Source organism: Bos taurus, chromosome 8 (assembly GCF_002263795.3).
Source record: "Bos taurus isolate L1 Dominette 01449 registration number 42190680 breed Hereford chromosome 8, ARS-UCD2.0, whole genome shotgun sequence".
NCBI classification, from domain to species: Eukaryota; Metazoa; Chordata; class Mammalia; order Artiodactyla; family Bovidae; genus Bos; species Bos taurus.
In genome coordinates this window covers 45,249,052-46,229,178 of record NC_037335.1, presented here as the reverse complement: position 1 = coordinate 46,229,178, position 980,127 = coordinate 45,249,052, and the positions used below count along the sequence as shown (strand labels likewise).

At 41.1% G+C, this 980,127-nt stretch overlaps 5 protein-coding genes, 1 long non-coding RNA gene and 2 other non-coding genes across 27 annotated transcripts; 4 read left to right on the top strand and 4 right to left on the bottom strand.

The window, feature by feature from the left end:
* Positions 1 to 175,768: 175,768 nt before the first annotated feature.
* Positions 175,769 to 334,652, bottom strand: CFAP95 (cilia and flagella associated protein 95). Of its 4 annotated transcripts, XM_059889246.1 has the most exons (8): positions 334,535 to 334,652; positions 330,196 to 330,291; positions 312,027 to 312,195; positions 252,086 to 252,194; positions 237,227 to 237,345; positions 236,591 to 236,659; positions 199,794 to 199,851; positions 175,769 to 176,048 (listed from the first exon to the last, which is right to left on the bottom strand). In XM_059889246.1, exons 3-8 carry the CDS (start codon positions 312,128 to 312,130, stop codon positions 175,857 to 175,859), a joined length of 651 nt encoding a protein of 216 aa, XP_059745229.1. In that variant the 5' UTR covers positions 312,131 to 312,195; positions 330,196 to 330,291; positions 334,535 to 334,652; the 3' UTR covers positions 175,769 to 175,856.
* On the top strand, positions 194,690 to 194,761 carry TRNAY-GUA (transfer RNA tyrosine (anticodon GUA)). The gene has a single exon. It is a non-coding gene; the product is annotated as a tRNA-Tyr (tRNA).
* Positions 307,778 to 307,849, top strand: TRNAY-AUA (transfer RNA tyrosine (anticodon AUA)). Its single transcript has one exon. It is a non-coding gene; the product is annotated as a tRNA-Tyr (tRNA).
* An 89-nt stretch (positions 334,653 to 334,741) lies between the features above and the next one.
* PTAR1 (protein prenyltransferase alpha subunit repeat containing 1) lies at positions 334,742 to 384,571 on the top strand. 6 transcript variants are annotated; one of them, NM_001206857.1, is made up of 8 exons: positions 334,803 to 334,895; positions 342,508 to 342,677; positions 354,168 to 354,234; positions 362,342 to 362,446; positions 364,571 to 364,784; positions 373,650 to 373,954; positions 376,310 to 376,344; positions 376,426 to 376,652. In NM_001206857.1, exons 1-8 carry the CDS (start codon positions 334,810 to 334,812, stop codon positions 376,650 to 376,652), a joined length of 1,209 nt encoding a protein of 402 aa, NP_001193786.1. In that variant the 5' UTR covers positions 334,803 to 334,809. The 6 variants fall into 6 exon arrangements, with proteins under 6 accessions (XP_059745277.1, XP_005210075.1, XP_010806173.1 ...); XM_059889294.1 differs by lacking the exon at positions 342,508 to 342,677 and adding an exon at positions 356,050 to 356,105 and having other exon boundaries at positions 334,742 to 334,895; positions 376,310 to 384,571; XM_005210018.5 differs by having other exon boundaries at positions 334,742 to 334,895; positions 376,310 to 384,571.
* Positions 384,572 to 415,262: 30,691 nt separating this feature from the next.
* On the top strand, positions 415,263 to 652,553 carry APBA1 (amyloid beta precursor protein binding family A member 1). Of its 5 annotated transcripts, XM_005210012.5 has the most exons (13): positions 415,263 to 415,354; positions 564,508 to 565,770; positions 606,435 to 606,530; positions 610,857 to 610,896; positions 614,280 to 614,425; positions 625,678 to 625,710; positions 626,737 to 626,823; positions 627,715 to 627,900; positions 631,426 to 631,605; positions 634,081 to 634,293; positions 645,879 to 645,998; positions 647,973 to 648,113; positions 648,850 to 652,553. In XM_005210012.5, the coding sequence occupies exons 2-13, from the start codon at positions 564,577 to 564,579 to the stop codon at positions 648,919 to 648,921; spliced, it is 2,508 nt and encodes an 835-aa protein (XP_005210069.1). In that variant the 5' UTR covers positions 415,263 to 415,354; positions 564,508 to 564,576; the 3' UTR covers positions 648,922 to 652,553. The 5 variants fall into 5 exon arrangements, with proteins under 5 accessions (XP_005210069.1, XP_005210070.1, XP_059745066.1 ...); XM_005210013.5 differs by lacking the exon at positions 625,678 to 625,710; XM_059889083.1 differs by lacking the exons at positions 647,973 to 648,113; positions 648,850 to 652,553 and adding an exon at positions 644,667 to 644,785 and having other exon boundaries at positions 645,879 to 645,970.
* Positions 602,848 to 604,679, bottom strand: LOC132345956 (uncharacterized). Its single transcript, XR_009495577.1, has 2 exons — positions 604,445 to 604,679; positions 602,848 to 603,278 (listed from the first exon to the last, which is right to left on the bottom strand). It is a non-coding gene; the product is annotated as an uncharacterized lncRNA (long non-coding RNA).
* A 44,162-nt stretch (positions 652,554 to 696,715) lies between the features above and the next one.
* On the bottom strand, positions 696,716 to 773,399 carry ENTREP1 (endosomal transmembrane epsin interactor 1). The gene is made up of 11 exons (XM_024996163.2): positions 772,989 to 773,399; positions 759,652 to 759,708; positions 729,329 to 729,439; positions 716,152 to 716,280; positions 714,572 to 714,679; positions 714,305 to 714,438; positions 706,138 to 706,267; positions 705,900 to 705,978; positions 703,811 to 703,963; positions 701,289 to 701,581; positions 696,716 to 697,581 (listed from the first exon to the last, which is right to left on the bottom strand). Exons 1-11 carry the CDS (start codon positions 773,385 to 773,387, stop codon positions 697,378 to 697,380), a joined length of 1,797 nt encoding a protein of 598 aa, XP_024851931.1. The 5' UTR covers positions 773,388 to 773,399; the 3' UTR covers positions 696,716 to 697,377.
* A 42,599-nt stretch (positions 773,400 to 815,998) lies between these two features.
* TJP2 (tight junction protein 2) lies at positions 815,999 to 914,819 on the bottom strand. 8 transcript variants are annotated; one of them, XM_010807869.4, is made up of 23 exons: positions 914,699 to 914,819; positions 855,255 to 855,308; positions 852,286 to 852,410; positions 851,516 to 851,618; positions 849,525 to 850,086; positions 845,773 to 845,876; positions 844,987 to 845,140; positions 842,913 to 843,021; positions 842,674 to 842,807; positions 841,077 to 841,143; positions 840,107 to 840,257; positions 836,205 to 836,313; positions 834,859 to 835,069; positions 833,843 to 834,030; positions 832,882 to 832,977; positions 832,061 to 832,140; positions 831,447 to 831,657; positions 824,193 to 824,293; positions 822,777 to 822,989; positions 821,404 to 821,514; positions 819,903 to 820,232; positions 818,341 to 818,426; positions 815,999 to 816,931 (listed from the first exon to the last, which is right to left on the bottom strand). In XM_010807869.4, the coding sequence occupies exons 2-23, from the start codon at positions 855,297 to 855,299 to the stop codon at positions 816,766 to 816,768; spliced, it is 3,456 nt and encodes a 1,151-aa protein (XP_010806171.2). In that variant the 5' UTR covers positions 855,300 to 855,308; positions 914,699 to 914,819; the 3' UTR covers positions 815,999 to 816,765.
* Between the last annotated feature and the right edge of the window lie 65,308 nt (positions 914,820 to 980,127).

Sequence of the window (980,127 nt, the reverse complement as noted above, 5' to 3'; positions counted from 1 at the left end):
TTTTCATGTGTTTGTTAGCCATCTGTATGTCTTCTTTGGAGAAATGTCTATTTAGTTCTTTGGCCCATTTTTTGATTGATCGTTTATTTTTCTGGAATTGAGATGTAGGAGTTGCTTGTATATTTTTGAGGTTAATTCTTTGTCAGTTGCTTCATTTGCTATTATTTTCTCCCATTCCGAAGGCTGTCTTTTCACCTTGCTTATAGTTTCCTTTGTTGTGCAGAAACTTTTAATTTTAATTAGGTCCCGTTTGTTTATTTTTGCTTTTGTTTCCAATATTCTGGGAGGTGGGTCATAGAGATCCCGCCGTGATTTATGTCGGAGACTGTTTTGCCTATGTTCTCCTCTAGGAGTTTTATAGTTTCTGGTCTTACGTTTAGATCTTTAATCCATTTTGAGTTTATTTTTGTGTATGGTGTTACAAAGTGTTCTAGTTTCATTCTTTTACAAGTGGTTGACCAGTTTTCCCAGCACCACTTGTTAAAGAGATTGTCTTTTCTCCATTGTATATTCTTGCCTCCTTTGTCAAAGATAAGGTGTCCATAGGTGCATGGATTTATCTCTGGGCTTTCTATTTTGTTCCATTGATCTATATTTCTGTTTTTGTGCCAGTACCATACTGTCTTGATGACTGTGGCTTTGTAGTAGAGCCTGAAGTCAGGCAGGTTGATTCCTCCAGTTCCATTTTTCTTTCTCAAGATTGCTTTGGCTATTTAAGTTTTTTTGTATTTTCATACAAGTTGTGAAATTATTTGTTCTAGCTCTGTGAAGAATACCATTGGTAGCTTGATAGGGATTGCATTGAATCTATAGATTGCTTTGGGTAGTATACTCATTTTCATATATTGATTCTTTTGATCCATGAACATGGTATATTTCTCCATCTATTAGTGTCCTCTTTGATTTCTTTCACCAGTGTTTTATAGTTTTCTATATATAGGTCTTTGTTTCTTTAGGTAGATTTATTCCTAAGTATTTTATTCTTTTCGTTGCAATGGTGAATGGAATTGTTTCCTTAGTTTCTCTTTCTATTTTCTCATTATTAGTGTATAGGAATGCAAGGGCTTTCTGTGTGTTGATTTTATATCCTGCAACTTTACTATATTCATTGATTAGCTCTAGTAATTTCCTGGTGAAGTCTTTAGGGTTTTCTATGTAGAGGATCATGTTATCTGCAGTGTGAGTTTTACTTCTTCTTTTCCAATTTGGATTCCTTTTATTTCCTTTTATGCTCTGATTGCTGTGGCCAAAATTTCCAAAACTATGTTGAATAGTAGTGGTGAGAGTGGGCACCCTTATCTTGTTCCTGACTTTAGGGGAAATGCTTTCAATTTTTCACCATTGAGGATAATGTTTGCTGTGGGTTTGTCATATATAGCTTTTATTATGTTGAGATAAAAAAAGGATTATTATTATTATCCTTTACATTATAATATTATCCTTCTATTCCTGCTTTCTGGAGGGTTTTTATCATAAATGTATGTTGAATTTTGTCAAAGGCTTTCTCTGCATCTATTGAGATAATCATATGGTTTTTATTTTTCAATTTGTTAATGTGGTGTATTACATTGATTGATTTGCGGATATTGAAGAATCCTTGCATCCCTGGGATAGAGCCCACTTGGTCATGATGTATGATCTTTTTAATGTGTTGTTGGATTCTGTTTGCTAGAATTTTGTTAAGGATTTTTGCATCTATGTTCATCAGTGATATTGGCCTATAGTTTTCTTTTTTGTGGCATCTTTGTCAGGTTTTGGTATTAGGATGATGGTGGCCTCATAGAATGAGTTTGGAAGTTTACCTTCCTCTGCAATTTTCTGGAAGAGTTTGAGCAGGATAGGTGTTAGCTCTTCTCTAAATTTTTGGTAGAATTCAGCTGTGAAGCCGTCTGGACCTGGGCTTTTGTTTGCTGGAAGATTTTTGATTACAGTTTCAATTTCCATGCTTGTGATGGGTCTGTTAAGATTTTCTGTTTCTTCCTGGTCGAGTTTTGGAAAGTTGTACTTTTCTAAGCATTTGTCCATTTCTTCCAAGTTGTCCATTTTATTGGCATATAGTTGCTGATAGTAGTCTCTTATGATCCTTTGTATTTCTGTGTTGTCTGTTGTGATCTCTCCATTTTCATTTCTAATTTTATTGATTTGATTTTTCTCCCTTTGTTTCATGATGAGTTTGGCTAATGGTTTGTCAATTTTATTTATCTTCTCAAAGAACCAGCTTTTGGCTTTGTTGATTTTTGCTATGGTCCCTTTTTGTTTCTTTTGCATTTATTTCTGCCCTAATTTTTAAGATTTCTTTCCTTCTACTAACCCTGGGGTTCTTCATTTCTTCCTTTTCTAGTTGCTTTAGGTGTAGGGTTAGGTTATTTATTTGACTTTTTTCTTGTTTCTTTAGGTATGCCTGTATTGCTATGAACCTTCCCCTTAGCACTGCTTTTACCGTGTCCCACAGGTTTTGAGTTGTTGTGTTTTCATTTTCATTCATTCCTATGCATATTTTGATTTCTTCTGTGATTTATTGGTTATTCAGCAGCATGTTGTTCAGCCTCCATATGTTAGAATTTTTAATAGTTTTTCTCCTATAATTGAGATCTAATCTTACTGCATTGTGGTCAGAAAAGATGCTTGGAATGATTTCAATTTTTTTGAATTTACCAAGGCTAGATTTATGGCCCAGGATGTGATCTATCCTGGAGAAGATTTTGTGTGCACTTGAGAAAAAGGTGAAATTCATTGTTTGGGGGTGAAATGTCCTATAGATATCAATTAGGTCTAACGTATCGTTTAACGTTTGTGTTTCCTTGTTAATTTTCTGTTTAGTTGATCTATCCATAGATGTGAGTGGGGTATTAAAGTCTCCCACTATTATTGTGTTATTGTTAATTTCCCCTTTCATACTTGTTAGCATTTTTCTTACATATTGCAGTGCTCCTATGTTGAGTGCATATATATTTATAATTGTTATATCTTCTTCTAGAGTTGATCCCTTGATCATTATGTAGTGTCCTTCTTTGTCTCTTCTCACAGCCTTTGTTTTAAAGTCTATTTTATCTTATATGAGTATTGCTACTCCTGCTTTCTTTTGGTCTCTATTTGTGTGGAATATCTTTTTCCAGCCCTTCACCTTCAGTCTGTATGTGTCCCTTGTTTTGAGGTGGGTCTCTTGTTGACAACATATATAGGGGTCTTGTTTTTGTATCCATTCAGCCAGTCTTTGTCTTTTGGTTGGGGCATTCAACCCATTTACATTTAAGGTAATTATTGATAAGTATGATCCCATTGCCATTTACTTTATTGTTTTGGGTTTGAGTTTATACACCCTTTCTGTGTTTGCTGTCTAGAGAAGATCCTTAAGCATTTGTTGGAGAGCTGGTTTGGTGGTGCTGAATTCTCTCAGCTTTTGCTTGTCTGTAAAGCTTTTGATTTCTCCTTCATATTTGAATGAGATCCTTGCTGGGTACAGTAATCTGTGCTGTAGGTTATTTTCTTTCATCACTTTAAGTATGTCCTGCCATTCCCTCCTGGCCTGAACAGCTTCTATTGAAAGATCAGTTGTTATCCTTATGGGAATCCCCTTGTGTGTTATTTGTTGTTTTCCCCTTGCTGCTTTTAATATTTGTTCTTTGTGTTTGATCTTTGTTAATTTGATTAATATATGTCTTGGGGTGTTTTGCCTTGGGTTTCTCCTGTTTGGGACTCTCTGGGTTTCTTGGACTTGGGTGATTATTTCCTTCCCCATTTTAGGGAAGTTTTCAACTATTATCTCCTCAAGTATTTTCTCATGGTCTTTCTTTTTGTCTTCTTCTTCTGGGACTCCTATGATTCAAATGTTGGGGTGTTTAACATTGTCCCAGAGGTCTCTGAGGTTGTCCTCATTTCTTTTCATTCATTTTTCTTTTTCCTCTCTGTGTCATTTATTTCTACCATTCTATCTTCTACCTCACTTATCCTATATTCTGCCTCCGTTATTCTACTGTTGGTTCCCTCCAGAGTGTTTTTGATCTCATTTATTGCATTATTCATTATATATTGACTCTTTTTTATTTCTTCTAGGTCCTTGTTAAACCTTTCTTGCATCTTCTCAATCCTTGTCTCCAGGCTATTTATCTGTAACTCCATTTTGTTTTCAAGATTTTGGATCATTTTCACTATCATTATTCGGAATTCTTTATTAGGTAGATTCCCTATCTCCTCCTCTTTTGTTTGGCTTGGTGGGCATTTATCCTGTTCCTTTACCTGCTGCATATTTCTCTGCCTTTTCATCTTGTTTATATTGCTGTGTTTGGAGTGGCCTTTCTGTATTCTGGCAGTTTGTGGTTCCTCTTTATTGTGGAGGTTCCTCACTGTGGGTGGGGTTGGACGGGTGGCTTGTCAAGGTTTCCTGGTTAGGGAACCTTGTGTCGGTGTTCTGGTGGGTGGAGCTGGATTTCTTCTCTCTGGAGTGCAATGAAGTGTCCAATAATGAGTTATGATATCAGTGGGTTTGGTGTGACTTTGGGCAGCCTGTATATTAAAGCTCAGGGCTATGTTCGTGTGTTGCTGGAGAATTTGCATGATATGTCTTGCTCTGGAACTTTTTGGCCCTTGGGTGGTGCTTGGTTTCAGTGTAGGTATGGAGGCATTTGATGAGCTCCTATCGATTAATATTCCCTGGAGTCAGGAGTTCTCTGGTGTTCTCAGGATTTGGACTTAAGCCTCCTGCCTCTGGTTTTCAGTCTTATTCTTACAGTAGCCTCAAGACTTCTCGATCCGTCACTTCCAAGGCAGTTCCCTCTGTTTGTTTTAGCTTCTTTTGTTTGCTGGTCTCTTCAGTGTCTAATTTCCACCCTGACACAAGGGGGCGATGGTGGACACATTTTTAGGCTCCCTTGTTCAGTCGTGCTGTGGGGAGGGAGAAACACTGCAAACAAATAACACTGGCGTGTGCTTGCAGTGTCTCGGCCACACTGGGTTTGCCCCTGCTCACTGTGTGTGTGCTTTCCCTGTCTACACTGCTTAGGCTCTAGGTTGCTCTGCCGGGAACCGTCTGAGGCCGGCCCTGAGTGGTATGCACTTCCCAGGTCTAAGCCGCCCAGCTTCAGGTACTCGGGTAGTCCTCAGAGGCGCAGACTCGGTTGGGCCTGCATTTTGTGCCCTTCCCAGGTCCGAGCAGCTCAGGTGACCAGGTGCTTGGCAAGTGCGGTCGCTGCGACTTTTTGCCTCCCCCCTCCCTGCCGCTCAGTTTTCTGGGTGTACAACCAGCACACCTTCTCAGGTGTGCCGTGTGTCTCTTCTGGGGAGCTGATCTCTGGCTGCGACCCTCCCGGCGGATGTCGACCGTCCAGAATCCCAAGAAGTCTTGGTTAGCAATGAAGTCTGCTTGGAGTTTGGTATAGGATGCCTCTCTGGGGCCACGATTGCCCCCTTCTGGCTCTGGCTGCCCTCGCCTGCCTGTCTCCGGTGGGGGATGGGCCGGTCCACCGCCGGCTAGCTCTGCTCAGTCCTTTGTTTTGTGAGTGGGCCTGGCAGTGTCTTAGGTTAGGGCTTTTTGTGCGATAGCTATCCCACAGTTTTGTTTGCTATCTCAAGTTAGTTTCCTCAGATTGCCCTCAGGGCATTCAGGCCTGGTCCTTACTCTAAGCAATGCAGCCTGCGCCTCCCTGCCCAGCCCCTGCTTGCTAGTGGTGGATGTGGGTGTCTCCGCTGCTTCTCCGCTGGGAGTTACCATTGGGCATGTAATCTGTGGGTTTTAATTATTTATTTATTTTTCCTCCCGGTTATGTTGTCCTCTGAGGTTCCAAGGCTTGCCACAGACTCACTAGTAAGAGTGTTTCCTGGTGTTTGGAAACTTCTCTCTTTTTTAAGACTCCCTTCCCCGGGCCGGATCTGTCCCTACCTTTTGTCTCTCTTTTTATCATTTATATTTTTTCCTACTTCCTTTCAAAGACAATGGGCTGCTTTTCTGGGTGCCTGATGTCCTCTACCAGCATTCAGAAGTTGTTTTGTGGAACTCACTCAGCGTTCAAATGTTCTTTTGATGAATTTGTGGGGGGAGAAAGTGGTCTCCCCGTCCTATCCCTCCGCCATCTTAGGACCGCCCCCGAGATACGGGTCTTATTCCTGGTTTAGGAAGATCCTGTGGATGAGGAAATGGCAACCCACTGCAGTATTCTTGCCTGGAAAATCCCATGGACAGAGCCTGACAGGCTACTGAGCACATACACACATCTTTATAAGAGATAGTAGAACAGTAACAGACACATGTAAACATAGAGACTGAGACTGGAGTGATGCATCCCCAAACAAAGAATGTCTTGAAGCTGGAAGAAGCAAAGAACATTCTCTCCTAGAGCCCCAGAGAAGTGCAGCCCTACAAACACCTGGATTTGTTTTAAACCACCCAGTTTGTTGTAGTGTATTCCAACAGCTGTAGGAAACTAAGAGAATTATACATCAAGCAAGCACATGCCAGGCACTCAGTGCATTATCTCATATAATCCACACAACATTCCTATGAGATGAAGACCACTGTTATCTCCACTTACAGACAAAGAAATAGGACCAGGAGGGTCATTTATCATCGTGTTCAAGGTCACACATCCAGGCAGTGTGAAGTTGGAATCTGATGTCATACACTGCACTGCCCCTAAAATCTTCTTTACAAAGGCCTCCCTCCTACAAGGGCTGCTTAGACCACAGGCCGGCAAAGCGACCTGACCTGCGGGATCTGTGGGCACAAGCCTCACCTCACACAGAGCCTCAGGCATCCTCCTGCTCTTTGCTACCCTGTCTGCATCTCTGTCTCTGGGGTCTCCAAATAGGCTGGCCTCTGCGTCTCACACCCATTTGACTCTCAGCATTTTGCTACCTTACTTTCACATTGTCTCTCTCTCTGCACACACACACACATGCCCCCGCTCATTGAACACCATCAGGTTGAAAATGAGCTGATAAAATAATTCCAGGCTCTGTGGCTTGTCCTGCCAGTGACCTTCATTGCATTCCAGCAGGAGGTGTCTGGGGGCTCTGCCCTGAGGCTGGTTGGCAGTATCATTGCTTCCTGCCCAGCACCAGCTGCCTCTCACCACGACAAGCAGTCACGTGCCTGCTATGGGTCTGAATCATCCCCTGTGAGGGATCAAGGCCCAAAGTTAACCAGTTATTACAAATGTCCTCTTATTACAAAACATATATCCCACTTAAATTGCCACACTCAAATGAACTGAACTGTAAAGCAGATATTTCTTTCAGAGTAAGCATTTAAAAGGAAATAGATACTGAAATAAATACTTTATCTCCATCATTAATCTTTAATTCACCAACTTACTCTAAATCCTAGCTTGGAGTCAGACATCCTTCACTGTGATTTGAATGCAACCTTTCTTTCTTTATTTTATTTTTTTTGAGTCAAAGTTCCTTGGGCTGACTTGTGACAGTGATTATACTAACAGTTTTTGTTGAGTGCTTGTGATGTGCCAGGTGGTTTCATGCTTATTTTATGGAGGAAGAAACTATACCCAAAGGGTTTAAGTGACTTGCCCAAGGGTAGGGGGCTGAATGTGAGCTCACGTCTAGCTATCAGCAAAGCTCTCTTGATCTCTCTAATCTTCCAACCCTGGGGAGGTGTGAGCAGACACTTTGAAATGTCCTGTTCTCAGATACCTGCCTCCTTCCTCAACCCTAAGCTGGGCTGAGGCCAGGAAGGCAAGTTTCTCCCTGCCTTAGCGAAGTGTCTATGCAGAGTCCTGATAGAAAAACCCCTTGTGATCAGAGTTGAACCTACCTCTTCACCCCTGTGCATCCCACCTCAACACCCACCCCCCACTTGTCTTTCCCAGACTGTGTCCTCTTTGCCCTCTCTTCACACACACTCCTTTTTGTTGAGAATCAGAAAGCCTTCCTCCTCTTCTCTTCTTGGTAAACTCCTTGTTATGGGTTGAATCGTGTCCCCCACTCCCATGTTCATCTGTTCAAGTCCTAGCCCCCAGTACTTCAGAATGTGACCTTATTTGGGAATAGGGCTACTGAGGATGTAATTAGTTAGGATGAGGCCACATTGGAATATAGTGGGCCCTAATCTTAAATGACTGATGTCTTTATAAAAAAGGAGAAATTTGGACACACACACAAGGAGAATGCCATGTGAATGAAGATGACGGCAGAGATCAGGGTGATGCTTCTACAAGCCAAAATAAGGGCATGATAACCAGTAACCAACAGGCCTAGAACTGACTCTCCCACATAGCCCTCTGAGGGAACCAACCCTGCAAACACTTTGATCTGGGATTTCCGGCTTCCAGAAGTGAAATTTCTATTGGTTACACCATCCAGTTTGTGGTACTTTGTATGCAGCCCTAGGAAACTCATGCGCTCCTCTTCATTTAAGACCCAGTTTCAATGTCCCTTCTCCATGCCTGTGTTTCCCTGTCCCTCCCTCAAGCTGTGGCATGTATTACACTATATTGCAGTGACTTTGTCTGTGTCTCTGTTCTGCAATGGAAGCTGAGATTTCGAGAGTGGAGAATAAGTTTGCTTTATCTTTGTGTCTACTCCTGTGCCATGTCTGTGCACTGCGGATTGTAGATGCTCAATAAATGCTTGTTGAAGAAAAGGCTAAGGAACAGCATAGCTCTCTGGTCCACATAGCCTGGAGGCCTGCCTAAACTCTCATCCTGTGGTTAGAAAAAAAAGAACTAAATCTAAACCAGAGGTCATTCTGGGGGACGTTTATAGAAATGAAAGAGCTACACAGATGTGCACTTCCACACAGTCTGAATCGGGAGTCAGAGCAGGCCTTGTTGGTGTCAGAGCAGCACAGCTGGTGAGCTGGGGGTGGGGAGGCTCCCAGAGGCCTACTTTCATGAGAGGGAGGCGCCAGGGAGAGGGCTTGGCCCCTGGAAGGGGCCCTTGGTGTTGAAGGGAAATTGAGATGATGCAACAGCCTGCTTCCTGCTTCCTGAGTTGTCCCAGCGCCCACCCTGTGGACTCCTGTCTGGGTCCAGGAAGAAGGCTAGGCTATTGGGAAAGCCAGGAAGATCTCTTTTCTACCAAACACCGGGCCCCAAAGAGCTCTAGACTCCTGTGGCCGTATTTACAAAAAGAGCAGGTAAGCAGTGTCACAACACACTTTGCTGCTGATCCCAGCCCTTTGGCATTTTGGGGTTCAGTGCAGTGAGAATGGGTGCAGGCTGGTTTGTGCACATGTATGTTCTCCCCTGGGAATCCCCTCAGTCCCGGGAGTTGAAGTTCTATATCAACGGTTGGGGCTAAGAGGGAGGTGAAGAACACTGGAATTTAACTTATTATAGCTAATGGTGGCTCCAGAGACTGAGGAGGCCTGTGGGTAAGTTGGGCTAAACCCAGGTGACGTGCTTTCTCCTCTACAGATTTTGTCTGAGTGCTGTGGCATGGGGGAAAAAGAGGAAGAATAAAGCATTCTGCAGCCAAAAATATTTCCAACAAAGAGCAGTGAAGTCCCAGCTTAGCCCCTGACCTTATTAATGTGCTATATTAGACATCCACACATTACGTGATTTGATCTAAACTGAACAAGGACAAGATGACATTCACAACTAGTAAGTCCTGGCCACTGAGACACAGAACAGCACCAAATGGGAAGGTAACAGGCAGCGAATACTAGCTCTAAAGAGGCATATGAACTGTGTGCATGCATGCATGAGTGCACGCTGGGCAAAGATACATTAACCATGAAAAGCCAAGTCACACTATTACTACTAATCTGGATGATCAAAATGCAAAGGACTGAAACACTGAGGATTTAGAGGCCCAAGTAATTGGTTAGAATGAAGAAATTCTACCACCAGACATCACAAGGTGCTTCGGTGAGCTAATCCAGTGCATCACAGTTTCAGATGCAGAACAGAACCATCTGGTGAGTTGATTCTTTTAATGCAGAGATTAGGCTCCACCTGACCAATGAAATCATGATTTCTGGGATAGGACCAAAGCACTGCTATTTCCTTAAAGCTCTCCAAGGTGATTCTATTGAGCCAGGGTTAAGAATGCACTGACTTAATCTTTTCATCATCAACAAAATTAAATACCATTAGTGTTAACAGGGGGAAAAAAACTGTTTAAAAGAACAAGAGAGTGTTGTATCAGAACAGGGAATATAATTCTATCATTGAGACTATGGACTCTGGAGCCAGACCACTAAAGTTCAACTTGTCTTGTGTCACTTACTATCTGTTAACCTTTTGTGCTTGGTTGCTCAGGCATGTATAACTCTTTAGACCGTAGCCCACCAGGCTTCTCTGTCCGTGGGATTTTTCAGGCAAGAATACTGGAGTGGGTTGCTATTTTCCTCCTCCAGGGAAATCTTCCTAACCAAGGGATTGAACCCATGTCTCCTGGGTCTCCTGCATTGCAGGCAGATTCGTTACTCACTGATCCATCTACAGTACATCATTTGCCCTCTCTGTGCTCCAGTACTCTTGCCTGGCAAATCCCATGGACGGAGGAGCCTGGTAGGCTGCAGTCCATGGGGTCGCTAAGAGTTGGACACGACTGGGCGACTTCACTTTCACTTTTCACTTTCATGCATTGGAGAAGGAAATGGCAACCCACTCCAGTGTTCTTGCCTGGAGAATCCCAGGGACGGGGGAGCCTGGTGGGCTGCCGTCTCTGGGGTCGCACAGAGTCGGACACGACTAAAGTGACTTAGCAGCAGGAGCAGCAGAGGCAGTGCCTCAGTTTTCTGTAAAACGAAAACAATAACACATCTCACAAGGTGATCATGAACACTGAAAGTGAAAGTTGCTCAGTCGTGTCTGACTCTGCAACCCTGAATTCTCCAGGCCGGAATACTGGAGTGGATAACCTTTCCCTTCTCCAGGAGATCTTTCCAACCCAGATATCGAACCCAGGTCTCCCACATTGCAGGCAGATTCTTTACCAGCTGAGCCACAAGAGAACCCAAGAATACTGGAATGGTTAGCCTATCCCTTCTCCAGTGGATCTTTCCAACCCAGGAATCGAACTGGGGTCTTCTGCTTTGCAGGAGATTCTTTACCAACTGAGCTATCAGGGAAGCCTGATCCTGAGCACTAGGAGTTTATATTGTTAGGATACTTTAAAAAGTACCTGGCACTCTGTCAGCACTATATAAATATTTACTATTAATTGTCTACAAACAAGTTTTTCACAGGTCTAGGCTTGTGGTTGAAACTGAAGATGTAGTCTGTCCATCAAGATAGCCTTTCCTATAGTGTCCTGCTTTTGGAAGTCGAGTATAGGGGGTACAGAAACTAGAAATGTAAACTGGACTATTGGTAAACTGTAGCTTTGAAATTCTATCAAATAGAAGAAAAGTCTAATCTATTGGTTGAATTCCATTACAATTACCAACAACTAGAACATTAAAAACAGTTATATAGAAAACAGTTTTAGTCTAAGAAGGCAAGAATATACAATGGGGAGGGAGGAGCTAAGATGGCGGAGGAGTAGGACGGGGAGAACACTTTCTCCCCCACAAATTCATCAAAAGAACATTTAAACGCCGAGTAAATTCAACAAAACAACTTCTGAATGCCGGCAGAGGACATCAGGCACCCAGAAAAGCAACCCAAGTCTTCGAAAGGAGGTAGGGAAAAATATAAAAGACAAAAAAAGGGACAAAAGAGGGAGGGATGGAGTTCCGTCCTGGGAAGGGAGTCTTAAAATGAGAGAAGTTTCCAAACACCAGGAAACCTTCTCACTGCTGAATCTGTGCCGAGCCTTGGAAGCACAGAGGGCAACATAACAGGGAGGAAAAATAAACAATTAAAATCCACACATTGCGAGCCCTACGGTAACTCCCCCAGCGGAGAAGCAGTGCAGACACCTGCATACGCCATTAGCAAGCAGGGGCTGGGCAGGGAGGCGCGGCGCGGGCTGCATCGCAAGGATCTGGCCTGAATACCCCGAGCGCTACCTGAGCGAAATAATTTGGGCTAGCAAACCAGACTGTGGGATATCTACCACGTGAAAAGCCAGCCCTAACCTATGACACCGCCAGGCCCGCGCACGGAACAAAGAACTGAACAGAGATAGCCGGCGGCAGACCATCCCGCTCCGGTGATAGGCAGCCAGAGCCAGAAGGGGACAATCGCAGCCCCAGAGAGACATTATCTATAAAACTGTAAGCAGGCTTCTTTGCTAACTAAAACTTCTTGGGGGTCTGGATGGTCAACATCTGCCTGGGAAGGTGTGCCGGTGCGCAACTAGATAACCGAGCGGAGGGGAGGCGATAAATCGCAGCAATCGCGCGCGCAAAACACCTCATCACCTGAGCTGCTCGGATCTGGGAAGGGCACAAAACGCAGGCCCAACCGAGAGTCTGCGCCTCTGAGGACTACCCGAGTGCCTGAACCTGAGCGGCTTGGACCTGGGAAGTACAGGTAGCCCAGGGCCGGCCGCGGATGGTTCATGGGGGAGCAACCTAGAGCCTGAGCAGCGTGGGCAGAGAGGCTACAAGCGCTGTGAACTGGGGGCAGACCCAGTGTGGCTGAGGCACTGTGAGCACACTCCAGTGTTATTTGTTTGCAGCATCCCTCCCTACCTCCCCTCAGTGCGACTGAACAAGTGAGCCTATAAAACAAAACAAAAAAAAATTTAAGTCCTCTATTATTCCTTTAATTTCCACTTTTATAACCAATTACTTTGCAAAAAAAAAAAAAAAAGACCCTTTTTTAAAAAAAGCAAACTTCATATATATATATAATTTTTTAAAATAATTTTTTGAACTTTTTTTTCTTTTTCCTTCTTTTCTTTAACATTGTATTTTTGAAATTCCAAACTCTACTCTAGATTTTTAATTTTAACTTTTTAGTATTTGTTATCAATTTTGTACCTATAGTTTTTTTTTGTTTTTGTTTTTATATAATTTCTGGGACCCTTATTTCTTTTTCCTTTTTCTTTTTCTCTGTTTCTTTCTCTTCTTCTTTTAAATAACATTGTATATCTGAAATTCCAAACTCTATTCTAGATTTTTAATTTATGCTTTTTGGTATTTGTTGTCAATTTTGTACCTGTATTCTTTTTTTTAATAATTTATGCGACCTTGTTTGTTCTTGTTTGTTTGTTTGTTTGTTTTTTCTCTCTCTTCTTTTTCTTCTTCTTTTTTTTTTAACATTGTATTTTTGAAATTTCAAACTCTACTCTAGATTTTTAACTTTTGCTTTTTGGTATTAGTTATCAATTTTGTACCTATATTTTCTTTATAATTTTTGCGACCTTGTTTTTGTTTGTTCATTTTTTCTCTCTTTCTTTTCCTTCTTCTTTTCTTTAACATTGTATTTTTGAAATTCCAAATTCTACTCTAGTTTTTAAATTTCTGTTTTTATGTATTTGTTACCAATTTTGTACCTTAAGAACCCAATCTTCAGTACCCATTTTTCACTAGGGAGCGAGATTACTGGCTTAACTGCTCTCTCTCCCTTTGGACTCTCCTTTTTCTCCACTAGGTCGCCTGTGTCTCCTTCTTAACCCCTCTCTACTCTACCCAACTCTGTGAATTTCTGTGTGTTCCAGACGGTGGAGAACACTTAGGGAACTGATTACTGGCTGGATCTGTCTCCCTCCTTTTCATTCCCCCCATTTATCCTCCTGGCCACCTATGCCACCTTCTTCCTTCTTCTCTTCTCTGTATAACTCTGTGAACAACTCTGAGTGGTCCAGTTGTGGAGTGCACATAAGGAAGAGATTACTGAATAGCCCACTCTCTCCTGTATTGACTCCACCTCATCTCATTCGGGTCACCTCTAACTCCCTCCTCACTCTTCTCTTATCCATATAATGCTGTAAACCTCTCTGGGCGAAACAAGTTTCAGGGCAAGACATACCAAGCAAATTCTCCAGCAGCAAGGAACCCAGCCCTGAGCTCCAAGATACAGGCAGCCCAAAGTCACCCCAAAACCATAGACATCCCATAACTCATTACTGGACATTTTATTGCACTCCAGAGAGAAGAAATTCAGCTCCACTCACCAGAACACCAACACAAGCTTCCCTAACCAAGAAACCTTGACAAGCCACCTGTACAAACCCACACAGAGCGAGGAAACACCACAATAAATAGAACTCCACAAACTGCCAGAATACAGAAAGGACACCCCAAACTCAGCAATTTAAACAAGATGAAGAGACAGAGGAATACCCAGCAGATAAAGGAACAGGATAAATGCCCACCAAACCAAACAAAAGAGGAAGAGATAGGGAATCTACCTGATAAAGAATTCTGAATAATGATAGTGAAATTGATCCAAAATCTTGAAATCAAAATGGAATCACAGATAAATAGCTTGGAGACAAAGATTGAGAAGATGCAAGAAAGGTTTAACAAGGACCTAGAAGAAATAAAAGAGAGTCAATATAAAATGAATAATGCAATAAGTGAAATTAAAAACACTCTGGAGGCAACAAATAGTAGAATAACAGAGGCAGAAGATAGGATTAGTGAATTAGAAGATAGAATGGTTGAAATAAATGAATCAGAGAGGATAAAAGAAAAATGAATTAAAAGAAATGAGGACAATCTCAGAGGCCTCCAGGACAATATTAAACGCTACAACATTCGAATCATAGGGGTCCCAGAAGAAGAAGACAAAAAGAAAGACCATGAGAAAATACTTGAGGAGATAATAGTTGAAAACTTCCCTAAAATGGGGAAGGAAATAATCACCCAAGTCCAAGAAACCCAGAGAGTCCCAAACAGGAGAAACCCAAGGCAAAACACCCCAGGACACATATTAATCAAATTAACAAAGATCAAACACAAAGAACAAATATTAAAAGCAGCAAGGGAAAAACAACAAATAACACACAAGGGAATTCCCATTAGGATAACAGCTGATCTTTCAATAGAAACTCTTCAAGCCAGGAGAGAATGGCAAGACATACTTAAAGTGATGAAAGAAAATAACCTACAGCCCAGATTATTGTACCCAGCAAGGATCTCATTCAAATATGAAGGAGAAATCAAAAGCTTTACAGACAAGCAAAAGCTGAGAGAATTCAGCACCACCAAACCAGCTCTCCAACAAATACTAAAGGATTTTCTCTAGACAGAAAACACAAAAACAGTGTATAAACTCGAACCCAAAACAATAAAGTGAATGGCAATGGGATCATACTTATCAGTAATTACCTTAAATGTAAATGGGTTGAATGTCCCAACCAAAAGACAAAGACTGGCTGAATGGATACAAAAACAAGACCCCTACATATGTTGTCTACAAGAGACTCACCTCAAAACAGGGGACACATAGAGACTGAAAGTGAAGGGCTGGAAAAAGATTTTCCATGCAAATAGGGACCAAAAGAAAGCAGGAGTAGCAATACTTATATCAGATAAAATAGACTTTAAAACAAAGGCTGTGAAAAGAGACAAAGATGGTCAGTACATAATGATCAAAGGATCAATCCAAGAAGAAGATATAACAATTATAAATATATATGCACCCAACACGGGAGGGCCGCAATATGTAAGACAAATGCTAACAAGTATGAAAGGAGAAATTAACAATAACACAATAATAGTGGGAGACTTTAATACCCCACTCACATCTATGGATAGATCAACTAAACAGAAAATTAACAAGGAAACACAAACGTTAAACGATACAATAGACCAGTTAGACCTAATTGATATCTATAGGACATTTCATCCCAAAACAGTGAACTTCACCTTTTTCTCAAGCGCACATGGAACCTTCTCCAGGATAGATCACATCCTGGGCCATAAATCTAGCCTTGGTAAATTCAAAAAAATAGAAATCATTCCAAGCATCTTTTCTGACCACAATGCAGTAAGATTAGATCTCAATTATAGGAGAAAAACTATTAAAAATTCCAACATATGGAGGATGAACAACACCCTGCTGAATAACCAACAAATCACAGAAGAAATAAAAAAAGAAATCAAAATTTACATAGAAACTAATGAAAATGAAAACACAACAACTCAAAACCTGTGGGACACTTTAAAAGCAGTCCTAAGGGGAAAGTTCATAGCAATACAGGCATACCTAAAGAAACAAGAAAAAAGTCAAATAAATAACCTAACCCTACACCTAAAGCAACTAGAAAAGGAAGAAATGAAGAACCCCAGGGTTAGTAGAAGGAAAGAAATCTTAAAAATTAGAGCAGAAATAAATGCAAAAGAAACAAAAGAGACCATAGCAAAAACCAACAAAGCCAAAAGCTGCTTCTTTGAAAGGATAAATAAAATTGACAAACCTTTAGCCAGACTCATCAAGAAACAAAGGGAGAAAAATCAAATCAATAAAATTAGAAATGAAACTGGAGAGATCACAACAGACAACACAGAAATACAAAGGATCATAAGAGACTACTATCCACAATTATATGCCAATAAAATGGACAACGTGGAAGAAATGGACAAATTCTTAGAAAAGTACAACTTTCCAAAACTCGACCAGGAAGAAATAGAAAATCTTAACAGACCCATCACAAGCACGGAAATTGAAACTGTAATCAAAAATCTTCCAGCAAACAAAAGCCCAGGTCCAGACACCTTCACAGATGAATTCTACCAAAAATTTAGAGAAGAGCTAACACCTATCCTGCTCAAACTCTTCCAGAAAATTGCAGAGGAAGGTAAACTTCCAAACTCATTCTATGAGGCCACCATCACCCTAATACCAAAACCTGACAAAGATCCCACAAAAAAAGAAAACTAGAGGCCAATATCACTGATGAACATAGATGCAAAAATCCTTAACAAAATTCTAGCAATCAGAATCCAACAACACATTAAAAAGATCATACACCATGACCAAGTGGGCTTTATCCCAGGGATGCAAGGATTCTTCAATATCCGCAAATCAATCAATGTTATACATCACATTAATAAATTGAAAAACAAAAACCATATGATTATCTCAATAGATGCAGAGAAAGCCTTTGACAAAATTCAACATCCATTTATGATAAGAACTCTCCAGAAAGCAGGAATAGAAGGAATATACCTCAACATAATAAAAGGTATATATGACAAACCCACAGCAAACATTATCCTCAATGGTGAAAAATTGAAAGCATTTCCTCTAAAGTTAGGAACAAGACAAGGGTGCCCACTTTCACCATTACTATTCAACATAGTTTTGGAAGTTTTGGCCACAGCAATCAGAGCAGAAAAAGAAATAAAAGGAATCCAAATTGGAAAAGAAGAAGTAAAACTCTCACTGTTTGCAGATGACATGATCCTTTACATAGAAAACCCTAAAGACTCCACCAGAAAATTACTATAACTAATCAATGAATAGAGTAAAGTTGCAGGATATAAAATCAACACACAGAAAGCCCTTGCATTCCTATACACTAATAATGAGAAAACTGAAAGAGAAATTAAGGAAACAATTCCATTCACCATTGCAACGGAAAAAATAAAATACTTAGGAATATATCTACCTAAAGAAACCAAAGACCTATATATAGAAAACTATAAAACACTGGTGAAAGAAATCAAAGAGGACACTAATAGATGGAGAAATATACCATGTTCATGGATTGGAAGAATCAATATAGTGAAAATGCGTATACTACCCAAAGCAATCTATAGATTCAATGCAATCCCTATCAAGCTACCAACGGTATTCTTCACAGAGCTAGAACAAATAATTTCACAATTTGTATGGAAATACAAAAAACCTCGAATAGCCAAAGCGATCTTGAGAAAGAAGAATGGAACTGGAGGAATCAACCTGCCTGACTTCAGGCTCTACTACAAAGCCACAGTTACCAAGACAGTATGGTACTGGCACAAAGACAGAAATATTGATCAATGGAACAAAATAGAAAGCCCAGACATAAATCCACGCACATATGGACACCTTATCTTTGACAAAGGAGTCAAGAATATACAATGGATTAAAGACAACCTCTTTAACAAGTGGTGCTGGGAAAACTGGTCAACCACTTGTAAAAGAATGAAACTAGACCACTTTCTAACACCATACACAAAAATAAACTCAAAATGGATTAAAGATCTCAATGTAAGACCAGAAACTATAAAACTCCTAGAGGAGAACATAGGCAAAACAGTCTCCGACATACATCACAGCAGGATCCTCTATGACCCACCTCCCAGAATATTGGAAATAAAAGCAAAAATAAACAAATGGGACCTAATTAAACTTAAAAGCTTCTGCACAACAAAGGAAGCTATTAGCAAGGTGAAAAGGCAGCCTTCAGAATGGGAGAAAATAATAGCAAATGAAGCAACTGACAAACAACTAATCTCAAAAATATACAAGCAACTCCTACAGCTCACCTCCAGAAAAATAAATGACCCAATCAAAAAATAGGCCAAAGAACTAAATAGACATTTCTCCAAAGAAGACTACAGATGGCTAACAAACACATGAAAAGATGCTCAACATCACTCATTATCAGAGAAATGCAAATCAAAACCACTATGAGGTACCATTTCACGCCAGTCAGAATGGCTGCAATCCATAAGTCTACAAGCAATAAATGCTGGAGAGGGTGTGGAGAGAAGGGAACTCTCTTGCACTGTTGGTGGGAATGCAAACTAGTACAGCCACTATGGAGAACAGTGTGGAGATTCCTTAAAAAACTGGAAATAGAACTGCCTTATGATCCAGCAATCCCACTGCTGGGCATACACACCAAGGAAACCAGAAGGGAAAGAGACACGTGTACCCCAATGTTCATCACAGCACTGTTTATAATAGCCAGGACATGGAAGCAACCTAGATGTCCATCAGCAGATGAATGGATAAGAAAGCTGTGGTACATACACACAATGGAGTATTACTCAGCCATTAAAAAGAATACATTTGAATCAGTTCTAATGAGATGGATGAAACTGGAACCTATTATACAGAGTGAAGTAAGCCAGAAGGAAAAACACCAATACAGTATACTAACGCATATATATGGAATTTAGAAAGATGGAAACAATAACCCTGTGTACGAGACAGCAAAAGAGACACTGATGTATAGATCAGTCTTATGGACTCTGTGGGTGAGGGAGAGGGTGGAGAGATTTGGGAAAATAGCATTGAAACATGTATAATATCATGTATGAAACGAGTCGCCAGTCCAGGTTCGATGCACAATACTGGATGCTTGGGGCTGGTGCACTGGGACGACCCAGAGGGAGGGGAGGGGAGGGAGGAGGGTGGAGGGTTCAGGATGGGGAACGCAGGTATACCTGTGGCAGATTCATTTCGATATTTGGCAAAACTAATACAATATTGTAAAGCTTAAAAATAAAAAAATAAAAAAAAAAGAAACCAAAAAAAAAAAAAAAAGAATATACAATGGAGAAAAGACAATCTCTTCAACAGATGATTCTGGGAAAACTGGACAGCTACATGCAAGGATGAGATTAAAACATTTTCTCACACCACATATACAAATAAACTCAAAATGGATTAAAGACCTAAATGTAAGACCTGAAACCATTAAAACCCTAGAAAAGAAATATAGGCATAACACTCTTTGACATAAATTATAAAAATAATTATGTTTTATAAATGTAATTTCCCTAAGGCAAAATAAATAAGATCAAAAATAAACAAATAGGACCTAATTAAACTTAAAAGCTTTTGCACAGCAAGGGAAACCATTGACAAAATGAAAAGACAACGTACAGAATGGGAGAAAATACTGTGATTGACAAATAATATGACTGACAAGCAGTTAATATCAAAAAAAAAAACAAAAACAAAAAACCAGCTCACACAACTCAATGTCAAAAACCAAACAACCCAGTCAAAAAAATGGGCAAAAGGGAGAACAAGATGTGACTAGGGAGATAGATCAGAGTGATGTAGCTACAAGCCAAGGATTGCCCTCAGCTACCAGAAATTAGCAGAGGCAAAGAAAGGATACAGTCCTAGTCCCTCAGAAGGGTGTTTTGGTCCTAGTTTTGGACTTCTGGCCTCTAGAACTATGAAAGAATAAATTTCTTTTCTTTTAAGCATAAAAAATAACCAGCAAAACAAAACCTTCAAAATGGGCAAAAGACTTGAAGAGACATTTTTCCAAAGAAGATATACAGGTGGCTAACTGGCACATGAAAAGATGCTTAACTCTGCTAATTATTAGAGAAATGCAAATCAAAACAAGAATGATGTATCACACCTGTCAGAATGGCTATCATCAAAAAGTATAAAAATAAGAAACTTTTGAGAAAGATGTAGAGAAAAGAGAATCCTTCTATACTATTGGCAAGAATGTAAATTTGTGCAGTCCCTACAGAAAACAGTATTGAGTCTCCTCAAACAACTAAGAATAGAACTACCATATGATCCAACAATTCCACTCCCGGGTACATGTCTGAAAAAAAAAATGAAAACACTAATTTGAAAAGATACGTGTACCCTACCATTCATAGCAGCGCTACTTATAATAGCCAAGATATGGAAGCAATCCAAATGCTCATCAATGGAAGAATGGATAAAGATGATGTGATATATATATATGCATGTATACACCCTTTTGGAAGAAAGTGAAGAAGAACTAAAGAGCCTCTTGATGAAAGTGAAAGAGAAGAGTGAAAAGGTTGGCTTAAAGCTCAACATTCAGAAAACTAAGATCATGGCATCTGGTCCCATCACTTCATGGCAGATAGATGGGGAAACAGTGGCTGGCTTAATTTTTCTGGGCTCCAGAATCACTGCAGATGGTGATTGCAGCCATGAAATTAAAAGATGCTTACTCCTCGGAAGGAAAGTTATGACCAACCTAGACAGCATGAAAAGCAGAGACATTACTTTGCCAACAAAGATCCGTCTAGTCAAGGCTATGGTTTTTCCAGTGGTCATGTATGGATGTGAGAGTTGGACTATAAAGAAAGCTGAACGCTGAAGAATTGATGCTTTTGAAATGTGGTGTTGGAGAAGACTCTTGAGAGTCCCTTGGACTGCAAGGCGACCCAACCAGTCCGTTCTAAAGGGGATCAGTCCTGGGTGTTCATTGGTAGGACTGATGTTGAACCTGAAACTCCAATACTTTGGCCACCTGATTTGAAGAGTTGACTCATTGGAAAAGACCCTGATGCTGGGAAAGATTGAGGGCAGGAGGAGAAGGGGACAACAGAGGATGAGATGGTTGGATGGCATCATCGACTCGATGGACATGGGTTTGGGTAGACTCCAGGAGTTGGTGATGGACAGGGAGGCCTGGCATGCTGTGGTTCATGGGGTCGCAAAGAGTGGGACATGACTGAGTGACTGAACTGAACTAAACTGAACTGAATGTATATAAAATGAAATGTTACTCAGTCATTAAAAAGAATGAAATTCTGCCATTTGCAGCAACATGGATAGAGATAGAGAATATTATGCTTAGTGCAATAAATCAGAAAAAGACAAATGCTGTATGATATCGCTTATATGGAAAATATAAAAAATGATACAAATGAATATATATGCAAAACAGAAGCAGACTCACAGATGTAGAAAATCAACTACTGGTTACCAAAGAGGAGAGGGAAGAGGGGAGGTGCAAATTAGGGGTATGGAAGTAAGAGATACAAGCTACTATGTATAAAATAGATAAGCAATAAGGATACATTATATAGCACAGGGAATTATAGATTTTTTTTTACAATTACCTTTAATGGAGTATAATCTGTAAAAATACTGAATCACTATGCTATACCTGACACTAATGTAAAATTTAAGTCATCTGTATACTTAAATTTAAAAAAGAAATAAAGAAGATAGTTTTAGGATTAAAATAGAAATCTTTGACAATTCTTGAGGTGGAGAAAACAAGATGGAATCATCTATACCAAAAGGTATCTTACAGGACTTTGTTTCTAGAGGCTAAAGGAAGTATCTTGGGCCCTGGTCATAGTAGAGCCTGAGTGATAGTCTGTCTGTATCCAGTAAATATGTCTTCTGAGAAAAAGAAACACAGAGAAACTTTTAAGGGAGATACTTTGTTTCTGAATCACTGGAAGCCCCCAAACTCTTTCCAAAGTGAAAAGGTGATCTTTTTTCATGACCAGTTTGACAACTTTATATACACATTTTAAACTTATTTTGTTATGAGGAAGTTTTATTTATTCACTCACCCAGGTTCAAATTAGACTTCTGGATATCTAACTCATTGAGTGCAGAATTTCTCTAGTGATAGTGGGGGATGGGGATGTTCCATGGGGAAACTGATTCCTTCACCTCTAGGCTTCATTCCAGAATCAGACAATGGACCAGAATGGCTTCCCTCACTCTAGTTTTGGAAATGCTTTAGAGTGGGGGCTGCCTTCTGTATGCCTTCTGTATCTTTTCTAAGTTTCCATACTGGGCCAAAAACATCCCCACATTCTTCCAGAAGATGGGATACATATATACAATAAAATATTAGTCATATAAAAGGAGAAAATAATGCCATTTGCAGCAACATGAATATAACTAGAGATTATCGTACTAAATGAGGAAGTTAGAAAGAGATAGACAAATACCAGTGATATCACCTACATGTGGAATCTAAAATATAAAACAAATGAACCTATCTACAAAACATAAGCAGACTTGCAGACATAGAGAACAGACTTGTGATTGCCAAGAGAGAGTTGGAGAGGGAGACGGATTGATTGAGAGTTTGGCGTTGGATGCAAGCTATTACATTTAGAATGCATAGAAAACAAGGGCCTGCTGTATAACACAGGGAACTATATCCAAATTTCCAGGATAAATCAAAATGAAAAAGAATGTGTATGTGTGTGTGTGTGTGTGTGTGTGTGTGTGTGTGTATAAGTTGTACATATATATACAACTGAGTCAAGTTGCTGTACAGCAGAAATTAATACAACATTGTAAATCAGCTATACTTTAATAAAAATAAGTAATTCAAAAAATAAAGAAAGACATCCCCATATTCTTCCAGAAGGGAATAACTTCCTCACAGGTGGCATCTACCTGGATCTCACCAGGTTCCCAAGTGTATTTATTCTTTCATTCTGTGCTTTCTTTCAAGGTTCAGTTTCTTGACTTTTGAAATATATCCTAAAGCAAACTTTTCCAGCAAAGATCTAGAGAGGTCAATTCTCCAAACCCTTGAAAACGTCTGTCATAAAAAATAGTTCAGTTGGATGTAGGCTTTTAGATTAAAATTCTGGGTAAAGATGGAGGATTGAACATACTCATCCAAATTTTACTTCTCTTAAAACCATATAAAAACCACAATGAGTAGACAGATATTATTCAGAAATATATAAACACTAAAATAATCTAAATAATATTATTTAGAAATATACAAACACTATAATAATCTTCCCTGGTGGCTCAGATGGTAAAGCATCTGCCTGAAATGTGGGAGACCCAGGTTCAGTCCCTGGATTAGGACAATCCCCTGGAGAAGGAAATGGCAACCCACTCCAATACTCTTGCCTGGAAAATTCCATGGACTGAGGAGCCTGGTAGGCTACAGTCCATGGGGTTGCAAAGAGTCGGACACGACTGAGTGACTTCACTTTCACTTTCAAACACTGCTGCTGCTACACTAAAATATGGAAAATGGAGAAGAGACAACAACACACTTTTGGAAGCTAGAAAGAAGATGGATAAATAAAAACTGACTAAACAGATCAATGAAAGTCAGATTTGAAGCTGGCCTGGTTAATTCTGCAGTACCATCAAGAGTTCAGGAGATGGTGACACCATGTAAGGTTAGAAATGGGCATGAGGAGAGCAGTTTAAAATAAGGAGGACTTATTTGGGGACTTATTTAAAGCCATTTGGGAAGCACTAGCTTCCTAGATCCCCTCCATACTCCATGCTATGGACAACCTGTCCTCCCTACCTGTATTAGTCAGTTCTCCAAAGAACAGAACCAAAAATATATAGAGAAAGAGATTTATTATAAGGAAATGGCTTATGCAATTATGAAGGCTAAGAGGTCCCATGACCCGCTGTCTGTAAGCTGAAGGTCCCAGAGAGCCAGTGGTGGAGTTCCAGTCCAAACCTGAAAGCCTGAGAACCAGGGAAGCCAATGGAGCCACCTGATGCAAGTCTGTGGGCCTAAGAACCAGAATGCTGATGGCCAAGAGCAGGAGAAGATGGGTGTCCCAGCTCAAGCAAAGAGTAAATTCACCCTTTCTCCACATTTTTTCTCTATTCAGGGCCTCAGTGAATTGGATGATGCCCACCTAGCATTGGTGAGGGTGACCTTTTTCACTCAGTTCAATTCAAATGCTAATCTCTTTCAGGTGCACCATTACAGACACATCTAAACATAATGTTTTACCAGTTATCTGAATTTCTCTTAGTCCAATCAAGTTACATGTGAAATTAACCATCACACCCCCCTAGCAATGTATGGATGTTTACTCTCTATAAAGGGAAAGCAGAAGTATACTGGACTTGGAAGACACAGACTGGGTTAAGAGCAGGAGTACCATACTGAAAACTGGGTGAGTAAAGGAGTATGCAGACACTGTGAGCTGAGTGGGATCCCACCTCCAAGCCCTGTTCACCCACCTAGATTCCAGAATGGTTGTCACCAAACCTTTTCTTTTCAGGTGGAAGAATTAGAAGACTAGAAGAATTATCTCTGGGGTATCCGATCAGCCCAAGAGAGAAAACTTAAGATAATGATATTGAGGTTCCCCCCAACAAATAGTCCAGACATATTACCCTCCAATGAAATCCACTCAGATCTTCCAATCAGCTTTTTCATTCACCCAAAATTAAACATAAGCAGATTCCTAACTATTGCCAGACAACTGAAGAATGCCTCTAATACGTAAGATAAAGACTGAACAAACCAACCACAAACAGAGAAAAACAACTTGGAAGAAAATTACACTATGAAGGAAAGAGAAAACTTCAAAATAAAACTATTAGTAATATCTTCAAAGAGATAAGCAATGATGCTGAATCCCAGAAACAAAGTCAGAATGTTATTTAAAAAGGAACATTCAGAGAACATAAAAGAGCCCTTAGAAATTAATAACATGATAATCCATTGCTCTAAGGTGACCTAAATGGAAAGGAAATCCAAAAAAAGGGCGTATGTGTATATGCATAGCTGATTCACTTTGCTGAACAGTAGAAACTAACAGTGTAAAGCAACTATACTCCTACTATACAACTAAACTCTAATTATACTCCAACTATACAAACTAACATTGTAAAGCAACTATACTCCAATAAATATTAACGTAAAAGAAAGAAATTAGTAGCATGATAGCAGAACTGAAACACTCAATAGAAAGTTTGACAGTTCAGGTAAGTCAACCTTCCCAAAAGTTGAGCATAAACCAAATAAAAGAAAACATGAGAAATATACAAAATATAACATATGATATTATATAAATCTATATTTGTATATGTATAATTTTATATAGAAAATATAAACCCTTACATTATTTTATAAAGCATTGTATAAAACGGAAGAGGAAGGCCAATATTTGAATATTGAAAGTTTTGGAAAGAGAAAACAGAGAAAATGAACGTGAAAAAAAAAATCAAAGAAATAATTTGAGGAAAAATATTCAGGTGAAAGTGAAAAGTGAAAGGGGAAATCTCTCAGTTGTGTCCGACTCTTTGTGACCCCATGGACTATACAGTCCATGCAATTCTCCAGGCCTGGATACTGGAGTGGGTAGCCTTTTCCTTCTCCAGGGGATCTTCCTAACCCAGGGATTGAACCCAGGTCTCCCATACTGCAGGTGGATTCTCTACCAGCTGAGCCATGGAATGGATATAATAGATTGCTAAATGGAACGTGAACAATTGTCCAGAGATTACAAGAATATCCAGAGAATGGGTGTAATAGCATGTTGATGGGACACAACCAAGTGCTCAGAGAAAAAGGAGGTATGAAATGCCCCAGATTTGAAAGAGAAAAAAGACCAAGTGGCAGTTCTTCCAGGGTTCTTAAGAAGTGGCCAAGTGGACTCTGGAACCATCAAGTTCTGCCCCACATGTCCTTCCACATCCAGATTCTATCAAAAGATTAGGGAGAGAAAGGAGAAACCTGAGAGTGGGGTGCTGCTGAAGGATGCAGGCACTGTGGCTTTTTCCTCCTTTCCCCCGGGAGAGAAAAGGGAAGCTGCTTTTGTTCAAATCCCTACGTTGTAAAAAGGACTTCAAGTGGAAACTCTCAGAGTGTCTTACTGAGATTTTATTTCTTAGTTTGGGTTCTGTTCATACAATGTGCTTGCTGATCTGTGCCCTGTACCTATATAAATAAATGGAAAAAGCTGTCTTGGCAGAAGATGCAAGAGTGCAACAGTCTGTTTCTCACTATTTGGTGGGGCCAAAGCTGTGTCAGTTGCCTGTGAGTTGACAAGTAGCCAGGCTTGAGCTGCCTTGTTAGCACCACAACCAAGACAGTGACCCATCAAGTAAGGACCCCAGTAGCTGGAGTCTATGAGGTGTTCTATCATGGATTATGCTGGGGCCCAGGGTGGGGTGATAAAGTCAAGTCTGAGTGGATCTCTCAGGTCAGGAGATGGGTTCAGGCAATGTGAAGAGTTGGAAGCGAGACCTGCATATATGCACAGGGCCCTCTAATGGAGGCACCTTCAGTAACTACCATGTTAGACAACCTGAATTCAGAGAGGCATAAATGCATAGACTGGTTTGATATTTTTTTCCCCATTTACTGCCTTCAACTTGGTTTTAGTTATTCTCCCTTGGCTATTCTTTAATGACATCTTGTGCACATTCCACAGTACTTTCTGGTCACTTGCATATATGGAAAAGTTCACCAACAGAGAACAAATATTTACACCCAGGCAACAGAGAGGCTACCTGAGAGGGAACTGCAAGGCACCAGTTTACCAGGTGAACATTCTTTTTTTTTCTTTTATCTTCATCCATCATCCCTGCTCCTCTACTGCAAGAAATTAGAGGAAAAAACCAGAAGGAAGTGTGAATGTGTGGATGCTAAGTTGCTTCATTCATGTCCAACTCTTCGTGACCCCGTGGACTACAGCCCTCAACGCTCCTCTGTCCATGGGATTTCTCCAGGCAAGAATACTGGAGTAGGTTGCCATGCCCTCATCCAGGAGATCTTCCTGACCCAGGGTTTGAACCTGAATCTCTTACTTCTCCTACATTAGCAGGCGGGTACTGCAAGAAATTAAATTAGAGGAAAAAGACAGAAGGAAGTGTGAATGTGTAGACAATGCCTTTTCCTTACTCCAAGGTCCCCAGGTGGAAGCATAGCTGGTAGCAAGGGGCAGGGTGAAGATGAGTATTCAACTGGCTATGAAACAGAAGTTTTAAATTAGATTGTAGAAGAATTTTTTGGTTTCAGGAAAATGGTTGATGCTGGGCTTCCAGGAACAATGCCTCAAATCATGCCACAGAAATAGTTTGAAGAGGAAATTTCACTGTCATCCTAGATTTCAAAAACTTGACAGCATTAGACCTATTGCCACTGTGAATGCCCCCCAAAGCCAGGCTCCATTGCCACCACCCAGGCCAACAAAATGGAAACACTAAACTGAGTTTATGTTTTTATTAGTCATTTAGAAATTAAAATCTTGCATATGTACATCTACTTAGAGAATCATGCAGGGTCCATTTAGCTGCAAAAGAACTTGGGGATTTGAACTCTGAGCTCTCTGTTGAAGAGGCAGAATTTGTAGAAACTCTCCATATTTAGAAAAGCTATTCAGAAAATGGGTCTTCCCAGGTGGCTCAGTGGTAAAGAATCCACCTGCCAATGCAGAAAACGCAAGAGTCATGGGTTTGATCCCTGGGTTGAGAAGATCCCCTGGAGGAGGAAATGACCATCCACTCCAGTGTTCTTGCCTGTAAAATCCCATGGACAGAGGAGTCTACAGCCAGTGTGGTCACAAAGAGTCAGCCATGACTGAGCACGGCAGCACAGCACACTGAAGACGGGTCACTACAAATGTGACACATGTCCACTATAGCTAATATTGTTTAAAATCAAACTGAATAACCACTTCATACCCACTAGGATGGCTATTATCAAAAAAACAAGGTCATGGATGTTGTTGAGGATGTGGAGAAATTAGAACCATTGTGTATTGCTGCTGGGAATAAAAAATGGTGCAGTTGCTGTGGAAAACAGTATTGTCTTTAACAACATATATTATATGTGTGTATATATATTGTATATACACATATGTGCATATATATGTGTATATATAATGGAATTACTCAGTCTCAAAAAGAAATTAAATTCTGGCTCATATTACAACATGGAAGAACCTTAAAAACATTAAAGTAAGTGAAATAAGCCAGACACAAAGGGACAAATATTACATGATTCCACTTATATGAGGTACCTAGAACACTCAGATTCATAGACACAAAAATAGAATAGTATTCACCAGGGACAGTTCTTGAGCAATGAAAAAAGATTTAAAAGGCATGAAATCAAGACTAGGAGAATGAGCTTATTGATAAGAAAAATATGAAAAGCTGGTTTTCTTTTGTAAAAGGTCTTCAGACTCATTTTCTCCAGCTTTAAAGAAAACCAATTATTAATATATGCATAAATCAGAGAGAGAGAGAATAACTGAATAATAATTAGCCCAGGAAGTTTGGAGCCAAATATTCCCTGATTGCCAATTGACCTTGAGCAAAGCACTTAAACTCTCCGCTCTTCAGCCTCCCTGACTCCACAATGAAAAATACAGCTTCTTCAGAGAGGTGTTAGGAAATTTCCTGAATTCACTGTTGTCAAGTAAATCCATGGCATGCAGAAACCCAGGGGAGGCATTTTGCTCCTTTCAAATTTATAGAAAATCTAAAAACAGTATATTCAGTGAGAATTATCAAGTGTTCATTTTGGATACATAACTGCTCCAAAAAAGAAAATAGAAGCTTTATATATAATTGTTAGTTTTGTTGTGCCAATCGGAAGTCCACACACGTTCGCTGACAGCTGCAGTGCAACTCCACCCTCTGTCCCTTTGCCTTTGTCTTGGTGACTTATGGTGGTTGTGGTATCAAACCCTCAGGACAAGTAGTTGAACCAAGGGTCAAAAGTGCCAACCTTTTCCTTTCTTACCAGCACTCTTTCTTTGCTTTTGTTTTTTTCCCGAATTTTGTTCATCCTAGTGCAATTACGGTGTGACCCTAAATCCAAGCATGTGTTCACAAGAACCTCTCAGATGTATGATTTACGGAGCTGAAGCAAGCTGCTGTGCTGTGCTTAGTTGCTTAGTCATGTCTGACTCTTTGAGACCCCATGGACTGTAGCCCACCAGGCTCCTCCAACCATGGGAATTCTCCAGGCAAGAATATTGGAATGGGTTGCCATGCCCTCCTCCAGGGGATCTTCCCAACCCAGGGATTGAACCCAGGTCTCCTGCATTGCAGGTGGATTCTTTGTCTGAGCCACCAGGGAAGCCCAAGGATACTGGAGTGGGTAGCCTACCTCTTCTCCAGAGGAACTTCCTGACCCAGGGTCTCCTTCATTGCAGGTGGATTCTTTACCAGCTGAGCTACCAGGGAAGCCTAAAGCAGGCTACCTTGATGCTTTAAATAGAAGTGGCATTTTTACTTTAAAAGGAAAATAATAAAGCTATCAAAAGGACTTTTGGGCTTAAATTATTTTTTGAGGATACTAAGTTAATTAAAAAGGACAATATACAAAAGAAGGTGATCTTTTTTATAAAAACTATAAACATGCCATCATTAATGAATTGCATTACAGGCAAGAAAGGAAAATGAGCAGTTCTGGTTAAGGTCAACATTTAACTTAAGATGATGGAATGGCAGACAGCGTAGTTAATGTTTTAAGTAGTTAAGATATTTTTACAAACCATTCTTTAGAAATAGATGTGAACATTAAAAATAAATGAATATACTCTGAGGCAATAAACTTTTGTTTAGACTTTGGGATCATATTAGCAATTCATCTTTCTTGTGTCAGCTAAAGATAATTCAAAAATATTAATCAGAAAGAATTATGGTGCTGACTACATCTGACTTACAACATCCTTTCTTGCAGTTAGGTGGCTTTTTATTATATTACCTTGGTGAAGGGAAATTTGTTTTACTTTAATGGCAAAGCAAAACAAATTCAGCTTCTGTGGTGAAGGGAAAATGCTGTATTTCTTGAGCAAAATCATATTATAATGTGCTGACAAATTCAAAACAACTGTTCTGAGTAATGAATGCATAGGGAAACTCCAGACCAAAGGGATTGGAACAGTAATGACAGAAAGGAAATACCCTGATTTTTTTTTCCGCTAAAAACTGAGCTGAAGTTCCAAGTGCTTTTCACTCTTCAGTTCCAAATATCTTTCAACAGTGTCACTACAAAAATGAAATAAGGGGAAAGAAAGAGCCATCTGTACGCCCAATCTGTTTGCCTTAGAAATACATAGTTGATTTTCACGATTAACAAGTCTTCTTTCGTTAAGCCCAACTGCGTCCTGTCCAGACTGGGGGTAGGGGAGTATGGAACTCCATGCCAGAAGCACCGCTGAAATGTTACTGTACTCTAGTTTCAGTACCATGGTGCTTGCTGTCAGATGCCTGGGTTAGCATCCCAGCTCCACCGCTTAGCAGCTCTGTGACATAAGAGCTGCTTAAGTCCTTTAACCACTCTGAACCTCATTTTCTTCTGTAAATGAGAGATAGTAACAGTTACTGTGCTAAGATGAAATGAGGTGATGCTTGTGAAGCACTCAGCACAGGCCTGACACAAAATAAGCAGTTAATAAATGCTTATTCTTATTTTTGCTATAAGCTTGGACTTCCGTGGTGGCTTAGATGGTAAAGCATTTGCCTACAATGCAGGAGACCCAGGTTCAATCCCTGGGTCAGAAAGATCTCCTGGAGAAGGAAATGGCAACCCACTCCAGTACTCTTGCCTGGAAAATCCCATGGACTGAGGAACCTGGTAGGCTACAGTCCATGGGGTCGCAAAGAGTCGGACATGACTGAGCGACTTTACTTACTTACTCTGGATGACTTAACAACTCCCAAATGCACAACTCACTATTCAAAAAGTATTTAGGCAGGGGATACCCTTATAACCAAATTAATAGAATTCATGATATCTTTCAGGTGCCAGGGTTACTTTCTGGCATAAATTAGAAGCACAGGCACAGAAGTTTCAAAGAAGGAGACAGCATAGCAGAGTCCATACTACATTGATCTTGGAATCAGAAAGAACCTGGATTCAGTTCTTAGCTTGTTCACTACAGTGGGTTGAATTTGGCCTTCAAAAGATATGTCCAGTTCCTAACCTTTGGTACTTGTGAATGTGATCCTTATTTATAAATACTATACGGTCTTTGTAGGTGTAATCAAGTTAAAAATCTTGAGATTAGATCACCCCAGATTCAGGGTGGGCCCTAAATTCAATGATGAGTGTTCTTATAAGAGATAGGAAAGAAGACAGGCATACACAGAGGGGAAGCCCACATAAAGATGGAGGCAGAGTTGGAGTGATGCATCTACAAGCCAAGCGACCCCAAGAACTGTGGGCAGCCGTCAGAAGCTAGGAGAGAGACACTGCATGGATTCTCCCCAGAACCTCTAGAAGGAATCAACACTGCTAACACCTTAATTTTGGACTTCTGGTCTCCAGAACTGTATAAATATATGTTTCTGTTGTTGTAAGCCACCTTCTTATGGTAATTTGTTATGGCAGCCCTAAGAAAATAATACCATCAGTAAGTTGGAAAGTTACTGGACCTCCCTGAGGACTAATGAGATCAAGAATACAAAGACATCTGGAGATGAGAGGCATTCAATAAATGTTAGCTGAAAACATTCTTTCTCTTCATCTCCACAACAACCCGGCTTTGTAAGTTAAGTATTCTCCTCATTTTCTTATGAATAAGAGGATTCTCTGAAAAAGTTGACCAACCAGCACATGGCCAGGTGAGTGAGTGAAAGGTTTTCTGGTTCCGGTACTAGTCAACCGTGCCAATTTGTCCTCTTTCATGTCTCCAGAATTTTGCCAAAATTCTGTTTGTTACTTATTACATTATGTTACTGTGCCAGACTAAACTGCTATGTATCTCATGAATCCAAAAATATAAAATATTAGCTAAGGAGGGAGAGGAAGAGACAGTAAAAGTAGAGTGTAAAGAGGAAGCTGAGGGAAAGTACACAAAATCCAAAGGCAGATTGCTTATCTCAAATAAAGATGTTAGAAAAAGGTTCACAGAAGTAACAAAAGTTTTATAGTAAGCCCTAAGAGATAGAGAGGAAGTCTTTCTTAAATTAACAATTTTCCTGATAAAGACTGAAAGTGAAGATCACTCAGTCATGTCCGACTCTTTGCGACCCCAATTCGCCAGGCCAGAATACTAGAGTGGGTAGTCATTCCCTTCACCAGGGGGAAGGGGATCTTCCCAATCCAAGTCTCCTGCATTGCAGGTGGATTCTTTACCAGATGAGTCATCAGGGAAGCCCAAGAATACTGGAGTGGGTAGTCTATCCCTTCTCCAGCAGATCTTCCCAACCCAGGAATTGACCCAGGGTCTCCTGCATTGCAGGCAGATTCTTTACCAGCTGAGCTACCAGGGAAGCACAATGCAAAGAGGGCTGTGGAAACTGCAGGCTGATGAGGATGGGATAAAGAGTGGTTATCATCTAGTTACAATGTCTCAAAGCCATTACTACTCACCTGGAAATTTCAGGCTGGGTTTGAGAGACTCCAAGAATCACAAAGGGACTAAATCCTCATAGCTTACTCATTTACAGAAGGCAGGAAAATAGCACCTTTTGAATGACTGAAAGGTCTTTAGGTTTACCTGAAATGTGTGTTATCTCACTTCACTCATCTCAAACATTTGTTTTGTATTAACTTTTTTCAGGAGTTGAGAAAAATACACGTATTTCTTAAACATAGAAAAATAAGTGCTCAAATTCACTCAAAAAGAAGGCAGATTAAAACCACACTAAATGAAAACTAAGTTTTTACTTAGCAAAACCCAAAACATTTGGAAAAATTCTGTTTTGTAAGGATGTGAGGTAGTAGACTCTCTCATGGTGGAAGTAAAAATATTTGCATTCCATATAAAGGACACTGTGGCAATATTTATCACAATTTAAAATATTCATATCATTTTAACCCTGTAATTCTATATCTAGGAATTTATAGTGCAAATAGGCTTATATATATCCAAGATGACATATGTATATCCAAAGTAATTCATATTGTTTGTAATATTAAAAGGTTAGAAATGACCTGAATATGCATTAACAAGAATATGGTTAAATCATTATGGTACATCTACGTAATGCAATACTGTAAGGGTATTTTAAAAATAAAGATACTTTTTATGGACTGATTTGAATAATCTTCATGAAATATTGTTAAGAATAAAACAAGACACAGAACACTGCATACATTATGCTAAGTGAGAAGAATATGTATGCTTATCTTGTCAGCATACAAGGTAATCTTGCTTCACAAGAAACTGGTGACATTGGTTGCACTGGTAAAAGTAAACTGTGTGACTGGGGAAAAAGAGCATGAGAGGGTGCATGATGATTTTGAAGCATCAAATTCTTTGACCCTCCTCTCATCAGGAGGTAGAATCCATGACCCTTCTCTTGGCACCAGGTGGGCCTCTGGGACTGCCATGATGAGTAAAATGCAATAGAAGTGATGCTGCTGCATGATATCCAAGGCAATATTTGAAGAGTCTGCAACATCTGCAGGATCCCCTAGGGAGAGTCACTCCAGGAGGGAGAGAGAAAGAGAGAGAGAGAGAGAAAGAGAGAGAGAGAGAGAGAGAAATACCCCAGAAGCCCCAGCTTCTTGAGTCTTCCTGACTCCAGAATCAAACACATAAGTGAAAAAACCTTTGGGATGACCCTGGCTCTAGCCACTTTCTGACAGTAACATTAGAAGAGATCCTAAAGGAGAACTGACCCATTGACCCCTAGCTTCCTTGCCAACTAATGACATACTGTTTTAAGCCACTATTTTGGAGTGGTTTTTGTTGTTGTTCAGTCATGTCCAACTCTTTGTGACTCCATGGACTGTAGTACATCAGGCTTCCCTGTCCTTCACTGTCTCCTGGAGTTTGTTCAAACTCATGTCTATTGAGTTGGTGATGCCCTCCAACCATCTCATCCTCTGTCATCCTCTTATCCTGCCCTCAATCTTCCCCAGCATCAGGGTCTTTTGCTCTTCACATCATGTGGCCAAAGTATTGGAGCTTCATCTTTAGCATCAGTCCTTCCAATGAATATTCAGGGTTGATTTCCTTTAGGATTGACCGGTTTGATCTTCTTGCTGCCCAAAGAACTCTCAAGAGTCCTCCAGTACCACAGTCCAAAAGCATAATTCTTTGATGCTCAGCCTTCTTTATGATCCAACTCTCACATCCGTAATGACTACTGGAAAAACCATAGCTTTGACTATATGGATCTTTGTTGGTGAAGTAATATCTCTGCTTTTTAATACACTGCCTAGGTTTGTCATAACTTTTCTTCCAAGGAGCAAGTGTCTTTTAATTTCAAGGCTGTAGTCGCCATCTGCAGTGATTTTGGAGTCCAAGAAAATTAAGTCTGTCACTGTTTCCATTTTTTTCCCCACCTATTTGCCATGAAGTGATTTGCTTCATGGTTTGCTAGGCAGTAAAAGAAAACTGGAAGAGAGGCCTTTCACTGTTAACCCTTTATACATTTTGAACATTGACTCACATGAATATATTTCCTATTTAAAAAGTAAGTAAAACTGAAATTATCCCCCCAGTTTCCCAGCTTAATATTTTTCCTATGGTAACTGCTAAGTCACTTCAGTTGTGTCCGACTCTGTGCGACCCCACAGACGGCAGCCCACCAGGTTCCCCCATCCCTGGGATTCTCCAGGCAAGAACACTGGAGTGGATTGCCATTTCCTTCTCCAATGCATGAAAGTGAAAAGTGAAAGTGAAGTCATTCAGTCGTGTTCAACTCTTAGCAACCCCATGGACTGCAGCCTACCAGGCTCCTCCGCCCATGGGATTTTCCAGGCAAGAGTACTAGAGTGGGGTGCCATTGCCTTCTCCATCTTTTTCCTATATTTAACCCTTAAAATGATTTTAATCGTGAAATTGTCTAAGATTTCTTTGGCCTGATTATCCTCAAGGACTTACTGATAAGTAGGAGTCTGCCTGGTGTGAATTGAGAAGAGCTGGAATCCCCCATACCTGCTCCAGGCAGACAAACAAAAATCTTTGCTTCCTCAACAATGGAAGTTAATTCCTTAGACAATAACATATGCAGATATGATTAATACTCTTAACATTAAATAAATGCATTCTATCAATTACCTTCTAATTGTGAAGTGAAAAGTGTACTTTTACAACGGAGGGTACCATCTGAACTGAGCATTATGAATAGAGGGTAACATGGCAGGATGTGCCCAGGATGCAATGCAACATGAAGTATACAGCATCACCTATGAACTGTTTGCTCCAAGAATGTTAAACCTGAAACTGCTCAGGCTTTTAGATCTAACTTCAAGTTTATGGGAAGTACAAGTGATAGAGAAACAAATTAAACACCTCCATGAGAAAACAATCAGACAAATTCAGAATATGGAACATTCTACAAGATAATTGGCCTGGTCTCTTCTAAATGGCATTGTTGAAGAGATGGGGAAACAGGCATTCTTATGCATTATTGTTGTAACTCTAGATTTATCTCCAAGGCCATGTACATACATCCCTGGCTTAGAAAAATCCCTCTATCCACCCTGAATGCCAACACACATTCACAAATAAAATTTGTGTTCATCAGGATATACAACAAGAGGACTAATCATCTAAGAACTGACAAAGCAGATGTCATTTAGGACAAAACATTAAATATTTGATGAAATTAAATTTATTTCAAGTATACCATGTAATATCACTTGAGGTAGAAGGTATTAGTGCCTAGATTACAGCTTAGCTACTGTGAATATTTGTAAAATAAAGAGAGAATTTAATCAATATCTTTATGCTTCTCTCAAACTAGAGTCTTTTTTAAATTTATTAATCTTTCAGGCTCATGTAGAATTCCTATAACAGTGCCAAATTGTTTTATGTACTTAAAGCAGCCTAAGACTAAGTTACAATTGCTATGCTAAGATAGCTAGTAGTTGCACTCAAATAAGTTAATTATATCCAAAAAAGCTCTTCATCTATCTACCGCCCACGGTTGTTCCGAGATTTACTATGCCATCAAAAGTGGGACTCAAGCAACCTAATGAAATTCACTATTTATGCGTATAATCACAGCAGTGATATTTCAAGGCAGTCTCATTAGCAGAAATATTTGTAGTCAACTCATTTGGGATGCCCTTGGAAAAGAAATATGCGAAGCATATCAAAAGGGCATTGTTCCCTTTGAGAACAGGGATTTATTTACTAAAACCTTGGAGTAAATACCAAGATTAGATTAGTGCAACTGTTTCATTCTTTTCCCAGACAACAATAGAAGATGTCAGGCAAGCTACGAAAGTGCTGAATTTAGAGTAATGCAAAGTTGTAAACAGTACTTTGCAGTGAGAGAGAATAAACATTTAGGAGAAATTAGAAGCCAAGATTATTGCCTCTATTTTTTTAATCTAGTGGCTTCCAATCAGTTAACACAGTGCCATCCACAAACCTATTTAGCTGTATTACTAAATTTTAATTTAAGAAATTAGGATCTATAAATTGTGTGCTGCCCCATGGCTTCTGAAAGTAATGGTTTAGGATCCATTAGCCAGAGAAGAGTCTCATTCCTGGGATAATGAGAGTGAATTCAGATTCAAGCACCTCAATAAACATTGTATCTTACTCCTTCTGTGACACAATCAAACGACATGCTCAGTGCCTCCCGAATCTAAAACCAGTTTATCTACTCAAAACACTAAGACTTGGTCTTCATGGGCTTAAATTCTCTCTCTTACCATTTACTTCAATTAAACAGGCAAATCACTCTGGAGGCCATGGTTTCTTAATTTGTAAAATGAGAATAATAATACTAATGACCTCATAGAACTGTGAGGACAAAATGAGGAAAACCATGTAAAGCACTTAGAACTCTGATGAGCACATAATACCCACTCCTCTTATGCTCAGCATTTACTTTAGAAGGCACCATATGAGGCACTGGTATTCAGTGATGGATAAGACATCTTCCCCTCAGCGATCTCACAGTCCAGTGGAGGAGCAGACATGGAAGTAAATCATTACAATGTTATCACTGAGACATAGCAGTGTAGAGGATGTACATAATCCTCCCTGATTTGCTGTGGATTATGCCAGGACCCCAGAAGTGTTGTAGAACCCCACATGACAGAGGTAGTTCAGCAGGCCCTTAAAAGATGAATAAACCTTTCCCATGAGTTGAATGACCTAAAATTATACACATTCAGTAATTTAGCATTATTTTCAATTAAACTACACTGCATAATGCTGCTACAAGTAAGAGTCAGGGGCAGGCTTGCATTGCTCTCTAAAGCCCTCATTTTGGATAAAGAACATTTGGTACATATAACAATGGAATATTACTTGGCCCTAAAAAAGAATGAAATACTGCTATTTGCAGCAACACTGATAGACCTAAAGATTATCATACTAAGCCAAGTAAGTTAGAAAGAGAAAGGTAAATACCGTGTGATATCACTTATATGTGGAATCTAAAATACAACATAAATGAACGTATCTGCCAAACAGAAACAGACTCACAGAGAGAACAGATGTGGTTGCCCAGACAAAAGAGAAGCAAAGGAGAGAAAGATTGGAAGTTTGGAATTGGCAGATACTATTAAGTATATAATAGATAAACAATAAGATCCTACTGTATAGCACAAAGAACTATATTTAATATCCTATGACAAGCCATAGTAGAAAAATATGAAAAAAGAAAGTGCATATATATATATATATATATGTATACCTCTATTACATTGCTGTAAAATAGAAATTAACACAACACTGTAAACAATTATCAGTTCAGTTCAGTCACTCAGTCATTTCTGACTCTTTGCAACCCCATGGACTACAGCAAGCCAGGCTTCCCTGTCCATTACCAACTCCCAGAGCTTGCTCAAACTCATGTCCATTGAGTCGGTGATGCCATCCAACCATCTCATCCTCTGCCGCCCCCTCCTGCCTTCAATCTTTTCCAGCACCAGGGTCTTTTCCAATGAGTCAGTTCTTCACAAAGTATTGGAGCTTCAGCTTCAGCATCAGTCTTTCCAGTGAATATTCAAGGTTGATTTCCTTTGAAAATGAAAGTGAAATTTGTTCAGTCATGTCCAACTGTTTGTGACCCCATGGACTATACAGTCCATGGAATTCTCCAGGCCAGAATACTGGAGTGGGTAGCTATTCCCTTCTCCAGGTGATCTTCCCAACCCAGAGATTTAAACTAGGTCTCCCGGATTTCAGGGGGATTCTTTACCAGCTGAGCCACAAGGGAAGCCCAAGAATACTGGAGTGGGTAGCCTATCCCTTCTCCAGGGGATCTTCCTAACCCAGGAATCAAACTGGGGTATCCTCCATTGCAGGTGGATTCTTTGCCAACTGAGCTATCAGGAAGCCCTTTAGGATTTACTGTTTTGATCCCCTTGCTGTCCAAGGGACTCTCAAGAGTTTTCTCCAACACCACAGTTCAAAAGCATAAATTCTTCAGCACTCAGCCTTCTTTATGATCCAACTCTCACATCCATACGTGACTACTGGAAAAACCATGGCTTTGACTAAGCGGACTTTGTCAGCAAAGTAATGTCTCTGCTTTTAATATGCTATCTGGGTTGGTCAAAACTTTTCTTCCAAGGAGGAAGTGTCTTTTAATTTCACGGCTGCAGTCACCATCTGTAGTGATTTTGGAGCCCAAGAAAATAAAGTCTCTCACTGTTTTCAGTGTTTCCCCATCTATTTGCCATGAAGTGATGGGACCACATATCATGATCTTAGTTTTCTGAATGCTGAGTTTTAAGCCAGCTTTTTCACTCTCCTCTTTCACTTTCATCAAGAGGCTCTCTAGTAGTTCTTCACTTTCTGCCATAAGGGTGGTGTCATCTGCCTATATGAGGTTATTGATATTTCTCCTGGCAATCTTGATTCCAGCTTGGATTTCACCCAATCTAGCATTTCACATGATGTACCCTGCATATAAGTTAAACAAGCAAGGTGACAATATATAGCCTTGAAGTATTCCTTTCTCAATTTTGAACCAGTCTGTTGTTCCATGTCTAGTTCTAACTGTTGCTTCTTGACCTGCATACAGATTTCTCAGAAGGTAGGTAAGGTATTCTGGTATTCCCATCTCTTTAAGAATTTTTCAGTTTGTTGTGATCCACATAGTCAAAGGCTTTAGTGTAGTCAATGAAGCAGAAGTAGATATTATTCTTGAATTCTCTTGATTTTTCTATGCTCCAATGGATGCAGCAATTTGATCTCTGGTTCCTTTGCCTTTTCTAAATCCAGCTTGAATATCTGGAAATTCTTAGTTCAGGTACTATTGAAGCCTAGCTTGGAGAATTTTGAGCATTACTTTGCTAGCATGTGAGATGAATGCAACTGTGTAGTAGTTTGAACATTCTTTGACATTGCCTTTCTGTGGGATTGAAATGAAAACTGACTTCTTCAGTCCTGTGGCCACTGCTGAGTTTTCCAAATTTGCTGGCATATTGAGTGCAGCACTTTAACAACATCATCTTTTAGAATTTGAAATAGCTCAATGGAATTCCATCACCTCCACTAGCTTTGTTCATAGTGGTGTTTCCTAAGGCCCACTTGACTTTGCACTCCAGGATGTCTGGCTCTAGGTGGGTGATCACACGATCTATACTTTAGTTTAAAAAAAAAAAAAAAAGCCCTCATTCTTATGTCCACACATAGGAGATCACACATTATAGCTTTGTTCCATTCATACACATGTGAAAACTGCCACAGAGTTTTCCTAGGCCCAGGACAGCTAAAAAACTGCCCCAAAGATTTTGCATTGTCTAGCAATTCAGGTCAAGCTAGCACTTTGAGACTCATTGCTTTTCTTAGGGAACGGTCGTACAGAATTCCCTGTTGGCTTGAGAAAAATTTAGATTTGTATTATCAATCTGTATCAGTTAAAACTAAGGGAGTTTTCCTCTTTGCTTTGGTTACTGGGAAGCTTGGAAACAAACTGGCTAACTGACAACCTTGACTACATAGGGCCAGGTGGTACTCTTTCCTCTTGTTTTGAATTCTTACCAATATCTGACATCTTTGCAATTTCTTTAATTTATACGGCATGTATTTTTTGAGACATGTTCAAATCCTCTCTTGATTATAAGGAAACTACTATGTTTTTAGAACTCTCAAATTATGACTAAGTCATAAAGTAGCACCTCAAAGAGGTAACACCCTGCCCAAGGGCTTTATTAATTCCCTGGGAATTTATTCATTGATGAGAGATCAAGCATAAAGTTCCAAACCATCAAACATCAAGGGGATATTTTTCTGGGGAAAAGAAGAGTACCTTAACAAAACTTTTCTGGCAAAAGAAAGCATTCAGATGCATTTGCTACAGCAAACAGGCCATCTAGCACTATACTAGCTAAGGGCATATCTGAAGGAGAATGGCTGTTTGAGGCCAATGGAAATTCTGAAATCAGTGAGTTGGAACAGCTCCACTGGCCAGACCAGTTGGATAGCCACCAGGACTTCTAACAGAGATTTCCAGAAGACAAACTGAGAGTGGAAAGAACTGGAAAATTAAGGTACACACACACACACACACACACACATATACAACAAGCCTGATAACCCCATGGTGTCTAAAAAGAAGGCCATTAAATTTTTTTAATGGGCAATTCACTCTAGAATTACCCCTGGATCAGCATCAAATTCCAAATGATCCCTGTGATTAGAGAAAGATATTTATATCAAATGGCCCACCAAAGGAGGGAGGATATTAAGTGACAGCATTATATAGACCCATATAGACACAGGACACATACCATTCTTGAAGATACCTGTACACACATCACACACTCATAGCTCGACTTTGTGCTAGTATGTTACGTATATTTACTCCTTTAACTCTCCCAAGAGGTAGGTTTTAGGTCTTATGCTTTGTTGTCAGGAGCTATAGAAATTAACAAACTTTGTTTGGTACACACACAGGGTGTCAGTGTTTGAGCTGGACTTCTATCTCAGGTCTGGTAACCCCTCTGTAGATCATGCAATCTCTACTCCACCATGTGAATTGGGGAGGAGTGGGTAGAAGGAAGACTTGGAGATTCCTTGGAGGCCACTGAGGAAAAAGTTATTTGACAGAGCATGTTTCTTTCCTCACATGAAAGAGAGTAAATGTGACACTGTCTTATTACTAAAATCTACTTAAAACCCTGGTGAAAACTTTACATGGTCCAATGTTGTCACTAGTCTGAAAATACCTCTTTGGCTGCTTATGTAGAAAAGGTGTATTTCATCAGAGATGATTCCAACGTCTGTGCTGTGAGAGATCCTGCTGTTAATTTGCATGAGTCAAAGGCTGTGCCTGCATGATGCCACATCAGGAGGAAAAGTTAACAATTCACTCAGGAATAGGAATTTGCCACATGATCAAAACTTCTGGGTTTGGGGAAACATCTGGAGGTCTGACATTGAAAGACACAGTCTAACCTAAGCCTCAATTGCTATTTTGTTTGGTACATGCCCCTGTATGAATCATAAGAGAGCTAAAAACCATATATAAAAATAAACTCAAAATGGATTAAAGACCTAAATGTAAGACTGGAAACCATAAACACCTAGAGAAAAACATAGGCAGAACATTCTTTGACATAAATCGTAGCAATAAAGTTTTGGATCTGTCTCCCAAAGCAAAGGAAATAAAAGCAAAAATAAACAAATGAGACACAGCAGAGGGAAACCATCAATAAAAAGAAAAGACAACCTACTGAATGAGACAAAATATTTGCAAAAGACAATGGGTTAATATCCAACACATATAAACAGCTCATGCAACTCAACATCAAACAAGCAAACAACCTGGTTTGAAAATGGGCAGAAAACTGAACATTTTTCCAAAGAGGAAATGCAAATGGCCAACAGGTATATGAAAAGATGCTTGATATCATTAATTATCAGGGAAATGCAAATAAAAACCACAATGATCTATCACTTCACACCTGTCAGAAGAGTCATCATGAAAAAGAACCCAAATGACAAATGTTGGCAAGGATGTGGAGAAAAGGGAACCCTTGTGTACTGTTGATGGGAATGCAAATCGGTGCAGCCACAGCGGAAAACAGTATGGAGGTTCCTCACAAAATTAAAAACAGAACTACCATATGATCTAGCAATTCTACTCCTTGGTATATACCCAAAAACAAAAACACTAATTTGAGAAGATACATCTACCCCAATTTTCATAGCAGCATTATTTACCATTGCTAAGATATGGAAGCAACCTCAGTGTCTATCAACAGATAAATGGATAAAGAGGATGTGGTGTATATACATATACAGTAGAGAACTACTCAGTCATTTTTTAAAAAATGAAATTTTGCCATTTGCAGCAACATGGATGGACTTGGAGGGTATTGCTGTAAGTGAAATAAGTCAGACAGAGCAAGACGAATACCGTATGATTTCACTTATATGTGGAATCTAAAAAATACAATGAACTACTGAATATAATGAGAAAGAAGCAGACTTACAGATATAGTGTACACACTGGTGGTTACTGGTGGGGACGTGAATATGGGAGGGGCAATCCAGAGGCAGGGGATTAAGGGGTACAGATTATTATATATATAAAATAAGCTCCAAGGATATACTGTACAACATGGGCAATACAGCCAGTATTTTATGATAACTACAAATGGAGTATAATCTTTAAAAATTGTGATGTATTGTACACTTAAAATTTATAATATTGTACATCAACTGTACTTCAATAAAAAATAAAATAATTCCCTCCACAAAAAAAAAAAAAAAAAAATCAAAAGCAAGAGCTAGAAATAGGGAGCAGCAGAAGGCAAAGCAGCACAAGCCTGAGGAAAAGCAATGCATCTCCACCATAAATTACAAAGGGGTAGGACCCTATGGACCTTAGTTGGACCTGAAGTTTGGGTCTGAGACCAAAGTGATCACGAGAGCCAGAGGTTCCACTAAAACAGAGGCGATAAGGGAGTCCTGGGGTCCAGTAGCAAAGGAAAGAGGGTGAATAGTATTCCAGAGAAGCAGAGGTGAGGGAGGAGTTGAGAGTTCAGAGCCAAGAAACAGGCAAAAAACAAAAGAGGGCTGGATGACAGGCAGGAGGGGTGGATGCTCAGAACCCTCATGAGGGCCAGCAGGGCACGGACATGGCAGGACAGGGCACTGGCCATGATTTATTGAAGTCCTATGTGTTGCCATTCATTCAGTTTGAAGAACAAAGAGCCTTAAGTACATGTTCTACTCATACCAAAAAATGTTCTTGTTAAAAATTGATATTAGTAATCAGCTTTCCTTCTGGCTTTTGCTTTCCAGTGGGAATAAGAAGTAAATAGAAGATGGCATGTGTAAGTTGAGGAGCGCATATGAGCATTATTTTCTCTAATTTAGAACCAGTAACTTAAATCATCCTCCCAACAATACTAGCAGTAACAAACACCTACGGGGAACAACCATGCCAATCACTGTGCCCTGGGCTTTACATGTGCAATTCCATTGTGTTCCCAAGATAATCCCAGGAGGTAGATACTCTTAGCATCTCCAGAGGAAAAAACTGTGGCTGGAGAGGGTGAGTAACTCGCCTGACACCCAGCCAGGACTCCAGTGATAAAATCCTCTGCTTTTGAATCACTCTGGTTTGCAGTCTCTAGATTTTGGTGTTCAAAGCCCTTCCACATACAATATAGTGGTCTGTTCAACAACTCTGAAAACAGGCCTGATTTCAAATGTGAGTTTGCCCCTTCTCAACTGTGTCACCTTGGTCTCCTAAGCACTCTGAGCTGGGAGTTGACCATCTGTAGCGTGAGGAAAGCAATAGTGTTTAACCACCCACTGAGACACCTTGAGGAATAAGTACGCTACTTGATGCATGAGTGTGCCCATCAAAGAGCAGAAGCTAAAGAAATTACAGCTCTATTGATGGGGCAGGAGTTGGGGTCTATTTACTGACAAGCAGGGTGGAGCTTAAGGAGGCAGAGCTTACCCGAGGCCACTTGCCAGGAAAGAGTAGCTGCTGCTGCTAAGTCACTTTAGTTATGTCCGACTCTGTGTGACCCCATAGACGGCAGCCCACCAGGCTCTTCTGTCCCTGGGATTCTCCAGGCAAGAATACTGGCGTGGGTTGCCATTTCCTTCTCCAGGAAAGAGTAGCATGAGAAGTTAAAGTCAGATCCAAAATCCAGCATCCTTTCCCCTGAGACTTGGCCCCAAGTTGTCCATGACACCATTTCGTGGCTCTCAGTCTGGCTTGCCTTCCCAAGGGATCCTGCAGCTGCGGTTACAAGCAGCCTCTACTGCAGGTGCACTTCAGCTCAGTGGGAACATCTGGATGCTCTTCATGGCAGTGCTGAAAGGAAATTCCCCCTGTTCTGTTGGCACAAGTGGACAACAGGTTTTGAAAAGTGCAGTTCAGAGCACTCCTATTCCCGACTCCCCCTGAATAAGGACATGTGTTTGAAATGCTGCCTCTGGCAGGCCCAATGATGTGTGAACTACAGGCAATGCTGTTGAAATGATTGAGATTTAACTGACGATACCTGGCGCCAGTGACAATTGGGAGAATCTGTTTCTCCCAGTATGGAGAGAGAGAGAGGGAGAGGGAAAGGGTGGTGAGGGGAAAAAGAGAGAAAGAGGGGCATGGGGAGAGAGAAAGCGTGGGCAGTGATGACTGCAGGAGGGAAAGGATTCTTAGATTAAAGACCAAATCTTTAAATCTTTGACCTTTAAAAGACAGGGTCAAATTTCTTCCAAAGAATTTATACTGAGCTTGATAATGAATCATCTAAAAGTAAGCCCATTTCCCTCACATTCGAATCTAGCAGTATCAGCTGTAAGCAAACTTGTGAAGTAGGCGCTGTTTGCTACTCTCATCAATCTTTTAAATTCTTATTCTACCTTCCTTCTCCCTGTCCTCACTCTGTGCAGTGAGGCCACGCTCCCCATTCCAACTCCTGGCCCATGATTCTTCTTTTCCTTTGCCTCATTCTTCTCCAAATGTGATTGATCTCAACTCACGGGGAGGAGGAAAGCAAACCCAGGGAGAGGAATCCATATTAAGTTGTGAATGGCTGATGGCCTTCCCAAGGTGCTCGTGGTTTAAGAACTGGTATACTCTATATCGGAGAAGGCAATGGCACCCAACTCCAGTACTCTTGCATGGAAATTCCCATGGGCAGAGGAGCCTGGTAGGCTGCAGTCCATGGGGTCACTAAGAGTTGGACAGGACTGAGTGACTTCACTTTCACTTTTCACTTTCATGCATTGGAGAAGGAAATGGCAACCCACTCCAGTGTTCTTGCCTGGAGAATCCCAGGGACAGGGGAGCCTGGTGGGCTGCCGTCTATGGGGTCGCACAGAGTTGGACACAACTGAAGCGACTTAGCAGCAGTAGCAGCATACTCTATATGGTGAATTTCAGATAAATTTCATCAAGCTCTGAACCAGTTTATTTTCACAAAAGTAAATGATTACATTGAATTCAAAATTCTAACTTCAATACATATTTAATCACTGACCCACTGAAAAAAATATATATTGACTGACAGATACTGTGCTGGGGATTAACTGGTGAGAAAGAATCCTTGTAAATATTACAGTAAAAGAATCTACAGCTTCCACTAGGGATAAACTGGTCACCCAGCCTGCACTGTCCTGTCGGTCCAACGCTTTGTAAATAGCAGAGGAGGAGGTTATGGAGGAGGAAGGGGAGCTGAAAGATGAGGATGGGGAGGAAGGGACTTGAAGGCTTACCAGCAAGGCTTACAGCTCCAGTTTGCGAGAAACCCCTCTACTCTATTGACTCTATACCTCATTACTTTTCTGTCTCCAGAGTTTACTACTTGGAATAGGAAGATATTCCTATAATACAAATTAGTACATATTAGTACCAAGGTTATTTTATAATGTGAAAATTTTTGTTAAATATCAAATTTAGTGATAAAACTTTAAATACAAAGTTAGAAAATAGGCTTCCTTAGAACATAAAGTTACCACGAAGTTATTTGTTTCATTTGCTCTATCTCCTTCCCATACTCTCCCACCCCTGCTAAAACATGCATGCTAAAAATTAGGAGAACTGGATTCTGGCTCTCATTTTGTGTTACTTGTTAGCTGTGTGACCTCGGACAAGTCACACCTCTCTGAGCTCTTTCTTTATCTGTAAAGACAGTGGATTGGATTTTACAAAGTTTCTTTCAGGTCAAATAATGTTGTAATGCTGTGGTTCTTCACTGATCTCACAAACTTCAGTGAGATTTTAATAAAAGAACTTGGCAGAGTTCACTGGTTACATGACTCAGGAATCTACCTCAAAGAAACACAAAATAAAGATTGTCAGAGAAAACAGCAGACTTTCATTTCCTGGGAAAAATGCTTCCTCTGGGACTAAAGAATGTCCATGTATTAATTCCCGTTACACAGAAAGCTCAAGGAACTATAGAAGAGTAAAAATCAACAGAAAGCATAGCTGATCATAAGTCAGATACATCTACAAGAAAAGATTTATATATAATGGATGCTTTTTGGAACCAAAGATGAAATCTAAAATTCAAAATTAGTTTTATAGTAACCTTTGTGTTTCAAATCACAAAACAGAAATACAGCTTGTCTCATCAGGCTGTGTTAGCAGGTCTGAAAGTGGACTATTTTCTTCATGCAGAGAAAGGAAGAATCCTCGTACCAGACTCTGTCTTACTAATGGCAGAGAGACAATGGCTAGGGAGAAAGACCTGCTTCTTATAAATGGATGGTTTCTGCAAGAGAAAAGAGAACTGATGAGCAGGGACAGCACAGAATGGTATATCTGGTGAACCAGTTGTAAATGGGCCAGTGTTTAATCCCCAGGCACTGGCCAGCTCACAGTATACCTGTCCACATGCTGCTTGCAGTGAACCATGTATGGAGGGAAAAGAGTAAAATAAATAAATAGGCCTGTAAAATACTAATTAGAATGTTAGAACCAAAAGAAAATCTAGAGGCATGCTAATTTCATTGTCTCATTACACACATGAGGAAATGAGACCCAAAGAGGGAAAGTGACTTGGCCAAATATGAGCAACTCATGACACACCCCTGCCCCCATTCAAGTCAATCTAAATAAAACACTAATTGGTATCAATTAATTCATTCCTTCCTTCCTCAGCAGACTCTTTGTCTGAGGAATGCTATTATCACTCACTGCTGTAATACTCAAGGTTTTATTTAACGTACTTACTCTTATTTAGCCCTAAAATGTCTGGACTGGGAATTGAGCCCTAGAGACAGTTGCAAAACTAAATGGGTGCAAGTGATATACTGTGGTGGGTCTGCATGTGACTAAGGGTTGTGGGAGTTAATACCACAGCAGGAAAGGGTGTAGTTGTCGTGGCCAGTGGGTCAACTGGTGAAGAGACAGAATTGAGGCACTCTGAGCTGGTTCTGAGACCAAGGTGACCACCATCAATTTCCAAGTGGTCTTGAGTCTCAGTTTATGGAAATCTCAACAGTGTCCAAGGTTACTAGAATAAGATTCCCTACAGCTATGAGGAAAGGCATTCCTAACAAACGTTCACCCTTCCTTTTCCCCCACCTCCTGATTTCTACCAACTCCCATTTCCCAAGTCTCTTTGTCTTGACAAATATAGCTATTCATGTGTGTGAAGTAGCTTAGTCGTGTCCGACTCTTTGAAACCCTGTGGACTGTAGCCCGCCAGGCTCCTCTGTCCATGGGATTCTCCAGGGAAGAATACTGGAGTGGGTTGCCATTTCCTTCTCCAGGGGATCTTCCCAACCCAGGGATCGAACCCGGGTCTCCTGCTTTGCAGGCAGATGCTTTATCCTCTGAGCCACCAGGGAAGCCATAGCTATTCAGAGTGGGGATGAAAAAGGAGGATTCTTTGTTATATGACAAGGGGTCTACGTTGGGTTTTGCTTCTTGATCAGTTTGACCAGTTATATCCCATTGAGTCCTAGTTCTAAATGTGCTTGTTGCATGATCGAACAAAGCAATCTCTGTAAGCCTCAGTTTCTTCACCCATAAAATAGACTAGGAAGCTCCAGATTCCTAATTCTAAAATTCCCAAATTTAATAACATTTTCCTGATATTACAAGTAGGCAACCAGCTTGCAAAAAACTTGTCATTGTTTATTAGATATAAAGTTGTAAATAGAACGAAAGATTAAAAAGCTGCATGTTTTAAAAAGCCAATTCCATTCCTGCAACATACCCTAAACATTTCATTTTATTCCACCCTCACCATCAATTACAGACATGAGGACATAAGAAACATCTGAGATTATGGGTCCTTAACCAGAAGAGAACAAGCTCTGACATAAGGTGAAATCAATACTGAGTTCACTATCAATCACCAGATATAGCTCCTTTTACTAGACAAAACCTGAATGAAACTAAAACCAAGATGGGCCAGATTTGCATGACAGAACAAATCATGGTTCAGCCACAGATGGCAGAGGTTGTTGTTGTTGGCCCTTCATCCATCTGTCTATTCATCTTTCCATTCATTCTTTTATTTTTTTAATAACTTAAGGTAGCTTATCTAAGGTATTAACCAAACCCTCAAAATGCTCAAAGGTGTCTGCTATTAAGACGTGTTACTAGAGGATACATAGTAACAAGGAAAAACATTGCAACACAAGGTGTGACATTCTTTCCTTTTGGATAGTTATAACTCTGCCTACTCTTGGAGCTCAACCATGCATAGCCAGTAATCAAGATGAGGGAAATTCCCATGAAGAAACAGGTCTAAGTGAAAATACTGTCCAAAGTAGACACCTGTGTGCAGCTGTGCACTAATTTCTCTTCCCAGGGAAGAGGAAAAAGGAAGAATAAGAGCCATTAAGCTGTCCTCTCAGTTTGGAATATTTATAATCCTCTCATTAGAACAGTTTTCGTATTTGTCTTGTACGCAACTGCATACATTGTTCTGTGGACTTGGAGTATTCACAAACATACAGGCAAAGGACCTCCTTAAGCTCAGAGTCACATTTCAGTACAAATACAAAGCTCACAGAACTAAACAGTCTGGAGTTGAGCATTTCATACACTACAAGAATGGCCAGTTTTGTCTCTTTGCCAAGGTCAATGGGCCAAGATCTCCCCTAGTACTAGAGGAAGCTGAATCTATCTTAGAAACATGAGCAAATTGGAAAATCTGAACAGAAGTTATTTGTTCCACAAAAAGCAGCAAATGTGGTACAACTTTAAAATCCTAATGATTTCACCACAGCCCTGAACTTCTGTAGCCTTAGGAAGGCTGCTGCCTCACGCTTCCTAGCAGAGCATAACATCACCCCCTCCTTTCCCCAACGCCCTCCCCTGCCCCCTACACACACTGCTAGCAGGGAGGCCGCCCTCTAGATAAACCCTTCCAGGTCTGTAGTTTGCTGACTGGAAGAATGCAGCCCTTCTCTTGTCATTTCCTTTGTCTCAGTTAACGTGGTATCTGTAAAACTGTAAAAGCTGAGTGCTCCTAATTGAATTTACTGTACATTTATTGAACAATTACTATGTGTCCAGCTTGATAGCTAGCTTAGCAAATGCCAGCCTTAGCCAAACAGTACAATCACCTGGGAAGGTTTAAAAAACAATCTGCCAATGCCCAGTCCCTAAAAGATTCTGATTTAATTGGTCTGGAGACTTGGACAGCAGTATTTGCAAGGCTCCATGGTGTTTGTAATGCAGTCAGAGTTGAGAACCCCAAGCTAGGAACTGGAGATACAGAAACCAACGCAGCACAGTCTCTCCCTTGTAACAGATCCTGTGTCTTTGGCTAACTTATAACTGGCACTGACGTTTCACCTTGGGTAAAACAATCCTCAGTTTGGGCTTTGTTGACACTATGTGCACAGGACATCAATCACTTTGTGGAGAAGTATTCACTATCTGCTAGCCAAATGAATGGGCTGCATGGTTATTTTAAAATGTCTGCAATTTATTTCAGTGATTATTTCTCACAGGCACAATTTCCTCTCACAGCTGAAGAAGTCCATTAAAAACTGATAGCTGCTCTCTCCTGCTCAAAATTCTCCCAGTGCCTAGCATAAAAATCGGCACAAAGACAACACACCATCAGTCTTGGTTCAGCCAAAGTCACCCAGCAGAGCCAATCACAGACAGAATATAAATTTTGTCACAGGAGACATGCCTAGCGAGGTGCTTATGACTAAACTGTTTATAAAAACTGCCACAAATACAATTCTTAATCCCATGGGATAGGTTAAAATATCCCCTATTTTTTTTTTTTTTTGTCTCTTATCCTTTTAAGCAGGAGTCAATGATGTTTTCCACCAGCTCAGAGTCTGGCCAATTGTGACCAGTGTAGGAGGCATCCCAGGAGTCTGGGCCCAACTGGCCAGTGGGAGCCTGTATCCAAGGGGTGCCGGTGTTCTGCTGGACCTCCGGGGGGAGATATGGCAGGCAGCTCCTGTCCTCTCCTCTCCCTCAACCACCGCCATCACGACCCCCAACCGTGTCCAGCTGGACAGATGTCTGCCTTAGTGTCCCTATTTGCCCTTAAATTCTTTGTTGATTGGAATCCTGACCCCCAGGCCAAGTTTGCTTACCCTTGACCTCCACCACAGAACCACTGGTTGGTGAGAGCAAATCCCACACCAGAGCCATAACCAGAAATCTTGGGAACAGATGTTTTGAAATCAGTCTTCCTATATTCCCCGCCTCACCCTGCCCTGTCTGGACACAACACACACATAAGACCCTCTCTCAAATGGGGAGGAGATTTTGTCTCCCTTCCTCTCAACCAGACCCACCGCTAGTGTTCATGGGGTCCAGAGCAAGGATAGAGTTGATGACTGCCACATCATAAGTGTAACTATTTAAAAGTTACAAATCAAGTTAACTGTTAAATAAAACACATCTTACCCTCCTGCCTTGACAAATACATCTTCATAATGATGTTTAGTTTTTCCTCTTTGGCTACTTAATGGAACTATATTTTGGTATGTTGATTATGCTTGCTTTTATTTTGTCATGATTGAATTCTCATGATAATGATTGGTAACCTATACTCATTTATCATGATTACAACCTGTAGTCACTCCCAATGATGTAAAATATTAAAACATAATTTATTCAAAGTACAAAATCTTTAATATATTTTTATTGAAAATGTAAATGCTAAAAAATAAATTTTTTTCATGGCTTTGGAATTTTATTTCTTCTGACATCCAAAATTATATATTAAAATTAAAAGGTGAATGCAAATAATAACTAAATGACCATCAGTGTTAAATTAAAAAATTTTAATAATGCTGAAATTGTAAAAATTTCTCTTTTGAAAATTTATTTAAATCTTAATTTTTAAAGAAAACCTATTCCAAATTCTAGAATTAAACATTGGTCTAGCTGGTGAGGTTAAAAATCAGTATCACACCTTACACATGATATACCTACATCTATGCTGTGTGCACAGTCACTCAGTCATGTCTGACTCTTTGCGACCCCATTGTCTGTTACCCACCAGGCTCCTCCATCCATGGGGATTCTCCAGGCAAGAATACTGGAGTGGGTTGCCATGCCCTCCTCCAGGGGATCTTCCCGACCCAGGGATCAAACCCAGGTATCTCACATTGTAGGCAGATTCTTTACCATCTGAGCCACCAGGGAAGCACATCTATATACATACAAATTTAACATAAATATTAACATTTTACTATTTCCAAGCATTCTTCAGCTGCCATGTGCAACTGATGCAAATACTACAACAATTTGTGAGTAAATCTGGTACAATAAATTATAATACAAAGAGAGACAAGAAAATGAACATTTGGTACTATTGGCATGTGATAAGAATTTATTGCATTCATGCTGTATAAGAAGAACTTGACAAGTTAATTTGTCTTTTCTCTCAAAGTGCTTCTGCCATTCAAATCCTCACAGCTCCCTAAACCAGTGTTTGCCCCTGAAACCATCAGTGGTACAACCCACAAACCTTTCTGACATTCAAATGTAGTCATATTTGGAAACATTTTGATTCAAGGACATAGGGAGAAAGGCGTAAAGAAGCAGTGTCCTGCGCCCTAAACAGTGTAAGTCACTTGAAATCAGATCTCAGCTGCCAAAGGCACCACTGTCCAGGTACTAGTAAATTCATCTGTGTACATGTTTCTTTACTCCTCTAAAGGGAGTCCAGAGGAGATATCCCTCTTGCCTAGGTCTCTTGCCAGTTATCAAACGGGGCTGGCTCATAGTTGGAATAGCTCTCAACCACATTTGGAGAACAGTTGAATAACCTTAAAATATTTAACTGGATATTCTAACCATGGTAAAATAGTTGGAACTCAGAAAAATATACAAATAACATTTTTAGATATTGAACAACAGGCAGGATAGGACTGTAATCATTTTGAGAAAAAGGAAAAAAAATGAAGAGAGTCTTACGATTGCCCTGACTTTTCTGTATGGACTAATTGTCAGGAAAGTGGTGCAGGGAGGCGGTTCACAGCAAGTACAATAAAATCACCGAGTCCAAGAGACAAAGTTTGAAGTTCAGGACGGTGAAGGCAGCTGGAATCCATGTGGCAGAAAACGAGCTCCAGATATTTGCACAGAGTTCCTCTTGAGTCTATTGCCAGTATTAAGCTTGAGTGCAAAGGCTGAAATTCTTCTATGTCAGGCAAAGAATGATGGGGAAACTGCAGACTGGAAAACTCCCAAGAGCTCACACAGGACATCCTCAGGGCATTCAGCAGAAACTCCAGGAGGGTCACACTTATTGATAAGAAAAACTAGCCCTAGATTAAAACTTACTCCAAACCACCTTAACAGAGATTTTAAACAAATCTTGAAAGGATAAAGCTGATCAGCAAATATTGCTACCTAATAGCCCGGTGGGCTGCTGTCTCTGGGGTCTCACAGAGTCGGACACGACTGAAGCGACTTAGCAGCAGCAGCGGCAATAGAACAAAGTATAAATAGAGAAAACAAATTCAGTATTCAATACCCTAAAATTCACAATATCCAGCACTCAATAAAAATTACAAGGCATGAAAAGAAGCAAATTGTGACCCACAACTTGGGGGGAAATCAGTCAATCAAAATAGACGCCCAGTTGAAAAAAATAATGGAGATGACAAAGATATTGAAATATCTATTTTAAATATTTTCAAGTATATAAAGGAAAATATAATGAGAAGAGAAATTGAAAATATAAAAAGAATGCATAGAAATTCCGGAAGTAAAAATATTCACTGTGTAGAAAGAAAAAAATTCACTGGGTGGGATTAATAGCTGACTGGATACAGCAATAGAGAAGATCAATGAGTTTGAAGATAGAGCAATTGAAACTATCCAAACTGAAATACACAGAGAAAAAAAGACTGAAACCATGACCACAAGTTCAGTAATCTGGGGAAAATATGAAGCATTCTAATATGTTTGTGTGTGTGTGTGTGTGTATGTTAGTCACTCCGTCATGTCTGACTCTTTGTGACCCTACAGACTGTAGCCTGCCAAGTTCCTCTGTCCATGGAATTTTCCAGGCAAAAACAGTGGAGCTGGTTGCCATTTGCTCCTCCAGGGGATCTTCCCAACCCTTGGATCAAACCCAGGTCTCCTGTATTGCAGGTGGTTTCCTTACTGTCGGAGTCACCAGGGAAGCCTATATATCTATATATACTTTTATTCCAAGAAGGACAGGGAACAGTTAAAATATTTGAAGACTAAGAGAATACAAAGACAAGCCATGGACTGGGAAAAATTACTTGCAAAATGCACATTTGCTAGGATTGCTATAAAAAACATACGAACAAAAACACTTTTAAAGCTCAGTTCAGTTCAGTATAGTTCAGTTGCTCAGTCGTGTCCGACTCTTTGTGACCCCATGAATCACAGCATGCCAGGCCTCGCTGTCCATCACCAACTCCCGGAGTTCAATCAAACTCACGTCCATCGAGTCAGTGATGCTATCCAGCCATCTCATCCTCTGTCGTCCCCTTCTTCTCCTGCCCCCAGTCCCTCCCAGCATTAGTCTTTCCAGTGAGTCAAGTCTTCACATGAGGTGGCAAAAGTACTGGAGTTTCAGCTTCAGCATCAGTCCTTCCAATGAACACCCAGGACTGATCTCCTTTAGGATGGACTGGTTGGATCTCCTTGCAGTCCAAGGGACTCTCAAGAATCTTCTCCAACACCACAGTTCAAAAGCATCAATTCTCCGGCACTCAGCTTTCTTCACAGTCCAAATCTCACATCCATACATGACCACTGGAAAAACCATAGCCTTGACTAGACGGACCTTTGTTGGCAAAGTGATGTCTGCTTTTGAATATGCTATCTAGGTTGGTCATAACTTTCCTTTCAAGGAGTAAGTGTCTTTTAATTTCATGGCTGCAATCACCATCAGCAGTGATTTTGGAGCCCCCCAAAAATAAAGTCTGACACTGTTTCCACTGTTTCCCCATCTATTTCCCATGAAGTGATGGGATCAGATGCCATGATCTTCGTTTTCTGAATGTTGAGCTTTAAGCCAACTTTTTCACTCTCCACTTTCACGTTCATCAAGAGGCTTTTTAGTTCCTCTTCACTTTCGGCCATAAGGGTGGTGTCATCTGCGTGTCTGAGGTTATTGATATTTCTCCTGGCAATCTTGATTCCAGCTTGTGCTTCTTCCAGCCGAGCGTTTCTCATGATGTACTCTGCATAGAAGTTAAATAAGCAGGGTGACAATATACAGCCTTGACATACTCCTTTTCCTATTTGGAACCAGTCTGTTGTTCCACGTCCAGTTCTAACTGTTGCTTCCTGACCTGCATATAGGTTTCTCAAGAGGCAGGTCAGGTGGTCTGGTATTCCCATCTCTTTCAGAATTTTACACAGTTTATTGTGATCCACACAGTCGAAGGCTTTGGCGTAGTCAATAAAGCAGAAATAGATGTTTTTCTGGAACTCTCTTGCTTTTTCGATGATCCAGCGGGTGTTGGCAATTTGATCTCTGGTTCCTCTGCCTTTTCTAAAACCAGCTTGAACATCTGGAATTTCACGGTTTACATACTGCTGAAGCCTGGCTTTTAAAGCTCAATAAGCTTTAAACAAACAACCTGGTATTACAGTGGGCTAAGACTTTAACAGACATCTCACCAACAGACTTGCAAATGGCACATAGGCATAAGAAAGGATGCTTAACACCATATTAGGAAATTGCAAATTAAAATAACAATGTGATACCACTACACACCTATTGTGGTTTAGTCACTAAGTCGTGTCCAATTCTGTAACCCCATGAACTATAGCTCACCAGGCTCCTCTGTCCATGGAATTCTCCAGGCAAGAATACTGGAGTGGATTCTTCCAGACCCAGGGATTAAACCCAGGTCTCCTGCACTGTAGGCTGATTCTTTACCAACACACCTATTGAAGTGACTAAAATCTAGCAAATGACAATACCAATGATGTGGAGTAACAAGAACTCTCACTTATTCCTGGAGAGACTGCAAATTGGTACAGTCACTTTGGAAGACAACTTTGCAATTTCTTAACAATTAATCATCAATTGGATCATCCATTAAACCTCCATTGGAAAAGCAAGAGAGTTCCAGAAAAATATTTATTTCTGCTTTATTGACTATGCCAAAGCCTTTGTCTGTGCAGACCACAACAAACTCTGGAAAATTCTGAAAGAGATGGGAATACCAGACCACCTGACCTGCCTCTTGAGAAACCTATCTGCAGGTCAGGAAGCAACAGTTAGAACTGGACGTGGAACAACAGACTGGTTCCAAATAGGAAAAGGAGTATGTCAAGGCTGTATATTGTCACCCTGCTTATTTAACTTCTATGCAGAGTACATCATGAGAAACGCTCGGCTGGAAGAAGCACAAGCTGGAATCAAGATTGCCAGGAGAAATATCAATAACCTCAGATATGCAGATGACACCACCCTTATGGCCGAAAGTGAAGAGGAACTAAAAAGCCTCTTGATGAAAGTGAAGGAAGAGAGTGAAAAAGTTGGCTTAAAGCTCAACATTCAGAAAACGAAGATCATGGCATCTGATCCCATCACTTCATGGGAAATAGATGGGGAAACAGTGTCAGACTTTATTTTTTGGGGCTCCAAAATCACTGCTGATGGTGACTGCAGCCATGAAATTAAAAGACGCTTACTCCTTGAAAGGAAAGTTATGACCAACCTAGATAGCATATTCAAAAGCAGAGACATTACTTTGTCAACTAAGGTCTGTCTAGTCAAGGCTATGGTTTTTCCAGTGGTCATGTATGGATGTGAGTATTGTACTATAAAGAAAGCTGAGCACAGAAGAACTGATGCTTTTGAACTGTGGTGTTGGAGAAGATTCTTGAGAGTCCCTTGGACTGCAAGGAGATCCAACCAGTCCATCCTAAAGGAGATCAGTCCTGGGTGTTCATTGGAAGGACTGATGTTGAAGCTGAAATTCCAATACTTTGGCTACCTGATTCGAAGAGCTGACTCATTGGAAAAGATCCTGATGCTGGGAAGGATTGGGGGCAGGAGGAGAAGGGGACAACAGAGGATGAGATGGCTAGATGGCATCACCAACTTGATGCACATGAGTTTGAGTGAACTCCGGGAGTTGATGATGGACAGGGAGGCCTTGCATGCTGTGATTCATGGAGTCACAAAGAGTTGGACATGACTGAGTGACTGAACTGAACTGAACTGATGCTGGAAAGACTGAAGGCTGGAGAAGAAGGGGACGACAGAGGGTGAGATGGTTGGATGGCATCACTGACTTAATGGACACGAGTTTGAGTAAATTCCTGGAGTTGGTGATGGACAGGGAGGCCTGGCCTGCTGCAGTCCATGGGGTCACAAAGAGTCAGATGTGACTGAGCGACTGAACTGAACTGAACAATTAATTAATCATAGTCTTCCCACGTGATCCAGCAATCATACTCTTAGGTATTTACACAAATAAGTTAAAAAACAAAAACCTACACCCAAATGTTTATAAGAATTTTATTCATAATTTTCAGTAACTGGAAATAACCATGATGTTCTTCAAAAGGAAATGGATAAATTGTGTTTCATTCATACAATGGAATTTTATTCTGAAAAAAAAATAAGCTATCAAAAATACAGAGGGATCTTAAATGGATATTGATCTCTGAAATAAAACATTTGTAAAAGGTTATATAGTGTATGATTCTAACTATATGACATTCTGGGAAAGGCAAAACTGTAGTGACAGTAAAGAGATCAGTAATTGCCAGGGGGAGATGGGTGAATAGATGTTGCAGGAGGGGTTTACAGGGCAGCGAGACTACTCTTTCTGTATGATGCTGTAATGGTGAATTCAGGACACTATGCATTTGTTAAAATCCATAGAATGGTACAGTGCAGAGTGAACTCTAAGGTAAACTATGGATTTTAATTAATAATAATGTATCAATATCAGTTATCAATTATAACAAGTGCATCACTAATGCAAGATGCTAATAATAGGGAAACTATGATTAAGGAAGAGAATATTTACAGGAACTCTCCGTACTGTCTGCACAGTTTTATTTAAACATAAGAAGGCTCTAAAAAAGTCAAGTAAAATAATAAAACAAAACCCTGGGGGTCAGCAAGGGTTTTTCAGCACCACACAGCTGATGACTGTCATGGTCCAAGCTACAATTCTAATGTCTTAACCCCAATTCAGGCAAAAATGCTCATTTCTGAGAAGAAGGGAGAGAGATAGAGGGGAGAAATCTTTCTTAATCCTGGAGCTGTCCAAAAAGTTACAGAAGGGAGCTATACCAGGCAGCTTGATTCTTATTAGCTAGGGTGACTATCGGAGAAGGCAATGGCACCCAACTCCAGTACTCTTACCTGGAAAATCCCATGGACAGAGGAGACTGATGGGCTGTAGTCTGTGGGGTCGCTGAGAGTAGGACATGACTGAGTGACTTCACTTTCACTTTTCACTTTCATGCATTGGAGAAGGAAATGGCAACACACTACATTGTTCTTGCCTGGATAATCCCAGGGACCGGGGAGCCTAATGGGCTGCCGTCTATGGGGTCTCACAGAGTCGGGCATGACTAAAGCGACTTAGCAGTAGTAGCAGGGTGACTATACGTGCTGGTTTGCCTGGAATAGTCTTGGCTTATGCCTGTGGCCAGCATAAATATTAATCAGTTCAGTTCAGTCACTCAGTCCTGTCCGACTGTTTGTGACCCCATGAATTGCAGCATGCCAGGCCTCCCTGTCCATCACTAACTCCCGGAGTTCACTCAGACTCACGTCCATCGACTTGGTGATGCCATCCAGCTATCTCATACTCTGTTGTCCCCTTCTCCTCCTGCCCCTAAACCCTCCCAGTAACAGAGTCTTTTCCAATGAGTCAACTCTTCGCATGAGGTGGCCAAAGTACTGGAGTTTCAGCTTTAGCATCATTCCTTCCAAAGAACACCCAGGACTGATCTCCTTTAGGATGCACTGGTTGGATCTTCTTGCAGTCCAGGGGACTCTCAAGAGTCTTCTCCAACACCACAGTTCAAAAGCATCAATTCTTCGGTGCTCAGCTTTCTTCACAGTCCAACTCTCACATCCATACATGACCACTGGAAAAACCATAGCCTTGACTAGACGGACCTTTGTTGGCAAAGTAATGTCTCTGCTTTTGAATATGCTATCTAGGTTGGTCATAACTTTCCTTCCAAGGAGTAAGCGTCTTTTAATTTCATGGCTGCAATCACCATCTGCAGTGATTCTGGAGCTCCAAAAAATAAAGTCTGACACTGTTTCCAATGTTTCCCTGTCTATTTCCCATGAAGTGATGGGATCAGATGCCATGATCTTCGTTTTCTGAATGTTGAGCTTTAAGCCAACTTTTTTTACTCTCCTCTTTCACTTTCATCAAGAGGCTTTTGAGTTCCTCTTCACTTTCTGCCATAAGGGTGGTGTCATCTGCATGTCTGAGGTTATTGATATTTCTCCTGGCAATCTTGATTCTAGCTTGTGCTTCTTCCAGCCCAGCGTTTCTCATGATGTACTCTGCATAGAAGTTAAATAAGCAGGGTGACAATATACAGCCTTGACATACCCCTTTTCTTATTTGGAACCAATCTGTTGTTCCATGTCCAGTTCTAACTGTTGCTTCCTGACCTGCATACAGGTTTCTCAAGAGGCAGGTCAGGTGGTCTGGTATTCCCATCTCTTTCAGAATTTTACACAGTTTATTGTGATCCACACAGTCAAAGGCTTTGGTGTAGTCAATAAAGCAGAAATAGATGTTTTTCTGGAACTCTCTTGCTTTTTCCATGATCCAGCGGGTGTTGGCAATTTGATCTCTGGTTCCTCTGCCTTTTCTAAAACCAGCTTGAACATCTGGAAGTTCACAGTTCATCTATTGCTGAAGCCTGGCTTGGAGAACTTTAAGCAATACTTTACTAGCGTGTGAGATGAGTGCAATTGTGCAGTAGTTTGAGCATTCTATGGCATTGCCTTTCTTTGGGATTGGAATGAAAACTGACCTTTTCCAGTCCTGTGGCCACTGCTGAGTTTTCCAAATTTGCTGGCATTTTGAGTGCAGTACTTTCACAGCATCATCTTCAGGATTTGAAATAGCTCAACTGGAATTCCATCACCTCCACTAGCTTTGTTTGTAGTGATGCTTCCTCAGGCCCACTTGACTTCACATTCCAGGATGTCTCGCTCTAGGTGAGTGATGACACCATCGTGATTATCTTGGTCATGAAGATCTTTTTTGTACTGTTCTTCTGTGTATTCTTCCCACCTCTTCTTAATATCTTCTGCTTCTGTTAGGTCCATACCATTTCTGTCCTTTATCGAGCCCATCTTTGCATGAAGTGTTCCCTTGGTATCTCTAATTTTCTTGAAGAGATCTCTAGTCTTTCCCATTGTGTTGTTTTCCTCTATTTCTTTGCATTGGTCACTGAGGAAGGCTTTCTTCTTGCTATTCTTTGGAACTCTGCATTCAGATGCTTATATCTTTCCTTTTCTCCTTTGCTTTTCACTTCTCTTCTTTTCATAGCTATTTGTAAGGCCTCCCCAGACAGCCATTTTGCTTTCATGCATTTCATTTCCATGGGGATGGTCTTGATCCCTGTCTCCTGTACAATGGCACAAACCTCCATCCATAATTCATCAGGTACTCTATCAGATCCCATCCCTTAAATCTATATCTCACTTCCACTGTATAATCATAAGGGATTTTCTTTAGGTCATACCTGAATGATATAGTGGTTTTCCCCACTTTCTTCAATTTAAGTCTGAATTTGGCAATAAGGAGTTCAAGATCTGAGCCACAGTCAGCTCCTGGCCTTGTTTTTGCTGACTGTATAGAGCTTCTCCATCTTTGGCTGCAAAGAATATAATCAATCTGATTTCGGTGTTGACCATCTGGTGATGTCCATGTATAGAGTCTTCTCTTGTGTTGTTGGAAGAGGGTGTTTGCTATGATCAGTGCATTTTCTTGGCAAAACTCTATTAGTCTTTGCCCTGCTTCATTCCATATTCCAAGGCCAAATTTGCCTGTTACTCCAGGTGTTTCTTGACTTCCTGCTTTTGCATTCCAGTTCCCTATAATGAAAAGGACATCTTTTTTGGGTGTTAGTTGTAAAAGGTCTTGTAGGTTTTCATAGAACCGTTCAACTTCAGCTTCTTCAGCATTACTGGTTGGGGGATAGACTTGGATTACTGTGATATTGAATGGTTTGCCTTGGAAACGAACAGAGATCATTCTGTCGTTTTTGAGATTGCATCCAAGTACTGCATTTCGGACTCTTTTGTTGACCATGATGGCTACTCCATTTCTTCTGAGGGATTCCTGTGATATAATGGTCATCTGAGTTAAATTCACCCATTCCAGTCCATTTTAGTTCGCTGATTCCTAGAAAGTAGATGTTCACTTTTGCCATCTCCTGTTTGACCACTTCCATTTTGCCTTGATTCATGGACCTAACATTCCAGATTCCTATGCAATCTTGCTCTTTACAGCATTGGACCTTGCTTCTATCACCAGTCACATCCACAACTGGGTATTGTTTTTGCTTTGGCTTCATCCCTTCATTCTTTCTGGAGTTATTTCTCCACTGATCTCCAGTAGCATATTGGGCACCTACAGACCTGGGGAGTTCCCCTTTCAGTATCCTATCATTTTGCCTTTTCATACTGTTCATGGGGTTCTCAAGGGAAGAATACTGAAGTGGTTTGCCATTCCCTTCTCCAGTGGACCACATTCTGTCAGACCTCTCCACCATGACCTGCCTGTCTCGGGTGGCCCCACAGGGCATGGCTTAGTTTCACTGAGTTAGACAAGGCTGTGGTCCATGTGATCAGATTGGCTAGTTTTCTGTGATTATGGTTTCAGTGTGTCTGCACTCTGATGCCTTCTCGCAACACCTACCATCTTACTTGGGTTTCTCTTACCTTGGATGTGGGGTTTAGTGCCCCTCTTGACATGGAAACAACCTATGTGCTCATCAACAGATGAATGGATAAAGAAGATATGGCAGATAGACAGAGAGATAGATAGAAGGGAAGGGAGAGAAAGATATTTCAGTCATAACAGAGAAGGAAATTCTGCCATTTGATAGAACAGAGATAGACTTCAAGGCTTCCCAGGTAGCACTAGTGGTAAAGAACTCACCTATCAATGCAGGAGGACATAAGACACACATGTTTGACTCCTGGGTTGGAAAGATCCCCTGGAGGAGGGCATGGCAACCCACTCCAATATTCTTGCTTGGAGAATCCCATGGACAGAGGAGACTGGCAGGCTACAATCCATAGAGTTGCACAGAGTCAGACACAACAAGCAACTTAGCAAGCAGGGATGGACTTTAAAGGCATTATGCTAAGTGAAATAAGTCACATACAGAAAGACAAATGCTGTATTATCTCATTTATATATGCAATCTTAAAAAACTGAACTCATAAACAGAACAGATTGGTGGTTGCCAGAAGTGAGGGAGGCGGGGTGGGTAAGAGGTGGGGAAAATGAGAGAAGGTGATCAAAAGGTACAAACTTCCAGCTATAAGATAAATAAATCCTGGAGATGAAAGGTACAACACAATAAATTTAGTGAGCAATAAATATTAAATTATACATTTGAAAGTTGCTAAGAGAGTAGATCTTAAAAGTTCTCATCACAAGAAAAAAAATTGCAAGTATGTGAAGTGATGGATGTTAACTAAACTTGAAAGTGAAGTGAAAGTGTTAGTTGCTCAGTCATGACCGAATCTTTTGCGATCCCATGGACTATAGCCCGCCAGGCTCCTCTGTCCATGGAGTTCTCCAGGGAAGAATGCTGGAGTGTGTAGCCACTCCCTTCTCCAGGGAATCTTCCCGACCCAGGGATTGAACCTATGTCTCCTCCATTGCAGGAAGAGTCTCTACCATCTGAGCCACCAGGTAAGCCCTATGGTAATAATTTCACAAAATTTACAAATATCAAACCACTATGTTGTACACCTTAAACTGATACAAAATTATATGTCATTTATATCTCAATAAAACTGGAAAATATAGTATCCCTTTCCAGTCTCAAAATTGTCCAGTTTTATACAATTCATTATATGACATTCTATTGGAAGCAGACTTTTAGTACCTTCAATAATTACTTCATAAAATATATATACACTGTTATTGTTTCCATCTCATAGATGAAAACTGAGGCACTAAAAATATTTGAAGATATAATGGCCAAAAAAAATGTTCAAATTTGACAAAACCCATAAACCCATAGATTCAAGGAACTCAGTGAATCCCAAACAGTATCAATATCCATACACAACCCACACCAAAGTATCTCATAATCAAATTGCATGTCAGTGAGACAAAATCTTAAAAGTGACCAGAGGAGAAAGATAGACTTCAAAGATAGTGAAACATAGTGAAACAAAAGAAAGATGGTGAAACATAGAAAGATAGTGAAATAAAGAATGATTACATTATCAGAAACTATGCCAGTGAGGTAATCATAAAACACCATTTTAAAGAGCTAAATAAAAAAAACTGTTGGAACTGTATATATAATGGAGATACCCTTCTGTGTTCTGGAAAAGTCCATGCTTATCTATTGTGACAGAAAGTAACCGAGTGGTTGGCTTACACCAGGAATGGTGGATGGAGAATGATTGCAAAAGAGGCATGAGAGAATTTGGGGGATGACAGAAATGTTTTTTATCTTGATCATGGTAATAGCTGCACATCTGTATATTTGTCCAAAATTATTGCAATATACACTCTAAAAGAGGTGTGTTTAATTAAATTGAATTAATTTTTACCTCAAGTTGATTTTTTTTTTAAATTATTTGACAACTGCAACACTTTAAATTTCTGAACAAATCCTTGGCTGCTCTATTCTAGTTAAAACTCAGCTCTTTATCTTCCAGCTGAATAGACACTTGTGAACAACCTGGAGTTAAGCCTTTGAAAGTTGCCTTACAGTCACCCCATTCTGTCTTTCAACAAGCCACTATGCTCTCTGAAAAGTAGTACCCAATACCCCACCAGAGATCCAAACAATACTCAGAACTATTCCAGATGTGGTCAAGAGTTCTCTGATTTCTGAAGCCTAGTGAGATTCAGGTGAACTCTATCCCAGTCACCCGGTCACCGAGAGCAAGTTGAAGCCCCAGTATCATCACCAACAGGAATAAATGCATTTTCTATGTTGGTTTTGTCATGAATTACAAATATCTCTAACCATTATATAACAACTGATTCCACAGGAAATTTCAAAACACTTGTCACTGTTTCTCTTCAGTACATTCCCCAGATTCTGAGTAAAAGATTTTCAAATGTTAGTGGGTGATTGTTTATAACACAGGTTCTGTCCCCTATGACTCTACTTCTCCACCTGAAAGTAGGCTGGAGCCTGTTATCTGAGTGTTAAAGAAGCGCTTGGTTCAGGGAGTCTGAGGACCACATCTTAAAAACTATTTGTGAACTGGAGGAGCCTCAGGAGTGCTAAAGACTCACAGGAAAGTCATCTGGAAGCAGGAGCACAAGAAATTCCTAGAATCCCCTGAAGGTAGGAATGGCTGAATGGCTTTGGAGGTTGTCAGAAAGAGGATTGAAAGGGTAAAAGTGTTCTAGGTGAAAAGTGCTAGAAGGAAAGGTTCAGATGTGACTGCCTTAAGCTGATGACTAATCCTGGCTTCTCATCCTACCGCCGTTCAGGGAGTCCAGGTCTTGGTGGACTTTTACTTATCGAGATGTGACATTCTACATCTTCTTGGATCCTGTAATATTTAGTTATCCCTCTGTCCCTCAGGAGAATGCACTGATATAGAGATTGCCGTGCAGGAAATTTAGTAGAGAGTGTTCTGGAATCAACAGACATGGAAAGAGACGGAAGCAGGACTGGGTGGAGGAAGAAGCTGGGCTGTGATGCAGAGGACTCAGCCAGTCCCTGGGGGAGCTCTGAGATAGGAGTGAGCCCTTCAGCACTGTCTCAACCTGGGGCACCTCCAGCTGGCCTGTTATTGCCTGTGCCCCAGAGAAAGGAGGAGAAGATTGGAAAGAGAACTCCTTTCAGGTGAGTCCTCCTGGAGAAGGCTGATAGCTGATCCCCGCATCACTCTCAGCAACTGGGGAATAAGTCCATAATGTCCAAAGCAGGATCTGAGTGGTGCATTGTTGCGGCCATGATACTTCCTCACTTCTTTTGCTGACATTTTTCAAGAATAATATTTAGCTGAACATTTCATCAGAATAAGTTTCTCAATCTTCTAGGCTATGATTGCATATGTAGATGATTCCATTGAACCCATGATCTCTCAGTTCCCCTTTCTTGCCCTCTTCCACCTGATAAACTCCTACTTATTCTTCAATCATCAATCCAATGTAATCTCTGTGAAGTCTCTCAATTTCTACTAGTAGACACAGGCTTTCCACCCTCTGTGTTCCTAAGGACCTCCAGCTATCTCTGCAAAGACCTAGTCTGTGGTATTTTCACGTCTGCATGTGTTTCTCATGATTAGAACATAAGATCCTGGGGAAAGGAACTGGGTCACTATTTTATTTGTATGACCCCACTGCCTGGAGAATCCCAGGGACGGGGGAGCCTGGTGGGCTGCCGTCTATGGGGTCGCACAGAGTCGGACACGACTGAAGCGACTTAGCAGCAGCAGCAGCAGCAGTAGCACTCTGATGCAGGAACAGTACCAATATTTAATTATATCAGTTGATATGAATGTAGTAATGGCTCCATGATCTTGGAAAAGCCTCTCCTAAGTATTGTGAGAATCTAAGGAAAGCTAATGACTTGGCACTTGGTCAAACATTATTTTTTCATGCTTGTTAGTTTTTAAGATTAGAGAGAATTTGAATTTGAAAGCATTTGCTTTCAGAAATAAATTTAATTAATGATGTATTTTCTCACATGCTAGTTAAAGTAATGCTCAAAATTCTCCAAGCCAGCCTTCAACAGTGCATGAACCGTGAACTTCCAGGTGTTCAAGCTGGATTGAGAAAAGGCAGAGGAACCAAAGATCAAATTGCCAACATCCGCTGGATCATCGAAAAAGCAAGAGAGTTCCAGAAAAACATCTATTTCTGCTTTATTGACTATGCCAAAGCCTTTGACTGTGTGGATCACAACAAACTCTGGAAAATTCTTAAAGAGATGGGAATCCCAGACCACCTGACCTGCCTCTTGAGAAACATGTATGCAGGTCAGGAAGCAACAGTTAGAACTGGACATGAAACAACAAACTGGTTCCAAATAGGAAAAGGAGTATGTCAAAGCTGTATATTGTCACCCTGCTTATTTAGCTTATATGCAGAGTACATCATGAGAAATGCTGGGTTGGATGAAGCACAAGCTGGAATTAAGAGTGCTGGGAGAAATATCAATAACCTCAGCTATGCAGATGACACCACCCTTATGGCAGAAAGTGAAAAAGAACTAAAGAGCCTCTTGATGAAAGTGAAAGAGAGTGAAAAAGTTGGCTTAAAATTCAACATTCAGTAAAAACTAAGATCATGGCATCTGGCCCCATCTCTTCATGGCAAATAGAAGGGGAAACAGTGGAAACAGTGACAGACTTTATTTTTGGGGGCTCCAAAATCACTGCAGAAGGTGATTGCAGCCATGAAATTAAAAGATGCTTGCTCTTTGGAAGAAAAGTTATGACCAACCTAGACAGCATATTAAAAAGCAGAGACATTACTTGGCCAACAAAGGTCCGTCTAGTCAAGTCTGTGGTTTTTCCATTAGTCATGTATGGATGTGAGAGCTGGACTATAAAGAAAGCTGAGTGCCGAAGAATTGATGCTTTTGAACTGTGGTGTTGGAGAAGACTCTTGAGAGTCCCTTGGACTACAAGGAGATCCAACCAGTCCATCCTAAAGGAGATCAGTCCTGGGTGTTCATTGGAAGGACTGATGCTGAAGCTGAAACTCCAATACTATGGCCACCTGATATGAAGAACTGACTCATTTGAAAAGACACTGATGCTGGGAAAGATTGAAGGTGGGAGAAGAAGGGGATGACAGAGAATGAGATGGTTGTATGACATCACCAACTCAATGGATATGAGTTTGAGTAAACTCTGGGAGTTGGCAACGGACAGGGAGGCCTGGTATGCTGCAGTCCATGGAGTCGCAAAGAGTCGGACATGACTGAGTGACTGAACTGAACTGAACTGAACTGTATTTTCTATTGATCAAAATAAGATCATTGTTCTAAAAGCTCTAAGAATACACTATCATGTGTGAAACAGATAGCTAGTGGGAAGTTGTTTTATAACACAGGGAGCTCAGTTTGTTGCTCTGTGGTGACCTAGAAGGGTGGGAAGCTCAAAAGGGAGGGATATATATATACTTATAGCTGATCCATGTTGATGTATAGCAGAAACCAATACAACATTGTAAAGCAAATACCCTCCAATTAAAAATAAATTTAAAAAACAAATAGCTCTAAGAATGTGTCACCCATTCTTCTGTACTTCTTCTTCTCATTTCTTCTGTGAATTTAAAAATTAGTGGGTTTGCAGGCAGATTGAGGAAACTGAAATCAGATAACTGGTCACTTATACTTGGTTAACATATTATAACAAGCACTCTGTAGTTCCAGATTTTTTTAGCAGACTCTCAACTTCCAGCTGTCTGTATCAATAGAGAGCTGTATGTGAGCACCCGAGTTATCTGGTTCTGATTTCTCATTTACCTTGGTGATGGTTTAGTGCTCTTTTTAGATTGGCAGCTGAGGCAAAGCTATTGATAGCTAGCCGTCCTCCTAATCGGCTTGTGTTTTACTTCAGTTTCCTCATCTGTAAAATGAGAAAAGTTCCCCCAGAAATTCTAATATTTCTTCCAGTTCTAATATTCTTTATTTTATGTTCTGTCTATATTGAAGCATAGAAATACTAATTCTTAAATGTTTTGATATTTACATACAATTTAAAACTTAAACAATGTTGCCCTCATAGGACATGATTTCTGTTTAAAGGTAGTTAAGTTTTGGAACCCTTTTTCAGAATAATCATTCCTATTTTTCTTTGGATAATCTACCAAATGTTGCTACATTAAAAATTTCCTATGAATGCATAATAACCTAAAATATTTTTAGAGCAGTTTTTTGTTTTTTTGTTTGTTCATTTTTTTGACCATGCCACGCGGCATGTAGGATCTTAGTTTCCTGACCAGGGATCAGATCTGCGGCCCCTGCAGTGGAAGCATGGAGTCTTAACCACTGGACTGAAAGGGAAGTCCCATCCTAAAATATTTTTATCAAGAAATACATATATGAGACAAGGGGAAAGGGAGATCAGAATGGGAAACAGGTGATATAAGGCTGCTACTTAGAAATAACATAATTTCCAAGCCCTGAGACTAAAATTAGAACCCTTTCTCATGGATCATATCTATGGCACTTGGCAGAGGACAGAAAAGTGGGTGCTTGAGGATGGTATTTAATCTCTCTGTGTGTATCTCTGTCTCCCTCCTGAATTCTCACATAATGCATTTTATGCAATTACAAATAAAAGGCTCATTTCTGGGAAACTAGACATACATGAAGAATCTCTGAAAAGAAATGACAAGAAGTTAAGTTAAATGGTGTGTGCAGAAGAGAAAGTTGGAACAAAACGATGTGTTTTTGGAGATGTATGGCATTGTCAAAAACATCACACTAGCGGTTTCCTGGTATCTGTGAAACTTGGACCAATTTAAGGTGTCATATTTGATAGATTATTGGAGAAGGAAATGGCAACCCACTCCAGTATTCTTGCCTGGATAATCCCAGGGACAGAGGAGCCTAGTGGGCTGCTGTCTATGGGGTCACAACAGAGTTGGACACAACTGAAGCAACTTAGCAGCAGCAGCAGCAGCAGCATTTGATAAATTCTGGCAGAACTGAAGAGAAACTGGAGTGGTGTATTTTTTTTTTTAAGCTTTATTGCTTTCTGAAAGATAAATTTCTTCTTTGAACATTATCTATGTCCTTCTATGAGATATATTATTATACTCCCTGGCCAGTTGGGAGTCAATAACAGTTAATTTCTTTTTTTGGCTGCCTCCTGATCTTACAATGAATTTTTTAGGTAATGGTCTTAAAACACAAGAGATGCAAGGATGATATAGAATCATAGAATTTTGAAGTTGGAAAGGGCCCCTGAGGACAAAATTTCACAGCTGCTCTGTGACTTTGTTTCATTCCCTGTACATAATAAACCATCTAGTCCAAGTGAGATGCAGAGACTGAGGTCTGTGTGGGAAGCAGGGCTACTGAGTCTTAGCTCTCAGTTTTTGGCACAAATCACTTAACATTTGGTTAACTCTCAGTGAACCCCTGGTTGACCTTGAGCAAAACATTTAATCTTCAGTTTTATTAATCAGAGAATAGAGTTGAATTAGAAAATTGCAAGAGCCTCTTTCAGTTGGGAACATTCAGTCCCTTCTTGATGCCACACCCAAAGCTAAGCGATATGTATTTCCCTCTCAACTGCCCAAGTCGGTTGCCCACTGCCCTAAGAAAACTTAATACACACAAAAAACAATATTCAAAGAAGCTAGGGGATTGCATTCATATTACAAAAGCACTCTCTCCTTTAGAGGCATAAATTTCCTTTAAATAGTTGACTACTAAATACATTTTTATTTCATGACAATTACATTTTTATACTTTCGGTAATGCATGTTTGATGAAAAGGCAAATGTAGCCTCCGATAATCAGCACCCTCAAGTCTGTCATGTCCCTCCCACTCTGACCTCATGTTTATAGCCTGAGCAATATCTTGCCATAGCTTCCATATTATCTACAATTCCTCATATACCTTCCATCCCCATTCTTTTCTCTAAGCCACATCCCTCAGCACCATTCTCTCTTGCACTAACTGATTCCTTTTCTCATCGTTCATCATCTTTTTCTCCCATTTCTCCTGCTTCAGCTGAATCTTATAGTTCACCCAGAGTTCACTCCTTATGCCTGGTTCAAGTTCAACATCAAAACAAGCTCTGCTCCTTAAATCTGTGTTGTTGTGGTTATGGATGTTTTGAAAATCAAGAGGAGTTCCCTTCCCTATTCTAACTCTGAAGCTCACTCCATTTCTTGCTTCTCTCTGATTTTCAACTGACTAAAATAAACACTCTCTGTGATCTGTAAGTTATACGTATTTTTACATTATCACTGAGACAAGTCAAATTAGAAATTTTATGAACAAAAAAAAGAGAATTTCTGACTTGAATAAACTAAATTCTTTTGAGAAAGGTACCATAAAACTCTAAGATCATGGCATCTGGTCCCATAACTTCATGGCAAATAGATGGGGAAACAGTGGCTGATTTTATTTGGGGGGCTCCAAAATCACTGCAGATGGTGACCGCAACCATGAAATTAAAAGACACTTGCTCCTTGGAAGGAAAGTTATGACCAACCTAGACAGCATGTTAAAAAGCAGAGACATTACTTTGCCAACAAAGGTCTGTCTAGTCAAGGCCATAGTTTTTCCTGTGGTCATGTATGGATGTGAGAGTTGGACTATAAAGAAAGCTGAGTGCTGAAGAATTGATGCTTTTGAACTGTGGTGTTGGAGAAGACTCTTGAGAGTCCCTTGGACTGCAAGGAGATCCAACCAGTCCATCCTGAAGAAGATCAGTCCTGGGTGTTCATTGGAAGGACTGATGTTGAAGCTGAAACTCCAGTACTTTGGCCACCTGATGAGAGAAGCTGACTCATTGGAAAAGACCCTGATGATGGGAAAGATTGAATGCAGGAGGAGAAGGGGATTTCAGAGGATGAGATGGTTGGATGGCATCACCAACTCAATGGACAAGAGTTTGAGCAAGTTCTGGGAGTTGGTGATGGACAGGGAGGTCTGGCGTGCTGCAGTCCCTGGGGTCACAAAGAGTCAGACATGACAGAGCGACTGAACTGATTCTACATTTTACCATATAGATTAAGAATCTCAGGAATTTTCCCATCTATTCTGTATGGGATTTAGCCTTTATATTCCTGTACCACAGTGTCAGGCCACATCTTAACAAAAATCACATTTTAAGACAGGAAGTTGATCCAACACGGGAACAAAATGCATCACTTTTTCCATAAAAAAGTGGACATCTACTTCCAGCATTTGTTTACATTGGAATAAAGCTGAAATCTGTGGTGTCATTCCTGGTAGGACACTTTAGCATTTTCCTAAAGTTACTAAGCTTTAAAGCTTTTTATAAAATATTAATTTCAAATACAGAAAAACTCATCTCCAGAGAGTTAAATTGACTTGCCTAAATTGACAGCTGCCTGGTGACAGGAAAAAAAATGGGCTTTCAGATTTTTTGATGTAGTTTCAAAGTCACACAAACAGGGAAAACAGGAAAAATGAATACTCATTTTTCTATTTTAGTTCCTATCATTTTGGCCATGCTTACTGTTTTAGCTCAGCTCAGACTAATCCTCCAATGCAATCTTGTTCATTTTAATATTTTTCTGTTTCCATTTCTACAAGTTCAATTTTCAAAGAAGTTTTAAGGTGCTCACTGATATATGTTCTATGATAACCTCAAGTTTTAAAGTTACGTATTTTATTTTTAATTTACTCTGTTGGTTTAAGTACATTAAAGCTGAAATTAGCACTCATTCTTAATTCAGAATGACAGTTTTCCTGTTATTTTACTAAGTTCATATGTGGGTAGTATAATTATTCTATTTACTTTAGCATCTCTAAAAATCATTACAAATATGTTAAGTTTTAATTGTTCATGGAAATCAACTAATGTGTAAATAACTTAAAGTCTATTTTCATTTCTTACAATTTGCATTTTTATACTCCAGATATGCTTGTGCAGGAAGATATGAAGTCTGATTACTAATTGCTTAAATACATAAGGTAGTTTCAAGAGGCACAGAACAAATCTGCATTAGAAGGAGCCTGTTCAATGGAGAAAGCAATGGCACCCCACTCCAGTACTCTTGCCTGGAGAATCCCATGGATGGAGGAGCCTGGTAGGCTGCAGTCCATGGGGTCACGAAGAGTCAGACACGACTGAGCGACTTCACTTTCATCCACTGGAGAAGGAAATGGTAACCCACTCCAGTGTTCTTGCCTGGAGAATCCCAGGGACGGTGGAGCCTGGTGGGCTGCCGTCTATGGGGTCGCACAGAGTTGGACACGACTGGAGCAACTTAGCAGCAGCAGCAGCAGTTCAATGAATATAGGAAGGCATACCTAAGAAGGCCAGTGTTCACTGGGGCTTATTCAAAGGCCCATAATGACAGCTGATGAAAAGGTGGCATATTGATAGCTGGTGATTCATTCTTTTCATTTGGTTCCCCCTATAACCCATGGCTATCATTTTGTTACCTATATATGCACATAAAAGGTAAATAAGAAGGTGATATGAAATTGCATCGATTCTCTCCACTTACCTTCAGAATATAGTTTCAGAATAGCCCCTAAGAGGTGAACTCTTTCAGGTAAACTTGATGATATCCTAAGGAGTACTCAGTGTGAGACTCTGATGCCTCATACCAGCTTTCAAGCTTGGGATCATAGAATTTAAAGTTGGAAGGGCCCTGGGCTGTCCTGGTGGTCCAATGGTTAAGAGTCCACCCGTCAATGCAGGAGACATGGGTTCAATCTCTGCTCCAGGAAGATCCTACATGCTCTGGAGCAATTAAGCCCATGTGCCACAACTACTGAGCCCAAGAACCATAGCAAGAGAAGCCACTGCAATCAGCAGCTCACGCACCTCAGCTGGAGGAAACCCTCGCACAACAACCAACACCCAGGGCAGCTGAAAATAAATTAATAAACAAAAATTAAAGTTGGCAGACCCCTAAAAACCCATCCAGTCACTCTCACTCATCGTCTACCTGAGAAAGCTAAGCCCAGAGAGACTAAGTGACATACTCAATGTCACACAGATGGTTAGTAACAAAAGTAAGAAAGAGAACCCGAGTGTCTGGGTTCCCAGACCAGTGCTTCTTCCCTCAATTCCACTCTGGAATTGATTGATTTCTGTCTCAGCTGTATCTTTTATGTACAAGGATACCTTGTACAACTCAAAGATACCTACATTCTCATATGATAGCCTAGCAGATGTTGTAGAAACAAAGCAAGATAATGGTCAAAAGTTTAAAGAGGCAGCACCCTGACACAGAGCCAAGAACGATAAGTTATGTTTCTGAAGTTCAGGATTCTTTCTATTCATCATTCACTATGATCAAGTACTTCAGCCTTGCTGAGCTTCTTATTTCCTCATTTATGAAATAGAAAGGTAAGGGGATGATCAGTGATCATCAGTGTAGCTGGAAGCAGCCGACACATAATGATGTTCAATAATAATTGTCCAGTATGGACTGATTGAATAATTCAGGCACCCAAATAAATGGCAGCATAGGGCTCATGAAATCACTTTAGACATATTCTTTGGACAAATTGTACCAAGGTACCCATTTTGTCAAGAAATATTTGTTGAGTGCCAGTCAGGCACTGTGCTAGGTACAAGAGGTAAAATGGCAACATAAAGACATGGTCTCTATTCTCAAAATTCTATGGACTAATGGAGGAGGCAGTGACTCGCTGTGGTGACACAACACAGAGGAGTGAACCTTAATCTAGAGCACAGGGATTTGAGAAGGCTCCCCAGAGGAGGCCACTTGTGAGCAGAGATCTGATGAATAAGAAGGAGTTACCGAGATCAAAGTTAATGGGTAGAGTGTTCCAGGAAGAAACAAACATAACATGAAGCCCTAGAGGTGAAAAAGATTCATGCTCTGGAGGAAATGAAAGAAACTGAATGTGCTCTGGTGGGAGTGTGAGGTTTGAGTCTGCAGCAGAGGCAGGAGCCAGTGCATCTAGATCCGATAGACCAATCTAATGTACTTAACTGAAAAATTTTAAGTACCAAATTGAAACAATCACAGAAATGGCTTTCTTGATGAAGAATCAAAAACATTTTTTTTTAACTTTGAGGGCTTTTTCTCCAGTGGCATGAACATACCTATGCATGCTCATTTCAATATTTAAATAGCTCATTCTCTTTTGCCCAGAATCTATATAAATCATTATTCAAATAATAACCACCCCCACCAGGCCTACATCTTTAAAATAAATAACATAAGCAAATTTGATTGATTTTACTCAAAATGATAGCAGTGACCACAATCACAAGTGACTAATAAGGTTAAAAGAATATGGGATAAATACATGCATTGTAAAATTATAGTTAAAATTTCCAGCATTTGATATAAGGAGAAAAGACAAGAGCAACTAGGGTAAAAAACCAGAGTAAATAAGCAAAAGGAAATGTGAAAATACACTCTAAGCTGTGAGCTTATTAAAATTGCCACACCCACCCTATTTACGGGATATGGGCAGCTCTGGAAAGCTACACCACCACTAACTAACTTTGCTGGATAAACCAAATCGGGGCTTCAGTGGAAAAAAAGACTTACTTGGGTTTGCCAGAAGTGATGCCATGACCAACTTTTCCTGAACCTCAGCCTAGAAACAGGCTCTGCCTATGCACTCAATGGCTAGGTCCTGGGCAGAGAGCTGGTGAGTCGGGGTCCATCTCCTACGCATATGGGGGCCTGGAAGGGCACCAGGCTTTTACATCAGAAGCCCTCTTGTGAATAGGAGACTTGTACTGTTCAAAGGTACCTCAAATACTGTGGGCTTTGTTTCTCTTGATAAAATACATGAGCTACTTTCTTGTCAGCTTTGCTTGAACATCTTTTATGTACTTAAGATCTATAAAGCAAATAGAAACAGCAATAATTTACATTTATTGAGTATTTTTCCTTCTAAAGGGCTTCTCTTGAGGCTCAGCTGGTAAAAGCCTGAAGCTTCAGAGTTTGAGCACAATGTTGTTTGGGGAAAGCAATACCCTCAAGCTGAAGATTTTATTTTATGGAATAAAAAGATTTATTGACCACAAGCAAGTGGTAGGTGGGTGGTAGCAGCCATTCGGGAAAGTTGAACATCAAGAGGCCCTCAGGTGGAAACAAGAATAACAACAACAACCAAGCCTTCAGGTTAGAGATGTGACAACTATCTAGGAGATGGAAGTAGGGAAGGGCTCTTTGCAATTTTTGTTAAGTTCTAACTTTTAGTACTTAGTTGTTTAACTGCACACATTATACACAACTTTCCAAATATTATGTATAAAACATAAGTTTATTGTCCCTAAACTTGGAAAATACAGATAAACAAAATGAGAAAAGATAATTCTGGCACTGAAATACAATCACAGTTAACATTCTATATCTCTCTTTCCAGATTTCTGTTGCTCTAGCTCTCTCACTTTCTCTTTAAGTGTAATTATACACACTTGATCTCATTTTTTAATGTATTAATTTATATATTCAAATATATGTAAAAATGTATCATATTGCACATGCCATTCAGAATATTTTTCTTCTTAACAATCATGTACATTACTCCCTGAAATATAAATTTGATAATGGTAGAGACTTTGCTTGTTCATGGTTCTGTCTTTAGCATCTAGAATAGTACCTTCATGTAGGCATCCAATAATACCTACTGACAGAATGAATAGTGCATGAATATTGTTCCAGGGAAATCAAGTATAGCTATGTATGCACGTAGCATATTAATATATAATATACATAATTGAATATAGGTATACAATGAACATCCCAGCATCATCATCTGTATGCACTGATCCTGCCTGCCCCAGGTCAAATGCTACCTCTATCAAACCCACCTCACCTTCCCCTGACTCTCTCCTTCCAGCTATTCCTCCTTTGACTACCATGGGTTGTTTCTTTACCTTTCATTGGCACTTAACATTTTCTATCTTGTTTTATAGTTATTTCAGTCTGTGTTTCTTCATCTGAACTCAGAGTAGTTTCAGTATAGTATCTAAGTCTAGTTTATTTTTGTAATAATAATAATAGCAAAAATAATTCTATGCATGTATTCATCATCTTATGCGTCAGGGATTGTATGGTTACATGTGCATTCTTATAATCACAGAAAGTAGGTGTATTAGTTTGCTATGACTGCCATAATAAAATACCACAACTAGCTAACTTAAACAACAGAAATTTATTTTCTCACAGTTTTGGAGGCTTCGAAGTCCAAGATCAAGGTGCCGGCAGTGCTGAATTCCTCTGGCCTACAGATAGTCACCCTCTTGCTGCTTCTTCACATGGTCATTTCTATACACACATGCACCCCTGTGTCTCTTCCTCTTCTTAAAAGGACACTAGTCATACTAGTCAATGGCCTCATTTTAACATAATTATCACTTTGAAGACCTTATCTCAGAACTTCCCTGGTGGCCCAGTGGCTATGACTCCATGCTTCCCATGCAGGGGGCCTGGGTTTGATCCCTGGCCAGGGAACTAGGTTCCACATGCTGCAACTAAGAGTTTTCGTGCCACAACTAAAGATTCCACATGCCACAACTAAGACCCAGCCCATACACACTTGATCAGCCATTTCTGAATCTTTGCCATCCCATGGGCTGTAGCCCACCAGGCTCCTCTGTCCATGGGATTCTCCAGGCAAGAATACTGGAGTGGCTTGCCATTTCCTTCTCCAGGGTATCTTCCAGTCCAGGGATGGAACCCAGGTCTCTTGCATTGCAGGTGGATTCTTTATCATCTGAGCCACCAGGGAAGATTAAGATCTGGCACTGCCAAATAAACAAATGTTTCTTTAAAAGACCTTAGTTTGGGACTTAACATATGACTCTTAATAATAATTCTACCTATAAGAGAGGTATTATGATTTTTCACATTTCATAGATGAGCTATCTGAGCTTCAGAAAGACAAAATGACTTGCCTGAAGTAGAAATGAGCCTTTCACTCAAGCCCATCTCTCCAGAATCTGTTCTCTGGAACCACTGTTCCCCTCACCGTTACCTCTCACCGTCTGCTCCCAGATCATTTGCAGTAGTGCCTGTGTACATGGTAGCTGCTCAAAGAGTTCATGTTGAGTAAGTAAATGAAACACTGATTGTAAGCTGGCTAATGATGAAAGAATAGGCCCTGAGATTGGGATGTCCAAGCAGCTTGACCTGAGGGCTGGGAGGGAATTGAAAGCATAGATTTAGGGAAATAGTTCAAAGTGGGCCATCTAATATTCTCCTCTTCAGTAGTCAGAAGGCATGAGGACAATCAACCTTTCTCCAGAAAAAATAATTCAGGCACTTTAGAAAGGAGATTCCAGCCCAACAAAAGCAGGAACTTGACAGTAACAACTGTGTGTCTTCAGAAGGGCTAAGATATTGTTTGGTGTAAAAAGCAGATGAATAAAAATCTGAGACCTAGATTGGCTGCTGCTGCTGCTAAGTCGCTTCAGTCATGTCTGACTCTGTGTGACCCTATAGACGACAGCCCACGAGGCTACCCCATCCCTGGGGTTCCCCAGGCAAGAACACTGGAGTGGGTTGCCATTTCCTTCTCCAATGCATGAAAGTGAAAAGTGAAAGTGAAAGTGAAGTCAGTCCTGTCTGACTCTTAGTGACCCCATGGACTACAGCCCACCAGGCCCTCCATCCATGGGATTTTCCACGCAAGAGTACTGGAGTAGGGTGCCATTGCCTTCTCCGGAGACCTAGATTTAGGTGAATGCAAAAGATGAAAGCTAAATCGGCAAATAATGGGAAACAGATCATTGGGATATTGTCTAAAAGAAGGGAAGTACAGGTAAAATTCTAGAATCTTGACACAGTGAACAGTAAGGTGCCACTCTATCAGAAAGTCTACCTTCACAATAAACAATAGATTTTAAAAGTAACAATGTTCTCTCCAGCTTTCTCAGCTTCCAAACTGTAGCAGACACTTTCAAGTGCCCCATCCTTACCCGCCTGGTCCCTAACCAGTCATCCTGACTTCCAGATGCCAACCCCTGAGTACCTCTGCCAGCTTTCTTCAGCCCCTGGAGTCTGCTCTGTTAATGTGGGTGAAAGACAAGAAGTGCCAGAGAATTAAAAGAAGCAGCCCTCAACTAGTTACTGGCAGCAGTTGGTGGACAAATGCCCCAAATCCCTTGGCACTTTGGTAGAATATGTAGATACCGAGTCTATACTACCTCCCAGAGGTCCCCAAGCCTCGGGTGTCCCTAGTGAAAAATCACTTTAGAACACATTATTTATCCACCCCCTTACCTTCTTTGCTTTACTTTCTCACTTCACCATGAATGTTTCCTGGGATCACTTCCCAAGTAAATTACTTGCACTTAAATCTTTGTCTCAGAGACCTGCTTCTGGAAGTAGAGGAAGGAAGTAGGGCATGTTTTAGGGGCAGAGCATGTACATAGATTCCTAATCCAGCTGCCCCTACATTATAGCTTTCTCCTCTATGACATCTCCCCCTGTGGGAGAGTTAGCAGAAGGTGGCAGTTAAGGAACCAGTCTTGAAAGATCCCCTCCCAGAAAAATTTCCTCATGTTTTAAAAGATGAAACAAAAATTAAATGTGCCCTATATTCCAGGGTCCCAGACTTAACACAGATTTTCCAAAGTGATTTTTAAATATGTATTGTAGTTCTGCCACTAAAGAATATATACCCAAAGGATGAGATTGATGGATGGCATCCCTGACTCAATGCACATGAGTCTGAGCAAGCTTGGGGAGTTGATGATGGACAGGGAAACCTGGCCTGCTGCAGTTTATGGGTTTGCGAAGACCTGGACATGACTAAGCAACTGAACTGAACTGAACTGAAAAGAATTCAAACTTATAGAAACAGAAAAGACTGGTGGTTCCCAGGGCCGGGGTGTGGGGGGAAGAAAATGGATGAGGGTGATCAGTGGGGACACACTTCCAGTTTTAAGCTGAATAACTTCTGGAGATGTATATCATGGTGAGTATAATTAACAAATACTCTATTATGTATTTGTAAGTTGCCAAGGGAGTAAGTCTTAAAAGCTCTCAACCCACCACATCATACACATACACAGATTGTAACTGCATCAGTTGATGGATGTGCTAACTAACCTTACTGTGGTAATCATTTTGCAGTATATAGTCAGCCCTCCTTATCTTTAGGTTCCACATCCTTGGATAAAAGCAGCCCTAGATTGAGGACTGGGGCCATGGAACTCAAGCACTGGTGAATTTTGGTATCTATGTGAGCTCCTCCCAGCATCAATTCAATACCCCATGGATAATGAAGACTGTGTGTGTGTGTGTATAATCATTACCTTGTACATCTTAAATTTATACAATTTCATGTTAATTATATCTCAGTCATGCTATATAAAAATAAATTAAATAAACACTATTTAAAAAAAACAAAACAAACAAAAAAAGAATATATACCCAAAAAAGTTCCATGGATATGTATTTGAGAAATGCTGAGTTAAAGTCAATTGGGATTTTTAAAGCAGGAATTCTTCTAACATTTTTATGCTAAGGGATACTCAAAATACCCAAGAAGGGGATAGAATGTGGAACATCTCCCAGGTTACTTCCCCAAGAGCCTCTTTTGGGGCTAGTGGTCCACAGAACATGTAGAGGGAAACACTGCCTATTTCTAAAAGAATCCTTAGGAAGCCCTTCTACAGTCAAGTCTTGGTCTCCTTATTTAGCACCATATCCTATCACTCTTTTGTCTGCACCCATCTGCTGCCCAGACTTCAACACAAAGGTCTTTCTCAGAATCTTCTATACATATCAGGCCTGTTCATGACTCTGGGATTTTGTGCATGCTACTTCTCAGCCTGGAAAGGCATCATTCACTTTCCCACCTGGTGAATTCCTCAATTGATCTTTCCAGACATGCCCAGAAATTACTTCCTGTGGACAAGCTCCTCTGGCAACCTACATCTTATTTAGTTTTCTGTTCCCAGCATTTTCAAGGGGCCTAGAACCCTCATGGCAGAGACTTGTATGAATGAATGCAAGAAACATATGAGTGAAGTGAGGTATAAGGCAGTTAAATGATGCTGGACAAGTCATACTTCTTTGAGTCCAAAGCCAGAAATAGAATGAGGGCTTCTTACTCATAGTCTGGGCTCATCCCACTACCTCTGTCCATATTCCAGAAATCAGTGATATTCTTCAGGGAATTTTATTATTTTAAAAAATGGTGATAAAATATACATAGTGTAAACTTTACCTTCTCAACCATTTTCTAGTGTATAGTTCAGTAGTGTTGAGTACATTCACATTGCTGGGCCATCAGTCTCCAGTCTCCATCAGTCTCTCTCTCTTCATCTTTCAAAACTGAAATTGTATACCCATTAAATAATAACTCCCCATTCACCCCTCCCCTAGCCCTTGCACCCACCATTCTACTTTCTATCTCTATGAATGTAACTACTCTAGGTACCTCATATAAATGGAATCCTACTGTATTTGTCTTTTTGTGATTCGCTTTATTAGCATAATGTCCTCTAGTCTCGTCTATTGTAGCATGTGACAGATTTCTTTCCTTGTTAAGGCTAACATTCCACTGTATGTTTATATCATGTTCTGTTTATCCATTCCTTTGTGATGCTTGCTTTGGTGGCTTCCCCCTTTTTGATATTGTGAATAATACTTGTTGGGGGCCAGAGTGAGGTACTCCGCCCGTGACAAAGGTCATGAGGAAAGAGGCTCGACATACGCAAAGGCGGGATCGAGCCTCAGGAGTCCCCCTGGAAATCCTCAAGCATCTACCCCCATAACCAGAGCCTGCCTACTTTACTACTTTGTGCTCTCACCTACATCTCTGACTTTACGGGGGGCTGTCCCCCACCACCTCTTTCGGAGAAGGAGTTAACCTAGAGCTCCAGTTAATAATAATTCCTGGGCGTGATAAGAGTGTTTTAACCTACAAACTCCTCTGAAGGTTCTCTAGCCTGCCTGACAGGCTCGTCCGGCCACATGTGATTGCTCACAGCCTCCCAACCGTGAGAGGCACGAGATGCTTTAAACCCTCTAAAAACAGGTTCTTTAGAGAAGTTAGAAAACTATAAGTATAGTGGGCTGATTAGAAATTGTATTGGTGAAGGGTTTTTCATTTGTTGAGTCAATGTTTGTTGCTACGTCTCCACATCCCCTGCCCTTACACACATTAATGAATGTATAGAAGAAATAAGTATTAACCTTTGATATTAATCACGTTAGACCTTAGGCTAAGTAAATTCTTTCCTTAACTAAAACCCACTACACCGTCACCCTATAGGAATGTAACTTTATTTGGGTGGTGTCTGTTTTAAGAATAATCACCCCTGGAGAAATAAGTGTCCTGGTTGACTGACTGTTGTCACAAGGAGAGGGTCATAAATTGTCAGCAGGCCCCCCCTGGCCAGAAGATGATGTAACACCCCTAAGACCTCTGTATACATTTGTATGAAGCACCTGACTTTGATGAAAGTCAGGACTGCTGACCCCGCGTAACTTTTGCATAACATCTCAGTGTATAAAAGTAGACCATGGAAAATAAAGAATTGGGATCAGTTTCTCGAAATACTGGTCTCCCCATGTCTCTCTCTCTCTCACTCTGGCTGAGTCTCCATCTGGAGCACGGAACCCACCATGCTTACTAATTATGCCTGGGCTTCTAAGATCCGACCGGGGAGGCCTCAGTGTCTCCTCTCCTTCGGGAGAATGAAGGACGCCTGTGGCCTACGTAAGTGGTGCAAGCTTCTTGTCTTGAAGTTTTATTGGTCTCCCGCGTAAACCAAGCCACTCAGCCTCTTTTCTCCACTGAATTTTCCTACTGAGCTATCCTCATTCTATTACTCTTTATATCCTTAATTAACATTTAATTAAGCAATTGTTTCCTGATCTTCGCCTACGCCGTCTCTCCTTCGAATACCCTGGATCAGCCGGGGCTGGTCCCCGGCAAATACTGCTATGAACATGAGTATATAGATATCTCTTTAGGACCCTGCTTTCAATTCTTTGGGTATATCTAATGCATCTTTGACTCACATTTAAGTTTAACATTTTCCTTTATGGTCAGAAAGGTACTGAATAATGATCTCAACCTTTCTCTTGTTAGCTATCACCAGCAGCATGAAACAAGCAATTTGATAAAGAACAACACTGTGTCAATTAGGACACTTTGATTAGCTGTAAAAGAAACCAATTTCTACTAGTCTAAGCCAACATGGCATCTGGTCCCATCACTTCATGGGAAATAGATGGGGAAACAGTGGAAACAGTGTCGGACTTTATTTTGGGGGCTCCAAAATCACTGCAGATGGTGATTGCAGCCATGAAATTAAAAGACGCTTACTTCTTGGAAGGAAAGTTACGACCAACCTAGACAGCATATTCAAAAGCAGAGACATTACTTTGCCAACAAAGGTCCATCTAGTCAAGGCTATGGTTTTTCCAGTGGTCATGTATAGATGTGAGAGTTGGACTGTGAAGAAAGCTGAGCACTGAAGAATTGATGCTTTTGAACTGTGGTGTTGGAGAAGACTCTTGAGAGTCCCTTGGACTGTAAAGCGATCCAACTGGCCCATTCTAAAGGAGATCAGTCTTGGGTGCTCTTTGGAAGGAATGATGCTAAAGCTGAATCTCCAGTACTTTGGCCACCTCATGCGAAGACTCATGACTCATGACTCATTGGAAAAGACTCTGATGCTGGGAGGGACTGGGGACAGGAGGAGAAGGGGACGACAGAGGATGAGATGGCTGGATGGCATCACCGACTCGATGGACGTGAGTTTGAGTGAACTCCGGGAGTTGGTGATGGACAGGGAGGCCTGGCATGCTGCAATTCATGGGGTCGCAAAGAGTTGGACACAACTGAGCGACTGAATTGAAGTGAACTGAAGCAATGCGGAGATTTATTGGAAAGATGTGAGGATATCTGAGTTACCCAATGAAGAGTCAACCTCACACAAGAAAAGGCAGTACTAGGCTGCAGGAACTAGGAGGACCAGACCTCCAAGTTGCCCTTGGGACTCTCCATCTCTGTCTCCTCTCTCCTCTTCCTGCATGCCTGCTCTAATTTTTTTCCCCCTCATTGAGCTCTGGTTCCACCTGGAAGAAAAATGGAATATGAATCCCCTTGTAACCAAAAATGAGGTCTGGCTGCTCTGTGTCCAAAGCTGATGAAGAGGCAAGATTGGTGGAAAGGAGGAGGGGTGTGTTGAGGGTGGGATCCTGTCCAAAGTCTGACTCCCCATACCCCCCATCCCCAACATTAAGAGGCAAGAGCTTTTATAGACAGAGGGAGGCAGCTGCATGGGGCTACATGCAGAAATAGCACAGTCAACTCTGATAGTTATCTTGAAATTGGTCATCAGTGGTCTGACCATTGTCATGTTAATTGTATGTTTTACAATTAACTGTAAAAGTACAGTTAATCTTCAGTTCCATGGTCAGTTTGTTCCTATTTCTCTGAGGTCAATTCTTGAAATTTTGACAGCTTATGTCATGGCTACAGCTTGGTCATCATGTAGCTAACTTCTTCCACCTGGTGGGGGTTTCAGTATCTATAAGACGGCTCACAGGACATGGCTCAGAATGTTAACTATAGCCCTTGAGGAGGAACTAAAAGGTCCTTGACTTTGCTTAATGACTAAATTATTTTTATTTGGTCTCCTTTGACTGTTTTCCTTTATTTCTGCATTTTCTCACTTCTCTGATTAAACTTATTCTTTGGCTAAAGTTTCTCCACAGACGAAAGGCAGGCTGAGGACATGGAGGGGAAGGACCATAGAGTCCTGCTCTGTTTCACTCTTGCTTTCACATCCATGGCTTTAGCCCCTGTAAAGACACTGGCTTAATTTAGTCTCAAACTCAGCATCCCAAATCCAATACCCCAAAATCTCAGTCCCAGATCCAATATTCCAGGGAAGACTGTTTTTGTTGAGCCCCCAGCCTCTGATAAAGTATGGCTAGGAAGGCACAGTCAAGTTGTATAACATGGCTGCTTTCAGTGCAACAATGTGAATATATACATTGGAGAAAAGCAGACAGTTACCAAAATATCCGGAAGGTCCAGAATGACAATATGTCTGCTAACACCTTAGTATACCGAGCTGAGAGTGAAAGCAATGGAATGAGAAAACATTCAACCACACCTACCCCTGACAAATGAAGTCTCTCATGGAGCCAAGGGGACGGTACTGTTTAGGAAGCCATGAGCTCCAGAGTGGAAAAACACTTTAATCAAAATTCTGCTTCAGCAACCAAATGAATCCACAGATAATGAGGCAGGAAAAATGCCTGCAAGCCCTGAGAACTCTTTATATAAGTGTTTGTGTCATAGGGCAATTCTAACAAGAGACTCATGAGAGGAAAAGAAAAAAAAAAAAAGGTTTTCTATGGTATCAAACAAGTCCAGAGGCCAAGATTAAAAGGAACTAATAACAAGACCAGAGAGATCCTGGACTATAATATTTCCAGGAGAGAAAGTCCACATTCAGGTACCTCCAAGGCATCTTATTTGATAATTAGATGCAGAAATGCAGTTAGCTATAGGAAGCAGAAAGAAGAGTAGAAAACTATGACTAAGAATCAAAGCTAAAGCTCACATCCCCTGTGGCCTGTCTCTGGGAAAATGTTTCTCCTGTTTGTTCATTGATTCTGAATGTTAAGTAAGTCTTTCCAGCAGTGGTTCCAGAGTGCTGGAGCAATGCATCTCAGACAGCAAATGAAAAATGAGGGCTGCAAAGTTCAGAGAATAATAGAAAATTAAATCTTAACTGAGCTGCTGTAAATATCACAGCCAGCAAACAGAGCGCATCAGCAAACTCTACAAGCAGGGAGGATAATAAATTTCTCCCCTCCACACAAAAATTACCAGGGGTACATAATAGGGTATTCTAGGTTTGGGGGTAAGGAGGTAGTAATGAGGAGAGAGAAAGAAAGGAAAACAAGTGAGATTTGTAAATTAAAAGAGCTCTTTAGTAAAGAGCTCCTTTTCTCAGCCAAAGCCAACAACCCAGCTTAAATGACCCTCTTGTCCAGCTTAAATGACCCTCACCAACTGCAAACTCCCACAGCCCATTAGCTCTTTCACAGCACTCATCATTTTAGGGCATCTGTTTGTGCACATGTCATATCTCCACAGCAAGACTGTAAACCCCTGGAAGTCAAAAGAAAGAGAGGGCTTGTCTCCTTTGTTCATCTTTGTATGCCCCACAGTATCCAGAGAACTGATATTCACTGCCTCCAACATGCCGTGTTCTGGGTGATACCTTATGGTATGGTATCCCCCTTGGGCCTGCCAAGCACCCTGCAAGGGAAGGAGGGCTAGCACATATGGCTGAAGAAGAGACCAAAGCTCAGAGCAGTAACCTGCCTAAATCCATACCACGATGGAGCTGAGATTGGAGCTCAGCTCAGTTCAGTTCAGTCGCTCAGTTGTGTCCCACTCTTTGCAACCCCATGAATCACAGCATGCCAGGCCTCCCTGTTCATCACCAACTCCCAGAGTTCAATCAAACTCACGTCCACCGAGTCGGTGATGCCATCCAGCCATCTCATCCTCTGTCATCCCCTTCTCCTCCTGCCCCCAATCCCTACCAGCATCAGAGTATTTTCCAATGAGTCAACTCTTTGCGTGAGGTGGTCGAAGTCCTGGAGTTTCAGCTTTAGCATCATTCCTTCCAAAGAACACCCAGGACCAATCTCCTTCAGAATGGACCAGTTGGATCTCCTTGCAGTCCAAATGACTCTCAAGAGTCTTCTCCAACACCACAGTTCAAAAGCATCAATTCTTCGGCCCTCAGCTTTCTTCATAGTCCAACTCTTACATCCATACATGACCTCTGGAAAAACCATAGCCTTGACTAGACGGTCCTTTGTTGGCAAAGTAATGTCTCTGCTTTTGAATATGCTATCTAGGTTGGTCATAACTTTCCTTCCAAGGAGTAAGTGCTCAGATCTACTTAATTCCAAAGCCTAAACTTTTTCCTCCTTGCTACATTGCTACTTAGCAAATAGCCATCATATTTTTTCTAATAATCTTGCAGATTACAGGAAAAATAGCTAATATGAAAGACTTTCTCTAAACCAGGTCCTGGGGTAGATGCTTTCCATGAATTATCACATTTAATTATCACATATAATTATTTATTATCACATTTAATCCTTACCACAGCCCAAGGGTTTTGTAGTATTGTTGTTCCTGTCTAATAAACAAGAAAACTGAGGCACAGAGAGGTTAATAAAATCATCTAAATCTTATAGTGTGTGCTTTCAATCATTATCCTACATTGATTTCAAAATAAAAATAAATAAATAAACACATATACACAAAACAGCCAGCATGTTTGGAGTAATTACTCGGCATCAGGCTTTGTGAATTTTCTAACTTAGTCCTCGTTACAGTCCTTGGGGCAAAGCAGTTGTTCAGTAAATCAGGGAATGAAGAACAACTGAGGGTAAAAACAGAGCCACAACTATCACTGGTTGTTAAGGTAGAAAAATCCAGAAACTCATCTATGTTTGCATTGGTGAACCACAGGTCCCGAGCTATGAAGGGTCAGCGAATGAGTATGAGAAGCATAAGAGCAATCAGACAGTAGAAAGGATTTTAGTTTGAAAAATGAGTGCTGTATAAGATCAATAACAACCTACCCGGTATGAACAGGCCTCTGTTATTACTGTAGCATCTTAAATGAACTGTGCCAGAAAATCAGCATTTACAAAAAAGACAAACAGAAGCCTTCAACTTTGTCTTGATTATATTTCAGAAATTCAGCCTTCCCAAGCTGATAACAAATCTGTGGGATACACCAAGAAGAATTAGATTATTCTGTAGTTGCCTTGGGAGTGTAGAGAGCACTGGACAAAAAATAAAAACGCTGGGGGTTCTACTTCTGGCCCTCCCAGCTTTCTTCATCATTTGCACTATCCACCAATGCTTCTGTACCACACTTGAGGTTAGGAATGGCCGTATGTCTTGCTTTGGTCAATGAAATATGAACAGCAATGATGTGCTCCTTTCAGAGGGAAGCTTTAGAATCAGTACATTGTTCACAATGCTCTCTCTTCCTCTGTCATGATGACACATGATGTTCTAGATGACATCCGTCTAGATGTATGCCAAAGTAAAAATTATATGGAGCAGAGCACCTAGTTCACTTACAGCAGGAACATAGCATGGATGAGAAATAAATGTGTTGTTTTAAGACATGGTCATTTTGCTGTTCGTTACTGTAGCATAACTTAGCCCAACCTGATTGACACACCAACTAATGATGCGTGTGACCTTAGGCCGGCTGGTCATTTACTGCACTTTACTGACTGGGTATCAGCTTCATTTGTGCAAACCTAAGGAATGAGCCTAGGATAAGGAGGTTTAACATCGGGGGGCCAATGAGTGGGCTTCAGGATACAATGAACCCTTAAATCATAGGTAATATTCTCTGTGTGTGTGAGAGAGAGAGAGAGAATTTGCAATTTTAAGGGAAGAGGGTTCACAGACTTTCAAATTTTAAGAGGGTTTTATGTTACTCAAAATGAGATTAAGAATCTGGATAATCTCTAAGGCCATTTCCAACTCTAATGTGTTTTGTAGCATCTAGAGTAGAAAAAAATACCTAATTAGGCTCCTCTCTGATCTGGTATTTCAGGAGTTGCCTTGAGTCAGATTTTATTAAGGTTGTTTCAAATAATTAAGTTTAAGAGTTCTGCTTAATAGGATTGTAAATATTGAAATCTCAGGAGATATTCCTTAGTGAAAAGAGGGAATTCACAGTAATTCTTTTTAAACTAAAGAAGGAAACGTTCTTCATAAACTGAAAATAAGGTCCCAGGTCACATGTGGTGGGTGGAGCAGAGTGGGACCTACTTCTGGTGGAAAGAAAAAAGGGTTTCTCTTCCAAAAATACATCCCCAAATATGAGTTAAGGCCTGAAAGTCCAGTGTAATACTTTAGCTAAAGAAAACAAGCTCTCTTAAATATGAAGATGGTTGAATATACAAGGTTAGAAGAGAGTCTGAGATTTGTAGACAGAGAAGGAAATGGCAACCCACTCCAGTGTTCTTGCCTGGAGAATCCCAGGGACAGCGGAGCCTGGTGGGCTGCCGTCTATGGGGTCGCACAGAGTCGGACACGACTGAAGCGACTTAGCAGCAGCAGCAGCAGCAGCAGCAGCAGCAGCAGCAACCTGATTTCAACACTGTTGGGCCACAGTTTTTCACCTACATAATAGGGATAGTAATACTTAGCTGGAACAGGGAGAGTCTCAGCAGCAAAGAGATAACACACTGAAACAGGGTCACTGAGGAGGTTACATGAGGGACTGACTACAAAGCTGAGTTAGGAGTTCAGAGAAACCAACAAGACATATTGAAGTACTGGGGGAAGGGACAGAGCAGTAAGCCCTTATCACTCCTAGGTCTGAAGGGACAAGGAGAAAGGACAATTATCATGAGAGGAGAGAGCTACAGCTATAATTAAAGGAAAGGGGTACAAAGCAGGAGCTGGGGCCTTTCAAGAGAAACACAGATGGTATTAATCCCTGGTCCAGCATCGAGGGAGCCAGAGGAAAATGTTCCTTTGTCTTTCCCTCTTGCCCACTTCTATCCTTCTGGGGCCTCCCATTGGCCAAACCCAAGAATTATAAAACACATGGGCAAGGGAGTCTGTGATACAGTCCACAGAAAGTCCATCTCCTGGGGACAGACAGGATAGAGAAAGTTAGAGAGAGAATATGAAGGGGAAAATGATCATTCCAGCTCTTGGGGTCATTGTAAAGATTCAAAGAGATAACATTTAGAAGCATCAGATCAGTTGCTCAGTCGTGTCCGACTCTTTGCGACCCCATGAATAGCAGCACACCAGGCTTCCCTGTCCATCACCAACTCCCAGAGTTCACTGAGACTCACATCCATCCAGTTAGTGATGCCATTCAGCCATCTCATCCTCTGTCGTCCCCTTCTCCTCTTGCCCCCAATCCCTCTCAGTATCAGAGTCTTTTCCAATGAGTCAACTCTTCGAATGAGGTGGCCAAAGTCCTGGAGTTTTAGCTTTAGCATCATTCCTTCCAAAGAACACCCAGGACCAATCTCCTTCAGAATGGACTGGTTGGATCTCCTTGCAGTCCAAGGGACTCTCAAGAGTCTTCTCCAACACCACAGTTCAAAAGCATCAATTCTTCGGCACTCAGCCTTCTTCACAGTCCAACTCTCACATCCATACATGACCACTGGAAAAACCATAGCCTTGACTAGACGAACCTTTGTTGGCAAAGTAATCTCTGCTTTTGAATATGCTATCTAGGTTGGTCATAACTTTTCTCCCAAGGAGTAAGTGTCCTTTAATTTCATGGCTGCAATCACCATCTGCAGTGATTTTGGAGCCCCCCAAAATAAAGTCTGACACTGTTTCCACTGTTTCCCCATCTATTTCCCAAGAAGTGATGGGACCAGATGCCATGATCTTCGTTTTCTGAATGTTGAGTTTTAAGCCAACTATTTCATTCTCCTCTTTCACCTTCATCAAGAGGATTTTTAGCTCCTCTTCACTTTCTGCCATAAGGGTGGTGTGATTTGTATATCTGAGGTTATTGATATTTCTCCGGGCAATCTTGATTCCAGCTTGTGCTTCTTCCAGCCCAGCGTTTCTTATGATGTACTCTGCATAGAAGTTAAATAAGCAGGGTGACAATATACAGCCTTGACGTACTCCTTTTCCTATTTGGAACCAGTCTGTTGTTCCATGTCCAGTTCTAACTGTTGCTTCCTGACCTGCATACAAATTTCTCAAGAGGCAGGTCAGGTGGTCTGATATTCCCATCTCTTTCAGAATTTTCCACAGTTTATTGTGATCCACACAGTCAAAGGCTTTGGCATAGTTAATAAAGCAGAAATAGATGCTTTTCTGGAACTCTCTTGCTTTTTCCATGATCCAGCGGATGTTGGCAATTTGATCTCTGGTTCCTCTGCCTTTTCTAAAACCAGCTTGAACATCAGGAAGTTCACGGTTCACATATTGCTGAAACCTGGCTTGGAGAATTTTGAGCATTACTTTACTAGCATGTGAGATGAGTGAAATTGTGTGGTAGTTTGAGCATTCTTTGGCATTGCCTTTCTTTGGGATTGGAATGAAAACTGACCTTTTCCAGTCCTGTGGCCACTGCTGAGTTTTTCAAATTTGCTGGCATATTGAGTGCAGCACTTTCACAGCATCATCTTTCAGGATTTGGAATAGCTCGACTAGAATTCCATCACTTCCACTAGCTTTGTTCGTAGTGATGCTTTCTAAGGCCCACTTGACTTCACATTCCAGGATGTCTGGCTCTAGGTCAGTGATCAACACCATCGTGATTATCTGGGTCATGAAGATCTTTTTTATACAGTTCTTCTGTGTATTCTTTCCATCTCTTCTTAATATCTTCTACTTCTGTTAGGTCCATACCATTTCTGTCCTTTATCAAGCCCATCTTTGCATGAAATGTTCCCTTGGTATCTGTGATTTTCTTGAAGAGATCCCTAGTCTTTCCCATTCTGTTGTTTTCCTCTATTTCTTTGCATTGGTCACTGAAGAAGGCTTTCTTATCTCTTCTTGCTATTCTTTGGAACTCTGCATTCAGATGCTTATATCTTTCCTTTTCTCCTTTGCTTTTCACTTCTCTTCTTTTCACAGCTATTTGTAAGGCCTCCCCAGACAGCCATTTTGCTTTTTTGCATTTCTTTTCCATGGGGATGGTCTGATCCCTGTCTCCTGTACAATGCCACGAACCTCATTCCATAGCTCATCAGGCACTCTATCTATCACATCTAGGCCCTTAAATCTATTTCTCACTTCCACTGTATAATCATAAGGGATTTGATTTAGGTCATACCTGAATGGTCTAGTGGTTTTCCCTACTTTCTTCAATTTAAGTCTGAATTTGGCAATAAAGAGTTCAAGATCTGAGCCACAGTCAGCTCCTGGTCTTGTTTTTGCTGACTGTATAGAGCTTCTCCATCTTTGGCTGCAAAGAATATAATCAATCTGATTTTGGTATTGACCATCTGGTGATGTCCATGTATAGAGTCTTCTCTTGTGTTGTTTGAAGAGGGTGTTTGTTATGACCAGTGCATTTTCTTGGCAAAAGTCTATTAGTCTTTGCCCTGCTTCATTCCGTATTCCAAGGCCAAATATGCCTGTTACCCCAGGTGTTTCTTGACTTCCTACTTTTGCATTCCAGTCCCCTATAATGAAAAGGACATCTTTTTTGGGTGCATAGGAAGCATTATATAATCATATGAGCTATTGTTTACCCTTTTCATGAATGAATATTTCACACCCTTTGCTAAAAGCAGATTCTGCTAAGGCTGTGTAGGGAGACAGTCCTTGGCTCTGAGAATGTAGACGAGGGGACGGGGATAGACATCCAGGCCTCAGAGTGCAGCCACTTTGCTTAGGGAGGTGGGTTGGAGGTTGAAGAGCTGTTTCTGAATGCTTTGTCTCAGGATGAACCAGAATATTGCACTGCAGGAATGGAACTGCTGAGACTTGTCTGCCATCCCCAGAACACTGTTTATGGTGGCCAAGACACCAGCCCTTCTGTGATTCTTCCTGCTGCAATCCCTAATAGCTCCTGTTTTCCGGTTGCTTAGAAGAGATACCTTTCTAAGCAACAAGACCTAGAATCAGAAAAGCTTCTTGTTTACACATCAGGACATGTATTTCCAGATACGTGCATAGATGCCAAAATACTGACTTCTTGTTCAAAATGTGGTCCTGCAATGTTTGGGCTGTGTGAGACTCAGTAGCAGCTTTCAGATTAGATTACTCTGAAGCGTGTTCCCTCACTAACAGGCACACATGTACTTAACTCAGGAGTGATATGCCAAACGTGGACAGGTTTTGGTGAATCATTCTTTCACCGTACTCGGTAAAGGCAGCTTCCTCCAAAAACTGTGGGGCAATAGCATCAGGAGATCATGACTTTTGTACTGAGAGTCCTAACCTGAGGAGAGACAGTCAACCTTTTGATCTACTCAGTTTCCCTTCTTCCTTCTTGAAGAAAACGCCCCTCCTTCATTGCATGGGGTCTGAGTGAGACTGTGAACATGTGACCTAAACTGGACAAGTCAGAATTGTTTCCCCAAGGATGTTCCCAAGTTTGGGAAGATCATTGAAATTTATCAATTCGTTGGTGGAACCCCCAAAAGACTGCTCAGTCATTTCTGCCTCCTGTAGATCTCAAATAAGCCTAGACTCTCTTCTGTCGGGGCTTCCCTGGTGGCTCAGTGGTAAAGCAGGAGATGTGGGTTCGATCCCTGGGTCAGCAAGATCTCCCAGAGAAGGAAATGGCAACCCATTCCAGTATTCTGGCCTGGAAAATCCCATGGACAGAGGAGCCTGACAGGCTACAGTGCATGACGTTTCAAAAGAGTTGGACACTATTTAGCAACTAAACCATCACTGCTGCCCTTCTATGGTTGCTCAACGTTTCTTCTCATCCTCTGACATACTCTGTATTTTTAATTCATTATTCTTTGGTTTACATTAGTTACCTAGGCCAGACACACAGGGATGGTCCAAGTGTGAGGACTGACAAGAATGATAACTTGGATGAGGTTTTAACAACACTTTAACTGCAGTTGATTCCCAAACCAGCCAATAAGCAAATTATAGACACAGGAGAGGATACATATGAGTGAGTGGGTCCTAGCTCTTTGTAGAGGTATGTCTGAGGTTCAGAGGACAAGGCATCCCACGTAAAGTAAAACCCCTGCCTTTTATACTTTGAGGCTAAAGTAAGGACCAAGTTGAGTTCAAGAGTCTAATGATAGCCTCAAAAAGAATGACATAATGCCATTGGCAGCAACATGAATAGACCTAAAGATTATCATACTAAATCAGAAAGACAAATACCATACATCACTTATATGTGGAACCTAAGATATAACACACATGAACTTATCTATGAAACAAATAGACTCAAAGATGTAGAGAACAAACTGTGGTTGACAAGGGGGAGAGGTGAGTGGGGGAGGGATGGATTGGGAATTTGGGATTAGAAGATGCAAACTACTTTGTAGAGAATGGATAAACAACAAGGTCCTACTGTGTAGCACAGGGAACTACAATATATTCAATAGCCTGTGATAAACCATAATAGAAAAGAATACAAAAAAGAATGTGTGTGTGTGTATGTGTGTGTGTATATATATATATATATATATATATATATATATATATATATGCATGCTCAGTTGCTCAGTCATGTCTGACTCTTTGTGACCCCATGACCTATAGCCCACCACATTCCTCTGCTCATGGGGTTTTCCAGGCAAGAATACTGGAGTGGGCTGTCATTTCCTACTCCATAGGATCTTTCCAACCCACGGATCAAACCCACGTCTCTTGCGTCACCTGCATTGGCAGGTGAGTTCTTTTCCACTGCGCCACCCGGGAAGCCATAGGTACACATATACATGCATGTATAACTGAATCACTTTCCTATACAGTAGAAATTAACACAACATTGTAAATCAACTGTATGTCAGTAAAAGAAATTTTAAAGAATAAAAATAAAAGAGTCTAATAGTAAAAACTTTGTTGTTCTAAAGTGTTATATTTTCTACGAGCTTCCACTGAACTAACAATAGGCTTGGTTAGGCCATTATCACTGTTGGTCAAAGCCCGTCTATATCCCTGTAGCCAAACATCTTTGCAGGTAGGGCTGATAATATACAACTCCTCCATAATCTGAGTCCAACTTCCTTTCTGTCTTATAACTCATGTTCCCTTTCACCTACTCTATAGAATTATTATGGGGAAAATACATTTATGTACATTATCAGTAATTCTCTTAACATATCAGCAAGGTAAGAATTATTTAACCATTTTATAGATAAAGGAATGAAAGCTCAGATAAAAGATCTAAGTTCTTACACTGTGCAGGAATTCAAACTCAGATCTTTTTACCTTCAGAATCCACACTCCTGCTTTATCCTATCCTGCCCAGTTTTTGATCCAAGTTCTGATTCTAATTATTTCATTCCCTTGAACAAGCAGTTCTCCAGGCTCTGTTGTGAGGAAGCTCATCACCACATCTCTTTACAAAATTGCTGGGACAGGATGGAGAGGAAACAGAGGAGAGTATAGGGTTACACGACCAAGGGATTTCTGATTAACTATGAAACTATGTAGCTGTTTCTATTCTTTTTGCATTTTTCAATGGCTACTTCTTAAAAAAAATGAGACACAAATATTCTATCTTTGATTTGGAATTAGAAATTCTCCTACCCACCCTAAGAAAATGAAAAGCCCCAGAGGAAAGTGTTTCAGGCTATTTTATCTCTCTCTGCGTGTATTTCTTTCTATATTTGCTTTCCAAGGCTTAGACGTTCTCAGTGGTAGGTTCTCTTTTCAAATTACCCACCAAGGGACTTCCCTGGTGGTTCAGTGGCTAAGACTCCTTATTCCCAGTGCAGGGGCCTGGTTTCGATTCCTGGTCAGGGAACTAGACCCTGCATGCTGCAACTAAAAAGATTCCACATGCCACAACTAAAGGTCCCACAAGCTGCAACGAAGACTGAAGATCCTGTGTGCCACAACTGAGACCTGGGACAGCCAAAAAAATATTTAAAAAGAAAATAACCCCCAAGTATCTCCTACACTGACAGTAGTAGTTGCTGGGATCACGTGACATCATCATTGTCCTAGGATATTTAATGCTAGTTTAACGACTCATCTTAAGTCCTAAAGGAGCCAGAAACTTAGACTAAAGGGTTCTTTCATCCTGTTTCCTGAATCCCAAGTGTGTTCAGGTGGTCAACACCAAGCAGGACAAAAAAGGGAGCTTCTGTGATCCAGGAATCAGGTTGCATCTGAGAACCTGTCCGTTCTAGAACAAATTCTTAAAGCTGCAGAAGCCCTTCCCCCAACTCCAAAGTATTGGTTTTCATCTCAGACAAAGGAAATAATTGGATTTCTGCACAGAGTTCTGTGATATCCTGCTGCCAGCTGCATGGCCGTAAAACCGTTAATTCCTTGCAGAGCATTTTATCTCTGCAAGAGAAAGAAGAGGGAGAAACACTTAGCCCAAATGAAAGGGAAACATTTTCTAAGTGGCACAATGTGAATTCTATTAACACAGAATCCATCTCAAATGGACTGAAATTCTGGTCAACATTTGAGAATAAAAGCCAGATAAATTGGAACAGAACAGAGTTCTACCTTCAAGAGCAACCATGTCCGTCATGCAGCAGTTTCTGGCAAAGAGTGTAGAATTCCAGTTCAAGCTGTGTCTTTCTCTCCTTCTAACTCTTGGCTTTGACATCCGTCTCCAACACATCATCACCCACCAAGTGAGAAACAAGCCAGTCTCTCCACTTCCTCTGCCTAGGTTTGCTTTCAACTCAGTGGGGCTTAAAATGTTCATGAGATGCTCCCAGGTCAAATATTTGTGAATCAAATATACTCCAGAAAATGTTGCTTAGTTGCTATGTCCAACTCTTCTGTGACCCCTTGGACTGTAGCCCAGCAGGCTCCTCTCTTCATGGGATTTCCCAGGCAAGAATACTGAAATGGTTGCCATTTCTGTCTCCAGGGGATCTTCTCGACCCAGGAATTGAACACGCATCTCCTGCTTGGCAGGCAGATTCTTTAACACTGAGCCACCTGGGAAGCCCCCAGAGAAAAAGCAGGGGCTGGAGAAACACAAAGGCATATATGCAACACAGCCTTTGCCCCAGGAAGCCTCCAGAAGAGCACACTGAATTAGTTATTTAAATTTATGGGGAAGTGGAAAACACGACTGATAAACAGTGGAACACTGAATACACCCCCACTGAGGGAACAATGTAACAAGGACCCTCACCAGGCATCTCATTGCAGTTATCTGTAATATTCTTACCTATGCAAATAAGGTTCAATGAAAATTAACTCCGCATTCTGTTTAATTTTTTAAGATTCAGTCATATTTCAGGCTGATGAGAAAACTTTCAAGGGTGTGACTAGTTATGGGTATCACTCCAAATTTTTTTTTTTAGTCTCCCCAGTGTTACCTACGCAATAAAAACTTGAGCTCATGGAAGCCAGTACTTCTCTCTCTAATGGGACTAACCCTCTGCAGGCAAGAGACCAAACAAAAGTTAAAGTTTGAGCAAAATAGCTTTAGTTAAGGAGTATCCTCTGGTCCAACCTTTGCTGCATAATCCTTCAAACTTAGAGATAAATTCTCGTCACTTGTTTTAAACATTATTTTTTCAACCACTTTTAGTTAAGACAATTGAGGTTAGCACCTCTGTTTGAACAGCTGCTCACCGTTAGCAGAGTAACTACTCTCTGCACCTGGGGGGATCCTAAAAAAGGGGCAAACAGACTGACATCCTTTTCCCTTCAGTCAGAGCTCACTGACCTTGGCCTTGCATCCTTTCGCTCAACTCTTTCTTCTCACCTTCTAAAAGAGTTTTCAAAACAGATCTCCTTGGGAGATTTTCACAAGGAACATGGATTTGCCTTGCCATCCTCTTGGAGTTTTAATAGTTGAATTTAAGGGATTTTGGAGGAGCGGGCTTGTAGCTGGAAAAGAACTCAAAGCTAGCCTACAAAGGATGGTCCTACATTATGTTAACTGAGCACCAGACACCATTAGGGAGTTTTCATATAATTACTATGAAAAGAAAGAACCACAAATGTTGAATGTCAGCCAGGAAATAAGTAGGTTACATTTGTGCAGATGGTTAATATTAGGGGGAAGGATATCCAGATTCATGATTTTATTTTTCCTTAACAGCAATATCAACAAAACAAGGCAATTCTTTTCGGGCATTTGAGGTGAAGAACTCAAGTTGTTCATATTTAGGCTTCATTCATGGCTAATTTCTATTAGTCAGTTGTCATCTATTGACCATCACTGCACGGCTAGATTATTCCTAGGATGAGATGCCTAAAGGGTTGTTTTATTCAATTGCTGGCTTCCACATTCATCAGGATTGTTAAAATTGTTTAAGTCTAGCTAAATAAAACACTGCACTTGGACTTGCCCATTTCCCTCCAAAGTTAATTATGTTTTAAAAATGTCCCCTCTGAATTATAATTGTGAATGGTTACACACAGTATTGGGTTGATAGTCTTTTTATCCCAAACAGTCTACTATTGTGCTGATTGGTGCAATAGTACACATCTGCTGAAGGAATGAAGAGCATTTCCTGAATATTCTTTGCTTTCTCCTCCTGTATGGGTATATTTGAGATAGTGAAGAAAGTAGAGGAACAACTATGGGGAGAAGAAGGGAAGATTTAAATGTATGGAGGGGATTCACCCTCCCTTTCACCTCCACATCAACTTCCAAGCCCAACTCTGAGTGAAAGGCATATTTAATGCCATTTGTTTATTTAGATTTTCCAAATGATAGGCCATTTACCCCTTCTGTTGTTGTTCAGTCGACTCTTCATGTCTGATTCTTTGCAATCCCACAGACTGCAGCGTGCCAGGCTTCCCTGTCCTTCACTATCTCCCAAAGTTTGCTCAAATTCATGTGCATTTGAGTCAGTGATGCTTTCTAACCAGCTCATCCTCTGCTGCCCACTTCTCCTTTTGCCTTCAATCTTTCCCAGCATCAGGGTCTTTTCTGATGAATCAACTCTTAAAGTATTGGAGCTTCATCTTTAGTATCAGTCCTTCCAATGAATATTCAGGGTTAATTTCCTTTAGGACTGGTTTGATCTCCTTGCAGTCCAAGGGACTCTCAAGAGTCTTCTCCAGCACCACAGCTTGAGAGCATCAGTTCTGTGGTGCTTAGCCTTTTTTATGATCAAACTCTCACATACATAACATCCATACATGACTACTGGAAAAACCATAGCTTTGACTCCACAGACCTTTGTCAGCAAAGTGATGTCTCTGCTTTTTAATACGCTGTCTAGGTTGTTATAGATTTTCTTCCAAGGAGCAAGTGTCTTTGAATTTCATGGCTGCAGTCACCATCCACTGTGATTTTGGAACTCAAGAAATAAAATCTGTCACAGCTTCCACTTTTTCCCCATCTATTTGCCATGAAGTGATGGTACCGGATACCATGATTTTAGTTTTTTGAATGTTGAGTTTTAAGCCAGCTTTTTCACTCTCCTCTTTTGCCCTCATCAAGAGGCTCTTTAATTCCTCTTCACTTTCTGCCACTGCAGTGATGTCATCTGCATATCTGAGGTTATTAATATTTCTTCTGGAAATCTTGATTCCAGTTTATGTTTCAGCCAGCCTAGCATTTTGCATGATGTACTCCACACAGAAGTTAAATAAGCAGGGTGACAATATACAGCCTTAACAAACTCCTTTCCCAATTTTGAAGCAGTCCCTTGTTCCCTGTCCAGTTCTAACTGTTGCTTCTTGATCTGCATAGAGGTTTCTCAGGAGACAGGTAAGGTGGTCTGGTGTTCCCTTCTCTTTAAGAATTTTTCACAGTTCATTGTGATCCACAGTCAAAGGCTTTGGCATAGTCAATAAAGCAGAAATAGATGTTCTTCTGGAACTCTCTTGATTTTTCAATGATCCAGCGGATGTTGGCAATTTGATCTCTGGTTCCTCTGCCTTTACCTCTTTCAGATCAGATCAGATCAGATCAGTCGCTCAGTCATGTCCGACTCTTTGCGACCCCATGAATCGCAGCACGCCAGGCCTCCCTGTCCATCACCAACTCCCAGAGTTCACTGAGACTCAAGTCCATCAAGTCAGTGATGCCATCCAGCCATCTCATCCTCTGTCGTCCCCTTCTCCTCTTGCCCCCAATCCCTCCCAACATCAGAGTCTTTTCCAATGAGTCAACTCTTCGCATGAAGTGGCCAAAGTCCTGGAGTTTCAGCTTTCGCATCATTCCTTCCAAAGAAATCCCAGGGCTGATCTCCTTCAGAATGGACTGGTTGGATCTCCTTGCAGTCCAAGGGACTCTCAAGAGTCTTCTCCAACACCACAGTTCAAAAGCATCAATTCTTCGGCACTCAGCCTTCTTCACAATCCAACTCTCACATCCATACATGACCACAGGAAAAACCATAGCCTTGACTAGACGGACCTTTGTTGGCAAAGTAATGTCTCTGCTTTTGAATTTACCTCTTTAGGTGACATTAAAAGGGCTGATCCATGTCAATGTATGGCAAAAACCACTACAATATTGTAAAGTAATTAGCCTCCAATTAAATAAATTAAAAATTTTAAAGGTTATCAACCAGTAACAAACAAGGACCTACTGTATAACACATGGAACTCTGCTCAATGTTATGTGGCAACCTGAATGGGAGGAGAATTTGGGGGAGAAGGAATATATGTATATGTGTGGCTGAGTCCCTTCACTCGCTGTTCTCTTCAAACTATCACAACATTGCTTGTTAATCGGCTATACTCCAATACAAAATAAACGGTTTTTTTTAAAAAAAAGGTTATCAGCCAGGGAGTCATGAAGCATTAAACTACCCACCTAAAGTCACAATGGAGTCCAACGTATACACTATTAAGATACATAATTCATAAGTGAATGAATTATGAATTCATAATTCATTCACTTCGAAAAGATGTAGACAGAAGCTGTACTGTATAATCATAAGGGATTTGGCTTAGATCATACCTGAATGGCCTCCTATTCACCTCCTATTTTTTTAATATACATTTATTTATTTTAATTGGAGGCTAATTACTTTACAATATTGTATTGGTTTTTGCCATACATCAACATGAATCTACCACGGGTGTACACGTGTTCCCCATCGTGAACCTCTCTCCCACCTCCCTCCCCATACCATCCCTCTGGGTCATCACAGTGCACCAGCCCCGAGCATCTTGTATCATGCATCAAATCTGGTGTGGCAATTCATTTCACATATGATATTATACATGTTTTAATGCCATTCACCCAAATCATCCCACCCTTGCCCTCTCCCACAAGTCCAAAAGACTGTTCTATACATCTGTGTCTCTTTTGCTGTCTCGCATACAGGGTTATCATTACCATCTTTCTAAATTCCATATATATGCATTAGTATAATGGCAACCCACTCCAGTACTTCTGCCTGGAAAATCCCATGGATGGAGGAGCCTGGTAGGAGGCAGTCCATGGGGTCATGAAGAGTTGGACACAACTGAGAGACTTTACTTTCACTTTTCACTTTCATGCACTGGAGAAGGAAATGGCAACCCACTCCAGTGTTCTTGCCTGGAGAATCCCAGGGACGGCAGAGCCTGGTGGGCTGCCATCTATGGGGTCGCACAGAGTCAGACATGACTGAAGTGACTTAGCAGCATACTATATTGGTGTTTTTCTTTTGGCTTACTTCACTCTGTATAATAGGCTCCAGTTTAATCCACCTCATTAGAACTGATTCAAATGTATTCTTTTTAATGGCTGAGTAATACTTCATTGTGTATATGTACCACAGCTTTCTTATCCATTCGTCTGCTGATGGACATCTAGGTTGCTTCCATGTCCTGGCTATTATAAACAGTGCTGCAATGAACATTGGGGTACACGTGTCTCTTTCAATTCTCATTTCTTTGGTGTGTATGCCCAGCAGTGGGATTGCTGGGTCATATGGCAGTTCTATTTCCAGTTTTTTAAGGAATCTCCACACTGTTCTCCATAGTGGCTGTACTAGTTTGCATTCCCACCTACAGTGTAAGAGGGTTCCCTTTTCTCCACACCTTCTCCAGCATTTATCGCTTGTAGACTTTTGGATAGCAGCCCTTTTGACTGGCGTGAAATGGTATGTCCTTGTGGTTTTGATTTGTATTTCTCTGATAATGAGTGATGTTGAACATCTTTTCATGTGTTTGTTAGTCATCTGTATGTCTTCTTTGGAGAAATGTCTGTTTAGTTTTGGCCCATTTTTTGATTGGGTTGTTTATTTTTCTGGAATTGAGATGTAGGAGTTGCTTGTATATTTTTGAGATTAATTCTTTGTCAGTTGCTTTGTTTGCTATTATTTTCTCCCATTCTGAAGGCTGTCTTTTCACCTTGCTTATAGTTTCCTTTGTTTTGCAGAAGCTTTTAATTTTAATTAGGTTCCATTTGTTTATGTTTGCTTTTGTTTCCAATATTCTGGGAGGTGGGTCATAGAGGATCCTGCTGTGATGTATGTCGGAGAGTGTTTTGCCTATGTTCTCCTCTAGGAGTTTTATAGTTTCTGGTCTTACGTTTAGATCTTTAATCCATTTTGAGTTTATTTTTGTGTATGGTGTTAGAAAGTATTCTAGTTTCATTCTTTTACAAGTGGTGGACCAGTTTTCCCAGCACTACTTGTTAAAGAGATTGTCTTTTCTCCATTGTATATTCTTGCCTCCTTTGTCAAAGATAAGGTGTCCATAGGTACGTGGATTTATCTCTGGGCTTTCTATTTTTTTCCATTGATCTATATTTCTGTCTTTGTGCCAGGACCACACTGTCTTGATGACTGTATTCACCTCCTATTCACATACCCAGGAAAGCATAATCGCTGGTGCAGCATGCCTTCTAAACACAACCCAGTAACTTTATCTGTATTCAACTTATGACAGAATGACCAGTTCCAATGCGACTGAAATCACTTATAGACTTTGAGATATAAGGGATTTAAATGGCAATTTTGTCTACATTAGATTTCAGCTTTAGTGTCTTTGGAACTAACCCCAAGTAATTTATGACCTCACTATACCCCAAAGATGAACACGTTGACTTCTGAAACTGTTTCTCATTGTGCTTCACTCTTTCATCCCAGGCACCAGCATTTCCCCCATAAGAAATGCTTGGAAACCGGGAATCATCTTTAACTTAACCCATGCCTTTATTCAGTTTTCAAGCATGTGCTACATGCAAGGCACTGTGCCAGATGCTGTGGGAGAAAAAAAGGAATATGTAAAACAGTCCCTGACCTCATTAAGGCAGGGTTGAGCAGAGTCAGACATGCATACACGTGAAAAGATAATTAATAAATAAAACGTAAGAGCTAAATGACTATGGAAATCATCTGGGCATGCGTGAAGAGCAAGACTTCAGGTGGAGTACATGCTGACCCATCCCTGCAACCATGATGAGAGCAAAGAGTGGAGCACACGAGAGAGACTGGTAAGAACAGGCGAGGGTCCAGGAAAGCAACAAGGCCTCTGGATTTTGTCTTCTTCATGCTCCACGCAGTTGTCCCCTCCTGTCAGTAGAACTCCCCCACACATTCCATGTTTGAACTCTAATAGTAGTGACTGGCTAGAATTTTTTGAGCACTGTTTTATATAAAGAACTGTTCCAAATACTTTACACATATAAATTATTTAATCCTCAAACCACTTTATAAGGTAAATTCTCTTATAATTCCTATATCACAGGTAAGGAGACAGGAAGGTAAAGGAGACAGAGAGGTAAACAATCTTGCTTCATGTTAAATATCCAGCAAACTGAACACCAGAACGCCATCCCAGTCTTACTTTTCCATCACACTGACTCTGTGTCATTCAAAACGTCAGTTCTAACCTCAAAAACACAACTCTCATTTGCCTTCTACCACTTAAGAATGTCTGAAACCTCCTTAATTACCTAAAAAATGACTTACCTTCCTTAGGCTGGTAATTCAAGAGCTGAGCCTCAGCAATCAGCTTTAACCTACCCTGCCAACATGATTGGAGAAGGAAATGGCAACCCACTGCAGTGTTCTTGCCTGGAGAATCCCAGGGATGGGGGAGCCGGGTGGGCTGCCATCTATGGGGTTGCACAGAGTTGGACACAACTGAAGCGACTTAGCATCAGCAACCGACATGATTCTTTTCATCTCTTCTCCAGTGAGAGCCCTCCACTCTAACCAAGCTGGTCCACACACTGGCCCCCCAAGGCACTTATATCTTCCTGACCATGATCACAGATATGGCTTCCAGAGTCCTTTAGATGATAGCCTGCTTGTGTGGTGACAAAACCAGATCCTTACACCAGCAGCAGTCAGACCATTGCAGATCTAAAGGTTTAGCTTCCAAAAATGCAACTCAAGGTTAACTTGTAGTTAGACCACATTCTTCTTAATTCAAAATTCATTCATTATCAACCAAAATTACCAAGTATTGCTTGTTCTGAAATAAGAATTTCTGCCATTCCAGATCTCTTCTACACAGTAATTTTGAAAAAAAATTTTTAAGAAAAGTGCCAGATATTACATACATCCCTTTTCAATTTTATCGTACTAGCTTCTGTTCAATTTTTCCACCCTGAGATTTTAAAAATACTAATTCTTTCCATTCACCTATTAATATTGTCTTAGTAAGATACATTTACATAGCCATCCATATTGTTGATTTTGAAAACTCTTGATATGATTTGGTCCAAAGAGTAGGGAAGATTTTTTTTCCAAATTGGTTTTGATCCGCTAAATCAGCATGCTTCAGGTTGAACATTTGTTCAGTCAACTATGAATCCATCTAAATTCTCTGTGGTTTAGTCTACATTTATTTGTCTGCATAATTATCATAGGGCACTTTATCAAAAGCTTTGCTGAATCTTTTGTTTGCTCCATGCACACATATCCCTGATAACTCTAATAACTTGAAAACCTCAGTGACCTATTTAGAGATAATTGAGTCTTAGTTTATTTATACTTGCTCCTGATGTGGTCCACCTTTCTAAGTGCTTTCAAACTACTAGTTTAGTAATTTAATTCAAAATTTCACCAATAACTAGTACCAAGTTTGTGAATTCTCCCTATAAAACTGGAACGTGCCCACTACCATCCTTTGGTAACTTTTATTTTTGCAGTGGTTTTCCAAGGCTGATGTAATGATCCTGTATTAGTTTCCTATTGCTCCTGTAACAAATTACCATATATTTATTGTCTTAAAACAGTATAGATTTGTCATGTTACAGTTCTGGAGTTCAAAAGTCAGAAATCAATACCACTGGCTAAAATCGGTATCAACATACCAAGGTATCAGCATGGCAGCATACCTTCTGGAGTCTTTGAAGGCAGAACACATTCCCTTGCCTTTTCCAGCTTCTAAATGCCACCCGTATCACATCTCTAACCTTTGTTTCCATGATCTTCTCTTCTCTTCTCTGGTTTTCCTGCCTCCTTTTTATAAGGATCTTTGTGATTACATTTTACCACCCAGATAACCAGGTAAACTTTCCATCTCAAGATCTTTAAGTTAACCACATCAGTAAAGTCCCTGTAGGCAGGTCAGCAGGGGTCACTGTCACAGATTTTGGGGATAAGAATGACGACATCTTTGGAAGAGGCCATTCTGCCTATTACAAGATCCCAAGATAAACACATAAGCAAGTTGCTTCGATATCTTTGGATATAATGCATTTGGCTTAAATACTAAATGCATTTTAATGGGCTAATACTCTTACTATCATCTTTACTGTCTGGACTATAGTATTCTTTGACATTTTTAACATTTCTGTGTTAAAAAACCTTTTCCTTAAGAGGGGAGAGGCACGTAAAAAAGACAGCTGAGGGGTTCTGCTTTCTCTGTCATTTCATTTGATACCATCTTCCCCAAACAATGATCTCTTCCTTTTTTGTGTTTTTTTGTTTGTTTGTTTGTTTGTTTTTACTTTGAAAAATAAGTGAAAACACCAAACATTTTTAAAAGAATTTTAATTTATTTTTACTGATGTAACATTGGATTTGGAAACAGTGACAGACTTTATTTTCTTGGGGCCTAAAATCACTGCAGATGGTGACTGCAGCCATGAAATTAAAAGATGCTTGCTCCTTGGAAGAAAAACTATGACCAACCTAGGCAGCATATTAAAAAGCAGAGACATTACTTTGCTGACAAAGGCCCACCTAGTCAAAGCTATAGTCTTTCCAGTAGTCATGTACGGATGTGAGAGGTGGACTATAAAGAAAATTGAGCGCCAAAGAATTAATGCTTTTGAACTGTGATGTTGGAGAAGACTCTTGAGAGTCCCTTGAATTGAAAGATCAAACCAGTCAATCCTAAAGGAAATCAGTCCTGAGTATTCATTGGAAGGACTGATGCTGAAGTTGAAACTCCAATACTTTGACCACCTGATGCAAAGAACTGACTGATTTGAAAAGACCCTGATGCTGGGAAAGATTGAGGGCAGGAGGAGAAGGGGACAACAGAGGTGGAGATGGTTGGATGGCATCACCGACTTGATGGACATGAGTTTGAGCAAGCTCCAGGAGCTGGTGATGGACAGGGGTGCCCGGCACACTGCAATCCATGGGGTCTCCAAGAGTCAGACACGACGGAGCAACTGAACTGAACTGAACATTGGATTGCAACATTATGTAAGTTTTCTCTGTACAACATTATATTTATACTTCTATATACTCTACAGTTTTTGGTTTTAACATTTTCCCAAGTCTCAACTTACAGTCAAAGTTCTGGATATAGCATCTGTAGAGATTTGTGCCACATCTGTGGTCTCACATGCATCCTTAGCTATGTGCCCTGTTTCTAAGATTCTGTTTTTGTTCCTTCTAAATCTAAGCTTGGATTTTTCCTTGAGCATGTTGTATTTCTTTAATGTCTTCTCAGAGTCCTTCTCATTAGGATAAACCAAAATTACAGAGTAAGCATTCCTTTTTTTAAAGCTACTTATTCTTCTTAAGTGATAGTCCCTTTTAGAAACTGACTATGGACTCATTTTACCTTTCTCTGATTAAAAAGAATCCAATGGATGTGTCTGAACATGCCCATTTGTTCCCTTTCTCTGCCATTAGGAATTCCAGGGTGACTCAGTCACTTCCTCCCATGTCTCCCATATCTCTGTTTCACCAACTGCTTTTCTTTTCTGGTCAGAATTCATTTTGTCCTTTAATCAGCTGTTCCAGTTTTAGCAATAGGAGTCTCCCAGCAGATGTTTGGAGAGTTAAAGTTGTGACATCACCACATGAGTATTACAGGGCCAAGCAGTCCTTACCTCAACCCCCATCACTTCTGTGCACCCTTTCATCTCTGCCCACAGGTTTCCATACACAATTTTGGACTTTTCCACATGTTACTTTGCTAACATCTAATGCTATGACTTGAGTGGGAGGGCTGGAGCTAAGAAAAGTTAGAGCACCAACTAGAGGTAGGTTCAGAGAGGAGTCAGTAAGCAGTCCAAATCCATCTGCGTGTTCTGTAGGTGAATGCACAAAGGACAAGCACTCTGGTTTAGTTTAAGGGAGTCACACAGTTGCAGGAAAGAAAACTTCACTCCAGCTACAGGAGTAGAGCATGTAGCTGAGGCTATGGCAATCATTACATTTTCCTCCACAACCACAGGAGTCAGAGATGAGCACGCAACCTGAGTCAGGCGAGTCAGAGTAAACATCAGGATTTTGGCTGGGGAGGCTGGAATGAAGTTTCTCTGGCCTGTATAAAAAGCCTACAGTTCATTGAATGCTTGCAGGAATCTTGGGGCCATAAGAAGAGCTCATTTTAAATAAAGTGGACACCATGGAAGGAGAAAAAGACAAAATGACAGCAATCAGGTTCTTGATGACATCAGCGAATCATAGTCAAGTCTTCCCTGTGACCAGCCCCTCTTTAGGATTTTCATTTAATGTTGAAGCCCCTATGAGTTGGGGTTGCTATTCAAAATGTGTCCTTCTACTCTGCAACTTGATCTGAAGCTCTGTTCCCTCAAATTTCAACAATAACTAGGAGATTGGGTTAAAATATTAAGTACATTTTATTTTTATTACTAATATTTCTGAATATTAAACCTGGGCCCAAAAAAGTGGTTTATTTTTGTAAACTGGAAAATGCCACTAGAAAAGGACAAAATATATAGATGTATAGCATTATTAAAGGGACAGGTGTCAGGAAGTAGTCTTGTTAGACGGCATGGTGGAATTTTGGCTGAGATGAAAAGGAGGTTTGAAAAGACAGAGACAAACTCCCAGGGTGCAAGTCCCAAAAGAAAGCAAGGGTGAAACTTGTCAGGGATGAGGGGGGTTGAGGGAGCTCCCATTGAGTTGGAAGACAGGGTGGGAAGACGGTGAGACAAATAACTTGAGAATTGTTGGGGGTGAGGAAACAACTGATTTGGAGTTCAGTCCACTCAGTGAGTCAAGTGGAGTCAAAGAGGACTGAAGGAGTGTTAAGAATCAAGAATGACAGAGGGATGAGAAGTGACATAAAGGAGAAGGTGATCTGGCAGGAATGAAGGAGTGGAGAGTTACAGGGGAAAGCTATGGTCAGTGAGTCAGCCCTGAGTTCCAGTTACGTAAGGGCATTGTCATCTTCTGCTTTCTGTCTCTGTCTCTATGCAGGCTACAAAAAAGTATAAGGAGATGTTCTTTTAAAATGCCGTATTTCCTCCCAACATTTTGCTTCCACAGTCTCAATTTCGATCTCGGGCACAAATATACCATATCTGGGCAGCTGGTGGAATCAATTAGATCACTTAGTCAAATATCAGTGATGTATATGGAATTCCATTCCTCCTCTCCTTCAACCAGGTACATAAACATCCCTGAATCCTACAAACACCCATAAGAATAAACCTGTAAAATATCCCTTTTTGGATACCAAGGGTGGCCCCCAATCAGAGAATTTAGCTTTTGCTAATAACTTTTATAGTTCTCTTCCCAAGACTCTCCTCCCTTATTAAACCAATTCCATTTTCCACTATAACGGGAAAAAAAAACTTGTAAAAACCCTAAAGGGCCATGTGTGCTTAGTCACTTCAGTTGTGTCCAACTCTTTGCGACCCCCACGGACCGCAGCCTGCCAGGCTCCTCTGTCCATGGGATTCTCCATGCAAGAACACCACTGTGGGTTGCCATGCCCTCCTCCAGGGGATCTTCCTGACCCAGGGATCGAACCCACATCTCCTACATCTCCCGCATTGCAGGCAGATTCTTTACCGCTGAGCCACTGAGGCAGCGCCCTAAACGGCTATAGATATTGTCTAATCCACCTCCCTCTCTTTTGCAATCTGGAAAGTTGAGGCCCAGAAAATGACAAATACTCATACAGGAATGGCCAGCCTGGCATCTGCATTAGTATTGTGGTGCACTGAGCCCTGGCCTTGGTTTGTTCCTCCACATAACAAGGGGCTCTCCTCAGCCCACTTTTCCTAGCAAACTAAATTTTGCTTAAGGTCCATCTTTTGTACGAAAATTTATCCTCATTTCTGCCCAATTCCTGATTATGTATAGGGTTTATGTATGTGTATGTTTCTACTGATTTTAGTCTCTTTCCCCCATAAGACTATAAGCACCACTCCCCACCATGCATGGACCACCTCTCAATGATGTTAAGCATCTTTCATGTGCTTATTTGCCATTTGAACATAGAGAAATGTCTATTTATATCCTTTGCTCATTTTCTAAATTGAGTCATCTTTTGTTGTTGGGTTGTAAGAATTCTTTATATATTCTGGATATTAGTCCTTTATCAGATATATGGTTTGCAAATATTTTCTTCCATCCTATGTATTGACGTTTCACTTTCTTTGATGAAATACAATTAATTTTTTTCTTTCACCACTATGTTCTTAGTCCGTAGGATCTTTGAACTCCAGACCTCACTGCCAGTGATGTCATATCTTCCTTACTTCACCTTTAGAGGAACACATCTGGTGGATCATTGATGAGTCAAAGATTGGCTCCTACAAGGGCAAGTCAAAGGATCTGAAAAGCAGGAGTAACAGAGGGAGCAGGGATCCCATGGAGAAACATGGTCACCCGACGAGTGCTTTCAGCAAGGGGTAGGGTAAGGGATCTTTCCAGACAAAAATGCACACACATGGTGGCCACACACACCAGGAAAGCTGTCTCCCATAGCTGCCTGCACCTGGAAACTGGCTGCCACCCAGTGGTGGAAATGGGCAAGGCTTTAGGGTACTAGTTAACAGTCAGTTACTAGTTGCTAACAAAAACATTTTGCTTGAAGTTTCAGATAGGCCGCTCTTTGGGACAGGATGTGTTTGGTTTTGGGGTTGTATTTTGCTCCACTGGGTTTCAGTGAAGGACAGGCTCCTCTTCCTAAGTTTGAAACTGCCACCCTGGAGAGTTGCTTCCAAAGGCACAGCACCACATTCCAGCAGGAAAGCGGCACTGTCTTGACTGGAGCAGTTTGCTTGGTGGCCCAGTTGTGCCCGTTATATGCTACTTGTACACTTTATAGATTTCTAACCTGCTAACAGTAGGCTCCTTAATTTGAGGTGATTTTCCAGCAGTGAAAGATCTGGTGGGATGATGGCTGTAGCTGTGAACCAGAGAGAACACAAGCCCTAACCTTGGGTTTGACCTTCTTACTCCAAACTCTAAATGATCAGAACAGATAACACTAAATTTGGGAGGATAGAGAAGAAGTCTCACTTAATAGACTAATTATTTTAAGTTATAATACAGTAGTAACATCTCCAAGGCACCTCAATTCAATTCAGCTTTTTATTGGCTAGTGGCAGAAATACATCTCAAATTAGCTTAAACAAAAGGTGGAGTTCATAGTAAGGATTTGGGAATATCTCATGAAATCACAGGGGGCTTCCCAGGTGGCGCTAGTGGTAAAGAACCCGGCTGCAAATGCAGGAGACACAAAAGACTCGGGTTTGATCCATGAGTTGGGAAGATCCCCTGGAAGAGGGCATGGCAACCCACTCCAGTATTCTTGCCTAGAGAATCCCATGGACAGTCCATGGGTCTCCATGGGCTACAGTCCATAGGGTCGCAAAGAGTTGGACACAACTGAAGTGACTTTGCACATGTAATCACAAGTAGGTTGTAAAACCAAATTATTAACTGGTAAGGTATGTTGTAGGGCCTCCTGGATAGTGGGAACCTAAATTCAGTCTTACTTAAACTCTGTCTCTATCTATGCTATAGTCTGTGCTGATTCCATTCTCTCTTAGAGAATTCTCAAGAGAATCCTCTCTCCATTCCATTCTCTCATAAAGCTGGAAACAAAAGCATTGAAAGGTCCCCTATTTTGCACTGCAGCTCCTACCGTGGAGGGTCTATATGAGTCAGGGCTCAGTCACAGATAACAGGAACCCCTCCTATAAGTTTAAGCAGAAGGTAGAAGGATCAAGTGTTACCATGTGATGCCTGCGCCCTCCATCATTCCTAGAATTAGGTGCTTACAAAATCACTGGAAGAGCTGGAGATATAGACACCATGATGAGCTTCCAGGAATAACTTCTAGAACAATACTATGTATTTGCTGCCACAATCAGAAGGCTTCCCATTGCTTCTGCTGCTCTCCTTGCAAGTGGAATTGATGTCTCATGTTCTGCTTCTGACACCCCCAAAGCTAAGTGCCAGCCATTGGGACCTCAGCTACCTCAGTCACAGAAAATTGAACATCTACATACCACGCTCACCCAGAAGCTCACAACATGCACTGCTGCCTTCTACATCTCTCAGGAGCCTCTGCTTGGTATCAGTTAAGTCACATGAAAACCCAGCTATAAGAGACTCTGGGTAAGAATGTGCAAAAATAGGAACCCTGTGCATAGTGCATGGGAATGGAAAATGGTGCAGCTGTTGTGGAAAACAGTATGGAAATTCCTCAGAAAAATTAAAAATAGAACTACCATAGGATTAAGCAACCCTACCTTTGGGTATATATCCAATTCAATCTTAAAATAGGATCTTAAAGAGATAACTATACACGCAGGTATAGTGCAGAATTACAACAGCCAAAATTTGAAGTAACCTAAATGTCCATTGATAAATAAAAGGATTTTTTTTAATGTGGTATATACATACAATAAAATATTATTCAACCTTAAAAAATAAGTAAATCTGATCACAGGCTACAACATGGATAAACCTTGAGGATATTATGCTAAGTTAAATAAGCTTACCATAAAAAAAAATTACTGCATGATTCCACAAGCATGAAATACTTAAAATAGCCAAAATCAGAGAGACAGAAAGTAGAATGGTGGTGGTCAGGGGCTGGGGAGAGGAGAAACTGGGGAGTAGTCTTTTTTTTTAAACAAGTATAGAGTTTTGATCTTGCAAGTGGAAAAAGTTCCAGAGATGATCCTGCTCCCCACACATGTGCTTGCATATGATAATTTACCACTCCAAAGGCAGCAAGGTCTCATGGGTATGCATTCCCAAAAGAACAGGGAATAAGAAAGAATCCCTATAAACTCCAACTAACACAAAGGAAGCTCTCCAAGTCCTGCTCCACGTAGACTTCACCTGTATAACCTAAGTGGGGTCAAAAGCAATGTTCTCTTTTTTAAAAGTTGACAAAACCGAGGAAAATTTGTAATTTCAGTCACATTGGAGAGTCTAAATTAGAGGTTAATTTGGGTGTGTAAATGGGTTGTAAGTATTCATGATAAATATTGGGTATATATATCTATGTTGTTGTTGTTCAGTCAGCAAGTCGTGTCCAACTCTGCAACCCCATAAACTGCACCATCCCAGGCTTTCCTCCTGTCCTTCCTTATCTCCCAGAGTTTGCTCGAATTCATGCCCATTGAGTCAGTGATGCTATCTCATCATCTAATCCTCTATCGTCCCCTTCTCCTCCCGCCTTCAATCTTTCCCAGCATCAGGGTCTTTTCAAATGAGTCAGCTCTTTGCATCAGGTGGCTAAAGTATTGGAACTTCGGCTTCAGCATCTGTCATTTCAATGAATATTCAGGGTTGATTTCTTTTAGTATTGACTAATTGGATCTCCTTACAGTCCAAGGGATTCTCAAGAGTCTTCTCCAGCACCACAATTGGAAATCATCAATTGTTCAGCACTCAGCCTTCTTTATGGTCCAAAGTCCATATTACTTTATAATTTTCAGTAACTTTCTTCTTCTGAATCTTTCCCATCTTATCCAAGTCTAAGAAGTTCTTTAATAACAAAAAGGCCTGTTAAGATCCAATGATGACTGTTTTCCTAACAGAAGTAAAAAAAATTTCAATCTACTATGGAGAATTATATCGATTCCCTGGAAGACAGAAGAGGTTTCAGTCATTTTATGTCCATCATAGAATTTTTTTCTTCTAATTAAAATCAGTTCTCATGACCATGACCAGGCCACATAATGGCCCTCCAAAGATATTTGTGTCTTAACCCCCAGAACCTGGAACTATGCCTCAGTACTTCACATGGCAAAAGGGATTTTGCTGACAGGATTAAGTTTAGAGCCTTGAGATTGGGCATTTACCCTGGATTATCCATGTGGGCCCAATCACTTGGGTTCTTAAACCCATCTGAAACCCTTTCCTAACTGTGATCAGAGGGTGACATGACCACAGAAGGGTCAGAGGGCTGTAACATTGCTGCTGGCTTTGAAGATAGAAGAAATGAGTCAAAAGCCAACTGATATGAGTGGCTTCTAGAAGTTGGAAAAGGTAAAATATTAACACGTACATATATTTCTCCCTTTGTCAACCTCCAGAAAGGAAGGCTTTCAACACTTTAATTTTATCCTAGTGAGACCCATTTGGACTTCTGACCTCCAGAGCTGTGGTGGTGGTAGTTTAGTTGCTAAGTTGTGTCTGACTCTTGGGACCCCATGGTCTGTAGCCCTCCAGGCTCCTCTGTCCATGGGCTTTCCCAGACAAGAATATTGGAGTGGGTAGTCATTTCCTTCTCCAGGGGATCTTTCCAACCTAGGGATTGAACTTGGGTCTCCTGTGTTACCTGAACTGCAGGTGTGTTCTTTACCACTGAGCTACCAGGGAAACCCAACCTCCAGAGCTATATAATAATGAATTTGTGTTAAGTCACCAGGTTTGTGGTAATTTGTTATAGCAGCAGTAGAAAACAAATATAATGACAAAAATGAACTTCACAGAGAATATTTTTTTAAAAAATACATGATGACAGAGACCATGTGGGTGAAGTAGGAATATTCTACCCAACCCTAGTTTGATTCATGGGTCAGGAAGATTTCCTGGAGAAGGGATAGGCTATCCAGTCCAGTTTTCTTGGGCTTCTATGGTGGCTTAGATGGTAAAGAATCTGCCTGCAATAGGGGAGACCTGGGTTCAATCTCTGGGTTGGGAAGATCCCCTGGAGGAGGGCATGGCAAGCCACTCCAGTATTCTTGCCTGGAGAATCTCATGGACAGAGGAGCCTGGTAGGCTACAGTCCATGGGGTTGCAAAGAGTTGGACACAACTGAATGACTAAGCACAGAACAGCTGATGTTCTAGTAACATTCACTTGTGGATGGAACTCAGCACTTTTTTTGCATAAGCTCATCACACATCTCGTTACTGTGAAAAGCAAGGACAGAAATACAACCAGAAGGAAATGGAAGGCACTCTCTTTCAAATGTTCATAAAGGGTGACTATGTTTTATAAGTTACGTTATCTCATTTCTCATATTGTTTGAAGTTACCAACCTTGTCACCACTGAGTTTTAGGGTGTCAGGGCAATCAAGTGTCCATCCATAAAAAAAAACACTAAATATCACACACAACCCAAATAAAATGATGGTAACTGGAAAATAATAGGAGATTCTTGAAAGAAGGATGATAATAAAAGAGTTAGGACCATGAGGTCCAGCCCCTTCACCTGGGAGAACTGTCCTCCTGTGCTGGCCATGGAGGACACAAATTTTATTTAATTTACATCATACTATTAGAGGCTTCTAGAACTTTGAAATAAAAGAAAATTGTAGGAAATCATATACTCCCTTTCCCAGAACTGTTTTTCTTTCTTAAGCTCATCATTGGAAGCTATTGCTGCTCCATTTTTGCCTCCTTAAAGTTACAGTGAATGTTTCTCATGAGATGACATGGAACCACTATTAAAGGTATAGGAAATAAATAGACTACATCACAATCATGAGACACAGGACTCTAGTTATGAGGGTCAGCCTGTCTGATCAGACCAACCACTATATAGCCATCTACTTGCATAGTTCCTAGAAATCCCAAGAAGCACAGTTACATATACCTTCCCAAGTCAACACATGTACACCCACCCCCACCCTTTGCACCTGGTCACAGCCACCGAGCTCTGTGAAGCCTTGCTTTGTAATATAAACTTCCCAATACCATGGACATAGGTGATTGGCCTGGAGTGGGCAACTGACACAGATTAGTAAATCAGAGTCTCTTCTCTAAGAAAGCAGACCTGGAGAAAGAAAGGGGGTGGGGGTGTGACACAAACAGTGACAGAGAGAAATTTTCCTGGAGAATCACAGCTATAACATTGAAACTCAAAGGCTGTGGGGAAAACTAGTTTTTTCTATCAGATAAATCGAACAAGTAGAGGAAACTAGACTGTAAAAAGAAAGAAAGAAAAATGAAGCAGACATAGAGATACACTCTTGTGGTTACCTTCTGCTCTTGCCTTAGCTGCATCCCTACCCTAAAGTATTCTAAAACATCTCCTTGCCCTTTCAATAAATTATTTTGCTTTAGTTGGTTTGAGTGGATTTTGTCCATATACAACCAATGACTCATGACGAATAAGGCCCAGTGCTGAGGAGTGAGTTTGAGTTGTGATGACACGGCTTTTGGGTGGAATACAGCCTTGGCAGCCTACTGTCTTACACCACCATTAGTGTCTCCCTTCTGTAGGCAAATATGCAAGAACTAACCAGAGAAGAAGGCTGCTTTTAGATGCCTCTTTTAAAGATATAAGGAGGAAGGTAAGAGATTCCCTTGCTAGTTTCAAAAATAACTGTTTTACTCTACTTTCTCCTGCATATATCTCAAGAGGAGAAATAAACTAAGGAGCCAATTGCTTTAGTCATTTACAAAAATGGCTATGATTGGAACAAATGAAAGTAGAAACTTGCTGCTGCTGCTAAGTCGCTTCAGTCGTGTCCGACTCTGTGCGACCACATAGACGGCAGCTCACCAGGCTCTGCTGTCCCTGGGATTCTCCAGGCAGGAACACTGGAGTGGGTTGCCATTTCCTTCTCCAATAGAAACTTACTAGTAAGCTAAATAATACAAAGGGCTAACTCAGACCAGAATTCATGTGATGATAAATTACTGCACTGTCTCTGAAAAACATCTACTTCTACTTCATTTACTGTGCTTAAGCCTTTGACTCTGTGTATCAGAGCAAACTATGGAAAATTCTTGAAGAGATGGGAATACCAGACCACATTACCTGCCTCCTGAGAAATCCATATGCAGGTCAAGAAGCAACAGTTAGAACAAGACATGGAACAATGGACTGGTTCAAAATTGGGAAAGGAGTACTACAAGGCTATATATTGTCATCCTACTTCACTTCACTTGCTCAGTCAGGTCCGACTCTCTGCGACCCTGTGGACTGCAGCACGCCAGGCTTCCCTGTCCATCGCCAACTTCTGAAGCTTACTCAAGCTCATGTCAATCAAGTTGGTGATGCCATCCAACCATCTCATCCTCTGTCATCCCCTTCCTATGAGCCATGCCGTGTAGGGTCACCCTACTTATTTAACTTATATGCAGAGTTACTGCTGCTGCTGCTAAGTCACTTCAGTCATGTCCAACTCTGTGCAACCCCATAGACAGCATCCCACCAGGCTCTTCTGTCCACAGGATTCTCCAGGCAAGAATACTGGAGTGGGTTGCCATTTCCTTCTCCAATGCATGCACACATGCTAAGTTGCTTCATTAGTGTCCAACTCTGTGAGACCCTATGGACAACAGCTCACCAGGCTCCTCTGTCCACAGGATTACTTAGGCAAGAATACTGGAGTGAGTTGCCATTTCCTTCTCCCTATATGCAGAGTACATCATGTGAAATGCCAGGTTGGATGAAACACAAGCTGGAATCAAGATTGCCAGGAGAAATATCAATAACCTCAGTTATGCAGATGACACCACTCTTATGGCACAAAGTGAAGAAGAACTAAAGAGCCTCTTAATGAAGGTGAAAGACAGTGAAAAAGCTGGCTTCAAACTCAACATTCAAAAAATGAAGATCATGGCATCCAGTCCCATCACTTCATGGCAAATAGATGGGGAAACAGTGTCAGACTTTATTTTCTTGGGCTCCAAAATCACTGCAGATGGTGATTGTGCAGTCACAAAATTAAAAGACCCTTGCTCCTTGGAAGGAAAGTTATGACCAACCCCTACAGCATATTAAAAAGCAGAGATACTATTTTGCCTACAAAGACCCATTTAGTCAAAGCTATGGTTTTTCCAGTAGTCATGTATGGATGTGAGAGTTGGGCCATAAAGAAGGCTGAACCCTGAAAAATTGATGCTTTTGAACTGTGGTGTTGGAGAAGACTCTTGAGAGCCCCTTGGACTTCAAGATCAAATCAGTCAATCCTAAGGAAATCAATCCTGAATATTCATTGGAAGGGCTGATGCTGAAGCTGAAGTTCCAATATTTTGGCCACCTGATGAGAAGAGCCAACTCATTGGAAAAGACCCTGATGCTGGGAAAGACTGAAGGCAGGAGGAGAAGGGGATGACAAGAAGTGGAGATGGTTGGATGGAATCACCAACTCAATGGACATGAGTTTGAGCAAGCTCGGGGAGATAGTGAAGGACAGGGAAGCCTGGGGTGCTGCAGTCCATGGGGTCTGCAAAGAGTCGGACACTACTGAGCGACTGAACAACAACAACTCTGAAAATTAAAATATGCATATGCTCCCTGTTCCCAAAACACACAGAGCTTCTCTCTATCTTTCATACACACACACACACATACACACACATCCCTTCCTCAGTCTTAATGCCTCATATCCCACTCTGTCAGTTCATGGGTAGTACGACAGACTCTCCTAAGATCCCAGAAATGATCACGTAGCAGAGAAATAGCTGTCAGATATAATGATACAAAATCTGACCTGAGCTAATATAGAGCATAAATCCAAGATGTGCCTTATTAACTGCTGGTTTCTGGCAATATCTCACATAGAAAACAAACCATACAAAAATGCTGTTACACACCTAGCATGAGGTTTAGAGTGTCAGATTTGGAGACAGGTAGAATTTGTTTTCTGTACTAGCCATACTACTGACCAGCTATGTATTATTCAAGCTCTGGGCCTCAGTTTAAACATCTTTTTTGATTATAGAGATCATATTAACCTCATGGAAGTATTGTGGCATCAGGCACTCTATAGGTACAAGATAGCCCTGGTGACACCCCACCAGTAAAGGATAAGGAGAATCCTTAGGCATTCTTGGGAACCAAAGATTCTTTCTTCTCTCTTTTCAGGGTCTTTCTAGGCCAGGTTTTCCTTTCCTATAATTAGGCCTAAAGAACTGCCCCAAGCAAGAAATAGAAAGTCAGTACTCAGAAATCTTCAAAAAAGAAGATCAAGAAACCTATGCATGAGAAAAGTTCTTCAACTCAAACCTATCTACAATGTAGAGCATCTTTCCATTTTCTCTCCTTCCTTTCCCTTCTCTTCTTTCTCTTCCTTCTTTCCTCCCTTTCTTCCTTCTGGCTTTGACAAGAATTAGAATAAGGAATATTTCACATTTGTCTACTAAAACAAAACAAAAACTCTGTTCAGCTGTTCTTATTCAATCTAGATTTGCAGACTTGACAAGGCTCATAAAGCATGAGCTTAAATAAATTCTTATTCTCACCTTCACCCCTGCCCTCTACCCAGGCTAATTACCTCCATGACCCCTTCTCCCTTAGAGAGAAAGTAAGGATCATTCAGAAGATGCCACCTGGATGCTTCTAGTGGTTAAGTCAGCCCAGCCTGGCTTAGTGCAGACACACTCGTGTAAGTGACTCATGATTTATCTTGGGAGGGGTAGGTTTGCATGTCTCCAGCCCTGTATAATCTTCACTTCAATCTTGCATGCAGCTGTCATTTTACTTTCTCTGTGGGTGAGGGATCTGTGATCAAGAGGGATGGAATGACTTTCCCAAAGCCCTGTATCTATCTGACTTCAGAACACTGTGCAGCCTCAGTGTTCTTAGCAAGGATAGTTCATATTATGTCATTCCTCTGCTTGAATCTTTTCAATGGTTTCACATCACACTTTCAGTAAAATCCTGACTCCTTCTCTCAATGTGCAGAACCTACCATAATTTGGCCCCTGACTTCTTCAAACCAGCCAGTCACTGGCAATCAAGAAGGCTGACATAATTTTGCTAATAGGATGAAGTCTGGTTAACATATCAAGTAATAAAATATAGTGTTTAGGATGATTTTTTTTTTTTTGCAGTGCATAAGTCCATTGTCTCTACATTCTTGCTATCTGCCAGAATTATTTACATTGCAACAGTTTTCTACAAAAGAACATCTATCCTTATCAAATTGTACAATATCCATCAATCAAAAGACAACCAAAAGAATTCCCTCTATGTAATCAGCTAATCCTCAAAGCATCAACTATACAGTGCCTAGCACCCTACTGAAAGGACATTCAATAATATTTTTTGCATATTTCCAAGTCTTGGGTAATTTTCCCTGACAATAACTTTGCTGTACCTTGGCTTTCCATATAGCTGGGAGAAGGTTAGTGTCAGAATCTGCTTTCATGCCCAGAGTCAAATAAAATCCCTGAGTTGGAAGTGGTTCAGGGTAAAAAGAGAGGATTGCAGGTTCTGCTGATTTGGCCAGAGATTGCATTTTCTAAGTTCATGGCTCTGACTAATGCTTGGAAGATGACAAGCATTCAATAAACCTTTGTCAAATAGATAAATGAAGGAACAGAGAGTGGAGGGAAACAAACTGGGGTTTGAATACAATTTCTGTCATTTGCTGACTGGGTAATCCCAGCTAAGGGTTTACCCCCAGCTAAGGGATGGTCATCCCACCATCCCACCTGGTGGCCCGGATGATAAAGAATCTACTTGCAATGCAGGAGATCTGGGTTCAATCCCTGGGTTGGGAAGACCCCTTGGAGAAGGGAGTGGTAATCCACTCTTGACTGAAGAATTCCATGGACAGAGGAGCCTGGTGGGGTACAATTCATGGGGTCACAAAGAGTCAGACACGACTGAACAACTAACACACACATACAAACACAACCCCAACAAACTTCAGAGTCTCAGTTTCCACACTTGGAAGATGGAGATAAATAAGACCTACCTGACAGGTTTTTGTGAAGATTCAAAATAGTGTTTATGAAGCACTGCACATGCTGTCTGACATATTGCAGGCCTTCAATACACAATAGTCATGGGTTTACACATAGGGGATACTTACTCTATGTGTGGGCAACTAGCTATCTCCTGTAAACATCTTGTGGTGAATTTTCAACCATAAATTCTTCTTTGTTGTTATCCAAATAATCAAAATCATAACCAAAAACAGGAAATCAAATCAGCAAATACTTGGAAACAAAATAACTGAACTAAATTTTTAACCTAAATTCAACCTAGAACTTTTTCTTTTAACTAAAAAGTATGGAGAATGTAAAATATATACAAAAGTAGGCATCACCATTTCCACCAATCATCAACCCATTGCCAGTTCCTTCCCACCCATTCTCTCCTTCCACATTATTTTGAAGCAAATCCTAGACATAGGAGAAGAAATACTTTTCTTCTGCCATCTTAGGTTCAGTGTCAGGGAAGCCTATAAGTTAAACTTAAAAGACAAAAGACAGATAGACAGGAGAGAAGGCATATAAATTCATTAGTTTTTAAATTTACTTGTACATAGAACATCACAGAAGGAAGTGAATGCCTAAAGTAGTGATGAGATTTGAGGCACTGCTTTGAGGCAGATAAGGGATTTCAGCAACTCAAATGCCTTCAGCTGAAAATAATTCTTATGCTAAAGTGACATACTTTGAGATGGCATATCCTGATCCCCTTCAGCATCATATCACTTCATCGATAGATGAAATCAAGTGTTTAAAAAAAAAAAGTTCTGTATGTAAAAGAAATGCTAAGGGGATACAAACTCTCAAAAGGATTGGAGGGGAGGCACACTCGGAAGATGCACTCCTATGTTGGACAATGCAATTCATGGTAAATGACGGGTTTCAGAACACTCAACCCTGAAATATGGCACCTTGACTGAAGGAGGTTGAGAAAACAGTAGAAGCAAGTTGTTCTCTGTGACTTCCTACCCTTCTCCCCTAAAGCAGGTTATAAGACCATCATGCAAAAGGTGCCCTCTCTACTACCAGAGGAAGGAAGCATCCTGATCTCCAAGACAGAGGGCACGGACAGGAATCTGAATGAACAGGCCTTGCTAAGTTTCCCTCAGCTTACTACACTTATCTGATAGTCCTTAACTTACCCGTTCCTCCTCAAAATGTGCAGTCATCATCAAACCTAGCATGAAAATACTCAGGTTTAACGGTTCTTTCAGATCATTTCCTTAATGAAAGCTCCTAATCACATAAAAATTATATTAAATAAACTTGCATGCTTTCCCCCTGTTCTGGTTTCTGTTAATCTTTGTCAATTTAACATTCAGACTCAGCCAGGAAACTTATGAAGGAGGAGGAAAACTTTTTCCTCCCTTACATAATCCTGGGATTTCACTGAGGCTTAATTTATATAAAGCTCAGGCAGTAAATTAAGCATATTTTCTGATCACTTAACTGGAAGCTAGATCTCTGTCTGACAGGCCACTTTGATCTTTCTCCTAATTCTTCCTCGAGGTTGACATCTTCCAGAAACTATAATCTGAGTCACTAAATGCTGAGTCCTCCACAGGATGTGTATTTGGGAGTTTTCCCAGTCCAGCCCCCAGAGTGAGTGAAATGTAAATTCAGCTGAAGAGAAGCTAAGGATCACTCTAATGTTATTCCTAAGGAAACCTTTGTCTCAGAGTGGTAGCTGCTTTAGAGACAACTGAGAGATCAGAGAAGTGAAATCCTAGGTGGAGTGGTATAGTGAGAACTCTTCAGGAAATTTTTGGAGCAGGGGCAGTTGAGAGGTATTGACCCCAAATCCAGGAGTATGGAGAAGGTGGGTCATGCTTAGTGTAATCCTAAAGAGTAAAGATTTAGATAGTGTAAGAGACAAATGCAAATTGAAAATAAGGGGCCTAATTCTCCCTGGTGAAAATCAGGGAAGAGGCTTTCCTCCCTCCCCTCTGCTTTCTTTCACAATTTCTTTCTCTATCCTTCTCAGAGGAATGTAATACTTCTTAATGACTTTAAATGCCAGTCTCACAACTCAAAAATTTCATCAAAGACTCAGCAGCCATTTCTTTGGAATGTAATCCTTAAGAAAAATAAGGCTTATCCCCCAGTGTCCTGGGAGGAGATGCGTCTAACCTATCTAGTGTAATTGCCACTCAAGTTACAGAAAAGAGGGAGACTGCCCTCTGCCTTTGCAATCCCTTCAGTGGGTTGCCTGTGGTGCCCATCACATTCTGGTTTAATGCTTTTTCAACATTAAAATTGTCTCCTTCTCTTACATCTTTGTGGCAAGATTTTTTGGATTGAGAGATTTTGCTTTTAATTATGTTTTCCCAATGACTGCTTGAAACCCAAAGATAGGGAAGAACGCGGGGACCAAATGCTTTCCTAAAAGCTAGGGTAATGGAAAACATTAGCTCAGATTTTGACTGGAAAGTAAAAACAAACCAGAAAACACACTGTGTTTTCCTGTATTTGAGGAAAACACAGCATGGTAGCTAAAGTCACATACTTTGGTCTTAGATACCCTTCAGTTTAGGATCTAGTTTTACCAATTACTAATTGGGCAAGGTACCTTCTCTGAATCCTAATTTTCCTCTGTAAAACTGGCATAACTAGCACAGCACCTATGAAAGAGAGATTTCATGAGGGTAAGATAATGCAATCAAAATACTTAGTCCATGTGTCCTACAAGGAGTGAGCTCCATAATTCTTAATTATTCATAATGTATATTTATAATAACATCTAGGTTTTATTATAAAAACCTGAATTATGTTTAAATGAGTGGTGAATTATCTCTGGAAACTAATGGTTGTTGAACTGTAACCCAATGACTGGCTATGTTTCCAAGGTGACGTAGCCCTGCAATAAATTGCACCGGTTCATAATAGACATGGCGGGGAGATTTAGGACAGATATAGTGGTTACAGACCGGGATTTTGAGAGAATCACTTTGAGATTTTTTTTTAAACTGATTGATTCCCCAGATAGGAGAAGTAGAAAAATATCTATGTGTTTTGAAATATGCACCCCAAAAAGGTCAGTTTGCAGGTGACAATACACAGGTTTGTCACATCCCTGTGGAGTAGGAGGAAACATTTTTCCTCCTGCCCTTCTACTTTTTTGACTGGGACCCCTCTTATTAAAGACAGATTAACAAGACAAAAACAAAGAGAAGTTTATTAACATGTATCTCTCTCATATTACATGGGAAAAACTCAGGGATGAGTAAATTCAAAGAGGTGGCTAGAACTTGAGCTTAGATACATCTTCAGCTAAAACAAAGTAAGAATGGTGGAGGGGAGGCGAGTTATAGGAAAATGATCAGAAAAGTACAGTAAACAAGGGTAAGATTTGTCATGCAGATGCAAGTGCCTTCTCCATTAGTTAGAGTCTTTGAGGATTTAGTCAACCTTTCTTTTCCTGGTACCCAGAAAGAGACACCCCTACAAATGGTAGTTTCCTTTATAAATGTAAGTTTCCCTCACCAAAGGGTAACTTCTACTCTATTTTCAGAGCTTTTCCTTTGTCTGCTGTGTCTCAAGAAAATCCTTATGCCAAAGAGTCCATTAAGCTAGCATATTCTGGCCTCCCACAGTTATAGTTTGGGGTGACATATTCTAGCTTCCTAGACCTACTTTTCCATGGTCATCTGACAGATGGCAGGAGTACTTTGACTTCAGATTCTGGTGTGGTGAGCACCACTCACCTCCAGACTATCTGCATAAGTATGAATCCCTGACTGTGGGTGGTTCCCCTCTAGGAGTGTATGTCTGGCTTGGCAGAAGACACTTCAGTGCCATTCTCAAATATAAGTGACCTTCCTATCACTCCTGAAATGATTTTTAAAAGAATATAAAATAGACATTATGTCTTGGAGCTCTCTCCTAAGCTCCAAAGTCAGTATTGGAATATGTTGACTATGGAGCCATAGAAACCTCTTTGGGAAGTCAGAACATCTGATGAAAATGCTCAGAACATTTGTCAGAGCTCCCAAAAGCTGATGAAAAAACGTCATGCTCTGATGGGTTTCTCCATGGTCAAGGGGCCCCCTTACAAAGCTGGCTCTGTAAGAAAGCCTAGCTCTGGGACTGGGCCTGCCAGGCCAGCTTACAGGTCCACAAATGAGCAAGTCCCAAGCCCAAGCCCAGATGGAAAACTGGAATGCGCTAGGGGAAAACTCTGGGAGGAAGAAAAAGGCAACTCATTAAATTGCATGCCTGCCTGCCACAGAAAACACTAACAGATTTAGAGATAGGGTGGTAGTATAATTCTCAGATCCAGAAATACTGATTTCAAGTGAATTCATCAGAGATGTGCTTCAAAGTTGGATACTGATCCTCCACTCCCAAGAATTCTGCAGGAAACATATGTGCACAGATGCCACACACATCTGTTCTAAACTAAATTAACATGTTCAAGGGGTAATGAAAATTTAAGGTCTCAAAAAACATCACCAGTGGATAGGAGAACTATTCAAAGAGTAATTTTTAACACCTGGGGTTGGAATTCTGACCCTCAGGCTAAAAGATCTTACCCAGTCCTCATTATACAACTCAATCTGTGTTGAACTATGAGTCTTAATCACATTCAATTTGATAATCAATAGATATAATTTATTCTATGTCAGCTTGGCCATAGACTCAAAAATAATAACCATTATTTTAGTCATGTTTGATGCAACTGATCAAAACACTTCATTTAAAAATACATTTGTAGAGCCTATAAATACCCTCCATAACACTGAATTTAAAAATATTTTATAATTGATGGCAAAATTTACTAACTACAACCTATAGCTATTATAGTTGTGACATGGTTTTTTCCAACAGAATATAAATAGGCAAATTCCAGTGAGCATTGTGACTTATTTTTACATTCTGGACGGCACCTAACCACCATGTTACTTCTTGTTTCTCATTATTAGCTGTGTTTTCTGATAGATATAATGATGTGAGCCCACAGAGCACAAAACTCTGTTAAAGGTACCAAGGCTTTGTGAACTCTTTCAAAAGGCAACACAGAGCCTCTCACTAAAGCAGGAATAGTAACACATCAATAATAGAAAGAATGTTGCTGCTAGCATTTAAGTTGCTATTCAGGGTACTATTACTACTAAAATCCCACTCTCACCCTGCTTTCTTTTACTCATATTGATGTCCTTCTTTTATTTTATGAAACAGACTTTCCACTGGATAATTTCATAAATCATTCCCTAGCCTTTTAATCTTTCAAAACTTATTTTGAACTTCCGAGTGGAGAGTTTTGCTCTCATGGCTCTTAGTAAAGACAAATGAAACAATAAAGGACAGAAATGGTATGGACCTAACAGAAGCAGAAGATAGAAGAAGAGGTGGCAAGAATACACAGAAGAACTGTACAAAAAAGATCTTCATGACCCAGATAATCATGATGGTGTGATTACTCACCTAGAGCCAGACATCCTTGAATGTGAAGTCAAGTGGGCCTTAGAAAGCATCACTACAAACAAAACTAATGGAGATGATGGAATTTCAGTTGAGCTATTTCAAATCCTAAAAAATGATGCTGTGAAAGTGCTGCACTCAATATGCCAGCAAATTTGGAAAACTCAGCAGTGGCCATGGGACTGGAAAAGGTCAGTTTTCATTCCAATCCCAAAGATAGGCAATGCCAAAGAATGCTCAAACTATGGCACAATTGCACTCATCTCACACGCTAGTAAAGTAATGCTCAAAATTCTCCAAGCCAGGCTTCAGCAATATGTGAACCGTGAACTTCCAGATGTTCCAGCTGGATTTAGAAAAGGCAGAGGAACCAGAGATCAATTTGCCAACGTCTGCTGGATCATCAAAAAAGCAAGAGAGTTCCAGAAAAATATCTATTTCTGCTTTATTGACTATGCCAAAGCCTTTGACTATATGGATCACAACAAATTGTGGAAAATTCTAAAAGACATGGGAATACCAGACCACCTGACCTACCTCTTGAGAAACCTATATGCAGGTCAGGAAGCAGCAGTTAGAACTGGACATGGAACAACAGACTGGTTCCAAATAGGAAAAGGAGTACGTCAAGGCTGTATATTGTCACCCTGCTTATTTAATGTATATGCAGAGTACATCATGAGAAATGCTGGGCTGGATGAAGTACAAGCTGGAATCAAGATTGCTGGGAGAAATATCAATAACTTCAGATATGTAGATGACACCACGCTTAAGGCAGAAAGTTAAGAAGAACTAAAGAGCCTCTTGATGAAAGTGAAAGAGGAGAGTGAAAAAGTTGGCTTAAAGCTCAACATTCAGAAAACTAAGATCATGGCATCTGGTCCCATCACTTCGCGGCAAATAAATGGGGAAACAGTGGAAACAGTGACAGACTTTATTTTGGGGGGCTCCAAAATCACTGCAGATGGTGACTGCAGCCATGAAATTAAAAGACGCTTACTCCTTGGAAGGAAAGTTATGACCAACCTATATAGCATATTCAAAAGCAGAGACATTACTTGGCCAACAAAGATCCGTCTAGTCAAAGCTATGGTTTTTCCAGTAGTCATGTATGGATGTGAGAGTTGGACTGTAAGGAAAGCTGAGTGCCAAAGAATTGATGCTTTTGAACTGTGGTTTTGGAGAAGACTCTTGAGAGCCTCTAGGACCACAAGGAGATCCAACCAGTCCATCCTAAAGGAGATCAGTCCTGGGTGTTCATTGGAAGGACTGATGTTGAAGCTAAAACTCCAATACTTTGGCCACCTGATGAGAAGAACTGACTCATTTGAAAAGACCCTGATGCTGGGAAAGATTGAGAGCAGGAGAAGGGGACAACAGAGGATGAGATAGTTGGATGGCATCACCAACTCAATGGACATGAGTTTGGGTAAACTCGGGGAGTTGGTGATGGACAGGGAGGCCTGGCATGCTGCAGTCCATGGGGTCGCAAAGAGTCGAACACTGAGTAACTGAACTGAACTGAATGAAACTTCAAAAATGTATGCCTCTCATTCTATTCATTTGGAGCCACATGACCTCTTCACTGTTTAATAATAAGCATTTAAAACTGTTACTTTATATTAATGCATTTTAAATGCCAGGAAAATGGTAGACATACTTAAGAAGAATAACTAAAGCAATAATTCAGTGTTATACCAACATCCTTAAAAGTCTAGAGTTATATGCTTACAGTTTATAAATTTAATTGAATCCTAAGTGATTATGACTATCAAGTTTGAGGAGATTCCAGGTAAAGGGTCGGAGAAGGCAATGGCACCCCCACTCCAGTACTCTTGCCTGGAAAATCCGATGGATGGAGGAGCCTGGTGGGCTGCAGTCCATGTGGTCGCTAAAGAGTCAGACGTGACTGAGCGACTTCACTTTCACTTTTCACTTTCATGCATTGAAGAAGGAAATAGCAACCCACTCCAGTGTTCTTGCCTGGAGAATCCCAGGGATGAGGGAGCCTGGTGGGCTGCCGTCTATGGGGTCGCACAGAGTCGGAGACGACTGAAGCGACTTAGCAGCAGCAGCAGCAGGTAAAGGGGAAAATTTGAGACAGGATTTGGAGACAGGAATATGCAAGGTGTTTGAGGAATAGAAAGCTATTCAGTTTGGCTAAATCAGACAGTAGAGCAAGAGATAGGGCTGAAAGAAGACACTCAGAATGTAAATCACGGGTTGAAAACCAGACTGAGGTATCTGTGCATGATTCAGAGGGCAATAAGGGCATGCTGCATATTTTTCAGCGAGGATCTTGTATGATTTGAGCCAGGGTTTAGAAAGATTAACAGAGCAGTGACTTGCAGAACAGAATGGGAGAGTTAGGGGAGGGCAGGGAAATGGAGCCAGGACTGGAATCATGGGGCCCTATTAAAGTCATTACAACACTTCTACTTGGATGGCTCCAGGAATCTCAAACCTAAGATTGCCAAGACAGAAGTCTTCATATTTTTCCAAAACATCCTCCTCCCTTAATCTGCCCCATCTCAATAAATGGCACCACCACTGACCTAGTCCCTCCAGTCAGAAACTAGATGTCACGTTGGATTTCTCCCCTACTCCTACCCCCACATTTTATTCAACGACAGCACAACCATAAAAGGATGTCCTTTATCCAACCACTTATCTCCATTTTCCATGCCCAAACTTCAGTCTGGGTTTATGCATCGTACACCTCCACCCGGACAGCTAAAACAACCTCCTGAGTGGTGACCCTTTGCTCATATTCTCCAAATGGCACTCCAGAGAGTTCTGCACAAAGTGTAAGTCAGAGCATATCACCTCTCAGTTTAGAATCCTAAAATGGTTGTCTGTTGCATTAAAAATAATATCCAAAATTTACCTTAGCCTAAAAGGCCTTACATATTCTGCTCTCTACTTAACCTTCAGATTTCATTTCTCTTCCTCTTATCTGTGATTCTTTAACCTTGCCTCAGCCACTTGAACGTATCAGGCTTATTCTCACCTCAGAGTACTTTTAGTCTCTGGGAACTTTTAGTCTCTAGTATAACTGAAAACAAAAGCCAGAGGAATAGCAACTAGAACTCATTTTTTCATTGTGAGTTTTAACAGAGCGAGGATGATATATCACTCATGAAATCTATTCATAGCTTTTCAACAGCTATTGTATTGATTTTTGGTTTGTGGTTATAGCAGCTATTGCAGAAATTGACTGTAATAAAGAGGGTCATCTTGTAGAGAGCCCCCAAACAAAAGACTCTGCTAGCTTGCTTCTTCCTCTTGACCCTCTGGAGAGGCGATAGTGAGAATGGAGAGAAGGTGTGGAATCTCCTCTCGAAAACCTGCTCTGAGGTCTCATGGACTCCTCCCACCCCACCTCCAACACTTCCCTCCACCATGTCTGTTTCTCTCTAGAACCCCTGGTTTTTTCAGATGCACAAAGCTTCTTCTACTTCATGTTATGGTAAACAAAAATTTTCCTTGACCATATAAACATCTCCTCCCCTTTCCTGCTATGTATCTTATCCCAATTACAGTCCCAAACAAACCCATCCTTAATATTTTAAAATATATATCCCAAACATTTTCTATGCACATATGCATCACTGAGTTTTAAAAGTTATCTCAAAATTCTGTGGCTAAAAAAAATCATTTTTTTTTTCAACTCAGGGGTCCTATAGGTTGGAACTCTAGATAGGGAATAATGAGGATGACTTGTCCTATTCTGCAATGTTCTGAGCTCAGTTGGTTATTCAGGAAAAATCTCTGACTTGATGCTGGAGACTGAAACCAGCTGAAGATTTGGTCACTCATAGTCTGGAGCCTGAGATGACTCAAAAATTAGGACTGATGACTGGAGTGTTCCGTTTGCTGAAGAAAAATCTAGACTAACACAATAGGAACAAAGGTGGGGACTGTACCCAGGCTGAAGGAAAAGCATCCACATACCAAGTTTCCCTGGTGGGAGAGAGCACAACACATTAGAGGTAATGAGAGGAAGTCCGTGAGGCTACACACACACACACACAGCAAGAGTGAGAAAGAAGTCTTTTGTGAGGGGCCAGACCCCACATGGCCTTGCAGCTCAGTTTTAAATTTGTATTTTACCTTAAGAGCAATGAGGACCCAGTTAAAGTCTTAAGCAAGAGGGTGAGCATTGGAGGTTAGACACCAATATACCTTTTCTGGGGGGACACAATTCATTTCATAGCACATGCTAACGGCATTCCACTGTTGCTAGTCCCTAGGTCCTGCTCGTAGGTGACTTGCTTGTAGGTTGTCTTGAGCTTTCTCACACCACTATAGTATCTTCATTAAAGTCTCTTAGGCGAAACACTTCAAATTTGCCAGGCTTGCTTTGGGACCCTGACCCATAAATCCACTGTGAGAGCTATTTAATAAATAAAATGGAATGGACTTGGTGATGGGCTGCATTTGTAAGGAGTGGAAATAAGAGAATGAGAAGTTAATTCCCAAGTTTCTATCTTGTTGTTTATTGATGAGTGTGGTGCTTTTCACTGAGATCAGGCGTGCATAGAAGGACCACTGTACAGGAGACTATGACATATTTTGAGACACATGAAGAATGTATAACACACACACATATAAAATCTTAATGTCTGTGCATTACAGAGTTTATATCCTCTGGACATTAAAAGTCAGCATGAATTCAAATTCTGGTCCTGCCACTTATTAGTTGAGCCATCTAAGACCTTATTATATTCATTTTTGTCTGTAAAATAAACATCATAATATCTGTGTCATAGTGCTGCTGTTAGGATTGATGAGAAGAGTCATATAAAGCAATTAGCAAAATGTCTGACATTTAGTAAAAGCAATAAATGTTAGTATTAGCCAGTATTACTTTTACACACTTAATTTCCATCTGGAGAAAGTATCACCAACAATAAAGGGTTTGAAATGATCCACCTGAGTGTGGTCTAATTCCTATTTTCCACTGAAAATTTAAAACAATTTTAAATGCGTACAGGACTGGAAAAAAATAAATCTTGCTAGCAGGCTTGCACTTCTAAAGCTTTCTCTTTTCTATTTCATTTTGAACTCAGCAAGCCTATTTAAAAGAGTTACTAACCTTGATGCCGGATATCAGTTGGAGATTTGGATAAATTTCAAAGCAATGTAGATACTTTAGGATGTCAAGGGGGCTTTGGAAAATTATATAGCCTGACCTCTAATTTTTGGATGTGGAAATTAAGATCTGAGAGGTTAAATAACTCATCTGAGGCCACACAACTAGAGGCAGAGTTGGGACTAACATCCCGGCGTTGTGATTCATCAACTGGCCTTTCATCTCCAACATGGCAGCTTCTAGCAAAACAGTCCAGAAAAATGTTTACTGCACAGATTTTAAATTTATATAATGAATCCCCCCCCACAAAAGATACACATTAAAATGAAGAATGAGGCACCAAAATAGGAGTTCAAAAGCATACAGGGTTTTGATAAATCCACTCTAATGATTCCTTTTGAAAAATAGATGAATGATTAACTTTAAGGAGATCAAACCAATCAATCTTAAAGGAAATCAACCCTGAATATTCATTGGAAGGACTGATGCTGAAGCTCCAAGACTTTGGTCACCTGATGTGAAGAGCTGACTCATTAGAAAAGAGCTGACTCATTACAAAATCTTTCCTGATGCTGGGAAAGATTGAAGGCAGGAGGAGAAAGGGATGACAGAGGATGAGATGGTTGGATGACATCACAAACTCAATGAATATGAATTTGAGCAAGCTTCAGGAGATGGTGAAGGATAGGGAAGCCTGGCGTGCTGCAGTCCATGAGGTCACAAAGAGTCAGACATGACTAAACAGCTGAACAACAATTTTGTAGATTTTGTGCTTTTTTTCCCTCTGCAACAATGAATTAACTTAATGCTATGTTCAAAAGTATTCATCCTAAAGAGATTCTATTTTAAAGAATTCTGACTCAATAAACCAATGAAATAGTTATGTACCTTTTAATAATCAATCTGGTTCTCAAATACTGAGTTTAAAACATCTGAACATTACAACTGGGTCAATCATACTGTGACATTTGTGTGTACTTATGTGGAACCAATGAAACGAGTTTTCCTGTTTAGATAGAATTAAAACCAGAGATATCTATTTCTTCAAATCATCTTTTCTATTGTAAAAAAAAAAAAAAGAGGAGCTGTAAGATAATGAAAATTTTCAGGGCAAAATTAGAGAAAAAATTAAAAAATTAAAATTAAAAAATTAAATATCAAAAATTTTTTGATATTGGGAGAAAGGGATATAATTTTTTTATTTTAAAAGAGTAGGTAATGCTGGGTAGACATAATATTTAAGAAAAAGTCAACCTAACTGAACTGGATTATGTTAAAAGAATTTTATCATCTCAAAGACTGGTATCCATAGCAACTGAGACATCTCTATGCTTACTTTTTCTATCCACAACAAGGGAAATAAACAGCCAAAGAGCTTGCTATTTTTCTGATATCATTCTATCATAGCTAATAAATTATTATTTGACTGAGACATCTTAACTAACCATACTTTCAAAACAAGGCCCCTTCCAAAAAAAGAAATAAGAAAATGTAACCAAAACACAGAAATAAAAAATCAGCTCACAACGGAGAGCTGGAACAGCGCATCTAAGGATGGAAGAAGTTATTCTCTGATCTTGGCCCCATGCTGGCTGATGTCCAACACAGAGAAGCATATTCTGTGATCCTGCCAAGCCATAGGTCACCTGGTCCTCCATGCATGCAGACTCTCTTGGTATGAAAGGGAGTCTAGACCTAGTCTAGACAGACCAAAGATATTTCAAACAGAATGTCCAACCATTGACAGAGGTGAGCCTTTTACACCTATAACTAACTGTTGTTACAGAATAAATTTTTTTCATTCATTAAATATTTGCTGTGTGTCTATATGTACCAGTCACTGTGTAAAGTTCTAAGGATGTTAGATGTGAATGAGGCAGTCCCAGCTGACAAGAAGTTCACATCTTGTGTAGAATCTAGATATATCAAATTTCTGATTAAGAGGAGAAGAGACACTCTAATGTCCATCTATGATTGGCACATCATTATACAATATCCTTAGTACCCAGGACAGTTTCTTGCAAACAACTGACACAAAATTGTTGACTGAATACAAGAACTCAAGGGTATGATCAGGATGATGCTAACAAACAATATTGAAAATATCTGTAAGTGGGAGATCTTCAAAATGCAAAGCCTCAAGTTTTAGTTAATGAAAGGACTGTAGTTTAAAAATTGTTATAAATATAATTAAAGTTTTTAGAAATTTGTGATAAAGCTATGATTTGAATTTGTGCACCCTGGCTCCAGAGATTTTTGTGCTTAACCACTATACTATGCCACCTTTTTGAGCAAAGCAGAACAGAAAGGGAGGGCACATGTTAAATTATTTCTACAGCTGCACTTATTAAAATAATAATAATAATAATAAAAGCAGTCCAAAAGTGCAAATTGAAAACCCTTAGAAGCCAAACATACAGGCCGAACTACACCTATTCATTTATTCACTCATTTATTCAACAAATATTCATTGTGCCCCCCTGAGCCAGGCATTCTTCTGAGCATCATGGTTTTCATGTAAAAAACATTAAACCATTGCCCTCATGGTCTATTTTCTGCATAGGATTGACTACCTTCAAACACACCTATGATTTACTTATTTAATAAGCTTATTGTCTCTTTTTAACAGAATGTAAATTCTATGAGGACACAAAATTTTGTATTTTGCTACCTGAGAAAAACTGTCTTTAGAATAGTGATTGGAACATGGCAATAAGCATTTGTAGAATGAATGATTCGTGGAATTTACTTTTTAGTGGGGGACTGCTGCTGCTAAGTCACTTCAGTCGTGTCCGACTCTGTGAGACCCCATAGACAGCAGCCCACCAGGCTCCCCCGTCCCTGGGATTCTCCAGGCAAGAACACTGGAGTGGGTTGCCATTTCCTCCTCCAATGCATGAAAGTGAAAAGTGAAAGTGAAGTTGCTCAGTCGTGTCTGACTCTTAGCGACCCCATGGACTGCAGCTTACCAGTGTATGATATGCTATGCTAAGTCACTTCAGTCGTGTCCGACTCTGTGAGACCCCATAGACGGCAGCCCACCAGGCTCCCCCATCCCTGGGACTCTCCAGGCAAGAACACTGGAGTGGGTTGCCATTTCCTTCTCCAATGCATGAAAGTGAAAAGTGAAAGTGAAGTTGCTCAGTTGTGTCCGACCCTCAGCGACCCCATGGACTTCAGCCTTCCAGTCTCCTCCGTCCATGGGATTTTCCAGGAGGGTTTTAAAATGAAATAATACTTAGGAATATGTTCAGGGCAAGATCATAAATGTACTATGCCCCAGTTCTCTAAAATACAGCAGAGTGAAAGTATTAGTAACTCTGTCATGTCTGACTCTTTGCGACCCCATGGACTGTAGCCCAGCAGGCTCCTCTGTCCATGGAATTCTCCAGGCAAGAATAGTCTCTAGGAGTGGGTTGCCAGTTTCTATCCATGGGATCACCTGACCCAGGGATCAAACCAACAGCAAAGATAACTCTTAATTACTATTGGATTTAGAAGGACATTATAAGTTTTAAGCAAGATGTGAAAACACGTTGGAATCCTGGGAAGAATCCTAAAATAAAGTCTGTTTCTGAATGTGTTCTATTTTCAAGTATCAGGGAGATAAATCTGAATGTGTACTTAATATTTTCAGCGTTACTCCGGCAAGTCAATAAATGATACAGATAATGCAAACACCAGGAATTCTGCCAGATGCTCAAAACCCCACACTGGCTAACATCTGCACTATTTTACATATTCTGTTCTATCCGTATACTTGTCTTCCTTCTTTCAGCAACCCTTTATCTTTTTCTTTTTTTATTACAAAGAAGTCCCACCTTTTTACTGAGGGTATACAAATCGTTCTGCTCAGAAGGAAAAGAGCTCTCCCTTTTCTTGGGTGATAGACACACCTCTTCCACAGCTCCCAGTTTTCTCTTCTACCAGTGCTTTCCATGTTGGTTAAAGCATTTGTAGAAATCGGAGAAGGCAATGGCACCCCACTCCAGTACTTTTGCCTGGAAAATCCCATGAACGGAGGAGCCTGGTGGGCTACAGTCATGGGGTCGCGAAGAGTCAGACATGACTGAGCGACTTCACTTTCAACTTTTCACTTTCATGCATTGGAAAAGGAAATGGCAACCCACTCCAGTGTTCTTGCCTGGAGAATCCCAGGGATGGGGGAGCCTGGTGGGCTGCCGTCTATGGGGTCGCACAGAGTCGGACACGACTGACGCAACTTAGCAGCAGTAGTAGCAGCAGCAGAGATAGCTGATGAGTCTGCTAAGGTTGTGCAGTTCATCAGTGAACATTCTGTTTCTAACCAATATCTTCTTTTGGATACAACACTGCAATTAATTCTCCTTCCAGCCTCAAAATCATATGGGGCCCTTGATCAGTTCTTTGGAGTGCTTTTCAAAGTTGCCCAGGATCCTGATACTGTCATATACCCCAAGCATGGCCCTCTTCTCTTTCCAATGGTCAGCCACTTTGGGGGCAGGAGGGTGACCATTACATGGAACAATCTGGGAACACCCAAAGAGAAACTTCTGCAGGCCAGAGGCACTGGTCCCATAGATTACAGCCTGCCACCCAAGAGAGGTTCCCTGCCATTGTTCTCATCTCTCCCCCACAACAGCTTACCACAGGAGCACAGGAGGGAGGGCCAAACGTGGCCTTCAAGGAGATAACAGAACCTTCCCCCCTGGGGGTCACATGAGTACCAGGTGCAAGCAGCCATCTTGGGCTTTACTGCAGCAGCTCTTTATCTTTTAAACATTTTGGGGAATTCCCTGGTGGTCCAGTGGTTAGGACTCTGTGCTTCCAGTTCAGGGGGTATGGATTTGATCCCTAGTTGTGTCCAATTCTTTGTGATGCTATGGACTGTAGCCAATCAGGCTCCTCAGTCCATGGGATTCTCCAGGCAAGAATACTGGAGTGGGTTGCCGTGCCCTCCTCTGGAAGATCTTCCAGATCCAGGGATAGAAACAATCTGCATCTCCTGTGTTGCCTACACTGCAGGTTGATTCTTTACCCACTGAGTCATTGGGAAACAATTACCTAAGTGATATAAAAATAATTATTGAAGATAAACTAAAGATGTAGTTACTTATAAATTAACTCATTAACATGTAATAGATGAAAACAAGCAGAAAGATTACTTTTGTACAATAAAAAACTGAAACAGGAAAACTTAAAAAAATACAAATAACTATATTTGCCAGCAGAGTACATCATAAGAAATGCTGGGCTGGAAGAAGCACAAGGTGGGATCAAGATTGCCAGGAGAAATATCAATAACCTCAGATATGCAGATGACACCACCCTTATGGCAGAAAGTGAAGAGAAACTAAAAAGCCTCTTGATGAAAGTGAAAGAGGAGAGTGAAAAGTTGGCTTAAAGTTCAACATTCAGAAAATGAAGATCATGGCATCCGGTCCCATCACTTCATGGGAAGTAGATGGGGAAACAGTGGAAACAGTGTCAGACTTTATTTTTCTGGGCTCCAAAATCACTGCAGATAGTGACTTCAGCCATGAAATTAAAAGACGCTTACTCCTTGGAAGAAAAGTTATGACCAACCTAGATAACGTATTGAAAAGCAGAGACATTACTTTGCCAACAAAGGTCCGTCTAGTCAATGCTATGGTTTTCCCAGTGGTCATGTATGGATGTGAGAGTTGGACTGTGAAGAAGGCTGAGTGCCGAAGAATTGATGCTTTTGAACTGTGGTGTTGGAGAAGACTCATGAGAGTCCCTTGGACTGCAAGGAGATCCAGCCCGTCCATTCTAAATGAGATCAGCCCTGGGTATTCTTTGGAAGGAATGATGCTAAAGCTGAAACTCCAGTACTTTGGCCACCTCATGCAAAGAGTTGACTCATTGGAAAAGACTCTGATGCTGGGAGGGATTGGGGGCAGGAGGAGAAGGGGATGACAGAGGATGAGATGGCTGGATGGCATCACCGACTCGATGGACGTGAGTTTGAGTGAACTCCGGGAGTTGGTGTTGGACAGGGAGGCCTGCATGCTGCGATTCATGGGGTCACAAAGACTCGGACACAACTGAGCGACTGAACTAACTGACTGACTGACTGGGGAAGTAACATCCCACAAGCTTGTGCAGCATGGCCAAATAAACAAACAAAATTTCCTCCCCAGCCTTAACTAAACATTAATCTACTTTCTGTCTCCATAGATTTCCCTATTCTGGATTTTGATTTTGAGCAGAAGTGTAAATATGTGCTCTTTTGTGACTGGCTGTCTTCCAGTTAGGATATTATCAAGGTTAATTCAAGTTATAGCATGTTTCAGTGCTTTATTTTTATTTTTTGGCCAAATAATATTTCATTGTATGGGTATACATCCTTTTGTTTATCCATTCATCTGTCGATGAATATTTAAGTTGTTCCCACCTTGGGGCTATGGATAATGCTGCTATGCACACTCATATACAAGGTTTGTGTGAACAGGTGCTTTGTTTTCTCTTGGATATATTCTAGGAGTAGAATTGTTAGGGCATGTGGTAACTATGTTTAATCAGTTAAGAAACTGTTTTCCAAAGCAGCCACAATTTACATTCCCACTGGCAATTCCATTTTGAACTGACTGTTGTATATGGTGTGAGTTAAGGCTCCAACTGCATTCCTTTGTATGTCACCCCATTGTCCTAGCACCATTTTTTTGAAAAAGACTATTCTTTCCCCATTGAGTAATCATTGGCATCTGTGTTAATCAGTTAATCATGGAGGTACTGATTTATTTCTGAACTCTCAATTCTACTCCACTGATCTGTGGTAGCCCTCCTTATCTTCAAGGGATACGTTTGTTCCAAGACCCACAACGTATACCTGAAACCATGTGCTGTGCTGTGCTCAGTTGCTCAGTCGTGTCTGACTCGTTGCAACCCTGTGGACTGTAGCCCACTATGGATAGTACCAAATCCTATATATACTATAGTTTTTTCCCTATACTTACATACCTATGGTAAAGGTTAATTTATGAATTAGGCACAGTAAGAGATTAACAACAATAATAATAAAATAGAATAAGAGTATTTAACAATATACTCTATTGTTCATACCATGTGAATGTGGTCTCTCAAAATATTTTATTACACAAATTTAATGCCTTTTTCATCTTAACTAAATATATATCATGGACTATGGCCATAACTTTTGCAGTTTGAGGTACAGCAGCAAAACTAGCATGAATTTCTTTTTTCTTCCTCATAATTTCATGGACAGATTTGTTTTTACTGTATATCTTAGCAACTTCAGCATATGATTGTTTTTCTTTCCTTATTGAGAACTTTCACCTTTCCAGTTGAAGCATGTCTTGGACATACCCAAACTGCCAGTATCACTACTCTTGCTCTTTGAGGCCATTATTAAGTAAAGTAAGGTTTTCCTGAACACAAGCACTATGATACCACAACAGTCTGATAAACATTGATAGTGACTAAGTGATTAACAGGTGGCATAAACTGGAATAAGGGATGATTCATATGTCAGTTTGGATGAAATAAAATGTTGTGAGAGTTTGTCATGCTACTAAGAATGACTCATGATTTTAAACTTATGAATTGTTTATTTATGGAATTTTTCCATTTATTATTTTCAGACTGTGGTTGACTGCAGGTTAACTAAGACTTTAGAAAATGAAAACAGGGATAAGGGGAGGCCACTGCATGTGTCTATTATCAGGCTAGTAGTGCTAGGTTGTCTTTGTTACCATTTTTTTGTAGTAACCTTTGAAGTCAGAAAGTGTGAGTCCTCTAATTCTCCATTTCAGGACTTTTGTTTCTGCTATTTTTGGCCCCTTTAATTTCATATGAATTTTTGAATGAGTCAATTTCTATAGTGGTCAACTTCTATAAAGAAATCAGCTCAGAATCAGATATTGGCACAAAACAGACACATGTATCAATGCAGCAGAAAAGCGAGCCCCCAGAATAAACCCACACACCTATGGTCAATTAATCTTCAACAAAGGAGGCAAGAATATACAATGGAGAGAATGGTCTCTTCAGCAAGTGGTGTTGGGAAAGTTGGACAGCCACATATAAATCAATGAAATTAGAACCTACTCTCACAGCATACACAAAAATAAACTCAAAATGGCTTACATACATAGATATAAGACTTAACACTATAAAACTCCTAGAAGAGAATATAGACAAAACATTCTTTAACATAAATCATACCAACGTTTTCTTAAGTCAGTCTCTCAAGGCAACAGAAATAAAAGCAAAAACAAACAAATGGTACCTAATCAAGCTTCCAAGCCTATGTACAGTAAAAGGAAAGCATAAACAAATGAAAAGACAACCTACGGACTAGAAGAAAATATTTGCAAATGATGTGACCAACAAGGGCTTAATTTTCAAAATATACAAATGGTTTATACAATTCAATAATATCAAAAAAACAAACACCACTATCAAAAAATGGGCAGAAGGCCTAAATAGACATTTCTCCAAAGAAGACATACATATGGCCAACAGGCACAGAAAAAGATGGTGAACATTGCTAATTATTAGAGAGATGCAAATCAAAGCACAACGAGGTACCACCTCACACCAGTCAGAATGGCCATCATTAAAAATTTACAAATAACAAATGCTGGAGATGATATGGAGAAAATGGAAATCCCCTACACTGTTGGTGGGAATGTAAATTGATACAGCCACTATGGAAATGGTATGGAGGTTCCTCAGAAAACTAATGATTGAGTTGCCATATGATCCAGCAATCCAACTCCTGGGCATACATTGGAGAAAACCATAAATCAAAGATACGTGCACTCCACTGTTCATTGCAAGCACTCTTAACAACAGCCAATACATGGAAGCAACCTAAATGTCCATCAACAGATGAATGGATAAAGAAGATGTGGTGCATATATGCACTGAAATATTATTCAGCCATAAAAAGGATAAAATAATGCCATTTGTAGCAACATGGATGGACCTAGATATTATCATACTAAGTGCAATGACAGAAAGAGAAAGACAAATACCATGTGATATCACATATATGTAGAATCTAAAATATGACACAAACGATCTTATCTATGAAATAGAAATAGACTCAGGCATAAAGAACAGACTTGAGATTTACCAAGGAAAAGAGGTAGTGAGTGAGGGATGGATTGGGAGTTTGGGATCAGCAGAGGCAAGCTATTATACCTAGAATGGATAAACAACAAAGTCCTATTGTATAGCACAGAGAACTATATTCAATATCCTATGATAAACCATAATGGAAACGAATATGAAACCCAATGTACCACAGCTTTCTTATCCATTCATCTGCTGATGGACATCTAGGTTGCTTCCATGTCCTGGCTATTACAAACAGTGCTGCGATGAACATTGGGGTACATGTGTCTCTTTCCATTCTGGTTTCCTCAGTGTGTATGCCCAGCAGTGGGATTGCTGGGTCATAAGGCAGTTCTATTTCCAGTTTTTTAAGGAATCTCCACACTGTTCTCCATAGTGGCTGTACTAGTTTGCATTCCCACCAACAGTGTAAGAGGGTTCCCTTTTCTCCACACCCTCTCCAGCATTTATTGGGATGGTACGGGGAAGGAGGAGGGAGGAGGGTTCAGGATGGGGAACACGTGTATACCTGTGGCGGATTCATGTTGATATATGGCAAAACCAATACAATATTGTAAAGTTAAACAATAAAAAAAGAAACATAATGTATATACATGAATAACTGAATCACTTTGCTGCATGGAAGATATTAATAAAACATTGTTAATCAACTATACTTGAATAAAGGAATTTTTTTTTTTTAAAGAAAGAAATGCTAAAGTCCTGTTTCTCCTGGGAAGAAAGCCCTCCAGCTAAGAACTCAGAGGAGAGAGATCCCTGTCTTCTGGCTGCAACAGTCTGGCATGAACTCTCTGCCTCACTGAGCTGGGAGAGGAGAAGGAGAGTGTGGTGTTGGTTCACCTTTCTTACCAAATTTTTGTTGATTTTCTTTAACAGATGTCTCTTCATTTGCTGTTCATTCTTAGGACCATTTCCAGAGGCTTTCATATTTTTAAAAATAATTTTCAACAGTTTCTCTGTGAAGCAACTCATCAGATATCCTTTAATGTAAGAATTATAGCAAACCTTCATTTTAATGAGTTTATTCATTGCTCACTTATAGCAGAATGGCTTTGGAGTATATGCTGTCCATTCATTAATTTCAAATAGGTTTGTATCAACTAGTAACATGATGTGAGATCAACGATTAATAGTAGCAAGAAGCATATGTTGACACTGTGCTTTACCCTGGTGAGATCAAAGGCAGTAAGAGAAAACAGCTCATAGAAGGTGTGGTTTTATGAGTGATTAGATAGACACCTGGGAAGGGCACAAAATGTACGCCCAACCCACAGAGACTGAACCAGAACTGTGTCTGAGTGTCTCCTGTGGAGGTACGGTCAGCAGTGGCCTGCTGCAGGGGCTCTGGGTGCAGCAGACCTGGGTATGGCATAAGCACCCTTGGAGGAGGTTGCCATTAACCCCACGATAGAATGACCAGAACTTACACAGGACTGAGGAAACAGACTCTTGGATGGCACAAACAAAACCTTGTGCATACCAGGACCCAGGAGAAAGGAGCAGTGACCCCACAAGAAACTGACCCAGACATGCCCATGAGTGTCCAGGAGTCTCCAGTGGAGGCGTGAATCGGCAGTGGCCTGCTGCAGGGTTGGAGGCACCGAGTGCAACAGAGTGTACATGGGACCTTTTGAAGGAGGTCGCCATTATCTTCATTACCTCCACCATAGTTTGGCCTCAGCTCAAGCAACATGAAGGGAACACAGCCCACCCTTCAACAGAAAATTGGATTAAAGATTTAATGAGCATGGCCCCGACCATCAGAACAAGACCTAGTTTCCCCCCTCAATCAGTCTCTCCCATCAGGAAGCTTCCATAAGCCTCTTATCTTTATCCATCAGAGGGCAGACAGAATGAAAACCACAATCACAGAAAACTAACCAAACTGATCACATTGACCATAGCCTTGTCTAACTCAGTGAAACTAAGCCATGCCATGTAGGGCCACTCAAGATGGATGGGTCATGGCAGAGAGTTCTGACAAAACGTAGTCCACTGGAAAAGGGAATGGCAAACCATTTCAGTATTTTTGCCTTGAGAACCCCATGAACAGTATGAAAAGGCAAAAAAGTATGACTGAAAGATGAACTCCCCAGGTCGGTAGGTGCCCAATACACTACTGGAGAAGAATGGAGAAATAACTCCAGAAAGAATGAAGAGATGGACCCAAACAAAAACAACACCTAGTTGTGGATGTGACTGGTGATGGAAGTAAAATTAGATGCTGTAAAGAGCAATATTGCATAGGAACCTGGAATGTTAGGCCCATGAATCAAGGCAAATTGGAAATGGTCAAACAGGAGATGGCAAGAGTGAACATCAACATTCTAGGAATCAGTGAACTAAAATGGACTGGAATGGGTGAATTTAACTCAGATGACCATTATATCTATTACTGTGGGCAAGAATTGCAAGAATCCCTTAGAAGAAATGGAGTAGCCATCATAGTCAACAAAAGAGTCTGAAATTCAGTACTTGGATGCAGACTCAAAAACGACAGAATGATCTCTGTTCGTTTCCAAGGCAAACCATTCAATATCATGGTAATCCAAGTCTAAGCCCTGACTAGCAATGCTGAAGAAGCTGAACAGTTCTATGAAGACCTACAAGACCTTTTAGAATTAATACTACATCCCACCCCCCCACAAAAAAATGTCCTCTTCATTATAGGGGACTGGAATGCAAAAGAGGGAAGTCAAGAGATACATGGAGTAACAGGTAAATTTGACCTTGGAGTTCAAAATGAAGCAGAGCAAAGGATAAAGTTTTGCCAAGAGAACACACTGGTCATAGCAAACATCCTCTTCCAACAACACAAGAGAAGACTCTACACATGGACATCACCAGATGGTCAATACTGAAATCAGATTGATTATATTCTTTGCAGCCAAAGATGGAGAAGCTCTATAGAAGGCAATGGCACCCCACTCCAGTACTCTTGCCTGGAAAATCCCATGGACGGAGGAGTCTGGTAGGTTGCAGTCCATGGGGTCTCGAAGAGTTGGACACGACTGAGCGACTTCACTTTCACTTTTCACTTTCCTGCATTGGAAAAGGAAATGGCAACCCACTCCAGTGTTCTTGCCTGGAGAATCCCAGGGATGGGGGAGCCTGGTGGCTGCCATCTATGGGGTCACACAGAGTCAGACACGACTGAAGTGACTTAGCAGCAGCAGCAGCATACAGTCAGCAAAAACAAGGCTGGGAGCTGACTGTGGCTCAGATCATGAACTTCTTATTGCCAAATTCAGACTTAAATTGAAGAAAGTAGGAAAAACCACTAGACCATTCAGGTTTGATCTAAATCAAATCTCTTATGATTATACAGCGGAAATGAGAAATAGATTCAAGGGATTAGATCTGATAGACAGAGTGCCTCAAGAACTATGGACGGAGGTTCATGACATTGTACAGAAGGCAGTGATCAAGACCATCCCCAAGAAAAAGAAATGCAAAAAGGCAAAATTGTTGTCTGAGGAGGCCTTACAAATAGCTGAGAAAAGAAGAGAAACTAAAGGCAAAGGAGAAAAGGAAAGATATACCCATTTGAATGCAGAGTTCCAAAGAATAGCAAGGAGAGGTAAGAAAGCCTTCCTCAGCAATCAATGCAAAGAAATAGAGGAAAACAATAGAATGGGAAAGACTATAGATCTCTTCAAGAAAATTAGACATACCAAGGGAACATTTCATGCAAAGATGGGCACAATAAAGGACAGAAATTGTATGGACCTAACAGAAGCAGAAGATATGAAGAAGAGGTGGCAAGAATACCCAGAAGAACTATACAAAAAAGATCTTTAAGACCCAGAGAACCAGGATGGTGTGATCACTCACCTAGAGTCAGACATCCTGGAATATGAAGTGAAGTGGGGCTTAGGAAGCATCATTATGAACAAAGCTAGTGGAGGTGATGGAATTCCAGTTGAGCTATTTCAAATCCTAAAAGATTATGCTGTGAAAGTGCTGCACCCAAAATGCTGCACTCAATAAGAATTTAGAAAACTCAGCAGTGGCCGTGGGACTGGAAAAGGTCAGTTTTCATTCCAATCCCAAAGAAAGGCAATGCCAAAGAATGCTCAAACTACCACACAATGGCACTCATCTCACATGCTAGCAAAGTAATGCTCAAAATTCTCCAAGCCAGGCTTCAACAGTATGTGAACTGTGAACTTCCAGATGTTCCAGGTGGATTTAGAAAAGGCAGAGGAACCAGAGATCAAGTTGCCAACATCCGCTGGATCATCAAAAAAAGCTAAAGTTCTAGAAAAACATCTATTTCTGCTTTATTGACTATGCCAAAGCCTTTGACTGTATGGATCACAACAAATTATGGAAAATTCTTTAAGAGGTGGGAATACCAGACCACCTGATCTGCCTCTTGAGAAATCTGTGTGCAGGTCAGGAAGCAACAGTTAGAACTGGACATGGAAGAACAGACTTTCCCTAAATGGGGAAAGGAGTACATCAAGGCTGTATATTGTCACCATGCTTATTTAACTTATATGCAGAGTACATCATGAGAAACGCTAGGCTGGAGGAAGCACAAGCTGGAATCAAGATTGCTGGGAGAAATATCAATAACCTCAGATATGCAGATGATACCACCCTTATGGCAGAAGTGAAGAGGAACTAAAGAGCCTCTTGATGAAAGTGAAAGAGGAGAGTGAAAAAGTTGGCTTAAAGCTCAACATTCAGAAAACTAAGATCATGGCATCCAATCTCATCACTTCATGGCAAATAGATGGAGAAATAATGGAAACAGTGTCAGACTTTATTTTTTTTGCTCTCCAAAATCACTGCAGATGGTAATTGCAGCCATGAAATTAAGATGATTGCTCCTTGGTAGAAAAGTTATGACCAACCTAGACAGCATATTTAAAAGCAGAGACATTACTTTACCAACAAAGTCCATCTAATCAAAACTATGGTTTTTCCATATAAAGACTATATGGACTATAAAGAAGGCTTAGTGCCGAAGAATTGATGCTTTTGAACTGTGGTGTTGAAGAAGACTCTTGAGTTTTTTGAACTGCAAGGAGATCCAACCAGTCCATCCTAAAGGAAATCAGTCCTGAATATTCATTGGAAGGACTGATGCTGAAGCTGAAACCCCAATACTTTGGCCACCTAATGCGAAGAACCAACTCATTGGAAAAGATCCTGATGCTGGGAAAGACTGAAAGCAGGAGGAGAAGGGGACAACAGAGGATGAGATAGTTGGATGGCATTACCGACATGATGAACACAAGTTTGAGTTGGTGATGGACAGGGAAGCCTGGCATGCTGCAGTCCATGGGGTCGCAAAAAGTCAGAGACGACTTAGCGACTGAACTGAACCGAGATAGACATCACACGCATGTGCTCAGTTGCTTCAATCATGTCCAACTCTTTGGGACCCCATGGCCCACCAGGCTTCTCTGTCCACAGGAATCTCCAGGCAAGAATACTGGAGTGGGTTTCCATGACCTCCTCCAGGGGAACTTATCCACCCAGGAATCGAACCCACATCTCTTGCATCTCTGCTTTGCAGGCAGATTCTTTACTTTTGAGCCACGAAGGAAGCCCACATAGACAACATACGTAACACAAATGATTAAACTTCTAAAACTCAACATGTTGTATGGCCTTGAAGAAGCTGTGAACCAACTAGTCTCTTTATCTTTCAGAAACAGTTTGAAAAACAGGACCTTAATTCAAACTTAGCTTGATTTCAGTGCTGAAAATAAGAGATGTCGGCGATATAAAACAGGAAACGTTAATTAAGTCTCATGTGAGTTTTAAAAGCTAAATGCTTGGACAAGCTCTAGTCATTTGCAACAATCACATTTACATCTACATTGATAAAAATGAGGTACTGCTAAATCTCAGAATCATTCTCAGCTCTGGAAGGCATTTCATATTGTCTAAAGTCTTAAGAGAGGTGCTGAGGAAGCCCCTGATGTGACACAGCGAATATTAAGAACACAGAGTCCTTTTGTCTGCAGTTGTGCCTTTTCTTTGATGTTAAAACCTAGCATCCAAGAATTACCACTGACTGAAATAGGAGAACCTATGTTTTCTAAAGATACTTCAGGAGGAAGAGATGTGCTTACATCTTACACTTGTGCTCAAGTGTAATTATTTGTTTTGACTCTAGAGGTTCCTGATCCACAGAGGACTTTAAAAAATCATTTCCATAATGCTTTTAGAACTTCTAAGCAGAAAATATGGGAGCAGCAGGGGACTGACATTTAGTTTATTAAATCAGAACTGAGGTTTCTCGCCCTGATGCCTGCAGTTACTGAAAAGGCACCCTTTCCCCAGATAAATTTTGCCCGCCCCCCCTCCCCCAACACACATATCTGTGTTTCCAGAACCGGCAAGAAATGGTATTTATTCAGTTGGGTTTCATTTTGTAAGTTGACTTTTGAATGCTTTCTTAGAATTTCTATACACCATATTAGTTTTCCTTGCACATACAAATTGAGTGATAATAATGTAAGTGATACATATATGTGCTTTCTATGTACCAGAATCTGTTCTAATGGCTTTGTGTATATTAATTTGTTATTCATTACAACAATCTCAGAAGGAATGTGAGGCATAACGAGAGTAACTTGCAACCCCGTGGACTATAGCCCATCAGGTTCCTCCGTCTATCGGATTATTCCAGCAAGAATACTGGAGTAGGTTGCCGTTTCCTCCTCCAGGGGATCTTTCTGACCCAGGGATCAAACCTGTGTCTCTTACGTCTCCTGCATTGGCAGGTGGGTTCTTAGCACCACCTGGGAAGCCCTCCCAAGGTGAAACAGCTGGCAAAAGGTAGAGCTGGGGTTTGAAGCTCTGACAAACACTACAATGGACTGCCTCTATATAAATGTTGCTTCTTGAGGCAGCAGAATAAATTAGCAGTAGAGTGGTCCAAACAAAGTCAGAGTGGCTTTTGGTCTCTGTTCTCTCAGCGTAGTAGTTCACAATTAGGTGAGGGTCTGTATACACACATAGAGTTAGGTAGGAATGGTGTCTCTACAATGGACTGTAAGTTCCAATGGGCAGATGAAAGTCACACGCTGAACTGACTACAAAAGATTTATACAGGCGTTTTAGGATTGCAAGGTGAGCTTAAGGCTGTTGGACCAATAAATAGAACCAAATATGCAGATGTGCTTTCTAAGAAATCAATTAACTTATGAAGAGTCTGACATTTCCATTAAAAAAGAACTTTAGATTATTCACTGATAATCCAAAGTCATTTTCTACAGTAATAACAGAACCAAAATTTTGTAACCCACTCCAACACAAATTATCACCCTCTCATTAAAATCCCTAATTTCTAGTTCAGAAGGTCAGTCAGTCCTCAGAGCTAGCTATATGGGAACCAATACCAAATAAAGGAGATTAAGTGGCTATGCAAAGAAATTATCAATCATCTGTCAAGAACCAGTGCTTCTTAATATGAAAAAGGTCACTTAATTTGGCCATTGGGAGTTGCAGACAGGGAGCAATGTATACCCTGGAATTATCATTCATATAACTTAATTCTATAAGCTCTCTGAGGAGCAAATATCATATCTCATACATCTTTGTATATCTTGCGTCTAATTTACAGAGGCAATCAAGAAATACATCTTAATTTGATGCAGTAATTGCTACTGAATGTTATCGATGTGCATCATACATAATTTATTATATATGCCCAGTTGATCAATCAGGCAATTTCCATATGCACAGGGACTAGAAAAACCTGAACTGTGAACCCCAATCCTGCCAGTGCTTTTTGGACCTCAGTCAAAAGAAAAGGAGGAAAAGTATCATATCCTCCAGTAGAGGGAGCCAGATTTTAAGTGTTAACCAAATCACAATTTACTCTCCAGCACTGTTTGCCCGATTCAGAAAGAGGAAATCAGCAATTTGATACATAATCTTCACTTCTGAATCTTACATAATACAGCAAAAAATGGTATCATAGAGGCCAACACTAAAGGCAAGATTTTTCCTAGTAATAGTAATTGTTACTTCTTTTTTAACAATTCTCAGTCAGTTTCATCAGAAGTGGTAGGAGATTTACAACCATTTATTCGGCTTGTGGGTCTCTGACTTCAAGTAAAACTTACAGATACATAAAGATGTCACTATAGCTTGGTATTTTTTTTAAGTGGGAACTTTTTCATTAACAGGTAAAGAGAAGTCTTTTGTTTTTTTACTGAGATATAATTGACATATAACATTGTATTTATTTTAGGCATACAACATAATGACATACAAAATACAATATATACAATATACAGCATAGAACATAATATTGTGAAATGATTACCACAATAAAGTTGGTTAACATTCATCACTATATATAGTTACAACTTTTTTCTTGTAATGAGAACTTTAAGATTTAGTGTCTTAGAAACTTTGAAATATGCAATAGAGTATTATTAACTATACTTCCAATGTTGTACATTACCTCCCCAGGACTTACACATCTTATAACTGGAATTTTGTACATTTTGACGACCTTCATCCACTTACTCCACTCTTCTGCGTCTGGCAACCACTCTTTTCTCTGTATCTATGAGTTTGGTGTGTTTTTTTTGTTTGTTTTAGATTCTACATATTGGTGAGATCATATGTATTTGTCTTTCTCTATCTGACATTTCATTTAGCATAATGCCCTTAAGATCCATCCATCTTGTTACAAATGGCAGGATTTCTTTGTTTTTTATGACTAATAATAGTCCATTTTGTGTGTGTATATATATACATATTATATAAAATGTCTATATGTACAATGTATATATATATATATATATATAATATATTTTATCCATTCATTCATCAATGGACACTCAGGTTGTTTCCATGTTGTGATTATTGTTAAGTAATGCTATAATGAACAGATTAGTGCAGATATCTCTTCAAGATAGTGATTTCATTTCCTTTGGATAAATACTTAGAAGTTGAAATGCTAGATCATATGATAGTTCTATTCTTAATTTTTTTTGAGCAAACTCCATAATGCCTACCTTATTTGCTGTACCAATTTATATTCCCATCAACAGTGTACAAGTGTTCCCTTTTCTTCACATCCTCTCCAAAACTTATCTATTGTTTTTTGATAATAAGTCATTCTAACAGGTTCGAGGTAATATCTGTGGTTCTGATCTGCATTTTCCCAATTAGTTATGTTGATGTACTTGTTGGCCATCTGTATGTCTTCTTTTGAAAAATGTTCATTCGCTTCTCTCCCCATTTTTAAATTGGATTGTTTTCTAGTTCTATTGAGTTGTATGAGTTCTTTATATATATTGAATATTAATCCTTTATCAGATATATTATTTCATTGTATTTTCTCCCATCTATAAATTGTTTTTTAATTTTGTTGATGATTTCCTTTTCTGTTCAAAAACTAAAGAGTTTTAACTTGGTACAGTCCCACTTGTTTATTTTTGCTTTTGTTATCAAATTTGAAAGGTCATTGCTGGGACCAAAGACTAATGTCAAGGAGCTGGCCTTCTTCCAGGAGTTATATGGTTTCACGGTTTGGGTTTTACATTTAGCTCTTTAATCCATTTTCAGTTTATTTTTGTGTATGGTGTACTTACACAGTTTCATTCTTGTGCATGTGACTGTCCAGTTTTCCGAACACCATTTATTGAAGAGATTATCCCCTCTTCATTGTGAATTCTCAGCTGAAAAGTCTTCATTAAGGACAGTATTTTGGGGCAAATGGATCATGATGGCAAAGAAGAAGAATGTGGAACTCACCTCCCTCCACAAACTCATTAAAAATACATTTGTATGTGGAACAATTCTCATGAAAAGCTAACAGGAACTGGCAGATAACTGCACAAAGCTACAAGAAAGATCTCCATGTAAGGAAGTAGGTTGAAATAAAGGCATGAGGTCCTGTGCCCTGAAAGGATTCTAAAAGGAAGAGAAGGTCCATGTGGGTGAGTCCTTGCTCTGGGGAGCAGGCACTTTGAGCCAGTCTGGACAACTCAGTCATGGGGTCCCGTACAGAGGAGACAACACTCCTTGGCTGCTGGGAGAACTGCTGGGACAGACAGAAGGGCTAGAGAAGCCTAGACTACTTGAGAGGAGTGTGCGTGCTGGCTTGCCAACAGAGTGGAGAGAGCCTTGCACTGATGACTGTTGCCTTGTCAGTGTTCCCAATCCAATGGGGCAAACACCTCAGCCCTCCTCACTCCATACCACAGCTTGGCATGAGATCTGGGCCAACTGAGTCCTGGAAAAAGATTTAGTCTAGCTATGCACAAACTGGGGGGCTTGTGTGTGATCTGGGTGGGGCAGAGGTGGCCATTGTCAGCATATGCATGGGGTGGTGGTGCTGTAGGAGTGTGCACATATCATCTCCCAGAGCACCCTGACCCTGCCCACTCCATACTGCAGCTTAACACAGCATCTGGGGCAGACCGGTCCTGGAAGAAGACTGCCACAGAGGCAGCCCAGATCTCTGGCAGCAGCACAGACACCTCAGTCCCCACAGCCACAACACCCTCACTCCCAGCCCCAACCTGGTGGATGTTCTGGCTCCACCCACTCCACACCACAGCCTTGCACTAGATCTGGGATGACCACGGCAAGGTAAAGGACGCTACCTTGGGCTGTTCCAAAGTGGAGCCACAGATATCTACACAGGTGGCACATCAGTCCTCAGTGAGCACATGAGCCCCACTTGCTTTAGAAATCACCTCTTTGGGGGCATGGCATGCACTCAAAGGAAATGGAGACTGGGTGACTTCTACTCCAACAACTGAGGAGCAGACCACACCACACCCTGACAAGGTTGTGACAGCTATAAAGCAGAGGGGAAGCCCCCACCTCACACCCTACACAGGCTTTGAATCCCCCGACACCAACCACACCCCCTTCAAGGCGAAAATGTCCAGCAAACCCTGAGGAAAGATGTGGTTGGTGTCCATATCAAAAAGAACTCTCACACCAAAGACATCAGACACACACAGTGTACACAGGGATGCTCCCACATAAAAACACTCCTTCAAGACCACAGTAGATAACTGTTTCTCCTAAATTCATAGGGTAAAAGAAAGTTAGGGAAAATGAAAAAGCAGAGGAACTACTCCTAATTAAAAGAGGAAGAGAAATCCCCTGAAAGAACAAATAAAGAAATAGAACTAATAACTCTACCAGAACCTGAGTTCAAAAAAAGTGGTAATAAAAATGCTAACCGGGTTAAGAAAGAGCATTAATAGAAATGCAGATCACTGTAAAAAGGAATTAGAAACTATAAAGATGAAGCAATAAAAAATTAGATAATTCAACTTCCAAAAGCAATCTAGAAACATTGAATAGTCAACTAAATGACACGGAATAACAAATAAGTGCTGTGGAATACAGAATAATGGAAATCAGCCAATCAGAATAGCAGATGGAAAGACAAATTTAAAAAATGAAAGCAACATATGAGGTCTATAGGGAGTAATATAAAATGTGCCAACTTATGCATAATAGCGGTTTCAAAGGTGGAGAGAAAGAGAAAGGGATGAAAAATGTACTTGAAGAAATTGTAGCTGAAAACTTCCCAGATCCGAAAAAGGAAACAGAGAGCCAGGTACAGGAAGCACGTGCACGCATGCATGCTCAGGAAGCACAGAGGGTCCCAAACAAGATGAACCCAAACAGATCCTCAGCACGGCATATAATTAAAATGGCAAAGGTTAAAGATAAACAGAGGATTCTAAAAGCAGCAAGAGAAAAACAGAGAGTCATATACAAGTTTTCTAAGAATTTCACCAGACTTATTTGATCTCATCTAATCTATTAACTTCCCCTCAGTCTACTCTGCGTGCATGCTCAGTAGCTTCAGTTGTGTCCGACTCTTTGTGACCCCATAGACTATAGCCTGCCAGGATTCAACTCTAAATCTTAAACTTCTCTGTCTGCTGCTCTCAACAAATATTTATTGAGCATCAATTATATGCCACACTTTGTCCTATGTACTGGGCATACAGAATTGAAATACTCCTGTCCTCATGTAACTCATGTTCTATTTATCCTCAGAACTAGCCCAGCCTGAATATCTTAAACCCTGTTAATAGTCTCTCTTATCACAAACTTTCACCCTCTCATTTTCTCATCCCCTCACTATTCCAAATCCCGTAACTTCACCTTACAAGGTCCTCCAGTCTCTTGGCCACTCCATACATCCATGCCTGACCATGCTTTCCTTCTTACAGAGCTTGGACCCATGCATAATATAGCACTTCAGCAACACTCGTAAGAGTTTCAACTGTTTAATCCTTTTATCTACACACCCTCATCCTTGAGGATTTTCTTACTTTTCATAAGTAAACTCAGTTTTAATTACTAACTATATATCCACCACAGAAAACTCTCATAACTCCAGGTAATTCTTCTGGGTCCCATTCCCCTTATATCGAACTACCTGCTAGATGTCCCCACCTGGATGTCCCAAACTCAACATGTCTCAGATAGTACTCATCTTCATCCACATTCCCACTTTTCCTTCAGTGTTCTCTATCCTCATCAATGGTACCACTGATGTCATCTTGGATTCCCACCTCCCCCCCTCCATATCTAATTAATCACTAAGACCTGCCAACTCTAAATCATAAACTTCTCTGTCTGCTGCTCTCTGTCCACAATGACATCATTTCTCTCCTCCCTTTTATGGTAGCTTCGTCACTGGTCCTTCTGCTTCTAGTCATGCTCCTTTCAAGCATTCTCCACACTGCCTTTATTTTTATCATCGTATTTCTTATCATATTACTCACTGCTTAAAGCTCAAAATTTCCTGAATCAAGTCTTTTCTTCTCCATGATATACTTGGCTTTTTATGATCTCGTTTCTGTCTTCCTCTACTGCCTCAGTATCTTAGTCAGTTTTGGTTCAGTTCAGTTCAGTTGCTCAGTCATGTCCAACTCTTTGTGACCCCATGAATTTGCAGCACGCCAGACCTCCCTGTCCATCACCAACTCCCGGAGTTTACTCAAACTCATGTCCATCAAGTCAATGATGCCATCTAGCCATCTCATCCTCTGTCGTCCCCTTCTCTTCCTGCCCCCAATCCCTCCCAACATCAGAGTCTTTTCCAATGAGTCAACTCTTCGCATGAGGTGGCTAAAGTATTGGAGTTTCAGCTTTAGCATCAGTCCTTCCAAAGAACACCCAGGACTGATCTCCTTTAGAATAGACTGGTTGGATCTCCTTGCAGTCCAAGGGACTCTCAAGAGTCTTCTCCAACACCACAAACAAAATACCATAGACTGCATACTTTAAACAATGAACATTTATTTCTCATGGTTCTGGGGGCTGGGAAGTCCAAGATTAAGATGCAGGATGAGTAGGTGTCTGATGAAGTCTCTCCTCCTGCTTGCAGACAGACATGGTCTGTGTCCTCACATGGTGGGGAAAGAGGGAGGTAGTAGGAACAAGCTCTGGTCTCTTCATTCATTCCAAAATAAAGACCCCACCCTCATGACCTCATCTAAACCTAATTAACTCCCAAACACCCTATCTCATAATGCCATCACACTGGAGGTCAAAACTTCAAATTACAAATTTCCTGGAAGACATAGACATTTAGTCAATAATGCTTAGCTTCCATCATTCCAAATTCATCCTACCTCTGTGACTTTTCTCTAGCTATTGCCTCTGTCTAGAATTCTCTCCTCCTCTCACTTTGCTCAATGTAAATAACCACTTTCTTTTAGGCAAATGTATGCTCTTTCCATCAGAGAAGGCAATGGCAACCCACTGCAGTACTCTTGCCTGGAAAATCCCATGGACAGAGGGGCCTGGTAGGCTGCAGTCCATGGGATCGCTAGGAGTCAGACACGACTGAGCGACTTCACTTTCACTTTTCACTTTCATGCATTGGAGAAGGAAATGGCAACCCACTCCAGTGTTATTGCCTGGAGAATCCCAGGGACGGGGAGCCTGGTGGGCTGCCATCTATGGGGTCACACAGAGTCGGATACGACTGAAGTGACTTAGCAGTAACATGCTCTTTCCATCTAGTCAAGGCTATGGTTTTTCCAGTAGTCATATATGGATGTGAGAGTTGAACTGTGAAGAAAGCTGAGCACCTAAGAACTGATTCTTTTGAACTGTGGTGTTGGAGAAGACTCTTGAGAGTCCCTTGGACTGCAAGGAGATCCAACCAGTCTGTTCTGAAGGAGATCAGCCCTGGATCAGATCCTTATTTGGAAGGAATGATGTTAAAGCTGAAACTCCAGTACTTTGGCCACCTCATAAGAAGAGTTGACTCATTGGAAAAGTCTCTGATGCTGGGAGGGATTGGGGGCAGGAGGAGAAGGGGATGACAGAGGATGAGATGACTGGATGGCATCACTGACTCGGTGGACGTGAGTCTGAGTGAACTCCGGGAGTTGGTGATGGACAGGGAGGCCTGGTGTGCTGCGATTCATGGGGTCGAAAAGAATCGGACATGACTGAGCGACTGAACTGAACTACTGCTCTTCCATCATCTTTCAACTCATGTTTCAACTTATTGAGTAGCCTTCTATGATTTCCCCCAACAGACCAAAGAACATCTCTAGAATTCCATTACATTTGCTCACATATCTATTATAGAAATCATCATATTACTGTCTATTTATAGGTTTATTTTCCCATATAATCTATGGTTTTAGATACAAGCCAGCCCTAGTTACTTAATATTTGTGAAGTGAGTAAGTAAATATATGGACAACATACACCTTTAACAACACAGCATACTAGATCTTCTGCTTTGAAATGGGTTTACTATTCAGAAACCATTTATAGTACATACATTTTTTAATCTTGGAAAGCAATTTATCCAACTCCTCAAGTTCAATGGTTTTCTTTAATAAACTTTCAAATTGAGGTATAATATACATATTGAAGGGGCTTCCCAGGTAGCTCAGCTGGTAAAGAATCCGCCTGCAATGGAGACCTGGATTCAATTCCTGGGTTTTGAAGATCCCCTGGAGGAGGGCATGGCAACCCACTCCAGTATTCTTGCCTGGAGAATCCCCATGGACAGAAAAGCCTAGGGGGCTACAGTCCATGGGGTTGCAAAGAGTTGGACATGACTGAGCAACTAAGCACAGTAGAGCATACATACTGAAAATAAGCATACAAAAGTTAACAGCCCAGTGAATTTTCACAAAGTGAATACAGTGTGGTAACTACCAGCTGGATCAAGAAACAGAGCATTATGCTCTCTGAAGCAGCTCTAATGCCCTTCCTAGTCATATTGTGACGCCCTAAAATAATCACCATTTCAACCTAATACTGTAGGTTAATTTTCCCTTAATTATATGTTTTGAACTTTTTATAAATAAAATTACAGAGTACTTTTTTTTTGCATCTGTGAACTCAACTATCTTTTCTTTACTTCTTTTTGCCTACCAGATTTCTTTTTTGGAACCAGTTTTATTGAATTCATGTAGAAGTGTTTTAGCCATTTAACTCATTATCAGAGAAATGCAAATCAAAACCACTATGAGGTACCATTTCACACCAGTCAGAATGGCTGTGATCCAAAAGTCTACAAATAATAAATGCTGGAGAGGGTGTGGAGAAAAGGGAACCCTCTTACACTGTTGGTGGGAATGCAAACTAGTACAGCCACTATGGAGAACGGTGTGGAGATTCCTTAAAAAACTGGAAATAGAACTGCCTTATGATCCAGCAATCCCACTGCTGGGCATACACACTGAGGAAACCAGAAGGGAAAGAGACACGTGTACCCCAATGTTCATCGCAGCACTGTTTATAATAGCCAGGACATGGAAGCAACCTAGATGTCCATCAGCAGATGAATGGATAAGAAAGCTGTGGTACATATACACAATGGAGTATTACTCGGCCATTAAAAAGAATACATTTGAATCAGTTCTAATGAGGTGGATGAAACTGGAGCCTATTATACAGAGTGAAGTAAGCCAGAAGGAAAAACATAAATACAGTATACTAACGCATATATATGGAATTTAGAAAGATGGTAACAATAACCCGGTGTACGAGACAGCAAAAGAGACACTGATGTATAGAACAGTCTTATGGACTCTGTGGGAGAGGGAGAGGGTGGGAAGATTTGGGGGAGTGGCATTGAAATATGTAAAATATCATGGAGGAAACGAGTTGCCAGTCCAGGTCCGATGCATGATGCTGGATGCTTGGGGCTGGTGCACTGGGACGGCCCAGAGGGATGGTATGGGGAGGGAGGAGGGAGGAGGGTTCGGGATGGGGAACACATGTATACCTGTGGCGGATTCATTTTGATATTTGGCAAAACTAATACAATTATGTAAAGTTTAAAAATAAAATAAAATTAGAAAAAAAAAAAGAAGTGTTTTAGCCATTTAAAAAATAAGGCATTTAATCCAAGCAAATTGGCTTATGGAAAATACAAATTTCATATTACAAGGCTTGGCTATCAAATATCACATCTTTGTAACAATTTCTCAGTCAACATGTTCAGGTGCCAGCATTCATCATGAACACTTTTTTAAATGTTTCAATGAAATTTTCATGTTAGAGTATTTTTAGACTTACACAAAAGTTGTACAGAGTTCTCGTATACCTCTCACTTGGTTTTCCCTATCATTAACATTAGAATGGTACATATGTCACAGTCCTTACTTCATTCAATTCTCCTTAGCTTTTATACAATGCTCTTCTGTTCCAGGAACCCATGCATGATGTCACATTACATTTAGTAATCATATGTCCTTAGGCTCCTCTTGTCTGTGACAGTTTCTCAGACTTTCCTTGTTTTTGATGACCTTGAAAATTTTGATGAGTACTGGTAAGATATTTCATAGTGTCCCTTAATTGGGATTTGTCTGTTTTCCCATGATTCAGCTGGAGTGAGGGGATTTTAGAGGAAGACCAGAGAGGTCAAGTGCCATTTTCTTCATATAATATCAAGGGTGTGTGCATGCTTCCAGTTGCTCAGTGGTGTCCAACTCTTTGCGACCCCATGGACTGCAGCCCATCAGGCTCATTTGTCCATGTAATCTTTCAGGCAAGAATACTGGGATGGGTTGCCATTTCCTACTCCAGGGGATCTTCTCAACCCAGAGATCAAACTCACATCTCTGTATTTCCTGCATTGCAGGTGGATTCTTCACTGATGAGTCACTGGGGACACCTATCAAGGGTAGACACTACTTATTACTGCTGATGTTGCCCTTGATCACTGCATTGAGGTAATGTTTACCAGGAGTGCTCACTACAAACTTACTCTTCTTTCCCTATTTCCATACTATTTTGAAGAAAGTCACTGTGTGCTGCATACACTGAATAAATTGTATGTATCTCACATGCCCTACTGTTCTACTGTTTAGTTCTTCTGTTTAGAACTAAAATTCTAGAAATATAGAATTATTTGCTGTTTAGCTCTAAACATCTGCTGCTGCTCAGTCGCTTCAGTCATGTCCGACTCTGTGTGACCCCATAGACGGAAGCCCACCAGGCTCCCCCGTCCCTGGGATTCTCCAGGCAAGAACACTGGAGTGGGTTGCCATTTCCTTCTCCAATGCATGAAAGTGAAAAGTGAAAGTGAAGTTTTGCTCAGTCGTGTTCGACCCTCAGTGACCCCATGGACTGCAGCCTACCAGGCTCCTCCGTCCATGGGATTTTCCAGGCAAGAGTACTGGAGTGGGGTGCCATTGCCTTCTCCGCTAAACATCTAGAAATATTTAAAAATTCCATCACTGATATTTTCCCATGAATGATCCCCACCCTCAAGTCATACAAAGCAGCAATTGAAAGGTGAAATGATCTGCTTACCTTCTACTCAGAAAAACTCCTTTCCTTACTCCAGGACTTGAACTGAGGCAGACTCATTCTTCAGAGCAATCTAAGGTTCTGTAGCATACCATCTGTCTGGCAATCTCTTGAGATACTTTTCTCTGCCTGATTTCTCTAAAGTGAGAGGCATTAAATTTGCCTCCACACTTACTTCATCTGCTTTTTTTAAATCATTTTATCCTGCCTCTCGATTACCCATTTCCTTGAGTCTTGTCTTTCATAGCCACTGTCTTACAATTATCCAATAAAATCAGAAATGCCAACAGCCTTTTTTCTTCTATTTTCCTGCTTTATGAAAGAGCTTTTTGCATACTCCACTGGATTTTAAACTACTTATGAGAAAGAGGCATTCTGAAAAGAAATGCTCTTTACTTTATGATTTCCCTATGTTCTTTTCTTCAGTTGGCTTGAAAAGATAAGTGTTTTCAGATTCCTACATTTGCTTGAGGCTTTTAGAAATATTTCTTTGTTTGATGTACTTCAGTTTTTAAAAAGTCACTATATACACTATGCAGTTTGTTTCTTAAGTAATGAATAAGCACTTTCTTGTGGCCAATTCTGGGGTCTCATTTTTTTTAAAAGCCCAAATAACCCTTTAATTGCCACTGTCATATCAGTTATCTTATCAGTATAGTATCTGAAATAAGCCTACTCAGAGTTTGTATGCATATTTAATAAAAATTTGAATTAAATGCACCAAACATGTACAATATTGAAAAATACTCTACCTTTAATCCATTTTTTAAATCTCTTCTCACTTTCCAATTATAACTTGAATTTATCCTCTCCCAAATATCTCCAAATTTGTTTTCTTACTTTGGCAACCCCACCCATCTGTATAGACTTAAGTTTAATTAAATGCATTTTTTTCCTAACTGTTCTTAATATTAGGCCAAAAGCCTATAGAATCTAACATTCTCATGTTCAATAAATAAAAGGACATATATTATGCACCTATATGAATTCAACACATTAAGTTTTAAGGGAAAAAAGACTTGTTAATCCTTAGTCTGGTAGTACAATAGAGAATAAAATATTTATAATCAATGAATACTTGATCCTACCTATATTAAAATGATAATTGGAACCCTAGGCCACAAGTTTTAGTTGTGTTTAATGAAAATCTCAGAGTGAAATGTGACACAAATCATTTTTATAAGGTAAAGCAGAGTTAGCCATTACCCTTCATTTAGAAAGATAAGGGAGAAGAGTCGAACATATACATGACAATTATCATAACATTTAAGGTGAATCTATACTTCATCATCATGAGGTTGGATTTCTGTCTAAGTCTGTTTACTAAAAGAAGTACTTGGGCTTTTTTTCCTTATTAGTAGTACTGGAATTTTTTTTGAAATTAGGAAAATATCTTTATTATTTCTGAAATATTCCACTATTCACTGTAAAAATCATGATAATGGCTTTTTCACAACTTCATAAATTATGGAAAAATTATCTTCCACCTTCTTTACAGAAGTCCTCCCACCAGCCACCCTCCCTTGCTGAGTCCCAGAAACCTGTGAGCCCTGTGAGGGAGGCTCAGCCCACACACATCTGTAGCACACTGAGGCAGGCACCCACAGAAGGCCTGTGGCATGACACTTGTGGCTGGCAGGCCACAGTATAGGAATTTTAAAAAAAGAAGAAAAGAAAAAGGCTACTTCACCTATGAATATCGTTTTTACTACACAATAAATATTAATTTTGTTCTCCATCCTTATTCAGAAAATGCTTAGAGCGATGCTTTCCCTATTTTCCATGACATACTAATATCCTAGAATATATGAAAAAATATTCCTAGCAAAAATGATTCTGTGATGAAATAAACCCAGAAAATATCAGATTAAATAGGAGTAAACTGCGTTCTATTCTACAGAATTTCTCAGGGTCTTTGATATTTGAACGTGTGTTATAATGTTCCAAGATAGAGAGATGGCATATAGTATTCCCCAGTGACATTTGGCCAACAGAACACTTCCTTCAAGAAACACCTGTTAAAATCTCCAGGCCAAATTTTTGGAAGTGAGAGATTAATAGAGAGAGAAATGGAGAGAGAAATTAAAATGACTATTGGGAAGACAGTGATACTATTAATAGCAATAGGAAACAGGAGAGACAAATTTGCAATGGAATATTATTTCATCTTGAACATAATGAGGTTCCTTTCCTGTCTGGTGGAGATGAGCAGCATATATGAGACTCAAGCTCAGGAGAGAGGTCAGGTTATTGATTATGATTAATTAGAAGTCTTCTACTATATAGCCTTAGCACTCTGATACATTACAATGGCTTGTGAGATAGGTCACAAGTAACTTTTTACCAACATTGGTTAAAATACCAAATTTGCAAAAGCTTTACACTTTCGAAGAAAATAATATTATAGGCTTTTCTGCATGTAATGAATGATACAAAGAAAATTTATTTTCTCAGCAACTAGTGACTGAATGGGTACTTTGATAAATCTGAGGGTGGCACTGGGCTTCCAGGGCCTCACATCAATAGTAGTAGGCAGATTCCCTGCATAGACCAGGAAAAGGGTATGAGTTCAAGTCTTAAAATAGGAAATGGTTTGGTGAGTGGAGGGATGCAAGAGAAAGAAGGGGGTGAAGAAATGTGAGAGCAGAGACACTTGGTGGAGGTTTTCAATTAAACTGCCACATGCTATGTGATATAACTTACCCCCACATCCCAGTAACTGAAGCAAGTTTTCAAAAAATCATATACTGAGTGTGGTTTGATTTTTTTTTTTTAAAGAAAGCAATATTTTGTTTGGCAGAGTATCAAGACAACACTCAGATGCATGAAAAGAAGGGACAGCCTAGAATAGGTGGCCAATTTGGTGGATTCTGTTGACTACCTGCTCAACATCTGCTTCCCTCTTCTTTCTTCCTGACACCCTGCTTTACATCAGGTAGCCATATAACAGAATCCAGTGGAAGCCAACACCATTTGTAGTTCAGGAGGAGATTCTGGCTTGTCTAAGCCAGTCATGGCATCCCCCTTACCAGGGATGGTTTTAGGAATGTGCAAGTGACCCCATTCTGGCCACTGAGATATACATGAAGGAGACTCAGTGAAATTTTCCTAGCTTCTGAGAAATGCATCAAAGAAGAGAAAGTCATTCTCTTTCCTCTGAACATTTCATGCCTGGACATGAGGGCTGGAACAATTTCATCCATTATGTAGCCAGTCTGAGGAGGGCAGAGGCAAGAGAACTCAGGAGCCAGGACACAGCAGACCAAGGGCCTGTCCTACCTTTGAACTTCATGTTACGTGAGATCATAAAAGCACTTAGTGTTTCAGCCAGTCTAAGACTTTTGTTTCTTGCAAGCAGAAGTATGTGAACTACGAATGCCTATAATAATACCACTCTCACTGACCTACATTCTGAAAAGCTTTTCCAGGTGGGAGAGAAAGCAGCACAGTTAAACCCAGCCTGATCTAAATATTTCATAATCTGTAGCCAATCTAATCTATATCATACCTTTATAAAATGTTTTACTGACTGTTATGCCCACCCTCTTCTCCCACCTGAATGCATTCTATGCACTGTTATATTAGTCAGGATTCTCCAGAGAAACAAAACCAACAAGATGTGTGTGTGTGTGTGTGTGTGTGTGTGTGTGTGTGTGTAGATAGATAGATAGATTTTAAGGAATTGACTCATACGATTTATGGAGGCTGGAAAGTCCAAAATCTGCAGGGTGGGCTCTCAGGCTGTCAGGCTAGAGACTAGGGAGAGCTGATGCTGAAGTCTGAAGGAAGTCTGTTGCAGTATTCTTTCTTGTTCAAGGGAGGTCAGCATTTTTGTTCTATCCAGGCCTTCAAATGACTGGAAGAGGCCCATCATATTTTAAAGGCAACCTGCTTTACTCAAAGTCTACCAATTTAATTATAAATCTCATCCAAAAACACCCTCACAGAAAATATCCAGAACAATATTTGATGAAATATCTGGGGCACCCCACTCTAGTACTCTTGACTGGAAAATCCCATGGATGGAGAAGCCTGGTAGGCTGCAGTCCATGGGGTCGCTAAGAGTCGGACACGACTGAGCGACTTCACTTTCCCTTTTCACTTTCATGCATTGGAAAAGGAAATGGTAACCCACTCCAGTGTTCTTGCCTGGAGAATCCCAGGGATGGGGGAGCCTGGTGGGCTGCTGTCTATGGGGTCACACAGAGTTGGACACAGCTGAAGCGACTTAGCAGCAGCAGCAGCAGCAGGGCACCATAGCTCAGTCAAGTTGACACATGAAATTAACCATCAAAACTTTTTTTTTTAATTTAATTTTATTTTTAAACTTTACATAATTGTATTAGTTTTGCCAAATATCAAAATGAATCCGCCACAGGTATACATGTGTTCCCCATCCTGAACTCTACTCCCTCCTCCCTCCCCATACCATCCCTCTGGGTCGTCCCAGTGCACTAGCCCCAAGCATCCAGTATCGTGCATCGAACCTGGACTGGCAACTCGTTTCTTACATGATATTTTACATGTTTCAATGCCGTTCTCCTATATCTTCCCACCCTCTCCCTCTCCCACAGAGTCCATAAGACTGTTCTATACATCAGTGTCTCTTTTGCTGTCTCGTACACAGGATTATTGTTACCATCTTTCTAAATTCCATATATATGCGTTAGCATACTGTATTGGTGTTTTTGCTTCTGGCTTACTTCACTCTATAATAGGCTCCAGTTTCATCCACCTCATTAGAACTGACTCAAATGTATTCTTTTTAATGGCTGAGTAATACTCCATTGTGTATATGTACCACAGCTTTCTTATCCATTCATCTGCTGATGGACATCTAGGTTGCTTCCATGTCCTGGCTATTACAAACAGTGCTGCGATGAACATTGGGGTACACGTGTCTCTTTCCCTTCTGGTTTCCTCAGTGTGTATGCCCAGCAGTGGGATTGCTGGATCATAAGGCAGTTCTATTTCCAGTTTTTTAAGGAATCTCCACACTGTTCTCCATAGTGGCTGTATTAGTTTGCATTCCCACCAACAGTGTAAGAGGGTTCCCTTTTCTCCACACCCTCTCCAGCATTTATTATTTGTAGACTTTTGGATCACAGCCATTCTGACTGGTGTGAAATGGTACCTCATAGTGGTTTTGATTTGCATTTCTCTGATAATGAGTGATGTTGAGCATCTTTTCATGTGTTTGTTAGCCATCTGTATGTCTTCTTTGGAGAAATGTCTATTTAGTTCTTTGGCCCATTTTTTTGATTGGGTCATTTATTTTTCTGGAGTTGAGCTGTAGGAGTTGCTTGTATATTTTTGAGATTAGTTGTTTGTCCGTTGCTTCATTTGCTATTATTTTCTCCCATTCTGAAGGCTGTCTTTTCACCTTGCTAATAGTTTCTTTTGATGTGCAGAAGCTTTTAAGGTTAATTAGGTCCCATTTGTTTATTTTTGCTTTTATTTCCAATATTCTGGGAGGTGGGTCATAGAGGATCCTGCTGTGATGTATGTCAGAGAGTGTTTTGCCTACATTCTCCTCTAGGAGTTTTATAGTTTCTGGTCTTACGTTTAGATCTTTAATCCACTTTGAGTTTATTTTTGTGCATGGTGTTAGAAAGTGTTCTAGTTTCATTCTTTTACAAGTGGTTGACCAGATTTCCCAGCACCACTTGTTAAAGAGATTGTCTTTAATCCATTGCATATTCTTGCCTCCTTTGTCAAAGATAAGGTGTCCATATGTGCATGGATTTATCTCTGGGCTTTCTATTTTGTTCCATTGATCTATATTTCTGTCTTTGTGCCAGTACCATACTGTCTTGATAACTGTGGCTTTGTAGTAGAGCCTGAAGTCAGGTAGGTTGATTCCTCCAGTTCCATTTTTCTTTCTCAAGATCGCTTTGGCTATTCGAGGTTTTTTGTATTTCCATACAAATTGTGAAATTATTTGTTCTAGCTCTGTGAAGAATACTGTTGGTAGCTTGATAGGGATTGCATTGAATCTATAAATTGCTTTGGGTAGTATACTCATTTTCACTATATTGATTCTTCCAATCCATGAACATGGTATATTTCTCCATCTATTAGTGTCCTCTTTGATTTCTTTCACCAGTGTTTTATAGTTTTCTATATATAGGTCTTTAGTTTCTTTAGGTAGATATATTCCTAAGTATTTTATTCTTTCCGTTGCAATGGTGAATGGAATTGTTTCCTTAATTTCTCTTTCTGTTTTCTCATTATTAGTGTATAGGAATGCAAGGGATTTCTCTGTGTTGATTTTATATCCTGCAACTTTACTATAGTCATTGATTATTTCTAGTAATTTTCTGGTGGAGTCTTTAGGGTTTTCTATGTAGAGGATCATGTCATCTGCAAATAGTGAGAGTTTTACTTCTTCTTTTCCAATTTGGATTCCTTTTATTTCTTTTTCTGCTCTGATTGCTGTGGCCAAAACTTCCAAAACTATGTTGAATAGTAATGGTGAAAGTGGGCACCCTTGTCTTGTTCCTGATTTTAGAGGAAATGCTTTCAATTTTTCACCATTGAGGATAATGTTTGCTGTGGGTTTGTCATATATAGCTTTTATTATGTTGAGGTATGTTCCTTCTATTCCTGCTTTCTGGAGAGTTTTTATCATAAATGGATGTTGAATTTCGTCAAAGGCTTTCTCTGCATCTATTGAGATAATCATATGGTTTTTATCTCTAGACAGGAAACACAAAAACGGTGTATAAATTCGAACCCAAAACAATAAAGTAAATGGCAACGGGATCATACTTATCAGTAATTACCTTAAACGTAAATGGGTTGAATGCCGCAACCAAAAGACAAAGACTGGCTGAATGGATACAAAAACAAGACCCCTACATATGTTGTCTACAAGAGACCCACCTCAAAACAGGGAACACATAGAGACTGAAAGTGAAGGGCTGGAAAAAGATTTTCCATGCAGATAGGGACCAAAAGAAAGCAGGAGTAGCAATACTCATATCAAATAGACTTTAAAACAAAGGCTGTGAAAAGAGACAAAGAAGTCACTACGTAATGATCAAAGGATCAGTCCAAGAAGAAGATATAACAATTATAAATATATATGCACCCAACACGGGAGCACCACAGTATGTAAGACAAATGCTAACAAGTATGAAAGGAGAAATTAACAATAACACAATAATAGTGGGAGACTTTAATACCCCACTCACACCTATGGATAGATCAACTAAAGAGAAAATTAACAAGGACACACAAACTTTAAACGATACAATAGACCAGTTAGACCTAATTGATATCTATAGGACATTTCATCCCAAAACAATGAATTTCACCTTTTTCTCAAGCGCACATGGAACCTTCTCCAGGATAGATCACATCCTGGGCCATAAAGCTAGCCTTGGTAAATTCAAAAAAATAGAAATCATTCCAAGCATCTTTTCTGACCACAATGCAGTAAGATTAGATCTCAATTACAGGAGAAAAACTATTAAAAATTCCAACATATGGAGGCTGAACAACATGCTGCTGAATAACCAACAAATCACAGAAGAAATCAAAAAAGAAATCAAAATTTGCATAGAAACGAATGAAAATGAAAACACAACAACCCAAAACCTGTGGGACACGGTAAAAGCAGTCCTAAGGGGAGACTTCATAGCAATACAGGCTATACCTCAAGAAACAAGAAAAAAGTCAAATAAATAACCTAACTCTACACCTAAAGCAACTAGAAAAGGAAGAAATGAAGAACCCCAGGGTTAGTAGAAGGAAAGAAATCTTAAAAATTAGAGCAGAAATAAATGCAAAAGAAACAAAAGAGACCATAGCAAAAATCAACAAAACCAAAAGCTGGTTCTTTGAAAGGATAAATAAAATTGACAAACCATTAGCCAGACTCATCAAGAAACAAAGGGAGAAAAATCAAATCAATAAAATTAGAAACAAAAATGGAGAGATCACAACAGACAACACAGAAATACAAAGGATCATAAGAGACTACTATCAACAATTATATGCCAATAAAATGGACAACGAGGAAGAAATGGACAAATTCTTAGAAAAGTACAACTTTCCAAAACTCGACCAGGAAGAAATAGAAAATCTTAACAGACCCATCACAAGCACGGAAATTGAAACTGTAATCAAAAATCTTCCAGCAAACAAAAGCCCAGGTCCAGACGGCTTCACAGATGAATTCTACCAAAAATTTAGAGAAGAGCTAACACCTATCCTGCTCAAACTCTTCCAAAAAATTGCAGAGGAAGGTAAACTTCCAAACTCATTCTATGAGGCCACCATCACCCTAATACCAAAACCTGACAAAGATCCCACAAAAAAAGAAAACTACAGGCCAATATCACTGATGAACATAGATGCAAAAATCCTTAACAAAATTCTAGCAATCAGAATCCAAAACTATTTTTTTTAGTTCCCAACCAATTTCCTGGGACCTCATTGAACTTCGGGCATATTCAAGGCATTATGTCATACATGTGAATATTTTCTGTCATTTGCATCACAATAAGTAAAAGAAAAAAAACAAATTCCACATGAAGGTAATAATAGAGTCTAAGACATCATGAGAAACGCTGGACTGGAAGAAACACAAGCTGGAATCAAGATTGCCAGGAGAAATATCAATAACCTCAGATATGCAGATGACATCAGCCTTATGGCAGAAAGTGAAGAGGAACTAAAAAGCCTCTTGATGACAGTGAAAGTGGAGAGTGAAAAAGTTGGCTTAAAGCTCAACATTCAGAAAATGAAGATCATGGCATCCGGTCCCATCACTTCATGGGAAATAGATGGGGAAACAGTGTCAGACTTTATTTTTTGGGGCTCCAAAATCACAGCAGATGGTGACTGCAGCCATGAAATTAAAAGACACTTACTCCTTGGAAGGAAAGTTATGACCAACCTAGATAGCATATTCAAAAGCAGAGACATTACTTTGCCAACAAAGGTCTGTCTAGTCAAGCCTATGGTTTTTCCTGTGGTCATGTATGGATGTGAGAATTGGACTGTGAAGAAGGCTGAGTGCTGAAGAATTGATGCTTTTGAACTGTGGTGTTGAATAAGACTCTTGAGAGTCCCTTGGACTGCAAGGAGATCCAACCAGTCCGTTCTGAAGGAGATCAGCCCTGGGATTTCTTTGGAAGGAATGATGCTAAAGCTGAAACTCCAGTACTTTGGCCACCTCATGCAAAGAGTTGACTCATTGGAAAAGACCCTGATGTTGGGAGGGATTGGGGGCAGGAGGAGAAGGGGACGACAGAGGATGAGATGGCTGGATGGCATCACTGACTCAATGGACGTGAGTCTCAGTGAACTCCGGGAGTTGGTGTTGGACAGGGAGGCCTGGTGTGCTGCAATTCATGGGGTCGCAAAGAGTCGGACACGACTGAGCAACTGATCTGATCTGATCTGATCTGAAGACACTGTATGCAGAGAGCAGGGTAAAAGTCAACCCAGGGAAATACCTGGGTATTACAGTTAGGAAAAGTAAGGCAAGCCAGTGAAAGAGGGGTTGAAGTGGGCAGGGCAATGCCTCCATGACTCACAAAAGGACTCCTGGGTCAATATTGCCACTGTTGTGAGAAATGGAAGGTGTCAGGGTCCAGAAGACACTGATGGGACTAGGTCTGTAAGAGTGCATCTCTTTAGGGATCCAGGCAGGAAACAGATAGCTGTTCGATTTGGTTTATTTAAGAAGCATTTAATATAGTATTAAAAAGGTGTGGGAAATATGAGAAGGAACCAGGGAAATGACAAGTTACCCAGGTAGTATTAAGGAAGAACAAAGAAATGTGAGCACTGGAGAATATTTACCTTCCCTATGTCAGAAGAGACTTGGGAAAGGTGAGGCTCCTGGAACCAAGGACTGCATAACAAGAGATAGGACCATCTGTTAATGGACAAAATCAGCCTGTATCAACTTAGTCAAGAGGGAACAGGGCAGGGAAATACTCTGACTTCACTTCGATTTTCTTGATTACCTGTTGGTGCTCCCACTGACTAAACCAATGACTAAGCCAGAGTGGGGTTGCCAGATAAAACACAACACATTCAGTTAAATTTGAATTTCTGGTAAGTCTAAGTATTCATATTACATACGACATGGGACATACTTGCATTAAAAACTATCCTTTTACTGGAAATTCTAATTTAGCCTGATGTCCTATATTTTCATTTGCTAAACCATTCAACCCTAAGACAGAGGGCCATGGAGTCCACCGAAGCGTCTCTAAAGCACAGCCTCTCAGGGTCCAGAACAGGAAGAGGAAGTGTGGGGAGTGGATCTGAAGGGCAATAGCTGATAGGAAGCACAGATGATCGCAGAATCCAGACAAAAAGGAGTGGCTGGGGCAAAAGGTGCAGACAGCTAAGTATCATCCACTTTTTGAGGATGACACCAGTGGTTTGAGAGAGTAGCAGGATTAAGGGGTGGAGTGCATAGCTGATGCAGCAAAGTGCAGAAGGGACAACCTCTCAAAAGCCTATTTGGAGAGGCCACAGCCCTTTACCTCCCCATTTGTGGGGCTCCTTTCATGCTTCTCTTCCAAAAGTCATTTATGTTGGTGCTCTGGATGCTCTCTAGAAAACACTGTTTATCTTTACCTTGAAGGATAAAGACATAGAAAATATTTGTGGATAGGCAAAAGTTTCAAGATTTCATGTTTAACTTTTAACCAGATTGCTCATTAGTATTAAGCAACTCAGGAGAAGAGATAAATCTACTTTTTCTCAAGAATCCTCAGAGCTGAACTATTACAAGTTTTTTCTTTAAGTACACCTCTTCCTTGCATTGCTGTATACCAAGACTCCAGACTGTATAAAATCTTCTTTTGTTACAAATTTTACTATTTGGTCAATCTCTATATTTTTAAGATTCAGATAGTGTTAATATAAATTAACCTTTAATAAAGAGAATATAAATTTTAAAATAATATTTTTATCTGGAAGTTGGGAATTGGTATGTGTTTGTCTTTTGTTTTTTTTTTTTTTTTCCCTTTTAACTGAAGCTCTGTAGAGTACTTCCTTCCATGGCTAATTCTTGGTCATCTATGGTGCTGTAAATAGGTTATGCCATGGAGAAGTCAAATTTGAATGTCATTCATTTTGATATTTTGGTTACTTATTTCAGCTTTTTGATTTCTTTGTTTTACATCACTGGGACAGCTACTGTCCACTCCCAGTATGTGATAGAAAGGTGACTTACATCAGTAAGATAGTTTGTGTTCAGACAACCAAAAGATGACAAAATCCTGTCACTTAATAAATATTTCTCAAGCCCATAACACAAACAGAAGGCTTGAGTAGAGATAAAAATGAACCATCAACCAGGGACCTTCAGAGTACTTATGAAGCAATTTCATTTTCTACAGTAAGAAATTTAAGTGAGGAAGGCTTGAGAAGAATATGAAAAAGGCAAACTGAATATTTATCCTCAAACATCCAATTCAGGACCATCATTCTCCAAGTTTGTAGCTACCACAGGCAGTTGCACAACCAAACCTGTATGCAGACTGTGAACCTGAGAACGCTAGTGTGCATGCTGATTTTCCTTCAGTGCAGCATTTCTTTAAAGCAACTTTCCTCTCCACTCCTCTTCCACACCATCTTTTCAGCCTTCAGTCTTACTAGCTACCTTCATCACACCTATTGTGCTACACGGTTCAACTTTCACCAGTTTTGGGGACACGAGAAGTACTCATTCAAACTGATGCTCTGGCTTGTGAGCAAATTTTTTTTTTTTTTTTTTACTTTAAGTAGGATTTCAGTCAGATTAATAGATGCTTTGGCAAACTGTCTGTTTACCATGCAGGGCATAAATTTTCTTAGGTCAATTTTGCTATCTCCTCCCATTTTCCCAAGATTATAACTGAAACTCTTGGTAATATAAACCTGTTAATTAACTGAGTCTTTTTAGCTAATCCCATTCTGATCATATGGATTGCAATCATTATTATCCATACACTCACCATACCAGTATATGATTATGACAAACGTCTTTATACCAATGCCCTCAGCATTTCTGAGTGCCCACTGTTTTAGACACAAGTGGCCCCCAATGAGTAGACATGATGCCTCCTCTCCAAAAACTGGTAAATGGTAATAAGAAAAGCAGGTGAGTGCCATAATACAGAGACACACAAAAAGCACAAATGACTGGGGAGCAACTAATATCAGACTTAAGGAGAATGTGGGGATAATGTTTAGAGGGAGAATATTTCTAAAACAGTCAGAAACGGTCACAATTCTATGTTTTGAGCCTCTAAGTACAAAGCAAGCTTCTATCTTTTGGTTCATAAAAATAATGGCTGATAAAGTATTAATACATGGAAAAACAAGAATTTCACATACAGGTAACATCAGGCAGAAAGTGGTCAGGCTAAAGAAATAAAGACCTAGCTTTCTATTAGGAAGATGAGGTGGGCCATGGATTGTGTGCCCAGTTGACAAACTGGCCACAACACAGGACTGGAAAGTCACAGGCTAAATGAACAGTATCTCCTTAATCTCTAAGAGTTGAATCATACTTTGCTCAACTGTGAAGATGTGAAAAGTTCTGAGATTATTTTCAGATGATCTTGGTTTGAATTCCAACAACTCCCTTCACCACTTTGAGGCTTAAGGGCCAAAGAGAAGTACTAATGATAATCACACACACACACATATACACACACAGTATTCACAGATTTTGTTGTGATGATGAAATGCAAATATACTAAAAGTGCTGGCACGTGTTGGTTCTCAGCTCTAATTATCAAGTCTAAATCTGTACATTCTGTACTTTTAAGCCCCGGGTCACTTTTAAGAAACTCAATTTAGTCTTTTCACCTGCATAATTATCGCCTCTTACAACTTATAAACCTGGATGACTTGGGTTCAGGGTATCAGCAAACCTCCTGAAATGGTAGGTAGCACTGGATGGATGGTACTATCCTGTCGTTCCAGACACTAAGTCGTGTCTGACTCTTTGTGACCCCATGAACTGCAGCATGCCAGGCTCCTGTCAGCTCTTTGCATCAGCTTCAGCAACAGTCCTTGCAATGAATATTCTGGGTTGATTTCATTTAGGATTAATTGGTTTGACCTCCTTGCTGTCCGAGGGATTCTCAAGAGTCATCTCTAGCACCACAGTTTGAAAGCATCAGTTCTTCAGCACTCAGCCTTCTTTATGGTCCAACTCTTCTATTCACACATGACTACTGGAAAAACCATAGCTTTATAGTTTTTTGGACTATATGGACCTTTGTCAGCAAAGTGATGTTTCTTCAATATGCAGTCTAGGTTTTGTCATAAGCTTTTCCTCCAAGGAGCAAATGTCCTTTAATTTCACGACTGCAGTCACCAACTGCAGTGATTTTGGAGCCCAAAAAAATAAACCAACTCAATGGACATGAGTTTGAGCAAACTCCAGGAGTTGGTGATGGGCAGGGAAGCCTGGTGTGCTGCAGTCCATGGGGTCGCAAAGAGTTGGACATGACTGAGCAACTGAACTGAACTGAAGAAAATTAAATTTGTCACTGCTTCCATTTTTTCCTACAATGTGCTTAACTTAAGGGCTAGTTGCCTCCCTAAGTTAGGAACTGCTTTGATTTTTCAACTGCAATGGGGTAGTTCTAGAACATCAGGAGATAGAAGTCCACGAATTATTTTTTTCTTATCCTTTTATTCTTTGTTTACACTATTCCAGATCTGTGACAAAGGAAAAACTTCTCATAATTCTTAGCCATCCAGGACCCCTGAGTGGAGGGATTCACTTTGCCTTAGGAATGGATCCAAAAGGGTTATCCTAGCCCATAACTAGGTTCCATGAACACCAACAACTTGGGCCACAAGTGACAAAAAAGCACCAAATTATGTTACCAATTTAAGACGAATGGGCAAGATTCCTTCTTGACTCTCTTGTAGAAGTGCTGAGCAGGAAGAGGCAGAATTTTTGTACAAAGGACTTTGCATAAGAAGCATGCAACAGCATAGACTGTGATTGACTGCAAAAATAGAAATTATCCCCTCCTTCTACCCACACTCTTTGGTAGAGCACACCCACACAGACTCCAGGCTGGCCTCCTGACTTGCTCCAGCCAGGCTTTAGTAAGCATGACACACGATGTCTGACAAACCCTTGTGCACAGAAGTACCCCCATTTGTTTCTCTTGTGATCCCTGCACTACTACCAAATGAATAAGCCCAGTTTGTTCTGCCACATGATGAACTACTCATGGCCAGGATGTCCCTGACATCCCAGCTGTCTTTGAACCAAGTGCCAACGAGGTGAGGCCATCCTAGAACCATCTAGCCCCAAAACAGAGAAACCACCCAGTGGACCACAGAACAATAAGAAATACTATTTTTTATTTTAAGTCAGTATGTTTTCAGGTGGTTAGCAAAAGCTAATTGATAAAATTATGCATTCTCTTTCATGGTCGCCAAGTATAAATACATGAATGTAAGTGTATATATGCATGCGTACTTTGTCTTCTGGAAATGGGCACACAGACCTTAATAGTAACTTGTTAAATATTCACAATTGATTTAATCTTCTTCCAAAGGAAAGGAAAATTTCTTTACTTAGTGATGTTAGAATATTTCTCAATATTTTCAACAGGAATATTTGTAACTTTTTCAGGGCAAAGGTCTGGATTTCATTAGACTGTCAAAGGCGTTCATGAGCATAGCAGGGTGAGATCCACACTTAAAAGGAAAATTCTAGTATGAAGGAAGAATGTTAGCAAATGAGCTGAGTTTGATTCCCAGAAAACAAGCCCTAGTAACTATTCTGACAAATGAAAAGCGGAACTGTGTGATGAAAAATTAAAGAACAGAATTTTATGAATAATTTCAGTATTATTTATTGACTCACTGTATCATCACTATCATTGTCAAAAATATTGGTTAAACCACATATGTGCAATACAAATTTTCACTTGACAGTGCTTTCCTACAAGATCTTAAGGTTCTATTCATTTTCAAATATTCTGTTGTGTTGGAACAGAAATTCCAGTATTTGTTTATAAATGAAATCTCCCAAGCTACTTCTCAAGCCAACAAAACTCTTTTTTTTTTTTCAGATTTATGTGTTTCAATTGTTTGAAAACTATATTACAAATAGGTTATGATCTTAAAAGCTAAATAACCCAATTTAAAATGGAAAATGGATCCAAATAAAGGCTTCTCCAAGGAAGATACACAAATGGTCAATAACCACATAGAAAGATGCTCAACATTACTAGCCATCAGGAAAACACAAATCGAAACCACAATGAGACACTACTTCACACCCACTAGGATGGTTATAAGCAAAACAACAGATGTTGGCAAGTATATGAAGAAACTGCGATCCTCAAGCATTGCTGGTGGAAATGTAAAATACACTAGAAAATAGTTTGGCAGTTCATCAAAAGGTTAAACATAGAGTTAACATATGACCCAGCAGTTTCGCTGCTACCTATATGCCCAAGAGAAATGAAAACATATGTCCACACAAAAACTCATACATAAATATTCATAGCAGCATTTTTTTTAATAGTCAAAAGACAGAAATATCCCAATGTCCATCAACTGATGAATGGATAAACTGTAATATAGCTATAAAATAGAATATTATTCAGCCAAAGAAGAATGATACACTGATATTTCATTCAACATGAAACCTTCAAAACATTGTAAGTGAGAGAAACTAATCACAAAAGACCATGCATATGATTCCACTGACATAAAATATTCAGAATAGGTAAATCTATAGGGACAGAAAGGACTTCCCAGGTGGCTCAGTGCCACCATACAGGAGACGCATGAGACATGGGTTCGATCCTGGGTCAGCAAGATACCCTGGAGGAAGGCATGGCAACCCACTCCAGTATTCTTGCCTGGAGAATCCCATGGACAGAGGACCCCGATGGGCTACAGTCCAAAGGGTCACAAAAAGTCTGTCACGACCGAAGTGACTAAGCAAGCACACACGCATACATGCACATAGAGACAGAAAGTAGATTAATGGTTGTTCAGAACCAAGAGATGGAGAGGCAATCGGGAATGACAGCAATGGGTAAGGAGTTTCTTTTGGGGATGGTGAGAACATTCTAAATTGATTGTGGTGATAGTAGCACACCTCTATGAATATATCCCAAATCACCGAATTACACACTTTAAGGGTGAACTTTATAATTTGTGAATCATATCTCAATAAAGCTAATAAATTTTTGATAAAGCTTATGATCTTAATATTTGGAACACTGTGTGGGGTTTTGTTTGGGTTTTCCACTTTCATTTACAATATTTGCCTCAGGCTTGCTCCACCACAGCTATTTAGAGGGCCAATAGAGTCAGACATGACTACTGGGTATTGGCAAACTGCCCTCCTGCTCACTCTGAAATAAAGTTAGCTTTTGGCCAGCACAGCTTTAAGAAAGGATCTTTCTGCCTCTCTGTTGTTGATGGTAGCAATACCAGCAATTCTATGGGCTTACCTACCCTGTCACCTACCTGTACTCTATGTCCTATCATAGAAAGGACTTTTACCATTGCTACCTAGGGTCTTGGTAAATCTGGAGTTTTTCTGTGCCTCTAGAAAAATGAGCACTGGAATCCAGGGAGTGATTTTCCTCTGTAAATAAACCAGTGAGGGGCTTCCATGGTGGCTCAGTGGTAAAGAATCCGCCTGGCAGGGCAGGAAACATGGGTTTGACCCCTGATCAGAGAAGATCCCACGTACCGTGGGGCAACTAAGCTTGTGTGCCACAATTGCTGAGCATGTGTTCCAAAACCTGGGAGCCACAACTACTGAGCTGCATGCCCCAGAGCCCATGCTCAGCAACAAGAGAAGCCACTGCGATGAGAAGCTTGTGCACCGCAACTAGAGTACTCCATGCAGCAATGAAGACCCAGCACAGCCATAAATAAATAAATACACATTTGAAAAAAATACTCACTTCCTGCCTCAGTACAAAGGGATTCCCAGTATAAACCAGTGGATCTGAGATTTCTCTATTCAGTATTTCTAAGGTGGAGCCATCCACCCACTCTCCATCTCTGCTGCTGCTAAGTCGCATCAGTTGTGTCCAACTCTGTGTGACCCCATAGATGGAAGCCCACCAGGCTCCCCCATCCCTGAGATTCTCCAGGCAAGAACACCGGAGTGGGTTGCCATTTCCTTCTCCAATGCATGAAAGTGAAAAGAGAAAGTGAAGTCGCTCAGTCGTGTCCGACTCTTAGCGACCCCCTGGACTGCAGCCTACCAGGCTCCTCCATCCATGGGATTTTCCAGGCAAGAGTACTGGAGTGGGGTACCATTGCCTTCTCCCACTCTCCATCTCTATTTTCTTTTTTTTGGCTTGAAAAAAAATGTATTATCTTACAGCTTTTTGGGTCAGAAGTCTGGCACAGCTCTCACTGGAATAAAATCAAGGTGGTAGCAGGTTGTGCTCCTTTCCAGAGGCTCTTGGAGAGAATCTGTTCCCTGCTCATTTGGGTTGTTGGAGGAACTCAGTTCCTTGTGGTTATAAGACTGTCCATATCTCTATTTTCTACATCATATACTCCAGGATCTTGATTCCTACTTGAACTCAACCAGATTTGCAGTCCCTACTATTAGGATGTGGCCTCTGCCTTTATTATCTTAATCTCAGACACCAAGAATCTGCCAATTTTGCCATTTTTCTACCACCTCTTTCCCTCTACAACTTATTTCATATTTGTCCAACCTATCCTTTGGTAAAGGGTCACAGTGCCTCCATAAATAAGTATACCAGGTGAGAACTGCAGCAAAATGGTGAACTTAACCCATTCAGAAAGGGCCCCCCATCATACCCCTGATGATTGCTGCTGGATTCATTTTGATATATGACAAAACCAATACAATATTGTAAAGTTAAAAAAGAAAAGAAAAGAAAAAAGAAAAAAAAAAAACCAAGATTAAAAAAAAAAAAAAGTCAGACCAGTGCTACCAGATCTGTAAATGTGCCAAGGACATAAGAATTTGAATTTTAAAGTAAAATGTCCTAGTCTATAAAATGTGGCTCAATTTTTTTTTCTCTTTTAGATTCTTTTCTTTGATTTTTTTTACACAGTAAGGTAATAGCTGAGCTTTGAAATGAAACCCAAGGGGACCTTGCAGAAGGCTATCTGTATTTACAAAATTTTTATTCATATGATTTTGATTTTTTAAAATTAAAGAAAAAGCCACTGAAGATTAAATAAAATTTATGGTGGGCCAAATTTAATCAAGGACCACCACAGCAGTCTGCACTCTGCCATGGTAAGCTCACACCAACAATTCAGATATAATACCATATAAAGGCCAAAATAAAAATACTGAACAAATATGAATGCTAACTGTATAAAAACATACAAAATATAGTGTTATTTTGGTGTCTCAAGTGAAATCTGTCAAAGTATATGTGTGGAACCATTAGAAGATAGTGCAGTCACTTCCTAAAGAAGACATTCTCTAACAATATCTGAGTTTAAGCTTTTATTGTTTGAAACAGTCTCTGACACTGGTGAGTGAACCATTAAAGCAGTTATCTAAAGAAATCCAAATCAACACAAAATAATTACTCCTGAAAAATCTAAGTAATCTTTAATTTTTTCAATGCATCATATTATTCAACTAGTTTAAAATACAACCCCTCCTTATTTCATTCTCCTCATCAAGCAAAAACTGATTTCTAAATTGATCCCTCGTGACAGACCCAGGTTATTTATGTAAAATGTAATGCTAATCATTGTAATAATACAGAATTCCTGCTAAATAAGGTGAATTTTTTATTCTAAGTAAATGGCAAGTTCAAAGGTCAGTATGGCCATTGAGACTTTTCCCTTACAAAATGAAAAACAAATTATAAGTAGCTTGACATACAGATTTGCATACTTCAAACAGCTGTCCATCCTAGATGTTAACAAATGTTCAGAGTGATTAAACCTGAATTTATAGTTTATAGAAGGAAAAGTAATCCACTAGAATAGGTACTGCTGCTGCTAAGTCGCTAAGACTCTGTGCGACCCCATAGACGGCAGCCCACCAGCCTCCCCCGTCCCTGGGATTCTCCAGGCAAGAACGCTGGCGTGGGTTGCCATTTCCTTCTCCAATGCATGAAAGTGAAAAGTGAAAATGAAGTCGCTCAGTCATGTCCGACTCTTCGTGACCCCCTGGACTGCAGCCTACCAGGCTCCTCCATCCATGGGATTTTCCAGGCAAGAGTACTGGAGTGGGGTGCCATTGCCTTCTCCGAGAATAGGTACTAAGCAGCAAGAAAATATAGTAAAACTCTGCTGGTGAATGCTTCCTTGCCATTTCCACATTTTCTTTATTTTCATTTCCCTATTCACAAGACTTGTGTTCTCACCTGTATTTTTCTAACCACATTAACATTTATCATGAAATACTATTTCATGAATTACTTTTTTTTTTTAAGAAAAATAATGAGAGTAAATTTAGCTCAGGCTGACCAAATAGGCTGACCTTCCTCAGAAAAAATGAAAGTTCAAATGCACCCCAAAGTTAAACTAGAATCTGCTATTTATGTAACCCTGGGAAAGCTACTTGAAACTTTGTCTCTGCTCATCTGTAAAATGGAAGTGTAAGTCAAAACAACTGCTAAGATTTCTTCTAAATCGAACACTAGATGATTGGATTTTCCATTAAACCCTTAAAGTTTCACTAAGATTCTGTGCATGACTGTTATGCCATACAATCAAGAGGTGTTATATTAAATAAGGAAAATATTCCTTAAATATTAAATAAGGAAAAAATACCATGCTGAAATGATAATCCATAGTGCAGCTAGCCACCACAGATATGTTAAAGTCTATAAACAGACACACTCCCCCTCAATACACATACACACACATTCAACACCATCATAGGGTCAGTGTTGCTCAAATTTCAGCAATTTGAGTTTCGTGAGGAATTTGAGCACCACCTAAATTTTTATTCACTTAAAAGTGGAAGTTACCTCATTTTTTAAAATCAGACACACCCTAAGCAATCAAGAGCTTGACTGTGTTAGCTTTATGTATTTTTCCCAATAAAATGTATTCAATAAAATAAATCCAGTCAATAAAATAAAGTACAATTAAATAAAATTCCTCCAAGTACTATCTAGAATTTTATACATACCTTCAATGATAAACATACTAAACTTTGGAAATACCAGAGTAGCTTATGAAAAAAAAGATATACACACTAGTGTAGAATTTAAGATTTTGTGTTAAAGGAATGTAAAGTTTCCATTGTATTTATTAGGATAGAAAATCATCAACTGTTACATCCACTACCTTTCGTTAGTTATAGAATCTGACCCCATACATTATTTTAAAAAGGGAGCAATAGGGCCACCTGTTAATGAGTAGAGTTTTCGTTTTACATATGAATTGGCATAAATCCCACTCTCATCATGCCAAGTGTTGATGCCAACTCTTTTGGAACCATCTAGATCTGTGAACTGAGAACGGCATTTTCTGTGGACAATTGAATAATCATCATCTTGACAAGGATCACCCTATGGAGGGAAAAGACAATTTAAATATTAAATGACTGAAATATGTATAAAGGAATGATTTCCAAAAGTTGATCTTTAATGTGTTAGTCTTATTATGATCAAAGGTTAATTTTCAAACAGTTGATTAATATAATCTCTCAAATTACTCATCACTTCTTGTATTTGGCTATTGCATTTATAAGCATTTCTAATTATGAATGATAAGTCTAATTAATGATTGTCTTATTTATAAAATTATAAATTATTATATGTGCAAAAATTTCTAAACCATAAATATACAGCATAAAGAACTATTTCTACATATGAAAAAAACAACTACAATTTAACTACCATTTAACACCTTTTATATTAATATAATTTTTCCAAAGACTAATATCTTCAGTTATATTTTTATTTTTTTGTCTTTTTTTAATATAAATTTATTTATTTTAATTGGAGGCTAATTACTTTACAATATTATATTGGTTTTGCCATACATTGACATGAATCTGCCACGGTGTACATGTGTTCCCCATCCTGAACCCCCCTCCCACCTCCCTCCCCATCCCATCCCTCTGGGTCATTCCAGTGCACCAGCCCCGAGCATCCTGTCTCATGCATCAAACCTGGACTGGCAATTTGTTTCACATATGATAATATACGTGTTTCTATGCCATTCTCCCAAGTCATCCCACCCTTGCCCTTGCCCACAGAGTCCAAAAGACTGTTCCATACATCTGTGTCTCTTTTGCTATCTCACATACAGGGTTATTGTTACCACCTTTCTAAATTCCATATATATGCATTAGTATACTGTATTGGTGTTTTTCTTTCTGGCTTACTTCACTCTGTATAATAGGCTCCAGTTTCATCCACCTCATTAGAACTGATTCAAATGTATTCTTTTCAATGGCTGAGTAATACTCCATTGTGTATATGTACCACAGCTTTCTTATCCATTCATCTGCTGATGGACATCTAGGTTGCTTCCATGTTCTGGCTATTATAAACAGTGCTGCGATGAACATTGGGGTACACATGTCTCTTTCAATTCTGGTTTCCTCGGTGTGTATGCCCAGCAATGGGATTGCTGGGTCGTATGGCAGTTCTATTTCCAGTTTTTAAAGGAATCTCCACGCCGTTCTCCATAGTGGCTGTACTAGTTTGCATTCCCACCAACAGTGTAAGAGGGTTCCCTTTTCTCCACACCCTCTCCAGCATTTATTGCTTATAGACTTTTGGATCACAGCCATTCTGACTGGCGTGAAATGGTACCTCATTGTGGTTTTGATTTGCATTTCTCTGATAATGAGTGATGTTGAGCATCTTTTCATGTGTTTGTTAGCCATCTGTATGTCTTCTTTGGAGAAATGTCTGTTTAGTTCTTTGGCCCATTTATTGATTGGGTTGTTTATTTTTCTGGAATTGAGTTGCAGGAGTTGCTTGTATATTTTTGAGATTAATTCTTTGTCAGTTACTTCATTTGCTATTATTTTCTCCCATTCTGAAGTCTGTCTTTTCACCTTGCTTATAGTTTCCTTTGTTGTGCGGGTTATATTTTTAATAACTGCTATCAGGTCATACTTGCAAGTAAATGCCAAGCTGGAAGGTTCATCCTATGAGAAATTTACCTCAGTATAACCCAGTATAATATTTAAGGTATTTATCCTTAGAGCGGGCTTCCCAGATGGTGCTAGTGGTAAAAAACCTGCCTGCCAATGCAGGAGACATAAGAGACACGGGTTCGATCCCTAGGTTGGGAATATCCCCTGGAGGAGGGCATGGCAACCCACTCCAGTATTCTTTCCTGGAGAATCCCATGGACTGAGGAACCTGGCTGGCTACAGTTCACAGGGTCACAAAGAGTCAGACACAACAGAAGTGACTTAGCACATACGCATCCTTAGAGTACGTCATAAAAACTTCTATCGTAATAGAACAAAACACTATCATTTCCACTTCCCAAAGGAAATATTAATTCACTCAGATTACATCAAGGATAATGGCAAACAAGAAACATAAAGCCCCTGTACTGATTATCTAATTTCTGCTTTAAATTGATACTGATTTTAAAGCACTAGGACAAAATTGAAATTAAATCACCAAAACTATGAAACAATGAAAGAACACCAAAATAGTTCTAATCTTAGATAGGCTTTGTTGAAAACAATTGAAAATTCTAATCTCATAATAATTATGGTGTCTACTTATTTACTGAGTGCCTATTATGGTCTGAACATGGTAGTTGAGTATAACTTTTAATCCACAACTGACTTTGAAGTAGGAATTATTACTCCCACTTTATATGCAAGAAAATATCATTTGCTTAAAATCTCAGCGAAGAAGCTAAAGAATGCCAGTGATTCAGCCAGGGCTTCAATCTGTCTGCTTGTAAGACACATTAGTGCACTAGCACCTTCATGAAATTCTTAATAATTCAAAGATAAAGTATACAAACAATAAAATCTGAAAGCTACATAATATCCATGTCACTTTCTATATAGTTTTGGGCTTTTGCTTTGTGTTGGGGTTCTATTTCTTTGAGGTTTGTTTGTTTGTTTGTTTTGGGTCAGGTAGAGATCCTTTAAATGAGATTAGAGCATCACTTGCCAAACTGCCCTCTAAGTAGGAAGCAGGATCTCCTCATTCCTACCCCTGTTGCAGTGGAACTGAGGAGAGCTTCACATGTAAGTCAACACCTTCCTTTAGTATCTCCTAGGCAGAGAGGATGATATGTTTTGATGAGACGAATGATAAGAATAAATGTGATGTTTTAGGAGAAATATTCTGGCAGCAGAAGGTGCTAAAGACTGAAGATGAAAAAGACTGGATCCCAGAGCTATGATTAGAAATGGATCTCAACAACTTACATGTCATTAACTCATGGATGTATAAACAAAATGTGGTCTATTCACACAACGAAATAATTTATTTTGGCCAAAAAAAGGAATAAAATACTGGTAGCTCTATAGCATAGATGAAATTTGGGAATATTATGCTAATTGCATGAAACTAAGCCAAAAGTCAGATTTTATGATTCCTTATATGAAATGACAAAATAGGCAAGTCCACAAAGAGAGAAAGTTGCTTTGCCAGAGGATGATGGAGGGGAAAGAATGAGGAGTGACTATTAATGAATGTGATTGGATCAAAAGGCACCAAGATATGTGGCTAAACATTATTTGCGGGTTGTATCCAGATGAAACTAGCATTTAAATCGATGAACTCAATAAGGTAGTTTGCCTTCCCCAATGTGGGTAGGCATCATCCAATCTGCTGAGGGCCTGAATAGAAGAGAAAGGCAGAGAAAGTAAGAATTGGCCCATTTTGCTTGATTGCTTGAGCTGAGATGTTGATCTTATCCTGCTCGTTGGTGCTTCTGATTCTCAAGCACTGGTTTTCCTAGGATTTCAGCTTTGGTTTGTTTCTGTAGAGAAACCTGACTGGTACACTGGGTATGTGGTTTCTTTGGGATATGATGAAAATGTTCTGGAATTGACTGTGGTGATGATTGTATGACACTGGAGATATATTTTAAAAAATCACTGAATTGTACATTTTAAAAGGGTGAAACTTATGGCATGTGAATTAAATCTCAGTAAATTATATCTCAGTAAGGCCATTATTTTCTACAAGTGGATAAGAAGGGGTGAAAAATGCTGAAGTTAGGAAAACTAATTAAGAGAATGTTTGTTGCCTGTTAACACACATAAAACTGAATGCCTCCCATGATCAGAGATGGTAAACCAACCTCCCCACCCAAAAAAAAACCCATACAACTGAATCTGTAATATTTGACAATTTCTTCATTGTCTATACTCCTACCATGTTTGATTTCAAGTGAAGTCAGTAGTGAACACTGAGTTGGGAAGACATGAACAGACTCATTTCATGCAAACTTTAAGAGGTGACTCCAGCTCATCCTGAATCCACTTTTCTCATTTCCCATTAAGCAGCAGCCATGCAATGTGAGTAGATTAAGCCCCCTCTAGGTCTAGGGGCAGAATCTAACTGGCCTAAGACAATCAGGATAATCTCACTCCACTCTCAACGACAGTGATTAGTTCAGTGTTAGACATGTGACTTCAGTTTGTCCAAACAGCTCAAAGCCTGAGACTTCTGTTCAAGGGTTTGGGGAAGAAAACATTCTTTTTTCACTACTGGATATAAATAAGGAAGCACCTAGCCCAGGCTGCTGTTGGCAGCCTGCCTACAATCAGTATAGCATGAAACCAATACCATAAAAAGGCAGATATGAGAGTCAGTAAAAAGTATGATGACATTGCCATATCAATCCTTTCCTGAAGCCAGACTTTTCAAAAATATATGGGCCAATAAATTACTTTTACTGCCTAATCTAGTTTGAGTTGGTTTTTGTACAACCTACTAAAAGCATCCTATCTAATATATACCTGAATAATCTGCATTATTGGAACACTGAGGTACTGAGAGTTAGAGCAAGGAAATGGGTCAAAAACAAGGGAGATGGAAATATATTAAAAAGTAGGAGTAAAGGCAGACAGTAAATTTCTGCCTAAGCATACACCCAGGAATTAGAAGGATGCAAATATGGAACAGGTGAAAAAAGAAGGTTTTCAAAAATAAGAACAAACTATTAGGAACCATGAGGGTATAATTACTATAAGGAAGCAGAATAAAGTATGTTTTTCAAAGTTTAGTACAAAAGGCACCAAATAGAATAGAAAAAAAGCAGCTTCACCAACCAAGAAGGTCCTACATCAAAGGACCTTTTATATTGACTGCAGCTCATACCCAAGGCCAAATTGAGATGCTGGGAGCTTTGGACAAGCAAGTAATTTGGTCTACCTCTGAAACTAAATATATAGGGAGGGAGTAATCATTTCAAAATTATTATTAGTTTTCTCTTTTCATTGTATGTAACCACCCATTTTCCCAAGGGGTGATCAAAATTTGTTTTAGAAAAAAATGACAAAGAGCAAAGTAATATCACCTTCTAATGAAAAATACAGTTTTTCCTAAAGACAACAACCTTGCAATCCAATGCACACTCTTGAGGATTTTAGAATATCAATAACCATACCTGGAAGATTCAAATCATAGATTTCTCCAAGCATGGAGAGAAAACATTCTTTGCCATGAAACCTTAAACAAGAGTTGGAATATAGAGTAGGAAAATACAGAAGTTTGGGGCATTGTAGAAAGATGAAAATAGGTAAAAGCACAGAAGGACAGGAGAAATAGTTGATGCATTTCCCAGTTTTCCCATCCCTAGACTTAAATCAGGGCTTCCCTGGTGGCTCAGACAGTAAAGAATCTGTCTGCAATGCAGGAGACCTGGGTTCAATCCCTGGGTTGAGAAGATTCCCTGGAGAAAGAAATGGCAACCCACTCTAGTATTCTTGCCTGGAGAATCCCATGGACAGAAGAGCCTGGTGGGCTACAGTCTATGGGGTCGCAAAAGAGTCAGACACAACTGAGCTTGCAGCACAGATTTAAACCAGATAGGGTCTCATTGATATGGACAGAGAGAAGTACATTAGATACGTGAGAATAATGGCAGAAAGGCATAGGGGTCTCCTGGCCCTCATTTCTCATGAGATCTTTAAACAGACCACCTCTCATGCTGTTCTTTCGTTTGCCTGGGGCACAGCCAAACTCAAACCAGTGAAGCAGCCTGGTCAGGCAGAGGGAGGTCTGAGAATCATCAGTCCTGAGGCATGTTTGGTATTCTGTGGCACAAACAAGACCCTGAAAGTAGTTGCAAGTCTGGAGAGAGGGTTCAACTGTTAGCTGCAGAGCTGAGCACTGAAGCTAGTTATTGAATGGGAATCACAGAAGGCTTCTGTGGGGTCAACAGTATCTATGGAAGTGGAAATGAAGTTCAGTCATCTCAGACAAGCCATGAGGGCTCCAACCAAGCCCAGAAAAAAAGAGTGGGAAATAGAAAAAGACTGAAAGACTCACAGACTATAGCCACTTATACCAGTAAGAAAAAGAGCAACCAGGTAGACTTGGGATATCATCCCAGAGACTAGATGTTGCTGGAACAGCTACACAACAACTCTTTGTGCCTGCGTGGGCTTCCTCACAGCATGGTGACTGGGTTCTAAGAATAAGGTTGGCACAAAGAGAACAAGAGGAAACTGCAGTGCATTTAAACAGCTACTCCAGAAATCATATAGCATCACTTTCATCACAGTCACAGTTCACCCAGATTTGGGGGGATGTAACACAGACTTGGAGATGGTGATGGACAGGGAGGCCTGGCGTGCTGCAATTCATGGGGTCGCAAAGAGTCAGACACGACTGAGCGACTGAACTGAACTGAACTGAACACGGACTCTACCTCTCAATGTGAAGAGTGTCAAAATCACATTGTAAGAGCACATGCCATGGCAGCGCATGTGGCAACCATTTGGGGAAAATAGCAGTTTGCCACAGGGAGAAAATTAGGGTGTGTTGGGATTCCCAAGACCACCACTAGATTCAATGACTTGCTCAGAGGACTCATTAAACTCAACATATAATTGTACTTGTGACTATGATTAGTGCTAGCACTAGTTATAAAGAATAACTAGCACTAGTTGTAAAGAATCCGCCTGCAGATGCTGCTGCTGCTAAGTCACTTCAGTCATGTCCGACTCTGTGCGACCCCATAGATGGCAGCCCACCAGGCTCCCCCATCCCTGGGATTCTCCAGGCAAGAACACTGGCGTGGGTTGCCATTTCCTTCTCCAATGCATGAAAGCGAAAAGTAAAAGTGAAGTCGCTCAGTCGTGTCCTACTCTTCACGACCCCATGGTCTGCAGCCTACCAGGCTCCTCCATCCATGGGATTTTCCAGGCAAGAGTACTGGAGTGGGGTGCCATTGCCTGCAGGTGAAGGAGACACAAAAGACATGGGTTCGATCCCTGGGTCAGGGAAGATCCCCTGCAGTAGGAAATGGCAACCCACTCCAGTATTCTTGCCTGGAAAATCCCATGGACAGAGGAGCCTGGCAGGCTACAGTCTGTGGGTTGCAGAGTCAGACATGACTGAGCACATGCATGCATGCACGTGGCTATGCTTGATTACAGCAAGTTGATTCAAATCAAAGTGAGCAAAGGGAAAAGGCACATAGGCTAAAGTCAAGGAAAAAACAGGTATGAAATTCTGAGATCAAGAACCTTCTCCCAGTGAATCACATGGGATGCACTTGATTCCCTCCAGCCATGAGGTATGAGATGCTACCTACTGGGGAAGCTCATTAGAGACTCCAAGGCCAAGATTTTTCTTAGGAGCTGGTCACATAGGCACCCTCTGCCTAGCATATACCAAAATTCCAGACTCCTAGAAGGAAAACAATTGTTCAACATAAGGCACATTGTTTGTGCCAACAGTTCAGACACTGTGAACTACTTTTATTAGGGAATTCTTATCTCCACATGCCAACCAAAGGCCAACCTTGTAAGCAGACCTTTTAACAGATAACAGTCTCAGTTCTTTTCTACACATTGAAAGTGGGAGAGGATCTCTGAGAAAGTGAGTTTTTTTTTCAAGAAAGATTAAATTTTCTTATAGGAGCTATTTAAATCATGGAATCAGACTAAGCTTATGTTGACTGAGAATTAGTATTTTCCCACTGGTGATGGGCTTAGGAAGAGGGCCAGTGATCAGTTAGACATACTTCCTCTGCATATGTGAATTGTGGACAATTGTTAGAGTTTCAACACCCTAACATAATATCTAAATGATTACTCAACATCTATTAAGTGGGTTGGGAAGAAGTGTTTAGAAATTGTATATAGAAAAAGATTTGTGGATTATTTCACATTATTGGCTGATCCACTATTCTGGTGCCACACAGACCCTGAGTTCTGACAAAGTACTCAAGATATCACTGACAAAGTACTCTTAAGATATCTTAAGATATCACTGAATTGTCCGAGTCTTCCGGATAGATGAGGGTAACAGAATTCGTCTGAAGTATGGAATGGGTGGGCAACAGAGCACACAGCTTAAGCAGAGCTGTACTAGAGGAGGCATTTCACAGGAAGAATTTAAAGGACTTACTAGCCTAACTGGGGATAAAGAATCGAAGATGCTCATACCTTCAAATCTGGATGGCTGGGAGAGTTCTAACACCATTAAAAAGAATTAAAAAGACATGGAGATAAGGAGGACTTGTTAAAGGGGGCAAATGATGAGTCACTTCTCAGACATTTTTAATTAGAGATGACATCAGTACAAAATTCTTATTTGAAAGGTAATGCTGTTGGACAGATGTCCAGGAGAGAAGTCAGTGCCCTGTGCACAGCAGTGATAATTGATTGGGTAAAATAGCGATAAAGAATATCACTAGGACCATGGATTATATTTGAATATGGACTCTGGCTTTCATAATTATCCTGTATCAATTTTCTGTGAGGCTGAAAACTTTACCATGGCTATGTGTCTGTTATTAAGAAATGCACGTTGAATTATTTATAGGTAAAGAGGCACAAAGTCTCCAATCTACTCTCAAATGGTAAATAATTGGTGACTCTAGGTAAAGATTATATGGGAGCTCCTTGTGCTGGTCTTATAAATTTCCTGTAAGTTTGAAATTATATAAAAATAAGTTACCCCCTCAAAGGTGATGGTTACAGAGCCATGGGAGTGGATTAATTTTCTGAGATTATGTAAAATGAGAGGAGCAGGGTTCTGGGACCCAATTCTTGGGAATACTTATGGCTGGGTTCATAAAAAAGCCATGAAAGACAGAGACAAAAAGTCATGGAGAGAGCATTGCAAAGCTATAGATTCTAAGGAAAGGCGGGACACAAAGAATGCAGTGGTAGCCAATGACTACTCACTTCCAAAGAAGCATCATAGAGGGCAAGACCTGATAAAACACAACCAACAATAAGAATCAATCTCTTGTCATCTTTGACTGTGCTGTTTCAGAGAATGGTTGGGGAAACCAAAACATCCTGATAGAAGATGGAAAAAGAGTGTCAGAGAAAGGAACACAGAGGGCAAATAGGCCCTGCAGCAACGGGAACTACTAAAGACCCAGCAAGAGAATCACTATACAGAAAATCTGCATTAAGGCTAATAAAGTTTTCTTTTTCCTTTCCTTCTCTTTTTCTTCCTTCTTATTTTTAACAGATAATAGAAAAATAGGTTAGGATATTACAGAGGGTCCTCTTGAGTGCCCAGTCAACCTTCCCTCCTTGTGAAAGACAAATAAGACATGGTTTTACCACTTACATCAGTAAAATGTATCAGTAAGTGATGAGTATCCAATTCTTAGATTCCCATCCCTTTCCCACCTCATTCCCATAACCTCTAAGCATCATTTATCTTACAAACCATTTTTTCAGGATAAAATGACATTGCTGTTTCTTAGTCAACCATATACCCAGTCCTTACCCATTTCTGTGGTTTCACTTATTCTTATTTGATTTCATCCTGTTTTTTTAGGACTTTTTATTTTTCATAGTTTTATTTCTCAAGGTCATTTTCAGTTTTAGTCCTGCCTTCTAGAATATCAATAACTCTACCTAACTTAATATCACTAGATAATTTGAGAGCAGTCTCAATTCCTTCATCTAGAGAGCTCATCCATAAAAATACACAATGGATTGTTTCCTGCCCAAATCAGTCACTGGGAACTAACCTTGTGCCCACCATTACAAATAGCTATTAGCCACCTGGTATTCATACAGCAAAGATCATTCTTCCCTAGCATGCCTTTAAGCATCCTCATTTGGTGTACTCCATTTACTCTTTAAAATGTATGGAGGCAACAAGCTTATTTATCCAAATGTCACATTGGATGGAATTTTAAAAGATATTAAAGTAGATTGTTGTGATATTTTGTTTAATTTCAGTATATATCACATATAAAATTCTTCCCTACTCACATGCACTTGGCTGAAGACCTGTCTTCCCCTAATTAGGCTGTCTTCTAAACACACAGAGTGATGTGGGAAGAAAAGAACAATTCTCCTACAGCCAAAATTACTTTACTAACTCTGGGAATCACAGGTCATAGGCATTTTAGACAGATTCCTTTGTTCATTTCCCTACATTACTTTTAAATTGATTTCATTTCTATTGGATATTTTTTCCTCAATGATTGAATAAGAGTAACTGGCATATGCAGCTGTAAAGAACATGCAGATAGTTGGATATATTTAAGAAACCTTTATATATATCTTTTCATTTGGTAAAATTTTACAAAGGAGAAATATTTGTAACAAATAAAAGTATTCAACCAAAGAAAATAGTCATGGGAAGTTCAAGTAGGTATAGACTGTGAATATAGGTATAAACATCTATATCATTAATGAGTTAGGGTTAGGGTCATCCCAAAGAAAAATATGGAGGTCTATATGAATCAGATCAGATCAGATCAGATCAGTCACTCAGTCGTGTCCAACTCTTTGCGACCCCATGAATCGCAGCACGCCAGGCCTCCCTGTCCATCACCAACTCCCAGAGTTCACTCAGACTCACGTCCATTGAGTCAGTGATGCCATCCAGCCATCTCATCCTCTGTCGTCCCCTTCTCCTCCTGCCCCCAATCCCTCCCAGCATCAGAGTCTTTTCCAATGAGTCAACTCTTCGCATGAGGTGGCCAAAGTCCTGGGGTTTCAGCTTTAGCATCATTCCTTCCAAAGAAATCCCAGGGCTGATCTCCTTCAGAATGGACTGGTTGGATCTCCTAGCAGTCCAAGGGACTCTCAAGAGTCTTCTCCAACACCACAGTTCAAAAGCATCAATTCTTTGGTGCTCAGCCTTCTTCACAGTCCAACTCTCACATCCATACATGACCACAATGAATAGTCACATCAAAAAATAACCTTTTCAGTGCAGTTCAGTCGCTCAGTCGTGTCCACCTCTTTGTGACCCCATGGACTGCAGCATGCCAGGCCTCCCTGTCCATCACCAACTCCTGGAGTTTACCCAAACTCATGTCCATTGAGTCAGTGATGCCATCCAACCATCTCGTCCTCTGTCATCCCCTTCTCCTCCCACCTTCAATCTTTCCCAGCATCAGGGTCTTTTCTAATGAGTCAGTTCTTTGCATCAGATGGCCAAAGTATTGGAGTTTCAGCTTCAGCATCAGTCCTTCCAATGAATATTCAGGGCTGATTTCTTTTAGGATTGAATGGTTGGATCTCCTTGCAATCCAAGGGACTTTCAAGAGTCTTCTCCAACATCACAGTTCAAAAGCATCGATTCTTTGGCGCTCAGCCTTCTTTATAGTCCAATTCTCACATCCATACATGACTACTGGAAAAACCATAGCTTTGACAAGATGGACCTTTGTTGGCAAAGTAATGTCTCTGCTTTTTAGTATGCTGCCTAGGTTGGTCATAGCTTTTCTTCCAAGGAGCAAGCATCTTTTAATTTCATGGCTGCAATCACCATCTGCAGTGATTTTGGAGCCCAAAAAACTAAAGCATGTCACTGTTTCCATTGTTTCCACATCTATTTGCCATGAAGTGATGGGACCGGATGCCAATGATCTTAGTTTTCTGAAATTTGAGATAGAGAGAATAGATATGATAGTCATATTATCTATATATTTATCTATCTCTCCATCTTATCTATGTGTCTATTAATCTCTATATCTAAATAAAGATCAATGAGAGAAGCTGGAGAAGCCTTGTGGAACTATATGAGCAACTGCCAAATGATACAAAGGTTAAAGCTTGTCGTTGTTGCTCAGTCGCAATCATGTCCGACTCTTTTCAACCACATGGACAATAGCATGCCGGACTTCCCTGTACTTGACTATTTCCTGAAGTTTGCTCAAACTCATGTCCATTGGGTCAGTGATGCCATCTAACCATCTCATCTTTTCCTTTTGCTTTCAATCTTTGCCAGCATCAGAGTCTTTTCCAATTAGTCAGCTCTTCCCATCAGGTGGCCAAAGTGGAGCTTCACTTTTCAGCATCAGTCCTTCCAATGAATATTCAGGATTGATTTCCTTAAGGGTTGATTGACTGGTTTGATCTCCTTGCAATCCAAGGAACTCTCAGGAGTCTTCTCCAACACTACAATGGGAAAGCATCAACTTTTAGACCTCAGACTTCTTTATAGCCCAACTCTCACATCCAGCATGACTACTGGAAAAACAATAGCTTTGACTATGTGGACTTTTGTCAGCAAAGTGATGTCTCTGCTTTTTAATATGTAGTCTGGTGGTGGTGGTGTAGTCACTAAATCACATCCGACTCTTGCAACCCCATGGACTATAGCCTGCCAGGCTCCTCTGTCCATGGGATTCTACAAGCAACAATACTGGAGTGGGTTGCCATTTCCTTCTCCAGGGGATCTTCCTGACCCACGGATTGAATCCAGGTTTCCTGCATTGCAGGAAGAGTCTTTACCAACTGAGCTACAAAGGAAGCTCTTTGTCAAAACTCTCCTTCCAAGGAGCAAGTGTCCTTTAATTTCATTTCTTCAGTAATCATTGCAGTGATTTTGGAGCCCAAGAAAATAAAATATTTCACTTTTCCCCCTTCTATTTGGCTTCCCAGGTAGCCCAGTTGGTAAAGAATCCGCCTGTCAATGCAGAGTATGTAAGAGACATGGGTTCAATCCTTGGGTCAGAAAGATCCCCTGGAGTAGGAAACAGCAGTCCAGCAGTCTTTCCTGGGAAATCCCATGTACAGAGGAGGCTGGAGGGCTACAGTCCATGGGGTTACAGAGTCGGACATGACTCAACACACACATATTTGCCATGAAGTGATGATGGGGCCAGATGCCATGATCTTAGTTTTTGAATGCTGAATTTTAAGCCAGCTTTTTCACTCTCTTCTTTCAACCTCATCAAGAAGCTCTTTTAGTTCTTCTTCACTTTCTGCCATTAGAGTGGTATCATCTGCATACCTGAGGTTATTGATATTTTTCCCAGCAATGGTGATTCCAACTTGTGATTCATCCGGCCTGCCATTTCACATGATGTTCTCTTCATAGAAGTTAAATAAGCAGGGTTACAAAAAACACAGCCTTGATATGCTCCTTACCCAGTTTTGAACCAGTCCATTGTTCCCTGTCTGGTTCTAACTGTTGCTTCTTAACCTGTATACAGGTTTCTCAGGAGACAGGTAAGGTGATCTGGTATTCCCATATCTTAAAGAATTTTCCACAGTTTTTTTTTGATCCACACAGTCAAAGGCTTTATAGCATAGTCAATGAAGCAGAAGTAGATGTTTTCCTGGAATTCCCTTGCTTTTTCTATGATCCAATGAATGTTGGAAATTTTATCTCTGGTTCCTTTGCCTTTTCTAAATACAGCTTGTATGTCTGGAAGTTCTCAGTTCATGTACTATTGAAGCCTAGCTTGGAGGATTTTGAGTATTACCTTGCTAGCGTGTGAAATGAGTGCAATTGTGCAGTAGTTTGAACATTCTTTGGCATTGCCCTTCTTTGGGATTGGAATGAAAACTGACCTTTTCCAGTCCTGTCGTCACTGCTGAGTTTTCCAAATTTACTGGCATATTGAGTGCAACACTTTAATAGCATCATCTTTCAGGATCTGAAACAGTTAAACTGGAATTCCATCACCTCCACTAGCTGTGTTTCATAGCGATGCCTCTTCAGGCCCGCTTGGCTTCACATTCCAGGATGTGCGGGTCTAGTTGAGTGACCACACCTTCATGGTTATCTAGGTCATGAAGATCTTTTTTGTATAGTTCTTCTGTGTATTTTTGCCACCTCTTCTTGATCTCTTCTGCTTCTATTAAGTTCATACCATTTCTGTCCTTTATTGTGCCCATCTTTGCATGAAATGTTCCCTTGATATATCTAATTTTCTTGAGATCTCTAGTGTTTCCCATTCTATTGTTTTCCTCTATTTCTTTGCATTGTTCACTTAAGGCGGCTTTCTTATCTCTCCTTGCTATTCTATGGAACTCTGCATTCAGTTGCATATATCTTTTCCTTTCTCTCTTGCCTTTCAGTTCTCTTCTTTTCTCAGCTATTTAGAAAGCCTCCTCAGACAACCACTTTACCCTCTTGCATTTCTTTTTCTTTGGGATGGTTTTGGTCACAGCCTCCTGTATAATGTTACAAACCTCTGTCCATAGTTCTTCAGGCACTCTGTCTACCAGATTTAATCCCTTGAATCTATTCATCACCTCCACTGTATAGTCATAGGGAATTTGATTTAGGTCATACCCAAATGGCCTAGTGATTTTCCCTACTTTCTTCAATTCAAGCCTGAATTTTGCAATAAGAAGCTCATGATCTGAGCCATAGTCAGCTCCAAGTATTTTTGCTGATTTATAAAGAGTTTCTCCATCTTTGACTGCAAGGAATATAATCAATCTGATTTCACTGTTGACCATCTGGTGATATCCATGTGTACAGTCATCTCTTGTGTCATTGGAAGAGGGTGCTTTGCTATGACCAGTGTGCTCTCTTGACAAAACTCTGTTTGCCTTTGTCCTGCTTCATTTTGTATCTTAAGACCAAACTTGTCTGTTATTGCAGGTATCTGGACTTCCTACTTTTGCATTCCAGTCCCCTATTATGAAAAGGACATCTCTTTTTGGCATTAGTTCTAGAATATCTTGTAGCTCTTCATAGAACCATTCAACTTTAGCTTCTGTGGCATTTGTGGTTGGGGCACAGACTTGGATTATTATTGTTATGTTCAATGGTTTGTCTTGGAAATGAACTGAGATCATTCTGTCATTTTCTAGATTGTACCCAAGTACTACATTTCAGACTCTTTTGTTGACTTTGAGGGATACTTCATTTCTTCTAAAGGACTCTTTCCCATAGTAGTAGATATAATGGTCATCTGAATTAAATTCACCCATTCCTTCCCATTTTAGGAAATGTGGTCTCTTAGCACTCGGAGAATGCCATGAGACTCAGATTCAGAATTATTTGCCTATAAGCTACAAAATCATGGCCATATGTATGTTTCAGGTCAGCACACATATGTACAACACATATTGAGATCTTTCAGGTATGAATATACATCAAAGAAAGCCACCATCTCCTTCTGAACCCAAGTAAGAGAAGGCTGTTTCTGTGGTTAACTAGAAGCAGGATTTTGAAACACCTTGATGTCAATCAAAAAATATTAGGTACAATCATGTGACCTCTCTTCCTTCTTCTCCAATTCCACTCCCTCACCACTACACCTCTTTTGCAGAAGAATGTAAACCTCTCTCTCATTTCATTTCAGTCAACAGTACATAATAAGATAAACAAGAGTATTCAGCAAAGGGCCATGATTATACTCTTAGTAGACAGTGAGTCAGAACCTTAACAGAAGAAAAAAGAGAAAATTAAATAGTAGATATATTAAGATGCAGTACAAAGTGAAGTAGTACTAAAATAAAAATTATGAAGACACATTATGGACTCTGAAACATTACCTAATTAAAGTTCAACCTTAATTTTTTGGATGAAAGCTTGGCAAAACTACACTCTATTCTAGACTACAAGGCTTACACATGATTATTCAGTGTGACCAGATTTACAATGAACAACTTTTCATGCTATTACATTTTTAAAACAATAATAATAACAAAAGAACAAGAAAAAAAGAAAAAGACTATCTACACTGGAATTATGGAAGATCACAGGGACACAGAATGGAGCAGATACAAAGAGAAGGGCTTAAAAAGAAGTGGAAATGAAAGCTAATTTAGTTCAGACGGGTAATGTTTCCTACAGAAACCCCAACCTGTTCTAGATTCACTTTCTGACCCAACTACTGGTGGTTTTTGGTAAGTCACTCTTTCCCTTATCTTCTTTTTAAAGCCCCTGTTAGACATCCCTTCCTGGGAAGCAGGAAACTAAGGGTAATTCCAGGCTTTAAGGAGTTTCTTTCATGTTTCTGAGCCTAATAAAACAATAAAAGGCTCTTGATAGTGCTCAAGGTGACTCCTAGCTGAGGTGTATCTTGGTTTGGGATGATATTCAAAGTATTTATAAATCAATACACACCAAGCACTTTGGACAAGTTTTAGATGCCCCTGTCAGGCAGGTGTTAAGCTACCAGAAAGAAAATCCAGGCTCAGCCCACTGAGCCGTGAGGCACAGAAAGCCCAGTGTCTAAGGCCCATAGTATTTTAAAGTTCCCACAAAAGTGTTTTAATTTATTTTAAAATCAGAATTTTCAAAGTGACTATAACAATAATGTGAATGTACTTAGTGCCACTAAATTGTAAACTAAAAAAAGGTTAAAATGGTACTTTTATATTATATATATTTTACCATAATGAAAAATGCAAATGCCATTTTGAAAAACTAACTCTATTAAATGATATAAACTCATATTGAAGCCAGGAAATGATGCCAGTAATTTAATACCCATTAACATCTCAAGGCAGTAAGCAATGGCAGCTATTATACAGAAAATTTTGCTTAAAATAGAGTACCAAAGTCCAAAAGTATTTCTCAGGAAAAGATGAGTGTTGTATGATTTAGTTTTGTGTAATAACACCCACTGGACTTCCCTGGTGGCTGAGCAGTAAAGAATCTGCCTGCAATGCAGGAGACGCAGGTTCAATTCCTGAGTCAGGAAGATCCCCTAGAGAAGGAAATGGCAATTCACTCCAGTGAAGATCCCCTAGAGAAGGAAATGACAATTCACTTCCTGGGAAATCCCATGGCCAGAGAAGTCTGGCAGGCTACAGTCCATGGGATCACAAAAGAGATAGATACGACTTAGCATCTAAACAACAACAAAAATAACACCCATAGTATACTGATAATTTCAGGAGGGTCAGCAATAACATGATCACATAACATGGCTATAAAATACAATAGTATAGTCACAAATAATCAAAAATAGGCAAGGAGGCAGAACAGTATAAAAATATAAAAGAAAAAAGGATAGGTAATCTTTACAAAATACCAGTGAGAAATGCAGCCTAAAAATAGATCTCTTCAATAAGCCTTTCAATTAGCAAAAGAGATACTGATGTATAGAACAGTCTTTTGGACTCTGTGGGAGAGGGAGAGGGTGGGATAATTTTGGAGAATGGCATTGAAATATGTATAATATCATATATGAAACGAGTCGCCAGTCCAGGTTCGATGCACGATATTGGATGCTTGGGGCTGGTGCACTGGGACGACCCAGAGGAATGGTTTGGGGAGGGAGGAGGGAGGAGGGTTCAGGATGGGGAACACATGTATACCTGTGGCAGGTTCATTTTGATATATGGCAAAACCAATACAATATTGTAAAGTTAAATAAAATAAAATTTAAAAATAAAAAATAAAAATAAATTAACAAAAGTGAATATAATCCAACCTGGATTATATTTGCCTTTATGGCAATACAGTTGTAAAATACATTATTTAATTTTTTTTTCTTTCAGTGGAAGAAGGAGCCCATGAAAGTCCTTAGGGCCCAGGTAAGTCATAATGTACCCCTGGGTCCTGGGAGTCCAGAATGCTGGGCTACTGAGGCAGCAGGGTTCTGGAGAACACAAGGCCACAGCAAATTTCTAAATAGCACAGAAATATCAATATTTTAACAATGCTGTATCCATACCAGGGCACAGAATCCCGGTGACAGGGTAGGTCAATCCTACCATTGTTGGGAATATTTTAAACAGATACAGCCTCTTTCTTACCTACTGGGCAACACTGCTTAGGTTCCTTGTAATCAATTTGGAATGCATGCCAGCTTTAATACGTAACTCTCTAAGAGTTCCTCAGTTTTTTATCTCTGAAAGAACTGAGATATGAAACATTTTCTGGCTTAAAGCTACACATATGCCTGGAAAGATAATTCAATAGACAGCTCTCTTTAGGAAAAAGGAATGGTAATTCACACAGTAAAGACCAATCTTCTTCGTCTTCTTCTTCTTCTAAGTTGCTTCAGTCGTGTCCAACTCTGTGCAACCCCATAGACGGTAGCCCACCAGGCTCCCCCATCCAATCAGATGTACTCAAATGGCAGCTGCAGGGCTGGGAGGAGCCATGAATCTCCAAAATGCTCCCACCGAGGGACTGGTCATTTGACTCAGTCTTTGGTCCTACCTTTCTTTCCTACTATCTTGTAGGCTGACATCAACACTCATATGTAGAATCTAGCCAACACTCTCACTTACCATTTTTTCACCTTCTCAAGTCAATGGCTTAGATTCCATTATAACACCTCATTCCCATGACCACATCTTGGGATCTGTGATTCCCCCAGATTGTTCTAAATCAGAAATATCAATAAATTCCAGTACATCCCCTTCACTCACTACCTCTAATTCTTTTAGCTCTCTCACTCCTTCACTATTGCCATGCTTGTTCTTTTTTTTAATTCCCTACTCCTCAACTTCCTGAGTTTGCTAGTCCATGCCTGAAATAATTATTTTCCTTACTAATCCTAAGTGTGTTCAGTTGACTCTCCACCATTACCCTCTCCTCACTTGTCCTTTGTCTAAAAGATTCATGTACCCTACAAACATCCAGTCTTAGACCAATCTTCTGATGTAATATCTCTGTGACTTTTCCTTTATTTTGGTTCTTTGGGAGACGGATAGGAAAGATTTTAAAAGAAGGTATCTTTCATTGAAATTAAATACCCCCTTTAGGAAGTGGAATTCTGAAGAAGAAACTTGCAATTCTCTTTCTTTTCTCTCCTTAGAAATAATTTCATAGCTTCCTAATATTTTGGATTTATTAATTCATATAGGGAGATTATTTGGATTCCCTTAAGACTTCTTAGGGCTTCCCTGGTGGCTCAGACGGTAAAGTGTCTGTCTGTAATGCAGGAGACCCAGGTTCGATCCCTGGATTGGGAAGATCCCCTGGAGAAAGAAATGGCAGCCCATCCAGTATTCTTGTCTGGAAAATCCCATGGATGGTGGAGCCTGGTAGGCTACTGTCCATGGGGTCACAAAGAGTCGGACACAACTGAGCAACTTCACTTCACTTCAAGACTTCTTATAATTCCATCCTACTTTATGCAAATGTGAATTAAGCAAATGTAAGAGACAACAATATAAAAATTTATAAAGCCTCAATTCATGCATAAAATTTGAGATAATACAAATCAAAATATTTTAAGATTTCTCCAGAAACTGCATAATTGCAAAAGTGATAGACTGAGTGAATGGTGAGTTGTGTTTATGTAAAGGCCACATGGTGAGGTCTCTAGCAAGTAAAAAATATTCTCTTTATTTTGTCAGTATTTTATGAATCATATATTTTTTTATGTGAATGGTATCTTCTAAGTCTGAGTTCAGTCACTATTCTGCTATTACTTAACCATTCACTGTCATTACAATTTAAAATAGTTTTTATATTCTATAACAATGTAATGCAAGCATTATTAAATGGGGTGCTAGAAGCAGTACTGAAAACATGCTCAAAGTCAATTACTTTGACAAGAAACTTAGAAGTAAATGAACAAAACTCTAAATAAAGCCAAACAACTGCCATCACATGCTGCATGCTGTGCTGTTAATGTGGAAACAAGCAACATGAGAAATACTAGACATAATGCTGAAAAAATTAAAAGTACAAATACATAACACAGTGGCTAAAGAGTTATTCACCCAAAAAATACATCCCACATTCTTTATATTTATGCTTATGGGAAAATTAGTCCTTTGAATTTTGTGAGTTTTTAATTATGTGCCTTGCAACTTCCTTTTTTTAGAGATGGGACCAAATCCCATGCAAATAAGGAAATGAGCCTGAAACTCATTTTTAAATAATATATATTTCCTTGTGGTTCTGATTATAAACCACCATGCTTGCTACACTGAAAAATGTTGAAAAGTGTAATAATGAAGGAAATCATCTAGAATTTCAGCATTCACTAGCCAACTTTTATAGCATTTAACAGTTTCTTCAGGCTTTTTTTCCTCCATACTTTTAGATAAAAGTATGGAGGAAAAATACACATACAATTTTGTATCTTAATGATTTTCCTTGACCTTAAATAAGAAGATTTATCAAGACACTAAGAACTATCCATGGACTTTCTAAAGGGTGGAATATATAAATATATAAAATATCTCATTATGTGATTACAACCTATTTAATTAGTACTGTCAGAAAGGAAAACAAAACTTTCCTTTACACTTATAGATTCTTCTGATTAGTCTAAGAATTAAACTGACATAAGACAGATTAGCCAGAAAAAGTCTAATTTAATTTCATACATACAGGAACCTGACATACATGAGAAGGTTCAAAGACAGAAAGATAAAATGAGGTATACATGTCATCCTGAGCTAAGGAATGGGATAGAGGCCTGGGGCGTCCAAAGACAGGAATTGTCTTATTTCAAGACAATAAGAGCAGATGTTTGGCAATTAGACATTTGCCCTGCAATATAGATGCAGCAACTTAGCTAAAATTTATCTCCAGTAATAACTTTTTTTTTTTTCCTGAGAAAAATTCCCGGTTTAAATTCTTCTAGGTAGTTAAAGGAGGAGATTAGGTTATCTTAACCCACAGGGTCTTTGGCTCAAAAAAATCCTCATGCAGGAGTGAAACATTTTTTGGAGACTCATTCTGAATCCCTAGAGTACTGTACCCAATTCTAAAACATTGAGTAATTTCCAAGTTTGCCATAATAAATAATTCAGTGATGAATATCAATGGATATAAACTTTGTCCCTGGATTGAATTGTTTTTCTTGGGGAAATCCTTAGAATTATTAGATCAAATAGTGTATCAATTCATATTGAAAAATTCCTTTCCAGAAAGACAAACAATTTACAATATTTCTGGCAATAGAAAAAAAAGTAGCCATCTCACCCTAGTGTCACTCAACAGAGTATTATTATTTTAAAAAATATCACCAATTTTTCTAGCAAAAAAATGTACTGTTTTAATCCACACATTCTGTTATTTGTAGACTGGGATTTGCCCTGTATTTGTCAGTTAACTAATAATAATTATTTCCCAATTTGTGAATTGTCTTTATATGCCCTTGGCTCATTTACCTATGGTTGAACAGTTTTCCTGCCAATAAATCTGAATTCTTTATGTATTAAGCATATTAATCCATAAGCCATCATATTTGCTTTTCTAACAGCTTGATTTGTATTTTTAATAAGCAAAAATAAATAATATTATAATATAGGTGGTATCAGGAATCTTTTATTTCCATAAATGGTTATGCCACTGTTTCAAATAACTTTTTATTATTCTCATCTGTTTATACTCTCAAATAACTTTCAGAATCTTAGAGTTCTCAGATAGTAAACAAAGTCCATTCGGATTTTTTAATGTAATTATATTAAATTTATAAATTTAACTTATAATTAATTTAGTTTCCCAGTCCCCTAAACAGTAGATATTCCCTTGTACTTGAGATTTCTGTTTCAGTTACCTTTGGTGTGTATTTATTAAAAAAAAAACAAAACACCCAAAACTTAATGCCTTCAAATAACAATTTATTATTATTTTCTTGCAATCTCTTGTGGTTTGTAGTCAGATGACAACTGAAGCTTCAGTCTATGCCCACGAGGCTGGATGTCCAAGATGGTTTCATCGTTCATAAGTTAAGTATATCATTATCCCTCCTCATGGCCTCTCCCTTCAGCAGAGTAGCCTAGATTTCCTAGCCCGTGGCTCAGGGCTCCAGGAATTGGAAGCAGTCTTATTAAAGCTAGCCTAGATTTGGCATAGAGTTACTGTTGTCATGTTCTATTGCTCAAATCTGTCACCTGACAACCGTGATTCAAAAGGTGGAGGAACATTTAACTCTTGCTGGGTAAGTAGCCTGTCTACCATCTTTGGAGAGGAGCTTCCACATCTTCTTTATTGATCTTTATCTGAGAATTTTCTTCATAAAAGTACTTAAAATTTGTGTTGCTATAGCAATTTGTATGTTTTTTTCTTTTATGGATTGCTTACTAAGCAGTTATTGCTAATATGAAGGAAAAATATTATCTTTGATATATTTTATATTCAATCACCTTACTAAGTGGTCTAAACTGATTCTAAGTACTTATTATTTTAACATCCTGGTTCTCCTGAGAAGAAATCATACTATCCAAAAATAAAGATTTTTTTTCTCCTCTTTTTCAGTAGCTAAGTCTCTTATTTATTGCACCAGTTAGGACTTCTAGAACAAGACTAATAGGAAGCAGCCTTGTTTTGCTTTTGTTGTATAATGTTTTAAGTACAAGTACATGCTAGTAAAGTAATGCTCAAAATTCTTCAAGCCAGGCTTCAGCAATACGTGAACCGTGAACTTCCTGATGTTCAAGCTGGTTTTAGAAAAGGCAGAGGAACCAGACATCAAATTGCCAACATCTGCCAGACCATCGAAAAAGCAAGAGAGTTCCAGAAAAACATCTATTTCTGCTTTATTGACTATGCCAAAGCCTTTGACTGTGTGGATCACAAGAAACTGTGGAAAATTCTGAAAGAGATGGGAATACCAGACCACCTGACCTGCCTCTTGAGAAATTTGTATGCAGGTCAGGAAGCAACAGTTAGAACTGGACATGGAACAACAGACTGGTTCCAAATAGGAAAAGGAGTACGTCAAGGCTGTATATTGTCACCCTGCTTATTTAACTTCTATGCAGAGTACATCATGAGAAACGCTGGACTGGAAGAAACACAAGCTGGAATCAAGATTGCCAGGAGAAATATCAATAACCTCAGATATGCAGATGACATCAGCCTTATGGCAGAAAGTGAAGAGGAACTACAAAGTCTCTTGATGAAAGTGAAAGTGGAGAGTGAAAAAGTTGGCTTAAAGCTCAACATTCAGAAAATGAAGATCATGGCATCTGGTCCCATCACTTCATGGGAAATAGATGGGGAAACAGTGGACACAGTGTCAGACTTTATTTTTTGGGCTCCAAAATCACAGCAGATGGTGACTGCAGCCATGAAATTAAAAGACACTTACTCCTTGGAAGGAAAGTTATGACCAACCTAGATAACATATTGAAAAGCCAACTTTTTACTTTGCCAACAAAGGTCCATCTAGTCAAGGCTATGGTTTTTCCTGTGGTCATGTATGGATGTGAGAGTTGGACTGTGAAGAAGGCTAAGCGTCGAAGAATTGATGCTTTTGAACTGTGGTGTTGGAGAAGACTCTTGAGAGTCCCTTGGACTGCAAGGAGATCCAACCAGTTCATTTTGAAGGAGATCAGCCCTGGGATTTCTTTGGAAGGAATGATGCTAAAGCTGAAACTCCAGTACTTTGGCCACCTCCTGCGAAGAGTTGACTCATTGGAAAAGACTGATGCTGGGAGGGATTGGGGGCAGGAGGAGAAGGGGACGACAGAGGATGAGATGGCTGGATGGCATCACTGACTCGATGGATGTGAGTCTGGGTGAACTCCGGGTGTTAGTGATGGACAGGGAGGCCTGGCGTGCTGCAATTTATGGGGTCGCAAAGAGTCAGACACGACTGAGTGACTGAACTGAACTGATACTGAAGTTGTAAAACTAGACATATTTTATCAGCATACATATTTCCCAGGGCTAAATTAAACCACTTATTTTCATATGCTAATATAATACAAATGAATAGAAAGGTAGATTCTTATTCCAGATAAATTGCATTTATGGAGCAGGACAATAAAACAAAGATGAGGAAGAAAGTAACTAATATATTTTAGATACTGCAATATTTTCTCCCTGAAATCTATAAACTTGTTCCCAAAATAAATCATAACCATAAAATATTCCATTAACTCCCACAAATAGCTAATATCTCTAGATAAATATAAAACATCATAAATCTCAACAATTTGTCCTTTCTTCTCAAGCTTGACTATTTACACTAGATGTAAAGAATCATATTAAGCACAGAAATATTAGAATATGGCTTTTCAGCTCTGTTATACTCACAAGTGGCTGATATTCATATGGTGGAGCATATTCTTCAGCATATGTTGTCAATGTACACCTAACAAAGATAAGTCAATATCTGAGATAAGAATGACTCCAAAAGAAAAACATCTTAATTTTTTAGTAGTATGTGCTTTAAACAAAATAAAAACATTTCAAGGAAAATTGGCCTTAATAAAAATTTTAAATTTTTTAATTTCCCAGGCCTCATTTATAGTGTTAACTATCACCAGCAAGGTGCCTTCCTTCAATTACTTCCAGTATCACCTACTATTCTTCTATGCTAATGATATGCTACCAAGTCCCAAAGCTCAGGTTCATTCCAGACAAGGGTTCTCTTTTCCACTCACTTTGTACTTTTCAAATTTTTGACCCTATACCCCATGTTCTCTGCTAGTTGGCAACTGAAAAATAATACAAACCAGGTCATCTGAGATTACATAGTTTCCCCAACCTCCACTCCATGAAATACATAGAAATGCTGAGTGAAATACATCCTTCTCCCCCAAGTCTTACAAACACAGTCTAAGACTCAAAGCTGGAGTTTGAACTGCCTATCAAGGGCAGGAAACATGACCTTGGGTTCACAGAAGGCACAGAGCTAAATTGCTACTTATAATCAGGAGTTTGTAAAGGCTGTACCTCCATATGTGTGTGTGCTAAGTGTCCAACTCTATGTGACCATATATACTGTATCTCACCAGAACTAAACTGCTGCTTCTAGTCAAGAGTCTGTAAATGTTGTACCTACATATAAAAGAGACCAAAGAAACTCTAGCCATCAGACTAGGGAAACTTGCAAGAAAGTTTCTCTCTGTCTAGTACTCAGAATTGGGGAAAATTTTTTTCTCCTATGAGAAATTACTGTCCTGATTCTGTTCCTGGCAATATTATGGGATTAGATGGTCAAAGAAATTCATCTGAGAATTGCAAACCTAAAAATACCAGGAAAAAGGACATTTAAACATTTTAACATATGACTGAGCTGAAGGGAGGGTAGAGAACAAGTAGAAGAATTCAAAACTAACTAGGATGTCAACTAAGAATGGTTACTGGGTACAGATGCTAATATTTATCTGGTGCTAACCACCAATTCGGAGAAGGAGATGGCACCCCACTCCAGTACTCTTGCCTAGAAAATCCCATTGACAGAGGAGCCTGGTGGGCTGCAGTCCATGGGGTCCCAAAGAGTTGGACACAACTGAGCAACTTCACTTTCACTTTTCACTTTCATGCATTGGAGAAGGAAATGGCAACCCATTCCAGTGTTCTTGCCTGGAGAATCCCAGGGATGGGAGAGCCTGGTGGGCTGCCATCTATGGGGTCGCACAGAGCCGGACATGACTGAAGCGACTTAGCAGCAGCAACCACCAATTAATTACTGTCAGATTTTCAAGATGTGATTTCCAGAGGCGCAACATTAGCATTATCTGGGGACTTGTTAGAAATGCAAATACTTGGATGTCACGCCAAGTCCACTTAATTACAAATTCTAGGAGTGGGCCCCACAATCTTGCTTTAACAAGCCGTTTAGGTCATTGGTCCCCTATCTTTTTGGCAAGAGGGACCTACTTCGTGGAAGACAATTTTACCAGACTGGGAATGGGGGGACATGGTTTGGGGATGATTCAAGCAGATTACATTTATTGTGCACTTCATTTCTATTATTATTACATCAGCTCCACTGGAGACCATGAGGCATTAGATCCTGGATGTTGGGGACCCCTGCTCTAGGTGATTCTAAAAGTATGAGTATTGGCAATTAAAAGAACAAAAATTAGAAGTGTAACTTTCAAACCAGCAAATAGGATATTATTTAAAATTTTTAAAGAACACTCTAATAGAAAGCAGGAAAGGATAAAAAAAAATGTGAAAATTTTTTTCTGCTCAGAAGACAATTAAAATCATAAAAAACTAAACACCTTGGGTAATCACAAAGAAAGTAAAGGAATTAAACCCATCAGTGAAAATATTTTCTCAAACTTAGATTGAAAATCAAGCTGTATTATATAGCCCAACTCTATGGGGTGTTTTTTGTACTAGTATTTTTTTTTTGTTTTTTTGGTTTTCAAGTATAGTTATCTATAATATTATATTAGTTTTAGGTACAGCATAGTTATTCCGTATTCTTATAGATTATACTTCATTAACAGTTATAACAAAATAATGGCTATAATTCTCTGTGTTGTACAATCTATATTTGAGCTTGTTTATTTTATACATAGTGGTTTTGTATATCATACTCCAATCTTCCTTTCCTCCTTTCCTTCTCCCCATTGGTAGCCCACTAGCTTGTTTTCTATGGGTCTGTTTCTGTTTTCCTATATACATTTGTTTGTTTTATTATTTTTTTACATTACACAGATAAGTGATAACATACAGTATGTCTTTTTCCGTCTGACTTTTCTCACTAGGCCTAATATTCTCTAGGTCCACCCATGATGCTGCAAATGGCAGGATGACATTCTTTGTATGGCTGAGTAAAATATATCATTGTATATATATACCACTGTATATATATATATATACCACATCTTTATTCATGTGTTCAAGGACACTTTGGTTGCTTCCATATCCTAGCAATTGTAAACAGTGCTGCTCTGAACATTACAGTATTTGTATCTTTTCAAATTAGTGTTCCATTTTTTTTCTGGAAATATACTCAGGAGTGTAATTGCTGGATCATAAGGTAGTTCTATTTTTAGTTTTTGAGAAAACTTCATACTGTTTTCCACAGAGTCTGTGCCTTACATTCCCAAGAGTGTGCAGGGGTTCCGTTTTTTCCACATCACACCCACATTTGTTATTTGTGTTCTTTTTTAATGATAGCTGTTCTGATAGGTGTAGGGTGATATCTCATTTTTCTTTTGATTCAGTCAGTTCAGTTCAGTTCAGTCACTCAGTCATGTCTGACTCTTTGAAACCCCATGAACTGCAGCACACCAGACCTCCCTGTCCATCACCAACACCCAGAGTCTACCCAAAACCATGTCCATTGAGTTGATGATGCCATCCAACCATCTCATCCTCTGTCGTCCCCTTCTCCTCCTGCCCTCAATCTTTCCCAGCATGAGAGTCTTTTCAAATGAGTCAGCTCTTCGCATCAGGTGGCCAAAGTATTGGAGTTTCAGCTTTAACATCAGTCCTTCCAAAGAACACCCAGGACTGATCTCCTTTAAGATGGACTGGTTGGATCTCCTTGCTGTCCAAGGGACTCTCAAGCGTCTTCTCCAACACCACAGTTCAAAAGCATCAATTCTTTGGCACTCAGCTTTCTTTATAGTCCAACTTTCACATCCATAACATGACTACTGGAAAAACCATAGCCTTGACTAGACGGACCTTTGTTGGCAAAGTAATGCCTCCACTTTTTAATATGCTGTCTAGGTTGGTCATAACTTTCCTTCCAAGAAGCAAGCATCTTTTAATTTCATGGCTCCAATCACCATCTAGAGTGATTTTGGAACCCCCAAATATAGTCAGCCACTGTTTCCACTGTGTCCCCATCTATTTGCCATGAAGTGATGGGACCAGATGCCATGATCTTAGTTTTCTGAATGTTGAGCTTTAAGCCAACTTTTCACTCTCCTCTTTCACTTTCATCAAGAGGCTCTTTAGTTCTTCTTCACTTTCTGCCATTAAGAGTGGTGTCATCTGCATATCTGAGGTTATTGATATTTCTCCCAGCAAACTTCATTCCAGCTTGTGCATCCTCGAGCTCAGCGTTTCTCATGATGTACTCTGCATATAAGTTAAATAAGCAGGGTAACAATATACAGCTTTGACATACTCCTTTTCCTATTTGGAACCAGTCTGTTGTTCCATGTCCAGTTCTAACTGTTGCTTCCTGACCTGCATACAGGTTTCTCAAGAGGCAGGTCAGGTGGTCTGGTATTCCCATCTCTTTCAGAATTTTCCAGTTTATTGTGATCCACACAGTCAAAGGCTTTGGCATAGTCAATAAAGCAGAAATAGATGTTTTTCTGGAACTCTCTTGCTTTTTCGATGATCCAGCAGATGTTGGCAATTTGATGTCTGGTTCCTCTGCCTTTTCTAAAACCAGCTTGAACATCTGGAAGTTTATGGTTCACGTATTGCTGAAGCCTGCCTTGGAAAATTTTGAGCATTACTTTACTAGTGTGTGAGATGAGTGCAATTGTGCAGTAGTTTGAGTGTTCTTTGGCATTGCCTTTCTTTGGGATTGAAACGAAAACTGACCCTTTCCAGTCCTGTGGCTGCTGTTGAGTTTTCCAAATTTGCTGGCATATTGAGTGCAACACTTTCACAGCATCATCTTTCAGGATTTCAAATAGCTCAACTGGAATTCCATCCCCTCTACTAGCTTTGTTCATAGTGATGCTTCCTCAGGCCCACTTGACCTCACCTTCCAGAATGTCTGGCTCGAGGTGAGTGATCACACCATTGTGATTATCTTGGTCATGAAGATCTTTTTGTACAGTTCTTCTGTGTATTCTTGCCACTTCTTGATATCTTCTGCTTCTGTTAGGTCCATACCATTTCTGTCCTTTATCAAGCCCATCTTTGCATGAAATGTTCCCTTAGTATCTCTAATTTTCTTGAAGAGATCTCTAGACTTTCCCATTCTATTGTTTTTCTCTATTTCTTTGCACTGATCACTGAGGAAGGCTTTCTTATCTCTTCTTGCTATTCTTTGGAACTCTGCATTCAAATGGGTATATCTTTCCTTTTCTCCTTTGCTTTTCACTTCCCTTCTTTTCACAGATATTTGTAAGGCCTCCTCAGACAGTCATTTTGGTTTTTTGCATTTCTTTTTCTTGGGGATGGTCTTGACCTGTCTCCTGTACAATGTCACATACCTCCATCCACAGTTCATCAGGGACTCGGTCTATCAGATCTAGTCCTTTAAATCTATTTCTCACTTCCATTGTATAGTCATAGGAATTTGATTTAGGTCATACCTGAATGGTCTAGTGGTTTTCTCCACTTTCTTCAATTTCAGTCTGAATTTGGCAATAGGGAGTTCATGATCTGAGCCACAGTCAGCTCCCAGTCTTGTTTTTGCTGACTGTATAGAGCTTCTCCATCTTTGGCTGCAAAGAATATAATCTATCTGATTTCAGTGTCGACCATCTGGTGATGTCCATGTGTAGAGTCTTCTCTTGTGTTGTTGGAAGAGGGTGTTTTCTATGATGAGTGTATTCTTTTGGCAGAACTCTATTAGCCTTTGCCCTGCTTCATTCCTTATTCCAAGGCCAAATTTGCCTGTTACTCCAGGTGTTTCTTGACTTCCTACTTTTGCATTCCAGTCCCCTATAATGAAAAGGACATCTTTTTTGGGTGTTAGTTCTAGAAGGTCTTGTAGGTCTTCATAGTACCGTTCAACTTCAGCTTCTTCAGCGTTACTGGTCAGGGCATAGACTTGGATTACCATGATATTGAATGGTTTGCCTTGGAAATGAAGAGAGATCATTGTGTTGTTTTTGAGTTGCATCCAAATACTGCATTTTGGACTCTTTTGTTGACCATGATGGCTACTCCATTTCTTCTAAGGGATTCCTGCCCACAGTAGTAGATATAATGGTCATCTGAGTTAAATTCATCCATTCCAGTCCATCTTAGTTCACGGATCCCTAGAATGTCGATGTTCACTCTTGCCATCTCCTGTTTGACCACTTCCAATTTGCCTTGATTCATGGACATAACATCCAGGTTCCTATTCAATATTGCTCTTTACAGCATTGAACCCTGCTTCCATCACCAGTCCCATTACAACTAGGTGTTGTTTTTGCTTTGGCTCCATCCCTTTGTTCTCTCTAGAGTTATTTCTTCACTGATCTCCAGTAGCATATTGGACACCTACCGACCTGGGGAGTTCATCTTTAAGTGTCCTATCTTTTTGCCTTTTCATACTGTTCATGGGGTTCGCAAGGCAAGAACACTGAAGTGTTTTGCCATCCCCTTCTCCAGTGGACCACTTAATGTTTTGATTTGCGTTTCTCAAATAATTAACAATACTGAGCAGCTTTTCATGTGCCTCTTAGCCATCTGTGTGTCTTCCTCAGAAATATGTCTATTCAGGTCTTCTGCCCAATTTTTAATGGGGTTGTTCGTTTTTTTATATTGAGTTATATGAGCTATTTATATATTTTGGATATTAACCCCCTGTTGATCACAGCATTTGAAAATATTTTCTCCTATTCAATAGGTTATCTTTTCATTTTGTCAGTGGTTTCATTCGCCATGCAAAAGCCTTTAAGTTTTATTTGTTATCCTATTTGTTTATTTTTGTTTTTATTTATTTTGCTTTAGGAGACAGACTCCAAAAAGCACTGCTATGATTTATGTCAAAGAGTGTTCTGCTTATGTTTTCCTCTAGGAGCTTTATGGTATCTGGTCTTACATTCAGGTCTTTAATCCATTTATAATTTATTTTTTGAACATGGTTTTAGAGAATGTTCTAATTTCATTCTTTTACATGTAGCTCTCCAGTTTTTATGTCCAGCACTATTTATTGAAGGGAGTGTCTTTTCTCCACTGTATATTCTTGCCTACTTTGTCATAGATTATTTGACCATGGATGCATGGGTTTATTTCTAGACTCTCTAGTCTGTCTCATTAATCTATGTATCTGGTTTTATGCCGGTACCATGTTCTTTTGATTACTGTAGCTTTTTCGTAGATTCTGAAGTCAGCAAGAATGATACCTTCAGCCTTGTTATTTTTTCTGACGATCACGTTGGAAATTTTTTGCCACACATTAACACGCAGTAGTCTTTTGTGGTTCCATATAAATTTTAGGATTATTTGTTCTAGTTCCATGAAAACTGTCATGAGTATTTTAACAGGGATTGCATTAATTGCTTTCTTTGAAAAGTATGGCCATTTTAACAATATTAATTTTCTAATCCATGAACATGGGATATCTTTCCATTTTAAAATATCATCTCTAATTTCCTTTATATATTTTAAATATCTTCAATTTAAATTTATAAAAATATAAATCAATATTTTATAGTTTTCAGAGTATAGGTATTTCACCTCCTTGGTTAAGTTTGTTCCTAGGTATTTTATAATTTCTTATTCAATTTTAAATAAGCCCCCTCCCTTTTTTCTTTCTCTTTCTGAAAGCTCATTATTAGTGATTAATAATATACAGATTTATGTATATTAATCTTGTATCTTACAACTTTACTGAATTGATTTATTAGTTCTAATAGTTTTTTTTGGAGATTTTAGGGTTTTCTATATGCAGTATCAGGGCTTCCCTGTTAGCTCAGATGATAAAGCATCTACCTGCAATGAGGGAGACCTGGATTTGATCCCTGGGTTGGGAAGATGCCCTGGAGAAGGAAATGGCAGCCCACTCCAGTACTCTTGCCCGGAAAATTCTGTGGATGGAGGAGCCTGGTAGGCTATAGTCCATGGGATCCCAAATAGTTGGACATGACTGAGCAAATTCACTGGTTCACTGGATACACAGTATCATGTCATCTGCCAATAGAAACAATTTTACTTCTTCCCTTCCACCTTGGATGCCTTTTATTCCCTTTTCTTATATGACTACTGTGGCTAGGACTTCCAATACCATGTAAATAGAAGTGGCAAGACTGGGCATCCTTGTCTTGTTCCAGACTCTTGGCATATATTGGTGCATGAGCTGTGGTAAACTAGCCATGGTCACAGTACTGTTCTGGGCTATCTCTGAGGCATTGCTTGAGTTAGCACTAACAATGGCCATTGTGCCTCCACTGAGAACCAAGTCATTTTTGTATCCCATGGCCAAGCTTTTTCCCTGGTCTTGGCAGTCCTAGATCTCTGTGATGTGAAGTAAGTGAGGCTAGAGCATTTGCTCACCTCAGGCTGGGGCACATGCCAAAGTGTTTCCAGGAAACCCAGCAACCAGTAGAGCAGTCTTCAATTGACGTCTGATCTGCCTCAGAATCCAGGCTTCACATAACCCTTCTATTAGTCTCAGCAGTCCTCCAGCCAGCCAAGGGGGCTCATCTCTCCTTTTCTGGGCCCTAGGACTGGGGTACCTGATGTGTGACTTGAACCATTCAGTCTCTGGGGCATGTCTCCACTCATGCAATCTTTTTCTTCTGGGTCCCCTCCCAGGGGCACAGATTCCAGGTTGACTGCTTTTCTTTCCTCTCTACTTAATTACATGTGTACTTTTGTTATAGTCTTGGTTGAACAGAGGTCTTTCTTCCAGTTTCTAGTTAGCTTACAGTGAGAATTTTTCCACGTGTAGATGTATTTTTTAATGTGTTCATGGGGGGAAGTGAGTTCCATGTCCTCCTACTCTATATCTTGGTTGATCTTCTCCCCAACTCTATGCTTTTTACACCTAAAATAAAATTATTTTCCAAAAAATGTTTGAAAATAAAAGGATATTAAAAATATATATTCAGCAAATATTAACCAAAAGCAACTGTTCTTATTAATATCATATGTAATTGATATTGAATCAAAAATTATTAGTTATAAAGATCATTACTTACTGATTAAAGGAATAAGTCACTAAAGAAGACATAATAATCCCAAATCAATAAACCTAACAACACAGAGAATATGTAAGACAAAAAATGACAGAATCACTAGGATAAAATGACTAATTCATGGTTATACAGGAAGAATGAACCACATGCCTAGAACTTGGGTTCCTTAAACCTATATCTACATACATCTTCCAATACCGTATAGATTAACAGCAAACAAAATCATGTAAGTATTGATGCATAGAGTGTAACAGAGGCTAGAAAAGACTACAAACTTCTGTTTACACAGAGGTGGGAGACCAATCCAGAATCAGTAGAAGCAGATCCAGAGCCCATTTAGGAGCAAAATCAGGCAAGGATTACATGGAAAAGGAGAAAGAGAAATACTGAGAACAAGCTGGGAAAATGCTGAAAACAAGCCTGAGACTAGAGGATTTGAACATCGGCTTTCGAAGAAAAAGACTTGGAAATTATGAAAGACCACAATAGCAGTCTTGGGAAGGCACTGCCTCTAGAAAACTAACAAGGTAAAGAAAAATAAGAAATTAAGCCCACAAGTTAAGGGTCCTAGAACCACCACTCTTTCATAAAAGATGCCATTAATGAAATAAAGCTCATTTCACTGATTCAACAGAAGAGGGCACTCCTGAACCAAGATATTGAGGAAACTGCCCAACTTTCATTCCCTCTTTGTACAATTACATGGTTGCTACTATTCCAAGAAATCTCAATATATTTAAATAGCAAAAGGCAACATTACTATAAGAAGAAAACAATAAGTGAAAATCAAAACTAAACTGATGAAAATCCTCCCAAGAAATATTTTCCCAAATAGTCACAGAAGCTCTCCATCAACATTTGTATTCAATGATGTACTAAAGATTCTGGCAGATACAGTAAAACAAGAAAACGAAGCACAAATATACTAATGTGAATGGAAGAACAATATTCTCATTTTCCAACAGATGATAAGGTTGTATGTTAGACTACCCAAAAGAATCTACAAATCATAAAAATAGGCAACTTTCAGGGAGGTTGTTAGATATAAGATCAATATACAAAAATATAACAGCCATACACCAATAACAAGAAATTAGAAAGTGTAATTAGTGGTAAAATCCCACTTATAATTGCAATAAAATCTCTGAGCTTCCTATAGGAATACAACAGAAGATTGACATTTATGCAGAAAATGTATAAAAAAATCAAAAGGACATAAAGAACTGATTTATAATGGATGGTTCAACATATGTTACATATGTGTATGTGTATATATATAATTTCTAAAAGGTTTAATGTTTGATATTTTATATATAGGTCTTGATTAAATTTTCATTTAAAACTTCTATTGCTCAAAAGACAGTATAAACAGTTATAAGACTAGGAGTTATTATAATATAAAATTAACTAAAGCAAGATTAGCCCATATTTTATAAATTCTTACAAATCAATAAAAGACAACATCTCATAAAAATGGGTTTTTTAAATAACCAGTCAATTTATACTAGAAAAATCAGAATGACTAATGAAATTTTAAAATGAATTAAAACTTAAAATTCAGACAAATTTAGTGATTAGTGAAATGCAAAGTAAAACTACAAGATATAACATGTTATATCCATTAGATTGGTAAAAACTAAAATTTTTCTAAATGTTGATAAAAATCTGAAAGAATGAAGATATTAGTACACTATTGGTGGCAATATTTTTACAAAATTGAAGATGCACACATCTTTTTTTTTAATGAAAATACATTAACACTTTATTTTTTTTTTAATTTTATTTTTAACCTTTACAATATTGTATTAGTTTTGCCAAATATCGAAATGAATCCGCCACAGGTATACCTGTGTTCCCCATCCTGAACCCTCCTCCCTCCTCCCTCCCCATACCCTCCCTCTGGGTCGTCCCAGTGCACCAGCCCCAAGCATCCAGTATCGTGCATCGAACCTGGACTGGTGACTCGTTTCATACATGAGTATAAAGAAATCCTTGCATATATATTGAAGGAGACATATGTACATGTATACAGATATTCAATGAAGCCTTATTTGCAATAATAAAAACTTGAAAACTATCTAATGGGTCCATCAACAGGGTGGATATATTGGATAACTAGATAAATCATTTTTCAAAAAAATTGTAGAGCAAATTTGATTAAAAATATTAACTTACATTGTAACCAGATAATGAGTTGATGAGTGTTTGAAAGTATTTTATTTGGAAATATTCCATCTTAAAAAGTTTAAGTGTGAATAGATGACTATAAATAAACTAATTCTCCTACTTTATTCTCACCTGATGTTATGACTCAAATATGATTATCATTCAAATATCAAAGTTTGCTTTGGGCAGGTCGACCTTGAAAGCTAGCATTGGGCATCTCTCAACTCACTTAAAGCAGGCAGAAACCCATTCCCCGAGTTCAGGCCCTTTTCAGTTTAGTTCAGTCACTCAATTGTGTCCAACTGTTTGTGAGCCCATGGACTGCAGCACTCCAGGCTTCCTTGTCAATCACCAAACCCTGGAGCCTGCTCAAACTCATGTCCACTGGGTCAGTGAAGCCATTCAACCATCTCATCCTCTGTCATCCCCTTTTCCTCCTGCCTTCAATCTTTCCCAGCATCAGGGTTTTTTTCAGTGAGTCAGTTCTTCATATCAGGTAGCCAAAGTATTGGAGTTTCAGCTTCAGCATCAGTCCTTCCAATGAATATTCAAGACTGATATCCTTTAAGATGGACTGATTGGATCTCCTTGCAGTCCAAGGGACTCTCAAGAGTCTTCTCCAACACCACAGTTCAAAAGCATCAGTTCTTTGGTGCTCAGCTTTCTTTATAGTCCAACTCTCATATCCATACATGACTACTAGAAAAACCATAGCTTTGACTAGATAGACCTTTGTTGGCAAAGTAATGTCTCTGCTTTTGAATATGCTGTCAATGTTGGTCATAGCTTTTCTTCCAAGGAGTAAGTGAGTGTCTTTTAATTTCATGGCTGCAGTCACCATCTGCAGTGAATGGCTGCAGTCACCATCTGCAGTGATCTTGGAGCCCAAGAAAACAAAGTCAGTCACTGTTTCCATTGTTTCCCCATCTATTTGCCATGAAGTGATGGGACCGGATACCATAATCTTAGTTTCCTGAACGTTGAATTTTAAGCCAACTTTTTCACTCTCCTCTTTTGCTTTCATCAAGAGGGTCTTTAGTTCTTCATTTTTTGCCATAAGGGTGGTGTCATCTGCATATCTGAGGTTATTGATATTTCTCCCGGCAATCTTGATTCCAGCTCGTGCTTCATCCAGCCCAGCGTTTCTCATGATGTACTCTGCATATAAGTTAAATTAGCAGGGTGACAATGTACGGCCCTGACATACACCTTTTGTAATTTGGAACCAGTCCGTTGTTCCATGTCCAGTTCTAACTGTTGCTTTTTGACCTGCATACAGATTTCTCAGGAAGCAGGTTAGGCAGTCTGGTATTCCTAGCTCTTGAAGAACTGTCCTCAGTTTGTTGTAATCTATACACTCAAAGCAGAGAAGGCGATGGCACCCTACTCCAGTACTCTTGCCTGGAAAATCCCATGGATGGAGGAGCCTGGTAGGCTGCAGTCCATGGGGTCGCTAAGAGTTGGACACGACTGAGCGACTTCACTTTCACTTTCCACTTTCATACATTGGAGAAGGAAATGGGAACCCACTCCAGTGTTCTTGCCTGGAGAATCCCAGGGACGGGGGAGCCTGGTGGGCTGCCATCTATGGGGTCACACAGAGTCGGACACGACTCAAGTGACTTAGCAGTAACAGCATACACTCAAAGGCTGTAGTGTAGTCAATAAAGCAAAGTAGATGTTTTTCTGGAACTCTCTTGCTTTTTCGATGATCCAGTGGATGTTGGCAATATGATCTCTGGTTCCTCTGCCTTTTCTAAAACCAGCTTGAACATCTGGAAGTTCATGATTCACTACTGTTGAAACCTTGCTTGGAGAATTTTGAGCATTACTTTGCTAACGTATGAGATGAGTGCAATTGTGCAGTAGTTTGAACATTCTTTGGCATTGGAATGAAAACTGACCTTTTCCAGTCCTGTGGCCACTGCTGAGTTTTCCAAATTTGCTAGCATATTGAGTGCACCACTTACACAGCATCATATTTTAGGATTTGAAATAGCTCAACTGGAATTCCATTACCTCCACTAGCTTTGTTCCTGGTGATGCTTTCTAAGGTCCATTTGACTTCGTATTCCAGGATGTCTGGCTCTAGGTGAGCAATCACACCATTGTGATTATCTGGGTCATGAAGATCAGGCCCTTTTCCCTTTCTTTATTATCACCTCCAGGCATAGAGCCTGATACAAGGTAGACACTGAAAAGTATTTACTAAATGAATAAAGCAATAAAATAAATTAAAACATAAAGAAATATAGAGAATTCAATTCAATGAGAATTCTAAGTAAACAGAGGTAGAAGATTAACTGAAAAGGCAATGATATAGCTAGACAACATGGAAACTTTTACAGTACTGAATAATGACTTTCAGTCAGTTATGGCTACTTATAAACTCTTAGTGATTCTCCTTTTCTTTTCTATAAATCTGAAGAAGAGAGTAACAGTCTTTAAGTGATGTATTTAATCGAATTATCATTTGAGAATAAAAATATGAAAGACCAACATGAATCTTCCTCTTAGATATCAGCTTAAAGCTGTACCCAAATAAAGAACATAAGGAAGGAAAGAAAAAGTCCATAGAAGAGAAATGGCCTTCAGAGAAATTTGGGAAAGCAAAAGGAGAGAGAGGGAAAGGAAGCATTGGTTCTTGGCATATTCTGGGGAAGGGGTATTCTGGCTCATGAGTAGAACAGAGCTGGAGTATATCAATGTCAGGGCTCCAGTCCAACTTATGGCAGACAACTTTTACTTTAATTCATGTCTGGAGTCACAGGAGCAAGCCTATGCTATGCCTCCTCTACCACTCCATCACTATCCATAGATGAGAGGTCCAAACATCAGACTCCAGCTCATGTCTGTCAGAGCTCTCCCCTGAAATATCTTAAGAAACACTAATGGGAAAGGGTCACTCTCCTGTGATGAGAATCACGGGCTATAATGTCCCTATTCTAAGAGGGAGCAAATGAAGCCAACAGGAAGAGAATCCTGGAGGTTTTCTAGTCCTGATTTCAGCAGTCTCTGAAACTCAACCCTTCAGTGCACTTTCCCAGGGTTCCGTGAGGTACTTGAGTGCTGTTTTCAATGAACTCCCTTTTGGGCCCAAGGTAATTTTAATTGTGCCTTCTCTTACGTACAGCCAAAGGGTCCTATTACAATCAGGCATTCAAAGTCTGAGGCTATTGATCACTGTAATCATATAGCTAATCCCCTTCACTCTGATTCCAAACAGACTGGCAACCTTCTGACTAGAGTTTGGCTTTTTATACAGCTTTTTTTTTTTTTAATGAGAGAGAATGCTTTTATTAGTCTGACATGACTGGAATGCTTGAAGATTTTATTTCTCATTATAAATTAACTAATTAGAATTCTGGCTTTTCTTGTAAGTTTAATGTGCACAACTCAATTTCCATGAGTCAGATAAATTCTGAAGCACAGAAAAAATTGTCTTTCTGGGAATGTAAAACTGAAGACCAGATGCTGGTAAATTCACCAAGATATGCCATGCTGAAAGGACACTTGGAAATTCACTAGCTGGCTTTAATCCAGCACCACCCACAGTTTGCCACTCATGCCCTCTTCAACCTTTAACAGTTGTAAGGTAGAGAACAACTAAAAGTGTTTTGTAAGATGAGAAAGGAAAAGGAGTCTGTTATGACAGTTACCATTAAAGCCATGTATCATTTAAAACACCAACACCAAGTAACATCAGTGGTAACATGTATGACTCTATAAGATGATGCACCAAAACCTAGGATGAGATGATGCACCATGGAATCACAGCTTCTTAAGTCTGGAAGAATTTTAAAGGTTAACCGCTTCTTTTCTTTTTTGTCAAGAAGAGGGGCAGATTTTTTCTCACCCCGCTTCCCAACAGCCAGAAAAGTGACATGCGACATCTATTCAACTAATCAGATGGTCCCACCTAAGAACCTAAGTTACCAACTCAATTAACGAATTAATTTGGAATTAATCCAATCACTGAGAGCAGTAGAAGCAGCATCTATTTTTAGAACGAGTATAGCCACAGAGGGCCTTGAATTCTACTTGACACTGTGTGATACAAGGGAAGGGAAATCTTATAGCCACTCTGGGAAATCTGTCTCACTCTGGACAAGCAACCATCATTTTAAAAAATCTCCTATCAAGCTAAAATGGATATCATCCTCCTATTTACTGAGGAAGCTGTGAAGACAAATCTGATAGTTCTTCCACAACTGCTGAATGCCAAGACTATTTTTCAGAAACCAACCTTGAAAAAACTAGTGAGTAAGAGATGGGGAAGAAAGAAAAAGTGGAGGATAATTTGAATCTGCTTTTACTCCTGATCCAACCCAAGCTGTGGTTTAGTTCCGTAGCAGCTTAGAAGCAGTATTCCCCTCTCATGAAGAACACAGAACTGAACCCCAAAATTCTAATCTCCGCTTTTACAAGCAAGTAGTCATGGGGATTTTGGCAAGCAACTTAAGCCTTCTGCATCTTAATTTCCTTTATTAGTATCTGATCCATATGTATTTATAGAATGGATGGATTAATAAGGAATTGGAGTTCTTTATTACCTCTGTGCTTTGATTTATTCATCTATACAATTAATAAAATGTCTATCCAAATGGCCTTGTAATGACGTGAGGAGCAAAAGGATAGAGGATCATGCATACTTTGAAGGATATGGAGTGCTCTTATTCATTTAAGCATGAAAGACACATGAAAGACACATACTAGAAGGGTTAAGAACAACAGACCCTGCAGTCAGATAGGCCAGACATGAAGTTAAAACCCAGCCCTGGTGCTTATTAAGTAAGGACCAGAGGAAATCCTGGAAAGTTACTTTACCTCTCTGAACCCCTTTGTAATGGAGATAGATAGTAGCAACAGCCATCTCAAAGAATGAGAATTAAATGAAATAAGCCCTTAGCTCAGTGCCAGAGTATGTGCTCATTAACACTAAAAGAAAAAAAATACTGTAATGATACTAAGTAAACAGAAGAACATGATTTACTTTTCATTTTAATTGGATTATTCAAACTGCTTAATGAAGAACAGATTGAAAGGGACAAGACTGGAAGCAGAGGAACTAGTTAAGATATTTGTATTAGCAACGGTCTGGGTCACTGACTCTTCTCATCCTCCAGTCTCAAATATCCACTTGCTATCTAATATTTGCTTTTCCTCCCATCTTCACTGCCTCAATGAATGGCCCCATTAAGCCCTTGTTGCGTAAGCCAGAAGCTGGTATTCAACTTTGAATCTTCTCTACCTTCATAACTAAGTTAAGTTGCTCACTTAGTCATGTCCAACTCTTTGCGACCCCCATGGACTGTAGCCCACCAGGCTCCTCCAGGCTCCTCCGTCCATGGGATTCTCCAGGCAAGAATACTGGAGTGGGTTGCCATTCATAACTAACCAATCATCAAGTAAATGTTTATTACTCTCTTTTAAGATGTCTAAAATCTGAGCCCTTCTTTCCCTCCATGCCACCATCACTAAAGTTCAGGCCTTTATTGTGTCTTGCCTTGATTAGTTCAGCAGTCTTTTGACTGTAGTCTCAGGTACCTACAAATCTGTTTTCTGCTTTCTGAACACAAATCTGATCTTTCCTACCCCACAGGTGCATACTTTTCACTCCTGCCTGCATGATAAAGACCATATTCATTAACATAGCTTTCAGGCCTTGCTTGCTTTGTCCCCAGCATCTCTCTCTAACTTTGGCTGTCAACAGATCAACTGTGTACTCTGAGCCAGGCATGTTCATCATAGGTCCCATGTCTGTATGGCCAATATTCTCTGCCTGGGCTGCCCTTCTCTCCTGTTGGTCTCAGTTCAGTTCAGTGACTCAGTTGTGTCCAACTCTTTGCAACCCCATGGACTGAAGCACGCCAGGCCTCCTTGTCCACCACCAACTGCCAGAGTATACCCAAACTCATGTCCATCGAGTCAGTGATGCCATCCAGCCATCTCATCCTCTGTCGTCCCCTTCTCCTCCTGACCCCAATCTTTCCCAGCATCAGGGTCTTTTCAAATGAGTCAGCTCTTCGCATCAGGTGGTCAAAGTATTGGAGTTTCAGCTTTAACATCAGTCCTTCCAATGAACACCCAGGACTGATCTCCTTTAGAATGGACTGGTTGGATCTCCTTGCTGTCCAAGGGACTCTCAGGAGTCTTCTCCAACACCACAGTTCAAAAGCATCAATTCTTCAGTGCTCAGCTTTCTTTATAGTCCAACTCTTACATCCAGACATGACTACTGGAAAAACCACAGCCCTGACTAGATGGACCTTTGTGGACAAAGTAATACCTCTGCTTTTTAATATGCTGTCTAGGTTGGTCATAAATTTCCTTCCAAGGAGTAAGTGTCTTTTAATTTAATGGCTGCAATCACCATCTGCAGTGATTGTGGAGCCCCCCAAAATAGTCAGCCACTGTTTCCACTGTTTCCCTACCTATCTGCCATGAAGTGATGGGACCAGATGCCATGATCTTAGTTTTCTGAATGTTGAGCTTTAAGCCAACTTTTTCACTCTCCTCTTTCACTTTCATCAAGAGGCTTTTTAGTTCCTCTTCACTTTCTGCCATAAGGGTAGTATCATCTGCATATTTGAGGTTATTGATATTTCTCCCAGCAATCTTGATTCCAGCTTGTGCTTCCTCCAGCCCAGCATTTCTCACAATGTACTCTGCATAGAAGTTAAATAAGCAGGCTGACAATATACAGCCTTGACATACTGCTTTTCCTATTTGGAACCAGTCTGTTGTTCCATGTCCAGTTCTAACTGTTGATTCCTGATCTGCATACAGGTTTCTCAAGAGGCAGGTCAGGTGGTCTTGTATTCCAGTCTCCTTCAGTATTTTCCACAGTTTATTGTGATCCACACAGTCAAAGGTTTTGGCATAATCAATAAAGCAGAAATAGATGTTTTTCTGAAACTCTCTTGCTTTTTCAATGATCCAGCAGATGTTGGCAATTTGATCTCTGGTTCCTCTGCCTATTCTAAATCCAGCTTGAAAATTTGGAAGTTCATGGTTCACATATTGCTGAAGCCTGGCTTGGAGAATTTTGAGCATTACTTTATTAGTGTGTGAGATGAGTGCTCCTGTTGGTCTAGCTAATTCCAACTCCTATTTCATGATTCAACTCAAGTTTCACTATGTTCACCCTAGCATGTTGTAGGGTATAGAGTGGCTTTAGTTCAGTTCAGTCACTCAGTTGTTTCCGACTCTTTGCGAACCCATGGATTGCAGCATGCCAGGCTTCCCTGTCCATCAATCAACTCCTAGAGTTTGCTCAACCTCATGCCCATTGAGTCGGTGATGTTATCCAACCATCTCCACCTATGTCATCCCCTTCTCCTCCTGCCTTCAATCTTTTCCAGCATCAGGGGCTTTACCAATGAGTCAATTTTTCACATCAGGTAGCCAGAGTATTGGTACTTCAGCTTCAGCATCAGTCCTTCCAATGAATATTCAGGGTTGATTTCCTTTAGGACTGACTTGTTTGGTCTCCTTGCAGTCCAAGGGATTCTCAAGAGTCTTCTCCAACACCACAGTTCAAAAGTATAAATTCTTTGGCGCTCAGCTTTCTTTATAGTCCAACTCTCACATCCATACATGACTACTGGAAAAACCATAGACTATACAGATCTCGGTTAGCAAAGTAATGTCTCTGCTTTTTAATGTGCTGTCTAGGTTGGTCATAGCTTTTCTTCCAAGGAGCAAGTGTCTTTTAATTTCATGGCTGCAGTCACCATCTGCAGTGATTTTGGAGCCCAGGAAAATATAGTCTGTCGCTGTTTCTATTGTTTCCCCACAATAATTGCCATGAAATGATGGGACTAGATGCCATGATCTTCACTTTTTGAATGTTGAGTTTTAAGCCAGCTTTTTCACTCTTCTCTTTCATTTTCATCAAGAGGCTCTTCAAATCCTCTTCACTTTTTGCTATAAGGGTGGTGTCATCTGTATATCTGAGGTATTTCTGATATATTTCTCCTGGCAATCTTCATTCCAGCTCGTGCTTCATCCAGCCCAGCATTTCACATGATGTACTCTGCATATAAGTTAAATAAGCAGTGTGGACAATATACAGCCTTGATGTATTCCTTTCCCCATTTTGAACCAGTCTATTGTTCCATGTCCAATTGATTGGCTTATTCAACCCCTATTCCAACTTCCCTTGTCTTTCTCTACTTTGAAGACTGTTGTAGCCAAGGGTGGCCATGTCACAATTTATCAATTGATATAATCACAATATATATAAAATGAAGATCCTCTTCATTTTCCAAAATCTTCCTTTCTAGAACAGATTGCTGTTGGGAGACATAGTAACTATCTTGAGACTATGAGGATGAAAGCTACCTAGCAAAACTGGTAGAGAAGAAAGACAAAAAGACCCTGTATCCTTGATGGCATTGTTTAGGTGCCACATCAGTCTTGAACTTCCTTATATTTCATGCCAGATGACCAAATTCATTAATTATTTAAGTTGCTTCTAGTTAGGTTTTCTGTCACTTTCAGCAAAGTATATCTCCTACTAATACACAAGAAATGACTAGTTATTTTTCTGTTGTTTATGTTGAAAGAATAAACTCAGATATATGGAACAAATAAAATTTGTTTAGGCCTAATAATTTTTGGAAGCTATTTGAAAGCAATATATTGTTCTTACATGTTAGGGTAATAAGTTAACTATGTAAGCAGTAAATATGGGATCAAATTAAATATGGATAGTAGCAAAGATTTCTGTAATTCTGGAAAGTTCATATTCTTGTGAAATCACCTCTGTGGCTCACAGATGCATTGTATAGTACTATCCACTGGGACCCGCTGAAGACTTACTTTAAGTAATTATAAATAACGATAAATTTATGACAACTACATAAACTTCCAATATTATAAAGATTAATACAGGCTCATCATTAATGGGCATGAGATAAAAGGAAACAGGATTGAAATACAAATTATACAATATTGACATTTTGAAAATCTTTACCACTCATTTGTTTTATTAGCTCATCAGTCTCAAAGGTTTGAACTGCTTGTATGCCTTATGGATTAGCTATGACAAAACTATACCTATAGGCCAAATAATGGTAGGAGTAGCCATATAATCATGGTAGTTAGAGGCATGACGGTTGTTTTCAATTACCTATTGTTGTGGCTTAAATGTTCCTGGCTTAAAATAACAATATGCTATTATCTCTGATTATTATGTGGGATGATGGGCTCCACTGGGTGGTTTTTCTGCCCCATGTGATGTCAGTGAGAGCTAAAGTCATTAGGTATCTGACTACACTGAATAGCTCACTCACATGGCTGGCAGCTGGTTTTGTCTGTTGTCTGGGAAGCTCAACTGGAGCTGTCAAATACAGTGCCTTTGTTCTCTTCCATGTGTCTTGGTTACTTACAGCATGTCAGCTAGAGTCCAAGAATCAGAAAGCAGCAACTACCAGTCCCTTTAAAGTCTGCATTCAGAAGTCTTAGGACATCAGTTTTGCTACATTCTACTGATCAAAGGCAGTCATAAGGCCAGACAAGAGAGACAACCTCTGCCTCTTGATGGGAGCATGCATATACAGAGAGAGAAGGAACTGCTGGAAGCCACCTCTGGAGACTTGTGACCACACTTTCACCAGTACTTCCTTCAAGAGCTTAGTGCTCAAGGCTAAATGTAGCAATTATCATCTCTGAGTTAGCAAAGGCAAGTGATATTCAGAGTCCTAGTTGATCTATCATTCAGAGAAGCAGCTCAGTAGAGTAGCTAAGACCATGAACTTTGATGTAAGACCTTCTCAGTTCAAATTCTGGCTCATTATTACTTACCAGCTTGAACATGTTACTCAACTTCTCCATACCTATTATTTTCCCCCTTTCATAGCATGTGGATGATGACGGAATCAACTCATAGTGAGTAAATAAGTCGGTACATATAAAACCCTTAAAATGGTGCCTGGTATGTAATAAACATCATATAAATATTTGCTATTAGTAGTGTTACTCTTAAGCTATAAGTAATTTAAACTCAATGAAGAGGAAAAAAAGAAAAATACCACCACAGGTAAAAAGAATATAATCAAACTCTTTCCCCACACCTCTGTTCAGTTGCATTTACAGACATGCTCCACTAGCAGCAAGATGCCCTCTATAATTTGTTACCTGGAACACCAGAGGGCACTTTGCCCAAAACTCCGATTACTATACTAGAGTGCGTTCTGATTGGCCTGGCCTGGGTCATATGCCCAGGTGTTTGTGGGTTTGTGATGAGGTGAGAGTGGAGAAGAGAATCATCCCATTGATCATACAATCTAATTGGATTGCACTGAATGGGAGAGAGAATGTTATCCAAAAGAACGCTGGACACAGAAACAAAAGGCCCTACAACAAATAAGAAGAATCAACAAAAAGATATATACCTGCACATTCATAGCAACACTATTCGCAACAACCTAAATGTCCATCAAGAAGGTGTGGTACATGTATACAATGGAACATTGCTGCTGCTAAGTCGCTTCAGTCGTGTCCGACTCTGTGCGACACCATAGACGGCAGCCCACCAGGCTCCCCTGTCCCTGGGATTCTCCAGGCAAGAACACTGGAGTGGGTTGCCATTTCCTTCTCAAATGCATGAAAGTGAAAAGTGAAAGTGAAGCCGTTCAGTCCTGTCCGACTCTTAGCAACCCCATGGGCTACAGGCTACCAGGCGCCTTCATCCATGGGATTTTCCAGGCAGAAGTACTGGAGTGGGGTGCCATTGCCTTCTCCACAATGGAACATTACTCAGCCATAAAAAATAAAGAAAAAATGCCATTTGCAGGAACATGAATGAACACAGAGATTATCATACTAAGTGAAGTAACTCAGAAAGAGAGAAATACCGGGTTGGCCAAAAAGTTTGTTGGATTTTTCCACAAGATGGTATGGAAAAACTAGAACAAACTTTTTAGCCAACTCAATACTACATATCACTTACAATTGGAGTCTAAAATATCACACAGTGAACTTTATATTTACAAAACAGAAACAGACTCACAGACATAGAGAAACAGATTTGTGGTTTGCTAAGAGAGAAGGATGGATTTGGAGTTTGGGATTAGCAGATGCAGACTGTTATGTATAGAATGGATTAAATGACAAAGTCTTAATGTAGTATAGCACAGGGAACTATATTCAATAATGAAAAAGAATATGAAAAAGAACATATGTGTGTATATCAGTTCAGTTCAGTCGCTCAGTCGTGTCTGACTGTTTACGACCCCATGAATCACAGCATGCCAGGCCTCCCTGTCCATCACCAACTCCCGGAGTTCACTCAGACTCACGTCCATCGAATCAGTGATGCCATCCAGCCATCTCATCCTCTGTCGTCCCCTTCTCCTCCTGCCCTCAATCTTTCCCAGCATGAGAGTCTTTTCAAATGAGTCAGGTCTTCACATAAGGTGGCCAAAGTCCTGGAGTTTCAGCTTTAGTATTATTCCTTCCAATGAACACCCCGGACTGATCTCCTTTAGAATGGACTGGCTGGATCTCCTTGCAGTCCAAAGGACTCTCAAGTCTTCTCCAACACCACAGTTCAAAAGCATCAATTCTTCGGCGTTCAGCCTTCTTCACAGTCCAACTCTCACATACATACATGACCACTGGAAAAACCATAGCCTTGACTAGACGAATCTTTGTTGGCAAGTAATGTCTCTGCTTTTGAATATGCTATCTAGGTTGGTCATAACTTTCCTTCCAAGGAGTAAGCGTCTTTTAATTTCATGGCTGCAGTCACCATCTGCAGTGATTTTGGAGCCCCCAAAAAATAAAGTCTGATGCTGTTTCCACTGTTTCTCCATCTATTTCCCATGAAGTGATGGGACCGGATGCCACGATCTTCGTTTTCTGAATGTTGAGCTTTAAGCCAACTTTTTCACTCTCCACTTTCACTTTCATCAAGAGGCTTTTGAGTTCCTCTTCACTTTCTGCCATAAGGGTGGTGTCATCTGCATAGCTGAGGTTATTGATATTTCTCCCGGCAATCTTGATTCCACCTTGTGTTTCTACCAGCCCAGCGTTTCTCATGATGTACTCTGCATAGAAGTTAAATAAGCAGGGTGACAATATACAGCCCTGACGTACTCGTTTTCCTATTTGGAACCAGTCTGTTGTTCCATGTCCAGTTCTAACTGTTGCTTCCTGACCTGCATACAAATTTCTCAAGAGGCAGGTCAGGTGGTCTGGTATTCCCATCTCTTTCAGAATTTTCCACAGTTTATTGTTATCCACACAGTCAAAGGCTTTGGCATAGTCAATAAAGCAGAAATAGATGTTTTTCTAGAACTCTCTTGCTTTTTCCATGATCCAGTGGATGTTGCCAATTTGATCTCTGGTTCCTCTGCCTTTTCTAAAACCAGCTTGAACATCTGGAAGTTCACGGTTCACGTATTGCTGAAGCCTGGCTTGGAGAATTTTGAGCATTACTTTACTAGCATGTGAGATGAGTGCACACACATCTGAATATATATATGTATATATATATATATATATGAATCACTTTGCTCTACTGTAAAAATTAACACAACATTATGAGTCAACTATATTTTGGTAAAATAATTTTTTAACAAAAGAAAGGAAGTTAAGAATTGAATTCAGATGATTGTTGACAAATTCAGAATTTGTTGATTCTTCTTATTTGTTGTAGGACCTTTTGTTTCTGTGTCCAGCATTCTTCTTTTGGATAACATTCTCTCTCCCATTCAGTGCAATCCAATTAGATTGTGTGATGAATGGGATGATTCTCTTCTCCACTCTCACCTCCTGACAAACCCCAAACACCTGGGCATATGACCCAGGCCAGGCCTATCAGAATGCACTCTAGTATAGTAATCGAAGTTTTGGGCAAAGTGCCCTCTGGTGTTCCAGGTAACAATGCTAACAAACATAAAAGGGGAAATCAACAGTAACACAATAATAGCAAGGGACTTTATCACCCCACTTTTGCCAATGAATAGATCATCCACACAGGAAATTAATAAGGAAACACAAGCCTTAAACCAGATGGCTTAACTGATATCTTCAGGACATTCCATTCTAAAACAGCAGAATATGCTTTTTCTCAACTGCACATGAGACATTCTCCAAATCACATTAGTTGTTGTTGAGTCACTCAGCATGTCTGACTCTTTGCGACCCCATGAACTGCAGCACACCAGGCCTCCCTGTCCCTTACCATCTCCTGGAGTTTGCCCAAATTCATGTCCATTGAGTTAATGATGCCATCTAATCATCTCATCCTCTATTGCCCTCTTCTCCTCCTGCCCTCAGTCTTTCCCAGCATCGAGGTCTTTTCCAATTTTGGCTCCTCGCATCAGGTGGCCAAAGTATTGGAGCTTCAGTTTCAGCAACAGTCCTTCCAATGAATATTCAGGGTTGATTTCCTTTAGGATTGACTGGTTTGATCTCCTTGCTGTCCAAGAGACTCTCAAGAGTCTTCTCAAACACAATTGGAAGGCATCAATTCTTTGGTGCTCAGCCTTCTTTATGATCCAACTCTCACATCCGTACATGAATAATGGAAAACCCATCATTTTGACTATACAGACCTTTGTTGGCAAAATGATATCTGCTTTTTAATACACTATCTAGATTTGTCATAGCTTTCCTTCCGAGGAGCAAGAGCCTTTTAATTGCATGGCTGAAGTCACTGTCCACAGTGATTTGGAGCCCAAGGAAAAAAGTCTATAACTGTTTCCATTTTTTCTCCATCTATTTGCCATGAAGTGATGGGACCAGATACCATGATCTTCGTTTTTTGAATGTTGAGTTTTAAGCCAGCTTTTTCACTCTCCTCTTTCACCTTCATGAAGAGGCTCTTTACTTGGGTCACAAATCAAGCCTCAGTAAATTTAAGAAAATTAAAATCATATCAAGCACACTTTCTAACCACAACTCTCTGTGCTTGCTGCTGTGGTTAGTCCCTCGGTTGTGTCTTGACTATTTGCAACTCTTTGGACTGTAGCATGTCAGGTTCCTCTGTCTATGGGATTTTTCAGGGAAGAATACTAGAGTGGTGTGCCATTTTCGTTCTCCAGGAGATCTTCCTGACCCAGGGATCAAACCTGTGTCTCCTGAATTTCAGGCAGATTCTTTACCCTCTGAGTCATTGGGGAATGAGACTAGATATCAATTACAGGAAAAAAAAATCAGTTAAAAAAAAACAAACACATGGAGGCTGAACAGCACATTTCTAAATAACCGAGATGTCACTGAAAATATCAAAAAAAGAAATTTAAAAATACCTAGAAACAAAAGACAATGAAAACACAATGACCCAAAACCCATGTATGCATGCCAGGTCCCTTCAATCATGTGTGATTCTTTGTGACTCTACGGACTGTAGCTTGCCAAGCTCCTCTGTCCATGGGATTCTCCAGGCAAGGATACTAGAGTGGCTTGCCATTTCCTCCTCCGGGGGATCTTCTCGACCCAGGAATTGAACCTGCACCACTGAGGAAACCCATATCTTTTTGTAGATGACTTCTATGTAAGTTCTCCAAAAGTTTTCAGTATATATCACTGATCTTCCTAAAACCTATGGGATACAGCAAAAGCAGTTCTAAGAAGTAAGTTTATAACAATAGAAGCCCACCTCAAGAAATGAGATATATATAAATGGAATATTTGTTGTTTTTGTTCAGTCATTAAGTTGTGTCCAATTCTTTGCAACCCCATAGACATCAGCATGCCAGGCCTTCCTGTCCCTCATCATCTCCTGGAGTTTACCCAAGTTCATGTCCACTGAATCAGTGATGCTATTCAACCATCTCACCTCTACCACCCACTTCTCCTTTTGCCTTCAACCTTTTCCAGAATCAGGGTCTTTTCTAATGAGTCTTTTCCAGGCTTTTCGCATCAGGTGGCCAAAGTATTAGAGCTTCAGCTTCAGCAACATTCCTTCCAATGACTAATCAGGGTTGATCTCCCTTAGAATTGACTTACTTCATCTCCTTGCTGTCCAAGGGGCTCTCAAGAGTCTTCTCCAGCACCACAGTTCAAAAGCATCAATTCTTTGTGGTCCAGCTCTCACATCTGTACATGACTACTTGAAAAAGCATAGCTTTGACTATATGGACCTTTGTCAGCAAAGTGGCCTCTGCTTTTTAATACTCTGTCTAGGTTTGTCATAGCCTTCCTTCCAAGAAGCAAGAGTCTTTGAATTTCATGGCTGCAGGCAATATCCGTAGTGATTTTGGAGACCAGGAAGTGAAAATCAATGACTGTTTCCAGTTTTTTCCCTTCTATTTGCCATAAAGTGATGCAACCAGATGCCATGATCTTAGTGTTTTGAATATTGAGTTTTAAGCCAACTTTTTCACTCTCCTCCTTCACCCTCATCAAGAGGCTGTTCAGTTCCTCTTCGCTTTCTGCCATTAGAGTGGTATCATATATATATATTTCTCCCAGCAATCTTGATTCCAGGTTGTAACTCATCTATCCCAGCATTTCACATAATGTACTCTGCATATATGTTAAATAAATAGGGTGACAATATGCAACCTTGTTGTACTCCTTTCCCAATTTTGAATCAGTCAGTTGTTCCATGTAAGGTTCTAACTTGCTTCCTGACCAGCATACAGGTTTCTTAGAAGACAGGTAAGATCATCTAGTATTTCTATCTCTTTCAGAATTTTCCAGTTTATTGTGATCCACACAGTCAAAGGCTCTCACATAGTGAATGAAAAAGGTATAGATGTTTTTTTCTGTAATTTGCTTGCTTTATCTATGAGCCAGTGAATGTAGGCAATTTGCTCTCTAGTTCTCTGCATTTTCTAAATCCAGCTTGTACATCTGGAAGTTCTTGGTTCACGTACTGCTGAAGCCTAGCTTGAAGGATTCTGAGTATAACCACTAGCATAGGAAGTGGGTGCTGTTGTCCAGTAGTTTGAACATTCTTTAGCACTTTCCTTCTTTGGAACTGGGATGAAAACACTGACATTTTCCAGTCCTGTGGCCACTGCTGGGTTTTTCAAACTTGCTGACATATTGAGTGCAACACTTTAACATCATCATCTTTTAGTATTTTAAATAGCTCAGCTGGAATTCCATCACCTCCACTAGCATCATTGGTAATAAGGCTTTCTGAGGTCACTTGACTTCACCCTTCAGGATATCTGTCTCTATGTGAGTGACCACACCACTGTGGTTATCCAGACCATCAAGACACAGAATATTACTGTTTGTTATCACTGGAAAGCAAAAGTAGGAAGTCAAGAAACACCTGGAGTAACAGGCAAATTTGGACTTGGAGTACAGAATGAAGCAGGGCAAAGGCTAATAGAGTTTTGCCAAGAGAATGCACTGGCCATAGCAAACACCCTCTTCCAACAACACAAGAGAAGACTCTACACGTGGACATCACCAGATGGTCAACACCGAAATCAGATTGTTTATATTCTTTGTAGCCAAAGATGGAGAAGCTCTATACAGTCAGCAAAAACAAGACCAGGAGCTGACTGTGGCTCAGATCATGAACACCTTATTGCCAAATTCAGACTTAAATTGAAGAAAGTAGGGAAAACCACTAGACTATTCAGGTATTTGACCTAAATTCAGATTTGACCTAAATCAAATCCCTTATGATTATACAGTGGAAGTGAGAAATAGATTTAAGGGACTATATCTGATAGACAGAGTGCCTGATGAACTATGGACAAAGGTAAGGAGAGGGTGGGACAAATTGAGAGAGTAACATTGAAACATATACATTACCATATACAAAGTAGATAGCCAATGGGAAGTTGCCGTGTAACATAGGGAGCTCAGCTCTGTGCTCTGTGACAACATAGAGTGCTGGAATGGGGTGGAAGGTGGGAGGAAGGTTCAGAAGGGAGGGTACATATATACACTTATGGCTGATTCACATTGTTGTATGGCAGAAAGCAACACAACACTGTAAGCAATTATCCTCCAATTTAAAATAATTTTTTTAATTTAGAAGATAAAAGAATTTAATTCAGATCTGTCTCCCTCTCATTCCATTATCATTTCACCACACAACTCTCCTCTCTACATTTTCTTTGTTGTTATCCTCATCACCATCACCATCTGGCAATTTTAAACTTTTTTTCTTGTAGAGAAATGTTCAACAACTTGGTGGTATTTTACCAAGAGACAAGCCATAATCCAAGTGCCAGAGTAGGAAAAGAAAGTAAATAGACATTTCTCCAAAGAAGACATATAGATGGCTCACAAACACATGAAAAGATGCTCAACATCACTCATTATCAGAGAAATGCAAATCAAAACCACTATGAGGTACCATTTCATGCCAGTCAGAATGGCTGCGATCCAAAAGTCTACAAGCAATAAATGCTGGAGAGGGTGTGGAGAGAAGGGAACTCTCTTGCACTAGTGGTGGGAATGCAAACTAGTACAGCCACTATGGAGAACAGTGTGGAGATTCCTTAAAAAACTGGAAATAGAACTACCTTATGATCCAGCAATCCCACTACTGGGCATACACACTGAGGAAACCAGAATTGAAAGAGACACGTGTACCCCAATGTTCATCACAGCACTGTTTGTAATAGCCAGGACATGGAAGCAACCTAGATGTCCATCAGCAAATGAATGGATAAGAAAGCTGTGGTACATATACACAATGGAGTATTACTCAGCCATTAAAAAGAATACATTTGAATCAGTTCTAATGAGGTGGATGAAACTGGAGCCTATTATACAGAGTGAAGTAAGCCAGAAAGAAAAACACCAATACAGTATACTAACGCATATATATGGAATTTAGAAAGATGGTAACAATAACCCTGTGTACGAGACAGCAAAAGAGACACTGATGTATAGAACAGTCTTATGGACTCTGTTGGAGAGGGAGGGGGTGGGAAGATTTGGGAGAATGGCACTGAAGCATGTATAATATCATATATGAAACGAGTCGCCAGTCCAGGTTCGATGCACGATACTGGATGCTTGGGGCTGGTGCACCGGGACGGCCCAGAGGGATGGTATGGGGAGGGAGGAGGGAGGAAGGTTCAGGATGGGGAACACATGTATACCTGTGGTGGATTCATTTCGATATTTGGCAAAACTAACACAATACTGTAAAGTTTAAAAAATTAAATTAAATTAAAAAAAAAAAAAAGAAAGTAAATGCCTTACACTTTGAGGCGGAAAAAAGACCCTCTTGCTCTTCATATTCAATCCCTTCCCTCTGAAGAGTGCCAAAGGTTTTACAGATGTTAAATGCCCCAGTGAGAAGAGTGAATTGGAAGTTTAAACTGTGGCCTAAGCTTGCTACTACTACTGTGAGGTAATCACTGCACACATATGGGTAAGTGCTGTATGGCAATAATGAAAGCTTAACTGAACTACTTTTTGGCCTCATTTAACTTGTCCATTTATGCAGCTACAGATGCCTTTCTCCTTTAGAAACAAAATTTTAGAGCAGGAAAGGACTTTACAGATCATTTGGTTCAATCCTTTCATTTTCCAGATGGAAACAACTGGAGCCCAGAGACGGTTATTAGCCACCACAAGGTCACATAGTAGGTTTAACACATGTCTGAAAGTAGAATCCATGTCTCCTATTTTCCTATACCACGCCCTTTCTTAAAAACTACACTATGGAGAAAAAGCTACCCAGTGATCTAAAACACTACTGATTTCTTTCTTCTCCAGTCAGGTGGATCACATAAATGTTTGGACAATTCTGGAAACAAGACACATTTATCATAAAATTTCAACAATAAACACTAATCACTACCACCAGAAGGCAATGAAATTTGGCAAAAATGACAGGACACATTAGTTAGAGCTGACCTTGTAAGAGACCTACCTTGCTTCTTCTCCACACTCTAGTAGGTGATTAATACTTCTGGGCTGCCCTCAAACTAACCCAGAAGCCCGTGGATCTGCTTTTCACCCAGCAAATATGTTATGTTAGAATTGGCTTTTTCCTATTAAAAAAAAAAAAAAAAAAACTTCTCCTGTGAACCATTACCCCAGGACCATATATGGTTATGTACCTATATTTAAATAAGGGCTTCTGAGAAATAAGATCTTAAAATTATATTTATACCACATCTCTAAAAATTGGATTTGCTTTATATAGTTTTTGTGGTTGTTTGTTCTGTCAATTTGGTTTCTGCTTTTTCGTTTGTTTAATGGTCACAGACACAGTCAAGACATTATACTGCACATGAAAAACCTTACTTCTTAGAATAAATCAGCTACAACTGTCTGGTTCTGTGGACAAATCATAAAATGATTTTGTATTAGATAATAGATATCCAGGAGCCTTCTGACAGTGAGTTTTTCATCCCTCATAAAAAGTACTTTCAAATTAAGTGAAAGCTCCTTGAGGAGTCTTAAGAACCAGGTAGAAGGGCAAAGAAAGTAACTTATTACAGCTTCATGTTTCTATCCACTTTTCCTATGTGCCTTAAAAGAAATGTGCCTCATTATTTTTCTAGACCTTTAGTCTCTCTATCCATATAGTAAAAGTAATGTATGTTAGAGACCCCTAAACATGCAACTGTATCCATTTGAGACCATAAGACCACTGTTGACATCTTTGAGCCTTCTTGACTCTCACCCCTTCCATCACTGGCCAATGCCAATTCCTTGGTTATTCACTATGGAAATGCAATCAACTCTCTAGAGAAGCAATAACTCTAGTTCTGGACAAGCTCACTCCAGCCTCAAGGCATATCAATCTCATTTTTAAAGTGTAAGTCATCAATATCACTTTTGGTCTCAACCTGACCATTCTATATATTGCAGTTGTCAAAAACATATCTCCATCTGGATGTGTGGAAGGAATTATTCACCAAGCCCTTTTCTCTAGTTAAGGTCAGGAGTGATAAATCCAGTGATGTCAAACATTCTGGTTGTTCTGATTTTCAAAATGTTCCACTGAGATGTTTGCTGCCAGTTTAAGGAAGAGAGGTGTTGTGTCTTCTTCACATTGGCTCAAAATAAAGTAGGTGGGCTACTGCTTTTGAGTTGCAAGAAAAGAAACAGACTGTCAAATGCTATCACAACATAATGAACGTTATCTAAAATTAAGATAAATGCATCTAACTAATGTCTCCTTAATAACAAAGCTATATCTGTATTCTGATTTTTTTCCATCAAGGTAACCTGAAGTTTAAATTTACATTATGATTATAGCTTTTATTTTATAAGTTAAAGGCACATTATTTTGGTCCATTGAGCAAACTCATTTTTATTCATTGCCTTTTAAAGTTGACATTTAACTTCTACAGCTGTACAGTTGGCAAGAAGCAAAAGAATATTTAATATTCAAGAGAGCAGATTCTACAACACCAGAGCATTCTATTGTATAGAATGCCCTATAATTAGTGTACATTAACTGAAAGAAAGAATTACATATGGAATTAGTGGAGGATGGTTGAAGGTACTAATGTATTCATTTCCTTGATAATACTTGTGAATCAAATCAAACAAACAAGTAATTCTAGTAATTCAAACTAATAAGAGCTGATTTTCTAAAAGACCATGTCTTTTAATGTATTTACCAAACTAACATTGAGAACTTAAGTTCTTCAGGACTTAAAATTGTAAAATCAAGTAAAATAGGAATTAGTTATACCCCTTTTCCAGTATAATTTGCTGTTCAACATCAGAAATAGTTTGTTCATTTGAGAAATTAATTATATCTACAGTAGGTCAGGCTCTTTATTAGGACTGGGGAGAGCTGCAACAGCCTTTGCTTCAGAGCACTGAATTCAGTAAGAAAGACAAATAATGTAAGTAACAGCAACCTAACTAGATAGGGATAAAAGAAGTACATGGTACTATGAACACCCACAAGAGACCTACCATGGGGGCTGGGAGTGGCAGTAGGAAGGGAAGGTCCTTCAGAAGAGGTGAAATTTCAGATGAGACTGAATGACTTCAAGGTTAAGATTGAATGTGCACATTGAATCTTGCTTCCTCAAAAAGCTTCACTAAAATCAAATTAAAGAGATTTAAAAAATAAAAATAAACCCACAAGAACAAGGAGAACAGAAAAAGTAACACAAGAAATGAACTTTCAAAGCTCAAGAGAAGATGGACAAGTGGTCTCTGACTTAGCAGAAAGCTGAACAAATCCTAAAGCAGCAAAGGAAGATTGGGGCAGAACTTTTTGAGAAGCACATAAACTCCAGGCAGGATCCTCCTCCACACCCCATTACTGAATAACTGCCCCTCCCTTACTCCCTTACTTCAGGAGGAAGCTAGAAATTTATTCACTTGAAAGGGTAAAAGAGAAAGTCCTTGACCAACAACATAGTTCAGCGACCATACACACTGAAGGATTAACATGCATGTCCAAGCCAATTGCCCTGTTTACTCCAACACCACAGGTACTAGCCCAGATGGGCAATTTGGGGAACTTCCTCTGGGGAATGTGACCAGCTTATAAGGAAAGACTAAAATACTGACACCAGGGCTTCTACAAAAAAAAAAAAAAAAGACATGCTTAGATCCCTCCAGTGAAGCTCCAAATAAATAAGCCTCACACACAGGCTCTGAGCCTCATCTCTTAATTATGAGCAGGAATGCTTAGTTGCTCAGTCATGTCCAACTCTTTGCAACATCATGGACTGTAGCCCACCAGGCTCCTCTGTCCATGGGGATTCTCCAGGCAAGAATACTAGAGTGGGTTACCATGCTCTCCTCCAGAGGATCTTCCCAACTCAGGAATCAAACCCAGGTCTCCCACATTGCAGGCGCATTCTTTACCAGGTGAACCACCGGGGAAACCCATGAGCAGAGAACCAAGAAGTAATTACCAAACATCTAAGGAAAGCTTCTAGTATGGAAGATAGACACCAAATAAACAAAAGGCAAACTAATAAAAAGCATCTTGGAGGAAATAGATACTATGCATGGATAAAAATTTAGTAAAACTATTACTAACATCGCCAAATAGATATTTCAGTCATGAAACAAACAAAGAATTCTATAAAAACCAAAGATTCAGAAAACAAAAAGAGAACTCAATAGTAGGGTTGAAGACACAGAGGGTAAACTAGACAGTAAAGATAAATATGAGAGAGAAGACAAGAAAATTAGAAGACCAGGCCAGGCAAACCAACATCTAAATAAAGTATATCCAAAAGTGAGAACAGAGAAAATGGAAGATATAAATCATCAGTGAAATAAATGAAGAATATTTTCCTGAACTGAAAGATAGGAGTTTCTTGACCAAAAGTGTTTGCTGAGTGGCTGGACCAGCAGATCTGCTTAGCATTTAACATATATGCACGAATTACTGTTCTGTTTCACATGTATTAACTTACTTAGTCATCACAACAACTCTATAATTCTATCCCCATTTTACAGATGAAGAAACCAAGGTACAAAATGATTAAGCAACTATTAATAGCCCAAGTTCACATAGCTAGTAAGTGGCAGAGCCAGGATTTGAAAATAGGTAATGTAGCCCTGAAGTTCACTATACAATACCACCATGCAGGAAGGGGCAGCACTGTGAAATTTCAGAAAACACTTTAGACAGTTCCATTTGATTTTTTAAATCAGGAGTATGTACTATATTGACAGTGTATGCAGAGCCGAGCAATTGACTAAGAACCTGAGGGAAATTGCATGCAGACTTCTGTTCCTACCTCCAAACACAACATCCTTCTGTCCAGTAGTCTGTCCTACAAATTCCAATTACATCAGAAGCTCTAAATTCCTATTCCCCACCCCCAGCTCAACAATAACACTGCTCTACTCTTGGGTTCATCTCTCTGCACTGTAGCCAGGAAAAGTGACCTCAGTAAGTGAGTGATCCTCAGTTCTCATCTTCAGGAGCACAGAACCCCACTGGTTGCTATTCAATCCTGACAACAGTTGCATAACATATTAATATTTTGCCCAGTTCTATCATTATTCATGTCAGGACAGTAAGTCTGAAATTAGTCCTTGTATACCTGAAAGTATCTTTATTTGACTCTCACATTTAAATAATTATGGGCTCAAAATTCTTTTCCTTCAATACTTTAATATGCTCTTGCATCCAGTGTTGCTGTTGGGAAACTACTGTCAATCTGATTTTTATTATTTTGCCTTATATTTGCAACCATTTTCTTTATTTCCCTAAGTAATTAAGCTTTCTATTTCTGTTCCATTAGTTTTGAATTCCTGTTACATTTGTTCCATCAGGTCTATTTCATCTGGTAGAAGTTGTCTATGTCTTTTCATTCTTCATGATGCTTTTGTTCTTTAAATGTGTCATGATATTTTTAAGACCAGGAATTCAGCTGTATTATTAATAAGATGATCAGTTGCCTCTGCTTTTGATGACTCTATACATGGTCCACTGAAAAGGGAGGCTCAGCTGGTGTATTCACTGTGAGTATAAGAGATATGAGTTGAATGCCTCTGCTGTACTTCTCTGGGCTTAACTGCACTTATTTTCCCTGGCATTTCTTTCTCCTCAAGATATACTTCCCAGTTCCTCTATATCCGAGAATATTTTCCCTACTTGGAGTTGTAGGAGACAACTCAGGGTCAGCTTACAGCACTTTCCACTACCACCCTACACACACTCTGCAAAATAGGTTAGCTCTAAAGCCAGACAGTTCTCAAAGGAAGCACAAACAACTAAATTGCCAGTGATGATATATACACTCATATCTTCATAATACACGATCCAACACTTAGAATTTTTTCATGCTTATGCTGCTGCTGCTAAGTCACTTCAGTAGTGCCTGACTCTGTGCGACCCCGTAGACGGCAGCCCACCAGGCTCCCCCGTCCCTGGGATTCTCCAGGCAAGAACACTGGCCTGGGTTGCCATTTCCTTCTCCAATGCATGAAAGTGAAAAGTGAAAGTGAAGTCACTCAGTCGTGTCTGACTCTTAGCGACCCCATGGACTGCAGCCTCCCAGGCTCCTCCATCCATGGATTTTCCAGGCAAGAGTACTGGAGTGGGGTGCCATTGCCTTCTCCATTTCATGCTTATAGTTACCTATATTTCATCACTTATATATATTCATATATATATAATTATAGCAATTATGAAAGTTTGTCTTCTTTACAAAGATGAGTAGAAAAGAAATATTTTTTCTGTAGTGACAAATGTTGTCTCCAAAAGCAATTTCTTTTATTAGTTAAAAAAAATAGTAGTTTCTTCCTATACAGTCACTTCTCACTAGTCACAGTAATGTTCTGCAAAGTCATTGTGAACACTGAATTAGAAAATCTTGAATGTATTAGGAGAAACACAGGGTTAGGTTCCTTCAAGCTCTGGTTACAACATTTTCATCAGAAAATCAATACATATTTTGGTTTCATGTGTGTTTCTGTTTAAAGACATTCTATTCAATATATAGTTTATGCATTAACTTTGAGTATGGCCAGCAGCACTTGTAACTCATGCCTGAAGGAAATTCATCTATTATCTGCATAAATCATATCACAGCCTTCTTGCCCTTAGGAACAATAAATAACATTTCATCACTACACTTAGAAACCATTTCAAACAGCAAAATCACTAAAAAATCACCAAAAAAATGCAAAAAATACAGGATTGTGAAAAGGACACTTGCATACACTCTGAAAACTGAAACAAGAAGGTAGTCTCACCTTTTTTCACCTCAGCTGGGAATGTGTGCTTTGGTTGGCTCAAATATTTTGCCACCATTAATTTTGCCACCATTTTGTCACCATTAATGTCTTTAATGATCTGCCTTTTGAGAAATCTGTATGCGTGTCAAGAAGCAACAGTTAGAACTGGACATGGAACAACAAACTGGTTCCAAAGAGGAAAAGGAGTACGTCAAGGCTGTATATTGTCACCCTGCTTATTTAACTTATATGCAGAGTACATCATGAGAAATGCTGGGCTGGAAGAAGCACAAATTGGAATCAAGATTGCCGGGAGAAATATCAATAACCTCAGATATGCAGATGAACCACCCTTATGGCAGAAGGTGAAGAGGAACTACAAAGTCTCTTGATGAAAGTGAAAGTGGAGAGTAAAAAAGTTGGCTTAAAGCTCAACATTCAGAAAACGAAGATCATGGCATCCGGTCCCATCACTTCATGGGAAATAGATGGAGAAACAGTAGAAACAGTGTCAGACTTTATTTTTGGGGCTCCAAAATCACTGCGGATGGTGACTGCAGCCATGAAATTAAAGTCACTTACTCCTTGGAAGGAAAGTTATGACCAACCTAGATAGCATATTGAAAAGCACAGACATTACTTTGCCAACAAAGGTTCATCTAGTCAAGGCTATGGTTTTTCCAGTGGTTATGTATGGATGTGAGAGTTGGACTGTGAAGAAAGCTGAGTGCCAAAGAATTGATGCTTTTGAACTGTGGTGTTGGAGAAGACTCTTGAGAGTCCCTTGGACTGCTAGGAGATCCAACCAGTCCATTCTGAAGGAGATCAGCCCTGGGATTTCTTTGGAAGGAATGATGCTAAAGCTGAAACTCCAGGACTTTGGCCACCTCATGCAAAGAGTTGACTCATTGGAAAAGACTCTGATGCTGGGAGGGATTGGGGGCAGGAGGAGAAGGGGACGACAGACGATGAGATGGCTGGATGGCATCACTAACTCGATGGACGTGAGTCTGAGTGAACTCCGGGAGTTGGTGATGGACAGGGAGGCCTGGCGTGCTGCGATTCATGGGGTCGCAAAGAGTCGGACACGACTGAGCGACTGAACTGAACTGAACTGAATGTCTTTATGCATATGCATTATTGTCTGCAACAGCACCCTTAGTATTGACTTGGGGGTTACAAATCAGTTTTAGCAGTAAGAGAATTTACAAACATAGAATCTACAAATATTGAGTATTGACTACTGTATTAGTTATTATTGCTTGCATATTGATGGGAAAAGCTTGTTAAAGGAAAGAAGTCTCATGCTAATTTTTGTGTATACACATGCACACAAACACATATATCACTGTTCATATTTTTTAAATAATAATCTACTTTTCTTCTAACAGTCTGATGGTGTTCATAAATTGGAAAAAAACAAACACCATTTTTTTTTAAGAAAGGAAAGTAACCTGTAAGATACCACATAAAGGGCAGTTTGTTGACTTTGGTTCACCACTAATTCCTTCACCCCTGCAATCAAACCTTCTGAACCATTAAGAAACATTTTGTGCAATCTGCAGCAGTTTAGGGACTACGAACATTTTGCTCCAATCCGGTGAGTGTCTAGTAAAGAGAGCTCCAAAACCTGTGGCAGGCAATCCAGTGTCCCTGGAAACAAGATAACAATTTTTAGAAAACATGTTAAACTGACATTTACAACTTTCAAAGCCATACAAAACTAATTTGGGAGCTGAATTTTTATAATAAATTTTTAAAGGATTTCCATGTTTGCAAGTTTAATGCACTTTGCAAAATATTAATAAAATGTCTCAACAAGTAAACGGAAAATTTCAGCATTCTGTCCAATAACTACAATACAAGAGGAAGTCTATGTCATGCATTTCCACAGAAAGGCACTAACTTTTAGCAATAAACTGTAGAGATGGGGTTCAAACCTAGGTTGTCAGAAGCATGACCAGAAAAAAACACGTAAAGGGAAAAAGACACTTTAATTGGACCTATAACGCACAGAGCTGACTGGAAAACAACCAAGGGAAAGGGAATTCCAGACAGAGGAAGCAGCATGAACAGAAAGCATGGCAGCTTGAGATGTGGTGTCCGTGCTTGCTGTAGTCCAATAATGTGTAGCTGGGGCCAACCTACCTCCTTCACTGCTTATTTATTAGCCCTTTCCTGTAGATGTCTGTTCCAAGCAAAGGGCTATATTAAGCATACCTTTCAATAATTCCAGAGTTCATAGTTTCCTCATTCAATAAAGCCTTGCTCTTTATTTTGGCCAGTTTTGTGTTTAAACAAACCTGTGCCATTTTTTCACGTGTTTCTGATATCCAAACCTGGAAAAAATAAAAAATTACATATAAAGAAAATAAATAGTTAAAAATTCTCACTAAAATATATTTCTGCTGAAGTACATTCTGATTTTAATTGTTGACTCTATTCATATTAAAAAATAAATGTCCCATAGCAGTCAATGATTTCATCATAAATATATGAAAATGGCAATTTCTTACTATGTTTTGTTGGAACAAAAATCAGATTGGTTGTTTCCATGAAATAGAAAGTACTTCATTCAACTAAATACTAACTCTTATTTGCTTTCTATTTCCTTCTCAAGGTAGTATATTTTAACTTCCCTAAGTAAGAAAATGTAGCAATCACTTTGTAAATCACACATGACTTTAGATACCACCATTATCGTTGTTATCCATTCTCTATCACAGAAGATAATTCAATGAACTATCAAACAATTATTACTATGAGAAAAACCTGATAATTATAAGATATACTCAAGTCAATTGCAGAAGCATCATGGGTAATGTCTAGAGGACCTTAGGAATAAAAATGTATGCTGAGGATTCAATATTTTTCCCATACAATACTCTAGAAGATCACAAATATGGAGGTTCACAGCAGAGATTCAGAACTCACTACCACCAAGAGAATCAATTACTTGCTACAAACCTGAAGACAAGCTTCCCTAAGATATCCAATGAAGCCTCAGATCATATCAATTCCACTAGATTTTGTTTTTAAAAAAAAAAGAGAAAGAGAGAGAAAATACTGTTTAGAAAACTGAAGACTTCAACTGCAAGAGTATCCGAGAGCTAGAGTCAAATTCCTTTGGTCCATTTTTGTGAAGATTAAAGAGGCTCTGTAAAACTAAGAACCCATCCTATTCAAAGCAATTTTAACTTTAGTCTCTGATCCTGGTTCCTTGGTCTACTCCATGGCTTCTATGATTTCTTTCCCCTAAGACCTCACCTCCTGAATCACCAGCCTCACAGCCTAATTTCCCAGCTCTGACTCTTATACTTGTAACTCAACTATTCTTCCTCAGAGATTCCAAGTTTCACAAATCAGCAGCAGAGGACTCTGTATTGGGCTCCATATTTTACACTCTAATGAAAAATAAAGCATTATCTTTTAGGGAAAAAATTACTAGGTATCATTTTGTTTTTAAGGTGTAAGGTTGGCCCAACAATTAATCTTAGATATGATCTAATCATTTTTGACAGTAAATATTTCAATAAATCAATCAACACCATTGAAAATTATATAAAACAAAGGTACTGCCAAATTTAAATAATGAATAGTAAAAGGAAACAGATAATAGCATTAGTGGCTTTTAAGTTTATTGACTGCTTATTTTGTATCAGTTCAGTTCAGTTTAGTCGCTCAGTCGTGTCCGACTCTTTGTGACCCCATGAATCACAGCACGCCAGGCCTCCCTGTCCATCACCAACTCCCGGAGTTCACTCAGACTCACGTCCATCGAGTCAGTGATGCCATCCAGCCATCTCATCCTCTGTCGTCCCCTTCTCCTCCTGCCCCCAATCCCTCCCAGCATCAGAGTCTTTTCTAATGAGTCAACTCTTCGCATGAGGTGGCCAAAGTCCTGGAGTTTCAGCTTTAGCATCATTCCTTCCAAAGAAATCCCAGGGCTGATCTCCTTCAGAATGGACTGGTTGGATCTCCTAGCAGTCCAAGGGACTCTCAAGAGTCTTCTCCAACACCACAGTTCAAAAGCATCAATTCTTCAGTGCTCAGCCTTCTTCACAGTCCAACTCTCACATCCATACATGACCACTGGAAAAACCATAGCCTTGACTAGACGGATTCTGTATCAGATACCATATTAAGCATTTAATATAGATTATCCCTCTAGATACTTAAAGCAACCCTGAGTGTTATGTATTAATTATGGTGCCAGAAGTAAAAGAAAAATCATATGGGGGAAATGAAGAAAGTTTAATAGAGAATCTACTTATAAAAGTGTGGCCAGAATTCAGAAAACCAGCATACAACAATGAAGCACCCTGACAACAGCAATACTGGTGAGTCACAGGTTGGGCAGTTATGGAACTCAGATCTATAGCTCTAAAGAGAGGGTCACTTGGTAGTTGTGGCTTTCAGAACAGGCACAATGTTTTAGTCTGCTCAGGCTGTTGTTACAAATCTCATAGACTGAGTGACTTATACACAGTAGGTAATTATTTCTTAGAATTCTGAAGGCTGAGAAGGCCAAGATCAAGGCACAAGCAGTGACTGGTGAGAGTCTACTTTCTAGTTGATAGACAGCCCTCTTTTCACAATGTCTTCACAATGGCAGAAGTGGGTAAGAGCTCTTTGGTGTCTCTATTATAAGGGTATTAATCTCATTCATGAGGACTCCATTTTCATGAACTAAACACCTCCCATATGCCCCATCTCTTAATTGCATCACACTGGGAGTACGAAAAGGCAAAATGATAGGATACTGAAAGAGGAACTCCCCAGGTCAGTAGGGGCCCAATATGCTACTGGAGATCAGTGGAGAAATAACTCCAGAAAGAATGAAGGGATGGAGCCAAAGCAAAAACAATAGCCAGCTGTGGATGTGACTGGTGATAGAAGCAAGGTCCGATGCTGTAAAGAGCAATATTGCATAGGAACCTGGAATGTCAGATCCATGAATCAAGGCAAAATTCAAGTGGTCAAACAAGAGATGGCAAGAGTGAATGTCAACATTGTAGGAATCAGCGAACTGAAATGGACTGGAATGGGTGAATTTAACTCCGACGACCATTATATCTACTACTACAGGCAGGAATCCCTCAGAAGAAATGGAGTAGCCATCATGGTCAACAAAAGAGTCCAAAATGCAGTACTTGGATGCAATCTCAAAAATGACAGAATGATCTCTGTTCGTTTCCAAGGCAAACCATTCAATATCACAGTAATCCAAGTCTATGCCCCAACCAGTACTGCTGAAGAAGCTGAAGTTGAACGGTTCTATGAAGACCTACAAGACCTTTTAGAAGTAACACCCACAAAAGATGTGCTTTTCATTATAGGGGACTGGAATGCAAAAGTAGGAAGTCAAGAAACACCTGGAGTAACAGGCAAATTTGGCCTTGGAATACAGAATGAAGCAGGGCAAAGACTAATAGAGTTTTGCCAAGAAAATGCACTGGCCATAGCAAACACCCTCTTCCAACAACACAAGAGAAGACTCTACACATGGACATCACCAGATGGTCAACACCGAAATCAGATTGATTATATTCTTTCCAGCCAAAGATGGAGAAGCTCTATACTGTCAGCAAAAACAAGACCGGGAGCTGACTGTGGCTCAGACTATGAACTCCTTATTGCCAAATTCAGACTGAAATTGAAGAAAGTAGGGAAAACCACTAGACCATACAGGTATGACCTAAATCAAATCCTTTATGATTATACAGTGAAAGTGAGAAATAGATTTAAGGGCCTAGATCTGATAGATAGAGTGCCTGATGAACTATGGAATGAGGTTCGTGACATTACAGGAGATAGTTATCAACACCATCCCTGTGGAAAAGAAATGCAAAAAAGCAAAATGGCTGTCTGGGGAGGCCTTACAAATAGCTGTGAAAAGAAGAGAAGTGAAAAGCAAAGGAGCAAAGGAAAGATATAAGCATCTGAATGCAGAGTTCCAAAGAATAGCAAGAAGAGATAAGAAAGCCTTGCCTTCTTCAGCGATCAATGCAAAGAAATAGAAGAAAACAACAGAATGGGAAAGACTAGAGATCTCTTCAAGAAAATTAGAGATACCAAGGGAACATTTCATGCAAAGATGAGCTCGATAAAGGACAGAAATGGTATGGACCTAACAAAAGCAGAAGATATTAAGAAGAGATGGCAAGAATACACAGAAGAAGTGTACAAAAAAGATCTTCATGACCCAGATCATCACGATGGTGTGATCACTGACCTAGAGCCAGACATCCTGGAATGTGAAGTCAAGTGGGCCTTAGAAAGCATCACTACAAACAAAGCTAGTGGAGGCGATGGAATTCCAGTTGAGCTCTTTCAAATCCTGAAAGATGATGCTGTGAAAGTGCTGCACTCAATATGCCAGCAAATTTGAAAAGCTCAGCAGTGGCCACAGGACTGGAAAGGGTCAGTTTTCATTCCAGTCCCAAAGAAAGGCAATGCCAAAGAATGCTCAGACTACCACACAATTTCACTCATCTCACATGCTAGTAAAGTAATGCTCAAAATTCTCCAAGCCAGGCTTCAGCAATAGATGAACTGTGAACTTCCAGATATTCAAGCTGGTTTTAGAAAAGGCAGAGGAACCAGAGATCAAATTGCAAACATCTGCTGGATCATGGAAAAAGCAAGAGAGTTCCAGAAAAACATCTATTTCTGCTTTACTGACTATGCCAAAGCCTTTGACTGTGTGGATCACAATAAACTGTGGAAAATTCTTCAAGAGATGGGAATATCAGACCACCTGATCTGCCTCTTGAGAAATTTGTATGCAGGTCAGGAAGCAACAGTTAGAACTGGACATGGAACAACAGACTGGTTCCAAATAGGAAAAGGAGTATGCCAAGGCTGTATATTGTCACCCTGCTTATTTTACTTATATGCAGAGTACATCATGAGAAATGCTGGACTGGAAGAAACACAAGCTGGAATCAAAATTGCTGGGAGAAATATCAATAACCTCAGATATGCAGATGACACCACCCTTATGGCAGAAAGTGAAGAGGAACTAAAAAGCCTCTTGATGAAAGTGAAAGAGGAGAGTGAAAAAGTTGGCTTAAAGCTCAACATTCAAAAAATGAAGATCATGGCATCTGGTCCCATGACTTCATGGGAAATAGATGGGGAAACAGTGGAAACAGTGTCAAACTTTATTTTTTTGAGCTCCAAAATCACTGCAGATGGTGACTCCAGCCATGAAATTAAGACGCTTACTCCTTGGAAGGAAAGTTATGACCAACCTAGATAGCATATTCAAAAGCAGAGACATTACTTTGCCAACAAAGCTTCGTCTTGTCAAGGCTATGGTTTTTCCTGTGGTCATGTATGGATGTGAGAGTTGGACTGTGAAGAAGGCTGAGCACTGAAGAACTGATGCTTTTGAACTGTGGTGTTGGAGAAGACTCCTGAGAGTCCCGTGGACTGCAAGGAGATCCAACCAGTCCATTCTGAAGGAGATCAGCCCTGGGATTTCTTTGGAAGGAATGATGCTAAAGCTGAAACTCCAGGACTTTGGCCACCTCATGCAAAGAGTTGACTCATTGGAAAAGACTCTGATGCTGGGAGGGATTGGGGGCAGGAGGAGAAGGGGACGACAGAGGATGAGATGGCTGGATGGCATCACTGACTCAATGGACGTGAGGCTGGGTGAACTCCGGGAGTTGGTGATGGACAGGGAGGCCTGGCGTGCTGCGATTCATGGGGTTGCAAAGAGTCGGACACAACTGAACGACTGAACTGAACTGAACTGGGAGTTAGAATTTCAACATTTGAGTTTGAAAGGGACACAATCATTTAATCCATAGAAGACAGCCACTGTCAAAATGGCCTCTCAGGAGGAAAGCAAAGAAATGTCAGAGCCAGCTCTCCTTCCATTGCTGATCACCTGTCAGTGCCTTCCACAGGCCAGTTCCTGGAAATTCACAGAAAGCCAGAGGGCAAAAAACTCACTGACATAATCCATAAAGATCAGCCTCCTTGGTACACAGCAGGGTTGAGACGGGTAGAGAGTAGTTCTGGAGGGAGAAAGGAAAGACTCTTGGCTTATTTTATCTTCATTTTAAGGAGGGGAAAACTGAGGTTGAAAGGGATTAATGCTCAGATAAACCAGAGAGAAAAGAAATTCCACAATTTAAAACAAGCAGTCTGACTCATTCAGTCATTCATCCATCCGTCCATATATGTGAAATGCCAGGCATCCTACTAAGTTCTAGAGCTATAGTAGTAAATAAAACCCAGAGACTACTGGGTGTAGCTTAGTTAGTTGCAATAAACCATGGAATAATGGCAATAACAATGCCATATTGACCAGACACCATTCTAAATGTCTTCACATTAAATGCTCATGAAAACTCTATTCCCACTTTTTACCCAAGTAAATAAAGAAACAGAAAATTGTAAACTCTTGACCAAAGTTACAACCTAGTAGGTGGTGGAGCCAAGAATCAATGAGAAGCAATCTGTCAGCAGAGCCCATGCTTACCCTCTGTGTCCTCCATATCAGAGGTAAATAGTATTCTCCAATATTAGACTTCCAATTCTGTTATTCATCAATAATAGAACCCTCAAATTTTAGTTGGGCCCATGAGGTTTCAGACTACATTTCTAACCTCCCTTATACTTAGAAATGACCAGTGACTTGTTCTGGACAATAGGACATAATGGAATTAATATATACAACCTCCAGCTTCTGTTTCTCTTTCTATGGCATGGAATGTGGACATAATGGCAGATTTCCAGCAGCCATACTGGGCCTTTTGTAAGGGATGGCAGAGCAGAAAGCAAGAAGCAGTAGGTATCTGACAATTTATCGAACTTTCATACCACTCTTGGCCTGTTATCCTCTAGACTTTTTTTTTTTTTTATTGCTGTTAATTCAAGGAAAAGAGGTTGCATAAAATCCAATCTTTTCTAGAAATATAAGTGGCCTTTCCAGTACATAACATTTCAAATATCAAAGTATATGGTAAACATACAAATAAGAAGGCAACATACCTCCTATATACAGTACAGTCTTTTAAATCATTAAATAAGCTCCATAAAATACAACTGGCAAGTGATTCACAATGCAGTCCATACAGGGCTTATCAAAACTCTCACTCCCACAACTCGACTGCAGTTTAATAATTAATTTACTATATGGTCCAAAAATACCCAAATGAAATATATTTAATCAAAATAATTTCCTTTCTTTGAACTTTCTTTTTAAATTAAAGCTTTCATCTACCCCTTCACCCACCACCCCCCTTTTTTCCCCTTTTACTCCCATTCCTGAAAGAAGGTTTCAAAATGTACATTGGTGCTATAAATATAAACTCTACCTATAAAGCTTTACAGGAAGCTTCTTACTTCAAGTGTTTCCTTTTGTCTGGCAATCTGTTAGGTTTCTGAACCAAGGCCAGATATTTAAGTTCCTCTGACGCACACCAACATGACCCCAAAGAAACATCCGCCTTCTCTGCTCTGTACTGAGGGTGGGGCACAGCACACCCAACTCCAAACCCTTACACCCACGGCTCAATGCAGGGGGCTGCTTGGTGCCACCGACTTTTTATATAAAAGAATAAAACCTTATGTGAACAGCCACTGTTGATTTCTGGTTTCTGTTGTGTGTAGGCAAACCTAATCCTACACCATCTTAATGTGAAAAATCACTTTGGTCTAGAAATGTTCATAACCTGACATAAGGGTGGATAATTTATAAAAACACTTCCATATGTTTAAAAGTCTTTTGGGCTGTATATATATATGTATCACAAACTGGATATCAGCAATTTGATATGTGCAATTATCATAGCACAAGCTTACAGGATAAGCACTAAAATTTCCATTTAATTTGCATAATAAAATCTAGCTTGAGTAAAATGGTAATATAAAAAATATCTAATATGTATACAGGAAGTACACTTCATAATATCATTCTTATTCCCCATTTTCCTGAGTATCAATTTTTTAAGTCTCTATTTCTAATCTTCCAAAATGAACTCTTCCTGTATGGCTACATTTAAGGAAAGCCAGTAGGTGTATAATCTGGATAATGGGTACAGGAAAAGAGTAGGTCACTTAGGACTTCGCCTCAAGTTTCACATTAGAATGTAACCAGCCTATTTGTGCTGAGGAAGACTTACCCCCTGGCAGAATCTCTCTCAGCAAGATTCATTTTAAATGATGCCCAACAGGCATTTTTTGGGGGGTTCCTTATAAGGGTTCCCTGAAAGCATGCTCCTCTAACTCATACTGAAGGACTGAAGCGACTTAGCACACACACACGCACACAAGCAAACGGACACATATGAAATATTAAAAGCTATTTTCTCTAAAAGTTAAATTAGGGCATGACTGGGCTCAATCACTCAGTCCTGTCTGACTCTTTGCAGGCCCCATACGCTGCAGACCACAAGGCTCCTCTGTCCATAGAAATTGTTAGGTAAGAATACTGGAGCGGGTTGCCATTTCCTACTCCAGGGGATCTTCCCTACCCAAGGATCAAACCCACATCTCTTGGGCCGCCTGCACTGGCAGGCAGATTCTTTACCACTGAGCCACCTGGGAAGCCATGTGGCATGACTACTGACACAGAAAAAGAGTCACAAAGGAGAGTAATAGGATCAAAATGGCAGATACCTCCTTTCATTCACATCCAAGTGCCAAGAAGTGATACTCGATAGAGTTTCCAAGCCCATAGCTGAAGCATAAGACAAGGAAATACGCTCGAGTTGGCCAAAACTTACACAGAATTCCTGAAACAGGAAAGTCAGATGCAATTGTACTGACATAGGAAAAGACAAAATCCAGGAGAGCATGCTGGAACCTGTGGCATCAACTTCAAATTCAGAGATTATGGAGATAGAAAGCAAGAGAGGGCCCTGACTCAATAGTCCACTATCTTCCAAACATCTTTCTTCTCCCTGGTTTAAGTGGTTCTCTTTCACTGACATTTAAAATTATTCCATTTATAAAGATTTGATCCATATGTGTTTTTCAGGTAGTACTTAGATCTGAATGCAGGAAGCATTTGTAAGATTGTAGTGTTCAAAATACTATTCTACTATGTCAATCAAAGAAAAAAAAATACCTGAACCAATTAAGTAAATGACAATTTAATTTCTCAAATCCATTATAATTATATCCCTTCTAGGGTCTTTAATTTTTAAATGTTGTATTTTCATCCACCAAAACAGCTCTTACTTGAGACCTACTTAGTATTCATCTGTTCATAAAGTGAATGTTAGCACACTTTTGTACTATTCATTTGTTTGCCATTTTAAGTCCAAAATGACTGTCATGTTGTTAATACTAATCTAATATTAGACTAATTTGCTCATCAGTGTTATCCTGTTCCAAAAATCCCTTGGCATTGATCCATTAGCTGTATAAGAAAAATCTGCTTAATAAAATTACTCAAATTTCTCTTTGTTCCTTTCTATCTGACATTTCTCATCTTCTGTGATACAACACCAAATTTACTCTGTAGTTAATCCTTCCAAGTTTATGGGATTCAATGTGCAACACTTCCTTAGAAGTGGTCTTACATAAGTGATTATGACAGAGGGTCATAATCTGCCATGAGGTCCTTGGGTGAGGGACTTAACAAATGAAGAAATAATGATAGATGCACTCTTGATCATTTACTTTACATGGAACTCACTCTGTTATAGCTAAGTAATACCTTAATGAAGTCCAAATAAAATAACACAAACTATTGTAATTTAAAATACTACTTCCCATAATCACTTAGACTACTATTAACACAATCAGAAATTCCAGTGGCTTGAATGACTGCTCCCCTATGAATCCACGACTCCACTCAGCTTCCTGAAGCCAGAGGGGTCACTGGGGTAGGAATTCGACTATGCTACCACTGAAATTTGGGTAGTACCTTTCCAGATTCCACCAACAGATAGTTCCTTTAAACACTCAGCCCAGAAGCTTCAGGTGGTCACCTCTACTGGGAAGCCATACTTTTCTTTGGCCACACCACCACACAGCTTGCGAGATCTTAGTGTCCAACCAGGGAGTGAACCCAGGTTTCTCGGCAGTGAAAGTACTGAGTCCTAACCACTGGACCAGTAGGGAATTCCCTAGGAAGCCATCCTTGACCCTCTCCTCAACTTATTTCAGTTCAAGTGCCCTGACCTTCTTCCTGTCATATTATCCATCATACATACCACCACTGCAGTTGCATGCACCCATTACCCCCCCAAAGCCTGTGAGTTCCTGATGTACAGTGACCTTGCTTTGAATTATGTTTCTAACCCTAGCACTCATCATGATGACTTGGCACAACATTTCTTAGACCAGCACTTAACAAGATAATAGGAACTTAATACATATTTGTGGAATACAGTCTTCCTTTCTTTCCTCCTTCCATAAATATTTATTGTGTACCTACTGTGTGCCAGCCCTGGAGAAGGGAATGGCAACCCACTCCAATATTCTTGCCTGGAGAATCCCATGGCCTGGCAGGCTACAGTCTATGGGTTGCAAAGATTCAGACATGACTGAGCGACTAACACACACACACACACACACACACACACACACACACACACACACACTATGTGCCAGACACCATTAGAGGAAATGGAGATATAGCAGAGAACAAAAAAGACCAACATCTGTTCTCCCATAAAGCTTGTATTCTAGTAGGGAGAGACAGACAATTAACAGCTAACAAGTCTTAAATATGTCCAGTCATTGAAGTGCCATGAAGAAAATTAAAGTAAGGGAAGAGGATGGAGAGGGATGATGTGAATAGACTTCTATTTTATATACAAATGGGCAATTGGCTCTTTGAACAAATAGGTCTTGTAAGTAGGTACAATCAGAAAACAAATCTATTCTTTCACTGCTGTCCATCCATAGTTACTTGGAAGGGATAGTTCCTTTTTATGCTCTTTGCTGAAATATAGGACAGGCTTCAGGATTTTCTGGTCACTCAGATATTATAAAAACCTTTTGGCTACTTCTGTCCCAAGAACAGTTTTACTGAGTAAGTAAAATGCCCAGTCCCACGTACCAGCCAAAATTTCACTTAAAATGAAAGGTTCTCAAGAAGCATGTGTCAGTCTGGTCTACTTCAGCTGATTTCTCCCCAACTGTCCCCCTTGGAATTCTTTCCTACACCCCAACTCCTTCTGGCTCCTTGAGGGTTTGAGGGTGAGAAGACATGAGGAAGGAGAGAAGCAAATGCGGGAAAAGTGGACATGTACTCTTGTTTTGGGTTTCTCTGGGTTTGCCTGTGTCTGACCCTCTCTGGCACTGAAGGACGTTCAAACCTGACTTTCTTGCAGTGTTCTAATAGAAGCTGAGAACTCTTTTGGGAACATTCAGCGGTGTGTTTCATGATACAGGATGCCAATCTCTGTACTTCGATGTCCTGGCTCAGTTCATGGAAATACAGTCAATCTCTCTCCCATTCCTACATGAGATGCTCTTGGGCAGGCACTAAAATGGCTCTCTGTCATCTTTCTCTTCTACATGGCCCATATCTCATCTCCCTAAGCCAAATCTGGGCCTGATTACTCACTTATCTTTGTCCCACCACTGATGAATATGTAGCTGATTCCCTTCTTGCTGCTCTGCTACTGCAGATAGATTACCAGAGCCTCATATCTGTAACTTAGTTTTGCAGATGAGACTTATAGTAAACCTTTTCCAAAATCCTGTCTCTATTTTCAAACTGAATTTTGGCTTTGCTGCAGGTTGGGAAGTGGACCCAAGTTCATTCAGTAACATTCCTATCTAACACACACTGTAAACCTGGTAGGACAAGGTTTCAATGACTATGAATGAAAGTCATAAAGAGGGTAAATATTATTTCATTTATACATTCTCTATTAAACCTGAGAATTAACTGCTACAATGCATGGAATATAAGGAATAAATGTTTGAGGTTCCTACTCCTTATATTTCACTTCATCTCACTTCCTCCCACAATCTAGAGATCAAGAGTATTTTCATTTAGGAATAAAAAATAAATGTTTTTAAGGGTCAAAGATGCTAAGTGCATGCCAGACAATGCCTGCATTGTCCACCTTGCTCTCATCCTCACCATGCTCAAGAAAGCAAGGGTAAGCTGGGTTTGGAGAAGTGGGAAGGGGTGGTTATTTTCTGAGTTGGGCATTATACTCAAGAGCTCCATCCATGTGCTGGCTAATGACCACTTAGGCAGCCTTGTGCAAAGGCAAGAGGGCAGGGTGAAAACTGGGGAAACTGGCAGAACGCCCCTGAGATTTAAGCTGTGGGACTAAAGGAGGACAAAGCAGAGAGAAATAGAGATTCTGAGAAAGAGTGTGTGTATCAGATAGAGAGAAAACAGAGGGGAGAGAAAGAGAGAGGGAGAGAGAGAGACGACTTGCTTTAGAGCTGTCTTGGTTCCAGTAAGTGTCCTTCTTCCATATCCAGGCAGCTGCATCTTTATAATAAATTCCCATTTTCAGTCTATGTTTATTATTCTCTGCCTATGATAACTATAAAAGGAATGGGGAACAGCATAGGTTCTGCTAAGCTAAATTTTTCCCATCATCTTGCAGAACAGAGAATTTTCTAGAGCCATCCTCAATGGTAGAATTATGGATCTTCCTAGGCTTACCCTTTTTTAAAGTAGCCCAGGCTTTGAGGGGAAGAATGTGATCCAAACCCAGACTTCTAAACACATTCATATCTGTCTGTGAAATTACCAACTCTTCAGGCCCCAAGGCCAAACTAAGAAGTTGAACTGAGCCGTCAACTAGTCCCAAATCTCTTGACACTGTAGGACAGAATTTGGGAGGCTCCTGCCTCACACTGATTGAGCAAACACCTAAATAGTTTGAGAAATAAAAATGGAGCTGGAGGAATCAACCTTCCTGACTTCAGATTAGACTACAAAGCTGTAGTCATCAAGACAGTATGGTACTGGCACAAAAACAGAAATATAGACCAATGAAATAAAATAGAAAGCCCAGAAATAAACCCATGCACTTATGGGTACCTTATTTTTGACAAAGGAGGCACGAATATACAATGGGGCAAAGACAGCCTCTTCAATAAATGGTGCTGGGAAAATTGGACAGCTACATGTAAAAGAATGAAATTAGAACACTTCCTAACACCATACACAAAGATAGACTCAAAATGGATTAAAGACCTAAATGTAAGACCATAAACTATAAAACTCTAAGAGGAAAACATAGGCAGAACACTCAATGACATAAATCAAAGCAAGATCCTCTATGACCCACTTCCTAGAATAACGTAAATAAAAACAAAAGTAAACAAGTGGGACCTGATTAAACCTAAAAGCTTTTGCACAGCAAAGGAAACTATAATCAAGGTGAAAAGACAACCCTCAGAATAGGAGAAAATAATAGCAAATGAAAAACTGACAAAGGATTAATTTCCAAAATATACAAGCAGCTCATACAACTCAATACCAGAAAAACAAACAACCCAGTCAAAAAGTGGGAAAAAGAACTAAACAGACATTCCTCCAAAGAAGACATATAGATGGCTAACAAACACATGAAAAGATGCTCAACATCACTCATTACTAGAGAAATGCAAATCAAAACCACAAGGAGATATTACCTCACACCAGTCAGAATGGCCATCATCAAAAAGTCTACAAACAATAAATGCTGGAGACGGTGTGGAGAAAAGGGAATATTCTTGCACTGTTGGTGGGAATGTAAATTGATACAGCCACTACGGAAGACAGTATGGAGATTCCCTAAAAAACTAGGAATAAAACCACCATATGACCCAGCAATCCCACTCCTAGGCATATACCCGAGGAAACCAGGGTTGAAAAAGACACATGTATCCCATTGTTCATTGCAGCACTATTTACAATAGCTAGAACTTGGAGGCAACCTAGATGCCCATTGACAGATGAATGAATAAAGAAACTGTGGTACATATACACAATGGAATATTATTCAGCCATAAAAAGGAACTCATTTGAATCAGTTCTGATGAGGTCAGTGAACCTAGAACCTATTATACAGAGTGAAGTGAGTCAGAAAGAGAAAGATAAATATCGTATTCTAACACACATATACGGAATCTAGAAAAATGGTTCTGAATAATTTATTTACAGGGCAGGAATGGAGAAACAGACATAGAGAATAGACTTATGGACATGGGGAGAGGGGAGAAGAGGGTGATATGTATGGAAAGAGTAACATGGAAACTTACATTACCACATGTAAAATAGATAGCCAATGGGAATTTGCTGTATGGCTCAGGAAACTCAAACAAGGCTCTGTATCAACCTAGAGGGATGGGATGGGGAGCAAGGTGGGAGGGAGGTTCAAAAGTGAGGGGATATATGTATACCTATGGCTGATTCATGTTGAGGTTTGACAGAAAACAGCAAAATTCTATAAAGCAATTATCCTTTAATAAAAAAATAAATTTAAAATAAAATAGAAAAAAAAGACCCAGCACAGCTAATAAATAAATAAACAAAATTATCTTTTAAAGAAAGAAAGAAAAAAACACCTAAATAACCATGGAGTAATCCATCCACAATTCAAACAGGAAGTACTTATGCAATGATTCCTCCTTTAGTAACTTGTTTGTACAAATGTTATAAGAAATAATAGCATGTTTAAATTACTTACAACTCTGTCACCTTAAATACAAAAGATATAAAATCAAAGAAATGGGTTCAAACTCTCACTCTTTCACCTCCCTGGCTGGGTGACTTTGAGTAAGTCATTTAACGTCTAGGAGTTTCTCTGCATTTGTAAAATAGAGATAAGAATACCTACTTCATAGGGTGATGATGAAGGTTAGAGGAGACATCTAGCAAGGTATCACAATAGCAGTAATAATTTCTTGAGCACTTGCTATGTGCCAGGCACTGAGTTAAGCACTTTATTTGCTTTATTTACCCAGTAACCTTATGAAGTGCTCCCATCTTACAGGTAAGGTCACTGAGGCAAACAGTGGCTAAGCCACCTGCCTAAGTAACTAACACAAGTAAGAGGAGCCCTGAGAAAATGCTCCTCCCTCTACTTTTTCATGTTTCACTAGGAGGAAGATTTGGACTTAGAGAAATTAGTGGTTACTACTTACTGGGGGTTCACTGGTTCCAAGTCGACGATATGTTGAATTACATAGTTTTTTCACTTCTTCAGGACCCTCTATATCATAATCTTTAGGATAAGTTTCTCTGTCACGGTGCCTTAAGAAAAAAAATTAGAATCTGTTAAAGGACAAAGCTTATTTATCATGTATTGCATTTAAATATTTTAAAAATAATGCAATGAAAGTTTACTATATTTGTGATATTGTTCTAATGATAAATTTACTGGATTTGGGACATATATTGCCCATCTTTTTTCAGGTAATACTGAGGCTACTTCCTAAAAACAATTTAGCATACGTGATAAAACTAATGTCATAAAACAACACTTATCCAATGCAGTGATTATTCAGTGACTCCAGTGAAGTGAATCTTATTTAATAATGTAAATTAGTTACTGAAAGTAAGAATTAAAACAAGACATGGTAATATCTTAGAAAGGCAACTTACCACTTTAGAAATTGTTCCACCATGAAATTTAATTACAATTCTTCTCAAAACAAGAGACAGTAAAATATTTACTCATATGGATTTATAACATGTGGTCTCTGCTTCTAAAGAGGGTTTAAAGGAAGTTAACAGTTAAACATAACAGTTCTTAAAACATGTAGATGAAAGAGGAAAAGTATTCTGAACATTTTGACTAAAACAGTGGTGGAAAATAATAATAAAGGAAAGGTTTGGGGATAAGGAAGGAAAGAGGAGGTGAAGTGGCCCACAACAGAAGGAGCTATTTTCACAAAGCTTTCTCAGGTGAGATAAAGGAAACTGAACCCAAACACCCATCAAAAGAGGCTTGCTTTTTTATCAAGAGATATGGGACTAGGACTATGTGAGGGACACTGAGGTACCCAGGATCTTATTATCCATCCATCCACCTATCTGCTCATTCGTTGAGCGAATATTTTAAATACCTATTACATGCCAGGCATCCTGTTAGGTGCAGGAGATACAAATGGGGAGTAAGTGTGGTGTAATTCCTGCCTTCAGTTGCTCATAGTCTGGAAAGGAGTGGGCAATTAAACAAGAAAAATCTACAATGTTGTTAAGTGTGAGTACAGGACTGTAGAAGCAGAACAGCATCAACTAACCTGGGTGGGGCACCCAGCCTAGGACCTGACCACCCCACCTCATCCCACTGCATTGGTGCTGGGGCCCTGTATTCAGATTATACCCTTACCTCCCCACCACCATTCATGGAAGCAGAGCTCTGCATAGAACACAGCAGAGAGGGAGCCCAGGGCATATTAGCAGAGCCTCAGCAGATGAGCCCTCAGCCCTCCTCACATCTGAGCATTAACTGCAAAACACTAACAGCATTTTGGTACCAATACTATTTTTTGAGAGCCTGAGAGAAAGCTCTCACTGAAGTTTTTTAGGGGAATATCAGACATTAAGAACCAGGAGTAGGGGACTTCCCTGGTGGTCCAGTGGTTAAGAACCTGCCTGCCAATACAGGGGTCATGGGTTTGATCCCAGGTCTAGGAACAAGGATACCACATGCTGCAGGGCAGCTGAGCCTGTGCACCATAACTATTGAAGCCCGAGCACTCTAGAGCTCATGCTGCACAAGAGAAGCCCATGTAATGAGAAACTTGTGCACCACAGTTGGAGAGTAGTCCTGGCTCACTGCAACTAGAGAAAGTCCGCACACAGCAGTGAAGTCCCAGCACAGACAAAAATAAATTAATTAATCAAAAAAAAAAAAAAAAAACAAAAAACCACAAAACAGGAATGGTAGAGTGAATGGGGTCATGGGCTTGAGTTATTGCTCAGCAAAGTGCTAGCTGTGTGACCTTGGGGAAGTCACTTAACTTTTCTGTGCCCTTATTTTCTTATGTGTAAAATGAGGACAGAAATTATACCAATACATTTTAAGATTTTTAGAAGAGTTAAAAGGAAAAAAAATTAAAGGTGGAAGGTCCTGCAAATAATGTAAAGAACCCATATAAACCTATATATAGTGAATACTAATCTGGCTTCAAAAAATTCTGAGGTACAAAATTTGTAACTTAATTTTTCCATTATTGTACTTAATTTCTTTTCCAAGTGCTCATAATTTCAGGTGAGAAAAACCTAATCTGTCAATTCTGGTTCTCTTCCAACTCTAAAGAGTTCATGTGGTACCACAATGCCAAGAGTCCATCTTTGCTGGCATCATATCTCCTTGCTGGAACCCATGGAAACATCCTCCTTCTCCAATGTTCTTCCATTATGGATCCATGCAGAGCTCTGCTCTGCCCACCTCGTCCTGCCACACAGTCTACACAGACTGGCACTTTGCCAGAAGGGTGAAAGTGAAGTCGCTCAGTCGTGTCCAGCCCTTTGCGACCCCATGGAATGTAGCCTACCAGGCTCCTCTGTACGTGGGATTTTCCAAGGCAAGAATACTGGAGTGGGTTGCCATTTCCTTCTCCGGGGATCTTCCTAACCCAGGGATCGAACTCTGGTCTCCTGCATTGCAAGAAGACGCTTCCCATCTAAGCCACCAGGGAAGCCTGCCACTATCCAAACCACCAAAAACCTTTTTGTGTCCTTCTCCAACCAGGGTTCCTAGAAACCCAGATGCCATCCCTGAGTTGTTTGCCTGGCCCACCAAGAAGGCACTTGTTTCATGTCTCCACCACACTGGGCTTGGGAGACACATCAGAGCCCCACACATCAACAGCTCTGGAAACATTACCCTGGGAATAAATGATTAGGCAGTGATAGGTCCCATCTACTCTAGGATTTCCAAAGTTTAATCCAAGTTTGGGATCCCAGACAAATCCACATATTCTCAACTTCTCTGGCCTCTTTCATCTTTGGTGCATGAACTCTTCATCTACTAAGGGACAGAATAGCCCAGCTCTTCATCTATTCTTTCAAATCTATCCCAAGACCTAAAGCTTTGAACCTCAAAGCCAAGAATTTAGCTCTTTTGTTGCCTGTTGGGTCATTCTTCCCTGAGGCAATAAAACCAGAATACCTCCCTAGGAACACAGGAATGAAAGGCCAAAACACCAAGTAATATTTCAATGTATTATTTCCAGGGCCCATCTCTATCTTAGGCAATATAGGATCCCTGGGTTGGGAACATCCTCTGGAGTAGGGAATGGCCACCCACTCCAGTATTCTTGCCTGGAAAACCCCACGGAAAGAGAAGCCTGGCAGGCTACAATCCATGGGGCTACAGAGAGTTGGACATGAATGAGTGACTGAGCACACACACACACACACACAGGCCCAGTGTCCAGGGCCTGGGAAACTTTTAGGGGCCAAGGAAAGTGTTTTAATCACTTTCAAATCAGTAAAAAAGAATATAATCAAGCTTGAACAATATACATCTTTATACCAAAGCAATCATAAACTATCATTTAAAACTTTTTTAATGGAGGAAGGGACCCATGAAGGCAAAGAAAGTCCATGAAAGTCAGAATGCAGCCTTGATTATCCCACCATGTATTTTAAGTTGTATTATAACTAGATTACCAAAAATACAGACACATTCCTTTTCTTACCACAATCTCAGACAACAATCAAAAGCCCAGAATTAAAACATCAATCTATAGTGAAACTTTGGAGGACTAAGCCAATGCAATTGGCATTCCATAAAGTCTGCTGGCTGCCCACAAATGATGTGCCCAGAGCCAGCAGGTTCTGAGAGACATGCAGCTGAAGACCTGCCCCTATTTCCTAGATGCTGCCAACCTAGCAAAAATAAACATATGTGTTCAAAAATGTAAAATATAAAATATTCAATATGTAAAATTAACAATAAAAATATATTTATTATAATACTAAATGTATGCTGCTGCTGCTGCTAAGTCACTTCAGTTGTGTCCGACTCTGTGCGACCCCATAGACGGCAGCCCACCAGGCTCCCCCGTCCCTGGGATTCTCCAGGCAAGAACACTGGAGTGGGTTGCCATTGCCTTCTCCAATGCATGAAAGTGAAAAGTGAAAGTGAAGTCGCTCAGTTGTGTCCAACTCTTAGCGACCCCATGGACTACAGCCTACCAGGCTCGTCCATCCATGGGATTTTCCAGGCAAGAGTACTGGAGTAGGGTGCCATTGCCTTCAGGGGCTTATTTGCCACATATAATAACAGTAAAAATGATTAGGGTATTATAAAGGATATGAGAGGCCTAATTAGTCCTGATTTTATCATGTCAGTTGAACATTGACTTGCGCCTCAGTTTCCCCAAGATGAACTGGGAATCATACACTAAGGACACAAATCAATTGAATGAGAGTCTCAAGTGAAAAGTGACATAAAAATGCAAATGTTATTATGAGTAATAATATTATATCTATCTACAATATGCTTTGTTGCGGATTTTTAAATACTTTGTCAATATCAATTAAGCTTTATAGCATCTTTGTAATAATGTAAATATGCATAATCAAAGTATTATATACATAGACATATATATGTCTATACATATACATATACTTTATATAGCCTTATTTTGACTGCTACCTGAATTTATTTATGGCTGCCATGACTTCTCATTTATTGCAATAAAAATTCTTTATGAGAAAATAATGAATATAAATGAAGTAAAATTTACAATGTCTGTAGAACAGTAACTTTCAAATTTTTTGATCATAGTCCCCACCTATTCCATTAAAACCCATCCTGAGACATTTTTAGTTGCTGCATCTGGGTGGAGTGGTTTTCTATTGGCATTTAGTGGAAAGAGGCTAGCAATGCTCCGCTAAATATCCCATGGTGCACAGGACAGCCCACACAATAAAGTACTATCTGATCCAAAATGTCAAAAGTACCAAGGTTGAGAAAGAGCTAGAGAATGACTGTATACCAGATTCTTGGATCAGTCAGTTCAGTCGCTTAGTCATGTCCGACTCTTTGCGACCCCATGGACTGCAGCATGGCAGGTCTCCCTATCTGTCGTCAACTCCCAGAGTTTACTCAAACTTATGTCCATTGAGTTGGTGATGCCATCCAACCATTTCATCCTCTGTCATCCCCTTCTCTTCCTGCCCTCAATCTTTCCCAGCATCAGGGTCTTTTCCAATGAGTCAGCTCTTCACATCAGGTGGCCAAAGTATTGGAGTTTCAGCTTTAGCATCAGTCCTTCCAATGAACACCAAGGACTGATCTCCTTTAGGATGGACTGGCTGGATCTCCTTGCAGTCCAAGGGACTCTCAAGAGTCTTCTCTAACACCACAGTTCAAAAGCATCAATTCTTTGGTACACAGACTTCTTTATAGTCCAACTCTTACATCCATATATGACTACTGGAAAAACCATAGCTTTGACTAGACAGACCTTTGTGGGCAAAATAATGTCTCTGCTTTTGAATATGCTGTCTATGTTGGTCATAGCTTTTCTTCCAAGGAGTAAGCATCTTTTAATTTCATGGCTACAGTCACTATCTGCAGTGATTTTGGAGTACCCAAAAAAAGTCTGTCACTGTTTCCACTGTTTCCCCATCTATTTGCCATGAAGTGATGGGACCAGATGTCATGATCTTAGTTTTCTGAATGTTGAGTTTTAAGTCAACTTTTTCACTCTCCTCTTTTCAAGAGGCTCTTTAGTTCTTCACTTTCTGCCATAAGGTTAGTGGTCCCCAAACCTCAGCATTTCATGGAGCAGCAAAACTTTATCCCCAAATTTGTAAAACCAACATAAAATTGCCAACACTTTCTCTTAACAGGAACATTAAAAATAAAATAACTATCCATCACCTTTAATAAGAAGGCTTCCAACACCAAAGATAAGTAAAATCAATCTTAAAATCCTTTAAATTGAATAAATTTAGCTATGTGAAAAACTTGCTACATTGTCTTTATAATTTGCACATCGCTTTGGATTAGTATAAAGGTCATTATTGACCAGCCCTGGTGTAGTCTACAGACTGGATCTGCAGATGTTAGTTTTCTCCAGACATGAATTTGACAGCAGGAGTCAGTTCAAGGCTAAAGCAGCTTGATGCAGGTATTCTGTGCTGTTCACTGAAGGAAGAGCTGTGTTTTTTATGTCAGGTGTGCAGATACAGACTAACATTCTTGCTGGAAGAAGTGCTTCTAGGACCTCCTGACCTCCTGCCAGCAGGGCCAGCATCTTCTTTGACAATCAGCCTTGCTTCTGCTCTGTCAAGCCCAGAGCTAAGCTGTGGCTATTTTTTTATATGAGAAATCTTTATGTAAGACATCCTTATTTACAAGAAAGGAAATTTGCTTTCTCTACCCTACTGTGGGAGAAACAGTATGAATATGAACAGAATTACAAATGAGGAAAGGGCTGACAAGACAGGATCAGAGCTGCCAACTGTATAAAAAGGAGCTTGGAATGATGACCCTGATGTCAAAAATGCCACTTGGACTGATTCAGAGAGGATTAAGGTCAATTGAATCTAGTAAGGCAAAGATAGCACAAGTAGGTTCCATTGTAGAAAATACTCCACTACCAATCCTACAATTACCTGAATGCTCTAGATCCTGTATTTCCTGTCTCCTCCAGTCTAACATAGTCCCAAGTAAAACTTCATGAAAAACACTTTCTGGATTTGTTTCTGGGGTCCTTTGGGAGCTTGGGTTTCCTACCATAAGAGCTGGATGATTTCACATCAAATCAAATCTGTAAGCCCTAGTTGACTGAACACATAAATTCCCAACTGAGTTCCAGGACTAAACAAACTCAATTCCAGAACATACTTGGGGCAAGGATCTGAAGATCCTCTCAGGCTGCCCTAAGCCATAGTGGTCCAGCTCTCAGAAAAGGACAAGGTTGGGTTAAATCACAGGATTCTTCTTGCAGGAGAGGAGACCAAGTTACTCCCTAAGGTTTCTCTCTGTGGTGTCAAGACTAACTGAGGGAAATGCAGTGGGGTTTTGCAAACTTCTCCACCTTTCACGTTTTAAAACAATTATCCATTAATGAATCTTCCTTTTCATTAGACTAAGAACATCTTAGACACAGGGATCATTTTTTTTTTTTACTCATTTTTGTGATCTCAGTGCCTAAAGACTTACATGTTGTAAATGCTCATTAAATCTTAAATGATTGATTAATTGAATTTCTTACATTTTGTTCCTGTCACCTTAACATAAATGCTGAAAGCAAAGGCTTTCAAACATGTCCATAAAAATAAAGAGCACCCCAGCTCACTCAACAAAAATGCACATAAAAAAGGAGTGATTATGCATATAGAGATGCTAGTTCTTTTCAACAAAAACTTGTCTCCAGAGGAATTATAAATCTGCATGCTGAATGGGAAAAGTCTCAGCATACATATGCATAACACTGATTGCAAAGGGGGTGTGAACCTGAGCAATACCTGACAACGAAAATCAGAGCTGAATTCTGGTTTCTGGTTACTTGACAAGAAACACATTTTCTTCGTGAATTTCAAACATGTTAAAAATGTTGACTCCAGATGGGAGAATATATTAATTTAAAATTTTAGAACTATTAATGTAGCTCACAGCTACTCTGTCAGCTATTGTATTTCTGATGTAAATCTGAGCCAACCTTTTCTATTAGGTTTTATAATCAACTGCTATCTAGGACTTTACATGAAAATTACCCCAGAGACTCAGCTATATTTCCTGGCACATTAGAAGCATTAAAACTAGTAGAATCACAGACTACAAAGAAATATTTGACAATCCTCTTCAAAGATTTCAGAGGCAAATGATTTATATGCCAAGATATTGCTATTTTGTGACACATTTCTCAAACTGACAAATGAAGACTTTTAGAGATATTTGCAAGAGTCATAAAGAAAATTTTATGTCCTTGGGAGAAATGGTGACATTTCAGACTTATGAAGAGGGACTTTGTTTTTCAATGTGTCTCATGCTGTATGTGATTTGTGTATTTATAACTATGAAGCCACAGAATTTGAAACCTAAAAACTGCACTCAAAAGAAAAATATTTGACGGAGACAGATAAGTGAGGTCATTTCCCTCACTCAGCATATATTGAATGGCATGTAAATAAGACCCATCATTATTGTGAAATTTTGTATAAGAAACTTTAGAAACAGGAAGCCCCATGGAGAATATAGGAAGTAAACAAAAAAATACAGCATGGGAGACTGTTTATCTTAACAGTTGAAATGTTAAATGTTGTCAGTATAATTAACTGCCAAACATGTTGTAGCCACGCGTTCCGGGAAACAAACTCACTCAGAAGGACAATGCAGATAGTGGAGTGGTTTATTACACTGATGGGCCTAAGGCAGAGTCTCCTCTTAGCCAAGGATCCCGACCAGTTTTTGTGAAAACCTTATATACCCTAAGTGTAGATGCTCAAACTCATCTCTCCAAATTCTCTGAAACTAGTCTAAACAAAGGAAAAGAAAGATACAATCAAAGTTAACCCTTGATTCGTATGCCTTAAACCCGTGATTCATATGCCTTAAGCCTAGGTAGTTAACAGTGGATAATTATCAATAGGCCTGTGGTCATACCCCAAAAAGCATAATAGAATTTATGATTCTATTCAGTTACACAGATAATTAGGGTATTCTTTTAGGCTAGGGAGAGTCTAGATACAAGCCCTAGGGCTCTTCCATCCAGGGGGTCTGGTTTTCCAGTTGGTATGTCGTTTCCATAGATACTGAGCATATAGCTCAAAGTGCACAGTCCAGCCTGAGATGGAGTCCAGCTTTCAAGATGGAGCCTATTCTGTTTCCTCCTTCAGTATGACTTTGAAAAGAGCTGGAGGAACATGGATTAAATGGAGTGACACTATAATTGATTATCCCACCTGGGACACGGTTAGAGGGAAATCAGGTACTAAGTACACTGAGAGTGGTGAAAACCAGCATTGTCCTGGTCAAATCAGGATTGGGACGTTTTGTTAACCGATGTTTTTTGACTACTGGATCTCAATTGTCTTCAGATTTGAGGATACTTCTTAGGGTTCCTTTGATCTCCCCTCCAGAAACAGCTTATGTTGGCTGGCCAAAGACACTTAGGATGGTGGAATAGTAAGACTAAAAAGAGACTGAGTCTTTAAAGTGTATTATATATTGGTAATTACTATTATCCAAAGAACACTTTGATAGTATACTGGCATGAATGGCATGAAGACTAGTTTGGCCCCTTCAAACTAGAAACAAATGCCTGATTACCTGCATAAACTCCTATCCCTACAGTCTTAATATTACTGGCTTAGATAACTTGAATTAATTACTGTAGAGTAGCATAAAATGGAGCTTCCTAGATGACGCTGGTGGTAAAAAATCTGCCTGCCAATACAGGAGACACAAGACACAGCTCAATATCTGGATTGGGAAGAGCCTGTGGAGGCAGGCATGACAACCCACTCCAGTGTTCTGGCCTGGAGAATCCCTTGGACAGAGGAGACTGGCGGGCTACAGTCCATAAAGTCACAGAGTCTGACACAACTGAAGTGACTGAGCATGAACATGTAACATGAAAAGATTATATTATGTGAGGTAAAGGACCATTTTAATGCACACTTCTATGAATCCATGAGAAAAGTATACTGAGTAGATAATACAATGTTCTTTCATTTCAAAGCAATTCATTCTATTAACATTGAAACAAATGAAAAAGCCTTTCTTCATAAGTAGTATCTATAGCTAAAACAGTCTTTCATTATGAACATAGCTACACAGTTCAGTTCAGTTCAGTCGCTCAGTCGTGTCTGACTCTTTGCAACATCATGAACTGCAGCACGCCAGGCCTCCCTGTCCATCACCAACTCCAGGAGTCCACCCAAACCCATGTCCATTGAGTCGATGATGCCATCCAACCATCTCATCTTCTGTCATCCCCTTCTCCTCCTTCCCTCAATCTTTCCCAGCATCAGGATCTTTTCCAATGAGTCAGCTCTCTGCATCAGGTGGCCAAAGTATTGGAGTTTCAGCTTCAACATCAGTTCCTCCAATGAACACCCAGGACTGATCTCCTTTAGGATGGACTGGTTGGAACTCCTTGTAGTCCAAGGGACTTTCAAGTCTTCTCCAACACCACAATTCAAAAGCATCCATTCTTTGGCACTCAGCTTTCTTTATAGTCCAATTCTCACATCCATACATGACTACTGGAAAAACCATAGCTTTGACTAGACGGACCTTTGTTGGCAAAGTAATGTCTCTGCTTTTCAATATGCTGTCTAGGTTGGTCATAACTTTCCTTCCAAGAAGCAAGTGTCTTTTAATTTCATGGCTGCAATCACCATCCGCAGTGATTTTGGAGCCCAGAAAAATAAAGTCAGCCACTATTTCCACCGTTTCCCCATCTATTTGCCATGAAATGATGGGACTGGATGCCATGATCTTAGTTTTCTGAATGTTGAGCTTTAAGTCAACTTTTTCACTCTCCTCTTTGACTCACATCAAGAGGCTTTTTAGTTCCTCTTCACTTTCTGCCATAAGGGTGGTGTCATCTGTGTATCTGAGGTTATTGATATTTCTCCTGGCAATCTTGATTCCAGCTTGTTTCTTCCAGTCCAGCGTTTCTCATGATGTACTCTGCATAGAAGTTAAATAAGCAGGGTGATAATATACAGCCTTGACATACTCCTTTTCCTATTTGGAACCAGTCTGTTGTTCCATGTCCAGTTCTAACTATTGCTTCTTGACCTGCATACAGGTTACTCAAGAGGCAGGTCAGGTGGTCTGGTATTCCCATCTCTTTCAGAATTTTCCACAGTTTATTGTGATCCACAGAGTCAAAGGCTTTGGCACAGTCAATAAAGCAGAAATAGATGTTTTTCTGGAACTCTCTTGCTTTTTCCATGATCCAGCGGATGTTGGCAATTTGATCTCTGGTTCCCCTGGCTTTTCTAAAACCAGCTTGAACATCTGGAAGTTCACAGTTCACATATTGCTGAAGCCTGGCTTGGAGAATTTTGAGCATTACTTGGCTAGAGTGTGAGACGAGTGCAATCGTGCAGTAGTTTGAGCATTCTTTGGCATTGCCTTTCTTTGGGCTTGGAATGAAAACTGACCTTTTCCAGTCCTGTGGCCACTGCTGAGTTTTCCAAAATTGCTGACATATTGAGTGCAGGACTTTCACAGCATCATTAGCTACACAAATGAACACTTTTTCCATTTCTTCCTAAAAATCATTCAAAAGCAGCAAAGGAAATGGAAAAATTAAAAGAAAACTAATTTATGGCAAAGTTATAATCCCTAGATTACATCATGTATAAGGGCTACTTTAAGCAGCCAAGTTCCAGTTGAAGACAAGTGGAAGAAGCAGAGACAGAGCAGATAATCTCAGTAGCGAGATTGTCGAAAACTAGGAACTCTCAGAGCACCAGCCAGACTACATTCTCATAGTTTTGCAGATAAACTCTTTCACTGAAAACAGTGGAAATGCTAGATCAATATATACATATACACACACGTGTGTCCGTGTGTGTATTTTAAATTCCAACACATTGAAAGTATGAAAGAGCTGATAATCCAGTGGGGAATTTAAAGGCCAATTTTTGGATGAAAGCCTGTAACCAAAGGGATAAATAGAATTTTAAAACACAAAACCTGTTGATGCCCTTGGGACATTTGCTAATATGCACAGGGGCAATGGCTTCAGGGCTGGAGGTACTAAAGTCTAGCCCTGGAGCCCACCTAGGATGGGAGTTTTACAAGGAAGTCTTCCATATGTGACAGATATTTAGCCTGCCAATACAATTTCTCCTTTTTTCTGGAAATACAAGCGATTAAAATTCCCAGAAACTTTGCAGTTAGTAAGGTTCATTTGACTAGCTCTGGCCAATAAAAAAAAAAAGAGCAGAAATGATACATTTCCTTTCTCCTGTAGAATTCTCAAATCTTTTTTTTCCCTGCCAAAGCAAAAGACTTTCTAGATGATGGCACCTCAATCAGCCTGAATCCCAGAGGATCTCTGTGGAGGAATGCCGAAAGTTGACCAGAAACCTAAAGAAACTCTTCTGTGAGCAGGAAATACACCTTTATGTGTTAAACCACTGAGATTTTAGGAGCTGTATGTTATCAGTGGAATGCAAAAATAGGAAGTCAAGAAACACCTGGAGTAACAGGCAAATTTGGACTTGGAGTACAGAATGAAGCAGGGCAAAGGCTAACAGAGATTTGCCAAGAGAATGCACTGGTCATAGCAAACACCCTCTTCCAACAACACAGGAGAAGACTGTACACATAAACATCACCAGATGGTCAATACTGAAATCAGATTGATTATATTCTTTGCAGCAAGTGATGGAGAAGCTCTATACAGTCAGCAAAAACAAGACCAGGAGCTGACTGTGGCTCAGATCATGAACTCCTTATTGTAAATTTCAGACTTAAATTGAAGAAAGTAGGGAAAACCACTAGACCATTCACATATGACCTAAATAAAATCCCTTATGATTATACAGTGGAAGTGACAAATAGATTTAAAGGATTAGATCTGATAGACAGAGTGCCTGAAGAAATATGGATGGAGGTTCCTGACATTGTACAGGAGGCAGGGATTAAGACCATCCCCAAGAAAAAGAAATGCAGAAAGGCAAAATAGCTGTCTGAGGAGGCCTTACAAATATCTGTGAAAAGAAGGGATGTGAAAAGCAAAGGAGAAAAGGAAAGATATACCCATTTGAATGCAGAGCACCAAAGAATAGCAAGGAGAGATAAGAAAGCCTTCCTCAGTGACCAGTGCAAAGAAACAGAGGAAAACAACAGAATGGGAAAGACTAGAGATCTCTTCAAGAAAATTAGAAATACCAAGGGAACATTTCATGCAAAGATGGGCTCAATAAAGGACAGAAATGGTATGGACCTAAACAGAAACAGAAGATATGAAGAAGAGGTGGCAAGAATACACAGAAGAACTGTACAAAAAAGATCTTCATGACCCAGATAACCATGAAGGTGTGGTCACTCATCTAGACCCACACATGCTGGAATGCAAAGCCAAGTGGGCCTGAGGATGCATCGCTATAAACACAGCTAGTGGAGGTGATAGAATTCCAGTTGAACTTTTTCAAATCCTGAAAGATAATAATGTTAAAATGTTGTAGTCAATATGCCTGCAACTTTGGAAAACTCAGCAGTGGCCACAGGACTGAAAACGGTCAGTTTTCATTCCAATCCCAAAGAAAGGCACTGCCAAAGAATGTTCAAACTACCACACAATTGCACTCATCTCACACTCTAGCAAGGTAATGCTCAAAATTCTCCAAGCCAGGCTTCAACAGTACATGAATCATGAACTTCCAGATGTTCAAGCTGGATTTAGAAGAGGCAGAGGAACTAGAGATCAAATTGCCAACATCCACTAGATCATCAAAAAAGCAAGAGAGTCCCAGAAAAGCATCTACTTCTGCTTTATTGACTATGCCAAAGCCTTTGACAGTGTGGATCACAACAAACTGTGGAAAATTCTTCAAGAGATGGGAATACCAGACCACGCAACCTGCTTCCTGAGAAATCTGTATGCAGGTCAAGAAGCAACAGTTAGAACTGGACATGGAACAACAGACTGGTTCCAAATTGGGAAAGGAGTACATCAATACTGTATATTTTCACCCTGCTTACTTCACTTATATGCAGAATGCATCATGTGAAATGCTGGGCTGGATGAAGCACAAGCTGGAATCAAGATTGCTGGGAGAAATACCAATAACCTCAGATACATAGATGACACCACCCTTATGGCAGAAAGTGAAGAAGAACTAAAGATCCTCTTGATGCAAGTGAAAGAGGAGAGTGAAAAAGTTGGCTTAAAGCTCAACATTCAGAAAACTAAGATCATGGCATCTGGTCCCATCACTTCATGGGAAATAGACGGGGAAACAGCGAAAACAGTGACAGACTATTTTTAGGGGCTCCAAAATCACTGCAGATGGTGACTGCAGCCATGAAATTAAAAGATGCTTGCTCCTTGGAAGAAAAGCTATGACCTACATAGACAGCATATTCAAAAGCAAAGACATTACTTTGCCTACAAAGGTCTGTCTAGTCAAAGCTACGGTTTTTCCAGTAGTCATGTATGGATGTGAGAGTTGGACCATAAAGAAAGCTGAGTGCCAAAGAACTGATGCTTTTGAACTATGGCATTGGAGAAAACTCTTGAGAGTCCCTTGGACTGCAAGGAGATCAAACCAGTCAATCCAAAAGGTTTGATTCAATCAATCCTGAATATTCATTGGAAGGATTGATACTAAAGCTGAAACTCCAATACTTTGACCACCTGATGCAAAGAACTGACGCATTGGAAAAGACCCTGGTGTTGGAAAATATTGAAGGCAGGAGGAGAAGGGGACGACAGAGAATTAGATGGTTGGATGGCATCACTGACTCAATGGACATGAGTGAGCAAGCTCCGGGTGTTGGTAATGGACAGGGAAGCCTGGCGTGCTGCAGTCCATGGGGTCACAGAGTTGAACACAACTGAGCAACTGAAATTAACTAATATAAAAATGTACACATATTTTCAAACACTGTAGGGGAAGGACAAGTAATTCCTTCACTTTGAAAACTAAAATAATGGGCCATCTTTAGTTATCCATGTGGATCCTAGGAGCTAGGACAACCTGCTCTAGAAAACTTTCCCTGGTCCAACAGGCCTAAGTGCTCCTCTTAGATGTCTCCAGAGCACTCTGCTTACTCCAGTCCTAGCAAGTATTACAGTACATAGTAATTGCCCAGCAAGACCCCTCTGAGGGTAATGTTATTTATTATAGGTCTTATTACTGTCTCACAGTAATCTTGACCTCCTAAGGGCAGGGAGAATGTCTTATTCACTGTCAAATCTGAAACCCAGTTGATGCCATTCATAAGAGATCTCTTTATTTAGAAAAAAACATTGTTTGTTTTTTTTTGGAGGGGGTAGGGGTTATTTGGTATTTTGCTTTTTGTTTTCAAAAGCTCATTTCATGCTTCTGGGTCCTGGCGGAACAGCTCAGTGTTTTCCCAAGTGTTTTAAAAATTGTGACAAGTGATTCATAAATTTTAATTTCAAAATATTCTTCCTACCACTTTCTACAAAAGGAAGATAAATTCTTTGCAATAAATAAATTAAATTACATTAATTCTTCCATTTGATTGAACTTGGAACTATCTGATTGAGGATCTAACATCTCAACAAAGAAACATAATTTTTTTGTGAATTAATTACCTTTGTTAATGCATCAAAACTTAGTGTGATAAAAATAAAGAAAACACTTAGTGTGACTAATATCAATTAAAATGTAATTGTATTTCAAAATTAAATATTATAAACAGTAATAGAAGATGTGTCTATTAAAAGCAGCAATATAATACTCAAATTTATTCATAAATATTTCAAAACACCACAAAATGTTTTGTTCACCAAATCTCTACACAAGATTTTTATTTTCTATCTGTGATATCTAAGGTCAATTTTTTAAAATTATTTTTTTAAAGATTCAGTTTTTTTTTTAATTTATCTTTGGCTGTGCTGGGTCTTTATTGCTTTATTACTATGTGCAGGCTTACTCTAGTTGTGAGGAGCAGAGGCTACTCTTCGCTGAGGTTCTCAGGCTTCTCATTGTGCTGGTTCCTCTTGTTGTGAAGCATGGGCTTTAGGCACATGGGCTTCAGTAGTTGCAACTCCTGGGCTCTAGTGAGCTGGCTCAGTAGTAGTGGCACACAGGCTTAGTTACTTCACAGTGTGTGGGATCTTCCTGGACCAGGGATTGAACTCATGTCACTTGCATTGGCAGGCAGATTCTTAACCACTGGACCACCAGGAAAAGTCCCTAAGGTCAATTTTTGAAAACTGCATGTATGGGTGCCAGTTGGGTGGGTGAGTGGGGAAATTTAAAGTCGAAATAATAGCTAATGTAGGAAATCATCAATATATTCAGTTCTCTTCAGTTGCTCAGTCATGTCCGACTCTTTGCGATCCCATGGACTGCAGCACACCAAGCTTCCCTGTCCATTACCAACCCCCAGAGCTTTCTCAAATTCATGTCCATTGAGTCAATGATGCCATCCAACCATCTCATTCTCTGCTGTCCCCTTCTCCTCCTGCCTTCAATTTTTTCCAGCATCAGTGTCTTTTCCAATGAGTCAGTTCTTCGGATCAGGTGGCCAAAGTATTGGAATTTCAGCTTCAGCATCAGTCCTTCCAATGAATATTCAGGACTGATTTCCTTTAAGATGGACTAGTTGGATCTCCTTGCATTTCAAGGGGCTTTCAAGATTCTTCTCCAACACCATATTTCAAAAGCATCAATTCTTTGGCGCTCAGCTTTCTTTATGGTCCAACTCTCACATCCATACATGACTACTGGAAAAAACCATAGCTTTGACTAGACAGACCTTTGTTGGCAAAGTAACGTCTCTGCTTTTGAATATGCTGTCTATGTTGGTCATAGCTTTTCTTCCAAGGAGCAAGCATCTTTTAATTTCATGGCTGCAGTCACCATCTGCAGTGATTTTGGAGCCCCTAAAAATAGTCTGTCACTGTTTCCACTGTTTCCCCGTCTATTTCCCATGAAGTGACAGGACCGGATACCATGATCTTAGTTTTCTGAATGTTGAGCTTTAAGCCAACTTTTTCACTCTTCTCTTTCATCAAGAGGCTCTTTAGTTCCTCTTCACTTTCTGCCATAAGGGTGGTGTCATCTATGTATCTGAGGTTATTGATATTTCTCCCGGCAATCTTGATTCCAGCTTGTGCTTCATCCAGCCCAGCATTTCATATGATGCATTCTGCATATAAGTGAAATAAGCAGGGTGAAAATATACAGCATTGATGTACTCCTTTCCCAATTTGGAACCAGTCTGTTGTTCCATGTCCAGTTCTAACTGTTGCTTCTTGACCTGCATACAGATTTCTCAGGAAGCAGGTTGCGTGGTCTGGTATTCCCATCTCTTGAAGAATTTTCCACAGTTTGTTGTGATCCACACTGTCAAAGGCTTTGGCATAGTCAATAAAGCAGAAGTAGATGCTTTTCTGGGACTCTCTTGCTTTTTTGATGATCTAGTGGATGTTGGCAATTTGATCTCTAGTTCCTCTGCCTCTTCTAAATCCAGCTTGAACATCTGGAAGTTCATGATTCATGTACTGTTGAAGCCTGGCTTGGAGAATTTTGAGCATTACCTTGCTAGAGTGTGAGATGAGTGCAATTGTGTGGTAGTTTGAACATTCTTTGGCAGTGCCTTTCTTTGGGATTGGAATGAAAACTGACCGTTTTCAGTCCTGTGGCCACTGCTGAGTTTTCCAAAGTTGCTGGCATATTGAGTGCAGCACTTCCACAGCATCATTTTTTAGGATTTGAAATAGCTCAACTGAAATCCCATCACCTCCATTAACATCAATATATTAATGGATTATATTTTAAACTTGTGTTATAAATTTGGGTATTTGGAATTTAGAATTCATTCTCCACTGCAGTAACTTTCTATAGGATATAGTATTATATCATATAAATATCTACAAGATAGGAATGGACATAGTAGATATCTATGGGATTATTGGGCTTCCCTGTTGGCTCAGATGGTAAAGAATCTGCTTGCAATGCAGGAGACTCAGGTTTGACACAGGTGTGTGGGGAAGATCCTCTGGAGAGGGAAATGGCTACCTACTTCAGTATTCTTCTCTGGAGAAGAATACTGGAGAAATTTTCTCTCTGGAGAAAACCAGGGACAGAGGAGCTTGGTAGGCCACAGTCCACAGGGTCATAAAGAGGCAGATATGACTGAGCAACTAAGCATACATAGGATTATCAGCCTAGCACTTCTCCTTTCTCCTGGGAATGTCCATTGTGCCCTATGGCTATTGGTGAGCTGCCATTTTCTACCTAACCTTGACCAGTCAGATGACCCCAAACAGATACTTGGCCCAATAATGGACATCTGACCTGAAATTTTAAAATTCAGAACTTAAGATATCTTAAAACCAGCTTTTTTGTTGGTTGAAGATCTAAGTTATAGATTACAGAACCATAGCAGTCATGTTTCTCATAGTCTTCAGTGATACAATGAGGGTAAACAAAGAGGAGGAGAGAGCAGAAGTGAAGCAAGACCTGGAGGCAGTAGCATCCCTTACATCTGTTTTCCTGAGGTTGAGCTGCATCCCTGCACTTTTTATCTAGTGATCAACCATTCTATGAATATCATGACCTAATTCATTTCCTTCCTTCCTTACGCTAGTGCAAGCTGAGTATTTGTCAACTGCAGTCAAAAGAAGTCTGATCAGTACACAGAAAATAGTACTGATGAGGTGGCTTCTCAGGCCAACTCAGAGAAGTTTATCAAACAGTGCTCGTTCTAGTGCTATTGAAAACCTTGAGCTCTGAGCCTGGGTATCCTGGGGTCCATAAGATTGAACCTCTCCTTATCAAAATATCACTAAGCCCCACCTTCTTCTTACCTCCTCCCTCACACCCTACACATCCTTACCTAGAAAAGGACCATCATTAAGGGAAAGAAAGCTGGTGAAAAAGCACATGTGACTCTCTGTGAGGAAGAGTGCAGCAGCATTATGACAAGGCTCTGGTGACTCCTGCAGCCCAGGAGAGAGATGGTCCCAAGAACAGGAGGGAGTTGGCTCTGGCAGAGGTACTTGTATACAGCAATGATCTTTTCTAATCCAAGTGCACCCACATGAGGAAATGCCTGTCCTATAATATCTGCCCTACAGGTCAAGGGTTCATCTTGCAAGTAAAACTGTTTTATTTTGGCCATCAGGTAAATTAAGCAAAACCTCACACAAAGGTCAAGGTACAATTTTATAACCACCGGTTTTCAGAAAATAATTTGGTTGGGATTTCACAAAGAGAGAATAGCACTGAAAGAAAAATACAGTCCAGACAAAAGGATGCAGAATGTCCTGCATCGTCCTGAAAAATAGAAAATAAGATGTTTCCCTCCCCAAAACTACTACATTCAAAAGCATTTGTGGGTATGTGCGTATGTTGAGGAATAAGTATGTAGCACTAAGATTAAAAATAACCATCGCGTAGGACCTACCATTATAGAACACAGACAAGAATGAAAGGGTGGTTAAACTAAAGGAATGTGAATAGCATCATCCTTTTTATCCAATATAAACTGGCAATTAAAAAGATATTTTTAAAAGATTCATAATAAACCATGAAGAATGACTCAGACTATGAAAGAGATGAAGTATTGTGTTTAAATTCTGATCATTTAGAGAATGTTTGCTCCAAGGGAAAAGCTGTAGAAAGTGATATCAAATTTTTTAAAGTACTTTTACTTTATTCTTACTGTGAAAATAATATACATTCATTATGGAAAATGTAAAAGTGGCAAATAGGAAAAAAGTAAAGGACAAATAATCCATAAATCCACCATCCAGTAATAAAATATCTTGTGTTGCATAGTAAATATCTTTCAGCCTCTTTCCAATGCATATAGACATATATTTTTAACAAAAGACTTTATTACATGCTGTTTCTTTTTTTACTTAAAATGAGATTATATTTTAAAATATTAACATTTTTCTTTGCTTAACTCTTTAAAATAATCTTTGTTCTAATAAATTAGAGGCATCCACATTCGCACTGGGAAGATCTAGGACTGTTTTGAATACTAAGAAAAATAAAGTGTTGGTGATTAACTTCTGAATAACAATAAATTCCTTTAGTCCTGCTGCTGCTGCTGTTTAGTCACTAAATTGTGTCCAACTCTTTGTGATTCCATGGACTGTAGCCTGCCAGGCTCCTCTGTACATGGGATTTCCCAGGCAAGAATACTGGAGTGGGTTGCCATTCCCTTCTCCAGGGGACTTTCCCAACCCAGGGATTGAACCCGCATCTCCTGTTTGGCAGGCAGATTCTTTACCACTGAGCCACCTGGGAAGCCCTCTTTAGTCCTGGGTCAGATGCTTTTATTGAAAGTCAGGAGCTGTTAAGAAATAAAAGGGCTAAATTTCTTAAACTTTGAGAGTCAGTGGGCCAGCTACAGGACCACTATGTTCTGGGTATCCCTACCACAGTGGCTACTACCAGCCTAAGTTAGGGTACAGGGGAGGATGAGCTGACATGGGGATCTATAGTGCTAAGGAGAGCCAAAATAGAAATGAGTCTGTAAGCAGAACCCTCAGGTCTTCAACGAACCCAGTGGATTAGTCAAAAATTCACCAGTAGCAAGGACAGAAGTTGGAATAAGAATGAGGTGAGCAAGAACAAGGATCCACATGTAGATCTGGGAGACTCACTCCCCCATAACCAAAATACCGTATAACTTCAGTCCCTCATGCAGGAAAAGGAGAGGGTGGAGGAGGTAGGACTCAGAAGAGTGGGAACTGTTCCGAAAGAGACTATTTTAATCTAAAACAAACTGTTTAAACTCAGAGATAGAGAAATCCTTAAATTGGTATGTTTGAATTTTTCTCTAGTAACCAACAGTTGAAAAACCTTAAGGATCAGTTTTAGAAAACAAATTTTATATATGTATCTGACTTACATGAAAATTTCTAATTCTTCCACTGACTAGATAGTAAATATATTTCCACGTCATTGATCTACTATCAGTTCAGTTCAGTCGCTCAGTCATGTAAGACTCTTTGCGACCCAATGAATTGCAGCACACCAGGCCTCCCTGTCCATCACCAACTCCCGGAGTTCACCCAAACTCTTGTCCATCGAGTTGGTGATGCCATCCAGACATCTCACCCTCTGTCGTCCCCTTCTCCTCCTGCCCCCAATCCCTCCCAGCATCAGAGTCTTTTCCAATGAGTCAACTCTTCGCATGAGGTGGCCAAAGTATTGGAGTTTCAGCTTTAGCATCAGTCCTTCCAAAGAACACCCAGGACTGATCTCCTTTAGAATGGACTGGCTGGATCTCCTTGCAGTCCAAGGGACTTTCAAGAATTTTCTCCAACACCACAGTTCAAAAGCATCAATTCTTTGGCGCTCAGCTTTCTTCACAGTCCAACTTTAACATCCATACATGACCACAGGAAAAACCAAAGCCTTGACTAGATGGACCTTTGTTGACAAAGTAATGTCTCTGCTTTTGAATATGCTATCTAGGTTGGTCATAACTTTCCTTCCAAGGAGTAAGTGTCTTTTAATTTCATGGCTGCAGTCACCATCTGCAGTGATTTTGGAGCCCCCAAAAATAAAGTCTGACACTGTTTCCACTGTTTCCCCATCTATACTACCACATCATCTTAAATGGTCACACAGTATTATAACTTGAAATGTTTTTTAAAGCCCGAGTTAAGACACAACTACTGAGCTTGTGCTGTGCACTCTAGAATCTGTGCCCTACAACAAGAGAAGCCCATGTATTGCAACTAGAGATGTCCTTGCACCACCACAAGAGAAGGCCCACACCCTGCAGTGAAGACCCAGCACAGCCAAATTTTTTTTTAAGTATGAGTTAAGAAATTAGAATGCCTCTTTAAAATGTGACTATCCTTTGTCCCTATACTAACTAAGAATTTCCTAACTACCTGTTATTCATGTACCTGTCATTACCAGTACATTCCTGGTAATTCGTGTACTACATCTAGGAAGAGTACATGTTTAGCTCCCATTTTAAAATTCTTTACCATTCTAATCAAAGCCTAATGCTTTATAATCCTCTAATCTTACCTCTACAGAGGTGACCAAACATGCTTCAGTGTCATCCTGCTGTATCAGGATCAGGGCTGTGCATGTGCAGAAACACAGATGGACTTAGAGATTTATTACGCCAAACCAATTAAGTCAGGAAGACAAAGATAAAAACCACATAATATCACTTATATGTGGAATCTAAAATAGGACACAAATGAACATTTCTACGAAACAGACTCACAGGGTACAGACTTGTGGTTGCCAAGGGGGAGGGTGCTGGGGGGAAGGAAGGATTGGGAATTTGGGATTAGTCAGATGCAAACTATTATATACAAGATAGACAACCAAAAAGGTCCTATTGTATAGCACAGGGAACTATATTCAATATCATGTAATAAATCATAATGGAAAAGAATTTGAAAAAAATATATATGTAAAACTGAGTCACTTTTCTGTATAGCAGAAATTAACACAATATTGTAAATCAACTATATATAATTTAATTTAAAAAATGTTTTAAGGGTCAGGACTGTGAAAATCAGCTCTGGGTTTATATGGATCTGCATTATCCTGTAGTCCTTTACCTTAGGGTCTTTTTAAAATATAAAATAGAGGCCCCAGCCTGCAATGCCTTTTGTATTTGTGTGTGTGTCCTTTCTATCTGCTCATTTGTTCATTTCTTTGATAAACATTATTTGAGCACCAACTGTGTTCTTATAATTTACCCTGAGGCTTGCTCTTCTCACTTCTCATTACTGACCAAAAAAGCTCTTTAAATTCTCTTCTCTTTGCTCGCCATATAACCAAACATTTAAAATGCACAAAAAGTTAAAAACTTTTGACTGAGGGTCTAAGTTGTTAAAGTAGAAGAATGGAGGCTTGCTGGAAGGGGAAGCATTTATGGATTTCAACAGAGGCAGGCTGCAACATGACATTACTAAAGAGCTTGCTTTATTTTCTTTGCCTTTTTATCTTGAGTGTGTGCTGGAGATATGAGAAGATGGGATTGATGGATAAAGAAGATCTGTTTAAGACTTCCAGGTTAGTCCACGAGAAAACTGCTGATTAAATGTAAGAACATACAGCACATTAGAAAAGTCATCTCTATTTTCTAATAAACATACTAATGATATCCTAGTGCCTTGAAACTGGATTCTCCTCTAAATGTGAAGTACCTTGAATTCATATGAACTCCTTGTTCAAACAGCACAATAGAATATAAGTCTGAAGAGCATCATAGAAAGTTCTTTAATTTCTTTCCCCCACCCAAATGGTTTTCTGTAAAAAAATTTAAAACTATCAAGTTCCCTACCCTACAATTATCACCACATTTTAATTTTTCTTCCTTTTTCCCCTTTCTCTTTCTGTTTTCTTCCTATAATGGGGGTGATGAGGCAGGAGAGTAAAATACCCAAGCTCTTTAATTTAGGACTCAGGCAGGAGAGAGAAGTAATTGAAATTAAAAATATATAAAATTAACCTGAGTGAGTCCTTAAAACTCTTTAAATGTCACCATGGAGACCAGAGCATGGACTGTCTCCATGGAGACTTGAGTGAATTTTTTTGGCTCATCACTTACTGCTGCTGCTGCTGCTAAATTGTGTCAGTCCTGTCCAACTCCGTGTGACCCCATAGATGGCAGCCCACCAGGCTCCTCTGTCCCTGGGATTCTCCATGCAAGAATACTGGAGTGGGTTGCCATTTCCTTCTCCAATGCATGAAAGTGAAAAGTGAAAGTGAAGTCGCTCAGTCGCGACCGACTCTTCACGACCCCATGGAATGTAGCCCACCAGGCTCCTCTGGCCATGGGATTCTCCAGGCAAGAGTACTGGAGTGGGTTGCCATTGCCTTCTTCCATCACTTACTACCAGATGTCAATTTGGCCAAGGAAAAAGAGATAAGTGTAATAAATAAATAAATAAGAACTAGCCTCACACTAGAGAATTTATTAAGGGCAAATCTAGTTGTCCTGGTTCTTAGTATTCAATTATTCCAATGAGTGGGAAGATATCCCAAGAGAAAACTTCCCCTCAACTCATAATTTCCAATGGAAACATCTGATGATATAGCTCCATAAATGCTACAGGAATGAAGAGAGAAAGATAGTTTCTAGAAAAAATTCAGAAGCATCAAGGTATAATGCAAGTGATATGTCTCTCTATTCACCACTCCAACTGCAAGAAGACAAGGCTCCTATACAATTTCTCATCCAGTAATGGACCAGAAACACTTTTACCAGCCATTCTGGGTATTTCAGCTTATCATGTCTATTATACACAACTCTTTTTAATGTGTAGTGAAGTCAAACAGACTTGCATTACATTCTGCATAAAGAGGAACACAGGAATCACTTAAATGTTTATTAAGAGGTACCTCAGAATTTCTCCCAGTTAGATTATATTTTGCAAACCTATAGGCACAGTCCCTTAGTTGATCAACTACTCAATTGAGAGGCCACAAAATGATTCTTTTATTTTATATTTTATTTTATGCCACACCATGAAACATGCAGAATCTCAGTTCCCTGACCAGAGATTAAACCTATGGCCCCTGCAGTGGAAGCATGGAGTCTTAACCACTGAACCACTATTGCTGCTGCTGCTGCTGCTGCTGCTGCTAAGTCACTTCAGTTGTGTCTGACTCTGTGCAACCCCATAGATGGCAGCCCATCAGGCTCCACCGTCCCTGGGATTCTCCAGGCAAGAACACTGGAGTGGGGTGCCATTGCCTTCTCTGGAGCCACTATTGACATACCCTCAAATGGTGTATTTTAGATAGTAGGTGTTCATCAATTAATCACTAACATAAGGTTAAAATCCAATAAAAGTCTTTTAAAAATTCAATAAAAGTTTTAATATATAACAAAATAAGTCAAAAGAAAGCAAACAGTGATGACCAGAATACATAAAAACAAAATGGTCAATGACATTTATTCATCTAGAAATTTATACAATTTGAACTTTATATAGTTTTTTTTTTTAGGACAGATCTTGGTGAATGGATGTGGAAGGAAAACAAGGATGCCAGCAGCACAGCCAGCTCAGAGAAATGCAAGTGTTTCTCAGATTTGATAATTGATTCTCATTATTTGAGGCTGTTATGTTCTAAAAAGTCACAAACAATTAGAAAATACCGAATCATTGTTCTTAGGGGAAATACAGGATTAGGTTCCTATGAGCTTCAGGTCACATTTTCATCAACTAATCAATACGTGACCTGGTTTTATGTGTGTCCCTGTTTAAACACATCTTGTTTAATATATATTGTTGACTCACTAACATTGAAATTACAGCCAATAGCATTGTAACTCAAGTCCAAATGAAGTTTATGTAACACACATACTTTCTTCATGAGGCACATAACAGCCTTCTTGCACTTAGGAACACTAGACAGCACTTCAACACTATGTTTGGGGGCCACCTGAACAATGATATCAGCAACAAAATGTACGAAAATGCAAAAAACATGGCACTAAGTAGACTGTGAAAAGAATACTTGTTTACAGGAAGAGGAGCTAAAACAAGAAGGCAGAGTGTCTGACATCAACTAAGACTATGTGTGTGGGATGATTCAAATTTTTTGCCTCTCAGCACATGTCCGTAAATGACCATGAAAGCACTGCAAGTAATGACTGGGGTTACATATAAATTTTTGCAAGGAATTTGCAAACACAGAATCTACAAGGAATGAGATCAACTGTATTTACCAACTATAGAGAACCTCTTCTATTTCCCTCTGACACTGCTTCTTCCTATTACATTGCTCTTGTCTATTCTCTTTTGTGTACCTATGGAACCCCTATTCTTCCTTCTAAACCTTGCTCAGAAAACCATATGCACACTAACCACCCACTCCTATTATATTTGTCTCTTACACTCATCTCTATTTTGCACAAATTCAATTATACTGAATTTACTGACACTCTACTTTATTGGCCAATGAAATTCATTGAGGTCAATGATCATGTCCTAATACATGTATATACTCTTTACTGTGTTTACCTGCTAGGCTATCTGTCAAAAGATGCTTCACATATAATACCTTGTTTAATCTTATAATAATACTATCAACCCCATTTTGCAGTTGCAGAAACAGAGGCCTAGAACAGTCATGTCACTTACCATATCACAAGCTGCAGAACTGGTATTGAAACCTAAAATCCAAGCTTTTAATCATTATATTATGCTAAATAAATATTAGTTACTATGTATGATTGACTCCTTAATATGCACAGGCATGGTATTAAATGCTTTATATAAATTATTTCATTGAACCACTTTATCCATCTCTATCTCCAACACATAGCAAAGTCCATGACACAAAAATATTTGTTGGGTTGAATTTATTTCTTCCTGCTCCCAAATCTTCTTTCTAAAACCAACAACATGAGAACTCTCTACAGTTCCAGTAGTGATCAGAATTACTTTCAGTTACACCACCCTTTTCTCCCACCAAGATCCTCATTCTCTTTCTCATACATGTTTTTCTGTGTTTTGTTACTGATGTCTGTGATGACCACAAGGAAAATCTTGAAAGCAAAAGAGGTACAGAAGGGAGCAGAAGCACTGTCCACTTGAAAAATGTCTTTCTCCTTAACAATTTCTGGCAGTGACTTACATTATGACCTAAATCCTTATGGAGTAACAAAATCATGGAAGAGTTAAGTATTTTGCTTGAGGCCTGTGGGGTAACCCCTCTTATGAGGCTAAAGAGGATTTTTCTACTTCCCAGTGTAGGTTTTAATTTCAAATTAATATAACCTGTCATAGTGAGTTCAAAGTAGGCAAAGAGTTGGTTTTAGGGATAAGAAGTAAAACTAAGGGAGAGGGCTCATGGGAAAGGGAGTAGACAATAGAAAATTTGCAAGACAGAAACAACAGGAGTCACATACATTACATGAATGAAGGGATCAAGGAGAATTTAGCCCTGGGCTAGAGTCAAAATTATTTTCTTTCAAAAGTGAAAGTATAAAGAGGACAAGATATGAAATTTCATTTCAGATCTTCCTCTTACCCAGAATATTCTAAATAATCCAAAAACAATAATTCTCAACAATACAGCCAGGAAAATTGACCCAAAGGACAGAATTCTAAATGCTCTAAAAAGGCCTCATTTTTTCTCCCAATTATATGTGTCATGTTTTTGCTACTGGGCACTGTCATATTTAATAAATAGCAGAATCTCTAAGTGAATTCCAAGCCCAAAACTTAATGCAGGGAAGTAAATGTTTGCTGAGGTCAGGCAAGAAGTCAAAAGTACCAGAGAAAGGGGTAGACTCATCTTAAACAGTAGCCAGTGTTCAACTCTCCAGTACATTCATAGTTGCCAGAAAAAATAAAACTCTTTGTTGCCAAGGCTTTCAGCTTTTCAAAAGAAGACACAATCCTCTATTTCCATGTGAAATCTCCTGGTTTTAAATGTCGTCAATTATTTTAAAAGAAAAAATGTAAACACAGTGCATGTCAAATAAACTATGTTTGCTGGTTTACCCAGTGGGGGACACAGGGAATTTTAGGGACCTCTTTCAAATCATTCATTGTGTTTCACTGCCCCCAAGAAATGGCAGTCCTGAGGCCATCCTCTGAACAGACATCTCCTCCTGTGCCTTGGTCCCCTAACAGACTCTGCCACGATTCCCTGGCCTCTGCAGATACCCTCCACCTCCACTCTCTGTGTGGGTGATCTGTGACCTCTGGCAGACAGGGTCTGGTGGCAGCAGGTCTCCGTGTGTACTAGGGAGCTGTTCTTGGAGTCCTCTTCTATCTCTCGTCTGCCCTGCCCAAACTTTCAATCCTACACTCTCCATTTCTCCTTTGAAGATCTGTTTCCCTTTGTTTTTCCTCCTGATTACTCTCTCTTGAATGATGTTTTTCTTTATCTGCTCTTTTCCTCTTTTCTTATTCTTTCCTGTTTATTTCATGCTCTTCACCCTCGTCCTCTGTCTCTTACTCTCCTTTTCTCCCCCGTCCCCCATCCCTTCCCTTCTTCTCCATCTCCCAGCACCTAAGAATCCGAAGAGAGCTCGCTCACCAGGAATACACCAATACTGGCTTCGAGTATTTCTTGTGATGGGAGCGGAGGGTTAAGGAGCCTTTGCGCTCCATTAAGTCCGTGGGTCCGAGTTCCAACCAGTATTGTCCATGGCTGCACCATTCCTGGCAGGAACTGTCAGAGCTATCCATGGCGGCCCTCCTGACTCAGACCTCGAAGGATTTCTCTCTGAACCTATCCTGTTCTCTGTGTTGACACAGTCCAAGATTCCGCGTCTCTCATCTCCTAAGCAACCTGGAGCGAGGTCAATGGAGGGGCGGAGTCAATGGAAGGGCGGGGCCAATAGAGAGGCCGATCCCTCAAACTTAACAGTCCTGGTTTCCTAGACAGTGTACGCAATTACTGATTAGGAATAAACTACACTCCCCAGAGTGCAGTGAGAGGAGTGAGCAGACTACCTACAGCTTGGGAGGGACAACTGCATCCTGGGATATGTAGTTTCACCCTCCTAACAGCCTACCCCTTAGAGTGCACGGAGTTAAGCAGGAGCGCTGGGTCAGTTAAGGCCTAAGTGGACCTGAACCCCGGGCTGGTCTGTTCTGGCTGTCCTTGGGGAAGTTTCTCTTTACCATTAATCATCTGTTGCCACCACACCTTCTGCTTACAAGTTACATAAATTTGACTAAAAGGGAGCTAGAGAACACCCCTCAAACCATAAAATATGTCTTTTCCATACAACTTTTCTGAGAAAGAGCCTTAGGCTTCAATAAATTCCAGAAGTTTCTTATTGTAAGAAGACCACATTACACAAGCTTAAAAACACAAGAGATATTTCGCATTACAAATCGATTTTCTAGTTCGCAAAAGATTTATCATGGTATGCCTAATAGTGTTCTGGATTAGATTTCACAAATTTGAATACACACAACTACTAAGTGCTTTTCTGTGGCCTGCAGTGCCCAGTGTGGGCACCTGTGGTAGGTGTAGGCCCCTATTTTACTGACAGTCACGGTTAAACCACGTTTCTTAGAACCAAAAAAACAGCCCACTGTCACCTGCCTAGTGCTAGGAGAGCACTGATTGCTATTTTAGCCCTTTACTTCTTGAAGGAATGAAAAGAAAATTAGAAGTGTAAACAAGATCCATGCTAATCTCAATTCTGTCCAATCAAAGCATAGCACATTGCTGTTGCTCCAAAAATACTATTATCATATTACCATTTGGTTTATTTTATTTTACTTATGTTTAAAGTGTATTTGTTTTACTTATGCTTTAAGAGGTGGCAACATAATATATGTACATCCAACATGTCAGGTCTCTCTAGCCAATTTGACTGAGAGATGGAAGCTGCCCAGAGCCAAGTCTTTTTTCTTGTGCTGCAGAGATTTAAAAGCTCTTTAACACACCAACTAGCAATATACTACAAAAGCAAACAAAACAAGCATAATTCATTATTTTAGAGTTCCTTAAGCCAAACAGACAGCATTTTGAAATCTAAGAATTTGCTTTTTTGTTACACTCTTCCCCTTCATATCAACTTGATAAACTTTATTGTCTTGTGTCTACTAAATACTTTCCCAAGTCGAGATGTATGAGATTAACTCTCTGATACCCTCAAGTTCAGACATAATCTATTCTCTTTGCATACAGCAGTACATTTCATAGAATTTTCTGTTGCTAATTCCATCCTTACAGAACAGAATAATAGTTACAGTAATAGAACAGTATTTATTGCAGAGGGGGTTTTGTGAGAATTACATAAGATGGTAACTTTATTGAAAGCAGAAGGAACGGTGCCTAACACATGCTCAGTCCTCAATTAAATTTCAATTACTAATGTTATAACTACATACTAACTTTGTTCTTATCATTTTAGAAAAAATACTCTAAACTGCTTGTTGTTTTTGTAGAGTTTCCTAAGTATACTTCACTATTTTTCAAGCTTTGTCTATAAGGTGTATTTAATAAATATCTTTTCATCATATTTTAATACGAAATTTAATAGCTTGAGTCAGAAAAATGTTGGCAGATATTTTTATATATTGTTACCAATGATAACAATGGTTTTGTATTCATATGGAATCTTTTCAAGATCATTTAATAAGCTTTATTTTTTATAACTATGAAATCACTGATCTTTGACATACTTGAGTTATTCCTGTTTTCCTCAATCTTCATCAAACCAATGACGTGTAGGGCTTAATGCAAGACCTTCTATTATAGTAATCTCTTTTCAACATAATATCCTTGGAGTGAGAAAATTACAGCTCAGCTGGCTGAATCAGTACTTCTCTGTAAGATAAGTACAGGCAGACCAACTTGCGAAGTGGGAATCCCTTCATCTCAGCCTACTCCAGTGTATTTCTTTATTAGCTTTATCAGATCCATAAACAGGTTGCCAAGGAGACCTGACCAGAACAGTAAACCTAAAACAGATGTAATCCAGCCAGACGTAAATAACCACGGAGGTTAACCTCCTTACCATCTCCTTTCCTTTCTTTCTTAACAGTCTGCTCAATTCTTGGAAAAGCCCCTACTCAGCACCTTCCAAAGTCACCATCAACTTATCCTCTCCTAGTTCTTCTACCACGTGTCATGCAATTATTTGAGAGAAAAAATTTTAATTACACAAGAACATTAGTTTGTACTATCTTCATGATGAGTCTAGTTTAAATCTATTTAAAAACTTGTACTGAAATTGTATAATACTTAAAAGTTTGAAACAAATATTTATGTCCTAATTAAGGATTGCATAGAATTTTTTTAGTTCTCCAGAAATGAGGACCTCCCATCACCCACCATATACATATCTAGGGGCTCTCTTTCAAATATTTTGTATAAAAAATTTAGGATCAAAATGAATGAGAGGTGTCTGGTCCTCCCTGCTCCCGCTGTCCCCGCTATGTATCTCCTGTTCTCTCTCCCTTCTCTCCTTCGTTTCCTTTTGCCCACTTTTTCTCCCCTTATCCCTTCCTCTTCCATCACCACTCTTTATTTTCTTTCCTTCGTCCCTCTTCTTTCTCTCTTCCCACCTTTCCTCTCCCTGTTTCCTCTTCTTCTTCTTCTTCCTCCTGAGAAGTGGTATGGATTTTAGAGTCAAAAACTACTGCTGAGCCCTCAAGACATTTTGGTACAATTCAGTTACATGAAAAATATAAAAGGAAAATAGTATGACCTAGAAATCTGGGCCAAAATTTATTTGAATAAGTTCATATTTAAAGGAGTAATGCTAATGAAAGCTTCAATCTTCTTGCCTTTCCTTTAGCTATTCATAACTACCAACAGTCTTTTTAGAGGAATTTAATCTTGAATATGATTCTTCAGTGCTTCTAATTTGGATTGCAAACATATCAGGCATTGACCTGCTCTCAAGCCATTATTAACTAGTATTGATTAAGTCCTATCATGCAGCAGACATTATTTCTGGAACTCCTACTGTCAACATGGGGATTAATTTATTAAATATTCAATGTATAGTATTCTATAATTCAGCATTTCCCTTATTTTGATATATAATCCAGCCAATAAGTGAAATTCTTCAGTAGAGTTGCTCATAGATATCATGTTAAAACTTTAATGACCTGGGTTAGTAATGACATACTCTAACATAAATGTAGATTAGGGATTTCTTTAATATTCTACAAGTTGGATATCCTTAATTATTCAAAGACTGAATACCTATTTTCACAAATGATCTAAACCCTTAGTTTCTTCCATGTTTCTTCTGTGCCTCTTTGGTGTTTTGGCACCTTCACTGTTTATTAGCAGCAAGAATGAGATAATTTAGCTACCAGTTACTAGTTCTTATGTAAAAGTGGCACTGGAAATTAAGTTCAATATCTTTGTGACTTTCTTTGTTCCCTGTGGTCTTTAATCTAGATGAAGGAACATTTTCTCCCAGGGAAGAAGCTCAGAGGAAAGAAATTGGATTTGGGCTCCTTTCTGCTCCTGGTGGGAGAAGGCAACGGCAACCCACTCCAGTACTCTTGCCTGGAAAATCCTATGGACGGAGGGACGTGGTAGGCTGCAGTCCGTGGGGTTGCTAGGAGTCGGACATGACTGAGCAACTTCACTTTCACTTTTAACTTGCATGCATTGGAGAAGGAAATGGCAACCCACTCCAGTGTTCTTGCCTGGAGAATCCCAGGGACGGAGAGCCTGCTGGGCTGCCGTCTATGGGGTCGCACAGAGTTGGATATGACTGAAGCGACTTAGCAGCAGCAGCAGCTGCTCCTGGTGGTGGTAAACATTTTCCTATGTTCCTCATAAGTCCCACCCCCAGCTGCAGGATGAGCAGCCTGATAAGAAACTTGCAAAAGGGCTTCTCCCAGAGGGTCAAGTGTATGCACAAAGTTTCTAGTTGTTGAGTGAGCCAAGCACATAGCTGAGGATTCTGAGTCACCAGTCTGGGGAAAAGAAGGGGAGCTTAGGGCAGAAACTGGAAAACTTTCTGAACTTGTAGGGTCTTTCCCGGGGTTGCATGATTTCGAGTTTCCAGTGTTCAGTTGGCTTATGTCACTGTTTCCTCTGTTAATTAGGCTTATGACGCTGTTTCCTCTGTTAATTAAATCTCTTTCTATACCATGATGTATAGATTGCTTTAAGTAGGGAGGCTCAGGATATTTCAGAAGGATCATTTTCTAAACAGTCAAAAGTGAAAGTGTTCCTTGCTCAGTCCTATCTGACTCTTTGCCAGGAGGGGGCTAAAATCAAGTAACATTAAAAGATAATAATAAAGAAAATAAGGACTTAAGAGTAAGGATCTTTAAGACAGAGGGCTTGTTTACTTTTTTGCCACTATTCTATGACTAATTAGTATACTTCTTGAAATTTGGCCCATGGCTCAAGTTGGGAAAAAGAGTTGAAATGTTTCTTTTCACAGGAAGCTGGAAGTACTATTCAACAAATAGTGTCTGCCAGAAAAGGAGTGTTTTGGGGGTAAGCCCACCATGGAATTCTAGAGGAATTGGAGGTAGGGTCAGCTGTTTACTATTCCTTCACCTTAATAACTCCTCTCTTCCTCCTGGGTTCACTATGCAGCTCCTTTCCTTGTTAGGATTGAGGGTTGGAGGAGAGTTAAGGGGGAGGGGGTGGGAAGTAGCATCTTATTTGACTGCTCACCTCATAATTTCTGTCAAAGCCCTCTGGGTGGTTGATGCCTAAATGTTGGTCATAGGGAATTTTTGTAGGTTCCTCAAAGGCCCCCTTAGACTGCATTATTGCTAAGAGCAGATCATGTATCCTGATTATTTAGGTCATCTTACCCTTGCCCTCATACGTCTTGGGCAGAGTCCTTTGAAATCAGCCCATCCTCAGTTAATCTTTCCAGTGTTCATTCTTGTCCATGGAAAACAGCATGTTTGGTGCCCTCTAAATCCTGGAAGCACAAGCTGCTTCACAGGCTCTGCTACCATATAAAGCTCCAGAATGCCTCTAACCTGCAGATATTTCTAGGCTAGAAACTGAGCACTACTCACCAGGTCCTCCAAATCCCTGGGTGACATGTGAAGCTCTCTGAGAGAATTCTAAACCCTTCTCACTTGATAAAGGTGTTCTGCACTCAGTTCCTCTGTGGGAGTTGGGGAGCAGGGGAGAGCCCAGATCAACAAGCAATTCTCAGGATACCAGCTGGGCATCCTATAATTCAGCTCAATTCTGACACTATCTACCCAGAGATAGCATTGGATATCACGGTTAAGGGTTCAGCCCTACAAGACTGCCCCCCACTCACCAGTCACAAGTCCAGGTTATTACCTGTTCTTCTGACCAAACTGGCTATAAATCAGAGATTATATGCTCTCCTTGAGTTCAGTTAGATTGCTAGAATAGCTCACAGAACTCAGAAAACATTTTACTTACTAGAACATCAGTTTATTATAAAAGAATATAGCCTAGGAAGAGGCCAGTGGAAGAGAGGCAGAAGGCAAGGTACAGGAAAGGGCACTGGAGCTTTCATGCTCTCACCATGCGCGCTACTCTTCCCGAATCTCCAATGTTCGCCAATCCAGGAGCTCTCTGCACCCTGTTTTTTGGATTTGGGGGGAGGCTTCATTACATTGGTATGACTAACTAAATCACTGGTCATTGGTGACTGATTCAATTTCCTAGCCTGCTCCCTTCCCTGAAGGTTGAGGGTGGGACTAAGTTCCTACTCTTACTTTGCTGGTTCCCATGGCAACCTGCACTTAACTTCAGGTGAGGGCCAGAAGTCACCTTATTTACATAACAGGAGACACCTTTGTTGTTCTCCTTGCTTAGGAAATTCCAAGGATTTAGAAGGCAATAGCACCCCATTCCAGTACTCTTGCCTGGAAAATCCCATGGATGGAGGAGCCTGGTAGGCTGCAGTCCATGGGGTCTCGAAGAATCGGACATGACTGAGCGACTTCACTTTCACTTTTCACGTTCATGCATTGGAGAAGGAAATGGCAACCCGCTCCAGTGTTCTTGCCTGGAGAATCCCAGGGATGGGGGAGCCTGATGGGCTGCCGTCTATGGGGTCACACAGAGTCACGACTGAAGTGACTTAGCAGCAAAAGCTCATGATGGTGGGATCACTCACCTAGAGCCAGACTTCCTGGAATGTGAAGTCAAGTGGGCCTTAGAAAGCATCACTACGAACAAAGCTAGTGGAGGTGATGGAATTCCAGTTGAGCTATTCCAAATCCTGAAAGATGATGCCGGGAAAGTGCTGCACTCAATATGCCAGCAAATTTGGAAAACTCAGCAGTGGCCACAGGACTGGAAAAGGTCAGTTTTCATTCCAAGCCCAAAGAAAGGCAATGCCAAAGAATGCTCAAACTACCGCACAATTGCACTCATCTCACATGCTAGTAAAGTAATGCTCAAAATTCGCCAAGCCAGGCTTCAGCAATACGTGAACCGCGAACTTCCAGATGTTCAAGCTGGTTTTAGAAAAGGCAGAGGAACCAGAGATCAAATTGCCAATATTCCCTGGATCATGGAAAAAGCAAGAGAGTTCCAGAAAAACATCTATTTCTGCTTTATTGACTATGCCAAAGCCTTTGACTGTGTGGATCACAATAAACTGTGGAAAATTCTTCAAGAGATGGGAATACCAGACCACCTGACTGCCTCTTGAGAAACCTGTATGCAGGTCAGGAAGCAACATTTAGAACTGGACATGGAACAACAGACTGGTTCCAAATAGGAAAAGGAATATGTCAAGGCTGTATACTGCCACCCTGCTTATTTAACTTCTATGCAGAGTACAACATGAGAAACGCTGAGCTGGATGAAGCACAAGCTGGAATCAAGATTACACGGCGAAATATCAATAACCTCAGCTATGCAGATGACACCACCCTTATGGCAGAAAGTGAAGAGGAACTAAAAAGCCTCTTGATGAAAGTGAAAGAAGAGAGTGAAAAAGTTGGCTTAAAGCTCAACATTCAGAAAATGAAGATCATGGCATCCGGTCCCACCACTTCATGGGACATAGATGGGGAAACAGTGGAAACAGTGTCAGACTTTATTTTGGGGGGCTCCAAAATCACTGCAGATGGTGACTGCAGCTATGAAATTAAAAGACACTTACTCCTTGGAAGGAAAGTTATGACCAACCTAGATAGCATATTCAAAAGCAGAGACATTACTTTGCCAACAAAGGTCCGTCTAGTCAAGGCTATGGTTTTTCCAGTAGTCATGTATGGATGTGAGAGTTGGACTGTGAAGAAATCTGAGTGCCGAAGAATTGATGCTTTTGAACTGGTGGTGTTGGAGAAGACTCATGAGAGTCCCTTGGACTGCAAGGAGATCCAACCAGTCCATCCTAAAGGAGATCAGTCCTGGTTGTTCTCTGGAAGGACTGATGCTAAAGCTGAAACTCCAATACTTTGGCCACCTCATGCGAAGAGTTGGCTCATTGGAAAAGACTCTGATGCTGGGAGGGATTGGGGGCAGGAAGAGAAGGGGACGACAGAGGATGAGATGGCTGGATGGCATCACCAACTCTATGGACATGAGTTGGGGTTAACTTCCGGAGTTGGTGATAGACAGGGAGGCCTGGCGTGCTGCGATTCATGGGGTCGCAAAGAGTTGGACACAACTGAGCGACTGAACTGAACTCTGCACCAGGAACCAAGGACAAAGACCAAATATATATTTCTTACTATAAATCACAATATCATATTTGACTTGAATGGAAAGGGGAGAAGAGAAAACTATAGCATTATGCCAACTCTCTCCAAAAAAAATCCTCATTGCTGCTCTTCATCCCCTCCATCAGTCTGACCTTCATGTGTGTGTGTGTGTGTCTGTGTGTGTGTGTGTGTATGTGGATAGATAGATGATACATATTATTGTATCAACTTCTCTTTGAAAGTCTGTCACCTCTGCCCACAGCCCACCCTACATTCTCTGGCCAGAACTGATCACTCCCTCTTCTCTGTATTTGAAGTATCTTGAACACCTGTTTATGATGGTGCCTATCACACTGTAGATATGTTAATTTTTTATATGTTTATCTTCCCCACTAGAGTGACTTGAGGACACCATCATTTTGGCATCCCTAATGTGTGGCTTGAAACTCAACATTCAAAAAATTAAGATCATTGCATCCAGTCCCAACACTTCACAGCAAATAGATGGGGAAACAATGGAAACAGTGACAGACTTTATTTTCTTGAACTGAACTGAATGTGTGGCATAATGCCTGGAACCTGCATGGTAGTAGAGAAAAAACAAAGTCAGAATTCACTGGGTACTTTCTAGTTGTCATGTACTATACCAAGCATGTCAACATATATTATCTCATTTAATCATCATAGCAGCTTTATGAAGTTGCATCTATTTTATATGTACTACAAAGATGAAAAATAGGGCTTAGTTAATTTAATGGTGAATGGGATTGATTCCTTAATTTCTCTGTATGATTTCTCATTGTTAGTATATAGAAATGCAAATGATTTCTGTGTGTTGAGTTTGTATCCTGCAACTTTGCTAATTCACTGGTTAGCTCTAGTAATTTTCTGATACTATCTTTAGGGTTTTCTATGAACCGTATCACGTAATCTGCAAACAGTGAGAGCTTTAATTCTTTTCTGATCTGGATTCCTTTAATTTCTTTTTCTTCTCTGATTGCTGTAGCTAGCACTTCCAGAACTATGTTGAGTAATAGTGGCAAAAGTGGACTCCCTTGTCTTATTACTGATCTTAGGGGGAATGCTTTCAGTTTTTCACCACTGAGAATAATGTTTGCTGTAGGCTTATCATATATGGCCTTTACTATGTTGAAGAAGGTTCCTTCTATGCCCTTTTTTTGAAGCGTTTTAATCATAAATGTGTGTTGAAAGTTGTCAAAGGCTTTTTCTGCATCTATTGAGATGATCATATGGTTTTTATTCTTTCAATTTGTTAATATAGTGTATCACATTGATTGATTTGCATATATTGAAGAATCTTTGCATCCCTGGAATAAATCCAACTTGATCATGGTGTATGAGCTTTTTGATGTGTTACTGAAATCTGTTTGCTAAAATTTTGTTGAGGACTTTTGCATCTATGTTCATCAGTGATATTGGCCTGTAGTTTTCTTTTTCATGTTGTCTTTGTCTGGTTTTGGTATTAGGGTGATGGTGGCCTCATAGAATGAGTTTGGAAGTGTTCTTCCTCTACAATTTTTTTGAAAGAATTTCAAGAAGGATAGGCATTAGCTCTTCTCTAAATGTTTGATAGAATTCTCCTGTGAAGCCATCTGGTCCTGAGCTTTGGTTTTTTGGGATATTTTTGATCACAGCTTCAATTTCAGTGCTTGTAATTGGATGTTCATAATTTCTATTTCTTCCTGGTTCAGTCTTGGAAGATTGAACTTTTCTAAGAATCTGTCCACTTCTTCCAGGTTATCCATTTTACTGCCATATAGTTGTTCATAACAGTCTCTTATAATCCTTTGTATTTCTGCACTGTCTGTTGTAAACTCTCCTTTTTCATTTCTAATTTTGTTGATTTGATTCTTCTCTCTTTTTTTCTTGATGAGTCTGGCTAAAGGTTTGTCAATTTTGTTTATCTTCTCAAAGAACCAGCTTTGGTTTTATTAATCTTTACTACTGTTTCTGTCATTTATTTCTGCTCAGATCTTTATGATCTTTCCTTCTACTAATTTTGGGGTTTCTTTGTTATTCTTTTTCCAGTTGTTTTAGGTGTAAAGTTAGGTTGTCTATTCGATGTTTTTCTTCTTTCTTGAGGTAGGATTGTATTCCTATAAACTTCCCTCTTAGATCTGCTTTTGCTGCATCCCATAGGTTTTGAGTTGTCATGTTTTCATTGTCATTTGTTTCTAGAAATTTTTTTATTTCCCTTTTACAGGTTTCAGTAACCTGTTGGTTATTTAGAAATGTTTTGTTTAATCTCCATGTGTTTCTTACAGTTCTTTTTTCTCTTGAAATTGATATCTAGTCTCATAGCGTTGTGGTTGGAGAAGATGCTTGATATGATCTGAATTTTCTTAAATTTACTGAGGTTTGATTTATGACCCAAGATATGGTCTATCCTGGAGAATGTTTCATAGGCAGTTGAGAAGAAGGTGTATTTTTAGGCATTTGGATGGAATGTCCTGAAGATATCAATAAGATCCATCTCACCTAGTGTATCATTTAAGACTTGTGTTTCCTTATTAATTTTCTGTTTGGATGATCTGTCCATTGGTGTGAATGGGGTGTAAAGTCTCCTACTATTACTGTGTTACTTTCAATTTCTCCTTTTATGTCTGTTAGTGTTTGTCTTATGTATTGAGGTGTTCCTATGTTGGGTGCATAGATATTGACAATTGTTATGTCTTCCTCTTAGACTGATCCCTTGATCATCATGTAGTGTTCTTCCTTATTTCTTGTAATCTTCTTTATTTTAAGGTCTATTTTCTCTGATATGAGGATTGCCACTCCAGCTTTCTTTTGCTTCCCATTTACATGGAATATATTTTTCTTTCCTCTCACTTTTCAGTCTATGTGTGTCTTGAGGTCTGAAGTGGGTTTCTTGTAGACACCATATATATGGGTCTTGTTTTTGTATACAGTCAGCAAGTCTGTGTCTTTTGGTTGGAGCATTTAATCCATTTACATTGAAAGTAATTATTGATATATATGTTCCTATTGCCATTGTCTTAATTGTTTTGGGTTTGTTTTGTAGATCTTTTTTCTTGTCTTGTATTTCTTGACTATATAAGTCCCTTTAACATTTGTTGTAAAGCTGGTTTGATGGTATTGAATTCTGTCAACTTTTGCTTGTCTGAAATGCTTTTTATTTCTTCATCAATTTTAAATGACGTCCTTGTCGGATACAATAATCTCGATTGTACATTTTTCCCTTTCAGAACTTCGAATATATCCTGTCATTCCCTTCTGGCCTGCAGAGTTACTGCTGAAAGATCAGCTGTTAAGCATATGAAGTTTCCCTTGTATGTTACTTGTTGCTTCCCCCTTGCTGCTTTTTAATATTCTTTCTTTGTGTTTAGTCTTTGTTAGTTTGATTAGTATGTATCTTGGTGTGTTTCTCCTTGGGTTTATCCTGTATGGGACTCTTTGTGCCTCTTGGATTTGATTGACTATTTCTGTTTCCCTGATGGGGAAATTTTGAACTATAATCTCTTCAAAAATTTTCTCATACCCTTTCTTTTTCTCTTCTTCTTCTTCTTCTGGGACCCCTATAATTCAAATTTTGGTGTCTTTGAGATGGTTCCTGAGATCTCTGAGACTGTCCTCAGCTCTTTTCATTCTTTTTACTTTATTCTGCTCTTCAGAAGTTATTTCCACCATTCTATCTTCCAGCTCACTGATTCGTCCTTCTGCTTCAGATATTCTGCTACTGATTCCTTCTAGAGTATTTTTAATTTCAGTAACTGTGTTGTTTGTCTCTGTATGTTTATTCTTTAATTCTTCTAGATCTTTGTTAAGTGATACCTGCATTTTCTCCATTTTGTTTTCAAGTTTTATTATCATCTTTATTATCATTATTCTGAATTCTTCTTCAGGTAGTTTGCCTATTTCCTCTTCATTTATTTGGACTTTTCTGTTTCTAGTTTGTTCCTTCAGTATTTCTCTGCCTCATTATTATTTTTTTTTAAGTTATTGTGTTTGAGGTCTCCTTTTCCCAGGTTTGAAGAAAAGTTGAATTCTTTCTTCCTTTGGTTTCTGCCCTCCTAAGGTTGGTCCCATGGACCACATTCTGACAGAATGTGGTTTCCACTGGAGAAGGGAATGGCAAACCACTTCAATGTTCTTGCCTTGAGAACCCCATGAACAGTATGAAAAGGCAAAATGATAGGATACTGAAAGAGGAACTCCCCAGGTCAGTAGGGGTCCAATATGCTACTGGAGATCAGTGGAGAAATAACTCCAGAAAGAATGAAGGGATGGAGCCAAAGCAAAAACAATAGCCAGCTGTGGATGTGACTGGTGATAGAAGCAAGGTCCGATGCTGTAAAGAGCAATATTGCATAGGAACCTGGAATGTCAGGTCCATGAATCAAGGCAAATTGGAAGTGGTCAAACAAGAGATGGCAAGAGTGAATGTCGACACTCTAGGAATCAGCGAACTAAAATGGACTGGAATGGGTGAATTTAACTCAGATGACCATTATATCTACTACTACAGGCAGGAATCCCTCAGAAGAAATGGAGTAGCCATCATGGTCAACAAAAGAGTCTGAAATGCAGTACTTGGATGCAATCTCAAAAACGACAGAATGATCTCTGTTCGTTTCCAAGGCAAACCATTCAATATCACAGTAATCCAAGTCTATGCCCTAACCAGTAATGCTGAAGAAGCTCCATCTTCTCCAAAGATGGAGAAGCTCTATGAAGACCTACAAGACCTTTTAGAACTAACACCCAAAAAAGATGTGCTTTTCATTATAGGGGACTAGAATGCAAAAGTGGAAAGTCAAGAAACACCTGGAGTAACAGGCAAACTTGGCCTTGGAATACGGAATGAAGCAGGGCAAAGACTAATAGAGTTTTGCCAAGAAAATGCACTGGTCATAACAAACACCCTCTTCCAACAACACAAGAAAAGATTCTATACATGGACATCACCAGATGGTCAACACCAAAATCAGATTGATTATGTTCTTTGCAGCCAAAGATGGAGAAGCTCTATACAGTCAGCAAAAACAAGGCCAGGAGCTGACTGTGGCTCAGATCATGAACTCCTTATTGCCAAATTCAGACTGAAATTGAAGAAAGTAGGGAAAACCACTAGACCACTCAGGTATGACCTAAATCAAATTCCTTTTGATTATACAGTGGAAGTGAGAAATATATTTAAGGGACTAGATCTGATAGATAGAGTGCCTGATGAACTATGGAATGAGGTTTGTGACATTGTACAGGAGACAGGGATCAAGACCATCCCCATGGAAAAGAATGCAAAAAAGCAAAATGGCTGTCTGGGGAGGCCTTACAAATAGCTGTGAAAAGCAGAGAAGTGAAAAGCAAAGGAGAAAAAGAAAGACATAAGCATCTGAATGCAGAGTTCCAAAAATAGCAAGAAGAGATAAGAAAGCCTTCTTCAGCGATCAATGCAAAGAAATAGAGAAAAACAACAGAATGGGAAAGACTAGAGATCTCTTCAAGAAAATTAGAGATACCAAGGGAACATTTCATGCAAAGATGGGATCGATAAAGGACAGAAATGGTATGGAACTAAAAGAAGCAGAAGACATTAAGAAGAGACGGCAAGAATAGACAGAAACTGTACGAAAAAGATCTTCACGACCCAGATAATCACTATGGTGTGATCACTGACCTAGAGCCAGACATCCTGGAATGTGAAGTCAAGTGGGCCTTAGAAAGCATCACTACGAACAAAGCTAGTGGAGGTGATGGAATCACAGTTGAGCTATTTCAAATCCTGAAAGATGATGCTGTGAAAGTGTTGCACTCAATATGCCAGCAAATTTGGAAAACTCAGCAGTGGCCACAGGACTGGAAAGGGTCAGTTTTCATTCCAAACCCAAAGAAAGGCAATGCCAAAGAATGCTCAAACTACTGCACAATTGCACTCATCTCACATGCTAGTAAAGTAATGCTCAAAATTCTCCAAGCCAGGCTTCAGCAATACGTGAACCGCGAACTTCCAGATGTTCAAGCTGGTTTTCGAAAAGCCAGAGGAACCAGAGATCAAATTGCCAACATCTGCTGGATCATGGAAAAAGCAAGAGAGTTCCAGAAAAACATCTATTTCTGCTTCATTGACTATGCCAAAGCCTTTGACTGTGTGGATCACAATAAACTGTGGAAAATTCTTCCAGAGATGGGAATACCAGACCACCTGACTGCCTCCTGAGAAATCTGTACGCAGGTCAGGAAGCAACAGTTAGAACTAGACATGGAAAACAGACTGGTTCCAAATAGGAAAAGGAGTACGTCAAGGCTGTATATTGTCACCCTGCTTATTTAACTTCTATGCAAAATACATCATGAGAAACGCTGGACTGGATGAAACACAAGCTGGAATCAAGATTACAGGGAGAAATATCAATAACCTCAGCTATGCAGATGACACCACCCTTATGGCAGAAAGTGAAGAGGAACTCAAAAGCCTCTTGATGAAAGTGAAAGTGGAGAGTGAAAAAGTTGGCTTAAAGCTCAACATTCAGAAAACGAAGATCATGGCATCCGGTCCCATCACTTCATGGGAAATAGATGGGCAAACAGTGGAAACAGTGTCAGACTTTATTTTTTGGGGGCTCCAAAATCACAGCAGATGGTGACTGCAGCCATGAAATTAAAAGATGCTTACTCCTTGGAAGGAAAGTTATAACCAACCTAGATAGCATATTCAAAAGCAGAGACGTTACTTTACCAACAAACGTCCGTCTAGTCAAGGCTATGGTTTTTCCTGTGGTCATGTATGAATGTGAGAGTTGGACTGTGAAGAAGGCTGAGTGCAGAAGAATTGATGCTTTTGAACTGTGGTGTTGGAGAAGACTCTTGAGAGTCCCTTGGACTGCAAGGAGATCCAACTAGTCCATTCTGAAGGAGATCAGCCCTGGGATTTCTTTGGAAGGAATGATGCTGAAGCTGAAACTCCAATACTTTGGCCACCTCATGCAAAGAGTTGACTCATTGGAAAAGACTCTGATGTTGGGAGGGATTGCGGGCAGGTGGAGAAGGGGACAACAGAGGATGAGATGGCTGGATGGCATCACTGACTCGATGGACGTGAGTCTGGGTGACCAGGAGTTGGTGATGGACAGGGAGGCCTGGCATGCTGCGATTCATGGGGTCTCAAAGAGTCGGACACGATTGAGCGACTGAACTGAACTGAACTGAAGGTTGGTCCAATGGTTTGTGTGAGCTTGTATAGGGTGAGATTTGTGCTGAGTTTTTATTTGTTTGTTTGTTTTTCCTCTGATGGGCAAGGCTGAGTGAGGCTGTGATCCTGTCTTCTGCTGATTGGGTTTGTATTTTTGTTTTGTTTGTTGTTTAGATGAGGCGTCTTGCACAGGGTGCTACTGGTGATTGGTGATGCCGGGTCTTATATTCAAGTGGTTTCCTTTCTGTGAGTTCTCACTATTTGATACCCCCTAGGGTTAGTTCTCTGGTAGTCTAGGGTCTTAGAGTCAGTGCTCCCACTCCAAAGGCTCAGGGCTTGATCTCTGTTCAGGAACGAAGATTCCACGCGTGGCTTGTTATGGCATTGAGATTAAAACAAATATCCAAAAATGAGAAAGCAAAGATGAACCCCAGACAAATGGCAGTTACAAAATCAGGCAAATAATAATTAAAATCATCGAATATACACATATACATATACACCCACGAGCAAAGTGAAAACAGTCCAACAAAAATATAGTAGATTGACCCAGTGAACAAAGGAAATAAAAAATTAAATTTACCAGTTAAGAACAAAATTAACTTAAGCACAAACTGGAAAACAAAACTAAAGCAAGGTGCCAAGTGGGGAATATAGCAATTAATACAAAACTAACAAATATGTTGAGAGGAAAAGAAATAAAGAAAAGAGAGAAAGAATAGATATGCTAATAGACAAGTTAAATAGAGGTAGATGAAGATTTCTATACATTAAAGATTAACTGCAAGTGGAAAAGAACAGTAGGAAAGGCAAACAAAGGAATAAATGTAACAAAAATATAACAGGTTAAAAAAATAAACATTAGAATTATTTTTTTTAAAAAAAGGAAGAAAGAAAAAAGAGGAAAAAAATGAAAACTCCACAGAACTGCAAAAGCCCAACATAGAGACAGAGGTTTATAACAGAAGAAAGTGTGACTGAATATACACATATACCTATACAACCATAAGCAAAATCAAAACAGTCCAAGAAAAATGAAGTACAATAGATTGACCTGGTGAACAAAGGAAACCAAAAATTATATCTACCAGAATAAAACTAATTAAAGGACAAATTGGAAAACTAAACTAAAGCAAGATGCCAACTGGGGAATAAAGCAATGAAAATAAAACTAACAAACATGTTGAAAGGAAAGGAGAGAAAGAAAAGAAAAAGAATAGATATGCAAATTTAAATAGAGGTAGATAAGATTTACAGAGAAGAAGATGGCACCCCACTCAAGGACTCTTGCCTGGAAAATCCCATGGATAGAAGAGCCTGGTAGGCTGCAGTCCATGGGATCGCTAAGAGTCGGATACGACTGAGCGACTTCACTTTCACTTTTCACTTTCATGCATTGGAGAAGGAAATGGCAACCCACTCCAGTATTCTTGCCTGGAGAATCCCAGGGATGGGGGAGCCTGGTGGGCTGCTGTCTATGGGGTCTCACAGAGTTGGACACGACTAAAGTGACTTAGTAGCAGCAGAAGGGTATGGCAACCAGTATTGGGTAATACACTCCAGTATTCTTGCCTGGAGAACCCCCTGACAGAGAAGCCTGGCAGGCCACAGTCTACAGGATCATAAAGAGTTGGACACTACCTAAGTGACCCTGTGTGCATAGACTAAGACTTTTTTTCCCTATGGCAGCTCTGCCCCAGTGAGAGTTAAGTGTGAAGGTGGCACAGCTGCTTGGCTTGTGGGGACCCTGGTGGTACTAAGTGTGCAGGGACATGGACTGCCTCGGCTGCAGGAGTTATGGTCCTATCAGAGTCTTTTTTCAAGACTCTGTTGATGATCAGAAGGCCTCTTTGGTCAGTCTTTCTCTGTAGCTCCACCCATTCAGGTATGTAGAGGGCTCCCTTGCCTGGGGTCCTTCTCTGTTGTTTGTGGCATCAGGAATATAGAGGGGCCCCCTGGCTGGGGTCCTACTCTGTAGTGCAGGGTGTCAGGCATTTGATGGGCCAGCCTCACTATTGTTCAGATGCCAATGCTGGTGTGTGGGGAGAGAGAGTCCTAGGTAATGGCCCCACCCCCTAAGCATGACTCAGCAGTATCGCCTTGCTTCCATGGCTGCCTGGCCTTCCTCCACCAGCATTTCCCACCACAGTCTCATCCCTCACATCCCCTCAATCCATCTCTCCGCAGTCAACAGCAGTCCCCACCTGGGATTGCTCCACAATCCCTAAACTCCAGCCCCCAGCCACTGCGCCTTCCAGGAGACTGGCGTTCCTGTCCAGGGTATGTATGGCTGCAACGAGGATTATCTGATTCTCATTCCATTTAGGCTGCCATGGATCAGCTGTTTCACTCTCAGCCTTAAATGTTTCTCCTCCGACTCAGACAATTTCCCCAATGTGGGATCAGACCTTTGCTTCAGTTCCCCCACTTGCTGAAGGTAGGTCCAGTCCTACTAACACTTCTGTTTTTCCCCCTAGTTCCTTCCTCCTACTTAATTTTGCCTGGTTCTATATATTCTTTTCCACTGGTCAGGTACTCCTGTCCACTCTCAGCAGAGGTTCTGCATGCACTTCTGTGTCTGAAGGTGTATTTCTGATGTATCCATGGAGAGAAGTGTACTCCATGTCCACCTACTCCACTGCCATCTTGTTCTCCATGGCTTCATTTCTAATTGATTAAAATTAATTTTAAATGTTGATCAAAATTAATTTTTAAATTTCATCTAAACATATTTTACTATAGTTTATTCTAAATTTACTTTTAACATTTTATTTAATATGTATCATCTATATAAAAACATTTAGAACAGGTATTCTTAACTGAGAATTCACATCTCAGACAAACAATTTACAGCTTTATTTTTCTAGCCTCCAATTGAAATTTATATTTCCTTTTGTTATGAATATAGGCAGCAGACTAGAATGGCATTAGCACGTATGTCACAAACAGAAATCATAGATATCTTCTTATAATATTATTGCTGTTGCAAATATTCCAAAATAGCATTTATACTCATTGTACTTTGAAATTCTGATTATTAGATCCATGCTGGTTCTTTTTAATTAAGGCATTAATAAAAAATAATCACATATAATACTATATAAAAATCTGTGGGGATTTTTAGGATTTGGATAAGTTCGTAAACTTATAATTATTTTACGCATTTAAAAATCATTATTCAGAAAAGAGGTCTATATACTTCACCAGATGCTCACAAGGTCCATTTCACAGACACCAAAACAGTCAAGAAGCCCTGGTTTTAAATGTAAAACATATAAGTAATTTATTAAATATTAGCTAAATTCTTAGTTACTTATTAATTTTTCAAAAGTCTGCTGTATATTTGTCCCTTAATCTACTTTTTTCTTTCTACCAAGAGAAAGCCTGGCTTAGAGGAGTCTGAATATATGTCTGATTAATGAAAAAGTAAATGATAATTAAAAATATTTGAAGGAAAACTAACACCATCCACCAAAAAATTATGAAAGATTAGCAATAATAAAAGATAGGCTGAAATTTAATATTCAAACTATTTTGAAAGAAACTCAGTAGCATTATACCAAAAGGAAACTTTTCTATGTCTTTAAGACCTTTCTATTTTGCCAACTCTAAAACAGAGTCTGAAGGGAAAAAATACAGAAGGAAATTAAAACTTCCAAGCTTTTAGGACTGAATTTGAAGTGAAGTGAAAGTCGCTCAGTCATGTCCGACTCTTTGTGACCCCATGGACTATACAGTCCATGGAATTCTCCAGGCCAGAATACTGCAGTGGATAGCCTTTCCCTTTTCCAGTAGATCTTCCCAACCCAGGGATCGAACCCAGGTCTCCTGCACTGCAGGCAGATGCTTTACCAGCTGAGCCACAAGGCAAGCCTTTTTGAACTAGTCACATAATTGTTTTAGTATAAATTAGGTCCAGAGGTTTTCCAAGTAACACTAATGGTTTCTAGTTTTCCTAGTAACAGTGACTCAGCTAGTACAATGTTGATGACAAACAACAGAAAGCTAAATTAAACTCCTCGGTACAGAAAGAATTTATGGGCTCATGTAACTGAAAATTCCAGAGGCACTTCTGGTTTCCAACATATCTGAATCCCAGGCATTGATGATTATCTTTGGGATGTTGGTCCACTATTTCTTGGTTCTGCTTTCCTTCTGCTGCTGCTGCTAAGTTGCTTCAGTCGTGTCTGACTCTGTGCGACCCCATAGATGGCAGCCTACCAGGCTCCTCTGTCCATGGGATTCTCCAGGCAAGAACACTGGAGTGGGTTGCCATTTCCTCCTCCAATGCATGAATGTGAAAAGTCAAAGTGAAGTCATTCAGTCGTGTCCGACTCTTAGTGACTCCATGGACTGCAGCCTACTAGGCTCCTCCATCCATGGGATTTTCCAGGCAAGAGTACTGGAGTGGGGTGCCATTGCCTTCTCATACTTTCCTTCTAGAGTTAGCTTATTCTCAGGCACGTTCCCCCCCACTCCCGCTAAATGGCCACCAATTTTGTAAATTAAATTACTTCTCACAATGTAAGGTATTTATCTTTCCTTGATCTCCAACATAAACCCTGGGCACCGACTGACCTGAATGCACTCTTGTGATTATTCTGAAAAAATCACTAGTGCCAGGCCCAGAGTTGATGTGGTACTCTCCCCAGCTTGATCTGTCATGGATTTCCCTCCACGGTGAAGTCTACCCTTTCTGAGCAATCTAGACCAAAAGTATGGGTTTGGACTAAAGGAAAAAATAGGTTGCTAATTTCAGAATAAGAGGAAAGCATGTCTGGTAGGCAAAAAGCAAAAACAGATATCCTACTATAGACCACGATAGACAATAAGACATCCCATCCATAAAATCACTTTATAAAATATTTTTACAAATATTTCTATTTCTAAGATGACTAAACCACACATTCAGTAAGAAGCAAAGCCAGTCTTTTTAAAATTTATTTCTAATTGGAGGATAATTGCTTTACAATGTTGAGCAAAGTCATCTTTAGACTCCAAGGATTACAGGAATCTGGTCTCTAGGACTATAAGACTATTTCTTCAGCTTAACCTTTATAATTTTTGTCTCCCTGAATATAATTTTTCCACCTAAGGCACTGGGTTCATTCATTAGGTTAGCAATATGTTTTCAAAATTCCTCCTTGTTAATTTCCTCTGAAATTACACTTTAAATACCCTGAGGATTTCATACAGCATACTCAAGGATCTCTTGTCCCTTTGTCTTGTCATTTGGGATCAAATATCATTTTGTCCTCAAGAGAATCTGGCTCACATTTTGCCTTTCTTTTGCTCTCATCTTCCCTGTGACTGGATTGATTTTCCTTTCTCTGAGTAATCCCACCCACCCCCTACCCCTCCGTGTTGTGTCTGTTGTCCACGAGAGGACCAAAGGACTTGAGTCTTGCTTCCTCAGAGTTCTCTTGTCACTCTAGAATCCAGAGATGGAAAAGTGTATCTGAAGTTCTAAAACATTTCAACATAAGCTTTATTCTTACAGTGGAAGGTTAAATGTGCTGTTTTCCCAAAGCAACAATTTTAGAACAGGTATGATTTTATTTTCATATAAAACTCCAAGAAAAAAAATACCAAGACCTCAATATCATCTACAAAATTATTCAAAAAGCCTTTATCTAGTAATATGAAGAATAATATTTAATATTAAAGGAAATTACCCTGAAATATATTTTAAATGTAATCACATAGCTCTTCTGTATCATCTTGTCTCACTTAGCAATGTCTACTCTATTTAGTTTAAGATGAACTAAACTACTGAGTGAACCTTATCATTATTTAAAAACGTATCATACTTTCTCTAAGTGTGGATATGAGGAGAATATTTTGTATAAAAATTAATTGCCTTTTTTCTTGGCACATTATGAGGACTATTTGGAAGTAAAATGTATTAATGACTACTCTCTGACTTACCAATTTGAAAGTTTTCTTCAATACTGTGACACAAAATTTCCTTCAATCATAGTCAGAATGTAGGATAAATGTCTCTTCCAGATGGCTATCATTTCTTATTTTTTAATCTAAATGTATAAGAGTCATGGAATAAGAAAGCCTAGAATTTGAACTCACAGGAAGAGTAAAGGTTATTTGATACAGCATCTTAGCCAAAGTAGAAATGTATTCCTGGCTCCTACACTATTACTGAAAATACTTATCCAACCTCCACATAACTCAGAGTCAAGAGGGCACACTTCACAAAGGCGGCCCATTCCAATTTTGTACAAGTATAATCATAAGTTCCATCTTATGTTGTGCTACCTCCTTGCTTGATGCACCTGTTGATTCTGCTTCTTAAAGATAAAAGATAACCCTTATTTCTCTCAAGCACAAGATCTTTTCAGATATTTGAACAGTTAATACATGACTTCTCTTTTCCCAGGTAAACAAAGTAAAGAAACTTACTTGTTTTTCATCTTTATTATGGCTAAATCTCTAGATGTGCATCACTTTGATCATGATCTCCTTTAAAAAAGTCTTATTGGAACACAGCATAATATTTTACTCCCACCAGTGCCCAGTGCTGAGTACAGTGAAGCTACTGTGTCCCATACATTTGATTCTGTGCACTTATTAGCACAACCTAAGCTGGAGAATCCCAGGGACGGGGGAGCCTGGTGGGCTGCCATCTATGGGGTCACACAGAGTCGGACAAGACTGAAGTGACTTAGCAGCAGCAGCAGTAAGCAGGAGAGGACAGAGAAGGCAATGGCACCCCACTCCAGTACTCTTGCCTGGAAAATCCCATGGACAGAGGAGCCTGGTAGGCTGCAGTCCATGGGGTCGTGAAGAGTTGGACACGATTGAGTGACTTCACTTTCACTTTTCACTTTCATGCATTGAAGAAGGAAATGGCAACCTGCTCCAGTGTTCTTGCCTGGAGAATCCCAGGGATGGGGGAGCCTGGTGGGCTGAGGAGGAGGTAAAAAGTAAAAGAGGATAGGGAGGGAGGGAGAGAGAAACAGAAAATAGATGAACTGAGACCAAATCAGGGAGAAATAGACAAATTTAGATCAGATCAGTCGCTCAGTCGTGTCCGACTCTTTGCAACCCCATGAATCGCAGCACACCAGGCCCTATCCATCACCAACTCCCAGAGTTTACTGAGACTCACGTCCATTGAGTCAGTGATGCCATCCAGCCATCTCATCCTCTGTTGTCCCCTTCTCTTCCTGCCCCCAATCCCTCCCAGCATCAGAGTCTTTTCCAATGAGTCAACTCTTCGCATGAGGTGGCCAATGTCCTGGAGTTTCAGCTTTAGCATCATTGCTTCCAAAGAAATCCCAGGGCTGATCTCCTTCAGAATGGACTGGTTGGATCTCCTTGCAGTCCAAGGGACTCTCAAGAGTCTTCTCCAACACCACAGTTGAAAAGCATCAGTTCTTCAGTGCTCAGCCTTCTTCACAGTCCAACTCTCACATCCATACATAACCACAGGAAAAACCATAGCCTTGACTAGACGAACCTTTGTTGGCAAAGTAATGTCTCTGCTTTTGAATATGTTATCTAGGTTGGTCATAACTTTCCTTCCAAGGAGTAAGCGTCTTTTAATTTCATGGCTGCAGTCACCATCTGCAGTGATTTTGGAGCCCAGAAAAATAAAGTCTGACACTGTTTCCACTGTTTGCCCATCTATTTCCCATGAAGTGGTGGGACTGGATGCCATGATCTTCATTTTCTGAATGTTGAGCTTTAAGCCAACTTTTTCTCTCTCCTCTTTCACTTTCATCAAGAGGCTTTTGAGTTCCTCTTCACTTTCTGCCATAAGGGTGGTGTCATCTGCATATCTAAGGTTATTGATATTTCTCCCAGCAATCTTGATTCCACCTTGTGTTTCTTCCAGTCCAGCATTTCTCATGATGTACTCTGCATAGAAGTTAAATAAACAGGGTGACAATATACAGCCTTGACATACTCCTTTTCCTATTTGGAACCAGTCTGTTGTTCCATGTCCAGTTCTAAATGTTGCTTCCTGACCTGCATACAAATTTCTCAAGAGGCAGATCAGGTGGTCTGGTATTCCCATCTCTTTCAGAATTTTCCACAGTTTATTGTGATCCACACAGTCAAAGGCTTTGGCATAGTCAATAAAGCAGAAATAGATGTTTTTCTGGAACTCTCTTGCTTTTTCCATGATCCAGCGGATGTTGGCAATTTGATCTCTGGTTCCTCTGCCTTTTCTGAAAATATATGTATATCACAAGGCTAACACTAGGATCAGAACTACCAACTGGAGACAAAGCTTTTGGACATCTGACCCTACATTAAGTCCAGGGCTCTGGAAGCAACAAATGAAGGAGCCTATGAAAATGAAAATCCTTTCTAAAACAAACTATCTCCAATTTAGACTCTCAGAATTCCCCCAGATTAAACTCAACAAATGTAAGTTCACAAAAAAACGATTGGCAAACACAGAAAGAAATAAGCTAGGGTGAGCAAAAACAACAAGGATAGATTTAGGTCCTCAACCACCCCCTAAATCACATATTCAAATTATTATATGCAGCATGTGAGATAATTCTGAATGGAAATTCTAAAGAACCAAATCTTGGAATAATAAAGAATTCTGATTAAGGGATAAATCACTGTCAAAAATAGAGAAACTTTCAATGTGAACATGGATGCATTAATCAGTAGTTCTCCCCTCTTACTATGGAAATCTTATGAAAGTCACAAGTATGTAGACAACAAAAATATTAATTTTATTTAAAATTAAGATAGAGACTACAAAATATTTACAAAGGTTGCTGAGTCTTGAGTATTCATGTGGTGCTAAGTGCAGAAGAACCTAAGAGTAATGTGATAGGCAGAATTCCAAAATTCATGCTTCCCTCACTGTTCCCCAACCTAGACTTCTGCACTAATCTGAGTATGAATATGATGAATTCAGTAATACCTCTGTGATTATGTTATGGAAGTGAAGTTGCTCAGTTGTGTCCGACTCTTTGCGACTCCATGGACTGTAGCTCACCAGGCTCCTCCATCCATGGAATTTTCCAGGCAAGAATACTGGAGTGCATTACCATTTCCTTCTCCAGGGGATCTTCCTGACCCAGGGATCGAACCCGGGTCTCCTGCACTGCAGGCAGATGCTTTACCATCTGAGCCACAGGGAAGCCTTATATTCCATAGCAAATGAGATTTTGTAGATGCAATTAAGAGTATTAATCAGTTGATTTTGAGAAAATCAAAAGGGAGACCATCCAGGTGAACTTAATCTAACCATACAAGCTCTTTGAAAGCAATTTTCTCTGTCTATTGGAAGAAGGGAAACTCAGAGAAATCAGGATTCAAGGAACTGTTGCTAGTTTTAAAGATGGAGGAGCCTCATAAAAGATGGGAGAGTGGCCTCTAGGAGCTATAATAGTGGTCCACAGCTGATAGCTAGTAGGAAAAGGGACACTCCAGTCCTACAATTGTAGGGAAAAGAGTTCTGCCAACAACAATAAGATTGAAAGTGATTTCTTCCCCAGGCACTCCATAAAGAGCCCAGTTCAGCTAACACCTTTATCTTGGCCATGTGAAACCCTCTTTAGAGAACCAATGAAGTCAGCCTAGGCTTCTGACCTACAGAACTATCAGCTATTATATGAGTGTTGTCATAAGCCATTAATTCTGTGGTAATTTATGTAGCAATAGAAAACTAAAATAAGTGATATTTCAGAAAGTACTACTAAAAAATACCTAAAGATAATGAGCCACATCTTGAGGTACAGAAAGTATCCCTAATGAGCAGTAAGTGAATTGGAAAGGTCAAGTGAGTGGTATCAGATGGCCCCCATACTACTGATGTTGAATAGAAGAGGAGGGCTGAAAAAAGTCTGCTAGTTTATACTCTCCAACGAGCCTAGTTCTTATGTGTGTGTGCTCAGTCGTGTCCAGAGAAGGCAATGGCACCCCACTCCAGTACTCTTGCCTGGGAAATCCTATGGACGGAGGAGCCTGGTAGGCTGCAGTCCATGGGGTCGCTAAGAGCCGGATACGACTGAGCGACTTCACTTTCACTTTTCACTTTCGTGCATTGGAGAAGGAAATGGCAACCCACTCCTGTGGGTTCTTGCCTGGAGAATCCCAGGGACGGGGGAGCCTGGTGGGCTGCCATCTATGGGGTCGCACAGAGTCTGACATGACTGCAGTGACTTAGCAGCAGCAGCAGTTCAGTCGTGTCCAACTCTTTTCGACCCCACAGACTGTAGCCCATCAAGTTCTCTGTCCATGGAATTTCCCAGGCAAGAATACTAGAGTGGGTTGCCATTTCCTTCTCTGGAGGATCTTCCCAACACAGGGATTGAACATGCATCTCTTGCATTGGCAGGTAGATTCTTTACCACTGCATCACCTGGGAAGACTGTAGTTCTTATAATCTTTACTAAAAGAGGATATTTTGATTGCTGTTTTCATCAATGTAAAGTTGAGTCCTTTGTTCCATTTTAATTATTTTGACTTTGAATTATACTTGTTGGAGATTAGTATTGCAACATCTACTCTATGGTTACTTAGATTTTCCTGGTGCATCTCAGTTTCTTTCTAAGCCACCTAGCATAATTTAGGATGGGATTCGTTTATGGATAAGAAAATAGTTAATCTCTCCTTTTCAAAAAGGAAATTTAATATGTCATCTAATTTTTTTTCCTAGTTACATTATATTCTTTTCAATATTTTCTTGTTTTTGTTTTTTCTGTCTACTCCATGTACTATGCTTTATTTGGTATTATATTTCCCACTGATGTCAAAAGTAAAAATACTTGTTTTAATTTTATTAGTGGTTATGAAGTTTTTCCAACATAGTCTTTAACTTGCACTTCCTTATGTTTCGAGATCAGGAATAAAATATCACCTCTTAATAACATGTAATATGACACTGCTCAATACAGAGTATGCCATCATCAAAGGCTTATTTGATTAGACTGAGTTGAAATCAATTTGTTCTTCAATCTCATTTGAAATTATTTGAGACACAGCATTCATGCAACATCTCAGACAGCTGACGGCAGTGGGGCAGGGAGAGTTTAAATAATATGGCCTCTGGTAATGCAGGCAGAAATGTTTCTAAATGAATGGTAAGAAAGCACTGTCAAAGTTTCATATTGTTACTACTCATTGTTGAAACTCATTGAAGTGCTACATTTTTAAAGGTATGTATAAAAATCTGTTCAGTGGTTGACAATCAATCTATCTTCCTGTTCAAACAAAACCCAAGGGAGACTGATTGGTTCGTTTACTTTTCAGTGTCTTATGCTCCTTTCCAATCTAAACTCCCATGTCATGGACATAGCAGTGCCTCTATAATTCCCAGAGTCTCTGAGCACCTGTATGTTGCATCCTGTCCAAGGGCAATTTAACTGTCAGGATATATCATCAAGTTCTTCAGCAAGTTGCCCAACTTATCACTAAAGCTGTATGAACAGCTTTATCGGGTGACACAGCCCTAAATCATTTAAATCTGAGAGAGAACAATGGAGAATTATTTCAAAGGCTTATACAGTGGTTGCATTGAGGTTTGTGGATGAAACATGATGGCCATGAAGGAATTTGGGGAGAAAAAGCAGTTATCACTTCTGTTTGCTTTCCTTTCTTGTCACATTACCTTTCTAATTTCAGGATAAGCTTACAGCTGATTTAAAAGGGCTTGTTAGCATGACTCCCAGAGGTTTCTGGCAAAGTGACCCCTATTTGGGCCGCACATTGCTACGTTTAAGAATATACTAAAATCAGGATATACAGTATGCAGCAAGGGTAATGAATCGGGGCTGCTCAGGCTGGCTTGGGTTTACTGTATTGATGCGCTCCATTGTATCTGACTCTTTTGTGACTCTATGGACTGCAGCTCATCAGGACTCCTCTGTCCATGGAATTCTCCAGACAAGAATACTGGAGTGGGTTGCCAATTCCTTCTCCAGGCAATCTTCCCAACCTAAGGATCGAACCCACCTCTCTTATGTCTCCTGCATTTGAAGATGGATTCTTTAACACTGAGCAACCTGGGAAGCCCTTTCCTGTACTGTACTGCCTCCTATAATCATACTGTGTTTTGCACTGAGAGATTTAATGTAAAGCTGCTGCTGCTACTGCTAAGTCACTTCAGTCATGTCTGACTCTGTGTGATCCCATAGACGGCAGCCCACCAGGCTCCCCAGTCCCTGGGATTTTCCAGGCAAGAACACTGGAGTGGGTTGCCATTTCCTTCTCCAATGCATGAAAGTGAAAAGTGAAAGTGAAGTCGCTCAGTCATGTCCGACTCTTAGCAACTCCATGGACTGCAGCCTACCAGGCTCCTCCATCCATGGGATTTTCCAGGCAAGAGTACTGGAGTGGGGTGTCATTGCCTTCTCTGAATGTAAAGCTAACAATGACCAAATCATATATAAAAACAGATCTCTGACCCACCACCTGCAACAACTTGGCCAGGAAATCAACCACCCCCAGGAAGCCAGCCTGTGATAAGTCAGACTTGTAGGAAGTCAAACTTCTATCTCCAGTGACAGTCTAGGGAGACAAATAGAAACCCCTATAACAATCAACTTCAAATGGCCAGGATTTGATGAATAATTAACAGCATTCCTAATATTTCCCCATAACCTGGCCACAGGTTTCCCATGCCAACAGCTTCCAATCAGGGCATACCTGAAGCCTTTTTTTCTTTCCACTCCTCTGTCTGCCTTTGGTATTCCGATCTCTTGAAGAAATTTCCACAGTTTGTTGTAATCTACACAATGAAAGGTTTTGGCATAATTAATGAAGCATAAGTAGATGTGTTTCTGGAATTCTCTTGCTTTATCAATGATCCAAAGGATGTTGGCAACCTGATCTCTGGTTCCTCTGCCTTTTCTAAATCCAGCTTGAACTTCTGGAAGTTCATGATTCATGTACTATTGAAGCTTGGCTTGGAGAATTTTGAGCATTACTTTGCTAGCGTGTGAGATGAGTGCAATTGTGGGGTAGTTTGGACTTCCCTGGTGGCTCAGATGGTAAAGCATCTGCCTATAATGCAGGAGACCCAGGTTCGGTCCCTGGGTTGGGAAGATCCCCTGGAGAAGGAAATGGTAACACACTCCAGTATTCTTGCCTGGAAAATCCCATGGATGGAGGAGACTGGTGGGCTACAGTCCATGGGGTCGCAAAGAGTCAGATATGACTGAGCGACTTCACTTTCACTTGAACATTCTTTGGCATCACTCTTCTTTTGGATTGGAATGAAAACTGACCTTTTCCAGTCCTGTGGCCACTGCTCAGTCTTCCAAATTCTGGCATATTGAGTGCAGCACTTTCACAGTATCACCTTTCAGGATTTGAAATATTTCAACTGGAATTCCATCACTTTCACTAGCTGTGTTCATAGTGGTGCTGCCTAAGGCCCACTTGACTTTGAATTCCAGGACGTCTGGCTCTAGGTGAGTGATCACACCATCATGGTTATCTGGGTCATGAAGATTTTTTTGTATAGTTCTTCTGTGTATTCTTGCCACCTCTTCTTCATATCTTCTGCTTCTGTTCGGTCCATACCATTTCTGGCCTTTATTGTGCCCATCTTTTCATGAAATGTTCCCTTGGTATCTCTAATTTTCTTGAAGAGATCTCTAGTCTTTCCCATTCTATTGTTTTCCTCTATTTCCTTCCATTGATCACTGAGGAAGGCTTTCTTATCTCTCCTTGCTATTCTTTGGAACTCTGCATTCAAATGGAATTATCTTTCCTTTTCTCCTTTGCCTTTCACTTCTCTTCTTTTCTCTTTGGAAGGCCTCCTCAGACAAGCATTTTGCCTTTTTGCATTTCTTTTCCTTGGGGACGGTCTTGATCACTGCCTCCTGTATAATGTCATGAACCTCCGCCCATACTTCTTCAGGCATTCTATCAGATCTAATCCCTTGAAACTATTTGTCACTTCCACTGTATAATCGTAAGGGATTTGATTTAGGTTAAACCTGAATGGTCTAGTGGTTTTCCCTACTTTCTTCAATTTAAGTCTGAATTTGGCAATAAGGAGTTCATGATCTGAGCCACAGTCAGCTCCCAGTCTTGTTTTTGCTGACTGTATAGAGCTTCTTCATCTTTGGCTGCAAAGAGTATAATCAATGTGATTTCAGTATTCACCATCTGGTGATGTCCATGTATAGGGTCTTTTCTTGTGTTTGCTATAACCAGTGCATTCTCTTGGCAAAACTCTATTAGCCTTTGGCCTGCTTCGTTTTGTACTCCAAGGTCAAATTTACCTGTTACTTCAGGTATCTCTTGACTTTCTACCTTTGCATTCCCATCCCCTGTGATGAAAAGGACATCTATGTTGGGTTAATTCTAGAAGGTCTTGTAGGTGTTCATAGAACCATTCAACTTCAGCTTCTTCAGCATTACTGGTTGGAGCATAGACTTGGATTACTGTGATATTTAACTTACATGCAGAGTACATCATGAGAAATGCTGGGTTGGATGAAGCACAAGATGGAATCAACACTGCCAGGATAAATATATATAAAAAAAGAAATATCAATAATCTCAGATATGCAGATGATACCACCCTTATGGCAGAAAGTGAAGAACTAAAGAGCCTCTTGATGAAAGTGAAAGAGGGGAGTGAAAAAGCTGACTTAAAACTAAACATTCAGAAAACTAAGATCATGGCATCTGGTCCCATCACTTCATGGCAAATAGATGGGAAACAGTGGAAACAGTGACAGACTTTATTTGGGGGGAGAGGGCACTCCAAAATCACTGCAGATGGTGACTGCAGCCATGAAACGAAAAGATGCTTGCTCCTCAGAAGAGAAGCTATGACCAACCTAGATAGCATATTAAAAAGCAGAGACATTACTTTGCCAACAAAGGTCCATCTATTCAAAGCTATGGTTTTTCCACTGATCATGTATGGATGTGAGAGTTGGACTGTAAAGAAAGCTGAGCACCAAAGAACTGATGGTTTTGAAGTGTGGTGTTGGAGAAGACTCTTAGATCCAACCAGTTCATCCTAAAGGAAATCAGTCCTGAATATTCATTGGAAGGACTGATGCTGAAGCTAAAACTCCAATACTTTGGCCACCTGATACGAAGAACTTACTCATTAGAAAAGACCCTGATTCTGGGAAGATTGAAGGCAGGCGAGAAGAGAATGACAGAAGATGAAATGGTTGGATGGCATCACTGACTCAATGGATATGAGTTTGAGTAAACTCCAGGAGTTTGCGATGGACAGGGAGGTCTGGCGTGCTTCAGTCCATGGGGTCACAAAGAGTGGACACAACTTGAGTGACTGAACTGAACTGAACTGTGTTATTGAATGGTTTGCCTTGAAAACAGAGATAATTCTGTCTTTTTCAGATTGCACCCAAGTACTGCATTACACCCAAGACCACCTTATCTGCCTCTGGAGAAATCTGTATGCAGATCAAGAAGCAACCGTTAGAACTGGACATGGGAAAACAGACCAGTTCAAAATTGGGAAAGGAGTATGTCAAGGCTGTATATTGTCAGCCTGCTTATTTAACTTATATGAAGAGTACAGTATGTGAAATGGCAGGCTGGATGAAGCACAAGCTGGAATTAAGATTTCCAGGAGAAATATCAATAACCTCAGATATGCAGATGACACCACCATTATGGCAGAAAGTGAAGAAGAACTAAAGAGCCTCTTGATGAAAGTGAAAGAGGAAAGTGAAAAAGCTGACTTAAAACTCAACATTCAGTAAACTAAGATCATAGCATCTGGTCCCATCACTTCATGGCAAATAGATGGGGAAACAATGGAAACAGTGACAGACCTTGTTTTCTTGGGCTCTAAAATCACTGCAGATGGTGAATGCAGCCATGAAATTAAAAGATGCTTGCTCCTTGGAAGAAAAGCTATGACCAACCTAGACAGCATATTAAAAAGCAGAGATATTATTTTGCCAACAAAGTTCTGTCAAAGCTAGTCCAAGCTATGGTTTTTCCAGTAGTCATGTATGGATGTGCGAGTTGAACCATAAAGAAAGCTGAGCACTGAAGAATTGATGCTTTTGAACTGTGGTATTCGAGAAGACATTTGAGATTCCCTTGGACTTCAAGGCGATCAGTCAAACCAGTCCTAAAGGAAATCAGTCCTGACTATTCATTGGAAGGACTGATGCTGAAGCTGAAAGTCAAATACTTTGGCCACCTGATGTGAAGAACTGATTCACTGGAAAAGACCCTGATGCTGGGAAAGATTGACGGCAGGAGGAGAAGGGGACAACAGAGGATGACATGGTTGGATGGCATCACCAACTCGATGGATATGAGTTTGAGCAAGCTCCAGGAGTTGGTGATGGACAGGGAAGCCTGGCATGCTGCAGTCCATGGGGTCGCAAACAGTTGGACACGACTGAGCAACTGAACTGAACTGTCTGCCTTTGAGTCTCTGCTAAAATACAAGTGACAGTGACTGACTCGCTTACTATAGCAAGCTCTGAATAAATAGCCTTTGCTTGTTTTCATTTGGTTAGTCTACATTTATTTCTACAGTATAAATCTGAGTTTAAAAAGGTGCTCCTGGCTTCAAAGAAATGGTCCCCAGCACATATCCAGGCTAGTCTATTTAGAGAACTGATCCACTCTTGGGTACTTTAGTCAAAATGTAAAGAGAAAGACTATGAAGACTGAAATGATTTTTATTTAGATATTATTATCTGTACCTATGCACCCAGTGAACTTCCCTTGTGGCTCAGCTGGTAAAGAATCAACCTGCAATGTGGGAGGCCTGGGTTTGATCCCTGTGTTGGGAAGATCCCCTCGAGAAGGGAAAGACTACCCACTCTAGTAGTCTGCCCTGGAGAATTACATGGACTATATAAGTCCATGGGGTCGCAGAGAGTCGGACACAACTCAGCGACTTTCACTTCACTATCTGATTACCTTATCCGCTTTCAGGCACCCAATAGTGAGGATTTCAAAAGGTGGAATCCCATCTGTCCTGAAATATGTTGCTGACCTCTGTGATGTATACCATGGCTGTGCTGATTTCTTTTACATACTCTAGATAGTTAAACCCTGCTTGATTTACCCAAGGAGCATGTATCTAGTTTTTCCATCAGTGTGAGCTTCCAACTGACACTGTCAATATAGTGACTGTGCACATTCTACTTCTCAGATTAGGTAGGCAGGGCTTGTATATTTTATAGAGGAATATAAAGACTTTTGTCTTCTGTCCAAGGCTAGAATTTCTAGATAACTTCTAATAGTAGTATTTCTTACCTGGAGCCAGGTACCATTTGAGGAAGAAAGGGCAGTAAAGGCAGAGAGGGCAGCATAAGTAAGGTGAGGAGGCAGGGACACGAGAGCAGTGTTGTGCATCTCATAGGCCTCTAGAAGATGCCATATGCTTTACATCAAACTTCAAATGCAGACTTCCAACTTCTACAAGCTGAGGGAATAGGAGAAGGAAAGACCCTGAAGTGAACTTTGCCCTGAGGGAGGTTTTAAAACACTATTTATTCTTGGGTTCTCTTGCATTAAGGGGACAAGCAACATCTATAGCTGAATATAGAGTTAAACATTTGATTAACCATCTCTTTTAACTCATGAATTAAATCAAAAAATGTACACATGCTATTTCTCTTGGCTAGTTATGCTGATAAGTGCTGTCTCATTTGAATAGTTCTTCTTGAATCATAGGTGCATAGGATCAAGCAGTTAACAGAAAAACAGAATATCTTGACTGGAGGCTGACAGCCACAATGACCGTGAATCAACGGAAATATCAAAAGAAGTAGCGCCAGCCCTGCAAGGTCTCCTGTTATGTAGTTCTGCGACCCCTACCCTCAAAATTCTCTTTCAATAGACCTGCCCTCTTTTAGAGAGTAGGATGGTAGTCTGCTGCCTTCCTCATTTGCTGGCAAATTAATAAATTTCTCTTTCTTTTATCCTCAAAGCTTTGTCCTCATTATTCTCATTCAGACTCAGAGACAGGAACTGAACTTTTGGTTATACATCCATATAGGCACCACTGATGAAAGTGAAAGAGAAGAGTGAAAAAGTTGGCTTAAAACTCAACATTCAGAAAACTAAGATCATGGCATCTGGTCCCATCACTTCATGGCAAACAGATGGGGAAACAGTGGCTGACTTTATTTTTCTGGGCTCCAAAATCACTGCAGATGGTGATTGCAGCCATGAAATTAAGACGCTTGCTTTATGTCCAACCTAGACAGCATATTAAAGAGCAGAGACATTACTTTGCCAACAAAAGTCTGTCTAGTCAAGGCTATGGTTTTTCCAGTAGTCATGTATGGATGTGAGAGTTGGACTATAAAGAAAGCTGAGCACTGAAGAATTGATGGTTTTGAACTGCGGTGTCGGAGAAGACTCTTGAGAGTCCCCTGGACTGCAAGGAGATCCAACCAGTCCATTCTAAAGGAGATCAGTCCTGGATGTTCATCGGAGGGACTGATGTTGATGCTGAAACTCCAATACTTTGGCCACCTAATGCGAAGAGCTGACTCATTGGAAAAGACCCTGATGCTGGGAAAGATTGAGGGCAGGAGGAGAAGGGAATGACAGAGGATGAGATGGTTGGATGGCATCACCGACACAATGGACATGGGTTTGGGTGGACTCCGGGAGTTGGTGATGGACAAGGAGGCCTGGCGTGCTGCAGTTCATGGGGTCGCAAAGAGTCAGACACAACTGAGTGACTGAACTGAACTGAACTGAACTGAGCTCTCAAGAATTCTCATCTGTTGTTCTCCTTCATGCCCAATGCACAAGGACCAACAGCTCATTTGACTCTAAGTGTGATCATGACATGGTCCAGATGTTCATTTTCAATCTTTGAGGCCTAAATATGTCAGCAAATATTTTCAAGCGGAAGATGAGGTAAAAACAATTATGTGCTAAACATACTTCTCTCTTTGCCTTGCAAATTCCTTCTTTGATATTAATCATGGTTGTTAATATTCATGTCAGCATCTGTAACAGAGCTCCTGATTCTGTCAATTTGCAACATATCATTAAAATAGCAGCAATTTTCTTTTTTAAACCTCAAGATTTTTCTGTCCTATATATGTGTGTCTTGGTCACTTAATTGCAACCAAGTCTTTGTGACCCCATGGACTGGAGCCCACCAGGCTCCTCTCTGTCCATGGAATTCTCCAGGCAACTGGAATGGGTTGCCATTCCCTTCTCCAGAGGATCTTCCTGACCCAGGGATCAAACCTGGGTCCCCCACATTGCAGGCAGATTCTTTACCGACTGAACTACCAGGGAAGCCCTATATATAGGCATTGTAGAAAATAAGAAAGAAAGAGAAACAAAGGAAAGAAGGAAAGAAAGACTGAGGAAAGGAGGGACAAAACGAATGAAGGAAGAGAGGGAGGTCACAATACCAACATCACTATTAATATTTGGGTATAAAAATTTCCAATTGTACTTGTTGTCATGTCATCACAACATACAAAGTATTTTATAACTTTCTTTACTCAATTATATGTTAACATTAAACATTCCACAATGTAAATGTTAATAACAGGAGTACATTTCAAAGTCTGGGTAGTCCATACAATGTCTTCTATTGTTAAATATTTATTGTTTCCTATTCTTCATTATTATAAGGAATGCTGCCATTAACACCCCATAAATAAATATTTTCCTGAATGCATGGTGACTTCCACATCAAAAAAAGCGTGGCATCTGTAACAGAGAAATTGTATTTATCATATATGTGTATCATACAAATTGTATCTGTAACAGAAATTGTATTTATCTCTCAAAAGTTAAGCATATCTTTATTACTTTTGATCTATGTTCCAAATAGCCTTCCAGAAAGGTTAACAATTTATACTCCTTCCAGCAATGCATGAGTGTGTTCATTTTCCTATACCCTCTTTGTCTAAGTATTATGTTTTGGCCTTTCTTTCCTTTCTAACTCATGTCACCTGTTAATGTAGTAATGCACCAGAGTTTTCCTAAGAAAAGTTTGTCTTACATACATTTCACTACAATGCATCCAAAGGATCAATGATACACAGAATCTGAAGGATGTAATTTAGCCTCTTCAGGATTGATCAAGGGCTTTGGGGGGAAAGCACAGGAACAGAAAAAGGCATGGAGGGTGGAACAATGAGGAAAATGAAAATCAGTCCTTAGATGTTTATCTAAGAAAGACTCTAAATAGGATGAAAGGTGACTCAGTGGGAAAGGCAAATCAATATTTTGTACCACCTTCTGGATACAGTGTTCAGCCTCAATATTACCCCTGAACGCCAGATTTACGTATGTGACAAACCTATTTTGAGATTTACACTTGTTTAGCTATTTCTCTCATCACCACTACACCAACATACAGCAACATACATCACACCAACATAAAGCCAATTAGAAAAAATGTTTCATTCTTCCTCCAAAATATATCTGTACCTGGTCTAATTTTCTCCAAATTACTGTTTCTTACGGCCATTTCTCATCTGACCATAGATTCTTAATTGTTCTCCCTGCTTCTACAATCCATTCTCTACATAGCAGCCAGGGAATGATAGTCATAACATGTCATACGCAGCTTAAAATCATTCAGTGGCATCCTCTGGCTCTTGGAATGAAATCTCAACACACTATGTGGCTTACAAGCCCTTACACACAAGTAGGATTCTGTCCAACTCTCTGATGCCATTTGGTACTGCTTTCCCCCTCCATCATCTGTCACCAACCACTCTGGTATCATTCTACTTCTGTTGTTTGCTGAATTCTTTTCCACATTTGAACTTTTCAATTTGCTGTTCCACCTCCTTAGTCACTCTTCTCCTCACTTTATGCATGGACAGATCTCACCCATCATGTTCCACCTCAGAAAAAGCCTCCCAGACTATCCTTCTGAGTTGCCTGCAATCACCAATACATTAATTCTCCATCATATAACCCTATTTTTTCCTTTGTTAGGAAATCAAACAATCTTCTTTATTTCCTTTCTAACTTGGTTGTTGTCTTATTCGCTAGAATGTAACCTCCATGAGTATAGAGACTTAATTTTCATAAAACCACTGTTATCACCAGCAGCTACCTGAATGGCATACTGTTGACACTCAAAAAGTTTGAGTGTACAAAATAAAAAAACACAAGGTATATGCATGATCAACTAAAATCATATTTACTTTGTGGTAATATATTTTCTTACATATACATATAATCATTATAGCCATAACTAAGGAGTTCAGTTCAGTTCAGTCGCTCAGTCATGTCCGACTCCTTGCAACCCCATGAATTGCAGCACGCCAGGCCTCCCTGTCCATCAACAACTCCCAGAGTTCACTCAAACCCACGTCCATTGATTTGGTGATGCCATCCAGCCATCTCATCCTCTGTCGTCCCCTTCTCCTCCTGCCCCCAATCCCTCCCAGCATCAGAGTCTTTTCCAATGAGTCAACTCTTCACATGAGGTGGCCAAAGTATTGGAGTTTCAGCTTTAGCATCAGTCCTTCCAAAGAACACCCAGGACTGATCTCCTTTAGGATGGACTGGTTGGATCTCCTTGCAGTCCAAGGGACTCTCAAGAGTCTTCTCCAACACCACAGTTCAAAAGCATCAATTCTTCGGCGTTCAGCTTTCTTCACAGTCCAACTCTCACATCCATACATGACTACTGGAAAAACCATAGCCTTGACTAGATGGATCTTTGTTGGCAAAGTAATGTCTTTGCTTTTGAATATGCTATCTAGGTTGGTCATAACTTTCCTTCCAAGGAGTAAGCGTCTCTTAATTTCATGGCTGCAATCACCATCTGCAGCGATTTTGGAGCCCAAGAAAATAAAGTCTCTGACTGTTTCCATTGTTTCCCCATCTGTTTGCCATGAAGTGATGGGACAGGATGCCATGATCTTCGTTTTCTGAATGTTGAGCTTTAAGCCAACTTTTTCACTCTCCTCTTTCACTTTCATCAAGAGGCTTTTTAGTTCCTCTTCACTTTCTGCCATAAGGGTGGTGTCATCTGCGTATCTGAGGTTATTGATATTTCTCCTGGAAATCTTGATTCCAGCTTGTGCTTCTTCCAGCCCAGTGTTTCTCATGATGTGCTCTGCATAGAAGTTAAATAAGCAGGGTGACAATATACAGCCTTGATGTACTCCTTTTCCTATTTGGAACCAGTCTATTGTTCCATGTCCAGTTCCACCTGTTGCTTCCTGACCTGCATATAGGTTTGTCAAGAGGCCGGAGTTTACTTTATTTTTAAATAATTTTATTTTGATTGGTGAAAAGGAACATGGCACTGTTTGAATAGTCTAAACTCATTTAATCATTGTCCCTTATTTTTGCAAATTTAATTTTTACAATTTTTCACTATTATAAGCAATATTATCATATGTAAACTCGAAGCTAATATATACTTATTAAAATTTCCTACTAAAGTGGCTTTGCTGGATCAAAATCTTTTTTTGGTTTCATCAAATTTCCTTCTGAAAATATTAAAATACTAAACCAACTGTCTATTAGCAGTAAACTAAAGTTCTTGTGGTCATTTCATATACTAGGTTGCATTCAGCTAAAAGGAAAAGAAAGCCCCAGTGAAAACTGGTTAATAAGGAAAAATATCTCAATTAAAAAGGACCAGTGATAGAGCAGTTTTCAGTACTGCTTGATTAAATGGCTCAATAAAGTCATTCTTCTTCTCTCTGCATTGCCCTCAGGCTGAGTCCCCTCAAGATTACAAGATAGCTGAAGCAGTTCTGGGCTGAACATCCCAGGAAAACCAGACCAGAGATAAAAATGGATCATATCTCCTTGTGTCTCCTTCCTAGGAAGAGGAAATACTTCCCAGGAACCAAATAGCAAACTTCCCTCAGGTCTCACTGGATGGAAGTGGGTGACATGCCCTCTTGTAAGCCAGTCACCGATAAGGAGAATGGAACCACCAGAAAGACTTTACAGTTAACCCTTAAACATATCTGGAGTCTCTCCTAGAGTAAACATGAGGATTCTGTCAGTAAAAAAAAAAAATTGAGGTGGGGTGATCTTGGGATAAAACCCTAGTATATGACAATATGGAGTATTAACATTTTAAAAATCTTTGAAAATTTGTTTGATGAAGAGTTATTATTTGAAATTGCATTTGACCACTAGTTTGCATTAATATTTTCTCATGTTCTGCTCTGTATTCTCATTTTAAACTGCTTTAGTGGGGGCACAGACATTCTTGGTGGCATACAAAAAGAAGAGAAAAAGGAAAGGAATCCAATTTGCAAGCTGACCTCAATACTAAACTCTCAAGTAGTTTACAAAAGCCACCACATCAGAAGTCTCTTTATAATTGCCAAATCCATGAATTTCACCCAAGCACTGATGGCTGCTCAGTAGAACAAGTGAGGCAATATGAATCCAGAAAACATTATGTGCACTAATCACATTTTCATTGGCAGGAGAGTCAATAGGGTTACAGCTCCCAAGAAGTTCCTTAAGTTTTGCTGACAGCTCACTATTACCCCTTGTAATTTCATATTATAATGTGTACTATTTCTCTCCCAAACTTGTCCCCAGAATTTTCCTTAAGATAGAACAAGTTAGATAACACATAGCTTCAACTGCAGTTACCCTTTGGTTTATTTTCTTACGGGTTTTCTATTACAATATCATTAACTTAGGGAATACCTGGTGCCACTGATAGTGGAACCCACATAACATATTCTAATGAGACTATCAGCTCCATTAATTTGAACTCCCTTGCAACAATAAATGCTCTACAATGTCTCCTCCTTATCTTAACCCATTTTCTGCAAACATTTCCATGTTAATTACTAATTAAATATTTTAACTATAATTAAATAATAATTGTTATTTACATTAGTAAATTAATAATTTAGTAATTTAATAATTTATATTCCCCTCTTTTTAAAAGATTTCCCTTTGAACAATAATAACATGTTCATTAGATAGTTACTAGATTATCATCTCTGATTTTTATATGGGCTATTTATCTATTAAGGATGTTGATTATCTGTCTTTTTAAATTTTATCTTTGTCTTTCAAATTTGATTAATGTGATACATATGTATATCATTTGTCAATCTTGTTTTTTATTTTCTGCCTTGCATAACATGTAAAAGAAGACTTTTTACTCTGAGATCAAGTATATCCATTCATTCATTTTAAAGGTCTTAAGCCTTTAGATTTTGCAGTAAATGTCAGACTTCATGTATGTGTGTAATTATATATTTAGCTATGAAAATCTTTCAAATACCAACAAGAAAATTGTTTGGTGTGATACATTTAAATTGACATAATGAGATCTTCCATGCGCAGCATTATTCTGTTGACACTGTTCTTTTCTTTCACATTCATTTGCTCCTACAAGTACTATATCCACACCAAAATGACCACTGAAATTCAGATTTCCAGGTCAACATATAAAGGAATTCCCCTAGCTCATGAAAAGTAGGAGAACATTAGGGTCAGAAGGAAAGAATCGAGACTCATGGGCAAAAGGACTGAAAAAAAGGTGAATGTTGTGAATGTTGAGCTAGCTCTGTCATTCAGAAGCAAAGGGTCAGCTCTATCTCATCAATCTTCTATTTGCTCTGGCCAAGGTCAAAATGATTCCAGCTTATATGCCATGGCAAAAAAAAAAAAAAAAAGGATACTATTTAGAATCAGAAAATAAAGAATTGTGGGGAGGCTGAAGAAGGAAAATATTATTCATGACTTTTTCTTATACTGTGTTGGGGAAATCATCAGGACTCTCATAATAACTACAGAATACACACTTCCTTGGGCTTCCCTGGTGGCTCAGATAGTAAAGAATCTGCCTGCTGTGCAGGAGACCCAGGTTCGATCCCTGGGTCAGGAATAACCCCTGGAGAAGAAGGAAATGGCTACCCACTCCAGTATTGTTGCCTTGAGAATTCCATGGACAGAGGAGGCTGGTGGGCTACAGTCCATGGGGTCCCATAGAGTTGGACGCGACTGAATGACTAAAACTTTCACTTTTTCACACACCTGCTTAACTGTTATAATTACAATTCATGAACTGAAAGAGAGGAAAAATGTGTTCAAGAGCCTTTTCCCTCTGAGTATATGCCTTAAATATTGATTTTCAACATAAAGTGATTGATACACTGCCACTATTTTAAAAACTATTTTCTATTCTAACTTAAAACCTCCAAATCAAAAACAGAGAGATCAGTTAGGCTTAGCTTCCCAGAGTGAATCAATGAAATTCTTAAAATGTTTTTACATGGTACTCCAACGGTTTTCTTAGAAATTAATTTAAAAGTGATAGAATTTACGATACAGATGTTTAAGGTTGTTTTGTTTGTTTTTGCTTAATTATGGACTGAGCTGACTGGATTAATATTTCATGTGTTTTGTGAGGGAGGTGCAGGGAAAACAGTTATTGACGATTTAAACTTAAGAAAACAGACACCTCAAAAAATTTCAAAAGGCTGGACTAAAGACACCTAGCTAGAAAGGGGCAGAATCAGGACTGAAAATCAGGTTTTCAGATTCTAATTTTGGTGTTTTTTTCTATTCTATGCTACTTTTACTACACAATAAAATCCTTATTTTCTAGAAATTTTACACAAAGGCAATAATAGTTGGATTTTCAACAATCTAATGGGTTAGTAATATTGGAACACTAAGGCTAAGAGGAGCAACCCTACATCCAAGGAGCAGCGGCTGCGCAGGCGCAGGTGGGCTGAGAGGAGCTACTCCACATTCAAGGTCAGGAGGGGAGACCCTGAAGAGATACCCTTCGTCCAAGGTAAGGAGCAGGACTGTGCTTTGCTAGAACAGCCATGAAGAGATACCCCATGACCAAGGTAAGAGAAACCCAAGTAAGACGGTAGGTGTTGCGAGACGGCATCAGAAGGCAGACACACTGAAACCATAATCACAGAAAACTAGCCAATCTGATCACACAGACCAAAGCCTTATCTAACTCAATGAAACTAAGACATACCATGTAGGGCCACCCAAGATGGACGGGCCATGGTGGAGAGGTCTGACAGAATGTAGTCCATTGGAGAAGGAATGGCAAACCACTTCAGTATTCTTGCCTTGAGAACCCCATGAACAGTATGAAAAGGCAAAATGATAGGATACTGAAAGAGGAACTCCCCAGGTTGGTAAGTGCCCAATATGCTACTGGAGATCAGTGGAGAAATAACTCCAGAAAGAATGAAGGGATGGAGCCAAAGCAAACACAATATCCATTTGTGGATGTGACTGGTGATAGAAGCAAGATCTGATGCTGTAAAGAGAAATATTGCATAGGAACCTGGAATGTTAGGTCCATGAATCAAGGCAAATTGGAAGTGGTCAAACAGGAGATGGCAAAAGTAAATATCGACATTCTAGGAATCAATGAACTAAAATGGACTGGAATGGGTGAATTTAACTCAGATGACCATTATATCTACTATTACAGGCAGGAATTCCTTAGAAGAAATGGAGTAGCCATCATGGTCAACAAGAGTCTGAAATGTAGTACTTGGATGCAATCTCAAAAAGGACAGAATGATCTGTTCGTTTCCAAGGCAAACCATTCAATATCACGGATATCCAAGCCTATGCCCTGACATGTAACGCTGAAGAAGATGAAGTTGAACGGTTCTATGAAGACCTACAAGACTTTTTAGAACTAACACCCAAAAAAGATGTGCTTTTCATTATAGGGGACTGGAATGCAAAAGTAGGAAGTCAAGGAACACTTGGAGTAACAGGCAAATTTGGCCTTGAAGTATGCAATTAAGCAGGGTAAAGGCTAATAGAGTTTTGCCAAGAGAACACACTGGTCATAGCAAACACCCTCTTCCAACAACACAAGAGAAGACTCTACACATGGACATCACCAGATGGTAGACACCGAAATCAGACAGATTATATTCTTTGCAGCCAAAGATGGAGAAGCTCTATACTGTCAGCAAAAACAAGACCGGGAGCTGACTGTGTCTCAGATCATGAACTCCTTATTGCCAAATTCAGATTTAAATTGAAGAAAGTGTGGAAAACCACTAGGCCATTCAGTTATGGCCTAAATAAAATCCCTTATGATTATACATTGGAAGTGAGAAATAGATTTAAGGGACCAGATCTGATAGACAGACTGCCTGATGAACTATGGATGGAGGTTCATGACACTGTACAGGAGACAGGGATCAAGACCATCCCTAAGAAAAAGAATGCAAAAAAGCAAAATGACTGTCTGAGGAGGCCTTACAAATAGCTGTGAAAATAGAAGCCAAAAGCAAAGGAGAAAAGGAAAGATATAAGCATCTGAATGCAGAGTTCCAAAAATAGCAAGAAAAGATAAGAAAGCCTTCCTCAGCAATCAATGCAAAGAAATAGAGAAAAACAACAGAATGGGAAAGACTAGAGATCTCTTCAAGAAAATTAGAGATATCAAGGGAACATTTCATGCAAAGATGGGCTCGATAAAGGACAGAAATGGTATGGAACTAACAGAAGCAGAAGATATGAAGAAGAGGTGGCAAGAATACACAGAACTATACAAAAAAGATATTCATGACCAAGACAATCATGATGGTGTGATCACTCACCTCGAGCCAGACATCCTAGAATGTGAAGTCAAGTGGGCCTTAGAAAGCATCACTATGAACAAAGCTAGTGGAGGTGATGGAATCACAGTTGAGCTATTTCAAATCCTGAAAGATGATGCTGTGAAAGTGCTGCACTCAATATGCCAGCAAATTTGGAAAACTCAGCAGTGACCACAGGACTAGAAAGGGTCAGTTTTCATTCCAATCCCAAAGAAAGGCAATACCAAAGAATGCTCAAACTACCCCACAATTGCACTCATCTCACATGCTAGTAAAGTAATGCTCAAAATTCTCCAAGCCAGGCTTCAGCAATACATGAACCGTGAACTTCCAGATGTTCAAGCTGGTTTTAGAAAAGGCAGAGGAACCAGAGATCAAATTGCCAATATTCCCTGGATCATGGAAAAGCAAGAGAGTTCCAGAAAAACATCTATTTCTGCTTTATTGACTATGCCAAAGCCTTTGACTGTGTGGATCACAATAGACTGGAAAATCCTGAAAGAGATGGGAATACCAGACCACCTGATCTGCCTCTTGAGAAATCTATATGCAGGTCAGGAAGCAACAGTTAGAACTGGACATGGAACAATAGACTGGTTCCAAATAGGAAAAGGAGTATGTTAAGGCTGTATACTGTCACCCTGCTTATTCAACTTATATGCAGAGTACATCATAAGAAACACTGGGCTGGAAGAAGCACAAGCTAGAATCAAGATTGCCAGGAGAAATATCAATAATCTCAGATATGAAAATGACACCACCCTTATGGCAGAAAGTGAAGAGGAACTAAAAAGCCTCTTGATGAAAGTGAAAAGAGGAGAGTGAAAAAGTTGGCCTAAATCTCAACATTCAGAAAACTAAGATCATGGCATCTGGTCCCATCACTTTATGGCAAATAGATGGCAAACAGTGGAAACAGTATCAGACTATTTTTCGGGGCTCTAAAATCACTGCAGATGGTGACTGCAGCCATGAAATTAAAAGATGCTTACTCCTCGGAAGGAAAGTTATGACCAACCTAGATAGCATATTCAAAAGCAGAGACATTACTTTGCCAACAAAGGTCCACCTAGTCAAGGCTGTGGTTTTTCCAGTGGTCATGCATGGATGTGAGAGTTGGACTGTGAAGAAAGCTGAGCACCTAAGAATTGACGCTTTTGAACTGTGGTGTTGGAGAAGACTCTTGAGAGTCCCTTGGACTTCAAGGAGATCCAACTAGTCCATTCTAAAGTAGATCAGTCCTGGGTGTTCACTGGAAGGACTAATGCTGAAGCTGAAACTCCAATACTTGGCCACCTCATGCGAAGAGTTGACTCATTGGAAAAGACTCTGTTGCTGGGAGGGATTGGGGGCAGGAGGAGAAGGGGACGACAGAGCATGAGATGGCTGGATGGCATCACCAAATCGATGGACGTGGGTTTGAGTGAACTCCGCGAGTTGGTGATGGACAGGGGGGCCTGGCATGCTGCGATTCATGGGGTCACAGAGTCAGACACGACAGAGTGACTGAACTGAACTGAAGCTAAGTTTGGGGATATGAGAAGAATGAAAGAAGAAACAAGTTGTCATCAAACCCTTTCATTTAATCAATGTGGCTTTGAGCCAAAGAGAAAAGAGAAGGGATCCTGTGTGTGATTCAGAATTCTAGAGTTTTCTATCATCAATTAAAAAAAAAAACTCACCAAATTTCTAATCATTCTCTAGAGGAAGGCATGCACTGGGTTGTGAGGCTCAACAGAAGAACATGGGCTCTGTCACAAAGTTGATCTGGTTCCAGATCCAGCTCAGCCACTAACTCATTATGTGCCTTTGGGTTAAGCCACTTTTCTAAGCCCTACTTTCCTCATCTAGATAATGGAGGAAAACAAAGCAGTTACCTTATAGGATTGCTGATAGTTAAAGGCAATATATGTAAAGCTACTTTAACACAGTGCCAGGCACAAAGTAAACACAGCTATGATCTCTTGTTTTGGTTTTGTCACAATGAAGAGTACAGATAGTTACATGAGGCTGCTTCATGATGACTTAGGAAAGGCTCAGGTCCAGAAACTGTAATACAGTTCCTTTCTATTTCCTTGGTCTTGGATCAGAGAGTAAACCTTGATGTTTTATTCATGACGACCATACAATCTGGCGACAGAGGCAAGTCTTAACTTAATTTGCTGTTTAATCTTGAATACAGTAATTTCATCTCATTCCTTACTTATGAATTGAGGATACGGATAAGATTGTAGTTTTGAGGACTACATAAAATAGAGGATTAAGAGATGGTATTTTTGCATAAAACATGGATTATAATTATTTACTCTACCTGCAGACACATGAGTGGTAATACTATCAGCAGAGCCTCCTCCTATTAATGTTACTATACTTTTTCTATTACTATAATTTTTCAAGGCTCATTTTCCTGACACCCATCTTCTTTTCCCAGGGCAATTCCAGGCTTCCTTATTATGACCAATATAGGCCTGTTTACTGGACATAATCACATGAGGATTCCTGCTTTATGCATTAACCAGGCCATTACAGCTACTGAGTAGCAGCACCAGTTTATAATCTGTGAATTTTTAAAGATCCACTTCTCATCTGTCTATTCAATCCTATCACAAAGTCTAACATTGAGAATTAAGTCCAGAAATGGTAGATTTGGTCAGACTGTGGAAGCTTTTTGTATCATTAGCAAAAAATCTGGGTTTTTCTTTGGTGGTTGGTAAAGAGTATTAGAAAAACCACTTTGGGAGTTCTGTAGGGGTTAGCAAGAGGCTTGGCCTGGAGATATGACCTGCACAATCAATACCAGCAAGAGAAGAAGAAATAAGCTAAGAATTCTGCCTAATACGGAAGGCAAGTATTGAAAATAATCTTTAAAATATTTCCATCGATATCCTTAATGTATCAATTTAATTATGTTCAAGTATATAGAGTCCTTAACATATCTTTAACATATCAATTTAATTATGTTCAAGTATATAGAGTGGTGGCCAGTGGTATGAAACAAACTATTCTAAATGAGTGATCTTAAAATGCACACATATATGCACACATATAGACACACACTCACTCACACACAGAGAGTCAACAATGATGCCTCAAAATACAACTTTTGGAGCTTTATAGTTCCAGTCTACTTCATGCAGCAGAGTCAATCTATATGTTGGTAGAAAAAGAGCAGGGGGAGGGGGTGGAAATCTAGGAAAAAGTAAACCAGTTTTCCCTATTCAGATAATTCATGGATTTCCATATCATATCTACTAGCAAATAGCTATCAAAAATAATGTAAATTCTACTCTGCTGCTGCTGCTAAGTCTCTTCAGTCGTTTCCGACTCTGTGTGACCCCATAGACGGCAGCCCACCAGGCACCCCCGTCCCTCGGATTCTCCAGGCAAGAATATTGGAGTGGGTTGCCATTTCCTTCTCCAATGCATGAAAGTAAAAAGTGAAAGTGAAGTCGCTCAGTCGTGTCTGACTCTTCGTGACACCATGGACGGCAGCCTACGAGGCTCCTCTGTCCATTGGATTTTCCAGGCAAGAGTACTGGAGTGGGGTGCCATCACCTTCTCCAAATTCTCCTCTAGGAATTCTCAAAAGCTTAAAAATATCCTAGGCTAGAAAATTACTTATCCTAGAGATGTATGTTCTAGTTTTAAAACCAACATATGTATAGTAATGAACTGAGAGCTTGCTTGTAAAATCCTGTCCTAGAGTTTAAAAAGATAAACCTAGGTTTGTTAAAAGTCATCTTGGTTTTTAAATCTACACTTGATTGCTACTAATATATAATTAACTCCCTCTTAAAAACAAAGAAATTAAATTGTATGACATGGAGTTTCAATTCTGGTTTATAATTTAAAGTGAAAAAGCCTTATTTACATATTCAAAAAGGTATTAGGCAGCAGTTTAGATTTTTCCAAATATAAGTTTTGAAATAAAAGCCTGAATATATTTTGTTTAAATAAATTATATCTCCTTTATTAGAACCATACTATTTTGAGAGTTACTGATCTTTCAATCAGAAAGATCAGAATATCTAACGCTTGGATATTAAGAAGTTTTCATTTGCACTACTTCAAAAGGAAGTCTTGGTATGCAAAGTAGATTTGCATCTAAATAAGACTATAGGTCCCATCACTTCATGGGAAATAGATGGGGAAACAGTGGAAACAGTGTCAGACTTTATTTTTGGGGGCTCCCAAATAACTGCAGATGGTGATTGCAGCCATGAAATTAAAAGACGCTTACTCCTTGGAAGGAAAGTTATGACCAACCTAGATAGCATGTTCAAAAGCAGAGATATTACTTTGCCAACAAAGGTCCGCCTAATCAAGGCTATGGTTTTTCCAGTGGTCATGTATGGATGTGAGAGTTGGACTGTGAAGAAAGCTGAGTGCCAAAGAATTGTTGCTTTTGAAATGTGGTGTTGGAGAAGAGTCTTGAGAGTCCCTTGGACTGCAAGGAGATCCAACCAGTAAGGGGATCAGTCCTGGGTGTTCATTGGAAGGACTGATGCTGAAGCTGAAACTCCAATACTTTGGCCACCTCACGGGAAGAGTTGACTCATTGGAAAAGACCCTGATGCTGGGAGGGATTGAGGGCAGGAGGAGAAGGGGACGACTGAGGATGAGATGTCTGGATGGCATCACCGACTCGATGGACATGAGTTTGAGTGAACTCCGAGAGTTGGTGATGGATAGGGAGGCCTGGCGTGCTGTGATTCCTGGCATCACAAAGAGTCAGACACGACTGAGTGATTGAACTGAACTGAACTGAAGACTATAGGTGAATAAGATAATCTGTTTTAGAGAGGCAAGGTCTAGTTTTGGTCATCAATGTCACCTTTGTGGACATGCCATACATATAGCAGACACCCAGCAAATGTTTGCTCAATTGAAATACTTCATTAAATAGAATGTTTTCTGTGAAGATGGATGCTGCTAACCATAAACAAATCACCTTTTTAATTGCATCAAGTTAGAAGTAATTATTTAATAGTTCTAGCTATGAAAAATTGCATTAAAGTTCTACAATTTAGGTTTATCACTAGACCCTACTTAGATAATCATTTAAGTTTTAAAGAAGAGTATAAAATTAATTTCTAAAACGGTTTCACCCCTCTTCTTGAAAAAAATTAATGAAATAACACTTTTCTTATTGAAAATAAAGAGAATTGTCAGCTCTGTTAGAGCCAGTAATAAAGAGCCAACCCTTTCTTGATGCTGGTATTGAGTTGGCACTATTTCAGGAACATACCTAAGGACTTTCAAAATGAAAAAAATGATTAAAAGATAGCTTCTATTAAAGATGGTTCTATTATTATAGTATGGTCTGTTGGCTCAAATGTATGTCATCAATGACAATGAAAAACCTTATTCACTCAGACACAGACATAAGTAGATTGGACTTTTGGGGGCCCTGAGGAACAATATGGTTAGAACTGTTTTTGTTGTTGTTCACTCTCTAACTCATGTCTGATTCTTTACAACCTCAAGGACTACAATGCACCAGTATCCTCTGTCTTGCGCGCTCTCTCAGAATTTGCTCAAATCAATGTTCATTTAGTATGGTGATGCTATCTATCTTATCCTCTGCCACCCCTTTCTCCTTTTGCCTTCAATCTTTACCAGCATCAGGGTCTTTTCCAATGAGTCAGCTCTTCACCTCAGATTGCCAAAGTATTGGAGCTTCAGCTTCAGCAGCAGTCCTTCCAGTGAAAATTCAGGGTTGATTTCCTTTTGGATTGACTGGTTTGATTTCTTTGCAGTCCAAGGGACTCTCCAGCACCTCAATTTCAAAGCATCAATTCTTTGGCATTCAGCCTTCCTTAAGGTCCAACTTACACATCTGTACATGACTACTGTAAAAATCATAGCTTTGACCATACGGACCTTTGTCAGCAAAGTGATGTCTCTACTTTTAAATACACTATCTAGGTTTGTCAAAGCTTTCCTTCCAAGGAGCAAGCGTCTTTTAATTTCATGGTTGCAGTTACCATCCACAGTGATTTTGGAGCCCAAGAAAAGAAAATCTGTCACTGCTTCTAGTTTTCCCCTTCTATTTGCCATAAAGTCTTGGGGTCACATGGCATGATTTTAGATTTTGAATATGGAGTTTCAAGCCAGGTTTTTTCACTCTCTTCTTTCATCTTCATCAAGAGGCTCTTTAGATCCGCTTCACTTTCTGGTATTAGAGTGGTATCATCTACATATCTGAGGTTGCTGCTATTTCTCCCACCAATCTTGATTCTAGCCTGTGATTCATCTAGCCCAGCATTTTTTATGATGTACTCTGCATGTAAGTTAAATAAGCAGGGTGCCAATATACAGCCTTGTTGTATTCCTTTCCCAGTTTTGAACCAGTCAGTTGTTCTATGTCCAGTTCTAACTGTTGCTTCTTGACCTGCATAGAGGTTTCTCAAAAGACAGGTAAGGTGGTCTGGTATTCACATCTCTTGAAGAATTTTCCACAGTTTATTGTGATCCACACAGTCAAAGACTTTAGCATAGTGGATGATGCAGAAGTAGATGTTTCTCTGGAATTCCATTGCTTTCTCCATGAGCCAACGAACGTTGGCAATTTGATTTCTGGTTTCTCTGCCCTTTCTAAATCCAGCTTGTACATCTGGAAGTTCTCAGTTCATGTACTGCTGAAGCCTAGCTTGAAGGATTTTGAAGCATGTTGAATGAGTGCAATTGTACAGTAGTTTAAACATTCTTTGGCATTGCCCTTCTTTGGAATTTGGAATGAAAACTGACCTTTTCCAGTCCTTTGGACACTGTTGAGTTTTCCAAATTTGCTGACATACTGAGGGCAGCACTTTAATAGCATCATCTTTTAGGATTTGAAATAGTTCAGCTGGAATTCCATCAACTTCAGTAGCTTTATTTGTAGTAATGCTTCCTAAGGCCCACTTAACTCACACTCCAGGATGTCTGGATCTAGGTGAGTGACAACACCATCATGGTTATCTGGGTCACTAAGATCTTTTTTGTATAGTTCTTCTGTGTATTCTTGCTACCTCTTCTTAATCTCTTTTGCTTGTTAGGTCCTTACCATTTCTGTTCTTTGTTATGCCCATCCTTGCATGAAATGTTCCCTTTACATCTCCAATTTTCTTGAGGACTCTCCATAGAAATTCAAGTGCCTAAAGCCAGAAGATGTTAATTGGGGAATAACTGTTTGGCATTCTTTCCTAACACTCAGACTGTCAGTTTCTATAAATATTATACTATTAATACAAGTTAGAGCATAATTCATCATTTAATAAAGAAATTTCATCATTTCCTATGGGTGATTTTGGCCTGTTGTTAATTTTGTTAAGTCTCAGAAGCGGCTTAAAACATGGAAACAGAAAGAAACTGAGAAATAAAGTACATTTTTGATTATAAAATCTGAGTTGAAAAATTAGCTTAAGAAGTGAGATGGGGATTTCCCTGGTGGTCCAGTGGTTAAGAATCTGCCTGCCAATGCATGGGATGGGGTTCGATCCCTGGTCTGGGAACTAAGATCCCACATGACATACAGCCAGAAAAAGGAAAAAAGATACCAAAAAAGAAGTGAGATGAAAGAAGAGGAAATATAGCCCTCTCTTACTTTCAGGCAGTTACTGAGGAAGACTCAGAGTAAACCTCTTCTGTAGTAAAATTAAAGCTTTTACTACTTTCCTAAATTTTCAGTTATGATTTTTTAAACCTAAGTCTATGGTTTACATTATTATCATATTTACACTGAAGAATAAGAAAAACATAAAGCAAAAAATAACTCCTTAAGAATGTACTCATATTTGGATACTTCTTTTCTTTAGTCATCCATTAAACGGCATAAGAAATCCCTACAAAAATTTTGATATCTTCTGTACATGAGAAACATTGAATCCATCATGGAGACATACCCATATCCCTAGCCATTTCCATATGCAAGGCCTGGATTGGCTCTTTTTCTCTCCAGATATTTTCTCTTGTTCTTTTCTGAAGATTACATCATGGGCCTATAGATAGGAAGAAGATAAAGAATAACATTTTGGAACTATTAAATATCAATAAATATAAAACAGCACTTTACTCAGCAACAAAAACCACACTATGCTACTAGTATCTTCATTCCTCTATCATCATGGATTCTAACAACTGATCATTTAAAGTCATCAACATGATTAGCATCTTTATAACATTTATCTACTTTCTGATATGTTAAAAAAAAGTTCATATTTTAACTAGGAAACTAATTGTAATAGTGGTATAATTCTCTTTAGAATATTAAACAATAGAGTTCTGTTTTGAAAATTAGTATTAGCTTTACTACTATGTTTTAATACTGATGTGTCTACTCATAGAAATAAGCAATAATTTGTATAGTGCTTCACATTAGATTTTTTACTCTAGAAAGTTTCGAACATCCAGAGTAATATAAAGAATCTATATTTATAGGTCCTAATCATCTATAGTAGTTCTATCATATGGAGATAACTATTGCTAACATTTTAGTTTATAACATCCCAGTCTAATACATATAAATATGATGTACAATTTGTTTCATATATGATGAAATAAAATTCATTTTTAAGGCTAGATGAGAAATACTTAAACATAAAATTTTTCTTTGCCTGTTTGGGCTTCCTCCCTCTCCTTAGCATGTGCTGTGAATTTGTGTTAGCCAGACCTCCTTAGGAGATGTTACTTATTAATTTCACAGAGTCACAACTTCTTAAGAAATAACCTTCCTTCTTAATCTTGTGAGGGGCCATGATGACCCATGACTCATTATTTATTTTGTATGTGCAGAACTGGATTATGTAAACTGTCTATGATAAATCGTTTAACATGTAATATATCTGTGTGTCTGTGTGTAATGTGTCTGTGTGTGTGTGTGCTCAGTCATTGGCTTGAATAAAATTTTCCATTTCTTTCTTAGATCGACTATTGCATAATTTTTGTCTATAACTGTCTTGTATGTTGTTTTGGTACTTGTCATTTATTTTATACACACACACACACACACACACACACACACACACACACACACCTTTCCCCATCATCAAATATTCTTCTAAAATACAAAAAGAATGATTTTGATGGGGTATGGAAGGATTATCAAGTACATTCATAGGACTGTCAAATAGTCTTCTAAGCTATGAAAGGCATAATTGGGGGCAGTATGAGGGAGTTACAAGAGTCATGGTCACTTAAAAATCAATCTCTAAGAAAATTAATAAGCATAATAAGAGATTGTTGAATAATTAACAAATAAATATATACATGTTTTTATTAAAGTATACTTTGAAAACATTTTTATTCAATTACAAAAATTTTATTTTGTTCTTTGTGTTACTTAGAAAGTAAAATTCTCCTTTAAATTTACCTTGCCTAAGAGTTTGGTACATACTGTCCTAGTTACAATGAGCTTTTAAATGACTAAACTATTTTATCACATAGATTTACTATAATTTAATCAATCTCCAATATTGAGCATTTCATTTAAGCTATTTACAATATTTCAATATTAGTAAGTGTATTTTACAGATTCTTAAACATAAATCTTTGACTCCTTCAGCAAAATCATGCTAAATTTATCATATCCTCATGTTCCTCAGGTAGCACTAGTGGTAAAGAACCCATCTACCAATGCAGTTTCTTATCCCTGGATTACAAAGTTTCTTGTCCCTGGATTAGGAAGATGCCCGGGAGGAAGGCAAGGGAATTCACCCCAGTATTCATGCCTGGAGGATCCCACGGACTGAGAAGCCTGGTGGGCTATGGTCTACAGGGTTGCAAAGAGTCAGACACGACTGAAGCGACTTAACATGCACACACACACACACACACACAGTCTTATAAACATATCATTATTGAAATCACATGAATTTCAATTATTTGAACCTCAGCTTCCTTATCTGCAAAAAAGGAGGGGTTTGGACAGAGCTCTAGTATGTTCTAACTATAAAAAATTCAAGTTCTAAACATAGCATATCTTTAATAATTGGTTGAAACAACTCATGAACTCTTAGAAGAAACATGAGACATATAATTCATACCTTTCAAATGAGTACCAATAGTGTGTGTATGTGCATGTGTCATGCATGTGGGAAGGGGACATACAAAATCATTCAGAGGAATTGTCTTTTTGGAGTATCAATTTCCTTTCAGAATTTAGGGACAAAGTTTGTTAGTTTTTCCTCTTAAAAAGAGTAGAATGAAATACAAAAGTCACACTAATTTTTAAGATAAAAATGAATTATTTTTAAAAATGTCATATTTATGAGTGTGTTCCATTAAGCTCTGCCCCAGAAGTCAGGATTTATTTCCACTTTGATTAGGAAAGGATGCAGGGCTCTGATTAATTGAATATGAAGAAAACTTATCAGTGAACTCAAACCATTTCAACATCTGTATTTCGTTTTAAGAGTAATTAGGACATTTGAAGTTGTCTTTGGCCTTGGAATCTAAACACAAATTCACTTCACTGCCTCATTTGAGAACCTGTCAATAGGTTAAAGTTTGTTTGACTTTACTAAATCAAACCTGTCCATCTTGCTTTTCTACAATTTTATGAAATTTCTCTATCATTTCTTTTAAAACCAGAAGGCCAATGTCTATGCAGAAGGCAATGGCACCCCACTCCAGTACTCCTGCCTGGAAAATCCCATGGATGGAGGTGCCTGGTAGGCTTCAGTCCATGGGGTGGCTAAGAGTTGGACACGACTGAGCGACTTCACTTTCACTTTAAACTTTCATGCATTGGAGAAGGAAATGGCAACCCACTCCAGTGTTCTTGCCTGGAGAATCCGAGGGACGGGGGAGCCTGGTGGGCTGCCGTCTATGGGGTCACGTAGAGTCGGAGACGACTGAAGCGATTTAGCAGCAGCAGGGATACAAATCAATATGATTAATACCTATTTCTCATTCATTGCTTTATAATTTTGCATCCAATGAACAATTTTACTTTCGAAATCTTCAAACCTACTTCAAATGCTCTACATAACAGATTCTGAATTTGCTTTAAGAACAAAAGTTTCTAATAGGCAAGATTTCAAGGTTTAAGTAAAAATACCTGAACCAAAAGCAGCTGGATTTTTCTAACACAAAGACTGAAAGAAAATCTGATATATGAAATTTTGAATTATTGCATTTCAAAATCCAAATGGACTAAAAAGCCAGCCTTGTTAGGGGCAACACTGACTGAAAAATGCCCATCCTGGCCAGGGGCCACAGTAACCATTTGCATGAGTTATAAGAAACATGGAATAAGCCACCACCAAACTAGAAGAATTCGGAAAAGGTCATAAAGAGACAAGAGTCCATATGTCCTACCAACATCTCAGAATCCTCCATGCTGGAATCCTTCTTGCCTGAGTGATGCGGGCGTCACGAGGAAGGACCTCGAGTGACAATGGTTGGCCAAAGACAACCCTGAAACTAATCCTATCACCAAAAATCCCAGACTATGGCAAAGCAACCCTCCTGGATTCCCTTACACTGCTGTTCTCCACCCAGGGCGCCCCTTCCCAAGAAGTCTCTTGCTTCCTCATCATGTGTGTGTCCTCTGACATTTCTGCATGTTAGACAAGAGCCAACTCGCAGGCCCTAGAAGAGGGTCCCCCTACCTGCAAGAGTTTTTCTTACACAAATTGTTTGTAGGAAGGCAAATAGCTATTAAGAGCAAACTTTGCCAAGGACTTTGTTTTTAAACTCCAAAATTAAAATGCAGTGTTTAAAGGACATCAAAGGATGTGCAACACAAAGTACAAAGTAAAAAATTCTAAAATAGCTCTGTACTTCAACTCCCTATATGGAAAGAGCAAATAACTTTACTTACTTTTCTCCTTCTTCCTTTAATCCATTTATTAACTTTTTAAAATTAACTTTTTGAAAACGGCTGCTCAGTGGCCGAAACTGGCACGGAGTTACAAAAGGTCACCAATATAGTCCCACTGGGACTCATTTCACCAAGAGCGTCTCTGAACGGCCTCATCCCTCCAACTTATTCCGATAAAGGGAACGAACTCTCAGAACGTCAAGGGACTAACTGTTTAAGAGAACCTTCACTCTCAGTTGAACTTTTCTCCATGAGCATTTGGGGACCGGCTCCTTTCCTCAAGGCCTGAGGAGGCTGAAGACTGGTGGTCTGGGCAGGGTGCACAGGCCAGACTCCGGCTCTGGAAGTGACCTTAGGACCCCTCACTCCACGGCCCCGAGTGGACTAGAAATTAAAATAAAATGTGTGGAAACAGCGACCTGAGGTAACTTTGCAAATGAATCTTCAGCATAACCTCGGACGCTTTGAAACTCGCTGCCTAGAGGAAGTCCGCGACCAAACACCCTACTCTAGCCCGGTTAACGACCACACCCTTAACGCCGGCGGCCTGACCCGGAAGTGCTCTGCGGCGGCCTCGGCGGTGGGGGCGGGGCGCGGCCAAACCGGCGCACACGCGCGCGCTCCCCGCGGAACTCCCGCGGGCTGCTCGGCGCTCTCCCGGAGGCGCGCCCGAGCCGCCGCGGCCGCCGCCAACATGGCTGAGACGAGCGAAGAGGTGGCGGTGCTGGTGCAGCGGGTGGTGAAGGACATCACCAATGCCTTCAGGAGAAACCCGCACATGTGAGTCGCGCGCCGACTATGCCCCCGCCTCCGCGGCTTGCGGGGGTCGTCGGGGACGGGCGGGGGCGGGGTCAAGCCTGGAGCTGACCTCCGATGGCGGGTCCTGGCCCGCGCCCTCCTCGCTAGAGCGGATGGAACCTGGTCGGTCCCCGACCGCTGTCGGCCGCCGCGGGGCCAGCTTTCCGCTACCGGAACTCGCTCGCGGGCTCATCCTTAGAAGTGACCTCGGAAAATCAAATCGTAGTGACTTTGTTTGGTTCTCCTCCCTCCAACCCTTTTCCCAGGAGTTCACGAAACTCGAAAGATTTCACCCGTGTGTCCACGTCCTACATCCGTTTCAGGCACTCGGTGTGGTCTGTTATGTGCTTTGTTAACACAGCTCTTGAGGTTCATCCCGGACCTTGGTAAGAAGGGGTTACCGATCATCTTCTTCTCTGTGGTGCAAAAACCCCTCAGTTTACTAGCTCAAGGTAGTTTGAGGCTGCTTTTGACTTTGCCCTCACTTGTCCTAAGATTATAGAGGGATTTCGATGAAGCATTTTGTTTAAAAGGTTAACAGGGCATTCTCAAGAGTGTGGCTTCAGTAAGCGCAGGTTGTGTGGTGTAAAGTAAATGAAAGAAACCTTGATACTTTTTAGCATTAGTTGATTCATAGTTGCAGGGAGCATATTCTTTTTTTTTTTTTAATTCAAAAGCTGCTACCCTCTTTAAGTAGGACACCACAGAAACTGGCACATGTATCTTTTCCCTCCTTCCTTTCCATTTTACTTAAGAGCTCTCCGGGAAGATCCCAGAAGAAACTATTCACTCTGATACTTCTGTTTTTATGTAACCAGTAAAAAGGAAAGTATTAAAGGAGAGATATATTTACACATTATACAAAAGAATAAGGAAGAACCAAGAGTGTAGCTCTTTTCTTGTCCTTCCTTTCCTCTCCTCAAAAGAAATAAACAGGGAGTCCCGTTTTATTAATACATTATTTTCACTTTATCTAATTGCTTGTGGAGTTTATTTTTGTTGTTGTTGTTCTTTAAACTGGAACGCATGAATTATTCTTTTTAAGCATTCTAACTCCTTCAGTTTTTCTGCTTAAAAGAGATGCCAAACCTTCATCTAAATGAAATGTTCTTTTCCTTCAAGGTGATGCTCTCAGATGTCTTGCTCCCTTGGGGCACACAATTGGAGACGTGCAGCTGTGCCTCATTAAAAACAGGACACTGCTGGCCTCAAAACACACCTGCCACCTCTGACAGCATCCACTTCCTTTCCCCTTGTGACTGGTGCCTTTTTTCAGAATGAGAGTGTTTGGAATCATTTCCTGGCAGTAACCATAGAGGGTACTGGGCCTTCTAAAGAATGCTTTGATGCCTTGTTGTATATCAGTCTTTCAGTTCCTTTTTGAGAATGAGAGCTTTATTGCAAATAAGAGACATCCTCAAGAAAAAAAATTGGACAAACGAAGGGCCTGTTTTCTTATCATTTGGGGTTATTTTTCTTAAAGAATTAATTTCTTAAATAAATTAAGGAGGAGGTTAGAAAGAATTCTAATGTACAGTATTCATCTTAGTTTGAAAAACCTGAGATTGAGTGTTCATTGGCCTGGCAGGTTGACACAATGCAGTTTGGAACACATCCCAATTCTTCTGGATCATAATTTATTGAAGCTTCTTGTTCTAGTCGCTAAGTTGTGTCAGACTCTTTGCAACCCCATGGACTGTAGCCTGCTAGGCTCCTCTGTTCATGGGATTTCCCAGGCAAGAATACTGGAGTGGGTTGCCATTTCCTTCTCTTGGGAATCTTCGAGATCCTGGGATTGAACCCCAAGTCTCTTGTATTGGGAGGCAGGCATTCTTTAGCATTGAGCCACCTGGGAAACGCTTTTATTAAAACTCATAAATGATTTTAATTGCCCCCTCCCAGTTGCATTTTTATGATGAGATCTCATCGATGTACTGTCAATGCATAACTTAAAATTGTTAATAAGCATTTGGGTCATACAATATTTTAAAGCTTGAAATAAGTTGGGCATTAGAAATAATATGAAATAATGATGTAGAACTGAAAAATGTAAATAGCTTAACTTGTTATTTAATATTCAGCTATATATTAGTGCATATTCCCCGTAGTAACAATGTCTTCAGTAGTATTACAGTGTAACTTTAAAAATGTGTTTGGACATTTGGACTTTTCAGAATTGTTCATAGTTCTTCCCCTCATCTAACTAACGCTTTTACTTCCAAAATGTAAAGGGTCTATTTCTAGTTAAAAGAAAAAGCACTAGTTAACATCAAAATTAGTACTTAATTATATTGTTCAGTATTATAAAAAAAGTTTTTCTTTTTTTTTTTTGTTTTCCTCTTTCCTGCAAACATAAGATTGTAATTTTATTGGACAACATTTACTGTAGTAAACATATTGACTTTGTCTCTGAAAATTTCTAACCAGTAGGAGTTGAAGATGCAGTGGGTGAAATGTGGATTTTATTACTGGTGGGTATGGATAGGTTCGGAGAAGGCAATGGCACCCCACTCCAGTACTTTTGCCTGGAAAATCCCATGGACGGAGGAGCCTGGTAGGCTGCAGTCCATGGGGTCGCTGAGGGTCAGACACGACTGAGTGACTTCACTTTCACTTTTCACTTTCATGCATCGGAGAAGGAAATGGCAACCCACTCCAGTGTTCTTGCCTGGAGAATCCCAGGGATGGGGGAGCCTGGTGGGCTGCCGTCTATGGGGTCACACAGAGTCGGACACGACTGAAGTGACTTAGCAGCAGCAGCATGGATAGGTTACCCCTTCTCAGCCTAAAAACAGGAAAATTACCTCACACAGTGTCTTGCCCTTAGTTGCCACTACAGACTTAACTACTATAAATATTAGACTTAACTTGAATCCCTGTGTTTCTTAGAAAATATATTGGCCAACTGAATGATGAATGTGAAACACTTTATAAACTGAAAAATACCATGCAAATGTTTGTATGGTTGACTCCTAGAGAATACTTTGGAAAAACAACAGACGGCTTGACCCAGAGAACAGGTATTAGCTTAATGTGCGGACTTTGGCTACCTGATGCAAAGAACCGACTCATTGGAAAAGATCCTGATGCTGGGAAAGATTGAAGGTGGGAGGAGAAGGGAACGACAGAGGATGAGATGGTTGGATGGCATCACCAACGCGATGGATATGAGTTTAAGTAGGCTCCGGGAGTTGGTGATGGACAGGGAAACCTGGTGTGCTGAAGTCCATGGGATTGCAAAGAGTTGGATGTGACTGAGCGACTGAACTGAACTGACAGACACTGTGCTAATGTGAAGGGCAGCTTTTTACAGTGCAGTTAGAGTCATGTCAAAGTTCTCTTGTCCAGAAAGTTACTAATTTTTATTACTGTAATATTGATTGAACTCTTATTGTTTATGAGCTACCATCTTTTCTGCTGATGCATGAGACTGGGTGCTCAGGGCTGGTGCACTGGGATGACCCAGAGGCATGTGATGGGGCGGGAGGTGGGGGGTAATTGAGGATGGGGAACACATGTAAACCCATGGCTGATTCATATCAATGTATGGCAAAAACCACTACAATATTGTAAAGTAAAAATTAGCCTCCAACTAAAATAAATTTTAAAAAAAGAAATAGGAAGTATAAAATACAGTTCTTATACTTAGGCACTTACAGAAATACCTATAATGGTGGAAATGTTCTTAATCTGTCCTATCCAAATCATAGCCACTAGCCATATATAGCTGTTGAGTGCTTGAAATGTGGCTAGTGTGAAAGAAGAACTAAAATTTAAATTTTATTTAATTTTGATTGATTCATACATAATGGGCACACATGCCTGGTGACAACTGTATTGCACAGCGCAGATCTAGATGGAGACATAAGACTGACCTTATTCCTCATGTTTAGAGAGCGTCTCTTATCTCTACTTTTCAGAAACATCACTTAAGCTGGAATAGGTCCAATTATTTATAAAAGTAGTATTTACCAGCTTCCTATTGGTGAGGGAAGGATAGTCCCCAAATAGTAAAACTGAACCATATAATGTGGAGTGACTAAGATTTTGAATTAAGCCATAAGCACTGTGACCTTGATTAATCACTTAACCTTAGTGGATCTGTTTCCTCATCTGACAAAATGAGAGACTGGAGGAATGAAGCCCCTTCCAATTTCAGAATGATTCTGGAATTCTAAAGTGTCTGAAAAAAAGTGGGACTAGGCATAGGCGAAGTCTGAAGTCAAACACACTTATTTGGAATCTTACTGACCTACCTGCCTTTATAAAGTACATGTTATATTTTTAGGAAGCAGCATAGCACTGTATCTTAGGGTCAAATAACTTGACAAAGGCTTATTAGCTTTCTTTGCTTTAGCTTCCTATTATCTGCTAACCAATGAACTTTTCTGGTTGACTTCAGGCTCTTAACTGAATTAATGATAATATACTTCATCTTTGCCTGATACTTTGTAGCTTACCACATCCTTTACATTGTATTACTTGCTTTCATAAGTGGCAGGGAAAGGGTTGTCATTCCTGTATTTCAGATGAGGATACTGATGTGTGCCTACTCAGGTCCACATTGATCAGTGGTAGAATGGAGACTAAGGTCTATGCATCCTGCTACCTCTCTTCTAATGTTTTTATCCCCGTCCCCCAACCCCCACCCTAGTGCTTTGTATTCCCTGATATGACCATTTTCATTCTCTTTGCATGAGAATAGTTTTTGGGTTTCTAGGTTATAAACTTTGAAAGCTGGATGAAACCTAGCAGCCTGTTTTCCTTATTTAGAAATATAATGTAATACTTCCATTTTACAAATGAAAAAAAATGGAGGTCTGCTGGGGCCAAATGATAGGAGACAGAGATAATGATATATACAGAGAGAGATGTATTTATATCATATTGACAGAACTAGGATTCGGACCTGCATTAGAAGGAAGTCAGAGGTAATGTTCTTTTGGAGAGTCAAGAAGCAGTAGTCTTTGAAAACTGTTTATTCGAATATAACACTGAAGTGCACTGATAATCAGCATTTCAGTAGCAGTTGTTGGCCACCTGCTATATCCAAGGCATTCTTGTTTTGTAAAAGCATTTCTTGGAAGAATAGTAGCCAAACTAAAGAAATGTGTTTTTTATTTGTGCAAATGGTTCTGTCCTTTCATTTAGGTACCAGTTTGTTAGTTGGGCATTTTATGTTTGGTGTCGTGAACAAGGCAGGTTTTTACATTGTGAATTTAAGTAAAAAATACTCCCCCAAAATGGACTGTACCCAGAAGCTAGAATTCTTTTATTCCTGTTACTCTAACATTCATATTGACTTTTGCAGCTTTTTAAGTTGTAAGTGGTTGTTAGATCTTAGAAAACAGACTTTCTTGAAATAATTACACTGAGTTTATTATTTTCTTTACTATAAGTCTATTTGTTTTTAAACAAATATTTTACATAGTAACACCTGAACCCCAGAAAATATCAGCAATTCAATCATGTATTTAGTCAGTTATAGACCATGTGGCTAGTTATCCCAGTAGTGAGTTAGATTAGATTTCATATCACCAAATACAAAAATATATTTAGAAATACTGGACATTGGCCTTAGATGCCTTCAGCATTATTGCCCTATTCTTCCTAAAAACCTTATCTATATTACTGGAATGGCAAAGTGTGTTAACATTTTATTACAGATATTGACACAACTCCCCAGCAAAACCATCAGCTTTGTGTAGTCTGGGACCACCTTATTTTATTCATTTTTTGCATTTTCAGAACCTAATGCAGTATCTAATTCATTGTAGTATTCAGAAGATGTTTAGGTAATATTGGCATATTCAGGTGTACCAAAACACCCTGAATCAGCTGAGTAAGTTGTCAGGACAAAAAGCCTTAGGTCCCAAAGTCTTCTTGGGAGTTAGATCAGCTTGAAAGAATAGTGACTTGCAACCCCTAGCACACCCTCTTTTACTGATATATGCCTGTGTCACTAAAGAAGTGATCAGTAGAAAGTAGGTTACTTCTGAACTATGCAGTTAAGAGTTTCCAGGATGGATTTTATTTTAGTTCCACAGCCTCCCACCAGCTTGTGATGGTGACCTAACCAAAAAAAAGGAGTCTTTTCTTATAATCTGTAATCGAACAAGTTTCCTCTTTGCATCTATCAGCCAACACACTTTTGGCAGAGGAAGCCAAGAGCATGATAGATAATGTCACACACAAGCTCTGAAAAACAGTTCTTTATTCTGTTTTTTTAAAAACACATTTTAAAAAATCTGCTTAGACACTCTAAAAGTATTTATGTCAACTGCTCTTGTTAAAAGGCTTTTTGTTATTCATTAATTAAGGGAAGAACATACTGTTTGAGAAAGGATGTTTATAGATGAGAACTGTAAATTCTATATAGTTGAAAGGCATGTGTACAAGTTTTACAAAAACATTTTGGTGTTTGTTGGTTCATTTACTGTGTAAGTCAACTGCCCTATGTATTGTTTTTTTTTTTTCCCCCACGTTATCAAATTTTTAAAAAATGTATTTATTTTTTAGCTGAAGGATAATTGCTTTACAGAATTTTGATGTTTTCTGCCAAACATCAACATGAATCAGCCAGAGGTATACATATGTCCTCTCCCTCTTGTTTGTTAAATCTCTGCCAATAATGTAAATTTTCAGTTTAAGTTGAGGTGAATCAATGGATTTCGAGGCCACCATAGAGGAAAATGATCAAATCTTGAAATATTTGTGGTTTAACAACATTTATTAGCATATATTTTTATTTTAGAAATGTGTAAAGGATTATAAAGAAGACAAAAAATGGCTCACAGTCTCACTGATAATATAATTTTATTAGTGATTTGGCCTACATATATTTGTTAGCAGGCAAGCATAAATACATTTTGACATTTTTTAAAAAACAAAGCTAATATGCACAAATAATTAGAAAATTTAAACTATATAAAAATAAAACCCTCTCTCCCAAAGATTCTTGGTATCCTTCCAAGAAAATTTTTAATGCAACTCTGTATCTTTTTAAAAGATTATACAAAGGAAATTTTTAATGCAACTCTATCTTTTTAAAAGGGCTTTGTGCTGTACACTGTGTTTGGCATTTTGCTTTTTTTGTGTCATACATCTTCGCACCCTTTCCATACCAGCATATGCAGATTTACCTCATTTTTTTTTTTACCACTGTATCACATGGATGGCCCATGTTTATTTTACCAGTCTTACATTGTTTGATACACATTTAGAGTATTAACAAGTTTTATTTCAATGTTGCTATGAATAGCCAATGAATTCTTATATCTTGGCATAGGATAATTTCTGACCAGTAGAATTGCTGTGTCAAAGTGTATATGTACTTTAAAAATTGACAGATATTTTCAAATCTCTATTCAAAGATTAGACCAGCTTTCATTCCTGTCACTACAAGTACAAATAGTATTTTTTCCATATTCTTGTGAGTATTAGGAAATTTTTAAATTCTCCCAATCCAGTGGGTGAACTGAATATTTGTAAGAAAAGGAAATACGTGCAGTTTTTTAATACTCTGTAGGATTTGAAAATTTTTTTTAAAGTTAGTATTCTTACCTTTAATTCTTTTTATGTTTTACATATTAAGAGATGAAATTGGCCTGATCCCGTGTCCTGAAGCTAGGTATAACCGGAGTCCCATAGTCCTGGTTGAAAACAAACTTGGTGTGGAGAGCTGGTGTGTCAAGTTCCTTTTACCGTATGTCCACAACAAGCTCCTTTTGTACAGAACAAGAAAGCAGTGGCTGAACAAAGATGGTAAGTATTGAGACTGTCCTTTTTCTTTGATTTTTCAGAAGCAGCATGAAGTATTGTAGGAAGAACCCTCTGTGATGTTGACATTCCTGGATTCTAGTTCTGGCTTTTTCATTCATTGACTGGGCAGGCTCTTAACTTCTCTGTCAAATGAGTTTGGACTCATCACTCATTTTCTAATTTTGCATCCATTGTGATTCTCTGGAAGGTACTTCAACCATGGTGCCAGGTTCCCTACTTCTGATTTTTTTTTTAATGTACTAGAGTCATTTGTAAGGTATTTGAAGAAAATATATGAGTAAAAAAGGTTTGAAAATTTGTGAAGTGAACTCTAGTCCCTACAAGCTCTGATTCTTTGGTTTCTAATCCTCAAGTAAGTTATGAGCAACAGAACTCATTTAGTAACAGTTCATGTGAGATAACCAAGGTTTGATGGTGGTGGTAATACTGTGAAGCGGCTCAGTGGTTTACGGTGGTGCTGTTGTACTGTGATCCCAGTTAAGCTCTGGCCCTCTGTGTCCTGTTCTGTGCTGAAATGAGCAAAAGAAAATCATCCCAGCCTTCCTTTCTTCTGCTTCTCTGCAGAGAAACTTCTTTGCTGCATCAGACAATCCCTGTTCATCCCACCTGGTGTCTTTTCCTTGTTTTCCCCCTGTGTCTGGTAAGTCGCTTCAGTCGTGTCTGACTCTGAGACCCTATGAACTGTAGCCCACCAGGCTCCTCTGTCCATGGGATTCTCCAGGCAAGAATACTGCAGTGGGGTGCCATTTCCTTCTCCAGAGGCTGCTAAGCCTACATGTACACAAATTCTGTTTATATTTTAGGTAAAAGAGAGACCTGAGTTCTCACTTTTTTGGAGAATACTCATCCAAGATCATATTTTTGACGATTTCTGTAAAGCTCCTTTCTCTTCCCACATACACCAGTACCTTAAATGTCTTGGTATGCCTGGTGGCTAATTTTGAATAAAAACTGTGTTCCTTAGAGAATTTTAATTATAAGTTCAGTAGCCATTACTACGGGCTTACTCATACCAGAAGCTGCTCTAAGTACTGTGGAGGATAAAAAGATGCATAATACATGTTTCCTTTACTCAGAAAGCTTCCAGTTGAATGAAAAACAATCTCTTAGTAGAGAACAGTGTTGCCAAAAGTGACATATTGATTTCCTTGTGTTCCTCTTGGCATTGTCCTTAATGTATTGTCATTACAGGTTAATAGCACTTTCCCTGTTTAGACCAGTAGGAAAAAGAATCTGATTTGAAGATTTAATGTGAAGTATTTTCTACTTCCTGTGTTTCAATCAGTTAGTCCACTGATACTTATTTATTAATTATAAGGCTATGTCTAAGTTTATTAAGTTTATGGCAAAAATTTAAAGGCATAGGTTAGGCATAAATTTAAAGGTAAGACATTGATCTGTTGGTAGATCCCCTTTCATTCTCCATTACCCTACTGTAGTTTTCAGTGACATTAAGTTACAAAGTAGCACCATGTGAATCCATGAAGTTGTTATTATTTTGCCTAACAAAGCTATATTGTGTATATTCTGGCACACAGAAATGTATAATTGAGCCAATACGTAACTAATTCTGTATGGGGAAGATAAATGATGATCTTGCATAGAAGAAAAGTATGAATTTTTAGTGTCAAAGGCTGTTGTTTCAGATCATTAGCTTTTGCTCGTTGACGTGTGCTAGCCGAACCTGCCTTCTTCCTGTAGTCTTCCAAGTTCTTGTCTCTGTTTCCCTGTTTCTTGTCTTTCTGGGCAATGCACTGTAGGCTTTGCTAAATCATCTCATCATATAATTTTATCTTGATCAACCCAGGAGAACCCAGGTAGAAGATCAAACAGTTAAGCTCACTCACATGAATAGCTGACGTCTAAGATTTGAATTCTGATGCAACTGTGCGTGTATACAGGAGCAACTTGGTTTTATCCTAACCTGTATCCTCATGGAAGTAGTTTTCAATTTCACTTTTTGGGGAGCAGGGACAGCATGGTTCAGTGAGGTGTCATATACTACTTAGGTTGCATATTGTATTGGTAAAAATATGGAAGTGAGTTTCTGATTGACCAGAAAAGATACCTGAAAATGCAAACTAACTAACATAGAAATACTCTGCTAAACTTGAGAACTGAAGAACACAGTAGTGAATTTTACTCAGGAAAAAAGTTAAAAATATTAGGAAAAAGCAGTTGTTTCATGAAAATGTTATACTTTTAAAACTGTTTTTGTAGATATACATGTTTAAGAACCACATGAAGAAAGCTGACAATTTAAAAACAGTTTCAGAAATGTCAGTGTCTGTGTGATTGATCATGCCAAAATCCTAGGCATTCCCCTAAGAATGTAATCTTTAACTGCAGGTGACCTTTATTCCGTAGACATAAGTTTTTCCTTTTATCCAAACTGAATTTGTGTTCTCATTAATGTGCTGAATTCCTTAGGTGTTTGGAAATCACCTGTATTAGTCAGGATTCTCCATAGCAGCAACCAATAGAAAAAATTTTACATACATGTAGAGTTTTATATGTACAAAAAACAAGATTCGTTATGACAAATTGGCTCACATGATTATGGAGGCTGAGAAGTCCCACACTCAGCTTTCTGCAAACTAGAGACCCAGAAAAGCTGGTGATTTAATTCCTTGAGTCTGAAGGACTGAGAAGCAGGGAATCCAATGGTTTAAATCTCAGTCTGAAAGCTAGAGAAGATAAGATGAGGTGTCCTATCACAAGCAGACAGAGAAGAAGCAAAACAGGGCTGAATTCTGTTTTCCTCCTTTTGTTCTATTCAGAAACCCCAACAGATTGATGTTCACCCACAGTGGGAGGGCTGTCTACTGTAGAGTCTGCAGATTCAAATGTTAATCTCATCTAGAAACACCCTCACACTGATGTACTCAGAAATCATGTTTAATAATGTTTAATCTGTGCACCCCAGTCACATTTAACCATAGTTTAACCAAAACTAACCATCACAGCCTCCCTGATTAGTAACTTAGAAACTAATATTTTTTAAAAGTCTGCTGCAGTAATAGCCATGTTTGGTTTGAGAGAGGTGAGATACTGTAATTCTAATTTATGAAAAATCCATGACAGAAACAGAAAGCAAGGGAGCAGTCCATAGCATCGGAGTTCTGACTTGGCAGTCCCATACTCTATCCCCAAGTCACCCCTTCTCTTTTGCTCTTTCCTCTTTCTCACAACACCTGCTGTCAGTTCATCACTGAGCTCTCCCTTAACCCTTCACTTCTTTTTTTTTTTCCAATGTATTTATTTTTAATTGAAGGATAATTGCTTTACAATATTGTGTTGGTGTCTGCTATATATCAACATAAATCAGCCATAGGTGTACATATGTCCCCTCTGTCTTAAACCTACCTCCCACCCCATCCCACCTCTATAGGTTGTCACAGAGCACGGGTTTCATCCGTTCACTTATTTCTCATCTGGACGAATATTATCACCTCATAGCTAGTCTACCCCATTTTTAGTCTCTCTTTAATCCGTGTTTATCATACCACTAATGAAGCATTTTAAACAACACTTCTTAGAAACACAGTTTGAAAGATTCTTTACTGAAATATCTATCTTCCTATTTCTTGATGTCTACAGGGTTAAGGTTGAGTCATTCTCTGTGGCATAGTATGCAAGGGCCTTCATGAACTGTCTGTAGGCTACATCCCCAGCTTTTTCCTCTTTTATAGTCAGCATCAGAGGTTGTAGACTCTCAACCCCGCAGGCTGAAGCCAGCCCACATGTTTATTTAGTTTCAGCTTATATAATGTTGTTAAATTTTTAAAAATTAATCGGATTAACATTCTAAATGGTGATGAACTTTTAAAATTAGGATGGAAATCTGGATTTCTCTCTTCACTTGAAACATCAGAAGTGTTGGGTATGTCCATTTTTGCATAGCCGTGGTTGGTTGGAAATCATTTGTTGTTCAGTCACCCAGTCGTGTCTCTTTGCAAGACCGTATGGACTGCAGCATGCCAGGCCTCCCTGTCCCTCACCATCTCCCGAAGTTTGCCCAAGTTCATGTCCATTGCATTGGTGATGCCATCCAGCCATCTCCTCTCACGCTCTCTTCTCCTTCAGCCCTCAATCTTTCACAGCATCAGGGACTTTTCCAATGAGTCAGCTGTTTCAACCAGATGACCAAAATACTGCAGTTTCAGCTTCAGCATCAGTCCTCCAACAAGTATTCAGGGTTTATTTTCCTTAAGATTGACTGGTTTGATCTCCTTGCTGTCCAGGGGACTCTCGGGAGTCTTCTCCAGCACCACAGTTCAAATTCATCAATTCTTCAGCACTCTGCTTTCTTTATGGTCCAGCTCTCACAACTGTATGTGACCACTGGGAAGACCATAGCCTTGACTGTACGGACCTTTGTCGGCATCATAGCTTCTGCTTTTCTTGACTAGACAAGCCTATTCTAGTTGACCACAACTTCCCATGTCCTTCAGACACTGAGGCAGTATCGTTACTACTTACTAGGTTTGCTTTGCCTCTTTTTTGCCATTTGTTTGAACCCTAGAAACGTTTGAGTTTGCAGCTATTTGATATACATTCCAGTCATACCACTGTTCCGTTCTTGGACTTTGCTGTGTACCACTGCCTTAACTCCATGCCTTTGCAGAGGTCAGGTTCAGGTCTAATGTTGTTATTGTTGTATTTGCTAATACACACACTTGTGAAGCATCTTGACTACTCCAGGAAGCAATAATTACTCCTCTGCACTCCTGTGGGAGTCCTTATTCATTAGGAATTCGTAGTAGAACGTATCACATTTTATTGTAGTTGGTTATTTAAACAATGCTTTTCCCAGCTAGGTTATGAGTTTGTTAGAAAGAAGGGTTGTGGCTTGTCTTTATTTATTCATCACTGTTAATATAGCTGGGATCAAGATTACTGGGAGAAATATCAATAACCTCAGATATACAGATGACACCCTTATGACAGAAAGTGAGGAAGAACTAAAGAGCCTCTTGATGAAAGTGAAAGAGGAGAGTGAAAAAGTTGGCTTAAAGCTCAACATTGAGAAAACTAAGATCAGGGCATCCGGTCCCTTCACTTCATGGCAAATAGATGGGGAAACAGTGGAAACAGTGGCTGACTTTATTTTTCCGGGCTCCAAAATCACTGCAGATGGTGATTGCAGCCATGAAATTAAAAGAGCCTTACTCCTTGGAAGGAAAGTTGTGACCAACCTAGACAGCATATTGAAAAACATTACTTTGCCAACAAAGGTCCGTCTAGTCAAGGCTATGGTTTTTCCAGTAGTCATGTATGGATGTGAGAGTTGGACTATAAAGAAAGCTGAACGCAGAAGAATTAATGCTTTTGAACTGTGGTATTGGAGAAGGCTCTTGAGAGTCCCTTGGACTGCAAGGAGATCCAACCAGTCCATTCTGAAGGAGATCAGTCCTGAATATTCATTGGAAGGACTGATGCTGAAACTCCAATATTTTGGCCACCTGATGCCAAGAGCTGACTCATTTGAAAAGACCCTGATGCTGGGAAAAATTGAGGGCAGGAGAAGGGGACGACAGAGGATGAGATGGTTGGATTGCATCACCGACTCAATGGACATGGGTTTGGATGGACTCTGGGAGTTGGTGACGAACAGGGAGGCCTGGCGTGCTGCGGTTCATGGGGTTGCAAAGAGTCAAACACGACTGATCAACTGAACTGAACGTGTTCAGTAGACATTTGTCAGATAAATAACAAGAATTTGGTAAGCAAGAGGTTTTAGCTTAGTCTGGCTATTGATTCGGTGATGTATTCTATAATAATAAAAGGGTCTTTCTGGTATTTACCACATAACCTTACCTCAAGCCTCTTTTGTTGTGCTAACCTGCATGTATTTTAGAGGAAAGATTAATCAGTCCACGTTGACCTTGGATTTATTTTTCGATGCATGGAAACGTATCTCTCTCAGAAACAGTTGTCAGACCCAGTGACCCATACCAGGCGACTGCTCACCTTGGGCCATTTCTAGAATGCAGTGGAGCCAAGAAAGCATATTGATTTTTCACTGATTGTTCTATAGCATCCTTGCATCTTCTTGTTACAGGTGAAATTTAGCTACTTCTTTTCCTGTGTATACTGTACCCTAATTCATTTTTTCCTTGTGATGTGATAATGAGCCAGTCATATATTGGAGTGAGTGTAACACGAAACAGTTATTTGCTGGTATATGTTCTGGTGTTTAGATAGAGATCTGTTTAATTTCAAGGGACTGTAGGGATATCAGTAGCTCACATCTTGGTATATAATTGATGAAATAATAGAGTCAACTGTTGATTTTTGCATGTTTATCTTTAGATCTTTGGTTCAGCCCTTACTGGAAGACAGCAGAGTAATGGTAGACAGTGTGCTAGGTTGGAAGGAGCATCTTCTTTACGAGAAACATATCTGGATTTAGACTCAATGTATTAGCACACTGAAGTCATTTAACAGTGACTTTAAGCAAATAACTTAACCTCCTATTTCCACACCAAAAGAAGAGAATTCTAACAGATCTCAGGGGGTTGTTGTAAGTATCACATGTGAATTAAAGCATCCAGCACAGAAACCGGCATGCCATAGACTCAAGAAACACAGATTTCCTTTCTCTCATTTATCCAGAGCCAGTAGAAGAGTAGAAAAATACAAGTAATACGGGAAGGATTCTTAATTATGTCCAGTATTTATACCTTAATTATTTCTCCTTCCTTGGCCCTTTCCCATTTCAGATATTCTATCAATACATCACCCACACCTCTTGGATCTGACTGGAATGCTTTCTAAAAGCAGTCCCATCTGACCTTGAGTCTTAAATCAGGAAGGGTTAGCAGTTTGTAATGTATTTAGAGAACAAGTGTGTTTAGAAAATTGGGGCAGTGGGGTGGTGGTTTGAGAGAGTGCTCAGCATTCACTGCTCAGCCAGCTTAAGAGATTCTTTTCATCCCTCTGGTGGCATCCCATGCCAATATCCTTTATAACTGGGCTAGATACAGGCTTTCTAACAGGAGTTACCATTGAGTGCTTTCCCTGTGTCAGGTACTGCTCTAGCACTTCATGGGCATGAATCATCTAATACCCCTATGAGATAGCACTATTATTAGCTCAATTTTATGTATGAGGACAGCACTAAGGCACAGAAAGATTAAGTGATGTGCCTAGGAATTTCCCAGCTACTAGTAGACCTGGGCTCTGAACACAGCAGCTGCTGTTGCCCTCCAATAAAAGAAATGTTACTTTGATTAGCCTTCCTCTCTCTCCACACAGCCACAAATTGAAAAGTGGGGACTTGGGTATTTTCTGTGTTAGTTTTTGCCTGTGCTGCTATGGGAAGTATCTTGTGGAGGATGAAGTCATCTTCATTTATGGGTTGCATTAGAAGTATGAACAAATAGCAACTACGATTGATCACGTACACATATTTTTTAATGCAGAAAAGGGGAGTCCCAGAAACTAAATAAACTAAATACCAGTTTATCATATTATCTGGGGTAGTGTGGTAGATTTTGAAAAACTGTGGACTTGAAGAAAAATTCCAGAGACCTTGCCATCATGTACAAACATTTTCATATAGTCAATTAATAACCAACTGGTGTTTGGTTATTGCTTATCATACAAGTTTAGAAATTTAAACCGTTTCATTGTGAGAACAACTGCTGCTTTTTTTTCTTTTTACTCCTGATTAATTGATGTTGAAAAAACTCATTTCTTGGTAAGTAGCAATGGTGGTTAGTTGAACAGATATTTATTGAGTCAAACTGTGTGTCAAACCACTCTGGAGAAATGGGATGAATCTCATTGCTTATAACACTAAGGTTAATGCTATGATCCCCATTTTACAGATAAGAAAACTGAAATTCAAAGACATTAAGTTACATGGGCAATAAGTAGAGAAGTTGAGATTTGAACCCAGGCAGAATGGCTTTAAGGCGTTTGCTGTGGGCAGACATGGAATTTTTTGGGGGCAGAGACCATATTTTTTTTCATCTTTGATGATTGAATGGCTAATTTGAAGATGTATTAAAGAGGACCTGCATCCAAAAAAATGTATAGCCTCATTAAGAGAACAATATTTATATGAGGTTAACTAGGTGAGATAGGGAGAAGGAAGTGGCAACCCACTCCAGTATTCTTGCCTGGAGAATCCCATGGACAGAAGAGCCTGGCAGGCTATATATAGTCCATGGGGTCGCAAGAGTCAGACATGACTTAGTGACTAAACCACCAGGTAAGATATACACAAAACACAGAGATGAAAGACTGCTTTCAGCCGAGTAGGTTAGGAAGCCTTCCTGTTTTAAAAAAATAATTGTTATCTATTTTTGGCTGTGCTGGATGTTCGTTGCTTTGTGTGGGCTTTCTCTAGTTGCAGTGAACAGGGGCCGCACTTCATTGAGGTGCGTGGCCTTCTCATTGCAGTGGCTTTTCTTGTTGCAGAGCACAGGGTCTAGGCATGCAGGCTTCAGTAGTAGTGGCTTGAGGGCCCAGTGGTGGACACGGGGGCTTTGTTGCTCTGTGGCATGTGGAATCTTTCTGGACCAGGAATTGAACCCATGTCTTTTGCATTAGCAGACAGATTCTTACACTGTGCCACCAGAGAAATCTGAGGAAGGCCTTTATAAAGAAAGGTGCTTTTTTTTTTTTTTAAGTTCAGGGATAGGAGGACACTTTTGGCAGAGAGAATAGCAAGCAGATAAATCTGAGTTAATAGCCAAAGAAGAAAAGGTAGGCAGGTGGGCGGTACATTTAGGGAATGAAGGGGTTTGGAGCACAGCACACGAAGCGAAAGTAATGGAACACCAGCCTGATGAGGAGATCCGGACCAGATTCTAGTTTCCAGGTATATTTCTCCAGCATCCTGAGCTTTAGTCACCATGTGGAACCCATAATCTTTTAAGAGCAGCCTGTGTGGGAAGGTCCCTCTTTACCTTTGCTCATACTTTTTCAAAGCACAGTCTGCAGTGCCCTTTACTGTCTTGACTCATTTATAGTCTTTCCTGGGTACTCCACTGAGAATTAAATGCGGCTGCTTTGGTGCTCCTCACAATGTGGTATATGTTTTTATTTCAGTTATTTTAGTTTGCCTTCTAACTGTTTACATGTTCTCTCCAGCTAAAGGTTAGCCTTCTATAAGGCAAGATCAGGTCTTCCATTTCTCATAATATCCATTCTTTCAGTCCTGTGGCCCAGTTGAATCTCTGCACATAATTAATACTTGGAATATTTTGGAATTAAAAGAATAATGGTATAGAAAATTGTATTTAATTTCCCTGGTAAATACTAAATTAGTGCCTAAGAGTGAAAGAAGGAAGAATTTTATTAGATTGTTCTTTACGGACATATTGACATTATATAGTATATGCATTGATGTAACATAGTAAGTATTAGTATAGACCATGATACTTATGATGAGGAAGGTAAAGGTCAAAAGTAAAATGTGTGCTAATCCTACCTTTTGTTGCTCGTTTAGTAAAGTTATAGTACATTGTGAACGTGAAAGTGAATGTTGCTCAGTTGTGTCCAACTCTTTGTGACCCCATGGACTGTAGTCCATGGAGTTCTCCAGGCCAGAATACTGGAGTGGGTAGCCTTTCCCTTCTCCAGGGGATCTTTCCAACCCAGGGATCGAACCCGGGTCTCCCACATTGCTAACAATAAGTGTTCATCTTTTACTAAGATGATTGAGAATAGAATAACTGATTTTAGTGTTCACTAAAATATTTTTAAATGACAATAGGAATGTGTTTATGTGTATTTACTCTTAGATTTTTAAATTTTCTCTTTTATTCAAACACTGAGAATGTCCCAATTATTTATTGTAGACAAACATTTCATTTGCAGTTATTAAAAGCAGTCAGATACAGACATTGCCACATACTAATTGATCTGGGGAAATTGCTTAAACTCTCCAAATATCAGTTTCCCTATCTGTAAGGTGAAATAAAGGTATCTTGGATTATGATTGTGAGAATTAAATGAAATAATGTGAATAAATAATAATTTACTTGGTACACAATAATTCTAAATAATTATAAGTTTTTATTATTTTATTTACTTAGCATTTAATATGAGCTTGCTAGAGGTTATTGTATTTAGTATTATGGCTAGCTTGATCATCTTATCCTAAAATTCTCTTTTTCACTTTTACTAAAATGAAGATGATATGTCTAAATATTATTGACTTTGTGTTATTAAATATAGGTTTATGAAGGTTATTTAAGATCATGATAGATACATAATGAGTATGAATAGACTATACAATGAAAATAGAAAATAGTAAACAAAATGAAAAGATGTTCATATTAATAATTATAATTAAAGATTAGATTAAAACAAAAACAAAGTATAGTTTTTTTTTACCTGCCACATTCATTTTTTAAAATATAATTGTATAAATCAGAGTCATAGGGACACAGGTATACTATGTTACTCTCGGCGATATAAATAGATATAGTTCATTTGGAGGACAATTTGGAAATGCTTATTAGGAGCCATATTGATATTTATATTGTTTGACATAGCAGTTCTACTCCTGGAAGTATATCCAAAGAAATGAATCTGTGAGACAAAAAGTGTGCTTAAAATGTTTGTGATAATACTATCCATAAAAGTAAAAAGAAAACAGGAAACAGCCTAAAGAATAAGATAAATGATAAAATAATTGTTATGCAGTTAAAAATATATTGGGCTTGCCTGGTGGCTCAGAGGGTAAAGCATCTGCCTGCAGTGCAGGAGCCCCAGGTTCAATCCCTAAGTCGGGAACATCCCCTGGAGAAGGACATGACAACCCCACTCCAGTATTCCTGCCTGGAGAATCCCATGGACAGAGGAGCCTGGTGGGCTATATATATAGTCCATGGGGTCATAGAGAGTTGGACACGACTGAGTGACTTCACTAAAAATGTATACTGTAGTAGTATAGGAGAATGCATATAAGAAATAATGTTGAGTGAAAAATGTAGAACAAATTGTGAATTTATCATTGCTATAACTGTGTAAAAATGTGTGTAAAAAAGAATAATTTTGCAGGGGAATGTAAATGAACTGTTAACTAAGTTGAATTATATGTGATTCTTTTTCCCTTTTAAAAATTTGCACAGAGTTAATTCTTGAAATATTTGTGAAATTAAATGAATAGTGGTATAGAAATTCTGTTTCTTTTTTTGTGCCCAAAACTACTGACAGAATGAATAGGTTAGTTTGATTATTCTTTGTAGACATAATTTCAGTGTCAACTTTTAAAAAGTTACATTATTGTATGTAGAAGAAAATCTTCATATCTTTGTACCTGAGGATAATCTTCATATCTCTGACAGCTTAGAAAAATGTTATCATTAAAATTACTGTGACATGAAATATAAGTATAATGTGAGATATATATATATATATATATATATAAAATAAAGAGGACCTTGAAAGAGAAGTCACATCTTCAAGGATAGGACTATTTGTTTTTAATATGACTTCTCTTTGTTTTAGAATTGATAGATGTCACATGCACCCTGCTACTTCTAAATCCAGACTTTACCACTGCGTGGAACGTAAGGTATGTCATTCTCATCAGCGATAAAATGAAATTGTTGAAATTTCTGAAGACATATAAGACCAGGAATTGTTAGCATTTTGAAAAGTGAAATATAAATCACATATTCATGGCATCTTACACTTATTTCTTCTTTATAATATCTCCATGACAATTCTAATATACACTTTACTCCTTTTTGCATGTTTATGTCTATTCTCCCTCAAATTCATGAAAATATAAATTTTCATGTTGAATTACAGTATACCATTTGATACATGCTTTTAACTTCCTTTTTTTTAGTGGGGGTAGAGGGAATCAGTATAATTGTTTGGATTATAAAGTGTTGGTTAGTGTATTTGAGAAGCACAGCAGTGCAATGGAATGTGTAAAGGTAAGCTTTAAAGGTCACAAACTGTTAGGTTAGTCACATTGTGACCCCTGTGGGCAGATCATTTGACATCTCTCCACTCAGTATTTTGGAGAGGAACCACATTTTATGAGTGTCTTAAGTTCTTTAATTCTGATTGTTGTAGCTTTAAACACAGAATACATTATAGAAATATTAAAATTCAGACCAGGTTTATTTTTTTTAATTTTCAGTTAAACAGTGTGTATGGTTTTTAAAAATTGATGGTTCTTTAGACTAACACAAGTTTTCTTATAAGAAAGCAAGATACAAATTATAGATAAATAAAAGTAAAGTCCTGTTGAACATTGTGAATTCATTTAAAATTTTCTTGTAGGAAAGAGCCGTAGATTATAGCTCTTTATCTTTAAATATGACTTAAAGAATGCTTTAATTTTCTGTGAATTTTAATTCCAAGTTAGTGTTTTATAATACCTACTGAATTTTATATTTGTAGCTGGTTTTATTAAATTTAGGTAACCTCTTGATTTGTTTTACATTTTCTTTTGACTAATGATCAGATGTTTAAAGAGTAAGCAAGGATGGAATGTGTTAGAAGGTTTTAAAAATTTACAAAGTTTAGAATTTTCATTTTCTTTTATGGGAAACTCCAAGTAAGGGAGTAGACTAAATGTTTATGAGTGGCTACTCTATTCCAGGGACCATACTACAACTTTATACATTATCTCATTTAGTCCACACAATACTTGACAACATTTGTTCATCAAATATTTATTGATTAACTACTATGCTAGGTCCTAGACACAGAGGATACATTTAATATGAGAGAATGAAGAGGGTCAGTCTTGACTCTGGTTTTTGGCCTGAGCAACTGAAAGGTTGAAGTTGCTATTTACTGGAATGGGGATGTTTGGGAGAAGAGCAGAGGGGTGTCTGCTGGTTGGAAGTCAGGAGTTCAGTTTGGGACATGATAGGTTTGTGTTCAAGTAGCTGTGTGTGACTAAATTTCAGGCGAGAGTTTTAGGCCAGATATAATTGGGAGTCAGTGGAAAATGTATCATAGTTAAAGCCTTGAGATTGTTTGAGATACCAGTAGTGGGTATAGATATTAGAAAAGAACCAGTCCAAAGACTAAACACTGGGACACTACAGGTTTCTAGAGCAGCACACTTCAGTATAGTAGTCTCTAGCCACGTGTGGCTGTTGAGCCTTTGAAATATGACTAGTCTCCATTGAGAAGTGCTGTAATGTAAACTACACATCAGATTTTGAAGACTAAGTAACCCCCCAAAGTAAAATATCTTTCTTATTAATAATTTTATATTGATTACATGTTGAAATTATAATATTTTAAATGTATTGATAAAATAAAATTTTACTTTATACTTGTTTTTAATGTAGCTGTTAGAAAATTTTAAATCACATATATGGCTCACATGTATGACTCACATTATATTTCTGTTGGACAGCCCTGTTCTAGAGTTTGCGAGATGAGGAAGAATCAACAAAGGAGACTTTTAGGAAGGTACTATAAACTTAAAACTGAGAGTTTTCTTAAAGGTAGAGACAATGTCGTCTTCTTTTTTTTTTTTTTTTTATTTCCCTAGCCTCTAACACTCCAGTGCCTGGTATATAACAGATCCTGTTTGCAGACTTGGCACTGAAAATAATTAAATTCAGTGAAAAAGAATGAGTGTAATAGAGAAGTGGAAGTACCATTTTTATGTTCACATATTCCTCATCATTACAGAGGAATCGAAAAATCCTCCCACAAAAAAGGATTTTTATTAGCATAATGTATATACACAAACACATAATTCATTGTATATTCATAGTGCAGTTTAGTGGTGAAGAACCTAGTTCTTAGATGTATGGATCTTAGTCCTAGTTCATCAGTTAACTAGCAAGCAGTTGACTTTTGACAAGACTTTTAACTTCTCAGGACTTTTAGTTTTCATATCTTTGAAATAAAAGATCTGAATAAGGTGGTTTTTTTTTTTTTTTTTTGTATGATTCTTTTGGTCTGTGTTTTTATTGTGTGTGGTTTAGTCTTATGAAGGGAAGTTGCTCCATAAATCTATCTTTAATGATGTTAATATCTGTTAATCTTGAAGCTTTTCTAGTAAGGTGATTTAGTAAGTTTTGTGCTAGATGAGTAGGAAGGAAATCGTGATTTTTAAAAAAATCCATTGTAGATATGTGTTCTAGTAAATTTTAATTTATATTAGTAAGATTGACGTACAAAGACATAGAATCATGAGTATATTTTGAGCAAAAAACGAACAACTTTGAAAGTAAACTGATCTAACCCTATAAGGTCTCACAAATCAAATACTCAGCATTTTATGTCTGATTGTTGGTACATTTCTTCTGACATAACTTTAGGAAGCATTGAATGATTTTTGGCTGTATTTTATAAACAGCTAAAAGATTGTGTAACACATCAGTAGTTGTTGCAGTCTTAGGGAAAAAATACAGACAATAAGTTTTTGAGCTGATCTGTAATTATAGTATATGATGCATATAGTTTAAAAATCTGGCTGGTGCTAGAAAAAAATGACTAGTACTTTTTTTTTTTTTTTTTGCTTTGAATTTGCTTTGAAAATTGGTGAATTAATGAACGAAAGAGGTTGACTTCATAATAACGTCCTATTTTTCCTCCAGTCTGTGAACATAGAGTAAGCAAAACATCCTTGAGCAACTACAAGAGCTTGTGTCCAGGCTCCAGTGATTCATAGTCTTTCCTCAGCCTATTTAAATTGGTAGCTTTGTGCAGATTTGATGTTTTGTTCAGACACTTGCAGCGTGGAGACCTTGAGCAGGTTACTGAATCTCCCCCAGCTTCAGTTTCCTTATCTGTAAAACTGAGGTAACTTTGGGCTGCACCATATGAAATCATCCTTTTTGTAGGTCAGAAATGGTTAAGTCCAAATGTCCAGATCCTGGTTTCTAACACCCTTCTCTAATAAAAGGAACTGGGCTTCTTAGAGGACTGACTGATTCTAGGACCAGGTCAGGAAATGTACCAGATGAATCTGGAACATCTTAAGAGAGCCAGAAAGTAAGGCAGTGCTTTTGCTGGCCAAAGCTCAAACAATTTGAGCAATAAAATAATGTAATAATGGATTATTACAAAGTATAAAATCAATATCCATAAGTCCATGCTGATATAAATAAATGCTTGAATAAACAGAGACAATAGACAACTCTTCAGTACTGAAGAATTCCAAATAATTTATCTAGATAACTTCCCTCAAGGAAATGGAGCATATCTCCCTACTCCTTAAAGTGTAACCTTTTCCCAAAAAGTAGAGTGGAAAAATCAATCATATGCTACCTAAGCCAGATATTCAAGGTCAACATCAACAGTGGCAACTCATGCTGATATTACATACCCCTGATACAAAATAATGAAGATAGCACTTTACCTCTGTGGTCCCCTCAAAACTCGCAACTGTAGTCTAACCCTGGAAAAAATATATAAAACACCTGATCAGTATTCTCCAAAACTGTCAAGGCGATCAAAAACAAGGTGGAGCTAAGGGACCAAGAGGAGCCTACAAAGATATAACAACCAAATATAATGTGATATTCTAATGGGACCCTGGAATTTAAAAAAAGGACATTTGGTAAAAATGAAGCAATTCTAATTAAAGTATGGACTTCCAATACTAATCTATAAGTAATGGTTCATCAGTTGTGACAGTTGTATCATAATAATATAAAATGTTAATAATAGAAACTGGGTACAGGACATACAGAAATTCTCTTAATCATTCTTAAAAACTTCTCTATAAATTTAAAGCAATTCTAAATAAAAGGTTTATTTTTTAGAAAAACTGACGTTGGCAATTTCATATTATTCAACATAATATGGGATTTTTGTGAGAATTAATGTAGAAAATATATGTAAATCACTTAACACTGTGCCTTATTCAGGAGAAGTGTTCAATAAGTGGTGGTTTTTATGAGGATGACTTTTATTATTATCATCATTATTATTTTACACAATAACTTAAGATTAAAGAGTGAAAAAAAGGTGGCATATGTTTAGTCAATATTTACTGTATACCAAGTACTGGGCTAACCAGTGGAGATTTAGCCGTGGACATAATACACATGGCCCCTGGTTTCCTACAAATTTTGATTAGAGTGACAGCAGAGAGAACCCCTAATAGTTTGAGAAGGGAGAAAAAATATTAAAACTTTATAAAATAAGATAAATGTTGCAGAAATATGCAAATAACAATTTGTAAACTTTAAGGTATAAGTACATGAAATAACTAACTTCTTAGGATATTTAATTTTTCAATTTAACCTTTATCATGTTAACATGAAATATTTTAATTTATAAATTCTTCATTTTCCTATTTACATATCTCATTAGTTTAATTCAATCTTCTCACATGGCTTATTAACATCAGTGACTTTGTCATCATGAGAACTATTTTTTTGAGTTATCTAGCACAGTTTTCTGGGCTTCCCTGGTGGCTCAGATGGTAAAGAATCCACCTGCAATGCAGGAGAGCTGGGTTTGATCCCTGGGTTGGGGAGATCCCCTGGAGGAGGGCATGGCAACCCACTCCAGTATTCTTGCCTGGAGAATCCCCACAGACAGAAGAGCCTGGGGGGCTACAGTCCATGGGGTCGCAAAGAGTTGGACATGACTGAGAACTAAGCACAACACAGCACAGTTTTCCAGAGCATATTGTGCTTACTTACATTTAAGTTGTTCCAGATACAGTACTTTCCAAATTCACGTGTGACTGGAAATTTTATCTCAAGCTGTATTCCTACTTGAATACATTAAAGTAGGTGTTTTCTGTTGGATCTCTAGGTTATGTGATTGCTGATAGCTATAACTTAAACCAATTACAATATTTCTTTTTAATATAGTCTTTTAAAAACTTCTTTATAACGTTCCAGCACCTGCAATGTTCAGTCCTTCTAGGAATATTTCTTAAATTGATGGTAAAATTTTCCTTCTTTTTTTAATGATTCTGCCAGGCAGTCTCTTTAAGCATCCATCTATACCATTGATTGAGGTTGTTTCAGACTAAGATATCTTTACAAGTATAACTTTGTTGTTCAAAATAAAGAGATTACGAGATGGCCCTTATTTAAGAAACTTTATAAAGATTCAGTTGTAGGGTAACTTCCTTTTTTCTGAAGAAAATTTTATTTCTTCTTATATGTATAGATATATATGGGCTTCCCTGGTAGCTCAGATGGTAGAGAATCTGCCTGCAGTACAGGAGACCCAGGTTCGATCCCTTGGTTGGGAAGATCCCCTGGAGAAGGGAATGGCTACCCACTCCAGTATTCTTGCCTGGAGAATTCCATGGAGTCGCAGAGTCGGACATGATTGAGTGACTAACACAAACACACATAGACATATATGGGAATATAGGTAGGCAGTTGTAAGTAAGGAGAGGTTTAAATTTAGTAAATGGAAATTTGGCTTAATATAGTAAATTGTCTACAGTAGCAACTTAGCAGCAGCAGCAGCAGTGGTGTTTAAACTCTAGTGTGACCTGGAGGACTGGTTAAAACACATTGCTTTGCCCCACTGGACTTTTTGATTCAGTGTGCCTGGGTGAGGCTTAAGTTCCAAATGATGATGATATTGCAGTTAGGGACACTATTTTCAGAAACAGTGTGCCTACAAAATACTAAACAGCTTAACTTACATAGAGTAGCATTTTGCCTTTGAACAAAACATTACATATTTCAAAAGAAAAAGGATCTAGAGCTATAAAAGTAACTGGCTATTGTGATAAATATTCCTTTGATGACATAGATTTCCTGTACCTTGAAAGAAAAATAGTCAATAAATCATAAATCATTTTTTAAACCATAAACCTTGGTATCACTTCAAACTATTTTACAGAGTTAAGTTACTTACCTGAAATAAAATTGATTGTAAAATGCAAGTATTTATTATCATTATTTAGTATTTTCATTAAAAAGGAAGTTCTTTTCCTTATCAAATAAGAATCTGTTGGGAAGGAAATGTATTGCGGTTTTTAGGAACTAAGTCCATCTAAGTAGGTGAGATATATGGTCTGGGCTCTGGTTTTGAGATTAACATCTCTAAAATAAATGATGAGCCCCTACTACAGGAAAGACGTGGTAAGATTAATAAAAACTAGCAAATGACCTAATTTTATTATAAAACAATAGGTAAATTGAAAAATCGAAGTGTAATCAGTAATATCAGAGCTTATTATCAAAAACTTACCTGAGAAATTCAATCTAAACTTACATTAACCTGAGAAATAGGTGAGGCTGTCTTGCGTGACATAGTTTATAATTGCACTGAAGCTTTGAACAGTTTTAAAATAACAAAAAGTTCCTATTCCTTTTACTTTTGTTTATATTTCAAAAAGGAATGGTCTAGTGTATCAGGAGCCATTCAAGTATTTCTCCTGGTAATGTCTTTTGGAAACTTACCCTAAGTAGTAGTACAAATGAAGTTATAAGCGCAGAGGTTTTTGTTTCAGAATGCCTGCTGCTGGTGCTGCTGCTAAGTCGCTTCAGTCGTGTCCAATTCTGTGCAACCCCATAGACGGCAGCCCACTAGGCTTCCCCGTCCCTGAGATTCTCCAGGCAAGAACACTGGAGTGGGTTGCCATTTCCTTCTCCAATGCATGAAGGTAAAAAGTGAAAGTGAAGTTGCTCAGTCGTTTCCGACTCTTAGCGACCCCATGGACTGCAGCCTACCAGGCTCCTCCATCCATGGGATTTTCCAGGCAAGAGTACTGGAGTGGGGTGCCATTGCCTTCTCCGTCAGAATGCCTTTAGAATAGCAAAAACTTGAAAGCAACCTGAAACATCTAATTATAGGGGGAAGGGTTGTTAAATTATCAGACAGTTACTGAACAAAAACTATGCTGCTGCTGCTAAGTCGCTTCAGTCGTGTCCGACTCTGTGCAACCCCATAGACCGGCAGCCCAACAGGCTCCCCCATCCCTGGGATTCTCCAGGCAAGAACACTGGAGTGGGTTGCCATTTCCTTCTCCAATGCATGAAAGTGAAAAGTGAAACTGAAGTCGCTCAGTTGTGTCCGACTCTTAGCGACCCCATGGACTGCAGCCTACCAGGCTCCTCCATCCATGGGATTTTCCAGGCAAGAGTACTGGAGTGGGGTGCCATTGCCTTCTCCGAACAAAAACTATGTGACCATTTAAAATGTTTAAAGATTATAAAGAACTGTGGAAATAATTCTCGAGATATAAGAACAGAATATAAAATCGCATGTTAAAATATAGATGCATATGAGGAAAGGTAGAAGGGAAAAATTCAAAAATAAAGTTTGTTAGGATGGCTATTGAATGAATGATTTTTTTTCCCCTTACATCTCAATCCAATGTGTTTGTTGTTGTATGTGTGGTTTTGGTAATGAACAAGACCATATCGAGTCCTACTTAGGAAGTTAGAATAATTCTTGATTAGTATGGGATCTGCCCTGCATATACTGAAGTCAGGCCTTATAAGTTTTGGAAATGATACAAGCCAGAAAACTCCTTTGCCCTCTACCAAATAGACCACTAAAGTTCCACTGCTGATTTAAGAGCTTCCATTTCTGTTTTTTAATTAATTTCAAGATTATGGGAATACATTCTTGATTACTGTGTGTAACATTTAAGAGAGTTTTATTTTTTTAATTCTTGGAAATTTGCTTCACAATGAGGTTATATTAATAGTCATGCAATTGTGTAGAAAAATAAAGTAATAGTTCTTTTTATTTTTCTTTTACAGAAAAGAGCTGATCCTCTCAGGTACTTTAAATCCAATTAAGGACTTACATCTGGGAAAACTGGCCTTAACTAAGTTTCCGAAGAGTCCAGAAACATGGATTCACAGGTGTGGTTAATTTACACCACGGAATTCTTAGGGCTTAGAACGGGTGGAGGAAAAAAAACACAGAATATGAAGCAGGTCACATACTGATTACTGAATTCTGAAGTCAGATTATATCTACATTCAAGCCTAGATGCCATCACTTTCTACTTAGGTGATATCTAGAGATTATTTAATCTCTTCAGGCTTTGGTTTTATCATTTGTAAAATGAGAATAATAATTACATCTATCTCAGAGTTAGTGGTTGAGTTTTACTTGAGGTAATGCATGTAAACACAAGCACAGTGCTCGACATATGTTAAATACTCAGTAAATTTTATGTTATTACTAACTACCTGAAGCAGTTATGGAAATTGCACTTAGATATTCAACTATAATGAGCAACTTGAGTTTTAATTAAACTTGGATTTAATTCAGTCAGGTGTGTTCCTGGTAAAAATGGTGGTGGTGGTTGTTATGGTTATTAAAATCAACCAAATAAAGGCAACTGAGGTGAATGGGGTGTAGACTGAATTAAAGTTGCTAAGACCATAAATGCAAAGAGTATTTTTAGGTTAAAAGCTGAGGCAGATAATTGAAGTGCATGTAAGAACTCTTTTCAAAATCCTGGCTATCTGGAAGCATTTTACTCTTGAATCACACATAACATCTTTGACTAAAATGAGATGGTCTGGGCTTACTGGTTGGGGTCAATGGGGAGATTCTCTAAAGAAATCTGTTCTTAGTTTATTAAGCCACTTTTAACTTTTCTTAAATCCTGAGCATTTTTAGGATCTTAAAGTCAGTTTAAGGTATCTTAACTGTAACCTTGCCTTTGGCTAGCATTGCAGAGCTGCTGGTGCTAAGTCATTTCAGTCGTGTCTGACTCTGTGGGACCCCATAAATGGCAGCCCACCAGGCTTCCCTGTCCCTGGGATTCTCCAGACAAGAACCCTGGAGTGGGTTGCCATTTCCTTCTCCAATGCATGAAAGTAAAAAGTGAAAGTGAAGTCGTTCAGTCATGTCCAACTCTTAGCAACCCCATGGACTGCAGCCTACCAGGCTCCTCCGTCCATGGATTTTCCAGGCAAGAGTACTGGAGTGGGGTGCCATTGCCTTACTCGAGCATTGCAGAGCAGCTGCTTCCAAATGATGCAGTTGGTTGTACTTTCTCCCTATTAGAAATTGGGATAGCAGACTACAGAGAAGTGTATGATTATGTGTATAGAGACTAGGAAAGGGGTGATGGTAGAGGAAGGGAGTTATTACTAACATAGATGCATCCATCGATTTATTGACTTGTCTAAGGTTTTATAAAGCAAGTTTTGGTTGTTAAAAATAACATTATTTGAAAATGACAAAAGTGAATTTTGTTACTCAATTTCCTGTATCCTGGCTTGAAAATTTTAATCTATAAAGAATGCTTTCTTATGAGAAAATATTTGTAAAAACTAAAGACAGTAAGTGGTTAGAGGCAGTTTTGAGTGCTTTTCATTTAAATGTATGCTAATAAAAATCTTAGATAAGGGGAAGATTATAGATGAAGAAATTTAAAACCTCCGTGATGGTTTCACTAATTATATTGATTTTTTTTCTTCAAGATTCTATGCTATAATATAGAAATTTTGCTTTATAAAAGCTTAATGCAGCTTCTTCTTTGCAAACACACAAAGGGTGAGGCATGCACATATAATTAAAAGTGAACTGTGCTTCTTTTGAGTATTTACCAGCCAATAATTAATATCACTCCTTCCCATACCCACAGTACCACCAATCAGACACACACACACAAACAGTCCTGTTGCCTTTACATTTCCTGGCCAAATGAAGTTTTGGAGTTGTCATTTCCAAATTGATGACGTTTTCTTTTTGACAGATGTTAACATTTTAGAATGCTTTTTCTATAATCTTTGTCCTTTATCCTCACCCCCACCACCCCTCCACACCCTGCCTACATCCATGGTGCTGAAATTATTATCATTAAAAACACAAACAACTCTCCCCCTCAAAAAAAGACCCTTGAATACTGGGCATTACTTTGCATTGTCTATGAATAGAAATTAAATTGACAACAAAGAGAACTCTGGTTGTTTCCCTCTCTGGTTTATTTTCTTTACTCATTTCTTGCCCACATGTTACCTTAACAGGCGATGGGTGCTACAACAGCTAATTCAGGAAACCTCCTTGCCTTCCTTTATGACCAAAGGAAACTTGGGAATAATTCCTGCAGAAAGGACACAGCAACTAATACGAGAAGAGATGGAGGTCTGTGGTGAAGCAGCAGGGAGATACCCAAGCAACTATAATGCCTGGTCTCATCGCATCTGGGTTTTACAGCACCTGGCTAAGCTAGACACCAAGGTAGGGTGTTATTTTGTGTCCCTAGGCACGTGTCTGTCTGCCATTTAAATCATCTGGTAGTATGTAGTAATTCCTTCTCAGAGGAGCTTTTAAAGAGAGAAGTAATGGCCCAGTAGCCCAGAGAGGATTGCAACAACTGATACCTCGAGGGAAACTGGCAATTTAAAACAAGTTTGCATCCCTCACCCGCACAGCTTTGGCACTGTTTAAGGCTAGTGTACTGGTAGAACAAAGAAGGTTTAAGCAGTAAGGAAGACTGAGTATAACTCCTTTTGCCCTGAAATAGGAAGAGATGATTAAACTTGATACAATTGAAATTGTTCTTTCTTGGTAGCCTTTTGTTATGTGACTTAATGTGCTAGATCAGCTGGCTGCCTTTTCACAATCTCTTTTCTTGGGGAGGGAGATCTCACCCAGGTGTTCCCACACTTGGCCGAGTCTGTAAATTACCTGACGATTCTTACATCCTACCCTACATCTACTGAATCGAAATGAGGGTAGGATTTAAAGATCAGTATTTTTCACAGGCTCAGGGGATTGTTTGGATGCAGAACCAGGTTGGGAATTGTCACTGCCTAATCCTTTTAGTTTAGAAATGAGGAGATGGAAGTTTCCAGAGAATTTTAATGGCTTGGACTCAGCCACAGTTGTATCATTTATTATTCATCAGAATGAGAGCCAGGTATCCCTGTACTCCTTCTTACATACTACAGCTTCTCTATTTTTTCTTCACTTCTTATGGTATCAGTGCTTTAGAATCTAGAGTACTCTTCCAAAAGCTTTCCAGGCTTAAGACAATTTAAAGGAGTCAGAATGTCTCACATGGCGCTTTTAGATTAATGGGCTCGCATTCTCCATTTTTGCTTACCTCCCCTTCCTGTATCTCCTTTCAGGTCCCCTCTCCTCTCTCTGTGTGCTAGCCAGAGACTCCTCCAGAATAAATAGGAGAGCTTTCGCTTCTGAGGGATTTTAAGCCAATGATTCTGAAAGAGAAGGCATTCTTTGCAGCTTACATGGCTTTGCATTTCAGGAGGGGTGGCCACCTAATGGAATGGAAAGAGAAACAGAATCACATTAACCCAGGTTCAGATTCTGGCCCTATTAGCTCTTTGTGTAAAGTAAGGCTTTAATGTTTTCATCTATAAGATAGGGGCTCTGCTGCCTGCCTCCGTGGATTATTGTGAAAATTACTTGTGTTAATGTGTATAAAGTACTGGGCACCTAGTAGAGGCTCACAGAATTCCTCTCTCTGCTCCGCATAGGTAGAAAACTTAGGTGGAACTTGACTGCCAGCTAGGTTAACTCAGTGCAATTCATTCATGAAAAAAGTAGTGAAATTTTATTGTTACCAGACACTGTACTATACATTGGATATGGCATAAAGACAAAAAGCTTACTACCAACAAATTGAAAATCTAGTTGAAACAGATACTGACAGTTACAAAGCAGGGTAACACTTGCTGAAACTGAGGGAATTTTCCAGGCACATTGGGAGCACAGAAATGTCTCCTCTGACTGGGCTCATTGACAACAGCTGCGAGAGGGAGCGATGCTACATTCTCAGGGGCCTGGAGCAGTGAATACAAGTTATCTGGTGGGTATAGGGGATATGGAGTGCTTTAAAGTCAGTCATCTCAGCTGCACAACTTGGTGTCCTGTGGGAGGTAGGGAAAGGAAAGGGGAAGGTTGTGGATAAAGGAAGGCAGAGTCCAGGTGAGCTGAGAGCTCTTTGGAAACTTTCTTGCCTTGATGTGGACCTTTTAAAGAAGCAGTCCATATATCAGAAACACAGGGCCAAGGTGGAATTCTTGGTTCCTTGAGACCATCTCATAAGTCATGTATGAACTCATCTGCCCTGGTCCACTGCTAGGCTTACATGTTGTCAGCCTGCCCTCCTCTGCCTTGGGGATCTTGGCACTTTTCCTATCACCACTGCCACCATCTCTTACTCTCAGTGAAGGGTGCTGAATTTACAAAATCCACTTTCTGTTCTTATAAGCTGTTGGGCCCAGCTAGGAGATCATGATGATGGGGGAAGACCCTGATGCTGGGAAAGACTGAAGGCAGTAGGAGAATGGGACAACAGAGGATGAGATGGTTGGATGGCATCACTGTCTCAATGAACATGAGTTTGAGTAAGCTCCAGGAGATGGTGAAGGACAAGGAAGCCTGGTGTGCTGCAGTCCATGGGGTCACAGAGAGTTGACACAACTGAACAACAGGGAGATCATGTCCTACAGTGCTTTGTCTGTTAGAGGAAGTAATCACAAAAGTATTAGTTGTCTAGAGCAGCTTAAAAACACATATAAAATGAGTAGCATTTTTTTACTTAGAAAATTTAAAATGATTTTTTAAAGTGCTCATATTTAGCTTGGTAAGGGTATAAAGTGAAAGTCACTCAGTTGTATCTGACTCTTTGCGACCCCATGGACTCTACAGTCCATGGAATTCTCTAGGCCAGAATACTGGAGTGGGTAGCCTTTTCCTTCTCCAGTGGATCTTCCCAACCCAAGGATCGAACACAGGCCTCCTGCATTGCAGGCAGATTCTTTACCAGGTGAACCACAAAGGAAGGGTATAATATAAAGACAAGCATTATAGAAATTGATAAAAATCTTACCAAAGGGCAACATGGCAGCATTTACCAGACCTTAAAATGTGTGTTATCTCTAATATAGCGATTCTGGTTCTAGGCATTCATCCTAAAGAAAAAATGGGAGATGCAGTATGATATAGTGATTAAAGGCTCCACTCAGTGGTCATACAAGCATGATATGAATGCTAACTCTACTAGCAATTTGCTATGTGGCCTTAAAAAGGGTTCTTAGCGTCTCTAACCTCAGTTTCCTCATCTGTAAATTGGGGATGATGACAATTCTACCTCCTCGAGTGATGTAAATTAAGTAGGAGAATCCACATAAAGTGGCTGTCCCTAGTGCTGATACTAAGTGATCAGTAAACATTGAATATTATATTAAATATGGGAGTTTGATATATAAAAATACTGTATATAATAGTGAAAAACTGGTGACAGTCTAATAACAAGGAATGCATTTCACTGCAGTTCATCACAAAGTAGAATATTTTGTTGCTACTAGAAATTATACTTTTTATTTAAAGGAAAATGTTAATTATAAGTTAAGGATATAAAACTAAATATGAGATGGGCCTAATAATTTTTTATGTTATTAGCATTGAATAATATTTAACGTATTTTGAATAGTACCTGGCATATTATAAGTGTGCAACAGATATTTATACACACCAACACGGTGCCATTATGGATATATTTTGTTATATTTTCTATAAGCATGTGTTTTCTAGTCAGGAAAAAAATAGATTACAGAATAAAGAATACTTACTAGTGCTATGGGGTAGAATTATAAGAGGTTTTAATTTTCTATTTTTTGTTCCCTATGATGTTTGTATTTTTCAGTGGACATATATTGAAATAAATTTTAAAATAATCTATTTTTTCAGGGTGGGGTGGAGGGAAACAGTCACAGTTGAAAACAGTTAGAAGTAGTATTCCATTTATGAGACATATTCAGAACAAGCAAAGCGGTTTAGTAGGTGCCAGAGACTGGGGGGAATGGGGAATTAGAGGACTCCTAATAGGAATAAGGGTTGTTTTGAAGGTGATGAAAATGTTTTGAAATTATAATAATGACATAGGCAAATCAAAACTACAATGAGATATCACCTCACTCCCTTCAGAATGGCTGTCATCAAAATATTTGTCATCAAAATATTTGTCATCAAAGTGTTGACAAAGACGTAGGATGTAAGTTGGTACAGACAGTAATGAAAACAGTATGACATTTCCTTAGAAAATTAAAAACAGAACTACAATACGATCTAGCAATTCCACCCTTGGTTATGTATATGAAGAAAACAAAAATACTAATTTGAAAAGGTACATGCACCCCAGTTTTCATAGCAGCATTATTTATAGAAGCCAAGCTACAAAACCTTCCTAAGTGTCCATCAACAGATGAATGGATAAAGAAAATGTGATTGATATATATGTGTATATAAATATATATAATGAAATATTACTCAGCAATAAAAAAGAATGAAATTGATATATATGTGTATATAAATATATATAATGAAATATTACTCAGCAATAGAAAAGAAGGAAGCAAAAATACTAATTTGAAAAGGTACATGCACCCCAGTTTTCATAGCAGCATTATTTATAGAAGCCAAGCTACAAAACCTTCCTAAGTGTCCATCAACAGATGAATGGATAAAGAAAATGTGATTGATATATATGTGTATATAAATATATATAATGAAATATTACTTAGCAATAAAAAAGAATGAATTGAAAGCTACAAAACCTTCCTAAGTGTCCATCAACAGATGAATGGATAAAGAAAATGTGATTGATATATATGTGTATATAAATATATATAATGAAATATTACTCAGCAATAAAAAAGAATGAATTGAAAGCTACAAAACCTTCCTAAGTGTCCATCAACAGATGAATGGATAAAGAAAATGTGATTGATATATATGTGTATATAAATATATATAATGAAATATTACTCAGCATTTGCAGCAACATGGACGGTATTAGAGGGTATTACGCGTAGTGAAATAAGCCAGACAGAGAAAAAGAAATACTGTGTGTTATCACTTATATGTGGACTCTATAAAGTAAACGAATGAATTTAACAGAAACATTCACAGATACAGAGAACAAACTAGTGGTTGCCAGTAGGGAGGGAAGGGATGAGGAGCAAGATAGGAGTAGGAGATTTAGGCAGTAAAAGCTACTATATGTAAAATGAATAAGCTGCAAAGATAGATTGTGTGGCACAGCGAAATATAGCCATTTTATAGTAACTTTAAATGGAGTATAGTCTATAAAAATATTGAATCACTATGTTGTACCCCTGAAACTGTAAATCAATTATACATCAATAAAAGAAAAAAGAAAGTGTATCAGAATTAGATGACAGTAGTGAGACGGAGGAGTCTGGTTGGCTGCCGTCTATGGGGTCGCACAGAGTCGGACACAACTGAAGTAACTTAGCGGCAGCAGCAGCAGTGGCTATACAACTCTGTGACTATACTAAAAATCAGAATTTTTTTTCAACTTCAAAAATTAATTCTAATAAATAAAGCTTCAAGAATAGTTAAGAAATTGTTGAAAAAAAAGGAAAAATAAGGAACTCTGTATATTGCTATGCTGCTGCTAAGTTGCTTCAGTTGTGTCCGACTCTGTGCAACCCGTTAGATGGCAGCCCACCAGGCTCCACTATCCCTGGCATTCTCCAGGCAAGAACACTGGAGTGGGTTGCCCTTTCCTTCTCCAACGCAGGAAAGTGAAAAGTCGCTCAGTTGTGCCTGACTCGTAGCAACCCCATGAACCGCAGCCCATCAGGCTCCTCCATCCATGGGATTTTCCAGGCAAGAGTACTAGAGTGATATTGCTATATGTTTCTATTTTTTGAGCCAGTACTACAGTTTTAATGTCTATTTCTATAAACATTTAAATATATAAACATATTGCTATATGGCTCAAAAAGTAGACACAGTAGAGAGAGTATAAAAGCCTAGAAACTAATTCCAGTGCACAGTGTGTACAAATTTCATTGATGATAAATATGGCATTTCACATGATTGGAGAAGGGATTCTTTTTTCAATTTGTGATGCTAATAAGATTGAGTTTTTAGAAAATAATGGTTAGATTTTAATCTCACATACCAACCTGAACTCTTAAGTGAAATAAAAACGTGAAGAAAAAAGGAATTTAAAAAATCAATTGCAGTAATATATTAAGAAAAATATTTACAACACAGAAACTTAATACCTTTAATATATAAAGATCTCTTACAAACCCATAAGAACAGTAATGACTTTAACAAAGAATAAGTTGAGCAAATTATAAAAGAGAATTAGACAAACAGGCAGTTTGTAAAAGAAACAAAGATAAGTGAATAGGAAAAATATTTAGCTTTAATCATAATTAAGGAAATGTAAATTAAATGTGATTTTCCACTTACTGGGCTACCCTGGTTGACTCAGCCGGTAAAGAATCCGCCTGCGGTGCAGGAGACCTGAGTTCAATCCCTGGATTGAGAAGATCCCCTGGAGAAGGGAACGGCTACCCACTCCAGTATTCTGGCCTGGAGAATTCCGTGGACTGTATAGTCCATGGGGTCACAAAGAGTTGGACATGACTGAGCAACTTTAACTTTGACTTCCACTTACTAAATTAACTAAAACTAAAGTATTGGTGAGGAATTTAGGAAACAAACATTAAGATCTTCTTCCAATAGGGGCATAAATTATACAGCCTTCCAGAGGGCAGTTTGAAATACACATCAAGAACTTTACAGAATTTTTCTCACTGTTCCAATTAGTGTACTTCTAGAAATTTCTCCTAAATAAAAATAAGACATGTACATAGATTAAAATGTGTGTATACATAGGCGTGTTACTTACGCAAAGTGGAAACAAAAGGAGGGAATGGTTTAAATTGTGATAATCTTTAGGATGAAGTATTATGCAAAAGTTTAAAATTATGTTGTAGAATAATACTTAATGAAATTGGAATACATTTATAATTTAAGTAAAATAAAATTTTGATATAAAAGATATCCAAAATTTGTGTTAAGTAAATTATACAGATGCATTATTGCAAAAAGCTGAGATTGGTTGTATGGTAGAATATTAAAAGTTTAGTCATTGTTGGTCAGTAGGATAATGAATGATGTGGGGATTTTTTTGCTTCTTTATATTCTGTATTTTTACATTTTTCTATAATGATCATCTTGTATAATCAGAAGAAAAACCAAATGTTTTTTAAAAAATGTACAGAACTCATGGTGTATGTGTCTATAAGAACTAGCATTTCTAGTAGTCTTTCATTTTAAACCTGTTATCTTCTCTTTCATAGCCCTGCTTCCATAGTTTTCTTATAATTTATTTATTCACTAACTCATTTTTATGTGGAATGTTGGAAAAGAATAATTATACAAAGGTCATTTGTTCTGTCAGTGCCTTCCGGTTAAGCCATATCTTTGTGCAGTATCTTTAAGATCACTTAAAAATAATTGCTTTCTTTTTTAAAAAAATCACTGCCTTTTATTCTACTAAGAAAACACCCTGAAATTCCTGTTAAAAGATTTCTTCTTTAGTTAGTAGGCATTTTATATCTTAGGGAAAAGAATATAGTGAATTTTTCTCTTAAATAGTCTCAGAAAAGAGTTTTTAGGAATTGAATTAGTTTTGTTGAAAACCTTTTAAATATATGCTATTTTTGCCTCAAAATTACAATGAATTTTTAATTTTTACATGTAGAAAATATATAGTAGAAATAATCTAAATGTTTTTCACATTATATAAATTCATTTTAAACAAGTCTTCTATTCTTTTCAATACATAGTAAGAAGCTGTACCATAATTAAAATGCTGCTGTATTATGGCCTGAATTTCCTGCAGGTTAAGTCTTCAAAAATATAATTAAAAAAAAACAAAACAAAAACCTTAAGATTAGTTTTTGTTTTGCACGTAGAAGTTTATCTGGTGGGTTTATTTTGCCCACCTTTTAAATCAAATAATCTCGTTATCCATTTCTCAGAGACTCACTAGCAATAGCCTCTGAAATAAATTTATGTGGCTGTGAATTAACTCATTATAATTTAAAGGAGATGTTTAAAACATTTCACTGATAAAACTTGACCATCCTAGCTGGGAGTAATCATATCCGTCTTTACCAGTCACTTTGTTTATTAAATTGTTCATTCATTCATTAAACATTTTTATATAGGGTATAGGGTGATGGGAACAGTAATTAGAAATGAATAAGTATCTTAAAAAACTTGTATAGTTTAGTGGGGATGAAAAGGTGTACAGGAATTTCTATAATATATATGATGGAACACACAAGAACTATGGAGGCTGAGAAGAGGGAAGACTTCTGGTTTTCTCTATGAAAAGTAGAGAGGGATCTTGCTTAAGGAGAAGGCATTTGCCTGAGCTCCCTGAAGAGCAGGTAAAAGAGCTTTTTGGCATTGTGTGGTCTGTATGGTTCACTGTTGATAAGTACATGTCATTTTTCCTTAGGTGGTCTGAAAATCCTCTCTCTGACAGATGTGGTAGGCCCTCAATACACCTTTTTCTGATCAAAACTCGTTTGCTAACCTGTCTGAGACACTGCCAAATAATTTATTTTTTCAGAAATGTTGCTTTCCTTTTTATCTCCATTTGAAATTCTTTAGTTTGCAGATTTAAACAATTCACTGCTGAATTTTGTCTTACCTATTTAAAAAAGTCACTTATTGGTGATAAGTTTGAGACAAATAGTGAAAGTCATGAGCACTTGAAAATTCCTGTTATTCATGCATCATGTTTTTGTACTAAGCCCTTAGAATTAAGTAGTGAACGAAATAGACATGGTTTCTGCCCTGATGACACTTAATAGTGCCAAAGAAATAGTTACACCGAGTCTATTGTTGAACAAATAGATACAGTACAGATTGATTAAATGCAAAAAAAGTTTCCATCAAAGTGACCTCTGAATTTATATTTTCCCTTCAGTATAAGCATTAAATTAAAAGTGAATACCCAGAGTCTTTCCTTATTTTAGAATCTGGCTGTTCTATGTGTATGCCAATTAGAAAGGTCCTTAAATTCTGTAGTATTAAAAAATATTATTATTTTCTAAAAGAAATGGAACATGAGTATTTATTAAGCAACAACACTGTGTTGGATGTTATGTATAAAATATTGATAGGAATGGCATTATCAAAACAAGGAATGAATGAAAGAAATTCAAAGCATTAACAGAGAAAGGAAAACCTTTAGCAATTCCTCATTTCACTTCCCTTTTTCCTTCCTACAAGATTCTTCTTGATGAACTATCTTCTACTAAACACTGGGCATCCATGCATGTTTCAGACCACAGTGGATTTCACTACCGCCAATTTTTATTAAAGTCTTTGATTAGCCAAACTGTGACTGACGGTTCTGTATTGGAGCAAAGTCCTTTGAGAAGTGAGTCAACTGTAGTTCTCCCAAAAGATGAAGAAGCAGTGGCTTCAGCAGAGGAATCAAGGATAAATCTTCCCCATCTTCTAGAAGAAGAAGTTGAATTCAGCACTGATCTTATTGATGCCTACCCAGGACATGAAACCCTTTGGTGTCATAGGTAAGAGAAGGAAGATGTATTTCCTGCATGAAACTCTGTGTGTCCTTATGAGAGCTACAGAAGGTCTTACATCTGACTGGAGCCTCCTTGGGTAAATACGGTAATTTAACTATGGAACTTTGCCTGAGTGATTCAAAGGACTTTGTGTTACCATAGCCGCCTCCTCACAGTCTTCATGAGCATGAGGTTCTTTGCACAAATCTTTGCCAATGGCTCAAGATGGTGGTGTTCATCCTTGATTGTGCAACAGAATAACATGTGTTACTTCCAAACTAAAAAATGTTTCTGGACTCCATCTTTGGAGATCCTGATACTTAGCATTTCTGCGATAGAGTGCTGCCATCTGTCTTTAAAAAAAAAAAAAAAAAAGAAAAACCCTAACAGGTAAATTTGATGTATAGTCAGGGTTGAAATCAATGATTAGACCCTGCGAATAGTTAAGCTTTGGCTTCCCAAATGGCTCAGTGGTAATGAATCTGCATGCCAATGCAGGAGACATGGGTTTGATCCCTGGGTCTGGAAGATACCCCTGGAGAAGGAAATGGCAAACCCACTCCAGTATTCTTGCCTGGAAAATTCCATAACAGAGGAGCCTGGCGGGCTACAGTCCATGGGGTCGCAGAGAGTCATACACGTCTGAGCACACACAGATAGTTAAGCTTTACTGTTCTTCTCAGCCATGATGGCCTGCAGATTAATTTACTTTGAGTATAATCTCTTGACTTTTTTTTATTTTTAAGGTAAAATAAAATATATTTTATTAATATTTGTTTAATTTTACTATTCAGGATTATTATGAAGGTGTGAACGAGGGTTAGCAACCTCATAACTTGAGTTTTAAGTACCTTTGACAGTACTTCTCATTTTGAAATGAAATCCAAGTATGGAAATCCCCTGATTGGTTTATTTTGGATTATCACTTAGTTGGAGGCATCTCTGGCATTAAATATACAGATTTTACTTCAAGTTACAAGATTATGCTTATAGACAAATGACTTGCCTGTGTTAGGCAAGAGGTAGGCATTTTAAATAATTGTGTATTTTTTTAAGTTAATTGAAATTTTTTCCCTTTTTCCAGACTAAATATATTTGGAAGATATATTAGAAGATGAAAGACAATCTCCCCTCTTTGGCACCTTCATAAATACAAAATTGTCTTTTTCTCTTATAAACAAGACAGTCTTATTCCACATTTTTAGAAAAGGAGAGAGATCTTGACTTGCATATTTTGGTGTTAGATTTTTGTTGCTGTTTCATATTTAGACACATTAATAGCTAGGCTTAGAGAATATTAAAAATTATATTTGTTTTCGGAAGATAGCTAGATTGTTAGAACAGAAACTTTCTTTGTTCATAAGATTAATGGGAGTTTGGAATGGGGAAAAGAGACAGTTGGGAAGACCTATATATCATACAGACCAGTTTTCTACTGATTCAGTGCCCTTAAGCTGCTTCTCTGTCCTTTAAGATTTATCTGTAAAATGAATATGTTATATGCTCCTTTGTTCCAGAATAAGCTAGGAAAATGAATAGAATTCTCTTTTAAAGGCTTAGAATTGTTAATATAAATGAGATATAACAACCTAAAATCTATGTAGTTTACCTTATTTTGTACAAAGATGTGGACCCCATTTTGTCACAATTTTTGGAAATTAGGCATATGGATCTTCATTTTTAACAAATAACTACAGATGATTCTAAGAGCAGGAAAACTCTCCTTAGGGGAAGAACAGGAACTGTGTGTTTTAACATACTTTTCTCAGAGCCCAGCACATTCTAGCACATGTGGATGTTTAATGAGACTGTAGTGCTGGATTAGGGGGAAATTCAGAGGGTTTCTAAGATAAGTAAGTCCAGTTGCAGCAGTTCTGTTCTTATTAAAGAAAGTACTGGATAGAGGCCATAGACTAATCCTCTAGAGGAGCTATTTAATCCTCTTGTTGCTGAAAATCACTTGTCTTTTAGGCTATCAATGAGGTTAATTTTGGTTTTGTTTTATATTTTAATTTATAGCAGAGATTGGGCAAAAACGCATCTCTGGTTTCATATTATAGTTACAGAGAGTAACAGCACCAGGTGATTGTCCTCATCTCAGTCAACGTTTTTTTAAAAACCTTTGGGGTAGTATTTCAACAAACTAGTAATCTGGACTTGTGAAGCTCTGTTCGAATACCAGAGACTACATCTTAACTACTCTCCTTCCCCAGATCGCTCTGGGTTACCGGAGGCAGTGAGACTGAACACTACTGTGTGTTTGGAAATTGTCTAACTTACTTTTCTGTTTTCTTCTGAAAAGCTTGACATTGTGATGTGGTTTTTCTTTTCTCTTCTATTCCTCCTCCTCTTCTTTCACAGACGGCATGTTTTCTACCTTCAGCATCACTTAAATGGTAGGTTTCCTCACAGCGTGATCCAGTTGTCACCTGCCGACAGTCCTGGGGGAACTTTGAGTGACTTGCACGGTATCCCAGCAGGCCCCCACACGTCTCAGGCAATGGAGGTGGATGGACTCAGTGACTTTAGCAAGCAAGGCTATTCCCAGGAAATCAAACGCCTGAAGCGGACCCCAGCTCCAGACTCCCTGGGCCTGGAAATGGAGCACAGGTTCATCGATCAAGTACTGTCCACCTGTCGGAACGTGGAACAGGCCAGGTTTGCCAATGCATACAGAAAATGGCTGGTTACATTGAGTCAATGAAAGAGGTGAATTAGTCCTGCAAAGTTCCCCTTTTTAGTGCAATATGGCTTTTCTTTCTTATTTACATAGTTGCATGAACTGTTTGCTACTATTGGCTAACTATGTGATCTTCATCTTTAGGCTAAAAGTCCCTAGTAAATCTTTCATTTTATTTATTTTGTTAAGAACTGGCATTCCTTTGGCTATAAAATAACTGTGTAGTTCCTTCTTGCTAAACAGTGAGTCTTAACTTTTTTCTTTTTAACTTCTCATCCTGTATATTCCTGTCTTTGAGACTTTGCTCATTTGATTCTCCAGATTGGTTCACACACACCTCAGCCCACCTCAGTGCAGTTGCTGTATAGGCTTTTTTTTTTTTTTTGGTAATCAAAAAGTTATGCTGTAGTTTAGCTTAAGAACAATACAAATTCAGAATTACTCGATCTAATTGCTGTTTTGAGAATCAGATGGCCAGATGGATGAATTTGTGAAAATACACACCATTTCTCTTTCACTAGCATGTTATACTCGAGTCATAGGCCAACGTAACCAAAGTCAGAAGTATTGGAATTTATATGAACAACGTAGTTCTAATATAATCCATTTTTAAACTAATTATTTTAAAAAACTAATTTTATGAGTTTATGTAATTGTAGTGGAAACTTATTTTTACTACTAGCTTTGATAAGTTTTTTTACCTCAATCAATTAAAGTCAATTTTAAAAAAACCTAGAACGCCATTTTTAGTTATTACTACTTATTTTCCTCCAAATTCACCATGCAATATGGCAGGCTTATGCATAAAAACGTATCCATTAAAAACCTTCCTTTGTAAAGTTTTTAAGTTACTGAGGATACACTGGATAAACTACAAAATTTTTATGAAGGGATTATTAAGTTTACTGGCAAAAGCCAGGGGGAAAGAATAGTCTTGAAGGTTGGTTCTTCAGTCTTTATTTTAAAAAATAAAACAATTTAGAAACTTTGATACTGAATTTATCAGGGATGAGGTACCAAAGTATCCATCTTACCTTTTCAATAATAAGGGCTGCATTTTTCAAATAGGTGAGACAGATGTGGTGAAAGTAATATCTGATAATAATCTGAAAGTAATATCAGGTAATATCTGATTTCTTGATATGAAACAGTGCTTTGCATTTCTTCTTTCCACATACCTTTCTCTTTATTTTCCCCATCCGTGGTTTTTTTTTGGTCAGCTTCACTTTTGTATATTTTTCCTTGTCTATTATATTTCATAGATGTAAACTAAAGATATTCTCCTGTTTCCAGTTAATTCCATACCCCATTAAACACACACAAATATGAATATAAATTGCCCCCCTAAAAGTTACCCTAATAATGTTATTGGGTAACTTTTAGGGGGGCAGTTTATTATCCTGTGTGTATAAAATGTAGTAGTGGCTGGAACAGTGTGACCACCATGCTTTGCCTGTTTTCCTCTTTTTATGCTAGGCTGCCTGTAGGGTAAGAAGACATGTAGGGAAAACAGACCTCTTCTATCTCACTGTTATGGAGACTCTAGACTTGAGTGAGGAACGTTGCCTTAAGGGAAAAGAATAGGTACTTTACTTGTGTATCATGATTTTGTTGAGTGGCAAACTATCAAGTGAGACTTAAGAATACCAAAAAGCTTGTCTAGGCTGGTACTTATAGACAGAAGCTGCTCTTCTCTCCTAGAGCAAAAATTACCCTTTTATAACTTTTTGTAGTATTTAGGTGAGAAAATGATTGGCATTATGAGCATAATTTTATAACCTTTTATGTACAAAGCATATTTTGAATCAAATACCTCAAGGTCTACCTAGACCTCTGGATAAAACTATTACTTTATGATTTTTAGCAGCTGCAGGGATTAAGGGGTAAACTACACACAGATGACGTGGAGATCCAGTCAGTTCCTCTAATGTACGTTGCCAGATTTTGGCCTCTCTGTTAGTTTTCTTCCAAGAATCATTTTAAGTATCCTGACTGATAGGGCTTCTTATGCTTTGGTGTGTGAGTGTGAGAGTGTCAAGACATGAGTATAGACAATCTCCTGTGAAACATCAGCTAAATTTTATAATGTTCCACACTTTTTTATATCTTCCACAAAGTTTCTTGCCCTTCTTTGATGTTAACTGTCTTCTTGTGTTTTAAGTCTCTTAACTCACCCCTGCACAAAGCCATGCAGTCCTTTAATATACCTTGGTCTCCTGTCTTCCTAATAGTTTTAAGTACCAAGTAAAAATACAAATATCCAAAGGATACAGTTTGTATCTGACTCTTGTGTGCTACTTTATTTCTAAAATTTGTAATTTTCAAGTGTTCATTCACAGAAAAACATAATATTGCCCTGTGTAGTTGTGTGCTTTACTCTGAGTGGTGGACATCCAGCTCACTAGCTGTAGCATGATAATATCTCTTGGACTGAATGAGCTCATGCAGTGGAAAGGATGTGTCTATTTTTAGAGACTCATTAGTCTTCACTTACTTTTCGATAAATATGTCACTGTTAAAAGAAAAGATGATTTAGATTAACACACATTTCATCCAACTTTTACTGGAAGAATTGTAGACCATCCTAGGTCAAGAATACTACTGACAAGTTAAAAAAAAAGCAATAAGATCTGTAAATATCTTGCAGATAAAATATCTGTACAATCACTCCTCCCCAATCTTTTACTTTTTTAAGTGTACCTATTTTGGTAATGTGTTCCCAGATTCTGTCTGCCTTGCATATTGTAAGGACTTATTAAATATTTATTAAATTTATGAATGATTAACTGAAGATGGGAAAATTAATCATGCAGGATGCATAGAGTGAGTTATGATTGAGAAATTGATGGAGTAGAGCACTGAATTGTCAATGAATGATGTATTCTGCCTTCATGATACTTAGGAGCAGCTATTGCATATAGAATAAGTTAATTTAGATTTTTTTCTTCATTGAACTACTTTGTTTATGCTTGTTAAATCCCAGCCAAGAAATGCAGCTGTATAATATCAGTTAACTGTACTTTAATATATATTAAAAATTCATAGAAGAATGAAGACCATTTTCATTAAGAACACTACTTTCTATTCATTTATGATGTTGGGGGACAGATCTTGCCCATAGAGCCAGAGCCACTTTTGGGGTATCTGAGGAAACTGATTTCAAAGATTTGTTGATCTGTATCTATGCATAAGTAGTCATTTTATGCTTCTCCTTTTCCCTCCACAACTTGAACTTTTTTGATATTTCTTAAACCCGTGAGTCATTTTTTTTTAAACTTAAGGATTTGATACCTTTTAGTGTCCCCTTTTTCTTTTTTATGTTTTAGCATTTTTTCTCTGGGCCCAGACTTTGAGTCATATTTCTTATTCCAGTGGTACAATTCTAATTTAAATTCAAGGCTTCATTATTTATCAGATTAAATATACAAGATGTCACACAAAGCCACTTAAGTCTTCAGATAAGGACTTAGTAACACAAGACATGCCAACAGAAGTTCTTGGATTTTTATGTGGCTTTTTTGTAGGAACGCATATATATAGTGATACACTATCATTTAGATATATTCAGGTCATGTGAATTTATGCTTGTCTAGATATATACATGTATGTGTGTGTAAAACTTAGTATTTTTGAGAACAAATTGTCAGTCTAGTATTTTTCTCTTAATAGCACAAGATGATATCAGACATGAGGGCTAAATATAAGTTAGGAATGCTACCACTTGCTATGCAACAATCTAATTTCGACCTTAGTTCCCCTGTATTACAGAAGATGCTAAAGATTTAGTTTATCAAAGGAAGTTAGAAAACACTTTTTTTTTTTGCAAAAAGCTTTTGTAAGCTTAATTATTTTCTTACTAGAAAATTACATTTTAAAACTTTAAAATATTGAAAATATGCTAGAAAATTTAAACAGCATTGTAACAACTGAACTTTTTGTCTTCTAAGTAAATTTCTCAAATAGAGCTAACAGACCCTAGCACTTTACATGCTGCCACCCTCCTGTGCTTGGGTATACTCTGTGATGTGCTCCTGTTCAGTAGAGAAGTGCGTGAAAGCAGAGGAAAGCTTAGGCAAGTTCAGTGTTTTGAAGGCAGTGAGCAGGAAAAGTCAACCCTGAGAATTGCATTTACCATCACATAGTGTCTTTTAAAAAATAACTGTGCATATACTGTGTTTCTTTGAGTGCCTTTCTTACTTTTCGCTGAAGCAAGATTATGTTTAAGTTTAATTAACCTTTAAGTAAAAATCAAAGGGTGAAAATTTTATTAAACGATTGATTATTTTATTTATTCCAACTGCTAGACATGGTCTAGTGGAATATTTTATCCTTAAGTGAGTTACTGATATGAGCAAGAAGGATGTTTTGGTTTGCATTTTCAAGCACCCTACCAAGAAGAATTAGTTCTTTCTCAGTAACAGCTAACTTTTTGGGGGTTGGAGGCATCACGTTTAGAGGATGGCATATTCATAACTAAAGATCAGCCTGAAACCTGTATAGCCCATGCTTAAAGGGAAACAGTGGCTCTCTGTCCTAACAGAAATGCCATATGGTTGTCCTAAGTGAATCCTTTGCATCATTTTAAGGACTTTTAAGAACTCCTTCCCAAATTCAGGCTTATGGATGATAGTTGAGAGGGGGGGGAAATGGAAGTTTAATTTTTTCAAATATTGGAGGAACAGAAGTAAATAATGACATGAAATTTAAAATGTGGCTTTTTATGTATTTGGGTGTGAAGAGGGGAAGGATCAGAATTCCGTATTTCCAGATAGCAAATAACTGTTAATTATATTTAAGATTCTAAAGTGCTTTTCAGAGAACTGTTGAATATGTATTCCTAAAGGACAGCAATAGGTCATGTTTATGGTGGAAACAAAGCTATCGTGTCAGTTGTGGATCTGGGGGTTAGGGACCTCAGGCTTCCAACTTTGACTTCTGTATTCTCACCAGGCCATGTTAACACTATAAAACCAAACTGTTTACTTAAAAAAAAGAAAGAAGAAAAAAATAGCAGTAGCTTACTCTGTTGATGAAATCTTGTGCTTCCAAGCATATTAGCTATATAGAGTTTGTGCTTTCTGCACAATAATATGGCCCACAAAGCTTAACCCTGGCACTTCTTTTATTAATCTGTTATTATTCCTCAGGGTGTAGAAAAATTAGTAAATTTAGGACAAAACTTTATATTCAGTGGCAAAAAAAGTGAAAATATGCTAATATATTACTAGCTCTTAAAAATGTTAGTATAGATAGTATTTTTTATAAACTACTACCAGCGCAGTAGCTCATAGGCGCTCGGTGACTGCCTCCGCGTTCCTCTCGCTGCTTCAGTCCCTGTGGCTCTATTATGAATGTTCTCTTACACATGTCTTCTACAGAAATGACTTTTGTATTGTATTATTTTCCATGTTTAGCAAAGGTAGGGGTGTTTTAGTTGACATAAGTCTCAGTTTTTGGAAATCCTGTTGAAAAAATGATTACTGTTGGTTTTCAAACTGATAACTCTTATGCTTCTTAAAACTTCAGTCTCCCCGAGAGAGTGTTTTGCGTAAAGGCCTGTGTACATGTTCAGTACATTGCGTAACGCCTTGCGCCTGGCAGGAACTCAACAGGTCAGAATTGTTACAGGCTAGAAAGTTAAAACTAGCTTGTTTATCTTATCACTGTCCATATTCTTAGCTTCAGGAGAAATACAGTATTGTGTTTAAGATACATAATCAGGTTCAAACATACACAGCAATGATATACAGCTATATAACATTGTAAGTGAAATTTAGATACTTTTAAGGCATGCATATGTGTGTGTATTCACATACATATATGTATATATATTTAAATGAGATTTGGAATTTCAGCTTATATAGTGGTTTTACAAAGAATTTTATCCAAAGGACTTTTATTTTCATACTTGCTTGAAGTGCTCCTATTTAAAAGCAGTTTTCTTTATTACACCAGCCCCCGTCAAGCAAAATTGGAAACCTAACACAAGTGCCCATTTGCTTGAATTAACCAGATATTGGTGTAAACTGTTCATAGTAAGTCTTCGGTTGCTTATGAACCATGACATTTTGACTCTTCTTCCATACATATAGGGAATCAGCCTTAATTTTATGTATGGCAGTCACTTTCCTCAAAGTACTATGCAGCATACTTCAAATGTTTGTCTTTATAAAGCGATCAATAATAAATTTGAGATTTTTCAATGTCATAGGGATGAACAGTTTCACACGTTCAGATATTGATTCATACAGCAGTCTGTTAGAAATGCTAATACTTTATCCTCCCTCACAAATGTCATCTTGCATTTGGAGCAGATTGTTTTTCTTACTAGTTAAAGAACGAATGCACTCATAGTAGGTGCTCAATAAATACTTGGTGGATTATTGATCTAACATCAGTGCAACAGCTTTCAGAAAGGAGACTGTTGTCATCTTTTCATTGAAGAGTATATTTTTATAGTAATATATGTTTGAAACTGGAAATTTTTCTCATTTGACATGAATTAGGCTTATTTAAGTTGGAGTTAGTAACATGTAATAAAATTTTTTTAATCGTTTATGTAGAAATGGTCTGAAGATATGAAAAGTTTAAGTAGTATCTCTGTGCAAGGCACATTCATGAATGTGATTAAATGTCTTAATAGGCTGCTGAACTCTAGAGAGAATTGCTATAGTCTTCTGCAGTCAGATTCTGTGTTGGTCTAGTATTTTCTAGTCTCTCTCTCTGTGCGTGCGTGCTCAGTTGTGTCTGACTCTTTGCAACCCCATGGGAGTGTAGCCCTCCAGGCTTCTCTGTTCATGGGATTTCCCAGGCAAGAATACTGGAGTGGGTTGCCATTTCCTACTCCAGGGGATCTTCCTGACCCAGGGATCAAACCCACGTTTCTTTGTCTCCTGTATTGGCACGCACCATCTGGGAATCTGTTTTCTGGTATAAGTTCTGTTTATTTCTCCCTAAGTCTTGGTTACTTTTCAGTGTCTTAAAAGTAGTGATAGCAAAATGAGGAAGAAATTTATATGAATAATCTAGTAGTTTGAGTCTATTAATTTGTGACTTTCAGAGCATTTTTGACAGAGTTTACCTAATTCAAACAGATTTAAACAATTTAAAAACAAGCATTCCATCCTGAGATGTGACAAGCAGAATATGCAGCACGGGCATAGTTAGGCAGTGCCTCCTGATGAGATTGTTGATGCATGACGAACACTGGCTTCTGACTGAGGTGACCACTGTGGGTATTGTGTACTGGTATTTGTTGTTCCTAGGAGAATAATGGTGTATATATGGAATATGTACCAGATTAACTTGTTTTTGAATTGGACAAAATAAAAGACGAGGTATTATAAATACACCAAATATTTATACACCCTGCTACAAAGAAACTAAAAAGAAGAAAATGCTAAAAGAGCAGTGATCTTATTTTTTCTTCATAGCTTCTAAAAAATTTTTTTTTCACGAAGTCTCTTTGGACTCAAGTCTCTTGGACACTAGGCAGTTGCTTACTTTAACACTGAGGGACTTTAAAGTATAGTTCTCAGATATTATATTCTGCTATTAGAATTCACCATGTCTGTTAATTTTACATGCTTAAAGATTTTCCAGAAAATGGAGTGTTGCAGTCAGTGTTAAGATTAAATGAACAGTGTAGGTTATAATTAAATGGGACAAGTTACATGTATGATCTGTGGTGCACGGTCAGATCCTGGATATTAAAGATAAGTTTGACTAACTTATTTTACTGAAGATACCAATTGTCTTCACTCTGATTGCACTGCTGTTTTTCTTAAACTATTTTCCCCCAGTATTACAGTCGGCATTGAATTTCATTTGGCATTTACCATATTCTACTTGATGTTTTTTAAGGATTAAATATTTTGTGAATTCTTTTTACACTTAAAACGTGTACCTTGCAGAGGGATAAAAATAAATTTTGAAATAATGTATTTACAGTGTGTGCTTATGGTGTTCTGTGAGTTAATAGTCCAGAGTGCTTTAAGAGTGATGCTAAATTCTAAGGCTGATATAATGACTATAGATTTTCTGTATCCACGCTGTCCAGTAAAAACAAATGTAAGCTACATAACGTAATTTAAAATTTTAAAGCTAGTAGCCACGTTAAAAAAAGAAATACATAAAATTAGCTTTATAATATATTTTAATTAACCCAGTATATTAAAAATATTCTTTTACATGTGTAACCTATATACAGAATTGAGGTGTTTTACCTTGTTTTCCCATAGAAAGTCCTCAAAATTCAGCGTGTATTTTGCACTCAGAGCATCTCAGTTCTGACTAGCTACATGTCAAATGCTCAAAAAGCCACTTATGGCTGGGGGCTGCTCTGTTGGACAAAGCAGATTCATAGAGTACAAAGTATGGCTTTATTTTAAATTAGAGATGCTGAGGTAGGCATGAAATTATGGTACATTAAAAATTATTTATTATACTTAGAAGAGAATCGAACTGAATTATCCACTTGTTTTTCTTTGCCTTCGTTTTAAATTTTCTTTAGAAGTTGGCTCAACCTGTTTCATTTTGCCAAGCATTATTTGAGGAAGTTATTCCATGCCTTGTAAAATACCATAATATACTGATTATAACCACACATTATTAATAATACATTTTCAATATGTTCACTAAATTCTGTCCTGTTTCTTCAAAATAATAGCTTAAATTGCATGTTTATTGTATATCTGTACCTATTTTGTTCTTATCATTATAATACAATAATGTGTATTTAGCAAATAGCCCTAGGATTCTAATCTTCCCATGCAGCTGTCCTCCAGTACTTATTGGTACACTTATTAAATTGTAATAAGTTGCAGAAAAGTAGAATGAAACCATTCTTTTTTTTCCATTAGATTTGTTTTTAATCATGTTACCATGTACCAAGCCAGCTATAAATTATATTTCTGTAGAATATGGAAAATAGCGTTTATGTCTTATCTTTGCTAAATGTTTGCAATTTTAAAGTAAACTTTTCATCTCCTAAAATGAGTGTTAAGTATGACTTTATTTTTACCTGTAGTGTTTTACAATTCAACTTAAGTCCCCCAGCCTGTCTTATTTAATTGCGCTGGAGGTGTGAGCTGTTGTCTGTGTGAAACCAATGATCTGATTAACATTTGTAAACAGAGTTTTAAAATATCATTTGTATCTAGAACATTAAAACAAAAAGCCAAAAACAAATGAGAGAAATTGTCACAGTTGTCTCTAAACTGCATTGATAATGAATAGTCAACTTAACGAAATCATCAATATGACTAGATATACTTCTTCCTATATATTTCAAATAAAGGTATAGAACAGGGAATTACTTGATTATTTCAGTGGTGTATCCCATGTTTTCTTAATCTGGAGTCTCACTTCTATATAAGACAGAGCATTTAGAGTTAGAGTTACTTAAAATGTATAATACATACATAAGCTCCAAAAAGTATTTGATGAAATGGACACTTTTTTTTTAACTCAAATTTTAAATATTTCATGGACTTCCTCCATGGTTCAACGGTTATGATTCTGTATTCCCACTGCATGAGGCACAGGTTCGATCCCTGATTAAGGAACTAAGATCCCACATGCCTCGTGTGTGTAACCAAAAAAAAAAAAAATACATATATATATATATATGTTTCAAAAGGATGTTTTGTGGGAAAAGGCCTTTGTTACTTTGTCCCATGACTACTAAAGATTATATTTTAAATAATGCACTACTATTATCTACATCTGTTTTTGGTTGTAAATAGGATATAGATAGATATAGATATAGGCTTACATGGTGGCTCAGGCGGTAAAGTATCTGCCTGCAATGCAGGGGAAGCAAGTTCAATCCCTAGTTGGTAAGATCTCCTAGAGAAGGGAATGGCAACCCACTCCAGTATTCTTGCCTAGAGAATTCCATAGACAGAGGAGCCTGGTGGGCTACAGCCCATGGAGTCACAAAGAGTCGGACATGACTTAGCAATTAAGCACACAGCAAGATACAGAATTTATTTTGCACTGGGTCAAGTACCATGAACAATGTTTAGTCCACAGTATTGTTTTTTATTTGATATCCTAGGGAAGGGAAGTAGTTTACTAAAGACAGTCTTGATTTCAACAAGTAATCAGATTACATAAGAAATCTGACAACAGTATTACCAAAGTGCTTCACTTAATAGAATGCTCCTTGAACAATAACAGAGGCAGGATAATACACTAGCCAGTTACAACTTTTAAATATGATAAACCTTTCATCATTTGTCTGTATTTGGCAGTATCACTTTCCTCATGCTGGAAGCTCAATTTTTTGCTTTTGGTGTTTTTTTTTCCCCCCTTTTAAATTAAATGGCATGGCTTCTGTCATTTCACTCAACTCCAGAATGGCTAGACTGGGCATCAACTATATTTAACAAGTTATAGTAAGCCTTTTTCTTATAAGAAGTACAATATTATTATATGTGTCCCATGTTACAGCAGAAGTTGAAAATAGAAGCAATAATTTTTATATTGTCTTTTCTTTCAAAGAAATATATTTAGAATAATCCTGGTTGCTAGGAGGAATTTCCTTACCACTCCTTAATTATATGAGCAGACAGATAATACTTTTGAATTTACACTTTTATTATTGGAATCCTCTGAATATGTATAAATCCTCTGAAGATATATAAATCTCTTGTATTAGATTCCTTGTGTACCTCTCACAGTAATTACAGGTGACTAACGCAAGGTCAGCTTTCTGTGTAGGGGAGAAATGGGCTGAAATGGCCCTCCATCAGATTTCTGTATTCTAATATTTCTTAAATTGCTAGTGATCTCCCTAGACACACTGTTGAGAGGATACTGGAAAGTGAGTGAATAAGTGGGATTGTTGCCACATTAAACACCCCATTTATTTTACTTTCAAGGAAGTTTTGTAGTCTCCCCACCATAGCTCAGTTGGTAAAGAATCTGCCTGCAAGGCTGGAGACCTGAGTTCGATCCCTGGGTTGGGAAGATCCCCTGGAGAAGGGAAAGGCTACTCACTCCAATATTCTGGCCTCGAGAATTCCATGGACTTTATAGTCTTTGGGGGTCACAGAGAGTTGGACACAACTGAGCAACTTTCACTCACATGCTCACACCTACTAAGGGCCCCTGGAGCAAAAATAATCACTAGTTCTCTCTTGTCTGTCACTAAGGGGTGACACATCTAATTTGTGACATTGATCTTATACAAGTCTTAATGTTAGTTATTCCATGTGAAGAAATTTTTAAAGTAAAGTATTTCATGTAGTATTTACTATAGTAAAAAATGAGAAACAACCTGAATACACAACAGTAAGAGATTCAGTAAATTGGCATTTTCCTACTGTGGCATAATACGTACCTTACCGTTATAAAGAAGTATATAAGATTCTAATTTTATTTAAAAATTAAGATTAATTCCCATTTCCAGTAGTGGCAGGACCAACACTCCTACTGCTGCTGCTGCTATGTCACTTCAGTCGTGTCCAACTGTGTGACCCCATAGACAGCAGCCTACAAGGCTCCCCCATCCCTGGGATTCTCCAGGCAAGAACACTGGAGTGGGTTGCCATTTCCTTCTCCAATGCATAGAAGTGAAAGTGAAGTCGCTCAGTCGTGTCCGACTCTTTGCAACCCCATGGACTGCAGCCTACCAGGCTCCTCCGTCCATGGGATTTTCCAGGCAAGAGTACTGGAGTGGGGTGCCATTGCCTTCTCCAACTGGACACAACTAAAGCTCTTGGGAAAAAATACTAAAATTTTTCTTCAAAGCAGGATAAATAAAAAGAAATCCAATCATACTGAAACTGCAGGATACCCAGCAGCAATAGAACCTTAAAAGTAACTGATGATAAGACATTATACCAATGCTGACTTCTCATTAGCAACATTTAAAGTCAAAAGACAGTGGGAATGGTAAGCTCAATGTGCTGGAATGACATAACTGCCATTATAGAAATCTATATACAGAAAAAAGCTATTTGAGGAATTATATATATTGGGTTGGCCAAAAGGTTTGTTCAGGTTTTTCCATAAGCTACTATGGGAAAACCCATTTTTTTTTTTTTTCCAATCCAATATTATATATTAAGTAAAATAATTACATTTTTATTTAAATTTACTTACTAAAGTTATATATAAAATTCTGTATATAAATTGTATTTGAGGGATTTTACATATATATGTAATTCCTTTCATGTAAGATGTTTAAAATAGATGTTTAAACCTATGAAAAAAGCAAAAGAAAAACCTGTTGTAAGGGTCAAGGTAATGGTTATTTCTAGTTGGGGAATAATGGAACATGATCAAGGATTGCATCAAGATGGGGAACTTCTGGGATGCTGATGGGGTTTTGTCTTGAACTGGATCATGGACACATGTTTTATGCTCTTTGCTCATTGTTACTATCACAATAATAGAACAAAAATATTGAAAAATCTGAGTACAAAGTTATTTTTAAGTTAAAGTATCATATTTATGAACTCGACAGCATATAAAATATCCCTCCCAAATTGATCTGTAGATTGAACAATCTTTCAAAATTCCAGTGGGTTTTTTCAGTGAAATTAATGAATTACTTTAAATTTATATGGAAATGAAAAGGTTTTAAAATAACCAAATGATTTTGAAAAGATGGCTTACTATAAAGCTATAGTAATTAAGTCTGATTTTTGACATAAGAATAGACAAATCAATGGAACAGAATAGGTTTGTTCCCAAAAACAAACTTACACATATATAGTCAGCTGAATTTTGACCAAGGTACTAAAGTCGTTTCAATGGGGAAATCTAATAAATAGTGCTGGAACAACAAGATACCTATATGGAAAAAAAAAGAACCTCAACACTTAACCTCTTGTAATTTATAGAAGTTAATTAAAAATGGATCATAGAACAGAATGTAAAACTAATAACCCATAATATTACTAGAAAACAGAATAGTTTTCCAGCCCTAAGGTAGAAACAGTTTATTGAACTGGACACAAAAAGGTCTAAATCTGATCAGTAAAAAATTTGAAGCTAGGCCATAAAATGGATAGGAGTGTGTGCATGTTCAGGAAAGACCTGAGAAGGTCATAAGCTGTCACCTCGCACAGCAAAAGCAGCATGTGAAGACTAAGACAGTTTCGATTGCCTGGGTAATATGGAAGGCATGCCCTAACAAGCACACATAGTCCTATCAATAACTGGGAGATGTTAATCAAGGAAATCTGTTTCCAGTCATTAGCTGACCACTATGTTACTAAGTAGAGACTTACACGAATACATACCATAAAGAATACAGACTTTGCAAAATTAAGAAAAGTCAGTAAACAACAAGCAGTGACAATAAACCCTGGGAATGAGGAAGACTCTGATTCCCAAATTTGATGCATTACATTATTCAAAATGTCCAGTTTTCAACAAAAAATAACACATGGAAAGGAATGATAAAGTATGACTCATACTGAGGGAAAAAAGCATGAGAAAGAACAACTATTAGACTTACTAGACAAAGACATTAAATCAGCTATTTTAAATATATTCAAAGAACTAAAAGAACCATGGCAAGTGAGCATATGAAAAAATGCTATACATCACGTGTCATTTGGGAAATGTAAATTAAAACACTGAGATACAATCACATACCAATTAAAAAAGTCAAAATCCAGAACAAATGCTGATGACAATATGGAACAACAGGAACACTTACTCATTACTGTGGGAATGCAAAATGATGCTACAGTCACTTTGGAAAACAGTTTGGCAGTTTCTTACAAAACTAAACATACTCTTAACCATACAATCTAGCAGTTAAGCTCCTTGGTATTTGCCCAAAGGAGTCAAAAACTTATATACACATAAAAATCTGCACATGTGTATTACAGAAGTCCTATTTGTAATTCCTCAAATTTGGAAGCAATCAAAATGCCCTTCAGTGGGTGAATGGATAAACTGGGGCACATCTGGACAATGTAATATTATTCACTGTTAAAAAGAAATGAGCCATCAAGCCACAAAAAGGTGTGGAAGAACCATAAATATATTACCAAGTGAAAGAAACCAATATGAAAAGGCTACCTACCTATTGTAGCCTTTCAACTGTATGACCTGGAAAAGGCATAACAATGGAGATAGTAAAAAGATCACTGAGGGGTTAGGGAGGAGAGGGATGAAGACAGAGCACAAAGGATTTTAGGATCATGAAACTTCTGTATAACACTATGTAGGTGAATACTTACCATTATACTTGTGTCAGAACCCACAAAATGTACAACACCAAGAATGAACTCTAATATAAACTAAGATCTTTGGGTGATAATGAGATATCAATACAGGCCCATCAAAAGTGTACCACTTTGTTGGGGGATGTTGATAATGGCAAAGGCCATGCATATATAGGGACAGAGCTTATATGGGAAATCTCTACTGTCCATTCAGTTTTGTTGTGAACTTAGAACCTCGCTAAAAAAATAAAATCTGTTAAAAAGTCTCACAGTGGCAATGTGATTTTAGTACTTCAAATTTGAAAGTTTTATTGAAGGCATGGAAATTTGGAAACAAGTGTCAAGATATTTGACACTTTAATTTTTAAGTTGTTTAAAAACATAACATATGTATGTTTATGGATATTATTTGGACATATAAATGTTTTTTTAAAAAAGACAAGGTCCAACTATAAACTGTCTGCAAGACTCATACTTCAGATTTGAAAACAGATACAAGTAAGTTGAAAGTGAACGGACATAGGAAGATACAATATGCAAAAGAGAACTGCAGGTAGCTCTCAGACAAAATAGATTTTAAGACAAAATTTGTTACTAGAGACAAGGACATTTTCTAAAAAGGTTCTATCCATCAAGAGAGCTACCAATTAATTACATATGCACCTGACAACAGCCCCAAAATATATGAAGCAATATTAATAGAATTAAAGGGCAATACACAATTCAACAAAATTCATTAACAGACCATAGTACGCCACTTTCAATAATGAACAACTGGACAGAATACTAGCAAGGACATAGTAGGCCTTTAGCAACACTAAACCAACTAAATCTAATATCTATAGAATACTTCACCCAACAACAGCAAAATACACATTTTTCTCAAGTGTGATGGGACATTTTCCAAAATAGACCATGTGGTAAGCCATAAAATAAGTTAATAGATTTAAAAGGTTCAAATCGTGCAAAATCTATTCTCTGACCACCATGGAATGATTCAGACATCAATAACAGGAAAAAAATTTTGGAAACACACAAATATATGGAAATTAAACAATACACTCATAAATAACAAGTGGGTCAAAGACAAAAATCATAATTTAAAATATGAAATAATTTGAGGCAAATGCAAACAAAAACACAACATACCAAAACTTATGGGATGCAGCAAAAGAAAAGTGCTCAGAGGAAGATTTATAGTGGTAAATGCCTATGTTTAAAAAAATGAAAGATGTCATACCAGTAGCTTAAACTTCCAGCTTACTAAACTAAAAAAGTGGGAGGAGCAGGGTAAATTAAAATAAGCAGGGGGAAGAAAATAATAAAATCAACAGTAGAAATAGAGAATAGAAAAACACTAGAGCAAATGAAGCAAAGTTCGTTCTTTGGAAAGATCAATGTAAGTAAAGAACTTAGAGTGATCATTTTTTTAAAAATGAAGACTAATTACTAAGCTCAGAAATGAAAGAGGGGTGTTGCTAACAACCTTAATAGAAATATAAAGGATTATAAATACTTATAAACAATACTTAGGAACAATAAATTAGATGACCTATACGAAGTGGCCAAAAAAAAAAAAAAACTACTCAGACTGACTCAGTTTGAAATAGAAAATCTAAACAGACTTCTAACAAAGATTGATTCAGTAATAAATTTTTTCTCACAAACAACAGTAATCAGATGACTTCATTGGTGAACACTACCAAATGTTTCAGGGAGAAATAAAAATCCATCACAAAATATTTCAAAAAATAGGAAGGAACCCATTCTCAAAGGCCCATATTACTCTGATGCCAAAAGCAGACACATGCGTGTGTGCAAAGTTGCTTCAGTCGTGTCTGACTCTCTCTGACCCTATGGACTATAGCCTGCCAGGCTTCTTTCTCCATGGATTCTCCAGGCTTCCCTGGTGGCTCAGATGGTAAAAGCATCTCCCTACGATGTGGGATACCCGGGTTCGATCCCTGGGAGTGGAAGATCCCTGGAGAAGGAAATGGCAACCCACTCCAGTACTCTTGCCTGGAAAATCCCATGGACGGAGGAGCCTGATAGGTTACAGTCCATGGGGTTGCAGAGTCAGACACGACTGAGCGACTTCACTTCACTTCTACAGGAGTGAGTTGTCATGCCCTGCTCCAGGGGATCTTCCCAATTCAGGGATTGAATCCACATCTCTTATGACCTCCTGCATTGACAGATGGGTTCTTTACCACTAGCACCACGTGGGAAGCCCCAAAACAGACACACAAAAAACGACCAATATCCCTTATGAATATAGACACAAAAATCCTTAAAAAAAATAGAAGCAATCTAAATCCAGCAAAATATAAAAGATTATATACCACAACCAAGCTAGCTCAGTTGGAAAAGAATCCGCCTGCAATGCATGAGACCCCAGTTCAATTCATGGGTCGGGAAGATCCCCTGGAGAAGGGATAGCTACCCACTCCAGTATTCTGGCCTGGAGAATTCCATGGACTGTAAAAGTCCATGGGGTCGCAAAGAGTCAGACACGACTGAGTGACTTTCACTTTCAAGCAGGATTTGTTGTAAAAATGAAGGGCTTTTGTATGATTCAACATCAGATCAGATCAGTGTCTGACTCTTTGCGACCCTATGAATCGCAGCATGCCAGGCCTCCCTGTCCATCACCAGCTCCCGGAGTTCACTCAGACTCAAGTCCATTGAGTCAGTGATGCCATCCAGCCATCTCATCCTCTGTCGTCCCCTTCTCCTCCTGCCCCCAATCCCTCCCAGCATCAGAGTCTTTTCCAATGAGTCAACCCTCTGCATGAGGTGGCCAAAGTCCTGGAGTTTCAGCTTTAGCATCACTGCTTCCAAAGAAGTCCCAGGGCTGATCTCCTTCAGAATGGACTGGTTGGATCTCCTAGCAGTCCAAGGGACTCTCAAGAGTCTTCTCCAACACCACAGTTCAAAAGCATCAATTCTTCGGTGCTCAGCCTTCTTCACAGTCCAACTCTCACATCCATACATGACTACTAGAAAAACCATAGCCTTGACTAGACGAACATCTGTTGGCAAAGTAATGTCTCTGCTTTTGAATATGCTATCTAGGTTGGTCATAACTTTCCTTCCAAGGAGTAAGCGTCTTTTAATTTCATGGCTGCAGTCACCATCTGCAGTGATTTGGGAGCCCCCCAAAATAAAGTCTGACACTGTTTCCTCTGTTTCCCCATCTATTTGCCATGAAGTGATGGGACCAGATGCCATGATCTTCATTTTCTGAATGTTGAGCTTTAAGCCAACTTTTTCACTCTCCACTTTCACCTTCATCAAGAGGCTTTTGAGTTCCTCTTCACTTTCTGCCATAAGGGTGGTGTCATCTGCATATCTGAGGTTATTGATATTTCTCCCGGCAATCTTGATTCCACCTTGTGCTTCTTCCAGCCCAGCATTTCTCATGATGTACTCTGCATAGAAGTTAAATAAGCAGGGTGACAATATACAGCCTTGACATACTCCTTTTCCTATTTGGAACCAGTTTGTTGTTCCATATCCAGTTCTAACTGTTGCTTCCTGACCTGCATATAGGTTTCTCAAGAGGCAGATCAGGTGTTCTGGTATTCCCATCTCTTTCAGAATTTTCCACAGTTTCTTGTGATCCACACAGTCAAAGGCTTTGGCATAGTCAATAAAGCAGAAATAGATGTTTTTCTGGAGCTCTCTTGCTTTTTCCATGATCCAGCGGATGTTGGCAATTTGATCTCTGGTTCCTCTGCCTTTTCTAAAACCAACATCAGGAGTTTCACGGTTCACATATTGCTGAAGCCTGGCTTGGAGAATTTTAAGCATTACTTTACTAGCGTGTGAGATGAGCAACATACAAAAATCAAAAGGTTTCTCCTCAAATCTTTGTTATATTCTTTACTACCTTGAGAAATCTCCAGGAACAATGTTAGATTATGGCATTTATTTCCATGCCCTGGTTTATGAATCCACAGATAGGAATTTGTTCTAAGCCAGCTGCACTCACATAGCCTAGCCCCAATGAAGAATCTACCCTCTGTTGATTACTTTAAGAGTCATTTACACTTGTCTTACACAGAACAACACTTAAAAACACTTGCAGAAGAAATAGCCCCTTCATAAATGGTTAAATTTTTCCAACAGGATAAAACAGGATTGCTGTTTAACATGTTTTTAATGAGTCTGTCATTTGGGGATTTACCTGAATGTAACAGTTGAAAGAAAAGCATTCTTTTATGTGCAGATACTATAACTATAATTTTATATAAAACCAAGAGTGATTTTAAAGACGACGGACACTGCTACCTAATTATTGCCATAGCAGAATTACTACAGATGAATTGTTCTGAAACAAAGTTCATAATTATGGAAGTCTTTCCCACTACTCAACAAATTTAAAATAATAATCCCACACAGTTAACTTTCCAGGAACATAGAGGTATGTTAGGAGAAGGTGATGGCACCCCACTCCAGTACTCTTGCCTGGAAAATCCCATGGACGGAGGAGCCTGGTAGGCTGCAGTCCATGGGGTCGCGAAGGATTGGACACGACTGAGCGACTTCACTTTCACTTTTCATTTTCATGCATTGGAGAAGGAAATGGCAACCCACTCCAGTGTTCTTGCCTGGAGAATCCCAGGGACGGGGGAGCCTGGTGGGCTGCCATTTATGGGGTCGCAGAGAGTCGGACACAACTGAAGCGACTTAGGAGCAGCAGCAGCAGGGTCTGTTATACACATTCACCTTGAATAGTGCTCCTAGAAGTAACGTAACTTTTAAGAAGTTATTGTTTTTTAAGTGATCAATGATTTTTAATATATCTGTTTCATGCCTAAAGCAGGCATCTGGTTTTACTGCCTTATATATATGCAGACTAAAAATATCATACCTGTGATATAATAAACAAAACCTGGCACCAAAGGCCACCCTTTTATACCTATGTTAGAGGGGGTCCAAAGCTCTTTGTAAGGAAAAGCTTGACCCTGCCTCTGGAACCCTCCCTTGCTCATTTCTATCAGGCAGGGCATTTTATTTACAGCTCTAGAACTTTTTCAGCTCCTTTGTTTTCATAAGATAATATAGGTCCATCCTCAGTTGAATTGTCTGTTACGGAAAACGTGTTTCTGTTTAGCCAGGAATATAAAATAACAAGTCTGGGAACTCATTATGGAATGCAAGTTCATTGTTGCCCAACATTAATAAAATTCCAGCTGAGAAACACAGTATTGACGGAGAATTTCAGAAGGCTACAAAGATCCATGCACTTTTAAAACCTGTGCTCCAAGATCAAGCTAGAAGGATATCAGAAAGCCAGGTACTCCTGGAGCAACTGTGGTAGTAAAGAGCATATGCTTTGAGTTTGAACTTGGCATTATCACTTAATTAGGCTTTACCACTTAATTAGCCATGAGAACATGGGCAAGTCAGTTAACCTCTCTCTGGCCTAGCCTATGTAACATTTCCCATTTTGAATATTTGCTATCCTATTATATTCCACATACTCTTAAAAGCAGCCTTCAATCCACTGAGATAAAGTGGAGGAAATGATTTCTTATAAACATATATAATTTAATTGATAATACATTATAATATAGAAGAGAAGCTTACATATCTTAGGAACTTAAAGATTGTTTAATATTTTTAAATATATTAATATATAAGATCAGTAGCCCAACTAAGGAAGAAAAAAGAAAACCTAGATCACTTTAATTGATGCTGAAAGGCACAAAATAAAATCAAGATTAATCATGTCTTTTTAAAAAAATGCTCTTAATAACCCAGGACTCAAAAACTATTATTGTAATGTCTAAAAAATCTACCACCACAATATTGTAAAGTAATTAGCCTCCAATTAAATAAAAAAATTTTTTTAAACAATGACAACATGCAGTGTTGGTTCAGACACAGTCATTTCCCTTTCCTGCTGGTGGTGGAGCCCACATATCATTGGGACAGCAATTTAGCAAGACTCAAAGACCTTTAAAACTTTGGCTCAACATCTCCATTTCAAATAATTTATTCTAATGATGAATGTGGTTAGGTATTCTAACGTATGCATGAAGCTACTTAAATGTTTTCCAGTTAAAATTTGTAAATAGTTTAAATAGTTAAAAGAAGAGAATGTTTAGAAAGCTAAGTGATAATTCCTAAGGAGTTGTCATGAATACTGATATCTGGGGACACTAACATTAAATAACATGGAAACATACTAGCTGTATGTTTTTTAAGTCGTAAAACAGGTTATAGACTGTGTATACTATACCCTCACTTTTATAAAATGTATAGTTGTTTATTTGCATTAGCATGCTCAGAACAAGACCTGAAGAATGAAATGCCTAAGTGTTAGTGATGGTTTTGCTGTTAATGATTTCTTTTCATCTTTTTCTTCTTGCTTATTTGTACTTCCAATTTTTCTCCTAATGGACATGTATTATTTTCATAATAAAGAAATATCCTAAGGTTAAAAAAATAGGTTAATATAAGTCACACACACACAAAATCTATCTGAAACCAAAAGCCACATAATTCTTCACAGAAACATATTCATTAAAATTAGAAACAAAATTCAGGTATATAACTTCTACCATTATTAATACTGAGTTGGAATTATGCTAGTGCAAACCATACATGGCACATAAATGAGATCTAAATTTTGGAAAAGAGGAAACATAATTATTATTACTTATGAATGGTATTATATACTAGAAAAGCCATGATAAAAAATGGAATTTCTAGATTCAAAGCTCAATAAGGTGCTGGACATAAAATAAGTATGCAGTTGGTTCCTTGTTATTGGAAGACATTTTTGCTATTTCTCAACACAGCAGCAGAAATCAGTTATCAAACATAATAAAATATGGGAAAAGATTCTGTTCACCATGTATTCTAACAGACTAAGAAACATGAATGACCTATATGAAGAAACTCACAAAACTCCTGAAAGATATAAAAGGAGAGAGATCACATTCTTTGATGGAGAAAACACATTTTGTAAATTTGTTTATCATATTTAATATATCTAACTGAATTTTAATATAGCTAACAATTTTCTTTATAAAATGACCATAAAGTTTGGAAAAATAAATATGACTGTTCAATGGAAGAATAGCCATATCTAAAGCTATAGTAATTTAACACATATATAGACATAGGAGTAGGCAGACACACCTACGAAACAGGCTCTATTGTTGATGAGAATTTAATATGTGGTCAATGGAGCATTGTAAACCAGTAACAACAGGAAAAATTATTCAATAAATTGCTTGGGAAACACTCATTAAATGTTTTGGGAAAAATCAATTCAGATACTCATATTTTTAGATATACATAAAAACATAAATGTAAAATAAGTCAAACTATTTTAAAAGTCTTGAGAAAAATAAAAGTGAATATTGAATTTCTGAAGTGGGGAAAATTATTTACCTTAGAAATGATTAAATAATTTGGATAAAGAACCCAGTAACAAACCCATATGCATATGGTCAATTAATCAAAGGAGTACAGTAAAAATATACAATGGTGAAAAGACTGTCTCTTCAATAAGTGTTGTTGGGAAAAATGGATAGCTGCATATAAAAAAATAAAATTAGAACATTTTCTGAAACCATATACAAAAATAAACTAAAAATGCATTAAAGACATAAATGTAAAGATGAAAAATCCAGAAAACTCCTAGAAGAAAAACTAGGCAGTACACTCTTTGACATAAGGCTCAGCAATACTTTTTTGAATCTATCCCCTCAGGCAAGGGAAACAAAAGCAAAAATAAACATATGGGACTGAATTCAACTTAAAAGCTTTTGACAGCAAAGAAAACCATTAACAAATAAAAAACCTACTAAATGGAAGAAGATATTTGTAAATGATAAGTCTGATAATCTCACTCATCTCACACGCTAGTAAAGTAATGCTTAAAATTCTCCAAGCCAGGCTTCAGCAATATGTGAACCATGAACTTCCAGATGTTCAAGCTGGTTTTAGAAAAGGCAGAGGAACCAGAGATCAAATTGCCAACATCCACTGGATCATCGAAAAAGCAAGAGAGTTCCAGAAAAACATCTATTTCTGCTTTATTGACTATGCCAAAGCCTTTGACTGTGTGGATCACAAGAAACTGTGGAAAATTCTGAAAGAGATGGGAATACCAGACCACCTGACCTGCCTCTTGAGAAACCTATATGCCGTTCAGGAAGCAACAGTTAGAACTGGACATAGAACAACAGACTGGTTCCAAATAGGAAAAGGAGTATGTCAAGGCTGTATATTGTCACCCTGCTTATTTAACTTCTGTGCAGAGTACATCATGAGAAACGCTGGGCTGGAGGAAGCACAAGCTGGAATCAAGATTGCCAGGAGAAATATCAATAACCTCAGATATGCAGATGACACCACCCTTATGGTAGAAAGTGAGGAAGAACTAAAGAGCCTCTTGATGAAAGTGAAAAAGTTGGCTTAAAGTTCAACATTCAGAAAACGAAGATCATGGCATCTGGTCCCATCACTTCATGGCAGATAGATGGGGAAAGAGTGGCTGACTATTTTTGGGGGGCTCCCAAATCACTGCAGATGGTGACTGCAGCCATGAAGTTAAAAAACACTTACTCCTTGGAAGGAAATTTATGACCAACCTAGACAGCATATTAAAAAGCAGAGACATTACTTTGCCAACAAAGGTCCATCTAGTCAAGGCTATGGTTTTTCCAGTGGTCATGTATGGAGGTGAGAGTTGGACTATAAAGAAAGCTGAGCACCGAAGAATTGATGCTTTTGCACTGTGGTGTTGGAGAAGACTCTTGAGAGTTGCTTGGACTGCAAGGAGATCCAACCAGTTCATTCTGAAGGAGATCAGTCCTGGGTGTTCATTGGAAGGACTGATGTTGAAGCTGAAACTACAATACTTTGGCCACCTGATGCAAAGAACTGACTCATTGGAAAAGACCCTGATACTGGGAAAGATTGGGGGCAGGAGGAGAAGGGGACGACAGAGGATGAGATGGTTGGATGGCATTATCGATCGATGGGCACACATTTGGGTGAACTCCGGGATTTGGTGATGGACAGGGAGGCCTGGCATGCTGCGGTTCATGGGGTCACAGAGTCGGACACGACTGAGCAACTTAACTGAACTGAAAACTAATATTGTAAATTAACTATCTTTCAATTAGAAAAAGAATTGACCAGCCCCCCAAAATACTCAGTAAATTCAAAATTTAAATCTAAAAGTAAAATCCTAACAACGGAAAGATAAACAATGGAAAAGTAATACTTGCAAGGAATGCCAAAAATGAATGTTGCTCTTTACATTCTATTTGCAACTTTTTTGTAAGCTTTAGGGTTATTTTAAAAAATTATAAACACCCTTGATACAAGAATTCCTGCAATTTGATAAAAAAAACATTAAAAGCCCAGTAGATGAATGGGTAAAGAATATAAACAGACAGTACATACATCCACAAGCACACACACACAAAAGACAAAAAGGTAGTTAACAGATAAACAGAAAAATAATGTCTTTGTGAAAAGAAATGCAGATTAAAATAAGACTTCAATACCTATCAAATTAGCAAAGGTTTTTGGTTTTCTTTTGTTTTTAGTAATAACATCAGATGTTTGCAAGAGTATAATAAAAGGTGCATCCTCTTTCTTTATTGTTGGGAGTGTAAATAAGAATAATAAATTTAGTCATTTGTGTAAGGAATCCTGACATCCTTGAATACAGATATCCCACTTCTAGGAATCACCCTAAAGAGAAATCGTGAACAAAAGAAAAAGCTTTATATATAAAAATGTTCAATAAGAACTATATTTTAATGAAAAGTAAAAAAACTTAAATGTCAAGCTGTATAGGGAATTATTAGATAAATAGTAAAATATCATATAGCCATATAAATGTTTATGAAAGAACTTTTAAAATAATGTGACAAAATGTGCTAAGTGAAAGTAAGATGCAGAATTGTTTATACAATATGATCACATACCTGTAAAAAAGAAGACTGGGGAAAAATGATTTTAAAAAGTAGATGCTAACTATAGTAGCTTTGAGTGGAGAAGCTGTAACAGATTTTGTTCTTTCAATTCTTGTATTTACCTCGTTCTCAATGAGAAGAATATACTGGGATTCTCTGGTGGCTCAGATGGTAAAGAATCTGCCTGCCAATGCAGGAGATGCAGGAGACAAGGTTTTGATCCCTGGGTCGGGAAGACTCCCTGGAGAAAGGAATGGCTGCCCACTCCAGTATTCTTGCCTGGAGAATTCCATGGTTGTAGGAGCCTGGTGGGCTACAGTCCATGGGGTCACATTTTCTATGAGAAGAATATATTAGCTTATATTTTATAATATATAGTAGGACTCATAAACAATCACTATTACGTCTGGGGCAGCAGGGAAATCTCACAGTATGTGCTTATTATAGATTTCCAGGTTTCTGAGTTTAATGAAATTCAATATAAACTTTTGAGCCAATGATGATGGTTTTGCTAATGCCTTCTAGAACTATTAATAAGAGCCATCAGAAGTTGAGTATATAAAAAAAGTTTGACCAGAAATTCTCTTGCTTGGTGCTTCAGTGCTATAAGACATCTGATGATTAGTTGGGGCTGAGGAGGAAAAAGCATCTTTTAGAAAAATAATGTCTGCTCATGGTAATTTTTTTGCTTGTTTGTTTTCTAAACTACTTGTTCTGAATATAAGAATAATAAATCCTTGTTATAAACATTTCAAGTGTTATAGGTATTTATGATACAGTGACTAACTCTACTATAGTTTGGTGTATGTTACTCCAAATTTTTATGAATATCTAACACTTAAAAAATAATAATGGGATCATTCTAAACATACTATTTTGCAACTTTGTTAACCATGTATTGCAGACAATTTCCCTTGAAAGAATTCATGGGCCCCCTCCTTTGTTTTAATGATTTAAAATGTTCCATTTTTGGTATACTATAAGGAGTTCGTCAAGGCTGTATATTGTCACCCTGTTTATTTAACTTATATGCAGAGTACATCATGAGAAACGCTGGACTGGAAGAAACACAAGCTGGAATCAAGATTGCCGGGAGAAATATCAATAACCTCAGATATGCAGATATGCAGATATATGCAGATATTACCACCCTTATGGCAGAAAGTGAAGAGGAACTAAAAAGCCTCTTGATGAAGGTGAAAGTGGAGAGTGAAAATGTTGGCTTACAGCTCAACATTCAGAAAACGAAGATCATGGCATCCGGTCCCATCACTTCATGGGAAATAGATGGGCAAACAGTGGAAACAGTGTCAGACTATTTTTCTGGGCTCCAAGATCACTGCAGATGGTGACTGCAGCCATGAAATTAAAAGACGCTTACTCCTTGGAAGGAAAGTTATGACCAACCTAGATAGCATATTCAAAAGCAGAGACATTACTTTGTCAACAAAGGTCCATCTAGTCAAGGCTTTGGTTTTTCCTGTGGTCATGTATGGATGTGAGAGTTGGACTGTGAAGAAGGCTGAGTGCCGAAGAATTGATGCTTTTGAACTGTGGTGTTGGAAAAGACTCTTGAGAGTCCCTTGGACTGCAAGTAGATCCAACCAGTCCATTCTGAAGGAGATCAGCCCTGGGATTTCTTTGGAAGGAATGATGCTAAAGCTGAAACTCCAGTACTTTGGCCACCTCATGCGAAGAGTTGATTCATTGGAAAAGACCCTGATGCTGGGAGGGATTTGGGGCAGGAGGAGAAGGGGACGACAGAGGATGAGATGGCTGGATGGCATCACTGACTCGATGGACATGAGTTTGAGTGAACTCCGGGAGTTGGTGATGGACAGGGAGGCCTGGCGTGCTGTGATTCATGGGGTCGCAAAGAGTCGGACACGACTGAGCGACTGATCTGATCTGATCTGATAAATTATTTAACCAGTTCCATTTGAGAGTCATTTTGGTTACCAAATCATTATTATAAACAATGCTACACTGAATATGTACATGTCTTTGTACACTTGTACAATGAAAAAATATCTGAATTGTATGACTATTTTACAATAAGTATCCATGACAAGTATTTCTGTGTGATAAATCCCCAGGAATGGAATTTTAGGGTCAAAGCTTATTAGCTAAGCAGGCATTTAATGAAAATACCTGTTTTCTTACATTTTTAATAATGTGGTTTATTATCAAGTTTTGTTTTAGCCAATCTAATAGGTGTAAAATATTATCATCTTTTGTATTTCTTTAATTAATACAGAAGTTGAACACCTTTTCACCAATCTGTTGGTCAATTGTTTTTCTTCTAGGAATTGACCATTATTGTCCTTTGTATTTCTATTTATCTTTTCTTAGCGATTTGTGAGAACTGATTTTATATCAGGCAAAGTAGCCCTTCATTATGTTATTTGCATAATTTTCTAAGGTTTTCTTTTGATGCTTTGTTTTCCAGTTTTTGGTGTAGAAATTCTTTAATTTTAAAGTAGTTATATTTATTGGAATGTTCTAATTCTGGGTTTGTGACATGATGAGAAAGGTCCTTTCCACTCCAAGATTGTAAATAATATCTACTGTGTTTTCTTCAAGTATTTTAATCTTTTCATGTTTATCTTTTAAATATGTAGAATTTATTTTGATATGGGGCTTCCCTGGTGGCTCAGATCGTAAAGTGTCTGCCTGCAATGTGGGAGACCTGGGTTTGATCCCTGGGTCAGGAAGATCCCCTGGAAAAGGAAATGGCAACCCACTCCAGTATTCTTGCCCGGAGAATACCATGGACAGAGGAGCCTGATAGACTATAGTCCATGGAGTAGCAAAGAGTCAGACATGACTGAGTGAATCCACTTCCACTTTATTTTGATATAAAGAGTGGGATAAGGACTTCCCTGGTGGTCCCGTGCTTAAGACTCCATACTTCTACTGCAGGGGAATGCCTTTGGATCACTGGTCCAGAAACTATGATCCTACAGGCCAAGTGGTATAAACAGTAGGATGGAGATGCAGTTTATTTTGTCACAAATGGCTAGCCAGCTGACCTAATATCAGTTATTAAATAATCCATCTTTCTGCACTAACTTGAAATGCCACATTTATGATGTACTAAATTCTCGTATAGACCTTGTGTATCTCTGGGATCCATTTACCTTTGCTCCTGAGCCATAAAGGGGCAATTTATCTTTGAGTAAACACACTTTTAATAGAAAAACAAAATACTATTGTTCTGGAGTTGAACATCTTTAGACTGTATAAAAAATTTCCTTTTACTAATTTATCTTTTAAGACAAATCATCAGTCTTGGGCAATATGGTCAACATGGCTAAAAAGGTCAAATTTGGTATGATGCCCAAGTCACCTTGGGCCTCACCCACAGTTTCTTACCCCTACTTTGTCAAGTAAGGATCCATACAGTCCATTTTTTATCTCTAAACAGACAGTTCACTGTGGCTAAATAATAGAACCACAAATTGAAAGAACTGTATATAGTAAAGGTTGGTGATGTAAATTTAAGCTATGGAACTTGAATATGACCAATGGGGCTGTTTATATTCATATACATAGGTGAGAAACTAAGAATCTCCTTTTCCAGCTATTGTACCTAATCCTATGTGGATTTACACTGAACATATAAAAACAGATACAGTATTTCAGTTTAAGGAAACACTTCTGCATAGGTGTATGTGTTGTGTGTTAGTCTCTCAGTCGTGTCCGACTCTTTGCGACCCCATGTACTGTAGCCTGCCAGGCTCCTCTATCCATGGGATTTTCCAGGCAAGAATACTGGAGTGGGTTGCCATAGAGTTCAAAAAGAATCAATGATAGAGATTTGTCACAGTCTTGCCATAGTGTGTCTCCTTTTGTTTCTTCAGTTCCCATAACATGAAGGAAAGGAATGACCCTGTGACCCACCGTCTTAGTACCTCAGACTGAATGCCATGTTATGCCTCTCAATTCCATTGTGTGGGTTTTGTGCAGTGATTCACTCCTCCTATGTAGCACCTAAATCTATGGCCAACTTACCTATCAGAGCAGGTACAATGCCTTAGGCCCATAATACTTTGCTGCTGCTAAGTCGCTTCAGTCGTGTCCGACTCTGTGCGACCCTGTAGACGCGTCCCACCAGGCTCCCCCGTCCCTGGGATTCTCCAGGCAAGAACACTGGAGTGGGTTGCCATTTCCTTCTCCAATGCATGAAAGTGAAAAGTGAAAGTGAAGTCGCTCAATCCTGTCTGACTCTTCGCAACCCCCATGGTCTACAGCCTACCAGGCTCCTCTGTCAATGGGATTTTCCAGGCAAGAGTACTGGAGTGGGGTGCCATTGCCTTCTCCACATAATACTTTAAGGAACCCATAAAGATGTCTTAATTTCTTTTAAAATAGGAGATGAAAGAGAACTTTTAAGTCCAAGAAAATGTTTTGTTGTATAAATTAATATATTCATCTTTGTACAAATATAGTTATAAAATGTATCCTTTACTATTTTTTATGAAGGAAGGAGCCAGCAAAAGTCATAATATAGCCTTGTCTGTCTCTTAAAAGATGTCCTGCAAAGGGAATACCAAATATTTTAGATCTTTCATCTCTATTCTCCTGGAAATTCACAATTAAAGGCTTGTAGAAGTCCTGCAATAAATTAAAAAACAAAGCAACAACAAACTGTAAATTTTACTTTATGTTCTTCAGATTTATGTGATCCTGGAACTTTTTTACTCCCACATAATAACTACTATTTTTCACTTCCACTGTATAATTGTAAGAGATTTGATTTAGGTCATCCCTGAATGGTCTAGTGGTTTTCCCTACTTTCTTCAATTTAATTCTGAATTTGGCAATAAGGAGTTCATGATCTGAGCCACAGTCAGCTCCGGTCTTGTTTTAGCTGACTGTATAGAGCTTCTCCATCTTTGGCTGCAAAGAATATAATCAGTCTGATTTCTGCATTGATCATCTGGTGATGTTCATGTGTAGAGTTTTCTCTTGTGTAGTCATGTACAGATGTAAGAGTTGGACCATAAAGAAAGCTGAGTGCCGAAGAATTGATGCTTTTGAACTGTGGTGTTAGAGAAGACTCTTGAGAGTCCCTTGGACTGCAAGGAGATCCAACCAGTCCATCCTAAAAGACATCAGTCCTGAATATTCATTGGAAGGACTGATGCTGAAGCTGAAGCTCCAATACTTTGGCCACCTGATTCGAAGAACTGACTCATTTGAAAAGACCCTGATGCTGGGAAAGATTGAAGGCAGAAGGAGAAGGGGATGACAGAGGATGAGATGGTTGGATGGCATCACCGACTCAATGGACATGAGCTTGAGTAAACTCCAGGAATTGGTGATGGACAGGGAGGCTTGGCATGCTGCAGTCCATGGGGTTGCAAAGAGTTGGACACGACTGAACGACTGAACTGAAATGAACTGTATAACTACTATCTTCCCGCAGAACTAGTGATCCATAGAAGAATTTGGGAAATACTTAACTTTCTATTACATTAAGATTCAACATTGATCATGAGAGTCTGTAAATGAAATCTCTCAACTATGTGTGTGTATATATATATATATCAGACACCTAAAGGATTACTCTATATTCTATACAAACAGAATTAAAATGTATACCTGATTCCCTTTGAGAGCATGCTAGCAACACAGCCTGCCTATTCACTTGGCAAGAGAATTTTATTATTGCATGTTTTAGATTTATGCTACACAGCTCACTGAGACCCATTTCAATTCAGTTTTCTTGATAGGCTTGCAGTAGCATGAGGATGAAAATAATTCCCAAATGGCAAGGAAGGGTGAAAAGCTGCTTTCCTAAATTCCAGAACATGTTATTCCTTAACCCATCAGACCTTATTAAGAGTAACTTAAAATCTGTCAGCTCTCAAAAGGTTTCTCCAGAAACAGATTTCTTGGTTCCATCTCAGTTCCTGCAGTTCCCATAACCACAGCCTATTCAATTTAGCAGTGCTCGGCTGCATGAATGCTGAAATTAAAGTGTGCTTTCAATCCACAGCAAAACTGACCTAACTTAGAAGCATCTCCACAGTTAGATTTAATAAAAAGGTATGAGATTGAGATGGAAGGCAGAAAAAGGATAAATTGCTTTGAGAAATAAAAGTAGAAAGTGGTTAGTTCTTTTTTTTTTTTTTTTTAATGTTAACTAATGTCCTTTTTAAAGAGTCAGTTTTCTGTTTGACAGAAAAAGTCAGAGACTTTAAGTCCTTTTTTTTTCAGCTTTCAGAAGGTTTGTTCATTAGGGAGATGATCTCAATTATTTTTCTGGAAGCAGACACAATGGTCGGCCCATAGGTGCTTTAAAAATACATGTATTTCTCATCTTGGAGAAACTCACAAGGCTTTGGGTTTATTATAGTATTTTTTTAAATTAGGAAACAAAATTTCTTTTAAGGAAAAAAAAGTCCTACTCATTTAATGACAGACCTGACTTCTAGAGAATTTATTTAATTCCCTAAACACATAGTATCTAGCAAAACAAAGTGATGTTAACAACAAAAAAAAAAAATTTGCCAGGTTCTCCTTTGCACCTCATTTTATCACAGCCAGTACAACCCCTGAAATGATTTGTTTATAGATCTGTCTGCCTTTTTTAAAGTACAAAAGTCCTCAAGGGTAGAGAGATTGTGGTATTTGACTTGGTCTCACAAATGCCTACCACAGTGACTAGCATATGCAGCTTGAGGAATGAAAATGCAGTATTTAGTGACTTTTTGATAGTATAACCTACTGAAAACTGTCAGTATGGCCATAATTGTTAGTTATAGTGTTATTTGTTGTTTAGTCACTCAGTTATGTCTGACTATTTTGTCAATCCTTGGACTGTAGCCTGTCAGTCTCCTCTGTCCTTGAGATTTTCTGGGCAAGATTACTGGAGCGGGTTGCCATTTCCTCCTCCAGGGGATGTTCCTGACCCAGGGATAGAATCCACATCTCCTGCATCTCCTACACTGCAGGCAGATTCTTTACCGCTAAGCCACCAGAGAAGCCCTTATATTGTTAACTACTCATCCTGAATATGAGGGGGAGGAAGGATTGGGAGGGAGAGAGAAGGAGAGAAAACATTACCCCTCTTGGCTGGCAAAGGGCATGAAATTCTGATAAAATTGCTGACACTGGTTTTGTCTACTACAGCTTTAATAGTAGACCAAACTATTCGGGAAGATTCCCTGGAGAAGGAAATGGTAACCCACTCCAGTATTCTTGCCTAGAGAATCCCATGGATGGAGAAGCCTTGTAGGCTACAGTCCACTGGGTCACAAAGAGTCGAACACGACTGAGCAACTTCACCTTCAAAGCCTTACCTGAGCTCTTTATTTTTGAGTCAATAGAGAGACCTACAGCCACATTTTTAGTACCTTATTTTTTCAAATTGTTAAGGCCATGTGAATTCTAATAAAAATAGTAACGAAGGAAAAGGAAATTATTTTAAAGGCAAATCACTTCAATAGTCTTCTTGAACAACCCAACTGTGACTGGAATGAGAGCAAATAAAGCAACCAGCCAACAAATATTTGATGAGTACTTGCTAGATACTTTATTAATATACTAGGTGTTTGGTAGAAGGAACACAAAGGGAATATAACTGACATTTAGTCACTAATCTTTAAGTTTTCAGGAACTAATTGGGGAGGTGATACATCAAACCCAGAACAAAATACCTAACAGAAAATAGGACTAGAACAGTGATTTTTAAATTACACTTTCATGTGTTAGTGTTAGTGTTGAAGCAGCACTGAGGGGATCTCCTGCCTGAAATGAATAATGGTTGCCTATTTCTTAAACTGATAAAAGAAAAGGACTGGTTATCAGAATTTTCTCAATCATTATTAAAATTAGTAAAGTGGCAAAAAGATATAAATCTATAGCAAACACATATTAAGAGAAAATTTTTCTGAAATTGCTGAGCACTTAATTTCCCAACTTCTTATTTTTAAGTAAATACACTCCTGGTTGCAATGTTATATTTTATCTAGAACACATGGTCATATTTTCTTCCAGTAAAATTGTTCCCAGTGTGTATGATGAATTAAATATGTCAATATTTTATGCTGCTCCAACCAGATGACCATAATATTCAGCTGTCTTACTACTGACATAACATGGGAAACAACAAGTGCATAAGCAGGTGTTAAACAGAATGAGCAAACAATTTGATCAATTTTTGTCTACTTATATCCTGACATTTCAAAGACGCGGTAAGGCTCCCAGTGCTTCAAACAAACGCTCAGATAGTAAGGTACATCAATGATAGCAACACAGTCTGAAAACATTTTCTTCAAGTATGTGGTATTTGAAATAAGCCTGAAGGATAAATCAAATTTGGAAAACTGCTTTAGAAATGCAAAGTGACCCAATAGTTATTTTGGGATGTCACTAGGCATCTGGTGGTAATGTTAATTTTTACAACCACATTTTTAGTAACCTTATTTTTTCAAATTGTTAAGGTCATGTGTATAGTGTAAAATTTTTTTAAACTACTACAACACAGAAAGAGGAAAAGAACAGTACTACTCAAGTGGACTACTGCCAACATTTTGATGTACCTTTTTTTTTCTATGCACTTTTCAAAAGTTTTGATCAACTCTCTACCTAATGTTGAATCCTGATTTTTAAAAACTATGATGAGAACATAAGCTTGTATTTCTTCCATATTATTAAAAAAATCTATGGACATAACATTTTTAATGGCTGCATTATATAACACTGTAAAGACATATTCATCTATGTACTAATTCTCTTATTATTGTACAGTTGGGTTAAATTTTCTCATTTTTCTCTAGTACAAGCCTGAGATGAACAAGATAGTTGTTTTCCTTTGCTTCTGTCCATTTCCCCCTCTTTGTAGTAGTATTTAGGTCTTTTTCTATTATTAACCATGTGGTCTGGGGAGAACTGACCCAGCTACGGGGGTGGGAGCCTTGCTGTTAGCCATGGAGGTTGGTTCAGGAATGGGCACATAACCATTTAAATAAGACAATATGATCCCATGACACTTCTCATTCAGAAACTTCATTTTCAGTGGTAGAATTACTATGTGCGGAACCAGAATATCTTCCAGTGCATCAGATACACATAGCTACAGTACAAAATTCTGATAGGAACCATTAAAGGGTACAGTGAATGTGATTCAAGGAAGAGAGAGAGGGAACCTGACCTATTTGAGGAATAGAAAAGACAAGGATCTGGCTGAAACCAGGACAGAATGTATATCTAGAGGAAAAGCTGGTGAAATAAGAATCGATGTGTAAAAGATTCATGGAAGTTTAGGAGATACACATTTCATAATTGTTTATTTTGTCCATATACTTAAAATTCTGTGACAAAAGTAACAAATTGAAAAGGTTGCTAGATTATCTAATGCTAACAAAGCTGAAATCCTCAAGAAAAACCTCACTACCCAAAGGTTGCTGATTATTTGTTCTACACACAGACTCAGCTCATAAGACTTAAACTCAAGGCCTGAGATAGAATGCAATTGATACGGACTTGAAATCCAGGAAAAGAATCTACCATTACCAAAGTAAATGTCGCTTGAGCCTTGCAAGAAAAGCTATGACAAACCTAGACAGCATATTAAACAGCAGAGTCATCACTTTGCCGACAAAGGTCTGTATAATGAAAGCTATGGTTTTTCCAGTAGTCATATACGGATGTGAGAGCTGGACCATAAAGAAGCCTGAGAGCTGAAGAATTGATGCTTTCAAATTGTAGTGCTAGATAAGACTTTTGAGAGCCCTTGAGACTACAAGGAGATCAAACCAGTCAATCCTAAAGGAAATCAACCCTGATATTCATTGGAAGGACTGATGCTGAAGCTGAAGCTCCAATATTTTGGCCACCTGATGGGAAGAGCCGACTCAATGTAAAAACCTGATGTTGCGAAAGGGCAGGAGAAAAGGGGGCAGCAGAGGATGAGGTGGTTGGATGGCATCACCAACTCAATGGGCATGAGTTTGAGCAAACTCTGGGAGATAATGAAGGACAGGGAAGCCTGGTGTGCTGCAGTCCATGGGGTCACAAAGAGTCGGACAGGACTTAGCGAGTGAACAATAACAAAGTATCCAATGAGACATGTCCAGTTTGGGCTGTCCAGAATCATAAAAGAGGATGAAAGACATGGTCACACTCTTTTAAAATGTGAATGAATTTAGTGAATCCTAGAATCTTCAGGTCTTTGCTGATGAAAAGAAACCTAAATGAGTAACAGTTCATGGATCCCTGCCCTCTTACCAGTGACAGACAGTGTTTGTGCCACTAAGATATACTTGCAAGTACAGAGCAGGGTGATGGAGTTTGGGAACATGGAGATCACACTAAAGAAAATTATGAAATTATCTATAAGCCACTGGGAGACAAACTTGGCTTGCTTATATATAGGAGGCTCTAGACTGGCATGCATAGAGACTTCATATCCACATGCAATCCTGGACAAGGCCTAATTTAAACCCAAGTCACTTGGCACAGTTTCTATAGTATTGTACCTGCTACAACGGCTGGCAGGGTGCCAGTGTTTTATATACTGGCTTCTGAAACCTTGAAGTGCAGTTCTGACCCTTGTTAAAATTAGGTGGGTACACATATTTGAAATGCTTATAAGAATACCTATAATAAAATAGAAAATACCAATAAAGCAGGCACAGGAAAACTATAGATAGAATAGAAAAACAAGACCAAAGGAAGAGCTATGACATAGATAAGAATGCCATATGAATTTACCCTTTTCCTACAATGACCTGCAAATTAGGCTTGAGTTTCCTGTCAGCCAAGGCACAAAGAGTAACTTGAGCACTTCGGACAACATTTGTGCTCACCAAAAGAAAACAGGCATTTCTGGTTTTTTGTGGAAGGTTCAGGGGAGGAGAAGGGAGGGAGTTTCTAAGATGTGACTATTAGGTAAGCGGTTAGTTTAGAGGTCTCTAGAAAGTGAAAGAGAGTGAGTCGCTCAGTCGTGTCCAACTCTTTGCGACCCTGTGGACTGTAGCCTACCAGGCTTCTCCGTCCATGGGATTTTCCAGGCAAGAATACTGGAGTAGTTTACCATTTCCTTCTCCAGGGGATCTTCCCGACCCAGGGATCGAACCCGGGTCTCCTGCAGAAAGTGAAGAGGAACTAAAAAGTCTCTTGATGAAAGGAAAGAGGAGAGTGAAAATGTTGGCCTAAAGCTCAACATTCAGAAAACTAAGATCATGGCACCCGGTCCCATCACTTCATGGCAAATAGATGGGGAAACAGTGGAAACAGTGTCAGACTTTATTTTTGGGGGCTCCCAAATCACTGCAGATGGTGACTGCAGCCATGAAATTAAAAGACGCTTACCCCTTGGAAGGAAAGTTATGACCAACCTAGATAGCATATTCAAAAGCAGAGACATTACTTTGCCAACAAAGGTCCATCTAGTCAAGGCTATGGTTTTTCCAGTAGTCATGTATGGATGTGAGAGCTGGACTGTGAAGAAAGCTGACCACCAAAGAATTGATCCTTTTGAACTGTGGTGTTGGAGAAGACTCTTGAGAGTCCCTTGGACTGCAAGGAGGTCCAACCAGTTCATCTTAAAGGAGATCAGTCCTGGGTGTTCATTGGAAGGACTAATGCGAAAGTGGAAACTCCAATACTTTGGCCACCTCATGCGAAGAGTTGACTCACTGGAAAAGACCCTGATGCTGGGAGGGATTGGGGGCAGGAGGAGAAGGGGATGACAGAGGATGAGATGGCTGGATGGCATCACCAATTCAATGGACATGAGTTTGAGTAGACTCCAGGAGTTGGTGATGGACAGGGAGGCCTGGCGTGCTGCGATTCATGGGGTCGCAAAGAGTCGGACACGACTGAGCGACTGAAGTGAACTGAACTGAAGCTGCCATTACAATGATTACTTTCTTTTATATGGCACTTAATACTGTGCAGAGTCATTTCACACACTTTCTTTAATCTGCACAAAAATCCTGTGATGCAAGATTGAGGGAAATATATTACATTATTAAAGCAATAATGTATCTCTTATTCATGAATCAAGGAACTTTGCCTCAATGTAAGCACAACAGAAAAGTAGAAAATAAGCATAACAAACCAAATGACACCAAGTGTATGCACAGAAAAAGCCTCTTACTCAACCTGAAATTCTCACAAGATTAGTTCATTTCTTCCCTAAAACACAGCAGATTAAAAGTAACAAAGTAGGCACTACTACAGAAAGACCACAAAACTAGTATGAATGGAAGCAGAGGCAGTAACTAAAAACAAACAGAAGAACAGTCCGTGTAAAAACTGAAAACCCTAAATATTTACCGAATATACAGGCATGGATGTCGCAACCCTCCATGAAACACTTCTTCACATAGTTCCCTCACCCATTTTTAAGAAACTAAAATGTGATCATAATCACTCACTCCCAACTCTTACAGTCTTGCAGTGAACTTCCAAGGCACACAGAATAAAATCCTTATTCAAAAAAGGCCCCCAAGGTTCTGGCTGCAACTGCCCATCTCTCATTCCTTCTCACTTCAGGCGCACCTGGGTGGGCTTCTGCACATTTCCTTCTGTCTACCTGGAAGTGCCTCTCCTGGGCAAACTGAAAAGTCATTTCCCTGTAGAGCCTTACCCAATCTTGTAGTTCATATTAGGTTTCCTTGTAAACCCTCAGCACCTTTGCATTTGAGAACACATCACAGTTGCCCTTATTCATCTGATTGTTTTAATATCTGTTTCCTCCATTGTTCTATGAGCTCTGGGAGAACAAGGACCTTGTCTGGCATAAATATCCAATAGTTGCTGGGGCAAAAAATGAATATGTAAGATTACAAGATGAATAGATATATCTTCCTAGTATGTGCTGTGCGGTGCCAAGGGGCTTCAGTCTTATCCAACTCTGTGCGGCCTTATGCGCTGCAGCCTCCCTGGTTCCTCTGTCCATAGGATTCTCCAGGCAAGAATACTGGAGTGGGTTGCCATGTCGTTCTTCCGGGGATCTTCCCAACCCAGGGATCGAACCCAGGTCTCCTGCATTGCAGGCGGATTCTTTACCACTTCACCACCAGGGAAGCCCCCTTCCTAGTACATAATATTTCAATTTTACTAAAAGATCTTTTTTGGGGGGCGGGGGAGAAGCTATTTTTTAATTAAAGCGAAAAAGAGATTTATGGAATAGAATGGAAACGTGAATTTTAAAGCTAAAACCAAGACTTTGATAATGCTTTTCTGGAGGCATTCGGCTTAATATGGAAACAGTGTGATAAAAGAAAGAACCCTTTCCCAAGAAATCTGGATAACCAGAGCTTATCTTCATTTTACCAGATAAGAACATATGTATGAAGATGGCTTTGTGCAAAAATCATTTCTTATTATTACTGAGTATTCGGTGAAAAAGGAAATGATTTCACTCATATTACACTGCCAATTACAGGTGAGGCCGGCACTGGAACCCAGGTCTCCTGAGGCCTGTCCATCCCACTGCTTTTCATTAACGCACAGCACCTGCCACCTGGTCCCTGCTGCCAAGGTCCCCGCCTTCCTCCTTCCCAGGCATATCTGGGCTGATACCCTAAGCCAGGCTCAACTACACTCCCGGCATCATAATCCAGAGGCTTTCTTCTCTTCCCGCAGGACTGGGCAGTTCCCCTCAAGGGCTGCACACGCGGTCAGCGCCGCTCCGGTCCGAACCCGAGTGGCTCACTCCCTAGTGGCGAAATCGCAGGCCTGCAGCCGGCTCCAGACATATCAGCAACCCTCTTTTCTTAGGGGGCCTTGTGTGCCTGCCAGGCAGTGCAGTACAGGCATCATTTTAGGGGCTGGAGGAGCGGGAAAGCTCGGCAGTAACTCAGTTAAGGGAATACCCCTCAGGAGCCAACGCGGCGGCCGGGATTTGAGGTCCGGCAGCGCGGCCTGTTTCTGCGCGCAGACATTGGCTGCAGCTGCTGCTGAGGAAACCGGGGACCCTCTGGGCTTCCACCGAAGAGGGTGGAGATCCCTGTCAGTCCCCTCGGGGAAGCAGCCGCATTGCCCACTCCGTGAGGCGACGCGAAAGCCAGAGGGATGTCCCGGGAGCTCCGACGGAACCCGCGCACGCCAGAACGCGCCTGCCAGAGCTGAGGCGCGACAGTCAGCGACAGGCTGTAGAGCCCCTCACGCCCACCAGCCCTTGGGCTGGGGCGCTTCAGAGGCTGCGCGTGGAGGACGCCGCCCGGCTGCTTCGTGCGCGCGCGCCGCGCGTGCGCGCGGGTGGGCGTGGGAGGCAAGGGCGCGCCTAGCTCGAGCCGTGCGCGCGCGCTTCCCCCACCCCGCCCCGGCGCCCTCCCTCGCTAGCCTGCCGGCTCGGCCCTGGCGCGCGTCACGAGGGGCGGGAGGGTGGGGAGAAGGGGGTGGGGCCGCAGGACCGGAGGGGCCTGAGCGGCTGCTGCGAAGCCCCAGCCAGAGCTGGGCGAGGGCGGCTGCGGTCGCTACGGCGGCGGCGGCGGGAGAAGATGGTGGCGCTGGAGGTAGGAGCGGCTGGAGAGGAGCTTTATTCCCAGACTTGGCACCAACGCTGTCGTTAGCGCCGCCTGCTCCTGCGGGCCCGCGGACCCAGCTGTCAGGCAAGGTACCACCTCCAGGGAGGGTTGGGTGAATGGGGGGTCCCGGTGCTGATGCTGCCCCCGACGGGGCCCCCGTCCTCGCCGAAGGGCGCCCCCGGGCGCCTGCAGGGAACAATAGTGCGGATGAGAGGGGACAGCCGGCGACATCCAGGGAGGCAATGCCTAGAGCCATCGAGCTAACGGGGCGGGGGAAGGGGGCGTTGAGGATACGGACGCCTGGTGTCCTGTGCGCGCTGACATGCCGTGCTTTCGGGGCAGCGGTGAGTCTGATGACAGTCATGGCAGGAGTGTGTGTGTGTGTGTGTGTGTGTGTGTGTGTGTAAAAGGTAGAGTCGAAGGGATGGGGGTGGCGGACCGAAGGTGTTGGGGGATGACATTTTCAGGAATCCCCGCTAGGATCCCTCAGCTCTCGGCGGACTCTCCGGGAGAAAGAGTGTGGTGATGACAACGGTGAAGTGAGCAGGATGCACTTGGTGTGTGAGTGTGGAGGGAGGCAGAGGCGTGGGTGCGGATTTGTAAAATCCCATGTGTGTGAATCTATGTGTGTATGTGTGTGTGTGTACTCGTATGACTGCAAACTGCTCTCCAAACCCAGAGATCTGTGGGTGCCCTGACTTGCTGTCACCCGCTGACTGTGGGACAATGTTATTTCTTCCCTGAAACTCTGTTCACAGTCTCTGTTCTGCTCCCGCCTGGGGATGGCCGGCTGTAGGGATTCTCACTTCCCTTCGTTTCCCCTCATTTCCCCTTTTCCTTCACATGTCGCTTGAGATGGGGATGTGAAAGTGTGCATGTGGCTTTGGGCACATGGCAGGGAAACAGTATAATGGTTACCTTTCCTGGGCTTGCTGGCAGTCAGGTTTTGAAGGGAGCTTCCATCCTGTGACACTTCTTTCCTCAGCTCCTAGTCTGTAAGGGTCTTAGATGCCCTGACTCTGCAATTTCTATTGTTTTTCTCTTGTCTGACCTGAAGGAGAAGGGTCTAATGGCCACTGTCCCCACAACTTTGAATGTCAACTAAACCTTCTCGATCCACATTTAAACACTGCAGATCTTATGGTTGAAGAATATGGTCTTTATCTTGGATCTTGTAGAATGAACTCTGAAGGTGTGTATGAGAGATGAGGGGGTAGTATTTTAACAGAAAAAAAAAAATCATTGAGAAACTGGTCCCCCGCCCACCCCTTGGTCAGCATCACAAGCAGGGCGTTTTCCTTAGGAAAAGGGATAGTTTATTTCTAATGCTAGTGGCATCCACTCTTCCAGCTTTCACAATGGCTAGGTGGTACCATGTATTATTGGGGAACTAAAATCCCCCAAGCTTCATAGTGATGGGGTCCCAGGTTAGTGAGTCTGCTTTCCTAGCCAGTGTAGCCTGCAAGTAGAAAATTTGGAGAATGTCAGGCTGGCAATAAGTCACCCAGTGGGAGCCAGGACACGGAATTGCATCCAGGGTCTATAGCTGTTTAATTGTCTCTGCGTGATAAAGATCCGCTTATGTGGGGTTGGGTTGAGAGAGACACGAAGGGAGATATTGTATTCATATGTGCGTCCACTGCAGTTTGACTCCCCAGCTCCTGTTTTTCTCTTGCAGTGTTTATAAGAATGATGCACCTTTACACTTTATATCTTGATACTTATTTATTAAAATGTTGTGGAACTAGATTAACCTGCTTAGAACATATTTGAATCATAACACCTTAAATTCTACTGCATTGCTGTCAGAATCCAAACTGGCTGCCCCAGTCCTCTTGAAAAGCCTATAGCAGTCATAGCTACACAAGTAGGTATACAACATGTTGGCATCAGATGTTTCTTTCTCTTTTAAAAAATTTTTGTTATGTTTTACAGAGGTTGCATTGAAAATAATAGAACCAGGGCTGTCCACATATGCTTTTTGTCTTCCCATTTGTCTTCTCTTAATTAATGATGATCTGTAGACCAGGTTTTCTTGGAGCTGTGAACATTAAAATAAATTTCCTCATGTCCTTCAAGTCAAGCCTTCTAAAATTTTAATGTGAGGTTGTTGGATCGCATCCAAAGTTTTACGATAGATTTATAAAAATGAATTTGGAATCTTAGTCCTTAACTCTCTTATTAGTTCTGCCAATTTCTTTCTGAGAAAAGTACTTTGGAACGTAAAAGGCATTCTAAGAGGTTTTTGCTTTTTTTTTAAAGAAAAGTTTATATGTGCAAGTAAAATCCAGAGATATAAATGTCTTACCATAAAGTTTAAGAATATTAGGAATTATCAAGGTAAATAAACTGTTTAAAGAAAGAATAATTATACAACAGCACAATTGATGACTCAGAAATTAGTGATTTCCTTTCTAACCTGTGATAATTTTTAAAATTCAATGCCTGGCTTTCTAAAGATTGCACTATTAAGGTTAATGATACAGCTTGAATCCTGTAATTCAGTCTGTAAATAGTTGTACCTTTTGCTGTAGCCTGAAGCAAGTCATTTGTTTTGCATGGATGTGTTTTCTTTCTTAAAGGAGCATTAATTCTGTTCTTTTCCACTATAGGGTCACTTAAAGAAGTTTGTTTTTTAGAAGATTTGGGAATAAAAGACATCTGAAAATTGACCTGTGGGGTCAAAAGGAATAAACTGTGGTACCGTGGGCGAGGTTGAACTTACATCCTATAAAGAAAAAGTAATTGTTGTTAAAATTGAGAGACTTTCAACCACTAAAATCCAAGTTAACCCTTTAGGTTACAATCATTAATTTACAAATATTTACTTGTTGCCTACAACATCTTAGGCAGGGTATACCTTTGGATAGAGTTTGAGAAATGTTATGATGGCTGGAGATTTGAAAAATAAGGAGACCTAGATCCTGCCCAGAGGAAGTTCATGGCCAGGAAGGAGAGACAGGTCATGCAAGTAAAAATGGTGGAAAGTGGTGAAGTGCTGAAAAAGCTATATGCCTGTAGAGCTCTAGGAGTTCATGTGATACAACAATGACTTCAGAAGGAAGAAAATCAAGAAAGATTTGGAAGAATGAGCTTTTGAGCTGAGATTTAAATAGGTGGGTTTTGAGCTGGCAGGGAACGAAGGGCATATTTGTGGGAGGAACAGCATAGCAGAGGCCTGGTGGTGGGAAGTGTGTGCCCATTCAGGGAATAGAATGAAAACGAAGTTGCTCAGTTGTGTCCAACTCTTTGTGACCCCATGGATTGTAGCCTACCAGGCTTCTCCGAACGGTGTGCTTAAAATTCTTTCTCAATTAAACTGGGGGGTGGGGGGTAAAAAGAATAGTGTGTGCTGGAGCATAGGAGATGCCCAGAGATGAAGTAAGAGATAAGGAAAAGACAGTCATTCAAGGTTGTGGGGCAACTTTTATGTGGATTTTATTCAGTTACTGCCAGGGAGCCTTGGAAGGTTTTTGAGGATGAAGGTTGACAGAACTATAACTGAGCTTCACAGTGACAATCTTGAATTGTGTTGGATGTAATGAAATAAGGAAAGAACGGCAGTAGGGAGACAAGATAAGCTCTGTTGTTAAATTAAGGGTCAGAGGAAATGAGAGAGTGAGAGTGAAGGGAGAGAGCAAACTCAAGAGACAGGGTACAAGAATAATCTGAACACTGATCAGGGAGATCAAAGGTCATTGTCAGGCTCAGCTGTGAGAATGATTGGGTCATTGTCAAGAAATCCTCCTTCAGAGGAGGATGAGGAAACTTCTTTATAAAGAAGTTTCATTTTGAGCCTGACAGGTTTGTCCAAATGAAGGGACTCCAGTACAGGTATAGGTTTTGGAGAGAGGTTAGAGCGACAAAGAGAGATTTGTAAGTCATTTATTTAGGAGCAGTTTTAATGTCTCAGGGGGGGCTTCCCTGGTGGCTCAGAGGTAAAACGTCTGTCTGCCATGCAGGAGACCCGGGTTCCATCCCTGGTCAGGAAGATCCCATGGAGAAGGAAATGGCAACACACTCCAATATTCTTGCCTGGAGAATCCCATGGACAGAGGAGCCTGGTAGGCTACAGTCCACAGAGTTGGACATGACTGAGCGAGTTGGACATGACTGAGCAACTTCACTCACTCACTTAATGTCTCAGGAATGACTGATAAAGAGAGTGGAGCAAGAAGAGGCAAAGGCTAAGGGTAGGCTCCTTGGAGGACATCTGGGTTGGAGGGGAAAAGAGAAAAAAGAGGTTATGAGCATTAAACAAGGGGCGGTTGGAGGAATGCGGTGGCAGTAGTGTGGTGTCATGGAAGCTGGGGAAGGTGAGGGAGTACCACCCTTCCTACATCACGCCCCAAGCAGGTGGAGGCGCAGGGAAGGAAGAGCCGTTGGGTTTGACTTGGCTTTCCTTGATTATCCTGAGGCAGGTGGAAGTGTACCCACGCTGTGAGGGATTGAATAGGGGAGGGTGATGCATATGGAGAGCAGCGAGGACAGACTTCCTTTTTAATAAGTAGGATGAAGGGGAGAGAGAGAGAGTTTGCTACATCAAAGGTAGGGCATGGTGTAGGGAAAGTAATGTCTTAGTATAGGGACACCTGAATCTACCTTATAAGTGGAGGAGAAGAAACCAGTGAAGGATAGAGATCAAAAGTGTAAGGGAGAGGGTAATGGGAACTAATGGGAGAGGCTAACTAATGGGGATGCTGATGGGAACATAATCTTTAAGATAGGACTGTTCAAGAGAAGGGCTCTTTTGGGACAGAAGCATGGGAAATTTGAGATGAAAAGAAAAGAATTTGGCCATGGTCTTCTAAGTCAAGTCAGAGAGAGCTGGGCAGGGTTGAAGCCATGGGTAGAATAATAAAGACTTAGACCAAGTGTTGTGGGAATGTAGTGGTGAGTTAGTTAGGGGTAAATAAAAGATTATTACCTGACTATGAAGGCCTCCTGTGTTTGGAGAGCATAAATTTGTGGTAGAACCAATTAGTCCTATATAATTAAAGTTTGACAACTGCTTATATAATTTTTGTTATTAAAATTAATAGCATTAAATTTTGTTAAATACAGTAACTCCTCCTTCCCATAAACTCAATGAAAAGAGAAAAATGTTTGCCTTTAAAATTAGCTGAATAAAAGACCCCACCTGAAGTATTTCCTATAAAGATTTTCTCTCAAGGATTGCTGACTTCAGTAAATAATGGAGGAAAATTTAAGTGTTTTTGAAAAGATGAGCTTTCCCTATCTGCAGTGCCAACATATGGCAAAAGAAAAATCAAATATAGCTCTTCTCCCAACACCAATGCCTATTGTAAGTGCTCAGTAAAGTTTTTTTGCATGAATACATGAATAAATTAATTTTTTGGTAAAGATAGGTATAGTATCTAAGATCTAAAATTTCAGGATTTCTTTCTTATTTACATCATGGACATTGAATAAGTTGCATTCCATGGCCTGTTCAAGTTCATGACAGCATTAAAACTTTTATTTATTCATACCTGCTACATACATTGAAGCTTTACAAATTTTTTTTCACGAAATAATTCTGTATGCTTTAGACCCTTAAAGGGGGTCTACAGGGTCATGTGTGATTCCAGACAAATTTATAGAAATCTGACTGTGGTGAGTGTTGATTTTGAGGTTTTAATGTTGAAATCATTTATTCATTCCTTCAACAAATGTTCTCTGAACATCTTCTCTCCACCACTCATTATTGTTGGTGCAAAGGATAGAGCAGGGGCAAGAAGGTCCCTACTACCACCGACCTTTTAGAGGAAGGGATTAAAAAATAAATAAGCACATATATTTCAGGTGGCAGTGAGTGCTATGAAGAAGAAAGCAAGGAAGGAGTAGAGTGTGGAGTGTAGGGGTGGCTGTTACTTTATAGTGGGTGGTCAGGGAATGCCTTGAGCTCAGAGCTTAAAGAGTTGAAAGAGTGAGCCATGCAAGTATTTGGTTGGCCAAAAAGTTCATTTGAGTTTTTCTGACTGATGGGGCAGTAAGACCCAAACAAACTTTTTGACCAACCCAGTATTGGAGGGCAGGACCTTCTAGGTAGTGAATGTCAAAGGGCCTGAGACAGGAACATGCTTGGCATAATCAGGTAAACCTTGCTGGTTTCCTTGCTTCTCCTGGCCATGTAGTGTCACACAGATACATGGAGCTGTCACTTAGGGACCCTGCAATGTGATGCTTTGCCTTTCAGTATTGAATCAGTCACCTGTAAGGCTGTATCACACTACCGTGTTCGGGCTGACCTGTGGGTGAGTCGGTGCTGGGTTTTTAAAAAGAGAATATGTCCTGAATCACACATTTGAGTTAGAAAACTTGGAGAGTAGCTGTGTCTGAGTAGTGCTGAAATACTAGTCAGCTGGAAGTGGTCCCTTTCTTGAAACTGCACATTCACTCTTCTCTGGACTGAACTGTGAAGATGGCCATAGGGTTTCTTTTCTTCTTCCATATTTCATATCTCATTCTTAGGTCTAAGACCTTTGAAACTAGAGCTCTGTTTTGTTCATCTGGGCATAGAAAAACCCTACAACCCGTAGAAAAATTCCTTGCCTTAGTAAGGTATCATCAAATACTCATTGCAAAGAATGGATGAGACATTTCCAGGTATAAAGAATGGGGTTTCTAAAGCTCTTTGACCTTGATCCCTGCAGACAGCTGTTTTTAAAAGAAGACACAAAATTTCCCCTTGGTGCTAAGTAGTTTATGCACTCATGGCCTGAGATGAAGACTTGGGTACAAATAGTCTGTTTGGGAGGTGATCCCAAGAAGCACAAATGAGGAATGGGAAAAAATGAGACAGGGAAGGAAGGAAAACAGGGAAGTAAGAAAAGAGGCAAGTTAGTGAGCAGATTTCCATTGTGGGCAGTGGAGGCGCTAGTCTTTATGATTGTCTACCACCCAGTGGGGAAGGTGGGATTTTATCCCCCATTTAATCCTGGGGGCATCAAGTCCCAAGCACTTTAATGCTGCAAACTTTGTAGGAACTGCAGAAAACCCTTGTGGGTAGTTAAGCAGAGAGGCTGAGAGGGTGGAGGTAGGAAACCAGCAGTGTGTGAGGGGAGCTGTCCAGCAGAGCCACCCGTGAACTCACAGGTGGGCTAAAAGGGCATGCTGCTGTTGCTGCTAAGTCGCTTCAGTCGTGTCCGACTCTGTGCGACCCCATAGATGGCAGCCCACCAGGCTCCTCCATCCCTGGGGTTCTCCAGGCAAGAACACTGGAGTGGGTTGCCATTTCCTTCTCCAATGCATGAAAGTGAAAAGTGAAAGGGAAGTCGCTCAGTCGTGTCCAACTCTTAGTGACCCCATGGACTGCAGCCTACCAGGCTCCTCTGTCCATGGGATTTTCCAGGTGAGAGTACTGGAGTGGGTTGCCATTGTCTTCTCCAAAGGGGGATGGGGGCAGCACAACAACATCTTCTTGTGCACATTGGCACAGGGATAGCACAGGGAATTTTTAATAGTAAGAATTTGTGGGATAGCAGTTACTGTTATTTTATTTTAGGGGTTTTAATATATTGTAGCAGCTTCCTGCTCTTCAAATTTACTCATAAGCCAACTGTTGACAATCCTCAATTATCTGGGATGCACATTACCATGTATGCCCATGTATAAAGTACCCTGGATTATAAGGTAGTACCCAGTTTTCCAGCGAGGTAGTTTTTAGAAGTCTTTACATCAACTTGAATATGCACAATGTAGTGATATAGGTAAAGGATATTTTTTCTATTTAATAAATAATATTTTGTTAAATTTAATTTACTATAAACGTTTATACTATATTTAATAATCTATATTTATTAATTCACTTGCATATATTTTAAATCACCTTATTATAAAAGTAGTCATTTTAAAATATGACATTCTTCTACACTCACATTTTACAAAATCATTTATTCAAATGTTTTACATGCTGCTTTGATCAGCATCTTTTTCATCTGTAAACACCACTTTTGGCATATTCACACCTATCTAACTTGTATGTCATAGAGTACTTTTGAATGTGCATGTGATGCTGTCCTTCCATGGGGCGCCGCCCTTAATTCTAAGCCCTGTATGCCTATTCACACAGTGTAAAGACAGTTGTTTTTTTGCTGTCTTCCTATAGGTATATATTCGTGCCCTCTACAACCCAGCCCTTCTGCATGATTTGTGTAAAGTCATCCAGTACAGGCAATTATGAAGGAGTATTTACTTAAATTGGTGTTAAAATCTTGACTCCCTTCATTCATTCACCTATTCTGTTTCAATCCCATGACCTCTATAGGCATCCCTATCTAGTTTTGATTGCAGTTGTTTCTGGCTGTCTACTCCAAACAGTTCTCAGGTGACCTCTGAAACCTACATCTTTTCATAAAACCTTCAGTCTTACTAAGTAAATTTTTTGACATGGCTTTTCCCTTTAAAATCAGTGGTCATCACATCCATTATTAATTAATTGCTTGATTTTAATTCCTGTTATCTTTGAGATAATAAGCTTTTTGGCATTCAGAAGAGAGTAACTGAGAGAATGGCTCTTAGTAAGGGAGACTTTATATGGAGTTAAACACAAGATGACTTTCTCTTTTCTGAAATCTCACTTTTTGGGGAGATTAGGAATCTCATTTTGTGTATGCCATGTCATCATGGGAGGTTGTTGAGGTGTGGTGATCCTTGCCTAGTAAGTTTCCTCTCCAACCTCCTGCTCTTCTGCTCCATGGTGGATTAATTAGTGTGAAAAATACAGTAATGATTTTGTTTCACTGAGCAGTTGATTAACCGTTGTTCTGAACAATGTGACCATTTACGTTTCTGACTTTTGATAAATTTTGTATCTCATGTTCAATTCCATATTGATTGACAGATACACTTTATTTTCGAGAAGAGGTGTACTTGACAAGATGTGCATAAATCCTTTTTCTTGTAAATGGTAGCATATCTTAAATTCAGAGGAAGAGCTTATCATTGAAAGAGATTCCAATTATCAGCAATAATTACCCTCTTATGTGGCTAGTCAATGAATTAGGATTTTTATACTGGACTTACTATGTGGATCACACTCTATTTCAGTGCCTTTAAACTTGTTTAACCAAGACCTCTCGTGAGAATATAGTTTATATCATAGCCTAACAATATAGATGAGTGTGTTTAAACACACACACACACACAAACATATCACTGAAACAAAAATTTCACTTGACAATACTGGTCCTTTATTATGTGTGAAGCACTTGGATATTTTCTGTTCTTTTCCATTCTATTCTATATGATTGTCAACTCACTAAGCTTATTTCAATTCTAATGGTTCCTGACATGCAGTTGAAGAAACACTGTTCTATTGTATTATATCCATCAGAAGAGTGCTTGTTTCCTTAAAGCATGAAATAATTTCACATCAGAGGATTTTTAAAATTTGTTTCAAATTATTAGCATATCTGTATATTTGGTAGTGTGAGTGTAGCAGGTCACAAGAATACTAAAGGGAAATTTATTTTTGAGTAGATGTTTTATTTCCAAAAGAAGAAACTATTAGTGTGGAAAGTGGAATCAGACAAGTGGATTGGTTCTTAGATCTAGTGGCTTCCTGGGCTGTATGAACCGTGCTCAGCTTCTGGGTCCTGACTGCGTGGCTGGACTGGCCGGCACTCCCAGTCTGGCTCATCTCTCCTCACAGTTCTTTCCTGCCCCCTCCTTTCCTGCTTCTTTCCCAAGCTACCACCCCCAAATCTCAGGAGTGCTAGATATTCAGTTCAATTACTTCCTTCTCAATTTCAACCTAATATATTTCTTCCTAGATATGAAACTACTTTTTACACCCACTTCTCTTCCAAATAACTTAAAAGTACAGGAATCTTTTTTTCTCATACCTGGCATGTGTGTTGGGGGCAGGGTGGGGAGGGGGACCTAAAGAAGCGAGAATTTGTTCCACAGGTGGAATGTTTCCATAGTGTTAGGTGGTATTAAAGTCTAATCTAGTCTGGTGTTGAGGTGTGATTACACTCTTTATGGCTCTCCTGTTGTCTAGTAGAAGGACATGTCAGTTCCTATTTTCAAAGCCTAATAGGCAGGAATAGAGACGCAAACATAGAGAATAGACTTCTGTACATGGGGAGCAGGGAGGGAAGGGGAGTGTCAGACAAATTGAGAGAGTAGCATTGACATATATACACTACCACATGTAAAATAGAGAGCTAGTGGGGAGCTGCTGTATAGCCCAGGGAGGTCAGCTCAGTGCTCTGTGAAGACCTGGAGCGGTGGATGGGAGAGTGCAGTGGGATGGAGGCTTAAGAGGGAGGGAGTGTATGTAAACTTACAGCTGATTCACATTGTTGTATGGCAGAAACTAACACAACATTATACAGCATTTTTACTGCAATAATGAAGGAAAAAACCTCAATAGGTTCCCCATCCAGTAAATGAAAGCAAGTTAACATCATAGCTACAGAATGCCAGGCGTTGTGCTGAGCACTATACTCAGTTAACTCACTTGATTCTCATACTGACCTCACCTACTCTTCATAACCGTATCAGAAGACTTAAATTACAGATGGGACTTGAGGCTCTCAGAGGTTCTATCAGTGACTAACGGACAGGGCAAGAGGGCCTCACCTTGGGTCCAGGGATGGGAGCAGGCCCTGACGGCTCCTGTCCCCTTTGTCCTGGGGCCCAGCAAAAGCCCCCCACCCCACCTGCCCAGCTGGACGCCCTTGTTTGTGATGCCCTGTCCCACCTGGGATGTCTCTGTGTGGGCAGCTGTTGCACCAGCATCTCGCCAGTCTCTACCTGCTGTGATGGAAAGGCTCAAAATGGATGGAGCGTGGTGCTTCCATTCATTAGCTGCCAACATTGATCAAGTCTCTCTTGACTGAGCTGAGCCTCAGCTTCCTCAGCAGTAAAAGGAGGGATGATGAAACCTACCCTTCTCTTCTCTTCCCACACAGGGCCACTGGGCTGTCAAGGGCTCTAGGAAAGTAAGGGAGATGTGTCACTCCCCTCATGATGACCTTGGGCATAAGTGACATCTCCCCACTCTAAACCAGGGGTCAGCATATTCTTTCTGAATGGGCCAGATAGTAAAAAAGGTTCCACGGGGCCGTACAGTCTCTGTCGCCTGTCACAACTTCTCAGCTCTGCTGTGGTGGTACAAATGCTGTGTGCAACGTGTAAGGCAGCGAGCAGGGCAGTGCTCCAATAAAACTTTATTTCTGGATGCTTAAATTTGAATTTCGTATCACTTTCACTTGTCACAAAATTTTGATTCCTCCCTTGATTTTTTTCCAGCCATCTAAAAATGTAAAACCATTCCCAACTCCCAGGCACTGGGCCAGATATGTTTCCTGGAACTGAGCTCGCTGACTCCTGGTATAAATGCTCACAGCCCTGGGTACCACTGGTTAGAGAGCAACTGCAGTTCACTTTGGACTGCAGCACTGTGCTTACTTTATTCCATCCCTCTCTTGTCCTTCTACAATATACACCCACCCACTGACCTTTTTCTCATCTTCTTCAGCACTGCGAGAGCTAACAGCGTATGGATACTCTGCACATACATATATGCACATATAGTATATGCTGAATATATATTTGTTGAATATATGGTCTACATAATAAGAAAATATGTTGCTTTTCTGTGTATCTTATTTTTCCATCTTTAAAAGGAATTCTATCTATTCTCTAGTGAACCTTTAGGAATGGTTGAGTTAACATTTTGTAATTAAATTTAAGGGCTTTAGCAATCATGTTCCCCCCTCCCCCACTATTAACCAAAAAAGGAAAAGAATGTCAGGGAAGAAAGAAGAGAAAAGCAAACAGACAAAACAAAGCCAACATTTCAACACGAAAAGGGCTTATTAGAGAATAACTGAAGTGGCTAAACATTTAGATTTGGTCCCTGAGGCTTTCTGTCACTGTTGGAGCTCTGGAGGCTGATGTGCTTTGAGCCTTAGCTGCCAGCAGCCCGGCTTTTTGCTGTGCTTTACCCAAAGTTTAATTCAGGGGTCAGAACTCTGCATTAGGCATAAATAAAGATAGAATGGTAAAATGTACTGTGTCTTTTCATCTGTATTTTCTCAACATGTATCAAGGAGTCACGTCTCTTTAAGAGCAAAGCCTTGAACACAACTCCCATTTTATTTCTTAGTAGGTATGTAGGACAAGGAAATGGCAGCCCACTTCAGTGTTCTTGCCTGGAGAATCCCAGGGACAGGGGAGCCTGATGGGCTGCTGTCTATGGGGTCCCACAAAGTCGGACACGACTGAGCGACTTCAGTTTCACTTTTCACTTTCATGCATTGGAGAAGGAAATGGCAACCCACTCCAGTGTTCTTGCCTGGAGAATCCCAGGGACGGGGGAGCCTGATGGGCTGCCGTCTATGGGGTCCCACAGAGTCGGACACGACTGAAGCGACTTAGCAGCAGCAGCAGCAGGCTCAGGAGTGGAAGCATTAGGAAATACATAAATCTAAAATTTTCTTCTCAAAATGAGATGGACAAAAGCTGGATGGTGAAATTACAGTGTGCATGTGTGTTATTTTTCCAAATAGTCTGTTACTCTGTGTTCTGTCATGAAGAAACTATATATGTGTGTGTATGTGTGTGTTTAAGGGGTGAGAAGAAAGGAATGTGCTAGAAAGTTGTAACCAAAATCATTAATAGTCTATACCCCTTATTAAAATTTGTTAAGGAAAAGAACAGTTAGGTTAGCTTTCAAATAAGCCCTTATCTTTTTTAGCCTGCCAAAATGTGTTAACCTGGAGAAAAGATCCATGGCTGATGTAAAAGAAATTACTAAGTGTGCTTTCAGCTTGGTATAAATTGGCACTGCTCTGGTAGATGCTGTCTAGCCTTGAAGACAGAATGTTAAGCCAGTGTTAGAGGTGCATATTACATTTTAGTTGTGTGAGGTATTCGAAGCCTGCTTGGGGACGAATGGAGGCTGAGGGGCTTAGGATGTTGTTTGCTATTGTGTCTGAGCTGCTCCCAGTGAGACACAACATACCACTTACTGGCAGTGCAAAGACAGATTTCAAAATTGTTCTCAGTAGATGAAGGCACAGGGGTCGGGGTAGAGGCGGGCAGGCTTACCTGAGAACTGCAAGGTGTGGAGGGGGTGTAATTAACCATCTGTCTGCAGTTTCTTGTATGGAATGAGGCTCCCCTTGACGAAGTAAAGAGACTATACTTATGAAGGTGGATGATTAAGGTTTTGTTCATTATATTATCTGCACAGTGAGTCTTACTTTTTCTTCTTTTCCTGAGTTAAATTTTTTCCTCTCTTACCACCCCCTCCTTCTTTTTTCCATTCGGGGAATTACAGCGGGCTTGTTTATATCTCGCTTATTTGGATGGCTCCCTTCCATGCCAGTGGTTTTCAGCTAATGTCTGGTCATCATGGATTGTCCATTCATATTAGGGCTGTGACATGGGAGATGGCAAAGCGTCCGTATTAGTTGGCAGGGTTTGTAAAGGTCTTAGGTTGGGCCCCTCAGAGCAGAAACTAAGAAGAGGGTTGGTATGTTCAGGCACTGCTTTATTAAGGAGATGCTCTGGGAAGAGAAGCAGGGTGTGGGGGCGGGGAGGGTGTCCGTCAGACAAGGGCGTGATCTCAAAGGCTTGAGGGTGGGGAAGTTCTGGTATGATGTGGTCTCAGGACTGTCCCAACCAGAGTCGGTGGCTTTGGTGGTACGCATTGCATACCTGTCAGTCACTGGGTAAGGGTCTTGGGCATTGAGACGGGACTGTGGGGAGGGGAACATACATCCTCAGGTATTTCTGGTTCTCTATATGAAAAGGCAAAGCTGGTCAATGAGTCATGGATGCTGGCTATTGACCAGGTGAGGATTTGGATGTGATACCAACATTGTCCACCACCAGACCAGTAGCTGCTTTTTACAGTGGTCAACCAAGGAGCCAGTTCAGCGCTTCCCTGGGAATCCCCATATGCCACTCTCTTTCCTGAGAAGTGGCTGCTGGCTTCTGGTGATGTGTGTGTGTCACATGGAGCAGAGGTCTGGGATCCAACTGTCTGGTTACAGGAAAAAAGGCCTGTTTTCCAGAGCCTTGTGTACCTCCATCCTTTGCCAGGCCTGTATGCCTGGCCAGGGATTCTACAGTCTAGTCGTTTCCAAAGAAATGTGTTAAAAATCTCTTGTTTGTGGCTATTATCTCTCTGTTTCTCTTAATAAAATGTATGGTCTAGTTGCCACCTTTAACCAGAGCTACTCAAAATAAAAGCTAAAGCAGAATTGTGGACTGAAAAAACGTATCTGTTTTCTCAGAGGATCTGTTTTCTCTTCCCCATTGGAATACAATCCTGCACAGGTCCTTTAGATTTCCCTCTCTTGAGTGGTGTGAAGTCAAAACCAGCTTATTAATCACATAATACAGTCCAGTGTAATAATAAAAATTCCAAACCCCTGCCTCATTCTTGACTTTTAAAAATTGCAGTGAAACCTGAACACAGTACAGAAATCTCAAGTGTGCAGTTTGTTGAATCTTGTGTATCTGAAAACCATATAATTGGCACCTAGATGAGACACAGAACACATCCTGCCCCTCCTCCACTTCCCCCAAGCTCCCTCATGGCCATTTCTAGTTAATATCACCTGCAGCCCAAAGGTAACCACTGCTCTGTCTGACCTCTGTCACCATGGAGTATTTTGCTTGCTTTTAACTTCATACACATGGAATCCTTGAGTATGTAACCTTTTGTGTCTGCCTTTTTTGTTCAATATTTTTTAGAGATTCATCCATGTTGTTTTATGTATCAGTAGTTCATTCCTTTCTGTTGTGGTTTGATAACCCATTGTGTGGGGTTTCCCCAGTTACTCAGCAGTAAAGAATCCTCCTGCAGTATGGGAGATGCAGTTCGATCCCTGGGTTGGGAAGATCCCTTGGAGGAGGGCATGGCAACCTACTCCTGTATCCTTGTCGGGAAAATCACATGGACCAAGGAGCCTGGTGGGCTGCAGTCCATGGGGTCACGAAGAGTCGGACACAACCGAGCATGAGCGTGAATCTGTTGTGTGAATATACTTAGTTTACTCTCTGATCTTCTATTGGACACTTAGGTTGTCTCACTGAAGATTCTTAAACATTTTGGTGCACATAAGCATTCATTTCTGTAGGAGCGAAATAGCTGAGTCATGGAACAGGTAAATGTTTAGGTTTTGAGATATGGCCCAAAGGTTTTACAAAGTGGTGGACCAATTTACTCCCCCAACAGCAGCTTATGAGAGCTGTGGTTGGTCCCCATCCTCATCAGCACCTGGTCTCATATCATTCATTTAGCTCTAGCCATTCTGGTAGGTGTGTTGTTGTTGTTGAGTTTGTAAGTCATGTCTAACTCTTTGCAACCCCATGGATTGTAGCATGCCAGGCCTTCCTGTCCCTCACTGTCTCCCAGAGTTTGCCCAGGTTTCTGTCCCTTGAGTTGGTGATGCTATCCAACCATCTCATCCTCTGCCACCCTCTTCTCCTTTTGCCTTCAATCTTTCCTACATCAGGGTCTTTCCCAGTGAGTCAGCTCTTCTCATCAGGTGGTCCAAGTATAGGAGCTTCAGCTTCAGCATCTTTTCTGGAATTCCCTTGCTTTCTCTACAAACCAGCAAATGTTGGTTCCTCTGCCTTTTCTGTACATCTTGAAGTTCTCAATTCAAGTACTGCTGAAGCCTACCTTGAAGGATTTTGAGCATAACCTTACTAGGATGGGAAATGAGTGCAATTGTCTTGTAGTTAGAACATTCTTTAGCACTGCCATTCTTTGGGATTGGAATGAAAACTGACCTTTCAGGTGTGTAGTGGTGTTAAATATGTCTAGTGTTAAACTTCTCCTCCAGCTCAAGCAGGCTGCTTCCATGGAGCCCACAGGAAACACACACTGCTGTTCCAGTGGCAGTTGATGTGCCTTTTGCTTCAAAGACAGCTCTCTCTCTCTTTGCCCTGCTGGTTTTGACTACCTTCTTGATTTCTCACAGCAAGAATCAGACAACATCCTGGGTCCCACAAACTCCAGAGAGCCCACGTCAAGCTCCAAGAGTTTTTCTTGAAGCCTCTTTACTTGCTGTGTTAGTCTACTAGGGCTGTCATAACAGACTACCATAGACTGAGTGGCTTGGCCAACAGAAATTCAGTTTCTCACAGTTCTAGAGGCTGAAAGTTGAGGATCAAGGTGTCAGCAGGCCTTTCTCCTCAGCTTGAAGACCGCCACCTGGTCGCCATGTCCTCACATGGGTTTTTCTCATTAGGGCACATACTTGATATCACTTCCTCTTCTTAAAAGGACCCCAGTCATGTTTTGTTATGTGTCCAGCCTTATGATGATATTTAACTTTAATTACCTCTTTAACGGTCCTATTTCCAAATACAGTCACGCTGCGGGTTGGAGCATCAACACGTGAAGGGCGAGGGGCACACAGTTCATTCTGTAACACTTAGTTTGGTGTGTACATGGAAAGAGCTGTCTGCCAACTCTGCAGCAGTGTGTGAAGAACTCAGATGGCGGTCAGTTTTCTTAAATCAGTGTACAGTTGGTCATGATTTAAACTATTAGGAAGATTTTGTTTAATAATAGGAGTTAAACACATACAGTGAGGTACATAAAGTACATATGTCTTTGTGTACAGTTTAAGGAATTTTCCATATGTATAAACCTGGGTAACCACCCCCCAGGTCAGGATGTAGAACACTGCTAACACCCCATAGATTCCCCCCAGTCTATACTGTTCCTGTCTCCCCAGACGCAAACACTGTTGTGATTTCTACCGTCATTTATCAGATTTGATGATTCTTGAACTTCATCTAAAAAGAATCACTTACGTACTTCTTTTTTGTACAGATTATTTTACTTGGCATAATATCTATGAGATACGTGCATTTTATTATGTGTAACAGTGGTCATTCTTCTCATTGCTATATGGTATTCAGTTGTATAAATACATAATGATTTGTTAATCTCTGCCTGCTGATGGACATTTGAGTTTTCAGTGTTTTGACTATATGAACAATGCTGCTATGAACATTCTTGTGTATATCTTTCTGCCTTTTTTCCTATTTTTTGAGTACGTATTTAGGAACAGAATTCCTTGATCATAAGGATAGGTGTGTGTCTAATTAGAAACATTTTAATCAATTGTTTTTGTGAATACCTTTCTGTTTGATGTAATCTTAACATATCCTCTTCACAACTCAAGGATAGATATAGGTATACTACTCTGCTTTAAGGCAGAGATATGTTTTGTTGATTCTTTTCTGATTAATTTTATTGTCTCCTTCAGTTAACAGAATGTGATTTTGTTATTTTATATATCAAAGGTAAATGAGGCATATGCTTGTGAATTCACTGGACACTAAACAGGTTATTCATGCATATTTGAAGAGTGTTTTTGTCACACTCTGTTAAGAAGTTAACAACCATCCACTAACACATTTTGTTTGCTTTATCTGAATCAACAAGGTTATAGATTTGGAATACTTCCATTGAAAATAGTTTTATGTACAACAGAACAAGCCAGTGCATATTTTAGTTTTTAGCATCTTAGCTTTAAACATTAATTGAGCCCCATTCTAATCAAAGTATATTTATTTTCACTCGAATACTGTAAAACAGCTTTAAAAAAAAACAGTAATAATAGAAAGGAAAACATTTATATATTAAGTCATATATTATGTTAAGTAACCTAAAACACTGCTCAAAGCACTTGATGTACATTAATTCATTTAATTCTCACAGCAACACTTGCTATTATTATATACATTTTATAGATGAGGATACCGAGGCACAGAGAGGTCAAGTGACTTGCCCAAGATCACACAACCAATAGGTAGCCAGGATCCAGAGTATGTACATATATAACCACTATACCATGCTGCCTTTTAACTCATTTTTTTATCTTTCTGTTTATACATGGTGGAGGGGGCTGTGGGAAACAGCATTCCTGCTTTCTCAGTTCTTAGAAGTTTTCTCATTTTGGATTAAAGCTGTTGCAGTTAAAGTCTTTATTATTGAACAGATTCCATTAATCAGATGCCTAAAGGATGCCAACCTGCTCTCACTGTCTTGGAAAAAAATCACATTAAAAGAATATCAACAGAAATAGAGTTGTGCATGCATGCTCAGTCACTTCAGTCGTGTCTGACTCTTTGTGACCATATGGACTGTAGCCCTTCAGGCTCCTCAGTCCGTGGGATTCCCCAGGCAAGAATACTGGAATAGGTTGCCATGACCTCCTCTAGAGGATCTTCTGACCCAGAGATCGAACCCGCATCTCCTGCATCTCCTACACTGCAGGCAGATTCTTCACCACTGAGCAACCAGGGAAGCCCAGAAATAGAGTTGCAAGTATAGAAAGCAAACCTGTGGTTACTAGAGTATAAGTGGGGGAGGGATAAATTGGGAGACTGGAATTGACACATCCAAACTACTACATTTAAAACATAACTAATAAGGACCTACTGTATAGCACAGGGAACTCACCTTAATACTCTGTAATGGTGTATATGAGAAAAAGAACCTAAAAAAGAGTGGGGGGGGAATATATATATATATATACAAACACACCTGGAACTGACATGAGGCTGTAAATCAACCTTACTCCAATAAAAATTTTAAAAAAAGAATACCTCTCTCCCTCCTTCCCACACTTTAAGCCTTTGGGTTATATTGGGGAAATCTGTTAAGGGAAGAGCCTGGATGTTCCTGCAGATCCTCTACAGCCCTGAAAGACTGACCTCCGTATGGCTGGAGAATGATGCTCAGCAACAGAGGTCTTAACCCCCATGATCTGAGCACTAATCCCTTTCTCACGTTCACTCTTTATCACATTCATCCTACACATATTTGGTGGGCGTGGACAGTAAGCCAACCCTGTGCAGGTTCCAGGGGTTTATTGGAGTGAAGCCCTATTCTTTAGGGAGCTAATTTAAAGTTGAGCACAGGAGATAGGTACTTACACAAACCATAGAAATGTCATTGCTGTTCTTACACCTGATGTGTGCTGTGAAGGACAGTTAAGATTGCTTGTGTGTGACAGGGAGCCAGCCCTTCTGGGGTCTCTCAAGAAGGGCTTCTGTATGTGCAGAAGTAACTGAGGTGGGGAAGTAGTCACAGGCAGAAGGGAGAGGGTGCACCAGAGTCCTGGGAAGGGGAGGGGACAGCTGCCTGCACACTGAGAACAATAGGGAGTCGTCTAAATGTTTCAAATAAAGGAAAGCCATGGTCAGATGTGTGCTTTCTGAGATACTAGGTTGGGAAGAGGGCCCAAGGGAAAGCCCATTTGTAAACATTTTGCAAAAGGGAAGGTGATTCCCATTAGAGCCCATCACAGACTCTAAAGGGGGAGGTGGTGGTTTGGGAAATGTTGGCAGAAGAGCTGGGAGATGGACAGACAGGAAAGATATTGAGCAGGTAAAGTCATCAGGACCTGGGGATGGAGGCAAGGGCATCACAGCCTGCTCCTAGGTTCTGTTTTGTGTTTCTAGAGGGATGGGGTCTCCAGTTACTGAAATAAGAGATGGAAAAATGGAAAGTGACTCATTGGGAGAGTGGGCAGGGAGCCAAGAGGACACTGACTGTAAGGTGTCTGTGAGGTCTGCAAGAACAGGCGAAAGGTGGGTGCTTGGATATGGATGTCTAGAACCTAACGAGAGATCCAGACTAGAGATCATGCTAATCAAGCTTTAGAAATGAGATTCTTATCCATACAGATGCCTTGAGTTTGGGGAGATCGAGTGCTAGTTTAAAAAAAGTGTGGATGAGGGCTAGAGCAGAGAACCAGGAGTTAGGCTAGTTGAATTGCCCTCTCTGAAAGCTTCACTCCTCTAAACTGCATCTGGCGTCCTAAAACCATGGCACTCTATCAGAGCATGAGTGGTCCAAGCTTTTCAATTGCTCTTCAACTGAAAATTTGTTAAAGTATTTGACTGATTTGTTTTTAAAATAGATGCACAGTTTGTGTAAATGTTTATAAACATGTTTACATGCAAACTTGCTGATAGTAAAGTTTATAGCATCAATTGCTGATTAATTGGAAAGATTACTTCTATGTCCTGGGCTTTAGGTATTTTAGAGCTGCTTATTCAAGTACTCCTTGTAACTTTGTTGTGAAGTTAAACCCATCTATGTTTTCTGACACAGACTCTGGTGTAGTTTTGTTCCTAACTTTGTTTTCATCTTCAAACTGTGGTGCTGGAGAAGACTCTTGAGAGTCCCTTGGACAGCAAGGAGATCAAACAGGTCAATCCTAAAGGAGATCAACCTTGAATATTCATTGAAAGGACTGATGCTGAAACTGAAGCTCCAGTACTTTGGCTACCTGATGCAAATAACTGACTCATTGGAAAAAACCATGATACTGGGAAAGACTGAGGGCAGGAGGAGAAGGGAGTGTCAGAGGATGAGATGATTGAATGGCATCACGGACTCAATGGACATGAGTTTGTGCAAACTCCAGGAGATGGTGAAGGACAGGGAAGCCTGATGTCCTTCAGTCCATGCAGTCACAAAGAGTCGGACATGGCAGTGACTGAACAACAACCCTTTAGACTTGACCCAAGGGCATCACTCTAGGTGAGAAATGGTGAGGCCGAGGGTCTTGTGGCCAGACTGTGGGAAGCCAGCACAGACAACTTTTACCTGTGGTCTGATCTTCCTGGCAGGTTACTAGCCCTTCACCCATGAACACACTGTAAATAAGGACATCTGAGCGCCTTCGAGCTCCGACCCAGACTCACAGAGGGCTAGGACAGGACTCAGGCCCAAGCAATGTGGCCCAGCCTTCAAGGCCTACCTTGGTCACCTCCATGTTCCTACTTCCAGAGAAGCCGGAACCAACATCCTGCTGAACAGTGTGCTCTTGTTATTAAAATAAACTTATTATGAGCTTCATTGGTCATTTGGAACCTTTTGCTTGATTTCCTGGAAGACAATGCTGTCAGAAACATTTTATCTAAAGATTTTAGATATTCAGTAGTATTATTTCATTTCTGTGTATTTTTGTGTGCTTGGGTCTTAATATGTTAATAGTGTACATTCTGGTACATTCAGGAAGCAACTTTTAAAGCTTGAGTGTTTTGAGGTTTGTTTTTCTGTTTAATGACATGCATATCTTAAACTGTTGCTTTCATGACCTTGAGTTATAACTGAAGAATAAATTTGAGAAAAATATTGTCAGGAAACCCAAGAAAGAAGTTATTGTCTATCCTGAAAGCTGTCAGATAGAGATTACATGTAATATTTGGAATTTGGCTGGCTCCTTTACTGTGGCTTTTAAAGCACTTGCCACATCCAGCTACTTTGCAAAATACTGATAAACTCTTGGGAAGATGGATGTGTTTTATATGGCTTGATTTTAAGGGTAATGATTTATGAAACTTAGATGTTTTATCTGAAGGAGGCGAGGAACAATAAAATAGCCAGGGTAGAACAGCAGATTTGAGATTCTATAATTTGCTTCCTTTTCATATACTTTGTGAAGGAAAAGGTTAAGATCAATGGATAAGTTTTATACGCTTGCACAGTGCTTTCTGAACAAAAAGAGCTGTAGTCCCTTTAAAATGCCTGGCTGCTAATGAAACCTCAGGGCCTGGCTTCAGATATTTTGATTGCACAGGTTATGTATTGCTGTAGCTAGGCCTTGAGTCCTATTTGGGAGAGGGTGGTTTCTGAATATTAAGTAATGATGTATCTCCCCACGAAGCACAGGAGAGAGGCTGGCCAGATGGGCAGTGCATCTGGGGTGCCTGTCTTCTCCTCAGTGACGGGGGATTCAGTGGAACTGTCCACCACCTTGTGTTCCCTGTGTCCTGGGACTTACACATGGAGGGCACCGAAAAGCCTGGAGAAATAGTACTCATCACAGGTCCCTGGGTGCCTGGAACCACTGAATCACATCCCACAACTCCCCTCCCAACTGGAATCAGGTAAGAACAAAAGGCAGAAGACAAATGGAGCTCTGTTACTGACAACGCCAGTTGGAAGCTGTGCCTTAGGTGTGCCGCCACCTAGGACTGACTGAAGCCCATCTCATTCACACCCTCCACCCTGCCACAGCAGGTAAACTCACTCAAGGCAGAGAGCAGATGGCAGTGCACTCCACTGTGGGCAGGCAGAGGTGAGACAGAGGAAGAGTTGAAGTTGGGCATGCTCAGGACTTTCTCCCAACTCTCCCACCTCCCACGGGACACACCCTTTCTTGTGTCAGTTCAGTTCAATTCAGTCTCTCAGTCATGTCCGACTCTTTGCAACCCCATGAACTGCAGCATGCCAGGCCTCCCTGTCCATCACCAGCTCCTGGAGTTCACCCAAACCCATGTCCATTGAGTCAGTGATGCCATCCAGCCATCTCCTCCTCTGTCATCCCCTTCTCCTCCTGCCCTCAGTCTTTTCCAGCATCAGGGTCTTTTCCATCAAGTCAGCTCTTCGCATCAGGTGGCCAAAGTATTGGAGTTTCTTGTGTAGGGGAATGAATGTTGAAGTGTAGGGTGGGGCCAGAGAGGCAGAGGAGGGTTACTCCCTCAAAAATCCCTTGTGGGAATATTAGACCATGGGAAGGCAGTTGTTCTTAAAATGAAGAAAAGTCATGATTGGCATACCTGCAGAAAAAAATCAGACATGTTTGTAGGTGTTCTACAGTGACCATTTATCATATGAGAGTTACACACACAAGGTAGAAAATGTATAAACTGTTTATAAGCAAAATGCAGGAAATCAGCATCGCTCTTTATCCCACTAGCCCAAGGCAATGACCGTTTAGGTTATGGTGTAATCTCTTCCTGTGTGTGTAACAAAAATACAGCATGTATGCTATTTTGTATCCTGCCTCATTTCACTTAACAATATCATAAATTGTAATAAATCTAGAAGATGATGCCTAGGAGCTTATCAAACTAAAATGTTTCCTGTTTTCAGCTTGTTTATATGTTGGAGGAAGTGCTTTAACTGGTTGTAAGATTAGTGAATGAATATATACATGTAGGATTTAGAGCAAAATATGTGACATGTATAGTGCTAATGTTTATCAGTCAGGGTTCTTAGACATGAGAAATAGACAGTGATTGGCTGACCAAGCAGAAAAGTTACAGGATAGCTTGCAAAATTGTTTGGTGACCCAAAGGGGTGGGATGAAAGTTGAGTTTCCTGAACAGCCCTCACTATCAAGCCTCAGAACTGGTCTGACGAGAAAATGCTACCACTTCTGAGTTCTTCATGACACAGGACTTCTTTGCCAGGACCTTAACTTTTTCTTTTTTTCTTTTTTTTTTTAACTATAATTGACCTGAAACACTACACTAGTTCTAGGTGTATCAGAAAATGATCATGCAGGACCATAACTTTCTCACAACAGCTGGGCCCACAATCGCTGAAGCTATCTGTGTGGTCGGTCCTCAGCCAAGGGGCCACGACCTCTGTTGCCACCACTGAGGAGAAAGTGAGCTCCCTTCTTCCCCTTTCATATCACGAGCTCTGAGTCTGCCTCTGTGCCTGCTTGCCTGGTTGACAGAGCCCAGGTCATATGCCTTTTCTCGAGCTACAAGAGAAACCGGGCAAGCCAGTATCTAGTTTTTTTCTCTCATGTTCTTCGCCTAACCTGGACTCATAAAATGGTGAACTCACCAAATACAGACTGAAATCCAGGCAGGGACAGCCCAGTGAATGAAAAATCTTTTACATGAGTCACGTTGTTTTGAGTCCTTACTTAACTGATGCTTTCAAGTAACTGACTGAATTTCTCTCTTGAAGAGAGAGATTGACTTCAGTTCTTTTGGCTCATGTGGCTTAGACAAGTTACAGTCTTTCTTACCTGCCTATGTCAAAAATAAGGAGAAAAATGCTTTGGAAACAGTAAAGAAGTAAATTACAATTATTCATCCCTTCAACCAATTTCTTTATATCTCCTTTGCAGTCTAATCACCATCCGAAACTGTTAACTTTGATGATTATCATGCATCTCCTAATAGACAATCCAATGGCTTCTGACTTCACTCTTTGGCAGCAGTCTGACACCTCTCCCTTCCCCACACACACTTCTAGTCACTTTCCAGTCTGGATATATTCTTCCCCCAGTGTTGTTCTCTAGAGTTCCATTTCCACAACCCTATTCAGGCCTTACTCAGAATAATGTCAGCTTCCAAGGGACTTCACCATTAGGACCCAGACTCTCCAGCCAGAATTATTTCACAGTATAAACAGATATCCCCAACTTCCTCTACTCAGACTGATTACTTGTTGTCTCCCAAATATGCCCACCCCCAGGTTTTGCTCACATCATGTCCTACGCCTGGAGTGTAGTCCCTCATCTCCTTCTGTTAAGACACTCTCCACTCTTTTATTTCTAAACCTCAGCGGTGTCTATTCTCATTTATCCTTTCATATTCTGTTTTACTTGAATCTTTACTCCTTTTTTCTTGGTAGTCTTGGCAGATGTCTATCTTATCAAACCTTTTAAAATAACTATCTTTTGATCTTACTAATTTTTAAATTTTGTTTTTGTAGTTTTCTAAGTTATTGATTTCTACCTTAAATATTTCCTTCTTTTTGTTACTTTAGGTTTGCTCTCAGATTTTTTTTCTCCCAACTTTTTTTGAGTGCTTAGTTCATTTATATAAAAGCTTCCCTTGTTTCCTGATTCTTATATTTAAAACTATAAATTTTCCTCTGAGTACTGTTTTAGCCACAATTCCATATTTTTCACATGTAATGTTTATCTGCCTTTTAATTCAGTTCTAAATATTTCTCTTCTCCATTCTTGAAGGTTTTTTACATACTTCCTCCATTCTAACGCCTCCCTCATCACACATCCAGAATCTGTTTTACTCTACTCTCCTTGACTTTGAGCCTTTTTCCCCTCTCAGTAGCCCCCTTATAACCTACCTTAATAGTTATTTATATGGATGTTTTAATTCCTGCACTGAACAGTCTGTCCCTTGGCAGTGTCTAAGGACTGTGGATTGTTCATCTCTTCTGGCTCCAGCCCCCACTACAGTGCAACAATAGAATGTGCTCACTATTATTAAATTGTCTAGAACAAAGGTTTTTATTTTTAGTTCTTGTGTACTGAATGATCAATCAGTAACTCTCAGTCTACGAGCACTTGCTAAGCATATTTTGTTTACAAGTTACTGTGCAAAGTCCTATGGGTGAGTCTAAAGAAGTTTCAGTTCTTGAGGTCCCATTTAAGACATGGCCAAGTTGGAAAGAAGAATAGGGTTCCTTGATCTGTGAAAACAGAACTCCCTAGTGAGAGCATTTGAGTCTTATGGATAAAGCCAAACTGAAGCTGCCAGGATGTGATAAAATGGTAAAGAGGAGTTAATTTGCACCTCTTATTGAGAACTAACAGCAGACTTTGGGGGAATGGACAAGAACTAGATCAACATTGAAAGAGTAGAAAATATTGGCATAGACACAGTAGGAAATACCCCACCCCCTACGGGAGATTATCAGTGGGGATAAAGGGACTGTGATGGTGGTCACTGAATTAAACTGGGTATGTAAAAATGAATTAATACTTTATCAAACATAGTTATAAAGTGTTTCCTCTGTGCCTGATGCCAAGAGTTATATTGATACAGCAGGGAACATAACAGTCCTCACTCCTGTGAAGCTTACATTCTAATGGAGAAAAATAGATTAACGTGTGTGTGTGTGTGTGTGTGTGTGTGTGTGTGTGTGTGTGTGTGGTTTTTACAGTGCTCTGAGGACAGATAAATCAGAGTAATGGCAAAGAATTTGGCATACAGGTTGTTGTTTTAGATATTAGAAATGGCAGCCAGGGAAAACTTGAACATTTGAACAGAGAGGCCTGATGAAGTAAGGGAGTCACCTTTGGGAATATCTGTGGGAAGAGCCTTCTACACAAAGAGACAGCAAAGACACTGAAGCCAGGAGCATGATGGGAGTCCTTGGGAATAACAAGAGGCTAAAGGACAATGGTGTGAACAATGGTGGTCAGCATGAGCTCAAGCAGGACCTCACAAATCAGAAAGCTGACCCCCTTCCCCAGGAGTTGTCTCCTAGGCCAGCCCCTGCTCACCAAACATTGGAACTTGGGGTATGAGCTCTGTGTCCTTAGCTGAATAGAACTCCAGATGAATCAACTCAGTTCTTTCTCCTGAGAATTTGGATGCGGAACTATGTAAAGTGATAGGAGACCAGAAAGGATCGGGCTGGCCATGTTTGGCTCCTGTTTCTGAAACAAGATAGAAGAAGCATGAGGTAGATATGACTGGGGAGAAACAGATACGAGAGAACCCTGGGTCTTGAGGAGAGATGTGCCAGTTCCTGGTCTCAAACCTCCCTGTACTTTCTGCATCCAAATTCCATAAAATATCCATTTCCTCATTAGTAAATTCACATATACTTAAGCTCGCTTGAATCAGATACTATTTCTTTAGACCCAGTGGGCATTAAGGCAGACACCATTCTATGGCACATATGAGGTATGGAAAGGGGGCTCTTGACATTGAGGAGGGCAAGGTCATCAGGTCTGGGCAGATGAAGAAAGACCTCATGAGCCTCAAAAACTGAAATATTATAGGCACTTTTGGAGGTACTTTCAGTGTTTGTGATGCATACTGCACAGCTGACTTAGGCTTATTATAAAAACTGGGGTATAATATGCATACAAATAAAATCCATATTTGTAAGTATACAGTTTGACAAGTTTTAACTAGTATATGCAGTTTTGTAACCTCCACCACAATCAAGATACAGAACATTTATGCCACCTGAAAAAGTTTTCTTGTACCACCTTATAGTCAATCCCCTCCCCTCCCTCACAGCCCCTGGCAACCACAATCTGTTTTCTGTCCCTATTGTTTTGCTATTTTAAAGAAAGCATATAAATGGAATATTATATTAATAGTATATAATCTTTTATGTCTTCTTTCCCTTAACATAATACATTTGGGATTAATCAGTGTTGTTGCATAGATTAGTAGTTCCTTTTTTGTCATCTTATTTTTGTCCTATTATTTAGACATATCAATTTGTTTATCAATTTACCACTTTATGTGCATTTTGGCTTTTTCCCGTTTTTTACTATTGTGAATAAAACTATTAAGAATATTAACATATAAGGTCTTTGTGTAGATATTTGGGTTTTTTAAGAAGGGTAAATCCTTAGGAATGGGAATGCTAGATCATATGTAAGTATATGTGTAATTTGATAAGAAACTTCTTATACTAGAGTTCTCCAGAGAAATGGAACCAACAGGATATGTATATATAGAGAGAGTGATAGATTTATTTTAAAGACTTCATTCATGTGACTGTGGAGTCTTAGTAAATCTAAAATTTGCAGGGTAGGCAAGCAGTCTGGAGAACTGGGGAAGAGTTTGAGTGAAAAGGCAGTCTGCTGATAAAACTTTTTCTTGCTCAGGGGAGGTCAGTTTTTGTTCTGTTAAAGGCTTTGATTGGTTGGAAAAGGCTCACCCATGTTATGGAGGGTGATCTGCTTTACTTCAAAAAAAACTGAACACTAATTTAAGTGTTAATCTCATCTGAAAAACATCTCTACAGAAACATTGAGTATAATATTTAACCAAATATCTGGGTACTAGCCAGTTTGACACACAAAATTAACCATCATACTGCCAAACTGTTTACCAAAATGGCTATACCATAGTGATTTTTTCATCAGCAACAGATGAGAGTTCCAGTTGCTTTGCATCCTTCCTTGCCAACACTTGGAATTTCAGCTTTTTTTTTTTTTTGGCTACAAATGGCAATATTTCATTTATGGCCAAGTAATATTCCATTATACACACACACACACACACACACACACACACACATATATGTTGTTGTTGAGTTACTAAGTAGTGTCTAACTTTTTGTGACCCCATGGACTGCAGCATGCCAGACTTCTCTGTCCTCCACTATCTCCTGGAGTTTGCGCGGGTTCATGTCCATTGAGTCAGTGATGCTATCTAACCATCTCATCCTCTGCTGCCCCCTTCTCTTTTATATATATATATACACACACACACACACAACCACATCTTCTTAAACCAATCATCTGTTGATGGGCATTTGTAAATAGTACTCCTGTGAGCATTCTTGGTCTTGGTTATTGTAAATAGTACAGCTTTGAGCATTGGGGTACATGTATTGTTTAGAATTAAGGTTTTTTTAATCTTTTTAGTTATATGCCTAGGAGTGGTATTGCTGGATCATATGGTAGCTCTATTTTTAGTTTTTTAAGGAAGCTCCCTACTGTTTTCCACAGTGGCTGTACCAATTTACACTCCTACCAACAATATAGGAAGGCTCCCTTTTTCCATTGTAGACTTATGGATGATGGCCATTTTGATCAGTGTGAGGTGATGCATCCCTGCAGTTTTGACTTGCGTTTCTCTAGTAGCTACTGATGTGGAGCTCCTTTTCATTTGCCTGTTGGCTTCCCAGGTGGTGCCAGTGGTAAAGAACCTACCCGGTGGGTAGATGTAAGAGGTGGAAGAGACAGGTTCAGTCCCTGGGTCAGAAAAATACCCTGGAGGAGGGCACAGTAACCCACTCCAATATTCTTTCCTGGAGAATCCCATGGACAGAGGAGCCTGGTGAGCTGCAGTTCATAGGGTCACAGAGTTGGACGTGACTGAAGCAACTTAGCACGCATGCATCTGTGTATATTCTTTAGCGAAATGTCTATTCAGGTCTTCTGCCCATTTTTTAATTGGATTGTTTGATTTTTTTCGTTGTTGAGCTGTATGAACTGTTTGTATATTTCGGAAATTAATCCCTGTTGATCACATCATTTGCAAATATTTTCTCCTAGACTGTAGGTTGTCTTTTCATTTTGTTTATGGTTTCCTTTGCTGTACAAAAGATTATAAGTTTGATTAGTTCCCATTTGCTTATTTTTGCTTTTATTTATTTTGTCTTGGGAGACTGATGAAAGAACATACTGCTGTTGTTTATGTCAGAGAATGTTTTGCTATGTCCTCTTCTAGGAATTTTATGATGTCATGCCTTATATGTAGATCTTTAAACCATTTTGAGTTTGTTTTAGTATATAGTATGAAGGAGTGTCCTAACTTCGTTGATTTATATGAGACCATCCAGCTTTCCCAGTACCATTTGCTAAAGAGACTATCTTTTCTCCATTGTCCTCCTTTGTCAAAGATTAATTGATTGAAAAAAAAGATTAATTGACTGTAGATGTCTGAATTTATTTCTAGGCTCTCTATTATTTTCCACTGATCTATATGATGTCCATTTTTGTGCCAATATCACACTTTTTTTTAATCACACGGTTTTGATTACTATAGCTTTGTAGTATTGTCTGAAGTTTGGTTTATGAGGGCTGTGCCTCCAGCTTTGTACTTTTTCCTCAGGTTTGATTTTAGCGGTTCTGACTTATAGTGATTGGTCTGCTCAAATTATCTGTTTCTTCTTGACTCAGTTTTGGCAGGCTGTATGTCTAGAAACTTGGATTTTTCTTTTAGGTTGTCCAATTTGTTGTCATATAACTGTTCATAGTATTTTTCTATGATTTTTTGTATTTCTTCTGTATCAGTTGTTATTCTATTGCTCTTTTTAAAGAACCAACGTCTGGTTTAATGGATTTTTCTGTATTCTGTTAGCCTTTAAGATACTGTTTCCTCATCTCAAATTCTGTGCTGTAATATGATCAATATAAAATCTCATGTTCACTAGGAGATTCCCAGAATGCTTCTGAAGGATTTGTTTTCATCCATCAGATACTCTACATCAAATCCTGGTTAAAAGCCGTATATGTTCCACATATATCTAGAATCCAAGATGAGCTGATCCAGCTTTTCTTGAAGCAGAATGGTGAGGTGGTAAAACAAAATCACAAAATTTCTGAAATCATGTACTGGATTCACCACATACTAGCTATATAGCATTGGAGAAATTACTCCCTTTCTTGTGAGAAATAGAGATAATAATGCTTGTTCCTATGATTGTTATATAATATACAAAAAATATTCAGCATAGAACCTGGCATTCGGTAAGAAATCAATAAATACTGACTCTTCATAATAGTATTATATACATTAAATATTTTCCAATTTTCCAAGTATAAACATATTTTAATATAATTTGCAAACTTTTGAAAATTATATAACTCCCAACCATCCTAAACCTCCCCTACGGGGTGCTGTGCCTTATTTGAGGATAACTATCATAAGTTTTCCAAATTTCCTTTATTTCCCAAGTGTGAGGGCTCACAGTATGTTCTATGATTTCCCAGTCAAAAATATGATATTCTAAATTTGTAATAACTTTGGGTAATTTTAAAGCAATTTTTGGCTTACGTATGAATATAAGACATCTTTTCTTCTGTGTGTGTGTGTGTAATGGATTTAAGTTGTACATATACCTACTGGGCAACAATAGACTGTACATATACGTACTGTGTATATATGCATTGTACATACACATATACATACTGTGTTGTACATATACATACTGTGCAAAAGTTGTACATATATATACTGTGCAACAATAGGCTGGTATGAAACCTGAATAAACCTTGTTCTCGTTCACACTTTCTGTTCTCTTTCTTCCCTTTACAATTTATTTGCTGAAAAAACAAACAGGTCCAATCTCCTGTAAGTAGTCCCAGAGTTTATATTTTGTTGACCATTCCCTATGATGTCATTTAACATGCTCTCTGGTCTCTGCATTTTATATAAATTGGTAGCTTCATCAGATTCAGTTTTGATTTTTTTGCAAGACCATTTCATAAATGGTTTTTCTAAATCTATTAATTTATTGGGCATTACAAAATGATGATATTCTAATTGTATAATTTTCTCATCAATAGATGCATGTCTTCTCTAAAGAGGAATTTTCCCTGTCAGCTATGTGGTTACTATGAAGTACAGTTCACACTGACAAGGCAGGCTAATTGCTTAATTCTTTTTCTTTGTTTATCAGTTTTCAAAGTAAGGCATTGGTTTGCTTACACCCTCCAGAGGTAGCCAGAGGAGAGATTTGTGTTGTTACTGTTGATTTTGTGTGGTGCATGTGTGCTCATGTCTTCGCAACCCCATGGACTATAGGCTGCCAGATTCCTCTGTCCATGGAATTTTCCAGGCAAGAATGCTGGAGGGGGTTGTCATTTCCTAGTCCAGAGGATCTTCCCAACCCAGGGATCAAATCCACATCTCCTGCATCTTCTGCGTTCAGTTCAGTTCAGTCGCTCAGTCGTGTCCGACTCTTTGCGACCCCATGAATCGCAGCACGCCAGGCCTCCCTGTCCATTACCAACTCCCGGAGTTCAGTCAGACTCACGTCCATCGAGTCAGTGATGCCATCCAGCCATCTCATCCTCTGTCGTCCCCTTCTCCTCCTGCCCCCAATCCCTCCCAGCATCAGAGTCTTTTCCAATGAGTCAACTCTTCCCATGAGGTGTCCAGAGTACTGGAATTTCAGCTTCAGCATCATTCCCTCCAAAGAAATCCCAGGGCTGATCTCCTTCAGAATGGACTGGTTGGATCTCCTTGCAGTCCAAGGGACTCTCAAGAGTCTTCTCCAACACCACAGTTCAAAAGCATCAATTCTTCGGCGCTCAGCCTTCTTCACAGTCCAACTCTCACATCCATACATGACCACAGGAAAAACCATAGCCTTGACTAGACGGACCTTTGTTGGCAAAGTAATGTCTCTGCTTTTGAATATGCTATCTAGGTTGGTCATAAACTGTGCCACCTGGGAAGCCCATTGTTGACTTCAGTGCCATGAATTTAAACACATTTGTTGTGTTTTCATTCACTACGGTTTGGCCTGTATTCTTTGGACATAGTCTTACTAGTCTTCGATGGCTCCCTTTCTTCTGGTGTGATAACATACCCTAGATTCATCTCTCTCACATTTCCTGCTCCATATCAAGATTCAACTATTTCTCCTAAGAACACTGGTTCCTTTTAGTGAGAAATGGTAAAGACCGCAGTGTGCTGGGGCTACTCATTGCTACTGGCTTGCTCATTATTTCCAGGCCAGTATAATTGGCAGAGTTGGAAAGTGCATATTTTTTTTAAAAAAGATAAAACATGTCATAACTTCATGTTGATCCTTCCCATTCAGATTTAACACTACAGGATTATAACTACCTTTTAAAATAGAAAAATTTGCATAGAACCATATAGCTTCTATAAGCTTTGGACCTCAGTTAAGAATAAATGAAAATAATATTATAAAAATATCTTTCAATTACAAACTGTCCCTACAAAGTATAGGGTGGTTTTTTTTTTGTTTTTTTTTTTTGTTTTTTTTTGCATTTATAAATAATAAGATGATTTAGTGCAAGTGGTGGGAGTAGAAGATTGGATTATTATAGAAATGAAAACCTTGGTAAGTCTATAGTTCTAGCACAGAGCATGGACTCTCCTGTTTGAGAAGCTCTGTCCTAGGCTAAATCTCTACATTATTCTCTTGTGACTTCATTAAAGGTTAAACGTTTTGTGTGTGTGTGTGTGTGTGTGTGTGTGTGTGTGAACATTCTGAATGGGCCCAGACAGATCTGAAGTATAAAAGATTTTTCCATGTCTTTGCTTAGACTGACTCTAGCATGCATGTTCTCAGATGCTCAGTCATGTCTGACTCTGTACAATCCTATGGACTGTAGTCTTCCAGGCTCCTCTATCCATGGGATTGATTCTCCAGGCAGGAATACTGGAGTAGGTTGCCATGCCCTCCTCCAGGGGGTCTTCCCGATGCAGGGATCCAGTCTGCCTCTCTTATGTCTCCTGAATTGGCAGGTGGATTCTTTACCACTAGCACCACCTGGGAAGCCCAGACTGACTCCAAGATGGTCTTTTCTTAGTAAACATTTGATATGATTTTTAACTACTTCAGAGTCTTTTGCTGACCTGAACCAGAGATTCTTTACACTATTTAACCCATATTCACACATACCCACATGCATCCCCACACAAACCAACTGCTTAATCTCATACACATGAATAAAGAGAGGGCTGGGGGCAAGGGCTTTATTATTCTCTTTACGGAGTATTCACTTGAGTGTTTCATGCATGAAGCTGGATCCCCTAGTGCATTTGAAATATGATTCTCTGTACAAAAATCTGATTTGTACGCAGCTCTTCAGCAGCATCTCTCTTGAGTCAATAAAATTATAGCTCATCAGCTGTGCTGTGTTTTGGAAGAAACGACACAATTTTCAGAGGCTGCTAATGCTACTCAGTTGTGGATTTTGCAAAAAGGGATTCATGGTAACCTGATGATTTGTAAAACATGTGCCAATCTTGGACATGTTTTAGACAATGCAGTCAGACTGATTTTCCTGAATTTTCTTTATCTCATGTGTCCTGGCTCTCTTTTCTTACGTTAAATGCTTCTTCTTTAACTCCATTTTTAGACCCGTTATCCATTTTTCCTAATCAGATGTCATTTCAGTATTATTCACTAATCATAATTTTTAATACAGTGTCAATATTGAAGATCTTAATATTTTATATCACCTTTGCTCTTAGGTCTATATTAAATGGAAGTGTTATACACAACAAACAGCTTCTCTGCATGGGAAATTCTCCATGTTAGAACTGCCTCTGCTGCTCCGGGCTATTGAAATGTACTTTACCCTTTTTATTTACTTGGGCCAATGGTTTATCACTAAGCAGCCCACAAACTTTTATTGAGTCATTTTCTCCTATAGAGTATGACCTAAAGATGCAACTAATGATTAATTCATATGGTGAAGCTGGTCACTGCTGCTGGTGTCACCTTCTAAAATTAAGCTCCTGGTTATAATTAAGAGCTGCAGCCTCGGGGCATTCAGTATTACTGCTGCCTTGATTGTTAATAGGGAGAGCTCCAGAAAGCATTTTTCAACTCGTTTCTGAAGGCCAGCATGGAAAAGGTGAGTTAGTGTTAGAGAAACTTGCATTTGAACTTGTTCTTAAGGACATGGTAGCAAATGCCTTGGTGGATTATATGCAGATGGAGAGGAAACTTGAATCATTTGAGAGATGGTGTATCAACAAGTCCTCTTATCCTGCACCTTGTCAGAGGGAATAACATTTACGTGATCATAACCCTGTGTTACCTCCTTCCTGGACTTCTCAGGTGGCGCTACTGGTAAAGAACCCACCTGCCAATGCAGGAGTCATAAGAGATGTGGGGTTTAATCCCTAGATCAGGAAGATCCCCTGGAGAAGGGAACAGCTACCCACTCCAACATTCTCGCCTGGAGAATCCCATGGACAGAAGAGCCTGGTGGGCTACAGTCCATAGGTTCACAAAGAGTCGGATACGACTGAAGCGACAGTGTGCACGCACCTCCTTCATAGCACATTCCCCACTCTGACTGCCCCAATTGGAATCGTGACCCACTGCCCCTCGACATACACACTTCTAATTACCTTTATCCTGTTCTTTCTCTCTCTTTAACATAGCACATATCACCTCTTAACACAGTGCCTAAATTACCTGTGTTTTTCTTTCTCTCCCCTGGTAGAGTGTGATCTCCATGTGGGTGGAAATCTATGTTTTGTTCACTGATGCATCTCTAGTGGTGGAGCACTGCCTGGCAAGAAATTGGACATCCCTAATATATGTTCACTTGAATTTACTTCCCACTGTATGAAATTTGATCAGTTTTGGCCTGCTTGTTTATTATTTGTCCCACAACTGGAATGCAAGCAGGGACCTTGTCAGTCTTACTTGTTTCTATAACCCCAGCAGTAGAACTGTGCCAGTATGTAGCAGGTGCTCAATAAATATTTGTTCAGTGATTGATGGTTACATTCCCTAAACTGAATGAACTCCCAGACTTGACTTTTGATTTGCCTTAAGTATTACTGAATCGAGATTCTCAACCTGGACTCTCGTTTGCCATGCTGTGTCCCTCTGGAAGTTTCTGGAACTTCAACATCTGCAGTAACACAATATAAATTCTGGCTCCATTTAATGCAACTTGTTGTCATCATTATATGGATGATATTATATCTGTTTTTACTTCTTAATACCTATATATGCTGAATAAATATGACTCAGAAAGTAAAATTAATCATGAACTATTAGCACTCGAGTTATTCTTAGAGGTTATCTAAATCTATATTATGTACAATGATTGATATCAGGAATTGGGCTAACATTAACATCAGCTATCTAATTAAAATGTGTAGTAAAAACTCAACTAAGAATTGAATATTCCAGATGTTATATAACCTTGTCATTAACCAGATACTTGACACTGACATAAAATAAGTGAAGGAGAAAAATCCTGCTAGAATTCTGAACATATAATGGATATATTTAAGAGTTATAATTGGTTTCAATTCAGACTTTGTCATTTTTTCATTTATGCTCCACTTATTACATAGGCTACATATTCTAAAGTTACCTTTTGTATAGTTTCATATAAGCAATCTTCTGTGATTAATTTTTAAAGTTGCCTTTCTATAAAAAAAGGTATAAAAAATTATTGAAAGTCTAAGAAATGTAATTAAGCTTTAACATAGATAGAGATTAACACATGAAGTTTTACGTCCCTGTAAAAACACCTTCAAACCAGAAGGCCACGTTAGGTGTTCTTTTTTTATATATAGAATTCATTTTTATTCCAGAACTATGATGCAAACTCACAGCGGATTCATTTTGATATTTAGCAAAACTAATACAATTATGTAAAATTTAAAAATAAAATAAAATTAGAAAAAAAATAAATAAATAAATAAAAAGGAAAAAAAAAAAGAAATTTAATGGAAACTTATTTGCAAAACCTTGAGTTATATGCAGATGAAGAAAAACCGGTTGTTTCACTGTTGTGCATTTCCAGGAATTTTAAGTAAAGCTACTTAGAAGTTCCCTGTATAGTATAATAAGATTTTAGAACATGTCACTATGCCCATTATTTTTCATTGTCTGCTTAAGAAGCTCCTCTCTGGTTAATAAGCTTTCCACCGTGGGACCCAGAACATCTAAGAAGCTAATAGGCATCCTTTGGAAAGGTTGACACAGCACTCATCTGGCTCTGTCCAGCTCTGTCTGAATGTTTCTTCCTGGGATTATCTGTACAGGAGAGGGGTTAGTAAACAGCTGTGTAGCCAGACTTAGAACGACCTCAGTTCCTTTTCAGGGTGGGCACAGAGAGACTTGTTTCATTTCTTCTCTCAGTGAATTAGATTTCTGTTTCTGCCAAACTGATTACCACAAACTTGACAGCTTGAAACAACATATGTTTCTTACCTCACAGTTTCCACGGGTCAAGAGTTGAGCAAAACTTTGCTCAGTCCTCTGTTCAGAGACTCACAAGACTTCACTCAAGGTGACCACCAGCCTAGGTTTGCATATGGAGGCTTGACTGGGGAAGAATCCACGTCCATGTTCACTCAGGTCATTGGTAGAATTTATGTCCTTGGGGCGGTATGACTGAGGGCCCAGCTTTTGCTAGCCTTGAACAGGAGTCCACCTACAGCTCTTTACCATGTGGACTTCTCAACACGGGAGCTGACTCTATCAGGCCAGCAAAGAAAATCTCTCACTATATCATGGTCATAGGAGTGACATCCTCTCATCCTTGCTGTGTTCTGTTGGTTAGGAGCAAGTCAACAGGTCATGCTTGCATTCATGGGGAAAGGATCACACAAAAGTATGAACAGGAGGAGGCAGCATCACTGGGCTCATGTTAGGATCTGTCTGCCATGCTCTGATATCTCATTCCCACACTGATGCTTTTGCCTCAGTGAGTCATGGCTTTTGCTAAAGTGAGTGGTTGCATAAAATGGAGGAATTTGAATCTTAATTTTCTTCTAATTGTGAGACTAATTCATGTTGTTTCTCCAGCTTCTTTCTGTGTTCTGGGGTCTCTCTTGGTTACTTTGGGGGTGAGAAAGAGTCTTTGAGGGTGAAAGTGGAAGCTGCTCAGTCATATCCAACTCTTTGCCACCCCATGGACTGTACAGTTCATGGAATTCTCCAGGCCAGAATACCGCACTGGATAGCCATTCCCTTTTCCGGGGGATCTTCCCAACCCAGGAATTGAACCCGGGTCTCCCACATTGCAGGCAGATTCTTTACCAGCTGAGCCACCAGGGAAGCCCCCTTGGGGGTAATGGAAGAAAATCAAAGACTTTGTTCCTCAGGAAGGAGAAGTTTGGCTCCAGAGTGTTGGAGTAGCTGTCGTCTGTGTTTCATGTGGCATTAGCACAGTTTCCACTGGTTTCTCGTTTCGTCACTGAGGAAAGAAGTCCTCTGGGTTACAACAGTGAGTTGACACCCAGATGGCACACATACTGTCAAAGGAATTCTGCAGTCAGGGTGGGAGCCAGTCCAAATGAACTCAACGAGCATATCCCACCCACAGATATTCTGCATGTGCCGTAAAATTAGAACGTCTCCCCTCCCATGCAGGCCAGTTAAGGAAGGATATATTCCCCAGAGATCTAGTTAACGGAAGAGCTGTTTTCCAGACTGACAGAGAGAGAAGGAAAAATAAAAACCCTAGGGTGACTGTTAACTGCACTGAACTATAGTGAAGCTAAAAACAGTGTTATTTGATAACCAAAAAAACCCTAAACCAAACCAGCATAAAAAGGGACCCTTCACAGTTTAAAAACATAGTAATTTTGAGACATTTTAAAAATTCTGTCACATTGAAAACATTCATATTTGTGGTAAATATGATGAAGTATATTTGTGTTTACATTCTTACTTATGACTTGCTTTTGGAGTGCTTTAAGAAATGCCCACAGAGTGCTTTAGCGTTATTCAAAATAAAGAATAGATCAGCTGTGTGCACCATTGTATGGAGGGTTTTGAGTAGTGACTGGAAGGCACTTTTAAGCACTGACAACCAGAATTAGTGAGGTAGAAATCTGCAAAAGAAGCATTATTGAAAATAATACTTCTGAATTTATCCTAGTTTTCTTTTTTTTCCCCTTGTAAGTGCTGCTTTTCTCCCACTGGCCTCAGGATTATAAACTCTGCAGACTTAATGGCTGGCGTTGGTAGGTAAATAAATAAGAGAAGAGATGCCATTGGCTTTTATGGATATTGGTGTGCCTTAGGACATGAACAGAAAATCATAATATTTCTTTCTTTTCTTAGACTTTGAAAGCTTATGTTCCTATTCTATTCTCTCAAGGAGGTTTGGCCAAGTCTTAAAGAGAATTTATATCAACAGCCAAAGGTCCCAGAAATCGGCTGATAGACAGAGAGCAGCACATCTCATTTTTCATATTCCATGTTTGAGGAGATGTTGATTTATCCAGTGTAGCTTACAGCACTTTCTTACTTTCTTGTGCATTGTCATAAAATCTGTGACTCCTAGTCCTTAATGGGAAGCATGATAACATATTAATATAGAGAAATATGGATTTGAATTTAATTAATTGGATCACCACTGTTGGCTTTTATATTATCCTTTTAAAATACTAACAGCTCCTAATGTATGTTTGTCAAAAAATAGTTTATTCCAATGCAGTAGGAAGACCTCTGTGGCCAAGATCTGAGCCAGTACAGATGCTCTTCACGTTTTGGTAGATGGCTTATGGCTGAAGCTCAGTTTGTCATCAGCATAGCCGCACACATCACTGGTATGTGTGTTGCCCTTCACTGACCTTATAAGCTTGTGAACAATATTTACAGTCTACCAACTGGTCCTGGAAAAATAGCAACTTCATTTTAAAGGCTTGAATGGAAATTTGACATAACCTGTACTTAACAAATTGCTTTTTCTAGACCTAGAATGATATTTAAATGGTAGTTGATGTTTGAGTTTCCCCCAGTATCCAAGTTAATCCCCTTACCAAATAACTCAGATAAAACCTTTTCAGATGATCCGGGTAGCACTGGATATACTGCCCATATAATGTGCTTAAGAATTAAGCTGCTGAATTTATTCCGAGAGTAATTTAGGCAGTGATGAAACTCAAGCCCAGTGACATATGTTACTCTCTTATATATTCAACTTTATGGCCGTGCATTGAGTCAGAACCTCTTATAATTGTTGGGATATGTTTCAGACTTTAGTAGCACTTCTCTAATAAATATGATTAATGTTAAATTTTACCAAGAACAAACAAAAAGTTTGAATTATATTTTAACTAAATTAGCCCCAGCAGAGGACAGCAGTTTAAACTGATTGGTCTATGGGTGACATATCTCTAAGCCCAGTTAATGTAGCCTCCTTGTTCCCCCCATTCCCATGTCCAGTAAATATTGGTAGGTCGACTGTGCCAAGGATTGTTCCACGTACCGGGGGTAGTGCAGTGGTCAACTGAGAAAAGATCCCTGGTCTTATGGAGATTACATTCCCTCTGAGGAAGAAGACAATAAGCAAAAATAGAAATGTTCAAGAGAAGTATCAGCCAGAGATAAGATAATTCTATGCAGAGAATTAAATAAGGCCTCATGATAAAGAGTGATCAGGCAGCTACTTCAGATAGGCTGGAATGGGAAGGTCTCAGTGAGAAATACAGACTTTAAATGGAGAGCTCAGTGTCGCAAAGGAGCAGTCCTGGGAAAGATGAGGGGAGAAAGCATTCCAGGTGGAAGGGACAGCTAGTGCAAGCCCAGGTGTTTAAGGCCGGGGAGAAGGCCTTTGTGGGCTGTATGCACTAGGAAAGGGAAAGGTGGCCCAGAGTCAAGGCCAGGTTGTACAGAGCCCTGTGTGGTAGGGAAAGGAGCTTGCATTTATATTAAACACAAAGAGAGCCCAAAGATCCCTGGAATGGAAGCTCCATGAAGGCAGGGTGGAGGCAAGGGACCTCCATGCTCCTCCTCAGACTATTGCTGTGGTTTGGTTGTCAGCAATTATATATTTCTAACAAAGGCTGGCCATGACCTATTTTTTGCTTTGAAAGACAAAAAGAAAAACCTGGAAAAACATGTCCTGCTTTGACAATGGAGAAAGAATTTAAGACATTTTAAATTTATTGTTGACATCTACTTAAACTCAATTTCACATCTGGATTTCTCTGCATTTATGAAATCTTAAACTGTAAATCATGCTTTGTTTTAAAACCCTCGCTCATGAACAGAGTTGTGGGCACACCCTTTTAATTGTGTTGTGAAGACTGATGTAATTTCTTGGAAGTTTGACTTTGGTGGGTTGTCTTCTAGAATTAAGAACATGTTTCACCTTCCACTGAAGGAGGAAGGTCCAGCTTAGGTGAGAGTGCAAAACCAGGTCTTTAACCTGCCAGTCACCTCACCTGAGCTCCGCAGGTTGGGATGGGGTGCTCTATTCAGCTTCCAAGAGGCCAGCAGCAGGAACTGAACATGGACCCTCCTACTCTCAAAGAAGAATACCATTTTGTGGGTACTTTCATTAGCAATTAATCAGGGAGGAAAATTAAAGAAATTATTAGAACTATTAAAATCATTTCAAAATTCAGTGTGTTCATTTGGGTTCTCTCTCAGTCTGAGAACATTGTTTGTACAGTAAGAATAAGCATCATTTGTCTGTAAGTGTGTAGATGCTTTCATCTGAAGTGTACCTCATCCATCTTTATGTTGATCTTATGCAGTATGGTTACTCTTAAGACTCACTTCATCATAAATTCATGCTTCTCTTTATTAAATTTAGAGGCTGTTTGATTTTCACCAGAAACTGGCTCACACTATACAATATCCTAATTTGGGCCCCCAGAACTTTATGTTTCAGATCCACAATCCCTCAGAAGCAGTTTGCCAGCATGTTCTAAATACAGGTTACAAATGAGTAAATGAAAAAAAAAAAAAAGGATTATGATAATTTATGTTTTACATTTTATGTTGCGTTACATTCCTAAAACTACATTCACACCTACCTTATTTTCTCAAGATACCCACATGAGAGAGGTATTAGACTCAGACGCATTAAGGTGATCTACTTAAGGTCACAAAGCCCAAAACAACAGAACTGCCCACAAGTTATGTTTCTCACATTGTGAAGGGGGTTGGGCTATGTTCCCCAGTGTCAGGGTCAACCACGTGCATTCAGATGGACGTGGAGCCTGTCTGAATGCAGGTTTGGGGCCCCACGTCAAACCTAAATCACTTTCTCTAGTGATTGGGGTTTGGAGCTAGAATCTGTATTTTTCAAGCACCATGGCCCAGCTCACTTTTGTATGTGGTAAAATTGAGAACAGTTAATAGGTCTAGTCAGTCAGCCCTTGGCAAAATCATGAACTTGGGGATGATTTTCTGTGACCCATCCACTTCCTACTCCAAATGTTGTACTTCCCTTTGAGCCATTAATCTTACTCACCACTTTCTTTTATCAGACCCCATCTGAAAAGAGGATGTGCAAGAGCTAAAAGTACCACTCCTCCGTAGGATTTCTGCCTTGTAACACAGAGACCTTGACCTAAGTTTAAAAGAAAAGGAAAAGAAAGAAAGAAGAAGGTCTTTTGGAGAAGTGGAGAAAGCATGTAGGAATCAAGGAGAATGAGGTCCTCCCTGAACCTCTAGCATTACCTTCATATCACCTATTCTGTTGCCATCTCCAGTCAGTTCTGGGTACAGCACTCACCCACAAGATGCACATTTCCAAACAACAGCAGATTGATAATGTAGGTTTTGGGGGTAGGGTGCCTATGAGCCTATCTTGAACTTGCTGGTTCCCAGACTTTTCAAGTGGACTTCGTTGGTGGTACAGATGATAAAGAATCTGCCCGCAATGCAGGAGACTTGAGTTTGATCTCTGAGTTGGGAAGATCCCCTGGAGAAGGGAACGGCTGCCCACTCCAGTATTCTTGCCTAGAGACTTCCATGAAATTCTAATTTGACTTTTCAAATAAAGCTTGGCTGTTTGAGCCAAAGATCATGTCAGACACTGGCGCTTTCATAACAAAGCCTGATTCTTCTCTTTCTAGTGGGACCCCCTTAGGGACCGCCTTTGGGACTCTCCAAAGACTTAAAGAGTCTTTGGAGATGACCCCTGGCTATGCCACGGGTGTGAACACTTGAGTCATGAGGTCATTGTTGCAGATTCTGTAGCTGCCTGTGTTAATCACGAAGACAACACATGCTGTTTCTGTGGGCTGTGATTGCCAAAACCACAGCTGACCATGAGCTGCTGTGCAAACATTAGAAGAGTTCATCATGAGTGGTTGGAAAATTGTATTCCCCATCGTTACTGACACCTCCAGGGAGATATCTTTAGCTTGAGCAGGAATTAAGTTCCTGAGCTCTGAATAGGCTGTTATAGGACATACAGAAGAACATGTAATTGCAAGAAGATCCCCAAAGGCTGCTTGGTATAAAGAGGTATAAAAACAGGTCTTGGTTTCATCACGCTGATGTTAAATGCTATTGGTACTGAATGACTTCACAGGCCAGAAATATTTGTCAATAGCATTTCTCTATGCAAATGAAAGAACCCACGAAACCTAGCCAGAACCTCCCTCTTCTTGTAATGAACTTGACACAGATGTACTCATGTCTAATCACCTTTGGAGATTAAGCCCCCAGTGTATGATTCATTTCTTTGTTTCATTTTCTAGAGATGGCTTTGTTGGAGGAGACATCTGTGACATGTGTGAGCCTTGGTCTGTCTTTTACTGACTCTAAATCTTGTGGGAGGTGGGCTAATTCTGCTCAGTCTTAGTTTTATCATCTTTGACAGAAAGAGAATGGAGTGAGTCAGCAGATCCCAAACATGGAAGATACCAGATTCCTGGAACCCATCCCAGACCTCCTGAAACAGAATCGCAGAGTCTGGGCCCTGGGAATCCATGCTCTCCGGGTGTTTTGGGTGTGCTTCAGGCTGGGTGGTCACTGCATCAGGTGATCTTTCAGAACCCTCTGGCTCAGATGGACTAGGCAACACCTATCCTGTTTATTGGGTTGCCATTTGGGACAAGAGAACATGGTTTGTAGCTTATCACAGCCAACATAAGGTTCCAATTAATTGCTTTGTTTCTGCCAAAATGCTGTGGTTTATTTGCTAGTAGAAATCCGGTTAAAGATCACAAAACATTTGCCTACAAAGCATGCTGAGCCTGACTCACTCCTATTTTCCTATCATATGCATAAAGCATAGTTATAGTGATGGCCAATACCCAGTGTTGGGGGCCGGGTGTTCTTCTAAGTATTTGAGATACATACAGGTACTTGAGATACTATGAGTACTCGTTTGATCCTCATAACCACTCTATGCTGTTGTTCAGTTGCCTAATCTTATCCAATGCTTTGCAACCCCACGGACTGCAGCATGCCAGGCCTCCCTGTCTCTGACCATCTCCCGGAGTTTGATGCACTCATGTCATCAGTGCATCAGTATTTCTCATGATGTGCTCAATGTGTAAGTTAAACAAACAGGGTGACAAGGTGTTGTACCCCTTTCTCAATCCTAAACCAATCAGTTGTTCCATGGAAGGTCCTAACTGTTGTTTCTTGACTTGCATACAGGTTTCTCAGGAGGCAGGTAAGATGGTCTAGTATTCGCATCTCTTTAAGAGCTTTCCACAGTTGTTATGATCCACACAGTCAAAGGCTTTAGTGTAGTCGATGAAACAAAGGTAGATATTTTTCTGGAATTCCCCTGCTTTCTCTATGATCCAGTGAGTGTTGGCAATTTGATCTCTGATTCCTTTGCCTTTTCTACATGAAGCTTAGACATCTGAAAGTTCTTGGTTCACATAATGCTAAAGCCTAGCATGTAAGATTTTGAACATAACCTTACTAGCATGAGAGATAAGTGCAATTGTCTGATTCTTTAGTACTGCTCCTTGGGAATTGGGATGAAGATTGACCTTTTCCAGTCCTGTGGCCACTGCTGGGTCTTCCCGATTTGCTGACATATTGAGTGTCACACATCTTCTATTATTTTGAATAGCTCTACTGGAATTCCATTACATCCACTAGCTTTACCGAAAGCAGTGCTTCCTAAGGCCCACCTGACTTCACACTCCATAATGTCTGGCTCTGAGTGACTGATCACACCATCGTGGTTATCTGATTCATTAAAATCTTTTTTGTACAGTTCTTCTGTGTATTCTTTCCATCTCCTCTTGTTCTCTTCCGTTTCTACTAGGTCTCTACCATTTCTGTCCTTTTTGTGCCCATCTTTGGGAAAAATGCCCCTTTGATAGTTTTGATTTTCCTGAAGAGATCTCTAGTCTTTCCTCTTCTGTTGTCTTCCTCTATTTTTAAATTCTTCTTCTTTGTTGAAGAAGGCCCTCTTGTCTCTCCTTGCTGTTCTTTGGAACTCTGCATTTAGTTGGGTGTACCCCTCCCTTTCTCCCTTTCTTTTCACTTCTTTCTTCATCTATTTGTAAGCCCTCCTCGGACAACCACTTTGCCTTCTTGCTTTTCTTTTTCTTTGGGCTGGTTTTGTTCATTGCCTCCTGTACAGTATCATGGACCTTCATCCATAGTTCTTCAGGCATGCTGTTTACTAGATCTAATCCCTTGAATCTATTTGTCACCTCCACGGTATATTCATATTCCAGTCTATATTGTGGGACTTATTATGGTACCTATTTTGTAGATGTGGAAACTGAGACAGAATATATAACTTCCTCTAGCTAATTAGTAGTGATGCCTGGAGTTGCACATGCCCTGGAGAAGGGAATGGCTACCCAGTCTAGTGTTCTGGCCTGGAGAATTTCATGGACTGTATAGTCCATGGGGTCGCAAAGAGTTGGACACAACTGAGTGACTTTTACTTTCACTTGAACTTGCACCCGAGCAGCCTACTCAAGAGTGGTACATTGAGCTGCTGTGCTAGTACAGTCTCTCTGTGGATAAGAGTTTGTCTCTGGCTTGTCTGCTTTTACTGCAGACTACTAGGCTGGTTGAGTAGAAGGATGCTCAAGACAAGGCAGTGGAGGAGCCATGGGTTTTCCAGGGAAAGATCCATTTGGCAAGTAGAGTTTGAGATGTATCATGGATCTTGGAAAAAGTTGACTCTGAAGTGGAACCATGGGTAGAACAGAATGAGGGCAGTACTAGAAGGGACATGGGTGATGGAGGTGAGGAGATGGATACAGAGTGCTGGGGGAACCAGAGAAAACCACCACCATGAGGATTGCCCCCTTCTGTCTCAGATGGACAGGGAACTGGCCAAGGGCAAAGGAACAAAGAAGAAACGGGAGAACCATGGGGCTGCAGGTTGAGAAAACCAAGAGAACACAGATTTTCTCAAATTAAGGAGAGAGAAAGTGTCAGATGGAGCAGTGTCAAACAAATAGAAAACTAGCACTTCATTGGTAACTTTTTAGAAGGGAATTTAGGGTGTTGAAGTACCAAACAGCAAGGAACCACGTTGATGTGCTGTATTTAACTTAATTACTCTACAAAGTAATACCTTCAGAGTTAGTACTTGAAGAAAATCCCACCTGCATCAAGATGACCAGCTCACAGGGAAGTCAGCACCTTTTGTTTCAGCATCTGTAGTTAAGCTCACCTTGTTCGTGATAATAACTGTCATTTGGTGAACGCTTACCCCAAGCCAAGCACTGATCTTAGCAAAAATTCCTACCCACCCCCATTTTACAGGTCAGGAGATTTTATATAACTTGCCCTGCATCTGAGTTAGAAGACGGCAGGGCTGAGACTCCAGCCCAGCCCACACGTTCACCCCCAGCGCCACCACCTCCTTCTGCTGCTTTTGCCTTGTGCTGCTCCAGCTGCCTCCTCCTTTCGGGAGCACTGTTGTTCACCTGTGCACAACACAGGTGTGGCCAAACTGGCCTGGCCTTCCCCCTCTCACCTGGGCCTTCCCATGCAGAGATGGAGCGAGTGGGTGTAAAGCACCAGAGCAGGGTCCTGCGGCCACTCTCTGACCTGTGGGGTTTCTCCTTATGTGTCACAGAATGAAGAGGGAGTGTATCACCTCCCAGCAGTCTAGGGACAGACTCTTCATCTCACCTGTTTCCTCCGGTTAGCATGTCCCCAGCAGCCTCTCCTGTCCTTCCTGAGGACTTTGCAGGGGAAAGGGGGACTAGCATTTATGCCAGGCTTTGCCCTGGCTTATAGAATAATTTTTTTAGACGCCCTAGACTACCCTCAGGAGAAGTTGCAAAACACCATACTAACTGCCAGATCTAATTCAGGGAGAGAGAGGAAGAGGCAATGCTAGTCACTGGGACCTAGTATTCCAGAAGATAGGCAGAGCTTTGAGACCAAGACATCAAGGGAAGACTGCTTTCAGTTCGGTATTTAATTGCCTGTTTTTCAATGTGTTGGGAAACTTTTTATTTTTCCCAGTGTTTGAGAGATTTCCGGCAACTTTTTGCAGAGAAAGCCAGAATAAGAATTTATATTTTTAACCAGAGAATTTTGTTGGCCCTGCAAACAAGGAATGGAAAATTTGCTATTTATGTCATTAAGCATATGTCATTAGGTCAGGACACATCTATTAAAACCCAGAATTTAAGGTATCAGTGTGCATCAGACTCAAACTTCCTCATAAAGCAGGTTTTAATTTGCTAGCAGGTAAAATTTCATCTCAGAGAAGGCAATGGCACCCCACTCCAGTACTCTTGCCTGGAAAATCCTATGGATGGAGGAGCCTGGTGGGCTGCGGTCCATGGGGTCGCTAAGAGTCGGACATAACTGAACGACTTCACTTTCACTTTTCACTTTCATGCATTGGAGAAGGAAATGGCATCCCACTCCAGTATTCTTGCCTGGAGAATCTTAGGGATGGAGGAGCCTAGTGGGCTACCGTCTATGGGGTCACACAGAGTTGGACACAACTGAAGCGGCTTAGCAGCAGCAGCAGCAAAATTTCATCTTGGCTTTTCTGTTTGTCCTAATCTAAGCACAGGGAGGGGCCTGTATTTTAATAACTGAGAGATTTTGGTGTGCCCTTCGAGGTGATGGTAATAATGATGATGATGACTTGTCTTTATATGCTCTTGGCGGTTGGCAGGGCCTGTCCCCCCACATTATTTTGAGTCTCTTAACACCCATGTGAGATAGACAGAAGAGAATGCAATCTGCTTTTCATGGTTGAAGGAGGAGAGCTTCAGAGAGGTTAAGCAATTTGTGTAAGGTCACCCAGCTAGTAAACAGAGGTTTGTTTACTAGCTGTGAAATAGTGAATATGTTTGTGGTATTTATGACTCTCCTGTTATGAGTCTCATATTTCCTTCCCTGATCTATGGAGATCTTCCTTCCCTAATCTACAGAGATCTCTCCAGTTGCTTCACTGGTCCTCTCAGGCTTCACAAATGACTATTGGGCAATCACTCAGAGAGTATGTTTCTAAAGTAATATTCATATTATGGGTTGCTTTCCATGAATGTAATTTCTTTTCTGATGGCTCTTGAAGATATATATTTCTTTTTCTTCACCACTGTATGAGTTCCTTGAGAGTGAGACCTAAGACTTCAATCCCTTTTGAATTGCCTCAGAGCAACAAATCCTGTGCTTATTTCAATAAATGTGCAGTCCTCAGAAGTCCCTTGGATAAAGGGAAACTGAAGTGTTTTTTAAGTACCTACCATGTGCTGAATCCTTCAATGCTGCTGTACAGACTGCATCTCAATTAACTTTCACACAGCCCATCAAAGTAGACATTATTGTCCCTGCTTTGTAGGTGTGACATTCAGAGAAGTTGGGAGACTTAACTGAGGTCCCCCAAGTAAGTCTAATAGGTGGCAGCTTAGGATTTGAACCCAGATTTTTCTGGGTCCAACATATTTGTACCTTTCCTCTATATATCTTTAAAAAACAGCATATACATGTACACACGGCTATATTTGAAATGGATAACCAACAAAAATGTATCGTATAGCTCATGGAACTCGATTCAATGTTATATACCAGCCTGGATGAGAGGAGGGTTTGGGTCAAAATGGATTCATGTATATGTATGGGTGAGTCCCTTCACTGTTCACCTGAAACTGTCACAACATTGTTAATTGGCTATAGTCCAATACAAAATGTTTTTGGTGTTAAAGTATAAATAAATAAAAATAAAATTTAAGAAAATAAAAACAAAGGCTAAAAGTATTTGCTAAGAATTTCTTGTGACACTTGAGCCTTCACCTCTGTCTGTGTTAGTGAATCTGACTTCAGCCTAAGCCCTGTGCCGTCGATCATACTTCTCTTTCTCCCTGGGTCCACCCCACCTCTCACCTTTGCCTGATCCTCCCAAGGTTACAACCCTCTGATTTTGTTTAGCCCAAATTGATCTCAGTTGAATGTAACAGGTGATACTGACTTGCTTTATACCTCCATTTTTTGTTTGTCTTTTTCCATGTAAAGTCCCGTATCTTTCCAAACATAATAATTATCCTAGTACTTGCCGTAACCTCCCTCCACGTTGCAAGCTTTAGGGGACTAGAACTTATCCTACTTTTCATTGCAGCATCTGGAGCAGTGTCTCTTGCATAGAGCAAGAATACACTAAATGTTGGGCAAATTAAATTGAATCAAAAGAAGCTGAGTGATTCCTAGAAAAGAATCGGTGCCATCCCAGCTGCTTATACCTGCAGTCATCAGGGAGGCTGAGAAGTGGTGGGGTGCTGCACAGAGCTATTGTCTGTGGCTGTGTGCTTGTCAGAGACTGAGCTCTGTTCCGTTTTTCTGAACCTGTACTAAAATGACTAGTCCAAGGATGACAAATATGGAGCATCCATGCTGCCATTCCACCTCCCACACAGCATTCCAGCAAGTATTACCAAGCAATTGAAGTTGACATTTAAGAAAATGTGGTTGCTGCTCCTGTTTTGGTCTACCTAGAGGGGTGTGTGTGTGTTTGTGTGTGTATGTGTGCACACGTGTGTGTGTCTGAATTTTATAGTAAAACATTGAGAGGCTGGAACTTTAACATGGCCTGTTTTAAGTATGTCAGTAAACACTCAGATTTGATCTTCTCATTGGCAGGAAAGCAGTATTTAAAAAGAAATATTTGTTGTTGTTGTTTAGTCACTAACCCATGTCTGACTCTTCTGTGATCCATGGATGTAGCCCGCCAGGCTCCTCTGTCCATGAGATTTCCCAGGCAAGAATACTGGCGTGGGTTGCTATTTCCTTCTCCAAAATAAAGTATAATTTCATAATACTGTGAATGTACTTAATGCTACTGAATTCTAAACCCCCAAAATGGTTAAAATGATAAATTGTATATTGTGTCTATTTTACCACAGTTGAAAAAAAAGAGGTACAAGTTCCAGATATTTGGTGTTGACAGTTGCATGTCTGAGCTCCAGGGGTGAATACAGTTTAGGGGGGTGTGGGAGGTATAATCCCTATTTCCTCTCGATCAGACTTCCAATTCTAAACAGTTTTCTAAGCCTACAGCAGATATGCATCATGATCTGGGGTACATTCATTATTAAACTGTATTTCTGGATCTTAAAGTGGGGTTGTGTGTATAGAGAATAGTTAATAAATATTTGTTGGTGATAATGACCACATGTAGGTGGAATACATACATACTCACTAGACTAGATTCTGTCACTGGTTATCCAGTATGAATACAATTGCTCAGTCAGTTTCTGCACTGTGCTATCTTGGCACTGTGTAAGTCTTCTCCATCTGGCTTTAGGTTCTCTACAGATGGGAAATAAGTCAACCACTGGAAGATGAACCCTCCAAGACCTGAATTGTCATTACTGTTATTTAATATCATTTCTCTTTCCCACTCCCCAGGATAGTACTCAGAAGGAAATAAGTGTGAGCGTTTAAAAAAATGTTGAATGAAGGAACTGAATTGGCATTTGGTTTGTTTTTATGTTCATTTCAGTGCCTAGCATAGTGTCACACATGCAGCACTTTACTTGTGTTGTAAGTTAAACTGCTATTTTAAATGGAAAGCTGATCCCTTACCACAGTGGGTTTCACCTAATAGCACATAAGAAAGGCTAACTAAATATTAGTAGTTGTTGTTAGATTATGTCTAGAAAATATTAAAGCTAACAAAGTGGCACAGGATGGAAAAAAGTCATATCTTTAGAGGAGGAACAGAGGATGATGGAAGCATCACATAATTAGGAATCAAAGTTGATATACTTGATGGGAGTATGACCAAAACCTAGGTTCTCAGCATGGTGGTGGTGGTTTACTTGCTAAGTTGCATCTGACTCTTGCTACCCAATGGACTAGGTTCTCAGCATGGATACTCTTTACTTCTGTTTGCTCTAAGTAATTTCAGGAAATTACTACTGGGTCTATATCACTGCTTTTAAGGAGGAGAAAATCAAAGAGGACCTCTTGAAGATAATGGTACTTAAACTTTACTTTGTGACCTCTCTTCCCTGTGTATCTTGAAGTAGTATGTTGGAAACACTGTCTCTATGAGGGCCAGTGCCTTAAAGAAGACTTGTGCATGTAATGGTCTGTCTTCCCTTCCCACAGTGTCACTATTCTTTACCTGTGAGGGTTTTTTTTAGCCCTTTTGATATTTTGAAGTTAACTGTGTGTATTGTTTATAATTCCACTCTCTGATCCACCTACCCTCCTTCACTTCCTTTTGAGTAATTGGATGATGGTATAGAGTTTTTATAAAAATCCTTTCAGTTAAAAAATAAAAGAGGAAATAGGATGGATTAAGATGTACCTGATCTTGTGTGTGGGTGTGTTAATTCATCACTGTAGCAGTTTCCACCTTGGTAAAAACATTTCTATTTTTTACTACCGAGTTTGCAGCCAACAGTTTTCATCATTATAATTAAAAAGATTTTGTGATTTCTTTTCCAAATATGATGCTAAGTGTTCTTCAGGGACTACCACTGCATATAAAAAGGGTGAATTGTAGGGTAGTTTACAGTATGATGTACTTCCAATTAAGCGATGATCTCCTGTGGTCAGAGGAATCTGAAAATAGACGTGGCTTCTTTCTGCCCTGTGCTACCTTGTTAGCACTAATATTTTCCAGGCATAATCTAATGATAATAACTGATATTTGTTTAGCTGTTATTATGTTGGGTTTCCCTGGTGGCTCAGACAATAAAGAAACTGCCTGCAATGCAGGAGACGCAGGTTCAATCCCTGGGTTGGGAAGATCCCCTGGAGAAGGGAACGGCTACCCACTCCAGTATTCTGGCCTGGAGAATTTCATGGACTGCATTACAGTCCAGGGGGTTGCAAAGAGTCGGACATGACTGAGCGACTTTCACTTTTCTTATGTTACATGCATGGCTTTATGTTATAATGTTACATGCATGACTTCAGAAAGATCTTACAAAAGAGCCACTAGTAATATCTCCATTTTACAGATAGAGAAATTAAGGATTAATGAACTTAAAATATTTATTCAAGGTCAGTCAATAAGAGACGGCACCAAACTTCTAACCCACTCAGTCTGAATCTGGAGGCACAGGTCTCATCGCTGGTTAGTACTGCCTTCCATGTTCCGTTGGTTGGCACAACCTGACCAGTTTTGGTCCCATTAATGCTTTATTTAATAAGTCAAAAGCTAACGCAGAATACTTTGGGGAAACATAAGAAAAATATGTGCTTTTATTAGAGATGAGTACTACAGCGTATTATTCAAAGTACATATGATAAAGCTTAGCTTTGAAGGTCAGAGGAAGCTTGAAGTAAAAACTACAGATGTGCCCATTCGCTGGTTCTAGAGGTAAGTGAGGCTGCAGCTGCTGCTGCTTCTCTTTTTTCGCTCCAAGGGAGGTGATCACTGGATCAACTAAAGGCAGAACTCCTCATTTTTGAAGCAAATTAAATTCTGGTTGAGACTGTGAGGGCTTCTTTTAAAGAGCTTCAAACTGTGTTTCTTAGAAATAATTGTGGCAGTATCATTTTATTTTTAATCTATTCATTTACCGTCATCCACATTTTTTACTTCTTGCTTTCTTGCCCTATTATTGCCATGAATCATTTCTTTTTTTAAAGGTTTTTTTTTTAATATGGGCTATTTTAAAAGTTTTTTCTTTAATTGAATTTGTTACAGTATTGCTTCTGTTTTAGGTTTTTGACCCCAAGGCATGTGGGACCTTAGCTTCCTGACCAGGGGTCGAACCCACACCCTCTGTGTTGGAAGGCGAAGTCTTAACCCCTGGACCACCAGGGAAGTTCCCATGTGTCAATTCTTTTAGGAAGCAACATGGCGTGGAAATAGAGAAAGGACTGTAATTGGACAGACTTGGATTCAAAACCAACTTCCCACTCACTTGCTGTGTGAACCTTATTTAACTTCTATGATAACAAAGCCTAATGGGTAGAGTTCTTATGAAGTTTATATTAAGTGAAGGATAGTGAGTGCCTATTACAGGGCCTGCTGGCCTGTAGTGGGTACTGATACAGCACACTTTAGGTCCTGCCTCTCTCCCTCTTCTCTCCCTGCTCCTTTACACCACCGTTTGCCAGTGCTGGGCTTTGTTAATCAAAAGCAATTATCTGCTAATGGATAGAGGGCAAGGAGCTCTCTTTGCTGCACTAATACTCTAGAGGAAGACCAATCCATTTGCTTGCACACCAGTGCTTTTTATCAAGGTGTGGCTATAAACTCTAGTACGTATATGTGGAATTCTGTGTATATTTACAGTTGCGAAGTCTGTTGGTGGGACCCTTTGCCTGTATTCTTCTTTCAGATTCCAGGAGACTGAGGACCATGGATATTTCCTATGGTTATATGAGTTCTTTTTGAGAATTTTCCATTCATTCACTCAGTCATTCATTGAATAAGTATATATTGAGTGCTAGCTATGTACTAGGGTATTCTTCTTTTTAATTTTTTAAAAATTGAATTATAGTTGATGTACAATGTTAACTTCTACTGTACAACCATGCGATTCACTTGTACATATCTAAACACTTTTTAAAAATATTATTTTCCATCATGGTTTATCACAGGATACTGAATATAGTTCCCTCTGCTTTACAGTAGGACCTTATTTGTTACATCTGATAACCCCAAACTCCCACTTCATCTCTCCCTCAACACCCTCCTTTGCAATCACAATTCTGTTCTCTATGTCTGTGAGTTGGTTTCTGTTCCAAAGATAAGTTCATTTGTGTTATATTTTAGATTCCACATGTCAGTGATATCATATGGTATTTATTTTTCTCTTTCTGACTTCACTTAGTATGATAATCTCTAGTTGTATCCATGTTGCTGCAAATGGCGTTATTTCATTCCTTTTATGGCTGAGGAGTATTCGTACCACATCTTTATCCATTCGTCTGTCCGTGGGCTTTTAGGTTGTTTCCATGTCTGGGCTATTCTGAACAGTGCTGCTGTGAACATCGTGGGCATGTGTCTTTCTGAATTATTGTTTTGCCTGGATATATGCCGAGGAGTGGAGCTGCTGGGTCATATGCCAACTCTGTTCTTAGCTTTTTAAGGAACCTCCATACTGTTTTCCACAGTGGCTGTACCACGTCACAGACCCACCAACAGTGCAGGAGAGTCCTATTTTTTTCACATCCGTTCTAGCATTTGTAACTTGTAGACCTTTTTAATGATGGTCACTCTGACTTGTGTGAAGGGACACCCCATTGTTGTTTTGATTTGCATTTCTCTAATAGTTTGTGCTAGGCATTCTACTAAGTGCTGGAACACCACAGTCAATAAAGCAGACCTAAATCCCTGACCTCATGGAGCTTACGAGGGTAATGAAATTCATTTTTATGATAATTTAAAAACAAATTTAATGGCAGCATGTCCCAGACTCAGTGGATAACCACCTTGAAACTAAATGCTGCTGCAAGATCTCGTGTTCACAGTGATGTATGGTCCTAATGCTCTGGCATCAAGTGGTTTTTCTTTAATAGTGGCTCAAGGGGCAGAGGTGAATATGATCACAAATGATGCCTTCCAACTAAGGCAAGGCCAGATGACAATATGAGGCAGTGTTTGTGACAATGGAAGCGGCACATGGAGCCTGAACAGGAGAAAGTGGTTAGCGCATTGAGTTATCACATCATATACAATAGAAAAAGAGGTCAGACTTGAAAGAACCAGGCCACAGTGTGGAAATCTAATTTCAACAGTATTTTACATATCAGATTAGTTAATGTGATTCATTTGGATTTTATTGGCCTTGTGGGTTTGTTTATATTATCAGTTATAAATTTGTTCTGATTTTATAGCTATACTAGAACTTAAAACATAAGGAATTTACAGCTTTATAATTTTTTTAGTTAGCCCAAGAATGGGGGTTGCTGAGATAATTTTTTGTTGTAAAGGAAGCCAGTACCATTATTTAAGTGTAGAAATGTTCCAGAGAAAGTGTCTCTACAGGTGAAAGTCTTTGGAAATACGGACAGTTTAGCAAGAACTAGTTATATCCTTGCTTTCACAGAACAATTAGAAAAAGGCTATGTGGAAAGGTTGTACCTATTGTTTGTACCCGCATATCCTGCAGGCTATTGTTTTTATGTTAGTCATGACTGAGTTGTCATGATTGTAAGTATTTCTCATTAATTCTTTTAGAAGAGAAAACATGTACACCAACTTCTTTCGTCCTTGCCGTGCCTGTCCACTTATCCGCGTGTGTACACGTGTTTGTACTCATGTGAATACATACTCACATGAATGTCGACCTATAATCTTCTGACTGAATTAAATTCATCACTTGTTTATTCTGGACCTGTCCTCATTATGAACTCATTGTGCAAGGTTACAAGACTTGTTTTCAAAGTATTGGTATTCAGGATGACTTGAGCCTGTCCAAGAAGCATTAAAGAGCAATCATGAGATTATATATTCATAGTAATTAGCATTTCCTGCTATGTAATATAGAGTATCTGATCTCTCCTTCCAGGTTCTACGCTCCAGGGTAGGACTGGGAGGTAGTTCTGCTATGATTTGGTGTGATGCCCATACACAGGGTGACGTGTCCCCCCATTTGTCTGCCACTGTCCAGACTTATGTCTGCTATCTCAGCTTATTAAAGGTGTCCACTTTCACTCTCAGAAGTATCTTATTTGGATAATAAATTGCAAGGTATTCAAGTTACACAAGACACTTTGGCTCTATGATCTTACTAGATCCAAATAAAGAAACTGCTTCACAGACTCAGTTTAATCACTAATTCTCTTTCTTCACTTACTCCTAAATATAGATCTACGTTTGAGTTTTCACAATTGGGAAATGTTTATGAAGAAAGGTATGGTGATATACATGTACTGGTTGGTAGCAAATCTCTTAGGGATAACAGCAAGTTTTTCATAGAAATGGTGGGGATTGTTAAGTTTGGAACAGTGATTGTCTGAGCTTCAGCAAAACTTTGTGAAATGTGAACTAATCAGGACTTTTCACATCCAGGAAGTCAAATCCTGCAAATCCTATTATAGTGAACTTCTAGGACCTAAACACACTCCTCAAAAATTAAAAGTGAATTGTTTCATTGTGTCCTGCCTTTAAAAAAGCATCTCATTGCCTGGGTCAGGCTCAGAAATTAAGGTTGGAACCTGCTATTTTGGATGATAATCTTACCTTTGTCAGAAGGTTTTAAGGTCTTAAGCTGGTTTGGGGGTTCAATTGGTGGTTTGTGGTGTAGGGCACATGGACACAAGATGAGGAAAGACCTTTGGGCGTTCTGGAGCCAACTGTCCAATCTGACCATGGTTCAGAATGTGCTTCACCTCCTGCTTCTTGCTCTTGAGCTGTTTCCTTTGATTCTTGCAACCCTCTCAGAGGACCAGAAGGAAGAAAGAAGGGGAAGCTTCTACACATCAGTTTTCTCAAAAAGGTCATTGATAGAAAAAAAATGTTTGAATCTGTTTTGCGTATTTTCATGGTATGCATGTGTGTATATGTGTGTTTGGGTTTTCTTTTTTATCAGACTGAGAATATACTATTTTCTTGCTTGTATTTCCTTCTCACTAATATATATTGCTTTTAATTTGGTGAAATGCATGTAGTCACTATAAAAAAAGTTCCATTTAGAGGAAACTTGTGGCCTATTTTATTCACCAGTCTGTCCCCCCTGTGCCTAAAACAGCACCAAGTACTGAGAAAATGCTCAAAAATAATAACAAATGACCAACGCAATACTGTAAAGCAACTAACCTTTAACTAAAAATAAATAAAATTTCACAAATAGTAATGAATGAATGAATGAATCATAGACAGAGATTGACTTGCGTCAGGGGCTGAGGTAGAGAGAGAGAAATGAGAATGATTGCTAATGAATGTATGGTTTTTGGAGGGTGATGATAAATTGCTGGAATTAGATAGTGGTGATGGTACCCAACCTTGTGAATGTACTAAAAACCACTGAATTGTGCATTTTTAAGAGATTTAGTTTATGGAATGTTAACTATATTTCAGGGCTTCCCTGGTGGCTCAGTGGTAAAGAATCCACCTGCCAATGCAGGAGATGCAGATTTGATCCCTGGGTTGGGAAGATCCCCTGGAGAAGGAAATGGCAACCCACTCAAGTATTCTTGTCTGGGAAAGCCCATGGACAGAGGAACCTGGTGGGCTACGGTCTATGGGGTCACAAAAGAGTTGGACATGACTTAGTGACTAAACAACAGCAATTATATCTCAGTTTTTTTAATTGCAAAGAAAAGAGTGAATGAATGTATGAATTGTATGCTTTACTCATAGTTGCCGCTGCTGCTGCTAAGTCGCTTCAGTCGTGTCCGACCCTGTGCGACCCCATAGATGGCAGCCCATCAGGCTCCCCTGTCCCTGGGATTCTCCAGGCAAGAACACTGGAGTGGGTTGCCATTTCCTTCTCCAATGCATGAAAGAGAAAAGTGAAAGTGAAGTCACTCAGTCGTGTCCAACTCTTAGCGACCTCATGGACTGCAGCCCACCAGGCTCCTCCATCCATGGGATTTTCCAGGCAAGAGTACTGGAGTGGGGTGCCATTGCCTTCTCTGTACTCATAGTTGGTGCTTAGTAAATGTATGTTTTGAATGAATGAATGGCTGCTTTTCTCTACCAACATAGGCTGTGTAAATGTTTCTCTCTAAGCATAGTGTGTGTATGTGCAAGTTTGTGTCACATGGCTTGGTAGTTATCTGGCTAAAACATTTGGGTTTAGGGCTTACTGTGGTGCCTGAGAATCATCTGGGATTAGAGGGAGTTTGGAAAACGTAGGAGAGTCTCTATGGGAAAGTAGTTTTGTTTGTGAGTCCAAGATAAGAGAATTGCCTGTCTGCAGAGACTTTGATTCTGGCACTACCAAAGAGCACTGCAGTGTGATACTTTCTGAATATTTTTTAATACTGGAGGAGAGAGGCTTCTGTCAGATGCAGTTTCAGTTCAAATCTTTCCAGCTCTTTTAATTCTATGCTCTTGTTAAGTCAGTTTAAAGTCCCTGTAAATCTGTCACTCTTCAGAGAGCAAAATCTGTCAAAACAGATTAATGTCATCACCCAAAACATTTGACTGTATGGTGACCACTAACCTGGAAGGATTGATCAGAATTCATGTAATTTAGCCACTTACTAGTTGCCAACAGGTAGTTATATAGTCAACAAGTCAGCAGATGCAGTTTGTAGAGATGAGAATGGTTTTATATATTCTTTAGCACAACGTCATGTTGAATTCTTTAAAAAAAACCAAACACTTTCCTGTACTTCAGCTAATTTTCTTATATTTTCTTTTCTCTGAGATATTAAATATGAAATTAGTTAAGAGAGTGTTTACCACTATAAGAATATTGAATAGTATGGTTTTTATTCTGTCTAAAGAACAATGTTCAGAGAAACTTACCTGTTGATCAAAACAGGAGTTTAAGACTCTTTGGGTTTGGAATATATTAACTTTTTGTGTTTGAAAATTTTTATGCAAGGTGAATATTCTGTCTCATTCATATTAAACCAATGAGCTTAATAGCTTACATCTCTTCCACTATTAAAATATCTAACTCTGCTATACATGTTGTTATGTTACCAATTTTTCTCTTCTCTTTTTATGTTCTGAAATTATACTAAGGATACCTATACACTATAAGCTTTACTCCTACTGCTACTATTACTCTTCCTAAACATTTATCATTTTTTACCATGTCTAGGAAGTGTGCTATGCCCTTTATTTATACTGTCTCATTTAATCCTCACAACAACACACTGAGATGGAAGATGGATTGATATCCCTATTTTTTTCATTTATTAAAAAATTGTTTTCTGTTTAGGTTCTGAACTTTGTTATATTTACTTCTAGTTGTCATTTTTTATGACTGTTTTATGACTATTTATTTACTTATTTGGCTGCACTGTTTGACCCTTGGCAGTGAAAGCATGAAATTCTAACCACTGTAGTCTACTCCAAGGAATTCCTGACACCCCTGTTTTGAAGTCATGCATAGCTGATATGTGGTAGAACTGGGACTACTTTCTCATAAGAGGCTTTCACTTACATCTTCTTGAACTACTAAAGAACCCTGCCACCGCCATGTTACAGATGAGAAGTGAAGGCTCAGGGTCAAGTGGTTAGTAAGAGAGAAGCAAACTTAAACTGAGGTCTTCCAGCCCTGAAATCTGGTGCTTTCTGTATAGAATCACCTTAAGCATGGTCAGTAGAAGCTGTATGTAACCACAGCCTGCCCTCTTCATATCCTTCTGTGAGCTTCTGTGAGGCTTCAGTGGGGGGCTGACAGAGGTCCTGGTCTGTGTGATAGCCACAGTGGTGAAATATTCTCTTTCCCTGGTCCCTACCAGAAGGTCAGCAGGGGAGCACTCCATTCCTGCTGCTCCCCTGACACAAACCGGAAGGTCAGTGTGGGGAGCTTCAGTCTTGTTTCCTGGGGGACATGAGGCTATAATCTGATGAGACGTTTGCAGAAATATAGAGTGAACCTTTGACTTGTATTAGGTCAGTCTTAGGAAAAAGCTTCTGAACCCCCAGAGAAGAAACATATTGGCCTTCTGACTGTGCTCACCCTTCTAGTGACCATGCTGGTTTTCAACACTTTGGAGGTCATAGACCCTTTAAAGCAGTGAGTCTCAAACTTTAGCATGCTTCACAATCCTCTAGAGGCTTAAGAAAATAGAGACCTAGGTGACTCTTGCTGCTAGTTCTTACAAGAATGTGGTCATCTTGAAGGTCCCAAAGCTGAGCTGAGTCTTGGGCCCCCAACCTCATCTAACCGTTTATGAATTTGGCAGACACTTATTCAGCACACACTAAGTGCCAGGCCCTGTTCAAGGTACAGGGACCTGGAGGGGAGCTGGATTCCCTATACTTCCTTAGGCCTCTCTCTAACCCCAAAGCTTGCATTGAGGCCTGGGACATTCAGAGAGTGAGAAACGCTGCATCAGGTAAATTTACTAGATGCTGGAGCACATGACTTTAAATGTCATTCAAAACTTTTAACCATGATGGGAATCTTTCCATAGTGTATCTGTCCTCCAATGTTTTAAGAAGAATGTGGCAAACATAATTTAACCTTCCCTCTATAACCACGTCTGTGTTTCACTGTACAGTAATTATTGGTTTGTTCCCCCACTAAATGGCTGTGAGCTGCTGCATTTAACTTAGCAGTCACTGCAGTTTCAGCTCTCACTTTTCAAGGTGTCTTCATAGCCCCTTCTAATTTGCTAGCTCTAGGGAGACCTGAAGAGAAAATCAGATATTTCAAACTTGAACCATCTAACTGAAAATAAATTGTGACAGAAGAGAGATTTTTTTTCTTCAATCTCTCTTTCTACTCTAGATGTATAGAATTCCCAATATTTAGTTGGACATGGGATTACTAAGGGCTTCCTAAGTGGCTCCATGGGTAAAGAATCCTCGTGCAATGCAGGAGACCAGGCAGTCACGAGTTCAATCCCTGGGTCGGGAACATCCCCTGGAGGAGGGTATGGCAACCCATTCCAATATTCTTGCCTGGAGAATCCCATGGACAGAGGACCTGGGACCACATTTCATAGGGTTACACAGAGATGGACACAGCCGAAGCGACTGAGCATGCATGCACGTGGCCACTAAAATAGGGCAGGCCACGTTTCCCAGCCCCACTCGTGCAGCCAACATGACAGTGCTAGCCAACGAGATGGAGACAGAATGCCTCTTCTGTAGAGTGTTCTTAACCAATGGCATGTAACCTTCTTCAAACATGCTTAGTACGTGGATGTGGTGGCTGAACTCCAGCTTAAGCCATGAGGATCAGGAAAACACATTTGGGAAGTGGCACATGGTCCCACATAACTGGTGCTGTTGTGTCAGCCATAATCTGGATTTTTATGTGAAAGAAATAAACTTATACCTTGTTCCTTCACTATTACTTTGCACCTCAGCTACTTGTAGCTAAACCTCATTGTAACTAATACATAGATAAATTTGATGAAAAAAATTATATGTCTGAAAAATAAAAAGTTCTGCATCAGTAGTTTAAAAAATGCAGCAGAATCCCAACATGGAAATAGATAAAAAGGAAGCAGTTCTGATTGAGTGGAGGTATCCAGAGTCCTCATGGCTCCGCTTTCCTTCCTTTCTGCTGGGACTCTGAGGCAGTTCCAATGATGAACTGCTGCAGCAGGACATAGTTTAAAAATGGCATGTGTGACCTTCGGATCTCTTCCCAAGCTTAGAGGTAAATAGAGCCATCCCTCAGACCACTCTAACTGTTGAGCTCACCTTAGGATAGCTCCTTAGGTATCCAGTTTTTATCTTTTTTTAATTAGAGTTTAGTTGCTTTATAATGTTGTGTTAGTTTCTGCTGTACAGCAGATTGAATCATCCACATGTATACATATTTCCCTTCTTTGTCACTGCAGAGCATTGAGTAGAGTTACCTATGCTATATAGTAGGTTGGTGGAAATGTAAATTGATACAGACCTCTGGAGAACAATACGAAAATTTCTTTAAAAACTGAAAATAGAACTGCCATATGACCAAGCAATCCCACTCTTAGGCATAAACCCAAAGAAAACCATAATTACAAAAGATACATGCACCCCAATGTTCATTGCAGCACTATTTACAATAGCCAGGACATGGAAGCAACCTAGATGCCCATCAACAGAGGAATGGCTAAGAAGATGTGACACATACGTGCAATTGAATATTGCTCAGCCATAAAAAAGAACCAAATTGTGTCCTTTGCAGAGACGTGGATGAATCTAGAAACTATCATAAAGAAGTAAGTCAGAAAGGCATCTTGTTATTATCATCATGTAACACCAGCCCAGTGCATCTGGAGTGTCTAACTTCAGTGTGGATATGGCTAGATTTAGCCATAAACTGGTGAACTTTTACCAATTTAGCCATCTGTAAATAATCTAGGAACCTATGAATAAACAAAACTACGCTTGATAATAAAAGGAAATTGTTATCATCCAGCCCATATCCTTTATTGCATGGGAAACATGGGGCTACCTTCAGACTGCCACCAGTGGACATAAAATGGCATGTGAGTTAGAGGTCCTCTTGCATATTTCCTGAAAGAGTGACATAGCCCCAAGTACAGGAGAACAGTTGGACTAGGTAATATCAGAGGTTTTTGCCATTCTAACAAAATATGATTCTATTAGTAAGCAGAAAGGCAGAGCTTGGGAACTAAGTGGATTTTCTTTAGTACATAAGTACACCCGCCAGTGCAGGAGACCATGGGTTCAGTCCCTGGTCAGGGAGGATTCCACATGCTGAGGAGCAACTAAACCTGTGAGCTGCAGCTACTGAGCCCGTGTGCTGCAACTGTTGAAGCTCATGTGCCTACAGTCCATGCTTCCTCATAAGCGCAGATTTACATGGAGATCGAACTAGGAGAGAAAAGAAAGGGGATTTGAAATATTAAATATTTAGTTAAGTATTTATTGAAAATATGTAATATGTTTTAAAAAATTAAATATTAGATAAGTATTTCTTTGACTTACTGCCTGCATGATATTTAGTATTAGAAAGGAAAGTATTAGTCTCTCAGTCGTGTCCAGCTGTTTATGACTCCACAGACTATAGCTCATCAGGCTCCTCTATCCATGGAATTCTCCAGGGAGATTTGATCCCTGGGTCAGGAAGATCCCCTGGAGAAGGTAATGGCTACCCACTCCAATATTCTTGCCTGGATAATTCCATGGACAGAGGAGCCTGATGGGCTACAGTCCATGGGGTTGCAAAGAGTTGGACAGGACTAAGCAACTAATACTTCAGTATTAGACCTCAGGCCAAAAGGCAACATTGCAGACATTACCTGGATACTCAGTGGCAGCTTTTGTACAAGGTTTATTTGAGGTTCAGTTTTTCACCTCATTGCCCAGATCATCACCTCAAGGGTGAACTCTAACAATACGTGGTTGTAGAACCTAGATTGTATCATTAAAAATGTTTACAATAGTTGTTGTGAGTTGAGTACTTATTCTGTGCCAGGCTTTATGTTAAGTATATCATACCACATTTCTCATTTAATTCTTACAGTTAAATTGTAGTTGTTAATATCTCTTTTGACAGATGATAAAATTTATGTCCAGAAAGGTAACTTGTTTAACTAATAAGAACAGAGTGTAATTCTGGCCTCTTGTCAGCCTCTGAAGCAGTGTTCTCTTTCCCCACAAGAAAGTATTTTATGATTGTTTTGGATAATGTCTGTTCATTAGAAAAGAGCTAAAAAATGTTAGGTTGGAAAGCATTTCAGATCTCTTTGGGGACTTCCCTGGTGATCCAGCGGTTAAGAATCCACCTGCCAATGCAGGAGACCATGGATTCAGTCCCTGGTCGGGGAGGATTCCACATGCTGAGGGGCAACTAAACCTGTGAGCTGCAGCTACTGAGCCTGCCTGCTGCAACTGAGCCTGCGTGCTGCAGCTGAGCCTGCCTGCTGCAACTGAGCCTGCGTGCTGCAGCTGAGCCTGCCTGCTGCAACTGAGCCAGCATGCTGCTACTGAGCCTCCGTGCTGCAACCGTTGAAGCTCACGTGCCTACAGTCCATGCTCCTAAACAAGGGAAGGCACCACAAAGAGAAGCCCTTTGTTGTTTAGTCGCCCAGTCCTCCCCAACTCTTTGTGACCTCATGGACTGCAGCACCCAAGGGCTCCCTGTCCCTCCCCATCTCCCAGATTTTACCCAAGTTCACATCCATTGAACTGGTGATGCCATCCAACCATCTCATTCTCTGTTGCCCTCTTCTCCTTCTGCCTTCAGTCTTTCCTGGCATCAGGGTCTTTTCCAATGAGTCAGCTCTTCGCATCAGGTGACCAAAGTGTTGAAGCTTCAGCTTCAGCATCAGTTCTTCCAATGAATCTTCATGGTTGATTTCCTTTGGATTGACGGGTTTGATCTTCTTGCAGTCTAAAGGACTCTCCAGAGACTTCTCTTGAGAAGCCCGTACATCACAACGAATCAGTGTTTTAAAGAACACTCCCTTCCCTCCCCCACCCCAGGTGAGTTTAGGCACCTTAAAATTTGAGAATCAATACTGTTGTCTATTGCTGCAGTCATGACACAGCACAGCTAATCCCAAAGGCTGTTTACAAGTGGAAGGGATGCGCAGAACCAACAGGAAGAAGACCCAGAGCCTGTGACCCAGCTCAGGGGAATGATAAACCAAGAAGAGGAGAGACTTCTTCTAAATAAAGAACATTATGGAATCTAACAGCAAAAGAAACAGATTTTTGCACAGATACAATTAAAACAGAGTCAGCCCAACTTGGAAACTACAGAGAGTTAGATAAGAGTTGGGTAATCAAGGGCATTAAAGTCATTTAAGAGAATTCATTTAAAAGAGCTTCACTAAACAAAATTTCTTTTCCTAAGTAGTGAATTCTTCAGGGATGAAAAGAGCCGATGAAACAAAAAGTTTCCCTTTTTCAACAGTAGATTTTTATTTTATTTGCTAAATATCTTAGTTTTTTTTAAAGTCCTAACCTTCTTTTCTACTTTGGCTTTCATCGGGGCCAATAGGAGTGTGAAAGAATTGACCTCATTTGAAATTTCCTTTCAGCAAATGGTCAAACCTTTGTTTTCTGCTCCATTGTTTCCTAAACTGGTGCATAAAAATAATGCTTCTGCTTCAGGCATGTGCTTGCTATGTTAACCTCCCGTAATAACCTGAAACACATATTATGTCTATTCTTTGATTACACATGAAACTCTGCTCCTCCCTCTCTTCGGGTCTCCTCTGTGCACTTTCTCTTCTCTCTCTGATGATTGATAATCCCTTGAATTTTTTTTTTTTTTTTTTTTGATGGTAATTGGATGAGATCTGAGCAAGTGAGATACCACACACTGCATTTTTCCTACCAAAGTAACCCTATACCATGTATGCATGATAGTGTGGTTGCTGATTTAAAAACCAGCTCTAGAAGAAGAAATATCATGCTTCCCAGAGATTATAAATGACTAGACAAAGGTAAGTACAGGTAAAACTATAGTTTGCTATTTGACTTCAATGGATACATTTTTAAAATGTAATAGAAATGCAGACTCTTGGCTTTGTATTTTAAATGCATTATCTCCAGAAAATACTTTTTTGTGTGAGATAGACACTGCAGTGCCAACAGTTAGGGTCTTATAACAGTTATCATAAATATAGTATTTGAATGACTAGTAAATTTCTTATATGGCTTTTTATAACCCTTCTTCATTGCAGAAGCCTTTATCATTTTACTTCATTCAATATGGTAAACTGACCTACCATTCCTGTGTATGTAGAAGACTTCAGGCCCTATTAATGGACTGTAATCATATTTGCAGTTCAGTTTCAGGACAATGATAGTCTTGACAAATGAAGAAAAGCTTATATGAGAAACCATGTTCTTTAGCACAAAAATTATATATGCTTTGTGGATCCATAAGCATGAAGCTATCATGAAATATTGTGACTATAGGATGTGGAGGAACTTTAGTTTTTTGTTCAGCAGTCTAAGAGGGGTAATTTGGGTAAGTGCCTTTGTAATTATTGAAAATGATAAATGTATCTACAGAAAAGGAAACCAAGCAAAAAGATGTAACTTAGTCAGAACACAGTCTGTGAAATTTCTATCAGCAATGGAAATTAAGGTGAAGACTGGTCATTATCATTAAAAACACCTATCCCATCAAAGACAGTCAGCAAGCATGAGCATGGCCTGAGGACCAGCTTACTGAAAGCCACTGGGCTTCATGTTGCTGATGGCTTGTGTGTTAGGCATTCAAAAGTGGCATACTCACCTTTGGCTTTGAGGGGTACACTTAATTGAAGAGACTGGACATTTTATACATTAAGACATTTAAGAATATTTGTGAGCCACCTGTATTTGAAAATATAAAGTGTTATTCTGCTGGGAAGTTTTTGTATTAACTGGATCAGGAATCCATAGGAGGAAAAAATATTTAAAAGATAGAATTAAGAGAAGGAAAGAAGTGATTGGGAATGTAGTATTGGGAAGCATCAGGACTTCAAATCTGAAGCTCTGTCTTGAAAGCATTCAGGAAAATGGAGTCGAGTCGGCAGTGCATTCTGTCTGCCCAGAGCCATCCCTGGCCTCACAGAGGAAGCATCACATGCACTTTTTCATCTCTCACAGTCTGGAAAAGGGATCCAGGGCCCTCCTGGAGTCATGGCAACTGTGGGAAAGGTTTTCTTCTTGGATCTGTTCATATTTGATCTTGGCCAAAATCTTTCTGCTGAAAGCCCCCAGTATTCCCTTAGGACTTTGGTCTTAATATTGAGCTTGGAACCAGATCTAGGGATTAAAATATGCAGAATATTCTCCATGCTGTTCAGCTGTGTGCAGTGCATGCCAGAGAGCAGGAGGCTGCTTGCGTTGGATATCCGGGCATGTCTACTGCCCGTCATCACTCTAGAGGGGCAGCGGGTGTGGCTCTGGGATGGGAGGAAGCCAGGAGAAGTGCCCGAGAGAGACTGACACAATTAATAGACATTAGAACATGAGTCTCTGTGTGGAAATTGAGGGTGATTATTTCTCCTTCATTGTGTGCGACATCCTTTAGGGATCATTTAGGGAGGAATTTTGTCAGACTGGAGAATTGTGATTAATGGTGAGGGCCTTGTCGAGCCAGCCTGCATGAATGCATTATCCTCAGTTGCTTTCCCATCTGTGCACACAGTTCACTCAGTGCCAGAGTGAAATTCAGAAATTAACACAAGAATGAGTATATGCATAGCAACACAGTGGGAGAGCCATCCTAGGTGAGCTTCAGGGGATGCCATTAGAGCTGAGGCTGCATGACTGGCGAGGGTGAATCTGGTGAGGAAAGGTGAAAGGGCCATCCAGGAGAGAGGCAGCATCAGCCTCTCCATTAGGTCTTCCTGCCAGACCACGGAGAAGGCGATGGCACCCCACTCCAGTACTTTTATCTGGAAAATCCCATGGACGGAGGAGCCTGGTAGGCTGCAGTCCATGGGGTCACTAGAGTCGGACACAACTGAGCGACTTCACTTTCACTTTTCACTTTCATGCATTGGAGAAGGAAATGGCAACCCACTCCAGTGTTCTTGCCTGGAGAATCCCAGGGACGGGGGAGCCTGGTGGGCTACAGTCTATGGGGTCGCACAGAGTCGGACACAACTGAAGCGACTTAGCAGCAGCAGCAGCCAGACCACTCCCTGTGATCCTCTACTGAGAAGCAGTATGGATTTCATTGTGGGTTCAGTAACCTCATATCTCTTAAAATTGTAGGTGCAGGGTGTACTAATTGTATTAAATTATTTGTTTCCTATTTCATCAAGACAAAGATTGACCTAAAGTGTTTGGCCAAGCAGAAATAAAAGAGCAATCCTAGTTTGAATTACTTGAATCTGGTTCAGTCAGGATTGCAGATCTTCCTGCTTATGATTTCAGTGTTTTTGGAAGCTACATGAGTTTACAGAGCAGTACAGAGTGAGTTTTGGCTTTAATGTATTAAAGACAGCCCCAGTAACTTGAGATGCTTGCTTGAAAACTGTGGGTTGTGTGAGCTACTGAATGGAAGCTGTGTGCTAAGTGACTCCTGCCAGCCCATGTTTGTGGTGATGTCATGCTCCAAATTTCGTCATGAAGTACTGTACACACCCCTCCGTGGAGTGTTCTAAATGTTTATGAAAGAGGAAGAGGGCCCAGTGGGTCAGAAGCCTGTTACAGGGAAGTGAGGAGAAGAAAAGAGAGAACTAGAGGGAAAATTGTCTTGTTTGGGCCTTGCCTTATGCCATTTGATCTTTTCCCATGAGTGATGGAATTGAGCAACAAGTATTGATTGAGCATCTTGTAAGGGCAAAGTACTTCGGGAATGTAAAGAATGAAAAGACTGTCCTTCCCCAAGCACCTTATATTCTAGTTCAGGAGATACAGTACACTTCATGACAAGGTCTCAGGCCACCTAAGGTAGAACTCTATTCCTGATTTAGTTGGTAGCCATGTCACTATTGACAAAGTATCTTACCAAGTCTGAGCTTCAGGTCTCTAATCTGTAAGATGGAAATGTTAGCTTAGAGGGATGTGGTGAGATTAGTAGAGATAGTCTATGTATCAGTTCAGTTCAGTTCAGTTGCTCGGTCGTGTCTGACACTTTGCAATCCCATGGACTGCAGCATGCCAGGCCTCCCTGTCCATCACCAACTCCAGGAGTTTACTCAAACTCATGTCCATTGAGTCGGTGATGCCATCCAACTATCTCATCCTCTGTTGTCCTCTTCTCCTCCTGCCCTCACTTTCCCAGCATCAGAGTCTTTTCAAATGAGTCAGCTTTTCACATCAGGCGGCTGAAGTATTGGAGTTTCAGCTTCAACATCAGTCCTTCCAATAAACACTCAGAACTGATCTCCTTTAGGATGGACTGGTTGGATCTCATTGCAGTCCAAGGGACTCTCAAGAGTATTCTCCAACACCACAGTTCAAAGCATCAATTCTTGAGCACTCAGCTTTCTTTATAGTCCAACTCTCGCATCCATACATGACCACTGGAGAAACCATAGCCTTGACTAGATAGACCTTTGTTGGCAAAGTAATGTCTCTGCTTTTTAACATGCTGTCTAGGTTGATCATAACTTTCCTTCCAAGGAGTAAGCGTCTTTTAATTTCATAGCTGCAATCACCATCTGCAGTGATTTTGGAGCCCCCAAAAAATAAAGTCTGTCACTGTTTACAGTGTTTCCCCATCTATTTGCCATGAAGTGGTGGGACTGGATGCCATGATCTTCGTTTTCTGAATATTGAGCTTTAAGCTAACTTTTTCACTCTCCTCTTTCACTTTCATCAAGAGGCTCTTTAGTTCTTCTTCACTTTCTGCCAGAAAGGTTATGTCATCTGCATATCTGAGGTTATTGATATTTCTCCCGGCAATCTTGATTCCATCTTGTGCTTCATCCAGCCCAGCATTTCTCATGATGCACTCTGAATATAAGTTAAATAAACAGGGTGACAATATACAGCCTTGACATACTCCTTTTCCTATTTGGAACCAGTCTGTTGTTCCATGTTCAGTTCTAACTGTTGCTTCCTGACCTGCATACAGATTTCTCAAGAGGCAGGTCAGGTGGTCTGGTATTCCCATCTCTTGAAGACTTTTCCACAGATTGTTGTGGTCCACACAGTCACAGGCTTTGGCATAGTCAATAAAGCAGAAATAGATGTTTTTCTGGGACTCTTTTGCTTTTTCGATCATCCAGCAGATGTTGGCAATTTGATCTCTGGTTCCTCTGCCTTTTCTAAAACCAGCTTGAACATCTGGAAGTTCACAGTTCACGTACTGTTGAAGCCTGGCTTGGAGAATTTTGAGCATTACTTTACTAGTGTGTGAGATGAGTGCAATTGTGTGGTAGTTTGAGCAGTCTTGGAGAAGGAAATGGCAACCCACTCCAGTATACTTGCCTGGAGAATCCCATGGACAGAGGAGCCTGGCATGGTCCATAGAGTCTCAGAGAGTCAGACATGACTGAAGTGACTTAGCACGTTGAGCATTCTTTGCCATTGCCTTTCTTTGGGATTGAAATGAAAATACCTTTTCCAATCCTGTGGCCACTGCTGAGTTTTCCAAATTTGCTGGCATATTGAGTGCAGCACTTTCACAGCATCATCTATTAGGATTTGAAATAGCTCAACTGGAATGCCATCACCTCCACTAGGTTTGTTCGTAGTGATGCTTCCTAAGGCCCACTTGACTTCACATTCCAGGATGTCTGGCTCTAGGTGAGTGAGCACACCATCATGATTATCTGGATCATGAAGATCTGTTTTGTATAGTTCTTCTGTGTGTTTTAGCCACCTCTTCTTATTATCTTCTGCTTCTGTTAGGTCCATACCATTTCTGTCCTTTATTGAGCCCATCTTTGCATGAAATGTTCCCTTGGTATCTCTAATTTTCTTGAAGAGATCTCTAGTCTTTCCCAGTCTATTGTTTGTCTCTATTTCTTTGCATTGATCACTGAGGAAGGCTTTCTTATCTCTTCTTGCTATTCTTTGGAACTCTGCATTCAAATGGGTATATCTTTCCTTTTCTCCTTCGCTTTTCACTTCTCTTCTTTTCACAGCTATTTATAAGGCTGCTTCAGACAGGCATTTTGCTTTTTTGCATTTCTTTTTCTTGGGGATGGTCTTGATCTCTGTATCCTGTACAATGTCATGAATCTCCATCCATAGTTCATCAGGCACTCTGTCTATCAGATCTAGTCCCTTAAATCTATTTGTTAAATCTTAAGTCTTAAGTCTATGTATAGCACCTCACATAATGTCCGCTGCTGCTGCTGCTAAGTCGCTTCAGTCGTGTCCGACTCTGTGCGACCCCACAGATGGCAGCCGACCTGGCTCCCCCGTCCCTGGGATTCTCCAGGCAAGAACACTGGAGTGGGTTACCATTTCCTTCTCCAATGCATGAAAGTGAAAAGTGAAAGTGAAGTCGCTCAGTCGTGTCTGACTCCTAGCGACCCCATGGACTTCAGCCTACCAGGCTCCTCCGTCCATGGGATTTTCCAGGCAAGAGTACTGGAGTGGGGTGCCATTGCCTTCTCCGACATAATGTCTAGCATATAGTATATGCTTAGTAAATAGTAGCTGTCGCCATCATCATCATCAGAAGAGGACAACAGAGGATGAGATAGTTGGATGGCATCACCGACTCAGTGGACATGAGTTTGAGGGGAGATGGTGAAGGACAGGGAAGCCTGGCATGCTGCAGTCCATGGGATTACAAAGAGTCAGACATGACTTTTAGCGACTGAACAAGAGCATCAAAGCTCTGACATCTAAGCTCTGGTGTCTACATTAGTATCTTCGCATGACTCTTTAACAGGAAGGTTAAACTAAGCAGGTCTGAAAATGGAAATCCTAATTACTTATGCCCCAAAATAGTTCTTTTCTCATCTTACCATCTGACTAAATGACATCACCATTGAATCAGTTGTACAAACCAAAGACTTAGGAGACCTCCCTTCTTCTGGTCCTTAATTTCCAACTACCCAGCAAGTTTTGTTTATGTTGCTCTCAAAAATTATCACGAATTTGCCCACTTCTTTCATTGTCTCCATTGCTACTGCTCTGGTCCAAGGCCCTACTATCTCTTGCCTCAATCACCAGGTCCTGCCTACCCAACATAGACTGTGGGACGCTTTCATTCTCCTGCTGTCACTAAGCTCCAGTAACACTAATCCCTTTTCTGTTCCTCCAGGATAGCAAGCCCTTTGTTACCTCGGAGCCTTGGCACTAGCTGTTTTACTTACTGGGAATGTTCTTTCTTCCTCTCCTTTCCCCAGTACTAGCTTCATCACTTGCTTATATTTGCATATCAGGTCTCTGTTCAAATATCATTCTCACAAAGAAGTCTTCCCTGGCCCTGCCTCCCCACTCATTCCCCATCCAGTTTTGTATATCACAGTGCTTTGTTTTGTACTTCCTGGAACATCTCCAAGGGTACCACAGAATGGGAAGAAATATTGAAGGATCTCAGTGCGTTTGGGGGAAAGGGCTTGGCAAAAGCTTATTTCAGTTCTATACATGTTCCTTTAACCAGAAGCCAGTCTCATAGACCCTACCTTCCAGCAAGGGAGGCTCAGAAATGTAGCTTTCTTGTGTGCTCAGGAAAGGGAAACAGTATGGGAACACACATGGTTGACTGCCACAGCTCAGCAACTGAGGATCCAAGTGTGTCATTTTTGTCAAGATACAAGTGACACCAGGATCCTTCTGTCCTGTCTTCATCTCCAGACTCTCTTTTACTTTGCCTCCTTTCTCAGATAGGCTTTCCTCTCACTGAAGTGAGGTGGGTGCAGAAGCTCCACGTCTTGCCATCTACAATGATAAAGAGTAAGACCCTTTCCTAGAAACCTCAGCAGAAGTCTCACTGATTCTGAGTGAAGTACCTTCCCATCACATAACTAATTACTATGACCAAGGGAATGCGATCTTAGATCAATATTACATTCTCCATCCCTGAATTTGGGAGATGGGAGTGCAGCTGAACCACAGTGGATCAAGATTTGGGAAGAGGTGGAACTGAAACGCTTCTTAAGGGTGTAGGATAATGAAATGCCAAAGGCACACAAAAAATCAAACATTCACTACAACCGCTCATAGCATTTATTGACCTACACAGTGCAATTCTAAATACTTCCCAAACTAACCTATCTCAGGATCAATAGGCCACATTTTTAGAAAGGTGTTTCTTCTTAAATTACCTCTGACAGCAGTGGTCTCTACCAAAAGCTATATTGTTCACGGCCACAACTATTTGTGAAAGTATGTGGAAACTCTTAGTTCTTTGATTGGTCTCATTTTAGCCTGAATTTCTTATTGACCAAGGATAAACCTCAGTGGCTTCATTTCACTTAAAAAATAAGTATTTTGAGTTGTAGGTTACCATGAGCAGTGAGGATCTGCCTTTATGACCCCACCTCTGCTGAGGTTACAGAGGATGCAGTTATAGCTCATGGTAAGGTTGAGGGTAAGACTGAGTGGCTGAAGGTGATACCAAGATCATCAGAAGAGAAAAATTGGAGTCATGGTATTAGTAGGATCATCTGCTTGTATATTGAAATCACCCAGGACTGTGATGGCAAGGGCATCACAGAATCCAAGGAATTAAGCTCAGGGACTCAGACTTTGGAATGACTGAGTTGTAGTGACTAATTTATTGTGTGATAGGGTGAGTTTCAAAGCTGAAGAAGTTTTAGGGAGTAAGGAGAGAATTATCTGGAAGCAGAAATGATTGAGTAAGATATCAGCTGTTCCTCCTAGCCCAAGAAAACAAGGGTTGTGGTAAAGAAAGCTAGCTACCATTTGAGAACCTTAGAGGGACAGCTGTGCCTTTATAAGATCACCAGGTTGTGCTTAGAAAAATAATGTTCAACAAAAAGATTGTTTTAAGATCCTTTTCCCAGAAGCCAGTTTATCAGGATTTCAGCTCAAGTATAGGCTGAATCAAGGGAGAGTGTTGTCTGTTAATCAGAGACCACTTCTCTTGGGGTGCCAAGAGAACTGTTAAGTTCAGCAGGTACAGTGTGAGCAAAGCAGATGTGGCCCCTGTCCCCATGGGGTTTACAGTCAAGTAGGGAAGGTAGGCATTAGTCAGATAGACAAATATTTAAATAGAAACTTTGATAATAGAGGTGTGTAGACATTCAGAGCCTAATATGGAGAGTTCTGATTCTGGGCTGATTCTACGCAGGAGAGAGCAGGAAGAGAGCAGGAAGGTGTCAATCTGGATACAACTACATGGTGCTTGGAGTTACTAGTGCAGTGGCCAAGTTCAACCACTACACCTGTCTTTGTAGTGGTTATGATGTTTGTGTTGGAGGGAGAGGAGGGCCGTGTTGCAAGATGGCCCAAAATGCTTGCCCCAGCAGAAGTCCTGGTGAGCAGTCACAATAAGGGTTCAGAAGCTCCAAGGGAACAGAGCCAAATTCATGGGCCAATCAGTCACTGTGGCAGGGTTCCATTATAAAGTGACAAGGCAGGCATAGATACCAGTGAATGGTTCAGAAACAGACCCAACTTGAAAATGCTGGGAAAGCATGGCCCACCCAGGGCTTTATGAGAGATGTGTGATGAACAGAAGAAGATGCAGAGACTACAGTCTAAGGAGTTCTGGAGTGCCCTGTAGGTGGCCAGAACGGGCTTTGGTACAAAACCGGGAATCCTGTCACTAGAAGTGAGTCACTGATTGCGAACCAAGGCTCACGAAGAGGGAGGAAGACCACTTTTCAGAGCATGAGTACAGATCAGAAATGGTCGAGGGGATCTGGATACTGGGCCCCAGATGTCAGACCAGAGCTCCAGCAGTCCCACTACCAGCTGGTCAGGAATAAGATGTGGGGACTTGGTTGGGCTGAGCCTGTAGCTGGAGGTCAGATGGTATCCCTAGGACCTGGGGAGAAATGCAGAAGTTGGGAAGCACAGTCAAGGCTGGCCTAGTCCCTGCAGTACTCCCCTTATCTCCAGGGAGCTTTGACCTTGGCCAGCCTCCCACCCCTCTAGGGGTGGAGGAAGCCAGCACACACCCCTTCCCCTATGGCCCAGGTTCTTCTCTTCATCTCTTTTTCATTCATTCAGAAGATCCCAGCAGAGGTTTGGAGTCAAATAGCTGAGCTAGTGACCTAATAGATTATTATGGTTTAGAAACTATTTTAGTCTTTAAATCTTTCCCCTCTGCTTCAAGTATTTTTAGAGAAAGATAATTTTGCAAGTGCAAATGTAATATACTAATTAGACATGGTATTATCACTCCTTACATGTTATTATGTACTTAACCTGTTTGCTGTCTACCTCAACTAAAACAGTGCCAGCTCCTCGAGGGCAGGGACTTTGTTTTGTTCACTCCTGGGCCCAACAGTGCCTAGATCAATGTCTGCCACAGAGTAGATGCTCAACATGTTTGCTGAGTGAATGAATGAAGAAAGAACATTCCATTCTAATAGGTATCAGTCAGTTCAGTTCAGTTCAGTCGCTCAGTCGTGTCCAACTCTTTGCAACCCCATGAATCACAGCACACCAGGCCTCCCTGTCCATCACCAACTCCCGGAGTTCACTCAGACTCACATCCATCGAGTCGGTGATGCCATCCAGCTATCTCATCCTCTGTCGTCCCCTTCTCCTCCTGCCCCCAATCCCTCCCAGCATCAGGGTCTTTTCCAAGGAGTCAACTCTTCGCATGAGGTGGCCAAAGTACTGGAGTTTCAGCTTTAGTATCATTCCTTCCAAAGAAATCCCAGGGCTGATCTCCTTCAGAATGGACTGGTTGGATCTCCTTGCAGTCCAAGGGACTCTCAAGAGTCTTCTCCAACACCACAGTTCAAAAGCATCAATTCTTCGGCACTCAGCTTTCTTCACAGTCCAACTCTCACATCCATACATGACCACTGGAAAAACCATAGCCTTGACTAGATGGACCTTTGTTGGCAAAGTAATGTCTCTGCTATGTCATGCTATCTAGGTTGGTCATAACTTTCCTTCCAAGGAGTAAGCGTCTTTTCATTTCATGGCTGCAGTCACCATCTGCAGTGATTTTGGAGCCCCCAAAAATAAAGTCTGACACTGTTTCCACTGTTTCCCCATCTATTTCCCATGGAGTGATGGGACCAGATGCCATGATCTTCATTTTCTGAATGTTGAGATTTAAGCCAACTTTTTCACTCTTCACTTTCATCAAGAGGCTTTTTAGTTCCTCTTCACTTTCTGCTAAGGGTGGTGTCATCTGCATATCTGAGGTTATTGGTATAGATAGCTCTATTCTGTCTGTAGACACATTATACCTGAAGGAGATAATTTACAGGTTCAAGCTTGTTATGAAAAGGTTCCTCTGGATGTTGTAGGCAAATGATGACTATTTCATCCTGGACAATAAATGAACATTCCTTTGTTTTCTTGGCTACTCTGAACATAATCCCAGTCTTTATGTTAACTCTAACTTTGACCCTTTTTTCTCATTTTCCTGCAATAGAGGAAAGGTAAGCTTTTCTTGTTTGTATTCATAATCATCGAGATGGATATAGAAGGATATTATTTCCTCTTTTGGATGGACCTGTGGTAAAGTTTGCTAAAATTTACTGAATGACTACTGTGTGTCTGGCACTAATCTAAGTCCTATACTTCATTCTTTATCAGCAGATCTTTATAACAGTTACATGTGTAATTATTATTGTTATCCTAGTTTTATATTAGAGGAATTGAGGTACCAGGAGGTTAAGTAACTTGCCTAAAGTCATACTGATAATAAGTAAAGGAGCCAGAAGCATTCTTAACTAGTAGACAGTACAGCCAACAATGGTGTGTTGGTAACCATCACCTTAGTCTTCATTAACTGAGTGAATAGAGACTGAATAACACATATTGACCACTTCATAGGCTTCTTGTGAAGATGAAATAAGTAATACATGCAAAGCAATTAAAACAGTGTCTATCCTATGGTAAGCACTCAATAAATGTTATTTATTTCCATTCACCATCACCCTCCAAAAGCTTACAGTATTGTACAGGTGACAAACATGGATATCTGTGCTTTATAAATATCTATATATGGGTATATAGATATTTATAAGTATCTACGGATTTTATATTTTTATACCCCTATGGATATATATACCTATATATATATTTTATTAGATTTTTATTTGGGCTTAGTCAGTACTTCAATGGCAGAAGGCGGGGGGAAAGAGCCAGTGATATTAAATGAAGTTTATTTAGCAAACACACAGGAAGGGAATGTGAAACACTACTAGGGAGATTGCAGATCTTAGCCATTCTTCAACTAACCTGATAAAAAGCATTTTACAAGCAGAAAGAAAATGGCTGACATTTATTCAGTGTTCAATGTGGGCTGGACACTGTGCTAAGCACTTTACATGGATTATACCCTTGAATCCTCACCACATGCCTTCAGATTAAATACTGTTATCCACATTTGGGAGATGAAGAGATGAATGCCTGGAGAGGCTAAGTACTGGCCTGAGGTTCCCCAGCTGGCTAGCATATATGACAGAGCCAGTGTTATCAGTGATTCTGCAAAACCACCCAATACAGCATTCACTGGGTGAGAAGAGTTTGGGCATGAAAACTGCCACTGTCTAAGACATTTTATAAAATGTGGGGTGTAGTCAGAATGGAAGCCCTGGTTATTTTTTTTAAACTGTATGATTAGAAATCTCTTTTATGATGATTTTTTCCTTTAAGTCCATTCATTTGCTGGATGTTTTCTTGAGTTAGCTCTAGCAACACCACTTTAGTGTAATTACTTGAGATATAGAAGCTTAAGATAGGATTCTTAAGAACAGTGTCTGATTGATGACAGGTAATTTTGTAGTAATAGATTTAAAATAAATCCCAGTTGTCAAAACCATTAACAGCCAGGATTTCTGTACAGGCTGGTTGTATATGTCTTCATTCATTTGCTTCATTCATTCATTTATCCAGCAAATCTGTATTGTGAGCCTACACAGGATCTGTTCTAAGTGAACGTGACAGATTCCAGCTTGCCTGTATCTTAACTCACTTTCATAGCTGAAGGAGCCAGGAAAGCGAGTGAAGGCAGGAAATTAGAGGAAAGGAGGCAGGGTAAGCCCCCAATTAGAAGAAGGAGCCCCTAGTGGTGGGGCTAGTGAAGTGAAGCCAAGATGAGAACAGCCTAAATGGGAAGAAAAAGCCGGTGGGGTAGAAGTCGAGAGGAATCTTAAGGAGACAGCAGGATACATCAGTAGTATTTCCCTCATTTTATCAGGGAGGAGAGGAGACTTGAGAGGTGGGATGGGAAGCAACATAAGCCAGAGAGAGTAACAGGCATTGTGCCTTAAATCTGTGAAAATACCCAGTTTACTTATTCCGTCATCTAAAAGTCTGTGGTTTAGCTTGATGGGCTGTTGTATCACCATCTCTAATTATTGAGGGTAGGGAGCAACTGGTCCTGACGGGGAGAGCTATTTGAGCTGTGCTATAAGTAGTTTGGAAAATGCAAGATTTCACTTCTATAATGTACACTGAAAATTTTGTTAAGAGGGTAAACTCATGTTAAATATTCTTACCACACACACACACACACACACACACACACACAATTTCACTTCTTTGTTTGGACTCCTGCAGTATCTAAAAGGGAGAGCTTAGCTATTAAAGAGCCTCGCACTATTGGTTTATCTGACTTTCTATCTGATTGTTTAAATCAGAAAACAAATTGTCCTGTGGGTTGAGTGATGGGTTGAGTGCTAGCTTAGATGCCCAGGGGCACTTAGAGTTGGCATGTCTGGTGGCTAAAAATGTAACTTCTCCTTTCTCTCCTGTGGAATTAAGGAGGTCACTAAAGAAAGGGCCTCAGACCATTTATAAGAGTCACACAGAGCAGCAGCACATTTTTTTTTTTCTGCCGTGTAAAGCTGTCTCTGTCCCATGAGGACAATTAACACATTGCCTTCAAGCCAGGACTCCTTTTATCCACTCACTAGACCCTACTAAGCATGGTCCCTGTTTCACAGATGACTTTCACTTTTCCCAGCTTGCCCTCACTTTACTTCTGAGAGAGAAGCCAGCCCTGTCTTTATCCTCAAATTACCCTCAAGAAAACTCAGGCTCAGTGAGTGAGGTGACTTGACCCAGCCACGTGTCCAGGAAGTAAGACATAGGACTTCCTCAGATCTGCTGCTCCTCCAGGCAGCTGTCACCCTGCACCCTGCTCATTCCCTTGGCCATTGTCAGAAGGAGTAATCTTGCTGCAGAGGCTTTCTTCCACTCATTAAATATTTGAGTACCTACTGTGTCCTGGGACTGTTCTGGGCTGGTCACGCCTCTGCCTTCTTGTTCTAAAACCAAATTGCAAAAAGCTAAATACGAGAGTCTTTGAAATGTGAAAGTCCTGTGCAGTCAAGCCCCTTCTCTGGTCAAACACATGCACCTGCAGACTGTATATTTTCCTAACCCCTTATATCAGGGGTCCCCAACCTCATGGATCTAATGTCTGAAGATCTGAGGTAAAGCTGATGTGATAATAATAGAAATAAAATGCATAATAAATGTCATGAACTTGAGTCATCCCCAAACCAACCCCTCTCCCAGTCTGTGAGAAAAATTGTATTTTATTAAATGGGTCCCCCATGCCAAGAAGGTTAGAGACTGCTGCCTTATATCATTGAAGGAGTCAGAATTCTTCTTTTTGTTTGTTTTTTTTTTCCTGACCCCAAAGAACTGTGATGAGTTAAACTTTTGGATACACTAAGGGAAATGTCAGGGATGTTTTCTCAGTGAGTCTTACTGGCAGATCTTATTTTTGCTTGCAGCAAGAATAATAACTGTGGCCATGCTAACATATTATCCCAAGATGAGGAAACTGCAGACCGGGTGAGGGGAAAATGCATTTTGACACTCTTCCTTTGACCGATACTATTTATGTGGCCTGTTGCGAACCTGAATTTGATTTCAGTCAGATGGCTTAGGAAATTCCAACTCCAGGAAAGGGTACCTGGAGATGATGCCATCTTCAGGGCACTTCAGTGGTGTCTCTGATCGGGGCCTTCTTTGATCTTTGTCACCTGCTGCTAGGAAATGAGTGACTATCAATTACATAAACTATCAGAGGCTCAGAGGCTTGTCAAAGATGGATCCAGGTCAAGATACCCATCAGGAATCTGGAAAAGCAATTCAAGTGTTCAGTTTAGGGACAACTATTCAGCTCCTAATGGGGCTTCATTTTATTTAACTGCTTGACAACAACACCATGAAGCTGCCAAGGTGACATGAAGAGAAATCTGTGAAGTGTGTTGGTGGGGAGCCGAAGGTACTTTATATAGCCCGCAGGATTCTGTAGGCTCAGCCAGTATGTGTCATGTGGAACACCCATTCAGTGGACTAAAATGCATTTCACGCTTTTGGTTTTTCAAAGGACTCCTGTCAGCAGGTTTCCTAGGGCAAAAAATAACTGTGCCATAGTTGAACTTCACTCAGGGTCCTAGCCAATCAGATAATGTCATCCCACTAGGAGGAGGAATTTACAGCTTTTCTGGGATAATAGGATTCTAATCACTGCCAATAGGATTTGTTAACACAGGCCAGGACGGTTGTCCATGAACACTGGCATCTGGATTTTTACCCTTCACACAAAGTTCATCTTCCTTTCTCAATGTCTGTTGTCTGTCCTGAAGTCAGACTGGGTGCAGAAGAGGTTGTGCTCTGGTGCTCTGGTCAATATGAAGGTTTCTAGGGCTTAATTTGAAGTAAAAGACACATTATATGTTGAGTATAGCTTCAATGTAGGCACTGTGCTAGAAGCTTCCCCACTATATGCCCTTGGTAGATATTGCTAATTGACAACAATACTCGCCCATTCAGCCTGGATTCAGGCTCATAATCCTTAGCAAATCTCGTGGCTGCCACAATCAATCAATGGGGGTTGGCAGGAAAAACAGCAGCTGGGTGCCATCCGGGTATTTAAAGTGATTTCCTCAAGGACAGAGACCACGGTTTCCTATCTCTTCACTTATGTTTGGCTACATTCACTGCCCAGTTAAAGGTCTGATGTTAAATTAGGAATCGCATTTTAATGGTACCCACGGGCAGATGTGACTGTTTTTTTAAGAAAGTGGAAGGGAAAAAACCCTCCATATGGAGCTACAGATAGCCACAACTCTGGGTCAAAGTCTGGCTGACACAGTCGAGTGTGCACACTCATAAAAACCACTCTGCAGCTAATTGGCCTTTGAAAATGGGATAAAATGAGCAAGAATCAGATCAGATCTACTCCTAAATTGGCTTTTCTCTGTTCTCTCTCCTTTCCTTCCTCCTCTTCCACCCACTCATTTACCTCTCCCTTTCCCTCTTATTTCATTTATATTTATGGGAATCAGGTAACATCCATTAATTGAAATCTACAACTTTTCTGTGAGCACCTCAGTAGTTTTGACAAGATGCTTATGAACTTCGGGTTAAAAGTCGAACTGTTTCTATTTGCTTCCCTCACTCTCTCCCCTTACTAGCTGTAAGACCTCAGCCAAATTAACTTCTCAAAACCTCAATATCTCTGTGGTAGCACAGAGCTGACACCCGCATCACTTTATTGTGAGGCCAGTAGATGATTTTACTGTCACAAAGATGAAGATAAAGCATCAGTTCAGTTTAGTAGTTCAGTCGTGTCTGACTCTTTGCAACCCCATGAATTGCAGCACACCAGGCCTCCCTGTCCATCACCAATTCCCGGAGTTCACTCAGACTCACATCCATCGAGTTGGTGATGCCATCCAGCCATCTCATCCTCTGTCGTCCCCTTCTCCTCCTGCCCCAAATCCCTCCCAGCATTAGAGTCTTTTCCAATGAGTCAACTCTTTGCATGAGGTGGCCAAAGTACTGGAGTTTCAGCTTTAGCATCATTGCTTCCAAAGAAATCCCAGGACTGATCTCCTTCAGAATGGACTGGTTGGATCTCTTTGCAGTCCAAGGGACTCTCAAGAGTCTTCTCCAACACCACAGTTCAAAAGCATCAATTCTTCGGCATTCAGCTTTCTTCACAGTCCAACTCTCACATCCATACATGACCATTGGAAAAATGATAGCCTTGACTAGACTAACCTTTGTTGGCAAAGTAATGTCTCTGCTTTTGAATATGCTATCTAGGTTGGTCATAATTTTTCTCCCAAGGAGTAAGTGTCTTTTAATTTCATGGCTGCAGTCACCATCTGCAGTGATTTTGGAGCCCCCCAAAATAAAGTCTGACACTGTTTCCACTGTTTCCCCATCTATTTGCCATGAAGTGATGGGACCAGATGCCATGATCTTTGTTTTCTGAATGTTGAGTTTTAAGCCAACTTTTTCACTCTCCTCTTTCACCTTCATCAAGAGGCTTTTTAGTTCCTCTTCATTTTCTGCCATTAGGGTGGTGTCATAGCCCCTGCTTATGTGCTAATTGAGGAATTAGATTGGCAAAATATAAATAAAACAAAAATGCAGACATTCCTCTTACGGTTGGAGTTCCCATAAAGCGCTGATACATGAGTGTCCATAATCTGGGGCTCATCATGTCCATCAAGTGGCTTTTGTCAATGATGACCTAGTCTTGATCAGGAATTAGTACCATCCCTAGGGATAAAAAAAATGCCACTCCAAGTGCAACCCAGTGGCACTCTTTGTGTGACTTTGTATATTATCACTCCAGTGTGTAGATAATGCTGTGCTGACTTTGATTCCATTATGATGGGTGGGAGATAAGGGAAACCCTTAACATTGAGCTGCATATTAACAAACACTGAGTTTTCTTAGTAACACTTTGTAATTTTTTTTTTTTTTGGCTTACCCTTTCATGTACAAAATGCTTATTGAAATTTCTATAGGAAAGAGAGCTCAGTTATTTCTAGAACTCTGGTCCCTGATCCCATTTTACCCATTGAAAGAATGATATTTGATAACGTAATTTTTGATAGCCCAAGGTTTCTCATTGATTCATCCATCCTCTTCCATCCATGTATCCATTTATGTATTCATCCACCTATCTGGCAGAAATTTAGTGCCTAATATGTGCTAAAATGGTGCTAGGTGCTGGGTACAATGGTATACACACAGTCCCTGTCCTCGTGGAGCAATATAATATTTGCAGAGTTATAATGAAATTGCATTTGCTAACACAGAGATTATTATCCTGTGGTAGCAGACAGACTGCCTGTGCCAAACTTGACTCTAAAGTCTAAAAGGGGAAGAGCAGAGAAGGTACCAATTGGTGGCCAGGGGAGAGGGCTGCGTGCTCCCATAAAATCCACCATATCTTCCCTCTTCTGTGTGATAATATTTCCAATTATAGACAATTGATTTATCAATCTTTAAAGTAGGAATAAGAGGATTTTTAGAAACCTTCAGTGTTTTTTTTTTTTAAAGCATATAAACTAAGTAAAAAACAATGTACTTACTTTCAACCTGATTGTCTCCTCAAAGCCCCTTCCATCCAGAAATTCTGGGTAGAATTTAGGGAAAGGAGAAATCAGTGAAGGTGAGAAGACAGGGAATGGTCTGTGAATTGAATCCTCAAAAGATGATTAAAATCTTGACCCTAGTCGCCCTAGGCTTCTATGCACAATCAGCACAGGATCACAAAGAAAGCCGCTGGGTGCCCAGGCATGTCCTGGCTTAGAGCAGTAGCATCTATGAGGACCTAGTGGTTGGATTCTGTGTTCCAGACTATAGGGCTTCCTCTCTGCTTCTCGTGCTGTGCTGGGCCTTGCCAGGGGCTCCCTTGACTCTGCCACTGAGATGCTCTAATTTTACTTGGTTGATTTAATTCCTCATTCTAGAGGAAGAAAGTACTATTGATGTTTTCTAATTTGCCTCTAGACTCCTTTAGCAGTTACCTTCGGCACAGCAGATCTGAGGCACTTCACTTTAGATCAGCTTAGAGGCTCAGAGGAGAGTATTTACAGAGTCACTTGGGACACGAGGATTTCTCCAGCTGGGCCAGTTCTGGTGACTGCCTGGGCTGCTGCTACACCAGGGGTGTCATAGTGGAGAAGTCCAAAGACGTGGATTCCAACTGTGTGAACTGGGTCAAGTCACTGCACCTCTCTAGACAGTATTTTTCTCATCTGAAATATAAGGAGCCTAAATTAAAATTTCCTCAACTGTGCTGAGTCACATCATTTCAAGTTTGGCTAAAGGATAAGCATTTTTTTTACTAGCCATATATTTTCATGGTCCATTCCACTTATGTTTAGTGATACTGGATTTTCATAATAATGATAATCATTTCTTTAAAATAATTTTATTTTCATCATGTGATTTCACTCACAAGCGGACCATGACTCCTTATTTGCCCTGGGCCTCCGGCCCTGAATTGTAAAAACCCTCCAATGTCCTTTCCAAAGTCTTCTTCCTGCCCATTCATTTCGTGATGGTTTTGAGAGGAACTGTTTACTTTGTGTGTTGAGTGCTAGACGGGCCCTTATTAGAAAATCAGACAGCCACTTGGGTCTCACATAATGTGGGGTTGGCCATGCAGGGCTTCCCAGCCACTGTTCAGTTCCATCTGGCTTTCACAGCTGTTGCCATATCTGTGTGCCGTGTCTACTAGCAACGATTTGATATTTTCTTCAGATGGGCTGGATTTACTTCTTACTCAGAATTATTTGTGAAGTTCTTATAGATGTTTTTCACATATACCTGAAAGAAGAGTAAAACCAGCACACCAGCCCGAAGAATGATCATGACCCTTTACAGTCTTTAAACTGTAGTTCCCTAGAAATTTCCCTAGTTCCCTAGGATCTCTTTTGCCAGAGTTTCAATGAGATCAATAAATTCATTTGCTTTATGGATGGTTATCTATATAGATAGAGGCTTAAATTTTTTTTTTTAATTTTGTAACCTGGACCTATTCTCCTGTATCCAAAATTTTCAAATGAACTGAAACAAGTGAAGTTGTCAGTGAAGAAAAGATGCATAGAAGAAAATGGGTTCCTTGAAAATTAAAGAAAGGGAAAGTTTGAGGCTGGGGAGACAGTCTCTGTATCATAGTTATAACAAAATAAGCTCTCATGTAATGATTTACACACTTTAGCAAGCTCAGAATTTTTCTATGACTTAGTAACATAAAAGAAATCCAGTTAAAAATGAGCTAAAGACTTGAATAGACATTTTTATAAATATATACAAAGAGACAACAAGTACATGAAATTGTATCGAACATCACCATCATACGGAAAATGCAACTCAGAACCATAATATTGCCTCCCACCTGGCTATTATTAAAAAAAAGAAAAGAAAATAGGAGATGGTGGAATGTGGAGAAAAGGGAATGCTTATATACTGTTGATAAGAATATAAATTGGTGGAGCCACTATGAAAACCAGTATAGGGTCCTCAAAAAATTAAAGATAGAGCTACCATATTATCTCCCAGTCCTATATCTAGCAATATATCTGGAGGAAATGAAATCACTTTCTCAGAGATATCCGCACCACCCCTGTGTTCATTCCAGCAGTATTCACAGTAGCCAAGACATGCAAACAACATAAATGTCTATCAATAAAGGTTGTATATCTATATTTATGCTGGAATATTATTCAGCCATAAAAAAGATGGAACTCCTGCCATTTGCAACAACATGGCTGGACCTTGAAGGCATTATACTAAGTGAAATAAATCAAACAGTGAAAGACTATTACTTTATGATCTCACTTTTATTTGAGATCATTAAAAAATTGCTGAACTCACAGAAACAGAGTAGAATGTGATTTCCATGGGCTAAAGGGTAAGGGAAATGAGGAGATGTTCCTGAAAGGATACAAACTTCCAGTTACGTACGAGATGAACAAGTTCCAGGAAGCTCGTGTTCAGCATGGGGATAGTAGTTGACATGACTGAATTATGTCCTCGAAACTCGGCATGTGAATAGAGTCCTAATGTTCTCACCATAACAAAAATATTATAATTATGTGATCTGATGGAGTATAAACATTTTACAATAGATATACATATTAAGCCATCAGATTGTATGCCTTAAATTTACACATGTTATATAGGTCAGTTATATCCCAATAAAATTGGGAGGGAAAAAGAGCTTTTCTGGGAGCATTTTAAATAAAGATCCCTGTGCCCACTCAACAGGTAGGTGTGGCCCCAGGTGATCCTTACACAAGTCCAGGGACTGGACCACACTTTAAAGTTCTCTGCTGCTGCTGCTGCTAAGTCGCTTCAGTCATGTCCGACTCTGTGCGACCCCATAGACGGCAGCCCACCAGGCTCCCCCGTCCCTGGGATTCTCCAGGCAAGAATACTGGTGGGTATAAAAGTTTACCATTTTAAAGATATTTGGTAGGGGAGATTTTTGTTTTTATCAATAAAACATGTATTTGGATATACATTAAATATGCACACACATATATACAGAACTGTTATTTGTTCAGGATAAAACTGTTTGAAGATCACCAGTTTCATATTGCCTGATAAAATAAAGTTCAAAAGAATGTGTCATCACTGGGTCAGGGGAAAGGAGATACCACTGAACCTGAAGGTGGTGAAACCAAAGTGTTGCTTTCTAAGCCTCTGAACTAAGTTGCAGGAACTCCAGCTTTAGTCACCTCTGGGGCCTCTGCAGGCAGAAAATTGAAGGAAACCCAGCAGCTCCTTCCCCTTACCCAGGCCTGGTGGCTGCGGGTGCCCCTCTGGGTGGAATGTGTGTGTGTCATCAGGGCCCCAGGTTATGCATCTGGGGAATCAAGGAAACCCTGAGGTTCTTCAGCAGGAAGGCCACTTTACAGGGCAAGAAGTCAGTACAAGCAATTGAGTTGATTCATTGAAAGGACAACAGCCATAAATGTAGGATGGAGAAGCAAAGCACATGTGCTCAGTCATGTCCAACTCTTTGTGACCCCACAGACTGTCCACGGAAGTCTCTAGGCAAGAATACTGGAATGGGTTGTCATTTCCTCCTCCAGGGTCAGGGATTGAACCCACATCTCTGGTATCTCCTGCATTGCAGGTGGATTCTTTTCCGCTGAGCCACTGGGGAGACTTTTAGGATGGACATTGGAATCTAAAGATACAAATCTCTCCATTGCAAGTCAACAATTCTTTACCTTAGATCTTCTCTTTTTTAAAGAATAGGATTTCTATATTAGGATGTTCCCTGTAAATTGTATATTTACAATACGCCCCCATCCTCCCACCTGCCTCCCTGACCAGAAGAGGATTATAATAGAGAATGGTTAAATAGATTGGAAAGCCTATAGCACAATTAAATATTATGTAACCACTAAAGTCATATTTTTAAAGATGTGTGACATGGCAAAAAGCCATTGAAGCATTCCCCATCTTGTGGATCTGCTGTGTGTCAAACCCTGTGCTAAAGGCTTGGGGTGGAATCCACAGCTCTGACCTGGAGGAGAGAGAGGAATAAACAAGCAAGCATAGTGTGCATGCTGTGCTCAACTGGAAGTGCTTGCTAGGGACTCTGGGACATCTCCCTAAAGAGGGGCAACTAACTCAGACAAGGAGTCCCAGCAGGATGACAAAAGGATGGATACTTGAACTTGGTGGGCATGAGTCAGCCCCAGTAGAGATAAAGTGGAGAAGCTTTCTGGAACAAGAGTAATATTCACAACAGCAGTAGAAGCTCAAAAGGGGGTGTTATTCAGGCAAGCTGGAATGATTCATTCTATCTGGAGCTTCAGGTGACTGAGGAAGGGCTGGGCATAGGGAGAGAGAACCACAGTAGCAGGAGCCTTCTCTGAGTGCCCTCCATGTTCCAGGAACTATGTATCCATGTAGAGTAACATATTGTTTCATCCCCTGAACAGGCTATGAAGAAGTGCCAAGGCAAAGTTTTGACCAGAACATTGAACTGCAATGCCTGTGTTCTTAGCTTTGCCCTGAGGCTGAGCAGCTGACCAAGGTCAAATTATTGAGGCCTCATTTTCCATGTAAAGCAACTTGGATGTGGAGTCAGGGAGAAATTCAAAACATGATCTATAATAGCCTGCATTTCCCCACAAAGAAGAATTCAGCAAAAAAGTTATGTGCATTCAGTGGAAAAGTGTGCAAGCGTTAAAATGATAGTTGTCAACACTAGAAATATGGACAATGCTTAATCTAATGTTTAGAACTTTTTCCAGTATAAAATTGATAAATATTCATTGTAGAAAGTGAAAAATTCAGAAAAGCTGTAATAAAAAAGTAAGCCTACTTTCCAAAAATAACTACTTTTCTTCTACATGTTTGTATATATATGTGTGCATACACACAAAAAATTAGGTTTGTAAGTTGTATAGTTTTATATCTTGTCCCATTGTATTAAAAGCATTTTCCCATGCTTATCATTAAGTATTCTCAGAAAAACGTACATTTTAATAAATGCATAATCCGTTTTATAGACAAATAATTATTTAAATGGATAAAAGACAAGAATACAAAGTTGTAGGACTTTTGATTGCAGCTATGTAAAATTGGCATAAGTAACAAATGAATAATGCTGGGGTTATGAATTTCTTCTTCTATTTTCTCTAAAGTGGTTATTTTCATGACTTAATTTTTAAAAAAACTTTCAGCTCTGGGCATTAACTCATTCAGCAATGAAAAATGTTTCATCATTTTACAGTTGCCAAAATCACCAATTAATAATAAAATTGTACTTCAGTTTGACATCCCATTCTGGTTTTGGGTTTGAAGGAAATGCACATTGAGAGAGAAAGGAGGGAAGGAGATAGAGAAATTCTCCACAATGCCCTTTCAATGTTGCTGCTGTTGAAAACACAGTGTGACTATGACAATGTGGCTGCAAAACACTGGGGAATTATGCTTTCCAGTAGAAATCCCAGTGTGGAGATGAAAGACTGCCTTACAGCACCCACTCCCACCTGAGAGATGGAGAATTACTTTGTCAATATAAAAAGTAATAAAAACAAGAAGCGACTTGTTTTATTAGGCTGATATTGTTCATGCTGATTTATTGTCTGATTTTTTTTTTTTTTTTCCTTCTGAACATAGTCACAAACAAACCAAAGGGAAAATTGAGGATTCTAATCAGGGGCTTTGGTGATCCATGGCTCTGAGAGTGAAATGTAATTCAGTTTATAGCCTGCTCACTTTGGCATCTACAACATTTCATAGGGAGAGAAATATAGAATCTGGGCTATAACAGTGAGGATATAATTTGTTAGATAGGCGAGAGGTGAGGGGGAAACGTGACAGAGAACTACTCTATCAAAATATCTCCAAAAGTTCCTTGAGCTACAGAACTCTTAGGAGGTAGGTCTTTTCTATTACAAAGAATTTATTTACCCCTCTTTTAGGAAGCCAGTTCAGTTCAGTCGCTCAGTCATGTCCAACTCTTTGTGACCTTATGAACTGCAGCACACCAGGCCTCCCTTGTCCATCACCAACTCCCGGACCCTATTCAAACTCATGTCCATTGAGTCGATGATGCCATCCAACCATCTCATGCTCCATTGTCCCCTTCTCCTCCCACCTTCAATCTTTCCCAGATCAGGGCCTTTTCAAATGAGTCAGTTCTTCGCATCAGGTGGCCAAAGAATTAGTTTCAGCTTCAGCATCAGTCCTTCCAATGAATATTCAGGACTGATTTCCTTTAGGATGGACTGGTTGGATCTCCTTGCAGTCCAAGGGACTCTGAAGAGTCTTCTCCAACACCACAGTTCAAAAGCATCAATTCTTTGGCAGTCAGCTTTCTTTATAGTCCAACTCTCACATCCATACATGACCACTGGAAAAACCATAGCTTTGACTAGACAGACCTTTGTTGACAAAGTCATGTCTCTGCTTTTTAATACACTGTCTAGATTGGTCATAGGTTTTCTTCCAAGGAGCAAGCGTCTTTTAATTTCATGGCTGCAGTCACCATCAGCAGTGATTTTGGAGCCCCCCAAAATAAAATCTGTCACTGTTTCCACTGTTTCCCCATCTATTTGCCATGAAGTGATGGGACCAGATGCCATGATCTTAGTTTTCTGAATGTTGAGCTTTAAGCCAACTTTTTCACTCTCCTCTTTCACTTTCATCAAGAGTCTCTTGAGTTCCTCTTTGCTTTCTGCCATAAGGGTGGTGTCATCTGCATATCTGAGGTTATTGATATTTCTCCCGGCAACCTTGATTCCAGCTTGTGCTTCATCCAGCCCAGCATTTCTCATGATGTACTCTGCATATAAGTTAAATAATCAGTATGACAATATACAGCCTTGATGTACTCCTTTCCCAATTTGGAACCAGTCTGTTATTCCATGTCCAGTTCTAACTGTTGCTTCCTGACCCTCAAACAGATTTCTCAAGGGACAGGAAAGGTGGTCTGGTATTCCATCTCTTAAAAACTTTTCCACGGTTTTTTGTGATCCACACAGTCAAAGGCTTTGACATAGTCTGTAAAGCAGAAGTAGATGTTTTTCTGGAACTCTCTTGCTCCATGATCCAGCGGATGTTGGCAATTTAATCTCTGGTTCCTCTGCCTTTTCTAAATCCAGCTTGAACATCTGGAAGTTCACAGTTCACATACTATTGAAGCCTGGCATGGAGAATTTTGAGCATTATTTTACTAGTATGTGAAATGAGTGCAATTGTGAGGCAGTTTAAGCATATCTACTTATATATCTCTAAATGTAAAAAACAAAAACTAATGGGCCACAATATCTTTGGGAGGTCACTTCGAATTTAAGATGAAAGATTATGATATTATAAACTGTATAAGTAATCTTATATGACAATGAGAAAACTTAACTTTATACCATCAAAAATGTATTTGTTTGCTGGGCCCCATCCATCTTTCCAAGGATATCCAACTAGTCAATCTTAAACGAAATCAGTCCTGAATATTCATTTGAAGGACTGATGCTGAGCTGAAACTCCAGTCCTTTGGCCACCTGATGAGAAGAACCGACTCATTGGAAAAGACCCTGATGATGGGAAAGATTGAATGCAGGAGGAGAAGGGGACGACAGAGGATAAGATGGTTGGATGGCATCACCGATGCAATGGACTTGAGTTTGAGTAGGCTCTGGGAGTTGGTGATGGACAGGGAAGCCTGGTGTGCTGCAGTCCGTGGTTTTGCAAAGAGTCAGACACAACTGAGTGACTGAACTGGACTGATCCATCTTTCCAGCAGCATCCCCCGGAGTATCTCCTCCCCTCACACTTGGACACTCTTTCAGCTCCAGAAACCCAGTATTGAGCTTCCTGAATCTGCTGTGCCATTTGACACCTCAGTGCCTCTTCACAGCCATCCTCCCTCAGTCCATTAAATACATCTGGAAAATATTCTTCATCCTTTGGAACCCAAGAAAGATATGCCCTGTTCCAGCATGCCTTCCTTGAACTACCCCACACTATGACTCCTCTGCATTTTCTCTAGAATCCTGTGAACATTGAACTCTAGGTGTTGTGACACAACCCCATCGTTGTTTTGTTGTGGGCCTCTCCACCGTGAGCCACTGGAGGTTAGGGGATGGGTCTCACCTCCATTTATGTCCTCACTACCTGTCACACAGTAGGCACTTAATACATTCTATGTTGAATCAAAAGCTTCCATTTCAGAAAGCAGGTGACTCATTAAATTGTGCTAAGGAGACTTTAGGTCCTAAAATCTGGGCAAGTTCCCAGATCTGAATGACACCCATACCAGCCCCCTCTTTGCTAGAAGGAGAGGTAGTGAGTTAAGTGCTTTCTCAGGCTTCTCAGAAGACCAATTAATATTTTCTGATTTTCTGTCTTAGAAAACACTCAAACTTCTCCTTTAGTTCTGACCTACCTGGCAGGGGAACAAGAATTTATAGCGTCACTCACTCACAGTGAAGATTGCATGCTTGGTAATTTGATTTAATTATTTCTGGAGCTTGATTCAAACTGTTCTTGTGTGCTTAGGAAGAAAAAGGACTCTAATAAGTTTCTTGTCCACTTTAGAATCAGTGCTATCCCAGAGGAAAGCAGGGATAATTGTTTTTCCTTTTTAAGCCTGGCATTCACCTCCACAGTAGAGTTTTATTTCACATGAAGAACGTTAAGTCTAGTGGACAAACTTTGTTTTTTCCTGATAATAGCAATCTGTACTGTTACCCAGTCTTCCCAGCTGGTGCTAGTGGTAAAGAACCTGCCTGCTAATACAGGAGACGTGGGTTTGATCCCTAGGTGAGAAAGACTCTCTGGAGGAGGGCATGGCAACCCACTCCAGTATTCTTGCCTGGAGAATCCCCATGGACAGAGGAGTTGGTGGGCTATAGTCCTAGGGTTGCAAAGAGTTGGACACAAGTGAAGCAACTTTGCATGTACTGTTATCCAGTCACCTTCAATAATAACAGAAATGTATGTGAATATATTTTTTCAGGATTTCTCAACCTTGGCATTGTTGGCATTTAGGACTGGCTAATTTTTTGTGGGGGAGATTCTTGTGCATTGTGGGGTATTTAGTAGCCCCCCCTGGATTCTGCCGACTAGATGCCAGTACCCATCCCCCAACACACACACTTGTGACGATCAAAAATGTTATATAGATACAGACAAACATCACAAGGAGATGGGGCAGGACAAAATTGTCTCCAGTTGAGACCCATGGATACACATACACATACACTAATATATAGAAATTTGTACATAAACACATCTGCTCACAATCTCATATAGCCTTGGCACTTGGCAAATCCCATTTGGCTTTCATTTCTTATATAAAAATCACTTCTTTTAGAAATACTTGTCCAGTTTAGGGATGTGACCTAGTGTAGGGTAATGTATGTGTCTGTGTGTGTATGAAGCCACACCCAAGTGAAAAACTTAGTCTCCATAGAAAGGTGACCAAATTAACTGTCCCTTTAGGGGAAAGCACCACAGGAGGTAAATGGACACACTGCAGGATGCCTGTTCCATGACTAAGTGACTCAACGAGGGGTTCCGTATTTGCTCTTTCCTGTTTCCCCTCTCTTGGCGTTGAACATTCTTTTCCATAGCTGGGTTTGGGGAATTTACTGGATTGTAGAGATTGAACCTTCCGGAAATATCCAAGTCTTACACACTGGCTCACATTTACATCTGACGCACTTAGCTGGAAGTTGCAGAGCTGTTTTTGCATTGTTTACTGCGTGCCAGACTCTATCCTAAGTGCTTTACCTATATTATTTCTTTTGGTTGTTGTTCAGTCGCTCAGTCATGTCCGACTCTTTGTGACCCCATGGATTGCAACACGCCCAGCTTCCCTGTCCTTCACCATCTCCCAGGGCTTGCTCAAACTCATGTCCATTGAGTCGATGCTGCCATCCAGCCATCTCATCCTCTGTCATCCCCTTCTCCTCCTGCCTTCAGTCTTTCCCAGCATCAGGTCAGTACTTGAACCAAGAACTCCCAGATGTACAGGCTGGATTTAGAAAAGGCAGAGGAACCAGAGATCAAATTGCCAGCATCTGTTGGTTCATAGAATAAGCCAGAAAATTATTTCTTTTAGTCTTCACAATAGTTTCATAATGTAGGCGCTGTGACTTTCCCAGTTAGACATGTGGATAGACAAGCATAAAACACTGAACACAGCTAACCCTTGACCACTGCATTGTGTTACCTTCCAAAAGATCAGTAGATTTGCTTCTCAAGAACCTCAAATGACTACATCAAAAACTACTCCAATAGATGGCTTTTACATTTTTATGTGATCTTTTCTGTTGTTGGTTGAAATAAGATAAGGCTGGAGGAGGTGAAGATTTACTTAAAATTCTGGTAGAGGAGAGCAGAAATGTGGTTGGGGAGGCAGATTCTCTTTCTGTTGGCTACATATGATATTATGCATACTTTCCAGCTGTACTTTTATATTAATTAAGCAAAAGTTGTAGATTGAAAGTGTTAGTCACTCAGTGGTGTCCTACTCTGCAACCCATGGCCTGTAGCCTGCCAGGCTCCTCTGTCCATGGAATTCTTCAGGCAAGAGTATTGGAGTGGGAAGCTAGCTATTCCCTTCTCCAATGGCTTTAATTAAGCAAAAGTTGTAGATTGAAAGTGTTAGTCACTCAGTGGTGTCCTACTCTGCAACCCATGGCCTGTAGCCTGCCAGGCTCCTCTGTCCATGGAATTCTTCAGGCAAGAGTATTGGAGTGGGAAGCTAGCTATTCCCTTCTCCAATGGCTCTTCCTGACCCAGGGATTGAACTTCAGTCTCCTGCATTGCAGGCAGATTCTTTACCATCTAAGTCACCAGGAAAAGATGTAAATGGTGGTTATGGTCAGTCGCTAATTCGTGTCTGACTCTTGTGATCCCATGGACTGTAGCCTGCCAGGCTTCTCTGTCCATGAAATTCTCCAGGCAAGAATACTGGAGTGGTTTGCCATTTCCTTCTCCAGGCGATCTTCCCAACCCAGGGATCAAACCCTGGTATCGTGCATTGCAGGGAGATTCTTTACTGACTGAGCTATCAGGGAAGCCCAAAGATGTAAATAGTTTTCTTCTAAATGAATAACATATTAAAGCCCTAAAATGCAGAGTAGAGGCAGAATATTTCTCCCCAAATTTAAATTTTCAAATGAGAGAGTGATTCACCTGAGAACTAAGAGAAAGCTCTGGTTCAACCATAAGGCTTAACCCCCACCCCCATATCCCGGTTTGTTGAAGTGTTATCACCAGCTGACCCTGGTTAGGAGCTTTTGAGAAATGAGAACTTTCGCTTAGGACATGTGAGACCTTCTCAGGAAATCCCAGTGACTTCTGTTGCTTTTCTGTAACTGGAAAACCTTAAGACAGTTTGGTTGTTCATCCAGGGCTGGTCACCCTTACCAGAATTCTCAGCACAAGTCCAAGGTCTCCATTATTTGTCCCACCTCCTTCTAGGGGGCATGCAGCACTCCCCCAACCCCGGGACACAGGTCAGAGAAGCTCAGCACGCAGGGCCCACCAATACAGAGGATGTCCAAGACCCTCCTTGTCTAAAGCAACTCTGCTTCCTCTAGCCCCCTCTCATTTTCAGTCAGCAACCTGGGATTCCAAGTTAATGAAAAGTGTTAAACACTCAAAGTTTAACAATTCGAGTTAAGTTGGGTAGGGGTGAGGGTGGCAGGAATTTTTTAGTGTTGAAAGAAGCTTTCATACCCCTGGACTTGCCTGTGCAAGTGCAGTTTTCTCTGTAGCTTTTCCTTCCCTGTCTGGAAGTATCTTCTGTGTGGAAATGGTTGAACCCTTCTCTGTGCTTTACTGCCATGTGCAGAATCCAGAAATGTTTATCAAGTAAATGGCTACTTCCACACTAGAATCTATATCTTTAAAAATTTTATGGAAATATAATTGATTTACAATGTTGTGTTAGTTTCTGCTGTACAATGAAGTGAATCAGCTATATAAATACATATATCTCCTCCTTCTAAGGACTTCCCTCCCCTACCCACCCCACCCATCAGGTCATCACAGAGCACCAAGCTGACTTCCCTGTACCTACAGCAGCTTCTCACTAGTTATCTGTTTTTCACACAGTGGTACTATTATAATAAATGGTCTTTGTAAAAAATACTCAAGAAGTACTGATGTATATACACCATTCAGTTTTGAGCATTCATCCATCCACTATTCATTCATCAAATAGTTCCTGCACACCTACTGGGTGACAGGCATTGTTCCAACATCTGGGAAAACAGGCGGGAGCAATATGATCAAAATCTCAGCCCCCTCAAACTTGACATTCAAGGACAGTGAGGCAGATGGTAAACAAAGCAAATATATGTTAGATAATAATGCCCCATGAAGAAATACAAAGCAGGGCAGGAGAGCCCTGAGTGATGGGGAGTGAAGTGGACCTGGTGCTCTTCAAGTCAGACTGGGCAGGGAGACATCTGAGCAGAGGCCTGAATGCAGTCGTGGAGCCAGCCATAGGGATCTCTGTGAACACATGGTTCCACATGGAGGGAGTAGCATGTGTGAAGGCCCTGATGAGGGCTTTAGAAGATGAGGTCAGATAAGTAGCCAAGGGCAAATCATGCAGAGCTTGATTGGCCATGAAACGGACATTGAATTTTATTCTAACTGAGATGCAAAGCCATTGAGCAGGAAAGTGTCAGGCATGGACTTGTGTTTGTAAGCATCACTTTCAGAGCATTTTCATGACCTTTCCTTCACCCAGCAATTACCAAGCACCACTAGTGCCAGGCCCTGCCCTAGATACTAGGCAGTGACAGATAGAAGACGCAGTGTGTGCTTTCAAGAAACGTGCAGTCTGGTGTGGAAATCACTAGGCAAATGGACAGCTCCACACTGGCTTCTTGTCATGGTCATCATGGTGGAGGGCTGTGGAGCTAGGATGAAGAAACCCAGGGCAAGGGCCGGCCGAGGACGAGCTTTTCTAGATGAGGTCATTGTCAATGATGTCCCTAATCTGTGTCGGAAAAGCAGGAGCATCTGTTGCTGTGGGGATACGTTGCTATGGGGATACGTAAGAGGATGGCCTACCTCAGTCTGTGGAAGGAAAGGGAAGAATCTTTGAGGAAAGGATTTTTAGGATTGGTTCTGAAGGATTAGCAGTAGCTGGTCAAGCCAAGAGGGAGAGTTCAGATAACTGCCCAGCACAGGGCAGGGAGACCCAGATGGCAGCAGGAGCAGGAGAGATGAAGCCAGGCTGATTGGGGTGGTCTGAGTATGGAGGCCTTGAGACCATGGTCAGGGCTTGGGTCATTACTCAAAGAACAGTGTGTGTCGGGGGGGAGCATTTTAAAGAAAGAAGGGGCATGATTAGAGTTGCGTTTAAGAAAGATCAGTCTGGCTGCATTGTAGAGAATGTTCTAGAAAAGAGCAGGGACAGGAAAGAAAACAGTGAGGGGCTAACCTGTGGCCTAGATGACAGTGGACATTGTGGGAACGGGGCAGAGTGCTGGATTTGAACAGCATGTAGGAGATGAAGCGAGAGGACTGGGCAAATTATTGGATGCGTAGGGCAAGGAAGAGAGATGAACCGTCAAAAGTGCCAGGTGCTGCTCTGGAAGTGGTGGGCGTCGGAACTGTTGATCGAGATAAATGATACGATACGGAGAAGAAATGTGATGGGAGAGAAAGACAATCAGTTACTCCTTGGTCTTTTTAAGACAGCTCCAGGGATGTTCTGGTAGGAAACTCCACAGAGCATCCTTGGGAGAATTAGCATGCAGGTAGTCAGGGTCATGGGAATGGATTGCTCAGGGAGAGTGTTACCGTGTGTGTATGTGTGTGTGTAATTCATGAACACCCATATTTGAGACCACCCAAGGACTCTCATCAGATGTCTGTTTAAAGTCTCAGACCCATCACAGCTCTCACAGTAGCACTGGCTCTGGGCACAGCGGAGGCTGTGCAGCAGTGTGCATTCTGCGACTGCAGAGCAGGGCAGGCACCTGGCAATAGGGTCCTGGTAAAGGTTGCCTCAGGATGATAAATGAGCTCAGGTCTCCACCTGACAAGTGCCTCCCATCACCTTTTCATTTCAGCTATTTGGAGGCTTTTGCAGGCGAATAATCAGTTTTATTTTCTGTTTCTTACTTCAGGATTAGAAAGAGTATTTTAGAATGTTTTCTTTTCTTGGCCACATCCCCATCCTGTATGAGGAACAACAAAGAAAGATGTGCATTTTTTTTCTTTCTTACAGACTTGAGCTGTGGCTTTTCACTAAATTCACATCAGCAAGATTTCGGGATGGCTGAAGGTAGTCCAAAAATACTGACTTCCAGTTATAAAATGAATAGATTCTGGGGATGTGAGGCACAGCATAGTGACTCTAGTTAACATTAGTGTATATCTGAAAACTGCTAAAAGAGTAGTTCTTAAAAGTTCCCACCACACACACACACACTCACACACAGAGATTGTAATTTTGTGAGGTGATGGGTATGCTGACCTTATTGTGGTCTAAAATCATTTTATAGTATATGCATTTATCAAATCAGTATGTTGGTACACCTTAAACGTATATAATATTATGTATCAATTATATCCCAATAAAGCTGGAGAAAAATATTTCATACAACTTCAAAAGGGTTACTAAGTGTAACAGAGAGTTGAGATTTCAGAGGTATAGCCATGAAAAAGCAAACATCTAGTGAACCATATTTGGCCAAAGCAGAATTGATCATTCTTGGTAAGTCTTGATTGTGGGGATATTTTTTATTCTGATTGCTCAGAATGAGAATTGGTTCATTCCTTATTTCCACCCATAATAAAATCAACGTGGACTTTCATGCTGCTGCTGCTGCTGCTAAGTCGCTTAAGTCGTGTCCGACTCTGTGCGACCCCATAGACGGCAACCCACCAGGCTCCCCCATCCCTGGGATTCTCCAGGCAAGAACACTGGAGTGGGTTGCCATTTCCTTCTCCAATGCATGAAAGTGAAAAGTGAAAGTGAAGTCGCTCAGTAGTGTCCAACTCTTCGTAATCCCATGGACTGCAGCCTACCAGGCTCCTCTGTCCATGGGATTTTCCAGGCAAGAGTACTGGAGAGGGGTGCCATTGCCTTCTCCAGGACTTTCATGCTAGTCCATTCGAATACCAGGCACATTAATATATAGTAGGTCCTCACAAATCCTTATTCATGATCATTATTGTTATTTTGTTATTATTACATTTTTTTGTACAGCATGCTTGTCTGTTGCCCCCACACAGGGAAAGATTCTAGATGATCTTGTTATGCCCTTAGGACTAGCAGAGTCCTTGGCACAGGGTAGAAATAAAGTATTTTATATTGTATGCTGATTGTTCTTGTTAGTAATTTTTTCCCAATTTGAGGATAAGCTCCTTGAAGACAGGAATGATGTCTCCTACTACTTACTTCCAGTAATTCTAGCCTTGTTTTGAATATATGGGAGTTACTTACTTGTATCTATCTAAAAACTGACAGATTGAAATAATGAGTTGACTTTTGCCAGTTAAAGAAGAGCATGAAGATTATAGAAACACTTCGTGACCTCTCACCCTAGCAGCAAAAGCAGTGTCAAGTCCACCTTATTGAAATGCACATCCATTACCTGTAAAAATAAGGGGTACAATTTTTACAATTTAAGAGATACCACAGTCAAAAGTGAGGACATACATTTTGTTTTTAAATACTCCTCTTGGATCAGGGTATTAATATTCATAAAACTCTCGAAAGAAGATTGTCATTAGGTGTTAGAGCCATTAAGGTCGTCACCAGGTTTCAGAGCATTGCCATGGAGATGAAATTGGCCCTGTGCCTTCACTGCTCTTCAGAGTAACTGCATTTGGTTTGAGTTCCCTTGTTCATTTGCAGGCCTGTGCTTCTGGAATTGGGAGGTATGGTTAGAAATGCAGAAGTCAGGAGAGAATGCTTGCAAAGAGCGTCTGGAATTCATAGTTTGTGGAATTGCATTTTTGTGTGTGCACTTTATGGGGATAATGTCACTGGGATTAGAACACTACCGCAAGAAGGCTCTCTTGCTGTCACATGAATGCAGCCATACACACTTGATTGGGAACCCCCTTTGAGGATAGGCTGCACTGTGTGTTTTCAAAGACTGTAGCTTGTATTTCTTGATATTTTATCCCGGTGACTTTTACATTAACAAAAGCCAGCGGGTGCTATGGAAATAATCAGTCTTTGGCGAAGCTAGAGACCTCCTGTTGTCACAGGCATCTTGGAGAAAGCTGTCCTTCTGAGGGACAGGAACCCCGGGATCCAAAGCAGGTCATCTAGAAGGATCTGGTTTCTTCAGCGTGATCTGAATCTTGACGGCTGGATGCACAGACAGGTCTCTCTAGCAACTTTTTACAAATTAAAACCAAGTAAGCAGTAAACTTGGAATACTGTGAGCCAACATATTCACTATTGCAAAGCCGAAAAGGTTAATTTAGGGAGTTGCTTGGTGGCTTATTTGGTAGCCACACAACCATGTACTAATTGGTATATTTACTTTTGCTACTTTTGTACTTAAGAATTTTTTTTTTTTAATTTCAGAAAATGCAATGTAGGTCTTTAAGTTGGATCTTGATGAAAATTGTGCTGATCTTGGGACAGCTTTTCCCTTGTAAGCATTTAAGAAGAGAGATTTTGTTGGTATCTCCTTTGCTAGTGAAAGTGGAAGAGAAATTTAACATTTAAGTCTTTTTAATTTCAAATATCCACTTTTGAGTGGATAGAGAAAACAGTTTAAACCAGAACTTGAAAAGTTAGATAGATATATACTTTTTCTTAAATTTATTAAAAGTGATGTATAACCAAAAATATAAGAGTACATAATTCAGATTTTAAGAATTTTTCCAAATTTCAGTGACATTATGTTATAGATTAAGATAGACTTGAGACTTGTTGCGGGGTAGGATTCGGTTTACAGATGGACTGGCCCAGCCCAGAAAATGTCACCCAGAGCAAAGATTAGCTGAAGGCTTTTACATATCATACTGCTACTGCTAAGTCATTTCAGTTGTGTCCGACTCTGTGTGACCCCATGGACGGCAGCCCACCAGACTCCCCCGTCCCTGGGATTCTCCAGGCAAGAACACTGGAGTGGGTTGCCATTTCCTTCTCCAATGCATGTAAGTGAAAAGTGAAATCGAAGTCGCTCAGTCATGTCCGACCCTCAGTGACCCCATGGATTGCAGCCTACCAGGCTCCTCCATCCATGGGATTTTCCAGGCAGGAGTACTAGAGTGGGGTGCCATTGCCTTCTCCGATAAGATGACTTTAAATTCTGTCCACGATTTAGAAAACAGTCATCTACAAAGTAACCAGGTTAATTTTGTGAACCATACTTCTTGGAATTGATAGTGATAGTGAGTTTTTAAATAATTTTCTACGGCATTCAAGTCTAACAAATATTGTTTTATCAGATTGTCTCTAACTTCATTATTTTAATAAATATTTTTAAAGATCACATATTTTATTTTAAAGCCCAGAATTAAAATTTTCTTTTTGGGCAGATCTAGAATATTCTCTTTACAACAAGCCAGGCAGACACAACATGTTGTAGGTTTTGTTTTTTTCTTTTTTAGTCCATAAATTTGATCTTTAAATGTTTCGAGTAAGCAAAAATTCAAATAGAATCAACAAAATCTGCCATATTTTGAGAGTCAGTAATACTTCCATGATAGGCTTTAATATTCTTGTGTTCTGATTCAGTTCAGTTCAGTTCAGTCGCTCAGTTGTGTCTGACTCTTTGTGATCCCGTGAATCGCAGCACTCCAGGCCTCCCTGTCCATCACCAACTCCCAGAGTTCACTCAGACTCACGTCCATCGAGTCAGTGATGCCATCCAGCCATCTCATCCTCTGTTGTCCCCTTCTCCTCCTGCCCCCAACCCCTCCCAGCATCAGAGTCTTTTCCAATGAGTCAGCTCTTCGCATGAGGTGGCCAAAGTACTGGAGTTTCAGCTTTAGCATCATTCCTTCCAATGAACACCCAGGACTGATCTCCTTTAGTATGGACTGGTTGGATCTCCTTGCAGTCCAAGGGACTCTCAAGAGTCTTCTCCAACACCACAGTTCAAAAGCATCAATTCTTCGGCACTCAGCTTTATTCACAGTCCAACTCTCAGATCCATACATGACCACTGAAAAAACCATAACCTTGACAAGACAGACCTTTGTTTGCAAAATGATGTCTCTGCTTTTGAATATGCTATCTAGGTTGGTCATAACTTTCCTTCAAAGGAGTAAGCGTCTTTTAATTTCATGGCTGCAATCACCATCTGCAGGGATTTTGGAGCCCAGAAAAATAAAGTCTGACACTGTTTCCACTGTTTCCCCATCTATTTCCCATGAAGTGATGGGACCAGATGCCATGATTTTAGTTTTCTGAATGTTGAGCTTGAAGCCAACTTTTTCACTCTCCACTTTCACTTTCATCAAGAGGCTTTTTAGTTCCTCTTCACTTTCTGCCATAAGGGTGGTGTCATCTGCATATCTGAGGTTATTGATATTTCTCCTGGCAATCTTGATTCCAGCTTGTGCTTCTTCCAGCCCAGCGTTTCTCATGATGTACTCTACATATAAGTTAAATAAGCAGGGTGACAGTATACAGCCTTGACGTACTCCTTTTCCTATTTGGAACCAGTCTGTTGTTCCATGTCCAATTTTAACTGTTGCTTCCTGACCTGCATATAGGTTTCTCAAGAGGCAGGTCAGGTGGTCTGGTATTCCCATGTCTTCAGAATATTCCACAGTTCTGATTATAAGACTTAAAAATATTGCTTCTGAATTGGATTTCATGTGTGATTTGACCTTACAGAAGCAATCCAATACCTTCTGAATGTACATGGGAAATATTATTAGATCTGCTTTGGAAGTACAACAGGTCATTCCAACTGCTGCTTTTTTATTGTAAATTAAAGAAAAATGAGGACGCTGAGGTGAGGAGAGGAGAGGCCCGGCGGGGGCGGTGGAGCAGGTGTGGGCTGGGCGGCCTCGCCGTCCCCTAAATTTAAAAAAAAAAAAGAAAAATGAGAAAAATTATCACCTTCTACCAAAAAAAACTCAAAAACTTGTTAGACGGCAAATAGCAGAAATGAGTTCTGTGGTAATCATAGTCCCCTTAAAAGGACTGGCCCCTAGACCCACAAGTGATGAATTGTAGGATTGGCAAATCCATATAGGTCCCAAAATCAATTCCAGTCAAGAATCCAGTGGACCCCTGGACTCTATAGCAGATATTGATTTGTTTATTAAACACCAATAGTGAACTTCCTTTGAATATGTAGCATAATTAGTTTTGTTCTCCATCTGAGCTTATCGCTTAACTCAGATCCCAAGCATCCTTTCCTGAGAAAGGGCACCTTTATTCCTATATAACAATAACAACACTCTTTACAGTGGTGCTAATGTGGGCTTCCCAGGTGATACTAGTGGTAAAGGATCCACCTTCCAGTGAAGGAGCTGCAAGAAATGCAGGTTCAGTCCCTGGGTCTGGAAGATGCCCTGGAGTAGGAAATGGCAACCCACTCCAGTATTCTTGCCTGGGAAATCCCATGGGGAGAGGAGCCCAGTGGGCTACAGCCTGTGTTGTCTGAGCACACACATGTCCCTAAAGCCATGCTGTTCAGAGTGTGATCCTTATACCCAGTCAGTGAACTGCTTGTTACTGCTCTGCAGGGAGTTAAAGGAGCTCACACCCCCATGGAAACCCACTCCATCACTAAGCACACTGTTGAGTTCATCTTGCATTATGGCGACTTCCTCAATGAAGGAAACAAATGCAGTGACTTGCATCTTGGGGAGCAAGTGCTAGTGTTCTCTCATATAGTGTCCTCTCTCTGACTTTCAAGGGTTTTCTCCAAACTTGGAAAGTTCAACTCAGAATGTATAAATTATGAGAACATGAGATTTTTACAGGGCAGTATTTACAAAGAGCAACATTCTGTATCCCACATATACAGAGTCTATATTAGCATGTTTAGTTATTATTCAGTTTATTTCTGTTTCATAAAAGATACATTTCTGTTTCTGTATAGCATCAACTTGTACATAACTTGACTCCTAAGTATACAAATCAATTAATCAAATAATATTGTGCAATGTTTCATAATATTAATAGTTATTGACAAGTGCTTACTAAGGAACTCTGCCAAGTACTTTACATGCATTAGCGTATTTTATCTCACAACAACTCTTTGCAGTAAGATTTTGATCATCTTCTTTTTTGAGATGAGAAAACTAAGGCTTAGAGAAATTAAAGAAAGTTACCCAGTATCAAATAGCTCATCAGTCGTTACAGCAGTGATTCAAAATCAGATCTACTTGGCTTCAGGGCCCTTGCTCTTAGTTACTCAGAAGTCCATATGGGCCAGCTGGCTAAATGATAAATGAGTGAATCAGATTCAGATTCTGGCAACGTGGTGGACAAACCTCATGCAAAACAAATGGAAAAATTGCTTAAGATGTACTTTCTAAAAATGTTGTAACATCTGAGATTGAAAGAAAGTCACCAGTTTGAAGAAAGGAAGTGAGGCTCAGGGGAGCCTGATGGGAAAGCTGCCATTAGGGCCCTAGGAGTTGAGGCCCCCTGGATCTGGAAATAGACCCTTGTGTTAACTTCCAGGCATGCAGTGACTGGCCCTCCACAAGCAGGGAGTTACAACTTAAACTCCATGTGAAGACGAACTCCTCAAGGGTCCACCTTTTTTCAAGAAGGGAACTTGAAAAATTCCATCCATCAAACTCATTCCACATACTGATGTGGAGTCCAAATCTACCCCAGTGAGGCATAAATTTGGAGAGATTGTTTATACCCGAAGAGTCATAGCTTTCAGATTGAGGAAGCACACTGATTTCTGTCCATTCGTCTAGCATTACCAAAAGCGGATCCTCATTCTGACATAATGTATGGAAATCTCAGAACAACAAGGATGAAAGGGGCATTTAAAATATAAGCATAACCAAAAGAAAGAAAAGCAAATAGGAAAAAAAGATAAAGTTACTATTAAAGGAAAAACAATTCAACTGCCAGTAATACTTCTTTTTGGCAACAATAAAGTCTAAAAGACATTGAAATAACATCTAATTTTAAAAATTGCTATCACCCTGGAATTCTCTTCCTGGCAACCCATTGTTTAAGAGTGATAATGACATGGAATACACAGTGATATGAAAAACTCCTGATAAAAACAATAATCTCACAACCATTATGTTGAATGTTTGTTAGAAGCAGACACAAAAGAGTACCTACTGGATGATTCCATCTGTATGAAATTCAAAAAATTAAATAATCAGTAGGGGAAAATGTCTGAATAGTGGGGGTGAGTATTGACAGAGAAGGGGCATGAGAGTACCCCCTGGTGTGATGAAACTATTATAAATCTTGATCTGGGTGGGACTTGGCTTGGGTGTGTACACATGTGAAAATTGAGATAAGCCCTTTACATGCATGTGTATTATGTACCTCACTGTATATATTTTGACCCTCTCCAAGAAGAATATATCTTTAAAAACAGGGAAGACATAATAAAGACTTTTAGTTTGCTTCTTATGGATGTCACTAAAGAATTGCTAAAGATGTATTTCTGTGAGAATGAGATAGAACCCAGAGGATCAGAGTGGGTTGTAATAATGAAGTAAGAAAAGAAAGTGGTAAATAAGAGGTTTCTTTTAAACAAACATTGACTCACAAAAATAATAATGACTTTGAAGAGTGGGAACTAAAAGCAAGATGGAATTAAACCCTATGTAACAACCAGTGAATGTGGTGTTTGGCAGTTGGAGTTAAAGCATTGTTAAGATTCTTGCTTTTTTCTGGAGGAGGGTAGAAATGTAATTAACTTTGAGTCAATGTTAGAAGTTTAAGGTAGTAACAAAAATAGTACAGACAGAATATTTAACTCTCATGTTAATTGATTGTAAAATAAGAATTAAGAAGTTATTCAATTGTTAATAACCACTCCTCAGATAAACCTCACTGGCTACAATATTGATATATATACACTGCTATGTATAAAACAGATAACTAATGGGAACCTACTGAATAGCATAGGGAACTGTACTCAGTCTCTGTGCTAACAAAGAGGGGATATGTGTATACGTATAGCTGATTCTGGCTTCCCAGGTGGCACTAGTGGTAAAGAAAAGTGAAAGGTAAAAGTTGCTCAATCATGTCTGACTCTTTACGACCCCGTGGGCTATCCATGAAATTCTCCAGGTCAGAATACTGGAGCCTTTCCCTGAAGGGGATCTTCCCAAGCCAGGGATCGAACCCTGGTGTCCTGCATTGCAGGCAGATTCTTTACCAGCTGAGCCACAAGGGAAGCCAAAGAATACTGGAGTGGGTACTCTATCCCTTCTGCAGCTGATCTTCCTGACCTCAGGAATCGAACCAGGGTCTCCTACATTGCAGGCAGATTCATTTACCAACTGAACTATCCCACCTGCCAGTGCAGGAGATGTAAGAAACTGGGGTTCAGTCCCTGGGTCAGGAAGATCCCCGGGAGGAGGGCATGGCAACTCTAGTATTCTTGCCTGTAGGGCTCAAAGAGTTAGTCATGACCGAAGAGACTTAGCGTGCACACATAGCTGAAACTTGGCTGTACAGCAGAAACTAATACAACATTGTAAAGCTACTATGCTGCTGTTTAGTTACTAAGTCGTGTCCAATTCTTTGCAACCCCATGGAGTGTAGCCCACCAGGCTCCTTTATCCATGGAATTTTCCAGGCAAGAATACTGGAGTGGGTTGCCATTTTCTTCTTCAGGGGATCTTCCCTACTCAAGGGTTAAACCCACATCTCCTGTTTGGCAGGTGGATTCTTTACCACTCAGCCCCCTGGAAAGCCCCAATAAATAAAAAAAGAACTTATTCAATGTAATAGTAAGCAGGAAAAGAGAAAAATAGAGGCAAAGTAAAGGCCTAGTAATAGGAAAAAATTATAGAAGAAATATATTCAATTAAATTAGTAATTATAAATATAACTTATTAACAGATGTAATTTTTTAACATGTGAGAAGACAGAGAATCTACCATATTATTTATAAGCAAGATTCCCAAACCAGATTATGCAAAGCCACAGGGATAGAATGTGATAAATTAGGAAGATTTTTTTTAATGAAAGTTGATATAGCTACATTAATATCTTGCAAAATAAACTTTAAGGGAGAATATATTTTTAGGAATAACTCATCAGGAAGATATAAAAACCCTAATCTTGAACCCTGAAAGTAAATCAAGCATTATTTGATAGAATGACAAGAAGAAATAGACAAATTCTTAAACATAGTAAGAGATTTTAACACACATCCCACAGAAAATGGTACCTTAAGCAGAGAGAAATGAGCAAATATGTGGAAGAGTTGAACAATACTGTTAATACACTTAATCTTTTGAATATATAAAGATCCCTGCCCCAGTATTTGGGCAATATAGATTCCAAGGGACATACATCATTTATAAATCTGAGCATGTATTATTGATACAAAAGAAATCAGTAAAGGTAAATCAGACAAAGTTTAAAACAACTGGGAGCGTTGAGGCTTGTTGCAAACGAGAGTGATTGCCTTCTTAACAATAAAAAAAAAAAAAAAGAATGTATTTTGGTTTCTCGGTTAGAAACTTCTAAGTGATTGCACTATTTTGGACTCATCCAAGCACAGGCCTTTGCTGCTGCCTTTCCATCTTGTTGCCTACTCTGATCTTTTGACAGTTCAGACAGCTGTATTCATAGAAGGGAAAGGCGTTATCAGTGAATAAGACCCTGTCCCCCAAAATCAGTCATCAGAAGTCAACACTTCTGATGTGGGGTGACAGGGCATGGGGGCTGAAGAGGCTATTGTCTCAAATTAGGTTTAAAGATTCTCTGATGAATTTTGGATTATTCGTTGTCCCTGGTCCTCAAAAGGTCACCTCTATAAGAGACTGTGTGAAATATTTCTCTGAAGATGTTGAAGAATTATCAAATGATTTTCTTCTTGGATTCAGATAAGACTTTATTTATGTATTGTACACATTAAGTAAGAGCCTGCACTTTGTCATGGCTGAAAGAATTTTGTGACCCTGAGAAATCCTGGACATAGATTCTCTGCGAGCTGGGTGAGTGCAGAATTTGTCAGAAACGCTGTGGGACTTCACTTAGACATCTAATTGTCTCACCTCCTCTTCTGTGGTTTATGAATAATGTTCAATATTGTTCAGTATCATGGCTGTAATACTCTAGAATTGGTGTGTATCCTTTTAATTTGTTAATCTATAGCAGTCTTAACCTCTTACAAATGATTCATGATAGCTTCTCATTTTGTTAGATTTCTATGTGTCTTTTTGCTGACCTAGAAATTCTACAGGCAGCTCCATTTTTAGGCTGATGAAATGCAGTGATCCCTGAAGCGATCTGAGCAGTCTCCCACAGGTAACCTCCTTCAAGCTTGAAATGATTCCATTTATTACCATGAATCCCTGCCCTTGAGAACATATTAGCTGAATGTTTGCTAATTTCCTTCTCTGCTCTGCTTTTGCATACTAGATATCAATCTGTCTTCTAAAATCTTTCTTAATTTTTTAAGTTAAGGCTTTGATCACTAAATTATGTATCCCATGAGTGTTTTTGGTTGACAAAAGAGAAATAAAACAACCCATCATAGTTAATTTTACAGTGTAATTGAAGAGCTAAAGCAACCGTTAATGGTTAGCATCACGCCTAGCTCTAAGGAATAAAGAATGCTTGGGTTTGTATGCTTTTCTAAGAGTGCTAACCATTGATCCCTTTGCAAAGAGTAGTAAACTACAACTGTACTTGATCACAAGCTCACATTAGGCATCAGAATTCTTGCCACAGAGGGAGTCATCGTTGACTGCACCTATGTAAAATCTGACAGTCTGTCAGCCCAGTTGTGTTCACAAACCTGCAGTCTTGGTATCTGCATCCAGCATCTGTCCGGTTACCCATAACTACCCCTAAGATTCTAACGAGTGCACCGAACAGAGATGTAAATACTTTGGTTTGCCCTTGCTCAACACCAGACCAAAGGAGAGCTGGTGTTGTTGCAGACCTGGATATATTTGAACTGATTCAATATTTTCCACTTGATATAAAGTAGGGGACACAGTGTGATACAGACAGATTTCTCTGGATCATGTTTGTGTAATTGCTGTGCCTTAAGGGTTCCTATGAAAGACTTCATTCACCACATGTGAGTCCCTAGTTGATGAATTACTTAAATACTTTTCTGATTTAGGTTCAAATAGCAATTCATGTTGAGCTATAAATATGAAAGTGATTTGGTTTTGATGTTTTCTTTTTTCTCTCGCTCTCTTTTTTTTACCACTTAACTGCTTTCCTCATTTCAGGTTCATCAGTTTAAAGCTTAGATTAAAATAGGCACCTGAGTCATAAAATTTGACAGTTAAATGGACAATATCCTTATTACATAAATAGCTTATATAATTGTTATGAATAACACTAAGGCCACAACAGTTAAGTGAGTAGAGGACATGAACAATTCCCTAAAGTGAAAAACCAGATGGCCAGTATGCATTTGAAAAACTGTTCAGCTCACTAATAAGCATAGAAATGTCAGTTAAAACAACCACAAAGTATCCTTTCTCATCTTTAAAATTCTACTTTGGTAGGTTAGTCAAGTTTTTCTAAGACTTTTAATTATAATGAGGCATTAAATATTTTTATGTACCTTGCTGAATTAATAGATTTTAATGTATGTTGCTAAAGGGTTTGCTAAAGTATTGTTACCAAGTATACTCCCAGGTATGCCAGTACAGGGAGGACATGCCTGTCTCTCTACACTCTCGTGTACATTGAGATGATCCATTTTTAAAGTGCTGTTGATGCATTGCTGTACAGCAGAAACTAACACATTGTAAAGCAATTATACTCCGATTGAAAAATAAGTTAAAAATGCTGCCAATGAGAAAAGAAATTATTGTATAACTATATAATACTTTCATAAATAAATGAATATTTATGAAGATTTTAAGTAACACAGAGGAGAGGCTTATGAAAAGGACAAATGACACTTTGCATAGCCCCAGCCGCACATCTTACATAGTCAAGTAGGGTCTGTCGCTACTGCTGCTGTTTAACTGCTCAGGCGTGTCTGACTCTTTTGTGACCCCATGGGCTGTAGCCCGCCAGGCTCCTCTGTCCATGGGATTTCCCAGGCAAGAATACTGGAGAGAGTTTCCATTTCCTTTTCCAGGGGGTCTTCCTTACCCAGGGATCAAATCCACATCTCCTGCTTGGCAGGTGGATTCTTTAACCCTGAGCCACCTGGCTGCAAATAGGGTCTAAGGGAGGATAAAAGTTGGGTGGTATCAAGCGCCCACTAATCACCAGGGTGGTCAACCATCCCTTTTATTCCCACTTCATATAGCCTAAGGAATGTTTAACACCTGGATGAAGCAGCCTGGTGGTATAGCCCACTTCCCCCCATGCACTGGAAAATGGTTGTACGAATACTAAAACTCATTTCCTTGGTGAAATCATCAACTACTGTTTGGAAGAGACCTGGATTATTGTCAAGGAAAATGAGTTCCTGATGTTGAAACATTCTTTCCTGCAGTGCCTCGCTTAATTTTGAATACTTAAGTTATGGAGATATTTGCACATTTACAGGACGCCGGAGGGCTTCCCAGATGGTGGTGGTGGTGGTGCTGCTGCTGCTGCTAAGTCGCTTCAGTTGTGTCCAATTCTGTGCGACCCCATAGACAGCAGCCCACCAGGCTCTGCCGTCCCTGGGATTCTCCAGGCAAGAACACTGGAGTGGGTTGCCATTTCCTTCTCCAATGCGTGAAAGTGGAAAGTGAAAGTGAAGTCGCTCAGTCATATCCGACTCTTGGCAACCTCATGGACTGCAGCCTACCAGGCTCCTCTATCCATGGGATTTTCCAGGCAAGAGTACTGGAGTGGGGTGCCATTGCCTTCTCCACCAGGTGGTACTAGTGGTAAAGAACTCCCCTGCCAATGCAGGAGACATAAGAGACTCAGGTTCGATCCCTGGGTCTGGAAGATCTCTTGGAGGAGGGCATGGAAACCCACTCTAGCATTCTTGCCTGGAGAGTCCCATGGACAGAGGAGCTGGGCAGGTACATTCCATGGGGTCATAAAGAGTCGGATGCAACTGAAGTGACTTAGCACGCACGCACACAAGACATCAGAATCATCAGTCGTCCTTCAGCTCCCTTAGCTTATCTCTGTCCTGTCATCTGTTTGTGTCTGTGACAAATTCTTTAGAAACCGCCCTGTGAAGACAACCCACCTTTCTGCAGGTGTCCTTACCACTGAAACAACGTGAATAGAGACAGCTCTCAAAGAAAGGCTTACCTTCGGAATCTGAGATACTGCCGTGTGTGTTTCTTTCAACCTAAAAATATCTGCTATTCTTTGCTATTTCTAAAGGGTGTGCCTCTTTCAAGAGGCAGCAGCAAAACCTCACAATCAACATAATTTTGTTTTTAAGGTAGAAAAAAATTAGAAATGATGAACGGTTTTTACTGGCACGTCACTGAAGCTCCAATGAAAGCTGTTCTCGTAAGCACATCAGATAAGTCTTTGTTGTATATTTAAGCTCCCTGTGAGTGAGTGGTGCTGATGCAAGCTTTGAGCTCTGTTTGTGTGCTGACACTTTGGGCATGGAAATGTTAGAGGTTTGGATTCCTCTCCATCAAAAACTGTGAGTGGATCTCACATGAGCCAGTTGCATCTGTGTCTCACTCCTCAAGGATGGGATTTATGGTGCCCACAGATTTTATAAAGATGTCTTGGCCTAAAGAGGTTGGGTGGACTTTGGACTGTGTCACCCGGGGGCCAAATTCTGGCTCTGCTAGAAAATAGCTACTTAACTTTAATTTACTTAACACAACCTGCATAAGGTGAAGTTTGATTCTTCACCTGACATGTGGGGAATAACAACACTCACTTGGCAAAGTTGTGATGATAATGATTATATATCTGATATGTAAGAACCAACGTGTTAATTAATTAATAGTTCCTTAGCATTTTATTAATATTGTATGAGGAAGTATGTGAATAAGCTGCTTTTTTAATGAGTTTGTGATTCACCTAAATTAACCCAGTGCATTTTGGGTTCAATTTCTAGTCTAGATGTGGGATTTTTCCAGGTGGTTCACAAGACCGTTTCCACCAGCTTTGTGCCCTATGGCATGCATTGGTGAGATGGTCAGGGGAGGGGGAGGCTCCCTATTGTTTTCTGAGACCTAGGGGTGGAGCTCTTCTCACCACAAAAGCCAACAAGCCCATATAGGGTACAGTCCACAATTCTGTATTCATTAGCACCATGCTGAACCAAATATATTTAATTGGATGCTTAATAATTCTGATTCAGACACTTTATAGGATGTGAGAAAGATATATTCTATTTCTGCCAGGAACTTGTAATATAAAGTATCCAGAACACTCAGTTAAAAAAAAAGAGTCTGTGCTTATAGCTTAGGTCATTTCTTATACCTGTCTAACCCATTCTTAAACTCATGAAGATCTGTCAGAAACAGTGTTCACACTAGAAACAACCCGAATACACATCACTAAGAGAATAGATGAACTAACTGTATATTCATATGATGGAATATTACTCAATGGTTAAAAGAATCTGTGCTATGAAGACATGCAACAACATAGGTGAATCTTAAATACATTATGTTGAGTCAAAGAAGCCAGACACAAAAGAGCATATACTGAAGCTTTCATTTTTGTGAAGTTTGTGAAGAGGCAAATCCAGTCTGTGAGGACAGAGGTCAGAATGGCAGTTCTCTGGGGATGAAGCAGTTATCTCTGGGATAGTGACTGCTGCTGCTGCTGCTAAGTCACTTCAGTCATGTCCGACTCTGTGCGACCCCATAGAAGGCAGCCCACCAGGCTCCCCCGGCCCTGGGATTCTCCAGGCAAGAACACTGGAGTGGGTTGCCATTTCCTTCTCCAATGCATGAAAGTGAAAAGTGAAAGTGAAGTCGCTCAGTCATGTCCGACTCTTAGTGACCCCATGGACTGCAGCCTGCCAGGCTCCTCCATCCATGGGATTTTCCAGGCAAGAGTACTGGAGTGGGGTGCCATTGCCTTCTCCGGGGATAGTGACTAGGAAGAGGCAAAAAGAGATTTTCTAGGGTGATGGAAATGTTCTGTAGCTTATAGATAACAAGGTGTGTATGCACACACACACACACACACACACACACACATATATATATACATGTTTGTCAAGCTGCGCACTTAAAATCTGTCCATATACAATATGTAAGTTATATCTCCATTAAAACAAATTGTCCGAATAGAGCACCATTTTGTTTGGAGAAAGTTAAGGTGAGGTAAGAAAGAAATCTACTCTTAAAATAACAAACTTTCTAGGGTTTACATTTTTATAAGCTCTGTTTCTGTAAAAATGAATCTATCATCGAATTCTGATTTTAAAACTAAAACTTATCAGGGTAGCTCCCAGTAGATGAATATATTGGATCCCTTTACTTTTCAGGTAAAGTTTCAGCTGAGACTGAATAAAACAGTAGCAACAGTACTCACTTTCCCAGTAAGTTCCAGCTCTGAAATGTCAGAAGTTTGACTTTAGAAGGAATATTGATTTTAAATGTCTCTGGATGAATTGACAGTTCAGTTCAAAGAGAAGAGCACATGATGCTGTAGATGCATCTTCCCATCTTGGGTTTGTTAAACTCCATGGGAGAAGCAGGAGGATAAATTACTCAGAGTTGAATGTGAGAGTTTTTGAACTCAAATTGATTTTCATACAGGACACCTTCATTTTATGCAGAAAGAGTGAGTCATTTAACTGATTCCTCCCCTTTTGCTCTGTAGTGTGCTTTTTTTCTGAGGCTGAAGAAAGAAACACATGAATGAATGAATCAATTAAGGGGTGGGGGGGGACATATCCAGGTGTCACCTACATAAATACCCAGCTTATGAAGATCATCTGAAGGCAAACGTCAGCTGTGTCACTTCACTTTTTTCCTCAAAAACATTGATTGAAAAATCTGTAAATGACTTCTTCTGTTGTACTGTTCAAAGCCCTTCATGATCTTTTCCCTCAGTCTTTCTAGACATGTCCCCCCACTTTTCTGAAGGGATCCCTACCCCTAGCTTTCTATCTGCAATGAACTATAGTGATATTTCTTTAAAACTCTCCCAACAATTATGTTCTGGCCTCTTCCACGTGCTTCCCACCTCTGAATTAATCACAAACACCATGCTTTACACAGAACAGGCATTGAGAGTTTACAGAATTAAGTGAAGAGAAAGCCTGCATCTGAACAGTGAAGATGAAAAGAAACGATGAAATGTTTCAGATTTACCATTTCATGGTACACAGGTTTTGCACTAAAAAGGATTTCACGGAACCTTTCAAAAGCCTTGTCTTTTCCTGACTTCAGAACTTCATAATACTGAGTAATTAAGATTTTTGTTCCAGGAACGTAAAAGATCACCCAGACTTCTTGTAACAAAATAGTTTAGCAGTTGCAGGAAAAAAAAAAAAGAGAGATTGATTCTTAAACTCAGTATGCTAAAATGTAAAGAGTAAACAGATTAAATTTAAAATATTAATGTTAAGTTTTAAAGCCCCACACTCTGCTGTGAGCCACAGTGTGTGGCAGCGTTATGAGCTGCTGTGACCTTGTCCCCTGTAATCTGTCACCAAGGCCTAATAGCTGGTGAGAGAGCCAGAAGATGTCCATTGAATTATTTTCCAGACATTTTTCTTTTCACAAAAATGTGTGTTTAATTAACATTATTCGAAGGTTGAATATGGCAACACTACTTTGCCTCATAGCCAAAAATTTAACATAACTTCTGTTAAAGTTTTATTTTTCATATATGTATTAATATATATATGTATGCATGCATGCTAAGTCACTTCAGTCATGTCTGACTCTACGACCCTTTGAACTGACACCTGCCAGGCTCCTCTGTCCATGGGATTCTCCAGGCAAGAACACTGGAATGAGTTGCTACATCCTCTTCCAGGGGATCTTCCTGACCCAGGGATCAAACTTGAGTTTCTTATATCTCCTGCATTGGCAGGTGGGTTCTTTACCGCTAGCACCACCTGAGAAGCCCATTTTACTTATGTACATATATAATATCTATATTATGTATATTATACATATTTACATATACACCTAGTGTGTACCTACACGTCTGTGACATGACCAATAAATTACTTACACATGATCCGGGGGACAGTATAACGCTCATCTTTGCTCCTGCCTCGGGACCTCTGACCTTGCTGTTTGTTCACTCTGTCTGGAATGCTTTCCTCCCAGTAACTGTGTGCTCAGTCTCACATCTGTATCTTCATCCTTCTTTGCTCCCTTTACAGTCCTTCTCAGAACTCACAGTATATGTATCTGGTTACTTGTAAACTTCTCAATGTGGGATCCACAAGGGCTAGGGTCTTATCTGTTCTATTCATTTTGTATCCCTTGTACTTAGCACACACATACAGGTGCTCATTAAATATTTGCAAAATGAATGTTGAATGAATGACTTATAAATCATCAGCCAACCTTCTACCACACACGTGAATTCCCTCTGTATCATTCCCAGTAAGAACCTACAATCACATATTAATCAAAATTCACTTGGAAATAATATGGAAACAGAGTCCAGAGAGGTAAAAATAAAATAAGTAACCATCCAAGTTGAGAAAGAGGAGGAGGAAAATTTCGAGAGCATTTGAAAGGGAGGAAGAAGAAATCAATCTGACCCATTATTTTATCTGTATTATATATAGAAAGATGGCTGGTGGGTATAAACTGCATCATTTGTCCCAGAGTTTATATTTTTTTTCCTTAATCCATGAGAAAATAATATCTGTGTATTACAAATACAGTTTATGACATTATTTATAACTGAGTGACTAAATAAAAGCAGGTCATGTGAGAAGTAATGATGAGAGTATATTACATGCTGAAGAGTATAAGGTCCAATATAGCAAACACTGCATGATCTCATAACAACCAAATCAATGATACAGGTATAATTACTATTCCCATTTTTCAGATGTGAAGACTCAGTCTCAGAGACTTTAAATGACATGTATCTTACATCTAATGCATACCAGATTTCAAATTTGATGCCAGACATTTAGAATCTAAGGGCTTCCCAGGTGACTTGGTGGTTAAGAATCTGCCTGCCAATACAGGAGACTTAGGTTCAATCCCTGAGTCGGGAAGATCCCCTGGAGAAGGAAATGGCTACCCACTCCAACAATCTTGCCTGGAGAAGTCCATGAACAGAGGAGCCTGGCAGGCTACAGTCAATGGAATCACAAAGAGTTGGACACTGAACGACCCACTCCAGCATTCTTGCCTGGAGAGGTCCATGAACAGAGGAGCCTGGCAGGCTCCAGTCAATGGAATCATAAAGAGTTGGACACTGAACAACTTGAACTTCACTTCACTTCCCAGAGGGGCTTCCCTGGTAGCTCAGAGGGTAAAGCGTCTGCCTGCAATGCAGGAGACCTGGGTTCGATCCCTGGGTCAGGACGATCCCCTGGAGAAGGAAAGGGCAACCCACTCCAGTACTCTTGCCTGGAAAATCCAATGGACAGAGAAGCCTGGTAGACTACAGTCCACGGGATCGCGAACAGTTGGACACGACTGAGCCACTTCACTTCACTTCACTTCACTTCCCAGATGGTACTTAACTCTGCAAGTACTCCCTTTCACCACAAGAGGGCACTTACAGGCCAGTGAGGCCAAGACCACTTGAGGGGTTTATGAGAAGTGGTAAAAGAATTGGAAAACTTAGAGACCATGTCATGACTCCTGGTGTGAAGCTGATGACTCATTGGATCAAGGTGGGAAGAACGGAAATATCTGTGGGTTTTGGACACCCTTGGATGAGAGAGTAGCAGAATACAAGAGGACAAATAGTGCAGAGGACTCAGCTGGCAACAGTTAACCTTGACATAATTGATGTCTTAAGCAAACACTACTCTGATCACTGGTCAATCTAGTCAAGGCTATGGTTTTTCCAGTGATCATGTATGGATGTGAGAGTTGGACTGTGAAGAAAGCTGAGCGCCAAAGAATTGATGCTTTTGAACTGTGGTGTTGGAGAAGACTTTTGAGAGTCCCTTGGACTGCAAGGAGATCCAACCAGTCCATTCTGAAGGAGATCAGCCCTGGATGTTCTTTGGAAGGACTGATGCTAAAGCTGAAACTCCAGTACTTTGGCCACCTCATGCGAAGAGTTGACTCATTGGAAAAGACTCTGATGCTGGGAGGGATTGGGGGCAGGAGGAGAAGGGGACGGCAGAGGATGAGATGGCTGGATGGCATCATCGACTCGATGCACATGAGTTTGAGTGATCTCCGGAAGTTGGTGATGGACAGGGAGGCCTGGCATGCTGCAATTCATGGGGTTGCAAAGAGTCGGACACGACTGAGCGACTGAACTGAACTGAATTGAACTCTGATCACCTACAGTGTTTCAGGCTCTGTGCTGGATGTTTGAACAATGGCAGCAAGGACACAGCCCCTTCTTCCCCCAAACTCACTGTCTAGCAGGGTGACTGACAGCCTGTGCCCACTAATCTCTGGGTTTTGCTTTGGAGATGAGATTGCAAGCAAAAAAGTTGCAATGGCCTGCAGCTGGCTGTGTTTGGTGTTGGCCCACATGCTGCCCCATACCTGTTACAGTTTGCTTTATTGTAAACCTAGCTGGTTCCACTCTCTTTACATTAACTCCTGGTTCCTGTAGACATTTGAGTTTTGTCCCTGTGATTTCCCTGTCTGTCCTCTTTCACCTTGCCCACTGTGAAAACAAGCCCTGTCTACCCCTAGGCTTTGTGTGTGTGTGTGTGTGAGAGAGAGAGAGAGAGAGACAGAGGTACAGAGGTTTGGTTACCACTGCCCTGGGCATTTCAGGCCTTCAGCTGCTTTGCTGCCTCAGCAGCTGCTATAACAAAGGAGGTGTCAGCTACTTCTTCTCCAGATGAGATCTGAGGTTAAATGACCTTGTTTGCCTCAAAGAGAAGAACCAAGGGCTTTGTGGGAAGGAGGGGGGCCAACCGATGAGCAGGATGATCTAACTGGAGCATCTTGAACGTGGCTAGCCCTGAGGGCACCCGTGGCCAAACGTTGGTGGCACCAGACAGCCACCAGTGGCATATGGGACCCTGTCCTTTTTCTTCCCAGGTGGTTTTTCTTTTTATCTTTTCCTTTTTCTTATTTCTTACCTTATTTCATTGTCTTTCCCATTTTACCTCTTTCATCCCATGTTATCTTCTCATTGCTTTCTGCTCCCTCCAGTGGCTCTAATAGAAACTGATGGAAATACAGGGGTGGTGGCTCAGATGCTAAAGAATCTGCCTGCAGTGCAGGAGGCCTGGGTTTGATCCCTGGGTCAGGAAGATCCCCTGGAGAAGGGAATGGCAATGCACTCCAGTATTCTTGCCTAGAGAATTCCATGGGCAGAGGAGCCTGGCAGGTTACAGTCCATGGAGTTGCTAGAGTCAGACACAAATGAGCGACTAACACTAACACAGGGGCTGAATTTGATGCTTAAGCAGATGTTCTTTGGCTGGTGGTATGTTTTAACTCAGTTGCATTCGAAGCTCTTTGGACATTGTGTGCTGTTCAGTTCATGCCACAGTCCCTACCACTCAAACAGTCACATACCTACAGCTGCATTCATTTAATTTACCTGCCTAGCCCCAGCTCTGATCCCAACTTGTGCTCCAGAGGTTACTTAAATGAAACAATGCATGTGATGCCTGTATTACTACTAAGATGGGGCTCTTCTAATGCTTGGGAATTCAGGTATCACCACCTCTTTTTACCCTTTAATGCTTTCCATCTGTTAATTTGTCAGAAGCTGTTCCTGTGCAAGTAAGGAAACATATTGCTCACAAATATGAAGATATTATAGACAAGCTTGCAGCCTCTGTCTGAGAGCTCTCAACCCACTTGTGTTATGTTCCTGTTGTGCTGTAACATTATCGCAAACTTATCAACTTAAAACAACAAAAATTATCTTGCAGTTCTGTAAATCAGACACGAGCCCCACGGGGCTGAAATCAGGGTGTCTTTAGGGCTCTGTTCCTTGCTGGAGGTGCTTGGGGAGGATCTGTTTCTTTGTTCATTCAGATTGTCAGCAGATTCAGTTCTTTGAGATTGTCAGACTGATGTCTGCATTTCCATGCTGGCCAGCAGCTAACAGCCCTTCCAGCTTCTAGAAACCACTTTCATTCCTTGGCTCAAGCCTGCCCCGCTTCATCATCCTCAAAGTTAGCAATGGGGCTCCAGTCCCTCCAGTTTCCAATCTCTCCTCCTTATATCTCATCTCTGTGACACAGCTGGAAAAGATTCCATGCTTTTAAGAACTCAAGTGATTAGGTTGGGCCCACCCAGATAATCTAGGATAATCTCCCCCATCTCAAGGTTCCTCCCTTTAATCACAACTACAAGTCCCTTTATCATATAAGGTAACATCTGCACACATTCCAGGGATCAAGGCATGGATGTCTTTCAGAGCCGTTATTCTACTGACCACACTGCTGATCCTGGCTCTTACATTGGTAGGAACCTCACATGGTAATTGTATTTGAAACCAGATGTGGGGTGTCCTGCTTAGTAAAGCGATTGGCCAGGGATGGGGAAAGCTTAGATTTCATCCCAGTCCTGTGGTCATGACCCCAGCCAAGGTTCTGAAGCTTTGTTTCTTTCAGGATGCTGCCAAGATGGCCAGCTTTAAGTTGACTTAGAAATCGAAGATGAATAAAATTGACGTTCTAGTAGCCAGAATTTTCTATTATTGGTAGGACAGAGACCTACTGACTCTTCCTTTCTTAATTGCTGAGAGAAACCAGGTTTTATTTGAGGTAGCAAGGCGTACAGCCAAAAACCAAACAACAAAATCTGTGGCTTAGCGCTTTCCTCGCAGCTAGAGGTGGTCAGTGCGACACGTTTTTGGTTGAGAAATAAATGGAAATTACTGAATAGGAATTCCAGGAAAGCTCTGTAGCAGGAACTGACTTAGCTGGTACACACCCTTTCTTGCCCTGTGCCCTGCCTCATCTACCTGCCCGGATGCAGACATGACGACAAGCATTCAGGCTGCCATCTTGGAAGTTGTGGATGAGAGACAAGCCCTAAGCATGGCAGACTGGAAAGAGCCAAGTGCCCAACGAGGTTGCTGAACTCCCATACCAGCCCTGGACTGCCCACTTCTAGATTTCTTTTCTATGAGAGAAAAAGATGCCAATGACAGAGTTAGAGGAGAGAGGAAGTAAGAGGTCGTTTGTTTCTAAGCCGCTGGATCCAGTTCCTCACTGGTCTCTGTATTCTCACAATTGGTTATTACTCTAAGAATTATCACCAGATTCGGAAGTATCCCCTGCCAATAGGAAATGAGCTATGAAAAATAACCATTTCTTAATATATTTAACTCTTATCAAATGATTTCAAAACAAAAGTAGGTATACATGTATGTGTAACATACATTTAAAAAACTGCAATATCATTTTCAGACACATTATCTCATTTTATTATCAGAATAACTCCATGAGGCAAGTAGGTCAGACACTGGCATTTTCATTTGCAGTTCAAGAAACTGAAGGCTTTAGTGGCCTTCTTATGGACCCCAAGTCCTTATTTCTACTTTTAAGCCATTTGCTCTATCCTGCTTCTTGCTTCATAATATTTATTTCTTAATGTTAATATTTTTAAAGAATCGCTAACATAGGATGTGATAAAAGGACAAAAATTGTTTTCTTTGCCTGTGATGTATATTTAACATGGAAAAACTGTAAGATTATCCTTCTTAAGGCTTCTCTCCCCCCAACATTGGGCAACTTATGCACGCTGGTTCTAATGAAGGAGGAGTTGGTCAGAGCCAGAGGGACCTTTTGGAAATGAGGGTGGCCAGGCCCTACATGTTGATCTGTGACCCCAGAAGCCACTAGCAAGTATCACCCCATGGTTCTCTGACTTCCTCCAACTCTCTCCACCTCCTCCTCTAATTAAACCATGGAATCTACGCCAAAGAGTACAGTGACAGCCCCCATCTGAAGGACTGAAGAATTCTCAGTACAGATTATGAACTTTTAAAAGGTAAATGTTATCTTGTATAATTTAAAAGATCATAATGCTTTAGAAAATGTATTAACTGAAGAGGAGAAAAAGAGTGTTTCCACCAGGCAGAGCAGAGGTCACTCTTCAAAAGCCTTTCTTTTCTTTGAAAAGGTGACAACTGTGACCTCGATTTTCTATGACGTTTAAAAGCCCCTATGTTGAAGGTCATTTGTTGGTAAATTACTTGGCTTAAATATCTTGTTTTCAAATTCTAGGGCTTTTTTTTTTTTAAGTATTGAAAATAATTTCACATCTGAGTCAAAATGAGAAGATTCAGGACACTGAAAAATCGTCATGATGCATGCAAATTTATGGAGAGCTTCCTGCACATGTACATTATAAAAGGCACCCTGAGAGTTCCTAATTGTAGCGGAGGCTTGGTCTCTACCATGAAAGTATTTACAGTCTAAAGCGAGAGATAGACTAAACACTTGATTTAAAAAAAAAAAAAGTGATGCAGTGCTTTATGACAGTTTACAAGCATTTTATCTGAATTAGCAGATGTCTCCTGCCTAACATGATCTTGTTTATATCGGTTAGGACTATCGGTTGTAATTAACAGAAACCAAGGCAAGCTAGATTAAGGAGGGAAGAAAGTAAGATTAAGGAGAAAGCTCAATTAAGGCGAGAAAGTATACTATGTAGTGTCTTTTTATTATTATTAAAGTATAGTTGATTTACAATGTTATGTTAGTTTCTGGTGTACAGCAAAGTGATTCAGTTAATATATATTTTTCTCATATTCTTTTCCATTATGGTTTATTACAGGATACTGAATATAGTTCCCTGTGCTGTATAGTAGAACCTTGGTGCTTCTCTATTTTATATATAGCAGTTTGTATCTGTTATTCCCAAACTCCTAATTTATCGTTTCCCCATTCTCTTCCCCCTTCAGTAATCATAAATTTGTTTTCTATGCCTATGATTCTGTTTCTGTTTTGTAAATTAATTCATTTGTATCAATTTTTTAGATTCCACATGTAAGTGATATATGGTATTTGTCTTTCTCTGACTTCATTCAGTATGAGTCTCAAAGTCCATTCAAGTTGCTACAGATGGTATTATTTCCTTCTTTCTATGTCTGAGTATTCCACTGCGTGTATGTATATGTATGTGTGTGTGTGTGTGTGTGTATACATACATATATGTATATATATGCCACATCTTTATACACCTGTCGATGGACATTTAGATTGCTTTCGTGTCTTGACTATTGTAAACAGTGCTTCTATGAACATTGTGGTGCATGTATTTTTTTGTATTATTTTCTCTGGATATATGGCCCAGGAGTAGGTTCTGCAGGATCATATGACAACTCCATTTTTAGGTTTTAAAGGGACCTCTGTACTGTTTTCCATAGTGGCTGCACCAATTTACATTCCCACCAACAATGTGGGAAGGTTCCATTTTCTCCACACCCTATCTGCTGCTGCTGCTGCTGCTGCTGCTGCTGCTAAGTTGTTTCAGTCGTGTCCGACCCTGTGTGACCCCATAGACGGCAGCCCACCAGGCTCCCCCGGCCCTGGGATTCTCCAGGCAAGAACACTGGAGTGGGTTGCCATTTCCTTCTCCAATGCATGAAAGTGAAAAGTGAAAGTGAAGTCATTCAGTCATGTCCAATTCTTCGAGACCCCATGGACTGTAACCTACCAGGCTCCTCCGTCCATGGGATTTTCCAGGCAAGAGTACTGGAGTGGGTTGCCATTGCCTTCTCCGCCACACCCTATCTAGCATTTGTTATTTGTAGATTTGTTAATTATGGCCATTCTGACCCATATGATTCTGACCCATATGAGGTGATACCTCACTGTAGTTTTGATTTGCATTTCTGTGATAATTAGTGATGTTGAACATCTTTTCATATGCCTCTTGGCCATCTGCATGTCAAGAATATGTAGCATCTTATGGATCCTAATAACATGTAGCCTGACCACAGAAGGGGAAAACTAGCAAGAATCCAGGCAGGTGTTTGTTTTGTCTTTTTTTTTCCCTCACTCATCTACCATTTCTCAGTTTCAGTCTATGACAGTTAACACATCTTTTACCAAGTTCCTTTTGTCCACAATGACTAAGTTGGGTTTTTTGGTTTTTTTTTTTTCCATTCATGCAACCAGCCCAGAGGAGAACTGAAAACTCTTGGTCCCACTTCTGAGTTTCTGCTGAAAGAACTCTAACCTGTCGTGGGTAAGGGACTCACCCCTGGTCACTTGGCTAAGTTCCAGTGGAATTAACGAGACTAACAATGGGCTAACCCCTAGGAACATGTGGATGATGTAAAAGCAGTTCTAGAGAAGGTAGGGTTGTGATAAGCTGTCTTCTAGTTTGACTGAAGAACAGAACGTTGGTTTCTAACCAGTGGGCCAAGACCGTGGGTGGGGAATGCAGGTGGGAGTATAGAGTCTCATATTTATTAATGGCTTGTTCCTTGAAACCTGAGCATATGGGTGTAGGTGGTTTTTAATTGTGTGTAGATGCTCTTATAATTAATACAATTTTAATTCTTTACATGTGTTAGTGAAGTCATCCTGTCTTTGGCCATCCTGTATCTTTTTCAATCAATGGACACTGGTAGTAAGGCTCTTCTTGTGTGAGAGTCCCTTTTAGGGAAAATAGTTGAGGACCCCTGTGTATAAGTTTAGGTACGGACTGAGAGACTATGTACATAATTGTAGGTGTTGGCTGTGATGATCACAGCTTATTTACAGGAAGCTTGACACATGAATTTTATTTTATTCGTCCTTCCTTTATTTTCTTGTATTGTCATGAATTTGTCTATAACCACCTTCCTGGACAGAAGTGCTTCATATCCATGATATAGTAAGTTGGTAGAAAGCCCATTCTGATTAATAAAGAATATTTAAATTGATTTTGTGTTACTTTCAACTCTGTTTAGTGACAGGAACTTAGCCAATAAAAGGGTTAATAAGAGAGGAACTTTGTAATGTGCCATGAGCAATATTTAAGCCCGGCATGTAATTGCACGGTGATTGTTGACACAGGAGCAGATGCTTTTAAAGTGTTTTAAAATGTCCCTTAAAGGTACCTTAAATACTGAAAGTACTATTTGAAGCATTTTATTAGAAACTCTCTTACTAGATATTGCAAAGGGAAAGTTTCCCTTTCAGCCTAAAAATAACAGTAATAATAAAATAATAGTAGAAGCTAGTATTATTGCGGCAGTTTCTTGATACAAGAATTCCACACTTTATAAGCATGTTTTCATCTTATTTTTGCAACAAATGTCAATACCATATCTACCCCTATTTTATAAGGAAGGAAGTTGAATTTGAGAAGCCTGCCATTTATGTCAAATTACTTGGATCCAGATGTGTTTTTACTGTTTGTAAAATACTCCTTTGAATGGAAGAAATGTTGACAGAGATCCAATTAACCCATTAGGTTAACTGGGGAAAATTCAGACATTGCTGGAATGTTGAAGAGACACATAGCTTCATCATTAAGATTGGATCCTGGAACAAACCAGACCGTGCACATTCAAATCCCAGCCCCACTGCTTACTTGCTTTGTGACCCTGGAAAAGTTACTTGACCTGTCTGTTCCTTGGTTTCCTCTCTCTTAAATGAAGAAGAATAGTAACTCTTTCATTGAGTTACTGTGATGGTTAAATCATTTAAGTGCATAGAAGAGTTCCTGGAACACAGGAACTACCATCTTGGTGCTTCTGATTGGCCTGGAGGTGCTGTGCACTTGGGGTGTTAGCATAGCCAAGGGATCTTCCTGGGGCTACTTCTGACAGCTCAGTAGCCAGATTAATGGGGCCGTCTGGAAAGGTAGTGTGGTACAACAGCAGGTACTCCTTCAGCCTCGTGATTCTCCATGTACTAATGGTTTCCAGACGTCTTTGCACCAACACATTAGTGAGGAGCCCAGGCACTGGACTGTGGAGGACTGGCCAGGCGGAGCAGTCCCAGCGTGGCCCACAGTCTAGGCTCCGAGACCTGTCTGGGCCTCCCTCCAATTAGCAGCTGCTGCCCCTTTCAGGGCGGCCACACTTCCATTTTAAATCCATCGAGTGCCATCCTTAGAAACTAAGGAACCCTAACTAATTGGACAATAAAAGAAGATTTTGGTCTAGAGACGACGGCGCGCTTAATGGGGTTTGGAGAGATCCTGATTGCACTCCTGCTCTGCAGCCAGCCATCTGGGGCTGCAAAAGCCTCTTAACCTTGTTGTGCTGATTTTCCCTGTAAGGGAAATGAGAGCCCACTCACTTGCCCTCTCTCCTCTCCCCAGTCGTCCACAGATTAATAGCTACTTGGAATTCATTTTGACTTGGCTCAAAAAAATACAGCTATATAGAGATACTAGAGTTGGGTGAAACACTGTTTTTCTGTAATTCATGAGAGATTATCTGTCTTAAATAGAAATGACCATTCAATTTAAATTGGATAAAATTTGGACACGGGAATGAAAGGAGGCGCTAAGCATAATTAAAATTATATAGATTTTCTTGGAAGACAATTTAGCAGGTTCTTGATGAAACTAAACACACTCTTAACATATATATGATCCAACAATCATGCTCCTTGGTATTTACTCAAAGGAGTTTAAAACTTATGGATGTTCATGGCAGCTTTATTCATAATTGCCCAAACTTAGAAGCAACCAAGGTGTCCTTCAGTCAGTGAATAGATAAAGAAACTGTGATATATCCAGACAATGGAATATTAAGCATTTAAAAAAATGAGCTATCAAGCCATGAAAAGATATGGAAGAACCTTAAATGCATATTACTTAAGTGAAAGAAGCCAATCTGTGAAGGTTACTTACTGAATGTTTCCAATTGTATAATATTATGGAAAAAGCAAAACTATGGAGACGATGAAAAGATCAGTGGTTGCCAGGGGTTAAAGGGAAGGCAAAGATGAGAGGTGGGATACAGGGGATTTTTAGGGCAGTGAAACTATTCTATTTGATACTATAATGGTGGATGTGTTATATATTTATCGAAACATGTAGTGTGAACAACAGAAAAAATAAACCCTAATGTTAACTATGCACATTGGATAATAATAACATCTCAGTGTAGATTCATTGGTTGTAACAAATATTCCACACTAGTGGGAGATATTAGGCTGGGGCAGATGAGTAGGAGGGAGATATGTAGGAACTCTATACACTTTCTGCTCAATTTTGTTGGGAACCTAAAACTCTAAAAAAGTAAGGTCTATTATTTGTTAATTATGTAATTTTTGGATATATGTATTAATCAGTTTTATTATAGATAGCTATATTTTTAAACTATTTTCAAAAATAAAATTATTTTTACAAAAGTAAAATTCTTCTGTTAAAAAAAAAAAGGTATCAACTGGGATTATCCCAAAGAGCAGAGATGTGTGGTCATCTTTCTTAAGCAACATTCTCTGATTTGGAACTAAAAAGAAAATAAAAGATAGCATGTTTACTGATAAATTGTTTTTCTATAGTGTATTTACCTTTCTTTTGGAAACATGCTGTTAAACTTTTCTCCTTTTTTTTTCCAGATTTTCATTACTAATTTATTGAGCAACTCACATTGTGCCCATACTCTATCAAATGCTTTACATACATTACTTTAGTCATTACTAAACAGAAGCTTCCAGAGAAGGCAGTGGCACCCCACTCCAGTACTCTTGCCTGGAAAATCCCATGGACGGAGGAGCCTGGTAGGCTGCAGTCCATGGGGTCGCTAGAATCAGACACGACTGAGAGACTTCACTTTCACTTTTCACTTTCATGCATTGGAGAAGGAAATGGCAACCCACTCCAGTGTTCTTGCCTGGAGAATCCCAGGGACAGGGGAGCCTGGTGGGCTGCCACCTATGGGGTCACACAGAGTTGGACACAACTGAAGTGACTTAGCAGCAGCAAACAGAAGCTTGTTCATTCATTCTCTCAAAAATGTACTGGGCACTTGTTAATTATCACACTCTGTTCCAGAAAATGGGAGCATAGCAGTGGAGGGAAGAAGGACAATAAACAAACAAATTTGTCCTATGTCAGGTGAAGGCAATGGCAACCCACTCCAGTACTCCTGCCTGGAAAATCCCGTGGATGGAGGAGCCTGGTAGGCTGCAGTCCATGAGGTCGTGAAAAGTCGGACACGACTGAGTGACTTCACTTTCACTTTTCACTTTCATGCATTGGAGAAGGAAATGGCAACCCACTCCAGTGTTCTTGCCTGGAGAATCCCAGGGACGGGGGAGCCTGGTGGGCTGCTGTCTACGGGGTCGCACAGAGACGGACACGACTGAAGTGACTTAGCAGCAGCAGGTGAAAAGTGCTGTGAAGAAATGAGAATACAGTAATAAAAGTAAGAAACACAGTATAATATTAAATAATAATAAAGATAAGAGAAAGAAACAAGAAAGTAAGGTAAGCAGATAGTGATAGGGGAACTGCAATTTTAGATAGATAGTTGGGGAGAACTGCTCTTAACAGGTGACATTTGAGCAGGAACATGAGGAAATGACAGAAATGAGCTATGTAACTATTTGGGAGAAGATCCTGCTAGACAGAGGGAACAGAGAGTGCAAAGGAACATGTTGGCATTTCATGGAATATCATAGAAGCTAGGATGGCTGAGCAAACATCTAGCTGAGGAGAGCTTGGAAATGGAGACCAGAGTGGCAGTGGGGACCAGATTGGATAAGGGAAGTCATTGTAAAGATTTGGGGATTTTCTTGATAGAATGCAGGAAATCACTGGAGGAGATACAAGATCTAGCTCATGTTTCAGCAGGATTCTGGAAGCCTGGACACCCATTATGAAGCTGTTGAAATGTCTGGGTAAGATTGGTGGCGGTGGCATTGGAGGGATGAAAGTGCTTGGCTGGTTCTTGATCTGTTTTGAAGGGAGGGAGGACATGAGTTGCTGACAGATTTGATACAGAATATGAGAAAAAGGATTTAAGGATGATGCCAAGGTTTTACCCGAGCAACTGCAAGAAGGGCCATCGAGGAAGATAGTAGAAGGAACAGGTTTAGAAGGAAAAATCGGAAGTTTGTTTATAGACATCATTTTGAGGTGGCTGTCAGATATCTATGGTGAGTTGTTGAGGAGGTAGACGGTGTCAAGCGGAGTCCAGGGGTGTCAGCCTGAGCTGGAAATATAAATTTGAGAATTGTCATTGTATAGATGGTTTATAGGCTATGAGCCTGCATGAGATCCCCTCAGGGGATGGTGTATGTAGATGGTGAAGAAAAGGATCCAAGGACTGACCTCTCTAGTGTAGAGAGCCCTGGGAGATGACCCAATCAATGTGATGGTGAAGAACAGTCAGGGAGGGGAACCAGGAGAAAATAGTGCCTGGAAGCCAGGAGAGGAGAGTGCTTAGAGAGGGAGAGGCTGTGATCTGCTTTATCAAGTGCTGCCCAACAGTCACGCTCAATGATGGCCAGCTTGTGCAACATAAAACTTGTAGATGACCTGGACAAAAGCTGATTCAGTCGGGGAGTAGGGGGAGAAGCTGACTGGAGCTGGCTGACAACAGAATTGAAAAAGAGAAAGAAGAAACCAAGAGATGATCTCAAACAGAATACTAAGTAGCAGAGCCAGGATTCTAACTCACATGTTTCTTACTCCAAAGTCTGGAGACTTTACAACAGGGGAAGAGATCCTGAACCAGAAACCAGTGGGGCTTTCACACTTGCTGTGTAATCTTGAGAAACTCGTTCAACAAACTTCTCTGAAGTCCTACTATGTGTTAGGCACAGTGTAAGGTATGAGGGCTACAGAGATGAACATCAGACTCCTGACCCAGACTAGGGATTAGAAAGGGAGATAGGGATGGCTCTAGAGACAGGAGGAACAGCCACTTTAGCTCTTCTTCTCGTTTCTTAAACAAAGAGGAGGTTGGCTGAGGAAAGCTCTAAGAGCCTTTATTATCCTTAAATTCCATGGATTTGGGATATAAGCAAATCCTGTCACCTACAGACTGAGGAAGGGAAAATCAGCACAAATTTCCCACCCCTTCCAGGGTGTATCACCAAGAAATTTTAAAGATGTCAACCCTTAATTAGAATTTTAAATTGGGAGAAATGTGTGCGGGCATTTTAGGTGCAATTAGTGCAGTAGATTAAAATCATTTTGAAGTGACCTCATTCACTCCCCAAACTGTTTAAATTGATTTTACAATTTTCTGCCCATGTAAGTGGCCAGATGATATACAGATAGCTGGGGAACTACTAAAATATTTTAATGAGATTACCCTTGTCAATCGAGAAAAAAAAGGTAAAAACTATTATAGCTTGTCTTTTTACTGCATCAATAAAAAAGGAGAAGGGGGGCTTCATACTTTTTCAATGGGCTTTTACAGTATTTTCAATAAACCTGGAATGCCGAAATTCTGTTGTATTTCATCACAACAAAGCAGCCCTTGTCTCTGCTGAGTGGCACCACTAAATAAAAATTTTGTTTCTCTATAAAAAGAGAAACTATACATCCAGTCAAAAGGCTAATAATACATTAGGAGAAGATATTTGCAACAGTATGACAGTCAAAAGGTTAATATTCTTCACTCTTTTTTAAAAATCCTCTTCCAAGTGGGTAAGAAAAGGACTTGATAGAAAAGCAGGCAGTTCACAGAAAAAGAAATGCGATGGCCAATAAGCCTGTGGAAAAGAGGCCACTCTGTTAGTTGTGAGGGAAACTCAAGGTAAAACAGGACATATCAGATTGGCAAAAGTGAAATATATTGATAACAACTATTGTTTTGTTATTCAGTCACTAAGTCGTGTCCAACTCTTTACAACCCCATGAGCTTCAGCATGCCAGTCTCCTCTGTCCTTCACCATCTCTTGGAGTTTGCTCAAACTCATGTCCATTGAGTCAGTGATGCCATCCAACCATCTCATCCTCTGTTGCCCCCTTCTCCACTAGCCCTCAATCTCTCGCAGCTTCAGGATCTTTTCCAGTGAATCAGCTCTTCGCATCAGGTGGCCAAACTATTGGAGCTTCAGCTTCAGCATCAGTCCTTCCAATGAATATTCAGGACTGATTTCCTTTAGGGTTGACTGGTTTGATCTCCTGGCTATCCAAGGGACTCTCAAGAGTCTTCTCCAGCACCACAACTGGAAAACATCATTTCTTCAGTGCTCAGCCTTCTTTATGGTCAACTCTCCCATCCATACATGACTATTGAAAAAACCATAGCTTTGACTATATGGACCTTTGTTGGCTGTATAAAGTGATATCTCTGCTTTTAATGTGCTGTCTAGGTTTGTCATAGCTTTTCTTCCAAGGAGCAAGTGCCTTTTAATTTCATGGCTGCAGTCACCATCTGCAGTGATTTTGGAGCCCAAGAAGAGAACATTTGTCACTGCTTCCACTTTTTCCCCATCTATTTGCTATGAAATGTTGGGACCAGATGCCATGATCTTAGTTTTTTGAATATTGAATTTTAAGCCAGCTTGTCATTCTTCTCTTTCACTTTCATCAAGAGGCTCTTTAGTTCCTCTTCGCTTTCTGCCATAAGGGTGGTGTCATCTGCGTATCTGAGGTTGTTGATATTTTCTGAAATCAAGAAATCTTGATTTCAGCTTATGTTTCATCCAGCCTGCCATTTCCCATGATGTACTCTGCATTAAGTTAAATAAGCAAGGTGACAATAGACAGCCTTGATGTACTCCTTTCCCAATTTTGAACCAGTCTGTTGTTCCATGTCTGGTTCTAACTGTTGCTACTTGTCCTGCATATAGGTTTCTCAGGAGACAGGTAAGGTGATCTGATATTCCCATCTCTTTAAGAATTTTCTACAGTTTGTTGTAATCCACACAATGGCTTTAGCATAGTCAATTAAGCAGAAGTAAATGGTTTTGGGGGAATCCCTTGCTTTTTCTATCATCTGGTGGATGTTGGCAATTTGATCTCTAGTCCTCTGTCTTTTCTAAATCCAGATTGTACATCTAGAATTTCTTGGTTCAAGTACTGCTGAAGCCTAGCTTAAAAGATTTTGAACATAATCTTGCTAGCATATGAAATTAGTGCAATTATATAGTAATTTGAACATTCTTTGGCATTGCCTTTCTTTGGGATTAGAATGAAAACTGACTTTTACCAGTCCTGTGGCCACTGCTGAGTTTTCCAAATTTCCTGGCATATTGAGTGCAGGACTTTAACAGCATCATCTTTTAGGATTTGCAATAGCTCAGTTGAAATTCCATCACCTCCACTAGCTTTGCTCATAGTAATGCTTCCTAAGGCCCACTTGACTTCACACTCCAGGATGTCTGGCTTTCAACATCTGTTCAGGGAACAATATTTCTCTGTCTCAAGATCCACTGTGGAATAACACTGGTGGCCCCTCTCCTTGGCCCCCATTCCCTTCTGCCTAGAAGAGGAGGACTGTGTCGTGAATTTGAGAAAGGAAACTGTGTTGGATTGGTGCAATCTCTGTCTCTTTTCCAGCTCTGCCTGCCTGCAGTGTGTGTATTCTGATGTGCTCCAACCACTTGGCAAGCTTCCCCAGACAGGCACAGCACCTGTGAGGGACACCTGTGTTTGACTGATATCCCAGTGACTTGGTGGGGTACATTTATTTAATGCAGGGGTGAAGTGTAAGACAATTTGGCTAAAACTATACAGACAAATTATCCAATCCAGCTTTTCAGATGATGTTTTAAAATCTCTATTTGTGTGGCTCCTCTATCTCTTTGCTGGCTCAGAACTTGAAAAGAAAATAGAAGAATGTTTATTGATTCCTGTATGCCCCTCTTCCCAGAGAAAAAAAAAGAATACATATATCCATGACCACACATGGGAAGATTGAGATTCCTTGGAGTTGGAAGGGAATAACTAAAATTTAGGGGGGGAACACCTAGCACTGTTATCAAACCTAACTTGTATCTATTCGCCCAGTAAAGCCAATCTACTGATACTGGATTGTGGTGAAGGAAAGTTCAGCATACATTGCAGGTGCCAAGCAAGAAGCATGAGCAAGCAGCTCATGCTCAAAAGTCCTGAGCTTCTCAAAGACTTTCAGGGTAAGGTCTTTAAAGACAAGGTGAGGGAAAGAGTTGCAGGGTATGTGATCAGCTCGAGGATGTTCTTCTGACTGGTCAGTGGTGAGGTGACCAGAAGTCAGTATCATCAGCCTTCTGGTTCCAGTCAGTCTGGGGTCTACATGCTCGTGGTCAGGACACAGTTAGCTTCTTCCACCAGGTAGGAGTTTCAGTATCTGCAACACAGCTCAAAGGACATGACTCAGATTACTGTCTACAATCTTTGAGGAGGAACTAAAGTTACTTGACTTTGTTTAATGGCCAAACTATCATTATTTTGTCTTGCTTGACTGTTTTCCTTTGTTTCTGCATTTTCTCACCCCTCTGATCAAGTTTATTCTTTGAACTTTAGAGAAAGCCTAGGAGGCTAAGGTTTTTCTACAAACAAGAAGCAGGGCGAGGGTGAGGGGCAGGGTGTCTATCACTGGAAGGCCCCATAGGGTCCTGCTTGGTTACAGCTGTTTCTATTAATTGAACATGTATACATTTGAATGGGCTTCCCTGGTGGCTGAGAGGGTAAAGCGTCTGCCTGCAATTCAGGAGACTCCGGTTCCATCCCTGGTTCAGGAAGATCCCCTGGAGAAGGAAATGGCAACCCACTCCAGTATTCTTGCCTGGAGAATCCCATGGATGGAGGAGTCTGGTGGGCTACAGTCCACAGGGTCGCAAAGAGTCAGACACGACTGAGCGACTTCGCTTTCACTTTCACATTTGAATGATGTGATTTGGTCTCTTTTATTTTCTTCAACATAATCCAAGAGGAGGGCACAAGTGGGTAGAGGTATGGAAGCATCGAAAGTGTCCTTTTTCATGTCTGCAAGGTTTTATATCTTCTCAATCAAATTAAGAGAGTAGTTACACTGTTCTCTCTAGCTTTCTATGTGTTTTACATTTTCCATAGTAAAAAATTGTTTTAGAATGTGTATTACTTTCAACTAGCATTCTCACTTTAAGGAATATTTTTCTTAGAAATAACTGCAGCAGTCCATATGGATATATATCTATGAGGATGTTTATTAAGACACTGTATAAGAAAAATATGGAAATAAGCTAATAATCATTAATAAGAAAATGATTATGTAAATGACATATATGTTGACCTAATTATTAAACAGAGTAAATTGGGGGAAACAATCTCGTATAGCATCAAGCAAAATTCACACCATCTACTTAATCCTTTTTTCTTAAGTATGAACAGACAGGAACCATCAAATACATAGGGGAAAAAAAAATAGCATCATGAAAGAGAAAGGGCTAAGATAAACAGAAAAATGGACCCCTAGAGGAAGCAAAGACAATCCAGGAAACTTCAAACAGCCCCACTAGTATGTTCAGAGTGATCCAAGAATTCATAATATCCATTTTAAAATGACATGAAATCAGACAATAGAAAAAGAAAGAGCTTTTAGAGATTAAAGATAGGCTGTCCAAAAATCTGGTAGAAGACCTTGGGGAAAATAAGTGAAGCAAAAAAGAGAAAGAGATAAAGTTAGTGGAAAAAACAGAAATCTCCTGGAGACATCTCTGTACTCCCATGTTCATTGCAGCATTATTCACAATTGCCAAGATATGGAAAAAGCTACATGTCCATTGGATGATGAATGGATAAAGAAATGTGATATAGATATATAAAGAACTATCTATATATGTGCATTTTATATATAATATACATCCATATTTATATATACCCATATATACATATATGTATATATAAGTGTGTTATTGTTGTTTCTCCTAAGAAACCTGGTTTGATCTCTTTGCAGTCCAAGGAACTCTCAAGAGTCTTCTCTGACACCAGTTTCAATTCTTCAACACAGCCTTTATGATCTCTCACATCCATACATGACTCACATCCATACATGATACTGGAAGTGTTAGCTGATACTATAGTGGTAATCATCTTGCAATATATATAAGTGTAACAAATCAACATGCTGCACACCCTAAACTTACACAGTGTCATATGTCAATTACACCTCAGTATTAAATGCTGGAAACTCACTCTTTGAACAAGGGCCTCAGACCAGCAGCGAGATCAGCACCTGGGGGCTTACTAGAAATGCAGGTCTCAGGCCCATCCCAGACCCATCAGTCAGGATCTGCATTTTAAGAAGATGCCCAGGTGATTCATATGCTCATGGACAGGCTAGAACATACAGGATCATGACTTCATGGTAAGAAAAAAAAATTATTTTGAACTTATAATTCTATCCCCAATGATCAGTCGAGTGTAAGGGCAGAATCAAAGCACTTTAAGGCAAAATGTGTGCATGCATACATTCTCAGTCATGTCTGACTCTTTTGCAACCCCATAGACTGTAGCTTGCCAGGCTTCTCTGTCCATGGAATTTTCCAGGCAAGAATACTGGAGTGGGTTTTCATTTCCTTCCCCAGGGAATCTTCTTGATTCAGGAATCGAACCCATGTATCCTGCATTGGAAGGTGGATTCTTTACCACTGAGCCACCTGGGAGGCAAAATTAAAAACAAAAAAACAAAAAAACAAGAAATTTGCCCTTCTGGTTAGTGATATAGATAATGTGGGAGGCTGTGCATGTGTGGGGGCAGGGGGTAAATGGTAAATCTCTGTAGCTCCCTCTCAGTTTTCTTACAAAGCTAACTGCTACTGCTGCTGCTAAGTCACTTCAGTCGTGTCCGACTCTATGCGATCCCATAGACGGCAGCCCACCAGGCTCCCCTGTCCCTGGGATTCTCCAGGCAAGAACACTGGTGTGGGTTGCCATTTCCTTCTCCAGTGCATGAAAGTGAAAAGTGAAAGTGAAGTCGCTCAGTCATGTCTGACTCTTTGCGACCCCATGGACTGCAGCCTACCAGGCTCCTCCATCGGCAATGGCACCCCACTCCAGTACTCTTGGACTAGAAGTATAGCAACTCTTAAAGTCTTCACCATACCCATCCCTGCAACCCATCACAGAGACTTCACTCTTGAATAGTGAGGCTCAAAGAAAAACAAGGTTGAGACACAGCGTGGTAGCAAGGAAGCAGACTCATGGTGAGAAATCTCCATCAGTGCGTGCATGCGTGCTAAGTCGCTTCAGTCACGTCCGACTCTTTGCAACCGCATGGACTGTAGCCACCAGGCTCCTCTGTCCATGGAATTCTGCAGGCAAGAATTCTGGAGTGGGTTGATTCCAGAAAAGAAAGGTTTTATGGGGATTCAGCTCATTATCCCCACCACAAACCCTCTTCAACAAGACAGGGTGATCAATTTTTCCAGGCACTTTACAGTTCATAAAGCCATCACCATCCCTATAGGGTAAGCAGGGCAGGTGCTATTTTCATTACAGATTTAATAGTTTCATGGTTCAAACATTAAAAAGTATAGAAAGGCATGTCATGAAATGTCCCCCATTTGTCCAGTTCTCATTCTTCATCCTCCCACCTCCCAAAAGAAATAAGTACTTGTACTAGTTTTTTGTCATTTTAGAGACTGTCATGCATATATATTCTTTTCCCTCCTCTGCGTATAGCACAATACTCATTAGACCCTGTTCTGACCTTGCTTTAATTTAATATATCAGGGAGTTCTTTCTATTATCTGTACATAAAAACCACTCTGTGTTTTATAGCATTCTATCTAAAATTTATTTGTTTTGTTTCTAGCCTTTTGTGAACACAGATTATGCTTTAGTAATTTAAATAGAGTTGTACATAAGTCATTTCATACACTTGCATATGGATATATACATAAATGGCTCAGAGTGATAATATTGATAGATACTTTCAAATTACCCTTCATTGACCCATTTTATAGATGAGGAATAGTGCTAAGAATTTATAGGTGCAAATCATAGGCTGTATCCAGCTCGCCTGCTCACAAGTGTAATTTTCCTGAGTCAGAACTAGATGGCTGTGATGGGTCTGCTGTTGTGAGCTGAGGGGGGCTGCTGTGAGGTGGGAAAGCAGAATAGCTCACCAGAGTGCAAGCTGGAAGAATGAGGCTTGGTGACAGGGGAGCACTGGGAAGTCACAAAGCAAACGTGAGCCGAGCACAGCCAATGTCAGAGCAGGCACTTTGTGAGCCAGAGCTCAGGGTTTGGACACTGGCTTGTAGAGGCTCCAGAAATAGCAGTTCCACTCATCACAGGGTGGTCTTTGAGCCAGGTGGCCAGGGGGTGATTCTCTGTGCCAGTCAGCTTCTGCCACCCACAGCAAGCTTCACTGGGCCTTAGACTGGGGACGTGGATAGCTCAGTGGCAGAGTTGTGACCAACCATATCACTTAAGCTTAGTGAGGGATAGTGGGGTAGTTTTGTTAAAATAGAGCAGCCTTGCTTGCATATTTTAAATAATAAAATATGTATATATATGTGTGTGTGTGTATTTATTTATATATTCCTATATAATATGATGGCAGCCACTCATTATAGCTCAGATGGTAAAAAATCTGCCTACAATACAGGAGACCCCAGTTTGATCCCTGGGTCGGGATAATATGATGTTTATGTTGCTGCTGCTGCTGCTAAGTCGCATCAGTCGTGTCTTTGTGCGACCCCATAGACGGCAGCCCACCAGGCTCCGCCGTCCCTGGGATTCTCCAGGCAAGAACACTGGAGTGGGTTGCCATTTCCTTCTCCAATGCATGAAAGTGAAAAGTGAAAGTGAAGTCGCTCAGTCATGTCCGACTCTTAGCAGCCCCATGGACTGTAGCCTAGCAGGCTCCTCCGTCCATGATGTTTATGTTAGGTATATTTAAATATTTTACATATTTATGTTACTTATATATGTCACATATATAATTATACATCTATATTTTTACTTATGTAATATATATAATGTATAATATGAAGTATATTTTAATATATATGCATATATAATTACATATACAAATAAACATATAGAATTTTTTTTTATCTGTCCAGTCACTCAGTCGTGTCTGACTCTGTGACCCCATGGACTACAGCATGCCAGTGTCCTCTGTCCTTCACTATTTCCTGGAGTTTGCTCAAATTCATGTCTGTTGAATCAGTGATGCTATCTAACCATCTCATCCTCTGCCGCCCCCTTCTCCTCCTGCCCTCAATCTTTCCCAGCATCAGGGTCTTTTCCAATGAGTCAACTCTTCACATCAGGTGGCCAAAGTATTGGAGTTTCAGCTTTAGCATCAGTCCTTCCAATGAACACCCAGGACTGATCTCCTTTACAATAGACTGGTTGGACCTCCTTGCAGTCCAAGGGACTCTCAAGAGTCTTCTCCAACACCACAGTTCGAAAGTATTGACTATTCAGTGCTCAGCCTTCTTTATAGTCCAACTCTCATATCTGTACATAACTACTGGAAAAACCATACCTTTAGCTATATGGACCTTTGTTGGCAAAGGTCTCTGCTTTTTAATATGCTGTCTAGGTTTATCATAGCTTTCCTTCCAAGGAGCAAGCATCTTTTAATTTCATAGCTGCAGTCACCATCCACAGTGATTTTGGAGCTCAAGAAAATAAAACCTGTCACTGCTTCCACTTTTCCCCTTCTATTTCCTGTGAAATGATGGGACCGGATGCCCTCCCAGGAGGTGCCGTGGTAAAGAATCCACCTGTCAGTGCAGGAGACACAAGACTCAGGTTTGATCCCTGAGTCAGGTAGATCCCCTGGAGCAGGTAACGGCAACCCACTCCAGTATTCTTGCCTAGAAAATTCCATGGACAGAGGAGCCTGGCGGGCTGCAGTCCATGGGGTCACAAAGAGTTGGACATGACTGAGCATGCACAATAGAAATTATACATACATGTAAATTATACATATTTTATATAAATTACATTTTAAATACGTATTTAATAAATATTTAAGTAATGGAATTTTTCATATACTTTATTTTTTAGAGCAGTTTTAAGTTCTCAGAAAAATTAAATGGGAAGTACAGAGAGTTCCCATAAACCTTCTCTCACACATATGCATAGTCTCCCCCACTAACAACCTCCCACAGCAGAGCAGTACATTTATTACAGTTGATGAACCTACATTGACACGACATTATCACCCAAAGTCCACAGTTCACCTTAAGACTCACTTTTGGTGTTGTACCTTCTGAGGGTCAACAAGTATATTTTTTATTCTTGTTCTTAGTGCTACATTAACACACTACCAGCAATCCTGCGAGGTAGGTGCTATTATTACACCCATTTAGAGAAGAGGAAGCTAAGGCGCATAAAGTTAAGTGATTGGGCCAGGGTCACATAGCTAGTGAGTGTTGGAACTGAACTTGAACCTAGCAATGTGACTTCGGATACGTTCCTAACTGCTGTGCTGTACTACCTCTGATTTGGTTCCCTGATCCCTGGGGTTCTCTATATTCTTCCCACTCCCCCTCCAGGTGAGCAAAAAGGGCTCTCTCAGTTCTTACTTACCTGGCTCTCCCAGAGCCTCGCTGTCTGTTTGAGGAATCTTTGAGCAGCTTCTGTTATTCTCTACAGCAGGAAGCCTGGGTGCTGAAGAGCAGGGAGATGTGGGTTAGCTGTGGCTGGAGCCTAACGGTTATCAGTGAGGAGGACAGAAGGGAAAAGGGAGGGTGAGGCGGGACGTGATGGAGAGAGGAGAGGAGCAGTACAGCAACACTGGCCTCGGGGACATGGAGGTCTGAGATTAAAGGACAGCAGTGAAAATTAGGGGAGGAAAGAACATGGGACCAGTTCCTTCGAGAGACCACAAACCAGACAGTATGGGACACTTGGTTCCAGGTTATGACAACAAGCAGGCTTTTCACTCATTCATTTATTTGTTCATAATCTCCTATTATTTGGAGGGAAAATTCTGATAACTGGAAGGCCTTTCATTTGTTGAACAGGGTGGTGGTATATACTTTTGGAAGAGCTTGCACACAGTTAGATTTTCCAACAAAAGAAAAGGAGAGAGTTTAGGAAGCCTGGACGGAAGATCTAGAATTGTACTGTACAGTGTAGAGGACACAGGGCTATTGAGATGGGTGTAAGTATAAAATTCACTTATATATGAATTTTGGTGACTTAGGGAATAAAGAATGCAGACTGTCTTAGTAATAACTGTTTATATTGGACATATGTTGAGATAATATTTTTGATATATTTTAAATATTAAATATATTATTAAAATTAGTGGTACATTCTTTACCTTTTTTAAAAAAAATGTGATTACTGGAATTTTTAAAATTACCTATGTGATTTGCAATATGTTTCTACTGAACTGTGATGATCCAGAGGAAAGGGATAAGAACCACAAAGACTCAGGACCATTAGGGGAAAATTCACGAGAGAGGGAAGCCCTATAGCTAACAACAGAAAATTAATTGATGAGGTTTTGGAAGGGTAATTGGTGTGCTGTGCAGTGTAGAATCTCACCTCAGTCTTCCCTATGAAATCTTCAGTAAAATCTACATTATTTTAAAAATTTGTTTATCTATTTATTTTTGGTTGTGCTGGATCCTTGTTACTGCTCAGGCTTTCTGGTGCACAGGCTTCTCACTGCAGTGGCTTCTCTCGTGAGCACAGGCTCTAGGCGTGCAGTTCACCAGCTCAGTACTTGCAGCTCCCAGGGTCTAGAGCAAAGTGGTTGTGGTGCACGGGCTTAGCTGCCCGGTGGCATGTGGGATCTTCCTGGACCAGCGATTGAACCCATGTCCACTACATTAGCAGGCAGATCTTATCTACTAGACCACCAGGGAAGTCCCAATTTTAAAATAAAATAAATTAAAAATAATTCCTTTTGGAGAAATTCATGAATTCTCTTGAGGTGACTAAAAGCCTCCAGATCCTAAAAAACTGTTTGAATTTCACTGGTCTACATTTGGGACCTAAATGAAACCAGTAAATTAGAAATTCTGAGAGTTAGATACTCTACCTCTTTACATTCTAGCCAGCATGTCCAAGGAACTCTTAAGAGTTTCCAGATTATCTGTGAATCATTTTTAAGAGAAAGTGGTTTTCTTCTTTCCCCACTTGATGGTTTTTTCCCTGTTAACTTGTGCTAATGTGACTCAATTGAGAGAGTTGATTGTCCAGGGAGGCTTTGAATCAGTATGAGATTTCTGGCTCATCAAATTCAAACTCAAATCATCACCAATGTTGCCACCTAATAGTTGCTTAATGGACTTTTGTTCTTTGGGTGTTGTGAAGCTGAATTGTCAGGGAGCGATCCTTCCTGGATACAGCTGTTTTTAATCATCTATTGTAACCCTTGCATATCAGATATGAGGCATAACGGAAAAAATGTCTGAGGACAGTGGCCAGAATGCCTGATGCTGTCTTCTTGTAAATAAAAAGAACGTCAGAGACAAGAATTTGATTTGAAGCTTCATAATTAGGACTGGAGCTGACATTCTGGCATTAATTTTTGGGAAGGAAAATGTTAGAGGAAGTTACAGAAAACTTGAGGGAATAGAGAGAAGCAAGTTAACGGACTTCCTAATGAGCCAAATAATTTATAAAAGTGATAGTAGCAGTAAGTTTGAGATGATATCGTCTCAAAGGAAGGACTATATTTTAATGAATTACTGTTCAGTTCATCCTGAGCCGGTATTTCCCGTTTCCAGGATGAAGTAATGAGCCTCTGAAAACTAACATGGCTGAACTGATTTCAGAGATTTACTGTCTTTAATATGAAAGTGTGGTGTGTCCATGGCTTTCTGTATAATAACAGAAAAGAAATACCAGGAAAATGGTTCAAGTTGATTGTCACTGGCGATTAGTACCCCAGAAGTGAATGTCGTGTACCACAGAGATAGTAAATGCAGTGGAGGGCAAGGAAAGGAAGTTATGTATGGGGCATGAAAAAGAGGGATTATAATGAGGGGAAAATGCCAATTTTGTGTAACCCGCAGTAAATATGGATTATGTGGCTATGGCTGATTTTATACCAGGGTCATTTCCCAAAAATTCAGATAGACTTTAAATCAGCTTTGATTTCCAGACAATGTCCCTTGAGTTTTCTATAAAATTTACAAGATTTTCCCTCTGAGTTTGCATGATTGTCTTAGGCTTATTTCATGCATTTTATTGAAATCAAAATGATAAATGAATGATTTGATTGTTAGAGCGTTAGACAAAGAGCCAGGCAATCAGGTAATCTGCATCCATTCAGAATTTTCTCTTTCATCAAAGGCTGGATTGTGATCAGAGCTTTGAGGTCGGAGTGACTAAATTCATCCAAGTGAGTGAATTAATTTTCCTGCCTGTTTGGTGCTAGCCACAATTATACAGATTTCAAGGTGGATGAAAATAATGAACCTGTTTGTAGCCATCACACAAGAATGTATTGCTTCAAATGGCCTCAGTTCCTCTGTTTACTCTGCAAGGATAAAAGCAGATGTGAAAAATGTGGCCATTGGCCAAAACAATATTTAAAGCCCTCTATTGGAGTAGATTTCAGAGCCCAAACAGAGTCTTTTTAATAATCTTGGCTGTCGCATATCTTCATTCTTTAGGGATGGATTTGTATTTGGAGATCATCAAACAGCATTCACAGCCATATTTTGTAAATAAAGTGGAAGATAAATTTGGATGACACCCTCTGAGGTCAAACATCAGATGTGACTAGATATGACTATAGAATATTGAAAACAGTTTGCTGGTAGCTTCAAATACCTCAAATTAACTTTGAAATCAGTTCCAATAAAGGAGTGGCTAAAGTATTTTGAGCAAAGACAGTGCCCTTGGAACATGTAAGTATAGCGTCTGCCAAGGTGACTATTTCAAAAGGGATTACACCAATTTAGATGTTTGTTTAAAAAAAATCAATCACATCACTTTATGAGTGCAGTGCAATGTAATAGGAAGAACAGCAAAAAGCCAGAGGGATCTACCTTCACTTCTTCTGGCTCTGAGTGGCCTTGGACAAGTTATTTAAGCTATCTTAGCTTCTGCTTCAAAATTAGCAATTGGAGATAATAATTCCCACTGAGGCTGTTGTGAGGGTTAGAAATATAGTATGTAAAACACCAGAGAAGGCAATGGCATCCCACTCCAGTCCTCTTGCCTGGGAAATACCATGGACGGAGGAGCCTGGTAGGCTACAGGCCATGGGGTTGCGAAGAGTTGGACACGACTGAGCGACTTCACTTTCACTTTTCATTTTCATGCACTGGAGAAGGAAATGGCAACCCACTCCAATGTTCTTGCCTGGAGAATCCCAGGGACGGGAGCCTGGTGGGCTGCTGTCTATGGGGTCACACAGATTTGGAAACGACTAAAGTGACTTAGCAGCAGCAGCAGCAGCATGTAAAACACCACATATATTGGCCTACATGTAGTACAGCATTTGTGATTATTTGATGGATTTATTTATACCCAGCCTGCTTCAAAATTGATTAAAGGGAGCTTAACTGTATGTTTTCCACCCCTACATAGTTTTATTTAGGAAAGGGTAATATTAATAAATATAAGTAAGCCATGTGCCCTAGTCATTTATATATATATTTTTTAATTTATTTATTTTAATTAGAGGCTAATTATTTTACAATATTGTATTGGTTTTGCCATACATCAACATGAATCTGCCACGGGTGTACACATGTTCCCCATCCTGAACCCCCCTCCCTCTAGTCATTTATATTAACTTATTTTGCTTTTTAAAAATGCTGTATTGTTTGCTCAATACTAACTATAATGTGTAAGAAAATGCAGTAATGGATGTTGAATAACCCTTACAACATATCAGACATTGTTCTAAGTATTATATATATATATATATTAATTTGTATTACCCAGTAACCATCAGTGGCTCAGATGATAAAGAATATGCCTACAATGCAGGAGACCCAGGTTTGATCCTTGGGTTGAAAAGATCCCCTGGAGAAGGGAGTGGCAACCCACTCCAATATTCTTGCCTGGAGAATTCCATGGACAGAGGAGTCTGATGGGCTATATATAGTATGTAGGGTCACAAAGAGTCAGACACAACTGAGCGACTAACACTCATTCATATACTGGACTACCTGGGTGACTCAGATGGTAAAGAATCTACCTGCATTGCAGGAGACCTGGGTTTGATCCCTGGGTTGGGAAGATCCCCTGGAAGAAGGCATGGCAACTCACTCCAGTATTCTTGCCTGGAGAATCCCCATGGACAGAGGAGCCTGGCGGGCTACAATATATAGGGTCACAAAGAGTCAGACATGACTGAGTGACTAAGCACACATACTGGTTTTAGAAATGGTAAAATGGGAGCATTTTCTGTGATTAAGTCATTCAAAGTCAAAGAACTACTAAGTTAAAAGATGAAACTAGAATGCAAATTCAGGCAGTCTTTCACCCACACCTGTCTCCTTAACCACTACCTGCCAGCCTGCCTGCTAAGTCACTTTAGTTCTGTCTGACTCTTTGTGAACCTATAGACTGTAGCCCACCAAGCTTCTCTGTCCATGGGATTCTCCAGGCAAGAGTACTGGAGTGGGTTGCCATACCCTCCTCCAGGGGATCTTCCCGACCCAGGGATCGAACTCACATCTCTTGTGTCTCCTGCATTGGCAGGCGGGTTCTTTACCGCTAGTGCCACCTAGGAAGCCCCTTAACCACTAAAATACCTCATTAAATATAGTGAGTGACAAGAAGATCTATTAGGGATAAACCTGGTATTTAAAAACTAATAAGCACCATTTATAGCCAACTCTTGTAAATAAGGTGGGGGATAATCCTTTAAAGTCAAAAGTCAATATGACTACATATTAGAATAGAATATTGAGAACAATTTTCTGGTAACCTCAAACCCCATAAATTAACTTCAAAAGTTGTTCCTGTAAAGGAGTGGCCAAAGTGTTTTGAGCAATGGCAGTGGCCTTGAAACATGCAAGTATTGAGTGTACCATGGCTTGTTGAGAAGGCCCAGGACCCTCTAACCTGTGCTGGGCAGGTGCTAGAAGGCAAATTCAGCTACAGTATGGTCAGACATGTAGTCCAGCAGGTAGTCCACTATCTCTAAGGGATCAACGAGTGGCCATCCAGATAAGTCATTGGCATTCTTAATCCAAAAAAAAAATGAGTGTCTAAGGTGGTGAGGCAGCCAACATTGGAGCAGTCTGTCCACAGAGAAAGAACACAAGTCCCTGAATGGAAGATCAGGAAATAGGAAGATCCACCAGAGCTTTCCATTGGCCAAACCCAAAGAGAAGCCAGAGGAATAGAGAACCGTTGATGCAGCCCAAGGAGGCCAGCCTTGCAGGGAACAGAGTAGGGAAGGGAAGGTGTAGAGTGAATCTGGAGAGAGAAATGGAAGATGTCCAACCCCCGTGTCTTCATCAAAGATGCACAGGGTCAAGGATACAGCCCTGAATTCCAACCACAGAGACCTCACCCTGGTTGACATCTGGTACTCAGCTCACTTTGAAACCATTACCAATACAATCTGCCAAGCCATAGTTCACAATTTCAGGCACAAGGATATCAGAGAAAACAAAATAATAATTTGTTGAGGCAAGATAACTCTATGTGAGGAGGCTTTTTCTGACCATGTGAGCTTGTTTAAACTGACAATGATTTTAGGAAGGTGAATGTGTATTCCATATCCATCTTGGCTCCCAGTATCATTAAATTTAATTTCTGGATGATTCAAAGGAGATTAAACTTTAATGAATTCTAGTATTTTATAGGGAGAAGGCAATGGCAACCCACTCCAGTACTCTTGCCTGGAAAATCCCATGGATGGAGGAGCCTGGTGGGCTGCAGTCCATGGGGTCACGATTGAGCGACTTCCCTTTCACTTTTCATTTTCACGCATTGGAGAAGGAAATGGCAACCCACTCCAGTGTTCTTGCCTGGAGAATCCCAGGGATGGCGGAGCCTGGTGGGCTGCCCACTATGGGGTTGCACAGAGTCGGACACGACTGAAGCAACTTAGCAGTCTTTTATATTTCTGGCTTTTATCTGACTCTTATAAATAGATGTGTTTTGTTTAGAAAAGCTGATGATTTGAGTGGGGTTCTTGATGTCCTTTGGATTCCATAGTAGATGCTTCATGACTGATTTCACTCATGGAAGGGAAACCCATTTATACAGTTGGGAAGGTAGATAAGAATACCTGGGTATTCCTATTCTCTCATCTTTTTTTTTTTCCTTGAATGAAAACCATTAATCTCCCAACCTATGCCAATTGTGTGTGTATGTGTGTCTACATTACATATAGGACATAATCTTGATCAGCAAGCCATTTCTATGGAAATTATCAGTGATCGTCTCAGTGTCATTGACGGCCCTCCAATGGCTTGATGTCAGACGTCATGTTGACTGGAACAGTATGTGTGCAGGTGGATTAGGACAGGCTGCCTGGAGAATCCCATGGACAGAGGAGCCTGACAGGCTACAGTCCATAGGGTCACAAAGAATCGGATATGACTGAGCAACTGAGCACTCATGCATGCATGCAGTCCCAAGATATAGGACTTCCCTTCCAACTCCAGCAGGGGAAGACCAGCAACATTCATTAAGTCCATGAGAAGCATTGTACTCTTATACTTTAAATACATGCAAAAGTATAAAAACGTATATAAATGGAATTGTTTTGTTCATTCTAGCTTTTTCAGAGGAAAGAATGGCCAGTACAGACTTTCTTCTTCTTCTCCCACTCTTCTCCCCTCCACCTTCGTGTGTCTTCCCTACAACTGCATCACTGCTCCCCCCTCCCCCTGTACACACAGAACTCTCCAGATTAACAAGCTTGTATCATCCCTTTTGCTACTGTTTACATTTCATTTTGTCTTCAGTCTGACTACCGAACTACTAAAACTATTTCTGAATGTGTTAAAAGGGACAATCTACTGGAAAGTCTTCTTAACAACTACATAAGGACAGATCAACCAAAGTAATTTATAGCCTCCCCTTCTTTTCATCCCAAACCAGCATGAGCCTTAGCTAATGTTATGAGCTACCTGGGTTCAACTGCTGAATCATGAAATGCTTTATTTCTAAATGGTGTGCTGCAATGGATTCCCTCCCTTTATTCACTTTTTCCAACTCAGCTGTAGAACATTCTAGAACCAGGAGCCAGAAAGCCACCAGTGCTTCACTACAACTTGAATTCCCTGACTCCTGCAGCCAAGATGCCACAGCACCTCCTTTTCATGTTACCTGGTCATGCCTGCAGAGGGGTCTGCCTTGCCTGTGTCTTCCAGGTCATCCAGCCTTTTTGTAGAAGGGGAGGGATTCTCTTCAACCAGCTGTAACTCCTCCCTTCTACTCTCCCAGCCTCCGGAGGCACATGGGTCATAATCAAGGACTCTGGCTAGGTAATGGCAGTCATCGCTTAAGCCTTAGTTCCTAGGACTTTACCAGCTGTGAAATCCAGAACCTGTAAGAACAGCAGCACTTACATGATTCACAAAGGTGATGCAGTGGTTGTTGTTTTAACTCTAGCTTCCTTCTGTAGCTTGGACCTGTTTCTGCTTTGCAGTCATCACCAGGTATTACAATTACTGAAGCTTGTCTGCCCCTGAAGGCTGGGACCATGGTTTAGAAACTTGCATCCCCCTCACCTTGTACAGTGCCTGCTACTGGATCAATGCCCTCAAATGCAGGCAAATGTTGAATCACTGGAGTTCTTTGGGCACGTAAAGCATCAAAAGAAGATAGAGAAGGTTGCAGGGGTGGATGAGGGCAGCAGAGATTCAAGATGGAAAGAAGAAATGAATTCTCAAAAGGCTAGGCATGCCAATGTCCAAAAGGCCCCTGATATTGAAAAGTGGGAAGATAATTATTTTCTTTTTAATCACTAACAATTTATTGACTACCTACTATGTTTCCTCTGTACTAGGCACTGGGGAATCAAAGATAAATGACCTGTGCGCTTTTCTCAAGGATTTCATATTTATAAAGAATTGCTACTCAGAACAACAGGTGTTATGATATTTAGATAGAGTTCAGTGAGGATGATGGGAAGGGTTAATCAGATTGTATTATTCCGCTGCTTAAACCTTCCCCAGTACCATGCCCATGGACTGTAGCCCACCAGGCTCCTCTGTCCATGGAATTCTCCAGGCAAGAATGCTAGAGTGGGTAGCAGTTCCCTTCTCTAGGGGATCTTCCTGACACAAGGATTGAACCTAGGTCAAACCCTGCATTGCAGGCAGATCCTTTACCGTCTGAGCCACCAGAGAAGCCCAGTAGCATGTCAGCGCACTTGAAATAGCTTTGCCGTGACATACCAGGCCCTGACCTGCTGGCCCTTCCCATCTCTCCATCCTCACCTCCTACCACATCATCTGTTACTCAGTTCACAAACATTATTTCTGTCTTTGAACACTGCAAGTCCTTTCTCACCTCAAGGCCCTGCCCTTGAATCTTTACTTGGCTCTTTCTTTATCATTCAGGCCTCAGCTCCAAAATCACTTCCTCTGGCCACTATATAACCCTCTCTTCTCAGTCAGTTTCTCTGCCATTACCCTGTTTCATTTTCTTCATAAGACTTTTTGTTCTCTGATGTTATCTGATTTATTTATTAACATAATAATTGTCTCTTCCCCTTCTCCTTCCCCTTCACCCCCATGCATTAGAATGGGGGCTTCCCAAGAACAGAGCAGCCTTTCTGGCTTGGCCACTGCTCTGCCTTTATGCCCAGAATATTGCCTGGAGGCTGGCACATAATAGACACTCATTAGGTAGAAGTGACTTCCCCTTGCTTTGGGGAAGATAAGACAGATGCACCAGCAAAAAATTATAAATGAAAAAATATGCTAGGGTAGGGAAGGCAGCCAGGGCCAGTGTCAGGACTCTGGGTATTAGACTGCAGGATACAGATGAAGCATGAAGATGAGGCTGGAGGAGAGATGTGGCTTCATTTGTTTGATGAAGCATCAGGAGTAGGACTCCAGCACCCAGAGCCTAGAGCCAGAGAGTATGGGTCAGACACCAGTTCTGCCAGGTACATGACTGGGCAATCACCTAATACCACTTGCCTCCATTTCCTCATTTTTAAAAGAGCTGACAATAATCTCTATAAAGACAATAGGAGAGTACGTTCTTCATAGGCTAGTGGGAGGATGAAATAAGTCATTATGTGGAAAATGCCTAGTAGTGTCTGGTAGATAGCTAAGCACTTTCACCATGTACTACACAGAGGAGGGTCACTGAAGAGTTTAAGAAATAGGGTTATGGGATTCAGGTTTGTATTTAGAAAGATGAGCGGGTTAGCAGTGGTAAGGATGGATCAGAGGAGACTGAGAAATTAGTTAAGGAAATAATTTTGTAGACTAGAGGGACCAAGACAATGTAGCGGCACTGAGGATGATGCGAGAGTTATTAAGACAATGGACTTGGTCATCAGTTTGGGGAAGGAGGTGAGGGAAAGAGACAAGTCAATAATAATTCCTGGATTGGGAACTTGGTGGTGCCTTTCACCTGAACAGGAAACACGGGGGTGGGGTGGGGTGCCAGGTTTGGGAGCTGGAATGGGGAAGGAGGTTGTGGAGGCATGTTTTGTTCAGCTGTGGCAGGTAGAGGTTGGGTGCCATGGGAACGCCAGGTGGAGCTACCCAGCCAGAAGGTCCCCCCACACCTTCCTGGATTGCAATATGCTGAAGTGCTTATTAGCTCTGTACTTATTGATACTTAATGCTAGTGCTTAATATTTAATGTTTATCTTTGCCTTTTAAGCAAATAGCATGAGAAATATCTTTGTCCATATCTGCATTTTTCCTTTGAGATTTCTGTAAGTAGAATTACTGGGGCAAATGTACATTACCTTTTGAAGATTTTAATTCATCTTGCCAAATTTCTTTTCAAAAGGTGGTACCAATATATAATCCTACAATAACCTGGGATTCTTAACAAAAAGAGAAAGAAAACAGCTTGAGTGAGGTTTTTTAAATAAGCAAATTTGCCAGTGTATAGGGAATAGTCCTCTCGTGTGCTACCAATGGACCTGACCACCAGTGTCAGCTCCATCTTTAAAAGTTGGTAGTTGCCTTTGTCCTAGGGAATCCCTCAAATTGATGCCTGTTATTAACATGCTGCTGCTAAGTCACTTCAGTCGTGTCCGACTCTGTGCGACCCCATAGACGGCAGCCCACCAGGCTCCCCCGTCCCTGGGATTCTCCAGGCACGAACACTGGAGTGGATTGCCATTTCCTTCTCCAATGCATGACAGTGAAAAGTGAAAGTGAAGTCGCTCAGTCATGTCCGACCCTCAGCGACCTCATGGACTGCAGCCTTCCAGGCTCCTCCATCCATGGGATTCTCCAGGCAAGAGTACTGGAGTGGGGCACCATTAACATGCTGCCAACACTATAACCCAAACTATATTCTTGAAACCAGGATGGTTCACTCTGTGTGTGAACATTCCCCTGAAGCTGGGGAAGGGGTATAAGGACCATACACCCAGTGAAAGGAAAGCTTCAATGTATAAAAATTACCTTAGTTTAACATATTTTCCCCCAAAGAACTGTTTTTTGGTCACTTTCTTTACATGACTCAGTGTATGGACATGCACAGAAATCACATTGCCTGTGGATCAATCAGTGCTCTATAAGACAGCACTATTTCCTGGTCAGACACGATTTTAATCCAGAATAAACTAAAATCTCTTTTTGATACATATATCAATAGATTTTCATCAGGCTAGAAAAGAAAGTGCCATTTTCACTGAAAATGGAGTTTTGGTCAGTTCTGCACGTGGTTATTATGAATTGCTGGCCTGCTCATGTATTTTGGACAGTAGTCGTTGCATCTCTAACTGACTACACACAGCTGACACACTGCAGGGCAGTTGCCCTACCCAGGGAAGTATCTGGCGTGTTTCATATCCCTCCATTATGAATGCTTGCTTTGTGCTCAGCAGACTTAGATTTGAATGTGAGTGTGGTTCTTACCTGTTGTCTTTTCCAGAGAGTCCTTATGAAGGAAACTTGGGTAGACTGTTCTTGTCCATGCCTTGTATGGAACTGAATATTTGTTTTGTATATTTCATGCACCACTGGAGGCCATCTAACCTGGGTGCTGTCAGCACCAATATTTGCCTCCTCTGTTACGTGCATTAACCATCTGGTCTGAACAGAAACGCGTACTTAGAAAACTTTCTTATACCTTGTCCACAGTCACCGTTCTCAGGGGTTAAATAAGAGGAAGCCACAATTTTTCAAAGACGACTGGGTCTAATTTGTATGAAGTGGGATTCTTGTCAAGGAGGAAAGCATTACGGATTGATCATCTCTGCTAAACCATAATTGTTTTCTAGTGAGTGTTAGGGGTGGATCCATCAAAGAAGGGGGTAAAGATGGTAACTACTGCTTTAAGATGAACTTGGCAGCTCCAAAATGGCCTCCTTTACAACTGGGGCTATCACCGTGCTTGAAGGAAATTGCCATCGTTACGGTGGGAGCTGAGTAGAATATAATGCATCCTAATATTAGAGTCCATTAGATGTCCCTGGTCCTACTGGGGCTTTCTACTTTTACATTAAAGAGTTCATTTCCCAGTTTTGTCCATGTGTAAAATGAGCCCCCCAAAAGGACACTAAAGAAAGTTTACACACATTGAACCCATTTACAACTGCCTTAAAATCATGGGGATCCTGCCTGTTTTTGTTGTTCTTTACATCCCCTGCAATTATTTCCATACACTGTATGCAGATTATGCTATAAAGCTATTTTAGATAAGAAGAAACCAAAATACTGAATTTACCAAATACCAAAATACCAAATTTGATAGTGGTTGAAACCAAAGCCATCTTTGTAGTCACAAGTCCCTCTGGAAATAGGGAAAGAGACATACCCGTATTTTAAAGAAGTTAGCATGTTGTAAAGTATCAGCTATAATGCTAACTTACAGAATCAAAGAATTTTAGATCCAGGGTGTATGAGGGGAGCGAATATTAGAAATTAGCTAGTCAGTGTTTTAAGTGCAGTTGTCGGAAGGCTGGCCTCTAGGGAAAAGGTGTTTCCCAGTCAGACAAGTTGGGTAACCCCTGCATCCTGTATCTTCCTCCGCTTGCATATTCACAAGGAAAGTCAACTTAAGTCAGCATCTCCCAAACTTACTTGAGCAGGGAGCCTTTTTACTCTGCGTAATAGCTGTTAACATCCTGCTGCAGGAAATGAGTCCAGTCTCATGGTGGAGGTTCAGAAAATTAAACCACTTAAGGGTAGGTGACACAGCCAGTAATGCCAGGATGAGAACCCATTGATGGCTGAAGCCTCCCTCAGAATGGCTGCATAATTATACTGACAGCAGTGGATTCAAAACATCCCAAGGCTTTTTTTCCTCCTCCTCCCTGGCCCCGCAGCATGCAGGATCCTAGATCCCCCACCAAGGATTGAACCCTTTCCCCCTGCAGTGAAAGCTCGGAGTCCTAACCACAGGATCACCAGGAAAGTCCTTTTTTCCCTTGAAATTTATTTTTAAAATCGTTTCTAAAGTGTCTAGGATCCTAGTTTAATTTAGAGAGATTTATCTCTTAGCAGATGGAAAATGTGTCAATTGGCTCATTCAATGTGGTAGTACTCTCTATTCATATGCATCAGAAACAGAACCTGAATAGTAAGCACGGTGGGGAACTTAAAGGCTCAGAAGGCTGTCGGTCTTAGGGGTGGGGAAGAGAGAAAGCCAGTAAGCAATGAAACAAGGAGACATGTAATTACAAATTACGACACGTGCTACGAAGATGATGAACTATGTGCTGTCAGTTTGAGCTTAAATTTGCAATCACTTTTTAATTGACCGCGATTCAGACGAGATCAATAACAGCTGTTTTTATGATTATCTTGGTACTCGGCTTCTCCCTACAGTCTGAACCACGTAATAGCCCCTCCCCCTTCTTGTTTTTCCAGCCGGGTGGAGCAAAATGAGAGCGCAGTGAGCCGGCCCAGCCTCTCTCCCAGCCGTCCCCGACGCCCACCATGAACCACTTGGAGGGGGCAGCGGAGGTGGAGGTGACGGACGAGGCGGCAGGCGGGGAGGTGAACGAGTCGGTGGAGGCCGACCTGGAGCACCCCGAAGTGGAGGAGGAGCAGCAGCAGCAGCAGCACTATGCGGGTCGCCCCCGGCGCCGCCGCGCCGTCGAGGACCCTCGCGCCCAGCCTGGGCAGCAGCAGCAGCAGCAGGAAGAAGATGAGCATGGGGAGTGCCTGGCGCGCTCGGCTAGCACAGAGAGCGGCTTCCACAACCACACGGACACGGCCGAGGGCGACGTGATCGCCGCGGCCCGCGACGGCTACGACGCCGAGCGCACTCAGGACCCCGACGACGAGAGCGCCTACGCTGTGCAGTACCGGCCCGAGGCCGAGGAGTACACGGAGCAGGCAGAGGCTGAGCACGCCGAGGCCACGCACCGCCGCGCGCTGCCCAACCACCTGCACTTCCACTCGCTGGAGCACGAGGAGGCCATGAACGCGGCCTACTCGGGCTATGTCTACACGCACCGGCTTTTCCACCGCGGCGAGGACGAGCCCTACGCCGAGCCCTACGCCGACTACGGGGGCCTCCAGGAGCACGTGTACGAGGAGATTGGGGACGCGCCCGAGCTGGACGCGCGCGACGGTCTGCGGCTGTACGAGCAGGAGCGCGACGAGGCGGCCGCCTACCGCCAGGAGGCTCTGGGCGCGCGGCTGCACCACTATGACGAGCGCTCCGACGGGGAGTCCGACAGCCCGGAGAAGGAGGCCGAGTTCGCGCCCTACCCCCGCATGGACAGCTACGAGCAGGAGGAGGACATCGACCAGATCGTGGCCGAGGTCAAGCAGAGCATGAGTTCGCAAAGCCTCGACAAGGCGGCCGAGGACATGCCCGAGGCCGAGCAGGACCTGGAGCGCGCCCCCACCCCGGGCGGGGGCCGCCCCGACAGCCCCGGGCTGCAAGCGCCGGCGGGGCCGCAGCGGGCCGCCGGCGGCGAGGCGGTGCAGCGGTACAGCAAGGAGAAGAGGGATGCTATCTCCCTGGCCATCAAGGACATCAAGGAGGCCATCGAGGAGGTGAAAACCAGGACCATCCGTTCGCCTTACACCCCCGACGAGCCCAAAGAGCCCATCTGGGTCATGCGCCAGGACATTAGTCCCACCAGGGATTGTGACGACCAGAGGCCGGTGGATGGCGATGTAAGTGTGTGCGGGTTTGGGCTCGCTCAGCTCCACGAGCGGCCAGGAGGGGAGACGGGCCCTGGGTGGCGTCATTTGTCATTAGAAATGACTTGATGACAGAAATGATCTCTGGGCATGCTCAGAAACAGCTTGCGCTTAACAGCCGGTGAGCGAAAACTAGGTGGGAAGGAGTTAAGTGTTGAGAGATTGCGATAAATCAGTGGTTCTCAAACTGACACTGGAGCACGTGTTCAGAACCTGGTTTCTAGACGCACCTCTTTCCATCCCCTAGTTTCACACTTAGACTTGGGGCAGGGCCTGCGAATTTGTATTTTTTAACGTTAAATAAAAAACAAGTCTGGATTGAGGAAGGAGAGACTTCATTGGAAAGTTACTGTTGTAACAGGAACTCTTGGAGTAGAACTGTGGGATCTGCAAGGGTCTCTAGGGTTAGGCAAAAGGGGATTCTTTCGTAGGTAGGAGTAAGCAAGGCCTGAAGGGACAAGATGTGAAGAAGTGGGATGAAGCATGGCTTGAACGTACTGCCCTTGATAGTGTTTTAATCTGAGAACAGCCTTTTCCTAGGAGGGGCTGCTGAGGAGGGGCGGTAAACTGGCGAAAGTCCAGGTACCTGGAAGAAGGTGAGAAGCTTAATCAAAGGTTGGTTAATAAGCATTCCGTTTTGACTAATCAGCTCAGCTAATCATTTCTCAGGCAAAGAATGGGAATTTGAGGGGTCTGTGTCTGGCCTTGTCATAGGTAAACAAAGGGGCACCTGTGAGTTACTCAAGTCCTATGGGAAAGAGGTTCTTTGCATAAGTCATATTCACAAACGAAATGGGAGGATTGGGGGGTCTTTAACCTTTGCTGTTTTCTGGGATCTCAGGGCTCATGTTAAGTTCAGCGTCGTCACTTATAAGTTCCTAGGTGATACTGATGGCTGCTGGTCCCAGGACCACAATTTGAAAACCACTGTCTTAAATCAACCCCTTATAGGTTTAAGATGAATAGTGGCCTTTTTAGAGGAAATCAAGGAAATTCTTCCAGGCCCTTTCTAGCCAAGGGGTGTTTACAGTTTGTTTGCCTTTTTTTTTTTTTCCCCTTCTCTGTGACTTACAAGAAGGGCTTAATTTTCATTTCTGGTGGTACCAGAGAGGGAGCTTCTCACCTCACAAAGACATGCTTTTGAACGGAAGTATACTTTCTTGTGAAGAGCTACAGAAAGCTGTTGCTGCCTCGTCGGCCTTTCACTTTCCATTTTTGAAATATCCAAGAAATTTGATAACTCGGCAAGCTTGGGTGTCACAGTCTACTCAGAAATAAATCAAGAAGGCTAACCTTTGCCACCACTACCTGACTCTAAAGATTCTCTTTCTCCTCCAACTCTCACTTTTCCATTCTCTTGAATAATTTTTAAGCATTTTCATTTAAAATGGGAGCTTGGAGTAAAAGAAGGGTCAAGAGGTTAAATGTGGTTTCATTTAATTCTGCATTTTATGATTGCACCTATCTATTTCTGAGTATACCTTTTGGAGTGAGAAACCATTATTGGAAGCTGTTTGTTCATTTCACTTATAGGTAAAAGGCTGTGCAGGTCAGAGATGTCATTTGCCTCCTCTTTTAGTAACAGTCAGCATGGGCTGTTAACTGATTAAATCACAGGCACCTTTAAATCATGGGCTTCCCTGGTGACTCAGATGGTAAAGAATGTGCCTGCCATGCATGAGACCCAGGTTTGATTCCCAGATCAGGAATATCCCCACTCTGGTGTTCTTGCCTGGAGAATTCCATGGACATAGGACTCCATAGGGTTGCAAAGAGGCGGACTCGACTGAGCAACTAACACTAAAGTGAAATTTCAACAACGGCTGTTAGCTGATTCAATCACTTTTAAGGCAGGGTTGGAACAGGCTGGAAAAGGATCTGCATCCTCCCCAGCCAGGGGGCGGCGTTGGGTGAGTTCAGCCTCCTCGATATCTCCCCTCTGTAGTCCAGGCTTCACATTCAAACAGTTTAAAATAGGTGTGCTCCTATGCAGGATTCTGAGTGACCTCCAGTCTCTAACAGGTTTCTCCTGGCTTGGAGGGATGGAGTGCAGCTAGCATTTTTGCAAATGTAGTAGAAATGGAGCAGGCTTTTAAAAGTAGGGAGCTGGCAGGAAACCAGGTTCTAAATCCTTTTAGAAACTTGGAAAGCTGTTGGAAAAAAGCCACAGGAGCATTTGGTACAGATGCTGGCCTCTTCCTTCAGCTTTCTCACCTGTACCAGCTCCATGAAACGACCTGCTTCACCACCTGGTCCCTGCAACCTGATGATGAACCCACCACACAGCCTCCACTAGGGCTGGGGGGCTTGCTTTTATCCATTTGAACTAATAAAACAACCCTCTTACAAGTTGTTTCATTCAGAAGGTAGAATTGATTTTAGAATAGTTGGTGATGCTTTAGAATCCCATCTCGTCAGAAATTCAACTTAACACTAATAAATTGGTGAATAGGGCTTTCTGAGTTATTAATAGTTAATACAAAGCAAACCCAAAACCCTGTACCTTAAAGTAATCCACCAGTTGTCTTTAAACCGTCTGAATTTGTGCGTTGCATTTCATCTGTCATGCCATAGGAAAGCCCTTCATTTGCTACCTCTTTGATGATATTATGGGGGAAAATACAAGTGTATACATTCTGTTAGTTTCCACCTCAGCATCAAAAAATATTTACTGAGTGTTCATTTCATGTATACTGTTGTAGAAAATGGAAAAACACTATTAAAAGCACTGTGGTCTGAAGTCTTTCTGGAAGGTACTTGTTAAAAATGGCATTACTACCTTTTCTTTCCAAACCAGAATACCTTAGGTGGGGTCCAGTGACCTGTTCTTTGGGTTTGTTTTCCTTGCTTTGTTTTGTTCTGTAAATTTTCCCTATTATTCTTGAGTATGTTTAAAAAAAAAAACAACCACTGATGTAAAAGACAAGTATCATGTGTGTAGTTTTTCCATGTAAGCCCCTATGGATTAGAGACCTAGCTAAATCTCATATTAACATGGGTGTGATTTCCTGGAATGGTCTCTCCCACTCTGGTTATGGTCAACAGGCCTGGGGAAGGGGCGCTGGAATTCTTGTTACAGAAGCAGTGCATTTTCAAAATAGCATCATCAGAAACCATAGTGATGCAAATAGACAGAAATAAAAACCACCTGTACTACTACCTGCCAGAGATACCTGCTGATAGCTAAATTTGTTCTTCACACTACTTTTAATTCTCTCGGAACTTTAGCATTTTCCTCTTACTTGGAGGAAACTGACATCTGCTTGCTACTGAATCCTACAAAATGCAAAAATAGAACTGCTCATTAGCAAGGACTTACTGAATACAGACTAGATGCTCAGCAGTGAGTGGAAATTCTGAAAAAAAGTACTTTATAAATGCTTTGCTTCTAGTAAAGTCTCTTTTCCAGGTATATGTTTGAGAACTACCTTCCAGTCCCCTTCTTGAAAATATTGTTAATGAATGACTAGTTCTGAAAGTCCCACAGTCTACCCATCTCTCTCTTTTAAAAAAAATTATTTTTAATTACAGTATAATTGCTTTACAATGTTGTGTTAGTTTCTGCTTTACAACGAAGTGAATCAGTTATGCTACTGCTGCTAAGTCACTTCAGTCGTGTCCGACTCTGTGCCACCCCAGAGATGGCAGCAGCCCACCGGGCTCCCCCATCCCTGGGATTCTCCAGGCAAGAGCACTGGAGTGGGTTGCCATTTCCTTCTCCAATGCATGAAAGTGAAAAGTGAAAGTGAAGTCGCTCGGTCGTGTCCGACTCTTTGCGACCCCATGGACTGCAGCCTTCCAGGCTCCTCCATCCATGGGATTTTCCAGGCAAGAGTACTGGAGTGGGGTGCCATTGCCTTCTCCGAAATCAGCTATACGTATAGCTATATCCCTTCCTCTTAAGCCTCCCTCCCACCCTCACCCCCTCCCAACTCTTCTAGGTCATCACAGAGCACCGAGCTGAGCCCTTCTCTCTTTAGGCAGGAGATTCACTCTGAGTAAAGAACAGAGTCGTGGTAGAATCAGAGACATGGATAGGAGCAAGCACACATCATAAATGGGAGCGTTTTGGCTACTTGGAATAGTGTGTTGTGTGGCTTGAATTGGTGTTTATCTCTACTTGCTCTTTAAGCTACGCTAAAGTGACAGTAAAAATAGTAAAAATATATAAACCCATAAGTGCCAGGAGACAGGAAATGGCAGCAGGTGAGAACAAAATTTTGGAACACCAAAGTGGTGGTTGGCTGTGGTAGACATTTGTGCCCCCAACCCTGTATTGCCGGTTGTTCTCTGCGTTCTAGCCCAGGGAGGACTGTCCTGCCCCTCCTGATCCCCGCAGAGTGAGACGCGGCAGTGGCATGGGCGCACTGCAGCGTGATGCTGCTTCTACGTGGGAGCAGCTCAGAGCACCGTCTTCTGCCGAAGCCTCAGGCAGAAGTGCTGGTGTCACAGGATGATAGAGCCTCTGTCCACCTGGGTGACTGATGAGCAGGGCTCCCTGCTGCCCCCGCAAACATGTAGTGTGAGAGAGGACTCAGTGTTCGTTGCTTTAAACCTTGGGGGTTTGGGGTGGTTCATTGCCACAGCATAGCCTCATAGCCTGGTGGGTTCTCACAATACACTGATAAGGTTCCTGTGTTCCCTACTCTGCCTAGTGTCTGTGAGGATTTGTATTGTAGGCCCCTTAAAAGGCTAAGGAATGAAACACTGGATATCTCAGATGGCAGGAGTATGGCTGAAAAAGAAGAGAGGATTGTTCGGAGTTGTGTCATGGGAGAAATTAGACTCCAAATCTGTTCTCCAGCCCATGCCACCAGATTACCATTCCTCCCTCGCCTCCACAGAAGGTGGGAGGCTTACTGGAAAGAAATCGTGGACCAGAGAAAAGCTGGAACTGGGGACACTAGCCACGGCAGAAAGTGGGTGTTAGGGGTGCCTTATGGAACACAGGGCCACTAATCATTGGGCCTGAGAAGGTCTTGCAGTTTTAGCGATCAGGCTTAGAATTTACCCTCTCCCACCCACTAGCCAGAGATTAGAATATTCCTCTCTGAGGAAACAAAAAGGCCCAAGAATAGACACCTTCAGTTACTAATGTTTGGGTGCTTTCCTGCAAAACTCTGGGTCCCCACCTGATCACCCCACAGTGCAGTTTACTGCCACTTATGGATCTTCCAGTAGGCTTTTTGGGGACCCTCTTATATATGAGTGGATATCCAAGGATCGCTGGACATTTAAAGAACATCTCTAACATGAAAGACACACAAAAAGCAAATGGAAAGGAACTTGGAGAAATAAAGGCAGTGCTTAGAGCAGGGAAAAACTATAAAACATTCACTAACACTCTCAAAGAAGATCAGTTCAGTTCAGTCACTCAGTCGTGTCCACCTCTCTGCGACACCATGGACTGCAGCATGCCAGGCCTCCCTGTCCATCACTAACTCCCAGAGTTGACTCAAACTCATGTCCATTGAGTCGGTGATGCCATCCAACCATCTCATCCTTCTGTCATCCCCTTCTCCTCCCGCCTTCAGTCTTTCCCAGCATCAGGGTCTTTTCCAATGAGTCAGTTCTTCGCATCAGGTGGCCAAAGTTTTGGATTTTCAGCTTGAACATTCAGGACTGATTTCCTTTAGGATGGACTGGTTGGATCTCCTTGCAGTCCAAGGGACTCTCAAGAGTCTTCTCCAATACCACAGTTCAAAAACATCAATTTTTAAGCGCTCAGCTTTCTTTATAATCCAACTCTTACATCCGTACATGACTATTGGAAAAACCATAGCCTTGACTGGATGGACCTTTGTCAGCAAAGTAATGTCTCTGTTTTTTAATATGCTGTCTAGGTTGGTCATAACTTTTCTTCCAAGGAGTAAGCATCTTTTTATTTCATGGCTGCAGTCACCATCTGCAGTGATTTTGGAGCCCCCAAAATAGTCTGTCACTGTTTCCACTGTTTCCCCATCTATTTGCCATGAAGTGATGGGACCAGATAAGAAGATGGGGAGCCATAAATTAAAATAGGATGCCATTTTAAAAGAGAACATTCCAAACAAAATTTAATTTTAAAAAATGGCAGAAATTTTTAAAATCCTTCAGTGGGATGATTAGAAGACAAAGTAGAAAAAAATCTTCAAAAAAGTAGAATAGTTAAGTCACTAGATGGAAAGAATTAGGAACATAGATAAAATGGAGAAATTATGAAAAGCTATGTCCTCAAGGCAAAGGACATGACAGTTTCCTGATTGGAAAATTCTACTAGGTACCTAGAACAATAAAAGACCTACAGAAATTTCAAAACAGAGGAGAAGGAGGATATCTGCCAGGCTTTCAGAGAGGGAGAAACAGGTTACAAATGATTAGGAATCACAACAATGGTATACGCTTCAAAAGCAACACTGGAAACTGGGAGGCCGACACCCAGTGTCAAGTGTGAAGGTGGAGTAAGACTTTTTCAGTTACGCAGAACCCCAGAACATTTACCTCCCTGGCACCTTTTCTCAGGAAGCTGTTCAAGAATTGCTCCCTCCAAAATGGGAGTGTAAATCAAACTCAAGAAAGAAGATGGGACTGGGAAACAGAATCTCACACAGGAAAGAGACCAGGCATTGCCTGTGATGATAGGGGAGGAGATGGTAGGTGTGTAGAAAGACAAGGTCTTTCTGCAGCAGCCAGGCCAGCTCAGGGTGGACTGGAGTTTGAAGGGCTCCACGTGGGAGGTTTCCAGAAAACACGGAAATGAGAGATTTCCTAATATTTTAAAAATATTTTAAATCTATATTTCACTAGGACTTTTTATCTTTGAAGGATATGCTACTTTAAATTTTTTTTTATTTTATATTGGAGTACAGTTGATTAACAGTGTTGCTTATTTTCAGGTGTATGGCAAAGTGGTTCAGTTATACAAATACATGTATCTATTCTTTCTGAAATTCTTTTCCCGTTTAGGTTATTGCAGAATATTGAACAGAGATCCCTGTGCTATACAGTAGATCCTTGTCAGTCCCAAACTCCCAATTTACTCTTTCCCTGAACCTTCCCCACACCCTACCTACCCTGGTAACTGTAAGTTAGTTTTCTAAGTCTATGATTCTGGTTCTGTTTTGTAAATAAGCTCAAATAACCATTTGTATCATTTTTTTAAGATTCTGCTTATAAGTGATATCAAATGATACTTATCTTTCTCTGTCTGATTTCACCTAGTGTGACAATCTCCAGGCCCATCCATGTTGCTTCATGGCATTATTTCATTTTTTTTAATGGTTGAGTAATATTCCATTATATTATGGAATGGTTGAGTAATATTCCATTATATATGTATACACACACACACACCACATCCACTTTATCCATCCGTCTGTCCATGGACATTTAGGTTGTTTCCATGTCCTGGCTATTGTAAACAGTGCTGCAATGAAAAATGGGGTGCATATCCGTTCAAACCATGGTTCTCTCCAGAGATATGCCTAGGAATGGAATTGCTGAGTCATATGATAGTTCTGTTTTTCATTTTTTAAAGAATCTCCATACTGTTCTCCATTAGAGGCTGTGCCAGTTCATACTCCCATCTGTAGGAGGGTTCCTTTTTCTCCACACCCTCTCTAGCATTTATTATTTATAGACTTTTTGATGATGGACATTCTGACCAATCTGAGGTGATATCTCACTGCAGTTTTGATTTGCATTTCTCTAATAATTAGCAATGTTGAGCATCTTTTTATATGCCTCATGGCCATCTGTATGTCTTTGGAGAAATGTGTATTTAGATCTTCTGCTCATTTTTTGATTGGTTGTTTGGCTTTTTGATATTAAGCTTCATGAGCCCTTTGTAAATTTTGGTGATGAATCCCTGGTCAGTTAACATCCTTTGCAAATATTTTCTCCCATTCTGTGGGTTGTCTTTTCATTTTGTTTATGATTTCTTTTGCTGTGCAAAATCTTTTGAGGTTAATTAGGTCTCATTTGTTTATTTTTGTTACTATTTCTATTACTCTAGTAAATGGATCAAATAAGATATTGTTGCAATTTATCTCAGAGTGTTATGCCTATGTTTTCCTCTAAGAGTTTATACTGTCCCATCTTACATTTAGATCTTTAATCCATTTTAAGCTTATTTTTGTGTATGGTGTTAAAGAATGTCTAATTTTTCATGTAGCTGTCTGATTTTTCCATCACCATTTATTGAAGAGACTGTCGTTTCTCCATTGTGTATTCTTGCCTCCTTTGTCATAGATTGGCTATAGGTGAGTGGGTTATTTCTGCACTTGCTGTCCTGTTCCGTTCATCTATATTTCTGTCACTATGATACTGTTTTTTGATGACTGTAGCTTTGTAGTATAGTCTGATGTCAAGGTACCTGACTCCTCCAGCTTCCATTTTTCTTTCTCAAGATTGCTTTGATTATTCTAGATCTTTTGTGTCTCCATACAAATTTAAAGTTTTTTTGTTCTAGTTCTGGAAGAATGCTGTTGGTAATTTGAAAGGACTTGCATTGAATCTGTAGATTGCCTTGGGTGGTATAGTCATTTTGATAATATTGATTCTTCTAATCTAGGAACAGGGTATATCTGTCCATCTATTTGTGTCATCTTCAATTTCTTTCATCAGCGCCTTACAGTTCTCAGACTACATGTCTTTTGTCTCCTTAGGTAGGTTTTTATTCATAGAAATTTTATTATTATTGTTGCAATGGTAAATAGGATTGTTTGCATAATTTCTCTTTCTGATCTTTCATTGTCATATAGAAATGCAAGAGATTTCCATGAATTAATTTTTTATCTTGCAACTTTACCAAATTCATTGATGAGTTCTAGTAGTTTTCTGGTAGCATCTTTGGATTTTATATGTATAGTATCACATCATCTGCAAATAGTGACAGTTTTACTCCTTTTCCAAATTACATTCCTTTTATTTCTTTTTCTTCTCCGCTCTGGTTAAGACTTCCAAAACTATGTTGAATAAAGTGTAAGAGTGGGCATCCATGCCTTGTTCTTGATCTTAGAGGAAATGCTTTTAGCTTTTCACCATTGAGTGTGATATCAGCTGTAGGTTTCTCATATATGGCTTATGTTGAGGTGTTAGTGACTGAACAACATGTTAAGGTGCTTTCTAGAGAGTTTTTATTGTAAGTGGGTGATGAATTTTGTCAAAAGCTTTTTTCTGTGTCTATTGAAATGATCATATGGTTTTTATTTTTCAGTTTGTTGGTGTAGTGTATCACACTGATTGATTTGCAGATATTGAAATATCCTTGCATCCATGGGATAAATCCCACTTGATCATGGTGTATGATCCCTTTAATCATACACCGTGTCTGTTTATGTGTCTCTGTTCATCAGTGATATTGACCTGTAATTTTCTTTTTTTGTGGTATCTTTGTCTGGTTTTGTGGTATCTTTGTCCTGGTTTTATCAGGGTGATAGTGACCTTATAGAATGGGTTTGGAAATGTTCCTTCCTCTGCAGTTTTTTGGAATAGTTTCAGAAGATAGGTGTTACATCTTCTCTAACTGTTTAATAGAATTTGCCTGTGAAGCCATCCGGTCCTGGACTTTTGTTTAAGTTTGTTTTTTTTTTTTTAAATCACAGTTTCAGTTTAGTACTTGTGATTGATGTTCGTATTTTCTATTTCTTCCTGGTTCAGTCTTAGAAGATTGTACCTTTCTAAGAATTTGTCCATTTCTTCTAAGTTGTCTATATTATTGGCACATAGTTGCTTTCAGTAGTTTCTTATGGTCGTTTGCATTTCAGTGTTGTCCATTGTAACTTCTCCCTTTTTCATTTCTAATTTTATTGATTTGCACCCTCTCCCTTTTTTTCTTGGTGAGTCTGGCTAAAAGGTTTATCTATTTCATTTATCTTTTCAAAGAATCAATTTTAGTTTCATTGCTTTTTTTTCTATTGTTTTCTTTGTCTCTATTTTTGCTGTGATCTTTATGATTTCTTTCCTTCTAACTTTGGGTTTTGTTTGTTCTTTCTCTAGTTGCTTTAGGTAATAAGGTTAGGTTGTTTATTTGAGAGTTTTCTTGTTCCATGAGGTAATCTTGTATTGCTATAAACTTCCCTCTTAGAACTGCTTTTGCTGTGTGTCCCATAGGTTTTGTATCATCATGCTTTTGTTTTCATTTGTCTCTATGGATTTTTTTGTTATTTCTTCTTCAATTTCTTCAGTGATCCGTTGGTTGTTTAGTAGCATATTATTTAGCCTCCTTGTGTTTGTGCTTGTGTTTTTTACAGTCTTTTTCTTGTAGTTGATTTATTTTGTAGCATTATAGTGGGAAAACATGATTGATACGATCTCAGTTTCCTAAAATTTACCAGCACTTATTTTATGGTCCAGCTTGTGGTCAGTTGTGGAACATGTTCCATGTGCGCTTGAAATGTGTATCCTGCTGCTTTGGGATGGAATGCTGTATAAATATCAATTAAGTTCATCTGGTCTAATGTATCTTTTAAGGCCTGTGTTTCCTTATTGATTTTCTGTCTGGATGATCTGTCCATTGATGAAAGTGAGGTGTTAAAGTCACCTACTACTATTGTATTACTGTTGGTGTCTCTTTATGGCTGTTAGTGTTTGCCTTACATATTGAGGTGCTGTTGCACTGGGTACGTGTATATTTACAATTGTTGTATCTTCTTGGCTTGATCCTTGATCATTATTTGTGTCCTTTGTCTCTCTAAACTTTCTTTAAAGTCTATTTTGTCTGAGTATTGCTCCTCCAGTTTTCTTTTGATTTCCATTTGCATTGACTACCTTTTTCCATATCCTTAGTTTCAGCCTGTATGTTTCTCTAGACTGTAAGTGAGTTTTTTATAGACAACATATGTATGAGTCTTGTTTTTGTATCCACTCAGTCAGTCTGTGTCTTTTGGTTGGAACATTTAAAGTAATTTTCAATATATATGTTCTTTTTTTTCTTTTATGATTATTATTTTATATTCTCAAGGTATAATTGACATAAAACATAATGATGTGTATATATTTGTACATATTGTGAAATGATCACCACAATAAGTCCAGATAACATCTGTCATCATACAGAGTTACAGAAATTTTTCTTGGGACGAGAACTTTTACAACCTGTTCCCTCAGCAACTTCCAAATACGCAACACAGTATTATTAATAATTATTAATTAATAATTAGGGCTCAGTGGCAAAGAATCCACCTGTTAATGCAGGAGACACAGGAGACGTGGGTTCAATCTCTGGGTTGGGAAGATTCCCTGGAGAAGGAAATGGCAATCCACTCCAGTATTCTTGCCTGGAAAATTCTGTGGACCGAGGAGCCTGGCGGGCTGCAGTCCATGGAGTCACAAAAGAGTTGGATACCATTGAGCAACTAACACTTCACTTCACTTCATACCATCAGTATAGAGACATTATGATGTGAAAAAAATGTGCACTTTAAAATCAAAATAGAAAATACACGCCCAGATCACTCATCTTGCCAAAAATACTCATCCTATTCATAGACCTTCAGGGCCTCTTTTAATGTTGTTTTATTCTGTTGTTGCTTCTTTCTCTTATTTCCCTCCCTGGTAGTTTTTTGGCCTGAGGTGACCCAGCCCACAGGTCTAAGGGCTTTATGGTGGGGTTAATGGCGACCTCCAAGAGAGTTTATGCCAAGGGGGGCCTTTCCAGAGTGCTGCAGCCAGTGCCCCCGTCCCTTGGTAAGCCGCTGCCAACCCACACCTCCAGAGGAGACTCTTGAACACCAGCAGGTGGTTTTGGCTCAGTCTCCTGTGGGGTCACTGCTCCTTTCCTCAGGTGCACCCAAGGTTCTGTTTGTGCCCTCCAGGACTGGAGGCTGTGTTTCCCCCAGTCCTGTGGAAGTCTTGTAATCAAATCCCACTGGCCTTCAAGGTCAGATTCCCTGGGGATTCCCAGTCTGTCTGTCAGATCCCCAGGCTGGGAGGCCTGACATGGGTTTAGAACCTTCGCAACAGCAGGAAAGCTTCTTTGGTATTATTGTTACCCAGTTTATGGGTCACCCACTGGGTGAGTATGGAATTTTATTTTATCATGATTGTGCCCCTCCTATTGTCTTGCTATGGCTTCTTCTTTGTCTTTGGAAATGGGGTATCTTCTTTGGGTAGGTTCCAGCATCCTCCTGTTGACGATTGTTCAATAGCTTATTGTGATTTTGGTGCTCTCACAGCAGGAGATGACCACACAGATTCTACTCTGCCATCTTGAACTGGAAGCTTGGTATCTATGTTCTTACTGCCATTTTGTTGATTGTTTTCGATTTACTTGTGTAGGTCTTTTTTTTCTGTTGTGATTTGATTACTAACTTTAGTGTTGTATTAGGGTTCCTTTAACTTTTGTGTGTGTGTGTATCCGTTGTAGATATTTGGCTTGCAATTACCATGAGGTTCAGTCATGTCCCACTCTTTGGGACCCCATGGACTGTAGCCTACCAGTCTCCTCTGTCCTGGGAATTCTCCTGGCAAGAATATACTGGAGTGGGTTGCCATCCCCTTCTCCAGGGGATTTTCCCAATCCAGGGATCAAACCTGACTCTCCTGCATTGCAGGCAGATTCTTTACCATCGGAGCCACCCTTTTAATATAGAAGTCTATACATAAATAAGATTGTTTTAAGTTGTAGGAGTTTTAATTTCAAATGCATTTCTGATATCCTGCATTTGTACCCTCCCTCCTCTTCTCACAATTGCTAGTTTTGATATTGTGATAGTCAGTCGCTCAGTCATGTCCAACTCTTTGTGACCCCATGGACTGCAGCAACCAGGCTTCTCTGTCCTTCATTATCTCCCAGAGACTGCTCAAACTCATGTCCATTGAGTTGATGATACCATTCAGCCATCTCATCCTCTGTCTCACCCTTATCCCCATGCCCTCAATCTTTCCCAGAATCACGGTCTTTTCCACTGAGTTGGCTCTTCGCCTGAGGTAGCCAAAGTATTGGAGCTTCAGCATCAGTCCTTGCAATGAATATTCAGGACTGATTTCCTTTATGACTGACTGGTGTGATGTCCTTGCAGCCCGAGGTACTCTCAAGAGTCTTCTCCAGCACCACAATTTGAAAGCATCAGTTCTTCAGTGCTCAGCCTTCTTTAAATTCCAACTCTCCCATCCGTACATGACTACTGGAAAAACCATAGTTTTGCCTGTATGGACCTTTGTCTGGAAAGTGATGTCTGTATGTTTTAACATGCTCTCTAGGTCTTTCATAGCTTTTCTTCCAAGGAGCAAGCGCCTTTTAATTTCATGGCTGCAGTCACCATCTGCAGTGATTTTGGAGCCCAAGAAAATAAAGTCTGTCATTGTTTCCATTTTTTTTCCACATCATTTGCCATGAAGTGATGAAACCAGATGCATGGTCTTAGTTTTTGAATGTTGAGTTTTAAGCCAACTTCTTCAGTGTCCTGTTTCACCTTCATCAAGAGGGTCCTCTTTCACCTTTTCACCTTTATCTTTAGTTCCTCTTTTCTTTCTGCCGTTAGGATGGTTTCATCTGTGTATTGGAGGTTATCACTATTTCTCCCAGCAATCTTGATTCCAGCTTGTGATTCATCCAGCCTGGCATTTCACTGCATAGAAGTTAAATAAGCAGGATGGCAATATACAGCCTTGACATTCTCCTTTCCCAATTTTGAACCAGTCCATTGTTCCATGTCCAGTTCTAACTGTTGCTTCTTGACCTGCATACAGGTTTCTCAGGAGGCAGATGAGGTGGTCTAGTATTCCCATCTCTTTTAAGAATTTTCCACAGTTTGTTGTGATCCACAGAGTCAAAGGCTTTAGGAATGAAGCAGTAGAAGATATTTTCCTGGAATTCTCTTGCTTTTTCTGTGATCCAGTGAATGTTGGCAGTTTGATCTCTGGTTCCTCTGCCTTTTCTAAATCCAGCTTGAACATTTCAGAAATTCTCAGTTCACATACTGTTGAAGCCTGACTTGAAGGATTTTGAGCATTACCTTGCTAGCCTGTGAAATGAGCACAGTTGTGCAGTAGTTTGAACATTCTTTGGCATTGCCTTTCTTTGGGATTAGAATGAAAACACTTTTTCCAGTCCTGTGGCCACTGCTGAGTTTTCCAAATTTGCTGGCGTATTGAGTGCAGGACTGTAACAGCATCATCTTTTAGGATGTGAGATAGCTCAGCTGGAACTCCGTCACCTCCACTAGCTTTGCTGTAGTAATGCTTCCTGAGGCCCACTTGACTTTACACCTGGGATGTCTGGCTCTAGGTGGGTGACAGCACCATGGTGGTTGTCAGGGTATTTATATGTAGGTTATTTCCTACCTTTACTGTATGTTTGCCTTTACCAGTGAGCTTTTCCATTCATAATATTCTTGTTTCTAGTTGTGATCTTTTCTGCTTAGAGAAGTTTCTTTAGCATTTGTTGCAAAGCTGATGTGTTAGTGCTGCAATGTCTTAGTTTTGCTTATCTGTAAAAGCTTGATTTCTCTGTCAAGACTGAGTCAGAGCTTCTGCTGATACATCAGCTGATGACATTATGGGGGTTCCCTTGTATGTTATTTGTTCCTTTTGTCTTGTTACTCTTACATTTTTCCTTTGATTTTGTCATTTTGATTACTGTGTGTCTTGGTGTGTTCCTCCTTGGATTTATCCTGCCTGGGACTCTGTGCTTCCTCTACTCAGGTGACTGTTTCCTTTCCCATGGGAAAATTCTCAGCTATTATCTCTTGAAATATTTTCTTAAGCCTTTCCTCTCTCTGTTCTCCTCTGGGACCCCTGCAATGTGAATGTTCTTGCATTTAATGTTCTCCCAGAGCTCTCTAAGACTGTCCTCATTTCTTTATCCTGTTACATGATTTTCACCATTCTGCCTTCAAGCTTACTTATCCATTCTTTTGCCTCCGTTATTCTGCTATTGATTCCCTCTGTTTTTACTTTCAGTTGATGTATTGTTCACCACTGTTCTTTAGTTCTTCCAGGTCTTTGTTAAACATCGCATGTAACTTCTCAGTGTGCGCCTCCATTCTTTTTCTGAGATTTTGAATTGTCTTTACTGTCATGTCTCTGATTTATTTTTCAGGTAGATTGCCTGTTTCCATTTCATTTAGTTGTTCTTCTAGGACTTTATTTTGTTCTTTCATCCTGAAGATATTCCTCTGCTCTCTCACTTCATTTGACTTTCTGTGATTACGGTTTTCATTCTGCAGGCTCTAGGGTTGTAGTTCTTACTTCCGCTGTCTGCCCCCTGGTGGATGAGGCTGTCTAAGACACTTGTGCAGGCTTGCTGGTGGGAGGGACTGGTTCCTGCCCTCTGGCGGTTGGAACTGGGTTTGTCCCTCTGGTGGGCAAGGCTCTGTCAAAGAGTGTGTTTAGTGGGCAGCTATGCTGTCGTCTGTGGGATCACACAGAGTCGGACACGACTGAAGCGACTTAGCAGCAGCAGCAGCAGCAGCATGTGCTCAGGATGGCTTTTAGCAGCCTGTCTGCTGTGGGAAGAGCTGTATTGCCAGCCTGTTGGTTGTTTAGCCTGAGGTATCCCAGCACTGGAGCTACAGGCAGTTGGGTGGACCCAGGTGTTGGTGAGAAAATAGCGACTTTCAGGAGAGCTCCTGCTAGTGAATATTCCACAGAACTGCTGCCACCAGTGTCTTTGTCTGCAGTGAGCTGCAGCCACCCCCTGCCTGTGCAGGAGACCCTCCAGTACTAGCAGGTAGGTCTGGCCCAGTGTCTTATGAGGTCACTGCTTTTTTTCCCTAGTTCCTGGTGTGCACAAGACCTTGTGTGCCTTCCAAGAGTGGAGTTTGTTTCCCTGAGTCCCTTGAAATTCCTGCGATCAAGCTAGATTCTCTGGGGGCTCCTCCTCCCATTGCCGGACTCCCAGGCTGGGAAGCCTGTTGTGGAGTTCAGAACTTTCATTCCTGTGGGAGAGCTTTTGTGGTACAATTATTTTCCAGTTTGTGGGTCGTCCACTCATCGGATATGGGATTTGATTTTATCATAACTGTGCCCCTCCTACCGTCTCACTGTGGCATCCGCCTTTAGAAGTGTGGGGTATCTTTTATTGGTACCTTTGAGCATTTTCTGTTGATGGTTTTTCAGCAGTTAGTTGTGATTTTGATGTTTTCCTAAGAAGAGATGAGCTCATGTCCTTTTACTCCCCCATCTTCTCTCTGTCCTGGGTTTCCTAATACATTTGTACTGAGAGGAATCTTAGATTGCCTCTGAGTTTGGCATAAGTTATTGTTCAGAACATAGACAACTAAGCAAATGGAAAAACAATTCAGCTACTTACCTCACTAAAAGCATTCGTTATGCAAGAAATGCAATAATACATTGTGTGTGTCTCAGAGAAGAGCATGTGCATAGTCTTCAGAATGCAAACACCCAATATTGATTAACCAAAAACAGTATCATTGAGTAGATGAGGGAAGGTATAGTATAAAGGAGATAACTCCTAGTCTTTTATAGTAGAAGCCAAGAAATAATATCTGCAATTGAAAAATGAAGGTGAAAGTGTTATTCATTCAGTTGTGTCTGACTCTTTGTGACCCCTTGGACTGTAGCCCACCAGGCTCCTCTGTCCATGGAATTCTCCAGGCAAGAATACAGGAGTGGGTTGCCATTCTCTTCTGCGGGGGATCTTCCTGACCCAGGGATCAAACCCAGGCCTCCTGCATTGCAGACAGATTCTTTACCAGGAGAGCCCTGGGAAATAATGTAAGCAGTTGAAAATCAAGGTGAGGCAGTGTAAACACAATCTTTACGCCTGTGGAAGCAAATACAGGGAGAAATGCTGAAAGGAAACCATGGAGCGCGGAGGAATACGGAAAAGGACTTCGGTTTTTGCTGTAAACCTTATAGTACCATTTGACTTTCAAAACTATGTTTCTCTATTTCTTTGCTTTATGTTTTAAAAATAAGAGCTGGAATCATTATGCAGAGATCAGTCACTGTATAAAGGGGTTATTTCCACATTACTGTCCACTTTCTTGAAAAAAAAAAAAATAAAGGCAAACATTTCTGTATATTATGTGCACAATTTGTAGAAAATGACTGCTGTATTACCTCTGTTGTATGATGAGCTAAGTGTTCTGAGTTTTTCATTTTAATTTCCTGCTGTGTTTGTGTATGCACTGAGCACACACGCTTACATTTTGCTTATATTACACGCATAAGAGTAAAGAGGTAAAAAGTAGGTCAAGGAGTGGGCTGTACTACTTCAGGTGAAGAACCCTAATTGGGAAGTGGATTTGCATCTTGACAGTAAAAACCCTGATGAGTTCAGGATCTGTGGGTTTGATAATGGGCTTAGAGTGTGGAAACTGCTGAACACATGTGGGAAGGATGGCAGCCAGAATATGAATAGCTGCAGTGAGAATGATGTTTGCTGAGGTCAAAGTGGATGCATTGATTTGTCCTCAGGTTTATATACTTACTTAGGTTAATGGTCCATACTTTTAAAATGAAATGTTTTCAATGTGCCTACCTTTACCAGAGTACATATAACGGCCCATTCTGCAACTTAGGGTCAGCAATAAATTGCCATATCCCTGCCAATGGCAAGTAATGCTCTTAAATAACAGAACTTCGTTGTCAGTAACAACAACAACAAAAATACACTTTTCTATGAACTGTGAGGACCTGATGCGACCAGCGTAATGTTTTTAAACATGTCATCATCTTGCTGTTACAACTTGGAAATGAAAAGATTTGATCTGGAAGTCCCTATCAGAGAGCAAATATATAGTTTATTTCAATCATGAAAAAGCAAAAGGAGCTAGAAGAATGTGTGCTTTTGCATTCTCCTCCTGGATCTGAAGTTTTGCTGATTAATTTATCTCACCTTTTGAGTGGTACCTGTCAGTTCAGCTCCAGGCCTGCCCTGTCCACAGGACCAAGCAGTTGTCTCCCCACTGTCATCATATCAGCATTGTATTGGAATGATCGGAGCAAACTGGTCTGATGATCTGCACAGCAGAAGGCAAGGTCTCTAGCTACCCTGTGCTCAATGGAATGAAGATAAGTGATGGGAAAGATTGATTTTCTTAACCCCAGGCTCCAGTTTTTTCTCTTGACCTGATCCCACTCCCAAGAGGAATCTTTCTCAACTTTGTAATGAATTGTCTCACTAGTCAGTGTATCTGTGAAACTATTATGCGGGGAAATACGGGGAAAGCAACAGGGAAGGAAATTGATGATTTCACCTGAGAGCATTTTGTTATCACTTTCCAGATAGAATCACAGCACTTGGGACCACAATTTGGGTGTCTTGACATGCTTGCTTAATAAGTTGGGACTCCAGAAACTTCCCAGGAGTCTTTAGAAAAATTGTGTCAGCTCTCCCACCTGGGCACCCTTGGTATTTTCTGTAAGTGGACTGGGGCTGTATAGGGGACAAAGAGAAGGTACAGGGAGAGGAGCAGATAGATCATAGATAATTGAATTCCATATGTAACCCAATTAAATCCTGGACCCATGTCGTCCTGGGGAATTATGAAATGCACTTTATCTATAAACGTGATCATCTTTTAAATGGGAAGTGATCCCATTACAGGTGTAACTGACGTGTTCTTAATACAGAGATGTAGCTTGTCAGTTCACTTTCTTTGAAACACGGATTTTCACTGACCACTTTGTCGAGAGCAGCTGTAGAGAGGATGTTATTTTATTTTGACAAAAGCCACCTTGCTCTCCCAGAGTCCCACTGGTCTTTGACATATTTTACAGCTTTAGAAGACAAATCATCCCGAATGTCTATGCCCTTTATCTTGGGCAAAGACAGACATTCCTCTAGGAAGTAATTTCCTGATGTAAATTTCAGGTGTGATTAAGCAGACCCCACCCTACCCTGCATTGGCTTACTCATTGGACTAGTAATTACAAATCCTAAATCTGCTCTTGTTTACACAGACTTACGTCTGTACTCCACTTCTTAAACTGGCTCTCACCTCTGTCCAGATTGCATTCCTATTTAGTGCAGGCAGGGCCCTACTCTTTGAATAGATAGCTGCCAGGATTCTTGATTAGAATCTCTGGAGATTTGGTCTTACCATCAGTATTTCTAAGGCGCAATCAAAATTTGTTTTTCTTGTTTAGTTGCTGAGTCGTGTTTGACTCTTTTGTGACCCCATGAACCCACACGGCTCCTCTGTCCATGGGATTTCCCAGGCAAGAATACTGGAGTGGATTGCCATTTCCTTATCCAGGAATCAAACTTGTGTGTCTCCTGCCTGGCAGGCGAATTCTTTACCTCTGAACCACCTGGGAAGCCCCAAAACTGGTAACCACCAGCTTAAACTGTAAACTGCAGTTTAACACTTGATTCTTTGCTGTCTTACTTTCTACTTGTCTCACATGCATTAGCCACTGTCAGTCTATTGAAGGTGTAGTGTTTCCTCCTCCTCTTGTCAGAGATCAGATCAGTCGCTCAGTCGTGTCCGACTCTTCGCGACCCCATGAATTGCAGCACGCCAGGCCTCCCTGTCCATCACCAACTCCCGGAGTTCACTGAGACTCACGTCCATCGAGTCAGTGATGCCATCCAGCCATCTCATCCTCTGTCGTCCCCTTCTCCTCCTGCCCCAAATCCCTCCCAGCATCAGAGTCTTTTCCAATGAGTCAACTCTTCGCATGAGGTGGCCAAAGTACTGGAGTTCAGCTTTAGCATCATTCCTTCCAAAGAAATCCCAGGGCTGATCTCCTTTAGTATGGACTGGTTGGATCTCCTTGCAGTCCAAGGGACTCTCAAGAGTCTTCAACACCACAGTTCAAAAGCATCAATTCTTCGGCGCTCAGCCTTCTTCACAGTCCAACTCAAATTGCACAATGTTGATGATGCTCAGTAAGCACTCATTATATGTAAATCTTAGCCCTGTCGTTGACCTGCTGTAGCTCAACTGAGTTGGTCACCTGCTTTCTTCCTCGACTTCAGTTTCTTCATCAGTAAAATAAGTTATCAGATTTTTTTCCCCAGAATTACAGAGCAAAATGGTTTTGCAAATCCTAAGTCATCCATGGAAATGTGAAATCAGAATTACAACTTTGGAGTATTTTGTTGCCTTGAAAGTGAAAGTCACTCAGCCATGTCTGACTCTTTGCGACCCCATGGACTATACAGTCCATGGAATTCCTCAGGCCAGAATACTGGAGTGGGTAGCCTTTCCCTTCTCCAGGGGATCTTCCCAGCCCAGGGATTGAACCCACATCTCCCACATTGCAGGCAGATTCTTTACCAGCTGAGTCACAGTGGAAGGCCTTAGTAGGTCGAAATTCATTTAACATTTAGGACTGGTCAGTGGCAGACTGTGAATTAGAGAAGTTGGCCATTAGCACACTTTCTCCACTTTCTCTGTTTTCTGCAAGCACTCACATGGTGTTGCCCATCTGCTCAGGCACTCTGAATGCCTCAGGGTCTCCACTTCCACCTTAAGCAGCACTGTATTGTCATATTGTAAGCTCTTCCCCTCGCCAACCCCCAGTCTGATTGATTAAGTCAAACAAAACTGCTAATTAGTGATAATGGCACTTTGCATCACTCCCTTCAGCTAACATTTAGCTTTTATTGATGTCCCCAATTCCAGAGACCAATTGGTGAAAATCTTTTGAGGCAGGAAACGATTTTGGCACTAACATTTCTTAGTCAGAAACCAGCCACTCTCCTGCTGAGAGGGAGGTATTGCCAAAATCCTGGGAAGTGAGGGCTAGATGTTAATACCTGCCCCGATCATGTGTACTTTTGTGCCTAAAGTTTTTCTTTCTTTTTTTTTTTTTTTTTGAGAAAGATGATGTGATGAGGGTGGAGAAGCATCCTGGCTTCATTTCGGCCTTGGTTTCCTTGGTGTCACCTGCTCCCTGTCCTCTCTCCTTTCCCTCTGCCCTGAATTTCAGCATCAACCTACATGGACTTGATTGTTGTTCTTGTTGCTAGGAAACTGTTGACCAAGGTCAAGTGTACATGCTAATTCATTAAGGCTTGTTAGCAACATCTTATCCTGTTGTGATTGTGTTGTCAAGTGTACGTGAGTGAGTGAAAAGAACTGTTTTTGCTGCTGAAGGATTGTTTTCATGAAGGATTCCTGTAAAAGTATCTTTCTCTGAGAGGTCCTTTTTGCCAGTTCACATCTCCTCAGGGAGCTCTGGCCAGCCATAGATTTTCCAGGATCTGAATAGCAAAGGATGGAGCTGAAATGGGATCTGTAGTCAGGTAGGCAGACTTCAGAATGAATCATGTGTTCTGTTGAGGCCTGATTTTCCCTAAGTGGGTAAATTCTGAGCTGGAATGTGATGTATTCTTAGCAGGTAGGAGTCAGGAAGGAGAGTTTTCCTAAGACAGTCAGCTCGCTTTTGTGTCATTTTTTGGCTTGAAAAGAACTAGACCCTAAACATCCTTAACTCAGAGTGTTCTCCGGGCCTGCTGCAGAAGAATATGCATCCCAGTATAGGTTCTAAAACCAACTTCGTTCTGCAATATGGTTCATACTGTTTAGCAAAGGGGGGCTGGCAGACCCTCTAGGTTAACATCCCAGAAGCCTATCCAGAACCACAACTTTAGAACCAAAGGATCTGCTGTCAGGACAGCAAAAATGGGCCGCAGTGTACTTTGCCAAATAGACCTCAGAAACCAATAAGAAACCTCTTCTTAGGTGAATGATAGCAAAGGAATAAATGTGCTCTCAACCATCTGCCATGCAAACTGCCATGAAGTGATTGGGTTGAGCTGTTACTTCCCTTGCTAACACTTTTGGGTTAAATAGAGCACAAGCTACTTATAAGACACTGTGAGTAAGAAGTAGAGCCAGGCCACAAAGCCACACTATTCTTTGCTTTGTCAGTGAACCAGAGAGAGTGGTGACTACTGTATCTCATCAGAAATTGGAGGTCTCGCTCAACTTATCATCTGCACATTTAACACATATTTTCAAGTTCCTCCTATATCTCAAACAGTGTACAAGACGCCAGGGATATAGCAGGCATGGAGATGCAGGTGCTGTCTAAAACACAGAACCTGCCTGTGCAGAGTTTATGATCTGTTCCAGGCTAGTTCTTTGTTGAGCCCTCAGTCCGACCTCCAGGCCTCCCCGCTTTCCTCTGAAGCCACCTTTAATGTCTTAGCTACTTACAGCTGTGTAACAAATTGCTACAGAACTTAGTGGCATGAACCATGCCATGGTGATTATCTCACAGTTTCTGTGGTCAAGATTCTGGCATTACTTCGCTGGTCCTCTGCTTTGGGGCCTCTCTCAGACTGCAGTCAAGGGGTCAGTGGTCTGTAGTTATCTTAAGGCTCACCCGGGGAAAGCCCTGCTTCCAGTAAGCTTGTTGGCAGGATACAGCTCCTCACAGGCCTTTGGAGTGAGGGCCTTGGTTCCTAGCTGAGTGTTGCCCACAGGCCTCTTCGTTCTGTGCCACATGGGTACTCTCCTTGGCTGCTTGTGTTAATAAAGTATGCCAGCTGAGTCTGTTAGCAAGCTGGGCTATAAAAGACTGTGACTTCTAATTACAGAATGACATCCTATCACCTTTGCTGTATTTAGAGTAAATCACTAGCCCACTCTTCTTCCCCAGGAAGAGAATTACACAAGGGTCTGTATACCAAGAGTTGAGGATCACAGGGCCCATTCGAGAAGTCCATCTACTCCATTTGATGTCTTGTCATCCCCTTGTGTTGGCCAAGACCTGCTGGGCCTAAAACCAGCAGCTGCTGGCCTCATCCTCCCCAGTGGACCTCTTCAGCCATTCCCAACTCACAGGCTGTATTAATTTTGTCATCTGGCCAGGAATGGGCAGATCCTGCTGGCCAGCAAAGAATGAAGCCAAAGTGGTGCAGAAGAGAATAGGGGTGAGAGGCAGGTGGCTACATCAGAGACAGTTGGGATTCAGAAGAACCTATGGAAATGGGGAGGAAGAGGGATTGTCCCGAAGGAAAACGCACAACCACACACATTCTTAAGTAGAAGCATTTTAACATTATTGTCAAGGGACTTCCGGGGCCAAAAGATTTTGCCATAAAGAGTGCTTCTTAAGCTAAGGCAGAGCTTTCAACCACTGTTCTGCTGATCCCCCTGGACTTTGGGGATGGGGGAGGCCTGGACCAATGGGTATGTTGCCTTCAACTCCGGCAGCATCAATTGGGGCTCCAGACCCTGTCTGGGTGACTCTGAATGCTATCATCTCTCCACACGTCATGACACAAAAAGAGGTGGCAAGGCGCCTGGGATGAGGGGTCTTGCTGGTGCTGAGAAAACAGCCTTGGAGCCTGGCTGGCATCCTGATGCCCTGAGTCCTCCCCCAGATGTGGGTGCGGCTCCCATTCTTTGTGTTCCCATCTCAACCGTTGTCTTGTTATGGGGGCTGTTTTCCATTGCAGGTGTTATCCATTATGGATGAGGCATGGAGAAGGCCGTGGTGAATAATTTAGCAGGTTTCGGGTGCAGATTGAACATTAAAGGGAAGGAAAGGCTGAAAAGAAGAGAGCCAGGGGAAGCATTCTGGATTCTGTTGCAACAAGAGGATGCTATGTGAAGGTGCTTTCTGTAACGTTCCAGATCTGCCTTTCTTTGTAGTCTCTCTAGTGATTTTTAAGTCTTAGGTGTGATGGTGATTCTCTGGTTAATAACTGAAAAAATTCCAACCTTTCCACAGCAACAGTGAAGATTCTGATGACTTCAGCCTGTCCTGAGTGGTTCATGAGTTCAAATCAGAGCAGTTTCTAAGAGTGATAATGGCAGATTGGTTCCACCCTTGAGCTGGGAGAGTTCAGTGGTAGGGGTTATTCAGTCTGGACACTTGAGAATCAACACCCAAAGGTTTCTGTCTTTTAAATAATCGATGGAAAGAAGACAGTATCTGGAGAAATGCCCAGTGCTATAAATTCAGAAGAAATACCTGCTGCATTGCTCACCATTTAGAAAAAGCCTCCTTGAATGGGACTGACAGCCACAAGTTTTGCAGCAGACTGACCCAGATTATAGTAGGTACAATCTGACTGTGAGCAGAGCGGTCAGAAACACAAGAACAGGCGAGGAGCGCAGAGAAGTGCCCGAGGACCTGCTCTCTCTGGCCTGGCCTACAGAGTTGTCCATAGCACAGGAAGCTGTCCCCTAACATGGGTGGATTTTCCAGTTGTGGATCATTCAGGTCCTTTGCTTCTCTCTCTTCTGCCTTTTGACTCTTACAGTTCATCAGGTGAACTAGGGAGAGAGACCTGTCATCCTGTCTCGTAAAGGGATTGGTGAGAAAGAAGGCTGAAGCCATCTGTTACGGTGGGTGTCTTGCACGTTCTGTACCTTTCATCGTTTGTGCATCCACGGCCTCCCCCATTGCCATGGCTAGTTAAGAGGTAGATTGACGCTGGGAGGTCTGTCTGTCTGTCTTCAGCCTTCAGAACCACCCTGCCCAACTCTGTTCCCATTAGTTCCTTCCAACTCAATTCCACCTGTATTAGTCTTGTCTTTCCTGAGAATAAGTGGACACAGTCCAGCTCTCAAAGCCAGTTTGGGTTTACCTACTGTTGTTCAGTTGCTCAGGAGTGTCTGACTCCTTGTGACTCCATGAATGGCAGCACTTCAGGCTTCCCCATCCTTCACTATCTCCCAGAAGTTTGCTCAAACTCATGTCCATTGAGTCAATGATGCCATCCAACCATCTCATCCTCTGTCACCCGCTTCTTCTCCTGCCTATAATCTTTCCCAGCATCAGGGTCTTTTCTAGTGAGTCAGCTCTTTGCATCAGGTGGCCAAGGTATTGGAGCTTCAGCATCAGTATCAGTCCTTCCAATGAATATTCAGGGTTAATATCCTTTAGGATTGACTGTTTGCTCTCCTTGCAGTCCAAGGGACTCTCAAGAGTCTTCTCCAACACCACAGTTCGAAAGTGTCCATTCTTTGGTGCTCAGCCATCTTTATGGTCCACCTGTCACATTCGTGCACGACTACTGGAAAAACCATAGCTTTGACTACCCGGGCCTTTGTTGGCAGAATCTGCTTTTTAATACATTGTCTAGGTTGGTCATAGCTTTTCTTCCAAGGAGCAACCATCTTTTAATTTCATGGCTGCAGTCATCATCTGCAGTGATTTTGGAGCCCAAGAAGATAAAGTTTGTCACTATTTTCATTTCTTCCCCATCTATTTGCCATTAAGTGTTGGGACCAGATGCATGATCTTCATTTTTTGAATATTGGGTTTTAAGCCAGCTTTTTCACTCTCTTCTTTCACCTTCATCAAGAAGCTCTTGAGTTCTTCTTTGCTTTCTGCCATTAGGGTGGTGTCATATGCATATCTGAGGTTATTGATATTTCTCCCAGCAATCTTGATTCCAGCTTGTGCTTCATCCAGCCCAGAATTTTGCATGATACTCTGCATATGAGTTAAATATGCAGGGTGACAATATACAGCCTTGACATTCTCCTTTCCTAATTTTGAACCAGTCCATTGATCCCTGTCTGGTTCTAACTGTTATTTCTTGACCTGTATACAGGTTTCTCAGGAGACAGGTAAGGTGGTCTGGTACTCCCATCTATTTAAGAATTTTCCACAGTTTGTTGTGATCCACACAGTCAAAGGCTTTAATATAGTCAATGAAGCAGAAGTAAATATTTTTCTCGAATTCTCTTACTTTTTCTATGATCCAATGGATGTTGGCAATTTGATTTCTGGTTTCTCCACCATTTCTAAATCCAGCTTTTACATCTGAAAGTTCTTAGTTCACATACTATTGAAGCCTAGCTTGGAGGATTTTGAGCATGACCTTACTAGCATGTGACATGAGTGCATTTGTGCAGTAGTTTGAACATTCTTTGGCATTGCCCTTATTTGGGATTGAAATGTAAACTGACCTTTTCCAGTTTTGTGGCTGCTGCTGAGTATTCCAAATTTGCTGGCATATTGGGTGCAGAACTTTAACAGCATCATTATTTTAGGATTTGAAATAGCTCAGCTGGGATTCTATCACCTCCACCAGCTTTGTTTGTAGCAATGCTTCCTAAGGCCCACTTGACTTCACACTCCAGGATATCTGGCTGTACATGAGTGAGCACACCATCATGGTTATCCAGGTCATTAAGACCTTTTTTTGTGTGATTCTTCTGTGTATTCTTGTTGGTGTGTATCAAACCACGTTGACCATGGGGGCAGCTTCTTTTTGTGTTTGGGTATCTGACTTGCCATTTCCGCTTATTCAGATTTCAGTGCGAGGGTGTTGAGGAAATGTGAAGAGGTGGGGAGGGTCCACTCTCAGCATCCTGTGCCCCCAGCCCCTGGCTGGCCACATGCCCAGGTTTGTTCTGACACTGGCTCTGAGTGAGCCTCTTTTCCCCAACTCCCGCCCCTTCCTTCCATATGAACTGGATGCTCTTTTCACAGGTTCTATAAACATAGCAGAGTTTAGAGCGTGTGAAAGTTTCTGGTAGCACCTCAGAACCGACTTTATTTTCCCCCAGAAATAGTAGGCTTTACTGCCAGAAGAGGGAGGCCAGCCCCTCCTCAGAAACATCAGGTGATGATGCTCCAGCAGTGACGCACGACTGCCGGGACCATCGGGCACTGAGGGGTTAATGCAGCTGGGTCAGACACCTGGGAGTTGGTCACATCTCCTGTTACAAGTTACATTATTGACTTGGCCATCTAACACCACTGGAAACAATCCACCAGACACACACTGGGATCGGGAGTTAGCCTCTGCTCACAAGTGGATGCTCAAGAGCTGGCCCTGCTACCCAGAAAGCACCCATAAAGATGGAGAATTTCTGGATGTACCAATTTGAGTGTCACGAAGATGAGGTAAGTGGATCCTCAGCTTCACAGCTATGTTTGCTGCTTTGCTCTTGGTTTTCTTCTAGTCCTGTCAGATTGTATGCTTTCTGCATTTCCCTTGACAGTAGGAGTAAGTGAACAGAGCTGAAATAGGATGGGAAGAGATGTAATCAGCTTTGCCTGTTGCTGGTTAGTCCAAGACGACCTGAAAAAAAAAAAAGGCTGACCACTTAGAAAGATTGCACTTAGCTTCCTCTCCATCAGCGTCACATTATTTGCTATTAGCGTTCTGATAAATGAGTTCATTTAGGCACTGTAGCCTCTAATTCCAGGCTCTTTGCTGTGTCTTTTGCGTCCATAATGCTAATGAAAATGAATGGAGATTAGTGCCTTGCACGTTAGGAACTGATTTGCTAATAAATGGGCTGATGGGCAAAGTGAACCCTGTATAGTACCTGGCACATAGTAAGCTGTCAACAAACAGTAGCTATTATTGTTTTTAGTAGATAACGTGTTATTACATCAAATGGTTTGCTCTTAGCTGCATCTCTTAATACAAACTAAAAGCCACTTTGGTTTTCCTCTCACCGAGCTCACGTTCAGTATGGCCTGAGGATGCTTGTGCAGGAGGACCATCAGGAATATGGACCTAGATGGAAAATGAACATGATGGAGGCCTCCTCGTAAATGAGTCCATCACAAGTCGTAGCATTTCAAATAAATACAGTGAGGCTTTTTCAAAGGGGGAAAGATAACATTGGTTTATAGATCAGTTTTATCAGATGATAAGTTATCAAATGTTTCAGGAATGACTTTAGATAATAATTAGTCAATTTTTTTCCTTTGAGAACATGGTTTCAGAAGCATAGAGCCCTTCAGGTAGTGATAAAATGAGTGATCTGCGTGGTCCCCTGAAGAGGAAAGCAGCCTGTACCTAGGAGATCGCTGCAGTGCAAGGCTTTCTCCAAGCTGCTAGATGGACTGGATCCTCACACTAGCAGTCTTGCCGAGGGTTTAGCAGACTTGGGACTGGGAATGTGAGCATTTTCCCTGTGGGAAAAGAAAATGGAAATGCTTAGAATATTCTGACAGTTATCTCAAAATGTTCCGTTAGTATTAATTGAATCCATTATAAATGTGTATATAAAACACTTCCTTAGGCCCAGGCTATTATCATTTTAATGACATAATTATGCCCCTACAATGCCTATGCTAACTTTCCTGCTTCACCACATTAAGGAAATACAAATATGCATTGATAATACAGTTTGAATGGAAAGTGAATAATTATGGGTTTCTTCAGCAGTTTTGATTTTCAGAAGCACAAACATATCTTGGAGCAAGGAAAAACTAATCATATATTTGGTATTTTTTTTAATAATTGTAACATAGAATAGGTTAATTTAAAACACTTTGTATCAGTGAGGAAAACAGTGTGCATTTACTTGAGGAAAAGGATAACACTGGTTGAAATGATATACATACTGAAAAAGCTATCTGAGAACACCAGAGACACAGAAGTCACCCCCCACACCCTACCCCACCCCCAAAGTAGAAGTTTCTCAGAAAGACTAGAGCCTATACTGTGACCTGCCCTAGGTAATCCCCTGCCCTTGAAAGTCCATATGCATTCTTCGGCACTCAGCCTTCTTTATGGTCCAACTCTCACATCCATACGTGACTACTGAAAAAACCATTGTGGCTCTATTGGTAAAGACCCCACCTGCTAATACAGGAGACGTAAGAGACACAGGTTCAATCTCTGGGTCAGGAAGATCCCCTGGAAGGGGAAATGTCAACCCACTCCAGTATTCTTACCTGGAAAATTACATGGACAGAGGAACCTGGCAGACTACAGTCCATGGGGTCACAAAGAGTTGGACATGACTGATCAACTAACACTTCACTTCTCACATCCACATGTGACTGGAAAAACCATAGCTTTGACTATATGGAACTTCGTCAGCAAAGTGATGTTTCTCCTTTTTAATACACTAAGTTTGTCATAGCTTTCCTTCCAAGGAGCAAGTGTATTTTAACTTCATAGCTGCAGTCACCATCCACAGTGATTTTGGAGACCAAGAAAATTAAAATAGAGTTGGACCATAAAGAAGCCTGCGTGCCAAAGAATCGATGCTTCGAATTGTGATGCTGAAAGAGAAGACTTCAGAGTCCCTTGGACAGCAAGGAGATCAAATCAGTCAATCCTACAGGAAATCTACCCTGAATATTCATTGGAAGGACTGATGCTGAAGCTCCAGTACTTTGGCCACCTGATGCGAAGAGCTGACTCATTGGAAAAGACCCTGATGCTGGGAAAGATTGAGGGCAGGAGGAGAAACGGGTGACAAAGAATGAGATGGTTGGATGAAATCATTGACTCAGTGGACATAAGTTTTAGCAAACTCTGGGAAATAGTGAAGGATAGGGAAGCCTGGCATGCTGCAGTCCATGGGGGTCACAAAAAGTTGGATATGACTGCGTGACTGATCAAAAACAAAAATGAAATCTGTCACTGCTTCCACTTTTCTATTTGCAATGAAGTGAAGGGACCAGGTGCCATGATCTTAGTTTTCTGAATATTGAGTTTTAAGCCAGGTTTTCTACTTTCCTCTTTCACCCTCTTCAGGAGGCTCTTTAGTTCCTCTTCACTTTCTGCCATTAGAGTGGTATCATCTGCATATCTGAGATTGTTGATATTTTTCCCAGCAATCATGATTCCAGCTTAGAGTCATCCAGCCTGGCATTTCCCATGATGTACTCTGCATACATGTTAAATAAGCAGCGTGACAATATATAGCCTTGACGTACTCCTTTCCCGGTTTTGAACTAGTCCGTTGTTCCATGTCCAGTTCTGACTGTTGCTTCTTGACCTGCATATAGGTTTCTCAGGAGGCAGATAAGATGGTCTGGTACTCCCATCTCTTTAAGAGTTTTCCACAGTTTGTTGTGATCCACACAGTCAAAGGCTGTAGTGTAGTATATGAAGCAGATGTTTTTCTGGTATTCCTTTGTTTTATCTATGATCCAATGGATGTTGGCAATTTGATCTCTGGTTCCTTTACCTTTTCTAAATCCATCTAGTACACCTGGAATTTCTTAGTTCAAATACTGCTGGAGCCTAGCTTGAAGGATTTTGAGCATTAATTACCTTGCTGGCATGTGAAATGAGCACAACTGTGCGGTAGTTTGAGCATTCTTGGGCATTGCACTTCTTTGGGATTGGAATGAAAACTGACCTTTTCTGGGTCTCCTATATTGCAGGCAGATTCTTTACCATCTAAGCCACCAGGCAATCAATGTATATTCAATATTCTGTGATAAACTGTAATGAAAAAGAACATGAAAAAGAATGTATATATATGTATAACGAAATCACCACTGTACAGCAGAAATTAGCACAACACTATAAATCAATAAAATAAAAATAGTGACAAGAACTCTGAGCTACATGTGCCCACAAACTTCCATATGAGCACATGAATGCAATGCTGAGTGTGTCCAGAACATACTTTGTATGTAAACCTTTTTCTTTTTTGTGTTTCCTTTTTCCTCTGATATTAAAGAATTGGTGCCCATGCATCCTTCCATATATTTAACACTTTTCTGGAACTCCTTTTGTATTTTTTTATGGGGAATCCTGATTAAGCACTTGAAGAAGAAAATGTAAGTTAATCATAAATTCTGCCTTCAAAGTGATTATTAAATACTGTAACTAAAATATTATCTAATAGTATTATAATTTTATGAAATATAATGGAGAAAGTAATGCACCATAAGAATGTCACAGATAAAATACAAGCAATTCCCATAGGAGAGGGATTCATTTTGCCTAAGAGAACTGGAAAGACTTCATGAAAGAACTAGTATTTGAAGTGGGCCTTTGCAGGGTTCTGAACATGTGGAGTTCAGACAAGAACATAAACAAAGGTTCACAGCAGAAACTCACAGGGAACAGAAAGTTCAGTGGCTTGATCACAGACAATAAGAACTGGAAGGGTGGAAAATGGTAAAAAAAAATTAAGGTCAAACCTTGGATGCCTTAAGTGCCAAGGTAAAAGAGTCTAGGATTTATTCTTTAAGCAAAAAGGAACCTCTAAAGTTTTTGAATTGAGGAATGAATTCCTCAGTTCAGTTCAGTTCAGTCGCTCAGTCATGTCCGACTCTCTGCGACCCCATGAATTGCAGCACGCCAGGCCTCCCTGTCCATCACCAACTCCCGGAGTTCACTCAGACCTACGTCCATCGAGTCAGTGATGCCATCCAGCCATCTCATCCTCTGTCGTCCCCTTCTCCTCCTGCCCCCAATCCCTCCCAGCATCAGAGCTTTTCCAATGAGTCAACTTTTCGCATGAGGTGGCCAAAGTATTGGAGTTTCAGCTTCAGCATCAGTCCTTCCAAAGAAATCCCAGGGCTGATCTCCTTCAGAATGGGCTGGTTGGATCTCCTTGCAGTCCAAGGGACTCTCAAGAGTCTTCTCCAACACCCCAGTTCAAAAGCATCAATTCTTCACAGTCCAACTCTCACATCCATATATGACCACAGGAAAAACCATAGCCTTGACTAGACAGACCTTTGTTGGCAAAGTAATGTCTCTGCTTTTGAATATGCTATCTAGGTTGATCATAACTTTCCTTCCAAGGAGTAAGCGTCTTTTAATTTCATGGCTGCAGTCACCATCTGCAGTGATTTTGGAGCCCCAAAAAATAAAGTCTGACAGTGTTTCCACTGTTTCCCCATCTATTTCCTATGAAGTGATGGGACCAGATGCCACAATCTTTATTTTCTGAATGTTGAGCTTTAAGCCAACTTTTTCACTCTCCACTTTCACTTTCATCAAGAGGCTTTTTAGTTCCTCTTCACTTTCTGCCATAAGGGTGGTGTCATCTGCATATCTGAAGTTATTGATATTTCTCCCGGCAATCTTGATTCCAGCTTGTGTTTCTTCCAGTCCAGCATTTCTCATGATGTACTCTGCACATAGCTTGTTAAAATTGTATTTAAAATAATGAGAGTAAATAGGTGCTTCATGAGAGGTCTCAATGTCTTACTCAGTTTTGCCTGATGTAACAAGATAGCATAGACCTGGTGGCTTAAGCAACAGGAATTTATTTCTCACAGTTTTGGAGCCTAGGAGGTCTGAGATGAGGGTACAAGGATGGTCAGTTTCTGGTGAGTGTTCTCTTCCTGGCTTGTAGATGGCCATCTTCTTGCTGTGTTGGGGTGGAAGGTGAAGAGGAACCAAGTTATCTTGTGCCTCTTATAAGGGCACTAATCCTGTTCACAAGGGCTCCATCCTCATGACTAATCACCTCCCAGAGGCCCCACCTCCTCATTTCATTCTGCTGCGGGGAGGGGGACAGGTTGGGGTTTTAATATATATGTTTGAGAGGGACATTAACTATAACACTGGTGAAGAATGTTCATGAGTTCTTAGTGTTTGGGTTACATGTTATATGTCAGCTGTAACTTTAAAAAAAAAAACAAAAAAAAACAACCTTATTTTCAGGCTCTGTGAGTTTCTCCATATAGTTGAAGTTGCTAAATAATTCATAGGCTTGGTGAAACTGTAATTTTAAAGAATTATTTCTCCTACCCTTGGTTGCAGTGAAATTTTTGTCACTGAGTCCCCTTTGAAGAAGTGGATCTTTGTGTATTGGGATTCATCAGACTTGGCTGGAGCCAGCTGGGATCTTTTACCAGGTGTCCTAAACAGTGGAGTGTGTCATGGTCATATGTGAGCTGTCATCATTTAACCCTAGAACAATGAACATGAACGTGGTTCTCTTTTGTAAATCAATCACCGTAATAGCATCATCCTCAATCTTCATATTCCAACATGCTGTCTTGAATGGGAGATAGTGAACATGCCAGAAACTTCATACAGTCATGGTGTGTACCCCCTAGCCATAGCCAATAATGAGTTATTCTTGCCATTATACCAGTGAGAGTCTTGGGGCTTATAAAGTAATTTAAAATCTTTGTCGTATGGTTTTTATAGAGCCTTCTGTGTGCTTTTTAATTTTATTCATGAATAAAATGTTAATAAGGAATGAAGCAAGATGAGATGAAGAAAATATCCCCATGGGTATGCATTGTCCTTGTGAACACTCTCCCATAAGGGCAAAGTAATTTTTGTTATTATTGTAATCTTAAAAGATTCTCAAATATTGGTTAAGTGCTTTGTTCATGCCCAGGCACTGAGCTGATTCTGTGTGCATTGTTACCGATTAATCCTCATGTCATTCCCAACCCTCATGTCATTCTCAAAAGAGTCAGAGAGGTTGGGAACCTCGCGGTGAGTGGTGAAGCCAGGATTCACATGCAGTGCAGGTCTGCCAGATGCTGTTGTTTGAGTGCTTAGCCCTTTCAGTATCCTGAAACCTGAGTTGCAATCTTACTTGTTCTGCCACAAGAGAAAATTAAAACGTCAGTATTTTCAAAGGAGAAATGTAACTTGTGTTCCCTATAATCACCTATGCTTTTGAAAATGGACTCTAATATTGGAAAGCCAGAACATGGTAGCTTTGAAAACTTGACCAGTGTCTTAGGAATTCATTGACTTTTTTTTTAAACTTCCCGCCAACCAGGAGCCTTTCTCAGGGCCTTCCAAGTCCTGGGCTCTGTGGCACAGAATACTTGTGTCTTCACTGGAAGCCTTCTCTGATCCAATGGTCTTTCCTCCCACCTGCTCATGTCTGCTATGGCTGCTGTCATGTCATATTTTAACCAACCAGGGGAGACAGCAGGAGTGTCCCAAAGGATTCTTGTGTCAGTGTACCTTCAAAGGTCTACTTAAAATTAATTCACTTACAACAAATGCCAAGATTTCAAAGAAGTATGGGGAGAAAGGGATTTGATTAGAACTTTACCTTGAAACAACCCACTCCAGTATTCTTGCCTAGAGAATCCCTTGGACAGAGGAGCCTGATAGGTTACAGTCCACAGGGTCACAAAGAGTCGGACACGACTGAGTGACTTCACTTCACTTCACTTTACCTTGAAAAACAGTACTAAAAATTACAAACATAAGCTTAGTTTATTTTTTGATCAACATGTCAATTATAACTTCATCTATATATGAACTCTTAGAGAAGTATTTTTTCAATTTATCTCATTGAAGTATAGTTGATTTACAATGTTGTATTAATTTCTGCTATGCTGAAAAGTGATTGTTATACATATATATGTTATTTTTCATATTGTTCTCCATTATGGCTTATTACAGGATATTGAATGTAGTTCCCTGTCCCTGGTAGGACCTTGTTGTTTATCTACCCTATATATAATATGTAATAGTTGGCTTCTGCTAACCCCAGACTCCCAATCTGTCCCTCCCTCCTCCTTCCTCCCTCCGTCTTGGCAACCATAAGTCTATTCTGTCTGTGAGTCTGTCTCTGTTTCACAGATAAGTTCATTTATGTCATATTTTAGATTCCAATAGTATTTGTCTTTCTCTCTCTGACTTCTCTCAGTATGGTCTCAGTCCATCCATGTTACTGCAGATGGCATTATTTCATTCTTATTTGTGGCAGAGTAGAATTCCATTGGCTATATGTACTACATCTTCTTTATCCATCCTTTTGCTGACGGACATTTAGGTTGTTTCCATGTCATGGCTACTGTGAATAGTGCTGCTCTGAACATACGGGTCAGTTCAGTTCAGTCACTCAGCCATGTCCAGCTCTTTGTGACCCCATGGACTGTAGCACGCCAAGCTTCCCTGTCCATCACCGACTCCTGGAGCTTGCTCAAACTCATGTCCATCAAGTCAGTGATGCCATCCAAACATCTCATCCTCTCTGAACATAGGGGTACACTTATCTTTTTAAATATAGTTTTGTTTGGATGTATGCCCAGAGTGGGATTGCTGGATCATACTCTATTTTTAGTTTTTACGGAACCTCCATACTGTTTTCCATGGTGACTGCACCGATTTACACTCCCAACAACAGTATGGGAGGGTTTCCTTTTCACCACACCCTCTCCAGCATCGCTCTTAGTGTGAGGTGATACCTCACTGTAGTTTTATTTTCATTTCTCTAATAATTCATGGTAATGAGCATCTTTTCATGTGCTTATTGGCCATTTATATGAATTTTTTTGAGAAATGTCTACTTAGTTCTGCCCACTTTTTTTTTTTTTACTGGGTTGTTTGTTTCTGTTATTGAGTTGTATGAGCTAAGAGAAGAAGTATTGACTTAAAGAGTCATAATTTTTCTCAGAAAAAAGTCATTGAATCATACACTAGAACAACTGCCTTCAGTTCACACATGACTCTTGCAGCATGAGCAGAAACAGTCCTTTCAATCAGAGAAAGGACTATTTCAGCAAAAATATTTAAAGACTGTTTTCCCAAGGACCTCTATTATCAGATGTTCCAGTCATGCTTTTTTTTGAAGCACCTCTAACATCATTATTGGCAATGGACAGGGAGGCCTGGCATGCTACAGTCCTTGGGGTCACAAAGAGTCGGACACAACTGAGTGACTGAACTGAACTGAACATCAGTATCCTTCCTTTTTTCTCTTTTTAATTGTTAACTGGTGTAACTCTGCCAACTTTTTGATGGCTCATAGTGGGTTTGAGCAGTTCTCCAGTTTTACCACCTTCAGTTTTGAGATTCTGCTTTCTCTTTATTTTTGCAGTATTTGCACTTCTGCCCTGCAGTGCAGTTGCTGTTTTGTTCTGGTTTGGTTTTGTCTGGAAACACCAGATGGTCCCAGCAGTCAACAGAGATCAGCTGACAAAGATGTGGACCAGACAGATGCTAATGTTTGAGAGGGAAGACTGTGAAGACAGACACTAACCCTGCAAGTAGTTGGCTCCTCAGTGGTGGTTTTTATGTTAAGGTGACTTGCTTTCTCAGGGCCTCGATGACATTCCTTACAGAGGACATCTTGCATGTGTTCATGGGTCTGTCTGCCCTGCCAGACCGGGAGCTCCTTGGGCACAGGCAGGGACCTGGGCTTCTCCAGACACTTATCAGCACTTCCGCATTAGATAAGTGAGTGAATGACCCAGGTCAAACTTACTTTTTTGTCTTTTGACTAGAATTCCTCCTGAAGTCTCTCACCATCCCCGTACACCTCTCCACATCACAGCCTTGCTCTCAGCGCTGCCTCAGTCCTTAGGCTTTTCTGAAAACAGCACTGTCCATTTGGAGAGAGCCAGGGGTTCTTTACCCATAGCCTTGGGGTGTTCTCAGTGTCATTCCGTCAGCTTTTCTGGGTGATAATGTGTTCTTTTTGCAGATATCCAAGGATGAAAGAGGATTAGGGGAAAGGGAAGACCAAAGTGGTAACTCAACCCCTCAGTCCTTTAGATCTTCCAGTTCAATTCAGGAAATAGTTAATAAAGTGCCTAGACTGTGCTTCTCCAATGAGGACAACAGGCCAGTGACTTATAAAGAAAATAGCCTCTGGGCAGAGAGTAGGCACAGTCTGTCACCAAGTGGGGCTCCAGTGACTGGTCCCAGCCCTGCTGTTCAGCCTATTTCTCCCCTCCCTGCAGAGCTGTGCTTCCCTCCCTGCCTCTGTTTCTAGTTCCCTCCCTCTTCCCAATCCCATCCTGCTGCATGAAGACCATCCAGTTTTCAGGGCTCAGCTGAAGCAGTGCCTTCCCAGTGCAGTAGCGCTGCTGGTACACACTCCTTCCCTCCTGCAGAAGTGGGCCCTCCCAACTCTGTGTCTCCGTGTATGAATGCGTGTCTCCACCCCCTGCCGTGGCGCTGACTTCATACGTTTCCTCCTCCTACCTGGAAAGGGGTGGATGGAACAACCACAGCATCTCTTGCCTCTTTGTTTCTGGGTCCAGTGCTAGGAACACAAGGAGGCACTGAAATATCTACTGGAGGAATAAATAAGTAATAATTAATCATGCACTGCTTTTCACCCCTGCAAGCATAGCCTGAAAGTGCCATGAACTGTTTGTCTGTCTCACCCCCAACCATCAACAGTTTATGTGCCCCTAGGAGATGTCCAGTGAATGAAAATGACTGATTGGCTTTCCCTCCAGATGCTGTTGCATCCTCGGACCTAAGGACAGGATTATCTATCTCTTGTCCTGGCATTAAAGAGCCTAAGTCTGAAGACTGGGAGCTCTGCTTTTACCACCCCAGAGCTGTGGTGAATCAGCTAGAACATAATCTACAGAAAACAAATGGTTGAGCTTAAGGAGACCTCCTGTAATTCCAGAGCAGGGAGTTGTCAAGTCATCTTTGAACAGTGCCTTCCTAGAGACCCAGGCACTTGCCTTTGTCAATCTCCAAGCCCACCTTTGCTTCCCACCCTTGGTCTCATTTGCCTGAAATTGAATATCCATCCAGTAACCCAGAAAGCATGAGACTCCAGACAGAAATATGTAATGATAGTTTTTACTTTTGCGAAATTTTGCCTCCAATACATTCTTTGAAAGTAAAAACTATTTTCCAATTTCTGGTTTTCTCTCTGCTCTTCAGCATATGAAGAGGCAGAAGTTGGGGTGAGGGGCAAAGGGCTTTTAAAGCAGACATTTGAGATGAATTGACATTAACATCTTGGTTTGGGCTCCATGGAGTCTGTGTCTGCTCTGAAGGTGTTTTTGCATCTTGACTTTGTCAGCAGTGGTGTAGTGGGTAGTAGGCTTCCAGGTAGGGTAATCTCTTGGGGACAGTTTTGTGCTTTAAAGGGACTTTGCTGGAGCTAAGGTCAGAGTCTTCACAGGCAAAGCCATTTCTCTAGTTTTCCAGTTCAAAATGCAGATGTAGCAGTGTAGGGGTCCCATAACAGAAGGAGGCTTATCACTGACCTCTAAAAATAATACAAGAAAGTAGTTATTGACTGCTTTTGGCACAACTTGGAAAACATGGTAAGGCTGAAAACCACATTGACATCATTTATTCAGTAAACATTTAGTGAGTGAATCCCTGCTGTTCACGAGTGCCCAAGGCGAGGCACTCGGATCACCAAGACGAAGACAAGAGCTTTGCTAAAGAGTTCTTGGGAAAGGGGAGGCACACAGAGAAACAGATAATTAGCAAACCTGGGACCTGCCATCAGGGGAGAATAGTAGCTTAAACAGAGTCTGAGAAGGCTTCAACAAGATGAGCGCTTTAGAAGGAGAGAACAAGGGAGAAGGCTCTAGGTGGAGGTCAGTAATTGCTTGTGCAAATAGAAGGAAGCTCAAGGGACCTCATGTGCATGTGGAAGGCTAGGGACGGGAAGTGGCTTCTAATCAGGCCTGGTGTGGGTCCCGTGAGAGCCTCGGCGAGACATGCGCACCAGAGTCACATGTGTACCTCTTCCCGGGGGTCCCGTGGTGGGTGACTGGCGCTGGTCACCAAGCCTTATTGTGGGGTCGGACCTGCCTCTCCTGTACCCCAGCCTGCTCTGCAGATAACCTGTCTTCTCACATCATCCAGAGATGACCCGGTGCTCACAGCACTGCAAAGCCTCCGTTTTTAGAAGCTTTGCAACAGAAGCTAATTAGAGAAATAGGCACTGTGGGATACTTTGGGAGCATTTTTTTTTTTAAATGAAAGTGATACATTGGCTCTCAAACAAAGCAATTAAAGAAAAAGCAGCTGCGCTAGCTTCCCCAGGGATTAGACCTTTAAAATCTTTGTGACAGAGAAAATTACTTGGGGAAAAATAGACATAAATATCTAAGAAGTGCTTCATATTTGAAAAACTAGGAAAATTTAAAGGCATTAAATTCTCATGAAAACTTTACTCCATTAATTTTGAGTAGGCCAGACATAGAGCTAACTCAGCAAGTCCCCACCACCTCTCTGGGGTGCCAAATGAAAAGTTCTGTGTGTTCTTTTCAGAGGCACACAGGGTACCTTTCTTGCATCCAGAGACTGAGGGGCTCAGGTACTTTGTACCTCACGTCACCCTGATGTGTATCCTCTTGGCTTAACTATGGAGCAGCTGATTTCTGCACGTGAGTGATGAAGAGGCTCGCTGGTCCTCACCTCTCTGCTCAGAATCAGGTACATCAGCTCATAGGAAACACATCCAGGCCTCGCAGCAGCAGGTCGAGACAGCACCATGTCTGTGCGCGTAACTCTATGTCTCACCACATCATCCTTCAGTTCATTGGGTATTTCCTGTAACTGAGACTTTTTGGAAAGAATGTATTGTTTTTATGATTTCACCCAGTGCTTGCTGACCCCCCTGCCATGTATGAACATGCCCCCTCCCCTCCTCTGCACCACACTCCATGGAACGTTCACCTTCCCCAAGCAGAGATACATTCCTGATGTCTCTGTACCCCCGCTTCCCCTGGGGCTTGGTCTGTAGAGATCAGGAGCAGGCTCAAGCTACTGCTCGTGTGATTTTGCTTTCATTGCCCAGCATGTACCTCTCCTCACTCATAGCCCTATACTTCCTCAGAGAATAGATCTTTACCTGGACTAGGTTTTATGCCTTCCATCAAACAAGCTGTGAAGCGGTGTGTTCTTGCTCTCAGAGGACCATGGCTACAGAATTCTTAAGCATCCCTGTGGCTCACCTGAAGATTTTCTTCATCCCCCAGATTTTGGGAGCATACAGAAATCTTCAGGGATCAGCTGAGGAGAGTTTTAAGCACCTTCACTGGCCTGGAGCTTCAGATCCATTCAAGCAGGGCCCGCAGAGGGAGCCTGAGCCCATCACCTGGGGGCAGTAACATGCCTGATGGAACCCCTGCTTTCCAAACCTTTTCTAAGTCTTTTTCTTTTTCTTTCTCTTTTATTATTAAGTACATCAATGAGTATTTAAAAGTGTTTTTTTAAGTGGAGAAAGGAGAGGGTGGGACACATTGAGAAAGTAGCATTGAAGCATATCCATTACCATAGGTAAAATAGATAGCTACTGGGAAGTTGCTGTGTGACACAGGGAGCTCAACCTGGTGCTCCGTGACAACCTAGAGGGGTGGGGTGGGGTGGGGTAGGGGGTGGGAGGGGGAGGTTCAAGAGGGAGGGGAACGTATGTATACTTAGGGCTGATTCATGTTGTGCTATGGAAGAAAGGAACACAATGCTGTGAAGCAATTATCCTCCAATTAAAAATAGATTTAAAAAAAGCTGTGTTTATTATAACAAATAAAACAGTGTTCTCATCACCTAATTTGACAAATGGAAAATTGCCAGTAATTTTGAAGGCTCCTTTCTTCTCTTCCTCAAGCCTATACCCTTCTTCCTTCTCCTTATTTAATAAATTATTTCATTTTCCTTGTTTTTGAAGGAATCAAACTGTGGTTTTGGTTTTCTGTGCCTTTAACCTTTTCTTAATATTCTTGAGATTTAGCCATGTTGTATCTTTTATTGTAGTTTGTTCATTTTAAGTGATAAGCCTTATCTTTAAACATATTGCTTAACAAAGAGTTTAACTCTTCTAAGAGTCACCAAGGTAATGTTGTTTGAATGCTGAAATATCTCTGTTTTCCGTGGCTGCTGGATTAAATCAGACAAAATATTTTACAACTGGTTCAGTTTCCATTCATCAAAACCAGTCCCAGCTGCCTCTTTAAAAATTTATGCTTTAATTTTTACTTTTTCACTTAGGTCATCTTAGGCAGGTGATTTTTTAAGACATTTAGCATCCAAAGTCTTTGTATCCTTCAATAAGAAAAATGTTTTAAAAACAGAAACCACTTGAGTATCACTATTAGCTTTATTCATCTGTGCTTTAAGTTCGGTCGTCAGCTCTTGCTGTGTTTCAACACTTGGCCTGAGGTGGTGGATGAGGGAGAAGGGGAACTGTAAGGGCCTCTGAAAACAGGGCAGGAATTTAAAGAAAGCTTGACAAATCCAAGCCTTCTAGGTACCGTTGGCACTCCGTTCCAGGAAGTTTTCTCACTGCTGAAATGTTCTTCAGTCGTGTACAGCTCTCTCCTGTCTCCCCAGGTCCCTAAGGCCAGGTGGTTCACCCCGGCGTTCCCTGTGCAGTTCTCACTGTTTTGCTTTGCTGTCTGTTTTCCAGTCCCCATCTCCGGGCAGTTCCTCACCCCTGGGTGCAGAGTCTTTGAGCACACCCCTTCATCCTGGTGACCCCGCGGAAGCCTCCACAAATAAAGAGGTAGGATACCATTTTGTCTCAAAAGCCATCAGTCCATTATGTTTTATTTCAATTCTGGTTTATGCTTTACCCAGCCTCCCATAGAGCTGCTGACCCAGATTACTGTAGGGAGAACAATCCTCATCTCTCCAGCACGGACTTCAGTGATTAAAGCTGTGCCATCCCGTTCGATAGCCACTAGCCACTGGTGTCTATTTTAATTCATAAATAAGTTGAAAAAGGTCACTTCCTCGAGCACACTAGCCACATGTCAGGTGCTCAGTAGCCACATGTGACTAGTAGCTATTGTACTGGAAGCAGAGTTGACAGAACATTTCCTTGATTGCAGAAAATACTGTTGAATGTGAAACATCAAAAACGGTTGAGCAGTGAGGTTATGAGCCTCGATGCCATGGCATTACAGTTGCTATGTGGTTTGGGAAGTGGGCTGGTTTCTTAAATACTCATTTATTTCAGGCCCAAGTAAAATAGCTTTTTGACAACAGGGCGACTGCTTGTCCTGTTTATCTGGGGTAGTTCTTGTTCATACTTGTTGTCCAAGCAGCACACCGGGTGAGCACCCCTTCTCACTCTAAAGCAGTGCTGTCCAAGAGGACTCCCTGTGATGCCGGGAATGTTCTGCTTCTGGACTGTCTTGTTTGGTAGACACACACCAGCCGTGTGTGCCTTGCTAGCCCTGGAGATGCGGCCAGTGGCACTGAGAAACTGAATTTTTCATTTTATTGCATTTTAATTAAATAACTGTGTGTGGCTAGGGGCTGCTGGGAAGTGCAACTGTAAAGTGTCTCTTTGAACAGCCAATCCTATGGTCACCCTACTGATGGAGGCCATGCTCTGCTCTGGCAGAGAATATTTAAGAGAGAAGATGCTGCTGGCTCCTACTAAGGTTTCTGAGGCTAGAAAAGGGCAGGTGTTTTTCCCTGAGGGGGAAACATTGCCTTCTTCAGCACCCATTGTCCTTTTACTCCTGGCTAACTGCTCCTCCCACCTGTGTATGAAGTAGCATCAGGTCAATACTGACCTGCACGATCATCTTATGCGTGGGCTCAGCTCGCTCGAAATATAGATAATGCCTAATCAGCACTGGGGATGTTCATGAAAGAGATAAACCACATAATGAATGATTATCTAATTTTCCTTCCTTTTTGCTGATAAAGAAAGTTAAATTCAGTGGAGAAAGTGATCTCCATTTTAACCTGAGTGGCGATCACTTCTAAAAAGGAGTCTTAGTTAAAATTTACCCTTGATGTATCATTGAATACACATCCGTTTGCCATTAAATATTCATGCAGGGGAGAAGTATTTTTTATTAATCTATTCATATTAAAGCAAACAAACACAGGGAGACAGTCTCAGAAATGACACCAATATTAGAATTTAGATTTGAAATATGTTTTGTCCTTCTCTGGTCTTGATCAGGCCTCGGGAACAGGAGTAATGGGGTTACGGTTTCTTCTGGCCCTGCACCCCTTATATTTTATTCATAGCACATGAATAGGTGAGCACAAATGGCAAGAAGAAAAGCCACAGTGATGATAACAGTAATGAGAGTTACCATTTCTTGAGCGTTTATGCATTCAGGCACCAGGCCAGGCAAATCACATAGTATCTCATTTAAGCATTAAATGACTTCTATGAGGTAGGAATTATTGTCTTCAATTATTAATGGAGGAAGCTGAGAGGTTAAGTAACTTACCTTGCATCCCAGATGTCACAAGTAGTAGGGCCAGGTTTAAAATCCAGAATTCTGGAGAGCCCAGGCTCTTAACATCACAATCTGTTGTCCCTGGGGTAAAGAGTACTTACAGGACATACAGTGTATGGACAGGTAGCTTGTGTGTTATTATTTCAATGTTCAGGCCTCCAGGCTCTACACACGGTTTGTGTGACCTCTTAAACATCCCAAAGATTTGGCCTTTATCTTCTTGAATGTGTCTCTGTTAATTCTTGATTGTTAAGGATCAACTAATGTTCATTTCTGTCCACATGTAAGAAAACAAAGGGCTCATCAGACATCTGAATATTCAGCATTTGATTATTCATCAGATATAATAAGCAAGGCAAATTTGTTAGTTTCCCAGTTCCTACAGGACTTGGCACATGTTTCTGCATATCTTTAGAAATAATGATGAAAATCCTCTTTGTGTGCAATAAGTAGAGATTCTTTCATTTCACAAAACTCTTAAAAAAAAAAAAAAGTTTACTACCCTGGAGACTAAAGAAAGCCAGTCATGAGCTCATGAATAGAGAATACACGAATGAACCAAATGCCCTGCATTGTGACTCTAAAGAAAATGGCAGCTTTTAGAGCTGTAGACTAATGCGATTCTTGTAGCTTCTGCTCAAATCTGAGCACTGTCCTTGAGATTAGCATTCAGAAAAGTATGCGAATAGTCCAAGAAAATATAAATTGGCTTCTTAGTTGTACCTGGAAGTTAAACTATTTTGATTAGATGAAGTAAAGCCCTTATTGCCCCTAAATGCTGAGGGCAAGGAGAGGGAAATGGTTGGGGAATAATAATCTAAAAGTCTTAGGCCCTTGTGAAGAAGCTAGCTTTCATCTGCATACCATGAAATTATAGATTTTTTTTTCTTTAAAGCAACAGAGTTTAAGCCAGCAGGCACTCAACTGGGCCTGTCTTCTCGTTTGAGTAAATAGAAAGTAAAATTAATGTAAAGCATTTTTGAACTTGGAGTTCCCTTTTTCTCCTGTCCACGTAATCTGACGTTCACTAGGTGTGCATTTTTCCGTAGATGCTCTAGCAGCCAGTGACTTTTCATTCCTGGTGAACTGTGTCCTTAGTGTCCCGAAAGGTGATTCTTTTCTGAAACCAGAAACCCGCCTTTGGTATGAGGAGCTTTTTCATCCCAGTGAGCACATCTCCAGCACGTTTACTGAGATTACCCTGCATTGTGTATTGTGTGATTAGTGTTGAATTCTTGTCCTTGTCCTGGGTTGAGTTTAAAGTCTTAAAATTGTTTCTTTTACTCCCTCCAGTTTTTCACATAACAGCTAACATTACTGTTTTTTTTTTTAATATTATGCAAATTTAATTTATCATCCCTTTACCATTCCCATCTTCCAAATGAAGAGCAGCACTGTATAAACTGTATCAAGGTGTTCCCCATGATATCCCAGCCATCACACAGGGCCCTTCCCTCTGTCAGTCCACTAGGCACCCCAGAGTATTCCATCAATTCAAGTCACCCTACTGAGCAGCTATGTTTTACTAGATGGTCTTGTTCTGAAATCATCACCTGACACCTGGTAGATTCTTAGCAGTGGAAATCCTTAGGCTTTCTGAAGATAACCCTTGGCCATGCAGACTCTGATTTTGCCCATTTTAGGGACTCTTCTACACTAGCTCTCGACTCTCCTACAATGCTCACATCATCCTGCCCCAGACTGTCAGCTGCAAATTCTGTTACTGGTTGAAGTAGAAATGAATTACTGACTCTTACTCCACTGAGAGTTATCTCTGGGACATTTGCTTGTGAAAGGAACCAAGGGTTAAGTGTTGGTCCTCTGAGAGCTGGCGTTTAAACTGTCATCCAGTCAGGTTCTATAAACCTTCTAACTGATTATATCCACTTCAAGGATGCTGTTGGGAGACTAACCTTTGCTATGGGGTTTTACTTAATATAAAAAATGCCATTACATAAATCATTATTGTGACAGATTTTTTAACTGCTTCTTAAACTTCTTGTTTATTGGGCTCTTATTTTAAGAATAATATACAATACATGGTAACACATAATAATGACTTATGTAATGGAATTTTTAAACTAAAATACACCAGTAAGAGATGAAAGGAAGAGATAAAAAACCCTAGCAACCATTTTTAGCACAGTGAGAGATCAGACCTAAAGTACAAACAAAATTTGCCCTGCAAAGACCTAAAGTGGAATAAAATTCTCAAAGGGAATTCTTAATTTTAACATATAATTGTATTATTGGTGCTTTTACTAATCAACAGTTTCTCACACACCTAGATTCTTACAAATATAAATGGAGCCTTTATTGTTACTGCTAATTATGAATTTTGGTCCGTGGATTATTTTTTAAGATAACAAACATTTCTCTGATTATGGAATGTAGGGTTTTTAGATTATCTAAAATATGAATGGATGGTTCTGGGCTTCAGGTAACTTTTAATAATAAATGCATATATTTATTCACACTTCATTTTCTGTAGCCAAAAGTGGTTGACATCTGTTAATATCTGCCATTGGTGATGTATTCATTTTTCATTTTGCATGGATGGTTGTGTTAATGAATTTTTAATGATGCTTTGTCCTTTTTGAAACTTTTTGTCTTATTTACAGTCAAGAAAAAGCTTGGCTTCATTCCCAACCTACGTTGAAGGTAAGAGCTGAAAAGGAAATACTAAACACTGAGTCATTCATGAATCTTTTAGCATTTTGGGTATTGGAAGAACTGGGCTGTAAGATACTAGTGGGAAAGAAAGGCCACAAAGTCACTTATTCAGTCTTAGAATCTTAGACTAAAACAGCAATAGCCATGAACCTCTCAAAGACCCTCCTCCCTGTCCTTGCTGATTCTGTCCAGGAGACGGTGAGGCTGAGGGGTGCTGGGGGGTTTTGCTTAGCCTAGAACTGGCCATATTGGATTCAAAACCCATGTCTCCTCATCTCCAATCCAGTATACCTCTTGCATTCATCAGGAACCATTCAATTAGAAACAGTGTTTAACTAAGGGGGAAGTTTAAAAAAAAAAAAAAAAATTCCCAGTAATTCCTGTCTCTTGCTTGGGTGAGCTAATAATAGTAACACTTATCAAGCTCTCTTACTCTGCCAGGTACTGATAACTAATTGAATCCTCAGATTGATCTTGTGAAGTGGATTTTATCATTATCCCCGTGTTATGCATGAGAACTAAGGCATAGAGCGAGGGTGAGCAGCCTTCCCAAGATCCTGCAGTGAGAGTCGCAGAGACAGGCTGTGAACCAGCAGTCTTAACTTCACCGTTCTCCATGGGATTGATAATCTATGCAGAACAGCCACGTGGTTGTGCAGACTAGGCACCGCAGCTTGAGGTTGGACCACACAGATGGCACGACTACTGATCCTCTACCAGGGAGGATGGCAGATGATCTGAGGGAGCAGGGGCATTATCATATCCTTGAAGGAGGGTTTTCTAGGGGCCATAGGATACCCAGACATTGTGTCTGACCTTCAGGTTCTATGTCTGTTCCACTGCCCGAGGATAAATTACCTGAATTCATAAACCTTCCTTTGAACCCTTTGGCCTGAAGCCCAGGACAAGGTCGTTTCTTTCTTGAGTAACCTGGAAATTATATGCATTGTTTTTGCAAAGACCCAGAACTCCAGAAGAGCACTTGGGGGAGTTTTCAGGAATTTAGAAAATATTCTTCGAGATTTCCAAGCTCAGCATCAACATGAATGTGAAGATATAATGTGTGTGCTTGTTCACCCATAGAGCAACACAAAGGCATCACTGAAAAGGAAAGTCTGCAATTCTTTGACTTAGGAGAAATATAACTTTAATTTTTTTAACTTTAAAAAAGTTACACTAGCACTAAGTGTAAAATGAAATTAGGATTATTTTTTGTGAGTGTAATACAGTGACATTTGATTCTAGTCAATTTCCCTAGAAAATAATTGACATAAAATTGTATCTCAAATATGTATTTGTTTAGGTCCAATATTTCTCTCTCTCAGCTTCTTGACATTTATATGGTTGCTTAAATATCACCTGAATTACTCTTAAACACATCTACGTATTCATACTTAACTGTGGTTGAAAAGGGACCCTTTTCAGTAAAGAGAGCTAAACCCACCGATGAATATATGATAGTGGAAATCCCATAGAGAAAAGAAATCCCAAAGAGGAAAAAGATGTTTCATTTTTTTTTCTTTTAACATTCATTATTTTCACAAAATAAATGGAAGTCTTTTAAAAGTTGCTGTTCTGGATGAGGTCTTTTTTTCTCTTGGTTGTCAAAAATGATTACATTTATGTAACATTATAAATCCATCACTGGGATTTATGATGATATTTTACTTTTTACAAGACATAGTATAGATCCAAACTTGTCCATGTATTATTTTACTTTAACAGTGCTTCCCTGCTGTATAACTAAAGTTATACATTGTAAATAACCTGAATTCTGCTCATATCTGTAAAACCTTCAGGGTAGGAAGCATGTGTCTTTCAAGAAGCACACAAATGACTGGCATGTGATAGAGGCAGGTTTGGCTGTATCCCTCTGTGTTTGTCCAGAAACCTTTCTCAGAAAGATTGAGAATCAGAAAACTTAACAGGTTTCCTGATTTAACTTTTACACAGATGCTTTGTGAAGACCTTTCCTAAAACAGTTAATTTCTTTTTTTCCACCAGCGCCGTGGTTTTAGGAAAACAAATAGATTACGTTGTCTGTACCCTGAGAAGTAGCTTATCGTGGGAACCAGCTGTTTAAACTCAAGATGAGCTTGATGTGTAAGGATAAAAATAAAAATCATTCTAGATTAGCTCTTCAAGAGGAAAAGGCAAATTGTTTCCATTTTGAGTTGTCTAAGAGCCTGAGTTTTTAACAGTGGGTTAAAAAGTATATTTTAGTCTTTCCAAATATGGCATTCAAGCCAAAGAAAATACATATGTTTTCACTGCAGAATTAAAATGCCTTTCTTTTCACATCTGTTGTAAAGTTATGTATTAGTCCCAACACGTTTTAATTTCCAGTGGGGTTTATAGGTGATCATGATTAGAATCAAACTTCCCAGGTGACTCAGTGGTAAAGACCCTGCCTGCCAGTGCAGGAGACATGGGTTCTGTCCCTGGATCAGAAAGATCCCCTGGAGAAGGATATGGCAGTCCACTCCGGTATTCTTGCCTGGGAAATCCCATAGTCAGAGGAGCCTGATGGACTACAGTCCATGGGGATCGCAAAAGAGTCAGACACAACTGAGCAACTAAACAACAGCAATGGTTAGAATCAGATGCCTCCATGTTAATTATTTAAAATTAAAGGTTTGATTTGAAAGGCTGGTGAATGAGAACAGAAAATTCCAAATTTCCTTGGAATTGGTATGTATGTGGATCCAGGCCGGGCACATTATAGCAGGTAAGTCAACAAGGTTATTAGCACGAGACCATGACTCTGGGGTCATGTTACCTCTCTTACAGACTTCAGGTTAGAGGCTCTTTGGGGAATCCAGACATTCTGCAGCAAATACTCATTTTTCTGATTTATAATATTTATTTCCCCCATTATGGATAAAATGGAGGGGGTAGGTGATATGAGTCAGTGGCAAGCAAAGGAACTACTGGATGATGAGGCTGTCTAACAAGATGGCCTTCTGCTCATCTAACCATTTGTCCAGCAAACATTTATTTGATACCCACTGTGTGACAGAAGCTGACTAGACCCAGGAGAGCCAGACGTGATGGTATAGTGTTCCTTCTCCCAAAAAACAGCATCATTTAGCAATGAATTTTATATTTTATGTTTAAATAAATATTCACATTGTTTCTCATAGTAAATGGTCTGGGTGAAGTAGATTCCTCTAAGGAAGAATTTGCCCTTCTGTTTGAAAATGAGGGCATAGTGAAGGGAGATCAGAGAGATGCCTTAGACTCTCAGGTAGATGCACCTGCTCAGGGGTGTCGGGAGCTGACCACCTGTGTTGGAGGCGTGTAGCAGAGGGGAGGGGGCGTGATGGGGGGCACACGTGGCCTCACTCATCACCATGGTCTGTGTGTTACAGTTCCTGGACCTTGTGACCCTGAGGACTTGATTGATGGAATCATTTTTGCTGCTAATTACCTTGGCTCCACCCAGCTGCTCTCAGACAAAACTCCCTCCAAAAACGTGCGAATGATGCAGGCCCAGGAAGCAGTAAGCAGGATCAAGGTGAGGGGGTGCCCTGTGCTCTGAGGGGGGGTGGTGGGCCAGTGTGGGCAGCTGAGCCGTCCATAGTGGTCACCCCACACCACATGTCCCAAGTTTAGTGGAGTGGACTGAGGTGACATGACAGGCAGGGCTTATACCTGTACCTGCCAAAGTTCTCAACAGAAAAATGATTTGCAAAGTGTGTTGGAGTCTTGATGCATAAATGCATTATAATTTGATTGTTCTTAATGGCCAGCCTTGAGGAAGAAGTACATATGATGATAAGCTTTGGAAAGGTGGAAAGATGAGAAAGGACAGCATTTTAAATATTATCTTTCCAATATGTGAGCCCTGTATCACTGCATTTCTGCTGACAGAGATCAGTGCCTTGAACATTCATGCTACAGAGTGGTTCAAACTAGGTGTCATTGCTTTCGAACCTGTCGATCCTGTTCAAGCTAGATTGAACTGGCTTCAGTTCAGTCGTTCAGTCGTGTCCAACTCTTTGCAACCCCATGGACTGCCACACACCAGGCCTCCCTGTCCATCACCAACTCCCAGAGCTTGCTCAAACTCATGTCCATTGAGTCAGTGATGCCATCCAACCATCTCATCCTCTGTCATCCCCTTCTTCTCCTGCCTTCAGTCTTTCCAAGCATCAGGGTCTTTACCAGTGAGTCAGTTCTTCACATCAGGTGACCAAAGTATTGGAGCTTCAGCTTCAGTCCTTCTAATGAATATTTAGGACTGATTTCCTTTAGGATTGACTGGTTTGATCTCCTTGCAGTTCAAGGGACTCTCAAGAGCCTTCTCCAATACCACAGTTCAAAAGCATCAATTCTTCAGCACTCAGCTTTCTTTCTGGTCCAATTCTCACATCCATACATGACTACTGGAAAAACCATAGCTTTGACTAGATGGACCTTTGTCGGCAAAGTAATGTCTCTGCTTTTTAGTATGCTGTCTAGATCGGTCATAGCTTTTCTTCCAAGGAGCAAGTGTCTTTTAATTTCATGTCTGCAGTCACCACCTGCAGTGATTTTGGAGCTCAAGAAAATAAAGTCTATCCACCTTTTCCACTGTTTCCCCATCTCTTTGCTGTGAAGTGATGGGACCAGATGCCATGATCTTCGTTTTTTGAATGTTGAGTTTTAAGCCAACTTTTTTCAATCTCCTCTTTCACTTTCACCAAGAGACTTTTTAGTTCTTCTTCGCTTTCTGCCAGAAGGGTGGTGTCATTTGCATATATGAGGTTATTGATATTCCTCCCAGCAGTTTTGATTCCAGCTTGTGTTTCATCCAGCCGAACATTTGGCTTGATGTACTCTGCATGTAAGTTAAATAAGTGGGGTGATGATATACAGCCTTGACGTACTCCTTTCCCAATTTTGAACCAGTCCATTGTTCCATTTAGTCTGGTTCTAACTGTTCCTTCTTGACGTGCATACAGATTTTTCAGGAGGCAGGTCAGGGGGTCTGGTAGTCCCATCTCTTTCAGAATTTTCTACAGTTTGTTGTGATCTACACAGTCAAAGGCTTTGATATAATCGATAAAGCAGAAAGTAGATGCTTTTCTAGAATTCTCTTGCTTTTTCTATGATCCAGTGGATGTTGACAATTTGATCTCTTGTTCTTCTACCTTTTCTAAATCCAGCTTAAAACATCTGTAAGTTCTCAGTATATGTGCTGTTAAAACCTGGCTTGGAGAATTTTGAGCATTACTTTGCTAGTGTGTGAGATGAGTGTAATTGTGCGGTAGTTTGAACATTCTTCAGCATTGCCTTTCTTTGGGATTAGAATGAAAACTGACCTTTTCCAGTCCTGTGGCCACTGCTGAGTTTTCCCAATTTGTTGGCATATTGAGTCCTGTACTTTCACAGCATCATCTTTTAGGACTTGAAATAGCTTAGCTGGAATTCCATCACCTCCACTAAATTTCTTCATAATGATGCTTCCTAAGGCCCACTTGACTTCACACTCCAGGATGTCTGGCTCTAGGTGAATGATCACACCATCGTGATTTTCTGGGTCATGAAGATCTTTTTTGTATAGTTCTTCTGTGTATTTTTGCCACCTCTTCTTAATATCTTCTGCTTCTGTTAGGTCCATACCATTTCTGTCCTTATTGTGCCCATCTTTGCATGAAATGTTCCCTTGGTATCTCTAATTTTCTTGAAGAGATCTCTGGTCTTTCCCATTCTGTTGTTTTCCTCTATTTCTTTGCATTGATCACTGAGGAAGGCTTTCTTATCTCTCCTTTCTATTCTTTGGAACTCTGCATTCAGATGGATATCTTTCCTTTTCTCCTTTGCCTTTCACTTCTCTTCTTCACTCAGCCATTTGTAAGACCTCCTCAGACAACCATTTTGCCTTTTGCATTTCTTTTGCTTGGGGATGATTTTGATCACCGCCTCCTGTACAGTGTTACAAACCTCTGTCCATAGTTTTTCAGGCACTCTATCAGATCTAATCCCTTGAATCTACTTGTCACTTCCACTGTATAATCGTAAGGGATTTGTTTTAGGTCATACATGAATGGTCTAGAGGTTTTCCCTACTTTCTTCAATTTAAGTCTGAATTTAGCCATAAGGAGTTCATGATCTGAGCCACAGTCAGCTGAACTGGCTTGCTTCACCTAAAAGAAAGCATTTGATCAGATCTACTCTGGCTAATCTGAACCAAGTCAGTGCAAGGCTAACTCGGTTCAAACCAGTCATAACCTGTTTGCATCTGTATTGTCAAGATTTAAAAGGAGCGAGCTTCTTTGATCCCTGAAACCACTTTTGTCTAGTTTAAGTCATTCACAGCTAGTTTGAACCAGCCAAACTAGCTTGAACTGGTTTGAACTGGCCTGACCCCATGGAAATGCAGCCTCTAGAATACCCGCCATGACGCTAGTGCCCCTAGAACCGTGGACAAGCCAGTGGTGACAGGGACCCTGATGGTGCCATCGTGTCATTCAGGTGCTGCCAGCACCTAGAACCCCTGAGGCTGTTTTCAGCTAGAGCCACAGGCATTTCATCACCACTGAAATCAGAGCTGGGGACTTCGAGTGAGTTGAAATAGCTTAGGACTTGCCAGATTGGGTTCTGTCAAGTTTCCATTGGTCAGAATCAACACCCTTCTCAAGGGACTGTTCCCTTTACATGTCTTCTCTCTCACACATGCCCAGGCTTCATCCTGGGCTTTGTATGGCAGTGTGGAACAAGAAGCAAGAGTCCTTAACTTTCTTCATCAAGGGAAAGAATATTTGTTGAGCATTTACGTGTGCAAGGCTGTGCAGGGTCCTGGGAGGGAGGAAAAATAGTGATTTATAAGGTGAGATCCTTACACTCAAGTTCAGCAGCACACATGAGAAGTGAATTAAGCCAGCAAGTATACAAGGGGGTGCCGGAGGAGGAGAGAGGGGTGTCTGGATCAAAAGGCCACAGGAGTGTGGGGAGCCCTTGTGAGGTGAGACACTGCCTGGAAGCCTGAGGGAGGAGAGAGCAGCAACCACGGAGGTCATGGAGGTCACACGGAGCAGGGGTGGTACTTCACGTCCTTCTACCCCCACTCCCCCACCTCCTCCAGGGCTGATGCTCGTCTCACGAATTTGCCCAGGCTCTGCTATGTCCTGAATAGTCGACAGGGTCAGCGCTGGCCCTGCCCTTCATTACCCATCACTGCACAGGAAGCCCATGCTGCAACTTTTGATAGCATTATTGACAATTTATTGGCTTCCCTAGTGGCTTAGGTGGTAAAGAATATGCCTGCAATTGCAGGAGACCCAGGTTCGATCCCTGGGTCAGGAAGATTGCCTGGAGAAGTGAATGGCAACCCACTCCAGTATTCTTGCCTAGAGAATTCCACGGACAGAGGAGCCTTGTGGGCTGCAGTCCATGGCATTGTAGAGTCAGATACGACTGAGCGACCAATACTACTACTACTATTTCTACTACTGCTACTACTGAGGCTTTAGGATGTATGATCCAGAGAGTAATTTACAACTATATCAAGTCCCACCCCTACCTCCAGAGGTGCATCTTACCCTGTGACTCCCAACTAGACCACTTCCTGACAGTGTATCAGACCGACCCTCCTACCTTCTGGGTCTTTCAGACACAATAATGCTGCTGGTAGAATCTCAGGTTTCTGTTGAGCTGTCTATCAGAGCTTGCTTGATCTCCTTTTACGCTCTCCCTGAGCCTAAAGAGGTGACATCAATACCTGGAGATGTCCCCACAGTGTTTTCCATGTTAATTTAGGATCTCCCAGGTGCAGAGTTCAAGAATGCACAAAACTCCCTGGGAACAAGCTGCTTTTCAGGGACTGTCCTGCCTTATCTCATACAGGAGAACTTGAAAAGCACAATCTTTAGGGACAGAGTTCTGACTCCTCATGTCCCCACAGTTACCAGATATGATTATAATTTTGTTACATCAGCATTTGTTAAGTAAACCCCCAGGTGAGCAGAAGACTACAAGAGAAATTGAGATGGAGAAGTTTAAGACTCAGCAGTCCTGGAGGAAGCACCTGCACACCTAGAGAGGCCATGTGGGGAGGTCAGGCAGGACCTGGGCCCATGCCTTCACTGGAGTCCATGGGTAGAATGCTTTGAGGTTTCCAGATGAAGGCCAGATTGGTCAGTGCAAACCAAAATGGGGTCTTGGTGAGCTCAATGGAGGTATTAGCTAGGGGCGCCTTGGCGAAGGCCCTGGGCAGCTGGGGGAGACAAGGGCTGATGAGTGGGGGTGGGGTCCCTTTAGGAGCTGACATGCGCATGTGACTCTGCAGGCTGCTTTCCACAGCATTTGCGTGCATGAAGGGAATAATGTCAATTTAAGGTTCAGGCAGGCTGCTTAGCCAAACAGAATGGATGCTGAGGCAGTAATACCATGGAGTAACTTAGCTGAATTCTTGACCCAGCGCTTAGTTTCCAGGGTTAATAATGGTACCGTTAGCTCTCCCTGGGTGAGTGGGAGTGCAGAGACCCTGGATGGTTCTCTGATAGACAGGGACCACCAGTAAAGGGGGTATTTGGAAAAGAGGCAGTGCTTTTGGTTGTTGTCATGTCGCCTGGGACATTTTTATTGGCATGAGAGGCTAGAACCAGAGATCTTTGCCACCCTGTTAGGTCCAAGATAGAGCCACGTGACAAAGATTTATCTCCTCCAGATTGCTAGAGCACCCTTCCCTGTCAAGGCACACTACCCGGGTCCATTCAGGTGAATCCTCCAGAACAAAGCAATAATCCACTCCCGAAAGAGTACTGAGGAACCCTGAGACCAAGCATTGCATGTTGCTTTGAGATGAGTTTTTCCTGGTTTCTGTTTATTGACTTCCTGATGGGTCGTCCTTGACTCCCACAGCTAGAGTCTGTCTGTCTGCTGCCCTGAGACACATGTGTGTGTTCAGTGACCTTAAGGGGACAGCAGGCACAGACCCAAATGTAGGGCAGGTCTGGGGAAAGACCCCAGACTCCAGCATCCCCATGCCAGACCCCTCCAAGCACCAAGTCCTCTGCACGGTATACTTTCTGATTTCCCCAGTGGTTTCTGAGAGTGTTCTTTTCCATTTTTAAAGTCCAGCTCCCTGATGAGAAACCAGAAAGTTTACTTTTGAATCTTCAAAAAGGATTAGTATCCAGAAGTTCCACAAATCATTTGAACAAAAAATTAGAAGGCTTTGTCAATCAGAACAGGCAAGACAGGCTCTCTGATTATAAATCCATTTTAGACCTGCCTAGAGCAGAGTAAGCAGCTGGAAAATGTATATTTATTTTTACAGCAAATTGCTCTAGTGTGAGGAATTCATTATAGAGTGGTGAGATTAAACAGTCGCATTTCATGTATAAGTATCATTTCACAATGTGCTTCTTGCATCTGAAGGGAATGTTGCCTATCATTAAATATTTTCTGCCTCGTGTTCCTTTTACATCCATTTAAATGCCTGTCAGATTGTTTGCCTTTACACCCAGCCTGCCACTTTTTCAAATTATAAGTGGAGAAGGCCGCGTTCAGAACCCGTGGTTTATTTCCTTTCCCCCAAGAAAGTTACTGTGGGGATGGTGCACAGAGACTTCACCACGTGCACGGGGAGCCAAGGGGCCGAGAGCGGGTCTCCAGATGAACTCGGGTGGTCCAGGGAAGCCTGCACTGGGGTGCCCGCATGCACTCCCTCCTCTGAGGAAGGTGCTGCACGCTTCTTCGTAAAGAGGCTGGCCTTTCAGGAATGAGTTACTCTGGGCCACCTCTAGAGAGATACAGAGCAAGCAGAATGAGGCTACCGATTTTCTAGCCACGTCCATCCAGGAAGGAAGGGGGAAGGGATGCTCTGTGGATTTATTTAGAAATCCATTTAGTGATATCCTCACCACAAACTGGAGTAATTCCTGGCTTGGTGCTCTCACCTACATACAGAAGAGCGTCCTCCTTTCTTTCTCTGATTCCTTCTGCCTGCCTCCCTCCCTCAGGGACCCCAGCTAGGCCCTCTCCTTCCTCTGCCTGCATTGTTTATTTGACCCGATGGGTGCCAGGGAGGCCTTCCTCTCAGGACCCCCCTGTGGCCCTGTGTTTGAGGTGCTTTTGCTCTGAGCCAGCTCTACCCCTGATGTTTGGGTTTCCATTTCAAAGCAGGCTTTAATTCCTGGTCTGTCCGTCAATTATGTGGTGTCTGTCACTCACGTAGCACCAACTGTGGGCTGACATTTAATAGTGATACTGGCTTTACACTTGGAGTCTGAAGAATTGCAGTTTTCTTAAATTACAAATAATGTGCAGGTTTATTTGCCAAAACTGGGGGGAAGATTTGGAGTTGTGGTTTTTCTAGATATGAATCTGGCTCAAAAAGCAAACTGTCCCTATGCAAGATCCCTGTGACAAGGCCTCTTAGCAGATAAAAATCAACCACGTCCTTGACCCTGAGAAACCTGCAGTCTTGTGAGGGAGTCAGGGAGAGTGTTTAGGTAACCGAAGTACAAGGCAGACTGAGGAATCTGTAATTAAGACATTTCCATCTACCAAAATGTAAGATACAAGGTACATCTGAATGCAGCAGCAGAGTTAGAGGATATCTGCCATTTTTTTTTGCAGTTTTTTTTTTCATCTTTGCACCCTCCCTAATCTATTCTTTCTGCCTTAGTTCATCTGTTTTTGAGAAGTAAGAATAACCTTCCAGAAAGCTTCCCATATGATTTAGAAATGCATTAGAGCAATGGTCCTCAAAGTGGGACCAGCAACAGCATCATCAGCTAGGAAATTGTTAGAAGTACAGACTCTCAGGAGTTTGTTAGAAGTGCAGACTCCCAACCCAGTCAGAAACTCAGGGAGGTAAAGCCCAGGAACCTGTTTTCATAGGCCCTCCAGGAGGTGGTAATGTGTGCTGCAGGTCGGGAACCGCCCCCTGAGAGAAGTGTGGCCCATCCGTCCAGTGTGAAGGAGCCTCTGTTCTCTAGCCGTGCTCTCACATTCTGGTCAAGTGCAGCGCTTCTCGCTGATGGAGTTCTATTGGCAGATAAACACAAGAAACGCCACCACATAGATATTTTTGGTATCTGTCACATGTATTATCTTAGTGAAGGCTCTGAGAAGTCCTGTACTAAGGAGATTTAATTCAGTTTGTTTCACCAGAAGCTTCCACAATTACTTGAAAGCAGAATACATTATCCCTATGGTGATACCTAATCGTCTTGTTGCTGGGATTCTTTTAAATATGTTTTAGGAAAAACTTCTAGAGGGAGCTTTGCCCTACACTCAGTATCTAAAGCAGGCAGAGGCATCCCCTTCCAAGCCCTCCCACAGGTGGGAACCCTGCCTTGACCCTACCTAGAGAACCAGTTGAGAAGCCTGTACAGCAAGCTCACTCGCCCCTTCCTCTCACTGCATCTCCATGCTTCATTTCACCCTCATTCCCACTTCACTCTCTGCTCCTCCACCGAAGACAGGGTGAGCTGCTGAAACTGCCTGAGCTGTAGAAACTGCTTCGTGTCCACGCAGTGTGGTGTGTTTGTCTCCATGGCCTTTTGGTATTGTTTTGGTCCACACATTTTTGTAAGGTGTGTTCATTATCAAATATTCTTACATCTGTCTTTACTAGCCTGCCCCAAAAGATCAGATTTTTTTTTCCATTCTTTTATGGAGAGATTTTATTTAGGTGTTTCAAAATTTAATTGTAAAATGAGAATTTCTGTCAGTGTTACCTTGTCTAAGCCAGCTGATTTCCCATCTGACCTGAAGAAGTCTATGGTCGATAAAGAAGATATTGACATGGATAGCAGCCCCTTTACGTACATTATCTCATTAACTCCTCCAAATGGAGAGGGTGGGAAATCTGTGAGGTAGGTATCATTAACCCCATTTTACAGATGGACTGAGACGGACTGAGAAGTTTATAGATGAGAAACATGTCCAGCTGGCACCGTAGCAATTTGGAATATATTTGGTTTCCAGTTTGATTATCTCTTCTGCCACTTAATAGCTGTGTGACCTTGGGCAAGTTAATGAGCCTCTCTGTGCCTCAGTTTTCTCTTCTGAAAGATGAGGATAATGTACTGCCTGCCTCACAGGGTTATTGTAAGGTTTTATACTGTTACATGTGAACTGCTTAGAAGGATATGGGCATGTGCTAAGTGCTCAGTAAGTGTTAGCTGGGGAAAGAAAAGCTAGAATGGTCAGAGGATCCCAGACATAACTAGCCTTAGAGGGTCTTAGCAACAGCGGGTACTCAGTACACGTTGCGGATGGAGTGATTGGATGCACACTGCTGCACGTGTCCTTTGGTGATCGCCAGCCTGCTGGTGGTGAGCCCCAAGTCTCGTGAAAGCCAGGGCTTTAAATGGATGTTATCAGCCCCTGCTTCAAGATGCATGTGGGCCTTAAGGCTCTAAGTCCTTTCTCTGCTGCTCCAGCTTCTCATTCTGGCCCTGACCCCCATAAGATTTCCAAACTTATGCCTAAATTTTTAATTCTAACTTGTTTCAGGGCACTTGGACATCATAAGTGATTTAAGGGTGGTGTTACTCTTAAGTGTACAACATATTTTTGACTTCATAAAAAAATTCTCAAAATTCCTTTCATGAAACTTGGTTTGCCTTTTGGATCCTCTTCCTCATCACCCATCCCAGTAAAAACAGAAAGTGGGCGTTTTGTTGGTGGCAGGCTTGCTTTCCTTTGAGAGGGGCCCTTCAGATTAGATTTCTCATCCTGCAGGTGAAGAATTTTGACCAATGGCCATTAAGTTTTGGTATCAAAAATAGTGGAAATTCACATATTACTGCCGTATCATTTCAGGGGAGGTAAGACAAAGGTTAGGCTCTTACAGCAGTTGTCATCTTGAGGGTTATAACTGGTGCAGATCAGGAATCTGTGTGGCACAGCATCAGCCCGGGGCCACTCCTCAGATGCACAGATATTTCTACTGTCATTGCAGCAGTTAGGATAACGCTTGCAGTTGCTGCCTCCAGACTTCCCCAGAGTAGACTATTTCATCACTAAGTCTTGACCATCAGTGTGAGCTGTGGGGCTGGGGCTGCCCTGGTCTGCTGGGTGTACCAGATCAGCTGTTCAGTGTTTGGATGGCTGACTCATCCAGTTTCTCCGCCATGAGGTTGCACAGACAACACAAGTAGTTGCTTATGAGGTAGTGGTGTGTTGCTGAGAGCAAGAGCTTTGGTGCCAGGTGAGTACCAAGGGTGTGAGGGAGCTGCTCTTCCCACACCCCACCCCCATCATCACAGCAGTGCCCGTGGTTCGGCCACTGACTCACCATCGTTCAGGTAATGTCTGCGTGTATATAGCAGGCCTTACCAAAGCCAAGAGATTGCATCCCAACCCAGGCAAATTATAATCGTCTAACATCATAATCTTTTAAGAGCAAATACAAATAGAGTGCTTATAACACACCAGGCACTGTTTTGAGAGCATTGTGTATACAGCTGACCCTTGAACAACACAGGTCCACTTATACCTGGATGTTTTCCAGGAGTAAATAGTACAGTATTATGTGGTCCAAGATCAGTTGACTCTGTGATCGGTAGACTCTAAGGATGCAGAATGGTGGGTGCAGAGGAACCAAGCTATGTATTCAGAGGGCCAACTGTAAGTGATACACGGATGACCCCGTGGTGGTTGGCACCCCAACCCCACATTGTTCGAGGGTCAGCTGTACTCATTTTATCCTCACAACAGTCCTATGAAGTAAATTCTGGTTTTACCTTCATTTTACATTTGAGGAAACTGAAGCACAGAGATGTTAAGTGTTTTGTCCCAAGTCACATGACTAGTACGTAGCAGAGCCAGAATTCAGTTTTGGACAGTCTGGCCTCAGAGTTTCTACTCTTATAGAACTCTGCTATCTGGAATAAATCTTATATCCATTTCTAGTTAGAAATAGGCTTTATTGAAGCCCTGGTGGCTCAAATAGTAAAGAATCTGCCTGCAGTGCAGGAGATGAGAGTTCGATCCCTGGGTCAGGAAGGTCCTGGAGCAGGGAATGACTACCCACTCCAGTATTCCTGCCTGGAGAATTCCATGAACAGAGGACCCTGGTGGGCTACAGTCCATGGGGTTGCAAAGAATTGGACACAACTGAGCGACTAACACACACAGGTTCTATTAATATTATACAAATTTAAGGCAAGAAGTATTACTGGAGTTAATGAAGAACAGTTGATTCAGAAGTCAATAACAAAAAGGTAACTAGGGAATCTTCAGATGTGTTTAAATTAAGAACACAAGTAAGGTTCAGAGAAGAAATCACAGTGGAAATTAGAAAGTGTTTTGAATGAAACGATAATTAAATTGCAATGTATCAAAATTTGTGGGATATAGCTAAAGTGGAGATTAGAGGGAGATTCATAGCTTTAAATATTATCAGGAAAGAAAAAAGTTTGAAAATCCATGATTTAAGTTTTCATCTTAAGCTAGAAAAAAATGGATAAATTAAACCCAAAGAAAGTGGAAACAAATAAAGATATAGGCTGAAATCCATGAAACAGAATATAGGCATACAATAAAGGAAATCAACAGAACCAAAAGTTGGTTCTTTGAAAGCATCAATTGCAGTTAAGTGTAAGGCACCTCAGTACATGTCCTTCCTCCTCCTGCCCCTGCCAACTACCAAATTCTGATTTAGGGAATCAGTAGTCTAGTGGGATTTTTTTAAAGCCAGTCCACCTCCCACAGAAATGCTATATACCACTGTCGATATTAGTTTGTCAATTCCCTTTTCAACTTGAGTCTCTGCAAATTCTTTTCTAACTGTTCTCCTGTCTCTGTTTGTTCCATGCTAAGCAGATGGCCCAGAAATTAGCCAAAAGCAGGAAGAAGGTGCAGTACAAACAACTTCATCAGCTTGATGTTATGCCTGTTTTTTTTTATTTTTCATTTATTTATGTTTTGCCTTTTTTCGTACTTCGTGTTTTTGTTTTCTGCATCCAGCAAGTTTTTGTTCAGATTTCTTTTTGAACCGCCCCATAAGCCAACATTTCTCAAAACTCAGTTGCCCAAAGTGGCTGTTTTCTGTTGCTCATTAGTCATCTCACTCCAGAGGAAGGCCAGGGAGCAGACTGGGAATGCTGAAGGGATCCTGCAGTAGTGTGCAAGTGCCCACCATTCAGGAGCATTCACATGGCAGGGACCTGGGTCTGCTCAATCCTAGTCATGTTTGATTTGTGGATTTGTCAGATTGCTGGATGCAAAAAAGAAAACTCGCTAATAACCACATGTGTGCAGAGTCAAGCCCTAAATGAACCTATTGGTGCGCTTTTGTTGGGTGTGGAGCTTCCAGTGCTTAAGAGCTACCCGTGGGACATTGAGGCACTGGGGCTCGCTCTTAATGGGGTGGCTTCTGTGTTGCTGCGGTGTGTGGGAACATGAAGACCCTCTGACCAGAACTGCCTCCAGCTGCCTTGTTGCACCTGCTGTAAACATCGACACCCGCCCCCCCCCCCCCGCCCCCAGCACTTGGGTAGGAGCAAACTCTGACTTCTCCAAGGTCCTGGGGGTATGAGTCAGTCACCCTGATTCCTTCCATCTGTTGGGCTCTGAAACCCTTGCAGAACGTGCCATTCACGTCATTGTTCAGAGAGTTAGATCTGCTGCAGTGAGCTACTGCTTCCATGGCGGAAGAGGCAAAGGACGTCCGCATTTCTCCCTGTAGCCTGGAGGTGCTCACTCCTGTCCCTGTGTCCATCCTCTGTGTGGTCCCTCTGGCTTTGGCAGCCTCATTCTGGAGTCTGAATCGCTGTTCTGGTGACTGTGTCTCGAAGCCCCTGTGTGTGAGTTAAGCTTGCTCCCACGCACCTGGGTCAGAGCAACATATTAAGCTTTCCCTTGGTGCGTTTTCCTTCTCAGGCTCCTGAAGGTGAATCTCAGCCAATGACCGAGGTGGATCTCTTCATTTCTACCCAGAGAATCAAAGTATTGAACGCCGACACACAGGTATTAATTCCCCGGCTCCCACCTTCCTAGGGGGTGAAGCTTAGCATGGCAACCAGGAGATTGTGCCCGTGTCTGTCAGGTAGCTGTGCCCAGATGCTGGCTGGCTTCCACATAATCTCGGAGGCTGTGTCTGCAGTGCTTGCTGCTGATGTGGGGGGTAGGGGTTAGGGAGGGACTTGGTAAGGAAGGTTGGGGCTGTTAAAGATCAAAGGGAAAAACAAGCCACAGATATTGTTTGTTAATAATTCTCACAAACCTTTGTCAGAAGATTCATGAATTTAAACAGATTAGCCTTTGAAGAAATTTTGTTTAAAACCACACATACACACATAAACAAAACACAGTAGTTGCATGCAGATTTTTTATTTTTTTAGCTTCCCCACCAGGGGTTTCCCAGGTGGCCCTAATGGTAAAGAACCCACCTGCCAGTGAAGGAAACGCAAGAGATGCTGGTCCAGTCCCTGGGTCAGGAAGACCCCCTGGAGGAGGGCATGGCAACCCACTCCAGTATTCTTGCCTAGAAAATCCCATGGACAGAGGATCCTGGTGGGCACTATTGTCCAAAGGGTTGCGAAGAGTCAGGCATGACTGAAGCGACTTAGCACGCACCCACAGAGATTCTACTGGTTGTAAAATGATTTAAATTCCTTTTCACATACCACAGACCACTGCCTGCTCTGGGTTATCACCAGTCAAGGGAACTGCTTCCAGGCCTGGATAGGTACATGTAAATTTGCCAACACAGTGTTGGCAGTGAGCCCCAGAGCACCTCCACCCACTCCCACACCCGCAGCACATGTGGGCTGCGCTTGGCTACACTGTGGGTGCAGACTCCCTCTTGGGTCTTAGATGATACTCTGGACTCACCAGCCTCTCCCATCTCCCCTCCAGGAAACGATGATGGACCACCCTCTGAGGACCATTTCCTACATCGCAGATATCGGGAACATAGTTGTGCTGATGGCCCGCAGGCGGATGCCCCGCTCCAACTCCCAGGAGAATGTGGAAGCCTCCCACCCATCCCAGGACGGAAAAAGGCAGTACAAGATGATCTGCCATGTCTTCGAGTCTGAAGATGTAAGGGTGGCCTCCTCTCATCTCCTTCCCCGTAATCTGATCTGAGCTGCCCTTGGGTAAACGGGTTCCCTCTAGTTCTCAGAGCCTTAATGATAGGTGAGACAAATACTTATTGAGCACTTACTATGTGTCAAGCCCTGTTTTAGTGCTGGGGATATGAGGCTGAGTAAAACAGACAAGGTACTTCTCTTGAAGGTTGTAGAGAGACAGAAAATGAATAGATAAATATACATAATATAACGTTAGGCAGAGGAATGTTTAATCAGGAAAAACTAGGTCAAGGGATAGAGGGGCAGGGGCTGTTTCAGGTAGGGCAATGATCAGAGTCCTTTCAAAAGTCGCATTGGAGCCGAACCTGAGTAGAGTTGAGAGTGAGGAAAGAACAGGTGCAGAGGCCCTGAGACAGGCCTGCTGACGGAGTATGGGGAAAGGCAAGGAGACAAGCCACTGGAGGGCTGTGCAGGACTGCCCTTCCCTAACAGGAAAGTTGGCGTCCCTGCCCCTCCGCACCACATGGCATGAGCATCAGCCCCCAGCTCCTTCGCAAACCCAACTGCTCTTCTAGTCACAAAGCCAGGGATTCCTGATACCCATCTCTCCACATGATAAAGTCAGCAGAGGAAGCTAATTTAAAACAAAGGTGGGGCTCCTTCTTCCCTTCAGCCTTCTTCTCCAGTTGTCCCTAGAATTGCTGGTGAGGCCACCGAGCTTCAAGCTATTTCAGCACCATCCTTTTCCCAAAGCTCAACAGGCCTTGGCAGCTCCCTCCAGGCCGGGGCCATAGCCCCGCAATGGTTTCAAACTGCAGAGCCTGCCCGGAGATAGCCAGGTCAGTGCCATTGACTGAGATAAATTTTCCTCCTGCCGCAGTGAAACAAGCTGTCTTTCATATATTGAGCAGAGAGACCTTATCTACTTAAAGAAAATTGCCGCCCGTAGCCTTGTCTCCTTAAAAGGGGCTGTTTTTCTGCCAGAGAGTATTCATTGAGCCTCAGTAAATGGCCTACCTCTAAGAAGTTAGAAGTCAGAGGCAGTTCTCCAGGGAAGCGGAGCCCTCGTGGCTGTAGCCTCAGACAGGAGGAGATGCTTACATGTTTGTACCAACTTTTACTTGTCTGGTTCTCAGCCCCAGAGACAGGTTGCTGAGAAGACAGAGCTTGAAGCACCTGTCCTGGCCGTTCTGTCCACTTTTCCTGCGAAACTGAGACCAAACTTGCAAACTGGGAGAAGTTTCTTGTAAAGCTCCCACAGAGTAACACTTAGAACATTGTTTCATGTGTCCTGCAGGCCTGCAAAAAGATGGCATTAGCTCTGCTTACCAGACATGAGGTCCCGGTTCAACCCTCAGCCACCTCTCCAGGCTTGGTGCTCCTAAAGGAGGACTTTGTCTCCCTTGGGGCTCCTTTGGGTCTGTAGGGGAGACAATGAAGGGGAAGAAGGAAGAAGCAAGAGTGGACCTGGAAATCTTTGCTTCCAAGGCCAGGATAGGAGAGGAGAGCATGGGCTCCAGAGCCGGGAGACCTGGATGTGACTCCCACCTCCACGTACGGGCAGTGCAGCCGCTTAGTTTCTATAGAGCAGGCTGCCACGTGGCTCAGGTAGACCCAGCAGAGATGGGAGTAGTCTGACCTGTCGGCCCGGTGCATCCACTCACAATGGTCGGGAAGTCCACTAACTGCGTTCTCAGACACTTTTTTCAGTTTGTCTGTTCACACGAGCCTCTGATGCCCACAGCGAGGCCTCGGCAGGAGGCAGTGTGGTGGTCCTTGGCATGACATGTGATGTCACCAGACTCTCAGAATGAGAAATGTTAAGCAGCATTTCTTTCCCCCAGGCCAACCATGCAGAAAGTTCTGATATCACTGTTAACTGCTTTCAGCAAAAATGACTGAAGATAGGGAAAGGAGGAATGGAGATGAGAGTTGTGTGTTTGAAACATTGCCCTAGAGCATGTTGTTGTTCTGTGGGTTTTCTACCCCCTGGAATTTGAGAGAGCAGCAGTACCAGGGGCGGGCAGGAGGTTGGCTCTGGAATTAAGCTGCCAGGATTCTCAGCCTCCAACCCCACCCCAACTTAAGCTCTCAACCTCCTTTTCCTCATCTCCCCAGTGCAAACAAGGAAACAATACGTAAAACAGATCCACAGTTTTAAAGTCTAAGAGCTCTGAGAAACAAAGGAGATTTTTGTATTCATGTGGCTGATAAGCTTGCTCTGAGCTGCAATGAGACACTTTATAGGATTTGTCCAGCTTACTATGAATCTCACACATTTTGTTGCAGGAATATTACTGAATGTGTTTAGGAACTTCTCCAACCTCTGGTGGGGTTTTTACACAATGTATGATGTATGCAGTCTGTTACCTTTGTAAAATTTGAACATTTCTGAATTCTGAAACCCTACCCCCAGAGCTTAGGATGAAGGCTTGTGGACCAGTCATACTTACATTATAGACTTGATGTGAATTTATGTGATGCTGTTTATATGGGATGTGATGTGGCACAGGCTTGGTTGCTGCTGGCTCTCCCAAGTTGTGATGTTTATTAATTAATGCAGGGAAAGGTGGTTCAATTCTAGTACAGGAGAAAGATCAACGGAAGCAGAGTTCCCATCCTGTGAGCTATGTGACCCTGAACAGGTTCCTTTGCATCTCTGGGCCTCTTAGCCTCCTCAACTAGAAAATGCAGGGTTGGACTCGATCAGGGTTCTCAATTCTGTTGGACCCAACAGTCCTTTGACATAGCAAATATTTTATAGAGTCCTGCTCATAGATAATATGAATGAAATTCATAGATCATATAATCTCCTTTTCTGAAAAAGTTTTCACAAAATAACCAAAGTATTGCCATAAATGTAATACAAAGGAGAAATAAAAGGAAAGTCAAAATAAAGTTGTTGATAGCTAAAATACAATAGTTGATAGACACATTCGCGCACACACACACATGAAGAACTCCATAGCCAGTGTGCAGAATGACGGAGATAATTTATTGGCAACCCACATCTCACAAACAGCATTGATGCTGATGATTTTCTAAAGTCATGAAGCTTTCTCGTGGTAAAGTGCTGGAGAACACATCTTTTCTCAATTCACATAATAGTTATATTCTTGGAACATTGACTGTGTTTTACAGCCATGCAATAAGTCTTGTGGTTTTATATAAATTAGAGTTGAGTCCTAGACTCAGGTAATTGAGCACAGGTGTTAATATGTACATGAATGTCCAGAGGGGATATCTTAAAATTGTGCAGGATGTAAAGCTCATGTACAGCTCATCCTAGGCAAGACTGTCCTTTGCACAGCAGTAAGTCTAGCATCTCTGACTCCTGTCCACCGAATGCCGGGAGCGCCCTATGATCATTGTCATAGTAAAAAATGTCCCCAGTAATTTTGGAAATGCCCTCTAGAAGGCACCGCTGTGCCATGGAGACCCACTGGGCTAGCCAGTGCCTAGGGCCTGGCAGTCTTCAGGGACCCAGGTTATCTACTGGCAGCACTGGCCTGCTGACCTTGTGTCTCCTCTCCAGGCCCAGCTGATTGCACAGTCCATCGGGCAGGCCTTCAGCGTGGCCTACCAGGAGTTCCTCAGGGCCAATGGGATTAACCCCGAAGATCTCAGCCAGAAGGAGTACAGCGACCTGCTCAATACCCAGGACATGTACAACGACGACCTCATCCACTTCTCCAAGTCGGAAAACTGCAAAGATGCAAGTACCTCCCTGAACCTGTTCCCCAGACTGGGCCGGCTGGGCCTGCCCACTGAGGAGGGGAAGGCAGGGTGCTGGGGTGGAACATGGTGTTCACAGGACGTTGCGGAGCGCTCAGCCCCGTCTCTGGCTCCCCTCATGTGTGGCCCAGGTTCTTAAAGACTTCAGCTGAGGGCCGTGGCCAGCGTGGCAGGGTGTCCTCTGCCCGCTGTGATCCACAGCTGACTTTGGGGATGGGTTCCAGAAGCAGACAGGACCTAAACCCTGTCTTTACAAGCTCCCGGTCTAGGAAAGGACACATTTATAACAGGGAGGATCTTAAATGATGATGCTCGGTGGGCACTATTCAGAGACAGCTGTGCCTGGCAGAGTGGAGCTGGTCCCAGCTCTCTGGGGTCAGATGAGGGGTGCTGGGCTCCCCCTGGGACCGAGCTCTGCAGGAACAGCTAGAGGAAAGCAGGGCCATCTGACCTGCTCTGGGGTCTGGGTATTCTCTGAAAAGTGTAGAGTGCAGAGGGCTGGGCCCCAGTAACAGAAGCATGAGGTTTCACACACTCAGGAATCATCTGGGGAGCCACGGATGAGGCACTGAGGCTGGACTGTGTATATGAGAGGATGCAAGGCCTGGGTCAGAACTGGCAGGCCTGAGAGTCCAGCCAAGGTGAGAGGCCTGGACTTTATTCCCTAGACGTGGGCCAGTGATCTTTTAATTCACTCATGGTTGCTAGGTGTCCTAGGTTCCCTGGAAGCAAAGCCTGAGATGGGAATTCTGGTTCAAGGGGTCTGTGGGGAGGTGGGGGCAGGGTACACTCAGGAAACAGTGAGTGTGGGCACAAGGGTGGTGGGGTGGCCTCGCTGGGGATGAGCATCCTCTGATCCAAATGGAAGCACTGGGTCACACATCACAGGACTGTCTTGTCCCACCTGGAGCCAAAAGAGCTGGTAGGCCTGTGCCCAGCGCTCATCAGTCATTGGCAGTGAGGTCAGACAGAGGTAGGTGAGTGTGCTTGTGCTCAGAGTTCCCCACACTGGGGGCTTCCACAGCAGAAATGCATTGTATTCCAGTTCTGGAGGTTGGAGGCCTGAGATCAAGGTGTCTTCAGGCTTGGTTCCTCCTAGGGACTGTGAGGGGGAAGACCTATCCCAGGCCTCTCACTCGCTTGTAGATAGATGGTCACCTTCTCCCCACTCTGTCTTCACTCTGCACATGTCTCTGTGGCCACATTTCCCCTTTTTATAAAGATACTAATCATATTGAGCTAGGACCCACCCTAATCATTTTTATTTTAACTTGATTGCCTATTAAAAGGCCCTGTCTCCAAACAAGTTCATATTTGGAGGTACTAAGAGTTAGGACTACAATGTATGAATTTGGAGGGTGGAGGGGTACACGATTCAACTCCTAGTAGGTGGTGACTGCCATGTGGCTTAGGGCAGTTCTCCAGGAAAGGGGCCAGTTGTGAGCGGCAGCAACAGCAGGGCGGAGGACACCAGCCCATGAAGGGACGTTGTCAGGCCCCAGCAGCCCCCACTCCAGTATGAGTTTGAGCATGTGTGGATCTGTAAATGTGAAGAAATGAATACACACATACTATCTGTTGGTTGCTTCCAAGAAGCATCTTACCTGTCTATGGTGTGTCTGCCTTATCAAACTGAACATATCTGAAACCAGCTCCCGGCTTCTCTGCCCAGCTGGGGAAAGCCACAGTAATGACGCATATCTAGGGCCAGTGTTTTTGCACTTCCAACCTTTTTCTTTTTCTTAACTTTTTTGTTGCAGAGAAGTGTTTCTATAATGCATGTTTATTTTTAACTCAAAAATCTTAAATGTTGGAGGGAATTTATGAGGCACTGTGAAATGGGGGATCTGTGGTAGAATCCGAAAGCTGTTCTGGAAACCATAAGATCCCGCCAAAGTCCCCACCTACAGTCTCTTTTGCCCTTCACTGGGGACTACAGGAAAAACAAAACAAAATATGACACCCCTCGTGGTTGTAGTACCAAGGCAGGTACAAGTGCTGAGTCTGACTTGTACAAGTCCGACTCTTTGCGACCCTGTGGACTGTATCCTGCCAGGATCCTTTGTCCATAGGATTTTCCAGGCAAGAATACTGGAGTGGGTAGCCACTCCTATTCCAGGGGATCTTCCTCACTCAGGGATTGAACCTGCATCTCTTCAATCTCCTGCATTGGCAGGTGGATTCTTTACCACTGAGCCACTGGGAAGCCCCAAGGCAGGATGGCTTTTACGGAGTAAGAATTACAAAAAAGGGGTATGTGCCTGCATGACATCATTTCTTACCAACTCCAGATGCCGTGGAATACAGAGAGGACAGCATTCGTCTGGGTTGGAGTCATCAGGGAAGTGTCTGTCATGTTTCATCAGGACAGGAACAGGGGAAATGCCTTGACTTCTCTCTCTACCCTGGATGGTTGCTGATTCAGCCTTTCTAAGTGTTATGTTTCTCCTTTCAGGTCTTCATAGAGAAGCAGAAAGGGGAAATCCTAGGTGTGGTGATTGTGGAGTCTGGCTGGGGATCCATCTTGCCGACTGTGATCATAGCCAACATGATGCACGGAGGCCCAGCAGAGAAGTCAGGAAAGCTGAATATTGGGGACCAGATCATGTCCATCAACGGCACCAGCCTGGTGGGCCTGCCTCTGTCGACCTGCCAGAGCATCATTAAGGTAACCAGAGATGGGAAAAGTCCAATGCCATTGTAGACCCAAGATGACATTAAGTCATTGAACGTATTCTGAGTACCAGACACTAAGGAGGACACAAATACAAAAGGCATGAACTTGCATTTGGGCTGTTTTTGCTCTGTACAGAATCCTCCCTGAAGCTGTTTTTTCAGTGATGATATATTTAGCTCACATAACACCACTGACTAACACCATGCCCATTGCAGACATCACTAATCAATCACAGCACTATCTCCCACTAAGACTCGGCCTCAACAGAATTTTCCTCAGCTCAGTAATCAAGACACTCACATAGAGTCAGCTAGGTGTGCCTGAGGTGACTTGCCATCCCTATCACAAGTCAAGGAAATGCTTCAGATGCCAGAGCACTGTCCTCCACTGTGACCCAGGTGAGTGAGTGCTCCCCAGAGCCTGCATGACATGATGCTCACGTGCCAAGTGGAAGGAAGGAAACTGGTACTATCTGTGTACACCTTCTACAACCTGAACATAATTATTTCTTGTTCAACCTGAATTGATGCTCTTTCATAAGACTGAGAAGAGCTACTTAAAGGAAAATTGAATATGAGTATTTAAGGGGAAGAAATTAGATTTTCTTAGAAACAAAGCATGCAAGTATAGTTCTCTTGAGCACATTGGAATTTTCTGATTGCATGGCCAATAGGAACAAGAATATTTTCCCTCCACTGCAATATCTGGAGACCCTACTGGCTCTGTAGCGAGCACTGTGGTATAGGCACACTGGGATCCTATGACTTTCTTTGGTTCCTTGGGGTTTCCTGAAAGACTGTAAACTAGAACATAGCTCTGTGTGTGAGTATGAGAGAGAATAAATATGAATTCATGTAATAGTTATTCTAAGCAGGAGAAAATCACAAGAGACGATATCCTTGGCCAAGGGGCCTCGGGTGGAGGAAAGGTCAAGGTAAGTGTATAGGACAGCTTGTTTTTTCCTTTTTTAATGTTATACAGGAATTTGTCTCTTTTTGCCTGCTTTTTAATCAATATTTTTATTGATGTATAGTTGATTTACAATGTGTTAATTTCTGCTGTAAAGTGATTCAGTTATACATATATATACATTCTTTATTGTGTATTCTTTTCCATTATGGTTTATCATAGGATACTGAATTATAGTTCTCTGTGCTAGACAGTAGGACCTGCTGTTTCTCCATTCTATGTCTAAAAGCTTACATCTACTAACCCCAGCCTCCCACTTCATCCCTCTCCCCACTCCCTCCACCTTGGCAACCACCAGTCTAGTCTGTTTTCGTGTTTCTGTTTCATGGATAGGTTTATTTCTGTCATATTTTAGAGGTACATATAAGTGATGCCATATGGTATTTGTTTCTCCTTTTGACTGACTTCACTTAGTATGATAATCTCAAGTTGCTTCCATGTTGCTGCAGATGGCATTATTGTGTTCTCTTTTATGGCTGAGTGCTATGCTATTGTATATGTGAAGCACATCTCCTTCATCCATTCATCTGTGCACAGACATTTAGGATGCTTCCATGCCTTGTCTGCTGTGAATAGTGCTGCTGTGAACACAGGGCTGCATGTATCTTTTTGAATTATAGTTTTGTCTGGATATGTGCCCAGGAGTAGGATTGTTGGATCATATGGTAATTTTATTTTTAGTGTTCTGAGGAACCTCCATACTGTTTTCCATGGTGGCTGCACCAACTTATATTTTCACCAGCAGTGTAGAAGGGTTCTGTTTTCTCTAAACCTTCTCAGCATTTGTTTTTTATAGACTTCTTAATGAGGGTCATCCTGACTGGAGTGAGGTGGTACCTCATTGTAGTTTTGATTTGCATTTCTCTAATAATTAGCAATGTTGAGCATCTTTTCATGTGCCTATTGACCATCTGTATTTCTTTGGAGAAATGTCTATTTAGGTTTTCTGCCCATTTTTCAGTTGGGGTTTTTTGTTGTTGAGTTGTATGAGCTGTTTGTATAGTTTGGATTTTAAGCCCTTCTTGGTTGCCTTGTCTGCAAATATCTTCTCCCAGTCTGATGGTTGTCTTTTCATTTTGTTTTGCCTGTTTGTTTTTAGTGAAACAAACTCATAATCACACCCAGAAAGAGCCATCTTTGGCCTCATTTCTTTTTGTTATATCTTACACTTAAATTTTACCTTTTGCTTAACGTACATTAAAGATAAGATTAAAGAACCTACTTTAAAACATGCATATTCATTCAGACATGTTTAACTGGGCTTCTGTTAGGCTGAGCTGAACTGTGGAGGAGCCAGAATGAAAGTATGCATCTGGGGGATAATTATCATTGAAAGGGTTTAGTGAACCCTCATGGCAACATAGAGCTGAGATGCTAAGAGCGTTTAGAGTAGATTGGTGGTGGTGGGATCTTGGTGGATATTGAAGGAGGGGTAAGACCCAGGTGGATACCAGAAGGAAACTGGCCTTTGGGAGTTTCTCCTGGAATTGACGGACAGTGGACTAGGATTGTGGTGGGGAGAGAGAGGTTTGAGCCAGCCTGGGAAGGCTGACTTGATGGTGTGATCATGTGGAAAAGCCAGGGAGGGCCAGGATTAGAAAGAGAGGACCCACCTCTGGCTTCTCACTCACACGTGCCAAGGTTCACACATGCACTTTCACACCAGAAGCAAGTTAACACCTGTGCATGTGTGTGAACCGCTGAGGGGCCCCGAGAATCAGAGTTGTATTAGACACTGTCTGCATCCCAAGGAGCTTGGCCTCATTGGGGAGGAGTGAATGAAAGGACTGATACTAGCAGTGACTGAGTGCTGTGCACCGAGACCATTCTAGAATGTGTACGTTCACTTGAAAAACCCTACAGTGGCCTCCTGGAGGGTAGGTACCATTGTGCAAGCTAGGAAACAGGCATAGAAGATGATGTAATCATTCAAGTTCATACAGCATGTCAGTAGTGAAGCCAGGTTGCTCAGCCACCCTGATATCATTCCAGCAGCATCTATGGTCAGACCCTAGGGAAGTTGTTCTCAGCTTGGAGGATCTTGACCTCTGTGGGGGACATTGGGCAGTGTCTGAAGACAGTTTGGGTCATCACCACTAGGGAGGAGGAGATGCTGGCATCCAGTGGGTAGAGGTCAGTTGTTGTTCAGTCGCTCAGTTGTGTCCGACTCTTTGCAACCCCATGGACTGCAGCACACCAGGCCTCCCTGTCCATCACCAACTCCCAGAGCTTGCTCAAAGTCATGTCCATCGAGTCGGTGATGCCATCCAACCATCTCATCCTCTGTCGTCCCCTTCTCCTCCTGCCCTCAGTCTTTCCCAGCATCAGGGTCTTTTCCGATGAGTCAGCTCTTTGCATCAGGTGGCCAAAGTATTGGAGCTTCAGCATCAGTCCTTGCAATGAATATTCAGGGTTGACTTCCTTTAGGACTGGTTTGATCTCCTTGCTGTCCAAGGGACTCCCCTAAGGTCAGGGATGCTACCAAATGTCCTGCAATACACAGGATGAGCCACCCAACTAAGGAACACCCACACAGCCCAGTGTCTGTAGGTTGAGAAAGCCTTTGCCTTGGGAGATAGTTCAGTGTGGGAGAGAAAGAGAGGTTGGTGAGGGAAGGTGGGGGTTAATCTGTACCTGGTTTGGGGAAAGGTTTGGGGAGGAGGAGCCAGAAGAGGGGATAACTTGAGGTGGGGCTGGGGCCCGGGTGGCTTCCTAAGGACTGTGGGGCTATATACCTGAGCCTATTACACACCAGCCAGGCAGCACCCAGCCCTTGGCACTGGCCACCTTCCTTCCTCTTCATAAACAGTAGCCCACGAGGGAGGGCAGTGGCAAACATCCAGTTCATAGATAAGTCATCAGCTACTCAGAAGGTGCAGACATGTCCGGGACCCCCTCCACCCCTCGCTGCCTCTGCACGAAGGAGGCAGACAGGGTGAGGCTGTGAGACCCGTGAGGCCCGCGCTGCCTTCCCGTGATGCCACCCGGGGACTGGCCTGCCGTCTCGTGCATCACACAGCGAGGTGGAGACAGACCAGTGCAAGATTCATTGTCTGAGCAGTTTCCTAAGGGCAAAAGGTTTGTTTGCACACGTAGCTGACCTTTGATGTCTATAAATGGAGTCTCTGTGGAATTGGAAAATTAAAAGGCCATGTGGTGATGAAGAGAGATGTAACTGATGAAGATGGAAAGGAGGAAAGACAGCACCTTTGTGGCCACCCTTGGCAGAGAAGTACTTTAGCAGGCAGGCCCAGCTAGGATGGCGCTGCAGGATGCACAACCTTGTCAAGTGGAAAAATGTGAGTGGCCCAACCACATCCCCCTCTCCCCACTCCCACCCTGAGAATTTTCCCACTGATTTCAGCTAAAATTACCAGCATGGGATGAAGCTCTTTCATGGCTTATATTCTTGTTTTTATCTAAAAACATCTGTCTCTTGCCTGCACCTGAGCAGATGCTCACATTGCCCCACCTCACCCTCTAGGCCACTGCAGGGGACCATTCTGGGCTTCTTCAAGGCTTCGCGTTAGTATTACTTGTTTCAGTGCTGTGTCTGTGTTGCGATGAATTTAATGAGCAGCTCTCATCCTGGTAAATCAGTGCTTTGCAAACTCTGATTTGAATCACTCAGGGATCTTGTTAAACTATAGGTTCTGAAACAGTGGGTCTGGGATAGGATTCTGCATTTTCAGTAAACTCCTGGGTGATGACTTGGCCAGCCTTGGACTTTGAGAAACAAGAGTCTGAAGCTGAGTGTTCTGCATCTTGGCACTGTAATGCGTGTTGGCCTTTTCTCTCCCTGGTTACAGCGAACAGAGTACATTTCTAGAATAGATTACAGGTATTGAATTGTTTTACTTTCTTCCCTAGCTCTTATTTTTCCTGTCATAATTCCTAAAGCATAATTAGTGGTAGGCAAGTGTGTTAGCACACCACCTCTTCACACCCTCACCTCCACGGTCCTGCCCTTCAGATTTGTTTTCTTTTTGAAAGTAGAGCACCGCTTTCTTACCTTCAACAGGATCATCACAGGTCTGCTTTCCTGTTGCTATGGAGACCATTCTGACTTCACTTTTCCCGTCCCCTCTTCCCTACTCTTACCCTCCCACCATATTCCTTAATTTGCTGCACCATTCCGCTGTTGTCATGGGGATGAAATGACCATTTATTTAAATTGGCACCTCCAATAAAAGGGCAGCTGAGAAATCCACGTTAGTGAAACCCAACTTGGAGCATAGATGAGGAACAGCAGAGCACGTGCGTGTGTGGTCTGCCTGTTTCAATTGCTCTCTGAGCTTCATCTTGCAGCAAGTATCCCAAGTCTAGATCAAGGGACACATCAGCATCCTAAAATCAGTTCACAGAAAAGGAAAGAGCCTACTGGACCTACGTGAACTTTTTAGGTAACATGGAGAACCCAGAGTCCTTCTCTTGCTTTTCAGGAGCTCTCCAAGGTTTTCCTGTACCGCACAGGCACACCTGAGCCACCCCAGTGATTCACAGGGTTAAACACTTAAAGCAGGCAGCTTTGTCTGGAGGGTTGTTTCTGACAGTGTGCTCCTCGTCTTCAGCATTCTTTGCTCTGGTCTCTGGGAGGTGTGATGAGGAGACAGAGGGAGGGGACTCTGACTGCCCTGTTTTCAGCATTCTTTGCTCTTGTTTTCCACACCCTCCTGGTCTCTGGGTGGGGGTTGGGGAGTTGTGACGAGGAGACAGAAGGAAGGGACTCTGGCTGCCCTGCCTGTGCCCACAGCCCTCCCCTGAGCTCACCACGGCCCAGCTCCATGAACTCCCAGCACCTGGTGTCTTGGCACATTGCAGGTGATCTGTAAGTACTGACTGACTGGGTGAGAAAGAAGAAGCACTCAAGGGGGAGAGAATACATGTACAAATGGTATCTGAGCAACACCCCCAGAAGAGAAGCTGATTTGTAATGTTAGAAATAGCTGTTTCTAAGCACGATGGTTGAGATGTGGTGTTGTCAGCAGATGCATTTAGGAAAGAATAAAAATGCATGACAAGAGCCAAAATTGTCACAACTAGAGATGGAAGAGCCCTTAGTGGGTGTCAGCCTTTGTTTTGAAGACATGGAGACTGAGATAGGAGGAGGTAGAACAGAGGGCCTAAGACCCCCTGGGCTGTGGTGGTGGAAACACAGGTCTGCTGCCACAGCAGAGGCCTCTTCATCAGGTCCCTCTGGTCACACTGTCGGGCAGAATTCCAGCACATGTCCCCCTGGGCACAGGTGACGGGACCGGCTGTTGTGCGGGAGGAAGGCCTGGATCTGCACAGATTGCCCCTATTCCAGCAGAATCACCTCAGCTTATTCTGTTGCTCCTGATTGAAAACCTTTCTGGAACCAGAGGAGCCTCCTAGAGCTGTTCTAGAAACCACAGAGAGATGCTGGTGACAGCTCCTGCGATGCACACACACCACCGCAAGCCAAATCCCAGCCACAGGGAGCTCCAGTCCCACAGAAAACAGCAACTCAGGGCCCTGAGGATGCAGCTGGGCGTGGGGAGTTAAGCCAAACCCCTCACAATGCACATGTGAGAGGACGACCTGGAACCCCCAAAGGGAGCAGGAGCCCTGAGGAACTCTCACCCTAGGTAGGAAAGTAAAATCATAGCGCCATGCAAAGCTGGGGGCACAGGGTCATTCTTCAGTCACTCTCCCTAGCTTCTCTGTTGAGCAGGCCTTATTCATGAATAACACTCAGCATCCAGTTGTCTAAGTGGCGGATCATTGAGTAGAATATGCACTGAGTTTAAATACAAACACACATGGGATGTTGTCTTGCTGTGGGTGAACTTGGGTGAGTTGTGGAACCTCAGTTTCCTCTTCTGATTATGGGCATAATCAGAGCTGCTGGTTCGTCAAGGAGATTAAAGGAGACAGCTCCTGCGACTCTCCAGGTCAGTGCCTGGCAGGAGTCAGTGTGCAATGACAGGTGGTTCGGCTGGTTTCGTCATCAGGGTAGGTTTTGATGGTCAGTGACCTTGGGGTGCTCTCACACATGGGGGTGTGCCGGGGACCAGCCCCGGCTGATCCAGGGAATTCGAAGCGGGGACGGCGTCGGCGAGGATCAGGAAACAATTGCTTAATTAAACGTTAATTAAGGATATAAAGAGTAATAGAATGAGGATAGCTCAGTGAGGAAATTCAGTGGAGAAAAGAGGCTGAATAATTCAGCCAGAAGGTAAGAGAAAGAACGACATGGTGAGACCAAGTTTTGGTGAACAAGGCCTGCACTTTATTTTCCAAAGTAGTTTTTATACCTTAAGTTATGCATAGAGGATAATGGGGGAAGGGGTAGAGTCAGGCAGCAAGCCAGGCTTTCTTCCTGCAAACTTATCATATGCAAAAGCTTAGGTGATTTGCATCATCTTCTGGCCCGGAGGCCTGTTAACATTTTAAGACCTTTTCTTCAGAAAACTTATTTTTCTCTAAAGGTGATTGGTCAGGAGCCACCCTCCAAAAGCATTAGATAAAGTTGCATTCCTACAGAGCAAAGGTGTGGTGGGCTATAACAAGAAAAAGAATTAACTCAAGGGTCCCAGGTTACAAACATTAAAGCTACTACTTACACCAATTATATTAATCAATACACTGCCAGGGACACAGCAGGTAAGGGATATGGAGACTTAGCAGCAAACATTGGCCCAACAAGTGAAAATCCCTTCACCAATACAATTTCTAATCAATCTTTTAACTACTCAAAAGAATCTGTGTTTAGACAGTTTAGAACATCTCCTGCCTCTCACAGATGGGAGGCTCTGAACAATCACATGTGGCCGGAAAAACCTATTCAGGCAGGCTAGAGGATTTCCAAAGGAGTTTGTAGGTTAAACACTGTCACACCCAGGAATTATTAACTGGAGCTGTAAGCTAACTCTTTTTTCAGAGAGGTAGTGGGGGACAGCCCCCCGTAAAGTCAGAGGTGTAGATGAAAGCACAAAGCAGAAAGTAGGCAGACTCTGGTTTTGGGGGTAGATTGCTCGAGCATTTCCAGGGAGACTCCTGAGGCTTGATCCCGCCTTTGCGTATGCCAAGCCTCCTTCCTCATGACCTTTGCCAGGGGCGGAGCTCGCTCCCCGCAGGGGTGGCTGCTGACTGGGCACCAGGCCAACCAGTTGTCACCCTCCCTGTGGTGTGGCTAGTCCATGCTCTCGCAGAGCACACTGGCCACTGGTCTTGAGTAGAAAACTGACGGCTGAGATCATCCCTGAGCGCAGGTGAGTTTGTTGTTCTGCAGTGGCGATTTATAGCCGTTTCTCAAAATTGAGTGGATCCCCCAGGAAATGTGTGTCCCGTCCCTGGGAAGACTTGTTAACACATAGGTTGTTGGGCCCCACCCCTGGAGTTTCTGATTCTGTAGTTCTGGCTGGAGGCCACACTCGGCAGGTTTTTTATTGAGGTAGGACTGATTTGTAATCCTGTGTTAGTTTTAGGTGTGCAGCGCAGTGATGCATTTTATTTATATACATATATATTCCTTTTTGTATTCTTTTCCCTTGTAGCTCATTAAAAAATACTGGGTTTGGTTCCCTGTGCTATATAGTAAGCCCTTGTTGATTATCTGTTTTCTATATAGTAGTGTGTACATGTTGGAGAAGGCAATGGCACCCCACTCCAGTACTCTTGCCTGGAAAATCCCATGGACGGAGGAGCCTGGTAGGCTGCAGTCCATGGGGTTGCTAAGAGTCAGACACGACTGAGCAACTTCGCTTTGACTTTTCACTTTCATGCATTGGAGAAGGAAATGGCAACCCACTCCAGTGTTCTTGCCTGGAGAATCCCAGGGATGGGGGAGCCTAGTGGGCTGCCGTCTATGGGGTTGCACAGGGTTGGACACAACTGAAGCGACTTAGCAGTGTGTATATGTTAATCCCATCCTCCTTATTTATCCCTCCCCGACCCTGCATTTCTAACAATAGTAGCTGATGATGCTGGGGCTGCTGTGTGGGGACCCCCCTTTGAGAACCTGTTGGCCAAGCACAAGAAAGCCAGATAACTAGAGGCCAAAAAACCCCCTATCCATCCCTTAGTCTAAAGCATATCTTCATTTCTTAGAAGCAAAAGGAGTGTGGGTTACTCCTGCCACTCAGAGGGGCAGGTCACACTCTTGCCACAAATTCTGTTGGCACTGAAATCATCTAACACCAGTTTCACCTCTCAGCTTGGCAGGATGCTTGTGAGGAAGGCAGAGACCTGAGCAGAGCCTCCGTCACCCTAATGCTGACCCCACTGAGCTTCGGACAAGGCAGGTGTAATGTCCATGTTTGTGTCCTCATCTATAAAAACCTGAAGTAGGAGTCCTGACCTCCCGCAGAGAGAGTGTCTGCAGACTGCTGGGAGAGTGACAGTGGGCAACAGCGACTGTGCAATTTACAGAGTTCTATTTATAGGTCACCCTTCAGGCTGAAACGGATTTGTCATTGTCCTCCAGGCCCTCTCTTTCTACTTGGCCTGTAAGGGGCACACACTGGACCCATCTGTGAAATGATGGGGGGGTGGTGGGATGTGGGGAGGGGCATCTCCAGGGGATGCTCCAAACTGGGTGGCACAGAGCCCACCTTGCCCTGTCCTTCCTCTGTTGGCTGCTCCCTCCTGGAGGACGGGATGTCTGCTCCCCCGATCTCGGGTGCCCTCGGCCTGCAGCGCCCTGAGGCAGGGTTTCGGTTCCCAGCCTGATATCGAGGGCAGGCACTAGACCCCCCGGGACCAGTGGCAAGATCCTAACCCATCAGCTGTGCAGAAACAGATTTCCACATACAGTTAGAAAGTAGTGAAACAAGTGTTGACTAGGAGGAAAAAGAATACGGTGTGTGTGGATAGACTGACAGGCAGGCTCAGAGCTGTGCCTTTCTGGCGGTTTGAATCACCTTTCTGGGGCATTTCTTCTGAGTTTCCTTTGGTCAGTCATCCTGCTTTGCTGGCCCTGTATCTCAGGGTCCTCCCATGTCTGCATGTGTGTCTCTTAGCCAAGATGGATTCTAGCGAAGAGGCGTGTGGGTAGGTTGCCATCACTTACTATGCGGGGACACCCTCTCTCTCTTGACCTCCAAGGAGACTTTCTGCACAGGTGTCGTCGGGGAGGTCTTCCTAACTTCAGGAATGAGGAGTATGTGGTCTTCTGTCTTTTATCTGGACAGGGCCCAGCCTCCTACATCATCCTGCTCTTATGGAGTTTCTGTCCACAGGGGAGAAACTGTTCAACCTGGGTCCATCCATCTCCTGCCTCAACGCTGCAGTACCAAAGAGCTTCTCCCCTTTGGAGGAGAGGAGCTGTGGCAGGCCTGAAACCTTTCCTGAACAGCTGGCCTCACTTGCTGGGAGTCCAGTGAGGCAGGCGTCTGACAGTAGTACCGACTTCTCCCTGTCTCGCCTCTCAGAACAGGGCCTCTGAACACAAGCTGAGCGATCTGTGTACCCAGCCTTTCTTCCTGCATGCCGCGATTGAAGCGGGCTGGAAAGCACCTGCTGTAGCCATTCGGTCTGGACCAGAGGGCAGGTAGGAGGTCCCTTAGGCAGAGCACACAGCCTTGCAGACATGCGAGAGGGAAGCTCATTTCAGGACTGAATGACTTTTGTCTGGCCCCTTCCTCTCGGGTGAAACTCACAAGCTGGTGGTGGGACCAGCAGGGGCAGAATCTTCCCATTGCCTGAGTGAGGGAAAGAGGGGCTTTGTGGTGATTTTCTAGGGGTGCTCCTGCATAGATCAGGCCCTGGTCCCTGCTGAGCAAATGTTCAGGGGGCAGGAAAACAGGCCTGAGCTCAGCAGAAGTCAGAACCAGGTGCAGGAGGTCCAGGCTCAGAAACCAGCTGAAGTCCCTCTTTATCTTTACAAGACCAACATGCTTCTACACTCCATTCCAATTTAGAGGGAGGGCTAAGTTACCAGGGAGCATGAAATCAGGAGATGATTTCCAAGACCTTTTTCCGTCTATTTCCTGCTCTCCCAGCACTGGTCCTAACACCCTGTTCGGTCTCCCAAGGAGGTCTTCTGGGCTGCCGTCCTGCCCCGGTGCCCTGCTTCTCCCACGTGCACCTGGAGGATCTTACACTGACCATAAGATCCCTAACAGGCAGAGAGAATGAGGAAGTAGGACCCTCGGGGTGAGAGAGAGCGAACCCGATGAATTGGGCCATTGCTGTGAGTTAGATGTCCTTTGTTAGAAAGGGGGAAATTGCTACGACTGTGACTTTCAGAGTAAAGTTCCTCTCGAAAGCCTGTCTCTCACCTGTCCAGAAGAGAGATTGTACATCTTTCAAGCCAGAAATCACACTTGGCAGTTTTTCTCTTAACTGTACAGATAGATGACTGCTTTTTTCAGATGCCTTACACGCAGCCCATTTCCCTGCTCACAGAAACTAGTCTCTTCGCAGGCTGAGCAGGACGGAAGGGCTCCATGTAAGCCCAGCAGTTTTTTCCCCTAGGTTAACAGAGTTTCGCCTGAATTGTCCAGCTCGGGCGCCGTCCGGCTGGACGAGGGGCCCTGCGAGAGCTGACCAGGTACTGAGGGCATCTTCTGCCCTCAGTGCTGTCTGATCTTACCTTGTGTCAGCCTCGATGGTCATCAGTTTCCCTTTTATTCACACTGCAGGGCTTGAAGAATCAGGCCCGGGTGAAGCTGAATATCGTGAGGTGTCCCCCGGTGACCACCGTGCTGATCAGGAGACCAGACCTTCGCTACCAGCTAGGGTTCAGCGTCCAGAACGGAATTGTAAGTTCAGCCCCATACCTCTTCCAGAAGTCTGACCCACGAAACCAAGGCCCAGGGTTTGGGTCTTTGGAGGGTATTTTTAAAGCAGGTCTGTTCCCAGAAAGAATCTGGCAAGAGAGGGGCGGATGGGTGAAGGCAGACCCCCTTCCTCCGTGGCCAGAGAATTCATTGCCTCCCCTGGGAGGAGAATGGCCCTCCCAGCTGCCGACTTGAGATAGTTTGGAAGGTACCCACCTTCCCCACAGCCTTGGCTGAGAACCCACCCCTGTGGGGGTTATGTGTGAATGACTTCCTCCTTGCCTTCTTGACCTGAATTTGGCAGTTTGGGGATAAAGTGTATTTTCATCACTTGGATGTCTGCTTTTAAATACTGGGTTAGCCAGAAAGTTCATTTGACTTTTCCTACAAGATGTTATGGGATGAACCCTAACAAATTTTTGGTCAACTCAGTACTTCCCTTTTTTCCCCTTTATTGTGATAAAACATACACAGTAGTAAGTTTGCCATTTAAACCATTTTTAAACATACAATTTAGTGCCTTTATAGGACATTCATGAAGTGGTTGTAACCATGCTTCCAAAACATCTTTATCTCAAACAGAATCCCCATATTCAGTACTACTCCCCTTTCATCCTGGTTTGCCTTATTCTAGACTCATAGTAATTCTGGGCTTTGGTGACAAATCTGTAACCTTCTAGATATTACAGATTTTGGATGTGCCCTCCCTCTCTTTGCATTCATCTTTTAAGATAGAAAACCCTATCCTTTTTCCTCCCTTAAATTTTAATTGACTTGTAGGTAATTAAAATTTTATTCCAAGTGTGTCTTAAGCAATACCTTTGAAGTTCCCAGTTGGAGTTGAAATACCTAACCCACTTTAACTATTTTTTGTACCCATGTAGCCTCATTTCCTTCTTAAGAGAAGAGCCAAGGTTACTCCTTATTGTTCTGGTCTGACTACCTGTTTTTATCAGTTTAAACTTCCTTGTGTGTGTTTTTCCCAAGTTGAATAATATTAGAAGTTGTTCAATTGTTAACAGAGGATTGTCCTATAAGAGATGCAGAGCCCTCAGTTTTATCTCAAGTGTGGGAAGCACCTAAGGGCCCAACTCCCAGAGTACCTGACAGGCTGAAGGGTCCACATGCTCACAGACGCAGAAAGCGTGTTGTCCTGAGGTGTTGCAGTATCGTCTTCATAGGCTTTTAGAGAAAGGTGCACAGTCAGGAGTGAAAAGCCAGCTCTGTTAACTCAAACCATGTTCCTCTGGGACAATTCCAACTGCTTTGTGGGTGAGGTGGGGGTGCCTGCCACTGCAGGCTCAGGCCAGAGCCCTCCACCAGCCTCCAGCCTCTGCCCACCACTGTGCCTGGCTGCACTGAGACAGAAAACAGCCACGTTAGCGTTTCTGCCAGGGGCGAGTGGAACAAGAACCACTGCGCTGGGAAGGCCGACGAGCTTCTGCCCTCCAGCTGGCCAAACTGTGGCACACACAGTGGGGTTCTAGCAGGTTCTAGCCCCAGCGTAAGTCATGTAACTGACCCTAAGAAGCCAGCCGCTAGCATCACACAGTTCAGTGTTTGAGTCCTGGATAATACTAACCTGCGTTATGTAGACTGACAGTTTGAAAACACTGGCAGCTCTGTGACAGGCCCAGACAGCTCTTTTTACCAAAGCTGAGCTGGGATGGAAAGTAGTCTGGATTCACAGTGCCGTGAAATCCAGTGATGTGTGCGTTCCCTATGCAGAGTGCATGAACACGAACGGGCCGCCTGGGGGTCCAGAGTCCTCTTGCTGGTAGAAACAAAGATGTCAACGTCCAAAGCCTGCCCATGGCAGCTTCTCAGAGATGAGAGCACTGGGGGCGGAAAATTCCAGAAAAGACAATCTCCTGCCCCAATGGGTTTCCTAGCAGATGGTGCCCCCTGGGATGGGTCACTTGGCCTCTGACTAAATTTGGCCTTCGACTCTGACAGATCTGCAGCCTCATGCGAGGGGGAATAGCAGAAAGAGGAGGCGTCCGCGTGGGACACCGCATCATTGAAATCAACGGGCAGAGTGTGGTGGCCACCCCACACGAGAAGATCGTCCACATCCTCTCCAACGCCGTGGGGGAGGTAGGGGAGGAGCCTGGGGTGGGAGTCCCCTGGAGCCCCTCGTCCCAGCCAGGAAGCCCTCCTGAGAGTTCTTCCAGATCCTGAACACATCCCTACAACCAAACTGTCTTGGACCAGAATTGAAACCCAATAACAAGTGGTTGTCTGAGAGCTGCTCCTCAAAAACATCATCACATCACCTCAGCCTTCTCCTCTGGCAGCATCTACCCACCTCCTCTTCTAGTTCTCTGATCTGGGCATATTCTCTCTGTGGCTACCCAAGTTTTCTCCATTTTTCCCAGCTAATCTCACCAAATGTGCCTGCAAGATTTAAGTCTCAGATTCAAGTCTAATCTGCAGCTCCCTGGTACGGCCAGGCTGAACAGGGGTCTGAACAGCTGTTCTGGGGGAGGGAGGGAGGCAGGAGCAGCCAAAACCCCACAGTTGTCCTCGTCCTGTTTTAAGGGGTTTTCTCCTTAAAAAAAAAAAAAAAAAAAAAAACAAGCCAAAGCCTGGTGAGAGCCAGAGCTTTGGGGAAAGTAGAGCATTCTGGTTTTCGTTCTTCACTCTCTATCACCCCTAATGCTTTAGAAAGCCCATGGATTCTGCTCTTCCTGGAGGCTGCCTGGGTCAGATCCGTGTTAGAAAGGGGGTGGGCGGGGAGAGGGCTGTACCTTGAAAGGCGCCCCAGCCGTGCGGCGGCACCCACACAGCCCTGGAGTCCCCGCCTGCAGCTGATATGTGTTTCTGCCTGCAGATCCACATGAAGACGATGCCGGCTGCCATGTACAGACTGCTGACAGCCCAGGAGCAGCCCGTCTACATCTGAGGCCGCGCTCCGCGGTGGCATGCATGGAGGCCTCTCCTCACTTGTGGTTGTGTTTCTCGTGCTGCATCTGTGTGCCCACTGAGACCTTCCCCTCTCACGCCCAGCACTCGGTTTGACACGGAGGAAGAGAATCCGCAGTGACCTCCCTCTCTCTCTCTCTCTCCGGTTTGCTTTGTTTGTTTTAAATGCCAGGGAAGTTTTGTATACACTCCTTTGAGGCTGGAGAGCAGGTCAAAGTCACCCAGAGTCTGCCGAGGACCTTCCTGAAGGGCCCTTGCAGGAGGGGGCCCTGAGGAGGGTTGTCACCACGCTGCACCCTCCCTTTCCAAGAGGTGCAGACCTCTTTGGAGGAGCCCCTGGGGACGGTGAAGAAGCCGATTCCGCAGTGCCTACGATCCAATGGCTGATCTCTGCTCTCTTCCAGTCAGTTCATGGGAATATGGTAGTAATGGGGGAGCCGGCCCACCGTGTACTTGGAGCATCATACGCCATTTCCTCCCGGAATTTCTGAGCCAACCTTATGCCTCTTCTTTAGCCAGTTTTAGTTTCAACATAATTGTTTTTTCTAATGTGAACCTTTTCACCCTGGGATAGAAGGGGAACTATGGGGACGCGGATACCTGTGCAGAGAACTGGGCGATTCCCGAGGTTACCAACCATTAGATAAACACAGGCAGGTACTTCTGCCTTCTTCTACACCACACGTACGTACACACGTCTCACTTGCATATATTCCACCCTGCCCTCCTGCCCGCCACCAGTGAGGCACCCAGAGCCCCTGGAAAACCCACATGGCCTCTCTGTGAGGCCCCTTCCCCCACAGGTGAGGGCCGCGGGGGCCGGTGAGCCCTGTCCAGAGAGAGACAGCCCTCTGAGGCTGAGATCCGGCCCTGCCGGCATCTCCTTGGCTCAGGGGGGTTCTGGTGGACTCCCATGCCCCCCCACCCCAACACACACACACCCCACACACTGGGAGTCTGGACAGGATGGACTGCTCCCCTTGAAGATGAGGAACCCGATGTGATCGTGTTAAGCTTCCTGGTCTAAGGTGAGACCGGCCGCCTTCTCTTCTCAGGGCCACGAGGCAGGATGTGACATTTGAGAGGCCAGCGCGGTACACAGACCACCAAACTAAGGGGACAGTCGGAACCTCAAGCGATGCCTAAGAATCCCCAGATGAATTCCAAAAACATCTTGCTGCCTCGGGGGCCTGAAAAAGCTTTTACTTGGTGTGGAATGTTGCGTGTTCTCATCAGGCGCCTCCCATCCGTGGGTTTCGTTCGTCTCAGTCGGTGCAGATGTTCTTGTAATACCTTGATTCTGAGCCAGTTTTCACTTACTCTTGGTCCAAAGAGCGCTTTTGTTTTCATGTGGGTGGGGTGTGGCTTCGTTTGCTTTTCGTTTTGTTCCGTTTGTGACCTCCACAGAGACAGGGTAAGAGAAACTATTTTGTGATATTATTATAGTCCCTGTTCTCAACATCTGGGCTATTTATGTTGTGTCTGTGGAAATAGCAACCTGGTGAGCACATGTTGGGTGGTATGGATTTATACCTCGAACAGAGCGATTTCAGGGAGGGAGAAAGTGAATGAGAAAAGACTGGGAACAAGAGACTTCTGCCAGAGAGGTGGTGCATTCTGGGATCTCTGTGCTGAGTTTTCTGCTTAGGCAGGAAAGCCAGGTGCTTCAGTGGCGTTAGTGGCTGGACTCCCAGTGTGACCGTGGGTCAGACCCTGCCAAAGAGAGGCTGTGCTGCCCACACATCCCCCCTGGGATGGGGCTGCCCCTTCTCCAAGGGTTCAGGGTGGGCAGTATGGGACCCCTGGACAACTTTTGAGGACAATTAGCTGAATGTTGCTAAGTTGCTGCTAAGTAGGAGATCAGCCCCAAGGCTAACCCACTGCGAACCTGAGGAGCCACGAACTTCAGTACCATTTACCAAACTATAGTGTCTGATGACATACAATTAAATACTAAAGAGTCCTGAGTTCACCTTACCTTTGCCAGAAAGAGTGGATAAAACAGGAATGCAGCATTCTGGGTGGTATTTGGATATAACCGGAGAGAGGCTCGTGCCGTCTGCTCCCAGGTGAGCTCTTGAGCCACCTGCCCCCATGCCCATTCAGAGGCATCGGTGATCGGCCACTGGCCAGGAATCCCGCCAGCACATCCCTGTGCAGCCCTCCACGTCGTTACAATGCAGCGTCTTCACCCAAAGCAGAGGAGGAGGCAGGCTACACTTTCTATTGATATTGTACAAAAATCTAGAAAGTCTGGTGGGTGTTTTTGCCAGTTTGGTAAACTGTCCTAGGAGACTAATGTTTTAGTATAAGATTATCCCACCACATACCTTTGTATCAATAAGAGTGGCTCCTCACACCCGGACAGCCAGATCTCTAGCTTGGTGGAGGTTCAGTCAGCTATAGTGTATTCTTACCGGCCTGACTGCCGGTAAGTCAGGGGAGTCAGCCCATCTTTAGAAGTTAAGCAGGAGGCTGGATCTTAACAGTAACTCCGTTTGGGAAGTCTCACGGGAAGTAATGGCCTGTTTCCCTCTGACATCCCAGTATCTATAGTTACATATGTAAATATCTGAAAGCCCCATGCAGTGGTGAAGACTGTGGACAGAGCAGCCTTCCCAAACGTGGCCCTAGGCAAAAAGCCACTCTTGCCACTTGGCTTGGACATGTGGTGACTCAGCTTTGGGGATAGACTCCCAGATCCATCTACTCTTCCTGGTCCAGCCAGGATGCGCCAGAACCTGCCCTGCCTCTGCCTTCTCAAATGTGACCATTTCAGGGAGCCACCCTCAGCCTTGGGTTCACGAGAAGATGAAGCCCCCAGAGACCAGTGCCTGGAGCCCATCATGGGGCACTGGACTCTGAGTCCCTGCACCCGGGTCTGCTTTCCCAACATTGCCCATCAGCCCCGGCCTCAGAGAGTCCCAGAGTAACCTACTACCTCCCCATCGCTCCCGCTATCCTGGTCACACCCGCCACCCCGTCTGCACGCAGATGAGACCTGCCCCCGAGCCCAGCAGTGAGGCTGTTACCAATGTTTACAATTAGGGGCACCTCCTCTGAGGCGTGTTTACTCCCCCACTCCCAAGGCCACTTGCTGGTCTGAGTTTCATGTCCGTCTGCCCCTTCCCTGGTTGAGGCCGACTTGAACACACAACCCTGATCTTACGTCCCGACCCTCCATCCGTCAAGGCCATGGTGAGGACTGTGTGGGAAGGATATTCCTTGTACATACTCAGCACAGCCCCTAGAGTTTGGACTTGTACTATTGTTCTGTAAAGAGGGTGAAATAGAGCTTATTGTAAAGCGTTGGGAGAAGTATAGTATTGTATTTGTAACAATATGGTTCTTTGTATACACAAAACTCAATCTCTATATATAATTATAAATATATATAAATAAGATATATATACACGTGAGCCTGGAATGTTGATGCCGCACACCCACTGAATGTATTTCCCCTGACAGTCTGGTCACTGGGCTGGCCCACCCTCCCCTCCTCCGTACTGTTTTGGGGGTTGTGATGTATTTAATGTGTTCTCTTCCTTTATTTAACTGAACGCTAATGTCTGTAAGAGTTGCCGCAACAATAAACAAGAACATCACCTCTTGGCCCTGGCTGAGCGTCTTCATGTTTCAGGGGAGGGACAAGACTGAAAGTGGGGGAAAGATGTCATCAGCCCAAAGGCCACTTCCTCCCCACCCCGTGGGGCCTGCTCCGTGCTCAGAGCCCATTGCCTAAACGGGCAGGTTCTGTGAACCTAGGAAACACAAGCGGCTGTGTCAGCTGTTAGAAAGTCCACTGTCTCGTCGACCTCCTGGGAGCACACTGAATGAGACATAGGAACCCTCTGGGCTTCTCAGTGAGGGAAAGGAAGTAGAAGTGAATTACCTTCCCAAGAAATCTCCAGGGAGGGGAGGTAGCCCTGCTTAAGTGGACTGCAGAAGGAAAAGTTCCGTGTCCCATCCCCCACCCCATCACAGAGGACAGAGGAGCCTGGCAGGCTGCAGTCCACGGAGTGGCAAGAGTTGGACACGACTTAGTGACGGAACAATAACTGAATCATTGCTGCAGAGCAAAATTAACATTGTAAATAAACTATAACAACAAAATCTGACTCATACAAATACAGAATGAACATGTTATCAAATACAGAATGAACATGTATCAAATATTTATTAACTCATTAATTGATAACATCCGCTGGATCATCGAAAAAGCAAGAGAGTTCCAGAAAAACATCCATTTCTGCTTTATTGACTATGCCGAAGACTTTGACTGTGTGGATCACAATAAACTGTGGGAAATTCTGAAAGGGATGGGAATAACAGACCACCTGACCTGCCTCTTGAGAAACCTATATGCAGGTCAGGAAGCAACAGTTAGAACTGGACATGGAACAACAGACTGGTTCCAAATAGGAAAAGGAGTATGTCAAGGCTGTATATTGTCACCCTACTTATTTAACTTATATGCAGAGTAGAAGAAGCACAGGCTGGAATCAAGATTGCCGGGAGAAATATCAATAACACCAGATATGCAGATGACACCCCTGTTATGGCAGAAATTCAAGAGGAACTAAAAAGCCTCTTGATGAAAGTGAAAGAGGAGAGTGAAAAAGTTGGCTTAAAGCTCAACATTCAGAAAACGAATATCATGGCATCTGGTCGCATCACTTCATGGGAAGTAGATGGGGAAACAGTAGAAACAGTGTCAGATTTTATTTTGGGGGACTCCAAAATCATTGCAGATGGTCATCGCAGCCATGAAATTAAAAGACGCTTACTCCTTGGAAGGAAAGTTATGACCAACCTAGACAGCATATTCAAAAGTAGAGACATTACTTTGCCAGCAAAGGTCCGTCTAGTCAAGGCTATGGTTTTTCCAGTGGTCATGTATGGATGTGAGAGTTGGACTGTGAGGAAAGCTGAGCGCTGAAGAATTGATGCTTTTGAACTGTGGTGTTGGAGAAGACTCTTGAGAGTCCCTTGGACTGCAAGGAGATCCAACCAGTCCATCCTAAAGGAGATCAGTCCTGGGTGTTCATTGGAAGGACTGATGCTAAAGCTGAAACTCCAATACTTTGGCCACCTCATGTGAAGAGTTGACTCATTGGAAAAGACTTTGATGCTGGGAGGGACTGGGGGCAGGAGGAGAAGGGGACGACAGAGGATGAGATGGCTGGATGGCATCACTGACTCGATGGACGTAGGTCTGAGTGAACTCCAGGAGTTGGTGATGGACAGGGAGGCCTGGCGTGCTGCGATTCATGGGGTCGCAAAGAGTCAGACACAACTGAGCGACTGAATTGATGAAACAGGTAAGATGGGAAGAGTATTTTGAAGAACGAAATATTAAGTTTTTTAAAAGGACTTAGAATGAAACCTCTAGGTTAGATATAACTGGTTAATGTCCTTCAAGGCCCTATAACTATCACCTTTGGAATCCTCTTTTCTAAGCAGAAATCATTTGCATCTCTAGTTGGGGGTACAGGGAAGACTGTTAGATGATAATAAAAGCCATGCAGAAGAATAAAGCACGAAAAGAGAGTCAAAAGCAGGGACTCCAACAGATATTTGTGCACCCATGTTCATAGCAACTTAATACACAGTAGTCAGACTGGAAGCAACCCAAGTATCTGTCAAGGGATGAATGAATACACAAGATGCATGCATATAAAATGGACTATTACACAGCCTTAATAAGCAAATTCTGACACATGTTGATGTTTGAAGACACATGCTAAGTAAAATAAGCTAGTCAGAAAAGGACAAATATTGTATGACTCAACTTACATGATCTATCTAGAGTAAACACATTCATAGACACAGGAAGAAGAATGGTGGTTGCTGAGGCTGAGGGAGGGCAGAATGGGGAGCTATTGTTTAATGGATATAGTTTCCATTTAGGAAGATGGAGAATGTTCTGGACATGGGTGGTGGTTATAGTTGCACAACAATGAGAACGTACTTAGTGCCTCAGAATTTTAACCTTAAAAATGCTTTAAAAGGTAAATTACGTATTATGTATATTTTACCAAATTTTTCTAAAGTGCACAAACATGGAATGAGTTTAAAGGTGCTATTTTACACGGGATCATTAGAGAAGGCCTCACTGAGAGGAAGAGGGGCCCTGCGGATGTCTAGGGATGTGGGTTCCGAGCTGCAGGGACAGCACACAGAGGCCTGAGGGAGAGCTGGAGGCCAGTGCTGCTGGAGCAGAGAGGGAGGCAGCAAGTGGTTGGAGATGAAGGCAGGGGTGTGGAGTGTGATAGTGGTAAATGTAGGTGGTGTAAGAACTCTGGTGATGCACACATGCACGCGCACACACACACACACCTTGAGTGGTTTTGCTTCTACTCAAACCCACACACTCCATCACACTCAGCTCACACTCCTCATCAGCTCCTCTGAGCTCTCATCACTAGCAAGAACTAGGATTTGGCGCCCTCTGGTGACATAACTTTGGAAATACCAAATCCAGACAAGCTAGAATCTCAGACAGTGATTGAGGGAATGGGGAATCTTGGCCACTCATTACAGGCCCCTTGTTTTCCAAATAAGGAAACAAATGTCCTAAACAAGAACAGGACTCACAGAAAGCCATACAGTGAGCAGTCAGCTAGAACCGCACTCCCGCTCCTTGGTCTACTCCCAGCTGCTGACCCATGGGGTGTGGGGAGTATCTCTCCCTACTGGTCAGGTTGGGGGCAGCCTGGAGACAGACAGCACTGCTGTGACCTCAGCCTTGGGCCACCTCCAGAGCCTTTGTGAGAGCTAGACAGAAAAGCACAGCAAACTGCTGGTTCGCCAACCCTCCTGCTAGGCTGGGAGAAGCCACGCCTGGAGGGCTGAGGGTGCCGTCGTGAGACAGAGAGAAGGGAGAAGGCGATAAGCACAGCCTTGTCACTACTCTGCACCCCTTTCCCAGAGCCCAGTCCACGCTCTGCTCCTATTGGCCATCTCATCTGCTGTCCAACCACACGACAGCTCTCTTCCCCTCCACTACATAGTTGCTTATGGGTAGGGACCTACTTTTTCTCAACTTCCTAGTCATGACAGGTTATAATTAGAAGAGTCACAGACAGGGATGTAAACTACAGCTCAGCTATTATATTACTTATATTCTTCCTGTGTGACCCTGGGCAAGTTAATTAACTACTCTGAGCCACTATGTATCATCTATAAAATAGGCACAGCTTGGCTCAGTTCTTAAGATTAGAGATCCTGTCCATGAGGCTCAGGAAGTGCAGTACAGACAGTCATTTACAAAGTACAGAACTGGTCCTGGAGAGAAACTGTCAGGGAGCTCTTCTTGGAGGAGGTATATTTCTGCAGGGTTTTTAAGGCACAATAGGAGTTTGCCAGACACCATGGTTGGTGAGAACATTCTGTGCAGAGGCATGGAGTGCTGGAGGCCTGGAAAAACGTGGTCAGAGGATCCCAAAGCACTTGAGGGACCTCCCTGGTGATTCAGTGGCTAAAACTCCACATTCCCAATGCAGGCTGCCCAGACCCAGATTCAAACCCGGGCCTCCTGCACTGGGAGTGTAGAAGGAAATGTTTCCCATAGCATCTCCCCCACATCATCTGGCTGAGTGTTCTTCAGATCTCTTTGTAATTCTGCTTTCTGAAGCTCACTGTCTGTAACCCTTCTGCTGCCAGTGGTGGGTTGGGGGCACCCAGTTCCCCAGTACAGAGTATCTAGTCCTGTTTCTAAAGCAAAATGCCCTTCAGGCTTTTTCTCTGTAGACACACTGCCCAGTCTTCCTGCACAACCCAGTCCAGTCCTTGAGGGTCTGCGAGTCAGGGCTGCTGCAAGCCTTTCGGGATGGAACTGTGTCTTGTACCAGGGGTCCTGTGGTAACCTCCTGCAGCCTGGCCCCAGGGACCCCCTCCTCACCATTGTCCCCTCTCACCAAAAGCAGATCTCATCACACAGAGACGTCCGCTTCAAGGAAAGTGGAGAGAAAACACATCTCACTGATGTGTGTGGAAGTCACGACTTGAAGAATGAGAAATAGCCCATCTTTTAGCACCTTCTATGTGGACCAACGGAGAAGGCAATGGCACCCCACTCCAGTCCTCTTGCCTGGAAAATCCCATAGGCAGAGGAGCCTGGAAGGCTGCAGTCCATGGGGTCACTGAGGGTCGGACACGACTGAGCGACTTCACTCTGACTTTTCACTTTCATGTATTGGAGAAGGAAATGGCAACCCACTCCAGTGTTCTTGCCTGGAGAATCCTAGGGACGGGGGAGCTTGCTGGGCTGCCGTCTATGGGGTCGCACAGAGTTGGATATGACTGAAGCGACTTAGCAGCAGCAGCAGCATGTGGACCAGGCAATGTTCCAACACTTTCCACAGATTAACACAATCCCCACAGGGCCTCCAAGAGGTAGATTCAGCTAGTGTGCCCATTATCTAGATGAGGAAACTGAGACACAGAAATCAAGGACTTACATTTATTTTTCCAGCTGCTCCCTAGCTGTGCTAGGACTTCCTGTTCTGTCACAGCTGATGAACTCAGCATTATATGTTTTCGTCTTTTGGTCCTTACAATTTTCTTTCCAGATTCCTATCTTTTGCAAACCTCAATGGTTATTTTGTCAAAGCTGTCCCACCTCTTAAACACGTAAACTTAAGACATGAGACCATAAAACTCATAGAGAACACAGGCAGAACATTCTCTGAAATCAGTTGTACCAGTATGCTCTTAGGTCAGTTTCCCAAGACAAAAGAAATAAAGCAAAAATAAACAAATGGGACCTAATCACTTACAAGCTCTTGTACATCAAAGGAAACCTTAAACAAAATGAAAAGACAACCTACGGAATGGGAGAAAATATTGGCAAATAATGCAACCAACAAGGGTTTAATTTCCAAAATATATAAACAGCTCATACAACTCAACAAAAACAAACAAACAAAAAAAGCACCTAACAACCATAACCAAAAATGGGCGGGAGACCTAAACTTCCAAGGAAGAAATATAAATAACTAATAGGCATATAAAATGATACTCCACATTACTAATTATTAGAGAAATACAAGTCAAAACTACAGTAAGGTACGACCTCACACCAAGCAGACTGGCTATCATTAAAAAGTCTATAAATAACAAAAAATGGAGAGGGTAGAGAGAAAAGGGAACCCTCCTACACTGTTGGTGGGAATATAAGTCGGTGCAGCCACTGTGGAGAAATGTATGTGTGCCTCAGAAAACTAAATAGAATTACCATTATGATCCAGCAATCCCACTCCTGGGCACATATCCAGACAAAACTATAATTCAAAAAGATACATGCACCCCTGTGTCCATTCCAGCACTACTCACAATAGCCAAGAAGTGGAAACAACCTAAACGTCCTTGGACAGATGAATGAATAAAGATGTGGCTCATATACACAATGGAATACTACTCAGCCATAAAGAAGATCAAATAAGGCCATTTGCAGCAACATGAATGCAACCAGAGATTATCATACTAAGTGGACTAAGTCAGAAAGAAATACCATATGATGTTACCTATACATGGAATCCAAAATACGACACAAGTGAACCTACCTATGAAACAGAAACAGAATCACGGACATAGAGAACAGCTGCTGGTTGCCAAGGGGAGTGGGGTTGGGGGAGGGATGGAGTGTGAGGTTGGGGCTAGCAGATGTAAGGTTTTGTATACAGAATGGATAAACAACAAGGCCCTACTGTATACACAGAGGACTATATTCAGCATCCTGTGATAAACCATAATGGAAACGACTAAAAAAAAGAATGTACATGTATGTACACCTGATTCACTTTGTTGTACAGCAGTAATTAACACAACATTGCAAATCAACTATGCTGCTAAGTCGCTTCAGTCATGCCTGACTCTGTGTGACCCCATAGACGGCAGCCCACCAGGCTCCCCCGTCCCTGGGATTCTCCAGGCAAGAACACTGCAGTGGGTTGTCATTTCCTTCTCCAATGCATGAAAGTGAAAAGTGAAAGTGAAGTCGCTCAGTCGTGTCTGACTTGTAGTGATCCCATCGACTGCAGCCTACCAGGCTCCTTCGTCCATGGGATTTTCCAGGCAAGAGTACTGGAGTGGGGTGCCATTGCCTTCTCCGAAACCAACTATACTTCAATCTTAAAAAAAAAAAAGCTTCCCCACCTGCGGGCTGGACTTGGGCCCCAGGTGCTGGGGGCAGGGCTTAGCTTCCCCCTCTCCCTCCCTTTCTGCACAGACCCTTTAAGGAAGGGCATGGGGGGGAGCTAGACAGAGATTTCCCAACTTCAGATGTTGTTGCTCTTTGCAAGGTCACCTGCCTCTCCCTGTCTGATCCAGTTCACTGTCTAGGGTCTGAATGGAGACAAATGATGAGCAGCCCCCTCCAGCCCTCAGCTCCATCCCCGCACTGGCCCCTCAAACCACGGTTTTCCAAAGTGTACCCATCTTCAACCCGAGCTTTGTCCTGAGCAAGTCTGCAGCCCCTAGTCCCAATAGCCAACAAGCTCAGTGACATCCATTCCCCTCACCCCTCAGAGGGCACAAGGCCAGGCACCCTTGAACTCTCACGTGGCCATCCCATGAACCCTGTCTCCACCAACAAGGCCTCCTGTCAGCCAGTCCCTCAGATAAAATGGTCACCAGTGTGGGGGGTGGGTTCAAGCACCCCAACTTCACAAGTGGTTCTTTTGGGGTCCCCTCCCTTGGCATGGGGCAGGAGAAATCATTCTTGCCTAGACCCCATGGGAAGAAGGGGGGTAAAGAGCTTCTTTCTTGCATTTGCTGTCCCCAACAAGGCGGCACGCCCACCCCCGGCAGTCCTCATGTCACCAGAATGACGAGGGATGGCAGCTGCTGAAGGCTCCTATCCTTTGGCTCCTCTCACAAGAGCTCTGGAGGCGTGCTGCCCCCTGCGGGTGGTGTGTGCCCCCATAGGTGAGGCTGCCTTGACCACAGACAGGACCTCACACTTTTCCCTCTCAGCTCTGATCTCCACTGTAATTGTGGAACCCAGAAAAAAATCCACCCACCATTGCATCACACACAGAACTGTTTGTATGAGAACCATCACAGAACCTCCAGCTCAGTCTGTCCTCTCTCATTTCCCCTCACACCACCATGACCTCAGTTCCTTAACCCCCAAAGCTTGTTTCCTCCTCTGCAAAATGGTGTCTGCCTTGTGCAGACTGTGTGAGGGTCAGGGGGCTCATTCTCTCCTGGCCCCACAGATCCGGGTCTTCTTAAGCTCCCTGGGATTTGCATATCCTCGGACTGTACAAGCAAGGGCCACACCTCAGGAGGGCCCCGACCCTGTAAACATACATACTGATGATGGCTCCACTTAGTGAGGAGACCCCAGCACACCAGCAGCCCCAGCCTGGCGTGGGAAGCACTATGCACTACTAAAGCATTTAATTTCCCACAAATGCAGATTCTAGTTCCTAGTAGAAACTTCTGGAATGTGAATGCATCAATTTTTAAAAGTCAAAAATCTCACTCTCAAATGCAATCAACACTACAACGAAGCACCACTCACACCAATCTGATTAAAAAATGTCTTAGTCACTCAGTCATGGCCGACTCTTGTGACCCCATGGACTGTACCCCACCAGACTCTTCTGCCCAAGAGATTTCCAGGTAAGAATACTGGAGTGGGTAGCCATTCCCTTCTCCAGGACAGCTTCCCAACTCAGGGATCAGATCTGGGTCTCCTGCATTGCAGGCAGATTCTTTACCGTCTGAGCCACCAGGCAGAATGGCCATCATTAAAAACTGTACAAGGAACAAGCTGGAGAGGGTGTGGAGAAAAGGGAATCTTCCTACGCTGTTGGTGGTCAGTGCGTAGTTGGTGCAGCCACTATGAAGAATGCTATGGAAGTTCCTCGGAAAACTCAAAATAGAATTGCTGCATGATCCAGCAAGCCCTGTGCTGGGCATATATCCAGACAAAACTCTAATCCAAAGAGATAACATGCATTCCTCTATGTTCACAGCAGCCCTATTCACAGGAGCCAAGGCATGAAAGTGACCTAAATGTCCACGGACACATGACTGGATAAGGAAGATGTGGTTCATATATACAACGGAATATTAGCCATAAAAAGGAATGAGATTGGGTCATCTGGAGAGACAGATGGACGTAGAGACTGCCAAACAGTGAAGTCAGAAAGAGAAAAACAAATACTGCATGTTAATGCATATACGTGGAATCAGAAAAAATTGGTATAGATGTTCTTATCTATGAAGAAATAGAGACACAGATGTAGATGGATACCAAGGGGGAAAGGGAGAGTGGGATGAATTTTGAGAATGGGATTGACATATATACACTATTAATGCTATGCATAAAATAGATAACTAATGCCCCTTGAGAAACCTATATGCAGGTCAGGAAGCAACGGTTAGAATTGGACATGGAACAACAGACTGGTTCCAAATAAGAAAAGGAGTACGTCAAGGCTGTATATTGTCACCCTGCTTATTTAACTTATATGCAGAGTACATCATGAGAAACGCGGGGCTAGAAGAAGCACAAGCTGGAATTAAGATTGGCGGGAGAAATATCAATAACCTCAGATATGCAGATGACACCACCCTTATGGCAGAAAGTGAAGAGGAACTAAAAAGCTCTTGATGAAAAAAGCTGGCTTAAAGCCCAACATTCAGAAAACTAAGATTATGGCATCTGGTCCCATCACTTCATGGCAAATAGATGGGGAAACAGTGTCAGACTTTATTTTGGGGGGCTCCAAAATCACTGCAGATGGTGACTGCAGCTATGAAATTAAAAGACGCTTACTCCTTAAAAGGAAAGTTATGACCAACTTAGATAGCATATTGAAAAGCAGATACATTACTTTGCCAACAAAGATCCATCTAGTCAAGGCTATGGTTTTTCCAGTGGTCATGTATGGATGTGAGAGTTGGACTATGAAGAAAGCTGAGCACTGAAGAATTAATACTTTTGAACTGTGATGTTGGAGACGACTCTTGAGAGTCCCTTGGACTGCAAGGAGATCCAATCAGTCCATTCTGAAGGAGATCAGCCCTGGGATTTCTTTGGAAGGAATGGTGCTAAAGCTGAAATTCCAGTACTTTGGCCACCTCATGCGAAGAGTTGACTCACTGGAAAAGACTCTGATGCTGGGAGGGATTGGGGGCAGGAGGAGAAGGGGACGACAGAGGATGAGATGGCTGGATGGCATCACCGACTCAATGGACTTGAGTCTAAGTGAACTCCGGGAGTTGGTGATGGACAGGGAGGCCTGGCGTGCTGCGATTCATGGGGTTGCAAAGAGTCGGACACGACTGAGTGACTGAACTGAATGAGAGCCTACTGTTTAGCACAGAGAACTCTACTCAATGCTCTACGTTGACTTAAATGAGAAAGGAGTCCAAAAAAGAAGGGGATATGTGTATATGTATAGCTGATTCAGTTTTCTGTGTAGCAGAAACTAACACATTGTAAAGCAAATACATTGCAATAAAAAAAATTTTTTTAATGAAATAATGCGATTTTTAGAAACATGGATGCAAAGTTAGATTATACTAAATGACATATTTAGTCAGAAAAAGAAACACAAATATCATCCTTGTATGTGGAATCTGAAATATGACACAATGAACCTGTGCAATGGAAGCAGAATCATGGGCTGAGAGGACACACTGGAGGTTGCCAAGGGGGAGGGGGTGGCGGAGGGATGAAGCGGGAAGCTGGGGTTAGCAGATGCAAACTATTATATGTTGAACAGATAAACAAGGTCTACCATACAGCACAGAGAACCATATTCAATATCCTGTGATAAACCAAAGTGTAAAGAATATATATACATATATCAACTTCTCTGGTGGCTCAGATAATAAGGAACCTGCCTGCAATGCAGGAGACCTGGGTTTGGTCCCTGGATCAGGAAGATCCCCTGGAGAAGGAAATGGCAACCTACTCTAGTGTGTGTATATATATATATATATGTATTATATTATATATATATATTATATATGTGTGTGTTATATAATATATATAACTGAATATTTAAAAGGAATTTATATGTGTGTGTATATATATATACACACTTATGAATCCCATGGTTAGGAAGATATCCTGGAGGAGGAAAATGGCAGCCCACTCCAGTATTCTTGCCTGGAAAATCCCATGGACAAAGGAGCCTGGTGGGCTACAGTTCATGAGGTTGCAAACAAATTGGACATGACTTAGCGACTAAACTACATCTGAATCTCATACAAATACAGAATGAGCATGCATCAAATATAGAACGAACATGTATCAAAGGTTTATTAACTCATTAACAATGAAACAAGTAAGATGGTAAAGCTGATTTAAAGAGTACTTTGAAGAACTAAATATTTATAGTTTTTTAAAAAAAGGAATTAGAATGAAACTGCTAGGTTAGATACAATTGGTTAATGTCCTTTAAGGCCCTGTAACTATCACCTTTGGAATTATCTTTTCTTAAGCAGAAATCATTTGCATCCCTAGTTGGGGTGAGAAGGAGGACTGTTAGATGATAATAAAAGCCAGGCAGAGGAATAAAGCACGAAAAAGAAGCAAAAGCAGGGGCTCCAACAGATATTTGTGCACCCATGTTCGTAGTAGCTGTATACACAGAAATCAGAGTGAAAACCACCCAAGTATCTATCAAGGGATGAATGAATAAGCAACGTGTCATATACATATAAAATGGAATGTTATATAGCCTTAATAAGGAAGCAAATTCTGACCCCTGCTACAATATGGATAAAGCTTGAAGACAATCATGCTAAGTAAAATAAGCTAGTCAAAAGGGGGAAAATATGTATGACTCCACTTAGATAAGCTACTTACAGTAGATAAATTCATACACAGGAAGAAGAATGGTGGTTGCTAAGAGCTGAGGGAGGGCAGAATGGGGAGTTATTGTTTAATGGATATGCAATTTCCATTTAGGAAGATAGGGAAAATTCTGGACATGGTGGGAAGTTATGGTTGCAAAACAATGGCAATGTACTTAATGCTACAGAACTTTACATGTAAAAATGTTTAAAGAGTTGCTTGTATATTTTTGAGATTAGTTGTTTGTCGGTTGCTTCATTTGCCATTATTTTCTCCCATTCTGAAGGCTGTCTTTTCACCTTGCTAATAGTTTCCTTTGATGTGCAGAAGCTTTTAAGGTTAATTAGGTCCCATTTGTTTATTTTTGCTTTTATTTCCAATATTCTGGGAGGTGGGTCATAGAGGATCCTGCTGTGATGTATGTCAGAGAGTGTTTTGCCTATGTTCTCCTCTAGGAGTTTTATAGTTTCTGGTCTTACATTTAGATCTTTAATCCATTTTGAGTTTATTTTTGTGTATGGTGTTAGAAAGTGGTCTAGTTTCATTCTTTTACAAGTGGTTGACCAGATTTCCAAGCACCACTTGTTAAAGAGATTGTCTTTAATCCATTGCATATTCTTGCCTCCTTTGTCAAAGATAAGGTGTCCATATGTGCATGGATTTATCTCTGGGCTTTCAATTTTGTTCCATTGATCTATATTTCTGTCTTTGTGCCAGTACCATACTGTCTTGATAACTGTGGCTTTGTAGTAGAGCCTGAAGTCAGGTAGGTTGATTCCTCCAGTTCCATTCTTCTTTCTCAAGATCGCTTTGGCTATTCGAGGTTTTTTGTATTTCCATACAAATTGTGAAATTATTTGTTCTAGCTCTGTGAAGAATACTGTTGGTAGCTTGATAGGGATTGTGTTGAATCTATAAATTGCTTTGGGTAGTATACTCATTTTCACTATATTGATTCTTCCAATCCATGAACATGGTATATTTCTCCATCTATTAGTGTTCTCTTTGATTTCTTTCACCAGTGTTTTATCGTTTTCTATATATAGGTCTTTAGTTTCTTTAGGTAGATATATTCCTAAGTATTTTATTCTTTCCATTGCAATGGTGAATGGAATTATTTCCTTAATTTCTCTTTCTGTTTTCTCATTATTAGTGTATAGGAATGCAAGGGATTTCTGTGTGTTGATTTTATATCCTGCAACTTTACTATAGTCATTGATTATTTCTAGTAATTTTCTGGTGGAATCTTTAGGGTTTTCTATGTAGAGGATCATGTCATCTGCAAATAGTGAGAGTTTTACTTCTTCTTTTCCAATTTGGATTCCTTTTATTTCTTTTTCTGCTCTGATTGCTGTGGCCAAAACTTCCAAAACTATGTTGAATAGTAATGGTGAAAGTGGGCACCCTTGTCTTGTTCCTGACTTTAGAGGAAATGCTTTCAATTTTTCACCATTGAGGATAATGTTTGCTGTGGGTTTGTCATATATAGCTTTTATTATGTTGAGGTATGTTCCTTCTATTCCTGCTTTCTGGAGAGTTTTTATCATAAATGGATGTTGAATTTTGTCAAAGGCTTTCTCTGCATCTATTGAGATAATCATATGGTTTTTATTTTTCAATTTGTTAATGTGGTGTATTACATTGATCAAAAAATGGGCCAAAGAACTAAATAGACATTTCTCCAAAGACGACATACAGATGGCTAACAAACACATGAAAAGATGCTCAACATCACTCATTATCAGAGAAATGCAAATCCAAACCACTATGGGGTACCATTTCACACCAGTCAGAATGGCTGCGATCCAAAAGTCTACAAATAATAAATGCTCGAGAGGGTGTGGAGAAAAGGGAACCCTCTTACACTGTTGGTGGGAATGCAAACTAGTACAGCCACTATGGAGAACAGTGTGGAGATTCCTTAAAAAACTGGAAATAGAACTGCCTTATGATCCAGCAGTCCCACTGCTGGGCATACACACTGAGGAAACCAGAAGGGAAAGAGACACGTGTACCCCAATGTTCATCGCAGCACTGTTTATAATAGCCAAGACATGGAAGCAACCTAGATGTCCATCAGCAGATGAATGGATGAGAAAGCTGAGGTACATATACACAATGGAGTATTACTCAGCCATTAAAAAGAATACATTTGAATCAGTTCTAATGAGGTGGATGAAACTGGAGCCTATTATACAGAGTGAAGTAAGCCAGAAGGAAAAACATAAATACAGTATACTAACGCATATATATGGAATTTAGAAAGATGGTAACAATAACCCGGTGTACGAGACAGCAAAAGAGACACTGATGTATAGAACAGTCTTATGGACTCTGTGGGAGAGGGAGAGGGTGGGAAGATTTGGGAGAATGGCAATGAAACATGTAAAATATCATGTAGGAAACGAGTTGCCAGCCCAGGTTCGATGCACGATGCTGGATGCTTGGGGCTGGTGCACTGGGATGGCCCAGAGGGATGGTATGGGGAGGGAGGAGGGAGGAGGGTTCGGGATGGGGAACACATGTATACCTATGGCGGATTCATTTTGATATTTGGCAAAACTAATACAATTATGTAAAGTTTAAAAATAAAATAAAATTAGGAAAAAAATGGTTAAAGAGGTAAATTTCATGTTATGTATATTTTACCAAATTTTTCTAAATAAAAATACACAAATATGGACTGAGTTTGGAGGTATTGTTTTATAGTCTTTAGAGAAGGCTTCACTGGGGGAAAGTAAGGGGGCACCCTGTGAATGTCTAGGGGATGCAGGTTCCGAGCTTCAGGGATAGCACCCCCAGAGGTCTGAGGGAGAGCTGGAGGCCAGTGGTGCGGGAGCAGAGAGGGAGGCAGCAAGTGGCTGGAGATGAAGGCAGCGGGGTGGAGTGTGATAGTGGTAAATGTAGGTGGTGTAAGAACTCTGGTGATGCACACATGCACGCGCACACACACACACACCTTGAGTGGTTTTGCTTCCACTCAAACCCACACACTCAGCTCACACGCCTCATCAGCTCCTCTGAGCGCTCATCACTAGCAAGAGCTGGGATTTGGCGCCCTCTGGTGACATAACTTTGGAAATACCAAATCCAGACAAGCTAGAATCTCAGACAGTGATTGAGGAAATGGGGAATCTTGGCCACCCATTACAGGACCCTTGTTTTCCAAATAAGGAAACAAATGTCCTAAACAAGAATAGGACTCACAGAAAGCCATACAGTGAGTAGTCAGCTAGAACCGCACTCCCGCTCCTTGGTCTACTCCCAGCTGCTGACCCATGGGGTGAGGGGAGTATCTCTCCCTACTGGCCAGACTGGGGGCAGCCTGGAGACAGACTCAGCACTGCTGTGACCTCAGCCTTGGGCCACCTCCAGAACCTTCGTGAGAGCTAGACAGAAAAGCACAGCAAACTGCTGGTTTGCCAACCCTCCTGCTAGGCTGGGAGAAGCCACGCCTGGAGGGCTGAGGGTGCCGTTGTGAGAAAGAGAGAAGGGAGAAGGGGAGAAGCACAGCCTTGTCACTACTCTGCACCCCTTTCCCAGAGCCCAGTCCACGCTCTGCTCCTATTTGCCATCTCATCCGATGTCCAACCACACGACAGCTCTCTTCCCCTCCACTACATAGTTGCTTATGGGTCAGTTCAGTTCTGTCCCTCAGTCGTGTCTGACTCTTTGCGACTCCATGAATCGCAGCACACCAGGCCTCCCTGTCCATCACCAACTCCCGGAGTTCACTCAGACTCACATCCATCGAGTCAGTGATGCCATCCAGCCATCTCATCCTCTGTCGTCCCCTTCTCCTCCTACCCCCAATCCCTCCCAGCATCAGAGTCTTTTGAGGTGGCCAAAGTATTGGAGTTTCAGCTTTAGCACCATTCCTTTCAAAGAACACCCCGGGCTGATCTCCTTTAGAATGGACTGGTTGGATCTCCTTGCAGTCCAAGGGACTCTCAGGAGTCTTCTCCAACACCACAGTTCAAAAGCATCAATTCTTCAGCACTCAGCTTTCTTCACAGTCCAACTCTCACATCCATACATGACCATTAGAAAAACCATAGCCTTGACTAAATAGACCTTTGTCGGCAAAGTAATGTCTCTGCTTTTCAATATGCTATCTAGGTTGGTCATAACTTTCCTTCCAAGGAGTAAGTGTCTTTTAATTTCATGGCTGCAGTCACCATCTGTAGTGATTTTGGAGCCCAAAAAGATAAAGTCTGACACTGTTTCCACTGTTTCCCCATCTATTTCCCATGAAGTGATGGGACGAGATGCCATGATCTTCGTTTTCTGAATGTTGAGCTTTAAGCCAACTTTTTCACTGTCCTCTTTCACTTTCATCAAGAGGCTTTTTAGTTCCTCTTCATTTTCTGCCATAAGATTGGTTTCATCTGCATATCTGAGGTAGGGACCTAATTTTTCTCAACTTTCTAGTCATGACAGGTTATAATTAGAAGAGTCACAGACAGGATGTAAATTATAGCTCAGATGTTATATTAATTATATTCTCCCTGTGTGACCCTGGGCAAGTTAATTAATTACTCTGAGCTACTATGTCTTCATTTATAAAATAGGCACAGCATGGCACCCTACTCCAGTACTCTTGCCTGGAAAATCCCATGGATGGAGGAGCCTGGTGGGCTGCAGTCCATGGGGTCGCTAGGAGTCGGACACGACTGAGCGACTTCACTTTCACGCATTGGAGAAGGAAATGGCACCCCACTCCAGTGTTCTTGCCTGGAGAAACCCAGGGACGTAGCTGCCGTCTATGGGGTCACACAGAGTCGGATACGACTGAGGTGACTTAGCAGGAGCAGCAGCAGCAGGCTCAGTTCTTAAGATTAGAGATTCTGCTTTTGGAGCTTTAGCAAGCGCAATATAGGCAGTCATCCTGTACAAAGTACAGATGGTCCTGGAGGGAAAGCATCAGGGACTTCTTCTCGGAGGAGGTAATATTTCTGGCGATAGGAGTTTGCCAGGTGCCATGGTTGGGAAGAACATTCCATGAAGAGGCATAGAGGCCTGGAAGAATGTGGTAAGAGGATCCAAAAGCACTTGGGGTTTTTCCCTGGCGGTCCAGTGGCTAAGACTCCATGCTCCCAATCAGGGGCCCAGGGTTTGATCCTCGGTCAGGAAATTAGATACCCACATGCGCCAGTTAAGAGTTCACATGCTATAATTAAAAGATTCCACATGCCACAATTCAGACCAAGTACAGCCAAAGAAATAAACATATTTTTTAAAAAACAGAAGCGCTTGGTACTATGTAAGTGAGGTGGTTGCCTTTACACTGAGTCAATTTAGCTAAGACTTAACGTAGTCTTGGTTTTTAAGACTTCCCTTCCCTGTGAGATTCCAGGAGAAGTTGACTGACCACAAGAGAAGTTAGAGTGAGATCTGGAGGGCATATATGAAACATTAGGCAAAATACCCTAGCAGGCAGAGAGCTGAATGCTGCCGCAGCGCACACACAGGGTCACTGGGCTGCTGGGTCCACTGTCAGCTCAGAGTAGGGACCCTTCAACAGCTCCTCCAGACCCTCCTCCAGGCCGAGTCCTGAGCTAGGTCTACACAGTAAGTCCCCTACATACGAACTTTCAAAAATGGAAACGCACCTTTGCTTCCAGCAACGCCGAACCAGAACCTGTGCCATCAGGGCTGGCACTGGTGAAACTGCAGCTTGCCCTCCAGCTCCTACCGCTGACAGTCCTTCGGCTCCACCATCTCCCACCTCCTCGCCCTCCTCCAGTCAGTAACTCTTGCCTGTTCACTCGCTGTTAGCCCCTGTACGCCAGCTGTTGTACTGCACTACTGTAATTTTCAAGGGACTATGCTGTAAGATTTTAAATGTCTATTTTTATGTTTGTTTTTTAATGTATTATTTCTGTGAAAAGTATTATAAACCTATTACAGTATAGTACTATATAGCTGATTCTGTTCGTTGGGTACCTAGGCTAACTTCATTGGACTTCTGAGCAAATTGGACTTATGAATGTGCTCTTGGAATGGAATTCATTTGTGCGTAGGGGACTTACTGAATTTACAGTACACATGTGCACATGTGTGTATGTGTGTGGCTATGCACACATTCATATGTTTCCACCAGAGAGCCGGTTGTTAAGCCCTTACCAGCACACCTGCTCCAGTCCAGCTGCTCCAGTTGGCTTGGGTCACTTCCAAGCTTACTTGTGGAGAGTCAGGCCTGCAAATCTTTATTTGCAAAACAAAACACTCACCACTCACCAGGGTTTGATAAATTCCAACCAGCCCCGCTAACCCGTCACAGGGAAAACTTGCATCCTTTGACTGCCTCGAAGGCGCAGGCAGAGGAGTTACATGTATGTGAGTTACACCATTTCATCACACAGCAGTAGCCCAAAGCAGCTATGAGCAAAGATTTGAACTCAAGGAAGTTGCCCAAATTACCAGAGTGATGACTTCATGTCAGTCCTGGCTACGCATAACCGTCCACTCTTCCTGCACGAGGGTGTGCTCAGGGGCATGGCCTCCATGTACACAGGTATGTGGACTGCCAAGCAGGATGCTCAAGCTTGGCGCCAGGGGGATTTGGTTGGCGGTGAGGACAGAGGGTTGAGGAAATAGATGCGCAGCCACCCTAGAGGAAGGGGTTAGGATCAGGAAGTGTGGGGAACAGTCAAGTCACAGTGCATCTGGAAAGGTTGGCTAGACTCAAATTTTGAGGCCCGTTCACTGCAGCCGGGAGCAAGGCCATTTGCAACTTCATGTGATTTCCCTCTTCACTATGGAAGAGCTCTAGGGGAGGGCACACAGAAATTCTACCTGTACTGATACTTGCCAGTTTCCATTCTCACCCTTGAGACTTCCTTGGTTCATTTCTTCAACTTCTGAGCATGGCTTGGTGCCACCACTGTGCTGGGAACTGAGGGAACAAGGGAACTGGACCCAAGGGGCCATTGGCGCTGGGGGCTCAGTCGGGACCTGGCCCCAGCTGTGTGGTGGGATGTAAGTGCGTGGCGAGTTCTAGTTCCTTCACTACCTGGGCCCTTAACAGCAGGGAAGCGTTTGGTAAGTTCCTTCATCTCCTCTTAGGCTTCTACAGCGGGTGAAGACAAAGCATGGAGTAAACACTTTCTATTCTATTGCTTTGCTCATGTTACTTCCATACAAAAATAGATTAGGTGCATACAGGATGAAGTCAGAAAGAGAAAAGCTAATATTGTATATTAACGTATATATGTGGAATCTAGAAAAATGGTATAGATGATCTTATTTGCAAAGCAGAAATAGAGACACAGATGCAGAGAACAATAGTATGGACATCAAGTGGGGAAGAGAGGACTGAATTGGGAGAAGGGATTGACATATATGTGCTATTGATACTATGTATAAAATAGATAAATAATGAGAAGTTACTGTATAGCACAGGAAACCCTACTCAGTGTTCTGTGGTGACCAAAATAGGAAGGAAATTCAAAGAGGGGACATATGTATACATACACACATACAGCTGATTCACTTTGCTGTACGCTAGAAATTAACACAACACTGTAAAAGCAACTACGGTGGTCGTTCAGTCGCTACGTCACGTCCAACTCTTTTGCAATCCCATGGACTGTAGCCCATCAGGCTCTTCTGTCCATGAGACTTCCCAGGCAAAAATACTGGAATGGATTGCCATTTCCTTCTGCAGGGGATCTTCCCAACCCAGGGATCAAACCCATGTCTCCTGAATTGGCAGGTGGATTCTATACCACTGAGCAAACAGGGAAGCCCAAGAACAACTATACTCCAGTAAAAATTAATTTAAAAAAAATAGGAATAGAGGAAATATCCGGCTCAAAGTGGGAGGCAGGGGTGAGGTCTCCAAGAACTCCACCCTGAGTTCCAGAACCCTCCATCCAGCACAGTGGCTCTCATTGGCCAAGGTTCCAGGGGTCCGGGCCAGTCCAGCTGGGGTGGGGGTGTTTTTCCTGGGCTGGAACTCTGCAGCTTTTGACACTAAAAGCAAGGGATACCACCTCGGATGCCACAGCACAGTGCAACCTGGGAATGTTTCAACATCGGCCTGGAGTCGCTTTCTCGGTGGAGGCTGGGTATTGATGCCAGGAACCCCCGAGAGGAACACCACTGATGCCGCCCTTGGACTAGCACTTCTTCAACCCAGAGCCAGTCCCAAAGTTGCTACCAAAGACCAGGGTCTGGGGGAGCCTGGTGGGCTGCTGTCTATGGGGTCGCAGAGTCGGACACAGCTGAAGCGACTTAGCAGCAGCAGCAGAGCTTGTCATACTGAGTGAAGTAAGTCAGACAGAGAAGGAGAAATATTGTGTGACATCTCTTATGTATGGAACCTAAAAAGAAATGATACAAATGAATTTACTTACAAAAGAGAGACTCACAGACTTAGAGAATGAGCTCATGGTTGCCAGGGAAAAGGATGGGTAGAAGGAATAGTAAAGGAGTTTGGGGTGGACAGGTACACACTGCTATACTTAGAAGAGATAACCAACAGAACTTATTGTATAGCACAGGGAACTCTGATCAATGTTATGTGGCAGACTGGATGGGAGGGGTGTTTGGGAGAGAATGGATACAGATATGGCTGAGTCCCTTTGCTGTTTACCTGAAACTCTCACAACATTGTTAATCAGCTATACTCTAATATAAAATAAAAAGCTTTAAAAAAAGAAAGAAAACATGATGCTTTAGGCATCTTATAGTCTTCCCCCTACATTGTATCAGCCAGCAAGTTTTCCCAGTTCCAGTTCTGCTTCCAGAGTATGTGGTCCTCCAAATCAGGTTCTTAAGGCCAGGCTTTTCAATGACATTAAGTCATTATTTAATTTTTATTTATTACCAGCTTTTCTGATTATAAAACTGATACATATTCATGTGAAATTTTTCAAAAATGTAGAAAAGGGGAAAAATGGCAATCACATGTAGTCTCAGTACCCAGAGAGAATCACTGGGGAATTTCCCTTTCCGACTGTGTACTGCGTGTTGCACTGTATTCCTAGGTCCTACTTATTCCATTTAACACATCACAAACTCTTTCCCAGGCTGGTAAGAATTCACTGAAAATATATTTAATGGCAATATACTATTTTATCACACATATAGTTTTTTTCATTTTAATGCAAAATATTTTAACTAGTCTTCTTGCTGAACAGAAGGCCTATTTTAATTTTTTCTTGGTATTTCAAATTGTGCTGCAATTATTATCTTTGCTCTGAAATTCTAAACCTATCCTGAAGAATTAGCAATAACATTTCAAAAGGAATTCGTATTTCCAATTCTTCCATGCTCATCTATACTCCCCACTGCCTGTGGGCTCTGTTTGGGGCTCCTATGTGCCTCCAGGATAAAGTCCAATGGCCGTAGGCCTTTACAAGCCTGGTTCTGCATCTGCCTCACATTCTGCAGCTCCTCACTGCTTCCTCATACTGGCTTTTCTCCACATACAGCTTTTCCCATTGCCACTTTATTCTCTACCTGTAACACCCTTCCTGCCTGAGGATACCCTCTTCAACCATCTGTGCCTCCTCCCAAAATGACCTGCTTGCTGCGGTGTGATGCCTTGAGTACCTTTTCCACCCTTATCTCAATGTTCTGTATGGTAACTCTAATCCAGCACTCTTCTCCGCTCCTGAATGCCTCGTGGGTGGGCACTGTGTCCATCTTGCTCACTTCTTTACCCGTCACACCTAACAGAGTGCCTGGCACATGGTACAGAACACAGGTGTTTGTTCAAAGAATGGCCACCAATTGGATAGAAATTTACTCAAGTGGCTGAAACTTGACTGTCTTAGGTCAGTGGCACCACTTCCTGGACAGAAATAGCTGTGGCAGGAGCCACATCTGAGTTCAACTACGTTAGATGTGACCTCTACTGTGTCCTCCTTAGAACAAGCCACCACCATCCTTACCTCGATTAACACAGCAACCTGCTAACTGGTCCCCTGTTTTCATTCCTCTCCACTTCCCCCTGCAATCAGTAGGCAGAATAAAGCTATTAACATGGCAAAATCTTGTTAACTCCCTATTCAAATCCTTCCAACTGAGTCTTACCACATGTGGACTAAAACCCAGGGCATTCGATCCCTCCTACACTGTTGGTAAACCACGGCGGAAAGCAGGATGGAAGCTTCTCAAAAAACTAAAAAACAGAACTACCATGTGACCCAACGAATCCCCTCCAGCATAAATATCTGAAAAAGAAAACACTAATTCAAAAAGACATGCACCCCAATGTTCATAGCAGTTTATTTACAATCGCTAAGATTTGAAGGCAATCTAAGTTTCCATTAACAGATGAATGAATAAGGAAAAATAAGGAAGATATGGAATATATACATATACACACATATGCATACAATGGACTACTACTCAGCCATAAAGAAGAAACAAAATTTTGCATTAGCAGCAATATGGATGGACTTGGAAGGTATTATACTAAGTGAAATAATTCAGACAGATAAAGAAAATATGTGATATCACTTACACATGGAATCTAAAAAATACAAGAAAACTAGTGAACATAATAGAAAAAGAAGCTCATTCATACACAGAGAACAAATTAGTAGCTGCCAGAGGGGAAAGAAGGGGGAGGGGCAAAATAGGGGTAGAGAATTAAGAGGTACAGATTATTATGTGCAAAGTAAACTACAAAGATATGCTGTACACGAGGGAATGTAGCCAATATATTATAATAACTAATAACAATCAATGAGTCACTGAAGAAATTAAAAAAAAGAAATCAGAGACGAAAGCACACCGACCCAAAACCTATGGGATGCTTAGAATGTAGTCCTAAGCGGAAGGTTAGAGCAAGACAGTATTACCTCAGGAAACAAGAAAAGTCTCAAATAGACAGCCTAACTTTACACCTAGGGCAACTCGAAAAAAAAGAACAACCAACCCAGTTAGAAGAAGAAAAGAGATCATAAAGATCAGAGAAGAAATACATGAAATACAGGTGAAGAAAACAATAGAAAAGATGAATGAAACTAAAAGCTGGTTCTTTGAAAAGAAACAAAGTTGATAAACCTTTAGCCAGACTCATCAAGAGAGAAGGGGAGAGGGCACAAATCAATAAAATTAGAAAAGAAAAAGAAGTTCTAACAGATACCACAGACATACAAAGGATCATTAGAGACTACTACAAGCAACTATATGGCAATAAAATGGACAGCCAAGAAGAAATAGACAACTTCTTATGAAAGTATAACCTTTCAAGACTGAACTAGGAAGAAATAGAAAATATGAACAGACTAATCACAAGCACTGAAATCAAAACTGTAGTTTAAAAACTTCCAATAGGGACTTCAGTGGTGGTACAGCAGATAAGAATCCACTTGCCAATGCAGGGGATGGGTTTGATCCCTGGTCCAAGAAGATTCCAGGTCCCAGGGAACAGCTAAGCCCTGCACCACAACTACTGAACCTGCATTCTAGAGCCTGAGAGCCAAAGGTACTGAAGCCCGCTAGCCTAGAGCCTGCGTCCTCCAACAAGAGAAGCCACTGAAGTACCACAATGAAGAAGAGCCCCCACTCACCACCAGTGTAGAAAGTCTGCCTGTAGCAATGAACCCAGCATAACCAATAAATGTTAATTTGAAAAAAAAAAAAAAAAAAGTCTGTTTGGGAATAAGCCAGCCAATACAAGGGACACAAGTTTGATCCCTGGTCCAGGAAGATTCCACACGCCATGGAGCAACTAAGCCTGTGCATCACCACTACTGAGCTCGTGTGCTGCAACCACTGAAGCCCGGGTGCCTAGAGCCTGTGCTCTGCAGCAAGAGAAGCCACCACAATGAGAAGCCTGTGTGCCACAACTAGAGAAAACCCACATCCAGCAACCAAGACCTAGGGCAACCAAAAAGAGAGAAAACTTCCAACAAACAAAAGTCCGGAAACAGATGGCTTCACAGGCAAGTTCTAGCAAACATTTAGAGAAGAGTTAACACCTATCCTTCTGAAACTATTCCAAAGAATTGCAAAGGCAGGACACTCCCTGACTCATTCTATGAGGTTACACTGATACCAAAAATAACACACAAATAAAAAAATTATAGGCCAATATCACTGACGAACATAGATGCAAAAATCTTCAACAAAACACTGGCAAATTGAATCCAACAATACCTTAACTGATTATTGACCAGGGGATTATTGCAGAAATGTATGCCTCTGGCTGGAAATTTTTATTTTGGCCAGCCAAAAATTAATTGTTATTTCATGAACACTGTGCAGGTTATCACCTTCTATGGTTATACTTGACACACCTGTAAAGTCTTTCAATTTTCATGAAACATTGCCTTCAATTCACTGTTTTGCAGAAGCAAAGAAACATTCTCCAGCACCATGAGTTTCCCATATCAGAATCAATCACTAAGGCTTTTTGTCTTTTTGTTGGTCTAATATTCACATTGTCTGAATCAGAACTATATTCTGAACATCTATCATCTTCAGCTTTTATGTTTTAAATAAGTTTAATATAGTGAACAACTATCATCTTTTGAGACACTAGTATATATGTTGCTTGGACAATCAGAGAAAATATCTGCATAAAATTCACCAAAAAATTTTTCTTTACTCATTATTTCATGAAGCATCATTTTTGAAAATTTTACATTTATAATATACACAAAATTGGAACAAAAACCTAATGCAACAAAATGTGAATGATAATGACAATCACAAGTTGTATAACAAACCCTTGATCAATTTTAAACTCTTAAACAACTTTGCATGGTGATGTTAATTGTCTCACTCTCTAAAAACATATTGATATGTCTCCAGTCAATAATGTTCAGGTAACAAAAGATGTATTACATCTCCAGTCAATAATGTGTTAAAAGGAACATGCTGCTGCTGCTGCTGCTGCTAAGTCGCTTCAGTCGTGTCCAACTCTGTGGGACCCCATAGACGGCAGCCCACCAGGCTCCCCCGTCCCTGGGATTCTCCAGGCAAGAATTCTGGAGTGGGTTGCCATTTCCTCCTCCAATGCATGAAAGTGAAAAGTGAAAGTGAAGTTGCTCAGTCGTGTCCGTCTTGTAGCGACCCCATGGACTGCAGCCCACCAGGCTCCTCCGTCCACGGGATTTAAAGTGGGATTTATGCAAAGGATGCAAGGATTCTTCAATATCCACACATCAATCAGTGTGATTCACCACATTAGTAAACTGAAGAATAAAAACTATGATCATTTCAATGGATGCTATAAAAGCTTTTGACAAAATTCAGCACCCATTTATGATAAAAGCTCTCCAGAAAGCGGAAACAGAGGAAATGAACCTGAACATAATAATATAGGTCATGTATGACAAACCCACAACCAACATTCTCAACAGTGAAAAACGGAAAACATTCCCTCTGAGATGAGGAACGAGAGACAAAGGTGTCCACTGTTTGGGGGTTGTGAAGTACTTAATGTGGTCTCTTCCTTTATTTAACTGAACGCTAATGTCTGTAAGAGGTGCCGCAACAGTAAACAAGAACGTCACCTCTTGGCTCCAGCTGAGCATCTTCGTGTTTCTGGGGAGGGACAAGACTGAAAGTGGGGGAAAGATGTCATCATTCCAAGAGTCCACCTCCTACCCACCCCGTGGGGCCTGTGCAGTGCCCAGAGCCCATTGCCTAAACGGGCAGGTTCTGTGAAGCAACTCAGCTAAACACAAGCGGCTGCATCAGCTGGTAAAAGCAGAAAGTCCCCTGTCTCGTCGGCCTCCTGGGAGCACACTGCATGGGACACAGGAACCCTCTGGGCTTCTCAGTGAGGGAAGGGAAGTAGAAGCAAATTACCTTCCCAAGAAATCTCCAGGGAGGGGAGGTAGCCCTGCTGAAGTGGACTGCAGAAGGAAAAGTTCCCTGTCCCATCTCCCCCACATCCACTGGCTCAAGGTTCTTCTGAGCTCTTGGCAATTCTGCTTTTTGAAGTTTGCTGGGCATGACACGCCTTCTGCCAGTGGTGGGCTGGGGGCACCCAGTGCACTAACACAGAGTATCTAGCCCTGTTTCTAAAGTAAAAATGCCCGTGACATTTTACCTCTGTGGACACCACTTCCTGCAGAGCCCAGTCCCAGCCCTTGATGGTCTGTTAGGCGGGGCTGCTGCAAGCCTTTGGGGATGGAACTGTGCCCTGTACCAGAGGTCCTGGGGTACCTCCTACAACCTGGCCCCAGGGGCCCCCTCCCAACCTTTGTCCCCTCTCACAAAGGCAGATCTCATCACACAGAGATGCCCACTGTACAGGAAAGTGGAAAGAAAACACATCTCACTGATGTGTGAAGAAGTCACAACTTGGAGAATGAGAAATAGCCCATCTTTCAGCACCTTCTATGTGCCAGGCACCGTTTCAGCACTTTACAGATTAATTCCGTTAATCCCCACAGCGCCCTCAAGAGGTAGATTCCACTAGGTGCCCATCTTCTAGGTGAGGAAACAGGCACAGAGAATTTGAGGACTTAGGTTTATTTTTCCAGCTGCTCCAACTGTGTTAGGACTCCCCGTTCTGTCACAGCTGATGAACTCAGCATTATACTTTTTCACTCTTGGTTCTTACAGTTTTCTTTCCAGGTTCCTATCTTTCATAAACCTCAATGGCTATTCAGTCAAAACTTCCCCACCTCTTAAAGACTTAAACATAAGACATGACACCATAAAGTCCAGAGAACATAAGCAGAACATTCTCTGAACTCAATCGTACTAGTATGTTCTTAGGTCAGTTTCTCAAAGCAACAGAAATAAAAGCAAAAATAAACAAATGGGACCTAATACACTTACAAGCTTAAAATGAAACACAACCTACAGAATGGGAGAAAATATTTGCAAATAATGCAACAAATAAGGGCTTAATTTCCAAATATACAAACAGCTCATACAAGTCAACAAGAACAACAAGAATAAAAAAAACCCCTAAAACTATATTCAAAAATGGGCAGAAGACCTAAACCTCAAAAGAAAAAATATAGATGGCCAATAGGCATATAAAAAGATGCTCAACATCACTAATTATTAGAGAACTACAAATCAAAACTACAGTGAGGTATGACCTCACACCAGTCAGAATGGCCATCATTAAAAAGTCTACAAATAGCAAAGTCTGGAGAAGGTGTATAGAAAAGGGAACCCTCCTACACTGTTGGTGGGAATATGAGTTGATGCAGCCACTGTGGAGAACAGTATAGAAGTTACTCAGAAAACTAAAAACAGAATTACCACACGATCCAGATATCCTATTCCTGGGCATATATACAGACAAAACTATAATTCAAAAAGATCCATGCACCCCTACGTTCATAGCAGCAATAGTCACAAGAAATGGAAACAATCTAAATACCCATGAACGGATGAATGAATAAAGAAGATATGCTATATATACACTATGGAATACTACTCAGCCATAAAAAGATCAGATAATGCCATTTGCAGCAACATGGATACAACCAGAGATTATCATACTAAGTGAAGTGAGTTAGAAACAAATACCATATGATATCATTATACATGGAATCCAAAATATGCCACAAGTGAACCTACCTATGAAACAGAAACAGAATCACTGACATAGAGAACAGCTGCTGGTTGCCAAGGTGGATGGGGTTGGGGGAGGAATGGAGTGGGAGGTCTGGGTTAGCAGATATAGTTTCTATATACAGAATGGATAAACAACAAGCCCTACTGTATACACGGAGGACTATATTCAGCATCCTGTGATAAACCATAATGGAAACGACTGGAAAAAAGAATGTACACATATGTATACCTGATTCACTTTGCTATACAGTAGTAATTAACACCACATTGCAAACAGAATACGCTTCAATTAAAAAAAAAAAAAAGCTGCCCCACCTGCAGGCTAGACCAGGTGTAAGTAAGGGGGGCCAGGTGCTGGGGGCAGGGCTTAGCTTCCCCTTCTCCCTCCCTCTCTGCACAGACCCTTTAAAAAGGAATTAGAATGAAACTGCTAGGTTAGGTATAATTGGTTAATGTCCTTTAAAGCCCCATAATTATCACCTTTGGAATTCTCTTTTCTAAGCAGAAATCATTTGCATCTCTAGTTGGGGTGAGAAGGAGGACTGTTGGATGATAATAAAAGCCAGGCAGAAAAATAAAGCACAGAAAAAAATTTAAAAAAGCAGGGACTCCAGCAGATATTTGTGCACCCAGGTTCATAGCAGCTTTATACACCGTAGGCAGAGTGGAAGCAACTCAAGTATCTATCAAGGGATGAATGAATAAACAAAATGTGGTATACACATAAAACGGAATATTATACAGCTTATTAAGGAAGCAAATTCTGAAACGTGTACAACATGGACAAAGCTTAAAGACAAGCAAGTGACAAATATTATATGAATCCTCTTTAGTGAGCTACCTAGAATAGATAAATTCATACACACAGGAAGAATGGTAGTTGCTAAGGGATGAGGGAAGGCAGATTGGGGAGTAATTGGTTAATGGATATGGAATTTCAGTTTAGAAGATGGAGAATGTTCTAGACATGGGTGGTAGTTATAGTGCACATTAAAGGGAACATACTTAACGCTAGAAGTAGCACAAGCTGGAATCCAGATTGCCGGGAGAAATATCAACAACCTCAGATATGCAGATGACACCACCCTTATGGCAGAAAGTGAAGAGGAACTAAAGAGCCTCTTGATGAAAGTGAAAGAGGAGAGTGAAAAAGTTGGCTTAAAGCTCAACATTCAGAAAACGAAGATCATGGCATCTGGTCCCATCACTTCATGGCAAATAGATGGGGAAACAGTGCAAACAGCGTCAGACTTTATATTTTGGGGGCTCCAAAATCACTGCAGATGGTGACTGCAGCCATGAAATTAAAAGACGCTTACTCCTTGGAAGGAACATTATGACCAACCTAGATAGCATTTTCAAAAGTAGAGACATTACTTTGCCAACAAAGGTCTGTCTAGTCAAGGCTATGGCTTTTCCAGTGGTCATGTATGGATGTGAGAGTTGGACTGTGAAGAAAGCTGAGCGCCAAAGAATTGATGCTTTTGAACTGTGGTGTTGGAGGAGACTCTTGAGAGTCCCTTGGACTGCAAGGAGATCCAACCAGTCCATCCTAAAGGAGATCAGTCCTGAGTGTTGATGTTGAAGTTGAAACTCCAATACTTTGCCCACCTGATGCGAAGAGTTGATTCATTGGAAAAGACTCTGATACTGGGAGGGATTGGGGGCAGGAGGAGAAGGGGCCGACAGAGGATGAGATGGCTGGATGGCATCACCAACTCGATGGACGTGAATCTGAGTGAGTCCGGGAGTTGGTGATGGACAGGGAGGCCTGGCGTGCTGTGATTCATAAGGTCGCCAAGAGTCAGACACGACTGAGCAACTGAACTGAACTGAATGCTAGAAAACTTTACACTTAAAAAATAGTTATAGGTAAATTTCATATTATGTATATTTTACCAAATTTTTCTAAATAAAAATATATAAACATGGACTAAGTTTGGAGGTGTCATTTTATATGAGATAAAGTTAGTTAGATAATTTTAGTTAGATAAAATTCGTTAGAGAAGGCTTCACTGAGGGAAAGTAAGGGGGGCCCTGTGGATGTCTAGGGATGAGGGTTCCGAGCTGCAGGGACAGCACACAGAGGCCCGAGGGTGAGCCGGAGGCCAGTGCTGCTGGAGCAGAGAGAGGGAGGCAGCAAGTGGCTGGAGATGAAGGCAGGGGGCTGGAGTGTGATAGTGGTAAATGTAGGTGGTGGAAGAACTCTGGTGATGCACACGTGCACACACACACACACACCCCTTGAGTGGTTTTGTTTCCACTCAAACTCACACTTCCATCACACTCAGCTCACACTCTTTATCAGCTCCTCTGAGCTCTCACTAGCAAGAGCTAGGATTTGGCGCCCTCTGGTGACACCACTTTGGAAATGCCAAATCCAGACAGGTTAAAATCTCAGTGTTTGAGAAAATGAGGAACCACGGCACCCCACTCCAGTACTCTTGCCTGGAAAATCCCATGGATGGAGGAGCCTGGTAGGCTGCAGTCCATGGGGTCGCTAAGAGTCGGACACAACTGAGTGACTTCACACTCACGCATTGGAGAAGGAAATGGCAACCCACTCCAGTGTTGTTGCCTGGAGAATCCCAGGGACGGGGGAGCCTGGTAGGCTGCTGTCTATGGGGCCGCACAGAGTTGGACACAACTGAAGTGACTTAGCAGCAGCAGACACACTTCGCAGGCTCCTTGTTTTCTGCCGGGAGCCGGTATATTGCATATTGAGTGCATATTGCATATTGAGTGCAGCACTTTTCAGGATCTGGAATAGCTCAACTGGAATTCTATCACTGCCGGTAGCCAGCGTGAGGAACTCCACCCATGACAAAGGTCATGAGGAAGGAGGCTTGGCATACGCAAAGGCGGGATCAAGCTTCAGGAGTCTCCCTGGAAATTCTCGAGCAATCTACCCCCAAAACCAGAGTCTGCCTACTTTCTGCTTTGTGCTTTCACCTACACCTCTGACTTTACGGGGGGCTGTCCCCCACTACCTCTCTGAAAAAGAGTTAGCTTACAGCTCCAGTTAATAATTCCTGGGTGTGACAGTGTTTAACCTACAAACTCCTTTGGAAATCCTCTAGCCTGCCTGAATAGGTTTTCCGGCCACATGTGATTGTTCAGAGCCTCCCAACTGTGAGAGGCAGGAGATGTTCTAAACTGTCTAAACACAGATTCTTTTGAGTAGTTAAAAGATTGATTAGAAATTGTATTGGTGAAGGGATTTTCACTTGTTGGGCCAATGTTTGCTGCTAAGTTTCCATATCCCTTACCTGCTGTGTCCCTGGCAGTGTATTGATTAATATAATTGGTGTAAATAGTAGCTTTAATGTTTGTAACCTGGGACCCTTGAGTTAATTCTTTTTCTTGTTATAGCCCACCACACCTTTGCGCTGTAGGAATGCAAATTTATCTAATGCTTTTGGAGGGTGGCTCCTGACCAATCACCTTTAGAGAAAAATAAGTTTTCTGAAGAAAAGGTCTTAAAATGTTAACAGGCCTCCGGGCCAGAAGATGATGCAAATCACCTAAGCTTTTGCATATGATAAGTTTGCAGGAAGAAAGCCTGGCTTGCTGCCTGACTCTACCCCTTCCCCCATTATCCTCTATGCATAACTTAAGGTATAAAAACTACTTTGGAAAATAAAGTACGGGCCTTGTTCACCGAAACTTGGTCTCACCATGTCGTTCTTTCTCTTACCTTCTGGCTGAATTATTCAGCCTCTTTTCTACACTGAATTTCCTCACTGAGCTATCCTTATCTCAGCCTCTTTTCTCCACTGAATTTTCCTACTGAGCTATCCTCATTCTATTACTCTTTATATCCTTAATTAACGTTTAATTAAGCAATTGTTTCCTGATCTTCGCCTACGCCGTCTCTCCTTCGAATACCCTGGTTCAGCCGGGGCTGGTCCCCAGCAGTTTTCCAAGTGAAATCACTCAGTCGTGTCTGACTCTTTGCAACCCCATTGACTGTAGCCTACCAGGCTCCTCCATCCGTGGGATTTTCTAGGTAAGAATACTGGAGTGGGTTGCCTTTTCCTTCTCCAACTAAGGAAACAAATGTCCTAAACAGGAATAGTACTCAGTGAAAGCCATACAGTGAGTAGTCAGCTAGAACCTCACTCCCTGGCTCCCAGGCTACCACTCCTTGGTCTAACCCCAGCTGCTGACCCATGGGGTAAGGGGAGTCTCGTCTCCCTACTGGCCAGGCTGGCAAAAGTAGTCCTAAGCAGGAAGGTTAGACATCAATTATTAGCTCAGGAAACAAGAAAAGTTTCATGTAGACAACCTAAGGCTACACCTCAAGCAACTAGAGAAAGAAGAACAAACAGAACCCAGTTAGTAGAAGGAAAAAAATCATAGAGATCAAACCAGAAATAAGTGAAATACAGATGAAGAAAACAGTACAACAGATCAGTGAAATAAAAGTTGATTCTTTGAAAAGATAAAATTGATCAAAGTTTAGCCAGACTCATTAAGAAAAAAAGGGACACGGCACAAATCAATAAAATTAGAACTGAAAAAAGTTACAATGGACTCCACAGAAATACAAAGGCTCCTAAGAGATTACTTCAAGCAACTACATGTCAACAAAATGGACAACCTATAAAAAATGGACAATTTCTTAGAAAGGTACACTCTCCCAAGACTGAACCAGGAAGAAATAGAAAATATGAACAGACCAACCAGAAGTACTGATATTGAAATTGTGATTTAAAACCTTCCATCAGGGACTTCCCTGGTGGTCCAGTGGGTAAGAATCCATCTGCCAATGCAGGGGACACGGGTTTGATTCCTGGCCCGGGAAGATTCCATGTGCCAAGGGACAGCTAAGCCCATGTGCCACAACTACGGCACCTGAACTCTAGAGCCCAGGTGTCTAGGGCCTGAGCTCTACAACAAGAGAAAGCACTGAATGAAGAGAAGCCCCCGCTCACCGCAACTAGAAAAAGCCCCTGCACAGCAACGAAGACCCAGTGCAACCAAAAACAAGTAAATAAAATCAAATTTTAAAAACTTCCAACAAACAGAAGTCCAAGAGCAGATGGCTTCATAGGCAAATTCTATCAAACATCCAGAGTTAACACCTATCCTTCTGAAGCTATTCCAAAGAACTGCAGAGGAAGGAACACTCCCGAATTCATGCTATGAGGCTACCCTGATACCAAAACCAGTCACAGATAACACAAAAAAAGAAAATTACAGGCCAATATCACTGATGAACATAGATGCAAAAACCTTCAATAAAATATTAGCGAATCGAATCCAACAATACATTAACTCTTGATCGGGGGGATTTTTTGCAGAAATTAATGCCTGCGGCTGGCAACTTTTATTTTGACCAGCCAAAAATTAATTGTTATTTCACTAACATTGTGTGGGTTATTACATACAGCGGGTACACCCGACACACCTGTAAAGGTTTTTAATTTTCATGAAATATCTCAATTCAGGCATCTGCAGGAGCAGAATAACATTCTCCAGTATCATCAGTTTCATTTTCACTTTCTGCATCGGAATCAATCACTAAGGTTTTTTGTCTTTTTGTTGGTCTAATATTCACATTGTTTGAATCAGGACTATATTCTGAAGAACTATCATGTTCTGAAACACTAGTATATATTTTTCTCAGACAATCAGAGGCAGTATTTGCATAAAATTCACTGAAAAATTCTTCACTCATAATTTCATGATGCATCATATTTTGAAAATTTTACATTTATTATATATACAAGATTGGAACAAAAACCTAATGGAGCAAAATGTGAATGATAATGACAATCACAAGCTGTATAATAAACCCTTGATCAATTTTAAACTCTTAACAATTTTGCATAGTCATGTTAATCACATCACTCTCTAAAAACATATTGATACTTCTCTAGTCAATAATGTTCAGGTAACAAAGGATGTATTAATACATCTCCAGTCAATAATGTGTCAAAAGGATCATATATTGTGATAACCTGGGATTTATCCCAGGAATGCAAAGATTCTTCAATATCTGCACATCAGTGTGATTCATCACATTAACAAACTGAAGAATAAAAACAAGTATGATCATGTCAATAGATGCAATAAAAGCTTTTGACAAAATTCCACACCCATTTATGATAAAAGTTCTCCAGAAAGTGGAAATAGAGTGAACTTAGCTCAACATAATGAAGGCCACAGACAACAAACCCACAGCCAACACCATTCTCAACAGTGAAAAGCTGAAAGTGTTCAGATGTCCACTTTGGCCACTTTTATTCAACATAGTTTTGGGAAGTCCTAGTTACAGCAATCAGAAAAGAAAAATAATAATAATAATAATAATAGAAGGAATCCAAACTGGAAAAGAAGTAAAACTGTCACTGTTTGCAAATGACATGATCCTATACCTAGGAAATCCTAAAGATGCTGCGAGAAATCTACCAGAGCTCATCAATGAATTCAGTAAAGTTGCAGGATGCAAAATTAATACACAGAAATCTCTTGCATTCCTATACGCTGACAATGAAAGATCAGAAAAAGAAATGAACAAAACAACCTCATTTACCATTGCATCAAAAAGAGTAAAATACCTTAGGAATAAACCTACCTAATGCAAAAGACTGTACTCCCAAAACTACAAGACTCTGATGAAAGAAATCAAAGATGACCCAGATGGAAAGATATACCATGTTCTGGGACTGGAATAATCAATATTGTCAAAAATGACTATAATACCCAAGGCAAAAGGCAATCCCTGTCAAATTACCAAGGGCATTTTTCACAGAACTAGAATTTATCATTTTTAATTTGTGTGGAAACACAAAAGACTTCAAATAGCCAAAGTAATCTTGAGAAAGAAAAACAGAGCTGGAGGAATCAGGCTCCCTGACTTTAAACCATACTGCAAAGCTACAGTCACCAAAGCAGTATGGTACTGGCACAGAAACAGAAATATAGATCAATGGAACAGGCTAGAAAGCCCAGAAATAAACCCATGCTCCCATGGTTGATTAATCTATGACAAAGGAGGCAAGAATATATAATAGAGAAATGACAGTCTTTTCAATAAGTGGTGCTGGGAAAACTGGACAGCTACATGTAAAAAAAGTGAAATCATAACCTAAATATAAGGCCAGACACTATAAAATTTTTAGAGGAAAACACAGGCAGAACACTCTCTGACATAAATTGTAGCAATATCTTTTCCACCTCTGAGAGTAATGAAAATAAAAACAAAGATAAACAAATGGGACCTAATTAAACTTAAAAGCTTCTATACAACAAAGGAAACCATAAACAAAACAGAAAGACAACCCACAGAATGGTAGAAAATATTTGGAAATGATGCAACCAATAAGGGATTAATCTGCAAAATTTATAAACAGCCCACTCAGCTCTATGACAAAAAAAAAAATCAAAAAATTGGCATATCTAAACAGACATTTCTCCAAAGAAGACATACAGATGGCCAAAAAGCACGTGAAAAGATGTTCAACATCACTAATTATCAAAGAAATGCAAATCAAAACTACAATGAGGTGTCACCTCACACCAGCTAGAACAGTCATCATCAAAAAGTCTACAAATAATAAATTCTGGGGATCAAATGGGGCAGGAGCCTATGTTTCTTGCCCCCCACCCCACCCCATGTCCTCTGCCTGCCTTTTGCCTGTGAACAACTTCAGTCAAATAATAAGTTTAATCTGAGAGATAAGAACACACAAAAACAAAGGAAAACAGTCAGAGGAGACCAAATAATAATAATGTAGTCATGACTCAATGGACATGAGTTTGAGTGAACTCTGGAAGTTGCTGATGGACAGGGAGGCCTAGCGTGCTGCAGTCCATGGGGTCACAGAATCAGACACGACTGGGCGACTGAACTGAACTAAGCATAGTCAAGGACTTTTAGTTCCTTCTCAAGGGCTTTAGATAATATTTTGAGCCATATCCTGTGAGCTGTCTTTTATAGATACTGAAACTCCAGGTGGAGAAGTTAACTACATGATGACCAGACTGTACCCATGACGTGAGCTGCCACAATTCCAAGAACTGGCCCCAAAGAAATGGAAACAAACCAAACCTGGAACTGAAGATTAACTGTATCTAAAACAGCCAAGATGACACCGGTCAGACCACCGAAGACACATTTGAAGATCACTGTCAGAGATGATTGTGCTGTTTCAGCATGTAGCCCCCTCTTTCTGTATATTAAAGCTCTTGCCCCTTGGTTGCCATTCGGGGGGGAGTCAGCCTTTGGACAGATGTCTGCCCTCCCCAGTGTTCTTGCCTGGAGAATCCCGGGGACGGGGGAGCCTGGTGGGCTGCCATCTATGAGGTTGCACAGAGTCGGACACGACTGAAGCGACTTAGCAGCAGCAGCGGCAGCTGCCCTCCCCGTTAGTGGCTGGCATCTGAAATAAAGCAAACTTTCCTTTCCACCAACCTGGCCTGTTAACTGGCTTTTGAGCAGCGAGCAGCTGGACCCCTCACCTTTCAGTAACAGAAAGGGCATAGAGAAAAGAGAATTCTCTTGCACTGTTGGTGGGAATGTAAACTGGTACAGCCATTATGCACAACAGTATGGAGATTCCTTCAAGAACTAAAAACAGAGCTACCACATGACCCAGTAATCCCAATCCTGGGCATATATCTGGAGAAAACCATAATCTGAAAGGGCACATGCACCCCCGTGTTCCTTGCAGCACAATTGGTGCTGTGCTCAGTTGCTCCAGTTGTGTCCAACTCTTTGTGACCCCACGGACTGTAGCCCTTCAGGCTCCTCCATCCATGGAATTCTCCAGGCAAGAACACTGGAAGGGGTTTCCATTTCCTCCTCCGGAGGATCATCCTGACTCAGAGATCAAACCCATGTCTCTTGCTTCTCCTGCATTAGCAGGCAGATTCTTTACCACTAGAACTACCTGGGAAGCCCTTCTTTGTCACAAGAGCCAATATATGGAAGCAACCTAAATATTCATCAACAGAGAAATGGATGAAGAATATGTGGTACATATATACAATGGAGTATTACTCAGCCATTAAAAGAACAAAATCACGTCATCTGCGGCAACATGGACGGACCTAGAGAACATCACACTAAGTCAGGTGGAGAAAGACAAATATCACATGATATACCTCATGTGAAATTTTTTAAAAAATGATATAAGTGAATTATTTATAAAACAGAAACAGACTTACAGATATCGAAAACAAACTTATGGTTACCCAAAGGGGAAACACGGAGGGGAGGGATGAATCAGTAACTTGCAACGAACACACACACACGACTACTATGGATAAGGTAGATAACCAGCAAGGACCTATGGTACAGCACCGGGAGCGCTACTCAATATTCTGCAATGACCTATAAAAACTCTAAAAAAATGAATATAGGTATATGTATAACTGAATCACTTTGCTATACATCTGAAACGAACACATTGCAAATCAACTAACTTATCAATTTATACATCCATTAAAAACAGATTATAAAAATATGTATAATTGAATCACTTTGCTACATACCTGAAACTAACACAACACTGCAAATCAATTTATCAATTTATATGTCAGTTAAAAAACAAAGACAAAAAACTAACTTCGTTTACTTTCAAGTTTCTGAAATCTGGAGAGATGAGACAGACATTCCCAAAACATAATTATTCTTACAGAGTTCACCTTAAAAGTTCTCCCCCTCCCCCATGCCCTCACTCTTAGAGATCACTCAGGGTTAAACTTCCTGAGAGTTCAGGTATATCATTTACATCACAAAGGCACAAGAGGATAAATACCTGCTCCTTCCAGAGAGCTAGCTTAACCAATTACAAAGCCTGGCATGCTGCAGTTTATAGGGTCGCAGAGTCGGACACGACTGAGCGACTGCAATAACAGCCCTTTGATACAATATCAGAGCCCATACAGACCACTGTTCCCCAGATCTCTTGGCAGTCCCCATTCATCAGGGACGGCCACCACAGGGCCCCACATACTAGTGGACGGCCACCCTGGGATTTCCCCAACTTGCAGGGTCACCCTCGGAACTTTCAGAACCCACGTGTTAGTGGACACGTGCTCTAATCCTGGCTACCCCAGGATTACACCTGCAACTTTTGTAACCAAGCAGGATCCTGTGGGGCCTTCCCAGGACAGGCCTTCCCCCATATCCTCTGCTTCAGCTCCTCTCTGAAGTACCTAGATGATATTTGGTACACATTTCCTGAGTCGTTTTGCTGATGTAAAAAACCTCTCCTTGAGGACAGGAGCACAGAGCCCCTCCTAGAGCCTAAGGACTGATAATGTTAACCCCTGTGACACCACCAATCAGAGAATTGTGCACAAGCTGACCACAGACCCTGCAACACCCCCTCCGTCACCCAGCTTTTAAAAGTGCTTTGCAGAAAACCTTCAGGAGGCTCAAGGCCTTTTAGGACATGAGTCACCTCTCTCCTTGAATGGGCCTTGCAACAAACCTCTCTCTGCTTCAAGCTCTGACTTTTCAAACTTGTGTTAACACTTTCGGGCCCCACATGCTAGTGGACGTCCCCGCCCCTGCCCCACAACGTTTCATTCCCTGTCCTGTACTCCCCGCCATCTCGGCACTCGTGGGGAGTCTTCTCCATCATCTGCTGGCTGCTTCTCCAATTGTTGGGATGCGCCCAGCAAGCCTACGATCTGTACTGGCCCAGCCTCAAGACGGTAGAAAGAGCCCAGAGTCAGTGACAGACATCAATGGTCTAAAATTGGGGGAGCTTACTTTTCTGAAGCAATATCCTGGAGCAACACCCCAACGTGTGGGGGCCAATGGTGGTCAGGACATGGCGGCAGGCTTCACTCCCAAGTGGGAGAAGCCTTTCAATTTATAGGAGAATTGAAATCAGGTTGGCTCATTGGTTACCAGGGAAACCAGCAGGGGGGGTCCGCTCCTCACTGCCCCCTTGATAAGAACAATCACCAGCTGGGGCCTTGGCTGCTGCTGCTACTGCTGCTAAGTCACTTCAGTCGTGTCTGACTCTGTGCGACCCCATAGACAGCAGCCCACCAGGCTTCCCCCTCCCTGGGATTCTCCAGGCAAGAACACTGGAGTGGGTTGCCATTTCCTTCTCCAATGCATGAAAGGGAAAAGTGAAAGTGAAGTCGCTCAGTCGTGTCCGACTCTAGCGACCCCATGGACTGCAGCCTACCAGGCTTCTCCATCCATGGGATTTTCCAGGCAAAAGTACTGGAGTGGGGTGCCATTGCCTTCTCCGTGGGGCCTTGGGGGAATAGGTAAAAAAAGGTCAGTCATGTGAGCAGGGTGTAGGTAAAGCAAGCACTGGTCATGCAGGGGTTGTACAGATAGCAAAAAGACAGCCATCTTGGGTGGCTGACCATGCGCTGAATTATGAAGGTTATCTTGAAAACTACCATAGTTAGTAAGGGAAGGGCTCGCAATAAATGTTAGTTATGATTACTACTTTGAAGTCATGTACTGGTGTTAATGTTTCAATTCCTATGAGTTCCAGTGGTATACTTCCTTTACCTTTCCATAGCTCTGCAGACAAAAAAGAATGTTACTTGCAATTCAGAAAACAAAGAATACTGCCTGCTATTCCAGTAAACAAGGGATATTACCTGCTATCAGCCGCTGCACTGCAGCTGTCCCTAATTTTGTGCACAGAGGCGAACTCAGGGTGGAGAAAAACAGGATATCAGGCCTAGATAGTTAAGATGCATGTCTAAAGAACAATGTCAAGGAGCCCAGATTCTTACATCCTCTTACACATTGAAAAACACCAAAACCATTACCTTGAGGTATCTGGTTTTTTTGGTAATCAGTCAGTAGTAATCTTTTGATATCATTCTAGCTTTTTTTTTTTCCCCAACAAATACTCCTATACATCCTGGCCCTCCCTTACCTCTTTGGAACAGTCCCTCAGAGCTCTCAGCAGCAGTCAAGAGAAATGTTAACTTTGCAATTATTATTATTTGTGGTGTTAGTTGCTCAGTCATGTCCAACTCTTTGCTATCCCATGGACTATAGCTTGCCAGGCTCCTCTGCCCATGGGATTTCCCAAGCAAGAACACTGGAGTGGGTTGCCACGCCCTCTCCAGGGGATCTTCCCAACGCAGGGATGGAACCCGGGTGTCCTGCACTGCAGGCAGATTCTTTACCATCTGAGTCACCAGGGAAGGTCTGTCCTTCTCCCCCTGCTCAGCATTCTCCCCTCAGTACCTGGCTCACTCCTTGCTACTCAGGAGCTCAATTAATACCTGCTGAAAGAGTGGGAAGATGAAGTCTCCTGCAGAAAGAAATGCAAGACATGCAATGCCGTCTGGCCCCAGACTTGGAGAATCATAGGGAGGAAATTGACTTAAACAAAGATGCCCTTGTCCAGGCCCCTAATCTCACCCTCTTCGCCCGGGGAGGTGGAGATGTGCTCCTTTGTTCTGCGTCCCCGGTTCCTTTCCTGCTGGGTGGAGGCCACAGCTGCCTTTTTCCTCTGCCAGTTCTTCCTAGTCCTAAAGGGCTCACCAGCGTGTAGGACCGTGGCAGTGTGGGCTTCTCTGTGAGGGGAGCCTCAGCTGTCAGGCACCCTTGGAGACTCATGAACCCTGAAGCTGTCTGCCTGCCCTTCTTCTCCCAGTCCATCAATTCCTCCCACTCCATCAATGTCCACACGGAACCACACAGAACTGGCAAACTCAGGCTAGAGGGAGAACCCTGACCAGCACCATGCAAAGCGTGGGCTGCAGATCAGCCAAGAACTCTTTGTTCCTGATCCCTGACAAGAGCAAGCTTGGAAAATGAAGGTGTTTTGAAATGTTAACTGGATAGAGTTCTATTATGACTGTTGAATCTAATAATTTAATAAGGGGGTCAAAGGAGCCATTAAGCCATGGAAAGACATGGAGGAAAGTTCCATGCATAATACTAAGTGAAAGATGCTAATCTGAAGCAGCTTTCTATTCTGTGCTCCAACTACATGACATTTTGGAAAAAGCAAAATCATGGAGGCAGTAAAGGTTGGTTGCCAGGGGTTGTAGGGAAGAGCGCTAAGGATATTTAGGGCAGACAGAGTGTTCTGTATGATATTATAATGGTAGTTGGGTTTTCCCTGGTGGCTCAGTGCTAAAGAATCTGGCTGCCAAAGCAAGAGATGTGGGTTTGATCCTTGGGTAGGGAAGAACCCCTGGAGTAGGAAATGACAACCCACTCCAGAATTCTTGCTGAGATAATCCCATGGACAGAGGAGCCTGACGGGCTACAGTCCATGGGGACACAGCTGAATGACTGAACACATTATAATGGTAGATACATGTCCTTCATTTGTTAAAACTCATAGACTATACAACACCAACAGTCAACCCCTGTATAAACTATGGACTTTGGGTGAGAATCACACCAATATCAGTTTGATTATGATGCATATACAACTCTGGTGAGGGATGTTGATTGTGGGTGAGTCTGTTCATGTGTTGGGGCAAGAAGTTTATGAGAATACTCGTTTTGCTGTGAACCCACAATTGCTTTTAAAAATAAAATCTAATACAAGGGAGTGGTTACATTTCATATACCTTTTTATAAATTACTATTATTTCAGTTTCCTGGTAAACCACTGTGTGTTCAGTCTGTCGGTTGTGTCCAACACTTTGGGACCCCATGAACTGTAGCCAGCCAGGCTCCTCTGTCCAAGGAATTTTCCAGACAAGAATACTGAAGTGGGTTGCCATTTCCTATTGCAGGGGATCCTCCTGACCCAGGGGTCGAACCTGAGTCTCTTGCACTGACAGGCAGATTCTTGGCCACTGAGCCACCTGGGAAGCCCATGGTAAATCACTGTGTAGACTGAATGTTTATGTCCCCTCAAAAACCATGTGTTGAAGCCCTAATTCCCAGTGTCATGGTAATTGGATGTGGGACCTTTGGCAGAGGACTGAGTTTAGATGAGGTCATGAGGGTGAAGCTCCCATGATGAGATTAGTGCCCTCACAAGAAGATGAAGAGACCAGAGCTCACTCTCCACCATGTGAGGACACAGCAGGAGGTGGCTGTCTGTAAGCCAGGAAGAGGGCTTTTCTCACCAGATGCTGAATCACCTGGCACTTTGATCTTGAACTTCCTGGCCTCTAGAACTGTGAGAAATAAATATTTCCATTGTTTAAGCCACCCAATCTGTGGTATGCTGTTATGGCAGCCTGAGCTGCCATGACAGTTTACACTCAGTTTGTTATAATTTACAAACCTTCTTGGTCTGAGGCAGGTTGGAAGGGAAAAAACTGGCTCTTCACCCCAGTTTGAGAAGCTCTGACCCACACCAGCAGCCCTGGTCCAGGAGCCAGAAGTCCTGGTCTCCTGCCACTGTTCTGCATTTAGCTCTCTGCCTCAGTTTCCCCATCTGCCAACTGAAGAAGCAGTGTGACTGGATCTAGTCAATGTGGCTGTTCAGCAAACGCTGTCCCTCCCACTGAGTATGCGCAACCTCAGGTAGTTAGGGGCCACAGACCACTTCCCCATCCCTAACTGCTAGTTGGAACTTTCAAGAGAAAGCAAGCCTTGGGGAAATTCTGCCAGCCAGACACAAATACTCACTAGCAAGCCTGCACGGAACAGCTCATAAGCTTGGGAAAATCTTGCTCTGTCCTCAGACACTCAGACACACAACTTGCATGAAAGGCTGAGGCAAAGACAACATTCTGAAGAAGCAGCCTGTGACCTGATCCATCTGTGACCTGATCCATGTGACAGTCTCATGAAGTGGAAACGAGTCTCTCATTCCACGCTGATGCAAAACTGACTGTCCTGTGCTGAGTCAGCCAAGATCCTGAACATCATTTATTTCACCAGTGAAAAGACCCCTCGTGCCAATTAATCAATTGCTGGTATAATTTTGATAACTACTTTTGAGATGTTTTGTTACCACGTCTGGACTGGATTCTTAAGGTACTCTAAGTGCAAAAGGGCTGCCTTCCCTGATACATTCAATTACGCACGCACATGAATATCACATTGTTAATGCCGCTATACTTCAAAGTATATTACAGGGAACTATACTACTTTATAATAACCTATAAGAGAAAAGGATCTGAAAAAGAATATATATACATGTATGTGTGCTAAGTCATTTCAGTCGTGTCTGACTCTTTGCAACCCCATGGACTGTAGCCTGCCAGGCTCCTCTGTCCATGGGATTCTCCAGGCAAGAATACTGGAGTGGGTTGCCATTTCCTTCTCCAGGGGTTCTTTCTGACCCAGGGATCGATACCGCATCTCTTACATCTCCTGCATTGGCAAGTGGGTTCTTCATCACTAGCGCCGCCTGAGAAGTTCGTGTGTGTGTGTGTGTGTGTGTGTGTGTGTGTGTGTATAACTGAATCACTTTGCCATATACCTGAAATCAATAGTTTAAATCAACTATGAAAAAGAAAGTGAAAGTATTAGTTGCTCAGTTGTGTCTGGCTCTTTTCATCAAGTATTAAAATTTTTTAAATTAAAAATAAATAATTTTTGAAAGTATATCACACCCAGCAACCTCACAGGGAGATGAATTGCATGGCCTCTAAGTTCCCTCCCAGGGCAAATATATATTGTAATATACATTTTTTTACTTTCATATTCCTTAAAGCCTGAGAAGCAAGGCCGAAGTCAGCTATCTGAGTTCACTAATACCTTCAGATCCTGGAAATACATGGGACAGACCCCAGGCTGCGGGTCAACTCTCCAAAGCTGAGGCAGGTCTTCACTTCCTCCTGAGGCTCATCAGATGATGCCCCTTTCCTTTTCTAGTTGTTTCTCCTTCCTTTTCTTCGGATGGCTGGGACCACCTTGTGACTGTTCCCTGAAGGCTATAGGCAGACACTGCCCACACCTGAAGCCCCCACCTACCTTCGTGGAGCCTTCGAGGTACATGGTGAGGTCCGCAGTGGCAGGTGGAAGTGAGTGGGAAGGACTTCAGAAGGGAGATGGAAAGGGATGCTCTCCCGTAAGCCTAGAAAGGTGAGAAAGGCCAGCCACGGCCGAGAGGGCCAAGGCGATCCTTCTCTCCCCAGCCATGGAGTGGGAGCAGCAAATTGGTGACTGAGAGTGACTGAGAGCATGTGGACCTCATCTGGAGCCACAGGTTGGGGAAAATAAACAGCAGTAAAGGAGAACAACCAGACGGGGCTACACAGGCAGTTTATGGTGATGGCGAGCTTGAGCGGGGGCTTGTACCACAGTGGAGACCCTCAAAGAGGGCAGGGGTTGCCCCAGAGAAGTGGACCAAGCCCCAGCTATGATGCTGACAGCGAGGGCTTCCAGGAAAGACTGCTCACTTGCATGGGGAATTCAGTGCCTGGGCACAGGCAGATGAGAAGGGAGAAACCGTCATTCTGGGAAGCCCCTATAAACGTCCTCTATAAACACAGCCCGCCCCAGGAGAGTAGGCCAGATCCCACCCTGGCTACAGCCCCCCATCTCTCCCTCTTCTCTTGCCCACTTTCCACCCCAGCTCCATGCCTCCAGTCTCTTCCCTCTTTTTAACTCAGTCCCATGACCTCATCCCAGTTTCCACTCTGGCCTGGTTTGTTGGCTTGGAACAGAGGGAGTCTGTACTTTCACAAACCAGGCTAGAAGTCTCAGCAACCACTCTCTCACAGAAACATGAAATGGCAGACTGCTCCTATTTGGGAGGTCGAAGAACGGAGTGCTTCTTAGAGATGATTGGCTTGGGTGGCATCTCTAGCACTTAACTTCTGAATTACTGAACCTCATTTTCCTCATCTGTAAAACGGGGACAATCACAGCTTCCATCTCTTAGGCTGCTGTGAGGGTGACACGAGACTGTAAAGCCCCCAGCACAGTACCCAGGGCCCAGGCGGTGCCCAGAAAGGTCAGCCAGCCTCAGTGCACAGCCTCTGTGTTTAGCTCCTCACTGCCACCTTATTCCACATCTTGCCCTAAACTAGTCTCCACGTGGCATGGTGATCATCTGAAATATAACTAAATCTGTACTCTTCTGCTGCAAACTCTTCCATCATATCTCACTGTTAGCAAAAAATCCAGCCTGAAGTTCTTCTTGCCTCTCCCCTCGCTATGGGCTGCAGTCACCATGGTCTCTAGCACTGGGGGTCCTTCCACTGGCTGTTCCCTGCACCTCAAACACTCTTCCGTGACCCTCAAAGTCAAGTCCAGCTCAAATGTCATTCCTCAAAGAAGCCCTCTCTAATGCCCTCCTTCCTTCTTGGCACTAGTCCTCAACCTATAATCACCTTACTGATTTCTTGCTCACGGCCCCAGGGGAAGGCAGCTCCATGAAGCCCAGCACTGGCTGAATGGATGAAGGAAGCATTGTTATCCAAGGAGCTTGGGTGCTTTTGAGATTAAGCTGGTTTGGTGGCCTGCCCAGGCCTACCCACCTGACTGCTCCAAGTCCCAAACCCATCATAAAGATAAGGCCTGGCCACCTATACATAAACAAATATTACACAGTGAGCCTGGAGGTCCAAGGTAAACATTTTTATTCTCAGTTCTGCCTTAGCTATCTCTAGTTTTGCAAGCATGAATAAATGGAATCAACAAGAATTCTCTCCCAAATTTCTTTCATCAAAATTTGTCACCAAACAAGTTTCCTGTTTTCCCTAAGAGAATGGGATTTGAAAGTGATCTAACACGAGGCTTGACGATCACAGAATATCGGGGTCCATCACCCTGCTTCTGGGCCAGCTCCACTCTCACTTGGCAGCAAGTACATAGCAGCCAGCACATGTGCCCTTCCAGAGAAGGCAAGAGCTCAGTGCAGAAGAGAATCGTGAGGGGCACCGCAGGCACCAAATCCTGAGCCGCTGCTGCCCACAGCCGGGCGGACCAGGCAGAGGAGCTTTGGGCTTCATTCAGTCTCCCACTCGGTGTATCCAAAAGATAAACGGGCCAGAAGAACTCGTCATTCCTCCATCAAGGGCCTGCAGCCAGCAGAAAGGAGAACCCGGGAGCCCAGGAGCAGGAATAAATGTTCTCCGGAGTGCCCCCCTCTTTCTGAGGAGAAGCCGGAAGGGCACCCTAACTCCCAGTCAGGAAACAGACAGGGAACCCGTCCCCTGAAGAGGCTCCCTGCCTTCCAGGGCCCACCTGTCTTTCTGCTCCTCAGGAGCCCCGGCCCTGCAGCCTCACAGGACAGTCTCTCGGATGACGCCGATGAGGCTGTGCGGCCTCTCGGCCTCAGCTCGCCGGGGCCTCCTCTCAGCCAGGGGCCTCCCCGCGGGGACGAAGGTGCTCAGATCTCCGCAGCTCCGCAGGTGCAGCAGGCCGGGCTGTTTCCGCGAGGGCAGCACCAGGGCCCTGGCAGTGCTGGGCTGCATCGGGGCCATGATCTTTAGGAGAATAAACAGGGTGACAAGAGGTTAAACTTAACCTGATGTGGTCCTCAGACCTGCCTCCAATATCCACCAAGGTTATGTTCAGTTTGGGGTAGGGGCCTCAGTGGTAAAGAATCTGCCTGCCAAGCAGGAGATGCAGGTTTGATCTCTGGATTGGGAAGATCCCCTGGAGAAGAAAATGGCAACCAACCCACTCCAGTATTCTTGCCTGGAAGTCCCATAGACAGAGAAGCCTAGTGGGCTATAGTCCATGGTGTCCCAAAGAGTTGGACATGATTTTAGTTGCCTTGGGGAAGAGAAAAGGGTGTTTTCCCAAAGTGGAACCCACTTGAAATTCCAAAGAGTCTTTTAACATACTGCTTCTTTTCTGAAGTTCCTAAGAAATTCCCCCAATTTTCTATTATTTCCCCAGTAGGCCTGCCACACTTATTGACTTATCTACTGCATAAGTCTATATCTACTTTATATTTAACATTCTTCTTATCGCCTTTTGTTCCAATTTCCCTGTGATTCTCACTGGGTCTGCACATCACTGGAGAGGAGGGGAGCTTGTCAGAAACATAGAATCCCTGCTCCCCCCACAGCAGTTCTGACAGGGGAGTCTGGAACGGGTGTGGGCATCTGTATCATTAAAAGTGTATCACAAGGTGATGCTGCTAAACCTGCAAATTTTATAACCACTGGTCTGGTTAAGTTTATGTCAACTTAAACCAATGTGTTTCTAATTGATCTGATAACACTTCAATAAAAAACATGATAAATCTCCTAAAAACTAGAACCATTTATTAATAACTCTTAAGAGTGTTTCTACTGCTAGATCTATTTTGCAAGGTAGCACACACATCACTTCTAAATATAACATAAAAAGGCAAAAATGGGCAATCTCTGATCCAGTTGAGACTAATAAGGGGAGAACCGTCAAATTTTTAAAATTACACAGTCATGTCTATATGACATATTGCTGTAAGCACCTTGGAGAAAAATCAAGTGCTTTATTACCATCTAATATCACAAAACAATCATCAGGATGACTTGTCATTTAGTTTGCACCATTTAGAGATTCTAAGGTCATTAAAAGTTTAATTCCCCCAAAATATGGGACATTAAATTTTTCCAATACTCTATTATTATATTTGTCTCTATAGCTGTTTCCTGACTAAGAAGAAAATTCTAACATTCATAGATGTCTACTATTATTACATGGTTGTCTACTATTATTACATGCTAAGTTAGGACAAGTGGTTTGGATATTGGTAAAAATGTAAATGGATATATAAAACCACATTCCAGGGACTTTCTGGTGGTCCAGTGGTTAAGATTTCACGTTCCAATGTGGGGGCTGCAGGTTCATCTCTGGTCAGGGAGCTAAGATCTCACATACCTCCTTGCCAAAAAAAGCAGAATATAAACGACAGAAGCAACACTGTAACAAATTCAGTAAAGACTTTAAAAATGATCCACATCAAAAAAAAAAAAAAATCTTTAAAAAATAACACGTTTCAGTAATACTAGAGAAGGAGAAAATGTGCAAAGCTGAGCAGAGTCAGAAATAAAAGCTCCCTTCCCCTGTCCCTGCATCCTTCTCTCCGAGGAGTGGTGTGGCCTTATGACACCTGACTACTGGGGTTCCGTTCTGGAAGCCCCGGCAGGTGGCACAAAGTCTATTACAATAACCTTGTACCTGAACTTTGACCCAGTCTATGCAGAAAGACCTAGCAAACATTCATAGTGATAGCACCTGCTGAGCTATTAGTAAAATCTATCAAAAAAGCTATCAGTGTCTGTTCTTTCTCCTCAAAGCCATCTTCCATCAAGCAAGACTTTGCAGAAGGTCCAGACCAACAGCCCCACAGACGCTCTAGCTCTCACCTCCCCAGAACTTGGCAGCTCCGAACACTTGCTTCTGTTTATCAGGCAACTGGGGCTGAACACAAGGAAGGGGGCAGGGAGTGGCATCTGGAGTAGACCAGGAACATGCACACAGAAATCTCTGTTTATCAGGCAACTGGGGCTGAACACAAGGAAGGGGGCAGGGAGTGGCATCTGGAGTAGACCAGGAACATGCACACAGAAATCTCTCTTCTACACAGGCAACCAGCTGGAGAACACTTGCTTCTGTTTATCAGGCAACTGGGGCTGAACACAAGGAAGGGGGCAGGGAGTGGCATCTGGAGTAGACCAGGAACATGCACACAGAAATCTCTCTTCTACACAGGCAACCAGCTGGAACTGACCTAGGACCACTGGTTGACCATTTTTCTAGAAAGCAAACAAGAGTCCATGGTTCATGTTCCTCTTCACACAGCTGCTCTCCAACTCCCCACGTTCCCTGACAGAGGGCACAGAATTTGACTTCAGTAAGAAGAGGCCAGTGGGTGGGAAAAGGAACAGAGAAGAAAGCAAGATGGGGATTTGTTCACTCTGCCTCAAAAACACACCCAGGGAAACAGTAGCTGGCAATGACCCTGAGAATCAGACCAACTCAACTCAAGAAGTATCTGGGGGCTTCCCTGGTGGCTCAGTGGTAAAGACTCTGCCTGCCAATGCAGGAGAAACGGGCTCAATCTCAGATCCAGGAGGATCTCACATGCCCTGGAGCAACTAAGCCAGTGCACCACAACTCTTGAGCCTGTGCTCTAGAGCCCAGGAAACACAACCACAGAAGCCCACGTGCTGACTACTAGAGCCCATGAGACCTAGAATGCACACTCCCCAACAACAGAAGCCTCCGCAGTGAGATGCCCGAGCACGACAACTAGAGAACAGCCCCCTCTGATGCAACCAGAGAAAGCCCACACACAGCAAAGACCCAGCACAGCCAAAAAGAAATAAATAAAATTCTATAAAAAAGAAGTATCTGATGGGCATGTAATACCCCCAGGCACAGCCAAGTAACACCTATGAGCCACTATTCATTGAGGTCTCCAATGGCCACCCCAGACACAGAGGACAGAGCAAATGTCCAAAGGCAAACACTGCTTTTGAAAGAGACGAGTGAGGGAAGTTGTGACCATTCTGACTTCTCATCAGGGGCAAATCCCATTCACTCAAAAATGCGGGTGTATAGACCACCCACCCCAACCCTTCACCTTCCAGATGAGAAACTGGACACCCAAGTGGGATATTTACAGGTCCAGTTTTATCTTTTCACCTGCAACTTGTTTGGGGATTGCTATGTGTTTTGATCCCTGCAAAGGAAAAGGTGCTTATTCCTTTAAGTCTATCAGTTTAGGTAATCTCGCCAAACATTTCATGGGAACTGTGACCAGCCCCCAGCATCTTGTCAGTATTAAAATTCACGTATTTCCATTACTGTCAAAGGGCTGAAAAAACATGCCAGATCAAAGGAAACTTTCAACTTAGGAAATGGAATGTTGATCATACTCTGCACTCCACAGAGCCCTTGCTCTCATCCTAGGCTGCTCCCTTTCTTTTTTTCCAGGCATGCTTCCATTTTCCAGGAAAATCGTTTTCTCTTCTCTTGGGCCAAGAAGGTTGTGGAAAAGTCACCACTCCCGAAAAGAAAGCAGGTCCGCTTCTTCCTCTCCCTCCCCAGACCTCCTAACCCCTTAATACAGCCCATTTTCCTTGAAATGGTGACCATGGATTTCCTGTGCCTTGGGCAGGAAACCAGAGAAGCTGCTTCAGCTACTATGGAAACAAGTTGTCTGACTTATACCTGATACCAATAATAAAACTACCTGTTCTAGAAAACTGGCACTCGTGATAGCTTCCTCCATGTGCTCCTCATCAGACTTCAGAACAGATTTGATGTTTTCTACAAGTTCATGGATGTCCGGGGTCATGGTGCAGGAGGACTGCTCCAGGAACCTCGCCACCAGCAGCTTAGTGTCCATGTAAGACTTGTAATCTATCAAAGACCTTGGTCTGCATCTTGAAGCTCGGGATCTCAACCTTCTCCTTAAGGTCACTGCAGCCAAGTCCAGTCTTCCCTCGGTCTGAGTCGCAGCCTCACAGCTGAGCACAGGGACGGCTGTGGACAGAGACAAATAACATGTTCCTGTTGGCCAAGTCCTGTGAACACATCTGTACCTGAAACAGCACAGATCATGAAACTCCATGTGGAAAGCATGTGACAGGTGCCAGCAGTCATGCATGTCTTGCTTTTCCTCTTGCAGAAGGAAGAGGAAAGAAAGAAAAACCCAACGACTGTGACATGAGATTATTCCCTGAAGTGTAACTTCAACAGGACATGTCCCCCAAATATTTTATTATGCCACATAAAAAGATAACCATCAGGGTAAACATAGCTGATAGAGAAGAGCATCCAGAATGCATATCATAATGGAACAAAGGTTTCATGGGGTGATGACCAATATATGGGGATGGTTTGCACAGGCAGAAAAAACATGGTTGACCAAAGGAAGAACATTCCACAGGGTAGGATGAAGAAGCCACTGAAAGAGAGGGACCGAGGAGAGATGAGACTTGTGGGATGAATGGAACGCTCTGCTCACACTGACTGTACCTTTGTCCTAAACATCCTGGGGAGCACTGTCCTGACTTACAGTATCAACATCACAGCATGGCTGGTGGTGGTGCGATGGCTGACTGTTACAGAAAGACAAATCTAGTGCAGAAATCCAGATCAGCACATGTCATTCTGGAAGTCCACAGCAGGCCTGGGAAATCCACCACGGGCTCTAATGTCCACAACTGCCTGCTTCGGCAAGGGTACAAGGACTGGCAGGACATTACTGCACCGGCAGGTGGGGGCAACGAAGTCAGGCCTGGTCTCCACGTGTTCATAAGCCAGCCAGCAGCCTTCAGTGTGTGCGACACTGGAGATTTTCAGTCTATGAAGGTCTGATGTGCAGCAATTTAGATACTGAAGGAAGAGAGGAGGCAGGGCCTGGGAGAACAGGTAGAGGCAGGGGCGCATTCCTTTTCCTCTGGAGAAAGGTGTGAGGAGCTCTAAGCAGGGGATGGCACCTTCCTTGGCTGCCATGCGCACAACACAGAGGGCAGGAGTCTTCCGGGACCACTTGCTAGAGACACTCATGTGTGAGCAAGACAGTCAGGCACTGTGCTGTCACTCAAAGGCGACCCGGTCCCGTCCACCGCAGAGACTCCAACAGGTAAACACGTGTCGTCCTCACCCCTGCAGTGCTGCAGAGGGGGAGCAAGTTCTAGAAAGACGTGCAGACTAAGCTGCGCAGACAGCCGAGCTCCTGTGGAAATTGCAGGTGGCCATCTCAAGTCCTCAGCTTGCCAGATGGGCAGAGGACCCCAAGGTGAAGACGGGTCTGGGGAGCTGCCGGGGTCTGCTGAGGGGCAGAGGGTGCTCAGTCCCAGGCAGGCCTCCTCCCCGCTCAGAAGCCACTGGAGAGACAAGAGGAGCATTCTCTCTGGCTCCCACATGGTCAGTTCAGAGCTGTGGCAAATAACACAGGTTGTCAGAGGGACGGAACCCAACTAGGGGTGACATGGGGCCCAGGGCAGAGCAGAGCCAGAGGGTTTCAAAGCGGTATTTGCACAGAGCTTGAAGAGAGCACAGGTCACCGAAAGAAGCCTCTGTTACTGGGATTACAGAAGATTTTCATTTTCTTCCTTTTTTTCCTTATTTTTTAAAATAATTTTCTACAATGAAGAAGTATTTAGAGATGTTCAGGTAGTCATATATTTAGAAAAGAAGATTCAAGATTAATTCAAGTTTTTAAAAATTTCTGATTATTAAAATTAAAAATTTTTCAAATACCATCTATACACAAACTGAAAACAGAAAGGGAGAGAGATGGAGTGTTAATTTCACTCTATCCAAAGTTCTTAGAGCAAGGTCAGATTTAAATAATTCAATCTACTCATACACAATAAAAAGATAATTAGTGTCAAATTATAGAAGAAGGGGGGAAAATAACACCCGTTTGACTTTTTCCTGGAGAGAGAATCTTAGTTCCCACGAGACTTTGAGCATCTAAGGAATCAGACCTACATTTCACTGCCTTCTTCATGTGGCACCAACACGGTATCACATGCAACCCAATGCTTGATACTGACTTGACAAGAAAAATTCCTACCAGCCGGGAAAGATGTGGTAGATATCTATCCCTAAGATGCATGCAGAATTTGCTATTTTGCCAAGACCTCTTAGCCCCCCTCCAAGCTTTGTCTTGAACTATAGAGCCTTGGGCGGCCAGAGCCACTCAGCACCTGTGGGCAAGTACGCACAGTGCGCTGCGGAGAGCCTGGGGGATGGCATCACCTCTCTCTGCAGAATGATGTAGCACAGGATCACTCTTGGATCTTGTCCTCAGGGGTCGGAGGGCTCTCCAGCTCCTCGCCGGACACAGCTGGTTTGTGTTGGGAGTTGGTATAGATGCACTTTCTTCTCCAGGTGTGGCAGGAATATCCCCACCTGATTTTTTTTTTTAAGAGAAGAAACAGATTATTTCACCAGCTAGAGCCTTCAAAATGTTGGGCAGGAAACACCTGTGAGCCCCAACCTGCTAGGATAAGGGTAGTCCAGTTAATGATATTTACTTAGGCGGTGGGCCCAGAACATTTTTATTTGGCAGCACTATGAGAAATGCTGCCTCCCCAAACTACCCTTCCACACCTAAAACAAACAAACAAAAAACTTTAGAACCAAGAGCAGAAAAACAAGCCATACCCAAATGACTAAAAAGGTGCTTAGAATCTTCTGCAGTGAAGCATGCTGGTGTGGCACTGGAAAGGTCCCTGCCATTTCCCCCTTCTGACTATTCAGGTTGAGCTAGATTAGGTGGAAGGGAACACCTGTACAGGTGAGGTGTACAGGTGAGATGGCTGCCCTGGGGCTGCAGGCCAAATGCAGGCAGGGGAAGAGTCTGCGGACCGGGCTGTGAAACTCCTGGGAAACCAGGTTAAAGAGCTAGTGGCCATTAAACGAATCAGTCAAAGCGCTCTGAAATTGGATGACTGCTGCTCAGGAAAATAAAATCCCATCATTTGTGAGCCCGAGTATTACTCTGGGAAATCTTTTTTTAAGAAATGGAAGGATTAAAAACATACTTAGGAAACAGAACCCTGCCTCATAATTCTACTTAAGATGGAAGGTGAACAGAGCAGAAACCTATTCCGAATGTTGCTGCTGAAAAATCACCTCTGTCTAAAATAGCTAAGAGTTAATCCATTATTTATCACCATCTGCAATTTTATCCTGTGAACAATTCTCTGGGCCATTTAAAACCTCTCCAAAGAGAGAAAGCGGTAACAATGTGCCCTTAAACTACAAAGATAAATGTAAATTGACTCTAGTATTTAATGGAGGATTGGGAACTGGCACTCAGCACATGTGAAGGCAGCATGACCTGGGTCCTGGGTTACAAATGAGTGAATCATTCCGCAATAGACGAAACTCTCTTTGTCCCTTTAAAAGAGCTCATCCTATCTTAACAGGAGAAAAAAAATCTTATATCAGAAAATAAAAGAATGCCAAATTATGTTACCTAGAGAGTGTCATACTGAGTGAAGTAAGTCAGACAGAGAAGGAGAAATAGCATATGCCATCCCTTCTATGTGGAGTCAAAAAAGAAATGATACAAATGAACTTCCTCACAAAACAGAAATAGACTCATTGACTTAGAAAACAAACTTACTTTGTCAGCGGGGAAGGGATAGCTAGGGACTTTGGGAAGGTCATGTACATACTGCTGTATTTAAAATGGTATGGGGAGGGAGGTGGGAGGGGGGTTCAGGATGGGGAACACGTGTATACCTGTGGCAGATTCATGTTGATGTATGGCAAAACCAATACAATATTGTAAAGTAATTAACCTCCAATTAAAATAAATAAATTTATATTAAAAAAAATAATAAAATGGATAACCAACAAAAACCTACTGTATAGCACATGGAACTCTGCTCAGTGTTATGTGCCAGCCTGTGTGGGAGGGGGACTCGGGGGAGAAAGGATACACATATATGTACGGCTGAGTCCCTTCGCTGTTCGCCTGAAACTATCAAAACATCGTTAATTGGCTGTACCACAATACAAAATGTTTTGAGTGTTTAAAAAAAATAGATAAAAATTTAAAAAAAAGAATGCCAAATTAAACTCTGAAATCCATTTCTGAAAATAGCCTGGTTATTCATAAAAGATTCTAACGATATCTTTATTTCTGTTCATATATTACCTCCTACTTGTAAGCCCTAAGGAGTTGATAACGCTTTTACATTTGGAAGAAAGAATGTAGCTTGAACCATCTGCTCCAAGAATATCTGACCTCCAACAAAATATCATATGGATCATTATTAATATCATTCTTAATCTACTGAATCATGAGTCTGGGCAGCAATAATGTATTTATTACCTTGAATCCCTGGCATGCAGATCGGCTCCAATGGGCTGGTGGCAACTTCTGGTCCTTCGGGCATTTGGAATGAAGATCCCTGCATCACAGGGGAAAAGGGTTATTTGTTGATATCATCTGGAGTAAAGTGAACTTCTTACAAACATCTATAAGACATGGTCCCTCTCCCACCCTGTTCTCTGCAGCTGTTTTTCCTACTTGCCATCAATGTACCAAAGAGAAACTCCATGGACAGTACCTGCTGCTGGTCTGCCTGGCTCACCACAGCTTCATAGGGAGGTGGGGGGTCCAGAGGACAGAATACTTCCACTCCTTTGATTCGTGCTCCATAGATATGTGGCAGGGGAATAACATCAGGACCAACCATCCTAGGAAGAGCATCTTGGCATCAGAAAGCTTGTTTAGGCTAGTTGATGGTGGTGGCTCTAGATACTGGCCATTGACTCTGCAGCATTACCCAATGACAATGGGAAAAACCCCTCGCCCCTCCATGCTACAACCTCCTGGTCCAGGAGCAGGAGAATAATCAACTAAGCTGCTCTCTGATGGAGTGCCCCGAATTCTTAGGCAAGGGACAATATAGAAAATGTAATACCATCATTCCTTTTAAATCCATTAGTCAAAAAGCAAACAGCAATCCATAAGAAAGAGAAAGCAAATTCGTGGTTGCCCAGGGGATTGGGGAAAGGAGAGAAAGTGGGTGACAGCTTAATGGACACAGGGTCTCCTTGTAGGTGATGAAAATGCTTTAGAACTAGATGGAGCTGATGGTTACACCATATTGTGAATGTACTAAATGCCATTGAATCGTGTTCTTCCAAATGGTTAATTTCAGGTTATATGAATTCCATCTCAATTAAAAAAAAAAAAAACTAAGGATTCAGTTCAGTTCAGTCGCTCAGTCGTGTCCGACTCTTTGCGACCCCATGAATTGCAGCACGCCAGGCCTCCCTGTCCATCACCAACTCCCGGAGTTCACCCAGACTCACGTCCATCGAGTCAGTGATGCCATCCAGCCATCTCATCCTCTGTCGTCCCCTTCTCCTCCTGCCCCCAGTCCCTCCCAGCATCAAAGTCTTTTCCAATGAGTCAACTCTTCGCATGAGGTGGCCAAAGTACTGGAGTTTCAGCTTTAGCATCATTCCTTCCAAAGAAATCCCAGGGCTGATCTCCTTCACAATGGACTGGTTGGATCTCCTTGCAGTCCAAGGGACTCTCAAGAGTCTTCTCCAACACCACAGTTCAAAAGCATCAATTCTTCGACGCTCAGCTTTCTTCACAGTCCAACTCTCACATCCATACATGACCACAGGAAAAACCATAGCCTTGACTAGACGAACCTCTGTTGGCAAAGTAATGTCTCTGCTTTTGAATATGCTATCTAGGTTGGTCATACCTTTCCTTTCAAGGAGTAAGCATCTTTTAATTTCATGGCTGCAGTCACCATCTGCAGTGATTTTGGAGCCCAAAAAAATAAAGTCTGACACTGTTTCCACTGTTTCCCCATCTATTACCCATGAAGTGATGGGACCAGATGCCATGATCTTCGTTTTCTGAATGTTGAGCTTTAAGCCAACTTTTTCACTCTCCACTTTCACTTTCATCAAGAGGCTTTTTAGTTCCTCTTCACTTTCTGCCATAAGGGTGGTGTCATCTGCATATCTGAGGTTATTGATATTTCTTCCGGCAAGGATTCATTCAGGGGAACTCAATTATTTAGTTTTTTTCACATTAGTACATGACAAAAGTTTCTTGCCTGTGTTTTCCTAATGTCCGATTAATGGTAGAAACTCACTACTTGTTAAATAAATACTTGAAACAATGAACACACACACAAAAAAGCAAATAATGTCATAGCTCAGAGAAAAAGTAACATGCCACTGAAGGAATCACGGTCTCTTCCTAAAGGTGGGCATTCAACAAACACTGATGGAGTGCTTGCTACATGCTAGGTGCTATGCCTTTTGTCCTTTGAGATAAAAAAATAAAAACCAAAAATGCACAAGATTTTCTGCCAGCATTCATAGAAAATTACACAAACACGCACACACATACAAATTGTCTAGATAACAAAGAACCTAAATTTGAAAATAACAGTTAAAAATACATGAAAGTTTATACATCGTGATAAAACGTCCAGTTATAAAACATGTAAATAAGTCCTGGGGATGTAATTCAAGGTGTGGTGATCAGGGTCAATAATACTGCATGGTATACTTGATAGTTGCTATAAGAGTAGGTCTTAAAAGTTTTCATTACAAGAAACAAAACCTTATAATTATATGCAGTGATGAATGTTAACTAGACCTACTGTGGTGATCATTTCACAATATATAAAGTATTGAATCACTACTTACAGGTCCACCTAAAACTAACATTATGTTATATGCCACTTACATCACAATTTAAAAAATACAAAAAAGAGAAGACCAAAAAAACCTGTACTCAGGCCATGAAGTGTTGGAGAATGAAAAAAAGAGACAATACCAAAAGCTTAACGTATGCTCTTGAAATGCAACAATGGACATAAACTAAAGGAGACTGATGAAAAGACAAATTCTAGAGCCAGTTGGCTGCAGGGGACTGTTTTGTTTTTATAAAGGTGCTCTCTGCATTTATGATTGTTTTATTTGTGCCTATTTACAAAAATGCAATTGGTGGAAGAAAAAAAAAATTGAAAAAGATCTGATATTCTGTCTTCCTAACAATAAAACTTCAGGAAGTTTGGGATTTAGAAGGATGACACTTCTGTAGGCTGAATGAAAAAGTGAGGAAGTGCTACCCTTTTTTCCTGCATCTTTGGGTCAGAAGCAAGACCCTCAGCCCTGTTTTACCTGAGAAGGAAGGAGACGGTCATAGGCTGACACCCCAGGCAGGGATGCATGGGCTCACTGCCTAACACGGGGCGTATCCCAGGAGCAGAACCTGCAGGAATGGCCGCTCCCTGGCCTGGCTGGGAGGGGTCCTGGTAAAGTTGCCAAGAAAGGGATATTCTTCTTCCTTAGAGCAGGACTTGCCCATGGGTTTCACACCAACTCTCTGTTCCAGCCGAAGCCACTTAAGAACTGTAAGCACCAAGTGACTCCAGGAATCCAGACTCTTCCTGGGCCTGACTGGAGACTTTCCTGACCAATGAACAAGGCGGCATGCCTTACTCACTGAGACCTCTGCACTCCTGTACTCCAGAGGTCCAATCTTCAATCCTTAATTAGCATAACCCCATGAACATCTTTCTAGCATTTACAAACCCCGGTCAGTCCCCCCCTCAGCCAAGTGTCCACGTGTTTCTTCACTGTGGTATCCTCGCCTGGAAAGTTCATCTCCCAGGTTGGTCTGTTAGCTCTGATGCTGTTTATTTCCTATTTCAGTTCAGTGGCTGCCTGTGTGATCCTACAGAAGAGAGGGCTTGCTTAGGGCCAAGAAGTGGGAGGAACAGGCTCCACTTTAGACCTGACCTACTACAGAATCTCTTCAAGAAGGAAAACTGGGGAGGAAGAGGGGACCACAAAATGAATGGCTTCTATGGTGGTTATTGTATGACCAGAAAAGCCTCATGTAGATAGAAGATGCTGCTAGAGTTGATGCAGAATGTAAGTTTCCTTCCTGTTAAGCAACTTTTGATTTGTACACTTCTGGGTAAATAAAGATCCACAGAAGGAAATGGGTCTGCTCTCTCCTGCACCTTTTGTTCCTGAGCCCTATGATGTTCAACCCAGCTATAGAGAAGAATCACCTAGGAGCATTCCTACACTGGGTATGGCCCAGGCCTTACCTCTAGAAAGTCTGCCCTAGTTGCCTATGACAGGGCTGGGTATCTGTAGGCTGTCAGTGTTCCCAGGAGTTCCAAGGCCCAGCCAGGATTGAGACTGCTGCTAAAGGAAATGGATTACGGTGGCTGAAATCTATAGTGGCTGAAATCAAAACCCCGTTATATGTGGGAAAGGTGATCAAACTTTTATTGAGAATGAGTGTCTTTAGACAACTGCTACCTGATAAGGCGGGGTAAGATTAGGGACTGGGGCTTCCTAAGTGGCGCTAGTGGTAAAGACCCCACATGCCAATGCAGGAGACAAAAGAGACACAGGTTTGAGCCCTGAATCGGGAAGATCCCATGGAGAAGGGAAAGGCAACCCACTCCAGTATTCTTGCCTGGAGAATTCCCATGGACAGAGGAGACTGGAGGGCTACAGTCCACAGGGTTGCAAAGAGTTGGACACAACTGAAGCAACTAAATAACAACAACAAAGATTAGGGGCTAAATGTTTCTTAAGAGTAAGATACATGCCACGAACATTTTAAACCATGCAGCTAACAATGGCAGAACATGGTCTCAGCTTTTGTTTTTAGAAAGATTTTTTTTTAGCCCATTATCTCATAACAAGCTCAGGAGCCATGTGACAAGGCAAGTGAATGAAGAAACTGAGCTCCGAAATGGTTAAGAGACCCACCCAGGGGTGAACTTTTTAAGAGACTCCAAAATCCAGGTTGATGCAAATTCATCCCAAAGTCTCCAAGAAACCTTTGCTGGTTCATGCCCATGAGATCTGAAGATGAACAGGAAACCCAAAAGGATCATGTAAAATATGTTCTGCTTTGATACTACAAATAGGACCTGAGAACTTATCTGAGGCTGATGAAGCAACTACTATGACCCAGACCAAAGAATGATCCTCCTCTATGTGCTGGGAAAGCTTAGCCCTTCCACAGGGCATGTTTTGGAAGGGTGTGGGAGTAGGGAGTGAGGCAGGGGCACTCAGCCCAACAACAGCTGAGCACAGAGTCCAGCCCAGGGCAGCCCAGCCCCACTGGAGCTTGGGTTTTGAAGCTCATTTGTAAAGGAAATGGGTGGGCTGAAATGCCCAAGCCAACGTGATTCCCATGCCCTCATTTTCAATTTTCTCTAGCAGGAAACATCCTCACAGTACAGCTAGATCCATACTCATGAAATAGGTTAGAGACTCCTTTTTGACTCCTGGCTCAAGCCAATTTCTGAGACTGAGGGACTCCCTGAAGAGATGAGGACACACAGCCCTCTTCTGTACTGACAAATTGATTCACAAAGTAGAAAACCATCTTTGGATAGAAGTCTTAACTGCAATCAGGCTTCTGTTTATGACAGTAACCTAAGAAGTCCTTTCTCAAGGAGATACCAATGCATAAAATAGTTGTATTTACAGAAGTTAAATAAACCTCTTCTGAGAGGTCATAAAACCTTACAGGAAATGGGGAGCCTCTACTGCATGAAAACTCTTAGCATAACTGTTTGTAGAAACATTAATGCAAACACTCTTTCCTGTCTGCTTGTAAGAAACTGAAGTCGCTCAGTTGTGTCTGATTCTTTGGGACCCCATGGACTGTAGCCCACCAGGCTCCTCTGGCCATGGGATTTTTCCAAGCAAGAGTACTGGAGTGGGCTGCCATTTCCTTCTCCAGGTGATCTTCCCAGACCCAGGGATCGAACCTGGGTCTCCCACATTGCAGGCAGACGCTTTACTGTCTGAGCCACCAGGGAAGCCCTGCTTATAAGAAAGAAAATTTATCAATTGGGTTTATACAGCTAGTGCCTATGAAGTTGATTTATACTGAGAATCTAGCAAAGTCGGTCAAATTTTAAAATATCTCTGAGAGAATATGTATCTAAAAGTGAATATATTTAGCCATTTTAAAAAGAAAAATGGGCAAGGGGCATGGGATTAGGAGATACAAAGTACTATGTATAAAATTGATAAGCAATAGGATATATTGTGTAGTCCAGGGAAATAATAGCCATTGTTTTGTAATAACTGTAAATGGAGTATAAGCTATAAAAATACTGAATCCTGGGATGACCCTGAGAGATGGGACAGGGAGGGAGGTGGGAGGGAGGGTCAGCATGGGGAACACATCTACACCCATGGCTGATTCGTGTGAATATATTGCAAAACCACCACAATATTGTAAAGTAATTAGCCTCCAATTAACATAAAAAGAAAAAATACTGAATCACTATGTTGAACATCTGAAAACGGGCTTCCCTGGTGGCTCGGTGGTAAAGAATCTGCCTGCCAATGCAGGAGACAAAAGACTTGGGTTCGATCCCTGGGTTGGGAAGATCCCCTGGAGGAGGAAATGGCAACCCTCTCTGGTATTCTTGCTTGGGAAATCCCATTGACGAAGGAGCCTGGCAGGCTAGTCTAGAGGGTCATAAATTTAGTGATTTATGAACATGATTTAGTGACTAAACAACAACACCACCTGAAACTAATATAATATTGTAAGCCAACTTCAATTATTAAAAAGTACATAAAAGGTTAAAAAAAAAAGTGGGCTGCACTCAGATATTAGGGGAATTTCTGAAAATGAGGGTGTTTGCCCATTGGAGTTATGAGCTAGGGCTCCAGGTACATACTTTAGATCTCAAGGGTGTTCTGCCGTACCCCCTCCCCCACCTGTTCCTCTCAGGAAGTTCTGGTTGGTAAAGCCCTTGATGAGAAGCCTGTCCATCTTCTTCCAACTCAGATTTGGCCAGGGGGTGGCTCAGGACTCAGACGGGCAAGTCCAGAGATGCATCCAGATCCTTAAAGACCCACACTGATAAGCATGCCATGGAGGTGCAGAGAAGAGAAAGGAAAGAGAGGAGAAGGGAAGGCTGGAGCGGGAGATCCCACGGGTCAGCACAACTTCTAAACCCACATGAGTCACTTTCCCTTTCTGCCACTGCAGGAAATTAAATCCGTCTGTCGCCTCCACTTAGGTCAACCGAGCGCTCACCCACAACCTCAGAGAGCCAAGGAATTCTCCACGAAGAGGGCATTTCTCTCCCCATCCTGTGAAATAACAGGCACGTCACTGTCCTTCAGTGTGCCCTCTGTAGACAGCCTGACACTGGGCTAAGGTTTTAGCAGATGTGTTCTATAGTACATAAAGAATAGGTATTTTGTTGCTATGTCCCTCTGGCCTCCGTAATTCTTGGCTCGTTTCCAAAAAGACTACAGAAGTCATCCTGGCCCCTTAAGTTTCGAAATCCCAGTCCACCAGGCCCTGTACAACAGGGAGGCTGAGCTGTCCCCTGGGACCATCTGGCAGCCAGCAGACACCCCCTCCAGCTTTGCAGTCATCTCTGCTTCCACTGAGGAGGGTGAGCAGGGGAGGGTCCGCAGCAGGGTTTATTTATTTATTTTTTTTAGTATTTATTTCTTTTTTTTTCTTTTTTTTTTTAAATTTTATGCAGCAGGGTTTAGATTTGATTCTGAGGGAAAATCAGGAAGGTAAATAAATCATGGGAAAGAATGTGAACAGCATCTGAGTGGGAGCTGCCACTAGTGACCTCTGAAAATCACACGTGGCTGTCCTGAGCACTAGCAAATGGATTTCCAAAAACCCCAAGCCTGACACCAAATTCGTCTGACAACTCTCCACATGTACCTCAGGGTTAAAAGTAGAAATTCCTGGCCCTCTCACTAGCAATGGAAAGACACTAGTCTTTCTTATAGAATTCTACGCTTTTCTTTTACAAGTTTAAATATAGGTCTGCTTTATCCTTTACATTCAGACTAAGAGCATCACTTTATACAGGAGGCCAACCCTAACGAGCTGACTCTTCCTTGAATCTCGCCACAGCCCACCCATCATTCCAGGTTAGGTAGCCTCCCCTCCTGCACTCAAAACCTCCTTCTGAGGACTATTATGATCCTTCCAACACTCAGTTTTAATGACCTAGACTGTGAGCTCCTTGTTAGGGGGAGGAAGTCAGTGTAACTCATTTTGAATATCAAGAACCCAGTACAGTGACTAGTAAGCAGTAGAGGATGGATCAAATGTTTGTTGAATGAATAAACGAAGTCTTTTGATTTTTTAGAAAGGTACAATTCTACAAGTGGCTAACAATCAAATGAATGCATGTGGCATTTTGTTCTACAGATGATGATCTTAGAGATTTAAGAAACAGACAATAAAATTTTGAGCTAGAATTTGAAAAGGAGCATAAACATGGTGTCTTTTTTTTTTCCCCTAGACCAAGGAGATGTGATTAATAATTAATCTTTTTTTAATGGCTGGGAAGAATTTCATGATTTCAAGACCTGCTGATGGTGTTACAATGAATATCGATCTGGCCCAAATGAGCGTGTTTCCAGGATAACAGCAGTTCTCAATCATGTCAAATTACAGTAGTTATCTCACCGGGTGTCAGTTTTCCTGGGAAGGTAATTGAAATTGAAAAACTATATCCTTAGGTCAAGGCTTGACTTTTCTTTGGTTTCATGTAATTTGTCAGACCAAAAAGGAGAGAAGGAAAACAAAAACCAGAAGATCCTGGAAAATAACACAATGTCTAGACTCTGGAGAGAAGTCAGAGCTCATGGCGTGAGTTCTGACCCTCGAGCCTCAAAACTGGGAGGATGGGTAGGGGTACTAAGGGAGGGTACCTGCGGTTCATCCGGGGTGTGCACGAGTAAAATGTGGCAAAATAGGAAGGGGGAGGCACTGGCGGCACGAAGTCATCAGGGTCTGGGACACGTCTGTGTTCCTCCACTTCTTCCGCAGGAATCTGGGATTCATCCTAATCAAACAACATCTGTTAGTCAACAGCCTCCGCTACAAAGGCTCAGGGAGAAAGGCTACAGATGACACAAAAAGATCTGAGGGTGGGCTCAGCGGCGTCACCGATAGGCTGCCACCTTGTATGGACTTACGACGCAGGATCTTCTGGCTGCAAAGATCTGGAGGTAGCGAAGGGCGGCTGCCACCAAGCAGACGGTGGTGGTCAGGGCATTCAAGGCACACAGGGTGAAAAGGACTTTCTGGAACCAGGAAACAATGATGCATCTGAGTATCTCAAAACTGATGGCCAGAATGCAACTTTAAAACTTTCAAAGATTAATAACAACATTATCCTAGGAGGCTGATACTAATGTGAAAATGCATGTTAAAGGACTTACACAGTGTTTGGCTCATGCTAGGTGCCCAAACAAACGCTGGCTGTTAATAAGACTGTCACATAACAGTGTGTACTTCTTAATTTTAAACCCCTATCTTAGAAGCTTCTTGTCCCGGGTAGACATGATATTACCATATTTCTTTTTGCATCAGAATCCTGTCTGGAAACGTCTCTTCCCGGAAGGTACTGAATTTTCCTTCTAAAGTTGGTGTCTCCAGTGACAGAGTCCCAACCTCCATGCTCCCGCAGCCTCCCACCAGGACAACATGCTCCTTCATTGGTGGCCACAGATTCTATTTCAGGCACCAGTGGCAGAGCTGCCCCAGGGAACCAACTAGGATAACACAGGGAGCAGGCCAGCCCGAGTGTAAACAGGGCTCGTCTCCTCTAAACACATGCCTCAAAATAGCAGCAAAGCCAATTCTGTTGCTACAGTCCTGGCTTCTTAGTGGGGCTTTCCCCAAGCAAAGTCCTGGCTCAGAAAGTTTGGGGGTGACTCAGTTACCAAAAATCCAGAAGCCAAAGAAAGAAGGCCATTTTTACAGCCTCCATAAACTCCGAGAGCTGGCAGCTTCTCTCTCTTTGCTTAGAGATTCCTCTTCTCCATGAAAAATAAACCCAAAACTAAGATTTAAAGGAAGCCATCAGGGAGGGACCATCCAAAAACTAGTATCTCAGGGTTTACCAACTGATCTTGTCACTCAATGGACTAACAGACCTTAAGTCAGGACATTATTTTTATCCATTTCTCCAGTATTTTTTTCAGCTGGTTTCATTTGTTTTTCATATCTTTGGCTTAGTATAGTTGCAGCCTATTAAACAAGAGGTAGTGTCTTGAATTTCTCCTTCATTTTTTGGCCAATACATCTCCTTAGCCTAAGCGTCTTACAACAGCAACACTCAGTAGCCCACAAGATTCATTTAGGTCAACAAAGGAGCATCAGAACAGTGACAGATGGGCATGCACTTCAGAGGTTCTGCTAAAACTATGTCATGTATGTGTAGCCACATCGTGGGATGTATGTGTATGTGTAAATTTATACACATACACATAGACATGTGTATGTATTTAGGCTCCTTTACCTTTTTTACTAACTTATAATTCTGAACACAAATAAGCCATCTATTCATAACTTAAGAGGCAACAATAAACAACCTGTGGTCCCTTTTGCTCTCAATTCTGTCTCTGGGTCACTGAAAAGGAGTCATTCATATCTGCTTTTAGCAGCATTATTTGAAGGAGGTTAACAGAATAGGGATATTTCAGGGAGCTTTGCCTTCCTCGGGGTCTCCGTGGTGTGTTTACTGGCTAGGAGTGGAATCCATTCCAGATACCTTGAGGAGAAGGTGAACAGCACTACAAGGCTGAACCGGGAAGAGTTTCAAGGCATTTTCTTTGTCTGTGCATTTGGCTGGTTGAAGTTCTTCACAACAGAAGCAAATCTTGCCTTCACCTAAGTCCACCTTAAGGGGAAAAGGCAGAAGAGTAATTTAAGTATTAAGTAAAAATACACGGGCCACACCATGGAGCAGCAATATCACAGAATGAGTTATGGCTGGGTTCAGGGTCAAGCAATATCTACAGCAGTCAGGATAGGTTAGGCATGTTGTGGTTAAGAACCAGCCCCCAAATTTCAGTGGCTTCATCAACCAAGGTTATTTCTTGACTGTGCTATATGTCCATTGCAGGTCAGCAGAGGGCTCTGCTCTTCATATTGCTGTGGGGTCCAAGGATGATGGAGCATCCACTATCTGAGGACTGAGGATCGCTATGCTAGAGACATGAAGAGCACCTGATGAATTGTACACTGGTATTTATTGAAGCAGGGTTACAAGGTAAAAGGCAAGATTCTCAGTGAAATTTGAATTCAGGTAAACAGATCATTCCTTAGAGTCAGTACGTCCCAAATATTGCACAAGTTAAGTTTACAGTAAAAAAAAAAAAAAAAAAACTATTAGCTGTTTATTTGAAATTCAAATTTAGTTGGGTGCCTTTAGATTTGCTACTTCTGGTCAGCCTACCTTAAATCTTCTTCTTAGGAAATGACACTCATTGCATGAACTCAGTTTCATTTCCAAAACAAATCACATGGTCCCACTTATCCAAGAGGGCAAGGAAGTTCAGTCTACTGTGTGCCTGGGATGAGCTCAGGGTCTGTGTGGTGAACAGTAGCCCTAAACCACGTAGGCTTAAATAGATCTCTTAGTTCACATCTTTAATATGTTCACAGATTCTTGCACAAGTTGTGTGATATCTGAAGTGATAACATCACTGATGAGTAATCTCATATATTTTTAGTGAGATGCTTTGCAAACTTTTGGTCACTTTTCCAAGTTTCTATTGAGTCAGGTTGGGAACATACATATCAGCTGAACTGGGCTAATAAGACCCATAATTTGGGAACAGAGTTTCATTTTTACCTACTCTGCAGCTTGAGCTGTTAAAGTTGGCTATATCATTTTGGCTAAAAAGAAAGGCCACACCTCTTTCATACTTGTTAAAATACAGAGGCAGTTTTGACTTCACTAGCTGCAAAATTTTTCAGGCATCTTTAAGAATGACTGAATGTCTACAATGTTTTAACTCAGTTCAGTTGCTCAGTCATGTCCAGCTTTTTGCGACCCCATGGACTGCAGCACGCCAGGCTTTCCTGTCTATCACCAACTCCTGGAGCTTGTTCAAACTCATTTCCATTGAGTCGGTGATGCCATCCAACCATCTCATCCTCTGTCATCCCCTTCTCCTTCCGCCATCAATCTTTCCCAGCATCAGGGTCTTTTCCAATGAGTCCATTCTTGGCATCAGGTGGTCAAAGTACTGGAGCTTCAGCTTCAGCATCAGTCCTTCCAATGAATATTCAGGACTGATTTCCTTTAGGATGGACGGGTTGGATCTCCTTGTAGTTCAAAGGACTCTCAAGAGTCTTCTCCAACACCACAGTTCAAAAGCATCAATTCTTTGGCACTCAGCTTTCTTTATAGTAAAATCATCACATCCATACATGCCTACTGGAAAAATCATAGCTTTGACTAGACAGACCTTTGTTGGCAAAGTAATGTCTCTGCTTTTTAGTTACTTAACAGAAAAAAAAAAGTCTTTTTTCTAATTAAGATTCTTACTGTCTAATCCTAGTGGCAAATTTCATGGTATTTTCCAAATTAGGAGGAAATTCGTGCTGTGTGCTAAGTCACATCAGCTGCGTTTGACTCTTTGCAACGCCATGGACTATAGCCTGCCAGGCTCCACTGCCCTTGGGATTCTTCAGGCAAGTATACTGGAGTGGGTTGCCATGCCCTCCTCCAGGATATATTCCCCACCCAGGGACAGAACCAGTTTCTCTTACATCTCCTGCACTGGCAGGCAGGCTCTTCACCACTAGTACCACTTGGGAAGCCCAAGGAGGAAACTTATTTCCTTCTAATGCAAGTTGACTAGGAAGCCAAGGGGAGAACTTTGTACGGCTGGATTACACGTTTTTTGGTTTGGGTTTGTTCTTCTTTTGAGCTGAAATGTGTGTACACACACAGAATTTACATACACGAATCATAAGCGCACCATTCAAGGAACTCTGGGTCATGCATATACCTCCGTAACCCAAACACTTAATAACATACAGAAGATCCTATCATCACAGAAAATCCTTCATGCCCCTTCCCCACTGATCCATGCCCACACCCTCCTAAAGGCAACCACTGCTTGGATATTTTTTATATCGAGATTAGTTTTGTCTCGGGAACTTCCCTGGTGGTCCAGTGGTTAAGACTGCACACTTTCACGACAGGGGGTGTGGGTTCAATCCCCGATCGGGGAACCAAATCCCCACATGCCGCAAGGTGCAGCAGAGAGAGAGAGAGAGTAGCTTTGCCTCTTCTAGAACTCCATGGGTCCTAGAACACTTTTTATTCCTTGTCCTTAAATCATATTGAAAGGGACGCCTTACTGTATTAAACACTGATGCGGATTTTGATATAACTTTTGCCTCTGATTAAAAAAATTACAACTAGAGTCACCTCCATGGACTCCAAAATGTATCAGTTCACAGACACTTGGTTTCTGCCTTTTCCTGGTTTATCCACAGAGATCATTACCTCAGCAATGTCCCCACACCTAGATCCACAACTCCACACACAAAGGCACAAAGCTGTTTGTATTTGAATTCTTCTTTCATTGTCTCACATTTTTGAAGGTATATCCTGCTGTTAATATCTGTAAGAGAGTCTTCCTTCTAAAGGAAAATTACTGTGGCCATTCACACAGGATTTCCCTAGGCAGGTGGGAACTATTCTTTCCCCTCAGGGATGGCTGACTTTCCCTTGGCCCTCTTCCACAGTTAATAATATCCTTACACCAGGCTAAATTCAGAAGGTAATGGGCTTCCTCCTTGAAAGTCTCTGGCTGAGAACTTCCTGTTTTAATACTAACAGCATTATTCAGTATAACAAAGCAGCAGCTAATACAGATTATTCATTCTTCTCACATCTCCATTCTGTTCATGTGCACAAGACCCACCCTCCCCAAGCAGGAACCAAACTCGTGTTTTTCAATGGGTCACAATGCAATTTCCATTAATTATAGCTGTGTAAGCCTCAAGATCGCTGAGGAAGGCTTTCTTATACCTTCTTGCTATTCTTTGGAACTCTTCATTCAGATGCTTATATCTTCCTTTTCTCCTTTGCTTCTCTCCTTTTCACAGCTATTTGTAAGGCCTCCTCAGACAGCCATTTTGCTTTTTTATATTTCTTTTCCATGTGGATGGTCTTGATCCCTGTCTCCTGTACAATGTCACAAACCTCCATTCGCAGTTCATCAGGCACTCTATCAGATCTAGTCCCTCAAATCTATTTCTCACTTCCACTGTATAATCATAAGGGATTTGATTTAGGTCATACCTGAATGGTCTAGTGGTTTTCCCTACTTTCTTCAATTTAAGTCTGAATTTGGGAATAAGGAGTTCATGATCTGAGCTACAGTCAGCTTCTGGTCTTGTTTTTGTTGACTGTATAGAGCTTCTCTATCTTTGGCTGCAAAGAATATAATCAATCTGATTTCGGTGTTGACCATCTGGTGATGTCCATGTGTAGAGTCTTCTCTTGTGTTGTTGGAAGAGGGTGTTTGCTATGACCAGTGCATTTTCTTGGCAAAACTCTATTAGTCTTTGCCCTGCTTCATTCCACAGAATGGGAAAGACTAGAGATCTCTTCAAGAAAATTAGAGATACCAAGGGAACATTTCATGCAAAGATGGGCTTGATAAAGTACAGAAATGGTATGGACCTAACAGAAGCAGAAGATATTAAGAAGAGGTGGCAAGAATACACAGAAGAACTGTACAAAAAAGATCTTCACAACCAAGATAGTCATGATGCTGTGATCACTCCCCTAGAGCCAGACATCCTGGAATGTGAAGTCAAGTGGGCCTTAGAAAGCATCACTACGAACAAAGCTAGTGGAGGTGATGGAATTCCAGTTGAGCTATTTCAAATCCTGAAAGATGATGCTGTGAAAGTGCTGCACTCAATATGCCAGCAAATTTGGAAAACTCAGCAGTGGCCACAGGACTGGAAAAGGTCAGTTTTCGTACCAATCCCAAAGAAAGGCAATGCGAAAGAATGCTCAAACTACTGCACAATTGCACTCATCTCACACGCTAGTAAAGTAATGCTCAAAATTCTCCAAGGCAGGCTTCAGCAATATGTGAACCGTGAACTTCCAGATGTTCAAGCTGGTTTTAGAAAAGGCAGAGGAACTAGAGATCAAATTGCCAACATCTGCTGGACCATCGAAAAAGCAAGAGAGTTCCAGAAAAAACATCTATTTCTGCTTTATTGACTATGCCAAAACCTTTGACTGTGTGGATCACAATAAACTGAAAATTCTTCAAGAGATGGGAATACCAGACCACCTGACCTGCCTCTTGAGAAACCTGTATGCAGGTCAGGAAGCAACAGTTAGAACTAGACATGGAACAACAGACTGGTTCCAAATAGGAAAAGGAGTACGTCAAGGCTGTATATTGTCACCCTGCTTATTTAACTTATATGCAGAGTACATCATGAGAAACGCTGGGCTGGAAGAAGCACAAGCTGGAATCAAGATTGCCAGGAGAAATATCAATAACCTCAGATATGCAGATGACACCACCCTTATGGCAGAAAGTGAAGAAGAACTAAAAGCCTCTTGATGAAAGTAAAGTGGAGAGTGAAAAAGTTGGCTTAATGTTCAACATTCAGAAAATGAAGATCATGGCATCCGGTCCCATCACTTCATGGGAAATAGATGGGGAAACAGTGGAAACAGTGTCAGACTTTATTTTTTTGGGCTCCAAAATCACTGCAGATGGTGACTTCAGCCATGAAATTAAAAGACGCTTACTCCTTGGAATAAAAGTTATGACCAACCTAGATAGCATATTCAAAAGCAGATATATTACTTTGCCAACAGAGGTTCGTCTAGTCGAGGCTATGGTTTTTCCAGTGGTCATGTATGGATGTGAGAGTTGGACTGTGAAGAAAGCTGAGTGCCAAAGAATTGATGCTTTTGAACTGTGGTGTTGGAGAAGACTCTTGAGAGTCCCTTGGACTGCAAGGAGATCCAAGCAGTCCATTCTGAAGATCAGCCCTGGGATTTCTTCGGAAGGAATGATGCTGAAGCTGAAACTCCAGTACTTTGGCCACCTCACGCAAAGAGTTGACTCATTGGAAAAGACTCTGATGCTGGGAGGGATTGGGGGCAGGAGGAGAAGGGGACGACAGAGGATGAGATGGCAGGAGGGCATCACTGACTCGATGGACGTGGGTCTGAGTAAACTCCGGGAGTTGGTAATGGACAGGGAGGCCTGGCGTGCTGCAGTTCATGGGGTTGCAAAGAGTCGGACACGATTGAGTGACTGAACTGAACTGAACTGAAGCCTCAATATCTTACCTAGTTTTACCTCCCTCAGGTAACATTAGGTGTCATCTTACAAAGTACTCCCTTCCTACATGAGTCCATTCTTGACCCAAGGCTTTATAATACGAGGGAAACCAGTCCTGTGTGGGCTGTACACACACTTGCGTAATTCACACAACCGTGGACATCCAAATATATGGAAACCTCAACTATCTGAAACTTCCGGGGTGAGCCAGTTTGGATGGCAAAATTTTTCCAGATAAGTGAGAATTAATTCCTTTAAATAAGAGATGGTATCTGAAAGTTAATCATTATGCAAACAACAATGAATATCTATCACCTTGCCCAGTGAATACAGGAAAGCCCTTAGGCTCTGTACAAAATGGTTCTAAGCAACCATGCATTTTGTGTTTCTTGTTCTTCTTGTTTCTAATCCTTCTCCTGCCTTCTTAATCCCATCTCTGCCCAATATTTCTGAAAATCTATTCGAACTTCTCTTTCATCTCTTAAGAATCTCCCCATTCTTAAATGTAAACCATCCATCTTTCAGACTTTCTGTAAGTCTGTGAATACCTTTGACAGCAACAATCATATGTGATGCCTCTTCTTAATCGGATGACATCTAACTATCCTAAAATGGACTGGTGCAACGCTTTGTACCTTAACTGTGGACATAATGTGACTTTTAACTTTGCTGATTGTTCTGTTTTTGCTGTTTGTTGCCTGCATCTGTAACTGTGTGACTGGATTTGTTTCTAGCCACATGAAGGCTTTTAAGTTATAAATGGTTGCTCAAACTCCTGCCACTGCAGCAGCTTCCTCCAGCTACTATTTGGGGCCCCTGGATCAGAGACCCTCAATATGAGGGTTAGGAGAATATGTTGCCTCAACAATTTAGGGATGATGTACCTTTCCCTAGGCAACATAGTTCTCCTAAAAGAAAAGGGGGGAATGAGAGGGTAACAAGTAGGAAGGCTTGGGGTCTCCAAACGGAGGAAAGAGGCTGCAAGTGTCAGACATCTTTTCTCTCTCTCTTAAGCGCCAGGAGGAAACAAACTGCAAGTGTCTATTTCTGGCTTCCCTGACAGCTCAGTTGGTAAAGAATTCCCCTGCCATGCAGGAGACCCCGGTTTGATTCCTGGGTTGGGAAGATCCCCTGGAGAAGGGATAGGCTATGCACCCCAGTATTCTTGGGCTTCCCTTATGGCTCAGCTGGTAAAGAATCCACCCACAAAGCGGGAGACCTGGCTTCAATCCCCAGGTTGGGAAGATCCCCTGGAGAATGGATAGGCTACCCACTCCAGTATTCTGGCCTGGAGAATTCCACGGACTTAAGTCCACGGGGCTGCAAAGAGTCGGACACGACTGAGCAACTTTAAATGTAAAAATAGAAGATCTTCTTCCTCCCATCATCCATCAGTACTACAGTTCTCTACCCTAGCCACATATTAAAATTTTCTGTAAAGTTTTCCCCAAAATGATGTACCACCTCTATCAATCTGGAAACTGCAACTTAAAGTAACAATGAGATTTAGATCCAATCCCATCAGACTGGTAAAAATTAGAGTAGCATGTTGTAGGTGGAGGGTTACTGGTGGAAAAGTAAGTTAAAGCCGTTTAATAAAGGAACTGTCCACACATTTTAAATTAAATATACTTATTCCCCATATACTTCAGAAAAACATTTAGCAGTTCTTACAAAGTTAGACATGCATCCACCACACAGCCCAACAATTCTACACCTGTGTGTTTACTCAAGAGAAATGAAAACAGGTCAACCAAGAAAAACTACACAAAAATTTTCACAACAGCTTTGTTCATAATACCCCCAAACTGGAAACAACCCAATTATCAGGAGAACTGATAAAACAAGTTATGGTATTTTTATAGCATGAAATATTGCCCTGGTTAAAAAAAATAAAGAGCACCTCCTAGAGTAATGGAAATAAAAGTAAAAATAAACAAATGGGACCTAATTACATTTAAAAGCTTTTCCATAACAAATGAAACTATAAGCAAGGTGACAGCCTTCAGAAAGGGAGAAAATAATAGCAAACGAAGCAACTGACAAAGAATTAACCTCAAAAATATACAAGTAGCTCCTGCAGCTCAATTCCAGGAAAATAAACGACCCAATCTAAAAATGGGCCAAAGAACTAAAGAGACATTTCTCCAAAGAAGACATACAGATGGCTAACAAACACATGAAAAGATGTTTAATATCACTCATTATCAGAGAAATGCAAATCAAAACCACAGTGAGGTACCATCTCATGCCAGTCAGAATAGCTGCTATCAAAAAGTCTATAAACAATAAATGCTGGAGCGGGTGCGGAGAAAAAGGAACCCTCTTGCTCTGTTGGTGGGAATGCAAACTAGTACAGCCATTATGGAGAAAAGTGTGGAGATTCCTTAATAAAACTGGAAATAGAACTGCCATATGACCCAGCAATCCCACTGCTGGGCATACACACTGAGGAAACCAGAAGGGAAAGAGACACATGTACCCCAATGTTCATTGCGGCACTGTTTACAATAGCCAGGACATGGAAGCAACCTAGATGTCCATTGGCAGATGAGTGGATAAGAAAGCTGTGGTACATATACACAATGGAGTATTATTCAGCCATTAAAAAGAATACATTTGAATCAGTTCTAATGAGGTGGATGAAACTGGAGCCTATTATACAGAGTGAAGTAAATCAGAAAGAAAAACACCAATACAGTATACTAATGCATACATATGGAATTTAGAAAGATGGTAACAATGACCCTATGTTTGAGACAGCAAAAGAGACACAGATGTAAAGAACAGTCTTTTGGACTCCGGGAGAAGGCGAGGGTGGGATGATTTGAGAGAATAGGATTGAAACATGTATATTATCATATGTGAAACAGATCACCAGTCAGGTTCAATGCATGAGACAGGATGCTCAGGGCTGGTGCACTGGGATGACCCTGAGGGATGGGATGGGGAGGGAGGTGGGAGGGGGGCTCAGGATGGGGAACACATGTGCACCTGTGGCTGATTCATGTCAATGTATGGCTAAAACCACTACAGTATTATAAGGTAATTAGCCTCCAGTTAAAATAAATTAATTTTTGAAAAAAAGCAAACAACTGATATGACCCCCAAAACATGGATGAATCTCAAAAACATAATGCTGAGCTAGACAGGTCAGACACAAAAAGCTACATACCACATGACTCCACTTGTGTGAAGTTCAAGAACAGGCAAAACTAATCTATGGTGAACGAAACTGGAACAGTGGTTGCCTATGAGAAAGTTGAAATTGGCTGAAAGGAGGCAGCAAAGAACTCTTTAAAGTAATGACAACGCTCCCTTTCTTGTCTGAACAGGAGTGTATTTGTCATGATGAATATACACACTGGTCAAAACTTGATGAACTGTGCACTTGAGACCTGGTCATTTAACTGTTGGCAAATTTTATCTTAATTAAAAAAAAAAAAAGAATAAAATCATCAAATGGCTGAATGAGCTATAAAAAGATGAGACAAACAGAAGAACAATCCCTGTCCTGGGAGACTAGCCCACTTAGGTCAACAGCTCCTGTGGGGATATGCAGAGTGGTATTCATAGCAGCATTGCTTTTATCAGCCAAAACCCAAACCACAACAGACAATAAGAAAACAGAGAACTGAGCTGCTCAAAGGGGGAAAAAAGATGTTAGAGCTGTACCTCATGTAATTTTAAGTCAGAAAAACAATATACAGATAAGTGGATACAACAGATTCCATGTTTGAAAAATCAGTCATGGCAAACCTAGACAGCATATTAAAAAGCAGAGACATTACTTTGCCAACAAAGGTCCAAATAGTCAAAGCTATGACTTTTCCAGTAGTCATGTATGGATGTGAGAGTTGGACCATAAAGAAGGATGAGCACTGAAGAATTGACACTTTTGAACTGTGGTGCTGGAGAAGACTCTTAAGAGTCCCTTGGACTGCAAGGAGATCCAACCAGTCTATCCTAAAGGAAATCAATCTTGAATATTCATTGGAAGGACCGATGCTGAAGGTGAAGCTCCAATACTTGAGCCACCTGAAGCAAAGAGCTGACTCACTGGAAAAAAACCCTGATGCTGAGAACGATTGAAGGCAGGAGAAGAAGGGGACGACAGAGGACGAGACTGGTGGATGGCATCACTGACTCAATGGACATGAGTTTGAGCAAGCTCCAGGAGATAGTGAAGGACAGGGAAGCCTGGCGTGCTAGAGTCCATGGGGTCACAAAGAGTTGGACATGACTGAACATCTGAACAACAACAAAGCCCCACCCAGACACATCTATGCAAGGTTACATAAGCGTGAAAACATGAAAGGAAACCCCCAGCTTATTACTGTGGATTTGGAATGACATGTGGGTGGTGAGGCAAAGAGGGAAGGAAAACATCTCTTCCTCAGAAAGACCCCACTTGTCAAACAGGCTCTCTAATGAAAACCAACTACAATATGGTCCTGTTGATGAATTTTTATTCATAAAGACACACACACAAAAAGCGTCAAATGATTAACTATGATATCCCAGAATATTGAGATTTCAAATGATTTTTAAGTTCCATCCCACACTTTTATGGATTGTTCAATTTTTACAATCATATAATCAGAAACAATCTCAGAGTTGGTTTTGTGGTAGTGGGAAATTTTTTTAATTAAAAATAAATTTAAAAGCTTTAAAAAAAATACTGATGTCCAGGCCCCCACTTCAGGGCAACTGAGAATATCTGAGTATAGGGCCCAAGCTTAGATATTCTTTTTAAAAAGTTCCCCAGGTGATTCTAACAGCAGTCAAGGTAAAGAACCACAGAATTTCTCAGAAAAGTCAACCGTATGGACCTTTACACCTTGCAGTTTGGCTTCTGCTTGTCCCAGAGCCCCCAGTGATCTACCACTTGGGCTAACTTCTGACCACTGCACTTGGAATCCTCTCCTCTCCTGGCTTCAACTCACTCCTTTACTTATTATCGTTCAGGGCCCATCTCAAATGCCGATGTTCCAGGTATTTTCCCACCTTCCCAAGGGTCCAAGACCTTCTTCTTTTGCATCCCCAGAACACCATGTCTCACTCTGATGGCTTCATGCAGTCTCCCTGGCTTTGCATGTGGGCGTTTATTCATCCCCTCCACATACACTGATCGAGCACTTGGCGCAGTGACCCCACTCCCCGTGCTATGTGATAAACTTCTAGGTCAGAAATGATGCCTGACTTTTCTTTCTAGTCTCTGCAGTCTCTAGTATGGTGTTTTGCATAGAATAGATGCTACTCTTTTGTTGAATTACCTTTCAGTGTATTATGACTTTTCACTTCTCTGCTGTGTCTGTTCTCTTTGTCCCTTCCAATTTTCTGTGTGATTAGTGACAGGGAAATCGAGCCTTGTTTAAAATTTTTTTCTGGGAACTCTGTGTATATAAAGAAGTGTGCGAGGAGGTGCTGTTGAAAACTCCCCAGAAGATGGAGAGCCAGACACTGTCCTCGGGGAGATTCCAGAACAGGACAAGAGAAAAGACAAGTGTATGAACACCTTTAGCTCAGAAAAACAAAAGGAGAAATGTTTCAGAGATGGACAGACAGGAATTCTGGAAGATTATCTTCTCTGGGGATCAGGGACTACTTCCTTTAAAAGATAATCGTTGAATGAGGCATTAAAAGGCCGATCCTATTTGGATGAACAGAGAAGTAAAGGACAGGGAGTGGTCAGGGGAGAGAGGCATTGCCAGGAACAGCAAAGTAGGGCAAGAACCTAGGTGGCTTGTGGGCTTGGGCTTGATTACAGTGGGAGAGAGGGACAAGGGCAAGTCATAGAGGGCCTTAAACATCAGGAAGTACTGTGAGCCTGTGCTTCCAAAACTTAAGGTTATTAAGCAACAAAATGACAAAAACTTTTTTAAAACTGTGAAGGACTGTTAAGAGCAACAAGTTTTTACTAAGTCCCTGAGGAATCTTCCCATCTGGGGAGATCATGAGCTTCCTGAACGGATTCCATCATAGTGTTGTAAGAGACATGGTGGCCTTCTTCACTTGCATCCTGCTGGTTTTGACTGGGTGAGAACGCCATGGAACCAAATTCCAAATAGATGAGGTTTACTATAACTCATAGAGAGTCCACTTTTGGGGAGGGGGGGACATGTCGTGAGACATGCTGAATCTTAGTTTCCTGACCGGTGCCCCCCTCATTGGGAGCATGGAGTCTTAACCACTGGATGGTCAGGGAATTCCCAGGAGTCCACTTCTTTTGCTTTTTGCCACAGGGAGATATTTGTGATGGAAAAGTCCTCTTAAAAAGTTCAGAGATGGCCAGAAATTTTACTTCTGGGCACATACTCCAGAGAATTGACCCATTTCCATGACAGCATTGTTTACAACAGCCAAAAGGTAGAAAGAATGCTAGTGTCCTCCAATGGGTGAAGGGTGAACACAACGTGACCTCTGCATACAGTGAAATATTTATCATTCAGCCTTAAAAAGAAAGGAAATATTGACACATACTACAACATGCGGATGTATTGAGGGTGTTATACTAAGTGAAATAAACACTAAAAGACAAATACTGGGTGATCCCACTTATATCAGACAACCAGAGCAGTCAAATCCGTAGCATCGTAAAGTAGAAGAGTGGTTGGCAGAGGCCAGAGGGAAGAGGGAATGGAGAGTAGCAGTTTAAAATATATAGTGTTGGATTTCCCTGGTGGTCAAGAACCTGCCTGCCATGCAAGGGACATGGGTTTGATCCCTAGTCCGGGAAGACTCTACATGCAGTGGGCAACTGCGCCCATGCACCGCAAGAGAAGCCACCACAATGAGAAGCCCACGCACTGCAAGCGGAGAGGAGCCCCCACCCTCTGCAACTGGAGAAAGCCAGTACGCAGCAATGAGACCCAGTGCAGCCATAAATAAATAAATAATTTTTTAAATAAAATAAAATGTATAATGTCAGCTTTGCAGGATGGAAAGAGTTCTGAGGATTAGCTGCACAATGAGGTGAATGTATTCAACACCAGTGAATGGTTAAGATGGTATATTTTATGCTATGTATATTTTACCACAATTAGAAAAAAAAATGGGATAGTACAGGTTCACAACCTCTTATCTATGATTCTGAAATCCTCAAAGCTCTGGACACCAAAAATTTTTATTACAGTCTGCTGTCTCCCAACTCCACTGAGGTATTAAAGAATAAACAGTCTATGTGTCACATTTATCTTCTAAAAACTAGAAAAACTCTGAACGCTGAAAGGCCTCCAGAAGTTTCAGATAAAGGACTGCTAACCTGAATTCTGATAATATCCATCTTTCCTCTTTAGACAAGAGCAGATAGATCCTGACCGTGGACAACTGATCCATCTATTCACTGACTAATGATGCATTATATTCTGTGGTTTGGGGGTTCTACTGGCTGGTCCCTGCTTTAGAAAAACTAATCAACAATCTGAGTAAAATAATTAGCAGTTAGTTCTTTATTTTGTTTTCGCACTTTCTTTTACCAACTTCAGGTCTCACTTTAGGACACTGCGTGGTCCTGTGTCCAGCCACACACTGGCACCCAAGAATGCTGGGCAGGCCACGGTTGGCACAGGCACAAAGTGATGTTTCAGGACAGCTTACCAGATCACACCTGGGCACACTGGACACAAACTGAGCACCCTGGCAGCCGAGAATAAATCCGGCTAAATTCAGGAGGACACACACCACAGACAGCAGCACAAAGAGATTCACCTGAAACAGCAAGAAAAGAGGCAGTTAGAGAAGAGATGACGGCTAAATTCAGAGACAGATTTCTTTCTAAGTAAAAAGACTCATTCTTTTCCTAAAGGAAAAAAAAAGTCAGAATCATGTTTTTAATGGACAAACTTCCCCCCCCACTTTTTAGAATGCTTTAAATTGTGCTAAGGAATGCCACTGACCCTCAAGTCTTCTCAATTTCAAGTCCCTATTTTTCTTCCTCTTTGCAAATAATAGAATCCTGACTTTTAGCTGTACATGACATTAAGCCATGGCTATTTCCTCCTTGAGCCACTGTTATTTCTTCCAAATTTTATAGAATCATGGTAATTGGATAAATGGAGAATTCTAGAACATACGTGGAATCCAGGAAAATCAAGGAGTTCAGAGCCATTACCAGCCAGAAATCATAGTATATGTGTAAAAATAAAACAAAGGTGAGTCTTTTTTTCAGTTCCAAACACCATTGGTACTAAAGAAAAGGCATGCAATGATCTTCCAAGTACTCATCTCCAAAGTTAAATATTACAAATACTATGCTAAATGATTAAGAATTGACAGAAATCAATCAAGAAGTCAGTATTTACTTAGCACAAATTAGAAACTACAAAGGATTTTTCAACCTGATTTTTCAAACATATTTGCAGAAGACTGAAAACCTGAAAGATTTTCAATCTTTTGCAAATATGAAAGATTAAAACTAATGATTATCAGTTTTAGAACCAAGCACCATTTCAGGAAGTCAATATGTCAGGACTGGCTGGTAAATGAGTTAACATGTGAAGTCTAGAGAAAGCTCTTTCCTTATTACTGGTATTTCAAGAAGCTTGAAAATATCTCCCAGACCCAACTAATGAGTCAATATTCAATATTACATGATGTCCCTTTTCTTAAGAGGAATTCTTCTTTCCTCTCCAAGAGGAGTTTAAGAACTGTAAACAACTGAGTCTAAGAATCCAGACCCTTCCTGAACCTGACTGAAGACTCTTTCTTGACCGATGAACAAGGAGACTTGTTTTTCACCAAGTCTGGCTTCTGCTTCTCTCCTTTTTTGTTAATTGGTTAAAGGATTATGCGCCCTGTCACCAAATCTTGGGGAAAATGCTGGAAGTGGCCTCTGTGTTGCCATTTCCCAGGCTAGCTTCCTCTCTGTCTGTAAACTTGACTTGCACTGTGTTCCCATGCAAGAGCCCCCTTTTTACTGTCATCCCTGATCATGCCTAAGCTTTTTGGGAAATGAGAATTCATAATTAGCAAAAGACAGGACATGGGTTTCTTCCATGTCCTGGCAGTTGCTACTCAAAGAGACCTAATACATCTGGAATCTTCTCACTGAACAACACAATTATTGTTATTATGGGAAATCTTGAACTTGTCTTTGGAAATTTTCTTTTAATGAATATCAGATGACTTGAAAAGAAAAGATAGCTATAATCCTTATACCCACCAGCCCACCACTAATCTTCATAACTGAAAATTAGCAGCATCAGATTTAGAATGGGTGAGAGTCTATTACCCAACACTGGACCTCAAATCTCTTCATTAGAATCTTAAATCCAGCTCATCAAAAGACATCAGTAAGAAATCAATGGGCAAGCCACCGACTGGGAGAAAACATTTCATGCCTATATTGAATAAAGAAGCTATGTCTAGAATATACAAATAACTCCCCAACTCAATAATAAAAAGACAAATAACTCAATTTAAAAAATCAGGCAAAAGACTTGAACAGAAATGTCACAAAACAAGATATATGAATAGCCAAGAAGCAGATGAAAAAGTGCTCAACAGCAACAGTCATCACTGAATGCAAATTAAAACCACAGAGGGATTACCTCACCCTAACTAGAATGGTTAAAATTAAAGACTGACAAGAGCAAGTGTTGGTGAGGATAAGGAGCATGTGGACTCTCAAACACTGCTTGGCCAAGTATAAAATAGTACCAACACTTTAGAAAACTATATGGAAAGAGGAGGGGGAGTAACTTTCCAGTGAACCCAACAAACAGTAAATTAATGAGGTGACCAAGGTTAATATTACTGATAAGTGATATTGACACCCAACATTCTTGACATTTCTGATAAAGATGGCACTTTACTCTGTGATCTTCCTCACCCAAATTCATAAAAACTTCAGTCGATTCATGAGAAAACATCAGATAATCCCAATTGAAATACATTCTAAAAAATACCTGACCAGTATTCTGCAAAACAGTCAAGGTCCTCAAAACTTGAAAGTTTGAGAAATTGTTACAGTCAGGAGGATCCCAAGGAGATATGACACTTAAATGTAATGTGGTGTCCTGGGATGGAATCATAGACAGAAAAAGGACAGAGGGCAAAAACTAAGGAACTCTGAAGAGTATAGACTTTAGTTAACAATATATCAATGGATTTCCCTGGTGGCTGAGACGGTAAAGAATCTACCTGCAATGCAGGAGACCAGGGTTCGATCCCTGGGTTGGAAAGATTTCCTGGAGAGGGAAATGGCAACCCACTCTAATATTCTTGCCTGGAGAATTCCATGGACAGAGGAGCCTTGAGGGCTACAGTGCACAGGGTTGCAAAGAGTTGGACACTACTAAGCACCTAGCACTTGCACTTTTCACTTTCAGTATATCAATACTGGTTCATTAATGGTGCCAAATGTACCATACCAATGTCAGATATCAATAATAGAGGAAACTGGGTATGGGGTATAAGGACCACTCTGTGCTATCTATGCAATATTTCTATAAAACTGTGCTTACACAGTCGTGTCTGACTCTCTGAGGCCCCATGGACTATAGCCTACCAGGACCCTCTTTCCATGGAATTTTCCAGGCAAGAATACTGGAATGAGCTGCCATTTCCTACTCCAGGGGATCTTCCCAACCCAAGGATTGAACACTCGTCTCCTGCATCTCATCCATTGGCAGGTGGATTCTTTACCATTAGTGCCACCTGGGAAACACTTCCGTAAAACTAAAACTATTCTAAAATAAAAAACATACAGATGGCTAATAAATATGTGAAAATATGCTCAACATCACTCATCATTAGAGAAATGCAAATCAAAACCACAATGAGGTATCATCTCGCACTGGTCAGAATGGCCATCGTCAAAAAGTTTAAAAGTCTACAAACAGTAAATGCTGGAGAGGGTGTGAAGAAAAAGGAAACCTCTTACACTGCTGGTGGGAATGCAAACTGGTATAGCTGCTATGGAGAACAGTGTGGAGATTCCTTAAAAAACTGGGAATAGAAATGCAATATGACACAGCTTTAAAAAGTTGGCTTAAAAATTCAACATTCAAAAAATTAAGATCATGGCATCTGGTTCCATCACTTCATGGCAAATAGATGCGGAAAGAATGGAAACAGTGACAGACTTTATTTTCTTGGGCTCCAAAATCACTGCGAATGCTGACTGCAACCATGAAATTAAAAGACACTTAGTTCTTGGAAGAAAAGCTATGATCAATCTAGACAGCATATTAAAAAGCAGAAACATGACTTTTCCAACAAAGGTCCATATAGTGAAAGCTATGGTTTTTCCAATAGTCATGTATGGATGTGAGAGCTGGACTATAAAGAAGGCTGAGCAAAATTGATGCTTTTGAACTGTAGTGTTGGAGAAAACTCTTGAGAGTCTCTTGCACTGCAAGGAGATCAAACCAGTCCACCCTAAAGGAAATCAATCCTGAATATTCATTGAAAGGACCAATGCTGAAGCTGATGCTCCAATACTTTGGCTACCTGATTCAGGAAATCAATCCTGAATATTCATTGGAAGGACTGATGCTGAAGCTGAAGCTCCAATACTGTGGCTACCTGAAGTGAATACTTTACCAACTGATTAGAAAAGACCCTGATGCTAGGAAAGACTGAAGGCAGGAGGAGAAGGGGATGACAATGGACAAAATGGTTGGATGGCATCACTGACTCAATGGACATGAGTTTGAGCAAGCTCCAGGACATGGTGAAGGACAGGAAAGTCTGGCATGCTGCAGTCCATGGCATCACAAAGAGTCGGACATGACTGAGCAACTGAACAACAAAGAAGATGGTAACGACAATCCTACATGCAGGGCGACAAAGGAGACACAGATGTAAAGAACAGACTTTTGGACTCAGTGGGAGAAGGTGAGGGTGGGATGATTTGAGAGAATAGCACTGAAACATGTACATCACCATATGTAAAATGATAATCAGTACAAATTCAATGCATGAAGCAGGACACCCAGAGTCAGTGCTCTGGGACAACCCAGAGGGAAGGGAGGTGGGAGGAGGGTTCAGGATGGGGGGACACATGTATACACACAGCTGATTCATGTTGATGTATGGCAAAAATCATCACAATATTGAAAAGTAATTATCCTCCAATTAAAATGAATAAATTTTTTATCTGCAAAAAATCCGAATATATACCTACAATTTCAATGCTAGGAATGGACCAAAGAAATAAATGCAATTGCCCACAAAAGGACTTACAAAAGGACGTTTACTTTAGCATTATTCAAACTGGGCCAAAAATGAAAAGATGAAAAGAGCTCTAATAATCAACAACAGAAGAATATATAAACAAATTGTGGTACTTTTAAATGATGGAATACCTCCAGCAGTAAAAAGTAACAAACTGGTGATACACAAAACAACATGCAGTTCAAAGACATTACATTGAGTAAAACAGGCCAGATACTGTATGATTCCACTTACATGAAGTTCAAGAACAGACAAACAATCATGGTGAGAGAAATCAGAAGAGCAGTTGCCCTCCCAGAGGAGGTGTGATGTGAGGGGACTGATTAAGAAGATATAAGGCAACTTTCTGGAGTGATAAAAATGTTTTCTCTCTTGTTTTGGATATTGGCTACATGGTGTATCCAACTGTCAAAGCTTAGCTAATTGAATACTTATGATCTGGGGTTTATATAAATTATACTTAATATATATTTTTTTAAATAAGGAAGAAAATTCTGAGTCCAGCTGTCAAGACAGCAGGGTGAGATCATATAATGTCAGAACAATAAAGATGAGAGAAAGCCCCAGGGATGCACTGCCTAATGGGTTGGCTTCTCTTCTACAGTGGAGGGGCTGCTAGTGAGAAGTCAAAGTCACAGCACCAGAATGGCCACCTGCAAACCTCAGAATAAAGACCTGCCCCAAGGCACACAGGCTGTGTACAAAATTGCCATGCACTCTTTCCCAACTTTATTCCTGATACGGATTTTTTATTACTGTTATTATAACTCTGGCCAAACATTGGCCAAATGGTCACCTAATCACTCTAGTGTAGATCACTGTAGCATATATCAGACATGGTGGCTATTAGGATACCAAGCAATGTCTTTCAGAGATTAAATCAGGCTCAACTTTATGAAATATTGGAGTTATACGGGACTCAGGATTTAAATGGACCTTCAGAATGGACTCATCTGGCTTTTACCTAGTTATAATGGTATAACTTCCAAGACTCAAACATCCACCCCATCTATCACCAGATGCAGTCTTCTCAAACAGAAGACAGTAAAAAATCAGCTACTAGTAAAGAACATCATAGTCAAAAGCCCATTCAGCTATACCTTGAAAGCAGAATTTCTTATACTGGTATTTTCTTCTATTGTCAACAATTTTTGCCTTTAAAAAATCATTGCATGTGATCTGGATTTCTCTTTGTGGAAGGCACCTGAATTTTTCATCAGGACACTTGGTTCAAATTCAGGCTTTCCCCTTGCTTGCCATGATACCTTAGACAATCTCTATCTCTACAAGACTTGGTTTTCTCATCTGTTAGAAAGGTCTATTGTCCTACTGGGAGAAAATACATGCAAATGATACAACCGACAGGTGCTTAATTTTCAAAATAAACAAGTAGCTCATACAACTCAATGACAACAAAAAACCCTATTGAAAAGTGGGCAGAAGATCTAAACTGACATTTTTCCAAATAAGACATACAGATGGCCAACATGCACATGAAAAGATGCTTAACATCACTGATTATTAGAGAAATGCAAATCAAAACTACGATGAGGTATCATCTCACACCAGTCAGAATAACCATTATCAAAGTCTACAAACCACAAATCCTGGAGAGGCTGTGGAGAAAAGGGAATCCTCCTACAGTGTTGGTAGGAATGTAAATTGGTGCAGCCACTATGGAAAACAGCAGGGAGGTTTTTCAAAAAATAGAGTTACCATAAGATCCAGCAATCGCACTTGCGGCATATTCTGAACAGAATTCTAACTTGAAAAAATACATGCATCTCTGTGCTAATAGCAGCACTATTTACAATATGCAAGACATGGAAACAACTTAAATGTCCATCTACAGATGAACGGATAAAGACAATGTGGTAGATATATACAATTGAATACTGCTCAGTCACAAAAAAGAAAGAAATAACATCATCTGCAATAACATAGATGGACCTAGAGATTATCATGCTAAGTGAAGTGTGAGAGAGACAAATATCATGATAGTACTTATACATGGAATCTAAAATATGACAAAAATGAATTTACCTATGAAACAGAAACAGACTCACAGACATAAAGAACAGACTGTGGTTGCCAAGCAGAAGAGAGGGTAAAGGAGAGATGGACTGGGAATTTGGGATTAGCAGGTGCAAACCATTATATATAGAAAAAATAAACAATAAGATTCTACTGTATAACACAGGGAACTATATTCAATATCCCATGATAAACCATAATGGAAAAGAATATGAAAAATAATGTACTTATATGTATAATTAAACCACTTTGCTCTATACCAGAAATTAACACAACACTGTAAATCAACTATACATCAATATAATACGTTTTAAAAAAAAGATCTATCATCCCAGGTACTTCCCAAGATTAATGAGGAAATAACACAAAATGTTGTACATGAAAATCTTTTATATGCTGCAAAATACTAGGCAACCAATTTTACTACTGCTAACAATGGGCATTTTGCCTTTGTGGGGAAGACTTTTTATTATAAAATGAATTTCACAAAATGTGTTTCACTGATTTCCAGTAGCAGCAACTTGTTCTTACACTTGTGATGCATAACTGCCCCCCTGCCCCGAATTTATGGCAGCTGGAAAGGATAGTCAGTTACTACAGTCCACCTGTAATAATCTGTAGGTATATTATTTCCAAAACTCTTGCATAAATTCTCTCTGTAGCCTGCTTTAGGAACTCACTCCACCATGCTGACCATTGACACATGTGTGTGAGGTGTCTCCTATTGGCCCCTCCAGATCCTCTCTCTGCTCCCCATACTTCTCCCCTCTCGGGGAGACTGATCTGCAGACTGTATCAATGGGGCTCCTCTGCCCTCTGGTGTCTGGTTTGGTTCAGTCAGTGGGTGCCCTGGAAGAAGACCCAAGGGAGAGAGGAGGATGAGGTTGGAGTAATTATTCTCGTGGTTCCTTCTCTGCAGCTTCAGGTTGGCTGTGTCCCTCATGAAAAGCCACAGATCTTCTCAAGGGCTCCTCAGTACATGATCCCAAATTCTAGACTCTGACTACCTTCCCCTGTCAGGACTACACCCTGCACAGATCTTTGTGAACTGGCCCTTAATGAACTTCTTGTCAGGTTATCATTATAGCATTTTACCAAGACCTTCTCTATAAAATTTTTCCATACATTTAACCTAAATTTTCCCTGCTCTTTAAGCCTATCTCCTATTGTTCTCACTTCAAACTGAATATTACTTGCTCAACGAAGTGAACCTCATGGGTTACAGTCCCTGAATTCTACTGAAGCCAATTCCTCACTGTGATTTACCAACATGTGTGTGTGCATGCATGCTAAGTCACTTCAGTTGTGTCCGACTCTGTGCGACCCTATGGACTGTAGCCCATCAGGCTCCTCTCAGGCTCCTCTGTTCATGCAAATTCTCCAGGCAGGAATACTGGAGTGGGTTGCCATGCCTTCCTCCAGGGGTTCTTCTCAACTCAGGCACCAAACTCGCATCTCTTTCAACTCCTGCATTGGCAAGTGGGTTCTTTACCACTAACGCTACCTGGGCAGTTGGGATTTACCAACAAGAAACACAAAAGCCCAGCGTTCACAGAGAAAAGTCTTTCTAGAATTTATATTTTAGCCATTAAAGACTGAGGGACCCAAGAAGTAGAGAGTTTGCCTCATTGCATCCTTGGCTTTCAAGAGAAAAATGCAAAATCCAAGATCCAAAGAGGTGGTCCTTTCACAAGGACTGGCAATATGAGTTAAGCCTTTTACGGTTTCAGTTTCACTGTTACTAACTTGAATCATATGTATCTTCTGATACTTATATACCAGGTAGCTTGCCACAAAAGGTATGTTTGTCTTTTCTTTTCTATTTTTTGGCCACCCCACACAGTATGTGGGATCTTAAATTTCCCCTCCAGGGATGGAACCTATCCCCCTGTAATATAAGTGTGGAGTCTTAACCACTGGACCTCCCAGGGAAATCCTTGGAGGTATGTTCTTCAATTGAGTATCTGGAATTCACCATAACACTGATCTCTTGCAAATGTGTCCCCAGTCCATTCCAGGTCTCAATTAAGTGACCCAATAAAAGAATCAGTATGGGGAAGCCATCCAATAAGAAACATCACCTGTAATTTGCTTATTGCAACCTGCTGAAAGTTCTTCATAATTTCCATCACATTGTTGTTGTTCAGTCGCTCAGCCGAGTCCAACTCTTTGTGACCCATGGACTGCAGCACACCAAGCTTCCCTGTCCTTCGCCATCTCCCAGAGTTTGTTCAAACTCATGTCCATTGAGTCAGTGATGCTATTCAACCATCTCATCCTCTGTTGTCCACTTCTCCTCCTGCCGTCAATCGCTCCCATCATCAGGGTCTTTTCCAATGAGTCAGTTCTTTGCATCAGGTGGCCAAAGTATTGGAGCTTCAGCTTCAGCATCAGTCCTTCCAGTGAATATTCAGGGTAGAAATCTTTAGAATTGACTGGTTTGATTTCCTTGCTGTCCAAGGGACTCTCAAGAGTCTTCTCCAACACCACAATTCTAAAGCATCTATTCTTCATCACTCAGCTTTCTTTATGGTCCAACTCTCACATCTTTTATGACTACTGATTATACAGACCTTTGTTGGCAAAATAATGCTTCTTCTTTTCAATACACTGTCTAGGTTTGTTATAACTTTTCTCACATAACATCATTAAATAATTATGGCTATCACAGCTTGGTATTGTTGAGTCCTTTTTGATACAATATTTCTATCTCTAAATAGACTGACCTTTCCCTGTTGCATAAGGAGTTTTATTTTGCTTCTTAGTTCCCTACTGCTCTAAACTTAAGATTCACCTGAAAATAAACTATGTATCTTTAAATGAATAGTTTCACTAATTGTGTGAAGGTAGAGTAGCTTAAATGAATAGGTTTAAAATAGTGAATTGAACATAAGCATTTAGTTCTACTAAGTCCTGAAAACCCATTAAATTGACAATAAAGGAAATATTTTCAATGCAGAAATTCATAAAGACCAAGAGGAAAAAATTTGGAAGTTAGAAAGCCAGTGTGCAAGCATGAATTGACTCAGGGCTCCTAAGAAAACTGAATCCTACAACCGCAATGACAAAAGCCCAAACAGAAGAATTTATTCCTCAGTCGCCACATGTTCAAAAATGGGTAGCAGCAGATACCTCTGGATGTAACAGTGAGGCTAAAGATTGAACTGGCTGAGAGTCTAAGAAGCAATTAGAAAATGGTACCACCACTATGGGAAACTAGTAGCAGTTTTGAATGAAGTTAAGTATCTATATCCTATGACTCAGCAATTCACCTTTAGGTGCATTAATGTATACATTAATGGGTTATTATGAACCCATTGCTATGATCTTTCTTGTGCATGTCTTTTTGTGGGCATATGCCCACAAATACTGGAAAACAACCCAAATGTCCAAGAATAGGAGAGTAGAGGAACAATTTGTAGTACCCTCTTAAATGAAATAAAACCCATTGCTATGGTTTGAATGTCTGTGTTCCCCCAAGCTCATAAATCGAAATCCTAGCCCCATAGTGATGGTATTAGGTGGGGGTCTTTGGGAGGCAATTAGGTCATGATGGGCAAGCATAAATTTACTCAGTGGTCCTGAGAAAACTGAATCTTACAACAGCGATGAGGAAAGCCAAAACAACAGAATTTATTTCTCATGAATGAGATTAGTGAATTTGTGTATGTATTTTTTGATTTAAATATCAAAGGCTCACCAAATTATTTCCATTAGAAACTTCTCAAAAAGGTTTAATTCAAAAAATACTACCACTGCCTCAGAATCCTTTTCTTTCACACTCTCTTTCATCTTTTAATTTCCCAAGAAAACATCACTGGTACCCATTTAGTCATGATGCCTTATTTTTCTCAGATGATGCTGTTGAAAATAAATGAAAATCAGAATACACTTCTCTCCAGTGGGGTACAAAAACATAGGTCATCTCAAATATGATGAATTTTTTGAATGAATGAACAAATCAATCAATGAATAAATGAAAGAAAATTGATTCTTATGATAAACACTATTTGGAGGTATCATGCATCCTTATCAATATTGTGGAACATACACAGACAGGCCCTGAAAGGCAGTCACCAGATTGACCATCACTGCTTGCATGAAAATGGCTACTGCTATTTCTCCTGGTGGGAACTCACCACTTCCTGTGGAGCAAAGATGGGAAGGGCTGGGACTCCTTTCCCATCATGTCATAGGAATGAGTCGGGGTAGTGAGTGAGTGGGTGGAAGAACTAAGTACCCAGTGCATAGAATTCAGGTTACATTTTCCCACTGAAACAAGAACATTATGTGATCTGGCTGGGAATGTGACTGACATTCTATGTTCTCAGAGACAAGAAGTCCCAGCTCCAAACTACTGATCAGGCAGTGGTTAACGGGACAGATGTCATAGGACCTAGGACAATGAACAAAAACACTTATTTGACTCTTAACATTCACAATTTTAATTCAGTTTGGAGAAGCATTTTAATACACAGATGTAGAATCAAGGGGCCCTTATAGGGCCAAGTTATCTAAATACAATACACTGACACCAGGGGGAAAAAAAGGAAGACACCAAACTAAAATCTTTCTGAACTAGCTTAGTAAAATGACTCTTCTGATAGACTGTTCAGCACCATGGCAACCAACAAAACATAATAAATCACAGTGACTCACAAAGCCCGGCCTCTGGCTGCTTTAACTCTGTTTCAGGAGCTAGCACACGCACTGACTTGGTTTGTAATGCGCCTTTAATCAACTCAGATCCCAAGAGAACCTGCTCCCGGGCTTCACTCCCTTGACATCTTTTAAACTTCTTCCAGAAGCCTGGCAGATATATTACCAACGTCCAGGCTGGTGCTCCCTGCCAACAAGCCAAACACAGGCCCGTTGCTGTGAACAGAAACAGCTGTCTCTCTTTCCTCTCAGAGATGTTTAAGTGTCAGATTTGTTCATGTTATGGTTGTCCCAGACTCTCTTTTCATAAAATATCTAAAATATAATTACATTTATTTTGAATTACTTTTTTAACAGGAGTGAAAGCCTTCTTCCTCTCCCAACCAGTGAAAGACACAACTTTTCATTAGTTTGGAACAGTCTTGAGGTGAGCAAAAAATAATTACAACTGAGACATGCAAATTCCTGATAAAAATAAACAAATTTCAGGACTTCCCTGGTAGTCCAGTGGTTAAGACTCTGCACTGCCCATGCAGGGGGCTGGGGTTCAATCCCTGGTTGGGAAACTAAGATTTCTCATGTTGTGTGCCATGGCCAAAGGATAAATAAATAAATACACAGGCAATACAGTATTTTGGTCATCTGATGTGAACAGGTGACTCAGTGGAAAAGTCCCTGATTCTGGGAAAGATTAAGGGCAGAAGGAGAAGGGGCTGTCAGAAGATAAGATGGCTGGACAGCATTACCAATGCAACGAACATGAACTTGGGCAGACTCCAGGAAATGGTGAGGGGCAGGGAAGCCTGGCACGCTGCAGTCCATGGAGTCGCAAACTGAACAACAACACACAAATACAAATCTCAGGGTACTTTTAAGGCTCCCAGCTCGTGAGAGGAAATTCTGCCTTTCCTGGGTCCTCCCCGCCGCCCCGTTCTCTTACAGATCCCCTGTGTCCCAGGGCTCCCTTTCAGCACAATGCCCCTCATTTCTCAGGAAAGTGACTCTTCTCACGACCTAAGCAACCAGCAGAGAAGGGGGAGAACTCATCATGTGTCTGGCTTCACAGTTCCCTGATACGACGGAGGAAGCTCTGTCACTCTGAATTCACATGTTTTCATCAGCAATGCAGCAGAGGACTAAGACAAAAACATCCTGATGAGAGTCTCAAGACAAAATAATCAGAGGATGAGGTGACACCCTGAGATTTGCTCTGTGAACAAGGTGAAAGGCTCAGGATCATGTTCTGCTCTATCCCACAGGAGTAAGGTGGCAGAAGTAAATCTGGATTTGAAGATAAGAAAGGCAGCAGCAAGTTTTAAACAACATTGCAGAGCTATGACTCTTGAGACATCACTTTCCTTCTCTGTTGGGCTTTTCCTTCATCTGTTGGGCTTTTCCTTCCTTCATCCCTGCTCCTAGCCCTTTCTCCAGGTTACATTTTCCCACTGAAACAAGAATACTGTGATCTTAGCTTCTTCTTTAAAAAAAAAAAAATGTTTTTAAGATCCAATTTTATTTTATTTTGAAAACTTTTTGGCTGCATGGCAGGTGAGATCTTAGTTCCCCAACCAGGAAATCAAACCTGCACCCCCTGCATTGGAAGTTTGGAGTCTTAACCACTGGACCATCAGGGAAATCTCTACTCTTAGCTTTGTAAGGTTCAGCAAGTTAGAATCAGACTTTATGACTCCCCAGTAAGGAAGATCATGGCTCTAGAGAAGTTACCTAGAGATAACAGTCCTCAAAGATGGCTTCCATCAAGTCCTTCCCTCTGTACTTCACTGGCTGTTCCTCATGTCAAGAGGTGAAGGCTAATATATACAATGAAATATTATCCAACCTTAAAAAGGAAGTACTGACATATACTACAGCATGAATGAACCTTGAAAACACTATGCTAAGTGAAATAAACCAGATACAAAAGGACATGTATGATTGCACTTCCATGAGGTACCTAGAGTCGTCAGATTCATAGAGATAGAAAGCAGAACAGTAATTACCCAGGAAGAATTAGAGTTCTGATTGAATGGATACAGACTTTCCGTTGGGAATGATGAAAAAGTTCTGGAAATGGAGAGTACTGCTGATTGCACAGCATTGTACTGTACTTGTACAATGTACTTAATGCCATTGAACTATACACTTTTAAATGGCTAAAATTGTAAAATTTTAAATATGTACATTTTACCACAGTTTCTAAGAATCATAAAATTGTTTCAAAAAGGAAAAGACGTGGAGTGCAATTCCCAATACATCTCCCCTTGATCCTAAGGTACCCATGGGAACTTGTTTGACCAAGAGAATTCAGCAGAGGTGATATTCTGGGACATCCAGCCTAGACGGTAAGACGCCTGAGCCACCTGGGCCTCCTGGAACACTGCTCACAGACATGCCCTCTCAGGACATGCTGGGTGGCTGTTACATGAGGAGGTCACATGTCCATGCTCTAGCCAGCAGCCCTTGCTGGGCTCCCAGCCATGTCTTTTATAAACATGCACTGAAATATTTAAGGAGGAGATGCTGTGAAGGCTGGGATTTAAGTGAAAACAATACAGTGGTGAGGGAGAGGAGAAATGGTTAGGGAGCAGATGAGATGAGCTTGACCATGCGCAGCTGGGCAATGAGCATAGGGTGGAGGTGGTTGTATTTCCCTCAAGTTAGGAGTATATTTGAAATTTTCCATGGCAAAGAAAGAAGAAAGAGGAGGAATAGGAGAAAATGAAAGAGGAGAAGGAGAGGGGGAAGGAAGAGAAGAGGAGGAAAGGAGATGGAGAGGGAATGGAGACTGAAGAAGCCAACTGGACTTATCTCTTCACAAATTCAATTTATGGAAAAAGAAAAAAAAATTGGCAGGAAGAGTATTCTATAATACAGAGGACTAAAGAGACACAATAGTCCACTGAAATGACTGAAACCTGACTGAGTCCTGACTTTTGTAAAAAAGAACAGGCTTACACAGGAGTATTCACTTTTGGATGATTCATCAAGCTTTACACTCACACATATAAAAATGTGTACAAATCATAGTTCAGCTGAAAAGTTTTCTGATTAATAAAAATTGTATAACATTTTGGAAGAATTGAGAAAATTTGAATATGGGCTGGATATTAGATGGCATTAAGAAATTACAAATAATTTTCTTAGTTATGATAATGTTACTATGGAGAGGTAGAAGAATGTCTTATTTTTAGGAGATAACTCCTAAAGCACAAGGGGGTAAAATGCCACATGTCTGAAACTTCAAAATACTTATAAATAAAATATTTTATATAAACATAGCAAGTAAGGCAAAATGTTAAAAGCTATTGAATCCAAGTAGAAGGCATATGAGAACTCATTATGTTATTTGCTCAGCTTTTCTGTAAGTTTGAGAACTTTCATAATAAAACATTAAAAAATATATTGAAGAGGCTTTTGCAGGTGCAAAAGTAACAAGAAGCAGAAGCATGTGCCCATCACCTATTACTAAAAAACTTCTTTCTAAAAGAATTGAATCATCTACCCGGGGAAACAGGGCTCCTGATGGAACAGTCTCTCCAAGTCAAATCTTCTTTTGGGCATAAAAGGATTATCTGCTTCTCTCAAGCATACTTTAAACTAAAGTTTAAAGTTTATCCACTCAGCAGCACAGAGCTTCCAGGCAACCCTCTCACCCCTTAAGAGACAAGCCTGTTGTGAAAACAGACCCACAAAAGCAAAGGTAGTGATTAAGAGCATGGGCTCTAGAGAGATACCACCTAAAACTGTGTATCCAAACTCTGTCACAACTAGCTACGTGACCTTGGGCAAATTACATAACCTCTCTGTGTCTTGGTTTCCTCAGAATAAAGATACTAATAACATCTTATAGGATTAGTGGGTTAATATTAATACATACATCTCACTTGTGTGTTTATTATTATTATTACAAATTACTACAAACAGTAAAATACTACCAACCTAGTTCTTCAGTCATAATTAGAATAATCAAGGGTCAACAGACATTCAAAAACATAACAGCCCCCAAAAAGAAGGACCAAGATGTCAACTGGAACTACTGACGCACATGGAGAAAACATGCTCACTCACAGAACAGAAAAGAAAAAGACAAAGAAATAAAAAATGTAAGACTTTGAAAAGTTAAGAAACAAAGTAGCTCAACTCAAGAGGTCCAACATCTGATTACTGGGTGTTCTAGAAAGACAGAGCAGAGCAAATGGAGGGAAGGAAATAATCAAAGAAATAATAAAAGGAAACTGCTTCGTGTTGAAAAAGAAAAAGAAAGTGAAGTCACTCCTTCATGTCTGACTCTTTGTGACCCCATGGACTGTAAGCTACCACACTCCTTCGTCCAAGGAACATGTCTTCAAGTTTTAAAAAACTCAAGGGTAAAAACAGTCTGAAAGTATGAAGGAAAAAAGACCCACATCTAAATATACCTTGAGGTTATTTCAGAAGACTGCCAGAAAAATTATCAGTAACTTGGAAATGGGCAAAAGAAATTACTGGGTGTTCCACTTACCTATTCAGGTATTTGGCCATTTTACAACTCTGGAGAGGCAGAGCTTAAGTTGTAGATTCTTTTTCAGTAAGGATGGAAACAAAATCTGCCCAATGTAATAGAAAAACCTCAAAATTTACTGCTGGATATCTACCAGTTTTTCTATATATCCCAGCAGTCTCCTCCTAACATCACCTATGAACACTGAGCTTCTCAACTATGCTTTGAACAAATTTTCCCTTGTTACTGACACATGTTCATTTTGTACTGGCCTGAGAGTCATGGTTTTATCTTGAAAATTAAACTTTATCAATACCAAGGTAAAGAGAAGATCCTAAAAGCTTCCAGATAGAAAAAGAGGTTGCCCACTAAGGAACATGAAGAAGGAAATGGCAACCACCCCAGTATTCTTGTTTGGAGAATCCTGTGGATGGAGGAGGCTGGCGGGCTACAGTGCATGGGGTCACAAAGAGCTGGACACGACTGAGCGACTAACAGAACAACAACTAAGCAACAAGAATCAGATTTACATCAGTGACAATAGTCATCAAGCAGTGCCTTCAAATTTTGGAAGGAAAATCATTTGAACCCAAAATTCTACATGCAGCCAAACCATCATTCAAATGGAAGGCAAAACAAAGATACATCAAGCATTCAAACTCTTAGAGAGCTCCTTTCTCTCATATTCATGAAAATTTTGGTGGCTCAGTCGGTAAAGAATCTGCCTGCAGTGCGGGACACCTGGGTTCTATCCCTGGCTTGGGAAGATCCCCTGGAGAAGGGCATGGCAACACACTCCAGTACTCTTTCCTGGAGAATCCCAGGGACAGAGGACCCTGGCGGGCTGCAGTCATGGGGTCACAAAGAGTCAGTCATGAATGAGCGACTAAGCACAGCACATTTTCTGGCAAAATGAAAAAGGAATTCAGGAAAAAAGAATGTGTGAGGCATGAGATCTAAGAAACAATGTCTCTAATCCAATGATATAAAGAAAATATTTAGATGACATTTGCACAGGATACCTAGAAAACAATTAAATCCAAACTAGAATAGGAAGTTAATAGTCTTAAGAATGTCCAAATGGGGAAATAAAACAACTAGCAGAAAGAGTATGATTAAGAAGCTAGATGAATAAAACTGAACTTAGAGTCAATAGATTTTCAATAAAGTTCCAAGACAATTCAATGAGGAAAGAATAGGCTCTTCAACAAGTGATGCTGGAACAACTGGATATCCACTTGCAAAAGAATGAACTTGGACTACTGATACAGGATATGCAAAAGTTAATTCAAAACAGATTATGGACCTAATCATAAGCTAAAACAATATAACTCCTAGAAGAAAATACAGGAATAAATCTTCATGACCATGGGCTAGACCAGGCTTCTTATTAATAGATATGACAGTATAGCAACAAAAGAACTTCATCAAAATCAAAAATTTTTGTGCTTTAAAAGATGCCATCAAAAAAGCCAAAAGACAATTCAGAGAATGAGAGAAAATACTTGCACATCAAATATCTGATAAGGGACTTGCAAAGGGAAACTGGATAATTTTCTTAGTTGTGATGATGTTATTATGATGAGGTATAATGAGCCAAAGACATGCAAATGGCCAATAAACACATGAAAATGCTCAACATCAAGTCAAAAACACGATGAAGTACCACTTAACACCCACAAAGACGGCCAGAATAAACAAGACAGACAGTAATCAGTGTTGACAAAGATGTAGACAAATTGAGACCTGCGTGCACTGCTGATGGAAACACAAAATAAAAGTCATTTCAGAAAACCGGTCTTCAAAATGTTAAATGTATACCATATGCCTCAGCAATTCCACCTCAAGGTTTATAGCCAAAAGAAATGAAAACATGCCCACAAATAAACTTGAATACTAATGTTCACAGTGGCATTATCCATAATAGAAAGTGGAAATGTCTATCGACTGATGAATAGATAGATAAACTGTGGTATACCCATTAATGGAATATCATTCAACAATAGAAATGGGGAAAAGTACTGATACATACTATAACATGATGACCCTTAAAAACATTGTGCTTAAAAATTTGCTAAGTTAAAGAAACCAGTTACAAAGGATCACATATTATATGATTCTATTTGAAATACCAAAAATAGGCAATTTTATAGAGACAGATAGTGGTTGCCTAGGGCTGGGAATATTGAGGGGAAATGAGGAGTGACTTCTAATGGGTACAGGGTTCCTTTTGGGGGTGATCTGAAAATATTCTACAGTTGATGGTGGTGGTGGTTGTATATATCTGTGAACATGCTAACAACCACTGAACTGTACAGTTTAAATGGGTAAATGTTATAGTGTGCCAATTATATCTCCATAAGGTGTTTAAAAATATAAGAGGGCTTCCTTGGTGGCTCAGTGGTAAAGAATCCACCTGCTGATGCAGGAGACATGGGTTTAATCCCTGGTCCAGGAGGATCGCACATGCCTTCAGCAGCTAAACCCATGTGCCACAACTGTTGAGCCTGTGCTCTAGAGCCTGGGAGCTGCAGCTACTGAAGCCCGCAAGCCCCACAGCCAGCGGTGCATAACAAGAGAAGCCATGACAATGAGAAGCCCATGCACTGCAACTACAGAGTAGCCCCTGCTCTCTGCAACTGGAGAAAAGCCTGCACAGCCATGAAGGCCCAACACAGCCAAAAATAAAAAAATAAAAACAAATTTTAAAAAATACAAGAAGCAGCTAGATGATCTCTGAGATTAGGTAACTTTTTCTTTTTTTGTCAACAAGAAAAAAGAAAAGAATCACTTAAAAACTCTAGTAAAAACATAAATCTACATATCAGAGTCACAGTCCAAAACTGAAGCAAACTAAAATATGACATGATACCAAGCAAACAATAGAGAATAAAAGAGAATAACAGATTTGACTTGGCGACCCAAAACTGTTCTTAAACACAGTTTAAAATCCTTTAAACACAGGATTAAATTTCCTTCTCTCTAGACCCCATCATTTCTTCCTGGTGCTACAGAAAGTAATACAGCTGATCCCTCGAACAAGCAGGACTCATAGGCATCAACAGAACACCACTTTGTTTTTTTCCCCAATGTTGGTCGCTCCCACTTTGTAGAGCTAGTTCTTCCTGACTGCTTAGATGAAATTTGAGGCTGGGCACATGATTCTTCTGGACAATATCAGTGACAAAATGTTCTCCTCCAGGCACTTTGAGTCACAAAAAGTCCCATTTTGGTAATTAAAATATCCAGACCTGTGTCCCAGTCAAAACCTGAAACCGCATTTAAGTTTCAGTTTCTTTCCGTCTCATCTTCTCCTTGTAGGGAGCAAACAAGCCTGCAGTGGGAACGGCAGTGGAAAGAGACAATCTTCTCGATATCCCTGCTTTTTGTGTCCACTTCTCCTCCTGAAGCCTGCCAGCTACAGCTCTGCCACCCTGGAGAGGAGGGAGCCAGAGCAGGCCAGGCCAAGCAGGTACACAGGTGAGGGGAAAGGAGAGTTTCCATGACTGTTCACAACTGGCCTCGGCAGGTGCTTAGAGAGACTGCTGAGTGGGGCTTCCACTGGCTCCTCTGAGATACCCACTTTTGAACCTGCAGTTCTCTTAACATAGGCATCCCGCAGTGCAGGCACAGCCTCACTCTGCTGTGGTTCGCCCACTCCTCTAAGGGGCTCTCTGGGACAGGATATAAGCTCACCCCAGGCCTACTCTCTCTTACAGGGCCCCAACCCTCTGGTCAGTTGGAAGTATGCATCGTGGGTTTGGTCTGTGAAAGTACAATTATTTCCCAACTGCAGTCTTTAACTCTCAGCCTCAAGGCACTCCAGCCCGCCCTTCAAATTCAACCACTGTGAGAGCATCTCATGCTCTCCACTGCTTACCGTTAAGCACCTCTCCCCTCCCCCGCACACAGGTGGAACTCAATGCCAGAGCAATTCAATAACTTTCTCCAAACATTTGTCTCTTTAACCCCTAATCTTTTTACAGTCAGGGAGATGGAGATTAGCTAAGGACTGCAAAACTGGTTTTCACCCAGAAACTTTGCAAGTCCCCTTAGATAGTCTAACACACTGGAATGTGGGAGCTATTAACATCAGTTGTATTTTGGCCTCAAGTGAATCTGGAAAGCAAGAATCTAATTATAACATCCTATTTCAACCATATTCATATAATGAAAACATTATAAACGCTATTATCGGTTTTCACTCTTTTAGAAACAGTTTACAAAGTTTGAATGGTATAATTTAGTTCTAAGAGCAAATGTTAATGCTAACTCACTGACTATATAAAGGAAATGAATGGTGTTATTATCAAAAGGAGGTAGAAGTGGGAAGAAGCAGAGCTAACTGCTAATTTCTTCATCTTATAAAAGAGAGAATCAGGGACTTCTCTGGTGGTCCAGTGGTTAAGAATCTGCCTTCCAATGCAGGAGATGCGAGTTCAGTCCCTGGTCAGGGAACTAAGATCCCACATGCTGCGTGGCAACTTGGTCTACTACTACTACTACTACTAAGTCACTTCAGTTGTGTCCGCTGTGCGACCCCATAGACGGCAGCCCACAAGGCTCCCCCGTCCCTGGGATTCTCCAAGCAAGAACACTGGAGTGGGTTGCCATTTCCTTCTCCAATGCATGAAAGTGAAAAGTGAGAGTGAAGTCGCTCAGTCGTGTCTGACCCTCAGCGACCCCATGGACTGCAGCCTTCCAGGCTCCTCCGTCCATGGGATTTTCCAGGCAAGAGTACTGGAGTGGGGTGCCATTGCCTTCTCCAGCAACTTGGTCTATGAAAGTACAATTATTTCCCAACTGCAGTAAAGTACAAATAATTGTACTTTTCACAGATCAAGCCCACGAAGCATACTTCCACAGAGCCCACGTGCCTAGAGCCCATGCTCCCCAACGAGAAGAGGCCCCACGCACTGTGCCTAGAGAAAGCCCAAGAGTGGCAACAGAGACCTAAACAGCCAAGAAAGAGAGAGAGAATCAAGATACTACTCAAAGCTGATGAAGTAAGAAACAGAACTTTATGATATTATTTAAAATAATAAAGCCATCAATAGGAGAAATAAACATAATTTCAAAAAGAGAAGAGGAAGATAGGCAGGAGAGAATAAGCATCACCCACAACTCACTTTTAGTGAGATGTAGACAACCTCCAGGCACAGCACAACCAGAGAGAAACTAAAATGGTCAATTTGGGGGAATGTAGTCACGTTCGGGTGCTGACTGCATTCACACACATGCACAGAAGTCTAATTATCACTTTCAATAAGAGTAAGAAAGCTAATGAGCTCCTCTTTTTTTTTTAAGGTTTATTTTCTCTTAAAAGGCACTTAGCAAATTATAAAAGTCATAATGTCACAGTGGTATGCTTGAAATATATATATGGTATCTGTATGTGTATATATATTATATATATACATGTTTGATACATACACATATATTGTGTTATGTATACATATCACATATAAATATATTTTATAGATATAGACATAAGAGAAATAGAGAATAGTTTCAGAGAGGTGATTTGTTTATTATGCCCTCAATTATACATCTAATTGGGCCTCCCTGGTGGCTCAGAAGTTGAAGCGTCTGCCTGGAATGCGGGAGACTTGGGTTCGATCCCTGAGTCGGGAAGATTCCCTGGAGAAGGAAATGGCAACCCACTCCAGTACTCTTGCCTGGAGAATCCCATGGAGAGAGGAGCCTGGTAGGCTACAGTCCACAGGGTTGCAAAGAGCTGGACACGACTGAGCAACTTCACTTTCACTTTCATACATCTAACTATGGGACCCCTATCAGACCCAGGTCTGACTCAAATCTACCCTCTTTCCCCTTTACCAACATGCACCAATACCTGTTAGTACACAATGTCCATTTATAAATTCTTCTTCTCTGTTCATTAAAGAGCTCTACAAGGCAACCTTTGGTATCCTTATTGAGACCCAATTCCACACGACCCCAGTCCTGTTCCCTATTTCTCTTATGTCTATATCTATAAAAACTATCAAGTAGTTCACAGAATCCACAGGGACAGGCTCAGAAATCCGGGAAGGAGCCAAGTGAACCTGGGTGCTGGGACTTCTACCAAGGTCATGCCACAGGAAAGCCAGGGCCCCGGCTGCCAGCCTTGGACGCCAGTGGCCTCTTCTGCTCGATGAAATCTAAGCTGTCCTGGCTATTCTGAATCAGCAGCTCCAGCTTCCAAGTCCTGGGCAGAGGCTTCATTGGAGAGAGGTCACGGGCTCCCACCCTGGCTGCCAGCATTCAGAAGGGCAGGCGTCTGGCCTCAGAGGCTTCCGGCTGAGGGCAGGGTCCTGCCTCTCATCAAGACACACAAGGGCAGATAAACCAATCCTCAAAATAGAGTTTAAATATGCAGATACCAGCAGCCAGAACCCAAATAAAATAGGGAAGCTAAAACATCCTCCACTTCATCCACATGTCCTCTGCAGATGTTAAGTGGAAAATCAGTCTCCCTCCTGCCCATTCCCACTACACTCAATGGACATGCCTACTCTCAACAGTTCCTTACACATCTTTTCAGGAACTTTTCATGTAACTGCAAACACACATATGATTTCCCAGACATTTTGAAAAATCACAAGTGGTACCATATACATTATTCCATTATTCCATATACTATTTACATTATACCATGACTTTTCATGTAACATCTATTTTAAGATGCTCCATGATTCAAAGTGGTTTCCTCCCTTGCCCCAGAGAGTCACAGTTCACATAGTTGTCTGAGAGTCATATTCAGAAATTGACCACTGTGGTCTGTCGGGCCCAGAAAGCCTGGATGCAGGATAGTCAGAAGCCCCCTCAACAACTCAGACACATACTACAGTGTGTCTGAAATACACTTGGAAACACTTCAGCACAGACAGGGTAATACCATGTACATACTGACTGGTCGAGCTACATCCTCAGGATGACCAAGAATTCATATTCCAGGACACTCAGCTGGCACTTATAAAAAAAGCCACACTCCAGAAGCTGCTGCTTTTATCTTTACCTCCCAACAGCATCCAAGCAGCTTTGCTAAATGAGCAGTGACAATGGAAATGAGTTGTCCAAGTGATGAAATTCTTGGCTTGCTTAATGAGCGTAAAGAATGGTAAAAATGAGTTCCCATGAAATTTATGGTAAGAATTAAAACCAACATCCCTTTTAGTTCCCGTGTTAATTAATTCTGGGACTGGCCATGCTCTTCTGCCCCTATAGTAAGCAATACTGAGAACAAAAAACAGTAACTTAGCTACTTGCTCTAAGAAACACTTGTTCCTCAAAGGTAAGATTGTGAGCCAACTAAAACAATTATCAAAACAAACAGTTTACTCATCAAATCTTCTTTCCAGGCCCTCTCCTTCATCAGCCCAGCAATCCAAAGTTACTATTTCATAGGTTTTGCTCAAATACAATCAATTCCCTATCTGGTGAGACTCACCTTACAATCTCCCAGCCAGGACTCTAAAACCCTATAAATATCCTCTCTTAGACTCAATCTTTCTGAGAACTACTGGTAAGGTGTACTCCCTTACTTCAGCAGGTCCAATAAACTTAGCTTAGCTTGATCAATAGGATTTCAGGGAATAAACAGTGATATTCGACAAGTTGTTTAGTCACTAAGTTGTGACCGACTCTAGCGACCGCGTGGATTGTAGCCCACCAGGTCCCTCTGCCCATGGAATATTCCAGGCAAGAATACTGGAGTGATTTGCCATTTCCTTCTCCAGGGGATTTTCCTGACCCAGGGATTGAATTCACGTCTCCTGCATTGCAAGCAACTTCTTTACTACTGAGCCACCTGGGAATCCCATTAGAGACAAGGGGATACAACAAATATTACAGGTAAAAAAAAAACTGTTCGTGCTGTTCTGTAAGCTCGATAAAAATTGCAGTTTATCGTTTAAGCTTGTAGAACAGAGTGCATGAACATTTTTTTTTTTTTTTTTTTTTTGGTCTGTTGGCTAATAATTGCTTGTGTAGCAAAATTTGGTCAGAGGGCAGGGGTTCACTTTCACTGTAACAATCAACTTGGCAGGAAGGTTAATTCAAAGCCTTCACAGCTACCTGTTGCTACCAAACTAAACTTGCTAATAATGAGAGCATGAGCAAATGGCTTAGGTCATTTTGTAAAGCAAAGCCTTGATTCTTCCCAGAAAGGAGTTCCACAATTTTTTCTCATTTCTGATTTCCTCCAGGGTGAGGCAATCAGAGCAGAGAAATAACAGCTCTATTGCCAATAGATAACTCTATTGCCAAACCCAGTCTAGGTAACTTCGTGATACCTAAATGCATATTTTGTTGCGACAGATCACTTAATGACACACTAAACTGAGAGATCAGATCTTGGAGACTGATTTCCTCAGTGAATGATGAAAAACATGCATAATGTGCTTGCCTCACCTTACATTTTGTAGTTTCCTTGTGCATTCGTGTCTTTTGTTCCTCACTGAGATCCTGAGGGATGGTTGATTTCCCACTGTACAGATGAGGAAACTGAGTGGATAAATTCCTTATCCGTTCACTGATTGAAAGTGACAAGACTAAGTCCCAAAACTTGACCTTCTGTCACCTTCTGTCTAATACTTTTGAGTCAAGGGCAAAATTCCTTAAGCTTTTGCCACTTGGGAACGGGGGAAAAAAGTAGACAGTCAGCACTAAGGAAATAACTTATGTAAATTATGTTACACACACACAGCACTGTTGGCCACAGAGAAATACCTACTAATTTGCCAATGGAGGAGGTGATGTACTAGCACTATGAAACAAGCAATGGACTAGGAATCAAAGCTCCTAGGTTCTTTCTAATAATAGTTCATCTGTTTGGGAAGTGGACAAGCCAGTTAACTCTTGAGCCACTGGTTCATTATCTACAAAACAAGAAAAACACCTGCCATAGAAATCACATAAGAATGGTAAATGAAAGAACCTGGTAAACTCTTATGCATTATATGCATACAAGAGAGTAGTATTAATAATTCTAAAGAGTGAGAAAAGCCCTCCATTTTTATGCCTTAAAACACCAAGTGTAGGGACTTCCCTGGTGGTCTAGTGGTTAAGAATCCATGTTCCAATGCAGGGGACATGAGTTTGATACCTGGTTGGAGAACTAAGATCCCACATGCCCTGGAGCAACTAAGCCCGCTCAGCAACGAGAGAAGCCCAGGCACCACAACTATAGAAGAGCCCACATGCCGTGGCGAAGATCCGACACAGCCAAAGATAAATATAAAATACCAAGTGTGAAACAATCATATTTCACTTTATACGCAGGAGTTTACAATAACCTGGTGGAAATGAACATCTAAAGTTAAAACACCTTCCAGGTAACTAAAGAGGATTTTGGACACCTATAATATGAGAGCCAGAAGGACTCTTAAAGAGAGTGTTCTGAGTTCTCATTTTATAGAAGGGGAAATCAAGAGATTTCCCCAAGACCATCCAATAATTAGTGGTAACATGTCAGCATTAAAATGCAGGTTTCTTGAACTTTCAAACCAGGGAGTTCATTCCAAATTATTAACAACCGTGAAATGTACTTGAAAGAACCAAACTGCACAAGCCAGAGCTTCAGAGTTCCTTTTATAAATGTACAGATTCCTGAACTGTGCCAAGGTATTCTGCCCTCCTCCTGTTCTTTATATCATCAGGAATGAAAGGGCCACTACCTATCCTGCACCATAACCCACCTATATGTATATTTCTGACTATCTAGTGATGCCAATTTGTCAATCTCTTTTGACAAAAGGGTCTGGATGTTCCATTACTCTTCCTGTGAGGCACAATAAGATGGAAAGAAACTGGATCCCCAAATGGTTTCATGAAGCAGGACCATCTTACCAGCCTAGCCTAGTGGGACCATTAGCTGAGGGGGAATAAAATCTCTGTATACGTTATGCATGCCACATTTTGAGGCTCTTTGGGGAATGAGGTTTTACCCTAAATACTATAATCTTGAAGTTAGAAGAGAAACTGATGGATCATTTTCTAAAAAGAGCCAACTCGCTTACTTCTCCTATTTTTAGTCTAGAGTTCAAATCAACAGGACCTGCAGTTGAGAATAAACCACATACATAACCCCAGAACATCACTGGGGAAGAATCTTCTTCATTCTTGGTACTAGAGAATAAAGCTGTTTTTGATAGTCATTGAAGGTCATATTCATCCCCTCTGTTCCAAACTGACAAGAAAAATAAAAATAACTATAGCTCAAATTAGCACTTCATAAGCAACCAAAACTGTAGGCAGCATGCCTGACTGGGCTTTCACAGTGGCGACTCTTACCAAGTATACCACCAAAGAAAAACACCAGTCACTGAGGTTGCTGCCCCAGAGTGAGACCCTTCCACTCCCTCAAACAGAAACCAATGAGTCTTAATCTTTGAGTTTCAGGAGGAAGCTGCAAAGAAAAAAAGAAAAACAAAGGCTGACCTCTAGTAGAACTTCAGCCTCGTTATATGTTCATTGTAATGCATTAGCATGCTATGACACACCACCAGCACCATGACACTTGATGATGGCCATGACAACAACTGGAAAAGCCCATGCAAGGACTGAAAAGAAGAGCTGCATTAGTTCCAGGTCCCCTGGAACTTGTTACCCCATTCTTGGATAACACATGGGTATTCTATCCACTCTTTCCAATGCCCTCCCTTTTACCTCAACTCTCCAATACATTTGGTGTCTCTCACCCAAACTGGGTTGAGAAGTTGATTTGTGAACTAGGTTCCCTCTTCTCTATCCTCTGTCCATCAATTAAAGCTTGTACTATTCCAGTCTTAGCATGGTTTCATTACTGACTGTGCAAATCCAATAAGAAAATAACTTCCCTGGCTGAGACAGGGGCTCTCTACCTGGGATATCAGGTCCAGTCAACCCATTCTGCAACTATCTTACCAAGACAACTCCATTTTCCAACTGAGGTGCCTAGATAAGACAGTCTTTGAGGTCATTCCCAGCACTGAATCTATGATTTCTAAACAAATCTACAATATTTTATTAGAATGAAAAAATGAATGATAACTAGAAAAAAATAAAACCATCTTTTAAAAATGTTTAATCTTAATGGAAACTATACAAGTATTTTTGATAGAACACACACACACAAATGCACACACATACACATACCCCCAATTCTAATTCCAGTCATAGCCAAAACAGATACAAACATTCACAAAGTATCTCCCAACATTGTATTTTGTTCTGGCATCTGAGTATTTTATCAATAAAAGGAAGGACTTTTATTTTATCAATAAAAGAGGACTCAGTAAATGGAAGTTTCCAACTCTGAGTTTCCATGAAAACTAGAGTTTGAAGGAACTAGGTCAAACCAACCCTTCTTTGTTCAAACCAGTATAAACCTGATGTAATCACTGAAACAAACAAAAAGGAGCACAAATGCAAACAGCTCTGAAAAGGAAGTGCTCAAGTGTTCTAGACCAGTGTGCCCACAGCAACTCAAAACAGAGAACAGCCTGCCACTGGAAAGCCCCTGAAAAGCCAAAATACTCCCTAACCCCCCTAAAGCTAAAAGCAGGTAAACACAAAGTTCAGAGAACAAAAACAAGTGAGAAACATTTAGGACAAAAAGAGAAACTTTGAGAACCAGCCCAGAACCTAAACAGCTTATTGGTTGCAAGAGTAACCCCACTGTTCAAAAATAAATATGTCTTGAGCCCACTGGTCCTGGGGAGAGACCCCTGTCCTCACAGAACTGACTGACCATCTACTGGGGGTCACAGGAGAGGTCCACCCAGCAAAGCACTCAGGCTGCTCTCAGACCGAGGAGCCAGTACTCAGAGGTTGGGACCCAGTGAGGGGCATGGAAGAGGGGCCACTCAATCAGGGTGGTTCAGGAAGGTATCTCTCTCCCAAAATGACTGCTGAGCTGAGACCCAGAAGAGGAGGCAGCTAAACAAACAGCTCGGGGCAGATGGTCCTGTTCTCTGAAGGACAGCCTGGCTGTGCCAGGGTCAGAAGGCGCCTCTGTAGGTAGAGTGTGGGATGTGCAGGTGGGTAGGGCTGTAACTCGGACCAGCTCAGCTGGTGGAAACACATGGGCACTTCTGGTTTCTCTAATGAACACAGCTTCCCACTCAAATCATCCAACCGCAGATTCCCTAAACTCACAAAGGGCAATGCTTGTGCGGTTAAAAAAAAAAAAGTATCCACTGGCGGGGGGAGTTGGTGGGGGGGGGTGGCAGAGCCACCCCATGGTGTCACTAGAGTATCCTCTCTGTTCAGGAAAGAAAACTAGACACTGGAAAGTCAAGTGGCTAGCTAGGACTCAAACTAGGAGTGTCTGACTGGCACATCAGTTTTTTTCATTTTGCTTTTTTACATAACAAAATCATTTGGCACAGGTTATAATGATATACAATTAAGATTCACACAGACTGTTTTTTTTCCTTTATTATACTGAGTAAGGTTCAATGGGCTTCCCTCGTGACTCAAGATGGTAAAGAATCTACCTGCAATGAAGGAGACCAAGGTTTGATTCCTGCACTGGGAAGATCCCCTGGAGAAGGGAATGGCAACCAACTCCAGTATTCTTGCCTGGAGGATTCCATGGACAGAGGAGCCTGGTGGGCTACAGTCCGTGTCTAACTCGCCAAGAGTTAGACATAACTGATTAACACATACATAAGGCTCAAATGACCTACTGATACACTCAGAAAGTTTTCCTTTGCACAATTCCTGTCAATTAACTTATCTTCTTTATAAATTGATGTTAATTAACATTTCAAAATAATCACTAAATGGCCTTCTAAATATTCTTAACAGTCAAAACACAGAAGCTCAAATGTCCAACAGACTCAACAACCAAAGGTAATACAGAAATATGACAAAAAGCTACTTAGCAATTCTAACTGATAGGCATATGAAATCCTTGCTCAGGAAAACATAATAGCTACTGATATGAACTTAATTTAATGTTAAACAGAAAAAGCAGGCACAACATGATACGCACAAACTGGTTACAACTTTGTCACAAAGTTCATATACTTATCAACAAAGATGAGAAATACATTTTTATTGGGGTTATTTTCAGTTAAAATTGCTTGAGCTCACAGAATAAATTCACAAGGCACCTTTCCATAAGAAAACAGTGTTAAAGAAAGAAATGTTTTAAAAGGTGGACTTTCTTAATATCTATCTAGAACAAGTAGTCACTCTCCTCACCATTTGAAATTTTAAAAGTACAAATAGCATTAGATTAGATAGTTTTCTGCTTTTAATTTATTTAAATACTTGAGGGTCACTGAGCATTTCAATAATGACCCAATGGAAAAGGACAGTGCAAAGATGACGCATATAGTGAAATACTAGCATAAACACTGAACACCGTCAAACATTTTTCTGCAGAGACTGTAACCTAGAGAGTTGTTGCAAAACAAACCCCAGCACATGCCACAAGATTCATCCAAAGCTTCCTTTTCTCCTATCCTGCTGTCTAATATATTAAAATACTGCATCAGTAATTTGTTCCTTCTGGAAATATTAGCAAAGAGATGTGAAATGTTATAAAATGTTGCCTGCATTGTCTTCTGGGTCTGAAAACTCTCCAGGTTAGTTTTTCAAGACCATCAACACAGTACCATTATTCTCATTGTATTTTAAAATGTGCTTCTCCTCCTTGTATGTAAGAATTTAACTAGTTTTATATTTGTACCCATCACCTTGCAAACAGTAGTCTGAAGGACGACAGTCTGGCTATATTAAGTATATTTACAGAATGAATTTAGAAAATCATTTAATCCTATTTTGAAATGGATGGGAGAAAAATAAGAGGAGATGCAATACAGAAAAAATAATTTAAAATTATACTTCATATCAAATTCCTAGATCCTCTACCTCATGCTTGTACGTTAGCCTCTCTGCGCATTTGTCTATTTTTTATAACATTTACTGATCAAAAGGACACAGCAAATAAAAACAAAGGATGAACTGTACACTTTAAAATGGTTCATTTTATACTATGTGAGTTTTACCTCAATACCTTAAAAGAGAACAAAGTCTACTGCCATGAAAATATATGTGATAAAATATAATAGATGTGATAAAGAGAGAATATAGGGAATCTAAGCAAGGAATTTCTGAGATTATCCAACCAAAACATTATAACAATAAAAAATAATGTATTCATGATTGAAGCTGAGATTTCCTTTAAAAGAATGAGAAAGAAAAAGAATGTGGAGAACCTCCTCAAGACTGGCTAAGAATTGATAATTGTTGAAGTTGAATGACCGGTACAGGGAGTCTATTATATCATTCCCTCCACTTCTGTGTATGTTCAAAATGTTCAGAGTAAGCCGTTTAGTTTTGCTTTGCTTTGTGTTTGTTATATCTTTACAATAGAGCTAATCCTAGAACTTGAAACACACGTATAGCAAAATTATCATCTCACTTTACTGTTATGAGAACATCTGGATAACAGTGTCCATTGTTAACTTATTTTTTTAAGGAACAAGAAAGCTTTAGCATTTCAACAGTTTGTTTCTATAGACTTCATAAATTGCACATTTTACAAAGGGTAAAAATTTATAAGATCAGTACATACCAGGAGTATCATAGGTCGCTTCCATGTTGTTAATCCTATGATTCCAGAGAGTATCACCTACAAGGACAAACAGTATCAGAAATCTAGAAAAGTTCCAATAACTAATTCCCAATCTCTAAAGTATATATATATATATATTTTTTTTTTTTTGAAACACATATGGTCAATTTATTTCTAACAAAAGAACCAAAGCAACTCAAGGTGGAAAGATCATTGTTTCCGTAAATGGAGCTAAAATTGATATTCATACAGGAAAAAAAAATGAACCTTGATCCCTACCCCACAACAAATATAAAAATTAACTCAAAGTTTATTGAGATCTAAATATAAATGCTAAAGCTTATGAAACTTTTAGAAGGAAACATGGAAGATTACCATCACGACCATGGGAATAAGCAAAGACATTTTAAAACTGAATTACATCAAAAATCAAAAACTTCTTAAAAAGCAACATAGGTTGGAGATAATGTTCTCAACACATATATCTGACAATGAGTTATACATAGTATCCATTAAAAATTCTCATGACTCAATATTAAAAGCAAAAGACTTGAACAGACACTTTACAAAGACATACAAATGGTCAATAATCACATGAAAAATTCAACATCATTAGTAATCAGAGAAATACAAATTAAACCGCCATGAGATAGCACTAATTAACCACTATAAATGGCTATAATTTTAAAATTCTGACAATGCCAAATATTGAGAGAATATGGTGAGAACGTGGAGCAATCAGAAATTTCATTCATAAATAGTGGAAGCATAAAATGATGAAGCCACTTTGGAAAGGTCTCTGGCAATTTCATATAAAAACTAAACCTATATCTCTCTTACAATCCAGCATTCCATTCCTCATTATTGTACCAAGAGAAATAAAAAACAAATGTCCACCAAAAAAAGACCTGCACAGAATATATATAACAGGTTATTCATGATAGCCAAAAACTAGAAACAATCGAAATATCCATCCAAGGGTAAACAAATTATAGAAAACCCGTAGGAAAGAATACAACTCAGCAATGAAAGAAATTACTAATACATCTAACAGCAACATGAATTTCAAAAACATGATCCTGAACAATAGATACCAGGCATAAAAAAGCGTACTTCCTGCTCTGATTCTATTTACAAAAAGTTCTTTTTTTTTTTTTAATTAATTTTATTTTATTTTTAAACTTTACATAATTGTATTAGTTTTGCCAAATATCAAACTGAATCCGCCACAGGTATACATGTGTTCCACATCCTGAACCCTCCTCCCTCCTCCCTCCCCATACCATCCCTCTGGGTTGTCCCAGTGCACCAGCCCCAAGCATCCAGTATTGTGCATCGAACCTGGACTGGCATCTCGTTTCATACATGATATTTTACATGTTTCAATGCCATTCTCCCAAATCCTCCCACCCTCTCCCTCTCCCACAGAGTCCATAAGACTGTTCTATACATCAGTGTCTCTTTTGCCATCTCGTACACAGGGTTATCGTTACCATCTTTCTAAATTCCATATATATGCGTTAGTATACTGTATTGGTGTTTTTCCTTCTGGCTTACTTCACTCTGTATAATAGGCTCCAGTTTCATCCACCTCATTAGAATTGATTCAAATGTATTCTTTTTAATGGCTGAGTAATACTCCATTGTGTATATGTACCACAGCTTTCTTATCCATTCATCTGCTGATGGACATCTAGGTTGCTTCCATGTCCTGGCTATTATAAACAGTGCTGCAATGAACATTGGGGTACACGTGTCTCTTTCCCTTCTGGTTTCCTCAGTGTGTATGCCCAGCAGTGGGATTGCTGGATCATAAGGCAGTTCTATTTCCAGTTTTTTAAGGAATCTCCACACTGTTCTCCATAGTGGCTGTACTAGTTTGCATTCCCACCAACAGTGTGAGAGGGTTTCCTTTTCTCCACACCCTCTCCAGCATTTATTATTTGTAGACTTTTGGATTGCAGCCATTCTGACTGGTGTAAAATGGTACCTCACAGTGGTTTTGATTTGCATTTCTCTGATAATGAGTGATGTTGAGCTTCTTTTCATGTGTTTGTTAGCCATCTGTATGTCTTCTTTGGAGAAATGCCTATTTAGATCTTTGGCCCATTTTTTGATTGGGTCATTTATTTTTCTGGAGTTGAGCTGTAGGAGTTGCTTGTATATTTTTGAGATTAGTTGTTTGTCGGTTGATTCATTTGCTATTATTTTCTCCCATTCTGAAGGCTGTCTTTTCACCTTGCTAATAGTTTCCTTTGATGTGCAGAAGCTTTTAATTTTAACTAGGTCCCATTTGTTTATTTTTGCTTTTATTTCCAATATTCTGGGAGGTGGGTCATAGAGGATCCTGCTGTGATGAAATGTCAGAGAGTGTTTTGCCTATGTTCTCCTCTAGGAGTTTTATAGTTTCTGGTCTTACGTTGAGATCTTTAATCCATTTTGAGTTTATTTTTGTGTATGGTGTTAGAAAGTGTCCTAGTTTCATTCTTTTACAAGTGGTTGACCAGATTTCCCAGCACCACTTGTTAAAGAGATTGTCTTTAACCCATTGTATATTCTTGCCTCCTTTGTCAAAGATAAGGTGTCCATATGTGCGTGGATTTATCTCTGGGCTTTCTATTTTGTTCCATTGATCTATATTTCTGTCTTTGTGCCAGTACCATACTGTCTTGATAACTGTGGCTTTGTAGTAGAGCCTGAAGTCAGGTAGGTTGATTCCTCCAGTTCCATTCTTCTTTCTCAAGATCGCTTTGGCTATTCGAGGTTTTTTGTATTTCCATACAAATTGTGAGATTATTTGTTCTAGCTCTGTTAAAGTATATATTTTTAAAAATACATGAAATTCAAAGGCCTTTACCTCAAACATTTAATATTCCTATTGATTACATGGGCCCTGGTAGACCATCTTGGACTATCTTTCATGTCCATGGTCCTAAAATGTTTTCACTGACTGTATGTTTTTTCTTAAGGTCAGTTAAGAACACACAAACAGAAGGAATCAGTATTTCCCATCCAGGCTTCTGGCCCCCAGTAGCACCTAATCTGTAGCCAAAGTCAGCCTCATAAGAAGAACATTTGGGGCTTCCCTGGTGGCTCAAGGGTAAAGAATCTGCCCATCAATGCAGGGGACAGGGGTTCAATTCCTGGTCCGGGAAGACGTGGAACAACTAAGCCCATGCACCACAACTACTGAGCCTGTGCTCTAGAGCCAGTGAGCCACAGCTACTGAAGCCCGCTCACCTGGAACCCATGCTCCATAAGAAAAGCCACTACAGTGAGAAGCCTGCATACCTCAACTAGAGAATGGGCCCTTTCACCACAACTAGAGAAAGTCCAAGTGCAGCAACAAGACCCCGTGCAGCCATAAGTAAAAAAATAAAAGTCGTTTTTGTTTAAAAAAGAAGAAGAATGCCCGGCCACAACCCTCCCTTCATTAGGTGGGTACCCATCCTACATGCGTGCGTGCTAAGTTACTTCAGTTGTTTCTGACTCTGCAACCATAGGGACCGCAGCCCTCCAGGCTCCTCTGTCCATGGGATTCTCTAGGCAAGAATACTGGAGCAGGTTGCCATTTCCTTCTCCGAGGATATTACCAACTCAGGGATAGAACTCACGTCTCTTAAGTCTCCTGCATTGGCAGGTGGGTTCTTTACCACTAGTGCCAACTGGGAAGCCCCATCCTTCATGGGGCAAGTCAATTCCTCAAAATGGTAAACAAGGCCTTTCAGGATCTTCTCCTGCCTACTTCTCAAGCCTGGTTTCCACATACCCTGGTCCACCCACCACACACCCTCCTTCCAGGCATACTTGTCTTTCCTCAGACTGGCTAGGCTCTAGACATTCTAGGACTCCGTGCTTCTCTTTGCCACTGAAATCTCTCAGCTCCCCTCCACTCTCCTGCCTGAGAACGCCTATGCATTCTGCAAGGTCCCAACTCACAGTCACTTTCTCTGTTAATCCTTATTAATCTCAACACCTCACCCTCCTAGAAGCCCTTTACACATAATTTTTCTACCCCCAAAATATCGTATCATTTTTGTCTTGCCCACTGACTGTGAACTCCTGTCTTGTCTCTCTGAATCCCCAGCTCCTAGTACAGCACTTGTCACACGATTGGCAATTTGAAAATGTTCTTGAACACTTATTCCACAAAGGGGGCGGGAATACAGTGAGAAATATCTCATGTTGCAGAATGATATGTCAGTAAACAACCTAAACATCCTCAGTAAAGAAGAACCAGCATTTTGCCAAAGCGCAAGGTGGAAGCCACCATCAGCCCTTTAAATAAAACAGTTCATAAGCAAAGTATGAGCAAAGTAATTATTCAGCCCAGGGACATTCTGATGCCATCGGAACACATTTATCTTTGTGTATGCAGTAAAGTGAATCTCCTGAAGGCAGTTATGAGGACTTTCTTTCAAATGCACTTTTTACCAAAATCACTCCAATGCACTATTTCACAAGAACTTCTTTAACTCTAAGGATTACAGGGCCACTTGAAATCCAAAGCTCATAGGCCTGCTTGCAACACTCTCAATTCTCCATTTATTGACTGCAGGCAATCATTTCACAACAAACCAGCAGAGGACAAGTCTACCCACTTATATCGAGGACGAGAAATACATATGGGCAGACAGGGGACTGCTTCTTTGTATATATCTAGGTTTAAACATACTATCAGCAGCCTGTTTTGTGCACTATATACTTTCATCATCTTAAATTCAATAGGATATTTCCTTCCTTTAAATGATTTCTTCCAGGAAACATACTTGGTGGGGCTCGTCTAGACCAGGGGTCCCCAACCCCTGGGTGAGTACTGGTCTGTGGCCTGTTAGGAACCGGGACACACAGCAGGAGGTAAGCAGAGGACCAGTGAATGAAGCTTCATCTGTATTTACAGCCACTCCCCACTGCTTGCATTACCGCCAGAGCTCTGCCTCCTGTTAGATCAGGGGTGGCATAATAAACATAAAGAGCATCAGTCATTCTGAAATTATCCCCTCCCCATCTGTGGGAAAAACTGTCTTCCACAAAACCAGTTCCTGGTGCCCAAAATGTTGGGGACTGCTGGTCTAGAGGGCCTGGGCTGCTTCTACTTACAACCTGGAACTTGAAATCCATGAGGCCTTGCGGTTCAGGTTCCCTACGTGGATTTTAAGTATACACACACAGGCACAGGGGTGTGATTCTTACCAAAAAAATCATAAAAGACACTCCTCCTCCTCTTCTTTTTATCTCTCAACAAATACTTCACTGGAAATCACTTCATGCTTACCGGACTAGCTCTTATTCATTTCCATTTAATGGCTACATAATATTCCTTTGTATAGCCAGCACCTAATATATTCAATCATCTGCATATTCATGGGTATTCACTCTTTTTTCAATTTATTACCCTTACTAACAATGTTGCAATAAACATCAAGGACATATATCCTTACAAACAAGTGCTTTTCATTTCTGGGACATTTACAAAAAAGTCCCAGGAGTAGTATTGCTAAAGTTGAAAGGAGCATATGTGTATAAATAAATACATGAATAAATAAAATATTTCGATAGATTGTGACAGAAACAATTTCAAATGAAGGGTCTCTGGGACAAAAGAACTAAGCTTTCTTTATTTTTTTCTTTTAGGGAGAACTTAGCACATATGAGCAAGTGAAAGTGAAGTCTCTCAGTCATGTCTGACTCTTTGTGACCCCATGGACTGTAGCCTACCAGGCTTCTCCATCCATGGGATTTTCCAGGCAAGAATACTGGAGTGGGTTGCCATTTCCTCCTCCAGGAGATCTTCCCAACCCAGGGATTGAACCCAGGTCTCCTGCATTGTAGGCAGATGCTTTATCATCTGAGCCACCAGGGAAGTCCATGTATGAGCAAACTAAATTTAAAACATAATTGTTAAAAAAGTACAAAATGTATTTGACAAATAAGAAATATCAATAATCTCAAAATATATATGACAAAAAAACGTTAAGACCTCAGTAGTAAGAAATAAAACCTTATTGAACAATATTAAATAAAGATCCAAATAAATCAAGACCTATACCACATTCATGAGTTGGAAGACAAAATACTTAAAGATATCATTTCCATTTGAATTGTTCTGCAGACTTAGCACACACCCACTTTAAATTTCAGGAGGATTTTTGCAAACAGCACTTTTTATGGATGCTTCAAGAAACTATATTCCAGTCGTAGGTGGGGAGTTGTTCAGCCCTGAACCCTGCAACAAAGTCTCACGCCAGCTTCTACTCAGTTTCTCCCTTTCTTTAAGCTTAAGTAAGCCCTAACACATGAGAGAAACTCTGTGACTGATGAGATGGAGAAGGGGAAGCAGAGGAAGTAGGACTGCATAGGTAGAAGCCCTGGAATGTTGAACAAAAGTGTTGCAGCTAGGGATGAATCCTTTAAGAGCTCAAGACTTAAGAAATGGAGGTTCACATTTTGGGGAAAGGTGTGGAATTCATGATTGGGGAGAGGGGATGGGACGTGAAAAGGAAGATACAGTGTATTCAATACCTCCACTCTCCTCAGGGGCAGCAGCAGCTGGACTTGCATCAGAAGGGACTCAAGAAGGGCCCTAACACTGGCCTTTCATTACTCCATAATGCTACTATTTGTTCAATTGTGTTTTACACTCACTCACAATCTCATGAGGACTTGGATCTCTGAATATTTACTCAAGTATCACTAAAGGCTGCTCATAGGGGCACTCAGTTAGTTATGGCCGGAGTCAATGAGTGAATGAGTGGATAAAGAATAAATGAATGAATGAAGGTCAAAAACAGGAAATCAACTTGCTCAAAGATGACTGTGTAAGCCTAAACACACTTTCACTCCTGTGCTTCTTAAAAGAGTAGAGCAACAGTAAAAAGCAACTCCATTAGCATTCTTTCTGCCCAGTGCAAGATACAACATGCTCTGAATAAATAGGGAAGAACCTATTTTCTAATATCAAGTTATCTCTATATTATTATAATGAGATTTATTACAAGTTTGGTTTCACTCACTTGAAACCCACTCCTTGTAGCTCATAGTGAAAAGCAGAGACCTTTCTTTTTTTCTAACATTGTAAAGAAGGATATTTAGATACTCCAGGCAAGAATCATTGTTACCCACCATATATTGTGAATGTACCTGAACTTTTCAGCTTAAAAATCAAATCACTAAAGTCTAAAGCATATATTAATAATTCTACTACCCTATTCTTCTGTTTTAATCCATTAACACATGCGTACTCAGTCACTTCAGTCACGTCTTTACAACCCCACGGACTGTAGCTCACCAGGCTATTCTGTCCATGGAATTACCTGGCAAGAATACTGGAGTGGGTTGCCATTTCCTGCTCCAGGAATCCAATAACATGCTGCAGTGCAAAAATGTTCTGAACTCTGAATTGTTCATTGAAAGTTGTTGTATCTAAATACAGAGTTAAAAAAGGTCATATTATAGACATCCCATATTTACCTTGTAAAAAAACACAATATTCACACCTCTTAATAACCTATCTTGCCCTATAGCTTTTATATTGGGAATTTTTTTTTAATGTATATGTGCATGTATCATTCTTTATCTGCCCAGGGCAACTCAGTAAAAGATCTGACAAAGTGGACAACTGGGTATTTCTTGTGTATGCTTGTTGGTTACCACAATATCCCACAGAACAAAACACAAAAACTAATCTGTTCACCTTACCTTAATTAAATATTATCCTTATGTTTAAAAAACACTGACAGAAGTTCTAGTATGTACCAGGCCTGGTGTTAGTGCTCAGCAACAAAGCATTTTCCTAAATGTTCTCTAATTATACTTTAACAAAATCAACTCTGAGGCAAGAATCATCTCACTCATTTTTATAGATGAGTAACTGAGGCTGAGAGGCTGAACATTTGCTCAAGAACTTATGACTCTGCTGTTGTGTAAAATAAAGGACCAAAGAAAATGAAATTCATCTCAAAGTTTATACTTTAAAAAACTGCTGCAATATTAAAGTAGTACTTGATGACCACGATAGAAAAAATGTATGTACTATTGTTTGGTTGAGATTTTAGAATTTTTGTGTTAGTTTCCCCTTTGAACCATTCACTTTTTACATTTTGTCATTGTAAAACTTTTTAAAGATTAACCTTAAGCTTCACCAATGTCTGTGTCTTTATAAGGAACTGGAATCTTGCCAAAGAATCACAGAATCAAGGGAGGAGTGACCATGAGCTCAGGTCAGTGACTTCAACACAGAGACATGAATGATGATAAATGCCATTAGGGTCCCCAGAGAAGAACAAAAAATAGTAACTAATTCTCTACCACTTGCCTGAAATATCTCCCAAGGATCCTACATGTCATTAGGGTCAGGAATTTTGGTTTTTGAGGGAGACAGAAAACAATGCAATTCTCTCTACTCTTTCATTAACCTAAAAGTGTGGTAGGCTGGTCTCTTTAATCCCAGCGGGATCTAAGTAATATTAACTAACTATGCCTCCAAACCGGGAGCCAAGACAGCACGGACTGAACACGGACATTCAAATCCTCCCTGTGCCACCCACCTGGATCAAACTTCAGTATGTTTTTAAAGTGTCTAATCTCTTAGCTTCATGAACTTCGGGAATAATAATAGATTGAGTCATTAGTCAAGGACATCATCAAGGAAACAGATGATCATAGAGTGCCCCCCCAAAAATAAGCACATTAAAAACACTCCCTTCAAGTTGCTGAAAGTTAAGAATGTGAAGTATGGGGAAAGAGTCTTTATAGGACTTGCTAATTCTTAAATATATATTACAACAGGTAAAATACGCCTTCACGGTTCAGACAAGTGAAGGAAGCCTCCAAATCTCAGGCTGAAGGTGAGACTAGTTACAGGAGTATACATTGGAAAATATCCTTAACTACAGTGTGTTTAACAAAATGGTCCTTTCAAAAAAAAAAAAATTAAAAAAAAAAAACAAAATGGTCCTTTCAAATGAATCTGTTGCTGTTGTTGTTTAGTCCCTCAATCATGTCCAACTCTTTGCAATCCCATGGAACACAGACAGCAGGGTTCCTCTGTCCATGGGATTTTCCAGGCAATAATAGTGGAGTATGTTGCCTTTTCCTTCTCCAGGGGATCTTCCTGACCCAGGGATTGAACCCCGGTCTCCTGCATTGCAGGCAGATTCTTCACCATCTGAGCCAACAGGAAAGCCACCAGAGAAGCCTCAGATGAATATATTTGGCTCTTAATTTTGTATCAAATATATGAGCAAAACTTTTATTGAAGCCAAAAGATTTGCTGATTTAGTTGCTATAGCAGACTCAGGCATATAATGGTTATTCAAAACTTGAAATAGGATATCTTTCTACTGTGTTCTTACGTGGGTTTGAAGTAACCTTAGACTTAAGTTGGCACTTGGAGAAGGCAATGGCACCCCACTCCAGTACTCTTGCTTGGAAAATCCCATGGACGGAGGAGGCTGCAATCCATGGGGTCGCTAAGAGTCAGACACGACTGAGCGACTTCACTTTCACTTTTCACTTTCATGCACTGGAGAAGGAAATGGCAGCCCACTCCAGTGTTCTTGCCTGGAGAATCCCAGGGACGGGGGAGCCTGGTGGGCTGCCGTCTATGGGGTCACACAGAGTTGGACACGACTGAAGTGACTTAGCTTAGCATAGCACATAAGCTGGCACTGCCACTCAACTACCTACTTTCATAGGCCAGTCAAAATTCTGAGTGATAAATAAAACATTATAGCCATACAATGGATGCTCATTTGGTTATAAACAGAAATGAAGTACTGATACATGCCACAACATGGATGAACCTTGAAAATGTTATACCAAGTGAAAGAAGCCAGGCACAAATGACTTCATTTATATGAAAGGTCCAGAATAACAAATCCATAGAGACAGAAAGTGAGTAGTTGCTTGCTGATAAGGGAGTAAGGGAGAAAAGGGGTGTGCCTGCTAATGGGTACAGGGTTTCTTTTGGGAAGTGATGAAAATTTTCTGAAATTGATCATGGGGGTGGTTGCAAAACTGTAATTTAATAAAATTCATTGAATTGCACACTTTAAACGGGTGATTTAAGTAGATTTAAATGGAATGTGAATTATATCTCAACAAAAGTGTTCATTAAAAAAATTCTGCAAGCTTCAAGTCATAATTTTTTAAAGTTTTCATAAAAACTTTAGCTGTAATTAAATTAGTTACAATGTGCTATCAAGCCCTTCCCCTTTAACTATTAAGTCTCTTTCTTTTAGAAATACATTGTGACATAGTTAATGTTGAAATTACAATGATGGAGATTTGCCTTAAAATAATCCAGTGGGTGTTACAAAGGGAGAATGAGTCTGAGTATACAGTGATCGTGTAAGTGTTGATAACTACTAAAGTTGGGTAATGGGTCACTGGTGGAGGGTGGTCATTATACTATTCTTTCAACGTGTGTTGAAATTTAAAATTTTCACAATAAAATAGTAAAGTGGAGTGAGGTTCTTAAGACTTCCTGGTCACTTCTACGCTATCTCTCTAGTCCACTTAGATTTTCTTTTTAAAAATACAGATGTACTGAAATACAGATAAAATGATGTCTGAGGTTTGTTTCACAATAACACGGGAAGTGAATCTGACAAACAGACTGGAGAGCATGCTGAAACTCCTTTCTACCCTGCTTGGAAAGCCCATCCTTCTGGAGTTAACAGAACACAGAGGGAACTCCCTGGTGGTCCAGTGGTTAGGACTCCACACTTTCCCTACCAAGGACCTGGGTTCAATCTCTGGTTGGGCAACGAAGATCCCACAAGCCACCCAGTGCAGGGGGAAGAGGAGGACACACAGAGCCAGCAACAGAACCAGGAAGAGGTACAGATAAAAGAGTGTGCAACAAGTGGGTTAGGGGCATATGAAAATTCACTGTACAGTCTTTTAATAAATTTAAATTTTTCCATAAAGAAGAGTTAAAAAAAAACAACAAAAAACCACCTCTCACACACACAAATTCAAAAGGTATGCTACTGCTGAGACTCTTGTCCCGCAAAAGAGTTATGGGACTTAAGGCCATTCTCAAATCCTATTCCGTTGTTCTGGACATGCAGTATCTGTTGGTTCTGTTGTCACCGCAAATTCTGAAGACAACCTCAGAAACAGGCCACAGAAAATAACAGTTCCAAGTTTCATATAGAGCTGGGGGGCATAGAGTGGAAAAAGGACCCTATAGAAGAGACTTAGTTCCAAATCACTGATTCTTTCCCTGCTCTGGTTTGCTGGGTCCTGGGGACAAGAACATGCCCAGCCAGCAGGCCCAAACTAGTAGCCTTTGCCATCTGATGCGTGCGTGTGTGCTAAGTTGCTTCAGTTGTGTCCGACTCTTTGTAACCCTATGGACTGTAGCCCACCAGGTTCCTCTGTCCATGATATTCTCTGGGCAAGAATACTGAAGTGGTTAGTTCATCAAATCTAACCATGGCTCAAATGACATCTAAAATGCATTTACCTCTGATATAATTCACAATAGTACACTGATTTAGGGGTTTAATTTTAGGAGAGAAAAAATAGTTTTCAATAATCCTAAACTAGCTATCTTTGACAAGAGATTATGATTTTACAAAGAGCAAATCCCTAAAATATAGGCAAGAGTCACTTCTGGCCCAGGGTACTTAGAGAAATTAAATGCACCCATTATTTGGCTGAATTTAGTCTGACAAGTGGACTAAGAAGCAAGACAGATCCAACCCCTACCTACCCTGTTGAGAATATTCCTCCCCATGAAGTTTTAAAGAACTCCCAGAAGCCTGTGGGAGAGCCCAAGGGCAGGGCTAGGAGGGGGGATTTCTTTTATATGTTGCACATATAAAAGATTGTGAATTCCACCCACCATAGCACAGGCCGTACCACAAGATCATCCAGCATCAAAATAAGGAGAACAAACTGGCATCAGTTTAAGTATAAAAACCAGGCCAGGCTCTACATACCTAATGTTCTTACAGTTCTTATTCAAACAATTACTTTGGGTTCAATTCGTTCTCCCTATAATCTTAAAATTCTTTGGTTCCCATGTGGCTCCTTGATAAAGAATCCACCTGCTAATGCAGGAGAATGCAGGAGACCCTGATTGGATCCCTGGGTGGGGAAGATTCCCTGGAGGAGGAAATGGCAACCCACTCCAGTATTCTTGCTTAGGAAATCCCAAGGGCAGAGGAACCTGGTGGGCTATAGTCCATGGGGTTGCAAAGAGTCGGACAGGAGTGAGCAACAACCACCACCATATTCTTAAAATTGGTCTTGAAAGTGGGTTTGTGTGGACTTGCAAGGACCACCCAATGCTTTTAGGTATCCTACATTCATTACAGATCTCAGTAAGAACTATAGGCATTGCCAGGCTTTTAGATTTAATTTAGAGAAAGACTGTTTGCTTTACATATTCATCTTCCACAATCACTTCACGAAGACCTGTTTCCAAGTCTCTCAATCCCCAACAAACATCAAGACACTGATTGCCTTGGAAGCTGTGAAATCTTTTGGAAGCAAGGATGCTCCAGGGCAGCACATTTTTGCCCGACATCAGCCTTCTCTGTTGGAGGCGCCAGTCCCGTAGGGCCAGTGGCAGAGCCGGGTAGACATCTCCAAGCTCATCCACATGATGGCTTCATGTTCTCAAGAATTAAATTCTGCCTAGCAGTTTGTTTGGCTCCGGGAACCCAGTGCGGGCCTAGGGCCCTCCTTTAACGACCAAGTACACGGCAAGTTAACACACACTGTTACTACCTCTTGAGCTCGTCCCCCAAACACAGTGGAGTTACTTTACACCAGACACTTCATGTTTACGTTTGCCTCAGTGCAGAATAAAAGAAGTGACGTGCCCCAACCTGTCACTTCATCCATCCCACAATACCCCTACTGTGTGCCTGGCACTGCTGATAAACTGGTGAACAAAACAGGTCGAGAGCCTTGCCCTCCCGGTGCGGACGCTGTCAGCGAAGTAAACACTCAATGGCTGAAAGAAGTTTACTCATTTTCTTCCCGCTTTTTTTTTTTTTTTTTTTTTTGCCACCGACCCCCATCCTTCCAATCTCCCCAAGGGCTGGAAATCAAGTTTATCCTATTAGTTTGACAGGAATAACAAAACCCGTTAGTCTACATGAAATAGACACCGTCCAGGTGCAACCCAATTCACCATGGAACTCCACTCTCTTTACGTCTTTTTTTGTTTTCAGCCTCAACGGCCCAAAACCTTCAACCAGTCTGAGAGGTTCTCCTCCCCAAGTGCAGCCCTGGGACGATCAATCACGAGGCAGTGGAGGGAACCGGCCCAAGATCCCTGCTCCCCGCGGTGAGCGGGGCGCGCGCGCGGCACTCACCGAGGAGCCGGCCCAGAACGGGCACGAGTTCTTCACCTGCGGGGAGCTGCTCAGCGACAGCGCCCCAAAGCTGAGTGCCACCATGCAGCAGCCCAGGATCAGCTGCAGCAGACCGAGCGACAACAGCAGGCGAGCGGGCAGCAGCGCGGAGCCCGGAGCTCCGGCCGCGGCGGCGGCCCGGCGAGAAGAGAGCGCAGGCGGCGCGGCCAGCACCCCGGTAGCCCCGCAGCGAGGCCGCGCCGGGGGCTGCAGCGCAGCCCGGGGCCAGCGCGGCCGTAGTGGGGGTAGCGGCGGCTCCTGGGCGGCGGCCGCCGCGGCGCCCGGGCCCCCGGCCTGCGGCCCGCCGGAGAGCCCGGCCACCGGGCAGCAGGAGCCCGGGAGCACCACAGGCAGGGACATGGACAAGCGGGGAAAGAGCGGCCGTTGGCAGCGGGCAGAGGGCGCGGAGAGGAGCCGCCAGCGCCGCGCTCTGAGCACGCGGGCGGGCTCAGACGCGGAGGGGGCGGGAAGAAAATGCGCACGGCCCAACCACTTGCTGCCGCAGCAGCCGCCGCCACCGCCGCCGCCGCCTCTGCTCCCGCCGGCCGCACCCACCTGCCAGCCGGCGGGTCGGCCTCCGGCCTCCCGAGCGCGCCCCACTCCCACACCCCGCCCCACTCCCACACCACGCACGCCCTGAGGTCCCGCCGCGCAGCGCCTGCACCCTTTGGGGCTCCGCCAAACCAGCGCTCTCTCCCGGGGCTCCAGAAGCGGTGCCCCAATTTTAAAACAGGTTCCCTCAGGCTAGGAGGGAACTGCGGTCTGTGCGCGGAGATATCGACAGCCAACAAGCTGGGGCGCGACAGGAGCGCCGCAGGAGCGCTGGGGACCCTCGCCCCTTTCCGGCCCAGCCGCGAGCGCGACTCTGGCGACCTTTCATACGAAGGCAGCCCGGCTTTAAACTTTTCCCCCGCCTAGAGGAAGGATGGCAGGAAGAGAGCTGTGGGTAACTTGGTGGGAAAAGTCTAAGCCTCAGGGTTTCGGGAAAGGACGACGCAGAGCAAAGTCACCGTTCGCGTGGGGCTTCCCGGCGCTGACTGCTCTGCAGCCCCTCCGCCTGGGAAGTTGGGAGGTGGGGAATGAGGGGTAGGGGTGCCTTCCTGGCACCGACGTAGGAGTGGGCAGGAGGCCAAGGTTTCCTTGGAAGTATCCGGCATCCAGAAAGACAACCAACGGCCTGGAGCGTTGGCAAGGGTTACTATATACACTCTGTGGCCGTCTCACCTTGACTCCTGAGCTGTATTAGCCATCATCTGGTAGAACATAGAATCCCAGACTTTCAAAGAAATGGCCTCATAAAATTCTAATCTGTTTTTGGTAATTTATAAAATATATTTAGAACTTAAAAAGAAATGATTTGCCTTTGTAAAATTTTATTTCCTAATGGTAGGAATTCTTATGTGTTGAAAGTGTTTTTATACATAAAATGATTATAATAGAATTTTTCCAGGTTAAGAACCAGAGCACTGTCACTCTGCAGAAAGTCAGTCTCATTATTAGGTGAGTAATAAGTAAGGGGAGGGTATTTTATATCCTCCTGCCCACCAAACCAAAGGAAACGTGTATCCGTTTTTATGCTCTGCTTACAAAGGCTGTATTTATTTTGTTCATTACTTACTGCAACTCACAATGGAATGCACTGCCAATGTGCATGTGTGTTTACATGTACACTTTTTGAATTATTAAAGCACCTGTGATTAATAGTCTCAAGGACTTCTTTTACAAACTCCTTTTGGAAATAAACTTCAAATCCTGGAAAGAAAAAAAGGAGTTGTCTTTTAAAATAAACGTTTGAAGTATGTGATTTCATGCACTTTAAAACATCGTACGGTAGGTATTCTTAAATTGCAAGTAATGTTAGATTGAAAGTTTCTCGTGTGCCAGATTATACATTTTAATTTATGCACAAGCTTAAAGGTATTCAGTTTTTAACATTCTACTACATTGTATAATGTAAAAACGTCTAATTGAGTCTTGAGAAACTCTGTCAGCTAATAAGTTTATTCCGCTGGTCAGTCTCTGACACCCAAAATGAAACGTACTGTCAAAAATGTATTCTTTGGGTCTGTGTAGGTTGGTGCCAGAAATCAGATACCCTCCTTTCCTTTAGATGTTTAATGGCTGAAAAGGGAGAGCTCCAGGAGAGCTGGCGGTCTGTTTCTTGGTGTGGATGCCAGTTCCATGGGTGAGACTCATTCTGAGCAAATTCATGGTGTTGTACTTTGTGCAGTACTCTGTTTTTTATATTTAAATATTTTCAAATCTTTCTACATACTTTACCCTTAAATTTTTGTCTGTTTCCCTATATAGAAACAGATGACAGCAAAGGTAACTAAAATCCATAGATAGTTTATCCAATAGCTTCACGTATTTTTTCAGGCCACTAAACCTTTTCCTAAGCTGCTAATTAAGAGTTTTTGTACAGAAATTTTCTTTTATGTTGTTGTTATTGGTCATATTTATAGCTGTGAGATTCTTTTCCATCAACCCAAATCCATGAAACTTTGCCCCAACTTTCAAGATTATGCCAAATAGCACTCTTGAGTATTTGAACTTTGGGTTTTATAACTCAAGATTGATTCTTTGCATCCCCCCAAACAATTGGTTACAGTAAGTCCTAAGTTATACCTGATCAGGCTGAGTTGTATGTTACTAAATTCTTATAGGATGATTCAGAGTCACTGACTTCATGTTGGCTTAAAAATAGTTAAGTGAGGATTTTGGAAAACAGGCAATTCCTCAAAAGTTAAAGAATTATCATTTGACCCAATAATTCCATTCCTCGGTATATACCCAAGAGAAGTGAAAACATGTGTCCATATAAAACCTTATACACAAATAGCATTATTCACAATAGCCCAAAAGGTAGAAGCAACCCAAGTGTGAGTGAATGGATAAATGAAATCCGGCATTGTGGATGAATAGATAAACAAAATGCAGGAGAGCCATACAATGGGATATTTTCAACAATATAAAGGGGTGAAGTACTGGTTCATGCTACAACATGAACGAACCTTGAAAACATGCTAAGTGAAAGAAGATAGTCCCACAAGATCATATATTATGTGATTCCATTCATATGAAATCTCGACAGCAGACAAATCCATAGAGACAGAAAGTAGATTAATGATTGCTTAGGAATTGGAATGGGGGGAGTAGTTAGATTGAATGGGGGTTTAAAGCTAAAAGTTCAGGTGACTTTTTGAAGTGAAAAAATCTTTTGAAGTCTGTTTTGGTGATGATTGCACAACCTTGTGAATATACTAAAAACCAATGAATCGAACACTAAATGGGGGAACTGTATCAATAAATATTACAGGTGAATCATTATCTCTTAATAAAGCCCTTACTGAGACATATTAAAAATAATTAAAATAAAGACAAACATGTCGAAAATGTGACCAGGCATTTCGTTAACGTGGGCGAAAATGCAAGGAAACAGTGGTTGTAGTATATTGTTGGGTGGAACCCAGCTGCCAGCTTTCCTCAATATTAAAGCCAAATTCCAAGGAGAAATTTACATCAACTCCTCCCTTCCACATACCTCATTTTCCACTTCCCATACTCAAGGCCTTTTCTGCCCAGACATTCAAATTCTTTCACTCAGGTTACACTGGACACCTTTATACAAACTCCTCAGTGCTTCCCACCATTTCTCAGAAGCCCCAACCTGTCAGCTAATTAGAGTGCTAGGAGAAACATGTTCCCTGGCAACCTGCCTCCAGTACTTAACATTTTACGAGGAGAAAAGCTTCTCTGAAGAAGGCAGAGTGGAATCCAGAAGTCCTCCTTTAATTTGGTGTCTCTGGAGCAGCTTTGCTAAGTTTGGTTCATGGACTACGGAACCACTTGAAAGGTAGGTTGAAATGCACGTTCATGGACTTCCTTTACACTCACAGAACCTGACAATCTGGAGAGAACTGGCAAATTGCATTCTAACAAATTTTAAAAAAACATGAATTGATAACAATGATAGTAGTCAGACTCAAGAATCTTTACATGGGCATTTTTATATGGGAGGGGACTAGAAGTAGCTTAATAGTTGGAAGGGATTTGGCTTGAATACAAACTTAGATGTAAGTATGTTGGAGGAAGAGGTTTTGCTGGCCCCCAGCCAGGCATTGCTGCCCAGGTGATTTTTATGCATAGGAAGGACTGAAACCACTGGGTTCTACTGGAAAGGGAACCAAATTAGGAGCCAGACATCCCAGGTTCTAGTCCCTCCTCCACTCAATGATCTTGAGCAGTTCCAAACTTCTCTAGCCTCTATTGCTTCCAAGGCCTGCGATTTTGAAATTTAGCCATTCTAATCACCATGATTTCTCAGGTGATCAGCATGAGAGCAGAGAACAAGAAAAGCAGGTGAACTAAGGTGTGGGATAGTTAAACTTTCAGACCTAGAATAAAATGAAAAATGCTTCATTCTAAACTTTAAGACCTGAAGTACCATGGTCTCATGTTTTTCCCTGAGGTACAATTTTGAACAAGGATTGTGTCCAGGAAATTGAGTGGCAACTTGCATTATAAAATTCATTTTGCAAAGAAAGAGCTGTGGAATTTTTTTTCTAATTAAGAGAGAGAGAAAACAAAAAAAATGGAAGAAAAGAAAGCAACTTGAGCATAGCTGGGCAAACCAGGTACTCTTGTTTTTCTGAAATAATGGTGCAGGTTGGTTGTTAAGGATTTCTAATGCCAGTGGCCCCAAGACAGACTTATCTATTAAATGGAAGGGCTGCAGCCATACTTTTCTCTTTGAAATTAAATACTGAAGAACTTATTATAATGCAAATCTCACAAAATACAATTCAAGTCAATTGCTCTAAAAATTATTTATGGCTTATAATTTTCTAGGAGAAATAAGCTACACATATAAATGTAATAAACTGTGTTTTATAAGTGTCTGTTTATGAGAGAGTATGTGTATATTCGCGTGTGTGCATGTTGTGAAACCTTGTAATCTCAGAGCTTCCTGGTTCAAGTTTCTGTAGACATTAAATCTGTAATTCACCTTTGAGCACTTTTGAAGAAATCTCTTAAACAAATCTTTTACTTATGCCAAATGTGAAGCCTAGAAGATGTTTAGGGAAAACCTGGAGGATAACAAGAGAGGCTGTCCTTGCCTGGTGTGAGCAGAGTTCTCACCCTCCACTAAGGGGCTCTTGGTCTGAAGTGCTTGTCAGATCACCAAGGGAGCCTAAAAATATATACAACTTCTCCTTCATTTATTCCACTCATCCCATACCCCGCCCCCATCCCCTCTGACAACCACCTCTGAATAGGTGAGGAGATTAAGAGGTACACATTCCCAGTTAGAAAATAAATAAGTCACAGGGACATAGTATACAGCACAGGGAATAGAGTCAATAATATTGTGATAACTTTGTATGGTGACAGATGATAACCAGACTGACCATGGTGATCATTTTATAATGTATAAAAATACTGAATCTCTGTTGTACACTTGAAACTAATATAAGTTAATTATACTTCAATAAGAAAAAAATAATTTGACATATATGTGTGTATATATATAATTTCTAAGCCTCCAGTTGCGAAGATACTGATTTATAAGGTTTTGGTAAGGTCCATACCTACTATATTTAGTAAAAGTTCCCCAGAAGTTGGAGATGCCCTCAAAAGCTATGTCTCAGAGACCAATATACCTGTATGTGTGTGTGTATGGCATGTGTACGTGTACACATATTCTTCTTTTTAGCAACTATTTACAGAAGATAAAACCTTGGGCCCTCAAAGACAGTAAGAGGATGAGTGTCCCTGCCTGTCAAACTAGAAGAGAGAGCATGAGGGGGATTTGGCCCGGGCTTAGTGCAGCCCATGTGGACTGAACTGTAGATGTTCCTGTGTATATATTTGGGAAATGTACAGATTCTATGGATTTAAAATCTTAGCCACTGACCTACTGAAGACCACGTAGTCACCCAGGAAGAAAGAGGTGGGGTCTCCCCTGCAGGGAGAGGGCATGACTGCTGCCAGCCCTCCAGGAGAGGTGGTACCTGGGACAGGAACTGAGAGCAACGTGGAGCTCAAGATGCAGGAAGAAGAGCAACTCTGTTCTCTCTCTGAGCCTCCTCGTAACACTAGCTACCAGTCTTCATGTTCTGCTATGACCAGGTTTGCGTGCATTATTTCTAATACATCTCTGTGAGGTAGCTCCTTGGCTGAACTGGGCTGGAAAGGAAGAGAAAGAAGCAAAATAAAAATCATTCACCTTTGAGCCTCTTTTGCTCATAGTCACTATCTGTCTTTCAACAGTCCAGAGCACAAAAATAAATTGCTTTCCATGAAATGGTGTGGTACTAAATCACTCTCCCACCTCTTCTGATCTGATGGGCTGCTCTTGATAACAGATGTGAGTTCTGTGCATTCAACTGTGTGCTTGCACATCTTGTTCTGATTATATAAATAAGTATCTTGACATATAGGGCTTCCCTGGTGGTTCATCAATAAAGAATCCACCTGCCAATGCAGGAGATGCAAGTTAGATCTCCAGGTCAAGAAGATCCTCTGGAGAAGAAAATGGCAACCCACTCCAGTATTCTTGGCCTAGGAAATCCCATGGACAGAGGAGCCTGGCAGGCTACAGTCCAGGGAGGTTGCAAAAAGTCAGACATGACTTAGCGACTGAATAACAACAATAACATTTTGACATATATCAGTCTTTTATCCCAGGCTCATTTTTACTTTTGGGCTTTTAAATGTGCTGTTCCCCCTGCCAAAAATACTGTTCTATGCTTACCTCCGTGATGCCCAACTTACATACACACATTCTCCCAGGATACCCCTACTCATCCCTAGGTTACAGATTGGAGCTTCTTTGCTCCAAAAAGTTGTCCTTGACATCCCCACAAGGCCACCTCCCCCACAGAGGCCAGGTAGAGTGAACCTGCTTTGTGCTTCATTTTGCTCCCACTTCACACCATATTGTTGTTAGGGGAAGCACACTGATTGAAACTGCCCACGCTGGCCAGGCACCATAGTAACCATTTGCATGAGTTGTTTTATGACAGGAGATCCTGATAAAGAATAACTAATAAGCCACCACCAACAGGAGGAGTTCAGGAAAGGTCGAAAGGAGACACCGCGTGTCTGTCCACTTCCCAGAATCCCTCTCGCTAGCATCCATCTTGGCTGAGCGATGCGTGCGCCATCAGGAAAGACTCTGAATTAGAGTGATTGGCCAAAGACCACCCAGAAACTAATCCCATCACCATAAAACCGGAGACTGCGAGCCACGTGGCAGAGCAGTTCTCCTGGGTTCCCTTACCCTACTGCTCTCCACCTGGGTGCCCTTTCCCAATAAAATCTCTTGCTTTGTCAGCACATGTGTCTCCTCGGACAATTCATTTCCTAGTGTTAGATAAGAGTCCAGTTTCGGACCCTGGAAGGGGTCCCCCTTCCTGCAACATTGTGACTGCCTGATTTCTTGTCTAGATTCCTATCTAAACTCTGCATGTGGGAGGGTGGGGCTGGTGCATTAAAGGTGGAGGGGTGTGGGGGAAGGCACATAATAAAAGAAACTTCAGAGACACTGGAATGCTCTACATCTCGATATGAGTGATAGAGTCTCAGATATATACATGCATAAGAATTCATCAAGCTGTGCATTTAAGATTTATGTGTATCTCTGTATTATAACAACCACCACCACCACCACAACAAGGTCAGGATACATGAAAAAACTGCGTACTCACTCATTTTAAAACTAAACATTAAACCTTAATTAAAATTTTAAAAACAACAATCTGATCTCCCAAGAGGGCTTGCTCTAGATCACTCGCTTAACAGAAGAACCAGTCTCCTGATTCCCACCTCAGAGCTGTTTCTATTATGCTACAGGGAGGTACTGAGTCAGTATCATATACATGGGGGACACAAGTTCTGTTTTAACCTGGCAACATGGTGACTCTGGGTTTATATAGCAATCCTTAAACCTGGACACGTTATGTGGTATGAAGACTCTTAGGACACCCCTGATGACTCAGAGGCAGTGTGGTTTGATGAAGGAGCTCTAGATGGCAAATTATTGGCCTCTTTACTAAACCAGGGCCTTTGCGCTTTTTTGTTCTATCTGGAATGCTCTTCTCCCAGGTATGTCTTGTCCCGTATTTCATTCACTTTTTCGAGAAATCACTCCTGACTTTCTTATCAAATGTGGCACTTTCCCACCTCCTTCATTCTCTATCCTCATATTCTAGATTTCTTCATGGTACTTATCACTATCTGACATTACATTTTATATTGTTTCCATGGCAATACAACAAATATAAGCTTCATGAGGCCAGGGACTTTGTGTGGAATAAGCCTATATTCTCTCTTAGAGCAGTGCCTGATAAATATGAATCAATAAAGTTTTACTGAATACACAAATGATCTTTGTTTTTTCTCTCACTTGCTGTGTGATCTTAGACAATTACGTCACCTCAGTGGGCTTCAGTCTTTTCCATTAATGGGGAGTGGGATAGCGGGTGGGAAGGGAGGTGTTTAGACTGGATTGTGTGCATGGTTCTTTCCAGTTCTGACATATAATTTTATATGCCAGCATGTAAAATGCTGTCTTCTCCAAGTGCCTTGGTCTCCTTTAAAGAAGAATATTCTGATTATGAATCATCTCAATGTGAAAGTACAAAGAAAGGTGTGTTTGTATCTGTGTGTGTGTTTGTGTGTGTGTAAATGAAGCTGAAAGACAAGCCAGGGCCCCACAGCCCTGGTGTCAGGCTACTTGCCACCCACATATCAGGTGTCCCACTCATGGCAGCTATGTTACATGTCAGCCTCAGAGCTTAGCCCCAGCGAGCAGAAGCTGTACCCCTCTTGAACTCACAGGTTCTACAGCTTAGAATGTGACTAAGGATGAGCGTGGCTATGACAGACCTCTGAGGGGACTAATGTAACTAACAAGCAAACCGTCTTTGCTGGGATTGAGTGGGTGAGTGGAGACTTAAAGTGGGAGTGAGGTGGGGGTGGGGAGTAAAGGGCAGTGGTGCAAGGTTTTCGTGTTCTTGGAAGTGGTGGATGGATGCAGTCTGGGGAAACCTCTGGGAACCCTGGAGGCCACTGACCATGGGCCTTATAAACAGAGACCCCAAGGGCAGCATGAAGTAGAGGGAAGAATGCTGCACTTAACCAGAGTGAAACCTGAAACAGATCCAGGAGGCAGTGGGCTACGGTGCAGTCTTGCAGGATACCAAGAGTCAGAGAGAGTGGGAAGACAGACAATGAATACACATATGTCTCATGTTTGTGTAAATCTTTCAAATACACCAACAGCCATGCTGGGTACTAAATTTTCACTCTCTAAGAAGAACTTGAGTTCGGAGATATAGACTGACTTCCCAGTCTATATCTTCCCTGAAGACTTCCCTGAAGACAAACTGCAAAATCAAAGCAAAAACCTAGGCCTTCCGACTTCTATTTCAGTTTCTTTCCCAGTATACCACAGCAATATTTTGGGCACAACGTTACTCATGATTCAGAAAACATGCGAGAGGAACCCTCAAAGAACTGAATTAAAGAAGCCATCTTCAATTCTGCCTCACCTCATTTCCAAGGACTTTTCTTTGCTTAACCATGCATTCCCAGTGAGGGCTGCCATGTTCTTGTCTGACTCCGCCCTCAACTGGAGATTGGCTCCGAGGCAGACACTTGATCTGAAGGGGCCCTCCCCGCACCTTCCCTTAGGACCACAACTGGCTGGTCCATTTCAATAGAAAGACTTCATCATTGTGATTGCAAGACAGACAAACCCATATGAAGTGTCCATATTAAAAAGTAGGATGCTAAGTCACTACAGTCGTGTCCAACTCTGTGCGACCCCATAGACTGCAGCCCACCAGGCTCCCCCGTCCCTGGGATTCTCCAGGCAAGAACACTGGAGTGGGTTGCCATTTCCTTCTCCAATGCGTGAAAGTGAAAAGTGAAAGTGAAGTCGCTCAGTCGTGTCCGACCCTCAGCAACCCCATGGACTGCAGCCTACCAGGCTCTTCCATCCATGGGATTTTCCAGGCAAGAGTGCTGGAGTGGGGTGCCATTGCCTTCTCTGAAAAAGTAGGATATTCCTCTAATATTTCCTAAAAAGATGTTTGGTCAAATTCAGCATCTATTTCTCTAGTGAAAAAAGCCAGTTACAAAAAAGTCCCACATACTATATGAGTCCATTTGCATAAAATGTCCAGACAAGGGAAATTTATACAGAAAGTAGACTAGTCATTGCTTAGGGTTGGGAGGGAATGGAGACAAAGCCAAATGGTATGAGGTTTCTCTTTGAAGTGATGAAATGTTCTAAAATTGACAGGGTGATGGTTGCACGTATCTGTGAACATACTAAAAACCACTGAATGGCACATCTTAAATGGGTGACTTACACAGTATGTGAACAGTTATTTCAATCCAGTTGTTTAAAAATCCAGTCCTGATTTTTAAATGGTATAACTTCTTAACATTATATCTATCTCCAAGCATCATTAAGAGTATTCAAAACACTTTCATTAAATTTACAGAAAAGTTAAGAATGTCCACATCCTTTACTTTCTAGCGAAGCAATGACAAATATTTGGAAAAAAGAATAATTATGATTTCAAATATATGACCTATACCTGGACAAAGTATGATAACCCTATCTGGAACATGAAAGAAGAAAAGAATCTATCACATTCAAATACCTTTCAAGTTAAATTTTAAAAATTATTTAAATAGCATAGGTTCCCATCAGTGTTGAACTGGATGGAAAAAAAGACATTTTTGTACATAAAAATCAGGTAAGTGCAGATCCAATAAAGTGATCATCTGGGTGGGACTCCTATATTTTGTGAGCAGGCAGAGATTCAAGTATTTGGATAAACTGAATCTAGCTAGTGGTCTAAAGGAAAGTGAAAAGTGTTAGTTGCTCAGTCACATCCAACTCTTTTTGACACCACGGACTATAGTCCTCCTCCAGGCTCCTCTGTCCACACAGTTCTCCTGGCAAGAATACTGGAGTGGGTTGCCATTCCCTTCTCCAGGGGACCTTCCCAACTCAGGGATCAAACCTGGGCCCCCTGCACTGCAGGTGAATTCTTTATCATCTGAGACACCAGAGAAGCAGTGGTCTATATGAGCCACATTTCTTTTTTTAAGTATTGAAGTCATAGCAAAAAAAAAAAAAAAAATCCAATTGTTCAAGAGGGAGGGGACATATGTATACCTATGGCTGATTCATGTTGATGTATGGCAGAAACCAACACAATATTGTAAAGCAACTATCCTTCAGTTTGGTTCAGTTCAGTTCAGTCGCTCAGTTGTGTCCGACTCTCTGTGACCCCATGAATCACAGTACACCAGGCCTCCCTGTCCATCACCAACTCCTGGAGTTCACTCAAACTCATGTCCATCGAGTCAGTGATGCCATCCAGCCATCTCATCCTCTGTTATCACATTCTCCTCCTGCCTCCAATCCCTCCTAGCATCAGAGTCTTTTCCAATGAGTTAACTCTTCACATGAGGTGGCCAAAGTACTGGAGTTTCAGCTTCAGCATCAGTCCTTCCAATGAACACCCAGGACTAATCTCCTTTAGGATGGACTGGTTGGATCTCCTTGCAGTCCAAGGGACTCTCAAGAGTCTTCTCCAACACCACAGTTCAAAAGCATCAATTCTTCAGTGCTCAGCTTTCTTCACAGTCCAACTCTCACATCCATACATGACCACTGGAAAAACCATAGCCTCGACTAGATGGACCTTTGTTGGCAAAGTAATGTCTCTGCTTTTGAATATGCTATCTAGGTTGGTCATAACTTTTCTCCCAAGGGGTAAGCGTCCTTTAATTTCTGCAGGCTGCAGTCACCATCTGCAGTGATTTTGGAGCCCAGAAAAATAAAGTCTGACACTGTTTCCACTGTTTCCCCATCTATTTCCCATGAAGTGATGGGACTGGATGCCATGATCTTCATTTTCTAAATGTTGAGTTTTAAGCCAACTTTTTCACTCTCCTCTTTCACTTTCATCAAGAGGCTTTTTAGTTTCTCTTCACTTTCTGCCATAAGGGTGGTATCATCTGCATATCTGAGGTTATTGATATTTCTCCCAGCATTCTTGATTCCAGCTTGTGCTTCTTCCAGCCCAGTGTTTCTCATGATGTACTCTGCATAGAAGTTAAATAAGCAGGATGACAATATACAGCCTTGACATACTCCTTTTCCTATTTGGAACCAGTCTGTTGTTCCATGTCCAGTTCTAACTGTTGCTTCCTGACCAGCATATAGGTTTCTCAAGAGGCAGGTCAGGTGGTCTGGTATTCCCATCTCTTTCAGAATTTTCCATAGTTTATTGTGATCCAAAATCAAAGGCTTTGGCATAGTCAATAAAGTTTATTGTGATCCACAGTCAAAGGCTTTGGCATAGTCAATAAAGCAGAAATAGATGTTTTTCTGGAACTCTCTTGCCTTTTCCATGATCCAGCGCATGTTGGCGACTTGATCTCTGATTCCTCTACCTTTTCTAAAACCAGCTTGAATGTCTGGAAGTTCATGGTTCACATATTGCTGAAGCCTGGCTTGGAGAATTTTGAGCATTACTTTACTAGCGTGTGAGATGAGTGCAATTGTGCGGTAGTTTGAGCATTCTTTGGCATTGCCTTTCTTTGGGATTGGAATGAAAACTGACCTCTTCCAGTCCTGTGGCCACTGCTGAGTTTTCCAAATTTGCTGGCATATTGAGTGCAGTACTTTCACAGCATCATCTTTCAGGATTTGAAATAGCTCAACTGGAATTCCATCAGTTAAAAATAAATAAATTTTAAAAACAAACAAAAAAGGCAACCTCAACATGACAGTGGTGTGAGTGAGAGGAAGCGTTCTGGACATCTGCAGTTCCAGGCCTCACACACGGCCTTCATTTCTAGTCGTCAGCAATCACAGTTAGCTGAGATGCCAGCACATCTCACCTAATTTAAGACACCATCATTTTACGTTTCATTGAGAAAGACTAACTACTGCTAATTAAGGTGCCGCTGATTGTAAGACACATCCCTATTTCAGAGGTGTTAAAATGTGGGGAAAAAAGCATACATCTTGGAATAAGATGAAGTTTCCTTAGTGAATAACCATCTTTTAACCCTGGGTGATTAAGAATTAAATATTCTGAGCTCTCTGGAATTCTATGAGTATTCCTTAGTGAGTGCATACATGCTCAGTCCCTTCAGTTGTGTCTGACTCTGCGACTATGGACTGTAGCCCACCAGGCTCCTCTGTCATGGGATTCTCTAGGCAAGAATACTAGAGTGAATTGCTATGCCCTCCTCCAGGGGATCTTCCTGACCTAGGGACTGAACCCGTGTCTCTTTTGTCTCCTGCATTGGCAGGTGGGTTCTTTACCTCTAGCGCCACCTGGGAAGCCCATTCCTCAGTGAGTACCAGGTTTTTCATTCTGGGAACATTTAAAACTAAGCATTAAAAAAAATTTAAGGGAACCAAAACCATGGTATTAACACTTGATGTTTGGGAAAGAGTCTATAAAGATTTAATATCCTATATGTTTGTAATACTGAAGATACTATAATTATTCTCTAGGAGATATTACTAACCTAGGAATCGAACTTGGGTCTCCTGCATTGCAGGCAGATCATTTACCATCTGAGCCACTGGGATACAGGCTAATACTGAAGAGAATTGGGTGTATTAGAGTAATAGCCTTGTAAAGTCAGCTTAAAATATTCATGTGAATAACTAAGTTAGATTTACGATATTATGTTGAAATCCCAACAAGTTCATGTGCAGAACTGGAATCTCAGACTTCCCTTATTTATAAGGCTAATTTACTGCATTTATAAGAGTTATCTTCTGAAAGATTGGTTTGTTTGGTCAAGCAATTATGGTTTAAAAGAAACTCACATATATTAGATTGATAAATGATGTTTGAAATGTTGAAACTGTTTCATTAACTGAGTTTTCAAACAGACCAAATAATATTTGAATCACTTAAAAAGTGACTGTTAACAATTGCAAGATTATAGATAGAACTAAAAGTTCTGTAAGAACTAGAACTATAATACATTGAGAACAACTTGTTTTAATCAAAAATAAACTTCTGAAGAGTCTTTTCTACAAATAAAACCCATCCTCAATGTTACCAGAAAGCTTGCATTGACAGTCCAGAGGGGCACATGACTCCAAGTAGCCAATCAGAGATCTTACCTAGAATTTTGCAAAGGGTGGGATGTGGGGGAAGAGTCTCTGTGTGAGCTTGGAGTCCAGGGTCTTGCAAGCTGCCTGTAGTCTTGTCTTGGGCTTCGTGGAGAACCCAGCCTGCATGGGAGTGGAACTGACGGACAGAGAGAAATGTAAGTAAGACCCAGAGAAAGAGTCAGAGTGAGAAGAAGGGGAAGGGTAGAGAGGAAAGGAGAGAGCAAGAGAGGGTGGGGGTGGGGGTGGAATAAACTGGGAGATTGGGATTGACATATATACATCACTGGGTATAAAACAGATAACTAATGAGAATATATTGTTTAGCACAGGGAGCTCCATTCAGTGATCTGTGGTGATCTAAATGGGAAGGAAACCTAAAGAAGAAAGTATACATGTATACATATAACATTCACTTTACAACAGAAACTAACACCACATTGTAAAACAACTATACACCAATAAAAAAATTTAAGAAGAGAGAGAGAATAGTCCTGCTCATGTTCAAGTTCTAGCCATTCTTCAGGGCCAGCTCTACCCAAACTTCCTGCATTCAGGGACTTCAACTCTTCCTTCAGTTACCTGAGGGACCTGATATCTTTCCAACAAAATCTCCTTTTCTGCCTACTTTGATTCAGATTTCTGCCTCTGGCAACACAAACATATTCAGGATTCAACCTTCATATTCAATATTTCCAGGTGGTAAAGAATCTACCTGCTAATGCAGGAGATATAAGAGAAGAGGGTTTGATCCCTGGGTTGGGAAGATCCCCTGGAGTAGTAACCTGGAGTAGTAAATGGCAACCCACTCCAGTACTCTTGCCTGAAGAATCTCATGGACAGATGAATCTGGTGAGCTACAGTCCTTGGGGTCTCAAAAGAATCAGACATGACTGAAACAACTTAGCATTTTCCCAGGGACCTTGACAAATTCAGGTAAGAGCTATACAGCAGGAAAACCCAGCTCACAGCAGAAGAGTTGGATTATATATTGATATATACTTGATATATTACCAAGCTGTCAATAATGAAAAGCTTTGGGGAATTCTGCAATAATAAAACTTGTATTTAAGCTGCTTATCATGTATGGAATATTAAACTTCCATAGTACATGAAAATTACCTCATAAGTGTAAGTGTATGAGCTAAAACAATAAAATCCCTAAAAGGAAATATAGGAGTAAATCTTCCTGACCTTGAGTTAGGCAATGATTTCTTTTTTTTTTAATTAAATTTATTTAATTTAATTAGAGGCTAATTACTTTACAATATTGTATTGGTTCTGCCATACATCAACATGAATCCGCCACGGGTGTACATGTGTTCCCAATCCTGAACCCCCCTCCTACCTCCCTCCCCGTACCATCCCTCTGGGTCATCCCAGTGCACCAGCCCCAAGCTTCCTGTATCATGCATCGAACCTGGACTGGCGATTCGTTTCTTATATGATATTATACATGTTTCAATGCCATTCTCCCAAATCATCCCCCACCTCCCTCTCCCACAGAGTCCAAAAGACTGCTCTATACATCAGTGTCTCTCTCGCTAGTGCCAAACACTAAGTGCCAAAATGTCTGGTTACGTTCTGCTCCAAATTCCACTCCAACCACTAACAAAGTGCACACATAGAATTAACTGTGTCAAAGTAGTTGTTTTCCTTACAGCCTCATCTTGAATTTTACATTTCTATGGCAAACAATCAATAGAAAGTGTCTATTTTCTGAAAACAAGTTGAAGAGCAATCACCTTGCTTTTCCGAAGAACCATACCATATTTGGTTTTCCCATTCCAAAAATAACAGAAAATTTTGGAGATGGTCACATGGCAAGAAACCAAGCATTGGAATGTAAAACCTTCCTGTCTCTTGTGGAAGGCTCTTGAGTCCTTAAGTAGTTACATTCCAACATCACAAGGAAGCTGAAGAGGGCAAATGCAGTGAGGAGAGTGTCAGAGGCAGCCCTGGCAGTCCTCTCCAGGGAGACACCAAGTTTGGTCATGCCCTGGAGAGGTTAGGGTGCCTTGCAAAAGGTGTTGCCACTGCTCTGGTCTGTGAGGCTGCTGCTGCTGCTGCTGCTAAGTTGCTTCAGTCGTGTCCGACTCTGTGCAACCCCATAGACAGCAGCTCACCAGGCTCCTCCGTCCCTGGGATTCTCCAGGCAAGAACACTGGAGTGGGTTGCCATTTCCTTCTCCAATGCATGAAAGTGAAAAGTGAAAGTGAAGTTGCTCAGTCGTGTCCGACTCTTAGGGACCCCAAGGACTGCAGCCCACCAGGCTCCTGTGTCCAAGGGATTTTCCAGGCAAGAGTACTGGAGTGGGGTGCCATTGCCTTTGGAGGGAAATAGCGACTTTTCCAAGTTCTAATCAGCTGCACACAGTCCCCTCAAACACCCGCCTATCTGTTTACTCCTCACCCTCCTCCTCACTCCATAGAACTGCATGACAGTCCAATTTTGCTGCTTCCCCTGCTGACAAACACCCACATGTTTTATTCCATTCTCTTTTCCACCTATCATTCTCCCCCTTAAACGCATAGGTCAAATGTCTCTCTATTTTCCTTAGTTTTTAATAGTATATATCTAAGCTAATTACTCCCTGGGCAATTATTGCCTCTTATCTAATTATCATTTTTATCCCTGTGTTCCTACACCTGCCACAGCTTAGACCCAATTATGTCATTATAATCTGTATTTATTTGTTGGTCTCTTCTCCCATTTGTGAATGAGAAATAAATAAAAGCAAGGATCCTTTAAACAAATGGTGATGGAGCAATTGGAAATCCCTGGGGGTGGAAAAAAGCAATAAAGAAAAAAAAAGCAGTGACCTAAAACTCACACCTTGATAAAAAATTAATCCAAAATGGATCACAGGTTTAAATGCAATAGTGGAGTTAGAAATCTTTCAGAAAAAAATAGAAAATCTCTGGGATCTAGATCTAGGTAAAGAATTACTAGTTCTGATATCAATCATACAATGTACAAAAGGAAAATTTGAAAATTGGACCTTATCAAAATTAAAAATATTTGTAAAAGAGTTGTTAAGAGGATGTGAAGATAAGCTACAAACTGAGAAGAAAATCTGCAATTGTATGTCTGACAGAGGACAAGTATCTATAATACAAAAGGAATTCTCAAAACTCAACAATTGAAAAGACAAGCAATCTAATTAGAAAATGGGAGGAAGACATGAGATGACATTTTCACAGAAGAGGATAGATATATACATGACTAATAAACACGTAAGAAGGACAGACAAAATGACCACAATATAAATTATCAGGGGCTGTTCTGCAGCAGTGGAGAGGAAGGATTAGACAGAAAGTGGGAAGATACTTTAGGAAATTAGAGTCATGTATCAAAGGGGTGACATCAGCAAGATGGCAGACTCGGAGGTCCCAGACTTCATTCCTCAGAAAAAACATGATTTAGCAGATTGGACATATTATATATACACTGTATATATAAATATGTATGTATATATACATTCACAAGGGACTTTTTGATAGTATGCACTATTCACACACACACAATGGAATATTATTCAGCCTTAAAAAGAAGGAAATTCTGCTATTTCAGACAACACAAACCTGGAGGACAGGTTTAACCATGAATGAACCTGGAGGCTAAGTGAAATAAGCCAGATACAGAAAGACAAATACTGCATGATTTCATTTATATGTAGAATCTAAAATAGTCAAACTCAAGAGAGGTGGAGAGTAGAATGTTGGTTTCCAGGGCTGTACAACTCATCTGTTCAACTCCCTCGTGCCCACTGCCAACCCTCCCTCTTAAAGAATAAGGAGTGGGTCCCCATATTCAGGGCTTCCATGGTGGCTCAGATGGTAAAGAGTCTTCCTGCAATGCAGAAGACTTGGGTTCAGTCCCCAGATTGGGAAGATCCCCCTGGAGAAGGGAATGGCAACCCACTCCAATATTGTTGCCTGGAGAATTCCATGGACAAAGGAGCCTGGAAGGCTACAGTCTCTGGGGTCACAAAGAGTTGGACACAATTGAGTGACTAACACTTTGACTTTCCCTGTATCCAAGAACTTCAGGGAGGGGACTGAGCGTGGACAAACAGTGTGGTTTCCACACTCCTTGTGACGGACTCTATAAGCCCATTGCATTTGCCAGAAGCCAGTGGCGTGTTCTTTGATTAGACCCAGTATCTGTTGTAGGGGAAGCAAAAATCCCCTTTGAGAATTTCCCTTCAACTCTTGGAGGTCCCAAAGACGAGGCAATGCCTCCTGATGAGATGCCTCTGGTCTGGGCTATTTAGGATCTAGGTTTGGGGTTCTTTAGATATGTTCTTCCTGTGTTGTGCCTGGCAACAAAAGAGCCTATTGCTTTGAGTGCCTCCCAGTGATGGATGTGTCTAGTCATTTCCCACCCCCATCACTCAGATTCCCCAGGACACACAGGATCAGGCCCATAAAAATAGCAAGTGTGCAGGGCTGAACAAAATGCCCTAGCCTGGTCCTATGTTGAGCTTTTGTTAACAGCTGGTGATCTAGAAAACGCCAATTAAACCAAATTGAAAACAAACTATTATTTCTGTCCTAGATTTTGCATGTATTTTAGTTTAAATTGATGAAGGTGGTAAGAGGAAAGAAAATCTGTATTTTTTCACTTCCATAAACATGTCTGCTCTAGTCCCAAATCAGAATGCTTTTCTTTTATCACTTCTACTGCCAGGAAGATAACAACACAATTCAGAGCTTAGTAGAGGAAGTAGATTTGCCCTTGGCACAAACCTTTTTGTCAAATCAAGAGATACTGAGGCTGAGCTTTCTCAGGACTGTGGACTGTGTTAGTCACTCAGTCATGTCCGTCTCTTTGTGACCCCATGAACTGTAGTCCTCCAGGCTTCTCTGTCCATGGAATTCTCCAGGCAAGAATACTGGAGTGGATTGCCATTCCCTTCTCCAGAGGAACTTCCCCACCCAGGGATGGAACCCTGGTCTCCTGCCTCACTTTCTCAGGAAGCGCCTTTAAATATCTAGTCAACAGAGGATTAGGGCCCAGGACCACTACAGGGACAGGACTTTGGGTTCATGAGGGTTCGCCCCACAGGGTGTGGGTAGACCTGGGCCAGCACAGTGTGCGAGAAAGACAACCAGGTCACAGATGGTGAATGGAAGGCTTTCCACATCCAGAGGAAGGGTCCAGGCAGGAGCAGGTGCGAGTTCCATAAAGTCCCAGAGTCAGTCAGAAGGGTCTCTTTCTGTTGACCAGCTTTTGCTAAGAGTATTATTGTGGGGAATGTCACACTAGCTGCAGTCCACTTAGTAGTCACAAGTTAACCTTGATTTTCCACTGCTTCTGGCCATCTGAGAACCACACGCCTGGACTGCATCCTTTTGGCTACTTCTGGAGGTTCCTACTTCTGCGTCACTTCTTTCTCACACAGAATACACATACAGAAACACGTTCACATATATTTCCATTTTTCTCTATTTTTCTCTACCTAGTATCATTTTTTACAACTAGCTATATCTTTTTAAATGTCTTTTTATGTGGTAAATTACATATAATATTTTTAAGTGTACAGCTCAGTGGAACTAGGCACATTCACACTGTTGTTCAAGCATCGTCACCACACACCTCCATAGTTTTTGCCATCTTCTCAAACTGAACTCTACATGCATTAAATAATATCAGTAACCCCCCATTCTCCCTCCCCCTGACCCTGGCAACCACAACCCTACTTTCTGTCTCTGTAAACTTGAATACTCTAGGTATTTCATATAAGTAGAATCATACAATTTGTCCTCTTGTATCTGGCTTATTTCACTGAGCATAATGTCTTCAAGGTTTATCCATGTTGTAGAATATGTCAGAATTTCTTTCCTTTGTAAGTCTGACTAATGCTGCATTATATGTATACCATTCATTTTGTTTATCCATTCATCCATCAAGGGACTTTTGGGTTGCTTCCTCCTTTTGACTACTGCGAGTACGGCTACTACGAACTTACATACACAAATATGTATTCAAGTCTCTGCTTTTAATTCTTTGGGACTGTATACCTAGAAGTGGGGTTGCTGGATCATAGATGTTATCTTTTAAAAATATTTTTATGATGGAAAATTTCTAGCATTCACCCAAGTGGAGAGGATATTATAAGCAGCCCATGTCCCCATCACCCAGCTTCAACCACTACTGGCTCATGGCTGATCTTGTTCCATCCATCCTTTACCACTGGAGTACTCTAAAACAAACCACACGCCTATCATTACATTTATAAATACTTCAGAGTCTACTTCTAGCAGAAGTGATCTTTTTTAGGGAGTTTTTTTTTTTTTTAAGAGAGTAAATGTACATTGTGAGTGCTTAACTACTAAATACCAATTTGGGTAAATACTCGTTGAGTATTTATCACGGTTTGGAGCTTTAAAGTGGCAGCCTTCTAAAGAAATGTTTTATTATAAAAAATTTGAAATACACTCTAAACTGGAAAAAATTGAACAAGGCACCCCCATGTGACCATCACTCAGCTTCAGTGACTATCAATAGCAAAATGGTACTCCTTTTTAAAATGTAGGCATAAGATTGCTCAAGTGATAATCTGAAACTTCATTCCTCTGGAGAAAAGAACAGGAATTAGAGTGGAGCTGATAGCAAGAAGAATTCTTTTAATTCTAGAAAGGTTTATTACTCATTGCTTATTTTTAAATGATTGGAGCTTTGCTATAAATGCTCATAAATATCAGCTCAAATTCTCAGGTACAGTGTGATTCCTGGTTTATCTGAGCTCACTTGTCTTTCCTCCATGGCTTAAATCTAGGTGACTTTCAGATTTTTCCAGCCTAGATGGTTATTTACAGAAAGAACAAGTTGACATTTGAATAAAGGCAATGGCTAAGAAGTTATTTCTCCTTTTATCATAAGCACAGAAAATGTGCAGTCAAAAACGGAAGCTGCACACAGGTTTAACTTTTTTAAATTAGGGATTTGTATAATTTTAGAAACAGATGTATTTCCTGATTATTCTCATAAAGACCATATCACTAAACTTTTGTTGCCTAACAAATCATCCCCCAAATTTAGTGACTTAAAACAATAATCATGTAGACGGAAGGATTTTCTTCGTTAGATATCAAAACTTAGTATATGCCATTGATTCTAAGACACATTATCTTGAAATTAGGCCTCATAGATTTAACAATCTCTGACACTGTGGAAGATGGATTTAGAAAAGGCAGAGGGAACCAGAGATCAAATTGCCAGCATCCATTGGATCATCGAGAAAGCAAGAGAATTCCAGAGAAACATCTATTTCTGCTTTATTGACTACACCAAAGTCTTTACTGTGTGGATCATAACAAACTGCGGAAAACTCCTAAAGAGATGGGAATACCAGACCACCTGACCTGCCTCCTGAGAAATCTGTATGCAGGTCAAGAAGCAACAGTTAGAACTAGACATGGAACAACAGATTGGTTTCAAATCGGGAAAGGAGTACATCAAGGCTGTATATTGTCACCCTGCTTATTTAACTTATATGCTGAGTACAACGTATGAAATGCTGGGCTGGATGAAGCACAAGCTGGAATCAAGATTGCTGGGAGAAATATAAATAACCTCAGATATGCAGATGACACCACCCTTATGGCAGAAAATGAAGAACTAAAGAGCCTCTTGATGAAAGTGGAAGAGAAGAGTGAAAAAATTGGCTTAAAGCTCAACATTCAGAAAACGAAGATCATGGCATCTGGTCCCATCACTTCATGGCAAATAGATGGGAAACAATGGAAACAGTCAGAGACTTTATTTTCTTGGGTTCCAAAATCACTGTAGATGGTGACTGCAGCCATGAAATTAAAAGATGCTTGCTTCTTGGAAGAAAAGCTATGACCAACCTAGATAGCATATTAAAAAATAGAGATATTACTTTGCCAACAAAGGTCTGTCTAGTCAAAGCTATGGTTTTTCCAGTAGTCATGTATGGATGTGAGAGTTGGACCATAAAGAAAGCTGAGTGCCAAAGAATTGATGCTTTTGACTATGGTGTTGGAGAAGACTCTTGAGAGTCCCTTGGACTGCAAGGAGATCAAACCAGTCAGTCCTAAAGGAAATCAGTCCTGAATATTCATTGGAAGGACTGATGCTGAAACTCCAATACTTTGGCCACTTGATGCAAAGAACTGACTCCTTGGAAAAGACCCTGATGGCAGGAGGAGAAGGGGATGACAGAGGATGAGATGGTTGGATGGCATCACCGACTCGATGGACATGAGTTTGAGTAAGCTCTGGGAGCTGATGATGGACAGGGAAGCCTGGCGTGCTGCAGTCCATGGGGTCACAAACAGTCGGACACGACTGAGTGACTGAACTGAACTGAAGAAAAGATTAGATGACACTGTGTTTTATTTTGTGACTAAAACTCATTGAAATGAATTGCCCATTATATACTAAAAAACTTTTCAAAATGGGTGTCAGAAACTTGGCCCCCCAAAATCATGTAATCAATAGTTGAGCATTCCTTTAAGAAGTGCTAGATCAGACTGCCCTGGTGGTACAGGGGATCAGAATCCATGTGCTAATGCAGGAGACAGTTTCGAATCCTGGTCCATGATGATTCCACATGCCTCAGAGCAACTAATCCTGGGCATCACAACTACTATGCCTGGGCTCTTGAGCCCTCGAGCTTCAACTACTGAGCCCATGTGCTGCAGCTACTGAAGCTCGCACACTTAGAGCCTGTGTTCCACAACAAGAGAAGGCACCGCAGCGAGAAGCCTCTGCACAGCAACAAAGAGTAACCTCCTGCTCGCTGCAACTGTAGAAAGCTCTCATGCAGCAACAAAGACCCTTTGTAACCAATAATTAATTAATTAAAAAAAATAAGTGCCACATTTTCAGTGCTCTTAATGGCTGACAGACAAACTTAAATACCACTGACTCAAAAAGCTATTGGAGAAGGCAATGGCACCCCACTCCAGTAGTGTTGCCTGGAAAATCCCATGGATGGAGGAGCTTCGTAGGCTGCAGTCCATGGGGTTGCTACCAGTTGGACACAACTGAGTGACTTCACTTTCACTTTTCACGTTCACGCATTGGAGAAGGAAATGGCAACCCACTCCAGTGTTCTTGCCTGGAGAATCCCAGGGATGGGGGAGCCTGGTGGGCTGCCATCTGTGGGGTCACACAGAGTCAGACACGACTGAAGCGACTTAGCAGCAGCAGCAATAAGCTATAAGTTTGTTTCTCTGAGATATAAAAGAATTCCAGGGGCAGCCTGTACAGGATGGGTATATAGCATCACAAAGCTACCAGGGATATAGGTTATGTTTGATCTTACTGTTCTGCTATTTTCTGCACATGACTCTTGATTCATGACATAATATAGCTGCTTCAGATCCAGACATCATGTGCATATTCCAAGAATGAAGGAAAGAATGAAGAGGAAGCAAAGGGCAGGTTCCAGCTGATTTTCTAGAGGAGCATATGCTTGTTAAAGGAAGGGGAGAAAAAGTCTGTAAACCCTGGGTCTCCAGGAGAGAAGCACCCCCTGCCCCCAGCTATTCACTCTCATGTATTTTTAGGCCCTGGCTGGCATCAGCAGGTCACAATGTCAGGAAGCCAGAAGGGTACTTCATGCGGACTCTTTGCTAAGGGCTACTCCAGAAGTGCTAGTAAAAGGAAGGGGCCAAAAGCTTCAGTCTCAGTCTCCTCTCCTCCCTCTTCTTCAGGCCACTTCTCCCCAAACCTGCTTGTCTCTCATTCTTCCTTCTTTGTTTAGCATTTCCCTGTCAGATTTTAGAGCACTGTTTGGGCTACAGCGTCAGTAGAACACAATCTTACCCAAACCCAACATATGGTAGTTCATAATCACCCAGTAAACCCACTCAGAGTATGTGAATATAAGCAACAGATCTGCTCCCTCAGCAGGAATTGCATATTTCATGGAATCTCTGCAACTCTCAGACCCCTCCCTGAGGAAATGGGAGTGAATGAAGAATTGTGCCCCAAGTACCTACTAGGTTTGAGGATCCTCTTCAGAGAGCACCTCAGAGGTTTGTGATTCTTGTGTGACACTTGGCATGTCAATACATTGACAGCACAAGCCCTCCCATAGGACATTCAGAATGTAACCCTACTGGTCAAACTAGGGATGCAATCTTCACTCTCAGATCTCTGCCAACACCCAGCCCTCCCCAGGGCCTCTTTGTCCACACAAGTAGCTAGAGCTGTATGTGGAGGCACTTCGAACACAGCTTAGAATGAGGCTGACTTAGTCTCTGCCTCCATAGAGCTTTGTCCTGCAAGACTGACAGAAGATTCAACTGTTTAAACTTAAGGTCTCTGTTTCTGTTTTTTTTTAATTTTCATTACTCCAGGAGGTAGATTAAAAAAGATCTTGCTGTGATTTATGTCAAAGAATGTCCAGCCTATATTTTTCCTTAAGGGTTCTATAGTACCCAGCCTTACATTGAGGTTTTAAATTCAGTTTGAGTTTACTTTTGTGTATAGTGTTAGGGACTGTCCTGGTTTCACTGGTTTATATGTAGCTGTCCTTCGACAGATAAATGAATAATGAAGATATGGTACATATGTACAATGGAATATTACTCAGCCATAAAAAAGAATGAAATAATGCCATTTGCAGCAACATGGATGAACCTAGAGATTGTCATACTGAGTGAAGTCAGTCAGAGAAAGACAAATATCATTTGTTATCGCTTATATGTGGAGTCTAAGAAAAGGGTACAAATGAACATATCTACAAAACAGAAATAGAATTACAGATATAGAAAGCAAACTAATGGCTACCAGGGGGTAAGGGGGGAGGGATAAATTGGGAGTGTGGGATTGACATATATATACTACTACATATAAAACAGATAACTAAAAAGAATCTGCTGTATAGCACAGGGAACTCTATGCAATACTCTGTAATGGCCTACATGGGAAAAGAACCTAAGAGTGGACGTATGTGTATGTATAACTGATTCACTTTGCTGTACACCAGAAACTAGCACAACGCTGGAAATCAACTCTACTCCAATAAAAATTACCAACTTCCCCCACCCCCACAAAACTTAAGGTCTCTGATGTGGGGCAGTGTGTTTCAACAGACGTGGTAATCACTATTTATCTAAGCTCCTTCCTCTGACCCTCCTTTTTCTTGCACTTCTTCTCAGGGATCTTGAAGGAAAAGTAGATCAAACATCTATCCTTGTTTGTTGCATGAAAGCCAGCCATTACTTCTTCCCAACATCATCACCTTTCCCCGTTTCAAAGTGCAATTCTCCAGTCTTGGAAGCACCTTGGTATAAACCCCCTTAGTGACCTGCATGTAAACGTGGCAGGCTGTTTTTCCCCAAAAGGTCACAGGGAAATTTCCAGCCCCACACTGTTTCAGAATCTTGCCTCTAAGAAGAGGCAGATTCTATTTAGTCTTCCCTTGAACCTGAATGAGACTTGTGACTACTTCAGAGAGTAGGATGTGGCAGAAATAATGATTCATGACTTATGAAGCTTGGTCAGAGAAGAAGATAAAACTTCCTCCTGGCTCCCTCTCTTGGAGGGCTTGCCCTCCGAACTTGGCCACCATGCTGTCAGGAAGTCCAAACCAACTCTCATAGAGGAGCCACATGGGACAGTTGAAGTGGAGACAAACTGAGACTCCAGACAACAGCCGGCATCAGCTGCCAGAGGCGTGTATGAATGAAATCTCAGGTGATTTCAGCCCCCAGCCTTCATGGCCCCAGATACTGTGGAGCAAAGACAGTCTGTCTCTGCTGCACTCTGTCCAAATCCCTAACCCATAGACTCCATGAACATGATCAATGGCTCTTTCCACCACTCACTTTTAGGGTAATTTATTAGACAGCCAGAGTAACTAGGACAGGAAACCAAGCATAAAACACAAAACCTGCTAAGGTCCTTATCTTAGCACCTGCAGACTCCTACTCGTCCTGTGTCACAGTAGCAATGCACAGAGACCAGAGGGGTAACCACAGGGATGGTTCTGCTCCCATGGCCAGTGCAGCCATGAGGGAAGCAAAGATGTGGAAAATGGGAAGAGAACTGCAGAAGCATAAGAATAATTGGGAATTGACTATACAGTGCATAGAATGTCACTTACCCAACCCTGACATTTCCTACAGAGAAGGCGATGGCACCCCACTCCAGTACTCTTGCCTGGAAAATCCCAGGGACGGAGGAGCCTGGTAGGCTGCAATCCATGGGATCGCTAGAGTCGGACACGACCGAGCGACTTCCCTTTCACTTTTCACTTTCATGCATTGGAGAAGGAAATGGCAACCCACTCCAGTGTTCTTGCCTGGAGAATCCCAGGGACAGAGGAGCCTGGTGAGCTGCTGTCTATGGGGTCGCACAGAGTTGGACACAACTGAAGTGACTTAGCAGCAGCAGCAGAAATTTTCTAACCCTGGTGTTGTGTCTGCTAGAACTCTTGTTTTTGGCATTGGCATTTTCTAGTTGCCCACTTCTTCTTCTTCTTCTTTTTTTTTTTTTTAAGAAAGAAGAAAAGGTATGTGGGCAGTGGGGTTTTGAATCATTTCATTCCCCCGGGCCTTATTACCTCCAGCTTTTTTACTTCCCTAGAAGGTCTCTCCTATTTGTATACAACTACTCCTTATTGCTTGGTTTGCTAAAGACCAAGAAATTGAGAATTTAATGAGCTGAATATCCAATAAGTGGGGGCACCATCAGCAACCCCCCAGTAATCCCCAAATCATCATAATCATTATCAACATTTTTTTGGTGGTGTTTTCTGTTGATTTTTTTGCCACTCTGTGTGGCTTACAGGATCTTAGATCTGTTAGGGATTGAATCTGGGCCCTTGAAGTGAAAGTGCAGTCCTAACCACTGGATCACTGGGGAAGTCCCTCATTATCAATATTATTGTCATCATAATCTTTAATATGACCAAGTGATGCTTAATCTTATGAAAAGTAAAACTCCAAACCGCTTGAGAATATTCTGCTGTTCTTATTCATTTGTAGCTATCTTACTCTAGGTCCCCTGAGTAGAACCCAAGACAAGGGCCAATGTGCAGCTAGTCTATGTGGAAGGTGACCCCAGGGAGTGAGAGTGAATGAGAGGGGAGACCAGACCTGGAAGGCAGAAAAACATCTGGGTACATTAAAAAGGTACGTTTTTGAAGCTGCTTCTTTAGGCTGTGGACTGAGATTCCACTGGACTTCCTGAGAGGCACATGGAATTTCTCCACTGCAGGGCTTCCTAGATGGTGCAGTGGTAAAGAATCCACCTGCCAATGCAGGAGATGCAAGAGATGTGGGTTTGATCCCTGGATCAAGAAGACCCCTGGAGGGACTTCCCTGATGGTCCAGTGGTTAAGACTCCATGCTGCCAGTGGGCATGGGTTCGATCCCTGGTCGGGTAACTAAGATCCCACATGCCATGTGGTGGAGCCTAAAGATAAATAAATAAGTAATAAATCCTTTAAAAAAAAAAAAAAAAGACCCCTGGAATACGAAATGCCAATCCACTCCAGTATTCTTGCCTGGGAAATCCCATGGACAGAGGAGCCTGGCAGGCTACAGTCCATGGGATCACAAAGAGTCAGACATGACTGAGTATCTGAACAGGGTAATATTGGCTAGCATTTGCTGGGCACCAACTGTGCTATGTATTTCCAAACACTGTTTAATTACTAGAACAACACCATGAGGGGGGTTTTAATTATCCCCATTTTATAGATGACAAAACTGAGGCTTAAAAGCTTAGTCTGAGGCCACAGAGCTTGGCAGAGGTGGAACCCCACCCTCCAACTTCAAAATCCTTTGCCACTTTAGAACAGCTTCTCCTATGCAAAGAGGGCAGAGAGTTTTGTTGGGTCTCTCTAAGAAGCTCTTTGAAAATGCAAAATTATCTTTTTTGCCTCAAATCAAAAGGCTCTGAAGAAAAAGTCCCCAAAAGTACAGTAGGAATTGTCTGGCAAACTTATACTCAGCTGGAAGCCCAGCTGAGAAGGAACATCCTCTGAGACCCTTGATAAGCCTCTCCAGCCCATGTTATGTTTGTGAAGATGCAGCTGACAAGACGTCACAGAAACACGCGGACTGCAAAACCACAGACAAATGAAAAATCGAGGATCCAAGCACAAAGCTGAGTTCAGGTCTCAAGGACTCCCTGGCAGGAAGCAAGTGCCGTTCCTTGTGGTCCCTTCACTGTCATCCTCCTTCATCAGTCAGAGTCCTATTCTTAGTTTGAGGGATCTCAGCTGTCACCGATGAGAACTCTCAACTGGCTGAATGATTACAGCGGCTCGGAATAGCACATCTGAAGTAGTGAGCCAAGCCGGCAGGCACGCTGCTACATTAAGAGAAACTGGGTGGGGAGGAGGGAGATTCTGTGCATGCTGGAAGCCAGGTTACAGGGTCTTCCTTTTCACACAGGGAAAAGGCCAGAATCACCGGTTTTGCTGTAAAAACAGTGCTTTAGGGGAGAAGAAGTAAATTTAGAGTAGAGAGCTAGTACACAGAAGCTAAAAAAAAGCAGCCTTTATTCACTTAATGCCTTTTCTTCATTCTGTCAGATTTAAAAAATGGAAATAGCTTTGTTCTCTTGCAGTTATAAAATGAATGTATTCTCATCGTAAAAAAAAAAAATCAGACATATAGAGTTGCAAAGACTCAGACACGACTGAAGACACTTAGCATGCACACACACATATATGTTTATGTATATATATAAACATATATAACATATATGTTTATATATATATATAAACATATATAACTGAGCCACTTTGCTGTACAGAATAAATTAACATAACATTATAAATTAACTATACTTTAATAAATTTTTTTTAAAAAAGAAAAGTAAAAATTGGCACTAATTCCATTATCCAAAGCTCAGAGATACAAACACTATTCACTTTATGGTGTGGAGTTTTGTTGCTGTTGTATACAAACAACTGGTATTTGCTACCCAGAACTTTCCCCTCTTTCTCCAGGAAAAGTCTGCCCAAATTCTTTTGGCATCTGTCTTTCCCTCTAGTTCTCGGCCTGGTGGTTAGGGATTGCCTCACTGTCAGTTCCATTATCCCTTATGGCTTCAGCTTACCACTGGAGCCCATCACCCTGGCCAAGGAATTTGGTTCAGGAGTGCTCATGTGACCCAAACCAGAGCAACCCCAGTGAAGTTCATGTCTTTTTCTGGGACAGTGAAACAAAGATGCTCTCTACATTCTATGTGAGATGAGGAAACAGAGCCCCAGGGACTGTTGGCAGCTATCTGGGGATCATGAGAGAAGAAGCAACTCTACAGAATGCATGAGAGAGAAAGAGAAACCAAGCCCTCCAGAATGTCATTGAGCCCCTGGAATCCAGCCTTTTCAGTTACAGGAATCAACTGACTTCATTATAATATCAGCTTTGAGTTGAGTTTTCAGTTACTAGTAGCTGGGAAAAAATTCTAATCAATATCAGTTCTTTTGGACTTTGACCTTACCCCACCACTTACGGTTTTATGAAAAAAATAGGGATTGTAGTATCTTTTCAGGTCAAGAAATACAGGCATATGTAAATAGTGATTTCTAATGTCCATCTTGCCATGTAAAGCTCTACTTAAAAGTCATCTGAGTCAGGCTTCCCCTGACCCACCCCTGGTCACTCTTGATCACAACACCCTTTCCATTTTCATCCATAGTACTAACACAACCCAGCATAAAAAAAAAAAGTTTTTATCTATTTATTCCAGGTCACCAATCATTAAAATGTAAGCTCCATTAAAAAAGATACCTGTATACCTAGATTTTACAAAGATATTCTCTCAACCTATGTGCTCAATGGATGCTTATTGAATGAACGAATGTCTGAATAATGTTTCATGTATACACCATAGTTTATTTAAAGCAAGCCCCTATTGTTGAATATTTAGGGTATTTCCAAGTTTTTTCTCATAAAAACAATTATCTTCAAACAGTAATTATTTTCTCAGTATAAATTCTTGAAGTAGAACTGTTGATCCAAGGCAAACATGTTGAAGGGTCTTGATGAATATTGTTATGTCATCCTGCAAAAAATGTATACCAGTTCTGCTCCAACAACAAAACATGAGACTCTAAGACTCTACTTCATACTTCACAGATGAAAAATCTTTGTTGTCTTATTTTTTCATGTGCCAGGCTTTGTGCTAAGAAATAACCTGGATTAGAGCATGTAACCCTCACAATCAACCTCTTGAGATAGATGCAAATTTTACGCTTAGTTTACAGATGAGGAAACTGAGGCTATAACAAAGATGTTATACAACTAGCCCAGGATCACTAACGAGTAGTTTTCAGAGAGGGATTCAAACACAGGTAGTCTGCTCAGGGGCTGATATCCTCAATTACTATGCTTTATGAAGTCACTGCCTTCAGAGGAATTCTACTCCCTAAGCTTTGTCAGTAAAGAAAGGAAGATGACATACACTGGTCTTAAGTTTGGGCTAATATTTTTGTAGTGCTTACACTGGGCCAGTAACTTAGGTAGTCTCTTTACTAGGTAGTCTCTTTACTTAATTCTCACCACCACATTTTGTAGAAGGACATACCGCAATCCTTACTTCGTACACGAGGAGCCTGCAGCTCAGGCAATTTACCCCAGGTCCCAGAACCAGTGAGTCATTGTAGCCAGATCAGCTGAGATGCCAGCATTTCCTCTGAATTCAGGATGGATGGACATGAGTAACTCTACCCCAGCCTTTCAGGTTCTGTCTCACAGGACCCTCTTCCTCTCTGAGCTCAGTTATCTGTGCAGCAATCCCACAGAATGTTACCCTCCTTCCAACCAGTTAGTATAACTGCATGAAAACTAAAGAGTTGGCCCTGCTCCCCTCTGTCACATGCATATCTGTTGATGGATAAGGGTTGATTAATTTATGAAATGTTAATTCATTTTGTCCTGAAGAGGAATCCAGACCGAGGGATAATTCCAGCAGCTGGGCCTAAAACCATTAGCTAATCCTCTGCAATGTCCTAGACTACATTCTTATTTCTATAGAGAATATTTCAGAACGCATTTCCTCAGACCAAGGCCACAAATGTGACCTCTACAATCATCTGGCTAACAAAGGTGGAAGAAATCTCATTTGGTCCTTATTCAGCAGAGTTCTGGGAGCCAATTTTCTAAGCAACAAAAATATATTTGCCACCCTCTCCCAATCTCGATTTTTTATTCCAACACATTTCAACTGTAGTAGCCATGGAGAGCAGGACTTGAAGAGATATACTCATGAATGCTTTCTAGAGCCAAGTGAAATTTCTGGCCCATCTTATAGAGGAAGTTGAAAACCATGCCAGGGAGGAGCAGACTTCCTTCTGCATGTTCAGAATGCTGGCGTCCCTTGCAGTTACGTGGACACTGCACACCAGCATTCATGAGGGGATGGGAGGGAGGGTTGCAAACTCAATGTCCTCACCAGTCCTGAAGGTCATATTGGCCAGTGAGGGTAGGGGGGTACCATATTGGGCTGAAAACATGCAGCTCCCGCCTGCGACTGTCCTATAATGATGTGCACCCAAAACTGCCAAATCTACCATTTTATAAAGAAAAGCCCCAAATCTTGACTTGTATATAAAATATACTGATTTTTAAATTAAACAAATTTTTCATCACCTTGTGCAGGCCAAACAAAACATGTTTGTGAACTAGATTAGTTCCATAGCTTCTGGCAATTTGCAGGCTCAGTTTAAAAGTGCTTTTTTCAAAATTGTAAGTAGAATATAATACAACATGATCAACAAACTATTTCCAGAGATCCTATAGGAGTGGCCTCTGGAAGGAAACACTGGAAGACTGGACTCAGAAGCAGAAAACTTTGTTTTGAATCCAAACTATATGTATTTTTTATTAGTGAAGGATTCTAAACAATTTATTCAACTCAGTTATGGATTACTTATAAAACTAGCATAGCCACACCCGCTATTCTTAATATATATAGGCTGTTGCAAAGAACAAATCAGACTGTCAACTGAGGAATTTCTCATGCAAATAAAAGAATTTGTAATGTAAACTTCTGAAAGGCAAAGAATAGGTCAGAGGACATAGTGTTTGTGTTTATCTGCACACCGATGCACTCAATAAATATTTTTAACTGACTTAGCTTACCAGAACCCCTGCTATAATTCAAATTTAGAGAATTAATCTCTTTCAGAGTCTACAAAATACTTTGTGCGACTCTTAAGCATAATAATTCACAAAGAGACTGATGAGTGCTAAAAATATTGATCAAAGTTCCCAGATATAGTGAAATCACGTGCTAATGTGTAGCTCTTTGTCTGGTAGAGATGCAAATAATTTTTGTCTGGTGGAAAAAACAAAGACAAAGGTTATCAATTACTATCCTGTAGGATATTAACTAGTTTTATGTAACTCTGAATTCTTAGCCTAATTGATATTCCTTAATAATTACTTATCCATAACTAGTTCCTCAGATGTTCTTTAAACCAATTCTAATATCTTTCTGGTTGCCTCATTAAATAACAGTATTAAAAAAACTTCGACAAGGATTCATATTATATTTGCATGAGAATTAAAATTTTATCCTTTTGAAAACTATACTTTGATATTAGCCTGTCTTTTCTTAGCCAAACTAAGTTCTTTGATTTTCTCAATTTGTTTTACTAATGTTCTCCAGTTTATATCAGTGCTGTCAATGCTGAAGTTTAACTGGGCACAGTGTTAGAAAATCTTATATCACTGACATGTTTTTGGACAGATATATTTCAATTTATTTATTCATTCATTCATTCCATTTTCCAACAAACATTTCTGGAATATATGCAGGACACTGAAGACGATACAATGATGAGTAAAAGACACACACATACAACAAACATCCCTTTTAAGCAAGTTGAGGAGGGAGTGGGGAGTAGTTCTATACACTGATAACTAGGATATCGGAGGATACAGATGAAGGGCTGTGGAAACTTACTGAAGGAGACAGTGTTAAATTTGATTGAGGGCATCAGAGAAGGGCTGACAGAGAATGTGATACATTACCTGAATCTGGAAGGATGACTAGGATTCTGAAAAATGGTGAAAAAAAGAAATGTATTCCCAGCAGAAGAAACAGATAATTCAAGAAATGTACTGGGGATATATCCTTCTATGAAATTGGAATATACGTGGGCTTTGAAGGAGAAACTTACCTGAAAAAGGCTGCTGCTGCTGCTGCTAAGTCGCTTCAGTCGTGTCTGACTCCATGCGACCCCATAGACGGCAGCCCACCAGGCTCCCCCGTCCCTGGGATTCTCCAGACAAGAACACTGGAGTGGGTTGCCATTTCCTTCTCCAATGCATGGAAGTGAAAAGTGAAAGGGAAGTCGTTCAGTCGTGTCCAACTCTTCGAGACCCCATGGACTGAAGCCTACCGGGCTCCTCTGCCCATGGGATTTTCCAGGCAAGAGTACTGGAGTTGGGTGCCATTGCCTTCTCCGGAAAAAGGCTGTGGGGGTCTATTGTTATAAAGCAAACGACCCTAAACTCAGTGACTGCACACAACACTTGTATAATATTTTTCATATCTAAGCTGAGCTCATCTAGAATGTTTCTGCTCCACATTCCTCTCACCCTGCCCAGGAAACAATAGGTGGTCTGAGGTGTTCCCTGGAATAGAATGGCAGAGGTACAGGAAAGCAAGCCACATGATCAATCCAAAGCCAAGGGTTGGGGAGATAGATTCCGACTCTTTAGTGGAAGAAACTGTAAAGTCATATGGCAAAGAACATAGATACAGAGAGGGGTGAAGTGGAACCAGTGATGCAGTATCAAGGGAACTTGTAGGATACCTGAATGCCATAATAAAGATTAAACTTTGCTGCTAAGAAACTAGATCTTAATTGTTCTCATCACAAAAAAGAAACAATAATTATATAACATGAAAGGGGCTAACACCAAGGTGGTCATCCTACTGCAACATGTAAATGTATCAAATCAACAAGTTGCATGCCTTAAACTTAACAGTAGTACTACATGTCAGTTATATCTCAATAAAACATGAAAGAATTAAACGTTGTCCTAAGCAGTGTAAAGTCATCGCTCTTTTTTGAAGCAGCAAGGAGACATTCTTAGGTCTATGTTAGATGATTCTGCCTGCTAGCTAGGTGGAGAATTAGAGAGTTTATAACCAGCTGAACTAGGGTAGTGGCTGTGGGAAAAGGGACAGAGGGACAAAGTAAAAATAGTTCTTATGTAGAATAAAGTAGGTCATCTTTTGGAAGAAAAATAAGAAAATCAAAGACACCACTCAGATTTCTAAACTGATATGGGACTGAGAATATTACTAGCTACACTTACTGAACATTTATTTTGTGCCAGCTACTACTACTACTACTACTACTAAGTCACTTCAGTCGTGTCCAACTCTGTGAGACTCCAGAGACGGAAGCCCACCAGGCTCCCCCATCCCTGGGATTCTCCAGGCAAGAACACTGGAGTGGGTTGCCATTTCCTTCTCCAATGCATGAAAGTGAAAAGTGAAAGTGAAGTTGCTCAGTCGTGTCCGACCCTCAGCGACCCCATGGACTGCAGCCTTCCAGGCTCCTCCATCCATGGGATTTTCCAGGCAAGAGTACTGGAGTGGGGTGCCATTGCCTTCTCCGTGCCAGCTACTACTGCAAACATATTACACATATCATTTGATTAAAGTGTCACACAAAACCCACAACACAATGTTAAGGTTTCTACCCCTGTTTTATAAATGCAAAACCTGAGCCTTAAACATAGTTGAGCAACTTGCCTAAGGTTCTATGCTATACTTGACAAAATTGGGGTTTAAACATAAAATTATTTTGAATCCAGAATCTGAACTTGTAAGCTCTATGGGCTGCCTCAGCAGGACAGGGATAATGAATGAGGGAACCGGCTCTTGGGGGAACTAACATTTGATTTGGGGAAGGGACTGGATTAGCAGCTTTATATCCTGGCCCATCATACTATTTTTGAGTAGTAACATACGAGTGTATTTATTGGTATAAAACATCATTTTGATTATTTTTAAATGCCTTAAATTCTAATCACTTTGGCTCAAAGGGGCATTCATTTGGAAAGATTCAGAACCCATCTTCACACACACACCCACACACACACACACACACCCACACACCCATCCCCTCTCTCAAACCCTTCTGAAGTATCTTTGCTGTAATTCCCTCTTCTTAGGCTTCTAATGGGGTTTTTGCGTATTCACCAGATCATTTGGTCCATGTATACTTATGGTAGTCCCTAACAGGGTTGTTTTAGAATGGCTGAGGGGTGGAGAGAAAAGAGCATTCAGTGCAGGTTCTGGGAAGGAAGAGAAAGGAGGTTCAGAAGTTTCTAGTCCATCTCCAGCCCTTTCCTCTTATTTTTTCCAAGTCCTCCTTCTTTCCACTCCTTTCTCTTTCCTCAGAGACAGATCTACTCTCATTAACTCAACACATCTCTCCAAGGATGATTTACATCAGTCAATGTATTTTTCCCCAATCATTCCTCCTAGAGAGAGACTCAGGCTCAGGTCAGAGGAACCTGGACTCTGGTCCTCTCTGAGGTAGAACAACATCTGAGGACAGAGCAGAAGCAATGGAAACCACGTCACACTTTTTATTGTACAAAACAAATACCAAACTATTACTGCTGCCATTGCAATCACTACTAGTCTGGGAATGTGAACTGTGTCAATTTTATACCTGTATACATACAGAGGTGACTTAAAAAAGCTAGGATAGCAATGTGAAGAGCTCCCTCTCCATACATACACATATATATTTTAATTGCCATTCAGCCTTTTATTTTAAACTTCATTTATTTCACTAAATGTTATTTTAAAATGTCAACTACCTTACTGTTATGGGGATTTCTCAACACTATTATTTGAATTCCTTTTATTCATTAATTTATTTTTTAATTGAAGATAACTGCTTTACAGAATTTTGTTGTTTTCTGTCAAACCTCAGTATGAATCAGCCATAGATATACATATATCCCCTCTTTGCTTTTAATTTTTAAGGCTTTTGTACATACTCTTATTTAAAACAAATATATAGATAATATATGCCATGTGAAATGTGTACCATATAGAATCTATAAAGAGGTGTAAATATAATTTTCCCTCTCTTGGTTCATTCAGCTTTACCACCGGATGAGAGGTACAGCTACACGGGTAGTCTACAAGGTGAAGGGTACTGTGATGGTTAATTTTGTGTCTACTTGACTGCGCTATGGTGGCCAGATTATTTGGTCAAACGTTATTCTGATATTTCTATGAGGGTGTTCGGGAGATGAGCTTAACATCCTAATCAGTGGATTTAGAATAAAAATAGATTATCCTTTATAACGTGGGTAGGCCTCAAGTCAGGCATGAACACAGAAAAAAGCTGATCTTCCGTGAGCAAGAAGGAATTCTGCCAGTAAGCCTCCAAGTCTTCCTTGGGTCTCTAGTCTGCTGACCTAGCCTGCTGATTTGGGATTTACTAGGCCTCCAGTACTCTTGCCTGGAAAATCCCATAGATGGAAGGGCCTGGTAGGCTGAAGTCCATGGGGTCGCTGAGGGTTGGACATGACTGAGCGACTTCACTTTGACTTTTCACTTTCATCATTGGAGAAGGAAATGCGACCCACTCCAGTGTTCTTGCCTGGAGAATCCCAGGGACGATGGAGCCTGGTGGGCTGCCGTCTATGGGGTCGCACAGAGTTGGACATGACTGAAGTGACTTAGTAGTAGTAGCAGCAGCAGCAGCAGCAGGCCTCCTTGGGCTTCCCTGGTGGCTCACACAGTAAAATATCCACCTGCAATGAGGGAGACCTTGGTTCGATCCCTGGGTTGGGAAGATCCTCTGAAGGAGGGCATGGCAACCCACTCCAGTATTCCTGCCTGGAGAATCCCACGGGCAGAGGAGCCTGGCAGGCTACAGCCCATGAGGTCACAAAGAGTCAGACAGGACGGAGCAACTAAGCACAGCACAGCACAAGCCTCCACAACAGTGGGAGCAAGTCCTTAAAATAAATCTCTTTGTATATACACATCCTGCAGGTTCTGTTTTTCGGGAGAAGACTAATACAGGGAGTAGGCTTTCCTGCTCCACTCTTCCTAGGGGATAGTTGCCGGGAGCCGGTGAGAGACATTCCGCTCGTGACAAAGGTCATGAGGAAGGAGGCTCGGCATACGCAAAGGCGGGATCGAGCCTCGGGAGTCTCCCCGGATATTCTCGAGCATCTTCCCCCAAAAACCAGAGTCTGCCTACTTTATTGCTTTGTGCTCTCACCTCTGACTTTACTGGGGGCTGTCCCCTACCACCATCTCGCTCTCTCTATCAAAGAGTTAACTTACAGCTCCAATTAATAAAGTTCCTGGGCAATTAGGAGTGTTTAAATCCAAACCCCTCAGATGGCTCTCTAACTCGCCTGACAAGTTTACCCAGACTCCTACAGCTATGCATACGATTGTTTACAGTCTCCCAGCCTCGAGAGGCACGGGAAGCTTAAGATATTCAAATAGCTTAGAACCTCTCAGAGAGTTAGAAACTGTCAGAATAAGACTAGTAAAGTATTTCATTGATGAGCCAATGCTTGTTGCCAAGTTTCCACATCCCCTGAATTGTATCCTTGAATGTGTATTAATTAATATAGTTGGTATGTAGAAAAAAGAAGTAGTGGCCCTGGTGTTAGTAACTTTAGACCCTTAAGGTAATAAATTCTTTCCTTTGTTGTAAACCCATTACACATCCGCCCTATAGGAATGCAATTTTATCTTCGGAAGATGGCGCTAAACCTTAAAATAATTACTCTTAGAGAAAATAAGTCTTTGTTGATAAGTCCTTGTCAAGAGTCATAAAATGTTAGTAGGCCTTCTGGCCAGAAGATGATGTAAATCACCTAAACCATTTGTATACGATAAATTTGCAGGAAAGAAACCCTGGTTTTTGATAAGAATCAAAAACTGCTGACTTTGCATCCCCTATTATCCTCTATGTGTAACTTAGGGTATAAAAGTCCCTGTTAAAAATAAAGCTACGGGCCTTGCTCACCAACGCTTGGTCTCCCCATGTCATTCTTCCCTTTAACTTCCAGCTGAGTCTCCATCTGGAGCGCGGAACCCACCATGCTTACTAATTATGCCTGGGCTTCTAAGACCCACTCGAGAAGGTGTCTAGGGTGAGGCACCTTCCGCTATTCGAGAGGGCGCCTGCGGCCTACGTAAGTGGTGCAAACTTCTTGTCTTGAAGTTTTATTGGTCTCCCACGTAAACCAAGCTACTCAGCCTCTTTTCTCCACCGAATTTTCCTACTGAGCTATCCTCATTCTATTACTCTTTATATCTTTGATAAATATGTAAATAGTCGCCGACTCCGTCTTCCCTTCGAATACCCTGGATCAGCCGGAGCTGGACCGACCTCGGCAGATAGTTCCCTAGTTCTTCTCATGTTCCCCCATGTTTCTAAGACACCAGACAGAAAAAAAAACCCTCACCTTGGAGGCCTCAGTAGATTCATAGTCCAATCATCACCATCATACGTGGCATCAGGGTTCTTCAGGACGTGCACCACTGCCTGCTCCAGCCTGCCAACTGCCAGCATCTGCATTGCTTTGCCTGAAGGGAGGGGGAGTTGAGGAGAGGGAGGGGGTCAGGACACCCTCTCCCCCATCAATGCAAGCATATTTGACCTGAGCAGCACTCAGTCAGTCTAAAGCCAGCTGGTTTTAGGACAAACAGCCTGGCTCTCCCATCACCTGGATGGGAAAACTCTGAGGCACATGTTTCATGCCATTCAGCTGAATTTCCTGGGTGTGTGTAGGGGTGGGGGGTGGTGCGGGATTAAGTTCTGGTCTCCGCTGCAGTTTACCTGCATTTCCCAAACAAACTACTTACACTCAAAACCTGGTCGTGGGTTCTGTGATCCGAGTAACAATCTCCCCCATCCTCCACTGCACAACTACTGCTGTTTCATTCATCACACAAAGTCAAGGTTGACAGAAGCAGTAAAGTGAGGGACAGGCAGGTTATGCTGTAATTTTGTAAGATGCTGCTGCTGAAGCAAGACTACCATGCAGATTTGGAGAGTTTCAGAGAGCGGAAGGTGCCCCAGAGACCTGTGAGGATACAAAACATCACTTAAGTCCCCCATGTTAGCCTCCACACTCATGGGAGATCTGCACTCTGCCGCATGATCTACCTTGTGTTTCAAACACCCACCCCCAACTCTGAGTAAAACAGATTTTGCAGAAAGACGGATAACTTATTTTCCTTGGGGATTCATACAGGTCATATTGCTATTTGAGAGGCAATGGCCCTGAGTGCTCTAGAATTTTATTTCTGGATTAGATCAGAAGGCAGGGCAGTTTCTACATTGCAGTTTTCAGTGCTTTCTCCAGAACTTTTACTGAATGGTCCTTGGAATGATGCTATTGCCCTACAGTGAACACAGTAAGGAATAAGTGAAGTCGAAGTGAAGTCACTCAGTCGTGTCCGACTCTTTGTGACACCATGGACTATAGCCTACCAGGCTCCTCTGTCCATGGAATTTTCCAGGCAAGAGTACTAGAGTGGGTTGCCGTTTTCTTCTCCAGGGGATCTTCCTGACCCAGGGATCAAACCCGGGTCTCCAGCATTGCATGTAGAAACTTTACCATCTGAGCCACCTGGGAAGCCCAATAATACTGGAGTGGGTTGCCATTTCCTTCTCCAGATCTTCCCAACCTTGGGATCAAACCTGGGTCTTCCACATTGCAGGCAGATTCTTTACCAACTGAGCCACGAGGGAAGACCACAGAAAGGAATGGACCTCCCAAATCCTAGCAAGAATGTGGTCATGATCGCATAATGCAAAATAAGATCCCACAGAATAAAAAGAAAAGGGGAGGGGGTAGATTTCTGGAAAAATTCCCCTCCCTTCCTCCATGTAAAGTGAACACTATCCTCACTCATGTTTGTCCTTCCTATTCTGATATTCTTTCCTCTTTCTTCATTTGCCTAGAACCCATTTTTTTAATTTAACCTCCATATATATTGTAGGCAGCCTTAAATCCTCCCCAGGACAAAGCTGACTATGAATTTAAAAGGGGTAGGGCAAAGGAGAAAAGGAAAGATATGCCCATTTGAATGAAGAATTCCAAAGAATAGCAAGGAGAGATAGTGATCAATGCAAAGAAATAAGAGGAAAACAACAGAATGGGAAAGAGCAGAGACCTTGTCAAGAAAATTAGAGATACCAAGGGAACATTTCATGCAAAGAGGGGCACAATAAAGGACAGAAATGGTATGGACCTAACAGAAGCAGAAGGTATTAAGAAGAGGTGGCAAGAATACACAGAAGAACTATACAAAAAAGATCTTCATGACCCAGATAACCAGGATGGTGGGTCACCCACCTAGAGCCAGACATCCTGGAATGTGAAGTCAAGTGGGCTTTAGGAAGCATCACTACAAACAAAGCTAGTGGAGGTGATGGAATTCCAGTCGGGCTATTTCAAATCCTAAAAGATGATGCTGTGAAAATGCTGCACTCAGTATGCCAGCAAATTTGGAAAACTCAGCAGCGGCCACAGGACTGGAAAAGGTCCGTTTTCATTCCAATCCCAAAGAAAGGCAATGCCAAAGAATGTTCAAACTACCACACAATTGCACTCATCTCACACTCTAGTAAAGTAATGCTCAAAATTCTCCAAGCCAGGCTGCGGCAATACGTGAACCGTGAACTTCCAGATGTTCAAGCTGGTTTTAGAAAAGGCAGAGGAACCAGAGATCCAATTGCCAACATCCACTGGATCGTTGAGAAAGCAACAGTATTCCAGGAAAACATCTAATTCTGCTTAATTGACTACACCAAAGCCTTTGACTGTGTAGATCACAATAAACTGTGGAAAATTCTGAGAGATGAGAATACCAGACCACCTTACCTGCCTCCTGAGAAATCTGTATGCAGGTCAAGAAGCAACAGTTAGAACTGGACATAGAATAACAGACTGATTCCAAATTGGGAAAGGAGTACGTCAAGGCTGTATATTGTCACCCTGCTTATTTAACTTCTATGCAGAGTACATCATGAGAATTTACATCCGGGCTGGATGAAGCACAAGCTGGAATCAAGATTGCTGGGAGAAATATCAATAACCTCAGATATGCAGATGACACCACCCTTATGGCAGAAAGTGAAGAACTAAAGAATCTCTTGATGAAAGTGAAAGAGGAGAGTGAAAAAGTTGGCTTCAAACTCAACATTCAGAAAACTAAGATCATGGCATCTGGTCCCATCACTTCATGGCAAATAGATGGGGAAACAATGGAAACAGTGAGAGACTTAATTTTCTTGGGCTCCAAAATCACTGCAGATGGTGACTGCAGCCATGAAATTAAAAGACACTTGCTCCTTGGAAAAAAAGCTATGACCAACCTAGACAGTATATTAAAATTACTTTGCCAACAAAGGTCTGTCTAGTCAAAGCTATGGTTTTTCCAGTAGTCATCTATGGATGTGAGAGTTGGACCATAAAGAAAGCTGAGCGCCGAAGAATTGATGCTTTTGAACTGTGGTGTTGGAGAAGACTCTTGAGAGTCCCTCAGACAGCAAGGAGATCAAACCAGTACGTCCTAAAGGAAATCAGTCCTGAATATTCATTGAAAGGACTGATGCTGAAGGTGAAACTCCAATACTTTGGCCACTTGATGCAAAGAACTGACTCCTTAGAAAAGACCCTGATGCTCGGAAAGACTGAAGGCAGGAGGAGAATGGAACAACAGAGGATGAGATGGTTGGATGGCATCATGGACTCGATGGACTTCAGTTTGAGCAAGGTCTGGGAGTTCGTGAAGTACAGGGAAACCTGGCATGCTGCAGAGCATGGGGTCGCAGAGAGTCAGACATGACTGAGCAACTGAACTGAACTGAGGGCAGACACTGATGATCCACTGGGCACTGCTGGAACATTCTAGGGAACAGAGATCCTTCCTTTCTGAGCGTACAACCTAACTCTTCACAGAAAAGTGCTGCAGCCAGGGACAGCGCAGCTCCTGCTCAAAAGCTTCCTTTCCTCTTCTCCCGAAGTTTGCAAAAGGACTCATTCCTGTATTTAAAGAGCAGAAGCAAACCAAACCATCATATATTTAACCATTTTTTTCTATCCACAAAAGGTGGCTTTTATTTATGAAATACGCAGGTTTGAGTCAGTGCCTTGAAACCTGCTCAATTCACGGTGTCACACTAAATGGTTTATAAATTACAGCACCCGAACTGACACAGACACAACCAAGGATACATTTATAATATAACTAAGTTATGAGTAAGCTGAATTTCCAGCTCAACTAAAACATGTGCTGACTGTGTCAATTCATACTACAAAAAGCCCATAAGGGAACCAAGACTCTTCTCCTTTCCTAAATTCAAGGTACTTCCAATTCCAATTTACACAAGCCTAAATTCCTAATTTTTTTTTTTATTTCAAACATATTTTAGCCTTTAAAGAGTGAATACAGGAGTATAAATTGATGCAACTTTTCTAGGAAGCAATTTGGCAGTAAACACCAAGAGCCTTAAAAATGTTCCTCTGCTTTCATTCAGTAATTCCATTTCAGAGAACCTATCTGCTGCAAAGGATTAAAATGCTGCTCATTGATATATTAATATAAAAATGGATTATATATAAAAACGTGCATTTCATATTAAAAGAAAAAAAAATGGAAATAATCCAAATGGCCAACAATAGAAGAACTATCTATTTAGGCAGCAATGGTCACAGCACACACTATGATTCTGCAATTATTATGTCCTCATTTTCATGATCAGTAACTGAAATAAAAGATGCACTTTAACACAGGAAGTAACAGAAATTCACCACTAAGCACCTTATTGATTGCAATGTCCTCCTTTTTATTAAATTATAAAACTGGCTGTCAATGTACACATTTTTGGAAATGCATTTTTCTGCTTTTGTGGAGCACATGATTTTAAACAGACAAAATATTTCTATATTAACTTCCCAGTCTTCGAGCTATTTTGCACGGGTAGCCAAACTACCAAGTATAGACATTATAATATACAGTCAGAATTTATGGAAAATATTACAAAGACAAATGCCTTAAAAAGATGATAGTGCAGAGAAAACCATAGCTGTGAAACAGGTATAAAAATTTAGTCAAAATATTTTAGTCCATTATGGCTTTGCATAAAGCTTCAAAGGAAGAAAATTGAAGACACTACTCATCAAAGGCACTTAAAGAAATGTAATAAAATACTTCTTTGAGTTTAGTTTTGAGTCCGACAGTATTTTTTATTTATCTTTTTCACATTCTGTCTCTCACTGAAACAGTCCTGGAAGGCAGCTAGTAATAAGGAAAAATAGTTATCATTTCTTAATATACATGTTAAAAATACGCAAACAGAATTAATACAGATTTTGGTCCATGGAAGCAGGTAACAGTATCAGACTGTAGTATTTCTCTTAATTCTGAGCCCAAAGCCCTCAATTCCCCAGACGCAGTCCCCTGGGCTCCCCAGGAGGTGCTCCACCATCGCCACAGTGCGCTGAAACTGGAAAGAGCCATCCTCCCTGCCTGGTGGGAGTGCTGCTCCAAGGGAACGCCGCGGAGCACACAGGAGTCAAAACTCGGGCCTTATAATTCCGTGTCCCGGTATCGGGAAGGCTGGCCGTAATAACCGTGCCTTGAGTGTTCTGACAGCTGCTGCCGGTATTCCTCCTCCTCAGCATCACTGCCATAGCTTCCTCTGGGATCCTGATAAAGTCTGGCAGGGCCTTTCTGTGGCTCGGGGGGCCTGGAACTAGCAAAGAGAGAGGGTTACGTGCAGCCCAAAGCTCAGGCTTCCGTGCCCGTCTGTGCTGCATGCAGTGGGCAACTGCCCAGGACAGATGACTTACCTGAGTCACACCCTGCTGACAAACCAGGGCACTCCTGGCCCCGTTCCAGGTTTACAGAGTGGTGGAATTGAGGATAGGAATAACAGGTCAAAGCCAATACTCACTCAAGTAGTGAGTGGGGAAGACAGACACATACCCTCTGACCTAAGAACCCTCCAGCCCCATGAGGGTGCCTTCCTGAGATCACTGGTTAAAAGTTCACAAGCAGACTGAGTTCTTCACCAGTTTTGGTCAATTATTCCAAGTCCCCCTCTGTTGCCAGGGGCCTCCTGGTCAGCTGTGCCACTATCTGATTGGTAAAGAAGAAACTTGCCTCTAGTTTTCTATTGCTGTAAAATTAGACTCTAGTTTCCAGTCAGAATGGCTGCAAGAAAATGTGGTTTTGTTTCCTATTCTCGGATGCAAGAAATGATCCAGTGTAAAACCTCAACAAGAAGACTCTGTTGATAATCACTACTGCCTATGCAGCACTTTAAACAGAAGGCATCCTACCAACACCAGTCAATTGATGTTCCCTTTCCCTCAGACCACAGCTCACACACAGCCTGACTTTGCTAAGTGACACAAAAGGATTACTGAGCTTGTTGGCCAACAGCTAGAAAATATTAACAATGAAACAACTGGCATCTAAACCCCACGTATTTTGCTCACAAACTATCTTAACACAATTTAATGCATCTGTGGCTCCAATTGGATTTCCCCGGTGGCTCAGGAGTAAAGAATCCACCTGCAATGCAGAAGCTGCAGGAGATGTTGGTTTTATCCCTGGGTGGGAAAGATCCCCTGGAGGAGGGCATGGCAACCCACTCCAGTATTCTTGCATGGAGAATCCTATGAACAGAGGAGCCTGGTGGGCTACAGTCCATAGGGTTGCAAAGAGCTGGACACAACTGAAGCGACTCAGCATGCACACACATGGCTCCAATGGGTCTAATGGGACTGACTTGGATTGTCAGTGATTACACTGTGTTGCAGAAGGAAATGGCAACCCACTCCAGTATTCTTGCCTGGAGAACTCCATGGACAGAAAAGATTAGTTGGCTACAGTCCATGGGGTCGCAAAGGGTGGGACATGATTGAGCGACTAAACAATAACACTATGTTAGTTTTAGCATGCAATCAACACTACCATAAAACTTTGACTCTATGGTCTTTATAATTAAATTTGACTGAATAAGTAAACAGTTTACCAGGAGGAATTAAAAAACAAACTTTCTTATTACTTTGAAATGTAGGTGAAAAAAAAATTCTTAAGCATCAAAGTCCTACATAAACCCCTTTTTTAGACCTATACCCTCAGAGCAGCCCTTACCTTGTGTACTGGGGTGGGCCAGGGTCCGGCTTGTGTGTTTTGATTGGAACTGCATAGATATCAGGATGCTTCTGAGCAATTTCAATCTGCAGAGATTACGGGGGTAAAAAAAAAGAATAAGAGGGAAGGAATGAATGACTAGCCAGTCAGCTTGCTCATTTCCTGCTGCTTCCATTCTCCAATCCCATTTTAGCCAAGAAGAGGAAAAACAGAAGCAAACCTCTAGTTTCCAGAGTTGTATGTGATGCCTAGTGGTAAATGTCAAATAGGAAAAATGTTTAAAACTAATGAAAGTCTGCCACATGCTACAACATGGTTGAACTTTTAGGACACTATGCTAAGTGAAATAAATTAGCCACAAAAAGGACAAATATTGTATGATTCCACTTCTGTGAGGCTCCTGAGCTGTCAAATTCATAGAGACAGAAAATAGAACAGTGGTTAATGGGCTGGAGGAGGGGAAAATGAGGAATAATTAATATACACAGAGTTTTAGTTGGGGAGGATGACAAAATTCTAGAGACCATTGATAGAGATGGTTACACAAAAATGTGAACATACTAATGCCACCGAACACTTAAAAATGTTAAAGATGGTAAGTTCCATGTATATTTTACCACCGAAAGAAGCAAAAAAGAAAAAGAGCGTGGGTCATCTCTTGTCTTCTGAGACGGCCCACACTCTGTCCAAAGTGTTTGCTTCTCCCAGGGCCGGCCACTCTTGCCTTTTGAGACAGACTGCATTCTGTCTGTGGGATGTATCTCTCTAAATACATCCACTTTGTTACTAATTACTTTGTCTCTCACTGAATTCTTTCTGCAATGAGACATAAAGAACCTGAGTTCCAATAAGTCCTGACACCAGGAACTAAGGCCCCCTCCCAGTTGGAGGATGGAATTATGTGGACCCTCCTGACTTCAATCAACTACAGCCTGGACTCGGTCAACCTCTGTTCCAATTCCATGCTGAAGTCTTATCTGCTCAAGCCCCCTTATGAACATGCACATAGCCTTAGTCTTAAACCTCCCCAAATTCGCAGTTCACAGACTGCTTTGGGAAAAGATCCCTTGTGTTCTCCTTACTTGCTGCAGGTAATAAATCCTTCTTTTTCCCTACCCTCTAAAAAAGAAAAAGGCTCAGAAGCACTACAATTGTTGTGACAAATTTAAATGAAGAAAACTCCCATAACCACTGGGCCAAAATGCTCCAGAAACCTTTACTTAACAAATGTTACAGTGAAAAATAATGTTGAAGAGGCCACAGATTCTCTTGTCACGCTTTCCTATTCCAGAACCCAATATAAAGTTCTGAAGCACAAAGAGCAGAATCCTATTCACCTGCAATGTCAGGTTTTCTTGACTGGAAGAAAAATGGATGTGCTAATAGCTGGCAATCTGAAAATGACACACCCATAGGATGTGCCTTTGTATCACGCACGTCAACATACCCTTTCATGTTTGCAGCAGTGGCAAAAGGACTGTAAATCACTACACTGCAATGAAACTTCTTTAAAATTCTTATTGTTGACACACTAAAATGACCCAGTGATTGAAAACAATTACCCTTGCATTCTGTGCTTCTTGGAGCTCTTGCATTCTCTGTAACTTTGCCTTGTGATCCATCTTCTCAAATATTTTTACTTTGCCCAGGACAGATTTGGGAGCATTGTGCTGCTCCTCACTGCCCTCTCCCGTCTCCTCACTCTCTGGGGGAGGGACGGGAGTGGAGGGCTTCAGTACAGGCCGTCCAAAAGTGGGTTTCGCTGCAATAGGAGGAGGACAACCTTTGGTAGATGCCCCTGGAATTTCGTTACCAGCAGCGGCTGAGGGGTTTGACTTGTATTCATAAGATCTGGAGAAGTCAAAAGATTCTTCTCTGTTTTGGGTTTTGGCCTGCAGAGAGCAATGACATAGTTTTAACCTTGAGCTTTCCGTTTATTTTCAAATCTCTATTAGTGATTTAATACACTCCATTTCCTGATCAGTTTCCAAAGGTGGTCAACAAATTCCACTCCAACAAGAAATCAAATACGACAAGGTACATGGCCAAGATCTGGCATCCAAAGCCCTACCTCACTCCCTACAGAAAAGTATTAAGGGCTCGAGGAAACCAAGAGGGTGCTGCGACGCCTGCAAGTGCTAGAGGTGGATCAGACCTAACTCTGCCCTAGAGGAGATTTGAATCTTAGAGAGGACCTCAGAACAAGTCAGGCTTCAGGATGGAAGGGTGGCTCCTGAGTTCACACCATGCTGAGGGGACGTGCCTTGGCCCACAGGTCCACCCAGAAGTGAGGAGACTGGGGTGGGGAGTGGTAAGGGAGAATATCATGCTGATGGCCACTTTGTCTTCATACTTCCATCCTAGGCCGCTTGTAAACTTTCACTCATCTATATTATTAGGTCACCAATTACCTCTAAGAGCTCACAATGAGTTATTACTTTCTTCTCATCTAAAGCACTGAGTTAGGAAGAGAAACTTTACTGGGTTCTAAGAGAAAGCCACAGTTATAGCTGTGATTCAGAGAGGATGAAAAATCATATGACGTGTGTCCTCACATTGAGTCTTTTCTGGACAATGGTTTACTTAAAAAATAAACTGTCCTCATAACGAGAGGCACTGTAAACAACAGTGGTGACTGTTTTCTGTAGCAAGTCACCAGGAAGGATTTTTTCAGGTGCATCTAAATCAGATTGTGGGAAGAAAAATTTAATTGGATAGAAGAAGAAAAACAGATTCTATGACAGGTGATTCCGGGCATGCAGTAGTCATCCAACTTTTATTCTTTCTACATAAACAAACAAACAAATAAAGAACAAAAGGAAACAAACACTAACAGTCCTAAAATTGTACCCTCTTCTAAAACTGCCTTTCCATTTTATGTTTTTGCCACTTCTTAATTTTTTGGATTCACCCAAAAGATAGGCTCCAGTGGAGAACCCAGTTGGTCAAAACCATAATCCAGTGCCATCTTACTGTGCATGCTCTGCCCTGGCTACGCTGGAGCTCCAGGTGAGCTCAATGTGTTTCTTCCTCCTTCCCATCCTGGGCTTCCCAGCCACGTACCTTGGGCGGCTCTGGCTTGAATGTCGGGGGCGGGCTATTGTCCCTAAGTTGATCTCTGCTAGCAGCCCTCCTCATCTGAGCTCGTGGCTCTGGGCTGGGTTTCCTTATGCTCTACAAGACATAAAGGTTCATTCACAACAAGAACATCCCAGCAGGAAGAAGAGAGCACTGGTCTTCTTTGCTGGAGTTCTTCGAACTTGTGGGAATTAAGATGTTAAGGTTCCTAATGTGCGTAAGTTGAGCTCCTGACCCAGTGCTTCTTTACTAAAAAGGCAGATACCTGGTATATTCTCCCATTAGCAAGTGCTTAAGGAACATTTTTTCCAAAACTAGCTGCATCTCTCCCTTTACAGTAAGAAAACAAGAGGTTTTTGTAAAGTTTTGTCACTAACAGCTGTTAATATTTTATTCTTTTTTTTCATTTTTGGCTGCACCATGTGGCATCCATCATGCTAGTTTCCCACATCCCTGAAGTGGAAGTGTGGAGTCTTAACTACCTAACCACCAGCTGTTAACATTTTAAAGCATTAGCTCAACTGTATCTGCAGACATTCATGAGTTAATTTACTTTTTATGACTTGTCCGACAGTATATACTAATTTTTTTTTTGTCATGGTGAATTGTTCCTCCTTTCAACTTACATATTTGGTCCTTCTATATTGTAAAAAACAAAATTCACTGAAACAACCTAAACTGCTGAAGAGAAGTCCACAGAAGTCCAAATATGTGGAGAATTTTGTCTGCAAAGGTCATTATCCCAGTGTTCTCTTAGGTGCAACCCATAACTGCTCTGGTCCTAACTTAGTGCTAGCAATGTGATTTCTAGAATCACAGAAGCAGTCTATTCACTGGCCAGTGGATGCATAGTACGCGAGATCAGACATATAATTAATCAATAAACTCAATTAAAAAACTGAAATACAAGAGAGAAGGAAACTGATGGGGAAACACTCAGGAGTTTTGGCAAGATTAGAAAGGTTAAAGGTAGGGTGGAGAAGAAAAAGCACAGATACCTAAGAGTACAGAGAGAGACCTAATCAAAGGTTACAAGTAAATACAACAATATTGTATTTAAAAACAATGCCCCACTGGTAATTTGGACAGCTGGCCTCACATCACGACATCGTGCCCAGGGGCATCTGTGGGGTGAGTGCTGATCACTCAGCCTCTCCCAGCACTGGGTTCCTGTCCCACTCCCCTCTGGACCATATCCACAATCACACAGGCATTAGCTTGGAATGAGAGGCTCCCTAGACGTCTCCACTCCAACCCTTAGGAATACCTGCCTCAGCATCCTGAACAAGCTGTTGGCCAGAGCAATTCGAGTAAAACACCAGAACCTCCTTTTCCTGCCCAGGCCTGCCTCGCCTCACCTCCTCATGCTGCACCGGCTCCGAGGAGCGGGTGATGGAAGACACCAGCGGCTCCTCAGCTGGCTCATCCAGCTCATTGTCAGTGTAGGCACCTCCTTCACCGTCGGTGTCTTCAAAGTCACTGATGAGGCGGCTGTCGCAACTCAGATAGTCCGCGCCCATGGCGGTTAAGTAGGACATGCGGTCTTCGGGATCATCATCCATCCCTTCCATCTAGAGGAATTTGTTTCGGAGGGTCAGTGGGATCTGACATGGCTCCTGGGAGTGAGGACTCAAGAAAATTCCCAAGGGCACAGCCAAGGGACTGAAACCTTGACTTGTTCGAGAAAAGGAAGTTCACCTTTATCTTCCTGAAATCACTTGGCTTTAAATGACTGTAAATTTTTGTGTAGAGACTTAAATTAGAAACCCTCCAACCCTATCTCTCCTTGCCACCATCCATCAGGCTTCCTCACATTGTGCGTTTTTCTTCCAGAATCTGGCTCCCCTCCAGTTTTTTCTATTGAACTGGTCTCCCAGGGATAAGTGCATGCTGTCTGGAGCTGTATGCCTCTCCACTCACCCACGAGATTCTCAAATCCTTGAAGGCAGAAGCTCCATCGTGCTCAGCCTGTTCTCCCCACGGAGGCTAGCACAGAGCCGCAGTGGGCATAAGCAGTCAGTACATGCTAGATACTCTGACTGAACATGCAGTTCCCCAAGGGCAGGGCTAGGACTCAACCATTAACTGGTAATAGAGGCACTTAGGCAACAAAATCGTACCTTGAATGTCTCACAAACGACCTCAATTCAGCTGGACCACAGAATACCAGCACCAAGGGCTCCTAGTACCACAGGGAATTCTATAGTTTCTCTGCTTCCTTCCTGCAGTAGGGCTGTGTGAGAACTTCCTCCACAGATGAGAAGTGAGCCAAGGTTAGGAGCCTGTACCAGATTCTAGCGCTCTCTCAGCACCTACTCAAAACCCTAGAACTCATCTTCTGCCAACCTTCTTTCTAACACAACGATTCCAATTCCATTAGCTTTTCTTCCTTCTATTAATTTTTAACTATGTTCTCCACGCCCTCAACCTAACGCCTCATCTCCACTCTGGGTTCCCCAGGTCCTTGGTAATAAGCTGTGGAGTTCAGCACAAGGTCTTGTAAGCTCTGATTAGTGTGCTTGGAACACAACACTAGTTACTACATTAAAAGCAAAAGGGAAGTGAATGTAGGGCTGCATATATCCCATTCTGCTTTTCTTGTAAAAGTCCCTTCATTTTGTTACTTTTCCAGAGAATTTACAAATTTTTGAACAATTGAAGCATATGTTGAGATTACTCGAAATGTGCATGGTTTTACTACATTCACTACCCTCTTGAGAAAAAAATTCAGACCACAGACTCTCACCTCACAGCAGAGCATCTGTGTCACCTACCTTTCCTTCAGAGACCCAGACTGCTTCTCCTTGCTGATGCTGAATCGTGTCTTTCAAGCTGCCAAACCAGCTGTCGTTGGCTGAATTGAGGTTGATTGTAGCTACAGAAATGTAAACCAAAAGGTGTGCCTCAATTTCACGTTTATTAGAAAACTTATTGGACGTAACTTACCCTAACTTGTCATATTTGAGTTAAAACTTTAGCAAATGGAAGAGAAAGCTGGCACATAGTTGAACACTATTCTTTCAATTGAATATAATTAAAGCTATTACCATCTATCTGTTGAAGTCTGCATTATAGGTGGATGTCATAAAACTAAAAATGGATTTATGTTTATTTTTCAGAAAAGCTACCTTTAAAAAATATGTTTTTAAGAAATGAATTTGAGTCAGTTGTAGTAAGGTGGATCAACCTAGAGCCTGTTATACAGGGTGAAGTAAGTCAGAGAGAGAAGAACAAGTATCACATATTAACGCATGTATACGGAATCTAGAAAAATAGTACTGATGAACCTATTTGCAAGGAAGGAATGGTGATGCAGATGTAAAGAACAGACTTGTCAACACAGCAGGGGAAGGAGAGGGTAGGATGAATTGAGAAAGTAGCATAGACACATATACTATCATATGTAAAACAGATAGCTAGGGAGAAGCTGCTCTGTGACATAGGGAGCCCAGCATGGCACTCTGATGACCTAGAGAAGGTGGGATGGGAAAGGGGGAAGGAGGATCAAGAGGGACAGTGTGTGTGTGTGTGTGTGTATGATTTTATATATATAAAATCATAACTGATTCATGTTGTTGTATGGCAGAAACCAACTCAACACTGTAAAGCAATTTTCTTCCAATTAAAAAATAAATTAAAAAAACACATTTTTAAAGAGTGTGCTTTCAGGGGCAAAAATAACACATCTAAATAAAATATAAAAGTACATATTTAAAAAATCAATATATAGACATGAACAGTAAAAGAAAAATATATACCAATGTACTGTTTATCTCCAATAAAAAACTAAATGTATGTCATTTTGATAGGCTTAAACATTTCAGAATATAGATACAGACTAACCAAACTCTACAGGTGTGTGTATTCATGGGACATACATTTTCTATTCTGAACCAAATGCTTCCTACATAATAGCACTTACTAGGACTGACCAAGCACTTTCCTAAATACGTTACATGGATTAGTTCATTTTATGCTTAAACAAACCTTGCAAGGTGGGTGTTGCTATCATCCCCATGCTATAGATAAAAAACTGAGGCACAGCAGTGAAAGTAACTAGTCTAAGGCCTCACACCAAGCAAGTGGAAAAGCCTGGATGCAAACTCAGAAGTCTGCTTTTAGAGCTTATGGCTTCAGCCACTGCGTGACTCAGCCCATCTGAAACATGAATTGGGAGCACCAGGATAAAATATCAACCAGTAAAATACATGTGATCATTCTTCAGCAATACTTTGGACCTAAAATGATCAAACTCCAGGTAAATCAGTTCTTTTTAGAGCTACATCATCATGGCCTATTATTAAGCCCATTATGTGTTACCCCAAAGAAAACTGGATCTTGTTGCTGAAAGTTGTTAGGCAGCCTGCTCCACCTATCCTGAAGTCTGCATACTTCTCTATAAATAACTCCAAAGAACCAGAAAGCAAATTTTGTAAGCAATTTTGCTTCAAGATTTTCTTCCCAGTAACATACAGCATTCTGTCATTTAAAAAGTCCCAACATTGACCTTGGAAAATCCTGAACAAGCTGACAATTTCCTGGGCTATTAATTATTTATAGTATTAGAATAAACCGATACTTCGGACAACTAAAAGAAAATCAACCTTGTTTCCTTGAACTTTTGTACCCTTACCGTGTGTGTGTTAGTCGCTTGGTCGTGTCTGACTCTTTGTAACCCCATGGACTGCAGCCGGCCAGACTCCTCTGTCCATGGAATTCTCCGGGCAAGAATACTGGAGTGGGTTCATTCCCAACCCAGGGATCAAACTTACATCGCCAGCATCTTCTACATTGGCAGGCGGGTTCTTTACCACAAGTGCCATCTGGGAAGCCTTATCACAGTACCTTGTAAAGATTACTATCCTCTTGGTAACAGAAGTGACATTGGGCACCCCAGGGACAAAATGAGTGATCTCCACTAAATGTACACAGAATGTCCAGCTACCTTTTTGAGCTTTATGCAGAAGTCTAAGATGAGTAAAGTTTGTATTTATCAGGAGGAAAACCTAAAATTAAAAGGGCCATTTGTGAAATGCAGAAAGTATGTTCATGCCCCCTGATAAAATGAAACAAGCCAGAAGCCTCTTACTGAATTCATATTGAAGTCTAGTGCATGGAAAAAAAGAAAAAACAGTAATTTCTAACTGAGTTGGTGGCATTCAGATCATGCACTTTACTTCTCTTTAAGAGGTGGGAGCACAGCCATGGTGGTGCCCTCCTTTCTCTTAGAATCAAGTTCCTTTGGTTTACTGTTGACTTTTGCTCTTCAGGTTTCTCAGATTCTTTGACTACAAGCCATTAGGTTAACTCCTGTCATTTCCAACCTCTGGATTAGATTCATGCTTCCTTGGAGAGACTAAATACATCTCTCAAACTCCAGAAGGTGAGATACTGGAAGGAGCTTCCTTCAGCCTCTACCACGGCCGGGAGTCCTGGGCTTCTGAGGGCATCCATCGCCAGCCTAGGCACGGGTGCCCTCAGCGCTACTTCTCCTTCCACAACCGAGGAGGCTGTTCAACAGCATAAGGTGACAAAGGCAACATGTGAGGCTGGAGGGGTGAAGAGAAGTCAGAAGTGACTGTAACGGTAGGAGGTTTCTCTTCAGGGCGATAGAGAAGTTCCAAAATTGGTGGTAGTGATGGCTATACATCTCGCTTCAGTCGTGTCCGACTCTGTGCGACCCCACAGACAGCAGCCCACTAGGCTCCTCTGTCCCTGGGATTCTCCAGGCAAAAATACTGGAGTGGGGTGCCATTGCCTTCTCCAATGCATGAAAGTGAAAAGTGAAAGTGAAAGTGAAGTCGACTCCTAGCGACCTCATGGACTGCTGCCCACCAGGCTCCTCCGTCCATGGGATTTTCCAGGCAAGAGTACTGGAGTGGGGTGCCATTGCCTTCTCCAGAATATACTAAAAACTACTGAACTGCATGCTTAAATCAGGTGAATTATAGGGTATATAAATTAAATTTCAAAAGTGCTATCCAGGGCTACCATTTAGAGGGACTCTAAATGGACAGGCATCAACCAAGGTGCCCAGCCAGGGAGACTGGCAACTTCCACCTGCTTCCTGTGGTCCGTAGTGCCCCTACATATCCTTGGGAAATAAAAAATTGCCTATTGCAGTTCGGGTATTTTTAACTGGTACAAGATTCACTCCTCCTCACTAGGCTTTCTCAAACACTGCATTATGGAAATGAAAAATGTTTACAATATGTAACAATTAAAGACTTTGAAAAAGTATAAAATACTATCACTAATGAATAGCATTTATTCAGCATTTCCAAAGTCTTAGGACTGCATTGTACATTAATTTTAAATTAATATAATTAAAGTCATGATCTGTAAGTTACAAATTTCACATTAATGAAATCTGGGAAACTGAGAAAAGTGCTGGGCCATCCTGTGGTACTTTAAAAATCCCACAATTTGACACAAAGGATGGCTCTGCATGGATCTCTAAGTCCACAATTCCATTTCTGTGGTCTTTAAATCACAAACTAAGTGCTTCTATGTAATGTAAACTTCATGTTTTAAAAAATAATTTTTGTAACATGTGCATGCAAAATATATTATTCTACAGTAACTTTTTTAAAGTAATGGGGGAAGGTTGGGAAGCCTAACATTTTAATTTACATTGACAAATTAACTTGCTTTTGGGCAAATCTCAGAATAAAGTTTCCCTTGTCATCTTTGCATAATTGAGAAGTACCTTGAATGTGCAAGAAGAGTCATTTTGCTTTAATTTCTTTAATTTTTATTTTTTAGGTAAAAGGTATTTGACTATATTGTAAAAATAGTAATGGATATATGTTAAAAAACAAAAGACAAAATAATTTATACCTTTCAAAAATGAGCAAGACATAATATTAAGCATAACAGTACAAAAAAAGTAAATCAACAAAAACTAGCAATGCTAGTTTTTCTTGTAACCAGCTACTATTAATATCATACTAAGCCCTGATTTGTCCTACATCTGAAATACTAACAATTTATCATGACACTGTACAGATCTTCAGTTCTCCTACTCAATCACTTTTATACATAGTAACTTCAAGGAGAGTCATTTTAATACTGTCAAATTTAAATACTCATCTATGGAAAATGGGATTCTCTCATTACTGTGCAACAAGGAAAAAAGAAAGATATTCATTGAGTTAATCCACCTGCAACACAAGCCTTGATTTTGAATTACTGTTCATCACAGTTGCTCTATTTTCCCCACTTATTGATTCATTGTGTGTGTGAAGGCACTGCTTGATGACTATTGTCACTGATGTAAATCTGATTCTTGTTGCTTAGTTGTTGTTGTTCTAGTCACTCAGTCGTGTCCAACTCTTTGTGACCCCATGGACTGTAGCCTATCAGGCTTCTCTGTTGATAGGATTTCCCAGGCAAGAATACCGGAGCAGGTTGCCATTTCCTCCTCCAGGGGATCTTCCGGACCCAGGGATGAAACCTGCATCTCTTGCATTTCCTGCATTAGCAGGCAGATTCTTTACCACTAGCACCGCCTGGGAAGCCCCTATTAATTCATTTAAAGGCCATAAATGCTGTTAATTTAAAATCATTTTAAAAAACCCAACAACCTTGGATTCTGGCCTTGGCATACACCATCAAGTCACAACCTGGCCAGGCTGAGACACAGGGCATATAAAGTGCTCAGTGGGGCCATCCACGGAGTTTCAAGAGTTAAACTAGTTAGGCTGGAAAGGGCCATCCTTTTGTAAGTTACTCAGCACCCTGCTCTACCCATCCTGAAGACTGAGTCAGCAAATGAAGCTGACTCAAAGGCAGACCAATGAAGTGGCCAGCATCTAGCCTCCCTCAGCCTGGCTCTTCCTCTACAACTCATTATTTCCCTGCCTGCTATCTCAGATCCTCACATGAATCCCAAATTCAACTCTCTGAGGGACGCTCCTAGCCATTCAATGGACTTACACAAAGGTAAGGAGGTGGGGGGAAATGAAGTGGGCATAGATTTAACATCAGTCACAATCACATGGACCTCAAATTCAATGAATTATCTGTTAAATGGAGGAATGGCAACATAAGACCCCATTCAGCATTAGGATAGAAGGCAATGGTACCCCATTTCAGTACTTTTGCCTGGAAAATCCCATGGACGGAGGAGCCTGGTGGGCTGCAGTCCATGGGGTTGCTAGAGTCAGACATGACTGAGTGACTTCACTTTCACTTTTCACTTTCATGCATTGGAGAGGGAAATGGCAAACCACTCCGGTTTTCTTGCCTGGAGAATCCCAGGGACGGGGAAGCCTGGTGGGCTGCCATCTATGGGGTCGCACAGAGTCAGACATGACTGAAGCGACTTAGCAGCAGCAGCAGCTGTGAAGTATATAGAATATTGGACACAGAGTCAGAGACACCACAGTGTTAGTCTTGGCTCAGCCATACACTAATGTGTGACCATGCAGAAATCACCTGGCCTTTCCTATGGCCTAATAAGACAGCACCCGTGAAAGGCTATACCACTGTTAGCTATTGCTGTAATAAAAACAGTAAAGATAATATTAATTACAGAAGTAGTGGTAAAACAAAGGAAAGATCACATATGAACATGCCAAAAGCACAAGCTTACTCTTGACTCTACATTCACAAGAATCCAGTTTATGAAGCACCACTTCCTTCTTTGCCTTTGGTTAGATGACCTCTCAGTTAGAGCACTTCACCATAGTGGTAAGTAGTGCATTTCACTCTTTAATAAGAAAAGCCAGTAACAATAAAACAAGGGTCTAATGTAGACATTCATTCACACTCTCCCCTTCCCTTCCCTTCCCAGGGTCAGATAAGTTAAAAGTGGCATAGGTTGATGATGACTGGTGCTGAACTCAGTTTAGTCTCTAAGTTGTGTCTGACTCTTGTGACGCCATGGACTGTAGCCCACCAGGCTCCCCTGTCCATGAGATTTTCCAGGCAAGAATACTAGAGTGGGTTGCCATTTCCTTCTCCAGGGGATCTTCCCCACCCAAGAATCAAACTCGGGTCTCCTGCATTGCAGGCAGATTCTTTCCCAACTGAGCTATAAGGGAAGCCCGAATTCACAGAGCTATCATTATCCTAAGGATATTAATTATATCCACACAATTGCTACATGTGGCTTCCATAAAACTGCATGACCAAAAACTTCATGCAACCCTTTTAAACCCTTAATTTTACCACATTCACAGAACTAGTTGTTTTTTTTAGGCAGTGCACACATTCAGTTACTAAAAAGGTCACATTCTTAAATCATTTTACTTTCATAAATAGCAGCAGCAGTAGGTCTTCATTTCAGGAATTTTAAAAAATATCCTCTTATGGAAAACTTTAGACATACAAAAGTGGAGAGAAGAGTATAGATCATGAATGCATCACCCAGCTTCAGCAACTATCAGCTCTTGGCCAGTCTGGTCTATAGCCACACTAAGTCTCCTCACTGAAGATTATTTAAGCAAATCCCAGACACGATATTAGGTCATCCATAAATACTCTTATTTACCATACATGCCTAAAAATGAGAACTTCTAAAAAAAAACCTAACATAATCACAGTATCATTTTCACCTTAAAAACAGGAGTAATAAATTCTTAATATCATCTGATATGCAGAATATTCAAGGCTATTTCAGAGACATTTTAAAATAATGAAACCAAGTTCCTATCACCTTGTAAGTCAGCATACGCATGGATGGTAAGAAGAGAAGTACCATGCCAGATATGGGTACTCAGTGCTATGCCAGGCTTAATCACTAGCCTTGTAGTCCCACCCAAAAATCTGAACCTCATCCAAATGACCAGGTATTGTGTATTATGGATCTTTATGATCATGCTCAAACAGTCAAACTTACAAAGTTAAATATACAAACACCATGAGTCTAGTACACTCACTTTATAGGATTAGTTCCTTTTTGAGGAGTCATAAACAGAATTTCAGATAACTATTTTCCATTCAGATTATTTTCCTATTCCTTCCATCCTACAGTTCCTCATTCCTTACTTTTGAGCAAAGAGTACATTTTACATTTCACTTACCTGTGAAAAGATGTGCACAAGTTTTTTTAAGCTTGTTGGCTTGATCAAATAACTTCCGAGAACTTTTGTTGGACGAGGGATTCAACCTCTGTCTCATAGTTTTGACACCTTGCCTAGAGTCTGGGTTGAAAAAGATCACAATCGGGAACCACTGAGTATAGTTCAACAGGTCCACAGCCTTAGGAGTTACATCCAGGAGTGCATGCTTATCCTGTTAGAAATGGGGGAAAAGGTGACGTAAATGGGTAAAAGCCAAAAAGCATAAAAAAGTTTGTGTTAATAAGTAAAGGTCACATCAGATAAAATGTGCCCATGTAAATCACAAAGCTGAAAACGTTTCCCTTCACATTAGGTCCACTTTAATATTACCAATCTATGAGAACGTCTGAGAAAATCAATTAACAAGTTTTTGGTATAATGCTCAGAACTCCAAGAGAATCAATACATTGGTTCATAGAACATCAATTGATTGCCACACAATGAAACAGCTTACATTTATATTCAGCTTACTAACATTTAATAATTATTAAAATACAGACTCTATTCTTAAAAATACTGCAGCAAACCATGACCCTATTCTTTTCAACAGCGTGGCCTTCAGGTGATTTTCTTACCTGTTCAATAATTTGTCTCACGGTATTTAACCGCACCACCCCGGTGGATTTCTCAGATCCTGCGTCTCTTGGTTCTGTTTCTGCAAAGGAAAAAAAATAGAGCAGGGAGCAGGGAGGGGGGGGATGAATAAAATTTTAGAAATCAGCGACAACCAAGTACCACCCTCCTAGCATCAACTGGGACAAGAAACCTGACATTCATTGTCTCCTAATAAGAGGCAATGGGAAGGACCAAGACTACCTGTTTCACCAAAATCTAACCAAGGGAAACAGACCAGGCCAACAGGAGCATCCTATGAGACAAGTGGCTCGGACTATTCAAAATACCATGCCACAAAATAATTTAGAAAAAGGAGAAGATCAGAAAAGATAAAAACCAAAAGTACTGCATTCTGAACTTAAAGAAACAACAGTAATTACCTTGAAAGGCATAATTGGGATAACTGGCCAACTGATAAAACTGGGATAACTGATAAAATTTGAAAAAGGAACTATATACAAAATAACATTATTGTATCCATGTTAAATTTCCTGGTTGTGATAATGGTATTATGGTTGTATAGGAGGAGAATTAGGAGATTCACAGAGGTAGGAAGTGTTATAACGCCTACAACTTAAACTTTCAAACACGTCAGCGAAACTGTAAAAAGTGTGTGTGTGTGTGTGTGTGTGTCTATGGGGGACGAATATAGATGGCAAATGTTGCCTGGTGACAAGTGATTCCAGGGGAAGGGTATGTGGGTGTTTATTATTTGTTCTGCAGGTTAGAGATTTTCCGAAATAAAAGTTGAGGGAGGAAAAAGTATCACTGACAGACTTACTAGCAGTTTGGAACAGGTCAGGCAAGTCATTTGCCAACTTCTCCAGGGCTATATCTGCTATGGGGCCAAATAAGACAACAGGTCTCTTGAAACCAGCTGAAATGAGAAAAGAAAAAGCCATGAAATTAGATGTAAAATAAGCTAGAAGGATGTATTTTACAAAATGAGAAACATGGCCAATATTTTATAGTAACTACAAATGAAGTATAACCTTTAAAAACTATATACCTGTAATTTTATACATAATATTATACAACAACTATACTTCAATTAACAAAAAAGAAAAGCCATGAAGACACCTCCAGGTCTTTAGCTGTTAAGAAACAAAAGTATTTTACAGAGTATTGATAACAAAATAGTGGACTTTCCAGGTGATGCTCGTGGTAACGAGTCTACCTGCCAATGCAGGAGACACAGGAGACCCCAGTTTGATCCCTGGGTTGGGAATATCCCTGGAGAAGGAAATGGCAACCCATTCCAGTATTCTTGCCCAGAGCATACCATGGACAGAGGAGCCTGGCAGGATACAGTTCATGGGGCTGCAGAGTCAGACATGACTGAACAACTGAGCACACACATTGATAACACAACTAAATAAAAGAAACTGTGTGTTCTTCCATCTCCAATTCAGCCCAGCTCTTTTCTGAAGAATAAAAGCTCTCTCTTTTATTTTGGTTCATTCCCCTCACCATTACTAAAGATAAACTTTGCTCTATAGAATATATAAAAACTTCTGAATGGTAGTATTAAAATAGAAAATAACCAAGGTTGTAGAAATACAAGTTTGCACAGTTCAGTTTTTTCTAAGTCTTATTTCGTGCTGAAAATATGACTCCAACTGTCAGCTCACTTGGCCTAAGTGATATAGATAAATTGGAACATGACCATTAAAGTTTAAAAATGAAGAAAAACTGGCTCTGAGCCCAGTCAGATCATTTCCTGGCCCACATGGATCCCTTACCTTCTCGAAGCAAAACCCTCTCGTAGGCCGGGAACTTGGTGCTGACTGTCACGGCGGCAGTCAGGTCCTCCCGACTCTTCCGTAGGTTCTTCTTCACACCTGATCTCTGGCCGCGCATCCTCCAGAAGTCTGCCCTGTCCCCGGTGGTGTCTCTCTGGGCATTCTGAACGCTGGCCATTTGTTCCGCTCTGAGAGAAGAAGCCAGGAGAAGTAAAGTTCTGAAGTCAGGAAATGCACAAATGTGAGAGTCACTAACTAAATCCAGTCTCACTTATGGACTTGGATCAGAGAAGATGTAGCGTGACAATGAGCAATGCCAGGAGTAAGAAACACAGGTGCTTTCTCATCCAGATGGAGGCAGAGAAAAGCTGGGTGCACATGAAATCTACCAGAAGTAGCTCAGTAATAAACATGCTGACATGGCTTGTTCTGCTTAGGCTAGTGTACAGACATGCCCTGTCTTACTCTGCTTTACCATACTCTGCAGACACTACTTTTTTTTTTTTTTTGGCAACTCTGCATCAAGCAAGTCTACTGGTGCTGCTGGTCTATTCCCAGTAGCAGCCACTCGCTTTGTGCCTCTGTGTCACAGTTTCTCTCAAAATTTCAAACTCTCCACCAGCAAAAAACACTATGAATCATGGAAGGCTCTGATGATGGTTAGCATTTTGGGGCACTAAAGTATTTTTAATTAGGGTATGTACCTTGTTTTTTAATAGACATAATGCTACTGTACAATTAATAGACTTAATAGTATAATATAAACATAACTCCTATATGCACCGGGAAACCAAAAAAATTGTGTGCCTTGCTTCACTACAATATTTGTTTCATTGTGGTGGTCTGGAACCAAACTCACCATCTCTCCCAGGTCTCTTCATACATGAGAAGCAGATGAGGGGAGAGGTCATGATGGCAAAGGACGAAGTCATATGGGGCTTCCTTTACGTGGGGGTGTTGTTTATGTGTAGGGGGGAGTCTTAGGGGGTCGTGTGGAATCATGTGGTCTCAGATACCTGCTTTTGTTGGGGATTAAGCCTTTCTCCAGTTCGTTCCCGATCCTCACGGCCAGCCAGTGGCCCAGTTTGCCATCGTAGAGTGTATCTACCACACGGAAGACCTCCCCTCTGGTGAAGGCCAGGCTCTGTGGAGTTTCCTTCTCACATTCAAAGTGGCTTCTTATAAAAAATGAATCCCCTCTGCCACAAGCCAGTATGTCTCTATACACTGAAAGACAAAAGCATTGTTTCATGCGGTGCTCAGCCTGGCTAGGGGTCTTTCCTGGAGCGGTTATCGGGTCCTCTGAGCTCTGATCACCCTCTTTACCTTCCATGCATTTAGTGAACTCAGCACACAGGCTCCATGGTAACCATAGCTCAAACAGGAAGAAGGACAAGTAACTAAGTTCATGACTTTTGCTGTGATTGTTAATTTTCTGTATCAACAGGCCATGCGACGCACAGATATTTGGTCAAACATTATTCTGACTGTGTCTGTTGGGGGTGTTTCTGGATAAGCTAACATTAACACATAGACTGAGTAAAGCAGACTGCCCTCCCTCATGTGAGTGGCTTCAGCTAGTCTGTTGAACATTTGAACAGAACAGCAAGGTAAATCCTTCTCTGAGTAAGAGATAATGAATTCTTTTTGCTTTCAAGGTGTGACATGAGCTTTTTTCCTGCTTGCAGACTCAGATACACTGGCTCTTCCTGGATCTTGAGCCAGTCCACCTTTGGACAACAACTACACAATCAGCTCTCTTGGTTCTCAAGCCTCTGGACTTGGACTGGAAGTAAACCATCAGCTTTCTTGGGGTCTCCACCTCACCAGCTCACCCTGCAGATTTTGGGACTTGCCAGGTACCATGAACATATGTGCCAAGTCCTCATAATAAGCAGTTCTTTCTCTGTGTGCCATTTTGTCTGGAGAACCCTGACTAACACAGGTGCCAATGAACCCTCTGAAGCAGACAAGAAGATTCTATTAACTTCCATTTTACAGATGACAAGACCTGGACAGGTAAATCAACGTGTCAGATTGATAAGGGTTAATATGCGGGCTGACCTGCAGGTGTGGCCTCTGCATCTGTCATACAGAAAACCTCAATCATAACTTCAGACAGTAATTAAGGAACGATCCCTGTCCAGAAAAGCAGTTTTATTCCAAAATCACACAACTAGTAAAGTTCTTTCAGTGGGTGCAGAGAAAGCATTTCTGTAGGAAGTTAAATGCTACCCAAATTCTTTGCACATATCTATGACCTAGAGTTAGGTCAATTTTTTAACACTCAGATTTGCCTATTCTGTTCCCAAGCTACCTCCCTCCCCTACTGTCCACTGAACTCAAAACCAAACTTGCTCACCATCAGCTCGGCTCTGAGCTAAAATGGTCACCGTTTCACCTTTGGGGATTTCTAACAGGTAGAGAACAGCATCCTCCCGAACGAGTCCTCTGAAATCCTGTGTGTTCACCTGATAGAGGAGGGGCAAACAGAAAAAAAGCAAGAGAAAATAAGAAGGTGTTTCTTAAAAGGTGCTCCCTGAGCTTTTGATCTGTTTTCATCAGGGCCTGCCTATGTAAAGACACATACATCAGGGCCCCACAAGAAGCCCTTGGTGCCCTGCTGAGGCCCTCCAAGTACCCCGCCTGGACTGTGGGCACCGCCACACCCTCCTGTTCCCCACACTGCCCACCACCCCTCAGGAATGTGTCATTCCACCAAAGACTCGTCACTGGATCGGGTGAGGATTTCTAGGAGTGTGTCAGTCTCCCTCTCTTCTTTGAGTCTCCTGCGCAGGTGGCCAGCGAGGTAATGTACCATTATGAATCCAATAACTAGAATTCAATAGGAAGTGGTGAGGTCTATGGCGAGTGAGCATGCTGGCTCAGCTTAAGGCATTACTACTTTTTAAATTAGTTCAAACAGAAGCCTGCAAATAAGGATTCTGCCCAAATCCACCTTTTTCTTGTAGCTTCTATCATCTGAAATTGAAGAGCATTAGTTTTACATGGTAGACCATCAACCTAATGTAGGCTTTTATATTTAAGCTTCTGCCACACAATAGGTTAAAAGCCCATGTTTATCCACCGCTGATCAAGTAGGGTACACTGTAAATAGCTTTTGGAAGACAAGTTAGAAAGAGTAAAACTCAAAAATGGTACAAATAAAAAGACATTTTGACATCTTTGCTCTGTACCTTGAAAACCATTTTAAAACAGAAATACACATAAGTAAAATGCAAAAATGATTTTAAAGTACCTTATGTTTTAAAAGGTATTACAGAAGTGAAGATATAGAATTTCTCTGAAATATGTTCTTCAATCATTGAAGACTTGTAGAATCTTTTAATCAAAGAGTAATGCCTTACTACTGGAAAAAATACTTAATTGAGCCTAATTTAATTAAGGTTGGAATTTACAATGAAGTGAAAACATTTTTTCTTCATGGAAGTTTTCAATGTGGGGAGATGAACCGAGCTATCCCTTTTCAAAGTGTAGGTAGACACAGGGACTTGGAGTTGTCACTAACTAGGCTCTTTCTGGGAATGTTTCTCTCAACACATTCTGCATCATGCTTGTGTTATAACTATTCTGGAGACAGTCTGGCTGTGTCTAAACTGCATTACTGTTTTGTAAAATATAACTGTATAAATACAAGAACAGAATGTTGAAAAGAAAAAAAAAGTGAAACCAGGCATGAGACTAAAACTATATTTGGTACATTAAAAACGGTAATTTACTAAACCAATTGTGTTAACTTTTCCTTTGATACAATATTTAGCATTTAAGATAGCTCATCTCCATCTCTTTGTCTCTGAATTAAGGATATATGACCTTTGGTATTGAATCCTTTCTGGCGTGCTATCTGCGGATCTACATTGGTGTCTATATACGGCTATGAATATGTCTTTCTATGCACTGTACACGCTTGCATTTGTTTATTTAAATAAAGCAGGGCCAAAGGGCATTGGGGAAGACCTTGGAAGTCCCTCTGTCCACCTCTACAAACTGAGAATGACTTTCCATCAAGCCAAATACTATAATGGTTGAAAGCCTACATGGTAGCTAAAATCCACACAGTTAATAAACTTAGGAGGCTCTTTTTTCTGTCTTTCCTCTTCTCTAATAGTTTCTGAAAATGAAATGACAATCATAGCAGGTAACCCAAGCACTAAAGCATGTGTTATTTCAGTTATTTACATGGCACATAATTCGCCACCCAACACACTCATGTTTTCATTCCACATGTCAAGTTGTCACCTTTACAAAAGAAAGAGCTGCACTTAAAAACCTGCAACAGAAGAAAGTGCTTGGTCAATGTGTATCGGACCCTGGTATCCTCAATCTGACAATGAAAAGAAGTGTTGAGACAAACTAAAGGAAAAAAAGGCCAAGACAGCACTTTGGTGAGGTTGTATAGCCCTCTCTAATAAGTATTCTCTTTTATTATCTATTTAATAGTCTACACGGTCCAGCTGTGTCCGTTGTGAGCCTGAAGAGGACTCTGTGTCAGCTGCACTAAGACTGTGTCACAACCTCAGTATGCGAGCTCAAGCTTTTTCACCTCTTTGCAGAATGGAGGGCTCCTTTCGTAGTCAACAGAAAGCTTATTCATGCCTAACAATGAAGACATCTACTGTCTGACCTCCCCATGAGACTACTGCAAAAGAGGTGGGTCCCCACAGTTTCTTCCCTGTTGCCAGGGTGATAACAGGAAAAAAGATACTTTCTTAAATAGCAAACATTGCCTATCATAATTTTTACCCATGGAGGTGACTCTTTCTGTCTTTAACTTAGAGAGAGGTCTGTGAAGCCTTTAAATGAATTTACTTTTTTTTCCATGAAAATTCTGAAAGTCTGTCTCCACGCCACCCTACTCCCGCCCCCGGGGTAGGTAAATATTTTATCCTTGAACCTTCAGGAGCAAAAGCTTTCAAATTCCTCCCTGACTTCCTGTGGCCCCACATCATTTAGCACACATGCTTCTTCTTTGGCATCAGCCCAAGAGTAAACTGGTATGAGCTGGCACTTGAATGGAGTTCTTATCGGTAGCACTTGGTAAGCAGTGTTTCCTAGGCTCATGTGGTACCCTGAGGTTCACTCAGGTACATTTTGTCTTCCAGGATCCTGGCTAGAGCCAAAGAGGGTCTAGAATGTCACTGCAAAGCTTCAGAGAACCCCGTGGTCAAGGTCTGCCCTTCATCTGCTCTGGAAATGAAATCTGAACTGCCACCATGAGGTCACAGGCCAGGAAGGAAAAGGACCATTTCTTTCTGGGCTCTGCTGCCTGCTGTCTTGGGAATTCTGCTTTTTTCCCCCTCTCCTTTGAGGTTAGATGCTCTTCTTACCAGATCCCCTAGGAACTCATGATAAGAAAAGCAAGTTTACAGAAGCAGAAATTCCAGTGAAGACAATTCCCGAGCATTCTATATTTTTATAGTCACAAGGTACTCAGCATGCCTGAAGTTAACGCTCAAGTCAACAGAAAACACATGGTATGTTTCTCATAAATGTCAAAGCAGGACTTGCTTATCAGTTGTTTTTAAACCAACAAATTATACAAACACATACACAGTAGCTTTAAAAGTATCAATATTTGGTTAACCAGGTGTTCCCTTTCCTGAACAATTTTAGATGTAAGTGACACAGAGTGGCAGCAACCTGTTATCTTTCACTGGGAAAAAGAACGGACTCTGACTCTCCTCCACTGTGCTAAGAACTCTGCTGAATTCCTTGTGAGTATCATCTAACTTTCCCAGGATCCCTGCGAGGCAGGTATGCTTATCCACATTGAACAGATACAGAAACCTGAGTCTCAGAGCTGGAGCCAGGGCCACAAACTAATATGAAGCTGGGACAGGATTCAAATCAGACGATCTGATGGCAACATTCACCTTTGTTCAGTTACAGCACACGGCCTGAAGAGTGATAACCACGCAGGAGAATTGGCTAAAAACCATTAGCAAGATCTTCCACCTAGGCCTTTAGTTAAAGTCTCACTTGTTTTATGAATCAAACTAATAAAAATCTTCATGAGGGTTCTGAATGCTATAAATTCCCACAGACATAAGGATGAGTTTTGGGTTCCAGGACTGAGGAGACAGGGTCCACTGGAACGCAACAGGGACCTGATGCTCAGCAGCAACAAACCCGCAGCTGGTCTATTTTCACCAGAGAGACCACTTCTTCATCCTTTATGTAAGACCCTCCAGGACACCCTACTCTTTCCCAGTAACACCTACAAACAGGGCTGGGATCTCATACCTTCAGAATCTGGTCCCCTTCTTGAAGACCTTCTTGCTCCGCGGAGGTACCCTCTTGAATGCCGGCCACAAATATCCCAACGTCATTGCCACCAGCCAGCCGGAGGCCCACACTGTCTCCCTTCTTGAACCTCACCATTTTGGTATTGGGGCTGCAATGGGTTCAGTTTCAGTAAAGAAAGATGGGAGGTTTTCTTATTTTTTTTCGGTAAAGGAGAACCAACATTAGCAGTGAGAGATTTAATTTCTTCTATCTATAGAGTGAGTTACCCTTTATAAACTCTCTCTTGCCTTTCTTATATAATCTATAATTTTATCTTCCTTGGGGCTGTGAGATGAATATCAGGAGGCCACTTTACCAGTGAAGAACAGAAACAGAGAGAATGTCTAAGTAAACTCATTTAAGATAAAAAGCAAATAACGAGCAGGGTTGGGGTAAAAATTCAAGGCCATCTGATTCCTACTTCAGGATTTTTGCAAAGAAAATCCTGCTGATCCCACAGGGCTCCTGTCGAATGGAGACAGCCCAAGTCCAGGGGAGCAGGTTCCTAACCCACGGAACACCACGGAACCAGAGGTTCTCTGTCAAGTGCAGAGCCCTGCAGCACTCCCCCCGCCCTCCACACCAGGGCCACCCATCACTACAGCTCCTACAGAGGCACCAGAGCTAAGCAATTCTTCACTCATCCGGGCATTCTTGATCTGGCAAACTCAACTATTCAGAATAACATCTGGAACACTAGCCAGCTAAGCAGACAAGCAGGCGAAGTTAACACTCACTTACTTCCACATTTTACTCTTCCTACGAATGATTTCTCTTTCTTAAAAACACTAGCAATAGAGATGGGTTAAAGGCAGCTGATTATATACAAAATCATCACCATTTAATGGTGTTTAAGAACACCATTTTTCCAGATTTAAGTTGACAGAGCTGTGTGGAGGAAGAAAGGGGAACAGGAAGAGATGCCTACCCATATATTGCTAAATCTTCAGGACTTGGACGAAGAACAGCTCTCGGGGCTGGTTTTGGTGGAGGAACTGTGGATTAAAAAACATCACTAGTTACAATGCTGTTTTTTCCATGGATAAATATTTATGCATTTAAATTATGATGATAATTTCATTGTGGTGGGGGGTAGGGGATGGAGTTGAGATCAGAAATGCGACATAGGGGCTTCCCTGGTGGCTCAGTGGTATAGAATCCATCTGCCAATAAAGGAGACACAGGTTCCATCCCTGATCCGGGAAGATCCCACATGCCACAGATCAACTAAGCCCGTGTGCCACAAGTACTGAGTCTGTGCTCTAGAGCCTGGGAGCCACAACCACCAAGTCAATGTGCCTTAGAGTCTGTGCTCTGCAGTAAGAGAAGCTACTTCAGTGAGAAGCCATGCACTGCAACAAGAGACAAGCCTCGCAGCAACGAAGCCATGCACCACCACAAGAGAAAAGCCCCAGCACAGCCAAAAATAAATAAATAAAATTATTTCCGAAATAAAGAAAGGGACATGAAAGGACTTTAATCAAATTTGACAAAATGCGACTGTGGGACATAATTAAGTATGTATCTGGTCTCTCTCTGCGCCACCCCCAGGTCCTGATACAGAGATCTTAAAACCCCTACAATTTCTGGAGTGAAAGGGGTACCAGGAATATCTCTTGTTCTAATGTTTGGTCTTTAACCCTAATTTCTGACACAGAGCTCCTAAATCCTTTGGAATTTGCTGGGTGATAGAAGCATCCCTTGTTCTAAAGAGATGACTCCTAGTAGCCTTCTGGACAGCCTCAAGCTGGGGCTGGTCACCAGGAGGAGGAAGTCATGCTCATGACAAAGCCTCTAAAAACTAGGGGATTAAGAATACTTCAGGATGGATGAAATCATTGAGGTGCTGGCAGGGTGTCCTGCCCAGTGAGGGCATGAAACCTCTCCACCCTCTCCTCATACCTTGCCCTAGGCATCTCTTCCATTTGGCTGTATCCTTTATTTTAAAAAAAATGATCGGTAATAGTAAATAAAGAGCTTTCCAGAGTTCTATGAGCTATTTCAGCAAATTATCAAACTTGAGGAGGGGGTCGTGGGAACTCTCAGTTTAGAGCTGGTTGGTCAGAAGTAAAAGCCGCAACCCAAGGCTTCTGACTGGTGCCTGTGGTGGGGGATCCTGTGAGACAGATCCCTTAACCATCAGGCTCTGCAGGAATTCGGGTAGTCAGTGTCAGAACTGAACTGAATTGCAGGACAACCAGGTTGGTATCTGGAGAACTGATAGTTGGGCGGAAGACAAAACCCATGCAGTTGATGTCAGAAGTGTTGTGAACAGAAAACAGTTCAGGTTGGGGTCAGGGATGGGAGACAAAAGGACCATGACTAATGAAATATAACAGAAAGTGACCAACCTGTTGGCACATATAAAAGGGAAATTCTTTCTTTTTTTTTTAATATTAAATGAGTTAGGAGTGCCTCTTCTATACATGAGAATGATTTTAAATATTTTTTCTCTCTCCTACCGGCCACCCTCTGGAATTACCAAGCACACACACCTGAACACGACTGTGTAAAATGAGCCTCACCTGGGGCTTCCTCTTGGTATTTGGGTTCCTTGCTGGGCTCCACGCTGCCCGCAGCCGCCATATCCCCAGTGGACTTAAAGGGAGTGGGTGTGGCGCCCATCCTGGACCATCTGCTCTGCATGTCCTCTCTTGAACTTAAGCACACAGCATGTTAATGTTTTATCACGTGATAGATTTGCCAACAGGTATGCGTATACACAGACAGGGACATGTGCAAAGGAAAACACACATCATCTTACTTTGGTCTCTCCTTTAGCTTTTCATTTGAGGAATGGTAATCATAATCAGAATACTGCTGCTGCCTCTCCTCTGGAGAAAACGATCGGTTGGACTCTATTTCTGAGATATCTGGTTTCAAAAATAAGAAAAGTCTTTTTAATGAAACATTTAAGACCTGTGCCAGAAAGTATTCAATTCTCTGAGCAAGGAAACATGGGAAGTGGAAGAGAGGGCAGGCAGTAAATGTGCTATTAAATAGTCTGATAGTCTTCCCTCGGGGGAAAAAAAAATCTGATAGCTTGAAAGGAAAGACATTAATTAACAAAGAGGAATCCAAATTCAGAATTTTATGATCCTCATTCATTATTCTTTCCATCAAAGCTGCCACTGAAGAGTCAAAAGCCAATGATGGGGATTTTATAGATGAAAAGATACATAAACTCATTTTTACCACAGAACAATGCTTCTCAAACTTTAATGTGCATACATGTCACCTGGCATCTTGTTAAAACACAGTTGTTCTGGGTAGGGCCTGAGATTCTGCAATTCTATCAAGCTCCTGTATGACACAATGCTATTAGTGGATTGAGGCTGATACTTGGAAAAAAGAGGTAAACTGCAAGCCCCTAGCAAGTTGGGATTATTTCTCATGCTCTCCTTGTTCTCCTGTACTCCAAGCAGTAACCACTTGATTAAACATTTTATATAATAGAAATTAAATGAAGTTTTAAGGTTTTATGAAGTAATTCTTTCAAAAAGCAAGTCCATTTCTAAACTTGAGCACTTAATATTTTCTAAACTTTTCTGCACAAAGGCAATACTAGATGGTTACATAGGAAATGCCATGCCTAGTTATTTTCATTGGTAATTTTTACATGGTTAAAATGTTATCCTGTGTGTTGAATATCAACTATATCTCAATTTAGAAAGAAAAAGAAAAAAATCATAATAAAGACATGCCTAAGAGCCAAAAAAAAAATAATAAAGAGTAGAATATCCAAGACCAATTTGAAGGACATGAAGTTGGACTTGTTTGTGGAAATAAACAAAGACTGACCAACTAAATAAATGATGTTATCCTATGTACTATTCATCTTCAAGTTAAAACTAAAAGAAATGAATATATCTTCATAGAAGAGGTGACACAAATTCCAAATCAATGAATACTGTAATATTCAGTAATTCTAACTGATTCATTATTATAGTGTCTACCAGTTTTAGCTATCCTCCATTATTGTCTTCTCTTTGTTGGAAATATTAATAGCCACTTCAAAAATATCACGTAAGAAAGCCCAAGAATGAGTAATTTACAAATGTATGTGGTTAGTTCTTTTTTTTGTTTGTTTTTTTTAATATTTATTTGGCTGCACAGGGTCTTAGACGCAGCACACAGGATCCTTAATTGCTGCATGCTGGATCTTAGCTCCCTGATCAGGGATTGAACCTGGACACCCTGCATTGGGAGGGCAGAGTCTTAACCACTAGACTGCCAGACAAGTCCTGTGGTTAGTTCTCTGAGCCACTCCGATATACATCTGTTTACTCACAAGTTTTGTATTCAGTGGCCTTAATCAGAGTCCACTGGGACTCTTATGCTATGCTATGCTATGCTAAGTCGCTTCAGTCGTGTCCGACTCTGTGCGACCCCATAGACGGCAGCCCACCAGGCTCCATCGTCCCTGGGATTCTCCAGGCAAGAATACTGGAGAGGGTTGCCATTTCCTTCTCCAGTGCATGAAAAGAGAAAAGTCAAAGTGAAGTCGCTCAGTCGTGTCCCACTCTTCGCGACCCCATGGACTGCAGCCTACCAGGCTCCTCCGTCCATGGGATTTTCCAGGCAAGAGTACTGGAGTGGGGTTCCATTGCCTTCTCCACTGGGACTCTTAAGTGCCATCAGAATTCCATACTGGAATCCTAATTTCAATAGACTCTTTAATAAGAAAACAACAACTTAAGTTGGAATTAAAGTTTAAAAGAGAGGTTTCTGTTAGGAATTTAACTTCCAGCTGAATGGCTATAATAAATAGAGATGAGAATGCAGAAGCAACAGCCTTTCTCACTCCCAGCTAAGTTCACACCCTCCCCTTTCTTTACCTTCTATTTCTGAGTCGCTGTCATTTAATGAGGGGATGTTGATAAGTGTCTGTTTGCTGTCCCTCAGCACCACGAGCTGGAGTTTCCCTCTTGACTTTTCTATCAGTTTTCGAGCATCCGTTAAAGACATGTTCTCAGTTACGGTTCCGTTTATCTGTGTATATGAAGAACAGTAATGTTCCATGTAATACAATTATTAAGAGTGGAATAGAAAAGTTCTCATTTTCCCCTGCTAAAAATGTAAAGGCTTTGCTCAGCTATTCAAAGAGACATGGGCTTTAAGAGGATAACAAAAATGAATTATCCTTTAAATTAAATATAACCCTGCATGTCTGAAATCCAAACAGGCGTGAGAGCTATAGTGTGCTCAAGTGACTCTGTGAAATTAATGAACTTCCAAGTTCAAGACAATGGCTTGGTTTACTACTGGAACATGTTTCTTGACTGGAGAGGTTCACAAAAACTATTAAATATTCAGCATTCATATACCACCAAGTCACCCTCTCATCTTTCCTTCATTCAGAAAACAGGAGCTTAAACTTGAAATAAACAGGGGAAGAAGGATGTCTTTGTTGAGATTTTTTTCTTTAAACTGACATTCCTCTATTACAAATCTCTAAGTCTGGTTTTCCTGATAAAAACGATCTCTCTGCTGTTCTTCCTGGCTTTGTCTTACTATTGAGACTCCCATCTCAACAAAGTTTCACTGTGTTGGAACTTAAGTGTGGAAATGCAGACTATGAAGCCGAGCATGAACCCGGTTGTTCTCTGCCCTTATCTGCCCACCTTGAGAATTATGTCTCCTTCATGCAGGTTGCCATCTTTAGTTGCTAGACCGGTTCTGGTCATTTCCTTTATGAAGATCTGACTCCCAAGCCGGAGACCATATTCTAGGAGACAAACACACAAACATATACATATTTCATTAACATGTCCAGAACACTGAGCCTGGCTTCCAGGACTAACTACTTAAAAATATGTATGAAAAGTTAATTTTGCATGTGGGAGAGTCTGTAAGACCACTGGCTTGAACTTGTCGAAACTGTCAATGTCATAAAAAACAAAAGAGGCAGAGAGATTGTTCTAGATTAAAGGAGATACCAAAAAACAAACACGCTGCATAGGTCCTCACACATACTTCACTAGGTCCTCAAATCAATGTGCGTGATACAGAGGGGGTGGTGTCGGGGGGAGGGTGGATTACATTATTTTGGAATAACTTTGAAATGAACTGGGCTATAATATATTAAAAGGCATATTCATACTAATTTCTTAACAGTGATGATGGCATTATGGTTATGTAAGAGAATGTTCTTGTCCTTGGGAGATACCCACTGAAATATTTAAGGGTAAACGTCATCTTGCCTGCAACTTATTTTCTTTCTTCTTTTTTTTTTTTTTATTTTCAAGTGGGTTCCAAAACACCAATTAGAGACAGAGAGGAGGCAGGGGAAGAAGAGGGGGAGAGAGAAAGGGGGAAAATAGAAATGGAACACATGTGGCAAAATGTTAAAAACTGGCAAAACTAGATGAAGGCTATGTGAGTATTTGCCACAAAATTAACACTTTTCAAAATAAAATGTTGGGGGAAGAAAAAAAAACACAATTCGGTACCAGCATGTTCTATGGACAATCCAGTTGCCTATAGCAAGGTACCACCAATATTATACTCTCCATCTGTAACAATTAAAATTGTGTAGGGTTTGGCACTGAAAAAACTTCAGTGTGTGAAGAAAAGGGATAAATAAACCAGCAAAGCAACAAATACAGTATTCAGCTAAAACTGGCACAGCTCTGGGAATTCATGGGCTTAGTGTTGCTCTCAAAAGAAAAACCACTATATTTACTAAGTATATATATACTATAAAATATTTAAAATCTTGTTCTGATTTTACTAAACTTGTAAATAGACATATTTTGAGGATGAATTTCGGTTATTTTAGGAAGCTACCTAAACCTAGCAGGTTTTAAAAGAGGCACATTCAAATTTTCATTATTATTGTTATGGGCTAAAATCTTATCAATTCAAAATCTCTTTTTACTACTTAGACATAGATTTAAAGATCAGTTTTAAGTGACTTACAGTAAGTATGCATCAGATCTTACAATGATTAGTGTTGAGGTCCACCCCCACCTTATAAGAAGATGACTCTCAAGAAATAATAAGGGTAAGACGGATGACATTTTCTTTCAATGATGGCAATTCCTTACTGGTTAAACAGCCTCACAGTCCAGCACAGAAGACTGAGACAAACCTCAGCCATGAATTCTCATGTGTCAACAATTTCTCTATCTTCTTAAAAACTGTACTCTTACCGTAAAGTTAACAAATAAGTTGCTATTGATGTGTTTGTAGGCATCTTTCAAATGAAGGAAAAAATCAGCTGACCAGCTTCTAAGACTTTTACCAGCAAGTCTATCTAATGCCCATGAAACATGGAAATGCTGGCCATATGAGTGGATCATATTTATCTTAATCAAATGAAGATCTTACCAACAGCCAGATATTTTTAAAGATTAACTCTTATGGAAAAACTAGCCAGTTATGCTTAATTATTACATAATCTTACCAAAAGGTGGCTTTAAAAATCTTTTTGAAAAAGTAGATCTTTGGGAGGAAAACAATAAACACTGAATTCTAACTTTAAAGAACAAAATGGCCCAGAAGGAGTAAAATGTCGTATCTGCAAAGGGGCATGAGCTCCCTTTGTTCCTCGACAGTATTACTAAGACCAGGCATGACTTGGGCAGTTTCTTAGGACACGCAACATCTTTTTTAACTGTGGATCACAACTCATGAGTGAATCTTGAAATCAATTTAGTGAGCTGTGACCAGTATTTTTAATTTAATGTAATTAAATGTAATGTAATTTAATTAAATGTAATGTAATTTAATTTTAATTCAAAAACCAACACACAGTAAGGATTGTTCCACGAAACATTTGGTCAAGTTTTTCACATATTGGTGCACCCCCGATTATTTGCAGGATGTGGTTCTGTGGCAGGAGTAGGAGGGGGAAGAGAAGGTGAAAGAGGAAGAAGCAGGAGAGGAGAAAGAGGAAGAGGAAAATACTGAAGAGCACTAGAGCAGGGAACTCCGGAACCTGGGTGCAAGTCCTACAGAACATACAGTAGACCTCCGTGAAGTGTGCCTCACATCAAGCCATCTTTCGCAAAACTCCTCAACAGTCCACAATCTGGAAGCAGAATGGTTTTCACTCTGTAATTCTTGGGGGTTGACGTCATTATCTAGGATGATAAGATTCTCTAGAATCCTTAAACCAGCTAAGATGCACATTCCTCAGAGATCATACAATCTCAACCTTCACCATTACTTTCTGGGCCTGTGTTCCAGGTATCCTGTTATTCACATCCTTGCAATTATTTCAATATCTTTTCAGTATCAGGTCTTTCAACAGGTACCCAGTTCTATAACTCAACTCTTTATGCACCTCTAGAAGAGCTAAAGAAAACAAACCCTTTCATCTGATAGGCTCTTTAAAATGCAAATTCCCAACCTAAAAAGCAAGTGATCTTACACATTACACTCTTGGACACTCATCTTTTTTCCTCTTTGAAGAAGAATTAGAGAACGAAAAGAGATAAAACATGTATTACAAGGAATTTATAACGTTGAATGCCAAGAATCAATGCAAGGAATATCACAACATGGGGCTCTAAATCCCTGCTCATTCACCTACTTTTTCCCTGTCATTTATTTTCAAGAGATGAAGTTTAGGTTCCAACACTACCACTTACTTATCAGCTTCAAGATGTGGGCAAGTCACCTCCCACCTCTGAGTTTCACCTAAACTGCAAGTAATACTGCTTTGTCTACCTATCACCCAGGGCTTTAGTGAATTTGGACACGATTAAGTGTGTGCAAATGCTCCAGGCTCATGACATGGATCACCAGTGCAGGACAGAGCCCACCTCATCTGTGGACACCATAAATCTCTCCTCACATACCATAAATCTATCCCCACCTGTAAAAGAGGAGGGAAGTTTCCTACCCATCACGCAGGCTTCTAGTGAGGATTAAATAAGAAAATATTTATTCCACAGAGGCCCTGGCATTGAGCAAAAACTCAATCAAGACTGGCTGGAGTAGCATCCTCTACTGTGGTTTCATTACTTTAAGCTCCTCTGGGTTCACCAGGGGAGCTTGTTAACACAAGGGGCCACCCCAGTGCCTCTGATTCAGTAGGGGCTGGGCTGGGGCCTAAGAATCTGCCTTTCTAACAAGAGTCCAGGTGATACTTATGCAGCTTTGAGAATCACTGGCCTATCCATTTAAAGCCAAATTTCTGCCACCTGGCTCTGCCATTGATGATATAACTGTGCAAGTCAACGGACTTTTCTGCGCCTCAAGTTTCCTTGTCTATAAAGTAAAAATATGAGTAACACCCACAGGAGGTGGTGGTGAGGATGAAATGAGCTAATCTGTGCAAAGCACTTAGGTCAGTGTGTGGAACAAAGCAGGTACCACGGAAGAGTTAGCTCCTGTTACAGTGCTTTTCTTCATCACGCATGCCTACCTTCATTTGCTTTGCTTTTCATCAGAAGGACCCCGATAGGCTTGTCCGAGTCCGGACGCCCCCGGGGCTCCGGGCTGGGGCTGCGGGAGTGGAGGTGCTCACGGCTGCGGCTCTGGGATGCCCCATACCGGGCATCAGGCTGGGCCCTGTGGCCGTACTCCCCCTCAGGGGTGTAGGCGCGATCGTAGACCGGGTCAATGCTTCGGCCGCGGCTGCTCTCCCGGGCTCGCCTGTAATCATCTTGGTCTAGGCCCCGCTCGAGGCTGCGGCCACGGCTGTGCTCCCGGGCTCGCCCGTAGTCGTCGTCGTGGTCCAGGCCCCGCTCCAGACTCCGGCCTCGATCCCGGCTGCGCACCCGGTCATGGGGACGGCCCCTCTCTGGGCTCTCCTCCCAGCTGCGGCTGCGCCCTCCGCGGCTGCTGGGCCGGCTCCTCTCGCTGTAGCCGCTGCGGGCGCTTCTGCCATCAAACTCGTCCATCACCTCGAAAGCCCGGTCATCTTCGTGGACAGGAGGACTGTCCTGCAGCGGGGCCAGCTGGACCTTCCGGGGCCTCTTGACCACCTGTCACCAAACAAACAGAGGAGACACAAGACAATCACAACCAGAGAAAATACAGTGGTTAAGAGCCCGGGTTTCCTTTCCAGGAAAACTGTGTGTTCCTACCCAGGCTAAGCCTCAGGTTCCTCATCTTTAAAACAAGAAGGATAAATACCTCAGAGTGTTAAGAAGAAAGTAAGACAACGAGTATAAAACGGAGCACAGTTTCTCCAAAAATCTGCTTCTACTCAAAAGTATGAAAAGCACCAAGAGGCTTTAAATCAATAAGTTACAAAAATGAAAATGTGGTAAGTGAGACATTCTGTATAGGAGTGCCTAGGTTCATCCATAAATCATGTCATTCAAAGTGGGGGGATGTCGTGTAGGAGGAGAGAGGAGGGAAAAGAGGGATCCTTCTAGACTAAAAAGGACTGATGAGATAAGGACCAAATGTGACTCATGAATTCTGACTGGCTCCTGGATGGAGAACAAAAACCGTCTATCAAAGTCACCTTAGGACATGGACTGCGTACTAAATGACACGGTGACGTTATTATTACTTTCCTTTTTTTTTTTTTTTTACTTTTCTTAAATAGGATAACAGTAGTATAGTTATGTAGATGAATGTCCTTATTTAGGAGATTTCAGAAGTAAGAAGGGTTAACTGTCATTTCTTGCCCCTTCCCCTCAAATAGTTCACTAAAAATAAGTATGTCTTTATATACACAAAGAAAAATTAAGTGAATATGGCAGAATATTAACACTATAGAAGATATGTGTTGGTTATACTCTTTGAACTTCCCTTTTTGTTTGAAAATTTTTATCATATAAAGCTGGAAAAAGAACATCAAATACCACACACCCCGTGTATCCCCTCAGCACTGTCCCTAACACACCATGTTCCAATTCTCACTCAGTGTGTCTACTTGCCCTGCTGGAGTGAACACTCCTTACAGCTCAGACTTGCTCCAGGGCCAAGCGGATTTTCAACCAATGTTTGCTGAATAACTGAGTGAGCCCATAAATGAGTGAATGGCACAGACTGCCAGTTATCTCCAAAGAAATGCGAGTTTATGAAGAAAGAACATGATCCTGTGAGAGCTGTTACAGATGAGTTTTATGAGCTCATAATTGAGTTTCTAAATTAATGTGGTTTTACCATTGCTCGAAATCTAGCTAATTCTCTTAGAGAATAATTATCTAACCTGGCTCTTCAGGCAGATTCATTCAGGTAAGAGAAGCACTGGTCTTAAGTTAGGAGAAGGATGAGACGGCGAGAAGGGATCTTTACATCAACCTTAGCTGGCATCACCCTCCCAACATACTGAGGATACAGAGGGAGCGGTCCCTGGATTGTGCAATTCTGTCCAGTGCTAAAGAGTAAGTAGTAATTTTCCTCTGGGCAAAAAACAAAGCTCTACGGAGTCAAGCTGAAAACAAACCCAGGACGTACAATGGCAGCGATCTTCCCACTTTTCCTCAGCTGCTGAACCGCAAATGAATGGAGCACGTCTTCCATAGGGGTGCCATTAACCATGACCACCCTGTCATTCTCTCTGCAAACAAAACAGAAAAATGGGATATGAAAAACTCCCAGCTCACCCCTCTGAATCGTTTATTTAGGAACAAATAAAAGCAAAAGATTGATCCAAAATTCTTATTAAAGGGCTCAGTGTCTAATGACTCCTGAGGTTTAATCTGTCAACTTGGTCTGAGCTCTTCAGAGGAAGGAACCCAGGAGACAGACGCTCAGAGTGCTTTGGACAGTGTCTCCTGGAAACTACCTGCAGAGAAGGACCCAAACCCATGGGGTCCCTCCAGGAGTCACTGGACAGCACTAAGGTCTGAGCACAGAAGGAACTTGTACATCAGGCCCTCCTTACCCATGGTGTATGGTGGAACACAGCATATGGTATGCTCCAGCAAATCTACAGATGCCCCCAAAGGAGGCTGACAGTCACTTGTGTTTTGGAGGGCATGAAGTCAAGAGGTTGTCTCAGCTTCTTCAAGAAATTTTGAGGTCATAGAACCCTAACTCTTTAACTTTATCTCATCCCAAAAATGATGTAAAAATTCTACCATACTCTCTGTATGACAGAAAACTAACTTACATATATATATTCCTTTCTTATTTAATTTTAAAAGTGCACACCACCAAACGCCCCCTGTCCAGGGCCAACCAGTGGACTGGCAGGGATTGGGAGCAGGAGAAAGGACACTCACTGAAGCAGCCCATCGGCGGGCCCACCCGGGAGCACATCAGAAATGACGATGGATGTCTCCCCATTTTCAAAGTGGGGGTTGTCTCTGCCTCCGGATACTGCAATTCCAAATCCTCTCTTGGAATCCTGGTCATTGAAGTTACGATAAAAATAAAAATAAAATCCTCTATAAGTGGCTTTCAGGATTTATTACCAGCAGTCAATAAAATAAAGGTCAAACCAATAACCAGAGACAGTTCAGAAACAGAGGGCTTAGAGAAACAAGTGAGAAACGGAACACAGCATCATCGTGATTAGCCGACAGGTTTATAAAGGGAAACACCTTATCTAAAAGGAACAGCCTTGTGAAAGCTGGACAAGATTAATAGCGCAGACTGGAGTTATCACTAGAAGCTGGCAGGGGATGGAAATTACATCTTCTGTCCAAATAAGTATGTGCTATTGGAATCACCAATCACACCTGTTCTCGTATCCAGGCCTGAACTGGAAAAGCTTGTCACAACTGAATCTGTGCAAAAATCATATTTTTAAAGAATACCTTTAACTTACAAGTTAGAGGAGCTAATGGTCTCATTTTAATGTACAGTGAAGAAGAAGTATATGGATTTTAAAGACAAAATCTGAAGATGAACTTATTTTTGACATCTTATGAGAGAGCAAAGTATTAAATTCTTTTCTACATGCATTTAGGATGGAAATAGAGATGAATGAGATTCAAGATTAATCTAGAAATATATAAGGGTGAACCCAAATAATACAGAATCTTAATGCAATTCAGTGTTCAAAAAAGCTAAGCTCCTGGATTTCATCCAGGTGACTATATGAACTATACGTGGACTATATTCACACCCAGGGATATATGTGGCTATAAGGCTAAATAAGGGTTTGATTATATAAAAATCTATTCAGAGAATAAAAGAAACCTTCACCCAAAAAAAAGTTCCCACTTTTTTGTGTGTGGGGCCCACTATGCCAATTGACAGCAAACAGAAACACAGAACAAGCTGGGCAGCTGTCCATTAACCCCATGGCTTTGATTTGGCAGGACTGTCGCCTGATACCAGTTTCCACACAGAAAAAGCTCTATCCTCTGGACCAGGCCTAAAATGTTTCTCACCTTTGCCAATTTGTGGTTCAAATTCAAGTGGTATATGGCGAAAAGGCAGAGAAAACAGTCAGAATAGAAGCCCCAGAAAATGACAGGAGGTGAAAAATAAGACCTAAAGGGGGAGGCCCCTCAACTCAAGAAATCATGATTACTGCTCCAGAAGTTTCAGCACCTGAGCATCCATCTGTGTTTTTCTATCTAAATTGATTCCATACACATTTATTCAGAAACCAGTTTCCACTGAAGTCAAGGTCTGAAGTTTATGGTTGTGATGGTCAAAGGAAAACTCCCCCTTTGAGGAACTCAGACTCCATTTACATGGTGACAAGAGACTGGAAGGACTCAGAGTGGGAAAAGACCCATACAGGGCCCAAGAAAATCATGAGGCTGACCAAGGCAGCTTGATGAGTAAGACTTTGGAATCACGAGTGTGTGTTTAGTTCATTTAGCCACACACAAATCACTTACAAGTTCCTAATGGCTGCACTTGTCTTAAGTGGTGCTAACACCTATCATGCCTACCTCGAACTCTGCTGTCAGAATAAAAAGGAATAGAGCTAGCATTTATTAAGCAGCAGTTATTAATGTGTATTAGACTCCAAGTTCTAGAAGTTCTTTGTATTACCTAATTTAACCAAGAGGGGTAATACCTGTGACATAACTTTAAAAATGCAGTAAAATACATTGATGTATTTTATAATCTAACTTTATGATATTACTTCTACTTTCAATCCCATTGTGTGTCGGGGGAAGGGTGAGGGGGCATCATTAAAAATCTGATTAACTTAGCCCCATTAATACAATCAGGAGTGGGACAAGGAATACAACCCATGTCTCCCGAGTGCTAAACCAACGTTTTGAAGTCTAGTTTGGACTTAAAACTTACTGAGGGAACGATGTTATAAATGCTATACTTAAAATTACAGATGTTGTAGAAGCTGCCTTAACATTAAACAGAACAGATTATTTCCATTCCTCCTTTTCTTTCCTCTTTTTCCTGTAAAATATTCTATCTGAAGACATGTGAATACATTAATGAATCTCTATGATTCTTCTATATTATACAGATCTTAGCCAAAAATAGAACATACAAATCCTTGTTAATGCAGTAATTGTGTCTGTGTACAAAAAAATAAGATCCATGATCTGTTATGGTATATATAAATGGAATAACAGTCATTATATGTCCACTTGTATTGGAGAAGGCAATGGCACCCCACTCCAGTACTCTTGCCTGGAAAATCCCATGGGCGGAGGAGCCTGGTAGGCTGCAGTCCATGGGGTCGCTAAGAGTCAGACATGACTGAGCGACTTCACTTTCACTTTCCACTTTCATGCATTGGAGAAGGAAATGGCAACCCACTCCAGTGTTCTTGCCTGGAAAATCCCAGGGACGGGGGAGCCTGATGGGCTGCTGTCTATGGGGTCGCACAGAGTCGGACACGACTGAAGCGACTTAGCAGCAGCAGTCCACTTGTATGTGGAATCCAAGAAAAGACATTAATGCAAATGAACCCATAAAACAGAAACGGAGACATAGAAAACAAACTTAAGGTTACCAAAGGGGAAGAGGAAGGGGGAATAAATTAGGAATCTGAGATGAACAGATACATACAACTATATATAAAATAAACAACAGAGTCCTGCTAGAAGGCACAGGAAACTATATTCAGTATCTTTTAATAACCTATAATGGAAAAGAATCTGAAAAAGTGTGTATGTGTTTCTGTATACATATACACATGAATCACTGTGCTATATACCGGAAACATAGTCAATCAACTATACTTCAATTAAAAAAAGATCCATGATCTGTAAATATAAGAACAGATTGTAGCAGATATGACATACGTTACACTCACCTTCTGTAGGGTCACAGTGTACTGTTCCCATATCAGTTCTTCCATGCCTGGAGCCTGTTTTAAAAGAATCAAAATCAATTTGATTAAAACCACAAGCATTTCAATGCTAGAAATAAAACTGTAATTCAAAATGTCTCCACAGAAAGTCCAGCTCACACATTCCACACATCAAAAAGAGTGGGAACATTATACTACTTATTTTCAAACACACTTTCCTTCAATGAAATGACAGTCTTAACAATACAAGGAAAATTAGTGAAATACATACTGAGAGATAGACCCTAAAAAGGAAGAAATATTAAGTGTTAAGCTTTTTTCTTATCACCACTCCAAAACATGGTCATAATAAAAGCCCTTATCTAGAGTTGGAAACAGATATATTTCAATTAAAAAAAAAAATTCCCCTTCCTCCTGTCAAAAGCAACTTCCTAGGCAAGTTTATGCATTTTTAAGTCTAAGGGAATCCTTGGCCTTTATCAAGAGAGTGCCAAACTTGATACTATTTGTATCAAGGTGTGTGGGACCCCTTGGCCTTTTCCCCATCAGTATTATGGGTATAAAAGATGATAATACCAGCATAAACAGACCCCCTAGGTGTCAATTTCTGACAATATTCTAAAATAGATGTATAGACAAACCTGAAAAATAGTGGATATCATTTCATAATCATAATAATCCATTAAATGCATGCTAGCTTTGAGGGGAAATCATTAAAGACAAGAAATGCCAAGAAAGCTCAAAACCAGAGAGATAAGGCAGCACTGCAGCAGGCATTTCAACAGGAGGCTGGAAAGAGAGAAAACTGCAGATGTAAACAGGGTAGAGATCAGATCAGAGTGGATGTATAAGGGGGAAAAGCACGCGAGGCAGATGGAGACAGCAGGCACAGCGGCCTGTCTCATTCTTGGCTCTGGGCAGAGTGGAAAGAACTAAAAATATCTCTCTGGAGAATTCCTGTATTGAGAGACCTGTACTCACTCAGGCTTGAGACTGAAATTCATATTATAGATGTGACGACACCCTCCCCTACTAAAACACTCATACCCAAAGTGGTTCTACATTGGCGGCACCACCCAGGTACATGGAGTGAATGAAATATTCCACGAACACACTAAAAATACCCAGGAACACACTAAAAAACAGGCTTCAGAGAATCCTGCAGACAAGTATCTGTGGAACACGAACGAGTTCACAGTTTAAACACAAACACAAAACAGGTCATCATTAGTGAGAGTTAAGAGAAATAAACTGCAGAATCAAAGGCTGTGCATTTTGGAAAAAATCAATCACAGACCAAAAGAAAAGTATATGTTTCATGTGTTTTTCATAAGAAATTAAAAAGGGGGAATTCAAAGTGTAATCAAAGAATAGTATCAAAAATGATCAGGCAAATCTAAAATTTTTAAAAAAATAAAAAAAATACGATAATAAAATTAAGTTTAAAAATGGATTGAACCACATAGCATAGAAAGTTGAAGATAATAATGAATTGGAAGAAAGATGTGAATAAATTACCCGGTGCAGCACAAATCATTAAAAAAGTGAAGCAGGTGAAAGAAATTGAAAGTGAGATAGTCTTACAATGTGTCTATTTAGATTTCCAGAAGTTAAGAAAATGAGACAGATGCAATACTCCAAAACAAGACGACCTGATGATTCCTCAGGTTCAAGACTGATACATCACAAACAGAGTAAATTAAAAAAACAAATTAAAAAAATCACTTTGAAAAACATGGTAATCTTACTACAGAAAAAGATATAAGACTTGAGAGCAGCTAGGCAGAAAAGAGAAGGCAATGGCACCCTACTCCAGTACTCTTGCCTGGAAAATCCCATGGACGGAGGAGCCTGGTGGGCTGCAGTCCATGGGGTGGCTAGGAGTCGGACACAACTGAGTGACTTCACTTTCACTTTTCACTTTCATGCGTTGGAGAAGGAAATGGCAACCCACTCCAGTGTTCTTGCCTGGAGAATCCCAGGGACAGAGGAGCCTAGTGGGCTGCCGTCTATGCCGTCTATGGGGTCGCACAGAGTCAAACACGACTGAAGTGACTTAGCAGCAGGCAGAAAAGAGTACAAAAGAGCGATTAGAATAACATTTGACTTTGAAACAGCAATAATGAAAGCCTGAACTTAGTAGAACTATATCTTTAAAATAGTATCTGTTGATTTGGGGGATGGACATTTTTTAAAAAACAAAATTAAGACAGACTATTACCACAGACAAGCAGTAAAAGAACTTCCAAAGGACAAATTTAAGAAAGGAAAATAATCCCAGAAAGAAGAATAAAAGACAAGAAGGGATGTACATCTGGATGTATATTGGCTATATGCAACTGTAACAAATGTGAAATTTCTGAGAGTTAACTAAGACAGAACTAAAATTCTGTGAGCTTCCCAAGTGGCTCAGTGGTAAAGAATCCACCTGCCGAAGTAGGAGATGCAGGAGATGTGGGTTCGATCCATGGGTCAGAAGATCCCCTGGAGGAGGGCATAGCAACCCACTCCAGTATTCTCACCTAGAAAATTCCATGGACAGAGAAGCATGGCTGGCTACAGTCCATGGGGTCTCAAAAGGTAGGAAACAACTGAGCACACGCACACACACACACACACCCAGGCAACACAGTATATAAATCTAGAAGACTGTAACATGATTTAATTATTCTAAATATTGCATTCAAGAGCAGAATTAAACTGTTGATTAATTTTGAACTTCATTGAGTAAAATCCACATATTAAATTTTCTGGTATAACCACCATAAGAATAATTAGAATATATAACTTCCAGAATAGCAAAGGGAAAAATGAAAAGTCAATCCAAAAGAAGGCAGAAGAGACAAAATGGGAAATTTAGTAAAAGGCGGGCAAATATTAGTACAAAACATAAACTATGATTGTAGAAATGAATGTAGAGTTATCACAACAAAGACAGATGGTCAAAATGGATTAAAAACAAGAAGATCTAGTTACATGTTTTTTTAACAGACAATATCTAAAACATAAGGACTTAAAGAAATTTAATTATATGAATAAAAAGCTTTACTGTTCTTATTTACAAATAATTTAAGAAAAACTCTCTAGCTATTTTACATTAAAATTTTTTTAAACTCAAATTTGCCAATTCCCGCACTGCTACTAATAAGACTGAGAGAAGAGAATCAAAACATGTGCAGATACTGTCATCCTGTTTCACCCAGTTAAACTCTTAGGCTTGGTGGCGGGGGGTGGGGGAGATGCCACTTGGCAGATAATTTCTTTCTTTTGGTAGAATGGGGTTAGAAAAAGGCAATTTTGTTTGTAAAGATGAGCAAGACTACTTTTGAGTGGCTGCCACTGATTACTCAAATCGAGAGGAGTTTATAATCCTTTAGTTCCCTCCTCCCTCTATGTACTCACTGTGGGGACATTTCCCTGGTTAATACCATCTGGTTCCAAGAGATCAGAATTCTCAGAAAGAGATTTAAAAATAGAACTTAGATTGTCTCTAGGGTTAGAAAGAACTCAAAAAATGGTGCCTGGAAAAGGTGAGAATTAGTTTCTGTGCTACCAGCACACCTGGGACTGAGTGCTTTTGGGGTGGGGTGCATTAGTGTCCAAAAAGGGGTGATGCTTAGGCTAAATGAAGGCATGGCAACACAATGAAATATGTAAGCGTTCGAAAGAGGTGACTGTCTCAAATATGTAAATCTCTCCCACTGTTTAAGTTTATTCACCATGATCACTGTTATTCAATTAAAAAAAAAGAAAATGGATTTTCAAGTGACTTTTTTCTATCTCACTCACTTTTGTCTCATATCTTCTAGAACAGTGTCTGGCACACAGAGTAGGCACTCAAAAATGTTTTCTTTTCCATAAACTAATGGATATATTATTCATTCATCACCCAATTAATATGATGAAGGCACCGATTTCTATTACATACAAGTTTTCCTTTAAAGTAAATTTCTACTCCATTCAGTGGCTCTCTGCTTTTTCCATATCACGCTTGAGGTGGTTAGCTGGAAACTCAGGTGCCTATGGTCTGGTGTTCCAGAGAGAAATAGTTTATGGCCATTTCTCTCTGGATTTTTGTTTTCTATAACAGCATTTTCCAATTTGTGCCAGTATAACACAACTTTCCTATTATTTTTTTTTAAAGTGTTTTTTCTTAAAGGGAAATAATAAGCAGAAATCCAGCTGACCAGAACCGATCGTCCCTTTCCATTTTCACAGAACACTTCCTAACATCTCGACACCTGTTTTCAATGTGGCTTCAATACAACCAATCCACCATTACCTGGAAGTAATCTTACTAACACGTATGTTTTCCAAGTTTCTTCTCTGCACTTTACTTTAAAGCTGACAGAGTTCAACAGTGAATTACTCTGAAAGTTGTGGTAAAATAAATACAGTTGCCAACTCCTCTTTGAATATAGCTATACTCTCATGCATTAAGAAAAAACATCATTCAGTATCCTACCCCAAAAATGTGTTTAAAAGTCATCAGGAAAGATGACAATGACCCCGAGGACTGGACAATGCTATGGGGTGGATGGAGAGTATAATTCCCAAAAGGACAGTGATCTTTAGGTTAAATAAATCAATTCACAGTGAAACACACAGGCACTGAAATAATCATTTAACTTCTGTCCATTTCTAAAGTTTTTTTCATCATGATGACCATATTTTCAATTAGAAAGAGAATTAGTTTTATGTTTTTAGGCCAGCCTGTTCTTGGGAAGCAGTGGGGATATAAATTGGAATAAATCTTCCAGAAGGCAAATGCCTAATTTATTTCAAAATGTAAAATCTACATGCCACTTAATCAATCAGTTCCAGTTCTAGTAATGTATTCTACAGAAATACTTGTACAAGTGCACAAAGATATACATATAAATTTATATACATATACAGCTGTTTATAGTTTTTAATAATCAATTAAGTGCTCAACAATAAGAGACTGGTTTTATATACATATATATATATACACACACACACACACACTTAAATGTCAATTAAAGGAAAAAGAATCAAGGTACAAAACATCATTGTTTGTTCTTGTTTCTTATTTCCCTGACTTATTTATTTTTGTAAGCATACAGGGAAAGGACTGGAATTTCTCCAGAAGTTGTGAGGGTTTAGAGAATATTTTTATGAGCACATTGCTTTTAGAATATATGTCAAAAATAAAAACAGAAAACTCTCTATTAACAGTTTAAAATTTTTTATCAGTTAGCAAAATAAATATATTACTTCAAAACATTCTCCAAGTATGAACCTGGCTTTTGTAATTCGATATTCTTTCTTAACAAGATTAAACTGCCTTTAAGTAATCCTGTGCTGCCTGCAGGAGTAATTTAAATTCGATTTGTCAGAGAAAGGATTAATCCCTTACCACTACTGTGCCAATCACAGGAATGAATCAAATTTTTAAATCAATCAGACCTTGCCAAACGCCAAAGACTTTATCAACTTGTTATGAAACCACTCAGATTATAAGCAACCTTTTCTTACCTAGAGTTAATGCGCTGTGACACATAACCATTATTAACTACTTAAATTTTAAGAGACTATATTAAATGATAAATTTCAAATTTTAATTTTAAAGGTGAAGAAATTAGAGTGAAAATAAATTTTAATAGCTCTCTTGAGCATTAAAAATAAACCATGTTGCATGGAGACCCGGGTTCGATTCCTGGGTTGGGAAGATCCCCTGGAGAAGGAAATGGCAATCCACTCTAGCACTCTTTTGCCTGGAAAATCCCATGGACGGAGGAGCCTGATAAGCTACAGTCCATGGGGTCGCAAAGAGTCGGACACAACTGAGCTACTTCACTTCACTTCACTTCATGTTGCATACAACCCATAAAGCTGTGACTTTTTACAAAGGTCTCACAGAAAACCCTTCATTCTTTCATTCGTTCACTTATTCACTCACTCAAAAATACTTATTGAGCATCCATTATGTGCCAAGCATGTGGGTTTGTGGTGCCTGGACTACAGGTGAATAAAACAGCCAAAGTCCACATAGAGCTTACCAACCACGGGTGTGCCCAAAACAGCAAATCACTGAGTGTCTTCTCTGCCTCATCTGGATAACTATCTTTCCAGAAACACACAGCACCCTACACAATCACAGAAAATCAGCTCCCGATACATCCCCAGGGACAGCCTGCAGGCATGCGTCGGCTTAGTTGACAGCTGAGACCATGCCTTTCAAACTGGGCCAACGGGCCCCACCTAACCTGTGCCCAGCTGTGCAGAGATCCGAGAACTGCCATCAATATTTAGACACTGCAAATGAACACGGGCAGGGCGCTGCTTAGCCTTCGGAGAGCTTCACATGCAAGGCCATAGTTAAAGTACACACATATCAGGCAGGGTAAAGGGAGTCATATTCACGATGCAATGATTTCTCTCCTGGTCAGAGGCCCAAGAGAAATGTGCCAGTATGTGCGCACGCACAGATCCACAGAGTATTCACAGCAGGAATGTTTCAAGAGCCCAAACTGAGACAACCTGAATGATCTATAAAGGGCAGAACAGACAAATAAATTGTGATATATTATTAAAATGCAATGCTGTACTGCAATGAAAACTAGAGCCACACATCCACAACACAGAAGCATCTCAAACATCCTACAAGGATTTATATAGAGAGCTATCATTTTACATAATTCAAAGAGCAAACACGATTTTGTGGAATGTGAATATATGGGACACCACTGCACTGTACACTTTTGTTTAGAGGTGTTTGCGTGTGTGTGTGACCCAGGATGAGGTAGATAAGTGAGGCAGGACCTGGGGTCCACCCTAGTGAGGGTCCATGGGTATCGTGACGGGCTCACGAGTGTATTTTATGATTACACTTTATGATTTAGATACATAATTCTCTTATATACCAAACACTTTGAGAGTTAAAAAACAGGGAGGAAGAAAGGGTGGGCTCATGAGTGAACACCAAAGCGTACCCAATGATTCCTAGCCCAAGGACTTCATACCAATATTCGTTAATGCAGTACAGATGGCAAAGCCAAAGAGCAAAAGTGCGATCATTCAGACTGCCAGAGGGCAAGGAGGGGATGGGAGCAGTAATTTGAGAGGTGCCTGAAGGCAGGCAAGGTGCAGAAGCAGGCTGGCTCCGGAGGAGCAGAAGGCTGCAGAAGAAGCCAAGTCTCCTTTTCAACCCAAGAGACAACATTCCAGCAGCAGGAGGATCTCCAGTGCTCTTCCCTACATCACTTTCACTTTTTCTGTATGTAAGGTGAATAACCACCCCTACGAAATTGTAATGACTCATTCCTAGACAACGCAGAAAGATAAAAGGGGGCCATTTTTTAAAAACTGTAAATAAAAAGCTTTGTGTTGGCAGAAACGTATATACATGAAGAATGAGAACGGGACAAACAGTTATTTGATTTGTCTCTAAAAATACTCTCTAGTTGTTAAAGTTTCTTTCCTTTGAAAAATCTTGGCCAAATAGGTAAATCCCATATTTTACATAAAGAATATCAAAATGTGATAAAAAACAACTAGGAGGCAGTCACTAAAAGTCTTCACTGCCTTGACTCTCCCGACAGGAAATTTCTAAGCTTCTTATCTACAAACTGTTGGTTTTCAGTGATGGAAAGTCAGAGCCAGAGATGAATCAATATCTGCCCATAAGGGACATGTTTGATAAAAATCCCGTCATAGAAGTAAACGCTTATACATGCTACAGTGCATTCCATGTTCAATCTATTGGGGGAAAAAAAGAACAAGGGAAAAAACTTTTTTCTATCATTTAGAAACCAAGATAAAAAGAATACTAAAAAATAATAGTAAGAAGAAAAATATAGATTTCTGCTAGATAGGGAAGCAGAAAGCTTTTTACCCAAAATAAGAAATTACAATTACCCAAATATAAACAAACATCTTTCCCCAGAAAGCAACACCGTGCTCGCAGATTCCCAACACAGGGAAAACAGCAGCCTTTGATTCATAAATCCCATTAAGAGGCTATCAGTTTCACATAAGTCTGCCTAATATAAGACAAGTATTTTTTAAACCCACCAATGACTACAATCTGCATCTCACAGTTCGTTCCTGAGGGCTGCCCAAAGCACAAATAAATCAGAGGAGAAAGGAATCACTGTGAGAAGGCTCCCCCTCCCAATTTCCCACAAAGAAAGGTTGGGGAAGAAAAGGGGGAAAGGAGAGCTTGCGGAGGGACTCACATGGCCTTTCAATCTCCCCAACTTTTTAACAGCCTGGACCCACATCCTCTGGAGGAACTGTGCGGTCTTCATGGCCTCTGGAGGGTGACTAGCCAGGGCACTGCCTACATCCCAGGCTGCTCGCCCATTGCCACCACTCCACGTGGTTACGTAAGGCGGATACAATAGTGGCCCACATTCCCAGCAAATCCTGTTGTCATCTCACACAGTGACACATCCATACAGCGGGACACCAAACACTCTGAAAAGCACTACTTATGAGGAAAAGGAGAGCATTCTGGATTTGCACCACTCTGCTGGCTTTCTTTCCCTCCCTCTCTCCCATGCCAGAGAACTAGAGAATTAAGAGTAAATATTCCTTTTAGACATGTAAAATGATTCAGTATCTGAGTAGAAATTTTTAAGTTAAGTAGGACATTCTAGAGCAATATTGTGGAAAGGAACACTTAGAGAAGTATTTATTTACATAGATGCTCCCCCTCACTGCCCACCCCGCCCCACACATACACGAAAAGCATAAGCTGGCTGAACAGCAACCGGTAATGTTTCAGGTGCCTAGGATTGCTGTTATCACCTAGAAAATTAAAAGGCTTGAAGATACGAAGCTGCTCATCCTTGGAGATAACTACGTCTACACTCCGGCAGTGGGTACAGTCAGGGCCATAGCGGGGGCAGAGTGCTCACTCAGCAGAGCCTCCTCCTCTCTCGCCCCTTTCTGTAAACTTCACAGATAAAAGAATAACAAAGAGCCCTGCTCTCCATTTCTCTGCCTTCACCACTTGCAGAGGGTGGGGGTGGAAAAGCACATTTTGGGTTTTTGAACATCTAAGAAAGCCTGTATGGGATGCTGGGGGTTTGGGAGCTAGGTTGGGATTTTGGAAGCATGGTCTTGCGGAGTGGTGGTCCTTGTCACCGTATATTGTATGTTACACCAATGGGCCAGACTGAGCTGGCTGCAAGGAGGAGCGTGCCCTCTACATTGTTTGAGGTTGTGTGCTCCATCGTGTCTGACACTTTGTGACCCCGTGGACTGTAACCCTAACCCTAACCCTATGTAGCCCACCAGCCGTCTCTGTCCATGGGATTTTCCAGGCAAGAATACTGGATAAGGAGCAACTTGACGCACAGGCAAGGACAATCTGGGGGCCATCTCTGTCCTGTCACCGAGCTGTGGGGCCTGGGATAACATAACTAAATGAGGAAAATATACCTACACCTCAGAGGGCCAGTGTCAGCCTGGAACGCAGCAACCTCTCCCTACAAAGCGCAAAGCGCACATGCTGAATGGGCTCTCTAAAGTGTTCAGGGCCTTCCCTTGGACTCCGTAAGAGTAGGTGCTTCAGAAGTGCTGGGCCAGCAAAACGGGATCAGAAATGAATGAAAGTTTGTTTCAAATCTTACACTGAGAGGGCACGGAAGACAAAGGAACCCTACTGAAGTGGGACCTTGGGAGCTGAGCAGATGCCCAGGACTCGACCCCGGGTGTGCAGGGTGTGCAGGCGCCCCACACCAGCAAGGCTCAGCCCAGGCCCCAGGCACAGAGGAGCATGGATGGAGGGCACAAAGCAGCTTGCTCCTTTCCTGTGACCATCCTCAGGAAAACACTCCTGCTGCCCTGATGAGGAAATAAATACTTCTTTCCCTTAAATGTATGAACATTACCTAGAAGTCACTGGCATTCTACAAGTTAACAATTCCAGATTTTTCTTCAATGATTTCCAGAACTTACAGTTTCTGCCATCACTCACTCTTTTTTTTAATTATGCAGGAAACATAAGAGATGTGGGTTCAATCCCTGGGTTGGGAAGATCCCCACTCCAGTATTCTTGCCTGGAGAATCCCATGGACAGAGGAACCTGGAGGGCTACAGTCCATAGGGTCACAAAGAGTCAGAGATGACTGCAGCAAAACAACATGGACACAACTTAGCAAAACAACAACAACAAAAACACTGCGTAACATAAAATGTACCATCTTAACCACTTCTAAGTATTCAATTCAGTAGTGTTAGGTCTGTTGATATTGTTACGCAGCCAATCTCCAATACTTTCTCATCTTGCAAAACTGAAACTCTAGACCCTTTCAACAACAACTCATTCCTCCTCCTCTCAGCCCCTCACAATCACTATTCTTTCTGTTTCCATGAACGTAACTATTTTGAATATCTCATGCAAGTGGAATCATATAGTATTTGGCTTTTTTGGTTCTGGGTTATTTCATTTAGCATAATGTCCTTAAGGTTAATCCTTGCTACATGTGCCAGATTGTCCTTCCTTTTTAAGGCTAATATTCCATTGTATGTGGTATGCCATATTTTATTTATTCATCCATCAATGGACACTTGGGTTACTATTACCTCTTGAATTGTGAATACTGCCGCTATGAACATGGGTATGTAAATATACTAATTTTTTAAAATCTATTTTTAATTGAAGGATAATTGCTTTACAATATTGTGTTGGTTTCTGCCATACCTCAGCATGAATCAGCCTTAGGCATACATATGTCCCCTCCCTCTTGTACCTCCCTCCCACCTCCCACCCCATTCTACCCCTCTAGGTTGTCACAGAGCACCAGTTTGAACTCCCTGAGTATTACAGCCATTTTCCATTGGCTATCTATTTTACATATAGTAGTGTATATACTTTCATATTAATTCTTTACTCACTCATTCAACAAACGTTTACCAAGCGCAACATGCCAGATCCTGATGTTCAAATGAGGATCAAACCATATATAGCACTGTCTTCAGGAAGTTTGACAGGAGCTAGCACCTGATCTCATTGGATGACTGGGGAATAGGAGCTATTTCCCATAAACAAGGCCACTGAGATGAGGTCTGACGAATGAATACAACTGGGGGTGGGGGTCAGTTGTGCAGGGTTTACAAAGTGGTTCAGTGGTAAAGAATCTGCCTGCCAATGCAGGAGTTGTGGGTTGGATCCACGGGTCGGGAAGATTTCCTCTAGAGAAGGAAATAGCAACCCACTCTGGTATTCTTGCCTGGGAAATCCCAGGGACAAATCCTGGCGGGCTACAGTCCATGGGGTCGCAAAGAGTCAAACACAACTGAACACATGTGCGCTGGATTGTGCAGGACCCAAAGAGCAGCAGAGGGCACAGACCCTGAAAAAGAAAGGCAGAGGGCCACTGGTGAAAAGGCCATCAGAACCACTGCAGCCTGTTCTGACGAGCAGATGTTCTATCAGTGGCATCTAAAGGACATTTGGCGGTGGACAGCTGCCTCCATGAGAAGACCAAGAGTTTAGGGATTTACCTCTCCCAAGATCCATAGTCACATATTTGAAAAACATCTACTGAGCAATTAGCACCCACCCTGTGGATAAAAGAAAAATCATCCTACATCATTACCCTCAGGCAGTGACAGTACAGGGGGGAACCAGGACATGTAAACAGTAATCCCAATGCAGTCCAACTACAACAGTAGATGGATAGACAAGGCTCATAAACTCAACAAATACTCAGGAAGCTAGGACATCTCAGACACTGCTGGGGGTACACGAATCAGTTCTCCCCACACAGGAAGGATTTTAACAGAGAAAACAGACAACAGACAAGTAAACATATAATCTCTAGTAGCAGTAACTGCCATGGGATGTGACACTGGAAAGAAGGAATCCTAAGAAAACCTGGACCTCTCTCCAAGTAGAGGGAGCAGTAGACGCAAAGGCCACGAGGTGAAAAACAAGCTTATAATCATGAAAAAAAGGCCACATGGGGCTGGAGCAGGGTGATCTCCGAGGGAAGGGCAGGTGTATACAATGCGGAACTGATGGCGTGGGTGCATGTCATGAAACGGCGATGAGAGGTCCAGGGTGGACAGCTGTGTACCCCAGAGCTGTAAGATGACTGACCTGTGGGTGGGTGGATATCCGGGGAGGGGGCCACAGGCAGAGCAGGAGGGATAACCTGTAAGGTGTGTCCAAGACAATGTGGAGAGGCACTTGGTGTAGCTGGGAAGTAAGCACTGGATGCTACACTCCCAGCATGGAACAGAGGTGTTAAATAACTTAATCTACAGCTTGGGAGTCTTAAAACACACACCCACCCCAGAAATAGGAGACAAGATGAGTGTGAGAACTGGAACAGAAGGAAGCTATCAACACCAGCAGGTACCTTGCTCACAGCGCTCTGTGGAGTTTTTCAGATGCCCACAACCTATAGAAACTCTTTTTTCCCAGAAAAGTTTGAAAATGAGCTTCACTCTTGCTCTTTTTAAATTATAAACCAAGATTTTGGCTTCCAGGCACTTGCCTGTGTCTCTTCAAAGCTAAACCCTTCCAGTAGCAGTAACCAAGTCAGCAGTGAGTTAAACAAACCCTTATGTAATTCTTTTTTTTTTTTTTAAGTCTCTCATAGTTGATTCCATAAGCATTTCACGTTCTTGATGATAACAAGATCATCACCAGCTCTTTACCCTCCCTTCACAACTCACTAAGGTGCACGCTGACGGGGAACAGTGACAAATAGTGTACTCAGTGTGCTCACAGCACACAACTCACAACGGACACAGCTGAGTGTGACCAGGGTGAGCAAAAAAACCTACACACAGCAGTTTAAAGAGGGATTCTCGATAGCTCAACAGTTCCCAGGACTAGATTCCAGACCTACTGCTGATGGGTACCGGAGTTATGAGGGTTTTGCTGCTGTTGTTATTTTAACCCGTCACGTTTTGTTTACCTAAGGTAAAGTTTCAGCGCATATTTAAGTAAATAATAAAGAACAGAGAGAGGACAACAATTTGCCTAGAGGTGCATTTCAAAAGCCGTTGTGCTGAAATGCAAAAAGCAATGAACCCAGGCTCCAAGACGACACTTCCAGCCAAGACTCTGCCCCTCCCAACCGACCCAGGACCTTGGGCACCCACTCAATTCCACTGCCAGTTGGTAAAAACAAGGATCTCCTCATCTGTTTGACAGGGCGAATTGAAGCAAACTCCCACAAAAACACAGTAAATACCAGGCCAGTAAACTTTCAAGGAGGAGGTGGGATGGTCATAAATGCCTCTGATAAACACGGCCACAAAACATAGTGGGAACAGCCCTCTACAGCCCTGCACATGCCAGGGTCCAAGCTCAGCTCCCACACACCTGACAAGCTCCACGAGCTGGAGCAGCTCCCTTGCTGCACATGCCAGGGTCCAAGCTCAGCTCCCACACACCTGACAAGCTCCATGAGCTGGAGCAGCTCCTTTGCTGAGGCTCAGTTGCTTCATCTACAAAATGGGCTCAAAATCCCTACCCTTTATAATTGTTGTGAGGACTGAACGGAGAAATGCTTATAAAGAGCTTCACCCAGTGCTCATCACACAATTAACACTCTCCATTAAGGTCCCCACCATAATTCTGCAGCAGCAATATAAGGTGACCACTCCCGTTTAAGAACCTGTTCTTTTCCCCAGAAGACCACAGTATGATTAACTAAGAACACATCATGGAACCCAAGGGAAATGAAAATATATGTCCACACAAACACCTGTACACAGATGTTCACAGTGGCATTATTTATCGTAGCAAAAATGTGGAAACCACCCAAATGTCCATCAACTATAAGTGTGTAAACAAAATGCAGTATATGAATACAACGGATTATTATTCAGGCTAATAAGGAAAGACATAAAAATACATGCTGTAAGGATAAACCTTAAAAACATTATTAGCAAAAGAAGCCAGATGCATTATATTTTGCAGAATCACAAAATATTATGATTCCATTTATGTAAACTGTCCAGAAGAGGCAAATCCACAGAGATCACATGTAGATTAGTGGTTGCCTAGGAACAGGGGAATATCGGTAAAAGTGGGGAGTAACTTGCTAAATGGGTATGGAGTTTCCTTTACGAGGTGATAAAAATGCTCTCAAACTGATATGGTGTTGGTTACACAACTCCGTAAATATACCAAAACCCGCTGAATTGCACTTTTTTATTTTGATATGTGAACTGTATCTCAATAAAGCTTCTTCTTTTTTTTAAGACTTAAAAAAATGCACCATGGATTCTGCAATCAAAAAGTGAGGATCCTTTTTTTTATTTTTTGGCTGTACCACACGGTTTGTAGGATCTTGGTTCCCAACCAGGGATTAAATCTCGGGCCCTCACTCACGAGCGCACCGAGTCCTAACCACTGGACCCCCAGGGAATTCCCAGAAAGTGGGGATGCTAATCCTTGTTCTACCACTTCCATTACTTAACTTCTCCATGCTTCAGTTTCCCCCACCTGCAAAGCAAGGGCAGTTACAAGACCTACTCCGCTAGGGTTGTTGTGAGAATGTAATCAGATTACTTATATCCAGAATTCAGGGTGATGCCCCCCCAACAGCAAATGCTCTGTCATTTTCAACTATCATCATTATCATAATTATTGGACTCATTTTACAGAAAAGACTGAAGTCAGACAAAGTAACTTGTCTGAGGTCATACAAGTTCAAGGTAGCAGAAGACAGATTCTACCCTACGTCAGCATGGCTAGCACGCCTGTATCCTTTCCACTGTACAGCCTCTGTGACTTTCAGAACCTACCCATGAGTGACGAGTGATCTCAGGCATGCAAACAAACAACCCACCCCAAAAACATGGCTGGTGGTGCTTGGACACCGGACCGGCAATGGATCCCATCACTCTGACAACTCAGAACATCTTAACAAGCATGAGAGTCACTTTCAAGCAGTTGGCCTGGGTTCAGTCAACCTGGCTCAGTAACTCATCCACAGTGACTTGCTGAGAAGAGGGTGCACGAAGGGCACTGGGCTGGACTTTATTTTATTTCTGGTTCTTCCAATAACTAGTTATGTATAGGTTCCCTAATGACTGTGCCCTTGCAAACACATGCTTAAATGAGGGGCCTGATATATATCATCATTAACTGAATGTTACAATGTGCCAGACACTGTGCTGAATGCTTTATGGCTGTTGCCCAGTAATCCTTCCAAAAACTCTACACAATTTCTCCCTTTATTAACATATGAAAACAGAAGTCCTGATGATCCACAAAACAAGGAATTGAAAAGCTGAACTTCATTAAAATAAAAAACTTCTGCTCTGTGAAAGGCAATGTCAAGAGAAGAAGAAGACAAACCACCGAGTGGGAGAAAATATTTGCAAAAATTACATCTGATAAAGGACTGTTCTCCAAAATATACAAAGAACTCCTAAAATTCAACAATAAGAAAACTACTGGACTAAAAAAAATGGGCCAAAGACCTCAACAGAGAGAAGATATATATGCAATAAGTTCTGTTCAGTTCAATCGCTCAGTCGTGTTCGACTCTTTGCAACCCCATGGACTGTAGCAAGCCAGGCCTCCCTGTCCATCGCTAACTCCCCAAGCTTACTCAAATTCATGTCCACTCGGTCAGTGATGCCATCCAACCATCTCATCCTCTGTCGTCCCCTACTCCTCCTGCCTTCAGTCTTTCCCAGCATCAAGGTCTTTTCCAATGAGTCAGTTCTTCGCATCAGGTGGCCAAAGTATTGGAGTTTCAGCTTCAGCATCAGTCCTTCCAAAGAATACTCAGGACTGATTTCCTTTAGGATGGACTGGTTGGATCTCCTTGCTGTCCAGGGGACTGTCAAGAGTCTTCTCCAACACTACAGTTCAAAAACGTCAATCCTTCGGTGCTCAGCTTTCTTTATAGTCAAACTCTCACATCCATACATGACTACTGGAAAAACCATAGCTTTGACTAGACAGATCTTTGCTTTGACTAGACAGACCTTTGCTGGCAAAGTAATGTCTCTGCTTTTTAATATGCTATGTTGGTCATAACTTTTCTTCCAAGGAGCAAATGTCTTTTAATTTCATGGCTGCAATCACCATCTGCAGTGACTTTGGAGCCCAGCAAAATAAAGTCTGTCACTGTTTCCATTGTTTCCCCATCTGTTTGCCATGAAGTGATGGGACCAGATGCCATGATCCTAGTTTTCTGAATGTTGAGTCTGAAGCCAACTTTTTCACTCTCCTCTTTCACTTTCATCAAGAGGCTCTTTAGTTCTTCTTCACTTTCAGTCATAAGGGTGGTGTCATCTGCATATCTGAGGTTATTGATATATATGGTAAATAAACATATGAAAAGATGCTCTATAACTTAAGTCATCAGGGAAATGCAATATATATATACACACACACACACACACACACACACACGTACACATACATAGGAAATAGCAACCCATTCTGGTATCCTACTCCAGTATTCCTACTCCAGGGTATATTCCCAACCCAGGAACTGAACCTGCATCTCCTGCACTGGCAGGTGGATTCTTTACCAGTGTGCCACCTGGAAAGCCACATATACACATATATATGTATATGTATATATACATCTCCTGAGGTATTAATTAACTTGCACATAACCCCACAGCTAGCAGGTGAATGGTCGCTATCTGAATCCAGATCTGTATGAGTCCAATTTTAATAAGATATGAGGCAAAAAATAACAATACCATCAGCAGATAATTACACTTAATACCTCTATGGTCATAGTTCTGGATACTAAGCTATAAATTATAATTACAATTTAACAGGCCATTCTTATTTGTAATCACAAAGAAGCCATTAATAAGCCAAAAAAGGAAGAGCTAATTTGGCAACACAGTCACAGTCCTGTCTACTCTATGATTTTAAATCTGACTAAGCCTGTATAACCTTAAAACACAGCCTCACTTTAAAAAAATAAACACACATACAAACCACCACCCATGCTGGTACCAAGATAAAGAAAATTATAAACTGCTCTGTCAAAAGGTAGGCTAGGAAACCAATTAGAGTGCTCAGCTAAATCCTGCCGGCAGGATTGGCCCTGTACTAAATACCCAAGGTCAACTGTCACTCCCTGTCTCAAGGCACCATCAGAGGGCAGCTCACACAGGGTGCTTCCACCATGTATCAGTGTGCCTGGCTAATCCCCAGCAAGTTAGGAAACCTACAGAGACCTGCACCTCAAAGACAGGCCTTTCCTATGAGAATCAGGGAATGAGCACAGGAACTTAAAGAACCTCCCATTTCGATACTGTATTGCCAACACCTGGAAGCAGAATCTCAAACCCTACCTTGGACCTATTGATAAGAATATGCATTTTAACAAGAGCCCCCATGTGATCAGTATGCACGTTAAAGACGCACACTCAAGTGTTCCCAAGAGAACTTTGTGTCATGCTAGCAGAGCTGTCATGAAAACCATTAGCTACTTGCATCTACTGAGCACCCAAAATGAAATTAAGGAACCAAATGTTTAACTTAAATTTGTAAATAGTCATGCTTACCAAATAATTAGCCATATCCCTAGTAACCAATTTTTTGCTACTATAACAAATACTATAGTTAACATTCTTGTTATGTAGCCCCTCCCCCATAATTTGTGGTATTTCTGAATTAAAGAACATGCTCATTTCTAAGTCTTTTCATGTGTAATAACTTAAATTCTAGCAATTTACAGCACTATTAAGATGAGTCAAATGCTATTTTGAGGACAAAACACTGCTTATTTACAGAAGCAGTGCTTGTTTTCATACTTTGAAGATTTTTCTGGTATTCTTTTGGTAAACTTTTCTGCAAAAACGAAGAAGAGATCGTGGAGAAAAAATATTCTGAACTCTTTCTGTAGGCACATCAGTAAAACTTTGCAAATGACCCTTCAAAAACACTAATTCAACCAGCTCTCAGTAAGAGACACAATAATTTTCTATTAAGCCATTATCTATGGATGAGATTTAAAACTTTACAATTTATGGCTTCAACTGCCTAAGTACTTCTTATACATTTTTATTTTTAAAATTGAAGTAAAGTTGACTTACGATGTTGTGTTAATTACTGCTGTACAGCAAAGTGGTTCAGTTATACATATGTATTTTTTAAAACATTCCTTTTCATTATGATTTATCATAGGATATTGAACATAGTTCTCTAAGTAGAACCTTGTTTATCTATTCTATATATATAAGCTTACATCTGCTAACCGCAACCTCTCATCAATCCCTCCATTAACCCCCTCCCCCTTGGCAACCACCAGTCTGTTCTTTATGTCTATGTTTCTGTTTCATAGATAGGTTCATTTGTGGCATATTTTAGATTCCACATATAAGTGACATCATACGGTACTCGTCTTTCTCTTTCTTCAGTTTAGTCAGTAGCTCAGTCGGGTCCGACTCTTTGCAACCCCATGGACTGCTGCACACCAGGCCTCCCTGTCCATCACTAACTCCCCAAGCTTACTCAAACTCATGTCCATGGATTAAGTCGGTGATGCCATCCAACCATCCCATCCTCTATCATCCCCTTCTCCTCCTGCCTTCAATCTTTCCCAGAATCAGGGTCTTTTCCAATGAGTCAGTTCTTCACATCAGGCGCCCAAACTATTGGCGTTTCAGCTTCAACATCAGTCCTTCCAATGAATATTCAAGACTGATTTCCTTTAGAATGGACTGGTTGGGTCTCCTTGCAGTCTAAGGGACTCTAAAGAGTCTTCTCCAACACCACAGTTGAAAAAAAATCAATTCTTCAGCGCTCAGCTTTCTTTATAGTCCAACTCTCACATCCATACATGACTACTGGAAAAACCATAGCTTTGACTAGATGGACCTTTGTTGGCAAAGTAATGTCTCTGCTTTTTAATATGCTATCTATGTTGGTCATAACTTTTCTTCCAAGGAGGAAATGTTTTTTTAATTTCATGGCCACAGTCACCATCTGCAGTGACTCTGGAGTCCAACAAAATAAAGTCTGTCACTGTTTCCATTGTTTCCCTATCTATTTGCCATGAAGTGATGGGACCGGATGCCATGATCTTACTTTTCTGAATGTTGAGTCTGAAGCCAACTTTTTCACTCTCCTCTTTCACTTTCATTAAGAGACTCTAGTTCTTCTTTGCTTTCTGCCATAAGAGTGGTGTCATCTGCATATCTGAGGTTATTGATATTTCTCCTGACAATCTTGATTCCAGCTTGTGCCCAACATTTCTCATGATGTATTCTGCATATAAGTTAAATAAGCAGGGTGACAATATATAGCCTTGACGTACTCCTTTCCTGATTTGGAACCAGTCTGTTGTTCCATGTCCAGTTCTAACTGTTGCTTTCTGACCTGCATACAGATTTCTCAAGAGGCAAGTATGGTGGCCTGGTATTCCCATCTCTTTCGTTTTCCACAGTCTGTTGTGATCCACACAGTCAGAGGCTTTGGTGTAGTCAATAAAGCAGAAGTAGATGTTTTCCTGCAACTTTCTTGCCTTTTTGATGATCCAATGGATGTTGGCAATTTGATCTCTGCTTCCTCTGCCATTTCTAAATCCAGCTTGAACATTTTGAGCATTACTTTGCTAGTGTGTGAGATGAATGCAATTGTGTGGTAGTTTGAACATTCTTTGGCATTGCCTTTCTTTGGGCCTTTCTCTTTCTGACTTTACTTAATCTTTAATTGCATCCATGTTGCTGCAAATGGCATTATTTTGTTCTTTTTATGGCTGAGTAGTATTCTATTGTGTGTATGTACCAAATCTTCTTCATCCATTCATGGATATTTAGGTTGTTTCCATGTCTTGACTGTTGTGAATAGCGCTGCTATGAACACAGGAGTACATGTATCTTTTTTTTTTTTTTAACATGTATCTTTTTGAACTAGAGTTTTGTCTGGATATATGCCCAGGAGTAGAACTGCTAGATCATATGGTAGTTATATTTTTGTTTTTTTAAGGAACCTCCATACTCTTCTCCATGGTGGCTGTATCACTTCACATTCCCACCAACGGTATAAGAGGATTCCCTTTTCTCCATATCCTCTCTACCATTTGTTATCTGTAGACTTTTTAATGATGGCCATTCTGACTGGTGTGAGGTGGCACTTCATTGTAGTTTTGACTTCCATTTCTCTAATAATTAGCAATGTTGAGCATCTTTTCATGTGCCTCTTGGCCATCTGTATGTCTTCTTTGGAGAAATGTATATTTAGGTCTTCTGCCCATTTTTCGATTGGTTTGTTCTCTTGTTGAATTGTATACTTGTACATTTTAGATATAAACTTGACAATGGAATGTATACTTGCACGGTACATTCATCACGATGAGTGTGCACCATCTCAGAGAATCAATGGAGGAAAACAAAGATCCATCCGATTGTTGAAGAAAACACTCCATTAACGGGAGGGGACAGCAAAGACCAGAGACAGGAAGGGGAAAGGTGAGGTTTCCTGCATCCAGCTCCCAAACCAATGAAAGGTGGGAGCTCAAGCCAAACTATTAAAAATAATCAAAGTACACATCAGCAAGCCTTAATAATGATTTTGACTTAATAATAAAACAGAAGAGATGAAACTGAAGCAAGTTTTATCAAAACAGTTAGCCTTCTTTTTCTCATGACAAAACTGAGAGAAAAAGTTCAGATGTTTAGAACAGCCTTATTGCTAAACTTAGAAGGAGACAACCTTCTTTGATCTAGTATCTTTCATGGCATTATTATATAAATTGAGTTAAATGGACAGTCCATAAGAATATGTACAATACCCCCCCTACATTCTATTTTCCTTTACTGGTGACATGGGAAATTTCAGACATAGGTCAGTATTATTTTTTAAATTCTGAATTAAACAATGTTGAGCTCCTCTCAAAAAACTTGTCTATGCCTAGTAACATAAATTATTGGCAGAAACTGTATGCAATCTTTAAGCATAAGAAGGCACCCAACATTTGCTACCCTATCATGGAATTTGTTTATCAGGAAATCGGCAAGGCTACCGCATAGTAACAGACGTAACCCACTAGGTGGCGCAATGATGCAGACATGAAAAAGGAGAGATGGAAAAAAATTACACTTTTACACGTTTAGTTGTCATACATATACTATTAAAAAAAAAAAAACACTGGAATCTATTGTATAACACATGGAACTCGGCTCAGTGTTATGTGCCAGCCCGGTTGGGAGTGGGGTTTGGGGGAGAATGGATGCATGTATATGTGTGGCTGAGTATCTCCTCACTGTTCACCTGAAACAATCATCACACTGTTAATCAGCTACACCCTAATACAAAATAAAAAGTTTAAAGTTTGGGGAAAAAACAAAACAGTAGACGGACTCCAGGGGGCATGGGTTCGATCCCAGGTCAGGGAACTAAGAACCTGCATGCCACTTGGGGCAGCCAAAAACAAAACCAAACCACTAGAGCATGTTACAGTCAGCTGACACCTTACGAGGTTTTTGACCCTGTTCTGGTTGTGGGGTAGTCAGAGCAAGTTAAACCATGTGGAAGGTAGAAGACAGCACTTTCTCACTGTTAATCACTGGACCGAATTGCTGAAATATAATTTCTAGGAATAAGAGTTATTGGAATTGAAGTTTCACACAGAAGGTGGAATCCATTTGTTGATTCACCCAATAAATGTTTATTAAACACCTTTTCCATGCCAGGCTTTGTACTGAGCACTAGAGATTAAACAGTGAGAAAAATAAACAAAATCCTGCCTTCATGGAGCTTACAGGCTGACGGGGGCTCAGCTGTAAATCAAGGAGTCTGTCAGCAACTATAGAACTAAAACTGTGACACACGCCATGAAGGGAAAGTACGGAAAGGTCTAGAACAGGAGGAGCTGGCCTCTCCAGGGAGATCAGGGAAGGCTTTCCTTTTTAGTGACCCCGTGGAAATAGGGACTTCAATCCACTGAGAGAGGACACAGCAAGAAACCATCACAGCTGGGACATAGAGGGGGAGGTCGATGGGGGAACCTGGCTCTCAGTAAGCATCCTAGTCTCGTGCATGAAAAAAGTAACTAAAAGTCTGAGGTGGGTCAAGGGCACGAGTGGATTTGTATTTTTATATATTTGAGACCAGACTCCTCATTTTCCTGAGAAGCAGGAAAGAAGTCTAAGCTGAGGTTGACAGCCACAGAGGGTTACTGAATACAAGAGGTGGGAAGGTCGAAGAAAGAGAGGGCTGCCCTGAATTCCGGGGTTTCAGTCTGGGGCAGTAGTGGCCTTCTCAGAGCAGTAAGGCTGAGGGCTTACCCTAGGGTTTAAGCCCCAGTCAAGATCCCCCTTCTACTGTGAGGAAAGTTTAAATCAAACCACCATTTCTAAGCCAAATTCCAAAGTCACCTTTGCAAGTACATAACTTAGGAGTGGGCAAAAAACTGCTATCAGGGCCTGCAACAGGAATGTTTACTGGGCATTCTGAGAAACGGATACAGATGTGGAAAGAGCCAAAGGACCATGGGAACAAAATGCACTATCAGGAGTGCTTCACTGGGGAGTTCCCTGGCGGTCCAGTGGTTAGGACTCAGTGCTTTCACTGCTGGGAGCCCAGGGTTCAATTCCTGGTGGGGGACTAAGATCTCAAAGCCACCACGCGATAAGGCCAAAATAAATAGATAAGGAAATTTAGGTAAGGACTTCTACGACATTTGCCAAGAAGACTCAGGCTTCTGCTTCCCTGGAGGCTGGGGGCCAGACAACACTCTGGAGCTCTCTCCAGCTGTTCCAGTTTGTCAACAGATGAGCCCCTGGTTTGTCACTAACCAGCTGTAAAACCTCTAAGCTCGCTGCACAGCTCAGGTAATAGAACCCACCTTACAGGGTTCTTAGAAGATCAACTGAGAATTTTACATGGAAGTTTATACAAACTGTAAAGTGTCACACAAACGAGGGGATACTTCCTCTATTAACTAAGTCTCACTCTAAAAAAGGCGATATGCTTTACATTTAATAAAAGATTTTTCTTTAAGACCTCATTTAGTCATTCAGCATTTAAGTATCTACAGTGACTCAGGCTTTGAAAACAAAGGCCTATCAACATAGAACAACAGTCCCCACCCTCAGAGGATGCCTTTTTTTTTTAGGATGTAGAAAGGCTTGGAACAGTCTGGAGAACAATGGCGGTGAATGCGTACTGAACTGGGGTGTCAGTCACTGATCTGGCAGCCCCAAGTTTTTCCAAACCCAAAGAACAACATTAATTCCTCTTCTGTGCAACATTTCTTCACAACTTTGACCATGGTGATGGTTTATTGTATCTTTGAAGTCCCTTCCATCCCCCAGAAAAGAATGAATTGTTTAGAAATGAAACAGCCAACCACTTAGAAATACAACAAACAGTATTGGTCCCAAAGCTGGAAATCCAGAGCATAAATAACAACATCCAAAACTCAGGCAGAAACGTTTTATCATTGAAGGACATTTCAGTGTTACAGCCTTTCCCCATCTTACAATGCGCTTTGACGTGTACTTTCTCCACATTTTCTTCTACTTAAGTTACTTCTTAATGTGGAGGAAGTCTACAGGCATAACTTCTCAACTGGCTCACCATCTAGTCACTGTTTGGGGATAATTTTGTTTTCTTGTTTCTTTTTAATTAATAAGGTGTTAGTTCTTAGTGAATAGGGGCTTCCCAGGAGGTGCAGTGGTAAAGAATCCACTTGCCAATGCAGGAGACACAAGGGACGTGGGTTTGATCCCTGGGTCCGGAAGATCCCCTGGGGTAGGAAATGGCAACCCACTCCAGTCTTCTTGCCTAGAAAATTCCATGGAGAGAGGAGACTGGTGGGCTATCCTTCATGGGGCCACAAAGAGTCCAACACAGCTGAGCACACATACACACATGCAAGGTCTTAGTGGATACATAATTGCAAAATTAGGTCAATTCAAAGTGAACTACCCTTGGTTTCGGTAGCAATGGAACTTCTGGTTATATTTTACCTAAACAAAAATCTGAACTTGTTAACAATTTCCAATCACATACCACATGGGAAGTTGGCCTGAGATCAAAATCTTGCTTCAGATAATCCAAGTGGATAATTAACTACAGGTGGGAGCATTATCAACACACTTATTGGGCAAGACACTGTGAGGAAACGTGCTGAACACACAGAAGTGAAAACTTTGGTTCTGCTCTCAAGCTGGGCTGCTGCCTGTGTACCCCCACAAAAAGACAATGAGCATGCGGCACCTTCAGACCATGACCAGTGCCACTGGAGAAGAGATTTTTTAAAGAGAACATGCGAACACTAGAAGTTTCCATCACCCACCAGAGAATCTGGTCAGAATTATATATCCAGCTTTTGTCATGGCTGAGCTTCGAACCAAGAACCAACATTTCAATGTCAGCCTTATTAGACTGTCTATGGAAGCTCATGGAACTTCTCAATTCTGGGTCCTCAGGGAAGAATGCCATGCGGTGAGGCTGTGAGGATGACAAAAATGCCCCTAACAGGACTCCAGGGGGAAAGGAGAAAAACAAAGTTTGCATTTGGAGCCTGTCTAGCTCTTTCTACCCCTTGTGCTGTTGCTCTGGTTTTCAACGTCCTCTTACCCCAAAAGCCTCCAAAGGCGAACCCCCCAGCACTCTATCGCCAAATGTTCTGGCTACAAAATTCCTTCTCTATCTTTAACCCAATCTCTCAGTTTTATATATCAATGCTTTCAGTCTCAGCTAGATATCACAAAAAGATGACCTACCTGCCACTGAACTGTGCTTGCCTGGTGACCTACACCTCTTAGCGTTATTTAAAAGATGTACTTTGATCCTGATGAAACTAATAATGGAATTCTGATCCTTAACAGGCAAGTTCCCAAACACAGCATATCAAAGATGAACATTCTTTCAAATTCTATAACTCATATGCTTTGTAGCCACCAACAAGTTTTTCTTGACATTAACAACAACTGTTGTTTTCTGTGGGATGGGATTACAGTTATTTCTAACTGGAGGCTGTGGACTTGAAGAAAGCGGACACTCTCACCTGAGAGTCTTAATATTTCTATAACAAAACTATGATTTTCACTAGTAGCCTACAATCGACTTCCCCATAAAACTGTCTTGCTCACCTTATCGTCTTTGGGGCTTCCTACAGTAATGGACACATATGGGTCATTGAAGAATGATAACAACTCTTAAAAACATTGCTATTTCATTGTGACTCCCTGGAGGAAAACTTTCTGTATACTTTCAGTGATAATGTGAAAAAAATCCTACAAATCAACAGAGAGGCCATTAGCTTCTCCCTCTTATTTCTCTGCTCAGCTGATTCTGGAAAGCAGAGCTGGGAGCTGAAAGCACCTGTAAGTCTCAAATTAAATGGACCTTGACTCAAATTCCCTCCCTGTCACACAAGCTATGAGACACTGGACATGTTTGTTACTTAACATTTCTGAGCCTCATTATCCTCACCTATAAAATCGAGTTTTAACACCCACCCCCAGTTGGTTGGGAGGATTCACTGAGGTCTGTACCAAGGTCTGCTGCTGCTGCTAAGTCGCTTCTGTCGTGTCCAACTCTGTGCGACCCCATAGACGGCAGCCCACCAGGCTCCTCCGTCCCTGGGATTCTCCAGGCAAGAACACTGGAGTGGGTTGCCATTTCCTTCTCCAATGCAGGAAAGTGAAAAGCGAAAGTGAAGCCGCTCAGTCATGTCCGACTCTTCTCGACCCCATGGACTGCAGCCTACCAGGCTCCTCCGTGGGAGGAGGGATTTTCCTGGAGTGGGTTGCCATTGCCTTCTCCGGTACCAAGGTCTAACACTGTACTAACACTGCACCAGCCGTTTGGCTTCTCTCACTTCACCAGAGAAAAGTCTGCCTGCATCTTACTTTGTGTCCTGGGGTCCCCTGACCATTAGGTATTTTACAGAGACATGAGGAATTCTACTGGACACTTGGGTGGAACTTTAGTAAGCCAGCCCCCAACATACCCATGTTTGCAGAAATCAAGGACAGAGCCTCAGAGCCATTCTATAAAGTCCATTAATGCCTATTTTACATTTGTTCGTCCAATAATGAAATGGAATGTTGCAGCTTCAGTCTCCAAGCCACCTGCATGGTTTTGGGGGGGAGGGAGGCCAGTGGGAAACACAGTGAGCAAGGCAAGGGAATACATACCCAGACCAATCTCATTTCAGTTTTTTAGGACTGTCTCCATTCTCCTCCTTTCACTGTCCTTCATTTACTGAGCAACTATTCTATGCCTGGAGTAGTAATGCCAAGAACCAGACCTGCCCGCAAAAACTCACAATCACTGCACCCCCACCCAGTGTTAAAAGTGACCCTCTTTCCAACACTAGGCAGAACCCAGGCCTCTCAGAAAACACACTGCTCTTCCAAAAGGATAAACACAAGCAATGAATTTTACATCTAATTGAGGACATTTATATTGAGGACACTGTTTTCCAAGCATTCATTTTGACAAAGCTCATCCCAATCAAAAAGCTTATGTTGCCTCTCACGGAGAAAATGAACTATCCATGTTGCAGACTACACAGATGGAGCCGACAATATCCAAGCTGGAAGAGACAGAAGAGACAGACAGACAGCAGACAGGCAGAATATCAGCTCAGTGTCGAGGGCACCTCACTGCATAAATCATTATCCCAAATGTAAAGCCGAAAGGACAAGTCTGGTGACTATCTGGAGTGATAGGTGAGTGACTGTCATTTTCTCAAGACAGTTCATCACTGGGACATAATCCAATCGGGCCAACATTTATATGTCACCAACTAATCACATTGGGGCTTCCCTGGTGGCTCAGAGGTTAAAGGGTCTGCCTGCAATGTGGGATACCTGGGTTCGATCCCTGGGTTGGGAAGATCCCCTGGAGAAGGAAATGGCAACCCACTCCAATATTCTTGCCTGGAGAATCCCATGGACGGAGGAGCCTGGTGGGCTACAGTCCACGGGGTCGCAAAGAGTCGGACACAACTGATCGACTTCACTTCACTTCACTTCAATCACACTTAAAGACCACTTAGAACAGCAATGCCATTGTTCCTTGGAGCTTATTAATACACCAAAGCCAAATGAGCTTCCTCCCTTCCCCAACCCCCAAGTGACATGTGTATTCTCCTCGGTTCTATTAATAAGCGAAAGAGATTCTTTAAGGCAGCACATACTGCCTGCAAATATTCTAGGATAACAGATAGTAAAAACATTGCTGACATGTGATTTCTAACGTAAATCATAAACATGATACATACAAAGTAAATCATAAACATGAAATTTAAGAAATTCAGAAAATTTGGCAATGCCTGAACTAAGTTTACTTTTAACTCAGCTCTATTTCCCCACATTTTACACAGGAACGGCCCCCAGGGAACTTTATCTTTAAAAAGCTGGTGACTAACCAGTTCTCAAATGTGAGGAGGTTTCAAGGACTGAGAGGGGTGATGATGCAACGCCAGCTGCCTTTCTTAATTGCCTGCCTTTTGTGGAATTATCATTTTATGCCAGAATTTGACTTCTTGTTTTAAGTTTAAAGGACACTGTCAAATAAAAATAAGGCTGCTTTGTAAAAATACACAAAGCAGCACTGAGCGACCCTTCCTCAGGCTGTAACACTACTAGCTGAGATATAGACACCTGGATCAGAAATACATATGTGTTTAAAACCAATCATTTTTGTAGTAGGAGTGAAATTAGGTCAGTGCCCTAAAGAAGCCCCCCTTCAGCTCTATTTTCCACTCTCCAAACAAAGCAAGCTTTTGTGCATTGTATTAGCAACTGTAAACTGTTTGGACATCCACTGTTAGCCCTCGTCGACTAAGTCAGGCGAAAAAAGAGATAAAACAGGAGATTCTGTCAGTGTATTTCTAGCACATTCAAATTTAAGTGAGCTTTTGCACAGAGCCAGCTCGCTCTGCTAAACCAGTGGCTGAAATGAAGTTACTGCTCATGCTTATCTTGGCACTTAGAACATTTGCTTTCCTTACCATGTCAAATTTCTCTGCAAGTCTTCAGAAGCAGTACTATAGATCTAAGCCTAAAATAAAATATGGATCAATAAATCACTTGGCTAATCTGTTTCTAGCTACTCACCTGAAAGCAACAGGAGTAACGTCCCTAATTAGTCAGGGTCACAGGCAAAATTCTTTAAATGAGAGAGAAGATTCACACACATTCTAAATGAAGAAAAACTCAGTTCTTTCCACATGGGGCATCATTATACAGGGAGGGTTTTGCAAAAACCAAGTCAAGATTTTTAAACGTCTCAAGAGCAACACTTTACAGCTCATATTTTGCAAATAAGAAGTGGGACAGACACTATTGCCAAATGTTTTGATAGACTAGCACGTGCTGTCAGCATGAGACGTGAGGCACAAAACAGGATCAAGATTGAATCTTTTCACTTAGCTTGTCAAAAGACAGAAGTTAGACAGAGGGAGGAAAAGGGGACAGACTCTTCAGGGGATCTTCCCAACCCAGGGATCGAACCCAGGTCTCCTGCACTGCAGACGGATTCTTTATCATCTGAGCCACCAAGGAAGCCCATCAATCTATAAACCAGATTTACATATCACCTTTTACTTTATTAAAAACTAACAAGTCAGGGGGAGGGATAAGTTAGGAGTTTTGGATTAAAACATACTACTACACAGAAAATAGATATCCAATAAGGGCCTACTATATAGCACAGGGATATTACAGTATCTTGTAATAACCTATAATGGAAGAAAATATCTTAAAATGTCTATATATATTTATCTACATGTATAACAGAGTTGCTTTGCTGTACATCTGAAACTAACACAACATTGTAAATCAACTGTATTTCAATAAAATTCTTTAAACATTAAAAAAAAAAACTAATAAATCAAAAAGACTTCAAAAAGAAAATTCTTGGACTTCCCTGGTGGTTCAGTGGTTGGTTAAGAATCCGCCTGCCAATGTACAGGACACAGGTTTGACTCCTAGTCCAACAAGACTCCACGTGGGCAACCAAGCCCACACGCCACAACTCCTGAGCCTGCACACCACACCAGAGAGAGCCCACGGGCAGCAGCCAAGACCCAGCGCAGCCAAAAATACATACATACATTTTTTTTTTAAAGGAAATATTAAGTTTCACAAAGTTATACATCAAAGAGCAGCTCTTAGAACCAAGTCACTTGGCAGCCTGTATTAATTTATAGGCCTGCAAATTAAAACTCTTCAAGCTTACTCATACTGAAAAGTATCAACCATCACAGAGCAGTTGAGAAACACAGGCCCTTCAGAGACAATACTTTGGGATGACTTAACAGTGGCATCCACACTCCAGCAGGTGATTGTCAAAGTACTGATTCTGAACACAGATTACAAAAAGCAGTCCTGTGACTACTGTGGCATCATGTTCTTCGGTAATAGTGATAATACAAGCAAATTATAGCCACTGCAATGAAATTGCCATTGCAACCCTAGGAGGCATCTATGCCATTTCTTGTTTGCTGAAATTTCTTGTTCAGCTTCCCCTAGTCCCAGAGACTAGAAGGCCCAATATCTTTGCCCAAAGGGTACCAATGAGGTGCAAGTATTTACTTATGATCTAAAGGATGAAGGGAAACAGATGCCGTTAGTTTTCCTTTTTCTTTTCCTGTAGCAGCAGTCATAGGCAGAAACTTACTTCCCAGACCTGAGTTTTGCAGCCGCCTCCAAACTCCCTATCATTTCAGCCTCCTCTTGGCTACAGAGGCTGATAAAATCAAAGAGGTCCCTGGCTCGGGGCAGAAGTAGCTTTCTAACTTTCTAGGAGGCAAATCAGAGACCTAGTGATGGGCCCTTGGTTTTCATCCCTCAAGCCATTTGTTCTGTAGGCATCTAATTCCCTCCATTAAGTCCCTTTCCCCTTGAAAGGTCTAGAACGTCTGTCTTCTTCACTGAGCCCTGACCCAGAGGTATATGATGCCCATTTCACAGCTGAGCAAAGTAAACTGCCTAAGGCCATGCAAGTTTCAGGACAAAAAGAACTCACACCGAGGTATGCCTGATTTCAGCAGTCACAAAAGCAAAGTTAAGCATGTCTCCAGCCCATGACCTAGCAATTCTACTCCTAGGAATTTACACAAGAGAAATGGGTGCATAAGCCAACAGAACAAAGTATTAGGTGACTTTCATAGCAGCTTTACCCATAATAGAAACAAAACAAAAACCTGACAACAACCCAAATATCCATCAACAAAAGAATGAATAAACAAACTGGGAAATTCATATAAGTGAAGCATATATTATTGAGCGAAAAAAAAAAACTACTGAATCACATAACCACACAAAGGTTATGCTGAGGAAAGAAACCAGATACCAAATGCTGATTTCATTTATACAGATCCTATCAAAGTGAAGCAAAGCTATACGATGGTAAGAGATGTCAGAAGAGAGGTTCCCTTGTTGGTGGGGTGGTAACAGTCAAGAAAGTGGCAAGAAAGAAGAACCTTCTAGAGTGATGGAAAGTTCTGTTTTTTGATCCAGGTGGCAATCACACAATGCATACATTCATGTAAAAGTTCAGCCAGCTGTGTAACTGGATAGTGATGGTGGCTGCACAAGCAGATGCCACTGAATTTACACTTAGAATGGTTAAAATGGTGGGTCTTACTGTGTTTTACTACAATTAAAAAAAAAAAGTATCAAGCTCCCCACTTCTGTATATATTACTATACTTCTGCATATATTACTATATATGCTATACTTCAATTAAAAAAAAAAAATGAACATAATAATATAGAAAAAAACTTCACTGTGAGTAAGCAAGCTTTTGAGACCACCGTTCCCACAGGAAAATTTTCCTCAATTTCAGGCAAATATTTTTCACCTCACTTCTTTGGTAAATTCAGTCTACCTTTCCTGTCTCTTCCCAACTCTTGAGTAAAGACATCTGCAAACTATACTTAAGAACTATAAGCTGATCAAGTATTGCTGCTTCTACTGCTGCTGCTAAGTTGCTCCAGTCGTGTCCAACTCTGTTCAACCCCATAGATGGCAGCCCATCAGGCTCCTCTGTCCCTGAGATTCTCCAGGCAAGAACACTGGAGTGGGTTGTCATTTCCTTCTGCAATGCACGCATGCATGCTAAGTCGCTTCAGTCATGTCCAACTCTGTGCGACCACCAGGCTCCTCTATCCACAAGATTCTCTAGTCAAGAATACTGGAGTGGGTTGCCATTTCCTTCTCGGCCTCTGATTAAAATCTGAAAAAACACTGATGTTCAAAGTGAACTCATTACCTCTTGATTTCAACATATTGCCACTTGCCTGTTTTTAGACTCTTCACAGTAACAGAAGGAAAAGCACAAATGCTTCCAGTTGCATTTCTGGAAAATTTCAATGCATGTCTGAGATGCCACAAATCTCTCTCCCCTCTTAAAACTCACCCAGACACTAAACAGACCCGACCAAGGCAGGCGAAGTGCTCTCCCTGAAGTTAGGCAGAAAAAATCCCATGTGCCTGAGGCATCTATGAAATGTGGCTGCCGGAGAGTGACTTCATGTCAGTCAGTAACAGTGAAAGAGGTCTTGCAACAGTCACCAGGAGGCCGTCTCCAGTACACTGGTGAAGAACAAATCAGAAAGGGCTCCTAGTGACAGGCCTGCCTTACCTTCTGTGCCCATGCTACAGGCATCGTGGCTCCTGGGAGAGGATTCCATAGGGAAGGGAGTGGGTACTGGAGGCTCTCAGGATTCAGCTTTCATTGGGAAGGGTGGAGGGGAAAAGGAAGAGGAAGGAAAAAGAACTCTCAAGAAGTTCTGTGAGATGGTTGCAGCTGCTGACTTGGGGCTGCAGAGTGAGGAAGAGAATTCAGTACCTACTGAGCTGGTACATTATTTAAGCTGCAACTGAATAATAGATCTTTCCATCACTTCATGAGCTAAACAAGACAGCCACTCTTAAAACACTGCTTTGCAGACAGACTGCACTGAATCTCATCTTCAAAGAGAAAACAAAGAGAAAGAAAACACACACAATTTGTCTAAGGAGTATGAAAGCACTTCAAGGTGACAAGAACCAACAGAAATTTAGAATGTTCTCTAGCTTTACACTGGACACTGAGAATCTTAAGCACAGTATGAGACTTCAGAGATGATCAAGTATAGTTATCCCCAGAAAGTAACTGACAATTATTAATAGAATTACATGCCTTAGCTAAAGTCACCAAGCTAATTCTTAGTACAGCTTATACACCATCGAAGAAAGGATCTGTATATTAATAAAAATTCTACATTATTTTTTTCTTATGGGCAAACTATCATCCAGTCACTCTATCAATGTCAGGAATCTAGGAATCCACTTTTCTAAGTTCTCAATGAGTCTTTCATTCTTACTATTTTATTCAATAAGGCTTCCCCAAATCAAGTCAGTAAAATGTGGTCAGTACTTCAGTGAATGTGCGTGGTGACCCGTCAGTGTCTGGGATGACGCAGACCAGGGAGGGGCTCATGGCTGACAGGAAATGACTGGCATAAGGCAGATGTGATAAGGGCTCAAATAAACACTGGTGTGTGTACACTAACCAATCACAGGCCAGGAGGTAACTGATTCAGCCTGAGGGAAGAAGGACAAGGGAGCAACTAAAAATGAGCTCACCAGGAAGTTTCTTCTGAACTATCCTTTTCGAAAGCAGAAATGGCTAGTTTGGCTAATACTTATTTCTTCAAAGAACTTCATTCTGCTTTGCTAGATATATTTGGAGACAGCCGTCCGAGGATGGAGAATGGGCTGGTAGCCCCTGATGGGTACATCATCCCTCCTCCCCATTGCTGAGCCCAGCACACGCAACCTCTCAGATGCCCGCTGCAAAAGAAGGCAGAGAAGAAACCCCACAACCTAGGATGTCTCTCAGTGAATGGAAACAAACAACCACACACGGAACATTATTTTATCAGAACAACAAAGGTTCACGAAGCTACAAGTCCTAGAAGAGAAGTTCACTAAATCCTATTGATGACTAGAATGCATTATTTCCCCAGTTCACCTTCAGCTAAGTGACAAAACCTAGAGTATCTGCGGTATTCTCTCATCTCTAACAAAGCTTTTTCTAACATATACAATGGCAAAGATACAACTGGATTCTGGGACTCTCCTGGTGGTCCACTGGTTAGGACACTGCACTTTAACTGCAAGGGACCCAGGTTCGATCCCTGGTAGGGGAACTAAGACCCTGTATGCCCCGTGGCCAACAAAACAAAACCTACAACTGGATTCTAATCGTTACCTATTAATTACAGCCTAATAACTGTTAGTGAAAGTCGCTCAGTCCTGTCCAACGCTTTAATGACCAGCAAGACTATCCCAATAATTTTCTTCCACAGTGTGTTACATATGTTCCTTCTAAATGCCGCTTGACTTCTAACTATATTGTCACTAACTATAAAAACATAACTATATATTTAGTCCTGTGTTTATATAGGGTGTCAGATGAAGCATTCTACAATTAAAGTTTCCAAAGACGACATCATTTTTCTCTTGTGAACATAATGCATATATTTCATACGGCTGAGTAAAGTCTATGACACAAATAATAATTACTGCATTGATTAACTCTGAAATCCGTGTTTACATGTGCATATGGGTAAAATTCAGTAAACAACTGTACTCAAGGATGTGACATGAGATTTTTGCCATGATTAATAGTATAATTTGACATCCTGGGGTCAGAAGAGCTTCCTGTAATACCCAACAAATATTTTATTTTCAAAAGATCTATCAATAGTCTTTTACCACTACTATCAATACCCCCAAACTCTCCCCCATCCTCCCCACACACACACACAAGATGATGGGGGAACAGAAATATAAGTAGAAACTATAATCTATAATCTAATCAGGCAAAATATTTAGCCTGAAAGCTAAAATAAACACTCATTATCGTCAAAATTTATACTGCTATGGTTTGCAACACACCATGATGTGTAAGTGACAGAGAAGCTGCATGGTTTTTAAGATTAAAGACCTGATTTAACTTTAACCATCTGGCAGAGGCACTAAACAAATATCTTTACTGACTTTAAATGACTAAAGAACAAGTTACTAATTGAAGGCCTAGGATTTCTCATGAAAACTGTGCACACCCACAGAATTAGGGATTCTGGTGACTGAAACAAAGTGTTTTCTGTCCTGGTTTTATTCACTGACCACAAAGAACCTCAATTGCTCTTTTCTCCAGGTCATAGCAGGGTGCTTTTTCCCTATCTCAAGACTTACAATTCCAATGACAATCCTTGTTAAAGTATAGTTTACAGACCATAGGCTTCCCTGGTGGCTCAGACGGTAAAGCGTCTTGCCTGCAGGGTTGGGAAGATCCCCTGAAGAAGGGAATGGCTACCCACTCCAGTACTCTTGCCTGGAAAATTCCATGGACTGAGATGCTCCTCAGGCATGGTAGGCTACAGTCCATGGGGTAGCAAAGAGTCAGACACAACTGAGCGACTTCACTTTTATGAGCTTCATTTTTAATGAGTTAGATGCATTGCATGGGAGGCTGCTTGGGTCTCTCTACTCTTAAGCACTGATGAATGGTGACTAAGATGCATTTGGTAACAGAGGTATGTCCTCCAGGAGTGCCAAAGCTCTTCCCCTCTTTTCATGCTGCTGCTGCTGCTAAGTCGCTTCAGTCGTGTCCAACTCTATGCGACCCCAGAGACGGCAGCCCACCAGGCTCCCCTGTCCCTGGGATTCTCCAGGCAAGAACACTGGAGTACGCTATCCTATTGCAAATGTCACACCAACAGACCTTAAAACTGCAGAATGGCTCATGGGAAGCAGAGAAGGGAATGAAACTTACGGAATACGTTAAATAGCTTCACAAATACACTGTCTGGGTAGACAATGGCACAATACACACATTAAGACATAAAGCCCATCAAGTTCAACTTTCCTGTCTTTTCTGGGCCATGTTGTGGTGACTTTTCTGAAGGTGTGGTTGAGGTATACCTAGCTCTCCATACCTAAATGTCACACTCACAATTTAAGAGTATTTTCCAAATCTCAGATTTCAAGGGCTCTCTTCACAATTTTTTATCTTATTCTCACTCCACTCATCCTGATAATTTACTATTTTTCTTAAATCAAACTCACTGTTTTACTTAATACTTATTTTTGCCCCATTCTAAGCAAACTATCCATGAAATAAATGAATTTACAGACTGGCTTTTCGTTTTTTATTTACACAAGAGAAATGCACGGTAATTAAAGAATGGGCAATGTTCCTCCCTGTACAGTCTGTCTGTACAACACACTTGGGGAAAAAACAGATCAGATCAGATCAGCCGCTCAGTGGTGTCCAACTCTTTGCGACCCCATGAATCGCAGCATGCCAGGCCTCCCTGTCCAACACCAACTCCCGGAGTTCACTCAGACTCATGTCCATCCAGCCATCTCATCCTCTGTCGTCCCCTTCTCCTCTTGCCCCCAATCCCTCCCAGCATCAGAGTCTTTTCCAACGAGTCAACTCTTCGAGGTGGCCAAAGTACTGGAGTTTCAGCTTTAGCATCATTCCTTCCAAAGAAATCCCAGGGCTGATCTCCTTTAGAATGGACTGGTTAGGAGGTAGCAAAAAAGACAAGAGAAAATGCATAACAAACTTAATCGATGGTTTTCCAATGACAGTCCTGCATCGCCCTTTTGAGCTCACAGGTTATTGAAGCTGATGTGGCTTTGGATAAAAGAGACTCTGCTGCTGCTGCTAAGTCGCTTCAGTCGTGTCCGACTCTGTGCGACCCCATAGACAGCAGCCCACCAGGTTCCGCTGTCCCCGGGATTCTCCAGGCAAGAACACTGGACTGGGTTGCCATTTCCTTCTCCAATGCAGGAAAGTGAAAAGTGAAAGTGAAGTCGCTCAGTCGTGTCCGACTCTTAGCAACCCCATGGACTGTAGCCCACCAGGCTCCTCCGTCCATGGGATTTTCCAGGCAATAGTACTGGAGTGGGGTGCCATTGCCTTCTCCGGAAAGAGACTCTAGTCCCCTTAAAAAGCCAGTATGAAACAGTCACTATTAGGGGAAGGCCCACGCAGGCCTGCCTGGGTTCTAACAGTCAGAGGCCACGTTCTAGGAAGGGCATTTCCTAACGAAGCTGCGAAAGTAGACGCTGGTACTTTCCACCTCAGAACTCTCTTCCTCATACGGTGACACGGGCAGCGTAGATTTACTTGGCTCCTTTCCTAGGTAGCCTTCAAACCTGGAACTAGCTATTGCCAATAGCAGATAGTGGGACTGAGTGCCTGATAACCTTTTTCCATTGCTATTATATGACTTTTGCAAAATTTTTAATGGAGGTACCATATCAGACCCTCATAAATTTGCTAGCTAAAAGAGCTTCTACTCATAAGGGTAATCATAAAAGTTCCTGTAGGGATGAAGTAGGTTCTAAATTGCTTTAGGGAACATTTCTTTTCTTTCTGAACCTTAAAAAGAGCCCGTGTAGGGCTTCCCTGGTGGTCCAGTGGTTAAGAATCCTCCTGTCACTGCAGGGGACAGGGGTTAGATCTCTAGTCTGGGAAGATTCCACATGCTGTGGAGCAACTAAACCTACGAGCCCCAACTACTGAGCCCACGTGCTGCAACTACTGAAGTCTGTGCGCCGACAGCCCGTGCTTCTCAACAAGAGAAGCCACAATGAGGAACCCCTGCACCACAATGAGAACACCGCCCCTGCTCACTAAAACCAGAGAAAGCCCATGCTCAGCAATGAAGATCCAGTGCAGCCAAAAAATAAAAAAATTTTTTTTTTTAAAGGGCCATGTAAAACAAGTTTTTAACCCACAAAACAGGTGTTGAATCTGACCTCTGAGTCTATGTTTCTGATCCTGACCCTTGGATTTGGGATGAAGACATGAACTCAGTAGATAATCATTAGATAATCATCTTAGATAATCATTCTACCGTGCCCACTTAATTTTCAATGAAAATTCTTCTCAACCCCAAGGCTGGCTGGTCCAAGGCCATTCTGGCCCAGCACTTGCCCTGTGATTACCCCCTCAAGTCTGATCAACAAGGCATTTTATAGGGTATCAGCTCTCAACCTAGATAAGCAAATCTACAGCCACAGCTCCTCAATGGGATTTGTTTTAGGGATTAGGCAAGGAATTCCCTGATGGCTCATATTTTTGGTAGAGGTATGTGGAAAGTTTCAGCGTGATTACTAACCCTTCCTAACTCTTCACCCCACCCGCCCTTCCCACACACATCAAGCTACTCTTGCACCAAATCTGCATGACTTTTTCACCTATAGAATATATGACAGCATACAAGACTCAAGCGGCCCCGCCTAGTTTCAAGGACTTATCTGTCTCCTAAGAAAAACTTCTTCAGAAAAGAAAAACTTGCTAAAGTCACTAGGGATTTTATCCATCTCCCTCAAATTCCCAGGCACTTCTCCCATGGAAGAGAAATGTCTGGCTGTGACCTTTTGTCAATATACAAAGAAATAGACTAAAAGTTAAACAAATGGAGGCAGAAATCCTTGCAAATGGAACTCCCCAGCAAGTGGTGCTAAAAAATTTAGGATCTTAAGCATATGAGTGCCCCCCAAATAGTAATATTCCCTATGTAGGGGGTGTGGGGTAGAGTGTTTACTAGGAAATTGGCTCATTCCTTTGCAGGAAAAGTCAAGTCATTAATACATGAGGGATTTCTGTGGCTTTTTCTTAAAGTTCTCTTACTGGCATTCAAGGTCTTTCGAGTGTGAGCATCTCTTGTTCTTTCCCCCAGCAACTGCCCTGATACCTACCTGGCATCTCCTATTTGTGCTTCTAGGTCCCACTTTGGAGAAGGCAATGGCACCCCACGCCAGTACTCTTGCCTCCCATGGGCGGAGGAGCCTGGTAGGCTGCAGTCCATGGGGTCACTAAGAATCGGACACAACTGAAGCGACTTAGCAGCAGCAGCAGCAGCAGGTCCCACTTGCCTTAGTAACCCAGGATCCTGCACTTAAGAGTTTTCAGCACCTGTTTTGGTTCCTATTACAGTCAGCCCTCCATATCCTGAGGATTCAACCCATCATGGATCAAAAATGTATGGGGGCAGGGGAGAAATCCCAGAAAGTTCCAGAAAGCAAAACTTGAATTTGCCACACCAAGAACTATTTACACATCATTTACATTGTGATTACAACTATTTACAAAATATTTACATTGAATATAGTATTGTAAGTAGCCTGTGCTTGCATGCTCAGTCACTTCAGTCTTGTGGGACTATTTGCAGCCCTGTGAACCTTATGGAACATAGCTGCTAGGCTCCTCTGTCCATGGGGTTCTCCAGGCAAAAATACTGGAGGGGGTTGCCATGCCCCTCCTCTAGGGAATCTTAACCTAGAGATGATTTAAAGTGTACAGGAGGATGCCTTGAGGTTACAGGAAAATACTATGTATGCCATTTTATATTAAGGACTTTGAGCATCTTTGGATTTTGGTATCCTATGGAGGTCCCAGAACCATTCTCCCCCTTCCCATGATACTGAGGAATGACTGTACAAGCTACTGTTTATTTAGCACCCACTAGCCAGGCACCCTGGCACATTTCATTCAGTCCTCACTCAACCCTGTGAGGTGTGTTATTAGCCCCATCTTCCTAACCCTTCCTAACCCTCCATTTGTTTAACTTTTAGTTTATTTCTTTGTATATTGACAAAAGGTCACAGCCAGACATTTCTCTTCCATGGGAGAAGTGCCTGGGAATTTGAGGGAGATGATAAAATCCCTAGTGACTTTAGCAAGTTTTTCTTTTCTGAAGAAGTTCTTCTTAGGAGACAGATAAGTCCTTGAAACTAGGCGGGGCCACTTGAGTCTTGTATGCTGTCATATATTCTATAGGTGAAAAAGTCATGCAGATTTGGTACAAGAGTAGCTTGATGTGTGTGGGAAGGGCGGGTGGGGTGAAGAGTTAGGAAGGGTTAGGAATCTGTTCAAATGGCAAACTTTCTTCCCCAAAAGAATCCCTGAAGGGAGTGTGCAAAGGACAATCCCACACTTTGTTCCATTTCTGTACTGCAGAGTGTATATCTGTATTTCATACTCCCTCCTTCAGCCAGGGTATCCCAGCAGAGAGAGTCTACACAATCTAAAAATACACCTAAAATTTTCAGCTTGCATAGCAGACTCTTGAAAGACAGAAATTGAGTCTTGCTTATCTCATGCACTCACCTCTTCACAATGGACCGGCACAAGCAGGTGCTCATTATGTTATTAGCTGCGTGGTCCTGAAAAAGTTGCAGCAGCGAATCGGGGCAGGGGAAATCTCTGACAGCAGCTCAGAAAAAGCGCAAGAAAAACCTCAAAAGCCACCACCGCCTTATTAAGGCACCCCCACTCCTCGCTTCTTTCACCTCCCCAAAGAGGGAAAACGACAGCATCCTGTTCATCTCTCTAATTGGAATACATCAGAGTCTTAAAGATTTGCATTCTTCCCCAACAAGACAGGGTGACAGAGCCATCCCCACACTGAAGTGAAGCCAGTCATGAAAATTTATCGAATAACCAAATTTCATTCTCTAAGGCAGGATATCACATGGCACTCTGCTACAAATGCAATCATGACCACTAACTCCTCACTTAAAAAGAAAACAGTCTGATTCCAAGGTCTGTGTGCAGAGTGTCTCACCCAGGAATAATCCAGACACAAGTGGACCTGTTCTCCCAGAGTGTCAGCACAGCTGGCCCAGACCACCTAAAGATCTGAGGACAAGGGCCTCTTGCCTTCTCTGCTGGGATTCCCCCAACTGAGGAAGGGAGGGCAGTTTCTATGACGGGATGAGGGCAGTTTCTATGAGGGCAGTTTCCACTGGGAACTGCAGGGAAACCACAACCATTACTCAGGCTAGACAGCTGCCAAGGCGGCAGCACTGCCTAAGAACTGAAGCTAAAACAGAGGTGGGAGGCTGTATTCCTTTCCATTACTAAGCCCTGGAGTATTCACTCCCAAGTTCATCCACATTTCAAGAATGTTAAAACCCTGTAGTCAAAACCCTGATTATTTATAATTTAAAATAAACTACTGTGTAAAGCAGAGACTTCACAAATGAAGACAGAAAAGGAACTGGTGACAGGTAAGATAATACCAGAGTACAAAGCATTCATCACTCTCTTCTCGTGGCGTCCTCCCAAACCCCATCTCCATTTCCTACAGCAAACAACTTTTACTTCTACCGCAAATGTAACTGATTAAAAGGGAAAATGGGGGTTCTGGTCCAAAGAGTTGTCAGTGTGTCTCACGCACACACGCCTGTAATATTGCATCAACCAGAGAGTGAGGTTTGGAACAGAGAAGGAAAACACAGGCACAGGGCAGGCGACACAGCAGGCACAGCGAGACGCCCCCGAAGTAGTAGGGATCCAAGACAGAGTTCAAGACATTTTTTCCCTACTCGCGACTTAACCAGAAATCCAAGTGACTTTGGAGAACAGAGAGAAGGATCCAGGAGCCTGGGAGGCCACGAGCCACCACTCCCGTCCGGTGAAACCTACCCGCTGCCCTCAACCCCACCTCCGCATGGGAGAATCCCAGTCACCCATGGCGCATCCGGGAAGCCCACCACGCGCTCCCAGGCTCTCGCCTCGGGACCCTTCTCCCAACCAAGCGGAACGCAAGAGGGAACTTACAGGGAGCCAACCTGACATTTCCCGCCGAGATGGAAACCCGCGATCTCCTCGCACCGGCATCTTCGAGCGCGGGTCCCGCGTGGGCACGCCTGTCCTGGGCCCCGCTTCTCCTCCTTGTCCAGGCTGCAGGTCAGTCCCCAGCCCCGCAGCCGGATTTTAGCCCGGTTTTAGTCCGCGGGGACCCACCCCTTTGTCCCTCCCTCCACGGCAGCGGCGGAGGCGGCAAAGGCCCGCCCCCTACCCAACGCAGCGCCTCAGCGCCCGCCGCCTGGCCGCGGAAACTCTCAAATGGGCCGCTACCACCCCTGCACGGCCGGGGGGAGGGCTTGCCTTGCCGGCGCCGTGCCCCCGGAGTCCCCGCGGAGCCCCGTGCGCGACTCTCGGCCGAGGACCTAAGAGGGGAGAGGCAGCAGGGAAACCCCGAGGACAGAGCGTCCCGCCGCTCCCACGCCCAACCCCTCTCCGGCGGACCCGATGGTTCGCTCCGCGGCGCGCACTGGGGGCAGCAGGTCCGGCTCCGGGCGCGCGCCGGGGAAGCGCTGCAAATTCGCGTGTAGCAGTGAGTTCGGGGTGGTCTCATTGTCCGCGGGGAAAGAATCAGCATGCAAGGCGGAAGACAGGTTCGGATCCCTGGGTCGGGAAGATTCCCCTGGAGAAGAGAATGGCAACCCACCCCAGTATTCTTGCCTGGAGAACCCCCAATGGACAAAGGAGCCTGGAGGGTCCATGGGGTCGCAAATAGCTAGACGCTACTGAGCGACTGACACTTTCACTTTCTTTCTGCCCCCAAGGTCGCGTGCGCATCTTGTACGAACACTTTTTGGAGAGGTTTGCAGAGCCTTCTTCCCAATTCTCTTCCAAAAGAAAGGACCGGGGAAGCTCCAAAGTTTCTTTTTGTCCTGCCTAGAGACCAGACCGGCCAGCCAACACAGACACATAACCCAGGACTGTACCCCACCTTTCTCGGCTCAACAATTGATACCCTGAATTCGGAGAGTGTGAGATGTTCGTGATAATAAAACAAAACTTTTAAGGAAAATATACTCCAAGTTCTCTCTTTGGCACATTCCCAACAACTCCAATAGGGATTAAAACTCCTCTTCCGTCAACAGCTTCTGAGGCTTTTTTTTTTTTAAGTGAAAGTCGCTAAGTTGTGTCCGACTCTTTGCGACCCCATGGACTATAGCAGTCCTTGGAATTCTCCAGGCCAGAATACTGGAGTGGGTAGCCTTTCCCTTCTCCAGGGGATCTTTCCAACCCAGGGATCAAACCCAGGTCTCCCGCATTGCAGGGGATTCTTTACCAGCTGAACCACAAGGGAAGGGAAGCCCCAAAGTAGGTCACAAATGCTTATTAGGAAGAATTCATCAAATTCAACTCAGTACATTTATTCATTGTAGAGTCCTCTGTTGTGTGTTAGTCACTCAGTCGTGTCCAACTGTTTGCGACCCCATGGACTGTAGCCCAACAGGTTTCTCTGTCAACCGGATTTTTCAAGCAAGAATATTGGGGATCTTCCCCACCCAGGGATGGAACCCAGGTCTCCTACATTGCAGGTGGATTCTTTACTGTCTGAGCCATCAGAGAAGTCTCAGTTCAGTTCCGTCGCTCAGTCGTGTCCGACTCTTTGTGAGAAGAGAAGTCTACGTATATATAATTGTGCACAATAAATAAGTTTCCTTATTTTAAAGGCATGTAAGTTATTTGGATAATCAAAACAGGTACACTGAATGAAAATATACCTTTGGGTTTGAAATCTTAAGGAAACCGCATTGTGAGAGAGAAAAGTTCAGCCCATCCTTCTCTTAGGTAGGCCCACCAGAACTTAGATAGAGGAGAGTGTGGCAACCCACTCCAGTATTCTTGCCTGGAGAATCCCTATGGACAGAGGTGTATGGTGGGCTACGGTCCATGCGGTTGCAAAGAGTTGAACATGAGTAAGCGACTAAAGCACAGCACCTCAGAAGGTAGAAGGGTTGATGGACCCACTGAGGAGATGCAGATGGCAGGCTCTCTCCCTGAAAAGTTGCTTCATTTCCTGCCTAATGAAAACAAGTTTGGCAACTTATGTGGAAAAACAAGTCGAGCAGATGCCTCTGAAAGTGTTAGCTTCTGGCCTCCTTTGGAATGGCAAAGTGCCTGCCTCTGAATAAAAAGCACTGTGAGTAACATTTCCCAGTTTTAAGTCTCCAGAATTAGATGCTTTGGTTGTATTCCTGAGGTAAGGTGTTACTCTCCTGATGAAAGCACCATTAAAAAAAAAAAGTTTCCCAAATTAGGCAGTGCTAATAATAACAGTGACACCATTTGTGAACTGGTCACACCTTAGTGATGTGAGCTTATACCACTAGCATTTAAAAAGAAAGGCACCCAGAATGTAGCAATTATATCTGCTGGATGATTTTCCTTTTTCTTTCTAGAGTTGCATTGTCCAACATGATAACCACTTGTCACATGTGAGTATTGGATACATTTAAATTTAAATTAAAACTAAAAGAAACTAAAAGTCCAGTTTGTTACTCATGTTAGTCATATCTCCAGTGCTCAGTCAGTACCCACACAGATGTCCATCGCTGCATAAAGTTCTATTGCATTGTGGCTATTCATTAGTTGCTAAGGCGTGTCTAGCTGTTTTCAACTCCATGGACTGTAGCCCGCCAGGCTCCTCTGTCCCTGGGATTTCCCAGGCAAGAATACTGGAGTGGGTGGCAATTTCCCTCTCCATGGGATCTTCCGGATCCAGGGATCAAACCCAAGTCTGCTGATTGGGCAGGTAGATTCTTTATCACTGAGCCACCAGGGAAGCCCTTCTAATACACTACAATACTCCAAATGATGACATACTTTTATAGTAGAAATACCAACATTCTGACACAATACATAGTTCTGACTCATGTTGAAGAAAGTCTTTCAATTGATACAGTACCATTGCTAGTGGCAGTATAAATCTATACAACTCTTTGGAAAAATACTAGTATATATTTCTCACAAGTGGGCTTGCACATGTGAACCCCATTCCTAGAATTTTGTTTCTCCAAAGAACTTCTATCCAACAAATAATTACTAAACACTTTTTTAAAGTCAGAACCCCCTGATACAAGACTTAGTTAGGCTCTGGCCCCAGAGTTCAGCCTACTAACTCAGACAATTAGTAAATTATAAGAAACCGTTTAAGATTCCTGGCACCTCAGAGTAGTCTAGGGTCTTTCTGGAGGGGGTTCCTCACCCAGATAGGGGTGTGGGGTTTAGCGAAGTCTTTCCAGAGATGAGACAGCAGCTTACACATTCTAAAGGACAGAGAGGAATGACTTTGTGAGACAAAAAGAGGAGAAAGCTTTCCAGGTGAAGACAACAAATAACAAGTGGAGAAAAAAGGAAGAGATCACAGGCTTGCTGCTGAGGTAGCAGGAGGTAAGGTTGTTCAGGTTGTTTGTGTTCTACTGTGACCCTGCAGAAGTGGGATTAGACTGGCATTTTTGAAGATCACTCTGTCAGCTTCTTGGAAAATGGATGAGTTGGGTAGGGGTTGCAGGGAGGGGCATCAGTAAGAATGACAAGGCCAACAACAACCAAAAAAAGGATTTTTGTGGGAATGCAGGTGAGAGATGATTTGACTATGAAGTTAGACAAAATATAAGCCAGTTCAAGGGATGAAGGAAGTGGAATCAGCAGACTGGGTGACTGCCTGATCAGATATGAGGTAAGGAAGAGGGAAGTGAGTCTAAGGTGACTCTTAGGTTTCTGGCTTAACTAAGTAGATGACAGTGTCTTTTGCCAAAAGAAGAAACAAAGGAATGGGAATAGATCTTGGGAGGGGCTTGAGGAAGGATGGTGAATTTAGTTAAGGACTGATTGAGTTTTGAGGGTCATGGGTCCTCCAGGTGGAGATGGTCAAGTGTCTACTATGTGCCAGGCATTAACGAGATCTTAGGTAGAGAGGTTTGTGGTAGAGGAAGAGATTTGGAAATTGCCAGTGTATCAAGAAAGCTGATGTCATGGGAGGTAATGAGAGTATTCAGAGACATAACAAAAACCGAGGCAGGAAAAGAATAAGGGTATGCCAATACTTAGGGAAGATCCCAGGGAATGCCAATACTTAGGGAAGATCCCAGGGAATGCCAATACTTAGGAGGCAAGCTTAAGACCCCAGGGTAGAGATAAAAGAGGAACTGCCAGAAGGGAAAGAAAGAAATCCACTGCAGTAAGGTGTCCAAAAAGTCAAGAGAAGAATGAATTTCAAGAAGGGAAGAACAGCCAACATGGAACTTTGAAGAGTTCAGTTAAGAACAGAAGATGTTCACCAAGAAGAGAACCACAGATCATCCTGGCCAGAGCTGTCTCAGTAACAAGATAGGCTTGGGAGGTTAGATGACAGCACGTGACTGGGAGGTGGGGCAGCGCTTCATCGTATGCCTGTTTATAATAACATAGGATGGAAACCATCGCTCTCCAAGGCTGGAGAACTGTTAAATTACAGCAGTTCAAAATTATATAAGGGAGTCTGTATAGCAACAAGGATAATAACAATATAATAACCCATGAGAAAGGGTACAAATAGCATCTATCCTCGGGAGTTCCCTTCAGTCCAGCAGTTAAGACTCTACACTTTCACTGTCACGGCCCAGGCTGGCTGGGGAACTAAGATCTCACAAGCACACAGTGAGGCAAAAACATTAACCAAACGAAAATACTATCTATCCTGATGACAATAACAAAAAATTACTCTATATATAAAAGAATTGGAAAGTATATGAGAACATGATTTGATGAATGGTTAGGACTGTGTATACTTTTCTTTTTTAATTGTAGTTATTGTCTATGAAATGTTTTAACACTTGTCATTATGTATTACAGTGTATAAAGTCTTTAAAGCAGGGTCAGAGGACCTCAAATAACTGTAAAAACCAAACACTTTTAATCAGATTTCCTCAAGAACATTAAGATTTGGGGATAAACACACACACACACACGCACACACACTTATTTGCAACATGATTTTATACAGTATCATTAAATGGGAGCAAAGGACCCCCGACATGAAAAGTTTCCAGGCTACCTAAGCAACTGAGTTGGCCTGCACACTGGTTGGTGGATTAGAATCATGAAGGCACTCCCAGGACTTCCCTGGTGGTCCAGTGGTTAGGACTTGGCTTTCCAATGCAGGGAAAGTTTCCAGTGCAGTTTACCACATGCCTTGCAGGCAAAAAAAAAAAAAAACAACACAAAACATAAACAACAGAAGCAACATTATAACAAATGCAATAAATACTTTTTAAATGGCCCACATTATAATGATACTTTCCTTCAATAAGTGTTTCTTGAATGGCTAGCAGGTACGCTGGGGTAGGTATATAGCAGATAAAGACAGTATACAACAAGGGACTTGCTCAGAGCATGATGAAGAGAAAGACATGTACACAAATGATGACAGGGCACAAGAACTGCTCGAGTACATGCATGATTTAGGTGCTGACAGGTAAAACTCTGCCTGAAGGAAGGGTACTTTTCAGGAGAAAAGGCCTGGCATTCCTTTCCCTTCCCAAGCCAAACAACCACACCAGTAACTGTGCATATTCACTTAAAGGATGCCTCCTTCCATAAACAGTCACCTCACATCCCCTAAAAGAACATCCAGGAGAGAGGCATTCAAAGTTCTGCTCTGCCCCAAGCGTTCACATTTCGTTATTTAATGTTACTCTCGCTAACTTTCCAAGTTCGTTAACTCCACGTGCAGGCACCTAGGAATGGCCCTGTGAGCACACAGCGAGAAGGCGACTGTTTGGAAGCCAGGAAGGGGGCCCTCACTGAGGACTGAGTCTGCCAGCACCTTGATCTTGGACTTCGCAGCCTCCAGAACTGTGAGAAGTAAACGTCTGTTGTTTAAGCACCCTGTCCGTGGTGTCCTGCTGTGGCAGCCTGGGCTAAGGCAGCCTCCGTGTCCTCTATGCATGGACCCTGCTGCTTTCTCCAGGCTCAGCTCAGCCTGCACTCTCCCAAGCTCACTTCCTGGAGCTGCACCGGCCTTTCTCTGCAGTTGTTGCTCTTGAGACCCTGCCAAGCTCATTCCTGCCCCACAGCCTTTGTTGGAGCTTCTCTGCCTGGACCACAAAGGCAGCTCCTGCTTAGATTTCTCTTTCCATCTAAAGTAGAGAGCATCCCTTGAGGTTACTACCAGGAAATGATGCCCTCAGGAGAAAGCCAAGTTTAAATTAAAGCAAGAAGGTGGAGTTCAGCTGAATGTTTCATTTACATTGAAACAAGGGTTTCAGAGAGCCCAGTGCAGGGTATGAAAGGGTGGGAATGGTAGATGGTCTATTTAGGGGATTGGAAGACCAGAGAGGAACAATAGCAGGAAGGGAGAGTAGCCCAAGAAAGGGCTCCCTCTTTTTAATCACCATCATCATTACCACTGATAATATGTTGGCATTGCTGCTATTATCATTACAATGAAAAGATATTACAGTAAGTACAAAGAGGATGAAAATATCAGTAATCAGACTTACAGAGAAAGAAAGCTTTCAGTTCTAAATGGATGGTGGCTTCTACTTGCCTCTCCTCTCACTGCCAATGGTACAAACTCCAAACCCCAGCATACCCTACCCTGTTCCTACCCTCCATCCTGTGTAAGGACTGGGCAATGTTTCTGGCCATGATGGGTTCACCTGGCCACAAAGTTGATAGAAGAATTAGCTGTGCAACTCAGAATCAGCTGGATGGATTACAAGTCTGAGGAGGCCCTGGAACGGTGCTGGGGGGAGTTCTGGTTGGAAGGAGGTGGCTGTGGTCTGGGCTGACCTCAGAGTGCCATACTGTGGATGGGCAGGCTTCTAGGAAACTTATGGAGCTGACCTGGGTATATTCAGCCTGCTCAAAAGGAGTTGAGATACAGCATAATCCAAGTCCAATCCTGGAGATCATAGAAGCACTTTCTGGGATGTGGTTTCATCTGGACAGACCCTGCTACAGAGCACGTTCTGTCTGTGGAGAGCCCTCTCCTCCTGACAAGGTGCCCTGGATCCTAAAGGCACTGTGCTCTGTGTTTGACATCTTTAATTATTTTTACTACTATTTATATTGCTGAGCACCGAAGAATTGGTGCTTTTGAACTGTGGTGTTGGAGAAGACTCTTGAGAGTCCGTTGGACTGCAAGGAGATCCAACCAGTCCATTCTGAAGGAGATCGGCCCTGGGATTTCTTTGGAAGGAATGATGCTAAAGCTGAAACTCCAGTACTTTGGCCACCTCATGCAAAGAGTTGACTCATTGGAAAAGACTCTGATGCTGGGAGGGATTGGGGGCAAGAGGAGAAGGGGACGACAGAGGATGAGATGGCTGGATGGCATCACTGACTCGATGGACGTGAGTCTCAGTGAACTCCGGGAGTTGGTGTTGGACAGGGAGGCCTGGTGTGCTGCGATTCATGGGGTCACAAAGAGTCGGACACGACTGAGCGACTGATCTGATCTGATCTGATCTGATATTGCAGAATATATAAAATCCACACTCTTCAGGGAGAGGTGCCACTTGTTAACACCCCATCAAAAAACTCAGAAACCTGGATTAAAAAGTAATTGATTAAATGCACATTATGTGCCACAAATCTTTCAAACACTATTTTAACTCATTTAATGTAAATCCTTCCATCGCCCCTGTATATTTGGTATTATTGCCCTGTTTTAAGATGAGGAAACTGAGCTTCCCAGAGGAAAACAGCTTGTCCAAGGGCATCACCGAGTAGATGATGGGTAAGACTCCAAACCTATCAGACTCAAAATCCATTCTCATCACTGCTCTCCTGTCCCTCAGTTCATTGTCTACAGCAATAAGACAACTGCACAGAGTTGAGGTAGAGGTAGGTCTTTGGTTGTTATTATTGTTGTTCTCCTTTTGGTTCTTTTTAACAGATGTAAGAGGGCTTCTGCTGACACAACAACTGAACAAATAATGCTGGGGAATCATATTTGTGAAAATCTTCCTGTGCAATATTAAAAAGGTAAATACCACAAATGTCATTTGACTCCACCAATGAACTAATAGCTAGTACGGATATGAGAGGTGGACCATAAAGAAGGCTGAGTGCCAAAGACATGATGCTTTTGAACTGTGGTACTGTAGATGATTCTTGAGAGTCGCTTGGACTGCAAGGAGATCAAACCAGTCAATTCTAAAGGAAATCAACCCTGAATATTTATTGGAAGGATTGATGCTGAAACTGAAACTTCAATACTTCGGTCACCTGATGTGATGAGCCAATTCATTGGAAAAGACCCTGATGTTGGGAAAGATTGAGGGCAGGAGGAGAAGGGGGCAACAGAGGATGAGATGGTTGGAGGGCATCACTGACTCAAAGGACATGAGTTTGAACAAATTCTGGGAGACAATGAAGGACAGGGAAGCCTGGCATGCTGCAGCCCACGGGGTTGCAGAGAATCAGACATGACTGAGTGACTAAACAACAACACTGAGCTAGGAATTAGAATCCTGAAATCAAATATGATTCTAGCGTCTAAGAATTCTCGAATTTCCTCTCCCCAAATAAGTTTCTTTAAAAAAAATAAACCTTTAATAAGGCAAAATTTTTCCTTTTTAAGGGAAAAAAGTCCTCATCTCCCATGCAAGGGAGGGAATCTAAGGTGAGAGTGGCCCAGGGGACTGTCTGTGTGATATACAAGTCCTCCAGGGAGCCCCGAGGGGCCTCTGGCAACTTGAATTGGTTAATCCTGTAGCACTAAGAATTCAGTACCCCTGACCAACACAGATGATAATTATTGAAGTGTCTCCTTGATTGTCAAAGAATCCTCAGATCTGAAAGGGGCCTTAGAAAAAAAGCTGTTAAGTTTTCCAGGGCAGCCATGCAAAATAGTACAGGCCTCTGAAAACAAAGGAAGCCGGTCCTGGGAAAGGCAAATCCAAGAGGCATTCTATAAAAACTTGAAAACACATAACATACATTTCTATGAAGACAGCTTCTTGATGATAAGAATCACCTGAGGCATCCCAGGTCCCTCCCTGAGACCCTGATTCAGTGGGGCTGAGAAGGGCCCCGGGGAATTTTACATTTCAGCACTGTACCCAGCAGGTGAATCTTATCATCAGGGAATTCTGCTAAAGGGACATTGTTACAATTCTCTGACAAAAGATAACAAGGTTTCCAAGGCAGGTAAAACATTCATTTTGAAGGTCAGAAAATAATTCTCCCGTGGGAAAGGATCAGGGGAAGGGATAGTTAACTGATTTGGGGATAGACATGTATACACTGCTATATTTAAAATGGATAACCAACAAGGACTTACTGTATAGCACATGGAACTCTGCTCAATGTTATGTAGCAGCCTGGATGGGAGGGGAGTTTGGAGGAGAATGGATACATGAATGGCTGAGTCCTTCTACTGTTCACCTGAAGCCGTCACAACATTGTTAATGAGCAGTCACAACATTGTTAATAAGCTATGCCACGCGAGTTCAGCCATGTTCGACTCTTTGCGACCCCGCAGACTGTAGCCTGCCAAGTTCCTCTGTCCATGGGATTTTCCAGGCAAGAATACTAGAATGGGTTGCCATTTCCTCTTCCAGGGGACCTTCCCGACCTAGGGATCCAATCCACATCTTCTGCGGCTACTTCATTGGCAGGCACATCCTTTATCACTGAGCCACCAGGGTTATTAATACCATTGTTGTTAATCCCCAAAACAAAATTAAAATTTTAGAAAAAAGAAAAGAATTCTCTTCTTGCAAAATGTCTTTGGCTTACAAAAGGGTCAGATGTTATAATCCTCTTGGTATGTTGATTTGCATACATATTTGTATATACACGTATGTTTGAGTTTCAGTTATTTTAAAATAAACGATGCTTGTTTATTTACACAAACCATACCACAGATCACACACACACACACAATAGTAAAATGCAATTAAAATGTCACAATCCAGAGCAAACTACTGTTAAATAACTGGATGAGCATCCTTCCAGGTACCTCCATGCATAGGTAAGCATGTAGATATCATGTATAACATTATACATCTGGGGCTATACTAGACATGCCCTTTTGCTACCTGTTTTTTCTACAGAGGAATAGGCAATTTTTTCATGGCAATATAGTTCTTTTCATCACTTTTCCGTGTGTGTGTTAGTCACTCAGTCATGTCCGACTCTTTGCAACTCCATGGACTGTAGCCCACCAGTCTCCTCTGTCCATGAAATTCTTCAGGCAAGAATACTGGAGTGGGAAGCTGCATAACATTCCCATTTGTATGAATATACCATAATTTGCTGAATAAATACTTCAGAGTTCTTTTAAAAAATGGTATAGAGCAGAGATCCCTAACCTCCAGGCTGTGAATGGGTATTGGGCCACAACCTATTAGGAACCAGGCCACACAGTAGGACGTGAGTGACTGGACAGCTAGCAAAGCTTCATTTGCTGCTCATCATCACTGGTATTACCACCTGACCCACCATCCCACCCCACCACCATGGTCCATGGAAAAATTTTCTTTCACAAAATTGGTCCCTGGCGCCAAAATGTTTGGGGACCACTGGTATAGAGGACAAGGTAAAAATCAGATGGATGAAATTCCTAAGATTTATTTTCCATAGATAATGAGAAAGCAAGTAGTTTGTAAGTTGTTGTTCTTTAGCTGCTAAGTCATGTCTGACTCTTTTGCAACCCCATGGACTCTAGGCTGCAAGGTTCCTCTGTCCATGGGATTTCCCAGCCAAGAACACTGGAATGAGTTGCCATGTCCTTCTTTCTCCAGCGGATGTTCCCGACCCAGGGATCCAACCCAAGTCTCCTGCATTGAGGCAGATTCTTTACCACTGTGCCACCTGGGAAGTCTCATGGTTTGTAAGACTCAGGCACAATTCGTAAGATGTATATAGTATAGATAATATGTTAGTAAGATATGTTAAAAATAATATAGAATAAATGAAGTGCTTTTGTGTTAAGTATAGATGAAAATAAAGAAACAAATAAGAATGTCACTTATAAATGGAAGAGTTCCAATGAAGGACAAAGTAAATCTTAAATATTAATATTTAATAAAGCCACAAGAAAAGCCCAATAAAATATTAATAAATGTACTAAATATCTAACTTACAATTTTATTTATATTAATAAATATTTCCTAATAAAATATTAATAATACATAATAAAGCCCAGTTCATGTTGCCTCTAGATTGACAGCTATGTCATCCCTAAATGGATCACCCATTGGTGACACCCATTATGTTCAATTCTGGCCACATGTATACTCTGCCCCCAAATGCAGGCAAATTACTATTGAGCTACAGATACTGGCCAAGTATACCTGACCTGCATCCCTTCTATGGGGCAAGCCTATGCTGGCTTCAGACACCTTCTATGTGCTAAGCCTCCTGTTCAACCTCACATCTGGTCTCTGTGACCACACCATCACTGGGGAAAGCTAACACCGCACAGAGACAGGACATGTGAAGACTGCAAGCACAGGATTCCAGAGTGTGGACCTTTCATCTTATTTATACCCTCACCTAATTATGTTAAAAGTGTTCGAATCCTTTCCCCTTGCATCTCAAAGCATGTTTCCAAGGGGAATAAATCGTGTGACTGGAACAACTGACTTTGTTCTCTGAGCCTTTCCATCTCATAATCTCTGGAAGAGTTTCCTTGGCGGTATACTTGGAGGCTAAGACTGCATCAGGTTATTTCCCACACTTCTAGAGTAATGGAGAGAAGCAAGCAGAGTGGGGGACCATCATGACTAAAATTACACACATAGAAGGTACACCAAATTCTTTGCTAGTCTGGGCCATGAGGGTAAGGGTAACACAAAGTGCAATCTTTTCGTTTAATTTCAGGAATGTATCGGGTTTTCAGCTTTTCTTGCCTCCAAAGTTATTATGTAAGTTTTTAAATAAATCAATCACAATTTATTTTCAAGGGATTCTGATATTTATATTTTACACACTAAATCACATAAGCAGTTTTAGCTATTCTTCCCAATGACATTTTATTTTTCATCTATCTTCTCTCTCCCTGATCTATTTCTAGCTCTCCTGGAACTATCCTCCACTTGCTAAAGTATTTTGATTCTTGTTCTAAATCTTGCCGTAAGTATCCTACTGAGCTAAAGCCAACAGAAGAGACAAATTTAACTTTAACATAGTATGAAGCCTCTATCAAAGTGTGTTGCCAGTTATTTTAGTTACCAGACTTAAGATCTGAACTAAAAATAATCATATATGTAATGATCTTGATTTCTTGACTATCAATAATTATATCACAAATATCCATGTCAAATATGAATAATTATAATCAATCATGTATCTTTTTCAAAAATCAATAATTTTTTTCAAATATCAATACAATTAGGATTAGGTAGGGGAATTCCTATCTAGGGTGTTTTGTCTAATCTCACTGTACAATCAGATTACCTCTAAATAAATCAAAACTTTGGCTGAACTGAAACATGCTATCACCAACCACTCAACTAATGAAAATGTGAGGTATCAAAATCAGGACTCCAGTGATGACACCCTTCCCAACCAGAAACTAATTACATCATTTTTTTTTTTTTTTTTAAATTTTTGGCTGTGCTGAGTCTTCGTTGCAGCACTCAGGCTCTAGTGTACACGGGCTCAGCTGCCCCCGCAGCATGTGGGACCTCAGTTCCTTGATCAGGGATTGAACTGGAGTCCCTCCTTTGGAAGGCAGATTCTTAACCACTGGACCACTCAGGAAGTCCCTGCATTATTTTATTATAATAGGAATCATAAAATAAGCTGCCTCCAGTCTTTCCCACGCAGTCACAGTACCAGGGGTCCAGTACAGGTAGCACAGACACAATGTAACTGTTGATTGAAATCTCAACTGCATCTTCCAGCCAGGGAAGAGTCCTTATCCATGAAAATTTCCTGAGGCAGTGCTGTGCTTAGCCCTGTGCCTGTGTATCTAGCCCAGAGGGTACCTGAAACCAGTTACTGGATCCTGAGTGGCTGGAATATGAGGAGGAAGAAGTGCTGAAGAGAGAGGCAGGTGGAGGAGAGGAAAAAGGGTGGTAAGTACAGAGATTCCTTTTAAGAAATGTGGCTGTGAAAAGCAAGAGAGGGGCAGGGCTCTAGGTTCACAGGCCCCTGGTATGTGACCTAGTATGTGTCTGACTCTTTGTGACCCCACGGACTGTAGCCCACCAGGCCCCTCTGTCCATGGGGTCTTCCAGGGAAGAATACTAGAGTAGGTTGCCATTTCCTTCTCTAAGGGATCTTCCAACACAGGGATCTAACCTGCGTTTCCTACATTGGCATGCAGATTCTTTACTACTGCGCCATTTGGGAATCCCTTTCACCAGCTCCTGGTGGTGGTGGTGGTGGTGGTTTACTGGCTAAGTCATGTCTGATTCTTGCGACCCCATGGACTGTAGCCCATCAGGCCCCTCTCTCCTTGGGATCTTCCAGGCAAGAATATTAGGACTGTAGCCCACCAGGCTCTGTCCATAGGATCTTCCAGGCAAGAATACTAGGACTGTAGCCCACCAGGCCCCTCTGTCCATGGGATCTTCCAGGCAAGAATACTAGGACTGTAGCCCACCAGGCCCCTCTGTCCATGGGATCTTCCAGGCAAGAATACTAGAGTAGGCTGCCATTTCCTTCTCTAAGGTATCTTCCAACACAGGGATCTAACCCACATTTCCTGCATTGGCAGGCAGATTCTTTACTATTGCACCATTTGGGAATCCCTTTCACCAGCTCCTGGTGGTGATGGTGATGGTGGTTTACTGGCTAAGTCATGTCTGATTCTTGCGACCCCATGGACTGTAGCCCTGCCAGGCTTCTCTGTCTATGGAATTCTCCAGGCAAGAATACTGGAGTGGGTTGGCATTTCCTTCTCCATCACAAGCTCCTAGTCATGTTTTGATTCTTAGGTTTTGGGTTCTCTAAAACATTCAGGAGTATAATTAAATTTATGTTTCAGAACCTAGGTTGAATATTACTCATCTCTAATATATGCTATACTTAAAATATCCAGACATCTCAGATTTCCAGAGATAGGCAAATGGCTACCATTCCGTCTTGTTGACTTCATGAGTAAAGCACGCACTCTAATTTTTGTTTGGAAAACATATTGGACTATAATTATAGCATTCAAAAGTGGTAACAAACACTTCTTATTTTTATTTTTCTTCCACTTCAATGGTACACAAATTTCTCATGATGAAATTTTGCTTATATTGCTAAAGTGACAAAAATCTTTGTACATAAGTATTTGGGGCAATGCTCTTCCATTATATATACTTAAAGAAGAAAATATGGAATTATTGTGTGAGTACTGACAAAACTACTTGTCTAAAATCTCCACAGCTAGACAAGTTGCTTGAATCCCTGAATGCCAAAACAATTCCAAGTAAAGGTACTTAAAATACAAGTGCAGAAATAACACATTGCTTAAAAATATTTAGGTTGGTTTGAGAAAGAAATTAAAACTAGGACGTCTATACTCTGATAACCTGTGTATTTATACGTGGTGGTTCAGTCACCAAGCTGTATCTGACTCTTTGCAACGCCATGGACTGTAGCCCACCAGGCTCCTCTGTCCACACAATTTCCCAGGCAAGAATAGTGGAGTGTGTTCCCATTTCCTTCTCCAGGCAATCTTCCTGACCCAGGGATCAAACCCACATCTTCTGCATTGTAGGCGGATTCTTGACCACTGAGCCACCAGGGAAGCCCATATGTATAGGGATTTAATGTTTTAATAGCAATGAATTTTCAATTTCATATACGCCAGTGGTCCCCAACCTTTATGGCACCAGGGACCAGTTTTGCAGAAGACCATTTTTCCACAGACTGAGGGTGGGGGTGGGATGGGGAATGGTTTCAGGATGATTCAAGAGCATTATATTCATTGTGCATTTTATTACTATCATTAATATATATCAGCTCCACCTCAGATCATCAGCATTAGATCCTGGAGGGTGGGGATCCCTGATATAATCTGGTAATTTCCCACCACTCTCCTTAAACAGGCAGGATAGGAAACTGACATATAAAAATATCTGACCCAGAAACTGAAGAATTAGAAATAAACAGGCTATCGGCTTGGTATCCTGATCTCCACACCACTGCTTTTCCCAGTGAACCATGAGCAGACATAGCAGAAAAAAAAAGGAAAAGCCAGTAAACAAAGTGAAGCGCTGGAAGGAGCTCATGATGAACCAGATCTGGTTTCAACAAACCTGGTTCTGCTACTTCCCAGGTTTAACGTATGCCACTGCCACTATTCGGCTGTTTCTGACCCATCAAAATGGCAAGTTACACAGCTGGACCTAACGGTCGTGAGATTTAGGTAAACCCTCTAAGTTTCCATCTCTGCATCTGTAAAATGGTACAGTGAGTTGTATGGTGTCTCCCCAAATTTCACACGTTGAAGTCCCAGCTCTCCTTACCTCAGAATATGATCTTGTTTGGAATCAGGATCCTTACAGAGGCAATCAAGTTAAAGTGAGGTCTTTAGCGGGGGCCCTAATGCAGTGTGACTGCTACCTTAAAATGGGTAAATTTAGACAGAGACACACACAGCGGGAAGATGACCACCTTCTAGCTAAGGAGAGAGACCTGGAACAGATCCTTCCCTCTTAACTCTCAGAAGGAACCAATCCTGCCAACACCTTGATTTCAGACTTCTAGCCTCCAAACTATCAGTTCAGTTCAGTCGCTCAGTCATGTAATACAAACTATGAGATGATACATTATTGTTTATACCACCCAGTCTGCGATAGGTCTTTATTTTTTTACTGCAGCCCTTGGAAACTAATACAAATTAAGATTATAGTTGGACCCATGTCTCATAGGTGGGTCTGAGAATTAAATGAAAAACAATGCAGCTAAATATTTAGTACAGTACCGAGTATACTGTAATAAGCTCCCAAATAAATATAAGGCTTTCATCTTTATTACTGTAAGGTGATACTTCATATCAGAATTACAATGGAACTCTCACCACAAACAACTTTTCTTCTCACAGTACAGCATCTCCAGGCCTCTGAGGTACAGCCTGTCCTCCCCACGTTTTTCTTCCCCTCTCTCCACACCTGGCCAACAACCTACCCTCCTCAGGAGCCTCCTCACACATAATCACTGCTCAGGCCTTCTGCTCTGCAGCCCTTTTCACACAGCAGTGTAATTACTGATCTCAAATTAGACTCCCAAGTCCCCCAGACAAGCCTTTACATTCCTCTTAGCTTTCCTCAGGCAGGGCCGTGTGAGCCTGTGAGGTGCTCATTACATGTTTGAGGAAAGAATCTCTTCACCACAGGCAGGGAAACTGGCCATACACTATCTACAAACAAGCCCAGACTCTAAGATACCTGTTAAAAGTACTGTCCAGGTTAGTGGTTCTCAAAGTGTGGTGGGGAAACCTGAAGTATCAGCCTGGATGGGAGCTTGCTAGCAATGCAAGTATCCTGGGCCTCACCCCAGGGACTGAAGCCGAAACTCTAGGGAGGGAACCCAGGAATCTGTGTTTTAACAAGCCCTCCAGGTGCCTGATGCAGCTAAAGTTTGTGAGCTACTGTTCTGTCTCCAATTCCAAGTGAAGAGGTTGGGCTGCTGGTTGTGAGCTCCCCAGAAATTCCTACAGAGGAGTCGTCCCAGGGGAGAGGGGACCACAGAGGGGTTCTCGGGGCACAGAAGCAAAAGTTTTTAATTTTCACTTTCACTTATCTATACCCATATTATGAGAAGAGCTGGTGACAACTCTAAACTGTTACTATCTAAATTACCTAGCAATGAGAATCCATGTCTAGGAAGTGAGGCTCTGTCCACACTCTGAGCATCCTTCCCGACAGCAAAGAGGCAAAGATGATTTTGCCGCATCAGAAAAGTGTACTCCAAAGCCCCTTAAAGTAGCAACAAACAAGTGCCAGGCAAATAGTGCTCTCCAAAGACTTTAAGATAGTAAAGCAGGGCAGCTGCAGGTAGAAGCTGATGATCAGAAACAGGTAAAGGGCCTTCTGGGCCCTCCTCCATCCATGCCAGACGTTGCTAATGGGTCACAAAATTCTTACTCAACAAACGTGGACAGTATCTGCATGCTAAGTTGCTTCAAGCACGTCCGACTCTTTGTGACCATATGGACATAGCCCAGCAGGCTCCTCTGTCCATGGGATTCTCCAGGCAAGAATACGGGAGTGGGTTGCTGTGCCCTCCTCCAGGGGATCTTCCCAACCCAGGGAATGAACCTGTGTCTCAAGTCTCCTGCATTAGCAGGCAGGTTCATTACCACTAGCACCAGCTGGGACAGTATCTAGAAATCTTTAACTCCAGGCAGCCACTATCAATTGATCAGACCTGGCCCTTGCGAAAAACCCATTCCTATCCTAGTTTAGGAGTTAAATCCTCAAGTTCTGTAGCGTTAGTATGGAAAACAGCTGCTATTATAGGAATCTCACTGTACTTGGGAATCAGAGGCTGTACAATCTTGGGGAAACCATTTAAAATCTTTGAATCTCAATTTCCTTATTTGCAAAAGGGAGCTGGCAATAGCTCCTCCAGAACGGTCTGAGGATAAACAAGATGGATGAAAGCCCCTTGTCCCTGGCAAATAAAAAGCTCTTAATAAATGTCTGCTGGATTTGAAACTACAGCCATGTGGGGAAAACCGCACCACCCAAGCTTGCCTGCAGCTAATTCACCCAGAAACCCAGGTTTCAGTGTTTATCTGTGAAGGAGCTGTGGAGTCAGATGCTGGCTTGGGAAAAGAAACTGATGTTGCAGCGTATGTGGTCACTAGTATAGGCAATCAGACCACGGAGACATTTACCAGGAAGAGCTTGTTTGAGTCCTTGTCCAAAGACAAGGCCAGCGCCAGCTCCTCCTTTAACGTATCCATACTGGACCTCTAAATCATTTGACTAAAGCAACAGATCCTACCCAGAAATCTACTTTCAGAAAAACCACTTCCAGGGTTGTGGCAAGCATCTGTCTTCTTATGTTTGGAATGTTTAAAAGCTCCATAGAGAACATCTCAGTAAACAAAACCCAGTCCTACCTAGCCTTGTTAGTTCAGTGGAAACTGAGGAATTCCCCACTCAAGTGTCCCCATTTGGACAACTAGATGCCAAGAAAGGCCTTGGTGGGTGACCGATGCTTGCTATATGTTAACTCATTCAGCTTCATGTTAAAAAGCTGTTTTTACAGATAAAGGATCTGGAGCTCACAGACATTAAGACGATCATGCAGTCAGAAGGCAGGAACACTAGGATTTGAAGAGCTAGCTGCCAGTCACACTCCACTAAATTCCAACACTGATATGAAGCTGGAATCCACCCCAGTAAGGTCCTCAAGTTTAAACAGACAGGAATTTTGAAAGAAACACATGAAAAAAAAATTCTAACCCCATTCTAGCAGCCATGGACTAGCCTATAACCAGGGGTTAAAGTGTAACTAAGAACAAATACATCCTAGCATCTGTCAAAATAGAATTTAATACCTTGTAAATCCCATTTAATTCGTACTTAAAACTGAATCAGTCAATAGATAATACTCAGCCCTTTTTCTAAAAGCCTGTACGTAATTAATCTTTAGAAGCCAGTGTGACTGATGTCTTTTTTATTTTCAGCAAAGTACTTTCCATTGTTATATAATTTTGCTATGTTGAAGATAATGGAAAAAATGTGACCTACCAGAATGACTTATAAACCCTACACATCAAAATACCTTGGTATGCATTTATTCTGAATAATGAGGGTTAGACCTAGACCATAAATGCAGGTAAGATCTTTCTCAGCTTTGGGAAACAGGCCATTACAATTCAATTTTCTTGGATATTATACAATTTCATTACCAGCAACATCGAATAGGGTGGCCTTGACTTGTAGGGTGTGAAATTATTTAATCAAACTAGGCCAGTAACTAAGCTGATGAGAGACCAAAAGGCAAGTACCGGGTAAAGCAGGCTGTCTGTTGGCACGTGTCTGTGTTTCCTGGAGCCCTTGTGCCAAGAGGTGCAGCTGGGATGCCAATCCCACTCACAAGGAGATGACAGCAAGGTAGTACTTCGCACCCTGAAAAAGACACTACTGTTAAAATTCAGCACGGTCATTCCCAGTTTGGCGAGATGTTTGAAACACACTGAAATTCACATTCTGTACAGTTTACCCACCTACATTATGGCTTTCAATATATTCACAGCCTTGTGCAACCATGACCACAATCCATTTTAGGACATTTTCATTACTTCAAAATAGAAACCATTTAATCCTCCAATTCCCCCCTCCTCCTCCCAGCTGTAGACAACCACCAATCTAATTTTGTCTCTATAGAGTCACCCCTTCTAGAGATTTCATATAAATGAACTCATACATGATCTTTTGTGACTGGTTTCTTTCACTTGGTATAAAATTTTCCAGTTGCAGCCAGGGTGTAGCCTGTGTCAGAACCCACTCCATTGTATGGATATATCATAGTTTACTTATCCACTTTACAGCTGATGGACATTTGGGTTGGTTGTTTCCACTTTTTAGCTATTACGCTCAAATGTGTACATGGACCTAGCTTTCATTTCTCTCAGCTATATATCTAGGAGTGCAATTGCTGTCCTGTTCTTCAAAAAAGAAAAAAGAAAAAAAAAGTAAAGAATTCACTTTTGGTAGGGGGAGGGGGTACTTTCCTGGCAGTCCAGAGGTGACACAGTGGTAAAGAATCTGCCTGCCAATGCAAGAGACACAGGAGATGTGGGTTTGATCTCTGAGTCGGGAAGATCCCCTGGAGTAGGAAATGGCACCCCACTCCAGTACTCTTGCCTGGAAAATCCCATGGACGGAGAAGCCTGGCAGGCTATAGTCCCTGGGGTCACGAAGAGTTGGACACGACTGAGCACACACACGTCATGTCATGTCTCTGGGGGCCCAGTGCTTAAGACTCTGCGCTCCCAATGCAGGAGGAGTGGGTCAACCCCTAATCAGGGAACTAACACCCCACATGCTGTAAGGTACAACCAAAATAAACAAACAAACAAAAAATTCATTTTTTAGGTTAAAAAAAAAATACCCAGCAGGTGATAAAACATCTAGGGAAAACTTTTTTTAATTTTGGTAAAATACACTTAACTTAAATTCACCATTTTAAGGTATACAATAGAAAAAACATTTTCAACTAAAAGGGAATTACAATACTGGCTTGTCTCTATATTTATACATGTGGGTTTCCCCCAATCAGAAAAGATGGCAGATACTTTTTATTTTAACCCCTCATCCCAAGACAATCCAAGAAAATGCTTTCTGGACATTTTTATGCATCCTGCCTGTGCCTTTCAAACAGCACAAGAGGCAAGCTCCTTTCTGGGCGGGGCTGGAAACGCAGCAGCCTCATATGGGGACACATTCAGTGGGAGGAGGAATGTGCTTCTCTCCAGTTTCGCACATACTCCTCTGTCTGCTAGACAAAGTGATATTGTGGCATCTGTGCAAAACACTCCCTACACAATGGAACAGAAATCAGAGAGTGTCCATTTTATTTGTGCAGGCAGGAGACCCATTTCCCTTCTCCAAGGACCAGCAGGAAATGTGGGCACAGGCTAATGCAGGGACATCTGGATATCCTACAAAGCGAGCAGCAGGATTAGAGCCCGGCCCATGTGCCGTTTCTGTTATTACTTCCCACAATTAATAAATGCCCAGCAAATCAAGACGGACTTGCTTATGCTTTGGGCCTTAGCATGAAATTTTCCTATGTGTATCGATACCAAAGAGAGTTTTGCCTCTTTCATTGAAATGGCTTGCTTTTGAATTAAGTCAGTTTTCTGCATTGTGACAACATCCTGGTTTTAACTATCTTTTATGATACTGCCTGAAGTTTCTGACATATATAGGAACCTCAAATAACAATCAGCCATTTCTGAAATACAAACTATTGACTAGTGGTAGTTGCTCAGTCACATCTGACTCTTTGCCACCTCATGGACTGTAGCCCGCCAGGCTCCTCTGTCCATGGAATTCTCCAGGCAAGAATACTGGAGTGGGGTGCCATTTCCTTCTCCAACACTGACTAGGGCTACCTTTAAATTAAGGAAAAGCTTGGAAGAAAACTAAATACACTTGGTATTCAATAGTATTGACAAATATGTAAAATTTTTGTCAGGTAACATGAGTTAGTGCTGGAAAACCTCACAAAATTTTAAAAGGAAAATCCATAAGTGGCTCAGTAATCAGATGCCAACTCATGCCATACACCATGTGAGATCTTAGTTTCCCAACCAGGAATTGAATCAATGTCCCCTCCGTTGAGGGCATGGAGTCTTAACCACTGGACCACCAGGGCAGTCCCTGGACGTCAATTTTTTTAAGAGAAAAAAAATTTTTTCTCTACTTTGGCTATTTTTTAAATAATTTATTTTTATTGTTGGTTACACACGGTCTTGGTTGCTGCACACAGGCTTTCTCCACTTGTGGCCAGTGGGGCTACTCTTTGTTGTGGCGCACGGGCCTCTCACTGTGCTGGCTTCTCTTTTGCAGGGTCTGGGCACATGGGCTTCAGTAGTTGCAGCTTGCGGGCTCTAGAGCGTGAGCTCAGTAGTTGTGGCACACCAGGCTTTGTTGCTCTGCGACGTGTGAATCTTTCCAGACCAGGGATTGAACCTATGTCCCTTGTATTGGCAGGCAGATTCTTCTCCACTGTACCACCAGGGAAGTCCTAGAGCTATTTTAAAACCAAGTAAGCAATGGCAAAATATTTGCCAGTGTACCTATCGTCTTGGGGACTGGGGTCAATAAACACATGTGCAAGTTATCCAATCTGTGCTTCAATAAACTTGCAACATTCAGTCAACTGGTTGGCAGCTGGTTTTGACCTATCATATGATTACAGTTAGTAGAGTAGACGCCCCAGCACAGCTCTGTTTGCAGAAGCAAGACAAAGTACTAAAAGGAGGAAGGAGCTGGTAGTGAAAGAATTCCTTGAGGTCTTGAAAACTCAATCATGACCTGACTTCCAATTATGTTCTAAACCCAAAAGGAGCTGCTCATAATTACTATGCAGTATTACATGTATGTTGCAGCAATTGGAATAGTTCTGGAAAAGAATGAAAGGGACAGAACCCTTGGAAGAAATATTGGCCCCACTATTTAGTCAACCAGCTCAAGAGAAATCTCCAGTCAGAATGCTTGTCGGCAGATTTACCTCCGTAGAAGCACAACTTATCACCTACCTTCTAACCACTGACATGTCTAACAGCTGCAGAGAGGGTAAATTTTTAGGAAGGTCAGAGAACTGTGAGGTCAAGAGGGAACTAGTAGGATATCATGGAACGGGCGGCTCTAGATGCTTGTTCCTCCAAGTGTGGGTCATGGACCATCCACTGGGTGGGTATCACCAAAACTGACAGTATCACCTATGCTGCTAAGTCGCTTCAGTGGTGTCCGACTCTGTGCGACCCCATAGACGGCAGCCCACCAGGCTCCTCCGTCCCTGGGATTCTCCAGGCAACAACACTGGAGTGAGTTGCCATTTCCTTCTCCAGTGCATGAAAGTGAAAAGTGAAAGTGAAGTCACTCAGTCGTGTCCGACTCTTAGCAACCCCATGGACTGCAGCCTACAAGGCTCCTCTGCCATGGGATTTTCCAGGCAAGAGTACTGGAGTAGGGTGCCATTGCCTTCTCCAAGTATCACCTTTAAGCATATTCAAATGCAGACTCTCAGGCCCCACCACATCTACAGCATTAGAACCTGCATCTTAATAGAGTGGTTTATGTGCACATTAAAGGGCGAGAAATAAGATATCAAGGTGCCACTGAAGGATTTAGAACTTATTTACAAAATTAAACAGTAGGAAATAAGATGCCTCCTAAGATGCCAAGAAAGGAGAGTTTACTACAAGGTTAGTGAAGGATATTAATATGTCCACAGAAAGGCTGTGTCAAGTGATAAAGTCAGCAAACAAAAAAATGAGGATCAGCAAAATACTCTTTTGTCCACGTATATTCAAAGAACTCAAAGTATTATAAGGAAGATCTTGACCTGCGATGCAGAGATATTTCATCAGGCTTAAACAAAAAAAATTTTTTAAGGGAATTAAAAAAAAAAAAAGAGGAACACTCAACTCTCCTTATTAAGGATCACTTTGGAATGAATGCTTTGACTTCTGTTTGGCTAGACTTGGGAAACTGAGGATAACCAGAGGTGGTTCTACCTAGGGCATTTACTCATTTTGATGGCTGGAAAAGGTTATCTCCAAAAAGAAATGAATAATGTGGCAGTCAATTTATACATCTGAGTCATGCATGTTTGTTTAGAGTGAATCCTTTAATGACTGGTCCTGAGCCAGAAACTAAGAACATCCAGTTGCTGTCTGAGGGCTAAGTCTTCGATCACGATGACTCAAATGAGGCTGTTTCACACTTGTAAAATTTGAAAACTAAATTATAACTAAGGAATGGCAAAGATATATAGCATGTGTATTGCAGTTTCCCAGTTCTCCAAATTATATGTCTAGAACAAGTATCACTCATTATTCACAATATTCCATACTTGGCCTGGGGATCCTCCCTAACTTGATCCTCTCAGATGTCTACCCATCAACAGGTTTTGGCATGATATATGAAGCTTGCCTGCCATCCTTGACAAAAGGTCCTCCCAGCTCTACATTTCTGTCATTTTGGGACAAAGAGTTATGCCCAATCTCTAGGGGCTGCTTGAAGAATCACAACTGGGTCATTACAACATGTTTTCCCCATAGCCGTCATTGAACACTGACCCACATCACCTCTCCTAGGGTCACTCTATACCTCTTGCACCCTCTACACATATATACACTTCCTTTTACTTTCAGGTAGGTAGGTAGATTTAGTCACTAAGTTGTGTCCGACTCTTGCGACCCCATGGACTATGGGGACCCCACCAGGCTTCTCTGTCCATGGGGATTCTCCAGGGAACTGGAGTGGGTTGCCATTTCCTTCTCTAGGGGAGATTCCCGACCCAGGGATTAAACCCAGCTCGTCTGCACTGGCAAGCAGACTCTACCATCTGAGCCACCAGGGCAGCAAAATCATCATCATCATCATCTTGCTGCCTCAGGATTCCATTCTAAAGCACCTCTGAAATTTCCCAAAGAAACATCTAGTTTGTTTCCAATAAAAACTACTTTGTAGTGTCAAAGAGGATCTACCTAAATCAAGTGTCTCAACAGCAATACTATGCAATACTATGGACATTTTGCACTGGATAATTCTTTATTGCATGGGGGGTGGGGATTGGGGAGGGAGGCAGGGAGTGCTGTCCTGTCCATTGCAGGAGGCTGGGCAGCATCCCAGGTCTCTACCTGCTAGATACCAGTACCACCTCCACCCTCCCAGGGTTGGAACAACCAAAACTCTAACCAGAAATTGCCAAATATCCTTTAGGGGACAATTCCTGCCACTGCACCTCCTCCCTTGCGAACTACTGACTTAAATCATTATATAGGAAGTTCTAAAAGTTCCACCTTTCAGAAGGTAGAACTATGGATCACAATTTTTCTTCTATATTTCTGAATGTATATTGTTTATATGATAAAAATAAGCTAGAGACTATTTTCTTTTTATTTATTTATTTATTTTTCTATTTTCTTTTAAAAAGAAATACCATTAGCTACACAGATACCTCAAGCTGATCCCTGAGTGAATGCCAAGTGTTTGGCTTGTTCAGTTTAAAAACTGAATTCAGTCCCTGCATGTGCATCATACAGGAACTTTCAGTTAAACTTCTCAACATGTAAAAGACACAAAAGAGGGACTTCAGAGAAGAAAATCAGAACTGAAGCCTCTTAACCCTTCTTCAACTGGTAGATGGAGGTGGGGGGTGGGGGGGGTGATGGGGGGGCTCTGAAGAAAGACATGTTGAAGAAAAGACTGCTGCTTCAAGAGAAGTAATTACCTGAAAAAGTCTGCATGTACACTTCTGTCAGAAAAATACTTGCATTGTCAGAAAAAAAATGAGGCACAATTTACTTCCTTTCAAGAACTGCTACATTAATAGACCATGTAAAAATTTTTTCAAAATCATAAAATTAAAATATCTGAATGCAAAAATGGGCTCAAAACACATGCATTCCTTCATCTTCTTGACTGCTAGATGAGGAATTTCCTTAGAAAATTATACATTAATTTCATTACTAACTACTTTAATTCAGTCTGGGTAGACCATATCTGCCAGGAAGAAACGATCTGCATTTATTGAGACAACACAAATTTGGAATCCGAGCTTCAGGCTGAACTGGAAATAGAGTTTAACTTTAGCCATAAAAAAAAAAAAAAGGTAGTGTGCTTAGAAAATGAATATGATAAACAAGATATTTATATAAATTGCTTTGGGGAGTAGTGTTATTTAAAATTCTGATGAGAATTAAACAAATGGGAGGTTAACTACAAAAAAAGAAAAGAAAGAAACAAGTTCCCAATGAAGAACTCGACATCTATTACCCTCATGAGAGGGATGACCCTTGAGTCCACCTGGGCCCCCAAACACACACACAAAGCACCTTCTGGTCTCCTCTGCTTACCCAGGTTGCTGCCAAAGGTTCACGTGTCTTCTGCTCTCAGGTAGAAGTTCTCTTTTGTTAAGTGGAGTGATGCCCACTGCTGCTTCCAGAATAGTCATATATTTCTTGTACCTCATCTTGTCCCTCTCAGTACAAGGTCAAGGACATTTGGGGCAGTGTTCCGCTGAAGCAGATGAAGTAATCTTTGCAACACTGGAAGCCGCTCTACTTTTAGATGCTCAGTGCATCCCCAGCCAGTGCTATTAAACTCTACTGTGGGGGGTAAGGCATGGGGGCGAGGCCAAGGCCAAACCACAGATAAATAAATAAATAAAAGCCTTGTTCAGATTTCCCTGCAATGTCAGTATTATATAAGGCTAGAGAATTTTGAATAAAGCACTAATGAAAATGATTTGCAGGATGATGGTGGTTTTAAATGTAGCGATCTAATGTACACTCCCCAATTAATCCGCACATAAATCTTTTGAGGCCACTAATCCTTCAAGTACTAATGGCACAGGAGGTGATTTATCTCAAGGTCTGGTAATAATTGATCCAAAAAGCCTGCATGCCTCTGGGTGAACTAAAATCAGAAGCAGATCTGCTCCTTCTACAAATATGCTGCTGCTGCTGCTAAGTCGCTTCAGTCGCGTCTGACTCTGCGCGACCCCAGAGACTGCAGCCCACCAGGCTCCCCGTCCCTGGGATTCTCCAGGCAAGAACACTGGAGTGGGTTGCCATTTCCTTCTCCAGTGCATGAAAGTGAAAAGTGAAAGTGAAGTCACTCAGTTGTGTCCGACTCCTAGCGACCCCATGGACTGCAGCCTACCAGGCTCCTCCATCCATGGGATTTTCCAGGCAAGAGTACTGGAGTGGGGTGCCATTGCCTTCTCCGAATGCATTTCTACATGCTATAAACTTTTTGCTTGAGTCAGTTGCAAAGCAAAGATTAATTGAGAGACAATTTTTTTTTTTAATTATCTTTTTTTATAAGTTTTTTTTTTTAATGTGGAACATCTTTAAGTCTTTATTGAATTTGTTACAATATTGCTTCTGGTTTATGTTTTGTTTTTCTAGCCAGAGGAATGTGGGATCTTAGCTTCCTGACTAGGGATTGAACCCATGCTCCTACATTGAAAGGCAACATGTTAACCACTGATGGCCAAGGAAGTCCCGAAATACCTTTACCTCTAAAACCCAGCATGGGTGACCTCTGCTAGCATGAAAATAAGGCTGTTAGAAGATATTCAGAATCTAACCCTCTCCCTTTTTTAAATGTCTCCTCTTAGCCTTAAGGACTTTTCTTACCCTTTTTCCATGGGGTAAAGGTGGATGCTCCATCATAGGGGTCCATCTAATGGGTCATGGTACACAGGACCCAGACTGGGTGGACTAGCCTTCCCTGGGATGAAAATAAGACTTTCAGAGAGAAATGTCCTCCTTCTACCGGTTTTGACAACCAGGGCTGATAGGAAGTTAGAGCTGCTGGCAATCATGCTCCCCACCAGGTAGAGGAGGGGGTCACCACTAGCTAATAAGAAAAACAGTATGAGGAGAAATGTGATGACATTGCTTGAGTTTCTGAATCCAACTATGCCTGACCATGCTAGGAGGTATCTGGTACATTTTTACTGAGATAATGAATTCATTTTTGTGAAACTTAGTTTTAATTGAGTTTTTGTTATTCTGAAAGAGTTCTGATTTACATGCCTCCTTGACCACTTCTTCAAGCTATTTTCTATTTAATGCAATGTAAGTTCTACTGCTACTTATCTAAACAAATGCATACACAGAAGGGAAGTAAAATCGAGGAGCATTGTCCTATAATACTTCTGACTAACCTAGACATTCACAATTAATAAGTGTCCCAAGTCCATGTCCCCTAAATTGTGAACTCTTCTTCCACAAAATCTTTCTTGATAGCAAATTTCATTTTTTTTTAAATCTAAGGGACCTAAAACAGTGGTCTCCAAAGTGGGTGCATATACCAACAATCTTTGGGGTGTGGAAAGAAAATATTAAACCATCTATTTCTTTTTTGTCTCTTGTCCATTAAAATTTTAGTTTGAGCATTTGTTATTAAATATTTGTAATGTTTGCTTTTGGAACTAATATATTTTAAATTACATAAAAGTATAATTCTGTGTGTGTGTGTGTGTGTGTGTGTGTGTGTATTTTGGCCACACAGCATGTGGGATCTTAGTTACCAACCAGAAGTTGAACCTGTGTTCCCTGCAGTAGAAACCTGGAATCTTAACCACCAGAGAAGTCCCCAAAGTATATAAAGTTATATACTCATACATATTATAGAATATACTTAAAAATCTGATGGGGTGTATGAGCAAAAAAGTTTCATGGTCAGTAACTTAACCCTTCAACTGCTTTCTAAACCTCAATTTCCCTCTTGATGAGAGGCCTGAACTGATAAGCGCTAAATTATTTTCCAATAACAGTAACAGACTATGAGCCTCCACTTCCCGATTATAATATTATAGTCAGCCCTCCATATCCATAGATTACTATCCACAGATAAAACCGACCTTGGACTGAAAATATTGGGAGAGAGGGATTCCAGAAAGTTCCAAAAGGCAAAACTTGAGTTTGCCTAGCTCTGGCAACTATAGGATGTAGCATTTACATTGTATTCACAACTATTTACACAGAATCTACAAACACAAGCTGGAATCAAGATTGCCGGGAGAAATATCAATAACGTCAGATATGCAGATGACATCACCCTTATGGCAGAAAGTGAAGAGGAACTCAAAAGCCTCTTGATGAAAGTGAAAGTGGAGAGTGAAAAAGTTGGCTTAAAGCTCAACATTCAGAAAATGAAGATCCATGGCATCCAGTCCTATCACTTCATGGGAAATAGATGGGGAAACAGTGTCAGACTTTATCATTTTGGGCTCCAAAATCACTGCAGATGGTGACTGCAGCCATGAAATTAAAAGACGCTTACTCCTTGGAAGGAAAGTTATGACCAACCTAGATAGCACGTTCAAAAGCAGAGACATTACTTTGCCAACAAAGGTCCGTCTAGTCAAGGCTATGGTTTTTCCTGTGGTCATGTATGGATGTGAGAGTTGGACTGTGAAGAAAGCTGAGCCCCGAAGAATTGATGCTTTTGAACTGTGGTGTTTGGAGAAGACTCTTTCGAGTCCCTTGGACTGCAAGGAGATCCAACCAGTCCATTCTGAAGGAGATCAGCCCTGGGATTTCTCTGGAAGGAATGATGCTAAAGCTGAAACTCCAGTACTTTGGCCACCTCATGCGAAGAGTTGACTCATTGGAAAAGCCTCTGATGCTGGGAGGGACTGGGGGCAGGAGGAGAAGGAGACGACAGAGGATGAGATGGCTGGATGGCATCACTGACTCGATGGACGTTGAGTCTGAGTGAACTCTGGGAGTTGGTGATGAACAGGGAGGCCTGGTGTGCTGCGATTCATGGGGTCGCAAAGAGTCGGACACGACTGAGCAACTGAACTGAACTGAACATTGTAGTTACAACTATTTATGCATCATTTACACTATTAGATATTATAAGTAATTTAGAGATGATTTAAAGTATACAGAAGAATGGGTTGCACATTGTTTGCAAATACTATGTCATTTTATATAAGGTATTTGAGCATCTCTGGGTGTCAATATCCTTGGGGGTCCTGGACCCAATCTCCCATGGATACTGTACTATAACTGACCACAAGTAAGAAGTGAAGACAAAGGACAAACCATTTGGTCTTGAAACATTTCATTTTCATAGTATTCATGAATATTACTCCCACTGGTTGTTCTACAAACAATTAGTACCAGTCAGTCACTGGAATTCTTTTACAGGCTGAACTTAGTTGGCTACAGCTGTCACTGCTCAAAAAAGCTCTAATACAGCCCTCATTTAATCATACAGGATGGTGTAATTATACTTACACAACAGTCTTTGTTCTAACAATTTGTATTCCTAATGACATGCAATAAAAATTACTACACAACCCTCTCAAACAATAAATGAAGTCTGAGTTACCAACAACAAAAAAGCAAGCTAAACTTGTTAGGTGTTGGGAGCTGTTTTACTACAATGAAACTGACACAATACTTTAAAAATGGCATGTTTTAAAGTTTTATTTTCTATAGGTTTTTCTGATGCATTTAACATAACTTACAAAGTGATTCTTATCTATGATGATCTCATACAAAATTAAAATTTTGTCTTTTATTAGGAATTCTCCCTTAGCAAGTAGCTAGAAAGAACTTGTTTTTCTTCCATGAATGAGTTGTTCAGTTTTCTATTCTTTTTTAAAAATTGTCATCTTTGTATGAACTCCCTCATAATACTACATGAGGACAATAACACATAAAAAATAAATAAATTTAGTCAAAATGTGTAATATGTATGTAATACATACAGATATGTGTGGATTGAAAACTCAAGTTTTGCCCTTTGGAACTTTCTGGAACCCCCGTCCCCCAATATTTTCAATTATATACAGATATGTAATTACATGGCTATTTTCTTTGTAATTCTAGAAAGTCTTTGGAATTTTCATTTAATTGGTTAACTCCAATTTCTAGAGTTCTAGAAATTCTTTATAACTACAACTATTTGATTGAAAATCACTTATTTTTTATAAATTGTTAAATATATATGATCCAAAAACCTTTTAAATCAGGATGCTCAAGTTCTCTTTCTGAATGATTAAAATTGGATATACAAATTCACAGATAAGGCTGACCTTCCCTTTGAACTGATGATGTCTACTTAATTCCTGCTGGAGGAAAAGAGTGGACATCCTTTTTCACGGGGTATTCTAACTGTTCCTGTGTTTTAGAAGTATAAAAATGGAAATGAACTAATGCCCCAAACAGGCTGTTATACAGGGTGTGGTTTGCTTTACAGGGAGCTGGAAAAAGCCTTAACTAAAAGTAGAAGCGTCAGGGAAACCATCTTTTTTTTTTTTTTAACTCTACTACAAACAAAATAAACTATGACTTAAGGCATCATTTCATCCCTGCCAACCCCCAATAGCTTCATTAAAATACACTTTTACATATTTGCTACTCAGATGAGCCACTAGAACACTTAGAAAAACAGACTACACAGTGCAAAAGAATTACAGAGTTCAAAACTGTGCCTCTCCTAGATTTAACACCCACCTCCCTGTCAGCTCAAACTTGACTTCTCTCTTCACAGCCAGTCTCAAAATGCACTGTATTGGGTTTATACCATGACCAAATCTGTCCTTTCAACCCTGTCCCCTGACTCAACCCAGTATCTACCTGAGGAATCCACTGCCCAGCCCCCAGCAGCAGTTGCTTCTTGCTTTTCCTGTTTCTTGCATCCTCCTCCTGGCTCTCCCAGCATGAGACCTTGAAGTCATCCTCACCCAATTCTGGGGGGCCCAGTCATACCAACCCCGTGACACAGGAAAAGAGAACTGAGTTTAAATGAGAAGACCTAATTTGAATCCCACTTCTGCTGTTAACACCATGGGACCCTGAACAAGTTACTTGACCCTTCTGAACCTATTTCATTATCTTTAAAGCTGGAAGACCACACGCAGGGGTGGCTTTAAATAATAAATGAGATGATGTATTTGTATCTCCCTCCCTTCCATCCATCTCCTCTGTCTTTTCCCCATTCCTAATATCTCTTCAATAAACCTCCATAAATCCTTATTTCTTTGCAGGCAAGCATAAGGAGTACTTACATACTTCTGTTCCTTCCCTGAAGCTACAAAAGAAAGCCCAAGGGTGAGTGGTTTTGTGGGGAAAACAGGGAGACTGATTAAAGGGTACAGGAACCCAGGGGCTAGAGTAAATAATGAAAACTATCCAAAAAAAAAAAAAGGAGAAAATAGTGTCCCCAGGCTTGCTGTAGGAAGCAGAGGAAAGGGGCCCAGCTTAGGTGTTACTCACCAACTGGGGAGGTTCTTCCTTACCATATTTCACAGATTTTTAGTTTCTGCTAGTAAAGTGTTGCTAGTAAAGTTTTAGTTTCTGCTAGTAAAGTGTTAGTCTCTCAGTCGTGTCCAACCCTTTGCTACCCCAAGGACTGTAGCCCACCAGGCTCCTCTGTCCACGGGATTTGCCAGGCAAGAATACTGGAGTGGTTTACCATTACCTTCTCCAGGGAACCTCAACCCAGGGATCAAACCCAAGTCTCCTGCATTGCAGGCAGATTCTTTACTGTCTGAGCCTGAATAATTAAAAGCCAACAGACCATCTCTCTCAAATAACTTGAATACAAAGTAATTCTACAAGTACCCTCTTTCCTAAAAGATAAAAAAATTTAAACTCCTTATATGAGGGAAATTCACTCCTTATTAATGTTGTAAAAATTATACCAAAAAAAAAAAAGAGAGAGAGAGAGTTCCTTAGTGGCTTAGTGGTTATGATCAGCATTTTCATTGCCATGACCCTGGTTCAATCCCTAGTCAGGTAACTAAAATCCCACAAACCACATTGTGTGGCCAAAAAAAAAAAAGAAATAAAATGGAAAAGAAATTGTGTTCATGTTACATTTCTACTCTGAACCTAGAGTTGCAGGATTCTAGAAGATCTCTTGCTTGGGAGCAGATGAGCAATGGCACTGCACAAAGTTTAGAACACTGACAGGAGCTGGTTTAAATCAAGAAGGGCTTGGCCATTCATCGGGTTAGGAAGATATTAGTCACCTTTGCTCTGCAACTTTTGGAAAGGGACAGAAGCTCCAGAACTTGGTAGGGACTACACAAGGTATGAAGTATGGAGATCCAGCAGTCTGTGGCCAGTGGCTGGACACTGTATGCGCTCAGTCGCTAAGTCCTGTCTGATTTGCAACCCCATGAACTGTAGCTCTCCAGGCTCCTCTGTCCATGGAATTTTCCAGGCAAGAGTACTGGAGTAGGTTGCCACTTCCTACTCCAGGGGATCTTCCTGACCCAGGGGATCTCCTGCATCTCCTGCATTGGCAGGCGGATTTTTTACCACTGAGCCACCTGGGAAGCCCTGGCTGGAGAGCAGTTCACACAATCTCACATCTCACCTGCCGACAAGTGCCCTCAGCTTCCTTAGCATCAATTGGGGTGCCTCACTACCCAGGACTGAAATCCAGCTCCACCACTAACTAGCTGTAGTGATCATGGATAAGTCAGTCAATGTCTCTATGCCTCAGTTTCATTATTTGTAAAGTGGGGCTAATCATGGCACTGACCTCACAGGCCTGTTTTAAAAGCTAAATCAGAGGCACAAACTTTCAGTTGCAAAATAAATGAGTCATGGGTATGAAATGTACAGTATGGGAAATATAGTTAATAACTGTGTAACCATCTTTTATGGTGACATTATAACTAGACATAACATGGTGATCATTTTGAAATATATAGAAATACCAAATCACCATGTTGTGTACCAGCAACGAGCACAGCACTGTAGGTAAGTTATTCTTCAAAAACAAACTTATAGAAAAGGAAACCAGATACGTGGTTACTAGAGGTGGGAGTCAGGGGAGACCGTCAAAAGGTCAAATTTCCAGTTACAAATAAGTACTAGGAAGGTACAGTACAACATGATAAATATAATTAACACTGCTATATGTTTTCTATGAAAGTTGTTGAGAGTATACTCTAAAGTTCTCATCACAATTTTTTTCTATTTCTTTAATTTTGTATCTATATTAAATGATGAATGTTCACGAAACTTATTGTGATACTCATTTAATGATGTATATAAGTCAATTCATTACGCTGTACACCTTAAACTTACTACAGTGCTATATGTCAATTATATTTCAATAAAACTAGAAGGGAAAAACAGAGAAGGCAATGGCACCCCACTCCAGTACTCTTGCCTGGAAAATCCCATGGACGGAGGAGCCTGGTAGGCTGCAGTCCATGGGGTCGCTGGGAGTCGGACATGACTGAGCGACTTCACTTTCACGCATTGGAGAAGGAAATGGCAGCCCACTCCAGTGTTCTTGCCTGGAGAATCCCAGGGATAGGGGACCCTGGTGAGCTGCCGTCTATGGGGTCATACAGAGTCGGACACGGCTGAAGTGACTAGCAGCAGCAGCAGCAGCAGAAGGGAAAAAAAGAAATAATAGAGAATTTTTTTTTTAAAATGCTAAATCAGTTTTTGCATGTAAAGCACTTAGCATGTGTAATGTCCAGCATATGTGTTATGTAAGTGTGTTCTTTTCCTTGCTAATCAGCTATGTCTTCATTTCTTCCAGAAGGCTCTCCTTAGTTGAACCCCTTAGACAGGGCTAGGTTACTCTTTCTTCTGCCGTCTCAAATATGTTCTGTTTAAAGTAGAACCAAAATGAATTCAAATTACATGTTTAGGCATGTGCAGAGGATAGGGGTGAGTCTCCTGGGCCATCAAGAAGATTAATCAAAGGTTAAGAAGGAGTCCTGGCCAGCAACTGGGGGGTTTGAGTTCCACATTGATCCAGGCCTGGACCCAGTCCTCTCCAGTGGTGGACTGCCTGGCCATCAGACACAGGTTTGGTTCCGAGCAGAGCCCTGTTTAGTGATCACAGTATTGTGGTCAAACTGGTTTCAGAGCCTTAATGTGGGGCTCCTGGAGGAGTGTCATCCTGCCCCACAGGGGTACTTTGGGTAAATCCAGGAGAAACTTCAGAGTTCAAGGCAGAAGTTGATGATGTGATCCCCCATCCTGCTTTCCTGGGACATCAGTGGGAGACGGTGGAGTGTATGTGACAGCTGCTGTGTTAACACATCTCTCTGGGTTCCAGGCAGAATTTCTTATTCTGACTGTATTAGTTTGCGAGGGCTGACGTAACAAAGGACCACAGACTGGTGCCATAATAACAGAAATCTACATCTCACAGTCTGGAGGCTGGGAGTTCAAGTTCAAAATGTTGAGAGGATTGGTTCTTTCTGAAGGTTGCGAGGCAGAACTGTCTACTCGGCTTATAGATGGCCATCTTCTCCCTACGTCTGTATATCATCTTTGTGTTGTATGTGTCTGTGTCCAAATTTCCTCTTCCTATAAGGACACAAGTGATACTAGCTTAGGGCCCACCCAAATGACCTCAATTTACTTGATTACTTCAATTAAGTCTTCATTTCCAAATAAGATCAATTTTGAGGTACTAGGAGTGAAGATTTCAACATATGAATGAGAGGGATACAATTCAATCCATAATGCTGCCTAAAGCGGGTGGGGGGGGGTGGGGGTGGTGGTGAGGAAAAGCTCTCATCAAGTGAGATGAAAAAGACAAAAGCCCAGAAGAAGTGGGGTTGCCTGGACATGTCCAGACTGTGCCTTGATCTAGCATATATGCTTTACAGCAAATCAACTGGGAAAAGAAAAATGCTCCATGTTCAAGATGAGCCAGCATCTGGTACTGTGAGAATGATCTGTTCTCTGGAAGCTGCACCCAACAAAATGCAAGAGGAAGAAGTTAAATCTCATGTAAAAGTATTATGCACAACTGGGAAAGACTTGGTATCTCCAAATGGCGTCTAGGGCTTGTGTTGCAAAGTCAGATCAAGTGTCTGGTGGGACTAGGAGAAGCTCACTCAAGATCAGCTTCTATCCACAGACATAAAAAATAAAATAGGGGAAAGACGGGCAAAGAGAGGGATAAATTAGGAGTTTGGGATTAACATATATACCCTACTATACAGGACGGGAGTCTGAGTGAACTCCGGGAGTTGGTGATGGACAGGGAGGCCTGGCGTGCTGCGATTCATGGGGTTGCAAAGAGTCGGACACGATTGAGCGATTGATCTGATCTGATCTGATACAGTATATAAAATAGATAAACAAAAGCACCTACTGTATGGCACAGGGAACTATACTCAATATCTTATAATAAACTATCATGGAAAAAAATCTTTAAAAGCATATATATTGGGACTTCCCTGGTGGTGCAGAGATTAAGAAGCCACCTGCCAATGCAGGGGACATGGGTTTGATCCCTGGTTCAGAAAGATCCCACATGCTATGGAGCAACTAAGCCCATGCACCACAGCTACTGAAGCCCAAGCGCTTAGAGCTTGTGTTCCACAACAAGAGAAGGCACTGTAATGAGAAGCCTGTGCATCGCAACGAAGAGTAGCCCCCACTCGCCACAACTAGAGAAAGTCTGTGTGTAGCAACAAAGACCCAGACCAGCAAAAAACAAATTAATAATTTTTAAAAATTATTTTTAAAAACATATAAAGCATATATATATATATAAAATGCAACATTGTAAATCAACTATATTTCAATAAAACTTTTTTTAAAAGAGATAAGCTTCTCTTGGAGAAGAGAATGAGGTAACAAATTGGAATCGGGGCATGTCAACAATGTTGATGACCAGGCACAAAGATCCAGGAGGGAACTGACTAAAATTCCAAAACCAAGCATGCATCTCACCACCCCAGATGGAGAGAAAAATCAATTCTCACCAATGCTGCAGAAGAGAACAGAAAAGCAGAGCCGACAGGTCATCTTAGTGATGTCAGATTGAGAAAGTCTCTAGTGAAAGTGTAGTCCCAAACACTCACGAGAGGAAATGAGATGATGCAACTCCATCATGAGAAAGAAATGCAGCTTGTTGGGCTATTATCTGTCAAGACAGAGAAAGAGGAGGGAAGGTCCGAAGCAAATGACAAGCTGAGCTGTGACCATGAGGAGCAGGAGAACTTGAAGAAAAGCTGCAATGACTCCGTCTTCTTCTCAAAGCCAAATTCTATTCCTTCAGAAGGAGTTTATGGTCGTTGGTTTGATAGCGGGGGAGGCTGGATAAAACTTCTTCTCAAGACAGAACAGTGCAGACTTGAGACAAAAAACCATGAAAGCAATGAAGCTCGAACCACAGCAATTCAGGGAGAAGGCAGTATTACTGACCCCCTTTACAAAGAGAAAACTAAGGCTCAGAGTGGAGAAACCTACCCTAGATCTCATGGCTCCTAAGTGGCAGAGGCAACATTCAAGCCCAGGTCTGACTCTTTGCTACTCTGCTCTAGCTCTTCACTACTCTGCTCTAGTGCCTTCCTGGGTAACCTACCTGCATCTGAGGACTCAGACAGCACATCTCTTCCTGATCCCTGGCAGAAGTGCTCTTCTTCTGAGATAGGAGAATATCTCAGCCCTACTCTCCAACTCCCTCTTTGCTGCAGGGTTTCCCCTTCCCTCACCTCCTCTCTCTCAAATCTGCTATTTCCACTGGATCCAAAGGTGGAGTCTGTGGCAAGAAGACATCCTCTTGGACTTCCCTGGTAGCATAGTGGATAAGAGTCCACCTGCCAGTACAGGGAATATGAGCTTGATCCCTGGTCCAGGAAGATTGCACATGCCATGGAGCAACCAAGCCCATGTGCCACAACTGCTGAGCCTGAATGCTGCACCTACGGAAGCCCTAGAGCCCAGGCTGCGGAACAAGAGAAATGACTGCAGTAAGAAACCCACCAGCACAAGGAAGAGTACTCCCACTTGCTGCAACTAGAGAAAGGCCGTGCAAAACCAACCAACAGATAACCAAAAGTAAATTAATTAATTAAGTCAAATTAAAAGGGGTGTCTCTGGTGGCACAGGGGAGTGGACAGGAATCTGCCTGCCAATGCAGGGAACATGGGTTCGATCATCCAGGAATATGCCACATGCCTCGGAGCAAGTAAGCCGGTATGCCACAATTACTGAGCACGACTTCCATGGCCTGTGAGCTGCAAATAGTGAGCCCACGTGCCCTAGCAACAAGAAGCTGGAGCACTGCTACGAAGAGTTGCCCTCACTTGCCACAATTAGAGAAAGCCCGTGCACAGCAATGAAGACCCAACACAGCCAAAAGATATAAATAAATAAAAGAAGAAATCCTCTTCCTTCTCTTCCTTCCAAGAAGCACTCTCCCCCAACCCCAACCATCAGCAAGCTGGCTTCCCACCTAGGGATCTCTGTCCACCTTATCCTCCTCCTTATGGACTGGGTTTTTCCCTGAACACCCACATCCAAGCAAAAAAAAAAGAATTACCTCCTGGGTTTACTAAGCTTCTGCATGTACAGGATCTTCCCTAATAGTCAAGATTCTGAAACACCACAAGGTTTTTAATTCACTTTGTTTTAAATTTTCCTGTAAAATATATCTAAATTATCTATATTTATTTTTAGTTAAAAAGCTTTTTTACATAAGTGGTTCTACTTTTCCTCAAATTGTATCTTGATAGTATTATAAATTTTAGGATATGCATTACCATCATTTAGTTACTGTCATTATATTAGAAACTCTAGTAAAAATAGTCAATTCTAATTTGATGACTCAGCCCCCTATTTCCCACACAATATATGTAATGTTGTGAGCACTTCAGCCACTATCAGATCAGATCAGATCAGATCAGTCGCTCAGTCGTGTCCGACTCTTTGCGACCCCATGAATCGCAGCCCGCCAGGCCTCCCTGTCCATCTATATACATTCTAAAATAGTGAAACACTTTACTTTGCTAATGGTCCTGTGTAGTAGTTACAAAAGAAAGGTGAAACAATGTTTCTGTCGGCCTTAATACATTTCCAGTGACTTCAAAAGTCAATGGCACCCAGCTCCAGTACTCTTGCCTGGAAAATCCCATGGCTGGAGGAGCCTGGAAGGCTGCAGTCCATGGGGTCGCTGAGGGTCCGACATGACTGAGTGACTTCACTTTCACTTTTCACTTTCATGCACGGCAGAAGGAAATGGCGACCCATTCCAGTGTTCTCGCCTGGAGAATCCCAGGGACCATCTATGGGGTCGCCCAGAGTCGGACACGACTGAAATGACTTAGCAGCAAAGTCATAGCTGTTTCTCTAAGCATTCTGTGATGGCCTAGAAGGCAGATAAGATGTCATATTCATCCTTGTATCGCTAGCATCTCTCCTGAGGAATCAGCATATGACAGATACCCAATAACACCAGAGTTTACTTCCTAACTAAGAGGCAGCAGGGTATAATGGTTAAAATCCTGCTCTCTAGAACCGGACTGCCTCAGTTTGTGTCCCAGCTTCATATTTAGTTAGCTGTATAGCCTGGGCAAGCCTCTATACCTCTCCAGGGCCTCATTTTCCTCCTCTGTAAATAGGGCATAATAATGGTGCCTACCTAATAAAGTTGTGTGAAAATTAAACTTAAAAAAATATATGCAAAACACTTAGAGTCTGAACCATCTGAAGTGCTAAGTGCTAGCCATGATTATTATTTACTCAGCAAATATTTATTGGCCCAGGTTATTATGGACTAAAAGTTTGTGTCCTCTTAAAATGCATCAATCAAAGCCCTAATTCCTAGCATGTTGGTGATCATGAAGGGGAACTGGAACGTAAATGAGATTTATGTTAGGTCACAAAGGTGGGTTCTTCACGATGGGATAAGGAAGAAGAAGAGACAGAGACGGCTCCCTCTGCGTGCGCACACACTTAAGAAAGGCTGTGTGAGCGCACAGGGAGAAGGTCACCTTCTGCAAGCCAGGAAGGTGGTCCTCACCCAGAAATGGACCATGCCAGCACCCAGATCTCAGGCTTCCAGCCTCCAGAAATGTGAGTAATAAATGTCTGTGGCTTAACACCCCCAGGCTGTGGTATCTTGTTATGGAAGCCTAAGATCAGAGATCCATTCCCAGACAGGTTTTCAGGTTACTGGGTGCCACTTCCTCAATTAACCCTGTGTTCCCCAACCCCAGTTTTCCAAGTTCCCCTTGGACCACTTCAACCTTCCAAGTTTCCACTTAGATTTCCTGCCCTTTGGCAGCTGAGGTGTTGGTAACCTTTGATCCACCTCTCCCTCCCCATCTGGAGGATTCCTGGCTCTTTGGGAGTGGCTCCCTGCCTGACCAGTTCTTCCAGCCTCCAACAACCACCCAAGCTCCAGCAGATATCACACTGCCCAGGGCATCAACATTTGGACCGCCCCTTTCTCCTTGTTCCTGCTCCCCTTGCACCTGCAGCTGGGCCAGACTCTGCTTCCCTCACGTCACTTCTCTAATTATACCTGTTTACCATCTATCTCCCCCTCTAGACTGTCAGGGGCTGCTCTGAAGGCAGATACCTATTTTGCCAACACTGTATCCATTTCCTGTTGGGTTCTAGGTCCAGCCCAACACTCCATTCATTCATTCACTCCCTGGACAACCCCTGAGCTGCTCCCTATCCAACATTCTGAGTGATGCTGCACATATAAATAATATGAAACCATCCCTTCCCTCAAGAACCACCCAGTCTAGCAGAGCAACAAGTAACTGTAACCCAGCACACTGCAGTAGGGGTCCACGGAACAGGGATGAGGCAGGACAGAGTGGATAAGTCCTGTTTAAGGGGCTTGGCTTGGGAAAGTCTTCACAGAGAAAGTACTTGAGTTAGGTCTTAAAAATATGAGCAGACATTCCTTAGGCTAATAGAAGGAGCTGAGCCATCCGAGGCAGAGGGAAAAGTATTCCTAGGAGACAGAAGAGCAAAACAGCAAAAAATGTTCTCAGGTCAGTAGGTAGGATGAGCTGGCAAGAAGGCAGCCTGAGGTGCACCTATGAGCCCAGGGCTAGAGATGTCTTCTGACCTTAGGCTCTGCACACAGCAGGTATGGTAGATGCCACCCACTCTGGCCCACACACCCTTCCGCTGGCCGATATGTGGCTAAACCATGTTTTGGTGACCACATTCACTGTGTCTGCCACTGAGATAAGTGCTCCCCTTAAAATGCATTACCTGGGCGCCCCTGGTAGCTCAATGGTAAAGAAGCTGCCTGCCAATGCAGAAGACATGGGTTTGATCCCTGGTCCAGGAAAATCCCACATGCCATGGAGCAGCTAAGTCCATGCACCATAACTACCGAGCCTGTGCTCTGGAGCCCGAGAGTTGCAAACATTGAAACCCATGCACCCTAGAGCCCGTGCTCTACAAGAGAAGACACTGCAATGAGAAGCCTGAGTGCTGCAACTAGAGAGAAGCCCTGCTTTGCACTACTAGAGAAAAGCCCACACAGCAACGAAGACCCAGCACAGTCAAAAACAAAAATAAATAAAAATTTTTAAAAAATGCATTACCTTAGTTCATTCTCACAATGACTTTCGGAGGTAGATATAAATTCTGTTTTCAGATGAAGAAACTCAGGCACCAGATGACTAAGTAACTCTCTCGTGGCCACACTGGTAGTAAGTACTGGAGGTGTGATTACAACCCAAGTTGGTCTGATATCTTCTGACACCCACTAAGCCTGGGCACTGAGTCGCTAATGAAGTTTCCTGGTTGGCAACATTTCATACATGTGGTCTGTTGGAATTAATCATGGCCTATGCGCCTGCTCTAGGAGAGGACACTTGGAAGCCCGTGCCTGGTTTCCTCAGATTCTGATCCAAGTGGCTTCTTCCATTTACTGATTTTGCTTTGTTGTACTCTCACAGTAATAACCATAGAGGTGAGACTCTGAGTCCTCTTAGCAAATCATAGAAACTGGAGGTCACCTTAGGGATCCCGAAACAGCATCTCTCCCAGAAGCAAGACTGAGAAATGCTTCTAGTTCTGACCATTAACCAGCGGAATCACACACCCTCGGCCCACAGGGACCAAGTAGGAATGTAAAATTGTGCAACCAGCTGAGTGGGGTGGAGGACGCCAAGGTGAGTGTAACGTAGGTGGCAGCTGCCCAGCTCTGACCTCAGCAGCACACCACAGGCAGAGCTGGGCGGAGATCACACCCATGGATACCAAACCCTCTCCCCCTGCTGATGGCAGGTGCTCCCAGATGGGAACACAGAGTGCTTCGGTGGCAGGCTTTGGCCTCATTCCAAAGCCCAAGATAAATGCTTTATATCCTCAGATACAATGAGGATTCTTTCATGCAAAATATGAAATAAAATCAGATGTTAGTCTCAAGTCTGTGAAACCACGGGAAGGTGGGACACAGCTTAACTTCACAGGACCCAACAGCATTGGGCTAGCTCCCTTCTTGGATTTCTTTTCTGAAACGAACCTGACCTTCATGACATGGACTGTCAGCACCCACTCTCAGAATCCGCTTATGCCAAGTTATGCTAAGGAGACTAGACACCTGGTAGCACAGATTTTTAAGCCATTAAGCTGAGCTGGCAAAGGCATGAGAGGAGGAAAACTAAAACTTGATGGCTACTCCTTGCACAAAGGACTCTTGCTCTGGCTTACAAAGCTCCCCAGATTCTAGGTTGACTATGATTAATAGTAATAGTCAAGATGGGGAGGGGCCAGTCATGACTCCAGGACTTTGCCTGAAGGACTACAGGGATCCCTTATCTTACGAAGGCAAGTTCACACTTGGCTCTGTCCCCACGTAGCCCATCCCACGACCTGGTAACGCTGGCCTTTCTGGAAGCAGTGAAAAGCTGTGTCCTCACTCCCCTGTTTACATGGAGTTGGGGCCCTCAGTGGCCTTGGTCTCCTCAGAACCCTCTCCCCACTCCTTCCCCATATCAGAGGCTTCTCTTCCAGATACCCCTCCCCACTAATCCCTATGTCCCAGTTCCCAGCACCTGTCCATGCCCTTCCTGAGTCACATCTAGCTCCTCAGCTCTATCAAGTTCCCGTACGCACAGAATGCAGGAGCCCACCGCTAGCCTTGTCCCTTCCCTCACTCTTATTCCAGTCCATTTCCAAATGCCTCCAATCCACTGGGTCTCTAAGACCAGACCAGCAGCATCAACATCACCTGGGCACTTGTTGGAGATGCAGATTATCAGGGTCCCATTCAGACTGACTAACTCAGTAACCAAATTCGGGGTTGGGGGTGGTCAGCAATGTATATTTTATCAAGCTTCCAGGTGATTCAGATACAGCCCAGTGTGTGAGGACCACTGAACCACACACTTCCATTTGCTTATTCTAAGGAATAAGGAAATAGAAGTAATTTGCTAAATCTGGCTGATTTTTCTATTTCCCTTACTGCTCTCTACATTCACCAGTAATATAAGATCCAAACATACAACCCAAGTTCAATACAGTGGGCCTCTAAAACGCCTACAGGTATTTTAAAAGTTCATGATCCATTTGTAACTGTAGACCATGATGGTAATTCTCCACATGGCTATAGAGAAAACACATTGCCATGCAGCCTTGGAAAGAAAGAACGGAAATGCACAAACTCATGCCAAAACATCCACCAGCCTACTCGGAGTATATGAAAATAAAATCAGTAGTCTGCTAATGCAGGAAAAACGGGTTTGATCCCTGGTCTGGTGAGATTCCATAGCCTGTGAACCACAACCACTGAGCCCGTGTGTTACAAGTGCTGAAGCCCGGAGCCTGGAGCCTGCTCCACGAGAGAAGCCCATACACCGCAGTGAAGAATACCCCCCTGCTCGCTGCAACATGTGCAAAGCAATGAAAACCCAACACAGCCACAAAAAAAATGAATAAAAATTTTAAAAGATTTTTAAAAAGAGAGCCTAATAAAAGCTACAATCTATGAATATGAGCTGTATATTCTTATATATTAAGTAGAATGAACAGATGTTAATCAACAGACTACCAAACAATATTTTAGTTCAAGTGTTTAAAATGTCCACCATCAGCACAAGTACATTTATTTTTTGGTGCGTTATTAACATTTGAGTGGTGCATGATTTTTTAGCATATAGAATACTAAATCCCTGTCTACTTACTCCCCTTCACCTCCAAGAATCTATGTATTAATTCTTCACTCAAATCCTTTGGAACATCATGTACTACAGGTACTAGGCCTCAAGGCAAATAAAAAGATGAGTCAAAACCAAAATAAATTTGAAAAGAGCGAAGTACTCAATTTACATTTTCAGTATTTTCCTAGACCACTGAAACTAGGGAATCTATACAAAACTGATTTTCCTCTTCCTCTATCTATTTTCCTTAGAAAATGATTTAAAAAAAAAAAAGAATGGCTTAATAAATAAGCTCATGAAAAGATGTTTAGCATCATTGGCCATCAGAGGAGTGTAAATCAAAACTACTTCACACCAACTAGGATGGCCAAGAAAAAAAAAACTAGAGAAACTGAAACTCTCACACTTTGCTAATGGGATTGTAAATGGTGCAATCACTTTGGAAAACAGTCTGGCAGTTCCTGAAAATGTTAAATATAGAATTAACATATGTTTTTCACTTATAGGTATGTACCCCCTCAAAATGAAAACATGTCCACCTAAAAACATGAATGTTCAGAGCAGCATTATTTATAACAGGCAAAAAGTAGAAACAACACAAATGTCCGTCAACAGATGAATGGATAAACAAAATGTGGTATATACTTACAACAGAACATTATTTGGCAATAAAAAGAAAGCTCTGATACATGAGGCAATGTAGATAAATTTTGAAAACACTATGCTAAATGAAAGAAGTCAGAATACAAAACCACATATTGTATGATTCCATTTATATTGAATGTCCAGCATAGGCAAATCTATAGACAGAAAGTAGATTAGTGGTTATTTAGGTTGGGGTAGGCAGATTAGAAGGGGTCAGCTAAGGGGTAGAAGGAGTAGTACTATTTTTAGGGCAATAAAAATGTCCTGAAATTGATTATGGTGATGGTTGCACAACTTGGTGAATATATTCAATATCAATGAATTGTACACTTTATTGGTGAATTGTATGGTATATGAATTACATCTCAATAAACTTGTTTTTTAAAAAAATGACCTCGAGGAAGACTTCCCTGGTGATTCAATGGTTAAGATACTGTGCTTCCACTGCAGAGGGTATGGGTTCAATCCCTGGCTTGGGGAACTAAGATCCCACAAGCTTTACAGCATGGCCAAAAAAAAAAAAAAAATGACCTTAAAGCTAGAAGAAAATTACAAACAAACACAGTTAACTAAAAAGTGTTAGGTACCCCAAATATGTGACTTCTCCTATCTCTTTTGCACTGTAACTTTCTCCCAAATGAAGGTAAGAAATTTTTATTATCCTTTTACAGTTTACAAGCACTTTTATAAGTAAGGTCCTTTTGAATCCTTACTACATAATCTTAGAGAGAGACAACTTCTCCCTAATTTTATACTTAGGGACATGGTGGCTCCGAGTTTCTGAGGCTTACTCTTGCTCAGTCAGTTGGTCAGGGTAAATATCAGTTCTTCTGCACCTGAATCCTGTGCCCTTCCTTCTACACTGTGTAGCATTTGGGGTACTGCATAGAGACCATCTGGTTGATATGCAGAGGTAGCACTGCTGACTGGTCTCAAAAAGGAGATTGCCCAAGACTTGATTTTCCTGGGAGCTGGACTAGTTATCCTAATGCCTAAAATCAAGCCAAGTATAATCTAACTGATTAGAGGTCTTGTAGTACCATAGAAAGAATCCTTTGCTGTTGATTTCTTTGCTCTTTTGGAATTTATTTCAGTTTGGGCTCATCTTTTTATTTGTTTCAAAGTCTAGACCGTGTAGTATTAAATCTTCCCAATATCTCTGATCACTTATGTATTCTGAACCACATTCTAGATCTATAACAGTGTCTTTGTTAGATCATGAATGAAACCATTTTTACTAGTTTGCTAATTCACATTTCTGTTCTCACTGAAAAGCATGTCCTCAAATGGCAACCTGGACAATTTTAAGCAGATACAAGAGGATGACATTCATTATTACAAAGCTTTTCTATAAATTATGAGTTTGGAATTAACAGATATACACTACTATATACAAAATAAACAAAAAGGACCTACTGTATAGCACAGTGAACTATATTCAATATCTTGCAATAACCTATAATGGAAAAAAAATCTGAAAAAGAATATATATGTGTGTGTAACTGAATCACTTTGCTATATACCTGAAACTAATACAAAATTGTAAATCAACTATACTTCAATTAAAACAACAACAAGGCTTTCCCAAATTATATACAAACATTTTTAGAACCAGAAACAATGTCCTTGATCCATTAGACTCACTTAACATTAAAGCAGAATTGAAACAGTTTGAGGTCTTTTAGAAAATCATTTCAAATCTTTCTGAAGTCTTCCTGTGATCTCCTCCTATATATACCCCAAGCAACAATACTTTTGCTTAAGGTTTATTTTAACTGCTTTCAAAAATGAGTTTGATTCACTATTAAAAAACTAAGCCCAATATAAACAGGACACCCAAAATAAAGCCAATTAAATGAAGTGCTCCAGTCACACCAAAAAGGAAGGCCTCATAGGTTCAGGCTGTCTCCCTTCAAAGAAAGCACATGCATTTTAAAAACCTGGAGTTTCGTTGCCAAGTCCATCAGGCCAGCAACCCAGGAATTTCCAAATGTTTATCCATATTCTGTAAACATGATTTTACTTTTACTCTGTATTCCTATTCAACCTTCTCTGTACCCTACGGAAAATGTCATGAACAGTAGCCAGAAGCTCAGGGGCTGGGAAGAGGGGGGAAGAGGGTATTCTTTAATAAGTACAGAGTTTCTGTTTGGGACAAGGAAAAAGTTCTGGAAAAAGAGAGCAGGGATGGTTGCACAACATGGTGACAGTGCTTAATGTCACTGAATTGTCCTCTTAAAAATGGTTAGGAATTCCCTGGTGGTGGGTGAGGACTCTGTGCTTTCATCGTCTGGGGCCTGGGTTCAATCCCTGGTCAGGGAACTAAGAACCAGGAAGCCACACAGTGTGGTGAAAAAAAAAGAAAAAAAAAGAAATTATTATAATGACAAATTTTATGTTGTATTTTATCACAATAATAATAAAAGTATCTAGAAACAAAAAACACATAGCTAGTATACTAACCACATGTCCAAATCTTGTGTAAGGTGCCTAGCTCCCTGGGGCGGAGGGGCTGGACCCATAAAGCTGTTAAATGTGTTTGTCCTGGTCTGGCAGAATGAAGGTTCAAATATAGGACTGGATGGAAATGTAGGGAAATATACTGTAAATTACTTCTTTAAACCGGACAAAAAAACTTCAGCCCAACATACCCTCTGCTAGTGTTTAAACTGGACAAAAAAACTTCAGCCCAACATACCCTCTGCTAGTGTTTCTCAAGCGATAATACTCAAAGGATTCCCTGAGGACCTTGATTGAGCAGGCCAGGGTAGCTCTGAAATCCCATATTTCAAGATGCCCCAGGTGATGCCGATGTTGCTGGACCCTGGCTCACTCACAGCAGCAAGGCCCCAGAGCGCTTGAAGTAACGCAGCCACCCTATTAATCCAACCGCTCTAGAACCACGGTCCTCTCACCGAGAAACGCGGAGGGTTGTTCACAACCTTCTTAGAAACCAGGAGGGAAGGTCTCACTGCACACAGAGTACGAAGAAAACGCACCCACCCCCGGGACTAAAAAGCAGCCACAGGCGATAAGGAGAGCTGACAGAGCGGTAGTTTCGCAGAAAGCCCTCAAGCCGACTTCAGAACAGTCTTGAAAACACCCTTCTCAACCTCGAAGAATGCCTGGAATTCAGTGGCCTTTCTCCAACACAAAGATGTCCAACTCAATTTTGACCGAGATCCCTATAGAAGAACCTTGCAATGTAGCCCTTGAAGACTGACAACGCGCAGCACATTGACGAACTCGGCCCCTCCCTTACAAATGCATCAGAAAGTGGGGAAAACAATTCTCTAAAATCCTGCGGAGGTGGGAGCTCGGGGCTCCCGGGCTGCGCGGGCTAACGAGCATCTCCCGGGCTCTCAGGTGTGCGGCGGTGATTGCGCAGGCAGCCCGCACCTGCTCTCAACTAGCCCTCGCCTCCCTCGGCCTGCATAAAGCCTCCTCCGGACGCTGCGAGTGTTGACCGCTCCAACACAAACTGAGAGGCCCTTTTAATCTGGTTAAAGAGAAGCTCAACAGAAAGTGAAACATTTCCCGTCCCTTGAGGAGAGAACTCCAGGCCAGGTAGAGAAAGAAAGTGGGTCGCAGGCACCTGTAGCCGCTCCTTCTAGACGACTGCGCAGGAGAACCCTGTGACTGTCATCCCTTGGAGGAATCGGGGAGGCAAAAGTCGGTTAAGCATCCCCAGAAAAGGGAGAAAAAAGTTACTGTCCAAGAAAGTATACTCCGAATCAACAGGGACGTGGGCTGACATCAGCTCGCGTTTTCTCCCGCTACCCACCCCACACCTCCTCCCTCACGATGAATCCAGAGAGCACCCCCCAGAACCCCGCAAAGCCCTCCCCAGCCGAAGTCGAGACCCGAGCAAGGTGTCCCGGCGCTGCCGGAGCGCGGCTGCGGCGCTGGGGGCGGCTCTCCTCCAGCCTCGCGGAGGGCCGTGCCGGGACGCCCGCGGGCGCTCGGTGGTCGGAAGGGAGAGGGAGGAGGGTACTCGCCTGGAAGCCGGTGGCGGCCGAAGCTGGCGCGGTCGGGGTCAGAGTGAAGGCGGATCTGGCCGGCGCTTGGGCGCCTTCGACACTACGCCGGCGGCTGGGCCGATGTCCCCTGCGCTCCCCGCGCTTCGCCGGCGGCGCCTGGCGGAGCCGGAGTACTGGAGGCGGCCCGGGGAATGGGCGGGTGCGAGTGGCCTCGGCCGCCGCTCCCGTGTATTATTGTGACTCAAGCTATTTCCTGTTTGGAGGTTTGGGAGAAAGGAAAAAAAAAAAAAAAAATCCAGGGTGGGGGCAGGGGGGTTGGGCGACCGGAGAGAGCGGCGGCCCGGAGGGGACTCGGGTGGCCAGAGGCTATCGCCTGTCTCCTTCGAGCCCCCAAGGGTGCCAAGCGTGCGAGCCGGGGCAGAGAAACGCAGTTTCTTGCAGCTTTACTTTGGGGTATCTGGAAGGACCGAGCCGGGGGCGAGGTTCACACACGCCACCCAGCGGTGGGGTAGGGGCTACGGCCGCAGGGACTGCCTGCCTGGTCACTCCAGCCCGCGCGCTCACTGGTCTGGCTTTTTTCTTCTCTGCAAAACTACCGCTGAGCTTTCTTCCCGCCCAAGGGCGAGTGGAATTCGCTGTGCTGCTTTCTTTATTCTTGACCTGATTCGGCTTTTTGATCCTCTCCCTGGGTGTGGGCAAGGAACTGGTCAGCGTTTCTACTTTTTCAAAAACCACCGGACGATGGTTGGGGGCCATTGTGGGTGTTCAATTGGCGACTTTTGCTGGAGGCGGCGGGTTGGGGGGTGGGGGTGGATCTTTGTTTTTGTTGGGAGGGGGATGGGAAAACAGGTTAATTATTTTGATGGAAAGTTAACTTTTATGATCAGCTTCCGTTCCCCTCCTCCACCAACCTCACTCTTAGCCGGGATCACTGGGTCTGAGGCCCCAGTCCGGAAATACCGGTTCCTCCCGCTGGGACAATAGGTGAGGGCGTGAGCGTTAACCGAGATCTAGCTTGGTCTCCGCTGGAATCCCTGCTCAGATGGGAAGGCAGAATCCTCCTAGTGCCCAAGCCTGCAACTGGCGAGCAGGTGCGTCTTCATTTAGTCTTGTTAAAGGTCCTGGGATGGTTTTGGGGACTTGTTTAATGGGTGAAGAGTTTCAATTTGGAACTCTGAAAAATGCTGGTTGCACAACTTAATGGTTTAAACGGTCATTTTTTATGTGTATTTTACCACACACACAAAAAATATTCATGGGAAGATCATACCTTCATTCAGTTAAGACAGATTTGCTTACGATTGGCAAGCTCCCCTTCCCTCCTCCCTTACACAAACCTTTGCCAGAAGTAATGGAATAAGTAAAACTCAAGTTCATTTCGTTTAGACTGTGTATGTGTGTGCGCGCGCGTGCTCAGTCCTGTCTGACTTTAAGACCTCGTTTTCTCTAGCTGGCCAGGCTCCTCTGTCCATAAGGATTCTCCAGACAAGAATAAAGGAGTGGGTTGCCATGCCCTCCTCCAGAGGATCTTCCCAATCCCGGGATGGAACCCAGGTCTCCCGCTTTGCTGGCGGATTCTTTACCCTTTAGACTTTGGGGAGTACCTATCAACAAGTTATTTCAAGTGACTAGATTGCATCTACAGGACAGGACAGTTTTTAAAAGATGAACAGTAGTTTGTCAGGAACACAGTGCTGGCAAGATGAGTAAAGGTGAATATGGTGTCTTGCTGTTAATCTAAGAAAGCAGGAACACATACATTTGTGTATTTTCTAAGTGGAAAGATAAATTATTAAATTTGGGAGAGATGGAGCAAGTTGGAAAGTACAAGGATAGAAGGTAAACTTCTCTGACTATATCTTGTTTTGTAGATTTGACTGGGATGCCGTAAATTTTTATGATTATGAAAAATTAAATGTTTAAAAAGCAAAATGCAACAAATGAATACAGTTATCAAGTTGGTGGCTTAACCATATAAAGGGAAATTATGTCAGGTAACTTTAAAACACAATTGTTTGGTTCTAGATGCCTTAGGAATATACCTTAAGGATGAAGAGAATGCTAAAAAACAAAACATAAACTGCTTTTTAGTAATCATAATGTTAGCAATAATTTATGTTAATGTTCTTACAAATCTTATTTTAATATAAAAGATAAATATAAAATCAAAGCTAAGCAATATTAAATTTGAACTGAAATTGTCATTTAGAATTTATACTTTTCTTAAGTTTTTCTCAAGATCTGTTGTTCAAAATGTTCACTGAACAGTGAGTGACCAATCTGGCAGGATTAAGCACTCTTAGATTCCACATTGTGGTCTCTAAATACCATTTTTCTTTGAAAGAAACTAGACCTATTTGGAGAAGTGAGTTATTTATATTAAAGGCAAGAAGTACCCAAAATAAGACTGGGAGTATCTTGTCAATTCAGAAAGCAAGGAAGCTATCAAAAACTAATAGATTCACATGAAATCAAATAAGAAGCCAACTTATAGAAGTACCCACTGGCCAAAGTGGGATAAATTTGAACATTAATAACAAAAATGACTGCAATGAATTGAGATATATCATATATATATGTGATATACATATCATATGATACAGGATACATATCATATGATATATGATATATATATCATATATATATATATGTATATGAGTCATTCGAATACTTAAAAAAAAAACCAAAAGCCCTAATTGGTTACCTTGCAGATTCAGTGGAACTAATTCATTATTTTGAGAGCTGGTAAATTGTAAGACAGAATTACATATTTTATCTGCCTCTTTTGGACTGTATCTAACACTTCATATGTACCATTTTAGATCTTATATCCCTCACTGTCTCTTATTCTAGCCACTGCTGTAGCAACAAATTCTAGGTGGGCTCTTTTCAGCTTCATGCAGGAACAACCCAAATGACCTCATCTCCTACTTCCCACTCCAGTGCTTCCCTGTTAATACCAGTGTGAGAATCCATGGAAACTATCTTGTTGCCTATGCATACAGCACCCTGAGGGGTGGGTGAGTTAGCATTTCATGATCTAACTGTGGACCAGTCGGGGGTAGAAGCTGATAACTAAATATTCCCTCCTTTTCTCCCAGGATAAACTATTCTGAGGCGCAGTCCATATCACTTCTCAGAAATCAAATCACAATGAATCACTTAATCAGATGTTTGAAGCCACAAGACTACTGGATGAGACTCCCTTGAACTGGCTCTCTCAGGTTCCCCCACCACTAGCTTTCCCTAAAACCTTGCTTCCAGTGGGGCTCCCCAGGTGGTTCATATGGTAAAGAATCTGCCTGCATGCAGGGGACCTAGGTTCTTGAGACCTGGGTTCGATCCCCGGATTGGAAAGTTTGCCTGGAGAATTCGCACCTGGAAAATTCCATGGGCTGAGGAGCTTAGTGGGTTACAGTTCCTGGGGTCACAAAAAGTCAAACACACTGAACGACTAATACACAAACAGCCCATGTCTCAAGAACTCTGCTTCCTGGGAAACCCAAGCTATGAGCTGTACAAACTGTATCTCAGTTCAGTTCAGTTGCTCAGTCGTGTCCGACTCTTTGCGACCCCATGAATCGCAGCACGCCAGGCCTCCCTGTCCATCACCAACTCCCAGAGTTCACTCAGACTCAACGTCCATTGAGTCAGTGATGCCATCCAGCCATCTCATCCTCTGTCTTCCCCTTCTCTTGACCCCAATCCCTCCCACCATCAGAGTCTTTTCCAATGAGTCAACTACATGAGGTAGCCAAAGTACTGGAGTTTTAGCTTTAGCATAATTCCTTCCAGAGAAATCCCAGGGCTGATCTCCTTCAGAATGGACTGGTTGGATCTCCTTGCAGTCCAAGGGACTCTCAAGAGTCTTCTCCAACAACACAGTTCAAAAGCATCAATTCTTCGGTGCTCAGCTTTCTTCACAGTCCAACTCTTACATCCATACATGACCACTGGAAAAACCATAGCCTTGACTAGACGAACCTTTGTTGGCAAAGTAATGTCTCTGCTTTTGAATATGCTATCCAGGTTGGTCATCACTTTTCTTCCAAGGAGTAAGGGTCTTTTAATTTCATGGCTGCAGCCACCATCTGCAGTGATTTTGGAGCCCAAAAAAAGTCTGACACTGTTTCCACTGTTTCCCCATCTATTTCCCATGAAGTGATGGGACCAGATGCCATGATCTTCGTTTTCTGAATGTTGAGTTTTAAGCCAACTTTTTCACTCTCCACTTTCACCTTCATCAAGAGGCTTTTGAGTTCCTCTTCACTTTCTGCCATAAGGGTGGTGTCAGCTGCATATCTGAGGTTATTGATATTTCTCCCAGCAATCTTGATTCCAGCTTGTGTTTCTTCCAGCCCAGCATTTCTCATGATGTACTCTGCATGTAAGTTAAATAAGCAGGGTGACAATATCTCAGGATAACCAAATAATTGATGAGGAAATTATTCTAGCAAATGAAATGACAAAATTTCAATATCAGCATTTCCCAAAACTCTAATAAAAATGTATCAAGGCAATGGTCATCAATAGCTACTAATATCATAGAAAAGATCACTAGACATTGTATGCAATTGCTAGAAATACACAACACTGCAAATGACACATTTTTGCCAAGAAAGAACAAACCTGAATCTGATCAAGCTTCTAAACTGAACTACCAGTTTAGGGGAAATATTGAAATAGAGGAATGTGTTAACACTACTAGGAACATGTGAACAAAATCCCGTATGTGAGAAACTCTAAACGACAAATGACCCAGTTGCCTCAAAAAGTAGCAGGCACTAAAAATGATGGGGGAAGAAACATAGATTAAAAGACTTAAGTGGTATCAGTGAAATACAACATGTATTTCTTGTTTGGTTTCTGATTCAAAATGAGATATTTGGGGAAACTTGATAGCCCCTAAGGTAGAAAAATTTTAGGAAATGTTTTTAAATATTTTAATCACATGCTCTAATTTAATATATGGGGTTGGTGTTGCTACTACCTGTGGTTTGGGTGGCGTATTTATTATATATATATATTTAATTTCAGAGAACATTTCAGGTAGGAAGAAAGGGACTCTGACTGGCACAGTTGGTTGGTGACGTTTTCTTGTTTTTCCCATCCGTTCTTTTCATTTTGGGCACGGGCTCTATGTGTGCCTTTGTGCTTTCCTGTAAACAGCAAACAGCATTTTCAATAACAGAATTATTTCCATTTCGGACCACTAAAGGTTGCAAAATCTGCTCTTAGAAATAAAGAGACACTTCCATGGGCCATAGGGACAGTACTCTGAAAAATGGGACAAGAACTCTGGGTTCTGACTCAGCTCAGCAGAGGTTCTCTTCCTGCCACTGCCACTAAGTCAGTCCCGTAGAAAGCATCTTGCCTTCCCGGGAAACAAAGCCCTATTCTGTGCATCTTGTGACAGGGAGCGTTTGTATTCTGAGGTTCTGAAATCAATACTGTGCTTCACCTGCAAGCTGGATAAACAGAATAGGGGAAGAGTCAAATCTCAGTCTAAAATGGGGCACTTGCCTTGGTGAAACAGGTGTACCTGTTTCAGGTGTACAGGCAATAGGTGTACCATTCAGCCCCCGAAAGAGCCTTATTTCTAGTTTTGACTTTGCTACTTGCTGCCTATGTGATTCTGAGTTTTGTAGTTTCATTGAGAAAAATTGTCATAGATCCCTGTATAAGTTTAAGGCATACAGCATGATAGTTTCATTTACACATATTGGGAAATGATTACTACAACAGGTTCAGCTAATAGGCATCATCTCATAGCAAAAGGAAAAGGGGAGAAAATGTTCTCCTTGTGATGAGAACTCTTAGGATTTACCCTTTTAACAACTTTTCTGTATATCGTACGGCAGTGGTAGCTGTGGTTAGCATGTTGTACATTACATCCCTAGTATTTATCCTGTAATGTTTATTTTATAATATCTTATAATAATATAATTGGAAGTTTACCTTTTGATCTTCTTCCTCCAATTTCTCCCTCTTCCCTCCTCCCCCACAACACAAGTTTATATTTAACTTCTCTGACTCTCAACTTCTGTCTTTTTACTCTTTGACCTGGCAACTCCATTTTTAGATATCTAGGTATCTACCCATCCCCCACATATACTTGCACACATATTGAAAGAAATACATTTAAGAATGCTTATTCCTGTGTACTAGACTGGCAAAAAATTAAAATTAAATGCCACTAAAGGAATGGCTAGATGAACAGTACATTTGGATGATGTGCTAAATGTAGTTTGATGCCTTTCAAGGTAGTTTCTTGTATGAACTATTCAGAGATTTGCATGTCCAAAATGAGTATTCAATTAATTAAAGTTATAAATTTAAAACCCTAGTTCTTCTTTAGGCTTTGACTTTACGCATTTTATTATTCTGTTTTGTAAGTCTGGTTTTTGTTTTCACTTAAACATTTTTATGTTATATTTGATACATACAAAATCATTTAAGTAACATCTGTATAAATTTGGGAGCATATAATAAAATGAATACATGAATCCACCACATTATTAATCAGTAGAACATTACAAATGCTTTTGATGATGCCACAGGCTTCCAAATCCTAACCCCATCCCCCAACCATTTCAAGGTAATCACTATCCTATATTATGCACTCGTTTAAAAAGTTGCTGTTTTTTTTTTTTTTTTTTTACCAGACATGTGGATCTTCCTAAACAATATATTGTTTGGATTTGCTAGTTTTTGAGCTTTATAAGAACAGAGTCACACTCTATGTAGTCTTCTGCAACCAGCTCTTTTTCACTACAAATTATATTTCTACGATTTATTCAGGTTGCTGAGTATAGCTATATTTCATCCAGTTTTATTCCTGTGTAATATTCCATTTCTTTATTTAATTTTAAGTTTTCCTTTGTATAAAAAGATACCCATGGTGGGGAGTGGGAGGAATTGGGAGATTGAGATTGACATAACTATGCTATTGATACTATGTATGAGATCGATAAATAATGATAACCTATTGTATAGCACAGAGAATTTTACTTGATGCTCTGTTGTGATATAAATGAGAAGGAAATGCAAAAAAGGAGGAGATGTATGTATATCTGTTTCATTTTGCTGTACAGTAAAAACTAACACAACATTATAAAGCACCTATACGCCAATAAAAATTTTTAAAAAAGATGCCTACCCTCTAGGCAGATGATTACTTTCTTAGTGAACTTTAAGGGAAAGATTTCAAGACCATCACAAGATCAGAATTTGTAGACAGGAAGAGTGATTCTTCTTTTTACATATCAAGAAAATGCATATATCATCCCATGTCTTTGGGGGTTTTGCCTAGTATATCAGAAGACACATAGCTCCCAGAAAAATGTGTCTGGATGGAACTCACTAAACGTTGTTTATACTTATGCTGCGGCTGCTAAGTCGCTTCAGTCGTGTCTGACTCTGTGCAACCCCAGAAACGGCAGCCCACCAGGCTCCCCCGTCCCTAGGATTCTCCAGGCAAGAACACTGGAGTGGGTTGCCATTTCCTTCTCCAATGCGTGAAAGTGAAGTCGCTCAGTCGTGTCTGACTCTTAGCGACCTCAGGGACTGCAGCCTACCAGGCTCTTCCGTCCATGGGATTTTCCAGGCAAGAGTACTGGAGTGGGTTGCCATTGCCATCTCCGAGTTACTTATGCTAATCACTCCCTAATTCCAAGAAGGGGTAGCCTTCTAGCCCACATTCCTAGATTACTAATTCTTCCTTCTACTCATGGAAATCTACACCTCACATGTACTTTTGAGAAAATTTTATATTTCTTTGGCCCTTATAATTTGTAAATGTCTTTTCTTCATAATTCTTAAGACCTTGGGACTTCATGAATCCTGCTTCTTTTCATATACCTCTCAACTTAGAGCTACATAACTCTAGCAGATATTAAAACAACAGCCAGTGAAAGTGGTAAGAGTTGTTGAATCTAGTGGAATGTTATGTGTGTGTTTCCTGTGGTTTCCACTATTTTGTATGTTTGAAATGTTTCCTGTGTAAAAATTAAGGGAGGAGGATTGAATTGAATTCTGATGTCTTTCTTGACTGTCTGATTTGAGGGTCACAGCTTTTTTTAGCTATTTCTGCTGACTGCCTCTGAGGATCATCAGTTAAGTTAAAAACAGTAAGCTAATCTGTATGAACCAACATAGAAAGTTCTTCAAGATATGTTGCTAAAAAAAGGCAAGTCGAAGAACAATACATATGGTATGAAACTGTTTATGCAATACATACATGCATATCTATTTGCAAATGAGTAGAAAAAGCGCTGGAAGAATACTCGCATCTTGGCCACAGTGGTTAACTGGAAAAGTGAGTGGGAAACGCTGTGATTTAGGGGGAGAGGAGAATGGTGGTAAAGCTAGATCTGTACTTTTGGGGTACTGTTTTGAATTTAATTAAAAGCAAAAGTAAAGTGAATGCATGGGGTGGGCTAGAAGGTCTGCCAGGTGTCTCCCAGCTGACACTTGCAGTGGTCCTAGGGGCATGGAGCACAGCTGTCTTAAAGAGGACTTGGGAGGTCGTGGTAATGGGGTGCCCTCTGAACATTGAATGGGACCAGTTGCAGCTCCTAGAACAGGCCACGATTGCATGGCTCAAGGGACTGCTAAGTGCTCTTTCGACACTCTTGACTGTCCTCATCCCAGCTACATCTGAAAGCAGGATTGCTCCAGAGCCAAGTACCTCCTCCATGGGGTCACAGTAGGCCAGCAGCCCCGCCTTCTTCCTGGGCAAAGGCAGACATGGGGCAGGTAAACACCCCCCGTGTAGCTACCAGTCACAGTATTGAGAAGAAAGGCAAGAGCCATGCTCAGCAACCACTGGGCTGAAGAGTACTTTGATCTCCTTTAACACCCTTCATAGTCCACTCTACTTTAAAATGATACCTTAAGTCATTTAATTTATAATTCTGTTTAGAGCCAGGGGTTACCTCTAGATACACTGTTCCTATGGCCAGAGCTTAGGAAGTTTTTCTAAGAAAATATCAGTTCAAGTACCTGACACAGTGCCTACTTTAGAACATTTAACAATGTTAATTATTTGGACCTTGACAAATAGCTCATAAAGGTACAGTACTATGTCTTGATTACTTGTTTGTTCCAGAGATCACTGTAGTTTTAGTTAAGCCTCTGGTCTATATTGATTTTAAATATGCATGAAGAACATACTTTCCTTGGGAATGAAATTTCCAGGGAGATAGAAATATATACAGATATGGATAAATTCACTGAACAACTTAGTAGGAGAACAAGGATGTATTATAGTGTCTCGTGTAAAAATCATCTTTCTCATTATGATGCTCGAAAAAGCTACACAATAAATAATAGTTTTGTGATAATTACAACTGATATTTACATGTATAGCTCAATCATAGAAGCTAGAGGCTGAGATACAGTTGAATTGCACCTGTGCTTATTATGCATCAGATAATAAAAAAGACATGACCAAAATTATTTTAATGAGTATTTATTTGGCATAGAATGCCTGTGACACTAAACCAACGTGATATAAGCATGTTAATTGATTGAGGGATTCTTCTGCTTAAGTCAATAGCCACCACAAAACCCAGGGCAGGTGAGGGTGTGGTGACACCGTTGCCTTGCTACTGCCTTTGTAAACTGCTCTAACTCTTTTAAAAAGTATTTTCAGAAAATACATATAAAGACTTGTTTAAAAAAGTCATTGACCCTGTGATTTTACCCTGGGCACAGATTCTGCTATCTTAAGCCAGTAGTACAAATATAGAGAAAACTACATGCATAACACTTTTCATCAACATATTTTTCATAAGAGCAAGAAAATGAAAAAAACATAAATAGCCAATAATTATGAGAAAGGTAAATTGAGGCATATGCACTAAAAGGAACACTATGTGGGCATATGTATATTAAATAGAAATAGTTTTTCAGCTAACAAATATTTATTGAGTCAGCTTTACTATAACCACACTAAGCACAAGTGATATAATGATGAACAAAAACATGGAGAAAGTTTTGTCCTCATGGAGCTTGTGGGTAACACAATATAATTTTCACTGTAAATGACTATAAAATTCCCATGCTATGATTACCCCAATGCAAAAATGAAAAACCAAAAAGCAAACTTTGTGGGATTTTGATAGCACATATGATTTCCCCTCTCTGCATCATTTTAGAGAATATATATATTTTTTGTTTCAAATAATATGAGATATAAAGAAAGATCAAGAAATATTGTTAGCTGAAAAAAACAGAATAATAAATAATACAGACAGAATAGCTGCAGCTCTGTGTGCAGATGGACAGGGATTGAAAACAATTGTTCAAAAAGGAAAGTATCAGGAAGAGCAATAGGATCTGAGCTAACTCATTTTTCTTTTTAACAAGTGCAGGTTAATGCTGCTGCTTCAAGTCTTGTAACAATGCGTGCTTTAAAAAGAGACTTGGAGGAGCATTTCCCCTGTCAGTCCAAGAGCTCTAGAGAAAGGCGCGTGGTACAGGAAAAAGAGCATTGGCCATTTGACTCCCACAGACCTGGGCGTACCTCCCAGGTCACTTTCCAATGGAGTGACCAAGGTAAGCTCACTTCATCTCCTTGAACCTATTTTCTCTTTTAAAAACAAGTCTAGCGACCTCCCTGGTGATCCGTGGCTAAGACTCCATGCACCCAATGCAGAGGGCTCAGATTCAATCCCTGGTCAGGGAAGTAGATCCCCCATGCTACAACAAGAGTTTGCATGCTGCAGCTAAAGATCCCATGTGCTGCAACTAAGACCCGGTACAGTCAAATACATTTTTTTAAGCTAAAATAAGGCTAATATTCGGCGGCTATGTAGTGGAATTCCAGTTGAGCTATTTCAAATCCCAAAAGATGATGCTGTGGAAGTGCTGCACTGTATATGCCAACACATTTGGAAAACTCAGCAGTGGCCACAGGACTGGAAAAGGTCAGTTTTCATTTCAATCCCAAAGAAAGGCAATGCCAAAGAATGCTCAAACTACCACACAATTGCGCTCATCTCACATGCTAGTAGAGTAATGCTCAAAATTCTCCAAGCCAGGCTTCAACAATACGTGTTGAACCTGGATCTGTGAACTTCCAGATGTTCAAGCTGGTTTTAGAAAAGGCAGAGGAACCAGAGATCAAATTGCCAACATCCGCTGGATCATGGAAAAAGCAAGAGAGTTCCAGAAAAACATCTATTTCTGCTTTATTGACTATGCCAAAGCCTTTGACTGTGTGGATCACAATAAACTGTGGAAAATTCTGAAAGAGATGGGAATAACAGACCACCTGACCTGCCTCCTGAGAAATCTATATGGAGGTTAGGAAGCAACAGTTAGAACTGGACATGGAACAACATACTGGTTCCAAATCAGGAAAGGAGTACGTCAAGGCTGTATATCGTCACCCTGCTTATTTAACTTACATGCAGAGTACATCATGAGAAATACTGGGCTGGAAGAAGCACAAGCTGGAATCAAGATTGCTGGGAGAAATATCAATAACCTCAGATATGCAGATGACACCACCCTTATGGCAGAAAGTGAAGAGGAACTAAAAAGCCTCTTGATGAAAGTGAAAGAGGAGAGTGAAAAAGTTGGCTTAAAGCTCAACATTCAGAAAACGAAGATCATGGCATCCAGTCGCATCACTTCATGGTAAATAGGAAAACCATAGAAACAGTGTCAGACTTTATTTTTTGGGGCTCCAAAATCACTGTAGATGATGACAGCAGCCATGAAATTAAAAGACACTTACTCCTTGGAAGGAAAGTTATGACCAACCTAGATAGCATATTAAAAAGCAGAGACATTATTTTGCCAACAAAGGTCTGTCTAATCAAGGCTATGGTTTTTCCAGTAGTCATGTATGGGTGAGAGAGTTGGAATATAGAGAGCTGAGCACCAAAGAATTGATGCTTTTGAACTGTGACGTTGGAGAAGACTCTTGAGAGTCCCTTGGACTGCAAGGAGATCCAACCAGTCCATCCTAAAGGAAATCAGTCCTGGATGTTCATTGGAAGGACTGATATTGAAGCTGAAGCTCCAATACTTTGGCCACTTGATGTGAAGAACTGACTTATTGGAAAAGACCCTGATGCTGGGAAAGATTGAAGGCAGGAGGAGAAGGGGACGACAGAGGATGAGATAGTTGGATGGCATCACTGACCCGATGGACATGAGTTTGAGCAAATTTGGGGAGTTGGTGATAGACAGGGAGGCCTGGTGTGCTGCAGTCCATGGGGTCGCAAAAAGTTGGACATGGCTGAGCAACTGAACTGAACTGAAGGCTAATATTACCTGCTTCATATTGTTGTCAGTGTTAGAATTTATATATGTACATGAAAGTGAAAGTCACTCGGTCATGTCTGACTCTTTGCAACCCCATGGACCATACAGTCCATGGAATTTTCCAGGCCAGAATACTGGAGTGGGAAGCCATTCCCTTCTCCAGAAATCTTCTCAGCCCAGGGGTTGAACCTGGGTCTCCTGCATTGCAGGTGGATTCTTTACCAGATGAGCTACCAGGGAAGCCCATATATCTACATAGACAGAGGGAAAACCAGAATATTTTATCAGGATTACAATTGGCTATAGATGATAGAATCTCAACTACAATAGCCAAACAAGATAGGCCTTTATTTTATTTCACATCACAAAATATCTGGAGGCAGATTGTTCAGTATTTTTTTTGCTTTGTATAGCATTCTAAGATTAAAGGAGGGGACAAGAGAAACCACCACCACCGATACAGGGGACAAGGTTTTCCATTCTTTCTGCTCTGCCATCTCCCTGTGGTTTTGATCCTTATGGGTCCCAGATGGCTCCCCCACCGTCAGGCATCTCGTGTATAGTGTGAGCAAGAGCCCGCTCAAGCTGAGTCTGCCCATGAGCTTCCCTGTAACCATCTCTGCTTACATTAGCCAAACTTGGGTCCTAAGGCTATTCTTGGGCTGCCCAGGTGACTCACCGGTAAAGATCCCCCGGAGAAGGAAGTGGCAGCCCACTCCAGTGTTCTTGCCTGGAAAATCCTGTGGACAAAAGTGCCTGGCAGGCTCCGGTCAAGGGGTCGCAAAGAGTCAGACACGACTGAGTGACTAAATAGCAACAAGGCCATTCTTAGCTCCACACTCACATATACCCACATACACACACACTCACATATACCCACACACACACTCTAGCCTCTAAACTCTGCAGATACAGCTTATACCTGATACAGTGACACATAATACATGCTCAGTAAATAATGTGTTGAAAAATTGTCTCCTCATTAAGGTATGATTTGCTATATGAATAGTAAATTAAAAGTAAAATATTAATTTCTTGACCTGATACGAGTAAGACTCCTGTCAAGAAACTTCTGTATGTTCCTTGACTAGGAAATACCCACAGTAAGGAAAAAGTGAAAAGCTACTCACCTGGCTCCCAAGCCATCCCGTGACCCACATTGTCCAGGCTGCTTTGCTTCGGGCTACTTAATCTGAAACCCAGGAGACAGAAACCAGAGGTGGTCCAGTGTGTGGCCTGTTGGCAGAGCATGGTACATGAGCCCACCTAGGGATGGAGCAGCCACAGGTGCCACGTGAACCTTCCAGGTGAAGAAATATGTCCTGAGCGCAGGTCTGGCAACTGTTAGGCAGCCATGTCTGTGAGAAAGTGTATTGAGAACTGAAGAGTGACTAAAATGAGTAGCTGACTTAATTATCCTTACCTGTGGTTCCTAAGGCAACAAGGCAACAACTCCCTTAGGATCTCAGGTAATAAGAGCCTTTCAAAACACACTTGGGATGTATCAATTGTCTGTGGCCTGCACCTGCCTAGCTGGATATGATCCATTGGTTTCTGCCTTCTGGTGAGCCGAAAAAAGCACCCTGCAAGTGTCTATCAGTTCTTGTGTATTTCAGGTCCTACTGATATATATTAATTAATCCCCAACAAAGGACCTCCTGTTACAGTCACATCCACTGTGTGTAGAAGGATGTGGTGTTGAGTAATTCTTTTTTGCCCAGACCCAGATTCTTGATTCATAGCACCCTAACTACTCATGAGATTGGTTCAAGCAATTGCTTGCTTTTTGGAATTGCACAGAGAAAGGTTACGGTATTAGTAAATCCACAATCCCTTAGCCACAATTCTGAAATTTCAGAGTTTTGTCTCTGAAACCACAAGCTTGGTACTCAAACTCATTTGGCAGCAAAATCTGACCTCACCTGATGAGATAAGTCTATTCATGATCCTTATTTATTCTACTTGGTACAAATAATCATACGTTTCACTGGGAATATATTGATGGGTTTAATTAATTTTGGACTCTGATGGAAGTACCATGTAATGCTATGTAATATATGCACCATATTTCTGAAAAAATTCTGAATTCCAAAACATATGGCCCAAGAGTTTCAGATAAAGCTTTGTGAACATGTAAAATTAAACCCCAGGGAGATGTGTAGTTAGTGATGGGTTATTCAACCCATCACATTGTACTTGAATCCTCTTTATAAATGGTAGAGTCTCTGCTTTCCCTGCCCAAACACACCATGTATCTAACCCTAACTATTGCAAGCTGTATCAGTTCTGCAGAAAATTTTGCAGACTCGTTATACACCCCCCAAATTCTCAGACTGTGATTTTGCACTGGCTCTGCCTCTGTTTTCAAGGACTGCTCCTCCTTACAGGCAAAACAACTCCATTTCCTCCTATTACTTTTCATATCGTTAAAGAAACAAGCACCCACCTTGGGCAAACATATTTAAGTTTCTCTACAAGTTTCCAAGGGGCTTCTCAGGTGGCTCCGTGGTAAAGAATCAGCCTGCCAATGCAGGAGACACAGGTTCCTCCCTGTGTTGGGAAGATCCCCTGGAGAAGGAAATGGCAACCCACTCCAGTATTCTTGTCTTGGAACTCCCATGGACAGAGGAGCCTAGTAGACTACAGTTCATGGGGTCACAAAAGAATTGGACATGACTTAGCAACTAAAACAACCACAAGTTTCCAAGGAAAGCAAATTTGAAGAGCAACTCAAAGGAGGACAACATGTTTAGTTTCTTTTGTGTATCCCTAAATTTCCTTTATGTGGCTTTGACACAAGGCATGGTGTTGTGACTCCTGTATGATATTAGCACAACAAGTTAATCTTTCAAATATCCAGCTAAGTCAGAATGCAAATCCAAATCATGATTTGGATCTTTCATTGAACATGAGGAATCAGATGCAGAATGCAGAACACATGGTGGATTCATGGATGACAAATTATTAGGTTAGCTGAACAGATTAAGGTCTAAACATATTTGTGGTGACCAAGTAGAGGAAATATAGGCATGTCCCTGTTTTCCTCTGTACCTAGAAAACTGGAAAGTATCCAATAATGTATGACTAATTGTTCCTGTCACAGAGAAACTTGTACCAACAAGCTAAAGGACATTCTGAAGGAAACTCATGACTCCTCGATCACATCTGATGGAAGAATGACTATGACTCAATAAGGAAACTCAGTAAACTTCACAGCCTCGTAAATTTGCATTCACAACCACCACATGCTCTTTGATGCAGGACCCCAGGACAAATATGAAGATCCTGTCTATGATGAAAGAGCTTGTGCTTAGCAGTGAATTGTTTGTCATGGTTCTGGTTTGGAATCGCTGCTAAATGCATTACTTCCAAGGGAAAAGTGACTCCCATTTCCCTCCTCCTTCACGCTCTAGAACCAGGGTTTCAGCTACACCAAACCTTATTATATCAACTGTCACCTGGGCTACTGATGTCGTCTTAACTGTTTCCATGGTGTGAAACACACTACCCTAAGCTTGTTCTCATTTTGTTCAGGCATCTACTCAGTTGCTAGTGTATCTGGAGAAGTCTTCAACCACTCTATCAATGCTATGAACTTTAGCTTAAAAATGATTAACATGGTAAATTTTATGTTATGGACATTTACCACAATGAGGGGGGGAATAAAAGGAGGAAAAAAAATAGTGCCACCCAGCACACTCCATCCTTTTCACCTGCTGCTTTTTCCTTCTTAGCACATCAGTACCCAACTCTGTAGATTGATTTGTCTATTATCTGTACTCCCCCAAATGAAAGGAAGATCCAAGAGAGCTGGTGCTTCATTTGTTTTCTTCACGCCTTTATTTGCCACGCCCAGAACAGTATCTGGCACACTGTAGGTACGTCTAGAGATTTTCTGAATTAATGAATAAAAGTGAACAAGGTAGGCCTGAAACCAGTATTCCCACCTCTAGTTTCTCTCCCTCTAATCCAATCCAGCCTAGCCACTGATCCTAGAGTTACCTGGGTGTTCTTTTTAAAACATAAATTTGATCTTAGGATTCTAGTACTCCCAAATTCTGTACATTTAGGAGAAAAACAAACATGATTTTAAAGAGAGAAGAAGAAATAGCAAGTGATAACCACAGACTGTTACCTAGATCAACTCTGAGAAATAAGATCCTAGTTTCTCTGCACGTCATAGTCTCACATAAGAGTTAACAAAGGTATTAAATCATAAGCAAACCAATGGCATGAATAACAACAACAACAAAAATTCCCCAAACCACGTCTTGCTTTTTAGTAACTATTGTAGAAGATCCAAATTTAATAGATGGTATGACATCTTCAGTTCAGAACAGTTCAGGGCTTCCCTTGTGGCTCAGCTGGTAAAGAACAGTTCAATTGCTCAGTTGTGTCCAACTCTTTGTGACCCCATGGACTGTAGCACACCAGGCTTCCCTGTCTATCCCCAACTCCCCAAGCTTACTCAAACTCATGTCCATTGAGTCAGTGATGCCATCCTACCATCTCATCCTCTGTCTTCCCCTTCTCCTCCTGCATTCAATCCTTCCCACCATCTGGGTCTTTTTCAATGAATCAGTTCTTTGCGTCAGGTGGCCAAAGTATTGGAGTTTCAACTTCAGCATCAGTCTTTCCAATGAATATTTAGGACTGAGTTCCTTTAGGATGGACTGGTTGGATCTCCTTGCAGTCCAAGGGACTCTCAAGAGTCTTCTCCAACACCACACTTCAAAAGCATCAATTCTTCAGCATTCATCTTTCTTTATAGTCCAGCTCTCACATCCATACATGACTACTGGAAAAACCATAGCTTTGACTAGACCAACCTTTGTTGGCAAAGTAATGTCTCTGCTTTTTAGTATGCTGTCTAGGTTGGTCATAGCTTTTCTTCCAAGGAGCAAGTGTCTTTTAATTTCATGGCTGCTGTCACCATCTGTAGTGATTTTGGAAACCAAGAAAATAAAGTCTGTCACTGTTTTCATTGTTTCCCCATCTGTTTGCCATGAAGTCATGGGACCAGATGCCATGATCTTAGTTTTCTGAATGTTTAGTTTTAAGCCAACTTTTTCACTCTGCTCTTTCACTTTAATCAAGAGGCTCTTTCATTCTTTTTCACTTTCTGCCATAAGTCATCTGCATATCTGAGGTTATTGATATTTCTCCCAGCAATCTTGATTCCTACTTGTGCTTCATCCAGCCTAGCATTTCTCATGATATACTCTGCATATAAGTTAAATAAGCAGGGTGACAATATACAGCCTTGTACTCCTTTCCTGATTTGGAACCAGTCTGTTGTTCCATGTCCAGTTCTAACTGTTGCTTCTTGACCTGCATACAGATTTCTCAGGAGGCAAGTCAGGTGGTCTGGTATTCCCAACTCTTGAAGAATTTTCCACAGTTTGTGGTGATCCACACAGTCAAAGGCTTTGGCATAGTCAATAAAGCAGAAGTCAATGTTTTTCTGAAATTCTCTTGCTTTTTCAATGATCCAACGGATGTTGGCAATTTGATCTCTGGTTTCGCTGCCTTTTCTAAATCCAGCTTGAACATCCGGAAGTTTATGGTTTATGTACTGTTAAAGCCTGGCTTGGAGAATTTTGAGCATTACTAGCGTGGGAGATGAGTGCAATTGTGCGGTAGTTTGAGCATTCTTTGGCATTGCTTTTCTTTGGGACTGGAATGAAAACTGACCCTTTCCAGTCCTGTGGCCACTGCTGTGTTTTCCAAATTTGTTGGCATATTGAGTGTAGCACTTTCACAGCATCATCTTTTAGGATTTGAAATAGCTCAACTGGAATTCCATCACCTCCACTAGCTTTGTTTGTAGTGATGCTTCCTAAGGCCCACTTGACTTCGCAATCCAGGAATGTCTGGCTCTAGGTGAGTGATTACACCATCCTGGTTACCTGGGTCATAAAGATCTTTTTTGTATAGTTCCTCTGTGTATTCTTGCCACCTCTTCTTAATATCTTCTGCTTCTGTTAGGTCCATGCCATTTCTGTCCTTTATTGTGCCCATGTTTGCATGAAATGTTCCCTTGGTATCTCTAATTTTCTTGAAGAGATCTCTAATCTTTCCCATTCTATTGATTTCCTCTATTTCTTTGCACTGATCACTGAGAAAGGCTTTCTTATCTCTCCTTGCTATTTGGAACTTTGCTTTCAAATGGATGTATCTTTCCTTTCCTCCTTTGCCTTTTGCTTCTCTTCTTTTCTCAGCCATTTGTAAGGCCTCCTCAGACAACTCTCTGCCTTTTTGCATTTCTTTTTCTTGGGGGTGGTCTTGAGCAGTGCCTCCTGTACAGTGTCACGAACCTCCATCCATAGTTCTTCAGGCACTCTATCAGATGTTTTCCCTTGAATCTATTTGTCACTTCCATTGTATAATCATAAAGGATTTGATTTAGGTCATACCTGAATGGTCTAGTGATTCTCCCTGCTTTCTTCCATTTAAGTCTAAATTTGGCAATAAGAAGATCATGATCTGAGCTACAGTCAGCTGCCAGTCTTGTTTTTGGTGACTGTATAGAGCTTCTCCGTCTTTGCCTGCAAAGAATATAATTAATTTGATTTCGGTATTGATCATCTGGGGAAGTCCATGTGTAGAGTCTTCTCTTGTGTTGTTGGAGGAGAGTGTTTGCTATCAGTGTGTTTTCTTGGCAAAACTGTGTTAGACTTTGCCCTGCTTCGTTTTGTATTTCAAAGCCAAATGTGCCTGTTACTCCAGGTATCTCTTGACTTCCTACTTTTGCATTCCAGTCCTCTATAATGTAAAGGGCATCTTCTTATCTTCCGCTTAACTGCCTAAATGATTTTCCATAAAAACCCATCCCTAGAATAGAGGGATCTCCAGGGATATCTGTAGAGAATATGGGCTAGGCGTGGTGGAAGTAACTTGGCAGCACCTAGAGATCAGGGTCCACGCCATGTCTCATTGTCGCTGCATGCTCAGCAGATACTTCTTTATCAAACTTCTGCTTTTCCATCTTCACATGCATTACCTTCCTCCTCTTTGAAGTCCCAAAACACCACCCACAACAACCTCGTTTGTTTCAGCTGAAGATGATATTTAAGGAGAGGGGTTTGGCCATTTTGGTGGTTACTCAGTTTTCCTGGGTTTCTCCCAGGTATACATGTTATTAAACTTTTGTTTGATTTTTCTCTTGTCCATCTGCCTCAAGTCAATTTAATTCTTAGACCAGCCAGAAAAACTTACAAGGGTAGAGGAAATAGTCTTCCTCCCCTGGACTGTGCTCCCTGCACTCCAGCAAGAGTAGGCTTTTCTGCTCACTTTATGCACATCCGCGTTCTTCCCTGCCTGCCTCTGCTCAAAGCTCTCCCCTATCCGGAAGGCCCCCACCTCCCCTTCCAGTTGACCCCTGAGCACCCCTTTCCCTTCTCCACCTGCCACAGTTGTGTTTATCCTTTAAGGCCTTCTCCATCATCCTTCCCTTAAATCAAAAGTAATTACCAGTTTCCCTGAGACATTTTATTTATTATTATTTTTTTTTCTTTACATGTCATTTATTCTTTATTTTCTTTGTTTTAAATCCCAAGTACAAGTTCCCTGGGGTGCTTCAGTTCATTTCAGTTCAGTTGCTCAGTCATGTCCGACTGTGACCCCATGAGCTGCAGTATGCAAGGCCTCTATGTCCAACTCCCAGAGCCCACCCAAACTCATGTTTCAGCTTCAACATCGGACCTTCCAGTGAACACCCAGGACTGATCTCCTTTAGGATGGACTGGTTGGATCTCCTTGCAGTCCAAGGGACTCTCAAGAGTCCTCTCCAACACCACAGTTCAAAAGCGTCAGTTCTTCTGTGCTCATGTCCAGTTCTAACTGTTGCTTCCTGACCTGCATACAGGTTTCTCAAGAGGCAGGTCAGGTGGTCTGGTATTCCCATCTCTTTCAGAATTTTCCACAGTTTATTGTGATCCACACAGTCAAAGGCTTTGTCATAGTCAATAAAGCAGAAATAGATGTGTTTCATTCATTATCTAATCATAGAAACTCTGTCGATGTTGTTCATTCACTCAGTTGTGTCCAACTCTGCAACCCCATGGACTGCAGCATGCTAGGCTTCCCTTTCCTTCACTGTCTCCCTGATTATGGGAAGTGGGGATCTTCCCCTACTTCCTTCATTGTAAATTGTTATTTAAAAATATTTAATTCAAAAATATTATCCCCTAAGTGTTAATACAGTTGTTCAGTCACTTAGTCTTGTTTAACTCTTTGTGAAGCGCTGTCCGTCACTGTCTCCTGGAGTTGGCTCAAACTCATGTCCATTAAGTAGATGCTACCATTCAACCATCTCATCCTCTGCCGTCCCCTTCTCCTCCTGCCCTCAATCTTCCCCAGCATTGGGGTCTTTTCAAATGAGTCAGCTCTTCACATCAGGTGGCCTAAGTATTGGAGTTTCAGTATCAGTCCTTCTAATAAATATTCAGGGTTGGTTTCTCTTAGTATTAACTGGTTTGATCTTGCTGTCCAAGGGACTCTCTCAAGAGTCTTCTCCAGCACCACAGTTCAAATGCATCAGTTCTGTGGCATTCAGCCTTCATTATGGTCCAGCTCTTACATCCATACATGACTACTGGAAAAATCATATCTTTGACTAGATGAACATTTGTCAGCAAAGTGATATCGCTGCTTTTTAATATGCTGTCTGGGTTGGTCATAACTTTCCTTCCAAGGAGTAAGCGTCTTTTAATTTCATGGCTGCAATCACCATCTGCAGTGGTTTTGGAGCCCAAGAAAATAACATCTGTCACCATTTCCACTTTTTTCCTACTTGCCATGAAGTGAGGGGACCAGATTCCATGATCTTTGTTTTTTGAATGTTGAGCTTTAAGCCAGCTTTTTCACTTTCCTTTTTCACCTTCATCAAGAAGCTCTTTAGTTTCTCTTCAATTTCTGCCATTAAAGTGGTTATTGTTATTCAGTTGCCCAGTCGTGTTTGACTCTTTGTGACCCCATGGACTGCAGCACACCAGGCCTTCCTGTCCTTTACCATCTCCCGGAGTTTGCCGAAGTTCATGTCCATTGCATTTGGTGATGCCATCAAGCCATCTTATCCTCTGACACCCTATTCTCCTGCCTTCAATCTTCCCCAGCATCTGGGTCTTTTCCAGTGAGTCAGCTGTTCACATCTGGTGACCAAAATATTACATCTTCACCTTTATCATCAGTCTTTCCAATAAATATTCAGGGTTGATTTCCTTTAAGACTGACTGGTTTGATCTCCTTGTTCTCCAAGGAGAGCACCACAGTTCAAAGGCATCAATTTTTCTGTGCTGAGCCTTCTTTGCGGTCGAGCTATCACAACCGTACATGACTACTAGGAAGACCGTAGCCTTGACTATATGGACCTTTGTTGGCAACTTGATATCTTTGCTTTTAACACACTGTCTATGTTTGTCATAGCTTTGCTGCCAAGAAGCAGTCTTCTAATTTCATGGCTGCAGTCACCATCTGCAGTGATTTTAGAGCCCAAGAAGAGGAACTCTGTCACTGCTTTTAACTTTTCCCTTTCTATTTACCATGAAATGATGGGGCTGGATGTCATGGTCTTTATTTTTTTAATATTTAGTTTTAAGCCAGCTTTTTCACTCTCCTTCTTCATCCTTATCAAGAGGTTCTTTAGTTCCTCTTCATCTTCTGCCTTTAGAGTGGTATCATCCACATATCTGAGGCTGTTGATGTTTCTCCTATCAATCATCAATCTTGGTTCCAGCTTGTAGTTCATCCACCCCAGCTTTTCTCATGATGTACTCTTTATAGAAGTTAAAGACTTTATAGAAGTCTTTTGGACTCTGTGGGAGAGGGAGAGGGTGGGATGATTTGGGAGAATGGCATTGAAATACGTATAATATCACATATGGAACGAGTTGCCAGTCCAGGTTTGATGCACAATACTGGATGCTTGGGGCTGGTGCACTGGGATGGCCCAGAGGGATGGTATGGGGAGGGAGGAGGGAGGAGGGTTCAGGATGGGGAACACATGCATACCTGTGGCAGATTCATTTCGATATTTGGCAAAACCAATACAATATTGTAAAGTTTAAAAAAATAAAATTTAAAAAAAAAGTCAAATAAGCAGTGTGACAATATACAGCCTTTCCCAAATTTGAACCTGTCCATTGTTCCATGTCCAGTTCTAACTGTTGCTTCTTGTCCTGCATACAGGTTTCTCAGGAGACAGGTAAGGTGGTCTGGTATTCCCATCTCTTTTAAAATTTTGCACAGTTTGTTGTGATTCACACAGTCAAAGGCTTTAGCATAGTCAATGAAACAGAAGTAGATGTTTGTTCGGAATTCACTTGCTTTTTTCTATGATCCAGCAGATACTGGCAATTTGATCTCTGGTTCCTCTGCCTTTTCTAAATCCACCTTGTACATATGGAAGTTCTTGGTTCATGTACTGCTGAAGCCTAGCTCATTGTAAATTGTATTTAAAAATATTATCCCCTAGGCTAATAATCAGAGAAGGCAATAGCAACACACTCCAGTACTCTTGCCTGGAAATCCCATGGATGGAGGAGCCTGGTAGGCTGCAGCCCATGCGGTCACGAAGAGTCGGACACGACTGAGCGACTTCACTTTCACTTTTAATTTTCATGCATTAGAGAAGGAAATGGCAGTGTTCTTAACTGAAGTGACTTCCTAGTAGTCAACTGAAGCGACTTAGCAGCAGGCTAATAATAATAAAACAGTATAACTTTTTAATAAGGAAAGCATTCTCTTTTAAAAAAAATTTTAAGAAAAATTTTATCATAGTTGGTTTACAATGTTGTATTAGTTTCTGCTATACGTTGAAGTGAATTAGCTAAATGTATACATACACTCCTTCTTTTTTGGACTTCCTTCCATTAGATCACCACAAAACGTTGAGTTGAGTTCCCTGTGCTATACATCAGGTTCTCATTAATTATCTATTTTATACATTTAAGTGTATATATGTCAATCCCAGTCTCACATGGCGTGTTAAGTCTCTGCGTCAAGCACTGCTGTGGGTGTTGGATCGAAGTCCTTCACGCCTCTGCCTCTCTTCCTGACCAGACTGGAAAGGTGCAGAGGAGTGTGGCAGTGTACACAATGGGTGCTTAAAGCGTATCTGTGAGAACTGAGTTCTCCTCACGTGTGCCTCCAGGACATTGCCCTCTCCAGTCAGACACTTTATTGTCTGTCAGCTTCAGGTGTGGGTGCTGGTGGCTGTGTCATTCCCAAATATGGGCATGCCGGGCATGACTTCACTGGCAGAGAGAAGAGCCGGTCATGTCTGTGTCCAGCTGACTGAGCCCTGATACCTGTTGGAGTTTCTGAGGGAGTCTCCAGGGCAGATGTTTACTTGTGTGTCATCACAAGAACACCAGGGCTCCTGATAAGCTGATCCTGAAACTGTGGAAAGCTAAGGCTCAGCTTCTGAGTCAGCCTGGAGGGAGAGCTCCCTGCTGACCTGCGGGAAACCCCATTGTCTGTCAGGTCACCATGAATGTTTCTCTCACGGGACAGTCCAACCCGGGGCCAGGGGAGATTAGAGGGAAATAAAGTGGAGACTCAATGTACAAGCTGCAAATCTCATGGGCAAAACTTGGCTGATTTCTGAAGTGTGAACTAAGAGAATAAAACATTTTTTTTTAAGTTTTAAGTTGAGAATTGTGATAGAGAGTAGATGGAGCAAACCAAGTGAAGTAAGACCAACAGAGCAACTGTTCGAGACAAATATACTTCTACTGCTCTAGCACCAGCCTGACTCTGTCTTTCCTGAATCTGATGGAAATGTCCTACTCATCTTTCTCTTGTCCAGGATTCCTGACATAGCTTCACCAACCCTGAGCAGGAAGAAATGCGGGCACGGTGGTGATGGCGATGGTTTAGTCGCTCAGTCGTCTCTGACTTTTGCAACTCCATGGACTGTACCCAACCAGGTTCCTCAGCCATAGGATTCTCTAGGCAAGAATACTGGAGTAGGTTGCCATTTCCTTCTCCAGGGGATCTTCCTGACCCAGGGACTGAACCCACATCTCCTGTGTCTTTTGCATTGGCTGGTGGATTCTTTATTGCTAAACCACATAGGAAGCCCAATAGATGTAGTTCAGTTCAGTTCAGTCGCTCAATCGTGTCTGACCCTTTGCGACCCCATGAATCGAAGTACGCCAGGCCTCCCTGTCCATTACCAACTCCCAGAGTTCACTCAAACTCACGTTCATCAAGTCGGTGATGCCATCCAGCCATCTCATCCTCTGTCGTCCACTTCTCCTCCTGCCCCCAATCCCTCCCAGCATCAGAGTCTTTTCCAGTGAGTCAACTCTTCGCATGAGGTGGCCAAAGTACTGGAGTTTCAGCTTTAGCATCAGTCCTTCCAATGAACACCCAGGACTGATCTCCTTTAGGATGGACTGATTGGATCTCCTTGCAGTCCAAGGGACTCGCAAGAGTCTTCTCCAGCACCACAGTTCAAAAGCATCAGTTCTTCAGCACTCAGCTTTCTTCACAGTCCAACTCTCACATCCATACATGACCACTGGAAAAACCATAGCCTTGACTAGATGAACCTTTGTTGGCAAAGAAATGTCTCTGCTTTTTAGTATGCTATCTAGGTTGGTCATAACTTTCCTTCCAAGGAGTAAGCGTCTTTTAATTTCATGGCTTCAGTCACCATCTGCAGTGATTTTGGAGCCCCCCAAAAATAAAGTCTGCCACTGTTTCCACTGTTTCCCCATCTATTTGCCATAAAATGATGGGACTTGATGCCATGATCTTAGTTTTCTGAATGTTGAGCTTTAAGCCAACTTTTTTACTCTCCTCTTTCACTTTCATCAAGAGGCTCTTTAGTTCCTCTACACTTTCTGCCATAAGGGTGGTGTCATCTGCATATCTGAGGTTATTGATATTTCTCCCAGCAATCTTGATTCCAGCTTGTGCTTCTTCCAGCCCAGCGTTTCTCATGATGTACTCTGCATATAAGTTAAATAAGCAGGGTGACAGTATACAGCTTTGACGTACTCTTTTTCCTATTTGGAACCAGTCTATTTTTCCATGTCGAGTTCTAACTGTTGCTTCCTGACCTGTATACAGGTTTCTCAAGAGGCAAGTCAGGTGGTCTGGTATTCCCATCTCTTTCAGAATTTTCCACAGTTTATTGTGATCCACACAGTCAAAGGCTTTGACATAGTCAATAAAGCAGAAATAGATGTTTTTCTGGAACTCTCTTCTTTTTCCATGATCCAGCGGATGTTGGCAATTTGATCTCTGGTTCCTCTGCCTTTTCTTTTTTTTTTTTTTTCCCTCTGCCTTTTCTAAAACCAGCTTGAACATCTGGAAGTTCACGGTTCACGTATTGCTGAAGCCTGGCTTGGAGAATTTTGAGCATTACTTTACTAGCGTGTGCAATGAGTGCAATTGTGTGGTAGTTTGAGCATTCTTTGGCATTGCCTTTCTTTGGGACTGGAATGAAAACTGACCCTTTCCAGTCCTGTGGCCACTGCTGAGTTTTCCATATTTGCTGGCATATTGAGTGTAGCACTTTCACAGTGTCATCTTTCAGGATTTGAAATAGCTCAACTGGAATTCCATCACCTCCACTAGCTTTGTTTGTAGTGATGCTTTCTAAGGCCCACCTGACTAGGCTTTCCCCAAAAGGGTTTTAAATCCAGATGTCTGGGAAGTTCTGGGCTGAACATGCATCTGTACTGCAGGACCTCTCAGATGCTTGCATTGTAACTTTTCAAGAGGAAGCATAGTGCTGGATATCCCAGATTTCCTTAGCCACTGAATTCTTTTATACCCATAGAACTCTTAAGACTCACTTGGGCAGGTGCTAAAATGGAGAATCTCTTAAGTTCCCTTTCAGAACTTAGATATCCTCCCCGTGGCTGGCCTCACTGTGACATCTCTGGCCATGTTCTAGCTTGTTTTGCATGAGTCCTACTTTGTCTCATTTTGTCTCATCAGCTCGTCTCCCAGTGATCATCCTCTCAGAGTGAACAGAGTCACATGGTTTTCTTCATTTCTCTGAAAATCTAGGTCTATCATTGTCAAAATATAAAAATGATATGACTATTTGAAAAAAAATGCATTACAGGAAAGTATAAGTAAAGAAAATTAAAATTCACCCCCAATTCTAATCACCCAAAAGTAATTCTAACAAAGGATTTTTCAGTTGAGCCAGAAGATTCTACAACTGGCAGAATTTTATTAAATGCTTCAATTACAAATGTATATGGCAAAATATTTAAAACAGATTGAAGTTTTTGAACTCCTGTATATCTGAAACATTGGAGATTTAATAATTAGAGTTGTTCAGATATGGGTGGAGGGGTTGTTACAGCTTGAAGTATGTCCTCCCCACAAAATATGTTGAGGCCCTAACCCCTAGTACCTCAGAATATAAACTTGTTTGGAAGGAAGGTCATTGCAGAAGTAGTTACAATTAAGATAGATCATGGTTGGGTAGTAGCTGCTGCTGCTAAGTCGCTTCAGTCATGTCTGACTCTGTGTGACCCCAGAGACGGCAGCCCAGCAGGCTCCCCCGTCCCTTGGATTCTCCAGGCAAGAACACTGGAGTGGGTTGCCATTTCCTTCTCCAATGCATGAAAGTGAAAAGTGAAAGTGAAGTCGCTCAGTCGTGTCCGACTCCTAGCGACCCCATGGACTGCAGCCTACCAGGCTCCTCCATCCATGGGATTTTCCAGGCAAGAGCACTGGAGTAGGGTGCCATTGCCTTCTCCATGGGGTAGTAGGGAGGGCACCTAATCCACTGTGACTAATGTACTTATTTAAAAAATGACCACGTGAAGACCCAGAGACATAGAGGGAAGAATGTCATGTGACAGCAGCGGTAGAGATTGGAGTCATGCGGCTGCAAGTCATGGAATGCGTTAGAAACTAAAAGGTATGGAACAGATTCTTCCCTTGAGCCTTCAAAAGAGTATGACCCTTTTGAAAAAGAAAATATACATATATATATTTTGTGGTGGTTGTTGAGTCAGTAAGTCATGTTTGACTCTTTGCAACCCCATGAACTGTAGCCCACCAAGCTCCTCCGTCCATGGGATTTCCCAGGCAAGAATACTGGAGTGGGTAGCCATTTCCTTCTCCAGGGGATCTTCCTGACCCAGGGATCAAACATGTGTCTCTTGCATTGCAGGCAGATTCTTTACCACTGAGTCACCAGGGAAGCATCAGATCAGATCAGATCAGTCGCTCAGTCGTGTCCTACTCTTGTGACACCATAGATTGTATAGTCCATGGAATTCTCTAGGCCAGAATACTGGAGTGGGTAGCCTTTACCTTCTCCAGGGCGTCTTCCCAACTCAGGGATCAAACCCAGGTCTCCTGCATTGCAGGCAGAATCTTTACCAACTGAGCTATCAGGGAAGCCCATATATATATATATATATATATATATATATATATATATATATATATATATAACTTTGCTATACAGTAGAAATTAACACAACATTGTAAATCAAATATTCTTCAATAAAACTTTTTAAGAAAAGAATATTGTCTTGCCCATACCTTGTTTTTGGATTTCTGGCTTCTAGAACCACAAGACAATAAACATCTGTGTTTGAGGCACCCATTTTGTGCTACTTTGTCCTGGCAATTCCAGGAAACAAATACAAGGGTGTTGGTAAATTGAGAGAGGTTTTGAACAACAACCTGGCCAAGTTAACACCCCTCTGATGGGCAAAGATCTCCATCCATACCTTCCGCCAAGCACTGGCATGCTGGAGGCTGTTCCTTACAAGGCCTGTGCCATGCACACATCTCCTTCCTATTCGGTGATGTCATATTGCTAGCTTGAAATGGGCCATTCTGGTAAGCAACCACCTTGTTTCTGGAGGAATTAAGGGTGTCCTGAGGTTCAGCACATTCCATGCTAAAACTGGGAAAGTTTCAGGCAAACTGGACCAAAGTAGTTAAACTATCAGTCACGGGAGGAGTATTTATACCATGTTGCTGCTGCTGCTGCTAAGTCACTTTAGTCGTGTCCAACTCTGTGCAACCCCATAAGCGGCAGCGCACCAGGCTTTGCTGATCCTGGGATTCTCCAGGCAAGAACACTGGAGTGGGTTGCCATTTCCTTCTCCAATGCATGAAAGTGAAAGGTGAAAGTGAAGTCACTCAGTCATGTCTGACTCTCAGTGATCCCATGGACTGCAGCCTACCAGGCTCCTCCGTCCATGGAATTTTCCAGGCAAGAGTACTGGAATGGGGTGCCATTGCCTTCTCTGATAGAACTTGGCAAATCTTACAAATCAGAGCATTGCCTTCTTAGAGAACTGCTCATGAAATATGCCCCAGCACATTACTATGCCAGGTTTGGTTCCCCAGCATTGCTGCCTTTTATTTGCATGGTGAATATAGCATTGGTTACCTGAAGCTCTCCCTATAGCTGTTCATCAAATTAATGGATTGTGCAGCAGTTACTGGCAGGGATGAGGATCTGAGAAGTTATCCTTTCAGTTGAAAATGCGAGCCTTTGCTAGATAAATTGTATAGTAACAACCCTAGCATTATGAATCACATTGACAAAGCACTTAAAAATTTGAAGTTAAGAGATGCCTTCTCCCCAAGCTTTATGTTCTCTTCAAAATCAATGGTTTGTTTTTGTGGCATTTACTTATTTATTTATTGAACTACCAAAATCAAAGTTGTTCCCTAATGGATACATATAATTATAGAGTTGAACATAAGACATGACAATTTTTTTTCCCTAAGAACCACATGACAGAATTAGAGATGCTTAACATCCTCCTATGGACTTACAGAGATCTTAAGCCTTACAGTAAATTGTACTTACAACAGTAATTATTGAGCATAGCACAGCACTTAGCCCACCATGTCTACATTGTAAATAAAATAGCTTCTCAGTCTTGTCCTAGCAGTTATACCACCTTCCTCTCCCACTAGAGAAACCATGAAGTAATACAGGAGGGTGAGTGAAATGTCCATTAGATGGAGCACCAACCCGGATGCCTTCCACTCCCAACCAGGCATCAAACCATGAAAATGCCACAACAGCTTCTGTTCCTAAACTCTTCTCCCTGGTTCACTCTCCACTGCCCCAGGTCCTCCTACCTACTACTTGTCTAGGGCCGGAAAATGTGTTTAAAATGCACTAGATCATGTTCTCTTGGAGAAAAAAAAAAAGCACTGCAGAATAGCATAAGTAGAATGTATGCAGCATGGGGAAACTGTTCTGAAGAGGTAAAGGAGAAACCAGGATATATATGATAAAAACGAACTTTTTTGCTGAGAAAAACGTGTAGTCAAGCAGAGAGTATTGTTACTAATCACAAGAATAGACATCTCAAGTTACTTACTTTAGTGCTTTTTTTCTATTTATTGGAGAAAAAAGTGATTATTTATTTTTGAAGTATAGTTGATTTATAGGACTTCCCTGGTGGCTCAGATGGTAAAGAATCTGCCTGCAATGCAGGAAACCCAGGTTCGATCCCTGGATAGGAAAGATCCTCTGGAGAAGGGAATGGCAACCCACTGTAGTATTCTTGCCTGGGGAATTACATGGACAGAGGAGCCTCATGGGCTACAGTCCTTGGGGTCACAAATAGTCAGACATGATTGAGTGACTAATACACATACATACATATGTATATTCATTCTTTTTAAATATAATTTTCCATTATGGTTTGCCACAAGATATTGAATATAATTCCCTGCGCTATACAGTAGGAGCTTGGTTTTATCTGTTCATATAAAGAATAGCATAAAGAATCGGCCTGCAATACGGGAGACCTGGGTTTGATCCCAGGGTTGGGAAGATGCCCTGGAAAAGGGAAAGGCTACCCACTCCAGTATTCTAGCCTGGAGAATTCCATGGACTGTATAGTCCATGGGCTTGCAAAGAGTCGGACATGACTGAGGGGCTTTCACTTTCACTTATATAAAAGCTTGGGCTTCCCTGATAGCTCAGTTGGTAAAGAATCTGCCTGCAATGCAGGAGACCCTGATTTGATTCTTAGGTCAGGAAGATCTGCTGGAAAAGGGATAGGCTACCCACTCCAGTGTTCTTGGGCTTCCCTTGTGGCTCATCTGGTAAAGAATCCACCTGCAATGCGAGAGACCTGGGTTCGATTCCTGGGTTGGAAGGATCCCCTGGAGAAGGGAACGGCACCCACTCCAATATTCTGGCCTGGAGAATTCCATGGACTGTATTGTCCATGAGGACACGAAGAGTTGGACATGACTGAGCGACTTTCACTTCACTTCACTTCGCCTTATATAATAGCTTCCATCTGCTTGCCCCAGCCTGCCACTCTCTTATCCTTCCCCCAGGCCCCTCCTCCTTGGCAACCACAAGTCTACTCTCTATATCCACATGTCTGTTTCTGTTTGTAGGTAGGTTCATTTGTGTCATATTTTAGCTACCCCGTATAAATGATATCATATGGTATTTTTCCGTTTTGACTTACTTCACTTAGTAGAATACTCTCTAGTTGCATCCAGGTTGCTGCAAATGACATTATTTCATTCTTTTTTTTGGTGCTTTTCTGTGTATGGAAACATGCAAGAATCTGGGTTCATTAAATAATTTCCTTAGATATCTATCTTAAATATCTAGGGGCTGGCATATCCAAAGCAGGGAATGCTTCCTTTTTTTCTCAATTATGAAATGCCCCAAGGTGCATTGCAGTGGATAATGGCTTGATCCTTATAGAACTTATTGGCAGGCAACATTTTTTTCTTTACCATAGAATGATCTCCAGGGTATATTGTACAGTAAAAAACAAAGCGTGCTTGTGCATACACACACAAAACCCTCAAATCAACTGTACTTGAGTTAAAAGAATGGATCAATCAAAAGGAGAAAAAAGCAAGGTGCTGGACAGTTGGTACAGTATGGTATCTTTCATAATTTAATTAAAAATTTTTTTCTTTTTATAATTTTAAAAAGCAGTCTTAAATATGCTTGGATAAATACAGGGTGCTTCCTGTGCCTAAAGCACACACTCTTCACAATGCATTTTATTCATGTACTTTTCTATTTCTTCCAGGAGACCATGACTTCCTTGAGGGGAAGGAATTCCTTCATTGACTTTTGTATCCTAGCACGTGGCTTGGATCAAATAAGCAATCAATAAAAGTCAGTTGAAGAAAGGAATCATTAAATACAGGCAGAAACACTGCCTTTAACAGTTTCCTTTTCTCAGTTAAATTTACTAAGCCAGTATTGTAACATAAACACAGGTCCATTGAAGATGTAAGTCACTTCCTACCATTTTAAAGTTTTTTTTTTTTTTTTGGTGTGTGTGAATCAGGAAGAGTCGGAGGCATTAAAAAAAAAACAGTTTTGAAATTAAACACGCACACACACACACACACACACACACACCACAAGCATCTAATTAGACCAAAACAAAACCAACTTACAAGTCTTGGCTCATCATCTCTGCACACTGATAGCTACATGCACTGATCCTATAATTTATGTCTACTAAACACTGTTATTTTCCTTCTCTATGCATTAAGCAACTAGGAAAGGGTTCCAGAAACATTTCAACACTACTGGCACTCATGATTATTAATATCATTAATACTGTTTATTTTTTTAATGGCTAGTCTTCTAGACTTGTGTATCCGATCTGAGAGAAGAATGTATTTCTAGGGTTGCAGCCAAATGCAGTCCTGAATGCTTTCTGCTGGCAGTCTTTGCTTTCCAAATATTGACTTGCTTCCTACAACCCCTAGGAAGCTCCTCTATCTTTTCAAGCTGCCCTTGGGATTCTTTTTCTTTCTTGGCTTCTTGTCACTGGCACCCCTAGAGCCAGGCAGCAAACATGTCCCCTTGCACACCCTGCCACCTCTCTGGGTCCAGGCACCAGTCTTGGAGATAGGAAGAGAGGAAGAGACGAGGGGTGAGGCAGAAGACATTAATAATCCCCACTTCCAACCTCCTCTCTCCCTCCCCAGCCCTGCCCCTTCCTATCACCAGAGTTGGCTACCGCTCCAGGAAATAACTGCCCTTTTCAGCTTCCTCTTGGAGCAGAAAGAAAGGAAAGGTTTGGATTCTTCTCCTTTTTGGAATCCCCCCATTCTTTTCATTTGTTCAGTCGCTAAGTCCTGTCCGATTCTTTGTGGCCCCATGGACTGTAGCATGCAACCCTGTTCTTCACTGTCTCCAGGAGTTAGTTTGAATTCATGTCCATTGAGTTGGTGATGATATCTAACCATCTCATCTTCTGCTGCCCTCTTCCCCCCTTCTAAGGTTTTCCAAATAACCCCTCTTAGCATCTCTAAAGCCCTTAATTTCTCCTCTTCTGTGCTCAGACTGCAGTTTACACAAGAATCCCCCTGTGGAGTTAGTCAAACATGCATATATCTGCTCTGCCCCTGGAGTTTTTCCAGGAGTTTGCTTGGTGAACAGAACTGTCCCTGGGAATCAGATGATTTTACCTTGTAGTGTGGCTTGCACTTTTTACCTTGAGCATGTGGTGATCTGAGCAAAACTTGTGTAAATAGGGGTGGAAAATACTAAGGGAGGAAAGAACAGCCAGACCAAAACTGGAGTTCTTCTACCGAGTCACACAGCATCTCCCAGAGTTTACTCAAACTCATGTCCATTTAGTTGGTGATGCCATCCAACCATCTCATCCTCTGCTGCTCCCTTCTCCTCCTGGCCTTTCCCAGCATCAGGTCTTTTCCAATGAGTCAGCTCTTTGCATCAGGTGGCCAAAGTATTGGAGCTTCAGCTTCAGCATCAGTCCTTCCAATAAATATTCAGGACTGATTTCCTTTAGGATTGACTGGTTTGATCTCTTTGCAGTCCGAGGGACTCTCAAGAGTTTTCTCTAACACAGCATCAGTTCTTCAGCACTCAGCCTTCTTTACGGTCCAACTCTCACATCTGTACCTGACTACTGGAAAAACCGTAGCTTTGTCTATACAGACGTTTGTAGATAAAGTGATGCCACTGCTTTTTAAAAAGCTGTCTAGGTTTGTCATAGCTTTTCTTCCAAGGAGAAAATGTCTGTTAATTTTATGGCTGTAGTCACCATCTGCAGTGATTTTGGAGGCCAAGAAAATGAAATCTGTCACTGTTCCCACTTGCCCCCATCTATTTGCCATGAAGCGATGGGATCAGATGCCATGATCTTCATTTTTGAATGCTGAGTTTTAAGCCAGCTTTTTCACTATCCTCTTTCACCCTCATCAAGAGGCTCTTTGGTTTCTCTTCACTTTCTACCATTAAAGTGGTATCATCTGCATGTCTGAGGTTGTTGCTGTTTTTCCCAGCAATCTTGGTTCCAGCTTGTGCTTCATCCAGCCCAGCATTTTGCATGATGTACTCTGCATAAATAACCAGAATGACGATATATAGCCTTGACATACTCATTTCCCAATTTTGAACCAATCTGTTGTTCCATGTCTGCTTCTAACTGTTGCTTCTTGTCCGGCATACAGTTTTCTAAGGAGGCACATAAGGTGGTCTAGGATTCCTATCTTTAAGAATTTTAAGTAGGCAGTGACTGAAGTCCTGGAAATCTTCACTCTTTCCCCAAAATAGTTAGAATAATCCTCCCACTCATTAGCGTATGAAATTGTCCAGCCCGTAAAAGCTAACTGTAGCACACTTCAAGGTCACACTCACAACCTACAATAGCCCACACTCTGTGGAGTGTGTTTGTCTTTAAATAAATCTCCTTCTTACCTATCACTTTATCTCTCACTGAATTCTTTCTGTGATGAGACGTCAAGATCCAGAGGTTCATTAGATCCTAAAACTGGGTCTGTGATCTCAGTTGGAAGACCATGGGTTTTGGCTGAGTGCCTAGCAGGGTTTTGGGAGAGTTCAAGTCCTGGCCACATGGGTTCAAGACTCAGTCTGAGGTAAAAGGTTTCATAACTGTGGTGACCTAAGGATGAAAGAGCAGATAAAACCAAGGAGGGTCTTGGAATGCAGGAACAGAAAAACCAGACCCTTATCGTCCTTCCCTCTCCCATGTCGTAACTATTAATGGAACAGTATAACCTGTCTCCCCTCCTACCCCATAGGGAGAAGGTATTTGCCCTACTCTTCCCCCACCACCCAGTACATGTGCCTCATCCAATCAGCAAATGACCCGCAAGACCCTCATCCCACTCCTTGTACCCTGGGCATAAAAGTGGAATAAGGACCCCTGTTCAACGTCAGTTCTCCCTTGAGCTGGTTCGCTGTTCTAACAGCATCTCCCACTCTAATAAACTTTATTTCTCTCTCATTCTGTCTCATGTCTGGAAATGCTTTTCCAACCTGTGCCCGGACCATGACAACAACTACCCTGTATGCAACTGATATAGGTGAGGAAAGACTTGCCTTGTGTCATCCTAGGTTCAAGGGCTGGGTCTATGAAAAACTGACGACAGACAGATAAACAGAGAAAAGGTGTACAAGTTTATTAATTTTTAGCATCATGTGCACAGAGGCATCACAGGAAGAAATGAATACCCTCAAAGCAGTGCTATTTGAGAGTTTATAAAACAACTTTATTGGGCAGGGGGGAAGGATATAGGCTCTTTAGAGAAAGTGAGGTGAAAATCACTCAGTCATGTCCGACTCTTTGCAACCCCAGGGACTATGCAGTCAACGGAATTCTCCAGGCCAGAATACTGGAGTGGGTAGCTGTTCCCTTTACCAGGGAATCTTCCCAACCCAGGGATCGAACCCAGGTCCCCCACATTGCAGGCAGATTCTTTACCAGCTGAGCCGGTTTAGAGAAAGTGGTTTAGAGAAAGAAGCCAGTTTAGAGAAAAGTAAATGATTTTTAGAGAAGATGAATGGACACTTAGAAGAACAGATAGGAAATTTGAAGATGTAAGGGGGCAAAATTTGTCACCCCAAATGTGTCTCTTTGGCCGAAAACCTCAGGAAGAATTCCTAACTGCCTAAAATAATTTATAGAGAGCCTGTTCCAGGAATGAAACTATCACTATAAATTACTGTAGTTTTATAAGAACCAGGTGTGGTAGACAGGGAGGAACCTAGCAGTCCATGTTGAAATCTTGTCTTTGTCCCATTGTCTGTGTTTGACCCTTAAAATACTGGCTTTTCTATCATTTCCACGTGAATTGCTTTCCTGCCCTTCGAAGTCCCGAAACACTACCCCCAACATCCTTTGTGTCTTAAGCTGAAGATGGTATTTAAGGTGAAGGTTTTGGCCCACTTGCTTAGTTTTACTTTTGTTACCTTTCCTTTAGTGTCAAATCCAAAAAATCATCACCAAGATTAATGTCAAGGAGTTTACTGCCTATGTTTTTCTTCTAGGAGTCTTATATTTTGAAGTCTTAGTTTCTGTTTATCCATTTCGAGTTGTTTTTGTGTATGGTGTAAGACAGTGGTACACTTTTGTTCTTCTGCATGTCATTGTCCATTTTTTCCAATACCATTTATTGAAGAGACTCTCCTTTTCCTATTATATGTTCTTGAGTCTTTTCTTGTAAATTAGTTGACCTTGTAAGTGCTGGTTTATTTCTGGGCTCTCAATCCTTTTCCATTCATCTATGTGTCTATGTTTTATCCATACTATACTATTTTCATTGCTTTTTAATATAGTTTGAAATTAGGAAGTGTTATGCCTCTTGCTTTGTTCTTTTTACTCAAGATTGCTTTGGCTACTCAGGGTCTTTTGTGGTTCCATACAAATTTAAGACTTGTTTGTTCTATTTGTGTGAAAATGCCATTGGAATTTTGATAGGGATTGCATTGAACCTGTAGGTCACTTTGAGTATTATGGACATTTTAATTGTATTAATTCATCCAAAGAATTGATGCTTTTGAACTGTGGTGTTGGAGAAGACTCTTGAGAGTCCCTTGGACTGCAAAGAGACCCAACCATTCCATCCTAAAGGAAATCAGTCCTGAATATTCATTGGAAGGATTGATGCTGAAGCTGAAACTCCAATACTTTGTCCACCTGATGTGAAGAACTGACTCATTGGAAAGACCTGGATGCTGGGAAAGATTGAAGGCAGGAGGAGAAGGGGACAACGGAGGATGAGATGGTTGGATGGCATCGCCGACTCAATGGACATGAGTTTGAGTACTCTGGGAGGCCTGGCGTGGTGCAGTCCATGGGGTTGCAGAGTCGGATATGACTGAGCTGAATTCATCCAATCCATGAACATAAAATAAGTTTTCATGTATGTGTATCTTCTTCAATTTGTTTCATCTGTGTCTTATAGTTATCAGTTTCAGATTTTTCACCTTAGTTCAGTTTATTCCTAAGCATTTCATTTATTTATTTATTTGGTGCAATTATAAATGGGCTTACTTTCCTAATTTCCCTTTCTGATATTTAATTGTCTTGATTTTTTTATATTGACTTTGTACCCTGCAGCTTTAATGAAATGGTATATTAGTTCTAACAGTTTTTTGGTGGAGTCTTTAGGGTTT

What these genes read in the sequence shown, in the direction of transcription:
- CFAP95 (XM_059889246.1), bottom strand. Translation starts at nt 312,130, where the DNA reads ATGAGATGCACAACACTGCTCTCGTGTCCCTGCCTCCTCACCTTACTT. An exon ending in AACTCTGGAATTATTGAAAG is followed by an intron (nt 236,660 to 237,226) that starts GTATGCTTAATA and finishes TCTTGTTTCCAG; the next exon opens with GGACACTGGATTGCCTGCCA. An exon ending in CATATGAATATCAGCCACTT is followed by an intron (nt 176,049 to 199,793) that starts GTGAGTATAACA and finishes TTCCCTCCATAG; the next exon opens with GGTGATCCTTGTCAAGATGA.
- ENTREP1 (XM_024996163.2), bottom strand. Translation starts at nt 773,387, where the DNA reads ATGTCCCTGCCTGTGGTGCTCCCGGGCTCCTGCTGCCCGGTGGCCGGG. An exon ending in GTGTGCCCAGGTGTGATCTG is followed by an intron (nt 716,281 to 729,328) that starts GTAAGCTGTCCT and finishes TTTCCCCTTAAG; the next exon opens with GTGGACTTAGGTGAAGGCAA. An exon ending in GTGCCAGTTTTCTAGAACAG is followed by an intron (nt 697,582 to 701,288) that starts GTAGTTTTATTA and finishes ATTCTCCTAAAG; the next exon opens with ATCATGGCCCCGATGCAGCC.
- PTAR1 (XM_005210018.5), top strand. Translation starts at nt 334,810, where the DNA reads ATGGCTGAGACGAGCGAAGAGGTGGCGGTGCTGGTGCAGCGGGTGGTG. An exon ending in CCAGAAACATGGATTCACAG is followed by an intron (nt 362,447 to 364,570) that starts GTGTGGTTAATT and finishes TTACCTTAACAG; the next exon opens with GCGATGGGTGCTACAACAGC. An exon ending in GAAACCCTTTGGTGTCATAG is followed by an intron (nt 373,955 to 376,309) that starts GTAAGAGAAGGA and finishes CTTCTTTCACAG; the next exon opens with ACGGCATGTTTTCTACCTTC.
- APBA1 (XM_005210012.5), top strand. Translation starts at nt 564,577, where the DNA reads ATGAACCACTTGGAGGGGGCAGCGGAGGTGGAGGTGACGGACGAGGCG. An exon ending in AAGCCTCCACAAATAAAGAG is followed by an intron (nt 606,531 to 610,856) that starts GTAGGATACCAT and finishes TCTTATTTACAG; the next exon opens with TCAAGAAAAAGCTTGGCTTC. An exon ending in TAGCCAAAAGCAGGAAGAAG is followed by an intron (nt 625,711 to 626,736) that starts GTGCAGTACAAA and finishes TTTCCTTCTCAG; the next exon opens with GCTCCTGAAGGTGAATCTCA.
- TJP2 (XM_005210007.5), bottom strand. Translation starts at nt 863,524, where the DNA reads ATGAAGACCGCACAGTTCCTCCAGAGGATGTGGGTCCAGGCTGTTAAA. An exon ending in CCCGCCGATGGGCTGCTTCA is followed by an intron (nt 851,619 to 852,285) that starts GTGAGTGTCCTT and finishes TTTTGTTTGCAG; the next exon opens with AGAGAATGACAGGGTGGTCA. An exon ending in AAGAAGCACAGAATGCAAGG is followed by an intron (nt 818,427 to 819,902) that starts GTAATTGTTTTC and finishes TAATCTCTGCAG; the next exon opens with ATTGAAATTGCTCAGAAGCA.